General features: G+C 45.9%; 16 protein-coding genes, 1 long non-coding RNA gene and 20 pseudogenes across 24 annotated transcripts in view; 26 read left to right on the plus strand and 11 right to left on the minus strand.

Moving 5' to 3' along the window:
- The first annotated feature begins 18,325 nt into the window (after positions 1 to 18,325).
- SMARCD2 (SWI/SNF related, matrix associated, actin dependent regulator of chromatin, subfamily d, member 2) lies at positions 18,326 to 55,714 on the plus strand. The gene is made up of 13 exons (XM_066631336.1): positions 18,326 to 18,579; positions 32,160 to 32,347; positions 42,717 to 42,759; positions 43,541 to 43,663; positions 43,937 to 44,056; positions 44,960 to 45,055; positions 46,838 to 46,939; positions 47,593 to 47,754; positions 48,658 to 48,755; positions 49,465 to 49,600; positions 51,687 to 51,809; positions 53,948 to 54,049; positions 54,428 to 55,714. Exons 1-13 carry the CDS (start codon positions 18,424 to 18,426, stop codon positions 54,479 to 54,481), a joined length of 1,503 nt encoding a protein of 500 aa, XP_066487433.1. The 5' UTR covers positions 18,326 to 18,423; the 3' UTR covers positions 54,482 to 55,714.
- Positions 55,715 to 56,408: 694 nt separating this feature from the next.
- On the minus strand, positions 56,409 to 65,462 carry PSMC5 (proteasome 26S subunit, ATPase 5). Its single transcript, XM_066631337.1, has 12 exons — positions 65,387 to 65,462; positions 64,106 to 64,177; positions 63,458 to 63,527; positions 63,153 to 63,250; positions 62,272 to 62,328; positions 61,899 to 62,129; positions 60,938 to 61,064; positions 58,538 to 58,728; positions 58,081 to 58,179; positions 57,804 to 57,914; positions 56,973 to 57,059; positions 56,409 to 56,580 (listed from the first exon to the last, which is right to left on the minus strand). Exons 1-12 carry the CDS (start codon positions 65,447 to 65,449, stop codon positions 56,527 to 56,529), a joined length of 1,260 nt encoding a protein of 419 aa, XP_066487434.1. The 5' UTR covers positions 65,450 to 65,462; the 3' UTR covers positions 56,409 to 56,526.
- Positions 65,463 to 69,206: 3,744 nt separating this feature from the next.
- On the plus strand, positions 69,207 to 90,986 carry FTSJ3 (FtsJ RNA 2'-O-methyltransferase 3). Its single transcript, XM_066627641.1, has 21 exons — positions 69,207 to 69,365; positions 71,415 to 71,520; positions 71,920 to 71,966; positions 72,701 to 72,780; positions 73,723 to 73,822; positions 75,369 to 75,563; positions 78,037 to 78,155; positions 78,652 to 78,756; positions 78,941 to 79,041; positions 80,552 to 80,632; positions 80,743 to 80,901; positions 81,819 to 81,954; positions 82,120 to 82,322; positions 83,920 to 84,034; positions 84,298 to 84,391; positions 85,025 to 85,178; positions 86,576 to 86,652; positions 86,765 to 86,867; positions 87,762 to 87,945; positions 88,031 to 88,125; positions 90,449 to 90,986. Exons 1-21 carry the CDS (start codon positions 69,299 to 69,301, stop codon positions 90,642 to 90,644), a joined length of 2,517 nt encoding a protein of 838 aa, XP_066483738.1. The 5' UTR covers positions 69,207 to 69,298; the 3' UTR covers positions 90,645 to 90,986.
- Positions 90,987 to 102,278: 11,292 nt separating this feature from the next.
- Positions 102,279 to 120,390, minus strand: PRR29 (proline rich 29). The gene is made up of 8 exons (XM_066629261.1): positions 120,301 to 120,390; positions 115,631 to 115,876; positions 111,843 to 111,947; positions 107,937 to 108,030; positions 106,642 to 106,737; positions 104,773 to 104,986; positions 103,828 to 103,898; positions 102,279 to 102,310 (listed from the first exon to the last, which is right to left on the minus strand). Exons 1-8 carry the CDS (start codon positions 120,388 to 120,390, stop codon positions 102,279 to 102,281), a joined length of 948 nt encoding a protein of 315 aa, XP_066485358.1.
- On the plus strand, positions 116,869 to 116,986 carry LOC136654777 (5S ribosomal RNA; annotated as a pseudogene).
- An 11,586-nt stretch (positions 120,391 to 131,976) lies between the features above and the next one.
- Positions 131,977 to 603,129, minus strand: LOC136651116 (acid-sensing ion channel 2). The gene is made up of 10 exons (XM_066627259.1): positions 602,566 to 603,129; positions 198,722 to 198,872; positions 161,096 to 161,223; positions 150,226 to 150,376; positions 147,130 to 147,186; positions 145,928 to 146,081; positions 143,051 to 143,142; positions 140,423 to 140,502; positions 135,085 to 135,153; positions 131,977 to 132,078 (listed from the first exon to the last, which is right to left on the minus strand). Exons 1-10 carry the CDS (start codon positions 603,127 to 603,129, stop codon positions 131,977 to 131,979), a joined length of 1,548 nt encoding a protein of 515 aa, XP_066483356.1.
- Positions 191,044 to 194,956, plus strand: LOC136651292 (uncharacterized). Its single transcript, XR_010794509.1, has 3 exons — positions 191,044 to 191,128; positions 193,982 to 194,120; positions 194,889 to 194,956. It is a non-coding gene; the product is annotated as an uncharacterized lncRNA (long non-coding RNA).
- On the minus strand, positions 262,478 to 262,597 carry LOC136654531 (5S ribosomal RNA; annotated as a pseudogene).
- LOC136655145 (5S ribosomal RNA) lies at positions 275,275 to 275,391 on the plus strand (annotated as a pseudogene).
- Positions 306,699 to 306,818, minus strand: LOC136655138 (5S ribosomal RNA; annotated as a pseudogene).
- Positions 342,441 to 342,562, plus strand: LOC136654741 (5S ribosomal RNA; annotated as a pseudogene).
- On the plus strand, positions 380,222 to 380,341 carry LOC136655114 (5S ribosomal RNA; annotated as a pseudogene).
- On the plus strand, positions 405,506 to 405,622 carry LOC136654767 (5S ribosomal RNA; annotated as a pseudogene).
- Positions 464,060 to 464,177, plus strand: LOC136654633 (5S ribosomal RNA; annotated as a pseudogene).
- LOC136654558 (5S ribosomal RNA) lies at positions 486,093 to 486,211 on the plus strand (annotated as a pseudogene).
- On the plus strand, positions 550,077 to 550,196 carry LOC136654437 (5S ribosomal RNA; annotated as a pseudogene).
- Positions 563,366 to 563,484, minus strand: LOC136654678 (5S ribosomal RNA; annotated as a pseudogene).
- LOC136655171 (5S ribosomal RNA) lies at positions 580,476 to 580,594 on the minus strand (annotated as a pseudogene).
- Positions 603,130 to 619,336: 16,207 nt separating the features above from the next.
- ATP6V0A1 (ATPase H+ transporting V0 subunit a1) lies at positions 619,337 to 677,327 on the minus strand. Of its 2 annotated transcripts, none has more exons than XM_066628297.1 (21): positions 677,195 to 677,327; positions 671,654 to 671,814; positions 666,741 to 666,819; positions 665,850 to 665,947; positions 663,948 to 664,076; positions 655,071 to 655,153; positions 651,492 to 651,618; positions 649,584 to 649,666; positions 649,295 to 649,388; positions 646,664 to 646,876; positions 644,633 to 644,783; positions 642,394 to 642,533; positions 641,746 to 641,903; positions 641,418 to 641,508; positions 640,949 to 641,067; positions 639,816 to 640,029; positions 638,418 to 638,525; positions 633,961 to 634,068; positions 630,155 to 630,272; positions 629,493 to 629,664; positions 619,337 to 621,157 (listed from the first exon to the last, which is right to left on the minus strand). In XM_066628297.1, exons 2-21 carry the CDS (start codon positions 671,768 to 671,770, stop codon positions 621,064 to 621,066), a joined length of 2,496 nt encoding a protein of 831 aa, XP_066484394.1. In that variant the 5' UTR covers positions 671,771 to 671,814; positions 677,195 to 677,327; the 3' UTR covers positions 619,337 to 621,063. The 2 variants fall into 2 exon arrangements, with proteins under 2 accessions (XP_066484394.1, XP_066484393.1); XM_066628296.1 differs by having other exon boundaries at positions 655,071 to 655,174.
- Positions 677,328 to 689,611: 12,284 nt separating this feature from the next.
- On the plus strand, positions 689,612 to 722,712 carry CAVIN1 (caveolae associated protein 1). The gene is made up of 2 exons (XM_066626923.1): positions 689,612 to 690,213; positions 720,068 to 722,712. Exons 1-2 carry the CDS (start codon positions 689,794 to 689,796, stop codon positions 720,749 to 720,751), a joined length of 1,104 nt encoding a protein of 367 aa, XP_066483020.1. The 5' UTR covers positions 689,612 to 689,793; the 3' UTR covers positions 720,752 to 722,712.
- Positions 722,713 to 744,573: 21,861 nt separating this feature from the next.
- STAT3 (signal transducer and activator of transcription 3) lies at positions 744,574 to 790,320 on the plus strand. 3 transcript variants are annotated; one of them, XM_066631352.1, is made up of 24 exons: positions 744,574 to 744,661; positions 763,591 to 763,740; positions 765,211 to 765,355; positions 774,644 to 774,742; positions 776,825 to 776,920; positions 777,014 to 777,095; positions 777,433 to 777,527; positions 778,496 to 778,647; positions 779,124 to 779,282; positions 779,434 to 779,526; positions 780,751 to 780,810; positions 781,293 to 781,322; positions 781,467 to 781,560; positions 781,647 to 781,694; positions 782,493 to 782,576; positions 783,481 to 783,579; positions 783,661 to 783,796; positions 784,470 to 784,522; positions 784,605 to 784,699; positions 784,934 to 785,073; positions 785,589 to 785,804; positions 786,684 to 786,726; positions 787,212 to 787,324; positions 788,447 to 790,320. In XM_066631352.1, the coding sequence occupies exons 2-24, from the start codon at positions 763,613 to 763,615 to the stop codon at positions 788,503 to 788,505; spliced, it is 2,319 nt and encodes a 772-aa protein (XP_066487449.1). In that variant the 5' UTR covers positions 744,574 to 744,661; positions 763,591 to 763,612; the 3' UTR covers positions 788,506 to 790,320. The 3 variants fall into 3 exon arrangements, with proteins under 3 accessions (XP_066487449.1, XP_066487451.1, XP_066487450.1); XM_066631354.1 differs by having other exon boundaries at positions 785,589 to 785,801; XM_066631353.1 differs by having other exon boundaries at positions 763,599 to 763,740.
- A 31,928-nt stretch (positions 790,321 to 822,248) lies between these two features.
- LOC136654455 (5S ribosomal RNA) lies at positions 822,249 to 822,368 on the plus strand (annotated as a pseudogene).
- A 17,731-nt stretch (positions 822,369 to 840,099) lies between these two features.
- Positions 840,100 to 906,285, plus strand: LOC136651074 (signal transducer and activator of transcription 5B). Of its 4 annotated transcripts, none has more exons than XM_066627181.1 (18): positions 840,100 to 840,290; positions 851,918 to 851,958; positions 885,911 to 886,048; positions 886,980 to 887,136; positions 887,285 to 887,374; positions 887,523 to 887,697; positions 888,137 to 888,267; positions 888,363 to 888,514; positions 888,693 to 888,848; positions 890,155 to 890,334; positions 891,511 to 891,598; positions 892,609 to 893,031; positions 894,280 to 894,374; positions 894,470 to 894,600; positions 897,294 to 897,449; positions 898,105 to 898,159; positions 899,462 to 899,569; positions 900,781 to 906,285. In XM_066627181.1, the coding sequence occupies exons 3-18, from the start codon at positions 885,921 to 885,923 to the stop codon at positions 900,905 to 900,907; spliced, it is 2,352 nt and encodes a 783-aa protein (XP_066483278.1). In that variant the 5' UTR covers positions 840,100 to 840,290; positions 851,918 to 851,958; positions 885,911 to 885,920; the 3' UTR covers positions 900,908 to 906,285. The 4 variants fall into 4 exon arrangements, with proteins under 4 accessions (XP_066483278.1, XP_066483282.1, XP_066483280.1 ...); XM_066627185.1 differs by having other exon boundaries at positions 898,108 to 898,159; XM_066627183.1 differs by lacking the exons at positions 840,100 to 840,290; positions 851,918 to 851,958 and adding an exon at positions 862,182 to 862,243.
- A 10,802-nt stretch (positions 906,286 to 917,087) lies between these two features.
- LOC136654952 (5S ribosomal RNA) lies at positions 917,088 to 917,207 on the minus strand (annotated as a pseudogene).
- A 1,080-nt stretch (positions 917,208 to 918,287) lies between these two features.
- LOC136654983 (5S ribosomal RNA) lies at positions 918,288 to 918,407 on the minus strand (annotated as a pseudogene).
- A 1,159-nt stretch (positions 918,408 to 919,566) lies between these two features.
- Positions 919,567 to 919,683, minus strand: LOC136654489 (5S ribosomal RNA; annotated as a pseudogene).
- Positions 919,684 to 924,995: 5,312 nt separating this feature from the next.
- LOC136651414 (inactive phospholipase C-like protein 2) lies at positions 924,996 to 966,388 on the plus strand. Of its 2 annotated transcripts, XM_066627776.1 has the most exons (6): positions 924,996 to 925,016; positions 949,713 to 952,193; positions 955,500 to 955,709; positions 957,352 to 957,427; positions 958,959 to 959,068; positions 964,544 to 966,388. In XM_066627776.1, exons 1-6 carry the CDS (start codon positions 925,011 to 925,013, stop codon positions 964,727 to 964,729), a joined length of 3,069 nt encoding a protein of 1,022 aa, XP_066483873.1. In that variant the 5' UTR covers positions 924,996 to 925,010; the 3' UTR covers positions 964,730 to 966,388. The 2 variants fall into 2 exon arrangements, with proteins under 2 accessions (XP_066483873.1, XP_066483872.1); XM_066627775.1 differs by lacking the exon at positions 924,996 to 925,016 and having other exon boundaries at positions 949,767 to 952,193.
- LOC136654829 (5S ribosomal RNA) lies at positions 961,362 to 961,482 on the plus strand (annotated as a pseudogene).
- Positions 966,389 to 985,699: 19,311 nt separating the features above from the next.
- Positions 985,700 to 1,041,472, plus strand: KCNH4 (potassium voltage-gated channel subfamily H member 4). The gene is made up of 16 exons (XM_066627178.1): positions 985,700 to 985,775; positions 999,839 to 1,000,072; positions 1,004,982 to 1,005,113; positions 1,008,018 to 1,008,145; positions 1,013,294 to 1,013,537; positions 1,015,193 to 1,015,350; positions 1,019,131 to 1,019,332; positions 1,020,413 to 1,020,607; positions 1,022,191 to 1,022,390; positions 1,022,876 to 1,023,125; positions 1,024,135 to 1,024,349; positions 1,031,304 to 1,031,342; positions 1,033,206 to 1,033,573; positions 1,035,011 to 1,035,117; positions 1,038,498 to 1,038,574; positions 1,040,918 to 1,041,472. Exons 1-16 carry the CDS (start codon positions 985,700 to 985,702, stop codon positions 1,041,470 to 1,041,472), a joined length of 3,180 nt encoding a protein of 1,059 aa, XP_066483275.1.
- On the plus strand, positions 998,370 to 998,489 carry LOC136654490 (5S ribosomal RNA; annotated as a pseudogene).
- On the plus strand, positions 1,009,668 to 1,009,786 carry LOC136655122 (5S ribosomal RNA; annotated as a pseudogene).
- Positions 1,041,473 to 1,054,293: 12,821 nt separating the features above from the next.
- RAB5C (RAB5C, member RAS oncogene family) lies at positions 1,054,294 to 1,065,967 on the plus strand. Its single transcript, XM_066627079.1, has 6 exons — positions 1,054,294 to 1,054,392; positions 1,056,521 to 1,056,751; positions 1,059,051 to 1,059,202; positions 1,060,510 to 1,060,632; positions 1,063,845 to 1,063,938; positions 1,064,597 to 1,065,967. The coding sequence occupies exons 2-6, from the start codon at positions 1,056,586 to 1,056,588 to the stop codon at positions 1,064,710 to 1,064,712; spliced, it is 651 nt and encodes a 216-aa protein (XP_066483176.1). The 5' UTR covers positions 1,054,294 to 1,054,392; positions 1,056,521 to 1,056,585; the 3' UTR covers positions 1,064,713 to 1,065,967.
- A 4,317-nt stretch (positions 1,065,968 to 1,070,284) lies between these two features.
- On the plus strand, positions 1,070,285 to 1,094,618 carry KAT2A (lysine acetyltransferase 2A). The gene is made up of 18 exons (XM_066628162.1): positions 1,070,285 to 1,070,584; positions 1,073,047 to 1,073,170; positions 1,074,868 to 1,075,013; positions 1,075,658 to 1,075,747; positions 1,076,543 to 1,076,724; positions 1,078,140 to 1,078,331; positions 1,080,273 to 1,080,379; positions 1,081,394 to 1,081,504; positions 1,082,237 to 1,082,373; positions 1,083,490 to 1,083,698; positions 1,084,590 to 1,084,716; positions 1,087,684 to 1,087,794; positions 1,088,673 to 1,088,816; positions 1,090,163 to 1,090,277; positions 1,090,932 to 1,090,968; positions 1,091,592 to 1,091,655; positions 1,092,458 to 1,092,542; positions 1,093,178 to 1,094,618. The coding sequence occupies exons 1-18, from the start codon at positions 1,070,285 to 1,070,287 to the stop codon at positions 1,093,369 to 1,093,371; spliced, it is 2,475 nt and encodes an 824-aa protein (XP_066484259.1). The 3' UTR covers positions 1,093,372 to 1,094,618.
- Positions 1,094,619 to 1,101,861: 7,243 nt separating this feature from the next.
- NAGLU (N-acetyl-alpha-glucosaminidase) lies at positions 1,101,862 to 1,115,934 on the plus strand. The gene is made up of 6 exons (XM_066628094.1): positions 1,101,862 to 1,102,294; positions 1,107,442 to 1,107,589; positions 1,109,191 to 1,109,337; positions 1,109,952 to 1,110,037; positions 1,111,073 to 1,111,329; positions 1,113,310 to 1,115,934. Exons 1-6 carry the CDS (start codon positions 1,101,873 to 1,101,875, stop codon positions 1,114,512 to 1,114,514), a joined length of 2,265 nt encoding a protein of 754 aa, XP_066484191.1. The 5' UTR covers positions 1,101,862 to 1,101,872; the 3' UTR covers positions 1,114,515 to 1,115,934.
- LOC136654993 (5S ribosomal RNA) lies at positions 1,112,156 to 1,112,272 on the plus strand (annotated as a pseudogene).
- Positions 1,115,935 to 1,133,698: 17,764 nt separating the features above from the next.
- Positions 1,133,699 to 1,147,420, plus strand: COASY (Coenzyme A synthase). Its single transcript, XM_066627169.1, has 10 exons — positions 1,133,699 to 1,133,868; positions 1,135,866 to 1,136,533; positions 1,139,272 to 1,139,486; positions 1,140,664 to 1,140,795; positions 1,141,766 to 1,141,955; positions 1,142,775 to 1,142,839; positions 1,143,345 to 1,143,429; positions 1,145,262 to 1,145,359; positions 1,146,410 to 1,146,556; positions 1,146,665 to 1,147,420. Exons 1-10 carry the CDS (start codon positions 1,133,843 to 1,133,845, stop codon positions 1,146,710 to 1,146,712), a joined length of 1,674 nt encoding a protein of 557 aa, XP_066483266.1. The 5' UTR covers positions 1,133,699 to 1,133,842; the 3' UTR covers positions 1,146,713 to 1,147,420.
- Positions 1,147,421 to 1,150,674: 3,254 nt separating this feature from the next.
- LOC136651068 (coenzyme Q-binding protein COQ10 homolog B, mitochondrial-like) overlaps positions 1,150,675 to 1,153,433 on the plus strand; it is a 6,331-nt gene continuing 3,572 nt past the window's right edge. Inside the window, exons 1-3 of the mRNA XM_066627170.1 lie at positions 1,150,675 to 1,150,780; positions 1,152,132 to 1,152,314; positions 1,153,069 to 1,153,261. Of these exons, the coding sequence (XP_066483267.1) occupies positions 1,150,692 to 1,150,780; positions 1,152,132 to 1,152,314; positions 1,153,069 to 1,153,261 (465 nt within the window). The 5' untranslated portion in view covers positions 1,150,675 to 1,150,691. The remainder of the gene's footprint in view (positions 1,150,781 to 1,152,131; positions 1,152,315 to 1,153,068; positions 1,153,262 to 1,153,433) is intronic.

The raw sequence follows: 1,153,433 nt of genomic DNA on the forward strand, positions 1-1,153,433 counted from the left end.
CCCAATGACTCACACTTGCTAGGGAAGCATGTCCCATTGAACTCAGTCAGAGTCCAATCCTGTGCATGTCTATTCAGAAGTAAGTCCCCTTGTAGTCAATGGAGCCGACTCCCAGGTAAGTGTGGATAGGATTGTGGACTCAGTGGGGCTGGGGAGGAAGCCCTCAGGGTCCGCATACAGTGGGGAGGAGGGGAAGGACCCACTTGCTCCCACTGGCCCTGCCAGGCTGCCTAGGAGCCCAATCCCAACTCCCAGGAAAGTGTGGCTGCAATTGCAGGAAGTGGGGCTTCCTCCCAGGAAAGTGTGGCTGGGGTGGCAGCCTGAGTGCGAGCCCGGTCCTCTGCCTGTCTCCTCAGAAGCAAGTCCCATTGCAGGCAGTGGGGCTTCCTCCCAGGAAAGTGTGGCTGGGGTGGCAGCCTGAGTGCGAGCCCGGTCCTCTGCCTGTCTCCTCAGAAGCAAGTCCCATTGCAGGCAGTGGGGCTTCCTCCCAGGAAAGAGTGGCTGGGGTGGCAGCCTGAGTGCGAGCCCAGCCCTCTGCCTGCCTCCTCAGAAGCAAGTCCCACTGCAGGCAGTGGGGCTTCCTCCCAGGAAAGTGTGGCTGGGGTGGCAGCCTGAGTGCGAGCCCAGCCCTCTGCCTGCCTCCTCAGAAGCAAGTCCCACTGCAGGCAGTGGGGCTTCCTCCCAGCAAAGTGTGGCTGGGGTGGCAGCCTGAGTGCGAGCCCAGTCCTCTGCCTGCCTCCTCAGGAGCAAGTCCCATTGCAGGCAGTGGGGCTTCCTCCCAGGAAAGTGTGGCTGGGGTGGCAGCCTGAGTGCGAGCCCAGTCCTCTGCCTGCCTCCTCAGAAGCAAGTCCCATTGCAGGCAGTGGGGCCTCCTCCCAGGAAAGTGTGGCTGGGGTGGCAGCCTGAGTGCGAGCCCAGTCCTCTGCCTGCCTCCTCAGAAGCAAGTCCCATTGCAGGCAGTGGGGCTTCCTCCCAGGAAAGTGTGGCTGGGGTGGCAGCCTGAGTGCGAGCCCAGCCCTCTGCCTGCCTCCTCAGAAGCAAGTCCCATTGCAGGCAGTGGGGCTTCCTCCCAGGAAAGAGTGGCTGGGGTGGCAGCCTGAGTGCGAGCCCAGCCCTCTGCCTGCCTCCTCAGAAGCAAGTCCCATTGCAGGCAGTGGGGCTTCCTCCCAGGAAAGAGTGGCTGGGGTGGCAGCCTGAGTGCGAGCCCAGCCCTCTGCCTGTCTCCTCAGAAGCAAGTCCCACTGCAGGCAGTGGGGCTTCCTCCCAGGAAAGAGTGGCTGGGGTGGCAGCCTGAGTGCGAGCCCAGTCCTCTGCCTGCCTCCTCAGAAGCAAGTCCCATTGCAGGCAGTGGGGCTTCCTCCCAGGAAAGAGTGGCTGGGGTGGCAGCCTGAGTGCGAGCCCAGCCCTCTGCCTGCCTCCTCAGAAGCAAGTCCCATTGCAGGCAGTGGGGCTTCCTCCCAGGAAAGAGTGGCTGGGGTGGCAGCCTGAGTGCGAGCCCAGCCCTCTGCCTGCCTCCTCAGAAGCAAGTCCCATTGCAGGCAGTGGGGCTTCCTCCCAGGAAAGAGTGGCTGGGGTGGCAGCCTGAGTGCGAGCCCAGCCCTCTGCCTGCCTCCTCAGAAGCAAGTCCCACTGCAGGCAGTGGGGCCTCCTCCCAGGAAAGTGTGGCTGGGGTGGCAGCCTGAGTGCGAGCCCAGTCCTCTGCCTGTCTCTTCAGAAGCAAGTCCCATTGCAGGCAGTGGGGCTTCCTCCCAGGAAAGTGTGGCTGGGGTGGCAGCCTGAGTGCGAGCCCAGTCCTCTGCCTGCCTCCTCAGAAGCAAGTCCCACTGCAGGCAGTGGGGCCTCCTCCCAGGAAAGTGTGGCTGGGGAGGCAGCCTGAGTGCGAGCCCAGCCCTCTGCCTGCCTCCTCAGAAGCAAGTCCCACTGCAGGCAGTGGGGCTTCCTCCCAGGAAAGTGTGGCTGGGGTGGCAGCCTGAGTGCGAGCCCAGTCCTCTGCCTGTCTCTTCAGAAGCAAGTCCCATTGCAGGCAGTGGGGCTTCCTCCCAGGAAAGTGTGGCTGGGGTGGCAGCCTGAGTGCGAGCCCAGTCCTCTGCCTGCCTCCTCAGAAGCAAGTCCCACTGCAGGCAGTGGGGCTTCCTCCCAGGAAAGTGTGGCTGGGGTGGCAGCCTGAGTGCGAGCCCAGCCCTCTGCCTGCCTCCTCAGAAGCAAGTCCCACTGCAGGCAGTGGGGCCTCCTCCCAGGAAAGTGTGGCTGGGGTGGCAGCCTGAGTGCGAGCCCAGTCCTCTGCCTGCCTCCTCAGAAGCAAGTCCCACTGCAGGCAGTGGGGCCTCCTCCCAGGAAAGTGTGGCTGGGGTGGCAGCCTGAGTGCGAGCCCAGTCCTCTGCCTGCCTCCTCAGAAGCAAGTCCCACTGCAGGCAGTGGGGCCTCCTCCCAGGAAAGAGTGGCTGGGGTGGCAGCCTGAGTGCGAGCCCAGCCCTCTGCCTGCCTCCTCAGAAGCAAGTCCCATTGCAGGCAGTGGGGCTTCCTCCCAGGAAAGAGTGGCTGGGGTGGCAGCCTGAGTGCGAGCCCAGTCCTCTGCCTGCCTCCTCAGAAGCAAGTCCCATTGCAGGCAGTGGGGCTTCCTCCCAGGAAAGAGTGGCTGGGGTGGCAGCCTGAGTGCGAGCCCAGCCCTCTGCCTGCCTCCTCAGAAGCAAGTCCCATTGCAGGCAGTGGGGCTTCCTCCCAGGAAAGAGTGGCTGGGGTGGCAGCCTGAGTGCGAGCCCAGCCCTCTGCCTGCCTCCTCAGAAGCAAGTCCCACTGCAGGCAGTGGGGCCTCCTCCCAGGAAAGTGTGGCTGGGGTGGCAGCCTGAGTGCGAGCCCAGCCCTCTGCCTGCCTCCTCAGAAGCAAGTCCCACTGCAGGCAGTGGGGCCTCCTCCCAGGAAAGTGTGGCTGGGGTGGCAGCCTGAGTGCGAGCCCAGTCCTCTGCCTGCCTCCTCAGAAGCAAGTCCCACTGCAGGCAGTGGGGCCTCCTCCCAGGAAAGTGTGGCTGGGGTGGCAGCCTGAGTGCGAGCCCAGTCCTCTGCCTGCCTCCTCAGAAGCAAGTCCCACTGCAGGCAGTGGGGCCTCCTCCCAGGAAAGTGTGGCTGGGGTGGCAGCCTGAGTGCGAGACCAGTCCTCTGCCTGCCTCCTCAGAAGCAAGTCCCACTGCAGGCAGTGGGGCCTCCTCCCAGGAAAGTGTGGCTGGGGTGGCAGCCTGAGTGCGAGCCCAGCCCTCTGCCTGCCTCCTCAGAAGCAAGTCCCACTGCAGGCAGTGGGGCCTCCTCCCAGGAAAGTGTGGCTGGGGTGGCAGCCTGAGTGCGAGCCCAGCCCTCTGCCTGCCTCCTCAGAAGCAAGTCCCACTGCAGGCAGTGGGGCTTCCTCCCAGGAAAGTGTGGCTGGGGTGGCAGCCTGAGTGCGAGCCCAGCCCTCTGCCTGCCTCCTCAGAAGCAAGTCCCACTGCAGGCAGTGGGGCCTCCTCCCAGGAAAGTGTGGCTGGGGTGGCAGCCTGAGTGCGAGCCCAGTCCTCTGCCTGCCTCCTCAGAAGCAAGTCCCATTGCAGGCAGTGGGGCTTTCTCCCAGGAAAGTGTGGCTGGGGTGGCAGCCTGAGTGCGAGCCCAGTCCTCTGCCTGTCTCCTCAGAAGCAAGTCCCATTGCAGGCAGTGGGGCTTCCTCCCAGGAAAGTGTGGCTGGGGTGGCAGCCTGAGTGCGAGCCCAGCCCTCTGCCTGCCTCCTCAGAAGCAAGTCCCACTGCAGGCAGTGGGGCTTCCTCCCAGGAAAGTGTGGCTGGGGTGGCAGCCTGAGTGCGAGCCCAGTCCTCTGCCTGTCTCCTCAGAAGCAAGTCCCATTGCAGGCAGTGGGGCCTCCTCCCAGGAAAGTGTGGCTGGGGTGGCAGCCTGAGTGCGAGCCCAGTCCTCTGCCTGCCTCCTCAGAAGCAAGTCCCATTGCAGGCAGTGGGGCTTCCTCCCAGGAAAGTGTGGCTGGGGTGGCAGCCTGAGTGCGAGCCCAGCCCTCTGCCTGCCTCCTCAGAAGCAAGTCCCACTGCAGGCAGTGGGGCCTCCTCCCAGGAAAGTGTGGCTGGGGTGGCAGCCTGAGTGCGAGCCCAGTCCTCTGCCTGCCTCCTCAGAAGCAAGTCCCATTGCAGGCAGTGGGGCCTCCTCCCAGGAAAGTGTGGCTGGGGTGGCAGCCTGAGTGCGAGCCCAGCCCTCTGCCTGCCTCCTCAGAAGCAAGTCCCATTGCAGGCAGTGGGGCTTCCTCCCAGGAAAGTGTGGCTGGGGTGGCAGCCTGAGTGCGAGCCCAGCCCTCTGCCTGCCTCCTCAGAAGCAAGTCCCACTGCAGGCAGTGGGGCCTCCTCCCAGGAAAGTGTGGCTGGGGTGGCAGCCTGAGTATGAGCCCAGTCCTCTGCCTGCCTCCTCAGAAGCAAGTCCCATTGCAGGCAGTGGGGCTTTCTCCCAGGAAAGTGTGGCTGGGGTGGCAGCCTGAGTGCGAGCCCAGTCCTCTGCCTGTCTCCTCAGAAGCAAGTCCCATTGCAGGCAGTGGGGCTTCCTCCCAGGAAAGTGTGGCTGGGGTGGCAGCCTGAGTGCGAGCCCAGCCCTCTGCCTGCCTCCTCAGAAGCAAGTCCCATTGCAGGCAGTGGGGCTTCCTCCCAGGAAAGTGTGGCTGGGGTGGCAGCCTGAGTGCGAGCCCAGCCCTCTGCCTGCCTCCTCAGAAGCAAGTCCCACTGCAGGCAGTGGGGCTTCCTCCCAGGAAAGTGTGGCTGGGGTGGCAGCCTGAGTGCGAGCCCAGCCCTCTGCCTGCCTCCTCAGAAGCAAGTCCCATTGCAGGCAGTGGGGCTTCCTCCCAGGAAAGTGTGGCTGGGGTGGCAGCCTGAGTGCGAGCCCAGTCCTCTGCCTGCCTCCTCAGAAGCAAGTCCCATTGCAGGCAGTGGGGCTTCCTCCCAGGAAAGTGTGGCTGGGGTGGCAGCCTGAGTGCGAGCCCAGTCCTCTGCCTGCCTCCTCAGAAGCAAGTCCCATTGCAGGCAGTGGGGCCTCCTCCCAGGAAAGTGTGGCTGGGGTGGCAGCCTGAGTGCGAGCCCAGTCCTCTGCCTGCCTCCTCAGAAGCAAGTCCCATTGCAGGCAGTGGGGCTTCCTCCCAGGAAAGTGTGGCTGGGGTGGCAGCCTGAGTGCGAGCCCAGCCCTCTGCCTGCCTCCTCAGAAGCAAGTCCCATTGCAGGCAGTGGGGCTTCCTCCCAGGAAAGAGTGGCTGGGGTGGCAGCCTGAGTGCGAGCCCAGCCCTCTGCCTGCCTCCTCAGAAGCAAGTCCCATTGCAGGCAGTGGGGCTTCCTCCCAGGAAAGTGTGGCTGGGGTGGCAGCCTGAGTGCGAGCCCAGCCCTCTGCCTGCCTCCTCAGAAGCAAGTCCCATTGCAGGCAGTGGGGCTTCCTCCCAGGAAAGTGTGGCTGGGGTGGCAGCCTGAGTGCGAGCCCAGCCCTCTGCCTGCCTCCTCAGAAGCAAGTCCCATTGCAGGCAGTGGGGCTTCCTCCCAGGAAAGTGTGGCTGGGGTGGCAGCCTGAGTGCGAGCCCAGCCCTCTGCCTGCCTCCTCAGAAGCAAGTCCCATTGCAGGCAGTGGGGCTTCCTCCCAGGAAAGAGTGGCTGGGGTGGCAGCCTGAGTGCGAGCCCAGCCCTCTGCCTGCCTCCTCAGAAGCAAGTCCCACTGCAGGCAGTGGGGCCTCCTCCCAGGAAAGAGTGGCTGGGGTGGCAGCCTGAGTGCGAGCCCAGCCCTCTGCCTGCCTCCTCAGAAGCAAGTCCCACTGCAGGCAGTGGGGCCTCCTCCCAGGAAAGTGTGGCTGGGGTGGCAGCCTGAGTGCGAGCCCAGCCCTCTGTCTGCCTCCTCAGAAGCAAGTCCCACTGCAGGCAGTGGGGCCTCCTCCCAGGAAAGTGTGGCTGGGGTGGCAGCCTGAGTGCGAGCCCAGCCCTCTGCCTGCCTCCTCAGAAGCAAGTCCCACTGCAGGCAGTGGGGCCTCCTCCCAGGAAAGTGTGGCTGGGGTGGCAGCCTGAGTGCGAGCCCAGCCCTCTGCCTGCCTCCTCAGAAGCAAGTCCCACTGCAGGCAGTGGGGCCTCCTCCCAGGAAAGTGTGGCTGGGGTGGCAGCCTGAGTGCGAGCCCAGCCCTCTGCCTGCCTCCTCAGAAGCAAGTCCCACTGCAGGCAGTGGGGCCTCCTCCCAGGAAAGTGTGGCTGGGGTGGCAGCCTGAGTGCGAGCCCAGTCCTCTGCCTGTCTCTTCAGAAGCAAGTCCCATTGCAGGCAGTGGGGCTTCCTCCCAGGAAAGTGTGGCTGGGGTGGCAGCCTGAGTGCGAGCCCAGCCCTCTGCCTGCCTCCTCAGAAGCAAGTCCCACTGCAGGCAGTGGGGCCTCCTCCCAGGAAAGTGTGGCTGGGGTGGCAGCCTGAGTGCGAGCCCAGCCCTCTGCCTGCCTCCTCAGAAGCAAGTCCCATTGCAGGCAGTGGGGCTTCCTCCCAGGAAAGTGTGGCTGGGGTGGCAGCCTGAGTGCGGGCCCAGCCCTCTGCCTGCCTCCTCAGAAGCAAGTCCCATTGCAGGCAGTGGGGCTTCCTCCCAGGAAAGTGTGGCTGGGGTGGCAGCCTGAGTGCGAGCCCAGCCCTCTGCCTGCCTCCTCAGAAGCAAGTCCCATTGCAGGCAGTGGGGCTTCCTCCCAGAAAAGTGTGGCTGGGGTGGCAGCCTGAGTGCGAGCCCAGCCCTCTGCCTGCCTCCTCAGAAGCAAGTCCCACTGCAGGCAGTGGGGCCTCCTCCCAGGAAAGTGTGGCTGGGGTGGCAGCCTGAGTGCGAGCCCAGCCCTCTGCCTGTCTCCTCAGAAGCAAGTCCCATTGCAGGCAGTGGGGCTTCCTCCCAGGAAAGTGTGGCTGGGGTGGCAGCCTGAGTGCGAGCCCAGCCCTCTGCCTGCCTCCTCAGAAGCAAGTCCCATTGCAGGCAGTGGGGCTTCCTCCCAGGAAAGAGTGGCTGGGGTGGCAGCCTGAGTGCGAGCCCAGCCCTCTGCCTGCCTCCTCAGAAGCAAGTCCCATTGCAGGCAGTGGGGCCTCCTCCCAGGAAAGTGTGGCTGGGGTGGCAGCCTGAGTGCGAGCCCAGTCCTCTGCCTGCCTCCTCAGAAGCAAGTCCCACTGCAGGCAGTGGGGCCTCCTCCCAGGAAAGTGTGGCTGGGGTGGCAGCCTGAGTGCGAGCCCAGCCCTCTGCCTGCCTCCTCAGAAGCAAGTCCCACTGCAGGCAGTGGGGCCTCCTCCCAGGAAAGTGTGGCTGGGGTGGCAGCCTGAGTGCGAGCCCAGTCCTCTGCCTGTCTCTTCAAAAGCAAGTCCCATTGCAGGCAGTGGGGCTTCCTCCCAGGAAAGTGTGGCTGGGGTGGCAGCCTGAGTGCGAGCCCAGCCCTCTGCCTGCCTCCTCAGAAGCAAGTCCCACTGCAGGCAGTGGGGCCTCCTCCCAGGAAAGTGTGGCTGGGGTGGCAGCCTGAGTGCGAGCCCAGCCCTCTGCCTGCCTCCTCAGAAGCAAGTCCCATTGCAGGCAGTGGGGCTTCCTCCCAGGAAAGTGTGGCTGGGGTGGCAGCCTGAGTGCGAGCCCAGCCCTCTGCCTGCCTCCTCAGAAGCAAGTCCCATTGCAGGCAGTGGGGCTTCCTCCCAGAAAAGTGTGGCTGGGGTGGCAGCCTGAGTGCGAGCCCAGCCCTCTGCCTGCCTCCTCAGAAGCAAGTCCCATTGCAGGCAGTGGGGCCTCCTCCCAGGAAAGTGTGGCTGGGGTGGCAGCCTGAGTGCGAGCCCAGCCCTCTGCCTGCCTCCTCAGAAGCAAGTCCCATTGCAGGCAGTGGGGCTAACTCCCAGGAAAGTGTGGCTGGGGTGGCAGCCTGAGTGCGAGCCCAGCCCTCTGCCTGCCTCCTCAGAAGCAAGTCCCACTGCAGGCAGTGGGGCCTCCTCCCAGGAAAGTGTGGCTGGGGTGGCAGCCTGAGTGCGAGCCCAGCCCTCTGCCTGTCTCCTCAGAAGCAAGTCCCATTGCAGGCAGTGGGGCTTCCTCCCAGGAAAGTGTGGCTGGGGTGGCAGCCTGAGTGCGAGCCCAGCCCTCTGCCTGCCTCCTCAGAAGCAAGTCCCATTGCAGGCAGTGGGGCTTCCTCCCAGGAAAGAGTGGCTGGGGTGGCAGCCTGAGTGCGAGCCCAGCCCTCTGCCTGCCTCCTCAGAAGCAAGTCCCATTGCAGGCAGTGGGGCCTCCTCCCAGGAAAGTGTGGCTGGGGTGGCAGCCTGAGTGCGAGCCCAGTCCTCTGCCTGCCTCCTCAGAAGCAAGTCCCACTGCAGGCAGTGGGGCCTCCTCCCAGGAAAGTGTGGCTGGGGTGGCAGCCTGAGTGCGAGCCCAGTCCTCTGCCTGCCTCCTCAGAAGCAAGTCCCATTGCAGGCAGTGGGGCTTCCTCCCAGGAAAGTGTGGCTGGGGTGGCAGCCTGAGTGCAAGCCCAGTCCTCTGCCTGCCTCCTCAGAAGCAAGTCCCATTGCAGGCAGTGGGGCCTCCTCCCAGGAAAGTGTGGCTGGGGTGGAAGCCTGAGTGCGAGCCCAGCCCTCTGCCTGCCTCCTCAGAAGCAAGTCCCACTGCAGGCAGTGGGGCCTCCTCCCAGGAAAGTGTGGCTGGAGTGGCAGCCTGAGTGCGAGCCCAGTCCTCTGCCTGCCTCCTCAGAAGCAAGTCCCATTGCAGGCAGTGGGGCTTTCTCCCAGGAAAGTGTGGCTGGGGTGGCAGCCTGAGTGCGAGCCCAGTCCTCTGCCTGTCTCCTCAGAAGCAAGTCCCATTGCAGGCAGTGGGGCTTCCTCCCAGGAAAGTGTGGCTGGGGTGGCAGCCTGAGTGCGAGCCCAGTCCTCTGCCTGTCTCCTCAGAAGCAAGTCCCATTGCAGGCAGTGGGGCTTCCTCCCAGGAAAGTGTGGCTGGGGTGGCAGCCTGAGTGCGAGCCCAGCCCTCTGCATGCCTCCTCAGAAGCAAGTCCCACTGCAGGCAGTGGGGCTTCCTCCCAGGAAAGTGTGGCTGGGGTGGCAGCCTGAGTGCGAGCCCAGCCCTCTGCCTGCCTCCTCAGAAGCAAGTCCCACTGCAGGCAGTGGGGCCTCCTCCCAGGAAAGTGTGGCTGGGGTGGCAGCCTGAGTGCGAGCCCAGCCCTCTGCCTGCCTCCTCAGAAGCAAGTCCCACTGCAGGCAGTGGGGCCTCCTCCCAGGAAAGTGTGGCTGGGGTGGCAGCCTGAGTGCGAGCCCAGCCCTCTGCCTGTCTCCTCAGAAGCAAGTCCCATTGCAGGCAGTGGGGCCTCCTCCCAGGAAAGTGTGGCTGGGGTGGCAGCCTGAGTGCGAGCCCAGCCCTCTGCCTGCCTCCTCAGAAGCAAGTCCCATTGCAGGCAGTGGGGCCTCCTCCCAGGAAAGTGTGGCTGGGGTGGCAGCCTGAGTGCGAGCCCAGTCCTCTGCCTGCCTCCTCAGAAGCAAGTCCCACTGCAGGCAGTGGGGCCTCCTCCCAGGAAAGTGTGGCTGGGGTGGCAGCCTGAGTGCGAGCCCAGCCCTCTGCCTGCCTCCTCAGAAGCAAGTCCCACTGCAGGCAGTGGGGCCTCCTCCCAGGAAAGTGTGGCTGGGGTGGCAGCCTGAGTGCGAGCCCAGCCCTCTGCCTGTCTCCTCAGAAGCAAGTCCCACTGCAGGCAGTGGGGCTTCCTCCCAGGAAAGTGTGGCTGGGGTGGCAGCCTGAGTGCGAGCCCAGTCCTCTGCCTGCCTCCTCAGAAGCAAGTCCCATTGCAGGCAGTGGGGCTTCCTCCCAGGAAAGTGTGGCTGGGGTGGCAGCCTGAGTGCGAGCCCAGCCCTCTGCCTGCCTCCTCAGAAGCAAGTCCCACTGCAGGCAGTGGGGCCTCCTCCCAGGAAAGTGTGGCTGGGGTGGCAGCCTGAGTGCGAGCCCAGCCCTCTGCCTGCCTCCTCAGAAGCAAGTCCCACTGCAGGCAGTGGGGCTTCCTCCCAGGAAAGTGTGGCTGGGGTGGCAGCCTGAGTGCGAGCCCAGCCCTCTGCCTGCCTCCTCAGAAGCAAGTCCCACTGCAGGCAGTGGGGCCTCCTCCCAGGAAAGTGTGGCTGGGGTGGCAGCCTGAGTGCGAGCCCAGTCCTCTGCCTGCCTCCTCAGAAGCAAGTCCCACTGCAGGCAGTGGGGCTTCCTCCCAGGAAAGTGTGGCTGGGGTGGCAGCCTGAGTGCGAGCCCAGCCCTCTGCCTGCCTCCTCAGAAGCAAGTCCCACTGCAGGCAGTGGGGCTTCCTCCCAGGAAAGTGTGGCTGGGGTGGCAGCCTGAGTGCGAGCCCAGCCCTCTGCCTGCCTCCTCAGAAGCAAGTCCCACTGCAGGCAGTGGGGCTTCCTCCCAGGAAAGTGTGGCTGGGGTGGCAGCCTGAGTGCGAGCGCAGCCCTCTGCCTGCCTCCTCAGAAGCAAGTCCCACTGCAGGCAGTGGGGCTTCCTCCCAGGAAAGTGTGGCTGGGGTGGCAGCCTGAGTGCGAGCGCAGCCCTCTGCCTGCCTCCTCAGAAGCAAGTCCCACTGCAGGCAGTGGGGCTTCCTCCCAGGAAAGTGTGGCTGGGGTGGCAGCCTGAGTGCGAGCGCAGCCCTCTGCCTGCCTCCTCAGAAGCAAGTCCCACTGCAGGCAGTGGGGCTTCCTCCCAGGAAAGTGTGGCTGGGGTGGCAGCCTGAGTGCGAGCGCAGCCCTCTGCCTGCCTCCTCAGAAGCAAGTCCCACTGCAGGCAGTGGGGCTTCCTCCCAGGAAAGAGTGGCTGGGGTGGCAGCCTGAGTGCGAGCCCAGCCCTCTGCCTGCCTCCTCAGAAGCAAGTCCCATTGCAGGCAGTGGGGCCTCCTCCCAGGAAAGTGTGGCTGGGGTGGCAGCCTGAGTGCGAGCCCAGTCCTCTGCCTGCCTCCTCAGAAGCAAGTCCCACTGCAGGCAGTGGGGCCTCCTCCCAGGAAATTGTGGCTGGGGTGGCAGCCTGAGTGCGAGCCCAGTCCTCTGCCTGCCTCCTCAGAAGCAAGTCCCACTGCAGGCAGTGGGGCTTCCTCCCAGGAAAGTGTGGCTGGGGTGGCAGCCTGAGTGCGAGCCCAGTCCTCTGCCTGCCTCCTCAGAAGCAAGTCCCATTGCAGGCAGTGGGGCCTCCTCCCAGGAAAGTGTGGCTGGGGTGGCAGCCTGAGTGCGAGCCCAGCCCTCTGCCTGCCTCCTCAGAAGCAAGTCCCACTGCAGGCAGTGGGGCCTCCTCCCAGGAAAGTGTGGCTGGGGTGGCAGCCTGAGTGCGAGCCCAGCCCTCTGCCTGCCTCCTCAGAAGCAAGTCCCACTGCAGGCAGTGGGGCCTCCTCCCAGGAAAGTGTGGCTGGGGTGGCAGCCTGAGTGCGAGCCCAGTCCTCTGCCTGCCTCCTCAGAAGCAAGTCCCATTGCAGGCAGTGGGGCTTTCTCCCAGGAAAGTGTGGCTGGGGTGGCAGCCTGAGTGCGAGCCCAGCCCTCTGCCTGCCTCCTCAGAAGCAAGTCCCACTGCAGGCAGTGGGGCCTCCTCCCAGGAAAGTGTGGCTGGGGTGGCAGCCTGAGTGCGAGCCCAGTCCTCTGCCTGTCTCCTCAGAAGCAAGTCCCATTGCAGGCAGTGGGGCTTCCTCCCAGGAAAGTGTGGCTGGGGTGGCAGCCTGAGTGCGAGCCCAGCCCTCTGCCTGCCTCCTCAGAAGCAAGTCCCACTGCAGGCAGTGGGGCCTCCTCCCAGGAAAGTGTGGCTGGGGTGGCAGCCTGAGTGCGAGCGCAGCCCTCTGCCTGCCTCCTCAGAAGCAAGTCCCACTGCAGGCAGTGGGGCTTCCTCCCAGGAAAGTGTGGCTGGGGTGGCAGCCTGAGTGCGAGCGCAGCCCTCTGCCTGCCTCCTCAGAAGCAAGTCCCACTGCAGGCAGTGGGGCTTCCTCCCAGGAAAGAGTGGCTGGGGTGGCAGCCTGAGTGCGAGCCCAGCCCTCTGCCTGCCTCCTCAGAAGCAAGTCCCATTGCAGGCAGTGGGGCCTCCTCCCAGGAAAGTGTGGCTGGGGTGGCAGCCTGAGTGCGAGCCCAGTCCTCTGCCTGCCTCCTCAGAAGCAAGTCCCACTGCAGGCAGTGGGGCCTCCTCCCAGGAAAGTGTGGCTGGGGTGGCAGCCTGAGTGCGAGCCCAGTCCTCTGCCTGCCTCCTCAGAAGCAAGTCCCATTGCAGGCAGTGGGGCTTCCTCCCAGGAAAGTGTGGCTGGGGTGGCAGCCTGAGTGCGAGCCCAGCCCTCTGCCTGCCTCCTCAGAAGCAAGTCCCACTGCAGGCAGTGGGGCCTCCTCCCAGGAAAGTGTGGCTGGGGTGGCAGCCTGAGTGCGAGCCCAGTCCTCTGCCTGCCTCCTCAGAAGCAAGTCCCACTGCAGGCAGTGGGGCTTCCTCCCAGGAAAGTGTGGCTGGGGTGGCAGCCTGAGTGCGAGCCCAGCCCTCTGCCTGCCTCCTCAGAAGCAAGTCCCACTGCAGGCAGTGGGGCTTCCTCCCAGGAAAGTGTGGCTGGGGTGGCAGCCTGAGTGCGAGCCCAGCCCTCTGCCTGCCTCCTCAGAAGCAAGTCCCACTGCAGGCAGTGGGGCTTCCTCCCAGGAAAGTGTGGCTGGGGTGGCAGCCTGAGTGCGAGCGCAGCCCTCTGCCTGCCTCCTCAGAAGCAAGTCCCACTGCAGGCAGTGGGGCTTCCTCCCAGGAAAGTGTGGCTGGGGTGGCAGCCTGAGTGCGAGCGCAGCCCTCTGCCTGCCTCCTCAGAAGCAAGTCCCACTGCAGGCAGTGGGGCTTCCTCCCAGGAAAGTGTGGCTGGGGTGGCAGCCTGAGTGCGAGCGCAGCCCTCTGCCTGCCTCCTCAGAAGCAAGTCCCACTGCAGGCAGTGGGGCTTCCTCCCAGGAAAGAGTGGCTGGGGTGGCAGCCTGAGTGCGAGCCCAGCCCTCTGCCTGCCTCCTCAGAAGCAAGTCCCATTGCAGGCAGTGGGGCCTCCTCCCAGGAAAGTGTGGCTGGGGTGGCAGCCTGAGTGCGAGCCCAGTCCTCTGCCTGCCTCCTCAGAAGCAAGTCCCACTGCAGGCAGTGGGGCCTCCTCCCAGGAAATTGTGGCTGGGGTGGCAGCCTGAGTGCGAGCCCAGTCCTCTGCCTGCCTCCTCAGAAGCAAGTCCCACTGCAGGCAGTGGGGCTTCCTCCCAGGAAAGTGTGGCTGGGGTGGCAGCCTGAGTGCGAGCCCAGTCCTCTGCCTGCCTCCTCAGAAGCAAGTCCCATTGCAGGCAGTGGGGCCTCCTCCCAGGAAAGTGTGGCTGGGGTGGCAGCCTGAGTGCGAGCCCAGCCCTCTGCCTGCCTCCTCAGAAGCAAGTCCCACTGCAGGCAGTGGGGCCTCCTCCCAGGAAAGTGTGGCTGGGGTGGCAGCCTGAGTGCGAGCCCAGCCCTCTGCCTGCCTCCTCAGAAGCAAGTCCCACTGCAGGCAGTGGGGCCTCCTCCCAGGAAAGTGTGGCTGGGGTGGCAGCCTGAGTGCGAGCCCAGTCCTCTGCCTGCCTCCTCAGAAGCAAGTCCCATTGCAGGCAGTGGGGCTTTCTCCCAGGAAAGTGTGGCTGGGGTGGCAGCCTGAGTGCGAGCCCAGCCCTCTGCCTGCCTCCTCAGAAGCAAGTCCCACTGCAGGCAGTGGGGCCTCCTCCCAGGAAAGTGTGGCTGGGGTGGCAGCCTGAGTGCGAGCCCAGTCCTCTGCCTGTCTCCTCAGAAGCAAGTCCCATTGCAGGCAGTGGGGCTTCCTCCCAGGAAAGTGTGGCTGGGGTGGCAGCCTGAGTGCGAGCCCAGCCCTCTGCCTGCCTCCTCAGAAGCAAGTCCCACTGCAGGCAGTGGGGCCTCCTCCCAGGAAAGTGTGGCTGGGGTGGCAGCCTGAGTGCGAGCGCAGCCCTCTGCCTGCCTCCTCAGAAGCAAGTCCCACTGCAGGCAGTGGGGCTTCCTCCCAGGAAAGTGTGGCTGGGGTGGCAGCCTGAGTGCGAGCGCAGCCCTCTGCCTGCCTCCTCAGAAGCAAGTCCCACTGCAGGCAGTGGGGCTTCCTCCCAGGAAAGAGTGGCTGGGGTGGCAGCCTGAGTGCGAGCCCAGCCCTCTGCCTGCCTCCTCAGAAGCAAGTCCCATTGCAGGCAGTGGGGCCTCCTCCCAGGAAAGTGTGGCTGGGGTGGCAGCCTGAGTGCGAGCCCAGTCCTCTGCCTGCCTCCTCAGAAGCAAGTCCCACTGCAGGCAGTGGGGCCTCCTCCCAGGAAAGTGTGGCTGGGGTGGCAGCCTGAGTGCGAGCCCAGTCCTCTGCCTGCCTCCTCAGAAGCAAGTCCCATTGCAGGCAGTGGGGCTTCCTCCCAGGAAAGTGTGGCTGGGGTGGCAGCCTGAGTGCGAGCCCAGTCCTCTGCCTGCCTCCTCAGAAGCAAGTCCCACTGCAGGCAGTGGGGCCTCCTCCCAGGAAAGTGTGGCTGGGGTGGCAGCCTGAGTGCGAGCCCAGTCCTCTGCCTGCCTCCTCAGAAGCAAGTCCCATTGCAGGCAGTGGGGCTTCCTCCCAGGAAAGTGTGGCTGGGGTGGCAGCCTGAGTGCGAGCCCAGCCCTCTGCCTGCCTCCTCAGAAGCAAGTCCCACTGCAGGCAGTGGGGCCTCCTCCCAGGAAAGTGTGGCTGGGGTGGCAGCCTGAGTGCGAGCCCAGCCCTCTGCCTGCCTCCTCAGAAGCAAGTCCCACTGCAGGCAGTGGGGCCTCCTCCCAGGAAAGTGTGGCTGGGGTGGCAGCCTGAGTGCGAGCCCAGTCCTCTGCCTGCCTCCTCAGAAGCAAGTCCCATTGCAGGCAGTGGGGCTTTCTCCCAGGAAAGTGTGGCTGGGGTGGCAGCCTGAGTGCGAGCCCAGTCCTCTGCCTGTCTCCTCAGAAGCAAGTCCCATTGCAGGCAGTGGGGCTTCCTCCCAGGAAAGTGTGGCTGGGGTGGCAGCCTGAGTGCGAGCCCAGCCCTCTGCCTGCCTCCTCAGAAGCAAGTCCCACTGCAGGCAGTGGGGCTTCCTCCCAGGAAAGTGTGGCTGGAGTGGCAGCCTGAGTGCGAGCCCAGCCCTCTGCCTGCCTCCTCAGAAGCAAGTCCCACTGCAGGCAGTGGGGCCTCCTCCCAGGAAAGTGTGGCTGGGGTGGCAGCCTGAGTGCGAGCCCAGCCCTCTGCCTGCCTCCTCAGAAGCAAGTCCCACTGCAGGCAGTGGGGCCTCCTCCCAGGAAAGTGTGGCTGGGGTGGCAGCCTGAGTGCGAGCCCAGCCCTCTGCCTGTCTCCTCAGAAGCAAGTCCCACTGCAGGCAGTGGGGCCTCCTCCCAGGAAAGTGTGGCTGGGGTGGCAGCCTGAGTGCGAGCCCAGCCCTCTGCCTGCCTCCTCAGAAGCAAGTCCCATTGCAGGCAGTGGGGCCTCCTCCCAGGAAAGTGTGGCTGGGGTGGCAGCCTGAGTGCGAGCCCAGCCCTCTGCCTGCCTCCTCAGAAGCAAGTCCCACTGCAGGCAGTGGGGCCTCCTCCCAGGAAAGTGTGGCTGGGGTGGCAGCCTGAGTGCGAGCCCAGCCCTCTGCCTGTCTCCTCAGAAGCAAGTCCCACTGCAGGCAGTGGGGCTTCCTCCCAGGAAAGTGTGGCTGGGGTGGCAGCCTGAGTGCGAGCCCAGTCCTCTGCCTGCCTCCTCAGAAGCAAGTCCCACTGCAGGCGGTGGGGCCTCCTCCCAGGAAAGTGTGGCTGGGGTGGCAGCCTGAGTGCGAGCCCAGCCCTCTGCCTGCCTCCTCAGAAGCAAGTCCCACTGCAGGCAGTGGGGCCTCCTCCCAGGAAAGTGTGGCTGGGGTGGCAGCCTGAGTGCGAGCCCAGCCCTCTGCCTGTCTCCTCAGAAGCAAGTCCCACTGCAGGCAGTGGGGCTTCCTCCCAGGAAAGTGTGGCTGGGGTGGCAGCCTGAGTGCGAGCCCAGCCCTCTGCCTGCCTCCTCAGAAGCAAGTCCTACTGCAGGCAGTGGGGCCTCCTCCCAGGAAAGTGTGGCTGGGGTGGCAGCCTGAGTGCGAGCGCAGCCCTCTGCCTGCCTCCTCAGAAGCAAGTCCTACTGCAGGCAGTGGGGCTTCCTCCCAGGAAAGTGTGGCTGGGGTGGCAGCCTGAGTGCGAGCCCAGCCCTCTGCCTGCCTCCTCAGAAGCAAGTCCTACTGCAGGCAGTGGGGCTTCCTCCCAGGAAAGTGTGGCTGGGGTGGCAGCCTGAGTGCGAGCCTAGCCCTCTGCCTGCCTCCTCAGAAGCAAGTCCTACTGCAGGCAGTGGGGCTTCCTCCCAGAAAAGTGTGGCTGGGGTGGCAGCCTGAGTGCGAGCGCAGCCCTCTGCCTGCCTCCTCAGAAGCAAGTCCCACTGCAGGCAGTGGGGCTTCCTCCCAGGAAAGTGTGGCTGGGGTGGCAGCCTGAGTGCGAGCCCAGTCCTCTGCCTGCCTCCTCAGAAGCAAGTCCCACTGCAGGCAGTGGGGCTTCCTCCCAGGAAAGTGTGGCTGGGGTGGCAGCCTGAGTGCGAGCGCAGCCCTCTGCCTGCCTCCTCAGAAGCAAGTCCCACTGCAGGCAGTGGGGCTTCCTCCCAGGAAAGTGTGGCTGGGGTGGCAGCCTGAGTGCGAGCCCAGCCCTCTGCCTGCCTCCTCAGAAGCAAGTCCCACTGCAGGCAGTGGGGCCTCCTCCCAGGAAAGTGTGGCTGGGGTGGCAGCCTGAGTGCGAGCCCAGCCCTCTGCCTGCCTCCTCAGAAGCAAGTCCTACTGCAGGCAGTGGGGCTTCCTCCCAGGAAAGTGTGGCTGGGGTGGCAGCCTGAGTGCGAGCCCAGCCCTCTGCCTGCCTCCTCAGAAGCAAGTCCTACTGCAGGCAGTGGGGCTTCCTCCCAGAAAAGTGTGGCTGGGGTGGCAGCCTGAGTGCGAGCGCAGCCCTCTGCCTGCCTCCTCAGAAGCAAGTCCCACTGCAGGCAGTGGGGCTTCCTCCCAGGAAAGTGTGGCTGGGGTGGCAGCCTGAGTGCGAGCCCAGTCCTCTGCCTGCCTCCTCAGAAGCAAGTCCCATTGCAGGCAGTGGGGCTTCCTCCCAGGAAAGTGTGGCTGGGGTGGCAGCCTGAGTGCGAGCCCAGTCCTCTGCCTGCCTCCTCAGAAGCAAGTCCCACTGCAGGCAGTGGGGCTTCCTCCCAGGAAAGTGTGGCTGGGGTGGCAGCCTGAGTGCGAGCGCAGCCCTCTGCCTGCCTCCTCAGAAGCAAGTCCCACTGCAGGCAGTGGGGCTTCCTCCCAGGAAAGTGTGGCTGGGGTGGCAGCCTGAGTGCGAGCCCAGCCCTCTGCCTGCCTCCTCAGAAGCAAGTCCCACTGCAGGCAGTGGGGCCTCCTCCCAGGAAAGTGTGGCTGGGGTGGCAGCCTGAGTGCGAGCCCAGCCCTCTGCCTGCCTCCTCAGAAGCAAGTCCTACTGCAGGCAGTGGGGCTTCCTCCCAGGAAAGTGTGGCTGGGGTGGCAGCCTGAGTGCGAGCCCAGCCCTCTGCCTGCCTCCTCAGAAGCAAGTCCTACTGCAGGCAGTGGGGCTTCCTCCCAGAAAAGTGTGGCTGGGGTGGCAGCCTGAGTGCGAGCGCAGCCCTCTGCCTGCCTCCTCAGAAGCAAGTCCCACTGCAGGCAGTGGGGCTTCCTCCCAGGAAAGTGTGGCTGGGGTGGCAGCCTGAGTGCGAGCCCAGTCCTCTGCCTGCCTCCTCAGAAGCAAGTCCCATTGCAGGCAGTGGGGCTTCCTCCCAGGAAAGTGTGGCTGGGGTGGCAGCCTGAGTGCGAGCCCAGTCCTCTGCCTGCCTCCTCAGAAGCAAGTCCCACTGCAGGCAGTGGGGCCTCCTCCCAGGAAAGTGTGGCTGGGGTGGCAGCCTGAGTGCGAGCCCAGCCCTCTGCCTGCCTCCTCAGAAGCAAGTCCCACTGCAGGCAGTGGGGCCTCCTCCCAGGAAAGTGTGGCTGGGGTGGCAGCCTGAGTGCGAGCCCAGTCCTCTGCCTGCCTCCTCAGAAGCAAGTCCCATTGCAGGCAGTGGGGCCTCCTCCCAGGAAAGTGTGGCTGGGGTGGCAGCCTGAGTGCGAGCCCAGCCCTCTGCCTGCCTCCTCAGAAGCAAGTCCCACTGCAGGCAGTGGGGCTTCCTCCCAGGAAAGTGTGTACAGGTCTGCAGCCTGAGGTGCTTCCTGGGCGTGCAGGACGAGCCTGCCCGCCACATGAGGCGAGGGAGCCCCCTCCCTGCTGCAGGGGAGTGGGGCGGTCCCCGAGGAGGAGGAGCAGCAGCGCTGTGAGCAGCCTTCCCGCCCCCCCCGTCGGGCAGGCAGTCAGCGAACGGCGCTTCCTCCTTTCGGGCGCGCGTGAGGCGCCTCCGGCCGTTGACTCGGAACTCCCCGAGCGACACCTCCAGTGCCCCCGACCCCGCTCCCTCCATGGCCGGCCGCGGCGGGTTCCCGCTCACCCCGCCGCCCCCTGCAGCCGCGGTGGCTGCCCCCCCTCCGGGACCGGGAGGAGGCGGGCTCCTGCGAGGACCCAGCCCGGCGGGGGCCACCCCGTACCGACCCGTGGGGCATGGAGCTCAGTTCCAAGTAGGTGGGGGGAAGGGGAGCAGACACGTGTCTGGTTGGTGTTCGTGTCTTCACACGTGACGGCAACTGGAGAAGCGCTTGCAGGCTGTTTACGGGGGGGGGTTAAGGCTGTTTACTTGGGGGTTAAGCCTCCCCTTTCTTCCCAGCTTGCACCCAAGGCGGGGAACTCACCTAGAGAGTGATCACAAATGTGGGAACGGTGTCTGGGTTGCGGGGGTTCACATAGGGGTGGTATCGGGTCCTTTGAGGTCACATGATGGGTGGGGAGTTAAGGACCATAAGGAATTTTTTTTTTCCTCTCCTTGGGACACGTGAAAGGGACTTGGGAACTTACCCAGCCTGTAATTGATCTGTGGAACCCCTTGCCACAAGATGTGGTGATGGCATCTGGAATGGGTCCTTTGAGGTCACATGATGGGAGGGGTATTAGGGTGGGGAGTTAAGGACCATAAGGAATTTTTTTTTCTCTCCTTGAGATACATGAAAAGGAATTGGGAACTTCCCCAGCATGTAATTGGTCTTTGGAACTCCTTGCCACAGGATGCAGTGATGGTGTCTGGCCTTGATGCCTTTAAAAGGGGACTGAACAAAGTTCTGGAGGAAAAGTCCATCATGGGTTTCAAGCCATGATGGGTTTATCAGGGTAACCAGATGTCTTTTTTTCCAGGGTATGTCCTCTTTTTTAGCCTTGTGCCCTGGAAAAAGAACTTAAATGTCCTCCTTTTCCCTGTAAGCAGGCAGTGCATAGCTGTCTTGGAATTAATAAATTATATGTAATATAATTTTAAATTTAAAAATAAGTAAAATAGTGTTTAATCACATGAAATCAATACACAAGTGTTTTTAGCTTTTATTTTGCCATGTCCTACATTTTTCTTGGATGTCCTACATTTCGGGGTGCCTTGTCTTCTCTTGGGGTCATATTGTCTGGTCACCCTGAGTATATGCAACCTCCTGATTTTAGAAGTAGGCTACTTCAGTAGGCCAGATGCAAGGGAGGGCACCAGGATGCAGGTCTCTTGTTATCTTGTATGCTCCCTGAGGCATCTGGTGGGCCACTAGGGGATTCAGGAAGCTGGACTAGATGGGCCTCTGGCCTGATGCAGCAGGACTCTTCTTATTAGGGGTATATTAAGATATGGTATTGGTATTTTGGGAGCAGTGTGAGATAGGTGACAGGGTGTGATACTGGGGGGCGTGAAGGAAAGAGGGTCATATAACTGGGGAGAAGAAAAAGAGCATGTGGGTTGGAGGGAGCATGGAAGGCTGGCCTGACAAGTATTGGGAAGTGGTATTTCAAGCTGGGACACTAATAGTCTTACTAATGGGGAAGCAGGAGTTTGGGGAGTGTGTTTCTGCATGGATGACATGAAGGCTTTCAGGTGCATCCAGAGGCAGGGAGTATATTTGACCTGAGCATCTCAGGATTGGGATATAGCTGCTGAGGAAATATCAGGATGGTATTTGCTCCGGGGGATACGTAAGGGGTTGATGGAAGGGGTACAACTGTAACATTTCTTCCTTTCCCCTAGTGCAGTGATTCCCCAACTTTTTCTATTGATCCATTGGCTGTGGCTCCCCATTAGGGCTACAATCCTATACGTTGTATAGGGCTGCAGGTTTTTCATGGTGATTCCTGCCTGGTTGCCACGGCTCACAGTTTGGGAACCAGTGCCCTAGTGACTTGCCAAAATCTGATTATAAGCACTTTTTCAGAGTACATTTTTAAAACTGCATTTTTATTAGGTGTTGGTTAATTATTGGTTGTTGCTGCCAACCTCCAAACTGGGCTTGAAATATAAATAGATAAAAAGTGGATTTTTGGAGTCGGTTCATGAAGCCTTGGTGAGCCAGCAAGGCTCTTCAATCCTGAGTGTCTATCCTTGCCAGGGAAGAAGAATTTGCAGTGCAAACTGCGTCTGGGAACATATTGTAGTGGTTTTGCTGTGCTAGAATTGTGGAGAGATGGAGGGAAAGTCTCTATTCAGAAAGTTGCTGCTTGCTTTGTGTAGGCATCATGTGTCAAAACCAGTTGGGAAGGAAGAGCTGTCATTTCTGTTAGAGCTGCCATGTCTGTTTTAAAGAGCCCTATACTGTACTGTAGAGATGAAGTACTGTAGCTGCTCTTTTAGCTTGTTTAGGAGGTTAGCAGAAGATAATGTGGATGGAAGCAAAATTTCTTGTGGAGGGTCTGAAGTATTTTCCTTGAAACTTCAGTCTGTGGCTTTGGCTCATGGGTTTGTCTGGAATAGAACTCCTTGTCCCCTGGACCCTTGATTATATATGTTCTATGTATCACAAGAATGGTTTCCTTAGCAGTGCTTGAGGTTGTGCGTGAGGGCAAGGGAGAAGGTGGACACATAGCAATGATAATTGAAGAGCTTTCTGGTGTTCTGGTTGTAAAGGTATATGAAAAACGTTTCACCCGAAAGTGGGAAGTGATTTAAATAATTTTCTTAAACAGTAAAAAGAATTTCAGAATGATATTTATATCATTGTTTGTAATTGCTTTCCTTTTGAATATGTTCTGATACATTTGAAAATGATGACATTTAGCAATCCTAGATGATAACTATGTAGTTTTACATGTCAGTGATTTTCATTCTAGGATTAGAAATACGTTTCTAGCCTTGCCTGTCACCCCATTTGCTTGTCATTGTACTCATTCCTTTCCTGCCCTTGTAAGCATGAAGGTGCACACAAAACCACTTATGCCTTTTCATGAGAAAAATGAAACAAGAGTTGCTGTACGCTACAAGAGTACTTCTTTTTATTTCTGATTCACTGAGTTAAAAGAAATGGAATTGCTATGTCCATAGCCTCCCCCCCAACAAACAAAAAAACCCACTTCATTCTGTTGTAGATAAGGGAGCAGACCGCTTCCAAACTACCTTAAAAACTGTGACCAATTCAGTGTCTTGACCATGAACATTAGAGGTTTTGAAAGACTAGTGTTGAGCTTGGATTTAGAAGACCTGGTGTCCAGGATTATTTCTGCCATAGACTTACTGTGAAGCCTTGGGCAGTGCATACATTTTTTTTTTTTTTTGGCCTCAGTTACCTTTTGCAAAATAAGTAGAAATCTTATTATTGTGCTCACTTCATAACAAGAATAAATAACTTTGCAAATTAAAATGCAGTATAAATTAGTAGTATTAATCTTGTATATATATATAATTTGTCCATATTGTTTGAATTAATTTGTTATAGTTACTTGCCAATAAAAATATTTTACATTATTTAGAAAGTCAATGTTCCTTAGCTTGATCAGCAACTAGAATGAGTGTATATGTGATATTATTTCTCATTTCTGTACCTTCTACCTTCAGAAAATTCTCTTCCCCCCCCCCCCCCATCCTTATCCATATCCAAGCATTCAGATTTCAGGATGTCTCTAACAGGTATGAAAGCAGCATATCTCCAATTAGGGATAATTGGAGATATGCTGCTTTCATACCTGTTATGAAATAGGATACCTGTTCTTATAATAGGATGGAAGTCTTTTTTCACATTGTCCAAAGACTGTGGAGTCGGGGCTGGATTCCCATCTATCAGGCCCCATAGGTGTGAGCTGTGGAGATGAAAAGATGACATTACCATTTGTTTGGAAAATTTTGTCCAAAGCAGTAGCATGGAGCTTGAATTCCAGGATTGTTAATTAATCTGTATCAAGAACTTCATTGTGGGTTTTTTTTGGAGGGGGGGGGGTTTGGTTGGTTAAATACTGGATTTTTACTATTGTTTAAATACTGCTTAAAATTTGTCTGGGCACTTTGCAAAAGATCTAGCCTCTTACTCATAGCAGCTTCAATTCTAAATATAAAGACTGGGAAAAGGGAACAATAATATGTAAATATGGATATGGTGATACTAAAAACTGCTGTTAGTCTTTTTTTTCCAACAAGATAAATTACAATTTAAATCGCACAATATATTGTTTGAACTTTAAAAATAACTAACTTGAGGAAATAAAAATGTTTTGATGGAAAAAGGTGAGAAACAAAAGAAAAAAGGATGGAGGTGATTGATGATGATTGAGCAAGTTCAAACTAAAGCTTAGTGGAAATAAATTAAAAAGCTTAAGAGTTGTTGAGAACTTGTATAGCAAGATTGCCATCTTGGATGTTGATGTAGAGAACCACAGGAACCAAGCTCGGTCTCATGGGCAGGAGGGTATGAAATCTTTTCTAGTAACAAGGTAGTATGTTCCTTCCAGTTAGTATTCAGATTATGTGTTTGGCAGTAAATTATATGTTGCTATAAGATAGTAATGGTAGAAAGCCCCTTTTTTTGTTCTGTGTTCTTTTTGTTTGCTTCAATTTTGGATTTGCATCTAAATTACATAAACAAATGAGGAAGAGGGTAAAAGGGGGCTGTTTCTGCAGTTGCTGTCACTCTTTCAGCGTGGAGCTGGAAGTCTGGAAAAAATCCAGAAACTGGGAGTCCAGTATAATGTGTTTGCTGAGAAATAAACTCATCTCACCAGTCATAAGTGATGCTTACATATATCTTGGGACACTGTTCTTAAGATGCTTGCCTGCAAGATGACATCAGAAACATACTTCAGAATTGGTAATGCACCATGTAAACAAGGCTTGTAGTTCAAGAATAAGCCTGAACATTTAATACATAAGTGTAAAATACATTTAGTCTATAAGTGTAGAATGGTGCATTTGAATCTCCAAATGTACAGTATTGTGCTTGAAAGAACTGGGGAAGAGATATTATTAAAATTCCTGGTGATTAGCTCTTCTAGGCATCAAGTACAACCTTTCTGGGTTGGAGATGGGCAAATTGGACTGTAGGTGAGGGTCATCCTCCTTTAAGGTTGTCTCACTCTTCAGGATATATTGGCAGTCGTATGTAGCCCAAACTGATTTTCCTCATCTTAAAAGCACTGTATCTTCAGACTTTCTGCTATGATGAAGTCACAGTGCACATGACTTTTGTGATATTTATTATGCTGTGGTTCAGAAATGTCTGTCTATGTGAATGCATGGGTTCTGTCTTAGAGCAGCAGGGCCTGCTTTACCAAAGACAGGATTTTGTCTAAAGTGACTATGTGCCCTGGTGACTTGAATTAGGACTATGATTGGGGATCAGAAAGGAATTTTACTCAAATCTGTTTGACTAATGACCTTGTTTTTGAAAAATTCTGATGATGTGAAGTTGTGTTTCTCTCTAGTAAGCATTTTTGTTGTGTTTTAGCTATCTGTTTAGCTGGCATCTTGTTTTACTGCACTTTGTTTTGCCTCTGCTTTCTGCCTGTAACACATCATAGTCCGAATTATATAATGTTTGGGGGATCCTGCCAACGGGTAGCAGATTGGACTTAATAGCCTGCTAGTCTCATCCAGCCCTAAGCTTTGTAATTGGAGCTGGCTTTTCAGCAGTCCTTTCCTGCACGTGCTGCTGTGAAAACATTAGCAAAGACCCATGACCACGCAGTCAGTCTGGCAGAATCTGAGTACAAGCGCTCACCCCTTAGATTGCTGCATCAGTCTGGAAGGTGCGTTCGTTGAGAATGTTGTATGTACCCCGTGTGAGAAGTGCTTGCTCTGCTCTGCAGATGAATCTCTTATGTTTCTGGGTTGCATTTTCAGTGGTGAGGGAGCTGTGCCCTGACTGTTCCTTCCTTGCTAGTGTTGGTTCTGCTTTAACAAGGAAGCAGGAAACAGAGGCAGCCAAATACTTGCTGAAGCAGTTGCTGTTGTATTGGCCCAGTGAACCTGCTGGGTGGTGTTTTGCAAGCCTGTGACTGGATGGATGTCAACGTCTGTCTTTTGCACTCTAGGCAGAAAGCAGCAGAGGATGAGGGGCTTGCTTTGCATCTCTTTTCTATTGTGATAGTTGTCTGCACACAGTTTGTTAATTGTTAACGCAATACCCCCTGCCAAAGCAACAATCGGTGAGGCAGAAGTTGCCGTGTTGGTCTCAAAGAGTGAAAAACTGCAAAACCAGTAAGAAATTTTCCATACGGTGCAGGAGTATAGAAACTCGCAAGTTACGCAGTACCCTTCACCTAAGATATATGCTAAGTCCCCAGCATATGTAGTGTTTTGGTTCTAGAGGTCTGTACAGAAGTCCAACCAAAATAGCTGTGACTCTTGCTGACTGACCCAGTGCTGTTATACCTGCATAAAAGCACCACAAAAGAGTGTACTGTGTCTGCACAAAAGCGCCAGCACAGCTGTCCATAACTCAAGGAGTCAATGTAGATACTTTTCCACTTTGTCTGATGGAAGAGGTTTGTGTAAAGCATAATTTAACCAGTCGCTCAAGTCTTTAAGCCACGGATTAAAATGCATGATAGGATCTGGTCCCAACATTTCACTTTCAACTGTGGAAAGCATCTTCAGGGGTGCTTTCCACAGTTGAAAGTGAAATGTTGGAACTAGATCCTATAATGCAGTGGTTCTCAAACTGGTGGGTCGCGACATGTTCCCTTGTGTAAACATAAGGGGCGGGGAAAGGGAAGAGGCAGGGAAGTGATCCCCAGGATCGTGCCCGTATGGGGGGGGCGAGCGGGGGTGTTTGTGACTTACTTTATGAAGGCAGGGCTGCAGGAAGTGTGGGGAGCCCTGCACAGCCCTCCGCAGCAGTCCCTGAGTCTTGGAACATTCGAAGAAAGTGGGCGCAAAGCACTTCCATTTTGCAGGAGGTGCTTTACACCTGCTATTACAGAAAGTTCCAAGCCTTGGGGAGCGCTGCAGTGGGCTGCACAGGGCTCCCTGCACCTCCTGCAGCCTGCTGCAGCCCTGTCTTTGTAAAGTAAGTCACAAGCAACCCTCCTGAGCCCCCCCTTAGCGGCGCGATCCTGGGGATCACGTTGCTGCCCTAGTCCCTCTCCCGAAAGAACTTACTGAGGGAGTAAAGCTCCCTCAAAGTTTGAGAACCATTACTATAATGTGTTTTAGGGTGCAATCCTAGTCATCACTTGGGCTGCGCAAGTCCCTTGCGCCGACCCAAGAGTGTCGCAAAAGTGCCATAAAGCACTCTTGCACCACTCTGAAGGGAATTAGGCCAGTGCATGGATGCGTGCCAGCCTCTTCACCTCTGCAGACCCTGGAGCATGGGTGAGTTGTGCTGGCCTTGCTCAGCTGGTGCATGGGTCTAGGAGGGGCATGAGCAGGACAGGCAGGAGGTGGGAGGGAGGCGTTCTGGGGTGGGAGGACGGCAGGTGGGAGGGAGGTGTCCAGGGTGGGCAGGGAGTGGGAGGGGGGGCCAAAACCCGGCAGTTATGCCGGATCCTGACCCTCATTCCTAGGCGGTACAGAGCAGCCTCTGACCGCTCCGTTCTGCTCAGATCTGCACCACCTCCTGAGGTGGTTCAGATCCAAGTAGACCCAGTTGACCTGCTACAGCGCGACACCGGGTAAGGGGAAGCGATTTCCCTTGCCTCGAGCTGTGCTGCTTTTGGCCCCAAACTTGTGCTGGATTCAGCGCAGTCATGCCTGCCTGCCTGTTTCCAGCGTAAATTAGAATTAGGCTGATAATCTGTGGTTTAAAGGCTTGAGCAACTTGTTAAATTATGCTTTAAACTCATACAGCCATGAAAGCCTTGGTATGTTTGTAGATCTGTGTAATTTAAAAGTCCATTACAGTAAGTAAACATTTGTACCTAACAGAATTAATATTTTGTTCTTTGCTATGAATTGTCTGTCCTAATTGGAGCACTTGTGCTATGTTGCTTGAATTGCATAACGGTGCTTAAATAACACATTTTTATGGAACACGATGTTTGAATGTTAGCATTTGGACATTGGGAAGGAAAGGAGCAGAATTATGGTAGGAGGAGAGCTTTTGGGCAAGTAGCGTGTGGTAGGAGGGTACTGTATATGGATTAGAGAATACGTCTGAAGGCATAGGGCACAGGTGCTTCTGGAGCCCCTAGCAGACAAGTTATGCGTGTTTTTATCAAGAGGGCTAGAAATAGTTTTTCCATCAAAGCTGACATTCTCAAGATTCCAGATTTTTATGTCAAATGCATTTTAGTGAGTTCTGTGAAAGAATTTTAGAAGATTTAATTGCCCTGGTGCGTGCATCTATCTGATAAGATAATATTGAAGTAGTAACAGTGAGTAGGTGGTAACATTTGATGCCACAGACAAGTGCTCTTGTAGGCTCATCTCGCTAATGTCAAGTACTTTATCACTAAACCGTTACTGCAGCTGAATGCTGACTCACCCATGTTGTCACTGAGCAAATGCTTCTGGTGTCCAAAGCGGAGGAGTATGGCTAGTGACTACCAGGCAAAACACTGTGTGCGGCTTAGCATCAAGGGGAGGGCTCAAACTTATTTGCTTGCCACTAGACTAGCATACAGTTGCTGTGGAGATTAGTTATCTGGGGAAAGCTGATCATAAACCACTTTGTGTGAAGACAATGTTTTGTGATCTTTCATATCTATCAGTATTTCGCAGATGAAAATAAAAACCTTTTTCTGTACTTATATAACTCCTAGTTCTAACACCAAGGATTACAGCCTGAGTTCCACTCGCCCACCCCCATTAGACAATGCAAAAAGCTCTTCTTTGTCTGCTGTTTGGTGTATTCATTACCCTGTATTAGTCAGTCCTTCGTGACTGCTGGAACAGATGTGTTAGTAAACTCAATATAAAAGCTTACATTTGCTATCTGATAGGCAGTTATGGGGAATGGGAAAGGTCACAGGGAACTGAATGTCTGTGTGTGTGCATTTACATGCCATGTGCACTGGAGCCAAACTGCATTTCCCTTCCACCCCTTCTGGTTTAATATTCAGCAATCTGAAAGGTGGGGTGGGTAAGTTGTGTACATACTAATCATTTTTCAAAAGCATCCCCAATATGTCTCTGCATGCAAAATAGGGACAGTAATTTGCCTGAAAACAGGAGCAGTTTTCACTCTGTTCTCTCTAAATCCCCTCTTCTGTTTTCCTTCTGTCCAGTATTGTGTAGATTCAATAGTTATATAACAACTCAGTGTGTAACAGTTTAGATTCCATGCTTAAGATGGTGTGTGCGTGTACATGCCTGTATACAGTTGGTTACTGAACAAGTGACTTTCAGGTAACTTGCAGCCATGTGATTTTTTTTTTTTTTTAAGGTGTGGTAGACAAGAAGAGAGCAATGAGAAGAGTATTCTAAGGCAGGAAAATAGACCTAAAGTGTGTGATGTAAATAGGATGGTGTACAGAGAACGTAGCAGATCCTCTTGAAACTGCAGATGGTTACGTTGTTCCTTGGGGAAGATGTGGTAGAGACTACCACCTGTCTGAATCTCTCTTAATTCCCTCTTGGGACAAGGAAAAATTGGCCTCAGGTGGTCATGTAACCAAGTCTGTCCCTTGAGGGAAGCGTGTAGATTTGAGCAATAACAAGCAGTGTATAATTACCTATGCATGTATAATTGACCCCATTCAAAGCCATCTAGACCAGGTGTTACACTCATTTCATACACTGGGCTGAATAGCATTCATGGTGCCTGCTGTCAGAAGTGACATCATTAAGCAGGAAGTGACATCATTAAGCAGATGATGGCCAGAAATAATCACTAAAGAACTCATTAACTGCAGATGACAGAAGAGAAAATATGGAAATCTTGACCATATTTTTGATATGAGAGTCCAATTATCATGTGCAGAGGCTGCCTCTGCCAAGGTGTCACTTTGCAGTTCAGTAGCTGAGAATTGACAATTGAAAATTGACAATTGAGTAGCACTGTGAATTGACACTTCAGCTGAAATGGTGGCCTGTGTGATATTGGGCTCTTCCAGCACTTCATCACCGTCTCCCACAGCTCTTGATCTGCCCCTTCCCCCAAGTATTCCAGAGGCCTCCTTCCATCTCTTCCCAGTGTCTATGTAGAAGTGGTGCTGGTGAAAGGGCAGCACTTTATCTGGTCCTATTATCATGTGGACTGCATAAAGAGCTTCTGTGGGCAGTAACTGGCTTGTGGGCCTTATGTTTGACTGATCTATAGTAGGATGCTTTTAAGCCCGTTGTCACTTGTTGCATCCGCTGTCGATAATATTCAGCATTCATATAGCACACTTATGTTTATATGGAGAGTGTTCAAAGCATTTCCCATACATTATCTTGGTAATCTTTATGACAGCTTTAAGGTAGATCAGTATTATCATCCTCATATTTTAGATACAGTATATGGGGATGATATATGGAGGATTAGGGAGAGATATGTCCAACCTACAGAGCGAGTTCTTGATTGAGATGATTTCCCAGCTTACACGCTTTGCTGCTATACTACATCAGCTCTGTACTACATTTAATAAGGTGAACTGTAATTATCTTCTTTTGGATAACTGTTTAAATTTTGAAAGCATTTGGTATGTCTTCTTTCCATTTTTGTTTCTGTGAGCCAAGCATGCCCATTTCTTCCAGCTCTATGTGACTTCTTGTCTTCACCCTTCATTGTCCTCAAAGCTTTCTTCTGATTCCCCCCCCCCCTTGTCTCAGACTGTTCACTGCTGCAGATTCTCCTTCCAGTGTTAAACTTGTGTGGTGCTGTCCAAGCCCTCTGCTGTGTTGTATGTGGGAGTAGCAACAGACCAGAGACGCTGCCTGGGCCTGTTGGGCAGAAATGTTGCCCTGCTGGCTCGGTGGCTTTGGCAGCTGCAAGAGCTCCTTGGCAGCAGGAGCTTGTTTCAGATCCCACAGGGCAGGGTAGAAAGTACCTACTGAAGCTTAGGAGAGCACGGGTGTGTGCTCACATAAGCAACCAAAGGCCCCTCAAGGATTTTAAAAACAGGCCCTGTACATGGGTAACCTGAGTGGAGGGCAGCGATGAAAGAGGGCAGGTTCCAGCGTGTTCTACTTCAATCAAATTAGCAGCCAGCAGTCTCTTTACGTTGCTTGATTCAGTCCTAGACAGGCTTTTAATAATTATGAGCACAGGAGAATGTTTGCAGATAGGAGAGTACTGTTTTGGAAACAGTTCAACAACCCTGAGCCTCTTTTCTGGTGGAAAAGAATGGTCCAGACAAGTCTCTCAACTCCATTAGTAGAGCCATGGATGAGAAGAATTGAGTATCCTGTCCAAATACAATTGTAAGGGCCATCTTTAGCTTCCGTCTCTGTGAACAATCCACTCTAAGGATTCTCTTACCACCTGGCCTCGGGGAGGAAGTAGCAAAAACGCAGTTTCATTGGCTAGTAGAAATAACAATGGTGTTCCTGGCAGCTAGGCACCCAGGGGCACACCTCCAGGAGTGCTGCACCCCCATGCCCACTGCCTCCCCCTGAAGGCGTTCTGAGGGCCTTTTAACATCACTTCCAGTTTTTGTCCCAAAACTGAAAAGTTATATTTAAAGGCCCTCAGGAGGCTTTAGAAGACCTTCTAAGAACTGGGGAGGCCATATGCAGCCTCTCTGGCCTCCGGGGGGAGGCAGCGGGCGTGGGCAGCCCTCCGGGTGGCATGGCTGGGGTGGCGGTGGCACTCCCCCCAACTATGCTGCCTGGGGGTCAGTTGTACCCATGGACCTCCCCTAGGAACACTACTGAGAAATAATAATCAACCAGCATGGATAAACCGTAGACTCTTGGTGGTGCTGATGTGAAAATTTTTCTGGGGCACCAAATGGTGTAAGCCTGCTTGTGGCTTGCTACATTCAATGAGCACCTTGATGTGCTCCTATGGTTTGATTGCACTATAATTTTATGTCCCATTATGACAATTGACCACCCCTCAAACACTGGGGAGTTCAAAGGGCTTCAAATAACAGTGGTGTGTAGTGTTCAAAAGGTTTTGCATACATTCCAGTAAATTTGTATAGTAGCTATTTACATTAGCTCAGTATTGCTCCCATACTGCAATGGAGAAGTGAGTTTCAGATTGACCACCTAATGAGCTCAGGATTGAAATGAGATTTGAGCTAGGGTTTTACTGGACTCATGCACTTTAGTTACATATCCTATTGTGCTGCACTGGTAGTAGTTCCGTAGCAATTGTTAAGAGGTGGAAGCCTATGAAAATCTCTGCAGGGCGATCTTCTTTGTGTGAGGAACCATTTCAGTTGTTGGCAGGGGGAGAGTCTTGTCTTGGTTCCATATTGCTGTTTGCAGAGTGATGAAAACAGTGTGTGTGCACTCGCACACATGCTTTGCTCTGTGCAGTGAAAAAGAAAAAAATATGTTGCGCTTTTCTCTTTCCTCAGATGCTGCCTGACACTTATACTGGAAGAGCAAACCTAGTCCTCCAGATATACTTTACACCTGGTTCCTTTGGTGGCATTCTTGTTTTGATCTGTTGAACACAAAGCTAATGTTTAACAATGGGTTAGTGAGTGGCAAAGGTGGATGGGGCCCTCTTAAGCATAAGCTTAGTTTTCATCAGAGCAAAACACAGTTATGGCCTGCCCTGTAGGGAACCATTTTTGCTCCATTATTAGTGGGCTACTAATGCAATTCAGCTGTTAGACTTGAGGAGGGAATCTCTAATGCTTTGCTTTCATTCACTTGAGCATGGAGTCCAAAGCAAGGGTGTCATTGGGCTCCTGTGCCTTTAATAGCTGCATAACTTCGTTGCTGCTTTATCTGAGTGGCAGTGAAGTTGATTTTATTCTAGCAGTTTTCAGGTGTTATTTTTTAATTGGAAGATCTCTTTCCTGCTGCCTTATTAAATTTGTTAATGCTTTAGGACAGTGCTATTCAAACTGGGACGTCGTGACGCCCCAGCCTGAGGGCCCTGGTCTCTGCTCCTTAAGGGGCGGGGGCAGCCTAGAGGCAGGGGGAAGGCAGCGGTGCGATCCCAAGGATCATGTCGCTCAGGGGGCTGCGGGGGCTTGCGTGCACTTACCCAAGCCTCCTGCAGCCTCCCAGGGTGCAGGGAGCCCGGCACGACTTCTGGCAGGGCTCCCTGCAGCAGGGAACGTGGATGCGGAGCCATCGCACTCCACTTCTGCTTTAGCTGGTGTCTTCCCCCCGCCCCTGCAAAGACTTACTGGCTCTCAAATTCTCCCAGAGAGTTTGAGAACCACTGCTTTAGGAGATCTGATTGCTGTTTAACATCATTTTATGGTTTTTATGGTTTCTTGTATTGGCCATCTTCATTCTTTTTTACAAAAGGAAGATAAAAGTTTTGGAAATGGATAAATAGAACAGTGATTGCTGGTAGCTGCCTCTTCCCCTGGCATAGCAGAAAGGGGAGAAATATACCTCTCAACTGCTTACCACTTGTGTGGTTCTTCAGATGGCATAGACTGACTATAATAAATTTAGGTACACATATTCAAAAGGCTAGCCATTAGACAAATCCATGGAGGTGGTCATCCTCTGCCCTCTCAGCTTTTCATGCTGCTTTGTTTCTATGCTACAAAATTATGCTGGTGTAACAGTCATGGTTTGGGCCATTCTACTTTTGCATGGTTGATACAAATTCTCATAGATGCTTAGCTTGCACCTCTCCAGGATCTACTTTCCTTGAATTTTCTTGGGATGGGGACAATCTCTGACCATAAAAAGTTCGTGACATTTTAGTGTTGCATTTTTATCTGCGTGAAGTAGAGTGGCTCTCGCCAGTGAACTCTTGGTTGGGTGCAAGACCCAGTTTTTTTAGAGTCTGGTTTCTTTTTTTCTTATCAGCGCCCTGGGATGCTGCCAGGTGGCCGGATGCCCATGGCAGGATTGCAAGTGGGGTCCCCCTCAGGTCCTCCATATGGAACAGCTTCACCACTAAGACCTGGAATGCCACCATCTATGATGGATCCCTTCCGGAAGCGCCTGCTTGCTCCGCAGACCCAGCCGCCTCCGTCACTGACCCAAAGACGAGGGTAAGAATTTGAAGGGATTGGCCTTTTTAGATGGAGTGGTGGTGGTGGTGGTGGTGGTGGTGGCGGCGGCGGCGGCGGCGGCAGCAGCAAAGAGAACAGATAAAGAAACTGCTGGTGTTGGGGCCTAAAGTTCTGCATGTGACACATGGGATATTTGCAGATGGGGACAATTTCTTGGCAACCTCCTCTTCTTCCCCACATCTTACTTTTACTTCCTAATTCCCTCCCTCTCTTCCCAACATACGTACTTGTAAAGAGCCAACTCTTCTTGCTGGATGACTTCCAGCTTCCCAGTTGATAATCTTCATTGGAGATCTAGTTTTACCCTGCTAAGCCCCTGGTATTGCTTTGGGAATTTCTGTTGAGAAAGTGATGTTTTGTATGCCCTGACCCACCTTAATTGTCCCTAATGATCCTCTCCCAGTATTTTTTCAAACTCGTGACCATTGTGGACCCCTTAGTGCTAAGGACTATGAGGGCTGCTGCAAGCCACAAAATGCTGGTGCTGAGATGCCTAAAAGTACCCACAATATGGCAATGGTGTGTTTTTGACTGGAAGTTTGAGACATGCTAATCTTATCCTTGGCATAGTTTGTGGTTATTCATTCTAGCACTTTACACTTACAAGTCAGTGGACCTTAACTGAGGAATGACCAGAATTTGTACTAAATATGGTTTGTTGGCATCCTTCAGTCTCGGAAGAGTATGGTATCGCGCTCTGAATAGTGTTCTGGAACAGTGTCCTCTCCAGTGCACGAAGCCTGGGTAAAGTAGATATGGAGGATAGACTGTTACCCATGCAGCAAATCCCCCCTCTCCACGTCGCTGAAATGGTCCAATGGAAAGGCAGAAGCCAATACGGTTGGTTCCAGCGACGTTGCAGGAGTTGCCAGAACGTGACTGTGTTCAGCCATGAACTGCCTCAGGGTCTCAGGGACTCAATATAAATTTGTATATTTACAAATAGGTAAATATGGTGCTGGTAGCAAAAAGAACAATGCTTAGGGCATAAAAGACTAGAATCACAATTTGGCTTTCACAATTAGCCTATATGTAGCCCAGTCTTATGCATGTTTACTTGGAAGTAAATATGATAGTTCACTGGGACTAATTTCCAAATAAGTTTGTGTTCAATTACTGCCTTAGCAGCAGAAGAAAAAATAGCATACTATACAGGAAAGGGGGTAAAATAAACATCCCCACTATTTTGACTGCTTAGGAAACTGAACATGACGGTCCCTTGAGAACTCAGCATACCTCCGCCACTCCTTTCTTTCTATTCTTCACTTTCCTTCAGCTTCAGACCTTCAGGAGAAGTGTGACCCATTCACCAATTTCTTCTGTCTGGTGTCCTGCCTATTATCGTAATTTATGTCTTATCTACATTGCTTTTTCGTTTATTGGTTCTCATCCAACTAATTAGATTTAAAGATTCTAAATGACTGTTGAAATTTAGTGCCTTACTGGGCATTAAGAGAAAAGTCACAGAAATAGGGTTATCAGCATAATGCTTTACTTTAAAACCATTGATTACCTCCCGCAGCACTTTCAAATTAAAAAAACATAGGGAACAGAATAGAATCCTGTGGCAACTCCCATGGGACAGAATGGGAATCCCCCCACATTGCCTTTTGAAATCTGCCTAGAAGAGTAGGAATGGGACCACCACAAAGTGTTGTGTTCTCCCAAACCTGCCAAGCAGTCCAGAAGGATACTATTTTCAATGTACTAAGAAGTCTAGGCAAATTAGTAAGGACATACAATCCCTGTGTGTCTTCTAGTGAAAGTCATCCAATAGCACAACTAATTTGGGTTTCGAAACCAGACTTGAAACCAGATTGTAAGGGACCTGGAAAATCAGTCTCATTCAGGAGAACCTGGAATTGACCTGCTGTCACCATATATCCTTGCACAAAAAGGTGTGAGACTACTGGATAACTTCTTAGAGTCGTAGAGAACTTGTTCAGGAGTGCTTTTACTATGACCTCCTCAGAAAACTAGGGACCACTCCTTCCTTTAAAGAGGTGTAAAACAGTCAGCTCAGTAGCTAAACTAGCCTCTCCTGACTAGCTGCAGTCGATGAGGGAAGACAAAGATTCAAAGCACATTTGATTGAGACCATTCTTAAAACTTGGTACACATCTCTGACGCAACAACTCAGTTTCATGTAACCAAGAGCTAAAAGACAAGGCTGATCTTATCTTGTGTAGGGGCATTGTCTTTAAAGGGAAATTCATATGAAACTGATTACAGGACATGTTAAATACCATTTAGCAAATGTTTAGTCAAGATCATAAGTGATGTCTAGGATTAATTAAAGCTACTTGGCCTTTTCAGCCACACTAGACGCAGTGCCAGAACCACCTTTCAGAGCGCGATACCATAGTCTTTCGAGACTGAAGGTTGCCAACTACTACTACTGGTGGTGTATCAGTATCTGGGAGATTATACTGAGCAGACGGAATTTGTATGCTTTGCCAATATTAGCCTAGTCTTCAGTATGGGCTCTAACTTGTACATAGCTGAATTTAGCCTAAATTATTTTCTATTCTAGCTGTTGTCCCATTCATTTTCAGGCATCCCCTGCTTATTTGACAGGTTAGGGACTAGAGCACAGTCGTTAACCAGAAATAATTGAAATGCACAACCCAGTCTTTTTTTAGCTTGCAAAAGCATTTTGACTGCCAAATAAACTTAAATAACGCACTCTATTACTTGTGAGTGCATGTGAAAGCTAATAACACACTATATTAGGGTTTCTCAAACTGTGGGTCAGGACCCACTTGGTGGGTCGTGACCTGAAGTCTGCTGAGTCCTGAGTTGGGCCCTCCCACCTACCCTTGCATCCCGTTGGCTCCAAATTGAAGCTCTCTGGACGCAATTGGAGGCTGCACTGGGTCTCTGCATGCCTCCACAAGCAACCAGAAAGTCACTTTCAGGTTCATGAAAGAGACTTCCAGCTGCTTCCAGAGGCCTACAGAGGCGTTCTGTGGTCTATGGAGGCAAAGCAGAGGATTGCAGCACTTCCTCTGCAGAGCAGGTGGGCCGTGGCTGGGGGATGTTTGAGAACCTCTGCACTATATATACAAAAGTACAGTAAAATGAACAAGCAACATGTGTTCACAGAAGAGTGTGGAAGGTTGTAGAAATGTGACAAAACAGTTTGAAAGAGCAGACCACATGTCAAATGTCTGGCTTCTGGTTATAATTGGAAAGGATTGAAAGAGCCAACCGTCAAAAAGTGGGGGATGCCTGTAATTGCTGACAATGTCTTTTTTTGTAGTGTGTTGCAGCATAGTACCTAGACCAGTGGTTCTTAAACATTTTAGCACCAGGACCACTTTTTAGAATGACAATCCAGGATCCACTGGAAGTGATGTCATTAACCTGGGTCATTAACTATCATTTTTAAAAGCATATACGTAATAGCCTGTTAGAAGTACAAGTCTTTAACATTTCCCTAAATGCAGTCACATATCATGGTAGCATCAAGTCTTAAATATTAAAAATAAAATGCACATTGAAATGAATGGGGACCAATCTGAAATTGGCTCGCAACCCACCTAGTGGGTCCCGACCCACAATTTGAGAAACACTGACCTAGACAGTGTGGCAAGGTACATAACCTACTTGTTCCTAATCACCATGTGAGCTGCTTGTTTCTGACATCCGTAAGGGGGAGTGACACTCACCAGTAATATTATTCAAAGAATATCTGTGGGCATTCCAAGAGCCCATATAAGTAATCAAGCACTGAAGTCAGACTATCCAGAACTTTCCTCCACACTTTAAGAGAACAGAGATCACTAGATTCTGGACTTCACCAGGAGAACATAGTGAGAAAGAGTCCATGACAACAGAATGATTTAAAAACTCCTCTTCACAAAAAATACGGTGTGATAACATGGAGTTTTGGTTAAACATTATTAAATACAGAAGTTAATGACACATTTCCTACTGAAAACAAATAATGGTTTTCTAAATGTCCGTTCATACCATTCTCTCTACACCCGTTTCTTTATCCAGCATGTAATTGATTGGTGGAACTCCTTGCCACAGGTCATTGTGATGGCATCTGGCCTTGAGGCCCTTAAAAGGGAATTGGACAGATCTATGGAGGGAAAGTCCATCACAGGTTATGTCATGATGACTATATGCAACTTCTGGGTTTTAAAGAGAGCCTGTTTCTGAATGCCAAATACAGGGAGTGGTAACATGATAAAGGTATCCAGTGGGCCTCTTCTTATATAGTTTTCATCAAGGTGGTAAATTTGTGCCTGGGCTATACCACTTCAGATTTTAGTTTGGGGCTCTCATGATTGAATGTGCCTCTGTATCAAAGGTGTAAAAATAAAATAAAATCTAGTGTGTCAGGGAGAAGAGGCCTAGCTTGAAGGGTTAAAGCCCAGTCATAGATTTACCACCTTGGTAAAGAATAAGCTTAAATGGACTTCTCAAACAAGATTTAGGACAATGGGAGCAGGTAGCATCAAGGCATTGTGTGCACACACCCCCCCCCCCCCATAATACTTTGTTCCTAGCACTGCAGGGAGGAAGAGTTTGGTGAGAGTGTGTTGACGTGGTAGGTTAAAGAGCCTTGAATCCATACAAGATCTGTTTTCAGTTAGCAGTGGCCAATGATGCTTGCCAGACTCTCTTGGCTCCTTTCAGGCCCCTGCTCTATCATAGACAGAAAATGGTTAGAACTAGAGTGACTCAGAATGGGACTGGGAAGTGCAGACAACACAAACTGATGGCTATGCTGGTGTTTCTGTGAGGACCAGAAGTCTGATAATTCTCTGTGGAACTGGGATCCTTTCAGGATCTCTGTGGCAGCTTCTCTCAGGCCTTTTTTGTTGTCTACTCTGGAGCTTCCTTCTCTTTGGGCCTGCTTATGGCTCTTGCCAGTTTTTGCTTGTGGAGGTGCAGAGAGCGCAAGGCCCAACTCTCTTGTGTTTTGGGAGAGTAGGAGACAATTAGCCTTGTTTTATTTTCTGCCTACATATTTGGCTTCAGTGTCACTGTGAACCAACATAGTGTTAACTACAGGTGGAGCCTATTTATCTGCGTTAGTTCCGTTCCTTGACTCGGCGCGATTAACAAAAAATGCATTGTGCTAAATTCCATAGAGTTACGCAAATACACTGCAGCCTGACACTTCCGGATGGAAGGAAACTAAGGCAGCTGTTATCAGTCCCCTCCCCTCCATACTCAGCCCTTCCCGTTGCCAGCTGCCCAGCTTCTTTCACAGTTGGGATGCTGATCTTTTAAGAGTCCAGCCCTATGCATTTCTACTCAGAGGTAAGCCCCATTCCAGTCAGTGGGGCTTACTCCCAGGAAAGTGTGGAGAGGATTGTAGGCTAAATCTCATGCTTTGCTTGGTGGGAAGGCTTGGTTGTGATTGCCTGCACCATCTCAATGGCGGAGGGGGGTTAATTTGGCTGGGTTTTTAAAAGTAATCCCCTCTGTTGCTACTACACCTGCCAGTGAGTGAGTGAGTGAGTGAGAGCGCAAGAGCGCGAGCTCCACCTTCCTCCAGGTGTTCTGGCTACAGAGATTTTTGCCCCCCCCTTCCCCTCTTCAGCCTCTTTGCTGGCTCAGGGGCTCCAGGAGTGTTACTGTTCCTTTGCAAAGGGAACCTCTTCCAGCGCTCCAGGGCTATTTCCCTGCCTGGGCGAGGCAGAGCTTTTTGCAGTGTTTTGGGCTGCCTGGAAATGGATCGAGACAGCAGTGCAGGGCAAAGGAGGCAAAGGTCTGTGTGACTTTCAGTTCCCCCACCCCATTTGAGTTGAGAGAAATCTGCAGATAAAAAATCCATGGATAAATAGGCTGCACCTGTATTTGCCATATCCCTGCATCTGGTTTCAAAAGCAATTTCTTTAAGCTTCTGAGAGCTTAAAAAATTAGCTTTTATATACCATATGTCAAGTGTTTTAATTGCTTCACATAAGTGATTTCAGTGGCCTTTTAAAACAGCCTTGTAAGGTAGACATAGTCTTTTGAGTCTAAAGGTTGCCAATACAATACTAATACTAAGGTAGACAGGGAGCCATTTAGTTATTTGATTTTTCTCTGTAAACCGCTTTGTGAACTTTTAGTTGAAAAGCGGTATATAAATACTGTTAATAATAATAATAATAATAATAATAATAATAATAATAGACAGATATTATCCCTATGTTGCAAAAGTGAGGCTGGGAATGGCTTGTCTGAGGCTATTCAGTTAATTGCTGAGATGACTTTAGAATAGAGGACCCCCCACTCATGACTCAGCTCTATCAGAATTAAATAATTGTCTCAACACTTCATCTTTTTTGTACAAAACTAGATGTTACAGTGGTAAACCCATGTGTAAGAATCAGGAAACATCTAGATTGGCCTACAGATAAAGAATTCCAGGTTGTTTATCTTCTTGCTTTTCTAATCCAGTTATTTATAAATTTTTGTTTGTCTGGTAAACTAGAGATGATGACAACCCTGGTGCTGTTTATGTGACCACTTAGATTCCTTTTGTTTACTCACTTCACATTGCGATCCATGACACGAGTGTGTAAATGAATTGGAAGTTGAAGGACGTTCAGAGGTTGTCATCCTAACTGATCCTGTAACTGATCCTGTAAATGGGCCCGAGACATCTGGCTGAAGCCAAGAGGGCTCCCACCACGTCCAGACTGTATGTGTCTTTCATATGTGGTGGTCGTGAGACACTAACTGAGGGTAATCAGCAGCTCATTCTCCCCCACTTGTTTTGATTTGAGATGTTGCCTCCCTTCAGCTTTATTATGCCCTGGATTTTGTTTACACAAGCTGCTTCAGCTGAATTTGGCTGCTTGCTGATCTCCTCCCACAGTGTACTGCTAGCCCCTTGCAGGCCTGGCTTGGCCCGATTTTACCAGCTGTTTTTGAAAACAAATGAGATGCAAATGACATTCAATTTTTTGGCAAGTTCTCCTCAACCAGTTTGTTCCAAGAAAGGAGTTGCATGGAAACACAAACAGCTGTGAACATCTGGCATCCAGGTTTCGGGGGCCAAGTTCTCTGCACAATAGAAGTGAGTGGTAAGGCAAGAGCAGGATGGAAAATCTGTAGGCTCGCTGAATGTCACTTCAGTTGCCCAGATTTACTCCTGTCATTTTGAGCCTTGTGCCTGCACTTCTCCTTCTGCAGTGGTCAAAGTCATTGTTCTGTTTTCTGTGTGATATGTTCAAAATTAGGTTCCTGCTGGACAGTCAGAAACATGTTTCCTTCTTTTTTTTCTTTCATCTCTTTTCAACTTTTATATTATAATCGCAGGCAAATAAATATATGTCCAAATAAATGAAAATTGATACAAATATATTAAAGTAACCACATTAAAAAGTTTCATTCATTCTAGATCTACTGCTAATACAGATACTAGACTTATTTTAAACATTGCATAACCACTGAGTGTATGAAGCTGCTTTGCAGTGAGTCATACTATTGGTTCATCTGAGGGCCCAATCCTATCCAACTTTCAGGCAGTGATGCAGCTGCAGTGCATCCCCAGGATAAGTGAACAAACATTCCCTTAACTTGAGGAGGGCTATCTGACTGCACTCCCACTGCACGATGCAGTATGTGTCCCATTGGCATGGCCGCATCAGTGCTGGAAAGTTGGATAGGATTGGACCCTGAGTAGTATTGTCCACCCTGAGTGGTAATGGCTCTTCAGGGATTCAGAGAAGGATCTTTCAGAGCATGTCTGAATAAATGAAAAATCTGAGACATTTGCAAGTTGGTTTGAAACTTTAAGCTGGTGAGTAACTTTTTCCATAATAGTAATATCCCATAGTTTCAAAAAACCGCTGATGTTCAGCTGGTGTTTGTTTTTTTCATTTTCCATTGTTGTGCTGTTGCTAGATTTGCTGACATGAGAATATGAACTTAAAACTCATATTTCCATGGCACATTTTGGATGACATTCACATTTAGAAGCACAGAAGGAATCCGTTTTTAATTAAGCCCATCCCTGCAGTTCTAGTGGCGGTGGGGAGGAGGTGGTCTAAGAAACACGGAATACTTTGCTATCCAATCTAGTAACTCTTTGTGGGCTTATAACATATCTAATCTGTGTGGGAGATGTTTCTGAAATCCTTAACAAAGTTTTGCAGCACCTTAAAGGCAAAGCAATTCATTTGAGCATATGCTTTTAAATTCTGCAGTTCACTTCATCAGATGTATGCATGCAACAGGCTGCAATTCTGTACACACTTACTTGGGAATAAGCCCTGTTGAATGCTGTGGGACTTCCATCCCAGTAGATATGGATAGGATTGTGCTTCTGGAAGCTGAGCTATGTAGTTTTGAGATGTCTGCAGTAAGCAGAGCTTGTTCCCCCCTGGCCCATTCTGCCCTCCTGTTTCTTCACTGCCCTCATTCTTTATGTAGTGCTTTTTGACATGCAAGCTCTATATAACCTCTTTTTCATTTTCCTGACCACTCTGCTCTGGTAGACCACTGTTATTCCTGTGTTATGGAACAGAAGTTGAGAGATTGTGATGTGCTCAAGGCTACCCAAAGAAATGAAGCCAGGTCTCTGAGATACACGCATTGGTCCCTTGAAGTGGCACAGCCACATCGCTTATAGCCCTAGAAAGCCAAACTCCTTGAACATTGGCATTCCTGGAAGCATGGCGATGACATGTGACATCATTGCCTTGCATTGAAAATGACACCAAGCCACAGCATAGCACCACAGATCCCTTAGAAGGAAATATTGGGTACAGGTCCACTGTACCTGAAATACAGTAAGTTTTAGCACAGTTTTTAAAGTTTGTATCAAAAAGAGTATGTCTTCATGGAGTCTGCTTGCCATTACATCCCCTCAGTCTTTCCTGTTATATGGATGAAAAGAAAGCAGACTGTTCATCCACATCTGTGTCCCAGCAGAGGAAAACCTGTGCCCCCTTCAGCTATCTGCTGCCAAGTTTTTACTGATGGCCATTTTCCAGGGAATTGTTGACTTCAGGTCTGCTGCTACTTTGATATCGGCCACAACCAGAAACCTGATTGTTTGGTTCTTTTTCGTGGTCTGCATCAGTCACATGCAGTGGAGTTCTTGGAAGCCTCTGGAGCTGCTTTGAGCATTCTACCCTTGTGCTCGAGTGGGGGATCCCCAGCATGTTTGAGAGACCTTCGCCTGGAAGGTGGTGTACAGATAAATTTGGAATTTAAAAGGTTTCCAAATAAAACACGTGGTACCTCTTTCCCCTTCCTCTCAGAAATACTACCTGCAGTCAGCGTTATATATGATACAGAGGACCTCATAAACAATGGATCAAGGTGCCTATTAAAAGAAGGCGACTCCTGGAAGATTCAGGGAAATGTTTTGGACAAATATTTATTGGAAATTCTTTTCAGTAATGATGTCACTGAAGTTCATAAATATCTGGTTCATAATATGAATTTGACCAATTCATAATGCTCCAGTGTATTATGAAACATCCACCATTTTCCCAAGAAGTTCCTCTTCAGCTGGAAATATGAAATTAGGTTGTTTATATGTGCAAAAATCTGCTCAACGAACAATTAATCAGGCAGTTCAGCAGACTGCAACAAAATGGAAAACATGTCTTTGCTTTTTTAACTTAAGTTGAAGATTTTATTTGTCTTTGCCCAGATCTTGGACACCAAATGTCCATGAAACAGCTGTGCAAAAGCCCTTGAAGGATGATTTATTTGTTTTCAAATCTCTTGGGAGATATTAACCCATTGGCACAGTTATGGGGAACTCCCAAGGCTTGGAAACAAGGGAGTTGGGCAATTCCTGAGTTTATCTAAGCAATAGGAAGCTCCCCAACCTAACTGACCTACAGTTCTAACATCTCTGTTTGATCTGAAACTCTTTAAGCTCTTTCCCCTAAACTCTGTAGGGTGTGTGGGTGTGCTTAGCCTATGGTAAGGATTAAATGCAAATCGGATGCTTTTATTATTACAGCTGTAGAAATGTTTAACTGTAGTAGCTGGGGAAGGGGTCTGGTAGTGAAGAAACTTCTATTATAAAGATACCTAACTTGCTTTTAACATTGAGGCTATGGAGAAGAGAGTTCAGGAGGGAGGGAAAATCAGTGATTGCATTTTCAGCCACCTCTTTTTAATGCCAGTTTTTATTGCTTTGTCAGACAGTTCAGAATCAAGTGGACGGACATTTGCCTGTCACTGTTTAAAATGGGGAAAACATTTTGCTGCTACAGGAAGGTTTGGCTTATAAAATTCCAAGCATAGTATATGCAATTCATTCCAGTTGCAGAGTTTTGGTTTTACAGTGACACCTCACAGGGGTCTTTAGTGCAGGATTCTGGACAACTTCTCTCGCTAACAACTCTGTGCTCTGTACAATTTCTTGCAGACTGAAAAGGAGAAAAATGGCAGACAAGGTCCTACCACAAAGAGTAAGTACTTCTTCTCTGGGAGTGCTCCCAACTTGAATGAGAAGGGAGGTAGGGCAGTGGGCATGTTTGGCAGAGGTGTGAAAAAATGAATCCTGGGGCTTGGACGTCCTTCATCCAAGTTCCTTCCACAGCTAGCGTATAGGTGTGCAGGTGAGGGAAAACAAGATGTTCTTGTGTGTGCAGTGGGAAGAGAATAGACCCATTACTTTGAAGGAGGTTTGGAGGTTTTGCTTCTCTTTTAGTGAGTTCCTATCCAGGCAAAATGTCATTCGAAGGGGCTGGCATCTACCACAGTCATTCCCATTCAGCGGATGCTGGGTTGGCCTAGGAAGTCTCAATGGTTGATGTCAAACTTTGAGCAGTTCCAGCTATTACAATTGTTTGACGAGCTTTGAAGTAAATGCCATCAGCTTTGAAGTGTTAACACCAAGGACTTACATTGGTAGTCCTTGCAATAACCATGTGAGAGGGTGGCAATAGTTGTGAGATTGAATCACACCTGTCCTTGATTAAAACTGAGGACAAAACTTTCCTGTCCCCATCTTCTTTGTGAAATGCAGAGCAAGGAGAGGCCTGTTTGCCAATGGTTGGGGTCACAATAGAAATCCTGCCCAGCTTACGTTTCTGCATTGTCAAATTTAATGGCCGAAGTAATAATTCCCCTTTATATTTCCACCTGACAAGTTATACTTAACTGCTTAATGTCACAAGAGTGTTGTCTCAGTTGAATCCATAATGCTTGCTGAAGAAGTTGTACCCTAATAGGCTCTCTGTTTCACAGATTCGGGAGCTAGTCCCAGAGTCTCAGGCCTACATGGATTTGCTGGCCTTTGAACGAAAGCTGGATCAGACCATCGCCCGCAAGAGGATGGAGATCCAGGAGGCAATCAAGAAACCTTTAACGGTATGCACAGGGATGGTGGAAGACGGAAGTTAGTCAAGCTGTTCAGGGGTAAAGGGCCATAGGGTTATTCAAGCCTTTCAGGGTACCCCTGACAGCCAGAGGCCTCAGTATAGATACAAATTCCCACCAATTACATTTACTCCTCTGCTAACTCAGATTGCTCTGAGAAGATGACCCTGGTCCCTGTAATTGAATAAGTCTGCAGGGCCAGTGTGTGTGTTTGAGTCGATTCCACTGCTGTATTGTAGTGAACGTTTCTCTCCAATTCTTTAGCAAAAGCGGAAGCTGCGTATTTACATTTCCAACACCTTTACACCTGGCAAGGAGGAATCTGAAGGTGGTGAACGCATAGCCTCATGGGAACTTCGTGTGGAGGGCAAACTCTTGGATGATGTAAGATGAAAAGATTCCTTTTGATAGGTGGCTTTGTGGCAAGTTGAAAGTGGTTAGTGTGAGCTTTCTCTCAGATCAGATCAGAATAACTTTCCCACCCTCAGCTGTTGACTTGTTGCCTCTAAACTGTGTTTACATGCAAAACACTTGTGTGTGAACTCCCTTCATCTTGAGCAAGTGTCTGTCCATAATGTAATAGTAGCCCCATAAATCTTTTACCCCCTCCCCGTTCCAAGTTTGGCTTGACAAATTTGTTTTAAAAGTTCCAGATCACCATTGTGAAATATCAGTCTCCTTATTTCTCACAGCAATGTCATGAGGATTGTTCCTTATTTTCAAATTGGTATTCTCACCTGGACCATATGCTCTACAACATTTCTAACTTTCCCAAAATTTATTTCACTTCAAGTCTCATGACCCGCATTTCTCCTCAAGGTAAACTTTTTGGGAAAACGCCATGGGTTGTATTGAAAGTTAGTTAGAACTATAAATATCAAAATATATTGTTGGCGGAGAGTGTTGGGCTATGGAGCAGAAGGCCAGAGGTTCGAATCTCTTCAGCGCCAGAAAATTTTTTATCTCCCTATACTGAACACTATCTCCTGATCTTGTCTGATCTCGGAAGCTAAGCAGGGTCAGGCCTGGTTAGTACTTGGATGGGAGACCGCCTGGGAATACCGGGTGCTGTAGGCTTATACCATAGTCTTTCGAGACTGAAGGTTGCCAACCAGATTGTTGTCACGGATTCACTCCAAATATTGTGCAAACCAGATGGTCCCTCTCTTCTAGAGATGGCACCACTCATATTTCCCTCGACTGAGAGGTACATTTGGCATCCCTATACTTTCTATGGGTTTGTGAGAGGCACAGAGCCCTAAAACTTACCAATGCTTTCTATTTCAGCCAAGTAAGCAGAAGAGGAAGTTCTCCTCCTTTTTCAAGAGCTTGGTAATTGAATTGGACAAAGAGTTGTATGGCCCAGATAACCACCTGGTAGAGGTAGGTGCTTTGGTGCTTGTTTGTGCTGGGAGACAAAATCAGAGAGGAACTCAGCACCTTCTCTGGAAAGCAAACCACCTTGCCTGGCAAGCTGACCTACCAGACCTTGCTTTTTGGGGAAATGATGGAGGTGGGGGAAACTCATGTGTGGAGAATATCTTCACAGATGCCATTAAACCCTCTCTGTTCCTTCACGCTTTGCACTACAACTGTATGTTGGGTAAACTCAGTGTCTTCATTCAGAAAGCTTTGGTATTAAGTAAGGGTGCATTCCTAACTTGCGCTGAAAGCAGGCAAGCCAGCGGGCCTGTTCTGCATCCAGTGCAAGTTTGGGGCCAAAAGCAGCACAGCCCGAGGCAAGGGGAGACCTTTTCCCCTAACCCCATGCTGCAGCGGCCCCAATGGGTCTACTCAGATCTGTGCCACCTGACAAGATGGTGCAGATCCAAGTAGAACGGAGTGGCCACTCCGCCCCACCCAGGAACGGTGGCTAGACCCCACCCCTTGTTCCCTGTCCCAGAATGCCTCCTTCCCGCCTCCTCCCCATCCTCCCCACACCCTCCCAGACCCCTGCATTGGCCAAACTTGACCAACACCCTCTCCCCAGAGCCCGCATCCGCTCTGGGAGGTCAGTGCATGTCCATGTGCCAGCCTATCTCCCTATCGAGTGGCACAAAAGTGCTTCATGGCACTTTTGCGACACTCCTGGGCTGGTGCAAGGGACTTGCATCAACCCAAGTGCCTTCCTGGATTGTGCCCTAAATAGCATGGAATAGTTTCTAAGGCTAATTTTTAAATACTGTATAGCCGCTGCATGACACCAGCTTGCTGATGGAGACCCGGAATGTGTCAGAGATAAGGGAGGAAGGGGAAAGCAATGGACATTGACTAGGTCAGCGGACTTCAACCTTTTTCATGCCATGACCCCAATAAATTTTTTTTTAATTGAGACTGAGGACCCACTATTGGTCTCACTTCCCTCCTGGGATCCTGTCCACCCACACCCTGCCCCCCTCATTGCCCACTCCCCATCCTTCTTACACCCTCCCAGCACTGTTCTCTGTAAGCAGATATTTTTATTAGAGAGAGCAGAAAGTGACTGTGAAACCTGGTACTAAGAACATAAGAATAGCCCCGCTGGATCAGGCCAAGGGCCCATCTAGTCCAGCTTCCTGTATCTCACAGTGGTCCACCAAATGCCTGAGGGAACTCACAAGACAACAGACACAACCTGTGGCCTGGTGCCCTCCTCTGCTTCTGGCAATCAGAGGCAGCCTGCCTCTAAAACCAAGAGCTTGCACATACCTACTATGACTTGTAACCCTTAATGAACTTGAAAGCTGTTTTAGCACAATTGCCAAGAACCTGAGCAGGACTGAGACACAATCTCCTGGTACGTGAAGGGGTACACAGGATGCCTCCCCTTTACTTAGTGGTGCTCTAGTTCAGTGGTCTTCCACCTTTTTCATTCCTGTAAGTTCCTGCCGCCCTACAACTGAGGCTTCGCAACCCCATTGGGGTCCTGACCCAAGGTTGAAGAACACTGGGCTAGATTGTGGCCCTTGTCTGTTCTGTACCTAGTTGGTCTTTTAACAATCTCAGTTGGGGGAAATAGCTTCTAAAAAACATTTAGATTTCTATCCCCACCCATCACAAAAGCAAGTGGTTAAACAACAACCTGAACGATAGTCATTAAAATATAAAATACTGCATAACAAAATAATTTGTACCCCCACCCTTGTGCCTTGCATTAAAGTGCTCCTGATGTTTTTCCCCCTCCAGTGGCACCGGATGCCTACAACCCAAGAGACGGATGGCTTCCAAGTCAAGCGCCCAGGCGATGTCAATGTGAAATGCACCCTGCTGCTCATGCTGGACCACCAGGTAACAAGAGGCAGGCCCCTGCAGTTGAGAGCAGGCAACTTGCAATGCCCTGTCTAGTTCCTGACTGCCCAGTTTGGGGAAGGAAAGTAACACTAGTACTTGGTGAGAGACCTGCTTCCTTTCATAATCACACATCCACTTGGCTCCTCAGCTTAATTGAACGGGAGGGTCAGGGTGGGGTGTCTGGCTGTTTGTCAGTATATACAGTTCTTCGTCTTGTATTTGTTTTCAGCGCACCACTATGTTGTGCAGGATTTGCATTCCTCATAATTTCAGCTTTTGTGATAAAATAAGTTACTACTCTTAGGGTCATGAAGATACACCTGTGAATAGCAGGCACTGGGTTCAGAGGCTGGTGCACTTGCCCCAACAGTGCAAATGTTCTATTAGCATTTGCAGTTGATATTAAGTATTCTTGTCAAAAACCCAGACTTCATGTTCTGCCTATGGATTAGAACTGGGTTTTGGAGACCTGGCCATAGTCCGCCTGAGATGCTCCATTGGCTATAGGTTGGTCACTCTTTCTTGGTGGTTGTTCAAGTAGGTCCCATTCTCCCTTTCTTTTTGGAGACAGAAATAGATTGCAACTTGGGTTGGAATTGAAGAGGTGCCTACTTCAAATTTATGTTAACCAGATAGCATTGACCTTGCAGCCCCCACAGTACAAACTGGACCCCCGCCTGGCTCGCTTGTTGGGTGTTCACACACAGACTCGTGCCAGCATCATGCAGGCCCTCTGGCTCTACATCAAACATAACAAGCTCCAAGACAGTCATGAGAAGGAGTACATCAACTGCAATCGCTACTTTCGCCAGGTCAGTGAGTCGTGGCCTGCCTTCCCTTCTCCTCACCTTTTGGCAGCAAGATTACTATTCGTGCATCTGGTGTTCTGTGTGGTGCAGGATTTGGCACCCTGAACATCTTTGCTGCCTGTTTTTGCTTTTTGTGTGTTAAGTCATCAAAACCTTCCTTGAGCCATGGTAGTCAAGAGTTTACCTGACTCTTCTTATCCTTTTGTTCCTACTTGTGAATTCTGATCTAGGCCTGTTTGTCTAGAGCAGTAGTGTGACTTATTGAGAGCTGGAATCCACCTCAGACCACAACATAAAGCCCACCTTCAGGGACCCCAGTGGGCAAATGAACAACTATAGTTTCTCTTTTTTTCCTCTCTGATGTCAGTGAATCGACATGTGCTGCCACTGTGTATCTTCTGCCCCTTCTTGACCCCTTGGAAGGAAATGAGTGGTATGGTGGCAGCATTAACCCAGTTTTGATAGGTGGAGAGGAAGAGAAAGTGAGGTGAGACCAGGCCAGGCAGAAGGAGTATTGCCGCAGGGGAAGTGGGTGTAGAGACTAGGAGGTCTTGCTGGAGATTGGAGGGTGCAAGCAATCCCTCCAAAGCCAAAGTCTCTAGATTCACCTAATCTAGGAACCCTTGCTCTGACTACCATTCCAACTATGTAGGCCTGAACCTCAAAACAAAATGGTGGTGATAGCACTACTGCAGTCTAGCTGAGGTTGAGTTGCAATCAACTTTTGAGTTTCATCCCACCTTTGTAGAATGCTGTTTTAATATTTCAGTATTAGCCACAGTATGAACATAATTCTGAGGATTAAGAAACCCCAAATTGTGCCTCTGAAGTGCTTGCAGCTTGTTCTTTGGGGCAGGCTATCCCTTGTACCAGAGGGTCCAAAAATGCTTTGTGCTCTTGCTCTAGATCTTTAGCTGCATTCGCATGCGGTTCTCTGAGATCCCCATGAAGCTGGCGGGGCTCCTACAACACCCAGATCCCATTGTCATCAATCATGTGATCAGGTGAGTTGGCACTGCAGGAGTGAGAGGAGAACAATTTTTTTTGCCCATTACTTGTGGTCCCACATCTGCCTTCGACATCCCATGTGTTTTCTGAGTTCCCATCTGTGATGAGGATGTCAGCCTACTTCATGGAGTTTGTGAAGATAAGCTAAAAGGTTGATAAGAAATAATGTCATGGGAGGGTAGGGTATGACTCTTGGGCATCAGGAAAGAAATGCTTCTACTGATGTAGCTATGGTAGCATCTTGTCTTTAGTGGGTTTTTGGATATTATGGTCATTTGTTCCTTGTGTTCTTTTGAAAGGGCTATTTCAGATTACTCTTGGAGTGGGTTGTATTGGGAAGCAATTCTGAGCTTTCTTTTTCCGTCTGCAAACTGTTTGGGGTTTTATTGCTTGCTTTATGTTTAATTCCAGTTTTTTATAAACTGCAATTGTCTAGAATCTGGGAAAGGCAGTAAATAAATATTTAAAGTAAATAGCTCCTGCTGCCTCTGTATTGATTTGCCTGCACTTGCTTGTAGTTGCATATTCGATTTTGGATATGGGGTACCTGTTCCACCCAGACTGGCTGCTGTTTCTCCTCTGAAGCCCCAAGGGCAGATCTTAATTCAGAAGGCCTAAAGTTTATGGGTAGTAGTGTTAGAGCAGTTCACATGGAGATAATATCCTTTTGGTCATAATCCCAGCTTCTTGTCCCTATCTCCCTAGCGTGGACCCTAATGATCAAAAGAAGACAGCCTGCTATGACATTGATGTGGAGGTGGATGATCCTTTGAAGGCCCAAATGAGTAACTTCTTGGCCTCAACCACTAATCAGCAAGAAATAGCCTCCCTGGATGTTAAGGTATGGTTTTGCCAGCCAAGGAACAGGATGGAGACCAAGCACATTTCCTTTTATAGCTTGGTGGCTGGTGTGATGTGGTGATTGCTGCTGACGTCTCATTCAGCACACAACTCCCTTTGCCCTCTGGAAGGGGGCACTCAGCCCCACAATTCTCATCACTTTGTCAGAGCAAGCTTCTCTTGGATATGAGAGTTCTCTGGCTGGGTTTCTGTATGAATTTGGTCCAGTACTTCATATGGATCAGTACTGTCTTCACTAACTGGCAGCAGCTCTTGGGGTTCCAAACAAGAAATCAATCTCAGCCCTGCCCGTAGATGCCAGGTAAACTTGCCCTGGCTCTCTCAACGTCTTCCAAAGGTGAGAGTGCCACATCAAAGGCGGCAGGATGTGACGGGTAGGTTCTATCTCTGTCCAAGAGAATACACTGCACCAGGATATGCTGCTCCTGATTGTTATAGATGGCTTTTCATGCAGTGTCAATAAATGGACATCCTGGGTCAAGGCCCTCGGTTCCTGTCATTGGGGCTTCCCTGAGGCTGGAGAGAGGCCTGGGAACTCCTATGACTGCTGGCTGAATCCTCAGCCCTGTGGTCCCAATAGGGCAGTGGTTCTCAAACTTGTGGGTTGCCACTCACCAGTTCGGGTAAAGTTTCCCGTTCTTTTAAGGGGCGGGGGAAGGGGAGAGGCAAGGAAGCGATCCCCAGGATTGTGTCCATAAGGGAGGGTGCTTTTGACTTCCAATATGTAGGCAGGGCTGCAGCAGGCTGCAGGAGGTGTGGGGAACCCTGTGCAGTCCTCCACAGTGCTCCCCGAGGCTTGGAAAAAGCAGGTGCAGAGCACTTCCGTTTCGCAGGAGATGCTTTGCTCTTGCCGTTTCCAAACATTCCAAGCCTTGGGGAGCACTGCGGAGGGCTGCGCAGGGCTCCCTGGGAGTAAATCCTGGGGATCACGTCGCTGCCCTCCCCCTCCCCCACAAAGACTTACTGAGGGAGTAAAACTCCCTCAGAGTTTGAGAATCACTGCAGTAGGGGATTGTAGCTAGGGCTCGTAGCTGCATAGCTTGGCTAAGTCTCCTGCCTCCCCATCGTCCTGTCCCTCTGGCCTTCAGTGTTTCCTCACTCTTCTACTTTTTTTGCCCCCAATTTGTTTACTCTGCCATCTCTCAGTCCCTCTGAGTCTGCTCCAGGGAATCTCCTCTCTTTCCCCACCAATACTACTTTCTACTCTGCCCTGCATTCTTTCTCCTTGGATTTGTTCTTGTTTCTCTGCTCTTCACATTATTTTCTGCCTCACTCCCTTCATTGTTCCCATCTGTGCCTCCTCTGTCTTTACCACATCTCCTTTCCCTTCACCCCACCAGTCCCTACTTTTCTTGAGATCAGCCACCGTGGCCAGCTGCACCCTTTCCCAATCAGGCCTTCTCTGAAGAGGAAGATCTGTGGCAGATAGAAACCAGTGTCAAAAGCAATACATTGTGTCTGAGCAGGGACAGCCTAAGACCTCCTGAGGCTGCATGCCAAATGCTACCCCCTTACCTGATGCTGTGCTAGCCTGTTCTCCTCCCAGGCTCCAGTGCTCTCCCTCCACACTCTCCCCTCCACATTTTCTCTTCTTCTCTGCACCCCTCTTCCAACCCCAGGAGTGAAAAGAGGAGAAGGAGCAGTGGAGGCAAGCTGGTGGACAGAGATTGATGCCCCTCCACCAATCTGCTGCTTGAAGCAACCCCCTCATTTGGTCTCATGGATGAAATAGTCCAGTCTTCTTATATCTGTAAAGAGGGGAGATTATGCAGAGCCCCTGCATAAATGGCATATGAATAAACAAGCAAGGTAACCTAACTTGCTGAAGTATTTACACAACAGAAATGGCAGGCATCCTTAAGCCCCACAGGTCTTTTGTTTAGTTTGCTCAGTCTGTCCCAAGGGATTAGGGCAGGTTTCAGTGAATATAGGATAAGAAGTTCCTGTGCCTTTGCTTGGTGTGCCCTCTGCCAGTCCATTGCAGCAGTGTGGTTTAGATCGGTGGAGTCCTATTTACCCCTTGGGCAGTAGGTAACTGGAACACAAACTTTCTCCCGTACATGCAGATCCATGAGACCATTGAGTCTATTAACCAGCTGAAGACACAGCGAGACTTCATGCTGAGCTTCAGCAACAATCCCCAGGACTTCATCCAGGAGTGGATCAGGTCTCAGCAGAGGGATTTGAAGGTAAATACTGAGACTAAATCTTATGGGAACCATGTCGCAGAGCAAAACAGGACTACATGTAAATGAGAGGAGGGCATAATGTGACACTTCTGGAGCTCCTCCTGCATGATATGATTTCTGGCATTTTGCAGAGGTCTGTTTAAAAAAAACACCAGTAATCCTTGTTTCCATTTGAAAAATCCTTGTTTTTCAATAATCCTTGTTTCCATTTGAAAAAAAAAAATCCCAGGCTACAGTTCAGCACACCATTATTTAAGAATAACATCCATGGGATCTACTTCTGAGTAAATATGGTTTCAACAATGTGCAACAGCACTTGCTCACAGTCATTCCTTGTTCCTTGTCTCTCTGCTGTGAATTGAATTGCACACTCTCAGTTATGTGTTAGAAGTTATATGTTTTATGTAGAATCTCTGGCTTAACACACCAGGCACCTTAAAGGATTTGATGAATACAGTGATTCTCACATATTTAGCACCAGGACCCACTTTTTAGAATGAGAATCTGTCAGGACCCACCGGAAGTGACATCATCAAGCAGAAACATTTTTAACAATCCTAGGCTGCAATCCTACCCACACTTACTCAGGAATACGTCCCATTTACTGTCATGCAGTCACATACCATGGTAGCATCAAGTCTAATATATTAAAAATAAAATATTGAAATGACTGGGGACCCACCTGAAATTGGACCCAGTTTGAGAAACACTGAATTAATGGTTCTCCTGCAGGGGTTCTCAACCTTTTTTCACTTGCATCCCCCTTGTCAGCCCATTTCCATAAATTGTACCCTTCATATTAGCTAAATGTTTGTAATTAATATTAATAATATAAGTCCTCGTTTCCTGTATTTGAAAACCCATACTTCATGTATTCATCACAGTATTTTCTTTTTATCTGTTTGAAGAACTGAAGACTATGCTTTGCACAGTTTTGCACCAGAAATGTCCTGAAAAATTGTTGGTGATTTACCACTTTCGACATATTATGTTTCAGCTTTTTCATTGTGCTCCAAGCATTCTGGAGCACTACCTGCCTTTTTCTGCCATTATTCAGTTCTTTTGCAATTACCCCTAAAGGTCCTGTCATGTATCCCAGGTTGGGAACCACTGTTCTGCTGGTGTATTGTTTACAGTGCACTTATTTTGATAGTGTTTACAAGAAGGTTGTGAAGACCAGAATTTTAAAAGTTAATGAATAAAAATATATCTTACGATTTTACTATATTTTTTTAAATAAATTAGAGACTACCGTTCTTGGGTAACAATTACAGGTAGGTTATTTTTCAGGATCTGGTCTCGGGTAAAATCAGACAAAACTATAGTCAGACACCCCCCTAAGTTTAACACCTGACTTATCTGAGGGTCACAGAACATTCCATGATTTTTGACTCAAAACCTGCCCTCTACTTATCTGTGAGATTGACTTATAGGCAATCATCTGCTGTAATTTGCTCTCAAATTTTTGGTATAACATGGTCAGACACAGTAAAAAATATTTTAATGTATCCGTTTGAGATGTGCTCCTTTTCAAAAATATAACTTGCATGTAAAACAAAAGGGGCTTGTGTTTATGAACATTTATATCCTGCTCTCATATATGACATAGCCGCCTACCTAAGGAACTGAACAGTTCTGTTCCTTTAGCTTCAGCAGTGTTGCAACATCAGTCACTCCCAAACCACTCATTTCATCCATGTGTTTATAGGTATTTGTTCTGTGCTAGGCATAGTTCTCTATATTACCCCCCCCCCAAAGGATAACATGTTCCTTTGGTCTTCTGTCCATCTATCCCCTTCCTGCTTTTGCTGCCATATCAAAGCTCCTGAGTTCATTGACTCTTCAGGTCAGAGTAAATGATGCAGAGCAAATCAGTACTGATTTATTCTATTTTATTCCTCGTGCAAGCATGTCACACAAACAAGATGTTGGCTATATTGTCAGGTTTGGTAACTTTTTGGAGGCGTACTGGCTGGAAACTGTTAAGGCATCTATCAGATTCAACAAAAACATTCTTTCCCTATCCTTGACCAAGACCTTTTTCTTCAGTGATGCGTTCCCTGTACGTTGCAGTTCTTTTGGAGATTGGCAGAAAGAAGCTGGTTTCCCTAAGATTTCTCTTCCTCATCTTCTCGCAGATAATCACAGATGTGGTTGGGAACCCTGAAGAGGAGAGACGCGCAGAGTTCTACCAGCAGCCATGGATGCAAGAGGCTGTTGGGAGGCATATCTTTGCCAAGGTTTGGAGAAGCTAGTTCAGCACAGCCCTAATAAGGCTGTCCTTGGGATTCTAGGCTCTGAATATCTTTTCATCTTGACTTGGCCAGGGGGAGGATGCAGGACCAAAACAGTTCTACTTTTAGTGTTTTCTCAGACCTTTGCACTTCTCTTCCACTCTCAACCCATTCTCCATTTTGTTTTCAGCAATGGTAACAGAGGCCACAGCTATTCTGTCCCTCCTGCCCTATTATGACTTCCCTCAACTGCGGTGGGTGGGGCAGGGAAGGGAATGAAGCAAAGGAATGGGGGCATCAGTCTTTGGGGCACATAAGAGTCTGTGGGGGTACTTTGTTCCCTCCATCCTGTTCATTCCTGTTCACCTTATTGGTGTCTTCCAGGTCCAGCAGCGCAGACAAGAACTGGAACAAGTGCTTGGTGTCCGCCTGACCTAGTGGTGCCACCTCCATCATCTCTTCTGCATCCTGTGGTACTTCAGAGTGGACGTTTGTCCATAATCTTTTGCCCCAATGGCTGGGGGAGCTCTGCCGCCTGCCCCTGTTGCTCTCAGGGGAGAGGCTTATTCAGTCCCTTTCTGGAAATATACAAGGCTTTAAGCCACCTCTTACCAAGGGAGGTGAGCTCCTCTCCTTCTCCAGACACCTGCCTCTTCCTTTGCGCTTTGCCTCTGGGACACTGGGAATTTTTTGTTTGAGTTGCCTTCTACCTCTTAGCTGAGTCTCAGCAGCCTTCTTTGGAAACCCAGCAAGGTTGCTGCTGCAGCTGCTTTTAACCAAAGCTTTGTCCATTCCAGATGCTGGCTTTGCTGGCATTTAGTCTTTGCACTCTTTTTTGGGAGCAGGTTTGTTTTGTTTTTTGTACAGAGGAAGGTTGTTTTATGTGTATGGGTTAGCCCTTTCCAAGCATTGCATCCTTAAACATGTGCAACTAGAGTTATCTGTTGAAAAAGATGGGGTGTTGCTCAGGTGTTTGCTATTCTGTTGATGACAATCAGTTACTAGTTTTTAGCCTCCAATATTCTGTGAGATTATTTAGAACAGGGCTGGTTGAACCCTGGCCTGAGGGCCAGATCCAGGGTTCGACTGAATCCATCTGCGCTGTGAGCGGACCTTTCTGTTCTGCTCCAGCACCACACAACACCCCCTTTGTTTCGGGGGACAGGGATGCTCTGGGCAGTCACATCTGCCCAGATGCCCTGTTGCATGGCCTTCTGGGATGCCGGACAGATGACGTTACTGCCCAGAGCATCCCCCAAATGAGGGGGATGTCATGTGGCACTGGCGCAATGAAAAGCAGCAGCCCAAATGGGGACTGCTTCTCCGTTGCACAGCAGTGGCGAATTTGGCCACCACTGATTCAGAAGATGACTAATGGGGACCAGTACTCTTGTGGGCAGGCCTCACTAGGTGCTGCAGGAAACATTCCTGAGGATATCAACCAAGGAGAGATGGGTGCAATTTGCCTCAGTCTTTCATGGGTCCCCCTCAAGTGCCTTTACTCTTTAAATTCCTGGCCTCTCAGCACTTAATCTGGAAGGTGCCCTTCCTGCTTTCTGGTCCTTGTCTTGAGATGTACAATTGTCCAAGTAGGAGTTAACGGAATATTATAAGTGAGGATGTTGCATTACCAGTTTCTATGTTGAATATTTTCTAATAAAAATACTCTTAAGCAACAGCTTGTGTGAGACTTTGCTTCATCTTTTGCCCTAGGAGAAGAGACTAAGAGGCTGTTCTCTGCAAGTACTGAGAAAACAGAGCATCAAGTTCATTTCTTTTCCTACCTCCCTATTACCTACCAATAAACATCTTCATACAGTAGGCCCCTGTGAGCAACAGTTTTACCATACAATCTGTTTCCATGCAGTGCCACTTTATTTTGAGAAGGTGTCCTATAACTGACCATCATACTAGGTGTGTTTTCTAGCTGCATAAAAGTGTGAACATGCAACTTTAGCTCTTGCTTTCGCTACAGTGGTTCTCAAACTGGTGGGTTGCAACCTGCCAGCCTGAGAACCCCTGCTCATTGGGGGCTGCTTTTTAACATAACTTTTACTTGCTGTCAGGGTCCATGGGAGCCCCAACTCACTTATTATTAACAGTATTCTGCTTTAGTGATCACAACCAGGAAGTGAGTTGCAATCATTTAACATTCTACAAGCTGTGGGGGCTCCCTGCACCTCCAGCAGCAAGTAAAAGTTAAAAACACTGCAGTGGCACAATCCTGGGGATTGTATCACTGCTTTCCACCCTGCCCCTGCAGAGACTTACCTTGGCTCTCAAACTCATGGAGAGTTTGAGAACCAGTGGACTACTAGGTTAGACATAACTTATCACCTCAAACAATAGGATGACTCCTTTGATATCCAGGGCTGTTAACACTCAATTTTATTACAGGGAAACATGAAATAGGGGTGTACAGGTTAGAGGAGGAACAATGGCCCACCAAATAAGAAATAGCAGCTTCTGCCCAAGCAAACTCTTTACTTCCAAAGCTTCTTAATAGACATGTTCTTCTCACTATCTTTCTGCATCACCTGTTAAGGAAAAGGAGAATAAGCAACATGGCAAGAGGTCCATAAGGGAAGAAAAGGAAGATGCCCAGCCCATCTTAATCTTAAGAAACTTCACTGCCATTACATGGGGTAGTTACATATGCTGAAGCTTTAAAATGAGAATTTACAAGAGTCTGATGTTGAATTGAGTAGCAACGTCCCTTCACAATGCACTTCTCAAAGATTAAATTTCAGTTGACTCTTATCCTAAACGCACAGCAGATGCAGCTTTAGATAATCAATGTATCCTGGGATAGTCTACCAAAGTTTTCTCACTAAAGGTCCAGGGCAGGTAAAAGCATTATTTTACATTGTTCCTTTTCTCCCACCCCTTCTCCCAAAACTACCCCCTCTTACATCCACAACCACCGTACCTTTGCTACAGCCATTTCAAAGTCTTCTTGTGTTACGTGTACCCTCCTCTCCCGCAGTGCATACATTCCAGCTTCTGTGCATACACCCTGCAAACACACATCTATAAGCCTCTTATAGAAACTGCTCCACAAATCCCAAAAGGAACATTCATAGTTACTCAGGAACAAAAACAATGCTATAGATATCAAGCACAATTGCCTCTTCTCCTGTTCAGATGGGCCTGCCTACACATACCTATTTCAGTGCTATAGCAGCCATTGTCCCATGCTAGAATTCCCAAATATCACTCTCCTTTTCGTATCTCCTGTGGAGACCTAACTACTCATGGAAAGCTACTCATCGGTTTCTTTAAAAATGCAAAAACATCCCTGAACAAAATACCACCCACTGCTGCTTTCACAATGGATGCTAAAAAAACATGATCGTTTCTAATGTAGAGGGGGCCTCTGTAGTTATGGTTTTTTCTCTGCACACCACAGTTCAACAGATACACTTCAGGAAGTCAGCTGATGATTTTTGAAGCGTTTGGAGAGTGCTTACAAGTTCATAAGAATCTCTTCATGATTCAAACCAGAGTTTGTGTCTCCTAAGGAACTATTGGCTTAGTATAGCAAAAAGTGCCAAAACATTTGAGTAGTGTGGGTAAAACATCAGAGAACTAGAAGATTTGAGTATCTTTGGCTGAAGTGCCTTCTATTCACTGTTGCAAATGGACAAGGCACAGGGAACACTGGCCACAAAGTGTTCCCTCAAGGATGTCTAGGAGACCATGTTACTCAAACTTTCTTCGAGACAATAGGGGATTGGCAGATGTTTGGCATTCCTCTTACCTTAACCTCAGCACCTGAAGCCCCTGGCATCAGCTCTGCAATTTTACGTAGATTGATCCCCCGTGTCAGGTTCATTTTACGGGAATGAATCTTTAAGATGTCCAGCCGAGCCTGTGGGGGTTGCAGGATGGGAAGAAAAGGTCCCAGTCAGATAATACAGTACAGCATACAGGGGACATACCTTGAAAACTGCTCTGTAGAGAACAAGACTAGCTTTGAGAAGAAGGCAGACAATGGTGAGTGACACAACTTTGGCCTCCTGTAAGTTCTCCCTTACCTCTTCATTTGGGGGAGGGAACTCAATTTTTCTGTCAATGCGGCCAGGACGAAGTAAGGCTGAATCCAAGATATCTATACGGTTGGTGGCCATGATCACCTAAACAGAAAATAGATTTTTTTTTTTTTAACAGGGTGGTGTGAGTGTACACCCCCAAGAAGTCATGAAAATACACTTCCCTTCACAACACTAGCTATCACTCATATTCTCTCTCCTGTGCATTCCTAACCACAGCCACCCACTCCTACTGTCCTCCATCCGTCTCCTCCCTCTTCCCATGATAGAGGTGCTGTTAGCGACAAGACTTCATGGCCATTAATGCAATAATCTAGGGCTACATGCCTTAAGTCCCTGAAAAAATTAAAATGGCGCCAAGGAAATTTTAATCATGCAAAGTAGATAATTTTGCATAATCCATAACCATGATGGGAAGGTGTGGAATCTCGCTCCTACATACCTTGATGTTCTTGGTAGCCTCAAAACCATCCAGCTGATTGAGCAGCTCCAACATCGTGCGCTGCACCTCACTGTCCCCACCGGAGCCGCCCTCCAGGCGAGAAGAGCCAATCGAATCAATCTCATCCATGAAGATGATCGAGGGAGCATGCTCCCGGGCCATGACAAAAAGCTCACGCACCATCCGTGCACCTGCCACCATGAAACAAAGAAAGCGCACTAAAGCCCCAGATCAGTGGTTCCCAAATTTTTTAGCACTGGGACCCACCAAAAAAGTTTCACTTTACCAACTGCTCAAGCCTCTGTTGCTGTAATGATTGGGCAGCAGTGCTCCCCGCAAGAAGCACATTGTTTAACCCTTGAGGCACATAGCCTAATCTGCCTTACCAGTTTCACAACCCACCAAAAATTGGACCATTACCATGGGTGGGCCACAGACTCACAATTTGGGAAGCATTATCCTACAGCAGGGGTCAGGGAACTTTTTTACCTCTTACCCCCCAAAAAATTTATAAACGCAGACGTTACCCCCTTGATTTGCATACAACAGAATCCCTCATACAGAGGTGTAGCTGCCCCAGTATAGGTAGCCAGTAGCCAAGTGATGCCTCAGTATAGGTAGTCAGTAGCCAGATGACCCCCCAGTATAGGTAGTCAGTAGCCAGATGACCCCCCAGTATAGGTAGTTAGTAGCCCGGTGATCCCCCAGTATAGGTAGTCAGTAGCCAGATGACCCCCCAGTATAGGTAGTTAGTAGCCCGGTGATCCCCCCAGTATAGGTAGTCAGTAGCCAGATGACCCCCCAGTATAGGTAGTTAGTAGCCCGGTGATCCCCCCAGTATAGGTAGCCCAACGATGCCCCCAATAAAAATAAATAAACAATACTCACCTTACCTCGATCCCACGTCGGTCGGCGCGGCTTTTCTTCTTCCTCCCGCTCTGTCCGCTCGGCGGGAGACACTGACGGCCCGGCGCTGTGTGATGACATCATCACTACAGCGCCGGGCAGCTCCAGTCTCCCGCACAGAGCGGAGAGAGTGGGCGGCTGCGATACACGCAGGCTGTGGATACAGCCTGAGTGTATCGCCTGCTCCCTTCCGCTCACCGCATCTGAAGGTGAGCGGAAGGGAGCAGGGCAGCGGGCGGTGTGCACACAGCGCACCAGCCCGCTGCCGGCCCCCTGGAGCGGGTGCGCTGACTCCCTCCGCTACCTCCTCATTACCCCCAGATTTTCACTTTTACCCCATTTGGGGTAATTTACCCCTGTTCCCCGACCACTGTCCTACAGGATAACTGCAGCACCCTCTGCTGTAGGAGAAAGGAACACCATCATCATTTCTATAGCCTTTTTAAAAACACACTCCCCTGGTTCGTATCAATTTTTATTTATCCTCATAGCCCCAAATGTATCTCCCAGAGCCTGGTTAACCTGGAGCTGCATGTCTAAAAGACATCAGCACAACACAGTGCTCGCTCTAGAGGAATTGATTGGATAAGGTATGGCAGTTGGAAGCCTGGACACAGAAACTGAAAGTTGTATCTGTCCCAGAATAGAGCTTGCTGAAGGTTCCAGATTTTCCCTTGCCACTATTACTATGGAGAGTGTTCTGCTGCCCTCCTGCAGCAGGTTAGCCCCACGTTAACCTTTGAAGCTAAAGAGCAGTGCATGGATCAGCCTTGCAGTTGAACTGTACTTTCACTCCCTAGCTCCAAGGTTGGAAGGAATGCTGGAGGTTTCAGCTGCTGCATTGCTGGAGCGCCCAGAGTGCCTTATTGCTGAAAGGCCAAACAGATTGGACCCCACCACCAGGAAAGGGGTGGGAACTTCCTTGACTGCTATACGCTATTTGCAACAAGCTCCAAGCACACAGCAAGCGCAGAACCAAACCTCCAATCCTTTCTGCCCTCATCAGCTCTGTGCTGGAGGGGGTGAACTTTGCATTTGCTGAGCACTTGAAGCCGCATACAAACAGCTGAGCTGATAATTCTTCTGCCTTGCTTCTACATGTCTCCAACATAGAGGGCAGAGGCAGATGCTTTGCTTTGGCCTCTATGCATGCAAGTGACCTGGCAAATGCAGTGACCAACAGACAGGATCCTGGCCCGTTTCCCCTTGCAGTTTGCAGTCAGAGCATCAAATTGTCCCTCAGCGTGCCTTGCCTTTTGGAGGTCCAGCATGAGGTCAGGGAAAAGACCCTGCCCCTATAAGGAAAAGGGTATGGTGTCATAAATGCCTGACTGACCACCTGGGCTAGCCAAAATTTGTTGACTCCTGGACAGCCCCTAGAACCACCTTTCAGCATTTTGTAAGATAAAACCATTGAAGGGCTAAGTAGGTACTTAACTTTTTCAGAGAAAAAAGGAAACTCCGGGGCCATTCTTTCATTTCCCTCTCACTCACCTTCCCCAATGAATTTCTGCACAAGCTCAGAGCCAGAGACACGGATGAAGGTACAATCTGTGTGATGGGCCACTGCTCGGGCCAGCAGTGTTTTTCCAGTACCAGGGGGTCCGTACAACAGCACACCCTAGAACAGTGATACTGCAGAGTTAGCGTTGAGCACAGAAAGAATAAACCAGTCACAAGAGCGCACCACTCTGGCAACTTGACTCCCAGACAACTGCCCACTCTTCAACTGACATAATCAAAGGAGCCATTCATGCCTGGGAGGTCTATTGAGCGAAAGTTGCATCATGCTGCAGGAGCCACAACGTAATGATCGCCAGCTCCAGTTTAATACACCAGAACTGAAATGCATGCATAAAGCAACATGGTGATGAGAACATACATTTCTCTCAACGAATAACTAGATTGCAGCCACATGTCTGGGGTCAGATGGACACAGCAGGACGTCAGAGACTACTTTCAAGTAGGCTTGAACACTGCTTCGCTTAAAAGTTGTCCACTGGGTAGGAAACCATTGTCTCCCATAAAATGTGGTGGGGGAGAATCTAGGAGAGCTATCCTGTAATAGATCAGAGCACTGGTTCACCTAGTCCTGTAGTGTCTAAGTGTACTGGCAGTGGCTTCTTAAAGACTCAGGTAGAGCCTCTCTCAGCTCTGCTTTCAAGTTCCATTAAAGACACTGGGGACTGAACTGAGGGCTTCCTGCATCAAAGTATGTTCTGTGGCACATCTGCCATCAGACACACTTCTCCTTAAAGGAAGGTTTGGAGGAACATGAACAACAAGTGCTGCTTGTTTTTCAAGATTCATGTTTCACTACCTCGTGCAGGGGAAGTCAAATTCCAGCAAGCTCCTACCCATCACTCTAAAGCTAGCCTGCCCCAAGGAGATGGTGCAGCAGAGACATTACGCATGCAGGGATAGACTTTCTGAAACACATTCTCCTCTCACTTGCCTTGGGCTGGGCGATGCCCAGAGCCTCAAAAAGCTCTGGATGTTTGACAGGCAGCTCAATCACTTCCTTGATCTCTTTGATCTGCTTGTCTAGGCCTCCAATCATCTCATAGGTAGAGTCTGGCACTTTCTCCACCATCATCAACGAGACCAGGGGGTCTACCTTGTTTGGCAAAATCTTATGGAGTGTGTAGCTGTCATTCCGCAGGGCAACACGGCAGTTTGGGGTCACCTGGACGGTAAAGAGCAAAGTGAGCTGCAAACAATGCTGGCAGCCCTGGAGTTCCAGGGGACTCTTTGAAGGTAGAACATCCCCAAAACCAGGAAAAAAAACACACACACAAAGCCAGCAATTCTGTAAAGCAGAAACTCACATCATTGATGTCTATGTTTTTATCCACGTCAACCACAAATTTGCCTTCTGGGTGCACCTGAAAAAGTGGAAGGCCAGTTCTCAATATAGGAACAAAATATCCATAACCTCAACAGCAAACAAGACAAGCCAAAGAGACCAACAGTCCACACAGTTCTTTGGAAAATATATCATTTACCCACAAATGTCCCTTTTCCCAACTGCTTGCTGTGTAACATAAGCAGGAAATGTTCTAATCTATGCAGCTTGAAAGCACTGTTTTTGGAGAAAAACAAACAAATATTGAAAGAACAGAAATACTGATTTAAAACAGGCTGCTGACCATTTTGTACACAGAGTCAAAAGCTGAGTACCAACCTTTGCCACATTTTTCCACCCGCCCACCCACTAATTTTTGTGGTGTCTTCCAGAGCTAAGGAAGTGACTCAGAACTGTGAACTCGGAAGTCCCTTGTTCAAAAATCTCACTTCTGCCATGTTCTCACTAGGTGGCCATAGGTAGGTCACCAACTCTCAGACTCAGACACCCTTCCCATGAAATACAAGAACCATTATACTGGCCTCCCTTGGAATATTGCTGTCAGAATTACTGAGATAACATACACCAAGTGCTTTGACCATGCAAAAGTACTATGTAAATGTGAAAATGGTTGGCAACCTTCAGTCTCAAAAGACTATGGTATAAGCCTACAGCCCCCGGTATTCCCAGGTGGTCTCCCATCCAAGTACTAACCAGGCCTGACCCTGCTTAGCTTCCAAGATCAGATAAGATCGGGCACGTGCAAACACTTCTATTAACTTCAAACCACGGTCCTTCCCTACCAAAATAAGCTCCCATGCCCATCCCACATCTGAGTGGGGGGGGGAGGGGGGATGACAATACCTTGACAAGGACTTTCTTTTTGTCCATTGCCCTCACCACCTCACCTACGTAGGAACCCTGTTCCTGGAGGAGCTGCAGTTCCTCACGCAGCAGGCGTACTGGAGCGGGAAGAGAAGACAAACCAGCATTAGCACTACAGAGAGGAACAAGCCTTGCCACTCACCAGCACAGACATACTCCTGCTCTCCCCCCATCCCCCACAGAAATCCCTCAAATCTTGTTCATCCCCCACCCTGGTTATTCCCAAGCCCAATCCCTGGGTACAGAAGCAATGTTGCAGAGACACAGGCTGCCTCACAGCTTACCCTTGGCATTAAGTTCATTCCGCTGGGCCTGCAGCCTTCTGAGATTCTGGCTCTTCTCATTGACTATCAACTTGAAGGAGGAAAGGAGAGAGATGACACCTCCCTCTCAAACAGCAACTGACCAAGGACTACTCGAAAGTAGCACTATGTCCCTCCCAGAAAGACCACTACAGCAAGGGGGAGATCAGCCAGGCCAAAGAATAAGCTGCTACCGGAGACTTCCGTGACTACTGTCAGAGAACTCAGCTTTAGTTTGTCAGTTGGGATACCCTGGATTCTGCCACTAGCTAGGAGATCAAGGGGTGCTAGGTAGTTGCACCAGTCATCCCAGCAAGGGGAAAACCAATCTAGCATAGATTTCATCACACTTCAGAGTCTGTCTTTACTTCCAGATTGAAAGCCGGGCCATTGTCTTATTCTGATTACTTTTTTAAACACAGTTACTTAATGCAGGTGCTACAATACACAGCAGCAGGGAAGAGGAGATTTGGAACCCATTTAATTCAAGGATTCCAAAACTCAACATCAACCAACTGTAATTAACCAACCTCCTTCCTACAAGTGTATGAAACTTGTGCTGCCTGCTTGGCTCTGGGGAAGGAAACAATTTCAAGGCACCTCCCATTCTAGAAAACAGGAAAATCTCACCTGTAGCTCTTCAATCTTAGACAGGTAATACTGGCGCAGCCCAGTCCCACCCTTGCCTTCATCCAGCTCCATCTGTTCAAGATAAACAAGAATTAAGAAGCGGGACATCAGTTCAGACAAGGTGCCACTCAAATTTCCCTTTAAAAAGCACTATCTACTCACCCCAATCTTTCCACCAATACTGAGATTAGTTTCCCATCTTTCCCCAGCCTTTATCCGTGTGTCCTTCTCTTGAGAAACACCACTTTTAAGACTGCAATCTTATACTCTTCCATAGGAACAAATCTCACTGAACTCAATGAGACTTACTTCTGAGTAGACAGGCAAACAGGCTGCACTGTAAGAGCTCCAGAACTGTGACAACCACCCCTCCTCTCCATCATTTTCCTCCGCCCCCAAAAATGTCCTTCCTGGATGGCTATTGAAGTAACACAAGACACCTTTCTCCCTCCTTTCTGATATAAGGACACCCCCCCCCCCAGATGAATGATCAGAATTCCCCCATGCCAATAAACACCATTTTCACAAGAACATAAGAAGAGCCCCACTGGATCAGGCCCAGGGCCCACCTAGCCCAGCTTCCTGTGTCTCACAGTGGCCCACCAGGTCAGGGAACACACAAGACACCTGCATCTTGTTGCCACTCCCTTACACCTGGCCTTCTGAGGTAGCCTCCTTCTCAGACCAGGAGGTTGCACACACCCATCATGGCTTGTAACTTGTGATGGACTTTTCCTCCATACCTCTGTCCAATCCCCTTTTAAAGGCACCTAGGATGTCATCACCGCATCCTGTGGCAAGGAGTTCCACAGCTTAACTGGGTAAAGAAATGTTTTCTTTGGTATGCCCTAACTCTCCCAACACTGAGTGGGTGTACCCTGGTTCTGGTGCTGTGTGAGAGGGAAAAAAGCATCCCCCTACCCACTCTATCAATCACCATGTCCTGCGGCAAGGAGTTCCACAGACACTCAATTTGAGTGGGTGTCCCCTGGTTTTGGTGTTGAGTGAGAGGGAAAACAATACCCCCTATCCACTCTATTGATCACCAAATCCTGTGGCAAGCAGTTCCACAGACACCCCTCTGTCCATCTCCTCCACAATCTACACTGCAGCCCTCCATCAGACCCCCCTGCCCCAGGAAAGCCCCCTTTGAACTACACTCTCCCTCTCCTACCCCACTACAGACAAGCGCCCCCCCCCCGCGCGCGAGTTGCTCCCTCTCCCAGTGGGAGGGGGGAAAGAGTCCTCACAATGACTCAGCACTTCTGCAGTACCCCTTACCTGCTCCAGCCCTTCCGTCGCCATCTTCCCTCTCCCTGTTCCCACATTCGCAATACTGCGCATGCGCCACCTGAGGGCGGCACAACAATTCTGCTCATTCGGGATTCCACTATATACTTCGGGTCGTAGGTTGCAGCTCACCAGTCTCTGCCATGTGCGGGGCAAGAGTGGTGGATGTGCATAGGAACCAGTAAGTCAAGCAGTACTAGAAAGGAGGCAACGTTCGAGGCTAAAGGCTCATGTACTTTAAAGACATCTGTGGCTTATCCAGAGCTGGCAGGTCTCTGCAAAGGAAAAGACCCACCCCAGCCAAGGTGACCACTATGTCCTCTTCTCCTCTCCGCCTCGCCTACCTCACAGGGTTGTTGTGAGGACCAAAGGTGGGAAGGAACCATGCGCATCACGCTGAGCTCCTTGGAGGAAGGGTGACTAGATGTCCTCTTTTTCCAGGACACGTCCTCTTTTTTTAGCCTCGTGTCCTGGAAAAAGAACTGAAATGTCCTTTTCCCTGTGAGCAGTTAGCACAGAGCCTTCTTGGAATTATTATTATTATTATTATTATTATTATTATTATTATTATTAACAGTATTTATATACCACTTTTCAACAGAAAGTTCACAAAGCAGTTTACAGAGGAAATCAAACAAACAACTAATGGTTCCCTGTCCCAAAAGGGCTCACAATCTCAAAGGATGCAAAAAAGAACACCAGCAGGCAGCCACTAGAAAAGACAGTGCTGGGGTAAAGAGGGCCAGTTACTCCTCCCCCACTAAATAAAAGATCTCTTTGTTGGCAACCTTCAGTCTCGAAAGAGTATGGTATCGCGCTCTGAATGGTGGTTCTGGAACAGCGTCTAGTGACAATCCCTTCCACACTGGGAGCAAGTGCAGTCTGTCCCTGGTCTGTCTCCCTGGCTATGGGCCTTCCTTCTTTGCCTCAGACTGTTGGCCAAGTGTCTCTTCAAACTGGGAAAGGCCATGCTGCACAGCCTGCCTCCAAGCGGGCCGCTCAGAGGCCAGGGTTTCCCACTTGTTGAGGTCCACTCCTAAGGCCTTCAGATCCCTCTTGCAGATGTCCTCGTATCACAGCTGTGGTCTACCTGTAGGGCGCTTTCCTTGCACAAGTTTTCCATAGAGGAGATCCTTTGGGATCCGGCCATCATCCATTCTCACGACATGACTGAGCCAACGCAGGCATCTCTGTTTCAGCAGTAAATAAATAAAAGAGCACCCACTTAAAAAGTGCCTCTTACCCAGTTAGCAGGGGTGAATTCTTCTTCTTTAGCGTTTGCCCCATGTGGTGGTGGCTCCGCTATTTTGGATCAGAGCTGCCATTTCCCTCGATTATTGGCTTGACCTGGGTGTAGGCAGGAAGCCTTCTTGCAATTAATAAATTATATACAGTAAATTATATGTCAAACAGTATTAAATGTAACGATAAGTAATAGAGTGTTTAAATGAATCACATGAACTCAGTACAGGCCAGATGTGATGCGATAGACACCAGTCACAAGGTGAGTGGGAGGGGTTTTTGGAGCGTGGAGAAGCAGGCTTTGGAACCCTCTGCCGCTGTTGGCTGTGTCACATTCCTGGTCCTGATGGCATCCACCCAAGGGTTATTAAGGAATTGAAGAATGAAGTTGCAGATCTCTTGACTAAGGTATGCAACTTGTCCCTCAAAACGGCCACGGTGCCAGAAGATTGGAGGATAGCAAATGTCACGCCTATTTTTAAAAAGGGAAAGAGGGGGGACCCGGGAAACTATAGGCCGGTCAGCCTAACATCCATACCGGGTAAGATGGTGGAATGCCTCATCAAAGATAGGATCTCAAAACACATAGACGAACAGGCCTTGCTGAGGGAGAGTCAGCATGGCTTCTGTAAGGGTAAGTCTTGCCTCACGAACCTTATAGAATTCTTTGAAAAGGTCAACAGGCATGTGGATGCGGGAGAACCCGTGGACATTATATATCTGGACTTTCAGAAGGCGTTTGACACGGTCCCTCACCAAAGGCTACTGAAAAAACTCCACAGTCAGGGAATTAGAGGACAGGTCCTCTCGTGGATTGAGAACTGGTTGGAGGCCAGGAAGCAGAGAGTGGGTGTCAATGGGCAATTTTCACAATGGAGAGAGGTGAAAAGCGGTGTGCCCCAAGGATCTGTCCTGGGACCAGTGCTTTTCAACCTCTTCATAAATGACCTGGAGACAGGGTTGAGCAGTGAAGTGGCTAAGTTTGCAGACGACACCAAACTTTTCCGAGTGGTAAAGACCAGAAGTGATTGTGAGGAGCTCCAGAAGGATCTCTCCAGACTGGCAGAATGGGCAGCAAAATGGCAGATGCGCTTCAATGTCAGTAAGTGTAAAGTCATGCACATTGGGGCAAAAAATCAAAACTTTAGATATAGGCTGATGGGTTCTGAGCTGTCTGTGACAGATCAGGAGAGAGATCTTGGGGTGGTGATGGACAGGTCGATGAAAGTGTCGACCCAATGTGCGGCGGCAGTGAAGAAGGCCAATTCTATGCTTGGGATCATTAGGAAGGGTATTGAGAACAAAACGGCTAGTATTATAATGCCGTTGTACAACTCTATGGTAAGGCCACACCTGGAGTATTGTGTCCAGTTCTGGTCGCCGCATCTCAAAAAAGACATAGTGGAAATGGAAAAGGTGCAAAAGAGAGCGAATAAGATGATTACGGGGCTGGGGCACCTTCCTTATGAGGAAAGGCTACGGCGTTTGGGCCTCTTCAGCCTAGAAAAGAGACGCTTGAGGGGGGACATGATTGAGACATACAAAATTATGCAGGGAATGGACAGAGTGGATTGGGAGATGCTCTTTACACTCTCACATAATACCAGAACCAGGGGACATCCACTAAAATTGAGTGTTGGGCGGGTTAGGACAGACAAAAGAAAATATTTCTTTACTCAGCGTGTGGTCGGTCTGTGGAACTCCTTGCCACAGGATGTGGTGCTGGCGTCTAGCCTAGACGCCTTTAAAAGGGGATTGGACGAGTTTCTGGAGGAAAAATCCATTATGGGGTACAAGCCATGATGTGTATGCGCAACCTCCTGATTTTAGAAATGGGTTAAGTCAGAATGCCAGATGTAGGGGAGGGCACCAGGATGAGGTCTCTTGTTATCTGGTGTGCTCCCTGGGGCATTTGGTGGGCCGCTGTGAGATACAGGAAGCTGGACTAGATGGGCCTATGGCCTGATCCAGTGGGGCTGTTCTTATGTTCTTATGTCTCACTGCCAGGCAGCAGGTGCCCAGGAGTTCCACAGGTACCACCAATCAGCATCTCAAGCTCCACTGGAAGTACCTGTACCACTGGTTGACAGCCCAATCCTATCCACACTTTCCTGGGAGTAAGCTCCATTGACTCTAATGGGACTTACTTCTGAGTAGACAGGCGAAGGCTTGGGCTGCCAGAAGCACTGACCTAGTGGGTCAAGACCCACACTTTGAGAAACTGGTTTTCAACTGGAAACCGGAAGTGTTTAGTGTGGCTTTCCCCCACTATCTCTTTGCTTTCGTGCATCCTCCGCGCGCTTCCGGTTTGTCAGTGACGGAAGTGAGTTTCCGCCATTTTGGTAGGGTACTGCAGACTGTACACTCTAGGGCTTCCCTGCGTGGGCTGGCGCTGTGTGTAGACGCCCTTGAAAGAGGAGATGAAGGGTTTTGGAGAGGGGGGGGCTCGGCGCTCATGAGCTCTCTTCCCTCCCCCTTGGGTGTGCTTGCCACACTCAAGATGGCGGGGGAAGGCAGGCGCGCGCGTGACGCCAGAGGAGGAAAGGGAAGAGCTACGGGTCCCCGCTAGGGTCCCACCGGGTTGAGGCACGTGTGCGCGTCCGGCTGTGGTGGAATCCTCGCAGTCTGCCCAAGAGAAGCTGCTGCTGCTGCTCAGCCAAGATGGGCAAGAAGGGCAAAGTGGGCAAGAGCCGCAGGGACAAGTTCTACCACCTGGCCAAGGAGACTGGTGAGGGGGGAGAGGAGTGTGTGGGGAGGGGGGAGACCACCTGCCTTCCAGCCCTGCTGTGCCTTGCTGGCCTTCCCAGGTGTCTGGGCAGAGACCCCCCCCCCCCCTGTGAGGCTCAACCTCTGAGAGGCTCCTTGTACAGAGTGCCAGCCACCTACAAGGTGCTTTAGTGAAAAAGGGAGCTGCCCCAAGGAGCTTACAGTCTAGATCAGTGTCTCTCAACCAGTGGTGCAGCTACCCACCAGTGGTACTTGAGGTGGTGTCTGGTGGTACTCGCGGGACCCCTGCCACCTGGCAGAGGGACCAGAAATGCAGCACAACAAAGTGGTAGGAGGCTTGGCGGGCAGAGCTCCAAAGCGTGCTTTTTTGTGCTGTTCCGTCCACCCTGAGCCTGGTCTCCCAACCCAGAAGTGACTGGCAATGATGTCATTCCCTCCTTTGGCAATGATGTCATCGTCAGGCACTTCCTATGGCAGCGGTGTCGAACCCTTTTCACATGAAACAATTTTCATGTGGGCTGCCCTTGCAGCAGTAACACCTCAGCACTGCTCAGCAGCTGAGAGCCTGAGGGCCAGATAAAAAGCATCCGCGGGTTGCATCTGGCCCCCAGGCCTTATGTTTGACACCCCTGTCCTATGGTATACTTCCTATACTCTGAATAGGTGAACAGTGTGAAAGGGTATGGCGGAGGACAAACACTGAGAAACACCGGTCCAGAAACTGACATGAAGGATCCATCCGGGCAGGAAGAGAATTTTGGTGGGATAAACAGGAGAAGCATATGTAGTTCTTACAGTTTCACATGCTTAGCCTTAATTCCAACAGGAAACAGAGGTGAAATTAGGGTGGATCCTGAGGGGTATCTGTTCCAGGCACTTCACCAAAGGGGGGAGGCATATGGCTGCCCCTCATGCTGCACCCTAGATTTGGGTGCTGGTGGTTTCACACACCCCGTTCCTTCTCCTTCAAAGGGAAGCCTCCATGGAAGAAGGAACAAGGGTGCAAAGATGCCACAACGAGTTCTCCCTCCTCTGGGAAGAACCCAGAAGTGATGTCATGACATCACATTATGTTGTGACATCAGTGCCCTTTTGGTGCTATGGCAGTGCATTGTGCTTCTGACAGGGAGCACAGACTGATCTTATGCATGTTTACTCTGAAGTAAGCCCCGTTGTGTTCAGTAGGGCTTAGTTCCAAGTAAGTGTGTACAGGGTTGCAATTTAAGACAGTGCCAAAGTCTTCCCCCAAAAGATGGGTTTTTAGTGGTTTTTTAAATGTTGATGTTACATGAGCTAATCAGGATAGTGTTCTGAAATTCACATCAGGGGCACTAAATGCCTATGTGGAGTATGTAGTAGGGCTGATATGTCGGATGACTACATAAATACATATATATAACCATTGGGTCACTGACATGGTCCTTCGAAGAGGAAAGAGAGCCTTTGCAATTAATTATTACAGTGAACTATGTGTTCATTTCAAATGGCTTTGCTTCTAGTAAAATTGGAAGAGGAAGAGAAGTTGCTACCCAACAGAGATGATAAACAGTGTTGGAAGAAAAAATGTTTACCGAATACGCATTTTTACCCTACCTATTATTTAAGAAAACCTCAGAACAGCTTATGATTGGAATGACAGAGCAACGTCGCAGAGAAAATAAAGAAATCATAAAACTTTTGCTGTTTTGCATTTGTAACATTTTTCTAGTCTGGTTTAGCCTAGGAAAGAGAAAATAAGAAAGGGAGGGGGAGAATGAGGGCTGAGAGAGTTGGTTGCTGTCTACAAATTCAAGGAGGGTGAGTCCCTTTTGCTTTCCTATCTACTGTGATAAGGAGCAATTCTGTAAATAATATGGCAAAGAAGGGCAGCAGCAACTGGAGACACCGCAAAACCCAGGTTCCCACTGCTGCCGGGTAAGTCTGAACCCCCCTTTTAAAACTTTGGTGGCAGTGCAAACCCGGAAGTGCCATCACCACCATCACTCCTGAATTGCTGCCCTCCATAACAGCCTTGCAAGAACTTAGCAGATGTTTCATCTCCTTGTTCCAGGGTTCCGCTCCCGCTCAGCCTTCAAGCTCATCCAACTGAACCGCAAATTCCAGTTCCTCCCGAAGTCACGGGCGCTGCTGGATCTGTGTGCTGCTCCTGGAGGATGGTTAGTGACCAGCAAGGGAGTGAACTGAGGATGCTTTTACAAGTTTGCCACAGTCTTGCTGTAGATGCAGGGTGGCATATATGTAGTTATTGTGGAGGGGGGGGGAGAGCAGGGGAATGGTATGAGCCCCAGATGAATATATTCTACACATTTAGATGAAAAGTTCTATATCATCTGAAAACTTAGTGAATCCTACATAATTTGAGACAGATTCAGTTACACACCAGTCAAAATCTTTACTATTTTGTAGAGTACTTTTCTTTAGCTGCAGCAGAAAAACAATTTTTGATTTAGGCAATTTGTTATGGGATTATTCAGGAGGTTCACTTGCACCCATTGGGTGTAGTTACTGACAAACAGGTGTTCAGAATTAGAGCTGACACTTTGTTCTTCCAACAGGCTTCAGGTGGCCTCGAAGTTTATGCCAGTGTCCAGTCTTGTTGTTGGTAAGTACCTCGATTGAGAGAGAAGTGGTGGTGAGTGAACTGGTGGTGGTTGTGTCTAGAAGCTGTTGCAATACAAGGTGAAGGGGAGGGAGAGGGAATGGGAGGGGCATACAAAAACATGAGGAAGATGATATGTAGCAACTGTGTTAAGATTCTTCATGTTCACTATATTTTTATGATCCTTACAACAGCCATGTAAAATAGACATTACCCTCATATTGTAGATGGGAGACCCAAGTGGAAACAGTGACTTGCCTAAGTCCACCTCATGAGTTTATGGCAGAGGTGAAATATCCAGTATTTCTTGATGGGTATTTCGTTCAGTCTCTTGACCATGACACTGTTCCAGCTGTCTTCTGGTAACAGTGCATATGTTAACAGGATGACTGTAAAGCACAGGAAGTGTGTTGTGAAGTGTTGTGTGTATCGTATAGTTCAGTGGGAAGAGTGCATGTCTTGTATGCCTAAAATCCCATATTCAGTCTCTGGCAGTTCTTGTTAAAAGGACCTTGGATGGTGCTGGGCAAATCCTCTGCCTGAGACCTTGGAGTCTGCTGCCCCTCAGAGTTACAGGTCTACCTAGGCCGGGGGTTGACTTAATGTAAGACAGCTTCATATATAAAATAGGCTGTGTCACAAAAGAGCAGCAGGAAGTATTGGAGAAATGCTTTTGTTTTTCTTGCTTCTTCCATGTGCTCCACCTGATCTCTCCCTCCTTTCTCAATTATCTTCAGGGGTTGACCTGGTTCCCATCAAGCCCATTCCTAATGTGGTCACCTTGCAAGAGGACATCACCACAGAAAAATGTCGCCAGGTAATACTCTCTTTCTGGTGCCTGCAATTTAATGCCTTCACCTCTGGTTACCACTGACTCTTGCACCTGTGTTTGCTAGTGGGGAAGTTCCTTCCTCACTTGTCCTTCTGTGGTTAAGTAGGTACTACAGGGAGAAGCCCATCCCAAATGCCTGATCTTTGGAATGCCTGCCGGCTCACCTGACATCTCCTCCAATGTCTTAAGTAACATTTTTTTTTTAACCTGGACCTCTAAAATTATTTGAATGTGCTTTTAGCCACTTCAATTTTTGTTGTCTGTGGCATTACTCTGCTGTTCTACAACACAAGCCTACGCATGCTTACTCAGAAGTAGGCTCCACTCTGTTCAATGGAGGTTTCTCCCAGGTTTGTGCATGGAGGGTTGTAGCATAGGCTTTTCATGGTGTGAAATGTTTTGTTTTCAATTCATTATTCATTCGATGCTGTCCTGAAAATGGAAACATTGAAATAATTAATTAATTAATACAGGTATTTATATACCGCCTTTCTTGGTCGTCAGATTTCTCCTCCGACTTTATTCAAGGCGGTTTACATAGGCAGGCTATTTAAATCCCCGTAGGGATTTTTACAATTGAAAGAAGGTTCTATCTTTCAAGAACCACAATATTTCAGATGTTTCTTTCTGATCTGGTTTCACATTCTGGCCTCCATCCTCCCGTGCTCAGAGTAGATGGAATAACTTGGCTCAGCTTGTCAGCTGCTTCAAGGTCGCAAGATGCCAGTGGCCTTGAACTGGCGACCTGTGGATGTTATCTTCAGGCAAACGGAGGCTCTACCCTCTAGACCAGACCTCCTGCCCATGTGCATGTAATGTGGCATGTAAATAATGTGGCATGTAAATAATTTTAAATAAATACCTTCTCTCAGCTAAGTGGGGAGTACAGATGCCCATGCTCAAGGAATGCCTCTCTTTCTCCCCCAGGCCCTGCGCAAGGAACTGAAGACATGGAAAGTGGATGTTGTACTGAATGACGGGGCACCGAATGTGGGAGCCAGCTGGGTGCATGATGCTTTTTCCCAAGGTATGAGACTTGTGTTTGGGGCATGGGCATTATTTTCTACTACTAGCAAATGTGTTTTGGCCACCCTACCTGCATCACAAGTCTGAGTCCGCATGTCCAGAGTTGTATTCTGTGGCTGGTTTGCACAGTGGCTTGGCATGGATTCCGTAGCCACAGTGGGATACAGGCATGAGTCTCAGGTTCAAGCACATTTCTTCCATACACAAATCTTTATGTGATATCTATATTGTGAGTACATTCTTTCCATGTGATCTGTCTACTGCAGGAGAAAAGGGCACAGGGTATACAGTCGAAGGGGAGCGTACCTATAGCTGTCAAATCACAAAAGGCATTCTTTATGCGGTGGGATTTCTGCCATGCCCCATTGCATGCGGTTTTTATGCACTGGGGCTTTCCTGAGAGCACAACCTGAGATGGGGGTGTAAGACACATTCTTGTACTGTCCTCTTTCCCCTGACTTTTGACATGTTATTGAGACAAAGGGACTTATTTCAGGTCATGAGAAATGTGCCATATTTGTGCAAGCTATTTAAAAAGCTGTACTAGCCTTTCAGCTCCTGGACAACAGGGATAATGGTGCATGGCTCTTGACTTGTTGGTTGGTTGGCAACCTTCAGTCTCGAAAGACTATGGTATAAGCCTACAGCACCCGGTATTCCCAGGCGGTCTCCCATCCAAGTACTAACCAGGCCTGACCCTGCTTAGCTTATGAGATCAGACAAGATTGGGCATGCGCAGGGCTCTTGACTTAAGACATGACATTTCTTGCAAAATAAGATTTTGAATGTTTGAAGCATTTCAGATACTTTATTGTTTAATCTTCCACGATAGGTGGTATCTTCCTTATATAGTTAACCCCTGCTTTATGATTGGCTCAGCGTACAATCAAATCACTTTACTGTGGACTCACCAGAATAAAAACAAGGTTCACTGTAATGATATGTACGTGCTTTATGATGGGTGTACGATTGCAGCCAACAGGACCATGTGGGTGAGCGTAAATGGGAGATAAGCTAATCAACAACGACGAGACCATTGATGCAGATGCAAAAGTTTTGGGTAGCATCTCGGACAACCGTAACATTTGCAACATCTTGACTATGTGTGATGCTTATAATTTGCATTTATCATTTTAAACAATGTTCTGGTTTTAAAAAAAAAGCAGCTATCAGCATTTTTATTTCTTAGAATGTCTTATGCTACTATTAGTATTCTGTATGAAACTAATATGTTCATTAAAATATTTTAGAGAAGAGGTAGCTTAGTTATGTGGCAAAAACTTCAATTTCTGAAATGTTGAAACAAATTAAAAAATAGTGTATTATTGGGTTCACATTACAATATTTTCAAAATCCAGTGGGGTCTCTGGAATGAATTAATATCTGTTAAAATAAAATAAAATGTGTTAAAGCGGAGGGGTCCACGGTATTGCATATGGGGTGCTGGAGTATGTGTGTAAAAGTGCAGATGGCTTGCACTAGTTCTGACTGACTTTTCCTCGGCTCTCGTTCACTGCCCTTTCCCTCTGCTTCATCCCGTCTCTCAGCTACCCTTACACTCTCGGCTCTCAAATTGGCCTGCGACTTCCTGTCCAGGGGTGGCTGGTTCATCACCAAGGTCTTCCGTTCTCGGGACTACCAGCCCCTCATGTGGATCTTCCAGCAGCTCTTTCACAAGGTGCAAGCTACCAAGCCACAGGCCTCACGTAACGAGTCGGCTGAGATCTTTGTGGTCTGCCAGGGTGAGTCTAAGGTTGGGGATAAGGGAGGTGGGCGATGGGAGATAATGAACAGCAGAGTTGCACTGCATTTGGGTTTAGCCTTGGAGCTTGCAGGCAAATACTGGACTCGGCTGCAGGATCAGTGTAGTCATGGTAAAGAGAGAGTGCGCTGAGCATGTGCAGAAAACTTTCCTATTCTCATTGAATAGCTGCAACATCTAGAACAAGAGGAGAGGTGTTAAAAGATGCAGCTATTGACCAGGAAGATTTGAGCCTAAGCATCCTGCATTTTGCAGCGTCAAGCACAGAGAAGGCGGCTGAGGTTTAGCTGAGCTCTCCTGCTGTGAGGTCTCCAGGTAGCAGAAGCATAAGAGAGGTGTCACTTTGCCTTCATTTGAGGGGCTGATGGCAAGGCTTAGCTCTGGCCGAAGTCTATTAAAGGACCTCCTGCTGCAGCATTCTGCAGGCTGCATCAAAGTATCAACTTTCTCCTTCCTTGACAAGATGTGATGGGAGAGGAAATTAAAGATAGATTTTCTGTCAGTTTCCCTCTCAGGATGAAGCAACTATAACTTTCCCTCTAGCAATAAACATTACATGCAGCTGAAATAAGAGAGCCAGCAGTCACAGTCAGTGTTGCAGTGTCTTTTAAATCTGCACCTTACACAGTAATGGGGGGGACATGAAATGTCTTCCGCTACAATAAGGAGCATGCTGTTCTCAGCGGTTTAATGTCAAAGAAAGTGCTCTCAGTTATTTTTCTTCTAGTACTGAATTGTAGCTTGTGGAGGTATTCTTGTAATGAAGCTTTTGAAACCAGAATTGGTCTTGCTCCCATCCCTTACCAGTGCCTGATAATCCATTTAAGTAGTAGGTCTGTCTATATTTGTTTGGCCACGAACCATAGCAAAATGAAAGTATCAATACAAAATAAAATCCAAGAGCAGTTTTTGCTCAGCTGATCTTATACAGATTTGTTTAAGCCATAATTAAATAGGTTGTCAGACTAGACAATGCATAATTATAAAAATCCAATGGCACATGTCGGGGACGAAGACCCACTGGCCCATCCACCCCCCTGCAAGGGCAAGTAAAGCAACTGATTTAGTTATTTGTTACTGTTGGTCAGTTTTGTTGATTTGACCAAAAAACGCTGTTGGCAAGAAACTGTTCTAGAGATCTCTTTCTTGACTCTTTGTTAATAGGACAGTACAACAAGCAGTGGGGTCAGTTTCCTGATCACTTGTAGAGGCGCATGCCTCTACTGCAGTGATAGCCAAACTTTTTCACTCCCAGACCCGCTTTTTAAAATGACACTTTATTGGGACCCACCTAGCTTTATAAGACCAAAAAAGTTTCACTTTATCAGCCATTCAAGCCTCTGTTCTTATCTTTTTTGCAATGTTGGGGGGAGGGACTGTCTTCTGGAGTTTGTTGAGCTCCATGTTCATAGGATCAGGAGTATTCTAGTGGCCTTGTATTCCCCTTCATCTCGCCTTTGATAGAAGCCGAGGCATGGTTGCCTACTCGCAAGTAAAGTCACACATGCTGCTCCATTTCTGTTTCTGTAGGGCTCAATACATTCTCCTTGTCAGTTCTCAGCTTGTCAGTTTCAGTTTCATAACCCACCAGCAATCGGGTTGTGACCCACTGGTGGGTCCCGACCCACAGTTTGGGAAACACTGCTCCTAGAAGGTTTGTGAGAACATACCTGTCATCTGCATAAATAAAATGCCTGGGATAAAATGCCTGGGATAAAATGTTCTTAAGAACATAAGAATAGCCCCGCTGGATCAGGCCAGGGCCCATCTAGTCCAGCTTCCTGTATCTCACAGTGGTCCACCAAATGCCTGAGGGAGCTCACAAGACAACAGACACAGCCTGCGGCCTGGTGCCCTCCCCTGCATCTGGCAATTGGAGGCAGTCTGCCTCTAAAACCAAGAGCTTGCACATACCTACTATGACTTGTAACCCGTAATGAACTTCTCCTCCAGAAACTTGTCCAATCCTCTCTTAAAGGCATCCAGGCAAGATGCCTTCTTCAGTTAGTCCACTAAAATACATATTGAGCAGAAAGGTTATTAACATTGTAAGTTATTATAAGGGAAACTATTCTTGGGAAGATTTTTATTTCTGCTGTTTGTTTAATGTGTCTGCCCTGTTCTGTCTTTACAAAGCTCAGATGGAGCTTTTGTGGGAGTCCCAGCTGTCTCCCTTCAGGACCGATTAGGTCCATACCTGCTTGGCTTCAATTAAAGCTACAGCATGAGGTGCTCCCAGCCCATTCGTGCTGGAAAAGCAACTTTGATGTTGATGTATAGCAGTTAAATGCCACAGAATTAATCTTGTATGTAAAAATCTTGTAAAACAATATAAACCTTTTAATTGACTGCAGCTCTAGGAATGCATCATCTCACTTTTCTGCATACCTCAGTTTGTGTAACTTGTCTTACCATTAATGTCTTCCCCCACACTCCCCACCCTACCTTTCCAGGCTACTTGGCCCCAGTTAAAATCGACAGCAAATTCTTTGACCCTAAGTTTGCCTTCAAGGAAGTGGAAGTGCAGGCCAAGTCCGTGAGTGAACTGGTGTCCCAGAAAAAGAAGCCGAAGGTCAGTTGAGAGGAAACTTTTTGAGGGTTTTGGTTTGATTTGTGGTGGTGATTTTGCAATGTAGCTTTAGAACCAGAGCTGATCCTGCTCTCATCTCTTACCAGCACCGAATGCCAATTGTAGTGGTAGACTGTTTATATTCTGTCTGACCTTTTGACAGAATCTGGAGCTCCTGAGTCAACTTCTAACCACACAAGATGGCCAAGGGGGACAGAAAAGGGCAAAGAACAATGGTCACGGGAAAAGGGGAAAAGTGATATGGAACTGGAAAGGGAATGATATGCTCACAAGTTCTGTCTTGAATTTGGTTTATTAAAGTTCCACAGGAATTTAGCATAAGAGTGTCTTATGATTTGGGGAGTCAATGAGGCCAATGTCGGGGAAAAAAGATGTGAGGACTTGGTTCGTGGGGAGGCAGGTAGGGTGGGGGAGTGTGAGCTCAATTCTCCACTTTCTAGCCATCTCTTTCTCTTGTTGTGTCTCTTCCCTTCCACAGGCAGAAGGATACGAAGATGGTGCCACGGTTCTTTATAACCGTTACACCCTGACAGAGTTTCTGAGAGCCTCCAACCCTGTTGACTTCCTGTCCAAAGCCAATGAGGTGAGGGCCGACTGATGATGCTGTAGAGTTCCCCAGAGTGGGAAGAAGAGGGCCAAGTATTAGAGTCTGCTGCCTCCTCAAAATGGTGGCAGGCACCAAACAGCTCTGACTAATGTAAAGCCAGATGGGTGGATGAACCAGTGAGAGGGTCAGACTGATTTCTGTTCTCCCACTTGCCTCCTAGATTGTCCTGGACAACGAAGAGCTGAGGCACCACAGTGCTACTACAGAGGAGGTGTGCCACTGTTGTCGGGACATCCGTGTTCTGGGTCGCAAGGAACTCCGGTATGAGTGGTGGCTTGAATTGGGCAATTGAATGTAGAGCGCTGGGTTTGGACAGCATTCTCCTTCAAGCCACAAGCAAAGCTTAATGTGAATCCTGAAATGCATGTAATAAGACTATAAAATTTGCCATGCTAAGTCACGTAACAACCCACCTAGCTCAGTTTTCTCTTGTGCAGCAGCGATTGCTTAAATGTCCTGCTTCTGAGCTTTCCCCAAGACAAGAGACTAGTAGTCACCTCTTGTTAGTTTTGTGTCTGATAGTTGCAAGTTCAATGCAGCTGACGTGGAGATTATGTTCATTTGCAGTTAATTTGTTTGAGAAACCACTACAAAGAAGATACATCAAGTCCCCATTTTATCTGTTTAAGCCACTGCCACTGCTGAGTTTTACTAGCATGCTGTGGCTACTTATCAGAAATTAGTTTAGAAATGTAAATAGGGTTCAGAAAGTGCATGGAGCTGCCATCATGCCATTTGCTTATCCAGCACAATTTAGTTTATCCTAACTAGAATGAAGCCTTTTCAAGGACTGAGGTGCGGGGGCCTCCTACCCCTCTTGCTTGAGAATCTTTTTACTTGAGAGACCCAGATTTACTTGAGAGACCCAGTGGAGACAGCATCCACTCGTGAAGCATGATCTCAGTTCACCAAGCTGTGGGCCTATTTTAGGCAGTAGGTGAGAGTACAAGCAGGGCTAAATGGCATTTTATGCTAGGAACAATTATGTTCCTTGATAGTCCAAATTCTGTGACTTGCTTACATTCTGCAGATAGAGTAAATGTGCCAAATTTATCTTATTTCACACAACTCTTTCCATTTTATTTGCTGTTCTGCATCTCACACACTTACTTTTGGGAGTCATGAGGATCAGAGACAGCTATGCAAGCTGCTGAATCTTCAACCCCAGACCCCTGGAAATCTTGTTTAGCTGCCCAGTGGGCTTCTGAGATTTTAACAGACATTGTCCCCACACTTCCAAGTATGGCGCTGCTACCAGATGGACTAGAAGTGTTAAATCAACCAAAAATCAGTGCTGAATTTTGCACCCAGTTCCACACAGTGTGCTTTTTCTCCACATCCATTGACTTGCAGCACCTGCACAGCTCTGGATACAGAGACAGAATTCCTATAGGGGGGCTTTTAGCTGGCTAGATGACAGTGCTGCACATTCTGCAGTGAACATGTGGCACTTCGAGATTCTTATGAAGCTGCCTTGCACTGTCCATTAGTCCATCTGGGACAGAATTTTCTTACCCAAACTGACAGCAGGTCTCCAAACAAGCTGTGTTTTTTAAGTTCTACCTATAAATGCCAGGAGTTGAATCTGGGACATTATGAATGCAAAGCAGGTGCTTTGCCCCTGAGCTGTGGCATCTTCCCCTAGTTATAGCTGTGTTATCGCAGTCCACCAACTTGGGATTTGGTGTCCCTTTCAACTCTGCCTTAGCACATCAGGGATTTGCTCTTAGGTGGGTGGATTGCCGTAAGGACTTTCCGTCTCCCTGTTCAGGGCCCTGCTGAATTGGAGAACAAAGCTGAGGCGTTTTCTGGCCAAGAAGCTGAAAGAACAAGCCAAGGAACTAGATATCAGGTAAGCAAACTGGACCTTTCCCTGGGCAGTTGAGAATGGCCAGGACCCATCGGCCAGGAGGAGAGGAAACTGGTCTGGATTTACAAGGGCTTTGCCTTTCTCGTTGCCAGCTTGAGCTCTGGGGAGGAAGCTGAAGGAGATGATGAAATGCAGCCCACACAGGCGGATCCAGAGCCCCAGAATACTGCGGAACAAGAGGAAAATGAAGAGGAGGAGCTGGCACTGAAACTTGCTGAGCTCAAAGCTCAAGAGATGGCAGAATTGAAGAGGTGAGTTTGGGGGCAGTGTGGGCTAACATAATAATAATAATAACAACAGGTATTTATATACCGCCTTTCTTGGTCTTTATTCAAGACTTTATTCAAGGCGGTTTACATAGGCAGGCTTTATTTAAATCCCTAATTAAATAGGGATTAAATAGGGATTAAATTAATCCCTTATTAAATAGGGATTAAATAGGGATTATTAAATAGGGATTTTTACAATTTGAAAGAAGGTTCTTTCTTTCAAGAACCACTACATTCAGGTGTTTCATTCCGATCTGGCTTCACATTCTGGCCTCCATCCTCCCACGCTCAGAGCAGATGGAATAGCTCGGCTTCAGCTTGTCAGCTGCTCCAAGGTCGCAGGGTGCCGGTGGCCTCGAACTGGCGACCTTGTGGATGTTATCTTCAGGCAGACGGGGGCTCTACCCTCTAGACCAGACCTCCTGCACATCCTGGGACTTGGTGCTTAGGACTGCAGTGAGGAGCAGAAGTCTCTGCTGAGAGATGGAGGGAAGCTTGGGGCACGCTCACACTACAAGTTTGAGGCTGCAGTCTTGTACAAACCTACAAGAACTCTTGTTACCGAGTATTCTGCTTTGTTTTTGTTTTTTTTAAAAAGGCATCTACTGTAGCATGTGCCATGGCTGGTGTTAGGAGGCCTGCATAGATGCAGTGGAACCAACTTCTAAGGGTAGTTGGTTTGTGCTGGGGTTTTGACACACCTTATTCCTGAGCTTAGGAGTCCTCCTTCACAGCGTTTGTTCCCATACCAAATCCCTTCCCTACAGGTGTTTTGTTTCCTCTTTCTACCCAGTCCTACCTTGCAAACCATCCCTTTCCCCTCAGAGCAGGGTGTGACCATGGAGTGGTCCGCGCTGTACTTGGCTGCCGTAACCTTCCTTTGTCTTTACCGCCATCAGAAAGAAACGCAAAATCTTGCGTGAGCGGCGGCGGCAGCGAGAGCGTGTTGAACTCAAGATGGATCTTCCAGGCGTTTCTGTGGCTGATGATGGCGACACGGGGATGTTCTCCCTCCGGGCCATCGGCAAAAGCCAGGTGAGGGGGAGGAAAGCTGCCAACAGCCACTTAGAGGGTGGGATGGGGTGAGTTGCCGTTTGGGAGCAGTCTAAATAGTCCCAGCTGTTTGTGGCCAGCAGACATGTAGTGGAGTAGGGATGCCACTTGTCTTGCAACATACTCACAGGCCTCTTCTGCTTCTAGCTGCTGCATGAGGTGACCCAGGGTGACATGGCGGCAGCAGACACTTTTGTGGCTGCAGAAATGGATGCAGGCAACGACCTTTCTCTCTCAGAAGGGGAAGAGTCCGACGATGATGTGTCTCTGGCCAGTGAGTTGGACGAGGAGGAGCTGGCAGAGGCCGAGAAGCGATCCAGCCAGCTGAAGCAGGCCCATGTCCCAAAGAAGTAAGTGACAAGTTGAGGGTTGTGCAAGAAGGGGAGATAAAAGTAGGTTCATGCCATGTTAATTTGGGAGCTCTGAAGCTGTGTCAGATTGTGACACCCCCTATGAAAAGAAGACTTGCCAAACTGACTTCTAAAGATATCAGTGAGGAGCTGGGACAAGCCACCAGAAAGTTATTAGTGGCTTGTTCACTACAAGTACATGTATCTTGCTTTTCAGAGCTTATAACACAGAGTTAGGAGGACTGGGATAGGAGTAGCTTGGGCTCAGACACAAAGGAAAGGGTCCAGTGTGTGCGTGCCTGTTGCAAACTTAAGGGGGCTTGGGGTGCTCAGAGTTCTTGGTTCTTGAACCCTAAAGCCCTCAAGGCCCCCTGTTCAGTTGTGCTGCCACCATCCTGTACATGCCAGTGTCTCAGTCCAGGGACAATGAAACTCTCTAAGGCTTAATTCGATCCCTTGCAGGCACTGAGCGCTTTCTCCAGTTAAAGCTTCAGTCCTCAAGTCACTAGACCTCAATGAGCACTTGGTAGCTTGCTGAACGGCTAGGCAGGATTCTGAGCCTTTGTCCCCAACAGACAATGAAACAACTTGGTAAAAGAGACTTCTGTTTATTAAATACATAAGGTTACATAAGGCAGCTAATGCTAGAGGCATAAACATCTAGGAAACATATCAGCAATAAAATAATAAAGCTAGCTGGCGATCTCTATTAATCTCCATCTCTCACCTGGGTCAGCTTCTTGTAGATCTTTTAGCTCCAGGCTACCTGTGAGGCCAGATGCCCATGGTGGACAATGGAGCTCCCAGCGTGCAGGATGTTGCACCCAAAACCTCTGTCCAAGAACAGGGCGGACCCACCTTTTGGCCTCATTATTATACTTCTTATGCTAATAGTACTGAGGTGACTTCATACTTATTTAGACTGTCCAATCAGAAACTTTTGAGGACAGAACCTTCTCGAAGTGGGCCTAGTTGCGAGCCCACTTAGTTCTTACCCCTCCCAACTGGAGATCCACAGCTGCATTTCATCAGCTTGATAAGGCGCCCTTCTGTCTGCAAAGGTGCTACATTCCAATGGGTTGTAATTCTTGTTGTCTGTCCTTTCTGGCCAGCCAAGGAGAGACAACAATCTTTACTCACATTCTTGCAGCTAGGAACTGCTAACCACTTCTCCATTACTGACTTAGTTTGGTTCAGGCTCCACATGCTAACCAAGGCCTAACATGTACATATTCATGACAATGCCCCCCCCCCCCCAAATTACATTGACTCCTAGGAACAATAAGTTTGCAGCAAGAAAACTGGGTTGGAAGGTTGAACTGCCTTTAGTTATTTCTTAAAATCCTGCCTTTATCACTGGAGGACCTTGTGTTAGGTCATAACTGGGGAAGGGAGACCAGGGTGTCTCACAGTTGACAAGACCCATGAGCAGGTCAGCCTTATCATGCTTTTTAAGGATGGTTTCATTTTTGCCAGCAGTCTGGCCCCAGGGGCAGCAAGACCATACCTGCAGGCCAATCTCTTCACCGCACAGGTGCACACCTGGATATCAGCAAGTGGGTGTGCCCAATTCACTGATGCTCTGAGGTATTTATAGGGCTATCGAGGAGGAGGAAGAGGAGGAAAACAATGAGGAAGATAATCCCCTGTTGGTGCCATTGGAGGACAAGGAGGAGCAAAAGAAACATCAGGCAACACTGTGGTTTGGCAAGGTGGGCATTTCTGGTGGGAAGGGATCCTTTATTTCTCTCCCCACCCTCTTTCCTGCATCAGTTTGTTCCAGTAGACAGAACACATCCTACCAACCAAAATTGCCACATTTTGTGGTGCTTTATAGGATTTGACCCATCAGGGATGCTGCTGAAACAGTTGGTTTGCAGTGGGTAAGGGGCGGCTGTCTAAGATGCAGTGTTGTGGAGGTGGAAGGGTGCTTCCAGCCATGACTTGACTTTATTTTGTGTTTCCTGCCACCCAGGAAGCCTTTGCTGGGATTGATGATGATGCTGATGAGGCTCTGGAGATTGGACAGGCGCAAGTCCTGTCCCAGACCCAGGAAGAACCTTTGCCAGGTAAGCCTCTTTTGACCCTGTATACGTGGAGGGGGGTCCACCTTGCCAACCAGTATCCAACAACACTAAGTCAGATAGACCAATTGACTGATTTGATATAAAGCAACTTTTTGTGCTCCTATTATTGTTTGGTCTCAGTGATGCAAAAACATATGGTGCTAAATGTGCAGAAAAAGTGGACCAAATACCACTCTTGTGGAGAAGACCTTAGAGCAAAGTCATATGCTACAAGAGAGGCACACTGAAAACAGCAACCCCATACAGGTTGAGACTCATTATTCACTTGGGTTCCATTCCAAGCACTCAAGTGGATGGCAAAAAATGCACTATAGCAAATCAATTTAAAAAAGAAAGTTTCTTTGCTCCAGTGATTTAAAAACAGCCTTGCTGGCCTTTTGACTCTAAGATAAGAGTCATTCCTGTACTCATGCACACCCAAATAACTAGCTAGTAGTGCAGGGTTGTGTTTAAGAGAGGAATGAATTGATTCTGGAGCTCTGTGATTGAACCTGCTTCTTTCTTCCTCCCTCCCCCAACTTTCTTGCACCAGTGCCAGTGGGTTCAGGATGTCTGGAGGGAGGCAGTGAACAAACTGAGATTCCTCTTTATTATCTGTGATTCTTTTTTTTTAAGCATCTAGAAAGGTGAAGAGGGAGAAGAAGCCGACCCATCAAGGGCCTGCTCCAGAACCGGTCCCCGAAGAAGACCCAAAGCCTGAAGGAACCGAAGCCCTAAATGAGGGCTCTGACACAGATGAGAGCGACAGCAGTGACGGTGATGAAGAGAGGTAAAGTGATGAAATTGTGAGGGGCAAAGTGTGGAATGCATGTGGGAGCCAGACTGCCTCTGCTGTGGAGGCAACTTCAATGTTGGAGGACTGGGAGCCCATTTTCCCCAGCATTGTTCCACACAATAAACATAGCTTTTTCAGTGCATGTTCTGGCCTGAAAGCACAAAGCAAGTATATTGAGATCTCAATCAAAGCCAATTCCCAACACTTCAACATTCTTTAGTGTGACCAACAAATAGAACACATGGCATGGCGACACAGGTAGGTGCAGCCTTGGTTCTCAGTGACTGAGGTCATTGGTGAATCCATTTAGTTTCCACTCTAATGGTGTTCCCAAGTATGCTTCTACTTTTTCCCCCAATATGAGGGAATCATTGCCATATACAGCTTGGGAGAAATAGAAAATACTACACTTGGGATTGTTGCAGTGGGGGCAAAACCTGACAGAGAGCTAGTGTAGTATAGTGGCTTCAAGACTCTGAGTTATGAATTGGAACTTTAGTTTGTTTATTGCCTCTGCCAGGAACTCACAGTGCAATCCTGGGCATGTCTACTGAGAAGTCCCATTGTGTTAAATGAGGCTTACTCCCAAGTCAGCGTACATAGAATTGCAGCCTAAGTAGAAGCTGCTTCCTTTCTGCCTCAGTTGCAATATAGAGATAATACATGCCTTACAGGGTGGTTGTAGGGATTACACAAAGAAAATATGCATGAATTGTGTCTGCATTCAAAATGCTAATCATTATTATTATTCCCTGAGATATGTGCACAGTGCATCTCCTTCCACCACCATCCCAAGAGGGAACCTTAAGCATACAAGCCAATTTCCATTACCCTGCCCATGAAAGTGGTGCAAAGCAAATATAAGATTTAATAAAAGATTTAATAAAAATTTAATAAATATAAGAATCCAGTAAAATGAAAGATCCAAGTTACCAGCAAATAGCCCATCACTTAAGTCATGAGATATAGTAGCTCTCGCCTTGGATCAGCCCAAGTAGTAGAGACCAAATGGAGCCTGGTGAATGGTCTGGGAATACCAGATGCTGCTGCCTTACGCAAACTGAGCCAGAGTGGACCTGATCAGTAATCTGAACAGGAGCCCACTTGAGGGTCTCATGTAAGAAAAGGCATATATGTAGAGTACTAAGTTCATTACTGAAAGCTCTGCAGACATCTAATTTATTAACACTGTAGCCTAATGAAAGAAATTGTAAATCGATTAATCTTGTGAATCTCCTTGTGTGGAAGCAACTGATGAGAGCTCCTCTTTAAGTGATCGTGTTTAAATTTTGGAACACAGAGGGTGTACTGTTTCTGTTTCTAGCTTATTTTGGATAACTTAGTGGGATATGAAGAGGCAGTCTCTTAACTCCCTCTCCTTCCCTACTCAGGGGGCAGCCACCTTCGGGACGGAAGCGTCTCCAGGCAGAATCCGATGATATTGAGGTGGTTCCCATTGAAGATCCAGGTGAGCGGGGAAAAATGGTGGGTTTTGCATGCCAGGTGAGTCTACTTCCTAACTGTGCATAGTGCTGGGACACCTGCTTTGAAGGCAGCCTGAAATTTATATGTTTCCACAGTGAAGCGAGCTCGAATTCTGGACCCCGAGGGGCTGGCACTAGGAACCGTCATTGCCACCTCGCACAAGGCCAAAAGAGATTTGATTGATGACTCTTTCAACAGGTAAGGAAAGGAGAGAGAGAAGTGGGGAAGTCCAATACAAAGAGTGCTGGCTGAAGGGAGAACAGCTAAGTGTTGCATGGGCACTAGTGATAACATTGAGGAATGGGTGCTGAGCAGGGCAAAAAGGTTGGGGTATTGGAGATGGAGGTGTGGCTAGAAAGCCTACTGAATGTTGCCCCATTTGATCTAAGTTCACCCCACCATAGCTTTGCATGTGCAGGAGGTTTTCATGTGCATGGTTGCAAACGGGAGTGTGCCAGCATCTAGACAAGTGCTTAAATCTCAAAGTATTAGAGAAGTTGTTGATGTGCCTGGCAGCCCCCTATACTTCACAACTGAGACCCATAAGTCTGCCTGTTTGTGGGGCTGTGTAAGTACAGGGATTCTGAGGAGTGCAGAGAAGGTGTACAATGTGGTACTGGGTGGAGAAATCTTTCTGATAATCTGATTATTTTTTGAAAAACAAAAAGTGGAATCGTGGGGACTGCAAAGATGAATCAGGAAGTGTGTGGGTAATGCCTGCTGAAATCTCTGAAACTAAAAGGATGTGGTGAATTTATATTTTTTAATGGTCAGGATTTTTGCTGCTGTGTTGCCCTGTTCCTCCCTGTGACATGCCAAAAAAAAAAAAGATAATAATCATATCTGCTCTTTTTTTTACAATTTATTCAGGTCATAGGATTTGGCATGTCTTGGCACACGATTGATTTAATGTAAGCCACTTGGGTGCCCACATTAGTAGGGGGAAAGGTAGGGTATAACAAATTATTTGGATTGCTGGGGTGCATAGTTTTAATTTCCTCCCCCTAAGGACAGAGTACACTCAACCCCAAGTATGTGGTGTGAGAAGCATGGCCTTGTTCTGACTACTTAGCGCTGTTTTTCCTGCCTCAGGTATACATTTAATGAAGAAATTGGAGAGCTACCTGAGTGGTTTGTCCAGGAGGAGCAGAAGCACCGGCGTAAACAGCTGCCTCTGGACCGACAGACAGTAGAAGAATATCGCCAGCGCTGGCGGGAGATCAATGCGCGGCCCATCAAGAAAGTGGCAGAGGCCAAGGCCCGCAAGAAGCGCCGGGTAAGGGCAAGAGCAAGCTCTCCTTATATGTGTGTTTGTCCTGGAGCCTTTTCCACCGAGTGACTGCTCTGTCCCTTCCCCACAGATGCTGAAGAAAATGGAGCAGATGAAGAAGAAAGCTGAATCCGTGGTGAACACTGTGGACATCTCGGAGCGCGAGAAGGCCGCCCAGTTGCGGAGGTGGGTCTTCTGCTCTACATGGGAACTGTACAAATGTCTCAAGGTTCTTATGTGAACAGTGTTCCTGGGGTGGGGGGCAGCTCCGTTCCCTTTTAGGGTTTGCAGCATTCTCTGCTTGAAGGATAGGGGTCTGTTCTCATATGGCCTAACATTCGAGACTTCCTGTCTTGAAGCCAAGGATTCCATCATGGAAAGCTTGTGGCTTTATAAAGAGAGCTACATTGCCACGAAAGACGATGCGTCCTTCTTAGTGTTTCTGGCAGCAGTATATATGCTGACATCAAGCACACGAATTGCTGCATTCAGGTTCCATATTAAAATTGCCTGCATAAGCTTGGAGGAAACAAATAGTGATTGGCAAATATTCTTGTTGGCTTAGCATTCCCTTGAGCAAGGAATCTTATTCAAATTTGAAATGTACACATCTTGTGTTTGGGCAGACAATCCTTCAATTGAAATGCCAGCCCTGCAGTGAACAGGCACATCTTCTAACTGTAGTAATTAATCTTGTCAGTAGCAACTTCTCAAGAGGCTTTCTAAGAAACGTTTCAACCAGTAGCTTCACCAGCAAGCTCTTACAAGTGGTATCTTCAATTTAAATAACTTAGGGCCCAATCCTATCTAACTTTCCGGTGCTGGTGCAGCTGCAATGCAGCCCGGAGGAAAGAGAACAAATGTTCCCTTACCTTGAGGAGGCCTCTGTGACTCCCCCCTACCACATTATGCTGTGTGTGCCTCCTTGGAATGGCTGCATCAGTACTGGAAAGTTGGATAGGATTGGGCCCTTTGGCTACAATCCTTTACACACTTACCTGAGACACTCATTTCCAAGTAGGCATGCATAGGATTGCACTGTTTGTGTTGTCTGACAGGCTCCAGGTTCTTTAAGCCATTTGGCAACACTAGATATTACGGACCAGTCCAAAGTCGCAAACCTTCGATATCCAATATAATATGAACGTACGGCAAAGGAGTATGGAGCCAGATAAGCACCCCCCCCCTCTGCTGCGGCTTCAGAGACAGTGATTCTTTTCAGATATCGCATCTCTGTAAGACTGATGTGTCTCTTCTGCAGCATGTGTGTGCTGTGGGAAAGGCTGGGGAGTGCAACTTATCAAGTTATACAAACCTATCACAGCAGAACTGTGCAAAAGAGGGAGAAATACTCACGTGGGAGTCTGTGGGGAAAAAACTTTTCTCGAAGGACCTGTGGTAGGTTATATCAGGTATACTTGGCTGAGGTCAGATTGCTGCCCCAAAGCACTGGCATTCTAGGGTGTGTCTATAACTTTGTTTTACAGGGGGAAATGTCACCACAAAGTGAGAGATTCTTCTAATTCTTCAAAAGTTACTTTTGTAAATTTCCCCACCTGATGTGGGGTTCTCACACATTTAGCACCAGGACCCACTTTTAAAAATGAGAATCTGTCAGGACCCACCAGAAGTGTTGTCATGACCAGAAGTGACATCATCAAGCAGGAACATTTTTAACAATTCTAGGCTGCAATTCTACCCACTTACCCAGGAGTAAGTCCTATTTACCATCATTGTTAAAGGAATATGCATAGTAGTTTGTTAAAAATACAGGTCTGTCACATTTCCCCAATGCAATCACATGATATGGTAGCATCAAGTCTTGTTGTTGGCAACCTTCAATCTCGAAAGACTATGGTATCGCGCTCTGAATGGTGGTTCTGGAACAGCATCTACTGTGGCTGAAAAGGCCGATTTGGGAGTGACAATCCCTTCCACACCGGGAGCAAGTATAGTGTGTCCCTGGTCTGTCTCCCTGGCTATGGGCCTTCCTTCTTTGCCTCTTTGCCTCAGACTGTTGGCCAAGTGTCTCTTCAAACTGGGAAAGGCCATGCTGCACAGCCTGCCTCCAAGCGGGCCGCTCAGAGGCTAGGGTTTCCCACTTGCTGTGGTCCACTCCTAAGGCCTTCAGATCCCTCTTGTAGATGTCCTTGTATCGCAGCTGTGGTCTACCTGTAGGGCACTTTCCTTGCACGAGTTCTGGAGAACTCATGCATCAAGTCTAATATATTAAAAATAAAATATTGAAATGAATGGGGACCCACCTGAAACTGGCTTGCGACCCACCTAGTGGGTCCTGACCCACAGTTTGAGAAACACTGTTCTGTGTGTTTGGCTCTTATATTGCCACTAGATGGTGCCTTGTGAGAACAAGTAATGGCAGGAAAAATTCCAAGTCTCTTTTCTTCCCTTCATGGCTATGTCTGCCGGGGAGGCCAAGTGTGGCAAAAAAATTCGGATGAGTTCCAGTCATAACTGCCTTTCCTTCTCTTGTTTTTCCCCACTGCAGCATTTACAAGAAGGCAGGCTTGGGTAAGGAGAAGCGGCAGGTGACCTATGTTGTAGCCAAAAAGGGTGCAGGCCGGAAGGTTCGCCGTCCCGCAGGTGTCAAGGGCCACTTCAAGGTTGTGGACGGACGTCTCAAGAAGGACACGAGGGCTCAGAAATGCAAAGAACAGAAGTCAAAACGCCGGCGGCACAAATAAAGTGCGCTATCCCTGTGAGTGAGTCTCTCCTACTGCCCTTGAACAGACTGTTCTGGAACATCTAATCACACCCCAATACTTTCAAAGGAGCAGTTAATGGCCTAGTCTTATGGACCACATTGTTGGTGCATCCATGAATGTGTGGGAACTTCTCTGAAAGGCATGGTGCTTGGTGATGCCTTGGTATATGCTATTTGGGCAATAGTGGCATGAGGTATATGGACAATGGACTGTTGTGGCCAGCTGCAGTTCACCAGAAGTGACCTTGGATGTTTACTTTATAGGTTTCCGCCATCACATTGTGTCATTAAAGTAACTTCTTGGTAAACTATTTTCAAACTGTCTTCATTGAGTCCCATTCATTTTCTCTCTTGGAAACAAAAATAGACACCAGCCCTAGCTGTCTTCATCAACAGGGCAGTCTGGGCATGTAATAGTGGGGGGGGGGGGGTCACAAATGCACAAGCTATAGCAGGATAATATGATCACATTGCACAGGTTACTGGATGCAGGATGCAGCATCTCCAAAAGCTTCCGTTTCCCTCTTTTATTTGAAATTTCTAGCTTTTAATAGCTGTGACTGCTTTCATCTGTGTTTGAGTGTGTTCAGTTGTATTATGTTAAATGTTTTGTAAGCTGTCTTAAGAGCTTTGATGGTGGAGATGCAGGGGAAATTTCTTGGAGAAATAAATGAAGATGGATTTTGAACCTCTGGTCCCCCGTCCCCCCAATAGTGGGTTTATTAAAATTGTTGCACCCCTTAATCAATGATAGATCAACTTGATTTCTTGTATTGATCCCACGTCTTCCAAATACTTAACATCACTGCCACAGGGTGCAGTGGAATAATAATACCAACAGTTACCATTATTGTGATTGTTTTTCAGCTCATGGTCTGTGTAAGTGTACACCTCCACCATATATGCCTTCTGCTTGCACCATATTACCAACTACTAGAAGATACGTTGGGATAAACTTGTTCTGCCTCTATGGAATCAAATGTAGAGCCTTTTCCTATGATTTCTCCCCCAGCATCTGGTATTCAGGGTCACTATCCCTTTGTATATTAAGGTTTCATTACAGTTCCACAGCTAGTAGCTCTTGACAGATCTGTATTCACTATATGCTTGCTTGTTGCTGACATTCAACATTTTGATGTACCTAAATCAAAATAAGACATAGGCAGCACTCTCAGGCGTACAATGTAAAAAGACAAGATGCAGGGAGAGAGGAGGGAGATTGTTTCTGAGAATGCTGAAGCAAAAAGATGGGTTAACAGGCATCTACTCACTTCTTTAAAAACTTAAAACCACCATCTAAACTAGGGGTGTCAAACTCATTTCATAAGGAGGGCCACATAGCATTCATGATGCCTGCTGAGGGCTGGAAGTGATGTCATTAGGCAAGAAGTGACATCATTAAACAGGTCATAACCAAAAATAAACACTTTTCTCACTTAGGAACTCATTAGCTGCAAATAACAAAAGAGAAAATATACCAATCTTAATCATATTTCAAGATATGGGAGAGCCCAATTTTCATGTGAGCTGCCCTTTCAGCAGTAACACCTCAGCACTACTCAGCAGCTGAAAGCCTGAAGGCCGTATAAAAAGCTTCTGCGGGCCACATCTGGCCCCCGGGCCTTATGTTTGACACCCCTGATCTAAACCAGTGAAATAATTGCATCTTGTAGTAGTGAATTTCGTATGTTAATTGTATGAAGTAGTACTGCATTTTTGTCTGTCATGAGCTTATAGCCTATTAGATTTTTGATTCTGAGTACTATGAGAAAATGAAGCAATTGTCCCTCTAACCGTTCTGTTAATGTTTTAAACATGTGAATACCCCATCAGCTTGATGCGCTGTGGCAGTGAAAGACAGATTTAAGTTAAGAATTAAGGAAGGAACAAAAATAAAATTACCATTATAATTCTTTATATAATAAGCTGTAGTGCTGTGGAATTTGGAATAGTGTGAATGGTTCTAGTCCATCACATCTCAGATGATACTGTATTATAGAACTAGAAAAGGTAGAGAAAATTGCCAATGGAAACAATCTCCAGGTTGACATCCCTTCCCTGTGTGTGAAGGAATGGCTAAAGCACCATGAGGATTTTTTTTGTCCCAAAATTTTGGTCTGAGCCAGCAGGGCTGCTCCTATACCATATACGGGTGAGGGACAAGGTACTATGAACAGGACACCTCTTACTCATAAGTTTGCCTCTTAGCGCTTTCCCTTAAGAAACAGAGGTTTATGAATTTAGCTTCTCTTGATGCCAAAATTCCACTATGAAAACTGCATCTATGATTGCCAGTTGCAGTGGGGGATTATAGTAGGGGTTTCATGTACAGTATTGCTATAACACACCAATTCCCAGCTTTTGCGTTTTTATTACAGTAGATCTCACCGAACCTTCAGTGTAAATGTATGCAGCCACTAAAACTTACTTGGAGTTATTCCAGAGTTATTTCACTGCTAGAAAAGAAATAGTTGTTTTGGGCTCCTTGGTGATGATCTAGTCAAGTGCTTTCTTGCTTTCATGGGCAGACAAAGCTATGGCCTGAACCATGAAAATTATTTTTTCTGAGATGCTGGCGCATACATGACTGAACAAAGCTTCCTATATCATGTGTTTTCTTTGGTTGAGATAATATATGGCTTACTTTCACATGCAAGCTGACAGTAGAGTTTGCATAAATATGGATTACTAGGTACTCTAGGCAACAGTAGTTGACAGTCCAAAGGTTTCTGTACAATTACAGCAAATCAGAAATGGTTCCACTATAGTACAATAATTCTGCCTTTAGTCTCGAACTGATGTATCCTGTAGCAGCAACGGTGGCTGGGATAACTGTCCTTGAGGCCAATGGGTGAGGGTTTTTCTTTCTGAAGTTTTGTTCTGAGATTCAGGAACTGCTCAAAAGATGAATGTGACATGTTGCATACTGAGATGTGTCTTGTAAAGCCCAAGGCAACAGATTCCCTATTTGTGGAAAAACAACTCTTTGAAGAGGGTAAATCTGCCAGTGCTGCTGGTTTTGTGTTATGATTTTAAAAGTTGTTTTAATGTTTAAGGCTATTAATTTTTGTATGTATTTTAAATGTGGTTTTTATGTTTGTAAGTATAAGATTTTTTGCTTCAGGTTCTGCCCCCTCTCAAGTGAGTCCAGCCAGACAGTTCATGTGTCACTCTCACCAAATGAAGGGTTGTATCCAAGGAAAGTGTATCCTGATAAAGCACCACTGAAATCGGTGGAGTTGTCTCCATTGATTACCACCATGGTTCTTACTTAGAATTCACTTTTTGAATTTAATCCAAAAGGTGCACAGGCTAAATCAAGGGTGTCAAACTCATTTCCTACAGAGGGTCAAAGTTAGTATTCAGGGTGCCTGCAGAGGGCTGGAAGTGACATCATTAAGCAGGAAGTGACATCATTAAGCAGCTGGTAGCCAGAAATCAGCACTTTGTTATCATATAGAAGCTTATTTAACTGCAAATGACAGAAGAGAAAATATGCAAATCTTGATTGTATTTCAAGAAATGGGAAAACCCAATTTTCACATGGGCTGCTGTTTCAGCAATAACACCTCAGCACTGCTCAGCAGCTGAAAGCCTGCCGGCTGGATAAAAAGCTTCCAGGGGCCACATCCGGCCCCCAGGCCTTATGTTTGACACCCCTGGGCTAAATCTTTGATCGAGCTCCCATATGTTATTTATTGTATGCCTGCCTGCACGTTTTGGAGATGCACAGAAACCTCCCTCAAGAACAGCCGCATGAAAACTCTGTATCGAGTAGAGAGGGTATGAATGGTGAAAGCTTGCATAGTCTTACTACATCAAATAGCTGTCTGAATAAAATAAGCCCTCCTTTGCAACTATCTGACTTACAGGAGTTTGCTAAGTATTCCTGGGCTCCTATCATCTTGTCTCTCATGTGGATCAAGCTACACCTCCCTGAGGCATAGTAAAATATACTGTACTGGGTCAGAGAAAGCTGGAATTGTAGGCATGTGATGGAGAAAGCCATCTAATTGATGGTCATGCAAGAAACGCAGTTCAGAAACACCTTACCTAAAGCTCTCCCCCCTAGCCAAAACAACATACCCATCTTTCCAAAGTCTCTACTGTGCAATCTGTGATCACCCCCGCCCCCCAAGTTGTCCTTTTTGGAAGAAAGTAGCTTTTTATCCACCTTCCCAGATACTTCACAGAAAGTGCCAAGGCCAACATCATTTCTTATGGGGGAGGCGGGGGAAGAGAGAATGAATGAATGCACACACATTGGGAACCTATACAGCTGCTCCAGAGGGGGTAGCTCCATTAATCTGTAGCAGCTACAACAACAGCAAGACTTGTGACCCTCTAAAGACTAACACATTTATTTCAGCATAAGCTTTTGTGTACTGTAGTCCACTTCATCAAATGCATGAAGTGAAATCCTCAGTAGGCAGGTATTCATGACTGGGGATAGAAAAAAAAAAAATCTGAAAGCAGCAGAGTGAATTTTCAAAAGGAAACAAAACAAGGTTCACCTTGTAACAAGTGTAAAACCATGCAAGATAAACATTGGGACCAACACACTTCATTGCCAGTTCTAAGTAAGTCACCATTGCTATGAAGTTAACTTAGTTCTAAGGCAGCAATTCTCAACCTCTTTCATCTCATGGCACACAGACAAGGTGCAAGAATTGTCAAGAGCCACCATCAGATTTTTGACAATTGACAAGGCATGCCACACTGCTGATGGGTGGCTCACATCCCCAAACTCCCACAGCATACCTCCAGACCACTGGTGGCATATCAATGTGCTATAGCCCACTTGTTGAAAATAGCAGGTCTAAGGTGACACATACTATTCTCTGCCAACAGTGCCCTTCTGCTCAGCCTGCACTGGACAAACATCAGCTTCTGCACAAAAGAAGATATAGACACAAATTCTGATCACGCTACACAGAACCTATTTCCATGTATATCTGCCTTCTGAGAATTTCAATTCGTACATCTGCTGAAGAAGATTATAGTCCATGAAAGCTGTTGCTAAACTAAATTCATTAGTCTTTAGGGTGCCACAAGAGTCTCTGTTTCTGTTTTTCCATGCAGAAGCATGAGCCTGGCCTGCGAAGAATTCCAATGTGCAGTGTTGCAGGAGGGCAAAGGAGTGCCATACATCAGGTCCCAACATCCAGTGAAGGTCTGAAATATATTTGTGCATTTTACCACAGAAGGAGCTCAGGATAAGAAAGCTTTTGTGTAATCTCCATATACGTACGATTGATTTTTCACATCTTTATACCGCCCTTCCTCCGAGGAGCTCAGGGTGGTGTAAATAGTTTCTCCCCTCCTTTTGTTCTCACAACAGCCTTGTGAGGTGGAGAGATAGGAAGCTTCATGGCTGAGTGGGGACTTGAACATGAACCTTCCAGGACCAAGTCCAACACCTGAACCCCTCAGTTGTTGGCAACCTTCAGTCTCAAAAGACTCTGGTATCGCGCTCTGAAAGGTGGTTCTGGAACAGCGTCTAGTGTGGCTGAAAAGGCCAATCCGGGAGTGACAATCCCTTCCACACTGGGAGCAAGTGCAGTCTGTCCCTGGCCTGTCTCCCTGGCTATGGGCCTTCCTTCTTTGCCTCAGACTGTTGGCCAAGTGTCTCTTCAAACTGGGAAAGGCCATGCTGCACAGCCTGCCTCCAAGCGGGCCGCTCAGAGGCCAGGGTTTCCACTTAGGAGTGGACCTGAACCCCTACTCTATCTGTAAAGAGATATGAACAGAATAAGGGAGATGGAAGAGTTGTAAGTTTTTTAGGCTTGGTACCCTTTCCTTGTGATTTGGTGGTGTTATGGAAGGTGACTGATAACAGTTGAAGCCTAGGTTGAGTCATGGATGGTGACTAAGTTTTCAGGAGAAAAGGAGGGGTATAAAAGGGAGGGCTCTGTTCTTCTGTTCGTCCTTTGGATTTTCCTCTTACTCTTTGGACTTTTGCAGTGACAGCTATGAATAGCTGTGGATAACAGTTCAGGGGTTTTGGATTTGGCTGATTTTGGTCTGGGAGTCAGCAGAATCCTGCTGAGTTAATTTTAAGAACTTTCTTTTACTGGTTCTGTGCCTATTTCAATGTTCTGTTATTGGAAACTTTTTGGTTTTCTTCTATGTACAATTATTTGGAGAATAATTTTTTTAAAAAATTGATTTTCAGTGGAATCTATTGCTGGGACTGTCAGGGATATGCTCAGCTTACATTGGTCGCCTTGAATATACTTGGTCATAAAGACCCTGGCATGTGTGGCTGCCGTTACACTATCTTGACCCTGAATAATCATAATCATATACTGCTTTTCAACAAGAGTAGTTCACTACATGGTAAAATAAAGCAGTAACTGGTTCCCTGTCTCCAAAGGGCTCACTACCTTCAAAAAATATAGAAGAGACACCAGCAACAGCCATGGGGAAAGATACTATGCTGGGATGAAGTGGGACAGTTGCCGTCCCCCTGTGAAATATAAGAGGACACCACTGAAAGGTGCCTCTTTGCCCAGTTAGCAGGGGGTGAACCTTGTTGAAATGAAAAAAGGCAGCAGCTCTTTAAGAGCGAGAAGTTTGGGGCTGTGGGACTGCACGTGCTCGGAGAATGCCTCTCTCAGAAGTCCCCTGGTCGACTTGTCCCGGGGCACTTTGGAACAGGTCAGTGTTAAAACGTTGTGAAAAGTTGCTTGCAGTGAGATTAAGCAAAAGGAAAATGGTTTATTTGGGGGGCTCTGAGTATTGCAGCCTGAGACTGCCAAGAAGTAAACCCTGCTGGCTTTCATGGGGCTTGTTCCAAGGGGGGCACAATTCATGACCTGAGGTGCACTGGGTGGGTGGGAAGGCGTCTCAACCCTTTCACCACTAGACACTTATGAAATTTGTCATGTTGCTGTTCCCCTTGGGTGGGTGGGGGGAGATGTAGGATCCTCATGAAAAGAGTAAAGGAGGCAATTTAGAGAAGAAAAGCAACTAACTGCAAAAGGGCTTAGCAGCCTCTCCCCACCTGCTCCACCTCTGACTGTGGCCTCCAGTTGCAGTCCTTTTTCATTACATGGTTGCCAACCTTCAGTGTCCTATGGTATAAGCCTACAGCACCCGGTATTCCCAGGCGGTCTCCCATCCAAATACTAACCAAGCCTGATCCTGCTTAGCTTCTGAGATCAGACAAGATTGAGCATGTGCAGGGTATTTTTTTTTTTAAGTCTGAGAAAAGTTATCTGGAATGCCCTACAGTTCATTCTTTCAGCATATGGCAGTGTTGTATGTTCAATATGTCCATGGATTGTTCATTTCCATCACCATGAAATGTGATTCATCCTCATTAGATAAAGCGGTTGTTATCAAATGTGATTATCATGTGGCAGTTCCCAGAGTTCTTATCAGAGTTGTAACTGCTGGAGGTGGTAATAGATTGTGTTGGGTAATGACATGTTCTGCTGTAGTTTGTTGGAGAATTACTACCTTTTCTCATTCCTGCAGCTTCTCCAAATCAGATGAGCGTTTCTGAGTTCTGCTATCTGGATCCTGAGAGCCAGGATGGTGTAGCTGTTTGGGAGTTGGACTTAGACCTGGAGGATCCAACTTCAAGTCCCTGCTTAGCTGTGAAATTTCTTGGGTGATTTTGGGTTAGCCACTATTTCTCAGCCTCACCTACCTTACAGGGTTACTGTGAGGGTGAAAGGAGGGGAGGAAATATGTATACCACCCAGAGCTCCTTGAAGGAAGTGTGATATAAAAATGTGGAAAAAAAATATATTCACAGCAACTGAATATGCTTTCCACACAGTGATGGAATCTCCTTTCCTGGAGGGTAACAGGGAGAGAAAAAGATTGAACAGGTTATCTTGGAGGGTTTTTTGTGTATCGTATAGGGCATCCTACCTTAGTGCTGGAGGACTGGGTCAAGTAATCAGCTGGGTCTCTTCATCTTCCAGGATTCTTTGATTTCTTCATTTCCCAGTTATCATGCTTTCCTGCTCTGCGCTTGCTAAGGTGCTGCATCCATGTCTGTTACAAGGCCCACCTGGCCAGGTCAATCTCTGAACCATTAGTAATGGGTGGCATTGGTTTCATCCAATGTGCCTTCAGGGTGTGGGTGAGGAGGTGATACGCCTTCTCAGTGATAAGAGATGAGGTCCAAGGCTGGAGGAACACTGCACACGAAGCTCGATCAACCAGAAGTATGGTGGTCATCACATCGCTGCCAAACTTCTGAGTCACCAAGCTTCCACGTAGTGCATGCGCAATCACCGCAGCTAGGTGTCTATGCAGGGAGAGACTGGCACTGCAGCAAATGAGAGCTGAGCCTCCCCAGCAATTGCACAACCACTCAGAAACTGGGTGGAGCACATGTGCAATGTAGTTACCTGTGGCTGCGCATGTTCTCCACTCAGTTTCTTGTGTAATGATCACACAAATAGCTGTGGGGGGGGGGGATCAGGATTGGCATTGTAGTGTGTGGTAAGGATTCTTTAACCCTTTCCTGGCATACCGTGGTCCCAATTATGCCAACCGAAGCATTCCTCCCTGGTCAAAAATGCCATTTTTTGGCCAGGATCGCAGCACAGTGGGAAAGGGTTAAATACCCCCTCCCTACACACCTGACAAGTAAGGAAGCCAGTCTGTGCACTGTGTAGGATGGCTTTTTACCTGTCTAATGTAAACTGTAAGCCACCTATAGTGTCTTCATGTTTATGGCTCAGAGAATGCCTTGTGCAGGGGCTGGCTGAGAGACAGATCCATGATTCTGCCTCAGAAGGGACAAAAGTTTGTAACATTCTGCAAACACTAATTAGACTTTCAAAAGACAGTTTCAGCTCTCCACTTAGCATGGCACCTGCCCTTTAACATACAGGCCAAGCCTTGTCCTCCTCTGCTTCTTTATAGTGCATGATAGGCTGTTTGGTGTAACTGTTCCCTCTGCAGCAATCAGTCAACCTGCGTCTGGTTTCTTGGCCAGCCACAGATGTTTCTGGAACACCTGTTGGCTGTTGGGTAATGTGGTTGGTGCTGGGAGCCAGGGAAGAGACAGCTTCCTGTGGCCGAGGAATGAGGGATTGTTCACTCAACAGTCAGTGCCTTTCGCCTTTTCTATCTTGCCTTAATAATGTAGAAGAGAACATAGGGAGCTGCCTTCTCCTGAGAATTGGACAGCACCCAGAGCCTTCCACTTGTGATCTACCATTGACTCCTCCCCATGAAAGATGTTGATGTATTATAAACCACCCAGGGGTGGATCCAGTGTTTGTGTTGGGGGGGGGGGCGGCCATGAGCATTACCTTAACTCCAGAGCCCAGGTCAAACAGGCAGGTAGATCTGGGCTCCTGGTTGAGCTTATGGCTTCCATGGCTGTTTCCTGGGCAGGTAGTTCTGGGCTCCCACCTGGACCTGGAGCCCAGATCTACCTGCTGGGTAGAGCTGGGTTCCCATTCCAACTCAGCTCCATTGGCCACCAATGCCCATCTAGTGAGCATTCCCCTGGCTCCTGACTTTGCTCCCCACTGTTGTGACAATTTGGAGGGGGCTTGCACCTATGGCCCCCCCTTTAGATTTGGCCATGAATACACCCCATGTCCTTTGGTAGAAGGTACTATTACTCTAGCAGTGGGATCTGGGAGGACTGCATTCTGTGCCACTATATTGGCTTAGAAGGGGAGGTGCCAACACATTTTCGAAGACACATTCAGTTTAATGCAACCTGGTCATTACCAACGCATGGATAATTTGTGGCAAGGTTATCTTTTTTTTTTCCCCCAAGAGGGGATGCAAACAGCTTCACTGATGTGCTTTGTGTCATAGATGCAACTGTGAATGTATAATCAGGGCTGGATCTACTAGCGCTCCCAAGTTGTGAAACAGAACTTTCCAAGGTGAGGGTAACCCCATTTGGAACAGGCCAAGCACCACTTTGAAGGAAGGTTGTGAACTCTGGCTGAAGCTATTCCTAGAGATTTTTTCCCTTTCACAAATAAAGTAAGTCTGGAGATTTTTGGAGGCCCTGTTGAGAACCCCAAGAGTACTTTCAGTAGCCACCTATTGATGCAGATTCATGGAAACTCCAGGCCAATTTTGGAGGGACGACAACCAATTTTGGAGGGTTCCTCTACTTTGGGTTGTGGTGGTCCTGCTGTACTGCAGGCTGTTGCAGGCTCAGGTAAAGCTGCAGTGGTGATGCCTTTGGGGCAAAAGAAGAGTGTGCTGAAGTGCTGGCCACTGTTGTGTCACCTTCCCGGCAGCACGGAGCATCCCTTGATTGGTGGAGTGTTGCACGATCAGCTGTTTCTCAGAAACTTGACTGCAAGTGCAAAGGTATTAATGTTGAATGAGATAAGCCTGCCTAGGATTCCTCTAGGTCAGAATGGGAGGGTTTATTTAACTCGTAAGTTAGCTTTATTAACATGCGCTGACATAAAACAGAAAAATAAAAGAGCAAAATGTTGTTTCTTGTTTAATATACTTTTCCTGGGTGGTACAGTAGGGAGGCAGTTGTAGCATTTTTATCCTTAGTTTCAGAAGACATATAGCAAAGAACAATATATTTCCTAGGTTAGAAATCCAGAGATCCTCTCTCTACCTCTAAGTCAGGGGTGCCCAAACCCCAGCCCTGGGGCCACTTGTGGCCCTCAAAGACTCTCAATGCGGCCCTCATGAAGTCTCCAATCAGTCTCCAATGAGCCTCTGGCCCTCCGGAGATTTTTTGGAGCCCACACTGGCCCGACACAACTCTTCTCAGCATGAGGGCAACTGTTTGACCTCTCGTGCGAGCTGTGGGATGACGGCTTCCTCCACTGCTTGCTGTTTCACATCTGTGATGCAGTAGTGGCAGCAAAGGAAAGGCCAGCCTTGCTTTGTGCAAGGTCTTTTATAGGTCTTAAGCTATTGCAAGACCTTCATTCATTCATATAAGTTCATCTTTAATATATCCATTTATGTAAACTTATGTAAATTTATTCAAATTTTAAATGTAAATTAAATATTTTTTCCCCCCGGCCCCTGACACAGTGTCAGAGAGATGATGTGGCCCTCCTGTGAAAAACTTTGGGCACCCCTGCTCTAAGTCATGGAATCTAGGTTTTGCCAGCCCCACTGCAGAAGCACCCTTAAAAGAGCCCTTGTTTCAGACTTTACAAATAACTTTAGCTATGAATTTAGCTGCACAGCAGGATGTGATCCAAGATGGTAGAACAACAGATCAGGGAACGTTCAGAGTTCTTTTTGGATGTTTTGACACCTGAAAGGCATGCCAAAGTTAAGCTATAATTACATAACTACATGCAAGCGACATACATAACTACTGAAAAGTTACATGCATAACTGCTAAGCAGCCTTGCCCATTGGAAACAGAGGTGACAGCTGGTCCATGCACACCAACCAACTTCCAGGGATTGTCTGTAATGCTGACAGCTTAGCAGAGCCTGCTCCTATCTTGCTTAACATGAGCGTGATCCTGTTCACGCAGGCAGAGAGAGCCGATTCCTGAAGATCTTCACATGAGCTGTATGCTTACTGAGTTATCCATACTGTGGCCTGCTTGGTCAGAATCTGATCCCAACAGTGGTGCCAGGAGCCAAGGAGCATGAAGGTTGTTGGGAGAGCAAAAGGGACCGTCGTCTCACCTCCTCCCCTCTGCAAAGTCATAGTATTCTGTAAAGAGATAGGACTTATGTCAACCTTGCCAGAGCACCAAGCCTGAAGACAAGTCTTGGATCTGTCCCTGACTCCCTCCCTCATATGCACAGTGAGAAAATAGGTACTGGTGGTAGTAGTGAATATATTTAATGTGAGTTTGGCCATCTTTTGTGAATGAGTTCCAGGAACTTTAAGAAGAGGATGGTATGCCAGGAACTTTGAGAAGTTCCAGAATGAATTCCAGAATGAATTCCAGGAACTTTAAGAAGAGGGTGGCAATAGGTCCTTGATGTCCAGGGAAGTTCTCCTGTTAGCTGAAGATGTCTCTGCAGCCTTGTGTTGCAACACCTGTCAGTGTTCAGGGCAGGAGGTCTGGTCTAGAGGGTAGAGCCTCCATTTGCCTGAAGATTAACATCCACAAGGTCGCCAGTTCGAGGCCACCGGCACCGTGCGACCTTGAAGCAGCCGGCAAGCTGCAGCTGAGCTGTTCCATCTGCTCGGAGCGTGGGAGGATGGAGGCCAGAATGTGAAACCAGATCGGAGTGTAACACCTTGAATGTGGTGGTTCTTGAAAGAAAGAACCTTCTTTCAATTTGTAAAAATCCCTGCGTGGATTTAATAAGCCTGCCTATGTAAACCGCCTTGAATAAAGTCTTGAATAAAGACCAAGAAAGGCGGTATATAAATACTGTATATTATTATTATTATAATATTATTATTATTGTTTAGGGAGGTGTTGCTTTTCAGCTGGTGGGGAGGGGCCATGGCAAGAGCATGGAGCAGTCTTTGTCATTTGGAGACCAAGAGAGATGTTGGCTGAAGGCAAAGCACCTTGGGGTGCAAGTTCTTTCCTTAGAATCTGATTTGGTGCTGGTGGGTTGGCTAGCCTGGGCTAGAGGTGTCTTCTGCTTTTACACTTACTTTTTTTCCTTTTGGTTTATTTCTTGCTTCTGCTGTTTAAAAAAACATGCTCTTGTTTTATCTGCTCATACAGTGCCTTGTGAAAACAATATTTTAAAAAGCAGCATGAAAACAGATTGTAAATGTGGCAGATGTTTGAAAGACACCATAAGCAATGAACAACACATGCTTTTTATAACATCTAATTTGGGACTTAGTCTCCAGCCCTCTCATTCGACGGAACCTCAGCTTGGTCACCCTCCCTCTAGACTTCTCATTGGTCAAGGAAGTGGGGAATGTGTAACTTGAATTCTACTCAGCTCCACTCCTCTTCCTCCTCTCACTCCCTGGGTTGGAAGGTGAAGAGAATGGAATGGAATGTGAGGGAGAAGTAAATGTGACACCATCAGTTATGCTTCCAGTTTGGAGAAATACCCATTGCAAAGCTGCACCCATTCACCCTTTCTTTCTTTCTGAAACCTTTATTGGCATATCAAACACGATTAACAATTGTACTTTACAATTGACATAACAATTTGCATAACAACTCAACAATTTAAAACAAGATACCAGAATTATTTAAATTCAGGCAAGGTTACTTTAAGGATCTCGGATGACCCATTCACTCTTACCTGAAGCTGGTGGGACATCAGCTGTCACGGTTCCAGTAGCACTTGGTGGTGGGGGTGGCGGGACCACTGGGCTGTTGAGACAAGCCAAAAAGGAGCATTAGTAAAACTGGAGTGGGCAGTGAAGATTCTGGGTGACCAAGTGGACTGCTCTGCATATGCTGGGGAATCTGCTTGTCCAGTGCAGAATTTTGCACTCCCAAACTTTCAGTAGAATGTCAGTCAAGTTTCTAGTCCTCATGGCTGTAGAAATAAGCTTGGAATATGTGTGCATGGGAATTTTTAGTGAAATTTTAGAAGTTAAAGAAAGAAAGATATAAGAAGAGCCCAGCTGGATCAGACCAAAGGCCCATCTAGTCCAGCTTCCTGTATCTCACAGTGGCCCACCTGATGCCTCAGGAGCACACAAGGCAACAAGAGACCTGCATCCCATTGCCACTCCCTTGCATCTGGCATTCTGACATGGAGGGCCTTTCAGTGCTCTGCATCTTTGATTGGCTTGCTTGATTTGGAATAAGATAAATGATGTAAAGGAAGCAACTATTCATATTTGCAGGTCGTATGTTCAGACCTGGCTCTTCTTGGTGCAACACAGATTATTCTTGAAGCAGGAACTGAAACATTGCTTCTGCGACTGCTGTACAGTAACAAGTCTCAGCAGTGCCAATACTGGCTAGTAGTGACGGCAGTAGCTGAATTACAAAACTGTATTTCAAGGGTCCACCATTGAGTAGTAGTTGTTTTGGCCCGGAGATTGTTTTTGGAAGGCACCATGTCGCAGCTCACCAGTTCTTGTGATGACATGCGGTGATCTCTCCCCACGTGGCAGCATTGCACTTTCAGATTCAAAATCTGAATCGTTGTGATTCACCTTAGATAGCCTCAGTAATATTTTCCCCTTCCCCCCTCCCATTTGATTAGCACTCTCTCACCTCCCGCTACACTCACCCATCTTGTCTCGCAGTTGCCCGAGGAACTGGATCCACATGGCGAATGGTTGGTTGTTGTCTTGGCAAAGCCAGTGATGGAGACCGGGACGGCCATGCCATGTATGGGATGTTGCTTGGATAGGAGGCGTAATGGTGGTGAAATACAAGAGGCTCTGGCTCGTCCTCTTCAACCTCTTCTTCTATCTGCCAAGGGGTATGGGATATCTGCAAAGATCAGGGATATCTGTGGAATTATTTTATCATGTTTCCCTCCTCCATGAGAACTCCATGAGGGCCCAATTCTATTCCCAGCTGCCATGCTGCATAGAGCAGTGCTGAAATGGCTGTATTCTGCGGGGCTAGGGAAGCAGCCAGTGGTCTCCTGGGGTAAGGGAACTTCGGTTTTCTGTGTAGAGCCCTGGCAGCCCCATTGGGTCTACTTAGCTATTTAGCTGGTGCAGAACCAAGGAGACACTTGTTGGCCTCTGTGGCCTGGGAAGGGGGAACAGGATTTGGCAGCAGCCTCTGCTATCATCCCCACCCCCTTCCAGACCTGAGCTACACCCCCGGGACTGCCACCCCCACCTTCCTGTTGCTTGATGGGATGCTTACCACCATGAGCTCCAGCAGGTTCTCCCACCAACATGGAGGCCCAGCATCATTGGCACTTTCCCCATCTTGGCTGCTGCAATGTGCCTTACAGCACATTTGCAATGGCTGTCGATGGCGCTGTGTGCCAGCCACTGGCATAGCCATGGCATCGGGTCGGGCTGTGAATCTTTTTCCTCACTGAGGAAAAAAGTAGCTGGGGAGGAGGAACATTTTGAGCAGTCCACAGCAGGAGGGGAAAGATGAAAAAACCCTTGTAGCAAACTGGGATACAGTTCTCCGTACCCAATGTTAGAGTACTATGGCTGTTTTGGTTTAAAAAATGTTGCAAGGAAGAATCACGTAATGGGCAATCACGTATATTTTCACCTTGCCTTGTGATAGAGCTATAGCTAGATGCAAGAGGGAAGGTGAGTGGTGTTTGGGAAAAGGCATGAGCGAGAAGGAAAACGTTGAATAGCACTATTTTTTTCCAGTGAAAGCATGCACCTGTCTACTTAAAGAGCTATTATCATCATCATTGGCCCCATAATACTCAGCATTTATAGCACCCTAATGCGTTCAGAGTACTTGATGTACTACAGTGGTGCTTTGTTTATGTCTGCTTTTACCCATTTTCAGGATGGGGTGCAATTAGCATGTTAAAACTAGCTCTGTATATTCTCAGAAAGAATGCGGCGCATCTAGAGTGGAACAGAAATTTCTCCCTGTACTTCTGCCATACATACTCATTCTCAGAACAGGAAAATTGCCACGGAAAATGGGGTTGCCATTTATGGCATCATCTTCATGATTGGCCTCCTGGCTGTGATGTAAACAGGCTGTTGGGGACTAGCTGATTTCTTGTAGAATGAACATTCATCCACAACTGCTAAAAAAGAAAGCATTGCTCAAATTGCAGGCTTCAAAATCTGAGTTTTTCCAGCACTGTGTACTCTCAGATCCTGTTTCCTGAAATTCAGCTTTGAGCAGATCATTTTTTAAAACCTAGTGCGTGATCCAGCAGAGTTAAGCACTTATGGGTCCATTGATTTCAATGGGATTGATTTAAGCAAGTGCTTAGCACTCCCGCCGAAATCAATGGGACTTAAAAGTGCTTACATTAGGTTGGATTGTGTCCATAAGTCTCTGATGAATTTTAAGTAAGGCTATTAGTGTTAATTGGTAAGTTACTTGACTAAAGTGTTTGTAAATTCGTTAGTGAGAGCCATTTGTAACGGGGCATTCTCAGGAATAGTGTGGCAGTTCTGATTACCTACCTGTGCAGTAGGCTGGCCTAGACTGTGTCCAAAGTGTGCCAGAGCTGACACAGCCAAATTGTTCATTATCACTTGGTGCATTTGGGCATTCTGGATCATCATAAGGTCCATCAAATCTGCCATAAAGGATGTCAAAATAAGATAAACAGATGCCACTAAGAGGGAGGAATGTAAGTCTCAAAAGTTATAATCACTTTCCATAAACTGGAGTGTTGGGCAGTGAGCAAATCAAATTAAATTCCACGTGGGCGGATGGGGAAAAAAGTGGCATCGAATCCAAATGTTCACAACACAGAACCCTAGTAATGCCCTGGCTTTCACAGAAAGTGATGGTATTTTGAAGTAGAATAATGGCTCTGCAAAGAAAATGCCTCTGCATAATCATATGCCTATATCAAAAGCTGAAACTTCAGTCTCTCTCTCTCTCACACACACACTAACGTATAAAAAACTTCAGCTATAATTTCTATTTTAAATCTAGGGATTGAGCATTGTGTTTTGGAGTTCCCCCCCCTTCCGTTTATTTTTGCTTTGTGATCTGGAATACAGGTTGAATTAGAATGTGGCAAGCTTATGCTGGGCTGTTTTTTTTTTTTTCAGATTTCCTCCCCCCCCCCCCCCCGACAATCCAGACTAAGGCAAAAACCTTTTCCCACTTCAGGATTTTTATGTTCATATTCTTCACTTTGGGATTTTGTTCACCTTTATTTTATCACTTACCGGTTAAAGTAGGCGAAATTCCCAATTATCTTTATATTTTGGAATGCCCAAAGATTAGAAGGGCCTTTTCTATGGCCCGTTGTAATTCTATTCCATCTTCTGTTCTTTGGGGTAGATTTAATGGCATTCCTTTCCAGGAAAGAATTTGTCCCTGTCCTCAGCGGGCTGTAGAAACGTTAGACCACCTTCTTCTTCATTGTCCACTTCACAATGAGGCCAGAAGGAAATGTCTGGCCCTCCAATTTCACCTTAACACCCTTGCTGAGGATTTTGCTAGATTGCAATTTTTATTAACCTCCACTGATTTTGACATTGTCTCTCAGATAGCTAAATTTATCTCACAAATCGTGGCGACTAATCTGAAGCATGCCTCTACTCTCTGAAGTGTTTGGTTATAGGTGTTATTTGTAGTTTGTTATGTTATGTTTGTGCACTTCTGTATGTGTGTGTGTGTGTGTGTGTGTGTGTGTGTGTTTGTAGTATGCTTAATAATGCCTAATAAAGGTGTCTGAATCTCTGACTTTGGGATTTTCAGTGCAGAATTTTAAACACTTTGGTTAATGATGGGCATGGCTTTTGTTGGCTGGTTTCTTACCTTCCCTGATTTGGCATGTCCTGCTGGATGGAGGATTTGCAGACAGAGTCCAGGGCATCTGTTGGAGAACTGTTACCTCTGGCTGTTGAGCAATCTGGGATGGGGAGGGGGAAGAGAGAGAGAGAACTTAATTAATCTGGTGGACTTGAATCCCCCATCCATCTCCCTTTTAGGATGGCCACTTTTGCTGCTTCAGGTTCTGTTGGTTTCCCATCCATTTTAAAGAGTGATTTAACAAAAGCCAGTGCAAGGACCAGATCAGATGGGTCACCTAGTGGTTTTTGGTCTTATTTCCCTGCAGCCAAGAGGGGCTCTGATTTTGTTTGGGCCTGCTTGTCCACTAAAGAAAAATAATCACCCTGCCTGAATGACTTTTTTCCTCTTTGGAGAAAGATTCATGGACCTGGTATCTATTCCCCAGCAGGTCGGAAAACAGGGTTGGGTAAATTTTGATTGGAAAAGCAGTCTGGGAGAAAGTGTTCTTCAGTGTTTACCAGCTGTTCAGATTGAATTAATTCAGACGCCTTTGCAGCTGCAGCAAAGCGATAAAACAAAAGAACACTGGGAGACTTTCAATATGTATGTTGAATTGCATGCATTCATTCATTTTGGTCCTTAGCTTTGCCTAAGAAAATGTCCACTTGCTTTAGTTTTGCCCAGAGCTGGTCTGATGGTGCAATGTGAATAATTGCTTGAATATTTCTATATTTCTACACAATATTGCCACGACCTCCAGTGCAGCAGGCTTGACCTGAGCAATGTGCCCCAGAATCCCTTGCAATGCCAGATTGAGGGGGTACTGGGGTATATCTTGGATTGTGCAGTGTGGTATGGCAAAAATGTCAGGGTGTCACCCTGGGAATCCCCACCCATACGGAAGAGCCCTGGAGCATTAATGCCTGGATTAAGGTCCATCCCACTTGCTCTGTGGAAAGTGCTATGCAGCACTGTAGGGTTTTGCCTAAAGAGACTGTGACATCCCGTTTTGCTGAAGATATTTAAAGGAAGATTGAACAGGCATCTGGTGAGGATTCTTTCGGGATAGGATAATCTGTGTCGAGGTAGGAGGATTAAAGGGCTCCTGTGGGATCCCTTCCACCTCAGTTAATTCTGCAACATTTACAGTCATTTCCTTAAAATGAGCCATCTGGCATGGATCGCATAATCCTTTCCTTTTTCATGCCTCCGTCTCCCCCACACACATTGTTAGTCTTCTGTTGCACACTCCCCATTTCCCCAAGCGATGAAAAGTTTGAAGGGCGGCAGAGTTGTTTGACTTTGTGTGTGTGAAAGCACTGGAGATGTAGAATAACTTGGATATTGGCATTATTTACTAATGCACAACCCAATGTTAAGCAGAGCCAGCTTCACTGCCAGCAAAGGCAAATCTACAGAAAGCAGTCGGGCAGCACCTCAGGGCCACATTCCACATTTCCACTAACTTCAGCTCTCTCTCTGACCTTGGAAGCTGCTGCCTTATCCCATTGGTCCATCCAGCTCAGTACTATCCACTTGGGTTTCAGATAGGGTCATGCCCCCCCCCACCGCCCAACATGTCAGATTGAACCAGGGGCACTCTGAAGGCAAAGCATGTGGAATTAGAACCAGAACCCCCGGCTCCACACGGCTGCCTTATGTGGTGAGCTATCAGGGTGGTCGCCTATGGGCCAAGTTACATAAGAACATAAGAACAGCCCCACTGGATCAGGCCATAGGCCCATCTAGTCCAGCTTCCTGTATCTCACAGCGGCCCACCAAAAGCCCCAGGGAGCACACCAGATAACAAGAGACCTCATCCTGGTGCCCTCCCTTGCATCTGGCATTCTGACATAACCCATTTCTAAAATCAGGAGGTTGCGCATACACATCATGGCTTGTACCCCATAATGGATTTTTCCTCCAGAAACTTGTCCAATCCCCTTTTAAAGGCGTCCAGGCCAGATGCCATCACCACATCCTGTGGCAAAGAGTTCCACAGACCAACCACACACTGAGTAAAGAAATATTTTCTTTTGTCTGTCCTAACCCGCCCAACACTCAATTTTAGTGGATGTCCCCTAGTTCTGGTGTTATGTGAGAGTGTAAAGAGCATCTCCCTATCCACTCTGTCCATCCCCTGCATAATTTTGTATGTCTCAATCATGTCCCCCCTCAGGCGTCTCTTTTCTAGGCTGAAGAGGCCCAAACGCTGTAGCCTTTCCTCATAAGGAAGGTGCCCCAGCCCAGTAATCATCTTAGTCGCTCTCTTTTGCACCTTTTCCATTTCCACTATGTCTTTTTTGAGAAGCAGCGACCAGAACTGGACACAATACTCCAAGTGTGGCCTTACCATAGATTTGTACAACGGCATTATAATATTAGCTGTTTTGTTCTCAATACCTTTTCTAGTGATCCCAAGCATAGAATTGGCCTTCTTCACTGCCACCGCACATTGGGTCGACACTTTCATTGACCTGTCCACCCCCACCTCAAGATCTCTCTCCTGATCTGTCACAGACAGCTCAGAACCCATCAGCCTATATGTGAAGTTTTGATTTTTTGCCCCAATGTGCATGACTTTACACTTACTGACATTGAAGCGCATCTGCCATTTTGCTGCCCATTCTGCCAGTCTGGAGAGATCCTTCTGGAGCTCCTCACAATCACTTCTGGTCTTTACCACTCGGAAAAGTTTGGTGTCGTCTGCAAACTTAGCCACTTCACTGCTCAACCCTGTCTCCAGGTCATTTATGAAGAGGTTGAACAGGACAGATCCTTGGGGCACACCGCTTTTCACCTCTCTCCATTATGAAAATTGCCCATGATGCATACATGAATACATGATTTCATGATACATGATACATGAGACATGAAATGCATCCTCATGTAGTTTGAGGCTGATTTTTAAAGTAAAACTTGCAACCCTTTTCTGCTGTAATTCCCCCCCCCCCATGTCATTGCAGCAGCTGGCACTTTCAAGGGCTCATAGCAGCTTTGGGGAGGGGGGGAATTTTTGGTTGAAAATGGTGTGGCTTAAGCCCCCATTCCCACTTCTTCATTGTGGTCTTGATCCAGATTGAGGGGGCTACTTCTTTCAAAATCTTGCTAATTACTCACATGCACATACTGTCTGCCCCTCCCCTCCCTTGGTGAAGCGTCTCCTGTTCTAAACTCTAAGATTCTCAACAGTTGCCTAACACAATAGCACCCGCTGATGAGACACCAGCAACCATCCTGGGCTATTTCTGGAGAAATAGTTCATCACGGGTTACAAGTCATAGTAGGTATGTGCAAGGTAGAGGAAGGCTGCCTCTGATTGCCAGATGCAGGGGAGGACACCAGGGTGCAGGTTATGTCTCTTGTCTTGTGTGTTCCCTGAAGCATTTGGTGAGACACAGGAAGTTGGACTAGATGGGCCTTTGGTCTGATCCAGCAAGGCTCTTCTTATGTTCATATGCTATCGGCTAGTGAGGAATGACCACCTTCCGCATAGCCTTGAGGAGGGAATGTAGCACAACCCATAAAGCCATACTTCCCCAGAAGGAAAATCCTTGGTTCATTCCCTGTCATCTTCAAGTGGGTTGGGATAGACTCCCCTGCTTTAAAACCCTAGAGAGCTGCTACCAGTCAGTGTGTAGACAATGCTGAACTAGATGACCCAGTAAACTGACTCAGGGTGGCAGCTTCTTACATTCTAAGTTTGGTTGGAGTTTGGAAGAAGCTTTAAATTTAGTTATAACATAAAATGAGCATTCTATTCCACTGTTTTCTGTTCCATCTCTCCCTTGGCAACAGATTGCCTCCCCCCTTATCTTTTTTTTTGGGGGGGGGAATAGATTAATGCAGAGTCATAAGGCATTTTTCATTGCTCATGCAGGAGTATATTCTTGTTCCCTCTTAATTCCCTAGCCCATGGTGGTGACTTACTGGTTGCTGAATGAAGCGCACCTGTGGGGATGCAGTGCCTTGGCTCCCACTGGGATTTCTTGCTGGTCTTGAATCCATTGCAAGGGCTGGGGCTGGTTTGCGGAGCTGCAAGCAGGAAACCAACCAGGGTGGTTGCCAAGGGAGCTGTGTTCAAACATGCCTGTCCTGCCTGCAGGTGGCTTTCAGTTCAATTTGTAAGCTGCCTGTAGAAGTGCCTACCTAGGGTGATTTACACAACAAAATAATGCAGTCGTGTCACATACTGTATAAAGTCTCTGGAGGCTGAATCGAGCAGCATCAGATTGTTAGGAGTGCTTTCCCACGGCCTGAAACATGCTGTAGTTCAAAGTATTCCGATGCCTGCAACAAAATAACAATAAGCATGTGTACCTCCCTCCCTTACAGTGGGAACTAAAGTGTACCCCCAAATAGTCAGAATACTCTTGTTGTTGGCATCCTTCAGTCTCAGAAGACCATGGTGTCACGCTCTGAATGGTGGCTCTGGAACAGAGTGTCCTCTCCAGTGCGCGAAGCCTGGGTAAAGTAGGTATGGAGGATAGGCTGTTACCCATGCAGCAAATCCCCCCTCTCCACGTCGCTGAAATGGTCCAATGGAAAGGCAGAGGCCAATACAGTTGGTTCCAGCGGCGTCACAGGAGTTGCCAGAACGTGACTGTGTTCAGCCATGAGCTGCCTCAGGGACTCCGGCTCCGGATTTTGCCTCGAGGTTGACTCCTGAAGCCTTTTCCATAACTGGATGTAGCCACAAGGCAGCGGAGGTTTGGGATCAGAGTTTTCCTTCTCTCAGATGAGCTGCCTTCCCAGGCTGACGAGTCCCATCTACCCGGTGGCTGTTTAGTCGCCTCTTACAAGTATAGCCAAACTGAAGGCCTGTTCTTATCCCCAGCCCCCAGGGGATAAGTATCCCCAGGGGATACTCTTGACACACTACTGAAGGCTTAAATTATGGTAGCCATTTATGAGAGTCACAGGCAGCCAAACCCTGGGGTTGACTGAAATGGCTGCCTTGAGTGGTGAACTGGGGGGAGATGGTAGGGTGGGAGATGGCAAGATGGCAATCCACAATCTGTGCCGACCCACCCCCTTCCCTGGACTTCCACCTGCCTGGCTGCTGCAACATCCTGAGGGTGGATGAGGGGGACTTGCCTAGCAGCTGTTGCAATCTTCTTCCCCCAAAGGCTGTCTAGAGTAAAAAGGGGGGAACAGCTGCTGCCTTTCCTCCTGTGCTCCTTCTTGTAAGATGGCAGGGTGGGGAAGAACAGAGCCAGGACAGTGTAGTGGTTTGCGAGCTGGACTTGATCCAAGTTCAAATCCCCACTCAGCCATGGAGTTTCCTGGATGACCTTGAGTCAGTCACTATCTCTCAGCCTCACCTAACCCAGAGGGTTGTTTTGAGGACAAAAGGAGGGAAGGAACCATGTACACCACCCTGAGCTCCTTGGAGGAAGGGCAGAATAAAAATGTGAAAAAAATAAATAAATCCACTCAGCCCAGCGCTTGAGAAGAAGCTGAGGAGGAGGTGCATACTGGTGTTGGAGGCACATATGATGGCGTGCAAACTGGTGGAAGAGCAAATCAGCTGCCTTTGCAGGTAACCGATCAGTTTAGGCTGTTCCTAAGGATAGTTATTTCCTGCCTTTCTTCTGTGCTGGAGCTCAAAGCCGCTGGGTCTGTTTGCAGAGGCTGACCCATCCAGACACTGACCAGTTTAGATTCAGCAAGGTAGCAATATTGCATGTGTGCAGACTATACTCTTGTCTTCATCAAAGGGCGAGAGAGAGAGCCCAAGTGGCACATGTAGCCCAAGGAGTTCCAATGGCTCAAAGAGTCTGAAATGCACATCTTTCCATTTAAATGAGTCATAAAGTGTGCCCCAAGTTAGTTGTTAGTTCCCCATTAGTGAGCAAGCTGAAATAGGGCATACACACACGCACACATGGCCTTTGACAAACTGTGCCTAGAAAAAAATGGGAAGTAGAACATTTTTTATATCTAATGTTCCAGACTGGAGCTGTGACATTTGGTACATAATAGAGGTCAGCACTTCAGCATAGAGCTATCGGTGCAACATAGGGGGCTGGGGGGATTGTGTTGCATACAAATGCTGAATTGGAGCCTTGGCTAGCTTTGTAAGACTGGGAGAAGGTAGTTGTTGTCTTAAGTGAACTGGTTTTGCTTGTTGTCTGCAAGCACCATTAGGTTCCGCTTCATGCTCTAGATCAGGGGTCTCCAAACTTTTTGGCCAGAGGGCTGCATCAAATATCTGGCGTGGTGTGGAGGGCCCGGAAAAAAATTAAATATAAAATGTAAATAAATAAATAAGAGATGGAACTTAGATGAGTGAATAAATGAATGAATGGGCTCTTTCATTCAACCTCTCTGGCCCTCAGAACATCCTCCAGACACAATCAGAGCACAGTTCTGGTCATGTTCAGTTGAGTGGGCCAGAGGCTTTCAGGGGACAAGAGGTTGGCTGTGGACCAGAAAGAGGCTTACTGTGGGCCGCATCTGGCCCCCGGGCCGGGGTTTGGAGACCCCTGCTTTAGATCTTGCCAAGCACCATATTTCAAATCTGGAAGGATTTTTTTCCCATTTCAGATTGGCTAGTGACTTGGTGTGCAACTGTTACCCTGCACATTCCCAATCTCGTCTGAGCTCGGAAGCTAAGCAGGGTCAGGCCTGGTTAGTACTTGGATGGGAGACCGCCTGGAAATACCAGGCGCTGTGGGCTTATACCATAGTCTTTCGAGACTGAAGGTTGCCAACCATTGTTGTTGTTTCTTGGTGTGCGAGCACTTTCCTCTTCTGTGCATGACTTGACTCAGTTGCCTGAGTCACCTCTATTTGCTCTGTGGGGAATTTTTAAGGAGTACACTTGTGGGAACACCCACCCCCTGGTGGGAACTCCCTCCAGCATCATTGCTCTGATGAAAGCTGTGGTGTCCTGTGGTGTCCCGCGACAAAAATTGGAAGTACCAATTTTTAAAAAAAACACGTTTGGAGGTGCAGGATCCCTGTGGAGAGCTCCTAGGGACCCCCCCCCCAAGACTCTGGCACTGGCTGCCAGTAAGTGAAAAAACCCCTTCCCATCCCCGGCAGCAGTGCAATCCTGGGGAGTGCATTGCTGCCTTTTCCCCTCCCTGTCCCTTAAAGGGGCAGGGACAAGTGCTTCCCTGGCTGGTAGGTTGAGACCCACCAGTTTGGGAACCACTGCTTTAGAGCATTTCCCTTGTCATGTCTGTTTAGGATCAAGGGGAAGAGAGTTAGCCCAGGTGAAACCCAGCACTCTTCCTTCAGGCCAATTTGGAGCCTCCCCCAGAGCTGCCTTTAAGTGAAACGTCCAATGACAGGACATCACGTGTAGTTTCCCCTGAGGTCTCTTCTAATCACCTACTTGCTGAATGGAATGCTTCTGTTGTGCAAAGCTGCAGTTTGTAATTGATTGACCTCTGCAAGTTGCTGGATCAGTGCCAGGGTCACATCACATTTCCGAAGACTCTTCAAATCAATGCTTTTATGTTAATACAAACTTACAAGGTGAAAGGCTGCCTGCATATTTTTAAATGTTAGGAGAGTGGATCAGGGGCTTCTTGCTAATTCAAAGTTCCTGTCCAGGATGGTAACTTGACTCAGGATGACTTAACTCGAGTAACTGAAACATGCATTTTTTGACAACTCATGTCGACTTGAGTCATGGATGGGCTGACCCTGATGTGACTTGCAACTTGGGCTCAGTGACTCGAACACAGCCTGGTTTCTGTTAGGACTGGGGTCGGCAACCTGCCATTCTGGAGCCGCAAGCGGCTCTTTGAGCCTTCGGCTGTGGCTCTGTGCGGGGCCAACCCGTCCCGGGGGAGGGGCTCGCCCCTCCCGTGACGCAGCCACCGCTCACCAGCCCGAGCATACGGGCTGTGGCTGCACCCCATAGGAGAGGGCGCGAACGGCTGGCGGAGCAGCTCCTCCGCCGAGAGCGAGCCCCCGCCGCCGCACGTGCCCGAGCACACGGGCTGCAGCTGCGCCCCATTGGAGAGGGCGCAAACGACTGGCGGAGCGAGCCCCCGCCCCCGCACGTTCCCTCCTGCCGGAGCCTGTGCGTGTCTCCTCAGAAGTAAGTCCCATTGAACACCCTGATGATCCCCCCTTCCCACAAGCAGCCCTGACCCCAGGGATCCAAGGCAAAAGCAAGCAATTGAATGCAGCTGCTCTCTCCTCCTTCCAAGCTCAGAGCACAATCCTGTGCGTGTCTCCTCAGAAGTAAGTCCCATTGTGCTTGCTCCCAGGAAAGCGTGCACAGGATTACAGCCTTCAAACTCACCACTCAGCACCCCCCCCCCCGTCACTCACTCACACTCTCACTGCTCCATTTCCTTCACTTGGAAACTTGAAAGGGGTTTGGAGACCCCTGCAGCAGATGGTATTCTGTATATGTTTGTATACTGTATGTGTAACATACTGTATACGTAGCGCCAAAGCATATTTCATGGTTGTGAAGTAATCACTGTTAGTATGCCTTTTATTTTATGCAGTTTTGAACTCTTAGCTTGTTTGTTCAGGAGCACTTTTGTGAACAGTGTTAAGTAGTACTAAGTGGACTTGTTCAGAGGTAGTATTGTGTGGAAAGGCATTTACAGAAGTAAATGACAGTAAAGAATGACAGTATCCTTCACAAGCAGTTCACCTGTGCACAATCTAAAACTGTTGTTCTCCAGCTGTGGGTCTGGACCTGATTTTTAGTGGGACCTCTAAGAGGGGAGTGTATTATATAACTGGGACCTATAAGAGGGGAGCGCAAACTATATATGCAGTGTTATCTTCATTTTAGATGTCAAAAGGGTTTTGTGGCTCCCAAGGTTTGCTTTTTCTGGAAAACAGCTCCAAATGGCTCTTTGCCTGTCTAAGGTTGCCGACCCCTGTGTTAGGATATAACCACCAGGTTGGATTACTGCAATGTGCTCTATGTGGGGCTGCCCTTGAAGAGTGACTGATAACTACAATTGGTACAAAATGCTGCAGCCCATTACCCTGCACATGCCCGATCTCATCTGATCTCGGAAGCTAAGTGGGGTCAGGCCTGGTTAGTACTTGGATGGGAGACCACCTGGGAATACCAGGTGCTGTAGGGTTATACCATAGTCTTTCGAAACTGAAGGTTGCCAACCACCAGTTGTTAACTGGGATTATATGCTGGAAGTACATTATCCCGAGTCTGGGGGATCTGTATTGGCCTTTTACCTTAATTAAAAAAATTGTGTAAAACATGGTGCTGGCTTGAATAAGTCAGTTTAGGCAGTACTTGACCTGCATACCCACCAGAAAGGCTTAATTTTGGATGTGTATTTGTCATGCCAGAGTGTCTGGCCCTAACCATGGTGAAGTCATTAGTCAGGCAGGAAATGACTCTTGGGTAACCCTACTGGTTACTTTGCTAACACCTGGCTATTATTCAAGACCATCCATTTGACATTGATCGGCTGACCCCAGGCTTCTCATGTTTGGATTAGCCAGTCAAAAGGGTAGAACCCTGAATCCTCTGAATCCCATGTAAGGAGTTGGCTAATTTAACTGGCCTGGGTTCTGTTCCAACACTGGTAAAAGTTATTTTTACATTGCTGACTGTGAACTGCAGCTATTGATTGAGGCAGGGCTGTGTCTAGGAAGTCAGCATTAGGTTTTTATTGCTTTTTTGCCTTTAAATTCTAGTGCCCGTGTTAATGGATTTGACCTCTTCCCCTTTTTAGTTTTATGTCATAAAAAACCACAAGAGTTTGCTAAAAGTTACTTGCCTGTTCCTCACTAGAGCTAAGAGCTACTACTCCTCGCTTCCTGACAGACACCTTGTGGCTAAAGCTACTGAGTGCAAGAACAGGTGCTATGGAGTTTGGAGTTGGCCAGGTCAGCCCTTCTTGGGCTTGAAACTCAGGACATTAAACTTAGTAAGCAAGCAATGCACTCTGTGACCATGACACACAGTCTGTACAGCTGGTAGGTGATGGGATTCCTGGGAAGACAATGATATATGCACAACAATCCAGCAAGGTTGCCTTTGTGAGAAGGGGTGGATGACCCCAACTACCATGAATCTGAAGTATTAGTACCTCCTTGGGTCTACCCCATACTCTTATGGGCTATCCCATCCTTCCGCTCCCTTTCCCAGTTAAAACCCCACCTGGCTGCTAAGAGTTGTCCTGAAGGAAAAGAAGTGAGCACCTCCTCTTTGCAGCTGATGCCTGCAGAATTTCCCAAGAGATGAAAAGTTAATGCTCAACCAGTGTTAGCTTTGCTCTACTTAGTGCCAAGACATCCAGCTATGGCCCACTTCCTACCTGAGAAGTCAGGTGATGTGGTAGGGACATTGCAGTCTGGTGTAACAAATGTGGCTAGCAGCTGCCGAAACGGCCAAGTATTCCATTGACAAGTGAAAACTGTTATATGAACTGCTTTGGGCCACCAGGGGGAGCTGCTAGCTTAAAACTGGCAGTGTTAAACTTTGTGACTTTTTCTTTTAACATGTGTTGTTAGTTTCTCATTCATTTTTTTTTTTTAACAGAGTAAGTCAGCAATACAAAACCATGCAAGGAGTGGTGGGAAATCATGAGTGGAGTTTGTTGCTTTGTGGTTCTATCCTTTCAAGTGTTCCAGTGTCCTTTCAAGTGTTCTTTTTCCATAAGAAAAAATTGCGCAGTGAACATTTTGCTCACTGGGAGACACATTACACACACAGACACAGACCCTTCTTCTCTCATAACACTGGAACTCAGGGCTACCCAGTGAAATGGACTGGTAGTAGATTCAGGACAAAAATTATTTATTCACAGAGGAATTCATTGCCATAGGGTGCAATTTATTTAGATGACTTTAAGTGGGGGGCTGTAAGAGACCATGGAGGGGGATATTTGTCAGTGGTTACTAGTGATGGTAGCATGTTTGGATGGCTATGTTCACAGGCTGTCAGTATCTGTCTGAATAACAATTGCCAAGGAGCAAACAAGGGCTCTCCCCTTTATGTCGCTTTTACGTCATGCGGTAGACTTCAGAAGCATCTTGACTGATTGATGATGGAAATGGGATATTGGTGAGATGAGGCCCTTGGTGCATTCCAGAAGGGCACTTTTTATGTGCATTGTCTTCAGCTTTTGAGGCAGTGTTCTCCAAATTTTTGAACTGGCATCCTTGTGGGAAGCACATGGAGTAGCAAATACTTTGGGCAAGCTCTGCTTTGAGTGGCTACTAAAGTTACTTAAGCAAGAATTCATGTTATATCTCACAACTCCTCTGTGAAGTGGGTAAGGCTGAGAGGGGTGACTGGCTCAAAAGCACTCAATGACCTTCATGGCTAGGAGTGGGTTTGAATCTCCACCCATCCAATCTGAGTTCACTAGCCCCTGTATCTTGCCCTGCATGCCTCCAATCTCTTGCCCTGCACAAAGGACCCACCTGACTGTTCTTGTCATTGACTTGAGCAGGAGGAGTTGGACAGCTTCTTCCTCCATCTGCTCTTGGCAGAGTTCCTATCTTTGATGGGGTGGGGTGGGGTGGGAGACAGGTCACCCCAGTACCTCCTGATCTTTCAGCAGCAGCAGTTCACTTGCAGCCAATGAAATTGCCAACATGGGATGTAGGTTTAAAAGCCTCCAAATCGGCCTTTTCAGCCACACTAGACGCTGTTCCAGAACCACCTTTCAGAGCGCGATACCATAGTCTTTCGAGACTGAAGGTTGCCAACTACTCCATCATTGCTAAGGAGAGTGGGGTTGCTCCCTCTGGGCGCCCATTCCAAAAATGGTATTTCAACAGGGGAACTCTGCAAAGAGTTAATTTTTAAAAAAATTGTCTTCTACCCTTGGAGCCAAAAGCAAAGAAAGCTTGCAACTTCTGCAGCTGCCTTGCTACTTACCCAGAGAGTTACTTTGTCTTCTCTGAAAATGAAATGTCTCCACCAGACAGAGAAAAATGTCTTTGTAATGTTGAATGAGTTGGAACGGAGATGGGTCCCATTGTTGAAAAGGAGCTGGAGATTAATCCAGCCCCAATGGTACTTCGTTCGGTTTATAACGTCCCATTCATCAGTGTCACAAAGGAACGGGCAGATTAACTGGACCTCCCTAAAGCCTTCCTGCATCTTTTGGAACACCTGTAAGGGAGAAGGCTGCTGGGGACAGGAACGCAGAGCCAGCCCTGCCCTGAAATAAGGTGAGGTGGTCGCCGCAGGCAGCAGAATGGGAGACAGATCTGAACCATGGGTTGCCATCCAATAAGCCTTGGGTGGGAGAGCTTCCCTCTGGAGTGTTCCCTGTGTTAATGAGCAGGAAGAGGGGGTGTTGTTTGGATATTCCAACCCAGGCATCAACATGCCTTGGACTAGTCCCAGAGAAACAGATGGTGCAAGTTATGCTCTGTGCAAAACAGCTGGCAGTGCGGGAGTGGGAGGAGGCTTGACGTGTGGGTGGCTGCAGCTGAATTCATCAATATGTCCAAGGTCAAATTTCTCAGCCAGATTCCGGCTCTCCCTGTTCCGGAAACTCTCCATGTCCGCTGGTGCTAGTATTGCCCTGCACCCTCTTGAACAGACATGTGGCCTTGGCTCCACTGGTGACTCCTCCCTCCCCTTTCTTCCCTGAATGCACCCTGCCACCGTGGTGCGTTGCTTCTACCTTGACAGTGCTGCCAAACCGTGACTGCTCCTCGCTGCTCCCCTACAAAAGCTGTGTAGGGGCTGGACCAACAGAGAGAGGCCAGAGTTCTAATCTCTGTTCAGCCATGAAACGCATTGGGTTAACATGGGTCAGTCACTCAGCCCATCTGACTTCAGTGGGAGAAGCTGTGAGGCTAAACCTGAGCTGCATCTCAAAAAGGACATAGTGGAAATGGAAAAGGTGCAAAAGAGAGCGACTAAGATGATTACGGGGCTGGGGCACCTTCCTTATGAGGAAAGGCTATGGTGTTTGGGCCTCTTCAGCCTAGAAAAGAGACGCCTGAGGGGGGACATGATTGAGACATACAAAATTATGCAGGGGGTGGACAGAGTGGATAGGGAGATGCTCTTTACACTCTCACATAATACCAGAACCAGGGGACATCCACTAAAATTGAGTGTTGGGCGGGTTAGGACAGACAAAAGAAAATATTTCTTTACTCAGCGTGTGGTTGGTCTGTGGAACTCCTTGCCACAGGATGTGGTGCTGGCGTCTAGCCTAGACGCCTTTAAAAGGGGATTGGACAAGTTTCTGGAGGAAAAATCCATTATGGGGTACAAGCCATGATGTGTATGCGCAACCTCCTGATTTTAGAAATGGGTTATGTCTGAATGCCAGATGCAAGGGAGGGCACCAGGATGAGGTCTCTTGTTATCTGGTGTGCTCCCTGGGGCATTTGGTGGGCCGCTATGAGATACAGGAAGCTGGACTAGATGGGCCTATGGCCTGATCCAGTGGGGCTGTTCTTATGAGGTGGGGGAATAACCATGTACACTGCCTTGAACTCTCAGGAGGAAGGGGGGCTTAGTATTGTGGTCTCTTCTCTATCCAGCATTCTGCTGCCAAAATCCTCCATTCCCTTCCTTTGCTACTCTTACCAGAACCCCCCTCCTTAAATCCCTATATTGGATTTACACTGTCTGTGCCCACATCCAGCACAAATGCAACATCCTCTCAACCCTCCATTATATCTCTGCTCTCTTCTCCTGACACACCTGTCTGGGTCCTTTGCTACTGTTGATTCCCCTGCCCTCATGTCTCTTGCCCCCTCAAACAACTCTGTGCCTTCTCTTTTGCTGCCCCTTTTGTGCCTCCATAACCACCTCCCTCCCTTGTCAAAACCCACTTTTCCCCTGAAGCCTTTTGCACAAGCCTGCGCCCTCCTCTGAAATTAAGCATAAGTACACGGAACTGAATTGAACATGCCTCATCCTGAATACTCTTCCATTTGAATGCCTCATCTACGCTGAATCTTCAAATGCAAGCTCCGCAGAGCAAGGATCTGCCTTTTTGTTGCTTTTCTGTGAAGCTCCACATACATTGATGGCACTCCATAAATAATAATGTAGAACACTTCTTGTACATAGGTGATGCAAAAATTGCAGGAAGGTTGACGTGCCATAGTAAATCCATTGGCCTGCAAAGCCAGCAGCCTGTTACAAGAAATGCACGCAGGAGCACTTAAAACGGCACCTGTCTTTCAGACATGCTCACAAACAGCAGGAGAGACAGTTGGAAGTGGTTTAAGAGGCAAGTCTGACACTGTCCCAAGTGAAAAAGTCATGCTATGCCACGTTAACCGTCCCAGTTTTCTTTACTCAATAGCAGATGGAGGGAGGATAGTCAGATAGAGATTGTAGTGTGGGGGGAATAGGGGGCCTTTAACCCTTTGCCACTATGATGGTACTGAGCTAGGTTAGACTGCCCCATCGCTTTCTCCTCCAGAAGGAAAGGTTCCATTGGCACATCAGGGCCAAGCATGTGTCAGAGAAAATAAAGAACAAGAGTGGTGTTAAGACTAATGACTGATCCTAAGATGGCTTTATCTTATATTGTTACAAACATTTCTAAAATAAAATTCACATAACCTGTGTGACACCTTTTCATTCATATAAGCTGGAAAAAAGGAAACATATTAGCTAAAGATGCTCCTACTTCGGAATTGAACTTACCATTTTGACGTGAATTAGTGTCTTTATAATGATTCATACTAAGCCTTATCAGTATTTCATAATGAGCAGTACCAAGGCTTATCAATAGGTAGGGATGATGTTTCTGGATGCTTAGATTACGTAACAGGTCTGGGGCATCATTTCGGGGAAATCATATAATTTTGGGGAAATGTGTTGTCTGCAAACTTTGTCACCTCACTGCTCACCCCTGTCTCCAGGTCATTTATGACGAGATTGAAAAGCACCGGTCCCAGAACAGATCCTTGGGGCACACCACTTTTCACCTTTCTCAATTGTGAAAATTGCTCATTGACACCCACTCTCTCTTTCCTGGTCTTCAACCAGTTCTCAATCCAGGAGAGGACCTGCCCTCTAATTCCCTGACTGTGAAGTTTTTTCAGTAGCCTTTGGTGAGGGACCGTGTCGAACACCTTCTGAAAGTCCAGATATATAATGTCCATGGGTTTGCCCACATCCACATACCTGTTGACCTTTACAAATAATTCTAAAAGGTTTGTGAGGCAAGACTTACCCTTACAGAAGCCATGCTGATTCTCCCTCAGCAAGGCCTGTTCGTCTATGTGTTTTGAGATTCTATCTTTGATGAGGCATTCAACCATGTTACCCGGTATAGATGTTAGGCTGACCGGCCTACAGTTTCCCAGGTCCCCCCTCTTTCCCTTTTTAACAATTAGTATGACATTTGCTATCCTGCAATCCTCTGGCACCGTGGCCGTTTTGAGGGACAAGTTGCATATTTTAGTCAAGAGATCAGCAACTTCATTCTTCAATTCCTTAATAATTCTTGGATGGATGCCATCCGGGCCCAGTGACTTATTGATCTTTAATTTATCAATGAGGTCTGAAACATCTTCTCTTTTAACCTCTATCTGACTTAATTCCTTGGTCAGGAGGGGCCATTCGGGCAGCGGTATCTGCCCAAGGTCTTCTGCTGTGAAGACAGATGCAAAGAACTCATTTAATTTCTCTGCCATCTCTAAGTCTCCTTTTGTCTCCCATTTCCCTTCCTCACCATCCAGAGGGCCAACAGCTTCTGGCGGATTTCCTGCTTCTAACATATTTGAAGAAGCTTTTATTATTCCCCTTAATGTTGCTGGTCATGTGTTCCTCATAGTCTCTCTTGGCCTCCCGTATCACCTTCTTACATTTCTTTTGCCACAGTTTATGTTCCTTTTTATTCTCTTCATTAGGGCAAGACTTCCATTTATGGAAGGAAGCTTCCTTGCCCTTTACGGCCTCTCTAACTTGGCTGGTTAGCCATGCGGGCACCCTCCTGGACTTAGTGGAGCCCTTCTTTCTTTGTGGTATACACCTCTGCTGGGCATCTATTAATGTTGTTTTAAGCAGCCTCCATGCACTCTGGAGAGATTGGACTCTTTTTACCTTCCCTTTCAACTGCCTTCTAACCAGCCTCCTCATTTGAGGGAAGTCCACTCATCGCAAGTCAAGGGTTTTTGTGAGAGATTTGCCCGGTATTCTTCCCCCGACATGCATGTCGAAACGGATCACAGCATGATCACTGTTCCCCAACGGCTCCGTAACACTGACATCTCTAGCCAGGTCCTGAGCCAGGTCCACAATATTAAATCCAGAGTCACCTGTCCTCTGGTGGGCTCCATGACTAGCTGCTCTAAGGCACAGACATTTAGCATGTCAAGGAATCCGGTCTCCTTTTCGTAACCAGAACACAAATTGACCCAGTCAATATGAGGATAATTGAAGTCCCCCATGATTCCAACCCTGTCCCTCCTTGTCACCTCCCTGATCTGTTTCCTCATTTCAAGGTCCCCTTCCGGTTTCTGGTCTGGAGGACAATAGTATTACATCGCTCCTGAGGCCTGGTAATTTAACCCACAGAGATTCTATGGTGGAGTCGGACGTGCTTTCAATTTCTACTTTGCTGAATTCTATCCCTTCCTTAATGTAAACGGCCACCCCACCTCCAATACTCCCCTCCCTGTCCCTCCTGTAGAGTTTATAGCCTGGAATTGCGATATCCCACTGATTTTCCGCATCCCACCAGGTTTCCATTATGCCTACTATGTCAATGTTTTCCCTAGTCACCAGACATTCCAGTTCTCCCATCTTTGCTCGGAGACTTCGGGCATTTGCATAAAAGCATTTGTACATGGAATGCCCCAGGGTGGACTGCTTATTCGCTCCTTTGTCCCCACATCCTCTCACTGTGCCAAACCGTCTATCATATCCCAGCATGCTTTAATTTTGGGAATTTTGAATAATTCCCATCATTCCCAATTTCTTCTCCTATTCTGCCTTTACCTTGTTGTTCTCTAACCTCTCCATCCTTGTCCCATAGGGATGAGGAGTCCCGAACTGGATGCCCCTCGGCTCCCGTCGGCCTTCCCCCAGGGATCAGTTTAAATGCTGCTCTGCCACCTTTATAATGTTATGCGCCAGCAGTCTGGTTCCATTCTGGTTCAAGTGAAGCCTGTCCCTCTTGTACAGGCCCCGCTTGTCCCAAAACGTTCCCCAGTGCCTAACGAATCTAAACCCCCTCATCCCTACACCACCGTCTCATCCACGCATTGAGACCCCTGATCTCTGCCTGCCTAGCTGGCCCTGCCCCTGTCCTTCAGCCCCGAGACTTCCCACCTGGGCAGCTGAGGAGCTGCACGCCTGAAGTTGGGACAAGCCTGATCGTCCCCGGAAGTCTCCCCACAGTCATTCTTTGCCTACCTCTGCTTCTCCAGGTTGGCCACCAAGGCTTCAAGGGAGCAGACGCGTTCCCTGAGTCCCTGGAGCTCCTTGCACCGAGGACACACCCATGACTTATGCCCCAGAGGCATATAGTCATACATGTGGCACTGGATGCAAAACACTGGATAGCCCCCACCCTGCTGCTGGCTGTCTGACTGCATAGTTTTATTTGTTTGTTTGTCTGTTTACTGAACAAAGGCAATATATTGGGCTGAATGTTTGCTTAATGACCTAATCATATAACAAGGGGATCAGAGAACATATCCCCATCGTTAAGTGGCGCACACCTGTACATAGGTATACATTTTAACAAGCTCACCACTATGCATGATTATTACTTAACCACAGGTGTATTCAATTAAAATGGTGATGGTCTGCTTCACCCATCTTTGTTGCTGTGGGGGTAGGAAACCACTACATATCTTTGTAATGGTATGCAGGTCTGCTATGTGGGTCAGCTGGTTCCGCACCCAATGTTATTGCCTTAAAGCAGGGGTGCCCAAACCCCGGCCCGGGGGCCACATGCGGCCCTCGGGGGCTCCCAATCAGGCCCACAGGGAGCCCCCAGTTTCCAATGAGCCTTTGGCCCTCCGGAGACTTGCTGGAGCCCATGCTGGCCTAACGCATCTGCTTTCAGCGTGAGGACAACTGTTCGACATTTCACCTGAGCTGTGGGATAAGGGCTCCCTCCACTACTTGCTGTTTCAAGTCTGTGATGCAGCAGTGGCAGCAAAGGAAAGGTTGGCCTTGCTTTGTGCAAGGCCTTTTATAGGCCTTGAGCTACTACAAGACTGTCATTCATTCAACTTAATTCATGTCATTAAGTTCCACCCCTAATAAATTCATTTATGTAAATTTATTCAAATTTTAAATGTAAATTAATTCTTTTTTCCCCTGGCCCCTGGCAAGGTGTCAGAGAGATGATGTGGCCCTCCTGCCAAAATGTTTGGACACCCCTGCTTTAAAGTGTAGTTTGGCCCATAGTGTTATGAAGTCTGCCAGATGCATGGGAATAGCAACAGGATGCAGTTATCCTGTTGTCTTGAGGCATCTGGGAGATATAGGATTAGATGGGTCCTTCACCTGATCCAGCAGGGCTCTTCTTATGTTCTTAAGTCTGATGGTAGCGCCCCTGGAAAATTTTGGATTGCACGCACGTATTTAAATAGGATGTGGCAGAGATCATTGACATGGGTGGGGCTGAGTGCTTCAGTGAGGAGTGAATGACCAAATGCATCTCTGCTACACAACCCTACTGGCTTCATGCAAGTTTAGCTCCTGTGGCTCCCACCCAGCAAAAGTATACAGGCTGAGACTAATTATTCGGGTGGGTTCCCTTTCAAGCACTCACATGGATGGCAAAAAAAAATGCACTCTAGCAAATCAATTTAAAAAACAAAGTTTCTTTGCTCTAGTGATTTAACAACAGACTTGCTGATCTTTTGACTCTAAGATAAGAGTCATTAAGAAGACAATCCATCAGTCCTTCTCCAATGGCTTCAGTCAGCCCCTCCCTTCACCAATGCAAAGCTGCTCAGGAGGAAGGGAGGGGCTGCTGGAGAGAGAAGGATTGATGGATTGTCAGCCAGCTGCCCTCTCTCTCTCTCTCTCATTAAGGAGGCTATTGTTAAAGGACTGTTCAGTTTTTTAAACTGATTTTAAAAGGGTGCATTTTCCCCTACTCCAGGAATCAGTACATGCCTTCTCATTTGCAGGGGCCATTTGTGTTGAATCAAATTCGTGTATAAAAAATTCGTGTATTGATAGACTGGACCGATACTGAGAACTGCAGTTTTGTGAGGGTTTGAGGAATACCATGAGAAGGTCCCGACTTCTGTCATCACAGCGCTGCAATCCCCTGCCATCAGACTATGAGTGTTGAACCAGCTCAAGCCTATAGTATAGATATGAGCCTTGAGGTGCTGAATTATGGGACTAGGACCAATTCTGTGCTGTTGCCATACTATCTCAAGGAATATACATAGTACTGGATAGAAGATCGGCCTAAAGATCTGACCCACATTCCCATTTCTACAAAGCTATGAAGGTGCACAGCTGGCCACGTACTCTCTGCCTCAGTCTCCCATTTATAAAATGGGGATCATTACGCGAATGCATTACCTGAGTGTATTACTCATTACCTGAGTGCACTGCCCACTGGCTGGATGGTGCACAAGCACACGGCTCAGTATACTCCATCACTCTTGCTTTATTTATTTATTGCTGAAACAGAGACGCCTGTGTTGGCTCAGTCATGTTGTGAGAATGGATGATGGCCGGATCCCAAAGGATCTCCCCTATGAAGAACTCGTGCAAGGAAAGCACCCTACAGGTAGACCACAGCTGCGATACAAGGACATCTGCAAGAGGGATCTGAAGGCCTTAGGAGTGGACCTCAACAAGTGGGAAACCCTGGCCTCTGAGCGGCCCGCATGGAGGCAGGCTGTGCAGCATGGCCTTTCCCAGTTTGAAGAAAGACATGGCCAACGGACTGAGGCAAAGAGGCAAAGAAGGAAGGCCCATAGCCAGGGAGACAGACCAGGGACAGACTGCACTTGCTCCCAGTGTGGAAGGGATTGTCACTCCCGAATTGGCCTTTTCAGCCACACTAGACGCTGTTCCAGAACCACCTTTCAGAGCGCGAGACCATAGTCTTTCGAGACTGAAAGTTGCCAACAATCAGTCTTGCTTTATGTCTCTGTGAGGATATGAATTGCAAAGAAAGAGGCATTCAAAGGAATTTAAGATGACAAAAAAGGGGTGGTTCTGTGAAAAATACCTTGGGCAAAGCTCAACTGGCAGTGTTTTGCTGTTTAGGGCTGGACAACAAATCCTTACAGCTGCTTGTTTGTTAAGTGGCAAAGTAATATCAGTAATGAATACAAGTGAGTTCTAGTCAGGCACAAAGTAATGGCATAAGGTTTAGATTGTCACCATAAGCTAGATTATTGTATTGGCAACCTTCAGTCTTGAAAGACTATGGTATCGCGCTCTGAAAGGTGGTTCTGACACAGCGTCTAGTGTGGCTGAAAAGGCCAATCCGGGAGTGACAATCCCTTCCACAACGGGAGCAAGTGCAGTCTGTCGCTGGTCTGTCTCCCTGGCTATGGGCCTTTGCCTCTTTGCCTCAGACTGTTGGCAAAGTGTCTCTTCAAACTGGGAAAGGCCATGCTGCTCAGCCTGCCTCCAAGCGGGCCGCTCAGAGGCCAGGGTTTCCCACTTGTTGAGGTCCATCCCTAAGGCCTTCAGATCCCTCTTGCAGATGTCCTTGTATCGCAGCTGTGGTCTACCTGTAGGGCGCTTTCCTTGCACGAGTTCTCCATAGAGGAGATTCTTTGGGATCCGGCTATCATCCATTCTCACGACATGACCAAGCCAACGCAGGCGTCTCTGTTTCAGCAGTGAATACATGCTAGGGATTCCAGCACGTTCCAGGACTGTGTTGTTTGGAACTTTGTCCTGCCAGGTGATGCCGAGGATGTGTCGGAGGCAGCGCATGTGGAAAGCGCTCAGTTTCCTCTCCTGTTGTGAGCGAAGAGTCCATGACTCGCTGCAGTACAGAAGTGTACTCAGGACGCAAGTTCTGTAGACCTGGATCTTGGTATGTTCCGTCAGCTTCTTGTTGGACCAGACTCTCTTTGTGAGTCTGGAAAACGTGGTAGCTGCTTTACCGATGCGCTTGTTTAGCTCGGTATCGAGAGAGAGAGTGTCGGAGATCGTTGAGCCAAGGTACACAAAGTCATGGACAACCTCCAGTTCATGCTCAGAGATTGTAATGCAGGGAGGTGAATCCACATCCTGAACCATGACCTGTGTTTTCTTCAGGCTGATTGTCAGTCCAAAATCTTGGCAGGCTTTGCTAAAACGATCCATGAGCTGCTGGAGATCTTTGGCAGAGTGGGTAGTGACAGCTGCATCGTCGGCAAAGAGGAAGTCACGCAGACATTTCAGCTGGACTTTGGACTTTGCTCTCAACCTGGAGAGGTTGAAGAGCTTTCCGTCTGAAAGCTAGATAGAAGCTTTAAAAAAATGGGCGAGTGGGTTGTATTTTCAAAATGCTGATAGGATAGGAAAGGACAAAGCATGGCATTTAATAAGTCAAGTAATAAAACACAGATCCAAATGAGAAACGTACCATCTAGCCTGAAAGAAAGCCCTGTACATGGTCAGAGATCAGTTCAGTCTCTTCTCTGACGCATGGTTGCCTACAAATATGAGGAACTAGTGATAAATGACCATTTCCTCCCATTTCGAACCATACCCCTCACATCTCACCAAATGAATCTGACACATTTATATGTCATAGAGCCTCTGAGCATGTACAGAATGGCTTTCCCTCCCAACTGAGCACTTGCAGCCTGTCTCCTTATGCTTTTTAGCTCGTCAGTGTCAGAATAACCTGGCCTGTTCAGAGTCGAGCTGGGGCAGCATTTCTGATTAGAGGGCACGATGGAGCTGTGGCACCTTTCAGTTTAGTATTCTAGAATGGCCAGACATGCCTCAAAGGCCAGTGTGCAGCTCTCACTCATGGTTTGCTGAGACATGCTGCTTGAGACCGAGACGTCATTCATCCTTTGCCGAAGAAACTTACAAAATGCTGACTGGTTTCATTCACCAAGGGTTTCTTTTCTCATCCTTTGCATTCAGAGACTACCTTGTTAAATCCTCCACATAAAAGAGGGCTTTTCACAGATGGATGGCTGCATTGTATTGCACCAACCACATTCATATGTACCTATTTTTCAAGGCTCCGTCTTTCTTCTCCCCCCTCTTAGGATTTGCCTAGGCAATTTATAAGGTTTATGCCTCCTTCTCACAAAGAAATCAACCTTTAAGTAATCGACCCACCTTCTCTTCTTATTCTTGAAACGTAAAGCAATCCTCCAACTTCTGTGCATCCTTAAAAGCAACTCAGTGCAGAGGTCGCGTTGGAAATAGATCAAATATCCTCTTATCCCTGAAACCACTCTCTGCTATTCGTTGGAAGAGAGGCACTGCATTTATGATGTGCCAGTACACCTTGAGCACAATTACACAATTATGCATTAACACAGTAGGCTTTTTCAGCTTAACATGGGAGGTAAGCAGTCTTCATTTTTTCCCTTTTCAAAAACTGACATGAGAAAGAAAATGAGGACTTTCCTGAATGTTTGTGGCTTCTGATTTTCTTACTGAAATGAGTGCTTTTGACCACAAAGTTGGGTTGTGGTTTTTTTTTCCTCTTGCTACCTATTCCAAAAATCTGCAGTCTGAGTTGCAATTTCATGGTTGCTATTTACCCACTAGAAGACCCACCCCACATACTTTATTTTATCCCCTTTTCTTCAAGGACATCAGATTCGAATGGCCACCTACAAGGCACAAAACAAGATCAGATGGAGCCACAGAACAAATGAGATATTGCATAGAAGGAATATTGTGGCATATGAGGACATCACCAACCTTTAGTAAATTGAAATCACATGCATTCATGTTGTACAATAACATGTTGCCAATAGTATGTCATTACCTAATGGTAGTTTCACCAACTTACCCACTGTCTAAACAAAACAAAACTTGAAGAGCTCTGAACTTGGGTATAGTGACATTATCACATCAACTACCTAATGGTTCAATGGAACATCAATGGTAGTTGATGCGATGATGTCACAACACCCAAGTTCAGGGCTATTCTAGCTTGTTTTTTTAGAAAATGGGAAGGGAAAATGTAATTTTTAAGAGATGCTCAATAACAGCCATGCAAAAGAGCTCCCCGGTCCACCACGCACACTTTGACTAGTAGTAAGGAAATTTCAACTTGTCTTGGAAGGTGGAAATGAGCAGAAACGACACCAATGGACCCCTTCCACAAGACCACCTTTAATAGCACTGTTAAGGATGAGGAAGCAGGGTAGGTCAGAATGGCAATTGAACCCAGCCTCTCCTACCCCCATCCTGAGACACACGCCGTATTACACACCAATCGGAACAAGACAGTAGCGGTGGCTAATGAGTGCCAACGGGGCTGGTGTGTTTGTGGGTGCCTGTGTGTGAGGGGTGGCGGTGGCGGTTTGTGGTGGTAGGGGAGGCAAGCTCGGTTGCTAGGCTTTGGACCTGCTCGCCTCGGCTGCCGGCGGCTGGGCCCGCATGAAAACCCCAGCCACGTTCCGAGACTCTGCCACAGATTTAGGCAAACAGGAATGGCGCTCCTTGGAGCCGAACCTCGCTTGTTTCTTTATTCTAAACTCGGCCGGTGGTGGTTGTCAGTAAAGGTGAACTCAGGAGGTACCTGTGCCATTGCCGCCACCTCCTCCTCCATTGTGGGGATAAAGAAACAGCTGTTAGACAGAGAGACAGCTTGTAAAGAAAATAAAAAGAGGGAGATATTGCCATCAAAAGGACTGGCATGCAGGCTTCTTTTATACAGTCAGCAGTCTATGAAATGGTGGTTCCTTGGTTGGCAGGTTTGTACAGTTCAGAAACAGAGCCGCGTTGTCTGCTGGAAGAGACAACCCTGCCCCTTCCTACGCCCTCCTCCTCCCCCCATCCCTAGAGGGACTGGTTGATGCTGCTGAGTCCAAGGCATCTCTCGTTGGATTTTGGCAAAGAGAGAAAAAGAGAAGAGTTGGATGCATAGCAAATTCCTCAGTCGTTCCCCCACCCTGCGCTGCGAACCTGAGCAGGATTCCCTGGCTCCTGTAGATAGAGTTTCTGCCATCCGGCCATCCATCCGGCGCCGAGGGAGTCTTGTCAGCACGCAATCTCCTCCAACGTGCCGAGCGTCGTCTGCAGGGGAACCGTCACAGTGTGGCTGATGGAATCAGAGTGGTTTGGTAAGGGGTCACACGTGCTCTGTGGAAGGAGAGAGATAAAGACGCTGGGGGAGCGGTGGCCAAGAGCGGCAACAGGGGAGTCCCCGCTTCCATCTCGTTGCTGCCTTAGGCAACCACCCTTCTTGAGGCCTCAGCCTTCCATCTGCAGAATGGGGATAACAGTATTGGCCTACCTTAGAAGATTGCTGAGAGAAAATGTGTTACATGTCAACCACTTGAAGAGCACTATGTAAATGCTAAGTACAGGTCAGCCCTTGGTATCAGCGAAGGTTCAGGAACCCGTGTGAAAGGCAAAATCTGTCTGCAGAGTTGGGCCCCTTAAAACCTTCCAATGCCACTGGAGCTGCACTCTGGTCACACCCACGTCTGCCTGCAGCCCTGCAGGCCTCAGAATGCCCGTTTTGGACAAAACAACACAACTTCCAGTTTCTCGGGGAAACCAGCTTCTTGGGGAAACCCTGGCTTCCCCAGCCCTCAAATGCCTTTTAAAGGCATATAAACGTCACTTCTGGTTTCCCTGAGAAACTAGATGTCAGTTATTTTGCCTGAAATGGGCATTCCGAGGCCTGCAGAGGCCGTGAGTGTGGCCTCTGTGGGTCTAAGAATGCCCTCCACATGCACAGCTCTGGTTGTGTTCAGAAGGCCCATGCGTGCTCTCCCTGTGAGCAAGGAACCTGTGCATTATGATACCCATGGGTACCGAATCCGTGGATAACGAGGTCTGCCTGAGGGTTGGGGGTGGAGGAAGATATAATTCATCACACTGTTAGGCATCTTAAACTGGAAAGAGATTCAAAAGAGAAGTATTTGGAGATATACACATGCCCAGCTTCTACTGAACAGCTGCCACATGTGCTGTTCAAATTTGGGGGTTCAGAACTGCATTTCAGAGAAGAAATTTGGCATGCAAAAGCAAGAGGAGGATCTAGTTGGGTCTGTGTTTATGGGTGTGGAACAAAAGTCAATTTCAGTGTATTTCAGCAACATTAGGAATATCTAGCAACAATTAAAAATACTTAAGTCTTGTTGAGCCCAGCAGATGAGTTAAGCATTCCTCTGATTTCAAGAGGATAAATTGAAGAGCTTAATTCTGGCTGGACCATAATCTCTTTTTAAGCATATACACACACTCTTGAAATTTGCATCTTAAATAATCACACTTTGGAATCTCAGCCACTGTTGAAAGGTGCATTTGTTGTGATTACAATATTACAAATTTTGCAAATAATTCTTTTTTGTTTTTCAAAGGGTGCAGTGCTAACCACACTTACAAGGGAGTAAAGCCAGTGATTTTCAACCTTTTTCATCTCATGGAACACTGGCAGGGCACTAAAATAGTCAAGGCACATCACCGGTTTTTGGACTATTGACAAGGCACACATCCCCCAGTGGCCCTACTAATAAATGACCCTTTCCCAAATTTCCGTGGCACATCTGGGGACCATTCGTGGCACACCTATGTGCCACGGCACAGTGGTTGAAAATGGCTGGAGTAAGCCCTACTGTATTTAGCGGAACTCACTTCTGAGCAGACATGCTTACGCTCACTCCATAATTCTAACCATTTTAATCTGTTACATTTTCAATTCAGGAAAATGTCTATAAAACTACAGAATATAGTTTAGTCCAAGTGGCGCATTTTAAGTCTCATTGATTTTAGGGGAAGAACATAATCGCATGCCTCACTCTCCATGGAAATCAATGGGACATTAAAGCATTTAGCTTTGGCTGGATGAAACCACAGTATACCTGCTCACAATATACGGGGGGGCTCTCATATCCACAGATCCCATATCTGCAGATTCACTTTTCTATGGATCAGTTCTGGAGCCCCCTATGCGCCCCTTCTGGATGGCCTCTGCTAGCCTCAAACTGAGCCTTAGAATGAAAAAGTCACTTCCGGTTTTACAAAAAAACCAGAAGTGACTTTTTTCACTTTCAGGCTCACTCTGAGCCTGGCAGAGGCCATGGACGGACATGCGTGGCCTCTGCTGGGCTCAGAGGTTCCTCCAGAGGTGAGCTCCCCTCACCTCCGGTGGGGGGGAGGTAAGCATTTCCTGGTATCCATTGTTTCAGTTAACCGCAGGGGTTTCAGAACAGAACGCCCACAGATACTGGGGCACGCCTGTAGTTGCCTAACCTGAACCTTTGGAAACAGAGTGGGGTATAACATTTTGCTATTTAATGTACTGTTATCAGCGCAAATTCTTTTGAATTGGGGAGAAAGATTATAATATTAACCTTGATGAGTACAAAACATATAGACATGTAGCAGGTCAGGACTAAGGAAGTCATGACTAAATCATTACTAACAAAACTTATTACAATCCATACTTGACAAAGCCAGAGTTCTAACTTGCAATCAGAAATCTCTTAATCCCTTGACACATTGTTTTACCAAGGACTAATCTATCTTCATACTTCTGATGCTAACATCTATTTTGCCTTTGACAAATCATGATGGATGTAACTATTTTTTTTTAGCTCAAAAGAGCCAAATAGTCCTTAAAGCTTTTGCACTTCCATTTTCCTGACCAACATAAAATAGTAGAATATTGTACTGAAGTTGGAAGGGACTTTGGAGGTCATCTAGACCAACTCTGGGTAGGCAACTACAGCATCCGTGGCAGATGGCCAACCAGCCTCCACCTGAAAACCTCCAGTGAAAAAGAGCCCACAACTGCACTAAGAGTAGCCTGCCTTGAGTAGCAGGCTACTCTTAGTGCAGTTGTAAAGTTTAAAATGTAGTATTGTACTGTCCCAGTGACTTTTGTTCTAATGGACTATTCACAGCTACGTTTTTGGGATCTTTTGTCTGGAACGTCTTCAGTAAACTTTTGCAAATTTTCAGAGCAAAAAGAATTTTGGAAAAAAGCTCTTGTCATGGCAGTGCTTCTCCCTGTAGAAATTTGAGCACTGGTATTTCCCCATCCATGGAAAGGAAATCAAGGGAGATAAGGTACCAAGTCAGTTTGTGATGGTGCCTTCTACATCTTTTTCAAGCCCAGACAGCTGGGACACTTACCACATTTTCATCGTGGCTTCCTTCCTCCTCCTCCTGGCCAAGGAGGTCTAGCAACTTCTCCTTGATCAGCTGAAAGAGATGGGGGAAAAGGGTGACTCTCACAGTCCCAACAGAAAGTTCAGGCAGTTCATCCATGTTTAGATAAAGGAACACAGGCACTACAGGTCAGTCCTTGTAGCTGCGGATTCAGTTATCTGAGGATCGCCCCCCCCCCCCTGCGTGCACCCCCTTAAAATTGTTAAAAAGCTTACTGGGGTGACGTTTTCTTGTTTAAACAGGTCGCTATAAGCATTTAAGCTTATAGTGTCACAGAGCAGGCTGCCAACAGCCTGAATGCTTGATGAAACTAGTTGTAACACTACAGGAAGCGGAAGTGAACTGTGGAACAGATCCCCTGTGGACATGAGGGCATGCCTGTATTTTTATTTTTATTTTTAAATCAGGCCTGGAATTTGTTCTATATTATGAACTAGAAACACTTTAAAAAATCATCAAGACTAAGTTTTTATTTTTAATTTTTTTTCTTTCATTGCACGTATTCAGAAAACCCCTGTTGCACATTTCACATGTGCCTTGTTCGGGTGATTTTAAGGCAAATTGACACTCTTAGCCTCAGACCTCCTTCTGCAATATTTATTTAATAGATACGCATCCTGCCTTTCCCCAATGGCACACAAGGCAGCTAACAATATTTAAATACAATATAAATATTAAAACCTACAACCACAGAACAGCTAAAACACAAAAATAGACAGAACATCAATGCATAGCATAGCCCAATGCTACGCACATAAAACCTGCAGACAAAAGAGCAACATAAATAATTAATACATATAGCAGCATAAGACCAGTGTTAGAATAGCACATAATAAAAGTAGGAAATAAGCCATAAAACAAATGGGATTAAATGTAACACACCCAAACACAAACCTCAACCCACTCAACTTACTAAAAAGCCAACAAAGACTTCAATCCCCACCATTACATCTTTAAGGAGAAGGCAGCTCTTAAGTCAAAAGGGGGGGAGACACAGCTGTGGTGCCACCACAGAGAAGACCTCGCTTCTTGTTGCCACCCCCAACCTTCGTCAAAGGTGGCACTCACAACAGGGCCCTCTCAGGTGATCTTAGGGGCAGGCTGGAATGTACGGAACCACATTGCGTACGTAATATGGGGCTAATGACATTGACCTCCCTAGAAGTTTCAAATCTCTTCATTATTTTCAGGGCCAAATGAGCTGTGACAGTGACAGATCCATGTGCAGAACCGAGCCTGCTGGTGACTCCCTACAAACTGGTGGGATGGTGTTGGCAACCTTCAGTCTCGAAAGACTATGGTATCGCGCTCTGAAAGGTGGTTCTGGAACAGCGTCTAGTGTGGCTGAAAAGGCCAATTCGGGAGTGACAATCCCTTCCACACCGGGAGCAAGTGCAGTCTGTCCCTGGTCTGTCTCCCTGGCTATGGGCCTTCCTTCTTTGCCTCTTTGCCTCACTCTGTTGGCCAACTGTCTCTTCAAACTGGGAAAGGCCATGCTGCACAGCCTGCCTCCAAGTGGGCCGCTCAGAGGCCAGGGTTTCCCACTTGTTGAGGTCCACTCCTAAGGCCTTCAGATCCCTCTTGCAGATGTCCTTGTATCGCAGCTGTGGTCTACCTGTAGGGCGCTTTCCTTGCACGAGTTCTCCATAGAGGAGATCCTTTGGGATCCGGCCATCATCCATTCTCACGACAAATGGTGGGATGGATAGCAATTCAAAGTGCAGTGTGAATGGGTGAGGGGAGCAGAAACCTGCCCTGCCTGTGTTCTCCCCAAAAACAATTTTGGCTGTTTTTCTCTTCAACTAAGACTGAAAGTAATCCTTGTCAGAAGGAAAAAATGGTTTTAAATCAAGCAGTTTCTAGATGTATTTGTATCTAGATGTATGCTCATTTTTCCTTACAACAGCCATATAAAATAGGTCAAGGTTATGATTTCCTGTATTGCAGAAGTGCAGTGAAGTCTCTGTGGAAGTTGCTTGTTTGAGGAGTTTATGGTGAGGGAGATTTGAAGTGGGGACAGCACATGCACTTGGAGACAACTGATGCACTGCACCAATTCTCCAGATCTGTTTCTGTTTTTAAAAGCTGAGAATAATAATAATAATAATAATAATAATAACTTTATTTCTACCCCGCCTTTCTCCCCGAAGGGACTCAAGGCGGCTTACAACATAATTAAAAACAATTTAAAAACAAATAAAAACATATTAACACATACTAAAAACAGCAATCAGAGTAAAAAAAATAGGTAAAAAGAGCATAGAGCAGCAGCAAGTCATAAAAGAATCAGCTTTAAGAGAACAGCTTTACCCACCAGGAGAACAGCTTTACCCACCAGGATGGCTATCCACACTACAACACAGCCCTTATCCCTACTTCTTTTCATGCACAGTTTTCATTTCCTGCTTCTTAAAATGCACACATTTTAAGAGCCAGTGCAATTCTAAGACAAGCTCTGTAGACTGCTTTGTAGACTTTTTTGGTTGAAAAGAAGTAGATAAATATTCTTAACAATAATAATTCTTCTTCTGAAAGAATGACCACCCATACAGATGCTACACCCTGTATATACTGGACTTGATGTTCAGAACAGGTGGGAGAGCCCCTGCCTTTTCAGAATTAAGCATGCCGGAAGAAGGCCCTTGGAATGTCTGGTGGCATTTAGAATGACCACCATGGATGGCAGTTGGCATACTTTCGCTGAATCCAATGATGAGCGCCTGAAGGGAAAGGAGGTTGGTGGCCACATTAACCCCATTGCTCAGTGCTGTCAGAATGGTATAATTTGCAATACCTTCCATGGGAAGCAGTGCTTGCCTCAGAACCAAATTTCAAAAATTAGGCATGGGCTGAAGCTTCTGGGGTTTACTGTTTAGCAACCGTAGATCACATAGAAAGAGGATACAATGCCCTCTTCTCTTGAAGGGGCTTGATTTAGGAGTGCCTCTTCAGATACAGGACTCAACAGGTTTAGCAATGGGCAAGATTCTCCAAGCTTGCTTCTACACTGTTTAGTCTGGAATAGATGTTATTTACTCATTCAGTTTGAGAAATCAGACAACTTAACTCTCAGCCTGTTGCATTCTGATGTTTTCAGACCTGATCTGTGGTGAATTTTTGTTTTGTCAAAACACATCTGTGTTCCGTATGGACTGCTGAAGTCTACTAAGGCTTGCCAGGGCTAAGCCCTCTAATTGTCCTCCTTGCACTTCTCTTTCTCTTTTATAAAAAGTGTTTTCAACTTATTGGCTTCTTCCAATTTAGTTGCTTCCAGTTCTTTCAAGTGATAACATTCCTGAACAGACCCTCAATCAATTGGCTCCTGTTCCCTGCAGGGGTGAGACTAAAAGGCTTATTGGGCAGCTGTGGGAGGTTCCAAGCTGTGTGCAGAGACCAGAATCCATGCTTAGACCATGGTGATGGCCACACAGATGACTTGGTAGCTGGGGCAGGGATAAGATTTAAAACTGTGGTCGCTGAAAGACAAAAAGGGCAAGTGGTGCTATTTGTGGCTGCTTGCAGAGGCCTCTGTGGTTCATGGCTTTCTGCTTTGAAACTTGTGTTAGTTGGAGCAGGGCTGGCCCAACCATGAGGCTACCTGGAGTGTCTGTGTAGAGCAGAACCCTTAGAAGGGCGGCAAATGGACAAGCCCACTGCCCTTTCCAGACTACTGGATGGGCTGATCAGCACTGCTGGAGAAGGAAGTAGAAATTCTCAGTATCTTCTGTGCCTGTTCATTTCAAACAGAAGAGACGAAGATTAAGGAGGCTGTATGTAGCCATCTTTGGAAGAAAAGGGAGCAGGCTGGAAGTGCGCCTGCTCTTTTGCCCACCTGCTCTCTACTGAAGGGATGCACACAGGTGTGTGAGAGCAGAGGCAGCAGTGAGCGCTAGATTCAGGCACTGCCCCGATCCGAAGGCAACTCCGATTTTTTTGAGCAAGTAGGCAAACTGAAGCAGCTTATGGTTTGTCAGGTTTCCTGGAAGATAACAGGCCTGCAGAGAAAAGAGCCCATGAAGCAGGCTTTCTGTTGCTACCTACAGGTACCAAAGCCTCTCACTCCATCCCTAGAAAACCTTTGTAAGAAAGCAGCCTGCTTTTCCCATGGCCACAAGCAGCCATGTGCTTTTACTCGAGAGCTACCGTCCAGCTGAGCTGAATGAGAACCCTGCCTAAGTGGCTCTGACAGAACTAGCACGCAGCAAAAGGCAGCTGGGCAAAGTCTATTTTAAGACAGGGGAGCCGGAGCCTCTGCGATGCTCATGTGCCCCGTTTATCTCCCCTCAGCTCTTTGTATTTAAAGTTACAGCAATGGGGTATGTGCACTGTCTGTGTTTGGTATCTGGCTGTCAAATGCTGATATCTGTGATGCACAGGAGGGTGGGAAGGGGACGGCCAAAGAGGAAGAACCAGGGGCGGGTGAGAGGCTTCCTCCTTTCATCCCAATCATTGTCACTCCAGCTTGATTAGCCAAAACAGGAAGCAAAAAGAGAAGAGAATGAATGAGGCACACAGTGGCGGGGGAAGTTGGAAATCAACCATGCCAGCGCCACTAGGTAAGCAGCAAGACTCTCTTTAAAAAAATAGTTATGTGTTGACCTTCTGGAGGGACACACAAACACACCTGAATTTCAAAACTGTTTTGAAACCCAGATTTAATATTGATGATTGTCTTTGCCACCTGAGACCAAGACTTCCCAATCCCTACCGGTTCTGAGTTTTATGGCAGGCATTTGAGATTTGGGTTTGGAGTCTGCTTTCCATTTTTGAAATCTGTATTCAGAAAATGGAAATTACATGATTCCAATTTTATAATTCCCTTGTCATGGAAGATCGAAAATCACGTCATGGATTGAAAGGGAAGTAGGCTGTTGATTTGTACGGTGGAATATGTGGAAATCCTTACAGAGACTAGGGGTAGGAGAGGTTGTGCAGATAGAGGGTTCCTGGGGTGCAGAAGTGAGGGGTAAGTAGCGTTTAGGGACAGAGTGACAACAAAGGGATCTGCAGAAGGAGATTCTTTTATTATTTATCACCATATCTTGCCTTCAGGTTTCACTGAGAAAAGTTCAAAAACAAATATAACATTCAAATATGATCAGAGAAGACCTACGGAAGGGACTGCAGTCTGCCTTCCTGCCTCCCCTGCAGACTGGTTGGCCAGTGATGTAATCTGAGAGGGGAGCAAATGGATGTAACTTGGCCTATAGGTGAGGCCCCACACCATCTTCCTTTTTCTGCTAAGCTGCAGAATGACTGGCCATGGGGGGGGTGCAACTCACATTAGAGGACCACAACTTACCTCATAAATATAGTCAAATATTTCCAAAATGGTGAGGATACTAGCACCAATAAAAAGGCCCATCTGACCTCCAATATCACCTGAGGAAGAAAGGATAAAACCAAATGAGAAACATTTTGTTTGTGCCAGATGGGTGTGTCCATGTATGTACAGTTTAGCCACATCTGGCCTACCTATCCGGAGCTTGGCATTCTGCTCTTGCTTCACCAAAACAGCAGGGCAGCCTTCATCTTCCAAACTCAGGCTGCTGACTTTATTTTCCTCAATATTCCTTACAACAGCCCTGTAAAGTAGGCCAGTAATCATCCAAATACTGCAAATTGGGTGGGTGGGGGGAATGCTGAGATAATAGAGGCTTGCTGCCTAAGGCTACCCAGTGAGTTTGTAGTTGAGATGACATCTGAATCAGGGACATCCCAGTCTTAAGGCACTATACTCAAGGCACAAATTCAGCAGGCTGGTGTTACCACCCCTATAGCAATATATCCAGTGGCCAAGGCACCCCAAAATGTGTCTGTGCAATCTTTTTTAGAAAAGCTCAAAAGATAATTTTATTGCCTTCCTAAGCAGTTTGTTCTGGTGCTGGACTGCTTAGAGGTACCAATTTCTTCACACACAATCCAAGTCTACCCTCACCTGCAATTTAAATCCATTGTTGCCTTTCCTATCATTGGTGAATATGGTAAACAACTTTCTCAGATGGCATTCATACAACCTAAAACAATATTATCCTTTTTGGCTTATAGCAGCTTACTATACTGCTGGCTTACACTCAGTCTGTTGCCTTTAGAAATAAATCTTCTTGGAATGATCTAACAATTCTAACCAAATTATCTTCCAGTTTATACTACTACATTTCATTCACCCTTTTCCTTGCTGCATTTACAGCCTAATCTCTAGTTATGTTTACTCAGAAGTAAGTCCCACTGAATTCTGTGGGACTTGTTCCCAAGAAAGTATGCATGGGACTGTAGCCTTATTTTGTTGCTATCTGCTCACCATCCAGTTTTAGGCCATCCTATAGAACGTTTGCAGTCTCCCCCAATTTTGTATCATCTGTGAATTTGATAAATCCTTCAGATGTTTCAACCTGCCTCCCAGACATCATCTCCATGCACATTTGATTTCTCTTTCCTATGAGGAAATGCTTTTCATTCATCATCAACAGATGTATTCACTTCTGCTAGTTCACTTCAAGTTCATGCTCAACCTCCATGAAACAGCAGGGGATGAAGGAGGTTATGGAATACATTGGAGGAATCTTCCTCCTTTCCCTGCCAGTAAATATCACAGTAATTCATCTCTCTTTTTATTGCTCAAAAATTAAAGAATTGTATCGCCAGGACAACCAGGTAGGTGCATACATGCTGCTTTCAAAGGCTGCTTTCAAAGGCTGCTTCCAAAGGACATAATGAAACAAAATAATACTTGTCTTCCTTTCATCCAAGCAACAGATGGGTTTGGAATCTGATTTCGACATGATGGCAAGGGGATTTTCAGAATGATGGATGCAAAGCCAAACCTCTGGAGACAGGGCAAAGATGGAAACAGGAGATAAAACTGGGGTCATGGACCTGCAGCAGAATCTAAATAAAAATTTGGGAGGTGAGGAAGAGAAATTCCCATGCATGGTCTCCTAACCAGCCCTGCAAAAATTCAATAATCTTTTGTCTCGGTTTTAAATATTCCCACTTACCAAAGCTGTTTTATTTAGGGATTTTAAAATAGCAAGCAAGTGTATGAGTACAGTAGCCCCCTCATATCTTTGGGTCCCATATCCACAGTTTCATTTATCTGTGGTTCTCAAATTTCCCCATCACACTCACGACTGACACCTCTTCATTTACAAATGCTTTGCGAAAGGAAGCTTTTACTTCCTGTTGCTTTGGATCATTCTCACGTTGAGCATGGACTTGACATCTAGTTCTTGCTGACTGACTGTTTCATTGGCTTTCTGTTTCCTGTTAGCGTTTTCTTCTAGCAGTTATGAGTCTAGGTTCTCGCCGTCTGCTTCCCTTTCCAAAGTGTTCCAAAACAAAAGGAAGAAAAGGCTGCCTTTTGCACAATGTTTGCAAATGAAGTGAGTTATAAGTGAAGCTGACACTTTACCAAATTTTGTGCAGAACCTGATTTCGGTTCTAGGCTGTTACTGCCTCTGAGCAACAGAAAAACAAGAGGGTGAGGTGGGAGATCTGCTTATGCAGCTTCATCATCCCCAGAACCAGTGGCTAGAACTGGTTAAACTGCAGCAATCCAGTGTCAAGACTGAGACCTATAGCAGGTCCTCAGCTGGCGGCCTTAGGGTTGTCAGATAGGAATTGAGCTTTTGTGCTCCCATCATCTCTGGTCAAAGGAGAGAACTTCAGAGAGATTAGCCAGACCCACAAGGAATCCTCTTAGTAGCAGATCAAAACAGGTCAGGTGACATTCTATGATCTCTATAAAGGCTTTTGGGTCAGGCTCACTCATTGATCTGAGCAAGGAAACTCCTTGAGCACTCCTACTGCTGGCTAAAGCCTTTTTCTATTGCTTTTTGGCCTTTTCTATTGCTCACCTCACCTCTACCTTACCATCCTACTCTCACCCTGATTGACACAAGAGACACATATGCACGTGACTTTTACTCACCAAGTAAAGCTGCCACTTCGTACGCCTTCTTCTGCTCAATGGTCTCATAATTGAGGGCTTCGAAGAATATATCCAACACAAGAATATTTTCCCTGAGGGAAGAAAACAGGACGTTGGGAGTGAGGAGATGCATCCATCACATGAAGAAATCTTTCTGCTGCTAGTGCACATTTTTCTGCTCAGCAATGAGAGATCTCAAATTCCCAACGGGTGGCCTGAGGAATGAAGTTTCCTTGCTGCAAGCCTGAGGAATGTGTTATATCTGAATAGGAATCCACCCCCTTGGCAGAGAGTAATTGGTGGGAAGTGGTTTCTAGGTGAACTAAGTGTACTGCTTTCTCCCTGTCCCTGCAGATTAACCCCCCCCCCTGCAAACACCCTGCTGATTTAAGAATATAAAGAGCCCTCCTGGTCAGACCAAAGATACATCTAATCCAACAATCTGTTTCCTACACTGGCCACCCAGATGCCATCAGGAAGGACGTGAAGATAATATTCCTCTCCCACAATTGCATCCCTCAACAATTGGTATTCAGAGGTAGACTGCTGCTGAGCATGGAGGTTCTACAGAACCATCATGGTTAATAGCTGCTGATAGATCTCTGCTCTGTGCATTTGCCTAGCCCCCTTTTAAAGTCATCTTAGTCTTTACGCATATGTTCTGTGCATTCCAGAAGTTAATATTAAGCATTCTCTTTGGCTTGGAATCTACAGCCTGTTAGTGTCATTGGAGGAGCCAGAGTTGTAGTTTTATGAGAGATGAAAAAAAATGTTCTCTCTATCCACTTTCTCTGCCTCCTGCGTAATTTCGTAAATGTGCATCATGTCCTCCACATAGATGTACTTTTTTTCTAAACTAAAAACTTGTGCGCACTTCTGCTTTTCCTCAAAACGCAGATGCTCCAATCTCTTGTTAATTTTGGTTGTCTTTCTCTGCATCTTTTCCAAGCCTACAATACCCTTTCGTGAGCTGGGGCAAACAAACAGAACTTTATGCAATATTCCAAGTGTGGCCGTGTCATAGATCTGTACAAAGGCATTTCAATAGTGGTAGTTTTTACATTTTGGTCCCTTTCCTAAATCGACCCTAGCACAAAATTTGCTTTTCACAAATGCCACACACTGAGTTAGCGTTTTCACTGAAGTATTCCCCAATTCCTTCCAGCACGTGCCACTACTGGCTGAGGCTAGGTTGGCAGCAAAGGTGGGGGGGGGGGAGAAGGCTTTCCCTGTGGCATCTCCACAGCTTTGGAACTCCCTCCCAATAGAGATGAGAACAGCCTCCTCCCTGGTGACTTTCCAACAGGGGTTGAAGGCCTTTTCATTGGCTAGCCTCCTCCCTTTAGTGGCTCCCCTCCATAAGCTGTTCCCTGTTTCTATTCTCTTCTATCCACTGCATTTTAATGTCTTATATAGTTCTTATTTGTACTGTATTCCTGTTTTATTGTATGTTATCTATTGCATTTTGTTTATTGTGTTGTGCTTTTATCGACCATGAGTTGCCTTCGGCATTTTAGTTTTTGATGAAAGGTGGCATATACATCTTTTAAATAAAATGAACTCTAAGTACTCTTTCCTGGTTAGTCACCATAGTCCAAACCCCATCAGTATATATGAAAAGTACAAATTTTTGTCCCACGGTGCATCATCTTACACTTACTTACATTGCACCTAATTTGCTATTCTGTTGTCCTGCCACTCAGTTTGTAAACATCCCTCTGAGATTTGCTTGTGCTCGTCAAACTTGGCTACATCACTGCGAACCGCTAACTCCAGATCATTTGTGACCCCATTGCTTGCTTCCCTTCATTGCGAGAACTGCATTTACTTCTACCCTCTGCCTCCAGTTCTTTAACCGGCTACTAATTTGTAAGTAGCTAGGATAAAATGGGGTAAGGTGGGGGCAAAAGCTTGTACACAGCCCTGAGCTTTTGGGACTAACAGATATGTAAATATTTATTTATTTGATTTTTACTTTGCCTTTCTCCCCGAACGGGACCCAAGTGGGGTATGTAACACGAAAGGGAAAAATGACATGAAGGAAAAACGAAAATAAGCAGATTCAGGTACTATTTCTTACATAATAAAGTTACATAATGATTAGGTGGAATGGCCTCTGCAGGAGATAATTACAGGCAATTATTTTCAGTGGAAGGTAAAGAAAATGCAGCATATCTCTCTCATTTGAAGAAACAGCTCATCTACACAAAGCAGCAGATCACATAATAAAACGATGGCTGGACTGTTCTACTTCAGACTGCAGATGAGGGAATCACTTGCTGGCATGCTCCACTTCCTAGCACACAGAAACCTAGCAGGTCAAGGGGAAGGGTTCTCCCTGACCCTTTAATTTTCTAGGTGCAGGTATGCATTTCCCCCCCTCTATGTGTTAGTCTTTAAACACAATGGATCAGTTTTATCCCAAAATCTGGCACCTGAAGGTGGCTTACTTAACTTCATGCGTGTCACCTTTGCCTCCCTCAGTTTGGCTGCCCAGGTTGCTAGCATATATGATGCACTGTACAGGGTGGCCACAAAATCCCTATGCATGCTAGTTACTTCAGGTGGGAAATTGCTGCAAGAGTAACTTGCAAGTAATTGCTGTCTCTTTCTCTGAGAACCACTGTAAAGCAAAATGGGAATCTCGATGGGTCACTGGTAGAATAACTTGGCAGCTTACAAAGCTCATTAATACTTCTTGGCATCCAAGCCCTGCCTAGAAAACAATTTAAAAGAAAGAATTAACAGAAGACACAATCTCCTGCATAGGGAATCTGTGGTCACCTTGTATATTTCCCTTCAGACCAACTCAGCTGCCAATATTTTGCCGATTGTCATAAAGGTTATTCTAGCCCAGTCTAGACTGTTCTGACTTACGAGATGTATTTCTCTGACTTGTTGAACTTCTTCTCAAGATACTTGGCTGAGGTCTTGCTGGGGATCTTGACCATGGAGAGTTCCTTGTTGTAGCGGGTCAAGTTGCATGGGGTTTGGCACACACAGTAATTGCTGTCTCTTTCTCCGAGAACCACTGTAAAGCAAAATGGGAATCTCGATGGGTCACTGGTAGAATGGACTGCCCCTGAATGGGGACAGAAGAGGAATGTTTTGTTGGATAAGACCAAAGGTCTCCAGTGATAGCAGATTCAAGGCCAGGGCTCCTTGAATGCTTGCAGGCAGCGGATGATGACAGTCACCATGTGGTGTTTGCTTCCCTCACCAGAGGTATAGTGCCACTGAACGTGGAAGCTCCATTTCTTTGTGAACATGGTTAATAGCCACTAAAAATCTTACCACTATGAATTTTGCTCAATTCCTTTTTAAAAAAAAAAAAAATCCATCTAAAGCTTAGGCCATATTATACAGATAATGACACATGACAAGAGAAATGACACGTTATAGAGAAATGACACTTGAGAAACTTGTGTTATAGCCAGCTTTTTAGTTTGTTTTCCGTTTTACTTAAAATAGCATGCAGGGCACAGCTAAATTATGATGGGGTGGTAGGGAGCTCGAGTACTTTCTCCCACGCTGTGCTTTTGATTGGGAAAAAGCTTCTATTGATCAAGTGAGATTTCTAAATCTGAAGTCTTGCTGATAAAGTTCAGGACAATACTGTAACACACATACTCCAAATCCAGCAGTATTCATAGCTGGGAATATTGGAGGGAGTGGGCGGGTGACAACATGTGAATTCGGACCATGCAGTCTGAAATTTTGCAAAACACGTGCCTCCCTCCACAGTTCATTTTAGTGCTGTACAACAGCCACTGCAAGCAACAGCATTCAATTTCCAAAAACAGAGGCGTTAGAGCTAAAACTTGCCTGAATCCCATCCTATCCCCTCTGCTCTTTGATCTTCAGTGTGAGGGGACAGACAGCAGTTGCTCAATAGTCAGCAAATGCACTCTGCGCATGTTCAGAAATGCTGTTCTTGTTCACATATTCCAGGACACAGGGCTTTACTGACTGCATATTCCCAGTTAGATATATAGACCTTGCTGAACCTTCCCAGAAATGAAACTCTGAGAAGCAGATTATACTGACAATGAAGGAATCCCTCATCCTTCAGAACTTACCTAGCGCGGGCTCTGCACATTCTTTATACTGCTCCGGCGTGCAGAATGGAGCATCCCCTGCATAAAAAGAAAAACACACAGAGCCCATTTTTATGTGCTGTTTGCAATGATGAATTTCTCTCTGAAGGACTTTAGTAAGCCAGTCCTTGCTTTTGGAGTGGGGAGAGGGGGGTGGTGGAGTGCAGAATGAGCAGTCACAGCTATAATGTATGTATCTATTTGTGAAATCCAAACCAGTTTTGGGCAATCTGTTAAGGCATTTACTACAGTCAGAGGGAGAGAAATGAAGTTCCAAGTCAAAGGATAGAGATTTGCACAAAAGCAGTGGTTTTGTTCATTTGTCTCCTGAGATACATGTAAACACGCAGACTTTGCAATCTGAATAGCTGCTGGTTGTAAGAGCTCTGGCTTTACTAAAATGAGGACTCCCTAGTCACTAACTGGGGTGCTAAGGAGGGCTTACTTAGAAGTTGTCAGCACAAGAGGCCTAGAGACCAGATGGAGCTACTGATAGGAAGGAACGCAGAGAAGGAAGCACTGTCACATTTGGTAGTCTGTTATCAGACTAACAGCCCAATTCTAGGGGTGTCTTCCATTGACAGAATGAGTGTTCTGTCAGCAGAAGGTGCACTCTGTCAGTGCTATGGCTGCAGCAACAACATGCCCAGTGGGGCCACCGGCATAAAAGGCTGGCAACCACATAGAGCAACCTGCCACCACCGGAAGATGCAAGTTGGCATGGGGGGATAGGATGTGGGCAGGGGAGGGAAGGATCAGGGCTTGAATCAGGGCCACCAGGAGGCATGTTGGGTGAGGCAAGGGGAGTTATTGGTAGTAACAGTGCAGCCGAAATCCTATGCCCCTCGCCCTACCCCCTGGGTCCACTAGGATTTGCACCAGCCAAAGAGCTAGGGGCCATGGCACGATGGAGTAGGCAAGTAAAGATTTTGTTTACTTACATCTCTATCACATCATGGTCTCCCAATGGCCTGCAGGATGCAGTGGAGGCTGTGTAAGTGCAGCTGCACCCCACAGCCTGGTCGATATAGGATTGGGCTGCATGTGTATGAAATATGTGTGAGACACAGTATTTGGAGGCACATGAATGGATGCAAGAGAGGTAAATTGTGAAAGAGGGAATAAAGGCACACATTTGTCCAGAAACCAGCTGGGCCATAAGCAGCCGGTTCACATGCTATGTCTGTAGGCTCCTCTACATTACATAGGGAAGGAGCATGTGTGTACGAGTCTCTGGCATAACATCCCGCTACATAATCATAGGGGATCAATGGCCTGGAAAGCAAGTCCTATGAGGAAAGGTTGAGGGAAATTGCTATGTTTTGCCTGGAGAGGAGAAGGTTGGGGGAGGACATGATATTTGAATCACCACTGTATGGAAGCTGGTAAAAGTTTGTTCTTTGCAGCCCCACAGAGTAGATCTAATGGGCTTAAGTTGAAAGAGGAAGACTCCAGTCAAACATCAGGAAGAAATTCTTAACAGTAAAAGAGGTTTGACAGTGGAACTGATTACAAAGGGAAGTGGTGGGTTCTCACTGGAGATCTTCAAGCATAAGCTTGACACACACCTTTCAGAGATGCTCTAGAGAGAACTTTCCTGCTCCAAGCAGCAAGCTGGCCTTGAAGGTCCCTGTGATTCTATGATTTATAACCTTCAATATGTTGAAAAAGGACACTGTGAATCAGCCTCTGAGATTGGTCTAGGTGCCAGGACTCAAGTGTGCTGCTGTTTTAATTCTGGAGCCTTCAGGGCACTAATGATCCAGGGCCCAATCCAGATACATGCACACTGGCTCACCATTGGTGCGCACTGTTGCAACTGTGCCGTAAGGCATGTTTGTGAGCCCTTACCGCAGGACCAGCCCTGGAGCTAGCCCAGTGCGAGCCTGCACTGGGCCAGCTCTGGTGCTGGGCCCACATTCCGCCGCCTGGTGGTCTCCCAGACCCCCTGGCAGCGGGGTGTCGGGGGAAGCAGGGAGGAGACATTCTGGGGTGGGGGAGAGGCAGGCAGAGGGAGTGAGGCACCAGATCCTCCACTTCACCTGATCCTGAGCCCCAGGTCCAAAACAGGACTCTCTAATTCTGCGGCAGCTCCAGAGCTGCCATAGGTTCGAGTAGCCCCATTGTGGGGCTGCTTCCCTTACCCAGGGGAAGGGGGCAAATGTCATGTTGGGCTGCCCGATTGCGTGTTGGATGCCGCGGCAGCCATTCTGGCTCCGCTGCAGCCCCCTGCTCCAGGTTGCTCGGGATTGGGCTGCCAGTCTGTAGACCTCTACCAAGCTCTGGCCAAAGAGACAACTACAATTGAGTTGGCATCCTTCAGTCTCGGAAGACTATGGTGTCACGCTCTGAATGGAGGTTCTGGAACAGAGTGTCCTCTCCAGTGCGCAAAGCCTGGGTAAAGTAGGTATGGAGGATAGGCTGTTACCCATGCAGCAAATCCCCCCTCTCCACGTTGCTGAAATGGTCCAATGGAAAGGCAGAGGCCAATACGGTTGGTTCCAGCGGCGTCGCAGGAGTTGCCAGAATGTGACTATGTTCAGCCATGAACTGCCTCAGGGACTCCGGCTCCGGATTTTGCCTCGAGGTTGACTCCTGAAGCCTTTTCCATAACTGGCTGTAGCCACAAGGCAGTGGAGGTTTGGGATCAGAGTTTTCCTTCTCTCAGATGAGCTGCCTTCCAAGGCTGACGAGCCCGATCTACCCGGTGGCTGTTTAGTCGCCTCTTACGACAAGTACAGCCAAACCGAGGGCCTATTCTTTTCCCCAGCCCCCAGGGGATCAACTACAATAGAACCAGACCATCAAAACATTTCTTGAACCTCAGTAGGCCAAAGTCTATGCACTAGACATGATCTTTATTTAAACAAACATATCCCATCTTAAAGATCAGGCTTCCTCTCTGGTCAGGTCAACTAAAGGACTTGGGTGCTGTGCAGCTCTTGCTATTTCCTGCCTTGCCACGTCGCATTTTGCTTCTCTCCAAGGACTTTGCCACCCTGACTTGATAAAAGCCTTTTCTGATGCTGGATGAGCGGCATCTGTGAGGCTGTTGCAGTTCATCCCCCAAAGACATACCTGGCATGTGAACCATTTTGCAGTTGCAATTCTCCACCACATAGCGGGTCTCGCAGTCAATTCTGCATGCAGTGATGCTGTAGATGGGAAAGAAGTCCAGGCCAAAGTCTGATGAGCGGCACTCGCCCCACGGAGGCGGAAGGTAAGTCAGCTGCAAGAGAAGGGAGGGGACTCCAATTAGCATGTAGCTAGGAGTCACTTCCTCTGGAAAAAAATGAAATTCACCCCCTACAAATAGAAAGAGCTTAAGGAAGGTTGTACCCCTACTTATCCCTCTGGCCAAATTCATTTTTGTTTCATACTGCTGGGGCAGAATTCCTTAGTTCACTCCCAGCCCATCCTAAACATCTTTGCTTGGAAGAAAGTCCCATTGAGTTTGAAAGATCAACATGTTTAGACCTTCAAATTTAAATTTTGCTTTTTGCATTCCAAATCCTTCCAGCTTGTGCTCTCCCAGGGCGCCACCTGTAGTGGGTTAAGAAAGCATTAAGAAAGCAGCTAGACTGAGCAGCTTTTGTAAACTAAGAGAGAAGCGGTGGCCTTCCTTTTTGGCTGTCAAACTTCCACAAATGCACATGTGACCAGATGGGCTAGTTAATTTTTTTTTCTGTAAAAGTTAACTTCTCTTGAAGTTGTTTTTTTGTGATGCGGCAGCAAACTATGAATTTAATATCCTTGAGGGGGGAAAGAATAATAATTAAGATAATGAACAAGATAAAACCAATGATATACCAATGTGCTTTAATTATGAAGGAAATAATGGCAGTCTATGCAATGGTGATCCTGGTAAGTTTTTATATCAAATTGGATCTTGAATTTTAAATAACACTAAAAGATTAAAAAACCAAAACAAAAATAGTACAGGTCAAACTTGTTTACCTGAGGGTTGGGAACCCATGGATTTAACTCACCAGGGGTTCAGAACTCACGGTGAAGGGCTGAACCTCAGCTCTTGGATACAACCGGAGGTGTTCTCCAGTCACATTCAGAAGCCTTTCTGAGGCACAGGAAGGCAGCATGAGGCCTCTGCAGGCTGCAGAAAGGCTTCCAGAGTTTCCTGGAAAGGCACTTCCGGTTTTTACATGCCTTTCCAGCACCTCTGAAGGCTTTTCTGAGGCCCATAGAGGCCACATGCTGCCTCTGTGGGCCTCAGAACACCTCCAGTCACTTTCGAAAGACCTATAGATTGGACCCATGAATTCAATAATCCACGGGTTTCAGTATCCGAGGGGGTCTAGGAATGGATACCCCCTCAGATACCAATGTCCAACTGTTCTCTAGGATAGTGCTCAGTGGTAAAGCAAATATCTGCTCAAATCTGGATTCTGAGAGAAGGATTTCCACAGGACAAATCTGAGTCAGAATTTCCCCCACGTCTCTTATCATGCATTTGAGCTCTTTGAAGGAAAAGAGTTACTTCTCCCAATTTTTAAAGTGCCAGACTGGCTCAGGACATCCTCCTCTACCAAAGTGGCTGCCGTGAGCCCCCCTCAACATCTGGCTGCGGCCACACCAGCTCAGAGGTTGAAGCTTGGAGCACTGGTGGGGAGGCTCTTCTCAAGGGACTACTGAAGAATTTCTTTATGACAGTGACAAAGTGCCATCGGAGGGCCTCCACGCCTCATTTGCATTCCTCTAGCAAGATAATAACACAGCATCTGCTGCCGTTTAGTCATCTGGAGTGGGAAGGGACACCCATATGCTACAGACGATATGATAAGGGAGAATAAATAATTGTCAGCTCTGATGACCTCGGTGTCTGCTCCAGCCCTGATTCTGCACAAATCTTTTAAGTTGTTTAAATTGCATTTGCAGTGTAAGGTGATGGGATCGGAAACAATAGAATGATCACATATTCTGTTCCAGTGTTTCTCGCTTAGTGAGTCTTGGCTTTGAGCCATGTTGCTTCTGAGCTAGTCCAGCGTCTGTGAGAAAGGCAGATTGAATGCTTAATTACACCTTCCTTGAGGTGCCTTGACTGACAGCAATGGCAACTTTGCTCCTGCAGAATGCATTGATACACGTTGCTTGCTCTACCAGATTTCAGACATGAAGTGTGCATTCTCTGACCCTGCGTCCATGAGGTCAGTTGCTGGAGCTGGAACGAAAACTTGGAGGGTACTTTTCGGACGACTGGGTATTTCTAAAAGGTCAAGCTCAAACTTGGCCTATTCAAAGGCAATAAACTGCCTGCCATTGATGGAGATTTTAGAGCGTTAAAATTCTCTTCTCTAGTTTGACAAAATAACTGAAATTGGAGCCAAGAGAATGACTGCTGTTCCCCTCAAAAACAGGATAGGAGGGTCATTATGTCAAAGTGACCTAAAGAAATAATGATTGGCAGAACATGTAGATCCAGGATCTTGTATAACCAAAGTTGTGGGCCAGGAATATTTTGGGATGCAGGGCAGAATGACCTCCTAATTAGAGCCGGAACCATGCACCAAACCTGTCATAATAGGCCCAATAAGGAGGTGGAAATGACATACAGTGTCACATGGGTAACCTGTTTATCTCACTTTATTTAATGTGGTTTTCTGGGTGTGGTTCTTTGAGAAACAGGATGGGAAATTAGAGTGAACATTTGTATCCAAACTGAATAAACTGGCTTATGTAATTCACTTACTATTGTAGAAATAAAGCCTCCAAACCCTTTTGAAAGGTCCGTGACTGTTTGGCATTGTGTCAGTAAAAAGAATCTGAAAATCTTTCCAACACTAACCACAGTGGCTGATGTTGCACACCCCTGTTCCCATCTGTGTCTGAAGGGGGCTTTGAGGCCTGAGGTATAGGTGAGGCCTGAGGTGAAACTTCCTAACTCAAAGGGGCAGTGCAGCCATGGAAAAAGCTGTCTCAGGCAAGCCATTAGACCACCTGCAGAGTCACAGTGCAGGCTTGTAATCAGCCACTTGCTTGGTCATCTGTGATGAGTAGAATGGGCTCCAGGCAAGGAAACTGAGAAAAATTGGACAATCATCACCATTCTAGAGTATGTAAAAGGGGATTGGACAATTATATGGAGGAAATTCCATCACAGGTTATAAGCAACGATTGGTATACCTCCTGGTTCTTCTTCTTCACTTCCTCTTTCACCACTTCGGGTGTTGAGGGAGATACAAAGTTCTGGTTCTTGCATTTCTAGTGACCTCTTCCAATGTTATTCGATGTTGTTACAATATATCTTGGATGTTGTTTCTCCGTCGTCCTCTGGGTCTGCCTCTTGCTCTTTCCCTTCTCTTAATACATGTCTTATATGGTATAGAATCCCAAGACGTTCTCTCTAGGTGACCAAACCACTTTATTTGCTGTCTTTGTATATGATATAGAATTGGTTCTATTTCAATTCTTTCTCTTATTATCTTGTTCCCGATTTTATCCCTTCGGGTTACTCCAACAGCATTCCTCAAACATCTCATTTCCCTAGTAACTAACTTTCTCTTATGTTGTATTGCAAGTGTCCATGTTTGACATTGGTAGCATAAGTGGGGATAAATACACTTTGCATGTACTTTGCATGTATGTAAAATATACTTGTATGTACTAATCAGTTCTACCTTATGTTGTAAAGCAGTTCTGTACGTAGGCTATGGAGAAGCAAGGAGTGGCAACAAGACGCAGGTATCTTGTTGTCTTGTGTGCTCCCTGAGGTTATCTGGTGGGCCAACGTGAGATACAGGAAGCTGGATTTAATGGGCCTTTGGCCTGATCCAGCAGAGCTGTTCTTATGAGCTACAAGGCACAAATAAAAATCAGGTGGGGGAGCACACACACTAATACACACTTTTTGCCAACTACATTTGTTGATTTAGTTGCAAGGTTGTATTACAGATAATATGTGAGTTTTTTATTAGCTGTAGGAATGGGTTTTAATACAGTGACTTACAGCACAATCCTATGCATGTCTACTCAGAGGTAGGTCCCATTGTGTTCAATGGGTCTTACTTCCAGGACAGTATACATAGGATTGCAGCCTAAGGGACCCACACTCATTTGTCTCCGGGCATGCCAAAATCTACTGACAGGTTCACATCCCAGTCATTTTCACTTAAAGGTATCAATGGCAAGAAGCATAACCACAAGACAGGAGTTGTGTATGTGACCCACGTGAGCACAGCAGAGCTATCTTGAGCTGTGGTGGTCATGCCGATTGTATACACCTACAGCCCCCACGTGGTTCATACAGTAAGTGCTTCCACACAGTCTTGGCTAGGTTGAGAGGCTGATGGACATTCTGTACAATTTCAGAGGCTAGTACATAGAAGCTTTCAGTCTGACTGCCCTGGCTCAGTCTTTTTCCTTTCGTCATTGCTAACAAAACGTAGGCAGCTCACATCAACCCAACTCAGGAGCTGCCTGGGTTGTGCCCAAGTGGATTCTTCCCCTACTGGCCAAGTCCTTGCTTGCAACAGTGGGACAGATGAGGCCCTTGCTGTCTCCGTCTCCCCCCCCCCCCATGGCCATCTGGATTTGACCCTTGCAAGTGTAAATAATTCGCACTGCAAAGATGAGACTGTGGTGTGTGTGTATTCACGGCTGAGCTCCCCACAGTCTCGAGGAAGGCAAATTTCCTCTGCTGACAGCGGGCCACTCCTTCAAGGAGCAATGATATTGCCGAGCCCCAAATAATTACTTTGCTTTTGCCATTGTGTTTCGATCAATGGGCCTCGCCATCTCCCTTGTTGCCATCTCAAGCAATCGCATTATCATCCGAGCGTGTCTCCATTAGCAGTATCTTAAACAAGCACCGCTGAAAAGAGAGATTAGAAGGCAGAGATGCTCCATTTCCTCGCAGCCGCCAGCTAGGGCTGAGTGGCATTTTGCCCGAGGCCAAGTGTGAAGGATCAAAGCTATACTCCAAGCCCCAAGAGATACGCCGTGGAGGGTCTTAGGGTCCAATCGTAAAAATTCTCAGCGCCAGTGCTGGGTGTCGCAAACGTGCTATACGACATCTCTGTGGCACCAGGAGGGGAGGGGCTGCCAGTGCAGGGCCATGGAGGGCTTGCCGGTGCTCCAGCAGCACTGGCTGGCAATAAGCAGGTTTACCTATTGCCGCTGAGTGAGTATACGGTTGAGGTAGCCGTTGAACTGGGGCCTTCCAAACTCTCACTCCAAGCCACAACAGCTCTCACATACTGAACCATACATCTGATAGGGAGCCAAGGCCTCATTTGGATGCACAGGGCTTCCTTATAGCTAAAGCAGCTAACCAAAGATGCTCAGGCACTGGATTTTCATGAAAAATCTGAAGCATATCCAGCCACCACTCCACTCTTTACAGGAACAGAGACTTCCCTATTAAGATGAACGGTTCTTGTGTTTCTTATTAAGAAACAATTTTAAACCAAGAATAGCAGGTGGGGAAAGGGTTAAACAGCCCTCCTTAACAGCTTCCCATCCCACCAACCTGCACTTTGTTCTTCAATGAAAACTCACTCTCCTGACCCCTCTCCCCTATCCCCGTCCAGTATGAACAGCGACAATGCTGTCCTCCAAACACTAAGTCCTGTGGTGGGGTACTTACCCCACGCCTCCCCCTCTCTTGTTTCCCATTCGTCATCTTCTGTCTTGTTCCTTGTCACCTTACTTATCTGACCAAAAACAGAAGGCTGAATTTGCAGACATGCCGAAGAGACCAAAAGAAACATAATTTAATGCTTAAGAGTCTCTTTTCTTCCTGACAGCTTTGTACCTCTCAAGAGGCTGACATAGCTGTTTGTTTTTTTTTAAACCTTCAAGTTTTTTGTTCCAAATTTAACTGCAGTTCTTAATCTCTGTTAGGGTTTGTTGCTATTGTTATAGGTAGCAAACATCTTTTTGAACTATACACACTCTTTCTCATCTCACAACAATGACTCTGTCAGGCTACGTCTCCTCCTGCACTTCAGCCGCTGCCTCCTTCGCCAGTGCACAGATACAAGAACCTGGGAGTGAGCAAGTGATGTTCAGAAGGAGAGGAAGACTCTGCCAAAGCCCCTTTTGCTGCTCATGCTAGAGAGGGTGGCATTAAAGAGCCCTCTGCCCTCTCCTTTGGCTTGCGGGGGAGAGAATCAGTGGGCAAAACCAAGACTGTTGTTGGAAAATGTAGCCTGGCTTAATTCAGAATTGCAAATTAAGTTCCAGCTAAGGCCTTCAGGGATGCAGGGAGTGGGCACAGTTCGAATCCATAAACAGTTGCAACTCTGGTGTCTCCGGCACATTGCCTTGCCTGGACCCCACAGAAGGGAACTGTTTGCCTGTTCCTCCTTTCCTGCAAAGTTGCAAGGTCACCTGTGCATTCTGTCCAGACCAAAATAACCAGAGATCTGTATTCATTAATGAGAGATCAAACAGCATCACACAAACAGAAATTACTACAGCGCTCGCAGGTTATTCAACAGCATTCCTTGCGCGACTTCCAGCCTGCCATTCAGGCTGACATTAACAGGCTAAGCGACCTGGAAACAGAGTTTGTTCTTTTCTTTCTTTCCGCCATCTCCCAAGGAAAGCAACTGACACGGTTCTCTTGAATTAGCTCCCTTCACACCTTCTCCTCCACAGGGGAATTTAATAGAGTGCATTGACAAAGTTGTCATGACTGTACAGAGCAGAGAGACAACAAAATAAAGTGGTGCCACAGTTCCTGGACTGAACGGCTTTAGGCAGCTTGTGGAGGATCTCATGTTCAAATACTCCCTCACCCCAAAGCAACTCCCTTCATATAAAAAATGTAGCCTGTCAAGAATGTAGGTTCAGCCTGATCTTCTCTCCAAGAACCTATATTTTTATGTGCAGGGATTCCCCCCCATAGGACAGTACAGACTTACAACCCCAGCGTACCACCCACTCTGACATGGTGAAGTCCAGGAACACTTTGCCACTTGATTCTGCTGACTGTGTAAACCAGTCCTGACAAGGGGTGATATGGATGAGTTGGGAAGGAGATTTGTGAAAGCTCTCCATGTCTTTGCCTTTTGGGGGAGGGGATGTGGCTTAGCAGTGGTGCACTGGCTTTGCATGCAGAAGGGCCAAGATGCAATCTGTGACATCGTGGGGGGGGGGGAAGGCAGGAAAAGACCCCTGTTTGAAACCTTGAAGAGCTTCTTTCTGTCATTGTAGGTAAGACTGAGCTGGCTGGACCAGACTCTGACTCGGTAAAAGGCAACTTCTTCTCTTCATACGTTCCTTTGGAGAGAACTTGTCCCTTGTTTCTTGATTAAGGCTCTTCTTGCTCCTTTCTGCATGAGCTCACTGGACTTTCTCTCTTCCCTGCACTGCATGATGTGCCCAGGAGCATCTTCCCTTATTTGTCACGGGGACCCTCCTTCTTTGAATGATCCATTGTACAAGGCTTCTGAGCAAGAGGAGACGCCTTGAATCCCATTCCGCTCTCCTTCATAATTAGGTACCAGCAGCTAAGATCTTTTCCTCAGGTTTTGATGGCCTCTATCTGGTGCGAACATTTCAGAGGATGAGTCTCTGAGGCACACTTGAGCCATCCTACCCAATATTGCCCAAGCATCCCTAACCTGTTGCTTAATTGAAGCCTCTTAAATTTTTACGGCCAAATTGACAGAAATGGCTGTTTTAGGGAACATTTCATCTTCTTTAATACGCCAGCCTTTAGCGGAGTAACGAGGAGCTGTGGGGTTGTGGAAGAAGGGTTTTTTCGGCCCCAGACGTTTCTTCCACAGCAAGGTGGTGTGGACAATGCAGAGTGTTTTGATCCCAGAGAACAGGGAGGCTTTTTATCAGCACCCCTGCTTGTACCAGCTGCTGTACACCTGGGGCATTTACGAGCAAGTGCTGGAGGGACTGCTATTGCTTTTGTCATGCAAGTGGTGTGGCCTGCTTTGCTCCTGTTTGTGGGCGGCAGATGAAACAGAAGCATCTGGCTGGGTGAGACAAGCTTTAGATGCATGGGATGCTGCTGTTCCTGTGCGGAACCTGTTGTGTGTCGCCCCCCCCCCCCCCAACATAAGTAATGAGGACAAGCTGTGCCAGAGACAGCACGGAACAGACTCTCTCAGTGGGCTGGGCCACAGCCTGGATGATGCTTGCTCTTGGTTCAGCATGTCCCTGTACCAGCAATGGCAGTGGTTGGAGAGTGAGGGAGTCAGAAATTGTACTGTGCAGTTTAAGTACAATTCAGTGGGGTGGACAGGAGGGCAACAGAATTTGCAGCACCCTAATCACACTACAAATGCCTAGGCTTTTTGTAGTGTGGGGGTGGGGGTGGGATGGAGGGGATAAGAGCCATGACAGTCAAACTAGTACAAGCAACAATGCAACTGTAATGTAGATAAGCCTTTTTTGTCTTCACTGTGATTGCCCACCCATCAATTTAGAAGAACAATGAAGAAAGCTTATTTAGCAATCTTAATGAACACTGAACATATGCATCCTCTCAATTCTAGGGGCTCAGGGTGGCTGTGCCATGGCAAGGAATGGTGCAACCATGTGATGGCAGGGATTACACTGAAAGCTGAAGCCAGGCAAGTCAGAGGCAATGTTAGTGGAATACCTGGTGCCTTGAGAGGATTCATTTGCCTGTGAGAGAAGGGGTGGCAGTCAACCTACCTGAGCAGGTAAAGAACTTAGAAATACTCCTGAGCACAGACTGGCTTTTGAGAAGCAGACTGTGACCTGTCGCTAAGAGTGCCTTTTACTGATCTGCATTTGGTGCACAGCAGCTTTCTCCTCTTCATTGAGTTGGCCATCACTATTACCAATCCTTATCTCTGTAACCTCTAGCTTGACTACTGTTACATGTTGTACATAAGGCTTCCCTTGGAGATAGAACTTTCAACTGGTGAGGAATGGAGCTGCTTGCCCTCTAAGGCAGAGGTCTTCAAACTTTTTGGCCAGAGGGCCGCATCAAATATCTGGTGTGGTGTGGAGGGCCGGGAAAAAAATTTAAAATATAAAATTTAAATAAATAAATTAGAGATGGAACTTGGATGAGTGAATAAATGAATGAACGAACTCATTCATTCAACCTCTCTGGCCCTCAGAACACCCTCCAAACACAATCAGAGCACAGTTCTGGTCATGTTCAGTTGAGTGGGCCAGAGGCTTTCAGGGGACAAGAGGTTGGCCATGGGCTGGAAAGAGGCTTGCTGTAGGCTGCATCTGGCCCCCGGGCCGGGGTTTGGAGACCCCTGCTCTAAGGCATGGAGAGATGTGCAGATACTTAACCTATCCTGCACCCATTACACTGAACTTGGAGGAAAACTGGTAACTGACTCAAAGTGCTGGCTTTCACCTTTGTAGCACCCAATCTAGGTTTGGACAGCTGACATTGATTAGTGCTCTGCCTCTGCAACAAGTGAGGATAGTGGCAGGGTATGAAGTCTTAAAGGCAGTGGCTCCTGAGCTCTGGAACCTTCTGCCAGAGGAGGAGATGTGAAAATCAACATCTCTGCTGTGATTAAGAAGAGATGGCACCCGATTTCTTTTTCGGAAAGCATTTTGCTGATCTGTGTTATTGCTGCTTTGTACCCATTTCTTTAAAATATTTGTTTTAAGTTTTTTATGATTTGCCTGTTTGATCTTGGGAAAAGTGATCTTTAAAGCGGCAAAAACAAATCCGCTGGACACATCTGCCAGTTTTTTTGAACAACAGTCATGAAATTACTCATCTTTCAGGAATGATTTGGCCATTTCCTACAAGAGAGTCCAGCACAATGCTTTTCCTCCAAAAGGAGCTGTTGGCTTTCTCTGCACTTCTTTCCTCCCAAGTCTGTTCTTTGTTCCATTCTGCTCTCTTTGCCTGAATAAACTCCCCCCCATCTTTGTGCTGCTGTTTTCCATTCTACCTTGAAGTCTCTCTTCAAAGCCTTGCAAGAATCACCCGTCTCACCTCAACTGCATCTCTCAACTGCGATGCGATTCCACCATTCCTCTCTTGCAGATGCACAGTTTTCATTAATACTGCCATAAAAGTTTCCTCTCACCCAAAGAGAGATGTAATATCTCAACTCAACCAATTTCAAGCCAAATGTAATTGGTCCTGATTGGAACTGATATGATTAGAGGTGGGTTTTTTCGGTGATGACGAAATAAAAACACATAACACCGCTTTCTGCACTTCTCATTTTTGGGAAAAAACAACAAAAACCCAAAATCTGCAAAAAAACAAAAAAAAATCCTCTTCTTTAACATCTCTTCTTTAAAACCTTAACACCTTTACCTCTACACCTTAACCACCTCTCTAGATGCATGTGGTTGCATCTGCTGACACTGTACCACCTGTATCACTTACTTAGTACACTTTAAAAGCCATTATAATTTATAATTATAATTTATAAATATGCGCCCTTGGAATAAAAACACATAACACAACTTTCTGCACTTCTAACTCTGGAAACACCGAATCCAGGAAAAATAAAACTGTTTTCACCCACCTCTAGCCATGTTCCTACCTGCTCTCCTGATATATTTTCCAGTCCCTTAATATCAACACTCGCATGCAGATGAATGGGCAAGAAGCAAAGAAATACTGTATGGATTTTTGGGTGTGCCTGGATGGCAACCCTAGCTGACCTATTCCAGTAGAATGTTTTGCAGTTTAAATTCATTCCAACATTACATTCACAAGTCCTGGGATTCAGAGAAGACTGCAATGCTCACAGCATCAAGTCTTGAGCAGGGTCAGCCACGCAATGGATCAAATAGTCTGACCTGGCATTACTATTAAAGGGCAGCAAATCATCAATAATTTGGTTTTTATTGTCAATTATCTTGTTGCAGTAACTTTCCCCCTGGAGAGATGGCATCACCTTACCTCATGTCAGGCTACCTCCATCTAGGGCTCTCACAAAGGACCATTACAAACAATGTAGCCTCCCTCCAGACCCAACAGCCAAGCTGTGTGAGAAAAAGCAAGACTCACCCTTTGCTCTTGCGTGGCTACGAAAGTCTGGAACCCAGGCGCCACGCCAAACCCAAGCTCCTGAACAAATGGCGGCTCAGACTGACTGTGAATCTGGACTTTGACTCCCGCTTCAAACGTCGTTTCATCTAGAAAAAGGATGGAAAATGTTACTTCAGATGGAGGTGGAGGAGATCTGGTGCTTTCCACTCTCAGTTTGTTGTGTATAGTCCAAGCCTAAAATATTGGAATAATAATTTCAAATCAGAAAGTTGGATTTTGCAAACTATTAAAAAAGAGGTAAATGCGAACATTTAAGTTAAGATGCAGAGATCAAATTATGTACAACAAAATAGGAGGGTGGCACCAACAGATACACAATGCCATGAGGGGGGAGAATAAAGGCTCTTGCCAGGTTATGAATCTCAGCTCACAGTGAAGCCCAATCCTCTGACCACTGGAAATTCTGGGTTTCCCAGGCATTGACCATCACTTCCAAGTCTGCCACCTTTAAAGGTTACCTTTTCGCCCTCCTTTGACTGAAAGCTGTGGCTCTTGAATTCTGTACTCTGTCCCCATTTCTGTGCATATAAATCATGTGATTGTGTAATACACACACCTCAATACCTCCTAGCTTAGACACATTGTTTCAGTAACAAGGCCTCAAGAGAAGCATTCTTGCTGACTGTCCCATCTCTACCCAAATTTACCAGCAGCATAGTCTTGGGCCTGGTCACATTAGAAGTATAAGGAGGGGACGCTAGAATCCAGAGACAGCAGAACAGATTGTACCACTTCAGACTGCAAGCAAGGGAGTACTATTTTTTTAATGCTTCTTTATAAAAAAGAGATAACCCTGCAATATGAAAACTATTGAGGAGAGGGGTTACCTAGAATTTTCTCATAAACATGCTGGCTTTGTACTTACTTTTACACTTAAGCAGGGGTCTCTAAACCAGTGGTTCTCACCCTTTTTAGCCCGGGACCCACTTCTGAGAATGACAATCTGTCTGGGGCCCACCGGAAGTGATGTCAGCAACCTGGAAGTGAAGTCATAGCCAGAAATGACATCATCAAACAGGAAGTGATATCACTGATGTCAGAGCCGGAAGTGATGTCATCAAGCAGGAAGTTCTTGCCTAGAAACTCAAACTGTAAATGACAAGAGACAGTATTCCAGCTCAGAAGCTTCTTCCAATTCTCCTTGCCCTCACTACCATTGCTATCAAGCAAAAAATAAAACAACATCTGGAACAAAATATTTGTATATTTATTTACTACCGTTTTTATTTCTGCCTTTATTTACAAAATCTCAAGCTACTTCTTGTATTGCACTTGAAACTAACAAACATTGATGTGGCTATTGATACTGTGCTCAGCACTAGCCAGAAACAAGTGCACCCAACTCATGCACCTCAATACAAGAAGTAGCTTGAGCTTTTGTTAATAAAGGAAATAAAAACAGTAGTATCCCCCTCAGAAGGAAGATAAGCAGTGACGCTTCCCCTCACCTCCCCCAAGCCTAAGCACGTCTACTCAGAATTGACTCCCATTATTGGCAATGGGGCTTACTGCCAGGAAAGAGTAGACAGAATTGCAGCCTAAGAGAGAAGTAAGAAGAGGGGAAGGGTGCACATTAGAGAAGCTGCTGGGGGAGCAGCACTCTCCCTGGGTGCTCCCCCTCACATGCCAGGCTTGCCCTCCCTCCTTCCCCCCGGCTGCTCTCTTGGCAGCCAGGCAACCAGAGATCCCCCCCCTCACCCCAGCAAAGGTATAAAGAGAGGACATGCTAGCCAGGGCAGGAAAGGATCGCAGCTTCCAGGTGATTTCAGAGAGGGAGAGAGGTCGTGATGCAGAGGACAAGAACGGCAATGGGGTGGCAGCGGTGGTGATGCTGCTTTCAAGGCAGGCTCACAAGAGGGGAGATCGCGTGGGTCTGCCTCTACTCACCCAAGCCCTGTGTTCAGGTCTCCGCCTACACTCTCCAGCCCAGTCCAGCTGCGGGGGGGGGGGGGGGAGCTGCTCTGTCTTGCAACCCCAAGGCAGCCCATCCTGTCAAGGCAGCCAAGCTGACAAAGGTTGGTGGGGAGAAGCCTGGCTGGCTGCGACTGGCCCCCCCAAGGGAAGCCTACAAGTACAGAGAGAAGTCCAGCTGGAAGGCAGCAGTACGCTTTCTGGGGAAAAGCAGCACGCTGCTTTGTTTGCACATGTGCAAGCCGCTCTTAGTTATGTCTCAATGCCGGGAAGCTTAAAATGGCGAAGCCCAGGCTTTGCCCACTTCCAAAATGGCGCCAGCTAGGTCTTTTGCCATCTTCCAAGATGGCTGCCAGCAGCTTCTCGCGACCCACCAGAAATCGGATTGCGACCCATCAAGTGGGTCCTGACCCACAGTTTGAGAACCACTGCTCTAAACTATGGCCCAGGGTCTGCCTCAACATTTTATCCAGTCTGCAGCAATTATTTTTTTGTCAAGAGCATTTGGTAATGTTTGACTTTTTTACTCATTATATTTCATTTCTAAGTTTAAGCAAGGCATTTTCTTTGCAACTGTCACATTTCTCTTTTGTTCTGAAACATATGCCGATTTCAAGAAAGATCGAAGTAAAACTTATTCATTCATTTAAATTTCATTCATTCATTAATAAAGCTAATTTTTTTCAGCCCATGAATAAACAACATGACCGTTGTATTGAACTGTTTGGAGACCCCTGCACAAGAGTAAAGTGCTTCACTGTACAGGTGAGCAATACCACTTGAGAATGTTGCTGCAATTTAAAGTACCTCTGAACTTCTGAAGGAGCAAAGGAAAAAAGAAAAAAAAAACCTTGATAGATTCAATACTGAACTTCACAAATCTATCCAGTAATCCTGCACTTTGTCGTTTGGGACAAGTGAGTCAAGAAATGTTCCCCACCATTATCTTGAGTTTGTCCCCTTACTTTGGGGCATTACAAATTACAAGAGTTAGCCAGATGGGCTGGGCTGGCCAGGAAAGATAGTTATTCCTGTTAACTGGTTAAGAGGCACTTTTTCAAGTGGGTGCTCCTCTTTTATTTAGCAGGGGGAGAGTAACTGGCCCACCTCACTCCACCAGTGTCTTTTCTAGTGGCTGTCTGCTGGTGTTGCAAACTTTTTAGATTGTGAGCCCTTTTGGGACAGGGAGCTATTAGTTATTTGAATTTTTCTGTAAACCGCTTTGTGAATTTTTTTGCTGAAAGCGGTATATAAATACTGTTATTATTATTATTAGTTTCCTACCCACCAGCAACAAAAGTTCCGCAAGCGCTCTCTAAGATCACGTTGGCAAGTCTACCTTGGGAGAATGAAGAGAGCGATTTATCAAGTGAAGGGAGGGTACTTCGCATGCTTAAAGGGGTAGGAGCTAGAATGTGAAGATTTACAGCCCAATCCTATGGAAAGGGAACATCAAAGAAATAAGTGTTCCACAAGTACAGTCTGCCAAAAAGCATCAGTGACTGCCCAGAACTCCAGCCGGCGCACCAGCAGGAAGGCCAGAGCCTTCCCACGCTTGCTTGCGGATGTCAGGAGGAAACAGGTAAGCCTGGTGGGTGGGTGGGTTTGGCGGCAGTGGCGCACCCCAAATAAGAACATAAGAACAGCCCCACTGGATCAGGCCATAGACCCATCTAGTCCAGCTTCCTGAATCTCACAGCAACCCACCAAATGCTCCAGGGAGCACACCTGATAACAAGAGACCTGCATCCTGGTGCCCTCCCTTGCATCTGACAAAGCCCATTTCTAAAATCAGGAGGTTGCAAATACACATCATGGCTTGTAACCCGTAATGGATTTTTCCTCCAGAAACTTGTCCAATCCCCTTTTAAAGGCATCCAGGCCAGATGCTGACATCACATCCTGTGGCAAGGAGTTCCACAGACCAACCATACGCTGAGTAAAGAAATATTTTCTTTTGTCTGTCCTAACCCTCCCAAGCCCCTTCCTGGGACCCCCTCTTTGGGATCCACTTGCACTAAGCAGAGTGGACTCGTATAAGTAATTTCACTGGCGCAGGTCTGAGTTGCCCCATAGCAGTTGCTGGAGCTTACCCCCAAGGAGTCCTCCAGCAGCCAAAATTCCCCTGCAGGATGCAGCAGAAATTGTGCCAGCACCTTTGCACCACTGTGCACTGATTTAGGATTGATTGACCTGTTAGTCATGATGAGGGGTGGAACCAGGGGTCACTAAAACTCAGAAGGCTGTGCTATATTTGACATTGTCCAGTTTAAAGAAAAATATGCATGACTGGCTTTGAAATATAGGGGTGAGGTCCAAGGTAGACATAATGGGTGCCTGGCTGCTGTCAATCTACATCTTCCTAGTAATGTCTAGTGAAAGACCATGTGTGATGTAACATCATAACAGTTTCCCTTCCCACACGTGGCAAACAGTGATGCAGATCAGGGGTGAGGAAATGCTGAGCACAACAGAAGGTGCCACATGTCTTCCTGATTTTTTACTAGACTTAACTGGGCAGATGCAGATTAACAGCAATCACTCATACCTTCATAACTGTCTCGCTTGGATCTTGGGCACCCCTTTCAAAACCCACATCGTGTTTTTATACATGCACTTCAAAACTGGATTCAACGTTAATATTTCCAATGGGCAAAAACCAGATAAAATCTTTTTGCAGTTTTGTTTTGCTTTTCAATTTCACATCATGCCTTTTCAGATTTGAAGGAACATGTCTCATCCCTCGACTCCGTGTTCATTTCAGCTCACCTCTCCGCATCCCCCCAGGAGCTCAGCTGCCTCCCTGGGTTCCAGATGGCAAAACCGTGCAAGCGATACTCCGTTCCTATTTCACATTCTGGCAACAAAGACCCACATTAAAATATAGTACCTCTCCAGATCCATTTTCCTGAAAGCCCCCTGGATAGCCAGGTTGTTTTCACTGAGATAGTTCTAGTTGTGAGCTCACAAAATGGCATGATGAGCCAACAAAAAGGAGGGAAGCTACATCTCGAGACTTTTGCCACCAGACATCTTTGCTTTTATAGACGTGGCACAAAGGACAGCCTATTAATACATAACCTTTTCAAACTCTTGTGTTTCTGTCTCAAAAGTACAAAAACAGCTCAAAGATAAGTAGACTTTTCAAAAAACACGCTCTTACATAATGGCAAACAGTCTCTCTGGGAACCTGCTGCTTCCCTGAACACCCTTGGCAGCTGTAGGACTTCTTTTGGGGAAGGGCTTTTAGCCAATCAAGGAGTGGCACCGATCAATAAAAAATGACCCTGTAACTCAGCCTTGTCTGATCAATGCTCTTTTGCGTCTAGATTGATCCTTCTGCTGAGAATCTCACCTTGCGCACACTTGTGAAAGGCAATAACACACCCTTCACTCAGGTTGGCAAAAATGTGCTTGTTAAGACACATGGATTTATCATTACAGCTTGCCATCATTATTTTTTCATGCTGTTGTTATAGCTCTCCAATGTGCAAACATATAAATATTAAAGCCCACCCGTTATCCGTAGAGGAAAATAGCACAAGAAATAACAATGTGGCACAGAGGAGGTTCAAAAAAAAGGGGAAGGAGAACATGGAATGTGAGTGCGAAATTTCAAAACCAGAATGTGCTAAGGCTTCAGCAGGACCAGGGCTCAGCCTCTAAGCCTATTTTCTACACCAGGAATTGTGTGTGAACTATAACAACTATAAGACAAATGAGCATGTGAAGAGTGCATTTAGCCCACACCAGTAAAGCTACTCCAGTTTCCAAACATCTCTGAGATTGGGATGCAATACTCCAGTTTCTGCTTATTAAGAACAATAGGTTCTTTGTACACCCTTCAGGTTTGTACATGCAAACAGGAATTCTCAGTATCACATCATTGGCATCCTTCAGTCTCGGAAGACCATGGTATCGCGCTCTGAAAAGTGGTTCTGGAACAGCGTCTAGTGTGGCTGAAAAGGCCAATTTGGGAGTGACAATGCCTTCCACACTGGGAGCAAGAGCAGTCTGTCCCTGGTCTATCTCCCTGGCTATGGGCCTTCCTTCTTTGCCTCTTTGCCTCAGACTGTTGGCAAAGTGTCTCTTCAAACTGGGAAAGGCCATGCTGCACAGCCTGCCTCCAAGCAAGACGCTCAGAGGCCAAGGTTTCCCACCTGTTGAGGTCCATTCCTAAGGCCTTCAGATCCCTCTTGCAGATATCCTTGTATCACAGCTGTGGTCTACCTGTAGGGCGCTTTCCCTGCAAAAGTTCTTCATAGAGGAGATGGGAGCTGGCCATTGCCCATTCTCACAATAAGACCAAGTCAATGCAGTTGTCTCTGTTTCAGCAGTGCACACAAGCTAGGGATTCCAGCTTGTTCCAGGACTGTGTTGTGTGGAACTTTGTCCTGCCAGGTGATACCGAGGATGCGCCAGAGGCAGCGCATGTGGAAAGCATTCAGTTTCCTCTCCTGTTGTGAGCGAAGAGTCCATGACTCGCTGCAGTACAGAAGTGTACTCAAGACGCAAGCTCTGTAGACCTGGATCTTGGTATGTTCCATCAGCTTCTTGTTGGACCAGACTCTCTTTGTGAGTCTGGAAAAAATAGTAGCTGTTTTACCGATGCGTTTGTTTAGCTCGGTATCCAGAGAAAGAGTGTCGGAGATTGTTGAGCCAAGGTACACAAAGTCATGGACAACCTCCAGTTCATGCGCAGAGATTGTAATGCAGGGAGGTGAGTCCACCTCCTGAACCATGACCTGTGTTTTCTTCAGGCTGATTGTCAGTCCAAAGTCTTGGCAGGCCTTGCTAAAACAGTTCATGAGCTGCTGGAGATCTTCGGTCGAGTGGGCAGTGACAGCTGCATCGGCAAAGAGGAAGTCACGCAGACATTTCAGCTGGACTTTAGACTTTGCTCTCAGTCTGGAGAGGTTGAAGAGCTTTCCGTCTGATCTGGTCCAGAGAGGCTGAAGAACTTTCCATCTGATCTGGTCCGGAGATAGATGCCTTCTGTTGTAGTTCCAAATGCATGCTTCAGCAGGACAGCGATGAAAATCCCAAACAAGGTTGGTGCAAGAACACAGCCCTGCTTCACTCCGCTTCGGATGTCAAAGGGGTCTGATGTGGAGCCATCAAAGATTACAGTGCCCATCATGTCCTTGTGGAAAGACATGATGATGCTGAGGAGCCTGGGTGGACATCCAATCTTGGGGAGAATCTTGAAAAGGCCGTCCCTGCTGACCAGGTCAAAAGCCTTCGTGAGATCTATGAAGGCTATAAAGAGTGGCTGTCATTGTTCTCAACAATCAAGAATTTTCCTAAGTCTAACTTTCAGTCCAATCTTATGAGCATGCTGCACAGTTGTAACTCACATTCTGGTGGCACAGTAGGCTTTGTGGCCACAACAAGCAATATGCCATTTTGTGCAGCTGGGCCACCACCACAAACACAAAGCGGCCATGGGCCAGTGGTCTTCCAACAAGCCCGGGTGCTGGAAAGTCAGCACACGAAGCAGGTAGCTGGAACGGGGAGAGGACGGAGAAAAACAAGGTGGAGACCAGGGCAAGGAGAGGGTGGATAAAGACTGAGAAAAGGGTAGTACCAGTGGCAGCAGCGCCGATGTGCTATCCCCCTTCCCAGGTCCACTTGAACCTGTACCAGCAAAATTCCTGGCCCAGGTCTGAGCAGACCCATTCAGGCAGTGGAGGCATATAAATGTTCCTTTACCCAGAGGAGACCTCCAGGATTGTCCACCTCCCAAAGCAGCATGTACTCCAATGGCATGGCTGCATCGAAGGAGGGGGGTCTGATAGTATTAGGCTGTCAGATGATTAGATTTTGATAAGGCCCTGAAGGGCTACCAGGTCAAAGGGCATGATTTCTAGATAGACTTGTGTCCAGAACTCTTCCTTCAAAGAAAACTGGACATAGCAGGGGTAATTACAACAGGGGAACAGTTTCTTATCAGAAACTTTTATTGACAGGAACAGTTTCAAATGTTTCCTTTGGATCAGTTTGAGGTTCATTTAGAAATGGATTTGGCCTATTAGTAGAGATAGATACTTTGGTACTAGTATTATGGCAAAGAAAAGGTGGTTCTTCCTTTGCCTCCATATATGTAGCAGCTCAACAAATCACACGTAAGGCCAATCTTTACTTTCTCTGCTTAGCTAGCCTGAAAAGGAGAGAAAATGCCTCTTGAATATGCGCGAAATCTATTTCACCCACCACTGAGAAACTACATCCTGCACACATACAGTATCCTTGTATAGCTGGGAATGTTGGACTGGGCTTCCAACTGGTCAACAACTAGTGCAGTTTGGCAAGCAGAAAGACAACTTGGGGGGAGGGGAGATCAGTAGTGAGTCAAAGATACATGTAATAATGCTACTGTTTGCACTAGAATGCATGGGTACATAATATCCACCCCTAATACACTGCTACCACTTGGCAAAGTACAGGCAAGCGTGGCTTTAATCTTCTCCGCTTCAAGGCATTGTGCAAAGTTAAGCTGCGATTCCTGACTTCCTGAACAACAGAAGGTGTCGCAACCAAGCACATTATGCATGCTGGCTATTTTTAGTCAAGCAGATTGAGCTCACAGCCAAAATCCAGAGGCCATATGCCTTCAGGTGTATTATTAAAAAGCACATTACGTAATATCTAGGCCAGAAAGGCGCTGTCCCTGGATTCTTAGGGAGAAGTCACAGTCAGAAAGTCAAACATGTGGCGTCACACCTGTCTTTTTCTCAAACCCCAATGGCAATTGTGGACAGGCACAGGAAGTGACAGACACAGAACAGCTAGAAGGCTTCTTTGATAGTGGAGGCCCACAAATAAGAGCCGGGGAGGTATGCTTTCCCCCAGGACACCTTCCCAATTCCCTGTGAGAAAGAGATACAGTCTGTTTTCTTTGTATGTGAATTTGCTATCTGCAAATTTGGTTATCTGAAAGGGGTAGAATTGTCACCTCTGTTCTCATTATCTGCTAATACCGCATCAAATTGACGTGGTGCTACATCAAATGGACATTGTTTTTGGCCCATGGAGAATTGTTGGACACCTTTGTGACCGTTTGCAGACTTGCCCCTCCTTCGTGGTGACTCCAGCTGAGACTTCACAACCCTGGTGATGAGGCTAATGATGAGAGGTCTCTGAAAGGCTACCTGAGGGCTGCTCTGGGGCTGGAGCAAGCCAAGTGAAGGAACCAAGAGAAATGTGGAAGACAGGTGAAACAAACCCCTCCCCACTGCTGATCTTTGAGGCTTCCTTGTTGGGCTAGCAACTTTCAATGAGTCAAAGAATAGCCAGCATGGAGAAATCAGCATCAGCACAACCTTTAAAGCATCAAGAGATATCCAGCACAGAGATGTTGGAGATGCAGATGAGCCCTTGATATCACCCATTCCCATATACATCAAGTTAAGATTCAGGTTCATAAAGTTCATTGAGTGTACAGGGAAAAGAGTCCCCTGGAACCTAACCCCATTTTCACCATAGGCTCAATGATTCAGTATTCCCTAATTTGGTATCCACTAGGTTTTCCAGAAACCTAACCCTAACAGATAACAAGAACTGACTGTATGTGAAAAGCAACCTCACAATTTCGCATCCTTCCTTGCTTCCCCTGCGACTGAAACTCCCTTCCAAAAGTATTTGTCTTCTTTTACTTCCTTCGCATCTCTCCTCAGTGATTTGAGAGTTGGACTTATGACCTGGAAGATCCAGGTGCAAATTTTTGCTCAGCCATGAAGCTTCCTGGGTGACTTTGGGCCAGTTACTATCTCTCAGCCTCAGGTATCTCCCAGGGTTGCTGTGAGGACAACAGAAGGGAGGAACCATGCACACCACCCTGAGCTCCTTGGAGGAAAGGTGGCATAAAAACGTGAAAAATAAAATAAATATTGAATGGTCACCATTCACTCCGCAGAGAAAAAGAAAGTGCTACAACTGGAAGATATTGCTACAGTGAGAGAAGTTATGCCTTCCACCTTGGACACAGTATGGTCTGGTTTTCACTGACTGAAACTCCACAGTGATGCATTGTGATATGCAAGGCTCTGTCCAAATGACACAGGCATATCTCTAATACTAATAAGGGGCATTCTACATGCATGGGGCTTTATAAAACATACAGGTCCCCATTCCAAAAGCTCACAATCTAAGAGATATCAAGGAGTCAGCAAAGGAAGTAGATGCAGGAACAGATGGGGAAAGTATATAAATATTCTTAATAAGAATAAGCAATTAGTGATCACGTCAGGTTTAGTTACAGTGCAGTAGGAGGGCTAAGCAGCTGAAGTAAAGGCTTCATGAAAAAGAAAGGTTTTGAGGAGGATTTTAAAGGAATAAGGGAAGTGGAAGCATTTCCCATGGAGGCATTGTGGGAGGTGGTTCCAGGCTCAGGGGCAGAAAAGGAGAAACAGCAGAGGCACTTTAGAGAGCAGATACCTCAGGATGCTTGAACATGGTAGAGCAAAGGTTACAGACAGAAACATGATGAGATACGAAAGAGAAGAGATAAAAGGAGGGCTTTCAAGCTGAGGACAAGAAGTCTACACAGAATCTGGGAGCAGACAGGCAGCTGCGTAGGATTTGAGGAGGGGTGTGCTGTAGCTGAAGTGACAAGAAAGGTGGATGATTTTTGCAGCAGAGTGCTGGACTGAAGTGAGGGAACTGAAGTGAGACAATGGGAGACTGGGAGAGAGAAGGAATCAAGGCAGGAGATCACCAGGGCATGCATGAGAGGTTTTGCTGATGGGATAGTGAGGAAAGGTTGTATTTTGGAAATACTGCAAAGCGAAAAACAACATAATTTGGTGGCAGAGAGGAGAGCCAAAGAAGAGAGCAAAGTCAAAAAGAAAAACAAGGTTATGGGCCTAATCTACACAGTGACTATAATAAACAGCAACGAAAATGGTGATTATGACGACAGTGTGCTCCAAGCAGTCTGGTTGAGGAGCAACCCCTGGTTGATTGGAAAGCTTGTCCTGCACTTGCTAAGTGGATAGGATTTGCTCTGCCCACAGCAGGGTCTGGAGAAAATGACTGCTGGAAAAGGTTGCAATCATGGGGGCACCCATCAGGTGATTTTGACCTTTAAGGGCCCATCAGCAAACACACTTCGGACAAACACCTCCTTTGCTCAGTGGCCTTATAAACAGGCTGGTCAAGGATGTGCTCTCCTTTTGTTGCAAGTGGAAATTTGCTAATGGTAGAGATTCAAAGCACATGCAGGGTTCGGTTCAGTCAAAGTTAAGCACTTTGAAGACCCACTGATTTTAACTGGGATGTTAAAAATGTGCACTTAAATCTTTCTCACTGAAATCAGTGGGACTTCAAAGTGCTCAACTGCCTCAATTGTGCCCTCATTCAGGATTTCAGTTTATTGCTGCTGCCATGTGGACTTCAGCAGTCCTGAAAGTATGTCCCTACAGCTCTTATGTAGCAAGGGATTGCAGTAAGCCCTCTGGTCACTAGGTAACACTGCTAGCTGGCCGCTACTGATTTTATGCATCTTGAATTAATGCAGGATTAATGCATCTTGAATCTCTCTTAACAACACTGAAACCTGTCATATACCTTATATCTGTTCATGATTTCCTCAGCCTTTGGAAGGCAGAGAATAGAAATATAAAGCAAGGTAGTCTTAATAGTGGCAAAGATGGGGATTAAGCGATTTCTGCCCAATGCTGCATATACAAAACAGGAACCAAATGTGGACACCTGTGGGTTGGGCAGAAAGGGTCAAAAATAAAATTTGAACTTGATACAGCATACATCATAGCTATTCCACTTGTACTCTCTGTATAACCACCCTGTAAGGGAGACCAATTCAATTATCCCCCTGTTGCACATGAAGGGCTGAGAATGCGAAACTAGAGTCTAGTCTTATTCCTATCATCACTGCACAGAATGCTTGTGTGTCACCTGAACATTTAGCCAAACCTTATCCTAATTATGCATGCAAGAACTTCCTCCTCTTCCATGTTAAGACTTGACAAACACACATTTATTTATTTGGAAGATTTCTATCCCACCTTTCCCAAGCTAAAGCAAATGCCCAAGGTGGCTTACAGATACCACAATAAAATGCACATTAGGTAAAACAATAAATAAAATCATAATAAGAATAACAAAACCAATGGGGGGCAACTATTCAGACCAGTGGTCTCCAAACCATGGAAAAAGCCTTCCCCGTCCTACATGGTGCTCATCATTCCACACTGCTGCCCCAGCCCATCTTGTCAGTCTCTCTGGGCAGCCGTTTCTGTCACAGAGCAGGCACAGAGCCTGCTGGGGTGATGTGCAGCAGAAGTGACTGCCCAGAGCAACTTTCAGACAAGAGCAGAAAGATAAGAGGCAGCAGCACAGAATGGTAAGTGCCACACAGGACAGGGAAGGCTTTCTCCAGGTGCAGAATCCAGCCCACAGGCCAGGATTTGGCACCTACTGAAGCCTTATTACAGAGACATCAGAGGTCAGATAAACAAAGCATTAATATGACTTTTAAAAAGGAATATGCGTGAGCACACAACTATATCTGCAGGCAAGAATAAGCCACAGTAACCCAGGCTTAAAAACATGTATAGTATTGTTTTCCCTTATAATAATGCATGTGTTGGACATTCAACCTGAAAAAGAATTCTGCGTAACTGAAAAACTCCACATATTGCATTTTGAGTGCCGATAAGCTACAACAGAAGGTAACATTTCACTGACAAAATATGGGATGATCCCCACAGCATACATTACTTTTGCCTGCCCTGAATCCTTCCCAGTCTATATGCATTAGGCTTCTTTCAGCTGAGCATGGAATATCCTGGGGCATGGTGTGCAGATCCCACATACCTTGGGTCAGGCAGCAGATTAAGGAGACAGATGGGTTGTCACACATTTTGTGCCTAAAGGGACAACATAGTTCAGAATTTCAAAGATCTAAGCAAATGTGAGAGAAACAGTTTCCATGTAGTTCTTTAACAGCATCATCCATAATTTTGTTTTGCAGAAAACAAGCATGTGGAATACATAGCACAAAAGAACAAAAAATAACTAAAACATGGTATGTGGAAAAGAAGTATTAAAAGTAATTCCAATACCGTATAACTACTCACAGTTTCAATGCACTGAGAGCAATCAATTCATTGTTAACCGCCTATAGCTTGGTTTCAATTACCATCTGTTTGAGCTCTTCACAATTTAGCTCCAACATAAAAGAGGCCACCAACCTTATAATTTTAGGATCTGTGAACAGTTATAGGGAATAGGGAAGTGAGCTACATATAATTAAGGGAATTTTCTTTTCAATGGCCTCCTAAATCAATTTTTATCTCACAGGACATACTACTAAGGAAATCAAGAGGAAAGCTCACCTCTCTGTCACAAATAGGCGCAATCAGTGGATCATCCTAAGAAGACTAGACTTTTAGTTTCCAAGAAGGATGGATTGTACTTTGCCAGCCCAACACTTAACATTTGGAAAGCACCACACAAATTGTGACCATGTCAAAAATCTACAAACATAAACAAGGAACCTGTTCCGTATTAAATAGGTATGGTTGGAGGGCAGAAACCAGAGTTTGAAGCCTTCCTAACCCCTTCCTATAACATCTCATGTTCCTTTGGCTAAAGCAATTATGCTAAAAGCATTTGCAAAACAACTTCCTTGATGTGCTACCTTCACTGCAGCAGCCTTGAACGTCTTGAAATATTCAACAGTCAAAGACTGACGGCCAATTCCAACTCATTAAGAAGCCAGCTGGAGGCAAATGTCATGCTCAAACACTGTCATGCTGTTATTCTCCATAGCAGATGGGCAGCCCCCACCCTCTTTGCCCCTTTTCCAAATTTCTCCCAGTTCACTGCTGAAGCGTACACCTGAGATCATAGGAAAAGTCTTTGGAAGAGGCAGGTACTGACTAATACAGGCAGCCTTGAGATCCTCCCATAATCAAAGGTTGGGGCTGCACTAATACTCCATATATTTCATTCCACTTTATAGTCCTTTTCTATTGCAATAATCTTTCTGCATTTTCCTGTTGCACACCCCCACTACTGCACACTCAGAGTTTTTATTGTAATTAATACAGGTTGCAGGGTTCACCTATTCTTGGCAGAGAGTTTTGATTTTATTAAAAAAATAAAACACGCGGGACCCCAGCCATAACCTAAGCTGTGGGAGGCACTGGGCAAGTCACTCCTTCACAGCCTCTTATTTGTAAAATGGGCATGTGCATGTATCTACACCACAGACATGAACTGATTTAAAAGTCATTCCCTCCCCCACAGAAACTGAAGTTCAGGGAAGGAGGTTAGGGATGTATTAATAGGTCACTTTCAGGATTCTTTGAGGGAGAAGAACCACAGCAATAAAACTGGTACAAGGGTATATACTAGGTGTGTAGTATATGCATGCTGCAGGAATAATAGAAACAGTACCGGAACACAGGGGGTTAGCCAATTATTATCATTAGTACTTGTGGCTGATACTGTAATTGTTGTTTGTCCTTTGTTTTTTTCCAATATGTATATATGCCAATAAAGGTTTCTAAGTCTAGAAACAGTATTGACTGGCCAAGCCCTGCACTAGTGGCTGCGCATGGTCACATGGGTGCTGTGGGGTTCAGAGGTTGGGCCAGTCAGGTAGGCCTTCAGATGGGTGGAGGCCCTTGTTCAGTGACCAACCTGGACAATCCAACATCACCCCTGAAAAGCACTCTATTTCACAGACTTCTTCCAAGGACGAGTGACTTAAATTACTATTAGAGAAATAGTTCTGAGGTGTTCTAACTTTGGAGCCCTTTCGACACAGACGTTTGCTGATGAACCCGAGTGTTGTAGAAGATCCTGAATGTTCTGGCTCGTTGGTGCCTACAGGAGCTTCTCTCCTAGGGCAGATACCAGCTAGGATGGTAATTAATATGTGGCACGCCTTGCCCCAGTATGTGATGTCATCTGGCTTTGATGCCTTTAAAAGGGGTTTGGACAGTTTTATGGAGGAATAGCATAAGCCCTGGTGTGGTATTTACTGTGGAAAAATCCTTCAAAGAGGCCACAGTTATTCAATAGGTGTACTGTCTAATTCAGCCCATAGTCAGTTCACGCTGACTATGGTTGGAATGGTTGACTATGGCTGACTATGGTTGACTATGGTGTTGGAATGGCCTTCTAAGCCTCATGGTTGCAATGTCTGCACTACTAGCCACATCACTTGTTAAGAGGACCAGGTGGAGACTGTTGGGAAGGTCTTTCATGATGACTTTACTATAACCCATAAGTGGATATCAGAGTCCATCTTATCATCCTCACATCTGGCATGCCCAATTCCCAGATCAGTGTAACCACTCCCAGGGACACCTGATACTGATGTGCTCACTCAAGGCCCAATTCTATCCAATTTTCCAGGACCTGTATAGCCATGCCAATGGGGTGTGCACTGCATCCTGTGGTGGGGAGGCAGTCGCAGAAGCCACCTCAAGGTATAGGAACTTACCTCGGGGCTGCACTTCAGCTGCACTGGTGCTGGAAAGTTGGACAGAATTGGGCCCACATCTGTCCATACTGACTGCTAAAATGGTATGATGCCCATATGATGTACATGTTACAGCCACAACCCAGGTTAAGTAAAAAAGAAAACAAAAAGTGAACTGTGAATTTCTGTTCTTCAGGACTCCTGGAGGACGTTCCAGACTCTTTGGGATAGCCCCTGCCCTTGGATAGTAAGCAGGGCCTCAATTTTGCAGCCACTCCCCCAAGAGGAAGGGTGACACTGCTCCCCCAACCCACCCTGGAAAAGCAGTAGCACATCCTTCAACCTTAATGCAGCTGAAACAGGAATCAGCAAGCAAAAATGGAACGAACTCTTAAAAGCAAGAGGAAGGAATCAGGAATATAATATAGAAAAATAGAAATTTCCCCTGGGAGCTTCTAGCTACCACCCCATCTGTGCAATGAAGACAAAAACCTGAAATAACAAAACATTCACTTGAGTAGGGGTGAGTGAATGCCTTATGGGAGCCCTGGAGAACAGAAATTCACTATTTAAAAAAGTCCATTTTCTTCCTGAGCTCCCAGAGGGTATTTTACATCACCATTCTAGACTCTTTGGGACATACAAGAACACTTGCCTCCAGGTAGGCCTACAAGTGAACCCCCAATTCAAGTAATCAAAACTCACCATAGAACCCTTCTCCCCAAAGCAGTCTGCAAATGAGTCTACATCAATTTGATAGTGCTTAGCGATAATATGAACTGATGCCAAATGGCCACCCTGCAGATTTCAGCCAGGTAAGAACTGCTCCAGAAAACTGTGGATCTCACCACCAGGCCTGCTTGAATGGGCACCTAATTCCTATAGGTGGGACCTTCCTCATAGGTTAAAATGATACAATCACAAAGCCAATGAAAGAGAGGCTACATTCCTATCCATACTTTTCTGGGAGTAATTCCCATTGACTATAATGGGACTTACTTCTGAGTAGACATGCATAGGATTGGGCTCATAGTGGCTAAAGACGCTTTCTTTCCTAAAGAAGATCCCTGAAAAGACAATTTTCTGGCATAGCCAATGGATCCAACGATGGTTGCCCAAGCCACTGAAGTATCCACCTGAATACTTTGGGGATGCAGAGTCCAGTGACTCCTGCAGTAAACAGCAACTGAGCCAGTCTGCTATCAGATTGGATGATCCTGCCAGTTGTTCCTGCCAGTTGTTCTGCCCTGAGCAATGCCAGCTGATCTTCCATCCACTCCAGAATGGCACCAACCTCCAATGAAAGAGGGTGGACTTGGTTGCAACCCCCACTGCCTGTTGACACATAATTTGGCAAGTTCATTGTCTGTGCAGATGAGGACATGATGATATGGAAAGACCCTGGCATTCCAACAGGACAACCTGACAGCCCACAGTTCTAGGGAATTATGTGTTTCAGAGACCACATTCCCTGTGGTAAGAGTCCCTCCAGCCAAACACTCATTGTTATCAAGGTTTTGCATGCAGTGGCCAGGGGGACTTCCCTGAGTCAGCTGACATGGTGCCATTCACCAATGCAGGGAGTGTCAAACCATTTTTGGTACGTATGTCTGTAGATTTTCATGGTCAGCAACAATGTCCGAGTGGGGAGCCCATGATTGTGTCAAAGGACTAAATTTCATTCTCCAAGTTTTTTCAGAATTTCGTCAGGGAACAAGCCTAGATAGGACATGTTGCAAGGTGTCCAGTGTTCCTATCTAGGCTCATTCCCTGACGAAGTTCTGAAAAAGTTACAGAATGAAACGTTGGACCTTTTTGGACCTTTTAAACAACACAGATTTTAATCCTTTGACACAACCATGGTTCTCCCACCTGGATATGCTAAATTGCTGCATTCTTTGGTATATCCAATAGCAGGCAATTCTGATGATTATGTGATCCTGAAAAGGCTTGAAAGGTCACTGTAGCAGCTAGACACAAAGTCTCAACCATGCGACTTGTGTCCCGACAGGATGCTATCATGCTCAGAACTTCATTAGAGCCATCAATGCCACCCTGGCTGACCTTTGAATTATTGTGATTAGATTCAGAATGTTCATCCAACACTCCTCTGTGAGGAACGTGCTGTGCTGTGACACACTGCAGATCACCTCCAGCAAAGTTCAGAAAGTCTAGTTATATTGTCCCTTTCCCCACATCCTTGGGAGGATTAACAATGGCCATGTGGACAGAGGATGCAAGTCTCTGCTTCCCTGAACTCCCTTACAGTGATCTGGATCACACCCGTGAAGCTTGTCCCTGTGGTTCCTGCTAGACAAGAAATCTGAGGAAGATGCTCTTCTGCATGAGTTGCCAAGACACTACTAGATCTCCAGTTCCTCCTGTATTATATATTTAGAACTACCCTAAGACCCTTGTGCTTATTATACCTCTTGCCCTTTCTGTATGGAAAATCAGAATGCGAGGGGCTATTAGGCTTCTTCCTGATCTGAAGGACATTGTTCTTTTCACCTCTTTCGAAACCAGGACCTGTAACCACTGTAATAGCCAAGAGTATGCTTAGTCTCCTCTGAGGCTGGGCAAAGAATACAGAACAGCGGGGGGGGGGGGGCTACATTATTCACCTCTGCTACCTTGATGTTGGTTGGGGCCCCAGTTATGCCATGGTGAAGGGGAGTCATCATTGCCACTTGTTGCAGCTCCCCAAACTTCTGCACTTTCTGGGGATGTCTCCATGATCTGTCTCAGGTTGTCCAGGACAGAGTCCAGCAAACATAACTGAGATTTCCTAACTATCTAGCGTGGGGGTAAGTAGGAGGAACAGCATTTGGTGAAGGAGACAAATGGTGCAAGCCTTGCTAAAGTTTCCTTGGGCACAAAGTGCTTGCTGGCATCTAGGTTTGGGGGTGGGGGGACAGACACAGAACAAATACTCTGAAGCTGTGTCTTCCCACTGCAACCAACATCTTATCACCACCATGTAGCGAACCATGCCGCACATAATTTTTCTCGCTGCTCCACTCCTGATGAAATGCTGGAGCAGCCTGTCTGTGCCCCCCCCCCCCACAGTTTATGAGGCACTGGGTGGCTGCAAAGCAGCTTGTGCACAGGCAGCCTTAAGGATTGTTCACTCCCCTGGTGTGGGGACCATCACCACATCTAGGAGATGGAAAGGAAACAGGAGGAAAAGAGTTACCCCACTTTTTTAAAAAACTTCAAAAAACGATGCTGGGTTAGAAGAGCTCCAACCAGATCCTGTGTCTCTGCCAGTAGGCAGGGCAAGTCTGGGAGAGCACAATGATCTCACCCTACAGCAGAGCAGCTGCAAAACTGAGGACCTGTGAAACAAATGGGTTATCTTGAAGAGTCTAGAGCAGCTGTTTCCAAACTTTTTGAACTGGTGGCTCCCTTGGCCTACTAGGTCATTAGCCAGGGTTCCCCATTAGGGCTACAATCCTATAAATTGTATAGGGTGGCGAGTTTTTTGGGAGGATTCTGCAGCTCCCCTGGCTGGTTTCTACAGCTCCCCGGGGAGCCACAGCTCATAGTTTGGGAACCTCTGACCTAGAGTGCCCCTGAAAGGCTGTTTCCAGCAGTCTCCATGTGCTTTTAGACCATGAGCCCTAATCTCTATTTAAGGATTTATCCTAGTTCTTCAGTGTGGCCTTGTACCTCTGGGCCCTCACCTCTCCATTCCCCAGCACTTCCCTTTCCCAATCTCTATGTAAGGATTTTGCCTAATCCTCTAGGGCAGTGGTTCTCAAACTGGTCAGTCGTGACCCACCAATTTGTGTAATGTTTCCCCCGTCCCTTTAAGGGGTGGGAGAAGGGGAGGGAGGCAGCGACGCGATCCCCAGGATCACGTCGCTAAGGGGGGCAAGCAGGGTGCTTTGCATTTACTTCAAGAAGGCAGGGCTGCAGAGAGCCCTGCACAGCGCTCTGTGAGGCTTGGAACGTTCGCTAAAAGCGGGCACAAAACACTTCCATTTTGCAGGAGGTGCTTTGCACCTGCTTTTAGCGAATGTTCCAAGCCTCGGTGAGCACTGCGCAGGGCTGCACAGGGCTCCCTGCACCTCCTGCAGCTTGCTGCAGCCCTGCCTATATAATGTAAATGCAAAGCACCCCCCCACCCCCTTAGTGATCCTGGGGATCACCTTGCTCCCTAGCCCCTCCCCTGCAAGAACTTACTGAGAGAGTAAAGCTCCCTCAAAGTTAGAGAACCTCTGCTCTAGGATTTCCTTGTGTGTCCCCCCACTTACACCCCAAAGCCATCAACATCCCAATCACAGAAAATACCACAACACATGCTTAAGAAATACGGGCATCTGATTGTATGTGCGGCCAAAGCAGCCCATGAGCCACTCAGGCAGGTGAAATCTGACCCAATTTAAATAGGGAGACTAAGCAGCTGACTTGGTGGTGGGTGGGGAGCCATCAGTCCTTGTGAGCACAAGCTTGTGGCACTTTCCATTACTCTCCCCGGCTGTCTGAATAGCAGTAACAACGCTTAATTATTCTTGCGGCAAGCTGAATATTTATAGAAGCCCATATAATATCCATGTAAATAACCAAATCAAGCAGTTATGATTGTTACGGATATAAATACCCGCTGCCGGCGGCTTTCAAGATGAGACAACGAAGATGGATTGCCGCTGGCATGCTGGAGGCTTGTTTGGATAAACATTGACATTTGTCAATCTCTCCCTTGAGGCCTGGGGTACGTGGCAGCCTTGTGCGGGAAGGAACACAGTGGTATCAGGCCCTCAGCAGGCACTTTCAGTTGCTAGTCAGACCCTCCTTTCCAGTTGGCTTTCACACTTCATGTTCCTAGTCCCTAGGAGCTAGAAGTGCCTCCAATTTAGATCACAGTATTTCATACACAAGGACACAAAATGTGTAATCCTAAATTCCCATACTAGAAAATAAATCCATTTGAACTCAATGAGATCCATATGATGCGTAGGATTAGACCAGGGGTGCCCAAACCCCAAACATGCAGCCCTTGAGGCTTCTCAATGTGGCCCTCAGGGAGCCTCCAGTCTTCAATGAGCCTCTTGCCCTCTGGAGATTTGTTGGAGCCCGCACTGGCCCGACGCAACTGCTCTCAGCGTGAGGGCGACTGTTTGACCTCTTGAGTGAGCTATGGGATGAGGGCTCCCTCCACCGCTTGCTGTTTCATGTCTGTGATGCAGCAGAAGCAGCAAAGGAAAGGCCAGCCTTGCTTTGTGCAAGGCCTTTTATAGGCCTTGAGCTATTGTAAGACTTTCATTCATTAATATAAGTTCATCTTTAATATATTCATTTATGTAAACTTATGCAAATTTATTCAAATTTTAAATGTAAATTAATCCCCCCCCCGACACAGTGTCAGAAAGATGATGTAGCCCTCCAGCCAAAAACTTTGGACACCCCTGGATTAGACTGTACTCTTAAACCACTCTATCACAATCTGTGCATGTGTTTGAATATAGTTTTTTAGGACAGAAAGTGGAAGGGTGACATTTTAAAACCACCTGTATATTACAGCTAATGTACATTACATGTTAGATTTACTGATTTGGGAAAAACTAAACTAAGTTTTACATCCAGTGAGAATCCTCCTAAACCTATAGACCTGATTAGTATTGGAAAGGTACTGGGGCTCAGGTCTGCATTATATACCGAATCACATAGTTAGAAGGAACCTTGGAGGTAATCTAGTCTAACCCCTGCTCAGTGCAAGCAATTGTTACAGCATCTCTGACAGTTGGCTGCCCACACTTCTGCTTGAAAGCCTCCAATGCAGAAGAGCCCACTACTCCATGATGCAGACCATTAAACCGCCAGATAACTCTTGTAGTTAGGATGTTCTTCCTCATTAGTCTGAAATCTAGTTTCAACCTGTTGGTCTAGTCTTGCTCTCAGGAGTCACTAAATCCTCTTCTTCTATGTGACAGCCCTTCAGATACTTGAAGACAAATGTCGTATCTCCCCTTGGCCTTCCCTTCTGCATGTGAAAGATACCAAGCTCTTTTAAGCATTAGCTTCCAGACCCCTCACCTCCCTCGTTGCCCTCCTCTGAACTTGTTCCAGTTTATGTGTCTTCCTTAAAATGTGGAACCAAAAAACTGGCATTTCAAAGTGAGGTCTGGCTAGTGTAGAAGAGAGTAGAACTATTACTTCTCAAGATTAGGGCTTTATGTCTCTGTGAATGCAGCCCAACATTGCATTAGGATTTTTTGCAGCCACATCACACTGTTGGCTCATGTTCGGTATGTGTTTGACTAAGATGCCTATACATTTTTCAGACTACCAAACCACATCTCCCCAACCTGCACTTGTGCCTCTTTTCGTACCTTTGTGCAGAACATTACATTGTCTCTGTTGAACTGCATCTTCTTGGCATGGGCTGTCAAGATCTGTCAAGATCATTAAGAACATAAGAACAGCCTCACTGGATCAGGCCATAGGCCCATCTAGTCCAGCTTCCTGTATCTCACAGCGGCCCACCAAATGCCCCTGGGAGCACACCAGATAACAAGAGACCTCATCCTGGTGCCCTCCCTTGCATCTGGCATTCTGACATAGCCCATTTCTAAAATCAGCAGGTTGCACATACACATCATGGCTTGTAACCCGTAATGGATTTTTCCTCCAGAAACTTGTCCAATCATTCTCAAACTTGATTCAGATTTCCAGGGTGCTTTCCACCCAACTTTCTGTCATTTGCAAATTTGATAAGCATTCCCTCTACTCCCTCATTCAGATCATTTATAAACGTGTTGAACAGCACAGGGCGTAAATGTGCATTCTAAAGGAAATGCACTCTGCACATGCTTAAACATTCTGCCTTCATTATCTGCTTCCATATCCCAGGTTTGAGTCCTACGCTGTTGAAAACAGATTCTGGGACTTAAGGGTTTGGACTTCAGTTACCATGAACAGTACTCCTCCTGTTGTTGTAACCACCAGCTTCCAAGAATTTCAAACAGATTTCCATCTGTAGAACTGAAAGTGCTATATCTCTACTTTCTGGATTAAGGAGGACAAACCACAGAGGGTGGCCAACACCGTCATGCCATGCTTGAGCATCATAAAGGAATCTGGCTGGCAAATGCTGGACTTAAGCTATGAGCCCAGACAGAGCTCTGGTCTAAACTAGCAACTCTTGTGACAAGGAGGAGCTGGGTGCTCAAAGCTCTTGCTTTCTACACAGTTGTGCTCTTCCACTCCTTTTTCTTTACTTCAATCCCATCCCTGCTTCCTGCCACATTGACCTTTATAGTCAGCTGCTTTCTCAAAGCCCTGAAGCACCTTTGCAGAGCTGCAGCTGCCTGCCTAGGTGCTTGTCTTTGGTGCTGCTGTTCAGAATATTTCCTTGGGCTATAGGGTTGAAGTCTGTTGAAATCCCTGGACTCTGATCACCTCCATCCTGCTCCTCTTCTCCACTCCCCTCCTCCAAGTCTCAGCTCTTTTTTTTGCTACACTTCAGTTTAGTGTCAGCTCCATCTTTCCCTGCTGGCCTCCTTTCATACAGCAAAGCAAGATGATAAGTGATGCTAACAGCCGTCTCCATGGCAACCCTACTAGGCTCACCCCCCCTACCCTTGGACCAAGAGATATGGCTGTTCATCACCTGGGCTTTGTGCAACCCCTGAACAGCTGCTCCCATTCATTGCATTCATGATCTCACCAATTCCCTGCCAGTGTGCCACCAATGTGGGCTGTTGTCTGAGGCCCCTTCCCCTGCTGCTTCACAAATCCATCATTATCATTACTGCGCTCTCAGCAGTCCATTTTGAAGAATGCAATCAAGAGCTACAGACCCTGGTGCTACTGATGGCTTAGAGAGCTGGGTTTGTCCAGAAATGTGGCACACAGCCTCCATGAGGCACCATCCCACAAAACCAAGCCTGATAACAGAGATGAAAGTTCTCAGAGCGAAGCTAGCACACAGGATCATCTGCGAGCTACATGTGTTACCACGGAAGCCCTGCTGTCTGACATAGATGCAATTTACAATACTTTATTGTATTTTAATACATTTTTAAGTTCATGTTGTGAGCTGTCTTGAATCTTCAGAGAAAGGCAGGATAAGTTCCTTAAAAAATACATACACAGGCATTCACACTGGATGGATGGATAGAGCAAGCACACCACTCGGGCTATTTCACACAAGTTCATCACTGTATTGCAACATCAAATGATGATTTGCATATATATGAATGAGCCATTGAGGATGGAACTGTTGCAGCACCCCCAAACACCATGCATTTCAATGGGGTCAGGCAGGCCCACACTTGCAGCTATCAGGTGTAGCTAAAGAAATGGAAATGCATGTATGAATCTGCTCCTATTCTCCCAGTGAATGGGCGCTGAGCCGCTTTGCACACACTCCATGGCACTCTTGATTACATATTCCAAGCCTAAGCTCAAAACAGTTCTGTAGCTAAGTTCTAATAAACTCCAGCTGAAATTAAGCTCTGTCTCAGACTCCTTATGGTATAGTGTTTCTCTCCTCACATTTTGACAAGGCAGCTTGTAAGGAAGCAGGCGTAACGTAACTCCAGGTCTAATGCCTTTGTAACACTGAAAAGGTCACTCCTGAGTACTCAACCTACATCTCTTTCCAAAGGTCCCCAAAGCGTCACTCTGAGCCTTCTGGCATTGCAGGTTGCTCCAGCTATTTTCTCGCTGCCTTCCTCTACACATTGCAAGGCCAAAGTCGACTATATATGTGGAACAGTCTCCCAACTTTTTACTTAACTGAAAATTGGGATTTTGGAAGAGAGGGACTGACTTATCCTTTCACCTTCCACCACTTATTCACTCAAAATCAGCTCCCAGGAAGATTTTCCCTTTGCAGGATTGGTCTATTCTGCTTTGCATATATAAAGTATTCTGGAAAAAGAACCATAAGGGGTTTTGGCAGACCTAAGAGGAACACCACCTTCACTTTCTGTGGAGCAGCTAGTGGATCCCTGCATCCCTTTATTTTGCCGTACAAGTACAAGTGTGTGTACTACCTTGTATTGGCAACCTTCAGTCTCGAAAGACTATGGTATCGCGCTCTGAAAGGTGGTTCTGGCACAGCGTCTAGTGTGGTTGAAAAGGCCAATCCAGGAGTGACAATCCCTTCCACACCGGGAGCAAGTGCAGTCTGGCCCTGGTCTGTCTCCCTAGCTATGGGCCTTCCTTCTTTGCCTCTTTGCCTCAGACTGTTGGCAAAGTGTCTCTTCAAACTGGGAAAGGCCATGCTGTACAGCCTGCCTCCAAGCAGGCCGCTCAGAGGCCAGGGTTTCCCACTTGTTGAGGTCCATCCCTAAGGCTTTCAGATCCCTCTTGCAGATGTCCTTATATAGCAGCTGTGGTCTACCTGTAGGGCGCTTTCCTTGCACAAGTTCTCCATAGAGGAGATCCTTTGGGATCCAGCCATCATCCATTCTCACGACGTGACCGAGCTAACGCATCTCTGTTTCAGCAGTGCATACATGCTAGGGATTCCAGCACGTTCCAGAACTGTATTGTTAGAAACTTTGTCCTGCCAGGTGATGCCAAGAATGCGTCGGAGGCAGCACATGTGGAAAGCGTTCCGTTTCCTCTCCTGTTGTGAGCGAAGAGTCCATGACTCGCTGCAGTACAGAAGTGTACTCAGGACGCAAGCTCTGTAGACCTGGATCTTGGTATATTCCGTCAGCTTCTTGTTGGACCAGACTCTCTTTGTGTGTCTGGAAAACGTGGTAGCTGCTTTACCGATGCGTTTGTTTAGCTCAGTATCGAGACAAAGAGTGTCAGAGATTGTTGAGCCAAGGTACACAAAGTCATGGACAACCTCCAGTTGTACTACCTTAACCAGAAGTTAACCTTAACTTGTTGTACTACCTTAGCCAGTTGTACTGGTTGTACTACCTTAACCAGAAGTTAAGTGTACTACCTTAACCAGAAGAATACCAAACATTTCAACTGAGAAAAGACATTCCTGGATTTCTACGACTGCCTCCATATCCTCCTCTGACAGTTCACTTTCTTCTGGGTCTGAGCCCTTGCCCATCTGCCCAATGGCTTTGTTGGATTCTCTTTCAGCAAGGGTTTCCTTGCATCCCTGCAGCAGCAAGGGTCCCTTGCATGATCAAAGTGTGCAGTGCACCCTGTCAGTCCACCTCTTGCTAACCTCTCCCTTGCTAACCTCTCCTGGGAGATGGGAATCTACTGCTGAGCTTCTTGATGAAGAGCTGCTAGAAGAGAGTGGGGAATTTACATCCTTATTTGTGCCTTTTTCTGTTCTTTATATGCCTCAGTATGTTCTTGGAGATGCTGAGAGTAGTATCCTGGTAGGAAACAGGGTTAGCCTCTCCAACCTGTTGTGCCACTAACTCCTTTACCCACTGAAGGAGTTAATTTGTAGCTGTACTCACTCTGAGATCAGGGAAAGAAGCAGCCCAAGTAGGATTAGCTATGTTTGCCCCTTCCAACCCCTCTCACTGCAGTGGTTTCTCACCTGAGCTCAAGCTTTTCCTCACAGTAGTCTTCCCAGTGACTATGCTGCCCAATACCAAAATAAAGGAAGCTTTCAAAACATTTTTTGAAGTACTAGCTTCCCCTAGTCCTGCGGTTTTCAAACTTTCCAGGAGCTTGAAACCCACAGTAAGTCTTTGCAGGGGGGGGGGGAAGGCAGCGATGCGATCCCCAGGATCGCGTCGCTCAGGGGGCTGCAGGGACTGGGATGCACTCACCAGTCCCTGCAGCAGCCATCCCTGTGTGCAGGGAGCTCTGCACGAGCGCCTGCAGGGCGCCCCAGGTCAGGGAAAGGGAGAGTGGAGCGATCTGCTCTGCCTCCGCAAAAGTGGAAGCGGAGCACGATCGCCCCACTCTCCCTTTCCCTGACCTGGGGAGCCCTGCAGGCGCTCATGCAGGGCTCCCCGCACACAGGGACGGCTGCTGCAGGGACTGGAAGGTGCACTCAGTCCCTGCAGCCCCGTCAGAAGGGAAAGCGGAGCAATCGTGCTCCACTTCTGGTTTCGTGGAGCGGGGTGTGACTGCTCCGCTTTCACTTTTCCTGAACTGGGGAGTCCTGCCGAAGGTTGCGCAGAGCTCCCCACACCCCCAGGAGGTTGCAGGAGGCTTGGGCAAGTGTTTCCAAGCCCCTGCAGCCCCCCTGAGCGGTGCGATCCGCAGGATTGCGCCACTGCCTTCCCCCTGTCTCCTGGCTGCCTCCGCCCCTTAAGGGGGCAGAGGCCCGGACGCACAGGCTGGGGCGTTGCAATGCGCCAGTTTGAATACCACTGCCCTAGTCCCTGGGAAGAGGGGTGAGGGCACAATGGACTTTGGACTTGCCTTACAGAGCTATTGGCTGAATCAGAATGGTGAGGATCTGGCATTCCACCCAGGGACTGGGGGAGTGACTTGCCTGGTTCACAAACACGTTCCTTAGCATTTCAAACACTGTGGGGCAGACACATCAAAGCTCCAAGCTACACAGATAGTCTTCTCCATTGCCCAGGGTAAGGAGTGGGGAGGGTGGGATCATTGCCTTGACTGGGTTGCTGCTTTCTCTACATTGCCTATCCACTTGCCTGAGTTAATTTTCTTGTCCTCCTAGGCAAAGAGTGGGAGGACTGTGTTGTGAGTGCAGACAGGATGCTGTTTGCTTCTGTCACTTCTAAGTATTTACCTGGCCAATTTCTCTTCTGTTGTCCCAGATGGGAAGCAAGGAGCAGCTATGTCCTCCACCTGGACTGTAGCTACAGTTTGTGTGCCCTCCCTGGACCACAGGGAAGAACATAATTGTGTTTGGGTCCAAGCAGTCTTGAGCAAAGAGGGGAGGGGAGGCCAAACAATCCCTCCAACCCCTTCTCCCAGTTGCATCTCTCCAGCAAAAGGGCAGGCCCTATTTGAAACCACAGTGCAGGGGTGGGCAAACATTTTTGCAGGAGGGCCACATCATCTCTCTGATACTGTGTCGGAGGCCAGGGGAAAAAAGAATTAATTTACATTTCAAATTTGAATAAATTTACATAAACGAATAGAGATGAAACTTATATGAATGAATGACTTTTACTGAGCTTATTTATAATACACATAAGAACTATAATACAGACAAATGAACTGCTTGCCACACACAGGCTTGCACAGTGAAAACATACAGACCAAGCCAGAAACATATGGAAACATATGTTGTTCAGAGGCAATTGGGGGGGGGGGGGAGGTTAAAATAATGCCCCAGAAAAGCAGAAAACACACGGAGACTATAAAAGATCTTGATCTAACTCAGACCACAGCTCACGTCTGATGGTCGCAACCAGCCGTAGCAGGTCAGTGCGAGCTCCAACAGTCTCCAACAGGCCAGAGGTTAATTGGAAACTGGGGGCTGCCTGTGGGCCAGACTGGGGGATCCTGAGGGCCACAAATGGCCCTCAGGCCGGGGTCTGCCCACCCCTACCACAGTGGGATGGAAAGGAGATGAAAAAGGAAAAAATATACAAAATACACTGAGGCTCCAAATAACCCTAGCAATACAGCGTCAAAACATGGCCAGTCTGCGAGATTGAGGTAGCCCTGGTCCCTGGCAAAAGCATGACAGGTCTCTGCCTCCTGCACTATGAGGAAATGCTTTCCTTAAAGTTTCTGAAATGCCCTTCAGAAGATACAGGAGAAAACGACATTCACAGGGTATGCTTGAGCTGTCTGAGGTGCTGATCTGGGCTACAGCAGTAAAACAGCAATTCCCACACTGTATGTCAGAGAACACTAACATTCTACAAGAAATACATTAATTTTTTAAAATAAAAATATCTTGTGCATCTGAAGTTCATGCCCGTGGAGGACTGTCTGGTTCACTGCCCTGACCATCCAAGCAGCCTCTGCTGTGGGTAGCAAATTCAGCCATGTCTGTTCATCAGGTGCAAAGGCATCTTTCAGTGGTTCGTGATGCGGTAGATTTACTGAATCTCAGAGGAAGCACATTTGGATCAGGGAACCTTCCAGACATTAAAGGATGGGTTTTCTCTGAGATTGGCAGTTCCTTCTCTTGTGTAAAAACAAACTGTGTAAACTCTTGTGTAAAAACAAATAAAAACAAACTACTTTTCAGGTGTCAGCATGAAGAACATTTTAATTCTGAAAAGAGAGCAGGACGTTTACTCTTTCAACAGAAATTTCAGTAAGTGTCATCAACACTGTTGCCTCAACCCACATGCACAGGGGTGGGAACAGGAGGTGAAGAACAGCCAGGCAAGAAGGATATCAGCAGCCATGCAGTATAGTGGAAAAGCAGGGCAGCCACTTTGAGACAACTGAATCCCATCACTTAAAATGGCCCATCTGCAAATTCTATGGCTTCAGATGCCATATGCGTTTTTGGGAAATAGGGCAGCAATTGAAAGGGGAGGGAAAACAGCATCTTTTAGGGCCAGAATTTGGCTCAGGGTCTCTGTTGTTAACCCCTACTCAACCCTAGCTATACATATTGGGCCTTTCCTGCTCAAGTCGAGGTGCGCTATGAACTCAAGCTGCTTTTGCCATTTGTTTCTTCCTGCTTTTTATTCTTTCAGCTTCTGCAGGAATTCACAGAATCTCCAGGGATTTCCCCACAGCTCAACGATTATTTTTGTGATGGGCTCAGTGAGGTAAGCCTGCCAGAAATCATGGGGTGCTGCTAAGACAGCACATTCATTATGTAGGACTGACTGCAGGGGCCCACGGGAAGCATTCTGCCCAGTAACATCAGACACTCAGAAAATGCTTTGACGCTCACATTCAGCTGGGCAGAGAAGGTAGCAAAATGGAATGCATGGGAGCACCACAGGCAGAAAAGCAAACAAATGTTCAGACTTGCAAGGGAAAAGTCAGGCCCGAGAATGCATACTGCCTGCAGATGGTAACCAAAGCTGATACAGGAGCAACTGAGCAAACGACAGCATAAAGATATCTGGGAAAGAGTACCAAGAAAGGGACTGAGAAAGACCTACTGGCATCAAGTATATAAGCAGGGTTGTTGTGGGAAATGTAGCAATAAACCATAGGGCTTTGGGGGGTTGTTATGAAAAGAGAATGAACCCCCAGGCATTAATATTGTGCCACTATGGAAAGGTACATTGGTATGGAAAGGTACATCTGGAACGTTTTGGAGAATGTGATTGGTTTGATAACTTTCCTGTATGCACAATGGCTAATAGAATACTGAGAGATGATTGGACTAAAGATGACGATCAACGAACAATAAGTTAAGCAAGGTGTTTATCCCCATGTGACTTCTGTTTTATTCAGTCTCTGCAGACCATCTCACTGTCTGGTAAGCAAGGCTCCCTGCGTAATGTCACCTTGAATAAAAATCCGTCAGAGTGTTCTCATAAAAGTTGGTGTAAAGCTTCCTATTGAAACTAATCTTGAAATTTTTCCTCTACAGAATGAAACAGCCCAAGGAGCTTTCATGCGGAACCCTTTTCGGCTGGCTCTGGCCATTTCTGGCAAATCACCGGCGTGTCAAACAGGACCTTTCAATTAGAACTGTGCAGGAAAAGAAAAGAATGAGAAAGCAAGGAGAGAAAAAAAAAGCTTTGCAAGTTTGACCGTGTGATGCCATTGTCAAAGACACAAATGATTCTCTAGGTTGTAACAACAGGAGCATGAAATGCAAGCCCTGGGAGGTAAATGAATCTTTCCATTAAGCATCAATAAGGCACGGCTAGGCCTTCACTCTACTCACTGAACCACTTTGCTGTCTTATTCCAAGTCCCACATTTTCCACAAAGGTATTTCCAAATCATTCTTGCATGACTGAATGCCACATACATTTCCCTTGCTACCTGATTGTCTCCAACTGCACTCCAACAACTCTCTTGCCAACCTCCAGTTTGGCCCATTCACGTCTTTTTCCATCTTAAGCACACTTACAAGGGAGTAAGACCCATTGAAGTCAGTAGGATTTACTTGTTAACAACATGGTTTTGATTGTGCTGTAGGTTTACCCCAACTGAAGTTACACAGAAAACAGACCAAAGACTATGTGTGATTCTACCTGTCCAAGTCAAACCCCAGCCAGATGCTAAGTATTTACACCTCCAGCAAGAAAAATACACCTGTTCCACAACTTGGTATCATCCCTCATGATCCTTCTCACATGATCTAAATATGCGACACAGAGCTGCCATTCTTGTTTATCTTGTCTGGGTCTGAGAGTAAAGAAAGAAAACTCCTGGTTGCTCTTAGGAAAAGTTGAGAGAGCCACTGGCCCTAGGAAGAGGAAAGTCAGGCCAAAGCATGACTCAGTGGGAACAGAAATCAGCTAAAGGGCAAAACAGCTTTGGCAACAGCTGTACTTGTTCAGTTCAAGTGCTCCAGAGAGACCACCTCTTGCAGCTGGAAACAAATCATTTCCACAAAAGATACAACCAAGACAGCTAAAACCCAACTGACCTTTCCAGAACCCTCTTGTTCTTAAAGATGGGTTTAAGGAAAGAATTAGACAAATTCGTGAGGGATAGATCTATCAAGAACTGTCAGCTACAGCAGCTGAGTGAGGCTTCTGAGGTTTTGAGAGTACCAGGTGCTGGGAGCAAACAATGAGCGAAGACCATCATAAGAGCCCTGCTGGATCAGATCACAGATTCACCTAGGGTGGCGTTCTCTTTCTCACAGTGGCCAGTCAAATGAAACTGAGAAATTCATAAGCAGGACATCAAGACAGCAGCCTATCCCACTGTTTGCCTCCCAGCAATTGATATTCATAGACATACTGCCGTACTGGAGATTTCCATGTATTCATAATAGGTTGGCAAGACCGATCCTCCATGGATGTCTCTATTCCTTCTTAAAAACCATCTAAGCCAGCAACCATCACCACATTCTGTAGCAGTGCATTCCATAAGTTAATTATTCACAGTAAGAACTATTTTCTTTTTGGCCTTTCCAGAATCAACTGCCAATCCATTTCATTTAGTGACCCCGAATTTGTGCAAGAGAAATGGGGGGGGGGAAATCCCCCCTATCCAGCTTCTCCAAACTATGCAAAGTTTTATAAAAGCTATATCATGTCCCCACCAATGTCACCTTACACCCTGTACGCCCAGAATCATGCATCTGGCTAATGCTGGAAAAAGAATGTTGGACTAGATGAGTCTATGTCAGATTTTTAAAGCAATTCTTTAAAAGTCCTCTGAGCCAGAACCGGTTAGCTTGGGGTTTGGGCAAAATCATGTCAAAATGTGCAGCCAATTTGGTGCCCCTCATTTGGAAGGAAACAGAGTGTTTAGATTGTCAATGATACAGAGCCAGCTATACTATGCGATCTCTGCCAAGTTTTCACAGAGCACTCTGACTGCATATAATTCCTTCCAGCTACCAGCAGATTCACACACACAGCTTACACACCTACCTAATCCTTCTACCATACGTCCAATGCAGCATGTGAAGCAGGGGCTCCATGTAGAGCAGGGGTCGGCAACCTTTTCTAGCAAAGGGGCCAGGCGATTGGCCTGTTGCCACATCATCACTGAACCTTTGGGTTGCCATTTGCCAAGCTCTTAGAAGTGCAGAGCTTGGTTGGGGAGGCAAAGCCTTCCACCCAATTTGTTGTGCACCTGACAAAGAATGACAAAGCCATCTGCTCAGGACTGTGGAGTCCCTGGGCCATTGCCATCACAGTTTCCTGAGGAAAAGTGCCCACTGGCCAGCAATGGCCTGGCAGGCTGGATGACTTTGAGTGGCAGGCCAGATTTGGGCAGTGGGTTGCTCACCCCTCATGTAGAAGGAAGAATCTATCACAACTATATCCAACCTTTTCTCTGCAGAACTCCATGTAACATAGGTGAGGTTATCAGATTTTATCGTAACAAACCTATGATGTATGTTAGATAGTACAGGCGTGCCCCATATCCATAGGGGTTCCGTTTTGGAACTCCCTGAGGTTAAGTGAAACTGCAGATATGGACGAACGCCTCCCACCCTCTGGAGCCAAGGGGAGCTCTGCTCCCCTCACCTCTGGAGGGGGCGTGCAAGGGAGGCGCGGGGGAGCAGACCTGATCCATGGATAAGTGAATCCACGGATACAGGATCCGCAGAATGGGGGCCCTGTACACAGTCACACAGTGAGTTTCATGATTGAGCAGAGATGAATCAAGGCCTCTCTAGTCCAAGTTACTAGTCCAATCGAATCTCTATGCGTACAGGTCTCTCCATGAAGTAACTACCTCATATGTTACTTAAGTACATTGGTGAAAGGGAACACAAGCACATCTGCCTGCTCCTCTACCATTCACAGAAGTTCAACAGCTGAGTAGGTGTGTGAACCAGCTCCTAACAAACCTTAGGTATGAGCTGAAGGGGCAGTCACAGCCCCTCCGCCGCCACATTAAAGGATGATTGGCTGGATGAGTGTATGAATTGGTCCAAGGTGTCTCATTTTCCATGGTCGACGGGCTATAGACAGAGAAAGGAAAACGCTGCTGACCTTTTCTCTCTGGGAAAACACAGCTAATTGCCTGTATTTCTCTGTTCATTAGGAAAAGGTCCAAAATGCAATGAGATGGGAGAACATTTGCATACTCTCCTCTGGGTGACATCTCTTCCTATCCTTCTTGAAGGTCAAGGGCAACCAGGGCTGGCATGGAGACAAGCTCTCGGGCCAATGCACTCCTCCTTGTAAGTCCTCCACCTCCCAGGGTTTATTTATCCTTCTGCCTGCTGCCACTTTTAAGGATGTTATTTATCCAGCAGAACTTTTTATGTTCCCAGAAACATCAATCAAGAACCTTGTCACTTTTTTTACAGCCATGACTAAATATTGCTACCAGGTAATGTAGCCTCTTAACATCATTTAAAAGAGAGCCACCTCCTTCCTTTTCTAAGGCTGTTGGCACCTTAGCCGAGGTTGTTTTATGGAGGAGTTTAATAGTGGAGTCCAAGATGAAGTCCTACTTAGGGAGCTGCCACAGAGATTTACAGGCAGAGGTGTCCATTTCTAGTGGTGGGGGGGGGGAGAAGCCCACCATCCAGTTTACATGGCAGAGAATTGCGCCGGTAGGACTGAGTGTCTTACACACAAAGCTGATACAAAATTACAGAATTCTGAGATCTATGTTAATTATGCAAATACTACAAATTTGCATCATTTACTTTTTTGAGTGAAGCAGAGTAAGGTTTTAATATAAGGATTGTTTGGCATTCTCTATATCTTTCTTAACAGATTGCCACAACTGAACACAGATATATGCTCACAACAAAATTCTGTGCCTCAGATTTGAGCACCAGATCAATCCGTTTTTAAAGGAAACCAGGAAAAAAAATGAAACACAGTAATGCAATATCTTCTTTTAGTACTGAGTTATTGCAATGAAACTTGGTATGTACAGTTACAACAAAACTATTGGAAATCTGAATATCTATTTCTTCTTTTTTTTCCCCTGGCAGGTCTTCTATGCCCTGAACAAGCAAGATTTCCATGGGTGAAGATTGCATCACAGCATCTCATCATGCTAAGAAAATACCTACTGAATTCAAACACCAGCTGTTAATCTTTCACAGAAAGCTCAAGACTAAACTACATGTGTAGAGGAGCTGAGATTGATAGAGTTAGTTGGCTCCCTGGTCACTTTTTGGTGAGAATGAGGGCATTCTTCCATGCTGAGGAAGTGCTTCCAAGCTGAGGAAACCTTGGTAATTGGGCTCAAGACAGAATGGGAGAAACAATATGGGCTGTGCACCTTGCCTCACCCTCTACTGCAGGGTGAACCACAGTGATTTTACTGGATCACTGTAGGAGCACAGTATTCTTTTCACAAGAATACGGTTGTGGGATATGGGCTGAAGTTGAAAGAAGAGACTTAACCCTGATGAATTAGAGGCAGAGGTGAGATTTCATTTAAGGACTTTCAGGCCCACAGCTCACATGCTGTCTTTTAAGCTTTGAGGAGGGATTAAACATGCATACCTAAACTCTGCTTTTCATCCAAAGTCAACTCCAGAAACAGTTCTTGGAAGACACAAATGTCTCCAACTTTCAGACACCAGACTGCCTGAGTGGTTTCTGTACCAAATCCACTTTGGTATTTTAATACTAATATTTGGACATCCTTGGTTCTTTTTTATCTTTTGTGCCGAGAGCTGAATTAAGTGTTGCCATGGTGACAGATACATCTGATCCTCATTATAAAAGAGTGTGTGTAGCACCGAACAGGCTTGACCTGCTTCAAAGCTTTTTCATGCCATTTAGAAGTAGATATGCACATTTGCCTTAGTCACAGCACGGAGATACAAGTGCCAATTCCTGGTTTTATTTGATAGGACTTTTCCAGTCCAATATTCTGCATCCAGAATATTGAGGATACCCTCAGGAGTGTCAGGTACCCAGAACCGAGGGCTAGGAAGGTCTAGTTCCCATACATCCAGAAATGCAACATGACAAGCAGGCTGACGAAGGGGAATGGTACCAAGTGGTTAGGATGCGTGGACCCCTCCCTGCTTTCCCTTTCTTCTGGATCAATAGCTGGATAAAGGGATGGCAGTTTCCACTCTCTGCCACCATCCCAAGCTACAGAGACCAGGCAGAGGGGACTTAACTGGTGGTGGTGGGGGGAAATCCCTCCCAGGACAGCACCTGGACCCCAGGGGTTCTTATTAAAATTCAAAACCATAATAGTGTTTGCAAAAGCAATCAGATATGACAACCCAAAGCATTACCATTGAACATGGACTAGGCAAGCAAGGGACAACCCAGGAGAAAAGGGTTTAAACCAAATGGGGAAGGAGGGGAGTACAAGCAGGTGGATGGGAAATTCCTGAGCTTGATGGACACAAAAAGAAACTTGACCAAATTAAGTGCAGTAAATAGTAATGACCAGCAGATGGCGATGGGATGCTATCCAAGAGCAAAACACACAATTAGCACCACCACCACCACTCCACCCTTCTGTAAGCTAGCTTGGAGCAAGAGAGAGCAAACAAAGCAAAACAATTAATTCCCTGATCTGCCTAGCTAGGATTATAGTCCTATCACAAAGCTGAAGGAATCCTGGTCCCTGAACTTTTGTATTGGCAACCTTCAGTCTCAAAAGACTGTAAGTATCACACTCTGAAAGGTGGTTCTGGCACAGCGTCTAGTGTGGCTGAAAAGGCCAATCCGGGAGTGACAATCCCTTCCACACCGGGAGCAAGTGCAGTCTGTCCCTCGTCTGTCTCCCTGGCTATGGGCCTTCCTTCTTTGCCTCTTTGCCTCAGACTGTTGGCCAAGTGTCTCTTCAAACTGGGAAAGGCCATGCTGCACAGCCTGCCTCCAAGCGGACCGCTCAGAGGCCAGGGTTTCCCACTTGTTGAGGTCCATCCCTAAGGCCTTCAGATCCCTCTTGCAGATGTCCTTGTATCGCAGCTGTGGTATACCTGTAGGGCGCTTTCCTTGCACGAGTTCTCCATAGAGGAGATCCTTTGGGATCCGGCCATCATCCATTCTCACGACATGACCGAGCCAACGCAGGCGTCTCTGTTTCAGCAGTGCATACATGCTAGGGATTCCAGCACGTTCCAGGACTGTGTTGTTAGGAACTTTGTCCTGCCAGATGATGCCGAGAATGCGCCAGAGGCAGCGCATGTGGAAAGCGTTCAGTTTCCTCTCCTGTTGTGAGTGGAGAGTCCATGACTCGCTGCAGTACAGAAGTGTACTCAGGACGCAAGCTCTGTAGACCTGGATCTTGGTATGTTCCATCAGCTTCTTGTTGGACCAGACTCTCTTTGTGAGTCTGGAAAACGTGGTAGCTGCTTTACCGACGCGTTTGTTTAGCTCAGTATTGAGAGAAAGAGTGTCGGAGATTGTTGAGCCAAGGTACACAAAGTCATGGACAACCTCCAGTTCATGTGCAGAGATTGTAATGCAGGGAGGTGAGTCCACATTCTGAACCATGACCTGTGTTTTCTTTAGGCTGATCGTCAGTCCAAAATCTTGACAAAATCTTGGCAAAATCCCTGAACTTATTGGAACATAAAAAGGTCTATCTTCCATGAACCAACATTAGATATCCCAACAGACAAGCATCTGTGTGCTTTAACATAAGTAACTTAGGTTTGATGATATCATACAGTAAAAGCTACCTGGTCACTCCACCTCATATGCCCCTTTACCTAGGCAGATAGGTTTGACTGCCCAAGGAGACATGAAGAATGACTGTGAATTCACAAAAGCACATGGCTGGCTGATAACGGTGCTTTAAACAAAATGCCATATGAGGATGCCAAAACAAAAATTGCCATATGAGGATGTCTCAGTGGCCTTTTAGACTGCAAAACCTATACAGTACCTCCTGAGGAGTTAGAATGGTTGAAAAATAGGTTAGAATAGGCTGAAAACAGAGGGGGGAACAGGGCATTCATCACACCACAGCTGGAGAGTTAATGAGGAGTGTCTAGAGCAGAGAAGGCAGGCAGTTTAAGAACAAAGAAGAGCTTAAGAGGTCTCCTTGGTGACCCAACTGAGGAACTGTAGCAGATGTTGGAGTTATATAGCAGATAGTGACAGGAGACTGGCTCTCCAGATTCATGCAACTCCCAGGACAGCAGGATTCCAGTCTGTGGTGCTAGTTCCCTATGGATACTATAATAGCATGCTCCTCCAACTGGTTGCATTTGTTGCATGGGAGTGGGGCACTGAAGCCTGATCTGCAGGGCTTCTGATTCAAGTTATGCTGTACCTGACAGGGAGAACATTTTGGCTTACACAGTAGACCCTGGCCTTAAAAAACAGAGCGCCTAGAAGATGTGTCACTCTGATGTGCTTGTGTTCTCTGTGAAAGAAACTTCTTTGTAAGGAGGAGCATTCAACTATGGGAGCCTTCGCCTACAGTAGTACAGTCAGGCACAAGGTTCACCACCCTAGTAAGGACTAGGTCTCAGTCATGCCCAGATCCCAAAAGAAACAAGTCAGGCTTTTCTCTATCACAGCTGGACAAAATCATCTCCAGAGGCATACAGCCAGCCACTGTTGGCCACAGAATCTGGATTTTTGGGTTAGCAAAGCTCTTGTGTTCATGCTGCTATTAATGCACCAAAAAATGAAGTGCATCTTTGCTTTTTGCTGTTCTGATTCAACCTCTTGATTTCACACATATGACATGCACCTTCTAAGCACATGACCCTCCATCTCATAAAACTCCACCCTTAATGGTCATGTATTACCACTTCTGAACTCCTCTGAAGGCTGAGTGGTATGGATGGAGAATTTGGTGATGGTGAGATAGACCACATGGCCTCCTCCTTACCTGTCTCTCCCCATATTGGCAAGTACTCATCTTGCTGAATGTCCAGCATGATCTCCAGGCCATTGCCTGTCCCACCCTTGAACGTAGTCAGCAGCGGATGCCCTTCTTCTCCTGAGTTAAACACGTAGCACTTCCCATATTTCGTAAACACCTGGGGAAAAGAAAAACAGAGAAGGTATTCAGTGTTGTTGCTGGAGTGTCTGTTAGCTCCCATAACCTGGGTCTGCAGAGGAAGGCCTCAGCAATTGACTAAGAGGAAACTTGCTTAGGAAGTGCTGATTGTCCTATCATTGTGAGAGCAGCTGTCAGCCCCTAGTTGATGCTTGATTGGCTGGGACCCTTGTATAAACCCTATCGTGTCAGGTAACTGCAAGCCATGTGGACATGTGTGAATCCACAGCCAGTAAACTTCAACCCACCTGGCTTGTTCTGCTTGTTTTTTTCATTTTTATCTAGCTTTTTAGCCCACAATGACTCCTTATTAAAATCAAATAAGTAATGAAAAACCCACTTAGATCATTAAATGACATAATAATAAATATTTTTATAGTGCTTTCAAGGGTGCAAAGTGCTTCATGTGTATTATCTTAATGCAATGGTTACATCACTAAGGTAAGCAAGAATTATTATCCCCATATTGTAGCTGGGGAGCTGAGAGGAGCAGCTTGCATGAGTTCATGGCAAAGATGAGAACTGAACCACAAAAGTATGGATTCACAGTATGCTTTCTAAATCATTATATTATACTACACACCCACTTTAATAAACCTACAACATCAATAAAAGCGGTTCATGAATTTGACTGTAAAAACAGTCCCACAGTACCAAACCAATAATATAAATCTCAGTAGATTGGGCCTGACAGGCCTCCCTAGGGAGAGAATTTCATAAGGAAGTTGCCACCACAGAAAAGGCTCTGTTTTTTTGTAGTCATCAACCTGTGATAGAAAGGTTATCCAAAGTAGAGCTTCATTTGAAGATCTTGACACATATTGGGAGATCAGCCCTCAACTTCTGTGCCCAACTAGATTTTTTATGTCATCTCAAACTTTTCTCCAGAGAACCTGCCTCACTCCTAGATGGATTAAGCATTGACCCCATTGACCCAAAGAGACAATATGTAATTTCTTTCACTATTCGGTTTTAATTGGCACAGCATAATCTATTCTGGTTTTGTGAGCAATGGAGAGGAACAAACAACTGAACCAAACTCTGAAACCTATCTCCTATCTCTGGAAATCTTATTCAATGAGATCACGGCAGGCATTAAATGCACACATCCTCCACATATCTTCAAACAAATCTTCACAGTCAGAAGGACTAGAAACTTACTTTTTGTTTTAAAAAGAAAACTTAGATTCTAAACAAGCTAAATTTTGCATGCACACTAAAAAGCTCCACTGACATCTATGTGACTCACTTCCTAGTAGATAGTTTTAAGATTATAACCTTGCAGCACAATCCTATGGATGTTTACTCAGAAGTAAATCCCAATTTATTCAGAGGGATGCCCAGGTGCGTGCAGCCTTACAACCCAATCTGGAGCTGCCTGGCACCCAGAGGAGCAGTGACACCAAAATGGCTTCCACTGCATCCTATGCACACTGGGCAGCCAGCAGCATCTCCTCAGGTGCTGGTAAGTGTGCAGGCCCTGCAATGAGGTTACTCAAGTTTCTGACAATCAACACTGGTCCAAGGCCACCACTAAGAGTTCAGGATTGGGCTCTCAGGCTGCAGAACTGCACCCTTACAGCTGGTACCCAAAATGGCTTTTATATTGAAGACAGCTTTTCTACAGTATATAATACAGACACGTGCCTACATTTCCATTACAGCTCACTTCAACCTTATCCCAAGATGTCATGTCTTACACTTTCTTAAATCCACACCTTCTGCTGAGGCTTCTGCATATTATTTCCTTTGAGGAGTGTTTGACTGAAGTGAATTAATTACTCATGAATTACTTCAGCTCCACTGATCTAACAGATCCCTGGTATTTCTGACAGAACCGTGAAGCTCTCAATATTGCATGGAAAACCGAAGCAAGCAGGGCTGGGGGGGGGGTGTGTGTGCGAGAACCAACAAGGAATCACTAGCTATTTGCAAGATTTGGAGTTAATACATCTAATATTAAGACAAAGAGTGCAAGAGGCTTTAGGGGTGCCGAGATGCCAATCAAACCTTAGGGCAAAGGGAAATCTGTCACAGACAGCACCCTAAGGGAAACAGGGCATTTGGAAGCGGAGAAATCTATCAAAGCGGCAGAGAAATGAAGCGGGTGCTCTGAGGAAGAAAGGTGCAGAGCAGCTCTTGATACTCTCAGTTCTTCGACCCTGAGCTTTCTTTGCTTCTCAAAAAGGGCACAGTAGAGACGTGGGAAGCATCTCAAGACTGGATTCCACATTTTCACCAGGCTGCTGTTTTTCCCCAAATGAACAAAGCACGGCTTACGCCTCTGAACTCTAGAGGCATTCTCCATATCAACACAAAACTCTTAATATCCTTTCCAATCGCTGCCTCATCGCTCTTCAGAGAGAGAGAGAGAGAGAGAAGGAGAAAAAAAGAGAAAGAGGGAATTTGCTGCACAATGGGCTGCATCCTCTTTAATGAGGTTGTTTGCAATTTCCCCATCCAGTGAGACAAAAGGCTATTTAACAGCCTCTGCTACCCTGATCCACAGCCCACCCAAGAAAAAGTGCCGCTTCACACTTTACATGGCAATTGTGTTTGCAGCAGCAGAAACAACACGGCTTCCTGCCTTAAACACATACAGCATGAAGGATAGATTTGTGTCTGAACATTTGGGAGCACACGCCTTAGAAGCCCAATTGGCCATGGCTTCCCAGTGTGTGTCTACTATATATTCAGCCACACGTGTCCGCTCTTCATGCACAATTCAGAAGTTTCTTCTAAGGTTCATTTTCAATCTACTTCCTACTGTCAAGAACGTGTATCCTCTGTGCTATGAAATAAAAATTATGTGCCCTACAAGTTAGAATCTGTAGCTTAACTAATTAAGAGCACATCCATAAATTTGTCTTGGTTTGCATATATTATTTCTACTTATTTCCATTTTTGTCAAGCTTATTCTCCTAGGCCAAACTTTTTTTAACTGGCAGCTCCTTTGATGTACTGGACCACTGGCTGTGGCTCCCCATCAGGGCCAGTGGCGTACCTGGGAAGAGGGACCACGGGAACAAATAACACTGGGCAGCAACAACAACAACAACAGTATTTATATACCGCTTTTCAACAAAAAGTTCACAAAGCGGTTTACAGAGAAAAATCAAATATCTAATGGCTCTCTGTCCCAGAAGGGCTCACAATCTAAAAAGCTGCAACACCAGCAGACAGCCACTAGTACAGACAGTGCTGGGGTGAGGTGGGCCAGTTACTCTCCCCCTGCTAAATAAATAAACCACCCTGAGGACCACACACACCCAGTACCTCTCCATCCAGAAGCATTCTGAGGGTTGGGGAGGCCTTGCACAGCCAGAGGCCTTCAGATGCCTCCAGAAAGCCTGAAAATGTCATTTCCAGTTTTCTCCAAGAAACCAGAAATGAAGGGTTTTTTTGCTTTCTGGAGGCCTCAGAAGGCCCCCAAATGCTACCATTGGGGGGACAGTATTTTGCAGTCCTGGAAGTGGGCAGGACAGGAGCCAGGATCGTCACTGATGAGGGCTACAAACCTATACATCAGTGTTTCTCAAACTGTGGGTCGGGACCCATTAGGTGGGTCACGAGACAATTTTAGGTGGGTCCCCATTCATTTCAATATTTTATTTTTAATATATTAGACTTGATGCTACCATGATATGTGACTGCATTTGGGGAAATGTTATAGACCTGTATTTTTAACAAACTACTATGTATATTCTTTTAACAATGATAGTAAAAGAAACTTACTCCTGGGTAAGTGTGGGTAGGATTGCAGCCTAGGATAGTTAAAAATTTTCCTGCTTGATGATGTCACTTCCAGTCATGACATCACTTCTGGAGGGTCCCGACAGATTTGCATTCTGTCCCGGTGGGTCCCGGTGCTAAATGTAGGAGAACCACTGCTATATAGGGCGATGTGTTTTTTGTGAGGTTTCCACAGGTCCCCAAAGAGCTATGGGTCACAGTTTGGGAACTACTGTCCTGGGGACTCTGTGGGTCAAGGAAAGCCTGTCTCTTGACTCCTGGAGCTCTGTTTAGATATCCCTCTTTTGGTTTCTCAGATTTACTAGGCGTTGTCTACACAGCCTCAAGCATCCCTGCATAGTCATTGGTACTAGTTTTTAAAAAGTGAAAACTGATGTTCTTTGAAATCTTTCATTCCTCATAGACTTTGCTGCAGGACCATCTGCTAAATAAAGTTTGGCAGAAGGAATGCTCAGAGAAAGCCCTTCTCATAAAATGGCAACAACTTCATGGAATTTCTTCTGCCAGGCCCTAAATACTATATACCTTCAGGCACCAGCCTAACACTTGGCTCTTTCAGAAAGCCTTTGGGCTAAATTGATTTTTTACTTTATTACACTCAGATTTGGACTGGTATTTTTTGCTTTGCTTTTTGCTGGGTTTTACGTACTGTGATTTTCTCTTGTTCTTTTGATATTTTTCTATTTTTTAAATGATTTTAATGGTAGCTTTTACTAAATTTTTAGTTAAAGGTATACCCCCTTATCCATGGGGGCTCCGTTTAGGAAGCTCCCCCCTGCAGATAGCTGAAACCGTGGATACAGCTGAACACCTGTCCCAATGGTTCCCTCGCCTCTGGAGGGGCCTCTGAGCTCAGCAGATGCTGAGGACCTCTGTCCCTGAACTCTGCTGAGCTCAGACTGAACTCTGAAGCTTAAAAAACACAACTTCTGGTTTCACAGAGAAACCAGAAGTGATATTTCTAATGGCTTATAAGTAGTGCTTTTTTTGTAAAAAAAAAAAAAAAAAGTGCAGGAACTCACAACTTTTATTTATTTATTTATTTTTAAACCATTTTTTATACACGTGCGCACACACACACACACACACACACACGTCCATCCCGTGTGAGCTCCCTGATACCAAAAGCACTCCTGCCACAGCTGGAGTGAAACACCCCATTTTTTTAAGGTGGGAAGGTGCTCCATTGGGCGATAGGAAACTCTCTCCATTGGGCTATAGCAGAGGTGCCCAAACCCCGGCCCTGGGGCCACTTGCGGCCCTCGAGGCCTCTCAATGCGGCCCTCAGGGAGCCCCCAGACTCCAATGAGCCTCTGGCCCTCCGGAGATTTGTTGGAGCCCACACTGGCCCGATGCAACTGCTCTCAGCTTGAGGGAGACTGTTTGACCTCTCGCGTGAGCTGTGGGTGAGGGTTCCCTCCACTGCTTGTTTCACATCTGTGATGCAGTAGCAGCAGCAAAGGACAGGCCAGCCTTGCTTTGTGCAAGGCCTTTTATAGGCCTTGAGCTATTGCAAGATCTTCATTCATTCATATAAGTTCATCTTTAATATATTCATTTATGTAAACTTATGTAAATTTATTCAAATTTTAAATTTTAATTAATTCTTTTTCCCCTCGGCCCCCGACACAGTGTCTGAGAGAAATGTGGCCCTCCTGCCAAAATCTCTGGACACCCCTGGGTTATAGGAAAGCCTATACAGTAGTTAAAGTTTTCAGAACAAATATATAAGGTCTTGAGCCCAGCTGGTAGCCATCAGTGCCTCAAGTGTTAGTTCCAAACACTTTGAGCCTAAGAGCTCTGGTGGCTCAATGGATAAACTGCAGGTCTGTGGAGCCCTTGGGGCTTGGGGTTCAAATCCCTATGAAGAATAATTTTTTTTAGGTGGGAAGGTGCTCCATGGCTGCAAAATATAAAGGTTGGTTGCTAGTTGCCAAAAGGGGGGCCAGTTGAGGTTGCAAAACTCCTCAAAGTTCAGTCCCAGGCAGGCTCTTTTTTGACCTTTATTTTTTTTTAAGTTCCAGTTAGGACTTAACCCACAGTTAAGCTCCTGGAGTGAGTCCCCTGCTGGAGGCTGTGGGTTAAGTCCTACCAGGGACTTTAAAAAAAAAAAAAGTTCAAAAAAGAGCCTGCCTGGGACTGAACTTTGAGGAGTTTTGCAGCCTCAACTGGCCCCCCTTTTGGCAACTAGCAACCAACCTTTATATTTTGCAGCCATGGAGCACCTCCCCACCTTAAAAAAATATATATATATTATTCCTCACTGGGATTTGGACCCCTAGCCAATGGCTCCACAGACCTGCAGTTTATCCATTGAGCCACCAGAGCTCTTAGGCTCAAAGTGTTTGGAACTAATACTTGAGGCACTGATAGCCACCAGCTGGGCTGAAGACCTTATATATTGGTTCTGAACACTTTAACAATAGGCTTTCCTATAGCCCAATGGAGAGAGTGCTGGGCTGTGGAGCACAAGGTTGGAGGTTCGAATAACTCCCTAGCCAGCAGTGTGGAGCGGGGTGGTGCAGGCAGGGGAAAAAAGGTGGGGCAAGGAGGAGGGGAAAAAAGGGGGCGGGGCGGTGCAAGCAGGGGGGGGAAAGGTGGGGGCAGAGAGGAGGGGGAAAAAAGGTGCCGGAATGCCGTTCCGGTGCGTTCCATTACAAAAAAAGCCCTGCTTATAAGGCATTCACAATTCACAGTTTAATGCCTTATAATAAATTAAATATTATTTAATATTAATTATTAATATTATTACCATTAATATTAACACAACAATTTATAATATAATATAATATAATATAATATAATATAATATAATATAATATAATATATTAATGTTATTGTTGTTGTTGGCAACCTTCAGTCTCGAAAGACTATAGTATCGCGCTCTGGATGGTGGTTCTGGCACAGCGTCTAGTGTGGCTGAAAAGGCCGATTCGGGAGTGACAATCCCTTCCACACTGGGAGCAAGTGTAGTGTGTCCCTGGTCTGTCTCCCTGGCTATGGGCCTTCCTTCTTTGCCTCTTAGCCTCTGACTTGTTGGCCAAGTGTCTCTTCAAACTGGGAAAGGCAATGCTGCACAGCCTGCCTCCAAGCGGGCCGCTCAGAGGCCAGGGTTTCCCACCTGTTGAGGTCCACTCCTAAGGCCTTCAGATCCCTCTTGCAGATGTCCTTGTATCGCAGCTGTGGTCTACCTGTAGGGCGCCACAGCTATTAAATATAATTAAATGTAATTTAATGCTTTATAAGCCTTTGAGGGATTCCCTGGTTCTCTTAATGCCTTATAAGGCATTAAAAACGTCACTTCCTGTTTCTCTGTGAAACCAGAAGTCACTTTTTTTTTAGCTTCAGATCTGAGTCTGAATGCGGTGCGTGTGAGCACATGTGCTGGGGAGGCCCAAACCCAATCTGCAGATAATTGATCAGTAGATATGGGATTCGCAGATATGGGGGTCCCCTGTACTCTTTTTGCATGTCATTTTAGTCCATCTCCAAGAGGAAAAGAAAAGAGGGTAAGCAATCTTTACAAAAAATAAAAGGAAAGCAAATTCTTCATATGTTACCACATTCTATCCATCCCCGCCTGCCCATGCTTGCACAAAAACTATCTGTCTCTAAGATACATAATTTTCTTTCTGAAGATGCTGCTAAAACTCTCATTTTATCTTTATTGCTGAAATGCCTTTTTCTTAACTTTCTTTATAACTCATTTAAAGCCACTGATACCTATTCTTCATTTTGCCATTCCTCTCATTGTTCTTGCACATAAAAATGATCGTGTCTTCTTTTTTGCACTGATTTCCCCCCCCCCCATATTGTGTGCAAAATAAAATTCTACTAGTTGTATTAGACCAGGGGTATCAAACTCGTTTCATACAGAGGGCCAAACAGCATTCATCATGCCTGCTGAGGGCCGGAGGTGATGTCATTACGCAGGAAGTGATGTCATTGAACAGGTCATAATAAAAAATAGGCACTTTTTTCTCACTTAAGAACTCACTGGCTGCAAATGACAGAAAATACACAAATCTCGATCATATTTGAACATATGGAAGAGACCAATTTTCATATCAGCTGCCCTTTCAGCAGCAACACCTCATCAGAACATAAGAAGCTCAGCAATTGAGAGCCTGAGGGCCGGATAAAAAGCTTCCATGGGCCACATCCGGCCCCTGGGCCTGATGTTTGACGCCCCTGTATTAGACTATACTTCTAAATCTCTACGTTCTCTAGATGTTCTAACTTTTTGTGTCTCATGCACCCCCAAGAAAATTTTGAAATGCTCATGCAGCCCCGCCAAATATTTATTATTTCATTTCAATTGTTACTATTAACAATTTTATTAATATTGGAATTGCACCAAACATAAACAATATCTAGTAGAACTTTGAAAAGCATTAAATTTCAATCACAGGGGGAAAAAATTTGCTTGCTTCATAGAATATGAAGACATCCAAAAACTCACAAGAAAAATTGGTGAGAAGGCCAAAAGAATAAATAATGTGGCCAATAAGAAAATATACTATTGGCTTTTGTTGGCCCATCAGCACTCAGGGTCAAATTCAAACCAATTTCATTTTTTTAAAGTTTTCCTTGTCTAGCCAAAAACAAGGCAAATATTTTTTTAGGAGCACTTCATGCACTCTCTTGAACCCCTTCATGCACCTCCTGGCGATGCAGGCCCCACAGGTTCCAAACCCCTCCTCCAACACCAATCTTTTAGTTACGGTCAAAGTACATGCAACATAAACTCCTTATTAGAAGACAGGCTTAATGCAGAAATGGGCTTGAAGTCATCCTTTTTTCTGCAAAAATGAGCTTAATGCTCTGTGGTGCACAGCAAGGGTTGTGTTTTTTTAACCCCCCCTCCCCCGGCCCGGCTGTTTTCACACTGAAAATCCCACCTTCAAGTTGCAGTGTGACCCAAAGGAGCTGGTTGCTTCAAACAAAGTTTATATCCATTGTTTCAGAACTCTATTTTTCCGATTTTACTTAAGATTTCCACTTACAGGGCCATTTTCTCCATTGCCTTTTCTTTTTACCCCCCCCCCCCACTTACATGACTGTCTAGATTGCAAGCTTGTAGTCAGAGTCTTGCATGGTTAATGTTATGTTTGTACACCACCTTTTAAAATAATTATTATAATTATTTCTGTCCTGTGGAATGAGATTGCTATCACAACTCCAAGCCAAGTCTCTGAGAGCAACAGAGCACCCCCACCTCCTATCTCAGTTCCCGCTTCTTACCAAAGGTTTATTCTTTATTCTAGGTAATTAGTGCTCTGGGAAAACAGCCATGACGACAGCAATGTGTTTAATTTATCACCCCATGCATGTCTTAAGCTGACCGCTCGCATTTCTTCAACTGCTGCCTGAATATTAGCTCTATATTTCTTTTTAAATACCCACTCAAGCAATGCTAAATTGTGCTGATGGTTGGAAAGGTGATTTACCACCTCTCTAAAGGACCGCTATAGTGATCACAAGTCAAACAAAGCCTTCCACGGATTCGTTGTTATAGCGAGCCGGCTGATCAATCTAAACCAGAAATGAATGGCAAGGATTCTTGTTTTTCCAGACTTTCCCGCTTACTGTGTGTGCAACTGCCTTTACTCTCTTACACCTTTATTGGGTCCATGACCTTTTCCATTCCTCTCTTAACTCAATGGAAAGGTGGTAGAGCTCATGCAAACCTGGAAATCATATAACCAAACTGAAAAGTCTAATTTCAGAACTTTGGATGGTGATTGTAGATATGCAGGTCCAAGAACTCCTTGCACTGAAAATAGGTTCCAGTGCCCAGATCTATCTGAAATTAAGCTCTCTGTCCACCACTACCTCCATGCTGGTTATGTCCCGACTGGCTTTTAGGTATTGCTTGTCCAGGTACTTAATGCTCTTCTCGTTGCCTAAGAGCAAAGAGAAAGCAGCATTTTGTGGTTGCTTAACAACCATGAGGTACACTTCTCTGCCCCTTCTGATGCCTGGTTTGCACAAACAGTACATGAGGTGGATAAACCGTTCCTAGGCACTACTGCAGGTGAGGGAGCACATGATGGAATGCTTCTCCTACGCAGAGAAAACTAGAAGCCAGGAAGAAAATTTATAGCTTCACTTGCCCTCGGACATGTGCCCTTGGCATGTGCAATTTTTTCCCCCTACGCAAGAGCATTCAAACTTTTCTCAAGTTATTGCTCGAGAAAAGTCCAGGAACAGGAACAGTCCAGGAACAGTCTGATCACCTCATCTGTGTTTGCATGAAATAGGCCTAAGTGGATGGCTGTGCCCTGAATTCAGAGGCTCCCGAAGCAAAGTCTCCCCTTTTTCAAGGGCCACCGCTGAAGCCTCTTGGACAAACTTGCTTGTCCGGGCCATTCAACCAGCAAGCCAGGCTTGTTTCCTGTGGCTTCCGATTCCAGAAAACCTTCGTGAATGGAGCAAAAGAACTGCGCGCGGCTCACTGTGAATGCTGTGAACAAGGAACATGGCAGAAAATGGCCCTTCTGGAGGTGGAAGGCTCTTATCCCTCTTGTGAAAGAGCGTATGTTTTACAGCCACTTGTCTGGAGTGCTGGACTAATGCACTACTGGGACTTGGAATGTTTCTGGCTTTCAGGCAAAACAATATTAATGGCAGCCCACGCCTCTCTTTGCCTCAGGCGCTGTCTGAGGCCTTGATGGGTCCTTATTTGAACAAAGAGTGCTTGAGTGAATTCAGCGGCAACACTCCTCCAACAAAATGCGAAAAGCATCGATGAATCTAGACACAGCATCCCAGGGTTCCTTGACAAGCCCCCTATGGGATGGTTTGGTCACAAATACCAAACGTACAGCCTCTCCCTTGTAAACACATCCCCCATCAACTTTTATGGGCTCTGCTCTCCACATCTCCGACCTCGTTCGTTTCTGTCATCTTCAGGAGATTAAACCTGACGCTTCGGCGCCTGAATAATATTGGGTTTGGCAGACATCCTTCCCTGCTAGGTCAAAGATAAACACAAATGGGAGCATGGCACTGTGGGGAAATTGACAACTATGCTTCCTAGAAAAGCGTGGTCTTTTTGGGAGGGGGGCCCTTTACCGCTCCTCATCAGCACTTTCTAGCTGATATGACAAGATTATGCCACAGTCAAGCCAGCTGATGTACAAGGGTGCTGCATAAGAAATATGAACATTATAGCAGACGAGAGAAAAGGCACAAGAAGTCGTCAGGTCCTAAAAAAAACTATATGACTAAGAAATAAAAGTGGAGATAGTGAACTGTGGCCAAACATTCTGGTGTGCATCCCAAACAACCTCTTCCCAGAAGTCTATGGTCTTATAGTCTCATTTGTCTCATAAAAGATAGTTATATCAACTGCCATCCAAGTTATTATTTCAAATCTACAAAACCATAAAGTAGAGCTGAAATACATGTGAAGAACCAAAAATTCTCACATAAATTCTCCTAAGATTTACTAGAAAAAATCTGAACCACTGTGATGTCATGCCAACTGATAAAATAACCATCTCTAGATTTATGTATAACTAACAACTAACCATGTTTCTTCATCATCTTTTGACAGCTGGTGTGTACAAATTACAACGCATATTTAAACTCTTTTTATTTATTTTTTGGCACATCTACACCACATCTACATCACCCTTCTCCTGAAAGGCCCTGGGCAGTGTAGACACAATAATTACATTATAATACAAAATTTACGATCAGTACAAACATAGAAATCCATTAAAACCACTAGCAGAAACACAATTCAACCAACCAAGAGAACTATCAAAAGCTTCCCTAAACAGCCAGGTCTTAACCAGCCACTTAAAATCTTGCAGAGTGGATGCACCTCCATGGAGAAGGCATTCTAAAGAACCACTGCCAAAAGGTTGTGGCAATCACTCTACTTCTAATAAACCCTGCACAGGAAGCATAGCCTCAGAGATATACAGTGGGCTATGTACAGAAGAAAGTGACCATTTATTCAGGTTCCATACAGATTATGGCAGGGGTGTCAACCATAAGGCCCCTTTAAGCTTTTTATTGGGCCCTTGTGATTATTCCAGTACTGCCCTTTCAGCAACACTGTTTCTGCTGAGGCTCTGAGAGGGGGAGACTGAAGGAAGTCTTACAAGTCAAGGAACACTATGGGTTAAGGGGCAGACCAAGAAAATCTACTTAGAAGTTGGCAGAGCCCAATTATCACTGGGTTGTCCTTTCAGCAGCGCCACTTCTGCCAAGGTGTCACTTTGAAGATCGCCTCTCAGCTGCTGAGCTGCAAAGTGATGCTGTCACAGAATGCTGTGTCCATGTTATAATTGGCTCTCCCATATCTTGAAAATAGGATCATGATTTGCACATTTTCTCTTTTGTCACTTGCAGCTAATGAGTTTCCAGGCGAGAACAAAGCGCTCATTTCTGGCCATCATCTGCTTAATGACATCATTTCCTGTTTAATTATATCTGTTCCAGTTCTCAGCAGGCACCATGAAACCTATTTGGAGCACCATATGAAACAACTTTGACATTCCTGGATTATGGCTTTAAAGATCAAAACCAAAACCTTGAATTGAACCTGAACACGTAGAGATAGTGCAAACAAAACAATAAAGAACTAATATGCTCACAAATGAGTTTCCCCAGTTAAAATATGAGCAGCCACATTTTGCATCAGCAAAAAAACTTTCAAGTTGTTTTCAAGAGAAGCCCCACAGAATGCATGTTACAATCACAAAACTTGGAGGTGACTAGAGAATGGGTCAGCTGTGATTTCTCTAAGTACAGCAGCAATTACCACATCCATTGCAGCAGGTGAAAGGCACTTCTCAACACAGCCACCATTCGGTCCTCCTTAAGGAGGTCCGGATGGAGGCACATCTCCAAACCACAAACATACTTTTTTTCAGGGGGAGAATAACCTCATCCAGAACAGGTTGTATAACCATTCCTAAGCTGGTCAAAGCCCCCAAAGAAGTGCACCTCCATCCTGTCTGGAGTAATTTTGGCTTATGTGTGTCCACCAATCCTTCATAGCTGGCAAAAAAATGGTTCAGGTGATCCATCACCTTCCTACGGGCTGTTCAGAATGTAAGATGAAGCTGGATGCTCTAACACCTGGTGACTTCATTCACAGGCTTCATGTAGATATCAGGAAGGATGGGGGTCCAGACGGAGCTTTGTGATACTTCCATAAGCCAGAGGCAGAACAAATATACCTCAGAACCACCTTCTATTAATATATGTTACTTTATATGATATATAAAATCCTTCTTATCTACCTTTCCCTTTCTAAAAATTAAACACTTATTATTTTACCACACTAATAACCATTTTTACTATCTCTAAATTTAACATCCCCAAGTATATTTTCAATTACATATATATATTTTGAAAACATAAACATATATTCAATTACATATATATATCCCCAAGTATATATTCAATTACATATATATATATATACACACACACACACACGTACAAATTTAACCATTATTACTATCATATCATCATTCCAAAGCAATCTCAAACACTTTAATTCCAATTCTAATTCTTCTAAATTAACCTATAAAATATTAACATATCTCTTATCTCAAATATAAAAATATCTACCAAATTGTTACTCTATTTTGAACATATTTTGTATGTTAGGTATTGGAAGGTTGATATAAACAGGAACAGAAGGTTGATATATCTAGAACAGGGGTGCCCAAACTCCGGCCCTGGGGCCACTTGCGGCCCTCAAGGCCTCTCAATGCGGCCCTCAGGGAGCCCCCAGTCTCCAATGAGCCTCTGGCCCTCCGGAGATTTGTTGGAACCCACACTGGTTCGACACAACTGCTCTCAGCGTGAGAGCAACTGTTTGACGTCTTGTATGAGCTGTGGGATGAGGGCTCCCTCCACTGCTTCCTGTTTTACATCTGTGATGCAGCAGTGGCAGTGAAGGAAAGGCCAGCCTTGTTTCGTGTAAGGCCTTTTTTAAGCCTTGATCTTTTGCAAGACCTTCATTCATTCATATAAGTTCATCTTTAATATATTAATTTATGTAAATGTATTCACATTTTAAATGTAAATTAATTCTTCCCCCCCCCGGCCCCCAACACAGTGTCAGAGAGATGATGTGGCCCTCCTGCCAAAAACTTTGGACACCCCTGATCTAGAAGGTTGATATAAACAGGAACAGTAGAAATGATGATATAGAAAGTATAAGAAGTATATATAGTATATAAGTATAATATAGCGTACATAGAGATAATTATACATTTTCTATTTTTCCTTTTTTGTTCATTTAATTTTCTCCCTTATTGTTCAGGTTAATGAGGGTTAAAAGTAGAAGAATAGAAGATTAGGAACGTAGAATGAAGTATTAAATAATTTGGTAGATGATGTCCTGCAACCTCTATTGTTTGTGGAGTATGTGTTTGTAGTGTATGTTTGTGTATATTAACGAAAAATTATTTTAAAAAATAAAAAGAGAACCACCTTCTAGAACCTGCCATTTCTGCCCAACACTGCATATATGCAACAGGGATCAAATGTGCATACCTGTGGGTTTGGCAAAAAAAATGGGTTAAGGGTGGAGTGAAGCCACCTATATACCATGCACCCCACCCCCATTCACTTCAGGCATCCCAGAAGGACACCATGACCAACAGTATTGAAAGCCATTGAATGATCCAGGGCATTGTTTCTCAAACTGTGGGTCGGGACCCACTAGGTGGGTCGCGAGCCATTTTCATGCAGATACCCATTCATTTCAATATTTTATTTTTAATATACCAGACTTGATGCTACCATGGTATGTGACTACATTTGGGGAAATGTTACAGACCTGTACTTTAAACAAGCTACTATGTATAATCTTTTAACAATGATAGTAAATGGAACTTATTCCTGGGTAAGTGTAGGTAGGATTGCAGCCTAGGATTGTTAAAAATTTTCCTGCTTGATAATGTCACTTCTGGTCTTGACATCACTTCCGGTGGGTTGTGACAGATTCTCATTCTAAAAACTGGGTCCCAACGCTAAAAATTTGAGAACCACTGATCCAGGGCAATCGACTGGGCCACCATTCATCTCTTGGTGCAAGTCATCCATGAGGGCAACCAAAAGAAAGGTCCCCTCTGCAAGCACTGAGTAATTACTGACCCTTGAGGTGTCGCTGCATCCATGATGCTTGCATGGCAGACTATAAGCGGGGTGGTTTGCTATTGCCTTCCCCAGTCATGTTACCTTTCCCCCAGCAAGCTGGGTACTCATTTAACCAACCTTGGAAGGATGGAAGGCTGAGTCAACCTCAAGCCAGCTACCTGAGATTGAACTCAGGTCGTAGGGAGAGTTCTCGGTTGCAGTACTGCAGCCTACCACTAAAACCTGGTCAAATGCAAGGCTGAAAAGGGTTCAGATAATCAGTATAATTCAGAAAAATTTAATTGGAGAGCAAAAACCTGCAAAGAGCACTAGGACAGGGGTCGGCAACCTTAAACATTCAAAGAGCCATTTGGACCCGTTTTCTGGAGAAAAGAAAACCTCGGGAGCCACAAAACCCTTTTGACATCTAAAATGAAGATAACACTGCATATATAGTTTTTTTTACCTTTATGCTATGTATAAAAAAACTATAGTGTGTTGCATTTTTGAAATGAATGAACTGCTACAGAGAAAACAATATGTAACATATTTTAATGTTACAAGATCACCATAATCTTAAATTTAGAATTACATATAAAAAACGAAAGAGCTAAAATAAAATACCTTTAAATTAAATACTAATTTATTTTCCCAGGGCCTGCTCTAGTCAATTTGGTGCTATAGGCAAGACTTGGGCTGGTGCCCTCCCTAGCAGAAAATCCTGACCAACAGTAAATAGTCATCTTTGTGTCTTTTCCACAGTAATGTAAAAGAGGTACAATGAAATACAAAATCTAATGACTAGTATTTTTCAATACAATAAAGAGATTTATAGTTATTACTCCCCCTTGTCTGTCCCAATTTATAATGCACTCCCCTCTTGTATATGCAACTTTTATAATGTGCTCCCCTTTTACAGGTTCCATTTTTATAATGTAGCCCCTTCTTGTAGCTCCCTTGTAAGTGCTAGGGCACCTTCCTTATGAGGAAAGTCTACGGCGTTTGGGCCTCTTCAGCCTAGAAAAGAGGCGCCTCAGGGGGGACATGATTGAGACATACAAAATTATGCAGGGGATGGACAGAGTGGATGGACAGAGTGGATCACCCCTGCTAATTGGGTAAGAGGCACTTTTTCAAGTGGGTGCTCCTTTTTTTAGCAGGGGGAGAGTAACTGGCCCACCTCACCCCAGCACTGTCTGTTCCAGTGGCAGTCTGCTGGTATTCATTTGCATCTTTTTAGATTGTGAGCCCTTTTGGGACAGGGAGCCATTTAGTTATTTGATTTTTCTCTGTAAACCGCTTTGTGAACTTTTAGTTGAAAAGCGGTATATAAATACTGTTGATTGTTGATTGATTGATAGGGAGATGCTCTTTACACTCTCACATAACATCAGAACCAGGGGACATCCTCTGCCTGTCTCCTCAGAAGTCAGCCCCAGTAGAGTGAACAGGGCTTCCTCCCAGGGAAGTGTGGACAGGCTCCTCTGCCTGTCTCCTCAGAAGTCAGCCCCAGTAGAGTGAACAGGGCTTCCTCCTAGGGAAGTGTGGACAGGCTCCTCTCCCTGTCTACTCAGAAGTCAGCCCCAGTAGAGTGAACGGGGCTTCCTCCCAGGGAAGTGTGGATAGGCTCCTCTCCCTGTCTCCTCAGAAGTCAGCCCCAGTAGAGTGAACGGGGCTTCCTCCTAGGGAAGTGTGGACAGGCTCCTCTCCCTGTCTACTCAGAAGTCAGCCCCAGTAGAGTGAACAGGGCTTCCTCCCAGGGAAGTGTGGACAGGCTCCTCTGCCTGTCTCCTCAGAAGTCAGCCCCAGCAGAGTGAACAGGGCTTCCTCCCAGGGAAGTGAGGACAGGCTCCTCTCCCTGTCTCCTCAGAAGTCAGCCCCAGTAGAGTGAACGGGGCTTCCTCCCAGGGAAGTGTGGACAGGCTCCTCTCCCTGTCTCCTTAGAAGTCAGCCCCAGTAGAGTGAACGGGGCTTCCTCCCAGGGAAGTGTGGACAGGCTCCTCTCCCTGTCTACTCAGAAGTCAGCCCCAGTAGAGTGAACGGGCTTCCTCCCAGGGAAGTGTGGACAGGAATGCAGCTCACCTCGCTCCTTCCTGCCCATTGCCTCAGCAGCGCTGCATCTCCGGCGCTTCTCCGACCAGCCTCGCCTCTTCCGTTCAGCCCCCTGCCCGCTGCAGGGCGAAGGAAGGAAGAGCGCAGGGAAGAGGTGCCTGGCTGCCCCCCCCCGCACCTGCTCGCAGTGGGGCGCGGAGAGCAGGTCCAGGAGAGTGCCACTGCCCCTGCCTGCCTGCCAAGGAAGGAGCTGCTGTGCGTGCGGGGGGGGGGGGGCGCTTTGCAGGGAAGGAGCTGCAGGGAAGGAGCTGCAGCTTTGCAGGGAGGAGCGGCGCCCCGCACTCACCAGCAGCCAGCGCCCGCAGCACATCGCGCCAGAGTGAGGCGCCTTCGGGACTGGGCTGGCTGCGCGGAGGCCAAGGGGAAGGCGCCCTGCTTCCAGCCCCCACTGGGGAGCCACATCAGAGGACTGAAAGAGCCGCATGCGGCTCTGAAAACACAGGTTGCCGACCCCAGCACTAGGAGAAGAAACAGCAAGGTTAACTGTCACCATCACCATCACTATCCCACCTTCTGTAACTGTAACTGACATTCACTATGTCTTTCCTTTTCACATTAGAACTCTTTAAATAAAACATATGTTCATTTTTTTAAAAGCACAGCTGGAGGCCTTTTCTTCACACGTGTCCTTTGTGTAAAAACATGACTCAAAATATAGTATATGGAAATGAATTAAACCTAAAAGTATGTTGGGAGGAGAGCAATATTTTGGAAAAAGAAACTCATTTTTATTTATATTCCACTTTTCTTAAAATAATCCAAGGCAGCATTCAAAAATAAAACTGATGAAACCAAGATAAAATTTAAAGAACAACGGTACACAAAAAAAAGCAGATGCAAGAAAACTTTGAAAGCAACGGTTGTAAAAGCAGCAGTTACAAAAATTCCGTCAACACAGCAGACTGATTAAACATTAAATCCCTACTGAAACAGAAGCACCTTCAAGCAGGGGGGAGGGGGAAGACAGACTGACAGATTTCCACTGGGGGTGGCATGCCAGAGTTTTGGAGATGTTGCTGTATACAAGAGAACTGTCTCTAGCAAACATCTATCCAATCTCATATGAGAAAGGGCCTCATATGAGTGCAGGGTCTCTGACTTTGACTGCAGAAGACAGACAGGTTCAGATGGGAGGAAGCGGTTTTTGGGATAAGCTAAGTGCAGGCCATTTAGGACTTTAAAATATCGTTCCTCATAGTACCCCATCATACCACTTTGGATGGTCCACCTACCAGAAGTAACTGGTGTTGACATCATCGCCATTACTTCCGGCTTGGGAGGCCAGTTGCAACATGACAAACACCAGTAAGAGGCTCAGGGCAAGCCAGATGGCATTTTCAAGTGCACAAACGCTGTGCACTGGAGCTCTGCCTGCCAAGCTGAGCCTCCTATTGCTGTTTGTTGCACTGCGGTCTCGTTGATGGGTGTCCAGGAGTGCCGTGCATTCCACCAGATACCATCACATTTAACATCGGTACAGCCGGTTAAGATACACTGCTTTAAATGCTAATGCCAGGGCTTAGTTTAAGTGCTGGATACAAAGTAGCCAACGCAGACCATATAAGACTCCCCAGTCTTAGATACAGGTTGTGCCTTGTTATCTGTTGGGGTTCACTTTCTCTAGAAAAGACCACCATTGGCAAGCCAGCCAAAGCTGGTAGAAGGAACTCCTGGGTATTGTCATTGTCTGTATGTCCAGGGAGTGCACTAGAACCAAGAGTACCACCAAGCTGTATACCTTTTCAGGGAGCGTGTAACTCCACCTAACACAGGCTATACACCCTTCTCCTAGTTTGCTAGAACTCTTACCTCACAGTATCTCAGCAATGTCTGGATTAAGTTTCAGCTTGCCTGCTCCCATACTCAATGTTAATGAGCAAAAAGGAATTTCAGTGCTGTATTTGTGGTTTGCCCTTCTTTCTTTCCTACAGCCATTCATGATCATTAATAGATGATGGGTCCCTTTGGGGACAGTGAGACTGTCTTTGCTGACATTAGGGTTGCCAGCTCTGAGTCAGAGGAGAGGTTAGCTGTGAATAATAACAGCTATGTAGGGGAGATGCTTAACAATTGTTCAAGGCTCCAAAGAGAGGCCTACCTTGCACTTACGGAACAGGGAAACACTCAGAAAGATTGCCATCTTGTCCTTCCAGGCAAGTCCTGCATTGCCTGAGTTCCCAGGCTGACATTTTTGTAGGCCGCTGTATCATGTAATCAAGGGAACTGGAGCCCACCCACAAGAGAGGGAGACCTGAACAAGAGGCAATGCTTGTAACCTATCTGCTCATTGGAGAACCCAGGCCCGGGCTGTGGTGCCATTCTACACAAGCTGACATAATCCAACAAGACGACCTTCTGCGGGATTCTCATTTTCTGCCGTATAAAATGTCAGAGGCCAGACTGACAGACATTTGCTTCAGGATGTCTTACAGTGGCCTCAGCTCATCCTCTGCTTTGAGGTTCTTTGCAAGCCTGATTGATGGCCAAGACCTTCAAGGGGAAGATGTTTAACATTTTAAAGCGCTGTTTTATAAACGGATTCAATTATATACAGGCCAGTGTCTGGATAAAAGCAAAGACTGCCAGATGTATAGGTCACGGTTTTAATCCACAAAACGGGAGATGGGAAGGATTCAGACTTCTTAAGTTCAAAAACTTTGCAACTCTGATCAAAACGTGAATGGTATTAAAGAACTGGAGACAAGGTACTCAGAAGTCATCCCACCCAACACCATGGACAGCAAGATTCTGCATACCCAAAAGAGGAGTTCTGAGGGTTAGTTCACACATGTGCATTTTCACCCAATTTCTGTAAGCTTGATGAGTGGCAGCTGATTATACAAACTGCCTCTACTAAAAAGCCATCATGTGTTGAGGTGATGTGAACATCCTCTCTAAAGCAGTGGTTCCCAAATTTTTAACACCAGGACCCACTTTTTAAAATGACACTCTGTGAGGACCAATCTAAGTCCACCAGAGCCCAATCCTGAGGTCTGCGGCACGGAGGGTCGCAAACATGCCGTAAGGCACGTTTGCGGGGCTCACCACTGAGCTCCTGCCAGAGCTAACCCAGCACCGGCCGCCACAGGGCTAGCGCCCGGCGGTCACTCAGGTTCCACAGCTCCACGGTATCCCGGACCGCCAGGCTGCAGAATGGAAGGCGGGGTCGTGGCCGGGGGCGTGGGGGAGGCATTCCAGGGAGGGGGGAGGCGTGGCCGGGGGCGTGGGGTAGGTGTGTTGGGAGGAGGGAGAGAGGAGGATCTGCGGAGCTAAGCTCCACAGGATCCAAGGCGCTCGTGCAGGGCTGCTTGCCCTACATGAGCATCTTCACTTTAGCGCCAACCTTTTGGTCGCCACTAAAGTGAGTAGCCCCACTGCAGGGCTGCTTCCCTTACTTGGGGGAAGGGGACAAATGTCCCCTTCTCCCGAGGAGCTGAAAGAAAGAAAGAAAAGAAAGAAAGATTTTATTAATTTATAAGTAATAATAACCAGAAAAAGACCCTCAAACATTTATCTCCCTATATTTACACATGCTTGAAACTGCAGGAACTGAGCTCTTTGCAGGGTAATTAGCAACCACAGCAGGGGTTCTCAAACTCCTCAGGAGTAAAACTCCCAAGGCATGTCCTTGCAGGGAAAGGGGAATGCAGAGACGTGATCCCCAGGATCTCGCCGCTGTAAGGGCAGGCGGGCCAGGGACCCTCTTTTACACACAGGAAGAAGCAGCAGTGTCCCAGGGGTGCAGGGAGCCCCACTGACGCCTCTGCAGGGCTGCCCAAAGCGCAAAGAATGAAAAAATAAAAATCATGACCAATTTCTGGTTTGCGATTGTGAAACCAGAAGTGGGTCATGATCATTATTTTTTCATTCTCCGTGCCTTGGGCAGCCCTGCGGAGGCATCCGCGGGACTCCCCGCACCCCCAGGATGCTGCTGCTCCACCCTGTGAGAAAAAGAAAGTCCCAGGCCCCCCCCACCCAACAGTGGCAAGATCCTGGGGATCACATTGCTGCATTCATCCCTCCCCACCCCTTAAAGAGGCAAAGGCAAAGGTCCTCAAGCTGGGACGTTACAACACTTCCGTTTGAGAACCTCTGAGCTACAATATTTGATTTTTTTATAGCCTTGACGCAATTAGTTTTGATAGGGCTTGAGGCAATTAGTTACTTTTGATGGATTAATTTCCATCACCTTTTGGGGACCTGCCAACAATCAGGTCACAACCCACCAGTCCTGTCGACAATATACATTGAATGTTTTGCAAGCCAACTTGAAAGAAGAATTTGGTTGATTCTTCCCTCCCCAAATTCATGTCAATGGCAAAAGAAAAACTACTAAGATTGGGCAATTAGGCAGGATTCTTTAAATCCCTCAAAACCTCCTGTTGACTCAGGGATTTTAACTCGACCCAAAAAAGAATTTAATGTAGATAGGAGGGCAGCTGTTCATTTTGCAAAGCTTTTTCTTTATCTACTGTAATTGGTCTCCAGTGGAACATCAATTCCCCCCCCCCCCCAAAAAAAAAATAATAATAATCCCAAATCTCTATTTTTGGTGCCAAGAATCAACTGCCCTACCTTTGCTACAATATCTAACCCCAGATGTTACCAAAACAAGATTTGAGTGAAGAAAACAGAACAGCCTAGCCAAATTCCTATAAACCTCACTTGGCATCTTTCACAAACAGCTTGTGCACCCCATGTCCTAGCTTCTAATCTTCTTAAAATATTCTCAGCCAATGATTCAGGGCTGCAATTCTGGCCCCTGTCCCAATTTTTTTTTTTTTTTTTGGGGGGGGGGGGTTTGGTCTGCTGCTCTCATGTTTTAGAATGCATGCTATACTGCACAGAACACTATAGCTGAAGATGGGACACTCAAGCTGAAGCTAGAGGACTTTGGTCAAGTCTTTCTCAGTTGACTGATCAAATCCTTAAGACTCCATCCTGGTTCAAAGTGGTACAGTAGGAGGAGCTCAAATCCAGTTCAGTCAGGTTGTTGGGATTCAAGTCAAAAACTGGGATGTCACCAATCAGTGCAGGGATGGATTTTGCTCTTCTGGAAAGAGGTATTTAAGTGCAGCCCACAGCACCCCAAAGTTTGAGATCAAACAGCAAGAATTTAAAGAATGCTAAAAAAAGTATTTCCAAGTTTTAGGTCCTGATTTATAATAGAGTCTAAAAATATTAGGTGTGCAAGGATTAAACAACAGAGTTATTTAATGCAGTCAAAAACACAACGCACATTCCAGCCCACAACTCCCTTGATAGAAAAGTCAGCATGAACTACAAATGGTTTTATGTGCCTTTCCAAAAGGCACAGGAAATGAAGGCTTGGGTATGCTGCCTCATAATGTCAATCTGCCAGTGACCAGCTCAGGTGTTGTGACCAGCTAGTGTGCCCATATCTTGTGCCAGCTTATTAGCCCCCTGTAAACAGTGGGTGTTTGCAGTTCAGCACCGTCACTTGGCATCCTGAAAAGCCCAGCTGCCAGCTCTACCCGAGCTCCCACAGTGATGAATCTTCCATGCCACAGGGGACAATACTAACCTGCCCTTGTTTAGCTGCTGTCAACCTTCACTTTTAAAACCAAGCATCCCCTTCTCCATGGATTAAGGAGTACAATAGAATGCAGGCTTAAACAGGATCAGGCTTCCTGTTTTCCTATAGCTGGAAAAGACGTGCCACTCTGCACTCTGTCCAGCAACTGCCCTTTCTAGGTAAAAGAATCAGGAATCTTGCTAGCACCTGGCATATCCCTCTGCCTTTATAGTCTGTTTGCCCAGCTCCAATGCACCTCACACTATGTTCGGCCTTTGCTTTAGAGCCTTTCTAAATATTATATGCAATATGTCTACATTTGCCATCAATTGTACACTTAAGGCGTTGCAGCCAATCCTGGCTGTCTAATAAGCGTAGTTACAATAAAACGTTTTGTTTCGTTTGCGCAATTTTTAGGTGTGCACCTAGAAACTGAATGCATTGAGAGACCCAAACTCTTTAAATACTTTTTCTGTTTCCTTTTTAATACTTTTAACGTTTACATGTTTTCAGAAGTTGAATATGGTAGACATTAAATACTTGTAACCTTTTCAAAATTAGCAAATCAATGTAGAAGATAAACGTTCAGCGACCCAGCAGTGAAATAGCAGAAGACACTGGCTTAGTTTTCTTTGCAGGCTAAAATCAAGCTACCAAACAAATGATATCTGGGGTTTTACTTGAAATGTGCCAGAATGTGTGTTTTTTACATTTTGAAAAAAGGTCTTGTTACACTCAAATTGAATATCCCCACATATGGCTGAGCTTTTCAGACCTTCTACTAGATCTTCTCCACATGGCCTTGTTTGCCAAGAAAACAGTGCATTGCAAAAGATTCAGAGGGTGTGCTGCTAAAGGATGCAGGCCAGACGTTTTGGGTCTCAGTATCACCCCATTACACATCTGGAACATTGGCATGGGGAAGGCAGCCACGGGTGGGCAAGTTGCTTATTTTATTATTAGCCATCACAGTGAGAAATCCCCAGCAAGCTATGGAAGTGTGCAAACCACCAGAGTTCATTCTGTTGCTCAATTTTAAAATCTGAATTTTATTCATTTTTGTCTTATTACATTTGTGTCCCGCCTGTCCTTAAAAAAAAGAAACCCATAGAGGCATATGTGCACTATCTCACTTTCCTCCACCTCGTAAAAATCATGCAAGGTGATCAGGCTAAAAGATAGTGCCTAAGGTCATAATACAAATGCCAAGGCTGAGTTGGGATTTGAACACAGGCCTATCGTTTCAAAATCCATCCATGTTCATGCCCCCAGCTTCGAGCAGTAACTACAGCACATAGTCAGAAAGGGAGACGCCCTTAAGCCCTAGTGTTTCAGGTTACAGAAGAGCCAGGCACAGGCTCTGACCACAGTCTAAGACCTGAATGTCCACAACCTCTACCCTAAACTCACAGAGTCAGAACTCCTTGGACAGAACTCTCTATAAAGCCATTACTGTTGCCCAAGGACTTCCCAATCCTCATCTCGCACCTGGTGAAGATGCTCATGCACACAATCACCTAGCTGAGTGACAACAGGGAGTAAGGTTCCAGGCATGGTGACTTCTGATCTAAATCCCTCCACCCACCCCAGAAGAGGACAAGCCTGTGGCAAGAAACCAGATTAGGATACAAAGATTGAACTCTGAGTGGTCCAGGATCTGGTAACTCCAGCCTGGTCTTGCAGTGTTACTCTGTCCATGGCTGCCCCCATCTCAATTCTCCTTTTGCCCTTTGGGCTACTGCTTATTATTTATTTATTATTATTAACAGTATTTACAGGTGGAGCCTATTTATCCGTGTTAGTTCTGTTCCGTGACTCTGTGCGATTAACAAAAAAACACATTGTGCTAAATTCCATAGAGTTAGGCAAATACACTGCAGCCTGACACTTCCAGATGGAAGGAAACTAAGGCAGCTGTTATCAATCCCCTCCCCTCCATACTCAGCCCTCCCGTTACCAGCTGCCCGGCTTCTTTCACATGGGATGCTGATCTTTTAAGAGTCCAGCCCTATGCATTTCTACTCAGAAGTAAGCCCCATTGTAGTCAATGGGGCTTACTCCCAGGAAAGTGTGGAGAGGATTGTAGGTTATATCTCATGCTTTGCTTGGTGGGAAGGCTTGCTTGTGTCGGTGATAGCCTGCACCATGGGGGGGGAGGGTTGCTTGTGTGCTACAGGGATTTTCGGCCTCCCTTCCCCTCTTCAGCCTCTTTGCTGGCTCAGGGGCTCCAGGAGTGTTACTGTGCCTTTGCAAGGGGAACCTCTTCCAGGGCTCCAGGGCTATTTCCCTGCCTGGGTGAGGCAGAGCCTTTTTGCAGTGTTTTGGGCTGCCTGGAAATGGAGTGAGACCCCAGTGCAGGACAAAGGAGGCAAAGCTGTGTGTGACTTTCGGTTCCCCCACCCCATTCAACTTGAGACAAATCCAAAGATAAAAAATCCGTGGATAAATAGGCTGCCCCTGTATATACCGCTTTTCAACAGAAAGTTCACAAAGCGGTTTACAGAGAAAATCAAACAAATAACTAATGGCTCCCTGTCCCAAAAAGGCTCACAATCTAAAAGAATGAAAAAGAATACCAGTAGATAGCCACTAGAAAAGACAGTGCTGGGGTGAGGAGGGCCAGTTACTCTCCATAACATAATATAAACAGGAGAAAAACTCTCTAACCCACCACCACTTAGGTATTACTGGAGGTTGAATGTGATTAGACAGTGCCACATTTAAGGCGCCGGATTGGAAAATGTAGAAGCATTTTCCATGAGCAAGGCCCAGACATTGCGAAAATATTTCCCTTAGCTCAATATATATAGATTTCAGCGTTGGAAATTTATATCCAATTTTTCCCCCCCAGAACATTCTGAAATGTGCAGTTAGCACGTGCAATTAGCATTTATTATCTTTCAGTTCAAATCGGCTTCTTCAGTTGCCAACAGCCTCACAGAGGGGTTCCAAAAAAGTACTCTCTTCTCTCCCCCCCTCCACCAGTGTACGATTAGGGTTGGGGATCGAGGAAGACTGCCCTGAATAGCAAACACTGTGGGATTAATCTGTTAAAATGAAGATCAATCTTTATTTTGTGCAATGAGCTACTTTCTATGCAAATGAAGTTCTGCAGATCTTGAGCTTTTTCTGTAATTAGTGTCAAGTTAATTAAAAAATAGAGCCTCTAACAGGTGTTTATTTCATATAGGTGAGATGAAGTTGAAACTTGCCTATCAATACCTCATTTCTGTTGTATGGTTACAGAACTGAAAAAAACCAGAAACAAAGGTGACCTCCAGTGAGTACTTAGCCAGTCCCAGAGATAGTTCAAAGGTATTTTTGCTGCCTTAGAAACAGAAGTTAGACAAGGTCATCCCTGCACAAACTGAAAGTGCACTCCAGAATCTCAGGAAACACTGCCGAAGACTCTGGGGCACCTTCTCAATACGTGCAGGAGCCCAGTCAAGATGAAAGCAGTATGGCAGGAAGTAGGCTACTTCACTTTTTCATCTCTGCATACCTCTTCCCCAGTCAAGGTTCCAGGCACATGTTTATCAAGGGATATGGAAAAGGAGGCTGGGGAGATGGGATTGCAGACCAAAAAGCTCCTTCTTGTTTTGCTGCATCCTCCTTCCTTCTATGAAGGCTCATGTTGTCAAATCCAGCTCTCCACTGTCTGTAGTTCTAGTCTAGGGCACAGAGCAAATGTGCAAAAACCTACAAGGAAATCAACATTTCCCATGGACATAGCACACATTTGGATGAAAAGCCCACATGGGTTTCCTTATCCATTCATTTTTGCCCCATGGAATAAGCCAAGTACCTTTTCACTTCTTAAGCCAGCCATGAGTTTGAAGTCTTCCACAAGGGCTTTGAACATACGGTTGGAAAACTCATGTGACTGTCCAACGCCCGTGAGTTTTGAGGGGGGTGAGACACTGATCTAGACCGTCTCCCAGGGGGGCCCTCATTTGCCAGAGCTTTGGCTTTAAAGGGCAGAAGAAGGAGAAAAAGGTGTGAAAGCAGCTTCTGTTTGATCTTTTGCTCTGTGAATCTGGTTGAAATCTGGGGGGTGGGAAGGAGAGGAGAGAAAGCTTCAGGACAACTAAGTAACAAGAGGATCAGAGCAGCAGCAGACCCATGCATGTAGAGTAACATCTTGGAAGGGGTACCATACTGATGAGAGCTCCCATCCACCAAACTGCTGATGATAGAGCCCCTCTTACAAGCTCTTTGATGCTACGGGTGTAGTCTCCTCACCTCTCTCTGGCTGGGTTGCCATTCTATACACACTTCACCTCGAACACAATGGAACTTCCTTCTGAGGAGGCCTGCTAAGGATTGTATCATCACATGGAATTGTAAGAGCTGCAGTGTAAATGCACAGCGTGTGATGGCACAGTAAACAAAAAGCATGTGAATCCTGCAGTCACTTGCAAGACCAGGAGGTTTACTGCAAACTTTCAGGGAAACACTAATTCCTTTCAGCTTGCAAGTACTGCTGGGATGCATGCAGACCCAGGAAGTCTGCTGGATGACGTGACAGTGTCAGGAGGGATCAGCATAGCTTTTCTATGAATAAACTCCCAAATTGGAGTGAATGTGTGGTTGCAAATCCCACGTGGGTTGAAGCTCATGGATGTATTTTCCCATGGAAAATCTGCATGTTTGGTCTGGGCCTTAGTCTCACTCCAGACCTGAGGGGCATGTCAGGCTGTAAGATAGTGACTTGTGTGGGCCACTGCGAGCTTCACAGCCTGGCAAGTGTTTGGTCTACCTATATTCGGCTCAACATTCAACCCATTTCCACTGCGCTGGTTCCCTCACCTCCTACACCATCACCTCTCTCCTTCCCTTTCCTCCCAAAAGAGAAGAAATTTCATATGGAGTTTGTGCAATTGCCTTGATAAAACTGACCTTGATAAATTGGCACTCTAGAGCGCAAACGGTAAAATGAAATTCAGCAGAGACAAATGTAAAGCATTACATGCTGGAGAGACAAACCAAATATATAAATACAAAATGGGGGCAGCAAGGGGGAGGAGGAGGAATTGGCTAGGCTCCAACACAAGTGGGAAGGATATTGAAAGTATAGGCTGTTCCACAACACCAGCACATGAGTATCTTGCAACATACTATAATCATAATACTGCTATCTATGAAAAAACACTGTCGGGACTAGAGGCAAAGGGAAAAATTTGCTGAGAAGCAGCACAGAAGCATGCTTACATTGAAACAAACACAGGTCACTGTCTTACACTGAAACATACACTATAAAAGGCCACACCTAGCCCTGCAGTATCTTTTCTGACTGGGAGTGGTGTCTATATCTTAGGCAACCTCTTTTCCATTCCTGCTATACATGATCCTTTTAACTGAGTGAAACTGGCACTTTCTATATGCAAAACCTATCCTCTACTCACCTGCTGGTCAAGTTGTCCAGTTGTCCAAATCATGGCCTTGAGGGGCTGGGGTTTGTTCATTCACTATCAAGATACAAAACCGCACAGCAGAAAGGCTGAAAAGCTTCAACAATGCACCAATGTTCTATGGCAGGGGTGCCCAAACCCTGGCCCTGGGGTCGCATGTGGCCCTCGAGGCTTCTCAATGCGGCCCTCAGGGAGCCCCCAGTCTCCAATGAGCCTCTGGCCCTCTAGAGATTTGTTGCAGCCCGCACTGGCCCGACACAACTGCTCTCAGAGTGAAGGCAACTGTTTGACATTTATGCGTGAGCTGTGGGATGAGGGCTTCCTCCACTGCTTGCTGTTTCATGTCTGTGATGCTGCAGCAGCGGAAAGTCCAGCCTTGCTTTGTGCAAGGCCTTTTATAGACCTTGAGCTATTGCAAGACCTTCATTCATTCATATAAGTTCATCTTTAATATATTCATTTATGTAAACTTATGTAAATTTATTCAAATTTTAAATGTGAATTAATTCTTTCTTTCCCCGGCCCCTGACGCAGTGTCAGAGAGATGATCTGGCCCTCCTACCAAAAACTTTGGACACCCCTGTTCTATGGAATTCTTCAACAGACAGGGTGTCATGATGGTTCCTAACAGAAAGGTTTAAACTATGCATGGTATGTGTATCTAAAAACAACAGTCACCTCCCACTTCTTCCTTTCCATTTTTAAAAAATTGTTGCAGCTTTCCCATCAAACTGGCCACAATGGAATGCTGAAGTAGAATGAGGCTTAACTATCCAATGTAGCAGTTCCTAAGGCTAAATTAGCCCAGGCTTAGCTATGCCTGTGTAAACCTTGCAAAGCAAAAGGGGCAGCATCACAAACCAAGGGACAGTAACCAAATCAGCACATGCAAAAGGCAAATGTACTGAAGGAATCTCAAGGTAAAACTCTTTAACAGGGGTAGATATGATTATAATTCAGGATTTCTGTTTTCCAAACCTGAAGGGGAAGGTACAACATCCCACAAGAATTCATGTAGTTCATTTCCTCAAATAAGTGTGCCTCCTGCACCTGTTAATTCTGTTGCTGCACTAGAAACATTTGGATCCTGGGTGGCCAACTGACAGCCCGCGAGCTGGATCTGACCCACAAGGGATTCTTATCTAGGCAGCCTAACCACAGTTTAATCAAAGCATGATAAACGGTTTGCCCACAGATTCAATTCTGAGGAAAACAAAGGAAATTGTTTTCAAAAGCCGCAAGAGATAAGAGATATTCCACAATATAAAGTCGCCTTTCTCTTGTATATAGTGCCTCAGTCAGGCAGGAGAAAATGTGAGCTGTAACTATGAAATCTTTATTGCTAGGCGTTCCTGCTGCATTATAGAGCCTGGCCATCTCTGAGGGAGTTAGGTTATGTGGCAAATTACCCTTCTGAGCTATAAGATAACTGCAGTAGCTCAGTGGTGGACTACCTTCTTGGAATGCCGAAGACCCCACATACAATTCTTGGCATCTCCCACTGGACCTGGGAAAGGAAACACTCTCATTCTCTGCTAGTTAGTGTACACCTGCCATTCTCAACAGGAGCCATATGGTCCCCTGGGGTGCCCTGGCACATTTGAAGGGGGCCACAGTCTGAAAATAATATATGATTTTGGGTTTATCAGTTTGCACTGAATTCTTGTTTGATGGGGAGCTGGTACCTGACAAGAGCTCCTAAGGACAGCCCCCCTCTTAAAAAAAAAAAAAGTTGGGAATGGCTGGTGTAGACTATATTAGCCAAGATGAACCAAAGGTATGATTTGTTAAAAGGCCGCTTCATATGTTTACGTGCTCTCCACCCACTTGGAACCCACCCAGGAGAGTGAGAACACAAACTTTTAATGCTTAAATATTAGGGAGGCTGTAAACTTTTAAAGCCTATTTGTTGCCTTTTATAGCTGAAATAATTTTTAACGAATCCGGGCCCGAGCAAAGCAGTCGGGATTTATTAAAGTTACATTGTAAGTACTAGTACAGCAATGCAACTACAGCCAAAAATGTCCAATACCACTACATTTGTCCTTCTGCAACATCCACTACATTGGCGGGGGCCATTATTAAAGAAGAAGAATGATCTTTTGGCTTAGTCTGCCAAATATGAAAGTGCTATTTAAATCACTGACTCTTAAATATGCATAACAATATCATAGACTGCATACTTTAAATGCACTTTTAAATGTGTTAACATGCATTGCATTCCTTAAGGGGGTTAAGGGGTTTGAATGGATGAGGCACAGATAAGCCCTGATGTCCTCAAGAAGGACAGCCTATGATGATATTCCACAAGTTCCAGTGGAACACTGGTGACCTTTTTTTAGGAAACAAAAAACAGCCCAATTTCCTACAGCTCCCACCAATTGTGGCCTGATTGTTCGTGGGTCCTGAAACTGACAAGCCAATACCTGATAAGTAAATTGTACTGAACCCTATGGAAAGAGAAATTGAGCCACATGTGCCTGTTTACTTATGACAAACATGCCTTTGCCAGGCCAAGGGGAATGAAAGGCCATCAGAACAGTCTCGATTTGATGTACATGGAGCTCAACGTATGTTCCAGAAGGCTGTTCCCTACGCCCCAACATAGTAAAAAAGATAAAAACAGAAGTTTTTTATCAAAAGGCTGATAAACTTTTCTTTTCAGTCTTGTAAAGCTAGGTGGGCTCTGACAGAGTGTGGTTTTAAAAAGTAGACCTTGGGGGTAAAAAGTTTGGGCACCACTGTCTTAAGGTATTTTTCCTTTACCCTCATAGTAGTTGCAGTTATTTTTTCAACCTTCCATGACTGATCCTTGCCCCTTGACAGTAAATGTTGTGGAATGTTTATGAGCACATCACAGCTGCTTAGCCAACCGAAAACAGGAGCTCACAAATAGGCAAGGGACTGCAAAACACACTATACATTCAAATTTAGGAATAATTTCCCTCTTCACAGTCTTTGAGAACACTACAGCTAACAACTTGGAGCCAGAAAATCAAGATACAGAAAGTTTAAGGCTTCCCCTCATTAGCTTTAAAAATGCAGGTGTCACACACTCATACACCTACAGACACCCTTTCTCCTTGGGCTGTCTTATTAATATTTAAGAGCTGGCATGAACAATTCCTGCTGAACAGGCTATTTCCACAGCTAAGTTTTGCTTAATATTTTGCAGCTCAAATACACCTTGCCAAATAGATTAGCTTGCCAAATGACCTCAGTACCAATAGGCATACCACTGCCTTCATATGAGGAAGGGACACTCTCCCCTTGGGGCACTGCTTCAAATGGCTGGTGCAGGCCGTCACCACGAGGTTGTGCCCAATATTTATTTAAGAGAATCTTGTGATAATGAACCTTGTAAACTAAATTATGCATTGCAGAAAAACTTTCTCAATTTCTAGCAAGCACACAAACTACCGCAGACACTCGCATATAAGTCGACTCCACAGATAAGTCGAGGGCAGGTTTTGAGTCAACAATCATGGAATTTTCTATGACCCTCGGATAAGTCGGGGGTTAAACTTAGAGGGGTGTCTGACTATAGTTTTGTCTGATTTTACCCCAGGCCAGATCCTGAAAAATAACCTACCACTAATTGTTACCAAGAACTGTAGCCTCTAATTTATTAAAAACATAGTAAAAGATCATAAGATACATTTTTATTCTTTTAAATTCTGGTCTTCACCACCTTTTTGTAAACACTATCAGAGTAAGTGCACTGAAAACAACATACCAGTAAATCAGTGGTTCCCAACCTGGTATTCATGTACTCCCAGGGACACTTAACAGGACCTTTAGGGGTACTTGAAAAAGAATGGAATAATGGTAGAAAAAGGCAGGTCATGCTCCAGAATGCCTTGCAAGGACCAGCAAGGCAGGACGGGAGGTAGCTGGTTTTGAAAGCCCCACCAACAGCTAGTTTTTGGTAATCAATTCATGTATGAACCAGTGATTGAAAACCAGCACAGTAAAAAAGCTGAAACATAATATGTAAAGTGATCAATCACCCAGAATTTCTCAGCACACTTCTGGTGCAAAACAGTGCAAAGACAAAGTCTTCTGTTCCTCAAACAGATAAAAAGAGAAAACACTGTGATGAATACATGAAGACTGGGTTTTCATAGAGAGGAGATGAGGGCTTATATTATTACAAACATTTTGCTAATATGAAGGGTACAATTTATTATTGCCAAGGGATATGAAAGTGAAAAAGGTTGGCAACCACTGCAGGAGAACCATTAATCAAATCCACCTTTAAGGTGTCTGGTGTGTTAAGCCAGAAGCTCTACGTACAACATACAACCCATAACACATAACTGAGAGTGTGCAATTCAATTCATAGCAGAGAGATGCAGCGGCATATATTTGCAATCCTTTTTACTCAGAAGTAGACCCACTGCTTTCCATGGGTGTTAATCTTAAGAAATGCTGCATTGAATTGTAGCCTGGGAATTGATGCTTCAAATGGAAAGGGGATGCCAAATGCAAAGCCTTTGCAAAAGGGAATCAGGTTGCAGCAGCAAAAGGGAAAAGAGGGGAATAAAAGGTTAACTTTGGCTGAAATGTCCCAGGAAAGTAACTCTAGCAACTAACCAGCTGCCTGTCTAAGCTTAGCTGAGAAAGAACCTGTTCAGAGTTGAAAGGCTCTGCCCTCTGATTGACCTGGAGATAAGGCAAAGTGAGAACTGGAGCTTGATTACTTGGCAAAAATTTCAGGTACTATACCTGAGTATCTACGGTAGTTTCAAAAGGGATGCTTAACCATAGTAAACCACAGCTTACTCTGACAGCCATGGGTCCTTGGCTTTTATACGAGAAAACTTACTTTTTCTGCTTGTGGCTTAAAACCAACCAGTATTTGTGATCGTGATTGAACTCAGAAAGTGCCAGTTTGTTTCCACCACAGTTTGTGCATAAGCCAGTACATGGAGGTGGAATCTAACCAAAAGATTTGCAATCAGTGATTTCTGAACAGGAAGGAATACCAGAACCAAGTGGAAAATAGCAATTTCTAGAGCCAACACATAGGTTCAGAGAACTGAGCCTTCCAAAGGTAGTTGAGCAAACACATCAAAAGCAGTAAGATCCAAGATACAAAAGTTACTTTAAGGGATATCCTGGGCTGAAAGATAAAAAAACCCTTCTCTTCTTGCTTAACTAGGCTAAAGACACAGGAAAGATTGCCACATTTATAAACCATTGGCCAAAATATTACCTCAGTCCTTTAGTGTGTACATCATACTGGAAGAACCACTGCTGCAAGTTCCTATGTATTATTTTTACAAGAAAAATCTAATTTTTCCCCTGGATTTCACTGAATTTCATGCAAATATCCAAGAAAATTCTTGCTGCAAGAGTACCCTGTCAATATTAGCTCTGTTTACCCGTGTGCTCCTATTTGATCAAGCCAAGCGCTAGAAACATCCCTAGCTGACTGATGGTATTTCCAGAAGTGTTGGCTTAATGGGTCCTCAGCTTATCACCCTGAGCTGTAGTCAGACACAATTTAGCAAGGTTCAGCAGACTGCACACACCAGGCTTGATTTTGCTTCTGTGTTCACATTTGAACCCATTTTCCAATGTGCATAAGATGCAATTTTTAGATCACTGCATACACAACACTGATACTTCTGCAATTTGGAAAGTGTCTTGCTTTATACACTTTGCTATCTTGGGCATTAGCGAGCTCTCTGGTTTGAAGAGACTTCAAGCAGCTGACTAATCATGACATTCGGAATTACCTTTGGGGATTGAGGACTGCACCCAATATTCACACAGGAGACTGAGCTCCAAGACAATTTGTAAGGAGGCAACACTGGGATTTTCCACTTCAAGCACCAAAATCTCTTGGATCGGCCCTGTATAACCTGGAAGAATTACACAGGCCTACAAAACTGAGGGTCAGAAAATCTTTTCTGAAACTTTATGGTGGTATGATGTGAATTTGGGGTGTCGACTCCAAAAATGGCATCCGTTTTGCCCTATTACATCTAGTTTTGGAGATATAGTATAGCCTCATTAGTGAACCGTTCAAGCACCTTACTCATGAGGAAACCATTGTGTAAGCATCCTCATGAGGAAGCTGCTTGAACCATTCACTAAGGAGGCTATGCTGTGTCTCCAAAACTAGACGTGATAGGGCAAAACGGTTGCCATTTTTTGAATCAGCACCCCAAATATACCCAGGAATTGGTGTAATGTTTAAGGAAGTGAAATGTGTGTTGGCCTGTGTTATTTCTTTGTCCTCTAATAGCAACCAAGAGCAAGGAGGGGGAACAGAGTTGCACACATCACAGTCTTTATTGACATATTTGGTCTAAACTGGAACGGTTTTCCACTTTACCTTCCAATGCAGTTTATAGAATTTCTACCACAGCAATGCCAAGGGACAGAGTAACACTGTATGTGCAGCAACACAGTGTGCACACACTGAGTGTGCAGCAACACAGAATTATGGCCAATTTAGATTTCGTTGAGGTGTTCAGTATCACTGATACTGTAGGTCCCCCTCCCCACCATAGTAATCAGTTAGGCTCTGATAGGAAAAAAAAAAATCTCCAAAGCAGCCATAAGAGGGAATTTAATGACAGATACAAATCGATGCCACACAACATTCCAAGTATAGGTGTTTAGTTCTAGCAGTTCCCAACATCCCAGGAGAAAGGAAGAGAAAGAAAAGGAAACATCAAGATCTACTCTGTATGGTCCAGCAGCACAAAAATCATGTCCACACAAATTCAAAATCAACCAAAAAGAGACGAACAGGAAAAGTGCACTTTCTCAGGTGGTCTCTTCTCAGATGATTTTGAAGGCACTTGTGTGTGTATGTACGAACATGCAAACAGATTTCTTGCAGTGCACATAAATTAAACTGAGCGAGAAGGGACCAATTTGCAGGAAACACAAAGTCAGAAACGCAGATTTACCACTATGAAGTGAGCTTATGGCTGGAGTCTTTGCTACTCCAGTCAGTAAAGCAGAGAGTTTTTTGAACTCTTTTCCCCTTTATTAGTGAATAAGAGAGCCAGGAACTGAATATCTCCCCAAGGGCCAATAAAGCAGTTCTTCTTGGAAAACCTGGAGAGCGACTGCGAATTAAAGATTTTGCACAATATACTACAAGCTTGTGGGTAACATATGGAGTCCTCTTGGCCTAATCTGCTATCAAGCTCAGAGAAGCATTGATCTGGAAATTTAACAGCTGATCAATAATTAAGGGGATTGGTTTCTCCCTTCGCTGTTCCTACAATGTTTTTTAACTAAGGAATTTGGAGCCGGGAGGAGTGCTGGCAGCATCTGTGAGAGACCCTGTTGGCCCAGGATTTGGAGAAGCTCTGTTGGTAGAGATTGGAGACAGCGGCTTCCATCTGGCTTCAGTGGATACAGATCTGCTAACACTCTCACTTTGAATGAGTAGTGCTCGGTTCAAGGCAAATCTCCTTTCCCACTTGAGATCTGATCCTCCAGCTTTATTTTCTTCAGTGTCCTCAACCATAGATACAGGCAAATCCCCATATCCATGGATTTAGCTATCTGCAGTTCTCTGCTCCCCTGTGCCCACTACCTTCCATTTTCTTCAGTAGCAAGCAGGCATGTTTCCTGCTTTTACAGATGACAGAACACGAACACGACAAGAAGGCAAGCAGACAGCATGCTAGGAGGACATAGTCAGAACATTAACAGTTTGCTTCCTGTTAAAGTTTTGACTGTGTCCCCCTAGCTGCCTGCTTGCTTGTCACGTTCCTGTTCTAACATCTGTACATAAGAACAGCCCCACTGGATAAGGCCATGGGCCCATCTAGTCCAGCTTCCTGTATCTCATAGCGGCCCACCAAATGCCCCAGGGAGCACATCAGATAACAAGAGACCTCATCCTGGTGCCCTCCCTTGCATCTGGCATTCTGACATAACCCATTTCTAAAATCAGGAGGTTGCGCATACACATCATGGCTTGTACCCCGTAATGGATTTTTCCTCCAGAAACTTGTCCAATCCCCTTTTAAAGGCATCTAGGCTAGACGCCAGCACCACATCCTGTGGCAAGGAGTTCCACAGACCAACCACACGCTGATTAAAGAAATATTTTCTTTTGTCTGTCCTAACCCGCCCAACACTCAATTTTAGTGGATGTCCCCTGTTTCTGGTATTATGTGAGAGCGTAAAGAGCATCTCCCTATCCACTCTGTCCATCCCCTGCATAATTTTGTATGTCTCAATCATGTCCCCCCCTCAGGCGTCTCTTTTCTTGTAAAAGCAAGAAACACACATGCTTGCTAATGAAGAAAACAGAAGGTAATGAGTGGGGAGGGGCGGGGTGTAGAGTATTGTACATGCCGGGCTCCTTCATATCCATGGTTTCCATATCTGCAGGAGGGCTAGAACAGATTACTTATGGATATGGGGGACACCTGTATCTAAAAGTCAGTTCCCAGCATTCTATTGTACTACAGGATCCTCAAGTCCCATTACAAGGATATGTAGATGGATCTGGCTCAGTTTGCTATGGTTCTCATTAGTTCTATGGACAGGGCTGGATTTCCTCCAGAGGATGAGGAGAGCAGCTTGGGCAAAGTCTTGGATCTCGTTTTGCTCCTAAATATATAGGTGTTGGCTGTGGCCCCAACTGCTTCTTGGCCAGATTCTGCTGGTAAGGCAGTTGTACCTATTTTTGTCTCAAACAGACATAGTTACTGTTACCCATTCCATAGTTACTTGTGTGTACATTATTGCCATGCACTCTAAATGGGGATGCCCACAAAGACTCTTTGGAAACTTCAAATGGCACAAAATGCAGCTGTTTTGATGATGATGAGCGCCCAATTATGAGTTTATTACTCCACTGCTGACACAGATACATTGGTTACCAGTTTAAGAGCACAATCATAGTAGTTGGCAACCTTCAGTCTCGAAAGACTATGGTATCAAGCTCTGAAAGATGGTTCTAGAACAGCGTCTAGTGTGGCTGAAAAGGCCGATTTGGGAGTGACAATCCCTTCCACGCTGGGAGAAAGTGCAGTCTGTCCCTGGTCTGTCTCCCTGGCTATGGGCCTTCCTTCTTTGCCTCTTAGCCTCAGACTGTTGGCCAAGTGTCTCTTCAAACTGGGAAAGGCCATGTTGCACAGCCTACCTCCAAGCGGGCCGCTCAGAGGCCAGGGTTTCCCACTTGTTGAGGTCCACTCCTAAGGTCTTCAGATCCCTCTTGCAGATGTCCTTGTATCGCAGTTGTGGTCTACCTGTAGGGCACTTTCCTTGCATGAGTTCTCCATAGAGGAGATCCTTTGGGATCCGGCCATCATCCATTCTCACGACATGACCGAGCCAACGCAGGCGTCTCTGTTTCAGTAGTGCATACATGCTAGGGATTCCAGCACGTTCCAGGACTGTGTTGTTTGGAACTTTGTCCTGCCAGGTGATGCCGAGAATACGTCGGAGGCAGCGCATGTGGAAAGCATTCAGTTTCCTCTCCTGTTGTGAGTGAAGAGTCCATGACTCGCTGCAGTACAGAAGTGTACTCAGGACGCAAGCTCTGTAGACCTGGATCTTGGTATGTTCCGTCAGCTTCTTGTTGGACCAGACTCTCTTTGTGAATCTGGAAAACGTGGTAGCTGCTTTACCCATGCGTTTGTTTAGCTCGGTATCGAGAGAATGAGTGTCGGAGATCGTTGAGCCAAGGTACACAAAGTCATGGACAACCTCCAGTTCATGTGCAGAGATTGTAATGCAGGGAGGTGAGTCCACATCCTGAACCATGACCTGTTTTCTTCAGGCTGATCGTCAGTCCAAAATCTTGGCAGGCCTTGCTAAAACGATCCATGAGCTGCTGGAGATCTTTGGCAGAGTGGGTAGTGATAGCTGCATCGTCGGCAAAGAGGAAGTCACGCAGACATTTCAGCTGGACTTTGGACTTTGCTCTCAGTCTGGAGAGGTTGAAGAACTTTCCATCTGATCTGGTCCAGAGATAGATGCCTTCTGTTGTAGTTCCAAAGGCCTGCTTCAGCAGGACAGCGAAGAAAATCCCAAACAAGGTTGGTGCAAGAACACAGCCCTGCTTCACGCCACTTCGGATGTCACAGGGGTCTGATGTGGAGCCATCAAAGACAACAGTGCCCTTCATGTCCTTGTGGAAGGATCTAATGATGCTGAGGAGCCTGGGTGGACATCCAATCTTGGGGAGAATCTTGAAGAGGCCATCCCTGCTGACCAGGTCGAAAGCCTTCGTGAGATCTATGAAGGCTATAAAGAGTGGCTGTCATTGTTCCCTGCATTTCTCCTGTAGTTGTCTAAGGGAGAGTACCATATCAGTGGTGGACCTGTTGGCTCGGAATCCGCACTGTGATTCTGGATAAATGCTCTCTGCAAGTACCTGGAGCCTCTTTAGTGCAACTCGGGCAAACAACTTTCCTACAACGCTAAGGAGAGAGATGCTACGGTAGTTGTTGCAGTCACCCCTGTCGCCTTTGTTCTTGTACAGCGTGATGATGTTTGCATCCCTCATGTCTTGAGGTACTCCACTTTCTCTCCAGCAGAGACAAAGGATTTCATGCAGCTCAGTGACGATGATCTCTTTGCAGCACTTTAGGACTTCAGCAGGGATGCTGTCTTTTCCAGGTGCCTTGCCAAAGGCAAGGGAGTCCAGGGCCACGTGAAGTTCTTCTAGGGTTGGTTCACTGTCAAGCTTCTCCAGCACAGGCATGCACTCAATGCTGTTCAGCGCTTCTTCGGTGACTACATTTTCTCTGGAATATAGCTCAGAGTAGTGCTGCACCCAGCATTCCATCTGCTGCGCCCGATCCTGGATGACCTCGCCTGCGGCAGACTTCAGAGGGGCAATTTTCTTCTGTGTTGGATCTAGGGCCTGCTTGATTCCATCATACATCCCCTTGATGATGCCCGTGTCAGCTGCTATCTGTATCTGGGAGCAGAGCTGGAGCCAGAAGTCGTTAGCACATCTCCTGGCAGTCTGCTGGACTTTGCTGCGAGCAGCTCGGAGGACCTGCAGGTTGCGCTCACTGGGACAGGCCTTGTATGCTGCTTGAGCTCTCCTCTTTTCCTCAATGACTGGTGTCAACTCCTCAGAGTGGGCTTCAAACCAGTCTGCCGTCTTGTTGGTCTTCTTGCCAAATATGGACAAGGCGTTGTTGTAAACGGCATTCTTGAAACGTTCCCATCTGTTGGATGCGTTTGCATCGTCCGGGCCTGGAAGAGATTCCTCAAGTGCTCGTGCAAATTCCTCCGCTTTTCTCTGATCCCAGGTCTTGCTCATATCAATGCGAGGTCTTCCTTCCTTTTTTGTGTGGTACAGTCGCTTTGTTTGCAGTTTCACTCTGCTGCACACCAGCGAGTGGTCGGTGTCGCAGGCAGCACCCTGATAGCTGCGTGTGATCTTGATGCTGGGAAGGCTGGAGCGTCTGGTGAGAATCAGGTCGAGCTGGTGCCAGTGCTTTGATCTTGGGTGTCTCCAAGAGACCCTATGTTGGGGCTTCGTGTTGAAGAACGTGTTGCTGACACACAGACCATGACACAGAGCACAATCAAAGCTGCTGGTTATTACCTTAAAATATCTGTATAGCTTATGACCAAAGCATCTCAAGGACTGCCTCCCCCTTGCCACCACTGGAGATTGGCTGCCCTATAAGATTCTCTGTAGAGCAGTGAATCTCACACATTTAGCACTGGAATCCACTTTCTAGAATGAGAATCTGTCAGGATCCATGGAAGTGAAGTCATGACCAGAAGTGACATCATCAAGGAGGAAGTGTTTTTTTAACAATCCTAGGCTGCAATCCAACTCACACTTACCCAGTAGTAAGTCCCATTTATTATCATTGTTAAAGGATTATACATAGTAGCTTGTTAAATGTACAGGTCTGTAACATTTCCCCAAATGCAGTCACATACCATGGAAGTACCAAGTCTAACAGATTAAAAATAAAATATTGAAATGAATGGGGGACCCAAATGAATTGACCCGCGACCCACCTAGTGGGTCTCGACCTACAGTTTGAGAAACACTGCTGTAGAGGACCACTTTATGGTACTGCCATCTTCTGCAGCACAGTCGGTGGAGACTCACAAGAGAGCACTCCCTGCCCTGCAGACCTGCCCTGCAAAACTCCCTGCTACATGAAGTGTGGTGGATGCCCTTTCTGTTGGCATTTCAATGCCAGTTGAAGGTCTGCCTATTTTGGCAGGATTTTGTGGCACGTTATACTGTTCTGCCATTTGGATGCTTTTTTCCTCTCTTTTTTTGCCTCTTCTGAGTCAGATGCATCATTAATTTTTTTATTTTTATTTTTTTTTGGGGGGGGGTAATTACTATTGCTTCCAGTTGGCTTGTTTTAGTTCTTGCCTCATTGCTTTTTTTTTTTTTAAGTTTGATCATTCTAAACCACCCTGAATATGGTAACGGGGGGGGGGGAACTTTTAAATTAAATAAAATCAATAAATTACAAACTGGGAGTGTAGCGGCATTCAGGGTCAAACACGTTAGGCCCAAGCCAAGAACACCCATCCAAGAGCCCATCTGCCCATGCAAACCCCTAAAGCCTCAAGTACTGGCAACGGTGGTACTGCTCAATGTTCCAAGAGGGGGAGAACAAGAGTGCTATGTTGTGCCTGGCATAGGGATTTTCTCCCAGAAATCTGGTGCAAACACTGCTGAAAGAGGGCAAAACTTTCTTCTCACACCAAGCTACTGGGATTCCCAGAGGCAAGTTTGCCCCCTGCCCCATCTCAATGTCCCTGGGCACATACCTTTTACTTACTCTCATAAAAATAAACGGCAGTTATTCATTCTTATGGGAAAAAGCCTACTCTCACCCCTGATACTAACAGAGATCTTGCTACCTGTGTGTGTGTGTGCACATATATGTCTGTTCACACAGTCTAACAGGATTGTGTGTGGATTGTATGTACCCAAGCAAAGGCACTTAAAGACAGGCAGAAGCACTTAAAGAAAGCAAAGACAGAGTCCAGAGAGCTTGCTCCTTTTTGTAACAGAAAGCAAAGCAATTAATTTAAACACAGTTTAAGAGAAACAGAGAGAATTGAGCGGCACAAATCAATGCAAAGCACATACCATTAAAATTGCACTATTGACATTTGTTTATATAACACACACACACACACACATTCTTTTTATATATGCATTCTTTTAAAGACTATATATGCATTCTTTTTAAAGACTTCTCTAATTTTTATGCAGACAGCAAGTAGATATAACTGCCACATTTTTCTGCTCAGGATTATGGAACTTATTTTTGAAATGCCAATACTCATTCTACTCTGTCAATATATATCACCCATCATAAATGTTTTATACTTCCCCTCTGCTCTTTTCATTCCAAACAAATAGCGAGAAGCTCTCGAAAAACTGCAGGAGTAAATGAAAATCATGGTGCTAACACTAATTTCCCTGCTTTACACAGTTCATCTCAAATTGAGAATGAAGATTTGTGACTTCAGAACTGTAGGAGGCTGACCTGCAAATAAAAAAAAACAAAACCTGGACGATCATTTTTCTTGTCAGTTATGCTCCCGATTATGCTCAGCTCCCTAATCCCAAATCTCCCATCAATTGATGCTAAAAATAAATCAGCTCTAAGTACTGACCCAACAAGTTACTCCAAGTTAATTATGGTTCCGCTGATGACTGATGGCGCTCTCTCTCTCTCTCTCTCTCTCTCTCTCTCTGCATTGGCCCCCCTGCAGCATGACAGCTCCCCTCTCAAGGAGCAAGGGAGAGAATGGAGACTCCATTAACCACCAAATAATGTACCAAAAAAAATTATGCTGATTAAATACTTGCCATGATAATAGTCCATGCACATAAAGTAATGTTTAAGGTGACAAAAGGTTATGTTTCACCCTCTTTGCTTGACCAAGATGCAACACACAATCTCTTTCCAAAAGGCCCAGTTAGGCTTTAGCTGACCCACAGCACCTGTTTTAGGTTTAGTCGCTGCTTATGAAGGGGGTAGATTTGCAGAAAGGTCAGTAGAAGCAAGATGGCCTGAATCTATAAATTGGCTGGGTTTGACAAGCTAAGAAAAAGCTACAATTGCAGGCAGCTTTCACAACTTGTTCCTATCTGAAAGCCGAGGAGAAATAGCTCTATCCTTACACCTCTACAGAGCAAGGACCTATTTGCCAATTAATGGCTGCCATCCAACCACTGGTCATGTTCAAATTGCAAACAGGATGTGTCAATCAAACTGTGAAGGGAGCCCTTGGGCTGAATCCATTAGCCCAGTGATTTTCAAACAGTGTGCAGCAAATGGTCTGCAGGTCTGCCAAGGAAGTTTGGTGGAGGGCCATTGGTGGATACGAGCCTCCCACTGGCAATCCGGTGTGCATTGTCAATTGTCAAAAAACTCATGGTGTGCCTTGAGAGCCTTATCAGTGCACCCTGAGATGAAAATCATTACATTTGCTACTGTGACTTCCACCAAACAACCCTGTGAACTTAGTTCAGTGCCTTTGCTGAGAACACTTTCATTGGAGCTACCTAGTTCTATTCCAGAATTCTGTTTGCTCCAGCATTTGTCTGAGTATGTTTTGACTAGTAGTTATGCTGGCTTAAAACTTGCTCAAAACCTTTACTATCAGACATAACAACTAGGTTAGCAATATGACAGCACGAGTGAAACAGCTTTATTTGATCAATTAAACAGCCAAAAATAAAATTATGCAACCACCTACTTAGGAGACCTTTCAGTGCCACACTTCATATCTGTTACGAGTATGGATGCAAGACAAAGTTTAGTTGAAGATCTGTTTTTGAAAGGATTAACTAAATAAAAGCCCACTCTACCAAAAGCGCACTGCAGCTGCCTTTAGAGACACAGAAATGTAAGACAACTTAAAAAAAAAATTTAACAAGGATACTATTAGAAGGAAAGGCTACATTTATTTTTTTACAATTAATCCACTGGGACCAATATAACCTTTTAAAAAGAGTGCTTTTTGCCACCCCACCAACTAAAACTCAGCCACATTAAACAATCAGCTGCAGTCAAATAATCTATGTGCCAATGAAACCATGATTTGGGCTAACCATAGTTTTAAAACCCAAACCATGGTTTATAGTACTGCTTGCCTGCTTTTATTTTCTGTCTGCTCAGCATTTCTGTCTCTATAGGCTGTGATTCGCAAAGGCAAAACAGCAGCTGTACCTATGGCTTGCCAATTCAGATATCACACCACACCACAGCTAGCACAACTGTGAACTGCACTCCCCAGGTAAGACCCTCTCTGCCTATTTTCTAAATGAAGATTTTGCTCTTCTGAAAAGCCTTTTAACATGGCTCTATCTGCTCACTGACTCAGTTTTATATGGATTTTAACTGCTGCTTCTAATGTTTTTGCTGATCTAAAAATGTGTTTTAGGAGCATTTTTGCAAGAATGGTTTTGACAGTTTATCATTAGCTGTTTTGTGCTAAAAAAAAGGCTGGATAAAAATCCAAGTAATAGGCAAGTGATGCTTGCCCGATTGCGTGCGTGGCAAGGTAGATTGCTGCTAGGTAGTATTACACCCAAGGCTGGGGTAGTTCCTTTAAAATTCAGCCATAGTATGGCATTCTCCTGGTCTTGCGATAATTCAGCCTCTGACAGCTCAGGACTGGAGCCTTTGAAGCTTAACAGATAATCCAGAGGACAGACCACAGATGAAGATGACAGTAAGTTTATGGATAGGGAACTGGAAACTTAAATATGGTTCAAAAAATAAAACCAAGTGGAGAAGTTATGATCTCTTTTAAAGCCAACCCTCCCTGTCTCCTCCAATTATTTATTTCAAATTCTCAGCCATCCGAATGGAAGCAGTATACAAGCATGATAAAATCACCATCACATATCACAGTGGTAAAACTCCATCATTATCTGATGAGTCTCCGGACGGAGACAAGGCAGGTAGTGATCATTCAAGAGTTCAGAGTCCCTTCACTGCACAATTTCCAGGTTTCCCTGAGGAACAGTCACAACAGCTGAACTAGCGTCAAGCTAGTTCACATTTGTCGTGCAGCTAGGCAAAGCAAGAGTTTTGCTCCTCTACAGAGGAGGGATTTGTTGACACCATGGAATTTGCAGTCTTTTTCCTTGCATTGTAAACAACTGTATTTGAGCAGGAAGACAGCTGAAAAGCATGAAAACAGATTTTGCTGCCTGAGCTATGAGTCCATTGCCCAAGGGCTGGCAAAGAAGTTCAGAATCAGAAGGCAGGTGGCCACCCATCGGAAAAATTGATGGGGATGGTTTGTCTCTGCAATCACTGATGATTGTATGTCCTGACATTGAAAAATCAAAGCCACGAGAGGTAGGTAGGTGAAAGGCAACAACGACCTAGGAACTCCAAAGACATCCCTCTTGCCCTCAAGTTGCTTTGCATTTCTCTAAATAATAATAATAAACTTTATAATAAACTTTATTTATATCCCGCCCTTCTCCCTAAAGGGACCCAGGACTAAATATGCTACAGGACTCAAGGGAGCTCTGTTCCCACCAGACAGAGGCCTCTGGTAAGTCTCTACAGCCTTGAGATTATCAGCTGCAAGCTGGAGCAGGTCACTGCAGAGAGCATGCAAAGTGGAAGGCTAAAAGTCAGAGGGTGGTTGAAAGTCCACAAGACTGTGGAATATATCTGAAACAGGCAGGGTAGAAGGTGGCTCTGGAAGGCAATGCTCTAGACCAGTGGTTCTCACACAATTTGCACCAGAACCTACTTTTTAGAATGAGAATCTGTCATGACCCACTGGAAGTGATGTCATAACTGGAAGTGACAGCATCAAGCAGGAACATTTTTCACAATCCTAGGCTGCAATCCTACCCACACTTATCCAGGAGTAAGTTCCATTTACTATCATTGTTAAAAGAATGTACATAGTAGCTTGTTAAAAGTACAGGTCTGTAACATTTCCCCAAATGCAGTCAGGTACCACGGGAGCAACAAGTCTATGAAAAATAAAATACTGAAATATATGGGGACCCACCTGAAATGGGCTCACGACCCACAGTTTGAGAAACACTGCTCTAGACTGAATCAGGAGGCATTTATTTCAAAATGCATACTGGTTCTGTGGGCCAAACTGGAAGCTAGAGCCAAATGAACCAAGGAAGGAGTTCACCAAAGGAAGAGCCTGGCAGACTAGGAGGGATACAACCAAGTGACATATAGTAATCAATATGACATAACATATTAACAATACTGTTAATAAATACTGTTAATAATATAGCACTTTTTCAGACCCAGACATTGGGTCAATTCAGATATTACATGGTTTGTGTTAACCGCGAGTTTACTAGCATAACCATAGTTGGAGCTTCCAGATGTACAAGGAAAAAAACCATGGTTTTAAGTGCTATGTGTGTTTTTATGTTCCCTCTCCTCCTTGCACTCAACCTCTACAAGTTCCCATCCCCATGGTGCAGTAGCTTCTGGTGATGGAGGGACGGCCGCAATTACCATTTGCCAACCAAAGCATATTGCGCAAATGTATTTCAGACAAGTTTCCTATCCTAGTTTGCTAACCAGTGAAACACCATAGGCTTTTCCATTCAGAAAACACACTAAAACATCATCAAGCTTGGTTTGGTGTAACATCAGAATTCAGTCACTAGTTACTTGCAAGAATGTGGTTTTACTGATTCAACTCTTAAAATAATAGCTACTTATTATAGTACTAGCATTATTCTTCTACTCTCTTGCCATTTCCATCTTGCAACCGTCCTGTGAGATAGGTTAGGCTGAGAAATAATGGCTATCCCAGAGGCATCCAGTTTCATAGCTAAGTGGAGATTTGAACCTGAGTCTCCTGGCTCGTAGTCAGATACTCTGTCACACCACACTGGCATTCGACAAGCCTGTTGCAATGAGGCATTCAGAATTTCATGTAGTTTATAGTGGGTGTGACTGGCACCATCTCAAAACAATGACCTCTTAAATTCCTCCTTGCATCTTCTGGCTGCACTGTTACATGTACAGTTATCACAGTGTCTTCATTGAGATTTTCTGCACAAATCTCACAGAGTCAAACTTGGGCAAGCAATTTCCTCTTTCAAAAAGATTCAAGGCAGTGCTTGCACTGTCTTTCTAAAGCAGGCTTCCCTACATCAGGATCTCCTGGGATTTATACCAGGAGCCTCCAGATTAGTGTACTAGTGCCCCAATACTAAGCCACTGCCAGCTCTTCCTGAACCAACCCAGGCATAAGTATTTCCAGGGCAAATCGAAATCATTCCCTGACTAACCAAACCCAAGGTCTGTATTCCCTGACTTGCTTTCTCAACCTCCCCTTTTATAGATTACCTGGCTCCGGACCTCAACTTTGGCATATTTTGACTCTATGCGGTATTTGTCCTGATCAAAACATTTTTCCAATTCCAGACCCCATCTCTGCTGTCCCACAGATCTGTCCCAGTGCTCCAGGCTGCAGAGTTTATTCGAGACAGAACTTTCACAACTGACTTTGACTGCCTGAAGCCCCAGTAGCAACACTCTGTTTTTTTTATAAGAGTGGATTCCTGGGACTGTTTTTCCCTTTGTGAACAAGGGTGTTAGGGTGGTGGAGTGAGGTGGGCAAGGCCAGGACTTATTTATTTAAAAGGAAGCTTTGTGAGACCAGGGAAAGCTTTTGCATGAAATTTTATAAGCAACTAAGAAGAGGCCAGCAATTCATTTTTCTGACACAACCAATTAGCAGTCTCTCACTACGCATTGGATCATGAGGCACCCCAAGCTCTCAGCCTCACTACATTGCAATTCACCACCTCAGCGCCAGCAGAACAGAAAAGTGAGGTTGTATGGAAAATGTTTTACACCAGACCTGACATGTCTGCATCTTTGATAAATTAATTACACAGCTGAGGATGCTGGGGCCTTTTCTGGCACTCAAGCGCCCAATGCTCATTAAAATGCCCCCCTGCCTTGAAAGAAACTCTCTGCTTACAAATGAGGCACTATATAGATCTCAGTCCTCCTTCCTTCTCAAAACTCTTCCGCAAAGATTCCCTCTTGGAAGCAAAAGATTGCAGGGAATATCTGGGTACAGATAACCACCAGTGCCATATGGCATTGACTCTATAGGGGAACTGCCACAGAATTATAGAGACTCACTGGTATATCAGGCTTCCATAGGTAAGAGCCTACTTTGTTGGATGCATCATAAATGAAGACCAAAGAAAGAGCACATACACACGCGCACGTAAGTCACCCAAAGCCTGGAGAGTCATCAAAGCTTGCTCAGAAGCCTGCAGCATTCACTTTTATCTAGGACTTGGGGACAGAAAGATGAAAGTGAATGGCAAGGCAGGGGGCATACGCTTTTATGAACGCTTTTGCTCAGAGTTTCCTAGGGTAGCAAAGAAAAAAGATCTAACACTTGTACCATTCGTCATTGATATGGCAAGTTTTTATTTTGCAAAATGTCTTATAGTCCTGTGTCGTCTGGCACAACTATGTGATATACTGCTAATACTATAGCCCCACTTTAAAGACAGGGAAACCAAGTTTCACAAGGATTAGAGCTATGACTGAGATTAGTCTATAGGGTTAGTGTTCGTCCATGAAACCCACTGCAGAGGTGGAATTTTCAGAGCCAAATTGTTTACAAACTGGAACATACCAGCTTGTTGAGGAGAGTGCAGAGACGAAGGCAGGGCAAAAAGAGGTACCAGAACTGTGACACCCCCCCCCCCAAAGCCCACCTGCCCCTGCTTTCAGTACACCTGATCTTTGTACTTACTGGCAGTGGGTTTTAGCCTCCACTAGCATGCAAGGCTAATATGACTTGAGCAACACCATCACAGCGCATGCAGACAACACAAGAGCAAAATATAGGAAGAGGAACACCGCTGACATTTCCCAAAAGGGCAAGTCCCATGGCATGTGTGAACTGATCGACATGCACAGCACAGCTTTGCTGCAGCTGAACCAAACAAGCAAGCTGGGGATCAGGACTGAAAAATCTACTGCATCAAAATTTCCTGCACATAGAAAACATGAGGATGAAAACCAGGTTAGAATCCTTACAGGCTAGTTTTTCAGATGCAGTGAGCTTTTGAAGCCCCTGCCTGCAATCTAAATGATACCACCCTTAGGACCATAGATCAAGGTGCCATCAACTGAGTCAGTCCAGCTAAGCTCGTTATTATCTGGACTGACCAACATTTGCTCTCTGGGGTGTCAGTCAGAGAAGGGTCATTCCCAGTCCTGACTGAAGATGCCACAGATTGAACCTTCTGGCTGCAAAGCAGGTGCTCTCCCAATGAAATATGATCCCTTCCCAACTCTGATACATGATTCTTTTGAACATGAAGATCACCCATAAGAGTAGAGGGAATTGCTTCCCCTCTCCATTTTTAAAATTTATGCTCCCTTAGCTTTATGTATGATTTTGTTTTCTTGCTTGCTTGCTATAAACAAGATATATTCTAGACATCTATCTTGGTTTTCAAGTGAAAAAGTAGGCAGTCATAGCTACTGAATCCCAGGCAGTCTGGGATATTGGGAGTAGATCTAAGAGCACTGGGGAGAATGTAGGTTTGCTTTAAAAAGCTGCAGGGGAAAAAAATTTAAAACCGCTAATTATTACTATGGTTTTAATTCATAATGCTGTAGACAAGAATGCAGCTGCAGTCTTGGCCTGACAAGGTGTCTGGAGTAAGTCTCAAAAAGCTGACACACCGTTTCAGCACATTACAGCTGAAAAGAATTTTTGCACAAGTCTGGCAACGTTTCAGAAAATAAATTTTCAACTGCAACCAGTTGCAAATTTTTGCTTTTGGAAGCATTGAATGATACCGTCAGGAGAACCAGGAACCCCAAGGACAGATTAGTCTAACCTAGTAAACTACCCAAGACATTGTGCACTCCGGCTCTGAAGTCCTAGAAGGGATCAGCAATATGCAGTTTCAGCCCCTGTGATTGGCAGACAGTGTGAACGTTCTGGATACGCCTATGGAGAAATATTAGGAACCTGGCCTGATCAACAAGGCAAAACCTCCATGCTGGCTGACCTCCAGGTCTTACAATTTAATAGCACAAGCCAAGGCTTATCTACTCAGAAGTAAGTCCCATTGTGTTAAATGGGGCTTACTCCCTGGAATGTGTTGTCTAGGACTGCAGCCTAAGTCTCAGCAACTGACCGCAAGCCTAGGTTAAATATACACTCCATGTATGGCTCCTGGTACAGATACCCATAGCCAAAGCCTTGTTTGTAACTCACAGAAGTTAAATCTTGATTTAAGGCGTGACGTAATGCTATCACAACTTGCTAATTCGACACTGATTATTTTCCCCTCTAACCCTTTCTCAATCTATCATCCACAGTCAGAGACATGGGGGGATTATATGTATGTATGTATGCATGAATGTAAATTCATTTCAGGAGAACTTGTACAAGAATCTTGTCCCCTATTTCAGCTCTCATTCCTTAAAGAGCGCCCTTCAGCAGTTTCCCCTTAAAGCACTTGCTATGTACTATGAGTTGTCATGCCAATACACTGTCAACCTGCAACTGCCAGGGAACTGCCTTGCTTTGGCTGATTGGAAGAGGCAAAACTGACAAGCTGGTCAGTTTCAGGCTCCAAGGTTGTTATCATCTGGCTCAATAATAATCTGCATCTGACCACTTGGTCTATTTTGCTCTTCAGATGAGCTTTCTGCTGGAGAGCTGCATGTCTCTGGCTTGCTTTCTTGCAGCTTAGCCTCACGGACTTTCAGGTCCCTTGCACTGAGCTCCCCACGCCCCTCACACACACACACCTTTGTTGCTTACTGCATTGTGCGTATAAGAGTTCTAACCCCCTGTTGGAGCATCTTGCATGCCACACACTGACCAATCGCAAAGACGACATGGGTTCCTAGGTTTGAGCTTATGGCCAACATTCTCACACATTTCCTTTCAGTGCATGCACAGGCCAGAACAGAAAAATAAAGCAATCAATTACAATACTAAAATGTGTGAGTAACAAAGCATTAAAAATAACAATTGAAACAAACAATATTAGACAGACAGACAGACAGACAGACAGACAGACAGACGTCAGATAGAAGATATATAGGATATAAGTAAGTCAGGAATTGAGGAAAAGGAAAATGAATGATCCAGAACAAACAAGAATCCCAAATATCTTTTGCAGTATCAGGGCTTTGAAGTCGGTGACAAACCAACTCCTGGGGGAGAAGGGAGAAAAAGAATGAAGGAAGCAGTCAGCATGGCCAAGACTGATTGGGCTCAAGGGAAGTTGAAACCCTGACAGCCAAGATGGTGTGGTGATTCTGGTGTTGTACTCAGACCTTGAAGATACAGGTTCAAATCCCCACTCAGCCATGAAGCTTCCTGGATTAATCTGGACCACTCACTATCTCTCAGCTTTGAGAAACTACATTTCCCATGATTTCAGACACTCTGGAGGGCCTCAAGGGGGTCCCATTCCAAGCCCTCCCTGCTGCTGCCACCAAGTTAGATTGAGGGGAAAGGAATGGAGGAGACCAAAGAGGTCAAAAAGAACTCACATCAAGGTGATCCCATAACAAACTGGGCACAAACTCTGAAGGATCTGGGTCAATTTTGGGGGAATGAATCCCAAATGAACTTTGGAAGACCTCCTTATGAACTTTGGAAGCAGTACTATGCAAGATCAGAACTCAGCATCCTACCTGAAATCCAGGTGAGACAGACTGGATTCTCATCTAGAGATGCAGAATAATTTCCAGAAAAAAAGCCTCAAGGGTTTAGCCTTCCAGAATGCTTGCTGTGTGCAGACTGGAAGCCTTTCCTGACGATTCTAAAAGCATAGGTAGCTGGCTACAAATAATCTTTAGAGAAGGGAAAGGCACTCAGCACATGCTCAAAGGCCCCTCTTCACATATTTTATTAGATAGCTAAGCAGAACCATTACCCAAAGCCTAGGGAACCTAGATGCTAAGCCCACGTAAGGGAAACTGAATGCATATTCTTTCCCTGTTTATCACTACCTCCATCTTCTATTGATTTCCCTTTGTCAGATTTTAGGATGCAAGTTCCTCAAGGCAGAGATTTTTGCTGTTATTCTGTCAAGAGCCATATATTTTGGTGGCACTTGCATACATAATTAAAACTGAGAGTAGCTGTTTATATTGCTTGTAGTGGTTTTGTTAAAAACAAAACAAAATTATATTGTAATAGTATGACTGATTTTATAAGCCATCTGGAATTTTGCAAAATACAGTGGGCCTGCCGTATCTGCAGACTCCACATCCATGGATTTAATCAACCCCATGGACTGGAAATGAATTTTTAAAAATTCACATACCTTGCTGTAGCCTTGTTCACCTTGCACCCTGCCACTTCACAGCACTCACCTCACAACCACCCATTTACCCTTTACACAGTTTACATGTGTATTTAGGCAATTTCTGCAAGTTCAGGCAATTTCCACAATTTGCACAAATTTACGCATTTTACATAAATTTCCACAATTTCTGCAAGTTTACCCCATTCTGTCAGTGTGACATCTGCATACCTGAACACCCATGGATTTTGGTAAACTTGTGGGGCGCCGGAAACCAAACCCCCACAGATAAGGAGGGCCCACTGGGGTCATGATATAACAGTTTTTAAAGTAAAATTAAGCTATAGGATTTTGGCAGGTATAAGTAAGACATAAAAAGAAGACGGAAAACATTACAACACAGATGTGCAACACACACTGTAGAGGCATTCCCTAGCTCTGAGCCCAAATAAGCTCCATTGTGACCTGCAAACTGGATGCCCCAGATCTACTCCAGGTTTGTTCTCCCATTGTCCACAGTTGCCACACTGCTGTCAATCAAAGCAGAATTCCATAAAGGAGAAGAAGAGAATTTTTGAGAGAATGTTGCTTGGCAAACACAAGCTAAGGCCACAAAAGCCAGGTTGCTGTGCACACACCACCAGAACTCACACTCCGATTGCGTTGCCAAGGAAAGGGACCATTACTGATGGACAATTTATTATAAATTATAAAGAAGGGGGGGAAGGAGGCAGCCGTTCCCAGTCTAGCACCTGCCCTTGCTTGCAATATGCTAGAAAGGTGTCACTGGTCATATTCTTAATGCAGATTCCTTCTCCCTTCCCCCCCCCCACAGTCTTTCCACACCAGGCATAGGAAGGAGGATGACTTGGCAGGTGCTTGCTGTTGGCAGAGATGTGATGTTTTGCAGCCACCCTGCCAGCTCCAGCTATTTGGAGAAGTCTTCGCTGCCAGGTCTTTGACGAGCAAAGCAAGCTTTTACAATGGAATGTCTGAGCAGCAGGGAAGAGGGTTGGGGTGGGAAAGAACCAGTGAATGAATGCCAGGAAAATCTTAACCAGTGCCAGGGCCCAGTCCCAGAACCTGTTTACAGTGTCATGGCTCAGCCCTTCAATGTGTGAAGGAACCATACAGAGGAAAAAATGCCCATGGGCACAGACAGAGTGCCATCCCCAAGCAACTGCAAGCAGCCCTCTTCTCAGATTTTGAATTAAAGGGCAGATTGCTGCCACGTCAGTTAGCAGCAGTTTTTGTTTTTTTTAACAATACTCCAATCCTAACCTTCTTTTGCCATTTGCTCATTTCTATGGACTACACCAGCATTGGATCTATTCTCGTTAAGATGCTGCCAAACCAGGAGTGATACCTGGGTACCAGATCTAGGATGCGTATTAATCAAAATTCTCTTGAGCTAAACCTAGGGCTTGAGCAGGAGATAGGCCCTAGCATGCAGGACAGACATCCCCCTGTATCCACAGCTCTGGTAACCACAGATTCAATTACATAGGCCTACAAAATTAAGGGTCAGAGAAGTTTTTTCCAAACTTTATGGTGGTTTGATATGAATTTGGGGTGCCGATTCCAAAAATGGCATCCGTTTTGCCCTATCACGCCTTGTTGGCAACCTTCAGTCTCGAAAGACTTTGGTATCGCGCTCTGAATGGTGGTTCTGGAACAGCGTCTAGTGTGGCTGAAAAGGCCACTTAGTTTTGGAGATATACGTAGTATAGCCTCATTAGTGAATGGTTCAAGCAGCTTTCTCATGAGGAAGCCATGGTGTAGACTTCCTCATGAGGAAGCTGCTTGAACAATTCACTAAAGAGGCTATGCCATGTCTCCAAAACTAGACGTGATAGGGCAAAACAGATGCCATTTTTGGAATCGGCACCCCAAATATACCCAGGAATTGGTGTAATGTTTAAGGAAGCAAAATGTGTGTTGGCCTGTGTTATCTGCAGTTCTCCCCCACCCCCCACTTCTTGCTTCCTGGTTATGTTCTGGTTAAGTCCTTTCAGCATGCAGACTGCCTGCCTGATTGTCACATTCCTCTTCTAGCCTCTGTAAAAGCAAGAAACATGCCTGCTTGCTACTGAAGAAAAGGGAAGGTAATGGGACACTGTGGGGGGGGCGGGCATAGGGTACTTCTCTAGTCAGTACATTCCCTCATAGCCAGTTTCCCTATTCGCAGAGGGGTTTGGAACTTATTCCCTGCAGTTGTGGGTGATGCCTGAATTTCGTCCTGTTTAGACAAGGCCAGAAGGTCAGATAATATCTGACAAGGTCAGATATCTGCAATAACTGTGGCCAAACCAGAGGTTTCACACTACCTGAAACTACATGGGTTGCTGATGCACACCCCAGTCTCTTCTGTGCCTGAAGAGAGCCCAAAGGCCTCAGTCTGTAGGCAGGGTTGTTGGTATTCCCTACCCTCTCTCCTACAGGACCAGCAGCAGCTTGGGGTATGTAATTTTGACTGAGACTCAGCAGATGGGGAAAGGGTTGTCCTCATCCCTGCCCCAAACATATCGGCAGACCCTGTAGCTGTATTTCACTGGGAAAAAAGGTCAGGAAATACAATCACAGATTCCTCATGCAGTGTGTAGCGGTGGACATACTCCCCTGGGTGCACTTTGACTTTTACTCCCTTTTAAAAACCTTTCCTTGTGCAGGCTTAAGCGCACCCTTGAGTCCTTTCAAGCACTCAGAAGAAGAAGAAATGGCAAGCTGGATTAGATGATTCATGCCTTCCGCCCCTGTGAACCATTAAATACTGCCTGCTACCTGCTCCCTTCTCCCAAGCTTACCTGGCAACAGGGTGAGTGGGGGTAGGAAACTCTCCCTCTCCAGTAAGAAACCTAGAATGTTGCAACAGCAGTGTCCAAGGTGCAAGAAGCCCAGGAAAATTACAGCCCAATCCTATGCATGTCTACTCAGAGGTAAGTCCTCCTGAGTTCAATGGGGCGTACTCCCAGGAAAGTATACATAGGATTGCAGCCTTAGGACCCAATCCTATCCAATTTTTCAGGGCTGGTGCAGCCAAACCAATGGGGCACATGTTGCGTCTTGCAGTGGGGGGGGGGGGCAATCACAGAGGCCTCCACAAGGTATAGGGATATTTGTTCCTTTACTATGGGGTTGCATTGTGGCTGCACCGGTGCAGAAAAATTGGATAGAATTGGGCCCCAAGTGAAGCCCTATATAAGAACATTTCCCTTGGAAGCTGTTGCTGCAGCAATCAGGGTGCCCCGACAGAGGTAGGATGCAAGGAGAGAGAGGTGAGAAAATCTGCAGCCACTGCCAACCCTGCCCAGGAAAGGGTAGAAAGGGCAGAATCCCCAGAAAGGGTCTGGCATTCACTGGTGGTGGAAGAAACCCAAGGTGGGGCCTGAGCTGTGAAGGATTTCAGCTGGTCCTGTACTGGAGTGAGGCAGTCTCGATTGAAGGAGCTCATACTCGGAATTTTCCCAATTTAGAATGTGTTCCCTTCACTAGAAATGTGTAGCTTGGCCCTCCTATCCCCCAACAGTAATTGCGGCATAGTAACTGCATGCAGCAGGTACTTCTGGGCTGTGGATCTCCATGTTTAATGGCAGCAAGTGCCTCTTTCCCATTTCAAAATTCATCTCTGCCTTGTAAACGTCGCATGGCGCTTGAAAAACACACATCCTACTCATGGCACTCGGGAGCTAAAAGCTGCAAAGAAACCAGCATGAGATTACCCTAAAAACATCTGCCAGAGAAGTCTTGTCCCTCACCACCATCCCCTCTCCCAGTATTGCTGCTTCCCTGATTCATTTGCACAGCCTGGTTACATGTTGCAAACTTAATCCACAGTTAAAGAAAAATAATACATTTCAACCAAGGCTGGTTTGCCCATGAATGGTTTCGCAGAGCAGCCAGTAAACTGATGAGCTTGCAGCCTGCCTGCTGCCTCTGTCCTCTCCAACCTGCTGCTCTGCTGGGCACTACAAATCCTCTTCCAGCTTGCTGAGAACAAGTCAGAAGAGGATCGTGGCAACAGCAATACCCTTCGGGGGAAGAAAAAAAGAGGGGAGACTGCCACAGCTACAGTTACCTTACCCCACCCCACCTGGTACATACAAAGTAGGAAGTGGGCAGAGACAGGCAAACTGGAACCCAACCCTCTTGCCTTCCCTTCTCTTAACTGGTGCTTAGCATGTAGTCTCCCTCCTCTAATGAACAGGAGCAGCGCATGCTAGGAATCCAGTATGCACTGCTCTTGCTCATCTGAAACAGAAACAGCACTGAGGAGGGAAGTTATATGCTAAGCTAGCGGTGTTAAACATAAGGCCCATGGGCTGAATGCGGCCCCCGGAAGCAATTTATCTGGCCTCCATTATAAATGGGCTCTTCCAGCTTGATAATTGGGCAATTACAAATATGAACAAGATTTGCACATTTTTTTTCTGTCATTTGCAGCTAATGAGATTCTATGGGAGGAAAAGTGCTTATTTCTGGCCATCATCTGCTAAATGATGTCACTTTCTGCGTGATGATGTCACTTCCAGCCCTCTGCAAGCACCACATATGCTAACTTCGGCCCTCTGTATGAAACGAGATTGACACCCCTGTGTCTAGGTAAGCAAAGGGAGAGGGTGAAGTTACCTCTCTCACCACTCCCTGTCCACAAGGTGGGGGATGCATGCTCATCTACCCCCCCCAGTACAAGGAGTTTTTGGACAAAGTGCTATGGATAAAATTGACAAGACAAACATGCTCCAGTTATTATTCACCGTAACACTAATCCCATGAAAACGTTTAGGACAGCTTGCCTTTCTGTCTTCTATTTTGCTGTTATTTTTTTCCCCCCTGTGTACAAAGGAAGAGAAGGCGGCTAGCTCCAATTGCTCTTTCAAGTTGTATTCACAGAGGATTTCAGAATCCTTCTCCTCCAGGGTTGATGTGGTAAGATCATAAAGAGTTAGACAGAAATATAGGAAGTGACCTTTCACTAAATCAGACCCTTGGGTTCATCTAAATCAATAATATCTACACTGGTTAGCAGAGGCTCACAAGGGTTTCAAACAGAATTTTCCCAATCCCACAGCTGGAGATCCCAGGTAAGGTGCTCTACCACTGAGCTCAAGCCTCCTGTCCTAAATCTCTGACTCATGTCCCTCAGTCTACTGGGTTTTTGACTTTTCCATGGACAGGCCTACTTTATTGGGCTTGGTTACTCACACATGTTTATCAGCCTATGACTGAGCTATCAAGTGATAATATGCATGTATGAATGGGCCTCGACAATCCACTGGGATGGTTCTTCAGCAGCTTCCATGACAGAGGATAATTTTTCTGTGGATTGTGCCCCATCTTAATTTAGGGGAAGGTAGTACTTTTTGGAATTGCTTCTTCAGGTACAGAAAACGACTTAGGCCAACTCTGATCTGACTGGCATTGGCTCTCCAGGATCTCAGAAAAGGTCTTTCCCAGCATTGCTACCCAAGATCCTTTAATTAGAGACCCCAGGAATTGAACTAGAACAGCTGATGATGGACCATAGACCAAATGGGGCTTGCAGAACTAGCCAATCTAACACAGGAGCAAGAAGCGGAGTTACTCTTTCCTGAGTCTGATTATACTGGCCAGTCAGACCCTATTAAGTATTACTTGACTTATTAGTTCCACATCATGCCCCCTGAATACAAATTGAGCCAGGAACTGTAAAGTATTTTTGGTACATTGAAAAGTTCTATAGAAATAGTATATCATATTTACATGAAGTGGTGCACTTTCACATAATAGAGTTATTTTCTCTGCTTGTGGGGAACTTGTAGATATTAATTTTCATTTCTGGCTTACTGTATGTCAGCACTGCCAAGTACAAAGAAAAATAACATTCACTCAAAAGCTCCTGCTGCTAAGAAGTGATGAAGAGATTCAGAAGTAGCAGCCTCTGCATATGTATCGGAGGCTATGCTGAAAGATGACCATCAATGGCATTTGGTGAGCTCTTTGGATTCCCTAATACGCAGTGTTTGAGAAAGAGAATGTGTGTGTGCGTGTCTTGAACTAGGGCCTACAGCAGCCAGTCTTATGTCCCGCCTACATAGGAAAACATACATAGGGAGGGACAGGCCAACCTGACTTTTGCTGCTTCATAGCACCCCCCCTGACAATGGCAGGAACAGGAAACTGCACTTAGTCAGTTTAAGAAGAACCAGGTGACTTGGGGAGCAAAAAGGAGCCCTGTTCGCCCTATATACAGAACGCTGCCTAGCTTGGCTCATCAATCTGAGAAACGTGTTGCACTGAATCGTCATGCAGACTCCCTTGACTGCCAGCTCATCTCTGAGTGTGGTTTCTGCCCCTCGTTCTTTCACTCATCTTCTTATGCCCCTGGATGCCCACCCCTGCTCAGTTCCAGCTAGTCTCAGAGTGTGTTCCAAGGACGGGCACAGATGAACAAACTAAAACTTGCCTAACTAAGTATGCCGAGTACCTCTATACATATACAGAGTGCCACTCTGAGCAAAGGTTTTGTTAAAAGGACAGGATAAACACCTTTAAGCATGTCAAAAGTGACTTCTGTGAAAAGAAGCAACTTTTGTTTTGAAATAAGGCCTGTGGCACAGTGTTCTTGACCATAGGCACAGATGGGTGAAGTAGTCTCAAAGGGAGGATTTCCACCAGATGCACCTTTTTGTGGCATTATTCTAGAAGTGAAATTACTATACATATATCTACTTTACAGCCTTTACAGCCTCCTAAGAGGATGACATTCCTGCAAATAATATACTGGCTGATTGACAACCTGGAGTTAGTCCAGGATGGGGAATGACCACTGAGTGTGAAATCAGAGTTGGCCTTATAGTGACACTTCTGAATGGGACCACTTCTGGTTGCCTTTACTGGGCACGGCTGACAATAGCAGCAGCTCCCTTCTAAGCTGACGCTCAAACGTGCCTGGCAGGGATCTGCTGGCATTCTGGAAAGATCCAAGGTGGGAAGAAAGCTTAAGGGAATGGTTGCCAACTACCTGTCCAATCCTGAAGCCCCAGAGCCATGTCACAGGTCAAGTGACAACAAATTTCTCATAGGTCGTATACTTAACATTCTGTTATCTGCCCACAACAACTGCAGGTATTCTCTAATGTTGCTGTAGCTCTGTAGTGTTTACACTGTCTTGGGTTCTTTGGATGGGGTGGGGTGTCTTTTTATTGTTGTTTCCCAGCTATGTTATTTCGGAAGCAAGTTTAAGAAAGTGGCTCAGTGACAAATGTTCTACAAACAACAGAGAACTGAAGTCAACTTTGAATTCCCAGAGAAAAATATCTATGGGATGCATACTTTTGCAGACACATTCATTGCATTCATACTTTATTTCTAAGTGTACAGTGAAAAGCAACCTAAACAAACACCTGAAAAATGTGCTAAGGTCAAGGTAAGAAGACAAGGACAATAAATAGAGTGAGTCATACTCTATGACTGAGAGGAAGGAACTGATGCACAACAGATATAATTTTGCAAATGTCAAAAAGAAATAGAGAGAGCAAAAAGGGAGCACAGCCATTTGCTTCTCTTTGGGTTATTTGAAGAAGCTCACTCAAAAACAGAGTATACAGTTGGACTTCAGTATCTGCGGGGGATCCATTCCCAAACCCTTGTAAATACCAAAACCCACAGATAAGCAAATCTGTGAGTCTGGTCCACAGGACCTTCAGGTGCAACCAGAGACATTCCATGGGCCAACAGACACCTCTATGGGCCTCAGAAAGGCTCCCAGACATTACTGGAGAACACTTCCAGTCTCTTCTGGGAACTCATGTTCAATCCTCCACTGTGGGTTCAGAACTGCAGCGAGTTGAATCCACAGGTCCCAAATCTATGGCTAAAAAGACGGGACCTGTACTGGCTTAACTGGTTTGAATATCATGGTGTAAAGAAAAACCAAGCCCAAATTCTGGGGAAGCCCACAAGGGTCATTCATGGCTTCATCCCAGGCACTTAAAGGCAGGTGGGAAGACTGCTGACTCCCAACAACAAGCCAGTTCTCTGTTATACACTTTAGTGCCTGCAATTCCAGCAACTTGAGAGAGAGTCTGGAAATCTTCCCCAAAGCAAAACCTGTCAGAGAGACAGAGACCAAATCCTCAGCCTCTCCAGCTGCCGCAGCCAGTTGCTTTTAATAGCCTTGTTAACTTCCCCTTGCTAAACTGGGATTGAACATTTTTAATCACTGACATCTGAATGCATTAAGTGTCACATTTTTGCTTCAAAAAATCCCATATATAATTTATTTGTTGGAGCTACCGGGCTTATCTGGGAGCTGCAGAAACACACTGTCAAATATCATATAATCAAACTGTCCTACAATTCTCACTCCCTCTCTACTCCTTAGAGAGCAGGTTGCCAACTTCACACAAGGACTATGGTTTAGCAAACCCATACTTCAGGACTAAGACTTGAGTGGTGTTCATCTGCATCACACAAGCACAAAGACGAACAGGCCTTGCTCAAAACACATAGACGAACAGGCCTTGCTGAGGGAGAGTCAGCATGGCTTCTGTAAGGGTAAGTCTTGCCTCACGAACCTTATAGAATTCTTTGAAAAGGTCAACAGGCATGTGGATGCGGGAGAACCCGTGGACATTATATATCTGGACTTTCAGAAGTCATTTGACACGGTCCCTCACCAAAGGCTACTGAAAAAACTCCACAGTCAGGGAATTAGAGGACAGGTCCTCTCGTGGATTGAGAACTGGTTGGAGGCCAGGAAGCAGAGAGTGGGTGTCAATGGGCAATTTTCACAATGGAGAGAGGTGAAAAGCGGTGTGCCCCAAGGATCTGTCCTGGGACCGGTGCTTTTCAACCTCTTCATAAATGACCTGGAGACAGGGTTGAGCAGTGAAGTGGCTAAGTTTGCAGACGACACCAAACTTTTCCGAGTGGTAAAGACCAGAAGTGATTGTGAGGAGCTCCAGAAGGATCTCTCCAGACTGGCAGAATGGGCAGCAAAATGGCAGATGCGCTTCAATGTCAGTAAGTGTAAAGTCATGCACATTGGGGCAAAAAATCAAAACTTTAGATATAGGCTGATGGGTTCTGAGCTGTCTGTGACAGATCAGGAGAGAGATCTTGGGGTGGTGGTGGACAGGTCGATGAAAGTGTCGACCCAATGTGCGGTGGCAGTGAAGAAGGCCAATTCTATGCTTGGGATCATTAGGAAGGGTATTGAGAACAAAACGGCTAGTATTATAATGCCGTTGTACAAATCGATGGTAAGGCCACACCTGGAGTATTGTGTCCAGTTCTGGTCGCCGCATCTCAAAAAAGACATAGTGGAAATGGAAAAGGTGCAAAAGAGAGCGACTAAGATGATTACGGGGCTGGGGCACCTTCCTTATGAGGAAAGGCTACGGCGTTTGGGCCTCTTCAGCCTAGAAAAGAGACGCTTGAGGGGGGACATGATTGAGACATACAAAATTATGCAGGGGATGGACAGAGTGGATAGGGAGATGCTCTTTACACTCTCACATAATACCAGAACCAGGGGACATCCACTAAAATTGAGTGTTGGGCGGGTTAGGACAGACAAAAGAAAATATTTCTTTACTCAGCGCGTGGTCGGTCTGTGGAACTTCTTGCCACAGGATGTGGTGCTGGCGTCTAGCCTAGACGCCTTTAAAAGGGGATTGGACGAGTTTCTGGAGGAAAAATCCATTATGGGGTACAAGCCATGATGTGTATGCGCAACCTCCTGATTTTAGGAATGGGTTAAGTCAGAATGCCAGATGTAGGGGAGAGCACCAGGATGAGGTCTCTTGTTATCTGGTGTGCTCCCTGGGGCATTTGGTGGGCCGCTGTGAGATACAGGAAGCTGGACTAGATGGGCCTATGGCCTGATCCAGTGGGGCTGTTCTTATGTTCTTATGTAAAGAATGGAAGATCATGGGCTCTCTTTTTAACAGCACCAGTTTCTATAACTCATGCTTGTAATCACAGGAGCCAGGGTAGCTGAGGTGAATACTGAACAAAGTTTCAATGATTTTGTGTGGGGATGGCATGTTTCAAGGCTGTGCATAGTTCTATGTCCCTTTCCATGACGCCTTTCCTGTGAAATTCATTTCCAAGAGAGAACTGGCAGACTCTGCTCCTTATGAACCTGTAGGAAAGAAGTTACGTTCTCCATATCTCAGGAGGCATTTTAATGAATTTTAACAAGCAATAATGCTATATGCTTGGGGTTGCTGAGTATTCCTTCTGCTTTACTTTTTGCAGACAGCCGTGGCCTGGTCACCTAGGGTGAATTGGAAGAACTTCCAAGAGACCATGCAAGAAAGGTTACAGGTTGTCAGAAGGGTGACAGCATGCAAGCCAGATCTGTATAATAACAGTGGGTGTGGATGTGTGTTTACCCTCATCAGTAAAGGGTGCTGTTACCGTTTCAGTTCCTAGGTATAACCCTGCTCCACTGTGAACAAGTTGTTTTTCCACAGCTCAACTAATATACTTGGCACATGACAACTCATCTCCTTTTTCCCTTCCTTTTAGGCCATAACTAATGACTAAGGCCCCAATCCTATCCAACTTTCCAGCACCAATGCAGGCATGCCAACGGGATGTATGCTGCATCATGCAGTGGGGCTGTCACTGAGGCCTCCTCAAGGTAAGGGAACAAATGTTCCAGTACCTTGGGGCTGCATCAGCTCTGGAAAGTTGGATAGAATTGGGCCCTAAGATATACGTGTCTCAGGCTGGAAGCTTTTGCAGCTGTGTTTGCAAGGCTGTCTTTGCTGTGAGGGTTTTGAATTGGGTTTTATTTTGGTTTGAAAGGCATTACATTGCAGATTGTATTTTGCATAGAACAAGTCTAACATATTGCCTCGGGGGACCAATTTGTGGCTGACAGGCAGGTTAAGGCAAAACTAAATAAATAAATAGCAGAAGCGAAATAAATTACACAAAATAAGCAAATGTAGGTCAATAAACTTCCTTTGCCAAATTTCTACAGGTTACAGAATTCAGCCTACACAGGCACAGAATTCTGATTACTTGAAGAATTTAAAATCCACCTTTTTTACACTACAAAGTAGCTGACAATGTCAGAAGACACACAATTCCTCCAGGATAATTTCAAAATAGACCTCAACCAACAAATCAGTTGCAATTAAAAAGAGCAATACAAGAGCAGCTGTAAAATGACAGCCCACCCATTCGTTTCCTGGAAAAGCCTGCTGAAATACATGCACTTTCTGCTTTTCTTCCCCCTAAAAGCGGTGGGAGGGGGAATGGAATGGTAGCTTTCCAGACATATCAGAACATCAAAGCCACTGTCTTGGAGCTCACTGAATCTACTTTACACAGGCAAGATTTTAACCATGACCTGTTTGAGAGATCTTAGAAGTAGACACCACTCAGGCATTTGTGTAGTACTTCAGAGTGTTCCAAACTATATATTTCTATCTCAGCCTTCTACTGTAGTACTCCTGGGAACTAATACATACTTATTATGCAAACATCAAATATAACAATTATTTAGAGCATCTAACCCAAGTAGGACCAGTTAAAAGGAACCATGTTTCATCATTTCCCAATGGCTGTCCTGAACAGAACAAGTTTGGTTTGGCACCTGGCCAGAAAAAGGAAGGGGGAAGTATGGAATGTCCACCTGATGAAGCTTCAAGGTCTGACTGTCATCACTGAAAAGAGACTGTCTCTGGTTTCGGTTCTCTGTTTACAACCCTTTTAGTCTCACAGCACACTGACAAGGAGCTAAAATTGTCAAAGCACACCGTCGGTTTTTTGACAATTGACAAAGCACACTACACACTGCCAGTCAGGAGTGGGGGGTGCTCGCATCTCCCAATGGCCCTGTTAATGAATAACACCTGTTAACCATTCACAGCACACCAATATGCTGCAGCACAGTGGTTGAAAATTGCTGTCCTCTGATGGTGCAGAACGTTGGAGCAAGACCTCAGTTGAAGAGGGAGGCATATGGGCAGGGCAAACTGGGAGAAGACTGTCTTCCACAGACATCAATGGAACTTGGTCCATTGTCTGAGGTCACTGATCTCAGTGATCCTTGCAACACCCCTGCAAGGTAGATCGGTATCCTTGACCTCTTTGCAGGGGGAAAGGAATGTCGCTTGCTTCCTGCTATGCTAGTCAGAGTCTTTCTTATCTGTAGCTGGCAGTTATATAGTGGCAACAAGAAGCCACTTCAGAGGGGGTATACTGGAACAAGAAGAGTAACAAGCTTGGGTCAAAGTTGTAATTCAACCGCAGGCACAGCCGGCACATCCATAAGGCCAACTGAAGCTGCTGCATCAGGCAGCTGATTAGTGGGGGTGCCCATCTCTGCCTGCCTGCTTGCATCTACTGGTGGTTGGCAACCTTCAGTCTCGAAAGTCTATGGTATAAGCCTACAGCACCCGGTATTCCCGGGCGGTCTCCCATCCAAGTACTAACCAGGCCTGACCCTGCTTAGCTTCCGAGATCAGACGAGATTGGGCATGTGCAAGGTAACAGTTGCTGCATCTACTGCTCCTTCTCCTTCTACTCCCTCGACTGGAAAAGAAGGAGACAAAAAAAGTGTGGAGGAGAATGCAGCAGTAGAACACTGGAGAATGGGAGGTGCAGAGGTTGCCACATCATTTGGCAAGTGGGACAGCAATTGGCCTGCTGGTCTTGGGAAAGTCCTGACCACAGGCCTCACTCACACTGTGAGAGTGCCTAGAGCAGCAGTGGCTGCCAGACCAAAGAGACTGCTGTCAAGGTGCTGTTGGGTTCCCTCAACACCCACCCTTCTCCCCTGCCCCACTCCCAACTTGCAACAGTTAAACTCCGTCATGAGGTCTCCTGCCTTTAACTTGTAATCAATCCCCCCTCTAGTTTCACCACTGATTACAGCATCACAACAATCCTGCGAGAATTCATATAATCATATTTGAATCTGATTATTATGTATGTAATTCATATAATCACAAGGTATGGATTACAGCATCTCAACGTACAGGTGCACTGGGAGGAAATTGAAAGCGCTTGAATCAGTTCTTATCGCCCCAATTTAAAGCATTTCCTGCAGGCAAGTGGCATTTGATAACTATTCCTGAGGGTATCTCTTTATGTAGTACATTTGCTCTGCTTGTGGGGTGCTGAAGTCAGTATTGTGTGGGTCAATGAGAGGATGGATGGCAGGTGACCTTCTAGATTCTTCTGTAATGCCAAACATTACATGACCGCTTCAAAAGAGAAGCAATATCTTGGACTGATGGGGGAAAAAAAACACCCACAGATTTCACATGGGACTAATCCATGGGCGGTTCTTGGACATTTGGGGGCAGGGGAAAGGGAAGCAGCCTGGAAACAACTATGCATTTTTCCTCTGTAAAAAAAAAAAAAAAAAAAAAAAAAAGGATTTTCCACCTGCTCCGCCTACCTCAACCTCACACCCATACTGGCCCACTGGAAAGTCATGAAGAGATTGTTACGCAGTCACAGGTAGTGAAATCAGAGGGTTGGCAGAGGGCTTAGCCAACCATTAAGGCTGAGTGTAGAATTTAGCAGTACGTATCTTGGTGGGGGTTCATAACTGATTGATCCTTAATGTTTGCAGCACTGAGGTAACCTTGCACTTTATTTATTTTATTGGGTTTTGTTCCTCGCCCACAGTCTGAAAATTCAAACTGGATACCAATGTCTCTCTCTCTTTCTTTTTTGGGAAAAAACATCTATTTAAAAAAATAAGAGTAGCTAAAATGAACCAAGAAAATATTCCACTACCACTCTCATGTAAGGCTGACTCTGGACACCCAAACTCTGGCAACTGTCCACTGGAAAGGAGCTCCACAGCTAATGTGCAGCCACCAAGAATGCCTCTCTGTGGTCTTTGCCTTGTCTGATCCAGGACTGGCACAACCACACACTGGCAGCTGAGGTGGCTGTCTAGGGCGCCACAATCCAAGGAGCAGGTTGAACAAATTGGTTGGCTCAGACTGTGTGAGTAGGCTGGCCTGCTTAGAAAAGACCTGCCACCTTTTTCTGCCAGAGGCAAGCAGAATTTTAACAGATCCAGCTTTCCTCAGCATGGGGCTGCAGTGGTGGGGAAATGATTCCTATTGAAATTCTGTGTGCTGTGTAGCTGTTGGCAGGAGCTTTCCCAGAAAATGAAATGTGGCCACCCTGCTTTAAAATAATGGCTTAAGAATACCAGCTTAAGCCAGTTTGACCTTGGATGGTGGATTTTTCTTCTAATGGACTAATTCAGCCAACTATGACTTTGGGATTTGAGAATGTTGCAACTGGCTGCCCAGCAGTAGGACTTTTAAACCGAGAAGGCAGTTCTTTCAACCTCCACCAGATAACAGGACTCTGCTTCTGAAGGGATGAAATACACTCCAATGCTAGGTAATACATCCATTTTGGCTCCAACTGACTTTAGACTCTAGTGCATAAAATTTATTGCCTGTTTTGGGGATAATGAAGCTTATCTTGTTGCTCTGCTTTTTTCTGACCTCTGAGTTTCAAGTTAGTGCTGAAGACCCAACTGCGTTTACTTTAGATTCTCTCTCTCCCTCTGAAAATCTAAACAGCACTGCACATTCACTGAAACCATCTTACACCTTTCAAAAGCTGAGTGAAATTTACAGGAAATTTCCTAAACTCCACCTTTAAATTGGGGTTCTACTTTAACAAGACATCCATTGTCCTTTCTGTCCTCCATTTACCCAAGGAAGAATTCTGCCGAATTCAAAAGCTTGCTGTTATTTACTTTGTTACTTTTGGTTGGTCCTGAATAAAGCTTAACCTGACCTTGCATTGTGGGTTTTTTCATCTTAAACTCAGGAGTCAAACAAAATCAAAGCAATAACCACTCCCACAAATGTGAGAGAAAAACCCAAGATCACCTATACTCCCTGTGGTTGGTATTTTTGAAAGAAAACTTAGTGCTCATGATGGCCTTAATGCAAAGCCTACTTTGGCCCCAAGATACTAATTTATTATGATACAGCTCCATCAATTACATGACATTTTACAATGAAATACAAGCAAGAGGGACAAGTCCATGCCCTGAGGAGCTTACATTTTAAATCTAAATGTTGAAAATAAGGAAGATAACAAAGACCCTCAAAACAGGCCAGTCTGCAGTGTTGCAATATATACACTGCTCAAAACAATAAAGGGAACACTTAAACAACACATCCAAGATCTGAATCAACGAAATATTCCTATTAAATACTTTGTTCCTGACATAGTTGAATGTGCTGACAACAAAATCACACAACAATCATCAATGGAAATCACATTTATTAACCCATGAAGGTCTGGGTTTGGTGTCATACTCAAAACTGAAGTGGAAAAACACACTACAGGCTGATCCAACTTCGATGTAATGTCCAAAAGCAAGTCAAAATGAGGCTCAGTAGTGTGTGTGGCCTCCACGTGCCTGTATGACCTCCCTACAACGCCTGGGCATGCTCCTGATGAGGTGGCGGATAGTCTCCTGAGGGATCACCTCCCAGACCTGGACTAAAGCATCCGCCAACTCCTGGACAGTCTGTGGTGCAACATGGCGCTGGTGGATGGAGCGAGACATGATGTCCCAGATGTGCTCAATTGGATTCAGGTCTGGGGAACGGGCGGGGCAGTCCATAGCTTCAATGCCTTCATCTTGCAGGAACTGCTTACACACTCCAGCCACATGAGGTCTAGCATTGTCCTGCATTAGGAGGAACCCAGGGCCAACCGCGCCAGCATATGGTCTCACAAGGGGTCTGAGGATCTCATCTCGGTACCTAATGGCAGTCAGGCTACCTCTGGCGAGCACATGGAGGGCTGTGCGGCCCCCCCAAAGAAATGCCACCCCACACCATTACTGATCCACTGCCAAACCGGTCATGCTGGAGGATGTTGCAGGCAGCAGAACGTTCTCCCTGCTGTCTCCAGACTCTATCACATCTGTCACATGTGCTCAGTGTGAACCTGCTTTCATCTGTGAAGAGCACAGGGCGCCAGTGCCGAGGTTGCCAATCTTGGTGTTCTCTGGCAAATGCCAAACGTCCTGCACGGTGTCGGGCTGTCAGCACAACCCCCACCTGTGGACGTTGGGCCCTCATACCACCCTCATGGAGTCCGTTTCTGACCGTTTGAGCAGACACATGCACATTTGTGGCCTGCTGGAGGTCATTTTGCAGGGCTCTGGCAGTGCTCCTCCTGTTCCTCCTGGCACGAAGGCGGAGGTAGCGGTCCTGATGATGGGTTGTGGCCCTCCTACGGCCTCCTCCACGTCTCCTGGTGTACTGGCCTGTCTCCTGGTAGCGCCTCCATGCTCTGGACACTACACTGACAGACACAGCAAACCTTCTTGCCACAGCTCACATTGATGTGCCATCCTGGATGAGCTGCACTACCTGAGCCACTTGTTTGGGTTGCAGACTCCACCTCATGCTGCTACTAGAGTGACAGCACCGCCAGCATTCAAAGGTCACCCAAACATCAGCCAGAAAGCATAGGGACTGCGAAGTGGTCTGTGGTCACCACCTGCAGAACCACTCCTTTATTGGCGGTGTCTTGTTACTTGCCTATGATTTCCACCTGTTGTCTACTCCATTTGTGCAACAGCATGTGAACTTGATTGTCAATCGGTGTGGCTTCCTAGGTGGACAGTTTGATTTCACAGAAGTGTGATTGACTTGGAGTGACATTGTGTTGTTTAAGTGTTCCCTTTATTGTTTTGAGCAGTGTAGAATTAAACGGCTAATAGGGTAAAAGCCAAATGTTCAACTGGTTAAAGGATCTTTAAGTTGGCTAGGAGTTTCACTTCATCCTTTCCCCCTTCCCAGGTGCTGAAGACTGCTCAACAACCTGAAGTACCAAGATGAGCTTTCTCCTGCATCCCCTGACTCTGAAGGCAAAAGAAGGCATTTTTCTTGCAGAGTCAGGGGGGCTTTTACATCTTCAAGCACAACAGGAGCAATCAATCACACCTCTCACTGTGCACAAGAGCAACCACTCAGTTTGCATGCTCACACTACTCAACTCTGACAGAGACGTTGCTCACTCAGGACTTGTAAAACACACACACACACACACGCTCCCATGTAACAGAGGTGGTGTGGGGTGGGAGGAGGGAGAGAGACGGAGGCTGCAATTCAGAGGGATTTGATACTTCTCAGGTTGTAAGCCAGTCACAGACTTCCCCTACCTCACCCCCCATCATGAACAATATCTGAAAGAGAATAGATAGGATTGGACTTGTACCATGAGCTTCTACACAAGCAAAGAATCAGGTGTTGATGATCAGCTTCCTAAGAACCTCTACTTTCTTTTTGTTTGTCTTTAATAGGTTCCTAGCCCTTATGGCTACGGAGATATGACTGAAAGAATATAACCAATATCTGACGGCACCTCAGAAGTCAGAAAGGCTACTGAACAAGGGATCAAGGGCAGCGCTTGAGTTGGCTAAACATATCCCTACAACTACTAGAAGTACCATAAATTATGCAAAACAGTAAAAGGTTACAGCATAAAATAATGACAACCTGGTTGCAGAATTTTGCTATTCCCAGACACAGATTTTTGGGGTATACATTTTTTTTTTTAAACACACAACTGGATTTCAGTGCACATTTACAGTACAAATCTGACATAGTTTCAAACTAGTTTAATCATCGTAGGTTCTTCCAAATCATCCCATGTCCTCACTTTTATAAAACACTTTTATTGCTTTGCAGAACTGTATTTTCCAGTATTCCTTGGTCAGTAGCTATAGTTGGACAGGTTTCAAACTGGTTTAACTTTTTAAATACAAGTTCATCCTCAGGTACCTCTTCCTTATCCACAACTTCTCTCAGTTATTAACACTAACTTAGCACAGTAATTACTGGGCCTGCACAGTCAACCCAACTATTGCTAATGAAACCAAGCCACATATTTTACTAAAATGTATACATTTATATTTCTTACCGAAATAAAAAGTGCTTTGGTGGCCCTTAAATAGGACAGAAAGGAGACTTATTTTTTTAAATGACACAAGTTCTCCTTAGTTCTGCTCTATTTGCAACTTCTACTCATTTGCATGTGATCTCTTGCAGAGCTTACTCCTAGGAAATTGGAAGGAAAACAGCTCTTGTACATATTTCATTGCTCTTCCTCACTATATTACAAGGGAGAGGAACTTTTGCAACAGAGATCTCTAGCACAGCCTTTTAGAACCGGGACCCACTTTTTAAAATGACACTCTAGTGCAACCCACCCTAGGTCTACCAGACTTTAAAAAAGGAGATCTAGAAAGAAATAATATTTTATTTATTTATAATAGTACCAACCAGATAAAGAACCTCAAACATTAACCTCCCTATATTTTACCCATGCTTGCAAATTGTAGGAGCTGAGCTCTTTGCAGGGTAATTAGCAGCTATGGTATCTGATTTTTGAAAAGTTTTAGGGCTTGAGGCAATTAGTTATCTGATCTTTTCGTCACCCTTTGGTGACCCACCAAAAATAAGGTCGCAGTCCACCAGTGGGTCTTGACCCACAGTTTGGGAACCACTAGCAAGTCCTGCAAAAAGCTCAGGTTTGCTCAAGCACCACAGCTCCTGGTCAGTGTTCCTGGCTTATTTTATTCTCCATACTAACTCTGAGGCAACTGCACTGAAACTTAGGCGAGCCTCATGTTTTCAACCTCTTAAAATCTCATTAAAATGTAATCTGAAGGCAGAGAAGATGGAATGAAATGGAAATTCCGTAATGGCTTTTGAAACATCGACTATGAAAGAGTGCAGTAAAGGGTAATAGAACATATACTTTTAGAACAAGATGACATGGGAAATGACCATGTTGAAAAAAGGAATAAAGATGCACTTTATCCAGTACAAAGGCAAGGTTGGAAATGAGCAAGAAACATTTTGAACATCTTAATTTGTATATACCGATTATTACTACAAAATACTAGGATCATGGGATGCCTTCTAAGCTTACAAAAGAACAGGTATGATGCAAAAGGGAGGTATTAGAATGTGAAGTAGACAACAAAGAATCTCCGTCACACTCAGCAGACCTAACCAGTCACTGAAAGATATTACTAGAAGCAACAAGAAACACACCATTAACGGACTATAATTTATTAAAGCGCAAGCCAACCACAACCTTATTAGGCTGCATTAAGAAAAGCACACAGATTAGCAAACTGTGAATTGATTTTACATGTAGTAACAGGTGGTCGAATGGCAACTGCTTTTGGAGGGGGAGAGGCAACTCCAGAGTTAACAGAATGGTATGCATCGAAAATAGTTAATATGAATAAATGTGTGTTATTGAGCAGCAGAGAACATCTAGGAAGATTTACTGAGAAATTGTCTCTGTACATTATTTGAACAATAAGCTTAATGATTAAGGGGACCTGTACGCACCCTTTTCATTGATTTTTAAAAAGGAAATGATTTTTAAAACCCTGAACATTTGGCAGCAATTAAAGATGAAACCGAGCAGAACAAATGCAAATTAGGAGAAATTAGTTGGTCCTCTGGGCCCCTCTGAAATGCAATTCTATGATGCCAACAGCTTCATAAAACACGGTTTTACTCAAAAGTAGTTCCCATCCCTTAAATGGAACTTGCTTTCAAGTTAAGTATGCACAGAATCACAGCCTCTGCCTATGCGCTCACGGTTAAACGGTCATTCTTCTGCACTTAGCATATACGCAAACTCAAAATTTTAAGTCCGCGAAACTTTTTTCACACTTCTTTTCAATGGCTGCATCTCTCTTCCACCACTTCAAGGAGAAATCTCAGTAAAAGTAGGAAAAAAGAGATATGCACCACACTTAGAAGTAAAAAAGGATGAGGAACCAGTTCACAGGTATAGGAAAAGTATGTACCTTTGACTAAATTGCCCCTTTTTTTGTGAAAACTTAAGAGCCAAATTCCACTTGTTATTGACCACAACATACTTAGTTTTTCTTTGTTATTGAGCAGCATGGACTGTGTTGGGGACAAAGAGTCAACACACAGTTTCCCCATTTCACAGCTATTCCATGACTACGATTTTAATGAAGAGCTAAAGCACATCCCTACTTATGATATGTTTAATGTAACATGCTCCTTACAGTAACCAGATGCAAAGGAAAACAGGATTCTTATTTTGGCAGGGTTGTGAAGAAAAGGGATTTCAGCAGTGATAGCTCTTCTCATCCTTGGATGACAAGCTGCGCCAGCTGAAATTTCCTCTTCTGCTTCAATGTTAATCAGGATGTCACAGAAGCCTTCTCCATTATTGATGTTCACCCTATGGATACAAAGATATGAGCTGGACTGTGCACTCCTGTGCATGCAGGAGCATGAAAACCCCACAAAATATGGTTCTGGTCACAAAATCTAGCCTCCTGAGATCGCACAGTTCATTTCCTTTGGATTCAAAGACATGCTTACAAGTACAGGGACCAAAGACAGTGAAATCTTACAAGCTAGAGAGATAGAAGACAAGATTTCCAGTGGGATTTAAAACGCACATCTCCCAAAAAGCAGCAGATAGCACCCTTATTGGGATGCACATTCCAAAGCATGTCCCATTTATGTCTACGATCTGTAAAAGCAAATACATCTAAGACACTCCACTAACTTTTTGTGGATATACATGGTCATGGGTTCAAAAAGGAGAAATAAAGGTTCGGATTTTACATGCCCCTACAAGAGACCTATTTGATATAATCCTTCAGCTTCCTGCCTACAAGTATTTGTCATCTTTTTTTCTGGCAATGCTCCTGTCCCTTTGACGGAGGGGTGACAGACGGAAATCCAATCAGTCAAGCTTCTCCAAACAGTGAGATATGATCATGGGAAAAGTTCTATTGAATTTCTGTCTGTCTCAAGCCTGTTAAAAGGCCCTGGAACTCTGCTAGGAAACAAAACTGATGGCAGCCCTATTGCAGACTGAGCCCAACAATCACTTCCCTACTGGGCAAATTAGCTGTTTTTTGACCTCTCTGCCTACCGATAATGGTCTCTTCCCTGCTGCTTCACACTTCCTCATGGATCTCCCTTTCTGACTGTTCCTTTTTCGACTAAGCACTGTGTGTTGGACTTCCAACTAACAGCACAGGGAAGCTGGCAGCTTGCTAAGTGGGAGATGCACACAAATGCATGCTTATGCACCTGCCTGTCCACCCACACCCCATGTAGAGGCAGATTCCCCTCTCTCCGTGAAAGAAATCTGCTGATGACTATTCCTAAATAACTTAATTGGTGATTAAGGTAGGTTTATCAAGGGCACAGCACAGCAAAGAGCAAAAGTGAGATGCAACAGACAAGAATGTTGAAATGTGACTAGGGAGAGACCCAGCTTGACCATGGAGCTCATTGGGATACTTCGGAAGCAATCCTACAGACGCCAGTGCTGGTGCTGTGCTCACAGTGCAGGCACTGGGTTTTGCGAAAGTGCCATAAGGAACTTTGTCAGCAGCGGGAAACACCCGGTGCTGGTGGAGGCCCTTGGGGTGGCACCCCTTCCCGCGGCCACAGCGGCAGAGCCAGAGCAGCCCCGTTGGCAGTCACGCCGCTCCTCGGCTACAGCGGTCCCCAAGGGGTGCCTCTCCCCACGGCCACGGCAAGGCACGCAGGGCGGCTCCTCCGGCGGCCACACCACACCACCCCCACGGCAACCCAGGGAGCGGGGAAGGAGGCATCGCAGCTAGGGCGGGCAAGTGAGGGAGTACCCCGGCGGGCCAAGGACGCCCCTGGGGAAAGCACCACCGCCCACAACACCCACCAATGCTCCCAGCCCCACAGCTGGAACTGACCTGGAATAGGGTGGCCGCAAGCCAGGAGCGTGGGAGGAGCCAGAGGCAGGCAGGAGAGCGGCCTTGCTAGGGCTGCAGCCAATCCCTTCCAACAGGTACAGCAGGGCAAGGGCGGCTCCAGGATCAGGTGGGCTGATTGGCCAGGTGAGACTGCCCAGGGAGAGGGGTGGAACCAGGGGCTCCATAAAGGCAAGGGAGGCCAATGATGAAGAGGGCAGATGGCGAGGCTAGCAGCAGGAAGGGGGCTACACGCCTGTGAGCCTGATGCTACCTCTGCAGCCAAAGAGGGGGACTAGGGTGAGTCTGAACCCCGCCTTTGGACCTGAGGCCACTCAACCTCACCCCAGGCTCCTGTCACAGGGCAAGTTTGAACCCCTTTTGACCTGGAACCGCTCTGCCCCACCCCCAAGGACCTGACACCTCCACTGGCTGCTTTGGCCCCATGAGATACAGTGGTGACCATTTTGGTCCTGCTGTACCAGGGCAGCAAAGGATTGGGCTGCCCATCTCTCAATCTATCCTACTTTGCAGGGTCAAGAATACCCTGTGACAAGAATAAGGGTGGGGGGGGTGGAACAAGTGAGAGACCTATACAGTACGTTGCTCTGAGCTCCTTGGAAAAGGGTCAGGATAGAAACTCCAAAAATTAATGCACCTTAAAAAATACATCAGGAGATTGTGATTCCTTTGCAAGCTGATGGAAAAACAGCAAGATCAGGAAATGTTCATGAGCAAACACAAAAAACAATAAAAGCACCCCTAAATTGATAATTATCAGTCTTACACAATAGAATGATAATGGTGCGTTAACAAGATAGCTGCAAATATAAATCAAGAGTAATAAACTTAATTATTGATCGGGGGGGGGTGTGCTGCTGTTCCCTCTGTGAGCTAGCCTTTGCAAAACATAACAGGGGTTCAGTCAAAGAAAGTCTCCTTTCAGTGCCTCAACGCTTGGAGAAACTGATGAAGATGAAATTTGTTAAACCTGATTGGCCACTCAGTCAAGGAAGGAGACCCTGCAAGACCACCACTACCCCTCCCCTTTTTGCCAGCAAGCTCAGCAAGATAGAATCGGGTAGCAATGTATAAGCTTCAGTCTGTTGTTCAGTCTCCAATTGTGACAATACTCTTGCCCCGTATGGGCTAATGTACCAGCTTCTGGCTGATCCAGTACTGCCTGTGGAGGTTGCAGATACACCCACCAAGCTTAAATCGATAGGACTAGACACAGCAAGCCGGGGTATGATTGGTTTAAGCGAAGCCGACGGGACTATCAAGGAAAGATTGCTCGATATTGAGCGTCAAGAGCTATTCTGTGCAGCTAACACCATTTGCTCCCCTCTCCATCTGCACATCCCAGTCAGTTCTGGGAAGCCAACTTCTTTCTTTTATCATCTGCAGTGCCCGCAGGCTCGCAGAGCATTCTCCCTTGCGAGATGCAATGCATTTACATCAGCTGTGCTAGCGGACAGGTTTAGTGGCATTCCCTACTCAGAAAGAAGATGTACCTGTGACAGGAATTGTGTGGAGACATTGCATCATATTTTTTTTATTGCTCACTGCATGACACCCTTCGTAAGAACTATCTGGCTCCACTGCTGAACAAAATGCAGGGCTGGGAGGATTCATTTAAATTACAAACCCTTCTTTCTATAGACGAAACTGACTCTCTTGACAAGGTTGCCAACTTTGTTTCTGGGATACTGGCAGGAAGGAATTCTGGGTCTACTGCTATATTGTGATGAATGGGGGAGAGGGTATTGGATGATTATGATTGTTTTATTTTATTGTTTTGTGTGTGTGTGTGTGTGTGTGTGTGTGTGTGTGTGTGTGTGTGTGTGTGTGTGTGTGTTCTGGATGTTTGCTGTTCTGTATTTCCTTTATCTATGCTGATAAAGGTCTTGTGTATGTAATTGTGACAATACTAAAGAATTCCTTGAGAGACCTGAATGAATGACGAACACGCTGAAAAATCTATCCAGGTTTCCTTGGCTCTGTTTCAGGAGTACGTCTGAGAAGCAGTTTAGAACACAAGAAGGAAGGAAAGAATAAATAAGTCAGCTTATTTCCATTATTACAAGTCAGGTAGGGATGACAGAGCTTGGTGGGAAGAAGAGCCAGCATCTGTTACTGACACATAGTTCTAGGCAGAACTAACACCCAGCCCCAAAGCTGGGAAGCACTTTTACTCGCTTGGTCAGAAGGGAAAGGCAAAGTGAGATAGCTGCCCCAGGCGACAGATTTTGGATGTCCCTAACCCAGCCTAGCAGGTCTGACCAACAGAGCATCATCCACTGCTGCAAACCTCTCCTAAGTTCCCCCAGAAATGAATGGGATCTATTCAACTGGTTCAAGGGGGGGTGGGGGTGGACACCAGCCATTCACTTATATGGAAGAAAAGGAGGAAAACAGTGAAATGAAAGCAAAATTTGACCCTCAATCCAGGCAATCAGTGACAGGTGCCAGAGTTTCCAACTCCATTCTGTCAGGTTGGAGTCCATTTGTCCAAAGAGATACTACAGAATTCTATAGGCAGGGTCTAACTTTATCTGCATATCCCTGCATCATGAATGGCAACTTGGTTTTAGATACAAGATGCTCCAAGGCCTCTGTCCCGGTGTGAGCCCCAGCTCAGACTAAAGTTCTGGAGCACGTGCATTGCTGCACTAAGTTCTGGAAGTTCTCTTCAGTTCATGGGTTGAGAGGAAAACAGGGAGTTTTAAGAAGTTGCAAATGCAAAAAGATCTCTCAGAACTGTTGGTCTGGACCTCAGCTGTACAGAAGCCCCTGCTGCTCCAGGGCAAATGAAATAGCTGCTCCTAGAACGCATGCAGAGTTCATGAGGTTGCACACACCAAGGAATGTCAAACTGCACTTTGCCCCTGGAAGTTTTCTATGCCCAGCATGTTGTATGGGGGTGGCTGCTGCTGTAGAGGATGAGTGGCAGGCACTTTCGCGTTACGCAATCTGCTGATATTCTCGGCTTCTGCAGCACCTTGGGGAGTGTGGAAAGGTTTCATTTATCATCTTATTTAACAAAAATCTAGGTGTCATTCCATGGTAAATAATCCTCCTAGGGTACGTTTTCACTGGAAAATTTATTCCTCGGTGGGGGGGGGGAGAGAAAGAGAGTGTACATGTGTCTGTTTTCATGATCTGCTTGTTTCTTTGATTTGTAAAGAAGGGTAGGAAGAAAAAAAAGGTAAAGTGTGAGGAAAGACGAAACCAGCATAAACAACTCATTCCTCTCTCTGAATCTGAAGGATTAGCCGGTTCTGTTGCCATATCACAAGACTTGACCTGAAGTTTTAGGGCTAAGGCCTCCAGGAAACAAATCTCAGGGTGAGGAACCATAAGGGGGAAGGCTATTTTCTGCTTGACTTGAGAGTTTTTACTATTAGCTTTGCCTCTCCATGTCAATGCAGCAACCGTTACCCTGCACGTGCCCAATCTCGTCTGATCTCGGAAGCTAAGCAGGGTCAGGCCTGGTTAGTACTTGGATGGGAGACCGCCGGGGAATACCAGGTGCTGTAGGCTTATACCATAGTCTTTCGAGACTGAAGGCTGCCAACCCCCCATGTCAATCAAGCTTCATCCTTCAGGGACTAGAAGCAGTCAGTTCTCACAGTCTGGCCTGTTCCTGGCCAGCTGGCTGCCCCCACCAAAGTACAGGCATCCCCCCCATATTCACAGGAGTTCCATTCCAGGCTCCTGGGTGCTGATACGAAAACTGTGGATACAGGGGAACCCTATATAAATTCACCAGGCCTCCCACCCATTACCTTCATTTTTCTTTACTAGCAGTGCCAGCACACATTTTCTTGCTTAACAGAGGAAGAGTTTCTTGTTTAACTGAGGAACACAACATGCAGGCAAGCAGCCTGCATACTACAAGGAGGAAACTAACTGAATGTTAACAAGAAGCAGGACAGTTCCTGCTTCCTGTTAACATTCTGGCTGTGTCCCGCTAGCATGCATGTCATTTTCCTCATTTAAGCAAGAAACTCTTCCTCTGTTAAGCAAAAAATGCATGCTTGCACTGCTAGTAAACAAAAAAAGAAGGTAATGGGTGCGGGGAAGCCCATAGGTAAGTCAAACTGCAGATACCAGATCTGCGGATATGGGGGGGGCTCCACCCCCCCCCATATCTCAAGGTCTGATACGCAGGAAACCTGGCAACTCTGCTAGCCAGTTGCCCTGACTGTAAAAAACAGCTGAATCAGAACCTTTGAAGCAGCAGGAGAGCATCTGAACACAGGGTTTCCTAGCACACCTCTTTGTTACGCCACCATTCTGGTTCTCCTATTCCAGCAGACCCAAATGCTGGCCTGCCAGTCCTACAGGATATATGCAAATGTTATTCCTAATTCGTTTGAAAAACAGGTGCGGTTTTCTTCAGGAGTTCCTTCCAGCCAAGAGCCTCATAAGTCTTGCCAATTAGTGCACAGAGATCAGATATCGGCCTCAGTACAACCATTTGTGTTAAAGGCCTATGGTACTGAGACTGGTGAACCTGGCTGAAAAGCTCCAGGGCAGTGTTAAAGGGACATTTAATTCTGGCCACGTCACAGCAAGAGGTCAAGTCAAGCTCTTGATAAATCACAGCAAAGCCCCAGGCTGCCCCCTGCCCCTGCTAATGAAATGAAGTTGGCAGAGTAGGAAAGACGCAGCAATTATCACCTCTGGTGCCAGGCTGCCACGTGCAGTACAGTTTTGCCTCCGAGTATAGGTTATGGGGCACCTGGTCTAGCTTCCAATACTATCTTCTAGATCTCAGCATCAAACCAGCTTGGAAAATTCAGAAAAAAATCCAGAACCAAAGCAAAAAGGAAAATAGGCAAGGAAAAACTTTGGAAATTATGGTTAATGGATATCCTTGCACACTGAGAGAGAGAGAGAGAGAGAGAGAGAGAGAGAGAGAGAGAGAGAGAGAGAGGCTATAAATGTACTTAAATGGAACAGTAAGTAAGCACTCGCCCTTTCCATATCTCCATCTGCCTCTTAAAAACAGTTTCAGAACTATGCAGGGGGGTGGCAGTAGTCATTCCACAGACTCTACTCCAGGGGTGCTCACACCTTTTTGGCTCGAGAGCTACTTTGAAACCCAGCAAGGCCCGGAGATCTACCAGAGTTTTTTTTACAATGTTCGCGCCATCATAACATATAACATTTATGTGTACAATGTATGTTGGTGTACCTTGAGCCCCACTGAGTATAACAGGACTTACTCCTGAGTAGACATGCCTAGGATTAGGCTGTGAGGCTGCAATCCTAGCCACACTTACCTGGGAGTAAGCCCCATTGAGTACAATGGGCCTTACTCCCGGCATTTCCTCCCAGATGCACCTGAAGGGGGGGGGTCGGCACTCCGCGATCTACTCGTTTTGCCTCGCGATCTACCGGTAGTTCACGATCCACCTATTGAGCACCCCTGCTCTACTCAAACTCACCCTTAGCTTTGCTTTTATACCCATCATTCATTCCTCTTCCGCATCTGGCAGGGCCAAGCACCTGGGCAACAGCCTCTATGCTCCAATCCATTGCTCCTCACTTCATCTGCTTCCCCACCGCCATCTTTACTCCCTTCTTCAATCTGGCTATTCATTTGCAAATCTCTCTTCCTATCCTGTTCTCTCTCATCCATGTAAAACGTCGGTTCACATGTTACATTTTTCAGCATCAGAAATCACAGTGTCACTGCAACAAACTTGAGTGCACATACATGTGTTGCAAAAGGTAAAACAAACATTAAACACTCACCAGGAAGTTGTGATTTGCTAAAACCTGCTGCTGAGTGTACATGCAAGGGCAAACTGGCATGTTTGCTACCACATGGTGCATGAAATGGCCCCAATACATGGTTTATATAGGACTGTGTCCCTACGACAAGCTGATTTGTCATTATCTTTGCTCCCCCTAGCATCTAGTTGGCATTTCAAACAAAGAACAAAGGTTATTGCAGGAGGATATCCCAGTAGCTTTTAAGTCGATGAACCAACACAGAAGCTTCTGAGGGGTCAGAGGCGTCCAAAAATAAGGTAAAAAAACAGACAAAAATAGGGAAAAACACATGGCATTCATCACACATGGGAACATCAGGGTTGCCAGTTTTCAGCCTGAAGCACAGGTTCTGGAGGCCTATGTCTGGACCTCTGGGCAAGAGGTCCAATCTCTCTTCTCCCTTCTTTTATTCCAAATTGAGCGAGCAGTCTTGTGAATTTTAGGTATGGCGATTCCTCCAATCTGACAATCCTAGGCGTCATGTAGACAAGTCCTATTCATGCGTTATCCCAACTGGTACAGCAGAGGGTCTCAATGTTTGTCCCCTGTCATACCATTTTGCATGGTCCATCTATTGGAAGTACACCACAGGAAGTAATCACCAGTTACTTCCAGATTGGGAGGCCAGATGCAACACAACAAACACCGGTAAGGGGCTTGGGCTTTTGCAAGTGCACAAAAAGTGAGCACTGTAGTTTGGCCCCAGTGGCATACCCAGGGGGAGCAACAGGTGAAAATGCCCTGGGCACTGCGCTGGGGAGGTGGCACTGCAATCTACCCCCATGCCCACAGGGTACGCCAAGAGCTTCACCAACAGTGGCTGCAGCAGCGCAGCCAATGTTGGCATGGTCCCACGTCATGGCCTTTGAGGGCCGCTCCCCCTCCAATTTCTTTAAAGAGAAAGAGAAGGAGGTAACCCTCTGGTCAGCAGTGAACCGCACCAAGAGTGGCTGCACTCCGGCAGCCACTCTCAGCGCGGCTTCTGACTGCGACCAAGGGCAGCCCCCTCTCCTCCCCTTTAAAGAAAGAAGAGGGGAGGAGGCAGCCTTCAGAGCAGCAGGAATGCACCTCCTCCAGTTTCGGAGGAAACGCATACTGCTTCTCTGGCTGCAACAGAGTGCAAAAAGCTCCATCAGAGTGCATTGGGGCCGCTGGAAGCAGTACCCAGGAGGCATGCATTGCCTGCCTCCTGGAAAGGGCACTTGCCTCTTAAAAGTGGTGCAAAAAGCTCCTTTGGAGCCAGAACTGCCTCCTTCCTTCCCCCTTTGTTTTACTGTTTCAAAGGGGGAATGGAGGAGGCAGCCACATGGATGTAACTGCAGTAACAATGTTGTCACCTCAATTACTTCCAGGTCAGGGGCAGGGTGTGGCAAAGGCAGAGGTGGCCCCAAGCGGTTTCTGTCCGCCAAGCCAAGCCTCCTACTGGTGCTTGTTGCATTGTACTACTGGTCTCGCTGCCAGGCAGCGGGGCTCTGGGGGTCCTGTTTGTATCACTGGACACCACCTTATGTACCACTGGTTGAGAAATGCTGGGGTACAGCATACCAAGGCACAGGGGAACAGGACTATAATAGCTAGTCATGTCCCTGGCACTGACACACATGGTAGCCACATGCACTGGCTCTCTGTAGGGATAGTATTTGTTGACAGAGACAAGCACTGAACCTGGGAAGAAATCTCTCCATTGATTTGATATGCCGGTCTCCCAGGGCTCAGTGATCTGTAGGACAAGTGCTTTAACAGGGCAGAAATGGGGAAGGAGAGGGTGAGACTAGCTATGGAGTGCATCTATGCCAAGGTATGTGCTAACCAGTGCTCCTGTTACCCTGTACATGGAAAAAGCATTCCCACATTTTATAATACTTGAACAGGACTACAGATTGCAAGTATTTGGGGGAAGAGCTGTGTTAGGCCTATGTTCTATTGAGTACACTGCACACATGACTTGTTGTCACCCCAACTGATTCTTAAACATGACAAGGGCTCACTTTGCAACCACAAAGCCCTCCTGCGCTATAACAGGTGGATAGCAAAAGCAACAGAGAGTAGTTCACACACAGGTTCTCAGTATATGCTACTGAGTTGCACTGAATGAGGAGTGCGCACCAAAAAAAACTGCTGAATTGCAAAATTTAGGAAGAAAAATTATCAGCTCCAAAGACTAATGTAACTGCAGGGCACAATTATTTACTCATGCCCAATGGCATATGTAGGTGCATCTGAAGATTTGCAAGCTGCAATATGGAGATTTTTAATCATAACATTAAATTTATGACAAAACAGCTAATGAATTCCCCATTGCTTTCCTAGCCCAGCTGCTGAAGCAGGGCTGAGGGGGGAAAAACAAAATTGTGTTTCCCAGATTTCCCTTCCTCCCAAGCTGTAAATCCTGCTTGAGAATTGCAGCTCATTATATCATAATATGCAACTCTTCCTAATTGAATAGTATATGAAAATCCAAGTGTCTGAGAGAGAAAGAGAGAGAAAGCGTGTGTGTGTGTTTCCAGAAGATTAGCAACAGCTTTAATTTTTAATTTGTGCCTTCTCTCTATTATTATAGAAAAACTTTAAAACTCAAGGGCATTAAGGAGGAATTTTTTTCTTTTTACTGAATTTCTTTTATTCAGAAAGTAAAGTACTAATATTAAGAGGTCTGGTAAATTTGCTAGATCCTGACGACACAGCATGAAATTGTATTCTTTGGAGTGGATGATTAAAACAATGCTTTTTTTCCTCCCTGAACTGTGACAGACAAATAAATGAACTGGTGGTGCTGCCGCTGAATTCTTAAAACAAAAGGGCTTCTGCCATCTTCAAGAAAGAAAAAAAGATGGGAAAAATGGGAAGGAATAAGCAATTACAGCATAGTGGTCAGAGTGGTACACAGTACTTGAAACAGGGAGACCGAAGTCCATGCAAAGCTGACTGGTTGACTTTGGACCAGTCATTAAGGCTTAGCCTAACCTAGCCTCACAAGGCTGTTGTGGTTATGGTGTGGGGGGGGGGAGCACATATGCCTCCCTGAGCTCCTCAGTGGGATGAAAAGTAATTGATAGAGCCCTCATTCTGTCCTGCTTCCAGAGTCTCAGAATTAAGAAACTTTGATTCACCCTCCAGAATAATCAGAAAACAAAACTGCAAGAACCACCTTCTTGTCCTGTTCCCCACAAAACGTGCTTCTTCAACAAAAGCCCTCTGGAACTACCCTAACCTCACACCTCACCTCCACTGCCATTGCAACTGTTGACTGCCTTAGCTTTGCTACTCATTTCCGAATTCCCAGCCGTTACTTCAATCCCTGTCTTGCCTATGAAAACATGGACTGAAAGCTCCCTGCAACCATAGAAGGGAAACAGTTACTGTACAAGAGGAATACAAAATCAGTTCCTAAGACTGGTAGCCAGTATGAAGACCCTGGATAGGTCAGATCAGGACCGTCTTTTCAGCATTTGACTGGTCAAATATGAGCGTGACTTTAAAGAACTGTACAAAGTAAAGACCAGGATTTTCTGTACGTGGGCTACAACTTAAGGTCTTGCTCAGGCTCTTGCTTTGGGTTCCAGCAACTAACCTTAGGGATACTGGATTGCAGAACACACACCCAAGTCAAGCATGTTTAATAAACACCCAACTCAATACACACCAGACTGACCCTGGCAGTTGTGAACTGGACCATTTTCTCTGGCAAGCACAAAGCTTAATCCTGCACTTAGGGGCAAGTTCTAGGCAAAAACCTGTTCTTAAGGAGCTCAGCACGTTACAGGGATTTGAAATGATGATCACAACCCCTGGAAAAAAAAAAAATATGTGGACAAGAGGAGGGAAGGGAATATGCCACCCTAAATTCCTTGGAGAAACAGCAATATAGAAATGCGAAAAATAAATAAATAAATAAATAAATAAATAAATAAATAAATAAATAATCCAGCACAAGCTCATGTCATACACTACTTCATTTCACCAACGTGCTATCTGTGGAAGAACTAAACACATGAACAAGACCAACATGATGCTGTCTAGTAAATTTTTTCAAACCAGGGGATGTTAACATGTTCCATTCCTACTACTGGGCTCGTAGTGGAACGGAGATCAAGGTTCCAGCCTCGCATGCCACAGATTCACTGAGTGACCTGGTGCAAGTCACTCACTCACAGACTCTGTTCCCAATCATAAAATTGGAAAAACATAAGGATCATTTTTTTGGATCAGGTCAAAGATCCCTTTAGCCCAGCACTCCTTTCCAAATAGCAGCCAGATCAAAGCCCCAATAGATCTTATAAATAGGGCATTATGGAGACAGATATGCCCTGTTTTGTGCCCCTAGCAGCTGGTAGCCACAGGTACATACCCTCTTAAATGACAGGTTGTTATAAGGACACAAGTTCATAAGGAGGAATCACTGGAAAATGCCTTATGTTATTAAAAAAAATATACATGCATACAAACAAAATACTTTGAAGGTAGGCAACTAACTCTCAACACTAATCAAGAAATCCCAGATTAATTTGTTTAATGGGATAACACAACCTTTTAATATGTAGGAGAACATTCATAAATCTATACATGCCGTCTTTTGGCTCCAGAGCCTTCATGTGTTTTCACACCCGAGCAAGAAAAGTTCACATCAATTTACAAATATTAATTAAGACTCACTACATCCCTGAGCAGATGAAAGTGGTATTATACGCCCCTAATCACACCCATTATGCTCCAGGGCTGCAAATCATTATTTGCAGTCTATTCTGGGACCAAAACAAACCTACACAAATTGCACATTCAAAAACTATGAATTATCTGTACTTCCATGCCCCACCATGGCTGAAAGCTCCCAGCAGAAGAAAAAGCACATTTTCTCAATCAGAATAATTCTGACATATGCTGTAGTAGATAGAATCTAATGATGTAGTAGATAAATTTACAGGTGGAAAGGACCTTTCAAGGACACTTATTTTTATCTTGCCCCTTTGCACCAAATGGAGGCACCCAAGGTGGCTTGCAATACAACACAGTAACTTTGACAAATTATAAAACCAGTGTAAATAAGAAAATATCAGTAGAAAACCATCAGTAAGAACAACAGAGCAATACCATGAGTACAGCATTAAACTAAACCTCATATATTGGAGAAAATAAGAAAGCTTTTCAGCTACTGCTGTAACACTGGCAGACAGAGCATGATCCTGATTCTCTGAAGGCAGGAAGTTCCACATGCAGAGTGCCACCACAAAGACGGTCCCTTCCCCATGCCACCACCAAGTAAACTTCCACCGGCTGAGGATTGCATAAGAAGTCCACCATCACTTCAGGTGACCTTAGTCAACACACACCACTCTCAGGCAGAAAAGTGTTCCACTGTAGTGGTTAAGAGCACAATCGATCAGGCCAAGAAGTCTCCAGGTTAAATCTCAGCTCATCCATAAACTTATAGATGGGTTTAGGCCAGGGTTGTCAAACTAAATTCATGCAGAGGGCCAGATAGCATTCATGATGCATGCTGAGGGCTGGAAGTGATGTCATTTGGCAGGAAGTGATGTCATTAAAAAGGTCATAACAAAAAATAAGTACCTTATCTCACTTAGAATTCATTAGCTTTAAATGACAGAAGAGGAAGCATCAAATCTTGATCATATTTCAAGATATGGGAGAGCACAATTTTCATGTGGGCTGCCCATTTAGCAGAAACACCTCAGCACTGCTCAGCAGTTGAGAGCCTGAGGGCCAGATAAAAAGCTTCCGTGGGCCGCATCCGGCCCCCAGGCCTTATGTTTGACACCCCTGGTTTAGGCAATCTTCTGCACCTTAACACCCCCATCTAAAATATACCAAACAATTTAAGACCGGCCTATCCTCCATGATTGTTGTCCTGAAAGAAAATAAACTTACTCTGCACATTCTTAAAATTTAGGTCAGTGGTTCTCAAACTTTTTAGCACAGGGACCCACTTTTTAGAATGATAGTCTGCCAGGACCCACTGGAAGTGATGTTACTAACCTGGAAGTGATATCATCAAGCAGGAAATTTTTAACACCCCCATAAGACAAAATCAAATTAATTAATTAAAATTAAGTCAAATGTTTACACCAAGTTAAAAAAATTTATTTAAAATAATGACGAACCCTCCTAATCCTCCCTTCCCCAAAATCCTCGGTTTTGCGGAAGTGGAGCGCAATCGCTCCAATTTCACTTCTAACAAGCTGGGGAGCCATTCAGATGGTCGTGCAGGGCTCCCTGCACCCCGTGAAGGCTGTTGCATGGACTGGTGAGTGCATCCCAGTCCCTGCAGCCCTCCTGAGCGGCACGATCCTGGGGATTGCATCACAGCCTTCCCCCCACCCCTGCCGCCTCCCCCGCCCCCACAAGGACTTACACCGGTGCAAACTCTCCAAGAGAGTTTGAAAACCACTACCCTAAGGCATCTCACACTTTGGGAACCCCTGGTCCACGAGATAGGTACCATACCTGTCTTTTCATTACCATGTACAATGCCATGTTAATGAATGGCACTATATGAGTAATAATGAATGCCTTCTCTAAGAATCATTTATCAAATATCTAGAGCTGGCTGGGCAGATCATGAGGTCCGCTAAGTTGATCGCAGGCCAATTATCAACAGACCCCCCTCCCCCCAGTGCCTACTAATTGGTGGGAATTCTGAAAAGACTGCTGGACTAGATGGACCTTGATTTGATTCAGTGAGGCACTCTGAACATTTAAAGCCAGAATGCACCCTCAAGATCACTTAACACAGTACGTCTCAACTGCTAAGAGAATCTATGCATTCTTGTTTTGCTAACTGAACAAACATTGGCGGACTGTGGGAATTCTAGTGAGGAAAAAGAGTAGGCCATTCAAGACTGAGGTCCTGATCCAGAGCACCTTAAAAATGCATCCCTACCCAGGTCTGATTTGAAAGCCTTCAGAAGATGATAATTCAGGCAATCTTGCAATAAAATACTTGCTTTGTGCTTGAGTTTAAGAAGGAAGAAATGGTTAGCGGCCTTCATTCAGCTTGGTGAGTGGCAAACGGAGCAGGCACAAACTAAAGTGTTAATCATCCATCCCAGGTGATTTCTGATTCCTCAGACTTGACCCATTTCCCCAAAGGCTGGCCCATTCGAGAGCTACCCTATGCCTAGCATGCACCATACAGAGTTCCACCACATGGCAGCACAGTCTTTATTCTCAGTTGCTACAAAACAAAATTTGCATTACATGTTTCATTGAATTATTCTGAGGTTACTGTTAGTTTTGTAGAAATCTACCACTGAAGAAGACCTGGATGTAGCTCAAAGCACATTAGGACTTTTAATACCATTCTTTTGCAATAAATTTGTTTTGTACTGTCAGGGATTGTACAAGGAGAAGCCAGTCTGACCAGGGGGGCTACAGTGCTTAGCGCATACGTACCCCTTCCTGCTCTCCTCTCTCTCTCTCTCATTCCCTGCAACTGAATGGGGAAGAAAATGGTAGTTCCTATTTGCTGCCACTATCCTAGGCTAAAGAGATAAGGGCTGTGAGCATTTAGCCTATGAGACTATCCCCACCCCAGCGATGCAGCTTCACCAACAGAGCGTGTGCAGCATCCTATGATGGGAAGGGGCAGTCACGGATGTTTCTTCATGATAATGGAACTCAACCCTGGGGCAAGCCTCCACTGCCCAATAGGTCTCCTCAGAGAGTAAGGGAGAGGAAACAAGGATAGTCACTGGGATCCACCACCGCTCCCTCTCCACCCCACGTTTCTCCCCCCATTCCTCCCATCGCCTGCTTCCCTCACTGGCTTACGTGCATTCCCATGGGAAGTCAATAGTGGCAATAGGCCACCAACATCACCGACATTTCCAGAAGTAGTTCCAAAAGTAGCACTCTTACCAAGTGCTCTCTGGGGTACCCTTCCATTTTGTGTTAGGGAGGGGCAGCCACCATTCATAAGACCCTCTATGGGCAAGGTCACAAGGGTGGCAGTGCTGTCATGGTTGGGCTAGTCTGCCCTCCAAGTATTCTAGAGGAGAGAGGCTCTGCCGCCACCAAAGTTGAAGAAGCTAGCCACCCTTGTCCCATCACAAAAATCTACAGCAGGTGCCTAACTGAGTGATGGTACCACCACTTCCTCCCACACCTTTACCTGCAGGGAGGGGGAAGAAGAGCCACTTCACCTGCAATACTTCACCCTGTAGCAAATTAACACCAAAGGTTTCCATCCGATTATTGTTGAACGCGCTTCTTCCGTGGGAAGTGGATGAAGATGGCATAAAAACAAAACAAAAAACTTTAGTAGTTATTGATTCAGAAGATGCCCCATTAATCACGCCTCTTGCTGTGCTTGGCTTCATAAACGGGTAATAAGAAAACAGCACGAAGTCTTCCCAAGCCCCCTCCCCATCTCTATGCAATTTTCCTGACTCTTTCCTGCACTGAGTCAGGTTTGTGGTTGTAATTTTCTGGGGCATGTTGTCACAGGTGAGATAGTTATTTTCCTGGTAGAGGTTCCTTAATCAGAATGATACAATCAGGGTTTAAGTGAGGAGTGCAACTTGAATAAGGTTCCCTTATGAACAAAACCAAACCAAAATCAATGCACCCAGGAAAAGGATAAGCACAAAAATGTTCACAGAGGGATGCAGTACTAAATGAGAAAAGATAAATTCAAAATTTAATCCTAGTTGTATCACAATTTAAATCCAGGCTGTATGTACTGTGTGCTACAAAATAAAATTCCACAACAAGGTTATCTTAAATTCCGAGACAAGAAAGTTGAATTCTGCTAACAACTATACGCACAGTGCAAACTACACAAATATCCAAGCAAATCTTGCAATAATAAAACCTAGAAATTTCTTTTTCTTTTTTAATGCAGAGTTCTGGCATGCTTGTCCACAGCAAGATCAGGAATAAGAATCTTTTAGATCTTATTCCTGATAAGTAAGCCTTCCATGAGCTAACATCAATGGCAAAGTTTACTGGAAAAAGTCCATGTTAGTATTTGAAGTGCAAATCAAGGGAAAGCTAAATGGTACCTGCACATGCCCAATCTTGTCTGATCTCAGAAGCTAAGCAGGGTCAGGCCTGGTTAGTACTTGGATGGGAGACCGCCTGGGAATACCGGGTGCTGTAGGCTTATACCCTAGTCTTTCGAGACTGAAGGTTGCCAACTTAGTCCTCTAGGAGCAAGTGGCTGAGGAGGTTATTCTAGGCAATGAACAAATCTAGGAGAATACTCTTTGCGAACCTGGGGCATTAAGCGGCAGAAACACAATACGCTTGGCTCTACACGGGGCTGCCCTTGAAAAATATTTAGATGTTAAAACTAGTGCAGAATGTTGTAGTGGTGGGGGCTTCTTACAGAGAGCATATTATCCACACCTTACGTGATCTGCACTGACTTCTGGTCTGTTTCTGGGTACAATTCAAGAAGCTGGTCAAAGCTCTAATGAGTGGTTCCCAAACTTTTTCAACTGGTGGGCTCCCTTGACCTACTGGATTGTTGCTCATAGCTCCCAATTATTGTATAGGGAGATTATTACGGGTTGTTTGCAAGGATTCCACAGCTCCCCTGGGAGCCATGGCTCGGTTTGGGAACCACTGCTCTAATGGGATATCAAGGATCATCTAGTCCAGGCTCAATACGTCGATCGCAAGGCAAAATGAGTAGATCGCAGGCTTCTCTCCCGTCCACGCATCCCTGGGAGTGAGCCCCGTTGACTCTACTGGGGCTGACTCGTGAGTAGACCTGGAGAGGAGCCGCTGGCAGGCTTCTCTCCCGTCCACGCATCCCTGGGAGTGAGCCCCGTTGACTCTACTGGGGCTGACTTACCTTTCCCGTTTTTGCACTGGTATGTATGGAGATCTGCCCCCCCCCAACTTCCATCTGTTGGTTCTGTGTGCAAGGGGTTTTGCACTGGTCTTGCTGTGATGTCTATATAGAGATCTTCCCTCCCCCACACCTTTCCCCTGTTTTTGCACTGGTCTGTATAGAGATCTGCTCCCCCCCCCCACTTGTATTGGAATCAAGGAAGATCTGGTGAGGAGGTAGATGTGGTGTCAGCAGTGGCCCCTTTAAGGGTAAGGCCTGGGCTTTCAGCATAGTGTGCTGCACAGCTGCAGCCACTTGAAGGCAATAGGGCCCTCAGGGATATAAGAGCACCAGAGGCAGGAAGGGCTCCACTTATTTATGTGAGTCAGCCTTTTCCTACGTGAAGATCATTAAGTCCAAGTACCACCATGAAGATCATTAAGTCCAAGTTCCACCATGACTGATGAACATTTGGAAGTGTGGTTGAGGCTGGCTGTCAGCAGCTACTGTCCGGACTATACATCCTTGGCTGATTCACTTCAGTGCAAGTCATCAAAGTAAACTCAAGTAATTACAAAAAATGTTTATAGTTAATTATGTTGTGTTGTGCAATATTGGCGCATGCGGCTATGCAAGGTACACCAATATACATTGTACACATAAATGTTATATCTTATGATGGCGCAAACATTGTAAAAAAACTCTGGTAGATCTCCGGGCATTGCTGGGTTTCAAAGTAGCTCTCAAGCCAAAAAAAGTGTGAGCACCCCTGTGATACTGCCTTCTTGTTAAAATCTTCCAGGGAAGTCCAGTTCCGTGTGCTGACACCTAGTGATGTTTGAACAGTGAGCATTCAGACAGGGCCTTTTCAGTTGTAGCACCAAGGATCTGTAATTCCTGCCCCCATTAGACTCATATGACACCAACTCTCCTGGCCTTTAGGTAAATTGTAAATGTGATTATTTTATAAGGTCTTTGACCTTAATTGAGTAAGCAGGGTAAAATGTCTACTGTGCATTTTAATGCTCTTTTTCTGGGCGCTGTTTTGATTACCTTTGCCATGTGCAAACTGATTTCATTTAAACACTATGCTTTAATACCACTGTGAGCTGTGTTGAGTGTGGTTATGCAGAAAGGCAGCACAAAAAAGGAGATGAAATAAAATGGAATGCGATCCACAAAGAAGTAGTGTAAAAGGAATCCAGGTTAGAAGAAGAGAAATGAAAACAATTAAAGACCAGAGTAGCAGTGCCTGGAAAAAGCGTCACTGTCCCCATCTTTGTACCCCAGGAGAAGCTGCAAACCCCCCCCCCCCCACGTACAGCCAATGAGCCCCATGCTGTGGTCGCCTTAATCAAGTAGCAGACTGCTACCAAACCAGTCACTTCCCCCCCCCCCCAGCTAGCATCACAAACAGTAGGTGGGCCACAGTCAGGTCCTGTAACTACTTATGCCTCTCCCAAGACAGGCTTCCCAGACAGGGACACCAGGGAGGCGAGTTCTGGGCTGAAAAATGGCAGGGCCATGCATGCCCATAAGGCAAATCCCAGTATAAAGGGTTCCAGACAGTGCCACTAATATGGCAGCCGTAACAAGGCTGACGTTTCTGGCTCTACAGCCACTGGGGGAGGCAGTAACCACAGGCTGTCCTGTGGGGGGGGGGAAAGGAAGATGAGGAAGCAGCTGTGGCAGCAACAGTTTAACCCCATCCCCTCTCAGGGAACAGGCAACATGGGAAAGCTCTCCAGGCCAGGCAGCAGGAGCCTTTGCAGGTAGATTTAGAAGGATGACCCTGCAACCCAGCAGGCTGGAACCATAACTACAAGGGAGGAGACCCCTCCAACCTGGGCCAGGGGCTGTGGAGCCCCTGAAGAGACATGGCAGGAATGCATCATCCTTGCATGGTGAAGAACCAATTGGATGGCTCTTTGCTGCTTCCCAGCCTTTCCCAGCTACCTGAGTTGAGAAACACGGAAGCTCTGCAAAGAACCTAGAAAAGCCAACCTCTACCCCTTGCTCAAGGAAAGCTCTAAAGGTCAGACCCCTGTCTAAATGGCAGCTAACCTTTCTGTAGATCCAAGGTCCCTCGCATACAAGCAGAAAGCAGGTTCATTATTGAAGGCACAAGCTGAGAAAACAGTTTTGATGATACAGGCAAGCAAGCCAAGCAACAAGTCATATCTTAACCAAGGACTGCTTGCTCCTAAGCAAACCTCCCCAGATGTTAGTCAGAGGCCAGCACCTTCTGAGGTGGGACACTGTAGAATTCCCTCCCCTTGTGCTAAACCTAATGGCTTTTAGACACTAGGTGCGATCACATTTATAGATCACTCCTATATGTGTCTATGTAAAATTAAGTCCCAGAAAGTTACACCCAGGTAAGTCTGTATAGAATTGTAATCCTTATTTTCCTGGGTTTGTAGCAGCTTTTAATGGCCCCTATGCGTTTACTACTGCTCTGACATTGTTATGGGTTGCTGTTTGATTGTTATTTTAAAAATGGATGCTTTTGTGTATTCATTGCAGTATTCTAAGCTGCCCTGCAAACCTTGCGATGACAGGAGAACAAAAACCTGTTTTCACAGAATAAAATTCTAGAGGATACTTTTGAAGTATTTTCTCAACCTGTGTTTTGAAGGTGGACTCCCTACTGAAGATGTTTCATTCTCCTTTCACAACTTTCACTCAGCTCTGAAAACAATGATGGCTGGTAATGACTTCTGGAATCTTCACATCCCTGCAGCAGTGAGGGAAAGATCACCCTCAACCTTCAACGCAACCCTAAAAGGTTATTGAAAAGCAAAAATTACTGAGTTGGAAAGAAGTCACTGATGGGATTCTTCCTGGATCGGTCTTGGGAGACATCTCCCTTCCTACGGTCGTTAAGAGTTCCAAGCTTAAAAAAAATAATAATGAAGCTGGGAATTGTTAATGCAATTTTGCTGATGACAAGGCTGGGAGTCATTGTCAATAAAAGCAAAGGGCCAGGCTGTGGTGTGTGTTCATGCTTCCCAACAGGAAGAACCAAACGACCTTGTGGATGAGGCTAGAAGTGTACAGATGAAAATCAATAGTATGAGGTTTAAGATTCTGCACTCCGAGGCTAATAAAAGCAATAACAACTAAGATGATGAAGGGGTCGGGATGTAAGTCACAGAAGGAAGCGCTGAAAGAAACAAGCACCCTTTATTTAAGGAGCTCTCGCAAGCGGTGCAAAACGCATCTTTCTGTCTGTCCTGCTATATGGGCGAACATGGTTAATGCAGCATTAGAGCAGGGGAATAGTCTTTTTAACTTGAATTATAATCCATATTGTAATGAATTAAGTGATTTTGTGGTGCTGAAGCTGCTGGAGGCAATTTGCTGAGCTATCACATTGTCACAGAGGAGCTCAGCAGGAAGAAAAGTCTCTGGATGCCATTGCTTGGGGTTGAATGTAACAAGGAAGTCGGAAGAGCTTAGGGAAGAAGGAGTAAAGATGGAAACAGGCTAAATTCCCACATGATGACACAGCGGCACCAGTGCCACCTAATGCTGCATCCCACAGAGGCTTTCTAGCTGAAGGAGGTCTCTTTGCGGTAAGGGGGCATTTGACTTCTTCCCCAGGGTAAGCTCCAACAGCCACAAGGGGTCAACCCAGACTTGTACCAGCAATATCCCTGGGGCAGACTGAAGTATTCGTGCAGGTGGATCGAGCCCAGGAAGGGGGTTAAGACACAGCACACACAGGCACTGCCAATCCCTTCCAGGTCTGGTCCACCCACCTCGCCTCATCTCCTCCCTGTCCCACCCCCTCTCTGTCCTCTCCCCTACCCTTGCACTGGACTCACCTGGTCTGGCACATGTTCTGACAGCCCAGCCACCTTCCCATTGGCGCACTGGCTACAAATGCTGTCGCAAAGCGCTTTTGTGACAGCACAAGCCAGAACACATGCTCTGCCAGCACAGGCCCCGACTATGATTGGGCCAAGGAACCAAAGGAGGACTGGAAAAGTGTGGCCTAGAGGAGTGCAAGTAATCAGTGTGGAAGGCAACCTGGTAGAGAGAAATGTGCACATAGACAGGAGCTAGAGAGGTCAGGACAACTGATCTTAATAAATTTAAAATAACCTGCAAAATCTTTGGCAACAAGCCTCCTGTCCTTAGGAGTGTGACTATTCAGATCCAGTAGATGCATGGTTTCCTGCTCCTGTGAACACATGCCAATTCGAAAGATAGTTGATGATCACCATTGTTATTCTAAAGATGAACACAGCATATGGGTCCTCTTTGCTATGTGATGTGTGCGCCCCTCCCACACTACAAAACAGGAGGTGTGACATTTGCAAGAGGAGAAGCATTCACATTTGAACGTATATGACAAAGTCTTGTCAGGCATCACTGCACAGAATAAAAAAGAGCTCTTAAGATGTGTTCAACAATTTGTCACTAGAGACCTCCTTGAGTGCCCCCCCCTTTTGCACAGGCCTGCCTATTTCACAGTCTCTTTCAGATAGGTCTTTTTGGTTGTTCCCCTGCTTTTTTGGCTTTTTATAAAAAAAGTTTGCTCATCTCAGTATATTTAGAGATGAAGTATCTAAGATGCAAGTGGAAGGGGTGAATGCCTGCTTGTGCAGAAATCCGAAACAATTTTGAAAACAAGTAACAACCACAAAGTCAAACCCTGCCTCAATACAAAAGTAAGTATCCAGTTATTAAAAGGCAAAAGGGATACCTCTACAGGAAAAACAACACTCAAGATGCTGCATAGAGGCAACCAATGATGAATTAAGTTCAATCGTATTACCCAATCGTATTACCCACCCCTGCCCATGATGCAGCCGTGCTGATGTAGCAATTGGGGTGTGGGAAACAAGAGGTAAGTAAAAATATACCTCCAGTAGGCCTTCTGGTCTTTTATGGGTCTCTTTGGATCCATGCCAGCTATGTAGCTGGCATACATCCAATGAGAGAAAAGGGGTAAGGCGGCCTGGGAAAGAGGAAACAGGATCTTGGCACAAGCCACTGCTGTGAGGATTCAGCCCTCCCTCCCCTGACCTAAAACTCCTTAAACCTCCTCCCCTCCCGACCCATGACATGCTCCTGTGATCAACACACTGAGGTCACACAGCCCAGGTTCTGTAGTGGCAGGAATGCAGAGTTGCCAATGCTTGTGTTAGCAAATCCACACGGCCCAGCAGTGGAGCAGTTCTGCCACCAATGGGTCTTTTACAACTGTGGAAGTAAAGTTCCGCTGTCATAGAATGTCTACAGGATTGGGCCATATTATGCATTTTAAAGGAAAAAGGCAAATAGATGTAATAGTGTTGTGTACTTCTTAATGAAACACTACAGAGGCAGCTACACAAGCGTGTGTTAACCGAAACAAATTTAAAAAAAAACGTTTGCTCTTAATATTTTTTAAATGTCAAGAGATATTAATTGCAGTGTTTGAGAAGACACACTAAGTTAAAAAATGCTTTTCCAAAAAATAAGGAAAGGTCTTTAACATGGATGGAAGATGGTCTTGCAGGTTTTCTTTTTCTTTTCTTTTTTAAGGAGGCATACTTGCACAGAAATGCACATACATTCATTCTTCATTCTAAACACAGCGACAAAACTGGTCCAAAAGGCAGGCATACGGGGGATACAATTTAAGTTCAGCTATGGCATGGGCACTTGCCAATAAGTGCTCTCAACAGGAACACTCGTAATTGGTGAATCAGCCCCCAACTCCTATTTTGAGAGAAAGAACTGGCATTTTTCAATTTCATTTGGAAGAGTGCTGAACACTTGCAGAATTTGTCTGATCAGAGCCTGCAGATAAACAGAAAAAGGAACATTAATGTCTGTAATAGACGGTGAAGGTGCTCTCAAACCACTCGTTCCCGTTCAAATATGTCTGTTGCACCAACACCATCACACTTAAATCTTACTTTCTCTCTCAGATCCTTCATAACGCAGAAAGGGAAGAGGTGAGCACGAAATGCATTTCTTTTTTTCAACCGCAGGGAAAAAAAAAACAGCTGCTGCATCTACCTCTGAGAAAAGGCTGCTTTTCAGTCCCATGCTTCCCATTACATGCCTTGAATCCCTCACTTGAGACAAGAGGGCTCCAGGCTTGGCATTTCTCAGAATAGCAATCAGCAGAGCAGCTTCCCCTTGTTCTCTAACACTTCAATGAGCGCCCCCGCGGAAGGCAACAACCAGGTACGACAAGAGCAGCAAATTTCAAAGCAACCTAAAACGAAGACTCAATCAAATGCCATTCAACGCAGAGAAATGTAAAGCTATTACACCCTAAGTGAAACCAAATACGTAGGTATGACAGAGAAACTACCGAGATGTAAACATCCCAGACCAGGGGCTATTTACACTGTCAGGATTCAGAGAAAACAACCTGTGTCTTGAACAAGGAATCCCAGGGCGTTTCAGTCACCTGCAAGCCTGTCAGCTATCATGGAGGATTTACAGAGTGTTAGAAAGATAGACACCACTTTCTTTTTCTGATCTTTAATTTGATGCCCAAAGAACACTCAAAATTTTAAGCCAATTCACATTGTTAGTTCTTAACTGAGGTATAAAAAAGCCACCCTGCCATTCTTAGAGTCAGAAGCAGACACATCTGGAGATTTCAAACATTGCCAGGCCAGCTTGAGAGTGGCCCAAGTTCATACTCACCCGCTGGTCATTTCCTTTCCACCATTTGTCACTTAAAGAATACCTAAAGAATCCCTCTTGAGCCCACAGAATTTTCCTCCCTGTGGGGGAATATATATTGTTTGCCCACACAGAGAAAAAGCACCTAAGGATAATTTTTAGCAATTAAATAGCAGAAGGGGAGAGGACTTAACAGCTTCTTCCCCCTCATGTCACTCTTTTGATAAAACTTTCCCAGTTGATTTTCATTTTTTTTTTTTTTAAAACTGTTGATGAAAGTGGCCCAGAATTCCATGTCACACTGCAGTATGGATCAAGAATCTTAAGAATCAAACTGCACACAACAGGACACAGAAATTTTTGGGGGGCTCAAGTGCTTGTCCAGTCAGAGTGGTTGTCTAATTTTTATCATTAAAAGTATGCTCAGGTGAGAGAGTTGAACTCCTCTCCCTGATCTTATTGTGCTATATATGTTGTGTTGCATGAAGCACTCTTATTCTTGGCTCAGAACCAGACTGGGAAGCAAAAATGGGCATGTGTGACGTCCTGGTTTTAGAATACCAAAATACCAGATACAAGGGAGTGGCAATAGGATGTAGGTATCTTGTTGTCTTGAGTGTTCCCTGAAGCATCTAGTGAACCACTGTGATAACCCTCAGGGTCAAACTGTTATGTGAGTGAAACCAATGAGGTGTTGTTTTTTGTAACAACAAACAGTAGGTGTGTTGGCCCCAATTCAGATCAAGCCTGCAGTGGGAAACCTTCTGCCTTCACACCACCACCAATAGAGAGAGGGGCCCCTGTGGATGCTATATTTGCCCCATAAGGAAAGCTTCCACTGGCACCAACAGAGGCTTGCTTTGACAAATAGCCCATGTGGGGAAGAGGCATAGAGGCATCTACAGAACTGGATTAAAACTCCCTGCCCCCATCACAGTCCAAATCTGGATCAGGACCTCATGCAACTGCTATTTACATTTAAAAACAAGCAAACATGCAGGCCCCATCACACAATTTGCATACTATCCAGTGTTGCCCTAAATATCCTAACAAAATACAGTGTCCAACTTCTCTGTGATCTGTCCTTGGTCCTGACACTGTTTTAACTTTCTGACTCCCGATCGATGGTTTTTGTATCCATAAACAGAAAGCAGGAATGAGTAAGAATACTTCACCACCTTGCACCTTCCACAGAGATGCAGTTCCTTGTGGCCTTGAACTGAAGAAGCTGCTTCAACCAACCATAAAGGGTGATGTTCCCATGTATACAGAACACTGAATGCCCAACATAATTAATATTCTCTCTCATTCTTCCTCGCAATGACTCCGTGAAGTTACTATTTCGAAAAAGCAAAATAAAATCCCCTTCTATAGAAGGGGAACTGCAACCAAGACATGCAGACTTGCCTAAGTCCATTCAATTATAAGAACACCGTTTAAAGAAGGACTGAAGCCAGATCTGCTGCAGAGCACTGTAGCAGAACAACAGCTGAAACCTCCACCTTTTGTCTTGGTCACTGCCTTTAAGGAAAGATACAATCTGCAAAGGCTTCAAAAATGAACAACAAAGATGAGGAAGGGTAGACAGAAGAAAAACAGAAGGATGTGGACAGGCACTCATCTGCTTGCCCTCCTGCAGATCAACCCACACAATACAAGCATGACCATGAAACAAGGAGCCAGCAGGTGGGCGGTGCATGAAGTGCAAATGGCTCCAGGTGACTCAAGGAAATTATCAGCTCTTCTTTCATTAAGGTTTGGAAATGTCAGGTTTCCAAAAAAGCCTGCTGAAAATTCCCTGCTTCTCTCTCCCCCCCCCCCCACCCTTTAGTGAACACTGGAAGACATTTTCTGTGGCGCTCCAGGTCTGCTCCTGCCGGTTCCTCACCCTAGCCTCTTCAGGGTTACTATAACATCATCATAGCCCCAAGGCATAATGGTTACTGCTGAAGTGAGAATTATGGCTCCATGCTGGAAGGGAACAGGGTGGAATTAACAAGTAGGTGTGAAGAAATTGCTTCATTATTCGCTGACCTTGGAGCACTGCCTCGCTTTGCTCCAAGTGCTCTCTCTAATAAAACCTGTTGGTCTCTCAATTTACCTATAAAACCTATAACCTTGGTGTAACCTGGGAATTGAGGGGAGATGGCAGGCAGGTGGTATAGCACCCCAGTGATCTGGATATCCCCAGGTACCAAGTGCCACAGGGCTTACATTTTTAAAGCAGAGTTCCCCAGGGTCTTCTTCCCAATTTCAGTGCCGGAATTCATCCACGGAACATGTGAAGGAATAAAGGCAAAGTGCCTCTGAGTATATGCAGAATGCATTTGCTTCACCCCTGAATAACCCCAGCCAGACTCCCACATACGAGGGACTGAGGTTGATTCTGCCTTAAGCTCTTTCCTCTTTCATCCAACTTTCTTTCACAAGCATGCCTACGCATCTCTAGATTGACCTGACTGCTAGCAAAGACACTATATCTAAATATTTGTTCTTGCCAGCTTTAATAACCAAACATTTTTTTTTATAAGAACAGGCTTGCAGTCAACACTTTTCTATACAGCCACAATAAACAGCGCAAGCATCATCATTCAAAACTGATTTAATCTAAACTGATTTAGTTTACTGATTCGGATGTTTTGTGCCCACATTCTACACTGCAACTTGGTTTAAGACCAATGGATGCATGGGTGCGCACGAAGGCCAAACAAAAACATTTCTCACACATGCTTACGGTTATCTCTTCATTACACTACAGATAACTATTAGAAAGCTGAAAGTGTGAACTGAACCCACTGAAAAGTTTTGGGATTATGCAAATTGGCCGCACTGTGTGAAGTGCAATGGGACAGTCTCACAAGCCATCAGGTGATCAACCCATGTTTCAACCCATCCCCAAATTATGATGCAAAAATAACCTGCTCATGTTGGCCATTAAGGACTTGTTTGAATAAAGGGAAATTTTCCATCCCTTGAATAAAGGGAAATTTTCACTAGACTTGAGCCCCAAGGGTTGGAAGCAACCACTGAGAATGCCTCTCTATGAAGCTTTGGTTTACAGCACATGGAGACAGCTTCTCTTGGCAGATGGTTACAAAATCAGAATGGGACACAAAGAAGTCAGTGAATTAAGATGTTTTGGACTTTAAGAAAAGTGAGCCAATGCACAGATATATAGCATTCTGTATTCCTGGTCTGCATACTGTATTTCCTTTGGTCCTTTCAAAAAGACTATCTTTCCCTGCTTCCTTTTTCTCAGTTTTTGGGAACCAACAAAACAAAATTGTATAAAAATGGACTAATCAAAACAACTCTTACAAATCGGATTCTCACAAAGACTCAACCTAGGGCCAAGCAGAAAGCCACCATTTCTCACAATTTCAGAGGACAGAAAAGCAAGGAGATATCCAGAGATGGCCTGTGGGATGCTGTTCTGATCAGGGATATTGTGCCCCCTATTCTCAGTGTTCAGCTTTAAAAATAAAAATTTAAAATAAATCGCCAGTGGTTCCAAAACTTACTGGGGTTATGGAACCTCCCACCCCAACCCCCCATAGCCTCTTCTTCCTGGCTCAACCAGACACTACCATTTTGGGTCTCATGACATTTTGCAAGATCCAAGATTGGGGTACCCAGGAAAGCCATGCTGCGGCACAGTTTGGGTACCACTGATCTCCAGCTATTACTTATGAAGATATACAGAAAAGCAACTGCTCACCAAGAAGCAGGACAATTAAATAACTTTTAAGCTATTTATGTATTTATGCTGTGATTATTCTGCAATACTTTCAAGGATCCAAACCAAACAACTCCAGAGCCTTTGTGTTGCTGGTCCACAATACTGATCACAGAGATGGATCTGACTGGGCAATCTGGAACTCAAGAAGTACAAAGCATTAGCTAATCCCCTCTCAAGACCTGGGAGCTCCTGGACTCTCAAGGCCTGTTTCACACATATTATTTTCATGCTAGTGAAGCCTCAGTCCTCATCAGGTGGACCCACTGCCAGTTACTTCATCTTGAACACTAGAGGGCCTCTTCACACCTCACACTTTTTAATGTACATATCAGCTTGAAGTATGGTGGTTAGAGGGTTGGCCTTGGACCAGGAAGACATGGGTTCAAATTTCCCTTGGCCACAAGGCTCACTAAGTAATCTTGGGTCAGTCATTCTCCCTCAGTGTAATGTTCCTCACAGTGTTGTTCTGAGAATAAGAGGAAGGGGGAATCTTGTTCATCACCTTGAGGTCCTTGGGGAAAGAGCAACTTATAAGCATGGAGGCAGCTGACATATACCATGCAGATGCACTTTCCAAGGTGCTCATAATTGGCTATAGTTCCCTGTTCAGTGTTGGCATCCTGGTAAATCTGCATTTGTGACAGTCTAGATAAGCCATTCTCAGTGGGGGGCACATAATCATCATCATCATCATCATCAACTTTATTTATATCCCGCCCTTCTCCCTAAAAGGGACCCAGGGCGGCTGGGGAGCCCTGGCATATTTGAATGGGGTTACAGACTGAAAACTGATAGAAGGGGATTTTATGTTGTATTCTGATTTATGTTGGATCCTTGTATTCTTGTTTGACAGTCTGAACTTGTCAACCGTTATAAGCTGCGTTCAGATGACCAAACAGTATAGCGACTTTCACCAAAAGCAACTCTCAGACCTCTGTAATGTTCATGGTACTGAACTCCTCTAAACACAATCCCCATATTTCATCACAGCAAGAATCACGTTCAGTGATGTTATGTGAGAAGGGCCAGAGTTATCCGTGGTTTTGCTTACAAGAGAGGAAGTTTCTGACAGAAAGAGGTATCCTGAGAGAGGGGTGAAGAAGGTCCTAACTGGGAATTCCTGTCCTCATTAACAGAAGAGGTAGTCTTTAAGAAGGAATCTTTAATCTTGCTTCCTTCCTGCAGTGGAAGAACAAGAATACCCCTTGACTGCCTGTTTATAGCTAGAATAGCAGTTAGTGTAGTATAGAGATCAAGCTGTGAGCCATGAAACCCTGGGTCCAAATATTGCACCTGCCATGAACTGACAAGGTGATCTTAGGTAAGTTGCTATCTCTTAGTCCGAGTTCCACATCTACGATAAAAGGACCACCACCACCCAGTAAGGTATGACAGTAAAGATTCCAGTGATAAAACACCTCATATGTATTCTTTACACCTCTTTTGCCAATGCCCAATTTTACAAACACACACACCCCATTACACATTGCTGCTGATGAAACCACCAACTACCAGCTTGAACACAACCTGCTTGTGTTGGACATTGTACCAGGAACTGACATGTCTGCCATACATGTCCACCAAAATGAGACACCAATTTCAGACTAAGTAGATCTTAGTCTACTTAGACCTTAGCAGACGAAGATTTCAAAAATGCAGAAGTTGGGAAGCAACAGGAGGAAGACGCATCCATGGTTGGCAGCAAGCCCCTCAAGTGTCTTTCAAAATACAAATCTCAAAAGCAGCCAAATCCTTACAGCCCGGAAAGTGCATCATAACAATGTTATGCTTTCCCAGTCACAGAACATCGGACTCCCAAAATAACAGTTTTTCCCAAACCCATAAACCAACATCTCCAGTTTTACTAAGCACCAACTGTGTTCTGATGTTGGCTTCCAATTTGGCTCTTCCAATCCTGGTTAGGGAAACCATTTCTGCCAGCTGCCACTCTATTTCTCAAGAATCATAATCTCCATTTCCATTCCTTTCCACACACCAGTTTACCAACCTGCACATACACCTTTCTCTAAATATAATTGTCTTTTTGCCAACCTCTCCCCATCAAGGGAGAACAGGGAATAGTTGCATCCACACACTTCAAGGAACTGCAAACCCCTTCTATTTCAAGGGCCTGTCCATCCTGGAAAGAAGGATAAAAAGTAGCTTATTTCTCCCACTCTTAAAACTCTTAGTACCCACAAAGCCTTCTCTTTCTAAACTGAACCTTATTTTACAAGTCTCCTCCTTGCACAGACACAGCTTCTATGAACTCCCATACTTGTGGAGTGGCACAGCACACCCACCTCCTATCCATTCCACAAGAGACAGGGATAAGGGTAGCCTTACCTCCTTTCCACTGCAAGGAAGTCTTCAGGAGCTGCAGTCCTCCCCCACCAAGAGAGTCTCCCCCCTGGATTGCTATTTTTGTTTCCTCTTTCCAAAATTGTTAAGATTAAAACTGCTAAAAACAGGTAGTATTTTTAAGCTTCTGGCAAGGCAAGGAAAAGAGAAAGCTTCACCTGCTAAAATTTCTGCTTGTCATGTAGTTGTTAAAGATGCAGGAACTTTGCCAGGAAAAAAGCAGGTGGAAATCTATTCCCTGCTCCATCATCATCTCTGAAAAGCACACACACTCCACAGCTACAAGGTGAAGACCTTTCTTTGTGATTAGATCTACCTTTGACAACTGCAGGACATGCAAAAATTCAACAGGTGCTGCATTCTCAGCATCCCTGAATTTGAGGAAAAGAAGGGAATGGCTATACCTGTTGGCTTCCTGCCTCATTCAGCTGTTAAAGACATATCCCTAGTACTGGCAAAAATGTGACAGCCTCTCCTCCGCCCTGCCAAAAACCCTACCAAGTAAATGAAAATGCATTATCAGGTTGATAATATCAACAGATACCTATCCTATTCATAGAGACAAGTGTAGGGCTCAAAAAGGGGGGGGGGGATCCAATACAGCCTCCTTAACTTTAAGAGTTCAACTCTTAAAGTTGCATGGAATACAAAAGATGTGGTGCTCCCTCCCATCACTACATCACCACCAGACTTGTTGGATTTCTGCCTGCCATCCATAACTTTAAGAAATCAACTCTTAGCATTGCAAGGAATTCAACAGGTGCAGTGCTCCCTCTCAGCACCCCATTGCCACTGGACCTGTTGGATTTCTGCCTGCTGTCCTGCTCCATAACTGCAAGAGTCCAAATCCTAGAGCTGCATGGAATTCAACAGGTGTGGTGCTCCCTCCCATCATCCCACTGCCACTGGACCTGTTGGATTTCTGCCTGCCACTCTGCTCCTTAAGAGTTCAGCCGTTAGAGCTGCATGGAATTCAATGGGTGTGGTTCTCCCCATCACCACATCACTAGTGAACCTGTTAGATTTCTGTCTGCTGTCCTGCTCTATAAGAGTCCAACCCTTAGAGCTGCATGGACAGGTACGGCACTCCCTTCCATCACCCCAACAGCAGAGAACCTGTTGGACTTATGCCTGCTGTCCTGCTGCTTAAGGGTCCAAGCCTTAGAGTTCAATGGACTTCAACAGGTGCAGTGCTCTCTCCCATCACCCCACTGCCACTTGACCTGTTGAATTTGTGCCTGCTGTCCTGTTCCATGACTTTAAGAGTCAGAGCTGCATGGAATTCTACAGGTGTGGTGCTCCCTCATCACCTGGGGACTTCAACAGGTGCGGCGCTCCCTCCCAGCACCCCACTGCCACTCGACCCGTTGGACTGCTGCCTGCCATAAGGGCCCCGCCCGTCCGCCCGCGCGCCCACTCACGGCGGAGAAGTTGTGCGGGCCGCACTGCTCGCCGCGGAACTTGCAGGAGAGGAGCATGTCGTCGAGGCGGTGCCCGAGGCGGTCCACGAAGTCCTCGCTGATGCCGCCGAAGTGCCTGGGCGGCAGGAAGAGGCGGAAGTCGGCCAGCTTGGCGAACCAGCGCAGGCGCTCGGGCTCGGCGCGCAGCAGCTCGGCCAGCAGCGGGCGCGCGGTGCGGTTGGGCAGCAGCAGCCCCAGCCAGTGGCCGGCGTAGTAGAGGTCGCCCTTGGAGAGGCGCGGGAAGCGCAGCGGGTTGTTGTTGCAGAGCGTGACGGCGGGGAAGGCCAGCTGGCGGCTCCACTCGGTGCGCACCGTCGTGTGCGAGGGGAAGGCCAGCCAGTGCAGCAGCCGGTTCGACGACCACGCCAGCAGCAGCCCCAGCGACGCGCCCACGGCCAGCAGCCACAGCGCCCGCCGCGCCGGCGCCGCCCGCCGCCAGCGCACCGCCCGCAGGCCCGGCAGCCGCGGCCGCACCGGCCCGCGCCCCGGCCGCCCCCTCGGGCCCCGCGCCCGCGCCCGCCGCGCCGCCGCCGCCATGCGCGCTCCCCGCCTCCCGCGCCCTCGCAGGGCGGCAGCCGCGGAGCAGCGGCAGCATCCAGAGCGCGGGCGGGGGCGCCGGCCGAGGGGGCGGCCGCTCCGCTCGCCCGCTTCAGACGGCCGCCGGCACCCGGCGCGGGCGGCGGGGGGGAAGCTCGACGCGCCGCCGCCGCCGCTCCCACCACCTCTGCCCGGCCGGGCGTCGGTCCCCGGCGCGGCTCATCCCGCAGATCCAGGCGAGAAGGGGGGCGGCGCTCGGCTCCGTAGTCACTGCCCTGGCCACCCCTCCAGCCTCCGCGCCCGCCGCCCGGGGAGGGGCAGGCAAGCCGCGCCCCCCGCCGGCCGCGCTCGCAGGGCAGGCTCGCCCGCAAGGCTCCCTTCCTTCCCTCGGAGGCCGGCGAGGAGGCGCCGCGGCTCCTCCTCCTGCCAGCGGGGGGGCAGGGGGTGTGGAGAGGAGGGGAGGGCTTCGGCAAGACGCACAGCCCAGCGTTAGGCACGTCTACTCGGAGGTAAGCCCCATTAGGTTCCATGGGGCTTGATCCTAGGAAAGTGCATAGTCTTGGAGCCCAATCCTAGGCATGTCTACTCAGAAGTAAGTCCCATTAGGTTCAATGGGGCTTGCTCCCAGGAAAGTGCATAGGATTGTAGCATTGGAGCCCAATCCTAGGCATGTCTACTCAGAAGTAAGTCCCATTAGGTTCAATGGGGCTTGCTCCCAGCTAAGTGTCCATAGGATTATAGCCTTGGAGCCCAATCCTAGGCATGTCTACTCAGAAGTAAGTCCCATTAGGTTCAATGGGGCTTGCTCCCAGCTAAGTGTCCATAGGATTGTAGCCAAAGGCTGCAATCCTATCCATACTTTCCTGGGAGTAAGCCAAATTGAACACAGTGGGACTTACTTCTGAGTAGATTTGCATAGGATTGTGCTGTTAATCGGCTTAAATCCTAGGTTTGTTTTTTTTCTGCCTTGCAGATGCTGCTGCTGCTGCTGCCTTGAGGTGAAGTGAGGTGAACATCAACTTTGGAAAAATGCAAAGCATAAATCCTTTTGGCCTTTGTACATCTCATCATAATCAGCAACCTCTGTGACTGGGAAAAAATATTCAGATTCTTGTCTAAAAAAAAGAGGGGAGGGGAGAGGCAACTTCTACACTCATCACCTCAAATACATAATTTAAGCCATTTCTGCCCAATGTCGCATATTTACAACAGAGACCAAATGTGTACATCTGTGGGCCAGGCAGAAATGGGTTAAGAAGCACTTACAGCAGCAATTTTCAACCAGTGTACCACCATGGCACATTGGTATGCTGCTAATGGTCCACAGGTGTCCCGCAGGAGTTTGGGGGAGGCACATTTATTAGCAGGGCCATTGGGGGTGTGTGAGCCCCCTTGCCAGCAGTGTAGTGTGCCTTGTCAATTGTCAAAAAAAAACCAATGGTGTGCCTTGACCATTTTAGTGCTTTGTCAGTGTGCTGTGAGATGAAAAGGGCTGACAATCTCTGACTTAACAGGAACTTTGCACATGGTGAGAGACATCAGGTTGCAGGCTCCAGGGTTGAGCCTGCCACCAAAAACATGTTGCTGATCCGATCCTGTTGTACAGATAATGATGGGAGCTGCGCAACATCGTTTTTGGACTTTGTTCCAAAAATGGAGCCTTCTGAATATGTAAAACATTCCCTTGATGAAGGGCCATCTGTGCCCCTAAAATGAGCCGAGTTCTTGAATTATGAATATTTGTCAGTGTCTTGAATTTTGAATAAATCTCTCTCTGTCTCCTCTGTGGGCTGTTTCTGTGTGGCGCTCACATTGGGGTTTTTTTTTTCTTTTCCTGGATCACAGTTTGAGTAAGCTTGGCATTCTGTGGATGCTTAGAAATAAACTCCTTTTATTTCATAAAAATTGTCAATAGCTGTGTCCATTTGGAAAAAATCCAAGCGCCTCAACTGAAAAATCCTTTACTAGGCCCACTCACCCCCCCAAAAAATATACACTCACTTATTATCTTAAGCAAGCTTCTGAGGACCTACCTGTGCAGCTGCAATGCAGCCCCAAGGTAAGGGAACAAATGTTCCGATACCTTGAGGAGGCCTCTTTGACTGCCTCCCCACCACAGGATGCAGTGCACTCCCCATTGGCAGGGCTGCACCAGCACTGGAAAATTGGATAGGATTGGGCCCTGAGTTCTCTAGAACTCTTCATTAAGCTGGGAGTTAAGCATCTCCTTTAGCATGGCTTGGTTCTAATGATCCATACCAAAGAAAAAAGCATTTCACACATATAAAAGGCATCCTCTCTTTAGATGTTTGAGGATGAAGCCCTCACATGGAAAAACTACCCTGGAGCTCAGCTGAGCACATTGGCACAACATGCTACTCTGTCTATATTTATTATTAAACTACAGAGGGGACATGACAGCTTAGAAAACTATGAACCCTGTGGAGTGAATGAACGAAGAAAAATTGTTCTCTTTTTTTTATATAGTGTTAGAATTTGGGGTCATCTAGTGAAACGGATTCTGCAGCAGGTTCAGGAAAAATTTCTTCATTGTACTCACAATTGATGTAAGGAAATCATTATTAGTAAGACATAGACATTGCAATGGTGGCCACTTCCTTAGATGGCTTTAAAATAGGATTAAACAAGTTTTATGTGGGATATATCTTGTCAATGGCAATTAGCTATGATCACTAGGTTACAGACTTCCAAACTGAGAGGCAGGATAACCATTATATGGAGACAAATCAACAGGGGAATCACCCACTGTTGGTGGTGGATTTCCCCAGGACATCGGGCCAGTCCCTGTCAGACCACGTGAACCTTCAGTAATTCACCAAAGGCTATTCTTAAATTCTCAAATCAATCCCCAAAGCTTTGGAAGTTTTGTGAGCCCCCATGCACTTATCCAAAGCTACTGAACTGCTTCATGAGGCTAGGAACTTTGATTCTCCAACAAACTGAAATGCTTGGCTCACAATCCTAAACATGTTGCGAACATTGCAGAAAAGTTAGTTGTGACTAATGTGTAGCGAAAGCTCCTATACACTCCTTCGTGGTTAGCAGATCCGCAAGCCAAAGAGCTACTGCAGATCAGCTTTTTCCCAGATGTGACACTGTTAAGGAATATATGTATTCCTGGGCCTGGTGTGTATGGCTCCTGGCAATAGTTGCTGCCATGTGACCACAGTAATGCCCCCAGCATCCCACGTGGGCAGTGAGTGAGACTGGAAAATATAAGATCCCAGGAAATTCCTGGGTCCCCTCCTTTGGCTCCTGGCTTTCCTTTGGCTTTCTGACCCTGAGCCCCAGTACAAATTACCCCCTTTACCCCCCTCACCTAGGCTCTGCCTGCACCCACTGAATCAGTTAGGCTTTCCAAAGGAGGCAGAGGAAGGAAAGAATAGGCAGGCAGGAGGTCTAACAGGGCAGGGAGGGAATCGAATCGGGCCTGATAGGGCAGGAACAGTAGCAGTGGTTGCTGCCATATCCTATCCACCTTCCCAGGCCTGATTTCCTGACACGGGGCTGCTCAGACCTGCACCAGCGATTTTGCTGGCACTGACCAGAGTAGCCTCATAGTGGCTGCTGGGGCTTAGCCTGGGATAATTTGTCCCCTTTCCTGCTATCCTTTGGCCTCAGTATTTTCAGCTGGGAAATGGGAACAAAATATAAAGAAATTTTATAAGATTGTCCTTTTGTGGAACTTGAGGATTGGGAGACAGGGGGTGGGTGGAGCAGGACGCTTTGGAAGGGAAAGGGGATTTAAATCCCCTGCAGTGGGTCTCCATGAACCTGCACCACTGATTTCACTGGAACAAGTTCAAGGAGTGATGGGGTGGGTAGGCTATGGGTGAGGAGGACAGGATCTGGCACGTTTCATCACCACCAGATCCATCACCTCCTGTAGCCTCTCTGCCTCTATTTCTCCCACCTCTCCACCCAATTTCACTCTCTCCCTGCCCCCATTCCACCCTCCCACCTCCCATGCTGGCTTACCTTCTCTGGCAGACAGCCAGTGCAGCAACAGCAGAAGCAGGAAGCCTCTGGCTCTGCCTTTCAACAGAAAAATTCAGGCTGCAATCCTATACACCAGTGTTTCTCAAACTGTGGGCTGGGACCCACTAGGTGGGTCAGGAGCCCATTTCAGGTGGGTCCCCATTCATTTCAATCTTTTATTTTTAATATGTGTTTATGCGTATATGTGTATGGAGGAGGTGTATGTGCAACCTCCTGATTTTAGAAAAGGGCTATGTCAGAATGCCAGATGCAAGGGAGGGCACCAGGATGCAGGTCTCTTGTTATCTGCTGTGCTCCCTGGGGCATTTGGTGGGCCCCTGTGAGATACAGGAAGCTGGACTAGATGGGCCTATGGTCTGATCCAGTGGGGCTGTTCTTATGTTTCTTATGTTAATATATTAGACTTGATGCTACCATGGCATGCGATTGCATTAGGGGAAATGTGACAGATCTGTACTTTTAACAAGCTACTCTGTATGGTTGGCAACCTTCAGTCTTGAAAGACTATGGTAGAAGCCTACAGCACCCGGTATTCCCAGGCAGTCTCCCACCCAAGTACTAACCAGGCCTGACCCTGCTTAGCTTCCAAGATCAGATGAGATCAGGCACCTGCAGGGTAACACTTGCTGCATATTCTTTTAACAATTATAGTAAATGGGACTTACTTCTGGGTAAATGTGGGTAGGATTGCAGCCTTGAATTGTTAAAAATTTTCCTGCTTGATGATGTCACTTATGGTCATGACATTACTTCTGATGGGTCCTGACAGACTCTCATTTTAAAAGTGGGTTCCAGTGCTAAATGTGTGTGAGAACCACTGCTATACACACTTACCTGGGAGTAAGCCTCAAAGAACCTAGTGGGGCTTTCTTCTAAGTAGACAAGTCTAGAATTGCACTGCAACTTATCTAAAAGCATGTGTGAACTGGACTGTTTTCCTTTCTGCTCAAAGAGTTTTGTGCAAATTGAATTTCTTTCCCCTGCCAACGCAATGGATTCTGCTATATAGTGGTGAAGAGAGTTAACCTTCTGCTTTGCAGGTTCTCCTCCCACAGGTCTCTCTGATCAATGAGACTGTACTGGGCATCATTCCATCATCTAATAATCCTATACGAAGGCTTTTAACATAGCTATCTGAGATCCACTGCATGGGTAGATATCTTCCTAAACTTCAGTCAAATAAACTATTTTTTTTCCAAGAGATGCACACAGATCTACAAGTCAAGTCCCCACTAAAGTTTAAAAAACTTTAGGATGTAGCATTTTGGTGCTACTTGAGGAGCAGCCTGAGATGCTGCGTTGGTGTGGCAGAAAAGCCATGGCAAGAATTAGACAACAGACCCAGGTTTCAGAGAGGTTGAAAGTGCTGGAAGCAGGAGCAAGAATGAAATCAAGGGAGAAGTGAAGTGCCCTCTCCCAGCTCCTGACCCAGCCTTTTATTAAGTCTCAAAACACATGATATAAGATTACATAGTTGGGAAATTTCCACAAGGATGCTACTTTTCATAACGGCTGTCTACTAGCTAGTTCTAGCTTCACTGCAAACACATTCCTAGATAAGATTCTTCTTCCTAGCATTCTGCTGCTCACAGGCACAGAGTTCAATGACCCAACATATTTTCAAGGGCAGTTGAGTGTGCCCAAACTGCGCAGGTGTGCCTGACTTGTCCTTGATGCCAAATATGCTAAGACATCTTACCTCAGTGCCTGGGCATATAATACTACATTAGGAGGTTAAGGGCCCAATTCTATCCAACTTTCCAGCACCAGTGCAGCCTCAGTGCAAATGTTCCCATACCTTGAGGAGGCCTCTGTGACTGCCTCCCTAGCACAGGATACAGTGCACTTCCCATTGGCACAGCTGTACAGGCACTGGAAAATTGGATAGGATTGGGCCTTAAATGCTGTGGTTTCCCCAGTTCTAAATCCCCTGTGAGACTTTCAGGTACTTGACCCCCCAAAATTAAAAATTACAAGAGGAACATTTACTGCCAGTACTAAATGCACAGCCGTCTTAAGCAGTGGTGCACCACCCAGGGCAAAAATTCACAAGCATGCGCTTTTGCCTAAAACAACCCTGAAAATGGAATCAAGCATTTGACAAGCAAAGTGCAGTTTTGAAAAATCTTCAGTATTACCTGCTTTGCATATTCAGCACTGAAATTTGGCTGTTTATAGATTTTTTATAGCCACCCAAGGAAGGCAGTTTCTCCTTGGCTTCTAAACTTCAGAAAAATTAACTAGTCTCTTGCAACAAAAAGGCAAAGAACGAGGTGACGCCTTGGGGACAGAGGTGTTTCTAACAGCACTTTTGCCAGCAGACAGAAGTTGCAATCACAGTAGCAGACTGGAAGTAGAAAAAGGAAAATCTCTGGGGGAAGGTACTCAACACCTCACCTGGTTCACTCACAATCAACTCCACTGAGGGGTGGAGTCCACACATAAATAGGTACCTGCTGCTAAACCCTGGCAGCCAGCAAAGACATGTCCAGAAGTTCCTTGAGATGGGGTTGACATTGCAGGACAACACACCTGGGGAAAAAGCTCCTGCATTGTGCCATGTGAACAAGGCCCTGTGATTTCAGCTGCTCTTTTCTCCTTCCCCTCTGTTGCATCTCCCCCATGTGAGCCAGTCTAGCCAAGCTGGCATTTTGCTCTGCAAAGCAGAAACTCTTAAGTAGGTTGCTGAAAATACTGTGATTGTGCCCAAGGCCTGGGAAAACACATGCAAAAGCTGTCATTTCAGCAGTTCCATAGCAAGACGCACAGGGCTTGTCCCTGGAGGAAAGATTGCAGCAGAACAATCAAAGACAGCAGGTGCCATTTAACTTCCAACTGGACTACCCAAATATTATCCAAGTGCAGGACAAAGGAGGGGGTAGAGGCTGTGCCTTGGAGGACATTTCGCCCTGCAGGAGAGAAGGCTGCTCCTAGCCACATTGACGGAGCTTGAGGGAACTTGTATCATCTGAGAAGGAGGGGCTTTGCAGAGAACAGCAGTCTTCTAGACCCGGCTAGCATTTCCTCTGCTGGAGCTGCAGAGGTCACATCTGGGGTCTAATTTGAACAGGACTCCCTGAGGCTCAGCTCTCAAAGATGAGGAGCAGCCATCAAGACCTCTGACCCTGTACTTCTGAATGGATACAGAGAGCTTTCTCTACCACTATGCAGAGTACTTAATTGTGACCAGCAAGCAAGGGTGGGCCAGCCTCATTTGCAGGCAGTCAGCAAATTCCATTACAACGGTCTGAGAGCAGGTTTTCTTCCTAGACCAATCTCTTTTCTGCACCTCACCCCGCCAAAGTCTAGAATGTAAGCTCTTAGAGGCAGAGAGCTGTCTTGTTGGCTTGTGATATTCTGTAAAAGCCATTCACCCTAATGGCACTATCATAGTAACGTCTGCAGCATTCTGAGCTCATGACTGAGCAAACCTCTTTTCTTTAGAAGTTTATGGGCTGTTCTCCAGCAAATCCAGTTTCAAGCCTGGGTACAGCATTCTGGAAGGTGGGGTGGAAACAGGGCTTGATCAGAACCAAAGCTCAGACCTAGAAACTGTTTGTCAGAGTTGTTTGACAATCCCTGAGCATATTTCATTGCAGTGAGAGCACAAACACAGCAGGGATTCTAGCATCCTTCCTCTTCAAAATTAATTCTCTTTCAGTTATGTTAGAGAAGGAAGGAGTGGGACCAGGAGGAGGTCTCTGTAAAATCCATGCCTCTGCAATCTCATCTTGAAGTACTGAATTCGATATCTGATGTGGACCTGACCTTGCTTCCTTCCTTGAAGTGTGGGAACGCTAAGGGGGTTCCTCTTTGTGAAACAGAAAGATGGTACTGCATGTACATTTTAATTAACTTGCATGGCTCTAGACTTTCCTCATCACTCACTGATGACTCCCTTGCTCCTATCTTATCAATGACATATCTTCACTCCTCCCCCCAGTACTTCATGCCCTTCCTTGTCCCCAGATTTCTCTTGGCTTTGGGGGAGCAAAATATATTATGCAAAATAAAAATGGTATATGCAAATATGATTATAGTTTATTCTAATGGCAACAAAATCCCTTGGCATTCAATCTGGAGTTATGGCAGCTGAGCACTTTTTAAATATTATATTATTAGCTCCATCATCATCATCCCATTGTTCAGTCCTCAGAGACCCTTCCACAGCAGCTTACAATCAAATCACATAATAAAATGACTGTAATAAAAAGCAACAGCAAAATCATAAACGTGCAATAAAATCCCAGAATTATGGAATCAGAGACCAGCGATAACGCAAAAGCTCAGTGAACATGTAAGGTCTTTCTTTACCCACCTTCTAAAAACCTGGAGGAAATCGAACCTGGTGGCCTTAAGTTTCTGAGTTCCACGTTTATGGCCAAATATTTCTATGCCAGTCATCACATTCAAAAAGAAAAACAAAATACCAAGCAATTGAGGGGAGATTGAAGGCTCTGGGAGAACTTTCATTCTGGCACTACTACTCAGACAGCCCTATAATAATGCCATTTGGTCAGAAAGGTAATTGGATATCAACTGCATATCAGCAAGGTATGTCAGGAGACTGTTTTAGCTCTTCTAAAGCCCTAACTTTATTAGAAAACATTTTCACTCTTTATATGTGGAGTTAGAGAGAGAGAGAGAGAGAGTCTCTCTCTCTCTCACTGTTGTTTCAAAATGGCAGCAAGCAAACTCTCCTGTTTAATTTACTATTCTTAAAGCAGTCAGCCTGGAGCACTAAAACAGCATTATCCATACTACAGGGAATTGATGTTTTCCTTTCCTTTCTTCCCACTCCTTCTCTCTTTTCTGTTTGTTTTTTTTTATGTACAGTTAGGAACAAAAAAACGGAGGTGGAGAGCTAGTGAAGTCATGTACACAAACAATCCAGTCTTGCCCTCGGGGCCCAGCGTCAGTGCACAGCATCCTTAAAGCAACTGCTGGGGGCCCCAATGCCCTAGTAAGGCCCACTGCTAATGCATGCTATGGTAAAAACTCCAGATACTTTTCCTCTCTTTTTTTTGCCCATTTTTCCACTAATTTTGGACACTTCCAACTCCCCTTCCAGCAAGGCTTCCATGATGTCTCTGCATCCTAAAGCTGCTGAGCTGCACCATTACAGAAGGGCCACATGGCATCCCAGGTGGCTATTATGTGGATCCTGTGCTTTCTTGTTTCCCTTAAGCCAGTGTTTCTCAAACAGTGGTACTTGAGGTGGTGTCTGGTGGTACTCACAGGACCCCTGGAGCCCTGCTATCCAGCAGTGAGACCAGCTATGCAACATAACAAACAAAGTGCCAAAGCATGATTTTCTGCACTTGAAAAAGCTCTCCCATCCACTCTGCGTCTTTTACTGGTGTTTGTTGTATTGCAATTGGCCTCCCAAACCAGAAGTAACTGGTGATGATGTCATCGCCATTTAATTTCGTTGGTACTTCAAATAGGTGGCCCATGTGAAGTGGTAAGGCAGAGGACAAACGTTGAGAAAAACTGCTTTAAACAAAGGGTTCTGGCTAAACTTCCTGCTGAGATTGGCATGTGACCACTGATTAAGCAACCAAGTGCACCTGGTTAGATAAAAGGGGTGGGATGGGATGGGATGCTTGGGGTTCAAACTCATCCAACACCACTGCAGCAGCCCTACTTTTTTTTAACTGAATGCACAGGGATGCTCTGGGTTGTTGCCTCTGGTTCATCACTGATGTGCCATGTCCATGCATTGATAAAGTGATCTCTGCTCCTCACAGGAGTGCAAGAACCAGACCTCCTTCTCTTCTGTTAGGCAGCTTGAGTCACTTAAGGTAAGAGAGCATCTAGCAATTTGCATTCAAACTTGTATTTAAAGCGATGTGACCACTTTTGGCCCACCACCCTGTTTTACTGTTGATATGAGTCTGGCTTTTTGATTCTCTGCATTTCCTTCCTAGTTCTTTTCTTCATAGCCTCATTAGCCACTTGCTGTGTTCCACCATTACCACCATCTACTGCATGAATGGTCACCAACGTCATTGGTATCCTCTGTAAAACTTCTTCCCTGTATAACTCCTGCTTACTGCGACATTTGTCTATGCGGTGGAGGCAAAATAGAGTTGTGCTCAGCGATTCCTGTCTTTCTTCCTGCCACTGCTTAACCTTTGGTCAGCCTTACAATTGACCTCTGGATTGGTCTCATTCATAGGCAGTCTGAGTTCATCTTACCACCATTGGTCTCATTCATAGGCAGTCTGAGTTGATCTGACCACAGTTCCCTGTAGTTCCTTAATAAGGTGCTTCAGTCTGGCTACCTTCTTGTTTAGCAGAGACTATGACAGGTCTTGCTACCTTTCTTCCCCAAGGTCTGACCTTCAAGGCACCAACTCTGCAAATACATCAGTCGACAGCAGGGATTCTAGTCATTAAGAAAAAAAGATGTGTAAGACTGAAGTCGCCTCACCCCAATTGTAATCAGTCAAGAAGATCTCTGTTGACATTAAGACATTTAAGGTGAAGACAGACAGAAAGAGAAGTCTCAGCAGCTTCTTCATCTTCTACGCACTATGAACCTGGCTTCCTTCTAGCTTGCCATGACAGTTGCATGAAAGATTTACATCTGATCAGTGGAACAAATTCTGATTCAGTGTCTTGCCACTTCCCATATGCACCTTTTCTAAATTTTTGAAGCACTGCATGCATGCTATGTTTATATGTTAAACCCTCATATTATTATGATTTGCAACAACCAACAGTTGCAAAATTACAGTATTCTAAAGACTTAGGAGAAGTAAAAGCTGATGAGATTACAGCAGGGCCCGCCTTAGGGCAATGTGGCCTATGTTGTGACATTGGGCCCCTCTCTCTGGGGAGTGCACACTGGGGCAGAAGGCAGGTCTCCCACTGCTGCAACTAGAATCTGGCAGCCTGGGAGGGCAGCACAACAAGCAGAGTGTGGGCTTATGTGTCCTCCCTTGGGACTGTTTGGCCTGAAATGGGCCTCCCAGAAGTGATTGGCGGTGACATAACACAACAAGTGTCTGACTTGCCACCGTTGCAGTTGCCACAGCTACTTGGTGAGTGGAGGGCACCACGTGAGCACCCCTGGTCCTGAGGCTGGCCTTGCATTACAGGGTCTTCCTTTCAGAGGAAGACCTTCCACGCTTGAGCTCCACTGCACAGAAAACTGGCATAACCCTTTTATTTTTTAAAGCCACCCCCAAACAGAAGAACATCAAGCAGTGAAACTGCTTCTGTTGTTCTCACAGCAGTGTGTCTGAATACATCCTCGGAGATCCAATTCTAGCAACAACATAAGTTCCAGCTTCATTGTTTGCAGCAATTCCCTTGATCTTCAGTGAAGCTCATACTTGATCCATTAATATTGCACATTCTGCCAGGATTTTAAATAACATCCATCACTGTTACCCCCAAATTCTCAATTCTCAAGCACTGTCACATATTGTCAACTACTATTAATGCCTGTAAACATGTTTAAGCTTATGGAGACACATACCAGTGGCACATAATTATATACTTGCTTTTTCTTTATGTTAACAGAATGTGATATTGCTTAGCCATTACATGTATGCTAACTGTCCAGTCCTATACATGTCTACTCTGAAGTAGGCATGTTCCATTGAGTTCACTCGGACCCACTTGCAAGTTACTGTGTATAGCACTGCAGTGAGTGTATACACACTTTCCCATTGAATGCAATGGGATTTGCTTCTGAGCAGACATTCATAGGATTGTGCTGCAAGTGTAGTCTGCATTCTGATTCTGAGATGTGTTAACATGTCCTTTGTTTTTCTCAGACACTTCATAAAACTGGTGTCTTATTTAGACTGAAAGGCCATAAGAATATAATAGTACTGTACGTTTTTGGAAGAGTGCTATGAGAAGGCAGCCACAAAGAATTTGAGAATAATTGACCTCTGAATATTAGATTACTATAGTCAGATCTCTGTTATTAAAACACACACACACACACACACACACACATACACACACATCTATTAGGGCCAAGCTACAGGTTATGTGGAAGATCATAATTGGATCACCTGTTTCCAAGTTTATTTTAACTGAAAAGCAACTGCAGTGGGGTGCTAATTTGCTCTCAATAGCAGCCCTGGGGAAGGGGGTGTTTCCCAATATAAATTTTCCCCTAAGGCTGTTATTAGCCCAACTGGGTAAAAGATAGAGGTTGAGCTAACAACAGCTTCTAAGGGGTGATTTGGGTTGGGAAATGGATCAGAAAAGAGGAGATGGGTTCGAGAGAGAGAGAGAGAGAGAGAGAGAGAGAGAGAGAGATTTCAGTTGTAAAGAAAAGCCGCAGATCTCCTGTGTAACATGTAGTTTGGACTTTATAAAGGAACATTTGCTGATCCTTTAAAATGTCCTGAAATGTAACCAGGCTATATTTTTTTTCCATAGTAACGATGAGCCATGTAAAATTAAATCCCGGCAGAATTCAAAGGTTGTCAAAGGAGATATTTTTGGGCTCATTTGATCTTTAAATTTATCCCAAGAGTCCAAACTGGCTTCTTGCACATGGAGAGTTTTGCTATGGTTTTGCCAGGGAGGGGAGCATTGCTGTCAAATTACTCCTTAATATTTATTGGATATACTGTATAATGACCTGGAATGTTTGAGCTCTACATTACAGGGTAAGGAGAGTTACCCTGTGCAGTGGGAGGTCCTCCTCTTGCCTGCTCTAACTTTTTTTTGTGTCTGACATCACTGTTGCTGGATAAGCGACCAACCACTGAGCTGTGACTTCAGCAGTCAATGCAAAGTTTCCTCCTAGTGCAGCAGAGATCATTGCTGCCAGATGGCCCTCCCTCCCACTCACCCCTTGGCTCTATTGACTTGAAATTGCCCCCAGAGCAGGTGGCAGTGATGCTGCTGGTGAGAGCCTTGCCACTGTTGCTCATCCCGGTGAGTAGGAAGGGTGGGTACCTCTGCAAAAAGGTTTTGCGTTGGACCCCACAGCTCCTAAGACTGATCCTGGCTTGAACCACCATCTCCCATTTGTCACATCACTGCTCTTAGAAGCTGTGCTACAGTAGGGATACTAGTCTCTTCTACTCTGTGTGGCCCTTCATCTTGGTAGGCTGTCAGGATTTGTATTACAAAGGGATTCCCACTCCTATGCGCACAGGGAATCCTGAACTATGTGGCTATAGACACCAGTTTCTAGGAGTCTGCTCACTGAACCATAGTGGTCTGTGTCGGGGGTGTTCTGTAGTGGACCATGTGTTTCTACTGGGTTATCACAGGATTGGTTCAACCATTGCCATGCATTGATTAGATGGTTTCTTCTGTAGATGGTGGAGCATCATCGGTATGCTGGCAGAGCTGTCATGTATGCTGGGGGATTGTCTCCTCTTTATAGTAGCATCACTTTGCTATCCACTAGCTTGGCATTGGGTTGCCATTACGTAATGCCAATGCAATGCCAGCCTTAACTGCCAGCGTGATAGCACTATATTGTAGCAGCGCAAGATGCTGCTCTGGGGAGCACACAAGGCTTTTGAGGGCCTTGGTGCTTGGTGGGAGACACACAAGACTATATCTTGTGGCCTGATGGGAGAGGGCTAAAAGCAGAAGCACTCTGAGGGTTTGAAAGTTAGATCTCGAGGCAGCAAAGCGTTAGAGCGATGAATAAAACAACAGACAAGTATAGTAGCGAGATGCAGAAGGAAGGCTAGATGCAGAAGAAGAGCTCCTGGGATTCAGCCTTCTCTGCCTTTTATTCCTTCTGATACAATTCACAACAGGCTGGGGTTTTCCATTCTCTGATCTTGTTTACAATACTAAACCATGAGTCAATAGTCTGCGTAATAGGGAAATTTCCAAGAGGCAGCTGAGACTCACACTGGCTGTAACCAGCCGACTTTCTAGCTTAACCACAATCACATTTCTAGATATGATTCTTTATAACATCGCCTTGTTGACAGGCCACAGAGCCTCAGACTCAGCATGTCGCCAAGGCCGCGCAAGTTTGCTCTGCGCATGTGCAAAGTGTGCTTTGCTTTATTGCTGACATACTAAGGCTAAGGCTAGTGCCTGTGTAGATAACCACTACACTATATTGCCCATTTCTTTGAAGGAGAGAGCAACATCTTTGCAATAACCTATTTTTAAAATATCCTGGTTGCACAAGCATGACAGGGGAGCAGAAGCAAAGACCCAGGTTCTAGTTCCAAAGCAATTCTTGGCATCTGAAAACAACCTTCTCCTCCGAAACAGCAGCTCTGCCAAGGCCAAACAAAATCTGGTTAAGGCTGCAATTCTATGCACACTTTCCTGGGAGTAAGCCTAACTGAACTCACTGGAGTTACTTCTCAGTAGACATGTATAGGATTGTGCCTTAAGAGGCTCAAGGGGTCAGGATCCAAAGTGACATTAAATAACTGCCCATGAGTGACCTTTGTCTCCTCTCAATGACTATGCTACGCTGAAGCTCAGGGAAAGAACCATTGCTCTACTTTGCATGGTTTATAGCATAAGCGATTGTAATGCTCCGATTTGTTTTTCTCATCGTTAACCCACACTGAGCTTTCGAGGGATAAAGCCAGCTAAAATGCAATGAGCACAGAGCCTGAGACCGAAACGCTTTGGCTTGGTGTGCAAATGAACCCTTGCGTGTCTGCACCCTGCCACGTGCTGAGAAGTTTCCAGCAGAGAAATTTCTCCGCTTTGTCAAATTAACAAATAAAGGATTGCGATCCGTTCCTTACTGTCTGCTGTTCTTCCCCATTAAGAATTTCCTGTTCTGGCTCATCTCTTTATTATTTCAGGGAGGCTGCATTGAGAGAGTGAGCCGCTTTTTTAATCAACTTCCAAAGCTTTTTTTATGGCTCTGTAGACACTGCCATAGGAGAAATTCTGGCTTAATTAAAAAGTACCAGCAAAAGTGTGGGCTTCTGATTGTAGGGATCCATGTCATTCCATCATTTTCATCTGTTAGTTCAAAGGTGCCTTGTGTGCTGATGAGATGCAAAACTCTGGGGATACGGCACTCGTGGTGACACAATGGAACAGCCTCAGAAAACACAAACGACATGTTTCTAGGCTTGTCTGAAGTTTGGACATCCCCAGAACAATTTTCATGGACAGGGGATAAGATATAGGAGCAAAGATGCCTCTGAGCATGTGCAAATGCAGTACTATATATAAGCTCAGACTCAGCCCCGCATGTGAGAAGCTTAATCTGAGCCTGGACTGTAATCAAGTGATGAACATGCATGTGTGAGTCTGATGGAGCTGATTTGCTCCTGGCAGCTGTTGTAGCTGGCTTACTCCCCAGATGCAATTCCCAAAACACTCTCCAACTGGTGAGTGTGAGTTTCCCTCCCATCTCAACCCCCCTCCAGTTTTATTCCTGTATGCAGACTCCATGCAAATCACATCAACGAGCAGATTATGAAAACAGACACACAGTCACTCACTCTCTCCCTCTCTCCCCCCCGGAGGAATAAATTTTCCAGCTAACATCCAGCACAGGATTATTTACCATGGAATGACACGTACAGTTTTTGTTAAATAAGGTGATAAATGGAACCTATCCACACTCACTAAGACATGCCTTAAAAGACCAGAATTGTGTAACAGAAAACTTCCTGCCATTCCCTTCAAGCAGCATCTGTCCCTATGAAGTGCTCCTGCCATAACCTCCCATGGGTGAAGCGCAATTTATCATGCCCTATGATGTGGTAGCCTTTGCACTCTGCACACCATTTTGAAGCAGTGATAACATTGGCTCTGGAGTAGCCTGGTTCCTTGCACCCTGCCAGTTCAAACCCAGAAGTCTCACAAAATTTTTATCTCAAGAAGAATCAGTATTTCAGATGATGACAAATATCTCCACATAATTTTTGTTGAGCCTTGTGCTGACCATGAGTCAATAGAAAAATTTGTTCCAAGCACATCTAGGGTTTAATCTGAGACAGAATTCACCCCCTCCCCCACGCACATACCTTTTCTTGTTGCCAGGGCTCAATCCTACCTATTTGTGAAAAATAATTGAGCACTTGCAAGAATGGACAGAGGGCAAGGCTTAATCTGAGGAACAATGTGCAACTTGCAAAGGGAAGGTGCTTCACACCCACGTATATGCAGAGACGACTCACTTCAGTGAATCAAGCCACATGATAAAAGGAAAATGCATGCACCTTTCCTAATCTGTCTAAGGTCAATATCTGAAAGGTAGCTCTGTGACGGGAAAAAGCTAGTGAAGGAAGGAAGGAAGTTCAGGCCAGAGCAAAACAGGAAGCTCTTATTGCCTATTTACAATATGTCCAGGGCTAAGATTGGTTGCAGTTGGTCATGGCTCAATGGCAGAACAGTTGTTTTGCCAGATTGAGCATCCTAGTTTCAATTCCTGCCATCTAAATGGCAGGTACAGGAATGATACTTTAATGCAGACCTTGGAGAGCGAATATAGCTAACACTGGTTTCAATGGACTGTCTGAGTTCATAAGGCAGCTGCTATACACGGGCCACAGAATAGGAAGTGTGATTTCTGTTACCACTCATTTGATGTAACATTCAAAAAGGATCTTGTGTGGCAGGAATGTGCAAGGCATTTCCACATCTGAAGCCAACACATTCCATTTTCTTTTGAATGCAATACTGGAAGCATGAGAAAAGGCAGTGTAGTTCATTTGTGCTTTCTCTCTATTCACAGCAGGGTTTTTCAAATTATGTTCTGGGAATGGTTCCTTGGAAGCCTATCAGGAGTTTCTCAATGGCAAGATCAATAATGGCTGATAGTCTTCCCTGAAAGGCAGAGCTTCCCCTGCAGTGCACAACTTCCTGGGAATTGCCTGTGTGTTTGAGGTCATCGTCAACTCATGCAGGGCAACGGTGAAGCAGGCGTGTCAAGGCCCCACAGAAATTGAGTACCAGCTTGAAAACACAGCTCCAAAATCCTCTGCAATACACAGGGTTTCTTGGAAGATCAGTCTGTGTGGAAAAGTTTCCCTGAAGGCAGAAAGTGTGAAAAACGTTCCTTTAGAATAGGGGTGTCAAACTCATTTCCTACAGTGGGCTGAATAGCATTCATGGTGCCTGCTGAGGGCCAGAAGTGGTATCTTTAAGCAGGAAGTGATATCATTAAGCAGATGATGGCCAGAAATAGGTACTTTGTTCTCACACAGAAACTCATTATCTGCAAATGACAGAAGAAAATATGTGCAAATCTTGGTCATATTTTCAAGATATGGGAGAGCCCAATTATCACAAAGGTTGCCTTTCAGGAGCTCTGCTTCTACCACTGCATTACTTTGCAGCTCAGCGGCTGAGAGATGCTGAAAGGTGGTATAAGTGATGAGAGATGGTCTGTGAAGTGATGTCTTGAAAGATGTGGTGTTGCTGAAAGGATGTCCCGCATGATAATTGGGCTCTTCCAGCACTTCAGTAGCATCTCCCTCTCTTACCCTCGTGGTCTGCCCCTTTCCCCATAATGTTCCTTACCTGAGGTCTCCTTTGATCTTTTTCTCCTAGAGCCTCAGGAGAAGCTGGTGAAAAGGAGCTCTGGGAGGAAGTGCCCAGTTATAAGGGACTGGATAAAGAGCATCCAGGGACTGCATCTGGCCCACAGGTCTTATGTTTAACAGTCCTGCATCAGAGCCATTTGGAGGTGACATAACCTGGAAGAATTCCCCCAGAACAACAGATGCATAAGAAGATAAGAACAGCCCCACTGGATCAGGCCATAGGCCCATCTAGTCCAGCTTCCTGTATCTCACAGCAGCCCACCAAATGCCCCAGGGAGAATGCATCAGAGGCTGATGGCAGCCCATTAGGGTCTGGGAGTTACATTTCCCAGTTCCCATGCTAGCTGAATGGTTAAACCTCCAGGGCAAAGCCCAGTGCCTAACACTAGTGATACAATGGTCCTTGACCCATGGTTAGGCAGAGCAAAAAACAGGAAGGGTGAAAGTTGGTGTGGGGGAGGAGTGATTGGGAAGACAAGTTATGAAATAGAATGAAATAGAACAAAGTTGATTGGCTTTGTAGTTTTCAGATTGGCTGGTGTACTTTTCTTGCCTTTATGTAATTTCAGATGATAATTTTTCTTCCCCCAAAGTGAACACTTAGGGCTGAATTCCACTCTCTCCCTTTCTGATGTACAAAATCCATTACTCTAATTCTTTCTTACTCCCAGGTTTACATCTGGACAAAGGAGACCAGAATCTGTCTAGTTTCCCCTTTTGGGATTCTATATATATGTGTATATATAATGGAGAGTAATTTCTTGGAACGTGAACCACTCTCAGTCTGGAAAGTATCTTCAACATTGGGGTAATGCAGTCTTTTTTCAAGGCACTGTTACTATGACGACAGCACAGTATATTTGCATACCCTCCAACATTTCACAAAAGAAAATGGGGACACTTATGTATACTCATGGAATACCCCTATAAATTTCATCAAGGATCAGGATTGAGCTTTGCCCTCCCTTCTCTTACACTTGCTGAAAACTCAGTCTCTCTCTGCAGCATGATACTGTACATTCATGCACTTTGCAACAGTTCTTTGCAAATTCTAAAGCAGGTATGATACCTGATACCAATCAATCAGAAATGAACATAGCTCCACACTCCTCATGCAAGCAGAACATTAGTTCACTATAAGCATTTTCACGGCAGGTCTGCTTTTTCTTGACTACAATCAGACTTGGAACCTTGCTTCAAGTAATACCACCTATTAGTTCCTCGGTCTTCCTGTCACCTTCATTTTATCAGCTTTCCTTTCAGTTTGCCTGTCCTTCCACCAGTTCCCTGCCTGCATCTTCATTCTAGTGCCCTGTGAATGACAGAAATAGCCATGTTGGCCAGATTTTCAAAAACTGGTCAACAACTTTATCAGTTCCACCTCTTTTCAAACTCCAAACCTCTCTCCATTGTAAGCAGCCCGTCAGCTGGTGTTCGTGCTTATTCAATTTCCTGTGCAGGAAATCTGTCCCACAGGAGCCATATGTGGGTGCTCTGCTTGTCACTCTTAAACAATGGAAACCACTTCCCCCTCACCTGCACAAGCCTTGACAGCCCTATCTGCCTAGTTTTCTATGGTTGCTAGCTCTCAAGAGACTTGGTAGTAGTGCCTTTCTGCTAATCCTGAGATTACAAGCCTCAGGGATGGACCGACAAGATTCAAGAGAGGTTTTGCAGCAGATCCCAGTCCAGTCCAGTCTAGTCTCTTCTTCCTGAACCACTACATGGTTGTCCGGATCTGCCAGAGTCTCGTTAACATGGCTGATTTCATTTTGAAATCTTTTGAAGTAGCTTCAAAACAGAGGTGTCTTGGTTCAAACTCTTGGAACCATGTCAGTTTTGGGAATCCTGCTTGGCATAATACAGTCGGCCCGCATCTTGCATGAGGGTTAGGTTTGAGAGTCAGCATGTAAACCTGAAATAGTGTAGTGTATATTCAAAAATGCCTTGAAAATCCCTGACATCTGGAAAAGATATACTGTGTCTAAAAAGACACAGGCTGGAACTGAGACAGAAAGCTTCTTTCTTCCATCTCAGGCTTCCTCCAAGGCAGGAATTTACTAAGTAGAACGGCGAGCTCCTGCACTGCTTTTTTTAAAACTTTTTGTTTGCAAAATCACGTAAAGTTGAAATTGCACAAGTCTATTGCATCCAAGATGCAGACCAACTATATCTTGTCCAACAGAGTAAAGAAAGGTATTTGCCTCAAGGAATTTTGTATCTGTCTAGTTTTTAAGCTTTTGGTCACCTGAGAATATTTCCTTTCGCTTGTTTTTATATTTAAATGGTATGTGAACTCTGATTTCTTTAAAAAAAAAATTGCATTTTAGTTTTTAAATGCACAGTGGACCTATGGGTTCCTCCCACCCCCACCCCCCACCCCGCAACTGCCTACTCATGCTGTCACCATGGTGCTTGCACACTGGGTTGGTAAGATTCCCATACAATTTGGGAGTTCTTTTAATGAGAGAAGGCCTTTTTTGTCCTTCAGTCTGGGTGCGAAGCAGGCTACCAAGGCTTTGCAGGTTTTTAAGCTTTTTGTTCTGGGAAAAGATGCAAGGGGCAGAATTTTTTTTGGGGGGGGGGGGAGATACTTTGCGTCCTCGGTATCATTGCATACTTCTCATATTCCACAATTAACTTTTGCTGTTACTATGCCTTCAGCCTCACACTGACCATAACAAATGCATTAAAATATCTAAATGGTGGTTGTGGTAATTGTGCATTCTGTAAGGTGTGGAAAGCCTTCAATTGCCAAAAAATAAGATTTTAAACAAAGCGGGGGCATTAAAATGTTTGACTGTGTTGTGAGAACATCGCCACATGCCACGCACCACAGTAGCTGCTAAGAAGAGTTTCATCCTTGAACATGTAAACATTACTTCTGTTTGACTGTTGAAACCATGGCGTACAAAGGATTGATCTCTAGGCCTGCAACTTGCAGCTCTGCAGCTAGAGATCTGGCATCTGCTGTTTCATTTAGCATTAATCCCTTCCCTCTGTTCACATAATTGTCTCTTTAAAACAGCTCCCAGTGTGGCTCTGAGTTAAAGATTATCATCCTGGATTTAGAAAGCGTGGTTTCGTTTTATTTTACTTTATTAAATGTCAGGCTGGTATGAAGTTTTCTCTTCTGGAAAAATAGCGGATGAACTTTTAAATAAACACCTAGGCCCAAATCTTAACCCACTTTCCAGCACTGGCACAGCGGTGCCAATGGGACATGTGCTGCATCCTGCAGTTGGGGGAAATTCACAGAGGCCTCCTCAAAGCAAGGAAATGTATGTTCCCTTACCTTAGAGCTGCATTGCCCTTACGTCTGTGCTGGAAAGTGGGTTAGGATTGTGCCCTTAGTCATCTTCCTCTCCTTGTTTACTTTCCATCTTAACAACATCACAATCCATCCTCCTGACCAGGAACAAAGTCTTGGCCATCTTTCATCCCTCCTATTCTCCTTTGCTGTCTTTTAGCACAATCCTGAGCTGTCTGGTGCCCAGAGGAATAGCAGCATCAAACGGCTGCTACTGCATCCTATGCGGCTGCCAGACATTCATCCCCTTCCCCTGGGGAAAGGCCCAAGCCCCACAATGGGGTTACTCAAGTCTGTGCTGGCTATTTTGACGGCGCAGAGTTGAGAGGCCCCATGTTGGGCCAGGAGGCCCAACGTGAGGTTCTGGATCCAGTCTGCCAGTCTCACCCACCTGCCCTGCTCCCTCCCCCACCCCTCTTCCCCCTGCCCCTCTTACCCTAGAATGCCTCCCCCCACCCCAACTAACCTCTCCACCGCCCAGAGCCTATCCCTTGCTCCAGGTAGCCAGTGGTGGGATTCTGGTTGGTGCTGGCTCAGTGCTGACGGACGCTGAGCCCGCATCAGCGCTAAGCCAGTGCTGAGTGTTTTGGGCACATTTGTGACACTCAGCGCCAGTGGACGGCCAGCACAGTGAACTCAGGATTGGAATCTATATCTCTACAAGCATCCTGCTTGTTCCTATACAACACTGCAAAACAAAGCAAAGCAAAACAAAACAAAGCCTTGGCCTTGGTTCACCCCCTCCTGACCCTAGTCTCCACCGCGGTCTGCCCTATCTCACGCTGACTTACCAGTACCTGGGTTTGTTGGAAGGCCACTGGCATGCAGCCATGGCCCAGCTATATGAAATGACATGTCACTGCTTGTGCTACTGGAACACAAGTTCCACCTGTACAATTTGTTGGCCCAGTCTTATGGACACATTGGGATAATGTGTCCATAAGACTGGGCCAACAAATTGTACAGGTGGTGTTCAGTCAGGAATCTAGATGGAGACAAAGTGCACATACAAAACACAATTTATGAACTTTCTCCCTCTGTTATCATTCTATCACTCTCTGCTCCCTTGTTGTCTCCATGTCTAAATTTAGTTTGTAAGCTCTTTGGGGCAGGGATCTGCTTTTGCCCATGTTACTCTGTAAAGCACCATGTACACCTGAAGGTGCTAAATCATTCTCATCATTACCAACAATCTAATGGCCAGTACCGTCGATGTTGTCAGTTCTGCTAACAGGGCTGAAGGTGGTTTAATTTAGTGTTCCACCAAAGCTGTCAGCTGTCAAAGCCAACAGCATCAACCCTCTGTTTGATGGGTGTGCAGGCAGATATCTGCCTGCATCAGAGAGTTTATGAGACCACTGCCTCACATATAATTCCATATATCATGGCCTATATATAAACTGGGACTTCATATTTCACAAGCACCTCTATAAATTATAACAAGCCCCCAAATCTATTTTTCAGGAGCATTTCTTTCCATTTTCTCAATCACTGTGTTCAATGGAGCTTACTCCAAGAAACGTGTATATGGGGTTACAGCCTTTCAGCACAATCCTAACCAAATTCCCACAAGGTGATGAAGTGGTGCCATCATGGACTCCGTTGCATCCACAGGGGCTTTCTGGCTGCTGGAGGTCTCCCCAGGGTAAGGGAATATTTGTCCTCTTGCCCTGGGGTAAGCCCCAGAAGCTGCTATGGGTCAACTTGGACCTGTGCCATTGATATCACTGGTGCAAGTCTGAGTTGATCTGTGCAGGCAGATCAGGTCCAGGAAGGGCATTAGGATTTGGTGTGCATTCTGATCACTGAATCTGGCCCCCTCCTGCACCCAATCCACCCACCCCTGCCCCATTCAGCTCCCTCTCTGCCCTCCCCCCACTCCAGTCAGCCCTCTGCACTGGGCTTAACTGTTCCAGCAGGCCTCCATCACTCTACCAGCGCACATGGGGAAGCTCTGGCCTTCCAGCCTATGCACCAGCTCCCTGCACTACCACAAAGCGCTTTATGGTGCTTTTTGTGATAGCGAGCACTTGTGGAACACTTGTGCCAATGGCGCTTCCTTTCAATACGATTGGGATGTTAGTCTGGTAAGCATTATCATTATTAAGAATATTTATATACCACTTTTCAACAAAAAGTAGTTCAATAAAAGTAGGTTCAACAAAAAGGTCACAAAGCAGTTTACATAGCGAAATAATTCAATAAATGGTTCCCTTTCCCCAAAGGACTCACAGGGCCCAATCCTATCCAACTTTTAATGCCTAAGCAGCCACAATAAAGTCCTGAGGTAAGGGAACAAACGTGACTCCTCTGTGGCCTCTTTGACTGCTCTCCCATCGCAGGATGCAGTGTATGCCCCATTGACATGGTTGCATCAGAGCTGGAAATTTGGATAGGATTAGATTCATAATCTAAAACAGCCATTTTCAACCACTGTGCTGTGGCACATTGGTGTGCCATGTATTGTCCCCAGGTGTGCTGCAAGAATTTAGGAGAGAGTCATTTATTAGTAGGGCCATTAGGGGATGTGAGTCCCCCATTGGCAGTACAGTGTGCCTTGTCAATTGCCAAAAAACTGATGGCGTGCCTTGACAGTTTCGGTGCCTTGCCAGTGTGCAATGAGATGAAAAAGGCTGAAAATCACTGGTTTAAAAAGAGTTGCAGAAGAGACACCAGCACTGGAAAAGACATCATGATGGAGCAAAAAGGGACAGTTATAAGGGCCAGGATGAGCAAAGTGATGATAGTTCCAAAGCACAATACTGTACATTTAAAAAGTAATATTGAATTAATTATTAAGGACAGAGGAATTTACATGGAATTTAAGAGTAAAAGGAAGAAACTCTTCGAAACTGGCAAAGCATTAAAAAAAAATTTTCTCTATACTGTCTTGTTATGGCCAGCAGAGTCTTCCCCAAAGCATGTTGTCTGGGCTACTTGGTAGCTTTGGGCAGTTGCCTGATCGCTGTCCAGAAAAAATTGTGACTGCCTTCAAAGGAACCAACGAGAATTGGCCTCCACATCTGCTGAGAGAGACTTATTTGAATCTGGTAGGTTCTTTTTCTGCTTTTGAAAGCTTACCTAATTAACCTTAGTAGAAAAGGCTTTTCAATCAATGAGGGAAAGGACTAGAAACTCACCAATCAGAAGAAAGTAAGTAATGAAGTTCTCAGAACTAATGCAAAAGGAGGGAGAAGGAACTTCATTTGGTCTATGTGACCCAGAATCCATATCTATCTCCCTGTGTGAGATGGATTTTCTACACAGGAAATTGAATATTGCAGAATCTCTTACAGTCTAACAGGCTGCTTGAGATTGGGAGAAGGGTGGAATGTTGGGGCTGAGAGTTTGAAAAGAAAAAGCTGGACAAGTTAAGGTGAGCAAACTTGAGCAAGCCAGCCAATTTCCATCACAAGCAGGCTTTTAAAGAATGAAAATGGATATGCTCTAGATTCTGGGCAATTGACTGGAGATGTTTCAGAAGGCAGAGGGAAGTACTAGGCAGTGCTGCTCAGAACATAGATGTTGTACAGTACCTTTTCCTTCCCTCCCCACAGCAAGATAATATTTTTGTTTGCAGACTGCTGCTGCCTGTTTGCTTTAGAGCCCCCAGACACAGGAGGAGGGCACTGAATACATCCATAAACAATCAACTGCTTGCAAGAAGCTTCTTAGTTAAACACTTGAAAAAGAGAGACACAAATCCTCTAAAATAAAGCTTTTTAGAAACTCATTTTGTTTTGAATTCTGCTGAAGCAGGGGTGTCCAAACATTTTGGCAAGAGGGCCACATCATCTCTCTGACACTGTATCGGGGGCCGGGGGGGGGGGGAAGAATGAATTTACATTTCAAATTTGAATAAATTTACATAAATGAATTTATTAGAGATGGAACTTATATGAATGAAAGAATGAAGGTCTTGCAGTAGCCAAGGCCTTGCACAAAGAAAGGGCAGCCTTTACTGCTGCATGACAGATGTGAAACAGCAAGCAGTGGAGGGAGCCCTCATCCCACAGCTCAGGTGAGAGGTCATCAGGCCAGTATGGGCTCCAGCAAGTCTCTGGAGGGCCAGAGGCTCATTGAAGACTGGGGGCTCTCTGAGGGCCTGATTGGGAGCCCTTGAGGGCCGCAAGTGGCCCCCGGGCCGGGGTTTGGGCACCCCTGTGCTGAAGTATAAGAGTGGCTTGAACAATATTTCAAAAGAGGGAGCAAACCTGCCAACTCCCCCAGTATAAGTGCACAGGACCAGCCCAGCCTAGGACCAGCCTAACCAAGTGGCCACCTCGGGCAGTGAATTGTCAAGTGGCACCCACCTTTGTCTGCCCACTCACCTCTACTGCTCGTCTTCCTTCTACTTCCTGGACTGAAGAAGAAAGAAATGTGGCAGAAAGGAAGTGTGGCAGAGAGTGGTGGGTTAGGGAGTCTCTAATCTAGCACTCTCCTCCACAACTGCTCCTTCTTCCTATTCAAGCCAGAGAAGGGGTGAGGCAGAGACTGGCACATCACCAAGAAATGGGGGGGGCAGCATTTGACATGCTGTGACATGCACCGGAAGGGCCAGCCTTGAACATGTACAGATCCTTGGCCAACACAGACAGCAACTCTAAGGTGGAGAGGTCTTAGGTCAGCAGGCATCCACCTTGGGGCTGTGTATTTTCCAAGCCGACCCAATGTCCAGTCTGAGGAAAAGCAATCTGTGGCCCAGTCTGAAGAAACAGACTTCCACAGCATGGAAGAGCTGGCATGTCTTTGTCGATTTAAACTTGTTCTCAAACACACCAATAGAAATGGGCGTGTGCCTCTTCATGCGCATCTGCTGGATTCAACATTTCGATGCTGGATTTACATTCTGTCCCATTTGGCACTAGGCATGTTAATGCCAGCAACATCTGGAGGAGGGTGCAATTAGCAAGAAATTATGTGCAGGGAGGAGATGTTTCCAAAACTGAGGCAGACAAGGCATCCACTTCTCCCGAGATGAGACAGGGTAGCTCCCGCTCTTCAGGCAGGCAAAAGACTAATGATTCTCCCGACAGAAGATGCAGGAATTACTCAGGGCAGAAGGCAAGCAGGCAGGCTGTCAGTGTGATTCTCCAAGTAATTATAGAATAATACATTGTGAACTATTAGAAGATAATAATATGTCAGCCTTGGCTGCACATTCATAAGATTCTGGGCAGATCCAGACCAATTTACATGACCCCTGAGCTTGTATTCTGGTCATCATCTTTTTCCCCCTGCCTCACTAGATCAAACCAAAGGATCATTGAGTCAGTGCGGTATACTTTACTAGGGAGTTCAGCTGGATCAGGGAGACTGGACTGAAATCTCTACTCAAGTATCAGGCTCACAGGGTGAACTTGGGCAAGTTACAACCGCCCAGCCTAACGTATCTCACCAGAACGTTGTAAGAATGACACTGAATGCATGCAGGGGTTTCATAGGTGTATTTGCCAGACTCGTAGCTTGTAAAGTATCATTTCCTGTTGGGTAGAACATGAATGAGAAAAGAAATGTTGGGTCTTTGGTTTTTTTTTTTTTCAATCACTTGTGACTAGGACTGATCCAAATCTGCCTTCTTATTTTCTTTGCCCCATTTGCGGGTGGCCAAAGGGAGGGGCTTAGTCTGGCAATGTTGAGAGTGGGAGCGCAGTCTTCTCCTAGAGTTTCAGAGGGACGCTTACCACTGGGTGATGGTGGTTGCAGACATCCTTTTCACAGTGCTTCTGTGAGTGGCAGTGGCAGTCGCCATGCTGCAAATCCTGGAGCACTTCCTGGGAACCAGTTCTGGCAGGCTGCCATCTCCCCTACCCCAAATGCTGATGCAGCATCATTCTGAGGGGGCTTCTGGGGGAGACATGGCAGCCCAACTTTTTGTTCCCCAGCACCTCCCTCGAAATAGCGCAACAGTATTATGTAGTTTAAATTCCTGGAACTTTCCAGGGGAAAGAAATGGCCGCTCTCTACTGGGAGCTGGCTATTGGGAAGAGCTCCAGAACTGCGACTGCTGACACTCCCAAAGGCATGGGAAACAAAGGACACCCACCAAGCAGTAAGCCACCTTACAGAGCTGACACAGGTCCAATGAGACCCACTGTGGAACAGGAGGCTTATAGAGGGGCAAGGGGAAATAATTCCCCTTCCCCACCCCCAAGCCGCCCACCCCCTCTCCCCTGCTAGATTCAACGCACTCCTTTTTTGGTGTGGCTGCTCCAGCAAGGGGTGGTGGTTGAAGGACACAATTATTACACTCTTAAGATTTCTGAGGAAGCTCAAAGCAAACAGGATGGGACGTGGTGGGGGGAGGGGAAACTTTGTGACATGGCAAGTCAGGCCATTTGTAGATTGCAACACTTCTGGCCTTTGATTCATTAACTTGGGAGGCAGGAGGTTCAGACTGTGGCTGGGGGTGCATTTTAAACAGGCAAACCGAGCCATTTCAGGAAGCGTCTCTCTGGAAAGGTTAATATCCTAAATGGACCTTAGATGGTGAATACATAATCAGATGGCATTAAAAATGGAATTGCTACCAGTGCTGAACTTGGACGAGAGATCCGTGGCTGTTTCATGCAGTCACATATACCCCCTGTTAAACCCTGGTTGTTACTATTAATTAAAAGTTGTTCTTCCTTTCCAAAGCTCATGAAAGGGACTCTCAACAGTCTCCCGTTCAGGTGCTGATCAAGCCCAACGCCTTAGACTCACCTTAGACTACAGGTGTTGCCACATCCATCAACTGGGCTCCTGCAGTGTGCTGAAGCATTCATAAATCCGGCTTGACACTCCACAATGTATTGAAAAGGTGAACTCATTGTCATAACACCATAGTGCTGGAAGGGATCCAAAGACCATCTAATCTTACCAATGCTGAGAGATAAACCTGGGCACACATCAAACAAATAATTATCAATCTTGTAAGCAAACAATCCCGGCATTTAATCAAGGCCAGAGACTCTCACAAATTGCCAAGCAAAGTGAGCCACAAAGGGAGCTTGCACGGCTAATAGCTCCAGAAGACTCAAGCAAATGAGCCTTTTGAAATCATGCTGAGGTTAAGGGAGCAGTGGTGAAGTTGGGCGACTGGGTTCCATGCCAGAAAGGTTTGGTGGACTCTGGGACAGAGATCTCTAATGCGTTGAAGCCTTTGCTCAGTGAGAGAGCACCTGCTTTGCATGCAGAATGGCCCCAGTTCAGTTCCTATATCTCCAGGTAAGGTTGCAAAAGACCCCTATGTGAAACACCCCCCCCCACCTCCAAGCACAAACACTGTGGTAAGGGGAAGAGTAATCTAACCCCAGCTATCAACCAGGGAAGAAGAAACTGCAGGTAGTCTGATTCTCACTTTCCTATCCAGAAAAGAATACTATGCTCTGCTCCCAGAGAGACAGTTATTTGGGGACTGCAGCTCTAAAGAGAAGCATGCTCTGTCCTCCGCCACTGTTGTATCTGTGTAGATGTATCTTTGTTGTATTTATGGTTGGCAACCTTCAGTCTCGAAAGACTATGGTATAAGCCTACAGCACCTAGTATTCCCAGGCGGTCTCCCATCCAAGTACTAACCAGGCCTGACCCTGCTTAGCTTCCGAGATCAGGCATGTGCAGGGTAACAGTTGCTGCTCTTGTATTTAATGTATTGTTTAATGTTTTATTGTTTGTTTCTTTAATGTAATATTACTACAGATCCTTATAAGTCATCTCGAGGACCGTTCAATCAAGAGGGGGGATATAAATCCTCCAAATTAAGTGATTGTTCATATGGGGGAGTCAATTATATCATCAGCCTCTCAATGTGTTGGAAAACTTAAGAAGAATGCACAGTGAGGCCGAGTGTGGCCCAGAGATATCCTTAGCATGCATGGCTGGGGGCTGTTGGTGTGGCATCGGATCAATGATGTCACTGACTCCATATGCCAAGAACATCCAAGTATGCATGGTGAGTTCTGTAGCCATTTTAAAGCAGCAGACAGGCAGGAAGTCACCATATGTTTACAGCCCCACAGTTCATGCAAAATCTTGCATGGATACATAACCCAAAAACTCCTTTGCAGTTTGTTCCTGTGCTGTTGGACTTAGGCTTAGCAGGGGTGTTAAACACTCAGTTTGGTAATTTAATTCTTAATACTACAGATTTAATATTTAATATTTGTCAACAAGACTTACAATTTTGTTGTTTTTAGAAATGACCCTAAAGGCCAAACTACACATTATGTTAAGTTTGTGATTGGGGCTCATGTACTTAATTTTTACAACTTAAATAGCAATCCTGGCCCGGGGGGGGGGGTGTGGACAGATGCATAGATGGACAATCAAGATCAGGGCTGTGACAAAGAAAGATGGGTGCTTTAATCCTGTGCTTCCACTACGGTATATGGGGAGCAGGGAAGAGGCAAAGTGCCCTTTTTGGCATTGCCTATTCTTCCAGTGCTGAATAGACACCACAGGGGAACCCATGTGCCTCTACCACATGTGCCTCTACCACAGTGCCAATCCTGATTCCCCCCACCCCACAACTACTCATGAAATTGTAACATTCCAGTATAGCTGCCCCAAGCACAGAGTTACCATAACAGGTAACATATAGTTATAAAGTGCAGTCACTTCATATGACTATTGGAAACATGTCCGCTTAAACCTGGACCTGCCAAATCATATATAAAGTGGAGAGGAGGTCTAGTTTCTGAAGCAAAGGGGGTAAACAGGTGAGAGGAGCTGAATACTTATTTTCCCAACCCTGACGTCCTGCAGTCTCTCCTTCCTTCTATCGGCGTCCTTCCCCCAGCTAAAATCATTTCTGGTTTTAGAGGTTTCTGAGGAGGAGAGGCTCTGGGGAGGATGACACACACACTGTGGGGAGGTAAAACCCAGATGGGGGAAAGGTTAAGCAGCCCCACACTGATACACTTTTTTGTGTGCAAGTAGCTGATTCCCACCTCTTAGTTTATATGTGGTTGGGATAGACTGTACTTGATTATATGTACTTGATTTAGCAGGGACATAAAGGGAGGGGGTTCAATGAAATCCAGAAGCCCCACTGCTTCCTCCCAATTTTAGTTAAAACATAGATTCTCATCAGTATATCAGCTTGTCGTCAGTTCTCAGGTACTTCCGGCTGTTTCGAACTGGCAGCCTCAGATCTTCAGGCATACAAGGCGGCAGCTCTACCAACTGAGCCGGACCTCCTGCCTATCAACCAATAAGGGGGCTACTAGCAAAAAGGTGACTAGGCTTTCTGTGACCCTCCCTTAACTTGAAAATTACCGACCCCAGCTTAAAGAAAACAGGTTCTGTCATGGGATGATCCCCAGTCCTGACATGTAATTTACTGGCTGCATAGTGGCAGGCCTGAAGCCTTGGCCAGAGCCAACCAGCACAGCACCCTGGGAACTTGGAGCTGATGCAACATCGGGTGATGTGCATCAGGTGACAAATGTGAGTGTGTGTGTGTGTGTGTGTGACAGCACCTGCATAGTCAGCATGACTGTGCAGTATTTCCAATGCTCTGATTGGTCACGAGAAGTATAAGTTCCAGCAGGGGCAAGCAAAAGGTGTGGGAGATGCAGAGTAGTGTTGAGCCGGAGGCTACGTCCGTTGGAATTGAGAATTGTGTACTGTATGTACTATCTGGACTGTAAATATTTTGTATATAGTAAGGGAGGAGTGTAGTGGAGAACTTCTGCCTTTGAGTCCTTCTTTCTCGCCGGGAGCAGAGAGCGCTCCGACCTTGGGAGATAGGCACAATAACAACTGGGCAGCTATCTGCGTGCCACGCCGTCGGCAGAGCTCCAGCAGCAGCAGATATCGGAGCGGAGTCCCAGCGGCCTGAGCACAGCAGCTCGCAACAGGTTCACTAGTGGAATTTATCTAACTTTGAGTCACTGGGGTTCTTTGAAGCCATTAAAAAAAAAAGACAATTTCCTGTGTGTTAGCAAGGGCACATGAAAACAAGAAAATGAAGGGGGGGGGGAAATCCCCAATGTTAAATTAGTAAGGACTAACTTATAATTAATTTAAGATGAATGGGAACCACTGGGTTAAAGATCTTTTCAAATAATTAGGAGGCAAATTGCACTGAAAAAGAAAAGGCGCAACAGAGAGTAATTATATGGAGAAGGCTGAAACATTTGGAGCTGAAACTGCCATCTCATTTGGCAAAACACCAGCTGTGTGTAGATTCAGATCTTGCTCCATACAATGGGTGAGGCCCTGAGAAAGATGGGAGCGGCAAAAGGGAGCTCATAGACCCACACAGTTGGGTGGAAGGAAACCCTGCACTGCCATGGTTTGCTGAAGTCTTCCAACCCTTCCCCTCACTCCTCTGGCACGAACCGGACTGTAACATAACTCATGGAAGCTGGATTATGGGGCAGAAATAGCACACCTTTATTGAAAGGGTGTGGACATGCAATCCTAATTCAACATCAGGGACAAATGCAACCCAGAAACTGTACTGCATTGTTATATTTATCTTATTTAAAACATTCCTACCCCACCTTTCCCTTGCCATCAGCATTTCCTTCTGCAGCCAGAGGAAGGTGGTTGCATCTTTCCCCGCTTGTGTCTTCCTTGGTCCTTCCCTCTGCCTTGCCTGCTCTGTGGCACTTGAGGAGTCATTTTTGTTGTGGGGTGGGGGGAACAATCCTGAACAAGGGGAGGAACGGGGATGAGAAAGCATGGTACACTGCTAATTGGGTAAACCCCTGCTAATTGGGTAAGAGGCACTCTTTCAAGTGGGTGTTCCTCTTTTTAGCAGGGGGAGAGTAACTGGCCCACCTCACCCCAGCAGTGTCTTTTCTAGTGGCTGTCTGCTGGTGTTCTTTTTGCATCTTTTTAGATTGTGAGCCCTTTTGGGACAGGGAGCCATTATTTATTTGATTTTTCTCTGTAAACCGCTTTGTGAACTTTTAGTTGAAAAGCGGTATATAAATACAGTTAATAATAATAATAATAATAATAATAATAATAATAACAACAACAACACTGTTCAGGGCAGGAGGTCTGGTCTAGAGGGTTGAGCCTCCATTTGCCTGAAGATAACATCCGAAGGTCGCCAGTTCGAGGCCACCGGCACCGTGCAGCCTTGAAGCAGCTGACAAACTGAGCCGAGCGATTCCATCTGCTCTGAGCGTGGGAGGATGGAGGCCAGAATGTGCGACCAGATCAAGAAAGAAACATCTGAATGTTGTGGTTTCTTGAAAGATAGAAACCTTCTTTCAAATTGTAAAAATCCCTACGGGGATTTAAATTTGCCTGCCTATGTAAACCGCCTTGAATAAAGTCTAAGGAGAAATTTGAGGACCAAGAAAGGCGGTATAGAAATACCTGTATTATTATTATCATCATCATCATCATCATCATCATCATCATCATCATCATCATCATCATCACTGGGTTATGGCCTGGAAACCTTTGAGGGACTAGGCATTCAAGCATTGTCCATTCATTCCATCCTCTGCAGTCCAAATGCTCTTCCATGTGTATCCATCACTGACGTACGTGTTTATTTATCATGTACTTTATAAAGTGATTTATCAGTGATTTATCCATCACTGACGTAAGTGTTTATTTATCAATCACATTTGTACCCTGTATTTCCTCCCAGGAGTTTAGGGAGATGTCAACCATAATGTCAATCCTTCCATGCAATTATTAAGCACTGAGTGAGGTTTGGCATTTTCTCTGAAGTATCCGAGTTACAACAAGAGGGGATAAAATCACCACAGAAACCAAATACAGCTGAATGAGCCTAGGAAGGCCAGGGTCAAATCTAACAAGAACAGTACTGGCTGAAAAGCTCTCACATGCAATTGATGATTAAAACCAAACTTGGGCAGAAGTCAACATCCAGGCACTGCACATCTGACCAGAGTGGGCAGAGCAAAGGAACAGAGCAAAGCTACTGTGGATCTGCTTGCTAGCATTTCTCTTCTACTTCTTTAATAACTCAGGTAGCTGGGGTCAAAGCAATTTGGGATCAGATTGTTGTGATGACCCTGAACAGGTATGACACAGTGAGACCTGACAACAGGCAGTGATTAAAAGTACTTTTTCAAGTACCTTGGTTTCATTTCATTTCCAGTACATTCAAGTTTAAGTTATGCTGTAGAAATGAAGTTTCTCCTAAATGCCCTGTTCAGCAAGGTTTAAAAATTTTCTTTCTTTCTTATGCTTAAATTCAAATCCAGCATTTTAAAATTTTAGCCTTTTTTAAAGAGTATAAATAAGTCATTTGAAGGGCTCACTGAGGCTGCAATCCTATGTGTGCTTTCCTGGGAGTTGGCCCCATTGAACCCAAGGGAACTTACTTCTGAGTAGACTCACATAGGATTGGGCTGTCTCTCATTAAACATGTTGCTCTGCAGTCTTGATGACATGGATGCAAATAGTATAACCCTATACATGCTTACTCAGAAGCAAATTCTCCATTTTTAATAAGGGTTTACTCCCCGATAAGTGTGGTGGACACCAGGCACATTTTCTGGCCAAGATCTCTGCCCAGAAAGTTCACCATCAATTTATAGGATGGTGGAACCTTTTGAAACCTCCGAGGTCATTTCTCTATCATCTTTTTTTGTGATATAAATTGTACAGACTTTTCAAAAGTGAAAAATCATTTAGGTATTAACATAAAAGAAAAGCAAATGAAACCTTCATCGGCTATCTTACAGCAGCTGCTATCTTACCATCTAAAAAAAACCCAAATACTGCAGGATTTTGGTTTTTCTTTAAAAGGAATTCTTTGTGATTATGCAGCATCTAGCTATAAAGATGGCTGCTGTATTAAATCACATTTATCTTTCGAGGTTTTTTTTCTAATACAAACAATGTTATCTGTACTACGCAGCTCCAAGGATTCCAAAAAACCATTCATTTATTTCAGGCACAAAATTTAGCTTCCCAATTCGAGAATATAATACCATTTGCTAGAGGGGAGACAACAGTGTGAGAAGATCAGCTGCCTTGCATGTGAGTTTTTGGAAACATTTAGCTGGCATCATTGAAACAGGATGCTGCACTATACGAGCCTGTGGTATGATCTTGCAGGGCTCTTTTTATATTCTCCTAAGAAAGAAGGAAGCTTGTACAAAAGTAAAATTTCATTTGTCTCAGCACCCTGAAATTGCCCTAATGCAACTCCCTTGAATTGCATTTTAATGAATGCTCCTTTTCCGTGCTGTAAACCTATCCGAGCTTACACACAAAAGTTTTATTGCAGAAGTCCCTAGATCCACATTCGGACTTTGATTGTACTGGGTGGTTTTTTACCCCCTTTTTTCCAGATGGGAAAAAAGAGTTCCTAGATTAACAACACATTGATTGCATTGTTCTGCTTCCACCCCCCCGCCCCCCTCCCCGCCCCTACTGCATCCCTTGCTATGTGGGGTTTGGTTAATCAAGTTGGGCAGGAGGGAGATTGTAACAGTGATACTTAATTTCTAATATGAGAGGTAAGGGGAATCAAGCCTGCATGGAAACCAAACTGTCTTTACCCTGAAACCCTGTTTCTGAATTCCAAATGGATGAATACTCCGTGGTGAGGCTCTGGAAGTGTTCAAATGCACTCCCTTTCTAATTTATTTTTAATAAGATACTGGTTAGGAAGGGAGCAACATAACATCAATCACAGAAAACAGAACTATCAATAGGGAATTTTCTATTCCCTAGAAAATCACAGCCTGGCACTCAGTGGTTTCCTGTAATGATTATAAAATATCACAAATTCAGTTCATTCTGTCCAAAACCTTATCTTAGTTCTGAATGTTATTCAATAGATTTACAGTGCAATCTTATGCATGTCTACTCAGAATGTTCAATGCTCGGAAAGTGGGATTGCAGCCTTAAGCATTGCCTCTGTTTTAGGTATGCTTCAGCCAAAGGGGTGTGTTACTGAAGCTGGTTTGGGCTCTTCCTACTAGTTCAGCAAAAGGCAACGTATGCAATGATATCTATATTAGAAACTCACCATTTTTATGAAGTTGCACATCCCAAGACTGAGCACTGGCACTAAAAACAAGTTCTGGGAATAGGCTTGGTTCAAATGAACCTGGTTCTTTTAAGGGCTCATAGTGTGGCCAGCTGGGCACCTGGAACGTTAGGACAATGACACCTGGCTTCTCTGATGACCTGCAAGAAATAGACGATGCACGCAAAACAGCTGTCATCGACATGGAGCTGAGCAGACTGCAGATGGACATCGTCGCCCTTCAAGAGACTAGGCTGCCAGATTCCGGATCTGTCAAGGAGAGAAATTTCTCATTTTTCTGGCAGGGAAAACCACCAAACGAAACCAGGGAACATGGTGTTGGCTTTGCGGTCAGAAATACCCTGCTGAAATCCATCATCCCACCTACTGTGGGAAGTGAAAGAATTTTGTCCCTGCAGCTCCAGTCATCAGCAGGACCTATCACTCTCATCAGTGCTTATGCACCAACTCTGTCGTCTCCAGCAGAAGCCAAAGACAAATTCTATGATGACCTGGCCACCACTGTCAAGAAAATCCCTGTAAAAGAGCCATTGTTCATCCTCGGCGATTTCAATGCTAGAGTTGGTGCTGATAACAGTTCATGGCCCACTTGCTTAGGTCAGTTTGGCACTGGGAGGATGAACGAAAATGGCCAACGCCTGCTAGAGTTTTGCTGTCATCACGGTCTCTGTGTCAGCAACACATTCTTCAACACAAAGCCCCAACATAGAGTCTCTTGGAGACATCCAAGATCAAAGCACTGGCACCAGCTCGACCTGATCCTCACCAGACGCTCCAGCCTTCCCAGCATCAAGATCACACGCAGTTATCATGGTGCTGCCTGCGACACTGACCACTCCCTGGTGTGCAGCAGAGTGAAACTGCAAACAAAGCGACTGTATCACACGAAAAAGGAAGGAAGACCTCGCATTGATACCAGCAAGACCCGGGATCAGAGAAAAGTGGAGGAATTTGCACAAGCGCTTGAGGAATCTCTTCCAGGCCCGGCCGATGCAAACGCATCCAACAGATGGGAACATTTCAAGAATACCGTTTACAACACCGCCTTGTCCATATTCGGCAAGAAGACCAACAAGGCGGCAGACTGGTTTGAAGCCCACTCTGAGGAGTTGACGCCAGTCATTGAGGAAAAGAGGAGAGCTCAAGCAGCATACAAGGCCTGTCCCAGTGAGCGCAACCTGCAGGTCCTCCGAACTGCTCGCAGCAAAGTCCAACAGACTGCCAGGAGATGTGCTAACGACTACTGGCTCCAGCTCTGTTCCGAGATACAGATAGCAGCTGACACGGGCAACATCAAGGGGATGTATGATGGTATCAAGCAGGCCCTAGGTCCAACACAGAAGAAAATTGCCCCTCTGAAGTCTGCCACAGGCGAGGTCATCCAGGATCGGGCGCAGCAGATGGAACGCTGGGTGCAGCACTACTCTGAGCTATATTCCAGAGAAAATGTAGTCACCGAAGAAGCACTGAACAACATTGAGTGCCTGCCTGTGCTGGAAGAGCTTGACAGTGAACCAACCCTAGAAGAACTTCACGTGGCCCTGGACTCCCTTGCCTTTGGCAAGGCACCTGGAAAAGACAGCATCCCTGCTGAAGTCCTAAAATGCTGCAAAGAGATCATCGTCACTGAGCTGCATGAAATCCTCTGTCTCTGCTGGAGAGAAGGTGAAGTACCTCAAGACATGAGGGATGCAAACATCATCACGCTGTACAAGAACAAAGGTGACAGGGGTGACTGCAACAACTACCGCGGCATCTCTCTCCTTAGCGTTGTAGGAAAGCTGTTTGCCCGAGTTGTACTAAAGAGGCTCCAGGTACTTGCAGAGAGCGTCTATCCAGAATCGCAGTGTGGATTCCGAGCCAACAGGTCCACCACTGATATGGTATTCTCCCTTAGACAACTGCAGGAGAAATGCAGGGAACAACGACAGCCACTCTTTATAGCCTTCATAGATCTCACAAAGGCTTTCGACCTGGTCAGCAGAGACGGCCTCTTCAAGATTCTCCCCAAGATTGGATGTCCACCCAGGCTCCTCAGCATCATCAGATCTTTCCACAAGGACATGAAGGGCACTGTTGTCTTCGATGGCTCCACATCAGACCCTTTTGACATCCGAAGCGGAGTGAAGCAGGGCTGTGTTCTTGCACCAACCTTGTTTGGGATTTTCTTCGCTGTCCTGCTGAAGCAGGCCTTTGGAACTGCAACAGAAGGCATCTATCTCCGGACCAGATCAGACGGAAAGCTCTTCAACCTCTCCAGACTGAGAGCAAAATCCAAAGTCCAGCTGAAATGTCTGCGTGACTTCCTCTTTGCCGACGATGCAGCTGTCACTACCCACTCTGCCAAAGATCTCCAGCAGCTCATGGATCGTTTTAGCAAGGCCTGCCAAGATTTTGGACTGACAATCAGCCTGAAGAAAACACAGGTCATGGTTCAGGATGTGGACTCACCTCCCTGCATTACAATCTCTGAGCATGAACTGGAGGTTGTCCATGACTTTGTGTACCTTGGCTCAACGATCTCCGACACTCATTCTCTCGATACCGAGCTAAACAAGCGCACCGGTAAAGCAGCTACCACGTTTTCCAGACTCACAAAGAGAGTCTGGTCCAACAAGAAGCTGACGGAACATACCAAGATCCAGGTCTACAGAGCTTGCGTCCTGAGTACACTTCTGTACTGCAGCGAGTCATGGACTCTTCGCTCACAACAGGAGAGGAAACTGAGCGCTTTCCACATGCGCTGCCTCCGACGCATCCTCGGCATCACCTGGCAGGACAAAGTTCCAAACAACACAGTCCTGGAACGTGCTGGAATCCCTAGCATGTATTCACTGCTGAAACAGAGACGCCTGCGTTGGCTTGGTCATGTCGTGAGAATGGATGATGGCCGGATCCCAAAGGATCTCCTCTATGGAGAACTCGTGCAAGGAAAGCGCCCTACAGGTAGACCACAGCTGCGATACAAGGACATCTGCAAGAGGGATCTGAAGGCCTTAGGGATGGACCTCAACAAGTGGGAAACCCTGGCCTCTGAGCGGCCCGCTTGGAGGCAGGCTGTGCAGCATGGCCTTTCCCAGTTTGAAGAGACACTTTGCCAACAGTCTGAGGCTAAGAGGCAAAGAAGGAAGGCCCATAGCCAGGGAGACAGACCAGGGACAGACTGCACTTGCTCCCGGTGTGGAAGGGATTGTCACTCCCGGATTGGCCTTTTTAGCCACACTAGACGCTGTGCCAGAACCACCTTTCAGAGCGCGATACCATAGTCTTTCGAGACTGAAGGTTGCCAATACCAATAATAGTGTGGCCATTGGAGGTTTCTGTTACAGTTACCAAAGTATTAGTTGACTGACAAGAATAGGATGTGCTGTGGACAAGAGTCACAAGAGGACAAGACTGTGCTGTGGTCACACTTGCAACAGACACTGTGCACTTTCTGTGGCCTGAGCTGTGGAGTGCAAAATGTTGTGTATCAAATGTAGTGCATCTGGTGGGTTAAACACCAGAGGAAGGGTGGTATAAAAATGTGAAAAATAACAGCCCAATACTGAGTTGCCTGGCGCCCAAGGCTAAACTGGCAGGAGGTCTGGTCTAGAGGGTAGAGCCTCCGTTTGCCAGTCCGCAGGTCGCCAGTTCGAGGCCACTGGCACCGTGAATGGTGAGACCTTGAAGCAGCTGACGAGCCAAGTTATTCCACCTGCTCTTTGGTGTGAGCGAAGAAGCATCTTGGCTGCCCTCCATGTGAGAGATGAAGGAGCTGCTTGTCAGCTTGTGTAGGAGGAAACTGGAGGCCAGATTGGAAAGATCCATCTGAAATGTTGTGGTTTTTGAAAGATAGAACCTTTCTTCCATTGTAAAAATCCCTATGGGGATTTAGAAGAGCCTGCCTTTGTAAACCGCCTTGAATAAAGTCTGAGGAGAAATCTGACGACCAAGAAAGGCGGTATATAAATACCTGTACTATTATTTATTATTAATGTGGTGCCAAAATGGCTGCCGCTGCATCCTATGGACATTGGGTAGCCACAGGCGGCTTCTGACACCTCCTCGGAGGGAGGGGGCATTTGTCCCCTTCCTCCAAGTAAGGGAAGCAGCCCCACAATGGGGCTACTTGACTGTTTAGCTGGCGCAGAGTAAAGTAGCCGGCTGTTTAGCTGGCGCAGAGTAAAGTAGCCCTGTGTTGGGCCAAGAGGTAGAGCTGATATCAGCCAGTCCTGCCTCCTCCCACCCCACTCCCTCCCTTGCTACGCCTTCTCCATGCCCTACCCCGGAACACCTCCCCCCCATGCCTCCACTCACATCTCCACTGCCCGACGCTCCTCTGGAGCTCATGCTGGCTGGGCAATAAGTTTGCAACACTGCGTACTGGCACGTTGGCCTTACGGCATGTTTTCAACACTGTGCGCTGGCACTAAGCCAGCACAAAATGTTCAGGATCAGGCCCTAAATAAACAAAAACCCAGACTTTTAACAACGCTATAGTTGTAGCAGCATTTTGCACAAGTCTGAATGCTGATGTTTTCACACCCTCCAAAATTAGAGTTGTTAGAAACAGGGCAGCACTGATTAGGGCAGCCAAACATTTTTTTGGCACAAAAGAGGCACTAATTCGTATGCAAAGTTTGCAAATCATAGTCCTTCAGGAAGTCCAAGACCATTCCCTGAGAGTCTGCAAATCTGGATTTCTGCACTGACTTGGGATATCATCACAATCGCACTTGGTTTCTGTTGTGGCACTCTATTTTTGTTAAAATAAACCACCATAGTGCAATCCTATGGTTGTCTACTCAGAAGTAAGTCCGTTGAGTACAACTTACTCCCAGGTAAGTATGTATAAGACTGCAGCCTATGTCTCCCCTCCCCATAGGAGTAGGCGAGTTGTCATGTAGCCAGTCAGATTTACTTCTATGATGATGTCATGGAGGCCAAAAAAGGTACTTCAGAGTGAGGACAATTTGGCAGAAAGCAATACCATCACTCTAACATGATGACTTGCTTGGTCCTACAGGAGAGAGAGAGAGAGACTGCAGTAGTTCACTGGGGCTCTGTCAGGGTCATCATCAGGGCCACACTGTCCTCTGGATGTCAGATACTATATAGGTGAAATTCAATGTTTATTGGTGGGAGTTTGGCAATGGAATTGCACCATCAGGAAAACAATTTTGCACCCAGTTTGGGTGCTACCAAATGCCTCTCCCTCCAAATTTCTCCTCAGAAATGAAAATACTCAGACAGAGGAGAAGGGAAACGTACTACTGTATAAATCTTCTGCTCTGCCTGAAATCATGACAAGGTGTTTTTGCTTGTAACAAAATGCTAGAAGTATGATTTGAATGAAGGCAAATCTCAGCATATCTATGCCAGTGTAATCACGCTCATCATGTAAAGGGGCAAAGGAGGTTTCAGGAGCCTCAATCTCCTTCTTATTGGTTTTCAGAAGTTGGCAGGTAAACATATCCTGTGGTTGCTAGGAGAAATTGGTGCTGGCTCAATAGGCACTCTGTTACCCTGCACATGCCCGATCTCGTCTGATCTCGGAAGCTAAGCAGGGTCAGGCCTGGTTAGTACTTGGATGGGAGACCGCCGGGGAATACCAGGTGCTGTAGGCTTCTACTATAGTCTTTCGAGACTGAAGGTTGCCAACCACTCCTTTCTGGGCTGAGGGTCATCTTTCCTGAGAACAACAGCTGTGGGGGCCACCTACTATTGGCCAAGGCCCCTCTTCCAAATGTCCATGTTGTCCAATGACCAGGCCAAGAGCCATGCACTAAATTGCTTGTGAATCATGACCCTGTTCAGAGATGGTCCTTTCATTTCAGCTCCTGAAATGATTTCAGCTCCTTCTGATTCAGGAGGGGAGAGACAATTCTGGGGGCTGACCCAAGCTATTTAAGTTGCAGTGCCAGGTGTGAGCTGGCCTGGCCAGGCTTCCATAACAGGTGAAGAACCTGCAGTCGTAGCCCTTTACAGTTCAAATGGTACATCTATTTCTCTCTTAATTGTAAGCCCTTTTGAAAGACCAATGAAGCACCAACATGAATAGCAACAGACTGCAAAAGGCATCTTTGGACCACTCTCATGTGAAGTGTGAACATATGAAGCTGCCTTCTCCATCTAAAGAAGTTAAGATTGCCTACAGTACTTCCAAGATTGCATTCAAAGTCGCTGCTTTACCATCAAAGCTACAATTCCTCCCAAAGGAACTGGATTTCAGTGCATATGAGAAGCCCTGTTCATATGGTATGTTCAACAGGGAAACAATCAGTGTACATACACTAAGGGCACAATCCTATCCTGTGCTGAAACAGGCAAGCCAAGAGGCTTGTGCTGTATCCATTGCAGGATAGGTGCCCAAAGTGGCTCAGCCAGAGGTAAGGGAAACTTTTCCCCTTATCTCCAGGTAAGCCACCTTGGCCCCTTTGGGTCTCCTTGGACTTGCACCACCTCCTGAGGTGGCACAAGTCAGAGGAGAGCGGAGCAGCTTGAAGCCACTCCAAACTCCTGGGGACAGGGGTTGGGATCCAGCTGGATAACTACTGGATCCCAGTCCTGCCTCCCGCTCCCCACCCGCCCATCCACCCCTGGGGCTGCCCACCACCCACTCTCCCCCTGCCCCAGACCGCCTCCCTCCCGCCTCTTCCCTGCCTCCTTTCCACCCACCAGCCAGCCAATGCAAGACTCAGTGCCTCCATCGGCGTGGAAGCTTGTGCCAGCCTCCGTAGGCCAGCGCACCTCCACGCACCGGCCTTGCTGACTCATGGCCATCCTAGGCCGGCACAAGGGACTTGCGCCAGCCCAAGTACTTTTCTGGATTGCACGCTTGGTTATTCACATATAGGTTTAACATGTGCAGCAGTGTAGACAGTATGCATCAAAGTGTACATGACCTATTCCATTGTTTCTCAAGGTTTGTCCTCTGCTTTGTCCTTCACATGGTCCACCTATTCGAAGCACCCCCAGAAGTAACTGGCGATGACATCATCACTTGTAACTTCTGGCCTGGGCGGCCAGATGCAAGGCGACAAACACCACTAAGGCTAAGGGTGGATGGGAGGGCTTTTTCGAGCACGGAAAAGCATCCTTTGGAGCTCGGCCCACCGAGTCAAGCCTCCTACCACTGTTTGTTGCATCATGTTCCTAGTCTTGCTGCTGGGTGGCAGGGGTCCAGGGGTCCTGTGGGTACCACCTGATACCACCTCAAGTACCACTGGTGGTACCTGTTCCACTGGTTGAGAAGCACTGATCTATTCCATACTCAACATTTTTTATTGGTCTAGTCCAGTGATTTCTAACCTTTTTCATCTCACTGCACACTAAAAGGGCACTAAAATGGTCAAGGCACACCATTGGTGTTTTGACCATTGATAAGGAACACCATGCTGTTGGTGGGGGACTCACATCCCCCAATGACCTTATTAATAAATGACCCTCTCCCCAATTCCCACGGCACACCTGGGGACCATTCGCGGCACACCAGTGGCCACAGCGCAGTGGCTGAAAATGGCTGGTCTAGTCCCTGCACTGAATTTTTTGAAATGACTGCATCAACAGTAAATCAAACACATATATAATTCATTTTCTTTTTTAAACACATGTCTATCTACTGCTCCAGGAATTCAGAGTGGTGTACATGGTTGTACCCCTCCCCTTTTTATCCTCACAGCAAGGGATGAGTTAAACTAATTGACAGTGACTGGCCCAAAGTTACCCAGCACATTTCATGGGGATTTGAAGCCAGCTCTCCCCAATCATTTCATCACTCTCACTACTATATCACACTGTCCCTCATGATGTTGACGGGGAGCACAAGAGCCAATTTAAAAATCCAGCTGCTGATTTTACCCAATGCAGGTATTTCCTGTTCAAAGATAAATGTGGGAAATGCAAGAACAGATTGAAAGCTGGTGGAAATGGGTTAGTTCTTCCTCCTCCCTGCCTTCCACTTCAAGACCTCTCTATGTGCATCATACACACAGTTCATATCCTGCTGATATTTATTTCTAGGATCAGCATCTATCGGGAAACAAATGTATGTGCTTTCCTGTTAAAACTATCTGCCAGATAGCATGGAAAGGTGGCTGAATTCTCTCCAATGTACAGAGTAGTATTGTTACCAAAAAGGGCTGTTATGTTTTAAGGGGAATTATTATATTACCCTTTTGGAAACTTCAGGATCGCAGGCTAGATAACAAGACAGCGTAATGCAAAGAAATTCCTTTTTCACTTGAAAAGAGACTGGGAGAAAGATAACTTTCAATAGGATTATATTTTTATTGCAAAAACACATAGGTATACATAATGCACATGGAAAAATGGTAAGTATATGTCTACTTGAATCCTAGTACTTGGATACGGCATACCTAACTTTCATGGTGGTTGCGTGTGGAGTGTATTTGGTGCATTTCGAGGAGATCAGAAAAGGATAGATTTTAGGGAAGGATTTTAGGGGTCCCTGGTCTGCATAACCCAGTTGCTGACTAAAGATGGGGAAAGAAGGGGAGAAAAAAAGGTGGGGGGGAACAGGGAAAAGGTTCCAGATGCAAGATATAGTTACCTGTCCTGAGGAGCAGTTGGGGGAGTGGAGAGTCCTATGGAGGACCTCTGCCTTAAGGGCAGCCAGAGAGAGAGAGAGGGAGCACATGGCAGCCTTCTCTTTTAAGGGTTTTTGCTGACCTGAATGACCCGGATGTGGCCTAAAACTGTCCTGGATGCGCATGCTCACTACACACAGTGGAGCATGCAAGAAAAACAGGATGATCAAGGAGTCAGCTATCAGCAAAGGCTGGCCTCCTGGGGGTGGGTAGCTGGCTGTTCAAATCTGCATACGGTGATTAAGCAGTGATTAAGCTACAACAATAGGAAACATTTAAACAATGATTAGCTATGCCAGACTCCTTGTAGTCACAGTGAGCTTGACTTGACTTGATTGTCCTGTGTGTTGAGATTTAATGGGTTTGCATAACAGAGATTGGATCAGGAGACCCTTTCTTAAAACAATACAATGCTTTAGACTTTGTTGCTGTGTGCATGGAGAGGTGGAGGTTGTGTAAACTTGTGACTTTTACCAGGGTTTTGGAAATCGGGCCTGTTTGCTTGGCCTGTATGATATTTTAGTCCATAATAACATAACCAGATATAAAAATCACAACTTAAAAGGAAACAGGGAATTTTCACGTAACAGTATTGCAAACACATTATTGGAGTTAATTCACTCAGAGAAGCTCTCAGGCTATAGGCAGTCACATACTGTATTTACGAAGGCATGGAGGGAGGCAAGTCTTAAATCTGTGCTGAATTGAGAATTTATTGTAAGGGATGAAAACACCCAATGTGCTTCAACACAGGTCTTCTTCCTCAAGGGCAACAATTCCACATTTTCTGTTGCAGTTAAACTCTTCTGGTTCTTAAAGGGAATCACTCTCAGGGAAGTGTTCAGTCCGTTATATGGTTATGGCCATGCAAAGCGAGGAGATGACGCTGCGTCTCTGCTTAGTATGGCTTCCCATATGCTTCTTTAACAGGTAGAAGGTATTTTGCTTAAATGTGAAAATGAGCATTGATGGTGTTTGATGACTGATGACTATCTGTTGGAGACACTGCACCTGCTTGGGTGAAGAACAAAGAAGCTTGAGTTTTTGCAGCTGGTTTTCAGAAAAAAAATAGGCTTAGGGGAGCTTTTGGGAAGACTGACACCACACTAAAGATGAGCATTGTGGGCCAAACAGGAGAGTTGTGATCAGGTTTTTTTTTATGGTTTAATTTAAAAAAATACAGCTGCTGTGGAAGGGAATGTTGCTCAGTGGAAACACATTTGCTTTGCATGCATAAGTCCTCGGTTCAGTCCCTGGTTTCCCCACATAGGACAGAGAAAAATTCCTGGCTGGGAAAGCCACTGTCAGTCAGTGTTGACAATACTGCAGCGGCGGTCCTAGCTACTGTGCCACGCCAGGGCAAGCCTGGAAGTGCCACCTCCCCCTTTTTAAGGACTCCGGAAGGCCTGAAAACGTCACTTCCTGAAGTGACATTTTAAGACCATGAGAAGGCCTTTAGAGGGCCAGGGAGGAAAACTGGAAAGTTATATTTTAAGGTCCTCCAGAGGTCTTAGAAGGCCTTCTGAAGGTCATGGAGGCTGCACACCGCTCCTCCAGCCCTCAGAACACCTCTGGATGGGGAGGGAGCACAGATGGGCAGCACTGGGGTAGCTTAGCCATACTACCCAGAAACACTTGCATCTGCTGACCTACCCTACGTTCACCAGTGCAACACTGAGTAAGATGGCCCAATGGATGCACTCAGTATAAGGCTATGTGGGGGGGGGGGGAGGAGGCTTGGATCGGGATTGTGGTGCTAGGGAATAAGGGTTTTAATCCTTTCCCTGATGCAGTTTTTCAAGTGGGGAGAGTTAGATTTGCCTACCCCCAATGTTATGGTTCTGATAAGTCCTTGCAGTAGTTTACTTTTTTAAAAAATGCAGATGTTCCATGACACCTGTGTCCCACATCATGCATAGTTGCATCCTGCCTGGGTGCAGGATACTTACATACTTAACTCATGTATTTGTAAAGAAACATATTTTATAAAGACATCCTGTTTCCAGCACTTTCTCCACACAAAGAGCCAAACTAGACTTGACTATGTCTGCAAATATTTTGCATGCAGCATCTGCCAAAGGGGACAACCTAATCCAGACTGTGGCTGTGACACAAGGGGTGAGCTTCTTACCCTCCCTCCATACTGTTTTCCAAATAAGAATCCCACCAAGTTCTCATTTGCCCCATTAAGAAAACCATATATGCACCAGAATAGGTCGGTATTCCCTAAACTCTACAGAAGCTTCTGGGTAGGAATGCTAAGTTACCCAAGACATGAATAATGGGATTGTCCCCAGAGTGCTTGATTTTTCTTTTGTAAATAGCAACTCTGGCATGCCTTGATCCAGGTTGGGTCCATAGTGTGCATCTATGCATCTAAAGAGTGCATCTAAAGAGAGCATCTTTAACCCTTTCTGCCTAGCTTGATCCCAAACTGAATGAGGTTCCCCATGGCTCCTGTTTACCCTAGGAAAGATGTTCCCATTGGTACCAATGAGAACTTACTTCCTGGGGCAAATGCAGTCCTAGTCCTCATGCTGATGCAAGTAGTGACTGCGGCGGGGAAGAGAGTCAGTCCCCCTCCCCACATGCTGCTCTCTTGATCAGACCTTGCCCATCGCTATTTACAGAAGAACAATCAAGCATGCCTGGGTCGGTTATGTACTTTGGCCTGGAAACAAATGCGTTCCCTGCCTGTGTGTGGCTGACTCTGGCCTAAACTGCATGGGTGCTGGATCTGTCACTACTTCCTGTTTGCATGTCTCTCCCCACAGATTCCCCCCTCCCCATGCCTCTTCCAGCAGTGTAGAAGGGAGATGGAAGAAAGTGGAAGAACATAAGAACATAAGAACAGCCCCACTGGATAAGGCCATAGGCCCATCTAGTCCAGCTTCCTATATCTCACAGCGGCCCGCCAAATGCCCCAGGGAGCACACCAGATAACAAGAGACCTCATCCTGGTGCCCTCCCTTGCATCTGGCATTCTGACATAACCCATTTCTAAAATCAGGAGGTTGCGCATACATACAAGAAGTGGGCAATGATGCTTGGATTTGCTTACAGACTACAGGAGCAAGAAACTGGGGGAGGACGTGGCTTGCTAATAATATGAATTGTCAGCCAGCAAAGTGGTGTGTTTAGGATGGGGTCATTGGCCATGCAGATAGTCTTTAATCACTTCAGGAAAGGACAAGAAAGACTTTGTGGCAAAATCTGCCAATGGAAAACCTTAGTGTTGCAACAGCTATCATACTTCTGATAATAGTACCTAGCATAAATGTGCTGGTATTGCCTACCTTGTAAACAGCAAATAAGTATTCAGGAAAGCGGTTTGAAGTGGTGGTTAGCAAAGGTCAACTTTGAGCTTTCATCCCCAAGCCACTCAAGGAAACTGAATGCATATGATTTGTTCAATATGTTCCGGATCTGAGGAATGCTACTTTAATGGTGCAATATTTATGATAATCCACTTGGGAAATGAAAAGCCGCTTGCTTTTCATTGGGATGGGGGTGGGGGGGGGGCTGGGGAAATATTTTTCCATCAACAGGTCTACAGTGCTGGCTTTTCCTGGTTGAATTTAGCTCAGGAAAGCTCAATCCTCATCAAATGATGAGATTAGGGTCCCTGACACTTGCACCGATAGAATGTCAACTTCACTGGAACCAAGGCTAGCAGATCTGAACCATGACAAAATAATAAGGGCTAGTTTGTACATGCAGTTGAATCTTGCAGTTGCGGTACAGGCAGTTGTGCTAAAGCTTTTCCTGGACTGTAGCACTTTATTCTACAAATGGGGGTGATGGTTTGTTTAATGCTCCCCCCAGAAAATAAGTCACTGTACAATGGAAAAAAATTGCACATTGGGGAGAGGGCTAGGCTAAACCCTTCCTCCTAACAGGTTTGTTTCCTGCTTATGGGGAGCTTTCAAAACACTCACAGGGGATTGTTTAAGTTTGCAATATCTCCTGCTTCCCAGCATGAAATGGAGAAGTTTTTTTTTCCCCCAGTAGGCTCTGGACCTAGCTACAAGCATTGGAGGACCTCTTACAGTTCCTTTCAGAGCGGTAGTGTAGCTAGAGAAGGACAAAACAGTAAGTACACAGCATCCAGTGTTATCTGTGGGGGCTCTGTTCCATGACCCCTGTGGATAATGAAACCCATAGATGATGAAATCTGTGGGTCTCGGGGCCCTCTTATCCAAAGGCGATGGGAGCTGCGCTCCTGTTGCCCCCAGAGGATGTTCTGAGGATGTTCTATGGAGGCCTTTGAAGACCTTAGAAGTGATATTCTAAGTCCTTATAAGGCCTTCTGAGGCCCAAGGAAGCCTCTGAAGGTCTTATAAGGGCCTCAAACGTCACTTCTGGTTTTCCCCAGAAAACCCGAAATGACCTTCTAAGGCCACCTTGTGGAGGCAACAGGACCACATCTCCCATTGCCTTTGGAGGGTCCATGTTGGCCAACCCAGTGTGTTCAGGACCTTCGGATGATCAAATCTGCAGGTCCCAAATCTGCAGATAACTTAGGTCCACTGTACTGCATGTGCCGCAGTGCGCCATGTAAGCTCCCCCTCCCACTCACCATCAGAGCCATTCTGGGCAGTGATAGCAAAAGCAAGAGTCGCCGTTTTGTTCAGCGAGCATCTGCACGTCGCCATAACTGCCTGGAATGGCTCAAACAGCAAGTGGGAGGGTTCGCTTACACGGCACATTGCGGCACTTGCAGTATTTACCGTTCCCCCTCCCTATAGCTACGCTATGTTTCACAGTACACGCCTGCCCCTGTATCCTTGGGGGTTCTGTCCCAGAATGGATGGGCGTGGCTCCTGTTGGACTCAGAGGATCCCTTCGCCTCCGGAAAGGGCATGCACCAGTGGGCACAAGGTTTCTATCTTTCAAGAAACCACAACATTCAGATGTTTCTTTCTTGATCTGGTCGTACATTCTGGCCTCCATCCTCCCACCCTCAGAGCAGGGCAAGGAGGCCCAGCGGACCCAATCTGCTGAGAAGTGAATCCGTGGATCTAGGATCTGCAGATACAGGGGCCCCCTGTACTTCTGTACTAAGTACTTCTATAGTATATACACAGTACTTCTATAATAAGAAGGAAGGTTGGACAAGGACAGCTAAATTCTGCATCCAGAAGAACTACATTTTGCAACTTGTAATAAATTGGGCGAATTAAGCAAATGCACATCTACAGGCCTATTCTATACAATTATTCTGCCTCTTCTACTCATGGGGGAAGAAATGAAGAGCTAAGACACTGAACCCCTACCCTTGAAATTCTGCTCAACCGCACTGTAAATAAACCCACAGACTATGAATCAGATCATACACAGGAGCTCAAAGAAAGGAGGAAGCCATTCCAGAAAGATGGAGCAGAGAGTCTCACCTGCTACAAAAGCATCATAGACACCCCAAAGTCTAACTTTTTTTATAACATCCTAATTCAAAACAATGGATTTTTCCTGCAGATTTCAGGTAAAGAACACAGCATCAAGGAACTACAACAAGCTTGTGGAAGTCCAATATGTTATTGCACCATGTTTCTTGCCTGGCATACATAGCCTAAAGGGAGCTCCGGCACCTTGTTCTGTCCTTGCTGCTACAACAGAGATGGCAAACCTGGCTGTCAGCTGGCACCTATGAGAATAAATGTGTATAAAGAGTCCATTAATAAATCTGCTTGGGAAATCAGAAGATGGTTTCTACTTGTAAGAAGAGTGACCATGCAGAACGGCCTACTGGGAATGATCACAGGATGAAAGGATCTCATTTGATTTAAAACAGAGCTGGGAACTGTAATCTGATGCCTCAGTATATTAACCACCATGAATGATTGTATTTGTGTATCTCACTCTTCCTCTAAGGCAGTGATTCTCTAAGTGTGGGTCGGGACCCACTAGGTGGGTCGTGAGCCAATTTCAGGTGGGTCCCCATTCATTGTTTTTTGTTTCTAATATATTAGACTTGATGCTACCTTGGTATGTGTCTGCATTTGAGGAAATGTTACAGACCTGTACTTTAACAAGCTACTATGTATATTCTTTAAACAATGACAGTAAATGGGACTAACTCCTGAGTAAGTGTGGGTAGGATTGCAGCCTAGGATTGTTAAAAATTTTCCTGCTTGATGACATCACTTCCTGTCATGACATCACTTCCAGTGAGTCCTGACAGATTCTCATTCTAAAAAGTGAGCCCCGGTGCTAAATGTATGAGAACCACTGCTCTAAGGCGCTCACCCAGGGTGGTAAACATTGTTCTTTCTCCTTTTTCGTTTGTTATAACAACATGGTGAACTGAGAGATAATACAGCTGGCCCAAAGGTCAGCCAGTGAATATTCTACTGGGCTGAGAGTTTGGACCTGTGTCTCTCTTCTCCTAGTCTAGTACAATTAACTACTATAACACACTTGCTCTTAAGGAGCACCTCTCCCCATTCCCTGTGGCTTGAATGCACAGGTCTTGTACGTAGCTATTTGATGGTAATGATTTGGACCCTCCTTCAACATACTCTGTGACATGCACACTTGATGGGTTTGTGAGCCTTTGAGCAACAACTTGCCCATATTACAGATTCATCTCCTTCTGCTTTTGAGCTGGGGAGATGTGGCATGGGTACAGATGTCATACTGTTCAGTGCTCAGTTCTGAGTGCTGTCAGGGTCAAGCTCAAACCATTGGATATACCAGAAAACAGAGGAGGTGGAATGGAGCCTGGGCAGGTTTCACTGGAAGTTTCAGGATTTCTGGGACAAGGAGTAAAAACTCAGGTAGCCATCTGAATCCTCCCACAATGTCACCCTTGCATCTCGGAAGCTAAGCAGGGACAGGCCTGGTTAGTACTTGGATGGGAGACTGCCTGGGAAGTACTTGGATCATATCCTTCTTCGGAGTACTGCCCGAAGAATCATAATCTCAGGTCCCACCTACTTGGCCCTTTTCTCTCTTCTCTTCCTGTTTCCTTTGTTGATCCTTTCCCAATCCTTCTCAGTGATTATTCCCCTTCCATCACCATTTTGGTAGCCGAATTTTTGGCGGCAGTTTCTATGGCAAAGGCCAGAAGTTAATAACGGATAAAGTTGTATCTCTTTGCCTTGTTATATTTATTGTTATCGATGGACTTTCTATATGCCAATAAAGGTTTACCAAAGTAAGACTGCCTGGGAATACCAGGTGCTGTAGGCTTATACCATAGTCTTTCGAGACTGAAGGTTGCCAACCATCCACCCCCTCATGGATGAGGGGGGAGAGTGAGTGAGTGGGTGAGCCCCATGGCTAAATTTACTCATTGTTTCTGTGCCAATCGTTATAGATATACAGGACAAAGAAGAACCATACTGTGACAAGGAGGAACAAACAAACAGACCGGGGAAAAAAATCAAAGAACGCTGGCACAAATACACTATTAGCACTATTTGCAAAAGTAGTCTAAGAACTGCTTGACAGATGTATGGCACAACAGCAGATAATTGCTTGTATCCAACTGATGGTATAATACTGCCCAGCTCCACACTTACCCAGGCTGGCCTGATGATGGCTAAAAAAAAAAAATTGATCTTGGAAAAGTCTTTCCAAGACTTGCAGGGAATATCAGCTTGATTAAAGAGAATATAACCTCTCGGGATCAGATTTCAGTCCTGGCACATGCAACATCCAGCTCAGCTCACTGACTGAAGAATTTACTCAGCTGGCATCTCTGTGAGGAAGTTTGTAGAGACAAACGCTGTAGGAGGCGAGGAAAGAGTCGCATATGCCCTCATATTCTTTGTTGATGATCCACAGGGATGCAAGCAGGAGGGAGGAGAGAATCTTGTAAAGAATCAAGCCAAGAGAGAACTGCTGGCAAATGAATTAAAGATAACAATGGAGTCGTGGCTGTGATGTTGCACGAACATGGAAAAGGATCTACAGACAACAGGTGGAAGGGCCTGGGCACAAAGTCCTTCCTTAAGATAGCCAAAAATGACCACAAGCTGAGGTAGCCACCTTCTCACCCTCTGCACAATGAGAAAGGGAGAGTATGTATTTGTGAGGGCATGCAAGAAGAGGACGCCCAATTGGTAGAAACAAGGATGCAGAGGAGAAGTGATTCATTGCCACATATTAAAGCATCAGCTGCTCATGGGTGGCCAAGCAAGAAGGGGACTTTGTAGGTCACCTCCAATGGATGCCAAAGATGCCAAGGATGCCATTACATCCTTCCCTCCCCCCTTCTGCTCTACCCTTTCCTGGTTTTCAGATTGGAAAACAAATCAGCTTTGCTGGCATCAGATACGCGTGTTCAGTCAGCTGGAGCCAGGGTTCGCATCTGAGCCAGAAACAGTTTTCAGTGCCAGAGACAGTGGAAATCTTAATGAAGAGGGTGTACAGAGGCTGGGATGCTTGTGAGGGATGCCTCTGAGGGTGTACAGAGGGTGGGACACGGCTCATCCCCAGAACTCGCTGTACGGAAGGTCCCAGATCTAGACTATGTGAAGCAATAATAATGTGTGAAACTGCTTGCTTGCTTGAGACTCCTCAGTGAGCTTCATGGCTGTGTAGCAATTTGAACGCCTCTCTTACCATTGCACCACATCATCACAACTCCAGCAGGGCACAAGAGCATTCAGAAGGACGACATTTTGACTAGCTGTTTTACTCCAGAGGCCAAAATCTTCCTCCATTTTCAGGTAATGCTTCTGTTCTCTGCATCAGTCTATTCTGTTGCAACTTCTCAGTGTTTAGTTTCTACAAAAAGAAGTTCTGGGTTCAAGCCATGCTTGGACCTGGACAATCCACTTCCTAATCCCAATTGTGTAGTGGTTGGTTGTGGTTTCTTGTAGACAGGGAAATGTATTCTGTGAAAGCTCAGAGGCACTCAGATTGTTACTTCACATGTCCTACAATTGAATTTTGGCTCAGATGAAGCTCTGCTGGTTCTCTCATTTCTGGTTTCCCTGTGTATTCTGACAATTCTGGGACTCCTGCTAAAACTTGCATGGAACTTGTTTTATTCTCTCTCTCTCTCTCTCTCTCTCTCTCTCTCTCTCTCTCTGTGTGTGTGTGTGTGTGTGTGTGTGTGTGTCACTTAGCCTTGTTGTCAATGGTAGTTTAACACATTTGCTGTTGTGTTGGTTTTGTCTAGCATTCTCTGAATGTCTGAAATCCAACATTTGAGATTAAAATCTCTCTCTCTCTCTCTCTCTCTCTCTCTCTCTCTCTCACACACACACACACACACACACACACACACTTTGGTGGGTTGTCTTAACTGTCATGATCCAAAAGGGATAGGGAGCACAAACTGAAAGCCCAGAGTCTTTAGAACTGCTTTTTCATTTTGTGTGGTTGTGGTTGGCAACCTTCAGTCTCGAAAGACTATGGTATAAGCCTACAGCATCCGGTATTCCCAGGTGGTCTCCCATCCAAGTACTAACCAGACCTCACCCTGCTTAGCTTCCAAGATCAGACAAGATTGGGCATGTTCATTTTGTGTACATCCCTCCATATCAAAGACAGAAATGACCTGGCATAATGCCATCTGAACTAAGGGTACCCCCCTCAAAGAATCTGTGTGGTAGAGATAGTGCCATGTTAGTGGACCACTAAACAGGGCTTTGGCCTGTACCCAGCTATGCCAGTCACTGGCATCTGCTGTGGCACAGGCATACAAGTGGACACACACCAGCGTTGGTACTGTAGCTCAAGTCTAATGTCACACAAAGATGGGAACTGCAGGCAGAAAAATGGACACCTCTCTGGAATCAACTGCCCCAAATAACTGCCTCATGTTGCTTCATGGCAAGTTTGCCCCTGATTTTGCTTCTGTTCCACAAATTAGACAGGCAAATCTAGAAGCGCAGCAGTACCTCTTACATTATACCCCCCCAATGCTTCCATTTTACAGCACTGACAAAAAGTAGCCCCGAGTCCAAATTTTCAGAGGTGCTGTTGATGGAAGTGGGATGATAAAGGAAGGAACGTTATCACACTTTGCTCATTTGCCTCTCACTGTGTGGCATCACACAGAGACAAATCCAGCGTGAAAATGAACATGTGAAATTGCCCCAATTGAAGACTTGATCAATGTGTCTTTCAGCAGTGCCTTAATTGCATAAATGCTGCTGTACTCTTTGGGTTTGCAGGGGCTCAGTCTCCTAATGAAGCCCGTCTCCCTCGCAAGCTGCTGCGTATGGTTAATATTTGCATATGCTAATTACAAACGTATGGAACCTGTTGTGAAGGGTTTGCTTCGAAGCCACCAAATGCTGATTGTGAGAACATGCATTTTGCTTAAATTGTGAGTGGCAAAAAGATTGTGGAGTGCTGTTCAGAGCCACCTCCGGGGCAGATTTCACAGCTATAATTATTTCGTAATTGTGCCTGGCCAGATGTCTGTGTCAAAAGCAAACAGCTCTCTTTCTGCTTAGCGACCGAGCAGGCCTGTGCTTGCAGACACTGGAGTAGAGGTGGAGTGTTTGGTGCCTTTGGGAGCTTAAGGGGATCCCCCACTGCACTGAGGTGATGGCACTTAGAAGAAAACAGAACTATGTTGGGGAACAGGAGATGGATAGCCAAGTAGATGGGTAAACGGTAGAGGGAACAGTCGCCTGGCTGCCATTAGATTTTGCTGCCTGAAGCAGAGCACCAAAAGGCGCCCCCCCTTCTAGTATTCTTTCTTCCTTCAATATCACACATCCAACCTATTCCTTTATTCTTACAAATCTCTCCCCCTTTTTTCTCTTTCTATAGGGAAGGGAAATGGAAAAGCAGCATGGTGCCATTGGGACTGCCACCTCCAAGCTACCCTCAGCAGCGTGCTAGATGGGTTGCCAGGCTGTCCCTGAGACCTAACCCACTACTGAGGGAGCAGGCTGCTTTATTCTGCTTCGTGGTAGAGCTGGCCCTGTTGGCTGCTGTGGAAGCGGCAGGCAGCTGATCTGGGAAGAGGGGAGCACAAGTTACAGTCTACTCAAGATTGAGGCCCTTCTTGGAAGTATGGGTAGAATAGGGCCCTTAAGACTGATCCAAATTTTTACAGATTTTAGTTGCCTGACCCTGGTCTCATCTGAAGGAGCATAATTTTTCATTGAATGTAGTGGACCCATCCCTGTTAATTGTGTATTAACAAACATTTCAGGGATGAGTAGACAAAATACAACGAGTGCAAATTTTCACAAATGGTAAAAACAAATTGAAAAGACAGAAAGTTGTTTTGAATAAGCTGTAGTTACGGTTCTTACCTAACCTGCCAACTGCCCCTGGTTTGTGCAGGAAACACATAATTTTAGGACTGATTTCTCTTCCTTCTTTTCATCAAAATCAAATTCATGCATCCTTGCCAATACTTTCATAGGCTCAGATTCATCTTCATTGTGGTTTTTAAAATATTGCTTATTTGAAATTAATCAAGCTTTACAGAAAGCATTTGCCAAGTCAAAGTGAAGCATATTGCGAGATTCCATTATTTATTGGTTTAAGAAATGCATGCCGGATGTCTGCGGCCTCTACTGGGCTCCGGAGGGTGGGGGGAGGCGTTCGCCCCTATCTGCAGTTTCACTTAACTGTGGAGGGTTTCAGAACAGAACCCCCCACAGATACAGGGCCATGCCTATATATCTGGGAAGTGCTAGACAACTACAAAATGCTTTATCCTTTCCCAACCTTTATCCTCTCCCAACCTCTTTCAGTTGGAAGTGGGGAAGCATCAGTGCTGAATCGTGGTTGGCAGAATGTGTGGTTGTGGTGGATGCAGACTTTGGACAGATGGTCCATTTGCCCAAAGGGTGGATTGGCCCTGAATTTACCGCTAAGTTGTGTAGGTCACAAACCAGCTATATGAGAGTGCTCTAGCTTGCAGTGCAGATGGGTGTTTTATTGTAGCAACATTAAACTCGTGGAAATTCTTAGGAAATTCCTTCCTGACTTTTGTCTTGCCAAGGTTTCTTTGTGTGAACAAAGCAGTGAGGAGAAAGGTTTGCTCCAGTTCCTCTTTGAAGTTGCATTTGCAGAGGATTCAGAAATCCTCCTTCCCCTTCTCCAACACTAAAGTGGGTCAGGTACTCAAGACAAGAAGTGAACCTAGGTCTTAGTTCCCCAATGCTGCTCAAATCAAGTGACTTCTGTCCTCTCTAGCGGCTTGGCCCCCTTTATTGGGCAGGGTTATACTTGCATACTCATTGCCTGATGAGTACAAGCAATGAGTTGTATACCCTGCACATGGCCAATCTTGTCTGATGTCAGAAGCTAAGCAGGGTCAGGCCTGGTTAGTACTTGGATGGGAGACCGCTGGGGAATACCGGGTGCTGTAGGCTTATACCATAGTCTTTCGAGACTGAAGGTTGCCAACCATGAATGGGCCACCACAAATGTAACAGCACAAACAGAATGTTCATATCATGCTTTCCAGTTCATACATTCAATATTGAGTCTTCTCTTTTGTTAGTATTCAAAACTCTCTCTCTCTCTCTCTCTCTCACACACACACACACACACACACACACACACACACACACACACACACTTTTACGGGCTTTTACATGCCTGAGCTGTGATTGGTGTCTAGAACTTGGGCATAAAACAAAGGAACACTTTTAATTTTCTTACAACTTGCTTCAGCATAGCTAAAGGCTCTCCCTCATCAAAATGAAAATCCAAATTCATGAAGATTCAGCTTGGCAGTCTTCTGAGCCGGGAAACAGTGTGTTCATGGAGCTGTACAGGCAACGTGATGTAATGCCTCACTGGGTGGCTTTCGGCAAGTCACTCTGTTTCTTCTTGGGTCCCCACATGTCTTGGTGAAGGGAACATAGCTCAGTGGCAAAGCACATGCCTGGCATGCAGAAGCTCTCAGAGTCAATCGCCAGCACTGGGATTATTTCAGGTAGTAAGGCTGGGAAAGCCCTCTCACTGAGGGCCAAATTGCATGTGACATGATGACATGTAAGTGCATCTCCTGATGTCTTTTTTTAAAAAGCAGTCACATAGGAGTGCTTTAGTGAACAGGACTGCAGCGCAGAGGAAGGGGTTTAATCCTTTGCCCTCACACTTATTCCCCAATTGCCTCCCCTCCAATCTGCTATTCATCATGAAGGGCAAATTAACAGGTACAAAAATATTCCTGCAAGTTTTGCCCTCCACAGTGACAGCAGCTTCTTAAGAGTGATTTGGATCAGGGCCATAGTATGGGGCAGTGGTATTCAAACTGGGGTGTCGCGACGCCCCAGCCTGTGGGTCTTGGCCTCTGCCCCCTTAAGGGGCAGGGGCAGCCAGCAGACAGGGGGAAGGCAGCACCCAAGCCTCCTGCAGCCTCCCGGGGGTGTGGGGAGCCTTGTGCAACCTTCGGCAGGGTTCCCCAGGTCAGGAAAAGTGAAAGCGGAGCGATCGCAGCCTGCTTTGCAAAACCGGAAGCGGAGCACAATTGCTCTGCTTTACCTTCTGACGGGGCTGGAGGGACTGGGGTGTACCCTCCAGTCCCTGCAGCAGCTGTCCCTGTGTGCGGGGAGCCCTGCGCGAGCGCCTGTAGGGTGCCCCAGGTCAGGGAAAGGGAGAGTAGGGCGATTGCGCTCTGCTTCTGCTTTTGCGGAGGCAGAGCAGATTGCATCCTGGGGATCGCGTCGCTGCTTTCCCCCTGCTCCGCTGCCTCCCCCCCCACCCCCACAAAGACTTATTGTGGGTTTCAAACTCCCAGAGAGTTTGAAAACCACAGGTATGGGGGAAAGAGTTAGATCTTCCTCCTTGCGGCAGCTCCAATCCAAATTGGAAGTTCCATTCACTTAACTAGTCAGTGGTGTCACTCTCCCGTGCTGTGTGACACCCCTCTACTCACCCAAATTTAGCAACACGTGACACCCCGAAGTGGGTCCATACTGATGTGATTACATTATTGTCGCATTGCCCCGCTGCCAAAGTACTTCCAGGGGCTACTTTTCCCACCAGTCAAAGCCTGGGGGCAAGAGGGTCCATCTGCCACCAAACATGGCACAGGCCTGGACTTGGTGGGGACTCAGGTGGTGTGCCTGTCACTTCCCCCAGGGCAGGCTGCCTCCCATCTCCTACTTGCTACATGACTGCATCTAGTTTACCCCTCAGTTCCTTGGCATCATTGCCTTTGGAGCAAATGGCCCCAAGCTAAATGGGCTAAAGGTCTGACTTAATAAAAAGGCAGATTCACTGACACAATTAGAAGGCTCAATACCTGTTGCATTAAACATATTCAGAAGCTTGCTAAATAGAAATGCCATGTTAGAAGTTCTCAATGTCAGCATTGACAGATTCCTGGGATGAACCTAAATTGCGCTGTCAGACTGTACAAATGCAGGATATTTAGAAGATTTTGGATGCTAGTGAATATCCGCAATGTCTCTATCATTCATTTTATAGCTTTTGTTGCTGTATATATTCGTCTTTTTTCTCCAGCAGCAGAAATCTCATTTTCGTTTCCCAGTGATAATGCAGGCTTGAAAATGACCTCCTCATTGAGCTGGCTTTGCATAGTTTCCTATTTCCTTCTTGTTCCTGAATCATTAAGATGTCACCCACCTAGTCTCCAGTGATGTATATGAGGAAATTAACGCCATTTTCACTTACTGTTTGCCAGTCCAAATGTCACTCAAACTTGCTCAATATGAGACATTTTGGCTCATTTGAACTTATCAGCAAAGCTAAAAATTGGGTTGTTTGCTTTGAGTAGACCATATACAGGTGTGCACCACTTAATGACGATGACGGGGGGGAACATTCTCTATTCCCCATTGTTATATGATTAGATTGTTAATTGAACATTTAGCCCAATCTAGTGCCATGGTTGTGTAAACAGACACTCCCTGCTAGACACTCGCTGGTTTTGTAGGCTCATGGAGATATATTGCCTCGATCTCCTCTGATCTCGGAAGCTAAGCAGGGTCCGGCCTGGTTAATACTTGGATGGGAGACTGCCTGGGAATACCGGGTGCTGTAGGCTTATACCATAGTCTTTCGAGACTGAAGGTTGCCAACCATTTTGCATTAAGGGCCTCTTTGTTGTGTAAACAGACACTCTGCTCCAGGCTATGGGAGTCCTGACTGCCTCATTGAGGGCGCAATCCTAACCCCTTATGTCAGTGCTTTCCAGCACTGACATAAGGGCAATGCAGCTCTGAGGTAAGGGAACAAACATTCCCTTATTTTGAGGAGACCTTTAGAGGAGACCTCTGTGAGTGACATCCAACTGCAGGATGCAGCACATGCTCCATTGGCACTGTTATGCTAGTGCTGGGAAGCATTGACATAAGGGGTTAGGATTGCACCCTAAGAGCCTCTTTGTTGTGCTTTGACCACCATATATATGAACAGCAAGGCAGTGCAACCTCCACCTACTATGTCAATCAAACAATGTCCCTATTTATGGATGTATTTTGCATAATACAGGTATACCTATTTCATGTTAAAGGCCAAAAACTATGGAGCTCTGCCCCCTTGACCAAACTCAGATCTTGAGTCTTGCCTTCCACCTGGCTCCTGAGATTTTACCAAGCATTACTGCTGCACTTTTGAGCCATCCTTCATAGCTATAATGGCTAGAATCATGTATTCTTTCAAATGTTTCTAAGATTCACTAATATGGTTGCAACAGCAGAACCACAAAGCCATTACTAGGAACTAGATCAATTGGAGCAGTGGCACTGATCTCGCAAGCTAAGCAGGGTCAGGCCTGGTTAGTACTTGGATGGGAGACCTCCTGGGAATACCGGGTGCTGTAGGCTTACACCATAGTCTTTCGAGACTGAAGGTTGCCAACCACTGGGGAAAGGAGGGTTAAATAACTCCCCCCACAGTTTCCCCAAGCTAAATTGTCATGTCGTTGTCCCCCCCACCACCACCACCAAAAAAAAACCTGCAGTTATATTTGGAGTGGATAAAAGACAGGCATGACACAGGTACCTGTGTTTTGTTTTTGTTTTTCATTGCTGCAGGTCTAATAGCATCTTCAAAAGCAGATTTAACTGGGGAAATGTTTGAGGGGAGAGTTAATGTTAAAAAAAAAAGAAAACACTCCCCAGCTCTGTTGCTCTGATAAAAATTGCTGTTTTAATGTTAAAAAAACCAAGTTGAAAGATTAGATTACTGATTTGCATTGCATTTGTTTAGCTCCCCAGTTTTCATTCCTTGTTTCAAATTTAAACAAACTCTTATGGAGCTGTCCAGTGCTGAATTTCTTGAAATGAAAGCAAAGACATCAAGAGTCAAGCCTGACCAGACTGCTTTGCGACCTGGAAGCTCTAAGTGCTGCCGGAGACATGTGAAAACAAGTTGCACTGGTTTCATGGTGAGAGGGTGACAGGGGGCACCCTCATTTCATGGTGACAGCATGGTACCCAGCACATGGTCTCTTCCTGTGTTTTTATCAGAGAATCACATCTTACTTCAAAAATATGCCTGACCATCTGAACTAGTGAATAGAGGACCCATTTGACTTGAACATATGATGCTTCCTTACAGCAAGTTATTCTTGATTCATCTAGCTCAGTATCATTTTTACTGGTGACAGCAGTGAGTCTCCAGGGCTTCAGATAGAGATCTTTTCCTGCCCTAAATGAAGATGCCAGGGATTGATTGAACCTGGAACATTCTGCATGCAGTGCTGTTGCTCTACCACTGAGCTATAGTCCCATCCCCTATTGTGATCCACCAAGCCAAGAACATCCTCTCAGCTTAGTATGATGACCCACTAGGGCAGTGGCTCCCAAACATTTTTGACTGGCAGCTCCCTTTACCTACTGGGCCATTGGCCATGGCTCTCTATTAAGGCTGCAATCCTATACACTGTATAGGGCAGCAGGTTTGCAAAGATTCATGGCTCTCCTGGCTGGTTTCTACGGCCCCCTGCGGAGCCACACTTCACAGTTTGGGAATCATTGAATTGTTATGCCTCCTGCTTTTGTTAACATAAGAACAGCCCCACTGGATCAGGCCATAGGCCCATCTAGTCCAGCTTCCTGTATCTCACAGCGGCCCACCAAATGCCCCAGGGAGCACACCTGATAACAAGAGACCTCATCCTGGTGCCCTCCCTGTTGCCTGCTTTTGACTGACAAAACAGGGATGGGGTTGATAGGATACCTTGCTGGCAAAGGTGTGTGTGTGTGGGGGGGGCTTGTGCAGGCTTGGCGTAAACTGTCGTGACCCCAAAAATACTTACTTAAGCATGATGTGGAACAGTCCCCCCAAGATGAGGGATGTTCAGAGAAGCCAGTTTTGAGGAAAGGCTGAAGCTGAAAATTGATCAAAGCAGCCCAAGCGTAAGCCCTGCTGTAAGTACAGAACAATTCTCTTGTGCTATTCACTCCACTACTTTGTCTTGGAGTATTTTAGGAGCCTCTAGTGTTGGAACTCTCAATGTTTCATGGGAGAGATAACTTCACGGCAATAGATCTCACTGCTGAAGAAGTCTCCTGGCGGTTCGCCCTCAATTCTCCTTTGTTATCTCCTGCCCATTATTCTTCACTCTGCTGTGGCTGCAAACCCTCCCCTCAATCCTTTTCCTTCTCTGGGAGCCTTGCTCCTTCTCTCACAATATAACCAGAGCCTAGGAGCATTCTAATTATTCTCCCGCCTGTCAGGGACCCTGGAATGGAGCTGTGGGATTCAATGTGAGAAAGAAAGGGCTTGCTGAATTTAACAGAATCTATAAAAGGAGGACAATGGTTTCTAAGAGAGGCTCTGAGACCAAAGCCTGCCTGAAAATATGACCTGGACACAAACCTCAGTAGCCAAACATCAGATGGATTGATGTGGAAGCTGCACTCTGCACATACTCAGAAGTATCCCTTTTTAACATTGTTTCTGATGTTCTAGGACTGAACTCCGGAATTCAGAACAAATTTCAGGGTTGAATTGTGAAATTAAACCACTAAGCAGTGATGGGCCCCTTATAACTCTATAGATGTAAGGACTGGCTGGATTTATTTAGTGGACTCTGGACCTTATAACTCTATAGATGTAAGGACTGGCTGGATTTATTTAGTGATGAGCGAATGAAACTCTGCATAGGCACAGAGATACAGTGCTGTCTTCATGTACAAGTCGCTATCAAAAGCTGGGGACAAACAAGGCATGACCAACACCATCCTGCCCTGCTTTCAAACTCCCAGAGGCAGCTGGCTGACTGCTGTTGGAGACACAGTGAATGGACTTTGTTCTGATCCAGGCAACGGTTTTGAAAAGGTGCTAGAGATCCAGGATCCCTAGCTAAGACCTCGATCTTTCCCTTCTCTCTCTCCTATCACTCTCACAGCTACTGAGGCAGATACGAGTAGGAGTCAAAACCAAAGGGGGAGGGGTTGGAGCATCACACAGTCACACAGCCTAATCATATCCTTCTCCCCCTCTTGCCAGTGCAGCAACCCCAAAATAGCTACTGTTGCATTCTGCATGTGTGTGTGTGTGGGGGGGGGGGGTCAAGTACCAAATGCTCCTGGTAAGGGAACATTTGTGTTCCTGGTAAGGGAACATTTATGCTCCTGGATCTCTAGCACCTTTACAAAACCGTTGCCTGGATCAGAACAAAGTCCATTCACTGTGTCTCCAACAGCAGTCAGCCAGATGCCTCTGGGAGTTTGAAGGGAACATTTGTTCCCTTAGCTGGAGGTAAGCCTCCATGGCACGGAGTAGTCTTCTCAGATGTGCATGAGAGAAATCACTGGCCATGGGATGGGGTTCGGGAAGGGGACTAGGATTCTGCTGCTGCTGCTGAACTTGCCCCCTTCCTATAGAGAATCTGCCCTTCCCCAACTCCCACCACACCAACCCATTTGCCCACCTCCATTTAGCCTCTCCTCACCCATCCCACCTTCCTTGTTAGCCTATCTTCGTGCAGGCCCATGAAAATTCACTGGCACACAAGAGGCCACTCAGGCCTCTCTGTTGACATTTCTGCAGTGTGAGACTTTGCATGCTATTGGAATGTTTTTTACACTGTCTACACTGGCAGTCTGGTGTAATGTGTGTTCCACGAGCATACAGCCCCAATAGGATTAGGCTGACAGTGTGAGAAGGTTGTACACAGAGGTATACTAGTGTCATGATTCTAGGTCTAAGTAGAGCATTAAGGTCTCCAGAGAACATATACTGGAAGCAGAAGAGCAGACACAACCATTTCCTGTCCAAACAGTATAGAGTTGAGCCTGGAATTAGCCCCAGAATTCATCTTTAATATCAGGGCTCAACCATGCAAACTAAGGGAGTAACAAGAGTGCCTCTGGCCATGTGCAGATTACCATACCCTCAGTACTGTCAACCAACCCTCCCAAATCTTGGCTCCATAATACTGTGAGACTGATCACCGGGGTTTTCTCCACTTGATGCACCATGATATGAAGGCTGAAGGACATACCCACAGCCACAAATTAATCCATGCCAGGCTTTAAAAGCCTCAAAACCATAAGAAGAGCCCTGCTGGACCAGGGCAAAGGCCCATTTAGTTCAGTTTCCTGTGTCTTATAATGGCCCACCAAATGCTTCAGGGAGCACACAAGACAACAAGACACAACCTGTGTCCTTGTGCCCTCCCCTGCATCTGGCAATCTGAGGTAGCCTACCTCTAAAACCAGGAGCTTGCACATACCTACCATGACTTGTAACCCGAGATGAATTTTTCCTCCAGAAATTTGTCCAACTTCCTCTTAAAGGCATCTAGACAAGATGCCATCACTACTTCCTGTGGCAAGATGTTCCACAGACTAATTACATGCTGGGTGAAGAAATATTTTCTTTTGTCTCTCCTAACTCTCCCAGCACTAAATTTTAGTGGATGTCCCCTGGTTCTGGTGTTATGTGAGAGGGAAAATAGTGTCTCTCTATCAACTCTATCCATCCCCTGCATAATTTTGTATGTCTCAATCATGTCCCCCCTCAGGCAGCTCTTTTCTAGGCTGAAGAGCCCCAAGCAATGTAACCTTTCCTCCTAAGGAAGGTGCCCCAGTCCAGTAATCATTTTGGTTACTCTCTTCTGCACCTTTTCCATTCCCACTAAATCCTTTTTGAGATGGGGCAACCAGAACTGGACACAATACTCCAGGTGTGGCCTTACCATCGATTTGTACAACGGCATTATAATACTAGCCGTTTTGTTCTCAATACCCTTCCTAATGATCCCAAGCATAGAATTGGCCTTCTTCACTGCCGCCGCACATTGGGTCGACACTTTCATCGACCTGTCCACCACCACCCCAAGATCTCTCTCCTGATCTGTCACAGACAGCTCAGAACCCATTAAGCCTATATATAAAGTTTTGATTCTTTGCCCCAGTGTGAATGACTTTACATTTACTTACACTGAAACGCATCTGCAGTAGCATAGCTAAGGCGGTGCAGGGGGTAGCAAGTGCACCGGGCTACAGGGTGGGTGGGGGCAACAATGTGGCTGAGTGGGCAACATCTTGAAGGCAACAGCGCCTGTGCATGACAATTGGGCTGCTGCCGGCAGTCCTGCCAGTTCCAGGCACTCTGGAGGGAGGAGGGGCAACAGTCAGGGCGACACACTCAACTGTATGTTGCTCCTCCCTGCAGCTGGAATTGAAGGCATTGCTTGTGTGTGCAGAGGGGGATAGCCTAGCTCTCCCCTCCAGCATAGCTGAAGGACCTCCAGAGCTCCAGCAGAGCTGAAGCAGAGCAGCAGTCGCAGCAGGCACTGTGGAGGAGCTGGCCCTCTTCCCCTCCTGCAGCTGAGACTTCTCCGGTCAGGCACAGGCGCACCTTTCTTTCACTCATCCTGCCAGCGCCCCCTCCCTCCCAGGACAGGCGTTTCCCCCGCCTGTCCTGCTGGACATGCTGCCCCCTGAAGCCCTATTTGGCTTCCAGGGCAAGCGAGTGTGGGGAGCAGAGGAGGGAGGGTGCCTGCGTTTAGGGAGGGAGGAAGAAGTGTGCTTGGGAGGAGAGGAGGGGGCTGTCCGATGCTGGGACATGGGGTGTGTGAGTGGAGCCCCTGATAGGCAGGCAGGGGGAGCCCCCAGAGACCCTAGATTGAGGAGGGGGTTCTCCTTGTGCAGTGGGACCAGCTGCTCATCAAATCAAATCAAAGCCTCCTACTCTCCTCTGCTCTCCACACATCCTCTCTCTATTTGCCCCCCTCCTTAGCCTCCTCTCTCCTCCTGAGATCCTGACAGGGCTGCAGCAGCCTGATTGTCTCACCCCATTGGCAATTTAAGCCAGTAGGACTTGCTTCTAAGTAGGCATGCAGAGGATTGGGCTCCCCTCCTAGGCTGCAATCCCACCCGCACTTTCCTGGGAGTAAGCCCCATTGACTATAATGGGCTTGCTTCTAAGTAGACATGCAGAGGATTGGGCTCCCCTCCTAGGCTGCAATCCCACCCGCACTTTCCTGGGAGTAAGCCCCATTGACTATAATGGGCTTGCTTCTAAGTAGACATGCAGAGGATTGGGCTCCCCGCCTAGGCTGCAATCCCACCCGCACTTTCCTGGGAGTAAGCCCCATTGACTATAATGGGCTTGCTTTTAAGTAGACATGCAGAGGATTGGGCTCCCCGCCTAGGCTGCAATCCCACCCATACTTTTCTGGGAGTAAGCCCCATTGACTATAATGGGCTTGCTTCTAAGTAGGCAGGTAGAAAATTGGACTCAGAGGCTGCAATACTATCCATACTTTCCTGGGAGTAAGCCCCATTGACTAGATTGGGCTTGCTTCCCAGTAGACATGCAGAGGATTGGGCTCTGAGTTGGCTGACTGTGATAGGTTACCTGCGCATGTGCAGGAACCTGAAGAGGGTAGCATGCAAGGCACAGCAGCCTGGGAGGCAAGTTGTAGCAGGAGCATTGAACAGCACGTGGCTCGGCCTCATCATTTAATCACACAATTCCTCAATTCCACTTCCTAAAGGTCAGCTGCTGGCTCTTATGATTGTCTCCAGCCCCCTCCTGCACCTCTCAAACTGTGTAAGGCTGCAATCCCAATTCCTACCTTCCCTCACTTACCATGGAGTAAGCCCCACTGAATACAATGGAACTTGCTTCTGAGTAGATATGAATAGATTGTGCTGTAAAAGTGCAACAAGTACTTTCAACAAGTGCTTGCTACTTTAAAATATTAGCTAACATTTCTCACTCACTTTAACAAATAAAAAGACCCAATTTAATTAATTAAATTTGATGTCATTGCTGCGGAGGGGGGCTACAGAATTTTTTTTGCACCGGGCAGCTATGCCACTGCACATCTGCCATTTTGCTGCCCAATCTCCCAGTTTGGAGAGATCCTTCTGGAGCTCTTCACAATCTCTTCCGATCTTCACCACTCGGAAAAGCTGGGTGTTATCCACAAACTTGGCCACCTCGCTGCTTAGCTCTGTCTCCAGGTCATTTATGTACAGGTTGAAAAGCACTGGTCCCAGGACAGATCCTTGGGGCACTCCGCTTTTCACCTCTCTCCATTGTGAAAATTGCCCATTGACACCCATTCTCTGCTTCCTGGTCCTCAACCAGTTCCTAATCCAGGAAAGGACTTGCCCCCTAATTCCCTGACTGTGGACTTTCCTCAGCAGCCTTTGGTGAGGGACCATGTCAAATGCCTTCTGAAAGTCCAGATATATAATATCCACAGATTCTCCCTCATCCACATGCCTGCTGACCTTTTCAAAGAATTCTAAAACCAGATCTTCCAGATTCAAATCCAACACATGGCCATGGAATGGATTTACTCTCGTGTGAAGTAAACTGAAACACCTCTGGGATGACTGAGAAGCAAAGGCTGCCAATTCTGATTGAAGCTATTCCTGAACATTCCTCCTCCCCCCTTCTCACAACATGACATAATGTTGTTTGGAGCCTAATCCTATTCTCTTCTCCCTGCCCCCACTGGTGTAGCTACACCAAAGAAGTGCACGCTGTATCCAGCGAGGGGGTGGGGTGGATCAGGAGTTCTCAGAGGGGAAAGGGAAATTATTTCACCTTATACCTTCTGTAAGCATCCTGCTCCACAAGGGTCTTCTCAGACCTGCACCAGCTCTGAGGCAAAGAAAAGGGCGGGGATGCTGCAAGAAGAGAGTATAGGAACTGGCGCATGCCATCACCACCAGATGCACCTCCTCATGCAGTATCCCTGCCTCCTTTCCCTCCCTCTCCCAACATAGTTTTGCCCCCTTCCTGCTCACCTCCTACCCCTTCCTCTGTCTTGCCCGTTCTAGTAGGAATGGTGGGGTTCATTGGTGGAAATGGAGCACTACTGCTCTTGCAGCAGTGCTCCTAAAATGACTGCTGATGGAGCGCTCCATGTGCTGTCACAGCAGGCATTTTGTGACAGTGGAACTCTGTAACACCTTAATTGTTGGCAACCTTCAGTCTCGAGAGACTATGGTATCACGCTCTGAAAGGTGGTTTTGGAACATCGTCTACTGTGGCTGAAAAGGCCAATTCGGGAGTGACAATCCCTTCCACAGCGGGAGCAAATGCAGTCTGTCCCTGGTCTGTCTCCCTGGCTATGGGCCTTCCTTCTTTGCCTCTTAGCCTCAGACTGTTGGCCAAGTGTCTCTTCAAACTGGGAAAGGCCATGCTGCACAGCCTGCCTCCAAGCGGGCCGCCCAGAGGCCAGGGTTTCCCACTTGTTGAGGTCTACTCCTAAGGCCTTCAGATCCCTCTTGCAGATGTCCTTGTATCGCAGCTGTGGTCTACCTGTAGGGCGCTTTCCTTTCACGAGTTCTCCATAGAGGAAATCCTTTGGGATACGGCCATCATCCATTCTCACGACATGACCGAGCCAACGCAGGCGTCTCTGTTTCAGCAGTGCATACATGCTAGAGATTTCAGCACGTTCCAGGACTGTGTTGTTTGGAACTTTGTCCTGCCAGGTGATGCCGAGAATGCGTCGGAGGCAGCGCATGTGGAAAGCGTTCAGTTTCCTCTCCTGTTGTGAGCGAAGAGTCCATGACTCGCTGCAGTACAGAAGTGTACTCAGGACGCAAGCTCTGTAGACCTGGATCTTGGTATGTTTCGTCAGCTTCTTGTTGTACCAGACTTAATATGAGGAACTATAATGGGTCCTGCTTATCCATGGAACTCCATGCAGCTACCCAAATCAGTGGATAAAGCAGGCCCACTATATAGTCTAACAGCCCCCCTTTTGAAGAGGAAAAGCCATTGCCAGTGAGGACAATCTGGAGCAGATACAGAGAAAGCACTTGTAGCTTCTGCTGCTTGACATTTCCGCTGCTCCAAGTCACAGTCCCCTCAAGCAATGTTTACTCTGTGGTGTTTGAAACCCTTTCAGGGGAGGGGAGCCATTTGGAGTGAGGAAATGGTGTCTGGGGAGTGGGTTAAGCACAAATAAACATGTCCCTCCCAATTCACCCCCCCCCCAAGCAGTTCTTTCTCTTGAAAAAAGGCCAACTGTAGTTTTGTCCACTTCAGTGTAATTTGTAGGTTGCCCCATCAGTTTCTTGTGTTGGTTACTTCTCCCTGTAATTCTTCTAGCAAGCCTGAACCTTGACGGAGAGGGGAAAGCAATGGTCCTAGCCCTCCAAAAACCAGGGATATCTCAGAGTCTCAAATCTGGTATCACCCTCGCACTTAATATCTTGAGAACACGTGATAGGAAGGAAATCTGTTCAGCGATTACAGCTGGTGGTGGGAGTCACCTTTTGTTTTAGAAACAAGTAAGATGATCAGCCCAAAGCTGGGGCCATGCCAATCACCTCTCTTGGATTTCTCTCCATTCCTTAAATAGCAGGCCACCGAGGTGACGGTGCCAGCTGTCTTTTTCAGTGAAGTACCTGATGACTATAGAAATCACATAGTGAAGGGGGCAGCCAATTGCTCCATGGTGGAGTGTGGAGGTGGGGAAACAGGCAGCTTTCTGGAACTGTTAGCCATCTGAACCCTTGGCAATGTTTCAGATGCCCTGCGGGGAACACTGTTTGCAATGCAAGTGCGCGCGCACAGAGAGAGAGAGAGAGAGAGAGAGAGAGAGAGAGAGAGAGAGAGAGAGAGAGAGAGAGAGAGAGAGGTATTTTTGTAACAACAGATTGTGGACTATTTATTTAGTTTCTCTTTCTCCCCCCCCCCACCATATGCTCAACTATTTTGAGCAAGCTGATGAAATATTACTGCCTCCAGAACTCACTTACTGTATATTTATTGCTTGCCCTCAACGTATGTACGGCAGCATGAACAAAATGGAATTAGAAGTAATCTAGTTAAGTGGCAGGGGAAGGATTCATCACAGTATTTTTGAGACTGGATGTTGTGTATACTCATGTCAACCTTTGTGCTTGAGCATCTAAGGGCTCCCAGCCCTTAGAATTTAAGGGCGACCAGCACAAAGGTCAAGAATGGGAGGAAACAGGCCAAGAAATCTTACCAGTGTTCTGGTATGAAGAATTTAAGTATTACGTTAAGAAACACACACACACACACACACACACACACACACACAGAGAGAGAGAGAGAGAGAGAGAGAGAGTCTGCAACAATACATTATATCAAGTCATTTCACTGGTCTGTCTAATGCAGGATTATCTACACTCAGTATTGTCTGTGGGGCCAAAGTGTGGATCTACCCAGGCATGTACTTGGGTCCAACCTCAGGAGGCCACCAGGGATGATCTAACAACCCATCACTGGCTATAGCTCAACTTGTGGCAGCCAAGTAGTTGAGTAAGAAAACCTAGAGCTGCTGTGAGTCACTTTGCAGCCAACAGGGTTCTCTTAGGTGCCATCTAGGGCACCTGGGAGCAATTCCTATTGGTCATAGCAGGGGGAGGAGGATACTCCCATATGGCAATCAATATGGTGCCAGGGACTGTAGCTGGGGAGCCAGAATGGAAAAGGTGGGAGGGGAAGAGCTGCCAAACTGTTGCCAAACCCCAGTATCAGATAAACTGGGACTTGACTGTCAGGATGGAGAGGTGAAGTGGGGATTGTGAGTTGAGGGGGAAGGATAAGCCAGGGACAGTGTGCACACACAGGAGCCAAAGATTGGGCCATGCCCCAGGGTACATCTTGTTGCTGGCCTTGCCTACATGGAACTCTTTAGGGTTTAGGGCAGGGGTGGGCAAACTTTCAACATTAGAAAGCCTGAACCTTTAACAACTGTGTAGGAGAGAGAATTTCAGCAGGTGCAGTTTGTCCTCTGTGAGATGACAAGCTGCACCTGCTGAAATTCCAACTTCTATACAATTGTTAAAGGTCCGGGATCCCTAAAGTTGAAAGTTTACCCACCCTTGGTTTGTGGCAAGATCCCTGGTGATACCTTGAAAAAAGTAATCTACCACTGAACTTTGGCCCATCTCCCAAGGCCTATTGAGTCTATGCTCTGCTGTGTCCCATGTTCTCCTCATTCACCAGTGACTAGCCAGATTCCCCCCCCCCCCAAAAAAAAATGTTTTAGATACAATATAGAAGTAGAAGCAGTCAAAGCTCAGATAAAATAGATTGAATTTGCAGGTGGTTTTTTCCAGGATAATTCCTACCTGGAAATTCACATGGAAACTGGCCACGTTGATCAGTGCTGCATCATAAATAAGTAAGAAAACATGCAATGGAAGCCATTCTGGGGCCCTTTTGTTCTGAGGCAGACACCAATGCAGCTGAGAACTGCGGAGGATGGTCATTGTCTCCCTTCAAATCTGTCACGTTCCATTTAATAAGAAAGTGAAGTTTTCTCCTCGGTTTCTGCTGCCTTGCCTGCGTGGGGTCAGTAAAGGTCTTTCCATGTTCTCACTAACTTAAACAGAAGCGACTGGCATGGCCGCCAGAATAGTCTGGAACAGCCTGTAGAGAGTCTCGGCCAGAGATGAATGGCGCATATCAAAACAACAGCCTGCAAATATCACCGTGCCAGTTTGATCCACAACGTGCTGCGATATTGCAACACAGGACAGTCTGCTTTCTAGAAAGAGAGGTTGCATATGCTCAGGTTTGCCTGTCACTGCTGATTCATGCCAAGGCTGGTGACTGGCAAAATGATGGCCCCTGCGCACAGTATCCTTAATGGCTTCTGACTTGTCTAACACTCTGCTCTTGTTCACTCTTGTTTACTGATTAGAGGAAGATGTAGGCAGGAATGCAAATGTCCCTCCAGGAAATTATTTGGGGTTTCTCAGCGCCTGGATGGTATTGGTACAGGGCCTAACAAAAGAGAATGCTGACCTAAGGATTCAATGAATCAAGGATGAAGCATCCACCAGTGCAAGCCTGTGACTGTACCAAAGAAATATGAAGTTAGGGTTGTGAGCTGTTGTTCAGAACACAAATGCCACATAATTGTGCGGGAGGAGGTCTGGTCTAGGGCAGGAGGTCTGGCCTAGAGGGTAGAGCCACCGTTAGCCCAAAGATAACATCAGAAGGTCGCCAGTTCGAGGACACCAGCAGCTCCCTGAAGGGCTGAGAATGGTGAGACCTTGAAGCAACTGACAAGCCCAGCTGAGTGATTCCACCTGCTCTTGGTATGAGCAAGAAGCGTCTTGGCTGCCCTCCATGTGAGAGATGGAGCTGCTTGCCAGCCTGCGTGGGAGAAATGGAGGCCAGAAGTGAGACCAAACCAGGAAGATCCATTCTGAAATGTTGTTGGTTCTTGAAAGTGAGAACCTCTATGATTGTAAAAATCCTCTTGAGGGATTTAGAAACGCCTGCCTATGTAAACCGCCTTGAATAAAGTCAGAGGAGTAATCCGATGACCAGATATAATAATAATAACAACAACAACAACAACAACAACAACAACTTTATTTTTACTCCACCTTTCTCCCCGAAGGGACTCAAGGCGGCTTACAACAGGTCAAAAACAGATTAAACAACATAATTAAAAAACAGATTAACAACATAATTTAAAAACAGATAAAAGCATATTAACACATATCATAAAAACAGTAGTCAGATAACAAGTAGTAAAAAGGTAAAAAGAGCATAGAGCAGCAGCAAGTCATAAAAGAATCAGGCCTGTAAAAAATTAAAAGATGTTGAAAAGATGTTAAAAAGGCCGAGAACTCAGAAGGCTTGTTTAAACAGAAGGGTCTTCAGGCCTCGCCGAAAGGTCTCAAGAGAGGGAGCCATTCTTAAGTCAAGGGGAAGGGAATTCCATAGCGTTGGTGCCACTACTGAGAAGGCCCTATTTCTAGCCGCCGCCCCAAGTACCTCCCTAGGCGGCGGCACTTGTAAAAAGGCCTTCTCTGATGACCTAAGACAGGGGTGCTCAATAGGTGGATCGCAATCTACCGGTAGATCGCGAGGCAAAATGAGTAGATCGCGGAGTGCTGACCCCCCCTTCAGGTGCCTCTGGGAGGAAACGCCCGGAGTAAGGCCCATTGTACTCAATGGGGCTTACTCCCAGGTAAGTGTGGCTAGGATTGCAGCCTCACAGCCTAATCCTAGGCATGTCTACTCAGGAGTAAGTCCTGTTATACTCAGTGGGTCTCAAGGTACACCAACATACATTGTACAAATAAATGTTATATGTTATGATGGCGCGAACATTGTAAAAAAAACTCTGGTAGATCTCCGGGCCTTGCTGGGTTTCAAAGTAGCTCTTGAGCCTAAAAAGTGTGAGCACCCCTGACCTAAGAGGACGAGCCGGATTGTACAGAAGTAGGTGATCTCTAAGATACCCTGGCCCAGAGCGGTATAGGGCTTTAAAGGTCAAAACCAGCACCTTGAATTGGGCCCGGAAACGAATGGGCAGCCGATGTAGCCTCTGGAGAAGCGGACTGATAGAGTCAAACTGCCTACCTCCAGTAACCACATGGGCCGCCGCATTCTGCACTAGTTGCAGTTTCCGAACCATCTTCAAGGGCAACCCCATATAGAGCGCGTTACAATAATCTAACCTTGATGTCATCGTAGCTTGGATCACCATGGCCAGGTCTGCACGATCCAAGTACGGCCGCAGCTGGCGCACCAGCCGAAGCTGAGCGAAGGCCCCCCTAGCTACAGCCGCCACCTGGGAATCCAGGAGCAGCTGCGAGTCCAGGTGGACCCCCAAGCTACAGACCTGCTGCTTCAGGGGGAGTGCAACCCCATTCCCAGGGGGAGCGCAAGCCGATAGTCCAGCACCTGCATCGAGGATTTCCGAACCAGGAGAGCCTCTGTCTTATCCGGATTTAATTTCAGCTTGTTAGCCCCCATCCAGATCCTCACTGCCTCCAGACAGTGCTCCAGGCCCTCAACCGCCACCCTGGAGTCTGGAGGAAAGGAGAGATAGAGCTGGGTGTCATCAGCATATTGATGGCACCCCACTCCAAACCCCCGGATGACCTCCCCCAGCGGTTTCATGTAGATGTTAAATAGCATGGGGACAGAATTGAACCCTGTGGCACCCCGCACCTCAAGGGCCCGGGCGGAGGAGTTATACCGAGGAGTTGTTGTTGTTGTTATCATCATCATCATCATCATCATCATCATCATCATCATCATCATCTCTGCCCCAAAATCTTACCTTGTCTGATTGAACAAGATGGTGGGAATTCTGGCACAGTGAACGAGAGGTGGGAACAAGAGGGTCTTTTAAAATGTGGGCAACTATTTAAACATTCAACCCCCCACCAGCAGTCTGAAGTGGTGCAGTCCAGCAACAGGTAAATTATGAGAGGCTGCTGATAGCATCTGAATGACATGGGGGGTAATCTAGTGAGAAATGGAAGCCTGAAGGCTGTGTTCATAATCAATCCTTGGGGTGGTAGCACAGAGCGAAGGAGAGAGCATGCACAAGCACATGAGAGGCAGAGAGTGAGCAAGAAAGCAAGCATTCATTTCCTCCCCATTTATGACTTTTTCATCAAAATGTAAATTGAGACCCAGGAAAAGGAATCAAATAGATAAGACTGCAGCAAAGGAGAGACTAAAAGAGGAGATAATTACAAAATGCCTCTGAGGGGGGGAAAAGCCCCTTCCTAATTCTTATTTAATGGCAAAAGGGACCATCCGCAATGTCAATTACATAGAAATGAAAAACTGTCTGCCTTCACGATCGATCTGCTTCCACCAGCAGCTAGCAAAACAATTTACTTCTCATGGATGCAATGAAATTAAAAATAAGGGATATATATATGGGTAAATATTTTCAAAAAAACTGCACACAAGCACAGACACAGACATACATACAAAATCAGTCCTATATTTATTGAGCAACTGTGAAAAGAAACTAGATAATGTGTTAATGTACCGGTCAACCCGATTTGCTCACAAGTGGACAAATTCAATATAAGCAAAACTAGTACTTCCCTCAGCTCTGCTGCCCTTCCTCCATGAAAAGCACTGAGAAAGAAAGAATGCCTGACAATTGCATTGATCCTCCTTCATGCGGAGAGACAGCACATATGAAGTTACATATTGCCTGAGCCATGCAGTTGGCCCACTTGGCTCAATACACTCCATTTGGTAAAGGCTCTAGAGCAGGGGTGCTCACACTTTTTTGGTTCGAGAGCTACTTTGAAACCCAGCAAGGCCTGGAGATCTACCAGAGTTATTTTTACAATGTTCGCGCCATCATAACATATAACATTTATGTTTACAATCTATGTTGGTGTACCTTGAGCCCCACTGAGTATAACAGGACTTACTCCTGAGTAGACATGCCTAGGATTAGGCTGTGAGGCTGCAATCCTAGCCACACTTACCTGGGAGTAAGCCCCATTGAGTACAATGGGCCTTACTCCCGGCGTTTCCTCCCAGAGGCACCTGAGGGGGGGGGTTCGGCACTCCGCGATCTACTCATTTTGCCTCGCGATCTACCGGTAGATCGCGATCCACCTATTGAGCACCCCTGCTCTAGAGAGATCATTTTTTTTGGTCTTGCTACTTCAGAGGTCAGAGATGAAGGGCGCAATCCTAACCCCTTATGTCAGTGCTTTCCAACACTGGCATAGCGGTACCAATGGGACGTGTGCTGCATCCTGCAGTTGGGTGTCACTCACAGAGGCCTCCTCAAAGTAAGGGAATGTTTGTTTCTTTACCTCAGAGCTGCATTGCCCTTATGTCAGTGCTGGAAAACACTGACATAAGGGGTTAGGATTGCGCCCTAATTCTGGTATCTTCTCCAAGCAAAGCATATTGACATGTGTTTGCAGGGATCTTTGATCTACCACTGATATGGGCCATGGGGTTGTGTTTCTACTTAATTTGAACCCACAACCTCATGAGCACAACCTGAAAGAAAACAATTGTGATTATGACTGTGTGCCATATCAAGCATAATATGGCATAAGCTATCCATACTGGGGATGTGTCTGGGGTAGGTACTAGGAGAAGACAGGCTGATCAAGGGGAGTGGTGCCTAGTGGTTAATGCTCACATACCCCATCCTGCTTCCTGCTTTCCTTTTTCATTGGGTCAGCAGCTGGTAGTTTCTATCTGTTGCCACCATCCCAGACTACAGAGATCAGACAGAGGGTCCCCAACTGGGGTAAAAACAAAACCCTCCAAGAAGAGCACAAGACCCAGGAGATATTAATGGTTGGCAACCTTCAGTCTCAAAAAACTATGGTATAAGCCTACAGCACCCAGTATTCCCAGGCAGTCTCCCATCCAAGTACTAACCAGGCCTGTCCCTGCTTAGCTTCCAAGACCAGACAAGATTGGGCATGTGCAGGGTAACAGTGAGATATTATTAAAAATAAAAACCACAGTAGGTCTGCAAGTGATCAGACATAACAATCTGAATTGTACATGAACATGGACTAGGCAAGCAAAGAGTCAAAGCAAAATTTTAGTTTATTAAATATCAAAAAGAAAAGGAGTTAAAATAGGGGGAAAGCAGGGATGAAAAGTACAAGCAGGCTGATGGAAAATGTCCGAACTCAGCTGGGTGGACTCAAAGAAGAAGCTTGACCAAATTAGATTCAGGACCCAGTGACACCCTGCAAATGGAGCTGAGTTGCTACTCAAGTGCAAATCAGACAAACCCCAATGCATAGCAAAAAGGAGACATTAACAGGGTTGTTTGGAAGGGAAAGAAGCAAACAAAAGCAAAATAAATTCCTTAACTCATCTAGTTAGAATTACAGTCTTTATCACTAGCTACTCACATTTTCCAAGGAATCTTGTTCCTTCTATCTACAGGAGATCCATGAAAACCAGCATTTGGTTTTCATGGCAGACTAAGCAACAACACACAGAGCACGCTTGACATTGTATCCTAGGTTTGACAATGTCATCAAGTTACCTGACTGGAAAAGTGGAATCCACCTGGTCTCGCCATTCCACTCTTTTACCTAGATAGACAGGGTTGGCTGCCCAATTTGTAGGACTTGCCAATCACTAAGAATGCTCTAGGCAGGAAGGAAATTCTTGAATACAGCACTGAAGCTTTTGGGGAATTGAAAGTATCCAATGATAAGGAAAAATAGACAAAAGTAGGGGGAAAAGAGGGCATTCATCACAGGATCAATGGAAAGTGAATGTGAACACTGGAATAAAGATTTTAGTTTTGGTATGGGACCATAAACTATACTTTATAAAGGAATTCATATTTTTTTTGCCTGGTTTGTTGTTATTGCTGCAGTTACTCCGTGGTAAAGTAAAGGTATACATAAAGGTATACATAACTCAAAGATGTTTTATTTGCTATTACACATATTCCAGCCCTCAGCTCTAGTTCTGAAAACAGTTTCTGGGGCCAAGCCCTGGGAATAATTTCCTCATGCCTTGAGAAAGGCCTGACACTGTTTCCCCTTTGTGAGTTCTAACTTAGATTAATAAAAGAATCTAACATTGTAATTCTAGGCATGTCTACTCAGACATAAGCCCCACCAAAGGCTGAAATCCTCCACACATTTACCTGGGAGTAATTCCCATTGAACTCAGTGGGACTTATTCTGAGTAGTAGATGTGCATAGGATGGCACAGCAAATCATATTACCCTGGGTTTGAAAACAATAAAAGAGAAACATATTTTATTTATATCTTGCTTCTGCATGATAAGAACATAAGAACAGCCCCACTGGATCAGGCCATAGGCCCATCTAGTCCATCTTCCTGTATCTCACAGCGGCCCACCAAATGCCCCAGAGAGCACACCAGATAACAAGAGACCTCATCCTGGTGCCCGCCCCTACATCTGGCATTCTGACTTAACCCATTCCTAAAATCAGGAGGTTGCGCATACACATCATGGCTTGTACCCCATAATGGATTTTTCCTCCAGAAACTTGTCCAATCCCCTTTTAAAGACGTCTAGGGTAGACGCCAGCACCACATCCTGTGGCAAGGAGTTCCACAGACCGACCACACGCTGAGTAAAGAAATATTTTCTTTTGTCTGTCCTAACCCGCCCAACACTCAATTCTAGTGGATATCCCCTGGTTCTGGTATTATGTGAGAGTGTAAAGAGCATCTCCCTATCCACTCTGTCCATCCCCTGCATAATTTTGTATGTCTCAATCATGTCCCCCCTCAGGCGTCTCTTTTCTTGGCTGAAGAGGCCCAAACGCCGTAGCCTTTCCTCATAAGGAAGGTGCCCCAGCCCCGTAATCATCTTAGTCGCTCTCTTTTGCACCTTTTCCATTTCCACTATGTCTTTTTTGAGATGCGGCGACCAGAACTGGACACAATACTCCAGGTGTGGCCTTACCATCGATTTGTACAATGGCATTATAATACTAGCCGTTTTGTTCTCAATACCCTTCCTAATGATCCCAAGCATAGAATTGGCCTTCTTCACTGCCGCCGCACATTGGGTCGACACTTTCATCGACCTGTCCACCACCACCCCAAGATCTCTCTTCTGATCTGTCACAGACAGCTCCTAGTTGTCTCCCAGCAATCTTATGATCAGGTCTTGCTTGACATCAGCAGTGCTGGAACATCAGGTCTTCCCAGACCATTCACTGGGCCCACACTATGCTGGAGTTAAAAGTGTCTCTTTCTTCAAAGGGGCATGGTCAATTGGGAGGCACAGAGCTAAACAGGTTTGCTTAAAAGAAGAATGGAAGGGCTATCAAACCAAGGTCACCTGACACAATTGGATGTACTGTACTTATACTGCTGAGATGTGCTGTTGTACACTGATGTTTAGTGCACTCAGTAAGGGTTTCAGTTACAGGAACAAAGTTTAATCAAAGGTTAGAAAGGATAAACGTAGCTCTGAGACAGGGTCTGCTCAAGAACACTAGATGCCTGAGGTTGCATGCCAAATGCTGCCCCTCTTACCCAATCATGTGCCAGCCTCTTCTTCTCCAGGTCTCCAAAGTTCCAGCACAGTACTCTCCTCCCCTTCACATTTTTCTGCTTCTTCCCTGTCCCCCTCCTCCTTTTCTAATCCAGGGAGTGGAGCAGTGGAGGCCAGTAGGTGAGCAGGGATGAGCTCCCCCCACCAGTCCACTGCCTGAGGAGACCACTTCAGTTGGCCTCATGGATGGGCTGGCCCTGCTCTAAGAGCAGTTCTGCAATGCAGGATAAGCAAAAGGAGGGTGGTGGTTTTCTTTTCCTTGTGCCGCTAAAATTACTTGAGGGGGGGGCAGTTTTCCCACAACACTCCCATTTTTGTAGAATGTGAAGGAGCTACTTGTATGCATGTATTCCACCACATTGTGGAGCTGGGTCCAGTGCAGCTCCTACCCAACTGTACACCACGTGAAACAGATGTATGTAGCTACTTTGAATGTGGTCACAACATACACACATGTTGTATGATTTTAATTGCTCACATGTGAAGCAGCCTTGATTTCAAAAGTTCATGAATTGCTTAAACCTATTTACACACAAAGATATGTGTCCAAAACCTACTAGCCCATTGACCCTGCACATGCTCGATCTCATCTGATCTTGGAAGCTAAGCAGGGTCAGGCCTGGTTAGTACTTGAATGGAAGACCGCCTGGGAATACCGGGTGCTGTAGGCTTATACCATAGTCCTTTCGAGACTGAAGGTTGCCAACCAACCATTGACCCCTCTAAATTACTAGCTGAGACATAACTTTGCCTTCTCCACCTCTCTTCTTGCAAGGTTTGGCTTTTCAGCCTCCTGACATACTCTGTCACCTTTTCTTTCAGTCCTCACTGAAAGAAGTGAGCCTTTCATTTTTCAGTTGCTCAAGCATGAATCTCACACTTGTGCTTGGTATGTGCTTTGCCTAATAATTTCCTTGTATACTTTTTGGCTACATTGAATTTCTTTTTTCTTTTTTGGTGATGCTGTAGTAATTTCTTTCCCCTCCCCATCCCCCCCCCACCCCCGAATGTCAGTAAGGCAGGGCAAGTTGTGACATGAGTACTGCAGATCTGGCCAAAATTTGCAGCACATTAGCTTGAAGGGAGGGCCGGTTGGTTACTAGGCTAGGCAACCTTTTGTATTAGCAGCTTGGCATGCCCACCAGCAGCTTGGCAACTGAGGCTGGAGGTTGTACTCATGCAAATAGGTTGGTATGCAGGCAGATTTGCTGCAGTGTTCTCCTCTGTAGTAGAATTTTATGGAGAAGAGGCATTGTGGGGGACAGATTCCTCATAAGAAAACAGTCACAAGCAAACCAAACTCAGGCTATTAATTTTCCTCCCTCTGAGCTTCTTGACAATGCCTCAAAAGCCAGACCTGGCAAAGTGACTCAGGAAGAGAAAATGGATAGGCAAATTTATAACACAGACCATCATATGAGAAGATTAGATGAGATTAGAAAGATTTTCTTTGCGAGCTGGACAGTATTGTATGCTATGCTTCGGAAGAGAACACAGTGTTGTTAGAACAGAATGTGTGCTGAGTTTACCTGAAGGGGAAAAAAGAGGTTCTCATTTTAATTACTGTGCCAGAAAAGAAAGCAAATGTGCCCTCTGTCTCAGAGATGGACTGGCAAAGTTACAAGCTACTGCAAACAGGGAACGATTAGAGTCTGGAGAGGGAGCAGGGGAGTGGAGCCTACAACCATCTCCTTTATGAGCCTGTGTTATTAACTTCTGTCCCCATCACAGCCTGCTGGTTTCCTTCACATTGCACATAATAGTTTGTGCATTTTAATGATGCTGTTTTGTTTTCATGCTTGCAATTGCTCATTTTTGGTGGAGGAGGGTAGAGGCGGTTGGGGGTAGGACACATTCTCTAGGATGCCGTCATTATGTAAGAGGTTTATTAGGTTGCAAAGTATTGATCTTGGAAAATATGTGGAGAGGCAAAGCTGGGGGGAAAGGCAGTTCTGAACTGGGTCTTTCTAGTTATATAATGTATGGCCTTAAGGCAGATTTTCAGGTGCCTTAGGCCACAATCCTATGAATACTTACTCACTGAACTTACAGCCCAATCTTTCACAGGTGTATAAGTGCTTTCCAACATTGAAAAGATGCTCCAGAAGTGCATGGAGCTGAATGCTTCCGGACTGCTGTTGCCCAGTATGTACCAGTGGACTGCGGAGTGCCCATTAGCAATGGTGAGTAGGCAGGAGTGGGGGACAGGGCAGCGAGTGAAGAGGGGCAGAATGAACTGGGTGCTATGGGAGGCAGGAGGGGGTGGCACCCAGTGTGAATGACTTGTGCTGGATACTATCCCCTTCCTAGCCTCCTGACACACACCCTTTTTCTCCTTGGGCTTACACCAGCTAAAGATCTAGCACAGGTTCATTGACGAGCGAGAGGTTTAAGGAGGGGGGGAAGGGAAAATGTTTTTCCATACCTCTCCCAAGACTCCCAGTCTGTGTGTTGTCCCCCACCGTAGCAAGCAGAAAAGCACATTTTGGTATGGCTGCATGCTATGGCATGAATAGGATTAGGATAGGATTAGGCTGTTAGTGTGGTATATTCCTGAGTACATGTGCATAGGATTGTGCTGTTACAGAGAACTAAAGAAATTTTCCCTACCCAGAGACTTATATTCAAAGAAGATGCATGATCACAAAGAAAGGGGCCATATTTTCTTTACTCAGCATGTGGTTGGTCTATGGAACTCCTTGCCACAGGATGTGGTGATGGCATCTGGCCTGGACGCCTTTAAAAGGGGATTGGACAAGGAGGAAAAATCCATTACAGGTTACAAGCCATGATGTGTATGTGCAACCTCCTGATTTTAGAAACGGGCTATGTCAGAATGGCAGATGCAGATGCACGGGAGGGCACCAGAATGAGGTCTCTTGTTATCTGGTGTGCTCCCTGGGGCATTTGGTGGGCTGCTGTGAGATACAGGAAGCTGGACTAGATGGGCCTATGGCCTGATCCAGTGGGGCTGTTCTTATGTTCTTAAGATATAGAAGGGGTGAAATAAGCTACTCAGAAAAGACTGAGCAAAAAGATGACTCTTAAAATTCCCTGCAAATTTTAGATGTTGGAAGAGTTAGAAGACTGGGATGGAATGGAGGCAAGCTGATGCTGCCAGAGGACACTCCAGTGATAAGAGACAGCAAAAGAAAAGACATGTAAGTGTAAAGTAATGCACATTGGGGCAAAAAAAATCAAAACTTTACATTTAGGCTAATGGGTTCTGAGCTGACTCTGACAGATCAGGAGAGGGATCTCGGGATGCTAATGAACAGCTCAGTGAGACTATCGACCCAATGTGCAGTGGTAGAGAAGAAGGCAAGTTCTATACTTGGGATCATTAGAAAAGGTATTGTGAATAAAACAGCCAATATTACAATGCCATTGTATAAATCGATGGTAAGACCACACCTGGAATATTGAGTCCAATTCTGGTTGCCACATCTCAAAAAGGATATAGTGGAAATGGAAAAGAGCAACCAAAATGATTACTGGGCTGGGGCACCTCCCTTACGAGGAAAGGTTATAGCGTCTGGGGCTCTTCAGCCTAGAAAAAAGGCAGCTGAGGAGAAGGGGGCATTGAGTCATAGAAAATTATGCAGGGGATGAATAGAGTGGATAGAGGGATGTTCTTTTCCCTCTCACACAACACAAGAACCGGGGGTCATCTACTAAAACTTAGTGTTGGGCGAGTTAGAACAGACAAAATAAAATATTTCTTTACCCAGCATGTAATTAGTCTGTGGGACTCCTTGCCACAGATTGTGGTGATGGCATCTGGCCTGGATGCCTTTAGGAGGGGATTGGACAAATTTTTGGAGGAAAAGTCCATCACAGGTTGCAAGAGGTTGTATGTGCAACCTCCTGATTTCAGAAGTAGGCTACCTCAGAATGCCAGATGCTAGAGAGGGCACCAGAATGCAGGTCTCTTGTTGTCTTGTGTGCTCTCTGAGGCATCTGGTGGGCCACCGTGGGATACAGGAAGTTGGCCTAGCTGGGCCTGATCCAGTGGGGGTCTTCTTATGTTCTTACATTCAAGTAAGTGATAGAGGCTGAAATCTCTTTCTTAAATGGACTGATGGCAGATGACAAAGGAGACAAGGAAACAGTAAGCAAAAGAAGGAAAGCAAGGTAGGAAGGAACAAGAGTATGGTAGTCATTCTCATTTGGCTGGAGAAGCTGAAGAGAACATGGTGGGAGGATGGTATGGTATATTTAACCTAGAGAAGAGGCGGCCAAGGGAAGATACAATAGCCATCTTCAAGTATCAGAAGTGCTGTCATGCAGACTTACTCTCTGTAGCTCCCAAGGGCAGGACTTGAATCAACAGGTTAAAGCTACTGGAAAGTAGGTTTGGGCTAGACAGGAGATAGAATTTCCTGGCTGTAAGAACTGTCCAGCACTGGAACAATTGGTTTTGTGCATTTATGTACACGCCCATATGAGACAGCCACTTGTCAGGGATGCTGTAGCAGTTGCCTGCACTGAGGAGGGAACTGAACTGGACCTCCATAGTATCTTCCTGTTCTATGGCCCTTCACCAACAATATAATTTCTATGGTCTGGCTTTTGGAAGCTTCCCTCCTGGAGGAATCAGGGGTGGGGGCAATCCAGATTGGGACTGTGGTGGACAAAGGTTTAAAGCCCTGTTCTCCTAGCTAGCTGATCTGGATCAGACCAGTCCCCCATCTACTGTTGCTATTTACACATGAAAAAACAAGGACACTGTGGCTGATAATGTAATTAACATAATGTGTCATTTGGCCCTTAGGTTCTTATGTGACCTGGTTAATTAACTGCAAAAAACAAACTCCTGATTGACCTTTGCAGTTAGATGCTGACTTATGTGGGGCACAATTAGTGGCTGTTAGATAGAGGAAGGAGTGGGGGAAAGGGGGTATTGTATTTAATGCAGGCACCCTCTCCCCAAGCCAAAGTGATTTGTACTGTGAGTACTTTTGTTCAGTAGTCTTTATAGTGCAGATCTCCTCTGGCTAGTGGACAGGGGTAACGAGTGAATCTAAGAGCCTCATTTAGCCCTATCCTGCCCTGTCCGAGAACAGAGTATGTTGTGCTATTTACTCCCTGTAAGAACTCATAAGGACAGCAACTAGGTTCAGACAACCTTTTGCAAAGTAAGATTGCTGCAACCAATAAGTATAAACTATTAAACGCACCAAATTTGGAGAACATGATCATTTTGCAAGCAAACTTAACTTAGGAGCATTAACAGTTTTTTTATTATTTCCTTCAAAAGTTTTAGATATAATGCACACAGCATGAAACTCCCTGGAGTTTTCTGAGGTTGAATGAGGTTGCATGTCTTTCACTGTGTGTGGAGAACACAGCCTTAAGGACACAGGGCTGGCTCCCTATGTTAGGTGTGGCTGAGATCTGTCCTATCAGATTCATGAGGTCTTTTTTGATCTCTTGAGATAAACTACAGAGTCTGGTTTGCCCCTAGATTATCTGCTTTATATTGATCTAGCTGTTTTGTCAACAAAAGGACGACATTTATGACCATCTAACCTGTCACACAACGGAAATAAGGGCCAAAGGCAAAAGTGCAAATTATTTGGGGCTAGCTAGACAGCAACATTTCAACAAAATGTTGCTAGGGGTTTCATGAGGAAAGATAACTCTGCATATGATCATCTATACTCTCCTTCATAATTTCTTTTCTTGTTCCCAGTGCTAAGCCCTATCTTCAATTCAGTCTTGCATTCTCCATGTGACCTGGACAGGGCTCTTGAGTAGCTATCACAAAGCACTGGATTGAATTGGACAGGACAGAATAAAAATTCAAAATGATCTCAGTAAAATGGACAGCTGGGCAAGTTGCCACAGAATGAAATTCAGCAAGGAAACGTGGAGCACGGAGGCATTTTTTCCCCCCCCACATGCTGCTAAAATATTATTTTGAATTTCTTGCATCTCTAATGCAAATACAAAGCTATTTTGGCTGGAATGGGTGCCTGCCGGGCCAAACACTTCAAGTCACAGTGCTGGGTGCAGGATCTGACTGGGGAGGTACACTTGTCATCTGTAATGCAGATGTCCTAAAATGAACCCAAGGGAGGAGAAACACAGTGCTGGCCCATGAAAAAATTGCTGCCTGAAACAGAGCACCAAATGGCAACCCCACACTCTTCCCTTCCCACTCTATTATTTCCTTATGAAATTCTTACCGCCAATTCCTCACGCCTTTCAAATCCCCCCTTTCTTTTAGATTGGAATGGAAGGAGAAAACTGCAGCCCACTTTGCTTTATGAGAGGGCCAGACCCAGATGAAGACCTCCTGTGGTGGATGCACACCTTGAAAGCAGAAGCTTACTGTCACTCTCAGCAGCTAGTTCAGGTGGGGGGGAGGAGACAGCACTAAGTTTTGCATGACACTCAACCTTTACTCCCATCACGGGAAATGGCTCAGAGGGCGAGAGCAGCTTGCACAGGCATTGAGGCATCTTGCAAAGTTTAGTGCTGTGCCCCTCACCAGAGCTACGATACTGATCACTCTGTTGGAATTTTTACACAGGAGTCAGAAGGGTGACCTCAAGGATCACTTGCTTACAGAAGCTTACTGCCACAGGATCCTTCTTTTTTTGGGGGGGAGGGGAATCCTTCAATGTTGGTTGTGCAAAATGTACAAAAAACTCAATATAAACTTTCTTCACTTTCTACCCTGGTTTCAACCCCCTTCACACATAATGCGAATAGCATCAGTTATCCTGCAGGTGCCTGATCTTGTCTGATCTTGGAAGCTAAGCAGAGTCAGGCCTGGTTAGTAGTTGGATGGGAGACCACTTGGGAATACTGGGTGCTGTAGGCTTATACCATAGTCTTTCGAGACTGAAGGTTGCCAACCAACCAACACATAATGCACAAAGAGCAGGAGTAAGGTTCAACAGTGGCCTCAGTATTGCGAGTGGAAATGGCTTTACACAAAGGAAAAGCAGCCAACATGAGTGGGAGATAACTAGCAGGAAGCAGCACTTGCAGAACAAGGTTGAGGAACAACAAACGTGAGTTTGAAACAATGGTGTGGAGCACATCAATGCAGCAGCACATCAGTCCACAGAAAGTAAAACTTGAATGGGGCTTAGGTATAGTCACCTGGCATTGTTCAGTAATTATTAAGCAACAGATATTGGGTTACAGAGAACCAGAGCCGGATGTTGAGGGTGAGGAAATAAAGAATGGAGTTCTGTAGGACCCAGGATAACTCACATGGAAGGCAGAGATTGCTTTTGGCAGGGGTGTGAGCTGAACTGCTTTGATAACTGGTATTCCAGCAACACAAAGTGGTTTTCAGGTATGGCCTATGCAAGAAGCTTATAGGAGAGAGAGTATTTGAGCAGGCAGTGGAGAAATGGAGCTTATGAATCTGGGTCTCCTGTGAAGAATCTTAATCCCTGGGCTGGAGGACAGAGATGGGTATCATGTCCTCTTCCTCTGGGTGACCTACAGAGTACACTTGCTCATGTTGAAGAAAAACTGTGTTCCTTGTCCCCGTTCATCAGGAGCTGCTGGGGCTACAGCCAAGAGCCTCCAGCTGTGTGCACAGCTGCCCCATACAGTCAGGACTACAAGTGAAACATCTCCCTAGACCAGGGGTTTCGAACCTATGGCATGCATGCCTAATGTGGCATGTGAAAACATTTTGTTGGCATGTAGTACACAGTGTTGCTCATTAGAGGCAAGCAAGAATTGGATAGTTCCCTTCCCACTCTGTGCTCCATTCTTACACATGGTTTAAAGGGAACATGTCCTTTAAACTTTAAGGGGGGAACTGCCACATTCCAGATCATCTGTCCCTGCCTGCAACTAGACTGGGACAGTTGATTTGAACCCTGTCCCCTTTCCCTTTTGTTTATTTACAAGGAGTGTGACCTGCAGCCTGCCTGGTTCACACCACTTCTGTTTAATATGCACACTCTCACACTTCACAACCTTTATTGGCATATAACAAATACATAAAATAAAACAAAACAAAATTATAACAATCACTAAAAGGATAAACATAATGAGGCAGGAAGGAGGGAAATGATCCAAAAATAGAGGAGGAAGAAAGAAAAAGTAAAAGGAAATTTTTTAGGAAGGGGGGGATATTTTAATAATTTGGGATAAAAAACTAGCAACTGCTATAGTAATGTTTGCTTGATTATCACTAAGCAGAACAAAAAGGGGATCAATAAATGGACCGGCAGGATGGCGTAAAAAGGGCTCCAAATACAGCTTTCGGAGTGTGCAGTGCACTGGGCAACTGATCAGAATATGCTCAAGTGTGTCCAGTTCGAGATGGCAAAAGGCGCATAATCTGAGGTTCCAAGAAATATGGGAAAATCTACCAAGGTGATACGAAGAAGGGAAAATGTTGAAACGCGCAAGCATAAAAGCCCTTCGAAGGGAGAGATTTATTAGGGTAACAAAATATTTAGAGAACTGTCCTGGTAAGGGACAATGACCAAAAAAAAGAGATCATACTGGATTAAGATCAGCGGAAAGAGAGGCAAATTCAGCTTCCCAAAGCCTAGTTCGAATAAGCTTGTAGGCACTGTTGACATCAAGGTCCGCTAAAGATTCTGAAGAAAGATCTAGGGAGTTCAATTTAGAGTCAATTTTTAGAAACCAGCTGGACAAAAAAGGGTCTCTTAGCAGGTCATTAAGAAGGGAACCAGATGGAAGTGACAGATGGAAGCGGAGCCAGAATTTAAATGTTAAAGCCCATGCAGTAGTTGAGGGAAGGTGAACACCTAGCTCAAGAGTCAACGTTGCTAACCTGATGGAGTTTGGGACTCCAAGAATCCTCCTTAAAAAAACAGCCGCAACTCGGTCCAGAGTACTGTGTAATATGCAGTAGAGCAGGCTGGGAACCCAAACGACACCATTTCCATGGCAAATAGGAGTGGCATGGACCAGAGGCTGCAGATTGCACTCCTGGTAAGTAAAAGAATGGGCATGTGCAAATGTTAAATTAAGAATACAGGGGGTCTTCATTATCTGAGAGGTTTCTGTTCTGTGGGAATCCCTGAGGATATGAAAATCTGCAGAAGTTCCAGTCTGTGGATTTGAGCACCCCAAACCCTCTCTGAACCCAGTCAGAGCTGTGCTCCAGTCAGGAGCTATGCTAGGGAGGGTTGGGGAGGTTGCATGTGGCCTCCGCAGCCCCTCAGATCACCCCCTGGACCCAATTGGAGCACAGCTCTGGTCAGGTTTGGAGGGTCCAGGTGGGCCCAAAACCATAGCTTTGGAACCCATGGATGATCAAATCCACGGGTTCCAAATCTGTGGATATTGAGGTCCCAATGTAATTCAAACATTTTGTTCTTCATAAAGAAGTTGTACAGTACAAGTATAATAATAATTGATATTCTGCTGCTCAAAATTACCATGAACACATAAAAGTCTTTAGAAGATTGTTGCCAATGTGAGCACATGCTCTCAAAAAGGTTTGCCAACCACTGCCCTAGTCAGCAAAGGATTCCCAGGAATTGTTGACTCCACCCACTCAGACTGGCCTATGTATCTTCTCAATAGGAAAGGCAATACAAACAGCCAGTTCACCTTGCCTATGCAATGACTGTCTTCCCTGGCTCTGGGTTTATTCTGACCCTTGGTTTGTTCTCTGGTTCTGACCTCCAGGCTCCAACTACAGGCTTGGAGGACTCCTGGCTCCAGGGCTCCTGGTTCCTGATTCTCCACCCTTGGCTCTCACTGAACAACGGTCTCTGACTCAGCTATGCCACCATCTTCCTGGTGATACAGCAGGGCAAGGTGAAAGTCCCAAGAACAGGTTGCTGAGAAAGCAGGGGAGATGTCCAGCCAGATCGCTAGATCTCAGGTAGGTGGGCTGGCTTCAAAGGAGGCTATGGAAGAGAAGTGGCAGGATTTGAGACAAATGGAAATGGCTGGAGGGGAAAGTGGAAGAAAGGAAAATTAGGACAGGGAAAAGTGATTGCCTTAGTGCACATCCCAATGGCCTGTCCCCTCTAACCAGTCCCGACCTGGTCTCCATCCCCTTGGGGAGCATTAGCCAGGCAATACCCTAGCTTCCTAAAGAAGCTGTCTTTATGCACCCAGAGGGTCTCCCTGTAGGTAATTACCACACAGCTCTTGCACGGCATGAAGATGAAACACCTGCAGGTGGGAAGGGGCAGGACATACTGAGGAGGGAACTGATGGAGCAACTGTTAAGTGAAACACTTAATAAACAGTAGAGCATCATATGGACAATCTGTGACTATTTTTATACCCCACCATGTCTTCTCCCAACCTGCTTCCTTGGGAGAAACAAGGGGCAGGCATGGACATTACAGGGGGTCTTTGGTTCAAGGCTACGTCTGACAGCCCAATCCTATCCACACTTTCCTGGGAGTAAGCCCCATTGACTCTAATGGGATGTACTTGCGAGTAGACATGCCTAGGATTGGGCTCTCAGACTTCAAGTTAGAGAAATTGTATCTGGCTCCTCTTCCTAGGGTATGATGGATGACATGGATTCAACCAGTTCCTCCCTCTCCATGTCCATGTCCATGTCCTGCCTGCTGCTCAAGGTCAGGACAGCCTGTATAAAATGGTGGGCAACCTTCAGTCTCAAAAGACTATGGTATAAGCCTACAGCACCCCGGTATTCCCAGGCAGTCTCCCATCCAAGTACTAACCAGGCCTGACCCTGCTTAGCTTCCAAGATCAGATGAGATCAGGCATGTGCAGGTTAACAGTTGCTGCACAGCCTGTATAAGGAGCAACAAGAATGGTTTCCTAGATGGTGTAATGACCAGTGAGCAAGCCTAATGCAGAAACTTTTCTAAGAGTTGAGATTATACTCTGGTCCACTGTGAAAACACTTTTGTGCCAATGCAGCTGGTCTTCCTACACTATGCTCCTTTGGCCAGACCTAGAGGGTGATGTTAAATCACTGGCAAGTGTTCCTTATGTCCCAGGTTTCAGAACCGCTGAGTTATGGCAGGGGAGGATGGAATATTTATGCAGCCATGGAATTATTCTTATGCACTTTCAATATCAGCATGTTCAACAACAAGGAGTAGCTTTATGCTGAGCATTCAGGCGAAAGTCCTCCGGCCTCTAACAGCTTCAGCGATGCAACAAACTGCATAAGGAGGTTGTGGAATCTGGGCGATTTTTTGGTACCGTCTCCCAATTCAATTACATATTCTGTTCTTCAAGTTTACTGGCTCAATAACTGTGAGACACAAGGCCCTGAGACACAAGACAGTAGCAAATCTTTAAGAGACCTCGGTAATAGCCTAATTCATAAAAAAGAATTTGTCTAGTAGGCTTGTTGCTGTATTTTTGTGGGCGGTCTGTGTGCACGCCTGTTCAACCTGCTGAAGTAAAATAGATCTGAAAGATTCCAAGGGCTGTCAATTTTCAGAGAGCTGAAATATGAGCAGTGACTAGGTCAATTGCAGAATAAATGAAAATGTAATATATTTGCTGTTGAATTTCTTTGCAAAAATGAGCCGCTCGCTCCTTTTTAGCCCGTTTAACATAATTGCCCAATTTAGTTCATTAGCCCTGTTTCTACCTAATTGAGGTGGAACGGTATGGAGCTTTCTGCAGCAATTCAGACTTTGCTCCCTGCCCCCTAATTTTGGCAGAAATGTAGTCTGAGTGCAGATTAAAATGAGACTGTAGGAATGTCATGTCCAGGAGGTGTGTTCCTGCAGCATTGTCGAGACCAATCACTCCTTCCTGCAGGGTTTCCACAGCTTTAATCAGGAACCCCGCAATTTGAAGCTGCTGTCCTTCCTGAGATCATGAGCTACCTGGGATTGTGTGTGCTCAGGCCCCAAAACCTAAAACAGAGACATGCAACATCAACCCTAGAGACTGATAAGCCCACATAGAATGGCTGGGGCACCTTCGTTATTAGGAAAGGCTATGGCGTTTGGGCCTCTTCAGCCTAGAAAAGAGACGCCTGAGGGGGGACATGATTGAGACATACAAAATTATGCATGGGAAGGATAAAGTGGTTAGAGAGATGCTCTTTACACTCTCACATAACACCAGAACCAGGGGACATCCACTAAAATTGACAAAAGAAAATATTTCTTTACTCAGCGTGTGGTTGGTCTGTGGAACTCCTTGCTGCAGGATGTGGTGATGGCATCTGGCCTGGATACCTTTAAAAGGGGATTGGACAAATTTCTGGAGGAAAAATTGATTACGGGTTACAAGCCATGATGTGTATGTGCAATCTCCTGATTTTAGAAATGGGCTGTGTCAGAATGCCAATGCAAGGGAGGGCACCAGGATGAGGTCTCTTGTTATCTGGTGTGCTCCCTGGGGCATTTGGTGGGCCGCTGTGAGATACAAGAAGCTGGACTAGATGGACCTATGGCCTGATCCAGTGGGGCTGTTTTTATGTTCTCCTCTTCCTTTTTTCAATCCAGGGAGTGGAAGGAAGAGGAGCAGTGGAGACAAGTAGGTGCACACAAATGAGCGGCTTCCCACCAATCGACTCCTGAAGCGACTGCTTCAGTTGACTTCATGGATGGGCTGACCCAGCCCGGCCCTAGGGAACAATTTCTGGTTGATGAATATGTCCGTTGCTACCTGTGTACAACCAAGAGGAAACAAGGTAAAAAATCATTTGCTGCCAAGTGATTCACCCAATTCTGTTAATTAAATGACTCATCCAATTCCCCTTCGTTTTATTGCCCCAATGTCTCATGACTTGGACATAGGAGGTTAATACCAGTCCTAATCATCCAGAAAAAAAAGGATTCTGTAATGACAGCCGACAACCTTGAACAGCATTTTTATGATTTTATGAAATGGGTGTGTGTGTGTGTGTGTGTGTGTGTGTGTGTGTGTGTGTGTGTGAGAGAGAGAGAGAGAGAGAGAGAGAGAGAGAGAGTACATTACTATTAAAAGAACCTCAAAGACATGAGAACATTTTTTTTTTTCTGCCAAGGCTCTAATAATCTCTGCAGGGAGGAACTGGAAGGAAGCAAAGAGGATTCTACCAAAGACAAACACTCCTGGAGGAATCAAGATGCTCTTCCCACCTCTCTCTCTCTCCTTCTTATCCTGTCACAATGTGGGGCTCCTCCTCGGCTTCAGTCAGGGGGCAGCTTGTCTTGGCCAGCAAACCAACTCCCCCTTCTTTTTTCTATTTTGCAGGATGCTAGGGGCAGGAAGATGAATTGGCAAAAGGGCACACAGGTCAGAAAGGAGAGCTGCTTGGTTGGCACTGTCAAAGCAAGAAAAGAGGAGTACTTGTACTCAAGCACAGGGCCTCATTGAATTTTTCACTCCCCCAAAGCCAGGTCAACTGAAAGGCAGGCAGATCTAGGTTAGAAGCTGACCTCAGGCCACAAAAGGGGAAGGTGGGTTGATTAAAAGTAGAATTCCTGACAAGTTTAATTAGCAAGTGACAGCCCAATCCTATCCACGCTTTCTTGAGAGTAAGCCCCATTGACACTAATGAGACTTACTTCTGAGTAGACATGCCTAGGATTGGGCTGTCAGTCTGCCTGTTTTCCGAAGAAGCTGCCCAGGCTAAATACAAGGAAATGGACATAAAAGAATTTATTATACCTTCTGGACTTGGAGTACTTATTTTTCTCCTGATGAAGAATTCTACGGCCAGGGCTGGCCTTAGGAGCTGAAGGGCCCAACTGGAAACATTTTCTGTGGAGTGCCAGGTTCACAGCCAAGTTCTGTAGAATTTTAGAGCTATAAATAAAATGTATGGTAGGAAAGGAACAAGAAAACAGAGCAGAAAGGCAGAAAGATTGGACCAGGAGATCATGAGCCAAAACAGACATGAGACCCAAAGCAGAGCTGCAATCCACCATCAGCAGAAAGACCACTCACATGCCAGGGTGTATTACTAGTGTATTACTGTTACTATACTAGTGCTATACTTGCACTAGTATAGCTGAGATCCAGACCCATAGGGTGCTGTGAGCCATCTCCAGGTGCTCCCTTTATACAGTTTTTTTTACCATCAAACTGCATGGTAAGAAAGGAACAAGAACAAAATCTCACCCATATTTTACTTCTTCCCAAAGGGTATTGTTTACATTAAGAAATCATATGAGCTTTATACAACTTGAACTGTTATGGCTCCCTCACCCAAACCATTCTGAGAACTGTAATTTTGTGAGAATACAGAGAAGGCTTCATTATAGATCTCCTGTGTCCCCACCCCCCAGAACAACAAATCAGAGGGTACTCTGGAAGGGGGAAATGTGAGTCAATAGTAGCTTCTGATTTTAGGGGCTTCAGGGCATGGCCGCTAGCAAAGAGCCTTACAGCGCAATCCTATCTTGCACTGGAACAGGCAGGCCAGGAGGTCTGCGCTGTATCCAGAGCAAGATTTGGGCCAGAAGTGGCTCAGCCAGAGGCAAGGGGAAACTCTTACCCCCAGGTAAGCCACCAAGACCCCAATGGGTCTCCTCAGACCTGCACCACCTCAGGAGGTGGCACAAGCCTGAGGAGAACGGAGCGGCTTCAAGCTGCTCCGGGAACAGGGTTGGGATCCAGCATAGCAGCCGAATTCTAGCCCTGCCTCCCGCTTCCTGCCCACCCTCCGCCCATCCTCCTCCCGCCTCAGAATGCTTCCTGCCTCCTCCCCGCCTCCTCTCCACCTCCCCCTGCCTCCTCCCTGCCCTCCCCAGACCTCTGCGTCAGCCAAACTCGGCTGACACAACCCTCCCTCCCCAAGTCAGTGCGAAAGATGGATGTAGCCTCTGTGGGCCAGCGCACATCCCTACACCAGCCCGGCTGTCTCCCGAGGAGGCACAAACATCCTTTATGGCGTGTTTGCATCCCTCCTTGTGCGGCCAAGGGTGCCGTTAGGATTGCAGATTAGTTTCTTCTAAGGGCTATTCCATATCGGAGTCTTTTGTAAAGTCATTCATTTATATAGAGCCACTAATATGCATAGCATTACGGAGAGCTACAAAACATAGACCCATGTCCCAAGTAGCTTGCAGTCTAAAATTCACCAGAACCACAAAAATAGGGGGAGGAGGAAGATAGGGGAGAGGAGAAGCAGGGAAGAATTTGCATTCAGTCCAGTTACATAAACTTAGGCGAAGTTTCAAAAGGAAAGGAGTTGGTTTAGAAGGGACCCATATATGTCAGATGCATGTTACATGGGAAAGCAGCATACATTTGGTTTTCACTGCTTTCCCCTTTAAAGTGCATGGGAGTAGGAGCCTGATCTTTTCCCAACAAAGCCTGGATACATACTGCAGTTGAAAAGACATTTTTGGGCCTCTTCAGCCTAGGGGCTGTTCAGATCCAGTGGGGCTGTTCTTATGTTCTTATGACATTTAAGTTCAATGTTTCAAATTTACATTTTATTTTTATTTTTTTTTAATTTAGTGTCCAATCTTGCACTGATTTTTAAATTCAACTAAACCTGTCATCTAAAGTCAGTCAACACCTGTATGTGGAAATGCGGCTGAAGAAGACCCACTTGCAAGACGGTGGGTTGAAATGTTTTGCATATGAAATGGAGTGAGGTGAATTTGCTTGAAAATTTTCCACCTGAATTTCAGCTCTATATAACCTGTCTTCCTTGGGCCAGCTTCCCTGGCATGTGCTCACAGCAAAACGGCCACGTGATCAGAATGTTGCATTCTGTTAGACAGGCCCTTAATTAAGCTGTCACGCTGAAACAGAAATATCTCCTGGGAGGTGAGCAAGCGCTTCATGGCCATTTAATTTTTGTTTAGGATTTAAAAATCTACGCCTGTCCTGCTTGAAATTAACAAGAAGATTCTTGCCTACTGTCTCTCTCTATGATAAGTCACTAATCATATGCCATAATGAGAGAAAATATTGAAGTGCTACAGTCTATATTATAGTCTACACTCTATTATTCAATTTCATTTTCACCAGTGTGTTAGAATCATAGTGTTGCAGAGCTCAGCACTGGAACTAGTTAAGTCAGTGTTTCCCAAACTGTGGGTCACAAAAGTTTCTGAAATATTTTAAAAAACAAAACAAACAAAAAACAACTTTGCAAGCACCCTTGCTCAGTTTACAGAAGAAAATTGCAACAGAGGGCAACCTGGATAGAGAGACCACTCTAGTGGCTGGAATGCTAACCTGTGGTATGAGGTCATCTTCATACTCCCAAATTAAAATGTCACATTTTCCTAGTAATTGACCTGCCATAGATCACATGTGAACCCAGTTTCAGCCTTTTGTCTTGGACAAGTTTCTGGAGGAAAAATCCATTACGGGGTACAAGCCATGATGTGTATGCGCAACCTCCTGATTTTAGAAATGGGTTATGTCAGAATGCCAGATGCAAGGGAGGGCACCAGGATGCAGGTCTCTTGTTATCTGGTGTGCTCCCTGGGGCATTTGGTGGGCCGCTGTGAGATACAGGAAGCTGGACTAGATGGGCCTATGGCCTGATCCAGTGGGGCTGTTCTTATGTTCTGGAAGTCCCCAGCTGCATATCCTGCTCTCCAATTGAGCTTTCTGGACACCCTGGAATGACTGTAAACATTTGGGGGAACAATCCTTGAACTCCATTTTTAGGGAGAGTCCAGCAAATGTCTACATACACTTAGTATATCTAAGGTTTCTAGCAGCCTAAGGAGCACAGGATCCTGATTATTAATAATTTATTATTATTAATAAAATATTTCTTTCTAGATCTTTTTGTCTAGTAAGGCTATGTGGGTTGCGATAGGTTGTCTTTGTAAAAAGTGGGTCCCAATGCTAAAATGTTTGGGAAGCACTGAGCTAAGTAGTGCATCTGAGGACGTGCAGAGCATAATATTGGTCAGGCTCCACCACAACTTAGTTTGGGAACTTGTTTTTAGTGCCAAGATTCAATCATGGTGGGTGGGTAGGAGTGTGTGTGTGGGGGGGGGGGAATGTCTCAGGCATATACAGAGAGCAATTCCCCTGCCTCCCTACTTCTTGGATCAGGTAGAGTGACTTGCAGACAGACAGCACTGAAATGAAGTGCTACCTCCTTCCCCTGCTTTTCTTGCCAGTTATTACAGTATCAGAATGCCACAATTTCTGTTATCGGTGTCTTGCAGGTTGACATTGCATTGACAAGCTACAAATGGATGAGTCAGCAAGTGGAGGTGAAGAAGTGATAAATCTCAGGGACTCAGATTACTGCATGAAAAGTTGACTGCCCTGCCCTTCTGCATGTTTTTCATTTGAGCTAAGGGCCAAGAGTGTTCTGTTTTGACAAGGGCCCTGGAACAAACCCTACCACATGCAAACACGTGGAACCCCAATAATTTAAATATGAACAATGGCTTCTGGAATTTGTGATTTTTGAGCTGAAGAGCTATAGGAGAGCTGGCTCTTTAACCCTCTTCCCTGCTGCAGTTTGTTTAACTGTCCCATTTGTGGGGAGTAGGAAAGATTCTTTTTCTCTTCTCGGGCATGAGCTCGGGCTCCACTTTGAATTAATTACACTCCTTCCTCTACCACTAGATCAGCGGTTCCCAACCTTGAGGAGCCCACACACCACTGAGGCAAAAATTAGAACTGTTGTGAACCATGTGTACTGCCAGCTCTGGTTGCAGGTGGTCTGTTCTCCACCCTTTCTGGTAGTCTATAGGGAAGTGTCTCCTGAGCGAGTGCCGACTACGCTTTAGTGCTGGCTGGGACTTTGAGTGATCCATTCTTTGCTCCCACTGGTGGTCCCTGGGGGAGGGCTTGCTCAGCAAGACACTGGAAGTGATCAAAGGCAATCTTTTTTTCCTGAGACCACACAGACAACTTCTCACCATATTGATGTGTATGTGCAACCTCCTGATTTTAGAAATGGGCTATGTCAGATGCAAGGGAGGGCACCAGGATGCGAGTCTCTTGTTATCTGGTGTGCTCCCTGGGGCATTTGGTGGGCCGCTGTGAGATACAGGAAGCTGGACTAGATGGGCCTATGGCCTGATCCAGTGGGGTTGTTCTTATGTTCTCAGGGTCTTGCACAGACCGCAAATTGGGAACCAGTGCTCTAGATCTTGGTAGCTGGAGGAAATGCAGGTCCATGCTCTGACTGAACAGTTGCTTTTTAAAAATGGTGTTAATGAGGGCCAAATTAATGATGTCTCAAACAGGAAACATATACAACTTGCACATTTGGCGTAAGTGGCAATTGCAGGCTTCCTGCAAGATCTGGTAAGAATGAAATCCAGCTTCTGTTGATAGTACATAAGAACAGCCCCACTGGATCAGGCCATAGGCCCATCTAGTCCAGCTTCCTGTATCTCACAGCGGCCCACCAAATGCCCCAGAGAGCACACCAGATAACAAGAGACCTCATCCTGGTGCCCTCCTTTGCATCTGCCATTCTGCCATAGCCCATTTCTAAAATCAGGAGGGTGCACATACACATCATGGCTTGTACCCCGTAATGGATTTTTCCTCCAGAAACTTGTCCAATCCCCTTTTAAAGGCGTCCAGGCCAGATGCCGTCACCACATCCTGTGGCAAGGAGTTCCACAGACCAACCACACGCTGAGTAAAGAAATATTTTCTCTTGTCTGTTCTAACTCTCCCAAGTTAGAGACAAGATCGAGACTGCCGTCCCATGCAGAGTTACCTGAAAGCAGTGGTGTCACTAGGGTTTACATCACCCGATGTGGGAGGCCAGCACATCACCTCCTGCCTATCACCTGTGATGGACCGCCTCCCATGCAGTGGATGGGGAATGCCCCAGCGATGGGCATGGTGATGTACTATTGCTGCGCCCCTCTAGTTTTTTTGGCTATAACATTTGACAGCATAAAGATATTTCAGTGCAGTTTGTTTCATTGGATTCCGAATGAAATGACAAATTGATTGATATGTAACCTGATGGTATTATTCAAAAATACCAAGATTTAAAAATTTTTGGCCAGTAGTGGTGCCACTCCCCTGTGCGCATCACCCAGTATGTCCCGCACCACCTAGTGATGCCATTCCCTAAAAGACAGCCCTGTTCATCTCGGCTGGACTTGCTTTGGGCACACATCCATAGGACTATGCTATGAACCTCTGCCAACCTGAACTGAGTTTAGGAATTCTTAAACACCATGCCTCATGAGATTAGCATCCTCCCCATGGGACCTAATTGATTCCTCAGTTAGACCTAATGGGAGAGGTTAGCTATTAATTCTGCTATGACTCCACCATTTCAAGAGCATTTTTACATGGTTGTGGAAAGGATTTACAATCCCTGTTAGGTTTTTCCCTCACACAACAACCCTTTGAGGTAGGAAATATTTATTCCCACTTTATAGAGGGAGGGCTCAGGCCTGGCCTACTCTGTCATGCCAGGATGTGTGCTCCCAGGTACCTCTCCACCGGTTTTCTTGGCCATATTGCAGATGTCCGTTTGTTCAATCTCCCTTCTCTCTGAATCCCAATGGCTCCTCATTCACTCTGATCTCCTTCCAATTTCCCTTCTTAACTGGATGTGAAGATTTTTCCCCAAATTAGTGATCTCTGGGGGCACAACACACAGTATGAGCACTGCCAGTAGTCCAAAAATGACAGATTTTCCTCCACCTTGCTCCCCACCCCAAATCCATCTAAGAAAGACAGGAATCATCCACAAGGAGAATGAGTTGTTTGGAGCCCAAATCCCGTTTTTTTCTTTTCATGTATCCCAACCGGGATTGACATAATATGGATCCACCTTGGCTGATGTGTCTCCAGCCCCCCCCCCCCTTCACTCTCCAGGGCTAAGAGTATATATTGGCAACCTTCAGTCTCGAAAGACTATGGTATCGCGCTCTGAAAGGTGGTTCTGGCACAGCGTCTAGTGTGGCTGAAAAGGGCTAAGAGTGTCCTACTGCAAAGAGAGTGAAATCCAAACAGAACCTTTTGCAATTTATTGCACCCTGCGGATTCCCTGCTCCATTTCAAACAGTGTGTCAGATAAGCTGTGTGATCAGCATAAGCTGCTGATGCTTCTTCTTTTCCAGTGCACTTTTCAATTTTAGGTGTCTTTCTGAATAGACATTTTTTAAATTTGTATCCCACCTTTTAGCAAGGCCTGCCAAGATTTTGGACTGACGATCAGCCTTAAGAAAACACAGGTCATGGTTCAGGATGTGGACTCACTTCCCTGCATTACAGTCTCTGCGCATGAACTGGAGGTTGTCCATGACTTTGTGCACCTTGGCTCAACGATCTCCGACACTCTCTCGATACCGAGCTAAACAAACGCATCGGTAAAGCAGCTACCACATTTTCCAGACTCACAAAGAGAGTCTGGTCCAACAAGAAGCTGACGGAACATACCAAGATCCAGAGCTTGCGTCCTGAGTACACTTCTGTACTGCAGCGAGTCATGGACTCTTCGCTCACAACAGGAGAGGAAACTGAACGCTTTCCACATGCGCTGCCTCCGATTCATCCTCGGCATCACCTGGCAGGACAAAGTTCCAAACAACACAGTCCTGGAACATGCTGGAATCCCTACCATGTATGCACAGCTGAAACAGAGACGCCTGCGTTGGCTCGGTCATGTCGTGAGAATGGATGATGGCCGGATCCCAAAGGATCTCCTCTGTGGAGAACTCATGCAAGGAAAGCGCCCTACAGGTAGACCACAGCTGCGATACAAGGACATCTGCAAGAGGGATCTGAAGGCCTTAGGAGTGGACCTCAACAAGTGGGAAACCCTGGCCTCTGAGCGGCCCGCTTGGAGGCAGGCTGTGCAGCATGGCCTTTCCCAGTTTGAAGAGACACTTGGCCAACAGTCTGAGGCAAAGAGGCAAAGAAGGAAGGCCCATAGTCAGGGAGATAGACCAGGGACAGACTGCACTTGCTCCCAGTGTGGAAGGGATTGTCACTCCCGAATTGGCCTTTTCAGCCACACTAGACGCTGTTCCAGAACCACCATTCAGAGCGCGATACCATAGTCTTTTGAAACTGAAGGTTGCCAACACACACAGATCCCACCTTTCCTTTGCTCGGAGCAGTGTGTTCTTTGTGTGTGTGTGGGGGGGGGGGAGAGGACTTTGCACATACTCAGAGATGCTCAGAGACATTCAACCTGAGTTGCCAGAATTTTTGTTTAAAAAAATGACAGCTGGCATAGTTTAGAGGGCAGGGTATGGGGGTCTTTGCGTGAGCCTGGTTTGCTATTTGCTGTCTTTGGAAGACTTTCAGTGGGTATGACAGTGGCACCTGACAGTTGGCAAAGAAGTGCTTGCAAATGCATCGCATCTGGCTTGGTGGATGGAACCAATTTTTTGTGCACACTGCAGGCTTTTCATGCTTGATTCCGATTAAGTTCCCTGTTAATCTACTGAGCCTATTATGTTCAGAACAGAAACGCATGATCGGGCTGGCTTAAACAATGCAAACAAAAGGGAGAAAAAAAAAATCCCCAGCTCTTGAACAGGAAGACAAAGCAAAGGCTGAGAGCAGTGCTGCAATTGCAAATCATGACATACTGCATTGGAGGGGGGGGGAACCCCACCTGATTCAAAGTATGGAACTGCAGTGAATGGATTCTGGAATTCCAGAACAGCTGAAATGAATTGCAAGTGAGGTGGAGGAAGAGGAGCCGTCAGACCAATTATCCAAATTCCAGTTTCCTTTCAAAAAATTATCTTAATTTTTTGTTTGGAACTCCAATTCTCAATGATAGATGCTTTTGGATTGGAGGGGTGGAGGGTGGGCTTCAGAAAACAATACACGTATGGAATCCAACAAGCTGATACGTACCACCACCGCTATAAAGTTCGGCAGTAAGTTTTAAAATTTAGGGGCTTTCTTTTTAAAAGCGGCCATTTTCAAATGTGGTGCTTACTCCCTCAAAATCCAACAGTTTCAAATAAATTCTGATGGGTTATACAGAGCTGTGCAGCCCAGCAGGCAAGAAGGAACACACAACAGTAGTTTACCACCAGAACCTGGGACACTCTCATGGAAACAAATGAAATAAAATCCCAACACAGGGTATCTAGACATCAGCCCTTCCCTTTTATGAGGTTCAGGTCCCAGACCTAAAGTGGCCCAGTGCTGGGGCTGAGCCCAGCATTTTGTGGCACCCAGTGAGTAAGGAGCGCTGGCGATGATCCCATGCCAGTCAGGTGGCAGACCCAGCACCAGCAGGAAGAGAATGTGCCACTGCTGGGGTGGGTAAGTGCAACTGCTGGGCGATAGTGTGGCCTCTTTAGGGCGGGACGAGGGCAGGACAAGGGCGGTGTGAGGGAGGAATTGGGGCAGGAGGGGGTGCTCTGCTCCACCAGATCCTGAACTCTGTCTCAGATCAGAAGGCCTGACATGGTGTCTCTCAAGTCCACACTGGCAAAATAGCCGGCACAGACTTGAGAAGCCTCATTGCGAGGCTTGGGGCTTTTCCCAGGGGAAGAGAATGACAGGAGACTTCTGGTGGCTTCCTGGCAATCGATGGATATAGTGGTAGCCACTTTGGCACTGCTGCTCCATTGGGTGCCTGGAAGCTCAGGATTGGGCTGCCTGAGGGTTCAAGATTCTACCTTTTCCACTGGCTATTCCAAAGGTGAGAAACTTAGTTCAGCCGCCTGGACTTCCTTTCAGCCATGATCACGTGGAGAGGCTCAATTAACGGACAGGCATAAGCCAAACTGAGCAAGGCACCAGCTTTTTCCTTTTGTCCCATTGTTCTAACAGAGTCAGATGTGAGCCAAACTGGTGGTGTCAAACCACATCCGAGGTTAGGCTTTTCCTGAGGCCATGCATGTTACAAAGGTCCTTAAAGCAAAACTGCACAGATTGGTTAAAACAAGTCAGCACCAAATTATACAACTTGGGTTTCCTTTTTAGGTAAAGGGGTTCCATTCAGGGAAAAGACCATGGCAGTTAAATAAAATCAAACAAAAACCTACCTAACGTCAGCAGTAAAATTACAATTGGTGGAGAACCCACTACAGAAGTAGATGCAGTAGTTGTATCTGCTTAAGAGGGATAGTTACATCTGATACATCATGCAGCCCAGAAATAATTAGAAGAACTGGCCTAGCAACAGCAACATAAGCAAATTTAACCAAATCAGTATGGAATAACAGGCACCTGTCAAGAAGCATGAAAATTAAAGTTTTTAAGACCATTATTCCTACTTTACTATTTGGCTGTGAGATCTGTACTATAAAGAAACAAGATCAACAGAAAATAGACAGTTTTGCCACCCGCTGTGTATGTAAAATAGTGGAAGTTAGGTGGTGGCAGCAATGGAGAAACAAAGATACATGAACCCAAGTAGATGAGAAACCACCTTCAGTGCAGGTTTTCAAATCTGGGTTGTGCTGGTTTGGCCATCTACTGCATATGGTCAATTCCCGTCTAGTCAAGCAAGTATAGGATGCCAAAAATAGTGGGAAAAGACCAAGAGGGAGATCAAAGAAAGATGGTTAAATAACATCCTGGAGTACTTGAAATATGCAAAATGTGGTTTACCAACTGCCACACAATTTTGTCAATATCACATGGAATAGCTTAATATCCTTGAGGATGCTGCTATAATGTTTCAACAGGAACTTGTTTTATAACATCTCCACACTCTCTCAAAGGGAAAGGTCTTCCACCAGGATGTGCAAAGCAGCAAGGAGAGAGCCAGTCTGATTTCTCTTGGAAAGAGATCAATGGGATTACAAATCGATGGGATTACAAATCAACAGTAAGGCCACACCTGGAGTAGTGCATCCAGTTCTGCTCGCCACACCTCAAAAAGGACATATGGAAAAGGTGCAAAAGAAAGATGATTACTGGGCTGGGGCACCTTCCTTATGAGGAAAGGCTACACCGTTTAGGCCTCTTCAGTCTGGAAGAGAGGTGACTGAGGGGGGACATGATTGAGACATACAAAACTATGCACAGGAAGGATAGAGTGGATAGAGAGATGCTCTTTTGCCTCTCACATAACACAACAACCAGGGGACATCCACTAAAATTGAGTGTTGGAAGAGTTAGGACAGACAAAAGAAAACATTTCTTTACTCAGTGTGTAGTTGGTCTGTGGAACTCCTTGCCACAGGATGTGGTGATGACATCAGGCCTAGGTGCCTTTAAAAGGGGATTGGACAAATTTCTGGTGGGAAAATCCATCATGGGTTACAAGCCATGATGTGAATGTGCAACCTCCTGATTTTAGAAATGGGCTATGTCAGATGCAAGGGAGGGCACCAGGATGCAGGTCTCTTGTTATCTGGTGTGCTCCCTGGGGCATTTGGTGGGCCACTGTGAGATACAAGAAGCTGGACTAGATGGGCCTACGGCCTGATTCAGCAGGGCTGTTATGTTATGTAGACATTCCACAGATAGGCTCCTCTCACTGATGGCACCTTTTCTCTCAACAAGACATGCCAGATTTCTCTTAACAGCAGGTCAGAGGAAAGGGTCTTTCCTGATGCTGTTCTTCATCTCAGTGACATTTTCCTTCTTCTTTGCCCTCATAATCTTTGTCCTCCTTTGTCCACACTGATGCTTTATCCTACCAGCCGTGGTGACCCATGTGATCCTGTGCATGACATTGCAACAGTGCATCTTTAGGGTGATGACATAACAGGCATTCTGCAGCAAAATGACATGGGTTGCCACAATTCATCAGGATAAACAATGGTGCAGGTAAAATGAGGCTGAGGACAGTGAGAGAAAAGAAGTAATGAAATGGTGCTGAGAAAAAAGCAGCAACCAGGGGGACAGGAGAGTGTCAAATGGCATTGAAGCAACATCAGTGATTGGTGAGATGAGTTATTTCGTTCAGTTGTTGGTAAAATTATTTGCTACTCCTGCTAGGGCAGGAGGTCTGGTCTAGAGTGTTGAGCCTCCATTTGCCTGAAGATAACATCCGAAGGTCGCCAGTTCGAGGCCACCTGCACCGTGCGACCTTGAAGCAGCTGACAAGCTAAGCCGAGCTATTCCATCTGCTCTGAGCATGGGAGGATGGAGGCCAGAATGTGCGACCAGATCAAGAAAGAAACATCTGAATGCTGTGGTTTCTTGAAAGACAGAAACCTTCTTTCAAATTGTAAAAATTCCTATGGGGTATAAATTGCCTGCCTATGTAAACCGCCTTGAATAAAGTCTAAGGAGAAATCTGAGGACCAAGAAAGGCGGTATAGAAATACCTGTATTATTATTATTACTTTCATAGCAAATATCAAAGCATCATCAACACAGGCCACTGTTCTTTACAGCAGCCTGGAGGACACCCCCTTCCCACAAAACTGGGAAAATTTGATGCATACATTCGACATAAACCAAAATTATATTTTCCTTTTCTGGCCTTTGGAAGTACTATACATGGTAGATTTTTTTGCAAGGTAAACTGAGATGGAGCCATGCAAAGTTATTCATCTTGGTAACTCTTGTCAACAGGTCTTGTTACTACACCTTCAGAAGCAGAAATGCTCAAAGGTGATATCCTCTTCCACCCCCACCTGCAGCAGGTGTTTTAATTCAGGTGTTTTAATTCATTAAACTATGCAAAAGTTCAGAACAAAACGTGCATGAAAGAGGTGGTATCATTAGCACAGAAAGAGCTTACGCTCAGGGTGTTTTATCTTCCTGGCAAAACACTCCAGGACTTGACTAATGAGGCAATGACATGCAGGCAGAGCTCTGAGAAAGGTGACTTGCAGAGAGTCTCCGAGCTAAGTGCAACAGCAGAATAGAGGAAAGGACCAAACATTCATTTAGCATGATTTTCTGCCCACAAGCTGGATCACTCACCCATCCTGTGCCCTCTGCACAGATTAAACTACAGGCAGCCTGCTGGTAACGCAACATGTCACAGGCACAGAGAAACCCAGAAACAGGTTTACCCTACCTCATTTGCTGTTAGAAACAGGTTTGTGTTATTTACTGGAGGTAGCATGAATGGCTGGTGGCATGGCAGCAACTGTTACCCTGCACATGCCCGATCTCGTCTGATCTCGGAAGCTAAGCAGGGTCAGGCCTGGTTAGTACTTGGATGGGAGACTGCCTGGGAATACCGGGTGCTGTAGGCTTATACCATAGTCTTTCGAGACTGAAGGTTGCCAACCATGCATGGCAGGCCTGATGTATATAATGAAGGCTTTGGGGGTTCATAGAGGCTCTCCGCATGTTCATGTGTATGCAATCTGTCTAGAGCAGGGGTGCCCAAACCCCGGCCCTGGGGCCACATGCGGCCCTCAAGCCCTCTCAATGTGGCCCTCAGGGAGCCCCAGTCTCCAATGAACCTCTGGCCCTTTGGAGATTTGTTGAAGCCTGCACTGGCCCGACGCAACTGCTGTCAGCTTGAGGGCAACTGTTTGACTTCTTGTGTGAGTTGTGGGATGAGGGCTCCCTCCACTGCTTGCTGTTTCATGTCTGTGATGCAGTAGCGGCAGCAAAGGAAAGGCCAGCCTTGCTTTGTACAAGGCCTTTTATAGACCTTGAGCTATTGCAAGACCTTCATTCATTCATATAAGTTCATATTTAATATATTCATTTATGTAAATTTATTCAAATTTATTCAAATTATAAATGTAAATTAATTCTTTTTTTCCCCCGGCCCCCAACACAGTGTCAGAGAGATGGTGTGGCCCTCCTGCCAAAAACTTTGGACACCCCTGGTCTAGAGAAACCGGGGGCCATGGCTAGCCAAATTTTCTAGGAACTTAGATTACATTTGGACTGAATGTGGAGTCCAAATGGTTTGGCTTCACATGAACCCCACATGGACTGGAGTCCAAGATGAGGCATCTGCAAACAATGGCATGGTATCAGCTCCCTGGGGTCACTTGTTTGAAAGACCAGAACTGTTCTGGACTGTGGTGCTAGTTTCACAACTTGAACTGCGGATCCCTCATTTTGGTAGCTGCCCTAGAGATGCAGGAAGCAGAGAACCAATTCTGACTTGCAGGTTCCCACAATACACACTTAATAGTTGCCCAACACCTTGGGTGGCAATTTGGGAAAGGCTATCGCATCAGCATCATGTAAACTTTTTGGTAGCATTGCTTTTACTCAGATGAGTAGGGGATTCAAGGTTCAAAGCGATGATCCCCTCACTGAACCATGAAAATGCAAATTAAGCTTTGCAAGAGCTGAGTTGCAAGGTCAAACCACAATGCCTTGGAAGAACTGCTTTGTAATTTAGAGTACATAGAATAAATTCATATAGCTAGCTTGTCTTCCATGAATCAAACTCTCACCCTGGCAAACTAAAAGGGAGGGGAGCACAAGGACACTGTGGGGCAGGTATTTTTTTCCTAGCATATTGCAGCTTTCTCTGTTGGTCTTCAGAACCTGCCTAGAATTAAAAAAACAAACTAAAACATATCTACCATGTAAGCAAAGGCCACAACATTGGTAACATCAACTGGATTGAGGTGTCACGGTATAAAACTTAATCTACCATTGAGAAACGTAGTCTACCATAAAAGCAACAGCGACAGTGGCAGATATACGAAACCACAGAAGCCCCGTGAGATGATTTAATGTTCTACAAACAAGGAAGCCGCAAGCTTGTGCTCTGCTGCAATGCACGGGGTGACAAGGGCCGTGATTACATTGCAGCCAGTGAGGCGGAGAAACACACACAATATCTGCACAATTGCAACAAGCAAACCCTTGTTTTCTAAAGATCTAAATGCACTTCTTGGAACGGAGAGAGGTTGTGCTTCTGATCTGGGAGGAACGGGAATGAGAAAATAAATCCATCTCTATCCAAACTTAGAATCCTGTACATTATCGTGACAATTATTTCGGAGGCAGTGTTTGCATTTGCTAGGGTTTGCGTTACCCGGTGCGGGATGCCAGCGCGCCACCCCCCATGCAGTGGGCGGGGCAACACCCCAGGTGTTGGGCGTGGTGATGTACCATCACTCCGCCCCCACTGGTTTTTTGGCTGTACCTTTTGATAGAACAAAGAAAGAACACATTCTGCATAAAATTACGCATTGATTGATATATAATATGATGGTATTATTCCTCCAAACTGTGATTTTAGTGATTTTGGTCACTAGTGGTGTCACACCCCTTACTAACACCTTATTGCAGCAGTTCTCAAACTTTTAGCACTGGGACCCACTTTTTAGAAGGACAACCTGTCCAAGACTTACCAGAAGTGATGTCTTGGTGGAAGTGAAATCATCAGGCAAATTAAAATAAATAAGTATAAATAATTAAAGTAAAACAAATAATTAAATAAGCCAACCCTGGTCCACCAAGTGAATTTCCTCTGTAGCCTGCCTGCAATAACACCCTCTTCCAAAACCAGTAAGGTTTTCTGCCCTACCCAGTGCCCAGTTCAATTTAAGAACTTCTGTTTAAACCAGATCACTGTCAGGATCCACTTGGCTTTCCAAGTCTCAAAAAAGTTTAGCTGAAGCCTCTGTTTTGATCCTTTTTGGTGGGGGAGGGGGGGAGACTGCCTTCTGGAGCACTTGTTTAGCTGCAGGTGCATAGGATCAGGACTATTCTGGTAGCCTTGCACTCTCCTTCACCTGATCTTCTACACCAGCCAAGGCACAGTTGCTTACTCGCGAGTAAACGCAACCGTGAGGCTGTTTCGCTTTCCATAGGGCTCAATACATTCATCTGCTTGGAGGGAGGGACTTCTTTCTCAGGTGTTTTTGGGGGTTGCATTCATTGGATCAGGACCATTCTGGTGTCCTTGGATTCCTCTCAGCCTGCCCTTTCCAAAGGACTAAGGCTCGTTCGCTTACTCACGAGTAAGCGCACGATATGGCTCACTTTCACTTTCCGTAGGGATCCTTGCCTTTTTTGTTCTCCAGTTTTTGGCCATAACTTTTGATAGAAAGGAGATATTTCACTCAGGTTTTTTGCATTGCATTACGCTCAAAAGTCCCTATCCAACAGTATATAATATGATGGGGTTGCTCCTAACCACCGCGATTTTAGCATGTCATCCCTCCAGTGCACGTCACCCCCCCGTGCACGTCACCTAGTGTGGCCCACACACCCCTAGCAACGCCACTGTTCAGAGGTTGTCCTTGGATATTTCCATGTAACTGTGAAAATCCCTCACAATGTATTTCTTTGAAGCTTCAGAAGGCGCACAGTCTCCAAAGAACAAAGAAGAACAAGAGAGACAATATCTCTATGCGCAAAATGGAGCCTCCACATGCAGAGACAATGTACCTCTAAATACCTAGGATCAGAGATGGGGCTGTTGCTGTCATGCCCTGCCATTCCTCAAACTGGATGTTATAGACTTAAGAATGTAGGAAAAGCCTTGCAGGTTCAAGCCAAAGGTCAATCCAGACTAGCATTCTGCCTCTAACAGCAGCAAAATGCTACCGGGACTCATATGTGGCTATCCTGCTGGAACTGGTGTTCTGGTGGTGGTATACATTTTATGGCATTGCAAGCATCACTGTGAAAGCATGCTGAGCTGTGCATCTTTGGGCTGCTGCCATAGGCAGTGGGGAGGGCGCTGCACATGGTGTTGGCAAAGAGGCACCCTGTTGACATTGTTAAGTTGCCAGGGTGGGCAGAACGGGACAGTTGGGAGGACTGGGGCAGAAAGGGGGGAGAGCAGGGGGTATAAGAGATGGGAGGGGTGGTACCCAGAGTGGGCAACTTGCTCCAGATGTTATCCCTTCTGCAGCCAGCCGATACGCCCCTTTTGTCTCTTTGGACTTGCCCCAGCTAAAGAGCTGGTGCAGGTTCGAGGAGACGCATTAATGGTCAAGGGGCTTACAGAGGGGTAAAGGAAAATATTTTCCCTCCCCCAGCATAGTATACAGCGCAGCCTGTTTTGGTATAGCTGCATGCTATGGTGGTGGAAAGGATAGGATTGGTCTATATTAGAAGCACAGCTATATCACTGCTGGAGACACTATACAGCCATTGCAAATGGCACTCCAGAACCGTGCACAGGGGTTTGCTTCTGGACAGGCAGGAGTGCATGGGAGGGCAGGGAAAAATATTCCTGCCAATGGTGAGTCAGCAGGGAGGGAAAAATGAGGCAGAACAGGGGGAGGGTGGGAGGCATGTTAGAGATGAGAAGGAGTGGCACCCAGCATGTGTGATTTACACTGGATGCAATCCCTTCCGGAAGCAGCCGTCACACCTTTGTCTCCTTGGACTTCCACCAGCCAAACAGCTGGTGCAGTTCCAAGGAGACTCAATGGTGATTGGGAGGCTTATGGAAGGGTAAGATAAATATTTTCCCTTCCCCCCAATCCTCCCAATCGGCCCCCCCCCCCCACTATAGCATGCAGTGCAGCATGTTTTGGCACAGCTGCAGGCTATGGGGGAGAAAAGGATAGGATTGAGCTCACAGAGAATGGTGCAGGCAGAAGCCCTCTGTGTTTGTCTCCAGGGCCTGGTATTCAGAAACATACTGTTTATGCCAATAAAGGTGGAATGAATGAATGAATGAATGAATGAATGAATGAACATACTGCCTCTACACATGGAGGGCTTCTACCTGCATCTTTACACATTTCAGCTATCCACTGTCCATGGCACAGTTACCCAGACATGAGGACTTGAGATTCAAAGACTCGACTGAAGTCACAAAAACACTAGTTTTTCACAACTCGTAAGAGACTTGAATCGCGCATGTCACAGACTCCGGCACTGACTCATGGCAGTGACTCAGAAATGAATCTTGACTCGTATAGAATCAAGTCCTGACTCTCTTTAATATGTGTGTGTGTTTGCTTGTTACTCTCCCCCCCCCAATCATTTCCATGTTGCCCCTGAAGACCTTATGAGTGATCTGGAAGCCATCTTTCAGATCAATGGCAGCAGCAGACAAGGTGGGAGGAGGGTAGGTTTTTCTAGGAGGTGGGGCTGGCAGGTTGAGGGGAGGCTGAAGGCTTAAGGTTTTTTTTTCATCAAGGAGTTGACTCATTTGTTGAAATGACTCGGAACTCAAGTCAAAATGACTTCAGATTTTCCACGAGTTATGTTGTGACAGTGTGTGCGATAACTCATGACTCAACTCGAATCGGGGGTCATTGACTCGAGGCTTGACTCGAGACTTGGCGCTATGACTCTACAGTTACCTTCTCTTTGGTGGTGAACAGAACGGGGCTGTCTGGCTGTCTTTTCCATAATCCAATGAAGTGACTAAAGAAAGAAATATTCCTTAAAGCAAGCACTGCTGCGGTTTATATAAAATAGAGATGGCATTTATGAGCGAAATACCAATATTGATGTTTCCAAAGCCATTTCTAAAGTGCCTGAGATTAACACCTCCTAAATCAATAAGAATATACGCAGCGTTGGGGTTTTGCTCCACTGAGTTGTGGTCTGTGGATTTGAAAGCAAACAGGAAAACAAGAAAAGCAGACACATACATCCTCCCTCTTCCATTATTTCAAACAGTTTAAGCATGTTTTGTAGTCAACAATGTGCATAGTTTTGTAGTCAACAATGGGTTTCCTAACAGTTACTAGCAGAGCCACTAACAGCCCAATCCTATGTCTGTCTACTCAGAAGTAAGTCCCATTGCATTCCTAGGGCTTACTCCAGGAAAGTGTACAAATTCTATGTACACTTACCTGCGTTGGCTCAGTCATGTCGTGAGAATGGATGATGGCCGGATCCCAAAGGATCTCCTCTATGGAAAACTCATGCAAGGAAAGTGCCCTACAGGTAGACCACAGCTGCGATACAAGGACATCTGCAAGAGGGATCTGAAGGCCTTAGGAGTGGACCTCAACAAGTGGGAAACCCTGGCCTCTGAGCGGCCCACTTGGAGGCAGGCTGTGCAGCATGGCCTTTCCCAGTTTGAAGAGACACTTGGCCAACAGTCTGAGGCAAAGAGGCAAAGAAGGAAGGCCCATAGCCAGGGAGACAGACCAGGGACAGACTGCACTTGCTCCCAGTGTGGAAGGGATTGTCACTCCCGAATTGGCCTTTTCAGCCACACTAGACACTGTTCCAGAACCACCTTTCAGAGCGCGATACCATAGTCTTTCAAGACTGAAGGTTGCCAACTGGATACCTGGGAGTAAGCCCTATTGAGTACAGTGGGAATTACTTCTTAGTAACAAGCATAGGATTGTATTTAATACAATGAAGGAAAAAGTATTGTATAATTCACAATCTGTTGTTACCCAAAGGTGTTCACAACATAATGTACTTTCCCAGCATAGTAGATGGTCAGTGAGTTGCATACCAGATCAGCTTTGAAGTTTTCCCACCGTTCATTCATTCTCAAGGTCTATGTTGGGCTCTTAATAAGCTGGCCCATGAATCTGCTTTCAATATCCTGTATGTCTGCTTTCTGTGCTTTTTGCTGCAATAGACAAGACGTCCTTCATTACATTGATGGAGGTGCTATTTATTATTACAAGGGTCATAAGAACATAAGAACATAAGAACATAAGAACAGCCCCACTGGATCAGGCCATAGGCCCATCTAGTCCAGCTTCCTGTATCTCACAGCGGCCCACCAAATGCCCCAGGGAGCACACCAGATAACAAGAGACCTCGTCCTGGTGCTCTCCCCTACATCTGGCATTCTGACTTAACCCATTCCTAAAATCAGGAGGTTGCGCATACACATCATGGCTTGTACCCCATAATGGATTTTTCCTCCAGAAACTCGTCCAATCCCCTTTTAAAGGCGTCTAGGCTAGACGCCAGCACCACATCCTGTGGCAAGGAGTTCCACAGACCGACCACGCGCTGAGTAAAGAAATATTTTCTTTTGTCTGTCCTAACCCGCCCAACACTCAATTTTAGAGGATGTCCCCTGGTTCTGGTATTATGTGAGAGTGTAAAGAGCATCTCCCTATCCACTCTGTCCATCCCCTGCATAATTTTGTATGTCTCAATCATGTCCCCCCTCAAGCGTCTCTTTTCTAGGCTGAAGAGGCCCAAACGCCGTAGCCTTTCCTCATAAGGAAGGTGCCCCAGCCCCGTAATCAGCTTAGTCGCTCTCTTTTGCACCTTTTCCATTTCCACTATGTCTTTTTTGAGATGCGGCGACCAGAACTGGACACAATACTCCAGGTGTGGCCTTACCATCGATTTGTACAATGGCATTATAATATTAGCCGTTTTGTTCTCAATACCCTTCCTAATGATCCCAAGCATAGAATTGGCCTTCTTCACTGCCGCCGCACATTGGGTCGACACTTTCATCGACCTGTCCACCACCACCCCAAGATCTCTCTCCTGATCTGTCACAGACAGGTCAGAACCCATCAGCCTATATCTAAAGTTTTGATTTTTTGCCCCAATGTGCATGACTTTACACTTACTGACATTGAAGCGCATCTGCCATTTTGCTGCCCATTCTGCCAGTCTGGAGAGATCCTTCTGGAGCTCCTCACAATCACTTCTGGTCTTTACCACTCGGAAAAGTTTGGTGTCGTCTGCAAACTTAGCCACTTCACTGCTCAACCCTGTCTCCAGGTCATTTATGAAGAGGTTGAAAAGCACCGGTCCCAGGACAGATCCTTGGGGCACACCGCTTTTCACCTCTCTCCATTGTGAAAATTGCCCATTGACACCCACTCTCTGCTTCCTGGCCTCCAACCAGTTCTCAATCCACGAGAGGACCTGTCCTCTAATTCCCTGACTGTGGAGTTTTTTCAGTAGCCTTTGGTGAGGGACCGTGTCAAATGCCTTCTGAAAGTCCAGATATATAATGTCCACGGGTTCTCCCGCATCCACATGCCTGTTGACCTTTTCAAAGAATTCTATAAGGTTCGTGAGGCAAGACTTACCCTTACAGAAGCCATGCTGACTCTCCCTCAGCAAGGCCTGTTCGTCAATGTGTTTTGAGATCCTATCTTTGATGAGGCATTCCACCATCTTACCCGGTATGGATGTTAGGCTGACCGGCCTATAGTTTCCCGGGTCCCCCCTCTTTCCCTTTTTAAAAATAGGCGTGACATTTGCTATCCTCCAATCTTCTGGTACCGTGGCTGTTTTGAGGGACAAGTTGCATACCTTAGTCAAGAGATCTGCAATGAGGTCACTGTTTTCATTTCAGTTTATCACACAGAATGCACATAACTTGAATGGCAAACCTTCTGTAGAGTCACATCTTACCACTTTCTAGACTGTGGACACACTTCCAAACTGGATACAGTTCAGGAACAACTAACTGGTCCTTCCTGTTAGCAGAGATGCCCATGATTGGTTGATCCTTGAGGCTATTGTGAAGCCTATTTCCCCATTATTTAGAAAAGCAACTCTAAAATATCCTGGAAGATTGGCTTTAAAAATATGCTGAGTAAATGTTTAAAGGGATAAGCATGCCAGGTGCCTAGGGGGAAAAAATGTTTTAAAATGCCAAACACCTGCCTGAAGCATTTTGGGGAGGGATGAAAAACTGCAGTGGATTTTTTCCACTGAAGTTGGAGCCAGGCACATGTAGCAGGAGGAGAGTGGAGGTAGGAAAAAACAGAGTTCATCCCACAGTAGAAAAACCTACACCCATTCCTGGAAGGAAGTTATGCTTGTCTTACCCTAAGACAGAGAAAAAACTTTCACCTAGGAGCAAAAGATAAACTCCCAGAACCTCACTGAGGACATTATTCCTCCAGTAGATATGGGTAGACAGGCCATATTTTAGACTTAAATGCCTGACCTGGCAGGGTAGAGAGAGGGTCCCATTTACTGTATTCGTAAAACTCACCTATTCTACAATAAATGGAATGCTTTATATACTACAATACTACCCCAACAAATTATATATTTACTTACACTCAGTAGGTCATGGCCATCTGTAGAGATGCTCAGAGGCAAAGTCTCCCTTATTATTTCTTCCCATGTTCCACAGATGGGCTCTCACATTAAAAACAGCTTCTGAAGTGAAGCCCCTGTAAGGGCTGGCTCAAATTAAACCCTCTGGAGACCTGAATTTTTCTACAGCTCTGCCCTGCCTGGAAGCTTTCTCCCTTAATCCTAGATAAGTGAGAACTGATATTAATGTGAGAGAGCAATCATACATGCCCAGAGGCATTGTTCTTTGTTATCATATTGCAATTCCCCCTTCCTTTGCAGCATGACATTTGACTTGTTTGCATACGTCATCATAAATTACACTTGCTCATATTCATCCTTTTCTACCTAGGGTTATCCATTTTTGTTCTCCCCCTTTGTCTCCTGCTCTGTCAAAATGTAGATGATAAGTTATTGTTATGAATAATAATAAATCACCAACATCAATAGGGGGGGCAAGTGGGATAATATTTGACCCTGACCAGTGTTATGATTCTGCATTCCAGAACTGGGCCCTGGGAAGGAAGGATTAAGGTCTGGTTGAGAGACCCGTATCAAATTAAGTCCTTTGCAAAAGACAATCCAATTTGCAAACTATCAAGAAGGGATAAAGATTAAAGTTCTCTTTTTGGTCTCTCAGAGCTGACATTGTGGTGAGGGAGGGAGGGGAAAAAAGAGGAGGAGCAGAATTCATTTCCATATAGCTCAAAGATAGGCCTGTGAGTAAGGACTGACCGTTTTAATAGTCTCTTTTCTCTTCACTGCCTGCATTTTCTTGCCCTCTTTTCACTGGGGAAAAAAATAGGATTAGAAATTGCTGTGAAATCTTGCAAAAGGGAAGGAGAGGGCTGTCAAAAGGGATGGACATGAAAAGCACCAGCCACACATGATCTTCTATGCGCTGGTTAACATTTACCACATGGTGATAATGTGGTGGCCTAGAATCCTGATACCTTTGGGGTGGTCTTACTACTCCACTTGGTTAAATGGAGCAAGGAAATTCATTCATCTTGCTCATGTTTCAGCAAGACCCTTGGCATGTATATGTAGGGCTGGCCCATCCAAGAGGCTGGTTGAGAGAGTTGGCTCAGGCAGCAGATCAGCTGGGGTCACCCACCTTCACCCACCCACTCATCTCCACTGTCGCTGCTCTTCCTCCATCTCCCTGGATTAGAGAAAGAAGTGGGGTATGGAAAGGGAGACCTGTGAAGGAGCGGGGATTCCCATCAGAAAAGAGAGGAAATGTCCCTGTCCAATCTACCACTCTTCTCGCCTCTCCTCTTCTCTTTCTCTTTATATGTCTTTCACTTTTTCAATCCAGGAAGTGAGAGGAGCAGAGGCTGACACATCACCTGGATTTTTGTAGCAGGTAGCAGCACTGCCTCAGGTGCTACAAGGGCTTGGGCTTGCCCAGCTTCTATATTTGTTGAATTTCCTCCTAGATCATTTTCATTATTGAAGTCCAGAATGACTTTGGGTCTCTGACATCCACTTGTCAACACCGGAAAATTCCCATGAGGGAGATATTGGCTCCTTTGCCCTGACCCCAAAGCCCCACTTCTCTGCCTCCATTACTTGATTCAGGATGCAAAATAAAGCCACAATGTCCAGGTTAGATATTGAATCAACCCCTAATACATGCTAAAAGCAAGAACATTAAAATGGTTCATACGTACTGTGCTTGAAAATGTGTGATGGTAAACGTATGTATTTATTGCACTGTGTTAAGTTTGTAGATTTATATCTTTCTTATGCTACCATGTTTGTAAATTCTTAATCCTGCTGTCATCTGTTCTGCTTAGCTTCCTGGCAAAGGAGTTAGAGTCTTGGAAGGCCTGCTTGGAAAAATCTTGCTTAGGTTACAAAAAGCTGGCCCAAAATCACTGGCAAAGGTGCTGAAGTCTTTCAAGGAGTTCGGATTTGCTACAGTCGCTCAGGCTTTTGAAAGCTTACCATAATTAATTAATAATGTAGTTTAGGAAATGTCTGTGGCTGCAAAACTGATTAGACAAAAGATACAGTTCAGGGATCAGGTTCCAAAGAGGGAGGGAGGGAGGAAAAGCAGCCTTCCACCAAAAATATGGTGAATGGACTATGAAAATGGCAAAGAGCCATTTCTGAGTTGCATGACCATCCCTATAATCTGAGTGTGTTTTATTCTGCTCCTGGAAATGCATGCAGTATTAGAACCATTCCAAAGGACAAGTGAATAGCACAAGAGATATCTAAGTGTTGCTTCTTTGTTGTGTGGGTTGCATATGTCTTCTGCCATGGAATTGCATTCTGTTTTGTCAACCCTCAGTGAATAGCATATGACTCCTGGGAAAAATGTAATTCTTTCCCTAGTGGGTGAGGACATTGCAATCTGGGATGCACTCTGGATTAGAGGTGCAAAATGGATACTGGATAGGGCCTGGACACAGCACCTCCTATCCATGCTGTGCTCTATGAGCCAAATATTACCATTTCCCCTGAAAAGAGAAGCAGAAGTGGACTAGTCTCAAGGCAAAGTGTGCACACTTACGTCTGGTCTACACATGCAGCAGAATAAAATGAGATGATAGGGTCCTGAATGGATTGTACAACTGTAGAATGCAGGGTGTGTGTATGTTTCTTAAGATTCTTCTACATATGCAAACCCAATCTTACATTGCAGCTCAACACTGCAGTCCCAGCTTTGCATGTTGAGAACTCTACCAGCAGAGAAACCTAAAGGAGATCACAACTGCACAAGGAGAGAAGAAGCTGATGGCTGACTTCCCATCCATTGTTTATCTCTACTTATCTCTCTCCTTAATGGAATAATCTGTAGGAATTGAAGCAGGGAGGAACAGGGAAAATTAGCCACTAAGGAGAGACGTAAGTGAAGATAAATACAGAACAAGGCAGCTATCAGCATCTAATTCCTTGATGTATAAAGGAGATGCACTCCAAGTTCCTCTGCCTATAAGTGGAGGACACTTCAGAATTCTCAATAGCCCAATCTTACCGAAGCCCCCTCCCCATTTTGATGCAGTTGCACCAACAGAGCGCAAGCTGCATTCTGCAGAAAAGGGCAGTCACAGAGGCCTCCATGAGGTTAAGGGAACATTTGTTCCTTTCCTTTTGGGTAAGCCTCCACTTCCTTGACAGGTATACTCAGAACTGCACCAGTTCTCTGGCTGGTGCAATTCTGGGTAGGCTGCCAGATATTGGCAGAGCTGCTGCCACTGATAACTCCCCCTCAGGGCCTAGGAGAGGGGGGGTAAAGGGGGTAATTTGTACCCAGGCCCAAGGTCAATAAGGGGGCCCAGGAGCCAAAGGAGGGGGCCCAGAAAACGTCCTGGGAAATACATTTTCCTATCTACTCAAACTTGTTGCCCGCACAGGATGCTGGGGACACTACCACGAGTGTGTGGCTGCAGCTACTGGCAAGCCATATATGCTGGGCTGAGGAATGCATACGTGACAGTCCTTAACACAGTGTCAAATCTGGGAGGAAACTGGCCTGCTACAGTAGTTCTTTGGCTTGTGGACCCACTTAGGAGTGTATAGGTTCACACATTCTAGTGTGAGCCTAGATAAGATGATGCTAATTTTCTGCACTATTTTCTATATTTAAGAGATGTTAAGAGTGTGTTTGGTTTTCTGTATTACTGTCTCCAGCTGCTGATGCCACATGGGTGGGTAGAGCTGGGCTCCAAAGACTTTTTCAGCTGTCTCCACCTTCCCACCCTGTTTTGTTCCTCTCTGCCCCCACTTTGCTCCCCCATCACCACCCTACCGCTCTGTTTCACCCCTCCCCCTTTGCAAAGGGGTCCCAAAGAAACTTTGTACCCCCTGATAAAATTCTTCCCAGAGGCCCTGTTCCCCCTTCCCACCCTCAATATATCTCCTCTCTGCTCCAGTCCCCACCCCATTCTTTACTGACCCCTCCCATTCTGTTGACTCTCTGTACCGCACAGAGGCATCCAGGATTGCTATGTCACACAGGCGGCTGTCATTCACTGGGTTCAGCAGCAGTTTGGTTGAGTGCATCAATGCGTCGTGTCGCTGAAAAGGCCACAGGACGGCTGGGTCATGAGTTCTAACAGGGCAGTGGCCTGCTAGGATTGGGCCCCAAGCCAGGCTGCTATTGTGGAGTGAGCTTAGCTTGTAGCCCAGCGCTTAATCTTTAGAAGGATCCCTTGCCTAGATGACACTGACATTGGACTTCTTCAGACTTCCATAGGCTAGTTGAGTCTAGCCTAGTGTAGCCTAGCCTTCTTCAGACTAGACTAGGCTAGCTGAGTCTAGCCTAGCCTAGCCTAGACTCACATAGTCTTAGGTGAGTCGCCTCTTTTCAGTCCCAGCATTCCTCCCCTTATGCTCTGGAGCAGAAATGGTGAGGTGAATCTCCATATTCTTGGAGGCCTCTCTATTCTCTGGGGTCAGTATGGCATTTTAGCATACAAGCTGACCTACTCTTGATAAAGTTCTTGCCATCTTTGTTACAAGTGGGGTCATCGACCTTAGGAAAAGTAGATGAAATCGGTCCATGGGGCTCCCTAAACACACAGAAATTTCATTCTAAAATCATAGTTTACTGCTTACAGTGAAGGTGTCACAACTCAAGTTTAATTGGAAGCTCCACTCCTAAGTCCCAGTTGTGTGGAGCTGCTTCTCGGGTTACACTATAGTGGCAGAAGGCACTCTGCACATTCTCAGAGCTGCTCTATTAGTTCCTCATGTGCTCCTGGGCCAAATACCTGGACGAAGCAGACGATAGTGCTGATCTGGGCTCAGATTACTGCCCCTATGTACTTCCCCCCTCAGTTCTTACCATAACAATAATTTAAACACACACAGACACACAGAAATCCTGAGAAGGAAACTTGAATGATAGAACCAGAAAAACAATGACAACAAAGCAGTTTCATGCAGAAATGTATAACTGGGGTGTTTCAGGAGTGTGGATTTATCACAGCCTTATCTATGCTCCACCTCAAAAAACACTTTAGTGGGCTTTTGGCTTCCATCCAGATCAGATGGGTTCAAACTTCAAACCATTCATCCACAGGACATTTCCTGACATTTGGAAATTGATCGGCTGCTGTCTGCAGACAAATTAGAAGGCTAATCGACAAGCAAAAAGAATGCCAACGAGCTCTGCATAAACCCTTGGGCCCAGACATTTCATTCATGACCCACTTATACTAAAATACTTTAAGCTGGAGTGGTCTGATTGACTTCACAGGAACTTCAGTGTTCAAAAATATCAAATGTTTGGGCTTAACTAGGGCTGCAACCTTATCCACACTTTCCTAGGAGTAAGCTCCATGGAACATAATGGGACTTACTTATGCGTACACCTGCATAGGCTTGCGCTGTAGGTAGTGATGAGCTGAGGAGAAAGGTGAGAATGTGGATTAACTTACAGCGCAGTCCTGAACTGCACATGGGCCACTGCAAGTCCCATGTGCCAGCCCAGGAAGGTTGCAAACATGCCGTATGGCACATTTGCGCCTCCTCGGTAGTTGGCAAGGCCAGCGCGCAGCGAGCCTTGCGTTGGCCTGGCTGGTTGGCATTCCGGGGCAGGGGAAGGGCAGGCGATGGGCAGCCCCAGGGGTGGGTGGGCAGAGAGTGGTAGGCCGGGCTGGGATTCATCAGTTATGCTGGATTCCAACCCCCGATCCCGGGGAGTTTGGAGCATCTTGAAGCCACTCCGCTCTCGTTGGACTTGCGCCACCTCACAAGGAGGTGGCGCAAGTCTGAGGAGACCCAAAGGGGCCAGGGCATCTTGCCCAGGGGTAAGGGGAAAAGTTTCCTCTTGCCTCTGGCTGAGCCAATTCTGGCCCCTATCCTGCGCTGCCTGGCTGGCCCCTATACAGCTCAAGTGTCTTGGCTTGCCTGTTCCAGCGCAGGATAGAATTGTGCCCTAAGACATTTCAATGCCTGAGAAAGAAAATTCAATGGACCCCTGCACCACCACTAGATGTCAAAGAATACAATCCAAATTTTTAGCTGATTCGGAGTCCCATCATACCATCTGTCAAAATAAGAGACTGAATTCCAGTCCCAGAATCCTCAGATTGGTTTTCCCTTTGGGTACTAGACTGCAGAATTCACTTCTGGTGTTCAACCTCCATCACAGCCTGCAGGTTAAGTAGGGGTTAACAGGCACCAGATTCTTAAAACCAAAACTGACACCATCTGCTTAAATCATCATTCACAGATGTCATTCTCCTTTTTTACCAACAGGTGCATGAATATATTAGTGCCAAAACAAATTCCCCTCTTGCTCAAATCCTCCTTGGAATTCACCACTGCTGATTGTGCTGTCAGGCACATGTCAAATGCCTGAAGTTCCATATTTGATATTCTTTATTCAAGAACTGACACTTGGCAATGGAACAGCCTTGTCACTCCTGTGCGCCTCTATCGACTGCTCTCCAGGTGGCAAGTGAATGTTGAGTTTGGGAAGGCTAAGCACTGGGGCGAGAGGCATCAGGGTCTCCCCATCCTTCTGTGCTAAAGACATGCTCTAGAAAAGGTAGTTCTATAGCACTGGAAAATTAGATAGCCTGGGATTCCTGTTAGGCTCCCCAAACCATACTGGTGCACTACTTTTGAAGACCATCAGTGCCATTTAGAGGGTAGACCAGTGTCCGGTTAATGGTACAGGCCAGTTTCATATAAGTGGGACAGTGGTGATTACTGGAATTTGTCAATGATTGGCATATTTTGAGGAAAGCACCTTAATATCCCTAAATCCAGTATTCACCTGCCATCTATGGGGTTTGCATATGCATTTGATATACATACAATGGGAATGTGGCAGAGACGAATAAAAGAGAATAAATTTTTAAAAATGCAAATAAGTCAAAGAAAAATAAATACCTTTGCTACCACATTACCTGGAGATGACAATGAATCCAGCAGGTTTCTGGAACTTTTCTTTATGAGTTTTTATGCTCCTAGTACAGATGCTACCTTGCGCATCTGAAATTTCATCCAAACATTTGCTTGTTAATTTTATTTATTTATATTTTTCACTCTTTTTTAGTATCGCCCTTCCTCCAAAGAGCTCAGGGCAGTGTACACCACCGCTCCCCTCCTTTTGTTCTCACAACAACCCTGTAAGGTAGGTGAGGCTGAGAGAAAGTGACTGGCCCAAGGTCATCCAGGCTGAGGGGGGATTCAAACCTGGATCTTCCAGGTCTAAGTCCACCTCCCAAACAACCTGGCTCTCCCTAATTGGTCCTCCTTATTTAAACCTCATCTCAAAATGATTTGTAAATTAGCATCAGAAGAGAAAACCAAGCCTGGATGCATAATTATTCATTGTTAAATAAGGACCCAATTTCATAAGTGGCAGCTTCTGCCTTAATACCTGGTACTCAAAGATAAAATTTAAGAACACAGTATATACAATCTCCATCAACTGGAATGGGGTACATAGGCATTTCCCTTTAAAATACACAGAAGTGGCATCTGGATAAAGATCAGGCCCTGCTTCCATGCATTTTAAAGGAAAATATGGTTACATTTCCATTTGCATGCCTTCTGCATAAGTATTTTTTACTCTGGTACCTAATCATGCAGTTAAAACAATTAGGAACGTCTGCCATACTGAAATACATGTACCAGATTGGCACAATTGCTGCTATGAAGGAGATGGGTATAGGAGACCCTAGTTCAAATCTTGCACTGCCATAAAGCATGCTAAGTAGTAAGATTGCTACATTTCTTCTGGGCGGAGGTTCTGTGTAGGGTTCTCACTTGCAGGTCCCAGAGTTTCACCTGGAGTTTCAGGGGTTGAGCCATCTCCTCAGAATCTCTAGGGGCAGGAGCTAAAGCTCAGTATGAGCAACTTGCTATTTTCTGAGGTTATTTGTCTTCTCCTCTCCGCACTGGGCAAATCTCTCTCTCTCTCTCTCTCTCTCTCTCTCTCTCTCTCTCTCTCTCAGCAGACCTTACTTCATACATAGGTATGAATCTTTGAGTTAAAGAAAAACACAGCACTTCATACGTGGAAGGATACCACAGAATGGGTGAAAATAATGTGTTATATATCCCTAATTTCTGTTTCTTCCATCTATCCTATAGCCACAGCAGGAGTTTCTTTAATTACAGGGATTAAAGCCATCACTGAGAACACAACTGCTAATCAAACACTAAACAATATTAATGAGGCTGGCAAGATGCCCAGAATGTGGAATGAATGGAATTGGTGGGAGGAGGCAATTTCCATCAGGGGGCCAGGAGTCAAACATGGTTCCTAAGTAAAGTAGCAGTCACTGAACTTCTTGAGTCTTTCTTCACAGACTCCTACAGCTGTAAAGTTAAGCCTGATCTAGAAAAGGTGCATAGTATAGCCCTCCTGGAGTTGTGAACTTGATACAAGGATGCATGTTTATATATCCCCCCCCCCCCGAATGCTAGGGCTCTTCCTGAGCATTTTGGGGACAGGGAGTTAGTGAGAGAGGGGCTTCCAATCATGAAATCCACTGTTTGTATTCGGTAATGGGACTTTTCCTTTCATTCATTCATTCATTTATTTATTTATTAACACACGCAAACATACAAACACATGACATATATTTAGGAGTGCTAAATACCATATACCATAACTAATTAATCGTACTATATCTCCTAATCTACTTACTCATCTATTTCTACCTCTTCTTGATTTATCCATTTATTTATAAAATATACAATAAATTTTCCCTAATGCCCTATACTATATTTTCCAAATATTCACTTTCTACCAAGCGTAAACTAACTTCAATTGCTCATTAATATTAAAACAAAATAATCTACTTACCAAAATTATCACCTCAGCTATTTCAACTCCAATCTAATTACACTTTTTTTTTCTTTGACATAATAACCACATATAAAACCATTCTTCCACACATTTACATTTCCAGCTATATTTTTAAAATACATTCTAATTCATATTTATCAATTTCATACATATTCTTTTTTTCAAATAAATTTGGACCATTGTTATTAGCTGAATAAATCCTCCAATTTTCTTTAACCCTCAGATTACGCCTCAGGGTTCTTTTTCTTTCTTACTTTCAATTTTTTCTCCTGTAATATCTTTAATAATTTATCTCTATAACAGAATCTGATAGATCCACGCTTTCTTATATAGGATGTGTTCATTCTTCCAGTTAACTGGGATATATTTTCTCCTTTTTCAACAAATTTTGTGATTTGTGCACTCCTGTTACTCTGTCCATGTTATCTTCCTTAATCTCCATCAACGCCTCTTTGTCATCCTGTTGATCATCCTGTTGATTTTGCTCCTTGTCTGCTTTTTCACTCCCTTGTTTATCTTCTGCTTGCTTGTTCACATCCAATTGTTCCTTACACACATCTATCTGTTGGGAAAGAGTCTCCAGACTGGGTTGAATCTGCGAGGACCAATTCAGCTGTTGTTGCTCCATAACAAGCAATCTCTCCATATTAATCAAGATTTTCTGTATCCACATTTCTGGAACAGAGTCCATTTTGCAATTTCTCTCTAGTCCACTAGATGTCCACAACATATTATTCTCCTCACTTCCACCATGTCATTACTACTCTGCCATCTGCATTCCTTACATACCTCTTGCAGATAACAGTCCACTGCGGTAAACGGAGAGAGAAACAAAATGAAAGAAAACAGTCTCACCATCTCTGGTGCAGAGAAAACAAAGCTCTTGCAAATCTAATGAGAATTATATTTATATCCAATTATGTCCAAGAATAATTGTGGATTTTAGTTCACACCCAAGTTATAGTTGTAATTATAATCCACCACCAATTTATTCAACGACAGAGAAAAAGAGCACTTTCAACCTCCTTAAAAAGTCTCTCGTTAACGCCTCCAATATATCCAGGGCTTTTAGCCAAATCAGTCAATCAGAGCCAGGGACAATATTATAAATTTTATAAATATTTATATTATAAATATTATAAATCTGGACTTATAAATTGGTTGTTAAGACTTGCTGCATGCACTAACAGCAAAAAGGCCCTGGGTTTCCAAAAAGGCGTCTCTTTTTTTTCAGAAATGAAATATATATTTGCTTTAGTTTCATTATGGGTCAGATGGTGAAGAAGAGCTCCAGCCGCCAAATCATCCCCTTTAGGATTTGTACATATTCATGAGCATGCAAAGTCTTTGAGTGTCAGTCCTCCGACACCAACAAGGTGTTGCTCCCTATGATTGCAGACTTTCACTTCTTACTTGCCATCATGAATGGTGAAGGAGGCTAAAGAGGGAGAAGGAAGAGGCTGGGAGGCAGGTCTTGCCTTGAGCCTGCACATAGCGCTCACTAAAACCATTCTGTGCCACAATGCAGTTCTTGAAATGCCAAGTAATTCCAAAAACCCAGAGCACCCCTAAACATGTATCTTCCCTTCATCTCAGCATTGATCCACATACTTCCAGGCTGGGGGAGGGGGAGTACTTCTAGGCCAGGAGCTATGAGACTGAATCAGGTTTGGATCCTGGCATCATCTCTAGAAATTAAGTGCTGCTGCTGTGAGGAGAGGAAGGCCGATTAGGCTTTTTCAGCACTGCACAGCACATTCTGCCCTCACTATTCACTCAGCAGGAGGCATGTTCAAGGTCTGGAGCTTGGCGGATTCACTGCGAAGCCTGCAATGTCTTTAGCTGAGTGCCAGGATTTCCAATCTGCAGTCCAGACCGTGCTACATTATTACATGTCCCTCTGCAGTGTTTGTGCCTTCTGACTGCTCTTCAGCCTTTCATAGGATTGACTACAGAGAATATGAATGTAAGAACAGCCTTCTGGAATAAGAGCAAAGGTCTGTTTAGACCAGCATGCTGTCTACATTCATGGCCAATCACGTGGCCTGGGGAAGCTCACAAAACAGTACCTGATGGAATCAGCCATCAACCCTTCCTGTTTATCCCCAGCATCTGTTCATGAGTAGTATTCAGCTTCTGAACTGGGAAGTTCTATTCTTAGCTATTATGGCTAATAGCTACTGCTAGACGTATTCTACGTGAATCTGTCCAATCCTTTTAAAAGCCATCTGTGCATGTGGCAATGAAGTCTACACACAAACGTTTATTGTGCGTTACATGAAGAAATGCTTCCTCATGTGTGTCCTCTACCTGCTGCAGTTTCATTTCCTTAGATGACCCCATATTTTGGTGCTTTGTGGGGGAGTAATTTATTTCTCTCCATTCTCTCCATGCCGTTCATAATTGTATAAACTCCCATCAATTGTATAAACTCCCATCAATGCACATGCCCAATCTTGTCTGATCTTGGAAGCTAAGCAGGGTCAGGCTTGGTTAGTACTTGGATGGGAGACCGCTTGGGAATAATGGGTGCTGTAGGCTTATACCATAGTCTTTCGAGACTGAAGGTTGCCAACCATCAATGGTCATTTTTTAAAAAAATCCAGCACCCCTCTCCTTCTTGAGACTGCCTTTGTCGAGAAGCTGCAACAACCAATTGTTCACTTTGGCTGTTCTTTCCTGTGCCTTCTACAGCTCTGAACTGTTCTGGGAGCCTTGCTGGCAGAACAGCAGCGCAAACGTGCTTTCAATAAATGTGTTCTGGAGGCTGGAGTGATCAGAAGTGTACAAAGCACAGCATGGAGTCACTGGTGTGAGCAGCACAGTGTAGTTGATGACCAAGGAGCACAGAGACCCCTTGCTGGGTGAACTTGGACTAGGCACTCTCAATCTCTCAGCCTACTTTAGTACGCAGGGTCATTTTGAGGAGGAAGTGGGGAAAGGGATCATTTATGCTGCCTTGGGTTTCTTAGAGGGAGGGTAGGATAGAAATGTAACAAATAATTTTTAAAGTATTCTAAAGGTGGCCATTTCGTTTTCAGACTTTCCTAATCATTCCAAAGGCTGCATTTGCTTTTTTAACGGCTGCATTATCCTGAGTAGACTTCTGTACTGCAGTGAGTCATGGACTCTTCGCTCACAACAGGAGAGGAAACTGAATGCTTTCCACATGCGCTGCCTCCGACGCATCCTCGGTATCACCTGGCAGGACAGAGTTCCACACAACACAGTCCTGGAACGACCAGGAATCCCTAGCATGTATGCACTGCTGAAACAGAGACGCCTGCGTTGGCTCGGTCATGTCATGAGAATGGATGATGGCCGGATCCCAAAGGATCTCCTCTATGGAGAACTCGTGCAAGGAAAGCGCCCTACAGGTAGACCACAGCTGCGATACAAGGACATCTGCAAGAGGGATCTGAAGGCCTTAGGAGTGGACCTCAACAGGTGGGAAACCCTGGCCTCTGAGCGGCCCGCTTGGAGGCAGGCTGTGCAGCATGGCCTTTCCCAGTTTGAAGAGACACTTGGCCAACAGTCTGAGGCAAAGAGGCAAAGAAGGAAGGCCCATAGCCAGGGAGACAGACCAGGGACAGACTGCACTTGCTCCCAGTGTGGAAGGGATTGTCACTCCCGAATCAGCCTTTTCAGCCACACTAGACGCTGTTCCAGAACCACCATTCAGAGCGCGATACCATAGTCTTTCGAGACTGAAGGTTGCCAACAACAATATTATGAGCTAATGTTCCGAACAGATTTCTACAACAGCTATCACTACTCAGTCCCACACACCCTCTGCTTCACTTAAATCTTCATGTTATTGTCCCTCATTTTCCTCTTTTGTCCCTCCCCCAGGAGGAAGCCACTTCTTCAGCAAAGCCTGTTCCCAACCAAAGCACTGAAACAGGCTCTTAGTTCACCTGCTCTTCCACTGACTCTCCCCCCTTTCCTAAATAACAGTGGTTCCCAAACTTGTTAGAGGCTGCTGTCTGATTTATAAACATCAAGATCTGTCTCTATAATGGCAATTGGGCAGCAGTACTCCCCACCCCAAATATCAGCTTGTTGAACCCTTGATGCACACAGGCTAATCTGCCTTGTCAGTTTCGCAAGCCTCTAAAAATTGGGTCACTAACCACCAGTGGGTCCCGGACCCACAGTTTGAGAACCGCTGCTGTATAATACATGATGCTACCTTACAATGCAGTGCCAAGTTGCTGGGAGTCCTGGGGCAAAGGCCTGCACTGGGCCCACCACTGGCACTGGTACTGAGGGTTCAGCAATTGACTTGGCCATGTGGGCCTTCTGGTGGACATAAGCCCTTAGCTAACACTCATTTTGGTTGAGCCCTAATTCCATCCCTGCTGCCTTATCCCAAATCAGATGCTGTTCCAGGTAGACCAGTACTATCTACTCTGATGGCCAGCAGATCTCCAAGGTCTACAGCCAAGTTGTTCTCATGCATGTGGGTTTCTGTACCTAGAATAAAGATGAATGCATGTTTAAAGAGTTAGATCCATTGATTAGGTCCTTGCACATACACGGAGCCTTCATAAGGATACAGACGGTTTGGCACAAGATGTTGGAAATAATGCGGATTTAATGAGAATTCATAATTCACGTTCATGCAAGTACGATTAATCAAAGGCACTGAAGATCTTTGAATGGATGCCAGAATTTGTTGATCACACCTGAGATGTGAGACTACAATATCCACCCAGGGAGCATAGAATTTTTGAAGAAAGTCTAATGTTAAAAAAGTAGTAAGAATATCTGAATGCTTGTGGCATGAAAATTCTGTCTCATAAAGTAGTGATTGTATGGTAGTGATAACCATAAGTGTATGGTAGTGTCAATTGTACTGTATAGTTGACAGGCGCATAAGAGTATTTTAGCAATGCAGAGAGAGAAGGGAAGTTGACCAGAGTTTCTTTCTCTGACAACTACTGAGACAAGACCAGCGCAGAGAGGAGTGTGACAAGGCCAGGATGAGGGCAGTACTGGTAGCAGCAATGTAGCCAATCTCCCTAGCCTTCATCAGCCTTCCTGAGTTCACTCAGATTAGTATCAATCACTGGTGCAGGTACAAATAGACCCAGCAAGGCAGCAAAAGCTTAATCCCAGTCAAGGGAACAAATGTGCCCTTAACTGGAAGAGACCTCTGGGAATGGTCACCCCCCCCCCCCAGACACAATGCATGCTCTAGTGGCACAGCTGCATCAGCAAAGGAAGATAGATAGAACTGGGCTATGAGTCAGCTATGCTACAAGATTTGAAGCAGCAACTGTCCATCTCTCAGATCAAACACAGACCAATCCTTTCCAGGACAATCTGTCATGGATATCATGATCCACCACCTGAAGTCCTGGACCAGTGGGGTGAGAGTGGAGCCACCATTCGTGAGTGCAAGGGTCATCGGTGCAAATGGCCATAGGCCCTGCATTCTCGACAGCAGCTCCCTGATGCCCTGCCAGAGCAGATAGGTTGCCAATGGGGGAAGTTCAGAGAGGATTGAGGGCAGTTTGGGGCAGGGGGCAGTTGGGGGAGGATCTCGGTCGCAGCTGTGCGCATTGAGATCCAATCCCCCTTTCTCTATGAAGAAATGCCACCTGGGACTTCTCAGTCTGAGGAAACCCATTGGTGGCCAGGCAGCCTATAGGGAATTTAGTAAGGAACATCTTTATTTACCTCTCCCAGGCCATCTGATCGCTCCCCTGCCCATAGCATGCAGCATGTGCTCCGGCAGTGGCACTGCACGGCATGGATAGGAATGGGCCCTTAGTCATCAGCATGACTCAGATACATCTTTTCAGGAAGATATTGAGCTAGGCATGATCATATTTATACCTGCTCTTTTCTTGAAAGAGAGATGTTGTGAGTTTCAACTCCAAAGCTGAGCAGAGATTTGAACCCAGAGCTTTCCAGCCCCAGTCCAACACTGTATGCACTACATCATGCGGCCTCTCATACCAGCCCACTCTTATTCAAAGGGATATGGGATTGCCAACTTCTAACACCACCAGACAAGGACGGAACATGTGGCGAGCCAGTCCCTGGTACCTTCAATCCTCTTCTGCAATTTGTTGCAAAGTTAAGGAAGTGCAGAAACTGACATTTCCAACCTTGCAGAATCCTTGACACAAAAAATCCATTAATCCTGGAGTACTCCAGAAGAAATTATTTTTAGAAAATCCTTTTTTTTTTTTTTTGGTCCCTTCATTCCCAGCAGGCACTGAAGGGAAAGTCTTGTACAGGCTGATAGCTTGTGTCAGCTGTGGTGACTCAGAAAGGCGGAGGATTGTCTGTTAAATGCTGCAGGGCTCTAGGTTTGCTCCAAGTGGAGGCAGGAACTGTGCAGTGTGCTCCACGAATGAATAATTCAGAGTTTAAGAGAACAGGAACTGTGTTGCTCCGTATCAGGAGTCCGTGGAAGCTCAACAGCCTGTCCTCTGACATTGAAAAGCCAGATGCTTGCAGAAGGTATAAAAGCAGGGGATGATGGATGATGAGATCCATCCCTCATTGCACCTGATCTATCCCTTGGTTGGCAACCTTTAGTCTCGAAAGACTATGGTATAAGCCTACAGCACCCGGTATTCCCCGGTGGTCTCTCATCCAAGTCCTAACCAGGCCTGACCCTGCTTAGCTTCCAAGATCAGATGAGATCAGGCATGTGCAAGGTAACAGGTTTTACAAAGAAGGTGGGGGGATGCAGGGGAAGCTTCTGGCAGCTCCATTCCTTATCTCATGTCTCCTTAGAAATCTGCCGAGGTTGGACTGGGGAGTTCACAGATCTGCTGCTTACAGGCCTCAAAGAGGATGCTAGATGAGTGAAGGAGCTGCCAGCAGCCTCTATCCCTTGTTCCACATCCCCTGTGAACCAAACGGTAGCGTAGGTAGAGGGGGACAAAATGGTAAGTACGTCTGGCACCGCGATGCGCCATGTAAGCAGCCCCTCCCACTTGCCATCAGAGCAATTCCGACCAGCGACGGCGACACACAGGAGATGCTGTTTGGTTCAGCTAGCATCTGTGCATTGCCTTCACTGCCCAGAAAGACTCCAACAGCGAGGAGGAAGGGCTGCTTGCACAGCGCATTGCAGCACCTGCAGTACTCACCGTTTTGCCCCTCCCCTCTAGCTATGCTACTGGAAACACAGAGGTGATGTGTCTCCTAGGGAGGTGCATGCCCCTTTCTAGGCAATGATGTGCTCTCTCAGGCCAGGCCTGGGCTTCCTATTGGCTTTCTATTTGTCACTTCCTATGGTTCCATTCTATGCCACACCCGATAAACACGAGAATGTAAAAGGAAGCATTAAGAGCCTAAGGGTTAAACTAAATGTTACTTGTAATTTTGTGATTGATTCCCCAAACTCTTTTTTCCCCTTAATGCTGCATAGTTGCTGGAGGCTTCATATTGAAAGGAAAAGTTGAGCAGGCTAGCATTAAACCGATCAAGTCCTACACCTGGCAGAATGTTAGGCAGCAAGAGTTCTCTGTCCCTTCCTCAAGCTTGAAGCAAGCTCCGGTTTGGAAGAGCAGAGGGCCACGCGCAGAAGCAGCCAGGAACATATAACTATGCTTGCCACTTCCAAAATCCGAACACGTCCGAACACATCTTGCCCCCTTGTGGTGTCACACATGTCTTGGCACGCTGCAGGTAGAGGTCAAGCACTTGCAGAGCAGTGAGGCTGGTTTGGAAACACCCTTGCTGATGTCAGTCAAAAAAGATCTCTCTCTCTCTCTCTGATCAAGCTCTGAAGATAACAATTGTGCAGGTTTGCAGCACAAGTCAATTAAGGGTCATGACAATTAGCTGGTGCCTGTGATATCACGTACCTCCACCGCAATACTTGGAGCAGTTGTTCAGCTTTCAAAAATAGTTTTTGCAATAAAGTTTCAGATGTTTTATATATTATTGTGTTATATATACAGTATATAAGGCCATATTCCTCTCCTGTGAAGCGAGTCCATCTTCCTCCTGGCTTCTCTGTATGACAGATGAGCATTTTAGTCAGTGTAATTGCCAATCTTGCTCCTGCCTGGTGCTTCAGGTAGGCGGCCAGTCTTTTCCCATTTTTTAAAAGCACAATGTATACATTTATGTGCACACAGCACACAAGCACACCCTGCCTGAAGCACGGGACAGGAGCAAGGCTGACAATTACACTTCCTAGAACGCTCATCTGTCATCCAAACGGAGAAGCCAGGAGGAAGATGGTCTCACTTCACAGGGGAGGAATTGGCTGTGACTTTGCTTTACATACAACATCTGTTTTCACCCTGTGTTTTACTACACATCTCTTGTCACTGCAAACTTACTGTACTTCTTCTGCAGGATTAATTTTCTCTCTCTCGGCTGACTCGATACAGCACAAGCCCATGCAGAATGCAAAGCGATTCTCCGGTGCGGCAGCTCCTTCAGAGGTCTTGGTGGGACGGGAGTGATCAATAGCATTTCCATTGAAATCAGATAGGGAAAATATTATGTGCGGCAGAGAAGCGATTAGCTTGCTTGCTCCAAACTGTGTGCAGTGACGGAGTCTGCAAGCTTAGTTAAGCCGTCATGGAAGGCATTTTAAAAAATTGGAAAAGAGAATTTGGAATGGAAGAGAGGCTTGTAAGCTGGTGACTGAGGCCTGCTTCTATTTATTCAATAAATAATGGAATAACAGATCTACAAAAAACTGATGAATCCATGCAGTGTGTCATTCCCTAGCCTCCATGCCAATCTCAGAACTGGAGCCTGACTGGTCCAGCAAAGTGGCAAAAGAGGATGCATCAGAAGCCGTTTCATCATGAAACAAAGTGAAGTGGCTAAGGATAGCAAAGTAGGAAATAGACAGATCTGGTCCATGGAGCACAATCTATGAGGAAGTTCTCCTCTGCAAGCCCCATGGAAATAAGCAGGAGCTGTGCAAGAATGCCACACTTTTCAGCACAAAACTTCTGCTACTTTGCAAAAGAAGATAAATGGCGTGGAGCACAACCCTAACCTGCCCTGGAGCAGGCAAACAGGTGGGCCCGCACTGCATCCAAGGCAGGATTGGGGATGAAAGCGGCTCAGCCAGGGGGAAGGAGAATTGCTTCCCCTTACCCTGGGCAAAGCCACAGTTGTCCCAATGGGGCTACTTGGATCTGTGTCACCTCAAGAGGTGGCACAAATCCAAGCAGCCTGGGACTTCCCCAGGCTGCCCGGAAACAGGGTTAGGATCCGGCATAACCGCCAAATCCTGGCCTCGTCTCCCACTCCCTGTCTGCCCGTCCCCAGGAACACACACCGCCCACCCAGCCCCTGCCCCAGAACAGCTCCCTCCCGCCTCCTCCCTAGACCCCTGCATCGGCCGAGCTTGGCCGATGCAACTCACCGTATCGCTGGGGCGTGCATTGGCACGGGGAGACAGGCACCAGTCTGTGCGCCAACCTAACCCCACTTATGTCAGCATGAAAGGGCTTTACGGCACTTTCGCGACAATGATGGGCCAGCGCAGGGCAGGCTTGCGCCCTTAAGATTTGATCTGAGGATCAAACCAAACAAAATGGGGACAGGCTTCTTTTGTCCAAAGTGTCTATATCTCTAGTTATGTATAATGGCAGTGTGTCTTCCCTTCACCCTGGGGCTTTGTGGATTGATCCAAACTGATTTTGCAATGTGGATCACTTGTCCAGATTTGAATGGTTCCGCCCAACCCTAATGAAAGCCACATTTGATGTGAGGTGGAAATTCTGTGATGGGAAATTCTTTTTCAGGATGCAGCCGGGGTGAGGGCTCAGCTCTGCAGCACAGGGAGAAGGGGGCTAATCCAGTGGGCTTCCAATACCGCCGCCATATGTGACATCAGTTCCAAAATGGCTGCCAGCAGCATGCTGCCTGCGCCACCGTATAGCCACTGATAAGATAGAGCAGTGTTTCTCAACATTTGTCCTCTGCCGTACCACTTACATGGTCCGCCTATTCAAAGTATCACCAGACGTAACTGGTAATGACATCATTGCCAATTACTTCTTTGGTGGGAGGCTAGATGCGATGTGACAAACCCCAGTAAGAGGCTCAGGGGGGATGGAAGGGCTTTTTCTAGCTCATAAAAGCGTGCTTCGGAGCTCTGCCTACCACTGTTTGTTATGTCATGTTCCTGGTCTTGCTGCTGGGCTGCAGGTGTCCAGGAGTCCCATGCGTTCCACTAGGCCCCACCTCAAGTACCACTGGGGGTACCCGTACCACTGGTTGAGAAACACTGAGAGAAAGGAATCTTTGTTCTACTGTAGCAGCTGGTTAAGTTTGGTTTGGGTTGTAACTTTCTCCAAATCCCATTTTAAGCCACATCCTGGACAAGTATGGGGTTCAAACTGAAATGGTTTCATGGAGGTGGGGGGTGGGTTCCCCAAATCTGGCTTAAAAATTCAAGTTGTAGAAGTTGCTGGCAACTATAGAGCAGATCATTTCCCAACAGGCCTTGTAGAAGAGGCATACCTAAATTTTTTTCCAGAGAAACCAGTCTTAGATCTAGTGCTCTGCCTTAAACTGTGACGAGGCGAAGTTTTTCTTGTAATGTTACATTAGAAACATGATTTGAATGAAGGCAAATCTCAGAGTATCCATGCTGGTTTAATTACGCCCATGTAAAGAGGGTAGGGAGGTGGGGATTTCAGGAGCCTCAATCTCATTGGTTTTCAGAAGCTGGCAGGTAAACACATCCAGTGGTTGCTAAGATATCACAGCATATATCCTGCTCTAGAGCAGGGCAAACTGGGGCTGGTTGTGGTCTGAAGGTCATCTTTACTAGAGAACAGTAGCTGTGGGGGCTGCCTGCTACTGGCTCAAGCCCCCCCTTCCAGGAAAAGCATCCTGACAAATGTCCATGTTGTCCAATGACCTAGCCAAGAGCCATGAATTAAATTGCTTGCTTCCCCTTGATACTAATCATGGCCCTGTTAAGAGACAGTCCTTTCATTTCAGCTCCTCTTCTGGCTGATTAATTAAGTTTTATTCAAACGCTATCTGCTCCGTGTCTTCATTATGAAAGAAACGGCTATCCAGCGGGTCCCTTTGCAATCAATAGCCCAAGGTAATGTTGGTTAATGGTACTCTGGCCAAGAAAAAAAATCAATAGCAGACAAATAATAATAATAATAATAATAATAATAATAATAATAATAATAATAATAATAATAATAATAATAATAATAATAATAAATAACAACAACAGGTATTTATTTCAGGGAGTTGAGATTCCAGGGAGTTGAGAGGAAATTTGCTGAAGGAAGCTTCATGTGGCTGGAAGGGGGTTCACGGTCCCTTCCAAAATTGGTGGAGACTGACAAGCAAAGAGGAATTGGTTGGATTTTAAGAAAATTATGGTAAACTTCAAAAAAACTTTTTAGGTATGACCTTTTTCTGATCCTTCCTCCAAGGAGTTAAAGGTGGCTATATAGTTGTTCCCCTACTCATCTTGTTTTCTGTGTGTGTGTGTGTGTGTGTGTGTGTGTGAGAGAGAGAGAGAGAGAGAGAGAGAGAGAGAGAGAGAGAGAGAGAGAGAGAGAGAGACTGGCCCAAGGTTATCCAGTAGCTTCATGGCTATTTGGAGTACACGCCTTTGTTCTACTCAGAAAGGGCAGCTAAAAGATTTCAGCATTCCTTCTCATTTTGCATATTGTTCTTGGGTACAGATGTGGCTCCGTCCTGTTGAGAATGGCACAAATTTGTTTTTAGATAGCATCCTTTTTCTCTGTGTGTTATGTGGAAATTGACCCTTTTGCCATTCACCAAGAAAGGGTCCCATTTAAATGGGCATGCACCAGTCTCAAATGGTACATGACCACTGACATACACGCACTGGCAACTTTTAGATTTGAGAAAGCTCATGGCAAGAAAGGTCATGGCATAGAGGTAGACCACATGCTTTGCATGCACTAAGTTCCACCTTCAATCCCCATTGTCCCCAGGTAGGGCAAAGAGAAATTCCTGCCTGAAGACTTAAGAGCACTGCTGATACAACTGATCTAGATGGACCCATTCCATCCAGATGGAATTCACTGTAAGATATCTTCCCATGATCTTTATATGGTTGGCAACCTTCAGTCTCAAAAGACTATGGTATAAGCCTACTGCACCCAATATTCCCAGGCAGTCTGCCATCCAAGTACTAACCAGGCCTGACCCTGCTTAGCTTCCAAGATCAGACAAGATCAAACATGTGTAGGGTAACAGTTGCTGTAGTGCTGCAATGTGCTGTCTACATGCAGCTGCCTCTCAAATGTGTTCAGAAACTGTAAGTGATCCAGAATGCAGCAGCTAAGATCTTGGTGGATGCTAGCTAGCATACCACACCCTTCGAAAAAGAACTCCATTGGTTGCTAGCATGTTTCTGGGCTGCTTGCTTATGTTTCTGGACCATTTGATATACTTTAGTTTAGTCCCACATGACTTGGATCCAGGTTTTCTGAAGGAAAGCCTTCTTTCATTTATCTGTCTGTGAGCTTCAGATAATCAGAGAAGGGTTTGCTTTGTGTTCCTCTGTTCATAGATGAACAAAGAATGCCTGTTCTAGGTACCTTCTCTGTGGTGGCAGCAATTTTTCAAAACTCCCTCCCTAGGGAAACCTTCCTGCCCATCTCCCTTTTGACTTTTAAACTACTAGAAAAGAAAGGTTTTTGATCTGCTGGAGTATCAATAAACTGCTGTTATTTTAAATTGAATGTCATTCTTTAGATGCTGTTCCTGGGTTTGTTTGTTTTATATTTTTTTTAAAGGGTGCAATGTTTTATTGTGGGTGTTTGTTTGTGTTTTTTGAAAGGTTATTGATCTTCTTGTATGTATTTTTTTTTTCTTTTTTTAAAAGTTGTGAGCCACTTTGAGAGCACAGACAATAGACTGAATGGAAAGTGTGATGTATTGTGCTTGGGTAGTGAAGCCTGCCATGTACAAAACGTAATGTGAGAAGAGGCCTTCAGATTTCTCTCCAGGTACCTGCCAAGCACATTGTGGAGTTTACTATCCCTCCATCGATCTGTAATTCACAAAGTCAAATGAAACCTGGCCTCGGTTGAGTTGAACTAGTCTCCAAGTGAAACCCAATCTCTCACCTTGTCTTTCGGAGTGTCATTTGTCACGACAGCAATCAGACCACAAATGTCCAGCTTTGAACGTGAGTGCATTGCTCTCCTCTGAATGGTAACCGGGGTATCGGATGCCTCTCTCATTTTAAAATTGCAGCCCTGAGCAAGGCTTCTCAATTTTTATTTTTATTGTTTTGCAAAGGAGGGGGTGGAGGAGAGCAGAAATTCACAGTTTCTTCCCTTCCTCTGTCTCAAAGAAAAAAACTGAGATGAAACATCCTGCTTTGACAGCTGCTGTGATGATAATTAGTTAATGTGTCTTAAGTGCCTCAAAGATCTAAATTGTCATGCAAGTGATTCTTTACTTTACTGGTTGCAAAAAGGTGTGAAAAATATTATTTACAAACACTTGAGAGTTTTCTTCCTGAGAAGGCAAAAAGGAGTGACGGAGAAATTTTTTCGCTTTTATTAAGTCGCATTTGCCCTATAATTTCGGTTTGTCCCAATATGAAGAATGCACAAATCCCAGACCCCACCTTGCCTGCATAAAATCATGATTTCCTTTAGGCAGGAAGCTGGTTGGCAACCTTCAGTCTTGAAAGACTATGGTATAAGCCTACAGCACCCAGTATTCCCAGATGGTCTCCCATCCAAGTACTAACCAGGCCTGACCCTGCTTAGCTTCCGAGACACCCCTAAATTATTGCTGTGAGAAGCAGGAGGGGTTATTTCAGCCCCCTCTCTGGAATGTGCAGGACGAGCTTAGCAGTGAACCCTTGGTGCCCATTATTTTCTTTCTGATTTTCTTGTTCTGAAGGAGGGTTGACATTAATTGGTGATAAGAAGAAGGACCCAAGGGTTTTAGGCCTTGCAAAGGCAAAGAGATCTAGTGAGGAAGCAGGAAGTGATGTTGGCTGGGGAGGCAGCAAGAAGTAGGCATTGACTGGGAGGCAGCTTCTAAGGCCCAGGGATGACCAGAACAAGGAAGATTCCCTCAGCACTCTATTGATTGCTTGGCAGTTGAACCCAAAGAAACCCAAAGTTTCTGTTTAATCCCCCTTTCCTTGATGTAATGCCTGAGTGAGATCCTCAAGTCAAGAACTCTGTAGAGTCCATCCAGATGCCACACAACTTCCTTCAAGACTTTATTTAAATCTTGACTGTCAGATCATCTCTTTGCTTCATTTATGTAGTTATTGATCTCATTGTAACCCAGCATGTCCAAAGATTTCTACTGAATAACAGTATGCATGTGTGCAAACACAAGCCTATCCTACATTTCTAAGAGTTGAAGCCCACTTTTTCCTCTGAATTAAATTTGGAAGCAACTGTTTCATGGGAAGAGGTTTCGTCTTAGAGAGAAAAACAGTAACAGTGACTCAGAGAGGGCCACCCCCTGCATGAATCAGTGACCAGGGGACATGTCTCCTGATTGAAAGGAGGCCAGCCACAGCAATGACTTCAGCAGAGAAGCAACAGGAAATCTCCTCTGGTGGAAATAATTTGCTGGCTCCCTGTACCTGGAGGAACTGAATGATCCAATTGCACCCGTGTAGAAATGTGGCAGAATTACCTGCATACACCCCTTGCGACTTACTGGAAGGAAGCAAAACCAGAGCAGTGAATCATTCAGAAATGCTGTAGGCACCCTCCTCTGGGAGTGGGTATTTTGAACTCAGACAAGGCTTTAATCATTCAATTTATTCTCACACCACACCAGCAGTTGTCTCATGGCAGTGTCTGGGAATTAATGACAGCAATAAATAGCAATAAATAAAGCCCTGTGCAGATGTTCTAGAATGAGTCTACGGTGAGGAAACATCAGGCTTTGCACCCCACCACACGTGTCCTATCACGTCTGCAATGCGCCTTGCATGTTGTAGTCAAGGGAGAGAACTTCTGTAAAGCAGGGGCAGAATCTGCTACTGTCATAAAGCCCCCCTGAAGGCTGGGGATAAGAATAGGCCCTCAGTTTGGCTGTACTTGTACTGACTGAACAGCCACCGGGTAGATGGGACTTGTCAGCCTGGGAAGGCAGCTCATCTGAGAGAAGGAAAACTCTGATCCCAAACCTCCACTGCCTTGTGGCTACATCCAGTTATGGAAAAGGCTTCAGGAGTCAACCTCGAGCAAAATCCGGAGCCGGAGTCCCTGAGACAGTTCATGGTTGAACACAGTCACGTTCTGGCAACTCCTGTGATGCCGCTGGAACCAACCATATTGGCCTCTGCCTTTCCATTGGACCATTTCAGCGACGTGGAGAGGGGGGATTTGCTGCATGGGAAACAGTCTATCCTCCATACCTACTTTACCCAGGCTTCACGCACTGGAGAGGACACTCTGTTCCAGAACACTATTCAGAGTGCGATACCATAGTCTTCCGAGACTGAAGGATGCCAGCATAAAGCCCCCCTCCCATATGTGTTCATTGAACATGCAGAGCCCCAAATTACATGTATGAAAAGGGCTTAGTGACTGACAAACCAGAGTTAAAGGTAACATTGCTTTGCTCAATGGCACACCAAGAAACTGAAAACATGGTTATAAATTGACCTTCATCTGCACACTGGTCTGTAAAATGGTCTGTAAATTGGGGTCTGGATTGTGTCCTTGCATTATGGAAGGGGCCTGGATCGTGGTTATTGTTTTTTAAGCCAATGGTTGTAAGAGCAGAGAAAAATAACATGATGACAGGGACCGTAGCCAAACTACCAGCAAAATGTCAAATCGAATTTCTTACAAATCGTCACAAAATTATCACCATGGTAACAGACCAAATTAGTCTTTACACACACACGTGCAAGCGTGCCAGATGCCTCAGCCGTAATCTAGCATAACAAGCCAGTGAGAAGCTGCTGCAAGCAATGCATCTCTACATATGGAGCACACCTGGAGATGCACTTGCTGTTGCAGGAGGCAAGTGGCAAAGGTTTGCTCTCCACTTGCTCTTGTATAGGGGTGGTGGTAGTAGCAGCAGCTTAGTGTTTCATTCATTTGATTTTCATGTTCAGTACAGTCTGCCTCTGGCCTAACAGAGGCTTGCAAGGCAGTTCGCAATTAAGGGCCCAATCCCATTCAATTTTCCAGTGCCGGTGCAGCCATGCCAATGGGACATGCACTGCATCCTGTGGTGGGGAGGTAGTCACAGAGGCCTCCTCAAGGTACGGGTACATTTGTTCCCTTACCTCGGGACTGCACTGGTGCTAGAAAGTTGGATAGGATTGGGCCCTCAGCCATTAAACAATACAGCTATACAACACACAAAATCAACAGAAGTGCCCGAATGAGCAGGGAATGCAAGATTCAGAGCCAAGATAATATATGTATGCAGACAGAGTGCTACATGGTATACAATGGGCTATGGATCAGTTCAACAACAGGGAAATCAGCAGTCCTGCTTCCCATGCCTATTCCCAATCCATAAGCAAGATAAGTGGTCCAGAGGTTGAGTTGCCTGAAGACTGCTCAAAGCTAAGCAGAAGAAGAGACTGGAAGTCACTGAGAAGCTGACATGACCCTCAGTGAGAGAGAGGAGTCACTGTTGCAGGCTGCAATGAGGGGATGGACTGGAATGTTGGAATGCTGATGATGTCAGTGACAAGGGCAATAGCAACTGGAAGATCCACTGCTGGGAGTAATTTGTGGCTATCTGCAGGAGATCAAGGCAAGTGTTGTGCAGCTAAGAAAGAAGACTGCACTGTGGAAGGAAACATCTGGAGATGGAAGGATTTCTAAATATAGAACAATACTGTAAAGACCCTTATTGGGTCTAGGACAGCTGGCCTATGTAAACCACCTGGAGTAACCTGACAAGAGAAATCTGAGGCTGAGAAAGCTGGTATAGAAATGTGCATGAAGGGAGTGGTGGCAACAGGCTCAACCTGTCCATGAGGCCAACTGAGGCAGCAGTTTGGCAGTCAGGGACTCCCCACCTCCATCCACTCATTTGCCTCCACCTCTCCTTCCTCTCCATGAATGTGGAGAACCCTTCAAGCTTCTTTTTCTGCTCCGTCCCTCTCTTCCTTTTCTAATCCAGGAAGTGTGAGGAATAGAGGATGGCACAACTCCAGGTAAGGGGGGGGGTAGGCACCAGGAAACCTTAGGCCAGCCCTGGATGGCAATCCATTTTACATGATGAGGCAAACCACTATCTGCTACCCTTCAATCTCTTCTTAAAGTAGTCTTCCAAACAAATTAGATTCTAGGAGCGTCCTTGGTGGTGGTTTTGCTGACAGGGGCCCACTATTCACTCACCTAAGCAGTGACAGCGGCAACAGCCATGGTCAGCTGCGGGACACCTAGAAATACTGACTGCCACAATTACTGGGAGTGGGAGAAAAAGCGAAAAGAGATGAAAAGTGGAGAATTCAAAGCACAAAGTAGGGAAGAGCGTGGGAGAGGGAAGGAGCCAGACCTCTTCCTTCTTTCCCCAAACTCTTTCCAATCACATTGATAAGCTTTTCAAATATACCATTCCTATAGACAAATTGACAGACACAGTGAAAATGGTGGCTTGCAGATGTTATATGTGGCACAGATGTTATAGTTAAGCAGAGCAGTTGTGGTTGATTTTGGAAACTGTGACTAGAGGAAATGAAGGGGAAAGTCAACCAGCCAAGGCACAAGCAGTTTAGGGCTTTGGACGCCACAACCAGTGATTTAAATGGAGCTCTGGAGACCCCAGATAACCAAATGTAGAAGAGGCAGTGATGCTTGAAGTCTCTGGCCCAGTTCTCATTGAGGTGGGAAACCAGTGTTTGGATTGCAGATGATAACTCACACAATTAAATTGTCCTGGAGAAAAACGCAGAAACTCCGCATCGAAAACTAAAATCATGAAAAAGAGTTCCCTTCTTCTTGAGAAGCTAGTTTTCTACATGCAGATCATTTTGTTTGGTTTTCTGTGTGCAGAGAAGAGCATTCAGTTATGTAAGCCTCCACTGCAGGCTAAAATAGTATAGGCCAGACACATATTTCTTACCTCTTTGAGAACAGAAGGCCTCACAACGAAATTTGAAATCTACTTCATGGTAGGCAAAGTGAAAGACTTCAAGTGGAAGTCTAGATTCACAGCACCCTTTCAGCTGAGCACGTCCACCATGTTTCCTCCCCTCCTCCCCCCTGCACCAAGTCATGACCCAGGATTTGCCTACTGGCCATAACAGCAATGACATGCCAACTGTGGGAGATTACTCACTAGAGCCGTACTTTATAAAATGGATAATTCCAGGCTCCGTTCCAGCTGCATCTGTCTGGAGCTCATCTCTGGCAGTCAATGGTTGCATTCTGGATTTACGTCTGGATAACTAATGAAGTGAAATGTGTCCCTTGGACACTAAAGGACAATTGGAAAATAACAACAGGAAAAAAATAATAAATATTAATAATCAACAGTCAAAGCCTAAAAGCTAATGGACCGCTAGCTCAATGTTCCAATAAAAGTAGCGACTGTGCCATTAACTCAAATTACACCTGCTATAAATACTTCCAGCGTTTCTGCTCCAGTGTTGGAGGGAAGGAACCTTTATGGAATATCATTGCTGTTTTAATTAAGAAGAACAGCTCTTCTACAGGAGGACGATCTACGGCAGGTTAATTAAAATGTTATTTGTTAAAAAGCCCATTTACGGGCTCCTCCTCAAATTGCTTGGCTCACTTCCTTTTTACAAGAGGATACAATGCCGGTAATTTCTTTTCTCATTTAATTAGTTCTAGAGCAAATCTGTCTACCTGCTTGATGGCTGGGTGAGCATGAAATGGAATGCGGTAGAACTTGGGCCGAACTAGGGCGCTGAGTTTCATGAACATTTTCACACCCCCTCAAAAAAAGCAGTTTTCGGCTACTGGGAGAGCTTGAGAGGGTGTGGGAGTATTTAGTAAGAGGATGCATTTCCCTGTTACCTAAATAATTGCCCCCCCCCAAAAAAAATCCCACTAACAGCCCAAGAACAAATAGCAAGTGGAGAAAAGGATCCAGAAATTATTAGAAATCTATTTCACAGCAGTCAGAGCCATACAGGAAGAAGGCTCTCATTCCCACCCCTTCCCCCAGAGTAAGTTTTCAGAGCACGGGATGTATATAATCTCCAAAACAACTCATTTCATACAAGACAGAGAGAGATGGATTAAAAAGAATCCTTTTGTTCACAGACAAGCCACATTTATTATGTCTTGGACCAATGCATTTCAGGACAACAATAGACTTTGTGAAACTGCATGGTTTTAAGGTTTATCTTGTGTTCTTTGTATGGTCATATAAGTAGGGAAAATGTACAAATTAACTGGGTCTAAATAACATTATCTTTGCATTCCCAGTATATAGTGCTTAGAGTGCTGTATTTTAAAAAAAGTAAAAAAATACAAGCAAGGGAGTTTCTTTTTGCACCTGCTGAATGCACCCGTCTGGGCACTAAAATATGAGGGCAACTTTAGATTAAAGTACAGTTTTAAAATGGTTGCTTTGAGCAGCCACTTCCAAAGGGGAGGTGTACCACTTTTGTCCCTGCAATCTGAATCTAGCCATATTATGCAGCAACTGTTACCCTGCACATGCCCAATCTTGTCTTATCTTGGAAGCTAAGCAGGGTCAGGCCTGGTTAGTACTTGGATGGGAGATCGCCTGGGAATACTGGGTGCTGTAGGCTTATACCATAGTCTTTCGAGACTGAAGGTTGTCAACCAACCATTTTTTATTTTTATTTTTTCAAAGAAAAAGAGGAAAAGGTGATCCAGTGCAGCGCAGTGAACATGACTTAGCATTCTAGGTGCAAGACAGCACTCATGGAGGCAGAAACATGGGCTGGATCCACATATGTGAACTTTTTTCCCCCTCTATGCAAAACCTTTGAGAGTGGCCTAGTAAGTTCTCACTGAGATAGTCAACTATATCTGGGCTCTACCACTTCAGACAGCAGTAGGGGCTGAAACATAATTTAATGTTCTACCATACGAAACAGCTCCCTGCGCATAGATAACAAGCATGTCAGGGTATCCCCTTTGTTGCTGAAAGGATCCAGGGTGGGAGAATCAGGCTTAGAGGACAGGTGCCAAGGGTGCATTTCTTCCTGAATCCTGCTTTGACCCCAAGTTGCATGAAGACAGCAGGCCATGTGCTTCACTGAAACCCGTTCAATTCCCAATCTTGGCTGGCACAGGGCTTGTTGTATATACTACTATTTCCTACCTCAATTCTCTAACAGGAAGGTTGAGAGTGTGCAGTTCCCATATATTGATCCATCCATTTTCTAATGGAACGCACTGGAACGGCGTTCCGGCACCTGTTAGATAGGACTACAATCTACTGCCTGCAGCAATCAAGACCAGGCAGGACTACAAGGAGAGAGAAGAGGCACGTGATCTGCCCCGTAATGCTCTTCACACGAGGTACTCACAATTCCATGGAGGGCGATGCTTCTCATGGACACGCCCATTTCCTCTCTCAGCCAATCAGAGCCCTGGGGTTTGCGGGCGGCTGGGCGGTTGAGATTCGGCTCTGGGTTGAGGGAGGCAGAGCGGGGTGACCCAATCACAGTGCTTTATGAGTCAGAAGCGGTTGCGGGGCAACGGGACTTCCCTCAACACAGCTGCTCCTGGGACAGTCCCGCAGTGGGCCAGCGGGATGTCGCAGATCCCGCTCGCCCACCCCGTGCCACTTTCACCCCCCTTTCCATTATACTCAGCGTAGGGACCAGCAGCCGCCGCAGGTGAAAGGAGGATGGAGAGGGGCAGGCTTCAGAGGGACTCATCCTGCCAGCTCAGCCCCTCCCATCCGTGTCTCTGCCTCCTGCATCAGTTGCCAGCCAAATCCTATGCATGTCTACTCAGAAGTAAGGTCCATTATAGTCAATGGGGCTTACTCCCAGGAAAGTGTGGGCAGGCTTGCAGCCTTAGAGCCCCATCCTAGGCATGTCTACTCAGAAGTAAGTCTCATTAGCGTCAATGGGGCTTACTCCCAGGAAAGTGTGGCTAGGATCACAGCCTGAAGCCCTAGTGCCCCACACTTACTGGTCAACCAGTTGCCACTGTGAACTAGCCAGCAAAACCAACCTGCTGCTAGTGGGCAAAGCTTTAGCAGCAGGTTGATATGCAGAAATCCAGCTGCTGAAGCTTACCCTGCTGATAAACACCACTGGAGTAAGAGCTGGTGGAAAAAGTTGGCAGTCTAATCCCAAGGGAACTCAGGCTACAATCCTGTCCACACTTCCCTGGGATTAAGCCCCATTTAATATAATGGGACTTCCTTCTGAGTAGGCATGCATAGGCTTGGGCTCTCAGGCTACAATCCTATCCACACTTTCCTTCGAGTAAGCCCCATTGGCTATAATGGGACTTACTTCTGAGTATACACGCATGGGATAAATAAATAAAAGATTAACAAGTTGTTAGTTCCTGCACCTTTTTTTTTTTTTTAAACAAAAAAAGCACTGGTCCATCCATCGTTCTATCTCCATGAGTGCAGTCTTGCACCTGAAATCCTAAGGCCTGCTCCTTGTTCTGTATAGAGTTTATTACAAATACAGGGATAGGGGGATTCAAGGAGGAAAGACTAAAAGAGAATGGTTTCTGCATTCGCAGCACCCTGGTGCAGTTCGTAGCAGAACTACAAACAGGCTACCTGCTTAAAAGCAAAACTAATTCCCTGGCATCTGACTTGCACTGTCCCCTAACTGTACTTACGTCAAGGTCAGTTTGAAGAGTCTATCACACCTCTCTGAACCCCAGGAGATGGGTGAGAACTTGGCCACGTGCAGATGTACAGTACAACTCTATGCACATCTATGCAGAAGTAAGTTCCATTATGTTCAATGGGACTTACTCCCCCAGAAAGTGTACATAGAATTGCAGCCACAATCTCGTAAGGAACAAAGCTGGAATACACACAGGCATGTTGGGCTTGGGATTAAGAAACTTAGAGCTGATAATAAGAACATAAGAAAAGCCCTGCAAGGTCCAAACAGTATCCTCTTTCCCACAGTGGCTCACCAGCAGCCCCTGGGAAGCCCTCAAACAAGAGAGAAAGGTTGACTTATTTCCCATCATTGCTCCCCTGCAACTGGTATTCAGAGACATACTGCCACTGAATCAAGGTTTGCACATAGCCATCATGATTAGTTGATAGACCTTGCTGACTGATAGACCTTGCTTCCATGAATGTGTCCAATCCTCTTTTATAGCCATCCAAGCTGGTATCCATCCCCACACCTTGTGGCCATGACTTCCACAAACTGATTATACACCGTGTGAAGAACTACCTTCTTTTGTCCATCCTAAATCTCCAGGCAATCCATTTTAGTAGCTCACCTCTGGTTTTAGTATTGTGAGGGGGGGGGGAATTCATCCTCTTTGTACCATGCATAATTTTATCAATCATGTACCATCTTAAGCATCTTCTTTCCAAGTTAAAAATTCAGACTTCCCTCAATATCACTGGTTCATCTGTCTGGATAGCCTGCAATCACTTGGCTTTCCCTTCCTGCCCTGGTCAGGAGGTCTTGGACAGCCAATCAGCGGGTGCATGCCAATCCCAGCAGGTGGGCTGAATAGGATGAAGACTGGCTGGCTGACCCAGTTGAAGGTGACAGCAAATCTACAAAATGACCTCTCTGCTTCGCTATGCAGTGATCCTTAAACAGCACTGATTTCAGAGTATCTCGCGGAAACGTCTTTCCTATTAAACCTTATGTTGTGATATTCTGTAAGGGAAATGGATGTTGAAAAAGAAGGGAGCAAGGGAAGCTCAATCAAAAGAAGGGCTTTCATGTTAGCGAGACTGAACATATTCTCATCTGCTGTACACCAACGGAGAATTTCTCAAATCCTGCTCTCAGATAGATTATGTTTGTTTTGTTCAGTTGAACCAGATACTCTGGACCATATCTTTTTTTGGTGCACTGTCCATCATAATCTCAGGTCTCACCTACTTGACCCTTTTCTTTCCTCTCTTCCTGTCTCCCTTGTTGATCCTCTCCCAATTCTTCTTCGTGATTATTCCTCTTCTATCACCAATTTGGTGGCGGAATTTTTAGCGGTAGTTTCCAAGACAAAGACCAGAAGTTAATACCCCGTAAAGTTGCATTTATTTGCTGTGTTATATTGCTATTGTTTGTGGACTCCCAATAAAGGTTTATCGAAGTAAGTAAGGGAAGCTCAATCATTTCACAAGGGAAAGGGTGTGTTGGGGAATAGGGATAAAAGGCCAGGAGAACCCCCTTATCCTCAAGGGTTCCATTCTGGAAACCCCCCCCCCCCATGGATAGCCAAAAACTCTGGAGGGGGCGGGTTCAGGATGGGAAGCATGGGGGGGCCCACAGACCTGATCCATGGATAACTGAATCTGCAGATATGGAATCTGCGGATACTGAGGCCACCCTGTGTATATGTGGTGCATAAAATGTCTGCATTCTAAACCAGTGTTTCTCAACCAGTGATACCAGTATCACCAGTGGTACTTGAAGTAGTATGCGTGGGTCCCTTGGACCCCCCGCTGTCCAGCAGTGAGACCAGCAATGCAATGCAACAAACAGCAGCAGGAGGCTCAGGTCAGTGGGTAGAGCTCCAAAGTGTGCTTTTCGGGCACTGAAAAAGCCTTCCCATCCATCCTGAGCCATCCCGGTGTTTGTTGCACTGCATCTGGCCTCCCAACCCAGAAGTAACTGGTAATTACATCATCACCAGATGCTTTCGGTGGTATTTCCAGTACATGAACCATGCAAAGTAGTAAGGCGGCGACAAATGCTGAGATACGCTGTTCTAAACCATTGCCCAGCTTAACCCTCCCCCCTACTTTAGCGTCTCTTCCTTTTATTTCTCCCTGCCATTATGGCAAAAGTACAGAGCAATATGATAGAATGTTTGCACATGGCCCATAAATAAATAAGCAGGACAAGTCCAAATAATACTTTTATTTCTCTGTTTCAACAACTAATTATCAGGAAGGGGGGATCATATTTAGTCTCAGTTGTGCAAGGAACATGCTTTAATGAATCTCTCTTTGTTTCCCTATGATTAATAATTAAAACCGTGGATGCTCATTTGCGTTCCTAAGAAGGGAGGCTGCTCCTGGAGTGGGAGAATTAGCCAGCCTGCGCACAGGATAGGGAATGAAGGAGGGAGTCGGGAAAGGCCTTGTCCCAGGACCTCATATCCTGCTTGGCTTCTCCACTGGCAATATGACCGTAATGGGCTCCATACCAGTAGGGCCCCACAATGGGGTGGCAAGCGGTATGCCTGCAGCCACAGCTGACACCTCGCTCTGTAGCTGATGCTCTAGCATAGAACCTTCCATTGTGAGGTATCAGGAGGGGAGCACTGATGCGGGATGTGCCTCCTGGCCACCCCTGGGTCAGATGGGTTTAAAATCCCACCCCCCTGGAGTAGTTTGTGATGCTACTGCTGCCAGGTGCCTTGTCACTGCCCCTCATCCTGGTGAGGCCCTGTGGAGGTGGGAGGACCCACAACAATGTTTTGCAGCTCCTAAAGTTGGCCCTGTCCACAGAACTTGGCTGGAATGAAATTTGGGGATTGGTGGTGTCAGTTCTGGACAACTGGGGACCAAACTAAAGGGTATATGGGAGGCACATGAACTTTTTGTTATGACTCTTTGTTCTTCTAAAAGTGAGCAGGAGTCCTGGGAAGAATGGCAGAGGAAAGAGATGGCTTTAACCTTTTCTGTTTCCACCTTCCCCACCCCTTATTTACGCTGCTTTGATTCTAGTAGGGCAGTGGTTTCCAAACTGTTAGCCCTGGCTCCCTGGGGAGCCAAAGAAACCAGCCAGGAGAGCTGTGGAATCCTTGGGGAAAAAAACCAGTCACCCTATACAATGTATAGAATGGTAGCCCTAATGGGAAGCCAGTGGCCCAGTAGACCAAGAGAGCCGCAAGTCAAAAAACTTTGGAAACCACTGCAGTAGGGGAAAAGGTACAGAGAAATCAAATTGGGAGAAGGCATTATGAACAGCAAAAAAAAAGCAGGAAGGGAAAGAATTAAGCAGCCTTGTCACTCTTCAGCACAGGCTTCAGTGTTGCTTTTCAGTAATAATGAAAAGGATATCAGGGCAATTGCCCCTGAGTCTCCCCCATATTGTCTAAACTGGCCTTGAGGCTTCCCCTGTAAATTGGATCCTGCTTCAGCTCCAAGGGAGTAAGGAGAGGGGAGAGATAAAGGGAGACAAAGCAATCAAAGCCAAGAGAGACTGAAAGCAAGAGAGGCAGTTATTGTCTGTTTGTTACCCATGTATCCCATCCTCCAGAAAGCTCAGAGCAGCATTTTAGCTTCACAATGACAACCCCGTGAGGAAGCTTAGGCCAATGCTTCTCAACCTGGTCTTCAGCTGAGGCTGCAGCTGAAGTTTCAGAAGATGCTTCGTGGCTCCAGGCCACCACAAGCACCCCCTGTACATCAGGGAAGCAAACTGATGCCTCTGGTGTTACTTCCCCCGGACAGGTTTCCTAGTAACTAGACAGTAACTAGATGTTACTTCCCCTGGAAGTACTTCATGCCTGTGGACCAGAAGGGGTCTGCTGAAGCCCCCGAAAAGCCACGGAGACCCAATTCAGTAAAGGAGCATCAAGTACTATGAAAGAGGGTTAATGTTTTCCACCTTGGCCATTTTCCTACTGACTATTGCTCCCCTGATGCAGCCATTTGCCCCCGAAAGGGTTAATTTGTCCTCAAAGCAGTGATTTGCATAAATTGCCACTTTGAGGGCAGATCCCCAATTAGGTGGTGATTTTCAGCAAGGAAGTGGAGAGGGCAGAAGAAGCATTATTTCCCCTCACTGTGCCCAATGCTCTCATGTGCTGAATTAGAGATCCCGATAGCTGTTTGTAAGCTTCAAGGGACCACTTCCAGTCTACAGCCAGCTTTAAACCCATCTGTAAAAGTAACTATACCAAAAATTCCTGGTGGCCATTCCTCAGAAGGCTAGGTTGCCACAAACTACAGTGAGATGTGGCACCATACCAGAATCAAGTTTGTATATTCATGAGTCTGCCTCAGTCACATACAATATAAAGCAGGATGCCTGTGCCTGATTTGCACATCAAAGGGGGCTGAGTGTGCAGGTTAGAGGAACCTTCTCCTGCCTTGCCTCCCTACAATCCATCACCCCATGCACTCTGATACGAAACTCTTGGGGAGGTGTGCAGCCTTAAATTCTAATGGGTGTGATACCAGATTCAAGCCTACCTGGAAAGCATACTTTCTGATCTGAAGCGTAATCTTTATCTACTCTATGTTTATTTTCAGGAGGTGTATCCTGCCTTCTTGCCCAAGTCTCCAGGCAGCTATCCAAAACAATAAACAATAAAACAGCAAATCAAGCATTATCAATAAGCAGAACTAAGAAGCTGGACTGGAGCTGAATGTGGTTACACGAGAATGCACTCTGTACATGCTTAATGGCTTTGATAGAAGGAGTAGGCTAAACTTGGAGAACAGTGTCTGACGTAATAGAACATTGGAAGATAAGGCGGGGAAGGAGCAGAATTCATCTTTCTTCATCTGCACACCCCTTTTAGTGTAAAAATAAGACACACACTCCCCAAACATCAATCCTTGCCTTACGCATAACAAGGCGGTTGCGCGAATAATCAAACGTGGTTGTCCCTGTCACGTCTAGTTTGGCCCCAAGAGATGGTGACTTGCTCAAGGCAAAAAGAATTACATGTTAGACTCTTGTAAAATGAATCAAACAATTTGTTTTTGGCCTGGATGTATCTGGTGGGGAAGATCAGACAGAGTTCAAAAGGAAAACAAAAGAAAACATGACAGGCTTCTGAAAGCCCATTCAGGAACACAGGATAGCACATTTATTTACGTATAAAATAATTTGTACCCCACCTCCTTTCTGTTTTCACAAGCATCTAAGAACCCAATCCTATCCAGCTTTCCAGCACCGGCGCAGCCGCAATGCAGCCCAGAGGTAAGGGAACAAACCTTCCCTTACCTTGAGGAAGCCTCTGTGACTGCCTCCCCACCAAAGGATGCAGTTCACATCCCACTGATACCACTGCACTGGCCCTGGAAAATTGGATAGGATTGGGCCCTAAGGTGGTTATCAACATTAAAAAAAATAATTTGAAAAAACTTTAAAAATCCAATGCCGAACTAGAGAGTGCAGAGATGGCAGATCAACAATAAAAACAAAAAACAAAAACTGAAAATCAGGTAGTCAAGTTAAACATCCACTAAACAAAAAGATTATAAGAAGGCTGGTTGGCAACCTTCAGTCTCGAAAGACTATCGTATAAGCCTACAGCACCTGGTATTCCCAGGCAGTCTCCCATCCAAGTACTAACCAGGCCTGACTCTGCTTAGCTTCTGAGATCAGACAAGATCCGGCATGTGCAGGCTGTAAAATGACAATAAGGAAGGTGCTGGATGGAAGAGCCGGGGCAAGGAGCTCCATCACTTGAGAGCTGCTGTGGAGAAAGCTGTCTTCTGGGTGCCTGCTAAACGCACTTTGACCCTATGCAGGCTTACAGGTAAGATAATTATGACATTAAGGGCGCAATCCTAACCAACTTTCCAGCATTGACACAGCTATGCCAATGTGGAATGCATCCTGCAGTGGGGAGGCAATCAAGGGGGCCTGCTCAAGGTAAGGGCACGTACCTTAACTTGGGGCTGCATTGCGGTTAAGTCAGCACTGGAAAGTTGGTTAGGATTGTGTCCTGAAATACAGAAGTGGGGTGTCGTTAGGCAATGCTCACAAAGCAGGCAGCATGAGAACAAGAAGAAGGACCATGTCAGGAAACACAAACGTTGTTTGTGTTTCATCAACATCATGAATGATTACTGCAGACAGAGGCGTAAATAGGATGGAGCCTGAGGGGCACCTGCTCTGGGTGCTACACCAAATGGGGGTGGCATGACTACCATTCAGGGTCCAACCTAGTTTTGGAGGAGGTGCTGGTGGCTTTGTACCCCCCCCCCCATTCTTGTCTGATCTCGGAAGCTAAGCAGGGTCAGGCCTGGTTAGTACTTGGATGGGAGACCGCCTGGGAATACCGGGTGCTGTAGGCTTATACCATAGTCTTTCAAGACTGAAGGTTGCCAACAACAAAGGGGGGATACAAAGCTCATCATCACTGCCCCAGGTGCTGGGGCAGTGCATTATGCCTCCGATTGTATAGCCTGAGGAGCAGATGGAACCTAACCAATAAGGACACTATTTGGGAGTGGGGATCTTAGCCCAGTCTGGAGTTATCTGCTCTCACTGGACATCCCCTACTCAGCCGATGCAATGCCACCTATGTGGCATAGGTGCACCTATAGGTGCACATAGGTGCACATAGGCCACACATAGGCCGCACATAGGTGCGGCCGCCACCTATGTTCCTGATCTTTGGGGACTCCATGCTGCTCAGCAACTCTCCCACACTTTTGTCTCCAGGGTTTTTGTGTGCTACGTAGTTTCTAGCTAAAAACAAAATTTTCCAATTGCAGAATTGACCTGTACTGTTCTCATAAAAGCTGATTAATTCAATGGGCAAAAAACTGCCTGCTCTCCAGCAAGGATAATGCCTGTGTACTGAAGAGCCTACTGGAGTAAGGGGAACTTTTCTCCAGGCTGCCCTGCTTGGCGGTGATTAACTTGATGGTCCATTAGCATGAATAAAGGTCTCACCGGGCCAGATAATTCCATGCTCTGGAAAACAGAGCAGGGACAAGCCAGTACTTTCAGGATGGTAATCAGGATTAAGGGAAGGGGAAACCGGTTATGCTAATCCAGCAGTGTCCAAACATTTTGGCAGGAGGGCCACATCATCTCCCGTGTGTCAGGGGACTGGGGGAAAAAATTAATTTACATTTCAAATTTGAATAAATTTACATAAATAATTTACTAGAGATGGAACTTATATGAATGAATGAAGGTCTTGCAGTAGCTCAAGGCCTATAAAAGGCCTTGCACAAAGCAAGGCCAGCCTTTCCTTCACTGCCACTGCTGCATCACAGACGTGAAACAGCAAGTAGTGGAGGGAGCCCTCATTCCACAGCTCAGGTGAGAGGTCGAACAGTCGTCCTCATGCTGAGAGCAGTTGCGTCGGGCCAGCACGGGCTCCAGCAAATCTCCAGAGGACCAGAGGCTCATTGGAGACTAGGGGCTCCCCGAGGGTCTGATTGGGAGCCCCTGAGGGCCACAAGTGTCCCCCGGGCCAGGGTTTGGGCACGCCTGTGCTAAACAGTTACTTTCCAATATAATTAGAGGTCCTCACATTCAAAGTATATCCTCCTACCTGGAAGCCTTTACACATCTGGGATAAATGAAGGGATAAGGTTGATAATGCATGCTGGGCAGTAAGGGAATGGCATGTTTTGCATGTTTCATAGTGCTCTCGAATCAACCCAAACCCAACCTAAGTCCCCACCACTAAAGCAGACATGCCAATGGAGATCACACCCTTTCCTTTGAGGCGGGACAGTCCCAGAGGCCTCCTTGAGGTAAGGAGACATTTGCTCCCTTACTCTGGCGCAAGTTTCCGCTGTCTCCTTGGATTTGCACCAGCTATTTTGCTGGTGCAAATCCATGTGGGCAAAGGGAGGTGGATCAAGGCCAGGAAAGGGGATGGGATATTGGAGGAACTGCTGCCATCAACAACCACTCCTTTCTGCCCTTGACACTCTCATCCCAACCCCTTCCCACCCAGAAATTCACCCGTTTCTCCCCCACCCTGCCCCATTCAGCCCACGGCTCACCACCCACTCCAACCCCACCAGCACCAGTGGATGGTGGCCTCTCTGCTGGCCATTGGGCTGGTGGCCTTGTGCTCACCAGTGAAAAGTCACTTCTCCCAGCATCCTCTCATGACCATCAGTGGAACATGCATTCCACCAGTCGAAAGAGGGGATAGGATTGGGCTATCAGTTACTACCTCGCACCTTTTCAGGAACCAAAAACAGGTTGTGGGACTAAGTACTAATAAAATCGGACTCAAATGAAGCTGTGCACTCTGCATATACTCAGAACCACACAATTATTGAGTACTAAAAAATACTCTCTGAATAGGTCTCTCACTGGCAATCTTTGGTAGGGGAGGTCAGCTGAAAAAAAAGGTGCAGTCATAAGTATTAACCCCACTCTCTGCTTGTCCTGGTCCCAAGTCAGATCCAGGGCCCTCTGTGCTACAGTACTTGACAAAGAAGGGACACTTCCAATCCACTTCCTGTTTTAAGCCCACCTGTTAAATGATGACTTAATGCAGCCATTTTCAACCACTGTGCCGTGGCACACTGGTGTGCCGCGAATGGTCCCCAGGTGTGCCGCGGGAATTTGGGAGAGGGTCATTTATTAATAGGACCATTGGGGGATGTGAGCTTCCACTGACAGCACAGTATGCCTTGTCAATTGTCAAAAAGCTAGTGGTGTGCCTTGACCATTTGAGTGCCTTGCCAGTGTGCCGCGAGATGAAAAACGTTGAAAATCACTGGCTTAATGTCATGTGTAGTTTGGCACTAAGTCTTAGCTAGAGGACAGTGCCCATTATGAAATGAATGTTATATTCAATCACAATTATAACCCTATGTGAGTTTGGCCAATCCCTCCTTTACATACAAACGTAATGAATACTTCATATGGCAGATTGCGTTTGCTGAGCATATACCAACATGTGCCACAGTAATCAACCATGAAGTGCAAAGAAGAGATGTGTGCAGTGGGCATGCACCAGGAAGACAGATTCAATCACAGCTCCTGGGGTGAGCTCTCTACTCCCATGCATCTGCCTTTCTGTGGTTTTGATCTGTACGTGCAGCGGAATGAGGAGGCAGAGTCCTGAGGTTGTAGAGGGGGCAGTACCACTTCAGACTGTGTCAAAGGATATTCAGCAAGGAAAATCTAGCTGCCTGGAGGAAAGGTTTTAGGTATTATTATGATTTTATTAATTTATATCCCGCCTTTTTGCCCCATGGGCACACAAGGCGGCCTACAACAATTAAAATACAAAAATAGCAATTAAAAACAATAATTAAAACAATTGCACATATTTAAAAGATCTAAAACAAGCCCCGTGGATTCTAATATAAAAGAGAAGGAAGCCAGCCAGCCTGTCAACAATTAAAAGCTTTTTGAAATAAAAAGGTCTTCAGCCCATGCCGAAATATTAGCAACGAGGGAGCAGTTCTCAATTCTAAGGGAAGGGTATTCGAAAGTTCAGGGGCCACCACCGAGAAGGCCCTCTTCCTGGCCGCCGCCCCTCTCACATCTCTTGGTGGCGGCATAGTCAAAAGGGCCCCCCCAGATGATCTAAGAGTACGGGCAGGATTATAAGGAAGGAGGCGGTCCCTCAAATACCCCGGCCCCAAGCCGTAAAGGGCTTTAAAAGTCAAAACTAGCACCTTGAATTGGGCCTGGAACAGAACCGGCAGCCAGTGTAGTCGCCAAAGCAACGGCTCGACAGAGTCAAACCGATGTGCCCCAGCAATCAAACAAGCAGCTTATTGTGATAATTTCCTTCATGTAAAAGTTCCTTAAGATACAGTGAAAAATGTGATCCTCTACCACAGTCTGAAGTGGTCCAGTCCATTCTACCACCTCATTCCTGCCTCATGCTTCCCCATGCTTCAAGCAGGCCCATATCTCTCCTGCATGCGAAACAAGCATGCCTGCCAACCACATGGAAGTATGCACAGGTCTTCATTTGAATTCCATCCACCCTTCGAAGAAGCATTTCAATAAAAGGCTGCCATTTGATCATTTTTACATGAAAGTATTTTTCACATTCCACAGACAGGCCAATGTTTCCAGGAGCTTTCCATACAGAGCGTGAAGCAGAAACCTCAAGTAGTGTTTTGTATTCTGTGTAGACACAGGGGCTGCTGGTGCTGAAGGGAGCATTTGATCTCTGCAGACGGCCTGGCAGGCAAAGAGATTCTAATTACAAAAGTGGTTTGGGGGGGGAGGGGTTTTTGCATGGAGACCATGAAAGATTGGGGCAATGGTGGTCATTCAGAGTTGGCCAAGGAAACTCTTCCCAGGCCATGTTTTCCTCCTCACAGGTTAAACCTGCTGAGGAACAGTTGTCACCAATGGACTTGTTCTTACTTTTCCAGTGTGAATCATTTACAAGCAGAAATGAGCAAAACCTCTCTTATGTTGCAGGGAGGAATCTCAAGAGTGCTGGGAAGAGCTTCACTGGCAGGGCAGTAAGGAACAAGTCCTCCCCATTTCCCAATCGCAGGGCAGGGCAGTCAATGCCTGTATTCAATAATGGACAGGATGCAGCCAAAGCACTTTAAATTTTAAAAAGCCATAAATTGAAATGGAAGATAGAAGCACATGTTGAAATATCTCTCATTCAAATCCATGGGACTTGACAGTGCTTCACTTTCATGGGATGATGCCCTTCTTCATTTCTCAATTTGGTTGGTTGGCAACCTTCAGTCTCGAAAGACTATGGTATAAGCCTACAGCACCCAGGTATAATTCCCAGGCGGTCTCCCATCCAAGTACTAACCAGGCCTGACAAAATAGCTTAGCTTCTGAGATCAGACAAGATCGGGCATGTGCAGGGTAACAGTTGCTAATTTATTTACTGACAAAACGTTTGTTGTTACCTTGGGTGGGGTGTGCATGGAGAGAGGAGCTTGTATGTCACAAAGATTTTTGAGTGTCCTAAGAGCCTAAAATTAACCCTACTGAATCAGAACAAAGGGCCATCGAGACCAGCATTCTGTTTCCCACAGTGGCCAACCAGATGTCCCTGGCAAGCCCACAAACAGGAGACAAAGGTATAGTTCTCTTCCACCATTGCTCCCCTGCAACTGGTATTCAGAAGCATGCTGTCACTGAACCTGGAGGTATCGCATAGCCATTGATAGACCTGTCCTGCACACAGTGAAACACTGCAGCCTTCTGTGGATTCCTGTTAGAAAGGACCAGGCTACTCAGTGCTGAGGTGAAGGCAGTCCCTCACTGCAGCAGTGTCTTCCAATATGGTGCTTTTCCTTCCCCTTTGTAAGCGATTACCAGCCATTAACTTACATTTCTTACATATCTGGAGTCACTATTGCAGTAGCATTGCTGGGGGGGGTGCGACTGGTGATGCTCAGGGAGGTGACACCTGCACCACCCGAGTCTCCAGCCCTTACCTTACACTGTGTTATTTTTAATGCCAGAATCCTCCCGCCCACCCTTGGCTCGAGTTGGTTCCAAGTCACAGCATTCCAGAAGCAATTGGCAGTAACATGATGATGCAACAACATAATGATGTCACCCCCAAACTTCTGGAACGCTGCCAAAGGTAAGCGCTGCTGCTGCTGCCCCAGGTGTACTTTGAGGCAGGAATACCTCTTCATTATTGGAGTGCAGGCTAAACCTGCTCTCTAGCATCCAGTGACCCACTGAGTATCAGACCTCTTTTTATTATCAGTTGCAGCTTTAAGTTGGTTTTTTTTAAATCACACTATATTTACAGCAAAATCCTATGCATGTCTACTCAGACGCAAGTTCCAATAAGTTTAGTGGGGGTTACTCCCAGGTAAGTGTGTATTGAATTTCAGTCTTACCGTCCAACCCTATCCCCTGCCACTCCAGAGCATGCAGTTGTGCCTATGGAGTGTATGGTGCGTGCAATTGTGGAGAGGGGGTGGTCAGATGGCCAGTGAGATGAAACTGCTTTACTTACCTCCTGGTAGGCTGCCTGATCACCTATGGGCTTCCTCAGACCCACACCAGCTATTTTGCTGCTGTAAGTTCAAGGAGAGGAAGAGTGGTGAGTTGGAAAATAGGGGATAGAATCCAGCATATCTTCTGCTGCTGAGATCTATCCCCTCCAGCCCACTCCCCACCAACTACTCCAAACTTCCCCCTCCCCACCTCTCCTTCACCTAAACTTTTCCAGTGCAGCCTAGCTTGGGCCATTAGCACATTCAGGGAGCCACTGGTAGTTTCTACTGGCAGTTTCCTTGCACTTGATGGCAGCATGCCATTTACAAGTAGTGCTGCACCTCTTATGATGGCAAAGCATGAGTTCCACTGTCATAATTGCATGATAGGATTGGGCCATTAAATCATGCTATTTAATCACACGGTGATTGAATCTTAGGATTTAAACATAACTACATACAGTGAGTCCTCTATTTAATTGATTAATAGGGGAGGCGGTTTATGACAATGCAATGTCAATGCAATGCACAAAATAATATGGCTCATTTTTAAAGAGGACAACACCCATTATTTCTGTAATCTGCTAAGTTGAGGTCTTTTAAATCAAGTGTTCACTATACCCATTTTTATATTTTGTCACCTGTTTATGTTTATGTGTTTGCTGGCCAAGCTCTTCTCAGTCCTGTCCTTGATCCAAGTCAAGCTGAAAGGTGAGGACATTCCAAAAGTGCCTGCCTAAGCAATCCTGGGGGTTTGGGTGCACTGATCAGCTACAATAAGTCAAACTTTCAGTCCTGGATTGTGGAAGAAGGCGTCTGAACTGTGCTGCCTAGGGGTGGTTTTACCCTCGTGTTTATTTCTGTGCTCATCTTCAGAGCCTGATGTGTGAAACAGAACATCCGTGATGCAGTAGCGTGCTAGGCACTGCAGAGGACACAGAAGACCTACATACAGCCTCTATCTGGAGGACTTTCAACCCTTCTTTAGCCACAGCTTGTAATATGGAGTTGATCTGATTTTTGCTCACAGTCCAACTCCTGCTCAGATGCTCTGCACGGACACACGCAGATGTTGAGCTGTGTCACAACCTTCCATATCCACCCCCTCCCACTTCTGTTGGCCTCTCATGCCCTGAACTACTACACACCAAGAACCAGAGATTGCTTAATAGCAGGCAAATTACAGATAGGCTAACAATACCAATTGAGGTGAAGGGTAAGGGTTGTATATTGATTTGGTTAATGAGTTGGAAATGTGAAATTACAGGCGTTGGGACCTTTTATGCATTTAAAATGAGCTGTCCTGAAGGAAGCCAAGTTTCATCTGCAGCTCGCCCTCACCATCCTTTCCAAGCTGGTAAGGCTGCCCTGATGAGTTTTGTATCTTTTAATTTTATCAGTGTGTATTGAGTTCAGGAACACTTTCCCCTCCTAACGAATGAGGCTTCTTGCGTTTGATCTTGGGCACTGATCAATGGTGGAGGCAGGAAAGGCATCTTGCATGCCAATGGCATGTGCTCAGAAAAGTTCTCATCACTATTTCCCATGTTGCAGTGTAGAGTAGTGACACTGAAAACTGGTTCTCCATCTAAGCCATGGTTTAAACTCTGCATGTGTTCAGAGGTAATCTTTCATTTATTGTTGCTTGCCGTGGTCCAAGCCTAAGCCAAGTTTATTGCGTTTCTCAATATATTTACAATCAATTGTGGATTGTACCATTTACACATCAAAATATATGACTGCAGCCCTATACACACTTCCAGGAAAGTGTAAGAACACTGGGACTTACTTCTAAGTAAAAATGTGTAGGACTGTGCTGTAAAGCACATACAAAGCATTCTCAGTGGCTGTGCTTGACTATGTAATTCCCTTCTCACAGAGGTTCGACAAAGCCCATCTGAGTATTTTTCTGGAAGAGCCTTCAGGCTTCCTTGTCTTAGTTAATGATTCAGGTTAAACAGGAGTTGGGAAATTTTAATTCATTTTTCTAGCATGTAATTCATTTATCACATGTATCCCACTCTCCTTTGAAGGCACTCGAGCCAGTATGATGTAGTGGTTAGGAGTGGAGAGTATTAGAAGGGGGAGAGCCAGGCTCAAATTCCCACACAGCTATGAAGCTATGAAGCTCACTTGGTGAGTCTGGGCCAGCCATCAGCTCTCAGTCTACTCTATCCTACAGGATTGTTGCAAAGACTATTGGGTAAGAAACCCTGCATGATGGCCAGATGAAGGGTGGAATAAATAAGCAAAGTGCACAGAGTCATCACATTTTATCCACAGGACCACCTTGTGAGGAAAGTTATATCAATAGTAGCTGGTCCAAGATCACCCAGAGAGCTAAGGACTGATTTGAACTCAAGTCTGCTTGATCCAAGACCAACACTTTAATACAGTCTTTTCTGCTAAAATTGGCTGTTTCAGTACATGGGGTTTGTTTTCTCTTTTAAAAAAATATATAGTGGCAACCCGCCAAAAGCTTCAGAGATGAAGCAGAACAAAAATTTAAAGGAAAGGAAAAGGAAAGGGAAAGAAGAGGTCTTGGAGCGAAGGCTTGGTGAGCTCTCGCTCATATCGACCCCTGTGCTTCACTCAGTTGTGGGGGTTCTACAAAAACAAACAAGCAAAAAAACTCCCTGGGTTTTATCTCAAGAGCCTTTGCACTCACAAAACAGGCAAGCCAGGATTGCAAATTTATAGTTTATTTGAGGCAATAAAATAATCATCTGGAAAGGTTCTAAAGAAACCATAAAAACGAGCACAAAAGCTCTTGAGAAATATTCTTACAGACTCTAAGCAAAGAAAATCTATTAAAAAACAAAGAAACATGTATGAAGCTTTTACTGTGAAATCATGACATAATCCAGTGAACAGTGAAGCTCCAAGACATTATCTTAGCCTCAGCCCCCACCCATCTTCAGTAAGGAGCCCTAGTAATAACTGCCTACCTATAGGACTGTTGCACAACCCAAAGGCCTAAGTGTATGAGACTTTTATGATAACGGGACACTCCTGCAATGCTGCAAAGATAGCGCTGCTGCCTGGCTGTTTGAGGCCGCTGCCGCAAGGCAGCTATAGTGGAGGATATTCACTGCTGCGGACCCTGGAAGTCGCCAGGGCAGGTAAGCTGGCAAGAGGGGGCGGTGGTTGTGGGTGGGGACGGGGGAGGGGCAGGGGAGTAACTGGGCAGGGAGGGGGAGGAACCGGAGGTTGTGTCGAAGGCAGGAGGTTGGGATCTGGCAGCAGCAGCTTGTGCTGGATTCTATATCCCATTTTGTAACCCGACGCTCCCCCTGGCTCCATTGCCATGACTGCATGCTATAAATGTGGCAGAGGATACGAGTCACCTGTTACTCAGATAAAGGATATGATGTGCTTTGAGTATAAGGGTGGCTATAAATACCCTCAGGAGTTAGGCATATTATTTTCAATGATTTAAATGCCTTGTGTCATCTAAGTTGTATTGAGAAGTATTTGTACCTGCAATGACTAAGGACCCAATCCTGAACAGTATGCACAGGCTCACCGTTGGCACACAATGTCACAAACATGCTGTAAGGCAAATTTGCGGGAGTGACCACCAGCCCATTGCTGGAGCTCACCCAGTGGTCTGCCGCCCGGCATTCACCAGGAGCGCCGGGCGGTGGAGAGGTGAGTGGGGGCATGGGGGAGGCATTTGGGGCAGAGGGAGGGCGAGGAGAAGGCATGGCGGGGGAGGGAGCAGGGCAGGAGAGGGGGAGGACAAGTGGAGCTCCGCTCCGCCTGATCCAGAGCTCTGTGTTGGGTCTTGCAGCGAGACACAAGGTGTCTTGATTTTGTGCCCACTTAATAACCAGTGCAAAGTCGAGAAGCCCTGTTGTGGGGCTGTTTCCCATACCTGGGGGAAGGGGACAAACATCCTCTTCTTCTGAGGAGCTGCCGCTGGCTATCTGGTGCATTCAGGATGCCATGGTAGCCATTTTGGTGCTGCGACAGTCCCACACGCCAAGCAGTTCAGGATTGGGCTCTAACTCAGGTGCAGCGCAATCTTGCGCTGGAACAGGCAGGCCAGGAGGCCTGTGCTGTATCCAGTGCAAGATTTGGGCCTGAAATGGCTCAGCAAGAGGCAAGGGGAAACTCTTCCTCTTACCCCCATGTAAGCCACCACAGCCTTAATGGGTCTCCTTGAACCTGCACCACCTCAGGCGGTGGCATAAGTCCAAAGAGAGCGGAGCTTGTCGCTGCTCTGCGCTGCTTGGGAAATGGGGTTGGGATCTGGCATACCAGCTGGGTCCCAGCCCCACCTCAGGCTCCCTGTCCGCCCACCCCCAAGACCGCCCTTTGCTCACTCTCCCCTTGCCCTGGAACACCTCCTTCCCACCTTCTCTCTGCCTCCTCCCTGCCCAACCCAGATCCCTGCATCGGCCAACGCAACCCTCCCTTCCTAAGTCAGCACAGGGTCTGGTTGCAGCCTCTGCGTGCCAGCACACATCCCTGTGCTGGCCCAGCCAACTCTCGAGGAGGCGCAAACATGCTTTATGGTATGTTTGCAACTCTCTTGGCCAGGAGACAAACGTTAAAGATTGTGCCCTTAATAAACTGGGAGGGCCCTTCAAGAAATGGGGAGAGACCAGGTGGCAGCATTTGGAGGATACTTAAGTAGAGCCATTCCATTTAGCACAGCTGGTTCCAAAACATCCAATATATGAGATAGAACATCCCAATGACAATCCTGTTACTTATGGGGAGAGGCCATAGCTCAGTGGCAGATTACATGCTTGGCATACAGAAGGTCCCAGGCTCAGTCTCTGGCATCTTCAGCTGGGAAATTTAAAAAAAAAAAATGGATAGGCAACATAGCTGCAAAGACTCCTGCCTGAGACCCTGGAGAGCTGCCATCGGTTGGAGGATAGGCTTGGGCCACCTAGAACAACTGCCTGATTTGGTAGTAGGCAGCTTTGTGGTATCCCATTACTCAACTGCTGGATCCTTAATTCCTGCTAAGTTACTGCAGTGGAGAAGGGGTAGGAAAGGGGAAGGAAATCCCTTTATTCTCCTTGTCATTTGGAAAGGCCTTTAGTGGCTAATGATTCCAGGCTTCTTTCGGTCATCACTGCTTGCATCATTGCCCTCGATTCTTAATTTAACAGAAGCCCTGGATTCTGAGACCAGTCCCGTTGGACTTCTCTCTTCCTTTGCTTTCACCTTGTCTGAGTCAAAATCTGAGAAAGCATCCTTCTCAGGGGCAGCCTGAGCAAGAGGCAAAATGAGCCAACACAGCCTGGAAGCGACTAAGGGCAACGGGTAGATGGGACCAGTTAGGGCAATCCCCTGACTGTACAAGCCTCACTCAAACAAGCAGAAGCACTAATTTATTTCAGGGGGCTCTGTGCAGGAAAGCCACCCAATGGACTGTCCCTCATGTTAATTATGAACTTGCCTTCAGCTGAGTTGGACCACATCTAGTTCAGCATTAGGCAGCCACTTGCCAGGGTTCTAGGCAGGGCCAGATTAACCTAGTAGCAAAAGTAGCATATGCTACGTTCCCACATTTGTGAGGGCCCCGCACTAAGCACTGTCTCTGGTGAAACTGGCAGTTCACCATCTCAGTTGTTTACATGTTGAGGGAGCTGCATTGTATGTAATCGCTGTGGATGTCATTAAGAACATGATATGAATAAATAATTTTGTTCAAATTTAACTTCACTGTGGGTACAATGCAGTTCTGCCTTACATCTAAGAACATAAGAACAGCCCTACTGGATCAGGCCATAGGCCCATCTAGTCCAGCTTCCTGTATCTTACAGCAGCCCATCAAATGCCCCAGGGAGCACACCAGATAACAAGAGACCTGCATCCTGGTGCCCTCCCTTGCATCTGGCATTCTGACATAGCCCATTTCTAAAATCAGGAGGTTGCGCATACACATCATGGCTTGTACCCCGTAATGGATTTTTCCTCCAGAAACTTGTCCAATCCCCTTTTAAAGGTGTCCAGGCCAGTTGCCATCACCACATCCTGTGGCAAAGAGTTCCACAGACCAACCACATGCTGAGTAAAGAAATATTTTCTCTTGTCTGTTCTAACTCTCCCAGCACTCAATTTTAGTGGATGTCCCCGGGTTCTGGTGTTATGTGAGAGTGTAAAGAGCATCTCCCTATCCACTCTGTCCATCCCCTGCATAATTTTGTATGCCTCAATCATGTCCCCCCTCAGGCGTCAGCAGAGCATGCATTCTGCTGTCGCTGGCTGTCGCAAATGTGCTGGAAAGCATGTTGCAACAGCAGAAGATTTCAAGGTGCTGGCGGAAGGACACAGCATGCCAGAGCAGGTAAGCTCTGTGCAGGTCGGCAGAAGGGCGGGGGTGGGTGGAACAGGTTGGGAAGGGAATGTGACAGGGCAGGGGGAGCGCAGCAAAGGGGTATATGCTTTACAACATATGCTACAGGCTCCACACTAGTTTAATCTGGTCCTGGTTCTAGGTAGGAGTCTTTCCCAGCCTTTCCTGGGATTAAACCTGGAATCCTCTGTATGCCAAGCATTTACCACTGAGTTGTGGCTTCTCCCCATAAGTAGCAGAAGGTGTGCCATTTGGATCTCCTTCCTCATAGATCAGATGTTTTTTTCCTGCTGGCCATGTCAAATGGAACAGCTCTGTTTAAATGTTCCTGAAATGCTGCTGCCTGGTTGTTGACCTCATGCCTACCCAAAGGAGTTAGCAGAGCTTTACTATTTAAATAGCCCCTTCCTTTTTTTAGTGCACTGGTAGCACCCTCATGTGGCTAAAAGGAGCAGGAGATCAGCAAGAGACTATCCTTGCAATTCTCAGTACATGCTAGAAGTTCAACGTATGATTGTGGTTATCTAGCATAAGAACTGGACAAGGTACAGGAAAGAGCAACCACAATGAGCCTGGGTTTGGGTGGGGTGCAGACATGGGGGAGGGAGAATGATCCTTTGGAGATGTGTGAATCGACAGCTACTAGCCAGCACAGCTAACTGGAATCTCCCTGTACAGGGGCAGCGTGCCTCTGATAGTCAGATGTGAGGGTAGAGAAGAAAGAAACCTTCTTGCTCTACTTGTGAGTGCATCTAATTGGCCGCCACAGGGAACAGAATGCTGGACTAGAGGGAGCATCATTTTGTTTTGTAATACAGTCCTACAAATACAATCCATATTTACCACCACTACAAAGCCTAGGAAACAGGTCATTTCTATGCACATTTCAGGAGCAGGCCAGGGAGACAGGGAGTTGCTGAGTTTGGAGCTGCCGTTCCAAAGCAAGAGCAGCCTGGCAACCCCATGGGGCCCTCCTCACCAAACCTTCATCTTGCAGCCCAGAATGGATTACCCTGCACGTGCCCAATCTCGTCTGATCTTGGAAGCTAAGCAGGGTCAGGCCTGGTTAGTTCTTGGATGGGAGACTGCCTGGGAATACCGGGTGCTGTAGGCTTATACCATAGTCTTTCGAGACTGAAGGTTGCCAACCACCACTGTAGTGCATGCAAGCAGATCTTTTGTCTTGCCTTACTCTTCCGGTACTCTGCGGCAGCAGTGGTAAGGCAACAGAAAGAGTAGAGTTGACAGGAAAGGGAATTTTTCAGCAGGTTCTGCTTGTACTGCAGGTTTAAGAATATGTGCCTCTCCTTCTTCCACACAAAAAGGCCAAGAAGCGCTGGATTTTGAAAGCTATCATCCATCTTTTGCTGAGTAGGAATTGGACAGTGATCACCTGTGCCTAAATTTCTGTTTAGCCCTAGATTTCACATTATTTCTCTGCTCCAATACTTCACCTGTCAAGCAGGTGCAAAGTGATTTGACTAAAAAGGTGATATAGATAGCGGTGATGTCATAAAACAGCTTGTGGTGTGACAAAGGAGGAGGACTGCGAATGAGAGAGGTTGATAGGCAAGGCAATATGAGTTTTGAGAGAGAGAGAGAGAGAGAGAGAGAGAGAGATACACAGGTAAGCCTCCATTCCTGGCCACAGGAGGGTGGCAGGAATAACTTAACCCATTTCTGCCTACCCCACAGGTGTATACATTTGGTCCCTGTTGTGTATATGCAACATTGGGTAGAAATGGCTTAAAAAGCAAGAGGTGCTGGGGTTCAACCTACCTAAAATCTGCACCAATGGACATGCAAATCCTTTCCCCTAATCCCAGACAAACGATGACTGTTGTGATGATTGGTTTACAGTGTTTGTACAGTGTTTGTAACAGTCTAGAAAAGAGATGCCTGAGGGGGGACATGACTGAGACATACAAAATTATGCATGGGAAGTATAAAGTGGATCAAGAGATGCTCTTTACACTCTCACATAACACCAGAACCAGGGGACATCCACTAAAATTGAGTGTTGGGAGAGATTGGACAGACAAAAGAAAATATTTCTTTACTCAGCGTGTGGTTGGTTTGTGGAACTCCTTGCAGCATGATGTGGTGACAGCATCTGGCCTGGATGCCTTTAAAAGGGGATTGGACAAGTTTCTGGAGGAAAAATCCATTACAGGTTAGAAGCCATGATGTGTATGTGCCACCTCCTGATTTTAGAAATGGGCTATGTCAGAATGCCAATGCAAAGGAGGGCACCAAGATGCAGGTCTCTTGTTATCTGGTGTGCTCCCTGGGGCATTTGGTGGGCCGCTGTGAGATACAGGAAGCTGGACTAGATGGGCCTATGGCCTGATCCAGTGGGGCTGTTCTTATGTTCTTATGTGATCATCTAGTAGTGAGCAAACAGTACTCTGCAAATTGACAGAGACACCCTCTTCTTGATTTATACTTCATGTGTTCTTGGACTGAGCCCGGGTACTGAAAATAGGCTCTGAGATAAAACCCTAGCAAGCCTAGCTCACATTAAACAGAAACTGACCAGTGCAGGAGCAATTGTATCTAAGGCAACCTCAAATTAACAACAAACCTTATAGGTAGGCAGCATTTATTGAGGGCCAGAAAAGTATATGGTGCAGTACAAAATACACCATTGACATCACTAGGAGGTGCAGGGAGTGTGGACCAGATGACATACTTTGGGGGGGGGGAGTGACACCACTAGTGGCCAAAATTGTGAAGATCTTGGTATTTTCTAGTAAAATCATCATGTTATATATTATTCAACGTGCAGTTTCATGCAGAATGCAATGAAACAAACCATGCTGAAATATCTGTATTCTATCAAAAGTTATAGCCAAATACCCAGAAAAGGAAAATGCAACTCCCTTATGTAACAAAAAGTGGATTTCCCTAACTCTATACTGACCGATGAGATGATTGTTCAATGAGGTGTTATTATGACACAGCAGGGAACCAATAAGGTGTTACTATGAGTCAGCTCACGTTTCCATGTATCAGGTGATGCAAACCCTAGTGATGCCTCTGAAATACACAAGTATTACAGACCCGGACCAAGAACTAGAACTAAATCTAGAAATCCCAAGTACCCACCTCCTGTTAGTGCCGATTTGTCAACCCTATTACAAAGATGCTTGGAGCAAGCCACTTACAGGATATATCAACACTACAAACTGGAAATGGTTTAGCTATCATTGCCTGTTTGCAAGAACCCTGAGAAGTGTTGTAATTTGGGTAAGGGCCAGGAATTTCTAACCATAGAGAGAAGAACAGAATCTAATGTGAAATTCTCAGCATATCACCACATTGCAATTCCCAGGATTCCTGCTGGATTGGGGGGAGGTGGAGGGATAAATGGCATGAAATCAGCACAAACCTATAACATAGATAAGCCCACAGGGTTCTGATGAGGATAAAATGGAAAGGCTCCAGTTTGTTTATATTTATTTATTAAATATTACTAGCCCATGTTTCAGTCTGGAGAATCTGAAGGCCGCTAACCACACATTAAAAATGCTCACAAAATCATTAAAAACATAACAGAACAAAATAACAAGGGACTTCACAGTTAAAATGCAGATAGCAGAATATTAAATTTAGTAGGGCAGAAATAAAAATCAGTTCCTTCTGCCCCAGTTCATACCAACCAAAATGCATGCTGTAAGAGCCAGGTCTCTGCTGCCCACTCAAAGAGAAGCAGCAATGAAGTCAGGCAGATGTCTCTCATGACAGAATCCCAGATTCTAGGTGCCAAAATGAACAAGGCCCTGCTTCAAGGATCAAGCCACTATTCTTCAGACAGCTTACAGACACAGAGCAGTCCCTGATAAATGCAGACCGTTTGCAGCTTTAATGATCAAAAACAGCTCTTTGAAAAACAGCACTGGGTGAGCACACAACTGGCAAAAAGTGAAATTTACACTGCTTTGAGCTTGTTGACCTTGCAGGAATGGAGAATTACAGAGAAATAAATAGTGTTCCCTGGCTCCTTCACAACAAGCTCCAGACAGGGTAATAAACACCACTACCTCCATGTGCTCTCTTTGTTTATTCTGAACATGAAGCTTTCAATGTTCTAACAGGAGGAAAAACTCACATTCTGAAGTCAAACAGTTTTCATTTGCATCTGCAAAGATCAAACTTTGATCTTTCAGATCAAACTATGGAAACTTGAAACCGAGTACCAGAGCTGTAGCTGACACTTTTCGGCATTTGTGAACCAGGCTGTGTGTCCCTATTTATCTCCGGAGACAAATCCCAGGCAGTTTAGAACCCCAAATTTCTAGACCTCAATGCGTAGGACTTTACTCCCTTCCCTGTCTTTTCCCCTAACTAACCTGACCAAAAACTGAAGTCTCTGCCACCAGCATGGGGGTGACCAAGAGGCCCCCAAGTTTTTCTGTGTTTCTAACTAAGCATAATGGCAAGAGTTCTATTTTATGAACTCATGAGTCAAAAAGCAAATGAAAGATTGGAATGAACCCTCCAGAAATAAATGGTTTCTGGCCAGTTGAATGACTATCTCAGTCAGCCGAGTCCTAAAGGTGGTGTCGCTTCCAGGTACAGCAATGCCAAAACGCTACCACTGCCTTATGAGGCCCTGCAGAGCTGCCAGCAACCGCCATCCCCTTCCCCCAAGGAAAGCCACAATGGGGCTGCTCAAGTCTGCGCTATTTTGCCAGCACAGACTTGAGAGACTCCAAACCAGGTCTTCTGGACCAACATGGAGTTCAGGTTCCTTCCTCATTCCACCCTCCCCCACCCCAGAACGCTCCCCCCCCACCCCTGATGCCCTCACTGCTTTCCGAAACTCTTACCTAGCTCCAGGCAGCATCCAGCCGGTGCTGCGCTCAGCGCAGATTGGTGCTGGGCCGGTACCGGTGCTGACTCGGTGCAGGGTGTTGCAGGCATGCCTTATGGCACATTTGCAACACCCAGCACTGGCGCTGAAGGACAGTGGCTCAGCTCACAGTGGGATCCTGAGGGCCCAATCCTATCCAATTTTCCAGGGCCGGTGCAACTATATCAACGGGGTGTGCGCTGTATCCTGCGGTGGAGGGACAGTCACATAGGCCTCCTCAAGGTATGGGAGCATTTGTTCTCTTACCTCGGGGCTGCATCAAAGATGGAAAGTTGAATAGGACTGGGCCCTGAGTCTCTCCCCATCAAAGGAAGCAAAAAAAGGAAATTCTGCCTGATGCCAACAAAAATGTAGTCTCTCTCTCTCTCTCTCACACACACACACACACACACACACACACACACACACATTGTATATCTTTTTGCTGATCCCATATATTTCTCTTTCTGGAGGCTTATGTTCATTTCTAAACTGGACAGTCTGGCTAGAGAAAAACCCAGGCTTTGACATATGAACAGTGCTCCTGTCTGCGCCTCTGGCAGAGAAGAGGTTGGGGCAGCTCATCCATTAGGATGCGGGATACATCAGCAGGAGATTGCAAGGTGGGCAAAAGGCAGTGGATTCCAGGCTTCCTTCACCCCAAATCTGCTGCCATTTTCTCCCTCCAGAGTGCTGCATAAGCAACCTGCACTGATCCGCTTTCCACCCCCTGACAGTTGGCAGCAAACGGATTCATCCGCCTCCTTACCTTGCACCTCAAGTGGTTTCTTCGAACACAGAAGTGCAGAATTTCCAGTTTGATTTACAGGAATTGCATGAACGAAGGAGCTCCTTCATTTATGCGGTTCATTTAAGTCAAATCAGGAATCCTGAACTTCTGCAATTGATGGCACTGCACAAGGTGAGCAGCTGCTGTTCTGTTTTTGTTTTGCAATTGTTTTGCAATTGCAAAACAGGCAGCATCGGGTGGTGTTGCAATCATGTTGCTGCTGGATGAGGTTAATGCTGAATTCTGTGTCATTTGAACCTAAACCAGGGTTAACAAAGGCTAATTCCAGAGCACAGACAAGAGCACAAACTTAAAAGTTACAAATCCAAAAAAGATCTTGTCCCCATTTTATATGTAGGGTGAAACCCATTTTATCACAATCTATAATCTATTTTTTTTTTCTTCCAGCAATAGTCCCATGATGCTCTACAACAGTCCCGAAAGACTCAATAGAAGTAGTAGCCGCAGCAGAAATAATTCCAAAAAGAAAATAGGGCCTCTTCAGCGCCAGTTACGGCAAGGGGAATATGGAATGTTCGGGTATTCCCCCATGTTTGAAAGTAATTTTGTCCAGGTGAGTCACTGGGGCCTGGAGAATGGGGGTGGGCAGGAAGCTGAACAAGCCCAAAAGGAACACAGCTGGGAAGATGGTTCTTCTACAGCAGGGGTGCCCAAACCCCAGCCCGCAGGCCACTTGCAGCCCGCTGCAGGTCCCCATCCGGCCCCCAGGGGGTCCCCCCATCTCCTAAGGGCACTCGGCCCTCACCCCAGCCTGCACTGGCCCGCTGCGCGAGCTCCACACTTTGCTTTCCCTCGCTGCCGCTGAGCTCACTGGCAGCGAAGGAAAGACAAGCCCAGCGCGTGCACAGGGCCTTTTATAGTGGGAAGGTAACATGAGACTTGCAGGTCTCATTCATTTTCCGTCTCTAATATATTCATTTATGTTTATTCAAATTTGAAATGAAAATTAATTCTTTTTTTTTTTTCGGCCCCCAACACAGAGAGATGATGTGGCCCTCCTGCCAAAAACTTTGAGCACCCCTGTTCTACAGTGAAAGATGCCTGCCTTAAATCAGCTTGAAAGCTATATCCTGAAAGTCTGGTTCAGGCTCAGGCTAGAAAATGTGCCTACTGTGTGATTGGGGGCCTGGTGGTTGATTTGTCTAAGGAAGATAACATGTGCTGGGAGCTGGCTAATCCAGACCATGGGACAGGGAAGCTTCAGCCCCCATGTTCGCAATATGAATTCCTCTCCCCCACTCATATAGCTGCTATTTACCCCAGGAGAAAAAACTTCTAATGGCTTCTCCAGGGACATGCAACATTTGTGGGGCAGGGGAAGATCTGGATCAGGATTGCTGTAGGGCAGGGGTGTCCAAAGTTTTTGGCAGGAGGGCCACATCAGTTCTCTGACACTGTGTCGGGGGCCCGGGGGGGGGGAAAGAATTAATTTACATTTAAAATTTGAATAAATTTACATAACTTTACATAAATGAATATATTAAAGATGAACCTATATGAATGAATGAGGGTCTTGCAATAGCTCAATGCCTATAAAAGGCCTTGCACAAAGCAAGGCTGGCCTTTCCTTTGCTTCCACTGCTGCATCACAGATGTGAAAGAGCAAGCAGTGGAGGGAACCCTCATCCCACAGCTCACACGAGAGGTCAAACAGTTGCCCTCACGCTGAGAGAAGTTGTGTTGGGCCAGTGCGGGCTTCAACAAATCTCTGGAGGGCCAGAGGCTCATTGGAGACTGGGGGCTCCCTGAGGGCCGCATTGAGAGGTCTCAAGGGCCACAAATGGCCCCCGGGCCGGGGTTTGGGCACCCCTGCTATAGGGCAAAAAGCTAAATGCTTTTTCACCTAGTCTTGATCCAGGCCACTCTCCCCAACATGTACTTTTGAAAAATAGAGCACTCAGACCCCAATCACAGAACAGACAGGTCTCACAAATACGCTCCTCCTCTCTTCCGCTTCCTTCCCTTGTGCTTTGCAAATTCAGCATGGAAGGGGAGAGAGTGAGGAACAAGAAGGAAGTGGAGAGGAGGTGAAAAGGACCTCATGGTGCATCAACAGGGATCTGTGGCTGGCTGACCAGCCCACAATTACAACTGTCAAATGGGCATCTGAGGTGGTTGGTCTCATGGCAGTGGGGATGAGGTGAAGAATGCACACCCAGGTGCCTGAGGTTGCTGCTTCCTCTTTTACGGTGAATCTTAAAAGGAGGCTAGCCCTGCTTGTGACTCGCCAAGCCAAATGCAGTTGCCTGCCAAGCACCCAACAACTCCCGTTTTGCTGTTCCAGGCAATGGCTCATCTTGCTGATAAGTTTTAAGGCAATGCCATGGTATTCCAGCTTCCCAAAGTAAATACCTGTGTGCTGGGAATGTTGTGAAGAAAAACCATGTTTATTTTATTTACCACAATTTAATCCCACTTTTATTCGTATGTTTATTATGTCCATTAACATAAAATCTTTGCTGATGTTGGCATGATGCTTTCCATAATGTTATAAATTGCTTATGCACCGTGTACCACTCTGGGCAGTTTCTTGTTGCACAAAAGCAGGATACACATTAAAATCCAGTGTTTCTCAAACTGTGGGTCAGGACCCACTAGGTGGGTGGCGAGTCAATTTCAGGTGGGTCCCCATTCATTTCAATATTTTATTTTTGATCTGTTAGACTTGATGCTACCATGCCCTGCGTCTGCATTTGGGGAAATGTTACAGACCTGTACTTTCAACAAGCTACTATATATATTCTTATAACAAGGATAGTAAATGGGACTTACTCCTGGGTAACTGTGGGTAGTATTGCAGTCTAGGATTGCTAAAGATTTTCCTGTTTGATTATGTCACTTCTGGTCATTGCATCACTTCCGGTGGGTCCCGACAGATTCTCATTCTAAAAAGTGGGTATCGGTGCTAAATGTGTGAGAACCACTGCCTTAAATGAAATGAAATTAGAAAAATATACAGTCAGATTTTTGCCACTCATTTTGAGTTGGAAGAATCTAAGTGACAATTTTATTCCGACATTTGCTTCAGTTCCACTTCAAGATGCCTTATTAAGGATGTGATGGCCCTTTTTTCTTTCACCAAAAGACCTAGAATTGGCTTCTCCTTCCAGGGGCTCATGGCATTTCCTGCGCAAGTAAATGACAGCTGTGAAGTGTGAAAATGTTTGCATTTGTGCATCAGACATGAAGTAGTCTGAAAACATAACACAGGTGACAGAAAATCTTTTTTTAAAGCCTTATTAGTCGGCTCTTGTGAAAGTAAATTAACACTTCGATCACAGCCAAATTTACATTGATGTTAGCAAGATTTAAATTCAGCTAAGTACATATAACATTGCATGGTACCTTGGAATAAAAACAAGCAATAAATTGTACCCATACTCATTTTTTATCCTTATTTACTCAGTTTTTAAATTATATTGTTTATTTTTTTAAATTACTAATGTATTAGTTTTTTGCATTTGAATTGTTGTGAGCTACCTTGGGGACTGAACAGCGGGATCCAAAACCTCTATACCTGTATAAATAAACGAGTAAACAAATAAAACATATTTCTAGAGCAGTGGGGCTGATTTGGAAGCATCCTCAGTGAGTTCCATTCAGATGTATTTCTCTTCCCCAAGGTTATGCTCTGGAGAAGAAGAAAAAATAATAGTTCTGCAGATCTTCAGCAGAAGTCAAGTATGGGTGGCATGGATTGGTTGGGGTCTGTGCTGTTATGAAAAAAAAAATGTTTCTCCCCCATCCCCAGGGAAATTTTCCACTTAAAAAAAAAAGATATTAATAATTAAAACAACAAAACAATGGATGAATTGACAAACTTATACAATATATGATGCTTTAAAATATATATATATTTTAAAAAACTTTTGAAGCACAGGGAAGGGGCATCACTGACAGTTGAACCAATATTCAGTTTGGTGGTTTGTCTGTTAAGTTGCAAAGCAAGGAGGAAACTGAGCTCACCCCCAAAGTTAAAAAAGCTAAAAGAGTTCTTGTTTTTACTAGGCATGCCTTCTCCCTAAGTCACTGAATATTTCTTTTTGCAGACCATTTACAATTTCACCCTTCCATCAGTAAAAAAACAAATATACACAGAATAAAAAAGAGTTTGGGATTGATGAGACCTTCTTCAGTTTCAGAAGGTGGTAAACTCTTTTGTTGTATCTCCTCAGATCAGCAAACAAGGAGGTCCAATTGAGATCCACAACCAGGAGCAAATTGTGACTGTGGGTATCACCTCTACAAGTCCTGTCTTCTTGATCCCCAATGTTATGCTCCTGGCACGGCCCATTTATCCATCAGATGAGGAGATTCCATTATACAAAGCCATGTTCCACTTTTCACACCCAGTGACATACGAGCTAACCAGGTGAGCTTTTTTCGTTATGGGAATCAAAAGCATGTCTGGCAAAATTCAATGTGTGGAATTTACTGCCATAATGGACAACTGGGAGCAAGGATAGCAGCACTTAATGTGAAACATGGGTCCCTCCCTAAGGCTTAGCCCCAGAAGCCATGTGAGCCATTATGAGGTATTTATCCAAATAATGTCTTTGGAGTTTAGTGGTAACAGTTGGAACTCATCCCTAGGAAATCTGTGGCTGAAAGGAATGGCTGAACAGCAACCCCCCTATAGAAACAAAGGGTATTTCAAAGATTATTTTCTTGCAACGTCACCCTTCTATTACTTCCAGGCCCAATTCTGTCTCTCAAGATGGGACTGATTCCTCGCCTCTCCCTTTCTATATAGTCAGAAACTGGAAGTTTGTTGGTGTTGTGGTTCCCACTTTGGTGATCAAGTCAGTGAAGAGAGAATGATAAAACTCCCAACCATCCACCTACACTCGTGTTTCTCAATGTTTGCCCCCCTACCATACCACTTAAGAACATAAGAACAGCCCCACTGGATTAGGCCATAGGCCCATCTAGTCCAGCTTCCTGTATCTCACAGCGGTCCACCAAATGCCCCAGGGAGCACACCAGATAACAAGAGACCTGCATCCTGGTGCCCTCCCTTGCATCATGGCTTGTAACCCGTAATGGATTTTTCCTCCAGAAACTTGTCCAATTCCCTTTTAAAGGCATCCAGGCCAGATGCCATCACCACATCCTGCGGCAAGGAGTTCCACAGACCAACCACACGCTGAGTAAAGAAATATTTTCTTTTGTCTGTCCTAACTCTCCCAACATTCAATTTTAGTGGATGTCCCCTGGTTCTGGTATTATGCGAGAGTGTAAAGAGCATCTCTCTATCCACTTTATCCTTCCATTGCATAATTTTGTATGTCTCAATCATGTCCCCCCTCAGGCGTATCTTTTCTAAGCTGAAGAGGCCCAAACGCCATAGCCTTTCCTCATAAGGAAGGTGCCCCAGCCCAGTAATCTATCCAGCCTAGGGCAAGACTTACCCTTACAGAAGCCATGCTGATTCTCCCTCAGCAAGGCCTGTTCGTCTATGTGTTTTGAGATTCTATCTTTGATGAGGCATTCCACCATCTTACCTGGTATAGACGTTAGGCTGACTGGCCTATAGTTTCCCAGGTCCCCCCTCTTTCCCTTTTTAAAGATCGGCGTGACATTTGCTATCCTCCAATCTTCTGGCACCATGGCCATTTTGAGGAACAAGTTGCATATTGATCTTTAATTTATCAATGAGGTCTGAAACATCTTCTCTTTCATCCTCTATCTGACTTGATTGCTTGGTCAGGAGGGGCCGTTCAGGCAGCAGTATTTGCCCAAGGTCTTCTGCCATGAAGACAGATGCAAAGAACTCATTTAATTCTCTGCCATCTCTAAGTCTCCTTTTATCTCCCCTTTCCCTCCCTCACCATCCAGAGGGCCAACTGTGTCTCTGGCAGGTTTCCTGCTTCTAACATATTTGAAGAAGCTTTTATTATTCCCCTTAATGTTGCTGGTCATGCGTTCCTCATAGTCTCGCTTGGCCTCCCGTATCACCTTCTTACATTTCTTTTGCCACAGTTTATGTTCCTTTTTATTCTCTTCATTAGGGCAAGACTTCCATTTACAGAAGGAAGCTTCCTTGCCCTTTACGGCCTCTCTAACTTGGCTGGTTCGCCATGCGGGCACCCTCCTGGACTTGGTGGAGCCCTTCTTCCTTTGTGGTATACACTTCCACTGGGCCTCTATTACTGTTGTTTTAAGCAGCCTTCATGTACTCTGGAGAGATTGGACTCTTTTTACCTTCCCTTTCAACCTCCTTCTAACCAGCCTCCTCATTTGAGGGAAGTCTGCTTGTCAGAAGTCAAGGGTTTTTGTGAGAGATTTGCCCGGTATTCTTCCCCCGATGTGCATGTCGAAACGGATCGCAGCATAATCAATGTTCCCCAACAGCTCAGTAACATTGACATCTCTAACCAGGTCCTGAGTACCGCACAATATTAAATCCAGAGTCACCTGTCCTCTGGTGGGCTCCATGACTAGCTGTTCTAAGGCACAGTCATTTAGCATGTCAAGGAATCCAGTCTCCTTTTCATGACCAGAACACAAATTGACCCAGTCTATATGAGGATAATTGAAGTCCCCCATGATTACAACCCTGTCCCTCCTTGTCACCTCCCTGATCTGTTTCCTCATTTCAAGGTCCCCTTTCGGTTTCTGGTCTGGAGGACGATAGTACGCCCCCAGTATTACATCACTCCTGAGGCCTGGTAATTTAACCTACAGAGATTCTATGGTGGAGTCGGACCCGCCTTCAATCTCTACTTTGCTGGATTCTATCCCTTCCTGCAGCCACCCCACCTCCAACCCACTCCTGCCTGTCCCTCCTGTAGAGTTTATAGCCCAAGATTGCGATAGCCCACTGATTCTCCGCATTCCACCAGATTTCCATTATGTCCGCTATGTCAATGTTTTCCCTTGTCACCAGACATTCCAGTTCTTCCATCTTTACTCGGAGACTTTGGGCATTTGCATAAAAGCATTTGTACATGGAATGCCCCAGGATGGGCTGCTTATTAGCTCCTTTGTCCCTGCATCCTCTCACTGTGCCAAACCGTCTAACACATCCCATTGCGCTACCATTCCCAATTTCTTCTCCTACTCTGCCTTTGTCTTGTTGTTCTCTAACCTCCCCATCCTCGTCCCATAGGGATGAGGAGTTCCGAACTGGATGCCCCTCGGCTCCTGTCGGCTTTCCCCCAGCTTTCGCCCACTTCACATGGTCCACCTATTGGAAATACCACTGGAAGTAACTGGTGATGATGGCATCACCAGTTACTTCCAGGCTGGAAGACCAAACGCAATGCAATAAACAGTAAGAGGCTCAGGACAGGCAGGAGGGCTTTTCTAAGTGTGTGAAAAGCACATGCTGGAGCTCTGTGCGCTGAGACGAGTCTCTTACCACTCTCACACTACATCGCTGCTCTTGTTGCCAGGAAGTAAGTGTGAGGGTCACGCATGTACCACCAGACACCACCTCAAGTACCATCAGTGGTATGTGTACCACTGGTTGAGAAATACTAATCTACACTATTAAGATGTAGATGAATAGACAAACTTTGATTGGTAATGGAACAAGACATGTTTTCTGGCAGGTTTTCCCTTCAAATTCCATCCTGTGGTGTAGAGCAATTAAGTTTCTGAAAAAAGCCTTAAATGTCGTCCACCTTGCCTTACACCCATGCAGGTTATTCCCTTTGCGCTTTGTCAAGATCACAGTCCACAACGCAGAGAGGCAGCAGCTGCGCTTTAAACTGGCGAACGGCCGCACTTTCTACCTTCAGCTGTGCAGTGACGCAAGTAGACAGGAGAATCTCTTTGATGCCTGGGTCCGAATTATCCACTTGCTGCGGCCCAACTCAGAAGTAAATGCTGAAGAACAGAAGAAGGCCCAAGCCCCGAAAAGCTGTGCAACATCATCATCTCGATTGGCCAAAACCAAAGTGAGTCTTCTGTCAGAGGCAGCAATCTTTGGGTCCTGGGAGTTGGGAGAATGTGGATAAGTTTGCAACCTGTAGCAGATTTGTTGTTTTCCTGGGAATGTCTCTTTGCTTCCAAATGTGCATTGAACTCCAGTAAGGATGTCTTTGTTTCCAGAGACAAATGTTCAAGTGTCCCAGCGGCCCATTAATTTCTAACAAGCAAGGGCTTGTTGAGCAAGGGCTGAAAACATTTGTTCCGTTCACTCCCATGTAAACCAAAAGCTCTTTCTCCTTCCCTTCCCAGCATGGGGAGGACAGAAGCTCTCTTCTCATGAAATGCTCCTCACATTTACCGAACACAAGGAGGGAGAAGCCTTGCCCATTGGCCCTCTCCTGATACCCGGGTTCCCACCAGCCACACACTTTTGGTGACCTTGTGTTCAGTGTACTTGAGAAAGGTGGTGTACATCTCCTGCAAACACAGTCCCTGGTGGGAATAAGGATCACCCTGTGGCACGGTCGGGGAGCGTACTAGTGTTGGGGCAAAACCTTACTATGCACTTCAGCTGCTAACTCTGCGACCCACTCATGCATGCGGAACATATGACCCATGTTGCACATGCAGCAGAAACGAGATGGCACCATCCTGAAGTGACAGAATGGACAGTAGAGCTTCAGACTGAGAAGGTCATTTTTAAATTCTCCCCCATATAAAAAAAAAATTGCTTGCAAGGAAAAAAAAAAAAGCACCAGGACATCAGGGAGAGAGGTTCTAGCCCAGGGGTGGCTCATACCGAGGGCCGAATGGCATTCATGATGCCTGCTGAGGGCTGGAAATGATGTCATTGAACAGGTCATAACCAAAAATAAGCACTTTTTCTCACTTAGGAATTCATTAACTTCAAATGACAGAAGAGAAAACACATAAATCTTCATCATATTTCAAGATATGGGAGAGCCCAATTTTCGTGGGGGCTGCCCTTTTAGCAGTAACACCTCAGCACTGCTCAGTAGCTGAGAGCCTGAGGGTCAGATAAAAAGCTTCTGTGGGCCACATCCGGCCCCCGGGCCTTACGTTTGACACCCCTGTTCTAGTCCAACCTGCTCCTTGTTGTGTTAATGTTCCATTTATAGGGCATGTGACACAGAGAAGCATTAAAAAAAGTAGCATCGCTCACCAGCAGACCATGATACAGTCCATTCTACAGTCCATTTCACCAATTCATTCCACATCACCAGGTCTGAAAATGCAGATGAATGAGTTGGTAAACAGAGGCAGTGGAATTGGGCTTAAGAGTCCAATGCAGGCTAATAAGGAGGCTTTAGAGCCAAGGCAGAAGTGGAAAGCTGGAGTTGGCAGGGTGTTCCCAGCAGGTGCCCTAGAGAAGCATGTCAAGCCAGCACGGGTACGGAAGAGTGTGATTCAAACCCCTTCCTCACAATGTTTCTGAAGCCGCCCAGGGTGAACCATTGGTGTCCATCTGTGGACCAGATTGGACCCAGGGGTACTTGGGAATCTGCCTACCCAAGAGGGGGACAAGGGACCTCCACAAAAAATAAAGCTACAATTCTCCATCAGTTCACCATCTCCCCCAGCCTGCTACTCAAAGCAACCAATTCACCCAGCAACATGGAGGAGCTGACCATGTGTGATGCTTTTCTTGGAGCTTCTCCCTTATGAACCTCAGAGCAGGGCCAGACTAAGACCTCTTGGTGCCTGAAGTGGTGTACCAAATGTTTCCCACCCATACCTGATATGTGCCAGCCAGCAGGAAGAGAGGAGCAGCAGTGGTAGTGAATGGGCAGATGGAGGTGGGCTCCCCCTGCCAGTTTGCAGCCTGAAGTGACTCAGGGCGCAATCCAGCCCTTGACTTGGGCCGGTGCAAGTCCCTTGCGCCGGCCTAGGAGGGTTGCAAATGTGCCGTAAGGTACATTTGCCCCTCCTCAGGAGTCGGCTAGGCTGGTACACTTCTGTGTGCCAACAGAGGCTGGAACAAGCCTCCATGCCAACAGAGGCACTGAGGCCTGCATCGGCTCAGCTGGGCCAATGCAAGCCTCTGAGGTAGGCAGGGAGGGGGTGGGGAGGGGCGTTCCTGGGCGGGAGGCAGTGGGCAGCCCTGGGGGCAGGGGAGCGGGAGGCACTTATGCCAGATCCCAACTCCCATTTCCGGGCAGAATGAAGCAGCTTCGAGTCGCTTCACTCTCCTTGGACTTGCGCCACCTCAAGAGGTGGCGCAAGTCCAAGGAGACCCTAGGGGAAAGGGCGAATTTCCCAGAGGTAAGGAGAAAAGTTTCCCCTTGCCTCCGGCTGAGCTGCTCTTGGCCCTTCTCCTGCACTGGATACAGCGCAAGCCTGGCTTGCCTGTTCCAGCACAGAGTAGGATTACGCCTTCAGTTGATCATAAGGATGAGTTGGACCTGCCTCAGAGGCTCATTCTCATTTGCCTGCATCTTGGCTCATGCACAAGATGCTAGCAACAGAGCATAAGAGAAAGCCTCTGACAGAGCCTCTATTCAGACTAAGGGCAAGTGGGGTAAACAAGTCCTTTGCTCGTATCTTGGCTCCAGAATTCAAGCCTTTAGCTGTATTTGGTACCTTAGGACCAGAGGCTGGGGGGGAGCGAGAATGGGGACAGACAGATCTTCAACAAGTGCCTATCCAAGTCCAGCAGTCATTCTCAATAGGGGCCATATGCACCCCCCCCCCCCAGGAGCTGTGGCTCATTGGGTCACAGACTGAAAAGCGTGAGAAGGGGATTTTATGTTTATCTGTTCACATTGTATCCTTGTTTGATAGGAGGGCCCTGGAACCTGCGAAGAGCTCCGAAGGGGACATAGCAAAATAATAACACTAATAATAATAAAGTTGAGGGAAGTGGAGCAACGTGTGTGTTTGTGGTGGGAGATACAGCTGCGAGTCAGGACTCCTGGGTTCCCTGGTGCTGACTGTCTCATTATCTGCCTTCCCAGATTCCATCTCCTCGGCAGAATTCCCCTCAGCGCTCACCTGCAAAATCCATCAGCTGGAACATTCACACTGCCACCAAAACAATGAGTGCCCTGGAGAATAAAACCAAGAAGAAAAAAACCAGCACACCATCTCCAAAGAAAGTGACCAAACCCAAAACCCCACCACCAGTCCTCCCATCGCCTCCAGCCCTTCCACCACCACCAGCCCGTCCACCGCCACCAGCCTATCCAACACCACCAGCCCTTCCAGTGCCTCAGCCACCACCTCTCAGTTCAATCGAAGCCGTTGCTGGTGACAGTCATATCAGCTGTCCAACTTCTTCAGAGGTGATGGAAATGTTGCAGAAGAGTCCCAGAGACGAGAGCCAGGCTGTTGAGAAATCAGAGCGTAAAAGCAGCCCCCAGTCTGAGAGGTAACAAGATGCACATACACATCATGGCTTGTACCCCGTAATGGATTTTTCCTCCAGAAACTTGTCCAATCCCTTTTAAAGGAATCAACTTTTCATTCCTCTTGCTGTGTAAACAGCTTTGTGCATTTTTTTGGGTCAAAAAACAAAGGCACAAGCTTCCTGACTTACAGATGTGCCCCAGTGCAATCAGTTTGGCTGAGCAAGAACAGTAGCAAACAGGAGGAGCAAAGAGGAGCCTGGGGCATCAATGACAGCTGGACAGGATGAGGAGATGTGTGCGTGCCTCTGTAAACAGTCCTCCTCTCTGCTCAAAGACATGTGCAGTAGACATGGAAGGAAGATGCCTCCCTCTGCCACAGGCTCCTTTACAAAAACAACATCAGAGCAAGCATGCACCAACTACTGTACTGTACAGGAAACCAGCACATTTGTGCATGTGAAGGCTACAAGCCTCTTCCTGCATATGTGCTATATGTTTAGGGCTGCTCTCCCTCTGCAGCTCTTCCTGGGAGGGAGTGTTTTGCCAAATCCCAATCCACTGGGCCTTGTAAACCAGTCCAATCAATCAGAGTTGCCAATAAGCCAAGTTACAATCCAAAGTCAGGTTCCAGGTAGGTCAGTCCAATCCGTCAGGGTATCCAAATCAAAGTCCAAAGCCAAAGTCCAGTCACAATCCAGTCTGATTCCCAATTCCATAAACCAAGTCAGCCAGCCAGTCTCCTCTCCTACCTCCAACCTGCACTCCTTCAAAACCCACCAAACCCTTTCTGCCTCAGGTGCTCCCTATATACCTGAGGGATCTCCTTATGCTCTAGTGGCTGTAGCTGTGCAGCACACCTCCAGCTACCACCTGGGCTTTAATCCTGCATTTACTCAGAGCAAGGGGCACTGTGGACACCACACCCTATCTCCTCGGTAATATCTTCCGCAATTCCAATACAGGGAGTAACAGCCACATCAACATCCAGCCCGGTTAGCTTACATTTCAAAACCACCCAGTGTAGCGTACTGTACTGTAGGTACAGCAGAAACATGTTTTTTCATGTCCCACAGCATGTTTCCTGTCCACAGCAATTATTATTATTAAGAATATTTATATGCAGCTGTTCAACTATTACAAAAAGTAGTTCACAATTTTGTTTAAATAGCTTAAATATATAATGTTGGGCTTAAGCATAGTCCTCTGGAACCTAACCTGTACTTAAGTGGGGGACCTTGTGTATGAATATATAATTATTCAGATTGGATGAAAAATGAATGTATGAAAAGAGGTTTGTCTGTGACATAGCCTAAGCCCCAACTAGACATTAGGGGCAACTGCATATTTTATAGACATAAGGTTGTTCTATTTGCTTGTAAAGGGGGTGTGTGTCTCTTTTTATGAAAAGAATGTGGGAGAGGGGAGCAAAAAACGCATATACCTCACCTCACTTTACCACATTCTGCTACTTTTAAGTAGTTTTTCTCTAACCGTGCTCTGATATAGAAATGCAATGAGCAGGAAGAAAACTGCTTAAAGCAACTAAGCATTATGGGGGCAGACTTCTCTCCCCTCCTCCATGCACTCCTTTCCGCATAAAAAGTAGACTCCCACCCTGCATCACCACTTGATAGGCTAATGGGACAAGCACAATTTAACAAACACGCAGTTGTCCTGAAGGTCCAGCCCAGGAGTAGCTAGATCAGCTCTTTATCGGCCCAGGTGATAACTGGGTTCTCCCAGCATTGGCCTTTCAGCAGCTGTGCTTCCGCCTAGGTGCTGGGAGGAAGAGATGGAAGGAGGCCTCAAAAAGAAAGGAACACTATAAGAGAAGGTGCAGACCAAGAGGATGAGAGAGGGAGACACTGCCTGGGTGCGGGGAGAACCCAATTATCACTTGGCCCACCCTTTCAGCACTGCCACTTCTTCCAAGGTGCTGGGAGGAAGAGACAAAATGAGGCCTCAGAAGGTGAGAAATGTATAGGGAAAGGGGCAGACCACAAGGGATGAGATAGGGAGGCACTGCCAATTCACTGGGAATGCCCAAGTGGGTCATCTTTTCAGCCCTGCTACTTCTCCTAAGGTATCAATTCGCAGAGCACCTCTCAGCTGTGGAGCTGCAAAGTGATCCCTTGGCAGAAGCAGCCTTGCTGAAAGGGCAGCCCCCATGATAATTGGGCTCTCCCAAGACTTCCATCAGCTGCTTTCAGCTGCTCAGCAACTCTCAGCTGCTGAGCTACGAAGTGACTCCTCAGCAGAAGTGGCACTGCTGAAAGGGCAGCTCGCATGAAAACTGGGCTCTCCCGTATCTTGAAAATACTATCAAGATTTGCATATTTTCTCATCTGTCATTGGCAGCTACTGAGTTCTGATGTGAGAACCAAGTGCTTCTTTCTGGTCATCACCCGCTTAATAATGTCACTTCCTGCTTAATGATGTCACTTCCGGCCCTCAGCAGGCACCATGAATGCTATTCAGCCTGCTGTATAAAACAAGTTTGACACCCCTGGTCTAGAACTACAGATACAAACCCTAAGGACCAATACAAGACTCTGTCCTCTTCTTTTGGGTGTTAAGACAGATGGAAGGTGGCGTGCGGGTATAGTATTATGGGTTAAAAATTGTAATGGGGTGTATCTTCTCCTGTTTCAGAAAACTTAAGAAGAGCCATTCCAGTCGAAGCAGGTCTGGACATAGAGGTAGGACATGCCTAAACGGTGCTTTTTCCTTTTAGCCTATAAAGTGATGTGCAGGATGGGCGCTTCTCCCAAACAGTACTAAGAAGGAAGAGAAATCATAGCCTGCCCACCCATCCAGAAAGAATAATGTGTCCTGAGGAGTCATGTCCCCTTTCTGGTCCTATATAAGAATTTTTCTGGGGTTGTCTCAAGGAAAAAAAAAAAATCTCAACACTGCAATGCAAATTTTTTTAAAAGTACCATTTTTGGGGGCTTTATTTGCACTTGAGAAAGAAAGAAAAATCTTTGCTCATTAGCTAAGTACTAGATTCCAGGAGTAGGCTATATGTCCACTATACAAACGCAACTTTCTCTACTGGAGTAGCATTTTCCATATAAACCTGAAATCACTGGTTGACTAAGGAGGCTCTAAATTTCCCAGAGCTCTGGAAACAAGGATTAATTCATCCCTCTATTCTACCACAGATTTCAACCATCCTGCAACCCTCATCAAGCCATATATTTATTCCTTTTTTCCTTCACGCATCCTCATCTCCTGCCCCCCTCTACAAGCACACACACATTCATCCCCTTCAGCAGAGGAAGCCCAAGGCATTTAGTGTCTAAACTCCTTAGTGAAAAACACACAAGCCTAATAAAACACTAAACAGCAAGGGGACAGTCCACTAAAAGTTACCTCAGTTTAGGTATTTAAAAAAAAAAATCAACTGATGAGGCCTTAGGAGTGGACCACAACAAGTGGGAAACGCTGGCCTCTGAGCGGCCCACTTGCAGGCAGGCTGTGCAGCATGGCCTTTCCCAGTTTGAAGAGACACTTGGCCAACAGTCTGAGGCTAAGAAGCAAAGAAGGAAGGCCCATAGCCAGGGAGACAGACCCGGGACAGACTGCACTTGCTCCCAGTGTGGAAGGGATTGTCACTCCCGAATTGGCCTTTTCAGCCACACTAGACACTGTTCCAGAACCACCTTTCAGAGCGCGATACCAGAGTCTTTCGAGACTGAAGGTTGCCAACCCAAGTGTTTTCACTAATTTTATTGTGAGTGGTTTGTTTTTTTCCTTGCATTGGTTTTGGGTCTCTTTTAACGCTTGGCAAAATGTAGACTCAGAAATGTTTAAGACTCATCATTACTCCTCCATTTGTTTTTTACCTGAATGGGGAGAGACAACAGTTCAGCAGTATGATCAGTAGATCATTTAGTTCCAGGTTCAATCCCAACCATTTCTACTTAGAAAAGTTCAGATAGTAGGGCTGGGAAAAACTCTGCCAGAAAGCCACCAACAATGGAAGAAGCTACTACTAGGCAATGCTCCAAAGCATGGACAATGCAGATTGGGATTAACTGGTAGGTCTGTGGGAGATTGCCAAGAGGCTTCGACTCCTAAGAGCTTAATAGTTGCAAGTGGGGAAAACAAAACCTTTGCACGGCTGCCTTTGTGTTAACTATTTTAGCTTTGTTTTCTCTAATAAAATGTGAATACGGTAGTCACTCTTTATCCGCAGGTTCAGAACCCACAGATTTGACCCAACGCAGGTTCCCAACTCACGCTGGGAGAGCCCACAGAGGAGCTTCTGGATGTGACTGGAGGTTGCAGAGGTCCTCCCCATGTGTGACCTCTCCACAACTCTTGCCACAGCCTTCTGGCAGGCACTTCTGGATGTTTGCTAAGCCGAGTACCTGTCAGAAGACTCAGAGCCCAATCCTGTTGCCAATGTGCCATAAGGCACGTTTGCGGGGCTTACCACCGGGCTCCCGCCAGAGGTGGCTCAGCTCTGGCTGGCGCTGAGCCACCACCCGGCGGGTGCTCGCGTTCCGCAGCTCGGCAGTGCCTGCGACCGCCAGGCTACAGAACGGGGAATGGGGGTGTTCCTGGGGGTGTGGAGGAGGCATTCTGGGGAGGGGGGAGGTGTGGTTGGGGGCTTTCCTGGGGGCAGGGAAGAGGCAGGTCCATGAAGCCGAGCTCTGCAGGATCCAGGGCGCTCGGGTAGGGCTGCTCGCCCTACTCGAGCGCCTTCACTTTAGCGGCGACCAAACAGTCACCGCTAAAGTGAGTAGCCCCATTGCGGGACTGCTTCCCTTACTCAGGCGAAGGGGACGAATGTCCCCTTCTCCCGAGGAGCCTCCCTTTTTTTTTTTTTATAAAGGTCACTTTTAGTTTTCGTTGTGAAACCTGAAGTGGCCATTGTTTTTCTATTTTCAGCAGTTTGGAAGCTTGTTTTGTAACTGGTTCCACTTGAGCTGGCCCATTTATGAGACCGACTGGAGCGGTTGCCTAAGGTAGCTAGTTGATGGGGGTGCTCACCTTCATCCGCCCACTTACCTCCACTGCTCCTCCTCTTTTTCCACACACTGGAAAAAGAAGAGAGGGAGGAAGAATAAGAGGAAGTGTAGAGGAGAGTGGTGAGCTAGGGTGTGTCCTCCACACTTCTTCTTTCGCCCTGTCCTCCCCCTTCCTTTTCCAAGCCAGGCATCAAGAGGAGGGGAGGCTGGCACACCACCAGGTGATGGGGGTAGCACTTGCCCTATTGCCCCAGGCACCAGGAGGACTTACACTGGATGTGGGTCCTACAAAAACAAAAACAAAATACCATAGATCCCACAAGCCTAAAATTTGTCCTAGTCTAAAGCAGCCTCAAACGTGCATCACATCTCCCCCACTACACTCGCCTAATCATCTCCCACATCCATTCTCCTCCACTTCTCTATCAATATACTTCCCTTATCCCTCAGCCTTCACTTTCCACCTCCTTTCCCCCACTCCCAATGCTGTCCTGTCTACCTGAACCTTGAACTCTCTGGATTTCTCTAGGTGTTTCCCGGAAGCCAAGCAAATTTGCTACCCTTCTCAGGGCCTGCACCTGGGGCAAGAAGAAGAAGAAGAATCGAAACGCCAAGGCTGAGGGCAAAGGGAAGAAACATTGAACAGAGTGAAACAAAGAATCTGAAAGCACAAAGGGAAATATCGTCTACCTTGCATGAATATAATAAAGATGTTATAAATGTCATTATTTTTTCTTTGTTACGGTTTCCCACAATCCAGGCCTCATTCCTGGCACTGGATAAAAGCTCCAAGACTAAGCCATGGTGGGCCCTAGTTAAAATGGATCTCTGCACATGTTTGGGAGTCCTCTATTACTGGTTTCCCAGTTTCTCCAGACCAGGGGTGCCCAAACCCTGGCCCTGGGTCCACTTGCGGCCCACGAGGACTCTCAATGTGGCCCTCAGGGAGTTTCCAGTCTCCAATGAGCCTCTGGCCCTCCAGAGATTTGTTGGAGCCTGCACCAGCCTGACGCAACTGCTCTTAGCGTGAGGGTGACCGTTTGACCTCTTGCGTGAGCTGTGGGATGAGGGCTCCCTCCACTGCTTGCTGTTTCACATCTGTGATGTAGCAGAGGCAGCAAAGGAAAGGCCAGCCTTGCTTTGCACAACTGTTACCCTGCACAGGCCCAATCTCGTCTGATCTTGGAAGCTAAGCAGGGTCAGGCCTGGTTAGTACCTGGATGGGAGACCGCCTGGGAATACCGGGTGCTGTAGGCTTATACCATAGTCTTTCGAGACTGAAGGTTGCCAACCATTTTATAGGCCTTGAGCTAATGCAAGCCCTTCATTCATTCATATAAGTTCATCTTTAATATATTCATTTGTGTAAACTTACGTAAATTTATTAAAATTTTAAATGTAAATTAATTCTCTTCTCCCTGGCCCCGACACAGTGTCAGAGAGATGATGTGGCCCTCCTGCCAAAACCTTTGGACACCCCTGCTCCAGACAGAGGCCCCATTTAAGGTTTTCCTCCAGGCAAAAATAAAAAAAAAACCTTCCACTTCCCTCCAAGCAGATAAAACAAGTAAAACAAAGTTGTATTGGCCCAACTTGATTTAGGAATATGCAGGTTTTGGAGTTTCAAGAACGTTTCATCCAAATGGCTGTGTTTCATCCAATACAGCAACACTCTGGTAGGTCCGGAGCAAGCTGGCTTGAGATGAAAAATAATGTTTTCTTGAATGACAATGAGATCGTTACAAAGCTGGTAAAGTTTACACAAGCTGATAATGAGCTTATTTGAAAAAATGACTGAGAATACATCTGCTGGGGCCACAAAGGGAATTTTCCGAAAGACTGAACATCTGGAATCTGCAGTCTTAATCCAATATTCTGTCGCATAACGCACGCTGGCTTTTGCACTTCCAGATATACCTTTGGAATTCTCTCTGTTCAATGCACCCATGGGAGAATACATAGTGTTGTATCTTTGGACTGATAGGGGTGCCAATCTCACTTGGATAACCAACAGAAAGAGAAAAGGAGTTTTCTGGCTGCTTTTTAGGGCCTAACTCTATCCAACTTTTCAGCACTGATGTAACCACACCAGTGAAGCATCCACTGCATTCTATGGTGGTGGTGGGGGGGCAGTCATGGAGGCCTTCTGAGGTAAGGGAACATTTATTTCCTTATTTCGGGGCTGCACCAGTGCTAGAAAGTTGGGCTGTTAGTCAGCAAGGCAAATGGAGATGTGACACTAAAACACACATACTCTTCCCATCTGTACCTCCCTCTGTGTTGCAGTAAATGAAAATAAGTCAGGAACAAACATACAAAACTGCCCCTGTAGCTGTGCTTTCTGTCAATTTCACATCTGCAAAAAAAATTTTTTTATTTTATTTACAAAGCTCTTCAACTCTTCTGTGATCCCTTTCTACCATCTAGTGGAGAATTCAGGTAAGGCATGCAAATCCTCTCCCCCCCCCCCAAAAAATAGGGCATATTCAGTTATAGTATTTATTTGCAACTATCTGGTAAGTCCATGAGATATTTTCCACTCTCTACCCAAGTTCAAGGAAAAGCCAAGCAAGGGAAATGTGAGGCAAAAGCTACCTCTGACCAAAGCTGTTAGTTTCTCAGAACAGGAACAGACGCAAATATCTGGATAAAAATATGTAGGGCAGGAAGGACGGGGATAAGACATGACAATTATTGAAGAGTACTTCTGTCACTGGAGTCTCTGATCTACAATATAATAGGTGCTGAGGCTCACAAAATACAGAAGGAGTCCTGAGGATCCAAAATTCAGAAAGTTAAATTTCAAGGTCCGAGTTGTGCTGTTGGGCTTCAGATCCTGACATTAATGTATGACTTTTGAATTGAATGAGGGGACTTCTTGCTTTTTCAGCAGTTGAGTTGTGTCAAAACTCAGATGTTGGCATGAAAATACATTTAAAAAAACAATTCGATTATCAGTTTCAGATGAGAAAAATCTCATTTAATGCTATTTTGTTTTATCTCTACTAATTGGATTTTTTTTTTAAGTCCCTCTCTGGATTCTCTGTGTCCTTGTTTCTCTGCCAGTTTTCAGAAAAAAATAGCCCTGAAATAAGATTCCATTATCTCAACTGAAAGCTAAAAGCAAATTAAAAGTGAGAAGAACCTGTGGCTATTTAGGGGTTCCTGATTAACCTATGTGTCAGCTTAGAAAGTCACACCATTGAATAATCATTAAAGATTCTTGAAGAAGCAGAAGTGAACCTTGGGAGAATCTGGAGTTGGGGATAAGTGGCAAGGTTGCAAAATTTGCACATGACACTAAACTTTCTCAAGTGGTGAAGGCCAGAAGGGACTGTGAAGTGCTCCAAAAAAGATCTCTCTAAACTGGGGGAATGGGCAGCAAAATGGAAGATGGATTTCATTGTGAGTAAGTGTAAAGCAATGCACAGTGGAGCAAGAAATCAAAATTTCAGGTACACACTAATGCAGTGGTTCCCACACTGGCGGGTTGTGACCCATCAGTTAGAAAAGCACACATGTCCGGCCCCTTAAGGGGCGGGGTCAGGGGAATTGCAGCAATGCAATCCCCAGGATTGCGCTGCTGCTGGGGAAAAGGGGGGTTTCTGGCTTACCTGAAGCCAATGACAGTATCCAGGGGTGTGGGGAACCCTGCAAACTCCCCACATGGATCTCAGCAGAGACCACAGCAGGGTTCGCCAAGTCTGGAAAATAAAGAAAATTGCGATCAGAGGTCACTTATGGTTTCCAATCAAGAAAACAGAAGTGACTTCCGATTGCAATATTTTTTCCAGGCTTGGGGAGCTCTGTGAAAGTGACTGCGGGGCTCCAATACACCCCCCCCCCCGGAGCCTATCACTGGCTTCAGGTAAGCCAGAAACCTCCCTCCCAATGACAGGCTTTCCCCAGCAGCAGCACGATCCTGGGGATCACATTGCTGCAATACCCCCACAAAGACTTAGGTGGTTCTCTCCTCCTAAGGAGGACTTTGGGAACCACTGCGCTAATGGGTTCTGAGCTGTCTGGGATAATAGCGGGAGAGCAGACAACAGAAAATATTCCTTACCCAGCAGGTAATTAATCTGTGGAACTCCTTGCCACATGATGTTATGGCACTAGGCCTAGACTCCTTTAAAACAGGATTAAAAAGATTTATGGAGGGAAAGTCCTTCGCAGGTTACAAGTCATGATGACTATAAGGGTTTTAGAGGAAGCCTATCTCTGAATGCCAGATGCAAGACAGTGGCAACAAGATACAGGTATCATGTTGTCTTGAGTGCTCCTTGAGTTGGGCCACTGAGAGATACAGGAAACTGGACAAGATGGGCCCCTGGCCTAACCCAGCAGGGCTCTCATTACATTCTTCTTAGGTGGGCAAATTCACTATGAGTTCAGTTAGTGAGAATGTTCCAAGCAAGGAGATGTAACAAAAATAATGTGAGATTCTCATGTTCATGTAAACAAGAATTCCAGATAAAAATCTTGAATCAACAACTTTGAATGCCTAAAAGCCTGTTGAACTAGCTGCAAAGGCAGATCCAGCAGGGACAGGCCCTCCCCCATATTAGCCTCCTGAGTTCCAATTGGCTGACCAGTGGCACAAGCAGGATGAAATGGGGGAGGGGTGCACTGGATCTGCAGGAGGAGCTGGGCTGTCGCATCTCCTCAGTCTGGCTCACTGATTGTGCCATGGGCAAACAAGCAAGGCTGTCACTCTGGATCACCATCAGCCTGACTCCACAGATGTGCGATATTGTCACAGCTGCTGACCCTGAAAACGGTCTTGTGTGCAAGATTATCTTCCCCCGCCCCCATTCCTTTAAGGCACCATAATCTTGGTCTGCACCATCCCTTACTGTGCGACCCTTATTCAGTCATGCACCTTCTGTATGAACCTAACCATGCACAAAGGCCATACATTTATCCTCCTGTTGCAAGGCTATGCAAATATTGTAGCAACCAATGACATTTATTCAGCTTCAGGGATCTAATAGGCTCCCTACCTGTCTCCCTCTTCATCCCCAACCAGGGTGCTCAAAGGTTGTCTTAAGTGAGACTCACAGCCAGGCGATGATGCAACTGTTTGGTTGACTGGCATGAGTAGGAAAAGTCTCTGCTTCTGTCAAGTTATGATACCATGCAGTTAGACTGCAAATAAGCCAGACTCACAATCCATCACCCTTGACCATCCAGACACAAGAGCAATCCTCTTGTGAAAACAGTAAGAGGATACTAAGGTCAGAATCACTGCAATTTAGGATACTAAGCAAACTAAGAGCCCAATCCTAAGCTAAGTAGGGTCAGGCCTGGTTAGTACTTGGATGGGAGACTGCTCGGGAATACCGGGTGCTGTAGGCTTATACCATAGTCTTTCGAGACTGAAGGTTGCCAACCACGAATCCTAACTAATTTTCCAGTATCAATGCAGCCATACCAACAGAACATGTGCTGCATCCTGAAATGTTTGTTCCCTTACCTTCGTTGTGGCTGCATCAGCACTGTAAATTTGGTTAGGACTGGGCTGTACGTCCCTTACCTCCATTCCAATTAGGTTCCAGGGGTCTGTATGGAAGTGGAAACATATGGAAGTCAAAGCAGCCTATTCTATTGTTCCTGCACAAAAGATCTGCCAGTAAATTGAACATTTGTAACTCAGGAAACCAGGGTCCACAGCAAGAGGGGTGGGAAGTTGCAGAGGATGCTCAAAATTCTTAACATCCCCTTCCTTGAAGTTAGAATTGCAGATCCAACTATGCCATCCAGACCAAAGTGTTAATGAAGAAGGCAACCTTTTGCTGAGTTTGACCACTGATTCCTCTAGTTCAGTATTGTGTTTGCTGATCAGCAGCAACTGTTGATGCACTTAATCCTGTTTTCAAAGAACACCCGATGTTAACCTGCTCCCATTCTGCAAGTGCCCTGGTCAGCAACTCTGGTTCATCCCCATGGAAACCAAGCATCCTCATAACCAAGCCTCCAACACACATTCCATGCTTAGATTTAAAAGAGGATGGAGAGAGATTTTTTAAGTCACTCCTCTCATTTAAATATTTTCCCAGGAACCATTCCATCCTTAGCCCTCCTGCTGCTGCTTTGAGACTAAACTTATAACTGATTATCACTCTTCTAAATCCAAGAGATTAAATCAAGGTTGCGAATATCTGTGTTGTTACAGCCATCTCTGCCTACGCAAAAAGGATGAATGCCTTGGAAAATGCCCTTTGTCAGTAGTGCACATATTTTCAGTTGCTTTGCAAACAAGCCCATTATCAATGACAAAAATGTTTCCAGATCTGCAACTATCCCATGACCATCAACGAAAATCTTCTTTTTAGCCACAGCCCAGCTTGCTCAGAGTACAGTATACTAGAGTGCTATTGTATTTTTAGCCTGTTGGATGATGAGTTCTGGGAAACTCCAAAGCTTGCATACTCCTACACAAACCAAAATTGGGCTAATAAAAATATGGTTTCCAGGCAGTCTCCTATCCAGAATGCTATCTGAGTCTGGCTCTTCTAAATGGTTGTTGGCATCCTTCAGTCTCGGAAGACTATGGTGTCACGCTCTGAATGGTGGTTCTGGAACAGAGTGTCCTCTCCAGTGCGCAAAGCCTGAGTAAAGTAGGTATGGAGGATAGGCTATTACCCATGCAGCAAATCCCCCCTCTCCACGTCACTGAAATGGTCCAATGGAAAAGAAGAGGCCAATACAGTTGGTTCCAGCGGCGTCGCAGGAGTTGCCAGAACGTGACTGTGTTCAGCCATGAACTGCCTCAGGGACTCCGGCTCCGGATTTTGCCTCGAGGTTGACTCCTGAAGCCTTTTCCATAACTGGATGTAGCCACAAGACAGTGGAGGTTTGGGATCAGAGTTTTCCTTCTCTCAGATGAGCTGCCTTCCCAGGCTGACGAGTCCCAGCTACCCGGTATAAATGGTAACCAAATGGTATAAATGGTATAAATGGTAAACTAAATGGTATAGCCAAATTAAATCAAAAATCGAATTAATTGGTTTTTCATTGGATTTTTTAAGTTTCTATCCATTCCCTGGAGTTTATCAAAGGGTAAAGCAAAGAATGCTAGACATTGAGGCACAAAACCTCTTTGAACTTGCTTCTAGAATTTGCTGCCCTCTTAATTTCTCTATCCCGCTAAAGTATGGGCAAATGGCTCCTTATCTGAGTATTCTGATCAAGATTCAATGTGTTTCCATCCAAGGTCACAGAAGGCAAATACCATATAAAGAACGTCTCTGCCCTTGTAATTTGGGAAATGTTGAATCAATCATAAACATTCTTTTTTATTTTCCTCGGCACACTAGATCCCGCCACACTTACATGACTCCACTTCTTGGCAAAATGAATGGGCTTTCAGATAAGGCAAAAGTGAAGTGTCTCCTAAATGACTGCTCACCAGATGTGCTAGAGGGAGTTTCTAAATTTTTACTTTTGGCGATTTCTAAGCCCTCTTAATGTAATTTGTCAAAAATGTTGATATTTTATGTTGAACTGTAAATGCTTTATTAGTAATTTAGTATCTTAACTCCGTTTTTGATAAACGGGATTAGGACTAATTATGCTTGCTTTTATGATTTCTCTATCTATGCCTAATAAAGGTTTATTCATTCATTCATTCATTCATTCAATATGGTTTCCCTTATTCATGATCTCCTAGCCTTTGAGATCAACACAGGTAGCACAGCTACATTCTACCGAGCTACTTTCAGTAAATATGTGTTTGATGGAACAGCTGGAGTGAAACGAAATGGAGAGCCAGACTTTAAAAATTGATATTTCTCTCAGGAACACCCTTTTCAAAATGCTTACGGAATTGTGTTTACCATAAAACCAGAATAGCCTTGTGTTCTTATTTCTGCTCACAGCAGAGCAAAGAAGGCACTGGAGTCCAGTAAAATTGGGAGTTGGGCTTTGATCTGGGAGGCAAGGCAAGTCATTCTCCCAGTCTTGAATCATCCTCTGGAAAACTGCTATAATATAGATCAACCAAGCAAGATTTGTTTATTTTATTCATTACCACATTTATATCGCATTTTTAAAAATAAAAATCATTGCCTTGTCAAACAGAAGAGAATAAAGACCCACAATATACAGTATATCAAAATAGGTATTCATGCCAAAAAGCGCTCGCTCTCTCTCTCTCTCTCTCTCTCTCTCTCTCTCTCTCTCTCTCTCTCTCAAAATAGGTATCATAAAATTAACAAAAAGAAACATTAAGATGGCTTTAAAATATAGTATAAAATAGTTGAAATGAATTAAGCAGCAGGAAACAATCAGAACCACCACCAAACCACACATGACATGAAAAGCAGAACTGTGCCTCTGTCTTCTGAAAAAAAGTAGTTGCAGGTGTGGGGAGAACCTGATCCAAATCTATGGGTGATACATGGGTGATTAAACTTTGCCCCCAGATCTCATTCCTGACAAAAATCCCCTGCCCTCTCAGGCTAAATAGTTTGTGGGATGGGGAACTAAATAGTTGTGGGATGGGGAATTTTCACAAAGACCTGGCACAGAGAGAAATAATTAAGGGTCCAAGCCTATCTAGACAGAGCACTAACTTTCCAGCACTGGTTTAGTCACAATGCAACCCTGAGATAAGGGACTGCCTCCCCATTGCAGGATGGAGCACATGTCCCATTGGCAGGGCTGCACTGGAAAATTGGATAAGATTTGGTCCTAGGTCTCCCTTCTACTACAGCACAGTCCTGATACGGACTTGCAGCTCCTATATTAAAAAAAGAAAGAAAAAATGAATGCACAACAAGCTTTTAGTATTCTATGTCACTTGACCCTTAAATGCCCTCAAAAGCTTGCTGAAAGAGAACAGCTTTTGCCTGATCCTGAAATGCCAATGAGGAGGAGAACTCTCTCTGAACAAGGAATTTCACAGTCTTGACACACCTGCTGAGAAGGTTCTGACCTGAGCCAGAGCCCCAGTGTGCTTGAAACCAGCGAAAGATGAAAACAGGGCACCTGAGAAGATCTTGACGCGTGGCTGATTCAGATGAGAGAAGACAGTCCTTGACATATTCATTTAGAGCTTCAAAGATCAAAGTCAGAATTTGGAACTAGACACAGAAACCAAATGAAAAGTAGCAAAGATTTCATTAAACCACTGCAATATCTTCAGGAGGCGTCTTTGAGGGCAAGAGGGAGTGGACTGCAACAGCGACAGTGCATGCTGGGATATCATCCCCTTTTCTCCAGTCCAACACACACACCCCCTGCCTCTCCTCAGACCTATGCCAGCAAAATAGCTGGTGCGGTTCCAAGGAGTCCCAATAGGTACCAGATGGCCTACCAGGACATAAGTAAAAATGTGTTTACTTACCTCTCCCAGGTCATCTGATCACCTCCCCTCCACCTTAACGTGCAACTTGCTCCATTGGCAGCGCTACATGCTCAGGACTGGCAGGGGAAAGAATTGGGCTGCAAGTGACAAAGGAGCCTAACAGACGGATGGATATGAACCACAGAAATTGGGGGGGGGGGGAAATGAGACTTTATTTCAGTGGTAAGGCCCGTAGCAGCGCAAGATGCTGCTCTGGAGAGCACCCAAGGCTTTTGAGGGCCTTGGTGCTTGGTGGGAGACACACAAGACTCTATCTTGTGGCCTGATGGAGAGTTTTAAAAGCAGAAGCACTCTGAGGGTTTGAAAGTTAGATCTCGAGGCAGCAAAGCGTTAGAACAATGAATAAAACAACAGACAAGTATAGTAGCGAGATGCAGAAGGAAGGCCAGATGCAGAAGAAGAAGCGCTCTGGGATTCAGCCTTCTCTGCCTTTTATTCCTTCTCATACAATTCACAATAGGCTGGGGTTTTCCATTCTCTTATCTTGTTTACAATACTAAGCTATGAGTCAATAGTCTGCGTAATAGGGAAATTTCCAAGAGGCAGCTGAGACTCTCACTGGCTGTAACCTTCTAGCTTAACCACAATCACATTCCTAGATATGATTCTTTATAACATCGCCTTGTCGACAGGCTACAAAGCTTCAGACCTAGCATGTCACCAAGGCCGCGCCGAGTTTGCTCTTGCGCATGTGCAAAGTGTGCTTTGCTTCATTGTCAACGTACTAAGGCTAAGGCTAGCGCCTGTGTAGATAACCACTACAAAGGCCCATGCCCTGCATGCAGATAACCTCAAATTCAATCCCTGCCATCTCCAGGTAGGGCTGGGAATGCCTCCTGCCTGAAACCCTAGAGAGTCACCGACAGTCAGTAGACAATAAAGGACTAGGTGGACCAAGGGTCTGATTCAGTAGAAGACAACTTCCAGGTGTGGCCCAAGACAATCATGCACTGAAGGCAACGTCAAAGTTCACTGCCCACCCCCACCAAATTGTTCCCTCCGCCATCATTAGTGCCAGCGTCAGTATCCACTAGTGAGAAGGGGAAAGAGCAGGTGGCATGAATGGGATGAGGGTAGGCAAAAAATGTGCCATCTGCCCCATTCCACCACCTAAAGTTAGCACTTTGGTCAGCCTAATGGCTGGGCTACTCTTCACTGCTTCATATGTTCATCACCTTCTAACGATGATGAACTTTAGTATGTTCCCACATCAAGAGAGTTGCACAATTGTTCAGCAGCCACCACACATGCTTCTAAAAATAAAAGACGGAAGATAGGACTAAACAGAGGAAGGGTGGGAATCTCTTCAACCAACTGAGCTGAGGCCTAGGAACCTTCCCTGCATCTCCTGCCCACTTAGAGGCTACTATTAACAGACTGCTTTTTGGGTCACCTGCAGAGGGGAGCAACTCTGAACAAACACATAGTGCACTTCTCTCACATTCCAATCCTGTGTAACTGAGGTTTGCAGGTGGAGTAGGTCAGCTTCCCACAGAAGCACCAAGAGCCAGGCACGCTGCCTGTACTTTTCTTTCCCATCTATGACCACTTTCAAAACAGCTTGCTGAGACTCAATTTCAGTACAGCGCTTCATTCTTGTTGTTGGCAACCTTCAGTCTCGAAAGACTCTGGTATCGCGCTCTGGATGGTGGTTCTGGAACAGCGTCTAGTGAGGCTGAAAAGGCCGATTTGGGAGTGACAATCTCTTCCACACTGGGAGCAAGTGCAGTCTGTCCCTGGTCTGTCTCCCTGGCTATGGGCCTTCCTTCTTTGCCTCTTTGCCTCAGACTGTTGGCCAAGTGTCTCTTCAAACTGGGAAAAGCGATGCTGCACAGCCTGCCTCCAAGCGGGCCGCTCAGAGGCCAGGGTTTCCCACCTGTTGAGGTCCACTCCTAAGGCCTTCAGATCCCTCTTGCAGATGTCCTTGTATCACAGCTGTGGTCTACCTGTAGGGCGCTTTCCTTGCACGAGTTCTCTATAGAGGAGATCCTTTGGGATCCGGCCATCATCCATTCTCACAACATGAACGAGCCAACGCAGGCGTCTCTGTTTCAGCAGTGCATACGTGCTGGGGATTCCAGCACGTTCCAGGACTGTGTTGTTTGAAGCACAGTACAGCGCTTCATTCTATTAATCTGCAATGGCAATGACATTATAGCACATGGCGCACTGTTGTCTCAGCCAAGCTATCCTTCAGAGAGAGACGCACTGGGTAATTGCTGCCCTCATCGATCAACGTGGAGTTCTTTAAATATGCAGGAGGTTAGTTTATGCATTCAGACTCCAATTTCTTCTGCATGCGAGGATTAAAAAATAGCCCCTGAAGAGATTTTGCAGTGCATTAAGTGTTCCCCTACTTGTACAGGTCTGCAGCCAATGGCTGAGGCAGAAAAAACTAACTGCTTTGCATTGGACTACTCTAGAGTACAGCCGTATCACAAATCACATTCAATGTCAGGGATCCAGGTCTTGAACCAGAAACCTCAGGGTCTGAAGTAGGGCTTACTTCAGCAAGCTACTTCAGGCCACATAGTCTTTGATAGACATAAAAGGGAATATGAGTGTACCCCACCAGCCCCTGTGATCATCTAGCAGTATGATCTGCCTTGTATAAATAGAAGGAACCTGATCTTTTTCTGGTTCCCAAGGCAGTAGCTTTAATCTATTGCACTCTCAGCCCCAGAAACAGCAACAACAGAGGAGGGTACCTCTGAACACAGAAAGAGTGAATGGCTTAATTTGCTCTTGGGCTCAGCCTTATGCTTACTATCATAATTGAGCCTTAACACAAATTGAGTAATCACAAAGGGCAACATTCCTTTGGGCATGCAGAGAGTGCTTTTGGGCATGTAGAGAGTGCCTTTCCCTCAGTGCCTTTCCCTCACCCAGTGGCGTCACTAGGATTCGCGTCACCCGGTGCTGGAGGCCTGCGCATCACCCCATGCAGTGGGCGGGGCAACGGCCCAGGTGGTCAGCGTGGTGATGTACCATCGCCCCACCCCCACTGGTTTTTTGCCAGTACCTTTTGCTAGAACACAGATATTTCAATGTGGTTTGTTTCATCGCATTCTGCATGAAATTACGCATTGATTGATATATAACATGATGGGCTTATTCCTCCAAACTCTGATTTTAGTGATTTTGAAAACTTGTAGAGTCACACACACACATACCAGTGTCAACGTACTATTTGCAGCAGTTCTCAAATTTTTAGCACTTGGACCCACTTTTTAGAATGACCATCTGTCCAGGACCCATTGGAAGTGATGTCATGGCCAGAAGTAACATCATCAAGCAAATTAAAATAAATAATTATAAATAATTAAATTAAAAGAAATAATTAAATAAGGGGGAACCAGTCCTGTTCCACCAAGTGAATCTACACTGAAGTAAATCCTATTGTGGTCAACGGGGCTTACTCTCAGGGAAGTGTGGGTGGGATTGCAGCCTGTGAGCCCAAGCCTATGCATGTCTACTCTGAAGTAAGTCCCATAGTGGTCAATGGGGTTTACTCTCAGGAAAGCGTGGGTAGCATTGTAGCCTGTGAACTCAAGCCTATGCATGTCTACTCTGAAGTAAGTCCCATAGTGGTCAATGGAGCTTACTCTGTAGTCTGCCTGCAATAACAACCCCTCAAAAAGAATCAGTGAGATTTCCAGCCCTCCAAGTGCCCAGTTTAAAGTTCTTCTATTTCAGGCATATCAAGATAAAGACCCAACTGACTTTGCAAGTGCAAAACAGAAAACATGCCCCTTACCAGTTCAAGCCTTGTTTTTTTGTCCTTTTTAGTGGGGGGAGAGGCTGCCTTCTGGAGCATTTGTTGCACTCCAGCTCCATTGGACACCATTCTGGTGTCCTCACATTCCCCTTTGCCTGGCCTGACCACCAGCCAAGGCACGTCTGCCTACTCACGAGTAAACGCAACTGTGAGGTTGCTTTCCATAGGGTTCAATAGGGCAGCTGGGCGGGACGGAGGGACCTCCTTCTCTGGTGTTTTGGCGGCTGCATTCATTGGATCAGGACCATTCTGACGACCTTGGAGTCTTCTCAGCCTGCCCTGAGTCCTCTCAGTCCTTGCCTGGACTAAGGCAAGTTTGCCTACTCACGAGTAAATGCGGCCACATGGCTTCGTTTCAATAGACTTGCATCTGGGAGGGAGGCAGGGACCTCCTTCTCGGGTGTTTTTTGGGGGCTGCATTCACTGGATCAGGACCATTCTGGTGTTGTTGGATTCCTCTCAGCCTGCCCTTTCCGAAGGACTATGGCAAGTTCACCCATTCGCACATAAACGAGCAATACGGCTCACTTTCACTTTCCATAGGGCTCCATGCATTTTTTCCGGTTTTTTGGTCATAACTTTTGAACGAAAGGAGCTATTTCACTCTGGGTTTTTGCATTGCACTCCGCTGGACATTCCACATCCAATGGTGTATGGCATGATGGTGTAGCTCCTAAAGCCGTGATGTTAGCATGTCACCCCCCTGGCGCGTCACCTGGTGCGGCCCGCACCCCCCCACAACTCCTAGCGACGCCACTGCCCTCACCACCAAGTAAATCCAGCCTCATGCTACATAACTGGGATGAAATGGCAGGGCCCAAGGACTGAAGCCAGAATTCCCAGTTAGATTTCAGCTTTGGCCCCTGACCTTTTTCTTAAGAGGTTAAAATCAGAGCTGGGCCCATTTTTCTTCTTGTTGGCTATTCTGACAAGGATCCCAGCAGTATCCCTCTCACAGCATAGCCCACTGATCTAACTCCAGGGCTCAGGCTAAGTTAGGGAGGGCTTGGCTCAACTTCAAAACCAATTTTGAATACTATTTGGCCTGTCTTGCTTTGATAAATAGCATCTCCCTGCTTTGCCTCCTTGAGCATGTTGCATGAAAAATAAAGGTGATCATGCCTCTGAGCTGGTGTGGAGTACTGTTTTCCTCATCACTGTATACTTTGCATTTACCCAATTGTATAGAGCGCTCAAAGGACTTCACATATATTATCTGACCAACAACTCTGTAAGGTGGGTTGCTATTATTCTTCCCATACTGCAGATCAGGCTCTGAGACTGAAAGGTAGTAGCTTGTTTAAGGTCGACTATTGACAATGTCAGAGACAAAATCTGAACTTTAATGCTTAAAGAGCTTTTTAAAAGGATTAGGCAAATTCATAGCTGGAAGAGAAGGTGAGGCTACTCACCATAATATCAAAACGCAACCTCCACATTCACAGGCACTAAAATTCCCAGTGCCAGATGCTAGGGAAAGAAATGATAAAGGACGTTCCATTCGTGTACTGCTTGGGATCTTCCCAGAAACATCTGGCAGGCTGCCCGCAGCATGCTGAATGAGATACCACTTGGTCCGATTCAGCAGGGCTATTCAGATGAGCCAGGAATCTGGTTCACAACTCACAGCCCAAACCCATCCAACTCTCCAGCAGTGATGTAGCAATGCCAATGGGGCATGCATTGCATCCTGCAGTGGGAGGGTCACAGTGGCCTTCTCAAGGTAATATTTGCTCCCTTATCTCAGGGCTGCATTGCAGCTGATTGGCGCTGGAAAGTTGGATTGGATTGGGCCCTCAACCACTTTGCTACAGCAACTCACTGAGTAATCATTGCCAGCCTCCACATATCTAGCACAATTAATGTGCTGGCAAATTGTCATAGCTGATTCTCATTATCTAATGAGTTTCTGAAGAACCCCAATCTGAATACCATCCGCTGAAAGGTCAAACTACACATTAGGTTTTTTCTACCTAGCCCATTTTTTTTCCTGTCTAACCCTTTGCCCTGTGCGGGCATAAATTGTCCCTCTGGGGCTGCATTGCAGAGGCACAATTAGATTTCCCCCACTCCCATGTTGCAAACTGAGGTCTCATGTTTGCTTCTCTCGAAAGGGGAAAAAATACAGGGATTTTTGATACCAAGGGAGTTGGATGGAAAATTATTAATCTTTGTTTCCCCTCAAGAAGGATGGTCAGTCCTGCCTCTATTAGAAAACACAAGCAGCCCCATTGATGAGGGTTCTAAGGCTAGGTGCACAATTAGCATTATGCAGAAATAAGAAATCACCTTTTAAATGAAGAAACTGGGAGAGAGCTTCCAGTACCAAAGATTAAAGAAGAGATATCTTCACCAAAATACCCTTTCACCAATTAGCAATTCCCCCTAACAAATGCGTGAGTATGCCTTTTTTGGAATGGATGGATGTTTGCAAAGCGCATTTGGATACACTAAGAAAGCAAGGAAAGGGACAATGCTCCAGGAAGGAATGAAAGAAAACCTTATCTTTTACCCCAGTACCTATACTAAGATAGAGAAGAAGGAGAGAGTTAAAGGGATGAGATATTGAAGAGGAGGGTAAAAGAGTTTGAAGTACAATAATAGTTACCGTTCCTGGAAACAGCCTGCCAAGCCCTACACATGCTGGGGGTTCCATGCTGCAATTTGGAGATGCAAAAATGATGCAAGGAACACATGTGGTGCAAAAGTCACATTTGAATCACACCTGTTTGAAACACAATATTTATTGGAATTTGAGATGCTGCCTTAGTGAGTCTCTGGGTATAGGCATTTCATGATGTTTTAATCCTCTTTACTAATGGCTTAATTAAGTCTGGGGCTTCCTCTTTTGGCATGCGTTTTGGTATGCGAATAGAATTCAAACAAACACTGATATGGGTTTTCCTGACACAGTGAACGTACAGGTGAAATACAAATAAATACAGGCAGAAGTGAAATAGATACCAACAGAAGAGGGAAGCTTTCACCAGAATCTTTAAGAGGAATTTTATCAGGGGGTACAAAGTTTCTTTTGGGCCCCTTTCCAAAGAGGGAAGGGGTGAAACAGAGGGGTGGTGGCAATGGGGGAGGACAGAACAGGGGCAAAACAGGCAGGGGGAAAGTGGCAACAGCTGGAATAGTCTTTGGAGTCCAGGATTACCAGTCCTCCCAATGTGGAACTCTACCTGCCTGCCCAGCATTGGCAGTTAGATGCAGTAATACAGGAAACCAAGCACACTCCTAAGTCTCTCAAAAATCTTTCAGATATAGAAAATCATTACAGGAGATTAGTATAATTGTATTTAGGCTCACACTAGAATGGAAAGTGTCCTGTGTACACCAAAACTGACTTCCGCAACAGTTGTAGCCCCGCAGCTACACTGAGCTCTTATACACTCTTTCATGGCAAGCTAATCCACAAGCCAAAGAGCTACTGTAGCAGGTCAGTTTCCTCCCAGAGATGACACTGTTAAAGTATGTCTGCATTCCTGTGCCTGGTGTGTATGGCTTGTGGCAGCAGTTGCCACCATGTGCCCACGGTAATGCCCCCAGCATCCCGCATGTACAATGAGTCTGAGTGAGACTGGAAAATGTAAGATCCCAGGAAATGTCTGGGGCACCCTCCTTTGGCTCCTGGGGCCCCCTTTCTGACCCTGGGCCCGGATACAAATTACCCCCTTTATCTCCCTGTCCTAGGCCCTGGTTTTCATAATACAATGTGAAATTTTTCAACTTCATCCCTTTTCGGCAAAGTACACAATCTGCATGAGACAGCATCTTGTGGCAGAGGTCAACATGGAGTCTTGAAAGCTTCTGAATTTTGGAAAACAAGGTCTGTGGATCAGGTTAAGGCCAATTAATGCATATCAAGACATCAAGAAGCGAGCCCAGAAATGCAGTGATAATAACAGTTCTGTTGGCATACAGAGTTGACTTAAGTTGTTCTGCCTGCCATGAGTTGTGTAGGCATTAGAGATTTTCCCAACAGTTATAGGAATATGAGAGAATGATTACAAAAAAGACCACGGGTAGCATTCCAACCATGGAACTCTCACAAAACATGTCGTTCCATTGTCCTTAATTCATTGATTCGGTTACTCCTTGCTCATTCCAGTGTCTTCCAGCCGCCACTACCACTGACTTTCACAGAGCTGGGCAGAAAGCAGAACACAATTGTCTGTACAAAGTCCTAATAATCTTTATTGTTATTTAAATCAACATCAAATCAGCTTTGGGCCACCCCCTTTGCTGTGTTGCTGCTGGAGCTCGGCTAATGGTATTACAACAGATTGCGCACCCCAGTCAACACGGCGGCAGCAGCTGGAAGCCAGCAGACAAGAAGATATCAAATGGAATAACGCCATTTCCTGGCACAAACGTACACCGGATTTTTCTTCTTCTCCTTATTCCGCTAGGAAAATAAGGCAGCAGTGCTGGGAAGGAACTAGAATTGCACCTGATAGAATCTCTGATTCAACCTTGGTATAATTGGTGATGTTGTTCCTCCCTTACTGGATTTTTATTCACTGTAATTCCAGCATTTAGCTCATCGCCTGTTCAGATCAGCAGGACAGAATTTTGAGTTTGTGAAATAAAATATAATTTTCAATCTGAAAAAACCACTAGGGCTGATCTGCACACACATGTATTTCATTTGATTTCTCTACATTTCGTTACTGTATACTTGGGTCTGGTTCACACATGTTGAAACGTGTATATAGGAAATGACCAGAAGACACACCAAACCTGAACCCAAAAACCAGTTCAGAGAGATTTTTTTTTTTTTCAGTGAACTGAGTTTAACCCAAAGCCAAAATCCCTTGGCTGCCTTGAGCATGAATCAGAACCGAATCCCTAGCTACAAAAAGTGGTTCGAAATAAATCATTTTGCAATCAGAAACAAAAACAAAAACCCAGGAAAATTCAACATTAATTATTATTATTATTATTATTTTATTAATTTGTAGCCCGCCTTTTTGCCCAACGGGCACACAAGGCGGCTAACAAAATTTAAAAATACAGCATGAAAGACAGTTAAAAACAATTTACAATAATTAAAAAGCTAAAAACAAAACAAACCCCGTGGATTTTCAAATAAAAAGCAAGAACGCCAGCCAGCCTGTCAACAATTAAAAGCTTTTTGAAATAAAAAGGTCTTCAGTCCACGCCGAAACGTTAGCAACGAGGGAGCAGTTCTCAGTTCTAAGGGGAGGGTATTCCACAGTTTGGGGGCCACTACCGAGAAGGCCCTCTTCCTGGCCGCCACCCCTCTCACATCTCTTAGTGGCGGCACAGTCAAAAGGACCCCCCCAGAAGATCTAAGAGCACGGGCCGGATTGTAGGGAAGGCGGCGGTCCCTCAAATACCCCGGACCTGAGCCGTAAAGCGCTTTAAAAGTTAAAACTAGCACCTTGAATTGGGCCCAGAACAGAACCGGCAACCAGTGTAGCCGCCGGAGCAACTGGTACACTGTTGCTACCAGTGTAGCAACCATTCAATTGAATGGTTTAAGTTGCATTTTCCCAGTTTTTTGCCCTGCTATCTATATGCAAGAGTTGGGGGAAAAAATCCCTTGTAAAAATTCAAATGCAAAGAGTTTTAAAGTACAGGTGTGCAGCACTTAATGACAGGGATATGTTCTCCTATCCCTGCTGTTATGCGATTAGGTCATTAAGTGAACATTTGCTCTAATCTATTGCCTTTGTTGTGTAAACAGACACTCCCTGTCAGACACTAGCTGGCTTCACAGGCTACTGGAGATAGACTGCCTCTTCTCTGCATTAAGAGCCTCTCTGTTGTGTAAACAGACACTCTGCTGCAGGCTATGGGATACGCAATTGCCTCATCAAGAGCATCTTTATTGTGCTTTGACCACCATCATATAAGTGATCTGTTGTTAAGTGAATGGTTGTTAAGCGGCACATGCCTGTAATTTTTTTTTCAGAAGTGAGTGATTATACTTATTGCATAGAGTTACATTGGAAGCAAAAGAGCTTCTTAGGGTACAATCCTAAGCCCTTATGTCAGTGCTTTCTAGCACTGGCATAGCGGTGCCAATGGGATGTGTGCTGCATCCTGCAGTTGGATGGCACTCACAGAGGCCTCCTCAAAGTGAGCGAATGTTTGTTCCCTTACCTCAGGGCTGCAGTGCCCTTATGTCAGTGCTGGAAAGCACTGACATAGGGGGTTAGGATTGCACCCTTAGTATTCTGCATGAAATGTGACCAAACTGGAGAGATAAAAAGTATTAATGAACTTGAGCTAGAACGGAACCCACTTTTAGGGACTTAACCAACCTACACTGGTGGAGGGTCGTGGGGACAATAGTGACCTTCGGAGCAAGGTGCAGCATGCCTCCAATGACCGACAGCCCAGCCAGTGGTCTCCTTGGTGCGCTCTGAATGGAGCACTGCAGCCTGTGAGGCCTTTTAGCTTTTGCCTGTACGTGTCCTTTGCAGTACCTTGGGGTCCGTGAGGCAGGGTCATGAGGTGCACAGTGTGGCATGTGGTGTAGTAGATTCCTGTGGCCCACAATATGTGTGTGGCCCTGGCCAAAGGTTGCTGGCCCTGTTCTGCAAGACACAATGAGGAGCCTCTGCTATTGAAGGGAGAGGTGAAACAGCAGAGGGAGAAATGGAGTTGAGAGATGAGAGGACTTTATGGACACCATGGAGTTGGATTGAGTGGAACTTCCTGTTTCTCCCAAACTAGATACAACCCCTCCTTGGCCCAATGAGGAACACACATGGGTGAGCACAGGAAGCCTGGTGAGCTCTGGAGGGAGCAAGGGGCCTACCCAGTGAGGCAGTGTATCAGCTGTAGAGGAGGAGTTGAGGTGACCTCCCCAAGGAACTTTTTGAGACCCTAATAAAGGGGACCTGCCATGGCAACAATAGACTCCCTTTTTGCTTGCGGCCAGTCCTATCTGGCAGCCAGCTCATGAGCAATGGAACATTGGGGGGGCAGTGGCATCACTAGGATTCGCGTCACCTGGGGCGGGAGGCCAGAGCGTCACCCCATGCAGGGCGGGGCAACGGCCCAGGTGGTGGGCGTGGTGATGTACCATCACCCCACCCCCACTGGTTTTTTGGCGGTACCTTTTGTTAGGACACAGATATTTCAATGTGGTTTGTTTCATTGCATTCTGCATTGATTGATATATAGCATGATGGTATTATTCCTCCAGTCTGATTTTCATGATTTTGAAAACTTGTAGAGTCACACCACATGCACACACACCCCATGTCAACTTCCCAACACCTTATTGCAGCAGTTCTCAAACTTTTAGCACCGGGACCCACTTTTTAAAATGACGATCTGTCTAGGACCCATTGGAAGTGATGTCACGGCCAGAAGTGACATCATCAAGCAAATTAAAATAAATAATTATACATAATTAAGTTAAAAGAAATAATTAAATAAGGGGGAGCCAGTCCTGTTCCACCAAGTGAATCTACTCTGAAGTAAGTCCTAGTGTGGTCAATGGGGCTTACTCTCAGGAAAGTGTGGGTAGGATTGCAGCCTGTGAGCTCAAGCCTATGCATGTCTACTCTGAAGTAAGTCCCATAGTGGTCAATGGAGCTTACTCTGTAGTCTGCCTGCAATAATAAACCCCCAAAAAGAATCAGTGAGATTTCCAGCCCTCCCCAGTGCCCAGTTTAAAGTTCTTCTATTTCAGGCATATCAATACAAAGACCCTCCTGGCTTTGCAAGTGTAAAATAGAAAACTTCCCCTTACCAGTTCAAGTCTCTGTTTTTGTCCTTTTTTTGGGGAGGGGGGGGAAGAGGATGCCTTCTGGAGCATTTTTTGCACTCCAGTTCCATCAGATCAGGACCCTTCTGGTGGCCTCACATTCCCCTTTGCCTGGCCTGACCACCAGCCAAGGCACGTCTGCCTACTCACGAGCAAACGTGACCATGTGGCTGAATTTGCTTTCCAAAGAGCTCAATAGACTGCAGCTGGAAGGGAGGGAGGGGCCTCCTTATAGGTGTTTTGGGGGCTGCATTCATTGGATGAGGACCATTCTGACGTTCTTAGAGTCCTCTCTGCCTGCCCTTTCCGATGGACTAAGGCAGGGGTGCCCAAACCCCGGCCCGGGGGCCACTTGCGGCCCTCAAGGCCTCTCAATGCGGCCCTCAGGGAGCCCCCAGTCTCCAATGAGCCTCTGGCCCTCCGGAGATTTGTTGAAGCCCACACTGGCCCGACACAACTTCTCTCAGTGTGAGGGCGACTGTTTGACCTCTCATGTGAGCTGTGGGATGAGAGCTCCCTCCACTGCTTGCTCTTTCACATCTGTGATGCAGCAGCGGCAGCTAAGGAAAGGTCAGCCTTGCTTTTTGCAAGGCCTCTTATAGGCATTGAGCTATTGCAAGACCTTGATTCATTTATATAAGTTCATCTTCAATATATTCATTTATGTAAACTTATGTAAATTTATTCAAATTTTAAATGTAGATTAATTATTTATTTCCCTGGCCCCCGACACAGTGTCAGAGAGATGATGTGGCCCTCCTGCCAAAAACTTTGGACACCCCTGGACTAAGGCAAGTTTGCCTACTCGTGAGTAAATGCGGCCACGCGGCTTCGTTTCAGACTCAATAGACTCGCAGCTGAGGCGGAACCTCCTTCTCGGCTGTTTTTGGGGGCATTCAATGCTGCATTCATTGGATCAGGACCATTCTGGTGTCGTTGGATTCCTCTCAGCCTGCCCTTTCCGACGGACTATGGGCAAGTATGCCTACTCGCAAGTAAATGCGTGATACGGCTCACTTTCACTTTCCAAAGGGCTCCATGCATTTTTTCTTTTCGTTTTTTTGTCACAACTTTTGAACAAAAGGAGCTATTTCACTCTGGTTTTTTGCCTTGCGCTCTGCTGGACATTCCACATCCAATGGTATATGGCATGATGAGGTAGTTCCTAATGCCGCAATTTTAGCACGTCACCCCCCAGGGCACGTCACTCCCCCAGGGCACGTCACCCCCCCGGCGTGTCACCCAGTGCAGCCCACACCCCCTGCCCCCCCTAGCGACGCCACTGGGGGGGCTGGCCTTTCTTATGGGGGTTGTGAACTACCCCCTTTTGGGCCAAGTGGACACCACATTTTTAATGGTTTCTCAGCAATTACAAATATAATATCACAGACAAGACATCTTGAAACCCATTCTGAATTTTGGATGGAGACAATTCACAGATTCAGCTGCCAGTCATCCAGGCCAGTCTGCATGCGTGACATCATTTGATATATCTGAATTGACTCCTGAGGACTGGCTGAGCTGATGCCTTGAGCACACCATTTCTATATTCACACCATCAACTTAGGTCATTTTCAAACTTGCTTAATTCTCATTATAGTTGCCTGTCCTGAAAGCCCTGCTCCTTAATAGTAGCATGTATGTGGGCAAAGACTGAGGTTAGTAATACAGTGAAAGCACTCTTCACTTGCTCAGAGGCACTTTTATTCACTGCTTTACATGTTGTACGGGTGGTTAATCTGTGGCATGCATGCAACTAATGGCATGTGGACATTTCCTAAGTGGGACACACAACATTGCCATATATTTTTTAAAACATTTCCATTATAACAAAGAAAGTACTGTGGGCAGGCTGTGGTGGTGGGGGCTGAGCAGGACCGCACAGAGACGGCCAATGAGGTCAGCAAAGCCCAGGCGCCCAGCCAGGCAGAGATACCATCTTCAGAAAAAGCATCCATAAAGAGATCCCAGCTAAGATAAACTTTGAGGGCGAGAAGGTGGGCAAGGCTGTGGCTGTGCGGAAGGTCAATGAATGTCCGCACAGCCGCACATTCCGCACATTCAAGGGCTGTGCGGAAGGTCAATGAATGCACATTATATGGACCTTAGAACAAGACCTGTTGGGCCAGATTAAAGGTCGATACTGGTCACCTTTCTGGCCTCATCAGTAGTCAGCCAAGTGTCTTTGGAAAGCCCCAAATAGGCAACAGCATTTCCATGTTTCTTGCTCTGTACCTTCAACCACTAGGAGATACACTGCTCTTGAACCTGAAGACTCTATTTAGCTATCATAGTAACTGCCAAAAGTGGTGTTAAGGTGGAGTGGCACATTCAAGATTCTCTACATTAAAAATGGCACATGGCATGCTGTGGTTGGCCACTCCTGAAGCTTCCAATAGTTCAGCCTTGGTGACTGACATGCATTATGTGACTGTACTTTTCATTTTATTTCACTCTTCCTCCAAGGGCACTGGTTGCACCAGAAAAAAATATAACTGGGGGCTCAGAGTGCATTCTTGGGTAGGAGGGTGAGCTTTGTTCTTCCTGTTTAGATTTCTGAAAGAAAAATAATGGTTTATTTTTCTAAGGGTTATTTTCCAACCCTAAGCATAAGTGAAAGTGAGCCTGTGAAGAACAGCTCTTTTTATATGATAATTATCATTTATTATTTATTATTATTTACTTTATTTATATCCCACCTTTCTCCTCGAAGGGACCCAAGGCGGCTGATAATAAAGAAAAGCATTCTGTGTCAAAAGTGCATTTCCCTCAATACCATAGGGGATCGAGACAATGGAAACAGGTGAGCAAACTACCTGTCCAGAGGGGTTACATGACCCCCTTCTGGCAATACCAATGCTTCAATTCCTCGTGACAGCTTTTTAAGGTTGAGAAGGCAGAGATCTGCCGAACAAACTTCATTAGATCTCTCATTAATCCTTATATCAATCAGTAAGCCTCACCACCAATTGTCTCGATAATCTTTACACCAACTCTATAAGGTAGGTCAGTAATAACTATCCTCACATTGCAGCTCAGGGCTGGTGGGGGAGAGGGGAAATAGAAGCCTATGGTCATTCTATTAATACAGGGGTGTACAAACCCCAGCCCTGGGGCCACTTGTGGCCCTTGAGGACTCCCAATCCGGCCCTCAGGGAGCTCCTAGTCTTCAATGAGCTTCTGGCCTTCAGAGACTTGTTGGAGCCCACACTGGCCTGATGCAGCTGCTCTCAGAGTGACAGCCAACTGTTTGACCTCTTGCGTGAGCTGTGGGATGAGGGCTCCTCCACTGCTTGCTGTTTCACATCTGTGATGCAGCAGCAGCAGCAAAGGAAAGGCTGGCCTTGCTTTGTGCAAGACCTTTTATAGGCCTTGAGCTATTGCAAGACCTTCATTCATTCATATAAGTTCCATCCCTAATATATTCATTTATGTAAATTTATTCAAATTTGAAATGTAAATTAATTCTTTTTTTCCAGGTCAGAAATTAATTCTTTTTTCACAGTGTCAGAGAGATGATGTCGCCCTCCTGCCAAAAAGTTTGGACACCCCTGTATTAATACATGAGGAAATATTGGAACTAGAGATTTCCTAACTTGCAGCTCTCACTCTTAGCCACTATGTTGTTTCTGGTTTCTGCATTGAAGTATCAAAGACAGGAATGGCAGAGAAGGCAAGGACAGAGCCACATATCTCAATACTGGGAAACCAGATCTAAGAAACATGGGGGCAGGGCAGGATGAGAAGGTGACTTGAGCTTAGAATATCCTGTACAGGTATTCCCTTTCCAGATCAGACCAAACAAATCCCCAGGCCTGACTCCTCAGCTAATGCACTGGATGGACACATAGAATGCGGAGGTGTGCAAGACAGCAGCGATTATTACAACTGGAAATAAATACATTTTTTAGTAAAGCAAATAAATAAGACAAATCAGGTCATTTGTCTCTCTCTTTTGCAGCAAAAGTGCGCCTGAGTGTGAAATGCTGAATAAGACCAGAATGATACACTGCTTCGTGCCATTTTGTGCCTGGGAGAGAAGGGCACCGTGCTGGAGACAGAGGCACAAATACATCATACATAATTGATTCAACAAATGTCGCCCCTTTCTATTTTACAGCCTGTCCACAAGACACATGAAGGGAACGCAGGAAGGGGGAGAATTGCGCACAGAGAATCAAAGATCAAAGTAGGGCATGCAAGCAGTTTACAAAAGCATAAAAAGTACTGAAAATAGGATAAAGAAATATTTACCAGTGGCATCGAAGAAGGACCAAAAACCTCCCAAATGCTCAATTTCTGCTCTTTGGGTAGGGTGTCTTTTAATATAATAAAAATTATGCTTTAAAATAGAAGAAATACAAAAACATTTACAACAAGAGCACATTTTTTAAAAAGAAAAAGAGTTGCTATTATTAGCAAACTGTGTACAAACAACAGAAATTAGCACAATATCATAGCAGAATCAGGTTGTTGCCATCCTTCAGTCTCGGAAGACTATGGTGTCACGCTCTGAATGGTGGTTCTGGAACAGAGTGTCCTCTCCAGTGCACGAAGCCTGGGTAAAGTAGGTATGGAGGATAGGCTGTTACCCATGCAGCAAATCCCCCCTCTCCACGTCGCTGAAATGGTCCAATGGAAAGGCAGAGGCCAATACGGTTGGTTCCAGCGGCGTCGCAGGAGTTGCCAGAACGTGACTGTGTTCAGCCATGAAGTGCCTCAGGGACTCTGGCTCTGGATTTTGCCTCGAGGTTGACTCCTGAAGCCTTTTCCATAACTGGATGTAGCCACAAGGCAGCGGAGGTTTGGGATCAGAGTTTTCCTTCTCTCAGATGAGCTGCCTTCCCAGGCTGACGAGCCCCATCTACCTGGTGGCTGTTTAGTCGCCTCTTACGACAAGTACAGCCAAACTGAGGGCCTATTCTTATCCCCAGCCCCCAGGGGTAATCAGAATCAACCGGAATCATATTTGGCACTGTACCATATCCTCTATATGTATCCTCATACAAGGATACATAGCAGGTCTCAGATCTGGAAAAACCTTATGCCAATTTCAGCAGATGTGTTATCTTTTCCATGTGCAAGAAGTAAACCCTCTTCCTGCCAGGGTTCGCCCAATGTGTCCCAGTGCCTCAGACAATGATTCTGAGTGGAGGTTATAGGCCAATAGGAGCCTAGCTCAGAAAGCCCAGCTGACCTGAGGTACTATCTGTTCTGCAGGCTGCTCCAAAAGAAAAGTACTTCATGCTTCGCTTTGCCCTTGAGGCTGGAGGGTTCAGACTTTGTAAGCAAAAGAATCAGATTCCACAGCTCCATTGCCTTACTGCCCAAGGTTCTTCACTCCCTTTTAAGCACCTGACAGACAAGAGGTAAGCCTGGAGACTACTCAGAAACACCAGAATGTAAAGCTCTGCCTCTTGACATTCCTGCTCACTCTCAGGAAAAGGACAAGGCATGGGACATGGTTTTCACTAGGCCTGCTATGCTCAATCCCTTTTGATGATACCATTGATGTTGCTGACCCAGTCCCTGGAACCTGTGCTTGCTACTGGACTCAGCGTGATCTCATCCAGGTCTTGTACCGCATCCCACAGTCTTACAGCTTGGCCAAAAAAAAGAATACCAGCACAAGGCAAGATGAAAGGGCTGCTTCAAGCAGCAGTTTGTCAATGCCATTAAGGACTGGCATAATAGGAGATAGCAGGTCTGACTCACATCTGCCCTCAGATGTTGTCCTGCACAAACTTATCAAAATAAATGGGGAACTGTGCTCTCCAGGAGTACTTCTGTGCCCCGTGTTAATTACCAAATGGGAGTTGCTATTTGGATTTTCTGCTTCAGTCTCTGAAAAGTCTTCTCTCAGTATTTTAAACTTTTTTCTTGCCCTTTCAATCTCTCAGCCAAAATGCATATGAATGAAAACAATTGAGGGCTTCAATAAACCATCAAGAACACATGAGGAGAGACACAAACTAACTGGATAAAATTCCAATAGACAGATGGAAGGACTTCCTTCTTTTCCAAGGAAGTCTGTGACTCAAGGCCAGGAAAATGGAACTGAAAATGGAATTTTGCTTGCAGGTTTTGCAGACCTAAGAACTGAAACAGTCCTGTCTGTTGACACAAGATACATCTATCCACTCTTAGACAATCAAATCAACTGCATCACAGCATTCCTCAGAATGTAGGTGTGGCATGAAAACACTGTCAGCAGAGTAAATATGATTCAAGTAAGGGAGACAAGCCACATATAATGGAAGAAAGCAAATACAGTGGTGCCTCGCATAACGAAATTAATCTGTTCCGCGAATCCTTTCGTTATGTGAATTTTTCGTTTTGCGAATCGCGTTTTCCCATAGGAATGCATTGAAATTTAATTAATGCATTCCTATGGGCAAAAAAGGTCAAAACGAAGTCAAATTTGGTTTACAAAGTGTTTATTATGTGCTCTTTAAAGGCATACATACTGTACAGAGGATTTCTAAAATTTGAAGCATACATGAAATTTTTAATTTTTTAAGAAATTTGTTATGCGAAGCACAGACCTAAAATGTTTTCGTTATGCAAAGCACGGACCTAAAAATTTTTCATTATGCAAAGCACGGCCAGAAACTTCCGTTATGCAAGTTACCAAACTCAATCGAAAAACTCTTTCGTTATGCGAGTTTTTCACTGCGCGGGGCATTCGTTATGCGAGGCACCACTGTACACTGGTGGCAAAAGCTAATTGTGGAGAAAAACTGCCTCTCACCCCAAAATCTCAGCTGCGGAACATATTTGAAGAGAAATTCTATTATGGTAAGTCAAGCGAAGAGATGAATATCTTTTAACTTGATTATTTGCCGATGTGCACCAATTTGTTGCTGTTTTTAGAGTTAGAAAAAGGTACTGGCCCAGTGGTTTTCAACAGCTAGAACAGTGATTTTCAACCTTTTTAATTTCACGACACACTGACAAGGCACTAAAATTGTCAAGGCACACCATCGGTTTTTGGACAATTGAAAAGGCACACCACGCTATCAGCAGGGGCTTGCGTCCACCAGTGGCCCTGCTAACAAATGATCCTCCCCCAAACTCATGCGGCACACATGCAGAACATTCATGATACGCCGGCATGCCACGGCACAGTGGTTGAAAATGGCTGAGCTAGAAGATGCTTCCTGAATGAATGTTCACAAGTTACCATCCAGAATAGAGGTGTCAAACTTGTTCTATGCAACAGGCTGAATAGTATTAACGATGCTTGCTGAGGGCCAGAAGTGACGTCATTAAGCAGGAAGTGACGTCATTGAGCAGGAAGTGACGTCATTAAGCAGATGATGATGAGAAATAAGCACTCTACTCATTCGTGTAGAAACTCATCAGTGGCAAATGACAGAAGAGAAAATAGGCAGATCTTGATAATATTTTGAAGAGATGGGAGAGTCCAATTATCACACAGGCCGCCATTTCAGATGCTCTGCTTCTGCCAAAGCATTACTTCTCAGCTCCGGTGCCCTGCAAAGTGACACCAGCAAAAGCAATGCTGCTGAAAGGGCAGCCCATGTGATAATTGGGCTCTCTCAGCACCTCAGTATCTCCCTCTCTCAGCCCTTTTGATCTGCCCCTTCACCCTTAGCATTCCTTGACATCTGAGGCCTCCTTCCATCCCTCTGGCCCAGAGCCTCAGCAGAAGCAGTGCTGTTGAAAAGATGCTGCTAGGAAAGCCCAATTATCACAGGGGCAAGATAAAGAGCTTTTGCAGGCTGGATCCAGCCCTCTCGCCTTATCTTCGACACCTCTGATCTGAAACATACCCAGTACGCTTAGTGGGGGGAAGAGGAATAGAAGCTTGGAAGTTACAGTGTATGTAGCAAATGAGAAACAAGTGTGAGTTTTAAAGCTAGATGGAAAAGGTGTCTTGGAGGGCTCTAAGTAGATGCTGCTTGCTTTGGGGGGAACTGATGTTGTTTTACAGACCAGCACTAGACAGTGTGCTAGACTGTGTGGGTGTATACATTTGTAAATAAACAGATACTGAAAGAAACAAGATAAGCTTCCACTATCATCTCATCACAAAGAAATAGGCTGCTGCCCATGAGACTTCCTACCTTTAGGGGAAGTAGGGAGATGCACATCAGAATATGAAGGAATAATAAAGACCATGCTCCTGAACATGTGCAGGGTGCATTTCCCCCATCAGCCTTCAATCACACAACTGGAAGGTGAAAGATTTGCAGTCACTAGATGGATTCCCTGCAGATCCGAGTTCCTGTCTCACTACTTAAAAAAAAAAAAAATCACTACAGCCTCCAGCATTTTGTCTTACACTCTTAGTGTCAAATACAGAAACAGAGAATCAAGCGGAGAAAAAAATAAGATAAAAGTGTATATTCTTCAAGAATGGAATTTGTCTCACATTTATATTCAGAGGAAGCTCCTATCTAGTTCTACCGGGCCAGTATCAGAGTGCTGTTGTTAGCCCCAGTGAAGCCATAAACAGAGCAGTTTTCCACAGCTGTGGATGAAGGAGCTGTTTTCTAAAGGGTCACCTTTTGAAATGGTCCCATGCTGGTTTGCACTCCAGGTGGATGCCAGATGTGAGCAGGGATGGTACATAGTCCCGGCATAATATTTTGAAAGAGAGAATGCCATCCAGGGAGGTGGGAGCATTGCTTCATTTCTAAGAAGAGATAGACATAACTTTGGCCTTTCTCAGTCAGCTGAGAAATAAACCCTACTGTGTGTGAGAACAAGCTTCTGCTGTAGACTGGTCATAAAAAAGAACTCTTTACCTGTTCAGAGGTGTTTTTCAGTTTAAAAAGAAATGGAAGAGATGTGGTTAAAGTCATACGTGTTAAATGACCATGGTGAAAAGGATAGAAGGACAGACAGATTCCTTAAACTTCTAAGTGTGTGTGAAGTCATACAAGCTGTAGAGAAAGGCATTTTTTGCATGTACAGAGATAGTGTTATTATTTTGTATTCACTTCTTTAAAAAGGGAGCATGGCCATAAATCAGAGATGGTGCTGAACAATGCTCAACAACCAACAATGCCTGCACAATTCTGCTACACACACACACACACACACACACACACAGAGTGAGTGAGAGAGAGAGAGAGAGAGAGAGAGAGAGATAATAGCTACTGCTGGATTGAAGCCATACTGTTCAAACTGGAAGCTCTGCCTTTTGAATTGAGCCGTGCATACTCTTATAATCAGAAGGGAAGAAAGGCCCTCTGTGCATACTCAGAGGCACTCATGAATTCACATGGGAAAGGGCTGAGCCTAGATATTCAGAGTAGGTTCCAGGGCTCAACTGTGGCTCAAATTAAGCTCTACCAATTCATGTTCTAGCTAGCACAAGCTCTCTTCAGGCACCCATAAGTAAAAGTAAATGTGGGTGTTTCTCAGTACCCTGCAAGCAGAACTTTTGGGAACCTTGCTGAATAAGATAGATTTGCCTGCAGTGTAGTTAAGTCATAATAATTATATCAGCATAAACATATGCAAATTACCTCCTTGTCCTCATTATTGCTGGATGAATGCTTGGGGCCTAAGTACCACTGAAAACAAGATAGCTAATCAGATGGTTTCAAAATATGTTTTTTTTTTAAAAAAAAAAAAAATGTTTTATATACGTTAGCCAACTGATCATCATCATCATCCTTAAACACACTCGTTCTCACGGCTACAGCAGCAAAATATTTTGTTCACGGAAATGGAGAAGGCGAGCGGAGTATATTAATAAAAATTCAATTATATCCTTATTGCTTGTGCGATGCTCTGCTAATTGCACTGTGACAAGATTTATCTTGGAGAGAGGTACTCAATCTTCAACAGCTAAACCGATCCAGAATGTATTTCATTGAGCTTCATGTTCACAGCTCGTCAGAGAGTCAATTAATTCTTGCTGGGGGCATTGCATAGAGAGGTCTTTCTGAATGTCACTGCAGGGGCATGAATTTGTAAACACAGAATTCTTAAAAGGGAAGGTGATCGTGACTGGGTTCTTACCTTAACTTTGCAGTGGTGTGGAAGCCACTGCAGTGCATAAGAAGCCCAAGACCAAGTGGAAGAGGACCTATGCAGTGGTTCCTTCCCATTTCAGCTTTAGTTTAGGGAAAACTGGGTAAATGCTAGTTCGGAGAGGGGTGACACTGTGGACCCCTCCCACATTATCCAAGTGACATGGGAAGCAGCAGCTCTGCTGTAGCTCCCACACTCACCCAAAAGTAAAGTTAAGGATTAGGTCTGAGAGGTATGGTAGAATTGTTTGACTAGGTGTCCTTCAAGCTGTGGTCCAGAGACCATTGGTGGACTGAGATGGTCTTTCCAATGGTCTGCAAAACTGTCGTGAACAAAAGAGGAAAATCCTGAAAGCCTTTTCCAGAGTAAGCAGTAAGGAAAGCAAATTAAAATTCAGCTCCTTCTGTACTCCAACTTGTACTGAAAATTCAAGGGAAATGGGCAGCTTCGCTAGGCAACAATAAACACCGCACCAGCTCTGCATCGCCGAGGCATTTTTCACTCCTGACACTCCTATTTAAAGGTTTAAGCTATAGAAAGCATGTGCAGACCTAGTGACATCTGCCTCTGCGGCATTGGCATGGTACACTGGTATTAGCGTGGAGAAGAATGCAAACTGCAGCCTCTTTGCTAAGTTGTCATGCAAGAGGAGGGGAACTTCTACCGATCACCTGCTAATCCAGGGCAGTGATAACCAGTGCCAAGCACTCACTTCCCGTCCCCCACTCTTCCAATCACTTTAACGTGCAGCTTGGTGGGACCAGACCTGGTAGATCTAGTCTGCTGCCAACCAGCTCAAGAGATCCGTTTCCCAGAGGGGTTCCTTGAGCAAAACCCCTTCCCAAGAAGACTATACTGGGTTGTTAAAATGCTCTCACTCTGCCAGTAATACCTGCAGAGTAGGGAGGCTGACAAATTCACTGATCCCAGAACAGGCAGAAGTTTCAAGCAAAAAGGTTAACAGGTGAGAAGAAACAAGACAATGTAAACAGGCTTGGTTTCTTACCAATAAACGTCCCCTGAATGGGGCTGGTCCTGCAGGGAAGCCCCCAAGCACCTTACTGTGTGTGAAAGTATTTTGTGTACGTGTATTTCATTTTTTAACATCTTAAAAATATTCCTGCCAATGCCGCTATAGTCCATTATTGCAGGGGTGCCCAAACCCTGGCCCTGGGGCCACTTGCGGCCCTCGAGGTCTCTCAATACGGCCCTCAGGGAGCCCCCAGTCTCCAATGAGCCTCTGGCCCTCCGGAGATTTGTTGGAGCCCACACAGGCCTGACGCAACTGCTCTCAGCGTGAGGGCGACTGTTTGAGCTCTCGTGTGAGCTGTGGGATGAGGGCTCCCTTCACTGCTTGTTGTTTCACATCTGTGATGCAGTAGTGGCAGCAAAGGAAAGGCCAGCCTTGCTTTGCGCAACGCCTTTTATAGGCCTTGAGCTATTGCAAGACCATAATTCATTCATATAAGTTCATCTTTAATATATTCATTTATGTAAACTTATGTAAAATTATTCAAATTTTAAATGTAAATTAATTCCTTTTCCCCCGGCCCCCGACACAGTGTCAGAGAGACGATGTGGCCCTCCTGCCAAAAACTTTGGGCACCCCTGCATTATTGCATCATAAGTTGTGGTGGGGTGCAGAGGCTGCAGTAGAACAGTTTGCAACATTACTACTGATTGATTGATGAATTGATTGATGGATGGATGGACTGATATAGTGCCATCAACATGCATTGTACTTTACAGAAGAAGACAAATTATTGCCCTGAGGGGATCACAATCAAAAAGACACCAAAAAATTTTTAAAAATTTAAATAAAATTTAAAAAAAGAAAAGATACGACAGAGACAACAGAGGAAGGGGATGGGAGTGGTGTCAGGAAAATTGGAGAAATATGTGCAGTTATTTCATGAACATGTACTTGGGCTTAGCTGCAATAAGGCAGAGGGAAGTAGCAGTTACTGTTAGTATTGCAAACTGGGGGCCAGGCTGGAGCTGGGAGGGTAGTATACCACACTGCAGTACAATCCACTTATTGCAGGTTAGAGGGAGGGTGTTTTCCAGCAAAGAATCCCCATACAAAATACACTGCAGATGTTCTGTGTAAAAGCCCCCACCCCACCCGAGATCCCCTTCTCAGTCTAAATTCAGTGCTCAATCACATGTGCAGAAGCTTCATGTTACATTGTGTTTCATGCAGTCACCGTGTGCATTTAAAACACTGTAAACACTTCCCCCTGCCAGTAAATCTGGTCCCTCCCCCAATTCTCGGATGCCTGGTGGTCTTGGCGGTGAGTCCCTGGATCTGAAGCTGCTACTTTTGAATGCCAGGTCGGTGAATAATAAGACCTGTATCATCCAGGATTTGATTCTGGATGAGAAAGCCGACCTGGTATGCATTACGGAGACCTGGCTGGACGTGGAGGGAGGCGTTAGTCTCTCTGAACTTTGTCTGCCAGGCTTCCAGGTGTTGTAGCAGCCAAGATTGCAGGGACGGGGAGGGGGAGTTGCAATGGTCTATCGTGAGTCCATCTCCCTCACCAGGTGCCCTGTCCAGCAGTCTGCTGGGTTCGAGTGCCTGCATGTTGTGTTGAGAGGACCGGACAGGATTGGGATTCTGTTGGTGTACCGCCCGCCCTGCTGCCCAACAGTCTCCCTGCCTGAGCTGACTGGAGTGATCTCGGGGGTGGCATTGAAGGCCCCCCGCCTGTTAGTGCTGGGGGACTTCAATGTTCATGCCGAGGCCCCTGCGGTAGGTGCAGCTCAGGATTTCATGGCTGCCATGACAACCATGGGCCTGTCCCAGAAGATCTTGGCCCCGACACATACTGCAGGACACGTGCTGGACCTGGTGTTTACAGCTGGGCATGGGGGTGGTGATCTGGATGTAGAGGAGATCAAGATCACTCCGTTGTCATGGACAGATCACTTCCTGGTAAGGTTTAGGCTGGTTGCGACTTCCTACCTCTGCAGAGGCGGGGGACCGTTTTCTATGGTCCGCCCCCGGAGGCTAATGGATCCTGAAGGTTTCCTGAGGGCTCTGGGGGATTTTCCCACTGCCAAGACTGGCACCTCATCTGAGGCCCTGGTTGACCTCTGGAATGGGGAAATGTCCAGGGCAGTGGATGAGATTGCTCCGGAGCGACCTCTGCCACGTCGCAGACTTGGAGCGGCTCCTTGGTTCACTGAGGAGCTGCGAATGATGAAGCGGCAGGGCAGGCGTCTAGAGCAACGGTGGCAGAAAACTCGTGATGAATCCGATTGGACACCAGTGGACGCCAGTGGGCCAGGAGGAATACACGGTCAGCCGCTGTGACGTGTTTGCACAACATTTTGCAGATAAAATCGATCGCATTCGTTACGACTTGGATGCCACATTGACAATGTCTGATGATGTCCCCCTGGCAACTGCTTGTCCAGTGTTGTGGGATTCTTTTCAGCTTGTGCAGCCTGAGGATGTGGACAGACTCCTTTGGAGTGTGAGGCCGTCTGCCTGCCTGTTTGACCCTTGCCCAGCTTGGCTGATAAGAGCTGCCCAGGGGGGACTGGCTGAGTGGACGGGGAGGATGGTCAACTCTTCTTTGGGGGAGGGGACACTGCCGCTTGCTTTGAAGCGGGCGGTGGTTCGCCCCCTCCTGAAGAAGCCCTCCCTGGATTCCAATGTGTTGAACAACTATCGGCCAGTCTCCAACATCCCATTTCTGGGCAAGGTAATTGAGCGGGTGGTGGCAGCCCAACTCCAGAGGGTCTTGGATGAAGCGGATTATCTGGATCCTTTTCAATCTGGTTTCAGGCTGGGCTTTGGGACGGAAACTGCCTTGGTCGCCTTGGTGGATGACCTATGCCAGGGACTGGACAGGGGGAGTGCGTCCCTGTTGGTCCTGCTGGACCTCTCGGCAGCTTTCGATACCATCATGGATCATGGATCATGGTATCCTGGGCCGATTGGCCAAGTTGGGAGTTGGAGGCACTGTTTTGCGGTGGTTCCGCTCCTACTTGGAAGGTCGGTCCCAGATGGTGGTGCTGGAGGATGCCTGTTCGACACCCGGGCCATTGAGGTGCGGGGTGCCGCAGGGCTCAATTTTGTCCCCCATGCTATTTAATATCTACATGAAACCGCTGGGAGAGGTCATCCGGGGGTTTGGAGTGGGGTGTCATCAATATGCTGATGACACCCAGCTTTATCTCTCCTTTCCTCCAGACTCCAGGGTGGCGGCTGAGGGCCTGGAGCGCTGTCTGGAAGCAGTGAGGATCTGGATGGGGGCTAACAAGCTGAAATTAAATCCGGATAAGACAGAGGCTCTCCTGGTTCGGAAATCCTCGATGCAGGTGCTGGATTATCAGCTTGCTCTGAATGGGGTTGCACTCCCTCTGAAGGAGCAGGTCCGCAGCTTGGGGGTCCACCTGGACTCGCAACTGCTCCTGGATTCCCAGGTGGCGGCTGTGGCTACTGGGGCCTTTGCTCAGCTTCGGCTGGTGCGCCAGCTGCGTCCGTACTTGGATCGTGCAGACCTGGCCACGGTGATCCATGCTACGGTGACATCGAGGTTAGATTATTGTAACGCGCTTTATGTGGGGCTGCCCCTGAAGACGGTTCGGAAACTGCAATTAGTGCAGAATGCGTCGGCCCGTGTGGTCACTGGAGCTAGGCGGTTTGACTCTGTCAGCCCGCTTCTCCGGGGGCTACATTGGCTGCCCATTTGTTTCCGGGCCCAATTCAAGGTGCTGGTTTTGACCTTTAAAGCCCTATACTGCTCTGGGCCAGGTTATCTTAGAGATCGCCTACTCCCGTACAATCCGGCTCGTCCTCTCAGGTCATCAGAGAAGGCCTTTTTACAAGTGCCGCCGCCTAAGGAGGTACGTGGGGTGGCGGCAAGAAATAGGGCCTTCTCAGTAGTGGCACCAACGTTGTGGAACTCCCTTCCCCTTGACTTGAGAATGGCTCCCTCTCTTGAGACCTTTCAGCGAGGCCTGAAGACCTTGTTGTTTAACCAAGCCTTCTGACGTTATGGCCTTTTTAACATCTTTTATATATCTTTTAGTTGCTTTTTTACAGGCCCGATTCCTCTAAGAACTGCTGTTTTATGCTCTTTTATTCTGACTTTTCTGACTACTGTTTTTATGGGTTCTGCTAATGTGTTTTTTAATACGTTTTTATCTGTGAAATTATGTTTTAATTTGTTTTATATGTTGTTAGCCGCCCTGGGTCCCTTTTTGGGAGAAGGGCAGGATAAAAATAAAGTTTTATTATTATTTTTATTAAATCTTTTTCCACGAAGAATAAATAACCTGAGTTTGAAAGATCATGAACTCCGGTCTGTTGATATTTTCCATTTCTGGGTTCACATGCTGATGCCCACAGTTCTCCTAAAATCCTGGATTTCTCCATTCTTTTTGGTACAAACACTCACTTCTGCCTAAGGGGAGAAAAGGGGAGGGGGGAATCTAAAAATAACCTAAAAGTTGAACCCTGTGTGGCTGTCTAACCCTGAACCAGCAAGGAAGTTTCTCTCCAGCAATATATCAGAGTGGGCCATGAGATACTTCCTCGAAGTTTACAGGTCAGGTTTGCCTGATGGCGTGAGCAAGAAAGTTACTTGCAGGAGATGAGTCTGATGGAGAGCTGGGTTCACACAACACCCTCCCCTTCTGGCATGATGTCCTTGCAATGCCTCAAAAACCTCATTTCCAATCACCCTCCATCCCTCCGTTCTAAAATGAGAATATTGAGCATTCTTTCTTCACAGCACTATTCAAATGAACAAAATAAAAAGTAAGCACTTGGCACTTTACAAGTGTTCTTCTACAAATGATAAGTGCCATAAAAATGGCTGTTATTCAGTCAGGATGGCGCAGGTGAAGGAGAAAATCCTTGGATGAAGAACAACAGAGAGAGAAAGAGAGAGACCCTGTAATTTAGTTCATTGCCCCTAAGGATGAAAAGTTCTCTTCACAGATTAGAAACAGGTGAACAGATAAAGCATCCAGGGGTTAGATTAAATGGTCCATTTTAATGACGAAGAGAGAAACCATCACTTTTTAATACACCCATTAAAGATCTGGGGGAGAGCAAGCTGGAATTTGCAGGTGGAGCAGAGTTATTTCAAAGAGATGAGTTTGAGGTTCAGCTTGGGAGTACCAAGTGAAACCATTTGTGACAAATACACCCATATGTTTGTGCATATTCCATGGTAAATCGCAAGCATGGATTTATTATTTGGCCTACAATTCAGCATCCTGAGACTCTCATGATTCATTTAGATTAGAAATCCACTGTCACGGGATTGCCTCACTCCTACCTCTCCTTTACCCTTTATTAAAAAGCTCTAGCTGCCTATCCCTCAAATTCCTCTTTCTCAGCGTATTCTGTACCTTCCTTCCAGACTTTCTGCACCTTAACTTCCCTATCTCCTGAAACTTCTCAGTCCTCAGTCTGCCCCACAAGGTTACCCTTTCCCTACAGCACTGGTTCCCAACCTGTGGTCCGTCCACCACTGGTGGTCCACAAGACCCTGAGAAGTGGTCTGCAAAGTATCAGGGGGAAAAAAAGATCACCTTTCATCACCTCCTGCATTGGCTGTGGTTGGTCCATTCTCCGCCTTCTCTGGTAGTCCATGGAGAGCGCTCACTCAGGAGATGTTTCTCCAGTGATCACCAGAGAAGGCAGAGTATGGATCAACCACAGTTGGCAACAAAAGTAGCACCCCACAAATCTTCTCTATAAATAATAAATCATTTCTGATTTAATTTACAAATTTGTATTTTTCGTGTGAGGGGTGTGGGGGGTTATATGTGGTCCACAACAATTCCAATTTTTGCTTCAGTGGTCCGTGGACTCCTGAAAGTTGGGAACTACTGCCCTACAGCATTTGTTGGGTTTTAATCCCTGACAAACTGACTTTTCCTTTCTTCACTGATTTCAGACTAGTACAAACATTACGATAACTTTACTTTCTGAGAAACTGGAATGTTCATGACCTTTCCATGATATCGCACTAGCTCAGCCAATCAGTTCCATAAATTTCATTGCCACAAGTGCAATACAGTATGGATCAGAGATGTCAAATTCATTTCATGCAGCAGGCTGAACAGCATTCATGATGTCTGCTGAGGGCCAGAAGTGACACGATTAAGCAGGAAGTGATGTCATCCAGCAGGTCATGACCAGAGATAAGCACTTTTCTCTCACTTAGGAGTTCATTAGTTGCAAATAACAGAGGATAAAATAGGCAAGTCTTGATCATTTTTTTCAAGATATAGGAAAGCCCAACTATCATGCAGGCTGCCCTTTCAACAGTGGCACCTCAGCACAGCTCAGCAGCTAATGGTGATGTTGGGAGAGGCCAAGGGCTGGATCAAGAGCTCCCGAGGGCCTTTCGTTTGACATCCCTGGTAGAGATTGTAACCAGGGTCTATACTATTTATTTCTTTAATTATACAGCACCACTAAGGTACGTAGTAGCTTACAGAACTAAAAGATATGTCCCTGTTTCAATAAGCTTACAAGCAAAATTTGACAGAAACAGAGACAAAGGGAGAAGGAGGGAAAAGGAGAAGCAGCCTCAGTTAGAAGAGATGTAAAATTGACTCCTCACTCAAACCTGAAGGCAGCAGATAAAAACCAACAATACCCACAACCTAAACACTTCCAGGATATCTCCCCCAATGGAACTCTGTGCACCTCCTCCAAAAGTGCTCTCCCCTCATGACACTGGCACAGCTGTGTCAAGCACCCCTAAAATTTTGGTACCCCAGGCAATTGCATAGCTTGCCTTTCTGTCCTGGACTTGAGCAAGATTCTGAATAGTCAGGAGACGAGGTTGCAGTGCCCTGCATTAGTGTCTGACCCTTCGCATCACCAGAAGAGGCAAAAAAGTTATGCAGATAGAATAAACAATTCTCCAAGATCACCACATTATGCTTGCCTTGGACCAGGATTCTCATTTCAAAAAACAAACACAACAGCATACTTTGGCCTGAACATAATCCTAACCGTACTCCTGCAGAACATGGCACTCCAAATTGTGCTTTAAGGCCTGTCAACTGGCTGACCCCCGGTATCAAGGATATTCTGACACAGAGCAGGGGGACTAAACTTGATGACCCCTATGAGGATTCTTCTGCTATTAAGATTCTCTGCAGTTCTAATCTCTTAGCTTCCTCAAAGCCTCTCCTGTCTATCAAGGGCAATTAAGCACAGCTCTCCAAAGCTTTTTTGTAGGGATTTCATTGTTCACAAGCTGATAATAGGTCCTTTGTTCATTCCTCTGGAGTCTTTGAATATTTGTTCTGGGCTCATCTTTTGCTGAGAGAAATCAGAATTCTTTGCTCTGCTGGAGGATGAGAGCTTTGCGCTTGCTCTGTGTGTGTGTGTGTGTGTGTGTGTGTGTGTCAGCACGGGGTACAAAAATAGTTGCAATCAGACTAGGCCCACTACATCCAAATAAGATACTCCCAAATATGTATGGTTGGCATGCAAACACACACACACACACACACACACACACACAATCAATTAACCGACTGGTTTTGCTGCCTGCTTTGGACTGCAAAAAAGGAGGAGGGGTGACAAAAGTCTGGCAGAGGACGTTATATGATTGATAGGCCGCATTCAGCTTGGTGAGAGATTTTATAGAGTGCTTTATTTCTCAAACTACATTCCATTTGGAAGGCTATTTTGTGGCCCCCAACCCTTTTTTCTATTAACTTTCAGCTGCTTGTTCTCAGATTTCAAATGACAAAGCAGCAACACCCTACATGACTACATCCCCCTAGGCAGGCAACAGTCAACAGCTATAGCTCAGTGGTGGATCACATGCTTCGCATACAAAAAGTTTGAGGTTCAATTCCTGGCAGGGCAGGGAAAGATGCCTGCCTGAAACCCTTAAAATCTGCTGCTAGCCAGCATATGTAAACTGAGCTAGATGTGATGGTCTGAAACTCTATGGAAAGCAGCTTCATATGCAGTACAGTGTGCATGTGAGCAGATGTTTAGTCCCTACATTTTCAGGGACCACTGGGTTTGAACCAAGAGCCTTGAAGACAGAGGCTAAAGTTGCCAAGTAACCCAAGGGAAATGTATGGGGGAAGGAGGGTGACAGCTGTTAGGCAGGCAAAATGCAAGGTTTTTTATTTCCCATTCAGTAATTGTTTTTACGTGTACTCGTTAAGTGAAGGATAGCTCCACTCCTGGATCTGCCCAAAACCACTGGCTTTACCTTTCACTCCACTCTACACCTGCTCTGCACTCCGTCCCTAGACCAGTGATTTTCAACTTTTTTTCGTCTCAAGGCACACTGACAAGGTACTAAAATTGTCAAGGCACACCATCAGTCTTTTGACAATTGACAAGGCACACTGTGCTGCCAGCAGGGGGCTCGCATCCCCCAATGGCACTACTAATAAATGACCCTCCCCCAAACTCACGTGGCACATCTGCAGACCATTCACAGCTCACCAGCGTGCCATGGCACAGCGGTTGAAAATGACTGTCCTAGACTCTACTCAGATGCCACATTTTTTAAAAGAATATGAAAAGGTGGAAACCTTACTGAAGGCTAAAACATAGCCAGGCAAGGTCGCCAGGCCTCTGTGCATTCAGACCCCAGAATCCAATTTGGGGCACAGAAGGAAAAAGGGGGGTACAACATCAGCTTCTGCAACTGCCTGGCAGTATAAAGCCTCTGGATTGGCCAAAGCTAGTATATACATTAGAAGCCTGATTTTGTGCCTTAGCCTGTTCAGCAGAGCAGTGCATTTTGTTCATTGCACTTCAGGACCCATTCCCAGCTCATACTCCAGCAAAAGTCCAGCAAAATCTTTCTCTCGATACTGAGCTAAACAAACGCATCGGTAAAGCAGCTACCACGTTTTCCAGACTCACAAAGAGAGTCTGGTCCAACAAGAAGCTGACAGAACATACCAAAATCCAGGTCTACAGAGCTTGCGTCCTGAGTACACTTCTGTACTGCAGTGAGTCATGGACTCTCCGCTCACAACAGGAGAGGAAACTGAACGCTTTCCACATGCGCTGCCTCCGGCACATTCTCGGCATCACCTGGCAGGACAAAGTTCCTAACAAAACAGTCCTGGAACGTGCTGGAATCCCTAGCATGTATGCACTGCTGAAACAGAGACGCCTGTGTTGGCTCGGTCATGTCATGAGAATGGATGATGGCCGGATCCCAAAGGATCTCCTCTATGAAGAACTTGTGCAAGGAAAGCGCCCTACAGGTAGACCACAGCTGCGATACAAGGACATCTGCAAGAGGGATCTGAAGGCCTTAGGAGTGGACCTCAACAAGTGGGAAACCCTGGCCTCTGAGCGGCCCGCTTGGAGGCAGGCTGTGCAGCATGGCCTTTCCCAGTTTGAAGAGACACTTTGCCAACAGTCTGAGGCAAAGATGCAAAGAAGGAAGGCCCATAGCCAGGGAGACAGACCAGGGACAGACTGCACTTGCTCCTGGTGTGGAAGAGATTGTCACTCCCGGATTGGCCTATTCAGCCACACTAGATGCTGTTCCAGAACCACCTTTCAGAGTGCGATACCATAGTCTTTCGAGACTGAAGGTTGCCAGTACAATAATACTCCAGCAAAAGACCTCAGCAATCCCAAGTTGGAGAATACATTCTCCAAGGCCAACTACCCACAACCCCAACTGGTGTGAAATAGTGTGTCTAAACACTGAAAAAAAAATTAAATCCAAACGTGTCCCTAAATGCAACAGAACATGTGCACAACATGTAGAAAATGTAACCCTTAAATGCCACTTGAGACCATCTCCCCTCTCTAATCACGGTCAGTTTTATCTTATTTCAGATGGGAAGATATAGAAAGAAAGTTGATGTGGAAGACAGGAAGTAAAATCTGATTGGAGGAGCCATCTGAAACATCCTAATTAAATCTTACATCCCTGTAAGATGATTACACAAACACATATCAGCCCAACAAGGGGTTAAATTAAATCAAGAAGAACAAGCTACTAGAGAGGATCATAGTTCAGTGACAGAGCACATGCTTTTCATGCAGGAGGAGGACCCAGGTTCAATCTTCAACATTTCTAGATTAATGAATCTCAGCTTACAGGGCTAGGCCCTGCTTTAGGGCCTAATTACACCTTACATCAAGCAACTAATTGCAGCTGGGGGTGAGGCAACTTTCATTGGCATGGCAGCAGAAGGGGCTAAAGCACTCTCTTTCCGTACACAGCTCTCTCATACTGATCACACACACACCCCCGTAGCTGCTACTTGACTAAATAAAAACAAATTGCAACCCTATCCCCTCCAACCACCATCTTGAGGCAAATCACCCCACTGCATTTTCTATTTCCCCCTCAGAAGAAACTCCCAATCGTGGCAATGAGAGGGGTTTGGGGGGATGGGAGCATTGGAGGGGGGTCAGGACTGCAGCATGAATGAATAACTGTGGCACAAATAAGCCATCCCCATGCACCACAGTCCCAATCCTGATCAACCCTTCAGCTGCTATTTTTACTTAAAACATACACACAGAGAGAGAGGACAAGCAAGAGGGTCAAACTACACATTTGACAGAACAAGTCCTTTGCATTTGCACTCTGGAGAGCCACTGCCAATACTGGGCAACTTAGGCCACTAGTCTGACTCAATACCATTACGTTGGCTCTCTCTGTTGTCTCCCTCTTGTCAATATCCAGATCAGAAATGGCCAACATGTCATCTTCAGGGCACCTGTACGTTTAACAATTGTGCAGAAGAGAGAATTTCAGCAAGTGCTGCTTGTCTTCTCACAAGCTGCACTTGCTGAAATTCCCTCCTCTATGCTGATGGCGCCATATAAAAAATAAAAAATAATACTGCAGCTTTATATCTCAGTGGGTTTGATTTTCAGGTAGGATTTCTACGTTTAAACAAAAAAATTCTCCTGGAACTTTAACACCAGCTCCCCCTCCCCTCCCCAAATTTATCTAAAGTTAACCTATTAAAGTGACAGAAATTAGACTACAAAAAGGCTGGGGTTGAAATACACTGAGAACACTGGAAAATAAAATAACTTCATGGACAATATTTGAAAGACATTGATAACGAGACTAAATAAAACACCTGGAAATGGCTTCATAAGAACATAAGAACAGCCCCACTGGATCAGGCCATAGGCCCATCTAGTCCAGCTTCCAGTATCTCACAGCGGTCCACCAAATGCCACAGGGAGCACACCAGATAACAAAAGACCTCATTCTGGTGCCCTCCCTTGCATCTGGCATTCTGACATAGCCCATTTCTAAAATCAGGAGGTTGCACATACACATCATGGCTTGTAACCCGTAATGGATTTTTCCTCCAGAAACTTGTCCAAACCCCTTTTAAAGGCGTCCAGGCCAGACGCCATCACCACATCCTGTGGCAAGGAGTTCCACAGACCAACCACATGCTGAGTAAAGAAATATTTTCTTTTGTCTGTTCTAACTCTCCCAACACTCAATTTTAGTGGATGTCCCCTGGTTCTGGTGTTATGTGAGAGTATAAAGAGCATCTCTCTATCCACTCTGTTTATCCCCTGCATAATTTTGTATGTCTCAATACAATTCAATGAATTCATTCAATGAATGAATACATTCATTCAGAATGGGCACTTGAAGAGAGAAATGGAAGATCGCATCCTAGCTGCACAGGAACAGGTACTTGAAACAAACAATATCAAAGCAATAACAAAGCAAAGATATTTGACCAGAAGACCAGTGTCAACAGTAAATATTGACTTTGTACCATGAAAGATGAAAACAGTCCACTGTTTGGTCAGTGGCAGTGCCTGTAACAAGATCATCCAAATTGGCTATAAAGAACATCATGACAGAGTTGCAGCTATGGTTCACTGGAATCTTTGCAAACGATACCAATTACCTTCACACCAAAACTCATGGGATCATAAACCCTACAAAATAACTGAGAACAAAAAAAGATTCCTTGGGACTTCAGATTACAGACAAACACCTAGAACAAAATACGCCAGATATAACAGCAGTAGACAAAGCGAAAAAAATAAAGTTTGGATCATCAATATTGCCATTCCAGGAGATAGCAGAACTGAAGACAAAGAACACAAGATCACAAAATGTCAAACACCTGCAAGCGGAACTTGGTTGTCTGGGTGAGGAAGGTTAATAATATGCCCATTGTCATTGGAGCCCTTGGAGCAGTGCCTAGAAATCCGAAGCAACAGCTTGACATTCTTGGCCCTGAGCAAATTTCACCAGCTCAGCTCCAGAAAACAATGTTTCTTGGAACAGCAAGAATCCTATGGCGGTCTCTGTGATTCCCAAGGTATTGGCTGGATCCTGAATTGCAGAACATAACCAGCCCAGCAAACTTGCTTAGGCTGTATTGAAGTATCATCATAATAATGCAGCTTCATATGTCAGTGGGTTCGATTTCCAGACAGGACCATTACCTTTTTAAAACATTTCTCCGGTATCTTCAACAGCGCCCCCCCCCCCCCCAAAAAAAAAAAAAAAAATTGGCTGGTGAAGCTTTTCCTGGCAGGAGCTGTAGTTAGAAAAGCTTCACCAGCCAAAACTGTGTTGTGTGTCAAGTAACTAAAGAAGGTGCAAAAGCAGGGGGTGGGGAAAATGTAGCGATTCTACTTTGAGCAATACAGTCCTTTAGCCCCAAAACTCTTACTCGAGAAATTTAACCCCCAGCACCAACACATATCCAATGCACAAGGAGACATCGGTCTATCCCCCCTCTTTCCTGCCTGTTACACACACACACACACACACACACACACACACACAGAGTCCTCTTTCCGATGCCCAAAACTGCGTTCAGATTTCCTTCATCAGATCAAAGTCAGTTGACTCTGACAGCAACTAAGGTTCTGAAGGGCTGTCATGGTTAAGATATCATTTTGTACTTCCCACTTCCTCAGGTGGTAGGAAATTCAGGGGCCAGTCATCTGTAGGAACAACTACTAGAGAATTCAAGTGTCTTGGGTGGTAAGCTGCTTATTTCTGAAGGTACATCCTGAGCAGATTAGAAGCAGCCAATGTCAATTCCTAAAACTGTATCCCAAAAGCAACAGAAACTCTGCTTCCCCTGGTCCAGCGGTTTTCCCGGAGAGTCCTTGCAGGTGCAGGGGGAGGCAGCGGGGGCAGTGGGGAGTCAGTGGCGCAATCCTGGGGACCTAGGGATCCTGGGAATCTGCTCAGGACTTACCAAAGTCTCCTGCAGCCTCCCGGGAGTGCAGGGAGCCCCGCGCGAGTGTCTGCAGGGCTCCCCAATGTTTTAGAAGTGAAAGTGGAGCGATTGCTCCACTTTCACTTTTGCAGCTTCAGGGAGCCCTGCAGACTGCTCAGGATGTACCTGCACCCCCAGGAGCCTGCAAGAGGTTCTGGTAAGTGCACCCAAGCCCCTGCAGCCCTACTGCCTCTTCCCTGCCTCCTGGCTGCCCCCGTCCCTTAAGGGGGGGCAGAGGCCAGGGCCCACAGGCTGGGGCGTCGCGACACCCCAGTTTGAAAAACCCTGCCTTGGGCCAAAAAAGTTTATTTCTTGCTAGTCAGGTGCAAAAAAAAATAATTTAAAACCTTGACTTTTTTGTCTTTAGCTGGCAATACTAAAAAGCATTCCTTTCTGCTAAATGCACACTCACACAGTCTCAGTACCATTGGGTCAACACCCTCACCTGGGCTTCATGGCATCCCAACCTACTCCCTGATGGCACATTGGGCATGCCCCCCACCACTGATACTGAGTGTTCAGGGATCAGCCTGGTCAAATGAATCTGCTGATGGACTTGGGCCCTTGACCAGTGTGGGACCTGGCCAACCTCTGAGGTCACCCCTCATCCAAGCATTGGTCTCTCTCATCTCTGTGGCACACAGACAGGACTTGCATTCTGATGAGAATGAATTGATTCCAGTTCTAGTGTAAGAATGCTCCATGCAATTGTCCCTGGGAATGTGCACAGCCATCAGAAAGAAGGCTTGCAGCCTGGCAGTGATCACATTTTTTCAGCATGGAGAAGTCTCACAGGGCCACTACAATCTGCATGATTGACAGTCTCATAAACTGGATGCTGCAATGCAAAAATTGACTTCACCCAGAGACACTGGATCATACAATCAGTCAGTGCTCAAATTACAGGGGGCTGAAGAAAGATGCCCTCCTTACTTGGTATCCCACTTAGCTTAGCCCCACTTAAGCTACTATTTTTAGATGGCTTCAGTGAGGACCATGATAGGGCTAAATTGGGGAAGAATTGGGGGTGAGGTTTGTGGATTTCTTTAAGGGTCTCCCTAGCTATTCTCCCATAATTTAAATACTGCAGTGAGCACTTCCCCATGATCTTCAGCCAGGTTGTGGGTCAACCTATATGTTAAACAAAGCACATGTCTAAAACTTGAAGGGTACTTTGTTCATGGAAAAACCATTTCTGGAAGGTCAGTTTATGGTGGAGAAGAGACAGGTTAATTAATCTCCCCCTCCCCCCATCCACCTTCTGTTTTTCTGCTTCAAAGTTACTGCTCTACAATTGCTTTTCCTCCCTACAGGGTCCCATACATGTGTTTGCAAGGGTAAATGTGCACTTGGAATGCTACAGAATAGTGGGTGGGGAAATCGCTTAAAGGGGGCAATCTGGGGCAAAGAAACAAAGGGCCAGGGAAGGGCTTCACACACTACTATCTCTCTTCAATTTCCCCCTCTCAGCACTGTTTTCCACAAACATGGAGGCCACAGAAGTATTTAGAAACATGTGTGTGCATAATGTCTAGTGTAGCCAAGTGAGAACCAATTTTGGCTCTGCATGTTTCCAGAGGCGGTTGCTTGGGGTCTATGGAGTATTGCCCACCAATTGTCCACTAATCAGCATTCTTTATTGTAGTCAGGTCACTAAACAGGAGGGCATATGGCTTATAAAAAAGATTTTACAGGATTTTTACAGTTGATGAGAACTCCTGCTCATCCTATCCCGCCCCAGTCGCATTTGATTACTTGCAGTAGAAGCGGAAATCTTAGCCAGAGGTGATTTGTTCAGGCCCTTTTCACTAATTTGCATTTTCTCCTTTGGCACAGGGAAGCTGAAGGCATCACAGCCTTCCCTCCTACTTTCCAAATGCATCCCCCAGTGCTGACAAAGCAGTCAGATGCGTTCAAGGGATTGCAGGATATAAAGGCAACTCTGTTAGAAAGGCCAAGGATGGCTCCAGCACATTATACGGCAGAGGCATGCTGCAAATCAATGGCTGATGAGATCTGGGATTTGGATCCAAAAAGCTGTAATTTGAACACTGATAGAAAATGGCCCATGAGGCATGAGAAGCAACCATCCTCCCTTCCCCTTTTTATGTACATAGAATATCCTAGCAACCCCTCTAAATCTGCCTAGCATAGTAGAGAGAAAGCATTTGATACAGGCCTGGTAGAACCCGCTCATTAGTGAGAGCACTCCAGGTTAAGTCCCCATGTAGCTGAACAAATGAGCCCTTGTCTCTTAATTATAAGGAATTTGCAGTCGGTGTAATTAAACAGTGCTAATCCCACAGACATAAAAAAAGCTAGAGTGTAGCATAGCCCTGAACTTTTGGTTTTCATGGAAAAGCTGCCATTTGCAGAGTAAAGAGTGCTACGTGGAGAGGAGAACCACACTATTCATTTAAATTACAATCTTATCCCACCCTTCCATGAAGGACCTCAGAGCAGCATTTGTGTTTCTCCTCCTTCCATTTTATACTTGCAACAACCCTGTAGAACAATGTTTCTCAAACTGTAGGTCGGGACCCACTAGGTGGGTCGCAAGCCAATTTCAGGTGGATCCCTATTCATTTCAATATTTTATTTTTAATATATTGGGCTTGATGCTACCATGGTATGTGACTGCATTTGGGGAAATGCAACAGACCTGTACTTTTAACAAGCTACTGTGTATATTCTTTTAACAATGAAAGAATGTACAGTAAATGGAACTTACTCTTGGGTAAGTGTGGGTTGGATCACAGCCTAGGATTGTTAAAATTTTCCTCCTTGATGATGTCACTTCCGGTCATGACTTCCCACTTCCGGTGGGTGCTGACAGATTCTCATTCTAAAATGTGGGTCCCAGCGCTAAATGTGTGAGAACCACTAGAAGGTTAAGGAAGAGAGAACAAGAGACCCTTGTATAAGGTAACCCTATAAGAATCATGGCTGAATGTGAATCTGAGGACTTCCTAGCCCTAATCTATACTCTAACCTCTACACAGCACAAGCTCTACCCCTGTAATAACTTGCACCATTTACATGGCATAAGTTTCCTTGCTACGAAGGCATTCACTTTGTGACCAGCTACCAGTGCTGGGGCCCCAATAATTGTGATTCTTATTTTACCTTTTTTCTTCTTCAATAACAGCTTTGGAAAACACCCGTTTGCTGAATCACCTGTATCCAGAGAAACCTCTGTAAATGCAAAGTTACTCATTTATTATCATTTTTATACTGTATCATCAATGCGCACAGCATTTTACAGAGTTGCATGAGCAAAACAGAAAAGCCATCATCCCAAGGGGATTCCAATATAAATTTAAACAACAGAAGAGACAGAGGGAAGAGGATGGAAGGGAAGATACACAGGTGGCAAAATAGAAGGGAGAGTTACAAGTGCTGTAGGATACAAAGTACCACTTTGTCAAACCTGAGCAAATGTTAGGCTCCAAAAATGTCATATTCTGGGATGCTGGGAAGCCGGCTGACAGTTCAAGTGGGGCAATAGCAAGTGTGTGATCATAAACAGGCAGGCAGTGGCTAGAGGTAGTAGACTAATAGCCAAGCCAGGCAAGGGTCAACAAGGTCAACTTGAGGACTAACTTGGCCAAATTGTGCCCTGCACCTGGAGGGGCACCACACTGGAGCAGCAGTTCCACAGCTGCAGCTGGCACCTCACTCTGTAGCTGACACTCCAGCATGGAATCTTCCATACCCACCAGAAAGCCCTCCCTCCTATCTGCCCCTGGGTCCAATTGCCTTGATATTGCCCTCCCCAGTGATGCTGCTGCTGCTGGGTGCCTCGCCACTGCCTCTCATCCTGGTGAGTAGAGGGGACCCCACAGGGGTGGGGTCCCCACAAAAATGCTTTGCATTGGGGCCCACGGCTCCTAAGGCCGGACCTGGGGTTCAAGATCAAAGGCAGAAATTTAGTGGATAGGGATTAGCCCTTGAGGGAAAGCTGATAGTGGTCAGGCGGGCTGGCACTGAGGCGTAGATAGAATCCTCCAAGCAGGGAGCTCAAGCTCGCAGTGGGAACAATGCCTGTGGCACAAGAGGCAAAGCACTGGACTTTGACGACTCGAGACAGAAACAGGACTTTACAACAGGACTTTACAGCAGGACTAGCACTTTACAGCAGGCTAGTAACTTTTGCAGACTTACTCAGAAGCCTGGTTTGATCAAGCTACCTGGTAGACTGCAAGACAAGGCTGGCATGCTATGCATAACTGAATGGTTGGGGACTTGAAAGGCCTGCAACACACTCCTTGCATCTGGAGTCCATCTGCATATTTTAAATCTAGTTTTCCTTTTTCATTTAATAGAATTTTCCTCTCCATGCTACAGGTCTCTTAATACATCTTGTTTTAAAACCCTTCTTTGTCTCAGGGTCTAAATTTATTCTCATTTACTGCTACAAGGTTCTTAAAAGAGCAGGGATACAGCTTGCACAATTTTTTTTTTCTGCTTAAGTATTCATGTTTAATTTCTTTTTTCAGGCCAGTTTCATCCGTTTTGCTGCGTTCCTGTTTTGAAGTGAATTAAAATGAGGAATGAAGGGAAATGAGACAAGTCAATGAAAAAGAAAATAAGTCCTGGGAAGCATAAAGTAGGACAACTCTTTTAAGAATCTCAGTATTTAAATGACAAATATTCATTTGGGAAGGAGGTGTTTGGTTAATCCCTGGGGAACATTTTGGGACAAGCTGAGCCTGTACAAAAGGGATGGGCTCCACTTGAACCAAAATGGAACCAGACTGCTGGCATTTAACATCAAAAAAGATGAAGACCACATTTTAAGCTAATCCCGGGAGGAAAGCTGGGCAGCATTCAGTTCAGACCAAATGGTCCCTAAGGAATGTGGGCGTAAATGTTCCAGATCATCTAGAAGGGTAGATAGAAGTTGGAAATGAGCATACACTAGGCAGGACTTGACAGCTGGTCAAAGACATCAAAAAGCTGCAGGGGAAAAGGCATGAGTCAAGGACAAGTATACACAAAGTATGCACACAAAGTATACATATGCAACTACTAGAAGTCTCAGAGCCAAGATGGGAGAGCTGGTATGCTTGGTTATAAAGGAGAACATAAATATAGTCAGCATAGCAGAAACCTGATGGCTCAGTGGGTTAAGTTATTCCTGGATACAAACTCTATAGCAAGAACAGAGAAGGCTGGATTATTGGGGATGGTGTAGCTCTGCACGTCACAGAGGATACAGCATCTAAAGATCTAGAAAACATAGGAAGATCAGATTCCATCACAGAATCATTATGGAGTGGTGGTGATAACATCAGGTCCAAAAGTAACTTAGGCTGCAATCCTAACCACACTTTCCTGAGAGTAAGCCCCATTAAACAATATGGGACTTACCTCTGAGTAGACCTGGTTAGGATTGTGCCCTTTGTATTGTGAACATACCATCACCCTGTTGTTCAAATTGTTGATGGTTGTCTTATGATGGGGAAAGAAATCAAGCAGGCATCCATGGAAGAAAGTGTTGTAATAAACATAGAATAGGGTCAATAGGGTAAATTCATGGGTCAAATCACGATAATGACATCACATTTCTAGATACCCTGTGCCTTAGAACAGCTCATCATGAAATGAATCAGGGCCCAGTCCTATCCAATTTTCCAGTGCCGGGGCAGCTGTTCCAATGGAGCATGTACTGTGGTGGGGAGGCAGTCACAGAGGCCTCCTCAAGGTGGTGGAACATTTGTTCCCTTACCTCAAAGCTGCATTGTGGTTGCAGTGGTGCTGGAAAGTTGGATAGGACTGGGCTCTCAGAGAACAGGCATTCTTCGGCTTATTTCTTTGTGGCACCCAAGACCTAGTGCAAGATGTAAATGTTGTTGAACCAGTGGAAAACAGTGGCCATAGTGCTAACCATTTTAACATATATGTAAATTGAAAATTGCCAAGGAAATCCAATACAGACACATATGACTTCAAAAGAGACAACTTCACAACGAGAGATTGCTAAAAATGAGAGCAAAATGGACAATCAAGGAAGTCAAATCTTCCCTGAACTGGTGGAGGTTATTTAAAACCACAATATCAGAAGCTCAGTTAGAATACATACCACAGAGTAGGAAACATACCACCAAGTTCAGGAGGATGCCAGCATGGCTCATGAGTGGATTAAAGGAAGCTATAAAAGGCAAGAAGTCTTCCTTTTGAAAATAGACATTTTATCCAAAAAAAGAACAAAATGGAACAGAAAGTTTGGCAAAAAAAAAATGTAAGTTGACAATAAGAAATGAGAAAAAAGAATGAAGGAGCATATGGCTAAAACATCTAGGATAACAATAAACACAGCTTTAAATACATCCGAAGCAGAAGACTTGCCAAGAAAGCAGTTGGATTGTTAGATAATGAGTGAAAGGGATGCTTAACCATGATACTGAGAAGCAGAGAAGCTGAAAAAATTCCTTGCATCTGTTTTTACTACAGACGATGTAGAACAGATATACCCATGCCTGAACCAGCCTTCTTAAGGAGGGAGTCTGAAGAACTGAGTCAAATAGAAGTGACAAGGGATGATTTTCTAGGGTTTATTGACAAGTTAACAAATCACCAGGTTTGTTCAAAATTGACAAATCACCCAAGAGTTCTGAACAAACTCAAATGTGAAGGTGCTGGCCTTCCAAAAAAAAAAAAAAAGATATCTAATGTATCCTTTTAATTGGCCTCCATGAGGGAGGAGAAGGAGCCCACAGTGGACAAACAGACATGTCCCCAGGAGTTCCTGGGAGACAGTTTGTTTTCCCCCAAATACTGCAGGTCTGAAAAGGACCTGAAGATTTTTGTTAGGAGAGACAAGATCCCCATCGGTGCAGGTATCTAGGAAACTGAAAGCCCAACCCGGGGGGGGGGGGTTTTCTTCTCAGAGAAATCTAACCATTTGTGAGAGTATTTGGGGAGGTGCTGTGATCTGCAATCAAGCTGCTGGCTCTGTGCTGAGATGCCATGTGGAGGAAGAAAAAAAAGCGTGAAGTTTAAAGTTTAAGCTGGAAATTTAAGATAAGTAAGTGTTAATATTGTCCCCGGCTCTGATTGACTGATTTGCCTAAAAGCCCTGGATATATTGGAGGCATTAACAAGTGACTTTTTAAGGAGGTTGAAAGTGCTCTTTTTCTCTGTGGTGGAATAAATTGGTGGTGGATTATAATTATAACTATAACATGGGTGTGAACTAAAATCCAGAATTATTCTTGGACATAATTGGATATAAATACAATTCTCATTAGATTTGGAAGAGCTTTGTTTTCTCTGCACCAGAGATGGTGAGACTGTTTTCTTGTGTTTTGTTTCTCTCTCCGTTAACCGCAGTGGACTGTTATCTGCAAGAGGTATGTAAGGAATGTGGATGGCAGAGTAGTAATGACGTGGTGGAAATAAGGAGAATAATACGTTGTGGACATCTAGTGGACTAGAGAGAAATTGCAAAACGGATTCTGTTCCCGAAATGTGGATACAGAAAATCTTGATTAATATGGAGAGATTGCTTGTTATGGAGCGACAACAGCTGAATTGGTCCTTGCAGATTCAAGCCAGTCTGGAGACTCTTTCCCAACAGATAGATGTGTGTAAGGAACAATTGGAAGATGTGAAGAAACAAGCAGAAGATAAACAAGGGAGTGAAAAAGCAGACAAAGAGGAAAATCAACAGGATGATCAACAGGACAAAGAAGAGGTGCTGATGGAGATTAACAAAGATAACATGGACAGAGTAACAGGAGTGCACAAATCACAAAATTTGTTGGAACAAGAAGGAGAAAATATATCCCAGTTAACTGGAAGAATGAACACACCCTATATAAGAAAGTGTGGATCTATCAGATTCTGTTATAGAGATAAATTATTAAAGATATTACAGGAGAAAAAATGGAAAGTAAGAAAGAAAAAGAACCCTGAGGGGTAATCTGAGGGTTAGAGAAAATTGGAGGATTTATTCAGCTAATAACAATGGCCCAAATTTATTTGAAGAAAAAAAAAAGTATAACTATGAAATTGATAAATATGAATTAGAATGTATTAAGAAAAATATAGCTGGAAATGTAAACGTGTGGAAGAATAGTTTTATATGTGGTTATTATGTCAAAGAAAAAAGTAATTAGATTGGAGAATTAGATTGGAGCTGAAATAGCTGAGGTGATCATTTTGGTAATTAGATTATTTTGTTTTAATATTAATGAGCAATTGAAGTTAGTTTATGCTTGGTAGAAAGTGAATATTTAGAAAATATAGTATAGGGCATTAGGGAAAATTTATTGTATATTATATAAATAAATGGATAAATCAATAAGAGGTAGAAATAGATGAATAAGTAAATTAGGAGATATAGTATGATTAATTAGTTATGGTATATGGCAGGGTGCTCAATAGGTGGATCGCGATCTACTGGTAGATCGCGAGGCAAAATGAGTAGATCGCGGAGCCCTGTCTCTCCAAACTGTTAATATGTCAATTTCGTCTAGTGACTAGACGAAACTGACATATTTAGCTAAACTAACACTGAAACTGACACTTTAGCTGCTCTTCAGGCATGCAGCAACAAAACTGACGAAACTGACTAGACTCCAGCAGGGGCTCCATACATTAAAGGGGGTGTCTGTCAGACGCTTCCTTCCCCCCTGGTAGATCTCCGGGCCTTGCTGGGTTTCAAAGTAGCTCTCGAGCCAAAAAAGTGTGAGCACCCCTGGTATATGGTATTTAGCACTCCTAAATGTATGTCATATGTTTGTATGTTTGTGTGTGTTAATTAAAAAAAAAATTGGCCTCCATACTAGAAGACTGGAAAACTGTGAACTGGTTTCTTAAAAAGGATCCAGGAGTCCAGGAACTCACAGATAAGTTAGTTTACTCTGCAACCCTATACATGTTTACTCAATAGTAAATTCCATTATATGAGAGTGTGACTAGGATTGCAGCCTCATGCCCAATCCGAACTTTCCAGCACTGATGCAGCCATGCCCATAGGGCGCACACTACATCCTCCAGTGGGGGGCAGGCAGTCACAGATGCCTCCTCAAGGTAAGCCATCATTAGTTCCCTCACTTTGGGGCTGCATTGGCATTGGAAAGTTGGTTAGCATTGGATTGTCAATGTCTGTTCCAGATATACAGATGGAAAGCAGAATTAAAGATAAAATTATTAAGTACAGGAGCCCCGATATCCACGGGGCCCATATCTGCAGTTTCACTTATCTGTGGTTCACTAATTTGCACTATTGCACAAATGATTTAGGGCCCAATCCTATCCAACTTTCCAGCACCGATGCAGCTGCAATGCAGCCCTGAGTTAAGGGAACAAATGTTCCCTTATCTTGAGGAAGTCTCTGTGACTGCCCCCCCCCCCACAGGATGAAGTACACACCCCATTGGTATGGCTGCATCTGTGCTGGAAAGCTGGATAGGATTGGGCCCTTATCTGTCTGTTTGCAGCCCCCCTGTTGCTATCTCCTGCATCTCTTTGTCTCCTGCGCAGTTCACTTTCTGTTAGCGTCATGTTGATTGCAGCCCTCCAATCCACTTCCTGTTAGTGTTTGCCCAGGTGCTTTGCCTACAGTTCGACTCAAACATCCAAAAGTCTCCAGCTCCCTCCGTCAACTCCATCCTTCATTATTTTATGCTTGGAATTGCCTCCAGAACATTTGCCGGATGCTTTCTAACTCAGTTCCCTCAAATCTCTTCTTAAAACCTACATTTTCCATGAAAGCATTGACACCACACCATAGTCTCCATTGCCTTCTGTAACCAAGCACATGCAGCAGAAACAATAGTATGTGCTTCCCCTTTTGCTCCTGCCTCCATCTCCTTCCCTCCCTCTGTTTTCTCCCTTGTGTCACTAAGTGCTCTATGTCCATGGGGCAGGGACTTGTCTTTTTCACTCTATTTAAAGGCTATGCACACTAACAGTGTTACATAAACTGCTAATATTCTTGGTGGCCACTGTGAAAAAACAAGACAGTGGGCTAGATGGATTTTTGGTCTAATTCAGTGGGCCTCAGTGGGTTCTAATGCCATAGGGCAGAGGTTCTCAAACGGGCATCATGATGCCCTAGTCTGAGAAGCCCTGCCTCTGTCCTCTTAAGGGGGGGCGGTGGCAGTGATGAGATCCCCAGGATCATGCTACTGCCCAAGAGAGGGGGGTTTCTTTTTTTTACCTGCAGCCAGTGCCAGAGACCTGGGGGGTCTGCCAAGCCCTCGACAGGGCTCCCACACCTCCAAACATTTAAAAAAAGAAAAAAGGCACTTCCAGTTTCACCATGAATATTGGAAGTGCCCATGTTTTTGTTAATTTTAGCTGTTTTTATGTGCAGGGAGCGCCTCCCAGAACTTCAGTGCTGGCTCCAGGTAAGTAAAAAAAAAAACCCTCCCATCTCCAGCAGCAGCACAATCCTGGGGATCATGTAGCTGCCTTAGAGCCCAATCCTCTGCATGACTACTGAGAAGTAAATGCCATAGTAGCCAATGGGGATTACTCCCAGGTAAACGTGGATAGGATTGCAGCCTTAGTCCCTCCCCCTGCACACACTTACCTTGGGTCTCAAACTCCTGAAGAGTTGGTTTGAGAACCAAGGCCATAGGGAATAATGGCCCTTTGAAATTCAGTGGTGGGATAATTCCTTGCTTGACTGTTTCCAAAGCTTTCTCCTCCAGCCACATCTCATACTAGCAAGCAACATGCTCATAATATCAGCTCCAGGTGTCATCCTCAGTACTCTGAAGCAAAACATAGCAAAAATTCACATGCCATCACTTCTGTTGAGTGTATTGTAAAAACCTGCCATCCTGCAGACTTATCACATAACCAGAAAATCCCAAAACAATCAGTGACACTCCAGACTGAAAAAAGGCTTTGAATATCAGATCCCCACTTGAGCTGGTAGTGGAGCTGCCGAGATGCAAGAAAATTAAAAACAATACTGACAAAACATTTTTCCTAAATGGCCCAAATTCTAACCAACTTTCCAGCACTGGCATAGCTGTGCCAAATGGGTTGTGTGCTACACCCTGCAGTTGGGTGGCAGTCAAGGAGGCCTCCTCAAGGTAAGGGAATGTTTGTGCCCTTACCTCAGAGATGCATTGCCCTTACCTCAGTGCTGGAAAGTTGGTTAGGATTGTGCCCTAAATCACTTAGCATATATCATCTCAGGAATTTTACAACAACCCTGCAAGGTAGGGCAGTATCACTGCAGATGTGGATCGGAAGATGAAGTTCAGAGTAGCTTGCCCAAGACCAATCAAAGTGTTCATGCTTTTGCTGAGATTTTACCTGGGGGCTCTCCAGCTCATAGTTCAATGATATGAATGACTTGCTATGCAACCTCCAACAGAGTTAAAGAGGCATGCCTTCCTAGAACAATTTTGTATTCCCTTAGTTGAGTGAAATTAGCAACCACACCTTTAAATGTTCACTGATGAATAACATCAGACTTCTTTCAGCTGCTAGAGCCACATCACTGTTTTTATGATGAGCTAGAGAGGGTCAAGAATAGAAAACATATACATTCTGTACATACTGTAAGTACATAAGAACATAAGAACAGCCCCACTGGATCAGGCCTTAGGCCCATCTAGTCCAGCTTCCTGTATCTCACAGTGGCCCCACCAAATGCCCCAAGTCTAAGTATTTTCACAATAGAATAAAAATATTTGCAGCTGCAGGGCTACTCACTCTCTCTCAGTGCTGGACTCTCAGAGCAAACCAAGCCCAGCAGTTGCTTCATTCATCATGAAGAAAGTGTTGGATGGGGAGGTGGGTAGAAGGGAAAGGATCAAGGAGCTGGCTCTGGGAGCTGGTCAAAATATATTGGTGGGCTGGATGTGGCCCACAAGCCATAGATTGAGAACCCCTGCTCTACTGAAAGCAAAAAGGGTGGCAAAAAGTTTAAAGCTCTTCAGTGGGCAATACTTTGGGGTGATTGAGTCAATGCTGAATTATGAAATCTGGTTTTCAGTAAAAGGGTTAGACCCTACATAAGAAGAGCCCTGCTGGATCAGGCCAAAGGCCTACCTTGTCCTGCTGCCTGCGTCTCACAGTGGCCCACCAGATGCCTCAGGGAGCACACAAGACAACAAGAGACCTGTATCTTGTTGCCACTCTCTTGCATCTGGCATTTAGATATAACCTATATTTAGAACCAGAAGGTTGCAAGAACTGATCATGGCTTGTAACCTGTGATGGAATTTTCCTCCATAAATTTGTCCAATTCCCTTTTAAAGACATCTAGGCCAGGTGCCCATCACCACATGCTGTGGCAAAAAGTTCCACATACCCTAATACAGGGGTGTCCAAAGTTTTTGGCAGGAGGACCACATAATCTCTCAGACACTGTGTCGGGGGCCGGGGAAAAAAAGAATTAATTTTCATTTAAAATTTGAATAAATTTACATAAGTTTACATAAATGGATATACTAAAGATGAACTTATATGAATGAATGAAGGTCTTGCAATAGCTCAAGGCCTATAAAAGGCCTTGCACTTCGCTGCCACTGCTGCATCACAGACGTGAAACAGCAAGCAGTGGAGGGAGCCCTCATCTCACAGCTTACATGAGAGGTCAAACAGTCACCCTCATGCTGAAAGCAGTTGAGTCAGGCCAATGTGGGCTCCAGCAAGTCTCCAGAGGGCCAGAGGCTCACTGGAGATTGGGAGGTTCCTAAGGGCCGCATTGGGAGTCCTTGAGGGCCGCAAGTGGCCCCAGGGCCGGGGTTTGCGCACCCCTGCCCTAATACATATGAAGTAATGATAGCATATAGGCATGCCTGAGCATGTCCAAAATGACTTTGGCTACAATCCTATCCACACTTTCTTGGGATTAAGCCCCATTGACTATAATGGGACTTACTTCTGAGTAGACATGCATAGGATTGGGGTCTTCGTCTAATAATCATCAGAGTCCCACACAGGAAGCAAGGCTTACAAGGATTGGTTTGTGTGGTTCCATGTAGTCTTGAACCCTTGCGCATCTGATTTCTAAAACTAAGCACCGATTACAAACAAGACCAGCTCTCAAGCATCCAGTTAAATGTAGGGATACTCTTGCAGCAGAGAAATCCAGCTGTTTTTGTGCTGTGTTCTTCATAGTCATGTTGTCCAAAGTCATCCATCATGTGTGAAGGAGTATATATATATATAAATACAAACACTTCTCACATGTTCTTGTACCAAAATAGCAGAACCACACAATCCGTTCTGCTCGACGTAGGGTGTAACTTTCCCATCCAGGCATAGACACCAAACAGCACAATCACACCCTGTAAGGAGAAAAGCTCTGTCATACACACAGGTGCACTTTTCATCCCTTTGTAGCCAGAGGTGATCCCTGAAGGTCCACAGTTAACTCAAGCCCTCATTCATCTGTGCTCTGAGACTAAGGGCTGCCATTCAGGGGGTGCTCATTTTCTTCAGCCTCCTTGGTGAGTTTCTTTTCTCTCACTCATTAATTCCCACTCAAAGCCTCCTGCCAAAAAATGCCTTGGGAAAACCAGTGGCATCAATAATATGCCTCTGAGTCATTATGCTTCTGAGTTTGCCAGGGGAAAAAAAGTTCTGGACATGTTAAGAGGCACTTTCTTCTTTACTTTTCAACATATTTCAAGGTTATTTCTTAAGTTTGCTTCACCACTCCAGGCATTTCCTTGTGTTGTCACCAAAATTAAGAAGCAGAGTTTAGGTTGAATAATAAGAGTCCAACAAATTCAGAATATTGTACTGAAAATGCTGGAATTGCACCCAAAATCTGCCATGGTTTGATAAAGTTTCCATATATTCATCAGTCAAGAAGCCCAAAAGAGCTCACTCATTTCATACTGAACCCTGCTACAACTTTGTGTATCTGCATACTTACAATTGTTTAACAGTTAAATCAGTGGTGTAGCTAGCGGGGGGCACCCCAGGTGCCACGCTCGGGGAAGGTGACACCATTAGTTATCAAAATTTCAATAATTGCAGTTGTTAGAAATAATACCATCATGTAATTTGTCTTTCGGTTCATAATTTAAGCAGAATGCAATTAAACAAAACAGAGTGAAATATCTCTATTAAAAGTTATGACCAAAAAACCAGAAAACAAACATACAACTGTCTTATGTAACAAAAGGTAGATTTCTTTAACTCAGAATGGACCAATGAGACTAAGGGCGCAATCCTAACTCACTTTCCAGCACCAACATAAAGGCAATGCAGCTCTGAGGTAAGGGAACAAACATTCCCTTACTTTGAGGAGGGCTCTGTGAGTGCCACTCAACTGCAGGATGAAGCACACATCCCATTGGCACAGCTATGTGAGTGCTGGAAAGTTGGTTAGGATTTGGGCCTAATTGTTCAAAGAGCCAATGGGATGTGCTATGGCATGTTTGCGACCCTCCTGGGTCGGTGCAAGGGACTTGCGCGGGCCCAAGTAGTTCTCAAGATTGCGCCCTTAGTTACATAAGTCAGCTGTGTTTTGTTTATCCGATTCTTTGGCTATAACTTTATAAAATGCCATAGCACATTTGCGCCTCCTCAGGGGTAAACTGTGTCGGCGCACAGAGGTCTGCCAGCATGGAGGCTGAAACCGGCCTCCGTGGCGGCTTCCTTGGTGAGCCTTGTGTTGGCCTGGCTAGGTCAACGCAAGGCTCTGGGGTGGGCAGGAAGGAGGCGGGAGGGAGGTGTTCCGGGGTGGGGGAAACAGGCTGTGGGCGGCCCCGGGGGTGGGCAGGCGAGCAGGCGGGGAGCAGGAGGCAGGGCTGGGATCTGGCAGTTATGCCAGATCCCAAACCTTATTCCCGGGGAGTTTGGAGCGACTTCAAGCAACTCCGCTCTCCTCAGACTTGCGCCACCTCAGCAGGTGGTGCAATTCCAAGGAGACCCATAGGGGCAAAGGCACCTTACCTGGAGGTAAGGGGAAAAGTTTCCTCGTATCTCTGGCTGAGCTGCTTTGGGCCCCTATCCGTCGCTGGATATAGCACAAGCCTCTTGGCTTGCCTTTTCCAGCATAGTGTAGGATTGTACCCTAAGAGTGCAATCCTAAGATTGTGCTGGGCTGGGGTACATTTCTTGGGCCAGCCTGGGAGGATTGCAAACATACTGTAAAGCACATTTATGCCTCCTCAAGTGTCAGCCAGACTGGCACAAGGACATGCGCTGGCCCATGGAAGCTGCATCCAGCCTCCACGACGCCTGATAGAGGTAAGTCCACATAGGCTGAGTTTAGCCAGCACAGGTGTCTGGGGGGATGCGAGGAGGGTGGGTTGGAGGCGTTCTGGCATGAGGGGAAGGTGAGCAGCAGGTGGGTCCATGGGTAGATGGCAGTAGAGTGGGAGTGAGACCAGGATCCAGCATTTGTGATAGTTTCTGGATAGCCCAGGGCAGCTTGGATCTGTGCCACTTCTTTAGGTGGGCCAGATCAGAGTAGACCCATTGGAGCTGCTACAGCTCTCCCCAGGGTAAAGGAAAGTTATTCCCCTTGCCCCGGGCTGAGTCGCTTTCTGCCCCAAACTTGTGCTGGATACGCGACAGGCTGGCCAGCCTCCCGTTCCGGCACAAGTTAGGATTGCGCAGAGAGTGGGTTTCCTTAACTCAAAACTGACCAATGAATCGGAGTGTTCTGAGAGCTAATGAGGTGTTATTATGACACAGCATGGAACCAATAAGATGTTGTTATGAGTCAGCTCCCTTTTCCATACATCAGAGCTAATACTTGAACTCCTATTCAGTTCTGTGAGTGTCATCAAGCTAGCCACTGTCTTTCTGTTGGTTTCTGATTGGTTGGGTGATCTGTACTGTTCTATAGTAAAATAAACAAAGTTAATGGGGATGACAGCAAGAGTTACCAGACTGGGTGACACCAAACCAAGATATGCTACTGGTGAGAAGGTTGGGGTTGTTGGTCACTGGCTGAAATGATTTCTCAAGTGCATTCTAAACATTCATGGTGACTATAGTCTATCAGTGGTTATTAACCATGATGGCTACATTGAACCTAAAATGCAGTCACTGAGTACGATGTGTAGGAGACCAATAGCAGGGGAGAGCTCTGATGTTCATCCACTGCTTGTGAGGAAATACTCACTGCATTTATTTCTTGCTATTATTATTATTTTATGTCATGACTATTACTACCTCTCATCCTCACCTACCTCACAGGGTCATTGTGAGGACAAAAGAAGGGGAGGAACCGTGTATACCACCCTGAGCTCCTTAGAGGAAGGATGATATAAAAATGTGAAAAATATAAATTAATAAATAATTTTGTCGTAGGGAAGGGTGTCAAAAATTTATGGTATCAAATGGCCTTGCTACGCCCACTGAGTTAAACTTTTCTTATCAAGCCATGTTATGTTAATTCATACCTGAACACTAACATGAACCAGACTAACTTCACCAAGACAGGTGATAATTTTCAGTAGTACAAATCTGATACTACACTGCAAGCCTAAGAAGCAAAGTTTGCAAAAAGTCTGGGAAACAAAACCTAACTGCTTAGGACCAATTACCTTAAAGCCCCTTCTCCCATATCAGCTTGCCTTGCCCTAAAGATTGGTTACAAAAGTCCTACTCTCCGGAACACAGCTCACAGAAATCTGGCAGGTGGTTATTACAGACAGAACCTTTTCAGTGGTGGCACCATATCCTGTGAAACTGTTGCCCTAGAGCAGGGGTGCCCAAACCCTGGCCCTGGGGCCGCATGCAGCCCTCAGGGAGCCCCCAGTCTCCAATGAGCCTCTGGCCCTCCAGAAATTTGTTGGAGCCCGCACTGGTCCGACACAACTGCTCTCAGTGTGAGGGCGACTGTTTGACCTCTCGCGTGTGCTGTAGGATGAGGGCTTTCTCCACTGCTTGCTGTTTCACCTCTGTGATGCTTTGTGCAAGGCCTTTTATAGGCCTTGAGCTATTGCAAGACCTTCATTCATTCATATAAGTTCCATCTCCAATATATTCATTTATGTAAACGTATTCAAATTTTAAATGTAAATTAATTCTTTTTCCCCCGGCCCCCGACACAGTGTCAGAGAGATGATGTGGCCCTCCTGCCAAAAACTTTGGACACCCCTGCCCTAGAGCAAGGGTTTTCAACCGCTGTGCCACGGCACACTGCCTCGGGTGTGCCATGGGGCCAGCGGGGACAAGCAGCAGCTGCACACGTGGGGGAAGCGGCTGCTTTGAGCCTCATGCGACCGTAGAAGAAAAAGGAGCAGGCAGCCAGCAAAGGGCCTGGTCGCGGCTGCTTCACACCTCCTCACGTTGTCTGCTCCTGAGCAAGAGGAAGGCTGCAACCCTATCCTCATTTACCTGGGGGTAAGCTCTGTTGACTATTATGGGGCTTACTTCTGAGTAGACATGCCTAGGCTTGAGCACTGAGGCGGTTGTTGCCTGCCCAGTGTGCTGATTGGGCAGCCAAAGAAGCCTGGAGGAGGTCCAGGTGGAGTGAGTAAGAAGAGGGAACCAGGAGCAAGCAAGGAGTTAGGGAGTGAGTCTGCTGAGGCCACCAGCCTAAGAATTGGCTGGCTGAAAGGGTCCTTCTAAGTCCCTTTTCCTTGCCACAATTTGCCCTCAACTCCCCAAAGTGACCCTCTCTGCCTTGCCTTTGCCTTTCAGATGAAGGGCGTTGGGCCACAATCCTATCCACACTTACCTGGGAGTAAGCCCCAATGACTGTAATGGGGCTTACTTCTGAATAGACAAGCCCAGGATTGGGCTTTTGTTCCCACTCTTTCTTCTTAAATACAGGAGCAGGCAATTGGCAGATCTGTTCTCCCAACCCCACTCCCTCCCACAGGCACATTCCCCTCCAAATCTCATAACTGCAATTAGCACCAATCTTCCTGTCCCTCACCTCACTCGTCCCCACCTTCCAAAGGTCCAGAATCACTTGCCTCACGTTTTCTCCCCCCCCCCACTCCAGCTGAATCCTGAAGTTGTTTCCATCATGTCTCTTCATTGCCCCTCACCCCACATCTCTCCACTATGTGCTCAATCTGACCTCTCTTTGCCAACACTTTCTGGCATAACATTTTAATAACATTTTTCCTCCTTTCCAGAATCACATATACTTTCCTCTCCAAGCTTCTTGTGAGTTTCTTTGTCATGCAATGATTTAATTATATTAATTATATTAATTAAAAATTCATTGTAATGTAGTGGTTTAATGTAAGCAAAAAACTGGCAGTGTGCCTTGACAATTTTAGTGCCATGTTAGTGCCCAATCCTATCCAAATTTTCAGCACCTGCGCAGCTGCGATGCAGCCCCAATGTAAGGGAACAAATGTTCCCATACCTTGAGGAGGCCTTTGTGACTGCCTCCCCAACACAGGAAGCAGTGTATACCCCATGAGCACAGCAGCACCAGCACTGGAAAATTGGATAGGATTGGGCCCTAAGTGTGCTGTGAGCTGAAAAGGGTTGAAAATGACTGCCCTAGAGAGATCCATTTGGTCCCTCATTCCCTGAATACTCCTCTGCTTAAAGTGGCTTCTACCATGATAGCAAATTGATTTTGTACAGGTTTTACTCACCAGTTGTTGCCGCTTTGATTTTATTGTTTTGTATATGTATCTTATTTTGTACAAGTAATTTTTAATGCTTTTGTACACTGCTTTGATAGATTATATGTCCCACACAATTATATAGCCCCCTGATCTTATGCAGAGTGCTTTTCCCTTGTCATTGACAATAGACACTGGCATCTGATATGTTTAGGAATTCATATAAAGCCAGGCTCATTGATAGATTTACTGGCACTAGCTCAGTCTATTTTTCTCTTTAGCATTTCCTACACCTGAATTTACCACTGTCACTTTTCCACATCTTCAAAGCAAAGGCTTGTTTTGAAACAACATTCTTGATACGAGGAGGCTTTGTCACTAGGAGATCTTCATAAATTCAGGGTTTACGTGTATATGTGTGTGGTTTTTTTCCTCGTTCAGCTAGAAACAAGCGCACATAGAGGAAACGTTGTGGCTGGCTGTGAAATTGGATCTGAGGTTTGAAATTGCAGGAGAGAAACACCCATGTGAGGCTGCTATTGATTTTGGCAGGCACTGAACCAAGTATGCTCCGTAAAAATAGAATAAGATGCAAAGAGAATGGGATCAGGTTCCCTCTGAGTTGACTGCCAAGGCACGTACCTGGGAGGTTCAACAGCCGCATGTGCAATGGTTGAATCCTTTTAGAAGGATTAGTATCGATATACTGGGAAGGCTGGCTTGACAAGAGGGATGCATCTGCTGAGCACACTGCATTGCAAGATGCTTGCACAAGGCTGGCTCTGTCCCTGGGAAAATGGTCAAATGGTTCCACATGTCAACTCAAGCAGGGTCAGGATCAGTTGTTTCATCAGTCCAGCTTTGGGTGCCACTGAGGCACAACTGATGGTCACCAGCTGCGACAGCACCTGGAATTAGGGCCCAATCCTATACTTACCTAGCACTGGCACTGAGCCCTAGTGCCAGCGCTGGGTGTTGTAACTACGCCATAAAGCATATTTATGGCACCCAGAGAGTAGGGAGTGCAGGTGCTGGGCCTGCACCAGTCAGGCACCAGGCCCAGTGCTGGCAGAAGGCAGATCCGCTGCCACTAGAGGTAAGTGAAACTGCTGGGCAGTAGTGTGACCTCTGGGGGAGCAGGGGGAGAGAGAAACATGGGTGGGGCAGGGGGAGGAACTGGGTGGGAGGAAGTGGAGCGGGAGGGGTGGGACCGGCAGAACCGTGCTCCACCGGATCTTGGACTCTGTGTTGGACCAGAAGGCCTGGCACGTAGGCTCTCCATCTGTGCCAGCAAAATAGTGGACACAGATGTAAGGAGACCCATTGCCAGGGCAGGGGCTTTCCTCAGCGGAAAAAGATGAAAAACCCCTTCTCCAAAGAGACTCCCAGCGGCTTCTAAGCCCTTGCTCCATACAGTGGTATCTGCTTTGGCGCTGCTGCTCCAGTGGATGCTGGGAAGCATAGGACTGGGCTGCCTTTCTCTTCCTGCAATAAGGCAAATTCTAAACCACAATAGCAGCAACTGTTACCCTGCACATGTCAGATCTCGTCTGATCTCGGAAGCTAAGCAGGGTCAGGCCTGGTTAGTACTTGGATGGGAGACCACCTGGGAATACCGGGTGCTGTAGGCTTATACCATAGTCTTTCGAGACTGAAGGCTGCCAACCAAACCACAATGGTACTTAAAGCAACCAGGTGATACAGAAAGGCAGGGCTGATCAGGTCTATGCTTGCAGGACCCATGCCCAATATTAGGATTCACTCTGAAAAATTATAGAAAAGAGCATCACAGAACATGTGCAGAGTATGGGCCCAATCCTATCCAATTTTCCAGCAGTTACGCAGCCACAATGCAGCCCTGAGGTTAGGGAGCAAATGTTCCTTTACTGTGAGGAGGCCTCCGTGACTGCATCCCCACTGCAGGAAGCAGTGCACACACACACACACACACACACACGTATGGCAGCATCAGCCCTGGAATTCTGGATAGGATTGGGCCCATTGTCTCTCGATGCCAAGCAACCAGAGCTAGCCCCTGAGATTAGAGGCCAGGGCTTTCACATCAGGAAAAAAAATTGAGTCTTGAGCAAATTCTCCTCTTACAAAGTTTCACTGGACAACATTACACCAGAGACAGCTCACTCTGTCCTATGATGGTTTGCACATTTTTCAGGTATCCTGTATGGATTACATGCACGTGTATATAACAAAAACTAGAGGTCGATTTTCTCCAGCATGGAAAAGTTACAACCTTGCAACCAACATAGGACCATAGAGTTGAAAGACAGGCACTCCGAGGTTGCCAAGTCCAGGCACCTTCCCTTTTAATCCCACCCATCCTCCTAGAAGTAGCGTTTGTGGGTCTCCCCTTTTCATTTTCACAACCACTCTATGAGAGGGATTAGGCTGAAAGATAATAAATGACCTACTGAACCTCTGAATCATTTGCACCACACTGGCTATCTTATGAAATTACTGAATTAGAAAACAGCTCTTGCAATTAGAACCTTTCCTCGTGTTTACCCCCTTCCCCCCCAACACTATCCTTGGAGTTTTAATCCCATCGAGCCTTTACATACCCTCTTTTTATTGCTCTGATGGACTTGTAGTCTGCTTCTTCCCAAGAACTCATAATATATAACAGTAGACTGACTTTCAATCTTATCCATTCCATTCCTAACTATCCCCTGGCCATCAAAATCAGTTTTTATTTCAGCAGACAAAATGAAAAATTTGGTGCACTTTGCTCTTTCGGACTTCTCACTAGAGGTGGGGAGGGATAAACCTGACTACTAATTTCTTGTTTGTTTACAACCGATATGATGTATGTAGCCCACAATTCTTCACAGATGCAAGGAAAACACAGGATTTGTTAACAGGTGCAGAAGCCAGCATTCTAGGAGTTTGCTTGCTTTCAAGCAAGTTACCATTCTGACTTGCCATCCTCAGAGGCAACGTGCTGGACGATAAGAATCTTTGATCTGATCCCACAAAACAATTCTTCTGTTCTTAAGGCTGCAAGCCTATGCACACTGATATCGTCCCACTGAATTCAATGGTACTTACTTCCAATAAAGACACAAAGGGGACGTCTTACAACATCCAGCTTCTTAGCATGTCTAACAAGGAACAGTCATGCTCTTGCCGAGCTCCTGTTAAGAGGGGTTTGTAAAGGAAAACTTTCTCTTGAATTATGCCAAATGTTCTTTTTACCCTGCCCTCTGACCACTGGCGTTGCTAGAGGGGTGCAGGGGGTGCGGGCCGCACCAGGTGACGTGCTGGGGGGGTGATGCGTCCTGGGGGAAGGACGTGCTAACATCACGGGGTTAAGAGCTATCATGTCATTCCATACACCGTTGGATGCGGAATGGCCAGCGGAGTGCAGTGCAAAAAACAGAATTGAAATAGCTTCTTTTGTTCAAAGGTTATGGCCAAAAAACCAGAAGGAAAAAGGATCCGTATGCAAAGGATCTGTATGCAAAGTGATAGTGAGCCGTATCACACATTTACTCACAAGTAGGTGAACCTGCCATAGTGCGTTAGAAAGGGCAGGCTGAGAGGAATCCAACGACACCAGAATGGTCCCGATCCAATGAATGCAGCCCCCCAAAAACACCCAAGAGTCTGAGCCCGAAACGAAGTCACATGGCCGCATTTACTCATGAGTAGGTGGACTTGCCTTAGTCGAGGCAGGCTGAGAGGCTCCAAGGATGTTGGCATGGTCCTCATCCAATGAGTGCAACCCCCAAAAACACCGGAGAAGGAGGTTCCTCCCTCCCAGTCTATGGAGCCCTATGGAAAGCAAAGCAGCCTCACAGTCATGTTTACTCAAGAATAGGCAGACATGCCTTGGCTGGTGGTCAGGCCAGGCAAAGGGGAATGTGAGGACACCAGAAGGCTCCTGATCTGATGGAGCTGAAGTGCAACAGCCTCCCCCCCCCCAAAAAAAAAAACAGCCCCCCAACAGCCTCCCCCCCAAAAAAGAACAAAAAAGAGGCTTGAATGGTAAGGGGAAAGTTTTCTATTTTGCACTCGCAAAGCCAGGTGGGTCTTTATTCTGATATGCCTGAAATAGAAGAACTTTAAACTGGGCACTGGGAGGGCTGGAAATCTCACTGATTCTTTTGGGGGGTTGTTATTGCAGGCAGATTACAGAGTAAGCCCCATTGACCACTATGGGACTTACTTCAGAGTAGACATGCATAGGTTTGGGCTCACAGGCTGCAATCCTACCCACACTTTCCTGAGAGTAAGCCCCATTGACCACAATAGGACTTACTTCAGAGTAGATTCACTTGGTGGAACAAGACTGGCTCCCCCTTATTTAATTATTTTATTTTAATTTAATTATTTATAATTATTTATTTTAATTGCTTGATGATGTCACTTCTGGCCATGACATCACTTCCAATGGGTCCTGGACAGATTGTCATTCTGAAAAGTGGGTCCCAGTGCTAAAAGTTTGAGAACTGCTGCAATAAGTTGTTAGTAAGTTGACACAGGGTGTGTGCGTGTGAGCAAGTTTTCAAAATCACGAAAATCAGAATTTGGAGGAATAATCCCATCATGTTATATATCAATCAATGCGTAATTTCATAAAGAATGCAATGAAACAATCCACATTGAAATATCTGTGTTCTAACAAAAGGTACAGCCAAAAAAACTGGTGGGGGCGGGGCGATGGTACATCACCACGCCCACCTGGGATGCTGCCTCACCCACTGCATGGGATGACGCACAGGCCTCCCGCACTGGGTGGCGCGAACCCTAGTGTCGCCACTGCTTCTGACAATATTTGCTACCATAATTCTTTCAGTTTCCTTCCCCCTCCATCTTAACTAAATTTCAAACGCTGTTATTTTGTCATTCAAACGTAAAATGATATGAAGTAAATTTGCTGATACTCTTTCCCTGCTTTATTTTTTCAATTCAAGAGTTTTTAAAAATTCATAGGAAAAAAAAATTCAAACCATCAATGGGAAAACTATAGTCACATTGGTAGGATATGGATCAAAGAAATGGGAAGCTCCAGAACATGGTAAGAGGAAAGGACATGTTCAAAAGCTCTCCAGTTTTATCACAGCATCACAAATGCCAGGGCCGAGCCCCAACAGTCTTAAAACAGATTTGAGGGAATCCCTCCTCAAATCTGCTTTTTTTTATATATTACACACCCATTTTCTCCACCTGCCATTCCTAGGCCAATAAAATCTCATATTCTACAGCAGCCCTGTGGAAGTCTTGTGTAAGACGCTTCAGGGTTGCAGCGGAAGCCTTGGAAATTATTTACCAAGGGGCTATCAGCCTCCCTGTGATCCGTACCAGATGGAGGCAGTTGCTACGACAACCGTTAGAATCCATCCTCTATGCAGCAGCCCACGTTCCTTCCAATGGAATGGCTTTGAGGCTCCATAGGCCAAGCCTTGGGGGGGGGGGCAGAGGTGAGCACATTGGTTGCTTGCATCGTTCGGTTGTCTTGTCAGTCTCAGAGTGCAATGTGGGGGTTTCATCATGCTGTCACATCAGGGTCTTCTGCAGTTTAGCCCATGATTGCAGCAGAGAACTATCAGGCTCATGGCTTGTCACTAGAACACAGCTGGAAACTCCATAGCACAAACATACCCTCCAACGCTTTGCAGATAAAAATAGGTAGCCAGTGCTTTACACCAAGGACGCATCTGCATGTTTAGTTAACTGTGTCCTCAGACTGCTTTCTCCCCACCTACCCACCCACCCCCACCACTCTTCAATTTTACAAACTGGTTCAGCACCATTGCTATGTTATGCAGCATCTCAGTATCCTTGGTATCATGCTGTTGACCATATGAGCACATGATGCTTTTACAGTCAAACCACCAGGCCATCCAGCTTTGACAGGCAGGGTGTCAGAGGTGGGATTGCCTTTCCCAGCTTTCTATATCCAGCAGCATCGCTTTGTAGGAGGAGTCCTAGCTCAGTGGTAGGAACACTTGCATTGTATGCAGAAGGTCTCAGGCTCAATCCCTGGGATCTACAGATAGAGCTTGGAAAGACAATAACAAGATGGCTCATATAACAAGATCCTTTTAGGGCACAATCCTAACCCCTTATGTCAGTGCTTTCCAGCACTGACATAAGGGCAATGCAGCTCTGAGGTCAGGGAACAAACATTCCCTTACTTTGTGGAGGCCTCCATGAATGACACCCAACTGCAGGATGCAGCACATGTCCAATTGGCACCGCTAGGCCAGCGCTGGAAAGCACTGACATAAGGGGTTAGGATTGCACCCTTAGGTGAAGATGCTATGAACCGAAACCTGGTACCTGAAGCATGCACAGCACGTGCTTTGCAGCAACGAGCCACAGCCCTTCCTCTTGTATTACAGGATTTCTGCCCAAATGCTCCAGACTTGAAAGCAATTCATGGTGGGCTTAAGATGTTCAGCTCCCCCAAACATTTGTTTTGCATGATTGGAAAGGCACATTCCAGGATGTAGGGGTGTGCTTTTCAGATCACATGCTGCTTCTTTGGCATTTCTGGTAATAAAAAGTGTTCCCAAGCAGCTGGCACACATTTGTAAGAGACAGATACAGATCTGCTGAGTTTTAAATTACCAAAGAAGAGAGAGCTTCTCCTGCACTGCATGCCTCTGTCTCACCAGTGATCGTTTGCAAAAGGCATAAGATTTAACATAATAAGTCTGCAAAGGAATTCTTTTGCTGAATTCCTTTGTTGCCATCTTGTTGAAACAAAGCAAACTGCAGAAAAAAAACTTACTACATGTCCTCTCCTAGAAACATCTTTGCTATGTGTTTTTAGCATTCAGTGCAACGAAGAATGTTTCCACATGTGCACAACCAGCAGAATTGTTTTCCCCCCAGAATTAATTTCAGCTCTAATCTCAACACAGGTTTCGACAGTCAGTGCACCAAACACGCAAAGCACCTACACTGCCTTTCCATGTCACTACGATGTCATTCATGTTTTGATTGGTTCCTGGCCTGGAATAGGAATGAGAAGAGCCACAACTTTGGGGGCCGTAGGTTCTGATAGTGTTTTGCAATTCTCAGATTGCACCATGCGTGTGTGGCTCTGGGTACAGAATGCGATTACCTCACGATTCTTTTGCATACAGCAAATTTCTCACCCTTACCCTGCTCACTGGGCAAAGAGGCACTTTTACAAGTGGTGCTCCCTTCACATTTAGCCCGGGAGAATAACTGTCCCTGGAAAAATAGACTTGAGGAATATATGGGCAAAACTCTGAAGAAACTGGAGTAGCTTTGGAAGGGGGAGTAGACAACTGACTGGTCAGGAGATGGGGCTTCAGCACATATAGCTCATATAGCACATATAGCACATATGATTAACAGATTATAGAAGAATCTGTGATATAGCAGAAATATGTGCACATATAGCACATATGATTAACAGAAGCAGAATCAATGATTCAAAATAAGTCCAAATGACTGCATACAGCCTTTGCTAAATTAATCATTACACATTTGTAGAATTCAGCTTTCTTGCACATAATGTTTTCTCCCCTAAATACAGAGCAGACACAGCCTTGTTTATATTACAGCCAACTGGTAATATAATTTCTGTATTTACAAACTGAAATCAAATTGAGGAGGCTCTTTGATCACTGACAGTGCAATAAGCTTCCTCCGCAGTCTCTTTCAGAAAGCTCAACACTGTTGTGGAACTGAGCTGTCAAGGCAGCCCCCACCCTATACCGCACTCCTTGCCAAATGATCCCACGCAGTTTGGCGACAACAGCATTGTGGCACACCGGAGGAACAATCCAGATTCAGTTGCCCGGCTGGCAACTGAACCCTTAGTTGGGCATGTGCCACAACCATGGAAACAGGAAATGGTGGCCATGGAAACCACCTGTCCTGTCAGGGTTTCTGTTAGAGTTGAAAGGATTTGGGGTTCTGGAAATTCTTCCAAGTAAATCTTGCTTGCAAACATTTCAATACAGATTTTCCTATTTTGATTTTTTTCCCCTCAGGATGTCCCTTAGGGTATACAATTGGGTTTACAAGATGGGAAAAGAAGAAGCAGGAGCAAGAAATTTGGCCACCTGAATCTTTAAAACAATTGCTTTGAAACAACTGCTCTAAAACAATTGTTCCTCCACACTTCCTCTTCACTCCCCCCCTTTCCTTTTTCAATTCAGGAAGTGGGAGGAACAGAGGCTGGTACTTTACTAGATAACAAGGGGCAGCATTTGGCAGCAGGAGATCTCAGGCTATCCCTGAGTATCCTTTAAAGACCATTTTTTTATAAACCAAAATCTCAAAGTCATATTTGAATTTTGTATTTATTTATTAAGCCAAATTTTCAATCTGCACGAACATTTCACTACTGACTTTTGATCTGCAGTGGCTTTCCATATCCATCCAAGTGCCAGTGTTCAATGCTCTCTCTGTCCCTACTTCTGCATCGATTCACACAGCCATACTGACACAAAATCAGGACGAGCTGCGATTTGGCCTGGTCCACACCTGACCTGTTTTCCCTTCTGTTGAGCCCACTGAAGCTGCAGGCTGGAAGAGGAAGGGTCCGTTTTGTCCAACTCCTCCCAAAAAACAAGCATGGCTTCATCCTCGCCAGGCTGTCCACTCTCTTCCTTACTTGGCCTGGCTAGCAGTACTTGCAGGTCTAACCTGGACCTTGGCCTAGACCAGGGGTGTCCAAAGTTTTTGGCAGGAGGGCCACATCCGCTCTCTGACACTGAGTCGGGGGCCGGGAAAAAAAAAAGAATTAATATACATTTAAAATTTGAATAAATTTACATAAGTTTACATAAATGAATATATTAAAGATGGACTTATATGAATGAATGAAGTTCTTGCAATAGCTCAAGGTTGGCCTTGCACAAAGCAAGGCTGGCCTTTCCTTTGCTGCCGCTACTGCATCACAGATGTGAAACAGCAAGCAGTGGAGAGGTCATCCCACAGCTCACATGAGAGGTCAAACAGTCGCCCTCATGCTGGGCTAGAGGCTCATTGGAGACTGGGGGCTCCCTGAGGGCTGCATTGAGAGGCCTCGAGGGCCGCAAGTGGCCCCAGGGCCGGGGTTTGGGTACCCCTGGCCTAGACCACAGGCAACCTCTGGCCTCTTCCTGTGGTTTTCTAATCTTTCTGGAGGTATCACTGCTTATTAGTCTGCTTGCACAACTCTGCCTGCCCACCTACCTTTCCCTATTACAATCCCTATTCCAGGTAGCCATTATGGTAGTGGAAAGAATGTTGGGCTTGGAACACAAGAAATGCGTTCAAAATCCTGAAGTTCACCAATGACAGCAAGTTAAAGGTGGGAGAGAACCATGTACACTGCCTGTGCTCTATGGAGAAAGAGTGGGATTTAGTATAAAAGCATCCACCCATTTCTGATTCCTGTGTCTCTCCTTCTGTCAGCTGCCTCTTTATTGTACCACTAGCAGCACTTGTCTGATGGGTTTCTTGGCTTAGATTCCAGCCTGCATTTGACTGCCTGCAGATTAACCCTTCTGTGAATCTCCATCCAACTCTTGTCCCAATTGCACTCCAGCTGCCCACATACTCAATTCCCCTATGGCGCAGATGGAAAAAAAATGATTTGCAAAATGTCATTGGATGCCAGCCCATTCCATAGTGCATTAAGGAGGCAGCAAAGGCCAGCAGGAGATATGAGCCAATGTTTCTGCACAGATAGGAGGTTCAGCCTCTGCCATCACCCATTAAGAGCATCTTGGGCAGCAGGCCTGAGAAAGACCTTAGCCTGACACCCTAGAGAGTGTCCATTCGCCTGACTGGACAATACTGAGCTAGATGTGTCAAGGATCAAACTGCATAAAGCAGCTGTATAGGTTCATATAACCAGTCTAGGGAGACCTCAGTTCTGGAGAGGCCTCAACCAAGTTAGTAGAAATCTGGCCACAGTCATCAAAATTAACCCCCTAAACTCTGCCATGTTATTCTTTCACTGCAGCAGTTTTGTGCAAGGCCCTGCAAAGGTTGCCCTGTTGGTGTAGTCAGTTTTATTGTTTTTCTTTATTTATACGCACAAGTTTCTAGTGAAGCATTCTGACAGCCAAACTGAAGTCAGATCAGAGTGAGGAATAATAGCAAAGAAAAAAAATAGTGCCCAGTAGCACAAGGGTGTACAATTGTCCCTGTCACCAGAATGATGAACCAGTGACGGCAGCAAAAAAAGGGTCGGGAAGCCTCCACCCCGGCATTGCTTGGACAGTCCAATCCTATTCTGGCTATTGGAAGGAGGGAGGGATTTCCAACAGCAGAAGAGGCTTCCATTGTCAGAAAATGGTTGCCAATGGAGTGCAGTGGCCATTTTGGGAGTACTGCTCCAAGAGTGCTCTCCACCTGTCGCCGGACCTCAGCATGACTGCTGTATGACTCAGCATGACTCAGCATGACTGGTGAAGCAGTGGTGGAGGCGGGGGGCTGCAGGAGGGGGTGGATCCAGCAGTTATGGTGCATGCTGGATCCTATGCCTTCTGGCAGCAGCCTTCCTATCCCCTTTCTCTCCTTGGACTTCAGCCAGTTAAAAAGCTGGTGCGGGTCTGGGGAGAGACATTGCAGAGCAGGAGGCTTATGGAGGAGTAAGGGGATTTGGGCAGGAGGTCTGGTCTGGGCAGGAGGTCTGGTCTAGAGGGTAGAGCCTCCATTTGCCTGAAGATAACATCCACAAGGTCGCCAGTTCGAGGCCACCGGCACCGTGCGACCTTGAAGCAGCTGACAAGCTGAAGCCGAGCTATTCCATCTGCTCTGAGCGTGGGAGGATGGAGGCCAGAATGTGAAGCCAGATCAGAAAGAAACATCTGAAATGTTGTAGTTCTTGAAAGATAGAACCTTCTTTCAACTGTAAAAATCCCTACTGGGATTTAATCAGCCTGCCTATGTAAACCGCCTTGAATAAAGTCTTGAATAAAGACCAAGAAAGGCAGTATATAAATACCTGTATTATTATTTTATTATTATTATTTAAATCTCCTTTCTCTTCCAAAGCCTCCTGATCCGCCACCCCCACTGGATACAGCATGTTCCTTTTTGGCACGGCAGCACCAGCGGGACGGGAGAGGATAGGATTGGGCTCTCAGTCTGCTTGAGAACTTGCAGTTTACTTGCAGCAGTTCAAATTAAGCCCGGTATATTCACAAACAAGAAATGATTTAAAGCAGCCTGTGTATGAAAAATATTTTGCAATTATGCTACCTAAACTGCCCTGGGTAAAACGTGTGTGTGTGTGTGTGTTTTCAAATGGTTCTCTTCCACCTTATTCCATATTGACAACCTTCACACAGCACACAAATAGCAAAGGAGAAGCTCAAAGGCACTTTTGTGCATGACAACATCATTAGTCTCCCCAAAACTAAGTGACACAAAGATGGTTTTGCTGGATGAGCCTTGAACTTGTGGCCTCACTAGGCTTACATCCAGGAAAGAGTCCAAGCCCTCTTCACCTTCAGCCTTTTTCTGGCTGGCATGCTAATACATTGGCCTCCAAGCAGCACTGCAGAAACCCAGCCAACAGTTGATGGATCTGAATCAGCGAAAAACAAACAGAACATAGAGCGACACGTTAAAGGCATTTTTCAAACTGAGAGCTCTGGACAGGGAGAATGTATCTCCCACTCTTTCCAAATCATAAAAATTGTGGATCATTCATGGACATTCAGAAAGAAGAGGTCTAGGGCTGGGGTCCTCAAACTTTTTAGATGCCAGAGGCTGCTGCCTGATTTATAAATGCCAAGGGGAGTGGCTATAATGGTGATTGAGCAGCAGTGCTCCCCCTCCCCCAGTAGCAGTTTGTTTAACCCTTGATGCACCTAGTCTTCTGCCCTTTCAGTTTCATAAACCACAAAAAATTGGGTCATGACCCACTGGTGGGTCTTGGACCTACAGTTTGTGAACCACTGGTCTAGGAGCATATAAGAAGAGGAAGCAATTTCTTCATGTCATGTAGAACAAAACCCATAAAACGTATTGCCACAAGATGCTAAATGGCTCTCAGCAAAAATAAAACACTGGATGAAAACGTGGTCTGTGGCATAACACTATTGGCATAATAGCCAAACGCAGATATTCTGTGGTCAGTGTCAGCATTTCTCTCATTGCCAGATGTTAAAGCACATTTAGACAGGGCAGGGTACTTACACAGAGACCACTTTATCAAATCAGGTATAAGGTAGACTCTCCATCAGAAGTTATCTTTATTCCTCCAGTGTTACTCTTCCCTCCTTCCCCTTCACTACTTCCACACTGTAAAAATGTAGGTTGTAAGTTCCTTAGAGGCTGGACCTATCTTTTTTTCATGCTATTTTAGTTTTTAAAGTGCCAGGTGAATTTATATTGCTGAATGGCTCCAAGCCAGTTCCCAAGGTACTATCATACTCTAATCAGGCACATTACCATGAAGAAATGGATGAAGAGTTGGGCTATATACAAACACAAGAGTGGATTATGCAGACAAAATGACTACGAAGCTTAAGGCGGCTCAGTTTTCAATAGCTCTCACTGAGTTCTGTGGAGGAAACAAAAATGGCAACACTGTGAGATCCCAATGTAAAAGAGGCAAAGTCTGACCTTTAACAAGATGGAAAGTCTACCAAGTGTAGATAGCAAGCCTAACTTTCATATGCTGTCTCAAAGCACACCCCTTGACTTGCTTCCATTATTTGTTTGTTTGTTTCCTCTTCCAGAGCAGATGCCCAAGGTAGCTTACAATTTCAAAATTAAAAGAAAAACAAATAAACAAGCAAAAAAACCACATTGTATACTACAACAACAAGACAATAAATAAAAACAAAACAAGGACATACAGAAGCACAGCGGGCAGACAGACGACACATCACACACACTCAAGACTAAACCAAAACGGTTTTGAGCACTTGCCAAAAAGCCATAAGGGAGAAGGTGGTTCTCCTCCCATTGTGGCACTACTACAGAGAAGGTTCAACCCCATGCCACAATCCCTCTAACTTGGGATAAAGGTGGTACTTGAAGGAGAGCTCCCTCAGATTAGAGATAGTGCCAGAATGTATGGGAGAAGGCAGATAACCTGGACCCAAACTGTGAAGGGCTTTAAAGGTCAATACCAACCCAGAAACAAATGCGCAACCAGTGCAGTCACCAAAGCAATGGTCCAACAGATTCACACCACCTAGCTCCAATCGCCACCTAGGCCACCGCATTCTGCATTAATTGTAGCTTCTGAATTGTCCTCAAGGGCAGCCTCATGTAGAGAGTGTTACAGTCATCCAGTCTTGAAGTCAGTAAGGCATGGACCACCATGGTCAGCTCAGATTGACTTGCCACAGCTGGCACACCAGCCAAAGCTGGCCACAGCTGCAACCTGGTTCTCCAGAAAGAGCTGTAAGTTCAGGAGCACCCCCAGAAATTCACACCTGATCCTGCACCTATAAGTGGATGGCTGCTATTCAGTCCAACTAAAGCATTGTGGACAAAATTACTATTGGGACAAAACATATCTGTGATACCCTGAGATTCCACAGGGAGGAGCATTTTACAACTCTGCAATAAACAAATCCTCCCTCCATATATGCACACCACCGCTGTAATGGTGGCTCTGTCTCGTTTAAATAAAACTATGATAAAGACTTATAAGAACATAAGAACATAAGGGGACAGCCCCACTGGATCAGGCCATAGGCCCATCTAGTCCAGCTTCCTGTATCTCACAGCGGCCCCACCAAACGCCCCAGGGAGCACACCTGATAACAAGAGACCTGCATCCTGGTGCCCTCCCTTGCATCTGACATAGCCCATTTCTAAAATCAGGAGGTTGCACATACACATCATGGCTTGTAACCCATAATGGATTTTTCCTCCAGAAACTTGTCCAATCCCCTTTTAAAGGCATCTAGACCAGATGCTGTCATCACATCCCGTGGCAAGGAGTTCCACAGACCAACCACATGCTGAGTAAAGAAATATTTTCTTTTGTCTGTCCAAACTCTCCCAACACTCAATTTTAGTGGATGTCCCCTGGTTCTGGTGTTACGTGAGAGTGTAAAGAACATCTCTCTATCCACTTTATCCTTCCCATGCATAATTTTTTATGTCTCAATCATGTCCCCCCTCAGGCGTCTAGGCTGAAGAGGCCCACACGCCGTAGCCTTTCCTCATAAGGAAGGTGCCCCAGAAAAATTGAATGTGGTGATTTTTTTGAACACAGGCAATATATCCCTGCCTTTCCCCCCTTGATACAAGTTATCCCCCCCTTGGGTTTTACTGTGCAACATTAGTAGTCCCTGTATTCCATAATCTAGTCACAGTCACAAACATATAGATAAGGGAGGGATTGATTCTAAAGCTCATGCAAAACTATTCTAAATCACAACATTTATGTGCAAAAAGGGAGACTAGTTCTTCAAAAACCACTGCAGCTTCCTAATGGCGTTCCAGTCGTAAAACCCAAACACTCAGCTCTGGTGCTGGTGGAATGGCCTCTCGGTTGTAAATCTCTCAGGATTAAAGACTTTTTGCTTCTCATTTACAGCAACAAGTGCTCAAGGGCCATAAATCCCTGTCCACTTTTGTTAAAAGGCCCATTTGAGATGCTTCAGTGAGACGGGGATTATACAACAATGTTGCAACGGTCAGTCTTGAGAAGGGAACAAGAGCTTATCAGAAGAAGTACTAAGCCTTTCCTCACAACATCAGCATGGGAAAGAACACACACACACACACACACACACACACACACACACACCTCCAAGATCATTCTTGAGGCTCATTCATTTGAGGAAGAAATGGTTGGCAACCTTCAGTCTGGAAAGACTATGGTATAAGCCTACAGCACCCAGTATTCCCAGGCGGTCTCCCATCCAAGTACTAACCAGGCCTGACCCTGCTTAGCTTCCAAGATCAGATGAGATTGGGCATGAGCAGGGTAATTGGGCAGAAGCAGGAGACATTGATTCAGCACTGTTGAAGCTGAGCAAGGGGTGGGCTGGATATTTTGTGGTGAACAGGAGACCACTGGTAGTTACATGTAAGCTGCTCTGGGTTTCTCAAAAGAAAAAGGGAATATAAACATCATGAATAAATAAAAAGCCAACACTGCCCTCCAGCAGGGACCATAAGCTCACCAGCCCCTCCTAGAGTGACATGCAAAGATCCACCCCACAGAGTGCATGAGCAGGAGTGTGGTTGAAAGGGAAACTTATGACGCTGCCATATATGAAGTCCATCTCTCAGTCTGCCGCACTGAATGGCGGAAGCTCTCCAGAACTCCAGGTGCAGGTCTTTCCTACCTGGAAATGCCAGCGATTTCAACCTGGGGTCTTTTGCATACTTTTGCAAATGCTTGACCACCAAGCTACAGCCCCTGCCCCTCATAGGTGCATGCAGGGCAAAGAACTCCACTAGATTTAAGAAGTGAGTCAAAGGCTGCAATCCTAACCAACTTTCCAGCACTGACATAAAGGCAATACAACTCCGAGGCAAGGGAACAAATATTGCTTACCTTGAGGAGGCCTCCATGATTGCCCCCCAGCTGCAGGATGCAGCACATGCCCCACTGGCACAGCTACGCCAGTGCTGGAAAGTTGGTTAGGACTGCACCCTAAGTCACATACCAAAACACAGTAGACAAAACAAACCAGGGGCTTAAGCCAAGCACTCTAGGGCATGAAAATTACACCACCTTGATCACTCATTTCCTCTGGATTAATGAGTGGGGCAGAAACCAATTTCTTTATATGCTCATATCTGGAGTGCAGTGATCTGTGGGGCTGCCACAATCCACTGTGTGGGAATGCTCAGGGAAGAAGCAAGACACAGCCCATGCACTTGACCTTCCTGAGCACCTACAGGTTCCCTCTGCGGTGAATGTGACAGACATGGCACTCTGACACAGACCAGTGCCACGAGTGCCCCTTCCCACCAGGAAGGGGGAAATCAACAAAGAGTAGCCCCTTCCATGCCCTTCCTCCCATCTGGAGAGAGCACAATTAACAGGGTCCCCTCAGCACAAAAGCTGGTTGTAACAGGAGCATCCAGCAATGCAAATTGTCTTGCAATTCCTGCTCCCAGATACCTAGAAACACAACCTTGTAGCATTTGCCACAAACATTCCTGTGGACGCACAGCTTACAAAGGTCATGATGGCAAAATGATCCTGTCTGCTTAAGACAAGCCAGCTTTCTATTTTACAACCATGAGCTTCTCTTATTTGGATGAAGATGTTCCATTCACCACATAGGGGTACAGTATCAGCTTGTTTATGTTGGCCATTATCTGTGGACCATAATGCTCCCTCCCTGTGGGAATGAAAGAAATCACCTCTCCCTTTCTCCCAAGTATTCTGCAGTTCAGGAGAGGGAGGGGGTGTTTTTTCTGTGCGTGTCCAGAATTTTTGCAGAAGCAGTTTTACAAAAACCTGGTCTAAAGGGAGAGGAGCTATCCCTTACATCTCTCAAGGTCTCCATGAACTGCACATGGAGCTCTGGGGAAAGGAAGGGGAGGTTTCTCTCCCTTCCCAACTGGGCACTGACAGAAGGTGCTGTTTGTGTCTTCCACAAAGTCCAGGGGAAAAAGAGAGAAAACTTTCTTTCCTTCTCACCATGAAAAAAGGCAGAAAAAAACACATCTCCCTTCCTATAATTCTCTGCAGGTCATGGAGAACAAAAGGATATCTTTGGGGGTGCAAGATAGGAGCAGACATACATGCCAGAGAGAGGAGATCTGGCTGCTGTAGATAACCTGCTGAGTAGATTGGTGAAACCCCACTGGTAGGGCATTTGAGGTATATTAATTAAAACCAAATGCTTTTGAGTATGTAAAGAGTACATTTCCCACACCATCAAGGAACTTGCAGATCATGTATCTAGGTTTAGATGGTAGGCTTTTTAAGGGTCCAACCATGTAGCTGTATCCTACTCTGGCCTTTTGAGAAAAGAATCACTGCTAACATTCATGCATCTGGGCTGAGAATCTGTCTTGTCCATAATGGAAGTCAAAGAATCAGGGCAAGCACTGGCAAGTTGACATCAGTGGGTGGTTGACAAGGGCCCTCAGCCCACTGGTGATCCTGGAAAATACTCATGTGTCCTTAGTTTTCATATGGTGATGATGGAACAATTCTCATGGGGTCCACTCAGATAGGAGGGCAGTTTGTTGAGAGACCCCTGAAATCTGGATCCAGCCTTGCAAGGAAAAGAGACTGAAGATCTATTGGACCCATCCATCAGGCCCAACAAAATGCCCTTCAGCTAAAAAGATGCCGCTGAGACTATGGAACAAAAGTGGTCTCAGCTCCTAAACCACTGTGACAAACAAAGAGTTCCACAAAACAGACTCCTCTGCTCCACTGCAATTTGTCCTTCCAGTTTCCATCCCACTTATTTCTCTTCCGATAATTGGCTCACATAATATACTTTGACTTCACTGTGATAGATGGGACAATGGTTTATTTTTTCAGAGTGGAGAAGGAGGGGTGGGAGGTAATTTCAGAACTGCCTCATGTTCCTACAAACTGCAAAAAAAAAAACAACAAGAGTAGTCTGAATGTTTAAAACATGCATTATCTTCATAGGTGGCTGATACGAAAAGCTACAGAGCTTTCCCTAATTGCTGCCATCCCGAGACTGCCATTTTTTATAGAGATGCTTAATGAGGAATCATTCAGGAAAGAAACCTTGACTTGAGAAAGACAACTTTGCTGATGCTCATCCTTCTCACAAGAAAACTGTGAGGGATGTGCACCTGAAGGTAAGTCGTGCGCACAGAACAGTGAGGCAGTTACCCCAAAGAACCCTGCCAGGAGTACCTGACACCAGTCGCTCTGAGGCAAAGCCAGCATAGTTGAAGGTACAAAACTGGACTAAGAAGCATGGTGAAGTTCTTTCTTTGTTGTTGTTTTTTTAACTTAGCATGATTTTCAGGAACTGCTTGCCATTCCTCTGGCATAAACAAACTCCTACCTTGATTTAAATCAGGCTGACACCCAAGAAACAGCCTCAAGCCTTACTCATTGACAAAGCAGCTTTGTGCAGAGGTGGCAGGAACCGAACGTGGTGGTGTCAAAATTGGGGAAGGGGTTGTGACCTCAGTGCCATGAGGAAGAGGATGACAACCCCCTTTTTGGCAGGGAGATGTATGCAGACACATACCCTCATGGGGTTCCTCCCCAGATAGGCCCCCGGCACCTGCCTTGCCTGCTTGCGACACTTGTCTGAACTGATGTCATTCATCCACTGGTTCCTTACCTTCACTTAACCGCCTTAGGTGTTTGCCCTACAGATCTTAAACAGTTGCTGCAGGGTACAAAATATGAGACTTTCTCCCCTTGGGAAGCAAAAGAATGCCAGCTAGAAGAATAAAAGCAAGACAAAGGAAGAGAACTTTAAATTAATCTTGGGACTAATTAATGAAACATTTTAAAGGCACTTTCCTAAGTTTTCTGGGTTGCAATTAAGTGTTGCTCTGGGCTGCTTTCCACTTCAACCCCCAGCCCTGACCCATCATAACAGCAGAACTTAGCATTAATACAGCAATTCCAACCCTGTAAAGTGACATCCTGGCTGAGCTATGAATGAAGAAGTCTCCAGTTTGAATGTCATCTTGCCCAGTACTCACTAGACATGGCCTTAGGCAAGTGACTCCTTCTGAGCCTCAACTTTCCCAGCTGCAACATGGAGACAATAAGACTCACTTGCCTTACAGGGTTGTTATAAAAATTGAAACAAGAAAAAAAAAACATATGAAGTGCTTAAAAGTGCTGTACAAATGCCAGATATTACTAATTACCCTGATAACAATCCTCCTGTTGTGAAGGTGAGGGACTGAGGCAGGCAGCCCAATTCTGCCTAAACCCCCCTCTCACTGATGCAGTCACACCAGAGCGCTGCATCCTGGAGGTAAGCTTCCACTGCCATGATGGGTTTTCTCAGACCCCCACCACCTGGGAAGGTGGATCAAGGCCAGGAAGGGGGATAGGATACTGGTGAAGGTGGCACTACCAACACTGCCCCCTTTCTGACCTCAACGCACTTCCTTCCTGTCCCAGTCTCTACCCCATTCCTCCCACCCCCCACCTATCCCTGTGCCAACTTACAGGTGCTGGTGATTTTCCAGAGGTCATTGGCATGCAGCTGTGGCCACTTGCCACTTGTGGAAGCAGCATGGCTACACAGAACAGCAGGTTGCATTTTGAGACCACTGTAAACCACACTGCACTGCTGGAACACGAGCTCCAGTAGCACAGCAGGCCCAGAGGAGTGGGCCATGAGAGAGAACTGCTTGCCCAAGGCCACCTAGTGAGTTTGTGGGCTGGGGCAAGATTTGAACCAAGGACATGTTACTTTACCAGGGTTTCTCTGGTTCACAGCTCAGTCTCCTAGCTGCTGTGCTAAATTAAGCCTCAGAAAGCACTCATCTCAAGTCTCTCCTCCAGAGACAGAAGGAAGCACAGTGCCTGCCCAAAGCCCAGGAAGCAGATAAAACTAGCGTTCTTTGCTTTAAGTTAGCATAGACCTATAAAACTTACAATTCTCCCAAGCCAACCAGAGCTTGCCAGCCGTGTATGGTGGCCCACTAGGACACTTGCTTTTGCTGCTTGTCTGGGACTCTGAAAATTGATTGGGAGAAGTCTCAATACATGACAGGTGAGCTGTGTAAGAACAGACAAAAGAAAATATTTCTTTACTCAGCATGTGGTTGGTCTGTGGAACTCCTTGCCAAAGGATTTGGTGATGGCGTCTGGCCTCGACGCCTTTAAAAGGGGATTGGACAAGTTTCTGGAGGAAAAATCCATTACGGGGTACAAGCCATGATGTGTATGTGCAACCTCCTGATTTTAGAAGTTGGCTATGTCAGAATGCCAGATGCAAGGGAGGGCACCAGAATGAGGTCTCTTGTTATCAGGTGTGCTCCCTGGGGCATTTGGTGGGGCCACTGTGAGATACAGGAAGCTGGACTAGATGGGCCTATGGCCTGATCCAGTGGGGCTGTTCTTATGTGAGTCACAGCTTCTACAGACCTGAATTCACACAGCTTGGCTCTCTTACCAACAGGGCTGTAGGGGTATGTGGGGATAACAAGAAGCAGCTCACTGGAAGGCGGTGTTAGCAAAGTGGGGTCACACACACTGCAAGCAGTTAGCAAACTTTCACAACAATCTCATGATACGACCCTGAGAGAGTCCTTTAGGAAGCCTGTTCTGTCAAACTGAAGCAGACATTCAAGCAGCAAGAGGCCAAACTGAAGGCAAATCAGGACTCCCTTGCCTGCAAAAAGGCCTTTACAGCCTGCCTCTGAGCTTTTGGGAGTTTTAAAATCCGACTTTAGTTTTTTCCTTGACTGAACACATGGGGGGGGGGAGGGAGAAACCAAAAATGCTTTGCAGCCTTGAAAAACAGAATGAAAAATTAATCCCCAAAAGAAGACAAATTTGCCTGACTGCTCTCTCCCTCCCGCCCGCTTCTAGGTTTAACAAGCATTTGAACGTGTATCCTCTCCATTGCTGATGCTCAGCCTGAGTGAAGCATTTAAAATCTTGCATCCTGTCCTTGTACAGTCATTCCACAAACATTAACCTACATGTAATATAATCTCATGGGCCTTAATTGTTGAACTGTGAAGTGCAAGATTAATAGCAATTTAAGGGTGAGCCCCTTCCCCAGGGGGTGTCAGGCTTTTGCATAGGAAATCTCATGTTTTGCCAGAGCAAGGGCAGCAAGATACCCAACGTATTTTGATTTAATATGTCCCAGTGCATGGATGAAGAGTGTCAGTGACAGTGCATGTCACTCCCGAATTGGCCTTTTCAGCCACACTAGACGCTGTTCCTGAACCACCTTTCAGAGCGCGATACCATAGTCTTTCGAGACTGAAGGTTGCCAACATGGATGAAGAGAACAAGAACTTCACCTTCCTACTGACTGTTCTTGAATTGCAGTCCTAGTATTCCAAGCAATGGCTGTTTCTTTCACAGTCTGATGATGACCTCAAAGTGCTTCTTTGGGGCTGAAATTGACCCCTTGCTGTTCACTTCCCTGGCCCTAAATCTGCTCATTTCCTCCTCCAGCTCTCTTCCCACCAACAGCTATAGTTTCTTTTGATCTAGAGTAGACCAGTGGTTTTCAACCGCTGTGCCATGGCAGCCTAAGGTGTGCCGCGGGGCCAGAGGAGGCAGGCGGCAGGCAGCAGCCATGGGCGGGAGAAGCAGCTGCTTTGACTGTCATGAGGCAGCAGCCTCTGCTGCTTTGCATCTCCTGCTGCTGAGCAGGAGGAAGGCTGCAACCCATCCTCATTTACCTGGAAGTAAGTGCCATTGACTATTATAGGGCTTACTTCTGAGTAGACACACCTAGGATTGGGTATATAGTCCCTTGTCTGCCCTGTGTGCTGATTGGGTTGCCAGAGGAGCCTGGAGGAGGTCTGGGTGGACTGAGTGAGAAGGAGTGAGCCAGGGGCAGGCAATTCAAGAACAGGGGCTGGCAGGTAGGAAGCCATGGAGTCTGCTGAGGCCACCAGCCTAAGAATGGGCTGGCTGAGGGTCCTTCTAAGTCCCTTCTCCTTGCCCCAGTTGCCTGCAGCTCCCTGAAGCGACCCTCCCTGCCTTGCCTTTGCCTTTCAGAGAAGGGGCGTTGGGCCACAATCCTATCCACACCTTCCTGGGAGTAAGCCCCATTGACTATAATGGAACTTACTTCTGAGTAGACATGCCTAGGATTGGGCTTTTGGTCACATCTTTTTCTGAAATACAGGAGCAGGCAATGGGGGAGGAGAATGTGAGGCAAGTGATTCTGGACCTTTGGAAGGTGTGGACGAGTGAGGGGAGGGACAGTAGGAAAAGTGCTAACTGCAATTATGAGATGGGGGGAATGTGCCTGTGGAAGGGGGTGGGGTGGGGGAGAGGAGGAGAGAAGTGCCAATTGCCTGCTCATGTATTTGAGAAAAAAGAGTGCAACCAAAAGCCCAATCCCAGGCATGTCTACACAGAAATAAGTCCCACAGGCACATCCCCCCCAATGCCCCCCCCAGTCTTTGGATGCAATCCTAACCACACTTTCCTGAGAGTAAGCCCCATTGAACAAAATAGGACTTACTTTTGAGTAGACCTGGTGAGGATTGTGCCCTTTGTCATGTAATGATTTAATTCTATTAATTATATTAATTAAAAATTAATTGTTATGTAGTAATTTAATAAAAAAACTGGGAGTGTGCCTTGACAATTTTAGTGCCTTGTCAGTGTGATATGAGCTGAAAAAGGCTGAAAATGGCTGATCTAGACCCTCCATTAGTTTTTTCCTCTAGCTTTCCTTTCTCATTTCATTTCTGTAAACATCTGGCTTCCTTTCACTTTTTCCTTAAGCCTTCTGCCATCAATATATATCCTCCTAAACTAAGATATGAAAAGGGAGCAAAGAAAAGGAAGGAACCATAGGAGTGAAGCACTGTAAATTATTAGAGAGAGAATCCTTTTAGGATTCTCCAGTCACACTAATATGAATGATATGAATGTGGATTTCCAGGAGGATCACTCAGTGCTACCCAAATTCTGGAGTTGGGGAATAACAAAGAGGCTTAAAGGGCATGCAAGCCAGTAAGTTATGCCTAAAGGTATATAAATAGTGTTCAGCAACAATCCTGTTTCTGTTTACTCAGAAGTAAATCACTGTTTGTTCAATGGGGCTTACTTTCAGGTATGTATAGCATTGGAGCCATAAAATAGGGATCTGCAACCTCATTCAATACACATGTGCCAACCTCCCAATTAGGCTAGAGCTAAGAAAAAAGAGATGGGCATGTTGCAGAGAAACACATGCCCAGACAGAGAATGATATTCAAAAGAAGCTTCTGCTCTTAGTCTGCTTACACAGTAAGCCTTACAGAAACAGAATGCTAAAAAAACATGAATTCTTTTTTAGGACCACCATGGGCTGGGTAGATGTATCATTTTGGACTACAGGCCGATGACTCTGGGTTGCAGATTGGATCCAGTCCACAGGCCATAGGTTGCCTACTTCTGCTGCACAGAGATGAGCTGCAGCAGACTCAGGGCTCAATCCTATCCAACTTTCCAGCACTAGGGCAGCCGCAATGCAGCCCTGAAGTAAGGGAACAAATGTTCTCATACATTGAGGAGGCCTCCAAGATTGCCTCCCCAAAACGGAAAGCAGTGCATACCCCATAGACACAGCAGCACTGGCGCGGGGAAATTGAATAGGGTTGGGCCCTCAAGGCTCAAAACCCCAGCAGACTGATAGATAAAGGGACCTTCCCAAGCCTTAACAATGTGCCTCCTGTCAGCACTAATTCAGCACCACAGACAGCAACATTTCATATCCCCTGTCTGCCTGAGAACGTTCCCATCTTCAGCTGGTCCAAACCTGAACCCTTCGTAACTTGGACCACAATTAGCACACTCACAGATACACTGGAAGAATTGTTACAGGAGATCCAAAGATTTTTCTTCTGGCTAGCTTTCCTAGTGTCTATTGTGCGGGATTTCCCCCAAGCACTCAAAATCATAATATTTTGTCACTTGAAAAATGGGATCCCCCAGATGCTCCCCACCACCCCAGAAAACACGCTTGGCAGTGATAACTTTAAATCCTTTAATTTGTTCTACTCACTTTAGCAAACCAGTAGATTCAGAATTTGTGCTTGTTACAGATAAGAGAACATTACATAAGCCATGCTGGATCCAAACTTTTTGGCCAGAGGGCTGCATCAAATATCTGGCATGTTATGGAGGGCTGGAAAAACAATTTAAATATAAAATTTAAATAAATAAATTACAGATGGAACTTAGATGAGTGAATAAATGAATGAATGAATGGGCTAATTCATTCAACCTCTCTGGCCCTCAGAACACCCTCCAGACATAATCAGAGCACAGTTCTGGTCATGTTCAGTTGAGTGGGCCAGAGGCTTTCAGGGGACAAGTGGTTGGCCGCGGGCCGGAAAGAGGCTTGCTGCAGGTTGCATCTGGCCCCCGGGCCAGGGTCTGGAGACCCCTGATCTGGGCTAGTATTGTGCTTCCCACACTGGTCAGCCAAACGCTTTGGGGAAGTTCATAAGCACACTATGAAGATAAGAAGTTTCCCCTACCATATTCCCCACCCCCCCAGTCAGCAACTGGTATTCAGAGGTATTCTGCCATAAGAACATAAGAACAGCCCCACTGGATCAGGCCATAGGCCCATCTAGTCCAGCTTCCTGTATCTCACAGTGGCCCACCAAATGCCCCAAGGAGCACACCAGATAACAAGAGACCTGCATCCTGGTGCCCTCCCTTGCATCTGGCATTATGACATAACCCATTTCTAAAATCAGGAGGTTGCGCATACACATCAGGGCTTGTACCCCGTAATGGATTTTTCCTCCAGAACCAGTCGCCATCACCACATCCTGTGGCAAAGAGTTCCACAGACCAACCACACGCTGCCTCTCAGCATAGAGGTCCCACAGAGCCATCATGGCTAACATTGATAATTGTCTCCCCTACAAATTTGTCCCATCACCTTTTAAAGTCATCTAAGTTATTGGTCTCATCTTAGGAAAGTTAATTCTATACAGTCACTAGGTTACCAACCAGTTAGGATTAGAGGGGTGGTCCGACTATTAAAATTGTATGGGTTTTTTGTGACTAGCACTGGGGGTCCAAAAAGCCCATACATTCCGGATCTGCTAGAGTCTGCTCCCAACCAGTCTGGTTCTGCTGCAACTCTGCCTGTCCTGCCACTATCCATGCTAGGTAGGTAGTGCATGACTGTGTCCTTGATATGAAAGTCAAAAGTTGACAACTCTGTTCTGATCTGATTTCCTTGAAATCAGCCTTGGAGAGTCCTAAAGCAGTTATCAAACCATAACTGGCCTCAATCAGGAGTGAGAGAGAAATGGAAGTAAATCATAAATAAACCAGTACTGGGGTAAATTTTTACTAACATCCAATGGGGAAGTTAGCGAATAGTGGCAGTATTTGCCATAGCTGCAGGCTTGCCACAGTGGCAATTCTGAGCTTCTTCCCTCTGCCTGTGCATCTTGGCAGCAAACTGTGCTGGCCGGTTGGAAGGGCAGCTGCAATTTATCACACACCAGGCATCTCAGTTCTCCTGCTTCTGGGCCGTCAGCCCAGCAGCCTGATAAGTACAGGCTGGAACAGGACACTTGGGAGAGTCTGTCACTGGGACTGACTTGGTGAAAGTGATGTCTTGGACTGCATTACAAGAGAAGAAATGCAGCACATTTCTTCCATATATGCTACCCTCTCCTCTACAAATCCACCTCCCACCCTGTCATGCAGAGTCAGATTTCAGAAAGAGCCCCACTGTTTTGCTTATGGGTAGCTTTTAAGACTAGGGTAACCTGCGTAGCTAGCTCTCCATATTACCTGTAATGGTTGCTGCAAATGTTTCCATCCCCTATTGCTGCAGGGTAACTGCACTCCCCTACAGTTCTGTTAGGGTGGACAACTTCAGGATTGCTTAACCGCTAGAGTGAAGACATCAAGCAGTTAATAATACTCTTTCTTGTCTTGAGGCTTAATAAGAGCAAGTACAACATACAAATTCAGTCAGTCAGGAGAACTAATAGATGTGACACCCACCCACCCACATGCACATAAACAGGGAGCAGAAATCATTCCGTTCCAAAAGCATCAGACTGCCGGAAAGCTGTCCAAGAAGCTGTGGTCAGACCTAGGTAATTCCGGAATTTTAATCATAAGTTTGTTGCTTTGGGGAAATTACTCTACAAAGCTCCTGGGAGGTCAGGAGCCCAGGAAGAGGATGGATATAAGTATAGTATTAATGCAAAAACTCTTGCACTAAAGAACAGAATCTGAGGTGATGTGAACTGTTCCACCTGGGAAGACTCCATAAGTGAGTTGTCTTCTTATTTCATGCAAGTTAATTTGTAAATTAAGGATTTCAAGGGGCATCAATGTTTATGATCACAGAAACAGGTTTTGGGGTTTGTTTCTCTTATAAACAAATTAATGTGAGGGTTTATTGTGAGACCCTTAGAAATAAGGCTTCAGGGCAGCATAGATAATACTCCAATAACGTTTCCTTCTAGGAAACCTTCCTCATTTGTCTTCTTGTTTCACACTCAGGGTCTTTAAAGAGCCGGGGCTTTTGTAAATGTGGATACTCTGGTGCTTCAGCAATGAGAGAGAGGAGCACATGGCCAAAGGACACTCAGATATGGAAGAGGAGAGCAGTGAAATGTCACTGCCTTGGGCCTACGCATGTTGCAGAACCTTCTTCTTGCAAATGTTGCCATGGAAACCACCTCACCCATCCCTGGGCATGAACTTATGCTTCAGGGCTCGTTCCCCTGAGGTAGCCAGGGAAATGAACTCCTTCATATGAGGTGAAGCTCAGGGTCACTAATCAAACTGCTTGGAGTACTGGGGGACAGCGCTTGTTGCTTGACTTCTAAAAAGAAACCTCATGCATGCCCATCCTTTGAATCCTATTTATTCCAGATGTGTTGAGGCTGGTCCCGCTTTGCTGTGAAAGAAAGGGCAGATGCTCTACCTAAAGGGCAGATGCTCGCTTCAGTATTATGCAGTTCCAAGGCTGAGCCGTGGCATCAAAAACAAGAACATGTGAAATGTGTCAACTCGAGGGCTGTTGGCTGCAGCCCGTTTAGGTTACATGCCCTCGGTGAATTCATAGCAGGCATAGGTGGAAATCAGGCACCATGAACAATTTGAAATGGCAACATTTCAGGGCCGCAGTACCACAAATCACATCCCTTGTGGCAGCAGCTGAGCCAAGAAGAGATAATGCTACGCAGTGGCCAAACCAGCTGGTACCAAACAGATCAGACGTTATTAGCAAGTGTAAACACAGGCGTATTTGCATATATAAACCGTCTCTCCTCCCCTCCAGAGAGGATTAAGCAGTATGATCATTTGAATGGAGATGACTTGTAAGGTAAACAGATCTTGGTCCCTGTGGATTTGAGAGTCTGATGCTTTGTATTTAAACTGTGTGAAACAGTACAAATTGCTAACCCAGATTACAAGAAGATTCAGCTATAAACCATGAGTGAAAACCCATCCTGGGCAAGTTATTTCCCTGCAGTCAGAAATATGACCATGCTGACATGTGGAACCTTAGTGATGGGGGAAGGGTCTTTAACCATTTATGCCTGCTTTGGTCCCAATCCAGGTAGAACCCTCCCCCCAGGTGCTATTTGTCTTGTAACAGACACACCTACACATCTCTGTAAGATCACAGTGCTATACAGGATCATAAAAATCATCAAGTCTAAACCTTCGGTGCAAAAGTATAAACATCACCCCCTAACACATACACCCCTAATGCATACATCCTGGCCAAGTGATATAGACTGGACTTCAGCATGTCATCAACTGTGAACTCAAGTAAATGAAGCAATCTACAAGATGCTAGGAAAGTTAGCTCAATCTTCCTCTATGCAAGTAAGCCAAGCCACAAACTGTGGGGAAGTCAAACCAAAAATGCCACCCTCCCCTCCCTCACCAAATGGTTGTTGATGACATGGAAACTGGCTGTACTCTGCACTTTGCTTGTGTTCAGAGGCACTCTTCTCTCTAACCCATCTACAAACTCAGAAAAAAATTGGTTCACTAAATTATTAGGTTTCAGAATTTGAAGCTGGTTTCTAAAAAAAAAAAAAAAAGACGTTGTGACTTGACATTGTTGGGCCCTGGCTGTCTGACCAGCCATATATTGGTGCCAAAAGAATGTTAAAGTAAGAGAGCAAACCCCATATAAATAAAAATTAAAGTCATGAACAATTTATATTGTTCATTTATACTGTTCATTTATATCGTTCAATTTATATTGTTTTCTCTCCACCTTCTGCCCCGGTACATCTTTGTTCCCTGCCACACCTTGCTTTCAGGTGTGGCATCAGAGGCTTTGCATCAGAGAAATGCATTCTTCCGTTGCCCTCAGCCTTTAATGTAGTGGGAATCAAGAAATTAATAGTGATGGATAGGTTCAGTGGTTGATGATTCTTCTTGGGTTACTATGGGAAACAAGAAAAGACTGTTGATTCATGGCTATTGAACCTTATCCTAATGCAACCTTCTCTTTGGCTTCTTGCAAATGTCAAGAGGAGGATAGCAAGAGAATCAGTCTGGGGGCAGTGTTCTGAGGCAGAGGGCACAAGGTCCTTCAGCCAAAGCAAAGATCTTTTCAGAGAGGCGTGAGAGTTGGGAGGGGGCTATGAAACAGGACTCATGCAAGCTACACTCAAGTTCCAGGGAATTGGAGACCAGGAAACCAGTCCATTATTTGGTTCATGCATTATTATTTTTAAAATCACTTCTCTAGTACTTGAAAAGCTAGTCTGATATGAGTGCTTATAGCAATCATTCTCCCCAAAACCTTGTGATGTAGAACTGCTTTCACCTTTACTGTCTAGATCTAGAAGGGATTCTGAGCTGAGAGAGAATGTGATGATGATTCTTCCAGGGGCCCCTTGCTTCCAGGGGCCACAAATAAGTCAATCGGCACGTATTCTGTGGAATTTGGTAGTAGGCACAGAATTCAGTATAAGAGCCTCCATTTTCAGCATAACGAAAACAAAAATCAAGTTTCTGCCTTTACGATTTTGAAAAGTAGCTTGAAAGTGCTCTCAGATTTCATCTGAGATGCTTCTAACAGTGGTGGGTTGTCAGGCTAAGAAAGGTGGGACAATTCAACAAAGGGCCCAGTCCTATCCAAATTGCAGCACTGATGCAGTCATGTCAATGAGGCATGTGCTGCATCCTGTGGTGGGAGAGGAAGTCACGGAGGCTTCTTCAAGGTAAGGGAATGTTTGTCCCCTTACCTCAGAACTGCATTGCAGTTGCATCTGTGCTGAAAAGTTTGTTCAAATTGAGCCCAAAGTCTATTAACTGCTATGGAGCATGGGAGGGACATATGCTCTGTGGAAGTGCATATGCTTTGCATGCAGAAAGGCCCAGGTTCAATGGCATCTCCAGGCAAGGCCAGAAAAAACCACTACCCTGAACCCTACATTGCTGCCAATGTAGGCAATCCTGAACCAACCAATGCAGTTTCAAATGTTTGTGCTAGATCCATACAAGCATTTTCATGCCTGAGTTTTGCCCAGTTTGCCTAAGTGACAGTTTCAGCAAAAATATATTTTTTTCTGACAGTTACTGCGTTTGAAAAGGCTCCTGTGAACATACAGGAGCAAGAGCAGCTAGTTACTGTTTATCAGAAAATAAAGAGAGTTTGGGAGAAACCAGTTACCTTCTCCCCACCACCCAGGATGGATTTCAATATGGATTTCAATATGGATTGTTTTCTATACCTTCCACAATACAGCTGGAGCAAAATGTCACACAAACTTGAAATTTGGCAAACACTTCAGACTACAGTACTGAATTTTTGGAATTCAGATTTTGCTTTTAAAATTCAACTTTGGCAACATGATGTTATGTTATTCTCTTCTCTTAGAATTAAGATGTGTTCAGTTGGCATCCAGGAGAAGTACATACTTCTGTACTGACAGATGTTCTTTGATCACCAAAAGGATGGGACTCTAGTTTTCAGGGGGCAAATCAAATTTGGCCCCAATTGACTTTAGCCAAATGCAACACCTTAAATTAGTCTTCTACTTTGGAAAGATAAAAGTGTCATCTTGTTGCTCTGCTTTTTCCTGATCTCTGCCTTAAGAGGAAGTTTCAAGTTAGTGCTCAGGTTGAACTGAGTCCAGAAATATGGGTTCAGCTATTCACTCGCATCCACCACAACTTGAACTCTGCATCAATATTCTTGTCAATGCATCCTCTGTGCCTGTTTATCCAGTTATTATAAATTACCCAATTCTATTCAACTTTCCAGTGCTGATACAGCCATGTCAATGGGCCTGCACTGCATCCTGGGAGCAGCCATGGAGACCTCCTCAAGGTAAAGGAACATTTGTTCCCCTATCTCAGGGCTGCATTGTGACTGCATCGGCCCTGGAAAGCTGGTTTGGATTGAGCTGTTATTCTCAATTTGTGCAGCTTGAAGATATGGACTAGGTCCTTGCAAGCATGAGACCATGCACGGACCAACCATGTGCCCACTTGCCAACTGAAATCTAGCCAACAGAGACTGGCCAATTGGACAAGGAAGGTGATAAATGCATATCTCAGGGAGCATATGGTTCCTACTTGCATTAAGAGATCAGTTGAGGGTTACCAGGAGGTAGGAGGTCCTCCTACCAGGAGGTAGGAGGGGCAGGAGGTCTGGTCTAGAGGGTAGAGCCTCCATTAGCCCAAAGATAACATCAGAAGGTCACCAGTTTGAGGACACCAGCAGCTCCCTGAACGGCTGAGAATGGCCAGACCTTGAAGCAGCTGATAATCCCAGCTGAGTGATTCCACCTGCTCTTGGTGTGAGCAAGAAGCGTCTTGGCTGCCCTCCATGTGAGAGATGGAGCTGATTGCCAGCCTGCGTGGGAGAACTGGAGGCCAGAAGTGAGACCAAACCAGGAAGCTCCATTCTGAAATGGTTCTTGAAAGAGAGAACCTCTATGATTGTAAAAATCCCCTTGAGGGATTTAGAAATGCCTGCCTATGTAAACCGCCTTGAATAAAGTCAGAGGAGTAATCTGATGACCAGAAAGGCAGTATATAAATACCTAGTTATAATTAGTTGTTATTATTATTATTATTACCACCAGTACATGAATGACACCCAGCTCTATAGCTCATTTCCATCTTGTAATTGGGAGGTTGTGGAGGTCCTGAATCACAGCCTGGAGTCAGTGATGGGCTGGATGAGGTTGAATAAGTTGAAAATAAATCTGGACAAGTCACAGATGTGATCAGTTAGGAGACCTGCAACCTATGGCTTGGCAACCTGAGTGGAAGTGACCATTTTCAACCCTCAGAACACCCTCTGGATGTGACCGGAGCTCTGCTCTGGTCACGTTGGGAGGCTACTGGTCAGTCTGATGCCACAGGTTCAGAACCCATGGAGAGTCAAATCTACAGATACTGAACTCGTGAATAAGAAGGACCAACCTGTATGTCCAATTAAGAATATATAAATTCACATGTTTGCAAACAAATCTTCATGAAAGCAACTTAAGGACTCCTTGTCCCAGGCTCCTTCCAGTCCTACCTTTTTGTGCCAACATTGCAGGCATTAGCCCTGTTTTGATCTGCAATCTGATTTTCAGAATAAGATGATAAAAATACATGGTACCTCACTGTGGTTGTTGGCTCTGTCGTGATTTGCAATCTGGTTATCAGGTTGGAACAGTGGAAACAGATGTACAGGACTCCACATAGCTTGCGCTGGCCAATTTTCATGTACTTTGTCTTAGTCACTGCCACAAGCATCTCATGTCTGCAGGGCTAGAAAGCATTCTTCAGTCATAGGAGCAAAACAGTAACTGGCTAGAATTCAAAGATCCTACCAGAACTATGAAAATGTCTGTGTGTGTGAGAGAGAGAGAGAGAAAACCGCTGCTTGCATTTTTTTTAATGCATGCTTATGTGGCATGGACATTCTAAACTGACTGCCCAATCCAATCTAAATTCCTCTGTGCCAATGCAGCAGCACCAGTGGAGGCTACACTGCATCCTGTGGGGGAATTTCAGCTGCTGGAGGTCTCCTTGGGATAAGAGGACATTTGTCTTCTTGCCCTGGCTAAGCCCCAGCAGCCATTATGGGTCAACTTGGAACCTGAGCCAGCAATAGCGCTGGCAGAAGTCCGCTCTGATCTGTGTTGGCAGATTAGGCCTGGAAAGAGGTATAAAATATGGCATGGTCTGGTGCTACCAATTCTGACCACTCCCAGGTCTGACCTGCCCATCTACCACCCCATCACTGCCTTCCCTCTGCCCAGTTCCACCCCTCCCCCTGCCCCAATGTAAGTCCTACCTGCTTCAGCAGCTGTTCCTCCATGGTTGGCAACCTTCAGTCTAGAAAGACTATGGTATAAGCCTACAGCACCCAGTATTCCCAGGCAGTCTCCCATCCAAGTACTAACCAGGCCTGACCCTGCTTAGCTTCCAAGATCAGATGAGATTGGGCATATGCAGGGCAACAGTTGTGCCAGCGCCAGCAGTAAGGCTTCAGCCTTCCCAGCAGCACTGCTAAAAGGTGCCCAGGTTACAAAGCACCTTATGGCGCTTTTGCAACAGCACAAAGACCTGGCACACCGACACAGCATGCACCCTGCCAGCACACCACTTGGACAGGATTGGGCCATAAGTCAGGGATGGCGTTTAAGAAACTGGGTGTTGTTTTGCACCCAGAGTAAATATAGTATCCCTTAGCAACAATAATTTGGACAATTTGCAACACCTTCTGTTCTGCCAGGTTCCTTTGCCAGATTTGTTTTCATTTTCTTTTCCTAAAATTGACTCTACAAATGTTAGCACATTTGGCAATCACTAGTAAGGGAAGGTTTAACAAATCCTAAAATTCCTACACACTGGAAATAACATTCAGAGAACAACAAGACAAAGGCAGAGTAGGAGAAGAAATTGGGAATGGTAGCGTGATGGGATGTTGATAGTTTGGCACAATGAGAGGATGCAGGGATAAAGGAGCTAATAAGCAGCCCATCCTGGGGCATTCCATGGACAAATGCTTTTATGCAAATGCCCGAAGTCTCCGAGCAAAGATGGGAGAACTGGAATGTCTGGTGACTAGGGAAAACATTGACATAGTGGGCATAACGGAAACCAGGTGGAATGCGGAGAATCAGTGGGATACTGCAATCCTGGGCTATAAACTCTACAGGAGGGACAGGGAGGGGCGTTTGGAGGTGGGGTGGGCATTTATGTTAAGGAAGGGATAGAATCCAGCAAAGTAGAAATTGAAGGTGGGTCCGACTCCACCGTAGAATCTCTGTGGGTTAAATTATCAGGCCAGAGGAGTGATGTAATACTGGAGACGTACTATTGTCCTCCAGACCAGAAACTGGAAGGGGACCTTGAAATGAGGAAACAGATCAGGGAGTGGACAAGGAGGGACAGGGTTGTAATCAAGGGGGACTTCTATTATCCTAATATAGACTGGATCAATTTGTGTTCTCGTTACGAAAAGGAGACCGGATTCCTTGACATGCTAAATGACTGTGCCTTAGAGCAGCTAGTCAGGGAGCCCACCAGAGGACAGGTGACTCGGGATTTAATATTGTGTGGTACTCAGGACCTGGTTAGAGATATCAATGTTACAGAGCCATTGGGGAACAGTGATCATGCTGCGATCCATTTCAACGTGCACGCCAGGGGAAGAATACCAGACAAATCTCTCACAAAAACCCTTGACTTCCGACAAGCGGACTTCCCTCAAATGAGGAGGCTGGTTAGAAGGAGGTTGAAAGGGAAGGTAAAAAGAGTCCAAACTCTCCAGAGTGCGTGGAGGCTGCTTAAAACAACAGTAATAGAGGTCCAGCAGAGGTATATACCACGAAGAAAGAAGGGCTCCACTAAATCCAGGAGTGTGCCTGCATGGATAAAGAGCCAAGTTAGAGAGACTATAAAGGGCAAGAAAGCTTCCTTCCGTAAATGGAAGTCTTTCCCTAATGAGGAGAATAAAAAGGAACATAAACTGTGGCAAAAGAAATGTAAGAAGGTGATACAGGAGGCCAAGAGAGACTATGAGGAACACATGGCCAGCAACATTAAGGGGAATAATAAAAGCTTCTTCAAATATGTTTGAAGCAGGAAACCCGCCAGAGAAGCAGTTGGCCCTCTGGATGTTGAGGGAGGGAAAGGGGAGGTAAAAGGAGACTTAGAGATGGCAGAGAAGTTAAATGAGTTCTTTGCATCTGTCTTCATGGCAGAAGACCTCGGGCAGATACCGCTGCCCGAACAGCCCCTCCTGACCGAGGAGTTAAGTCAGATAGAGGTTAAAAGAGAAGATGTTTCAGACCTCATTGATAAATTAAAGATCAATAAGTCACTGGGTCCTGATGGCATCCACCCAAGGGTTATTAAGGAATTGAAGAATGAAGTTGCTGATCTCTTGACTAAAATATGCAACGTGTCCCTCAAAACGGCCACAGTGCCAGAAGATTGGAGGATAGCAAATGTCATGCCAATCATTAAAAAGGGAAAGAGGGGGGACCCGGGAAACTATAGGTCAGTCAGCCTAACATCTATACCGGGTAAGATAGTGGAATGCCTCATCAAAGGTAGAATCTCAAAACACATAAACGAACAGGCCTTGCTGAGGGAGAATCAGCATGGCTTCTGTAAAGTAAGTCTTGCCTCATGAACCTTATAGAATTCTTTGAAAAGGTCAACAGCCATGTGGATGCAGGAGAACCCATAGACATTATATATCTGGACTTTCAGAAGGCATTCGACACAGTCCCTCACCAAAGGCTACTAAAAAAACTGAAAAGTCAGGGAATTAGAGGACAGGTCCTCTCGTGAACTAAGAACTGGTTGGAGGCCAGGAAACAGAGAGTGGGTGTCAATGGGCAATTTTCACAATAGAGAGAAGTGAAAAGCAGTGTGTCCCAAGGATCTATCCTGGGACCGGTGCTTTTCAAGCTCTTCATAAATGACCTGGAGACAGGGTTGAGGAGTGAGGCTAAGTTTGTGGACGACACCAAACTTTTCCGAGTGGTGAAGACCAGAAGTGATTGTGAGGAGCTCCAGCAGGATCTCTCCAGACTGGCAGAATGGGCAGCAAAATGGCAGATGTGCTTCAATGTCAGTAAGTGTAAAGTCATGCACATTGGGGCAAAAAATCAAAATTTTAGATATAGGTTGATGGGTTCTGAGCTGTCTGTGACAGATCTTGGGGTGGTGGTGGACAGGTCGATGAAAGTGTCGACCCAATGTGCGGCGGCAGTGAAGAAGGCCAATTTTATGCTTGAGATCATTAGGAAGGATATTGAGAACAAAACGGCTAATATTATAATGCCGTTGTACAAATCGATGGTAAGGCCACACCTGGAGTATTGTGTCCAATTCTGGTCACCGCATATCAAAAAAGACATAGTGGAAATGGAGAAGGTGCAAAAGAGAGCAACTAAGATGATTACAGGGCTGGGGCACCTTCCTTATGAGGAAAGGCTACAGCATTTGGGCCTCTTCAGCCTAGAAAAGAGGCGCCTGAGGGGGGGGCATGATTGAGACATATAAAACTATGCAGGGGATGGGCAGAGTGGATAGAGAGATGCTCTTTACACTCTCACATAATACCAGAACCAGGAGACATCCACTAAAATTGAGTGTTGGGCGGGTTAGGACAGACAAAAGAAAATATTTCTTTACTCAGTGTGTGGTTGGTCTGTGGAACTCCTTACCACAGGATGTGGTGATGGCATCTGGCCTGGACGCCTTTAAAAGGGGATTGGACATGTTTCTGGAGGAAAAATCCATTACGGGTTACAAGCCATGATGTGTATGCGCAACCTCCTGATTTTAGAAATGGGCTATGTCAGAATGCCAGGATGAGGTCTCTTGTTATCTGGTGTGCACCCTGGGGCATTTGGTGGGCCGCTGTGAGATACAGGAAGCTGGACTAGATGGGCCTATGGCCTGATCCAGTGGGGCTGTTCTTATGTTCGAACATGCAACCGGTGCAGAAAAGGTAATATAGGATGATCACATTTCCAGCTTTTACACAGCACATGCATGCCCAGGATGACCACCATATGGACAGGCATGGAAAACCCAAATTGTCCCCTGAAAACTACTCTCCTTAAATCTGAAAGGTGCAGGACACAAGTGATTAGTCTGCACAGGCCGGGGCTGCCTCAGTGATTATTCCCCTTCACACAGAGGGAGGCCTGCCATACTTCCTCTCTGTCTCTCTTCCACCTTCAGGCAAAGACTTTCTTTCTAGACATGCTTTTAGCTCACAGGGTTTTTCATTTCACTGCTGGACAGTTGTACTAAAATCAATTTTCTTTTATTATACTGCCTGTCAATAATTCCTGTCTCCTGTTTTGTAAAGTTTTTATTGTCGGAAGCTGACTTAAGAATTTTTAATGGAAAGGTAGGGTACCTTTATACATATAAAGGACATTCACTCATGTTTGCTATACTCTGTGTCTTTCCCACCCTTTCTCCAAGAAGCTAGACCAGTACCATACAAGGTTTTCCCTTCACCAACCAAATTGCCTAGGGGTCCTGGGTACATGGCACATTGGGGGCTATCACTGCCATTGGTACCACCTAGTTAGCAGCTGACCTAACTAGGTGGACCCTTGACTAGTTCCCATCATGGCTGACACAACTCCTGCTTTCCCCAACAATTTTATCCTCACAGCACCCTTCTGCAGTAAGTGAGGCTGAAAGATATTGACTAAGGGCACTATCCTAACCAACTTTCCAGCATCGAGGTAAGGGCAATGCAGCTCTGAAGTAAGGGAACAAACATTCCCTTATCTTGAGGAGGCCTCCACGACTGCCACCCAACTGCAGGATGCATCACATGCCCCATTGCCACAGCTGTGTCAGTGCTGGAACATTGGTTAGGATTTGGGCCTAAGGGCCCAATGCTATCCAATTTTCCAGTTTCCTGTGATGGGGAAGCAGTCACAGATCTCCTTAAGGGATGGGAACATCCCAACATACCTTGGGGCTGCATTGCAGTCGCCCCGGCACCGGAAAATTGAATAGGATTGGGCCCTAACACAGGATCATCCCGTGAGCTTTATGGTTGAGTGAGAGTTTGACCTCAAGCATCTCTACTTATATTCCAACATCTAATCTAGCCATTTTCAACCACTGTGCTACGGCACACTGGGGTGCTGCAAATGGTCCCCAAGTGTGCTGCAGGAATTTGGGAGAGGGTCATTTGTCAATAGGACCTTTGAGGGATGTGAGCCCCCCATTGACAGCACAGCGTGCCTTGTCAATTGTCAAAAAACTGATGGTGTGCATTGACCATTTTAGTGCCTTGCTTGTGTGCAGTGAGATGAAAAAGGTTGAAAATCAGTGGTCTAATCACTCCACCATACTGGTGGAAGCTATAAAGTGTGAATCAGACAGAAATGTAAGTTTGCAAACATACACCTGAGGCATGCATCAGTGAACACTAATTGCCTTCAGCTCTCTAGCCTGTGTCCTTTGTCAGACTATTTCCAACGTGGGCTTTGCCACACCAACATCAGCATGTATATGGTAAGCACTCACACAGCATAAGGGACAAGTGGTCCTAAATGCTATGTTCTGCTATGGAGTGCAGTGGTAAAGATCCAGCCTAGGACTATAGATGCAATGAGCCTGGGATATCTTGGAGAAAACATGCCTGATAAGAAACAGCTGCAGCGGTTTGTAAAAAGAGGGTAAGAACCTCTGAACCTGTCAGAAGACATCCTTTGAGGAAGCACTGCTGCCTGCCTGATGCCAAAATTCGCATTATCTGCAGCCTGCATTTAAATAAAGTGCAGCAGACAACAAGGTCGCAGATCCCTTACAAATTAAATCCCACAGTAATTTTTTTAAAACTTCGCTTTGGAGACCATTTTTACTTGCATGGATCTGCTGTTTGATTTGAGGCAAGACTATTTTCCGTTTCAAAGCCACGCTCAAGCACAGAACAACACTGCACAAATTCAAAGAAGAAAGTTGGAATTTCCCTCATCATAATCTACCTTGCTAGTTAGGTCGCATGTGGCTTGGCTTTCTTGTTTGAACCATCACATTTTCTTTGCAGGGCACATCTGCTCCCAGCATACTTTGGCCTGGGTGATGGCACAGGCTGATTTGAGAGGTGGGGTAGTGCAAAGGGCCAAACTAACTTCTGGCCCCTGACAATTTCTGCAATACACTGTCATATAGTCCAGTGCATAAGAAGAACATAAGAAGAGCCCTGCTGGATCAGGCCCAGGGTCATCTCATCCATCTTCCATTATCTCACAGCAGCCCACAAGGGGGAATACAAGACCACAAGATACTTGCATCTTGCTACCACTCCCCTGCATCTGGCATTCTATTTACCCTCGCAACCCCCCAAATAAGACACCAAGTTGCACCTGAGTTTAACTTAAGCCACCTGATTAAACACAAGTGACCCATTTTTAACACATGAAACCTACTGAACATGATGAGTGATCAGCTAATCTCGAACTGTACATACAGTGGCATCAAAGCACAGAAAAATCTCTTCTAAATCAGGAACCTAATTTTTGGAGGAAACATGGAGCTTCATCACCATCCCCCCCCCCCCGCTCCACGTTTCTGATCACTTGTGATCATTTCTCATGAACTTCTACATTCCAGCCAAACTCAGTGGTTCCACATACCGAAGGCCCAGCCCTATGCCTGAGCAGTGCTGCTCTCACAGATGCTGCCCAGGCAATGGCTGTTTCAAAAGTGCCGTACGGCACTTCGCGATGGTCTGGGGTAGTTGTCGCCCATGCTCAGGCCAGTGTGAGTGGGTGCTGGCCTCTTCTACCAATGGGAGAGGGAGCAGCTGGGGTAAATGCAGGGCCTGGTGGCAGGGAAGGGCAGAACCGGGGCACAGAAGAGGTGTAACTGTGCAGGGAGAGGGTGTCCCGGGGCAGTTCAGGCCTGGGAGGAGGGTGGGGATGACAGCAAAGACTGCAGCCACATCCTATCCCAATTCCCATCCCTGAAAGCCCTACATGGGCTACTTGAATCTGCACCAGCTAGACCCATAGAGGCTGCCTAGGTCCAACATTGGGTAAGGGAACCATGGAGCACTCTAGCTGCCTCCCAGCCCAGATAGGATTGGGATGTGAGTGGCTATATTATCCTATGTTGGCCATTTTCAGCCACCGTGCTGTGGCACACTGGTGTGCTGGAGATGGCCTGCAGCTGTGCCACGGGAGTTTGGGGAGGGTCATTTATTAGTAGGGCCATTGGGGGATGTGAGCCCCCCATCAACAGCATGGTGTGCCTTGTCAATTGTCAAAAAGGCAGATTTTCCCCCTTTTCTTTCCTTTTTTGTATTTTAATCCAGAATATATCCAAGAAGCTTGCTACATTCACCAAACCCTTCCCTACTCCAAGATCAGAAATGTCACCATGCTTTAAATCCTGACTAAAAATATTCCATTTTAAATAGTCTCACAGCAAATTCCAAAATCCCAGTTTGTTTGATCCAGTGTACAAACCTGAAAGAACATTTCAATACTATCCAAGCATAGCATACATCTTCTCCACCACTCTGTAATTGCTCTGCAATAAATCAATGTACCCATCCAGGATTCCAGTTAATCTTGTTATTGTCAGCCAGTGGTCTTATTACCGTGTATTTTGCTTCACACCTATTTACCCAACACAAACGACACCGCTAGCCACCATTATAAAAGGACCCAAATTACAATAATTTGTTGAATACCCAAACGCACATTCAGTACATTCTGTTTTGTCCGTTAAGAATCAAAATGACTTACAGGTCAGAATTCAAGCACGGTTTTCTTTACCCCATTAATAAAGTTGCATGCATGTGTGTATAAATTGTTTGGCTTGACTACAACCTTGGCATTCAGAGCATCTAGGATGTTTAAAGGCTGCACGTTTAAATTAAATTTATGCATACATTTTTTATGAAGGATAGCTCAGTGGGTTTGCTGTGGGCCTTGGCAAACACTGGCTCGCTAGATCTTCAGGCATTTCACTAGGTAAGGGCGAAGGTATGGGCAGCCTGAAACTGAGCTGGCAGGCTGAGAAGATTATTTAACATATGAATATTTTTAGCAACAGCACTACACTAGCAAGGCCTGCCAGGAACTGGAGCAATTTGTATAGGAGAGGGAGGTGTGTTTATTCCTCCTTGATTGCAGATTGGGCAGAGTCCTGAAAATGTCCAATTGGTTTCAGGAGCTAGAAGGAGAGGAGCTAGCTAAATGGGCCACGTCTACATTCCTTCTCAGTGGGCTTGTTGAGTCACAGAAACTGGAGGAGGTCAGGCGAATTGGTATCCATGGCAGTGCCAACCCTAGAACATAGTATGTACTGGTATGGTATTGTCACCTGGGCTCAGCCCTGGAAACACAGGTCTACTTGGGAGCAGGGGTCTCCTTGGGAGTAGGGGAGCAGAGCGAGTACTCCTGGACCTAGCCCCCCAGGCAGGAGGTCTCCCTGGGAGTTGGAGCCGGTCACATGGCTAGAAGGTGTGAGTCCTGCTGAGCTGGCTGTGAGGCTCATAAGGCAATCATAGGGAGAGGTTGCTCCTTCCTGAGGGATGGGGGAAGGTTTGCCAGCCTCACACTCTTGCTGAGGCCATGTCCCTGGCTTGGAAGAGGCTCTCAGAGCCCCTTTTGAGGAGGGAGGGTCCTACTCATCTGGGATGACCTATCCCAGGAAGGGCATAAGGGTCGCTTCTACCCCAGCCACTGGAGGCTCCTTGGTCCCTGGACCTGGTGAGACCAGGAGCCAGCCCTTGGGAAGCACTGGAGGTAACAGCGACCCACCAGCCAGTCAGCAGGCAATAGCCATCACAGTTAGGTAAGTTGACACTTAACGTGAGTCAGGAGCCTTCTGTAGATACCAGGGACAGGAACTTGCGTTTCTCAAACTGTGCTCTGCAGAACCCTGGGGCTTCACAAGACCCCTTCAAGGACTCTGTGAGCACATCACCATAAGCCCCATGCCATTTCCTGGTGTTGTCCCCATACTTCTCTCAGATGCCAGAAGCTCTCACAGCAACTCCTGCCCAGCTCAGCATGGCGCCACATTGCACAGACACTGACGCTCCAAGAGGCTGAATAGGCATGCCTTTTCTCATGCTCACTTCAAGGAGGCCTACTTCCTTGTAGATAGGCATTTTGAGGGTGCAGATCCAGATTTCAGAAAATGTGATTTGGTGTTCACCACCCGTTTCAAGACCGAAGAGAATATTTTGCCAGCTTTAAGCAAAAATAAGAACAAAAAAGACAACAACTAAACACTAACCTGGAAAGAAACAGACAAAACTGTCACAGCTCGTACCTGGAGAAGCACCGAATAAGGAATCCTCCTGCTTTAAGCTAGACCTCCCAGAGATCTGCAGGGATGATGGGGGTATTGATGCTGTCCTTGCTGCACCCCTGATGCCATGACTAGATTTGATACTCCCTCCTCCTCCTTTAGTAGATTTGATACTAAAAAAGAAATGCTGGACTCAGAGCTGTGCCACTCTGTGCATGCACTGGCACTCTGGGGCTCTGGCATTCTGGGGCTCTCCGCACATGTGCTGGCAGAGCTCCCCGAGACTCCTTTTAGGAGTGGAAAGGGCTCCAGAGACGGAAACATTTGAGAACCGTTGTTATACAGATTTACTAAGAAGTCCTGCTGTGTTCAATAGAACTTATAAGTGTGTATAGGATCGCAGCCTTAGCCACTACTCTACATCAGCTTTCAAAGTATCATTTGCTATTGTCAGGATCTAAATCCAACACAGGACTTTGTATAATGCTGGTCTTCAGCTGTTCAGTTGTGACCCAGGAATGGAACCCAAGACTGCATACATGGGATTCCTAAGCAGTTGCACACCTAGGCTCTAACCAGACTAATGCAGCAATCCTATGCACATTTACCTGGGAGTAAGCCTTCTTGAACTCAGTGGAATTTTATTTCTGAGTAGACATGAATAGGCTTGCGCTGTTAGACCTGCTTAGCTTCAGTATGTTGGTTGCAATATGAGCCCTCAGACCATGCACTGGGTAAAGTGCGCAAGTCACTCCAGCAGTAGAACTACTATAAAAAAATTTTTTTTAAGTGAAAATGAACCAGGAGAAAGAAAGAGTGGGTGAGAAAGAAAGAGAGGAGGGTACACAAGCATGTAGTACAGAAAATTAAAAGTAGGTTCCACATTATAGGCTAGGATTAAAACCTGGGGCTACAAGTGGTGGAGACCAAATGCATAAGAGTAACATGTTTGCACTGAAGCAAAAATTATATACACAGTTAATAATTTTACTATAATTATAATTATAATTATAATTATAATATTAATATTATTATTAATATTAATATTAATATTAATATTAATATTAATATTAATATTAATATTAATAATAATAATAATAATAATATTGGCCTTTTCAGCCACACTAGACGCTGTTCCAGAACCACCATTCAGAGCGCAATACCATCGACTTTCGAGACTGAAGGTTGCCAACAGTCAATAATAATAATAGTGTGTTCAAAGCAATTCACATGTATTATCTTTTTGTAAGCATTACAACAACTATGTAAGGTAAGTAAGTAATATTATCCCCATTATCTCAGAAAAGGCAGAGAGAATAACAGCATCCCTAAGGCCATCTAGTGAGTATACAGCGAAAATTTGAATGAGGGACTTCCTTATAGCTATAGCTCAATCCTAGAAATGTCTATTCAAAAGAAAGTTCCACTGTATTCAATGGTGCTTGCTCCTAGGTAAGTGTGTATAGGATTTCAGCTTTAGCCACTAAATTACACAATCACTATACTATACTAAGCTACATTCAATGCTACTACATTGGACACAACATTCAAGGTTCAGTGAAAGCCGAAAACTAAAAGCAAATCTTTTTTTTAAAAGCCTTACTTGACTTTCCCTCCATCCCTATGATGGGGTCACTGGAACTGTAACCTCTCCCATGGAGAGAGGGCGATCCCTACCTGAGAGCTCACACGCAAAAGGAACCTGCCTTTCAGCCTGACACCTTCAAGGACAAGCTGCTGCCTGGAGTATATATCAAATATTCATAAGGCCCAGCTCCATTCCTGAGCCACCTCCACCCTCTGCCTGCATTGACAGTCAGGCTTGACCCAGGACACACAGTCAGCAGTCTCGACCTCATCTCGGCAGATGAACAGCAATAACACTCCTCCCCAACACAGCATCAGGTTTGACTTCCAGGACATTCTCACATCCCTGATAACTATGATTAATATGATATTTTGGAACATGGCAGTCACGGGAAAAGCCTTGCCCACTATCACAACTCCTCAGCCAGTTCAGCTTGGCCTTGTCCATGCAGTGCCACAGATTGAATTCAGATTTGACTTTTATTTATCGGTCACATTTATGCACTGCTGTTCCACCAAGGAGTTCAGGGTTGTCCCACTTTTAATCATCACAACAACCCTATGAGGTAGGATAGACAGAGTGTGTTACTGACCGGAGACTCCCACCCCCACCCTCCATGAGATACTAGTGTAGTTTTATCCCAGAGCCGGCTCAAGATCTCTCAGAGTCTGAGGCCAAATGCTGCCCCCCTTACCTGGTGATGTGACAGCCTCTACTTACTCTTCCCACGCCCTGGACTGATAAAGGAAGGGAGGGTGAAGTTGGATATTACAGGAAAGGAGAGTTGCAGGAGAAGAAGAGGAAGAAGAAGAAGAGGGGAATGGAACAGAAGACAAAATGTGGTGAAAGGTACCTGATGCTCCACAACTACACTCCTTTCCTCCACACTTCCTCTTCTGCTTTGTGTTTTTTCAAGTATTGTTTTTAATATAAGTAGTCACAATTCAAAGAAAGCAGCACCAATTTTAGAAGAAGCATTCCCTTTTCTCTCACTTACACACAGGACAGCATACCTCTTTCAGGACGATGCTTGCTATAAGACACACATACATCACCTAAAACTTAAGTACTGTAAACTTTTTTCTTTCAGAGCTGTCCTTTCCAGCCATATGTAAATTTAATCAATTAATCAACTAAAACTCAGAGGATTAATCTCCTAGTGGACTATGCCCCCAGTAGCCTTCCTTATGCAGCCTCTGTGTAAGCCTGCAAGAAAATACCACATCAATTAAGCTGGCATGTAGGGCAAATAATAAAGCATGCTCATGATTACTCAGTTGCAATTCATCGCTGTTGCCTTGATGGGCACAAATTGATTTGTTGTTCACAGGAATGGCAGAAGTGCTCCATCAGCATTTGCCATTAGTTAATAGCCACTTAGGGTACATCTGCCCCAGCCAATGTTCATGTTGGCTGTCCTAGCAGATAAGTGGCTTGAGTTTGTAGTTTACAAGGTCTTTTCCTTACAAAGAACAGGGCGAGCTGTAAGCCAGTACATTTCTAACTACTTGCACAGAATCATGGGTGCTTAAATCTCAAAACAGTGGTTGTTTTTTTTAAAATGCACAATTTTGAAAGTATGATTGCCAACTTGTCATTCCCTGCTCCTGTGCCTTCAGCATCAGTTTATTCTGCAGGCATTAAGAGGCAAGTAAAACTTATCTCCATGCTGTAAAAGTCTTTACTGGATGGTTTTTGAAGCTGCTGCTAAAGGAGTAGGCCAGTCTATTTTTTCTTGTCTGGCAACTGTACTAAGAATTAGCATGTAGGATTTCCTTTGGTCTTCCAGTACATTACAAACCTACACAATAGTGAATCTTAAACAGCAAAACAATACACACAGAGACCAGTGGCATCACTAGAGTTCGCTTCACCCGATGCGGGAGGCCAGCACGTCACCCCCATGCAGTGGGCGGGGCAACACTCCAGGTGGTGGGCGTGGTGATCTACCATCGCCCTGCCCCCACTGGTTTTTTTGGCTCTACCTTTTGATAGAATAAAGATATTTCAATGCAGTTTGCTTCATTGCATTCTGCATGAAATTACACGTTGATTGATATATAACATGATGGTATTATTTTTACAAACTGTGATTTTAGTGATTTTGGTCATTAGTGGTGTCACCTCCCCCCAGCGTGTCAACTTACTAACATCTTATTGGAGCAGTTCTCAAACTTTTAGCACTGGGACCCACTTTTTAGAATGACAATCTTTTTAGAATGACAGAACCCATCACAAAGCAAATTAAAATAGTTATAAATAATTAAAATAAAACAAATAATTAAATAAGGGGAAGCCAGCTCTGTTCCACCAAATGAATTTTCTATGTAGCCTGCCTGCAATAACATCCCCCCCCCCAAAAAAAAAATCAGTAAGATTTTCACCCCTACCCAGCACCCAGTTCAATTTAAGTTTTTATATTTCAAGCATATCACTATCAGGACCCACCTGGCTTTACAAGTCTGAGAGCCCAAGCCTATGCCTCTCTACTCAGAAGTAAGTCCCATTATAGTCAGTGGGGCTTACTCCCAGGAAAGTGGATAGGATTACAGCCTAAAACAGAAAAAGATTCACCTTACCCTGTCAAGCCTCTTTCATTCTATTTATGGGGGGGGGGGCTGCCTTCTGGAGCATTTGTTGAGTTTCAGTTGCATCAAATCAGGACCATTCTGGTGGCCTCACATTTCCCTTTGCCTGACCTGCTCAGGAGCAAAGGCAAGTTTGCTTACTCATGAGTAAACGCGACCATGTGGCTTAGTTTCACTTTCCATAGGGCTCAATACATTCGCCAGCTTGGAGGGAGAGATCTCCTTCTCAGATTTTTTTTTTAGGGGGGGGGGGCTACATTCTGTGGATCAGGACCAATCTGGTGTTGTTGGATTCCTCTCAGCCTGCCCTTTCCTGTGGACTAAGGTGAGTTCGCCTACTCGCGAGTAAACGCGCGATACGGCTTGGTTTCACTTTCCATAGGGCTCCATGCATTTTTTGTTCTCCAGTTTTTTGGCCGTAACTTTTGATAGAAAGGAGATATTTCACTCTGGTTTTTTGCATTACGTTCCGCTGGGAACTCCACATCCGATGGTATATAACATGATGGGGTTACTCCTAACCACCGTGATTTTAGCGCTTCACCTCCCCAGTGCGTGTCACCCCCCCAGTGCGCGTCACCCAGTGCGGCCCGCACCCCCCGCACCCCGCTAGCAACACCACTGACAGAGACTCAGTTTCCTTACCCAGAAGCACTACCATTGCTTAGCACAAGATGGATCCACCCCCATCCATGCCTCACAAACTGTTCTCTTTCATCTTTTATGTTCAGCTGCTTTATACTGAATTAGGCTACTGGCCCATCCAGCTCAGTACTGTAGATACTGACTGGCAGTGGTTCTCAAGGCTTCCAGACAGGGGCTGAACTTGGAACCTTCTGCATGCAAAACAAGGTGTTCCATCACAGCCCCTTTCCCAGCTCAGAGGTTTGCTTTGACAGATCTGTGTTACCACCTGCACCTTCTCATTCCAAGTCTATTCTTTACACTGGCTCTCGGGAACAGAGAGCAGGCAGGCAGAGCCAAGTTGACATACAGTCATACCAGTCTCCCATCTCCCTCCTAATGCCAGTGAGAGCACAGGAAGAAGAGGGTGCTTGAAGAGTGCTTTAATCCTTCCACAGTCACCAATTCTCCAATACAAAAGGGCATAAGTTTTCGATTTCAGAGTCCAACTGAGGGGCACAAATGTCTTTAAACAATCGCATTGGGGGAACGCTTGCAGGAGAGAATCAGTGAATGGAAAGGAGTAATAGAACAGGCCCCCTGCCAACAACAACAACACCACACACACACACACACACACAATTCCCATTATCTCAGCAAAAGTGAGACTGGGATAAAATGTTTTCCGATTAAGTCAGCTCTCCCTTAAAACTTTTCCATGAAACTCTCCCTTACCTTCCCCTGTTGTCTTTCCTGCCACTGTCAAAATTAGAGACTTGGATACTGAAAATTATCCAAAATTGTAAAATTGGATACTGAATAATAACACCAGCAACACCACACACATTCATGTGCATCATCAGAGAAAAAGCAGAACTGAAAAATCCTCTGGATGGATTAAGAGAGTTAAGAGCCACGCGTTCCCCATTAAGAAGACTAACAAAAGGCAATACTTCCTTGCACAGCGCAAAACTGACTCATGGAATTAACTGCCACAGGATGTGGTAAGGACCATTACCTTAGACTAGTGGTTCTCACACATTTACCACCAGGACCCACTTTTTAGAATGAGAATCTGTCAGGACCCACTGGAAGCGATGTCATGACCGGAAGTGGCATCATCAGTCAGGAACATTTTTAACAATCCTAGGTTGCAATCCTACCCATACTTACCCAAGAGTAAGTCCCAATGACTATCATTGTTAAAAGCATATACTTGTTAAAAGTACAGGTCTGTAATAATAATAATAATAATAATAATAATAATAATAATAATAATAATAATAATAATAATAATAATAATATAATAACAGGTATTTATATACCGCCTTTCTTGGTCTTTATTCAAGACTTTATTCAAGGCGGTTTACATAGGCAGGCTTATTTAAAAACCCGTAGGGATTTTTACAAATGAAAGAAGGTTCTTTCTTTCAAGAACCACAACATTCAGGTGTTTCAATCCGATCTGGCTTCACATTCCGGCCTCCATCCTCCCACGCTCAGAGCAGATGGAATAGCTCTGCTTCAGCTTGTCAGCTGCTTCAAGGTCACAAGGTGCTGGTGGCCTCGAACTGGCGACCTTGTGGATGTTATCTGCAGGCAGACGGAGGCTCTACCCTCTAGACCAGACCTCCTGTAACATTTCCACAAATGCAGTCACATACCATGGTAGCATCAAGTCTAATATATTAAAATATAATATTGAAATGATGGGACTCGTCAGCCCGGGAAGGCAGCTCATCTGAGAGAAGGAAAACTCTGATCCCAAACCTCCACTGCCTTGTGGCTACATCCAGTTGTGGAAAAGGCTTCAGGAGTCAATCTCGAGGCAAAATCCGGAGCCGGAGTCCCTGAAGCAGTTCATGGCTGAACACAGTCACATTCTGGCAACTCCTGCGACGCCGCTGGAACCAACCGTATTGGCTTCTGCCTTTCCATTGGACCATTTCAGCAACGTGGAGAGGGGGGATTTGCTGCATGGGTAACAGCCTATCCTCCATACCTACTTTACCCAGGCTTCGCGCACTGGAGAGGACACTCTGTTCCAGAGCCACTATTCAGAGCATGACACCATGGTCTTCCGAGACTGAAGGATGCCAACAACAACATTGAAATGAATGGGGACCCACCTGAGATTAACTCGCAACCCACCTAGTGGGTCCCAACCCACAGTTTGAGAAACATTGCCTTAGGGTGCAATCCTAACCCCTTATGTTAGAGGACAAAAGGAGGGGAGCAGCTGTGTACACCACCCTGAGCTCCTTGGAGGAAGAGCAGTATAAAAATGTGAAAAATAAAATAAATAAATTATGTCAGTGCTTTCCAGCACTGGCATAGCTGTGCCAATGGGACATGTGCTGCATCCTGCAGTTGGGTGTCACTCACGGAGGCCTCCTCAAAGGAAAGGAATGTTTGTTCCCTTACCTCAGAGCTGCATTGCCCTTATGTCGGTGCTGGAAAGCACCGACATAAGGGATTAGGACTGCACCCTTAGACAGCTTTTTAAAATAATTAGGCAAACTTCATAGAAGCATGCATCAATAGTGAATAGCCATGATAGCCAAATTAAACCTCCATGTTTGTGGCAGTATCCTCCAGATGCCACAAGGAAAAAGACTGGGGGGAGGCCATCCCCTTCGTACCTGTACTTACTTAAGCACATCAAGCTAGCTGCTCTTGGAAACAAGATGGTGGGCTAGATGGTTTGATCTAGTGGAGCTTAATGTTTTTATGGAATATAACTTCCTTTTGATTTGTTAAATCTTATTGAGACAGCTTATTAACACTGCTTCCCATCTGCTTTTGTTTTTGCTTTCAAAACAGACACTAGTTTGCACAGAAAGCTATCGTGGGCGGTAGTAATATATGGTCAAAAGGGTCACACACAGAAGTGCCATTCCTAAACCAACTCCACTGCAGCAACCTGTCAATGTTCTGTGTCTCTATGGAATCATTTGTAGGCAGAGAGTCAGAAGCTACAGGAAGACAGCCTTTCCTCCAAATGGATTGAGTGGCAAGCACATAAGTGATCCAAAAGAAGGGTCACTTTCTTTTTTAATGATGATGTTTTTCTACTCAGAGTCCAAGACAGCGTCTAAAACCAATTCAGCTCACAACAATGAAAAGCAAATCACTCACCATCTCCATAGGGTTGCCAACTCTGAAACTATTTCTAGAAATTTGTTTTCCCCAACCTCTCAGCATGACATTAAGCCAAGTTAAAATCTCCAGGATTGCTTCTGTTGCCTTTGGGAGACTGAAAGTGATTCCCAAATGGTTTGGCAATCCAACTCAGAGCTGGGAAGGGCTATCATTCTTTGCTGTTGTGACAGAAATTTAGTAGGTGATGCTCACTCTAACTGCACGTAGGGATTCACTTGTTGAATTTCTGCCTCTCACACAACATTTAAAGGTACAGGCAGAAAAATCAGATGGAACCCTAGCTGAAGATGAGGAAGAAAAGTATTACCACGAGGAAAAAAGAATTTCTAATTACTGCAGTGACGCTTTACACTTAATCTCCACCTTGCCTGGGTAAATAGGGTTGCCAACTATGAACAAAACTATTGCTGGAAATTCTGTTTTCAAACATGATGAAATGTTGGAAATTTCTGAAGGCCCTTTTAAAATCTCCAGGCTTGCTTTCAGTGGTCACCTGGAGAATGATGCCAATCCTGGATATTGGCAAGCTACATCTCCATCTTACCCATGCCCAGTTCCTGCTCCTTGATATGGACACTCAAAGTTTAGTTAGCTAGTTCAAAGCAATCTCTCTCCCCCCCCCCACCCTTGCATTTTGACTCTTGTGTTGGCTCTTTGTCTTTCGAGCATTGATTCAATACACAGTCTATATGTTATAGCAACCAATTATGTATGCTTTCTAGTTCAAGGAAATATATGACTTAGAAAGCTGGATATTTAAATCAACTTTGCTTATTGGAGATGTAAACCACAATTTAAATCAGCTACTTAAAAGTGCCTTAATTTAAAGCAATCCACCCAGATTGCTGAAAGGTCTGTTTAGGCTAATCCTTAGGGATCACAGTTAAGTCAGTAAAAGGTGGGATATTTCCACGAATCTGATATGGATTAATTATTATTCCATATTATTCCATATTATTATTCCATATTAATAATAATAATATTAATTATTGCACAGTGGGTTTGTTGCTCTCCTATAAGGCTATATTCCCCCCACCCTTTTCTCAAAGCTTCCTTTTTTCCTTTTTTTCTGTTAAAGTATTATAGCTGAAGCAAAATCTATGCTTCTAACATCACCCTGTCATATTCAAGATCATCATAAAAGTGGTCATTTCACATGCTTTCATGTGGATACTTCTGGGAATCCTACACTGAATGAGTGTGAACATGGAACAGGTGTGTGTGTGTGTGTGTGTGTGTGTGTGTGTGTGTTTAAAGTTGTTTGTTGATGTTTTAACATCTTTTTTACATCTTTTAATATTCTTTACAGGCCTGATTCCTCTATGATCTGCTGCTTTATGCTCTTTTTATCTGACAACTGTTTTTTATGGTAATAATAATAATAATAATAATAATAATAATAATAATAATAATAATAATAATAATAATAATAATAAACTTTATTTATAGCCCGCCCTTCTCCCTAAAGGGACCCAGATACCCAAATGGTATCTGTTAATGTGTTTTTTAATATGTTTTTATCTGTTTGGTAAATTGTGCTTTAATCTGTTTTTAATATGTTGTAAGCCGCCCTGGGTCCCGTTAGGGAGAAGGGCGGGGTATAAATAAAGTTTATTATTATTATTATTATTATTATTATTATTATTATTATTATTATTATTATTATTTGTAGCCACCCTTTTACCTGTTTATGTCTCCCACCCTCATTCTCCTTCCAGAAGGCCAATATCTTTTTTATCTTCACTGCAACCATCACATCAGGACCAAGACCCAGATACACGGGCATATATTTTTCCCTGCTATCCCAGAAATGGGCCACATGGCCAGACTAGGGGGATGAAGACACCGAATCGGGCAAAAGAGGCAGGGAACATGCAAACAGAGAAGCAAGGGTTGTGCACATTCACTGCAAAATGACAAAAGAAATGGGGGGGGAGAGTTGCAGAGGCAATAAAGAGTACATTCTAGGAGCAATAAACAAGATCTGTGAACCTGTCTGCCAGCAGCCACTTCCTGCTTCCTTTTTCAGGCATCCTGGGAAGCAGTAGACACCCTTAGTCCTCCACTGAAATAAAGGTTAATACTGTGCATTGCTTCAGTGCATATTTGCCCCCTGGTTCTTGCCTCTGGTTTGTCTTTGGGGCAGAGACCTGCCTTAACAAAAATTGCAGGGCAGTTCAAGCAGTCTTCGTTCTAGCAGCTGCCCCACAGCCATGTAAACAAGCCACCAAGAATGTCTAGCCCACAAATATTTTTAATAGCCACTCTACTACTACTCTACTTTTGGTTTCTCCTGTAAAGCTTCACCATCTAGTTGCCGAGAAGTAGTTTTCACTCACTAGGGGTAGCTAGGTGAGGAGCAGTTGGCAAACCTTCCCCATCACTTTTGCTTGTGCACACAAGCACACGCGCTCCAAACCAGGAAACAATTTGGAATTTTGGCACAAGAGGTTGTTATAGGGAAAACGCTGTATGTAGCATTTCTCCCCAGTTCCCAACCCTCCAAACCAAACACCACACTTTCGAAAGCTCCTGCACCTGACTCCTCCAAACTACTTTTAGGGATGGGTAAAGAAGAGCACACAGATTCTATTGGGGCATCTTCCAAGAAGCAAGTTCTGACAAAAGTCTTTGTGCGGGTGCAGAAATGGTGAACCTGCACTCCTATGGATGACAAAAGCTCACAAAATTTTTCATATCTCATTTTGGGTGGCTTCTTCAGTAAAATCCCACAAAGCCACATGTACATGTCAACAATTGTGAGTCATACCAAATTGTTCCTTCTGACAGAGTCCTCTTCTGCATGTCTAGGGCTCCAGTCTAAACTATGGTTTCTCTTTCCAACAAAGGAACCAAAATAAATTCTCAAATGTGGGAGAAATTTCGGTTCCCTGTCCCCCCCGTCTCTTTCACACAGGATCAATTAATGATAGCACCACATCAATAATACTAAGAAGCCAACATAAGATAGTGGCTAGGAGACTGAGGGCCCAGTCTTAGCCAGTTTTCCAGCACTAGTACAGCCATACCAATGGGGTGTGTGCTGCACCCTGCAGTGGGAGAGCAGTCACAGAAGCCTCCTCAAGGTAAGAGAACATTTGTTCCCTCAGGGCTGTGGCTGCATCAGTGCCAGGAAGCTGGATAGAATTGGGCCGTGAGACACACATCAGAAGTCCCCAGGCAGGGCTGGCCCAAGACCTCCTGATACCCGAGGTGGCATGCCAAATGCTTTCCCCTTACCAGATGATGTGTCACCCCTCTGCTCTTCCAACATCTTAACTGAGCACTCTCTTCCCCTCGACATTTCAAGGCAACAGTCAAGGCAATGGAAGGAGGAGGAGGAGCAGTAGAGGCAAAAAGGTAGGCAGAGAAGTGTGCTCCTCCCCAGTATCCTGCTGCCTAATGTGACAACTACAGTTGGCCTCATAGATGGGCCAGTCATGTCCCTGAGGTTGAAGCTCACCTTTGCCATTGACCTGAAGCAAGCACACTTTCTTTCCTTACCATCTGTAACACAGGGTTGATAAAACTAGCTTACCTTATAGGATTGTTGAAAGATTACAACATAGGTGAAGTAGCCTGAACTTTTAAAAGCACTATCTGAAAACAAGGTAGCATTATTAAGTCTACAAGCCTCTCTGCAATAATTGTGTCCATCTCACTGTGTCCACCTCCTTGGAAACTATAAGGTGTGACAAAGACAAAACCGCCCTCAAGAGTTTTTTTTAGTTTCCTTTTTCTTTCTTCTTTTTTCTGTGCAACCTCTCAATAACCACCTAGCCAAAAGGAACTTGGGTAGATAAAAAAGAGTAACCAGGTGTGTTTTTTTTCCCCCTTTCCCTGTTCTTGTGACTTTTACAGCAGCCTGAGGTGAAGAAAATTAGCACACGAAACTTTTCCCAACTTGTGCCACATTATGAAAAGCATCATCTTCCTAATCTGACCGCCTCTAGGTCTTGTTAAAAGCATAGGAATAGGGCTAGCAAAAAAAAGTGGTCATCGTAGAGGTTGGGGAGTTTGTGTCACCAGGGAGTTCGTGGTACTTGTGTCTGCTCAGGTTGTCACCTTATTTTTCTGGCCCTGCTCTAGTGCCTTTAAGGACATCAGGAGACAAAGATATGAAGCAATCCCATCACTTCCCATCACTTTATTCTCATGCCAAGAAAAGCTTCATATGTTTAACTTCTGTATCACTGGTTGCTGTTAAAGGCATACAGGAAGGGCCGAAGGTCTCTCTCTCTCTCTCTCTCTCTCTCTCTCTCTCTCTCTCTCTCTCTCTCTCACACACACACACACACACACTTGATTCTTGGTCTCTTGATTACCCAGCATCTGTTGGCTTGGCAGCTGAACATGTGAACTAACTCCACTGAAACACACTGAGTTTTACATGAAAAGATGGTGTGTGTGAGTGAGAGAAAGAGGATACTCTATCCAGGGTGGCTCATTCATACATGCAAGTCAGTATTTAACACTGTAGTCATTAAGCAGTGAACATGTATGTGTGAACAGGCCCAGAAAAAGACGTGGCAATCTTATAGCCTACCACACAATAGTCACAGAAAATGACCAACAGCAGCCAGAACCATTAAAACAGAACAAGATTTCTGGGAACATTTCACTCCCTGCCACAGACCTCCAAGCTTATTTCAGGGGGCAGATGGTAGCTCACTGGTAGGGTATTGAAGAAAGTACCAGGTTCAATCCCCAGTATCTACAACAAGCAGCAAAACTGAAGAAGAGCTCTGCCCCAGACCCCTATAGGAGAACCAGTGCCACAGACAGCACTCAGATAGACTAATATTTAAGACGTAGCTTAATATAGCTTATGTGCATTTCAGCTGAAATCCCTCCAACACACCACCGTTTTCCTTCCAGGAATTATCTGTAGGCCACAAGTCCCTACGCCTCCCATGAAACCACAGTGCACGCCTTTTATCCTGAAACCGACTTCCAGGAAGCACATCAGCCAACCACTAGGAGGCATAGAACCTTAGATGTAGCAGGCCTTACTGTCTCAACTTGGGACGACATCCACAACTCCAAATCACATACCAGAACCTTTCTGCCATAAAGATAACAAGCAAACATGCTTCAGTTCAAGACACCTACTTCATCACCAGCCTGAACTCAGTCACTATATCTTAGGTACCCACTGTCGCCACTGCCATCATTGAGTCAACAAGAAAAGAAGTCTAACTCTTGCTTGTACTCACAGCTGTGAAGTTCTTGTGGCTGCACTCCTGTCCACGGAACTTGCAGTACAACAACATCTCCTTCATGTCATGGCCCACGCGGCCCAGGAACTCACTCATGCTGAAGACTTTTGCTCGATGGTGCTGGAAGTTGGCCTTCTCTCGCAGAATAGCCAGGACTGCTGGGTCAGCAAGATGTGGCTGAAGGACCTGCAGGTTGACATCCAGCAAGGCCAGAAGGTCGCCGGCATGGTACAGATCATTGGTGGTGAGGCGGGAGAAGCGGAACCCATTCAGGTTGCAGATAGTGACGGCAGGGAAGACCAGGCTGTTGGCAACTACCTCATCCACCTTGGTGACGTGTTGATAGGAGAAATAGTAGATCACCCGCTCAGAACTCTCCACCAGGAGGAGGCCCAGGGAAGCCACAAATGCCAGAGCCCACAGGGCCCGTCGGATAGTCATTGGTCCATAGACAAAGATGTGGCGGATTCCATGCAGGGTCGAGGTGTTAGCAAAGATCTGGAGACTGGAGGGCTGAAGACTCCCCAGACTTCCTTCACTGGTGCTCTCCTTCAAATCCATGGAGAAAGGATTGGTCATAAAGGTTCCAGTTCCCTCCTCTGCCTGCAGCCAGCTTCTCTTGGGCTCCAGCTCTCACTCATGGGGTGAAAGAGGCAACAATCAAGCAGGGTTAGCTGTGTGTTTGGGTGGCAGTGAGGAAGGTGTTTCCTGTGTGCTCCCAGTAGCCTGGCAAGTGGTGTGGTTGTGGGGGTAAAATGTTTATTTAAAATCCATTGCAACTCTACCGCTTGATTTCCTTGCTGCGATAAGGAGGGCTGGTTTTATTTAGGGAGACACCAAGGTGATGTGGAAGAGATGTGGGTGGGAAGGCAAGCATCAGCCAATGGAAACAAAGCCCTCCCCCTTCCTTCACTCACACACACAGGCTAGTGATGAGATTACCAGTGTGTGTGTGTGTGTGTGTGTGTATGGGGGGGGCAGTCTGAGCTGCTTGCAACCCATCAGCTAATGTTTTATGTTCAGGGATGCTGCTGCCTGTCTCCCCGAGCCAACGCACTGCAGAACAGGCTTCTGAAGAAGCAGCAGCAGCAGCAGCACACACACACACACACACACACACACACACACACACCGATTTTCCAGGCTGCTGGATTCCAGCATCCTTCTCGGCTCTATCCTCTCAGTCTCCCTCCCCGGTCCAAAGCTGGCTGACAAATCTTAGTTTGGGAGTTTCTCTGAGATGAAGCGGAGCGGAAGAAGGGCAGAACTCGCAGGACAAAGCATCGAGCGCAACCAGGCCTTAGTGCCTCCACAAAGCATCTGGGAAAGATTTGACATCGGTACCCTAAGCATTTCTTGTTGTAAGGAAGGAAAATAGCTGAGTCCAAGCTCCAAGGATGTTTGCCTGGAACAATTCTCCTGAGAATGCATCAGCAGCTCACATGTCAGCAGCAAATAAGTTTGCTTCTTCTGCCCTTTAACATTTGCCATCTGTCTTGACAGGTAGCCTGGACGCTCCGCAGTTCTCCCCGCTTCTCTTCTTCCTCAACTAATCCAGGGCTGGAGAATCTGAGAAGCAGCAGAAGAGCGGAGTTGAACATCAGGGTATGTCAATGACAGCCAAATTGATTGTGGTCTGTTCTTATGTTGTTTCCATTGAATTCCATTGTTTGACCCAGTTTATGCTCTCAAACATTTATTTATCTATCATGTCTGCATCCTGACTTTTCTCCTGAACTCCTTCTACCAACAATATTTATATTGTCTATTTCTTCTATCACCATCTTTAAACTGCACAACAACCCTGTGAAGTAGGTCAGGCTGAGAGAGAGAGAGAGAGAGAGAGAGAGAGAGAGAGAGAGAGAGAGAGAGACTGAGACTAGCCCAAAATCAACCAGTGAGCTTTGTAGCTGAGTGGGGATTTGAGGGCAAAGACTGACACTCCATCCACATCAAGTCCACATAAAAATTAGCACTGTAAAAATATGTAATACACATAAATATGTAATACACATAAAAATTAGTAGAATGTAACCTTTAAAAAGTAACAAACAGATTGCAGTATTGTTGTTGTTTTAATTTCCTGTACGTATTGTCCGCCTGCTCACAAACCATTAAACACCTATTTTCAACTTCTCTCCCCCCTCCCTGATTAAGAGCCCAGTCCTATGCATGTCTACTCAGAAGTCCCATTATATTCAATGGGGCTTACTCTCAGGAAAGTGTGGAGAGGATTGCAGCCTTAGTACACAATTGTCCATTTTTCCATTCCTGACATGTTTCCCCCCCCCAAGGTTTCCCCTCCCCACCTTTGCATCTTCTACAAACACACACATACAGCAGCATATAAAGGAGGCATGTGGCCAGCACAATGTAGATTTTGCATGGCTTACATCCAATTCTCCTTATATTTATTCAAAAGTCAGTTACACTGAGATCAGTGAGGCTTATACTAAAGTAAGTATAGGATAGCAGCCTTTTCAAAAACAATTAACCGTACACACAAGGGGGGGGGAACAGCCTGGTTATTGCAAGGAAAATAGTTCTTTAAAAGGGTGCAATGCTAGAAGTACACATGAAGCATGCTGTGCATGAACAAGGAGGCATGCATTTGGAAACGAAATGTTCGGAACAGTAATAGAAGGGTGTCAAATGAGGAAGCAGCATCGGAGGGAGAACCAAGGAAGGAAGATCACAAGAGCTTTGTAATGGGGGGGGCAAAGGAGGAGTCTGACTAAACACTATGGTTACGGCTGGGTCCCCAGTCTGCTGCTTGCTGGAAACCACCAGGCAGATGAATGCTCCCTTTCTGTTCTCACTGTCACAGCCCTCCGATTGTATCTGAATGGCAGCAAGACAGCAAACCTTTTGACAAAAGCACTGAAGTGCTGATCCGACAGCTCTGCTGGCAAGCTGGGGCACAAAATACTATCATGGGATGGGGGGGCACAAAGTGCTGCAATGTCTATTTTTTAGTTTTAATTGCCACTGTCTTTATACTATGTGGCATTACTACTGTTTTGTGATTGTATTTTATCTTTTGTGATTATATTTTTGTACACCGCCCTGATATCACTGATGAAGAAAAGATCATACATATAAGTGTGCTCAATGAATGAAGTGAACCCAGGCTTCACGCACTGGAGAGGACACTCTGTTCCAGAACCACCATTCAGAGCGTGACACCATAGTCTTCCGAGACTGAAGGATGCCAACAAACAAACAATGAATACACACATCTTGGAAAGTGTCAGAGTCTGGATTGCTGCCGTGGATTCGTCCTGGAGCACTTTTTGATCCGGCCAGACTTGCAACTGGTAATGACTGGGAAAAGCAGCGGTTTAACCTGACCCAGGACTCAACAGGAGCCATACTGAGAACCCATTTGGGCTAGAGGGGTGTGTTACATTTTAGAAATAAACAGCTTGCTTATAAACTTATAAATAAACTCAGGGATCGGCCTTGAAATACATCAACTAAGGCCCAAATCCTAACCCACTTTCCAGCACTGGCATAGCGGTGCCAATGGGACCCAAATCCTAACCCACTTTCCAGCACTGGCATAGCTGTGCCAATGGGACCCAAATCCTAACCCACTTTCCAGCACTGGCATAGCTGTGCCAATGGGACCCAAATCCTAACCCACTTTCCAGCACTGGCATAGCTGTGCCAATGGGACGTGTGCTGCACCCTGCAGTTGGGGGACACTCGTGGAGGCCTCCTCAAAGTAAGGAAACGTTTGTTTCCTTACCGAGGAGCTGCATTGCCCTTATGTCTGTGCTGGAAAGTGGGTTAGGACTGCGACCTAAAGAAGAGAGTCACTTATATCAGTGGTCTACAGCAACCGAAGAACCAAAACCCACCTCAATCCCCAATCTGTAACATGATCTCCTATTCAAGACCTCATACACCCACCACCCAGCTCTTCCCCTTTATGTGGGCTACTTGGCAACTATTCCTGCAGTGCCACTTCTACTCTTCCCTGCCAGGCAGCATGCATGAAAGAGCAATGCTACATGCATGGCCAAAGTGACAGCAACAGGCAGCATATGCGCACCCACTATGATGTCAGTCGGCTCATGCTAGACCTCCATAGCACCATGTGGACAGATGTGATGATTCACCACTCAGTCGGTGAGTTAGGCTGGGCCAGTTGCCATGGTTCCTCCCTTTTCCTCTTTTTTTCCCCATCCCGTGTTGGCCAATCACTGTGCACTGCTTCTGAATCTTCCGCCCTTTCTATTCTAGCAGGCCAGTAAGTAGAGGAGGAGCAGAAAGTGGCATGACAATAGCATGCACTCAGTTTTGAAAGGTGAAGACAGAGAAAGAGGAAGTGAAGCTAGGCAGAGCAGTGGGAATGCCACAGGAGAGCAGGCAGGTGGGCGTGAGACTGAGGGGGCTACTAAAGTTTGGGGACTTGGATAATGCAACCCCTTCAAAGCCAAAATCTCCAGATTTAACTCATCTAGGACACCTAGCTTTGGCTTCCTGTTTTAAGTGACTGAGGGTGCAATCCTAACCAACTTTCCAGCACTGGCATAGTTGTGCCAGTGGGGCATGTGCTGCATTCTGCAGTTGGGGGGCAGTCACGGAGGCCTCCTCAAGGTAGAGCAATGTTTGTTCCCTTACCTTGGAGTTGCATTGCCCTTATGTCAGTGCTGGAAAGTTGGTTAGGATTGCGGCCTTAGCGTCCAATCCTATCCAACTTTCCAATGCCGGTGTGCCACAATGTAGCCATGAGGAAAGGGGACATATGTTTCCTTCCCCGGAGGAGGCCTCCGTGACTGCCCCCTCCCCATTGGCACTGCTGCACCTGCACTGGAAAGTTGGATCGGCCCTTAATCCAGCTTCAGCAAGATGTATCATGTGCCATCAGCCCATGACCTGCAGCTTTAATCAAAGGACTGTTCACAGGCAAAACTCTAACTTGGGAACAACAGTGTACTTGTTCCATTCAATATAGGTACATTTCATGTACAGCGTACATGGACTGACAATCTGTAAAAAAAAAAAAAATAATAACCCAGACACAATCATTCACCCAGAAATATGTCTCTTGGTACAGGATAACATACCAAGGATAACCCTTCAATAGCACTGTGGACACACTAAAAGGCACTTTTTATTATTACTCGATCAAAAACTGAGTCCTAATATTCAGAATAAGTTAAGGGGCTAAACTCCCCACCCCTTTATAACTAACCTGCTGCTGATGGGACCGTACCTCCACAACAGGCTGGCTGCTTTTGCCCCATGCTGCAGAAGTGCTGCACCAGCTGTCATCAATCATCTTGTTACCTGCTTTAGACTTCCCAAGATTCTGGTCGATGAGAGCAAAAATCGATGATATAATTTACAAGTAAGAGGAACTAAAAGAATCCTTCTCCCTCTTTCTTTTTTATTAACCAGTGCACAGGGAAATAATGGTCTTTCCCTCTTCCTATACATATCAATTACATCACTAGTTTACATCACGATTGATCAAAGCCAATGCCACAGAAGAGCAGCAGGTTAAAATCTGTTGTTCTGATCTCAATACAGCTTTTAACTTACTCTATGACCTTGAACAAGCTACCATTTACTTGCTCCCACTTCTGCAAGATGGCAGAGATGACAATACTGACTTCCTTTACCAGTTCATTAAAAAAAATTATGCACAGCACTTTGACCTCAAAAAACTGCTATACTGTACAAAGTACTAAATGTAAAAAAAATAAATAAAAAGAACACAAAATTAGTATGATGGGATCATGAGGACTAGAAACATTCAAAAATAAAAACAAATTCTCAGAAACTGGGCCTGACCTTGTATTATCTGGACATTAAGGGCGCAATCCTAACCCCTTATGTCAGCACTTTCCAGCACTGGCATAGTGGTGCCAATGGGACATGTGGTGCATCCTGCAGTTGGGTGTCACTCGCAGAGGCCTCCTCAAAGTAAGAGAATGTTTGTTCCTTTAACTCGGAGCTGCGTTGCCCTTATGTCAGTGCTGAAAAGCACTGACATAAGGGGTTAGGATTGCGCCCTAAGTCAAATATCAGGAGGAAGAAAAATTTCTGGACTTTCAGTAAAGAAAAGAGGCAATTGGCCTGCATCACAGATATTTTCTCCCCCCCCCCCCACTTCACTCTGTCTTATTCCACCCTGATCAAGAATTTTGAAACAAGCTGGGAGCAAGTCCACTCAAGGGTAAGTCCCTCGCTCACATTATGTGGATCCGTTTCAATTTGGTTTCAGGCCCAGTTTTAGTAAGAAAAGTGCCTTGACCACCCTGAAGGATGACTGTGCCAGGACAGGCGGAGTGCAACCCTAATAATTTTCCTGAACCTCTTCTTGGGTTTTCATATTAAGGTATCTTTCTGAGTCTGAGCTGGGACAGAGGACACTGCTTTGCAATGGTCCCATTCCTACTTGGAAGATCAACATCAGCTATGGTTACTGGACAGCTACTGCTCAACTGCAGCAAGAAAATCATCTTCTTCCTCACGCTTTTCAGCATCTACAAGAAGCTGCTGAGCGAAGTTACTGGAGGTTTGGAATGAAGTGCCACCAGTATGCTGAGCACAGCCCACTCTACATCCCATTCTAATCTGGTTCATGTGAGGTGGTAGAGGTGTTAAGAGTTGATAAATCAGTAATGAACTGGATGACAGCCAATAAATGGAGGCTGAATCCCGACAAGGTGGTGGTGTTCTTGGTGTACATTTTTGTCTGATCAAGGAGATGATGTCCAACCTGCTCTAGCTGGGGTTGCACTCACCCTTAAGCCATTTCTGCCCAACACTGCATATATGCAACAGGGATCAAATATGTACTTGTGTGGGCTGGGCAGAAATAGGTTAAGAATCGAGTTTGCAGCCTAGGAGTACTCCTAGATTCAGCTTTGCCACTGGAGACCCAAGCAGCATTTATGACACACCGTGCCTTTCACCAGTTCAGGCTGGTATGCCAATTGCAAGCTCATCATGAATACTGATAACCTGGCAACCTGGTAACATGAATACTGATAACCTGGCAACAGGTAAATTCTACTGACTATATTGTCAGTAGTGTCACTAGTAGGGTGCAGGGGTTGTGGATCACACCAGGTGATGCCCTGGCGGGGGGGGGGTGACACCACTAGTGGCCAAAATTTTGGAAACCTTTTGGAAAATTTGTATTTATGAATAATATCATCATGCTATATGATTGGAGAGGTACTTTCATGCAGAATATGATGAAATAAATTGTGCTGAATTATCTGTACTTTCTCAAATGTTATGACCAAGTAACCAGAATAAGAAAACAACTGTCTTACGTAACACAAAGTAGATTTTCTTAACTCAAAACTGACAATGTGACTGATTGATCCGAGAGCCAAGAGGTGCTATTATGACACAGCAGGGAACCAATGAAGTGTTAATATGAGTCAGCTCTCATTTCCATATATCAAAGCTAATTCTAGAATAGTAGCTAATACAGTTGTGTGAGTGTGGTCAAGTTGGACACTGGTTTTTTGTTGGTTACTGATTTGTTGGATGACCTCTACTGTTATATATTCAAATAAATCAATAAAATTAATGGGGGGGGGTACACCAATTCTAGTGATTCTGCTACAATTAGGCTGTGCGTATGATATTGTAATTTATTCTGTATGGTCTGATATAGGAGGAAGTCCATCATGGGAGTGGCAGAGTGAGCTCTTTTACCAGGCAACACAAGCCCTAGTGCAGTGGCGTAGCCTAAGGGCGTGCAGGGGGTAGCAGCTGCACCAGGCATCAAGAATAGGGGGGCAACAAGCTGAGCTTGACACTAGTGACCCAAATTGTGAAAATCTTGGTATGTATGAATAATACCATCATGTTATATATCATTGGAAAGGTAATTTAATGCAGAATGTAATGCAACAAACTGCACTGGAATATCTGTATTCTATCAAAAGCTATGGCCAATTAACCAGAAAATGAAAACAACAGCCTTATGCAACAAAAAGTGGATTTTCTTAACTCAAAACTGACCTATGAGAATGATTGTTCTGAGTTGTATGCCAATAAAGGTTCTCGGAATTCGATTCGATTGTTCTGAGTGCCAATGAGATGTTATTATGTTACAGCATGGAACCAATCACTTTTTATTTATTTACTTAATTAAATTTGATTTTATTATGGGGGGGGACTACAAAATCTTCTTTGACCCTGGGTAGCAGATAGATGCCTTAGCTATGCCACTGACTGGGGGGGGAGGCAGCAGAGCAAGTTGGTGGTGAGCTGCTGGGGGGAGGAGGTGGGTTCCTCCCAATCTTCACTTTTTAAAAAGCCTGGGTGTGATGTCACTTTTGGTTGTGACATCACTTCTAGGGCAACCTTTTGAGCTTGGCACCGGGCTACATGATCATTAGCTATGCCACTGCCCTAGTGACACCTCTGTATATTGCAATGTGTTCGATCTTGGAAATTACAATTAGTTCACAATATAGCTGCTGCACTACTAACTTGGACTAGTGTTCGGGAATACATCAAAACAATTTTGAAACAGCTTCATTGGGTCCTGGTTCATGTTTGAGCAGAATTCAAAGTGTTGGTCCTGCTCTTTATCTTCAGATAGTACTTGAATGTCCATTTCCCCCCCCCCCCCACACACACACACAACCTGCCTACTCTGTTACAATCTTTGTTGGAGACTCTTCTCTGGTTGCCCCTGTCTCTTGGGCACCACGATTATAGAAGTCTCACCAGGGAGGCTTACATGGCACCTTTTCTTTGGACTTTCTGAGGCTGGGAAAAATCCGTTATAGTTTAAAAAAAAAAAAAGTCAATAGAGGTTTTTTTTAATCCATCCTTGAATGTTTGCGTTTTATCTGATGTTACTGCTGGTTTTATAGGTCTCTTGTGTTTATTATGCTGTTAGAACTTACTGCTAATTGTTTTCATTTATTTTGACAATCGCTCTGAGAGTATTTGTTGGGCATACAGATGCCCAACATAAATAAATGTAGCATCTCTTCTTGCCCCTTCTTCATGAGCTGGTCTTTCCACATCTGTGCTGCCAACTTCCGGGGAAAAGCAGGGCAGGAGACGACTCACGCAGGACCAAAGGCACTAGTGCTGGGTTGGGGATGGGGGAATGCAACGTGCCCAAAGAGAGTTGCCTTCAGAAGCCAGGCCAAAGATTACCAAGCAAGCTTCCCTGTTGTAATTTTGCTGGCAAGCAGTCAGAAACAGAGTGGAGTGAGAGGAGCATGCCCAACCTTTGAGTATTGCTTCTGAGGGCCTGCTCTTTTAAGCCCAGCAAGCAAGCCTGAGGGATGAGGCCTTTTGTGAAGCTGAGTGAATTCTACCTGGCCCCAGGGCTAGCCCAAGACCTTTGGATGCCTGAGGCAGCCTGATAAATGCTTCTCCCCCCTTACTGTTTTACAGTACAAGTGTGTACCACTTAACAACTGGGATACATCCGTTGTTATGCGATTAGGTCATGAAGTAAACATTCAGTCCAATCTATTGCCTTTGTTGTGTAAATAGACACTCCCTGCCAGATGCTAGCTGGCTGCACAGGCTACTGGAGATAAATGGCCTCCTCTTTGTATTAAGAGCCTCTCTGTTGTATAAACAGACACTCTGCTGCAGGCTATGGGAGATAGGATTGCCTCATTAAGAGCATCCTTAATGACCACCGGCATATATGTGATCCATCATTAAGCAAATGGTTGTTAAGTGGCGTACACCTGTAATTTCAACCATTTTGAATATTTTAAAAATGTTGCACGTTTCTGTAATATTGCTATATGCCATTATGTGTTTTTTTTACAGAAAGGCAGACTATAAGTGTCAGAAAGAAATACTACTGCAGACTGTATCTATACCTCTATTCAAATTAGACTTCAGAAGCAGTGGGAGGGAAATTGGCTTACTCCTTGGAAGCCCGGAGCTGGTGGTAACCTTACACATACATCCTGCCAATGGCCTACTTATTAAACATATTTCTGCCTGAACCACAGATGTATACATTCAGTCCCTGTAGCATATATGCAGTGTTGGGTAGAAATGGCTTACGAAAAGGTATGCTTGACAACTGTGGGGCTGTAAATAGCCTGTGGGGGTTAAAAAAAACAAAACTGATGGGAAGAGTGCTGTTGCAGAATATGGCGACCAGATGGCAGCAAAGAGTCACAGTTTAGAAATTAATGCGTTTTTTTAAAGAGACAAAGGGTAAAAGGCAAAGCCTACCCTCTGATTAGTTGCCCTGTTACCCTGAGCATGATCACTAAAGGCTATGACTGCAGTTGATAACAGAATCCGATTGCCCAGTCAGTGGGCCCTGATTGGCTGAAAGTATATTAGAATGCATTTTGGCAGGAAATTTTCTCTCTGTCCCTCAATGAGGGGCTAAAGCCTTCTTTGCCTCAAAATGAGGCAGCAAAGCAAGTGAGGAAGCTCTTCACATGCACAGGACTTTCAAACATTATACTCGACACCCCTTCCTTATGTCTGTAATACACACCGAAATGTCTGCACCATGCATGAAAAGGCAGAAATAACCTAAGAATGGCTTCTTCCCCAGTTTTAAATCTAGCATTAAGAATATTCCACATACATGGTTGCCATCCAGGTGAAAATGTATGGCGGCTTCCAAGTCATGTTCTCTTGGCCAATAGCCATAGCTGGGGGATGCAATGCAGTCATAATTAGGTTGTTTTCCATTTGTCTCCATAGCTGGGGTTACCAGTTACAAAGAGGGACAGAGTGCCTATACCAGGGGTGTCAAACATAAGGGGGGGGAGGAGCTGGATGCAGCCCTCAGGCTCTCAGCTGCTGAGCAGAGCTTACTGCTGAAAGGGCAACTCACATGAAGATTGGGCTCTCCCATATCTTGAAATATGATCAAGATTTGCTTATTTTCTCTTCTGTCATTTGCAGCTAATGAGTTCCTAAGTGAGAAAAAGTGCTTATTTTTGGTTATGACATGTTTAATGACATCACTTCCTGCCTAATGACATCACTTCCTGCCCTCAACAGGCATCATGAATGCTGTTTGGTCCTCTGTATGAAATGAGTTTCATTTCAGGCACATAAAATCCTTTCCTTTGGATCAGTTGGTGGTTTATCTGTGACCCTCTGCTTAGAATGAGTTTGCCTTGATTAATGTGATTGGATGCAAGACTTATCTAGGTTCAAGCTGTGATTGGTGGATGTACCAGCCCCTCTGCTGGTTCACTTCATTCAAATTAGGAGTACATAGTGTGCTTTCTAAAAGGCGAGGAGGCTGGGGTTGAGCCTACCTAGAGCCATGCACACTGACTTGGATCCCTTGTCACCTATGATAAGGTGTGGTAGTTGGTAGGTGGTGAAAGACAAGCTGCAGGTGAGCTGCGCACTCACAGGCATTTGTTATAGTGTCAGGAGACATCCTATTCGTGTTGTTTAAATGTAAATTGCTTCACAAATGCAAATCCTTATTTGAAGTGCCAGGTTTATCTTGTCCAAGGCACCTTCATCTCCCTCCCTCATCTCCTCTACTACAAATTTTTAAGTAACACCTGTGCGTCTCACCTATATAATGATATATGGCAACCCGCTTTAGAGGGTTCAAGGTATTTAACATTATCTTGTCATCCTTATAACAACCCTGTAAAGGTAGATTGGGTTTTATTATCCACATATCCCAGATCTGTGTGAAAAAATTTAAAGAGGGTAGCTTTATCTCTAGCTTTACCAATTCCCCTGGGGGCTGGGGATAAGAATAGGCCCTCAGTTTGGCTGTACTTGTCGTAAGAGGCGACTAAACAGCCACCGGGTAGATGGGACTTGTCAGCCTGGGAAGGCAGCTCATCTGAGAGAAGGAAAACTCTGATCCCAAACCTCCACTGCCTTGTGGCTACATCCAGTTATGGAAAAGGCTTCAGGAGTCAACCTCAAGGCAAAATCCGGAGCCGGAGTCCCTGAGGCAGTTCATGGCTGAACAGAGTCACGTTCTGGCAACTCCTGCGACACCGATGGAACCAACTGTATTGGCCTCTGCCTTTCCATTGGACCATTTCAGCGACGTGGAGAGGGGGGATTTGCTGCATGGGTAACAGCCTATCCTCCATACCTACTTTACCCAGGCTTCACGCAGTGGAGAGGACACTCTGTTCCAGAACCACCATTCAGAGCGTGACACCATAGTCTTCCGAGACTGAAGGTTGCCAACTTACCAATTAACAGAGAAAGGGGCTGCTCTAACTTTAAGCAATTGACAACACAATCCGATGCATGTTTACTTGGAAGCCCTATTGTGCTCAGTGAGGCTTACTCATAGGTAAGCCTGCATAGGACTGCAGCCTGCCAGAATCTATCACTAGAGCCTGTTTCTCCTGGCTTACCCAAGGCCAAGGAGTGCAATTTCCCCTCCTGTTTAGCAGTGTGCTGGCGCCCATATTTCCGCTGCATAGTGGAATAAAATGCCTATATCTTTAGCCATTGTATAGAAGAGGGAATTTGGGCAGGTTCAGCTCAACATGGAAGGGTTTAAAAAGCTGCACCTGCCCAAATTCCCTCTTCTATACAATGGCTAAAAATATAGGCACTTTGTCCCCCTTTGTATCTGGTCACCCTGTCCACATGTAGAAACTAAGGGCTGAATCCTATCCAACTGCAATGCAGCCCCAGGATAAGGGAACAAATGCTCCCATACCTTGAGGAGGCCTATGTTCCCCTACCACAGGATGCAGCGCGTGCCCCATTGATAATAGCTGCACTGGCCCTGGAAAATTGGATAGGATTGGGTTCTAGTGCATCAGCGAGAAGGCCTTCTCCTTGGCATGCTAATTTTTTCAAATGCACAAATAAATCTTCTGCACAGAGGAGAATTTCATCATGGGAGACATTTCCTGAAGCCTGAAATGGCACAGTCCAGTCACAGCTCAACCAGGGTAACCAGATGGCATAACCACAGGAGGACAAGGCACCCCATAATGTAGGGCATTCAGAATAATGTAGGACATGACAAAATAAAAGCTAAAAGCACTCATATATTGATTTCATGTGATAGATCTAAGCACTACATTACTTATTAAAACTATAATGTTGGCAACCTTCAGTCTATGGTCTTCAGACTCTGGTATTGCGCTCTGAAAGGTGGTTCTGGAACAGTGTCTAGTGAGGCTGAAAAGGCCAATTAGGGAGTGACAATCTCTTCCACACTGGGAGCAAGTGCAGTCTGTCCCTGGTCTGTCTCCCTGGCTATGGGCCTTCCTTCTTTGCCTCTTAGCCCCCAACTGTTGGCCAAGTGTCTCTTCAAACTGGGAAAGGCCATGCTGCACAGCCTGCCTCCAAGCGGGCTGCTCAGAGGCCAGGGTTTCCCACTTGTTGAGGTCCACTCCTAAGGCCTTCAGATCCCTCTTGCAGATGTCCTTGTATCGCAGCTGTGGTCTACCTGTAGGGCACTTTCCTTGCACGAGTTCTCCATAGAGATCCTTTGGGATCTGGCCATCATCCATTCTCACATGACCGAGCCAATGCAGGCTGTTTCAGCAGTGTATAACCATATAATTACACATAATTTATTAATTCCAAGAAGGCTATGCTCTGCCTGCAGGGGCCCGCTCACAGGGAAAAGGAGGACATTTAAGTTCTTTTCCAGGACACGAAGCTAAAAAAGACAACATGTCGTGGAAAAAAAGGACATCTGGTCATCCTGAGTTCAACCACTGGATCAGAAGTAGGCACTCTGTCACCCGTTATATCTGGTCACCCTCTGCATAGTTCCATTCACTTTAACTCCCTCCCACGCTGCAAAAATTGCAACTGTTGTTGGTTCTGCTCACCAGCAGTGGGCACTGAAGTGCCAAGATAGCTGAAATGGGTATAGATGGGAGTAAGATTCTGGCATGGAAGAAACAAGGGAGGGAGGTGGAGAGTGCGCACAAAGAAGTCACAGGCGGTTTGACTATGGAATAAACAATCGCCCATTTGCAAAAGAGTAAGGGGCCAGGCCAGCCCCAAACAAAAAGGGAGGTGGGAGGATGAAAGCCCTCCCCAAAATTAAGGGGGGGAAGATGAGACAACACAGCTTCACTTTGAATGCTTTGTCCTTTCCGACCTCTTCCAACCTCACCTGTTGTCCCTGCCTGCCCACACGCTCCAAGCAAGCCGTCCACCCCCATCCACCCCCAGTGCTACATTTCTAAGAAAAGTGCTCCAGCTCAAGTCCCCCCTGCATGTCCTATTCCAGAGGCGGCGGAGGGAGTTGATGCAGCTCAGAGTAAGCTTGTTGAATTGTTGAAAACTGTAACTCTCCCTCCTCCCCACTGCTGCATCCTGCTTTAGAAGGAATCTGGGTTTTTAAATTTACAATGCATTTTCATAGAGAGGTGTCTGCAACATGGCTTGTCTCTTGCACAAGCGCACAGATCGAACTTCACTAGGATGCAAAGGCAACTCTAAGGCCAACCTAGAGGGGTTCCCCCTCCCCCAAGTAAGCCATTCTTGCTCAACGTTGCATATACGCAACAACTGGGACCAAATGTGTACACCTGTGGACCAGGCAAAAATGAGTGCTAAACTGCTGCAAATATTACAGCTTATCAGGGGCTGAGTAAGGACCCTGGTGCCTGCTTAGCCAGGCAGACAGTTTAAGAAACCAAGGGGGCGCCCCTCACCTTGGTGTTCTTCAGATCATGAGCCCCCTGCCTGATACTAGGAGGAACTTTCAACATGTAAAACAGATACCCTGGAACCACTGGAGCAAGCAATCCCCCAGTTGCAAATATTTTTCTCCTGGTATGAAAATTTTGACATGTAGAAAATGTACATATTTTTCCTGCATCATCCCACTTGAAAGTTTTGGGGCCTCTGGTCTATGCATGAAACCAACATGCAAGTGCAGGAAAGGGTAAGACAAGGACTAATCTTTCTACCTGACATACTAGTTTCCAAGGTGCAGGGAATCTTGTTTGGGCAGAGATAAGATTCTGTCCTGTCAGCCTTCTGCTGAAAGGGCACACAGTCTAGAATCAGATTTACCACCTCAGCTGCTGTTTGTACAAACTAAGCCCATCTTACCACCACCCATCCCTTTCTATCATGCATTCCATGACTCCTTCTCCAGACACTATGTGACAGCTCCAGTAGACATCGGATAAGCAGTGTAAGATTTGTAGAACTATTCCGGTGCATGAGATAGCAACACCCTTCCCGCCCACAGATTCTTCTCATGATTGAGATGGAGCCAGCAGGAGCAGGAATCCCTCTTCTTTACTCTCTCCCCAGCTGGAGAATTTGCAAAGTCTTCACAGGAAAAGCAATCTTGACAGCAACCCAGGGTGAAGGAAACTTGCCACACAAGTGGATCCAGCCACCCCAGCAGAGGAAGGCATTCAAAAATAATTTAAGCCAAAGACTTGTTTCCCAAGCCAACTGCAATGTACATTCACATATCACAGCCTGACCACAAAGGGCAGGTCTAAGGTTGAGCTACAGTTTGGGTTTCTCAGTACAGTATGTATCTAAAAAGGTGCGCCTCCTTTTTAAAGTGTATTTTCCCAGCTGCTCCCAACCACTGCTCTATGTGGTCAGGGGGACCAATCCAACACTGCCCTTACAAAAGACATTCTATCTCCTCTTAAAACCATACAAACTAAAACAAAACAGGTGCTAGGTGATTAGTGAACACTTCCAAAGTAGCAGGCAAGCAGTCCAAACCACAGATTTCATAACAACTTAATTTGCCTGAGTATTTAACCCATCTATTGGCAGTAGAGTTCCACCTATCTCAAGATCCAAGCTCTCCCTCTTCCATATGTTCCACCACATCCAAATGAGGGCCTGCCCCATTGCTTAAGGGCCACTAATTTGGTGCATCAACCCAGGCTCTTGTGCACTTACAGATGAACAAGTTTAGAGTGGTAGCAGCCTATTCTGTCCATTCACTTCATACATCTGACAAAGTGGCACTTGCCTCTGGAAGAAGAAAGTGTTTGCTTTCAAAGCTGCCACAAGAGGCATCTTTTCTGTAAGGCACTACATGTGGCTGCCTCTGGTGAGTGGGGTGTGACCACGCAATCCCAGAAGGGGAAACTTTTCAGAGAAACTATTGAGGAAGGACTGCTGTTGTTGGCAATTTATGATGCCGGCAAGCTGCAAGGCTAAAGACAATTACATCTCAAACTTGGCAGGAATTTGTGTAGATGTGATGCAACAAAAAGAAAATTCAACCTCTTTGCCTCACCAGCAAGAAGAGACCCATGCATAATGAGGTGGAGAACCCACCCCAAACATTATTTGGCTGAAAGACGTCCCAAGACGTATCAGCCAGTTGCCTGCCTCATGAAGGAAGCCTCATTAGTTGGTGCAAAGAACGTCCAAGCAAGAAGGCTCTAGGGCACAGTTAAGAGACTACCGTCTCTACTATTGTGTGGAACAGGCAAGTCTGAATGAACAGTTATTTAGGAACCCAGAAGGTGGCACTGAATATATGATTCCATTTTTTGAGAACTGGAGCTTTTGATAGAAAGATCATTTCCTAGTTTGAAGGCTGTTGAAGTTGAAGTTCCACAAGTCAGGAGGGCTGCCTGAATACGATTTCCAGTGGTTGGTGGTTGGGTTTGTCTATTGCTCCTTTCCTCTCCCTCTGACTAGCAAAACCAGAATCCATTACACAAAGTAATAAAAACTGCAGAGTTACATAATCATGAAAAATAGGGTAAATCTGCATAATTTACACAGGACATAATTCAGCTTTCCAATTTCAGCCCATGGTACACAGCGCCCTGTCCCTCCCCTCTCAAGATGGATTAATACATATATTACAGACTCACTACACCAATTTGTTTAATAATAGAGTGGCTGATAAGCACAGCAGGGATACTTCACTGCATGCTACACTTGTAAGGATTTGTCCAAAACAGCAACAAGTAAACACAATGACAGGCTACCCTGTGTATTTCTCATTCACTCACGAGCTCCTGAAACTTCAGTTTCTACTCAAGAGCAGGTAACAGACTAGTACCTTCCCATAAAGTCTCCCCCATGCCAGGCTACTTCTGGGCTTTTGCTTTATTAAGTGCTCATAGTGACCTGAGGAGCCCACCATCTTATACTGAAACACTTCTAGAAAAGTACACTTTTTTCTTTTACAGACACACCCCCCCATCCTGCCCTGCACCCAGGGCTGTACAGAGAGAAGACAGGGACTGTTTTCAGGAGACTCCTATTTTCCAAGGGAAGCCCTCCCTAAAGTCGCAAGTGCTGTTGCTTGCTTTCCAAATGCTTGCTGGTAACAGGGGTGTGGCAAGAGCAGCAGGGCAGCAACAGTTTTTCTCATCAAGTTATGAATATCAGGGCTACGTGGGAGCTTCCTGGAGGTGAAAGACCCTCAGTTTCCTTGGAACAAAACAATTTGTTCAACTTCTCAGGCAGGGTTAGTCAAAGTTTCCTTATTAACAAATCCGTGCAGAGCCAAGCACTGGCCAGCTCCACAGGAGCACAAGAAAGTTCCTCACCCCTCCTGCTCTCATCCAGGGAAAGCAAATTCCTATAGTGCCAAGTTGCAGTGCTATTTAGGTCACCTTTCCCAGAGACATGTGTGTGGGTGTGTGTGCAATCCAAGTTTTCCAGAGACTCCCACCCACATAAACAGGGGTGAGGAAGAGAGGGGGAATTTGGGGACAAAGTTCAATTTACAGGTGGAGGGGAAGAGCAAAAAAGGAGGACTAGCAGCTGATGCTCTGCTGAAAAGGTCATGGGGCAGAGGTTGGTGAGGGGCTCCTCCTGTTCTGCTGCTTCTTAATGGAGATAATTTAGCTGGGAACAGGGAGATCCAGTAGAGATGCCAGAAGGGAGAAACACACTATTGTGAGCAACGCACTTGAACAACCAACAGACTGGCTCACGTGGAATAAGTGGATCACCTCTTCGCATGCCCAATTTGGCCTATGGGGAAAATCCAGAGTGCTCCTTAGGTAGTAGAAGTGGGGAGTAAGAAAGGTGGGTGCATGACTGGGTCTCTTATCAATATGCCAGAGGTTTGAGCAACACTGGTATTTATCCCAAGCCAGTCCAAAGAAACACAAAGGTCTAGAAACTGGGATTGTATCCAATAACTTTCTGTAACTGGACACAGTAGGCAGCAAGCTTGCTATGAATATTGCCACATCCCATAAGACTGTGCTAAAAAGCCCCCCCCCCCCAATGATGGTTCATGTTCATCGCTTTTTCTTTCTGTGCAATTCAAAGGATACTGCCTCTTCCTATGATCTGCCAATAAACTAAAGTGCCACAAGCAGCAGCTTTAAATTCTTATGGCTCCCCAATAGTTCCTTTTCTCCTTTCAGTGAGGTACTAAAAACAAAGTTGCTTTTACACCAACAAGCTTGTGGCCACAACAAGAGACCTACATAACTTCAGATATTACAGGGGCAAACATACACCACACACACACACACACACACACACACACACACACACACACACACACACACAGAGAGGCTGGAGGGAGTTGGGTTTTGCAGCTCCACTTCAAACTAAGAGGCTTCAAGGCAGTTATTCCTCAAATTTTCCATCTCGAATGCTGTCAAATGAGAAAGGGAGGAACTTGAACCCAGTACCCGTGTAGAACTTGTTCTGGAATTCTATCCTGTGAGAGAGAGAAAAGAGAGAGAGAAACATAAGTAGCAAAGTGCTATCAGCATCGATTTTAAGCAAAGATTTTAAGATTCAGGAGTGGCAGCAACCTTACCTTTTTCATAATATTTATGCTTTGCTTTTTCAGCTATCCCAGACCCTTCCCAGGTAGTTCCATCAGTCCCATCTCCCACCCCCACCTTTGCTGAAGGTTCGAGCTAAAGCAAATGCCTATGGATAACAGCAAGGACACCAATGTCCTCTCTCCTAACACCTGGAATACTCTGCAATGACCCTGCACGAGTATTTAAGCTACCACTGCCTTCATTCTTGGTTTTAGTAAGGCAGGGAAGGAATCTTTTCTGCCCTATTAAGAAATTTTTTTAAGTAGTATACATGGATATATGGCAGGGTAGTGTAGTGGCTGAGAGAAAGTATCAGAAAATATAGGAAGTTCTTCTTTGGACTTGTGTGTCAAATGTCCTATCATCAGCTATGGACTGAATGACTGAAAGGCACACTCTCAGCATCAATTTCCCCCATCTGCAAAAAGTAAATCATTGCTGATCAGGATTGCAGTCCTTTTGAATGCTGAATGAACACCATCTGCAAATCAGAGGCATGTCTTGAGGAAGGATAGTGGCAGAGCTCCCGATACCCTCTGTCCAGACTGCATTTAGCTTGTGCTGATTTCTGCTAGTCTCAGCGGACTAGCAAGACTGGGCGGGTCAGTCAGGCTGGGCACTGGCCAAGGATCTATACCCATCCGAAGCCCTCTTGACCAGGCTGATCCTTCAAGCACTAGTGGCATCCATTGTACCATCAAAGGAGAGATGAGGAGGCCAACGTAGGGCTTTGTCTCCAAGCCCCCAGCCACCTGGTGCTGGCACAGCAGCAGCGCAAGAAGCACCATCAAAATAAAAGGCATGAAATTCAGGATCTGCTTAGACCAGGGGGTCTTCAAACCCCGGCCCGGGGGCCAGATGCGGCCCGCAACAAGGCTCTATTTGGCCCGCAGGCAGCCTCTTGTCCCTGAAAGCCTGTGGCCCATTCAACTGTACATGACCAAAGCTGAACTGAGCCCCGGCTTGCCACTTCTGGGGTCTGTCACCCCAACAGCCATTGTGCCAGATTTCTGGACAGATGCAGCAGGCCGGGGCACATTTTGGGTGGGGGGAGCCACAACCACGAGGCTGGTTTGGGTGGGGGGGAGCCACAACCACGAGGCTCCCCCACGGAACAGTAAGCACTGTTCATGCACTGTTCATGCAGGGAAGGGTTATGCAGGGCAATGGGCCAGAGTCTGCAGAGTCCTGTGCAAGGATAAATGACACTCAGGCCTCCTCAGTTGTAGTCCAACTCTCTCAAAATATATCATACTGAGCATTATCAGCTTTTTATAGAGATTTGCACAACACAGTACACACATACATACCCATTAGCTCTCCTCCCCTCCCAAACCATCACACAGAGTTCTTGCAAGACCTACAAGGTTGCATCTGCACCAGGAAGTTTACCACAAAGCTCTTTAGCCCACCCAGGTCAGTATCATTAGCCATCATGCATCCCTAATACATTTAATTCAATTAGATATATGTATTTTCTGAAGCAAAAGTTAAAAAAAAAAAAACTTACATTTTGGTAAATGAAAAGATTGTGTGCTGAAATCCTATAGCTCAAAACAGGATCACAGGCCACTAGGATTTATGCAACACACTCACTCCCACCCTTAAGACTATTTTCAGCATCATTCTAAAACAAAGCAAGTGGAACATCTTCCTCTTGGCCTCTCTCACTTAGCAGCATCCATTCTCACCTTAAGAATGAGCAGCAGGGAGACACCAGAGAATGTTAGAGGCCTGCATTCCAGGAATGGTTTGTTTCTCTGCTACTTTGCTGTTTCCACTAACGAACTCAAAATGTGAAGGGAATGATACTGGAAGGCTGCCCAATCATAAACAGACACCAAACATGGAAAGATAAACCCCATGATTCATTAAGTAAATAAGCCTTGTGCTCCTCTTTTGGCCCCGCGGTGAGAAACATTTTCCATCCCCTTGGCCTGCCAGCTAGAGAAAAATGAAGAGAGGCTCTGCAATTTTGTTTGGGATAGAACAAAATCAAGAGATTGCAAACCATGATGAAATGAAGACAGCCAATTGATGCCTCTGCAGGAAAAAGATGACAACCCCCCAAAATTTTTTAAAAGGTTTACAAAAGAGACTGCATTTGTCAGGGACATTATTAATTTTGGCCTTCCTTAACTTTGCTGCCATTTCACTATGTGTTTGTACCATTCAGGATTTGCCTGCAGCCAAGGCTTTGTTCATCTTGTGTCTAAGCAGTACCACTCCAGGCTACAAGCAAAGGCCTCATGTCCTGGAATGTCTCTACATATGTGTAAATAAAGAAATCCCTCTCTGTATCAAAATCCAGAATGTATTGCGGGAGTTTAGGTGAGAACTTTGCTCCCTAGGTTTCTATGTGGAAGGGAAATATTCTGCATGACATAGCATTCTGTCATGTGAGCTCCAAGCTGAGGTCTGAAGTGACAAAGCCCAGGCACAGATTTACCATCTCAGTGAGAACTAGGCCACAGCCTAATCAATTAGACCAGCGGTTCTCCAACTGGTGGGTTGCAACCTTCCAGCTTGTGTAAAGCATCCCCTGTCCCTTTAAGGGGTGGGAGAAGGGGGGAGGCAGCGACATGATCCCCAGGACTATATGCTAAGGGCACTGAAGGGGCATGTGCTTTTACGCACAGATGGCCAGTGCAAGGTCCAGGGGGTGCATGGAGCCGCATGCAGCCCTCTGCAGGGCTCCCTGATGCTTAGAACATTCAAATGGAACAATCAAAAAGCATTTCCGGTTTCCAAGAGGTGTTTTGCGATTGCTCAGTATAAATGTTCTAAGCATTAGGGAGCCCTGCAGAGGGCTGCACAGGGCTCCCCACACCTCCTGGACCTCACTCTGGCCATCTATGAGTAAGAGCACCCGTTCTTTCCTGCCCTTAGCAATGCGACCCTGGGGACTGCGTCGCTGTCCTTGCCCCTCTCCCACAAAGACTAACTTAGGGAGTAAATCTCCCTAAAAGTTTGAGAATCACTGAGTTAGACCAAATCTATTTTTCCCCCCAAGGCAGAACAAAACCGGGACCATCAAATTGGAAGACTGTCGAACCCAGGCCTAAGAAGCAACAGGCAGGGCAGAGGCCAGCAGCTTTATGCAATCTACTGTTAGCAGACTGTGAAGACAAGGCAGCCTAGAGAGGAAAGGGGAGAGGAATCTATGGCCAGGCAGCATGGACGCCCTTTTACAGAGGCCATTTCAGCAAGATAACATTCTGTGCACAACCTCTCTATAAACTGAGGAGGGGGAAAAAAATCACTTACAAAGTATTGCAGAGCAAAAGGGTGAAGGGTTTAAGCAGCCAACTGCCGCCTCCGCTTTCCTCGCCCCCACCAGCACGCCTACGCCGCTTGGACAGCAGTAGCCCTGTGCCCACTGAGAACGCCAATCACGCTACCAGGCGGACAGCATTCCCAACTCATCCAGAGCGTGCCAGCTGCACTTACAGATTGGAAACAGCTGCGGGCCTTTGCTTCTCTTCTCTTGCTTTACCAAACTGACAGGAGCATGGGGAGGGGGGAGAAGGAGAAGCAGGGGCTCGACCTTATTTCAAGTATTAAAACTGTTGTCACTGAAAAGAAACACATTCCAGCAAGCTTCAGGACCTGTGGCAAGAGGCACTGCGTGATTAAAAGGCAGGCAAGACATTTGTGGTTCACAGCCAACAGGAGCATGGGGGGGGGGGTCTTCTCCATCTCAGTTTCACTACCCTCCAATGGACAAGCAGCAAGTCAGCCAGGAACATTTATGAATTGCCATCTGACAATCTTGGGAACATAGTGTCTGGAAATATGATCTTCCGCATGCCCCAAGGAGCGGAATGGAGAGCTGCCAGGAGGGGCTCCAGTTTTCAGGTTTACTGAAGTGGAGAAATGCAGGTGGGTCAGACACCAAGATAGTGCCTACTGCATTGGGGGGGGGGGGCTGGCTTGTACAAACATCACATTCCCAGGTCTAGAAAGCTACACATAGTAAGTTTCATCCTGTAGCCAGCCTCCATGCTTATCTCACTACTAGGGTAAGAGTGTAGTCAAAATACTCTGTAGTCACTTCCCTGCTTTGAAGGCTGCAGGAGCTAAGAGAAACAATCTCCTCTTCTGAATCAGCTCAGATTCTGGAACTCTAAGCCTTGAATTAAGTAACACACACCCCACCCCCATCCAAGATCTTAGTTTTGTAGAACATTTTCCTGCAGTGGACTGTTCAGCTCCTTCCCACCACAAAACATGCGACTCCCTGTTACCACCCAAGTGCCAGCTCTCCTGCTCCTCCTCTTGGGCAAGCTGCCTGGAATGAGGGTGGCTCCTCACTTTTCACCAGATGATTCCAAAGTACTTTCTGTCGCCAAATGGAACAAATCTCACCTCCAGTGCATTATGCAATGCTGGGCCACTAGACTGCCTCCCCCTCTCAATCTCTGGCTCCAATCACCTTCTTGAAACTCCACCCCCCAGGACTCAAGTGACCTATGACATGCTGGCTGAAGACACAAATGTTATGGGGAGGAATGCAGAACTAACTCCTCCTAACCTAACTCCTCACCCCTTCTCCTGGGTCTTTTCACTTGCAGAAACATAGCCTTCCTAACAGTCTATACTAGCTGCAAAGCCCTTCTCAAAGCACATTCCTATTCTCCACTATGTCTCCTCCGCTCAAACTATACAAACATCAATCCACTCTGGATACTGAGCTTGCAGCCAGAAGGACTCTCTGTGCTAAGAGGTGGAAGCTAATTAACCAATAGCATTAACTGCCTGATTCGTACTTACATCCCACACAGCCATGGAGATAAGGAAGCCTCGGCTTCCCTGAAGAAGTTATTTGTTTTTCAGCCAAGGCAACCATCTGCCTGGAATGTACACTTGCCTGAAAAGTTACAAGATAAACCCATTCTGGTTGGGAGTGAGGGAGGGAGGAAGAGACCAAAGAATACATTTTTCCAGCATCATTTCCATGAAGACTGGAACACCCAGAATGTTTGACTTTTACAGGGAAATGGCTTAGCTTTGTGGCAAAGCACTATCCTTGGCATTTCTAGTTAAACCATCCTAGATAGTAGGAGACAGTCAATGCCAGCTAGAGTACAGTACTGAGCGAGATTGACTCCAGATAAATTCTGGAGGCAATTCCTCCAATTCTGAGGCTAGTCAAATCAACAGGTCTCCCTGCCAACCCCTCGTTCACCTTCACCTGCAGTTTGTGCTTTACCACCTCACACAGTCCACCTCAAAGAAGAGCAACACAAGTTCCTTGTTGAGGTAACTGAACTCAGGGTACCTAAAAACAGAAGAGTCCTGAATTCCCCTTTCTTGAAACATGCTTTCCCTATTTGTCCTTAAAGCACATTTCTACCCCAGCAGAATTTACATTCTGCAATTTGAAAAGGCATGTCCATTGCAGGGGACGAGTAAATATTCATTCTTTTGCCATGTCTGAAGCTAAATCACCTCTGTTTAGTTTTGTCCACTTTCTAAAGGTTTCACTCAGCATGATTTGGCTAGTGCCCATCCCTGGCTGTTATTATGATCAGCTGATGCAGCAGGGAACCCCACCTCCACCTCCCTGAAAGCAACCACTCCAATCACTCACTCTGTAATTATTGATTGAAACAATTTTTGAAAGACCAGATTATCTCTCTCTCCAGTCATTTCCCTTCAAGATTTTGGCGAGAACCACTTCAGCCACCAATGGGGATGCCTGCAAGGCCCCAATTATTATGAGTGACCCTTGCCCTGCAGAAGAGTGACTCAATAGCTCCTATCTCCAGACACAGCTGGCCCTGCTGGAAACTTTTTTGTTTTGAACTTGGCACAAGAAGAAAGGGCCTGGCAAGGAAAGCAATCTTTGGTCCCAAGTGCAAGATGGAGATAATTCCTGATGTCATGATTGCTTGAAGTGCAGCAGTTATTGTTCTGCTACACTAGCCTTTCCTGACAAGGAACGAAGCCTGGCCAGCCAACCACTTCAAGTCAAGCAGGGCAACAAAACAAATGCAATGAGTAGGCCAGAGACAGCAAGCTCACTTTGAAAGCAGTACAGAAATGATAGCTGGGTTAGAAAAGGCCAGTCTAGATTCAGGAAAAAAATTTATACCTCCCTGCTGGACACAGAAAAACAGCTGAGGCACACAAAAATGGGGAATATATATTTACTGTAAATCCACATTGTTCACATAAGGTTAACGTTTTCCTTTCTGCTTCTATATCAAAATAATCAAAAGGTTGAAAAACGTTTTCCTTATCCTCTAAGACAATAATTTTCAATCACTAAGCCATGGTACATTGGTGTGTCAGCACATGTGCCATGGGAGGGTCACATGTTAGTAGGGCCAATTTTGGGAGTTTGAGGGAGGGCAGAACTAGTGTCATTCTTCAGTCAGTTGTTGTTCAGGTTGGTGGTATAAGCTTGCACAAATGCAGATGTTCCCAAACTGGGGCATCACAACGACCCAACCACAAAAGCCCTGACTCTGCCCTCCCCCCACCTCTTAAGGGGGCAAAGGTAGCAATGCAATCACACTGACGTTGGCCAGGGGTTAAAGGGTTTTTTCCCCTTACCTGAGGCAGCACTGGCCTGGGGGGGGAAGGGGGTTTCAGGAAGCCTACACACCCCTCTGCAATGTTCCTTGTGCCTCCAAACTTCTGAAAATAATCAAAACAGGCACTTCCAGTTTCACAAGAAAAACAGAAGTGCACATTTTTATTATTTTCAGAAGTATGGAAGAACATGGAGCCCTGCAGAGGTTTGCAGGCTCCTGGACCCCCCAGGAGGACGGTGCTGCCTCAAGGAAGAGGAAAAAAAAAGTTTAACCCCAGGCAGCAGCTCAATCACAGCTATTGTGTTGCTGCTTTTGTCCTTCCACCACAGGAATTTACAGCAACTTCCAAACTCCCAGAAAGTTTGGGAACTACTGCACTAACACATTTTGTTATTTCCTTATTTTAATGCTCAGTTTTTAAATGATAAAATATATCTTCAAAAAAAACTGATAGCGTGCCTTGACAACGTGTCTTAAAATGGAAAAGGTTAAAAATCAATGCTCTAGGAAAGTATTTCTCAAACTGTGGGTTGGGACCCACTAGGTGCGAGCCAATTTGAGGTGGGTCCCCATTCATTTCAATATTTTATTTTTAATATATTAGACTTGATGCTACCATGGTATGTGACTGCATTTGGGGAAATGTTACAGACCTGTACTTTTAAATGTATATTCTTTTAACAATGATGGGGCTTACTCCTCGGTAAGTATGGGTAGGATTGCAGCCTAGGATTGTTCAAAATTCTCCCACTTGATGATGTCACTTCCAGTCATGACATCACTTCCAGTGGGTCCTGACAGATTCTCTTTCTAAAAAGTGGGTCCCGGTGCTAAATATGTGAGAATCACTACTCTAAGAGAGCCTGAAGAGTTTGAAGATTTTTTTTGCTTAGGGAAAAGATATGTAGGCAAACTAGCAAGATTATGAATAATGTAGTGGTAAATTCCTCTTTCACACACTCCAATGAAGTCAGGAGGCCAAATGTGATTTCTAGTTCTTACATCATAGAGTTGGGGAGGGGGAGTTACAATGCAACTTTCTCCTCTCTCTTTCCCAAAGGGCTGAAAGGTGCACACTCTGACATTTAAACAGCACTCACTAGCAGAATGAAGACTTGGATACAACTGAAGCCATTAAATTTCCAGACAAAATACAGAGAGGACCCAGTGCCCCTGACCCCCACCTAGCAGTCTTCAGCAAAGCTAACTGTTGAAGATAAATATAACTTCAGACTTCCCTGGGAGATGCAACTTCAGCTCTACTAGCTGAGCCTCTTGGCTGGCCAAGTGCTCTCATTCCTACACATCACCCAATCTTTACCAAAAAAAAAAAAAAGCAGTATTGCTACCCTAGCCCCATTCAGTAACAAACAGGCTGGATATCACATGTTGCGCAGGATAGTTCTGCAATTCCAAGGCCAAATTTAAATGCAGCAGGGCACACACACTGAACACCTGATGAAGCCCCCCCCCCCCCAACAAGTGCACTGAAACTTTATGATAAACATTGAAGAGGGAGCAAAAATTGGAGCTAATAGCCAGGCAGCTAGGAAATGGGGGACCTTCCTCAAGGTGCTAGATGGAATGGGTACAAGCAAATGGTTCCCTAAAACACAACCTGACCTTGGGTCCCTCATTCTTTGTTCACAACAGCTTAAAAATTCTCTTGGATGATACTTACCAGTGCAAGCGGAGAGCATGCAGGAAAGCAGAGAGGCCCTCCATAACCAGCAAGATGGCCACTGTCAGGGTTGCAAAAGCAGCAAATATAAAGAACAAGGCTAACCCCCCAGCCAGGTTCTTAATACTGAGCCCCACATGGATCACCATGGTCCAGAGAACCTCAGAAAGTTCTGCAAGAAAAGGAAGTGAGGAGGATGCTGGTCAGTATGATCTAGTTCTGGAGAAAAGGAATTGCACCCTTACTCTAGTCACACTCTGGGAGACCCTGCTGTCTCAACAGAGAACACAGACTGCAAAAGTAGGAGGGATTAGCACACAAACCTCCAGAAGAGCCTGAGAGGAACTGCATGCTCCTAAATCACACCCTGGGCAAACTTTACATTTAGCAGAAAGAGTTCTCCCTCCTGCTGAGAATTCAAATTCTGTATTCAGCAAATATTTTGCACTACATAAACTGCTATCACTTGTTCCAACTGCCCAGTGCTCCTACAATTCAGAAGACTTGGCAAATAATGGACGGAGAAAGGTTTCTCCGGCATTCTAGTCCTCTTGAAACCAGTTAAAAGATCCCTTATCAAGGAGGTGTTTCACTAACTCCCTGCATAGCTCCCCAGTAACATTCCCTACGTCCAAAAGGTCAGCCATGTAGAAACTACTCACGTGCATGAGCCAGGCTGAGTGCCCAGAGACGCAGGTAGGAGGCAGTGTTGGAGACACATCCCAGGCAGTATTCAATGGTGTGAATGGCCTGATAGACAACTGTATCCCCGAAGTTGAACTGCAAGAGGGAATGAAGTCTGTTCTGAGAATAGGCAGAGCACAGAACAACTAGAGAGCTAAGAAAGCAGGGAACAAGAACAGCAGCAGAAGCAGCAGCAACTAATTCTATTGCAATGACACAAAAAGCTCACAGCTGACACTTTGGCCTATTTTTCTGGCCACCGGGACCAAGGAGGATCTCACAGCTGTAAGCTGCAGGATTCTTAGGACAATCAAAATAAATTGACTTGTTCTGGGTTCAGCAGAGACCTGAACATTATAAGATCCAGCACTTCTGATACCAGATTTGAAAGCTATTATTGGAGCAGCAACATCATGAAGTAGGAACTGTTCTACCCTTGTGTCTCTGTCACGCAAGCTGTACCGGGCACTGGATTCCTTTGCAGACACTGGGCTTGGCCAATAGAAAAGAACTTGAAATTAAACTGAACATAACCAGGCAATGTTCACAGTTTGCTGTACATTCTTCTCTACCTCTGCCTTCCACAAAGTTTCTCCAAGAAATGCTGTTTAAACCGCTACCACAGAAACAAACATCTTGCAGGAGGAGCAGCAACCAGAGACAGAGTGGGGGTAAATACAGTAGGGCTGAAATTCAGTAAGATTTGCGAAAGCAGCAGTTACTAAGAACCTCGTTTTACTATTTTGCCATATCTCAACTCTAGAGCCTTTTAGCGATCAAAAGTTGCCAAGTCTCAAAACCTATAGCTCCACTGCCTGAAAAGCTAGTCTGAGATCAGTATCAGGAAAGGTGAACAGACTACTGTTCACATCCCCTTCCAGTAAAAAAAACATATCTGGCTAGAAAAGTCAAACAAGCTGTCAAAACTCAGGTCTCTTGCTTTGGGGCCGTACATAAAAAACCTCTCTCAAGAAAACCTGTCCTGATATGAAACAGATGTCTAGAGACTTACATATTGTGCACCCAAAAAGTTAAAATTCTAGATGTTCCTCCAAACTCACTTGGCCCCTTTACTACATAATTGATTCTGCATTATAAAACTATACTGCATGGTTGATTCTGATTTGGCTAGTCATGAGAAAGGAACAAGAAGACTATGTAAGGCACTGAAGTCCCGCCTACAGTTACTGGATAGTCTATTCAACTGTCCTATTTTATGATATTTCAGCAGGCGATTTCCCTACGTGCTTCAAGCACACTGTCAGTCATAAGGACTAAAAACATGACTTCATCCTCCCCATACATGCAAACTGAGAATCCTGTTTATTAACTGGAAGTTGACTCCTGTACTAAACATCCCATTCTGCATTCCTACAAGATTGCAGGAAAGAGAGCCTGGCTGCAAAGCCTTTCACAAAACTTCAGGTCAATGCCAACCCCTCACTTTTGAATGCAGTTCATCTCTTGTTCTGAACAGAAATGTTTCACTTTGACATATAGTAGCAAGCTGAATTCTTTGGACTTAACAAGCCCTGCAGAAACAGAACCTCTAGATCAAGATAGAGACAAGAACTTTCTATAGGGAGGAGGAAGCACGTGAAAAATTAGTCAACCAGATGTGTCCTCAACCAAATTGCTCTCAGGGAGCTGCCAATATGTGAAAAGCATAAATGAATGATGCTGTTGTGAAGTCTTGCCAGTTGTTGTAAGGTCTTCTGGGGATGGCCACTGGAGTCAGAGTTCTCAGGGAAGTATGGTGCTAAGAAAGGTAAGTGTGAGGCACTACGGTTACAGGAGCTTGTTCGCTATTACAAACTCCTACTCCAAAGGTCTCTCCTACCGCTGGGATTCTATGTGCAAGCCCTCAGAGAAGCAGATCAAACTGAGAAAAAGATAAAACTCAAACCCCAAAAGAGAAAAGGCAGCAAAACCATTTAAGTATTGGCAGCAGTTCAGCAGGCATATGTTTAAAAAAAAAAAAGGAAGATGGACCTATTTCTTATGGTGATGGTTAGAAATGGTCTCTAATCATGTGAAGCAGAAGGAGCCTTTGCAAAATGAGATGTTATGCAAGGAGAGAGACAAAACAAAATGACTTAAAAAACCACAAGTGCAAGTGTGCTTAATTTCTACATAACAATATAAACTGATGGAAAAATGATCTGGATAAACACAGGCACAGAAACTGACTGCAGGCTTACCACCTCCTCCACGGCAGGCTTGAAAACACAAGGAACATTTTGTTTGATCATGTGCCATTTGACAAAGCAAGAGCATCACACCATCTGATCAACCAGCAGTGCACTTGTACCTCTCTATCCAGGAACAGGTCTCTCTTGTCCTACAACAACCCAAATTCAGCAACTCTCTACCACTGCTAATCCACTACCACTACCTTCCATGCCTATCAATACAAGAATGTCTTGGGTCGTCCCCCCATGGCACAAAAGAACCAGTGTACTTCGAGGTACTAAGACTGCAAGCTGTGCAACCATTTGGTAGTCTTGAGGGAGTCCCTCACTTCCAGCCTCAATATGCCTGGGTACCTCAAATTAAAAGACTTCAGAAGACAGTGTTTTCCACAGCTTTTACCTGAAGAGAGCAAGATAGGCTAGCTGGAACAACTCAGGACAAGGCAACTTCATATGTTCCCATGCATCAATAAGCATGCCTATTCCACAAGCTTAAATTCTTTTCCTGAAAGGAACTCTGAGAATTCTAGTTCTACAAGCATACCAAGACCTGCATTCCCCATAAGCTGTGCAGTTCCAAGTCAAGCTCCATGCCGTACAGAGCTTGGCAACCCAGAAGTTTGGCAGCAATAATAATAATAATAATAATAATAATAATAATAATAATAATAATAATAATAATAATAATAATAATAAACTTTATTTATATCCCGCCCTTCTCCCTAAAGGGACCCATGACACATGATGTACCCATGACACATGATGTTATGGTCAAATGTCTAGAGATGGCGTTGTGATGCTGTGCAGCCAAGTAAGAGGCCCACAACCTTGCACAGAAGCCTTGGAGGGAATAGAGACCAAGACTGTTGATCACCAAGTGCTTTACAGATGTAAGCTATAACACCACTCCCAATACTTGGTTTGCATGAAGAGACCCAAAGCAGGCATCAAGTCTGAACCCTCCCTCCTCCCTGATGAAATCAAGTGAATGACCAATCAGGTAATCCTGTGTTTAGGTCTTTCTGACTTGTTCACTGGTCTGCAATCAGAGAAGCAGGGCTGCGGTCTGTTCCTGCTATTCCTCTGCAGACAATCCTGGAAGCGAGACTGGTTGAGAAAAGATCTGGACAGACCCCAGAACAGTCCCAAGCCTGCTCCACTTTTCAAGTACACCACAAGTAAGAAGCTTATGCTACAATCTTATGCATGCTTTCCTGGGAGTAGGCCTCATTAAACACAGTGGGATTACTTCTGAGTAGACCTGCCTAGGATTGGACTGTTAGACATACAGCTCCAAGTCACTTCCAAGATCATTAGAAGGGGGGGGTGGCTAATTGGACAATACAAACAGTCACTGCAAGAAAAACCTTCTCAAAGTGGCAATATTAGTCTAAGCCCAAAAAGAAATCTGAAACAGTCATCCACCAACAATCAAAGTCAAGACTTCTGGTTTCTAGTTGGAACTATTTTGAGTTAATATTTACCAGGGTGAAGCGAAACAGGTTAGCTCAATGTGACTATCTAAGAAAGGAAGGTCTTGCCCTTTTAGTCATTCCTCCCTTAGGCAGTTTTATAGTATAAAAAGGTCTTACCTCTTCCCCTTCCTCGGAATGCATTGAGAGTTGATCGTGCTGAATTATCTCAGCATCTTCTTCCGTAGGCCCGTTTCCTACACGTATCCCACCAAAATTGAGGGTTCCCTAAAGCAGGCCAGAAGGAAGAGAGAACAAGAAGAGACACAGAAGTGGTCCACACTTTAGTATAAAGTGAGCATGCAGCATCATTGCCAGACAAAAACCTACAGGCATGGGGAGGCAGTCACCTCAGATCTCTTCCACAAACCCCACTGAAATGAATAGGAGCTATGCAAGAGTCACCTTGGGTCGTAATGCTCTTGTGCAACTCATGTCCATCTCAGTGAGGTTTGCAATTCCTTATGAGTTCTGGCCAATGGTAGCTTTTTTTTATTAACTTTTTACTGAAACACAATTCCCTTCAGTAGAGCACAGGCTGTTTCTTCCCAGTTCTCTAACAACTAACCATAATCTGTGAATCAAGACAGTATCCCGTACATGTTTCATCTCAGGCACCACAATATTTTGGGCTGGCCCTGATTACTGCACTTCTCATATACTTTTTAATGGATTGGATCCAAAGAACTGTAAGTGGCATACTGCTGGCAGATTGAGGATTTCCTACCCCTGCTTCTGTGCTGCAGCTCCAATCACCCACACAACAAGATAAGCCAGTCCTACTCCTCAGGAATACTGTGGAGTATGGGCTGGGTGGAGGGAACAGACTGCTGAGGGAGGGGATAGTCATCTGAAATCTTACCCCCTCTGTAAGCCGAAATGCCACTCTACTCCCACAAACACTAGGGAGAAGCAGTGACTGTGTTGACAGAGTGTTTGAATAACTACAGGACACCTTAGTCCATTTCCAGGAATTCTCTTCCTTTAGAACAGCCTTGTGCTTGTTCTGTTTAAGCTCCAAAGGCAGCAAAAATTGGTGCAATGACACTCTACGTGATTACCTGTGACCAGACACAGAACCAATCAAAATGAGATCAGGGTTAAGAGCTGGGGTAGCAGGGTGGGGGGGGGCGAGAGAAAGAGGAGGAAATTCAGGTTCTCAATGCGAAAGGACAACACATTTGCAACATCAGCAGGAGATTCTCTAGGGAACAAACTGAGAGCGATGCAATCAGTGCCAGATAAAAAGTCACTTGCTGGCAAATGGAGGAAGTACAGCAAAGCTTTGTGGATGTTCTCATTGGGTCTGGTTGGCACTCCTCAACCCCTGACAACAGACAAGGAAGAACAGACCTGCCCTTACATGGGAGACAAAGTGTTGCCAAGCCAAGTCACTTTTTCAGGGGACATGTTCAGCTGTTTGGTAAATTCTGCAGCCCTCCTCAAATGTAAGAAAACTATGTTTTGAAAACTAGATTGAAATAGCACACTTAAATGGAGTCAGTGAGGTTTTTTATTTTTAGAACAGACACACAATCCTATCTATATTACACTGACTTTCCTATGTGCATACTGTGCTTCAAAAACAAAAAACCACTCCCACTCACATGAATCATAATTGGGGGCTGAGAGAAACTGGCAGCACAATCTTATCCAGGGTTTAAGGTGGCAAATCTCAATCTGCTACCATAAATCCAGGACCAAAAGGGCAAAAGCTGCACCACTGTTGTGAATGCCAGGGCTGCCAGCACAAACCCCCATAGGCTCTGCATGAGCACAGCCACTCACAGACACCTCACCAGAGCAGGTAGGTCAGTGGTGGGTATGGTTCCGGGGATGGAGACAGGGGTGCAGGATCTCTCTGGCAGCCATGCACGTCAAAATCTTACCCCCTTTTCCCCACCTTGATCCACTCCCAAGTCTTCTCAGACCAATGCCACCTAAATAGCCGACATAGGTCCAGGGAGACCCACTGGAAGCCAGGCAGCCTAAGATTTTTACCTCTCCTGGGTCACCTGGTTTCCCCCCCCCCCAGCACAGAGCCAGCACTGCATGCTATCGGATAGCAGGGGATAGGATTGGACCCCAAATCGCACATCAGAGAAAAGCCAGATACCAGATCCTGTGTAATTTGCATCAACGAAGAGCACAATGCAGGATCTTGTAGCTGGCAAGATGTGATACTTGCAAGCTGGAAGTATCACTGGAAGTATAAATGGAACTCCTATGTACAGAAACTACATCTCTGAATACAGGATACCGATGAGAAAAATTCATACTCTTTGAATACCTAGAAGTGTCTAACAGAGGTGAAATGTTGAACTAGACAGGTCTTTGGTCTGACTCAGTAAGGACATTCTTAGTTTTCTTAACCCTGTCTTTATCACCTTATGGCTTCAAACTTTGAGGATTCTTTTATGTTACAACAGAGAGTTTCTTATGATGCTGGATTTGCATGGAATATCAAATTCTATGTTTATACAATAAGACTCCATAATACACCACCAAGAACCAGGTTATTCGGAATTCATTAACAGTTGAACACTATGCCTGATTTATTCTAGTAACCAAGTGGTCCTTCAAAGAACATGACAGTGCAACAACATACTCTGTAAGAAGTATGTCATTCCTGTGATTTTAAAGAGGCCTGTTTTTCAGAAGGGCAACACCAGAGAACATGGAACCACAAATGGCCATGACTTACTGAAACAGCCATTACTACAGGAAAAGGATTGCATTTGTGCATGCAATCACCACCAAATATGGACAGCTGATTCTCAAGACACAAGAAACTGGTGAAGGTCAAAGACATGAACTTAGAAGGTGTCGCAATGCAAAGGAGACCCCAAGTATGGTAGTTTGAGAAAATGGGATGAAAATTAAGCACATATTGGAGAGAAAAATCCTGGATAGGATTAAGAGTGGGAAAAGGGGGGGGGAATCCACAGAAACAGGCAAGCATACAAAACTACAAGGGGCTTGCATCTTGAGAAAGGAGAGAGCAAGGTGAAGAGATCTCGTTGTGTTGCACCAGTGGTTTCTGAGTTACATTCCCAAGCACCCCAAAGTTGCTTGGAGGCTTTTCTAGGGATTTCATAATAAGGTTGATAATGACAAAGGGTTTGAAAGACTGCTTGTCCATCACTATCAGTTTCCCTTGAAATATGTAGTCAGAGGGGAGTATCTCAAATCATGCACACCATCTGCACGGAGGACAGGAAACCAGGCCAACACCCCGAGCAAACCACCACACTTTCTAGAACACGGCCCAGAACCCTCCGCAAAATGCTTGCAGAGATTTATTGGAGCAAGAGGCCAGCTGAAAATTATTCCCCAGAGATTGAAGTCCACCATGGTATAGGGTTTGCATAATCTCCTCTGTGCATGTGAGCGTAGAATTTGGACTGCATGAGATTATTGGAACGTATCCTTCTGAGGAAAAGGCCGCTGTGCCATTCCTCCTCCTCAGGGCAGATACTTTCCAAGGCCCAAGGTCCCTGGGCACCTCCATTCTCGCCATGTGCATCATTTGGCATCTTTTAATCCACTCACTGTTGCAGCCGCTGCTGCCTCTACTGCCTGCTGGCTCTGGGTTGGGCTGACAGGGGCTTCCTCAGGCTGCCCTTCCTGATAGCGAATGGAAGGAAAAAAAGGGGGAAAGGAGAAGAAAAACAAAGAGAAAAGAAGGGAGACGAATGGAGGGGACATGGGAGGATGAAGGATGGTCAGAGAAGGAAGAGGGAGCGTCTTTAAACCGAGCTGCATTTTGAAGGGCTCTTGCATCTTAACAGCTGCCCGATACATACTTGTGGGTGGCTGGGGGGGGGGGAAGAGAAAGATATAGACCGACTTCCTTAGAACAAATTTCCAGGTGCCACAGGAAAACCACAGCCACAAGCCAGATGCGAGTCTCCACAGAATCACCCTGGCAGGTTGGTTGCCTTCAAGTCAAATGACAGCAGGTACACAGCCAGTTTCTAAGCATCTCTGCTGATATGCTTAGGTTGCCCCAAATAAATCAATTCAATGATACCCAAGCATGGAGAGTTTCTTCTTACAAGGAGTGGGTCCAAAAGACCCACACAATTGCCTCACACCCAAGCAGTTCTTTGGGCTTACGTTTCATCAAACAGCATTCCCCCACACCGTCAATGCTATATGACAAACCTCCTTTGGAAACCAAGGGGAATTTCAAAAGCCATTTCTGATATAGGGGTCTGCTGTTCAAAGGAAAAAGAATTGTAAGTCCCATAGGGTTTAGCACACCTACTGGGATCCAAATGCATGCATAAGGTTCAGAATTTCAGGAGAGATCTAGATGACAACAGGCAGTCACAAGTTCAAGCCAGTTTGATGTAGCAAAACTGCTTTTGCATGGAAGTAGATTCTGAAAGTTCAAACCCAAACACACCCCACTTAGAATCCAGTCCCACTGATCTCAGCGATGCTTAATACTAAGTAAATAGGTTTAGGGATTGCAGTGTTCACACACAGATGCAGCAGAAACAGAGACTGAATCCCCAATATCTGAACGAAGTTTAAAAGACTCCTACTAAGATACATAAAAATTCACCCACCAAGTGCTTCCTTCGCAGGTACTGATGGCGAAGGACCAAGGGCTTGGCAACCAGCATCCATGGCACACACAGCAGCGCCACCACGACTAGAAAGCACTGAAGACCTTGCTGCAGGGAAAACAGAGCCATCAATGACTTGACCCCTGACATGTGTGATCAGATCATATTCACTCTTCCTCAATGATCAAACGCCAACATGAGGGGAGGAAGGGGCCTCTTAAGAAAAAGGCTCCACACAGCTTTTCAGTAAAAGCAGGGGTGGGTAAACTTTCAACTTTAGGGATCCTAGACCTTTAACAATTGTACAAAAGAGGGAATTTCAGCAGGTGCAGCTTGTCATCTCACGACCCTAAAGTTGAGAGTTTGCAAACCCCTGAGTAAAGGGATACATTAAATATTTCCCATAACACTGACTCCTTTAGTGCCCATTTCCCTACAGCACTCTTCATCTCAGGCTGATTTTAGTCAGTGGGAACAAAGCATTCTTGATAGGGTGGGGCCAATCAGTTCCCATTTCTTTCAATGGTTTCTCCTAAAGCACTGCTTTAGACAGCAGTCAGCTTTCCAGGAATGGATCCCCAGAATTAACTGAGTTTTGAGCTTAGTGGCCTCTTGTTCTTAAACTAGATATCCAACACTCTGCAATCAGAATGTTGTGCGAGTAGAATTTCACATATACTTACTTCATTTAATTTTAGTGCCCATGCTTTAGTGCCCATGCTTTAGTGCCCAAAGGCTGCAATGTTTGAAAGGAAATAGCTCTGCTACACGTTTCACAAATTTGAGGGCAAAGGACACAATGTCAGCAAATAGGAGCTTCTCTGCAGTGCAGAAGTCCCACCTCCAGATCTTTTTCAGTAGAATTGGTTCATGCATGCAGGGGTTTACTGCCCCTTGTTGCCATGAGGTCTAGAAACTTGCTCTAAAAAAAGAGAAACCCTAAGGGACTAAGGCTGCAATCCTAACCAATTTTCCAGCTCAGACAGAAGGGCAATGCAACTTTGAGGTAAGGGAACAAACACTGCTCTACCTTGAGGAGGCCTCTATGACTGCCCCCCAACTGCAGGATGCAGCATACGCCCCACTGGCACAGCTATGCCAGTGCTGGAAAGTTGGTTAGGATTGTGCCCTAAATGATTTTATAAGTGCTACCAGACCTTATGGCAAAGAATTACCCTCCAGTATCTTCTCCAGCACAAGCTATGTTGAAACAGCCATTTCAGAGACTTGTGCATAAGTTCCCATAGAGCTATGTTCACAATTGCAACATCAAATGCATATCCTGAGATGTGCAAAGTTCCCTGCCTTCTATTAGTTCATCCTCATCATTTAAAGCCAGAGCGTGAAATGCCATGAAGTGCTACAAAAATGAAGACTTGTTTTCACCAGACCACCCACCTGGCCTTTATACAGCATCTTGGCTTTGGGATCATAGGAGAAGAGAAACATGTTGATGAAGTGGATTAGAAGGCTTGGTGCATCCCTGGAGATCTTCGCATTGTAGGCCGTCCACTTATAGAAGATGAGAATGACCAGATAGCCAAATAGCGATGACATGAATATCATTTCTGGGATAAACCCAAGGTAAATGTTCAGAGGCTTCTTGAAATAGCTACAGAGGTGAAAAGAAACACACGCTACTTAAGATGAAAATTAATTTTGAGAGTATGCCTTCAATCAGTCAATAAAGAAAGTATGAAACTTTCTCCACTGACACGAGTGGCTTTCAAATCTTCTTCAGCACAGAAGCACATCTAGAGAGTATCTTGGAGCAAGTTCTAGGGTACACACTCTTGTCATGAGGAACCCTGGTTAGGCCTCACCTTTACCAAACATGGACAGAGGGTGTGACCACTTAATATCATCCCCTTGGCTAAACACTGCAGGGAAAGATTGGTAGTTGGAGACAAGTTGACTTGGAGATGTTTGTCTATTACTGACTTTCCTGTCCAGGTACTCCAATAAGCGTCCAAGAAACCTGCAAGTTTCTTGGACGCTTACTGGAGTACCTGGACAGGAAAGTCAGTAAAGGAAAGCTGAAAATTTCTTGGACATCCTTTGAAAAATCATCAGTATTCTACATCTGTCTCTCCTTTGGGAGGCATCTAAAAAAAACTTTACCTCTATGGTGATTTTCAAGAGTCCATCATCATTTGCCTCTTTTAGTGCAGTCTTCAGTCATGGTCCTTGTTTCATCTTTCTATGAATCATCAGTATTCTACATCTGTCTCTCCTTTGGGAGGCATCTAAAAAAAACTTTACCTCTATGGTGATTTTCAAGAGTCCATCATCATTTGCCCCTTTTAGTGCAGTCTTCAGTCATGGTCCTTGTTTCATCTTTCTATGCTGCTGTAATTTTTGTGATTTTATAGTTTTTACTGTAATATGAAAATATCCCAAACCCAAGAAATGTGGAGAGAGTGAGGAAGAGACCACAACGTAAATCCTGTCATCTATATCCTAAGGCAATTCCCTCCAGTGGGGAAGAAGTCCAACCATATCATCTGGTTTCATAAAACCAGGTAACTCACATGTGGTTGAGCAGACCAAGCACGACACCAAAGAGCATGTGAATGATGCCTAGGATGACTGACATCTTCATCTTGAAGGAGTTCAGGAAACTGAGTTTGTTGGTGGCAATATTCCAGATCTAGCACAATGTCAAGACAGCAGCATTTAGAATGTGGGGAGGAGCAAGAGAATAAATATTTTCACAATGTATGGCCATTTAAACAAAAGCTCAGCCCCATGAGAGCATCACCATCACCTCCATAGGGACAGTCTGTTTACTTCCCAATACACCCTTGAGAACAGGAATAACTTTTTTTCTCCTAAACATTTCAATTTATAGCTTTCGTGACTGCAGGAACATTCTTAAGGCAGTGCCTACAATAGGCCGAGTGTTTAACACCAATACATGAGGTGCACTTAGGTGTATATTAGAGTGCACTGCCCACCACAAGGAAACTAATGAGAAGGAAGGAGGACACAGGCTCCTACCGGATCTATGCCAAAGGGGTATGGCCCCCCAAAGACTCCATCAATGGCAGGATTTAGCTGTAGCACAGGAGCAACTTCGAGAAGATCCTCTCTGCGTGGAAGAAAACAGGAAATTTCATGTAAAGATTCTGAGACACTGCACAGGCACAACAGTGGCACATCCTTCCTCAAGAAGGAAAAAAACTGCTCTGCTTCCCTCATTCTGTCTAGGGAACCATTTCTGTTGCAGGAGATGCAACTGTGCACCCCCCCATCCCCACCCCAAACACACTGCTCAGACCTTCCTCCCAACCACTTTCAGATTCTTGACCATCTCACAATCACTTACGTCCAGTTGCCAGCCTGGAACATGGGACGGACACTCCAGGATGAGCCAAACATATTGAGCGACTTAGAGAAGCAGTCGTTATAGATCAGGCCAGTGTAAATGGAAAAGGTGCCCATCAAGAGAATGATGTATCGGCCACTGAAAACCATGCTGAACATCTGACCAAATTAGGAGGAGAAGAATGGGGGGGGGGGAGGAGAAACAAAGAAAATATATTGTAGATAACAAAGACTTTTTTGTCCACCTTCTCTGGATCAAAAATTCCAAGTATGCATCCTGCATATCTCAAAATTTACCAGGCTTGTACAGTAGCCAATTCTGCCTCACAAAAAACTTTGAAATACTGAAGTCTGAAGAATGCTGAGCCAGGCACCCCTCTAGAAAAGGTTACTTTTTGCTATTTTTACTGAAAATACCAAATTCTTCATGTGACATAGGCTGGCTCTCAGATCAAAATATAGAGTGGAGAATAACACACACACACACAACATCTAAACATGCAGAAGCACATCATGTGTTTAACCCAACAAGTAGTTGGCTCTTAGAGATGGGACCACAAACACTGAAATACTTCACAAAGAAGCAAAGACCACCTTTTCACACATAAACTGCTCCCTCCCCCCCCCAAGTGGGGGCAGTTCCCATTACCTCATTGTCATTCTTCTGTGACAAAATGCGGCTCTCCCGGATCACCATCCACACAGCAAAAAGGGTCATGAGAATTCCATGGCCAAAATCCCCAAACATCACAGCAAACAAAAATGGGAAGGTAATAATTGTGTACGGAGCTAGGAAAGATGCAAGTGAAGGTTAATGAATAATGGAACAAGGCAAAGCATCTACTAAGAAAGGAGGTCCCTTAATCAATTTTGCCTCCCAAGAATCCTGACAACTAGTAATACCAACTATTTATGGCACAATTTGAGAAAAAAAAAGTTGTTGGGAGTTAAAACTGTAATTTAAGCAAAGTACAAACACACAAGAAATACTTGTAATCTGTAGAAGCACTATATCCTTCTATAAAGTGGAAATCCTCATCCTTTTGGATCAGACTCCCCACCACAGAATGACCCAGTACCATTATTTCTTCAAGACAGTAACATTTCTCACACCAGTCATGCACTCTGGGGCTTTCCAGTCTGACAGTGTTCTGTATAATCTGAAAGACTGCAGATTCATTCGCAAGCCAGTGGTGCCTCAGCAAAAGTTATGGCCAGTCAATTTTGCATTTCTCTTAAGAACAGCCCTGCTAGATCAGGCCATAAGCCCAACTAGTCCAGCTTCCTGTATCTCACAGCAGCCCACCAAATGCCCCTGGGAGCACACCAGATAACAAGAGACCTGCATCCTGGTGCCCTCCCTTGCATCTGGCATTCTGACATAGCCCATTCCTAAAATCAGGAGGTTGCACATACACATGGCTTGTAACCCAGTATCTGGTTTGGAAGAAAATTTCATTTGATCCACAAGAGTGGTATCAAACAAGACTCCTTTTGTGGGGAAATGAGCTTGCTCATAGTAATTAGATTAAAAAACAAGTTGATACCAGCTCGTCCATATTTCTCCCATAGCTCAGATTCATTTGTTTCTCTCCTACGAAAACAAGCCCTTTGGTTTTAGAAGAGCTGCTAAACTTTCACGAGGATACACTGAATTAAGAAGAAAGTTCTTCCTTTTCTAGCATCTGGTGCAAAAAGACAACAGGAGGAAAAAAATTGGGGTAAGAAGCATCTCCCTCATTTTTAATTTATGTTCTTCTCAAAACAATCCAGAATCTTTGCACTGTATTCTCTTGAGTTTTGCAAATAAACTAGCATAGCTAACATTTTCAAATTTCAGACTGACAATAGTCTAACAAGGATTATTAGCCATAATATATAAAAATGGAAATTCCATATTCAGGAAGACTGCAAATTTCTCAACTACCAAAATGACCAGTATCATTACCTCCATTACACCCAGCTGGTAGGCTTGTCTGTTTGGCCAGAACACAGCACTACATAAACCTTCATTATGAACCCCAGGATGGATTTGCATTTTCCTTATGAGAGGTGTGCTCTAGTCTAGAACTAAAGGAGCAAGTTTCTGTAGGAATTTATCTAACCAGTTTTAACTCTTATTATTAGGAGAGATGCTTGCTGATGTCTGACTGGCAAAAGTATAATCTTGACATTTCTATAATGCTTACAAGATAATAGTTTCAAAGTGTTTCGCATATGTAGCTGTTCTTGCGTTCAATGGGACTTACTTCCCAGCTAGTGTGTTAGATTGCAGCCTAAGGAAATCATTCCTTTGTGACCATCGCTAACGGGTTTTGGAAACCACCGTGAGACCTGCACAAACTAGATCAGTTAGCTTATCTGGGGCTTTTGCCTTCTACTTCTCAAGCAGCAGCTTCTGGACTCAAAGTATATGTAAAACTCAAACAAGTTTCAAAAACAGTTTGTTAAACATAATATTGAGGTCTTCTACCCAAAGAGAAAAATCAGAAACCAAATGGGAATCTTAGCATTCAGGGTGGAAGAGGTTTCAAAGAGCCCAATCAATTGTAGCTTTGGTTCTGTGTTTTTTTAAATTTGATTTTAGTTTATTATGTACTATACTACTCCTTCCTTTTAAGAAAGCCACTCATATTGGAAATGCCTTAGTTTCTTCAATGCATAGGATTAGGTGCCCCCAAACCATTCACTGGGCCATTTTGTACACACAAGTTTTGTATCATTAAATACAAAATACCCTTCCCACAAGGTTATTGACCTCCATCACTTTCCATACAGTTGATGTAGCTGCATGGACCAGAGAGGGAACTATTCAGGTCCTTCTAACAACATACTGAAAGCTACCACTTTCATAGCCACAGCCACCTGCATAGGCCACACCGCGTTACCTGGATTGATCTCACGGTAGGTTCCAATGCCATAGGCATCCACAATGTTTTGGAACCCAGCAGTGAACTTGTTGGTCTTATTGTATGTAGGGGGAGTCTGGTTGGTCTGCATCCTGTTCAAAATAGAGGGAACTGTGGAGCCGCTGTGTTCCTGTTACATACAAACCAACTGGAGGTTAGGGAACCTACATTACTGTGGAACAGAAACTCTAGAAAAGTTACACGGATTATTATAGTTTTCACTGCCCAAGAAACCAAGTGCAAGAAATGCTGCGGGCTATGTAGACAACTTCTGGAGGTGCAAAACTGGGTGCTCAGCTCCCAAAATGTCCAAGAGTCTTGTCCAAACCTTCCCCATCATCCCCCCCCCCAATTTTTTTCCAGAAAAGAGGTTTGGAAAATGCACACATACAACACTAACATTCTTATCTCATTAACCACCACCCCCAACACAGAAAGCAAATAAGGGAGGGGGAGAAAACAGAGAAACTCACTTTTTGTTTTAAACCAAGTTCTCTTAAAGTTCTACAAGAAAGAAGTTCCACACCCTCTGCAACTACATTATCCAGGGCCCGAACTGCTCTTAACCCATTTCCGCCTGACCCACAGGTGTACACATTTGATCCCTGTTGTGTATAAGCAACATTGGGCAGAAATAACTTAAGACTGCTTCATACAGGTTCATCCTGTATTCTGGTACAGGTAGCATGCTAAGAAAAGGTGTTGTGTCATATATGGAGGATGCAGGCATTTATTTGTTCAATAATTGTCCTTAAAGGCACACAAACCAGCCCCAAATCCATTCCTGATCATCACTTCCATGCATTTTAAAGGACACTGAAAAGTACATGCACGTGAATATACACTTGATATGCAATGTGTTCTTTGGGTACTCTGGTATCACCCGATACCAGGGTACAAATTTCTTTCATATGAAGCAGACTTTCAAAATTGTTAGAATTTGCAAGATAATCATAACTACCTCTGTGGGGTTTTAGGCTATTCTTCCTTGGTCATCTAATCACTAATGGGTAATCACCCATTGCAATAACCACTGCAATCTTTTTCCTTTCTTCCTATATCGCTGAAGCCATTTGAAAAGTGTCCCACCCCACCCCACACATTTTGCTCCTAACATAAAAAGTGAAGGCAGATGGATACTGTGCAGGTTTTCTACAAGATTGCACAGCTGCTCCTACATGCAAGCTACCTCCTGCTTTCGACGGATGGGTTACATAAGGTTTGCTTCGAAAAATGAACAACAACAAAAAAAGATCAGATAGGATTACCTTCTATGCCTCAACAGATTGACTGATCTCATTGGTCTTTCTTTCTAATGCCCTCTCTCTTAGGTAACACAAAAACAAACCCTCTGTCAAACAGCCCATGGTCTTTTTAAAAAGGCAGAAACTTGCAGACATCACCCTGAAATTAGCCCAGATATAGAGGGAATCTTATCCCGGGGCAACAAGGAGTGCTGCCTCAACCAAGAAGGGAATTCCAAGCAGCAGGAGTGCCCCTGTTAATGGTTACAAATAAAAACAAAAAACCGAAGGCAAGCCTCCTCTTCAGAGAGAAATGAGGAATTTGGACCAAAGGGCCTTGTTTGTTTTCAAAGCTGGACCAATTTCAAGCCAGCACACTCTGTTCATCTCCTGTTCAGAGGCGAAGGTTGTGAAAAAGGGTGTGTTGCTAATAAAGAAGTCCACTGCAGTGAAATCTTTTAAAAGGGCTGCCTCTAAAATATCCATTCAAGAAAATGGGGGGCACAGAATATATGACCTACAGATAAGTGAAGCAGTTCTTCAGGCACACCCAGAGCCAAACACTGCTCTTATCCAGCCCTGTTCAGGTAGAAGACACCTCTACTACCAAAGCACAAGACCTTTCAATGAAAGATGTTTGTGAGGCCAACCTATCCCCTCCCCCGATTCTCCCCAACATGGTCCGTCACAAAACAGGCACTGAAAGAATGCCAGCGGTGATTTCATTACATTGTTGCATTGCCAAAGAAGCATGGGCTGTACTTACAGTGCCACGCCTTAGGGCAAACTGGATAGAGTCAAGGTCAGCAACAGGACACCAGACTTCAGCAATGAGGCATTTTTGGGTCACATCAATGTTGCAGAGGTTCAGGGTGTGGTAGATGGCTTTCATTTTGCGGACCTTTATGAACCAGACACGGATGTTTTTTGCAGCTGCCTGCAGGACCCTTTGCCGATGATCCTCTGTTTGGTTCAGCACCTGCCATAGGAAAGGGGAAGAAGTGCAGTGTCTCATGAGGCATGAAGTCTCATGAAGTGCAGTGACTAGCAATGACTGCCTTTCACTTATTCATTACATTCCATGCTGTCTCTGATTGGAAGTGCTACTGTAACAGAAGTTACAGAAACATAGAAGAAAGGCCAGAAAGGCCGTATACTAAATGCTCTGCCCCAGGAAATAATTACGTTCCCCAATTAAATAGTGTAAATTTCCATGCAGCAATTGTGCACAGTTTATGCTGCTTCTGCCACCTATGAAGGAGCATTCATTTTCCACCTGATAACCACTGGAACCCTCATTCAACTCTACTTCTGGCTTCTGAGGTATACACAGCTATAATGGCTGGACACATTCTTTCTCCCCACCCCTTTTCATCTCCTTGAAAGCCAATTCATAAGACAGTGAGATTGACACCAGAAAATAGTATGTGAAGAATGCACACAGTCCTTCCATTCAGTTGAAGCCCTGAGCTGAAGGTTAGAGTGGGGGAGATAAGACAAAACAAGCATGCACTGATGAGGAAAGCGGGGGGTGGGCAGAATCACCCTGCACACCAGCACCTATTCTTGTATTTCCACATGCAATCCTTAGATGAAGCACATTCTTGGCCCATCCCACATCCTCCTCTCTGATCATTCCAAAAGGAAGGAAAGAATTGCTTACATTCTTTAGAAGGGAAGGTTCCTTACCTCTACTACCATTTGCTGGAAAGAATTAAATAAGGGAAAGAGGACTGCATGGAAGCTATGGGCTTTTCCACCCAGAAAACTTTGTGTCTCAAGTATGCCTGGCCAGAACATATTTCTTTTGAAAAGGATTGGACTGCATTTTAAGTTTTATAGCCAGCCTTATCCCATGGGCTCAAGGTGGCTTCTAATATTACAACAACCACTTCACAACAAAACACACCCACAGTTAAGTCCATAACAAGAACCACAGCAACAAAATCCCTCTGGAAGCCCCATTAATTTTTCAGGCACTAGAAAAATGGCCTTTACAGGGTCTCCTGAAGGCCAAGGAGAGATGCATCTGTACACCTCAGCAAAGTGCATTCCACAGCCTCAGGGCAAAAGCTTAGAAAGACCAGATCAGTCCAATAGTTATGCTTTTCCTTTATTGAAGGGATTTTCAGCAAGAAAAAGAGGAGATATAGAAAGAGGTTCTCCAAAATATGTAGGCCAGAGACTAAAACTAGAAAACATCAACTGGACATCAGCACAGTTAAAGTAAGACTGGATGAATATATCAGTGCCCCCTACTCGAACGAAAAGCAAGCAACTGCATCCTGCATCAACTGCTTTCCTATAGTTTTAAAAAGTGCAGCTCCTCTAAGAGCAAATCACAATACTTAGTAAGGGATGGATGCCAGGCCCCAGGGCAGGGGTGTGGCCAGTATGTCAGGTATGGCCAAGAACCATATGTGCATATAGCCACTATCTGTTACTGAGGTAGCAAAACTAGATCCAAGCGTACTGCCGGACTGCATACTTGCTCTTGATAAGTTTACTCATCTCCCTATGAGCATCCCAGTTTCTCAGCAACACCACCTTTGCCTTGTTGGAATTAAACTGCAATCTACTGCTTCTCATCTATTTGATCACAGCATGTTCATTCAGAAAGAAAACCACCAACTCAGGATCAGCACTTAACAGCCACCAGAAATTTCAGTTTAAAGCAAAAGATACAGTAGCTTACGGTGTCAAAAAGCCAATGATATAAGAAAAACCAGCAAGGATGAATTTCTCTGGCTAGCCTCCAAAGTAGCCCACAAGGGTTACTAATGCTACATCTGTCACTCACGCACCTAGGCTGGAAGGCAGATTGAAATGAATAAAGAAACAAAGCGACAGTGATGGCTGGTCAGACACTGTAAGGAACAGTCACTGAGTCTTATGACACCTTACAAACTACTTAAAAACCTGTGATGCAACGTTTCTTTGGCTAGAACCAGTTTGCCCAAGGCATGAAATTGATTCTACGTGGGTGACTATAAGAACAAAAAAAAAAGGAAGGCTACAGTCCCTTTCTTCGTTGGCACACAGTGAGCTTGACATTGGCCTCATGTGTGCACCCATCCATCTGTCCCTCCTTCCCTCTTATCAGGCAAAAGAATGCACAATGGAACAACCACAGTCTTAAATGAGGAATGCAGAGCCCCCACCAGGCTCCTAAAGTGCTGATAGGAGGCCGATTCAAGCCTCCACACATGGAGCTAGGGACACTTGACAGAAGCTATCACATCCAATATATTTTTCCCACTTAAATTATTACCCCCCTCCCAACAACTACAACATGCTTCCTGGGGAAGAAAGGTGCAAAGGGAATAGTTTTTGAGAAAAAGGCAACATGAACAAATACTAAAGACCCTCCCTTCTTTATCCCCACTATAATTTATACCATCTGAAGGTCATCAATCCTGGTGTTGACTCCAGCAGCCATTTCCTTCCTTTCCTGTGGCGTTTCTGGACAGGGGTATAGGGAAGCACGAAACCTGAAACACACACACAGGCTACTCAGTGACAAAGAAATAACATGACAGAATGCTTAACTCTTGAACGTCAGCTCTACATGAAAAATGGCTGATAAGGAGAGCTGAAGGAACCCTTTTATACTGCCTTGCAAATAAATAATTTAGAGACCTGCTGAGACTTCAGTCAAAGCAAAGCACCTCCCCCAGTCTGCTCACCCTTCACAGATCTTCTTGACTCTGTTTTTCAGCTGGTCACCTTGGAAGAAAATTATGAACACTGACTTGTGTACGTAGTCTCCCTAGAAGAGAGGGGAAATTGATGCAGGGAGAAGCCTTAGGGCAATACTAGAACAAGCTCTCAAGGTTACCCCTAAAGAGACTCACGCAATCAACAGTTTGTGAAATAGCATGATGTAGTGGACAGGATGTCAAACTGGACCAGGAAGACTCAATTTCAAATCCCTGGCCAGTCATGAAGCTTCCTGAATAACCCTGAATAAGGGGACCAGTTTAGATGCACTGGGAAACAGGTTTCCTACTAAATGAACAAACCCTGAGAACCAGTGGACTCATGAACTCCTCCTTCCTCTGGTTTCCAAACATGAATGTGAAGCCAGAGTTTAATGCCAACATCCTGGTTTAGAAGCCAGAGTTAAAACACCAATGCCAGCTGTGTATGAGACACACAACCTTGGATTTAAAAAAAATCCAAGCAAGTGTCTACTTGAACATAAAGACATCCTAGTAGCTGGTGGTCTGAGCCATTTTCAAAGTTTAGAGAGCACCACTAGGAAAGGGGACCCTACCCACCCTTCTGTCCAGCATCCCCAAGATTGGGGCACTGATATAAAGTAACACTTACATGTGTACCAATTCCTTACCTGAAATCTGGTGTGGATGGATCAAGAAACATTTTTTATTTCAAATATGAATCAGTCAGCTTGTTACTCAAAATTAAAAACCAAACACCAGACTGGCCTGAAGACAGTTTTATAAATCATAACTCCATACACCCCGGGAGTTTGCCTTAAGATGTGGCAGAAGGATATTTTGTGACCACAGAGGACTCATAAGAGAAGGGTCAGATTAAGTGTTAAACTATCTGTACATTTATTCACCTCTGTCTTGTACCCTGCAAGGCTCTCACAGCTGTTCGACAGGTTACTGAGTACAGTCACTGGAAGCAATAAAGCAGCTCACCATGTTTTGTAAAATATTTGGGGGGGGGGGAGGCCTAAAGCCATCTAATTAATTTGACTGGTGTAAAAAGGCATCCCGCCAGAGAACCCCAGCCAAATAAGCTAAGCAGCTGACCAAGGACATGATCTGGAGTAAACAAGCAGAAGGAAAAGAAGTGAATGGAAAGGAGCCGATGTATGCGGTGTACTTCATCAGAGTCCAGGCCCTTGAACTCTCCAGGGAGGCTGGCAGTGCATTCTTCAGGCAGCTGGCTCAGCTCAGATAGCAACTCCCCCCTTCCTGCATTTGTTCAAAAAAGACGTTGGGCTACCTCCATTAGGAAACTTTCACACAAGCTTGCTGGTTATTATGGTGTTGGGTGCAACCCCTTTGTGCAGCACTTCCGAAATTGAGGCCAAGGCCTCTGTGTGCTGGATGGAGGGGATGCACTGGTCAATGCCTGACTAAGGAGAAGCTCTGAAGCAGCAGAGAGGACACCAGAAGTAAAGGAATTTCTACATGTGCTCCCTGCACCCATTATGGTTACCATCTGTTCAGCATGGAAGCAGATGCTAGGACTCAGAATGCCTTCACTAAGACATAATTGGGGAAGCTTTTTCACATACACTGCATAAACATAGCACACCCATATATACAAATCTGGATATATTTATTTGGAATACCAATTGGCCGGGAAAGAAGCAAATGGAGGCTATAAGAAGGAAGGGGGAAGGCCTCCCACTCTGACTCCTGGAAGCATGCCACACATCTTCCTGGTGTCTGAACTTTCTGCAAGTCACCTTTACTACATCCAGTTTCAAAAGTTAGAATCAAGTCAGCCTGGAATTTATCATAAAATGATAAATGCATTTTTAAAGCCAGACTGCTAGTTTTTAATACCAACAGACCACAGCAGCCTGCTGCTGCAGAAATGGGTCTACGTACCGTCACTGGGTCCTCCAGAGGGTTTTCAATTTCAGCTTGACGCAAGAAGACATTTCCACGACACACTCTCCATAGCATCCTCTCAAAGGTAGGGATTCGCTCACGGTTGATCACACCAGCCACAAATCTGAGCACAAAGGAAGTGGAAGCCAAGGACAAAAAGGAAATTAATATCTTTTGGAGTACTGTAATAATCAGTGCCAGGTCTAGAATAGAGATGCTGAAGCTACACAACCATCTGAAAAGAGAGGAATGTAAACACAGTAAACATGAGAGAAATCTATGAGGGTCGCCCAGAAAGTAATGCACCACATTTTTTTTCTCAGCCTACAGTAATGGTACGAATGCGAAACTTTAGATATACATTATTTGAATTTTCAGGAGTGCGCATACAAATTTTTGGTTTCTTCAGACAGATAGCATAGCTGCAGCAGTGTTTCGAAATGGCGTCTGTAAGTGATGTACGTTACAAGCAGCGTGTCGTCATTGAATTTCTCACTGCGGAGAAAGAAACTGTTGGGAACATTCACAAACGTTTGTGTACAGTTTATGGAGAATCTGCAGTCGACAGAAGTACGGTTAGTCGCTGGGCACAGAGGGTGAGGCTATTAGAAGGCGGTTTGGAGGAGCTCCAAGATTTGCAGCGTTCGGGGCGGCCATCCACGGCTGTCACACCTGACAAGACGCAGATTGCTGATGTGCTCATTCACGAGGACCGACGCATAATGACTAGGCAGTTGGCGCTGAAGCTGTCAATCAGCAAAGGAAGTGTGGATGCAATCATCCGTGCTCTTGATTACTCAAAAGTGTGTGCACAATGGGTTCCGCGCTGTCTTACGGTGGACCACAAATCTCTCAGAAAAAACATTTCTTCTGAGTTGCTGAAACGTTTTGAAGATGAGGGGGAAGCGTTCTTGTCCAGGATTGTGACAGGTGATGAAACCTGGGTTCACCATTTTGAGCCCGAAACAAAACGACAGTCGATGGAATGGCGTCATCCTCAATCTCCACAGAAGAAAAAATTCAAAGCAACTGCTTCCGCCAGTAAGGTCATGATCACTGTGTTTTGGGACTGTGAGGGCGTCATACTCATTGATGTGATGCCAAGAGGCAGCACCATTAATTCTGAAGCTTATGTGAAGACATTAACCAAACTCAAGAAGCGCCTCCAGCGACTTCGGCGCCATAACAACCCAGGTGAATGTTTGATTCAACATGATAACGCTCGGCCTCACACAAGTTTGAGGACTTCAGAAGACATCACTAAACAGGGTTGGACTGTGTTACCCCATCCACCCTACAGCCCTGACCTAGCTCCCTCAGACTTCCACTTGTTTGGGCCATTAAAGGATGCCATTCGCGGAAGACATTTTGAGGATGACGAAGAGGTGATTTGCACAGTGCAGGTACCGACAGGGCATACATGCCCTTGTGTCTCGTTGGAGGAAGGCCATAGAACTGAATGGAGATTACGTGGAAAAATAGGGAGTGTAGAAGAAACATCATTCTTTCTTGTGTGTAAGTTTCATTGTGTTCAATAAATAATTGTTGAAGAAAAAAATGTGGTGCATTACTTTCTGGGCAACCCACGTAGCCATCGTGCATCAAAGACAAGGTACTTTTGGATTTTAAAAACACTTTGACTGGCACTCTGGATTTTCCAGTGGTAAAAAGTCACATCTGCTACATCCTTGCTCCAAATACATGAAAGCTCAATTCAAACATCATATCAAACCACAGTTAAGGACTACAGATTGGCATGATGTCCAACTTGTCATATCATGGTTCAAGACACTGATCCAGAAGCTGCAGCACCATGGAGATGGGAGTGAATTTATGAAGTCAAGAGGGAGGGAAAAGTCAAGAGGGAGCAAAGTTAAAGGTGGCGTTGGAGCACACACTCTGCATACAGAAAGCTAGTCTTGCAGTTCCTGGTATGTCCAGCAGAAAGTCACAGACCCCTACGTGAGGTGCCAGAAAGCTGTTGACAGAGTGGACAGCCCTGTATAAGCAGACCAGCAGTATAGGGCAGTTTTCATATGTTCAAACAAGTGGTGTTATGGTTTATACCTTATCTTAGGAAGTTCACACCAAGGTTTAACTTTTAAACTACAACTATTACGCCAAACTATGTATTGAGCTGCCTGAAAGCAGTAAAAGTTGTTAGAATCAAATCCAAAATGGTGTTAGACGACACCAGCTATTAAAAAGCTTTGGGTTCAGGTAAGGAAGCTCTTCAGGACAGTTTCCAAAGGGAGAATAGCCTGATATTAGTCAAAGGTCGGTGGTGGGGGAAGGAGAGAGACAGCAGACGATCATAGGAGCCTATCATAAACTCAACAGGCAATTGGAACTCAGGCTGGGTCATAAATTTGTTCTTCAACACTCACTAGCATAAAAAGAAATCAAATATATACTATAGAAGATAAGAAGATTAACCAAATATCAATAAAATACACAATTAATCTTGTATGATTAGGTGCTCAACATACAACTCATGAACAGCAAAGGAAAATAGGATTAACACTATCAAAATTTAGCATTCCAATAAAGTACAAATTTGGTGCATTTTAACTGAAAACCATAGTTTCCTTTGTAGGGTCTCTGAGCTAGATTAGTTAGTCTTTAAATCCTAGAAACTAGTCATCTATTGTTTGCAGGTATTAATAAGACTGCTATACTATAATTTTGGCCACTAGCAATAAGTTTGAATCTAATGCTATGTCAGATTTTCTGATAGCATTATCATGTACTGCAAGGGGAATCAAATGGAGATGGAAAATTCAGAATTAGCACAAGTTATCTGCACAACTTGTTGCCAAAATATATGCACTACAGGTTGAGCCTCATTATTTGTGTGGGTTCCATTCCAAGCACTCATGTGGATGGCAAAAAAAAAAAGGAACTATAGCAAATCCATTTAAAAAACAAAGTTCCCTTGCTCCAGTGATTTAAAAACAGTCTTGCTGACCTTTGTGATACAAGATAAGAGTCATTAAGAAGACAATCCATCAATCGGTGGCCAGCTTCATTCAGTCCCTCCACCAATGCAAAGTGATCACCTTTCTTTCACATACTCAGGGGGAACAGAGGAGTTGCCTGGAGAGAGAAGGACTGATGGACTGTCAGCCAGTTGCCTTCTCTCTCTCTCATTAAGGAGGCTGCTGTTACTGTTCAGTTTTTTAAACTGATTTTAAAGAGATGCATTTTTCCCTTTCTCCAGGGATCTGCACATTCCTTCTCATTTGCAGTAGCCATTTGTATTGAGTCAAATTTGTGTATAACAAGGCTGGACCTGTACATCACATTTCCAATAGTACAAAATAAAATCTAGTGATAGTTACTGCAAGTTCAGCTATGATTGAAGGTGCAATACATCATCTTCCATCCAGGAACTGAAATTACATTGATTTGGGAAGGACTACTACATTTTCTTTACTTTCTCGACTAAGGGCCAAAAAGCATGAAGGAATGCAGATTCAAGCTAGCCATCATGCGACAGTAACAAGCCATGCCTGCAGTTTAGAAGACATCCCACACAGCACCACTGATCCTGCAAAAACAGAAAGTTGTGCATACCCTAGTCGCAGAGGGGTTCCTCTTCCCATTTCACTTGGCTCCAGCAGTGAGGACGACTCCTCCAACAGCTCAGGATCCGCCATCTGCTGATGATGCAATTCAGCCTGAATTCACAAATCAATTAACATCTAATGAAACTAGTTAGTGGCATGCAGGGGGATGAGGAACCAGGAGATGGATGAAGAGAAGCAAAGAAAGATCAGAGAAGGAAAAACAGAGGAAGAGATGAGCAAGATCTCTCAGCAAAGTTGATAGGAAAAAGAGAAACAGGATGCTAATGAAACAGACTTTTCAAGCGGGGCAAGAAGTGCCCTATACTGCAAGTTAAGCTCCCAAGAAATATGGTGGGCGAGGAGCAATTCCTCAATTCAAGCCTCAGATTTGGGAAAAAGGTTCCGCCCCCCCCCCTTTACCTGCCACTATGCAACTGAGGGTGCAATCCTAACCAACTTTCCAGCACCGACATAGCTGTGCCAATGTGACGTGCATCGCATCTTGCTGTGGGAAGACTGTCAAGGAAACCTCCTCAAGATAGGGGAATTTTGTTACCTTACCTTGGGGCTGCATTGTGGCTAGGTCACTGCTGGAAAGTTGGTTAGGATTGCGCCCCAAGACTATGAAGTTGTTCTGTACTACCTAGAGTTTCCATCACTATTGCCTGCTTCAAGCTAAATCACAGCTAGCACAGTTTAATGCAATGAGGCTGAGCCTTGGCCTCATGTGCATAAGATAAAGCAGTTTTCAACTCATGGCCCTGGTTTAAAATAAGCCAGGATATAAAACTAGGATTCACTCACCACAAATCTGTCTGTTCTAAAACCATGACTGGAAGTTAAAAACCCTTATGTGCAATCAGGAGTGCAAGGGGAAGGCCATGCACACCTGAGGTTGGGGGTCATCACACTAAACCAGCCATTTTCAACCACTGTGCTGTGGCATACTGGTGTGCCGCAAATGGTCTGCAGGTGTGCCGTGGGAGTTTGGGGGAGGGTCATTTATTAATAAAGCCAATAGGGATGTAAGCCCCCCACCAGCAGCATGGTGTGCCTTGTCAATTGTCAAAAAACTGATGGTGTGCCTTGACAATCTTAGCACCTTGTCAGTGTGCCATGAGACAAAAGAAAATCACTGCACTAAACTATGATTAAACCATGGTTTATTAAGATGCCTTAACTAAGCCTGTATTGCAATACCATCAATAAAGATGCTCCAGAATCCAGAGAATGAGGCAAAAGGCACAGAGCAACTGCTAGGTATCAAGAGATTGTTTGAAGAAGGATTTTACATTTTATTCATGGGGCACGAGATATACTCTGAACTTCAAGGAAGGGGAGGAAATTCTGTCAAATTCTCAAAATTCTGCCACAAAAAATAAACTAAATGGCACACCAGAAAAGCTGGCTGAGGATACCTGCATGTTATGACTAAAACTGGTATATGCTTGCCCATCTTGCAAAAATTTATTCTGCCTTTTTAGTCATGGCAAAGGGCAGAGAGTTTCACAGGGCACCGGAGTGCCACCTTTAGCCACTGACATCCCTTCAATTTCTCTTTTGCCTTCTGATGTTCTCACATGCATTTCCCATTATTTTTCCAGCCCATCCACAGCCAGTAAGGGCTAAAAAAAAATGAAAAGAGATCAGGAGGCTCAAAGTGCAATTCTATGCACACATTCTTTGACGTAAACCCCATTAAACACAATGAGACTTCTGAGTAGGTATGCATAGGATTACACTGTTATATACCCAGTATCAAGATCACATATGTGCTGCTCTTTAAAGGATCAAAATTTGAGACGAGGAAAAGTTGAAATCTGCAACCTAAATTATGCATATGGGGCAAATTTGCTCAAACTTTTACATCATTTAACGTTTTCGTATTTTTCAAAAGTGATTCCACTTAGCAGGGGAGAGAAGATTTCCAGAAGTCCAATTTTAAAACCACCACATAATCTTGCCTAATATTAGACTCTATGGCTGCATTCCTCAAATCTGCAATCTGTCAATATCATTGTGATCAGAATAGGAAAATGCTCGTTATATATATTGCATTTGCAAAGAGGTAATTTCTTTGTTTTTACCATCACTCAGGTGGCACTCACATAAAGAGCTTTTACAACCATTATTCCTAACATTTTAGACAAAGTAAGTGTGACTTGAATTTTTTTTACCCTTGTTATTTCCCCTGACATTTAAAATAGGCTGGAATTTACAAGTTAATCCTGTCCCACTGTAATCTGTCAGCATCCTGGGAACTTAATTGCACAAGCACTAATGACACAGTTAGGAAAGATGCTGATGCCACACCCTAAGAGGCAGCATTAACATGACAAAACAGTTATCATTTCCTCCTCCACAGCCCATACAATAAAGTAAAAACATAATCATGAAGTAGCTGAAACTTAAAAAAAAATCATATTCCATCTTCTGATGCATGCAGACTATTGAAAGGACATCTACCCTCATGTGAATCTGGACACACATATAGCAAAACTACAACTTATGTGAATATACCAGGGTCTAGAAAAACAGGCAGGTTGATTTGCCAAACTGGGTACAAAGGGACTGCTAAGACTGGTATTGCAAATAGTAAAAATCCATCAACTTTGGCAAAAAGGTAATCAAGTGGTCAAGTGGTGGTGCAGGTAGGTCCATGTATCTAGTATCCGTGGTTTCACTTATCTGCGGATACTGGGAGACTGTACCCCCCAAGCCCATTCACTTTGTTTTGATTCTTACCACTAGTGCCAAGGTTAATTGTGTCTTGCTTTACCCGGTCCTGCTTTATGTTAATGTTCTCTGGTTGTTCCCTCTAGTGTGCTGGCTTCCTGCCTGCTTGTCCGTCTATAAGCTTCATGCTTATAGCAACTAGTTAAAACAAGACACAATCAACCTTGGTGCTAGTGATAGGAATCAAAACAAAGTTAAAGTGTGCAGGGATGCAGAGATATCTGCGGTTTCTGTATCCGAAGGGGGACCCTGGAATGCATCCCCTGCAGATGGGAGGTGCTTACTCATTTCTGCATGATTTTTCTTCCCCACACCAAATATGCTACCCTTCTTTCTGAAATCATTCTTCCACAGTTATTCCAGGTTTTGGAGTATACTAAACAATCATCACCCTAATTGCACAGGATCTCTGAATTTCTTAGTGGTGTGACGTTAAGGATCTTCCACTTCTTACAATATGAAGTTTTCTTCATGTGTCTTTTTCTAAGGTGCAGACCAGCAACTCCCCATGTGACAAATGAATATAGAGGACTCACATAAGTTTTTTTTCTGCAGGAAATTATGCTTTGTGTAAAGCAGGCAAAATTCTTGCAATGACCTGTCAACTCTTACGGCACACTTGCTCTCATTCATTCCATAAAAGGTCCTTTGCTTTCAGCTTTCCCACTCCTTCCTTATCCTGCCCAACTTTGTGCCTTCTACCATGCTCATGTTTTCTGTGGATTGTGGCCTCACCAAGGAATGCAACACAAAGCCAAACACACCAACAAACTGAAAACACAACTGCTCCAAAATACACACACAGAGAAGACTACTATTAAAAGGAAGAACCTTGAATTGCATTTACAAGTAACAAATGCTTTATTATAAATTATCAAATTGCACTGTCCTCAAATTTTAAAAAATGAAATAGAGGTCCATATTGCAAGGAGCTCTGTATCAAACTTTGCAAATCATGGCTTGTGGTGTTGTCTCATTTGCCATTTCTACCATCAACTGCCATGTCTACCATCAATTTAATACTGCTAAATGTTCTATCCTTTCTGCAAGAGCAGCCTTAACTGGCAATTGCACAGAGAGACAACTCAAGGTCCTTTTGGCTCACACAGTAACTTCTGAGCACAACAGAGTAAACACAGATTCACTTTTTGCAGTCTCCAACACCCGCAGCAAGGACCACCAACAGGAAGATGAAAGATACAGAATGAGAACCAAGGAATGCAGATGATGATAGAAAAAAGAATCAGAGGAAAGAGATGGGAACTGCATGCCATTAACCATTACTTTTCCAGTCTTCTTCCAGTCTATTCTGGGGCACTTATGGTTAATAGATCCAGAGATATTTCTCCAGCTCTTACTGTTCTTCACAACATAAAGATTTGAAGACTGAGAAAAGGATCAGCAGTTAACAGAATCAAAATCATTGTGTTTTCCCATGGGTAAGAAATGGCTATAGCAGCAAAATGGACTTTTTTGTTCACAGCAAGGCCCACTCCCCCCCCCATTGAACTTAGCATCTCCAGACCAAAGACTTATCTTGCAAACCATTTCTTACTATAGAATTATGAATATTTACAGTGACCCCAAAGATTTATAAAGTCTTCAAATGTTGAATGCAGTAGCAAGACTTTCAGGGGTAACAAACAGAAGACTGAGCAAAAGTTAGCGTGTGGCACCACCTTAAAAGCTTCCCTCAATCTGGACCACTGACAGAACCATAATCTATTTATGTGAAGCTGTTGACAGAACGTGAAACAACTCATAATTCTGAAAAAGCTACGTATTAATGGAAAGTCACACTGTGCATACTATTCACATTGATCTACTTGAGCTAAACAGCTGTTCAGGTAGCCAAAAAATTAAGAGCATAATTCAACCCTTGACTTAGGCTGGCACAAGTCCCTTGCGCTGGCCCAGGAGGATCACAAATGTGCCGTAAGGAAGCCAGGAAGCAGTTATGCCAGATCTCAACCCCCATTCCCAGGGAGAACGGAGCAGCTCCAAGATGTTCTGCTCTCCTTGGACTTGTGCCACCTCAACAGGAGGCACAAGTCCAAGGAGACCCATAGGGGCCAGTAGTCCTTACCCAGAGGTAAGGCGAAATGTTTCCCCTTAACTCTTGCTGAGCTGCTTATGGCCCCTATCCTGCGCTGGATACAGCGCAAGCCTCTTGGCTTGCCTGTTCCAGCAAAGGATAGGATTGAGCCCTAACTGGAGTTTGTAGGCAATTTGCTCTATTCCATTAGTATTTCTGTCTATTCTGCACTGATCTGAGTGCAAAGTTGAAACAATTCAGGTCTAGTTCTCATAAACAGTAGATGAAGTGGCAAACCTGTTTCTTGATTGTACTACCTCAGCTTGCAGGTAGAAGTCCCACATGATAGGATGCTTTTCCTCACAATTCCCTGCATAGAGTAAACTACTGTGTCAAAAAAGAAGAAATCTTCATGTGTAGAAACCTCTCGTCATCCGAGTTCCCAACTGTAGTGGTACGGTCAAGAAACAGGTCTCATACCTCACTTCATGCTGGGGAGAACTAGGTCTAAGTTCTGAGCAAATGCAAATAATTTAACTTTAAAGTTAACTAATTTAACAAATAATTTAATAGTGTAACTATTAGCTTAAATACATTCTCAGAAGCATTACAAGTCAAGGAATGACAAAAGAAAAAGATCAGTAAAGAATGCCCAGAACTGTGCTGGACATTGCACTGAAGATAGAAAATGACAACTTAATTAACAGTTATTAAAGAGCAAAGTGTGCGCAAATCTATCACGTAATTTATCTTATCAGGACACGAGGCAGCTGGTGCCGTGCAGTCCAAAGGAAAACTGTTTCGATAAACTGACAAACGGCGGTAGGCTAACAAACATAACAGGAGCCTCAACCTAATTAACTCATACAGGTGCATGTCTAAAACCAAGAAAAGTTAGCCAAGCATACACTGCAACAAATTTGGATGCTTTCCCATCCACTACACTTTCAAGCGTTTTTTCCACAACCACGAGGGTTAGGAACTTGTCATCATTTCAAAACGGAAATTGAGCATCTTACTGCACAATGATAGCCATCAAGTTCAGCAGTGCTCCTGCTTCAAACGTTTATTGAATACCATTTGAATCAAGCAGCTAAGATGAAACAAGCAGCATGTACTGCCACTTTTTTCAATGTTAATATGAAAAGATCAGGAAAAGATCATACCAGAAACAACAGCTTGGCCACATCTCCCTGGCCTGGTCTACAGTTATTTTCCCCCTTCCACCCCACCAGAATGGCCACATTTTTAAATAAGCAAGGTTTGCGAGGCCAGCACCACTCCTTGAGAGCCAAAACACAGGCAAGGAATTCTTAATTCCCTGCCATCTAATATGAACTTTGGAAAAGCCCTTCCTTTGCTGTTTTTCCACTCAACAACTGCCAAATGGAGAAGGAGAGATAATTAGACCCTTTCTATTGGTTTGGTTGGGCCTGCGACTGGGTCACTCCTCTCAGGGCAGATTCTTTAAAGTAGTCATTTGTAAAGTAAGCATAATGCTGAATGTGCTCATTTTCCTTCCACTGTCTTCTTCAACATTAAGCCTATTAGCTTGCAGAACAGAAGGCAGTCTATCTGTACAACACTTATTTTTTAATAAGCTAAGCCAGTGTTTCTCAAACTGTGGGTTGGGACCCACTAAATGGGTCCCCATTCATTTGAATATTTTATTTTTAATATATTAGACTTAATGCTACCATTTGGAAATGTCACACATCTGTACTTTTAACAGGCTACTATGTATATGCTTTTAACAATAATAGTAAATGGGACATACTCATGGGTTAGTGTGGGTAGGATTGCAGCCTAGGATTGTTAAAAATGTTCCTGCTTGATGATGTCACCTCTGGTCACAACATCACTTCTGGTGAGACCTGACAGATTCCCATTCTAAAAAATGGGTCCCAGTGCTAGAAGTTTGAGAACCACAGAGCTAAGCTGCTTATCTGTCTCCCCTCCATCATGGGGAAACCTAAACTTTGGGACAAATATAATGCCACACTTTTGCACTCTACTTTGCAAAATGAAGTAGATGACCATACTAATCAGAGTAAAGACTTGTCCAATAATAGTTTGGTCATCTACACAGGTTCACACCCAAATAGAAATGAGTAGCTGACGTGTTTAAGTGGAGAATGTTAATGAAGAAGACTACAGAGCTCCTTGCTCACAATACAAGGCAGCTGAGGTGCATAATAAGGGGACCATGGGCTACATTTGAAGACAGTTGAGAAGCCTCAGGGAACCAGATTCAAGGCTGATGATTTTCTCTTCCTACTTTATCACTGCACTTTGCACAAACATGATACTTAGTTTTACAACCTTCTGATCACACCCTACTACAATCAAAGGACCAGACAAAGAATACCATTTCAACAAATCATTAGGGCTGTGTACACTTTGTACCTAAGTAATCAAACCCTACACCAAGAAAAGCAAAATATTGCAAACTTTACTATACATAGCTTTTTATGCTAGTTAATGGAAAGGTAAAAAATGATGTAAGACACTGAATTCTCACCCCCTAACCACTAGAAAGTCTGCTTCAGAGATTACCATGCAGTGCCCACAACATATCAAGTTTACTCTTGCAGTCTCAATAGGTTGAATGCTTATTTAAAATATACAAATTCTCAAGATGTTAATGTTGCATCCAAGTTTGGTGATAGCTGCAAAATCCACAAAACCCAACTTCCTGTGTGCCCAAAAGGCACCACCCCCCGAGACTGCAGTTTATAAATAAAATCTTTATTATGGTCTCAGACCTGCATAAGACTGCAGTTTGCAAACTGGCATTCAACACTTGAAGACTAGACACCCAGACACATTACTGATCATATTCCCAAGCACGCCCATGTTGTCCTCCACAAAGTGAAGGGAGAGCAGAGGCAAAAGGCAACAAGAACTTTTCAAAAGAAAACTAAAAAGTAATCATTGCGTTCCACAGTAACCCCATTTTTGTACAGAGAACTGAGGTGCCATTTCAGGACCTGAGCAAAGTTGAAACCTTCCCAGATGGGAATGAAACCTTCTGATCACTAGCTCAAAGTATCTTAATTCAACTGCTATCTCTAAAATTAAACACTTAGGAACCAAAACCTCAACGAAATCTAAAACTTTCATAACTGGAGAGGTTAAAAATGTCTGCTAAGTTTAGTTTGGCTTTGCTGCTGACACAGGGCCTAATCCTAGCTGACTTTGCAGTGCTGACGTAGTCGTGCCAATAGTGTATGAACTGCATCCTGCATTAGGTGGGAGGCAGTGTCAGAGGCCTCCTGTAGTTAAGGGAACATTTGTTCCCACACCCTGGTGTGCAATATGGCTGCATCAGTGCTGGAAAGTTGGATAGGATTGGGCCCACAGTTTGATAAATTCAACATTTTAATGACCTATCAAAAACACTTGCTGATCTAGGTTTCTTATCTTTCATCACTTCCTCGACAAACCTTCCTGAAAGGAAAACACAATTTGAAAAATCTCAGTGGACTGGCTGCCCAGGTGTCAAACTGAGACCCTCCAGGTCTTCACAGCCCAACACGTAGGAAGGGCTAGCTAGCCAGGACATATTCTGTGGCCTCTTGCCTTCCTGCTGGAACATTCTTTTCTTTTCCTACAGCAGACTATGATTTCACACACATACGCAATCCCTTCTACCTTGTTCAACCAGCAAAAACCAGGGTGAACATATTCTAAGCACCTGATCTTTCAGGTGCCTAAAAATATGGTTTTAGTTATTACAAAAATCTAGAGCAGATTTTTCCAGCCCTGTTTTCCAAACTGTTTACTAGACACTGCGTAAAGCTCCTGGAAGTCTATAAAGCCTTCTACAGGACCCAATATTTACATGGTATTAAGAAGTTCATCGGTCGTTCTGATAACTGTCTGGGAAACTTTTTAAACTATCAACAATTGTCAATAACGTAAGCCATGGGGTGGCCAGCCTGTGTGTTTGCATGAACAATGGAAAACAATTTGTAGGAAGTTTTTCAAAACCAAAGAGGCACCGTTGCCCAAAACTGCAACTTAAACAAGCATTTTCAGGAAGAAAAGTGGTGGGTTATGATGGGCAGGCCCAGCTGCATTAAAAGAATAGAGAACGTCCGATATTCTGACCTCATCAAAAAACTGCTGAGTTTTGCGCAATATGAATTTTAACTCTGTCAGCTCCAGGAAATTCCTTTTCAGGGCTTCCTGGTTGGTGTTTATCTCTTTGAGTTCATTTTCAATTTTCTCAAAGTTTGCCTGGTAAAAAAAGGAGAAGGAAATCAGAAAAAAAAACCCGTCAGTGATTGCATGTTCAACAACTGTAAACAAATCTTTACTGTATGAAACCACAAGTTCCTTTGGGATTAAAGCTAAATACAAATACAATTCTATAATACAAACTCTGCTACACTGAAGATAAAATTGATTTTTCTTCATACAAACGACACAAAGTTTCCAAGCTGCTTGTTAACAAGTATATTCCCAGCTCCCCTTTCCTGATCAACCAAAAGTCTGTAACAGGGTGGCCATACTTGCTTAAAGTAAGAACCACATACAATAAACTTCAGATGTTTGAGAGCTGCAATATTTAAGAAACGTTTAAATTCTTAAATACATTTACTCACCATGAACATTAAACCTATGCTTTATTCCAGTGAATTCTCAGTTTATAGATGGTAAATTATAACGTTTGAACATTTCTTATTTACCATTTAAATTGTAATGCAAAAAGGAGCTCAGTCAAAATAGTTCCAAGAGCCACACATTATATGTCAATGAGCCACATGTGGCTCAAGAGCCACGGTTTGGCCACCTGTGGTCTGTAAGACCTATGCCAACATTTAAGAATTTGAAACATACCCCTCACCACCAAGAGATGCTACATGAGCCTGCCCTAGGTTCTTAGATCAGTGGTTTTCAAACTGGTGGGTTGCACCCCACCAGTTCATATAACGCTTCCGCATCCCTTTAAGGGGAGGGGGAAGGGCGAGGCAGCGACATGTTCCCCAGGATCACATTGCTGGGGGGGGGCGCTTTTACTTACTGTGTGTTATGGCAAGCAGCAGGAGGTGTGCAGAGCCCCATGCAGCCCTCCACAGGGTTCCCCGAGGCTTGGAATCTTCAGAAATAGCAAGTACAAGCCACCTCCTGGCTGCACTGGCAAACTGGAAGTGGTTTGCGCTTGCTATTTCTGAAGATTCCAAGCCTCGGGGATCTCTGCAGAGGGCTGCATGGGGCTTCCCACATCTCCTGCTGCTTGCCCTAACACACAGTAAGTAAAAGCACTCGCCTTAGCAACACGATCCTGGGGACTGAGTCGCTGCCTTCACCCCTCCCCCACAAAGACTTGGGAGTAAAGCCCCCAAAAAGTTCGCGAATCACTGACTTAGATAATCAAAAGAGGTTTGTTCCATGTTTCCTTGCCCTTAGAAGTGAGGTGTGCAGCTACACATGAGAAACTAACAGCCGCTTCTAGGCTCTGGAGCTCTTAACGGTTCGATATGTCTTGCTGTATTTTGATCTTTCAGCAGAGAATACATGCCTCTTATTTTAAAGTGGTGTTGATGCCACAGCAGGTTCGTACCCGTTTTGCTTCCCGTATCTCTCTAGCTGAATCCTAAGATTAACAAGGCTAATCTAAGTTAGTCATAACCAACTTGTCTCACTGATTTCCGGAGAGCTTAATCACAGCTTACTTTCTAAGGATACAAACTGTGACATGCTCCAACTGTTATTCTAAACAACAATTAATTGTTGTTTTGCTTGTTCTCATTCGTTTATTTCACACAGAAAGACATAATATAAATATTCTTAATCAATAAATGCTATTTAAAACTGCTGTCACATCTTTCTTCAACAAAGAATTTAAGAAGCCAGGTGCCTCAACCGATGTCCACACTGGACTTGTGTTTGTAAGTCTTTCTTCAGAAGCAACTTCTCCAAACTAGGAATTTCCTCTCCAGGAAATATAAAGCTGCAAGGCAAAAATTTAAGTTTCTACAAGGCCATTTTAACCAAAAGATTCTTTACCTCCAAATCAATCATATCTCTTGGGAATGGCACCTCTGGATTCTCGCCAGTGTCCGCTATAGGAATGTTGGCTTTCTTAATCTCCTTTTCCACAAACCCTGAAAAGGGAAAGAATTACCAGTAGGGATAGGCGGCAGCAGGACATTGCAATATAAAGTGAGAGAAAAAGAAAGGAACCCCAAAAGATCTGTATACCGACATCATACAAATGAACCTCTGCCACCCACCCACCATGGCTCCCACCACCAACACACAAACGTCTATGAACAAGCATTTCTTTTTTATCCCATTTATAAGATACAATAGATAAGAGTAAGCATATAAGAGACAGATGATTAACACAAACTCTTTGTGTTATTTAAATAGCAAATGGGCAACAGTACATAGGAGCCTTAGGGCCCAATCCTATTCAATTTTCCAGTGCCGGTGCAGCCGAGCTAATGGGGCATGCACTGCATCCTGAGGTGGAGAGGTAGTAACAGAGGCATCCGCAAGGTATTGGAACATTTGTTCTCTTACTTCGGGGCTGCATTGAGGCTGCACCGGTGCTGGAAAGTTGGATAGGACTGGGCCCTTAATCAGAACCGAAAGACAAGGATCTACATGCCACTCTCCTTTGCCTTGCACTTAGTGATTCTGATCAATTAGCTATCCCACAATAAGGGCTTCCCAAATTTCCACTGGCTACTCCAGAGCTATTAGATGTTGAGCTATTAAGCATTTGGCAGTTACATCACACTTGGCAATCAGTTCCAGTCTTGGGTTGTTTTTGTTGTGTTAAATGATAAACAACATGCATCAAGATATCCTGCCGACTAACATAGTCACCAAGCCAAGGAGTTGTTAAAATGACCCACAGTACAGAAAAGACAAGAGCAAGCAACAACATACTGAGTTTCCTGTCCATCTCTTCACACCGCCGGACTTCATTAACAAATTTACGCTGAAACACATTCACATCAGGGTTTAGCTGCAAGACAGAAAAAAATAATTCCTATTAATATATAGTTGTATGTATAGAAACCGAGATTCACCTGCTGCTTGCATCTGGGGCCATTCCCTACTTGGCTGAATTGCTGTGATGTCATTAAAAGTTTACAAGCATTCCCGATGCTCAGAGGCATTGCTAGTAACAGGAAGCTGAAAAACATGCAGATCTTGTGAAGTAAAAACAACATTAATTGCTATTTTGGGTCCAAGGGCAAGTGGGCTTGTGTGCTGTTAACAGGTATAGACTTTCCAGGTTGAGATACTGTAGGTTGCAAAGATCAAAAAACAAATGTCAAAGGAAGCAACCTGATCAATGAGTGGGAGAAAAAAATTTCCCCCCCCCCCACACATTTTGATGTTTTCCAAAGTGCAGAAAGCAGTGTTATAATGTAAGTTTTGAATAAAAACCACATAATTATAAATTAGATTTGCTTTAAGAATATACTAGTAAGTGATATAGGTGTTATAGTTTCAGTAGATGCAGCTACAGCCATTATCCATGCACCCGTTTGCGTATCCGTTTGCGACGGATGTGAGGACCGCATGGTGACTTGCCTGCCTGGTGCGAAGGTTGCGGACATCACTTCTCGTCTAGACAGGCTGGTAGACAGTGCTGGGGGAGAGGTAGCGGCTGTGGTGCATGTCGGCACCAACGACGTGGGCAAGTGTAGCTGGGAGGTCCTGGAGGCCAAATTTAGGCTTTTAGGCAGGAAGCTGAAAGCCAGGACCTCAAAGGTAGCGTTCTCTGAAGTGCTACCTGTTCCACGCGCAGGGCCAGCTAGGCAGGCGGAGATCAGGGGTCTCAATGCGTGGATGAGACGGTGGTGTAGGGAGGAGGGGTTTAGATTCGTTAGGCACTGGGGAACGTTTTGGGACAAGCGGGGCCTGTACAAGAGGGACGGGCTCCATTTGAACCAGAATGGAACCAGACTGCTGGCGCATAACATTAAAAAGGTGGCAGAGCAGCTTTTAAACTGATCCCTGGGGGAAGGCCGACAGGAGCCGAGGGGCATCCGGTTCGGGACTCCTCATCCCTATGGGATGAGGATGGGGAGGTTAGAGAACAACAAGACAAAGGCAGGGTAGGAGAAGAAATTGGGAAAGGTAGGGAGATGGGATGTGATAGACAGTTTGGCACAATGAGAGGATGCGGGGACAAAGGAGCGAATAAGCAGCCCATCCTGGGGCATTCCGTGTATAAATGCTTTTATGCGAATGCCCGAAGTCTACGAGCAAAGGTGGGAGAACTGGAATGTCTGGTGACAAGGGAAAATATTGACATAGTGGGCATAACGGAAACCTGGTGGAATGCGGAGAATCAGTGGGATACCGCAATCCCGGGCTATAAACTCTACAGGAGGGACAGGCAGGGGCGTGTTGGAGGTGGGGTGGCCCTTTATGTTAAGGAAGGGATAGAATCCAGCAAAGTAGAGATTGAAGGTGGGTCCGACTCCACCGTAGAATCTCTGTGGGTTAAATTACCAGGCTTGAGCAGCGATGTAATACTGGGGGTGTGCTATCGTCCTCCAGACCAGAAATCTGATGGGGACCTTGAAATGAGGAAACAGATCAGGGAGGTAACAAGGAAGGACAGGGTTGTAATCATGGGGGACTTCAATTATCCTCATATTGACTGGGTCAATTTGTGTTCTGGTCACGATAAGGAAACCGGATTTCTTGATGTGCTAAATGACTGTGGCTTAGATCAGCTAGTCACGGAGCCCACCAGAGGACAGGTGACTCTGGATTTAATTTTGTGCGGTACGCAGGACCTGGTTAGAGATGTAAACGTTACTGAGCCATTGGGGAACAGTGATCATGCTGCGATCCGTTTTGACGTGCACGTTGGGGGAAGAATACCAGGCAAATCTCTAACAAAAACCCTTGACTTCCGACGGGCGGACTTCCCTCAAATGAGGAGGCTGGTTAGAAGGAGGTTGAAAGGGAGGGTAAAAAGAGTCCAGTCTCTCCAGAGTGCATGGAGGCTGCTTAAAACAACAGTAATAGAGGCCCAGCAGAGGTGTATACCGCAAAGAAAGAAGGGTTCCACTAAATCCAGGAGAGTGTCCGCATGGCTAACCAGCCAAGTTAGAGAGGCTGTGAAGGGCAAGGAAGCTTCCTTCCGTAAATGGAAGTCTTGCCCTAATGAAGAGAATAAAAAGGAACATAAACTGTGGCAAAAGAAATGTAAGAAGGTGATAGGGGAGGCCAAGCGAGACTATGAGGAACGCATGGCCAGCAACATTAAGGGGAATAATAAAAGCTTCTTCAAATATGTTAGAAGCAGGAAACCCGCCAGAGAAGCGGTTGGCCCTCTGGATGGTGAGGGAGGGAAAGGGGAGATAAAAGGGGACTTAGAGATGGCAGAGAAATTAAATGAGTTCTTTGCATCTGTCTTCACGGCAGAAGACCTCGGGCAGATACCGCTGCCCGAACGGCCCCTCCTAACCGAGGAGTTAAGTCAGATAGAGGTTAAAAGAGAAGATGTTTCAGACCTCATTGATAAATTAAAGAGCAATAAGTCACCGGGCCCTGATGGCATACACCCAAGGGTTATTAAGGAATTGAAGAATGAAGTTGCAGATCTCTTGACTAAGGTATGCAACTTGTCCCTCAAAACGGCCACGGTACCAGAAGATTGGAGGATAGCAAATGTCACGCCTATTTTTAAAAAGGGAAAGAGGGGGGACCCGGGAAACTATAGGCCGGTCAGCCTAACATCTATACCGGGTAAGATGGTGGAATGCCTCATCAAAGATAGGATCTCAAAACACATAGACGAACAGGCCTTGCTGAGGGAGAGTCAGCATGGCTTCTGTAAGGGTAAGTCTTGCCTCACAAACCTTATAGAATTCTTTGAAAAGGTCAACAGGCATGTGGATGCGGGAGAACCCGTGGACATTATATATCTGGACTTTCAGAAGGCGTTTGACACGGTCCCTCACCAAAGGCTACTGAAAAAACTCCACAGTCAGGGAATTAGAGGACAGGTCCTCTCGTGGATTGAGAACTGGTTGGAGGCCAGGAAGCAGAGAGTGGGTGTCAATGGGCAATTTTCACAATGGAGAGAGGTGAAAAGCGGTGTGCCCCAAGGATCTGTCCTGGGACCGGTGCTTTTCAACCTCTTCATAAATGACCTGGAGACAGGGTTGAGCAGTGAAGTGGCTAAGTTTGCAGACGACACCAAACTTTTCCGAGTGGTAAAGACCAGAAGTGATTGTGAGGAGCTCCAGAAGGATCTCTCCAGACTGGCAGAATGGGCAGCAAAATGGCAGATGCGCTTCAATGTCAGTAAGTGTAAAGTCATGCACATTGGGGCAAAAAATCAAAACTTTAGATATAGGCTGATGGGTTCTGAGCTGTCTGTGACAGATCAGGAGAGAGATCTTGGGGTGGTGGTGGACAGGTCGATGAAAGTGTCGACCCAATGTGCGGCAGCAGTGAAGAAGGCCAATTCTATGCTTGGGATCATTAGGAAGGGTATTGAGAACAAAACGGTTAGTATTATAATGCCGTTGTACAAATCTATGGTAAGGCCACACCTGGAGTATTGTGTCCAGTTCTGGTCGCCGCATCTCAAAAAAGACATAGTGGAAATGGAAAAGGTGCAAAAGAGAGCAACTAAGATAATTACGGGGCTGGGGCACCTTCCTTATGAGGAAAGGCTACGGCGTTTGGGCCTCTTCAGCCTAGAAAAGAGACGCTTGAGGGGGGACATGATTGAGACATACAAAATTATGCAGGGGATGGACAGAGTGGATAGGGAGATGCTCTTTACACTCTCACATAATACCAGAACCAGGGGACATCCACTAAAATTGAGTGTTGGGCGGGTTAGGACAGACAAAAGAAAATATTTCTTTACTCAGCGCGTGGTCGGTCTGTGGAACTCCTTGCCACAGGATGTGGTGCTGGCGTCTAGCCTAGACGCCTTTAAAAGGGGATTGGACGAGTTTCTGGAGGAAAAATCCATTATGGGGTACAAGCCATGATGTGTATGCGCAACCTCCTGATTTTAGGAATGGGTTAAGTCAGAATGCCAGATGTAGGGGAGAGCACCAGGATGAGGTCTCTTGTTATCTGGTGTGCTCCCTGGGGCATTTGGTGGGCCGCTGTGAGATACAGGAAGCTGGACTTGATGGGCCTATGGCCTGATCCAGTGGGGCTGTTCTTATGTTCTTACCCAACCATTAAATAAAAAAGTTTTAATTTTTTTGCAGATTGTGTTTTTTTAAAAAAGCACAAAAATGAGAAGTGCAGAAAGTGGCATTAGGTGGTTTTATTTCATCATCACAATTTTCTCCCACCTCTAGTTATAGCACATTCAGTTAGCTGCTGCCAAAGGTAGCACTGCTGACAGTTACCTACACAGGCAGCTCAATCCTAAATAAATCGCCACGTGATGAAGCAGCAGGGGCAGCATAGCTTCTGCTGTATCCCATGGGGGATTTTGGCCACTGGAAGCCTCCTTGAGGTAAGGAAACATTAGTTCTCTTTCCCCAGGGTAACCCCCAGCAGCTGCCACAGGTCAACTTGTACCAGCAATTGAGCTCGCACAGGTCCAAGTCCAAGACAATCTGTGAAGGCGAATCAAGCCAAAGAAGGGAGTCAGGATTTGGCATATGCTGCCGCCACCACTAAACCTGCTCCCCTCCCAGGCAGAACACGCATTCCGCTGGTGTAAATGCCCATTAGGATCGGGCCAAGGATCTAGATTTTTCAGCAGCATCCTAGAAAGAAATAATCCCCTTCAAATACAGAAAAGATCACCACAACACAGTCAACTGTATCAACAGTTACAAACAAGTACATACATCTCGAAACTGGACCTTCCCAAGTTCTCCCAATTCACTGACACAGCAGTAAGCAGCTTCAGACTGGAGGAATAGCTGTGCAAGGGTCATCTCTTCACTCCGGAAGAGCTCCCCCATGGTGCAAGCGAAGTGTCAAACTATGGCCAGAATCTTCTTAAGACCTTAAAAAATAAAACAAAATGCATAATGGTGAGACTCTTCAGAAAGTTATAAGGCCTATTCTTTCTCCCCCTGAGCCCATAGTGGATACATAATGCAGTACTACTCTTACCGTAAGAGACATTTTCTTGGGAATACTCCAAGTATTCATGTCCTTCCTGATAACTGAGAACCAGGGCTCAAACACAGGAGAGCAACATAAATACTTTCATGGCCAACATTCCTAAAATTATTCCTAAAATTATTCAGATTAATAGGCTGTGGTTGAATAAAACCATTTTTAACTGACATTGTACCTGCTGCTATAGTAGGCATTTTCAAAGGCTATACCAAATAGCGTTTCAAACTGAGTGTACCTGAAATCAACCATTATATACACCCCTCAGAGAAAAAGCCATTTTCCCAATTAATTGTCACTAAACAACTGCTGGCACCTAGTGAAGTCACTGCTGTTCTTAAAGCAGATCAAATTAACGGCTGAAAAAGTATGACTTCATCATTGCTTTTTCAACTAAACCAGGGCTTTTCAAACTGGAGAGTCGCAATGCCCCAGCCTGAGGGCCCTGGCCTCTTTCTCCTTAAGGGGCGGGGCAGCAAGGAGGTAGCAACGCGATCCCCAGGATCGTGCCACTCAGGGGGCTGCAGGGGCTTGGCTGTACTTATCAGAACCTCCTGCAGTCTCCTGGGGGTGCGGGGAGACCTGCGCGACTGTCTGCAGAGCTTCCCCAAGCTTCAGAAGTGAAACTGGAGTGATCACACTCCACTTCCAGTTAAGTGGGGCTGAAACCGAGGCGGGGCGCAATCGCTCCACTTCCACTTCTGAAGCTTCGGGGAGCCCTGCAGACAGTCGTGCAGGGCTCCTTGCACTCCCAGGAGGCTGCAGGAGGCTCTGGTAAGTACAGTTAAGCCCCTGCAGCCGCCTGAGCAGCACAATCCTGGGGATCGCATCACTGTCTTTCCCCCGCCGCCTTCCACCCACTCCAGCAAGGACTTAGAGTGGTTTTCAAACTCCCTGTGAGTTTGAAAACGGCTGAACTAAACAATCATTTACAGGTTATAAAACGATTTCCAGTTCCCCAATCTCAGCTTCAACTCTGCAAGTGCTTTGATACTGAGGATTTTTGTAATCCTGGGTGACAGCATAAATTTGAGGGTCCTGGTGACTTATAAAGCTAGGCTGCCTTCATAGCATCAGCAAGGATAGGACCTTTTCAAGAATCACTGATGGAATGCATAAGGCAGTCCAACACACATAAGAGAATGCCATGGCTTCTGAACTCTCTCTCAGCTCCAGGTCTAATGCTTCATTCTCCTGGCCCCTTTAGATTTCCACGCTTAAAGCCTATCACATGGCATCTAATCATTTTTGCAGGTTGCTGCCCTAGAAACACAAGCAGCAGCCTATCAGCTCACAGCCATCATGAGGAAAGAGCATTACAGTCACACAGTACTGCAGCAGATTTAGTCAGCTGCACAGGAACTCAGTGTCCATTTCCCCTGAGGAAGGGAGAGCATTCAGGTATCATAGACCACAAACATTACTCAGTGAAAACAAAGACTGCTTGGTTTTAGCTCTCCAGTCACATTAACAAAATGGACAGTGAACCATTAACTGCAGACATACCACAGCAGGAGGGAATGGGCTTTACCAGAATCCACAAATGTTTGTACTGCCCAATTTTAACATATTATGGAGCAGTAGAAATAAATGATTCTGTTTCCCCAGTCTGGAAAATGCCTCTTTCTAACAGCTAAGGAGATTCACCCAGTGGTTGCTCTTGCTTCCTACTGGTACCCTAAGCATTTAAACACATCAGTGCACAGAATGGGGCTACTTCCCATTTAAGAACCTACAGGACAGAAAGCAAGCACTCTAAAGGTTTGTTTTGCTTAGAAGAAAAGTGCAAAAAAAGGTTCATAAGACTTACTTTCAAGTCAAAAAATATCTTAACATTCTTAACTATTTCAAACAAAAACTACGCACAGAACATGCAGCTCATTGATAGACAGTAACCAACCAGTAATCTACAACATTCACCCCTTCCCATTACACTGGATGTTAATAGAGACAGAGCCTAGAAGTCAAGCACAAAAATTAAAACACAGTCCCAAAGCTGCCATCTTAAGTTTTATGGCCCTATCACCAAGAGATGGGGGCAATTCAAGGACACAACTGCTGACTTATCACTGAACCCTAAGCTTGTCTGCCTAGATATCTAGTGAACAAAAGGAAACTTAATGCCTCCATTTTTGTATCCTTCTCTCCTTACAGAGAAGAAAATGAATTACTGCACTTGTCTGCAGCAAAACATAAAAGGGAAAGACAGGCTTCTCTATGACTCATCAGAAATAGGGTCTTCCTGTCATGCCATTCTCTACCTCTTAACATCACTAAAGGAAGACACAGGGCCCAATCCTATCCAATTTTCCAGTGCTGGTGCAGTTGTGTCAGTGGGGTGTGCGCTGCATCCTGAGTTGGAGAAGCAGTCACTGGGGCCTTCTCAGGGTATGGGAACACGTGTTCCCTTACCATGGGGCTGCACTGTAGCTACACTGGGGCTGGTAAGTTGGATAGGATTGGGTCCACAGTCACCCTGTACTACCACAAAACTGCAGGGGCAGGAAACACCACATCCGCTCATAAATAAAACCATGTTCTCAAAGTCTCTTCCTCCTTTACCCACTCCCACCCCATATAACAGTTCACCATGGTCACCAGCAACCCCGCATCCCACCTAGTCTGCTACCCCAAACATGAATCCAGCGTCCCCTGCCTACAAGAAGATAACACTCCATAAAAATTATCCAACACTATAAAATAGTATAGAGCAGGGGTGTCAAACATAAGACCCAGGGGCCGTACGCGGCCCGCTGAAGCTTTTCAACTGGCCCTTGAGCTCTCAGCTGCTGAGCAGTGCTGAGGTGGCACTGCTGAAAATGCAGCCCGCATGATAATTGGGCTCTACCATATCCAGTGGCATCACTAAGGGGGTGCGGACCGCACCAGGCAACACACACATGGGGGGTGACGTGCACTGGGGGGGTGACACGCTAAAATCGCGTTGGTCAGGAGTAACCCCATCAAATTATATACCGTTGGATGCAGAATTTCAAGAGGAATGCGATGCAAGAAACCAGAGTGAACTATCCCCTTTCTATCAAAAGTTATGGCCAAAAAGCCAGAAAACAAAAAATGCATGGAGCCCTAAGGAAAGTGAAACAGCTGTATCACATGTTTACTCATGAGTAGGCAAACTTGCCTTAGTCCTTGGAAAGGGCAAGCTGAGAGGAATCTAACACCAGAATGGTCCTGATCCAATGAATGCAGTCCCAAAAAACACCTGAGAAGGAAGTCCCTCCCTCCAAGCAGATGAATGTATTGAGCCCTATGGAAAGCAAAACTAAGCCTCATGGTCAAGTTTACTCGCAAGTAAGCAAACGTGCCTTGGCAGGTGGTCAGGCCAGGCAAAGAGGAATGTGAAGCCACCAGAATGGTCCTGATCTGATGGAACTGGAGCTCAACAAATGCTCCAGAATGCAGCCTCCCCCGCCCCCCCAAAAAGGATCAAAACAGAGGCTTCAGCTGATAAGGTGAACTTTTCTGAGACCTGCAAAGCCAGGTGGATCCTGACACTGATCTGGTTTAAACAGAAGTTCTTAAATTGAACTGGGCACTGGGTAGGGCTGAAAACCTTACTGGTTTGGGGGGGGGGGGTGTTATTGTAGGCAGGCTACAGAGGAAATTCACTTGGTGGAACAGGGCTTGCTTCCCCTTATTTTATTATTTGTTTTACTTTAATAATTTATCCTTATTTATTTTAATTTGCCTGATGATGTCACTTCCACCATGACATCACTTCTGGTGGGTCCTGGACAGACTGTCATTCTGAAAAGTGGGTCCCAGTGCTAAAAGTTTGAGAACTGCTGCAATAAGGTATTAGTAAGTTGACACCCTGGTGGGGGTGTGTGTGACACCCCTAGTGACTAAAACCACAGTTTGGAGGAATAATACCAACATGTTATATATCAATCAATGTGTAATTTCATGCATACATTTCATGTACTATCTTTGTTCTATCAAAATGTACAGTCAAAAAACCAGTGGGGGTGGGGTATTGACCCACCCACAGCATGGGGGGGGTGACACGCTGGCATCTCGCACCAGGTGATTCGAACCCTAGTGACGCCACTGACCATATCTTAAATTATGATCAAGATTTGCATATTTTCTCTTCTGTCATTTGCAGCTAATGAGTTCCTAACTGAGAAAAAAGGGCTTATTTCTGGTTATGACCTGTTTAATGACATCACCTCCAGACCTCAGCAGATATCATGAATGCTATTTGGCCCGCTGTATGAAATGAGTTTGACACCCCTGGTATAGAAGATTCAATACTCAAAGCACTCCCTAGAACGCTCCCTATAATTAGGGTTACCACAGTGGCTCCCCAACTTTTTTGCACCAGCAGCCACTTCTTAAAATGACACTATCTGGGACCCAACTAGGTTTACCAGACTTTTAAAAAAGGAGAGAGAGAGCTAAATAGATAGAGAGAGAGGTATTATTTCTTTCTATATTTATTTGTAACGAACAATAACCAGAAAAAGACTCTCATTTATCTCCCTATATATCTACACAAGCTTGCAGACTGCAGGAATTCAGCTCCTTGCAGGGCTATCTTGCAAACTGCAGGAGCTCAGTTCTTTGCAGGGCAATTAGCAGGTCCAGTACCTGATTTGTGAATAGCCTCGCAGGGCTTGAGGCAATTACTTATCTTTCCATCACACTCTGGTGAACCACCAAAAATCAGGTCATGACCCACCAGTGGGTCCTGACCCACAGTTTGGGAACCACTGGGTTATCAGATACAAAGGGACAGGTAGTCTGTCCCCCTTTGTGTCTGGCAATCCTATGTTCCCATCACCCTGTGGCGACCCACTAAAACTTGGGTCAAGCCCCACCAATGGGTCCTGACCCACAGTTTGGGAACCATTCGCTTACCAGCTACACCCATAGGTTATCCTTCACAGGCACCCCTAGGTTATCCTTCCTATGACCCACAAATGTTGGTTCAGCTCTCACCCTTTCAAAGGTGACCCAGACAGCACCCCAATCCAAGGCCAGGGGGGCCCCCCACCCACAGGCTCCCCATGCTCACGCCACAGGAACCACACATCACTCTCTGCCTCCCCCACCCTCATGAGCCCCTCATGGGCTGGGGAGGCTCAGACGCCCAGAGAACCAACACGCCCCTCCACAGGGCCAGGCCCGTCCCCTCGCCAGCCCTGCCGAGCTGAGGGACGCTCCTATCTCCCCCCCTCGCTGACAGGCCCCAACAAGGGGCCACAGCACACCGCCACCGTTGCCTCCCTCACACTCACCGCAGCCCACCTCGACGCCTCCACCTCCGGCGATGCTCCGCCGCCGCTTCCGTCGCTGACGTCACCGCGTACGTAAGCAACGTTCTTCTCTCTAACACTCTCTTCTTCCGCCCGGCTCGAGTGGGTTGCCTAGCAACGGGCAGGCCCCACGCCGGCGTGCTCTACTTCTGCGCTGTTGCTGGCCGCCATTTTGATGCGTCGTTCTGAGGGGGTGGGAACCGTCGGCGAGGTGGCAGTGGCGTCCTCGGCACTCTGCGGTGGGCAGCGTCATGAGGCTGCAGTCCTAGCCACACTTTCCTGGGAGGAAGCCCCACTGCCTGCAGTGGGACTTGCTTCTGAGGAGGCAGGCAGAGGACTGGGCTCGCACTCAGGCTGCCACCCCAGCCACACTTTCCTGGGAGGAGGCCCCACTGCCTGCAGTGGGACTTGCTTCTGAGGAGGCAGGCAGAGGACTGGGCTCGCACTCAGGCTGCCACCCCAGCCACACTTTCCTGGGAGGAAGCCCCACTGCCTGCAGTGGGACTTGCTTCTGAGGAGGCAGGCAGAGGACTGGGCTCGCACTCAGGCTGCCACCCCAGCCACACTTTCCTGGGAGGAGGCCCCACTGCCTGCAGTGGGACTTGCTTCTGAGGAGGCAGGCAGAGGACTGGGCTCGCACTCAGGCTGCCACCCCAGCCACACTTTGCTGGGAGGAGGCCCCACTGCCTGCAGTGGGACTTGCTTCTGAGGAGGCAGGCAGAGGACTGGGCTCGCACTCAGGCTGCCACCCCAGCCACACTTTGCTGGGAGGAGGCCCCACTGCCTGCAGTGGGACTTGCTTCTGAGGAGGCAGGCAGAGGGCTGGGCTCGCACTCAGGCTGCCACCCCAGCCACACTTTCCTGGGAGGAGGCCCCACTGCCTGCAGTGGGACTTGCTTCTGAGGAGGCAGGCAGAGGGCTGGGCTCGCACTCAGGCTGCCACCCCAGCCACACTTTCCTGGGAGGAGGCCCCACTGCCTGCAGTGGGACTTGCTTCTGAGGAGGCAGGCAGAGGACTGGGCTCGCACTCAGGCTGCCACCCCAGCCACACTTTCCTGGGAGGAGGCCCCACTGCCTGCAGTGGGACTTGCTTCTGAGGAGGCAGGCAGAGGACTGGGCTCGCACTCAGGCTGCCACCCCAGCCACACTTTGCTGGGAGGAGGCCCCACTGCCTGCAGTGGGACTTGCTTCTGAGGAGGCAGGCAGAGGACTGGGCTCGCACTCAGGCTGCCACCCCAGCCACACTTTCCTGGGAGGAAGCCCCACTGCCTGCAGTGGGACTTGCTTCTGAGGAGGCAGGCAGAGGACTGGGCTCGCACTCAGGCTGCCACCCCAGCCACACTTTCCTGGGAGGAGGCCCCACTGCCTGCAGTGGGACTTGCTTCTGAGGAGGCAGGCAGAGGACTGGGCTCGCACTCAGGCTGCCACCCCAGCCACACTTTGCTGGGAGGAGGCCCCACTGCCTGCAGTGGGACTTGCTTCTGAGGAGGCAGGCAGAGGACTGGGCTCGCACTCAGGCTGCCACCCCAGCCACACTTTGCTGGGAGGAGGCCCCACTGCCTGCAGTGGGACTTGCTTCTGAGGAGGCAGGCAGAGGGCTGGGCTCGCACTCAGGCTGCCACCCCAGCCACACTTTGCTGGGAGGAGGCCCCACTGCCTGCAGTGGGACTTGCTTCTGAGGAGGCAGGCAGAGGGCTGGGCTCGCACTCAGGCTGCCACCCCAGCCACACTTTCCTGGGAGGAGGCCCCACTGCCTGCAGTGGGACTTGCTTCTGAGGAGGCAGGCAGAGGACTGGGCTCGCACTCAGGCTGCCACCCCAGCCACACTTTCCTGGGAGGAGGCCCCACTGCCTGCAGTGGGACTTGCTTCTGAGGAGGCAGGCAGAGGACTGGGCTCGCACTCAGGCTGCCACCCCAGCCACACTTTCCTGGGAGGAGGCCCCATTGCCTGCAGTGGGACTTGCTTCTGAGGAGGCAGGCAGAGGGCTGGGCTCGCACTCAGGCTGCCACCCCAGCCACACTTTCCTGGGAGGAGGCCCCACTGCCTGCAGTGGGACTTGCTTCTGAGGAGACAGGCAGAGGGCTGGGCTCGCACTCAGGCTGCCACCCCAGCCACACTTTCCTGGGAGGAAGCCCCACTGCCTGCAGTGGGACTTGCTTCTGAGGAGGCAGGCAGAGGACTGGGCTCGCACTCAGGCTGCCACCCCAGCCACACTTTCCTGGGAGGAAGCCCCACTGCCTGCAGTGAGACTTGCTTCTGAGGAGGCAGGCAGAGGACTGGGCTCGCACTCAGGCTGCCACCCCAGCCACACTTTCTTCTTTTTATTTATTTATTTATTTATTTATTTATTTAACTATAATAAACATAAAATAGAAAAACAAATACATACATAAACAAAATTCTAATAAAGCAGCACGAGCGAAGCCAAAACATTCCCATACTTATAATCCAAATACATACAGTCCAAACATTAACAAATATTAATCTATACCACTAATACTTCAAAATCAATCTTCAAATCCAAAATACCTCAAATCCCCATCCTCTCTCTGATTCAAAAAATCAATAACTGGACTCCAATTCTTCAAAAAATTTCTGTTGAATTCTCCCTAAGCAAAATTGTTAATTTATCCATCTCCACATAATCCATAAGTCTTACCCACCATTCCTCCACCGAAGGTATACTCATAGTCTTCCAATTTTGAGCATAAAGTATTCTGGCAGCGCTTATCATATACAAAAATAAAACTTCATTTTTTCTTTCCACATAGTCATCTGTCATACCTAATAAAAATACTTCCGGCTTCAATTGTATATTTGTTTTAAGATTGACTGTATCTGTGCATGAATTTGTGACCAATATTTTTTAACTTTTGAACACGTCCACCACATGTGGTAAAATGTTCCCTCTTGTTTCTTACATTTCCAACAACTATTGGACATAGTTTCATACATTTTGGCTAATTTACTTGGTGTCACATACCAACGATAGATCATCTTATATACATTTTCCTTAATGTTAACATTCAAAGTAAATTTTGTCTGTTTTGTCCATAATTTCTCCCATCTGTCCATTGAAAGTTCATAGCCCACATTTTTTGCCCACTGGATCATGCATTCTTTAACCTGTTCATCTTCTGTTTCAAACTTCAAAAGCAATTTATATATTTTAGATATTACCTGGGTCAGACTGCACTTGCTCCCATTGTGGAAGGGATTGTCACTCCCAAAGTGGCCTTTTCAGCCACACTAGATGATGTTCCAAAACCACCTTTCAGAGCGCGATACCATAGTCTCTCGAGACTGAAGGTTGCCAACAAAAAAAAAGCTCATCTGATCTTAATTGTTTCGCCAATATTGTCTCTCCCTCTTCAAAACCATATAATTTTTTATCAATTTTAAATCTTTCTAATAATTGTAAATACATAAACCATTGGCAGTCAAAACCCTCTACAATCAATTCCTCTCAAATAAACAGAAAACTAAAATTTTATCTAAAAAATATGAATGAACAAGACCAATCGAAGTTGATGAATAAGACTGGGTTCAAAGTGGAGAAGAAGATTAAGTATTTAGGTATTATTTTGACAAATATGAGTTGTATGTTATTTCAAAATAATTATGTTAAAGTTTGGGGTGAAATCAAAACAGATTTTGCAAGATGGGAAAGGTTGAAATTATCTTTTTTGGGAAGAATATCTGTAATTAAAATGAATGTACTACCAAAAATGCTTTTTCTCTTCCAGAATATACCAATATTACTTTCTGATAAACCTTTTAAAGAGTGGCAGAAAGATGTGACAGGTTTTATATGGCAAGGGAAAAAACCAAGAGTGAAATTTTAAGATTTTGCAAGATGCAAAAGAAAGAGGAGGTTTAGGACTGCCTGATCTGAAGACTTATTATGCATCATGTTGTTTTCTGTGGCTTAAAGAATGGATATTGTTGCAAAACAAGAAATTGTTGAAGTTAGAAGGATATGATTTAAGATTTGGTTGGAATGGATATCTTTGGTATGATAAGTTGAAAGTGAATATGGAATTCAAGAATCATTATGTTAGACATGCACTGTGGAAGATATGGAATCGTTATAAGAAAAGGTTTTACAACAAAATTCCACTCTTAACTTCACCACAAGAAGCACATTTTGGTTTGGGAACTGTACCAAGAGATAAATGGTTATTGTATAAGAACTTATTGAAATGTAATCAAGGTCAATGTATTTTGAAGTCTAGAGAGGAATTGATTGTAGAGGGTTTTGACTGCCCCAGCCACACTTTCCTGGGAGGAAGCCCCACTGCCTGCAATGGGACTTGCTTCTGAGGAGACAGGCACAGGACTGGGCTCACACCCAGGCTGCCACCCCAGCCACACTTTCCTGGGAGGAAGCCCCACTGCCTGCAATGGGAGACAGGCAGAGGACTGGGCTCGCACTCAGGCTGCCGTCCCTAGATGGCCATCAGCCTAGAAAAGAGGTGCCTAAGGGGGGACATGATTGAGACATACAAAATTATGCAGGGGATGGACAGAGTGAATAGAGAGATGCTCTTTACACTCTCACATAACACCAGAACCAGGGGACATCCACTAAAATTGAGTGTTGGGAGAATTAGAACAGACAAAATAAAATATTTCTTTACTCAGTGTGTGGTTGGTCAGTGGAACTCCTTACCACATGATGTGGTGATGGCATCTGGCCTGGATGCCTTTAAAAGGGGATTGGACAAGTTTCTGGAGGAAAAATCCATTACGGGTTAAAAGCCATGATGTGTATGTACCATCAGAAGGCACTGATTGCCTTCTGCAACAGAAGGCATCTATCTCCGGACCAGATCAGACGGAAAGCTCTTCAACCTCTCCAGACTGAGAGCAAAGTCCAAAGTTCAGCTGAAATGTCTGCGTGACTTCCTCTTTGCCGACGATGCAGCTGTCACTACCCACTCTGCCAAAGATCTTCAGTAGCTCATAGATTGTTTTAGCAAGGCCTGCCAAGATTTTGGACTGACAATCAGCCTTAAGAAAACACAGGTCATGGTTCAGGATGTGGACTCACCTCCCTGCATTACAATCTCTTCGCATGAACTGGAGGTTGTCCATGACTTTGTGTACCTTGGCTCAACGATCTCCGACACTCTTTCTCTCAATACCGAGCTAAACAAACGCATTGGTAAAGCAGCTACCATGTTTTCCAGACTCACAAAGAGAGTCTGGTCCAACAAGAAGCTGACGGAACATACCAAGATCCAGGTCTACAGAGCTTTCGTCCTGAGTACACTTCTGTACTGCAGCGAGTCATGGACTCTTTGCTCACAACAGGAGAGGAAACTGAATGCATTCCACATGCGCTGCCTCCGATGCATCCTCGGCATCACCTGGCAGGACAAAGTTCCAAACAACACAGTCCTGGAACGAGCTGGAATCCCTAGCATGTATGCACTGCTGAAAAAGAGACACCTGCGTTGGCTTGGTCATGTCGTGAGAATGGATGATGGCCAGATCCCAAAGGATCTCCTCTATGGAGAACTCGTGCAAGGAAAGCGCCCTACAGGTAGACCACAGCTGCGATACAAGGACATCTGCAAGAGGGATCTGGAGGCCTTAGGAGAGGACCTCAACAGGTGGGAAACCCTGGCCTCTGAGCGGCCCGCTTGGAGGCAGGCTGTGCAGCATGGCCTTTCCCAGTTTGAAGAGACACTTGGCTAACAGTCTGAGGCAAAGAAGGAAGGCCCATAGTCAGGGAGACAGACCAGGGACAGACTACACTTGCTCCCAGTGTGGAAGGGATTGTCACTCCTGAATTGGCCTTTTCAGCCACACTAGACGCTGTGCCAGAACCACCATCCAGAGCGCGATACCATAGTCTTTCGAGAGTGAAGGTTGCCAACAACAACATGTATGTGCCACCTCCTGATTTTAGAAATGGGCTATGTCAGAATGCCAGATGCAAGGGAGGGCAGCAGAATGAGGTCTCTTGTTATCTGGTGTGCTTCCTGGGGCATTTGGTGAGCTGCTGTGAGATACAGGAAGCTGGACTAGATGAGCCTATGGCCAGATCCAGTGGGGTTGTTCTTATGTTCTTATCCCATCCACACTTTCCTGGGAGGAAGCCCCACTGCCTGCAATGTGACTTACTTCTGAGGAGGCAGGCATAGGACTGGGCTCTGAGGTTGCAATCCTCCCCACACTTTCCTGGGAGGAAGCCTAGTTGACTAGAATGGGACTTATGTGTGAGTAGGCAGGCATAGGAAGCTGTGTATACCCTATAGGCAAAGCAGCACTGGCGTTGGAAAATTGGATAGGATTGGACACTGATTTAACAAATTAATAGATGAAACATTGCAGCCCTCACATTTCATAAACATAAAAGATGAACCACTTAAATATGTACATATTTACAAAAATACACTCAGGGACTACCTTCTGCCATATGCCCATCCAATAAGATCTTCAAGGGAGGTTCAGGTCCACATGCTTGGCAAGGCTCAACTTGGCACAGGTCCACATGCTTGGCAAGGCATGCACATGAGATAGAACTTTCTTTGGATAGCTTCCCCAGATGTGGAACTCTCTGCCTTAGGGCATTTGGGAGGCACCTTCTCTCTTTGCCTTTAAAAATGTGCCAAAGGCAGACCTGTCTTGAGTTTTTGGCTTGTGAGCTGTTCCTTTTTCTACTTCTGGAATGTTTTGTGTTTTTTTTTAATTATCTCTGCTATTTTAAATTGTTCAAGTTGATTATATTGTAAGTTGTTTTGTTGGCCACTTTTGTTGGCCACCTTGGGACTATCTAGTGAAAAGTGGAATAGCAATAAATGGAGCCTAAAAACAAGGAAACACCCATTGAGGAAATGTAATATAGAACAATATTTAGGGCCCAATCCTGAACCCTCTCTGTGCTGGATACCATAAACATGCTGTAAAGCACATTTACGGCACCAGGCAAGTAGGGAGTGCTGGCGCTGTCAGGTGCCAGGCCCAGGACAGGCAGGAAGACAATTTGGTGCCACTGGGGTAAGTTTAACCTGGGCAGCTGTGCTGCCTCAGGTGGGAGGGGGGAGGAACGAGCTATAGCAAAATAGCTGGTGCAGACTTGAGAAGCCCCATTGCTGAGTTTTGGTCTTTCTCAGGGGGAAGGGAACAGAATTCCCCTTCCCCAGGAGACTCCCAGTTCCAGCACCCACTAGATACAGCTGTTGTGGCGCTGCTACCCCAGTAGGCACCAGGAAGCTTGACTGGATTGGACCAGGAAGGGTTGGGCTGCCCAGCATTCTTGACTGTGGAATGAAGGGATCGGACCTCATTCTGCAAAGACACATAGCCAAGAGCACTTTTTTTGTACTCAGTAAGAATTCTTTTTATTCCTACACCTGTGATTTCCCTTTTTCTACTCATCTGGGACCTGATGTCTTTTAGTAGCTGTCCAACAGGCAGAAATTCAGTAGGTGTAGCTTTTATCCTTGCAACTAGTCTGAGAGGAAGGTTAAGTTGAGAGTGTGGTCCATGGTTAACCAATGAGTTTCATGGCTGACCAGGATGTGAATGAAACAGCCCAATTCTATCCAGTTTTCCAGCACCGGTGCATCCATGCCAAGGGGCCATGCACTGTGAGTGCAATCACAGAAGCCTCCTCAAGGTAAGGGAGCATTTGTTCCTTTATCTACATTGGCTGCAGCTACATTGTACATTGGCTACATTGGCTGCAGTGGTGCTGGAAAGTTGAATAGGATTGAGTCCTAGGACTTCTTGGCATTAGTTCATACACTCTGTTCACTACCTTCTGTCCTTTGGCCAGAAAGTTATTTATCCCTTACATTTTAAGAAATCACACCACAGCAGCACCATAAACCTTTCAACCTTTATAGAGCAGATGCCTCTGAAACAGATGTCATATGAGTAATATAGGCAAAAATGCCTGCTTTGCTTCTGCTTGAATTAGATCCTTTTAATACCAAACTGACTCATCACCTTCAAAACACTGGAAATGTTTGTTTCTTTTCTGTGGATGGGTCAGGAAAGATGGGTGTGCCCCACAGAATATTTTTTAATAAAATGGCCCATTGTTTTCAACTTGGGGGAGGGGAACCTAGCAGGGAATTCCTTTTCTACCATGAGGGACTATTTGTGGAACACCCTGATAAAAAAATAAATTTACTGACTTTGGCATGAGGTGGGTAGTGGGTTGATCAGTTGAATAGTCCAGTGTTGTCAGTTGATCCCTGACAAATATTCCATGTAGCCAGGGCACAGCATCCCTTATGTAAATGAAAGCCTTAATATGAAGCTGCCTTGTACTCCACCATTGGTTCCTATCCCCTTTCTGTATATTTTGACTGGTAGCAGCTTTCTCAGGGCAGGCAAAAATTTTAATAGGAAATGACAGAGAAGAACTGAACCTGGGATCACCTCCATGCGAAGTATGTGATGTACCCCTTTGGTTATATGACCCCTTTGGTTTTTTTTATTTCATTCTAATGTCAGCTGATAGCAATAGCAGGCGTGAGGATCTTTTGCATCCCAGCCCTACAGGAGTCAGGGTCATGCAGTCTTCTGTCTCATTTAGGACAGGAACATGCACCCTCTGCTTCTTTCAACTCTCCCACTACCCCTGTGCTGTAACTGTAGATATCTGAAAAAGGTTCAGAAAGGGATCATGAAACACACACCAGAAATCATCAAAGAGGTACAGGTTCCAATTTGACAGGTAGCCAAAATTTTGCTGGCCTGGTTAGACTCTTAGGGCCCAATCCTATCCAACTTTCCAGCTCCGATGTAACAACAGTGCTGTACCGTTGTAAGGGAACACATGTTTCCATACCTTGAGAAGGCCCCAGTGACTGCCACTCCATCACAGGATGTAGCACGCACCCCACTGGCATAACTGCACAGGCACTGGAAAATTGGATAGGATTGGGCCCTTACTCTCTTGACTGGTTGTAAGAATTGTAAAATGCAGAACCAGAAAAGTTCCAATCAAGCAGTTTTAGTTATTCATGAGCGTTTGTGCCCTGTCATAGTTTACAGTGTGTGCACGATACGTCCTAATAAGGCATTGCATAAGAGTAGTGACTGCATTTTTCATGTAGTACACCACATCTGCTGTCAAAGGTTTCTCCATGCACATTCTGTTATTTCCCACTGCCATACCCTAGTAGTGAACTATGGAGGTGCCAGACACCATTTTGTGGAATGCACTTTGTACGTTTGTGTGGGTCTCCCAGATGGAATGCCAGTCAGTCATGCCATCTTTGTATGTAACCACAGACCATTACAATGCAGAGCTTAAACTGGAGTAACAAAAACAGAGAGCTGCACATAAGCAGTCCAGTCAAACACATTCATGTTTTTTTACAGTGGCAAAATCCAAGGGATCATGATTAGAAAGATACCAGGCTTTCCAAAACCTAGTGAAATTATCCATTCGGTTAGATTATCTCTGTTACACAGAAAAAGAAAATGACTATATGAACTTTTTCATTGCCCCAAGAGTCTTTCATGGCTTGAAAATGCAGTTTCACTAAAGTTTTCCTCAAAAGAGAGAGAGCAACAGTTCCAGAAAGTAGTTTTGCTATATATGATTCTGTTTGAGCAAATTGCTATTATGAAAAATTAATGGCCTGAATTAACTAAATTTAAGCCTCATCCCAAAATAAGCCCTTATCTTTACCAAACACATTATCTCTAATCATTTTCTTAGCACTACTATACTAATAATTTTCTTTATTTCAGAAAATAGATCATACTCTAACATTAGTTCTGTCTTTCAAGATGTTGGCAACCATTTAATATAAAAAGTGATTATACCAATTTGCTAGCAAGTAAATGTTCTACTAAGCATTTTGTGGTGGCGTGTGGTTGTCTGGCAATTTTTGTAATTGCAGCCCGTAAAGAATGAACACCTTGTGTATGCTGACCTTTATTAATGGTAGCCCTGTGACTGTTCTTCCTGGAGCAGTCCATATGCCTCTAGGTGGACATGTGAACTGCTTTTCCTGCAGTTTTTATCATGGATGCTTTGGGATTTTATAAAGTGTATCAGAGCTGGGATGCTTATGCTTGCAAGCTGTGTAGTTGGAATCCTAGTCTGTAATTCTGATTGGCTGGAATCCTTGGTGGGTGGACCCTCTCTTCTTTGCTGAAATCACTACTGGGAAAGTCAGGTATTGACCTACCTTGGAAACTGGGATTCTGAGATACAGTTCCTACTGGTTAGAATTGCAGGTGGTCAAGTCATTCCAACCAGACTAGAATTGTCTGATGCCACCTGCTGGACTCACCTGTGTTGCAGTGCTCTCAATTTACATATGGGAATGCTGATCGACTATGGGCCCAATCTTGTCCAGTTTTCCAGAGCTGATGCAGCCATGCCAACTGGGTTTGCACTGCATCCTACAGTGGAGGGTCAGTCATGGGGGCCTCCTCAAGGTAAGAGAATGTTTTGTTCCCTTACCTTAGGGCTACAGTGTTTCTGCATCAGTGCTGGAAACTTGGATAGGATTGGGCCCTATGTCTGTAGATCACTTTTGACTAGGACCCAAAAGAATGCAGAATTGGTGCACCTAGGCTAGTGAGGACTTACTTTTAGATTCAAGGCAGCTCTCATACCGTTTTGTTTGCTAACTTCAAACAAATATCATTGTTTTACCCTATCTTGGAGGAGGGGAGATCACTACCCAAACATTGAAATTGGGGTCCCAGGTTTTCCTAGATGGAACCTTGAGCTGAAGTAATAGAAAGAGGATAACCCCTGGACCCTAAACCCAGCCATGGGCCTGACTTGGGTTACATTTGTGTTTGTCATGATTAAAAATCAAATGCTATGTGAGGCTGAATTAAGATGGATTCTGAGGACCGCTTGACTCATAACTTTTAAGCTTAGAGAGGCATTGAAGAGAATACATCCTTGTCTTTAATGTGTGAAAATCTAAAAGGCTAGGGTAACATTTGCTGCTTTTGAGGAAGGGTTTGTGTTTCCTTCTCCAGTTTCCTCAAGGAATACCACTTGTCCAGACCAGAGCAATGGGCAGCCATACCAAATCTAGAGTTGGAAGGTGCGTCCTTCAGCCTGATGTCCCTGAGGATGACTGTGGATGTGGGGTGAGGACATGGAGCTGCAGCCTGAATGCAGCAGCAACAACTGATGTTGCTTTGTCAGTCTGTGTGTGTGTGTGTGTGTGTGCTTTTACAGCCCTATGCTGCACCCAGTCAGCTCCATAGCTAAGCAAGGATTTGAATCTGGGATTCCCACATCCAATCTTGACCATACCTAGGCATTACAGCACTATATATTTAAGCACTAAGTATTATACCTTCACTGTTTTGTACATTATTGTGGTTAGTAAGGAGAATACAAGGTACACCATGCCAGAGTTGCTTGCTGGGGACAAAGAAAACAACACTATCAGATTTGCTTACAAAACAGCTGTTCATAAACTGTTGCTTCATACTGGAACTCTTGCATACTGGAATTTTTTTTCTGAAACATATACCCCTTTTCCAGTTATTAGGAATTGGCCCTGATATTTTCCTTTCTTTGGGTGTCCCCAGAGGAAGGAAGAATTATAAGCATGTACCAAGGAGGCATCTCTTGCTATTTTTAATGACTGTACTAGAAAACTGCCAGAATTACCTTCAGATCACCCCATTGCACAGATCCAATCCAGGATTTGATTTCATACTCCAGAAACTGCAACCACTGTTAAGGTAATAGTTAATAGTAGCCATAGCAGGCAGCTTGTTCCTCAAAGACCTGCTATGCCTGCATCACATATCAAAAAGGTTTCCCTTTTAATTCAGACTGGGAATCAAAAGTGTGTCTGAGCCAGAAGTGCCTGCCCTTGTGAGCACATCTCTGTGGCACATATGAGCTCAGTAGCATAGCCAGCTGTGACTGGTGAGTGATCTAAGCCACATGTGTTCTGAACTGCCATGGTGCCTTTAAAAGGAAATACTAAATCTTAGAGCAGGCAAAAGGCAGAAGTCTCTTGGTTATCACAGCTGTGCTGTTCAGCTGTTTCCAGCCAGCTACTCTTGAACATTTCCAGTTGTGCTTAGATCTGGCCAGATTTCCTCCAGCAGCATTGCACAAAGCATTTATTGTTTTGCTTTGTTTTGTTTTTTCCACCCTGCTGGATTCCCCCAAAATCTAGCTAGGAATCCCTGCCTTCCAGCTGTCTACCAAAAGCAGAGGCTGTTGGAGCTTTGGAGTATTGCATTCCTCTGTGAGTGAGTGAGTAAACCCTGCCTGTGCTTGCATGCTAAAGCTGTTGCCTCCTCTCCATCTATTTTAATCATTTCAGAAAAAAAGGGGTGGGTCCAGCAGGCATTTGGCAAGAGGCTTTCCTCCACTTGGGGTGGAGTCAGCCAATGGCTTGGGAGCTTGGAAAATTTTGCAGGACAGTTTCCCCGGACAGCTTTGCAAGTGTTGTGCCATTTCAGTTGAAGCACACATCTACACGCTGTGCTTTTTGCTGCTGGCTTGCCTCCCAGATTGGAGAGATCTCGGATTCAGCCTCCCCTTCCCTCTCTCTTGTCCCTGCAGTGTCAAACTTCTCCGGGCTCTGCTAGTCAGGACTCCTGAGCAACCATGGCAGACACTACCCTCGAGATAGTTGAACAGCCAACAGTCTCTGAGGCCTCAGAAGAACCTGCAGGTGAGGAGCCCATCAAACCTGACCAGATCAATGGTGTCATGGTGCTCACCCTTCTGGACAAGATCATTGGGGCTGTTGATCAGATCCAGCTGACCCAGAGTCAGTTGGAGGAGAGGCAGCAAGAAATGGATGGAGTGGTGGCCAGCATCCAAGGGGAACTGGCCAAGCTCACTAAGGCCCACACTACTACAAGTAATACAGTCAACAAGATGCTGGAGAAGGTCCGCAAGGTCAGTGTCAACGTGAAAAGTGTCCGGCAGAACCTGGAAAAGCAAGCTGGGCAAATCAAGAAGCTGGAATCGAATGAGGCAGAGTTGCTGAGGCGTAGGAACTTTAAAGTCATGATCTATCAGGTAAGGTATCCTTTGGTCTGTTCCATTCATGTCTTTCCAGTGGGTAGCAAGGAGCCTCTAGCAAAATGGTGTCTCTTGCTCCCTATATGGGGTTTCCTAAAATGCCAGTATTGCAACATGCTATATACAGAATCTTCAGGACTTTAGTCACTGCTGAAATCTTGAGGAAAGAGAATGTTGGATGTTAGAGTGTAATGCCCAAGATTCTGCAAAGATTTGACAAACTGACAAACTTGGAAGAAATTGGCCGAGTATTGTAGAATGTGAAACATTTGCCATTGCCTACAGAGGCAGGGAGCCAACTGGTGTCCTTAAAACTACAAAGAGTTGGAATTTCTTCTCAGTTTCTCTGACATACATGTTGAGACAGTAATTTGGGAAAACATGTATGTTTTACTGCCCTCTTCTAAAGAAGCTGAATGGCAGATAGTGTACTCCTGCTTATTGAGCTGGGTGACAACACTGTTCCTCCTGGCTTCACATTTGTTACTTTGCCTGCAGAAGTAAACCTCGTGCAGTGTGGGCTACAGATTCTTTCGTCCCTGACCCTTCAGTTCCTGGAGCTGTTTGCTGTTTCAGTGAGAGGCTGCTTTGTTCTGCTTTGCAGCCCTCTTTCCAGCATGCTTCTAGGCCAGCCTTCAGATCTCTTAATATCAAACAAACCAAAATATGCCCTTCCAAGCCAGGCTTCCTCTTCTGTGGTGGTCTGGGCTCTAGAGCCTTTTGGGGAGGGGAAACATGGTATCATGAGATAGGTTAACTGCACCTTAGGGATAAAAATGAAGAATGCTGGCATCGCTCAAAATGTTCTTGGGACAGAAAACCTGCAAAAATATTGCTACGTTTCTTACAACTGCTACATGAAAGGGGATCTAGTTATGTCTGGTTGAAGAATCTGGCAAGTAGCTGACCAATATATCCCACTGATTCACAGCTTGGGCATTCTTAATTATATCATGCCTCACAGGCGGGAATACTCCAGTATAGAAGGGTTATGAGCACCACGAAACTAGGTTTATAAATACACTTAATCGGAAGCTCTGTAAATAGTGTTGAGGAAAATTTGGGCCTTGCTAGTTGGAAAATTGTGGCGAGAATAAAACACATTGCAAAGGAAAAAGGAGGAAACGAATAAAAATCTTGAATCTGTTTGCATTTTACAAATATTAATACAAACACGTACTCTTTCAGCTGAAGAAGTTCATCTCCTTTCAGTTGGAGACTAAACCATCTCCAGGAACAAAATTCTCTTGAGTTTTTATGGAAGCAGAATCAGCAGCTTGATTTTGAATAGGTGTCAAACAGCAGGGCCAGGTTATGGAACAATGAACCTTGAAATCAATAAAGTACCCTCAAGTGGTGATTCTATTATATATTGGATTAGTGTGGTACAGTGGTTCAAAGAATGAACTGGGAGCTAGCAGGTTCCTGGGTCAGATTGCTGCTTAGCCCAGAGCCAGCAACTAATTGTTATCTGTAACATGGAAACAATAATATTAATAGGATAGAGTTGTTATAATGGTTACCAAGATGTTGTATGTGAACTGCTGAGAGAACTTAGTCATAAGTGGTTATTAAATATTAAGGCTGCCATCCTGTGCATACTTGCATACTGTGCAAGTATGCCTAGTAGTGAACCTCACTGAACTCAGTGGGGTTTGCTTCTAAGAAAACATGTGTACAGTTGGACTGCAGGCATTGTCATAAGAAGAGAGACCGTGCTGTGCAGTGGTTAGAGCACCAGACTAGGGGTGAGGAGACTGAGGTTCAAATCTCCACTTAGCCATGAAGCTCACTGGATGTCCTAGGGTCAGTAACAATTGGCCTGTCTTAGCCTACCTCATAGGGGTGGTGAGATAATAAGATGAAGGGTAGGAAAGATTGTATATGCTGCCATATGCATCTTGAAGGAAGGGTGGGATATAAATAAATACATAATTTTTCTTCATTGTAAATAGCGATCAGATGGTGGTGATAAATTCTCAAACCATGCAGATATTGGATCTCCCCTCCCCCCTTTTGGTATTTAATAATCGGAACTATCCAAGAAACATCCCAAGAAGATGACTATGTCTGAAGCACGTATTGCCAAAAAGATAAGTAGGAAGGCTTCAGTCTTTTAAGTTATTCTTTAGTGATTCAGGTAGCTATCCAAAAATAATATACTTTTACTATTAGTATTATTTTCTAATTTCACCTCATCCCTGATAGCCAGGGAACAGATCGATTTTCAGGTACTGAAGTGGGGAAACTTGATAAAGATAGAGCCTTTGGAAAGGTGTAAGCCATGCAAAAGGAAAATGGAAGCTAGGGGTGGTTTTTCCTGTAATTCTTCAAAATTACTTTGTATAATGCTATGATACCCAGTATTTTTATTTATTATGTTTTATATCTTACCTTTCCTTCAAAAGGCTCAAAGAAGGATGTTAGCCTTATGATAACCTGAAGAGCCATTGTTTTTCAAAGCCATCCAGCAAGCTTCCTGTCTGCACTGAAAATTGAACTCAATTCCCACTTCCAAACCCCATGCTCAACCCATTGCACCCCTCTGGCTATGAGAAAGAGGAATCAACTCAACATCAAGATGTAAGTTTGCTTACATCTTGGAGTCTGAGGTTCAGATTCTGACATTGCCTGGACAGCCTTAAGCACATTGCTCTGTCTCATCCTTAATTAGTCTATCTCTAAAACAGGAATAATGAGTGACCAATTCCACCAATTGTTGGGATAATGAGGAAAATTAGGAGGATAATTGTGGTGGGTAAATGAGCTAGGGATCAGAAAGCACTTTGTATTTGCAGAAACAAAGAATAAATGCAACCCCAGTGAGCAGGCAGGCTGTGGGCAAATGAAACTGGCCTGCAGCCCCTTTACACAATGATTGGTCACAATGAGGCCCTGGAAAAAGCTGGTGCTGTATATATTCCAGAACTTTGCCCTGTTGCAATAACTTTTCTCTTCATACAATGGGAGAAAAATAGTTTTGCTTTCAAAGGGGGATTTTTTCCCCACTGATGTCAGCCTGTACATTTGCTCTGGACATTTCTCACCCTGCCTGGCACTTTGTTTTGTTTCAAAATTGCTTTCTCTTGCAACCAAAAATAACTTGCTGTTCAGGCTGAGGATTGGACTATGCTATAAATGTGCTAATGTTCTCTGTACAGTAACTATAGTGAAAAAACCATTTTGCCAGTTGTGTGGGCTAGTCATCTGCAGACTACTCCCTAGAACTGGAGGGGAACCCACCTGTGTGAATGTATGCGTTACGTGTTGGGGCTGGTATTTTTGTGGCCAAGCAGAGTTGGTGCCTTGATGTGGATGAATTATTCTTGTCTGCCACATCAGAGGTGGCAGACATCCACATGAGTTATTAAAGAAGTTGTTTACATGGGTGTGACCCTGTGAATATTGCAGTATTTATGATATTGCTTCATAGGCCCATTAGAATTGGTGTATCAACATGCATGAGCACTGGGGGCTTGAGGTGGGCCTGGTACTTGCTTAGCCTAGCATTTTCAGAGGACAAAGCCTGTCCTTTCTGTAGCTGGGACTGAAAGGTGAACAGGAACGGCAAGAAAAGTAAGTGTACAAACCTTTACTTCTATTACTCTTTGCTACCCAAACACCTTCAACATATTGACTGAAGGTATAAATCATCACCAAACCCTGCCCTACACAAGCCCCATTACCTGTGGGTATAAAGGAACCTGAAACATGCTAAGCAATACCTGGTCAACATTTATAGGATCAGAGAATATTAGCGTTGGAAGTGATGTTAGAGATTTTCTAGTCCAGTGGTTCTCACACATTTAGCACCGGGACCCACTTTTTAAAATGAGAACCTGTCAGGACACACTGGAAGTTATGCCATGACTGGAAGTGACATCATCAAGCAGGAAAGGTTTTAACAATCCTAGGCTGCAATCCTACCCACACTTACCCAGGAGTAAGTCCCATTTACTGTCATTGTTAAAAGAATATGCATAGTAGCTTGTTAAAAGTGCAGGTCTGTAACATGTCCCCAAATGCAGTCACGTACCATGGGAGCATCAAGTCTAATATATCAAAAATAAAATATTGAAATGAATTGGGACCCACCTGAAATTGGCTCGCAACCCTCCCAGTGGGTCCCAACCCACAGTTTGAGAAACACTGTTCTAGTCCAACTCCTTGCTTGGTGCAGGCTACACTATAGCATCCCTGACAGGTAGCAATTCAGTGATTTTGTGGTTTCTTTTAAAAACTGTGGAATGACAGTTTTCTCTGCCAAAGTGCCCTTTCAGATATTATGCAGTGGCAAACCCAGATTTGCCACCAAAAGTACATTTGGCAGGGAGCCACTGTAAATCCTGGCTCTTTAATGAGTGCTTATCTGTGATATTTGCATTTGCAAACACATGATTGTCCCTACTTTTGCACAATATTTTCAAGCGTACATTTAAAATGTCTTAGAAGTAATTTGTGCATCTACCCTTTGTGAAAAAAATAAGTGTGTGGCATTTATTCTGGATTTAGGCAATTGGAAAGGAGAGTATGATATTCTGATTACTTCTTGTGTTCACACACTTTGGAAATGCTGTTTGCTTTTCTGCCTGTGGAAGAACTGTCCTGAATCATTCCATATCCCCTCTCGCTCCTTCTCCTTATTACAGTCTTATATTAGTCTTTGGCATTGTTTTACAAGATATGCTGTTGATGGGTGTGTGAATTTTAGACACAACTGACACAGATTTTGTTCTTCCTACATTCTTGAATTATAGCATTTCATGATTCTCTGCCATAAGCTTTCAGGGTGCCACCTTTGCCTTGCTAATCTCTCAGTTTTAAAGGCACTGATAGGCTCTGGAACTTCGCACAGGTAGGGAAAGAGTTTTCTTTCTGGATCTCTGCCTGCATGTCTTTGTTCCAGCTGTAAATTTTACATTTCACAAACATTTCGGTAAGGATGGCAAAAGGCTTGCTCTCTTGCTCTTAAGAAGATGTAACCTGGAGGTGAGTCTGAAAATGACATTTTATGCAGTTGGACCCTCAGAGGTTGAGGGCAAGGAAGAGAGAGTGGGACCAATAGGTCCTATCCTTGACCATCAGTAGCTTCACCTCAAGCCCCCTTTGGACTTCATGAATTTCTCTTGGGGTTACTAGCATACCCCCAATCTTTCCAGTAGAACTAATCACTTAGACACAGAACCCCACCTATGATTGTCATGGTTCCAAGTTCTGTGCAATGTAGGAAATATGCATACGCATGCTGGAGTTTAGCACTGAATCTTACATTCTTTATGCTGGTATCTTAGTCACTCAGGTATTTTGATATCTCTTACCACCACATCCATCTCCTGGAGAAAATACAGCTTTTTAATTCCCTGGTATGCATCAGGAGCAAAAATGTGAAAAGGATTTGGCCAGTGCCAGAGAAAATCACAGTGCAACCCAGTTAACTGTGGCTGCAATCCTAACCACACTTTCCTGTGAGTAAGCCCCATTGAACAAAATAGGACTTACTTCTGAGTAGACCTGGTTAGGCTTGTGCCCTGTGTCAAATTCTATTTCACCATTCCCTTTCTCCACCTTCTTCAGTCTTTGTTGTTATGATTCTTTATCAGCCTAAACAGGTATGATGGAATGGTTATATTCTGCAATTTGGGATCTATTATAGTTCTTATGTACAGCCAGCCAGATGTTGGTGGCTGGCTTTGTACTTTCAAATATGAGGTTCTTCTCAAGAATCCCTAGCATGTATGCACTGCTGAAACAGACGCCTGCGTTGGCTCGGTCATGTCGTGAGAATGGACGATGGCCGGATCCCAAAGGATCTCCTCTGTGGAGAACTTGTGCAAGGAAAGCGCCCTACAGGTAGACCACAGCTGCGGTACAAGGACATCTGCAAGAGGGATCTGAAGGCCTTAGGAGTGGACCTCAACAAATGGGAAACCCTGGCCTCTGAGCGGCCCACTTGGAGGCAGGCTGTGCAGCATGGCCTTTCCCAGTTTGAAGAGACACTTGGCCAACAGACTGAGGCAAAGAAGGAAGGCCCATTGCCAGGGAGACAGACCAGGGACAGACTGCACTTGCTCCCAGTGTGGAAGGGATTGTCACTCCCGAATTGGTCTTTTCAGCCACACTAGACGCTGTTCCAGAACCACCATTCAGAGCGCGATACCATAGTCTTTCGAGACTGAAGGTTGCCAACATTTGCATTCTCAAGGACCTAGGATATTCACAGACATTTTTATAATATGTGTGCTGTTCCAAGTAAAGCTGCTTTCTGTAGTTGGTGTGCCATGGTTTTATTCACACCTGGGGTGTTCGTGTGTTTTTCAAAGTCTTTTGGTGGTATTATTATTATTATTATTTATTACTATTAATAAACATTTGTATCCCACTTTCCCTCCAGAGAGTCAGGATTCCTCCCCCAGCCATTATATCCTCACAACAAACAACCCTATGAGGTAGATTAGGTGGCGAGACAGTGACTGGCTCAACATCCAGTAAGCTTCATTACTGAATGGGAATTTGAACCAAGTCCCCTTCTTGCGGTTTTGTCTGACACTGGAACCACTATACCACGCTGTTTCTCAAATGTAGTGCAACAATCTCTCTTATTCGGGAGAATAATTGCAGCTCCTTGGATGCAGCAGAGTGATTTTGAAAAATGAGCTTTTGTGTTATGACCATAAAAATCCCTCCCAATTAGAGCTACAGAAGGCCCTATAAGGCCATGGCTAGGCCCTCTCCTGGGAGTTAGCTGTAGGATTGTTCCCTTCCATCTATTTTCGGTATCACTCATGGCCTTGAAGCTGCACTTCCCAAGTGAAGCCCAGAGAATTCATCCTTGTGGTTCCCATTGGCTCCACTTAACCAGCAGCATCTTATGATAGTAACTAAACTGCTCACTAAATACATTCAAAGTTACTTTTCCATTTATGAAAAATGTTCTGTATCCAGATGCATAGTATTTCTCCTCCCCCTGACAATGCAAAATCTGGTGATTAATTATTACCATGGCGCTGCTCCTACTGTTTATTTTAAAGCAGCAGTGGCTGGCAATTTGGCCTTGCTGGAATGCTGTTTGCATTGTCTCTCTGTACAGCCCAGAAGAAAGGAGACTGGCTGAAGAAAGCAACATTTCCATTGATATTCAAGATACGATAAAGATAAAGTTGGGCAAAGTATAAAAACCACAGGCAGATTGTATTTGGATTGTAAGGTGCTTGGGGCAGCAACTTATCTGTCTCCTGCTTGCTAGCTTTGTATAGTGCCATGTACTTTAATAATAATAATAATAATAATATAATATAAATTTTTGGGACTCACAGAAGTGAACAAAGTACACTTTTAGATTGGAAATTGGAGAAGTTCACCTTCCCAGCCTTCTCCATCTGGCTGTGGGCAAAGTTAGGACTTCTTATCACAATCTTTTGCAGAGCTTATTTTCTCTCTGGTGCCATTTGATATGTCTTCTCTCATCTAGCACTGCAATGCAAATCAGATGGCAAATCCAGACACGCTGGACTCTTTCACAAGCCCTGTTTCCTCAGGTGTAGGACTCCCAGCCCTGTCTATATATACAGATTTGGGTTTTTTGGAACAGAAAGGTCTTTAAACATGACATTGGTTGTATATAATCACCTTTGGCCTGTTCTCCCCCCCCCCCCCCAAATGTACAGGCTGTGCAGGGACTGTAGACGGGCCAGGTCTGGCTCCTACCCAATAGCAGCCTTGCGCCCCAAACAAACTCTCTTCTCGGATTCAAACATTGTTTCCTTTTCCAGCTTCTTTTGTGCATAGGCTGCTAGGCAACACTGATTTCCATCCCCTCTATAGCCTTGGAATTGGGTGTGAGAGTACTGCATTCCAAAGTGGTTGTAGACAAAGAAGAGCTGAATTTCTCCTTCAGCAAGCACTTATTGTTTCCCAGCATCTGTCAGGTTGTGCAAAAGACAGAGAGAAGGAGCTCATGCAGGTACGCGCATACTCCTTCTTCACTTTACACTCTGGCTAGAACATTGTTCAGTGGAATAGTGAGAGCCCACCTGACCACAACTGCAACCTTGAGTATGATTTCAGGATTTGTGTGAGTTGAGGAAGTGCAAAATAAAAGACCAGGGAACTGGAGAAAATAACTAACATGAAGAACAGACATTTTGGGAAAAGATAGTGCTTTTTGTTAATTCAGGAAACAGATTGTCATGGGAACAAGGCCAAAAGATGCATCTGTATATAAGGCATAGAAACAGAGCCTTCCCTACCCTGGAACTGCATGTTCCTAACAGTGCATTTGCAACAAAAGGGAACTACAAAGCCTATCATGAAGTCCACTTTTGAGAATCTTGGAGCAAATTTGAGATCTGTCATCCCCCTACAAGACAGGACAAAGAGCAGGAGGCCTTTGTTGATTTTTGTATCATGTCAGGGGAAGGAAAAACAAGTCAAACATTTAGAACAGAAAGCCTCAGGATGTTTAGTCTGTGCTTGCAGGCAAACAGAACTGCAGCTGGGGTGTGCGTCTCACTCCACCTTCTGCAGGTTAGCTGTTTGTATGTTAGATTCAGGAAACATAATAAATTAAAAAGAAGTCAGGCATTAAATAACTGGCCTGACTGGACCAAAATGCAAGATATAAATTACATTAAGAAAGTACAGAGGGAAAATTTGTATCAGCGAAAAGTTATTTTTAGGCTTCATCAAGCTTCATTAGTGTGATTCATCAGCAAAAGCTTTTAATTTTAGGTTAAAATTCAGACCCTGATTAATTGGTAGGACAGACTACAAATAAAGTTGAGTTGGAACTATTACAGGGATGCAGGCGGTATAGATGCATTTGCTTCCACCTCTTCTCTGCACAGAATCTGAATAGACATTTGAAAAATATAAATGCAGTTTGTCTTCCAGACTAGTTTGTTTTCCAGAATGCGACTACTATTGTTTTCCTGCTAGCATTAAGAACTTCAGAAAACCAAAGCAAACAGTGCTGATTTGCAATCAGTATCAGCAATTTTATAGCTAGATCTTCCCCCATGCTGTTGGATCTTGAATTTTTTTATTTTTGGAACTTTCTGATATTATTGTAACAGGGATTGCCAAATTTGATAAAGACGTAGTTACAAGATTATCTTTCCTTTTAGTAGTAAGGTGCTTGGTGTTTTTTATTAAATCATAAGTTAATACATTTAAGGGCACAATCCTAACCAGGTCTACTCAGAAGTAAGTCCTATTTTGTTCAGTGGGGCTTACTCTTAGGATAGTGTAGTTCAGATTGCAGCCTAATTTGCTTTAAAGGGGCACCCTTAATTGAGATTTTGCAATATGTAAATTTTACACAAATTAACTATAATCAGCTGAAAGCCACTAAAAGTTATTTTAATTAGCTAACAGCTCTATTTTCTTAGGGTGTTTTTCACATGTGAGGGTTTAACTCATCTTTGAGATTCTTCACTCTTTATAAAATAATTGGTGACCACTTAATAGCCCAATCTTATCCTTCCCCCCCCCCACTGATGCATCAATACAAAAATGGCTACTGTTGCATCATGGGCGGGGGGGGGGGGAGTCACATAGATCTCCTCTGGGTAAGAGAACTGTAAAATCAGTAACACAGGTCCATGTGGACTTGTGCCACAGAATCGGGTCTGGGATGGGGGCTAGGATTTTTCTGCCCCCCACCAGCCTATCTTTGTCAGCACATCCACTATGATCTGTCAGTACATGACAGATGCACTGAGTTGAACTACTGGCGCTCCTGCAGCGCACAACTTCATGTCTTTTCCAACTGCTGTAAGGTAATCTCTGCTGGCAGAATCCACATTCTGTCCATGTACAGCTCCAAGAGGATTGAGCTGTTACAGAGCAATCCTAAGCCCTGGGTTAGGCCAGCACAATTCACCTGTGCTGTAAGGCACATTTGCATTGACTCAGGAGTCAGGGAGGCCAGCGAAAGGAGTCACTCTGTTCTGCTTGGATTTGCGTCACCTCCTGAGGTGGTGCAGATCTGAATAGACCCATTGGGACAGCGCAGCGTGACATGGGGTAAGGCTGAGGTATTCAATCTGTGCGTCCTGCCTCCCTAGTGAGGCGTGGCTAGCCTCCAGGGGCATCACCAGGCATCTCGGGGAGAGAGGTGGCTGGCAGCTGCTCTGCTGCACGTGCTGCCTGCTGACTTGCTGCTTTTCAGCAGCTGTGAATGAGGTGGGTGGGGCAGCGTGAGGCTGAGAGGGCTGTGAAACATGCTTGGGGAAGGTGGGAGAGAAGGCTGGCTGGGCAGGCAGATGTGCCGCATCTCATCATGGAGCTCTCTCCATGTGCAACCTTGCCCCAAGGACTACATTTCCCAGTGTGCCCCTCGCCCCAGGCATCCTGGGATTGGTCAAGGCCGGAGGAGAGAAGAGTGTGGAGGTGCTGCATCTCTGGGAGAGAGGTGGCTGGTAGGTGCTCTGCTGCACTCAGCTGCACATGCTGCCTCTTGACTTACTGCTTTTCTGAGGCTGAGAATAAGGTGGGTGGGGCAGTGTGAAACATGGTGGAGGGAGGTGGGAGAGAAGGTTGGCTGGGCAGGCAGAGGTGCTGCATCTCATCATGTGCAACCTTGCCCCAAGGACTACATTTCCCAGTGTGCCCCTCACCCTGGGCATCCTGGGATTGGTCAAGGCTGCTTGGGAAGGAAGGAGCCAGCCTGCTCCTAGTGGAGGGGTGTCCAAATGCCCCAGCCTGCATCCCTCCGTCTTGCCTGGGGGGAACAGGGGTGGCACCTGCATGTTGGGTGTGTGTGTGTGTGTGTGAGCAGCCCCCTTCTACTTTGGGGTGAGTTGTAATCTTGCTGTATGTGGCTGCAATCCTTTCCACACTTTCCTGGGAGTAAGCCCCATTGACTCAAATGGGGCTTACTTCTGAGTAGACCTACATAGGCTTGGGGTCTGTGTCAGCTTAACGAAGGATCCTCACCTTTCTCTTTTTCCTCCCCCTTCAAAAAAGAAAAAAAGCCACTCTTGATGGCTTTGTCTCCAAAAATAGATTAAAAATAAAAATCCCCATTCCTTTTTAGGCATTCCCCTTTTTCCTCCTGCCTCCTTTTTTTTTTTGGGGGGGGTACTCTGTTGGCTGCTACTGTAAGACAAAAGGCACAATCCTAGCTAGGTCTACTCAGAAGTAAGTCCTGTTGTGTTCAATGGGACTTACTCCCAAGAAAGTGGGGTTAGGATTCCAGCCAAACAGTCTCTAGGTCTCCATTTGCATCAGTTTGCAATTAGCAGATATACACAAACCAAAGTCTTCCCCCTCCCCCAGCAAACTTAATAGTGCTGGCGTCTAGCCTAGACGCCTTTAAAAGGGGATTGGACGAGTTTCTGGAGGAAAAATCCATTATGGGGTACAAGCCATGATGTGTATGCGCAACCTCCTGATTTGAGGAATGGGTTAAGTCAGAATGCCAGATGTAGGGGAGAGCACCAGGATGAGGTCTCTTGTTATCTGGTGTGCTCCCTGGGGCATTTGGTGGGCCGCTGTGAGATACAGGAAGCTGGACTAGATGGGCCTATGGCCTGATCCAGTGGGGCTGTTCTTATGTTCTTATGTTCATCACTTCCCCCCTCCCTTTTGAAAACCCTCCAGGTGTGCTGCTAACAAACTCAGGGCACAATCCTAACCATGTCTACTCAGAAGTAAGTCCTATTTTGTTCAATGGGGCTTACTCTTAGGTAAGTGTGGTTAGGATTGCAGCCTCAGAGTGCTGGCAGCCTTGTTTCTAGTGTATAATTATAACACCTTGATCCCATTTTAGGGGTAACTGAGGTGAAGTGTTGTAATGGGGAGCCGTGGCGAACGGCTACAAGGATCAGGGGAGTCGTGAGCCAGAAAAGTCCGAGAACCACTGGGGTAAGAGTTTTGCCCTTGCCTTGGGTTGTGTTGATTCTGATCCCAAACTTGCACTGGATGCAGTGCAGGCCCACTGGCCTGCCTGTTCCAGTGCAAGTTATGTTTGCACCCTTAGGCTGCGATCCTAACTACACTTTCCTGAGAGTAAGCTCCACTGAACAAAATAGAACTTACTTCTAAGTAGACCTGGTTAGGATTGTGCCCTTAGTTCATTAGAAGAAAAATCCACAATCCAAAAGTAGGGAACTGCTCTGGACTAATCAAAAGTAAAAGAGTAACAGCAAGCTTTAAAGTTTACAGAACTCTTCATTGGACAGATGGTAAGCAAAAGGGGAGGGGAGGAATGAAGGAGGCATGTTGTATGAGCTCCAGAAGTCCACTGTTGTTGGTTGTTTTCTTGTTTTGAATTATTTTGGTTGGTCCTTAATAAAGCATTGCCTTGCTTTGGGTTACGCTATTTATGTGCACATGTGGTCATTGTTACTGTGGAAGACAAAGGAGAGGAGAGGAGAGGTATTTGACAATACAAATAAGCATTCTAAGCATTGCACATTTTACATTCTCATTACAAATCCAATTTAAGATTTAACAGTGTGTGAAAAAGCTCCTGAGTCCTTGGAACCTAAATCTCGTTTGGTTCATTTATTTATTTTAAATACTTTTACCCTACCTTCTACCCTACAAATCGTACCCAAGGCAGCTTACAACAAAGAAAAAGTAAAACAGCATACGTAAATTAAATACACCACCATCAAAATTATGAAAACCCAATCAAGCCAACATGATAAAAAAGCAGCATTCAAATATACCTTAAAAGCAGTACAGCATAAAAATAGCACCAGCATGTGGCATGAGAAGTATTATGTGCAGCACATGGTACAGTAATGAGCATGCATTGACAAGTAGGCCACAAGACCCTGGGAAAAGTATATGAACTCACAGAAGACCAGACTTTGTTTTTGCTGTCTGCAGAAATAGTGGGTTGTCAAGCACCTGGTAGGTAGATGGCTGGTGGGCTGCAGATGGCTGGGCAAGTCACAAGTTGTGCATGCTTAAATAAATGCATGTATTTAGTTTTTATTGTATTGGTGCATTTATCTCCCATGTTTCCAGTTTCACAATGGAACTACTCAAGACAGCTGGCATAATTTAAAATAAAAAACAATAAAAACCATAATCAGTCAATAAAAAAGTAGATTACAAAACAATAAAGTGCCCCTTATTCAGTGTTGTGTGTGACACACACAGAGGGGGGGAGAAAGAAGAGAGACCCCATTAAGCAGCAGGTAAAACAACAGTTGAATAAGAAGTTTCTAGCCAATAGTGAAATGTTGCTATAGAGGGAACTCAGTGACCCTCCCAGGGCTAAGTGTTCTACCTCCACAAGGGAAAGAGCCCTCTCATGACCAGCCCTGCCAGACAGTGGCAGGACTCGCAGAAATGGCTACTCACCTGGTCTGTGGCAAATAAGAATTACATCACCTTTAGACAGGCAGAGAAGTGTTACAAAAGTTTACTCTTTTCCTTACAGGCCACGAGTGACCAGAATATGTATGTAGGTGAGCTGGCAGGGAGCTAGTGAAAGTGTTTGTGGGCTACTCTCTTTTGTTGATGCTGCAGTAGTCTCTTCTGCTTGTATGTCCCTGTTGCCATTGCATTGCTTTGGCCCATGCCTGATGGCTGTGCTTCTGCAGAAGCCTTTAGATCCCTTGGTGCTGCCCACTGATTTGCATTTTCCTCACCTTAGCCTGAGAAGACCCATGAGGCACCCTGCGAACCTTCACCGGACAGCATACCCTTTCGCCTTTTGGAAGACAGTGACCCCATTGATCCTTCTGAAGAGACTTTACTTTGTGATCATTCACCAGAGCAGGCCCCATGGCCCCAGCCAGCACAGGATGAGATGGGAGGCAGCTGCTTTGGGCTACAGCAGGCAAAGCCATCTGCAGATCATGCTGAACCTCTTCTCCTGAAATTCTGAAAGCAGCCAGCCTGGCCCTTGCTGCTTACTGGCCTTTGGCTGCCTCACTGTCACCAAGGATTTCTCCCTTGTGCTTGTAAAGCAGTTCATGTTAATTGTAGTTTCTTTGGGAGGCCTTCTGCTTTAGCTGTGCTTCACCTTTCTGCTGCATTTGTGCAGTTCCTGGGAGGGAAGAATAAAAGAATAGCAGACAACTCAGAAACTTGAGCATCTCTGCACAATTCAGCTCCTGATGCAACTTGGTGTTTATGAAGCCTTAGCTTTCCCTACTTCCCTATAAGTAGGAGTCAAGGGCCCAGTGAGCTCAGATCTATTACACCCATACCCTGTAAGCAGGTCAAGGCAGGTACATCCCGGCTATCAAGGCTGGGCTTAACCTTTACTCCTGGGCAGCCCAGGCATCCTACATTGCTGAAGCTCTATAAAGTACAAGACTGTGGCCCAATGAAGATAAGTAGGGATTGAAGAGTAAAGGTGAATGTTGGACTGTACTCTCTGAACTATTGATGGTCTGCACATCATGCAAGAAATACCTTCCTGCAGCAGACTTCTGGCACTGTGTGATCCCCTGAATAGAGAAACCCCAGACATGTTCTACCCCACCCCATGTCTTAGGAAGAGGTGGGGATAGTGACAAGGTCCCACTTGTTATTTATAATAGTAACTCTATGTTAAACCAGTGAGTTGGCTACAGTTATAGGTACCACTGAAATGTAATCATAACATAGGGGTGGGGACTGGTCCAACTTTCTGCAGTACTTGACTGGCACCCCTCTGTTGAGAAACTGCCAACCTCTAAGTTACACGCCAGTCTAGCTTGGTCTTCTGGCTTCCCCAAACAGTCTCTCAGACCCTGTGGAGTTCTGGTCTCCCAGTGTTCTGGAAAGTACCTGAACATCACTTGCCACATATTTGCATGATCAGGCTGCATGCTTCCTTCACCTTACGCTGGTTCTCCAGTGGGACTACTCTGGGAGCAAGTGTAGCCTTATCAGCTTCCTATAAACCGGACACTCAAGGTAGACTGAGTAGTTTTCTCTGAGTACAGGGCCTGGAAAGGGCTAGAAGACTTGTGCTCCCAGGCTGGTATGCTAAATAAGTTATGCCCACTGTTTGTTAGCCAGCCAATGGTGCTAAGATGGGAGCAGTTGAGTATGGTGAATGTTGTGTCACATTGTGCTTTGGAGCTTCATTTCAGAGCTTTGTTTCAGTGCTTAACTGCCATGCAATTGAGTCTGTCCTGCCATGAGGCATTTCTTGGCAAAGCTTTGTCCAGAGTGAGGTGTGCGCCAAGCATGCAAGAGGTCAAGTAAACAGAAATAACTCCCTCCGTGGGAGGAATAAAGACATCATAAACAATCTCCAAAGAGAACCGTTTTCTTCGTTCCTGAAACCTTGTACATGTTTTTCTCCTGTTCTTCCCCTGCAACAATTTCCTCTGCCTCTGCTGCTGTAAGATGAGGCAGAGGGTATTTTCAAGCAGGTGGAGAAGGGGCTGCCAGGTTGTAAACCAGAAAATCTAGCTGTACCTTTAAAGGCTAGCTGCAGCACATGGCAGTGTCTCCATTCCAGGGTCCTGTCACTCACCCTTCTCACCTGCCTACTGTTGGGCAAAATGGAAATCCTACTGACTTTAGCAGATAGTGGGAGAACAATCAATGACAGTTCAGGAGGCTCAGCAGTTGTGACTCTCCTGCTGCATTGGCACTGGGAAAGGATGAGTTCTTCAGGGTAACAGCCTGGCAAACCTAAGTCAGAGTTTACATGACGGATATTATGGCAGAAGAATGGATCATATATTTAACTGAGGGCACAATCCTTTGCCTATCTACTCAGAAGGAAGTCCCATTGTGTTAAATAGCTTACTCCCAAGAAAGTGTGTATAGGATTGCAGTCTTAGCCAATTCCATAAACATGAGACCTCTATAACTCTGTCAAGGAAGACTGCATAATGGGAGATGGTAGTAAGATTAGAAGTGGGGGAGGGAATTAGGAGCCATTTGAATTTTCAAGGGGTGTTTCCTCAAGACTGTGGGTACCCTGAGTATGGAATAATAAAGGACGTTTGATGTCCTTTGAATTTTGGCAGAAACATTGATGAAATTCTCCTTTTTAACCCATTTCTGCCCAGCCCACAGTTGTACACATTTGATCCCTGATGTGTATAGTACTTGGATGGGAGACCGCCTGGGAATACTGGGTGCTGTAGGCTTATACCATAGTCTTTCGAGACTGAAGGTTGCCAACCAACCATATGCACCATTGGGCAGAAATGGCTTCAGACCACATGACAAATAGATCATGGTTTCAGGAGAGCCATCTTTGGGTGACTATTTATTTGTATGTGCCCACTATAGGCTGTTCCTTGCAAGGTGGCACCATAGTGGTTTTAGTAGCTGCATGACAGGAATGTAACGTGTGACTTTTGCAGCTCAGAGGTCTAGTGATGGAAAAAAAAGACAGTCCTGTTGAACTTCTCCCTGTCATGCAGCTGTTAAAGGCATACAGCCCATTTAAAACAAAAAACTGGCAACACCTATCCTATGGTAAATAGAGGAGCTGCAAATTCCAGTTGGAAAAAATGAGCAGTCACATTCGTCCTTGAAAACAGGTCACCTTGGTAAATTCCAGCTTTTCCTGGCCTAAGGCTGCATTCGCTGCTTTGAAATGAATTTATTATCTGCCTTATCCCAGATGTGTGCCTCTTCAGGCCTGGAATTCAAGCCACCCAACCACACCCACACTCTTGCTGAGAGAGGAATGCAGATTTAAGATGCTGCTGGTAAAGCAAAGAACTGCTTTATTTTCCTGACAGGGTAGAGAACGCCTCCTTTTGGTCTCTTTGCTTTCAATGGCTGCCTTACAGCCCAATCTTATGCAAGTCTACTCAGAAGTAAGTCCCACTAGAGTGAATGGGACTTACTCCTAGAAAAGTGTGGATAGGATTGGGCTGTCCATGTCTCCTTCATCAAATTTACACCCATTGATCAAGGAAGAGAAGGGAGGAACTAGAATAGAATGCTCTGCTCTGACCAAGAGCTCAATTCACACTCAGTTCCCTGGGAGCGAGGGAGAACCAGGCTCCAAGTAATAATGTGCAATTTTATGTTTAAACAAGCATATCCCAGACATAGTTTTACTGTTGCAGTTAGACAGTTGAATAAATTATAATGCAGACAAGATTCATGGCTATTTGTCTGAAAAGTGTTCAGTCTGGAAAGAAGATTGAACAATTTGGGGCTTGCTTTGTTTCCACGTAATCAGTTTTTAGCAGGAGAATTGAATAATAGTCATGCATTTGTTGCATGAAAATGCCTAGGTGTCAGTCCTGCAGGATGTGCTTCTGATTCTGGTGATGCTGCATTTTTCCAGCACTAGATAACACTACTGTATATTTGGAAAATGAGTACAGTATCATTGTTCACCTTCCAGCTAACCATCTGTTGCTATTGAAACTGTATAGTGTCACAAGCCGCTCCTCCATATTTCTGCTGATTGCCTTGTTGTTCACAACCTCTGTCCCAATCAAAACATGTATTTTAATTTATTTTTAATATAATTCACTAAGGATGTAATCCTGCACCCACCAATTTAGGAGTAAGTGCTACTGAATTTGATAAGATTTTCTTCTGAGTAAATATTAGAAGAATTGGGTGGCACAGCTGCAATATTAAACACTGTTATTAGTAGAGGTGTTTATTTCCAGTGAGTAAGATTGGATTACAGCCTAACCAACCTACAGTGACCAATTTAGAGAGAAAATGGGAAGTGCAGAAATCGGTGTTATGTATTTTTATTTCATTATCACCAGAAAAATCATACCTATACTCATAGCAAGTTATGACAATCATTCATACCAGGAATCAAACTCTGCCTTGGGTGCCGGAGAATCCTAGCCTCCACACATAACACAATTCAAGCAAGCTATTCTCCTTTTTTTATTTTTCACATGTTTAAACATTTGTTGCCTTTATGTAAAAAATGAAAATGGCTGCTGGGATTGGGAGGGTGGGGGAGTTTCTTAGAGATATATCTCTGAAGCTCCAGCCAATCAGTGCTGTGCACAGTTGACTTCTGTTTCTAATTTGTAAATCACTTGGGCTCAATCAGTAAACCCATCCCAGGGCTTGACTTTGGAGAGGTACATTTGCACTGGTCATAGCAAGGGTATTTCTCAAAAATGTTACATTTTTTAAATATGAAGCTGCCGTACTGAGTCCAGCCATTGGGCAATTAATCTAGCTCAGTGTTTCTCAACCAGTGCTACTTGTACCACTGGTGGTATGTGAGGTGGTGTCCAGTGGTACTTGAGGTGGTGTCCGGTGGTATATGCAGAACCCCCAGACCTCTGCCGCCTGGCAGTGAGACCAGCAGCAGTAGGTGGCTTGGCTCAGTAGGTAGAGCGCCAACATGCACTTTTTGCATGCTCAAAAAAGCCGCTCCCCCCCCCATTTGTCCTCAGCCTCTTACTGGTGTCTGTCACGTTGTGTCTGCTCCTCCAATTTGGAAGTAACGCACAGTGATATCATCACCAGTTGCTTCCAGTGGTACTTCCAATAAGTGGACCGTGTGAATTGGTACAGCAAGGGACAGAAGTTGAAAAACGCTGTTCTAGCTTGTCTACACTGGCTGGCATCAGTTCTCCAGGGTTTCAGACAGGGGTCATTTCCAGCACTATCTAGAAATGTCAGGAATTAGACCCGTGACCTTCTACGTACAAAAAATGTGCTGCCACTACTGTATGACATCCCCTAAGGCTAAAATACAGTTGGGGCACGTGTTTGCTGAATGCCTAGATAAACCCTCTCCCCTAAAGCCTGGATCAGGCTAGCAGTTCTCTCTGTGTGTATGGTTTTGCCTCTGTCATGCCATTGCAATTCCCTGTGCCTCTGCTACCCCACTCCACCCCTGGTTGCACAACACCGCATCCCACCAGACTGGGAATATCACTCGTCTTTGTATCTTGTTGGCCTTTTATACAGAATGGGGAATGTTTATATATGTTGTAGCAACCAGGCAGTTTGAGTGTGCCCATAAAGACTGCTAGATCAGTGACTCACTGTTCAGGAACGTGGACTTGGATGGAGAGCAAATGAAAGGGGAGAGATGCAGGAAGGAAGGCAATCCTGTGAAGCTGACAAGTCAGGAGCATGGAATAGCAAGTTTGAGGCACTCCATTTTACCTCTTAAGGGCTATCCAGCATTTCCCAAGTCTGCAGAGCAGAGGGATATAAATCAGATTCTTCTTTTTTTCTCTGTGATAGAAGAAAGGGGGGGGTGAGAATATTTCCAATCTAAGGTTGCATATTCCATAGCAGTTCTCCTTTTTCGATTCTGTTTTGTTTCCTCAACAAAAGCGGCCAACTTACTGCTCCTTGTGCCAGTAGCTTCCAGTGCAACTTCTTGCTCCTTTGGGGTCCATACAAACAGCAGCAGGGTTGGCACTGTAGCCCAGTGGCTTTCAAAGTGCATTCTGGGGATCTTTCGGGTTCCACAGAAGCTTATGAAGCATTCCTCAGTGAGAAGATCTGTAATGGCAGACAAGCCTCCCTAAAAACAGTTTGTGAACTACCAATCTTTGACTGCAACATGCAGACAGAGAATGTTGGATGGGTTCCAAGTACATTCTCAGTTCATACAAGGTAACTGCTCAGGCCCCACAGAACCTAAACATGGCCCCCAAATCCCTCTGTAGCTCACTGAGTTACATGGCAGAAATGCAGGAATTCCTTGGCTGATGGGCCTCTGTAAAAGAAGGGTTCTGAAGTGAGAAAATCTGGAAAGCAAAAAACAAAACAAAGCGCTGCCCTAGCTGTTTCAAATGGTAGATTACACCGGCCTACAAAATTGAGGGTCAGAAAAGTTTTCCCCAAACTTTATGGTTGTTTGATATGAATTTGGGGTGCCAGTTCCAAAAATGGCATCCGTTTTGCCCTATCACGTCTAGTTTTGGAGATGTAGTATAGCCTCATTAGTGAATGGTTCAAGCAGCTTCCTCATGAGGAAGCCATGCTGTAGGCTTCCTCATGAGGAAGCTGCTTGAACCATTCACTAATGAGGCTATACTATATCTCCAAAACTAGGCGTGATGGGGCAAAACGAATGCCATTTTTTGGAATAGGCACCTCAAATATACCCAGGAATTGCTGTAACATTTATGGAAGCAAAATGTGTGTTGGCCTGAGTTAGCAGAGCAATCCAAAACAGGTTTACTCAAAAGTAAGTTGCATTATGTTCAATTGAATTTACCGCCAGGAAAGCATGTATAAGATTACAGTCTAGGTGGCTTACAGACAAATGCCCTGCCAGCAGGGAGGGTTTTAGCCTGCTGAACCCTGACCAGATATGGCGCCTGTGTATTTGTCTTGAAAGGCACTTCAGCTGCATAAGAACATAAGAAGAGCCCAACTGGATCAGGTCAAAGGCCCATCTAGTCCATCTAGTATCTCACAGTGGCCCACCAGATGCCCCAGGGAGCACACAAGAAATTAGATACCTGCATCCTGCTGCCACTCCCTTGCACCTGGCATTGCACCCTACTTCTAAGGGTAGCTTGTGCTATAAACTTACACACAGATCAGGGGTACAAATGTCTATCCCTCCAACACAGGTGATCACATACTTCATTGAATGCTGGGTGTTACAGCTGTTACTGGCCACATCATTGTTTGAAAAAACAGAGCTTGGAAGCTGAAAGGTGTCCCAGCTGGACAGTGTCTCACCTAATCCAGTCCACTGCACCGGGGGAAGATTTGTAACACCTCAGAATATCTGGGAAGACAAGCCTGTGAAGAAAACAGAACCCCAAACATCCAGCATGTTCTCACAAGCAGGATGCATGTGTGTGTGAAGGTTTCAACTCGAAAGTCTCAAGTTCCATGGCCGAAAGCCCTCAGTGTGATTTGGACAAGTTCTGCATATCTGCATACTTTGCTCTGCCTTTAAAATGTGTGGAGTACATGGAGGATTGGATTGAGAAGTGGGGGTGGTAGAAATGAGGACTCCCCCGCCCCACAAAAAAAAAACATCAGCGCTTGATAGTATGGGTAGAGGTGTTCTTAAAACATTTTTATTATTTAGCAGATTTCCCAGTTTATTTTTTCATAGATTTTGGGTTTGGTTTCTTTCTTTCTTTGTTTACAAAAATTGGAAGTGCAGATGGCAGTGTTATGTGTTTTTATTTCATTATCACCGAAAAAGAATCATACCTCTACCTATGGGGGAGAGGTCATCAGAAGGGACAGAAGTCCATGACAGAGACTGGGAGTTTACCCCTTTCTCTAAAGTCCATGCACACACCACAGCATATCATATGTTCATTTTTTTCTCCACAACCTTGTGGGTTTGAAATTTGCTGCTTCTTAAAATAATAAAAGCCGAAAACTTGGCATGCTGCTGTGTGTCAGATTGTATTGCATGGTTTGTGGCATAACAGTACTCATGCAGGTACTTGGTCTGCCCAAAAATTGTGTGTTGCGCAAGCAGAAGACACGCAAGATCTTGCCTTTGTTTAGCTTTGTGGCAAGATGGGACAAAAGAGGGGAGGCCTAGAGCTTGCCCCTCCTTGCACAATTGTCATGAAGCCAAGAAAGGATTGATAAAGATCGAAGCTGTCCGGATATGGCTGACTTCCAGGTGTAGTAGTGCCACTCGGGAGAGGGGGACAGCTTTTGTTTGGGTATTATTGTGTGACTTCCCAGGGAAGGAAGTGATTCCTGATTTTGTTGGTCCAGCAGTGATTGGAGTATCTGGGAAATGAGGAATTGCCCTGGCAGGTGATGTTATGGAGAAAATGATTGCTCTTGCCTTGATAGGGTAATATCCTGATTCTAAACAACCACCCTTTCCCCCAAGAGGCCTCTTGTAACAAGTTTGTCCCAAAACCACTGACTTCATTACCAAAGCAGATGTTGGCCTTATGTACTGTACTCAATAAGGCTCTGGAAAACAGCACAGCTTGTGAATAAAAAAAGCTTGTGAAAGGCAGCTTGTGAATAAAAAAAAGGATTCTGCATTAGGAAAACAGCTTCCACTCTAGTTGATTGCAAAATGGCTGCTCCCAATTCCAGGAACCAAAGAAAAACAAACTCAAGATACTGTATGTAATCCACACAATAAATTAGTATTTTTTAAATCTCAGATTGCTTTTGTATGGGTTCAAGGTATATACTTTAACAAGGGGCTGAGGTCACTGGAACATGTCTCATTGGTCTGGCAAATGCCTTTGTCTTCTGAAGCTTAACCCATTTTTGCCCAGCCCACATTTGGTCCCTGTTGCATATATGCAATGTTGGGCAAAAACGGCTTAAAACAGTAACAGCTGGCCTCTAATCTGAAGAGGATGACATCAAAAGTACCATAACCAACACAACTTTCCGTGTGGGGCAATCTGGGCAGTACAAAGTCAGTAATAACAATAAGGATTTATATTGCACTTTTCCTACGTGCTGAAACGTGGCCAACAGATAATTGGAAACAGAAAAACAGCCCTGTGTAGTAGCTAGTTGTGTTTTTTTTATTCCTGCATTGAGGTTGAGGGATCATGGCTTGCTTTCTATGGCCTTGGCTTTTCATAGCTGGGATAAGGTTTGAATCAAGGACTGAGCAGCTCAGCTCATCATCTTCAACCTGAGCTGCCTGAATGGCCAAGCTTCATCTCCAAATTGCGTAAGCCTCTAATTCCATTCTTGTTTGGAAAGCAGTCACCCCATCCTCAGGCACCTGTGAAATGTAGTTCTGTGTAGGTATAGTACACCTGTGTAGATGTAGTTCTAGCCATGTTTGAATTGTTGCAAACTATCTGCCATCCTATATGGTATAATTAGGCTAGGGCCTTAGCATTTGGGTACTTCATATTTGCAGTCACAAGGGAGCTGGTGTTGGCCCTGCTAATGTGATAGGAAAATACATAGTGATGCTTTTGTCCCACACTCCCTCTACCCAGTCTGTCTCCTGCAAGGCTTTGAATGCTATACCTGCACCAGCAGAATGCACTGCCTTGAGTGCTTCAGTACTACTTTCTGGGCATCTTGCTGCATCAGTGCAACACAACAGCTAGGGACATTTGATTTGTCATGTCTGTATCTTGCTCGCCTACCAAGGAACACAAGGTGATTCCCTGGGGTCATCTTCTTGTGTCCTTGCAGTGATCCTGTGAAGGAAGTTAGGCTATGAAGAAATGACTTTCCTAAGGAGCTTCACAGCTGTGTGGGGATGATTTGAACTTGGTACTTGAGCCACTCCTATTATATCACTTCAGTGCAACAGTGCTGGCACTTTGAGGCTGCTTTCCTACAACACTTTTGAATGGCTTTTTACGTTCCCCAAATCTGTAATCTGAATGCTCAGCTGACACTGACGAGAATGCACATCCCAAGAAAACAGAACTTTATTTTCTGAACTTAATATTCTTTTTTTACAATGTGCAACAAGAACATAATGAACATGACCCGAAAACTAGGGCAGAGACAAGAATGCCAAACAATTTTTTTAAAGAAGGAAATGCCATTTTACAGTGCAATTAAATATATAACTTCTGAAAAAGAAGTGAGTGATCAATATACAGAAACATTCTGCAAAATAATTGTGCACATTTCGTTGTGCATTATCCATGTTCTTTCAGGGCAGTCTTTGAAGTATATAGAGCTGGCCATTTTCTATGTGAGTGAGCGTGAGTCTCATTCTGCACTGCCTGTTGGCAACCTTCAGTCTCGAAAGACTCTGGTATCGCGCTCTGAAAGGTGGTTCTGGAACAGCGTCTAGTGTGGCTGAAAAGGCCAATTCGGGAGTGAAAATCCCTTCTAAACTGGGAGCAAGTGCAGTCTGTCCCTGGTCTGTCTCCCTGGCTATGGGCCTTCCTTCTTTGCCTCTTTGCCTCAGACTGTTGGCAAAGTGTCTCTTCAAACTGGGAAAGGCCATGCTGCACAGCCTGCCTCCAAGCGGGCCGCTCAGGGGCCAGGGTTTCCCACTTGTTGAGGTCCACTCCTAAGGCCTTCAGATCCCTCTTGCAGATGTCCTTGTATCGCAGCTGTGGTCTACCTGTAGGGCACTTTCCTTGCACAAGTTCTCCATAGAGGAGATCCTTTGGGATCCGGCCATCATCCATTCTCACGACATGACCAAGCCAACGCAGGCGTCTCTGTTTCAGCAGTGCATCCTGCACTATCATACATACAGCATTGCATACAGCATACATACAGCAGTGCATTCTGCACTATCCCAGGATTTAATCCTTTGTATTTATGCTGTGAAATTATTGAATACTTCCAGCTCTGGTTTCAGGGAGAGGCTCTAATGCATTTAACTATGAAGGGACAGAAGGTAGAAGGAGCAGAAGAGAGGAATGAATAGACAGGTGGAATTGTGTACAGGAGGTGAAGATATTTTTATATGCAGTAAAAATAGGAAAGTGATCCCAGAAATATAGGTGGGATGAGGAAAAGTTTGTAAAAATAATTGAGAAAGTGGCTTATGATGCCTGGTAAGTGTGGGCTTTGGGATGTCTTGAGTGCATAGAACAAGTTTGTGTAGCTAAGGGTGGAATATGAAGTAACACTGCCTAATGTTATCATAGTGGAATGAAGGGAGATTTACAGGGGAGAACTGGGGAATAGGAAGGCATTTTTAACCCTTCCTCACCCACTGTTCTGTCCCAACGACCTCTCTCCCCAGGTTGCTGTTTTCTTCCCTATCTGCTTCCATGACTGGAAACAAATTTTCTGGGGCCTGGGGTTTAAGTGGTAGAGTTGGAGGCACTAGTAGATTAAGCACCCCTATCTCACTTCTGCCAATTGTTCTCTGAAAGTTGAGAGAGAAAGCACCACTCCATTACCACTAACTCACAAGCATGTGTTTGGGAAGCTTCTGTTACTTAGAATACATATGATTCTGCCTTAAGGAAGAATCTGCACCTATATTAAATTATGTGTGTATGAGGAGGAATTCTTGATATCTCCTTGTTGTTGATACCCTCCCCACCTCCGTGCTTGAATGAAGTAACTGAACCAGACAAGGGAATTCACCATTTTTAATCCGTGATGCCCCAATTCATTATTTTGGCAATTGATGCCCCAATTCAGCAATCACATCCTACGAATTCCTTGTGGCTTAAAGAATGAAATGACAAATTACCAACACCCAATTGGGAATTCATGGCAGAATAGAACTAGCTTTGTTCAGGAGCTTCCACTGCCGAACTGCGAAAGCAATCCTAAACAAGGGTGTTTTCCAGACCTGGCTTTAGCCTTTTTTCTTGGCAGGCTTAAAAGCATTACAGTTTCCAAAATTGCAAGTTTCTCCGTCAGACCCAGAAGTTTCTGTCTGAGGAACTGGCTCATCCTGCTCTTTTGTAGCAGCCCTCTTCCTGGGCCTCACTCCATGCTCCCTAGGAATCCATCCCTCCCTCTGTCCTCTCCTGTCAAATCATACCACTCCAAGAGTCGTAAATCTGCCAGGCTTTCGGCCCCCATTGCTACACTCTGTACGGCTGTGGGCTATTTCCAGCGTGTCCCAAGAATGCCGAGCGAGGATGCACGCTATGTGCTGCTTGGGTGAAAACCAATCTTGGTTCAAATCTGCCCCCTCTCCACCCCCATGCCAGCTTGCATGCCACCTCTTTGCATGCACTCAGGGGAGGGCTTTGAGGATTCTGTGAATAGGACAGCAGAGTGAATGACCAGCGTTGCCTCAGGGCTAGTTCTGCAATATCAGAGGTGGTAAAGCTGTGCCTTGGCTCTACTGCCTCAGATTGTGAGTGAGGGCTCACATGATTTAGTGCTCCTTCATATACAAAATGCCCTGAGTATGGAAAATTAACATGTCATGGAGGGAAGTGCTTGCCTAGTGATCTCCCTGACATGCTAGTGTTCTATATGCAGGGGGGTCGTAGAAAGTATGCAAAAGTTTTTAATCATTTGAGCCCCCACCTGCAATGGTAAAATCCAGACATAGGTCCTGGAAGTTATTGGGTTTCTCATTTTACAAAGCTGTTGCTTGTTCTAGTTTTTCAGAATCCCTGACTTGGGAAATTCTGACTGGTCAAGATGGAGAGCATCATTAGCTGGGTTCTCTGACTAGCACGTTCCACATGGTCTTGAGCAAGTCACTTAACTCTTGTTTCCAAAATGTTTTGGATTTTGTGACTATCTCTTGTTGGTGCACAAAGCTGCTGTTTCAAGACTCTTCGTGGTATCCAAGTAAACAAGTACCTAAATGAATACAAGATGAAGTCAAGAGAAAATCTTGGAGTCCAACCTTCTTCCTCTTCTAGAAGACTGATAGTGCAATTTTATGAACACTTTCCCGGGAGTAATTCTCACATTAAACTTAATGAGGCTTACTTCTGAGTAGTCATGCATAGACTTGCCTGTTTTTCTCTCAGTACTCTTAACAGTGATTTTTAAATTGTGGTTCCAAAGTGTGCACACTGCACCAAAGTGTGCACCAGCAACTGCACACTGATCCAGGGCCAACCCCCTCCTAGAACAATACTGAACCTCAGGGTCCTCTATCAAAATCTCATAGTAGTGCATGCAGAGCAAGAAGATGTGACAATCTTCTGATTTTTCCCAAAACAAGACAAACTTGGAACAATATGCAAAAAATTTATTAAAATGCGAATAAAAGAAAAAGGAAGTAATAAAACCAAATGAGCAAGAAAAAAACAAAAAAGAATTCACTTGGTAAAAAGGATTATTTCTGTAATCCCCAGGAATCATATAAATGGCCAGCAGATGGCACTGAGGTGCAGCTGAATCGCATGCATGTTAACTCTGTGCTGGCCAAGAGTTTTTTGAATGAGCTTGTAATGCACAGAGAGAAGACAGTGTAAAATCAAAATAAAATCTTAACGGTTTCTGAATAAATACTTTTCCTTAACTGTTTGTACCTTTGATGATGGAGTCACCAGCTCTTTACACTCACATTGCATGAGGGCCTGTTCTCCTGAGACCTCACTGAGGTTCTTGGACTGCCGGAACAAAAGAAGGATCAACTTCCTGCTGCTTGCAAGTTTTATCCTTGGTTGTAGTGTAACAGGTTATCACCTGTTACCTGATCTCTGCCTGGAGATCAGCTGTTGGCTGCCTGAAACATGATCAGCCAGTTTGACTGGTTTTGGCTGCTTTGAACCCCAATTTCCATTTGCATTTCACTAACCCATGGGCAATGGAACCTCAGCTCTGAACCACAGACTGTGTTACAGCTTGCTTCCACCTGCGAAGCCATACAAAATATACACAGAAATATTCATAAAATATCGACATTTGATTACAAGGGGTGTCAAACTCACTTCATACACTGGGTCGAATAGCATTCATGATGCCGGCTGAGGACTGGAAATGATGTCACCAGGCAGATGACAACCAGAAATAGACATTTTGCTCTCGCATAGGAACTGATTAGCTGCAAATGACAGAAGAGAAAATATGCAAATTTTGATCATATCTTCAAGATATGGGAGAGACCAATTATCACGCTGGAGAGCCCCATTATCATGCAGGCTATTATCATTTCAGCAGCATTGCTTCTGCTGAGGTGTCATTTCACAGCTCAGCAGCTAACAGGTTCCCTGCAAAGTGACCTGCTGAAAGGCCTGCATGATAATTGCTTCTCCCAGTGCTTTGGCAGTATCTCCTTGCCCTTCTTAGTCTGCCTCTTCCCTCATAGTGTTCTTAGGCCTTCTTCCATCTCTCCCTTGCAGAGCCTTGGCAGAAGCGACACTGCTAAAAGGCCAGCACAGGGCGAGCCCAATTATCACATGAGCCAGAGCATCCAGGGGCCATTTCTGGCCCACAGGCCTTATGTTGGACACTCCTCTGCTAGACTGTGACAGAAATAACAGGAAAAAAATACTCGTCGTCTTCTCTACATCTAATGCTAAATTCATTTCTTTCTATAGTCCAACACAGTTATACTGAGTTGCCATAGTGAATAGGAATAAGGAAGCATTGCTTGGTAACGGCTGGATGTTTATAGATTTGCATGTGCTTCATATCTCTGAGAAGTTTGTCAGGTCAATGTGCTCCTGATCCAGGCCTATGGAATCTGCCTCTAATATTGCAATAGCCCCATTTTGTGGGGGTTGTCTCAGGTTGATGTCATACACAACTGTGTGCACCAGGAGGCACCCTTTAACTTCAGAGTATTTCTGCATGGCACAAATGTAGTTTAGCCCTTGCAGGATATTCCAGCGAGTGAGTTCTCCATGCCAATGACATGGTAGTTTATTCACATGTATGCAGAGAGAGCGAGAGAGAGAGAGAGAGAGAGAGAGAGAGAGTCTTGCTGTGGGGGGGTATGATGTCTTTGCTGTATTAAAAAAAAATTAGTGGGCCAGTCTGGGTGATATTTTGATTGATCATCTGCCCAGCTCCACAGGATTAAAGGCATGTATGGTAATTCATGTTGTACACACATCCTGCCTCCTCCCCTCTCTTCTTAGTTAGGTCTGTTACTTAACGTGCCACGCAAGGCAGAAAAGTAACCACAAAAGGAGGGGAGGGGGCAGGATGTGAGTGTAGCATGAGCTTGTCTTTAAGCATGTGGAACTGGTATCACAGTAGGGCTGCAGTGGTTGGTCAAGAGGGGACCAGTCTCCAGCCCAACCCAGCCCAGCCCAAGGGTCTTTTCTAAGGGAGTCTTGGTCACTACCCTAGAATCAATCTTGAGACACAAATGCTGATATTCTGAAGCTGTAATTAATAGAATTGATTCTATTAGCTTTGTCAGTTAGTCCCTATCTTAATTTGCTAACGTCCTCGCTATCCAATCATACTTACTCAAGTACCCCACGAGAATGGCCAGCTCTGGTGTAGCTCAGTCTTTGCAGTGGGAATTCTGACACCTGCATCGTACCTTATTCTTTTGGGTCAACTATCACAAGTGAACTGTCCTCTTGTTTTCTTCTTGTTTTCTTACTCCTTACGTCACTCTCGCGTCTTTTTGGATGCCATCAGTCTGGTTTATCACTTTCTCCTTCCCTAGATAGCTTGATGACCCTTCATCCTGACTGGTCATTTCTTTTTGCCTTATCCTCCTTTTGTCTCTGGTCTTGCCATGTTATTATGATACAATGTATGGCCAAGGGAATGCATTAAGCTCTCTCCAAAAGGCCAGGCAAGACCAGTTTGCATTTCTAGAGCCTTACTCTCTGCTTGAAGTTGGAAATTCTCAAATTAATTCAAGCCATGTCAGAATCCCCCAGCCTATCTTAAAAATCAGAAGCCCAAAATGACTGGTAACACTGGGTGGGCAATCAAAGAGTCTTGAATAATTGATGTAAACCAGCAGTGATTTCAGTCACCCACAGACTAAAGAGGCAAAGTGGCAGGATGTGAGGAGGGCACACAGAAATATCACTCCAGGACCATCTTTGCCCTCTTCTTGCCTCACTGTTTCAGTTCTAAATGGAGTAAGTCTTTTTATACTCTAGTGAGGGTCTCCATTATACTGGAGAGCTGTCATTGCGTGTAGTGTTTAAGGATGTGAGCTGTGAAGAGGGAACTCCCTAGTCTAGGAAAGGAGAAGCCTCTCTCTCTGCTGGGCTTGATATGCGATCTAAAGCGCTGGGAAAAGAATTATTGTTAGAACCTGAAGTGTTTCCCTATTAAGGGGCTAAGGGCCCAATGCTATCCAACTCTTCAGTGCTGATGTAGTTGCAATGTGGTCCCAAGGTAAAGGAGCAAATGTTCCCTTACCTTGAGGAGACCTCCGTAACTGGCCCACCATCACAGAATGGAGTGCACGCTCCATTGGCATGGCTGCATCAGTGCTGGAAAGTTGGATAGAATTCTGCCCTAAGTCAGGCAATATGCCCTGTAGCACAAGAGAGGAGTAGTTGCAATTGTGCTTGAAGTCTGAAAAGTCCTCAAGTTGATGGAGGAGATAATGAAGATCCCTCCCGTGAGTATTGTTTTTTTCTGCTCAGCCCCACATTCTTAACCGGATGTTGATCTCTGTAGCACTGTAACCCTTAGAAGCCTCACCGTCTCACATTGTGTCTTCCAGGATGAAGTGAAGCTGCCGACCAAGCTGAGCATTAGTAAGTCTGTGAAAGAGATGGAGAAAGAAGGGGAAGAGGTCATGGAAGGTGAGGAGCACCCTGATGAGCACGCTATCCAGCTCTCCTCTGATGAAGAGGTGGAAGTTGAGGAGATCATAGAGGAGTCACGGGCAGAGCGCATCAAGAGGAGTGGCATGAGGAAGGTGGATGACTTCAAGAAGGCTTTCTCCAAGGAAAAGATGGAGAAGACCAAGCTGAAGACCAAAGAGAACCTGGAGAAGACCAAGCTGAAGACCAAAGAGAACCTGGAGAAAACCAAGCAGAACTTGGAGAAGACCCGACACAACTTAGAGAAGAGGATGAACAAGCTGGGCACCAAGATTGTGACCACAGAACGCAGGGAGAAAATGAAGACCTCCCGGGATAAGCTGAGGAAGTCCTTCACCCCTGATCATACAGTGTACGCACGGTCCAAGACAGCTGTCTACAAAGTGCCGCCCTTCACTTTTCATGTCAAGAAGATCCGGGAGGGAGAGGTGGAAGTGAAGGCCACTGAGATGGTGGAGGTTGGAGGGGATGAGACAGAGAATGCAGATCTGTTGAGAGGTGAGAGCCCCGAGATGAGCACACTCCTTCAGATCACGGAAGAGGCTGACACAGTGCTGGCGGATAAGAGCGACAGTGAGTAAGTCAGGCAGACATACATCAGCAGAAGAAGAATGTCAAGATCTGACCATGTAACCTTTCACGTTTCCTCTTTTTGGCCCCACGTGAGCATGTATATGCGTGCACATGCACACACGATATCACCCTTACAGCCCCCCTTCTTCAAAAATGTAGCACCAAGGTGCATTTTTGTATATTTCTGTTTCAGCATAGAATACGGGACTTTCACAGCAACCCATCAAACACCATTCCTGCTACTGAACGCTTGCTTTGCCAGTCTGCTGTGGCAATCCCCCCTGGGCCGCCTCCATCCCAAGGGTGCTAAAGTAAGTCATTAATGTATCCAAGATGCATGCTGCCTCTTAATAGTTCCCCTTGGTGTCAAGAGTGCTTCCTGGGGACCAGAAAGCAGTTTGGACAGACAGAAGGAAGAGCAGAACTGTGGAACAAAGAAGGGAGCGTTGGCAAAGTATATCACTGAACTGGGTAGGGGGAGAGTGGCTGGGAAGGAACAAGAAACCGTTTGGTGGGAAGGGGATATGATGTCTTGCGAAAATGCAAGAGCAGGTCTGTTCTCCCCTCCCTTTCCCAAGAGTTTTGTTCAGTACAATCCATTGACCTGTACACTTATTGCACCCATGATGGGCCAGCAGCTGCCACCACTCATGCTGGTAGAAAGGAGACTAGGAAGTGCACCCTCAAAGCCATTTGTGCTCTTAGCTGCATCTGTCCCTGAGGCACCCTGCAACGTGACTGTTGTGGCTTCAGTGGACAGCTGTGTAATCACTTCCTCATTGGGGGGATGAAGGAGAAAGAGAGAGACATGTGAAACTGAGAGAGATGGCATAGAGACAGGGCAGAGGCAGACACCCTTGTCCAGTCAGCCAGCAGTCTTGACACCATCCCCAGACTGGTCACGGAGCATTGCACATTGTTTTTTGCAGTGCCTCTAGGATCCAGGCCAACCTCTGTGTTTTCCTGCTATGCTGGCTTGTAATACGCCGTTTTCAACAGGGGCACTGCTGTTTGGGTGTTCCCTGGTGGGATGATGTCCAATTTGGTGTTAGTCTTTGCTTAAACCTGTCAGTTGGGAGAGAACAGGGAATTGAGGGGCTTATGGCAGCGGTTCCCAAACTGTGAGCTGGGCAGCCACAGAACCCTCACAAAAAACCCACAACCCTATACAATGTATAGAATTGTAGCCCTAATGGGGAACTGCGGCCAATGGTTCAATAGGTCAGGTCAAAAAAGTTTGGGAACCCTGACCTATGGGAAAGAGATTCACAAAGCTTGGTTGAAGAGAGGGGGTTTCTTCCCCTCAGCCCTGCCTTACAGCTGCCTCTTTGGCTGTCAGTGGGTAAGTCTGAGGTCTCATTTTTTCCAATTGCAACCAAAAGGCTTCCTTCACTTATGTTTAGTGCATGCAGCTGCCTACCCCTGCATGATGTGACGAAGCATCAACCCCATTTCCCCACTTCCTGCTGGGATACTTCCTGGCTTCTGTATGGGGCCAAGGAGGAGAGATCTACTACAGGCTGATACCCAGTTGTGAATTCTGCCACATCACCTTGGTCATTCCGTTCCCAGCACCCCAAACACAGCCTGTGCCAAAAGTTGACTACACTAACAATTTGGTGAATTGCTTGGCCAAGCTACCTCCCACACCTAAAAGAAGAGGGATGTATGTGTGTTAAGAAGGGGGTGCTCTTATGTGACCACGGAGTGTGCACATACGTAGGGGGGCTGCCCCAGCCACACTCCGCTTTCCTGTCAGCCTTTCTGTTCTCTTTTGTGCCGCGGCGGATCTGGTGTCCAGAAGAAGAGTACCACCAGATATGCTTAGCCTTCAAGGCCACCACACATGGGGCAGAGAGCATGCCCCACTCCAGGGATAATGGGGGGGTGCCAAGCAGCTGCTTTGTTCCTTTTCTAAGACTGCATCCTGGTGAGCAGTGTGACTAATAAACCTTCTTTTCTAAAAGAACAGGCGTGATGTGTTTTAGTGGGCGCAAAGCACTGGGCAGTTCTGTTGGTCACATGGAGGTCAGCTGCCCTCTTGACAAGTCAGGAGACAGTACTAGGAATCATCCCTACTTAAGGAGCCTCTTAGAGGCAGGATCCCAAAGCCTATTTCAATACAGCCCCATGTGAAAAAGTGTGGCTCTCATTTTCCCCTCCAGGTGGCATCAGCTTCCATCTCTACAGGTGTGGTCAGCAAAAGCACTGCTGGGATGTTGCCATAGTCCCGCCTGTTCAGCAGTGATTTTCCTGGAGGGCCACTTTGTAGTAGGAGTGAGGGTGGTGACCCTTACCTCATTCCCATTCCCTACAGTAGCCTGACTGCAAGCTGCAACCTCTACATGCTTCTTGAATGGAACATAGGAAGCAGTTTGAAACTGAATCAGATCTTTTGTTCATCTAGCTCAGTAGTATCTTCACAATGGCTGGCAGCAGCTCTCCAGGATTTCTGATAGTGGTCTTTCCAGCCCTACCTGGAGTTGCCAGGGACAGGATAGGAACATGAGACACTTTACATGCCAAATATGTGCTCTCAGTGGCGTCACTAGGATTTGCATCACCCGGTGCGGGAGGCCTGCGCATCACCCCAGGTGGTGATTGGCTGTTTTTTTGGCTGTACCTTTTGTTAGAACAAAGATATTTCAATGCGGTTTGTTTCATTGCATTCTGCATGAAATTACGCATTGATTGATATATAACATGATGGGATTATTCCACCAAATTCTGATTTTCGTTATTTTGAAAACTTGTAGAGTTTCACACACACACACACACACACACACCGTGTCAACTTACTAACACCTTTTAGCAGCAGTTCTCAAACTTTTAGCACTTGGACCTACTTTTTAGAATGACAATCTGTCCAGGACCCATTGGAAGTGATGTCATGGCCAGAAGTGACATCATCAAGCAAATTAAAATAATTATAATTACATTAAAATAAAAGAAATAATTAAATAAGGGGGAGCCAGTCCTGTTCCACCAAGTGAATCTACTCTGAAGTAAGTCCTATTGTGGTCAATGGGACTTACTCTCAGGAAAGTGTGAGTAGGATTGTAGCCTGTGAGCTCAAGCCTATGCATGTCTACTCTGTAGTAAGTCCCATAGTGGTCAATGGAGCTTACTCTGTAGTCTGCCTGCAATAACAATCCCCCAAAAAGAATCATTGAAATTTCCAGCCCTCCCAGTGCCCAGTTTAAAGTTCTTCTATTTCAGACATATCAATACAAAGACCCACCTGGCTTTGCAAGTGCAAAATAGAAAACTTCCCCTTACCAGTTCAAGCCTCTTTTGTCTTTTTTAGTGGGGGGGGGGGGACTGCCTTCTGGAGCATTTGTTGCGCTTCAGTTCCATTGGATCAGGACTCTTCTGGTGGCCTTACATTCCCCTTTGCCTGACCTGATCACAAGCCAAGGCACATCTGCCTACTCGTGAGTAAACGCAACCATGAGGCTGCTTTGCTTTCCACAGGGCTCAGTAGACTGCAGCTAGGAGGGAGGGAGGGACATCCTTCTCAGGTGTTTTGGGGGCTGCATTCATTGGATCAGGACCATTATGGTGTCCTTGGATTCCTCTCAGCCTACCCTTCCCAAAGGACTATGGGAAATATGCCTACTCACAAGTAAACGCACGATACAGCTCACTTTCCCTTCCCTAGGGATCCATTCATTTTTTCTTTCCTGTTTTTTTGGCCATAACTTTTGAACGAAAGGAGCGATTTCGCTCTGGTTTTTTGCATTGCATTCCGCTGGACATTCCGCATCCAACAGTGTATGGCATGATGTGGTAGCTCCTAAAGCCGTGATTTTAGCGTGTCACCCCCTCCAGGGTGCGTCACATACCTGTGCGGCCTGCACCCCCTAGCATGAGCACTGTGTGCTCTCTCAATGAGCTATAACCCCCTGCCCAAACTGGCAACTAGGGAGATTATGCAGCTTCCTCTTGGGGAAGTAGATTTGGCCTGAGGAAGTCCCAGTTTCTATGTTTATATGGTGGACTCTTGATTTAATGGATAAAAGGGGGAATATGTGTCCATTATGCTGAAAGTCCATTTGGATTTATGACAGTGTGCATCTGCAAAATATATATGATTGATTTTTAAAGAAGCAGATGTCCAGTATTTCTGAAGTCAGTTAAATTGAGTCATTAAACTGACCTTAAGGGTTAAACCTCCCAACCCCTGAAGTCCCTGCCTACCCAAAGCAGGCAGCGGTGTCATGAGTTGGTCAACTGAGCAATTTGCGTCATCTTCTCTCTACCCACAACTGGGATTCCTTTGAGGTCCCTGAGAAAGTCCATTCATAGACAGGGAGAATGGGAGAGGAGACTGCTTGGTCACCCCTTCCTCAGTACTGCTGGAATACTGAGGAAGGAGCGCCCTCTACTGGAGAGGTGTCCTCCCTTTGCTCAGATCACAGCTTCCATTTTCCTGTCTGGATCAAGGAAATAGAAAGGATTAATCTGGTAGGATTCCTTTCAGTGCTGCCAGAGCATCCCTACCAGATCATGGGGGGAAGAGTGTGTACATGTACATGGGCCTGGGAGTATCGCGAGGGGGGGGGGGGGCTCCAGAACCAGACCTGGCCGGAGGGCTTCCCCAGACCCTGGTGGCACCACTGCTCAGAAGTAAACCCCACTGAGTTCAGTGGGACTCTCCCAAGTAAGTGTGCAGAGGACTCTAGCCAATACGGACAAAGATCTTTGAACTCTCAGCTTGCTCATCCTCAGAACAAGATAGGTCAGTATCTCCTGTCAACAAACTGGAATTAAAACTGAGAGTGATATAGGCCCAAAGTCACACAGTGGGGTCATTGGCGTGCTTTGGTATTACAGGTCCAGCCTATTTATACACAATTTTTTTATACACTGATTTGACTCAACACGAATGGCCCCTGCAAATGAGAAAGAATGTGCTGATCCCTGGAGAAGGGGAAAAATGCATCCCTTTAAAATCAGTTTTAAAAACTGAACAGTCCTTTAACAACAGCCTCCTTAATGAGAGAGAGAGAGGGCAGCAGGCTAACAATCCATCAATCCTTCTCTCTCCTGCAGACTCCTCCCTTGATTATTTTGCATTGGTGAAGGGAGGGGCTGAGTGAAGTGCTGATGGATTGTCTTCTTAATGACTCTTATCTTAGAGTCAAAAGGTCAGCAAGGCTGTTTTTCAATCACTGGAGCAAAGAAACTTTGTTTTTTAAATTGATTTGCTATAGTGCGTTTTTTTAATCTATGTGAGTGAGTAACCCATGCGAATAATTAGTCTCAACCTGTACTTAGATCTATATAAAGGACGTGTGTAGTGCAGTACTATGCATCTCTTCTGAGAAATACTATAATTCAAATCGTCCCCTGTAAAATTATATAGAAAGCAGCCTTAAGGTATAAAAAGTGTAACACTTTGTATAACATTTGCTATTGCACCAACTCCATGACCCAGGTTACTAATAACCAGAAAAAGGGCTGAACCACACACAATGTTAAAAGAACACCAATAGGGCGAGGCACGTTTAGCTGTGGTGTGAGAGTTCATGGTGTGAGAGTCATAAATGACCTGGAGACAGGGTTGAGCAGTGAGGTTGCAAAGTTTGCGGACGACACCAAACTTTTCCGAGTGGTGAAGACCAGAAGTGATTGTGAGGAGCTCCAGAAGGATCTCTCCAGACTGGCAGAATGGGCAGCAAAATGGCAGATGCACTTCAATGTCAGTAAGTGTAAAGTCATGCACATTGGGGCAAAAAATCAAAACTTTAGATATAGGCTGATGGGTTTTGAGCTGTCTGTGACAGATCAGGAGAGAGATCTTGGGGTGGTGGTGGACAGGTCAATGAAAGAGTCGACCCAATGTGTGGCGGCAGTGAAGAAGGCCAATTCTATGCTTGGGATCATTAGGAAGGGTATTGAGAACAAAACGGCTAATATTATAATGCCGTTGTACAAATCTATGGTAAGGCCACACCTGGAGTATTGTGTCCAGTTCTGGTCGCTGCATCTCAAAAAAGACATTGTGGAAATGGAAAAGGTGCAAAAGAGAGCGACTAAGATGATTACAGGGCTGGGGCACCTTCCTTATGAGGAAAGGCTACGGCGTTTGGGCCTCTTCAGCCTAGAAAAGAGACGCCTGAGGGGGGACATGATTGAGACATACAAAATTATGCAGGGGATGGACAGAGTTGATAGGGAGATGCTTTTTACACTCTCACATAATACCAGAACCAGGGGAAATCCACTAAAATTGAGTGTTGGGCGGGTTAGGACAGACAGAAGAAAATATTTCTTTACTCAGCGTATGGTCGGTCTGTGGAACTCCTTGCTGCAGGATGTGGTGCTGGCGTCTAGCCTAGATGCCTTTAAAAGGGGATTGGACAAGTTTCTGGAGGAAAAATCCATTACAGGGTACAAGCCATGATGTGTATGCGCAACCTCCTGATTTTAGAAATGAGTTATGTCAGAATGCCAGATGCAAGGGAGGGCACCAGGATGAGGTCTCTTGTTATCTGGTGTGCTCCCTGGGGCATTTGGTGGGCCGCTGTGAGATACAGGAAGCTGGACTAGATAGGCCTATGGCCTGATCCAGTGGGGCTGTTCTTATGTTCTTATGTCCACATTTTGAACCTAAACATTCTTCCTTGGGGAAATGGAAATTTTGTGAAGAACTTAGTGAAGTCTGTTAATGCAGCAACTGCTATACCTTTCCAGTGCAACTCTTAAACACATTCCAGCAGAACATATTTAAAACAAAAAGTTAATAAAAGCTATAGCAGAACTATTCAAACTCACCAGATCAAAGGGACCAAACTAGACATATGCACAGATGGGTGTGCTAGTGGTGTGCTTCTACCTGGAATCACATTTTTTCCCCTTAAAAAAATGCTTGAAAACAGCTACACAGGAGAGTGAATACAGAACCAGGGTGCGGGGGAGGGGGGGCAGAGGAAGTTCATTCCTGTTTTCATGCTGAAAATCATTTCCCCGAAGTGATGGTTGCTTCCAAACTCTTTATTTGATTTTCATCAGGACTAAATTCCCTTCCGACATGATTCTTTGGGAAGAAAAAGATAGGTTTCCAGTGGAAGCATGTTTCTCACACGCATGTTTGTGTGCATGTCTAGTCTGACCCTAAAATTTTCTGTATTAAAGAAAAAGCCAATTATACCTTTATTAGGAACAACTAAAAAAGCCACAAAAATACTGAGGAACCAGTTTCTGAGTTCTCCGGAACTTTTATTTAGGCCAGATGTTAAGCAAAATTGCTAAGTGTGGGGGCAGGGAAGAGAAAACAGCAGTCATGGTGGAATAGATCCCATTCTCTGCAGTTTGTAATAGCCTTAAGATTAGGGTTACCAAATACAAAGTGGGACAGAGTGCCTATACCTTTAACCATTGTATAGAAAGGGGGATTTTGGCAGGTGCAGCTCAACATGGAAAGGTTTGAAAAGCTGCACCTGCCCAAATTCCCTTTTCTATACAATGGCTAAAGGTATAGGCACTCTGTCCCACTTTGTCTCTGGTAAACCCTATTTAAGATGGCATACAGGAGGTTTCTGTATACATGCAGACGTTATTAGAGTGCCCTCTGCTAAATGTGAGGCATTTTCTCCCCATTATTGTGCTGAATATTCTGCCTGAATAGTAGTAGTAGTTGGCAACCTTCAGTCTTGAAAGACTATGGTATCACGCTCTGAATGGTGGTTCTAGAAGAGCGTCTAATGTGGCTGAAAAGGCCGATTCGGGAATGACAATCCCTTCCACACTGAGAGCAAGTACAGTCTGTCCCTGGTCTGTTTCCCTGGCTATGGGCCTTCCTTCTTTGCCTCTTTGCCTCAGTCTGTTGGCCAAGTGTCTCTTCAAACTGGAGGAGGCCATGCTACACAGCCTGCCTCAAATCGGGCCGCTCAGAAGCCAGGGTTTCCCACCTGTTGAGGTCCATTCCTAAGGCCTTCAGATCCCTCTTGCAGATGTCCTTGTATTGCACTACCCACTCTGCCCAAGATCTCCAGCAGCTCATGATTCGTTTTACCCCAAGGCCTGCCAAGATTTTGGACTGTCGATCAGCCTTAAAAAAACACAGGTCATGGTTCAGGATGTGGACTCACCTCCCTGCATTACAATCTCTGTGCATGAACTGGAGGTTGTCCATGACTTTGTGTACCTTGGCTCAACGATCTCTGACACTTTCTCTCGATACCGAGCTAAACAAACGCATCGGTAAAGCAGCTACCACGTTTTCCAGACTCACAAAGAGAGTCTGATCCAACAAGAAGCTGACAGAACATACCAAGATCCAGGTCTACAGAGCTTGCGTCCTGAGTACACTTCTGTACTGCAGCGAGTCATGGACTCTTTGCTCACAACAGGAGAGGAAACTGAACGCATTCCACATGCGCTGCCTCCGACGCATCCTCGGCATCACCTGGCAGGACAAAGTTCCAAACAACACAGTCCTGGAACAAGCTGGAATCCCTAGCTTGTATGCACTGCTGAAACAGAGACGCCTGCGTTGCCTTGGTCATGTTGTGAGAATGGATGATGGCCGGATCCCAAAGGATCTCCTCTATGGAGAACTCGTGCAGGGAAAGCGCCCTGCCTGAATAAGAGGTCTGGAAAACTAAAACTTGATATTCACTATTTTGTGACTTTTTAGTTAGCCCTAATAAAGTCTTACCCTACTTTGGCTCTTGTTTGTTTGTTGGTTCTTTTGTTAACAGATCAGCACAGCTACCTATGGTTTCTATAGCAATGCATGTTATAGCAATAAGTCCAAGACTAGGCCACCCCAATATGTGTGTCAGAGGTCAGTTCCCTAATAACCATGACAACAGGTGTCTCCAATATAGGTGTTTAAAAGTGCTCTTCACCACAACACACACACACACACACAAAGAATGGCCTCTGGCAATTTTAATAAGTGCTTCTGATCAGAGTCGACCTGAGGCATGACACCTGGTCATGGCATGTCATCCCTATTGCATGGTATCACTCCATTGGCCAACCCTACCTCCTCTGAGCCACACCTACAAACCAGTCACTTTTGGGACCACCCTTGGCACAAGCTCCAATGCAATCTGGGGTGGCCCGAAAGTGACTGGTTTGCTGGTGCACCACAGAAGAGCCAGCTGGCAGCTGCAGGAGCATCTCTAATTATTACAAATTTAATTGTATTTTTTGTGTGCAGGGGAGTGGAGGGATGGCGAGGGGTTTGGATGTGGTCCACAACGATTCAAATTTTTGCCTCAGTAGTCCGTTTCTTTACTCACATCCAGTTGATTACAAGCCCCAGGCATCAATACTGTTAATAATGATAATGATAATAATAATAATAATAATTTAGGAATGAGATCTCTGCTCCTGAATCTGATGAAGAGATGTCAAAATAGGTATCATCAGCATCTCACTTCCTCTCTCAATATCTAGCATCTAGATCAGGGGTGTCCAAAGTTTTTGGCAGGAGGGCCACATCTCTCTGACATTTGGCAGGAGGGCCACATCTCTCATCTCTCTGACACTGCGTTGCGGGCTGGGGGAAAAATAATTAATTTACATTTAAAATTTGAATAAATTTACATAATTTTACATAAATGAATATATTAAAGATGAACTTATATGAATGAATGAAGGTCTCGCAATAGCTCAAGGCCTATAAAAGGCCTTGCACAAAGCAAGGCTGGCCTTTCCTTTGCTGCCGCTACTGCATCACAGACGTGAAACAGCAAGCAGTGGAGGGAGCCCTCATCCCACAGCTCACACAAGAGATCAAACAGTCGCCCTCACTCTGAGAGCAGTTGCATCGGGTCAGTGTGGGCTCCAACAAATCTCCAGAGGGCCAGAGGCTCATTGGAGACAGGCAGCTCCCTGAGGGCCACATTGAGAGGCCTTGAGGGCCACAAGTAGCCCCAGGGCCGGGGTTTGGGCACCCCTGATCTAGATAAAGGTAAGTTTGGAAAGTTTTATGGAATTATTTCAGGGTGGCTCAACAGGTGGGGTCTTGTGGGGCACATGCCAGAGGCCCACACCTGTGCCTGACCAACCTCAGAAGAGCAAGTGAACAGCAAGCTGGGGCTCATGGAATGCTTATTGGGAAACTATGGAAGGCTGCAGATCATCTTCCTCCCCCAGTATCATTTGATAGTTCTCAAACGTCCTGTTCCCCCAGTGCTGCATCAGAGTCTGGAGCATCCGGAAATTGTTAAATAGTACCATGGAAATAAAGAGGAAGATCTGCTGTAGCTATAGATAGTAGGATGTCTGCTATCCACTTCCCAGGCACAAGGGGAGGAGGGTCACCGGTGCAGACACACACTGTGCAGAGCCTGGGGGCATGTCATTGTGGGGCCATTGCAGGGCATTTGCCTCAGTGCCCCCAAATTTGGAGCCACCAGTGCATTCTTCAGAAAAGAAAAAAAGCAAGTGCCTCCTTCAGCAGCAGGGGGGGATTTATTTACCCTCCCCAAGGAAACGATAGTCCTCTAGTCAAATGACAAGATTTTATCAGCCAAAATGGACAAGGATAAAAATGTACAAGATCTGGAGTGTTAGGGGCCCAGGCAACAGTATGCTTCCACACAAGTATGTTGCCTCTAAACGGTGTCCCAGATATGCAGACTGACATGAGTCCTTAAACTCTTCCCCCATCCTGCCAACACACACGCGCACCAGTTGGCCATGGCTAGTGGATATCTCTCAGGAAGGATCCAGTGCGTAATTTGCTGCTGAGTGCGAGTGTAACAGAGGAGTTTCCTAGAAAAGTATCATTCCTTCCTCAGCTCTAACTATATCTGTGGGGACTTCCCTGGAAAAGCGGAAGCAGCTGGCTCTTCCATGCCCTTTCACTGAGTCCCTGTGGCTTGGAACATGAATTGGGACAGAAATGAATTTTTATGATTTTTTTTTTTTTGAACTTCCCAAATGTTACTCTGGAATCTGAAGATCGGTGATGAATGAAGATGAAATGTCTGGCCCAAACTCCGTCACTGACTATGTCACTGGTGTAGCTGACCCCCCTGGTGCCTGACGTTGTGGTGCTCGACATCATCCCCCCAACTGCCTGATCCAGAAATAATTGCGGTTACATGATGACATCATCACCACTTACCTCCAGGTCACTGGCGCTTGGTGGCATGCCTCTCTGAATGGCAGACAGCTTTTTTTTTGCAGAAAAAAGTGCTTGGCTGCTCAGGCTGCTCAGAGTGGCACACAATTGCTCCAAGTGCCCACAGGGTGGTGGTGCAGGAAAAGGTACCTTGCTACATCTCAAGACACTGCCCTGTACGCCCACCCCCCTTAGCTATGCCACTGGTCTGTGCTTGCTCTCTTTCACCATGAAATATGGACAACTCTTTTACTGTGAATTGGTGGAAACATTTTCCATTGTCCTTCCATCTGAAGCTGTGTGGTGAGAATGGTCAGGTTTCCTGTGATATCACCAGCTACCCACGGTGATAGCAAGCATTAAGGGGGCAACCCCCACCCACCCTGAGACTCTTTGAGTCAGGAGGGATTTCAGTGTGACCTTTGATGGTTAAAAGGGACACCTACTGGCAAGGACTTCCTTGGAGCAGAGAATGGAAGGGAAAGCCAAGCAGATGCCCCTGTTAGGAAGAGCTTTTGTGGGAAAGCACTCTGCAGGGGAGAAGGCCATGGAGCAAGGCCTTGCCAGACCAAAGCCACAAGTGTTCCATGGTTTTAGTTTACAATGGGTGCAGTTATAGTACATTTACTTGGTGGGAACAAAAAGGTCATCCAAGAAGATAGCATGATAGCATTTGTGGTTCAGCAAGAAGCTGAACAAAGAGATCTCAGATTACTACAAAAGATAAGTCCAAACAAAACAAGATATGAGAAAGAAAGTTAAGAAGTGCATCAGCAAATGACAGATGGTCACCATAACATGATGCTGCAAAAGATGGCACATATAGTTTTGAAATGTTATTTCAGTTGCATCTGCAGAGAACAGCTTTATCTAAGGGTAGGGTATGCAAATAGGTGGTTTCGACCCACAAATGGTGTGGGGATTTTTTTTCTTACAAATAGCACGAGGCTGGAGGGTGAACACGAAATGTCCCAAAACCACAGCAAGGGAGAAGGAGCTTGAGCACGTAGTCCCACTGTGGTTGCTAGCCTAATCGTGCTATTTTGAGTGTTAAAGAAGTTTCTATTGAAAGTCAATAGAAGCCTTTTAAAAAACACCATAAAACAAACACCAAGGGCATGTGTTGAAACCACACAAGGGGTAAACCAAGCCCCTCAACCCCACCTCTGCAGTTTCAAGCCATTTCACACTGCCCTCCTATTTGCATAAAAATAAAATTCTGAGTCAAAGGCATGCATTCGCATGCATGTGTAATTCTATCAGTCCTAGAAAGTAGTAAATCTTAATAAGGGCCCAATCCTTTCTAGTGCTGATGCAGGCTCAAGGTAAGGGAACAAATGTTCCCTTGCCTTAAGGACGCCTCTGTGACTGTCTCCCCCACTGCAGGAAGCAGTGAACACCCCAGTCACACAACTGCATCAGCGCTGGAAAGCTGAATAGGATTGGGCCCTAAATTCTGTCAAGTCTGTGGAACTATCAATAAGGCCTGAGAGGAGTCTCTTTCAAGGTGCCCCACACAGGGAACAATATATAGAATATAATGAATTATATCTTCAATTGCATTTTGGTGGCATACACTCAACCATAAGTGTACAGTACAGGTGTGCACTGCTTAACAACTGTTCACAGACTGAATATATGATGGTGGTCGGTGGTCAAAGCATAATAAAAATGCTCTTCATGAGGCAATCACATCTCCCATAGCCTGCAGCAGAGTGTCTGTTTACACAACAGAGAGGTTCTTAATGCAAAGAAGAGGCAGTCTATTACCAGTAGCCTGTGCAGCCAGCTAATGTCTGTCAGAGAGTTTCTATTTACACAACAAAGGCAATAGATTGGACTGAATGTTCACTTAATGACCTAATCGCATAACAACAGGGATTGGAGTATGTATCCCCATTGTTAAGTGGTGGACACCTGTACTTGAATCATTCTAAGGTAAGCTAGTAGTGAACAGACAGCCCAATCCTGAGCTGCCCTGGGCGCACGGCTGTGGCGGTGCCGAAAATGGCTGCCGCCGCATCTTACAAGCTTCGGGCAGCCCCGGCAGCTCCTCTGGAGAGGGGGACTTTCATCCCCTTCCCCCAGGTAAATGGAGTAGCCCCACAATGGGGCTACTCAATTCAACGCCAGCAAAAAGATTGGCGGTGAATCAAGAGCCTCCATGTAGGGCAGTGAGCCCAACATGGAGGCTCTGGATCCGTCCCGCTTCCCTCCCTCTCCCTGGCATGCCTCCCCCTACCCTCTCCCTGCCTCCTGCCTTCCCATAATGCCTCCTCCCTGCCCTCTCCCCACCTCCCCCCTCCGTGGGCTCCCCCTACGCCCCCAATTATTTCTCCACTGCTCGGCACAACTGCTGAGCGGCAGAGGCTGGACACCCGCCTGGCACTGGCCAACACTGGGCTACCAGCTGCACTCAGCTGGCAGTAGGGCCCGCAAACGTGCGTTATGGTACGTTTGGGACAGTATATACCAGTGGTGAGCTGGCGTGCTGAGCCCACGATTGGGCTCTCAGATGGTTCAGCGCCCAATCCTATCCAACTTTCCAGTGCCAATGCAGCCCTGAGGTAAGGGAACAAATGTTCCCTTACCTTGAGGAGGCCTCCATGTCTGCTGCCTCCCTTGCAGGACGCACCTCTTAGCATGGCTGCATTAGAGCTGGAAACATGGCTAGGATTGGGTCCTCAGTGCCCATCAATCTGGAGGCACAATGGGATTGTCCAAAAAGACTATCTAAATATGCAGAAGTGTACATGTTCATCCATTAAAAGGAAAAAAAAAAGGCCAACCCACCCCAGCCTCTGAATTGCTAATCCACCACAGCTACACTGAAATTCCACAATTTGCCATTTTTTTCTATGGGCAGCCCTCTTTTCTGCGCTGAGAAGAAGAGGAGGGAGGCTCCAAAGAACCAAAAATCAGGCCGGGAGTGTGATGATTGTCAGCAGACCTGGCTTGAGCCTCCCTGCACCTGAGATCAGCTGTGAGGTGTCACTCTGGCTTCCCCCCTCAGCACACAAAGTGCGCCTGCTTGCTCCCCCCCCAATTTCTTCCTCTCCTTATTTATCCCTTAGAGCAGGGGTGTCAAACTCGTTTCATGCAGAGGGCCAAAGTTAGCATTCAGGGCTCCAGCTGAGGGCCGGAAGTGATGTCATTAAGCAGAAAGTGACATCTTTAAGCAGCTAATAGCCAGAAATTAGACCCTGTTCTCACATAGAAACTCATTAACTGCAAATGACAGAAGAGAAAGTATGCAAATCTTGAACATATTTCAAGATTTGGGAAAGCCCATTTTTCATGTGGGCTGCCATTTCAACTGTAACACCTCAGCAGCTGAGAGCCTGAATGACAGATAAAAAGCTTCTGGGGGCCGCATCCAGCCCCCAGGCTTTATGTTTGACACCCCTACTTTAGTGCATAATGTGCACCACTCACAATAGACCTTCCAGGCTTCCTCTCCCCCTTGGCTTGGCCCTCTTTCTCTTTCCCCCAAACCAATGGCTGTCTCTCAAACTCACCCCTGCCCTTTCCCAATAGCACTTTTCTCTCCCTCCTCTCAATAAGATACCTTTGTGAGCAGGTATCAGTGCATTCTCAGCATATCATGCTTACGGAATCTACAAGTTTCTCTCACCACAAGTGAGTGAAATGATTTCATGGCCACTGAGAAGATATCTCCATGCCTGTTGCCTTGGTTCTGGATACAAAGAACTGCAACTCTGCCACATCCAAGAACCTTTTCTCCAGCTTCTTTCCCTCCCTTCTTCCAGTTCTCCCTTTCCCCTTCCACCACTGCACTGCCCACATTTTCTGCCCAATTTTCCCCTGGGTAACTCTCCTGATTTCCCTACACCCTTTCCTCCTTTCTTGTGCCATTATGCATCCCCTTTCCCTTATAAAGATTTTCTCCTCCTCTCTTCTGCTTAGAAACCGCTTATGGTTAGGGCCTAATTGTGTGACTGATTGCTAAATATGTTGCATTTTCAGAGCCAGGGTGGTGTAGCGGTTTGGGAGGTGGACTCAGACATGGAAGATCCAGGTTCAAATCCCCCCTCAGCCACGAAGCTTCCTGGGTGACCTTGGGCCAGTCACTTTCTCTCAGCCTCACCTACTTCACAGGGTTGTTGTGAGGACAAAAGAAGGGGAGCAGCTGTGTACACCACCCTGAGCTCCTTGGAAGAAGGGCGGTATAAAAATGTGAAAAATAAAATATTGATTTCCACTTCCTATTATTGTATTTTTATCCCCACAATAAAAGTTATGTTATTACACCTTTAACTTCTCTCTCTCTCTCTCTCTCTCTCTCTCTCTCTCTCTCTTTCTTGTATGCCATTGCAGTGAATTATACTACTGTATTAGGGCCCAATCCTATCCAATTTTCCAGTACCAGTGCAACTGTGCCAGTGGGGCGTGCACTGCATCCCGTGGTGAGGAGACAATCACAGAGGCCTCCTCAGGGTAAGGGGAATATTTGTTCCCTTACCTGGAGGCTGCATTGCGGCTGCACCTGAGCTGGAAAGTTGGATAGGATTGGGCCCTTAGTCACTATGCTAGATCCCCACAGACATAACGGATTTCCCATGTACACTTTACATATGTCTTAAAACCACACCGAGTAATATCGTAAGGGCCAAAAGGCATTCATAGTCTGGTAAAGTGTTGATGATGAGAGCCAGGGTGGTGTGGTGGTTTGGGAGATGGACTTAGATCTGGAAGATCCAGGTTCAAATCCCCCCTTAGCCATGAGGCTTTCTGGGTGACCTTGGGCCAGTCACTTTCTCCAGCCTCACCTATCTCACAGGGTTGTTGTGAGGACCAAAGGAGGAGAGCAGCTGTGTACACTGCCCTGAGCTCTTTGAAGGAAGGGCAGTATAAAAATGTGAAAAATAAATGATTGAATTGGGGGGCTAAGCACAGGGAGGAACTTCTATGCTTAGTTGGATTATGGGTGGGAAAACCCTCATTCAGGAAAAAAAATTAGCATTAGAGGCAATTATTCCTTTCTCCTCCCATAATTCCTTGGCTCTTCTGGTTTCGAAACTCTGAACAAGTGGAGCAATCCCATGTCCAGGGATCCATGTGTCCAAAAAGGACTTTTGCTTACATCTTGTCAGATGCTATTCATACAAATAACAGTTTCTCCATCTACAAAATGGCACAAAAGATTTGTTCACATGATACTACCTCTCAGGGCCCAATCCTATCCAACTTTCCAAAGCCAATGCAGCCACAATTTCAGCACTAGAAAGTTGGATAGGACTGGGCCCTCATGCTATTTGTTAATACAGGATAGAAAGCAAAAGACAAACATTCCATTTCACATATTTGTCGTTTCAAATACACATTCTAGACAATAGATTTTCTATGGAAAAACAAGACAAGTTTTTATGTCATGGGCAGACGACGCATGGTGTGGAACAAATCATCAATAAAAAGCAACAATTTGCAAGCTAGCCTAGAAAACAAGTTTCACAAAATGCAAACACAACGGAAATTAGAAAAATAATTGAAAAGAAATTAATTTTATACAATAGTGTATTTATACGGGGGGGGGGGGGAGGGCTCATATTCCATATTCACTGATCAGGTCTGAGGCTCCCCCACGACTGCCCCCTCCAGAGGCGATGGGTTCTCTGAGCCCGACAGTAAAAGAATACACTGCTTCGGTTTTCTCTGTGGAAATGGAAGTGACATTTTTAATGCCTCATAAGGCATTAGGAGGCTCAGGGAAGCCTCAGAGGATCATCTGGGGCTTCCTGGACCTCCTAATGCTTTATAAGGCATTAAGAATGTCACCTGATTTCACTGAGAAACCGGAAGTGGTGTTTTTTGTTTGTTTCAACTGTTGGGCTCAGTCAGAGCCCAGCAGAGGCTGAGGACAGTTATCCACTACCTCTGCTGGGCTTAGAGGACCCTCCAGAGGCAAGGATTGGTCCGCTCCCCTCAGATCCAGAGGGTGGGGGGAGGCATTTGCCTGTATCCATGGTTTAACATAACCATGGAAGGTTGGGGGGGGGCACGCCTGTAATGTATCAGCATAATCTATTGCTGTGTTACTCTCCTTGAGGGTGCAATCCTAACCAGCTTTCCACCATCCACATAAGGACAATGCAGCTCTGAGGTAATGGAACAAACATTCCCTGACTTTGAGGAGGCCTCTGTGACTGCCATCCAACTGCAGGATGCAGCACCCATCCCATTGGCACAGCTAAGCCAGTGCTGGAAAGTTGGTTAGGATTTGGGCCTAACCCAGATAACATTTTCTTTCTACTATATAGATCACTTGGGCAGAAATAGCTCTTTTCACCTTCCTAAGGCACTTGTTGAGACCCTAGTGCCCAGGGAGGGCCCACTAACATCGAGCAGCTGCTGTTGAAGTGCAGCAATCCCTAGGTGCTCTGGACTCCCTGGGGCAGCCTGGGACCTCCTGCTCTATGCTATGCAGAGCAACACTTTTTTCTCCCTTTTCCAACTGGGGGTCACGCTACATGCAATGTGAAGTGCATCATTAGCTCTAATGGGCTTACTTGTTCTAGACTGAGGCAGCAAAAGGCATTTGCCCCACACATCCACCCCCGTCCTCTCAGAAGCACAGTCATACGGATCAGGTCCATTACACTGTCCAGAGAGAGCATAGATGTGTGAGTACAGGGCCTCTAGGCTGTGCTTTCTCCTTGTGGTTAATGTGGCAAGGAGGATTACACCCAGTGTAGAAGATAGGTATGCCAGCAGTCAAAGATTTCTTCCTGGAAGGCACAGCCCCTTCTACTCTCTCCTTCACCATCAGTTCCCTCTCTGGTTGGGCCCAGTGAGCCCAATCCACCACACTGTTGTGAGAAACAGGGGTTTGCTCAGTGGCCCAAGCAGAAAGGACTTTAGCCCTGTGTGAGGGAAGAAATAAACAAAAAATACCAGCGCTGGGTTTTAAAATCTTATATTGCAATATAAGGACGTAAGTCAGTGTGTGCCTAAACAACTTGCATGCCAACCTTGCAACCACCAACCTGCCTGGTGCGAAGGTTGCGGACATCACTTCTCGTCTAGACAGGCTGGTAGACAGTGCTGGGGGAGAGGTAGCGGCTGTGGTGCATGTCGGCACCAACGATGTGGGCAAGTGTAGCTGGGAGGTCCTGGAGGCCAAATTTAGGCTTTTAGGCAGGAAGCTGAAAGCCAGGACCTCAAAGGTAGCGTTCTCTGAAGTGCTACCTGTTCCACGCGCAGGGCCAGCTAGGCAGGCGGAGATCAGGGGTCTCAATGCGTGGATGAGACGGTGGTGTAGGGAGGAGGGGTTTAGATTCGTTAGGCACTGGGGAACTTTTTGGGACAAGCGGGGCCTGTACAAGAGGGACGGGCTCCACTTGAACCAGAATGGAACCAGACTGCTGGCGCATAACATTAAAAAGGTGGCAGAGCAGCTTTTAAACTGAACCCTGGGGGAAGGCCGACAGGAGCCGAGGGGCATCCGGTTCGGGACTCCTCATCCCTATGGGATGAGGATGGGGAGGTTAGAGAACAACAAGACAAAGGCAGGGTAGGAGAAGAAATTGGGAAAGGTAGGGTGATGGGATGTGATAGACGGTTTGGCACAATGAGAGGATGCGGAGACAAAGGAGCGAATAAGCAGCCCATCCTGGGGCACTCCGTGTATAAATGCTTTTATGCGAATGCCCGAAGTCTACGAGCAAAGGTGGGAGAACTGGAATGTCTGGTGACAAGGGAAAATATTGACATAGTGGGCATAACGGAAACCTGGTGGAATGCGGAGAATCAGTGGGATACCGCAATCCTGGGCTATAAACTCTACAGGAGGGACAGGCAGGGGCGTGTTGGAGGTGGGGTGGCCCTTTATGTTAAGGAAGGGATAGAATCCAGCAAAGTAGAGATTGAAGGTGGGTCCGACTCCACCGTAGAATCTCTGTGGGTTAAATTACCAGGCTTGTGCAGCGATGTAATACTGGGGGCGTGCTATCGTCCTCCAGACCAGAAATCTGATGGGGACCTTGAAATGAGGAAACAGATCAGGGAGGTGACAAGGAGGGACAGGGTTGTAATCATGGGGGACTTCAATTATCCTCATATTGACTGGGTCAATTTGTGTTCTGGTCACGATAAGGAAACCGGATTTCTTGACGTGCTAAATGACTGTGGCTTAGATCAGCTAGTCACGGAGCCCACCAGAGGACAGGTGACTCTGGATTTAATTTTGTGCGGTACGCAGGACCTGGTTAGAGATGTCAATGTTACAGAGCCATTGGGGAACAGTGATCATGCTGCGATCCGTTTTGACGTGCACGTTGGGGGAAGAATACCAGGCAAATCTCTAACAAAAACCCTTGACTTCCGACGGGCAGACTTCCCTCAAATGAGGAGGCTGGTTAGAAGGAGGTTGAAAGGGAGGGTAAAAAGAGTCCAGTCTCTCCAGAGTGCATGGAGGCTGCTTAAAACAACAGTAATAGAGGCCCAGCAGAGGTGTATACCGCAAAGAAAGAAGGGTTCCACTAAATCCAGGAGGGTGCCCGCATGGCTAACCAGCCAAGTTAGAGAGGCTGTGAAGGGCAAGGAAGCTTCCTTCCGTAAATGGAAGTCTTGCCCTAATGAAGAGAATAAAAAGGAACATAAACTGTGGCAAAAGAAATGTAAGAAGGTGATAGGGGAGGCCAAGCGAGACTATGAGGAACGCATGGCCAGCAACATTAAGGGGAATAATAAAAGCTTCTTCAAATATGTTAGAAGCAGGAAACCCGCCAGAGAAGCGGTTGGCCCTCTGGATGGTGAGGGAGGGAAAGGGGAGATAAAAGGAGACTTAGAGATGGCAGAGAAATTAAATGAGTTCTTTGCATCTGTCTTCACGGCAGAAGACCTCGGGCAGATACCGCTGCCCGAACGGCCCCTCCTGACCGAGGAGTTAAGTCAGATAGAGGTTAAAAGAGAAGATGTTTCAGACCTCATTGATAAATTAAAGATCAATAAGTCACCGGGCCCTGATGGCATACACCCAAGGGTTATTAAGGAATTGAAGAATGAAGTTGCAGATCTCTTGACTAAGGTATGCAACTTGTCCCTCAAAACGGCCACGGTGCCAGAAGATTGGAGGATAGCAAATGTCACGCCTATTTTTAAAAAGGGAAAGAGGGGGGACCCGGGAAACTATAGGCCGGTCAGCCTAACATCCATACCGGGTAAGATGGTGGAATGCCTCATCAAAGATAGGATCACAAAACACATAGACGAACAGGCCTTGCTGAGGGAGAGTCAGCATGGCTTCTGTAAGGGTAAGTCTTGCCTCACAAACCTTATAGAATTCTTTGAAAAGGTCAACAGGCATGTGGATGCGGGAGAACCCGTGGACATTATATATCTGGACTTTCAGAAGGCGTTTGACACGGTCCCTCACCAAAGGCTACTGAAAAAACTCCACAGTCAGGGAATTAGAGGACAGGTCCTCTCGTGGATTGAGAACTGGTTGGAGGCCAGGAAGCAGAGAGTGGGTGTCAATGGGCAATTTTCACAATGGAGAGAGGTGAAAAGCGGTGTGCCCCAAGGATCTGTCCTGGGACCGGTGCTTTTCAACCTCTTCATAAATGACCTGGAGACAGGGTTGAGCAGTGAAGTGGCTAAGTTTGCAGACGACACCAAACTTTTCCGAGTGGTAAAGACCAGAAGTGATTGTGAGGAGCTCCAGAAGGATCTCTCCAGACTGGCAGAATGGGCAGCAAAATGGCAGATGCGCTTCAATGTCAGTAAGTGTAAAGTCATGCACATTGGGGCAAAAAATCAAAACTTTAGATATAGGCTGATGGGTTCTGAGCTGTCTGTGACAGATCAGGAGAGAGATCTTGGGGTGGTGGTGGACAGGTCGATGAAAGTGTCGACCCAATGTGCGGCGGCAGTGAAGAAGGCCAATTCTATGCTTGGGATCATTAGGAAGGGTATTGAGAACAAAACGGTTAGTATTATAATGCCGTTGTACAAATCGATGGTAAGGCCATACCTGGAGTATTGTGTCCAGTTCTGGTCGCCGCATCTCAAAAAAGACATAGTGGAAATGGAGAAGGTGTAAAAGAGAGCAACTAAGATGATTACGGGGCTGGGGCACCTTCCTTATGAGGAAAGGCTACGGCGTTTGGGCCTCTTCAGCCTAGAAAAGAGACGCCTGAGGGGGGACATGATTGAGACATACAAAATTATGCAGGGGATGGACAGAGTGGATAGGGAGATGCTCTTTACACTCTCACATAATACCAGAACCAGGGGACATCCACTAAAATTGAGTGTTGGGCGGGTTAGGACAGACAAAAGAAAATATTTCTTTACTCAGCGCGTGGTCGGTCTGTGGAACTCCTTGCCACAGGATGTGGTGCTGGCGTCTAGCCTAGACGCCTTTAAAAGGGGATTGGACGAGTTTCTGGAGGAAAAATCCATTATGGGGTACAAGCCATGATGTGTATGCGCAACCCCCTGATTTTAGGAATGGGTTAAGTCAGAATGCCAGATGTAGGGGAGAGCACCAGGATGAGGTCTCTTGTTATCTGGTGTGCTCCCTGGGGCATTTGGTGGGCCGCTGTGAGATACAGGAAGCTGGACTAGATGGGCCTATGGCCTGATCCAGTGGGGCTGTTCTTATGTTCTAACCTTCTCTTTCACCAGTTTTTTATACATTCAAAAGATCCATGCAGCACATTCTTAACATGTTGTTTGTACATAGTTGCTTATCACTAGTATATATCATTAACTATTTTACTTCCTTCCAGGAGGAGGGATTATAGGTTATCTGGTCTTTTTTTTGGTAGACTAATAATATCTCCATATCTCTGTTACCTGGGGTCCTTCTGAGGTCTCCCAGGAATGATATCTAAAATCAGTCAATGCCCCCACTGAACTGTTTGATGGGCTTAGCTTAGTTTCTTCTTGCAGCCCCTTATATTCTTGCAACACAAAGCTCTTCCCTAAATTTTCCATTGTCTACTCAACTATTTGTGTTTGCTCCTGAGGCAGCAGGAGTCATTCCTTAATTTACTTATTAACCCTTTTCGGGAAGAGAAAGGAGGAATAAGGGATTATCCTGCTTCCCAGCCTTTGCCCTTTTGGTATTACAGTTTATGATGGGGTCTCTCTCTAATGACAGAATACATTTCATTCAATTTGTTTTATAATATACTCTCACTTCAACACCAAGCTGCTAAAAGAGAGAAGAACACATTACTCCAGTGCAATGTCTTTTCTAGTGGCTGTTGCTGGTGTTTCTTCAGCATCTTTTTAAATTATAAGCCCCATTTGGGACAGGGGACCATTTAGTTACAGTATTCTCTGTAAACTGCTTGGTGATCTTTTTTGTTGAAAAGCAATATATAAATATTCTTATTAATAAATATTATATTGCTAGATTAGATAGACGGATCCAACTCAAGAAAGCCTCTCAGACCAAGGCAGGAGAGAAATCAGAAGCAACAATAGCTGCTCCTTTGAGACATGTCAAATTTTACTTTGTTTCTGTTTCAGTTTAATTGTTAGAATTAATGTTTTTTTTAATGCTTTGTTTCTCTTTTTTGGTTTCCTTTTTACATACTATGATACTTTGTACATTTATTCTGGAACTTTGTTAAGCTGCCTTGGGCATTTGCTTCTGCATGGAAAAGGTAGGGTATAAATTTCTCAAAATAAATGGCTGCATCAAGCAGGGGGTTGGATTAGATGACCAAGGGACCTTTTATCCCTAGCATAAAAAGAGCCCCACTGGATCAGGCCACAGGCCCGTCTAGTGCAGCTTCCTGTACTTCACAGTAGCCCACCATACACCTCAGGGAGCACACAAGACAACAAGAGACCTGCATCTTGGTGTCCTCCCTTGCATCTGGCCTTCTGACATAGCCTGAAATCAGGAGGCTGCACATACAATCATGGCTGGTAACCTGTGATGGACTTTTCCTCCAGAAGTTTGTCCAATCCCCTTTTAAAGGCATCTAGGCCAGGTGCCCATCACCACACCCTGTGGCAAGGAGTTCCACAGTCTAATTACATGCTGGGTAAAGAAATATTTTCTTTTGCCTTTGATCCTAATAATCTCTGCTCAGACAGGGAGGGCAGGTGATTCCTGGAGATCTGTTTCCACACAACAGAAAGTCATGCCACTGCTTGCATCCCATCATCACCTGGGGACTGAGAGCCCAAGCCTATGCCTGTCTACTCAGAAGTAAGTGCCATTATAGTCAATGGAGCTTACTCCCAGGAAAGTGTGGATAGGACTGCATCCTCAGAGCCCAAGCCTATGCCTGTCTACTCAGAAGTAAGTGCCATTATAATCAATGGAGCTTCCTCCCAGGAAAGTGTGGCTAGGGGTGTAGCCATAGGGTGCTGGCTCCAGGGACTTCAGGTCAGCCAGGCCATGCTCTCTCTCCCCCATAACCCAGAGGCAGCCCTGCCCCCTTGGGCCACCATCAAACCCCCCCCCCTGCCCCTGCTTGAGGAGCATCCTAAGTGCTGAGCCTCATCCTCCTCCCCCTCCCTCAGGCTAAGACAACAGCGACAGCGGTGACGTCACACACTGCCCGGAACTCAGCTGGGTTTCCAGCACAGCGGCAGGAGGAGCGAGCCGAACGCGGAACAGCCGGGTGAATAATAAAACCAGCGGGGAGTCCTGATTGGCTACCCTTCCTCGGAACTCGCAGGCGATTGGTCAGCGGCGGAGAGCAGCGCTGACTCTCCGGCGGAGCGGAGGGAGGCGTGACGCTCCTGGCCAGTCGCTGGGGCAGGGCTGGGAGCGAGGCGACGGGAAGCGCTTGAGCCGGGTCGGCCCCAGCAGCGGGCGAGGGACGCCGGGCGGTCTGCGAAGGTAGGCTTGGCGGGGCGCGAGCCACACGCAGCCTTGAGGAGCAGGGCTTGCCTTTGACTCCAGCTTGCGAGGAGAGGCACCGTCTTTGCTAGAGGAAAGGGTGCCTCTGGGCATATGCAGAGTGCTTCCCCTTCTCTGCTTGAGCACCCATAGCTACTTGCTAGGAGAGGCACAGTCTCTGCTAGAGGAAAGGGTGCCTCTGGGCATGTGCAGAGTGCTTCCCCTTTGCTTGAGCAACCATAGCTACCTTGCAAGGAGAGGCACAGTCTCTGCTAGAAGAAGGTGAGCCTTTGAACATGTGCAGAGTACTTCCCCTTCCTGTATACTTGAGTAAGCCTTGCTAGATTGTATCCATGTGTAGATGAGACAGTAGCATATCCTGGTGACTTACTTCCTAACAGTGTCTGAGCCCAAGCACCTCTCCTTTCAGAGATCAAGAATATATGGGAAGAAAAAGTTCATCAGGGGTTGGGGGAAGACCTATGTGTGGAGAGGGGGCAGATGGCAAGTTCTGTGGAGCTACACTGTGTAGTACTAGATGGGGGTAATGTTGTGGATGTTGGGAAGGTCTTGGCTTCTTCAGGTGTGCCAGTGGAGAACAGCTTTGAATGTTGGAGGGAGTGATGTGGCCCCAGGGTGACAGATGTCATAAACACAAAAGAGAGCCAGGCATCCCAAAGTGTAGGACATCCAAGAAAAATGTAGGACATGACAAAATAAAAGCTAAAAACGCTCATATATATTGATTTCATATGGTTAATTTAAACACTACATTGCTTATTATTAAATTTAAAACTATATTACTTATGATTTATTACATATAATTTATTAGTTACAAGAAGGCTATGTGCTGCCTGTACAGACCAACTCACAGGGAAGAGGAGGACATTTAAGTTCTTCTCCAGGACACCAGGCTGAAAAAGAGGACATGTCCTGGAAAAAGAGGACATCTGGTCACCCTGTGTCACCCTTCTTGTGTGGGATCCTGTGAGGTTCTCTTCTGAGGGCCTTGGTGGTGTGGGGAGGTGCACCGATATGAGAAGGCAGAGCCTTTGGTTGTAAGAGGATGATGAGGATTTGTAAGCGGTCTGCTGACCACTTAAGAGCTGGTGGTCTGAAAGAGTATGCTGTGTGCTTATGCCGTGGGCTGTGGCTACTAAATATTAGGAACTCTGTTAAGCACAGTGGTGGATAAGTGTCTGTGGAGTCATGGAAATGGGAAGGATCTGTGTGTCTATACAGATGAGTGGTGAAGTTAAATGGAAGATTTCTTCCTCCCTCCCCTCCCCCACACAATAGCAAGAATGACTGCTGAAATCTCGGCGGGCTCTCTGGCCATAGAGAAGGGCATGGCATGGATGTGTGTGGGGATGGCTTACCACCAGCCATGCCCTGTCATTGTCAGATGGCTGGAGGGGGGGGGGGCGCTATTTTTCCATTTGCTGAAAGTGAAGACGTGGAAAGCCCTTGTCTTTTTCTGTTGTAGTTCATGTAGCTGACACAGTGAACAGAGTGTCTCTGAACTCAGTGCTTGCATAGGAACTGAATTTTTGTACAACTGCCTCTTGCCTGCCAAAGGGCTGTGAAGATTCCACCCTTACTCTCACCTCAAAGTGATGTCACAGAGCGTTGACCCCACTTGGTGGCAGTTTCCACCAATATAGATGCTGCAGGCTAAATTAGGTGCTGGTGCACAGCCAGCAAGGCAACAGGAAGCTACTGTTTGCACAACCATCTCAGTAGGCCAAGCCTGGGGGAGGGTTGCACTGTGGTGCAGAAAACTCCTCTGCAAAACAGAGCCATTCAGAGGCTCCTGCCTGACGAGACCTTGAAACCACAGCTGATAGTTACCTTTCTGTTTTGAAAGGTAAGCCTCCGCTCTTGCCCTTTGGTAGATACTCGGCTTCCACTCATACTCTTAGCCCTGCCAGGCTTGGGGGTAGAAAAGAGGGATGTGTTGGCTAATGTTCAGAGAATCTGGGATGCTTAATGAAACTTGTGATTCCTCAGATTACCTTGAAAACCTTCTAGCAGCGTGGGGGACATGATCTTTCACCAGAGTGCTCAAATCTCTCCTCCCCAGTCAGGGGATTTGGGCACAAATCCTATCCAATTTTCCAGTGCTGATGTAGCTGTGCCAACAGGGCATGCATGGCATCCTGCAGTGGGAAGGGGGGTTATCACAGAGGCCTCCTCCAGGTAAGGGAATGTTTGTCCAGTCTCTTGTAGGTTGAGGTGCTTGCTTCCTCAACATCCTTCTCTTTATGCAAAGCATCTCTGCTTCTACCTTCCTGGTTGGAGGAAAAGCCCAGAAAGGCTTTGGAAAAGGAATATGAGGACCAGCAGAATGGGCTGAGCTCTTGCAAATACATGTGGCTGTCCATCACTGGAACAGCCTGCCTTTGTGCATTTGTGAGCTCTCCCTTGTTGGAGATTTTTAAGCAGAGGCTGGTTGCCTGTCAGGGATGCTGAAACTGCCTGTGTTGAGCAGGGGGTTGGACTGGATGACCTCCATGGCACCTTTCAGTTCTAGGACAGTATATGATGCTAGGAATGTTCTGCTGTGATTGCCAGTTGGTCACATTGCTATTAATTAATTATTAATAATAATTATTATTAACAGTATTTATATACTGCTTTTCAACTGAAAGTTCACAAGGTGGTTTACAGAGAAAAATCAAATAACTAATGGCTCCCTGTCCCAAAAGGGCTCACAATCTAAAAAGATGCAAAAGAACACCAGCAAACAGCCACTAGAAAAGGCACTGCTGGGGTGAGATGGGCTAGTTACTCTCCCCCTGCTAAAAAGAGGAGCACCCACTTGAAAGAGTGCCTCTTACCCAGTTAGCAGCGGTTTACTTTACTGCCTCTTAACATCTCTGATAAACACCACAACTTCCATAATGGTGACTGTGTGGCCCAAAATGATCAGGGACATAAACTCAGTAAGCTGTTTGCTGAGAACAGTTTCTCTTTACTCGCCTGCTGCTGTTGCAGTAAGTCAATTTTACGATTCCCGGCTGTTGCTGTTCTCCCAGCTGGCGTCTACAATGCCAAAACCATGGTGCTGTGTTTGTCTCCAGTCAGGGTTCATAGAGACGAGGTGTGAAAGAATGACATCTTGTTTAGGACCTTGATTTAAAAGATCAAGACAGCTTTTCTGTAAGCATGAACTGGCAGCAAGCCTTGGCTGTGTGAAATAAACTCATTTCAAATAAACTTGTGAAAGGTCACACATGCAAAACAACTTTGCTTCCAAAATTCTTTGTCAGAACGAGTGGAGAGCAGACAGTCCATTTGACTTGGGGGTGGGGGAAATTAGATTCATGAAATCTGACTTTATTAGAAACAAATTTTGGACTCTCTCACAGTCTGCCAACTTCCAAGATAATAGACTTGCCTGCAAGTTGGGAGTTCTCACAAGGGGTCTTTTGTCGGAGAGGTAGCTTCAGTGTGTAGAATGTATTGACTGTGCAAAGTGAGGCCTTTAACCCAAAGGCTTTCCTCTGTGTCTGAGTTGTTGGAATAAGATTTGGTACATTCAGAGCACAATTTTGCGCTTCAAGTTCGCACACCAGTCTGAACCTCGCATCTGTTTTCAAATGGAAGGAAACATGTAAAAGACGGTATCTCCCTTGAAGACAGAGACAGCAATCTGTAAGTTGGTGTGTGTGTTCAGGATGCAATTGTTCATTTCATGTTCAAACCAGGACTTCCACCTCTGTGCTTGTTTTCAAGACAGCAAGACCTCTTAAACAGCAGTAGCATGTTTTCAGATTTAGTGAAAAATCAGAGGTTTTCTATTGCTGGTCAGAACAAATGCTTGTTGCTGGTATTCTGTGCCATGGCTAGAGGGAACAAAAGGTTACTAGTGTTTCCTTTACAGCAGTGTTTCTCAAACTGTGGGTCTGGACCCACTAGGTGGGTCACGAGGCAATTTCAGGTGGGTCCCCATTCATTTAAATATTTTATTTTTAATATATTGGACTTGATACTCCCATGGTATGTGACTGCATTTAGGGAAATGTGACAGACCTGTACTTTTAACAAGCTACTCTGTATATTCTTTTAACAATGATAGTCAATGGCGCTTACTCCTGGGTAAGTGTGGGTAGGATTGCAGCCTACGATTGTTAAAAATTTCCTGCTTGATGATGTCACTTCCGGACATGACATCACTTCCAGTGGGTCCTGACAGATCCTCATTCTAAAAAGTGGGTCCCGGTGCTAAATGTGTGAGAACCACTGCTCTACAGTATTATGATGGTCTCTTGTTCTCTATTGTTGTGGTTCTTGAATTTGTCCTTGATTTTATTAAATTGTTTTACTGTATTAAGTATATTTTGTTAGCTGGTTTGGGATCCATTGTCATGGCAGACAAGATATAAATATAAATACTAATAACAACCTAATTCCCTTGTTGAGTCAGAAAAACAGTCTATCCTGAGCCTTATTCTCAAGAGGTGGAAAACCCGGGCTGTACTACTACCGATTTCTGGTAGAGGCTCCTATGAGGGACTGTTTCTCCATTAAACAAAAAAGATTCCTCTGTGTAGAAAACTAGCGTATCAAGGAGAAGTCTTTTAGCTTTCTGTTTATTTTATTTTAAAGATTTCTATACTGCCTTTCCTATGGTCAAGGTGATATACAACTTAAAAATGAAAAATAGTACAACAGATGAAAACATATGAATAAAAACTTTAAAAGCAATAAAAATGATTCCGCAGCTGATTAAAAATAACATTGACATTAAAAGCAGCAACAGTACCTATAGAGGATAATAAAAGGTCCCTTGGAGGTTCCTCCTCCCTCCTCAGATTCCAAGTGAAATAAATTTTTAAACCCGACCAAAAACCATTTAAAGACAGGCCTGTCCTAAGATGTTGTGGTAGTTGGTTCCATAGACATGGTGCCACAATAGAGAAGGTCCTGCACCTTGTTGCCATCCCCTTGACTTCAGATGGTGACAGTATCCTAAGTGGGACACTATCTGATGATTGTAGTGGGCATGGAGGATGATTGAGGGATTTTTATTTAATTTTTTGGTATTCCATCATGTGAGTCCCCAGTAGTAGTCTGAAGTGGTATAGCCCATACCCAAGTTACCACCTCAGTGAGAAAACTAGCATGCTGCTTGTACCAGATTCCAGATCATTGCTGCTGGGAAGCCCATGAGCAAGGCATGAAAGCTACAGCCACTCCTGTTGTTTGTTCCTCAGTAATTGTCACATAGAAAGAGTGCTACATAAATATGATGATTTGTTGTTGTTGTTCCGTTCCTAAATTTGCTAGCATGGGGAGCATCTGTGTCTTACAGCCCAATTGTATTTAACTTTTTAACTCTGATGCAGCTATACCAACAGGGCCTGCGCTCCATCCTTCAGTGGGGGGCAATTGCAGAGGCCTCCTCAAAGACAGGGAACAATTGTTCCTTACCTTGGGGCCGCATTGTGGCTGCATCAGAGATGGGAAGTTGGTTAGGATTTGATTGTTAGTTGGGTTGTTACAAAATGTGGCTTCTCCCCACTTTCTCCATTCTTTAAGAGAGTAGATTTTCATAAACCTTTATAAGTTTGGTCAGTTTCCATCTCTAGATCCAAACTGCTCTCCTCACCCTTGGGCAAGGCATCAGCCCCAGTGATTTGGTTAATGTAGCTCAGCAGTTTTCAACCACTGTTCTGTGGCACACTGGTGTGCCACTAATGGTCCACAGGTGTGCTCTGGAGTTTGGGGGAGAGTTGTTTTTTAATAGGGTCATTGGGTATATGAGCCTCCCACCAGCAGCTTGGTGCCTTGTCAATTATCAAAGAACTGATGGTGTGCTTTGACAATTTTAGCACCTTATCAGTGTGCCATGAGATGAAAAAGGTTGAAAATTGCCAATATAGCTGATTCCTCTCTTGCTGGCCAGGGTGACCATATGCTTGGATATGAAACAGATCTATTTCAGGTTTGTGCTGGGTGCCTCTTCCTTGTGTTCCAAGTTTTCTTCAAGTAGCTGGTCTGTTTAAAATGGGTTAAAAGGGTTAAAAGTAAAATGTTATCTCTCTCTTTTTCTTTTTTGGCAAGGGCAGCTTGACATGTTAACCAACACAGATTTTCTTCTTTGGTGCATCCTGTTCCCTCTGCTCTGTGTTGGTGTCAGTTGTTGTCCCTGGGCTTGTATTCCTGATCATGACCCCCTTATTGGGGAAACAGACTCTATGACTCGGATCAGACATAATGTACAGGAAACACTGACTTCCTACTGTAAGAACAAGCTTTGCAGAATTGTGGGCTTGCATACTCCCTCTCCTTCCTCACCTCCTTTGCTTTCATGTTAAGAACAAACCACAATTCTGCACTGCATCCAAAATTAGGAAACCCAGTTTAACACATTTCTGCCCAGCCCACAGGTGTGCACATTTGGTCCCTGTTGCGTATATGCAACATTGGGCAGAAATGACTTAACAATCATTAGGACAAACCTAGATATCAAGCTCTGATCAAACCATGACTTGATATCCTGGTATGTTCTAACTCTAGTTAGTGAACAAATGCAGTTTCCCTGGTTTGTGCAAGTCTTGTTCTCAGTTAGGTAAACCATGGTTTCCCCTTATGCCTGAACCTTCCTTTTGCTACCTATTTTCTACTTCTGCAGGTTCTTACAGCTAGCCTGATGGATAGCAACATGGTAAATTTGAGCTCTTTAGGACTTTTAACTCTAAAATGTGAGAAGAACTTGAAGAAACAGTATGATACTCTGGATAATATGACCATGACGTGGATGACATTGTCATTTGAAAGGCTTGAGGAAGCTGTTTCCACATACGTTACAAGTGAAAGGTTTCTGTATGCGCCAGGGATTAGTCTACCCTGCTGTTTTTATTTCCTTTTACAATCTTCCTGTTCAAGTAGGTTTCATAGTCCATGTCTCATCCTGTTTCCTCTTCTGGTTTCTTCAGGATTCTCTACTGCAGTGTTCTCAAACTTTTAGTACAGGGACCCATTTTTTAGAATGAGAATCTGTCGGGAGGACCCACCAGAAGTGACACCATCAAGCAAGAAAATTTTTTAACAATTCTAGGCTGCAGTCTTACTCACACTTTCCCACAAGAAAGTTTCATTGACTATCATTGTTAAAAGCATATACATAATAGCCTGCTAAAATTACAGACGCATAACATTTCCTCAAATGCAGTCATATACCATGGTAGCATCAAGTCGAATATATTAAAAATAAAATATTGAAATGAATGGGGACCCACCTGAAAATGGCTCACAATCCACCTAGTGGATACCGACCCACAGTTTGAGAATCACTGCTCTGCTGTGAATGTTGGTGCTGTATTAAACAGGTATGTCCCCTGGAGTTGTTTCAACAAACACTGCACAGTACCCCGCACCCCTTCTCTTCCACTATTGGTCCCCTATTTTATTTTTTTCTTAATCTTGTGGTGAGCTTCATTGGAGTCACCATTACTACTAAGGACCCAGGATGTATAGAAGACCCACTGCTGACTGCAGGGATCCTCTATCTCTTTCCGTGGTGTTTGAGTGAAATGCAGTAGTGGTTGAGCAGCTGTCTTGGAGTCCATCCAGGTAGGAAGGGGCTCAAGGAAGGCAGTTTGCCAAGAGCCCCTGAAACCTGGATCACACATCTACTCAGGTCTGGGGGGAAAACTAGTGTTCCAAATTCCTAACCATCAACCTTCATTTTAGGAAACAAGCATTGGATGCTTAGGGGATAGTCCTGCACAAGCTTGTGTAAAAATTTCAGCGTTAAATTTCTGGAATTAAGATGTCTTTCGAAATTTTTTTCCAGCCTGAGTCCTTCTAATTCCTGCCAAGCCACAGGAACCTTCCTCCTACAGTACTGAGTCAGACTCTTAGTCTCCCTCTTGCAGTTGTGTCAACACTGACTGACAGTGGCTTTTCCAAGTTTTCAGATAGGAATTTTTCTCTGCTGTACCCAGAGCCGCTGGGGGTTGAAGCTGGGACTTTTTGCATCAAAGCACATGCTCTTCCACTGAGCGGATGCCCCTCCTTTCCTTGGTCTCACATAATTCCTGGCTGTTGTGTGATGCTGTAGAGATGGCTCAAGCCCTCCCTGACCATTTGCATACACCCAAACGTTTATTGGGGTCTGTAGCTCTTTGTATGCATATCTTTTTAAACGTTCTTTTGCTAGTGCAGTGGCCATCAACCTTTTTTGTGCCATGATCCTAAATAAAAAATATGAGACTGGAGGACCTGACCACCAGTCCCACCCCTTACCCAGAACACAATCCGCCCACCCCTTGTCCGTCACTGATCACCACCACCTGCCCTGTTCCCCCTACTTCTTGTGTCTTCACAACTCTGTGAGGTAGCAGGGCTGGCCTTAGGAGAGGGCCAAGACAGCAAGAACAGGCTGTGCAAGATTGTATCAAGAACTTGGTTTTCAAAAGGCAGTACCATTATTGGTTTGGATCCAAGCCTTCTCTTGCACAGGCTTTGAAAGGTAGCCACGACACCCCAAATAAGGCTTTACAACCCCACTGGGGTCATGCCCCACATGCTGAAGAACACTGAGCTAGTCTAGTGCATGATTCACTAACCCTGCAAGGAGAAGGTGTGTCTGTGTATGGAAAAAATGTAAATAGTAATGTGGGGACCAAGGGGTTAGGACAAAAAACTAAAATGTTAGCAACAACACCAGTGTGTGCAGATTTAGATTAAAATTACTAGGGCTTTCGCACAATGAGAGAAGCCATAGGCTGCAAATCTATACACACTTACATGGAAGACTGTCCAGTTGAACATAATAAGACTTACTTTTGAGTACACACTTATAGGATGGCACTATTGATCAATTAATCTTATGTTTTAAGTGGCACATATTTGCATATGAATGAAAATAGTTCTGAAGAAAAAAGATGTTATCTTTTTGCTTATAGTTGATACACATACATCACAGGCACCATCTTGGAAGAGATTTCCCTCCTACATGAGAAAGGAGGAGGGAGAATGCTTTCTCTAAGATGGTCCCAGCCACCTGCATTTTTTGTATTTATTAAAGTAGTTAATGGCTCAAGGTCAAGTAGTGGCTCAAGGTCACCTGTTTAATCTAACCAATTAATTGTCTAAACGTTGCAGCCCCAATATGTATCCGCTGGCTTTTAGAATAGGGTACAGCAGAAATCTCCTGTATCAAGGAAAGGAATGTGTCTCTCATCTCAGAGAGCAACAGCTTCCTCATCCCCTCCCTTTCCTTCGTGCCAGCCACTCTTGCCCAAACACTCTTGGGAATTTGCTTTCCTGTGTGCCGGAAGCAAGAATGTTCCTTAATGGAAGAGGATTACATTTTTTAAATATACAGGCGCAGCCTATTTATCTACGGATTTTTTATCTGCGGATTTGTCTCAACGCAAATGGGGTGGGGGTACTGAAAGTCACACGCACTTTTGCCTTCTTTGCCCTGCGCTGGCATCTCACTCCCTTTCCAGGCAGCCCAAAATACTGCAAAAAGGCTCTGCCTTACCCAGGCAGGGAATAGCCCTGGAGCCGTGGAAGAGGTTCCCCTTTTGAAGGAACAGTAACACTCCTGGAGCCCCTGAGCCAGCTGAGGCTGAAGAGGGGGGCGGAAAACCCTGTGTAACCAGAACATGTGCAGCGAGGTGGAGTGCTCTCTCTCTCTCTCACTCACGGGCAGGTGTGGTAGCAACAGAGGGGATTGCTTTAAAAAACCCAGGGAGTGTTTGCCGAATTCCCCCCTGGTGCAGGCAATTACGACACAAGCAAGCCATCCCACCAAGCGAAGCATGAGATTTAGCCTACAATTCTCTCCACACTTTCCTGGGAGTAATTGGCTGGAATGGGGCTTACTTCTGAGTAGAAACGCGTAGGGCTGAACGCTTAAAAGCTCAGCATTCCAACTGTGAAAGAAGCTGGGCAGCTGGTAACTGGGAGGGCTCAGGAGGGGGAGGAGAGGAGATTGCTTTAAAAAAACCCAGGGAATGTTTGCCGAATTCCCCCCCCCCCCCAGATGATGCAGGCTCTCCTGCTCCAGCAAGCCTTCCCAAGCAAGCCTTGGAGAGGCAGGTGAGGGTGAACAGAGAGCCGGCTTACAAGTCCCAGAATGCTCCGGGGCAGAGGAGCTTCCATGATGGTGACCAGGAAGGGCTGCAGGAGCAGCAGCAGCGAAGAGGAGGAGGAAGACCTGCAGTGCTGTTGGGAGGCTGCCTGGGACACAGAGGCCGAGGCTTCCCAAGCAAGCTCAGAATTTCCAGCAGTCGGGGGCAGAGCAAACTTCAGCACCCTCTATGGGAACAAGTTCTTTGACCTTCTCTCTGACTTGCAGGAGAAGACAAAACTACATAATACTAAAGAGTTGTATATTATTCCCATGCAAGCCATATCACAAAGCAACATGAAATGGTTCCTCTGTGTATGTATGAGAGAGCATGAGCGCAAGCGAGGGGTAGGAAGAGCTATCCAGTTCAATACAGAGGTGAGATGTACATTGGTTTGATGTGTCATTTCAAGAACATGACTATTCAAGGTTGTCATTGCTTTGTCCCACGTGATCTCTAGAATGCCCTGTTCCTGAGCATGTTGCAAACCACTAAACCAGTGATTTTTCAACCTTTTCCGTCTCATAGCACACTAACAAGTTGCTAAAATTGTCAAGGTGCACCATCGGTTTTTTGACAATGGGCAAGGTGCACTGTGCTGCCAGCGGAGGTCTCGCATCCCCCAATGGCCGTACTAATAAATGACCATCCCCCAAACTCCTATGGCACACCCTTGGAACATGGTACGCTAGTTGAAAATTATTGCACTAAACTGTGGAAAAATTGAACAGAATGGTTGCACCAAGTGCCTGCCAAGGTTGTTTCAAAGATTCTTCCTCTCCATGGTATGGAGGGGAGGGCTAGGAGCTGGGGAGCTTCCCTGGCAAAATGTCTAGCATTCTCGACGAGCTTGGTTAATGTGCCTGCTGCGAATTTACCAGTGTCCTTTCTCAGTGGAATACTGCTGTGGATGTTGCCGTAATGTAGCATTACCTAACCTTCTGTTTGCGAGTTAACAAATAGAGGCACACTGTGCATTTGTGCAAAGAAAAAAGTTTCCCTCACTCTTGTGTGTAACAGGTTTTATGCTTTGAGCGCAAGGGTCAGAATGATCTGCCCTCTCTGAAACCCTCCCCCCGCCCATGCTTGCCATGCGGTCATCACAAATCAGGGACATGGGTGCCTTTGGATTAGAAGGTGCCCAGAACAGAGCTGTGATTCTGGTGCAGTGGTCAGCCTCCTCTAGTAATTCTGTGACATCTCTACATCAAGACTGATTGAATGATTCAAGACTGATTGACTGATTGCAGCTGATGCCATGGAATTGTCTGGCTCTAGCTGAGGTTGGTTAGCCGAAGGCAAAACTGTAGTCACGAAGAGACCCAGAAGGCACCTTTCTTTATGGGTGGGTGTTCTGGGCTCATAGGAGCGTTCTAGTTATAATTTTTCAAGGCTATTAGTGCGCCCCAGCATATATTGCTGCAGTCCTTAGGCCCCGGCTTACAGGGCTGCATATGCTGAGTCATAGTTTGTCTCCCAGTGACTTTGTACCTCCTTACAGAGAGTAAGCATTACAATTTTGGATGACTGAGCAATCTAAAGCTACAGGGTATGCCCGTGTCCTTCCTTTGCAAAGTGCAAGATGTCCACAAAGTGTTGTATAATTTGTTAGTTTTCAGTCTAATCTTCCTCCAAAGAACTCAAAGTGGTGGTTTGCCCTTTTACGAGATGCTGAGGCCCTTGGAAGTAGGTGTTTAGTAGGTGTCTTCCTGTGAAGGAATCGTCTATTGGCTAGGAGAGGCAAAAATTCAGTGGTTATTTTTCAGCTTTCAGTTTCCATTTCTTTATGGTGGTTCTCCCGGTGCTTGCTCTAGGGCAGGGGTGTCCAAAGTTTTTGGTGGTAGGGCCACATCATCTCTCTGACACTGTGTCAGGGGCTGGGAAAAAAAAGAATTAATTTACATTTAAAATTTGAATAAATTTACATAAGCTTACATAAATGAATATATTAAAGATGAACTTTTAAGAATGAATGAAGGTCTCGCAATAGCTCAAGGCCTATAAAAGGCCTTGCACAAAACAAGGCTGGCCTTTCCTTTGCTGCCGCTACTGCATCACAGACTTGAAACAGCAAGCAGTGGAGGAAGCCCTCATCCCACAGCTCACACGAGAGGTCAAACAGTCGCCCTCACACTGAGAGCAGTTGCGTTGGGCCAGTGTGGGCTCCAACAAATCTCCGGAGGGCCAGAGGCTCATTGGAGACTGGGGGCTCCCTGAGGGCCGCATTGAGAGGCCTCGAGGGCTGCAAGTGGCCCCAGGGCCGGGGTTTGGGCACCTTTGCTCTAGGGTGTTGCATTTGTCCTAAGCCTGCAAAACAGGTAAGAAAGCTTGTCAAAATTTCTGAGTTGAACTGAAGCCAAATCTGTGTGGCCACATGCAAAGCAGTGTTCCTGGCCACTAAAGTGGCCCAAGTGTTGAATATGTAAGTATTGCCTCTGTGTGTGTGGGGGGGCGAGTGGGTGGGCAGGCGAAGAAGGTAGCACTTCGGTTTCCTTCTTGGTGCCCCTGGGTTCCTCCTTCAAAAATTCCCTCCTTCTTGCTTTTCCATTTTTGAAAACTATAGTTAGAAATAATTAGCCACCCCTTTGAAGTGCATTTGGGGGGCAGGGGGAGAATGTCCTCCGCTGGTGTGTAAAAACGTGTGGCAAGAAGACAATAGCAAGTGATAGCAAGTCTTGCTGGGTCAGATCAAAAGTCTTCCCTAGCCCAGCATTTTCTGTGATGGTGGCCAGATAATCCCCTGCAAGGTAGATCACAAGGAGTTCACTGTGGGAATAACTGAGATTAGTAACTAGCATTTGATTTAATTGTGGAGGAAGCTTGATAGGGAGGGTTGTGCTGGTGGATGGGTGGAAATGGTGAACTGCTTTTCTCTCATTTGCAAAATGTGGGTGACTGTGTTGCCATCTTTCTTGTTTCGTGCACTTTTGTTTCAGAAACTTTGTGAGGTGTTTGTCCCATACTTTCTGCAAGTGTTTGGTGGATGATGTTAGTGAAAAGCTCCTGTTGAGATGCAGGCCCCATGTTTTCATAACAAAACGTCAGAAATGTGAAATGTCAGAGCTCCATTTCTGATTTTCAGCAGCCAGTCACATCAGATGCTCTCTGCTTCTATCCTCTTTTGTGTCTGTGTGGTGACTTTTTTTGGCGTTTCCTTTGTGTGGTCACTTGCTATACTTGAAACTTGTCACTGTGGTCGTTCTTTCAGCTCTGACAAGCACACGGTTTTGTTTTCCCTCCACACTCCGCCTCCTTTTTCTTTGCTTTTGTGACAACACAGGTCATCGTCCCCATCCCGTCCCCCACAAGTTGAGGCAACGTGTTGCTATTTGGTTCTGTTTCTTAGTGAGCAAACAAAAGCATTTCCTGATTCAAAACGCAAGCTTCTGTTTTCTTCTTTTACTTTCCATCTTTGGATGTGAGATGAAGTATCAGTCTCAGGACCTGGCATAGTTGCTGAGATGCTTGGGGCTGTTGCAAAAGTCTCTTGCAGGATTGGGAGCGTGGGTTGGAGTTGGAGAGAAGTATTTCCAATGGTTCAGTTGCTTTAGGAGGCTAGTAGGCTGGAGCATGCAAATGGCACTCCTTATGCTTTCTGGCTTCATAGGCTGTTTCCAAATGACATGAGCAGGGAACGGATCCAAAGGCAGCTACTTCCTCATGTCCGGGACTGTTCCCGGCAAGTGTTGCCTCTTGGCATTTACTGTAAATCTTTTCCCTGCTTTTCTCTGGAGGCACCAGAGACGCCCTGCTGCACTTGGAAGTGAAGGCTGCAGGAGCTGCATTGTGGGAGGCCATGAAACTTTTTCTTTTCTTTCCCAAGGGGCATTTTGGGCTTGGTGAAACACTTCCAGTAAAACTTGGCTTGATGAATGCCACAGGTCTGCCAAAAAGCCTGTCTCTGCCTGATCTACGCATGCAGCAAAATGGGGTGGCAGAGTGGATTGCACTACTTCAATCCGAGGGAATTCAGTGTTTCTCATGTTCCCCTGTGTAAAAAGAATATCTTGCAAATAGAAAATGAGAATGACACTTTGGACTGAAACTTTTATCCTTGGTGTGGTGTCCCCCCCCCCTTTTTTTTTTTTTGCTTGCAGGGAGTGTGTGTGAGAGACCATTAAAAAGTGGCATTCCCCACCCACAGGGTGAATCTATTTTGCAAACTGAATTTTATCCTCTCACATGTAGCTACACCAGGCCTATAAGACGTGCAAGGCAGTGTACACGAAAATAAAACAACTGCATCTCATCTTTTGATATTTGAATGAGCATCTGGGGATGAAGGGAGATTCAGAGTTCCACAGGCCATGGTCAGCCATGTGCATCCCTGTCCTTGCGAAGTGTTTCATTTAAGTTAATACAGTTTTGCCCTGCCCTTCCCCCCCACTGCTGTGGGTGCCCAAGGTGACTTGTGTAAAAGCATGCATAGTAAAACCAAATGCAGCAATAAAACAGCTGAAAGCAAGAGGCGGCAGCACAAAAGCCATAAAAGCATCAGCAGTAGATAATTATAAAAATATGGAATATAAAAATGTAGCAGCACAGAACAAAAACGGCAATAAATAAAATAAAAATGGTTGAAAGTGCTGGGCTTTGTATTTGGAAAACAGGGAACTGTCATCACCATCTCTTCTTCTTCCCAGAAGCCCTGGGTGCAAAATGAGACCCTGTCTAGCTTTGAGAGGCAGATCCTCCTGTACTCCATTTCAGGATTGTTGCAAACATTGGATTTCACATTATACCATCTCCACCTCCCTTTTTTGCTTAGCTGCCTGTTGAAAAGTTCCGGAGAACATGAAAGCCTGTTAAAGATTTTTTGTTTGGTTTCTCTAATAAAGGGTTTACCGGATGTTGGCGCCCCCCCTTTCTTTGGTCTAATAACCAACACAGGGTGCAGTCCTAACCCACTTTCCAGCACCGACATAAGGGCAACGCAGCTCCGAGGTAAGGGAACAAGCATTCCCTCACATTGAGGAGGCCTCCATGAGTGCCACCCAACTGCAGGATGCAACACACATCCCATTGACACAGCAGTGCCAGTGCTGGAAGGTTGGTTAGGATTTGGGTGATAGTTGCTTACTATTTTCTAGGGCACCACTATATAACTGTATGCATCACGTGCTTAGTTCCCAAACACCCTCATTTCTCAAGTCTGCTTTGTGGTCAATGCCACACATTTGAATGTGATGCTTTCCTAAGGTCAGACCAAAAAGCCAACAAAATGAACAGTAGTTCATAACTAAGAAATACAGTTTAACTTCTCTGTGGATGGACATATGCAAACAATGAATAATTTTATATCGAGCAATGCTTGGCACAATGTAATTGTTCCTTTTTATTGGAGGCACTTCGGTGTTTCATAGTCACCGCAGTAACCCTAGTGGTCTTGTCTCTTCCATTCATGTTGACAAGGAGAAACGGGTATAGAATTGAAGAGTAACTTTCTTTTGCTTTTGTGGTGATATGTGTGTATCAAAACAATTTCTTGGAACACGTGACAGATTCTTTGAATGATAAATAGTTGCCCTTATAAAATCTTTTCTTAAAAAATCTATTTGTAAATGTTGTGCTAAGGTCCATAAATGCATATTTTGTTCCAGTGAGGTCTCTTACCCTTCTTCAGAATCTAAAAGGGGGTGGAACACCTTGACCCAGCCAAGGCTCGTTGCAACAAAGGCCAGCTCAATCCTTCCCCAACCTCAGAGCTGAGATTGCACCTGCAATCATGCTGGCCTCTGAAGCACCACAGTTGATACCCAGCACCTTCTATTGAAGAAGGAGACATTTGGTAGTGAGCACCCGGCTATCAAGGCTCACCAAAATGCAGGAACCCCAGTTTTCAGTTTTGTTTTGGTTTTTTCCAATTTGTAAGTTATTACTTATTAGAATAGTTACTACGGTAACTCTAGCAACCCTATTGGTTGAATCTTTCCCCTCAGTGCATAGTTAGTTGGGAGCCAGTGGGTTGAGTGATCAAACAATGGATTTTATGCACAACAGATGCACAACAGATGCAAGCAATTCCTTCCTGGCTGACTCCTGAAAGAATCATTCCAACCAGTGATGCATGAAGCCGTTTTGTCACTCCAGATCTGCAAACACAGAAGTTAACTCTGGTGTGTTTGAATACTTGCACTCTTCAAATCAAAGTTTGACTTGAATTTGAAACCAGAAGGCACTTGCGGAAACTAAGATTTATCAGTTTATTTTCCAACAGACCTTCCCTTTAAAAAGCTTTAAATCATTTAAGAACACTTTGTCACACAAATCTGTGCCAAGCAATTCTGTATCTTGTTATCTCATCTCCATATTTCATTGACCAGCCAAAATTAAATTGCCCTCGCAAAACCTGATGTGCAGGAAGAGTTGTTTGTATAATGCTTGGCAGTGATTCAGTTTTTTTTAAGAGCATTCAAACGCTCTGCATATTTATTTTTTTTAGTAGGCTGTCAATATTCCTGCAGAGCCGGTCTATATAATTGTGCCCATATTGCAGTTGAAAGACTAAACAATGCCTAAGGCCACCTAGTGAATTTACTGCAAAGATGAAATCCGAACCAGGGACTTCCCAGTTGGTGCTTTGAGGTTCCACTGCCCACGCTTAGTCGAGACTCCTCTTTTTGCAGTTGCGCTGAAAAACAGAACTTGAGAAGTCAGTTCAATTCCATGTATTTGCATTAGTGGCAATAATTGGTAGCCCTATTATGATCTCTTTAACAGCCACTGAAAGTCCCTCAGCCTTTGTGTGGGTATTGCAAGACTTTGCATACTGATGCCAATAATCCCCAGGTTCTTTTCCAAAGATCAAAGGCCTGAGTTGATGAGACCTTTGACAGTTAAAGACAAGGGAGGAGCTCTGGATCTTTTTCAAAGAGCCTGTGGCTGCCTCTGTGCCCCCAGTTGGGGGGCAGGGGGAGGGGTGGTTCAGGCCTGAGACCAGATGGGGATGGCAGAGCAGGCCTCCGCCACACCCTAATCCATGTCCCATGTTTGCTGGCGTTGCACAGGGCTAAATAGCTGCCACAGATCAGAGTGGCCCCATTGAACAGGCAAATGTTCCCTTATTCCGAGGAGACCTCCCGCCTGCTCAGATCCAACCCAGGGCACAACGTGGGCCTGGTGGCCCCACTGCACCAGGAATGCCTGTGTCTCAATATAAATGAACCTCAACAACTCCAGGTAGAGTTCTCAATGCTGCTTGCTTTTGTTTCTGAACAAAATAGCCAAAGTTCCTTCTCTCTCTGTCCTGATTGGGTAGCATGTTGTTAGCATTGGAAATTCCTCAGATATCACCTCAGCAGTGTTCAGATATCACCTCAGCAATGAACTCTCTAGGTGGCCTCAGGGAAGCTGATCTTCTGTCTAACGTAGAGATCACAAACCTGACCTCACTTACAGGAAGACACTGAGAGAACTTGCATGAAGAAATGTAGACCCTTGACATGCACCATATTGGATGCCAAGTATTTATTTTTCTTCAAGTTTGGTACCTTGGGGCATCAGAGACGCCTGCGTTGGCTCGGTCATGTCGTGAGAATGGATGATGGCCGGATCCCAAAGGATCTCCTCTATGGAGAACTCGTGCAAGGAAAGCGCCCTACAGGTAGACCACAGCTGCGATACAAGGACATCTGCAAGAGGGATCTGAAGGCCTTAGGAGTGGACCTCAACAGGTGGGAAACCCTGGCCTCTGAGCGGCCCGCTTGGAGGCAGGCTGTGCAGCATGGCCTTTCCCAGTTTGAAGAGACACTTTGCCAACAGTCTGAGGCAAAGAGGCAAAGAAGGAAGGCCCATAGCCAGGGAGACAGACCAGGGACAGACTGCACTTGCTCCCAGTGTGGAAGGGATTGTCACCCCCGAATTGGCCTTTTCAGCCACAGTAGATGCTGTTCCAGAACCACCATTCAGAGCGCGATACCATAGTCTTTCGAGACTGAAGGTTGCCAACATGTATGTTGAAAAACCTTTCAGGAAGCCAGTGATGCCGGATCACTTAGGGTTTTTGTTTGTTCTTTAAATAAAGGTTTGCTACAGCCCTTCCTTGGGGATCTCAAAGCACCCCATAGGGCCTTTCCCATCTTCCTTAAACACCTTTCATTGTGGCTTGCCTTTGGGTGTGGGGACAAGAGTGAGCTTTGGCTTTAATTTCTCTTTTGCATACAGGTCGTGGTGATGGTGGGTGGCTTCCTGTGACTACTTAACTGGGTTGCAAAAGAAGGGTGGAAAAAACATTTGGCAAGAGTGGATTTCTTGTCAAGGGAAGGTGAAGTGAGAGCAGCCTTGCCTTAGTGCCTTGTCTACTGGTCAGATATGCCATAGATCTGTGGGGAGGGGGACAAAGAGCTTTGGCCATTCTCCTCTCCATAGAACATTAGGACATCTCTTAGCTTTGCATCTTTCCTCTTCCCCCTCACTCTCCCTCCACTTCCAAGAAGCTGAACCCAAAATTACAACTTTCTTTCTCTATCTCCTGCTCTTACTTCCCCAGGAACTGATGCTTGTGATTTCTGATGTCACGTTATCTACAACTGTACTGTGAATGTGCCTGCTTGATTCACCTCCCATTTATCTGATTCTACCCTAATTCTTTGTTCCACCTTCCTCTTATCTTGTTTGCTTTTCCCCTCCTCATTGATAATATTGTATTTGCACATTTATCTGACTCTTACCTTTTGTGAATGCTACTTTTGAAGTAGGCAGCACATCTCCCATGGTCCCATTCCACCCTTGTGTCATTGCTGCAGCATTTGTGTATTAATACCTGTACAGGTTGAGCCTTATTACTCATGTGGGTTCCGTTCCAAGCGTGTAAAACATTTGTCTCTGTGTTTCCAGGTTTCCAGAGTCAGCTGCCAAGATGGCACAGTGGAACCAACTGCAGCAGCTGGACACGAGGTATTTGGAGCAGCTCCATCAACTCTACAGCGACAGCTTTCCAATGGAGCTACGGCAATTCCTTGCACCCTGGATAGAGAGCCAGGACTGGTGAGTTGCGAAACTTTTCAGTGTGGGCGCATGCTGGTTGGGATTGACTGGTATTCTTTGCTTGTGCCTTCTCAGTCAGCTTCTCAGTCAGCCTTGAGAAAATAAAGACTGACGTTTGGTGGAAACGTTTTACCTTTGTGGAAAAGGTAAAAATATTAAAACTCGCAGTGGCTAGGATCTCTATTCTCAGTGTATTGCTCTGTTCTCCAGTCTTCAACCTTTTCGTGATATGACCCCGTTAAATAAATCAATGAAGTATGAGACTGGAGACCCACCACCAACCCTGCCCCTTCTCCCAAGACCCTATCCACTCACCCCTGCCCCCCATCGCCACCCACTTCTAGCCCCCATAGTGCCCTCCCAGCACTGTTCGGTATAATCAAATATTCTTATTAGAGAGAGCAGAAAAAGTTACTATGAAACGTGACACTAGTGAAAGCTATTTTAGCACAATTGCTAAGAACCTGGGCAGGATTGGGGCACAGTCTCCTGGTACCTGAAGGATTACACCAAATACCTCCTCCTTGACCTGGTGGTGCATTAATTCAGTAGTCTTCAACCTTTTTCATTCCTGTAAATTGTGATGACCCCACGATTGAGGCTTTATGACTCTTTCTTATAGCTTTAATACCCCCCACCGCGGTTCCCAAACTTACTGTGGTTATGGCACCATTCTTTCACGGTGGCATCTTCCTCCTGGCTCTCCTAGGCGCTACCATCTTGGATTGTGTAAGATCTCACACGATCCAAGACAGTGGCACCCTGGAAAGTTAGGAAGAAGAGGCCACTAGGGACATCCTGCAACTCTCCTGTTTGGGAACCTCTGTCCCCTCTTTTTCTTACAAAGTTAATTGTGGGCATAGGTTTTGTCGCAATCTAATTAAGGGCTGCCAGAGTCAAACAAAATTGCTTTGGGAGTCAGATCTGGCTTAGAAGTTGCTAGCTAACTAATCTATGATCTCGAAAGTATTAGACACCTTCCAACTACCACCTGTAACTTAAAAAAAAAAATACAATGCAAGATATGGTAGAGATTTCCAAAGTATTGTCATGCCATGGGTGTATGGTCTTGCATGCTTATGTGTGATTAGAGGTCTTACGGGAAATTACAGAAACCTTTTGTCTTAAAAATATACAGAAACTTCCTGACAGTAATGACACTTCTTTCCTGGTTATAACTGAGAACAGTGTTTGTGGAATTAGACTTAGGGCACAATCCTAACCAACTTTCCAGCACTGACATAGCTGTGCCAGTGGGGCATGTGCTATATCCTGCAGTTGTGGGGCAATCACAGAGGCCTTCTCAAGGTAAGGCAATGTTGGTTCCCTTACTTTGAAGTTGCATTGCCCTTATGTCAGTGCTGGAAAGTTGGTTAGGACTGTGGCCTTAGAGGAGTTTCTTGACCTCGCCACTCTTCATGCTTTGTATGACTCCATTTCTCCTTCCACCCCCCACCATCTTCTGTTAAGGGCCTATGCTGCCAGCAAAGAGTCCCATGCCACATTGGTATTCCATAATCTCCTGGGTGAAATTGACCAGCAGTACAGCCGCTTCCTGCAGGAATCCAACGTTCTGTACCAACACAACCTGCGCCGGATCAAGCAGTTCTTGCAGGTGGGAATGGCTGATTGAACTTGGTGTTGGGAACCCAAATTTATGTGGGCCCCTGAGTGAGCACTGACCCAAGTTGTAGGTATCTGAGACAAAAGACATACTCACTGTCTGGGAAAGATTACTTTGGCTGTCTCAAAACATGAGAGAGGGAGAGGGAGGGGAGAGGGAGAGGGTGAGGGGGGGGGAGAGAGAGAAGCAGTTTCCTGCTATATTCCTTTTGCTTGGGAGGTACCCCATCCAGTGTTGTTGTGAATTGTGACTTCTCCATTTTAAGGGAATCCAAAGTTTGCAGGGAAACTACAACTAGTTTCTTGGCATTTATATGGCACTTCAAAGTATTCAAAGAACTTCACATACATTATCTCAGTAATCCTTACAACAGCACTGTAAGGTAGGTCAGTCATCCTCCTACAGATAAGAGGAGCTGAGGGTTGGAGAGTATGGCTTGCCCACAGCCACTGCCTGAACCAAATCCTTGAACCTTTAACTTACTGGTTCATAACTTAGTCTCAGGAACTACACCATTTCCTTGCTGAACTGTTAATAAAACAATTTGTATTGTGGCCATAGACACTGGATGTGAGCCCATAAATTGGCATCAGCCAGCACTCCTCCTGGTCCCAACAGCGGCTGAATTTTTCCTTAGGAAGGTCACCTGACCTGTGTTTCTAGGGGGAAGTCCTTATCTGGTAGGGATACCTAGCAGGTCGCCAGCAAAATAGCAAAACAGTGATGGATGCACCTATACACCAATGCACTTGTATTGCATCTTTTGCAGACTTTGATAATCGTAAGCTCTGTTTTGGAAGCCAATGTTTGCTGAAACTTAGTATATAAATAGTACAAATAAACTTATTGGCCGTCAAGGCTACAAATCTCAGGATGCATTCTTCTGTGCTGTATCTAATCAGTCTTGTGGACTTTGACACTCACAACTTCTGTGTTTTGTTTTTTTAAGACTGATTAGATACAGCAAGTTTGGAACCTTCATGGAAGTTAAAGAACTATCTGGAAAGCAAATGGAATGCTTTTCAAATCTTTGACCCTAGGGAGCGCTGTGTGAGGAATCTTCTGAGCTGTGATCAAATTCCTGGACTTGAAAGTGATCTGGGTTCCTCATCTTGGGCCCTGCCCTTTGCCTCATCATCCCTATTGTGTCCTTGTCACTCCCGATAAAGAATTGCAAGTGCAGCAACTTCTCAGTTCTGCAAGCAAAGCAAACAGAGTGAATGAAAAGTGTACTTGGTTAGCACACTGTGTTCAGATAGTAAAATAAGAATGCAGCATTTTGAAGTTCATTGCATGTGAACATATGCACACATGAACATGCTTAGAATGAAATTTGTTTTGCCTTGAACTAATATCCCTATTTTCCATCTCGAAGGACTCCCACAGCAGCTTCCAGAAAATGTGAAACATCAATAATATAATTAAAATCAGCAAAACAAAGCAATAAATTAGGATGCAAATATGAGCAGTCAAACTGCTTCATCCTTAAATCAGAATTAAAATGAAAGGTAGTTGCCATCAACACATTTTGAGTATTCATTTACAATATCCCTATTTCTGGAATGGTCAGTAAATAACTCTTATGGAAGAATGTGAGAACCAAGGGCTGGTGTCCTCTCATGTCCAGGGCAGTATTCCTCATATCAAGGTCAGCTCTCTCTAGGAAAAAAAAAATCTGCTTCTGAGGTTTAGTGTAGGGCACTACACTAGTGATTGTCAACCTTTTTCGTCTCATGGCACACTGACAAGGTACTAAAATTGTCAAGGCACACCATTAGTTTTTGGACAATTGACAAGACACACCTTGCTGTTGGAGGGGGGGGGGCTCATATCCCCAATGGTCCTATTAATAAATGACCCTCCACCAAACTCCTGCAGCACACCTGGGGACCATTGGCGGCACACCAGTGTGCCGCGGCACAGTGGTTGAAAATGGCTGGTGTATAGAATTAAACTAGAAGGCTGCTTGCTGAGCTTTCTGTATAAAGGAGTATACGGATATCTGGTGGCAAATTAAGATAATTACTTGTGAAGTGTTACAGATTGGAACACCTGTGGAAATTTAAGATCATTACCTGTGGATTGTGATAGACTGAGATTTTTAAAGGGAAAATGTCCACCAGGAGACGTAATACGTTGGAACAGATACACAAAGAGAAATCCCCACCAAGATCATCGGGGAAAGAGTTGAATCTGGAAGCTATTCAAGATTTACTGATGGAAAATCGTTTGCAGAAAAAAATAGAAGGGATGGATGGGAGATTCGAAATATTGCATCAAGAAATGCAGGAGATGAATTTACAGATGGGAAAAGGCGCAAAAAGAAAATATTTTAAGATTCAGAGCTATACCAGAACAGGAAGGAGAGGAGATAAGAGCCAGGATGAGAGAAATCTTGGCAACTTGCTTGAAAAGTGATCCTAATGAGATGGAGTTGGAGATAGAGTCTACAGAGTAAATACAAGGATTGCAAGGTTGAGAAAGCTTCCAAGAGATATATTAGTGCATTTCATAAGAAAAAGGACAAGAGATAGGGTTTTATAGCAACATGCAAAGATGAAGCTTACAGTAGAAGGAGTACAGATTATTGTGATGAAGGAGGTTCCACTTAGAATTCTAAAGAAAAGGAAAGACTATGGCTTTCTGGTGGATGTTTTGAAACATAAGAAAATTATCTTTAGATGGTGTGAATTGGAAGGAGTTACCTTTAGATTTCAGAGTAGAATGTATAGAATAGATTCAGTTCAGAAAGCTAAAGATTTTATGAAGGAATTCGAAGGAGGAGGAGAAAGAAGAGGACAGGAAAATCTAAAGGATATGCAACAAGCCCAAATAGACTTTCAAATAATTAGTTCAGAAGATTAGCTATGGAGTATAACGTAAGTTTTTATCTTGGAACATTAATGGAGCTAATGCTCCAAATAAGAGGAAAAAAATATTTTATTATTTGAAGAAACTTAAAAAAGATGTGATTTGCCTTTTAGAGACGCATATTAAAAAAGGTCATACAAATTATTTAATACAGAGAAAGTTAGGACAAGAATTTTTTTCAACAAATTCAAAGAAGAAAAATGGTATGGTTATGTATGTTAAAGATTATTTAAAACCAAAACTTGTGTTTGCAGATGAAAAAGACAGGTGGTTGGCTGTGGAAGTTATAATTTCTGGAGTAAGAACTTTACTTTTGGATTTGTATGCTCCAAATCAAGAAAGAGGAGTTTTTTTAAGGCAATTATTGGATGTACTCTTAAATTACTCATATTCAAGTTATTGTTTGATGGGAGATTGGAATGCAGTTGTGTCACCACAAAGGGACAAAAAATCTGAGAAGGAGATTAAGATTTCTCAAGGGAAATTACCAAAAACTTTTTTTGATTTGGTAGAAGCTTTAGGGGTTGTAGATATTTGGCGACAAATGAATGGAAATATAAAAGAGTTTACCTATTATTCAGAAAGACACAGATCATTTTCAAGAATAGATATGTTCTGGGTGACGAAGGATATTGCAATAAAAACTTCTAAAACAGAAATTCTATCAAAGACTCTTTCAGATCATAATCCAATAACTATGAGTATTAAGAAGAAACCTACAACATATAGATGGAGATTGAATGAATTGTTGTTACAAAAAGAGGTTATAATAAAGGATGCTAAGCAGAAATTAAGGGAATTTTTTAATTTGAATTTAAATAAGGGAACAGAAATGAGGATAGTTTGGGATGCTAGTAAAGCTTTTATGAGAGGATACTTTATTCAGAAAAGTATAGAATGGAAAAAAGAGAGACAAATTAAGTTTCAGAAAATTGAGGAGGAAATTAAAAAGAAGGAATATGAGTTAATAGAAGTCCCAGGAGATTAAAAAAATGGTACAACAAATAAAAGATTTACAGCATCAATTATCTTTGATGATGGTGAATCAAATGGAAATTAAATTAAAGTTTGTGAAACAAAGATATTTTGAGCATGCCAATAAACCAGGGAAATGGTTGGCCTACAAATTGAGGAAGCAGAGAGAGAAGAGAGTAATTTTAAAATTGCAGGAGGCGGGAAAAATGTATACTGATCAGGAGGATATAAAAAAATAATTACAAATTATTATGCTAATTTATACAAAAGTCAAAAAATAGATCAAGTAGAAGTAAAGAACTACTTGGATAAATAAAATTTACCAGAAATGTCTGAAGAACAAAGGGAAATCTTAAATAATAGAATAACTCTGTGTGAAGTTGTAGAGGCAATAAAGAAGATTAATATAGATAAAGCTCCGGGTCCAGATGGTTTAACAGGTAGATTCTATAAATGTTTAGAAGAAGAAGTAAGTTTACCATTGCTTAACACGATGAATGATATTTTGCAGACTGGGAAAATGCCAGATTCATGGAAAGTAGCAAATATAACTTTGATTCCTAAAGAAGGACAGGATTTGATGGATATAAAAAATTACAGACCTCTTTCCTTGTTGAATAATGATTGTAAAATATTTACAGCAATTTTAGCAAACAGAATGAAGAAGATATTACAAAATCTTATACGTGAAGATCAATGTGGTTTTTTACTGAAAAGACACATGAGTGATATTAGAATAGTATTGGGTTTGCTGGAATATTATGATAAAAGGATAGAGAAACAATTAGCATTGATTTTTTTGGACTTTGAGAAGGCATTTGACAATTTGAGTTGGACTTTCTTGATTGCTGTCTTAGAGAAGATGAACTTTGGAGGGAACTTTATACAATGGATAAAGTCAATTTATACATCACAAACTGTGCAGGTAGTGGTAAATGGAGAACTATCAACAGTGTTTGAGATTCAAAAGGGAACACGACAAGGATGTCCATTGTCGCCACTTTTATTTATACTTGCCCTAGAAGTGTTGTGTAGAGATATTAGACAAGATGAAAGACTACATGGTGCAAAGAATAAAGATGAATGTTTTAAATTAAGAGCATTTGCAGATGATATGGTTTTGATTTTAGAAAAACCTTTAAAAGACATAGAGTTGTTGATGGTTAAGTTGAAGAAGTTTGAATCATTAGCAGGATTTAAGATAAATAAACAGAAAACTAAAATTTTATCTAAAAATATGAATGAACAAGATCAATCGAAGTTGATGAATAAGACTAGGTTCAAAGTGGAGAAGAAGATTAAGTATTTAGGTATTATTTTGACAAACACGAATTGTATGTTATTTCAAAATAATTATGTTAAAGTTTGGGGTGAAATTAAAAAAGATTTTGCAAGATGGGAAAGGTTGAAATTATCTTTTTTGGGAAGAATATCTGTAATTAAAATGAATGTACTACTAAAAATGCTTTTTCTCTTCCAGAATATACCAATATTACTTTCTGATAAACCTTTTAAAGAGTGGCAGAAAGATGTGACAGGTTTTATATGGCAAGGGAAAAAACCAAGAGTGAAACTTAAGATTTTGCAAGATGCAAAAGAAAGAGGAGGTTTAGGACTGCCTGATCTGAAGACTTATTATGCATCATGTTGTTTTCTGTGGCTTAAAGAATGGATATTGTTGCAAAACAAAAAATTGTTGAAGTTAGAAGGATATGATTTAAGATTTGGTTGGCATGGATATCTTTGGTATGATAAGTTGAAAGTGAATATGGAATTCAAGAATCATTGTTAGACATGCACTGTGGAAGATATGGAATCGTTATAAGAAAAGGTTTTACAACAAAATTCCACTCTTAACTTCACCACAAGAAGCACATTTTGGTTTGGGAACTGTACCAAGAGATAAATGGTTATTGTATAAGAACTTATTGAAATGTAATCAAGGTCAATGTATTTTGAAGTCTAGAGAGGAATTGATTGTAGAGGGTTTTGACTGCCAATGGTTTATGTATTTACAATTATTAGAAAGATTTAAAATTGATAAAAAATTATATGGTTTTGAAGAGGGAGAGACAATATTGGAGAAACAATTAAGATCAGATGAGCAGGTAATATCTAAAATATATAAATTGCTTTTGAAGTTTGAAACAGAAGATGAACAGGTTAAAGAATGCATGATCCAGTGGGCAAAAAATGTGGGCTATGAACTTTCAATGGACAGATGGGAGAAATTATGGATAAAACAGACAAAATTTACTTTGAGTGTTAGCATTAAGGAAAATATATATAAGATGATCTATCGTTGGTATGTGACACCAAGTAAATTAGCTAAAATGTATGAAACTATGTCCAATAGTTGTTGGAAATGTAAGAAACAAGAGGGAATATTCTACCACATGTGGTGGACGTGTTCCAAAAGTTAAAAAATATTGGTCACAAATTCATGCACAGATACAGTTGATCTTAAAAAAAATATACAATTGAAGTCAGAAGTATTTTTATTAGGTATGACAGATGAGTATGTGGAAAGAAAAAATGAAGTTTTATTTTTGTATATGATAAGCGCTGCCAGAATACTTTATGCTCAAAATTGGAAGACTATGAATATACCTTCGGTGGAGGAATGGTGGATAAGACTTATGGATTATGCGGAGATGGATAAATTAACAATTTTGCTTAGGGAGAATTCAACAGAAACCTTTTTGAAGAATTGGAGTCCAGTTATTAATTTTTTGAATCAGAGAGAGGATGGGGATTTGAGGTATTTTGGATTTGAAGATTGATTTTGAAGTATTAGTGGTATAGATTAACATTTGTTAATGTTTGGACTGTATGTATTTGGATACTCAGGACGCAAGCTCTGTAGACCTGGATCTTGGTATGTTCCGTCAGCTTCTTGTTGGACCAGACTCTCTTTGTGAGTCTGGAAAACGTGGTAGCTGCTTTACCGATGCGCTTGTTTAGCTCGGTATCGAGAGAAAGAGTGTCGGAGATCGTTGAGCCAAGGTACACAAAGTCATGGACAACCTCCAGTTCATGCTCAGAGATTGTAATGCAGGGAGGTGAGTCCACATCCTGAACCATGACCTGTGTTTTCTTCAGGCTGATTGTCAGTCCAAAATCTTGGCAGGCCTTGCTAAAACGATCCATGAGCTGCTGGAGATCTTTGGCAGAGTGGGTAGTGACAGCTGCATCGTCAGCAAAGAGGAAGTCACGCAGACATTTCAGCTGGACTTTGGATTTTGCTCTCAGTCTGGAGAGGTTGAAGAGCTTTCCGTCTGATCTGGTCCGGAGATAGATGCCTTCTGTTGCAGTTCCAAAGGCCTGCTTCAGCAGGACAGCGAAGAAAATCCCAAACAAGGTTGGTGCAAGAACACAGCCCTGCTTCACTCCGCTTCGGATGTCAAAAGGGTCTGATGTGGAGCCATCGAAGACAACAGTGCCCTTCATGTCCTTGTGGAAAGATCTGATGATGCTGAGGAGCCTGGGTGGACATCCAATCTTGGGGAGAATCTTGAAGAGGCCATCCCTGCTGACCAGGTCGAAGGCCTTCGTGAGATCTATGAAGGCTATAAAGAGTGGCTGTCGTTGTTCCCTGCATTTCTCCTGCAGTTGTCTAAGGGACAACTTGCGTCCTGAGCTACACTTCCTGAGCTTGCGTTCCTGAGCTTGCGTCCTGAGTACACTTCTGTACTGCAGCGAGTCATGGACTCTTCGCTCACAACAGGAGAGGAAACTGAGCGCTTTCCACATGCGCTGCCTCCGACGCATCCTCGGCATCACCTGGCAGGACAAAGTTCCAAACAACACAGTCCTGGAACGTGCTGGAATCCCTAGCATGTATTCACTGCTGAAACAGAGACGCCTGCGTTGGCTTGGCCATGTCGTGAGAATGGATGATGGCCGGATCCCAAAGGATCTCCTCTATGGAGAACTCGTGCAAGGAAAGCGCCCTACAGGTAGACCACAGCTGCGATACAAGGACATCTGCAAGAGGGATCTGAAGGCCTTAGGGATGGACCTCAACAAGTGGGAAACCCTGGCCTCTGAGCGGCCCGCTTGGAGGCAGGCTGTGCAGCATGGCCTTTCCCAGTTTGAAGAGACACTTGGCCAACAGTCTGAGGCAAAGAGGCAAAGAAGGAAGGCCCATAGCCAGGGAGACAGACCAGGGACAGACTGCACTTGCTCCCGGTGTGGAAGGGATTGTCACTCCCGGATTGGCCTTTTCAGCCACACTAGACGCTGTGCCAGAACCACCTTTCAGAGCGCGATACCATAGTCTTTTGAGACTGAAGGTTGCCAATACAAATGTATTTGGATTATAAATATGGGAATGTTTTGGCTTCGCTCGTGCTGCTTTATTGGAATTTTGTTTATGTATGTATTTGTTTTTCTATTTTATGTTTATTATAGTTAAATAAATAAATAAATGACAAAAAAATTAAAAAAAAAAAGAGAGAGAAAATGGCTGGTGTAGGGCAGTGTTCTCCAACTGGTAGTCACCAGCCTGAGAAGCCCTGTCTCTGGCCCCTTAAGGGGCGGGGAAGGGGGGGAAAGGCAATAACACGATCTCAAGGATAGCTCTGTTGCTAGGGACAAGAGGGGGTTCCACTTACAGCCAGTACCAGCTTCTTGGAGGGTCTGGGGAGTCTGCAGACCCCTCTGCAGGGCTCCCCAAGCCTCCAAATGTTTGAAAAATGTTAGGGGGGAAAAAGCCCACTTTGGTTTGGCAGCAAAAACAGGAAGTGGGTGTTTTTAAAAACTTTTTCCAGGCATTTGGACGCTTGGGGAGCCCTGTAGAGGGGTCCACAGGATCCCTGGACCCCCCAGGAGTCTAGTGCTGGTTGTAGGTAAGTGGAAAATCCCCCTCCCTGTCCCTGGCAGCAGCCTTCTCCCTTCCCCCACAGCAACTTACCTTGGTTCTCAAACTCCCTGACAGTTTAAGAACTGCTGGTGTAGGGGTTTTTTGTTTTGTTTTCACCCAGTCCTTTAAGATTTGGCCATAAGAATGTCTAAGTCAGATATTAACATCCCCCCTACTTTAACTCAGTTCACCTGCAGTTGGAGCCTGTCTCTGAATCCCAAATACGTTGGGTACCAGTAACCAGGGTGTTGCGTTCATGTCTTGCTGGTGAACCTCTGAGAAAGATCTGGCTAGCTATTCTTAGGGAATTGAACACCGTGGTTCTTGGTAGGGTTACTGGGGTCAACATGGAAGGCTTTTAAAAGCTGCACCTGCCAAAATTCCCTCTTCTATACAACGGTTAAAGGTATAGGCACCCTGTCCTACTTGGTATCTGGTAACCCAGTTGTTGGGCGTGGCTAAATGGAAGGAACTGTGTGTATGAACATCCCCTCCAATCGTTTGCTGTGCACTGGCACCAGAACCTCCCTGCTTCTCAGTATTCATTTGGTTTCTCTTCCTTTTTACAGAGCAGGTATTTGGAGAAACCCATGGAGATTGCCCGCATTGTAGCCCGGTGTCTCTGGGAAGAGAATCGGCTGCTGCAGACAGCAGCCACGGCAGCCCAGGTAAGAGGAGGAGCTGTTTGCCCTGCTGTCACCTGTCACCATCAGTTCCTATCAGGGAGTTGCCAGCCATGTGGGTGTGAAAACAAAAACCCAAGAGTTGTTCTTCTTGAAACTTCTGAATAGCAAAGCTCTGTGATCAACACACCTTTCTGCATGTTGTTGCTTCTACGTATTTCAGAAGAGTAAACTTGGGACGATTAATGCCGAGGGCCTCAGTTTGATGTTTCCTCAAGAGTCTGCACCTCCATTTGTCAGGAAATGGTAGCTCCTGGCTAGGGGTTGTACGTGGCTCCAAACAAGTCACTTCGTGCTAACCGTAATGCGTCTTGGGCTTTCCCTTCCATCTGTTAACCTCTTACTTGTGTTCAGGGCTTGGTTTATTATTAGTATTAATAATAATAATAATACAGGTATTTATATACTGCCTTTCTTGGTCGTCACATTTCTCCTCAGACTTTAATTCAAGGTGGTTTACGCAGGCAGGCTGTTCTAAATCCCCGTAGGGATTTTTACAATTGAAGAAAGGTTCTATCTTTCAAGAACCACAACATTTCAGATGGATCTTTCTGATCTGGTATCACATTCTGGCCTCGTTTCCTCCCATGCAAGCTGACAAGCAGCTCCTTCATCTCTCACATGGAGGGCAGCCAAGACGCTTCTTCGCTCACGCCAAAGAGCAGGTGGAATAACTCGGCTCGGCTTGTCAGCTGCTTCAAGGTCTCGCCATTCACGGCACCGGTGGCCTCAAACTGGAGACCTTCGGATGTTATCTTCAGGCAAACGGAGGCTCTACCCTCTAGACAAGACCTCCTGCCCTAAACACTGTCTTTTGAACTGCACGTTTTTGGAAGGGATTCAAAAGGGTTCACATCCAGTATGATCTGGCACACATGGACCTCCTATGAATAATCTTCCTTGACTTGACCCTTTGTATATTGGTCCTTTCACCATTCAACCTATGCAAAACAGCATGTTGCCAAACAATGTATATGGCTGCAGTTCTAGTGTGTAAAGCCTTGCCTGGAGGAAAGCAATTCTTGCACTGACATGCCTCATCCCTCATAACTGAGTGCAAAGAGTCTGCAGTAAGCACCCTCACTGGCATTCCTGGAGGGGGGGCAAAACGCAAACTTTCTTTAGGCACTGGGATGCTGTGGAAAGCGGCCTTTCCTCCTCGGCTTCCACGCCAGTCGCAGCTGTGAAATCAAAGTGGAGCCTTCTCCTCGGCTTTGCCCTTGCCTTCCAGAATGGCTTGGAAGCCCAGGAGGAGGAACCATTTTACATGGTGTTCCAGAGCCTGAAGAAACTTAGCATTTTGCCCCTACTCCTGGAACACCAGTGGGCACACTGTATGTTCAATCTGGCCTCCTGGAGCTTCTCATTTCCTCCTTATTATGTTGTTTTCTTCTAGCCAAAGACTTCCCCTAAAATTCTGTCAGAATATTGTAATTCTCTCCTTTATGTATTTTGGGACTCACATTTAATTTGGCTGTTTCTTAGCTCACTCATGGGAGTGAGCCAAGGTGATAGGAACATAGGAAATCACCATGTACCAAGTCAGACGATTCATCCATCTAGCACAGTATTGTTAAAGCTGATGGACAGCAAATCCCCAGGGTTCCAGACAGGAATCTTCTTCCCTTCTACCTGGAAGTGTCAGCAATTGGACTGGAAACATCTGCATGCAGTCTACTTGCAAACCTTTGAGTGATAATCTGTCCTTAAGGGGAGAAGCAAACTCACCTGTGTTGGGGGTGAGACATAAAAGGGGCAAAGGGGTTTTTGTTTGGCAGTGAAAGGAAAGCAGTGCCTCTCTTGGTATTCACAGTGTGGGTTTTTAAAAAAGCCCTTGTACTGAGATACAGGCAACAAGCTTCTTTTTTTTTTTAACCTGAGAGTGTACAATTATGCAAGAGTAAATCAACTGAGCCAGTGTTGCTAACAGTTCAGGTTTTGCTCTTTTCAAGATATTTGAAATCTTCTACTTAGAAACTAGAGGCTGACCAACAGAGAACCAGATTAAAAGACTGCATCCTCATCTTCTCCTCTTCCCCCCCCCCCTTATCCTCCCCTTCACTGCAGCAAGGTGGCCAGGCAAACCACCCTACAGCTGCTGTGGTGACAGAGAAACAGCAGATGCTGGAGCAACACTTGCAGGATGTGAGAAAGAGGGTGCAGGTATGTGGGAGAAAGGTGCCCTCTCTTCCTTGGTTCCTAACTTCTGATGGTTTCAGCAATGGGCTTGTAATTTTTTTCTGGCTTTCTTTGTAGGATCTGGAGCAAAAGATGAAAGTGGTGGAAAATCTTCAGGATGACTTTGATTTCAACTACAAGACCTTGAAGAGTCAAGGCGGTAGGTGGGGACTGTTTTGGAACCATCTGGCCAAAAGAGGGATTTACCCGTTGCAGGAAAATGTGTGGATGGAGAGGCTTCCATCTGCTTGCCTGATGCTTCGGGCAAAGGAGAGCTAATTTAATCCAGAACTCAAGCAGTCCTTCTGAATCCAAGGCAGAGGCGGCTGGTGCAGGGGCCTGACTTCTCACTAGGAGCTTGAGATATATCAGCTTCTGGATCTGCCGTATGCTTTGTCAAAAAAAAAAAAAAAGCCACATTTTACAAATGGAATGAATTATAGGACCCTCTTGTGTGTGTGCATTGTGCAACTTTTCCCCCTGCTGGCTCCCTTTAGACATGCAGGATCTGAATGGGAACAACCAGTCAGTGACACGGCAGAAGATGCAACAGCTGGAGCAGATGCTGACGGCACTGGATCAAATGCGAAGGGTAAGGGCTGCCACGAGAAGATTCCCTCCTGTCCTTTCCATTCCTTTGATCCTCATCCCCAGTTCCAAACAGCTCCACTTAAGCAGCCCAGGGCCATCAAGTAGCAGAAGTGTTCTTCCAGCACCGAGCTTTCCACCAACCAGAGAAGCAAGCAAAGCAAGAAGTGTGCCTCCGGAGAAAACCATCTGGTCTCTACTAGGTGTTCGTTCCATGTTGAAATTGGTCCTTTCGCCACACAAAGCGAAGGGCATCCTCTGGACATTTTCCCTGGTACAGCTGATTCATATATGCATGACTCAGGGTCTTATCACTGGATGACTCACTGCTCTGTGTGTTTGTAATTCCATTTTAGCACTATTGAGTTCAAGATGGTGCCAGATGATTCAAAAGCCTAGTATGTGAGGTGAGGGACAGGGCTGTGGTAGAGCACTAACTTAGCATGACGAAGGTCCCAGGTTCAACTCCTGGCATCTTTAGCTATGACTGGGAAAGACCCCTGTCTGAGGTCCTGAAGATCCACTGCCAGCCAGCCTAGAAGACACTGATTTAGATCAGCAATTTTCAACCACTGTGCCACGGTACGTTGGTATGCAACGAATGGCCCATAGGTGTTCCGCAGGAGTTTGGGAGAGGGTCATTTATTAGGAGGGCCATTGGGGGATACAAGTCCCTCCATCAGCAGTGCAGTGTGCCTTATCAGTTGTCAAAAAACAGATGGTGTGCCTTGACAATTTTAGTGCCTATTCAGTGTGCTGTGAGATGAAAAAGTTTGAAAATCACTGACCTAGATGAACCCAGGGGTCTGATTTACTCAAAGGTCACCTCATACGTGTTTGGCTATTTCACCCATGCAAGTCACCACAGTCATTTTGTGTGCATGTGCGTGTGCGTGTGTGCGCGCGCGAGAACTTGAGATGCTAAACAAAACAGAAGAGCATCCTGAATGTGCCTGTTCCTTCCTTACCTAGGGAATTGTGAGTGAGCTGGCTGGGCTGCTGTCAGCCATGGAATATGTGCAGAAGACACTAGTAGATGAGGAGCTGGCTGACTGGAAGAGGAGACAGCAGATTGCGTGTATTGGTGGCCCACCCAACATTTGCCTTGATCGCCTAGAAAACTGGTGAGGATTGAGTGACTCAGCTGTCTTTTCTGTTTTCCCAGGTATCTTCTTGTGATGTCTGAAAACTAGAAAGGTATCCACAGTAGGACCAAATGTGGATACCGGTAGCAAGTGCCATTTCTCTTTAGGGAAAAGCTGCTGAATTCCAGGAGGAAGAGCCATAGCATGGTCATAGAGCACATGATTTAATGCAGAAGGTCCTGTATGCAGTTTCTGGCAAAGCCACAAAAGACCCCTGTACAAGAGCCTGGAGAGCTATTACTAGTCAGAACAGACAAGATTTGGCTTATGTGGATCAGTAGTCTGACTCTCTAAAGCAGCCAGTTAGAATCTGCGAGAGGGCAATTCTGATGCCTGTCTTTCCTGCTCACACACAATAGCTGTTCAAGTGCAATTTTAAGATACAAGGACAGCCTGGTGAACAGGTGCTAAGCTGCTGCTTGTGTGTTGATTTGCCTTCCTCTCTCCAACTCTAGGATAACGTCCCTGGCAGAATCGCAGCTTCAGACACGTCAGCAGATAAAGAAGCTCGAAGAGCTCCAGCAGAAGGTCTCCTACAAGGGTGACCCCATTGTTCAGCACCGGCCCTTGCTGGAGGAGCGCATTGTGGAGCTATTCAGGAACCTCATGAAGAGGTATTCCCCGTTGTTGTTATGTTTATGGGCAAGGCACAGTCCTGTGAGGGCGGGAGCTGCTGAAACAGTAGATGCATACATTTTGTGTCCTCTGTGTTGAGCTTGGAGAATTGGACCAGCACTCAATGATGTTTTCAATTTCTCATTGCAGTGCGTTTGTGGTGGAGCGGCAGCCCTGTATGCCAATGCATCCAGATCGCCCACTGGTGATCAAAACAGGGGTACAGTTCACAACAAAAGTGCGGTGAGTTGTTGAATGAGTTCTTCTAAAGAGAAAGAATGATTTGAGACTAAGGTGACAATAAGCAAGGCTGCGTGTGTTCTGTACTGAGGTAACCAAAATCCTGTGTCAAAGATGCTACATTCTGAGACCTGAATTAAGTACACACAGATAATTTCTGTATTTTCTTTTTTTTTTTTTTCCACAATTCTGCTTCTGCTAGCCTTGGCAAAGAGCTAGCAGAAGGAGCTATGAGCTATGCAGGGAGGAGCAAAGAGCTATGCAGGGTAGTGAATCCCCCCCCCCCAATTGGAAAGCCTGCCCTACTCACTCTTTCTGACTTCTGAAATTTCACCTGGCATTGCTTACACACTTTCAGTGCTACTGATGCAGCCATAGGGGCTAAAACTGAGCAGATTTAAGCAATGAAGGCTGACATCTTCAAGATTATTATTGTTATTAACTTAATTTTTACCCCTCCTTTCTCCCCGGAGGGACTCAAGGTGGCTTACAAACAAGGTTAAAACAAATTAAAAAACATAATTTAAAAACAACTAAAAACATAATGACATATAAAAACAGTAGTCAGATAAAAAAGTAGTCAGGTAAAAGAGCATAGCACAGCAAATTAGAAAAGGATCAGGCCTGTAACCAGATGTTTAAAAAGATATTAAAAGACGTTAAAAAGGCCAGGAACTCAGACGGCTTGTCTAAACAGAAGGGTCTTCAGGCCTCGCCAAAAAATTTCAAGAGAGGGAGCAGTTCTTAAGTCAAGGGGAAGGGAATTCCATAGTGTTGTTGCCACTACTGAGAAGGCCCTATTTCTTGCCGCCGCTCCATGTACCTCCCTAGGCGGCGGCACTTGTAAAAAGGCCTTCTCCGATGACCTAAGAGAATGAGCTGGATTGTACAGGAGTAGGTGATCTCTAAGATACCCTGGCCCAGAGCTGTATAGGGCTTTAAAGGTCAAAACCAGCACCTTGAATTGGGCCCGGAAACAAAGATGCTGAATTGGTCCTCACTACCAGGTTCTGTCTGATACAACTGACAAAACAGTAGAAAAAAACACAATGCTGCTGATGGGGGAGTCCTCTTACCAGGGTTTGGAACCTAGTTTTGCTGTGCATTGCCAAGCAGTGTGCAGAATTCTTTGCTTGGACACCAGCATCACAGTTATTTTTACTCAAGATATTGCAGCAGATGAGGGGTGATATTGTGGAATCTAACCAAAATGTTTGGCTTTTCCAGGTTACTAGTCAAATTCCCAGAGCTGAACTACCAACTGAAAATCAAAGTCTGCATTGACAAGTGAGTCTGAGGACTTCTCTGAACACATTTGAGGGAGTGGGAGTTGTAGGAGGGGATTCTTCTGAGGACCCAAGAGTCTTGCATGGCACTTTCAAAAGGAGGTTGTGCTGATGAAATCTTTGGAAGGAGACGTGCAACCTAAGCCTGCTTAGCTTGGCAGCTGCTACAGTACAAGAGGATTTTGCAAAGATGAACCTTCTGCCAGTGTTTTGCTTGTAGTCTAACTCCAATGGCTTTGTTCATGTCTTCTCAAATTCTTTTAAGACAGACCCTCCCCAGAAGGAGAAAAGTCCCTGTTTTCATCCCTACCCCACAGAGCCCCATTTCCTTGTAGTACCAGCATATCTCCTTGTCTGCCCAAAGTACACCCAGCCTTTCTCTTTTCTGATGCAGGCCTTATTTTGATTTTGCATTGAATAGCGTAATCAGACCATCCAGGGCTCTTCTTCCTGACTTGACCATGCACTCTCTTTCTCTCACAGAGACTCTGGTGACGTTGCTGCCCTCCGAGGGTAAGTTCAAGTCGCAGCACTCTGTTACCTCCTCTTTAGGCTCCTACTTCCCATATGTGGCATTCTTCTACTGTGCTGGAACATGTGTGTTTTTGTTTTAATTGCTTAAAAACTCTAAAGACGTTCTGTCCCTTGTCCTTCCAGGTCCCGCAAGTTTAACATCCTGGGCACAAACACCAAGGTGATGAACATGGAGGAGTCCAACAATGGTAGCCTCTCAGCAGAGTTCAAGCATCTGGTGAGCAGCTGTGCTTCCCCCTTCCCCTGCAGGATGTCTGGAGGTTCACCCGCCAGGCAGTCTCTAATTCACCTTTCTCTTCCCAGACACTGCGGGAACAGAGGTGCGGTAATGGTGGAAGAGCAAACTGTGATGTGAGTACCCCCGGCATGCTGTTGGTATGAAATGAATTGTGAAGACTGGGAGTAGTTCCCTGCCCAGCTGAAGTACTGAAAAAAGAAATGTCTTCCCAGGGCACCGTCTCCTCCTTCCCTTCTCCAACTGCAGTCTTTCCATGGAGTCTTCCATAACTGTCTGGACATTATTTTCTGTCTAAAATGTTCAGTCACACATTTCTGCAAAGTTAAAAAATCACCCTGAGGGGAATGGAGAGGTGGTCAGTGTTGGTAAGGTACTATGAAGCAACCAGGCACGCCTCTGTGATTTGGTCACTGATTAGAACATTCACCATGCCAGTTTTTATATGTAACTGTATAGGTCACTGCTATCAGAAACATGAATGTAGACCATGCTCCAAGCCTTCTGCCTATCCTATCCTTGGCCAACAGTTCTCCTCAGTGCAGTTACCTGTGCAAAGGGGAGAGAGGGAGGGGCAAAGTGCCTGGAGATGTCAGTCAGTCAGTCAGTCAGTCTGTCTGTCTCTCTCTCTCTCATGCACGCCTCTCTGGGTAGTGTATATGAGGGTGTGTCTGTATGCAGGAATGGCATTATCATGTACGAGACAGGCGCTTACTTTGCTACCATTGGGTGCGACTGGAGCAGGCCTGGATATAAATTCTTTCCTGGCCCCAAGGCTCACTGTGTATCCATGGGAAACTTTAAGGTTATCCTACTCTCTCTAAGGCAGCTAGGAAGCTAACATGAAACCATATTTTTGAAGGGCTAAATCTTTTTGTTGAGAAATGTTAATCCCCGCCCAACGTCCTTTTCAGGCTTCTCTCATTGTCACAGAAGAACTTCATCTCATCACTTTTGAGACTGAAGTTTACCACCAAGGCCTGAAGATTGACCTAGAGGTGAGCTCGGCAGATGTGGAAGGTTGCCCCTTTTGCAGGAAGATTAGTTTGTTTCTGACAAGGAAGACAAAGCGCATCCTCTTGTCCACTGGCATACCTGAGGAGAGGGGCAAGGGTTGTAAATGCCCAAGGCAGCACTCAGTCAGGGTGCTGCTGATCCACTCCTCCCCTCCCCCCACTACATTCTGTTTTTGTGGAAGCCACTGCTTGTATATTACTATATAAGAGGTGGCCCATAGATCTGAGGGCTGCCCATTCTCCCCTTTCTTTAATGGGGGGCCCTCAGATTGATGCAGAACCACCAGCCATGCTAATCCAAGGGTCACCCCTTCTCATTTTTAAAAAAGGGGAAGGAGAAGGAGCTGCTCTCAGATCAGCACAAAACTGCAGCCTCTGTTGATGCAGTTGGAGGGGAGAAAACACTCTGGATCAAGATGGCTTTTTTAAAAATTTATTTTTTTCTGTGCCTGCTCTGTAATGTGTTTATTCCCAAATCTTGACATTTCAACTGGGAATGTTCATGAAAATGAGCTTAGACCCAAACAAAAATGATAGATTCCGCAGGGATAGCACTACTTGACTGTTAAAGCAAAAATGACCCAAGGTTTGCCAGCTTTTTAAGGTGCCATAAGACAGGGGTGTTTTTTGGGGGGGGGGGGCAGTCATTGATTTTCTTCTCTCATCCCACCTCACCTCTGCATGTGAAAACCAGAATTGCAAGCCTGTTTCATCACAAAGTTGGAAGGCATCCCATGAGGTTATCTGAAGACAGTTTGCTTTGCAATGCATGGGAACTATAATCTTAATGATTGGGTTATCTAAGAACTGAGGGATGCTTCATATGGCAGCTTGAGGGACAGAGAAGTTTAGGTTCAGAGCAATTATCTTTTTTTTTTCTCCATAGACTCACTCGCTTCCTGTCGTGGTGATCTCCAACATTTGCCAGATGCCAAATGCCTGGGCATCCATCTTATGGTACAACATGTTGACAAACAACCCCAAGGTTTGTAGAACTTCACAATCCTTATGGCACAAAACAAAAGGTTACCTTGATTCAAACTTATGACTGTTCTTATTTTGGTAGAACGTGAACTTCTTCACTAAACCGCCCATTGGCACATGGGACCAGGTGGCTGAGGTGCTCAGCTGGCAGTTTTCCTCCACCACCAAACGAGGGCTTAACATAGAGCAACTGACAACACTTGCTGAGAAATTACTAGGTAACAAGACTCCCTCCCCTTCTTGCGATATCAGCCACAAGAAATTGCTGCCTTCTCTTTTGGTCTATTAGCGTATCCAGCTCAACAGCATCCTCTCTTAGCTCACTACCAGTTATCCTTTAATTGAGGTTTGGAATGTGAGATCAAAACATGTTCAAAGTGTTGGCGATTTGGATGACTGGAAGCCAAAATATTGCACTGTTATGGAAATACTTGTACAGTTGGCCCTCAGTATCTGCAGGGGAATCTGTTCCCAGATCCCCTATGGATAATTAAATCCGTGGGTGGGGGCCATCACCCACGTTCCAGAGGTGGTCTAAGGTCCAGGGAGGCCACACATGAAAACTGGAAGTGCATTTATAAGACTCTCCGAGGCAGCACAAAACCTCCCTGTGACTCAGACCACCTCCTGGACATGACCAGAAGACTCTTCCAGTTGCATCCAGGAGGTACAGGTCAGCCGAGATGACGTGTTGGGACCCACGTTGGGTCAAATCTGCAGGTCCTGAATCCACAGATAAGGAGGATTGACCTGTATATAGCTTTTCAGTGATAAAGTTCTCAAAGGGTTTTACATAGCAAAATACATATCAATTCTTTTCTTGGCCAAGTCCCAGACAAGATTTTAAATTCAGTGCTTCTTGATTTATTCCCCCCCCCCTTCTCATTTCAGGGCCAGGTGTCAATTACTCTGGATGTCAGATAACATGGGCAAAGTTCTGTAAGGTAGGGCCTTTGGAAGGTCAAACATAGGTGTTTGTTCGGGGTGTGTCTGCTCTTTGCTTATGCTGGGGGTCTGTTTCTGTAGGAGAATATGGCTGGCAAAGGCTTCTCTTTCTGGGTCTGGCTGGACAACATCATTGACCTGGTGAAGAAGTACATTTTGGCCCTCTGGAATGAAGGGTGAGTACCTGACATGAACGTGACTGCAGTTGCCAGCACCTCTGTCCCTAAAAGAGGCGGGAATGCTGCCAGCCTGCCTGTCATCAGTAAATACCTTAATACTGATCTTCTTGGGGCAGCAGTGCTTGGAAGCGTTCTAAACCGTTGGTGCCTGAGACCTTGGTGCATTGGGAACAAAATACTCATGTTGAAAATACATGAGGAAGCAAAACTGTGTTTCTTCCTCTTCTTCAGATACATCATGGGATTCATCAGCAAGGAGAGGGAGAGGGCCATCTTGAGCACGAAGCCACCAGGCACTTTCCTGTTGCGCTTCAGTGAAAGCAGCAAAGAAGGTGGAATCACCTTCACATGGGTAGAAAAGGATATTAGTGGTAAGGAGTGCAGCCTTGAACATACGGAAAAAATGCGTGTTATGCATATATATTCTCATATAAGCGTGCTCTTATTCTGAATCAGGCCATTGGTCCAGGATACTGTCTTTTCTTGACAGGCTTGGGCAATGATTTGGTATGACCAGCGATCCTTTAACTGGAGGTGGCAGAGATGGAACCTGAGGCTTTTTCATACTGCTGTTTTACATCTTCTGAGAAGTTGTACCATTTATCAACATTCAGTTGTAGATTGCCCAAGTAACATTGCACATTCCGTGACATCAGAGCAGCTGAACCAATAGCTAGAGACAGTTAAGTAATAACTAGAGACTTGTCAGTAATAGTTTTTGTCTACCTAGAGTTCCTTATTTTCTAAAAAAAATTTATTTTTCAGACAGATACTTGTAACATTTTGTCGTTGTTCTTGACTCCCTTTTTCTTTGGGGTAAGAAATTGTACACACTGCTGTGTGTGTGTTTAAATCACCTTTAACTCAAGATTTATTCTTGATGCAGGAAAGACCCAAATCCAGTCAGTAGAGCCCTACACCAAGCAGCAGCTCAATAGCATGTCCTTCGCTGAGATTATTATGGGTTACAAAATCATGGATGCCACCAATATTCTGGTCTCCCCTCTTGTCTACTTGTACCCTGATATTCCCAAAGAGGAGGCCTTTGGAAAATACTGTCGTCCTGAGAGCCAGGAGCATCCTGAAGCCACCGACCCAGGTAGTTGTTGACTTTCTGCGCTGTTTCCCCACTTTTTTGATTTGTTGGGTGGGTTATGAGCTAAAATAGTAGAAATTCTATCTTCTTGCTTCTTATAGGGGAGTTTTGTGGTAGCAGGTTGCTGCACTTGAATGAATATGCTCTGTACAGATATATCATGGTCTTTCTCATCTTTTTCTGAGCAAGACTCACACATTGTATTATATTGTACTTGTACCCCAGATTTACTTAATTCCGGATTGAGTGAAGTTAGTGATAAAGTAAGGAATCTCTCCCCGCCCAACCCCCATCTGCTCTCCCTACTCCTTCCTTTCTCTTCTTGAAGGTAGTTAGTTGGGGTTAGAAGGTAGTTAGAAGGGGTTTTTTCACTAAGGCCCCTGTGAAGGTAGTAAATGTACTTGGTATTCCATCCTGCCATGGCACATTCTCATGAAAGAATTTGGTATATTTGTTTCCTGGCTTTTATCCTGTTTGCAATCATCAATCTGAAAAGGGATGATGGAAAAAGCAAACCCAGAAAATCAGAAGGCAATTCAGGACAAGCCCTTATTAGTTGTTGCTAACCCTTCATGCTTTTCAAAGTCTGATTAACAACTGAGACAGAAGACAAACAAAAAGAACTTTCAGGTTATGTTTGACTTGCCAACTGTGAATTTGGTATCGCCTAGGTTTGTAGAGATACTATGCAAATTGCACACAACTATCAAGATGAAATCTCAGTTCTGGGATGGTTTGTGGTGCTTCTCTTTCTCCCTATCTCAAACTCTGTTTGTAGAGAGAGTAGCAAAGAAATTGGAGAAAGATTTCTCTGTGTTCTTCAGTAGGAACTAGCTAATGGAACGTCTCTTTCCTTTCTTCCTCCGTACCTCTCCAATCCAATAGGCACAGCTCCATATCTGAAAACCAAGTTCATCTGTGTAACCCCGTAAGTATTTCTTCCCTTCAAGAGAGTGGGATCTGACAGCACTGTGGGAGAGAACAAACAGCAATTAAGTGAGGCTTATTTATAAAGAGTGCACACTCTTTTTACCTGTGTTAGCTGGATGCTCCTGTCCAGAAACATGCCCATTTCCACACTGAAATGTGGCACAAATGGAAAGTGTTTATATGTGCTTCCCTGATCCATGAGTGAACAGAGTCCTCTTGTTAAATTCATCACAGGCAGAGAGAGAGTTTTTGAGAGTTTTATCCAGGTTACCAAACTCCTAGCTTATTTCCTCCTCCTGAGTCTGTAGCAGTCACAAAAACATTTTGTGTCAAATGTGTAGGGTTTTTTTTCTAGATCTGGTTGTACCCCACTGCACAGAGCTGAGCTAGTGGTTCTGGAGCTGGGGCCATGCCTTTACAGCTTCTAACTTGTACCTCTTTGCTGCTCCCTCTTCTTTTTCCCCTTCCCTCCCCACTTTCCAGAACAACTTGCAGTAGCACCATTGAACTGCCCATGTCTCCTCGCACACTCGAATCCCTGATCCATTTTGGCAATAATGGCGAGGGAGCAGAGGGAAATGCCAGTGGTCAGTTTGGTGAGTGTATCGCCCATGGCACTCCTGTGTGTGGTGGAAGCGGGGGATTGTTCTGCTCACGCGTGTGATTTTTGTACAGAAAACGGAGTGCCAAACTTGCACAACTTGGGGTACAATCCAGCTATAACTCAGCACTTAATTCTCATTGATTGGTTAAGTACTGTACATGCTTAACTCCCTCATTGAAATCAACAGGACTTACTAATGCTTAACTTGGAAACTAGATTAAATGTATTTATAATGAAGAGGAACTTGAAAGGAGGGCCAGGTAAATGGCAAGATAGACAAAAGCAGCTTAAAGATGGACATGTAGGGAATGTTCTGTCTGTCTTATGAGTGCCAGCAGACAGCAAGGGAGATTTGGCCAAGCATGTACCAGATTCCAGGATGAGCAAGAGAGGCTGAGGATGAAAAATGAGCGAAAGGGGAGGAAATGTAGATGAGAGGAGAAAAGATAGTACAAAACCTTGAAGAGCCTTTAAGAGGGAGAGATGAAGAATTATATGAAAGAGGCTAAAGAGTACTTGGGTGCAAGCAAAGCACCTTGCAAGAGTGGAGAGCAGGGAAGCCTGTATGGGAGGGGGGCGTGAAGAAAATGAGGAAGAGAACAGAGTTAGCAATTAAGGTATGGTAAGTAGCTACGCAATGCATGATGCAGAGGACAATGTATATTCTTGGCGTAAAAAAAAAAATCTGAATTCTCTTTGCCAAAGGTGGAATCTTGCAACCTGTATAAATTTGTTTCTAAGGCTTGTGTAATTTTGTTCTTCTGCTAGCAGTGGCAAGAAGCAGTTAGGTGTGTGGGACTCTGAAGTGTTGCCTGTTGAACCCTCCTTTCATTTTCAGAGAGTTCATGAGCCATTGCCCACACTCTTTTAAAGCCTATTTTTTTGCAATCATATGGGCTAGAAACATGCCTTGTTAAAAATGCAGGGTTCTCAAGAATGCTGAATTCCACAGCCAGTATCTTATGGCATGGGTTTTACTGTGTACACATGGAATCAAGAAACTCACATGACCCTCAGCATGTTGCAGGCTTTGGATTTGTCCTCAGCCATCTCTAGCCTAAGAGTACCCTTATACTGCTGCTGAAACATTTCTCTCTTTCTACATCCCTTGCAGAGTCCTTGCAAGTCTTTGACATGGAGCTGACTCCGGAATGTGCATCTTCGCCCATGTGACCGGCACCTCCTAAATGTCTGATCAGTTCTGGAGTTCTGGCATCCGTTTGCTTCTGCTTGCATCATCATGGAGCCTAGTCAACAAAGCTCCACATCGCAGGAGACATTTGTTTGAGGGTCCTCCTCTAGCCACCTTGACTACATCATTACTGGCAGCTCCTTGGCTGCGTCCACACTAGAGGGAGGGAAGCCCTACTTAACTATATTTTCCTTGTGTATAAAAGTTGTTTGCTTAAAGGAGCGTTTTGTTTTTTGCTAGACCAAGTGCCTCTTCATGTCCACTCTTCAGTAGTATTTGTTGGCCTCCTGTGTATGTTTGCTGCATGCTACCAAACGCTTAATGCTAACATCCAAGTGTATCCAGCCATGAAGCAACTGGCTCTTCTTATTGAGCAGACAGGATTATTTCCAGCAGCTCATATCGATGAACCCAGGGAGGAGAGAGAAAAATGTGGGTTGTATGTGGGTGCATTTTTTTCTTTTCCACAGTCAAAGATGCATTCTCTGCCCCACCTCTGATTTTTAAATTTTGCCAAATAGTGTGACAATGAACATAAAAAATAGTACAATAGGTGACTGTTCCCAAGGCTATAGAAATGCCATTGGCTTGGTCACCTGAGCACCTTGATGCTAGCACCTAAGATGTTGAAATATTTTTCCACCCCTGAGTGTTCTGACTTTACAAATAGGCAACAGAGACTGAGAGTGTGATGTGCCCAGGGCCACACAGCAAACTCATGGCAAAGGTGGAATTTGAATCCAGGGCATTTCTTTCCCACCCTGTGCCCCAGTGTACACGATTCTCTTCCTCATAAGAGCCCTTTGAAGTAGGTTGGCCTAGTTCAGGGTCACTGAGTGGGGATTTGAATCCAGGTTTTGGACACACAGACACAGAGAGAATAGGGCATTGGGTTTTGGGGAGCCCTTGCCCTCCGCTACTAAGGCCTTAGACCCAAGTGAGACACCCATGCTGAGGTAAGAGCGCCACAGTTGGGCTCCCACTGCAGGCCTGCTGTCAGCATTTAGCACCAGTTATATTTTGTTGTTGTTTATTACACTGTTATCCCACCCTTCCTTGAAGGAGTTCAAGGTGGCATACACAGTTTCCCCTAACCTCCTTTATCACAGCAACCCTATGAGGCAAATTAGGTGGAGAAAGCAAACAAGTTGGCTGGGAAATTGCAGGACAGGGAAAAAATAAACACCTGAGATCCTGATAATTTAGGGCCCAATCCTATCCAATTTTCCAGTGCCGGTGCAGCTGTGCCAATGGGACGTGCACTGCATCTTGTGGTGGGGCAGCAGCCACAGAGGCCTCCTAAAGGTATGGGGACATTTGTTCCCTTACATTAAAGCTGCATTGCAGCTGCATCAGTGCTGGAAAATTGGATAGGATTGAGCCCTTAGTTGCAAGTCTCAGATGTGGAACCTGTGGGGCCCTCTGGCAGTGACATGAGCTCTCCAGTATTATTTCATGGTGTTGTCTGGACAGGAGGCAGATATTATAGCCAAAACCAAAGCTGTTAGGTTAATTATTTTTTCACTGCAGCAGTCTTTGCTGTTGGGAACAGAATAGTCAATTCTTTTGTAACGTCAAACCTAGAGCAAAGCTTGCCCTGGTTCCTTCTCCCCAAATAGCTTATTCATGCCAACCTCGACTTTGAACTAAGCTTCCCGTTCCCAAGTCTTTTAGTAACTGCTATCTTAGACCATAAAAGTTTTGAAAACAAAATTTTTGTATATTTTATTGCTGTATCTACAGGCTTCAACTTCCTCTGAAATAAACATTCTAACACCACCTTTCTCTGTTGGAAAGTAGCTGCCAGCGAGTATTTTATATTCTCTCTCTCTCACTCACACACACACACACACACAAGGACTGCTGGATGATACCAAGTGGAAGAGGAATGAACTATATCACTGACCAACTCTATTAATGAGAGGGTGCTTTTTGTGCTGCAAGACTAAAACATCACTGAAACTTTGTAGCTGATAGTGGAACTTTCAGCTTTCTTTTATCATACTGTCTCCTTTCCCAGTAACCTGATGGGGGATAAACATAGGGGAAAGTCTAGGAGCAACTCCAAAGCAAATATAATGGTTTCTCAATAAATAGTCTCACAAATGAGTCAATGGCAATTGACTGGGAAAATGGCAATTAGCAAATAATGAACTCTCCCAGCAGTGGGTTGATCGGAATCTTGTGTAATGACTATCTCTTTCTTGGTTCTTCTTTTGGAATAGAATCCCTATGGTCCAGTGATGTGTGTAGACTTATAAAGCAAGAGTGCCCACGCACAAGCACTCAGCAGTTAAGGCTTAGCTAGTTTGTTTGCAATGAAGTGTGTATAAAGTGCCTTGCTGCATCAAGCCAAGGTCCATCTGGCCCACCATTCTGCAAACTGAACAAACATCTATAAAAACTGCTGCTGCTTCAAAAGGTGTGGTGAAATAACTATTTTCATAGTTATTTGGGGTGTGGTTTGTTTTTTTTCTCAAACTGATCTCTAGCCCCTCTGATCCCCCACATTATTGCAGTCTATAATTAAACACCCAGTATTCCAGGTACAAAACAACGTCAAAAACAGCCACATCCATATAAATGAAATTAAATGCAGATGTAAAAAGATAAATAAAATAAATTAGGTAGTTATTTCCAAAGCCCTCTTTTAAAAAAAAAAAAAAAGCTGTAGTGACATGATGCAGATGGAAGGCATGAGAGCTAGGAGGGGGTAAGAAAAGACAGGGTAATTACAGCTGCCTGTTCCCCTTTTCACTACTAAGTTACGCAATATAGCTAGTTAGGGAAAAGGTGGCTCCTTTTGACCGCCTGTTTTTTTTTCTGGGAGTGATCCTGCACCTTTTCACAGTGTCAATAGGCAGACATTTCACAGGCATAGTGTTGCTTGGCATATTAAGAGAATGATGGGGGAGACATTTACCTGTTGAAAATTGGCTTGTTATGTAACTGTTTAAAAGGTGGGGGGGCAGCAAGGTAGCAAAGATTAACCAGTGGTAGCAGCAGGCACTAAAGTGGTGAGTGAAGCACCAAAGTTATGTGGTCCTGGGTACTGCTCCTCGGCACCCTAGCAGGTGTGTTTCGTGTGTGTGAATTCTTGGGACCACGATAGCAACTGTTACCCTGCACATGCCCAATCTTGTCTGATCTCGGAAGCTAAGCAGGGTCGGGCCTGGTTGGTACTTGGATGGGAGACCGCCTGGGAATACTGGATGCTGTAGGCTTACACCATAGTCTCTCGAGACTGAAGGTTGCCAACCGCATGGCCACCGGGTAGGTGGGGGGGGGGAAATGATGCGCGGATAACTGAGGCTTGCTGAATGCATTGAGTTCAGAGCTATCCTGAGGATCACCTTGCATGTGGGGGAAGCATTAAAGCTGCCAAAGTGTGGAGAATACAAAAAGGATATTCATATCAAAGGATGCATACTGGCTATTACTAGCTAGACATGGTATCAAAAATGGGCCTTTGTGCACTGCTACGCATGTACGAACTTGGGCCTACGTGCCAGCCCTAAAAAGGTTGACCAATTTGTGTCTCACAAGTGTTGCTCTTAAAGCATTCTATCCACACCCCTGACTGCTGGGAAGCCCCTGTGCACCTGTCACAAAACCTTGTATGTTTCAAGCTGTTCTAGGGGGTGATTTACAACTATGATCTCAGTGTTGTGAAATATGAGTTGGGCTTTGCCAATGTCCCAACCAAACAGATTTGTTTTCCCTTTTCAGTTACGGATTTGTTCTGGTGGCTAAGCTGCATTTGTTCATCATCACTGCTTTTCAAGCCTAACTCTGTTCAGGGAGAGAGCCCAGTTTGAAAACCATTGTTAACAGAGAAATATGAACTGCTGCCCCTCTGTGGACAGCTGCAAACACAACAGTCAGATCTACAGCTCTGTGGGTCTTGTTTTCAAGTTCCAGAGCTCACAGTTTGCCTGTTAGAAGTGGGGCACAATGTGAAATGTATTGGTTGCCTCCTGCTTAAAGAAGACTAAGCCTGTGCCAAGATCTTTTCAAGATGGAGAGGTCCAGAAGCTTGAATGGTCATTTGAGACTCTTTTTCCTTCTCAATTGGAGTGTACTATTCATTTTGGTGCGCCAGTGTGTGAGGTCTGCTCCCATTTTCTCACCGCTGAAAAGGCTTTGATTAAGATCTTACTGCTCCTAATCAACACAGATGTTAGCATCTACCAATCTTTCGCTTTTAGCATCACCCAAAATTCCAAGCAATTGCTTCCACTTAAAGCATTAGGTCCCCTTTGCAGGTAGAACACACGGAAGCCAGCTTAGCTAAAATATATAGGGATTTTATGCTGCCTCTCAGATTGGGTACTCTGAGTCCCTAATGACAACAGGCTCTTACTGTGTGGTGAAAATTGAGGGGTGCCTATTTTTTTTTAACCTGTTTTGGACTTTTCTAGCATCCTAGAGCCCTTCTATGGTGCCTCAGAACCTGAAAAGGCTGCTGAATTGGCCCAATGTAGTGGCTATTTATCCTTTGTTGTGCACTGTGTTTGAGCATCTTCTCCAACTGACTGGAAATACAGAACTTGGCTTTCAGCTTGTCCATTGGACTATACAGCCCACCTGACTTCCAAGGGTAGGAAATTCAAGCACTCAGGTGACCACCCAGTCCCAGAGGAAATCTGGCTATAAATGCCCACATACTATAAAAGTAGTGTCATATTACATCCCTTGGTGCATTTGCCTAGGTCTGTCATCAGAAACATCTGATGTGTTTCTGGTGCTTTCCTACACACCTTGCTGCAGGTGTGGGTGCAGGATCCTTTCCAGCATGAGTAAACAAAGCAGGGACAATACCCACACAACTCACTGTAGGGTTCTTACATCCCACTTGCCCTGGAGTATCCTTGCCATCCTTTGCTGTCCCCTTTCTCCTTTTACTTGTTGATCAATGTCTTGTTGATCTAGTGCAGGGGTGCACAAACCCCGGCCTGGGGGCCACTTGTGGCCCCCAGGGACTCCCAATCCAGCTTGCAGGGAGCCCCCAGTCTCCAATGAGCCTCTGGTCCTTTGGAGACTTGCAGGAGCCCATGCTGGCCCAATGCAACTGCTCTCAGCGTGAGCTGTGGGAGAGGGCTCCCTCCACTACTAGATGCTTCACAGCTGTGATGCAGCAGCAGCAGCAGCTGCGAAGGAAAGGCTGATCTTGCTTTGTACAAGTTCTTTCATAGGCCTCGAGCTACTGCAAGACCTTCATTCATTCATGTAAATTTCATCTTGAATATATTCATTTAAGCAAATTTATTCAAATTTAAAATGTAAGTTAATTCTTTTTTTTCCTGACCCCCGACACAGTGTCAGAGAGATAATGTGGCCCTCCTGCCAAAATGTTTGGCCACCCCTGATCTAGTGCATTTTTCCTTCCACTGACTTTTCAGCCTTTTAATAAACGTCTTGAAATTTACCTGCCTGGTCTCACTTCGCTCAGGAGGGAATGGATTGCTTAGTCCACCAGACTCTCCACACATTCTGCTATTGGTTGGTTTTAAGAGGACTCCGCAGATCTTGGCCTCCTTCTGTCTGAACTTTTTAGCTTTGAATGGTGGTAACAAAAGACTCATTCCCCAGGCCAACTGCAGGTTACAGAGCAAACAGCGTGAAACAAGGAGTAGGGTGTCAGCTGCTAACCACTAAGCTCTGTGCCCTGTTTTGTTTTCTATTTTCTATACATGCTACTGTTAAGCTCCTGCCAGATAGGCTACAGGTGAGTTTTATTCTTGGACCCAAAGAACAAGTAACTTGAAAGATCTTGCTGTTTTTAATTTTGCTTTAAAGCAGGTAGGGCAGGGGTCTCTAAACATTTAAGCCAGAGGGCCACATCAAATATCTGGCATGGTGTCGAGGGCCAGAAAAATAAATAAATTTTAAATATAAAATGTAAATAAATACATGAGAAAGCCTAAGGCCTTCAGATGGCCATTTGGGGAGAAAGGCGGGGTATAAATGAAGTAAATAAATAAAATAAAAAAATGTCATTTCTGGTTTTTCAGGAAAACCAGGAAGTGATTCTTTTAGGCCTTTAGAAGGCATTTTCAAGGGAGGCGCACTGCCTCCCTGGCACTCAGAACACCCTCCAGACGTGGCTGGAGCACAGCACAGGTCACATTCGAATGAGTGGGCCAGAGGCTTGCAGGAGACCAGAGGTTTGCCACGGGCCAGATAGAGGCTCACTCTGGGCCATATCTGGGCCCCGGGCCAGGGTTTGGAGACCACTGAGGTAGGGGGATGATAGACTTCTCTTTTGATTGAAGCAGTAATGGTGGGGGAGGTGGAACTGCATCCTTCCTCTGACCTAAATCCCACTCTCTTCCCACCACTATTAGAACTCGGCGAGAGGGGTACAAATGTATCCACAGGCACAAATGTTGTGCCTATATTGTAGGGCAGTTTGGGGGGGTGCAATTTTGGGTGGGGAAACAGAGCAGGGGAAAAGGGTTCATTTCATTTATCCTCCCTCAGTGACTCTTGTAATCAAATTTTATTTATTTACTTACAGAATTTCTACCTCACTTTCGCTGCCTGGCACTCAAATTCAAACCTGTTAAGTTTTGGAGAGGGGGGGAAAAAAGAGTCATGATCGCATCTTTGTCACTGTATTTGTCTTGCGCTTGGTCACTCCTTGTTCTTAGGGCTTCATGTGGCCCCTGGTTGCTTACCTGAAAAAGCGATGGAGAAAAGAATATGGGAGGGGGCAAGCTCAAGGTTCAGGAGCTACACTCTGGTGGCATAGTTAATGTTGGTAGCAGACTGGGAAGAAGGGGAGGGTTTGACTCAAACACCCTTCCCCCTGCAATTATATTCTTAAAGCCTTCCAGCAAAACGAGTTGTCTAACTGGCTGAGGATGGTTCTGTTATGTGTTTCGGGGCTGCTTCTAGAAAAGCCAGACACAAGCCTGTCTCTTCCCCACCCCACCCCTCAGAAAAATGCCACACTTTCATTGTTGGGGCTGCTGACCTTTTATTGGGCAGATCGCTGGCTAATTGTCTTATTTAACCCCTCCCAATATAGCCACCCTAGGTGTTTTGCAAACCCCATCTCTGGGTAACAGAAGCACTCTCTTCAGTCAATACCTTGTGAATGGGAGCTAATTTTTAACAGATGAAGAATCCAACCTCTGAGTTTAGATGACATAGCTATGAGAGCTTAGATCAGGTGGCCCCAGCTAAGGAAGGGGGGCGGGGCAGGAGAAGAGCAGGAAGTAGGCTGAAAGTACAGGAAGATTTCCCTTATCTGGACTATTCCAAAATCTGAACATTTTTGTCCACGACTTGTTTTCTGTAGTGTGAACACTAGAAGAGTTTGTGCTCATTCCCACCTACAGTGCTGTTACCCAGTGCATAAGAACAGCCCTGCTGGATCAGGCCATAGCCCCATCTAGTCCAGCCTCCTGTATCTCACAGTGGTCCACCGAGCTCACAAGACAACAAGAGACCTGCATCCTGGTGCCCTCCCTTGCACCTGGCACTCTGAGGTAACCCATTTCTAAAAGCAAGAGGTCGCACATACACATGGCTTGTAAACTGTGATGGACTTTTCTTCCATAAATTTGTCCAGTCCCATTTTAAAGGCATCTAGGCTAGATGCCATCACCACATCCTGTGCAGGCACAGGATGTAAGTTTTATTCTCTACTCTGCGGTGCGTACCTGCGCAGACATTGTTGAAAAATGTCAGAGGCCAGGAGGCACCTGTATGGCTAACAGTGAAAAGAGGAAGCATTATATTTATTCCAAAAACCAAACAAATCTGAAATCCAGACACCTTCCTGTCCCCAGCAGTTCGGATAAGGAATAATCAACCTGTACTATGATGCTAATGTGTTGTAGATCTACTGCTTACTCATACCTCTGTCTCCTTTTGTATGTTATATCTGTAAATAAAGCAAATGTTACACAAATACCATACATTCCAAAGGAATGCCCAAAGGAAAGCAAAGATAGCTCCATCCTGGAATGCCCCAAGGAAAGGAAAGGTAGCTCTATCCTGGAAATTACTCAGTGCTCAGGGATGTACACACTAAGATCTTCTTCCACACAAGTAGTAAAGCTAAATGAATTCTGTTCACTTTTGTGCCTGTTTTATTCTGACTCTTTTGCAACTGAAGCTCCCCTACTTACAAGCTTTCAAAAATATGAACATGCCTATTCATATGGGCACTGATTGTGGAGCACGTGAGCCTGAGCGCAGGGGAAAGTGCAACTGGTTGGGTTCCATCTTCTTTGCAGTATGTTGACTACTGATAATAGCTGGACTAAAAGAACAACTTATGAACAGTGGAATCTAACATGTGCATAAGTAGGTGAGTTTCTGTAAAAGCAAATTTAAAAAATGAAAGTACTGTTGTAGAGGTTGCTCATGGAACCTGCGTTAGATTGACATGCCAGTTGAAGACCAAGGTGTGACTAGTCAGTTTTTGCACAGGGCTCTGCTCCTGGACCTGTTCTGGGCTTCATCCCCAGGCACAAGATTTAAACAATTTATTTTAAGCATTGGGAACTCTAGTTGCCAATATGATGTGAATACTTGTCTGAAACCCAGTCGTTCCCCAAAGGGAGATGAGACTCTAACTCAGTTATTTTCAACCTTTTTTGTCTCATGACACACTGACAAGGTATTGAAATTGTCAGGGCACACAGTCGGTTTTTTGACAATTGGCAAGGCACATCATGCTGTTGGTGGGAGGGCTCATATCCCCCAATGGCCCTACTAATAAATGACCCTCCCCCAAACTCCCACGGCACACCTGTAGAGCATTCACAGCACACCAGTTTGCCATGGGTTACAAACCCATGATGTTTTGGTTTGTATATGATGTATATATGCAACCTCCTGATTTCAGAAATGGGCTATGTCAGAATGCCAGAAGCAAGGGAGGGCACCAGGATGCAGGCCTCTTGTTGTCTTGTGTGCTCCCTGGGGTATTTGGTGGGCCACTGTGAGAAACAGGGGGCTGGACTAGATGGGCCTATGGCCTGATCCAGCAAGGCTGTTCTTATGTTCTCACAGTACGGTGGTTGAAAATGGCTGCTCCAGCCAGACAGCCTTGAAGGCAAGGTTGGGTTATCATGCAATTCTCTTACTTGAGGAACACTATGTTACCTTTGAAGATCTCAGCAATTTGTTTTCTTCTGCTGCTAAGATAGACTTAATGCAGCCACAGTGCTAATCAAGCCTCAGGCACAAAACTGGCTACACAGTCGATTAAGATGTGATGCATCGCTGTTGGCACCCTCACCTGCAGACCTAACCCTTCAGGTATGTGGATTAGTGGGAGATGACAGCAGAGAGTTCGCTATAGCCTAGTTATCACTGTTTTGTTAGGTAGGTCACCTTGGCTCGGAGAGAATGCAAAGTTCAAATGCATTCAAATTGGCTAGTGCCAATGCGCTCCATGAGTCTTCCAGAAAAGCAAAAGCAGCTACTTTTAAGACTAGAAGAGTCAGGGATGGTTCTTCATCCTGTCACCTTTCCCTAACTCTACCTTCTATTCCTTTGTTTGTTGGTATTACAATGTTTGTTGTGACTCAGAAGTCTGGGAGGGCAGACTTTGTAATGGTGCACTGGAGACTATAAAGAGTTAAGTGCCACACAGCTCCAGTTCAGATTTCCTAAATGGCATAGTGACTAACCTCTATAATGGGAAACTGTCCTGTCAATGGTCCAGCCATTCTCAACAGGAGTTATTATGACCGCCTGGGGAGCCCAGTATGTTGGAATGCTCAGGTTTTCTTGGTATTAAAAAATAAATGGTTTCATGTTTATCTGTTCATGTTGAATCCTTGTTTGATGGGGGGAGGGGGGCTGGAACCCGAGAAGAGCTACTAAGGGGTCATAGCCAAAAAAAAGGCTGAAAATGACTGGAAGCCTGAGTGCAAAGTAACCATTTCACTCAACTGACTCATTTGATCAGTTCCCTTCAGACAACAAGGCAGAGAAAGCAGGCAAACTTCAGTGAGTCACAGGAAGATTTAAGCAGCTGCAAAACAACCTGAACCTGCTCTGAAGAATTCACTCTGGAAAAATAATGTACAAGCCAGCAACTTCAAAGACGGCCCACCACCTGGTGGACTTCTGAACCTCAAGATTGTCCCTGCTGGGCTGTTTCAAGACATTATGGGACGCAAGCTAGAAAATTCTAACGGTACTTTTCCTCTGCTGATTAACAGAGGACATGCTCCTGCTCAAGAGCCACTGCAATGAATGGGAGCTGTGCAAGAGTTCATTGACTTCAACGGGGGCTTGAGTAGGAAAACATCCCAGTGGACTGTGTCCCATAGGACAGATTTGTGCACACACCCCTCTGTCATTCTTAATGGTGACCCAAATGCAGCAGCTGCTTCGCAGTGCCTCAGGGAAGGGCTATCTTTCCCCCCCTCTTCGTAATGCTACCTCCTTTGCTCCGCTGCCTATACCTCCTTATAATATACTGCTCAAGAAGAGTATATAAATATAGCGTTGTTAAGCAGCAAATGGCTGCCAGTTCCCCAGATGTAGCTGCAACCATCAGGTAACAAGTGCAGGTTGCCACTAGATTGGCTGATGGGCTCTCTGCTTCTAACTCGGTACAGAATAACTGTACAGAGTACTGGAACTCTGCACTGAATGTTCCCCCCCCCCATTGTATTTTGATGTAGCTGTTAAAACTCAGATCATCCATAAACTGAGGGGTGGGGGTGGAGTGGTAGCTTTGATTAGTCCATAGCTAGAATAAATGCTTGCCCAGTGCTTTGTAAAAGTAAAAACACACACACACCATCAAAATAATCTGCAGCGTCTTTTGTTTTGTGTTCACAGGCAAAATCCCTCTGCTTCCAGTCCCACACTTTCAAAGCATTTCCAAGAGGCTTCTAGTTTCCATGGCCCCACAAGCTGCACTAAATGGACCCAGGTTCTCTGCAAGAAACAGCTGTTCCCAAACAGCCGCACCTTGGGCTGCATTAACTAGCTGCCTACACGCTTGGATCACAGCTGAGAAAAGAGGATGTATTTCTCAGAACCAGACTAAATTGCTTGGAAACTAAAAGGCCTACTCCTTGGACTCATAAGTGGCTCTGCCCCGTAGGGTGTTATGCAACTTTCAGTGCTGTATTTGTCTGAAAAATGCACTGATGACTTAAACGATGAAGGAAACAGAGTTGTGCCAGAGCTCTGTTGTCTGGGCTCCTCCTCCCCAAACCACAAGCCTCCTTGATCCAAGTTAGTCTCATGCTTTTTTCTACTCTCCTTAATGCTTAGTCACTATGAATATGAAACTGCCATAAAGTAAATCCCCCCCTGGGGGCTGGGGATAAGAATAGGCCCTCAGTTTGGCTGTACTTGTCATAAGAGGCGACTGAACAGCCACCGGGTAGATGGGACTCGTCAGCCTGGGAAGGCAGCTCATCTGAGAGAAGGAAAACTCTGATCCCAAACCTCCACTGCCTTGTGGCTACATCCAGTTATGGAAAAGGCTTCAGGAGTCAACCTCGAGGCAAAATCCGGAGCCGGAGTCCCTGAGGCAGTTCATGGCTGAACACAGTCACATTCTGGCAACTCCTGCGACGCCGCTGGAACCAACCGTATTGGCTTCTGCCTTTCCATTGGACCATTTCAGTGACGTGGAGAGGGGGGATTTGCTGCATGGGTAATAGCCTATCCTCCATACCTACTTTACCCAGGCTTCGCGCACTGGAGAGGACACTCTGTTCCAGAGCCACCCTTCAGAGCGTGACACCATGGTCTTCCGAGACTGAAGGATGCCAACATGCAAAGTAAATCAGATCATTGGTCCATCCAGTCCAACACTGTCTCCTGTTACTAGCTGAAATGGGGGGATAGAAGGCAGAACCTTACGTAGGCAAAGCACATGCTCTGCTACGGAGCTACCATTTGTCCTGCTTCAACATAGGGTTCTGCTTGGCCTCTTTCTGTTCCCCAGCACTGCCAACCTCAGGACTTATCCTCTTATTTGCTTGGTCTGCAGCAACCTAGAGTTGACAGCCACTGTAGATATTACTAGCCATCTCGACAAAATCGCTGCCTCTTTCCTTAGGCGAATTCTGGGAGTCCCCAGTCTAATCAGATTATCCACCCTTGTGCTTGAGTTAGGGATCCACCTCCCTTCCACTATTGCGTGGTCCCTTACTTTTAAATTTTGGCTTCAATTACACTTAAACACCCACTCTGAGTCCCTTTTGGAAGGCCTACTAAAGGATTCATATCTTTCTAAGTGGTTCCATCTTATCGATCTCAAGCTTTCATCACTGAACACCTCGCCGATATCAATCTCCATCGGGCCCATTCAATTATTAAAGCCAAACTTTGGGAACTTGAATCTATTCAACTTTTTTCTAATCTTAACCCTACCTGTTCCCCTCAGTTCTTTGGTCTTCTCCCTTCACGTGGTTTTCTTTATTTTCTTAATTATTTTCTTAACTATTTTCTTAATTATTTTAGTATGTTGACTGATCCCATTAAGAGGAGAGCATTTGTTAGTGAGATTTAACATTTTTCCTTCAGCCGTTCACTCTGGCAGATTCTGCAAGATCCCATATGATTGCAGACTATGCCCTTTTTGCTCTCTAGATCCAGACACAGTGGTCCACATATTGTTTCGCTGTCCAGCTCACTATTCCCTTCAAGACACACTCCTGATCCCTATCTTATCCTCTTTTTCTGGTCCTTCTGCTGATCCTCTATTTGTCCTATTAAGTGATAGTTCTGTGGCTGTCACTAATGTTGTAGCAGATTATCTTTCCGCTGTTTCTAAGTTAAAATTCCCCTCCTGATTTATATAGTTTCTTCATTCTCTGCCTGTTTTCTTATTTTCCTGTTGTGTTTTTTTTTTCTTGGTATACAGTCATTTGCTGGCTTTGTTTTACTGTTTTGTGTCGCTGACTGTTTCTTTTAATGCCAATAAAGGTTTTCAGACGTGGATATTACTAGCCTCTAAAGAATTAACTCAGCAAAAACTTCTACCCCTGAAAGACCCAGATCTTACAGGGAGGCTTTGCATGCACTACTTTGTCTCACCAGTGGCACCTGTCTGCTGCATCTTGTCAGCTTGAACTAGACACTTCACCTCTGCAGAGCTCAGGACAGAAAAGAAGCAGAGGTTTGGTGCATATCTGTGGTACAGATATTCATGTAACATAAGGACATGTGGTAAAGCACACAACCCACTTCCATCTCTCAATCTGAAGTTTGCTGTTCTAGCAATATTTCCCTTCCAGCACCAACATCTGTCAAGTGATTTCTCTCTACAACCACGGATGATTTTGACATGGTTGCTCTTTCTCCAAATCCTGCTCAGCCTTCCAAATGTATGCTATGTGCACAAATCTTCATGTGTCTTCCCTAGGCTTGCTTCTGGGATTCCATGCACCCACACAGGCTGTCATAACTCCTTCTGCCAAACATTTCCTAGAAAACTGTTTTTAAAACAATAATGTAGTCATCATTGTTGCCTTCCACAAGTTCTTCCAGTATTCTTCCAGTTTCTGCTCACTGCATATGACTGATCATATGTTCAGTCATATGTTAAAACTAGAATCAAATCAATTTAACTGATGTGACCTCCCCCACTCAAGGAATCCTGGGGAGTGTAGTTCTGTGAAGGAGCTAGTGAGGCATCTAGCAATTCTTACCATCCTTCACTGCAGTCTCACAAAGAGACTCACTGCAAGACTCACAAAAAGAGTCTGGTCCAACAAGAAGCTGACAGAACATACCAAGATCCAGGTCTACAGAGCTTGCGTCCTGAGTACACTTCTGTACTGCAGCGAGTCATGGACTCTTCGCTTACAAAAGGAGAGGAAACTGAACGCTTTCCACATGCGCTGCCTCCAACACATCCTTGGCATCACCTGGCAGGACAAAGTTCCAGACAACACAGTCCTGGAACAAGCTGGAATCCCTAGCATGTATGCACTGCTGAAACAGAGATGCCTGCTTTGACTCGGTCATGTTGTGAGAATGGATGATGGCCGGATCCCAAAGGATCTCCTCTATGGAGAACTCCTGCAGAGAAAGCACCCTACAGGTAGACCACAGCTGTGATACAAGGACATCTGCAAGAGGGATCTGAAGGCCTTAGGAGTGGACCTCAACAGGTGGGAAAGCCTGGCCTCTGAGCAGCTTGCTTGGAGGCAGGCTGTGCAGCATGGCCTCTTCCAGTTTGAAGAGACACTTGGCCAAAAGAAGGAAGGCCCATAGCCAGGGAGACAGACCAGAGACAGACTGTACTTGCTTCCACTGTGGAAGGGATTGTCATAATTTGTATATTTCAAGCCCTCCATTAAGTTGTTTAGCCATCTTTTCTTTTGCTGCCCTCTTGATTGTGTTCCTACACCTTTCACAAGATACGTTTGCTTCACTAGGCAATGGCAATCCTTACGTGATATGTAGCCGAACCAGCGTAACCTGGATTTAAGAACTGACACTGGAGGTTTCTCTTCTGATATTATCCCTATGTCTTTGTTCCTCCAGTGTTGCCACTACTTGATTTTCAATGTTTTATGTTAACGGTGTGTTGCAAAGATGACTATCTTCTGTTGATCATGTTTCTTTATGGTCCAAGTCTCACAGCCATATTGCAGGGTGGGAGTGATGATGGCTTTAAACACCCTAATTTTGGTCTTTCAGAACAACGGAACTCTAGGTTTATGCAATGCAGTTACTGAATTAATCAAAGGTGATTTGGAAACCACCAGCAGATGGCTTACAAAATTATTCAACATCATTTGGGACAAAAAACAAATCCCCTTAGAGTGGAAACAGGGGATCATTATTTCATTTCTGAAGAAGAGAGATCCATCTGACAGCAAAAGTTACCATGGCATGCTACTACCAGTCTTGGAAAAATTTTCACCTCCCTATTTCATGGAAAAAAAAAAAATCAACTGAACCTTACAACAAACACTGGGTTATGTACAACTGTATAAGACTATATATATACACAACTATAAAACTACTCAGAACAGTCTATCTGTTCAGTCATTCTTTTTCGTTTTTAAGCAAGAGTCCGCTTTGATCCTGAGCTAGGGTGGTTCTCAGCACCGCAGCCCTAGGTAAGGCAGGGTGTTCTTTTTTCTTTCTCTAGATGGCAATAATAATTCTTTCCGGCAGTTATACAAGAGCCAGCTATGTCCTTCTCAACCCACTTCTTCATCTCTCCTTGAAACGCCTATTGTTCTCTAGCCTTAGATATCTCGATCTTGCTTGATCTGCAGTTGTTCCAGTGAGTCTACCACAAATCACTTACACTGAAGATCTCAACCTACATCACTTCACATCCATTTTGGTTCATTTTCCATTTCCCGCACTCAGAGGATTGTTTCCAGTCGTGACAATTTGGTTTTGGTTTTCTTTAAACCATCTTCACTTCTGTCTTTCGTCCTCTGAAATTCTTTCATAAAATTTCCCAAACTGTTTTTTGGATTCCTCCCCCCCCCCTTTCACTATACCCAGATTCTCCATCTTCATTTTAGGTCACTTGACATTTTTTTTGCTGTTGCGAGAAGCAGCTGCAGCAGTTTAATAGCTGGGGGGGGGGGTGAGATGGACCTGGCAGGGAAACCAGAGACAGGAGGAGCTGGCATAGGCCCTGGAAAAAAAAGTAGTGTAATCAAAAGCTTGGTAACCAAAGGAAGTGTTGCATGATCCCTTTTGTCATTTTGCTGGTGCTGTAAAACAGAAGTATGTGGCTTTTAAGAAGAGCTATAGCTATTGTTAATGCCAGGTTGCCGAGAGGGCGAGTACACACACATACAGCTCCTTGGCTTGCCCTGTCCCTAGCATGCTCCCCATCTGGCCGCCACCTGGCTTATCCACTCCCCTCCCCACCCTCTCAGCTTGTCCCCTCTTTGCCTCACCCCAGCTTACCAGATACTGGAAGAGCTGCTGGCAGCAGAAAGCTCATTAGAGCAGTATTTCTCAAACAGTGGTACTTGAGGTGTTGTCCATTGGTATGTGCAGGATCCCCAGACCCCTATTGCCTAGCAGCAAGACCACTAATGCAACATGACATGCAACAGCAGAAGGCTCAGTGGACAGAGCTACAGCAGGTGCTTTTCACAAGCTCAAAAAAGCCCTCCTGTCCACCCTGAGCCTCTTACAAGTTTTTGGGCGCAATCCTAACCCCTTGTGTCGGTGCTTTCCAGCACCGACATAAGGGCAATGCAGCTCCGAGGTAAGGGAATAAGCATTCCCTTACTTTGAGGAGGCCTCTGTGACTGACACCCAACTGCAGGATGCAGCACATGTCCCATTGGCACCGCTATGCCAGTGCTGGATTGTGTCCTTTGCTGCATTGTATCTGACCCTCCTATCCAGAAATAACTGGTAATGACATCTCCAGTTACTTCTGGTGGTACTTCCAATAGGTGGACCATGCAAAGTGGTTCCGCAGGGGAATAAACACTAAGAAACAGTGCATTAGAGCAACCCTGTTTGTGAACTTTTGTGCACCTAAAGCCACCTTTGAAAATCTAGAGTCAAATACTGCTCAGCGTTCCTACTGTCAAAAAGCCACTGTCCCTGCAAACTGGTGTTCCTTTTCTGTTTAACAGGGAGAGAGCAATAATCCCTATCCAACCCAGCAGAGCAACTTTCCTATTGACTGCCTGCTGGTGTGTCTTTTGTTTGATTGTGAGCCCCTCCAGGGGACAGGAAACCACTCATTTAAATGGTGTAAACCCCTCTGCAAACATTTTTCTTGAAAAGTGGTAAATACATATTCTTAACAGTAATAAACTAGATTTTCAAAAGGGAGCTTTAGGAGCTTTAGGGAGCTGCTACCAGTCCTACACACATTCCTTGTGTAGTACTTATCCCTTGTGTGTACTGCACACATAAGACATGGGACCCTGAGGAATTCCACCTGCCCCCAGTTTTTGTCCCTTCACATAACAACGCTTTCAGGTATCCAGAGCACTTTGCCTTTATTACCTTGACAACAACCCTGTAAGGTAAGAAACTATTAGAGGTTGGGCATTCCTTTCCAGAATTCCAAAATATGGAGTATTCTGAAATACAGAACTTTTTTGAGCTCCAACATGACTTTTAAAATTTTAAATTTTTATTTTTTGCCTAAAAAAAATAAAATAGTGTTTCATGCATAAACCTTTTCTATGCACAAAATTATTAAAAAATATTGTATAAAATTACCTTCAGGCTATGTGTATAAGGGTATATGCAACATAAATGAATTTTGCGTTCAGACTTGGGTCCCATCCTCAAGATCTCTCAATATGTATAAGCAAGTATTCTGAAATATGGGAAAATCTGATATCCAGAATGCTTCTGGTACCAAACACATCAGATAAGGGATGCCCAAACTCTATTCCCAAATGAAGACACTCAAGGGTGATTGAAGTTATAGGCAGGGATATAATGAAGAGCAGAGGATGAAAGAGTAATAAAAAGCTATACATGGAAGAGATTTGGGTGAAAGCTAGGCAACACTGACATGAACAAAATCTTAATTGCCCATAAAGTTAATTATTTCCTTGACTCTCCAGTTTGCCCAGAGACAAAACAAAAATCCACAATCCAAGGTCGGGCAATAACCTAAGGCCAACCAAAACAACATGGAAAACACAGAGCCTCTGAATTCTTCATCAGGTGGTAAGCCAAAGGACATGGGGGAGGGAGAAAATACTGAATTTAGAAGTTTGTTTTTTTGTTTTGTTTTTTACTTTTTGTTATTGCTAGATAAGAATAAAATAAAGCATTGCCTGACCTTGGATTGTGGATTTTTTTTTACTCAAACAATTGTTTTCGCAGATCCAATCCTAGTCAACAGCAGGATAGGAGATCACATAGGTACCTCATATATAAGGTACTGCTTTGTCAATAAAAAACACGGCGCAACGTGTGCTATTCCATCAGGCATGCATAGAAAATTATATGTGTATTTAGGGACTATGAGCTTATTTGAAGTAGACTATGGGAGTCCTGCACAGACATTGGAAGGACCTTGCCTTAAATCCATTTTGCTAATGAAGTACCGTACCATCCATTGTCCTTTTCCAGGTTGAATCCAGAAAAAAAAAACACTAGCAATAACAGCATCAGTTGGAAAACTGACTTTTTTCAGATATGTGGAAACTTTGCAATGATGAAATCCGTTGAGAAAAGACAAAGATTTCTTTTCTTTCCCTCTCCAGTTCTATAAATTTACTAACAACCTACTTATGTTGCAACAGTGCTCTTCCTAGACAGCATCACACAGGTTAGGCCTGGTTTGCCCTGAGGAAGCAAATCTGAGACATGTATTAAAATTAATGTCCATTGCATTTAATTCTCTTTACAAGCACTTTTGCCAAGCCCTGCCAGTGTTGTTAAGGCAGGAAAACAGAAGCAAACAAGTCAGAGTTATCCGAGCGGGAGCACTTTGCCACATCCCGCTAAAGATCAAATGTTTTCCTTGGACATATCCCGCTGCACGTATGTGCGTGTAAATCCAGATTAATTTGGACCAGGGACTTTGTGCCCCATCCAGAAACTGCTCACTGATCATCTCACAAATTTTCTTCACCAGCCTAAACTCAATACCATCCTTGCTACTCCTTGCTGGTACTTGAATGACTCATGGTGAACCCCTTCCTTGGTTTTTTTTTTGGGGGGGAGGGCGAGTTTCTGTTGCAGTTTGCAAATGAGCCTGGGCAGGGGGAAGGGAGATTGGACAAGGTTACCACAGCAACTGCTCATGTCAGCCAGAAGAGAAAACATACACACAATGGATGTTTGAAAGTCTGCCTGTGCTTTTTCTGTAGCCCAGAACAAGGGCTACAAAGGTTGGTGGTGGGTGGGCAGAGAGAGGGTACAGCTTTGCATTCAGTCACTACTTGTATAACCCCGCAAAATGAGGAGAGTTCATGTCTCTAACAAGAAAGCCGCTTGTTCGCCCTATTAGCAACTATTTTCTCAGTGGGCCTGAGCGTCAGATAACCCGCAGAGCCAATTAAGGTCTGAGTTGGCCCTATACAACTGCTCACACAAAGCATTATTTTTGGCATAGGAATGATCATCCTTCTTGTTTAGAAACATAAGCTTCACAGACCTTTTCAAAGCCATTTCCAGAAGATGAAAAATACAGCTATTTTGGAGGCACACTGCATGAACTTGCGTCATGTCCCACACACCTATAAAGAGCCACTGTGTAAAGCTTTGGGACTTTGCCACTAGGGACTGTGGCAGCAGGGTTCCGGCACTACCTCCCTGCTTCACCGCAACACCCTGCAGGCAGAGGCGCTCTCTGTTGCTGAGCATCTCTACCCTGCTGCTGGCCAGCGAAGAAGCCAACAATGCAGTACTCCAATTGGGCCCTGTGCTATGACCGACTCTAGCCCAGCTTCTCAAACGGAAAAACTCTTCGCACAACACAGGGTAAACTGCGTTAGACTGTCTGAACTGACGGTTTGTTTTTCAGTACCCTAGATAGGTGGACAAAGGAAGAACTTAAACCTTGTCTGGTATCACAGCCACCTTGCCTTTCCAAAAAGCTGACACGTGTCTTCTTCATTTTTGTGGAATGAAACACTTAGGCATGAAACCAGAGGGGAAAGAAAGGGCAAGAACTAAAACAGAGAGAGAGAGAGAGAGAGACAGACAGACAGACACCGCTTTATTGGCATAAAAACTAGAACAGCATCCATGTCTGCTTTGCAATCAACTAGAACAGCATCCATGTCTGCTTTGCAATCAGCAAAATTGCAATAATGCCACAAAACAGGTCCTAGAACAGGACAAAAAAGACACGAGTGTGACTGGGTACCCACTAGACAGGACACTCTGGCTAGATCGCTTATTAACCCAGTTCTTTCACCACTACACTTTTCCAGAGTCAAGCTATACATCACATGTATGGAAAAATCTGTAATTGGGTGTCCTGATTTTTTAAAATCAAAATGCAACTTACGCGTGAGAGTGAGAGAATGAATTTGCAGCAAAAGCAATGTAGAGATGTCCAATTCTTCCATCTGTCAAATCCTGTCCAAACTGTTATTTGCTCCGCAAGGAAGAAAAAGAGAGCTCTTAGAAACACAGCACAGGGAAAAGTGTTGAGCATTCACTTCTTCCCCCCCCCCCCAAGCAAATTTAGATTTCCTACAGCTGCACTCACAGCTGGTCTTAACAGCTGCCGTGGCTCACTTGGAAACATTTTTTCCAGGACCCCAGGTTCACAGCCAAGATCTGTACAATCTAAGGGCACCATCCTAACCAGGTCTACTCAGAAGTAAGTCCTGTTTTGTTCAATGGGGCTTGCTCTCAGGGAAGTGTAGTTAGGATTGCAGCCTTAGAGATTGAAATAAAATTTATTATAGACTTTATCTTTCTGTGGTAGAATGGAAAGCAATCAAAATGTGCACTTAAAAAGTGCATGAGAGTTAAGAACATAAGAACATAAGAACAGCCCCACTGGATCAGGCCATAGGCCCATCTAGTCCAGCTTCCTGTATCTCACAGCGGCCCACCAAATGCCCCAGGGAGCACACCAGATAACAAGAGACCTCGTCCTGGTGCTCTCCCCTACATCTGGCATTCTGACTTAACCCATTCCTAAAATCAGGAGGTTGCGCATACACATCATGGCTTGTACCCCATAATGGATTTTTCCTCCAGAAACTCGTCCAATCCCCTTTTAAAGGCGTCTAGGCTAGACGCCAGCACCACATCCTGTGGCAAGGAGTTCCACAGACCGACCACACGCTGAGTAAAGAAATATTTTCTTTTGTCTGTCCTAACCCGCCCAACACTCAATTTTAGTGGATGTCCCCTGGTTCTGGTATTATGTGAGAGTGTAAAGAGCATCTCCCTATCCACTCTGTCCATCCCCTGCATAATTTTGTATGTCTCAATCATGTCCCCCCTCAAGCGTCTCTTTTCTAGGCTGAAGAGGCCCAAACGCCGTAGCCTTTCCTCATAAGGAAGGTGCCCCAGCCCCGTAATCATCTTAGTCGCTCTCTTTTGCACCTTTTCCATTTCCACTATGTCTTTTTTGAGATGCGGCGACCAGAACTGGACACAATACTCCAGGTGTGGCCTTACCATCGATTTGTACAACGGCATTATAATACTAGCCGTTTTGTTCTCAATACCCTTCCTAATGATCCCAAGCATAGAATTGGCCTTCTTCACTGCCGCCGCACATTGGGTCGACACTTTCATCGACCTGTCCACCACCACCCCAAGATCTCTCTCCTGATCTGTCACAGACAGCTCAGAACCCATCAGCCTATATCTAAAGTTTTGATTTTTTGCCCCAATGTGCATGACTTTACACTTACTGACATTGAAGCGCATCTGCCATTTTGCTGCCCATTCTGCCAGTCTGGAGAGATCCTTCTGGAGCTCCTCACAATCACTTCTGGTCTTTACCACTCGGAAAAGTTTGGTGTCGTCTGCAAACTTAGCCACTTCACTGCTCAACCCTGTCTCCAGGTCATTTATGAAGAGGTTGAAAAGCACCGGTCCCAGGACAGATCCTTGGGGCACACCGCTTTTCACCTCTCTCCATTGTGAAAATTGCCCATTGACACCCACTCGCTGCTTCCTGGCCTCCAACCAGTTCTCAATCCACGAGAGGACCTGTCCTCTAATTCCCTGACTGTGGAGTTTTTTCAGTAGCCTTTGGTGAGGGACCGTGTCAAATGCCTTCTGAAAGTCCAGATATATAATGTCCACGGGTTCTCCCGCATCCACATGCCTGTTGACCTTTTCAAAGAATTCTATAAGGTTTGTGAGGCAAGACTTACCCTTACAGAAGCCATGCTGACTCTCCCTCAGCAAGGCCTGTTCGTCTATGTGTTTTGAGATCCTATCTTTGATGAGGCATTCCACCATCTTACCCGGTATGGATGTTAGGCTGACCGGCCTATAGTTTCCCGGGTCCCCCCTCTTTCCCTTTTTAAAAATAGGCGTGACATTTGCTATCCTCCAATCTTCTGGTACCATGGCTGTTTTGAGGGACAAGTTGCATACCTTAGTCAAGAGATCTGCAACTTCATTCTTCAATTCCTTAATAACCCTTGGGTGTATGCCATCAGGGCCCGGTGACTTATTGATCTTTAATTTATCAATGAGGTCTGAAACATCTTCTCTTTTAACCTCTATCTGACTTAACTCCTCGGTTAGGAGGGGCCGTTCGGGCAGCGGTATCTGCCCGAGGTCTTCTGCCGTGAAGACAGATGCAAAGAACTCATTTAATTTCTCTGCCATCTCTAAGTCTCCTTTTATCTCCCCTTTCCCTCCCTCACCATCCAGAGGGCCAACCGCTTCTCTGGCGGGTTTCCTGCTTCTAACATATTTGAAGAAGCTTTTATTATTCCCCTTAATGTTGCTGGCCATGCGTTCCTCATAGTCTCGCTTGGCCTCCCCTATCACCTTCTTACATTTCTTTTGCCACAGTTTATGTTCCTTTTTATTCTCTTCATTAGGGCAAGACTTCCATTTACGGAAGGAAGCTTCCTTGCCCTTCACAGCCTCTCTAACTTGGCTGGTTAGCCATGCGGGCACTCTCCTGGATTTAGTGGAACCCTTCTTTCTTTGCGGTATACACCTCTGCTGGGCCTCTATTACTGTTGTTTTAAGCAGCCTCCATGCACTCTGGAGAGACTGGACTCTTTTTACCCTCCCTTTCAACCTCCTTCTAACCAGCCTCCTCATTTGAGGGAAGTCCGCCCGTCGGAAGTCAAGGGTTTTTGTTAGAGATTTGCCTGGTATTCTTCCCCCAACGTGCACATCAAAACGGATCGCAGCATGATCACTGTTCCCCAATGGCTCAGTAACGTTTACATCTCTAACCAGGTCCTGCGTACCACACAAAATTAAATCCAGAGTCACCTGTCCTCTGGTGGGCTCCTTGACTAGCTGATCTAAGCCACAGTCATTTAGCACGTCAAGAAATCCGGTTTCCTTATCGTGACCAGAACACAAATTGACCCAGTCAATATGAGGATAATTGAAGTCCCCCATGATTACAACCCTGTCCCTCCTTGTCACCTCCCTGATCTGTTTCCTCATTTCAAGGTCCCCATCAGATTTCTGGTCTGGAGGACGATAGCACGCCCCCAGTATTACATTGCTGCACAAGCCTGGTAATTTAACCCACAGAGATTCTACGGTGGAGTCGGACCCACCTTCAATCTCTACTTTGCTGGATTCTATCCCTTCCTTAACATAAAGGGCCACCCCACCTCCAACACGCCCCTGCCTGTCCCTCCTGTAGAGTTTATAGCCCGGGATTGCGGTATCCCACTGATTCTCCGCATTCCACCAGGTTTCCGTTATGCCCACTATGTCAATATTTTCCCTTGTCACCAGACATTCCAGTTCTCCCACCTTTGCTCGTAGACTTCGGGCATTCGCATAAAAGCATTTATACACGGAATGCCCCAGGATGGGCTGCTTATTTGCTCCTTTGTCCCCGCATCCTCTCATTGTGCCAAACCGTCTATCACATCCCTTCACCCTACCTTTCCCAATTTCTTCTCCTACCCTGCCTTTGTCTTGTTGTTCTCTAACCTCCCCATCCTCATCCCATAGGGATGAGGAGTCCCGAACCGGATGCCCCTCGGCTCCTGTCGGCCTTCCCCCAGGGATCAGTTAATGGGCCAAATGGATGTAAGCACATCTTAACAGAAAATTGCATACACGTACGCCTACAAGTAAACAAACCAAATGTGTGGATTACCTTTGAAAAGTACGTAAGTTACAAAAGCACTTGTTTTAGTGACTGTGATAAGATTTAGTAAAAACATTGATTTTATTTTTGTTTGGGAAAAAAATTGAAAATGTTCATTGCAATGTGCTGTTGTGTGTATTTGACAAGCCTAGAGTACCCTAGCATGGGCCCCCCTTAGGCACAGGGCCCAAACTGGGAGCAGCTGGTCCAACTGGCCTAAGGCCGACCCTGGCTGCATTTCAATAAAGTAAGGACATCCAATCACTGCTCTCCCACATAAAAATTTGTTCCTTATTGTTTCCTTTTTGTCTCTGCAGTTTTGCTAGCTTCAACATTTTCAAATCTTTTCCTCTTTTTTTTTTTTTGGCATGCTGGTGGCTTATAATTGGCAAAAACATTGCCAGGAGGTCAGTACGAAAGACCTGTGGGATTTCTGACGCCTCTCCTACGCACAACATTCAGCCCACATTCAGAGTTCTGTCCTGTGGTGCAGCTGAAACGATAACGATGCTGTTGTTGATATGACCCGAGTAGGTTCCGCACAGGGGGCTCTGTGCAATAGCGGAGGGGGGCTGAAAGCAAGCAAGCGACCACTGCTTGGATCTTCAGGCTGCCTGTATCGCAGCTGGTGGGCAATTGCACCAGTGCATACTCAAAGCATGTTTGGCATCAGGAGAAAATGGAAGCAATCACAGACTCTCCCATCTCCTTCTTCAATGTCTCATCTCTCGGCTAAATAGGTGCTTGACAAAATTATTTAGAAGGAAAAAGGTTACCATGAAAACCATCCACTTGTGCTTCTGATGGGGACTGAAGGAAGACAATTTTCTCAGAAATCAATTAGAGCTCATCAGCACCCCATGGTTGGTCGGTCATACAGCATCTCTGGCCTTCGGCATTTCAGTTTCCTTTAGAAAACGTTTGCCTTGGCATGACTGCATTTTAGACATGTTTGTCTAGGTCCAGGAGAAGCAGAAAAACATGCTGGTTCGGGCCCAAGGACGCCGGGACTTTCTGGGACGCTGTTGACTCTCTGCCTGAATTACTTAAGGGGGACTGAGCTTGCCCCATCAAGCTTCTGTCCATGGAGCTTACAGTGTAAGTACCAATTCATCTTTCTACGTTTGATTTTCGTAGAGATTCAAGGCACAGTTATCTGGAAGCAAGCCCTACTGTAGTGGTTCTCAAACTGTGGGTCCAGGACCCAATTTTGGTGGTTCGCAAAAATGACAAGGCAGATTAGGCTATGTGCATCAAGCTGCTACTGGGGGGTTGGGGACACTGCTGCCCAATCACCATCACAGCCACATTCCTTAATTTATAAATCAGGCAGCAGCCTCTGGGGCCTCTGAAAAGTTTGAGAACCGCTGCCTTACTGAGTGCAGCAGGATTTACTTCTGAGCAGGCATGCCTTGAATTGCACTGTTAAATACATACTTTCTATTGTTATGATGTACTGCAAAGTGCACTGATGTACAGGCTGGTGCTTCATTCATGGCACGAATCTGTCAGTATAGAAAACCTTTTCAGAATTCAAACATTCATTTACAAGGTTACGAGATCCACCCCTCACAAGTGTTTTGCATATCTAGAATTAGGCATGAACAAGTCTCGGTATTAAGGCATCTGAAGATGGATTACTTTTCAATTGTTATATACACTGACTTGGTGTGCTTGCTTGACACCTGCAAGCCACATGTCACTTCTACTTCAATGCTCTATCAGCAGCAAAGGAACCTGCTGTCTACCTCCAGTGTTAGCTACAGGGTTGAGCCAAGCTAGTAACTGGTCCATGGAGTACAAAAAGAATGAGTGTAAAGATTTTAAAAAAATCTGTATATATAGATCCATGTAATTAGAGGGTATGTGTTTGAGCAGCAGAGTCTGCTCCAGGAATCAGGCCAAACAGGCCCAAGCTGCCAGTCTAATAAGGAAGGGAGTGTGACTGAGATGATCCCATCCAGTGACTGCACAAGGACAGAATGTACTGAGGGTCTGGTAACAGAGGCTTAGCGCTTCTCAGCCCACCATGCAGAACACCGCACTTAGGGAGAGATGAGGAAACTGCACAAGTTATGAGATGGTTCATCGGCCGGTAGTAGAAATACCGTGGGCTCAGATAGGCTCTCGCACCATATGTTCATTCAGTCTTTGTGGATTAAGGTTTTCTTAAATGTCTCGGTGCATTTACTTCCCATACAGGCAGGGCTTTTCCAGTCTGGAAGGAGTGAAGATGTAATGTACTAATGTTAACCACATGAAATGAGATCCCCATTCACATAAGAACATAAAGTGAAAGGAAGCCTAACTTGGGGATAGTAACATCATTATTTTTTAAGAAGAGCATGCTGGGATGTTGGAGAATGCAAGCACACAGTCACCAAGAAAGAAAAAGAGGCAGAGAGGCGATTATAACTGTTGCAAGCTATGCAAAATGGAATGGATTGTTGCAGAAGAAACTTAGGGAAGATAAACCCCTCCAGCAGCTTCTTTCAGGCAATGCATTACATTTAGGTCTCTATGTTTTTCTTTGTATCTGTGTGGAATACGCACAATATTATGACACTGAAAGAGATATCATATACAATATAATCAAAAGGAGGGAAAGAAAAATAATAGTGCAATCCGAGGATTGTGCTGGGCCAGTGTAAGTCCCTAGCGCTCAGTTGCATGCCTGCCATAGACCTCCCTGGGGCAAATGCCCCAGGCACCAGCCACTAGGACCCAGCGGAAGCCTCTCTGAGGCTCCCAATGGGGCAGAAACTGTGCTTCCCGTTTGCGGTGTGAGAGGAGGATGCGCGAGGCTCCATGAGCCTCTGGTGAGTAGGGGGGTGGATTTCTGCAGGGGGGGCGCCATCACGGAGCTTTGCCCCGGGCGCGGGGCTGTGGAGGTCCACGGCTGCTAGCGCTGGCCCAGTGCTGTTGCAAACATGCCATAAGGCACATTTGTGCTGACCTGTGAGTTGGCTGAGCTGGCACATGTCCATGCGCTGGTGCATAGGAGACAGATTTGGCCTCTGCACTGACACAGAGAGGTAAGTTCACACTGGACTCCCTAGGCTAGCATGGGGGTTTGTGGAGGGCAGAACTGGGGTGTTCTGGGGCAGGGGAAGGGCGGGCTGCAGGCGCGCTGAGTCTGGGCATAGGGTGGTACCAGGATCCAGCACTTAGGCTGGATCCTAACCGCTCTCCTGGGCAGCCCAGCCTAGCATCGTGTCACTCGGATCTGTGCCACCTCTTTAGGTGATGCGTAGCCCCATTCAGGCCACTGCCACACAACATGGGGTAAGTGATTCTCCTTGCCCCGGGTTGCACCACAGCCAGCTCTAACCCTGCACTGGATACAGCACAGGACAGCCAGCCTGCCTGTTCCAGCGCAGGTTAGGAACCCGGGCTGCCGAAATGATACAAATATCCATACACCTATACACAGCAGGTAAATCTTAAGATCGCTTAGCACACTGCAACTGTTCTAGCAAATGGACCCCACAATTTATTTATTGAAAAATTTATATCCTGCCTTTCCCATGCCAAAGCAAATGCCCAAGGTGGCTAACAAAGCTCCATAATAAAATGTACAATGTATAAAAATAAGAACTAAAATCAATTAAAACAGAACAGAAAAGAAACACCCCCCCCCCAAAAAAAAACACCAAATTGTCATTAGGAGGAGATAACATTTTCGTCCAGAAGGAAGCAATCAAACCACTGCTGTATTACAGAAGCAGTTACACAATCGTAAAATTGTTTTATGTAAATATAGACCAAATCTATTAGCATAACTATTTTAGCAGTGCACAGGTTATTGAGCCATTTGCTAGAATTCCAGTTTCAAAATGAGAATGCTCACAGAATGATTCACAGCCCAATCCTATCCACACTTTCCTGGAAGTAAGCCCCATTGACACTAATGGGATTTAGTTCTGAGTAGATATGCAGAGGATTGGGCTGTTTATCCATACATACCCCTATGACATAAGGGGTTAGGATTGTGCCCTAAATAGTTTGCAAGAGAAAGGAATGAGACTGTTCCCTGTCCCAGGAGCAAAAGAGGTGCAGGGAAAGAGAGAAAAGGGAAGGAAGCAAGGGTGAATGGTGAAGAATGTGCAAATCACACGCCTACACCATGTGATAATAGATGGAAAAGCACTGATTATGCTTCATGAAGGGGGCGCCATGTGATAGATCAAGTATTGGTTAATATTGTGCTCTTATCCTAACATACATGCTTGTTACCTGTTTGCATTTTAATTAGCTTCTTCGTATCTATATGATGGAATGGAGATGCTCATCTTTCTTTCCGCCTCACCTCCTCCAGAGCTGAGGCCCTTGCATTCAGAATCTATCCCAAAGATAGACAACCTTTTGCAGAAGTTACCAATGAAAATGCACCCATACTGTGGATGGCTAGATCCCAAAACTAAAACAGTCTCAGGAGTTGTGACCTAGCTCCAATTAAATTTTTTTTTTATTATTTTGGAATGGGTAAGATGTTTTAAGTTTTCAAAAGGGAGAATAACTCTCTGCATCTCTGATGTGAACCCTGGCTTAAAATAAGCAGTGTGTTTGCTTCTCCAAGTGATCTGGCATCATCCTCCGACCACTGCCAAGGCAAAGTTCAGTGTCTAGTGTGACGCAGCTGCTGTTGGCATTACACTGTCAGAAAGGTCAGAGGGGACTTTTAGCAGTGACTATCTGTGGCTAGTCAGCGTTGCTAGTGTGTTCCCACAACTAGCTGAGCGGGGGAATCTGTGCCCAAGAGCATTAATTGGACATTTCTTGCCCACCACCACGTACATTTTAACACCCTTAAAAATTAAAATATAAGTGTAGGCATGAGATGGTCTGGGTGGTTTACATGCTGCTGAGACAGATGGGATGCCAAGGGAGCTGGTGCCTGCATCCCAAAGCTACGGGCAACAACTACTAGAATGCTTTGGCGGAATTAGATTGCACATTTGCTGCCCAATCCTATACACGGTTACTCAGAATATGACTATATTCAGTGGGGCTTACTCTCCAGCTAGTGCATATAGTTTTACAGCCATTGTCAGTTATGAAATATCACCATCTCCAGAACCCAAAACATGCACTCATTTTATAAGTGGGGATAAAAGTAATTCCTAGTCTGTATACCAGAACATGAAAGTTCTTTGCATGCAGGGTGTGTGTGTGTGTGTGTTCTTTTAGTTCCCCATCTCTCAGTTTTATTGGCCATTTGGACAGAAGGAAAGACCACTACAGGGCCCTCTTCTAAACCTCTATGAGTTTTCTTACATTCTAAACTAGAAAATATTGAGAAGGCAGGCAAGACATTTTGGCTCAAATGGAAGCAGAGGTGGGAGGAAGTCAAGCGAAGGGATCAAAGTACATGTTTGTGGTGATCAACAGGGCAGGCAGGGATGTGAGAGGACAATCACCTCCCCTGGCTGCTTCTAGTATATAATTGTAATGCTTGGTAAATACTTCAGATAACAATTCTGTACATGCGACAAGAGAAAATTTAGCAACACTTCATTACAGTACTGGTGCTAATACAGAAACATACATTCATCTATTAATTGCAGATAAATGCAGGTTAAGTGTGGAGTAAAAGCTTAACACCACAAACATGGTCTCCCCAAGTAGCTGAGATAGTGGTTAGGGATAACACAGCACGACTTCAGTATCACCAACCAAAACCATGCTGTATTCTCGGAAGCGGCTGTCAGAGCCCTTGTTTCTACTGAAAGTGAAAGTGCAGGAAACTCCCAAGGGGCTGTCTAGAGCACTGAAGCACAGACGAGGACTCTGAATATTGCTTCCTGCAAAGAACTGTGTCAAAATGCACAGGGTTCGTGGGAACTTCACAATGCATGGCAGACTGACTCTCAGTGGAGCCCCTCCTCTCTTTTCAGTGACATAAGTGCACCCACCCTTTCATTCCACTGGGGTTGGTTTTCAGAGAAGGCAACAGTTCCATTTAAGCTGCGCTCTCTGGATGTCCCAGGTATTCATCATTTCTGTAGAACTTTCCATTGGTTGATCGTTTCTGTAGAACTTTTTTTCCATCTGCAAAGTGCTTTAGGCTGCAATCCTAAACACACTTAACTGGGAGTGAGCTCCACTGAACAGATTGGGACTCACTTCTGAGTAAACATGCAGAGGATTGAGCTTTCATTGTACTTATCTGTCCCTTTTAAAACATCCTTGCAAGGAGGGCATGTCAGGAAGAGCTGCAGTAGTCAGCCAATGACAAACTAGCAATGCAAACACATATTTAGAATTTTCACTTGAGAAAGCAAATGAGAAATGCAGAAAAGGATTCATTGCAGCCAAAGGAATTGCTGCAAACTTGTGGGAAGGGATTAGATAACCCATCTAGGAAAGTTTAAATGAGAAGGAAGGACTGTGGGCACCTTGTGGTTCCATTTGGGTTTTTGAGCAAATGGTGGGGAAGTGGAGCCTTCTTGAACACTCAGCACTCACAGACACTCTCTTCATCATTATTTACTTCAGAACTGTACCTTCATACCCTCATCTTGAAAACAGGAATGAGCTCCAACTTTAATCCTGTCATAATGGTTGGCAACCTTCAGTCTCAAAAGACTATGGTATAAGCCTACAGCACCCAGTATTCCCACGTGGTCTCCCATCTAAGTACTAACCAGGGCTGACCCTGCTTAGCTTCCAAGATCAGATGAGATCAGGCATGTGCAGGGTAACAGTTGCTCCTGTCATAATTACCATGGATAATGGCAATTCTCCCACAGAGTTCAATCATGTTTCCCATAGATGTTCATCAGCACCCAGTTTTTCATCAGCACCCATAGTTGTTCTGCAGCACCCAGGACACATAAGAGTTTGCCTCCATTCCAAACATTATCCCAGTGTTTACCGCTGGATACACACCCATAGTTTATATTGCTAATTTTTCACACATTGTTGTACTCTTAATTTTGGTCACGTCTTGCAGCTATGAGTACAGCAGATGTAGAATTTCCCTCCAGCTCTGGTAGACGTGGGTGTTCTATTTCTCAAAAGAACTCCTGTTCTTGTAAGTTGGAGAGAAGAAGAGAAGTCATCCAACCACAATACAACTGCCTCATTCATTTCAGGAGGTAGTGACAAATACATTCTATAGCTCTGAAACAACGGGATGCTTATGGAATTGTAAGCTATGGTAAGCCTAGACAACATAGGGCACAATCAAAACCTGTGCTGGAACAGGCAAGCCAGGAGGCTTGCACTGCATCCAATGCAGGTTTGTGGCCAGCAGTGGCTCAGCCAGAGGCAAGGGGAAACTCTTGCCCTTACCCCTGGCTAAGGGCTGCTGGCCCCAATGGGTCTCCTTGGACCTGCGCCACCTATAGAGGTGGCGCAAGTTTGAGGAGAACGGAGCAGCTTGAAGCCGCTTTGTTCTCCATGGGGACTGGGGTTGGGATCCGGCATAACTGCCGGATCCCAGCCCCGCCTCCGGCTCCCCGCATGCCGGCCCCGGGCCTCTCATCTCCCTCCCTCCACCCACCCTCCCTCTGCCCAGGAACACCTCGTTCCCTCCTCCTCCCCGCCCCCCAAACCTACCTTTGCTGCTTGTGTTGGCACAGGTGCTCCGACACAAGCGGCTGCTGGGAAACCGGCACAGAGGCTTATGTCAGCCTCCGTGCGTCGGTGCATCTAGATGCGCCGACGCGGCTTCCTTGGGACGCCGGCCCAAGTCCTAGTTAGGATTCCACCCTTCGAGAAAAACCAAGACATCACCTTGTCAATAAAGGTTCATATAGTCAAAGGTATGGTTTTCCTGGTAGTAATGTATGGCTGTGAGAGCTGGACCATAAGGAGGGCTGAGCGCTGAAGAATAGATGCTTTTGAATTATGATGTTGGAGAAGACTTCTGAAAGCCCCCTGGACTGCAAGGAGATCAAATCAGTCAATTCTACAAGAAATCAACCCTGACTGTTTATTGGAAGGACAGCTTAAATACTTTGGTCATCTCATAAGAAGGAAGGACTCTTCAGAAAAGACCTTGATGCTGGGAAAAACTGAATGCAAAAGAAGAAGGGGGCAGCAGAGGATGAGATAGATAGTATCATCAAGGCAATGAACATGAATTTGGACAAACTTTAGAAGTTAGTGGTAGACAGAGAGGCCTGGCGTGCTGTGGTCCATGGGGTCACGAAGAGTCGGACATGACTTAACGACTGAACAACAACAAAGCAGGAAGTGAAATATCAGAAAAAGAAGAGAGGAAATTTTTGAAATTTGGCCACAGTGGTCGAGGGGATTGTTCTGCCACTCACTAATTACTGATTATTTTCCCCTTCAGCTTGAGAAAGACTTTGGCACAGTATCCAAACGATGCTCTTATTTTTATACAAAGTATATACATTTCTTTTTCTTGCAGAAGGAATCTGTGTACATACATCACCATATTTAAACTGAGAGAAAAGTGTGACATTATATTACAAATGTTGGTGGCACACTGAAGCGCCTTAGAAATTATTCTCAGCAACTATCCTTGTGGTTTTAATTTTGAGCAGCGGTCTTCAACATTGTTCTTGCCATGACCCTAAAACAAACAAACAATGGTTGGCAACCTTCAGTCTCGAAAGACTACGGTATAAGCCTACAGTACCCAGTATTCCCAGGCAGTCTCCTATCCAAATACTAACCAGGCCTGACCCTGCTTAGCTTCCAAGATCGGACGAGATCAAGCATGTGCAGGGTAACAGTTGCTGCAAACAAACAAATGATGAGGCTGGAGATCCAGAGGTGATCCCACCCCCCTCCCAGGACCTGATCCACCTGCCCCACCCTCCTTGTTTCCCCCTACCTTTTATGTCTTCACAACAACCCTGTAAAGTAGCAGCCTAAGCAGGGCCAGTCTTAGGAGCCGTGGGGCAAGACAGAGAGAAGAGGCTGTGCAGGATTATGTTAAGAAACTCAGTTTTGATAAGGCAGCACCATTATTGGATTGGATCCAAGCCCTCTCTTGCACAGGCTTTGAAAAGTTGCTGTGACTCCCCGCAAATGAGGATTTGCGACCTTATTGGGGTTGCAATCTATGGGTTGAAGAACACCGATTCTGAGGACTGAAAATAGCCATCTGTGTGATCCTTTGTGGCAAGCATCTGTTCAAGGTGACTACGCAAGGAAAGCTTCACCAAAAATAAGTTTTGTTTTAGTTTTAAGGCCATAAATAACCAACAAGTATATGTGGGACAGGCAGCTTACTAAAGATTTCTGCGGGCTAGTAACTTTTGTGGATTTGCAGGTCTGTGTATGCCCATTTTACAGAGAGAGAACTGAGATTGAGTGAAAGAATGAAAGAAAATGCTAAAGATTATGTACTGACAGCCCAATCCTAAACTGTCTAGTGGAGCAGCGCCGCCAAAATGGCTAAGAGCTGCATCCTAGCACTCTGGGCAGCCACCCACATCTCCTTGGGGAAGGGGACATCTGTCCCTTCCCCCGGGTAAGGGCACAGGCCCCACAATGGGGCTACTCAAGTCTGACCCAGCTATTTTGCTGGTGCCGTTGAGTCCCCGTGTTGGGTTGGAAGGCCCCCTGCCCCCTCCCGCCCCAGTTCCTCCCCTCCCACCCTCCACCTGCCCTTCCCCTACCCCAGAATGCCTCTCCCCGCCCTGAATGACCTCTCCACTGCTCAGAGCTCTTCCCTTACTCTTGCGGCATGCAGCAGGCTTCCAGCTGGTGCTGGGCTCAGACAGGTTGGCACTGAGCCAGAGCCGGCGCTGACTCGGCACTGGTTGTCACGGGCATTATTTATAGCACGTTTTAACACTCAGCACTAGCATAGGGCTGGCACTGAGGATTGGGCTCTGTGACAGAAGAGGTAATGTTGTTTTAGTACACATCATTCATATCCAAGATATAGGAAGCAACATCATTGCTCAGCACTAGTAAGACTCCACTGGGATTACTGCGTTCAATTCTGGGCATTACTGTTCAAGAGCATTATTGACAAACTGGAAAGCTTTCACAGGAAAACTAAGAAAACTGTCAAGATCTTAAAAGAGAATTGAGATGAAAAATGGTTTTGACAGCAACTGTTACCCTGCACATGCCTGCTCTCGTCTGATCTCAGAAGCTAAGCAGGGTCAGGCCTGGTTAGTACTTGGTTGGGAGACTTCCTGGGAATACCGGGTGCTGTAGGCTTATACCATAGTCTTTCGAGACTGAAGGTTGCCAACCATTTTGAAATTAGATATGTTTATATTCTCAAGAAAAATACGTGTGCGGGTACTTGTCCCTTTATGTTTTATTTATGTTAAAAGATTACCACTGACTCCAACAGAGTATTAGCAAGTCAAAGATTAAATCCACATGAGAACTCAGCATTCCGATAAGTCTCATATCCATATTTTCTGAACTTCTGTTCTGAACCTTCAAACAAAATACTCAGTCTATTATCTCAAGCAGTTAAAAAAAACTCACCCAATAATATAAAGAGCAAATTAAAAAAAGAAGTTATAAACTGGACTGTTACTGAAACCTGAATAACCCACCAGATCTCCATAAAGAGTGCAAAGTTAAGACAAACTTTCACCAATCATTGTGTCAAATTTACACAAAGAGGGAATGTGAATTGTGAGAGAGACAGAATGTGGCAGATAGCAGACCCAAGACTGGCTTTGCTTCAATATACTACTGAAAACAAATGACAGTTGTTTACGACTTCTAATTAATTAGACTTCTAATTAAAAACAAATGTTTTCTCATAGAGGATAAATTGTGCTAGATTTTGGGCAGTCCAGATTCTGCTCTCCCATCCCTGTTTCATTGCTGGTTTATAAACTGTTTACCTATACCCACCAATATTGAAACCATTCCCTGACAGCCAAATCAAAATAAGTAGTCATACATATCCCAAGATGTGCTTCAGTGCTGCAAAATTAAATTTAAGGTACTTTCAACAAAGCAATTATCCAATGAGGTTTTAATGATTCTAAGGGCGCATTCCTAACCCCTGATGTCGGTGCTTTCCAGCACTGACATAAAGGCAAGGCAGCTCTGAGGTAAGGGAACAAACATTCCCTTCCTTTGAGGAGGCCTCCGTGAGTGACACCCAACTGCAGGATGCAGCACATACCCCATTGGCACTGCAATGCCAGTGCTAGAAAGCACTGACATAAGGGGTTAGGACTGCACCCTAAAAGAACATAGGGCGCAATTACAACATAGGGCGCAATTCTAACCCCTTTTGTCAGTGCTTTCCAGCACTGGCATAGCGGTGCCAATGGGACGTGTGCTGCATCCTGCCATTGGGTGTCACTCATGGAGACCTCCTCAAAGTAAGGGAATGTTTGTTCCCTTACCTCAGAGCTGCATTGCCCTTATGTCAGTGCTAGAAAGCACTGACATAAAGGGGTAGGATTTTGCCCATAGATACTTAGGTTATAGTTCTATATACATTTACCTGGAAATAAAATTTACTGAATGCACTGGGACTTAAAGAAATAGGATCATACTGTGTAATATAATATAAGAGTGAATGATTAACTAGGCCAGTGGTTCTCACACATTTAGCACCAGGACCCACTTTTAAAAATGAGAATCTGTCTGGACCCACTGGAAGTGATGTCATGACCTGAAGTGATATCATCAAGCAGGAAAACATTTAGCAATCCTAGGTTGCAATCCTACCCATACTTACCCAGGAGTAAGTCCCATTTACTGTCATTGTTAAAGAAATATACATAGTAGCTTGTTAAAAGTACAGGTCTGTAACATTTCCCCAAATGCAATCACATACTATGGTAGCATCGAGTCTAATATATTAAAAATAAAATATGGAAATGAATTGGCTCACCCACCTGAAATTGGCTCATGACTCACCTAGTGGGTCCTAACCCACAGTTTGAGAAACACTGAACTAGGCAATTCCATACTTAAGGAGAGGCAACAGCCTATCTACACTAGGTCAACAGTAGTTTGTGTCTTTTATTAATTCAGTGCAATGGGAGAAGAGCAAAAAAGAAATCCCCAGAAAAGTACAACCCTGCCAGCCACTCTCCCAGTCCCTGTGGCAACACTTCAAGCCTGGAGAAGCATGCCAACAACACTCTCACATGGGCAAAACATTGAAGGAGGCAGTCAATGCACAGCACCCAACATAAAGATGCCACATTACCTCCCACTGCAAAAATTCTTGTGACACGGGCAGTGAGAAGCCAGCAACAGAGGCCAGCCAGGAATCCCAGCACAAGATTTCAAATTCCTTTATACCACTCACGTACTGTCAAGGGCTCCCTACCTGGGAAACTATATGGCTCTCTGAACAGATGACCTCTTGTTCTGCCAAATCCCAATCCATTGGGCCTCATGCCCGCTTAAGGCTGATCGGTCCCCCTTGTGCAACTCACCTGTGCAGCAAGCAAAAGTCAGAGTCCAGTTTCAGTCCACAGATGCCAAGTAAACCAGTCCAATCAATCAGAGTTGCCAAATCAGAATCCAGAGCCAATTAGCCAAGTTACAGTCCAAGGTCAGATTCCCGGTAGGTCAGTCAAATCCGTCAGGGTGTCCAAGTCCAGTCACAATCCACAGTCAGATTCCATAAGCCAAGTCAGTCTCCTCCCCTACCTCCAACCTGCACTCCTTCAAAACCCACAAACCCTTTCTGCCTCAGGTGCTCCTTATATACCTGAGGGCCCTATTGCCTTCCAGTGGCTGCAGCTGTTCAGCACACTCTGCTGGATGCCCAGGTCTTACCCTTAAAGGGGCCACTGCTGACACCACAGCTACCTCCTCACCAGTTCTTCCAGATTCCAATACACCTCTTGGATGACAGATAATTATATCTTTGGGGATGAGCAAGCAGGCTTTCGAGCCGGCAAATCTGGGTTAGACCACTGTTTAGTCCTAGCCCACTTAGCCGAAAAATATCTGGATAAAGCACATTCCAAATTGTACGTAGCCTTCCTAGATTTAAAGGCGGCTTTCAATTCTGTTAAAAGAGACTTGTTGTGGTCCAAACTTGATAAATTAAATATTGACCCCTAGTTACTCTTCCTAATTAGGAAGCTTTATTCAAACACTTCATGCCAGGTCAGGGTGAACTCTGAGGGTGACTTAACAGATCCTTTTCCAGCTAATAAGGGGGTTAAGCAAGGCTGCGTCCTTGCTCCCACTTTATTTAATTTATTCATTAATGACCTTGCCCCTTTTTTGCTACAGACTGATTCCCACTGCCCAAGACTCAATCAACGCCCTATTTTCCGTTTACTTTACGCTGATGACATGGTGTTATTCTCATGAACGCAAGTTGGGCTAAGGTGCTTGATTTCTAGGTGTATCCAATATTTTTCAGACAGTGCTCTACAGCTAAATTACTCAAAATCTAAAATTCTAGTCTTCGAAAGGCAATGGAAACAGCGTTCTTGGGTCTTTAATGGCAAGGCTATTCAACAGTTCAGAACCTTTAAATATTTGGGTTTCACCTTTCATCATAGTCTGTCCTGGGTTCCACAGCGCAGAGCCGCTCTCAAATCTGCTAGACTATCTTTACAGGGCATCTTACACTTTTTCTACGCAAGGGGAAATTCTTACATTCCTGCAGCCCTGCGTATCTTTAAAGCCAAAGACTGGCCCAATTATTTTATGGAATACCAATTTGGATAGCTGTTTTCAATAAGTTAATGGAAAGAGTAATGTCAATTTTTCTTTATAAGATTTTTGGCTTACCCTATTGTGTCCCTTACACCACACTTTGTTTAAAAGAAGGACAGCAAAGACTTGAATGTATAGCTTGGTGTAGATTCATTAGTTTTTGGTTATTTGTTTTAATAGGTGGAATAACTCACTGACTCAGGATTTGCTTTCTGATTCTTGGACTTACTCTGGCTATATTCACCTTTTTAGTAAGCTATGATCAATTGGTGTACCGGAGGACCTAGTGGGCAATGACTCTCTGATGTGGGCCAGAAACATCATAATCTCTAGATTGAAAGATAATGAATATCAGGGACTCCTTGCTGAGGCAAACAGAACCCACTCACCTTTGCATTTTCAGATTTTTCCCTCTCCTGGCCAGTGTTCTAGATTTTTATATATTTTAGATAATCCTTCATCTCATCATGCTTTTACGCTTGCCAGATGTAATGTGTTCCCTACCTGGGAACTGGATCTGAAATTTAATAAAACTAGACAACAGCGATTGACATGTTCCTGTGAGTTGGGATCCAGGGAGTCTCTGATTCACATAGTGCTCCACTGCCCGCTTTACAAGGAGCCTATATCTATGTATTTGGACCCGTTTTTTGTCAATCACTTTGACTGTCATGATGAATTGAAATTACAGATATTACTTACAAAGGAGAAAATGGTAAAACCAATGGTGGACTTTTTATATGCAATTTTAACTAAATGTAAAATGGAGGGAAATTTTATCTGAATCTACATTTATTTTCGTTCTGATGACCTGCTTGAATGCAATCTTTTCTGTAAGTTGCTCAGGCAACTGCCAAGTTCTATGCCTAATAGTCATCCGTCCGTCCATCTGTCTGTCTGTCAAGGGCCTTTTTCACTGCATTAAGCTATTTCTGCCCAACGTTACATATATGCAACGGGGACCAAACGTGTACACCTGTAGGCCAGGCAAAAATGGGTTAAAGAGAGAGAAGAGAGGTAGTTCCCTTAGAGAGAAGCAGGCGATAGCACAATTAAACAAGTCTCCTTAAGATAAGGGGTCAAGTCTCCATAGGACAAGTAATCAGCCAGAAATAATCCTGTTAGCAAGAGAAGAACTGGGGCAACCCACAAGGGGAGTTCCAACTGCACCCATGTAAGCAAGAATGTAGGTAGCGTGCAATGTAGAGATCCAGGCAAGGCAGGCTTCAGTTCAGCCGGGGGATTGCAATCATCAATATCAAACTCACCCTTTGCATGGTTGGCTGGAAACATCCATGGCAGAAGCAAAAGTGGAGGAGCAGGCAAGTCTCAAATTCACACTGGCTAATCTAACCACTCAGCCACTGTATGAGACAAAGAGCATATCATGGGGAATCTAGCATTGTGCAGTACTTCCCCCATACGCCAGGAATATAGTGACTGTATCTAAAAGGGAATCACATTGAATCAACATAGATTCAAAGATGAGATGTGAGCGCCCAATTAAAAAAAGCTTCGCAAAACCACAAAGAGGCACACCTGGGAGATTGCAGCATGTGAGGCAATCAGAGTGTGCACGGCAGGGACCAATGCTTTGGCTTCTATGCTGCAGATTGCCTTTTGCAGCAACTAACTCATTTAGCCTGCAATCCTATCCTCACTTTCCTGGGAGTAAGTCCCATTGAACACAATAGAACTTACTTCTGAGTAGAGCTGCTTAGGATTGTGCCCTTAGTTACACATGTACCCTAAGGTGATTTGCACCAGTCTCTACATAGGCTTTTGGTGACCCCTCCAGTACAGCTGAACTATGCTGCCATCCATCCCAACCTCATTCAACATGACAGTGGTAACTGAGCCACTGTACAGTACAATAAGTACAAGGAGCCTACCCTCTCCCCTTCCCACCCATGGGATCAGACTGCTGAGACAATGCACACTGAGAGCCCTGGTACTAGAGACCCACTTTCCCCTCACAGGATTTCGGCCTGAGACCATCTTAAGCAAGACTTAAGATTAGAGAGAAGGAATCCCTAGCAAAGGGATCTACTAACCAAGTCAAAGCTTTTACAGAACAGCATCAGAAATGGAGCAGGCTTTGAAAAGACATGACTGGTGTGGCTCACCATCCCAACCTAGCTAAGATCCTGCGCACCATTCCCCCTAAGGTTTGCAGCCTTGTGGCTCCACATCTTGAAGCTGAACTCTGCACAACTTGAGGCTTGGCTTCCTGGAAGTTGGTGATGACATTGCTGAATGTGCAGAGGCCTGGCCCCACTGCTATGCAGGGTGGGGATTCTGACAGGGAACGTTACTCCTCTTCCTATGCAAGATGCATGACAGACAGCAGAGCAGCAGGTGTCAGTGAGGTCTGGCTGCAAACATTATATATCACTGTTTGTCATGGAGTTTGCAAAGCCACAAAGGCTTGTCTGGAAAACGTTGGTTAGCAATCCTAGAAGGGAGCAGGTGGGATCACATTGATCACGAGTGCCACGCATACTGTGGGCTTCCCTTGCGGTCTGCACAGTTGGCAATGTGGATTGTCCTGTCTCTCTCTCTCTCTCTCTCTGCTGGAAAACTGCATACGAAGAGCAAATAAAGAAATAGATAAATGCAACAAGGCATAGTCTCTTAATCAAGACATATGCTCTGTGTTCCTGACTAAGGGTGGCGCCAACTGAATCAGTGTACATGCACAGTGCTCTGTTGGGGGAAGAGAATGCAGAACTTGGGACAGGACTCTTCCTTCCTCTGTGCAGTGGAAATCCAGCGGATAATGACTTTCTGCTCCAGACTGCAAAAGGGCTCATGGTGAGCTTTTAGTAGCAGTAGCAGTGTTTGGTGCTATAGTAGCAGTGAATGTAGCATTCACCAAGCAAGACACACACACAGTGCTATTAGCGATTGCAAAAGAAAGAAACAAATAGCAAATTCTGGGAAAATATGAAAGTGATGCACAGCATTCATTCTTTGAGGCAGAGAAATCCCTTCCTTGTGTGACCATGTTGAGTGAATGGTCTTCACACACCCTGTTGCGTGGAGTTGCCTTGGGGCAGAGTACCTATAGTGAGAGTTCAGAGAACTGAACTGTAAACCAGGTAAACTTCCCATATAGGTTCTGAGGGCAGCAGACTGTTTGTGCAAAGTGCCCTTTCTCCATAGTTCACTTTCTTCTGCCTGTCACAGGGCTAGAGCAGTGGTTCCAAATTTTTTAGCATCAGGACCCAAAATGACATTCTGTCAGGGCCCACCTAGCTTTATGTGCACTAAAAGCTGCCAGATTTATGAATGCCAAGGGGTGTGGCTATAATGGCGATGGGGTGGCAGTGCTTCCCCCCCAAGCAGCAGCTTGTATTAACCCTTGATACACATAGTCTAATTTGCCCCGTCAGTTTTGTGACCCACCAAAAATTGGGTCCCAACCCACAGTTTGGGAGCCACTGCTTTACTGTCATTCCAGGGTACTCAGAAGGCTGAACTGGAGAGCAAGACATGCAGTTAGGAACTTCCAGGCCAGACAAAAGGCTGAAACTGGTTCACACATGTTCTATGGCAGTGTTTCTCAAACTGTGGGTCGGGACACACTAGGTGAGTTGCAAACCCATTTCAGGTGGTCTCCATTCATTTCAAAGCGTATTTTAATATATTAGACTTGATGCTACCATGGTATGCGACTGCATTTAGGGAAATGTGAAAGATCTGTACTTTTAACAAGCTACTATGTATGTGCTTTTAACAATGATAGTCAATGGGGCTTAGTTGCAGGTAAGTGTGGCTAGGGCTGCAGCCTTTGGGATGTTTGGGGAATTTTTTTTAAACAAATCAGCAACTACTTGAGAGAGTTAGGGTGCGATCCTAACTGCGCCTTGGGCCAGCAGAAGTCCCTTGTGCCAGCCCGGGATGGTCACAAGCGTTCCATAAAGCACATTTGCCCCTCTGTGGGAGTAAGCTGGGCTGGTGCAGGGACATGTGCTGGCCTGTAGAGGCTGCATCCAGCCTCCGCTGTGCTGAAATGAAGTAGGTTCACACCAGCAGAGCGTGCATGAGGAGAGCAGAGAGGAGGTGGGAGTAGGCATTTCAGGGTGGGCGCTGGGCAGCCCCATAGGCAGATGTGTGGGGAGCAGGAGGCAGGGCCTAGCCCTGTTCCCAGGCAGTGCAAAGCAGCTCCTGGCTGCTCCGTTCTGCTCGGATCTGTGCCACCTCATCGGGCACTTTTGTGACCCTCTTGGGCCTGTGCAAGGAATTTGCAGCAGCACAAGGGTGCTTCAGGATTGTGCCCTCAGAAACTTTTTGCAACCCACCAAAAATCGGCTCCCACCCCACAGTTTGGGAAACACTGGACTAGAAAGTTGTCATTGCATGCTACACACCCTATTATCTGTCTTCCCTGGCAGGGTGCGCCATATGGGGTGGCAGTGCTGTGATTGGGGGTGAAATTTAATCTGTATCTTGTACTCCAGCATAGCGGAGAGGGGGAAGCTAGAAGGTTTCTGTGCTTCTTGCTCTCTGTTGTTTTCTATGGCTTCATTAAGACTTCCAGTGCCTCTGAAGTCAGCATAACTTTTTAGGCCATTGGGGTGTGGCTGTGGTCTGGAGAGGTAGGATTTGATATGTCTGCTCCTTCACAGCTACCCACAACACATCCTCTTCTCCATTTTTGGCCTTTGCTCTGATGGTGGAGGTGCAATGGTGTAACTTTGTTTCAGCGTAACTCTGGAGAACTCCAGTGTATGTCAAGATGCACTGGTATAGGGGGATTTATGTCATAGCCTATGCTGCTTCAGACTGGTTTTTTGATAGTATAGGATAGTGCTCTAAACAATATTCCTTCAGCTGGAGTTACTATTCCCCTATGCTGACAGTAGGAGTGTGTAGCATAGTCTCCCTTTAGTAAATTTACTGGAATGGAATCCCCATGTACTATCATTCTATGATAAACCTCTGTGTGTGTGTGTGTGTGTGTGAAAGAGAGAGAGAGAGAGAGAGAGATTTGAAGGTGATATTATGTGCTCACCTGTAATAATCAGGTCAGGCATTAACAATGGGTCAGGTCCTAGTTACAGAACTGGAACCTTCTCATGGTGAGTGGACTCTAATCTCCCATTGCTTATTTCCTCCAATGAGAGTCCTGGAGCCATGCCCTGTTCCCTGAAATCCAAACCCATAATCCCTGATGGGTGGAAATTGGCCACTGTTACCAAGTGGTGAAAGCAATATTATATTGGCTGGTTACTCAGAAACACCTGTTTATTTTATTCATACAGGTCCAGCCTAGTTATACACTGATTTTTTTATACATAGATTTGACCCAACATGAATGGCCCCTGCAAATGAGAGGGAATGTGCTGATCCCTGGAGAAGGGAAAAAATGCACCCTTTTAAAATCAGTTTAAAAAACTGAACAGTCCTTTAACAATAGCCTCCTTAATGAGAGAGAGAGAGAGAGAGAGGGCAGCTGGCTGACAATCCATTAATCCTTCTCTCTCCAGGCAACCCCTCCCTTCCCCCTGAGTATGTGCAAGAAAGGTGATCACTTTGCATTGGTGAAGGGAGGGGCTGAGTGAAGCGCTTGGAGGACTAATTGATGGATAGTCTTCTGAATGACTCTTACCTTACATCACAAAGGTCAGCAAGGCTGTTTTTAAATCACTGGAGCAAAGAAACTTTGTTTTTAAAATTGATTTGCTACAGTGTGTTTTTTGCCATCCACTTGAGTGCTTGGAAGGGAACCCACGCGAATAATGAGGCTCAACCTGTATATTCCATGGCTGAGTCCAAATTAAGCCCTGCACATAAATGAACAAATAAAAAATAACTTAAAAGTGAAGATTGCTGTCCTTCTACTATAGTGCTTATCTTCCTAAGGACAAATATGGTGCTTTTAATGAGGTTGGGAGTTATGACAACCAAGGTAATAGGTAACCTCTGGGGCTCTTTAGAATGGCAAGCCAATTTTACAGGAGTAGAAGAGACTGCAAAATTGGTTTGCTCGGGCCAAGGTTCCTACTGCTACTGGCATGGTTGCTACTACCACAGCACCAGTCCAGATACATGTAAAAGACCATCACTTAAGCCATATGGTTGGAAATCTTCACTACCTGCTGGCAGGGCCAGTCTTAGGAGCTGTGGGGTCCAATTGGAAATATTTTTGGGACCCTAGGTACACAGTCAAGGTCTGTAGAATCTTAGATACATAAATATAAATTTATTATAGACTTTGTATCTCTATGATAGAATGGAAGCCAATCAAAATCTGTGCTTAAGCCATTTCTGCCCAACATTGATTATACACAACAGGGACCAAATGTGTACACCTGTGGGCTGGGCAAAAATGGGTTAAAAAGTGCATGTGATTTAATGGACCAAATTGATCTTTAAGCACAATTTAATATAAAATTGCATACAAGACTAGATTACCTTAACGTGGGCTCCCCATAGGCTTCGGTCCGATTGGCTTAAAGCTGGACCTGCCTGCTGGATTACTGTGGGGGAAACAGCAGAGGAAGCTGAAACTACACTGGTAAAAATACCTGTAAAGGGGTTTTAATAGAACTGGAAATGAGGTAGTTTGAATCATACCAGATACCAGTAGTATAAGCTACTCTTTTCGGAGCTGGCAGACAGAAGCTATAAAGAGGTACTTCTGCTTTCCTTCTGAATCCCCATCACACTTGCTCAGTATATCTGTTGCTTTCTTTCATCAAGTGCTTATTCCACTTTTGTTCTTATGTTTTGGCATGTTGCAAGAAAGGTGTGTCTGTGCCCCCCCACCCTACCCCACCAACCATCAGTGTACCACAAGTGAGTAATATAGCTGTGTGTAAGTAAGAGCCACTTTGGGTGGAGAGAGACAGAATGAGAGGCCGGTTGCATGAGCCTGGTGGAAAAATGTATGGGGGTTGGGGTGAAAGGATGGCAAGGAATGACAGAAGGAGTGAGGGCTGACTAGGATGCATGTGGAGTGAGTTTACAAGCAATCTGAGTTGAAGTGCACCTGTATGATCAAAATAGAGTGAATGGACCCAGAGCCACTGAGAAGAATTTTATCAGAGGATGCCAAGTTTCTTTTGGGCCCCTTCCCTTCTCTCTTTAAATATGAATTTGGCTCCTTGGCTCCCTTTGGCTTCCGGTGCTCCCCTTTTAACTCTAGGCCTAGGTATAATGTATCCCCTGCACCCCCCTCTCAGAGGCCCTGAATTGACCCCTTGAAATGCAACTGTGAGGAGGCAGATCTTTATTATATATACCATAAGTGACTTCTATGGTGATGTGCAGAATATGACAACATAAACCTCTCTCTCACTCTATGTGTGTGTGTGAGAGAGAGAGAGTTGCACTGCTGTGGTTAATGCAGCCTGCACTGCATGAGTTTACTTAAATCCAGTGGCATCACTAGGGGGTGCAGTGGGTGTGTGGGTCACACCAGGTGACGCGCACAAGGGGGGTGGCAGTGGTTAGGAGTAACGCTATCATATTATATAGCGTTGGATGTGGAATTTTGAGCGGAATGCAATGCAAAAAACCAGAGTGAAATATCTCCTTTCTATCAAAAGTTATGGCCAAAAAACTGGAAAGCAAAAAAATGCATGGAGCCCTATGGAAAGTGAAAGTTAGCTGTATCGCGCGTTTACTCGCGAGTAGGAGAACTTGCCTTAGTCCGTCGGAAAGTGCAGGCTGAGAGGAATCCAACGACACTAGAATGGTCCTGATCCAATGAATGCAGCCCCCAAAAACACCTGAGAAGGAAGTCCCTCCCTCCAAGCAGACAAATATATTGAGCCCTATGGAAAGTGAAACGAAGCCTCACAGTCGCGTTTACTCGCGAGTAAGCAAATGTGCCTTGGCTGGTGGTCAAGCCACGCAAAGGGAAATGTGAAGCCACCAAAATGGTCCTGATCTGATGGAACCGGAGCTCTACAAATGCTCCAGAAGGCAGCCTCCCCCCTCCCCCACTAAAAAGGATCAAAACAGAGGCTTCAGCTGATAAGGTGAACTTTTTGAGACTTGTAAAGCCAGGTGGATCCTGACAGTGATCTGGTTTAAACAGAAGTTCTTAAATTGAACTGGGCACTGGGTAGGGCTGAAAACCTTACTGGTTTGGGGGGGGGGGTGTTATTGTAGGCAGGCTACAGAGGAAATTCACTTGGTGGAACAGGGCTGGCTTCCCCTTATTTTATTATTCATTTTACTTTAATTATTTATCCTTATTTATTTTAATTTGCCTGATGATGTCACTTCCACCATGACATCACTTCTGGTGGGTCCTGGACAGACTGTCATTCTGAAAAGTGGGTTCCAGTGCTAAAAGTTTGAGAACTGCTGCAATAAGGTGTTAGTAAGTTGACACCCTGGTGGGGGTGTGTGTGACACCACTAGTGACTAAAACCACAGTTTGGAGGAATAATACCAACATGTTATATATCAATTAATGTGTAATTTCATGCATACATTTCATGTACTATCTTTGTTCTATCAAAATGTACAGTCAAAAAACCAGTGGGGGTGGGGTGTTGCCCTGCCCACAGCATGGGGGGTGACACGCTGGCATCTTGCACCGGGTGACGCGAACCCTAGTGATCAAATTATGATCAAGATTTGCATATTTTCTCTTCTGTCATTTGCAGCTAATGAATTCCTAAGTGAGAAAAAAGGGCTTATTTCTGGTTATGACCTGTTTAATGACATCATCTCCAGACCTCAGCAGGCATCATGAATGCTATTTGGCCTTGGTGGAACAGGGCTGGCTTCTGCTTATTTAATTATTTGTTTTACTTTAATTAATTATACTTATTTATTTTAATTTGCCTGATGATGTCACTTCCACCATGACATCACTTCTGGTGGGTCCTGGACAGACTGTCATTCTGAAAAGTGGGTCCCAGTGCTAAAAGTTTGAGAACTGCTGCAATAAGGTGTTAGTAAATTGACACCCTGGTGGGGGTGTGTGTGACACCACTAGTGACTAAAACCACAGTTTGGAGGAATAATACCAACATGTTATATATCAATTAATGTGTAATTTCATGCATACATTTCATGTACTATCTTTGTTCTATCAAAATGTACAGTCAAAAAACCAGTGGGGGTGGGGTGTTGCCCTGCCCACAGCATGGGGGGTGACACGCTGGCATCTCGCACCGGGTGACGCGAACCCTAGTGATCAAATTATGATCAAGATTTGCATATTTTCTCTTCTGTCATTTGCAGCTAATGAATTCCTAAGTGAGAAAAAAGGGCTTATTTCTGGTTATGACCTGTTTAATGACATCATCTCCAGACCTCAGCAGGCATCATGAATGCTATTTGGCCTTGGTGGAACAGGGCTGGCTTCTGCTTATTTAATTATTTGTTTTACTTTAATTAATTATACTTATTTATTTTAATTTGCCTGATGATGTCACTTCCACCATGACATCACTTCTGGTGGGTCTTGGACAGATTGTCATTCCAAAAAGTGGGTCCCAGTGCTAAAAGTTTGAAAACTGCTGCAACAAGGTGTTAGTAAGTTGACACCCTTGGGTCACACTAGTGACCAAAATCACTAAAATCATAATTTGGAAGAATAATTCCATCATGTTATATATCAATCAATGTGTAATTTCATGCAGAATGTGTTCTATCTTTGTTCTATCAAAAGGTACAGCCAAAAAACCAGGTGGGGTGGAGTGATGGTACATCACCATGCTCACCACCTGGGGTATTGCCCCGCCCACTGCATGGGGGGTGATGCGCTGGCATCCAGACCAGGTGACATGCATCAACAGCATAGAAATTCTTCATGTAGTGGGGGCAATTCAGAAGGCAACAGGGAGTTCGCAACTATAGGCCACTAGGACAAGCTTTACTCTAAGGCAGCCATTTTCAACCACTGTGCCGTGGCACACTGGTGTGCCGCGGGAATTTGGGTGAGAGTCATTTATTAGTATGGCCATTGGGGGATGCGAGCCTCCCATTGACAGCACATGTGCCTTGTCAATTGTCAAAAAACTGATGGTGTGCCTTGAGCATTTTAGTGTCTTACCAGTGAGCCATAAGATGGAAAAGGTTGAAAATAACTGTCCTAAGGGGTTTTGTCTGCCCAAATTGGTTACCAACTGCTTAAAGAATGATGCAGCAGGAGGAGTGATGACTGTGGCAAGATGGACTGGCCAGCAGGCCCCTTTGTGGGGTGAGAGATAAGAACTGTAACCTCACTCACACCAACCCCAAAGCATCCCTCTATCAAAACCAGTGTATCACAATCATTGTGAGGGCATTTGTGATATGAGGGTGATTTGAAACACATCGATTGGACCTGAGTAATCTGTATATGATGGTGAATGTTAGGTGGATTTGAGTAAGAGTGGGTAAGGAAATCTTATGAATGCTGCATATGGGGTGGAGGTAGAGACGGCGTGAGGTGAACAAAGCAGGGAAGAAGCTCCTTTTGCAAAGGAGGGCTAAGCTGACAGGTTAATTAGGAGAGCTGGTGCATGAGGAGAGGAATACATGAGGAGTTGGAGAGAATATATATGGGGTGACAGGAACCAGAGGAGGTCTCCAGGCAGGGCTGGCAGGAACTGGAGGACCTGACTGGAAACATTTTTTTGCACGGCCCCAGGTTCACAGCCAAGGTCTGTAGAATCTTAGTGATATAAATCAAATTTATTACATTTATATCTCTGTGGCAGAATGGAAAGCAATCAAAACGTGCACTTAAAAAGTGCATGTGAGTTAATGGACCAAATGGATGTAAGCATCTTTCAATAGAAAATTGCTTACACCTAAGACCTACAAGTACACAAACGAAATGTGTAGATTACCTTTGAAAAGTGAATCGTTACAAAACCATCTGTCTTAGTGACTGTGAAGTAATGTAGTAAGAATATTTCTTTTTAATTTTTACCCTAGTGTAGGGGGCCCTTAGGTGCAGGACTCAATTGGGAGCAACTGGTCCAATTAGTCTAAAGCCAGCCCTGCCTCCAGCTCCCAGATCTCATGTTCCTCTTCAGAGGAGAGTCTGAAGTGCCAGAGGTTTCGAGAGGGTGGAACAAGTTAGGCATGAGGAACAGCAGATATGCCTCAGTTGAGATCACTGCTACCTCAAGTGAGAGTGGGAAATCCCTACACCACTGGTCTGAGAAGTTTCTCCCAGCCTCCTGTCCTGAACTGAAGTAGCCTACAGTGACGCTGTAAGAAAACAGGCAAGAAGCAAGAGAAGGCTAAAACTAAGAGTTTCTGTTCTTTGTCTTTTAACCTTCCCCAGTTCCTGAGGAAAACCCAAGAATACCGAGACTTGGGGAGATGGATTCTGAATTCCAGAAGCAATTTTTTACATACTGTTATTTATATCGTACATTGCTTTGGAAATTAATACTGAAATCAACACTGGAAATTAATACTGGAAACTAATACTAAAATAAAAACAAGAAGATGGGGAGGGAAAGCTGTATGGGATTTTTTTGGAGGGGGGAATCTGAGGGATACGTGTGTGCATAGTTATTCTATGCACCATTATAGTGTGTGGCATTTTTACTCAGTAACTACAAAAAAAGGCAGGCACCTGGCACAAGGAACTTATAATCTGAAATTTACCACAAAAGGCAAAGGGAAGAAAATGCGTTTACTGCAGTTACATGTTTCAAAAGGGAAAGATTGTGATTGTGTCCAAGTCTTCACAGTGTTTTGATGAGGGCTTTGAAGGAGAGAGAAAAGTGGCATTGCTTAGGTGCAGAGGTGGGCTTTTTGGTGATAACGAAATAGGAACACATAACATCACTTTCTGTACATCTCACTTTTGTAAAAAAAAACACACACACAAAAAACACCCCAAAAACTGTAAAAAAAACCACACAAAAAACCTTTCTCACCTCTGCATGCATGTGACTGACACTTTACCACCTATGGGCCCAATCCTATCCAACTTTCCAGCACTGGTGCAGCCGCAATGCAACCCTGAGGTAAGGGAACATATGTTTCCCTTACCCTGAGGAGGTCTCTGTGAGTGACTCCCAATCACAGGATGCAGCACACTCTCCATTGGCATGGCTGCACTGGCACTGGAAAATTGGAGAGGATTGGGCCCTATATCACCTACCTAGTATATCTTTAAAGCAAATACTGCATAGTTATAATTTATAAAAAAGCGCCTTCAGAATAAAAACACATAACACTGCTTTATGCACTTCTAACTTTGGAAAACATCAAAATCAGTGGAAAAATAAAACCATTTTCACTCTCCTGTACTAAGGTGTTTTAGGAGGCATTAGGGAAGAGCAGGACAGAAAGAATTCAGGGATGTCACTGTGAGGGTGGAATGATGTGGTTTGCAACTTGAGACCTTGGAAGAAGATATGGAGAGATGGTACATTAATGTTCTGTACTGTGTTCACCAGTGTCTCTCAAACAATGGGACGAAGCTGTGGTAGCACCGGGAAAACAAATGCTGGTCCAATGCGGAATGCTGAATTTCTGGGGAGGGGGGGGAGTGAGCATTGTCCCAGATGTTTTTGGGGAGGGTGAGCACTGTCCCAGATGTTTTCAGGGGGAGTGAGCATTGTTCCAGATGTTTAGGGTGGGGGAGAGTGAGCATTGTACCAGATGTTTTTGGAGAGAGTGAGCATTGTCCCAGATGTTTTCAGAGGGTGAACATTGTCCCAGAAGTTTTCCGTGGAGAGTGAGCATTGTCCCAGATGTTTTCTGGGGGGTGAGCATTTTTCCAGATGTTTTAGGGTGGGGGAGAGAGCATTGTACCAGATGTTTTTGGGGAGAGTGAGCATTGTCCCAGATGGTTTTGGGGGGGGGTGAGCATTGTTCCAGATTTTTGGGGGGAGAGTGAACATTCTCCCAAATGGTTTTTTGGGAGGGGTGAGCATTGTCCCAGATATTTTTGGGAAGTAAGCATTGTCCCAGATGTTTTCAGAGGGTGAACACTGTCCCAGATGTTTTTGGGGAGGGGGAGCATTGCCCCAGATGTTTTCTGGGGGAGAGTGAGCATTGTCCCAGATGTTTTCTGGGGGAGAGTGAGCATTGCCCCAGATGTTTTCTGGGGGAGAGTGAGCATTGTCCCAGATGTTTTCTGGGGGAGAGTGAGCATTGTTCCAGATGTTTTCTGGGGGAGAGTGAGCATTGCCCCAGATGGTTTTGGGGGGGGTGAGCATTGTCCCAGAAGTTTTCCGTGGAGAGTGAGCATTGTCCCAGATGTTTTCTGGGGGGGTGAGCATTTTTCCAGATGTTTTAGGGTGGGGGAGAGAGCATTGTACCAGATGTTTTTGGGGAGAGTGAGCATTGTCCCAGATGGTTTTGGGGGGGGGGTGAGCATTGTTCCAGATTTTTGGGGGGAGAGTGAACATTCTCCCAAATGGTTTTTTGGGAGGGGTGAGCATTGTCCCAGATATTTTTGGGGAGTAAGCATTGTCCCAGATGTTTTCAGAGGGTGAACACTGTCCCAGATGTTTTCTGGGGGAGAGTGAGCATTGCCCCAGATGTTTTCTGGGGGAGAGTGAGCATTGCCCCAGATGTTTTCTGGGGGAGAGTGAGCATTGCCCCAGATGTTTTCTGGGGGAGAGTGAGCATTGTCACAGATGTTTTCTGGGGGAGAGTGAGCATTGCCCCAGATGTTTTCTGGGGGAGAGTGAGCATTGCCCCAGATGTTTTCTGGGGAGAGTGAGCATTGCCCCAGATGTTTTCTGGGGGAGAGTGAGCATTGCCCCAGATGTTTTCTGGGGGAGAGTGAGCATTGTTCCAGATGTTTTCTTAAAGGAGGAAAAAAGCACCCAGCATATTTGTCATTCCTATTTTCTCTGAAGTCCATCCTATGGATTTTGATGTAGTCAAAAGTTCCAACCCTCGCCCCAGTTTTGTCACTGTGGGATGGAAGCGAGTCCATGCATGGAGGATACAGGATCCTGAGCATGTTGATGGATGCCCATGAGAAAAATGAAGAAGAACATTTTCGGGGAAAGCAGGCAAGAGGCCATCCCTTCAAGGAACCGCAGAGGTCCGGTGATGCCAGAGGAGAAAGGTGGCCTGCTTGGTTGGGGGGGGGGCGCCTGACCCCTCCGGCGCCGCCTATATGTCCAGGCTGGGGTGTGCGCAGGCGGGGACCCTTGGCACGCCTCTGAGCGAGCAAATGCGAGAAGCCCTGCTCGTGTGGACGGGGCTGGGACACGCGTCCTGGCGGCGCTTCTCGCTGCACAGCGGGGGAGCGAGATGCCTTCCTCTCCCTGCCTCCGCGGAGCGCAGGAGCGCAGGCTGCGGCGAGGGGAGTTTCGCCCAGCCAGCCAGCCAGCCAGCCAGCCCCGCTCCGGGCGGGGAGAGAGGCGGGTCTGGACAGAGAGGGAGGCGGGCCGCCAAGGCAGGCAGCAGGCAGGCAGGAAGGGCTGTGACGGGGGCAGGGCGCTGGGGCTGAGCGAGGCCCGGAGTCGACGGAGGGAAGGGAGGCGGAGAGGAGCCCCTGCGCGCGGAGGAGCCCCGGGAACTCGGGCGCAGGTAAGGGGGTGGGTGTGTTTGGGGCAGCCGCGGAGGGACAGGCAGGAAGGGCAGCGCCGCAAGCTCAGCCCGCAAAATCCACACGCAGTCACCCCGATTCACACGTTACGTTCTTCTGCAACCGCGACACGTGTCAGGTGCATGCCTGTGGGGGGCGGCAGGGGCTGTTTTCAGGGATCCGCAGCTGACAGAGCTCTTGACACCCTCCAGCCACGCTTGGGTTTGTTTACAGACACATGCGAAAAAAACTTGTCACGTGTGCTCGTGTGGAACCGTGCAGGCGCGCGTGCGGAAGAGCCGTGCCCGTGCATGCATACGCGATCAGGTGCATGGACTGTGAGGAGGTGGGCTAACCCCGCTCCCTGTTGCAGCCCCTTGCTCGTGTGTGTGTGTGTACATGCATACATACGTAGGGGGTAAATAAATACAGGCTTGCCACCGCTTGACACGTGCTGTTGTTCACCCCTCTGGCGCGTGTTAGGAAGGAGATAAGGCTTGCAGGGCGTTTTGTCCCAACAGTCAGGAGGAAGAGTCAGAAGGAGCCCAGGAACACACACAGTTCTTGTATCTCAGGGCTGACATATCCATGCCCAGCCCACCATCACCACCACCAGGCTGACTAACTAAGGCAAAGCAGTCGGTGTGTGTGTGTGTGTGTGTGTGTGTGAAAGCAACACCTAAGTGACACGTGTCCTTTTGCTCCTCTGAGTCCAGTAGGTCCTTTGCTGGGTTTCTAAAAGCAGAGGTGCGAGGGGTTGAGCCTGCCACCACAGTTGTACTGCTGTGTGCTCAGCAAGCCCTTCCTAGCCTCCTAGCAAGAAGAAGAAAGCACTCTGCATAGGCTCCAAAGTGGCACTATTAGTCACAAACGCCTGGGCTGCTTTGTGTACGTGTGCGTGCAGAAAATAAGTTTGCACGCACACATTGGAATTGCCCGCACCCAATAAAACCCTGGGTGCGTTGGCGTCTCAATTCAGTATGAAAGGCCTGCATGCTCGCCCATGCGTACCCAGTACATAGTCAACATGGATGACCAGGCAAAATGACCCAAGGAGGGCCACGCAGGGCTCTGTTAGTTTGGGTGACCTGTTTGGCTCTCCCCCACTCCCCATGCTTTCCCTCCTGAGCTGTAAACAGCAGAGCTGGAGGTGGGGGGGAGTGTTTACCTTGCAACAGCAGCAGCAGTAGAAGCAATAAATCTGCTGTGGTGTGGTGCAGCTTCCCCTCCCTGCCTCTCTTCCCAAACGTTGCTGAGGACAGTTTTCAAAGCAATGTCATTGGTGCGAGAGTTAGAGAGTGTGGGCTATCTTCAGTCTCCTAGTGTGTCGCTCTTCCTGTTGTTTGTGATAGTATTGCTTCCTGGAGAAACGAAAGAGGGGCAGCTAGGAAATGAGGTTCTCCTTCAAGCCGCTTGGATTCCGCCCCCCCCCCCCAGCTGTCATTGTGCAAAGGGGGAATGGTTGTCTTGGATCGGTTAGTAGATATTGTTATTCTTATTATTGTTCAAAATTTCTCTGCCATCACAATCGGGCAGCTCTGCTAGTGAATCGATGTGTCATCAAAGCACATGCATTATGCTGGAACTGCTCAGGATTTTCTTGGTGTTGCCCAGGACCAGTCCAAGACCTTCTGGTTCTTGAGGTGGTGTGCCAGATACTGCCCCCCCCCACCTAGTAACGCGTCACTTTCTGCTCCCTGGATTGGAAAAGGAACAGGGGGATGGCATGGAAGTGTGGGGTGAGCCATAGTGGCAGAGACTTCAGGGCCCAATCCTATCCAGTTTTCCAGGGCTGGTGCAGTGGTGCCAATGCGGCATGTGCTACATCCTTTGGTGGGGAGGCAGTCACTGAGGCCTCCTCGAGGTATGGGAACGTTTGGTCCCTTACATCAGGGCTGCACCGGTGCTAGAAATTTGGATAGGATTGGGCCCCTAGTCCACCACTCTCCTTTGCTCCACACTTTGCCTTCTGTTCTCTCTCTCTCTCTCTCTCTCTCTCTCTCTGTCTCTCTCTCTGTCCCTTTTTCTTTTCCAATCCAGAGAATCAGGAGAGGAGGAGCAATGGATAGAGGTGTTTGAAAATGGTGTTATTTATTTTACTCCAATGTAAGCCCATTGAGTTCAATAAGATTTGGGCTGTAATCCTATCTTAATCACCAAAACAAACACCTCTAGCAATGGAGGAAAGTGGGAGGATGGTGATGGGTGCTCCCGGCCAAATTGCTACCTGAAGCGACTACCTCAGTTGGCTTCATGGATGGGCCAGTCCTGATTACGCAACATGTCTCAGAAACTGTTGTTTTGCAGAGCTGGCTGAATTTTTATTTTTTTTGTGAGAAAATGTAATTTTCCCATTTTGTTTCAAGATCTCTTTCAAATATCAGAGTATTTGATACTCTGATATTTGATGTCGATAGAACTGTTGAGGGAGTTGTGTTCTTGTCAACTCTTGGCGTATATAATGAATTTTGTTATTTAGTAGAGATTTGTTCCCCAGTCTTCTCACATAAACTCAGAGTGGTAATTTTAATTACCCAGCCTAGTTTTGCTGCACATCCTTAAGTTTAAAGCAGTTATTCATTTTTGTAACTCTTTTCAATGAACAAGTCATGGTTAGCTTCACAACAACACCTTAAAGTCATTTTAGGCTGAGAGATAGCGACTTAGAATTGATGCTCTGTAGATTGGTTTTGCTCATGCTCTGGTTTTGACTGATGATTTTCAGTCAGGGAAATGCATTTTCTCCTCAGCTAGTTTGCACAAGTGTCCTAGGAGCAAGTAGTCTGGCTGCTTTGTGTGAGTCATTTTGACTTGTTTGCTGTGTAAGCCGCTTCTGCAGTTCACCTTCACGGAAGGCATCTTCCTATACTGATCAACAATGCAATGCAGTGGCTAGAGGGTTGACATGCTTAATTATGGAACTCATTTGCCCTGAGTGAAGCCTAGAGACCCAATGTATATAGTATAACATTTATGCATGCATCAGCCCTAAGTGAATGAAGAACCATACAGACAAACAGGTGCTGTATGGATAGTGGCCACCCAGATCCATCCTATGGATGTGCAATCATAGGGAGTAAATTGGTGATAGCTTGATTAGTGTGTGGAAGGAGGAACCAAAGGTTTGGAGTTAATCACCCCCAACAACTCATTTTGTAACTGATTATATCAGGGGAGTGATGTGTGCACTGAATGTGTACACACTGATGTGTGTGTACTGAATGGGAGCAAAAATATCTTCACCTTAATGCAGTGGTTCTCAAACTTTTAGCACCAGGACCCACTTTTTAGAATGACAATCTGTTGGGACCCACTGGAAGTACAGATCCAGGCTATTCATACATGGATTTCTTATACACGGATTTGACTCGACACAAATGGCCACTGCAAATGAGAAAGAATGTGCTGATCCCTGGAGAAGGGAAAAATGCACCCCTTTAAAATCAGTTTAAAAAACTGAACAGTCCTTTAACAATAGCTTCCTTAATGAGTGGGGGGGGGCAGCGGGCTGACAATCCATCAATCCTTCTCTCTCCAGGCGACCCCTCCCTTCTCCCTGAGCATGTGCAAGAAAGGTGATCACTTTGCATTGGTGAAGGGAGGGGCTGAGTGAAGCGCTTGGAGGAGGACTGATTGATGGATTGTCTTCTTAATGACTCTTACCTTACATCACAAAGGTTAGCAAGGCTGTCTTTGAATCACCAAAGCAAAGAAACTTTGTTTTTAAATTGATTTGCTATAGTGTGTTTTTTGCCATCCACGTGAGTGCTTGGAATGGAACCCATGAGAATAATGAGGCTCAACCTGTAATGTCATTAACCTGGAAGCGATGTCAAAGCCGGAAGTGACAGGCAGGAAAATTTTTAACACCCCCATATGACAAAATCAAATCAGTTAATTAGTTGCATTAAAAGTTTACAATAAGTATAAGGGTGCAATCCTAACCAACTTTCCAGCACTGACTTAGCCACAATGCATCCCCAAGTTAAGGTAACAAATATGGCCCTTACCTTGAGGAGGCCCCCTTGATTGCCTCCCCACTGCAGGATGCAATGCATGCCGCATTGGCACAGCTATGTCAATGCTGGAAAGTTGGTTAGGATTGCGCCCTAAGTTTAAAATTTTTTTAAAAATAAAGAACCAACCCTCCTAACCCTCCCAAGCAGTTGCAGATTTGTTTACAGATAGTAACCTGTTAAAAGTACAGATCTGTAACATTTCCCCAAATGCAGTTGCACAGCATGGTAGCATCAAGTCTAACGTATATTAAAAATAAAATACACATTGAAATGAATGGGAAGCTACCTGCAAATTAGCTCATGACCCTCCTAGTGGGTCCTGACCCACAGTTTTAGAAACAATGACCTAATGTACTGTATCTCATAGGATTGTTATGATGAAAAAAATTAGACATCGCTGGACATCTATTATTTGGTTTTATTTAAAATAGCCTTTTTCTGCCTCTCAGCCCTAGCTCCAGCAGCCCTTGACAACAGTTATAAATCTATTCAGAAAATAAAACTGATAAAACTTAATCAACTGTGACAACTGGTAAAATCAATAAAAACAGTAAAAGTAGCAACATACTACACCGGGGGGGGGGGGGACAAGAGGATCAAAAGGGACAGCTTCAAGCAAAAACTTAAAATGCATTGGACGCAATTGTAAGATAACATATATAGTATTCCAGGTACCACTGAAAGCTTGAATGAATAGTGGTGCATTTAATTTGTACCTAAAGCCATCAAGGAAGGTATTGCCTGAATGAGAGTGTTCCACAATCAAGAAGCAACAATTGAGAAGGAGAGCCACTTCTGAAGATGCGGGTATTCTGAGTAGGGCATCTATGGATATCTTAATAGTTGGACAGGGCCATTTGGGGATAGGAAGTCCTTCAGGTGCCCAGCTTCCAAGTCCCATAAAGCAGTGTCCCAAACTGTGAGCTGTGGCTCCTTGGGTAGCTGCAGAAACCAGCCAGGGAAGCCATGGGAAAAACCATGGCTTGTATACCACCCTATGGAATGTATAGAATTGTAGCCCTCATGACAAGATTGTTGATTCAAGTCTGAAGTTTTGCTGCTGTGGTCTGAACCAATTGCAGTTTCCAGACAATTTTTGATTCTGTGAACTCCTTGAAGGAAGTGCTGAATACAAATGTGACTAAAATTCATATTGTTATATAATATCTAAATAAATTTAGAGGGCCAGTGTCATATTGTAGTAAAGCCGTGGTTCCCAAACTGTGATTCCGTGGCCCACCAGTAGGTCCTAACGCAATTTTTGGTGGGTCACAAAACTGACAATTAGACTGAACTACAACTAGATTAGACAATTAGATTACACTATGTGCACTGAGGTTAAACAATCTGCTACTTGGAGAGAGCACTATGGCCAAATAACCTTTATAGCCACTGAGGCTTGAGTGGTTGGTAAAGTTTTGGTTGTTTTTTTTTAGTGGCTCCTGATGCTAAAACGTTTGTCAGCCATTGTAGCAGAGTGTTGAACCTGAACTAGGAAGACCTGGGTTAAAATCCCTGCTGAGTTATGAAGGATAAAAGGAGGGAAGAGCCATGTACACCACTCTGAGCTCACTTGAGGATGAATGCATATAAATGTACATAATTAATATTTTCACATTTTTATCTCACCCTTCCTCCGGAGTTCAGGGTGGTGTACAGGAGAAGCCCGTATCTGCTGATCCCGTATCTGCAGATTCCGTTATCCACTGATAGGGTCTGCAGAGGCCCCCCCCAGCACATCACCCATGCATGCCCCCTTCGGAGGTGAGGGGTGCTTTGCTCTCCTCATCTCTGGAGGGTTCTCTGAGCTCAGCAGAGGTCATGGATGCCTGTCCACAGTCTCTGTCGGGCTTAGACTGAGCTTTAGAGCTCAAAAAAACATGCCTTCCGGTTTCATAGAGAAACTGAAAGTGATGTTTTTAATGCCTTATAAGGCGTTGGGAGAGCCTATACAATTAAATGCAGGTTGGGCATCCCTCATCCAGAATTCTAAAATCCTAAGTATTCTGAAAACTGCAACTTTTTTGAGTGCCCACATGGCATCACAAGTAGAAAACTCACACCTGACCTCATGTGACAGGTTGCACAACTTTATTAAAAATATTGTATAAAATTACCTTCAGGCTACGTGTATTTGAAAATGAGTGAATTTTATGTTTAGACTTAGGCCCCATCCCCAAGCTATCTCATTAAGTATATGCAAATATTCCAAACTGCAGAACATTTAATAATAATAATAATAACAACAACAACAACAACAACAACAACAACAACAACAACAACAACAACAGGTATTTATATACCGCCTTTCTTGGTCTTTATTCAAGGCGGTTTACATAGGCAGGCTTTTATTTAAATCCCTTATTAAATAGGGATTTTTACAATTTGAAAGAAGGTTCTTTCTTTCAAGAACCACTACATTCAAGGTGTTTCGTTCCGATCTGGCTTCACATTCTGGCCTCCATCCTCCCACGCTCAGAGCAGATGGAATTGCTCGGCTTCAGCTTGTCAGCTGCTTCAAGGTCGCACGGTGCCGGTGGCCTCGAACTGGCAACCTTGTGGATTTTATCTTCAGGCAGACGGAGGCTCTACCCTCTAGACCAGACCTCCTACCCTCTAGACCAGACCATTTCGATATCCAAGATGCTTCTGGTCCCAAGCACTTTCGATAAGGGATGCCTAACCTGTATAACAAGTTGCCTGTTGTGTGCGTGTGTATAAATAATCAGGCACTGGCTACTCTTTGTAATATCTTGTGTGACCAAAAAGCAGAAGCCAGAATGAGGTTGTACAGATGGGGATAAGCTTTGTGTTTGCTGGCTCCCTTTTTAAATGTGTATGATACAAAGTAAAATTGTGTGGAGGGGGAAGGCAATATCTGTAACTGTGTTCCTGATTGCAAGGCTACTTTCTCTTATAAAACAAAGTTTCAGTCATTTACCCTGTTGGAAAGACAAAACCTGTTGACAACACTGGGGTCTGAAGTGGATTTAACTTTACTTTCTCCTATACAGGTGGGGGCTCTTTATCCACAGATTCAGCATCTGTGGATTTGCCCCACTGCAAATGCTGAAACCCTGGATTGACCCTCCCCTGCAGACCTCCCAGACATGACCTCCCAGATGTGACCATCTCACGTGGCCTCTCTGAGGCTCAGAATGGCCCCTGGAGTGATTTTGTGGATGACTTCCAGTTTATAGAGGTCACGTTTGGTGCAAAAGTGGGCTCCGAAAACTGCGGATTTCATTATCCACAGTTTTCTGTATCTGTAGGGACGTCCGGGAATGGAACCCCTGCGGAAAAAGAGGTTGCACCTGTAGTTGCTTCTTTTTCTTATGGGGAAAAAAGTATCATGGGGGCATGGATGAAGGTGGGTCAGAGCTGGACCAGGTGCCTGAGTGGGTCTCTTCTTAAAGGTACCTGTTGGGAGGGAGTGCATTAAGGGTACAATCCAAGCCTGGTCTTCGGCTGGCGCAAGTCCCTTGCACTGGCCCAGGAGTGTTGCAAATATGCTGTAAGACACATTTGCGCCTCCTTGTGAGCTAGGGAGGCTGGCATGAGGATGCGCGCCGGCCTCCCCTTGCCAGATCCAGGCTGGCAAAGGGTAAGTTTGTGCCCATCTAGGGAGGCCAGTGAGGAGGTTTGGGGAGTGTGGCAGGATGGTGGAATGGGGGTGTTTCGAGGCAGGGGAAGGGCGATCCCGTGGGTGGACTGGGCCTGGAAGGAGGGTGGTATAGTCCTGGACAACCTAGTCTGTATCATAACCCCCCAGTTAAATTGCTGGTGCAGATCTGATTAGCCCCCTTGGGGTGGCTGCCATGCTACACAAGGTTTAAATAAATAAATCCCCTTATTCCGAGTTGCACGGCAGCCACCTCCTACACTGTGCTGGATGCATCGTAGAGCAATTGGCCTGCCTGTTCCAGCACAGGATAGGATTGGACTATAAGTCTTTTTAAGCAGAGTGTGCTCAGATGCACTGTCTCACCTTCCCCCTTGGTTCCTACAACGTACAGCACTTCCTGTCTGTTGCCTTTCCTTATGCCAGGCATATGTCTAGTAAAAAAATTGAAGCCTCATGGCCGAACATTAAAGCCTCATGGCTGAACAGTGGTCCGCACGTGGGTCCTGAATAGACCAGCGTGTTATCCACCGCGCCATCCTAGCAATTTCCAGTTTTCTCTCTAGGATAAACATCGAGCAGCCGCTCATCAGAAGGGCGGCTCTGCCCACCAGCTGGCAGCCTAAGTTGATTCCACCTGTTGTTTAATGAATAGTTACAGATTTTGGTGCTAATTATGCAGTGCAATTGATATTTGTTTTGCCATCAGCTTCGTTTGTGAAGTCTGTTTGGGGTTGCTACCTTCCCCCCCCCCCCCAGGCAGAGGCATTGTGCTTTCAGCAGCTGCATGGCAAGCTCGTATTGAGCAGGCTGAGTTTTTGCCATATATACTGTATCTCCATGCTTGAAAAATTGGTAGGGCATAAAAAGTGGCCACTCCTGAGCTTGTTCCCCAAGAACAATGAGGCCGGGAAACAATATACTCCTTTATGTCTTATGTTGTGTGTCTTGGAATTACGTTGTTATATATGTAGCGGAACACAGGGCTATAGAACAATAGCCCAGTTTGTCCTAAAAGACTGTGTGGCTGCGGGTGTGGGATAAACACATGGTTTCCTTCAGATTAGGCATTCTGTTTTCAGAGGATGGGGTATAATACAATGAAGGATGATAGGAGAAAATACGCGTAGGTAGCGAGTGCCTTGGACATCCTCCTGTTCTGTGCGACTTGATTTGCTTGCCTGGGACATCTGAAGCAATTCATTATCAGTTTCCTTTTATCGGTGCTACACCTGCTGTCTGCTTGTCGCGTGTTGTGATCTGAATTCCACAGAATTGAGCTGGTACTTTGTACTTATTTAATTAAAAGATTTATACCCCTTCCAATAATGGGATGCCCAGGGTGGCTTACAATGTCCATTAAAATGCAATGGTAAAAAACAAGCCAACATACAATATTGGCCCCTCCACACCCCCAAAACAATTTTTAAAATGCAGTAAAAATAACAACAGGCTGCCAGGGAGGGCAGAGTTCTCAGTTCAACCCGGAAGAATTTTTGTAATATTGGTACCACTGTGGAGAAGGCTCGGCCCTTTGTTGCCACCTTTTGCCTTCTGTCAGGGGTGGCACTTGAAGAAGGAACCCCTTAAATGACCTTGGGGGATAAGCTGGCTCATATGGGAGAAGGCAGTTCCTCAGGCACCCCAGGTACAAGCCGTAAAATGTTTTAAAGGTGAAAACCAGCACCTTGAGTGGATTGGATCTGTTCTGTTCAGTGCGTGGACAATTTCCAGTTTGATGGTTCCATGACTCTAGCACAGTGTTTTCCAAACTTTTTTAGCACCAGGACCCACTTTTTAAAAAGAGAATCTATTACAACACACTAGACCAGGGGTGCCCAAACCCCGGCCCTGGGGCCACTTGCGGCCCTCGAGGCCTCTCAATGTGGCCTTCAGGGAGCCCCCAGTCTCCAATGAGCCTCTGGCCCTCCGGAGATTTGTTGGAGCCTGCACTGGCCCGACACAACTTCTCTCAGCATGAGGGCGACTATTTGCATAAGCTGTGGGATGAGAGCTCCCTCCACTGCTTGCTGTTTCACATCTGTGATGCAGCAGCAGCAGCATAGGAAAGGCCAGCCACGCTTTGTGCAAGGCCTTTTATAGGACTTGAGCTATTGCAAGACCTTCATTTATATAAGTTCATCTTTAATATATTCATTTATGTAAACTTATGTAAATTTATTCAAATTTTAAATGTAAATTAGTTCTTTTTTTCCCCGGCCCCCAACACCATGTCAGTGTGGCCCTCCTGCCAAAAACTTTGGATACCACTGCACTAAACCAAAAAAAAAGAAAAGAAAAAGAGAGAGATTCAGAAAGAAATTTTATTATTTATTTCTTTTTAATAATAATAATAATAATAATTATTATTATTATTATTATTTATTAAATTATAATTTACAATAATTGGGCTCCTGTGCTTCTGAGGTTGCTAGCGACCTTATGTATAGTATGTGGTGTAGATATTTGCTTGACTCTTCATAGAAAAGGAGTTCAGGGACTATTCCCCGAAACTTTACAGTCATTCCAGAGTACCCAGAAGACTCAGCTGTTGAGCAAGATGTATACTTAGGAACTTCCAGACCAGAAAAAAGGCAGAAAACTGGGTTCACACGTGATCTATAGCATGCCAATTACTAGAGAAAATTTGAAAACATGACACTTTAATTTGGGGGTGTGAAGATTATCTCACATCACAGGTTAGCATTCCAGCTAACAATTTTCTTCTGCAAATGGGACAAGAGTGCTTGAAAAGGTTTTTGTTTGTTTGTTTGTTTGTTTCAGAAGCTTTTTGTGACCCATCAAAAATTGGCTTGTTACCCACTGGTGGGTCCCAACCCAATGTTTGGGAAACACATTGTAAAGAAATATTTTCTTCTGTCTCTTCTAACTCTCCCAACACTCAACTTCCGTGGTTGTCCCCTGGTTCTGGTGTTTTGTGAGAGGGAAAAGAGCGTCTATCTACTCTGTCCATCCCCTGCATGATTTTGTTTGTCTCAATCATGTCCCCCCTCAGGCGCCTCTATTCTAGACTGAACAGACCCAAATTGTTGTAGCCTTTCCTCATAGGGAAGATACCCCAGCCCAGTAATCATTTTGGTTGCTCTCTTCTGCACCTTTCCCATCTCCATTATATCCTTTTTGAGATGGGGTGACCAGAACTGGACACAATACTCCAGGTGTGGCCTTACCATTGATTTGTACAATGGCATTACAATATTAGCTGTCTTATTCTCAGTGCCTTTCCTAATGATCCCAAGCATGGAATTCGCTTTCTTTACTGCTGCCACGCATTGGGTCGACACTTTCATCAAGCTGTCCACCACCATCCCAAGATCTCTCTCCTGATCTGTCACAGACAGCTCAGAACCTATTAGCCTATATTTAAGTTTTGATTCTTTGCCCCAATGTGCATGACTTTACACTTACTTACATTGAAACCCATCTGCCATTTTGCTGCCCAGTCTCCCAGTTTGGAGAGATCCTTCTGGAGCTCTTCACAATCTCTTCTGGTCTTCACCACTCAGAAATTGATGGAAGGCTACTTGAATTGGTTGTCATTTCTTTATTTCTGCACTATTCTTTCTTCTAAACTTAAAATGATGCACAATGCAGCACTTTAAAGTTATATGGAGGCCATTTTGTTCATTCTGAGGACTGTCAATTGAGTGATTTTTGTGGCCTTTGGGAGGCATAATCCAGACGTGACTCAGCCTTGTGCAAGGGGCTGCCAGGGCTTGGTTTGCCTTCTGTGTAGTGGCCCAGGAGCTGAACTGACAACAGGGTGTTTTCAGAAGACCAGGTTCTGGCTGTAAGGGAGTATATAAAGTTTGCTTTGCTAATATGAGATGGAGTAATGTGAATTACAATCATCCTTCATATTTAGAGCCTGATTTTATTTTATTTTTTGCAATAGTTTGTGCCTGTTGGAGTCTAAATCTTTCTTATAGTAATAAATTGTCTTTGTTTCCTTTTCCTTTTTCTGCAGTGTTGTGTAAGAGCTCCAGTCAAGGCAAGGAACCAGTGGAGGTAGGTGCTACGGAAACCCCAATCTTGCTAATCTGTGTGTGCATCATTTTTTTGTTGTTGCGCTGCTTCTGTTTCAGTTATCTGCTGCCATTCTTCTCCTCCCCCACTCCTAGTTCTGTTTAGTTCTTTGCCCAGGTCTATAGGGCACCTGGAAACTTGACCCCCTTAGAAAGATACAGTGTCTGTGCCTAGGGAGGGACTGTCTGGGGGACAAAATGCATGGATGAAATGAAATGAAGTAAAAGGCATGAACGGAGTCAGCTATTTATAAGGAATTTGGTCAAAAGCATTTGAAAACAAAGTACCCTATAGCCATAGACCAGAAGAACTTTGTATTAAGAACATACAAACAAACGTGGCTAATATGTCACAGAACTGTGAAACTCAGCCCCTTTCTCTCCTCCACCTTTGCTTTTCCTGCCCTTTTGATTTCTTGGTCTGTAGTCTTTATGGACCAGATTATATGATGCATTAAGCATTTGATTGGAGCTGATGTGCTTTAAACCCACCCTCCCCCATGTTAAATAGGAACTGTGAGTGGGAGGCTCTATCTAGGGGATTTCAATATATTGCCCTGCCGTTGTCCAGTCCATATCCTTCAGCTGCTGTTTCCCCCAGGAGGCAAATCCCATGATACCAGTGGGAGCTTTTGCTGTGGCCATTGGTCTGCTTTATCCACCCTTCTCTACAGATCCTATGTCTTCCTCATTGTCTGCCATTTTCCTATTTCTTCAGGCACGCTGCTGTTCACACTGTTCACACACTGCCCACACTGGTTCCCTGCTTTCTACTCTGTCCCCACTCAATTTCCCAACACCACTTTCTTCTCTGCCCCTTTTCCTACATACAGCTTCTTCTCTCCCTAAGCACTGAGATTTTTTCCCCCTATCCAAATAACTATCCATCACAGAAGCTGCATTTTTTGTCAACAGTTTTCTGTTGACGCAATCACCCTGAACAGTTAGAGTGTTTGTGAACATTCTGTTATATTACCCAGTTGCTCAGGAAATGGCTAGGGAGGCTTGCAAGCAGGTTGCAGGTGCCAGCAATTCTTTAGTCTGTTGTGTGTAAGGTTGGTGAGACAATTTTGGAAGGCATACTGACATGGAATGCTCATCCTCATCTATAGCATTACTTGCATAATTTTTTTTTTACTTTACCCAGGTTGATGCATTTTCTAAGCAGCTTTAGCATGGGGTGGAAAAGCTGGTAGTGTAGCAAATGGTGACGCCAACCAGGGAGAAGAGTGAGAGCATGCAGATGAGCGGGATCTTTTACGAGAAAAGATCCTGCAGAAACCTGCTCTTGGGAGGAATTAAGGGCTTTAGTTCAGAGACAGAGAGAGGATCGTTATCTACAGAAGTGAGTTTATCCATGGAGAAGGAGCAAGAAGAAACTTGAGCTTTGGGGATAATTTTAATATTCTGACAGCAGCACCCAGCTATCAGTGTTCTCCAGTTACAAAGGAGGGCAAAAGCCCTGTTTTAAGGAACAAATTGAGATGTATCTCTAGAGGTAGAAAATTTGGTTATTCTCTCCTCAGCAGTGACAGAAATGTTTTTGATATCAGGGACTCCTAGAGCAGTTGTTTTCAACCTTCTTGCCTTAAGGCAGGGGTGTCCAAACCTTTCGGCAGGAGGGCCACATCATCTCTCTGACACTGTGTTGGGGGCCGGGGGGGGGAAGAATTAATTTACATTTCAAATTTGAATAAATTTCAATAAATGAATATATTATAGATGGAACTTATATGAATGAATGAAGGTCTTGCAATAGCTCAAGGCCTATAAAAGCCTTTGGACAAAGCAAGGCCAGCCTTTCCTTTGCTGCCACTGCTGCATCACAGATGTGAAACAGCAAGCAGTGGAGAGAGCCCTTATCCCATAGCTCATGTGAGAGGTCAAACAGCTGGCCATCACACTGAGAGCAGTTGAATCAGGCCAGCACGGGCTCCAGCAAATCTCTGGAGGGCCAGAGGTTCATTGGAGACTAGGCAATCCCTGAGGGCCAGATTGGGAGTCCTCAAGGGCCGCAAGTGGCCCCAGGGCCGGGGTTTGGGCACCCCTGCCTTAAGGGAACCTTTCACATCTTCTCTTTGAGGAACCCCAGGGTTTTTGGAACACCCAATGACCTAGTCTTTTCAGGCTCAAGACACACCTTTAACTACAGTTTGCCATATGAAACCTACTTTTGGTATTATGGTATTTTAATCATACATAGTGTCTTTCTCCTTTGTGATCACAAACCAGAAGTTGTTTCCGATTGCTTATTTTTGTGATTCAGCGACTCGGGGAACCCTGAGGAGAGTTCCATGGGGCTCCCTGCACCTCCTGGAGGCCACTGCATTACTGTCTAAAACTCTTCCTTGGCCCCTGACAGCAGCATGATCCTGAAGAATCGTGCCGCTACCTTCCCCCTCCCCCCACTCCTTAAGGGGCCAGATGCTGAGAATCTCAGGCTGGGGCATCACAACACCCCAGTTTGAGAACCTCATGTCTAGAGTAACCAGACGCAAAGGAGAATAGGGATCCTGTACCTTTAATACTGCAATGTCGTGGAATCTATTTTTGGATTATTTTCTGCTTGTACAACCTGGGGATGTAGACAGGATCCTTTGAAGCATGAGGTCTCTTGCCTGCCTGCCTGACTCTTGCCCAGCTTGGTTTATTTGACCTACCCAGGGTGGGAGCAGGCCAAATGAGTAGGGAGGGTAATTAATTCATCTCTGGGAGAGGGGGTGTTTTCAGCAGTATTGAAGCTGACTGGTTCACTCCTTCCTGGAATAACCCTCCCTGGACCCCATTGAATTGGACAATTACGGGCTGGTCTTGGAAAAAGTGGGTGGTGATGTCTTGGCTCCAGTAGGTCCTAAGTATGCCAGGGACTGATTGGTGTCTAGCTGGGTTGGGACTTTGAGGCACTGCTTTGCAGTGGTTCTGGTCCTATCCGGATGACATCCTAGAAGATCTTACTGAGGAATGCCTGTCTGGCACCTTGGCCTAGGGCAGTGATGACACTAGGGGGCTGCAGGGGGGTGCAGACCTCACCAGGTGACACCCTCAGGGTTATGTGATACCACTACTGGCCAAAATTGTGAAAATCTTGTTATTTTTGAAATGTACCATCATGTTATATCTCATCCAATGCATAATTTAATGCTGAATGCAATGAAGCAGCTGTATTCTATCAAATTTTATGGCCAAATGACCAGAAAAGGAAAACCCAATTGCCTTATATAACAAAAAGTGGATTTGCTTAACTCAAAAGTGACCAATGAGAGTGATTGTTCCAAGAACCAATGAGGTGTTAGTAGGAGTCTGTTCTCATTTCCATGCATCAGAGCTAATACTAGAATTCTTATTTAGTTGTCTGAGAGCCCAATTCTATTTATGTCTACTCAGAAGTAAATTCCATTGTAATCAGTGGGGCTTACTCCCAGGAAAGTGTGGATAGGATTGTAGCCTGAGTGTCATAAAGTAGGCCACTAGTTTTTTTGTCAGGTTTGTTGGGTGACCTGTACTGTGTTATATTAAAATACAGTTAATGGGGGTTAACACCAACCCTAGCGATGCCACTGAATTTAGGTTGTGAGTATGATCTGTATGGTCTGGTAGTAGAGGTCCATCATGGGAGTGATGCAATGATCTCTCACACTGGGTGATTCGAACTCTAGAGACGCCTCTGTCCTAGGGTTCTATTCTGTTTAGCATCTACATGAAACTGCTGGGGGAGATGATCCAGAGTTTGGGGTTTGGGTGTCGCCAATATGCAGATGACGCCCAGCTCTATCTCTCTAAGTCATCTAATCCCAGGGAAGGTGTTGAAATCCTGGAACGCTGCCTGGAAGCAATTGGGGCCTGGAAGATGGTCAACAAGCTGAAATTAAATCTGGACAAGTGGAGGTCCTCCTGGTTTGAAGAACTATGACTCAGAAACAGGATTGTTAACCTTTCTGAATAGGGTTGCAGTCCCTCTACAAGAGCAGGTTTGCAGCTCAAAGGGGTGCCTTCTAGATTTGCTATTGCTCTTGATCTCTAGAGCAGGGGTTTCCAGACTAAGGCCCAGGGACCACATCTGGCTCCCCACAATATATTATCCAGCCCACAGCAACTTGAAATATTTTTTATTGTAGTTTTTTTTAAGTTTGACATTTTTACTCATTGTGCATCATTTCTCAGCTTAAACATGGCATTGGTGCTTTGTAATTGTCACATTTCTCTTTTGTTCTGAATCATATCATGCTGATTACAAAAATGATCAAAGTAAAACTTATTCATTCATTTAAATTTCATATATTAAAATGATTTCTTTTGGCCCACGAAAATGTGCAAAATATACTATGTGACCCTTTTACTGAAAAGTTTGGAGACCGCTGATCTAGGTCAGGGGCTTCCAAACCCCGGCCTGGGGGCCAGATGCGGCCCATGGCAAGCCTCTATCCGGCCCACAGCCAGCCTCTTGTCCCCTGAGAGCCTCTGGCCCACTCAACTGAACACAACTGGAGCTGTGCTCTGGTTGTGTCTGGAGGGTGTTCTGAGAGCCAGAGAGGTTGAATGAATGAGCCCATTCATTCATTTACTCACTCATCATTTATTCCCTCTAATTTATTTATTTAAATTTTATATTTAAATTTTTTTTCCAGCCCTCAACACTGCAACAGATATTTGATGCGGCCCCCTGGTCAAAAGGTTTGGAGACCCCTGCTCTAGGTGATGGCAGTGGCCAGGGGAGCCTTTGCCCAGTTGAGGCTGTTGCACCAGCTGCATCCATACTTGAGTTAGTCAGGTCTGACCACGATGGTTCATGTCTTGGTGGCACCAAGACTTGACTACTGTAACACACTGTACATGGGTATACCCTTGAAGACTGATGGCAAACTGCAATTAGTACAGAACATCTGTGATCTTAGGAGCACAGCAATCTGACTCTCTCAGGCTGTAGCTGTATGGGCTGGCGGTTTTTGTCTGGGCACAAAACACAAGTTTTGTGTTGGTTTTGATCTTTTAAAGCCCTTTACGACTTAGGCCCAGGTATCTGAATATCTGTTTTCTCATCCTCTGAGGTCATCTGAGGGGATCCTTATTCAAGTGTGACCCCTGACTGAAGTGAGGTTGGCAACAACAAGGATAAGGGCCTTCTCTGTGGTAGCTCAATAATATGGAATTCCCTTCCAGTCAGTGCTCTTCCTGATGGCCTTCTGGCAGGGGCTACAAGCTTTTCTTCTTCAGCTGGCCTTCCCACCTTAGTTTTGGTTGGGGTACCGCTGTTTTTAGATGCTTTTATAATTGCTGCTGCTGCTGATTTTATGCTTTTTTTGTACTGTCTGTGTTTTTTATATATCAGCTGTCTTCTGGTTTTTTTTTGTTTTTTTTTTACTTTTTGCTATTTTTATCTTTTGACCTGTGTATTTTAATGGACATTGTAAGCCACCTTGGATGTCCCATTGTCAGGGGGAAGAGGGTGGGGTATAAATCTTTTAAATAATTACTTTGCTGGCATAATATTGCTTTAATAGTTGAATAAATTCTTTCTTTGATTCCTTAGCATGCTTCTGGGTTTAAAATGATCGAAGTAACAGCCCATTCGTGACCAACTTTCCAGCTTTGATGCAACCACAGTTCACTTCAAGGAAAGGGAACACATGTTCCCTTACTTTGAGGAGGCCTTCATGACTGCTCCCCCACCAGAGAATGCAGCATGTACCCCATTGGCACATCTGCATCAGTGCTGAAAAATTGGTTGGGATTGGGTTGTAGTGTCCCAGAGACTTGCAACCAAAGCCCATTAAAATCAACATGTGAAATTCAGCCAGCATCATCTGCAGCGCAGTTTCTACAAAACTATTTTGCTATAATACAGGGGTGTCCAAACCTTTTGGCAGGAGGGCCACATCAGCTCTCTGACACTGTGTTGGGGGCCAGGGAAAAAAAGAACTAATTTACATTTAAAATTTGAATAAATTTACATAAATGAATATTTTTGAGATGGAACTTATATGAATGAATGAAGGTCTTGCAATAACTCAAGGCCTATAAAAGGCCTTGCACAAAGCAAGGCTAGCCTTTCCTTTGCTGCCACTGCTGCATCACAGACGTGAAACAGCAAGCAGTAGAGGTAGCCTTCATCCCACAGCTCATGTGAGAGGTCAAACAGTCGCTCTCACACTGAGATCAGTTGCTTCGGGCCAGAGTGGGCTCCAACAAATCTTCAGAGGGGCAGAGGCTCATTGGAGACTGGGGGCTCCCTGAGGGCCGCATTGAGAGGCCTCGAGGGCCGTAAGTGGCCCCAGGGCTGGGGTTTGGGCACCCCTGCTATAATACTTTTCCTTTCTGCCAGCAGTTCAGAAGCCCCTCCTGTACTTAAGTCCTGTGTAAGCTGTTTTCCCCACCCACCCCCTCCCTTTACTCTCTCTTTACTTCTTTTATCCATTCTTCTTTCTAATCCCAGCTTCTCAGCCCACTTTATTCCCCTTTTCAGCTGCATTGCTACCGAGCTCCTTGTACCTTAGTTCGTGTCATGGATGAGCATGTCCAGCGCAAAATGACTCATGTCCAGTCATGAGTCGTCCCCCCCATGACTCAACTTGAAAATGAATCTTAACAGGGGCACTTTCTTGGGTGTAAGGAGAGCCTCCTCGGGTGTAAGCAGGTGGGGCAGCTGTGGTGCTTTTCCACAGGGCAGTTCTGCCTTACCTGCTGCCCCACACTGCATGTCCCTGCTTCAGAGTCGTTCCGGTTGGCTAGCAGTGAGGCTCCATGCAACATGTAGTGCTTTGCAAGCCAAGGTGAAGCTCCCTGAAAAGCTTAATGCTTTGCACCCCTTCTAGCTATGCTGTTGGAGCCCACAGGAGCCAGCCATGTAGTTGGAAAGCATGATTGCTAGGAACCGCCTCTTCCCCTCCCTGGGCTTCTTCAGCCAAGGCAAGAACCCTCTTGGGCTCCTCCTTCAGTCCTATCTCATTCAAAGAAAATATCAGATCGCCTATCCTTCGTCCAATGATCATCTATTCCTATCACAGACTAGCAAGAGAGTCTGTTCCCTCCTCTTCCCCCATGTAAAAGCAAAACCCTTCCCTGCCTCCTGGTTGGAACTTCCCTTCTGCTCATCTGATCTGATTGATGGCTCCATGAGATCTTTCACACAAGGTAAAAAAGTAAATAAGCACACCCAGACACATAGAGACTCCAGTGCACGTGTGTGGGGAATCAGTGCTAAGTCAGGTGGCCTCAGACTCGAGTCAATGCCCAAGTCATCGGCATAGGTAACTCGAGTGTACATGAGTCAGCAAAAACATGTGTCACCTAACTCGAGTTCCCATCCCTGGTTCCTGTACCTCCTCTTTACAGCATCTTGTCTATGTCCTCCTTCCTCTGTGTCCACAAGGTTCTTCCCATCCTTTGGTGATTTGTGAACTCTTGCCTCCAGCTTCGTTCACTTTTCACTTCCATTTGAGAAGCTTCACTATTTGTCAGCATTCTGTTGCTGACATACACTGAATAGTTAGAACATTTTTGAATGTTTCATAATGGCTTTGGGAAGGAGGCTTTCAGGTAACAAGAGTTAGGCAAATGGAAATTTTTATCTTATCTATATATCTCTGTATTAAAATAATGAACTCGGGATTTCAAGAAGTGATGGGGAAAATGGGGACCTGGATCTGGTTTGGAGGAGACAAGGGTTTCAATTTCAAAGTTGTCAGGACAAAAGAGGACCTGAGGGTAGAAGAAACTGGCACATAAACGGCACATTGTGTCAGGTGCATCATTGGACCTTGCATGGGGTTTTTTTCCCTAAATAGCTGCGGGGGGGGGGGAGCCCCGTACAGACTAAGACTACAGCTTAGAGGTTTTATCCCTTTACCTTTGTCACATCTGCTTAATGTTTCAAGAGATGGGTACTGAATAGCTAGAGACTGTGAGGTGACTATCTTTTGGTGACCCTTTCCTTCCTTCTACCCTTCTGCTGTGATATCACAAGTCATTCTGGAAGAAAAACAACCCAGAGCATAGAAACAGAAGATATTGTATGTTATTGGTATGATGTGCTAAATTTAAACAATAGGAAAAAGCCTCCAGCAATTTTTGCAGTCTTCCAGCAAAGCACATACGCACACAGGTTCATAAGTTGTAGAAATCTCATTTTTGTTTTGTTACAATGTTTTAAAATATAGACTGCGAGACCTTAAAATATGAACGGCGAGACCTTGAAGCAGCTGACAAGCCTAGCCGAGTTATGCTGAGTTATTCCACCTGCTCTTTGGCCGCTGTCAGCCTGTGTGGGAGGAAAATGGAGGCCAGAATGTGATACCAGATCATTAAAGATCCATCTGAAATGTTGTGGTTCTTGAAAGACAGAACCTTCTTCAATTGTAAAAATCCCTACTGGGATTTAGTATTGCCTGCCTATGTAAACCACCTTGAATTAAAGTCTGAGGAGAAATCTGATGACCAAGAAAGGCGGTATATAAATACCTGTATTAAAAAAAAATAGACTGCATATTCAGTTTATAAAATGCTTGCTCATTTTTTTTAACCAATATTTTTTTAACGTCCAATGCCTGGGTCTGTTTTCTGTAACAGCAAATGTGGCTCACAATGTTACCTGGGGGGATTTATCCCAATCCTTTCACTTTAGTAGAGGGTATGAATATTGGGGCTTTGAAAAATGTTGAACTTGTCTTAGAACAATTTAATTGCTAATTTTAACAAAGTTGAACCCTTATTATGAGAACAGTATGGTTTTTGAACATAACGACCCACAGTTTGAGAAACACTGCCTTAGAGGAAGGAAGGTATAAAAACAGAGTCTTGAAGGGAAAATGTATCAGAAATGTGGGCATCTCATCGATTTCTGTACATGCATCATGTGGATACCAGGGTGTAACATTTTCACAAATGTCATCTATGGGCACTATGGGTACAGGCGCAGACCAGCTGAGTAATCAAATGAGAAATGACATGTGGGGTTGTTATCTTCTTGCTTGGTGCCGTGCTGTTAGGAGAATCTAGGCTGGCTCATTCATGAGGCTTCAAAATGCGTGTCTATTTGTTTCTCTATTACCGGCAAGGGCAGGAGCATTGGAGAGCACAGAGAGTGGGAAGGTGTGTGTGGGACTTCAGCTTCCTGCTTTCCAGCTGCAAATCTTTTGTATGCAGATGAATTTAGATGGAAATTGGGATGATCCACTTTGCTACAGACTGCTCTGTTGGGAGGCTTAAGAGTATCTACCTCCCTTTCTGTGTGCCTGTGGAGTGATTTTCCCTCACTGTTCTTTCTAGAAAGGTGTGGGTTTGCTGCCTTTGAGCAGATTGTCTCTGGCTCTGACACACTAGTAGTTTTTTTGTGCTCATTTATGTGCCAATAATATGATGGAAAGGGGTTCTAGATATCTGAAAGAAAGAAAGAAAGTAAGTAAGTGGGGAGCAGGGAAGGAGAGGGATATTCCAGTCTGAGACTAAAATATCATCATGTGGTGCATTTTCATGATCATCTAGCCCTGGTTGTGCACGGTGAAAACTTTGCCCTTAAGAATTCTCTAATAATAACTGCCTTTGTTCAATATGCAGTGAAATGCATGTGTGCATGTACGTGCTTGCGCATGTGTGTCTGGGATTTCCTCAGTGTGTTTCTGTGTCTAATAACAAAACTTGAACTGTTTTCTCAGGAAAATTTTCACTTCCATGTCCGGAGCTTGACTATTATGGTCATAGTGAAGGGGGAGGGGGAAGAGAGAAGGGAGTTTCTGGTAAACATGCTTTGCTCAGTTCATTTGACTCAGTGACTTCCGAGCTGGGCAGGAGTTCCTTGTATTCTGACTTGCGATTTTCAAATGCCTCCAGAGATGTTCTGAGCAATGCACTGCGTTGAAAGAAACCAGATAAAAGAAAACGAGACATTTAGAGCCTTTACTCCAGAAGTTCCTATTATATTATACTCTTATCTGTGTATAGGGCAAGATGTGGCATTGGGCTATTTGTTTCTGTTTTTCAGCTTTAATAATGATGAGATAATGTGATTTATTTATTTTTGCTTATGTCCAATTTTTTTAAAAACTAACAATATTTGTGCTTTCAGTTTTTTTGTTCTTGCACTTTTCAGACTGTCCCTATGCATTTTTTTTCCTAGTCCTTTGTCAAAGTAGGAGGGCTCTGTGTGTGTATGTGTGTGTCTTTGAGGGTGCTGTAGCGAATGCTGCTTGGCCAGAGAATCAGTGTTCTGGTGTGCTTTCAAGAATGCTTGCTGGCTCGTGCCAGGACAGCCCTGAACATCTCTCTGTCAGTAGAAGGTGCGTCGCCTTTAACTGTTCCTCCCTGCAGCATTGGGAAGTGCTGGGGGTGGCTCTTTGCGAGCACCACTTCCTGGATGATATGGCTGGGCTTGAGCTGCTGATAAAGCAGGATTCCCCCATCTGACTGGCCCAGGCAGCAGGACGGCAAGTGCCCCTCTGCCTGCAAAAAGCATTGCTTAATTTGCTCCCTTTGCTGCCTCTTTTCCTTCAGTTTGTGTGCATAAACTACTTGTAGCGCTTTGCGCCTTTGACAAGTAGGTCGGTTTCCCAACTCCATGCTGACAGTTTCCCCCTCCGCAGTGTTGTAATCTTGGCTGTAATGCGGTCTTGGATGGGGCTTCATTTTTACAGTTGTTGGTAAGTTTGGCATACACTCCCCCCTGCTTTTCTGTTCTTTTTGAAATTTAAAACGTCCTCTTAATTGAATGCCTGCGGTGCATTTAGTTCTCGTTTGTAGCAAAGTTGCCTCTGTGAACCTTTGCAACATCTTAGCTTAGCAGTGAGTGTTTGTTTTGTTTTAAAACTTGGACATTGGGTACATTGCTTTCATGTCTGGTGTTCTATTGTTGATTTGCAGAGCTGGGCGTTCTGCATATTTGTCCAGTGATATCTTTTGGATGGCCCAGGGAAAGCCAATGAAATGTTTGCCTATTTTTATATCGTACAAACAGGCAACATGGTCTTCTAAAGCAATTCAGAATTGCTGTGCCGTTTTGAAAATTAAATAAAGCTGTGACCTTCCCTGACTGCCAAGCTTGCATGCTTGTGACATCTCTGGCTGCCGGCTTCGGGTGCGCTCATTATGTGCCCTTTTTGCATCCCTTCATCACCTGCACTCCTTTTGTGCTCATAAAAATGGTGAAGGGTGCTTTTAGGGGACAGCAAATGTCACCATTTGCTGGTGGTGGGGGCTGTGTCCTGTGGCAACCTGTCATTCAAAGTCTCTTTTTCAAGCTCTCTTGACTTCTTGTGCAAGAGGAAAGTGCACAAAATCAGGGCATTTTTAGAGGACTTTTGGTGCTGTTTGTTCCATTGCAGTACCTGCCAAGTTAACCTCTCTCCTCTCACCCCTGCTAGCTGAAAATGGATTTATTATGAGTTGATCTCATGATGCTTTAAATTGTTCAACCCCCAGTGAAAATAAGTCACTAAGGAGATTCGTTCACATGGTACCTATAGTGCACAAGCAGGAGGATATGAAAGGTTCCTGGAGAAAGCCAGTTGCCCTCTTTTCTCCCCTACCCTACTGCCACTCCACCCAGACTCTCCCACATGCAAAGCCAACTGCACGCATGTTGCACAATGATTCATGTCAGCTGAGTGGAACAGGGAGCACAAAGTAGGCTGAAACAAACTTCTGTGTAACATTGCTGGAATCAGACATGCTTGGAAAAACGTACATGCTTCCTTCATCCTTTGAAGAGGCAGATTAAAGTAGTGCTGTATCCCCCCCCCCAAAAAAAAAAAACCCCAAACCCCAAGTCTTTGCATTAGTTTTTCCTTCAATATGCAACATGGAAAATGGAAATGACATTGCATATACAGTATACATATGCACACAAGTTGTAATGTGCGCATGCACTAAGGTCTTTTTTGGTTTGTTTGTTTGTTTAGAACAGTGGTTCCCAAACTCTTTAGCATTGGGACCCATGTTTAAAAAGTGGGTCCTTATAGGACACTGTTATAGGATCCTCCCAGGTTTATGAAGCAGTAAAAAAGAAAAGGAAATCTGGAAGGAAATAATATTTTTATTTATTTATTTACAAGTAATAGTGACAAGAAAAACATTTATCTCCCTATATGTACACATGCTTGCAAACTGCAGGAGCTGAGCTATTTGCAAGGTAATTAGCAGCTATCTGGTTAAGAACATAAGAACAGCCCCACTGGATCAGGCCATAGGCCCATCTAGTCCAGCTTCCTGTATCTCACCAAATGCCCCAGGGAGCACACCAGATAACCTCATTCTGGTGCCCTCCCTTGCATCTGGCATTCTGACATAGCCCATTTCTAAAATCAGGAGGTTGCACATGCACATCATGGCTTGTAATCCGTAATGGATTTTTCCTCCAGAAACTTGTCCAATTCCGTTTTAAAGGCGTCCAGGCCAGACACCATCACCACATCCTGCGGCAAGGAGTTCCACAGACCAACCGTACGCTGAGGTTTTTGAATAACCTCAGGGTTTAAGGCAATTAATTACCTGATCATTATATCACACTGTTTTTATTTGAGGCTCTGCTGGGTGCTGCATGACCCACCCAAAATCAGGTTATGATCCACCAGTGGGTCCCAACCCATAGTTTGACAACAGTTGGTTTAGAATATTTTTACTCTTCCACTGTTTTAACATTGTCACAATAGGCACACACTTACTGACAGTGATAAGAGTACAATATCTCAACTGTATGTAATGTATTTGCCTTCATGAGCAGGAGGAGGTGGCAGTAGTGACTTTATTTGGATGAAATGTTATTACTTCTTAACTGTACATCATACAGTGAATAATTCCTTTCTTCTAAACTTTCTGCCCTCCATCTTTTAACTTCCTTTTTCACTCCCTTCATTGGATTTCTGACTGAATTTGCCTGTATAATCGTGGCCTTTGCCCAGAATTCTTGGTGTGATGTGTCTCTCCTATTTTCTGGCAAATCTGGGAGAGAGTTGCGCAACTCAGCTCGCTCTGAGGGTCACGTATACACATTTTTTAACTGCAGAGGGCTGCCTTGCTATGTTAATAGCAGACATTTTAATTACAAGTTTAACTTCATGTTTTCTTTTTAGCTCCCATTAATGTATTTTTTTCTCTTTCTGCACCACCAGCCATTCTCTCTGTAATCCATGGTTTTGCACACTCCGTTCTTTCTGTAGACCTATCACTTACTACTCTTTTCTTTCTTCAACTCCTCCTCCAGTCCTGCCCTCCTCTCGGGCCTGATCTGCCCCCTGTTCCATCATCCCACTGCCAAGAAATGTCCCCTTGCTGCCTCCGTTCCACCCTAACCTTAGCCCCTGTGCCTCTTGGCAGAGTACTCACCTCCACTGCGGCATTTTTTTCTCTTCTCTTCATCATTTCAGATCTTTCTGTGCTCCATGTCTCAGTGATCATCTTTTTGTCATTGGTCACTTGATAGTACAGTGGGCCTTCCATATCCACGGATTTGGGACCCACAGATTCCATCATCCATGGGTTCTGAATCTGCAGCTGGACCCCATTGAAGGCTGGACCTGATGTGACTGGAACCTTGTTCCGGTTGTGCTTGGGAGGCTTGCTGAGGCTTGCAGAGGCCACATGAGGCCTCTGTGGGCTTCAGAAGGGTTCCGGATGCGACCAGAACTTTGTTCTGATCATGTTTGGACTGTCCAGGTTGCCCATATCTGTAGAGTCAAACATCCACTGATTTAGGTATTCACAGGAGTTCCAGGAGCAGAACCCCTGTGGATAATGAGGGCCGCCCTGTACTCGCTTTCTTCTGCACCACTGTAGGTCTGTCTGTACCCATCTCTCTGCACTTCTGTCTCTCACAGCCCAATCCTAACCTGCGCTGAAAACCCCCTTAAGAGCAAGGGAAGCACCAAAAATACATGAATGTGAAAAGCGCCGTAAGAGCATAAGAAGAGCCCCGCTGGATCAGGCCAAAGGCCCTTCTAGTCCAGCTTCCTGCCATGTTCATGAAGTGTGGTAAAGCGAGGTACATCATCCCTAACATCAAATACCTTCCCTGTTTATAGTGAAACCTGTCTTGAAGCATAAGGTGTGAAACAATCAAGCGATGGAAGGAACTAAGGATATGAAATGCAACTTCAAGCGTGAGTTGAGCAAGGAAGCAGTATGGATTGATTTGATTCAAATCAGCATTCCATTTCACTAGTAGTAGTAGTAGTAGTAGTAGTAAACCTTTAATGGCATAAATACATCTGTAACAAATTCTACAAAACAATGACACCAAAAAGCATGCAGCACGAGTGACACACATCAAGGAAAAATCTATCCACAAAGAGTAAACTGTTCAACCAACCAATACTATGACTCAGGAATCACGGCTTGGGATCAACTGTAAAGCATTCTGGAAATTCTCAAAGCAAGTGAAAAAAATAAAACAAATAACACATTTTACAAAGACAAATTAACTTGTCTAAAAGCAGGAGTTTTTGATAGAACAAGAGCCAGGTATCTGGCAACAGCAAATGTCAAGGATCCAATGGCATCTTCCATAAACCTTGAAAGAGAAAATTCACATGAAGGAGGATAATAGGAAAACCAGGTGGCTAAATATAATTTTCGTAGAGAAGAATGATGAGAACAGAAAAATAATATATGAGACAGAGTGTCTGCAGCATTCCATTTTATGATTTAACTTTCACGGGATAAAGGGGTAATTTAAATTATTTCCCATTGAACTTTATCTCATTGTGCTGGATGGCTTCAGGCACTCTTCTCCTAGCTCAGAGGTCTTCAATATTTTTGTGCCATGACACCAATAAACAAACAAAGTATGAGACTGGGACCCACTGTTGATTTTGCCCTCCTCCCGAGATCCTATCCACCCACCCCACCAGCCCCGTTACACCCTCCCAGGGCATTTGCTGTAACCGAATATTCTTATTGAAGAGAGCAGAAAAAGTTATCATGAATCCTGGCACTAGTGAAAACTATTTTAGCACAATTGCTAAGAACTGAACACGATTGGGACCCAATCTTCTGGTACCTGAAAGGATACACCAGAGGCCTCCCCCTTTACCTACTAGTTCTCTTGTCCAGTGGTCTTCAGTCTTTTTCATTCCCATAAGTTGGTGCAACCCCACAACTTCACAATCCCATTGGGGTCTTGACTCCAAGGTTGAAGAAAACAGCGTTCTAGCTCATGTTTGAGATTAATGAGCAAGGCTGAGGAGCATATAGTTGAGAACAGTACAGCACAGGTGAGATAAGGTAGGGGAGGAACTGGGTTTAATTTCCTCTCCCCCATTCCCTGCTTTTTATGTGAATTGAATATATGATTATTGCAATGATGAATATTTGAATGCGCTTTTCAACAAAACACTCCACAAAGTTGTGTGCAAAATAAAAGAAAGTGGCAAAAAGTGACATCTCCATCCTATCTAGTTTGACATGCGATAAACCTTTGTGCTGCCTGATCCTGGGCCACATGCTTTTTGCATGATGCTTCCCGAGTTTATTAATCAAGAACCTTTACTTGAAGGTAAGGACTCTGTATGAGGATAGAGTTAGGTGTGCTGGATTGTAGGCTAAAACGGCCCAAAACTTTCCAATGGCAAGGCTGTTAATTACTGGGTTAATGTACGGTGTCTCTATGAGGTGTACAGTAAATGTCTTTGCTGTTTGGTTCGCAGTCATAGATATATGTGATCTGCAGTAATGATAATAAATGCAATACCTGACTCCATTGTATCATCATTGTAATGCTTGACCCAAAAAATAAAAATATTTCCCCCATTTTCTTCTTTTCCATAGATTGTCAGAGCAATCCTATCTGGTGCTGGAACAGGCAGGCCAGGAGGCCTGCACTGTATCCAGAGCACAAGATAGGTGCCCAAAGTGGCTCAACTGGAGGCAAGGGGAAACACTTGCCCTTTCCCCCGGGTAAACCACTGCAGCCCCAATGGGTCTCCTCGGACTTGCGCCATCTCCAGAGGTGGCATAAGTTCAAGGAGAATGGAGCATCTTGCGGCTGCTCCACGCTGCTCGGGGAACAAGGTTGGAATCTGGCATAACAGCCATATCCCTATCCCCGCCTCCCGCTCCCTGCCCACCCTCCCCTGAGATCGTCCTCTGCCTGCCCTCCCTCCTGCCTCCTCCCCGCCATCCCCAGACCTCCCCTACCTGGGGCAAGCTGGCACGGAGACTGAATGCAGCCTCCATGTTCCAGTGCACCTCTGTGTGCTGGCACAGCTTGCTCCTGAGGAGTCACATGTTTGCGACCCTCCTGGGCCAGTGCAAGGGACTTTTGCCTGCCCAAGGGCACTTTAGGATTGCGCCCTTTGACTGTGTTATGGTAAGAGGACCATTAATGCAGTTTTAAGCATTAAGTCAGTGGTTCTCAAACTTTTTAGCACTGGGACCCACATTTTAAAGAGACAATCTGTTGGAACCCACTGGAAGTGATGTCATTAATCTGGAAATGGTGTCATGGCCAGAAGTGACATCATCAAGCAGGACCATTTTTAGCACCTCCATACAACCAAATCAAATCAAATCAATTAAGTTCATTAAAAGATTACAATATGTATGTTAAAAAATTTATTTAAAATAAAGAAAAACCCTCCTAACCCTGATCTATTTTTTTTTTAAATCTCCAAATATCCCAAAGGTGGCAACCCTATCCACACTTACCTAGGAGTAAGCTCCATTGACTAGCATTGTTAACAGTGTATACATAGTAGCCTGTTAAAAGTACAGATCTGTAACATTTCCCCAAATGCCCTCACATATCATGGTAGCATCAAGTCTAATATAAAATACACAAACATGAAAATAAAATACACATTGAAATGAATGGGGACCCACCTGAAATTGGCTCACGATCTATCTAGTGGTTCCCAACCCACAGTTTGAAAAATACTGCATTAAGTGTAGTATGTAACACAGGTGTGTTACATTCAGCTTTCATTCTAAACCAGGTTATTTTTAAAAGGTGACATATAACTGGAATCTTAAAAAATGAAAAATCCAATTTTAAATAAAATCTTTATCCATACTGCAAGATTGTTATCCGTCATTCAAGAAGCCCTTGAGTGATATTGGGGAATAATATCCAGGACTGAGGTTGACTTGATTCAGAAAGATTTGGATCTCCTGCCAGTAGGAAAACTGAGCCAATGAGGTTTGAGAAATTTCTGAAAGAATAAAGGAAAGTGGGAACAACACTGGGGAAAAATATTTTAGTTTCCTGTGTAGCAGCATCCACTTTCTTAAAATTATGTTCTATATTTTTATGCTCCATATTTTGGGGTGCCAGTTCTGAGACATTGAGCATGTCTTAAAAATTCCAGGTCAACATCAGATCTCAGGGCCACCACTGACTGCTTTTGAATGTGCTTTTGCTCACTATGGTTAACACTTTTTTTTGAAGCATGTAGCATTCATATACAACCTAATTTCTGTTGGAGTGATATGTGCAGAATATGACACACTTTTCTCAAGATGGAAAGGATGTCAAGTTTCTTTGAATCTAAAATACTTTTTCTGCACCATTAAAGACTGGGGAATCCTGGAATCTGTGTCTTCTGTCTGTATTTGTGAGATGACACAATTTTGAGTGTGTGTGTACGCTCAGACAGATGCTGCTTTATCCAGAGTGATTTGTTACTATGTTTGAGATTAAGGACAGGTTTAACCTGGAATCTCCCAGCCGGATTAGGGTTTCATTGGCATCTCTCATCACAGAAGAAGAAAATACCTTATTGGATCTCATGCTTCAGCCTTGGGGTTTAGTAAAGCAGCTGCTCTGGCTCGCAGTATTTGGAAATATAAAAGTCTCTTATTGATGCTGTTTGGTCCAAAAGCCTTCATACAAGTGCCCTTCTATAAGATGTGAGGAGAGTGCTCTAAATTTTCTTAAGATGTTGGCCAATGTAAAAATGCTTAGGTTCTCTCTTAAAATAATAGAGCTAAAAAGACTTTGTAGCCAACAACATGACACAAGCAAGATTTCAACTTAAGCTGTCTTAGTGCAAAGGTTCTTTTATAGGGGCCAGAACAGACCCAGATTTCGTTCCTTGAGGTAACATTTTATGAATGAATACAGTGTATCCCAATCACTGAAAATAGCAAGTGGGGCCTTGGTATCAGCAAAGGATCTGTTTTCGGACCCTACCACTGATACCAAAAGTCATGGATAATCAAATCCACAATTCTCCACATTTCTCCCTTCGAAGCGAAACAGAGCTGTGCTCCGGTCCCCTCCAAAGGGCTTTCTGAAGCCCACAGAGGTAGTGCACATCCACCCGCTACCTCTGTGGGCTTCAGAATGGCCCGGAGAGGAGAAAAATGCCACTTCTAGTTTCTTGAGGGAAACCGGAAGTGGCTTTTTTGCCATATAAAGCATTCTGAAGCCTGGGGAAGTCCTTCATGTGCTTCCCTGGGCCACAGAATGCTTTATATGGCAAAAAAAAGTCACTTACGGTTTCCCTCGGTAAACCAGAAGTGGCATTTTTTCATCTCTCCAGGCCATTCTGAAGCCTGCAGAGGCAGTGGGCAGACACTCATGGCCTCTGTGGGCTTTAGAAAGCCCTCCAGAGGAGTCTGGACCTCGGCTCTGGTCCCCTTCAGAGGGCTTAGGTGGAGCCAAGTCTGGCTCAGTGTGTGTCCGGGGAACCCACGATGAACCAGATTCATGGATGAAAAATCCATGGATAAACAGGCGCCACCTGTACAGTCATGCCTCAGCGTCTGCAGGGATTCTGTTCCCTGAACCCTCGAAGATGCTGAAACTTGCGGATAATCAAATCCGCTGAGCTTCAGTCGCATCCAGAGGGCCTTCTGATGGCTGGGGAGGTCCTCTGAAGGCCTTTTAGGGTCTTTGGAAGACCATAAATTGCAACTTCCAGTTTTCAGCCAAAAACTGGAAGTTGTGATTTTCGGCCTTCCAGAGGCCCTAGAAGGCCCTCTGGATGTGACTGGAGCACAGTTCTGGTTGCATTTGGAAGCTTCAGGTTGAACTTGCATTGAGTCAGATCCGCAGATGTAAAATTTGTGGATGATCAGACACCCCCGGTATGTATTAGTTGTTGAGAAACTGCTGCTTTCCTCCCTGTTAGCAAGTTTTCGGCAATAGTTACTGCACTGTAGAATATGGTGGTGTGAATGTCTTGGGAACCTGTTCGATAGTACCATTGGCTTTGTGTGTTTGTCAATTCTATTTTATTTCAGTTATTATGTGGCATTCATGTTAGTATTGTCAGCGAAGCTACTGTCTTTCTCTACAAGAATGTCCTGTCATTTAGCTAATATCCTTCTTGTTTAAAAATGCTTTTCTGAAGAAAAAAAAGCTCTGACAGCTGTGTGCGCCTTTCTTTTGGTTTTGGCTTACTTTTTACCATATTTTGCCTTGCAACATGTGGTTTGGCTTGTTTACATGAGTCATCTGGAAGTATTGCTCTCTCTCTCTCTCTCTCTCTCTCTCTCTCTCTCTCTCTCTCTCTCTCTCTCTCTCTCTCTCTCTCTCTCTCTCTTCCCTGCTTGTAGCATGCCGCAATCTGGATTGCATAGGTTGGTCCTAGGCCCTAGATTCTAGGGAACTGGTAAGTGGTTGATTGTGACCTGCAGCTGAGATTGGACTAGATCTTCTTTTTTACAGTGCATTCCTAAACATGTCTACTCAGTAGTAAGATCTGATGGGGTCAGTGGAACTTATTTCCAGGTAAATGTGCATAGGATTGCCATCTTGGGTTCTGGCTCTCTATATCCTGTCAAGCTCCCATGCAACATATAATGTAAAAGCCCTGTTACTTTCTCCTCTTAAAAATTGCATGGAAGGGAGTGTCTGGATAACGTGTGCCTTGTATATAGCCAGAAGTTTCATGTTCTGAAACTTGTCCTTTCCATTCAGCACCCCAGAAGAGTATTATTATTTTCCAGGTGCAAAGGTGCCAATCTTTTGGTTGTTTCTCTATATGCATCTTAAAAATATGTTCAAGGTTAAAAAGTGCAGCAGGAAGTTACACCACCTCCTACAAATGTCTAGCTCTTCCAGATTTAGGGCCCACCTAATACCACTCAGTGTGAAATATCTTTCCAGTTCATTATAAATGTCTGATGTCCCTTCCTCAATTCACAATGTTATGCCCTGAACTTTTTATTATTAGCATCCCTCCATCGTAAAGCATGGAAACTGACAAATGGTTCTTTCAAAGTTTGTTCATCTCTAAACTTCCCTTCTCTTCACCATCTGCATTTTTGGGTTTGATTTCTTGTCATGGAGTGGCTGACTTGCAGAATTGTGCAGAGAATATTCATTTTTCTCAGTGAACCAGTTTTAACCCAAAGTGAGTAGACTTGATGTAGAGTTCTGCTCTCTTTGATCCAAATAATTAGATATTCTACTCTTTCCAACCTTCTTGCTTTTAAGAATTTGTGTGCATAGTGCTGACTGGCAGTTGCTGGTAGTTGGCACACTACTGTATTGTTTAGGAGTCTGGTCTGTCCCTAATCCCGAATCACAGCAGTCCCAAAATTAACCATGTTCATGATGCCCTTATTTTACTGCTGCTGCCTCTTCTTCCCATTGTCCCAGGCTCCTCCATCTTGGATTGCGTGAGGTCAGGCCCCCCCCCCCCAAGTTAGACAGTTTACTTCACTGGCCTCCCCCCTCCTGTTTTCAGTAGACGTAGTAGCATCACTAATTAATCAACTTTAAAAAGGTACCGCTCCTGGAATTGATAACATCCCTCCAGAGCTGATAAAAAAATTATGTGGATTGGTAGGCTCCACTTTTAGCTTCCCTCTTAACCAGGGGTGCCCAATGTTTTTGGCAGAAGGGCCACATTGTCTCTCTGACACTGTGTCGGGGGCCGGGGAAAAAAAGAATTAATTTACATTTAAAATTTGAATAAATTTACATAAGTTTACATGAATGAATATATTAAAGATGAACTTATATGAATGAGCGAAGGTCTTGCTATAGCTCAAGGCCTATAAAAGGGCTTGCAAAAAGCAAGGCTGGCCTTTCCTTTGCTGCCACTGCTGCCTCACAGACTTGAAACAGCAAGCAGTGGAGGGAGCCCTCACCCCACAGCTCACGTGAGAGGTCAAACAGTCACCCTCATGCTGAGAGCAGTTGCGTTGGGCCAGTGTGGGCTCCAACAATTCTCCGGAGGGCCAGAGACTTATTAGAGACTGGGGGCTCCCTGAGGGCCGCAAGTGGCCCCAGGGCCGGGGTTTGGGCACCCCTGCTCTTAACTAATATATACTGATTGCGTGAGGTCTTGTGTGATCCAAAATGGTGATGCCCAGGAAAGCCAGGAAGAAGAGGATGTCAGGGACATCCTACAGCACCTCTGTGAATTCACTGAGATGCCCTCAAGCATCGAGGTGCACAGTGCAAGAACCACTGCACTGTGGTTATTTTGTGGTCATAATGTAGAAGAAAATGTTTTCCATCGACAGGTCTTCAATTTCTTTCAGCTCCTTTCTGTCTGACCGAATCTTCTGGCAGGCTGAAGTCTCTTTCTGATGGAACTCAGTGCCCTCTTTTTTTAGCAGGAGCTATTATGGGCTACATATTGGCTACTAATCCTCCAGGTTATGACTTTCTAAGTCCTCTTAATTTTTGAAGGATGGTGCAGCCAACAACTGGGTCAGGACAGCTGGAGAGAGATTTTCATAGTCTGGGCCTATGCTATGAGATGACATAAATCTCTACTACTAAAAACACATTTGATTTGAGTATGTGGTAGTACCTATAAACACGCAGGAACTGTAGCTTTGCGGAAGAGCATTAAGTTCCTATGAGGAAAGACCAAACTGTGTGGGGGTTTTGTTGGTTAAAGGGCATATGAGAGATTTATGAAATTATGAACAGGAGAGGGAGAGAGAAATTGTTCTTAAAACACTAAACTTCAGATTCGTAATGAAGTTGATTAGTTGCAAGTTTACGACTGATGAAAGGACTTAACACAATGCACAATTAATTTATGAAATTCATGATCACAAAATCTAGTGATGCCCATTAGTTTGGACAGCTTTGAAAAGGATTAGAGACATTCATGGAGAATTACAGCGCACTCCTATCTTGCGCTGGAACAGGCAGACCAGGAGGCCTGTGCTATATCCAGAACAAGATAAGGACCCAAAGTGGCTCAGCTGGAGGTAAGGGGGAACTCTTCTTCTTACCCTGGGTAAACCACCGCAGCCCCAATGGGTCTCCTCGGATTTGCACCACCTCCAGAGGTGGCATAAGTCAGAGAAGAGCAGAGCGGTTTGCAGCCACTCTGCTTGGGAATGGGGGCTAGGATCCGGCATATATGCCAGGTCCCAGCCCTAACTCCCACTCCACACTCACCCATCCTCGGGACTGTCATCTGCCCGCTCTCCTCCTGCCCCAGAACACCTCCCTCCTGCCTCTTCCCCATCTCCTTCCCACCTTCACCAGACCCTTGCATTGCATTGGCCAAGCTTGGCCAATCCAAGACTCCCCTTTCAAGTTGGCGCGGAGGCTGGATTCACCCTCTGCGAGCCGGTACATGTCCCCGTGCTGGCCCAGCCAACATTTGAGGAGACACAAACGTGCCTTATGGCACATGCAGTTTGAATTGCACCCTTTATCATTGACTAATAGCCATGGTAAATTGAACCTCATTCCAGGGGCAATATACTGTATTTCTGAATACCAGATCCTGAGGTCAAATGACAGGGGAGGATCACTGCCATCATGCCCTACAGAATGAGCAGTGCTGGTGCCAGGTTATTCTGAGCTCTGGGATAGAACGCTACACCTTGCCTACCACTAAGATTATATTGAGACCTGCCACTGGTATTCTGGATTCAGGTGTTGGCCTGGCCTGATGGGCCCTCTGATCTGTCAACACCCTTGACTAGTGCCCAGCCTTTGACGCCACCCTTGTGTGTGAGCTGTTGGAAATGGGTCTAATCCACAGGGCAGGTCTTGTGTTGTGCCTTGAATTGAGAGATGTCTGCTTAAAACACTGGTGAGCTGCTACCAAAGTCACTCTGCACTAGGTAAACCACTGGTCTGATCAGGTAGAACCTAAACCTATTTTTTCTGTATGTAGCATTTTAAACCCTGTCCCAAAGGAACTCACATTCTATGCTTAAAACCAGTTAAGCAAACCACACAATGTTGCTGTTTTTGTTTGTTTAAAGCCACATAATTAGTTTTATACTGATTGTGTTATTGCCATTTTATTATATTCTAAGTTTCCTGCAATGGAACCTTGGAGTAATTCCCAAGGCTTGTAGGAAGTGTGCAGATCTTAAACTTCTTTACAGCAATAATGTTTCAAGGCTTTGTTTCAATAAGCTAAAATGAAATTGGAAAAATTGAGGATGCCAAACTTTTGGAGTTTGTTTAACTGCAAAGCCTGGCTTGTACATGCAAATGGCTGACTCTGGTCATCAGACCTTTGTGCAGACAATTTGGGCTTTACGAATTGCTCTGCTGCAAGGGGATTCTCTACTACCTACATTGACTTGTCCACCGGGCAGCTGAAATCCCTAGATATCACTGTATGTATCTGCTTGCCAGGCCCAGTAGGGAGCCATTATTAAATCAGGCCTGGGTGTCTACTTTGCTAATCGGTAGGGTTTATACTAACAGGGAAGTAAGTACGGAGATTATGGTATTCCATGGGTTTCTTGCAAAGCAGCTTGCTTATGTTTTCCTGGCCAAATCACTGCTGGCAAAATTACTCCTGTTCAGAGTGTTTGTCCAGCTTTTGCTACCTTATTAAACACTAACGCTTTCCTACTGCTTTTTCCTAACACCCAGTTTGTGACCTAGTAAGCTATAGTTCCTCAGTATAGACTATGCGACACTTCCTATGCATGAAATCCATTCTCATGGACTGCGTTTGCCAGCACAGATGGACTGGAATCTGATGTAGAGTAAATTTGCATGCTTTGGTGTATGAAGTGGGTGCTGGGAGAGTTGGCGTGTGCCAGGGTGCAGTGGGTGTCAGAGAGGCTGCCCTGTGGCAGTGGCAGATGTGTCCCTGCTGCCACTGTGATTTTGCTAGTGCTGGTTGCAGCTGCAAGAGAAGCATGTTTATTGGCATAATTATTAAGTTACAAAGTTATGTATAAATACACAAATATGAATATGCAAAGTTACACACACACACACACACACAGAGAGAGAGAGAGAGAGAGAGAGAGAGAGAGAGAGTTCAGTGAAAGAAAATGTTCACTCCCTGCGCCTCTTTTCTGGCCATTATTATTATTCATTTCAGAACATGACTATTACTGAAAATAGTTTTGTGGGGGGTGCCAAAAATTTATGGGCCAAGGTTGCCAAATGACCTTGGTATGCCACTCTTTGCATGTACAAATTCTGCTCCTTTTAAACATAGGAAGAAGTTGGGAACTGTGGGGCGTTAAATGTTTCCTGAAAATTCTGTCTAGTATCCTTCCTGCCCTGAATTCTCAGATTTTACATGGGACTTTTTCATCCTGTTTTGGCAGTCATTAGAGCTAGAAAATTGCTTTTTTTAAAAGGTAGCAAAGATTATCACAGTGCTGAACTGATTGCTTGTTAGCTGATTCTGTGATTTTAGGTTGTGCAAAATTGCAGAATATACGTAGCCCTGAACATCACTTTGATAATGGGAGAGGAAGAAGGACCCTACCCACTGAAAAGCTACATTTCTCCTTCAATTTAAATAGTCTGTTAGATTTGCTTGCAAGCTTGTGCAAGCTTGCAAGCTGAGTTCAGCCAACTCAGTTTGTTCAACTTCATTGGAAAATGGAATGTGATTAGGGCTGCAATCCTAACCTCACTTTCCTGGGAGTAAGTCCCATTGAACACAATAGGACTTACTTCTGAGTAGACCTGGTTAGGATTGTGCCCTGAAACTGTATCCCAGCTATGATAGTTGTCTTCAAACCCAGAAGATCTAGTTTTTAAATTTTTTAAAAAATTCTTTACAACTGAATTGATTAGTAAGAATCAAGCACTTTCAGGGTTCTTACTTCAAGAATCAAGAATCTTTCAGGGTTGTGACTGAGTGCCCTTCAGTTCTTTGGGATCCAAGCTTTAATCTTAGGAGGTGGCAGGTTGAAGAAACTGACAGCCTAATCCTATGCATGTCTACTCAGAAGTAAGTTCCATTAGAGTCAATGGGGCTTACTCCCAGGAAAGTGTGGATGGAATTGGGCTGTCACTTGTTTATGAGATGCTTCTTAGCAAAAAAGAAAGCCCCTCAAACAGCGTGAAAATTGGTTCTTTCTCAAGGAGATCACCTCTGCGTGCATGTCTTCCTGAATGTGCAGATAACTGGTTGGGTGACTGGCTCTTGGTGAGCAATTTTCAACCTTTTTCATCTCACGACACACTAAAAGCCAATTGATAAGGCACACAGTACTGCCAGTTGGGGCTCACATTCCCCCTGTGGCCCTCCTAATAAACGATTCTCCCCCAAACACTTGTGGCACATCAGTGAACCATTCACGACACACAGGTATGCCGTGGCACACTGGTTGAAGGTGCTGTTCTAGGTCTTCCAAAAATACGGTGTCCTCCAGTTTCAGACTTCTGAGGCCATAGTCGTATTATTTGAAATCAAAGGGCAGAGTTTGCTCCTCAGACTCTGTTTTAGTCTAGTGAAAACTACCTGCATATGGTGACAGATACCTGGAATGTAGAATTTGAGTTTTTGTGGAATATAAATTGAATTTGTTGTGGCATGGGGGGGGGGGGCTAAGCTTGGCTGTATTTTCCCCCATATTTTTCTTGCTTTTGTAGCTAGCTCAGTGCATCTCTGTAACCAAGCCCACACCACGCTTACTGCTTCACCTCCAGCAGTTCTTTGCGCGTAATGTTTTTGTCTCCCAGGCAAGTCAAACATGTGGGTGAATGTTGCTGTTGAACAGTGAGGGGGAGGAAGCTGGTCTGCTAGAGGCAGCTGATGTTCTGGAAGGAAATTGCTCCTTCCTGTCAGGGGCAGCCAGAGAAGCAGCAGCAGCAAGAGCTGGGGACCCAATCTGCTACTAGAGGAGTGAGGGCTTCTTGCTGGCAACTGCCTGGATTAGGCCTATACACCTGTCATGTCCCAGTCTGAAATGCAGCCTGCCTGCTACTTGACATGACCACTGTTGTCATGCTTGACATGACCACAGGGGGAGGTGTTCTGGGGCAGGGGGGAGGGGAAGGAGGGCGGGGAGGAAGCGTGTTGGGGGAGGGAGCGTGGCGGGAGGGAGATGAGGGAGCAAAGCTCCACCAGATCCTGACCCTCCATGTCGGGCCACTGGCCCGACATGGAGACTCTTGATTCTACACCAACCCTTGGGTCACCAACCTTGGGTCACCCTTGGAAGTCCCCTTCTCGCGAGGAGCCCCCGGCGCTGCCCGCTGAGTGTGCAAGATGCAGCAGCAGCAGCCATTCTTGGCGCCACTGCAGCCCTTTGTGCCAGGCAGCTCAGAATTGAGCTGTGAGTGGCTTATCTCGCTTCGGGATCAATCCTGTGGGCACGCTGCACCCCTCTGGAACTTATGTTCCAGCAAACAACAGTGTGCTGTTGCGAAAGGCAACGCACCACAGAGCACAGCCAAGCCGCTCCTGCAAATGTCAAGCACCAACAAACCCAGGAAAAGCCCTGATATCAGTAAGTCAGCACTGGGAGTGAGCAGAATGGGATAGGGAGGAGGGGAACAGATTGAGGCCAGGATGAGTGTGGCATTGGTGTCAGTGGTACCACCAGTATCCTATCCCCTTTCTCAGTTTCAATCCACTTTCCCAGGTCCGCTCAAACGTGTGCCAGCAAAATCACTGGTGCAGGTCTGAGTAGATCCATTCAGGCATTGGAGGCTTATCACCAGGCAGAGGAGGAATGTTCCCTTTCCTGGATGAGATCTCTGGGACCTCACCCCCCCTCCCCACAGAATGCAGTGCACTCTCCAGTGGTGTAGCTGCATCGGTGGGGTGAGGGGGTCAGGTATGATTGAGCTGTCAGTGTTCTATTTTTGACCCTGTTCTCATGGGGCTTTGATATCATGCACTGGTCTTCTTGGGGGCTTTTAAGCACTGCTATTTCGTTAGAAATCATGACACATCATAATTTTAGCCCTCTCCAGTTTCATATATGAATTCTATTCAGCGTTGTTAGGATTTTTTTTCCCCCAGTATAATTTTGGGAAATGCTTCTATGTTAAAAGCTCATTTTTTGGATGTTTTAGAAATAGTTTGGAATAATTCTTTGTCATGTGACCCACAACTCAGCCTTCTTGCTTCCATGTAGCTTAGCAGTGGTAGCTGTGGTTACTGCAGCAAAGGTTTCCGAGTGAACAGGCTGTCCAGATTCACACTCACTTTTGCAGTGTACTTGGAGCTCCCCATGTTAGTATACATGTGAGAACCACCAATGCTGTTGTATATGTGAAAGAACATAATCTATGGATGAGAGGCCTAGGGATGAAGTATTGGCAGAATGGTCTGTCCACGTGCCTAGTTTTCAGGTTATGGTTTAAAACTATGATGGTTCCTATCGTCCTGCTACAACAGGGCTTGTGCCTGCATGGTATAGTGGGAATCCTATGCTCACCCAACAGCAAGTAACAAATGTAAGAATACTATTTAAAAAAAAACAGAACTAATGGCAACTCTGCCAGTCACTCCCACGTCATCCCTGGGAACTCCATTGCCACCCACAAATTACAATGAAGCTTACTGATGATACTCTCTGCCTAAACTGTGCTGGGAAGGCAGCAGGCAAAACACACAACAGCACACAACAATAGGCAGAACGTTGCAATGACATTAGCCCATTACAGAACCCACAGGCAAAGGGCTACCACGAAAATCCCATGGTTCTTCTGTTAGCCCAAAGGTTAGGAGGCTTGGATGTTAAACCTTTATGCCACAGGCTACCCTGCAGAAAGCTTTGAGTCCAGCTCTGGTGCCTCTGCTTCTGACACCATACATAACATTTATTTGTGGAGGGGGGAGGGCAAGTATTTTGCAAGGGAAGGGAAGAGATCCCCATGAACAAAGAATAATGCACTGTGGGACAGGGGGAAAGCAATGCAATGAGGAACAGGAAATGCAAGCTTGAGTCCTCCATGAAGCAAATTCTGTCTTTGCTTTTAGTCATTTTAGCAAAAATTATTTTTTGTTTCTTCTGTCAGGCCTTGTAGCAGCCCCTCTTCCCCTTCTCTCTTCCTCCTTGGGAGTGGCTGTCTTCCTTCCCTTTGTTCTTTACTCACTGTATCCCTCGCTGTGACCGTGTTCCTCCCTGTAAACCTTTTGGGTGATTCCGCCTCTCCAGGGGGATATGTCGTTGACATTAGGGCAAGACTTCCCTGTCCAATACGGGATGTTGCCCTGGAACTTTGCCTTCAGCAGCTGTTTATGCTATATGTGCTATATACAAGTGCTATATATGTGCTATATACGGCCTTTTTACAAGTGCTGCCGCCTAAGGAGGTACGTGGGGTGGCGGCAAGAAACAGGGCCTTCTCAGTAGTGGCACCAACGTTATGGAACTCCCTTCCCCTTGACTTGAGAATGGCTCCCTCTCTTGAGACTTTTCGGCGAGGCCTGAAGACTCTGCTGTTTAAACAAGCCTTCTGACTTCATGGCCTTTTTAACATCTTTTATACATCTTTTAGGTTTTTTTTACAGGCCTGATTCCTCTGCTGTTTTATGCTCTTTTTTATTCTGACTTTTATCTGACTACTGTTTTTATGGTTTCTGTTAATGTGTTTTTAATATGTTTTTATCTGTTGTTAAATTATGTTTTAATCTGTTTTTAATATGTTGTAAGCCGCCCTGGGTCCCTTTAGGGAGAAGGGCTGGATAGAAATAAAGTTTATTATTATTATTATTATTATTATTATTATTATTATTATTATTATTATTATTATTATTATATGCTTTGGCTCTGAAGGTTTGGAAAAATATCAGAAATTTTTGCCAGCACTGCCAGTTGGTGGGATATTGAGGTGCTTGGTATTCGATAACCATAGTGGCTGTGCTCCTCATAACCTATCCTGCTGCCTGGTAAACCTTTGCCTGCATTTGGGGGTCTGTTAGCACAAGGACTCTGGTAGGGCTAAGTGCATACTCAGGATTTGCTCTTTGCGGCCCTTTATCTGACATGCTGCATGGACTCCACTGGGAGTGTTCTTCCTTTTAGTACCTTTTTGCAGATGTAATTTTGTACATGCAGCAGGAGTGAACCCTGAGGGAACATTGGATTCTGACTAAGCTCCACTTAGTCTCCAGCTCCACCCATTATTTTCTCTTGTGGAAACTGTACCACCAGCAGAATGGTATTGCTGCGCTGGCATAGCTTTATTTTTCACTGGCAAAGAGGTGTTTTGGTGGAAACCCTGTCCAGCAAGCCTATGTTAGAAACAGGCTCATTCCTTAAGGATTCCTTCTCCTCCATTTCTTATTTCTTTCTGTTCACTTTGACATTGCTAACTCCTGAGGCAGTGGTTTTCAGTCTTTTTCATCTGTTGGCACACTGACAAGGCACTAAACTTTTCAGGGCACGCCATCAGTTGTTTTTTGACAATTAACAAAGCAGTCCCCCCCCCCCCATTGCCCTACTCATAAATGACGCTCCCCCAAATTCCCACAGCACACCTGTGCATCGTTTGCGGCGCACTAATGTGCTGTGGCACACCGGTTAAAAATAGCTGTTAAGTTGTAGAGAGAACTTTAGCGTGAGAGAGAAATCATTTGTGCTGTCTGTATTGGAATTTAGCAAATCATGGTGGAATTTTCTGGGAACAATAACACTTAGAGAACAAAACCATGCCCTTGCTTCAGTTCCATTCCCATGGTCCTTGAATTCTCTGGTATTTTCCATTTGGTATAATGCCATGCAGCTTTTCCATGGAAGGCACTCATAGATCTTCAATTCCCTTTTGGGTTTCTATCTTCAATAGACACTGCAAAAGGTTTTTTTTCTTCCCCTTTTCCCCCACAACAGTGAGAACTAGAATATCCTCCTTAAAACAAATAAGGAAAAACCCCTTGAGCTTCTCAATTTTGCAGAGTTTTGTGAAGCCCTCACTCACTGAACTGGGCAACCTGGACATGCCCAGGTTGGTTCAGAATATTATGTCAAGCTGATAAATAGCCACTTGCCTGGTTGTCTGTGGTAAAAATGATCTCTGGGCAACCCAGTCGGGAGGCTTTTTTGTGGACTAGTATATTTTGCAGCAGCCTTGCAAAACTGATGCTAAGGGCGCAATCCTAACCAACTTTCCAGCACTTTCCAGGGAGCAAATATGGGCTCTACTAGTCACTCTCCATGCTCTTCACTTGTCAGTTCAACTCAGTTCTTCCCAGACTGCCCTGCCAAGACTGCTTTGGCATGGGAGATGCTTGTGTTTATTTCTGAAATAGCAGTGGCATGCCCTGTGGTTTACTGGCCAGCAATAGCCCAGCTTCTCCTTTCTTCCCCTCTCCTCCCCCCCCCCACCTCAACTAGTGCTACTGTGCTGCTTTCTCCTTTGTCACCATTGCATCATCACTAAAGATTCTGACCAATGAATCTGGCCCTGTCAAGCAGCAGAGCTGAACGTGACAAGGCAGCAGTTTGCTTTTTATAGGTATTTTGCTTCCATCTGTCCTTCCTACATTTGCATTTGTTGTGCCTGCTACAATGTGCGCCAATTTAAATACCCAGCGGCCCAAAAATAAACTGCCAAGCTTGAGTGTTGCCCAGGGCCAAAATAGAAGCTGGCACCTACTTGTTGGGGTTGGGAAGTCTCGCTGGCCCAAAATAGCATCCGTGAATCCAGTAAGTTGAGTTCTGCTATCATCATGTCCTTTTTTTGGTGGGTGGGTGGATGTCTGACTGCATTCTCCTAAGATCCACTTAAGAATTGCCTTGCTGGACCAGACCAAGGCCAATTTATCCAGCACCCTGACAGCAGCAAGCCACATGCTTCTGGGATGCTCACAAACAAGGCATGAAGGTGATCAACTTCTGCGGCCGTTTGTCCCCAGAACCTGATATTCAGAGAGATACTGCCTTTGTGTGTGGAAGTTCCATTTAGTTATCATAGCTAATGCCCATTGATAGACCCAGTGAATTTGTGTAACCCTTCTAAAATCCCTTCTAAGCTAAAGACTGTCATGGCCAGGGGAGGAGGGCTGAGTGTGTTTACCCTGTACCTTACTACGGCTTTTCCCAACAAAATTATCCTGTTCAAGTTGCTATTTGCTCTGTGTAGAAATACATGTGCCGATATCATGTCTGTATTCCCCCCCCCCTTGGAGGCAATAAAACCTAAGAATATGATTTTTTTAGATCAGGAAAATAGCACATGAAGAAACACACTTTCCATACCACGTCCCTGATCAAATTAGCAGCTCTCCCTTGCATGGCTGCATGTAGCTTAAAACTTACACAATATCATTAAAAAAACCAATTTATCAGGATGTCAGTCATGGATTCCTGGTGGAAATATTGTTTGACTGTCTGTTGTCTTTTGTCTAAGAAATCCCAAACAGTTTATTCTTTATCTCCTAGGACAGTGGTTCTCATACATTTAACACTGGGACCCACTTTTTAGAATGAGAATCTGTCAGGGCACACCGGAAGCGATGTTATGACCGGACGTGACATCATCTAGCAGGAAAATTTTAGCAATCCTAGGCTGCAATCCTACCCACACTTACCCAGGAGTCAAGTCCCATTGACTGTCATTGTTAAAAGAATATACATAGCAGCTTGTTAAAAGCACAGGTCGGTCACATTTCCCCAAATGCAGTCACATACCATGGTAGTAATTAAAAATAAAATATTGAAATGAATGGTAACCCACCTGAAATTGGCTCACGACCCACCTAGTGGGTCTCAACCCACAGTTTGAGAAACACTGCCCTAGGAAGTTCCCTCACTAGCTCTGTAGGGCTGCAGTGGGCCAGGGAGAGGAGGACTTTGCAGATAAGAGTTCGGATGTGGGCGAGTTCATTCATTCACATTAAAAATAGAAAACTGCCTGTTCCCCTTGTGATGGGTCTTCCATTTTACCTTGCTGCTGCTCTTGATAGAGATTTCTGAAAACACAAATCAAAGGGAATGCAAATTGATAGCTCCAGGACCTCATTTGCTTCAGCTTTGGAGCTCGGCCATGGAAAATGTAAATTAATAACAAATAGAGTACATGTGAGCATGGCCACATCTCATAGAGGAACCACAGTCGGCCTTCACCAATCTGAGATTAGGGAGAAGGACTTTCAGGTCGGAGGCCACAGCTGAAGGCCATTTTAAGTTGCTGTCCCCTGTGCCTTAGAAACGAAGCTACTTCCTTGCTTTTTGAGGAAGTACATTCATGCCCTCTAGTTTCTGTCTCCAGCTCTTCTTAACTTACAGACAGCAGTCGTGATTAATGACATTGTAGCACCCACTTCCTTTTTATCTACCTTTTGATTTCAAAAGGACATTTCCAGCCATCCTTGTTGATAAACATCAGTAATTATCTTTTCTGCTTGTGTAAACTAATTGGTGGCCCTTGCCAGAGATTTTTTATTTTCCCATTGCCAACACTCTACTCAGTGCAGGGGTGTAAGGGGTAATAATAAAGGAGATGCATTTGAGCACGGGCAGAGTGATTTGCATCACTGAGTAACTGCAGACTGCTCTCACTGATTCTTTGGAACAAAGAAGTACTTTCAGTGATGTAATACATATGTTATCTTGGACCCCCAAGACTGAACAGGATGGAAATTTCAGGTTTAGGGAGCAGCAGGGTTGTCAGAGTCCACCTTTCACCTGAAATTTCAGAGTTTGAGCTTCAGGATTTCCAGGGAGAGGAGTTGATGCTTGTTGGAATGAATAGTCTGAAGTAAGGGAGCAGTCTATATTCTGCTTGGTTTTTGCGATTTGCTGTGCTCAGATAGCCAAGGGTCTGCTTGCTAACCCACCAGTGATGTTCCCTGCCATCTGTTGCTAGCTCCCAAGTTTTCTAAGCTGTGAATCTCAGGATCTGAGCCTCAGGAGATCCTAACCCAGGGTTGTCAAACATAAAGCCTGTGGGCCGGGTGCAGCCCCGGAAGCTCTTTATCTGGCCCTCATTATAATTGGACTCTCAGTACCCTCTTTCAGCAGCATTGCTTCTGCAGAGGCTCTGAGAGGGAGAGACAGAAGGAGGCCAGGGAAGGCAAGGAATGCTACAGGGAAAGGGGCACACCAACCATGGTGAGAAAGGGAGATGATTTCAAGATGCTGGGAGAGATCAATTATCATGTGGGACCTTTCAGCAGTACCGCTTCTGCAGAGGCATCATTTTGCAGACCACCTCTCAGCTATGACATTGTTACAGAAGAGGCACTGCTGAAAGGATGGTCTGCAAGACAAGTGGGCTCTCTCAGCTTTATAATTAGGCTCCCCCGTATCTTGAAAATATGATCAAGATTTGCACATTTTCTCTTGTCATTTGCAGCCAATGACTTTCTGTGAAAACAATGATTCTTTATGGACTTGACACCACTTCCTGCTTAACGATGTCACCTCTGATCCTCAGCAAGTGCCATGAATGATGTTCAGCCCACTATATGAAACAAGTTTTGACACCCCTGTCCTAATCACCTGCTGGGCAGGTTTCTGCACTTTACATAGTAGAAATCAGTAGCAGCTCATTGCCCACTTGATCCTCTCAATAACCCTGTAAAGAAGAAGGTAGTTTCCCATTTTATAGATGGGGAAAATGAGGCAGTAATGCCTTTCTCCAAAGTCACTTAATAGTTGTGCATTTTAAGGTTGTAAGGTCATTGCTCCAGTTGTCCTATTTATCCTAGTTCCCCCCCCCCCATCTTTTCTTGGAAAGAAAAGCTAGATGGAAAAGCTAGATGGGAAAGCTCTCTAGGTATGACTGGCTCCATTGGCAATCTCTCCAGCCTTTGGAGATTGAGGTGACTCTGAGAAGAAGCAGGCCCAGTCTATGTGAGGCTAAGACTACATGAGCAGTATGTGGAGTCCTCCAGTGGATCAATTCTCTTCCACTGCAGGTCCTGAGCCATGGCGGTGTGGATCCAAGCACAACAACTGCAGGGAGATGCCCTGCGGCAGATGCAAGCCTTATATGGACAGCACTTTCCTATTGAGGTCCGCCATTACCTCTCTCAGTGGATTGAGAGCCAGCCATGGTAGGTGAGCGCGAGGCCTGACAAACCGTTCCAGGGCCATCTTCTGACTTGCAAAAGAATAGGGTATGATGGGATTCAGTGGTATCGCTAAAGGGAACACCTGGGGTGGACCACCCCAGGTGCCATGCCCTGGAGTGGGGCAGGGGTTGACAGGTGCACTGCCCAAGCCCCCAGTGAGAGGAGCTATGTTTCTTGCTTGGTGGCAGATAGGCCCTATGCTTTTAAGAAAGGGGATAATTTTAAATGTTTGTGTAACCACTTCAGAAAAAAAAAACAGGACTGCCCATGTGGAGCATGGGGGAGGGGTAAGACTAATGACGGAAATACCTGGTTTGTACACCTTTGATTTACATTGCAAAGGAAGGAGAAAGCTGGACTACCCTCTGCAGAAAAGTCCACTGTGACTCCAGTTTTAATGTTGTGTCTGCTTGTGTCCAGATTTGTCCTTCCCTGTCAGGGAGGTGAACTTTATGAATTTTCACTGCCTGTTTATGAGTGAGGTGGGAATTCTAAATTCAGAGTAGTGATTGTCAACCCAATGCTATCCAACTTTCCAGCACCAATGCAGCCATGCCAGTGGGGCACGCGCTGCACCCTGCAGTAGGGGGACAGACATTTGTTCCCTTATCTCGGGGCTGTATTCTGGCTGCATTGGTGCTGGAAAATTGGATAGGATTGGGCTGTAAGAGTGGGAAACCAGGAAGTGTTAGTTCTTCCAGATTAGTGGGTAGTTCAGATGAGTTGGTGTGTCCACGTTAACAGATTTATAATGAGCTTGCTTATATATTGATGTTCAATGGCTTCTACCCCTCATTTGAAAGTCAAGATGTGGTGAGGCTTGCTGCCTCTGCGTTCTCATTCTGGGATGAGGCACATGGACAAAAGAAAGAGATGCCCTGAGAAACTAACTCATATGCACTTGACCTTGCAGGGACTCCATTGACCTGGACAACCCCCAGGAGGGAGCCAAAGCGACACAGCTGTTAGAGGGGCTGATCCAGGAGCTGCAGAAGAAGGCAGATCACCAGATGGGTGAAGATGGCTTCCTTCTGAAGATCAAGTTGGGTCACTACGCCACCCAGTTGCAGGTAGATTCTGGTGGATGGGTGTGCAGGGGTGGCAGTTTTGGGCAAACGGAGAGATGCTCTGCTCGTGATTCCTTGTGAGTGAATGGGCTGTTTGGCCTCCTGGTTGCTGTTCCCTACTCCACCCAAAAACCTCTTTCATTCTCCACAGAATACCTATGAACGCTGTCCTATGGAGCTGGTGCACTGTATACGACACATCCTCTACCACGAGCAGCGCCTGGTGCGAGAGGCCACAGATGTGAGTAGAGGGGGTATTGTTGGGGAGTTCCACTCTGTGACTTTTGCCCCTGTCCATGTGGATGTGGTAGAAGGTGGCTGCTCAACACTCGTGTTATCTCCTCACCTAAGCTTTCTGTTTGTCCTTTCTCTGCTGTTTATCTCCGCAGAGTCCTTCCCCAGCTAGCAGCCTGGCTGATGCCCTGTCCCAGAAGCATCTCCAGATCAACCAGACTTTTGAGGAGTTACGCCTGGTCACTCAGGACACTGAGAACCAGTTGAAGAAGCTTCAGCAGACACAGGAATACTTCATCATCCAGTACCAAGAGAGTCTTCGCCTACAAGGTAGGTGGCAGTGGGCGGGGGGCGGGGGAGGTGGAGATGGGCTGAATGAAGTCTTCTGCTCTCACAGTTTGGCAGGCACACTTGCTTGGGCTGACCCAGTGGTTCCCAAACTGTGATGTGCAGCTGCAAAGGGAGCTGCAGGGTACTCACAGGGGAGTTGTGGGATATTCCATCAACTTGGATAGCAGTGAAATTGCATGCTATTCTCACAAGATCTTGTGAGATTCCTGTGAGATTGTGTACTATCCAAAATGGTGGTGGCCTGGAAGAGGATGTCATGGAAGAAGGGAACAATAAGTTTGGGAACTGCTGCAACCTGATATGTTCCAAGACAGCAGTGAGGAGATAGGAATGGGTATGAAGCATCCAGTTCTAGCATGAAGGTGTTATGTCTGAGGTGCCCAGATGGGACCTAATGCTCTTTCTTTCCCATTCGCAGCCCAGTTTACTCAGCTTTCTCAGCTAAACCCCCAGGAGCGCATGACCCGTGAGCCGACTTTGCAACAGAAGAAGGCAACACTGGAAGCCTGGCTGCACCGGGAGGCACAAACGCTGCAGCAGTATCGTGTGGTGAGTACCGCCAGTCCCAGTTCACCCTTCCTGTTCTCAACCCTGGAATCACACCATGGCTTGCTAACTCTCCATGTGTCCACCCTTGTCCTCAGGAACTGGCTGAAAAGCATCAGCAGACGCTGGCCCTGCTCCGGAAACAGCAGACCATCATTCTGGATGATGAATTGATACAGTGGAAGAGGCGGCAGCAGCTAGCAGGAAACGGTGGGCCCCCCGAGGGTCCTTTGGATGGCCTACAGGCCTGGTATGTGGTGGCAGCGAGAAGGCCAGGGCAGGGGATTAGATAAGGAACGGAACCTCCCAGCTATCCATTCATTTTTAGTGGACGGAGATGGGCCAGGCTGAGGACTTGCGTTTTTATGTTCTCTCCCTTGCTACTTCTTGCCCTCATCCACCCCTCCACTGCCTCTTCTTTTTTTCAGGTGTGAGAAGCTGGCTGAAATAATCTGTCAGAACCGTCAGCAAGTGCGTCGAGCGGAACACTTGTGTCAACAGCTTCCCATTCCAGGACCCATTGAGGAGATGCTGGCTGAACTCAGCGGCACGATCACTGACATCATTTCTGCCCTGGTCACGAGGTAACCGAAGTATGGGGTGGTCATGGGGCTATTCAGAAAGTTATGCAGGTGTTCCCTGGTATCCACGGTTCCTCTTCTCTGCTGTTCCCCGCACTCATCACCTTTGTTCATGTTGTTTACAGTCGTGCAAAGGGTTGTGTCTCTTGCTTTAGCCTGGCACTTGAAACAGAAAGCTGATACCAAGACAAGCAGGCAGGCAGCCTGCAGCTAGAGGGTAGACTCAGGAAATGTTAACCGGAGAAAGAGTTCCCCTGTATTTGTGGGAGGAGGGGCCAGGAACGCATTCCTTGTTGATATGGGGGAGGGGGGGTTGGGGTTGGTGCCTGTATTTGCTAACATGTATTGAGAACAGCTTAGTACAGATACCAGAGCAATTGCATTTGGAAAGGACTGCACAAAGATTAGCTTTTAGAAAATTTTATATCCTGCCTGGAGACTAAAATAAATATAGGGCCGCCCCCATAGCCACCATCCAGTTATCTGCAGATCAGGTCCGGGCCCCCCCCCCAGCATGCGCACCCCCTGTGCACGCCCTCTCTGGAGGCCTTTGCCTCCATAGGGGAGTCTGAGCTCACCTGAGGCTGGGGATGTCCGTCCCTGGCCTCTGCTGGGCCCAGACTGAGCAGTATACTCATGAACCTTCCGGATTCCTGGAGAAACCAGAAGTGACATTTCTAATGTCTTAAAAGGCATTGGGAGGCCTGTATGGTTCTATCTGAGCCCAGCAGAGACTAGGGACGGATGTCCCGGGCCTTTGCTGAACTCAGACTCCCCTCACCTCTGGAAGGGGGGTGGTGTTTGCCCACATTCACAGTTTCAGGAAGCCATGAGAGGGTTCCAGAACAGAACCCCATGGATAAGGGGGCATGAATGTATATAAAGTACGTATTCAGACTATTAAAAATAATTAAAAATTTAAATTCAAACAAACAGCAGCAACAGCTAAACATCTAAGAAGCAGTGAAGCATGCTTATAGTTCTATTCATGCATGTTTACACACCAAGATAGCTAAAAGCAGTAGTGGGGAGGGGTTAAGCTTGCTGCTTGCGTTTGTGGGCTCCTCACAAGCAACACTGTTGTGTTCCTTCACCTCCCCAGGAAATGTTATGTCATCAACATGAGGGAACTGCAAACCTTCTTTTCTTGCAGTGGGGCCCTTATCTCTCTGTCCTCATGCTAAATTTCAACACTTGTGCCACACCCAAGTGAAGAGCTTGGATGTAAGGAGTTATGACTGCTAGTTTCTGTCAAGGATTTTCTTTTTCTCATTAAGGTTTGTTTCCTCTGCTTGTAATTCCCTTATAGCACCTTCATCATTGAAAAACAGCCTCCCCAGGTGCTGAAGACTCAGACCAAGTTTGCAGCCACCGTGCGATTGCTGGTTGGTGGGAAGTTAAATGTCCACATGAATCCTCCACAGGTGAAGGCCACCATCATCAGCGAGCAGCAAGCCAAAGCCCTGCTTAAGAATGAGAGCACCCGCAAGTATGCATCCCCCTTCGCTTAGGGCAGGGGTATCCAAACCTTTTGGCAGGAGGGCCACGTCATCAATCTGACACTGTGTCAAGGGCCAGGGGAAAAAAATTAATTTAAAATTTGAATAAATTTACATAAATGAATATATTAGGTATGGAACTTATATGAATAAATGAAGGTTTTGCAATAGCTTAAGGCCTATAAAAGGCCTTGCACAAAGCAAGGCTGCCCTTTCCTTCACTGCCACTGCTGCATCATAGACAGGAAACAGCAAGCAGTGGAGGGAGCCCTTGTCCCCACAGCTCACGCAAGAGGTCGAACAGTCACCCTCACCCTGAGACTAGTCGCATTGGGCCAACATGGGCTCCAGCAAGTCTCCGGAGGGCCAGTGGCTCATTGGAGGGCTGGATTGGGAGTTCCCGAGGGCTGCAAGTGGCCCCTGGGCCCGGATTTAGGGGGATCCTAGATGTGGCAGAAAAGATGAGCAACATGTCAGAGAAAGGAGGGCGCTTACACATGCACTCCCCAAGGAGAGAAGGGTGGGAATTAAATATTTAACTGTGTAGTTAGTTTATTTCTGTAGTACACAGGAAAATGGTTTTCCATTGCACCTGGAGAACAAAATAAAGAGGAAGCCTGAATGCTTCCGGTCAATATGTGAAATTCTGCCCAGCCCTCAGTCCTCACAACTTTTAATACTTCCTAACCTCACTTATCCCTTGCTGTTCTCAAAACCCCTAGGCGTTTGTGAAATTGTTCATCATCATTATCATCATCATCATACCTTTATTGGCATAAATTATTTCTCGAGTCAGGCTGAACTTCCGTGTGCTGTAGTAGCTACAGTGTCTGTTGCAGAAAGTTTTGTTTTGAGAAATTGGAATGTTGGTGAACATTCCATGACCCCAAAGTAATTTGTCCAAGATCTTGCAAGGGCTGGCAAGCAGACTACAAAGCAAAAAGTTACAATTAGTTGATAGATACTATATAGGGTGTAGTCATTTGCTTATAACAGTGTAATGCAGTTAATAAAGCATGCAAAAAAAGTCCAGAGTCTCCCTCGAGTGGAGTTAAGTCACCCAAGTCTCCATGCTGAAGACCTGAACACTGTCATGGAAGGATAATAAAATCCTCCCTTGTTTATTGGCTTGTGTTTGCTTAACTCTTCTTGCTTTTCTTTGACAGTGAGAGCAGTGGTGATATCTTGAACAACTCCTGTGTGATGGAGTATCACCAGGCGACCGGAACTCTGAGTGCTCATTTCCGCAACATGGTGAGAGTGGTGTCTGTGCTGATTCCTGCTCAACCCCAATCCTATCTGCTCCATGTCTTTTTCTAATTTTTCCTACTTAAAAAATATCACTAGTCCTTTGGCTTTTAGAGAAAAACTTGGCTATATATAATAAACTTTATTTGTATCCCGCCCTTCTCCCTAAAAGGGACCCAGTAGCATCTTCTAAGGTTGCTGGGGCCCTAGATGGTGCCTCAGTAGGTTGTGGTGAGATCCTTGTATCTCTCCCCTCCTATCCCCATCTGCCTTTCCATCAGTGCTAGATGTGCTTCCTATTCTACAGACTTACCCATATCTGCATATTCTACAGATGTACCCATAACAAAGATAGGTTCCCCCCACTGAGGATACCAAAACCATGGATAAAAGGGGACCCTATACTTTCTGTGGCACCAAGCACTCATATCTTCTCCTTTGCAGCCTGTTATAGAATGCTAGAGGAGGAGCAGGAGAAGCAGTCAGCTGGAACACTAGAGGAGGGAAACAGCCAGAATGCCAACAGGAAGCAGGAAGCTTCCTGCTTCCGGTTAGTGTTCCGGATGTCTCCCTCCTCTAGCTGTCTGGCTGGCTGCTTTTCCCATTCCTCCTCTAGCGTTCTACAACAGGCTGCAAAGGAGAAGATATGAGTGCTTAGTGCCACAGTAAAGGAACACCAATAACTAATTTGTTCACAGAGGGATGGAGAACAGCGGATAAGTGAATCCTTAGATACAGGATCCATGGACATGGGAGGACACCTGTATTTCCTACACTACAGTTCTTAATGAGACTGCTAAAATCTGCATCAATCCCCTGCCAGCAGATGAAGGTGTGCTATTTCCTGGTACAAATCCTGACGGAATCATTGAATTCAAGGCATTCAGGAATTCAAGGAATTCAAGGCATGTCCCACCCCAAAGTGCTTCTTATCTCTTCTAGGCCATTGATGATCTTTCTCTTTTTCTTTTTCTCTGCCTTCTGCTCTCATTCTACCTCATGGCACTCTTCCATAGTCCTTGAAGCGGATCAAACGCTCAGACCGACGTGGTGCAGAGTCTGTCACGGAAGAGAAGTTCACCATCCTCTTTGAATCCCAGTTCAGTGTTGGTGGGAACGAGCTGGTCTTCCAGGTAAAGACACTGTCTCTGCCCGTGGTGGTGATCGTGCATGGAAGTCAGGATAACAATGCCACCGCCACAGTGCTGTGGGACAACGCATTCGCTGAGCCAGGCCGTGTGCCCTTCGCCGTGCCCGACAAGGTGATGTGGTCGCAGCTCTGCGAGGCCCTCAACATGAAGTTCAAATCTGAAGTTCAGAGCAGCCGAGGTCTCACCAAGGAGAACCTGCTCTTCCTGGCCCAAAAACTCTTCAATGGCAGCTTCAGTCACCTAGAGGACTACAATAGCATGGCTGTCTCGTGGGCCCAGTTCAACAGGGTAAGGGGGCACTCCAATAGGGGATTGTCTTGAAGATCATTTCAAAGAAAGGGTGGGAGGTGTAATGATCTGCAAGCTTGTCTTTCACATGGCTTTATTCCTCTCCATCTCTTGTTCTGTACTTATACTATTTTTGATTCATTTTTCACTTCCTCCTTTTCCCACTGCCAGAGACATTTAAGCAAGCTTAGATGGGCAGCTTATAAGCTAGACCTGACCTGGAACCACAAGTTATGTATCCATGCAGTAGGGAAGATGGGAGAGAAAGGTAACACATGGAAAACCATAGTAGATAGGGCTGTACAAAATTCATCTATTGGCATTTGCAAAAAGAGAAGGTTATGATACAAAACTGGGCCATTGGCTGACTAAAAAAAAATCAGCCAATTGACTGCCTTACTTAGAACCAACTTTTTAATACAGTGCTCCCCCAAGGTGTGGGTCATGAGCTCAAGCACAGTGGGTCATGATCTGGATCTCTCCTGCCTCACCTTGCATTGATTTGGCTCCAAATAGGAACCATTCCAGAAGACCCTTTACTTACTGGAGCCTCAGGAGGCCTCTCCCAGGCCAGTGTCCCACTGTATAGGCCTCTGTGGGCCTCCGAATGGCTCTCAGAAGCTTCTGTAAATCACTTCCGTTTCTCAGAAGCCACTTCTGGTTTGCTGCTGAAAACTGTAAGTGGCTTACTGGGGCTACTGAGGGCCATTCTGAGGCCAACAGAGGCCTGTAGAGTGGGTCACCGTGCTGTAAGAGGCCTTCAGCACCACCAGGAGTGCTGCAAAGTTTGGGAGCCCTTGTATTAATAGATATACATTGCATTATGGTCCAGCGGATACAGGATTGAACATGGGAGAACTCTTTTCAGATCTTTGCTCAGTCTTGGACTTCCTCATTACTTTTGCACAGGGCACTTTCTCTCTTTTTTAGTTCCCCAGTCTGTAAAAGAGATTATTGCCTACCTCACAGGGCTCTGATATGAACAGGGTTATGATGTATGTGTAGGACTCTGCCCCCCATGGTCCCAGTCTGGATCCTACCCACCCCACCCCCCAAAACTGCTAATTACCCCCCCCAAATTGCTAATTTTTCATCAAGTATACAGGCCCCAGTCATGTGTTAGGTGTATCACTTAATTTGTCCTTTTATCCAATCCATTCTTTCCGTTAAGCATTAGTGTGACATCAGCAATGAGATCTCTCAGTGAGAAGCAGACAGAAATGTTGTACCTTCTTTCTGTTTAATCAGGAGAACCTTCCAGGGCGAAATTACACTTTCTGGCAGTGGTTTGATGGAGTGATGGAGGTCTTGAAGAAACATTTGAAGCCTCATTGGAACGACGGGTGAGAACCCCTCTTTTGCTTCATAAACTGGCTGTCTGTGAGCCCCACTTTAACTCTTTGGAGCCTGACCTGTCTGTTCTTTTCTCTCTCTCCAGGGCTATCTTAGGTTTTGTCAACAAGCAGCAAGCCCATGACTTGCTGATCAACAAGCCAGACGGGACCTTCCTTCTGAGGTTCAGTGACTCTGAGATTGGAGGCATCACAATTGCCTGGAAGTTTGATAATGGTGAGTTCTGCACTTTGCCCTGGGTTGCTCTTAATATCAGATCAGGACCTTTCCAAATAACTTGTTTTTTTTCTTACAAATGGTGTAGAATTGTTGCTGGGGGATCAGAGTGTCAAAAGTAGCAACTGTTGTTTGGTTGTGAGGAATCCATACCTCTTTCCTACAAGTGTATTACATTGAGGAGATGGTGGAACACACCCCTCCTCTAGGGATGTTGGGTGGGCATTGGTCTCTTGAGAGATGGGTGCCTGTGACACCAGTTTATGACTGGTGACCTTACTCCTTCCCCTCCATGCTTACACTATTTTTCATAAACCTGTCGTTTTAAACTTTCCAGCAGTGATTTTCAACCAGTGTGTTGCAGCACAATAGTTTTCCTGAATGACATGCAGGTGTGCGGTGATAGTTTGGGGGAGGGTAATTCATTTGTAGGGCCATTCAGAGATGTGAGCCTCCCACCAGCAGCATGGTATGCCTCGTCAGTTGTCAAAAAACTGATGGTATGTCTTGACAATTTTAGCATCTTGTCAGTGTGCCAGTCTCATGTCACTTAATGAAATTGACCACAGGCAGTGCATTTTATTCATTTGTATTAGGGGCCAGCAGCTGGAGACATTGGGTTCAAATCCAAGGAGGAATGAGCATTAGAGCACCTGCATGTAGAAAGTCCCCAGTTCAATCCCTGGTATCTCCAGATAGGGCAGAGAAAAATTCCCATGTGGAATCTGAAGAGTCAGTATCAGTTAGTGTCAGTATTAACCAATCTTCTTGGACCAGTGGCTGGTTTGGTATAAGGCAGCTTGCTATGAATTGCAGCCTACTCCCCACCCTGTTGCCAAACTGTGTTCACAAGAGACGAGGTCAAAGCAGCATTGGTGGCAAGAAAATTGGCTGGCAGGTTATGTTGAGGGGTTAGAAGCAGGAGTTAAGACACTGGCTTACCACCCCGTGTTCACTTTTCAGAGTAATCCTTGAAAAAAAACCTCTAAGAAAACAAGTTTTGGCCAGTTTATTTATATCTAGGCCTGTAGGATTTGGTTGCAGTACAATGAGCCCTCTTTATCCATAGGCTTGGCATCCGTGATTTTTATATCCATGGGTGCCAAGCTCGCATCTGGAGAGCATCAGAGAACTTCCTGGATGTGACCAGAAGTGGCTTCCAGTCACACCCGGGAAACTTCTGAGGAGGCCAGGTGCGGCCCTCAAGTATGTAATTGTGGTGCTTCTTCCCACAACAAGATTTCGGTATCTGTGGAATTTGGTATCCACCGGGGGTCCTGGAAAGGATTCATAAGCCCAGCTAATGCCACAACCCATAAACAAATCAGATGCATGTGCTGCAGATGTGGCCTGAAAAATAACCATCGTCTCAGGTTGCATACCTGTAAAAAGATGCAGACCCCCCCCCCAAAGCAAATACTTGACTTCCCCTTTATATTGCATTGGACAGTGTACCTGAAACTGTGTTTTCAAGCTCTGCAATAGCTTGCATGCATGTTTATTCATATAAACATTTGCGTATCACTTGGCATTAAAAACAAACATTGCAAAAGTGCTCTGTGGATATGAGGAGGAAGTGGGTTTGTGATGTTGCAGGCGCCAGCCAATGAGTGCTTTGCACAGTTGGCTTCTGCTCCAAAGTGGCAGAACCAGTTTCTGTGAAGCTCATCCCTGGAGAGAAGCAGGTACAGCTGTAGACAACATAGTGAGCATGTTTTCATAGCATCTCAGCTATTCAAATCAGAGCCCAATCCTATGCAGATCTACTCAGAAGTAAGTCCCATTATAGTAAAATGGGGCCTACTCCAATGTACGTGTGGATAGGATTGTAGCCTGAATGTAGATTTGGTCACATCCTTAGTTCAGCCTTTGAAAAATAAATGCTCAATTACACTGCTTTCACTATCTGATCCAGGGTGCAATACTAACTCCTTATGTCAGTGCTTTCCAGCACTGGCATAGTGGTGCCAATGGGACATGTGCTGCATCCTGCAGTTGGGTGTCACTCATGGAGGCCTCCTGAAAGTAAGCGAATGTTTGTTCCTTTACCTCAGAGCTGCACTGCCCTTATGTCAGCGCTGGAAAGCACTGACATAAGGGGTTAGGATTGCACCCTCAAGTCGTTTTTGCTCCTTTTTCCTCTTGTGAGTCCTCTCTCACAAATGCAAAGAGGAATGTGGCAGGGAAAAGAAAGCATGATGCAATCCTCAGAAATGATCAGTCTCTTAAGAATCACAACAGGCATCAGGTAAGAAACCCTTTTTCTTACCAAGCTTGTGTTTCAAGAGAGGCACTCTTACGGATGATCACTCCTGTTTTAGCAGAAAATCACTGATAGTTCACATTTTGTGTTAAGGAACCCCAAGCATAACTGAGCAGGTCTCATACAAAACTGTATTCGTACATGATTCCTTTATTGCACAACATTTTATTATGTTGTACATTTATTTGACTTCTCTGGGTCAAAGTGTTGGCTTAATAACTGCAGTGTAATGTAACGAATTACTGTATAGCCAATTTGCCGTAGCAGTGATATTCATGGTGGCTATAAATGTGGCCCTAGCATTCGCCTGGGCAGGCAACTTGTGGTTGTTTTTTTCTTCTTCTAGAATGTTTGTTTCTTATTTCTCTGACTTGACAGAATGGCTCGTTGTTTCTCACTGCTATGTCCTACTGTTTTTGGGTTTTTACAGCTGACAGAATGTTCTGGAACCTGATGCCCTTCACCACCCGTGACTTCTCCATCCGTTCCTTGGCAGACCGCCTTGGCGATCTTTCGTATCTCATCTACGTGTATCCTGAACGACCTAAAGAAGAAGTCTTTTCCAAATACTACACGCCAGTCCTTGGTGAGTGTGCACTACCATTAAACTACACTGATTGACAGATTTTCAGCAGAGGAAGCTAGGCAATCGTTAGGTACAGCTGCAATGCCTCTTCCCTGTGCCTCTGCCTACAATTTGTGTCATCTATTATGAATGCAGGGTTTCTTTTGGGATATATAGATAGAATTGTTGTGTTAAACTGCATGTTGCAAGGCAAACCTGTATAAAAGATCAGAAACAGCTCAGGGAAGAGCAGTGAAGCTGCTAAAGGGAAGAGAGAGATTAGAATTCTATAGATTCCAAGAACATGAAGTAACAGGCAAAGATTATTTATTACAATAACTAGGACTGATTTTTCTTTTATGTCCAGTGATGTTCTGGGGAGTGATAAGGTCTCTCTAATCAACTCATAAGCAGCTGTTCTCAGGAAGGAAATAGCCAAGTTCCCCACAGTTAGAAAAGGATGGGATAATAATGGATGGGATAAAGACTGTTTTGGTGAGGCTTAATCCTGCTTCCTCTGAGCCAGGGAGCTTCCCCAGCTACTGCTCATTGTGGACACAACAAGAGAAGCAGAAATCCCAAATGGTTTCTTGTTATCCAGCTGTGCAGAGCTGTTGGGGAGTATTGTTTTCCCAGCCCTATGTGATAACTGTGCTTTTTTCTCCATTCCTGTTAGCAGCAAAGGCTGTGGATGGGTACGTGAAGCCACAGATCAAGCAAGTTGTGCCAGCGTGAGTGCCATGAGAGAAGAAGGGGTGTTATAAAAGGGGAGGACACATCCAGTGCATTGGGGGGCATGTTTCTTCAGGATTGGGCCACCAACTTTCCCAGGCAGTCCTTCCAGAGATCAGCTAAGAGTCAGCTACAATTATTATTACAGTGGGCCCTTGGTATCTGCAGGGGATCTGTTCCTGGACCCACCATGGATACCAAATTCCATAGATAATTAAATACACCCGGGGAGGCCACACCAGCAAACTGGAAGTCCCTTCCAGTCACTTCTGGGAGGTGTTCTGAGGCACCAGGAGGCCACGTGTGGCCTCCCTGTGCCACTTCTGGTCATGTAGTGGAGGTCCTCTTAGGCTTGGCATATATTCAGATCTGTGGATGCTGGGCTCATGGATAAAGAGGGCCCATTATTATTAAGAATATTGAGGGTGTCTATCAATGGCTACTAGTCATAATGGCTCCAGATTCAGAAGCAGTCAGTCTCTGAATATTAGTTGCAGGAAAGCAATGGCAAGAGAAGGTCATGCCTTCAGCTTCTCTTATAGACTTCCAAGCTATATCTGTTGGCCATGTGAGAAACAGGATGTTGAATTAGATGGGTTTTGGCCTGATACGGCGGGGTTCTTCTTATATTCTTAAAAGTTCTGTCAGCTGCCCCACCTCCAGTCCTGAGAACTAGGATGAAACCAGAAATCATGTATATTTAAAACACGGTGCAAACTGGATAGTTTCAAGTCCTGTGTCTTGCCAGCTCTAGTCTGGGTGAAGGGACAGAAGCTGGTGAGGTAAAGGGTTGGCTTTGATTACCAAAGCTACTCCCCACACACCATAATCAGGCTCTCTTTGCACCAGTGTGTCTTTTTCCTGCTCCATTTTTAACCCAGTTGCAGGGAAGGGGGAAGGAGGAAGTGGAGGGAAGGAGATTTATGTCTCCAGATATAGCCAGAGGAAATTCCCAAAAAGCAGGGTATGGAAGCTCAGAATGCAGAAACCAGACAAGCATCCTAGCGCATGATGGGTAAAGCCATCACACAGATGGTCTGCCAGAAATCGGTGCCCTTCAGATCCTTGTATAGGGAGGGGGCAGTAAGAGAGTGCAAAGTCATTGGGACATAGTTGCTATTGAAGAGCAAAGAACCCCCAGATCTAATTAAGCAGTGATGAAGACTGTGAGGGGGCTCACTCACATAGAAGTGCCCCCCCCAGGTGCTTGCATCAATTGTCCAATGATGACAGAAGGTTATGCCCTGGGGATGCAAGACCCTACTCTGGCTGTGTCCTCCAATGTGCCCTCTCTATTCTAGGTTTCTCCCAACTGGTGGGGATTCTGCAGGCAGTGGGCCTACCTACATGGATCAAGCATCATCCCCAGCTATCTGCCCCCCAAACCCTTACAACATGTATGCACAGAAGTAAGTAATGGTGGACCTACCTCGGCCTTGTTGCCTTGACTATTGAAGGGGTTAGGTTGAGCCTATTATCTCTTACCCTACCACTGACTGCTCCTCACCTGTTCGTATATGATAACAGTTGATTTGTTTCAACTTCCCAGCTCTGTAACTTGCTACTCCCTGGATCTGAATCAACAGCCCCTTGCTTTCTCGCCATGTACATCCAGTGTTGATTGAGTAACTATCTGAGAATTCACAGAACAAAATATTACAAGAAATGCAGTCCACTTCTTTCTTGTACTCAAACAGAAACGAGAGTGTAGAGTCCTACACAGGCTGCATCTCAGACTGCAGGTGGAAGATTCCATTTTTGAATGCCCCCACTGTCAAAAACACCCTACAAGTAGAAAATTCAACACATCATGGAGACCGTCTCTAGCCCAGTGCAATCCCTGTTGTGCTAGTTTTCAGGAGAGCTTTCAAAACCTTGTGTACTCATGCATAACACCTATATCTGCGGGTTGAAGTACTACAGTGTATTCTCCCGGCTCAAGACTTTCCCACCTTATTCAGCTACATGCGTGGGTCCAGCCTTAGCAATCTATTCAGAGTTTTTTAACCAGCTGAAGCTAATCCTGACACATAGACAGAATAACTCACTGCATCTCTCCCCACAACCTCCTCAACCCAGGTCCAGTGGCATAGCTAAACTGGGGCAGGGGGTGGCAGTTTCCCACTATCTTCATTGGGGGGGAGTGACAGCTCATACCTGAGTTGCACAGCAAGCACTGCTAAATCTGCCCTTCTGCCCTTGTACAGCTCCAAATGAAGCCATCTCCAGGGCCAGGGTTACATGAGCAGGGGAGGGAGTTGCAGGTGTGGGGAGTGCAGGTGTGGGGATGACACAATGACGCGGGAGGCATTGTCACATCACTTGCCCTATGCAACAACTGGCCCAGTTACGCTACTGCCCAGGCCAGCTCTTTTCCTCCTCTGATGAAATCCTAAACACTCTCACAGCGAGAGGGAAGAAATTCCTCTACAAATAGGCATCTCTATCTACCCAACAGTATAAATCTGGAAACTAATTTTGTGAGAGTGCTGAGGATTGTTAAGAGAACCACAGTCCTTACACAAACAGCTTCCTTTTTTTCTTTTGGGGAAAGGGGGGGGGGCTTTTTTCCTCAGGCCACCTGATCCATTCTGCTCTCTTCTCTCTCTCTCTCTCTCAGCACCGACTCTGTGCTCGACCCAGAAGGGGACTGTGACCTAGATGACTCAATGGATCTGGCGCGACACGTGGAGGAACTGCTGAGGCGCCCCATGGACAGCCAGTGGATCTCTCACACGCAGTCATGACCGTGTCGCCTTCTTTGCAGAGACCATACAAAAGACTGTGAAACACGGGAGTGCTGCCATCAGGGAGTGCAGCTGCTATGGGGGGGTGTTTCCTCACCCCATAGTGAGGCAGGCTTGCCCTGCTCTGGCTGAGGGTGGGGGTCTGAGAGGCAGTTGGTGTTTGTCTCTCCCCTGGCCCATGTACAAAAGGCAGTGGAGTATATTGCTTGGTTTTCCCATCTGCTCTTCTGAGAGGCTTGCCCTTGGGCCTTCTGCTTTGGCACACCGCCTCTTTATCTGCCAAGCTACTGTTTTTTGATTTGTGTTGGGAATCGTTCCCTCCCCTCCTCCCTGCCCTCCCAGAATTCAACACACTGCCGTTCCTGCCCAGAAGCCTTTTGGTGTTTGGGAGGAGACGGGGAGGGTCTGTGGAGGAAAGTAGGCCTTATTTTGAAGTATTGTCTTTTGTAAGTTTTCTCTGTCTGACGTTTATTTTCTTAGCTGTGCCCAGGACAAACGGTGTGTGTGCCTGCATTTTACCTACGTGTTCTGTGTGCACACACGTGTGCCACTGTGTGCAAGAAGCACAGACTTGGTGGGAACCCTGCTTCTATTTAAACCCCCTAGGCATTGCAGCCTAGCCTTACTAGGTTCCTCTGGATCAGTTGAGCCCTCTGGAGTTGTTTCATGTTCCTCACCTGGGTCTCTCTCTCTCTCTCTCTCTCTCTCTCTCTCTCTCTCTCTCTCTCTCTCTCTCTCTCTTTGCCTTGTTGCAAATTAGTTGCTTATCTCTCAGCTCCTTAGCTTTTGACATGTCCAACTTCGTGCTCTCAGGTGTCGCAAGCTCAGCAGATTGTTAGGCTGTTTTTGTTTAAATAAATTGCAAGCAAAGTGCAGACTTATAATCAGAGATCATGATTCCCTTACTTGGGTGGGTTTTACTGCTGGGTTCAGAGAGGAAGGGGGGTGCCCTGATTGCAGAACTCTTAAGTGCATGGACAGAATTCATCCATTCTTTTTCTTTTCTCTCTCCCCCTCATCCAAATGGAACACCTGGAAAGAACAGTTCCCCTCCAAGTGTTATTTTTTTTATACCTCCTAGTCAATAAAGTTCAGGCTATTTTAACACAAAGCTATGGATTTCTCTCTCAAACCTTTGGCTTTACATGACACGTGTGAGAGGGAGCAGCCTGGAGCATGTCCTATCCAAAGATTTAGAGTGAGCCTTGCTTCATAAGATTTGGGTGCTGCATATGTTTTCTTTCCCCCTTCAGACATTTTGCAGAGTGCCTGATTGAAGCTAATACCGTTCTTTGCTAATATGAAAGTGGAGTCTTTGGATGGCTGTGTCCGGATGAGAAATTTTGCAGCTTCGGGTTGTGCCTGTTCTCTGCCTTCTGGGATGTCTCCAATGGAAGCATTAATTCCCAGCGTCTTTGGTTGCTGAGTAAAGCACTGAGGACTAAGCATTGTGTTGTGCATGCCACTGTTGCATGCATCTCGCACAGGCAGAATTTCTAAAGCAACCTGGTAGCGACTGCAGAAGCATAGAAACGTGTCTGGGGTGAACGCAGTGTGGTCATGATGAGGTGGTGCTGCAAAGGCCAGCTGCTGGGGAGTGGATTTTATGTCATTTTGCTGCTAAAAAATGTTAAGAAAAGCTCAGTTCTCAAAGGGCCATTCCAGATGCTGTTTTTTCTCCCAAGAATATCTGAACGATGATGCTTCGGAAAGTATAATTATAGCGGAATTCCTGTCTTACCACCAATTGTACCTGTAAGATGTAACTGTGACTGTGCTTCCTGTCCTCCAACTAGCGGCTTGTGTTGCAAGCCCTTTGGTGGGATGTCAAGGGCTGCAGAAGTGATGAGGTCATAGTGTTGGATGGTGTCTGTGAAGTCAGAAGAAGGCATGTCATAAGTTCCTCCCCTGTAACTATTTTGAAAGCCTGGTAGGATTAAAGTAAGATTCTGATGTTGCCGGCGTCACCGTCCCCGCCCACCATTTTCTCCTGAGGCTGTGTGCTCACCTTGACTCCAGTGCTCAGGTGTGTTCCTCCAACACAAGGGTGTCATTTCACCATGGCTGGGCTCTTGTTCAGCCTTCCCTTTTGTAACTTGGAGATATTTGCTGCAGGTGGCTAATAAATAGGGCAGCACTGGTCAAAGTGCTGAGATAGTCCCAGGGAAGAGCCTCCTAGAGGTGCTCTAAGCACAATCTGTGAGTCTGTGGCCCACCACTCTGTCACAACCCAGTTTTTGGTAGTTTGTGAAAATGACAAGGCAGATTGGACTATGTGCATCAAGGGTTAAACACTCTGCTACTGGGGGGGTAGGAGTACTACTGCCCAATCACCATTCTAACCACAGAGGCTTGAGTGGCCAGTAAAGTGAAACTTTTTTTTTTTTAAGGTAGATCCTGATGCTAAAAAGTTTGGAAAACACTTCTCTAAGCCATACTATTTTATACTGTCAAAATGGCAAGTGTCCTTTGGCATGTTAAAGACCAACTTCCTGTCCTTGTTTATACCAGTTTCAGGTTCCCACTCTTTACTTTTAGGAGCTCTCCAAATCTCTTGAGTCCTGCCTTTCCTCAGATCTTATTACCCTTCTTGCTCCCGTCAGCTCTGCTGGAGATCTTTGACATCGGCAGGGGGTTCACAACAGCTTGATTTACTAACCAGCCATAATTTGTGGTCAGTAATGACTCCTGTCCTTCCCCAAGTCTCTTGTGTGTGCCAACAGAGAACTTGAGGGTGGGAGGGGAACTCGTGTCGCTCTTAGCAGGAGCACTTGCCTCTCATGAGCTGGCTTTGTAAACAACGGTGTCGCTAAGGGACCCAGGTGCACAAAAATTTTTAACACCCCTTTGGGGTGTTAACATCCCCCCAGAGCCAAATACCCTGAGTACCTCCTAGAGGAGGCCACACATGGGCTGGCACCCCTCAAGGCATGGCACCTGGGGCAATGTACCTTCCTTGTTCCCCTTAGCTACAGCGCTGTTTATAAAGGCCTCCTTCACCCTTACTCTGTACTTTCAGTCATGCCATTTGCTTGTGCCTGGATCAGCCTTCCTGTTGTCAGGCAGTCTCTCTCTTTCTTCCTTAAGGCATACTTAACATAAGCTGTAGAGAGAAAATGGATTGCCCTTGGTGTGTACATGCTTTTCTTTTGTCCCACTACTGGTTGCCACTGGTTAAACAGGTTTTGAGGCTTTGGAAGCAGTACATAAACAGGTTCTCCAGAGTGATGTGGAATGGCCAATATATATCATAGGTAACTCATATACCACCATATACTCTAGGGGGAAAAAAGCAACTATTACCTATGACTCAAAACTTTTCCGAAGCTAACCTAGCCTCACCTTGCCTACCTCATCATCATCATCACATATAGGTCAGTCCCACATCTCTCCCTCTATATTATCTGTCCACAGTAGATCATAAGCCCCACAGCTGGGGACTGTATCCCTGCTGTGGTTCTATACAGCCCGTGGCATACTTTGTTGGCCTTAAACAAAATGTTAACTAGTAACTACTATAACTATTTTTGTTTCTTCATTCTCGGGATTCTGCTACAAAATGTTCTAAGTTATTAAATCTGATCATTTTGTTAAGTTAAAAAAGGGGGGGGGGAATTCCAGCCCAAAACATTTTTAAATGGTGGTATCAGTGTCTCTTTCAGGTGTTCTAGAAATGCTTGTCTCCTTGTAACCTTGATTTTGTGTTGAGTGAACAGTGAAAAGGTCCTGTTAGCCAAAGGAAGGAGACGTACTTGTGTTGAACCAAGGAGGGGCAATGAGGGGGGGGATCAAAGAGGAAGGTTGCTGTCTTTCTCACACACACCCTTCCAAAGGCATCTGTGACCTGAATTTGGCCACCTTTTATATCAACCCCAAAGAAACTGGATTTTGGTTGCCACTGGGCACAGTGGAAGACAGATCTTGCAGAAGATTTGCTATCTACTAGGCAGTCTTGTACGTGTAAGAGCCCTACCTTTCATTTGGATTAGACTGATTGAGGAGACCTTGCTAGTGAATTGTGTCCCATGTTAATTAGTTAGGATGGTGGCATGTCAATTTGGCTTTCTTCCCCAGGGCACCAGAATGTTTGGGGACTGGCCTTATAGGTAACAAACTTGATACAAAGGGTAGCAAATAAAAGTAACACCCCTGTGAAATGCTTTAAATCAGGTGTGTCAAATTTGTTTCATATAGTAGGCCTTTATGGAACCTGCTGAGGGCTAGAAGTGATGTCATTATACACGTTATGGCCAGAAATAAGCACTTGGTTCTCACCTAGGAACTCATTAGCTGCAAATGACAGAAGAGGATAAAAAAAGGCAAATCTTGTTCATATTCTCAAGATGTGGTAGAGCCCAATTCTCATGCAGGTTGTCCTTTAAACACTGCCACTTCACAACTCAGCAGCTGAGAGGTGTTTTGCAAAATAGCAGCACTTCTGAAAGTTATCACACAGGCTGCCCTTTCAGCAGTGACACCTCGGCACTGCTGAAAGGGTAGCCCTCGTGATAAATGGGTTCTCCCAGCACCACCCTTTCAGCAGTATCTCTTCTGCCAATGTGTCACTTTGCAGCTTAGAAGTTGACAGCAGCTTATGGTGTTGCTGGGAGAGCCCAACTATCATGTGGGTCAAATAAAGATCTTCTGCAGGCCACATCTGGCCAGCAGGCCATAAGTTTGATGTCCCTGCTTTAAATCCCTTGCAAGAGACCAGATTTGGATAAAGTTGTGTTAACAGGAACATCGCATGTCAACTCAGCTTCAGTACAGAGCATGAACACCTCAGCCCAGTTTTTTGACAGTCCTTTATGGAGTGGAATGTAATGGCTTCCTGTTCCCATTTGCAGAGGACAGCTTGATCTATGGAAAACATATTCTCCGTCCTGGTGATCCTGTTGATATGATTGGGGCTTGTGTGTGAGCACAGTGCTTCCATTCGTTTCAGTGGGGATTGCGCACAAGAAATTCCTGGTGGATTGCCTCCATTCCGTCTTTCTTGCTGAGACCTGGTCTGCCTAAGCAACTCTTATAACTGTCACTAATATTTTCGGAAAAGGAAGAGAACCCTTAAAACCAAGTCACACAAATATTGCACTATTTTAAACAATTGCATTGCCAAACCAATGAAGAGTGTTTGTGTATATAAAAATATTTTTCTGCTAAAATATAGCTTTTAAACACAGTATCAGGGCAAAAGTTATCTTTTAAAAAAAAAATTTGGAGAACAGGACAGCATCTCAAGGGATACAGTTTAGAATGCTTTTTAGATGTTCTTTGAAACAAAAGGCACTTTTATGTAGAAAAACTTATTTTGATGAAATATTCATGTTTTGAATATGTTCTCACCCTGTGCAACTAATAAAGTGTTGTCTGCCATTTGCAGGGCAGTTAATGGCCAATGTGGTTTTTTGGTTAACAAGAGCCACCCTGCTCAAGGGAATATGTGCGGTGTGTATAACTTAACAGCAAGATCTTTTCCAAGCTCTAATCTAAGAGGTTTGTTCATTTAGGGTTTGAAACTCTCTCAACTGGGGTGAACTGTTAACAACTCCCAGAGTCACAGTCTCAGTTAATCTGTGGCAGCAAAAGCCACAGAGTCTTGTGGCAATTTAAAGGACAAATACATTTATTTTGGCATAAGCTTTCATGAGCTGCAGTCCATCTCACAATGCCAGTGCATCTGATGAAGTCCACTGTACTCCACACAAACATCTGCCACCATATACTCATTAGTTTTTGTAGTGTCTCTTTATGTTTCAAGATGTTATCCTTGATATTGAAGAAGAAGCATTGCTGAGAGAGAATCAGCATGGAGCAAGAGCGAGTCTTGGCCCACAAATCTTTGAAAAGAACAACAGATATGTGGATGTGGGTGAACCCCTTGCTATTATATAGGGCATCTCAAGAAAATGTACACACAATTTATAGTGTCAGATTTATTATACTATAATTTAGTCATTTTCAACTGATGTGCCACAGCACATTGGTGTTCCACAAATGGTCCACAGGTGTTCCACTGGAAATTGTGAGAGGATCATTTATTGGTAAGGCCATTGGGGGATGTGAGCTCCCCACTAGTACAGTGTCAGTTGTCAAAAAAAAAACTGATGGTGTGCCTTGAGCATTTTTGAGCCTTATCAGTGTGCCACGAGATGGAAAAGGTTGAAAATCATTAAACATATACTACATATGGTGTATACAGAAGCAGTTGCTCGACCCAATTAATTAGTTAATGAAATTTGGCCAAGTGCTCCAAATGTTTCCCATTAGCATCTGTACAACTCTGACATCATTGACGAAGGGACCTGCTGACATCCACCAATGTGGATGGTTTCACACATCTTTTCAGTTGCTTCCCTTAGATGTTTGAGTGTTGCAGATTTTCTACAATTAACAATTGTGTCCAGTTCTTGTCGCCACATCTTACAGAGGATATAGTGGAACTAGAAAGAGCTCAAAAGAGAGTGACCAAAGTGGTTAGTGGACTGGGGTACCTCCCTTATGAGGAAAGGCTACAACTTTTGGGGCTCTACATTTAAGAAAGAAGTTGCCTGAAAGGGGGACATGATTGAGACATGTAAAATAATGCATGGGATGGATAGAGTGGATAGCTCTTTTCCCTCTTGCACAACACACAAACCAGGACACATCCACTAAAATTGAGCGGCGGAAGAGTTAAAACAGACAAAAGGAAATACAGTGGTCCTTTGATATCTACAGATTCAGAACTGGCAGATTTGACCAAACCTATGGAGTTGGACCCACCTGAACCCAACCAGAGCTGTGTTCTGATCAGGTCAGTAGGGTGATCTGAGGGTCGGGGAGGCCGTGTGCAGCCCCCTGACCCTCGGAATTCCCTTTTTTTTGGGGGGGGGAAGGAAACCAGTTTTTTGAGGAAAACTAGAAGTAACACTTTTATGCCCTTGTAAGGCATTTTGAGGCCCAGGGAAACTGTGCAGGGAAGCAAAGCAGAGCTCTGGTCAGGTTTGAAGGGTTAAGGGTGCCCACATCCATGGATTCGAAAATCTGCAGATTTTGGTGTCCGTGGGAGTTCCAGGATTTTTGTTTATTTATTTAGCATATGGCATATAATACATGGACTTATATGACAATTAACCTAGATCAAATATCAATGTCGAGTTCGTCCAGCTATTCAAGGACAGAGTTTCCTTCATTGGAAAAGTCAGACCATGGGCCAGTATTCGCCCTCAGTTTGCAGCCAGACACAATGTGGAATATGGTTTGGCAGGAAAACCCACAATCACACTGTGGGATAGATACTAGCCCCCATTTAAAAAAACTGAGTCCTGGCAAACACCATTAGGGTACGGATGCTGTTCAAAATTTTCCAGTGCTGGCGAGGTAAGTCAAAACCTGGCACCTTAAGTGTAGGATTGTCTATATGTCTACCTGTTTCTGGGCGTTCGACTGGCCATTTAACTTTCCATTGGGCATTGATGTTGAAATTATTGTGCAGATGTTGTGCGAGTGCCAAAGAAGGCTTCCTGGATTTAAACCTACCAATTGATAGATAAGGAAGATTGGCATGCACTGGTAAAAGTGGGTTGTTGGTGATTTTTCTACATTCGTTCACTAAAGCCTCTTGTCTCCGTAAGGCTGGTGGTGCTATGTGGCTCAAAATGGGGAGCCAACAGACAGGAGTGGATCTTATACAGCTGCTTATGATCCCCATGGTTTCATTTAATCTGGCATCGATCTTGCTAGTATGTCAGCTGTTAAGCCAAACTGGATCACAGTATTCTGCTACGAAGTAGATCAATCCTAATGCTGATGTTCTGAGAGTAGTAGCTGAAGCTTCCCATCTTGTTCCTATTAATTTCTGGAGTGTGTTGTTCCTGGTATTGATTTTTGCGGCCGTGTTCTCGAGGTGTAACTTATAAGAGAAGAGTCCGGTCCAAAATTACTCCAAGATATTTTTGGATGGAGTTCCATGAATGAAACCTCAATGGATAATGAGGGTCCCCTGTATTTCTTTACTCACTGCATAATTAATCTATGGAACTCCTTGCCGCATGATGTCGTGATGACACCTGGCCTAAATGTCTTCAAAAGGAGATTGGACAGATTTGTGGTGGAAAAATCCATCACAGGTTACAAGTCATGATGACTATATGTAACCTCTGGGTTTTAGAGGTTGCTTTTAAGATGCAAGGGTGTGACAACAGGATGCAGGTATCTTGTTGTTTTCAGTGCTCCCTGAGGCATCTGCTGGGCCACTGTGAGATAAACGAAGCTGGACTAGATGGGCCTTTGGCCTGATCCACCAGGGCTCTTTTTTGTTTGTATCAATGTTAGTGTGTCCTTGTCCATGTGTGAGGCCTTTAAGCAATTGCCTGCTCACACATCCACCATTGCAAAAGGGGCTGCTTAATAGTTTTAGTAAAGATTGAAGAATTTGCTATCTTGGGGTGAGAATTAAAATTTAAGTCTGTGAGAGTCCTCATAAGAATTGGGTAAAGTGAAAATACAGGCATTGCCCAGTCTTTTTGTTGCTGTGCATCCCTCCATTAATGTAATCCACCCTTGGAGCATTATCATAATACTGTACCTTTGTTAGGTCCAACTAATGTTTAGGTGTGTGTCAGTTTTTAAATCCTTTTTCTTTCTTTCTGTTCTCTGTCTTGCAAGTGATCCATGTCTTTTTATCAGTGCTAGAGACAGATTGAATACTTGTGCTGGCTTTTAAATGTTCGAAAGGAGATTGACATGCCCAATCTCGTCTGATCTTGGAAGCTAAGCAAGGTCAGGCCTGGTTAGTACTTGGATGGGAGACTGCCTCGGAATACCGGGTGCTGTAGGCTTATAGTCTTTCGAGACTGAAGGTTGCCAACCATTTGGCCATTGCTCCTTTCGTCCCAGTATAGTTTGCCACAACCTATGATCCTTTGCACTGAACACAAACATAACATTTATTTATCTGCAAAGAAGCTTCCTGAATCATCACCTTAAAACTTTGCAGATGTGGCTTCTGTCGTGCCCCGTGTCCGTGTGTGTTTAAAGTTGAGCCTGAAAAAGAGTTCTATGAAACTCAAAGGCTAGCTCACAGCTTTGCGCGAAGTTGACCCAAGATCTCCTGAGGCCGGTGATGGTGTGCCAAATGTTGCCACGCTCTTTTGTGTGGTCCCTTGCTGCATCAAGTGCCACCATCCCTTACCCAGAGGTGCGCCCCTGGTTAGTTGCCTGTGTCTCCTCTTGCTTTCTGGGCTCAAAAAGAAATGAGAGCGAAAGAGGAAGGGCCAATGAAAGAATTGTGGCGTGCTAGGGGTGCTCTCTGCTCATGCTTCACACTTCCGAACCTGCATAGTCCAGAGCCTAGAGCTAATTTGAAAATGGTTTGCCCGGTTGCATGTTTGCAGACCTTTCCCATTTTTTTAAGCCAAGTTTTATTACTGCAAAGATCCACCTGCAGCAGGTTTACATGGCCACATGGGGGCAGCACTTTTCTCCCTCTTCTAAGGCTAAATAGGGGCTGGAGCTCACTTGAGCACTGTATAGCAAGGGTGGCCAAAACTTCTTTAACGTAAGGGCGACCTATGATAAAGTTCAGATGTTTGACAGCTGCAAGAGATGTTTGAGAGCTGCAATATGTAAGAAGCGTTTAAATTCTTAAATATATTTACTCACCACGAACATTAAACTTCTGGTCTAATTCAGTGGATCCTCATTTTATACCTGGTAAATAATGATAAAGCTGGAACATTTCTTATTATTTACCTTTTATATTAATTGTGATGCATAAAGGAGCTGAGCCACATATTTCCGAGAGCTATACATTATATGTCAAAGAGTTGGATGTGGCTCCTGAGCCGTGGTTTGGCCCCCCCTGATGTATGGGAATAGAGTGTTCTCTTAAATTTGGCTATGCACATATTATTATTATGAGATTTTTGCACAGTCAAGTACTAGTCAACCCTGCACATCCCTGATCTTGTCTGATCTTGGAAGCTAAGCAGGGTCAGGCCTGGTTAGTATTTGGATGGGAGACCGCCTGGGAGTACCAGATGCTGTAGGCTTATACCATAGTCTTTCGAGACTGAAGGTTGCCAACCAGGTAGGTGTTATTGACTAGTTTGTTTTATCCAGACATCGAGTCCTTCCCAAGGACCTGGGATGATGATGATGATAATGATGATGATAATGATGATGATTGAAGCTATGTAAGCATCACTCTGTTAGCATTCCCTGCTTATCCACCTTGGTGGATGACTTGGTGAAGGGAGGAAAGTTTGTTCAATTGGGTGTAGTCCCTCATATCATTTGCTTTTGAAAAAAATGTGTTTTATGTGCCGACTTCAATACATTGACCCAGCCACCAAAAAGGAAGTCTTCTTTCCTGAAAGGGCATTGCTGCTAGGAAAACAGGTGACTTCGAGCTACCTGAGAGCTTATGCTGGACAGCAAAATGCTCATCCTAGGGAGAAAAAAAAAACTATTCAAAATTTCCATCTCTCTTATTATCTATCTCAGGGGTGTCAAACATAAAGCCCTCAGGCCAGATGTGGCCCTCCAGAAGTAATTTCTCTGGTCCCTATTATAATTGAGTTTTTCCAGTGTGATAATTGGGCTGTGTCTCCTATCCTGAAATTATGAACAAGATTTGAATATTTTCTTTTTTATCATTTGCAGCTAATGAGTTTCTTTGTGAGAACGAAGTGCTTCTGGCCATCATCTGCTTAAAGATGTCATTGCCTGCTTAATGATGTCACTTCCACCCCTCAGCAGGTGCCATGAATGCTAACTTCAGCCTTCTGCATGAAATAAGTTTGACGCTCCTGGTCTATCTCCTGCACTTGCTGTGGTTTTGGCATTTTAGTGAGAGAGTGAACAGCACAGTGTCACCTCTTGCCATTAATCAATGACATAGGCACTATCCAATAGAAACCAACGACAGTTACACAATCTCCTACCAAAGTTCCATTCACATTTCTTATCAGCAGCACAGGAACTGTCTCCTACACTGTAGCAAAAACGAGTGAATGCAGGAACTGTGTGGGCAGAGCCAACTGCACAGCTCCTTCTTGCTTGATCTTCTCTTCTCTTTCTGGCTGGACAATTATCAAGCAACAAAGAACCGTACAGTTAGCCTCACGTAAGTGGCTCCATGTATTCAGACTGCACAATAGTGTGGGAGGATATTGCACTAGTGATAAGCATAAATGGGCCCACAGGAATCTCTCACGGCAATTGACATGCCAGTGGGGAATGGCATCTAAATAGCAACCGGCAATCAAATAACTTTGCCGCAAATGACTCCCCCCCCCTTCCCTTTTCTCTGCTCCATGCAAGTGAGTGGGGGAGGTGGTTGCCTTTCTCCCAGCCTGGATGCTCTTGTCCTGAAGATCAGCAGTAGGACAACTGGGCCTTTCTCTTGAGGCTTTCTAATCTGCCTCTTGAGTTCTGCAACCTCGTGCATTGCCTGTCGAGCTGGGTTGCCTCTGCCTCCAGTTATGGTTGGAGTGCTGGGATCCTTGCCATGGAGATGCCATCTATAGGGAGACAGGTGTGCACCCTCACCACGCCTATCAGCACCTGTTGTCACCCTACTGCCCCCCAAAAGACATCTCTGTTTGCACCCTAAGATCACGAGCAAAAATGCCTTTCCCTCTCTGCGAAGTAAGCACAGCCATGCTCTTTCTACCTGGGATTTGTGGGTATGTTTTCCACAGCAAAAGCTGTAGCTCTTAGGGGGAGCTTGAGCTTGATACCCCTTTCCTTTGACCATTTGTCATTCACCACCACACTGCTCCTCTGTAAAGACAGCTTTTCTGGGACATGTATTGCTTTTAAAGAACAGGCACTTCCCCCACCCACCCTGCTTTGCACAATCACTGACTTGGTGCTCCTATACCATTTTAGCCCAGTAGGCAGTGAAGCTGAACAGGAAGGGACAAGTTTGAACTGGACCCACCAGCAGTTGAACAGACAATATTCATTTCTCATGTGAAGGGTAGCTCATTTTTCTAAGGTGCTCAGGGTGGCTAACACGAAGTTTTCCTATATTATTCTCACAACAACCCTGTAAAGTAGGTTAGAGACAATGAGAGACCCTTGTGTCTACAATAGCCATTTTCAACCACTGTGCTGTGGCGCATTGGTGTGCCACGAGTAGTCCACAGGTGTGCCACAGGAATTTGGGGGAAGGTCATTTATTAGTAGGGCCAATAGGGATTGTAGGCCCCCACTGGCAGCATGGTGTGCCTTGTCGATTGTCAAAAACCACGATGGCGTGCCTTGACAATTTTAGTGCCTTGTCAGTGTGCCATTAGATGAAAAAGGTTGAAAATCACTGGTCTACAAAGTCAGAACAGGGCAGAGAGAGCGAGAGAGGCTGAACTGCAGCGATGAAAGATTTTTCTTCAATGTGTTCATCTCATCATCTACTGGATTGATCCCGGATACCTTTTTAATGTGAGTCCTTTGGGGATATTTTCACAATGGAGAGTCATTTTCACAATGGAGAGAGGTGAAAAGCGGTGTGCCCCAAGGATCTGTCCTGGGACCGGTGCTTTTCAACCTCTTCATAAATGACCTGGAGACAGGGTTGAGCAGTGAAGTGGCTAAGTTTGCAGACGACACCAAACTTTTCCGAGTGGTAAAGACCAGAAGTGATTGTGAGGAGCTCCAGAAGGATCTCTCCAGACTGGCAGAATGGGCAGCAAAATGGCAGATGCGCTTCAATGTCAGTAAGTGTAAAGTCATGCACATTGGGGCAAAAAATCAAAACTTTAGATATAGGCTGATGGGTTCTGAGCTGTCTGTGACAGATCAGGAGAGAGATCTTGGGGTGGTGGTGGACAGGTCGATGAAAGTGTCGACCCAATGTGCGGCGGCAGTGAAGAAGGCCAATTCTATGCTTGGGATCATTAGGAAGGGTATTGAGAACAAAACGGTTAGTATTATAATGCCGTTGTACAAATCTATGGTAAGGCCACACCTGGAGTATTGTGTCCAGTTCTGGTCGCCGCATCTCAAAAAAGACATAGTGGAAATGGAAAAGGTGCAAAAGAGAGCGACTAAGATGATTACGGGGCTGGGGCACCTTCCTTATAAGGAAAGGCTACGGCGTTTGGGCCTCTTCAGCCTAGAAAAGAGACGCTTGAGGGGGGACATGATTGAGACATACAAAATTATGCAGGGGATGGACAGAGTGGATAGGGAGATGCTCTTTACACTCTCACATAATACCAGAACCAGGGGACATCCACTAAAATTGAGTGTTGGGCGGGTTAGGACAGACAAAAGAAAATATTTCTTTACTCAGCGCGTGGTCGGTCTGTGGAACTCCTTGCCACAGGATATGGTGCTGGCGTCTAGCCTAGATGCCTTTAAAAGGGGATTGGACGAGTTTCTGGAGGAAAAATCCATTATGGGGTACAAGCCATGATGTGTATGCGCAACCTCCTGATTTTAGAAATGGGTTAAGTCAGAATGCCAGATGTAGGGGAGAGCACCAGGATGAGGTCTCTTGTTATCTGGTGTGCTCCCTGGGGCATTTGGTGGGCCGCTGTGAGATACAGGAAGCTGGACTAGATGGGCCTATGGCCTGATCCAGTGGGGCTGTTCTTATGATAGGGAACCATTTACTGATTTATTTTACTACTAAGTCACTTTGTGAACTCCTTTTGAAGAGTGGTGTATAAATATAGGCACCGCCAGCTCTTCTCCACAGATCTTTTCTCAGCAGATTCACTTATCTGTGGTTCTCCACCCCCTGCACCCACTATCTAACTATTCTCCTTTCTTGTGATGCCAAGCACTGCTCTCTCTTCCTTTGCAGCATGTTATAGAGGAGGGACACAAGAAGCAGTCATCTGGAATGCTAGAGGAGGACAGCTAAGAGAACGCAAGCAGGAAGCTTCCTACTTCCTGTTAGCATTCTCGTAGTCTCCCTCTTCTAGCATTCAATAACAGACTGCAAAGGAAGAGAGAGGCATGCTTGGTGCCACAGTAAGCACAGAGTTCCCTTTTATCTGTGGTTTTGATATCCGCAGCCCCCCTGCCCCCCCCAGGAATGAATCCCGACAGATACAGGGACACCTGTACCATCATCATCAATTACCACCACCACAGTGACCCCACACACGATTTGGACTGAGAGCATGGCCCTGGGGGAAGGAGTGCTATTTCCCCCTATATGCTATTTTCCCAGTTACTGTTCTCACACACGAACCCTGCTGTGTTCCTCAGGACAAAACAGAGAGGTACCTATATAGCTATGCAGAGGTTGAGCCTGCAGCAAGATTGGAATACCGAATACTGAAGCAAACCTCTGTCTTGCTTAACCAGAAGCAGGAATTGATACATAAGTTCCCATTCCCACCTGGTTCCATGTAGATGTCTGCTGTTCCTCCATGTTCCTGGTGACAAGGAGGTCAAAAGACCTGGAGAATCCATTCAGGTCCTTTAGATGAAGCACAGGCAGCCACCAGATGGCACTCTAAAGCCAACCTTTTTCAACTCTGCCCTGTGCTTTGCCAGTTTGCATTCAAGTACAGTAGCTCCTTCTGCTTTATCTTCTAAAAAGATAACTCCATCCCTTGCCAGAGTAATTAGGACAATGTTAATTTAAAAAAAAAAAACATTGTGTAGTTATACTGGTCCATTAGAAGAAATGTCAAAGCCAACAGTCTGGTAATACCTTTATTTTGGTTGGTTAGCAGACTTTAGCTTTTGAACTAATGTGGTAATTGCAACTGAATTGGGACAATTGGAGAGTATGCATTTGTACCTATCTGGGAAGGGGATGGGATAGATTTGCAAGCAGGACTCTGAATCCCAAGCCTGTCCCTTCACAGGACTTTTAGGGAGATTCCTTCTTCCTTCCTTGTCTTGTACAGTACCAGACATAGGCTGCAATCCTAACCACACTTTCCTGAGAGTAAGCCCCATTGAACAAAATAGGACTTTCTTATAAGTAGACCTGGTTAGGATTGTGCCCTAAGGGCCCAATCCTATCCAACTTTCCAATGCCAATGCAGCTGCAATGCAGCCCCAGAGTAAGGGAACAAATGTTCCTTTACTTTGAGGAAGCCTCCATGACCGCACCCCCAGCACAGGATGCAATGTACGCCCTATTGGGATACATCAGTGCTGGAAAATAGGATAGGATTGGGCCCTAAGATGTCACACCACTCCTTCACGTCTCCGTGTATCATGCAAAATCTGAAAAAAACGTGGACGCAAGGCTCCGCTCCAGCTTAATTTACAATCTGCCTCACATCTGGCTTGTCATGGAACATTCCCAAAGCAACAAAACGGAGGAAAGGGAGCAAGTGCAGAGTGCTTTTTCTTCACTTCAGGGAGCCCAGCCAGACTCCACAGATTTGGAATTCCATTTTCCAGGTCAAAGGCTGTGGTTTTCAGTCTGGTTTGGATCCCAGCATCTCTCCTTTTTGAATTAACGGCTCCAATAGCCTCTTAAGCTAGCCGTGTTCTGGTTTAGGTGAAACTAGGACATGTATGTGGGAGAGAGAGAGAGAGAAAGATGAAGCAAAGGAACACAGGATTATCTCTTTTGCTCTAAAATAAAAGGAGTCATGCTTTGCGGTCACGACTGAATCTCCTTTAATCCCCATTAAGGGATATTTTTGGTGATTGAAGACTTTCTGTTTTGATTAAAAACAAATTTTCCTTTGCAGAGCAACTTTGGTTCCTGGCAAAGCCCTTTTGAATATGGAGTCACTTCCACGGCCAGCTGGCACCAGCTGGTTGTCGCCGGCACTTCAAGCACAGAGGCCAGGCCTTCCTGCAGAGGGAGCCTGCTGTGGGGACAGCTGCTGCCCAACAATTGGAAAGGGTGGCTATGGGGCAGAAAGGCAGTGCCTGAACCCGTCCTCTAGGCAGCCCCAAACAGACTAACAAGCTGGCAAAAATGTCCAAAGGGAGCAAAAGATCTGGGTTTTCCACCATTTTAGAAAAGGAAAGGATGAGAGGAAGGGTTGCATGTTTGCTTGGCATCATTGACCAAACCTCTTGGTAGATCGTACCCTCTGTGTCAGATCCATGGCCATGGAGATACCCCTAACGGTCACCGAAATCATGTCCTGTGGCAGTTGGCACAGTGTACCTTATTGTGGGGCTTCCTCTAACCCTCACCTCTGTAAAACTATAGAGGAGGTTGGTTGGTTGGCAACCTTCAGCCTCGAAAGACTATGGTATAAACCTACAGCACCCAGTATTCCCAGGCGGTCTCCCATCCAAGTACTAATCAGGCCTGACCCTGCTTAGCTTCCAAGATCAGACGAGACTGGGCATGTGCAGGGTAACAGTCGCTGTAATAGAGGAGGGCCTCTAGCTCATTGATAGAGTGCCTGCTTTACATGTAGACGGTCCCAAGTTCATCTCCAGGTAGGGCCATGTGCTTAAAACCCTGCAGGATTTCTGTCTGTCAACATAGACAATACTGAACTGGGTCAACCAATAACCTGGATCAATATAAGGCAGTGTATAGAGTTAAAGTTATCCAAAGGAATAGATTTCCTGGCAGGTGCATTGAGGCTTCAGTGAAGGTGGATTTTTTGCGGTGATATCAAACACATAATACCATTTTCAGCACTTCGCATTTTTGTAAAAAAGAAAAAAAAACCAGAAATCTGCAAAATCTGTGAAAAAACAAAACTATTCTCTAACACCTCTTCATGCATGCAGCTGCATGTGCTGACACTATACTACCTATATCACCTACCTAGTACACTTTTAAAGTGATTATAATTTATAATTATAATTTATAAAAATGCACCCTTGGAATAAAAATGCATAACACCGTTTTCTGTACTTCTGACTTTGGAAAACACCAAAATCTGCAGAGAATTTAAACTGTTTTCAGCCACCTCTTGGCATCAGGTATTTCCTGCAAATGCCCATACCTCTCTGTTTCCATGCTTTTTCCCTTCTCCTACGGCAATTTTACTGAGTCCTTGTGGAAAAGTCATAAGAACATAAGAACAGCCCCGCTGGATCAGGCCGTAGGCACATCTAGTCCAGCTTTCTGTATCTCACAGTGGCCCATCCGCAGTGGCTCCATTTTAGTCAAGGCTTGCCGAAGGGCTCTGCTGTGGAACCTAAATGCCATAGTTCAGGACCATGTGGATTTTAATGGCAATGTGCACAGCACATATTTCCCAAATCATCTGCCTACTCCACCTCCGCACACATCTAGTAATAGAGGACAGGGCTTTCGGGTCTGATAAAGCTTCTTTCTTACAGCATTACTCTTGTCAAGAACAAGGCAGGGTGGTAAAGAAACCAGGAGCCATGGTGGGCAGCAGTTCTAGCAAGCTAAGAGGCATCAATGGACACTTTTCCCCAGAGCAGACAGCCACCTGGTTGGCAACCTTCAGTCTTGAAAGACTATGGTATAAGCCTACAGCACCCGGTATTCCCAAGTGGTCTCCCATCCAAGTACTAACCAGGCCTGACCCTGCTTAGCTTCCAAGATCAGATGAGATCAGGAATGTGCAGGGTAACAGTTGCTGCAGACACCTGAGTGGGCCTAATCTAGACCGGGACAGCGGCAGGAGCAGAGGGTGAACTGTTTCTCCTTCCACACCATAGTCCCAATCTTCAGGGGCACACTCTCCAGCAGACTCGAAGCCTTGGCTAACATTGATTTCTTTCGCCTTCATTCTTCTGATCTGGTCTGTCATCAAACAATGTCACATCCTCCCTCTGCAGCATCACAAACACAGGCCCCTTCCTCTCTGTCCACTGAGCAAAAACACCAGTTCATGGCCTGGTCACCTCTCACTCTGACAACTGGCCTTCTGTTGGCTTGCCTCTGGTCCCCCTCCCATCCCTCCAGCATTCTGCTGTCAGAATTATTGGCCTCTCTCATTGCTCTGATCATGTCCTACTCTTTAAATCCCTGTGCCTGTCTGCTTCTGTATGTTGCTTCTCTGGCTTCATCACCCTCATCTGCCCTGCCTCATCTGCCCACCCTCATCTGTCTCCTGCCCAGCTCTGTTCCTTGCTGCCCTTCATGCCTGGAACTTCCTCCCCATCACCTGAGGGGCGTCCCATCTTACTTCTTTCAAATGTGTCTCAATTTGTCTTCAAGATCTACCTTTTCCGTGAAAGTTTTGGCACCTAGTCCCTCTATTTTACTGCAACTAACTCTAAGTACATGTACACACAACCGTTGTACATGTATATGCCTCCCTACTTCAAGGGAGTAGCCAAAAAGACTGCAGGTCAGGGGAATTAAGGAGCGGGGGGGGGGTCAAGCCTCCCTGGGACAGTTTGCTAGTTTCCCCAGCCTGCCATTCAAAGTGGCTGTTTCAGCCACTCTCATTGCTGGACCTCCCTGTCTGTTTTAGATTGTGGGCTCCTCAGGGCAGAGACGTGCCTCCCCATCTATTGTACAGCACCATGCACACTGGTGGCACTATATAAATTGTTGTTGTTGTTTTGTTTTAAAAGTATGCCAGCCCCAAGCCTACTCTTACAGGAACATCTAGTTTAAGCCCTCTACAGGTTTGGCTGAGGGCTTCTACAATCAGTTCAGTTCCTTTTTCTCTCTCCAGAAAGTGGTAACTACATCTGATACTGTTTATTTCACATCACCCAGTGTGCTAGGTGCTGTACAAAATATACCCTTACCACATGGTTGGCAACCTTCAGTCTCAAAAGACTATGGTATAAGCCTACAGCACCCGGTATTCCCAGGCGGTCTCCCATCCAAGTACTAACCAGGCCTGACCCTGCTTAGCTTCTGAGATCAGCCAAGATCAGGCATGTGCAGGGTAACAGTTGCTGCCCTTACTAAGGGCTGCCAGTACAGATTCAGTGTTATTTTTAAAAGAAAGAAAACAATACATTGTTGTCAACCATGTTGTTCTGTTATGCAAAGTGAAGAAATGGCTTTTTCTCTTAGGTCTGGTGTAGCCTGTGACTTATGGGAGACAATGGGGCTGGTCTTTGCCCAAAGGGGGCATTCTACACACCTGCAAGGTGAAAGGAGGCCAAAATTTCCTCTGCAATGTGCAAAGAACACAAAAGGGCAACAGTTCTGGAATGTGGCTGGGTAATTGGTCTAGCTTGAGTTATTACAACCTTTGGGACTGAGTATTGCCTTGGGATTAGCGCTGCTCATGTGCTTGCTTCTGTGCCCCTTTAATGCCTCCTTAATTTGTACATTTGGAAATAAAGAGATTATTACATAGGTAGCATAAGCTTTCAGTGTTCTCTACTAATCGTTTATTATGATTGAACTTCCCACTGCTCAGGAAATGAGAGCAGCAAATGGGAAGCTGCTCGTGATCTTTTCCTCCTCCCCTCCTTCCGTGAATCAACGGTGGCATCCCATCCTCAGCCTTTCCCCACATTGACGTGCAAGTATGTGCTAACCTTCCCACTTTGATGCCAGCAGCTGGTGCTCAGCGGGACCAGGTGGGGGGTTCCTTTCACTTGACACTAATTGCTACCCCACCAGAAAGGCCAGTATCTTCCAGGAGCTCCAGGCTAGCTAGCTGGGGTCTTGCAAAGCCATGCTGTCAATTATAGAGTGTCCAAGCTCTAGGAACTCATTAAATGCCTCCCTGGCTGCCTGGATGTTCAGTAGAGATGGGAGGATGGCTGCCCTCCTGGTTCTAGACCGGGTGTGGAGAGGGTGGGGGTGGTAGCTGCCACAGGCAATGTTTACTGCCTGCAGAACCAGCTGCTCTGGAAGACAAGTGGGGCATTGTCTATGATTAGGGATTTATTGGATGGGTACCACTGCATGGGCCAGCTTCTGACATCCAGTTCAGGAGCCACTGCAGACCTCAGATACTTCTGCAACAGAGTGGTGTCCCTGGTTCTGGCCAAAGCTCCCTCCCCTCCTTTAAATGATGTTTAGGAAATTGGAGGCAGGGCTATGGCAGTAGCTCTGGAATATCTTGCCCCAAATAACTATCTGTGAAAGTTTCATGGTGAAGCCAGTCCTGCCAAGAGGAGACCTTTCACCCCCCCAAAATTTGTAAACAGCCACTCAGCTAAAGATTTGGGTCTCATCTGAACAGCTAAGAGCAGCACATCACAGTCTATCCTCACCAGAACCAGTCTACCCGTGGGTTTGACTTTGACAATCACCTAAGGCATTGGTGCCAGCTCTGTTCACCCATTTGCTTCCTCTGCTCCTCCTTCTCCTCTCTCAGATGGCATTAAGGGAGCCTCCCGGGGGAGAGCATTCCAAAGACAAGGTGCCACTACAAAAAAGGCCCTGTCACTGTTGACACCTGCCTCACCTCAGCCACCAGGGGATCTGAAGGTGCGTTTCTTCTCTAGGATCTGACTATCTGTGCTGGTTCAGTAATTGTACTGGTCAGGCACTAGTTCGGACACTTTGAACCAGTTTAAATATGTTTTGTGTAGAATAATATCAGACCCTTTGGCCCGCAATGTACTCTGCAAGATGAAGGTAGTACTACTATATAACTTAAGGAAAAAAAATGTATTCTGTTTATGACTTGTTTTTTAAATTTTGAACTGGTTGCTGCTTTTGCATTTACAAATTCAGTTCTGGTTTCAGTTCAAAGCAGGCAAAAGATTTTAGATTCAGATTGAGTTTACTTACAAAAAATATCTCAATTGATTTTTGGGTTTGGTTTTGATTTGACTCCTTGCTTAGAACCAAAGTCTCCCAGTCCTAGTCAGATATACAATTAGTCCACATTAGCTTTTCCTGGAGTGTCCTCTCCATTACACTGGCTTGATTTTATTGCACCACTGCTCTGACAGCTACACTGACCATCCATTCATTTCCAGGCCCAATTCAAAATGCTGGTATAACTTTTAAAGCCCTTCATGGTTTGGTATCAGAGTGCGATACCATAGTCTTTCGAGACTGAAGGTTGCCAACAACAACATGGTTTGGGACCAGGTTCTCCCACTTTCTGGTCTACCCTCTTAGGTAATCTGAAAAGGCTCTCCTGATGCAAGTTCCACCTCTGACCCAAGTTAGGGGTGTGGTGGCATGTGAACCTTCTCCAGAGTGGTACCACAGTTATGGAACTCCCTTCAGGGGAATTGAGAACAACTTTTGGCAAGGGCTCAAAACATGTTTGTTTTGTCAGGAGTTTGGGTGATGGGTTGGCGGTTGCCTTGTGTACCTTTATGTATGGTGTATCATTTTGCTGTTTGATTTGTTACTACAATCGATTGGTCTAAATAGCCAACCCCAGTGGTTTTTTTATTGATTGTTTTATTAATTGTAAGTTTAATAGTCTTTTTATGTAACTCTGTAAAGGTCCAATCCTATCCAATTTTTCAGTGCTGGTACAGCTGTACCAATGGGGCATGTGTTGCATCCTGAGGTGCAGGGGTGGTCACTGAGGCCTCCTTAAGGTATGGGAAAATGTATCCCTTAACTTGGGGCTGCATTGCAGCTGCACTGATGCTGGAAAATTGGATAGGATTGGGCCTAAGCTGCCTTGGGCATTTGCTTTGGGAAGGGAAATGTGAGATACAAATGTTTTGAATGAATGAAGGGTCAGCTACATGAGTCAGAACTGCCTCCAGCTTACCAGCTGGCAAAGTCTTCCCCCCACCACAACACTGGATATAACTAATATTATTACTAATATAATTAATTAACCCCCCTGATGACTGAATAATATAATTATTAACCCCCTGATGACTGAGCAATGGGTCATGTTTTGAACTGACAGCCAAGATGGTGCGGTGGTTCAGTAGTTGGACCTAAGCCTGAAAAATCCAGGTCCAAATCCCTGCTCAGCCATGTAGCTTTCTGGGTGACCTTGGGTCAGTCACTATCTCTCAGCCTTACCCACCTCATAGGGTTGTTGTGAGGACAAATGGAGGAGAGGAACAATGTACACCATCCTGAGCTTGTCGGAGAAAGGAGGGCATAAAAATGTGAAAAATAAAGTGGTGTCCTTCTTACATTTCACAATAGGAGAGTGAAATGTTTCTATTACAATACCATAGCTAGGGGGGGGGTCCATTCCCCTGGGTACTACACCTTGAAGAGGCCTTCTAAGGCCTGGGTGGGGGGTATGGAGAGTGTTAAAAATGCATAGGCCCGGGTACCAGATGACCTCACTACTCCACTGCCCTATTCATTCCACCATTGTATTTTTCCAGGTGGCTTTTTGCTGATGTCTCTCTTACACCTTCTAAAATTTTGACCTCCACCTTGCCTCCATCATCACTTTGGGACAGAGAACCATCTTTTCATTTTCTTTGCTATGTAAACTTTTTGTTGGCACCGTGGTACATAAATATTCCCATGACACTTCAGCTAATCATAAAAGTTTGCAAGCTGGTTTGCCGTTATGAAAAAAGAGTATGCCTTAATGCTTCAGAACAGTTTTTTAAAAGTCTGTTTTTTCCCATGGATTTTATGTGATTTATTAATTAAAAAAAATAAAAATCAGAGTGACTCTTGGAACCAAGTAGTCCAGTGTTTCTTAATTAGTGATGCAGGTACCACCAGTGGTACTTGAGGTGGTGTCTGGTGGTACTCATAGGACCCCTGTAGCCTGGCAGTGAGACCAGGAGCATGATGTAGAAGGCTCAGCTTGGTGGGCAGAGCTCCAAAGCATGCTTTCTTGTGCTTGAAAAAAACCCCCAGTCCACCCTGAGAGCCTCTTACTGGTATTTGTCGTGTCGCATCTGGCCTTGCAACCCAGAAGTAACTGGTGATGGTGTCATTGCCAGATACTTCCAGTGGAACTTCAAATAGGTGGACCGTGTGAAGCGGTAAGGTGGAAAGCAAACCTTGAGAAACACTGGAACTAGTCCTTCAAATCCTGGAAGGAGGCTTTCCAGTCACACAGAATTCTTCATCATCTGGCTGGACCAGATGGAAGGGGAGAGAGGAAAAACACAGCCATGAGATCCGTGGTGGAATGAATACAGTATGTACTAAATAGATATGTACTAAATATGTACTAAATAGGTGCTGGCATTCAAGCCAAGTGATGTCCCCCGACCTATAAGGCTTGACCTTTATGTGCAGTTTCTTGGGGCTGATTCACACAGACACGCTAATCCCTGGATGATGATGATGATCAGCCATTTTCAACCACTGTGCCTTGGCACACTGCTGTGCCGCGAATGGTTCCCAGGTGTGCTACTGGAATTTGGGTGAGAGTCATTTATTAGTACGGCCATTGGGGGATGTGAGCCTCCTATTGGCAGCACATGTGCCTTGCCAATTGTCCAAGAACTGATGATGTGCCTTGACCATTTTAGTGCCTTGCCAGGGTGCTGTGAGATGCAAAAGGTTGATCATTATCACTGATGATGATGATGACGACCCTGGCTGGCAGGCAGGCAGCTGAGCGTGTCCATCGATCCTGTGGTGCGGGGTTCGATCTGTGCTCAAGCTCATTCATTCCCACCCAGCTCAGGCATCCCTGGCTGCTGCTGCATTGATCCAGGGACAAAATGGGGGGGGGGCGCACTGGCGAACCGGCCAGCCGTCTGGAGAGGCTCCGGGGCAGAGGCTGCTTTCTCCTTGCTCGGCTTCTCCGGCGCTGACAAAGAGATTCCGGGGCTGAGGACATCGGGGGGCGGGGGGAAGCGCAGTCGTGGCGAGGCGAGGCGAGGCGTAGCGGGTGGTTCCGCGCCCCTGGCTCGTGGGGCCGCGCTGCGCTGTGGGGTAGGGGCTTGCTGGGGGTGGGGGCTGAGCCGTGCCGTCCCTGGCCCCGCCCCGGCCGTCCCACCATCCTTCCACCCTCGGCGGCGGCGGCGTCTCTTGGCTGCCTCCTTCCTTCTCCGGCGAGGCGCAGCCAAGCGGGGCTGGAGCAGGAGCAGGAGCGGGCGAGGGCGCACCGGCTCCAGGCGCACCGGGCGGGGGGCGCCGCTGGGGCAGGCGCTCAGGAGCCCCCCCGGGCCGGGCCGGTGCGGCTGCTGGGAGCCCCGAGGGGGGATGGCGGACGGGACCCCCGGCGCCCCCCCCTCGGGCTCGCCCCGGCCCGCGCCCGCCCGCGCCCCCCTGCAAGAAGAGGCTGCTGCGGCCCCCCCTGCAGAAGCCCCCGGCGAGCGCTCCGGCTCGGGCGGCTCCGCCGGCAGCAGCCGCGACAACTCGGCCGAGAGGGACCCCCCCGGCCTCGCCAGGACCGCCCCCGCCGCCGGCATCATGAAGGTGGGTCCCCGTCGCGCCCCGCGCCCCCCTCCAGCCTCTCCGGCAAGCAAGCCGGAGGATCCTTGCCCCGGCCCTGCTGCCCGCCGGGCTCGTTGGCACGTGTGCGTGTGCAAGGGCTTCATTTCCCCCTTACTGGCTTGGAACCTCCATGGGGATTTCCTACCCCCTCCATCCTTCAGGAGCCCCATAGCAGCAGGAGCTGCAGCAGCACACCTCAACCCTCCCTCCCTCCCTCCCGGGGCCACCACCACTTCTGTCCTCATCTGACCTTCTCAAGCTAAACTGGGGATCCAGGAAAGATTCCAAACCCATCTGCCTTTCCTAACACCAGACACACTGAGATTGCCTTGCACAACACCCCCCTCCCTGCATGTTCCCCAGGCTTTTCCCATTTCTAAAACGCTGGAGTTCTTGTCTGGGTGCTGCCTGATTATTAGGATTCTTCAGTGGAAAGAGAGAGGGCCCTGCACTCTGCACATGCTCAGAAGCGCACTGTTCTTTGTTCTAGTTTGATAGTTCCAAGATTGAACTGTGATATTGAGAACAGATTTTCAGGCTCAGGGCTGGCTTAACCCGACCCTCTCATCCCAACTATTCTTGCTTCAGCCCAGCATTTTGACACCCTGGTAAACCTACAACTTGGCCTCTGAATCTGCCCCTACTACGCCTTGTCGCCTGTCACCCCCTAAAATGCCCCCTGGGGACCCTCTGCTGGCGACTCAAAGGGGAGGTTCCCAATCTCAACTATTTCAAGGTGCATATTCAAAAGTCATTTAACCTGCCCAGTTATAGTCCCAATTGGGGGGTGGGGTGATAAAAGCCCTAGTTCACCTATTGCTTGATTTCTCTACATTTGATTCTTGTTTATTTGGTGACTGCCAGCTGAATGTATGAACCAACACCAGGGAGAAATTGTGCATTGGGAGCGATATGTGTCTATTGCATCCGCAGTGTTTACATCCCTGATGGTCCCTTGGTGTAGCAAGCAGTGAGGGACCCACGCCCCTATAAAGTGCCAATGTCTGTAGAATGAGCTGTATGAATAATAAAGTGCAAGTTATCATTTGATCTTGTAAACATCAAGTAATGAACATATATGTATTCAAAGGGCCCTCCAGGGATACATATCATGAATTTTCTTCCCATATTGGCTTGGTTCACACATGCATGGACATTTTATTCTGTCCATCCATCCATCCATCCATCCATCCATCCATCCATCCATCCATCCATCCACTCAATCATCTGTGGCCTTGACAATGGCAACCTTTCCCACTCTGGCCTTCTGCTGGCTCACCTTGGGCCCCCTCGCCTCCACCCAACATTCTGCTGCCAAAATAATTAACTCTCTCGGCCCTCTGTTCATATCACACTCCTCCTTCAGTCTCTCCACTTCCTGTCTGCTCTTGAATCCAGTGCCAGTGGCTGATCCTTAATTTCAGAGTCCTCAGTGGCTTCACCCCTCCTTATCTCTCTGCTCTTTATTGCCTGTGGCATTCACTCCTCTGGCCCCACTACTCTCACCTACTTAGAGGTCTCCTACTCCTCCAAATGGCTTTGTCCCTTATGCCTGATCAATTGAGAGATGCTCCCTCTCTTACTTCTTTCAAATCTGTCCTCAAGGTCCAGTCCACCTTTCCTGTGAAGTCTTTGGCATCACCCCTTTGTCCCTCTGACTACAGTGAAGTGTCAGATACATGTGTACATGAGATAATAGTATTTTCTTCCCCATCTGTCCTTACACCACCATCCCTTTTTCTTACTTGTTTTCTTCTTACTTGTCTGTTTTAGGTGGGGCAAGCACCTGTTGTCTCTTCCATTGTGAAGCGCAGTGCACATTGATGGCATTATATAAATAATATTTCATTAATAGGCCACCTTTCTTTCAACATGCAATGTGAGGCATGGGGGCACTGAGCAGCCGTAGATCTGCTTAGCTTCTACAATGTTTCTGAATCATGTACCCGTAGACCCATGATTCGCAAACTGCGCACTGCAGCACCTGAGGGTGCCATGGTGAACTCCCAGGAGTGCTGTGGAATGTCCCCAGTGGCCTCTTCTTCAGGTTGTCCTGGGTGCTGCCATCTTGGATCACATGAAATCTTGTGCAGTTTTCACCACATCTTGCAAAAAATGCATGAGATCTTGCGTGATTCAAGAGAGCAGTAGAGCAGGGACAGCAGGAAAGAAGAGGCCGCTGTAAAAGAAGGTCTCCGTGGCCCCGGTATGTTTGGGAACCGCTGACTTGAACCATGCTGTGAGAACCTATTGCTTGATTGCTGTACAGTTGAGCCTGGCTCATACGTATTTTGAGGCTGTTGGCTATCTTGTCTCTGTATGGAGGCTGTACTTGTACTCAGACTCAGATTCAGACTCACTTTCCAATTGTTCCTCACTTTTGTTGAGCAGCCCTCATTAGAGGAATGGCAAGTTCCCCCCCCCCCCGCATTCAACCTTGGTACAGCCTTTTAAGATGAGGTTGAAAGAGATGAACATTCTCTCTGTGCTTGCCCATTTTATGTGCAATGGGTGTCCCTTGATGTTGTTCTATATAAATGGCCATATAGACATTTGTATATGAATTGTCTCATTGTCAGTGCATACTTATCAATTGTGGGTTCTGGGTTGTTGGTGGCACCAGGAAAAAAAATGGAGGAGCACAGAAGGGGTAAAGTGCATTTCAGGAAAGGGGGGTGAGCTTTGTCCCCTGTGTTGGATTTCTGAAGAACTATGACTATTGTACATCTCACATTAACACTCCCATCCTAACCATAAATGGAAGCAAGCCCATGGGAAACTTGTCTTCATGTATACTTATGCTCTTTATATAGATTGATTAATACTTATAAAGAAAGAATTCTTAGTGTCTGAGAAGTGCCTTTCCTTTGAGTAACAACAACAGTTCAGCAGTGGCTGAGGGCATGCTAATTTTCTGGGAATTGCTTGCCCCCTTTAACCATCTGTGTTGTGAGTTTGGAACCAGGGGGAGGATAATTATTCCCCATTCATATACCTGGAGGAGTACCAGGGTGTGAATGCAAGTATTTGGCACCTTTCCTCACCCCGTTGCTGAAGCTTATTCCACCACACCCCAGCACATGTGAAGGCCTCTGAAAAGTTGACCTTTTGGAGGTAATCCCAAGTAGACAGCAATTAATCCTCCTTTGTAGGGGTCTCCTGGCTGGCTTTCCTTTTGTTGAATGCAATTGGTTGTGCCATCCTTTCCCCCCCCCCAAAGTAGACCCCCCCCCCAACTGTAGCGGCAAGCTCAGAGTTCGTGAGAAAATCCCAGGAGGGCCTTTTTGACATTTTCCATTCTGGGATCATATAAACCCAAATGGAAAGTAATTGAGTCCAGCCTTCTGCTGCAAAGAGAGACCGTCTTTCTCCCATGCCGGCCGCAAGCTGCCATAGCCTCATAGCCTATGAGCGAAGAAAGCTGCTATTGGTCTGCTGAGATCAGTATTGTCCTCTTTGACTGGCTTCAGTGCCCTAAGCCCCCAGGCAAAGAGCGATTTTCTCCTTGCTGCCTTCTGTGGTGGTGGTGGGGGGGGAGGCTGAGCTCCGTGGCTGAGCTGTGGTCCTGCCTGGAAAACTGAGAGCAGGTGTGTGCTGCAAAAAGGAGCTCATTCAGCAGACAGTTGCAGATGACTCCTGCTAAGGATTCAAGGCTCATGTCATGGAGAAAACCAGAAACTGTGGGGGGGGGGGGAATGTTTGGTGGCTGTATTCTTGAAGGTCTTACCACCTCCCTAGCTCCCCCTTCTCAGTCCCACTCAAAGAGCTTCTCAGGTTCCCTCAGGTTATTTATGTCCTGTTTACCAGTCAAGCAGTCAAGGCTGTGACAGGGCTGGGGTCAAGGAAATGACTGCGCTTGACCTGTTGTTTCGCTTTGGTGTATTCTCCCTGGGATGCTGGGGGTTCTTCCTGGAAAGGTTTACTTAGTCGCCCAAATGGGCACTTGTTTGGAGTCAAGGAAGGGGGGGTTCACACCACGGCAAGATGGTAAGGACAAAGGTGCTCTCTTTTTATGGCCAGCAGTGCCACTGAGGGCTTAATTTCCCTTTAGCTTTAGAACCAGTGTTTTTAAGATCAGGCCCTTAAAATGTGTGAAACAATTAAAGTGTCTCTGAGCATGTACAGAAGGCTTTCCCCACACCACTGAGGAACCAGCCATCCAGTCTAAATGCATTCGTCATTAGAGTAAGGCAGTATTTCCCAAATTGTGAGTTGGAACTGACCAGTGGGTTGTGAACTGATTTTTGGTGGGTCATGAAAAGTTTTTGAAACATTAAAAAAATAACAACTTTGCAAGCACTGTTGCCCCATTTGCTGAAGAAAATAGTTAGCTGGAATGCTAACCTGTGAAATGAGATGATCTTCATACCCCCAAATTAAAACATCACATCTTTCCAATTTTCTCTAGTAGTTGGCATGCCATAGATCACTTGTGAACCCAGTTACTGCCTTTTCTCTTGCCTGGAAACCTGTAACTGCGCATCTTGCTCTCCTGCTCAGCCTTCTGGGTACCTAGGATTGACTGTAAAGCTTTGGAGAAAGTCCTTGAACTCCATTTCTAGGGAGAGTCCAGCAAATGTCTACACACACATACTTTGTATGGTCTCTCTTCTATACGTTAGATCTCTGGAGCACAGGACCCCAATTATTATTAATTAATAATAATTATAATTAATAATCAATACAAATATATCTTTTTTTGGTCCAGTGGGTTGCAACAGATTGTCATTTTTAAAAGTTGGTTCTGGTATTAAAAAGTTAGGGAAGCACTGGGGTAAGGGAAAAAGGCCTTTGGTCATACAACACAGTCTTGTACGGAAGCCATTTAACTGGGCAGGAGCAGTCCAGGGACCCAGGCGGGAGTCTTTCCCAGCCCTAGCCTGGAGATGCCAGGGATTGAACCTGATGCCTTCTACCCCTGAACTGGGGGCCCTCCCCTTCCATCAGACCTGTCAGCTCAGCAATATCCTTATCTGTCAGAGGCAGGCTCCTCAATATTATCACTGCACATGTTCCAAATCTTGGCACTGAAAAGGAGTTCTGGGGCTGAGCGCTGAGGAGTCCGATTCAGCACCCGTATGCCTTTCAGAATGTGCGGACATGTGAAAAGGGATCTTTAATCATCAATAATGGGATGTTATCACTGTGTGCAAGTCTGATCAGAATATAAGTATTTTTTGTTTTCCTGTATGAGATCGACGGCCCATTTAACCCTGTTCGAAAGTTGAAATAATTTAGGGGAGTGAGGAGGGGGAGAAGGTTAATTCATAGTTGTTATATCTTTTTAAACCCTTAGGATTTGTATTCTTTTCTACCACTGAAATCTTTTTTTCCCCCATAACTTACAAATGCAATCCAACAATATAACATTGATACTGTACCATATTCAATAACTCCCCAAATCCCCTACAGTTTCCCTGGTCAGTCGCCTTTCCTTGCTCCCATTCTCCCATTGCTACCTTCCTTCCCCATCCTGCTCCCTTCCTGTTCCCCTCCCCAACTCCTTGTTTTGTCTATAAGCTAGTCAAAATTGAGAGAAAGAAAAGGAGGAAATACAAAAAAAGAGGAAGAAGCATTTCCTTATTGAAAATATTTTTGCAACATTTTCAATGTGTTGGGGAGTAGTGCAAGAGGAAGGGCAAAGCTGGGTGCAAACTGTGGAATGAGGCAAATTAATACTGATTATCTGAAAATGTATTGACAGGATTTAGGCTGCAATCCTATCCACACGTACTTGGGAGTCAGCTCCATTGACTATACTGGGACTTACTTCTGAGTAGGCATACATAGGATTGGGCTCTTAAGCATTGAGGTTGCCTTATACTTCATTAGGCTCTTGGTGTATCTAGGGTCGCCCAGAAAGTAATGCACCACATTTTTTTTCTTCAACAATTATTTATTGAACACAATGAAACTTACACACAAGAAAGAATGATGTTTCTTCTACACTCCCTATTTTTCCACGTAATCTCCGTCCAGTTCTATGGCCTTCCTCCAGCGAGACACAAGGGCATGTATGCCCTGTCGTTACCACTCCTTGTTCTGGTCACGAAGCCATTTCTGCACTGTGCGAATCACCTCTTCGTCATCCTCAAAATGTCTTCCGCTAATGGCATCCTTTAATGGCCCAAACAAGTGGAAGTCTGAGGGAGCTAGGTCAGGGCTGTAGGGTGGATGGGGTAACACAGTCCAACCCTGTTTAGTGATGTGTTCCGAAGTCCTCAAACTTGTGTGAGCCCGAGCGTTATCATGTTGAATGAAACATTCACCTGGGTTGTTATGGCGCCGAAGTCGCTGGAGGCGCATCTTGAGTTTGGTTAATGTCTTCACATAAGCTTCAGAATTAATGGTGCTGCCTCTTGGCATCACATCAATGAGTATGACGCCCTCACAGTCCCAAAACACAGTGATCATGGCCTTACCAGCGGAAGCAGTTGCTTTGAATTTTTTCTTCTGTGGAGGTTGAGGATGACGCCATTCCATCGACTGTCGTTTTGTTTCGGGCTCAAAATGGTGAACCCAGGTTTCATCACCTGTCACAATCCTGGACAAGAACGCTTCCCCCTCATCTTCAAAACATTTCAGCAACTCAGAAGAAATGTTTTTTCTGAGAGATTTGTGGTCCACTGAAAGACAGCGCGGAACCCATTGTGCACACACTTTTGAGTTTTCAAGAGCACGGATGATTGCATCCACACTTCCTTTGCTGATTGACAGCTTCAGCGCCAACTGCCTAGTCGTTATGCGTCGGTCCTCGCGAATGAGCACATCAGCAAGCTGCGTCTTATCAGGTGTGACAGCCGTGGATGGCCGCCCCGAACGCTGCAAATCTTGGAGCTCTGCCGAACCGCCTTCTAATGGCCTCACCCTCTGTGCCCAGCGACTAACCGTACTTCTGTCGACTGCAGATTCTCCATAAATTGTACACAAACGTTTGTGAATGTTCCCAACAGTTTCTTTCTCCGCAGTGAGAAATGCAATGACAACACGCTGCTTGTAACGTACATCACTTACAGACGCCATTTCGAAACACTGCTGCAGCTACGCTATCTGTCTGAAGAAACCAAAAATTTGTATGCGCACTCCTGAAAATTCAAATAATGTATATCTAAAGTTTCGCATTCGTACCATTACTGTAGGCTGAGAAAAAAAAATGTGGTGCATTACTTTCTGGGCGACCCTCGTAGATTGGTGCAGTCTATTGGCTCTCCAAGATCTTGGGGCAAAGGTCCGTTGCTGCTGCCATGGATCCTTTACTGGAGGTGATTTTGTACATCACCTCTGCTAAAGGTGGAGCCCTGCCACTGAACTACGGGCATTCCAGAACTTATTGGTTGCTTAAAAAAAAAAAAATCCAAAATATGAGCAGCTCAAATTCAGAGCTGCTGAACTTTGTAAATCTGAGTGGCGTTTTTTTGTCTACCACCCTAACTGCAAAGGTCTTTTCCATCCTTGCTAAGTGTGATCCTTTTAACTAAAGATGGGGAGGGGGGAGTGTTGAATCTTGGTCAAAGCCATAGACCACGCTGCAATTCATACCTCCTCCGCAGATGCCCCATAAAGACAAGCATCTTGATGGAAACAACCTTCTTTTTTTCCTGCCTCTTGGGCCACCTCAATGTCAGGCATTAACCTGGGAGGGGGGGGCAAGTGTACTGGGAGTTCAGATTGAGGTGCCCCAGTAGGTGTGGGTATGTATATATGTGTGTGTGTATTTTTTTTTTCTCCTAAAAGCAGCCTTTTAATTGTTCTTGCGTCACGGTTGCTCATCTTCAGAATAGGTTGCTGTCAGCAGAGACCCGCCTCCTTGCTCCTTGCAGCCTATTTTAAGCTTTGATTGCTCCGGTGCTATTAATACAGGGCGTGTGGGCTGCATTCCAACCCTCCCGCCCCCTTCTTGCAAGGCCTTTCTTGTGCACCTTGCAAAAGCAGGAATTAGCTAACTGCCTTTCAGCCTGTGGTGTGTTTTAAAGGCAAATTGGAACCCGTACTTGGAATGCTGGAGGCAGGGGAGGTTTATTTTGCTCCAGTTTCTACAAACTGGTGTACGTATGGGGGCTTTGGCACTGTCTGCAGTGGACTTGTAGTGGTGGAGGGTAATACCTTTGACAATGCATGTAGGCAGAGTACCAGAGGCAATACTGAGATCTGGAAAGTTATGCAGAGTGCAAGACCTATTGCCCTTGACAGCTAAAAGCCATGTATGCAGAACCCAGGTTTTGATACAACGTGGTGTGATGAACTTGGATCAGAAGGCTCTGGGTTCAAATCCCTTCTTAGCCTTGGGGATTCACTGAGTGAACTTGTGTCTGTCCTAATCTCTCTGTTCACCTATTTTGCAGGTTTGTAGTGAAGGTAACATGGGCAAACTCCCCCAAATAGATACATGGGGAAGTCATGAACAGAGAGAGCTATATTTTGGCCCTTTCCCAGATAAACCAATGTGATCCTAGCTACAATGAATAGGTGTTTCACAACCCCCTTCCCCATTTTAGAGCTGGATGTCAGGCTCTTAGTATTCCCATTTTGCAAATGAAAATGAAGACAGTGATTTTGCCCAGGGTCACCCGTCTGAGACTAGCTGGGATTTAAAGCCTGACGTCCATATTTCCTTCGGCATCTTGCGTTCCCCTTTCTGAAACCGTGGAGCAGATACCAGCATTCCAAACAGAGCCCATTCATAATGACGCATTGAATTAAAATTATAGCCCAGCTACCTAAAGGCAGCCCAAACACAGACAATTTGGAGTACTTCTGGAAGGCAGGAAGAGGGGCAATTGCTGGTGAGTGCCGAAGGGGGAAAGCATTGCGCATTTCTGGGCTGCCCCCCCCCCCCCGTGGAAACCTGTCTGCGTGGCTTGATTAGATAGGTGTGATGCATGAATAGGCTAATTAAACTGCATTTTCACAAAAGGCCAAAAATTTTCGCTGTTTCGCTGTCGCTGGCGTCACCGCACTGACTGACGCATGCGATGTCTGCCTGTGAGTGATGGCTGAAGTCCTCTTGCTGAGCTCCCTACCTGCAGCTGTTGCAGGAGAGAGAGAGAGAGAGAGAGAGAGAGAGAGAGAGAGACCACGTACTCCACTGCTAAAGGATGCAGCTCTGTGGAAAGGACAACAGTGCATGGACAGAGGTTGTGCTTCTGCAAGAGTTCACAGGTGGCTGACAGAGTGTTTCAGGCATTAAACATGAAGGCAACTCCACTTTCCAGCTGTGTCCTCAGTTGAATTTCAAATGAGCCCTTGGCACGGGATATACTCTGCCTTGGGAAAGGATCTCTTTGGTTACAGTAGGGCTCTGAGGAGGAGGTAGTGTCTGATACAAAGCCGTGATCCTTTTTTTGGCAGGGTTTTTCTACCTGCCAGACCTCTAATGGAGTTTCTCTTGGATGCATTTTATGTGGATCTTTCGGTAATGCTCCCCCCCCCCCCCGACATCCACACAAGAGTAGAGAATGCGGATTGGATGGACAGGGAAGTAACTCGGACTGGGAAGGTGCACATTTCCCCCAATCATTGTTAGTGAATTGATTCCGCTCGGGAGCAAATCAGCTCACTGGGACTTTTGAGATTAAGGCCTGGCAAGACTTGCAGCTTTAATCACTGGATGCTAATTGGCCGAGGAAGCAAAGAGCCCTCTTGTGCTAGAGACCCTTTCACTTGGGTGAAGAGGATGGACAGTGCCCAGTTTGGCAGCTGGATCCGGCTGATCAGATCGGGAAAAACCACAGTGGTGGTTCTTTCAAAGTGGCACACAGACCAGCCGTATTACAATTGCTGTCCCTGTACTAAACTTAGGTAAATATGTGAAGCTATTGTACATTGGCAGCGCATTCCTATGCTTGTCTACTCAGAAGTTAGTCCCATCATGTTGAAGGGGCTTACTCCCAGGAAAGTGTGTATAGGATGGCAGCCTGCCAGACCCAGGGCCAGCCCAAGACCTCCTGGTACCTAAGGTGGTATGCCAAATGCTACTTCCCTTACATAAGCGGTTCCCAAACTGTGCGCCGTGGCTCCCTGGGGAGCTGTGGAAACCAACCAGACTTCTCATGAAAAACCCGCCACCCTATAAATGTAGCCCGATAGGGAGCCATGTCCAGTGGCCCAGTAGGTCAAGAGAGCTGCCAGTTAAAAAAAGTTTGGGAACCACTGCCTTACATAGTGATGTGCCAGCCACTGATTCTCTTGCTTCCTGGATTGGAGAAGAGACTGAGCAGAAGAGTGAAGGAGAGGAGAGTGGTGGGCTGGTCCCCCACACCTCTCTCCTCCCCACATCCTCTTCTGCTGGTCTTCCCCTTCCTTTTGCAATCGGCGACTGGCACATTGCCAGGTAAGGAGGGTAGCATTTGGCCTGCCACCTCAGTCGCCAAGAGGACATGGATCAGCTCAGGGTGCAATGGCACAAAGTTAAGCATGACAAATAAAGGAAAAGTTCTAGTGAGCGTGTGGAGAGGGAGATGGCAGTGCAGTGGGTCAGTGGGTGAGAGGCAGGAGTTCTGTTGTCATCATCATCTTCTTCTTCATCCTCATCACCATCATCAGGCCGTCATCCATGTGCATTGATAGGTCATCGTCTATGCGCAAGGCACTTGCACAAGAGTATAGAAAATCTTGCTGGGTCACGCCATCAGTCCTCCCAGTCTGGTAACCTCTTCCCGTTGCTGGCTTGCCTGATGCCTCCAGGATGCAGGGAACGAAGGTCCCAGCCTCCCGTGGCATTTTGTTTCCAGCTTCTGATCAGTGTTTTATGCTACCTCTGAACATGAAGGCTTCATTCACTACTATGGCTGCTAGCCGTTGCTAAAGCCACCCATCATGAAGTTGCTCAGTCCTTTTCTAGATAGAGCATCAAACCAATCCATTCCAGGTGTGAATGTATGCATTGTATGAAGAATATAGAATATCATCTAGAACAGGGGTTTGGCAGGAGGGCCAAATCATTTCTCTGCCACTGTGTTGAGGGCCAGGGGAAAAAAAGAATTAACGTTTCAAATTTGAATAAATTTACATAAATGAATATATTAGAGATGGAACTTGTATGAATGAATGAAGATCTTGCAATAGTTCAAGGCCTATAAAAGGCCTTGCAGAAAGCAAGGCCGGCCTTTCCTTTGCTGCCGCTGCTGCATCACAGACGTGAAACAGCAAACAGTGGAGGGAGCCCTCATCCCACAGCTCACGCGAGTTGGCCGTCATGTTGAGAGCAGTTGCATCAGGCCCGTGTGGGCTCCAGCTAGTCTCCGGAGGGCCAGAGGCTCATTGGAGACTGGGGGCTCCCTGAGGGCTGGATTGGGAGTCCTTGAGGGCCGCAAGTAGCCCCAGGGCCGGGGTTTGGGCACCCCTGATCTAGAATACCGAATCCCATCTAGTTCTGTGATGTCTTCATTGACTGGCAGTGGCTTTCTTGGAACTCAGTGGAGATGCTTTTTGTAAGAATACTGTGGACCAACCTGGGGTGTTGTGCTTATGCTCTCTCGATCGACTTACAGGTGCCTCCCCAAACATATGAAGCATTCTTTTTTCTATTTCTTCTGAGCCAATAACTCAGCATTGTCTACTCTACACTGATTGGTAGCAACCCTCTGTGGTTTCGAAGAGGGGTCTTCTCCAGCCCACTCTGCAGATTACAGGATGTAGTATAGACCCTCCCACTCAATGATTAGTAGCAGGTTGCCTGAGACACCTGCTGCAATCCTACACACACTTTTCTGGGAGTAAGTCACATTGAACACAGTGGGACTTACTTCTGAGTAGACATGCATAGGATTGTGCTAACAAATACTTAGATGCAGTGGTGCTAAAGTGACAGGACCATTGTATCCTAGACAACTGTGTCCCTATCAAATGTGTCCCGGTATTGGACATTTGAATCCCTTTTCGTGTCCTGGACATTTGTGTCCTAATAGTAGATGTATTTTTTTCATTTTTTTAAATGCCAAGGTAGGGTTTGGGTGAGGACAGAGGTAAGAGGCTTAGCATCTAAAACATGGAGTTTGTTATTCACATAGTTTCTCACCCAGTTAAAGTGGAATGCAAATAACTAGGATGCCACCCCCCCCCAAAAAAAAAAGACGTGAATGTCCAGGGATATAAATGACCAGGTCTCATTTGACCAGGTCACAATAGACCAGGATGCAGAAATCCTAGTACTGTATCCTAAGACAGGTTCCCAAACTGGGGTGCCCCAGTCAGTGAAGAACTGTCTCTTCCCCCTTAAGGGTGGGGCAATAGCAAAGGCAGCGATGCAATCACCACAACTGTTCCACTGCCTGGAACAAAAGGTTTTTTTTTTGCTTATCCCTGGCAGTGCTGGCCCTCCAAAGGGTGCGAGGAGCCCACAGACCTGGGTAGCGATCACATTTTTCAGCTGTTCTGAGGCTTGATTAGCCCTGTACAGAGATCTGCGGGCTCCCTGCAGCCTCCAGAGGGCCAGCATTGCCCAAAAAAATTCCTCCTTTTATCCCTGGCAGCGGCACAATTGTGGTGATCTAGTTGCTGCTTTTGCTCCTTCCCCTGCAAGCACTTACAGCAACCCAAACTCTCCCAGAGACGTGAGTCCTAAGAGGTGCTAACCACTGTCCTAAGAGGTGCTAGAGCTCAAGCCTGCCTGGAAGTCTTACACTCTGACTGGAAGGACTCTAAAGTGCTGGCCTTTCAGGGAGAGACGGAGAGAGAATGTGTGTGGATAGATGGAAAGGTCGGCTGTAGTTATTCAGTAGTGGCTTAAGTGCACTTTGTTCATGCACGGATGCCTGCTCTGTAGTTGCTGAACTTATTTTTTCCTTCCTGGCTTTGAGGTAATCTTATTTACTTTTTACTTCTTCCCAGTTCAGGCCCAAACACCTGCTCATATTCCAAAGGCAGGAAAAGTTATTCTTCTTTCCTGAGAATAGCTTCCTGAGTAACGTCCATCTGGACCTAGCTTTTCCCCCATCCCTGGTCATGAGGGTGGAGAGGTGGGAAAGAATCTCCTCTAGGAAGTGGTTTAGTTAAATTCTGATGCCCTCTCCCCACCCTTCGGTGTCCATCTGCTTGCTGCATTGGGGAGGGAGAGCTAAAGCCTTTCCCAAACACTCATGCTTTGCAAAGTAACCCAAGACACCATCTGGGGCTGGGATAGCATTCGGCCTTGTCTCCAAGATCGGTATAATTGTTGGTCTCACAGCAGGATTGCAAAGTGTTTTGCAAAATCAAAAGTGCTTTCTATTGTTATGCATTTATATAGCACCATAGCTGGCTGTGGGCCCAGTCCTATCCAACTCTCCAGCACCAGTGCAGCTGCAGTGTAGCCCTGAGATACAGGAACAAATGTTCCCTTATCTTGAGGATGACTTTGTGACTTTCTTCTCACCACAGGATGCAGCACATGCCCCATTGACACAGCTGCACTGGCACTAAAAAATTGGATAGAATTGGGCCCTGTGGCACTTAAGAGTACCAGAAGCAGGTTTTAATTCTTGATGAATACTGGTCCAGTCCTTCACTCCTTGGACAAACAAGTTATTTGAGGTGTTTTGCTCTCAAAGTTGTCCTTGGGCATGAGACTTAAGGGAGAGGTAAACATAAGCAGAGCTATGTGTTTGCTAAATTCCTTCAGGAACACAGGAAAAGCACGGAACCAGCTTCCTAGACAGTTGTAGTTTTCATTCAAAGAAATCAAAAGCAAGGTTCTAGTCCTCATGGCTGCCAGGATAGGATTGAAATTCTATGACAAATAATCTGCTGGAATTTCAGAAAAAAACTAGTTCTAACAACTTTGACATAGCGCTTTGCCCTTCTCGCTCATTAACCAGAGCCAGAATAAATATATTTATTTACTTCTTTATTTCAAATATTGATCTTGCTTTTCTTTTGGTCTTACTAATGAGATCCCAAAAGGGGTTCCTAAGAAAATGTCAACCTTTCAGTCACTAAACAAAAAGGGATATCAGTTAAATATCTAGAGCCAATGCTGCAGAGTGCAAGGAACCCTATCAATTCAAAATCTTTAATAACGTTTGACAGTGTTTGATGCTTGTCAGCTGTAGGGATTATCAAAGCAGTTTATAATCATAAAATCAGATTGATAGGTGGATGCTGCTGTTCTCATGATGATCGAACTGGGATACCTGTTCTGTCTATGGTGTCAGACAATGGCAATTTGTGGCTGCACTCCCCTGAAAAGTGATGGTGTCTGCAAAGGAGAGTTCAGGGGGGGGGGCAGATGTTCTTCAGAGCCCTCTCCTCTGTCCACCAGGTGTTCCTGCTGCCCCCACCATCTCCACTGCTATCGACGCTGCTGCTCTGAGCAGATGGTATCAAGGGCTCTCAGCGCACAGAATTTCAATAATGGGTTATGCAAATTGCCTTGATTTGGATGGTTTTGATCAGTTGCAGGATCTTGTTTTCTTGGTGCAGAACCTGGATTGCCTGGGCACAGAATTTATTCCCCCCCCCCCCTTATTAAAGCACAGGATTACAGAAAGCCCTGACTGTAGGTTAATGGACATTTGGCCAGAATGAACATAATTTCTTATTGCAGTGCAATGAAGCATTATTGGTTTGCTTGTTGCAGAATTTATAGTGTTTTGGCAGCTGAGGCTAAGGCAGAGGGGAGACATTGAGCTGGAGTAGAAGTCAGGGGGGCGGACCCATGAAGAGGAGGCAGAGGGCAATAGATAAGTCCTTCTCTGGCCATTTAGTTCTCATCCCCCTGCCTGGTTTCTGAACTCCCAGCATTCTCGGTCTGCAAGTTTTTATAACCTTGTTTCAAACGAAGAGCAATGAGTCAAACCAAGACCTTGAATTCCTGGGATATTCTGACAGTCTGTAACTTGCTCTGCCTCCATACAGCTCAAATTGGGTTGTTAAAACCTTTGGACACACAATGCCTGAGAGGCTCATCTGTGTGAGCCCTGCTGAAATGAACCAGCAGCTTTTAATTTGTTTTAGTGGGGCTTTTGTTGGAGAAATTCCCTGTGGGTTTTTCCCGCCTTTCATTAGGCCAAGGCCTGAAGCATCTTTTCTCTTTTTTATCGGTTACATTTGTAACTGACTAGACCAGAATTTGGCTAAGCTTTCTGTTTTGTCTGAGGAAGAATTCTGTGGTACCTGAGAAGTGGCATGTGTATGGAACATATGGGTGGAACATAAGAACCGCCTTGCTAGATCAGGCCAAAGAACCCATCATCTAATCAAGCGTTCTAACAGCAGTCAGCCAGATGCTCTTGGAAAACTTTCAAGCAGGTTACAAGAGCAATAGCTATCCATTATTTGTCCCCAGTATGTGGTACTCAGAGATCTACTCCTTCAGAACATGGAGAATCCTTCTACTTATGGCCTGTAGCCATTGCCAAATCTGTCCTCTGCAGATGGTTATTTAACACATCGGAGCTGACAGTACACACCTAGGTGGCTCATGGGTCAGATTTCATTTAAGGCAGATCCTTGTATCATTATAAGACCTGTCACATTCCATATATTGTGAAATAAGATTGTGTGGTCACAGTAGGCAGCTGATTTGAGATGCCGTTAAAGGTGGCAGCGCAGGAGACCGACTGTGTGATCAGTAGGGTCCAAGCCACTGGGGGTTTCTCCTGTGCAAGACCCATGGAGATGAACAGGAGCAGCACAAAAGTGCTTCCTGTGCTCCTTCCTAAGGGTGGCGATTCCTGCACAAATGCTGAAAGAGAATATTCCACCAGATGTATTTTCAGGTTCCTTAAGGTGTTCAGGGCTGGATTTACTCATTATCATGCCCCTGGTTCTTCACATCTCTTGAGGCCACAACAACACAGCACAGTAGCAGCAGTTTCCAGACGGTTTTCTTTGGGGGTTGCACTTGGGTTTTTGCATGATCTGCCTCTAAAGAATAATTCTGGCTGCCATGAGATTCTTCTCTGCATAGTCAGGTTGGGCAGTCTTGGGAAAAACTACACAGTACAGACCTTGCCTTGTAAATGCTTTATGGGAGTTTCTTGGCTGTGGCTTGGATGAGCCCTCTGACCAAACCTCCTCCATGCTCCTTTCTTGTTTCTTCTGTCTCCTCTGGACAAGCCGCTTCGTACTTTAGGCATGCACAATGGGAAGTTTCTCAAAAGGGAGGCGCCATTTCAACTTCCAAACATTGCTGCATCATTGACGTCCTGCAAACTTTCCGGGAAGCCACACCTGCCAGTCTGCTAGTTACCCCTTTGCTTTATTTCTAGATATGTGAAGATTGGTTGTGTTTCCTCGGTAGAGGCAATGTACTCTGCACATGGTCAGAAAGAGCCCTGCCCTTGGTGATGCTTTTGTGTGTACCACGGATGAATTCATCCTGGAATTTGGGGGGGGGGGAAGATTCTGGTGTTAAACTGAGTCAGGGTTCAGTAGAGGGGTTAAGATCTAGGCTCTGTGTGTGTGTGAGTGAAAGAGAGAGAGAGAGAGAGCACTCATTTTGATATATACCTGCCACCCCAGAGCAGAAACTTTGATCCATGCCTATCAAAACACGGGCACTGTACCCTCCCCTGCCCCCTCTCCTGAAATCCCATCAGCTGGAATTGACATTCCCCCCCCCCCACTCCATTCCACCTCCTTGATCTGTGTCAATTTAGGAACCATCAATTTCCCCTTCTTCCTGTGGTAACCGTAGAGACTGGTACATTATGTAATCGTGATGCCTGACTCATCCCCACCTCCTCCTTGTCACTTTTTTGTCTCTGCCCAGCTCAGGGTGGTATCATTACCTCCCCTTCTGTTCTTACGATTGGCTCATACATCCAGGGGCCCAGAAAAATGGCAACATCTTCAACCTCTATAGAGTAGTATGGAAGTCCTGCTGCTTAGAAGGGAGGTATTCCAGCAGCATTCAGGTCTTTCCTGGGAGCCCACCCTGGCTGCTTCGAGGTGCTTCTATGGGTCGAACCCAGGGAGTGAGAGATAAAGGGCTCCCTTCAGACTGTGCAGCCAAGTTTCACATGCTGCTGTCAGGTTCGGAGGTCAACACATCTCAGAATCATTTTCAGTACCAAGATGTAGTCCGGGGATATTGGGACTGACAAGATTGTCTCTGGTCCTTTCCAGTGCCCCCAGCAGCTACTCCTTCTGCAACACACCTGCTTGTAGGAGGGTGGGCTTCTAGGTTCCATGCTTTTGCCCCACCTGTTTTGCTTCCAGGTTGGCAATTGTGAGGGAGAGCAGGTGGTACCTTGCTAAGATCCATATTTGGCCCGGGGACCTCCCGGCTCAGCCTATACACACTTTTCAGGCATAACTTGAAGAACTGGATGGTGTAGTGGTTTGGAGTTGAACTTAGACCTGGAATCGCTCGTTTCAAATCTCCGCTCAGCCATGAAAATTCCTTGGGGGCTAGAATCTATCTCTCAGCCTCACCTACCTCACAGGGTTGTCGTAAGAACAAAAGGAGGGGAAGAACCATGTACAACCCTGAGCTCCTTGGAGGAAAGGCAATATAAAACAATAATGATACTGATAATACTGGTATTTATATAGCAACTTTCTGACCATTGGATTGCTCCTTTCTTTATTCAAGGTGGTATACATGGGCAGGCTATCTCTAAACCTCCAAGGGTTTTTTTACAATAAACAAAGACGTTCTGTCTTTCAAGACAGAGACTGCTTTCCAGGTGGTCTTTATTCTGGCCGTGTTGCCTCCCACACTGAGAAACAGCTACAGCCAGCTTCTTGTCTCCCACTCAAGAAAGCTTCAGCTCAGCTCATCAGCGTCAAATTCTTGCTGTGTTCTTGAACTGGCGACCTTCAGATGTTATCTTTGGGCTTAATGTCGGCACTACTCTCTAGGTCAGACCTGCTGCCCAAGGTAGGTAGGTAGGTAGGTAGGTAGGTAGGTAGATAAAACACACTTCACAACTAGAACAGGGGAGGATGGTGCTGGATGTGGTGCTACCCCCCCCAAACCAAATATGAATTGTTGTTTGTTTGTAGCTGAGTAAGGAAAGGATGCAACTGGAGAGATTTTGAAGTCTTTGGGAGTGGAATTAAGTCCTCTGTGCTTGACTTTGAGAAGGGCTGTTCTGGCTCTGGGCCTCAACCAAGAATGCCCTTTTCAGCTGCCCATTAGAAAGCTGAGGTGGAGAAGGGGACAGTGGCTTGTGCGGTGTGATGAGCTACTGTGGGTAGAGCCTCCAAATCCTGCCCTTCCCTGAGGCAAGGGGAGGTAGCAAGCTTCTCAAGCAGCCGATTTGAGGTGCTGTTGGTGGACACAGAAAGATGTGACCGGGAGTGCAGGGGTTGTGGTGGTGGTGGTGGTGGTTCACATTTCCGTAGATGCCCTTGCTGTGTCCCGAGGTGCACCTCTCTGCCTATGTCACCCACCCATTCGGAGCTCTGGGACCCTGTGAAGGGCTATGCCGCTTGTATGTTCAATGATTCTGTCGGGGCCCCTCCCAGATGCCTGACCCCCGACTTACCCTGGAGCAGGCACCCCATGCCCAGGGTGAGGAGGCTTCTCTGCCCTTGAAGGGGGCAAAGCAGGTTGGCTCACCCCAACCAGCCAGAGGGGGCTGGCAGGGCAAACAAGGAACATTGCAGGAAACAAGCCAGGAACAGGAAAGGCCTTTTCTGCCCCACCTGGAGGAAGGGGAGGGGCCAAAGGGGGCGGGCTTGCTCCATAAAACAGGGAGGCCAGGGATGAGAGGCAGTCAGTGTGAAGCAGGGAGCTGTGAGGTGAACAGCTCCTGCTCCTAGGCCAGGTCTGGCAGCTCTGCTAGGGAGGAGGACAAGGGTGCTGGAATCTGAGGCCTCCCTGGCGGTGGAACAAGCCTGCTCTAGGCCCCTCCAGGGCAGGGACCCTACAGATTCCCTCCCTCTGCTGGAGAGAAGTGGCATCTAAATGAATCAGCTTGGCTTCCAGCCCCCATTGGCAACTCTGGCGCCTGGCTGCCAGCAGTGTAAAAAGACCTGGCATTTTCCTGGCTAGCTGCAGTTATGGCAACTTGGGAGGAAAAAAAAGAAGAACGATGGACGGCGACAAAAAACACAAGTCCTTTAAACTAACATGGGTGTCTCTTCTCATATCGCTCAATACCCCTCAGTGCTGAATCCCAGGCGGGTTCTTCAGCTGATGGACGCCCTGCTCTCTGTGTTCCTGCAGTCTGCCAGCAGTGAGTTTATCAGCTTCCTTTGTGCCCTAGAAGTGGGGGGCAGGAGAGAGGTTGGCAAAGCTTCCTGTCAAGACAGCCAGCTAGCTTTGTCCTTTTGCCTGTTGATGGTGGCCAAAGGGGGGAAGGTTTCATTCCTGTGAAGGACTCTTCATTTGCTTAAGGCTTGATATATTTTATTGTCTTGTGGCCCTCACAACATAATGTGGGGAGGGGGGGGTTAATCACTACTGATCCAATTTTACAGATAAAGTCACTATGGCTGAGAGAGAAAGAGAAATGCCGAATGCTACACAAGGAGTTAATGGCAGAGAAGAACCCCAGTTAAAATACATATATTTAGTGGTGGGTCTCCATTTAATTTAAGTGGTGCTTTAGCAGACCGAGAGCAGTGCCCTGCTTTGCCTCACAGCATAGTGACTTTTCCACTGGCTCTTTGCCGGTGTCTCCTTTGATTCAGATTGTAATAGGGAACATCTTTTCATTCTTTTACTTTGTAAACTGCTTTGTCTACGGCCATACTACCCCGAACGCGCCCAATCTCATCTGATCTCGGAAGCTAAGCAGGGTCAGATCTGGTTGAATGAATGAATGAACAAACTTTTATTAGGCATAGAGAAATCATAAAAGCAGACATAATTAGTCCTAATCCCGTTTATCAAAAACGGAGTTAAGATACTAAATTACTAATAAAACATTTACAGTTCAACATAAAATATCAACATTTTTGACAAATTACATTAAAAAGGCTTGGAAATCACCAAAAGTAAAAATTTAGAAATTCCCTCTTAGCACATCTGGTGAGCAGTCATTTAGGAGACACTTCAGTTTTGCCTAATCCGAAAGCCCATTCATTTTGCCGAGAAGTGGAGTCATGTAAGTGTGGCGGGATCTCAGACCTGGTTTGTACTTGGATGGGAGACCACCTGGGAATACCGGGTGCTGCTTTGGGAACTTCCCTTTTGAACAGCTGTACGTATTATGAAAATAATTATAAAACAGTTATTAAAAAATAATAATTTTATTATGAAAATAATAATTAGAAATTCAGACTTTGCAAATCCAAAACCAGTTTCCACCAACTTGGTTATGTACTTCTCCTAAGCACTGTGTTGTGCTCACAATTCATGTGGTCAAAGGCTAGACTTTTCCTCTCTCTACTCTCTTCAATGCGCATTCGTGAAGGCAAATTGGCCATGTTTAATATGCGTTTGAACCTGGAAATACACAAAATGATGCAGAAACTAGTTATGAACACAGGCTGCAAGAGTGTCCTGTGTGAATGGCGTTTCAGTGACGCTTCTCACACTGTGGAGCAAGCCTTGCTTGGGGTATTCCAGGAGAGGGAGGTTCGTCGGATCCCCTTTGGGTGTCACAGGAAGGGATAGGATCCATAGTCAGATAGAGCCATCTTCCCCTACCTACCTTCCCCTATAAAGTCCATACTGGAGCTCTGCCTGCCGAGCCTCCCGTCACTGCTTGTAATGTTGCTTTGCAGGTCTTGCTGCCAGGCGGCGGGGGTCTGGGAGTCCTACGTGTATCACTGGACACAACCTGAACTACCACCAGTTGTACGAGTACCATTGGTTGAGAAACACTGATCTGAAGGCATTTCCCAGTGGGTGGTTTTTGGAGAGGTCTGAGGTGTCTTGTATTGTGCTCCTTTCTAGTGCCCTGGGAATGATCGGTGCCACAAACTAGAGATCATACAGCAGCAGGCTTCATGCACACAACTGCATGCAAGGGACTCTCTGTGCTGTGCTTTGGAATATAGGCAGTGGCTACTGAACTCTGGCGGGGACAGGAGACTGAATAGGATTAGGGGCAGAGGCCAGCTTTAAGCCGCTACACTGAAGTCACAGACAAAGCGTGAGACCGCTGAACTGGAGATCATTGAGAGATCTGGCAGGAATTCTTTTTGGCTTGAATGGACACCAACGGAGACTGTTACCGCAAGCAGTAATGTTCTCACGCGTGATGTGAAGGCAAACGCCGGCACTCGCTGCCAGGATTGGTTGTGACGCGGGCTCTTCAACCCCTGCTGATTGAACCTCATTTGCCTTGATTGACTCAGGCACATTATCTCCACTTTCAGTATGTGCTTGTCTTTTAATCTCGCTTTGTAAAGATGGTTTTATTTCCTCACTCTTGGGATGCTTCCTGATGACAGCAAAACAGCAATTTAAGTTCTGTTTTTTGTTGTGTTTTTTTTTGCTAATGCTATGCCAGCATGAGCCAAATTCCATTCTAATTGGGCAATATGTAGTCCCAACGCAAGTCTGTCTGTCTGTATTTTGCATTTACAGTCAGTTCTCGTTATCCGCTAGGGTTAGGTTCCAGGAAACCCTAGCAGATCGCAAATTTGTAGATCATGAACCACCGATCCTATGGGAGATCAGTAGGGTTAGGTGCAAGGGGTATCCTAGGATGGAAAGGGGTACCTTCCTTGTCACCAGAAGAATGCAACCGAAACCCTCAGGAAGCCAGCAGTGTGCAGCAGGAAGTTCCAGAAGATTTCTGAATGCTGCAGAGACCTTCCAGGTGCTGCTGGGATCTTCAGACTGGCACCCACAACCATTGTGGACCCCTTTAAAATGGCCAGGGGAAGCTTCTGCCAGTCATTTTAAAGGAGTCCATGCTGGTAGCCTCTGGAAAGTCTCTGCATAGTGGATAATATGAACAGAGGCGTGGATAACGAGAGAAGGTAGCAATTCTGTCCCTCTGCAGTTAAGTGAAGTCACAGATAGTGAATTTGCATATAAAGAGAATGACTGTATATCTCATCTTTTTTCAACAGCAAAAGTCAAGGGGGCCATCGAAAGCCACATGTGGCACCCCAGGGGCCTGTTATCTCTTAAAAAAATTCCCATTCCACTGCTACTGTGACACAGAAGGAGAAGTTTTCTTTAAATACCATGTAGGCAGAGCAAGACCGTGGACACACTTTGCATATTGTAATTTTTAAAGAGTGAAACTGACAAGCTTTCATCTTTGGAAGAGTACTGCTCTGGTTTCACTTTGGTTTTGGCTTTCTACAAAGTGAAATTGACACCGTTTTTGCATTGAGACTGTAGCAGGGCTCAGCAAGGAAAATCAGTTCTGAATCTCTGGATTCTTAAAATTGGTATATAGTATCCACTTTGGGCCTCACACTGGATGACAAACAACTGTTCTGTAAAAGTCATAGAAGTACCATAGCTACAGCGGCAATCTTACACCCACTTAGCGTGAAGTAAGCCGTATTGAATACAGTGAGACTCACTTTTTAGTAAACATGCACGAGATTGCACTGTCAGTCTATTTTTGTTGTTTGTTTTCAGTGTTTATTGGGTGAGAGGCTGAGGAGAGCCTTACCGGGGCTCAGTTGCGGAACCTCTTTTCAGAGGAAGAGCACACGTGTCCAAAACATTTAAAATAAATAAATATGCCCGAGGGAGCTTGTAGAATAATCCTCATAAAAATTGCAGTACATCAGATACAATAAAGCCAGTTACCAGTTTGCTAATACAGGGCCCAATCCTATCCAATTTTCCAGCGCCAGTGCAGGCGTGCCAAAGGGGCGTGCACTGCATCCTGTAGTGGGGAGGCAGTCATAGAGGCCTCCTCAAGGCAAGGGAACATTTGCTCCCTTATCTCGGGGCTGCATTGCAATTGCACCAGTGCTGGAAAGTTGGATAGAATTGGGCCCACAGTCAGCAACTGATCAGGAAAGAGCTTCCAGATCAGGCGGTATGACATGCAGTGGACTTCAGTGCCAATGTGTTGGCATTGGGAAACTGAATACTGAGGCTAGGTCGCTGTCCCTTTGAGTTTCTGCATTTTTATTGTGGGTGGGTGGGAATTAGGAAGGACTCCATTGAGACCTGCAGAACTGTATGGGGGTACAATTTGGTGACCATCCCAGTGGATTTAGCTTTTACATTTTTTGTTTTGTTTCTGCAGCTCCTGTTCACAAACGCCTCCCCTTCTGCGCATTCACTCTCAGTGTCATTCTTCCCTCTATCCTGTTCCACACCCCCCAACTTGGCCTTCTGTCTGAACCCTCAGGAAACACTGAAGTGGGGGAGGAAATGACAGAATGGTCGGATGTACCTATATTTAGGAGCTGAAGTTGGGCTCTGTTCCTGGCACCAGTTCTGTTCTTATCTGGCTTCTGCACCTTGGGGTGGGGTGGTGGGGTGGGCTAGATTGGTAGAGTTTAGGTCATTTGTTAGGACATCATGGCTTTTCCTAGAGAAGCTTGCAGTCCCCTGCATCCCAGCAATTGCTTGCACCTCCATAGAGGCGTGTTGGTGGGAAGTACTGATTTGGAACAAACATGGGTCCTATTGATGTGCTTAAAAGCTATTGTTAAAATACTTCACATTATAAAAATATAGGTATGTGAATTGCCTTATCTGGGAGTGCGCTGGAACTGCTTTCCTAAAGAACCCATCTCTTTTCTTTAATGTCTCTTCCCTCCAACCCTAGTTGGCTAGTCCGGGGTTCTCTGCACCTCATTGGTCTAGTATGGGGTGGCCAAGCCACAGCTTGCAGGCCAGATGCAGCTCTTTGGCATATATGTGTGGCTCAAGGAAATATGTTGGCTGAGCTCAGGGCTTTTCAAACTGGGGTGCCATGATGCCCCAGCCTGAAGGCCCTGGCCTCTGCCCCCTTAAGGGGCAGGAGCAGCGATGTGATCTCCAGATCTAAGGGGGCTGCAGGGGCTTGGCTGGACTTACCAGAGCCTCGTGCAGCCTTCTGGGGGTGTGGGGAGCCCCGCGCCAGCATCTGCAGGGCTCGCCATATCTTCAAAAGTGAAAGTGCAGCGCTCATGCTCCATTTCTGGTTTTGTGGAGGGTGATTGCTGCACTTTTACTTTTTAAGACCTGGGGAAATGCTTGTTCAGGGCTCTCAGCACCCCTGGGAGGCTGCAGGAGGCTCTGTTAAATCCAGCCAAGCCCCTGCAGCCCCTAAGCGACGCTATCCTGGGGATTGCGTCGCTGCCTCCCCCCCACCCCCGCAAGGACTTACTGCAGGACTGGAACTCCCTTGCCGTTTGAGAACCGCTGGCTGAGCTCCTTTTGGCATCACAGCTAATGTGAAAAGTGAAAATCAAATTTTCAAGCTTTATAGTTATTTACCGGGTATAAACTCGGCGTCCACTGGATTAAAACGTAAGTTTAATGTTCAGGGTGAGTAAATATATTTAAGAATTTAAATGCATCTTAAGTATTGCGGCTCTCAAACGTTTATCATATGTGGCTCTTACATTAAGCAAGTCTGGCCACCCCTTGTCTGCTAGTTTAAAACAGCAACAGCAAGTCCATCTGCCACAGGTTCTGCCTTTACCTGTTGTGTATGCATGCTGAGGTTTTCATTCAGGTTGTCCTCACACCTTAGTCTACTCCCAGTTTACAAACACCTCATCATTTCTCTTCAGGACTTCCATTCATCATGGAGGACAAAAAACCCAGAAGCTTTTCTCCTCATCCTCATTCTTGTCTATAGTGCCTCCTTCCCCCACTCTCCTCTAGGCCTTCCCAACCCTACGGCACAGCTGACTTCTCTGTTCTGTCTCCTTCCCTTTTCACAGGATGGGTCCCGTCAGCGCCTTGTGCAGAAGAAGAAGACGGTCTCCTTCAGCACCATGCCCAGCAACCGCAAGCTCAGCAGCACGGCAGCCTGCATCTCCTTCATGCTGGAGGGATGTGAGATGAAGAAGGTGCGCTCCAACTCCCGCATGTACAGCCGGTTCTTTGTGTTGGACCCTGATTTACGCTTCATGCACTGGGAGCCTTCCAAGAAGGACTCTGAAAAAGCCAAGATTGAGATCAAGTCGGTCAGAGAGGTGCGGGTGGGGAAGAAGACTCCAGTGCTGCGCTCCAATGGCCTGTCTGACCAGTTCCCAGATGAATGCGCTTTCTCCATCATCTACGGAGACAACTATGAGTCCTTGGATCTGGTGGCCAGCTCGGCGGATGTGGTGAATGCTTGGGTGATGGGGCTGCGGTACTTGGCCTCCTATGGAAAGCATACTCTGGAGGAAGCTCCTGATACTGGCCACCCCAATCCGCGAACCTCATGGATTTCCTCTGTCTTTGATATCGCGGACCTGGAGAAGGAAGGCCAAATCCCAGTCTCCCGAGCTGTGCAGCTCATCCGTGCCCTCAACCCTGGTATGAAGGCCTCGACCATTGAGCTGAAATTCAAAGAGCTACAGAAAGCAGCCAGTGAGCGATTGGGGGAAGTGGTCAGCTGTGAGGTCTTTGTGGAGGCCTATTGTGAGCTGTGCACCAGGCCAGAGGTGTTCTTTCTCTTGGTCCAGTTTTCCAGCAATAAGGAGTACATGGGCCTGAAAGATCTAATGAGCTTCCTGGAGGCTGAGCAGGGCATGGAAGGGGTTACGGAAGACATGTGCATGGAGATTGTCCGCAAATACGAGCCGTCCAAGGAAGGCCGAGAAAAGGGCTACTTGGCCGTGGACGGTTTCACTCGCTACCTCCTCTCAGCTGACTGCGCCATATTTGACCCGCAGCACCGCAAAGTGTGCCAGGACATGAGCCAGCCGCTGTCCCATTACTTCATTAGCTCCGCGCATGGTGCATGTCTTGGCGAGGACAGCTGCTTCTGGGGTGGCTCCACCTCAGACACTGGGGGTTATGTGGCAGCCCTCAAGGCTGGCTGTCGCAGCTTAGAACTAGTGGTGTGTGACGGCCCATCTGGAGAGCCTGTGGTCAGCGCTGGGACCCGCTTGGCCTTCTCCCGGGTGGTGGGTGCTATTGCGGAGCATGCCTTTGAGGCGTCCGAGTTCCCTCTCATCCTGTGCCTCTCTGTGCGCTGCTGCCTTGCCCAGCAGAGGCTCATGGCTGAACACCTGAGGAAGGCCTTTGGGGACAAGCTGTATCTGATACCCCCAAACCCTAACGAGGTCTACCTCCCCTCTCCAGAAACCCTCAAGAGATGCATCCTCATCAAAGGCTGGAAGCTGCCCCCCAGCTGCCAGTCTAGTGAAGGAGAGGTCTCTGATGATGATGAGACTGCCGAGCTGGGCCTATCACTTGGGGACGAGGACCATGAGCTGCCTCGCTGCAGGCAGGTCTTGTGCCGGGAGCTCTCGGACTTGGTGAGCCTGTGCCAGGCAGTATCTTTCCAGGGATTTGAGGCCTCCCGGCGAGGACAGTGCTATTGGGAGGTCTGCTCCTTCAGTGAGGTGGAAGCTGGGCGCTACGCCAATGAGGATCCGGAGGATTTTGTAGCCTATAACAAGCGCTTCCTGTCACGGGTTTACCCCAGCCCCATGCGCATCGATGCCAGCAACATGAACCCCCAGGACTTTTGGAAATGCGGCTGCCAGATGGTGGCCATGAACTACCAGACACCAGGCCTGATGATGGACCTGAATGCCGGCTGGTTTCGCCAGAATGGGGGCTGTGGCTATGTGCTCCGGCCGGCCATTATGCGCGAGGAGGTGTCCTACTTTAGTGCAAACACCAGGGACACTTTGCCTGGCATCTCTGCTCAGCTTTTGCACCTCAAGGTCATCAGTGGTCAGAACCTACCCAAGCCCAAGGGCTCTGGAGCCAAAGGGGATGTGGTGGAGCCGTATGTCTGTGCTGAGATGCATGGCATCCCCGCTGACTGCACGGAGAAGCGTACTAAGACGGTGCTGCAGAGTGGGGACAACCCTATCTTTGAGGAGACCCTGGAGTTCCAGGTGAACCTCCCTGAACTGGCCATCCTGCGTTTTGTGGTGCTTGACGATGATTACATTGGGGATGAGTTCATTGCCCAGTACACCATCCCCTTTGAGTGCCTCCAGGTGGGCTACCGCCATGTGCCCCTCCAGTCCTTGGCTGGTGAGCCCCTCCCCAATGCCACCTTGTTTGTGCACGTAGCCATCACTAACCGGCGAGGTGGAGGCAAAGCACACCGGCGGGGACTCTCAGGACGGAAGGGACGGCGCATGCGGGAGTATACCTCCACCAAAGCCACAGGCATCAAGGCCATCGACGAGGTGTTCCGTACGGCCACACAGCCACTGCGGGAGGCCACAGACCTGCGGGAGAACATGCAGGTACCCAGGTAGTGGGGAAAAAGCAGCTGAACTCCTGAGTCTGATTTTGAGGGCTCTTAGATGGGGAAAACAGAGTATCTCCTGAATCTTGAACCCCCCTGAAGGTATATCTGTCCTATAGAGATAAACCGTTCTGGGAAACTGAACAGTCATCGCCTCCCTGCAAAGGAGGCTGGGAACTGTCATTCAAAAGCACCTTGTGTCCCCAGAGTGACTTAGCAGAAACTCGTGCAACTTGAAACACATTTAAAACACATTTATGTTGCTATTGTAGACATGTCCTGAGTGTAAAATGATGAGGTCTGGTGTGTGCCTGGGGGAGGTAAGGAAAAGGGGTGCTGTGAGGATCAAATGAGTCATGAAGGAAAATGGGAAGAGTTATATGAGACTGGAAGGTCAACTAATCCATCCCCTCACCAACCCCTTCCACAGATCAGCCTATGCAGCTACAATTGCAGGGTCAGTAGTAGGTACACCCCAGAAACATGCCTATAGAGCAGGGACTTTTAACTTTTTGACAATCAGAGCCCAATCCTATGCATGTCTACTCAGAAGTAAACCTCATTACAGTCAGTGGGACTTACTCCCTGGAAAGTGTGGATAGGATTGCAAGCTTAGACTCCTCCCCAGTCAATGGTCCAATATGCCTTCATACCCATTTCCCCAGAATGTCAAAATCATCATCATCACGGATCATATTAGGTACCAGTTTGACCTCAAAAGATGTCAGTAGCTTTTACTTTATATATGGATAGTTAGGAATAGCTCAATCCATATTGATTATGGTGGTAGTTAATAATCTAATCTATCAACAATTTTTTTAGTCCCATACCACCATCCTTTGGTTCTCATTCCCCCAAGGTGTATGGACACCCCTGGTTCAGAAGCCCTGCTATAGAGCTTATAGCACCAGAAGACTTGGGCCATTGTTAGCCAAGCCATATACTCCAGGGATAAATGTAGATCCCTCCCTGCTGCTGCTAATCTGATCTGTAGGCAAATGCTTTTGCAACAGACCCTGAGTATGGGCAAAGCCAGTGCCCTGAGTCTTCCCAGAAGGAAATCCATTTTGGCACAAGTGTGTCCTCTCCAGCTGTGGCAGCCCCATGTCTTTTGAATCTAGTGATTTTCTCTGGACCCCCCTAGTGGTCACTTTAGTACCAGGCAAATAAATACTTTTGCCCCAGTCCCTTCCCCTGCTACCAGTACTGATACAGCCTTGTAAAAAAGGCACCCACGCTGTATACAAAGTCTCTCTTAAATGATCCCACTCATTCTTCCCTGCTGTCCACATGCCCAGAACTTTCTCCCAGGAAACCAAAATCCCTCCTCACAACCCACTTTTCCCATGAAGTCTAGGGGTTTGTCGTTTCCCTGCAGCTGAAATGAAGCCTGTGTACAGGTCCCGCCTCCATATCCAGGGATTCAAGACCCGTGGTTTTAACGAGGTTCTGAATCCCCGGTGGAGAATGGACCTGAGCTTTAGGAAGCGACCGGAGATGCTCTCTTGTTGCGTCTGGGAGCCTTTTTGAAGCCTGTAAGGCTGCTGAAAAGCAGAAGTGCCCATTAAACACCTCCGTGCGCAGCCTCTGTCGGTCTCAGACCAGAGAACATATCTGGTCACCTCTGGAGATTGTATGGTCTGGACGCATGGATTTGTTTATCTGCAGGTTTTAGTATCTGGGGGGGGGGGCTGGAAATGGACCTCAGTATGCGAATACTGAGGTGTGATTGTATGTGCATCTGAAGACCCAAGTTTGCCCTCTTGCATGATTCTCCCTTCCTTCTTGACTGCAGCTATGTTCTAAGGAGGTATCATGTGACTGCCACTGTAAACAGTGGTCCTGTGTTTCCTCTCGCTCTCTCTTCCAGTGACATGTAGCCAAATAAAATGAAGAATGTGACATTATTGCATGATAAGCTGCTTGCCCTTGCCAGCCGCTGGAGTAGAGTCAAGTCAAGGAAACCCACACAATGATGTTGTCATGTTATAGGTTTATCTTAAAGAGGTCTTGTTCGGGGAGAGCAGATCAAAAGAAGCAAAACGTTTAGATTTGGGGACAGTCATGGAATGTTCAGTACTGACTGGTATCCGCCTCAGTTGTCCTTCGATTGCTGATGTTTGTCTTAAGACCCCTTGCCCAACAAAATAAAGATCAAACACAATGACAAAAATAGAAACATTGACAGCAAACAGAAATGGAGACTGTAAGGTCCTTGGGGCAGAGGCCTCTCTTTTTATTTGCTTTTAGAAATTGTACAGTGATGGCACTACATAGTGCAGCCTAGGACTGTGCCCTCATTATTTTAGAAGAGGACCTTGTCTTTTCACCCTCTGTAGATCTCCATGTACGTGGGCGGTGCTATATAAATAAATGATAATAATAGTAATATTCTCCCAATGCGGACAGACTCAAACCACTCAGCTCAGTGGCAAATATAGCCACAGACAGCTGGTGAGGCCTCCAGCCCCTTCAGTCTGTCCTTGCCTTCCCTGGCAAGACAGGAGTTGCCACCCTCTTTCTCACACCCTCTCAGCATAGCAGCTGGCTTGATTGCCTGGGAATACCTCCCTGCCCCAACTGAGCGTCTTCTTGGTTTCTTCCTCTCCTTCCTAGTCAGGGGGGAATAAGCTCTGAGCTTTCTGGAGCAGGAAGTCCATCCCCCCCTGTTTAAATTTCAATTCAGCCCTGAGTTCCCTAAAAAGCACTGATGCTCTCGGTGTTTCCACCCTAGTCTCTGAACTGGGAGGGGTGTATCAATACAGGCTTGCAAACTTGGAATGAGGATCATTGAAATAATAGTATTAATATGTGAAATACATTGAGCACTTAGGAAAAAGCACAGGATAAATAAAAATGAAGATACCATTATACAACATTAGAGCAGTTGGTATTGTTTTTATTGCTATTCCTCTTGCATGGGCTGCCTTGCACAATCTCGATTCCCCTTATACAGTCTGGGAAAAGTGAGGCTGAGGAAGAGGGACTTGCATAAATGAGCCCTGTTCTGTCATGTCCCTCTTGAAGTCTCTTTCCCTCGGACCCTATTGCACCTACTGGTTTAGAACAGGGGGCTTCAGAGGTAAGACCCTGCCCCTTCCAAGTAAGGGAAAGGACAGAGTCAAGGTGACCACAAATTTTGATGGCAACCGAGGCAAGCCAAAATACGTAGGTCCCTGGGGACAGGGTTATTGGGAACCTGTGGTAGAAGGGAGGGCCAAAAATTGGCCAGAAAAGCATAGGGTGGAGGGCCCAATAGCATCCTTGTGTGTTGGCATTGTCCCACCTTTCTTTCTTCTCCCAGAATGCTCTGGTCTCCTTTAAGGAGTTGTGTGGCCTGACGCCGGCAGCCAACGTCAAGCAGTGCATCTTGAAGCTGGCCACATGGTTGCAGCCCAGCGAGAAGGAGAGCTCCCCGGCTGTCACTCTCAACCTGGGCGAAGAGTACCCCTCCATGGAGGCCCAGGGGCCCGTTCCGGAGCTGTTGCGGAAGGTTCTTGCTGCCTATGACACTGTGAGTGACATGATTGCAAGGGGGACTCTTGGCCTTTTTTGGTGAGCAGGGGCTTCGGCAAGGAGTTGCACCCAGTCCGATAATCTGCTTCGGCTTGATCTCAGCAAGTGGCAAACTCAGGGGTGAAAATCTCTGATACAGATCTCAAAAAGAGCACCCTGGTCTTAGTGCAGCCTGATTGGCACTTCCAGTATCAAATGGGATGCAGCCATTTAGATGGCAACCAATACCGGGCAAGTAAGATACCAATACTAGGTCACTGTTTTGTTTTGCTCTTGAGTTTTTTTCAAAGTTTGTACGCCTATGGACAGAATTTTTAACAGAATTCTTATACAGCATCTAATGTCTATTATTATTATTAGATTTTCGCACAGTCAGGGAGATGTTCTTGACTGATTTGTTTTATCCAGACTTCGAGTCTTTCCCAAGGACCTGGGGTGCCTGGTTTTATCCTTTTTTTGATGTTACAAATACCATTGCAAAATGTAAGCTCTTCCCAGTAAAGCTGCTTTTTGCCGTTGATTGGTGGTAATTTCTGTGGCTCCTGTGCTGTTCGGGTGCTCTTCAAGGTGTTTTGGAATAGCACCAAGGGCGCCAATCACCACTGGGATTACTTTGGTCTTCTTCTGCCACAGCCTCTCAAATTCTATTTATAAATCTTTGTATTTTGTTATTTTTTCCAGCTTTTTTTCTTCCACTCTGCTATCCCCTGGTATTGCTGTATCGATGATTTTGACTTGTTTTTCTTTCTTTTTGACTACAGTTGTGTCTGGTGTATTGTGTGATAGATGTTTGTCTGTCTATAGCTGGAAATCTCATAATCTTTTGGCATCTTCATTTTCAACTAGTTTTTCAATTTTATAGTCCCACCAGTTTCTGGCTGCAGGTAGCTTGTATTTTTTGCAGATGTTCCAATATATCATTGTTGCTACCTTGTCATGCCTTTGTTTGTAGTCTGTTTCTGCCGTCTTTTTACAGCTATTGTTGTTGTTGTTGTTGCTTGTGTCTGACAACCAAGGCCTATTCCTGATCCAGTGGTTGAGCTATGACTGGCCTGTGCCATTTCAGGCTTCAGGAAGTGTCTCTTATGATGAAATGCTCCTCTGTGCAGAAGATTTGTACATTTTGAGAAAATTAGCATTCCAGGGAGAAAACCTTCTCACTGATGTGCTAGTTGTCTACTTGTGGGCAGGGTGACCAGATACGATGGAGGACAGAGTGCCTATACTTTTAACCATTGTATAGAAGAGGGAATTTTGGCAGGTGTGGCTTTGTAAACCCTTCTATGTTTACATGTCTGTCCTCCATTGTATCTGGTCACCCTGCACGTGACACAGTTTCTGTATGGAACAGTTATCAGGCATGTTGTGCTGGCTCTCTCCTGCGCTCTGAAGTGGCACAGCCCAGACACAGATTTACCACCTGAGGTCCGGAGTAGTCCTGTAAAAAGTAGACCACCTAGAGAAAAGGCAGAGCATGAAGGGGCAGCTGACTCAGTGAGATGTACTCTGGAGTTGCTGCTGCAAGTGTTATGGTGGAAGTGGGGGAGGGATTGGTCCAAGAGCCTCCTGGAGGGCAGGATACTTTGTAAACTGCTTCTGCTCCACCCACTCACCACCCATCTCTCTGTTTTTCCCCCCAGATGATCCAGACAAGCCGAACGTTAATTGAGTCAGCTGATGCTGTTCACTCCAAGATTATTCAGGTGCAACAAGCAGGTAGGTGACAAGTGGCTCATTAACAAGGACATCCACTTCTCCCTTCTTCTGAGGACAAAAGCACACTGAGCTGCATGTAGCTGCAGATGAATGGATGAATGTCTGACTCCTTTAACCCAAAGTGTCCACTATCTATTACATTTTAGAATAGTTCATGCATTCCTGTACATCTCTTGGTTTCCTCTAAATTCGATGGCTGGTAGCTCAACATGTGAGCTGATTTGGTTGCACAGGGTTGACTTTAAGGTGATGCAAATGCCCTGTCTGTGATTGCCTATCACACTTGCAAATCTCCACTGGATGTTGCTAGTCGTCAAGTGTGTGTGTGTGTGTGTGTGAACCAGCTGCTTGTCGTAATCTGATCGCCAGAGCACTTCGTGATGTCTTGCATGGTTTAGCAACGCATCAAACACACCCCAGGTGGAATTTTCACATCTCCCAAAACACAGTGATGTTCAAAGGCAGGAGGAGGGAGGGTCAGTGGGAGAAAGAGTGCCTTGGATGAATTTCAAGGTCAATACCTATTTGTCTTGTGGTGGGGCAGAGCAAAATTCCTCTCTGAAACCCTGGAGAGTCTGTCAGTCAGAGCAGACCACACTCAGCTAGATGGAGCAGTGGTCTGGACTCAGGAGATGTCATCCCCATCTCCATTTGCATTATGGGAACTACAGCTTGCTAAGGCCACACATTTGACTTCAAATGTGACAAGTTAAGAAATCACAGGGCGAATCACCCTGTATTCACCCTGATTCACAGGGTGAATCACTGTTCAGCCCTCTGAACAGTTTGCTTGAATTTCCCAAGTGCATAATCTCATCCAGATGTTGGTCCCCTCAACTTCAGTGAAAGACATAGTACAAGACTAATTGCAGGGTCGTCTTTAAGCCAATTGGACCAATTGCTCTCAACTGGGCCCCGTGCCTAAGTGCCCCCCACACTAGTGTGAAAAGAAAAATAAAATTAATATTTTTCCTAACAGCCCAATCCTACGCATGTCTACGCAGAAGTAAGTCCCATTAGAGTCAATGGGGCTTACTCCCAGGAAAGTGTGGCTAGGACTGGGCTCTACATCATTTCGCAGTCACTAAAACAAGTGGCTTTATAACTGTTTTTCAAAGGTTATCTACACGGTTTGTTTGTCTACTTGTAGGCTTCCATGTATGCAATTTTACATTAAAATGTGCTTAGAGCCATTTGGTCCATTAGCACGCATGGACTTTTTAAGCACACATTCTGATTGTTTTCCATTCTACCATAGAGATGCAAAGTCTATAATAAATTTTATTTAGATTTCTAAGATTCTATAGACCTTGGCTATGAACATGGGGCCCTGCAAAAATGTTAACAGTTGGGCCCTGCAGCTCTTAAGGCTGACCCCGACTAACCATCAGGCCATTCTCTTGACCTTGTGTGTGTGTGTGTGGGGGGGGGGAATACTGTGTCACCATGCTTGGTGATGAAGTCCTGGCAGGGGGTGGCAGACCTTTGAGGCTTTCCACTTTGTCTTGCCTCCCCTCCCCGCTGTCTCCAGGGATGGGCTTTCACAAGGAGCTGCACCGACTGGAGGCAAAGGAAGGTCTGAAAGGGCGGAAGCTGCAGAAGGCTCTGGAGAGTTTTGCCTGGAACATCACTGTCCTCAAGGTAACTTAAAAACAGCATTTATTGTGATCTTTAATATTGGTTTGATGGTTTTTGTAACCTGGTCCCAGGGCAAGACGCTCAGTGCCAGAGCTCAGCCAAAGGAAATCAGAGCAAAAACGCAAGTGTTTCTGGGCATGCACAGAATCTCTTTCCCTTGCCTTTGAAGGAGCGCAATCAGCATTTACATCTATGGGCAGAAGTGTTTGAAAATGGTGTGATTTACTTTACTCAGAAGTAAACCCATTGTATTTAGTAGGTTTACATCTTAAGTCTTATCTTACTTACCAGAAATAAACACCTCTACCTATGGGATCAATGGTATAACTTAGTGGCTGAGAAACTGAGCCTTGAATCAGGAACTGCCTGGTTCTAATTTCAGCTGTGAACTCACCAGTCAAACCAGACCCTCTCAACCTCCCCCCTTCCATCTGCAATATGGGAGTAATAATGCTACCCTACTTTTTAGGACTAATGCCAGAACACACCTTACAGCTGCCATTGGGATGCTTTTGAACATGACCTCCCTCTGGCAAGCAACCAGTAATATCAGGAAAGACTTGCCACATAGATCCTGGTTTCCACATCCCCTCCTATTCCATGTCCCTGGCACCTGTTGGATGGGACAGGGACACTTGCAACAAGAGGGTGGGTGTTACAGGGATAAATGGTTGGCCACCTTCAGTCTCGAAAGACTATGGTATAAGCCTACAGCACCTGGTATTCCCAAGCGGTCTCCCATCCAAGTACTAACCAGGCCTGACCCTGCTTAGCTTCCGAGATCAGACGAGATCAGGCATGTGCAGGTTACAGGGATATGTCGTTCTGAATTGGCTGAACGAGGATCATTCTTCACAAGGAGGCAAACTTCACCTTCCCCTCCTGAACCAGCTCTAGCTTGGAGGCAGATGGCACAGTTAAAGAGGGACCTCCCAAGGTGGGAGGCCATGCCTGTGTTCACATTTGCACTCACTGCTCCTGGCCTGGCCTTTGCCCTCTCGGAGCTGCCCTTTGGAATGCTTGGATGCTCTCTTGCTTTATTCCAACCACCCACCTTCTTTGGGGGACACAAACCCTGCTTGATTAGTCCCAGTGGCAGCTCCTCCTTACACACTACCTGAGAGGTGAGCGTTTGGGGCTGAGAAGGACGGTCTCCAGAGCTGTGTTTTGGGTTTGGAGCATTCTTGCACTTTCTCAATGGGGCTGCCTACCAGGCTGAATCCAGCATTTTGCTTCCTGCCAGTGTTCTCTTCGAGCCAGGAGAATTGCTTTGGAATCTGGTGGCCCATCCATGGAATGGGTGAAGTAGTACGAAATTGAACGTGCTTTGAACGTGTGAAAAGTGCCTTCCTTTGCCACCACAGACACATATACCATTTGGGTCGGGAAAAAGTTGCCAAGGACAAATTATGCATTTTGTTTCTGTCCACTTTTCTTCCAATCAGGGTCCCAAGGCAGCATATACAGAGTTCCCAAGTGGTCTCCTATTCAGGCACTGACCAGGCTTAGACCTGCTCACCATAGTTTCAGCAAGGTAGCTGCAGCATATGGCCTCTGTCCATGTCCTGGGACCCACCTCGGATGAGGTGAATTCCAGGCCAGTTTGAGCCCCAGCACTTCCCATTTTGTACAGCCTGTCCCATTACAGCCCGTCCACCCTGGCTTTTGCCAGAACGGAAAGCCGCAACACTTATGTGGCAAGCAAATGCTGCCACCTAGTGGACACTGTGTGTCAGTTTATTTTTGTTTGCAGTAAACTTGCTTTTCGAAAAACAGACATGGGTTTTTGGGAGCCTGTGATTTCAGGGGATGAAATAGTTGGGGCCCCTGTGGTTTCAGGGGATGCTAATATCTTCTCTACAAGTTGAACCTTTGTTGCTGTTTTCTCCAGCATTCAAGCTGGGTTTGAAATTGCTACTTGAATACAGCTTTCCTTTCGAATAGTTCCTGGATGGTCAAGGTAGTGTATGTGTAAAATACAATAAACTAAATCAGTGGTTCTCAAACTTTTAGCACTGGGACCCACTTTTTAGAATGAGAATCTGTCAGGACCCACCAGATGTGGTGTCGTAACCGGAAGTGACATCAACAAGCAGGAAACTTTTTAGCAATCCTAGGCTGCAATCCTGTCCGCACTAATCCAGGAGTATGTCCCATTGACTATCATTGTTACATAGTAGCCTGTTAAAAGTACAGATCTTTCACATTTCCCCAAATGCAGTCACATACCATGGTAGCATCAACTCTGATATATTAAAAATAAAATATTGACATGATGGGGACCCACCTGAAATTGGCTTGCGACCCACTGTTACCCTGCACATGCCCAATCTCATCTGATCTTGGAAGCCAAGCAGGGTCAGGCCTGGTTAGTACTTGGATGGGAGACCGCCTGAGAATACTGGGTGCTGTAGGCTTATACCATAGTCTTTCGAGACTGAAGGTTGCCAACCATCTCCACCTAGCAGGTCCCAACCCACAGTTTGAGAAACACTGAACTAAATAATTTGCTGCAAGGGTGGCATTCAGGGGTGGCCAGATTGAGCAGCTAGTCACAGTGAATAGTACTGGGTTAAGACGGACCATTATGGCAAGGCAGCATATGTTCAGTGATGCTCCTAAATCTGTCTCCATAAAGGCCTGCCTATGATAGGATTGACCTTGAGTGCAGATGAAAGGAACATACCCTCTTCCCTTTCTATCACAGCTGGGCAGTTTTTCTTCAGTATTTTTAAAGGATGTTAACTTTTAGGAAAATGTTTTGAAGGACAGGTCCTTCCCCCCCATCCCCGCTTCAGAATTCTCATAGCTCTTTGGTTGGTTCAAAATGCGGCTGTCCTGTTCTTGCCCAGGCATCAGGCTCAAGTACCAGTTGTACAAGACCTCTGCAGTTTTCCAGCTAGTTTCTGAACTCAGTTCAAGGTGCTGGTTCTTAGCCTGTGCCCTGATTATTTCATCAGGCTTTAAAGGTACCTTGCACCTCCTCCTATATGAACCCCTTCACATCAGGCCCTGGTGAGTTCCTACTCCACCCATTCCCCCATCTGAAGTTAACAGAACTCTAACCATTTAAACACAAGAAAGACTACCCCCATTTCCCCCACCATATGAAGAACTTTTTTTTTCTTTTATTAAATTTTTTTTCCTGTGTAGGGTGTGAACTACACACACACACACACACACACACACACACACACACACACCTATTTCAAAAAAATTAAGATGCAGGGGGAGAAGCTATCTATCCCGGAGCATGACACTTCCCCAGTCATTGTGTCTGATCATTTGTCTTGCTCTCAGTGCAGGATCCGGCCTTGAGCAATTGGTGTGCTAAAGACAGGGAAGCGCTCTTATCACTTTGCTAAAATTATCATCTGTACACAGCTTGTGAGTGGGAGGAAAAGAGATTATTCAGGCCATCTGTAGTCTAAATGTAATCCAGGTTGGAGGTTTAATTGTCTTGCTTTCCCCCAAAGCACCCTGGGAGCTGTAGTTTGGTGAGGATGCAAGAATCAAATTTCTGGGTCCTTCATATAAAGCCGAGTCAGGTCATGACTAATACTGAGTCATGGGTCCATCTGGTCCTGTGCTGTCATTTTACCCAGCAGTGGCTCTCTTGAGAGAGTTTTTCCTAACCCTGGGAAACAGATTGAACTGGGGACCTATGTTCCATCACTGAGTTACAGCCTTTCCCCTATTTCTGTTTATAAACTTATAATGCTGCCTTCCAGTGAGTCAGCTTGCCAAACCTTCCATCCCAATATTTCCAAAATATTTGAAAGCTAGGCTCACACTTTACAGTCCCTGCAGGAAAAACGAGGAGGTGTGGAAAGAACTGAGGGACTTAAAGAGTGGGACTGTGTGATATTCTTTTGATGACTTTGGGAGAACAGTCCACAACAAGTGTCATAGAATATCTATGGAACAATTAAAATAGCTGAGGGTGTTTTGCTTTACACAGTAATGCAATATAAAAAGCTCAGTTTTGTTCAATATAAAAGACTTCTCCGTAGCATATATTGTGAATGGTTTTTCATCTCCATGGTGAAAGCTCTCACTTTAAAAATATCCTTCATTTATTTTGAATGCTTTCCCCCCCATCTCCATGGAGAAAGTTCTCTCTTTAAAAATAAACTCTGTCTGTCTGTCTGTCTGTCTGTCTGTCTGTCTGTCTGTCTGTCTGTCTGTCTGTCTGTCATGTTTTTAGTCTACTCTCCTGTATTCGTATAATGCTGAAATGAAAGACCATTGGACAATTTGGAAACTGGATCAAATTTAGCCTTAATATTAACAGTGTCTTTGCATTAAATTGATAGATTAGGTTCCACTGTGACTGTAGTGTAAGAAAGGTTTTTTAACCTGGTCGTTCAGAATTCACTACCAAAAGGGAAAACATGCAAATTAGGAGTGTGGCAGCACTTGCAAAATGGCTGCCGGTGGTGCCGTGATCTTGATCTGGATTAGCCCCCACCCCAACAGCTGCTGTTTGCTCTGGAAGAGAAGATCCCATTGGACCCAATGGTAGCATCCATCCTAAGGCATCCTGGAGGGATGGCAATCTTGACAGCAAAGTCCTTTCTCCCTCCCCCCATACCAGGGTATAGATCTGATTGCACACATACCCTCTGTTGGTACTATTTACCAAACAGAAATCCCTTTGTACACCAGGGCCTAAACATGCATTTAAAGGAATGTATAGTTTGGCTGCTAGATGGAAGTTTTTCAAATCTGTCATGAGGACTCACAACAGGAGAGGAAACTGAGCGCTTTCCACATGCGCTGCCTCCGACGCATCCTTGGCATCACCTGGCAGGACAAAGTTCCAAACAACACAGTCCTGGAACGTGCTGGAATCCCTAGCATGTATTCACTGCTGAAACAGAGACGCCTGCGTTGGCTTGGTCATGTCGTGAGAATGGATGATGGCCGGATCCCAAAGGATCTCCTCTATGGAGAACTCGTGCAAGGAAAGCGCCCTACAGGCAGACCACAGCTGCGATACAAGGACATCTGCAAGAGGGATCTGAAGGCCTTAGGGATGGACCTCAACAAGTGGGAAACCCTGGCCTCTGAGCGGCCCGCTTGGAGGCAGGCTGTGCAGCATGGCCTTTCCCAGTTTGAAGAGACACTTTGCCAACAGTCTGAGGCTAAGAGGCAAAGAAGGAAGGCCCATAGCCAGGGAGACAGACCAGGGACAGACTGCACTTGCTCCCGGTGTGGAAGGGATTGTCACTCCCGGATTGGCCTTTTCAGCCACACTAGACGCTGTGCCAGAACCGCCTTTCAGAGCGCGATACCATAGTCTTTCGAGACTGAAGGTTGCCAATACAATACATGAGGACTAGAAACTTGTTTTTAAAATGGAGAATGATTAGGGGCTGAAATGTACAAGCATTTCCACACTGGTTGCCTGCTGGACCGTTTGATTTTTCTTTCCATGAACCTTTATTGACTCTTCAATTCTTTCTCCATCCACAGGGCCAGGCCGACCTTCTCAAACACTCTAAGGCAGAGGCGCTAGACACCCTGTGGCAGATCCACAATGCTGCACAGTCATGTGGCATTGGGCGGAATGGAGCTGCCTCTCCCGACCTCTTCCGCAGCCGAGCTGTTCTCGATCCCATCCTGGAAACGGAAGGAGGCAGCGACACAGGGTCTTGCTGACTCGGAATGAACAAGACTGGAGTAGGGACACTTAATGGACACAGTGGGTGCCATACAGAGACTATGAAATGTGGTGAATTTTTTTTTTTTTTAAGAGACATGAAGCACAATGTTGTCTTCAGTGTGGGAGGTGAATGAGAGTGAACGTATCAATTGTCAAGTATTTGCGTGAGAGACAGCTGGGGGTGTCCTTATAGCAAGATAAAGTGGCTACCTCAGAGGGCAGATTCTGGAAGTGTGGCAGAGTGGGAAACAGTGGGCTTTGGCCCCTGGTGCGCAGCCTGTGAGAAAATTCTCCAGCCCAAGCCCTACTGAAGCAAACAAGAACCTTTGTGTTGTTACACAGTCTTCTTCCATTTCAATCAAATTGAGAACAGGGAAAGTGGTGGAAGAGAGTGAGAAGCAGCAAAGCCAATCTGTAGCCAGTCAAAGCAGATCTCCCAGTTGCATGGGCTAGGACACAAGCTTGACCTGGAAGCTTTTATAGGGGATAGGGAGTATCAGCTGATCTGATCTGCCCTGTAAGGGGCTTCCTTGGCTAGTCTGCTTGTAGTTCCTTGCTTTGGGAGAGAACAGGGTGGTTGTATCTTCTCCTGACAATCTCAAGTTCCTGGTTCAAGAGCTGCTGCAGAGTTGAACCTTGTAGTGGGGAACTTCCTGATGGGCAGTGGCCTGTGTTAAGTAGTAGGATATTGCTGGGGATTTTGTGGGTCAGCCCTGATTAACAGCCCTTCTCTCTCTCTCTCTCTCTCTCTCTCTCTCTCTCTCTCTCTCTCTCTCTGCGCGAAATACAATTTAATTCACCAGAAGGGGAAGACCCAAGCTGTAAACTTGGACATGCTGGCATTAGTATTCCTGGGCTAAAAAAGAGAGCATTGGAACAGCAAGGCAAGGGTTGGTAATCTCTCATCTGCCCCAGGAAAGCCTTTGTCCCAGAGCAGTGATGGAGGAGGAAAGGGGCTAATGGAAAGCATTCCCATGTTTCCTGTACTCCTTCTTGCCCTTTTGCCAGTGGTTCCCAAACTTTTTCAAGTGGTGGCTCCTTTGACCTACTGGGCCATTAGCCATGGCTCCTCATTAGGACTACAATCCTATACACTGTTTAGGTGGCAGCTTCCCTGTCTGGTTTCCATGGTTGCCCAGGGAGCCACGGCTCACATTTTGGGAACTACCGCCTTATGCCATTAGGCTCCTAATTAGAACAGAAGTGAATTCAGAGAAGGTGAGAGAACTTCAAATTTTCCTAATTACATTTTGTTTGTAAAGTTTTAACATTTGCGTTCTGCTAATTGAAATTGTTCAGGCTATTGTTCCAAAAATGGAATAGTGTTGGATTTGATACCTGATTTTGGAAAGAAATGAAGTAAGAAAAATGGACTGTATACTTTTGAATCTGGCAAGTTCATACTTCGTCATGAAATGTAAGATTTAGGCTTTCAAGGTAGTCCCTCAGAATGAAAGATCAAATTTGAACTTGTTGATGTTTGGCATTTCACACCCTAAGTTTTTTCCAAGTTCTGAATCTGTGTGAACATTTCATTTCGGTGACGTGAACTGCTTTTCATCTCCCTTTCTTAATTCTGGGGTGGGATTGAGAGGCGAGCTTGTGACTGGTTCCTGCTCCCATCCTGCCTGACTGGGAGACTTGTTCTGGAAAAGGGCTGGATTCCATTGACAATAAAGCCTGGGCTTCTTCTCTTTCACATTTTCCGTCTCCTTGATCATGCCAATCTCTCTCATCTCGGTATCAGAATCCTGCATCCGCACCATAAAATTAAACCAAGTAAGAACCTGCTTAAACCAGTCATGAATCCTAACCAAGGAATGATAGGAATTTTGATTCTGCAAAGGAGTTCAAGATCTCTAATGAGAAAACACCCTCCACTTTTCCAAAATTACAGATTCAGAGGTTCTCTGAAAGTCTTGTCTGTCGTTCAGCTGGTTTCAGAATGGTTTGCAGTTAGATCACTGGTCTTCAAACTGTGTTCTGGGGAACTCGAGGGTTTAAGAACATAAGAACAGCCCCACTGGATCAGGCCATAGGCCCATCTAGTCCAGCTTCCTGTATCTCACAGCGGCCCACCAAATGCCCCAAGGAGCACACCAGATAACAAGAGACCTGCATCCTGGTGCCCTCCCTTGCATCTGGCATTCTGACATAACCCATTTCTAAAATCAGAAGGCTGCGCATACACATCATGGCTTGTACCCCGTAATGGATTTTTCCTCCAGAAACGTGTCCAATCCCCTTTTAAAGGCGTCCAGGCCAGTCGCCATCACCACAACAGGCAGTGCTGCTGATGCCATTTTTTTGTTTTGAGTCTCAGGCTTGCATAGGTTGAACAAAAACCTGGTCTAAGGTTCTTCAATTCTGTTGGAGATTTTGGTTTTGGACCAAGCCTCCCCCCACCCCCAGACTTCAATGGACCTCCTCAGTCTTCCACCCATTTTTCTGTTCTTCCCTGCCACACTGCCTCTCTGCCTTGCCTCACCTTGCTTCCTCTTTATGCCCCTTCACCTGTCAAAACTGAATGTACTGTGTCACTGTTATACCCAACATGTCTTTTTCAGTTGACTGGAAGGATAGAAGAGACAGAATAACATAGCAGCAGTGCATGTTAATTTGCCAGGCTACGACTAGGTGGAAAGAGAAGAGACAGGCCCCTCTTGCCCACTAGACTCTTGAATGTGGGCTGCATATTGCGCGTTGAAATTTGAGGTGGGTCCCAGCTCTTTATAAGCTGAAGACAACTGTTCTGAAGCTTATTGAGGTTCCTCAATGGGGTTCCTCCAGCTTTGCCTTTCAAGCTCATCCACCACCGCCAATCAGCCCTACCACTGTACATGGCAAAGGGAGTGTTTCTTGTGTTCAAGTTTACAGTCAGTGTTCAACAATGAGGCCCAGTGGGCCCAGTCAGTGTCCAGTTTGAATTGAATGGGCGCCACATAATTCTTTGCAATATGCTGACATTCCCTGGCAAGATGTTCAAGGTTCCTCCACAGCTGCATCAGTATGGAAAAAGTTTCCTAAGGGTAGAAAGTCTGAAAAGCCCTAGTTTAGAGGCTTTGTGAACTATTTCCACCCCTGACTCAAAGTGTGATCTGATTTGTCAGCAACAGACACCTGAGGGGGGACATGATTGAGACATACAAAATTATGCAGGGGATGGACAGAGTGGCTAGGGAGATGCTCTTTACACTCTCACATAACACCAGAACCAGGGGACATCCACTAAAATTGAGTGTTGGGAGAGTTAGAACAGACAAAAGAAAGTATTTCTTTACTCAGCGTGTGGTTGGTCTGTGGAACTCTTTGCCACAGGAGGTGTGTGATGGCGACTGGCCTAGACGCCTTTAAAAGGGGATTGGGCAAGTTTCTGGAGGAAAAATCCATTATGGGGTACAAGCCATGATGTGTATGCGCTACCTCCTGATTTTAGAAATGGGTTATGTCAGAATGCCAGATGCAAGGGAGGGCACCAGGATGCAGGTCTCTTGTTATCTGGTTTGCTCCTTGGGGCATTTGGTGGGCCGCTGTGAGATACAGGAAGCTGGACTAGATGGGCCTATGGCCTGATCCAGTGCGGCTGTTCTTATGTTCTTATGTTAGGCTTCAAACATGGATTACCACCAAATAGATATAAAGCATAGGATCAGAAGCAATTTCATGTTGAAAGGGTGGGCAGAAGAGACCTACTGACCTCTCTTCCTCCTCAAATCCCTTCTCCTCCTGGCTGTTTTCCTCTCAGCTGGGCTGCAATTCCAAAAGCAAACAGAACCAGGCCAAGGCCTCTCTGTGCCTGAGCCAGTATGCCAAATACTGCCCCTTAACCCGATGGCATGCCAGTCCTCCCCCCCCCCCCACTCCTCCATCCATTTGAAAAGGAAGAGGAGAATGATGCAAAGAGAAAGTGTGAAGGAGAGTAGTGGACTAGAGTGTCTCCCTGCTCTGGTGGGAGGAAAACATGGAGTTGCGAAGGCGGGTGGACAAAGGTGGGCTCTACCTTAGACTCTAACTGCTACATGAGTTAACAGGCTCAGCCTCACAGATGGGCCAGCCCTAGAAGCAAGTTATTTATGGAGGAGCAAGCATGTAATGCCTCCTTTAAATTGTCCTTTCACCCTCATCACACACACAGACACCACTTTCTGTTTCAGCATAATATATTCAGCACAACCCTCCCCCATCGTCATCCTATCACCAAATATTCAGCCTCTAGGGCAGCCTAGATACCTGCAGAGACAAGCCAATTCCATTTGAATATGGTTTATAGTGGGGGGGGGAAGCTTTAGATGTTTTCTATTGAATAGGTTTGAACCCCACTTTTCGACCAGAGCAGCTCACTACTTGATCAAACACTGTGTGTCTATTGAAACCTTTACACTTGGAGATGAGTCCTGCAAGATGAGGGGGTCAGTCATTGTCCTCTTTGCCTGTCTCCCACTGTCTCTTGGATTCCTTTTTACAGAGCAGTTGGTCTTAAGTGGTCCTTCAAGATCTTAGGTTCTTAGGTGGTCTTAGATGATGCAGGAGGGGACCGTCTAGCTGCAGTGAGAGCAGCTGTCTTTTGTTGTCGCTCTACGTCCCATTGCTATGTTGTCACTTTAACACAGTGGTTCCCAAACTTTTGTGAGTTGCTGTTTTTGTTGCTGTCTGCGGCCGTGGGCAGTATGTTCTCTGCCATCTCTGGTGGTCTATGGGGAGCCTTGTTCGGCAAGATGCTGGCAGCGACGGAAGGCAATCTTTTTTCCCCCCTGAGACTTTGTGGACCACTTCTCAGGGTTTGTAGACCATCTGTGGTCCCCAGACCACAGATTGGAAGCCAGTGCTTTAAAACAACCATAAAGAGCAGCAATAACAAAAGCCCATGCACCATCTAGTACAGTAATATCTAAGCCATAATCTGAGCAGCATTCAGGTTTTCCATAGGCATTGCCCTCTTTCAGCAATAGGAGCAGGTGTCAATAGGTCAATAGGAGCAGGTGTCTGATGGAGTCTTTGCCTGCTGCTTCCTTTGTCTTCTCATAGGGCGCTCTGTGGACAGGGCTACCTAGAAGGGGATTGCCGCTGTTTCATTTTTATCCTGGCAGGGTGCCTGCTTCTTTAACAGCAGCTGGACACAGATAAATTTAGTGGGTGAATCTCTAAACCAGCAAGAGCTCCACCTGCTCCATCTCTAGCTTTTCCTGGCATCTGAGATTGAGGGCCCAATCCTATCCAACTTTCCAGCAATGGTGTAGCCGCAATGTAGCCCTGAGGTAAGGGATCAAATATTCCCTTGACAAACCCTTTGTGACTGCAGCCCCACTTCAGGATGTAGCACGTGCCTCATTGGCATGGTTGCACCGGCACTGGAAAATTGGATAGGGTTGGGCCCCTCACTCACTAAAAGTACAGAAGGAGAAATAGTTAAAACAGAAAAGCAAGTGCTCAGCTTACACAGTATTTATCATGCGCATATAACCACTTTTTACATGCACATAAGACAAAGACTGTAAAGTTGGCAAGTTGATGATCTGAGCCCTGAGTTGTGGTAAGATCCCCACACTATTTGACAGGATGCTACAGGTGATCAACCTGCCAGGTAGTTTGGTCATGGGATGGGGGGAATCTAAATGGGTTAATTAAACAGACCAGCTCAGCAATTTTCAACCTGTGTGCTGTGGCACACTGGCATGTCACAAATGGTCTGCGGATATTCCGCAGATGTTTGAGGGGTGGCCATTTATTCTGAGGAGTAATTGGGAGGTGTGAACCCCCTACCAGAAGTGCAATGTGCTTTGTTAGTTGTCAAAAAACTGATGGTGTGCCTTGACAATTTTAGCACCTTGTTGGTGTGCTGTGAGATGAAAAAGATTGAAAGTAGCTGGACTAGCTGCTTTCCACCGCACACTGGGGCAATAAATGATTGTGTGTATTCTCACATTTTCAAGCATCTACTGGGGATTACGGTGGGGCCCATCAAACTTAACAATGAGAAAACACTTTCAGGTACTGGAAGTTCTCCTATCCTTTTTATGGAGGAGGAGGGTTGAGTTATTTGTAAATTGCCCTTGTTTCAGAATCTTCCTTTTCCATGGAACCAGTGCCAACGTTTCTTCTTGGCAGAGCTCAAGATGCCTTCAAATGCTGCTTCACATTCTGAAATTCAACAGATGCAACTTCCTCTGCATGGTAAAGAATGGGAGGCTAATTTTTTACCTGCCACCAGAACCCTCACCTAAACAATGTATGGTAGCGATATATAAAAACGATCCATTGCGTTGCATGGAAAGGTGTGAAAACTCATCAACACCTCTGGATCTTTCAGAGACCGACCTCATTAGATGTGAAACTCATTTTGTGTGTTTGTGATTTTATGCATATTCTGAGTTGTCACCAGACATTCCAGTTCTCCCATCTTTACTCAGAGACTTCGGGCATTTGCATAAAAGCATTTGTACATGGAATGCCCCAGGATGGGCTGCTTATTAGCTACTTTATCCCTGCATCCTCTCATTGTGCCAAACCATTATCACATCCCATCACCCTACCTTTCCCAATTTCTTCTCCTACTCTGTCTTTGCTTGTTGTTCTCTAACCTCTCCATCGTCGTCCCATAGGGACAGATGCCCCTCGGCTCCTGCCGGCCTTCCCCCAGGGGAAGTACTGGCAGGTGTGGGCTGCATGCTTGTATGACTGGCAACTCAATCCTACAATCCTAGGTTACAAAAGAAATCCTGACTTTCACTACATGTGTTCCTCAAGCAGGTGAGAGTTTGTTTCTTCATTGGTTACATCATTCTGAAAACTGGGGGGGGGGAGGGGAAACCAACAGTATGTTGAACACATGCACACACATATATAAGTAAAAATAATGCTCTCCCTGAGCCACACTCCCCATGTGTACATTGTTTGCCTGCAATGACAAATCCTATACCGAGAGACCCAGTGTTTCACATCATGCTGAAGTTCTCTTTATGTGTACAGAGTTTGTCACTGCAGACTGATACTGCAGTGTTGAGGTTTTGAGAGCATATCAGCCTGGGATTTTGAGAGCACACTGGTACAGGGATGAGGCATGCTCTCATCCCCCCTCCATTGTGTGGACAACATCTATGCGATTGAAATGAGTCTTTTGACTTCATCTTCTCTGAGTTTAATTTCTAGTCTGGTGTTCCTAATTAGAGATGGTGGATTTTAAAACAAGGGATTTCAGTACAAGGTACAGATGTTTTCAATTCACAAAAAACCAATTCTTAATGTTGTTACTTTACCATTCAGCCGCCAGACTGACATCTGGGTGCGTGTGTTTTTCTAAGCAGCCCTTAAAGTTGAATTTCCACCTGCAAACTTCGGGTGTTTGCTCTGTTTTGATTATGTGAAACATTTTAACACTCCAACCCATCCTCCCCAGAGATAGGATCAGAAAAGAGGAAGCATGCCTTTGTACACTGTCTCTTGGAGACCAGCCAAGACATCTACCTGCCTTTGTCTGTGCATGAGAGGAGGTAGGACTCTGTGCGTTTGATAATAGGGATGATATGGAGATTTTGTCCCTCAGATAAACCTCAGCTTATAGTGTTAGGGCCCCCTCTCTCAGCTCTTTCTAAAGTGCCATGTGCCACTGTGGGAATGTGCCAATTCCATGTGCCAGGGTCTAGTGACTAAAAGGCCACTGCTTACTTTTCAGTCTGTATTTTAAAGATAATTAGCCTAATGGGTGCATGTGAACAAGTACGGCCCGTCTCATTATCTCCTCCTAGACGCCGGCTTTTGTGGCTGGCAAGTGGCTTCCTCACTCCTCAGACAGTGGTAGGTTCGTTAGCAGAGAGAAAATGACAAAGGCAGGTAGATGTCTTGGCTGGTCTCCAAGAGACGGTGTACAAAGGCATGCTTCCTCTTTTCTGATCCTATCTCTGGGGAGGATGGGTTGGAGTGCTATTTTTGGTACCGCCACTGAGAGGAGGGGTCACGTACTGGAACAAGCCTGATGCCTGCTCTGAGACTAACCCTATAAATTAGCCACCTCCCCAGGCATTTGCTTAGAGCATTGCCCTTGGAAGGCCATGACACAAGCCCACCTGCAGGCTTGAGGACACCCAAGACTATGGAGAGCCACAATATTAAGGTAACAGTCATGTCCCTTTCTAGTTGGGGTCAGGGGATGGCATAATGCTGGATTGGTGTTATGGAGCTAGGCTCTGGGAAAACTTCCAGAAGATAACTTGAAGATAGAGAAGGTGCACTAACGAATATAGCTAGAAAAGGAGATATATGATGCAGATGAAAAGAATAAGTGACAGAACCATTGTGTCACTGGACAACTGTATCCTGGTCAAATGCACCCCAATACTGGATATTTGCATCCATTCTTTTTGTGTCCCAGACATTTGCGTCCCAATATATGTATACAGTATATATATTGCATGTACTTTTCAATTTTTAAAACTCAAAGGTAGGGCTAGAGTTGGGACTGGGATAAGAGGTTTAGAATATACTCATATATTATGGGGTTTGTTGCCCAGTAATAGTTTGTTTGTTACCCAGTTATAGTGGGATGTAAATGACAGGGACACATAATACTAATACTAATAGATGTGAATGTTCAAGGATGCATTTGACCAGGACACAATTATCCAGGATGCAAATACCCTAGTATCAAAAAAATACTATCAGAAGACTCAGGTAAATTAAGGATATGACAATTTCTGAGTAGCACAAAGGTCTTCATCAGGCAGACGAATATTGTGAAACTCAAAAACTTGCATAAACCTAACAGTGCAATGAAAGATATAATCTTCTCTACTTTGCACTGTCTTTGCAGTTCTTGTGATTCCCCCCCCCCGCCCCCGGTCTGTTGCTGGCAGCAGGATACGGGGCCTAGCAAGGAGCACAGAAGCAATGTCATGGCTGTCCAGAGAGCTTCTGAGCTAAGAGAGAAAGGATGGAAGAGAGAAGGAAAGGTTCAAGTTGTACAAATGAGTAGTGCAGGGGTGCTCACACTTTTTTGGCTCGAGAGCTACTTTGAAATCCAGCAAGGCCCGGAGATCTACCAGGGGGGAAGGAAGCATCTGACAGACACCCCCTTTAATGTATGGAGCCCCTGCTGGAGTCTAGTCAGTTTCGTCAGTTTTGTTGCTGCATGCCTGAAGAGCAGCTAAAGTGTCAGTTTCAGTGTCAGTTTAGTGTCAGCAAAATATGTCAGTTTCCTCTAGTCACTAGACGAAACTGACATATTAACAGTTTGGAGAGACAGGGCTCCGCGATCTACTCATTTTGCCTCGCCATCTACCGGTAGATCGCGATCCACCTATTGAGCACCCCTGGAGTAGTGGGAATGTCATAGGGAGAGAGAAAATGGGAATGAAGGAAAGTGAATCAGGATGATTTAGAAAAGCCTTTGCAAGCCTTGAGAATGGACTTGCAGAGGAGACAGACTGAACTAACTTCACAAAGAAGTAGAATCGGTTACCTGTAAAGGCAGAAGCAAGAGGGATGGGCAACAAAATGAACCAGCAGCAAATGAGAATATACAGAACAGGTGAAAGGAACGGTGTAATAAGAGGCAAGGAAATACAAACTTCTTCATTGGATCAGACCAAAGGTTCATCTGATCTAGCACTGTGTCCCCAACAGTGACAAAAGTGCCCCCATAAGTGACTAAAGCCCTGTCCTGGCACAGTGAGGTATAGTGCCTCTGAACTTGGAGGCTCCATAGGTATCATAATAGCCATTGACAGACAGTGATCATCCATGAATTTATCTAATTCTTTGAAAAAAAAAGCATCTAGCATTTTTAATGGAGTTGAATTACATCCATGCATTAGGCACTGCAGGAAGTATTTTGTTTCATCTGTCCTGAATTGATGCCAGTCAGTTTCACCAGGTGATACTGCTCCCCCATGCTTTTGTATTCTGGAATTAAAAAAAAAACTCACTCTCCAGACCGCTCATCAAGTGACAATGCCCATCTGCAGTTCAAACGCTTTCAGCTTTCCTTCTAGAGAAAGCGCCCTGATCATTTCAGCTGATCTTTTTCAGGGAAATAATAATGACCCCTTTGAGACAGTATTCTAATTGTGCCCACATTAGCACTGTGATCTGTGCCTCTTTATTTTAAATTCATTTTCTAATTACTCTTAAAACACAATCTGCTTCCCCTCCCCCTTTCACTGCCATGTTGACATTTTCAGTAAACTTTCCACTACCATCCTGAGATCTCTTTCCTGAAAAGCCAGAGCCAATTTTGTTCCCTTCAATGTATACGTATTAAGTCTGGATTCCTTCCTTCCTTTTTCACTTATGGTTTTAAACTTGCATTTAAAATCATTTGCTATTTCATTGCCCTTTAACTCACTTTGGAGAAATCTTTGTGCTGCTCTCAGTTTGACCGCTTTCGGGTTTCACCATCCTGAATACGGTCATATCTGCAAACTTGGTTACTTGGCTGTTCACACCCCAGGTGATTTCTGTAACAGTGAAGTAGCATTTGTTCAGCTACAATGAGGAGATCCTAATCTAGCGCATTGCTTCATTGTGAAAACTGTTCATTCCTACTATCGGCTGCCTGGTTTTTTTCTTTACCAGTTATTGATCCATAAGAGAGAATGTCTTCTTATACCACACATGCTAAGGTCTCTTACAGAGTTCTGTGCATGTGTGCTCAGAATTAAGTACTCCTGAATTCAATGAGGTTTACTCTCAGGTAACAGTACAGCAAGCAGGCCAGTGGAAAATTCCAGATTTTGCTGGATGGACACAAAGGCATAACTTGATCCAACTGGATGCAGTAACTAGTAACATCCAGCAGAGAGTGCTAGGACCCTACACAGGAGGCACAGAATGCCCCATTATTAAATCTGTGACACTTGCAGGGTAGCTTGGAGTGACAAGAGCAAACAAAACTCCCTAAACTCCTCTAGCTAGAAATGCAGTCTGTATTCCTAGCTACTTACATTGTCCCAGGAATTCCTTGCAGTTACTGGAGAGCAAATGGGTATGGCCTCCACATACCAGCATTAGGTTTCAACAGCAGACCAGGCTAAATGCAGACCCAAGCACCCCTGTGCACTGCCACTGTGACCTATTTTGTCTTTCCTATAGATTTTATAACTAGAAGAAATATCCCACAGATTGTCACTGATTTACCAGGCACCTGATATGCTAATTGTATCTGCATTCTTTTTTTAGCACCAAATTCTCTAAATCATGTATACCAGACTTTTTGCATCAGAACATGTCACTTTTTTGGGTCTATATAGTGTCCTCTGTGACACTTCTTGGTCATTTCGTTTTCATTTGTTTCAGCCTGCTTCTCGGAAACTACTGTTCTGCTCTCACCTCGACAGGATAGAATGTTTCAGACACGATCTCTAATGGATGAGTCCTCTTAAACCTGATGTACCTCTGCACCTCCCAGTTCTTTCCCCCAGAAATCAACTTAAATGCTACTCTACAACCTGTTCAATTTTAAATGCTGACAGTCTGGTTCAGTTTTAGTTCAAGTGGGCCCTATCTGTTCCAAACATGCTCCTCTTACCCAATGACTAACACAGGCAAGGCTTTCTTCCTTTTAACACCCCTGACTCATTCATGGACTGAGACTTCACAAACGCATTGTCTCGCCATCCCTGTGCGTTCTGATAATGATATCACAGAGATCCTGGTTTCCAGTCTCCTATCTAATAAGCTCAATTTGGCTTTTTTAGGGCCCATCAATGACATTTCCTGGAGTATTTGGTGCCCACTTTGCTATGACAACAAAAGCTTCCCAATCAATCTCTCAGAGCCTATCTGTGTTTCTCATTGTACCTGCAACCATTAGGCCAGGCAGAGGTTTGAAATGTAGCCATCGGGCTAGTCAAACGTTGATCTACCTAAGTGCCAAACTGAACATTCAATGGTAAATACAGGTTTGGGAATCTGGGCTGTGGGCTACAAAGCAGTGGGCCAGGTGGACAAGCCATTTGTGGGAGAGAAAGAACAGGTGGGGTGTTCAACCCTTTCTTCATCTTCTGCATTTCTCCTGCAGTCTTTGCCATCTGCCTTTCCCACTTGAACTGGCAAAAAATACAGTTAGGAACAAATCGGCTGGGGGGGGGGGCAGGCAAGTGACAACAGGGGGAGTGGTTAAGCAAGTAGGCACCACATCTCACCTATAAATTGCCTGGTGGTAGAGAAACAGCGTCCTGAGTCCCAAGCCTGCTGTTTGTGGACAAATGGGGTTTTGAGTGAGATGAAATAGGGGCCACAAAGTTTAGAAAGCAAGACATGGAACCTTGAAGGTGATATGAAATAAAACCAGGAGCCAGTACACAGATTTGGATTTAGGATGGCATATTCACATGTCAAAAAGATCATTGTGACATTGGGATCTGATGTTGCAAATAAGTATGGCACTAAAACCAGGTCTTCAGGCAATGCTTAACCAGTTCCTTGGAACGGACGAAGAAGGTTAACAGATGTAATGGCTCATTGAATGGGACTCTCTTGCAGATTCTTCAGGTTCACCTACACGAAAGGAGGGACTAAGTGCAAGGCAAGTCCTTCCCACTCTTGGGAGTGAATGAAGCATGTTTCTGGAGAGAGAGAGAGAGAGACTGGAATGAAAGCCAAGAGGAAGAGCTGGCAGCTAGCATACTTAGGACATCCCTGTAACTGAGATTACAAACGCACTGGCACCCACTTCCTCCAATCCTCAAACATGTTTATTTGTAAGTGAAGCAACTATTACAAAAACACCACAAGCCTCCAGTGATTTCCCCACCAAAAGTAGCTTTGAACCCAGGATTGTGCTCTAGCTGGAACCACACTGCTCAGAGAAGTGGGCCAAGAGCACATAACGCTATGAGCATAACCAAACACAGGACTTTACCTTCCACTGAGGCAGTCCACTCATCTATCTAGGTATTGTTACAATGTCCGGAAGCAGTTTCCCAGGGTTCCAGATGAAGGCCAAACCCTACCTGGAGATGTCAGGAACTGAACTGGGACCTTCTGTGCGTAGACCTTCACTACAGAGCTGCAGGCTCATTGCCAACATGCTATTCCAAGCTCTTCAAACTGACAGGTTGAGTGTGTTTTATGAGGCTGGGGGGGGGGATATTCTGCAGAAAACCTGCTGAAATGGAGGGGATGAAGAACATTTTGGTGAAGTAAATTTTTAAACAGACTTGAGATGGGGTGAATTTTTGAAATGTTAAACCTTTATTGTCGCATTTTAAACTTTGTATTTTAAAACTTTGTTTTGGAACACTAAAACCTTGTTGTCCTCACGCATTTCTGGTCATGTTAGCTTGCCATAATTAATACTTCTATGCAGTGTTTTTTCTACAACTCAGTCTAGTTGAACTTCAGTCTGATTCAGCCTGATGCTTCTTATATTCTTAAACAAGGCTGCATGCACGAGACCACTGAACACAGATTAGCTTTGCCTTTACATACGAAGGGATCCTGAGTACGCAACGTTTACTTGGCAACTTAAAAATACACCAGTAGCCTACGAATGAGATCTGAGAATTTGGCGGTAGCTAGGCTTGCACTCCATCTAACCACACTGACGGATGAGGGCAGAACTTCAATTAGGCACATACACATTGAAAATTGTGCACAAATAATTAAAAAAAAAAATCAAATTAAGATAGTTCATTTGTGCACTTTTTAAAAACACGGTTCACCCCATGGAGCCATTTCTCACCTTTCCCCCCCCCCATGCTGGTTTTGTGACCAATGGCTACCATGCACTGAACCCCTACTGAAGAGGTGCTGTGACTGCTCCTCTGGCTGTAATGTTTTCGTGCGCAGACGTGTTGACTCAGTGCTGTGTCTCTGCAGCTCAAGAAAGCCACTTTCCTGCTCCTGCTCCTTCTGCTGTGTTCCTCTGTGGCCAAACAACCCGTCCCAGGCTGTTGCCTTCAGAAGAGCTGCTCTTGCCGCATCTTTGAGATCCTGCGTGGAATGGGCAATCATGCGGCGGGCATCCTCACCCTCGGAAAGCGGGGCAGCGCCGCAGCCACCAAGGCCTTCCAGAGCCGCCTCTACCACCTGCTGCACAGCTCTGATAACCAGGCTGCCGGGATTCTCACCATGGGCAAGCGGGTGAGTGAGCTGGCATCAGAGCCCGAGGAGCAGGTGCCCAGCACTTGGCTAACTCCAGGGCTGTACGCCATGAGGCCTGATTCAGCCAGGGGCTGCCAGGCACCCCGTGACAAGGACCTGCCAATCATACAGAAGACTGGTGCTGCAAATACCATTCCTTAAAGTGTGTCTGCAGATGGAGAGCAGTAAGGCAAGCAGAAACAACATGACAAAGAGTTCATATGAGTCCTCTTGGCCACCTGTAATCACCTGTGTTGCCTATGTTGCAAGCCAGGTGCTGTACCAGAGGTACAAGCAAGTCACGCCCCCTCCCTTATGTAAGTGTCCCTTTTCAAACACCTGTCATCTACGCCTCTTCTGGTCTTTTCCAAATAAAACCATTATGTTTCATAGCCGCTTTGTCAATGTCTGTCAATTACGCAGCTGGCAAGAAGAAGGTAGGAAAGGCAGCTGAGTGAGAATGTTGGGACTAAGTTGGTATTGGGGGCCTGAGGGTGGGATCATATTACTCCATTATTGTAGAGCTACGTGGCTCCTGATCTGTTTCTGGGTCCAATGCAAAGTGCAGATTGACCACCTGCTCATGTATGATTCTGCTGGTCTATTAAGATAGTTGGAAGAAGCTCTGCTCTACATACCCATCACCATCTGAAATGAGGTTGATAGGCAGGTAGCACAAGGACTTCTCAGAGCATGGGTTAGAGCAGGTGTGTGTGATGTGATGCCTTAGGGCAGGGGTGGACAAACATTTTGGCAGGAGGGCCACATCATCTCTGTGGCCACTGTGATGGGGGCTGTGAAAAAAAGAATTAATTTACATTTCAAATTTGAATAAATTTACATAAATGAATACTTTCTTAGAGACAGAACTTATAAGAATGAATGAATTTTACTGAGCTTATTTATAATACACATGAGAACTAGAATACAGGCATGTAGAACCATATGAGAACTATGAACTGTTTGGCACACACCTCTTGCACAGTGAAAACAAACAGACCGAGCCAGAAACACATGGAGACATAAGTTGTTCAGAGGCAATGGGAAGATAATGCCCAGGGAAAAACAGAAAACACATGGAGATTTGAAAAGGCCTTTCTCTAACTCAGCTGGCAGCTCACATCTGGCAGTCACAACCAGCAGTTGGGCCAGCGCAGGCTCCAACAGCCTCCGAGGGGCCAAAGGCTAACTGGAGACTGGGGGGCTCCCTGCGGGCCGGATTGGGGGTCCCCAAGGGTGAAAAGGGTGACAGCCAGGGTGGTGTAGTGGTTTGGGAGGTGGACTTAGACCTGGATGATCCAGTTCAAATCCCCCCTCAGCCACAAAGCTTCCTGGGTGACCTTGGGCCAGTCACTTTCTCTCAGCCTCACCTACCTCACAGGGTTGTTGTGAAGACAAGAAAGGGGGGAGGAGCAGCTGTGTAAACGCCCTGAGCTCTTTGGAGGAAGGGCGGTATAAAAATGTGAAAAATAATAATAATAATAAAAGTGACCCACAGGCCGCGGTTTGCCCATCCCTGCCTTAGGGCATTCATGACGCATCACAGGGGTGTCATGGGATGTCCTGGTGGTCTTTCCTACCTGCCCTCCAGGGTACCAACATCTTGGATTTCACAAAATCTCTTGGGTTTTTGGGCGAGACTTGGGTGGTACCATCTTAGATTTCACAAGATGGCAGTGCCCAGTTGAGCTGGGAAGAAGAAGTTGCAGGGTGCTCCGTGACCCAGGTAAGTTTGGGAACCACTGGGTTAGAGTTAACACTGTCTTCTATTAGCAGCCCAGCTACTGTATAACAGACATTTCCGAGCAGTCTTCCTGGGCAGCAGTTGTGTAGCTGACGGGGGTCACAGTTCTGCCTCTCTCACTTGCAGCTGACACACCCAGAGTGAAGCCACCGGCAGAAGCAGCCGACCTCCCTCCGAGTGGCGCACGACTGCGCTGAGAATGACTGTGGGGGCAGGCAGAAGACACGCATGGGATGGCATTGTTAGTTAAGCAGAGTGCACTTAAGCTCACTAAGTTACAGCACAATCTATGCATGCTTTATTGCATGCTTTATCTATGCATGCTTGTTTGGAAGTAAGTCCCACTGAATTCAATGGGACTACTCCCAGATAAGCAGGTATAGGATTACAGCCTTAACTACTTAATTAATATGTTTAGGCTGCTTTTCTATTAAGAAAAATACACAAAAAGGCATACAGGAAAAAAATTATAAATAACCATAGTTAAAATAACAGGTGTCCACTTCCAGACTTGCCCCACAGTCTCAGGGATTCCAGCTGTCCCATCACAACCCAGATTGGGGAGCTGCCACTGGCACCCTATGGTCAACGCAGGGTTGTATGTCCAGTCCTCCCACTACCCCCCCCCCCCGCCGGGCCATCAAGCCATAGAGTTGGATGCTCCTCACAGGATGAAGGCCTCCCTATCTTTAACCTTAGGACTGGAGCACATGGAGTGCAGGGTAGAGGTGGGAGAGACAGCCTAGGAAGGGAAGGGCCCAGGGTTAAGGGGGGAGGGTGATGAGAGTTCTTTGCACAGGCTCCCTGAGGGTTTCTCCGTGTCTTTTCCCCTGGGAATGGGGCAAGCCCAGGGAAGGAGCCAGGTGAAAGAAGGTGAAGTAACACTCTCCCCACTGCTGAACTCTGAGGCCTAGTTGGGGGATCTGTTGAACCAACAGCCCCCCAGACACTAAGAGGAGCACACCCCTCTTGCAACCCTGGTGGGAGTGAAGGATGGAGAAACTTAACAACATGCAACAAAATTAAGCGCCCAGATTAAAACAACACTAAAAACAGTGGTTGACACAACACAAAAGTCATTGCTTCTATTCATACTGCAGGGAAAGTGGTGAAAGGTTTGCCGTTCACAGCTCAGGAGCAGGTGATTGAGATGCAGAAGAGTGTGTGTATACAGAGGGATTGAAAGCTACACTGGGGACCAAAATGTTACCTGGAGAACTCTGATTTCCTGTCCTTGTTCTCCTGCCCAAACTGGTCCTTTTCCCATTGTTATCTCAGACCAATAGTGTCTGCTAAGGATTTTTTGAGCCAATGGCATTTTCCTAGCAGGTTCCACATTAATAGCTTTTGTTGTGTCCAGATTGTGTCTAGTAGGGCCGGGAGCAAGAATCTGTCTCTAATAACCTATACATTTAACAGATGTTTCTATTCATCCATCATGCTTGTCCTTGCTATGTGTTTCGACTAGGCATTGGTTGGCAGCCAGAGGGCAGTGTTGCAAAGAAAGCTGGATGCTTTAGTGCCGCTGAATTTCTTTGTTTGACTGGTTCTTTTGTGTGTTTCTAGATCTTGATCTCCAAAACCAAAAGTGGAGATGCTCTGTGCTTGCCTGGATATTTCACTTGCTGAGTCCTTTTGTGGTTAGCTGTGAGAGGGACACGCTTTGCACATCTGCAAATGTACTAATTACTTCGTACAACCCAAGACTGAGTCCTGGCACAAACTAACCCACATGTGAGTCTATATTGCTCCCCAGAAAAGTCTCTCTTCCTCCCCCACAAATCCCCCTGTCCTCACTTTTGCAAACAGAGAAGCAACAAAATTATAACAAGAGCAGAGCTGGGTTAACACAGTGGATCTCAAACTTTTTGGTCTCCAGAGCCCTTTGTACTCCAAAACAGAACCTTGGGGAGCCGCATCAGCGCATGTGTGAAGTCTCGGGGAGCCCCAGAGTGCCAGTGCATGTATAGAGTGGCACAGTGCTGAGGAGATGGCTGCCACTTGTGATGTGCTCATGGAGCTCCTGAAGAAGAGTCAGGGAACCCCAGTCTTTTTGCATCTCATCCCCTAAGCTAACCTCTAGTTTGCTTTCTCATATGATTAACGTGGGTAACAGAACTATGCTGAGGTTTGTGATAGTATGAATTGCTTTTGGTGCATAAAGGTTAGCCATTTGATAAGGTTTCCAGGCTAAGACCTGCCACTGATCTTAATTTGAATTCCACACACATGTAGCTAAAGGCACCCTGTTCTTCAGCGTAACATCACATGTTGCAGAGCTGAGTTCTAGCACTGAAAAGAGATTTCTAGGGCAAAGCTTTTATCCAAATGACATCTTGCCTCTCCCAGGTGAAGAGACAAAACCCATGCAGGGCATCATGAAACCTAAACAAGCATCTCCACAGCATTGGATTGAATTAGATTTGAGTCCAGGCCTACCTGTGTAGGGGCCGTTCTGTGTAGGGGCCGTTCTGACACTTGGCCAACAGTCTGAGGCAAAGAGGCAAAGAAGGAAGGCCCATAGCCAGGGAGACAGACCAGGGACAGACTGCACTAGCTCCTGGTGTGGAAGGGATTGTCACTCCCGAATCGGCCTTTTCAGCCACACTGGACGCTGTTCCAGAACCACCATTCAGAGCGCGATACCATAGTCTTTTGAGACTAAAGGTTGCCAACAAGAATTATGCTTACAATGAGCTGGAATGAGGGCTGGGGGGGGGGGGGAGATTAATATAGGCAACCAAAAGTCACCTACAGCACAATCCTAAGTGTGTCTACTCAGAAGTACGTCCCATTGCATTCTGTGGGGCTTACTCCCAGGAAAGTATGTATAGGAGAATAGGCACTATTCTCTTCTCAAAGGCAGAAGGAGATGTTGTTTTGCTTGAGAGTGGAGGAGAGAGATTTCTGTGAAGGGGTAAGATGCAAAGAAAGAGCCAAAAGCCATACACAATAAATGAAAACACCAATGTCAGCCCTGCATATTCCAAGATAGCTCTGGGGCACTGTGCACCTGGAGAAAAATCTTTGTGGTTCAAAATGTGGGGAGACTGCAGCTTCTCCTGCTCCACCCAAGTCGTGCTCCCACCCAAAGGTGGGCACATCCATGCATCAGTCTCCTTCCTGAATTAAACTGCATCATCTACTCCATTGGGACTGCCAGAAGTTTTTTGGCCGCCTGAGGTGGGATGGGACAAAGCTGTTTCCCAGACTCGCACACCAATCATGGCCGAACTGATGGCAATTTGACCAATTAGGCCAAATTGGGCCTTGCACCTGGAGGGTGCTGCAATGGGACAGCGAGTGGAGCACCCACAGCTGCAGCTCTCACTCTGTAGCTGATGCTCTGGCATGGAATCTTCCATGTCAAGGTGTCACAATGAGCAACGTGAGCAAAGTTTTGCTTCCAGATGACCGTCCTTCCTGCCCCTGGGTCCACATGGCTTTAAATCACCTCCCCAGCAGTTGGTGGTGATGCTACCTCCAGATGCCTCACCACTACCGCTCATCCTGATGAGTAGGGGGGCCCACGGGGGGACCCACATAAATGTTTTTCATTGGGCCCTGCAGGTCCTCAGGCCCTGCCATCCAGACTTAGTATTCTGGGATGTCCTCCCTTTATTCAGGGAGCTGTGATCACCTTTTCCACAGCATATCTGCAGGCACTTTCTTCCACAGCTGAGAGGAAGGGCGCTACCAGATCACAGTGTGTGCCATCAGCAGAGACCGCACGCCCAAAGGAGTTCGCAGAGCAAAAAACAAAAGATGCCACCAGCAAATGAGCCAAGCTGCAGGCTCCAGGGACAGGGTCAAAGGGTCAGAAGAGGACCAGTCTCCAGCTTAGCAGGCACACAGCACTCTGTAACCAGATTCCAAAGGGAGAGCAGTAAATGGTCTCCTACCACCTTCAAAGTCCAATATCTATACATTTTGGCACTTTGGGCACCACCATGGCTCCTGGTACCAGTGGCGTAGCTAATGATCGTGTCGCCCAGTGCCAAGCTCAAAATGTTGCCCCGGAAGTGATGTCACAAACAAAAGTGACATCACACCCGGGCTTCTTAAAAAGTGAAAATTGGGAGGAACCCACCTCCTCTCACCTTAGCTGCTCACCACCCACTTGGTCCACTGCCTCACCCCAGTCAGTGGCATAGCTAAGGCGTCTATCTGCTACCCGGGTTCAAAGAAGATTTTGTAGCCCCCCCCCCCGCATGATAAAATCAAATTTAATTGAGGAAATAAACAAAAAGTTATTGGTTCCATGCTGTATCATAATAACATCTCATTGGCACTCAGAACAATCAGTCTCCTAGGTCCGTTTGGAGTTAAGCAAATCCACTTTTTGTTCCACAAGGCAGTTGTGTTTTCATTTTCTGGTTAATTGGCCACAACTTTTGATAGAATACAGATATTCCAGTGCCGTTTGTTGCATAGCTTTCTGCATTAAATTACCTTTCCAATGATATATAGCATGATGGTATTATTCATACAAACCCAGATTTTCACCATTTTGGTCACTAGTGTCAAGCTCAGCTTGCTGCCCCCTAAAGCTTGATGCCCGGTGCAACTGCTACCCCTGCACCCCCTTAGCTACGCCACTGCCTGGTACTCTTAGGACTAGAACCCTCGACCAGCAGTAGGGACTCACCCGGGCAGCCACCCCCCAACCTGTGTTTGGGGCACCAGTCTTCCTCTATGCACGAAGCGATCCCACTTCAGTGGGGAGCGGAGTCGCGGCGCTGCGTGTTGCAGGGAGCAAGGAGGACCGGGAGATAGACTGCTGCCCAGCCTGGGTCTGTCCCTTGGTGGCGCGCGTGTGACTCTCCCGGGAAGGGGGTTCGAGGGTGCGTGCCGGGGACCTGGGGAGTGCGGGAGGGAGCCTGAGCAAAGGCGGAGGCTGCGATCGGGGCGGGATCCCCCCGATCCCTCCCCTCCTCCTCCTCCCCCCCCCCCAAACCGGCTGCGTGCTAATTGCACGGCTGGGATTAGCAGGGAGGGAGGGAGGGAGGGCTCGCCAGCTGCCTCGCCTCTCGCGCCAGCAGCCCGCCCGGGATGCGCTCGCCCTGCTTGCCCGAGCCGCTCGGCGGCGCCGCCTAGACCCCCCGCCAGGCAGCCCCGCGGGGGTGCCCATGCTGCCGCCGCCGCCATGCCGGTGATGAAGGGGCTGCTGGCGCCGCAGAACACCTTCCTGGACAACATCGCCAACAGGTTCGATGGGACACGTAAGTCTGGGGCTCCCCCCCCCACCCTGGGGGGATCGCGGCGGTGGGTGGTGGTCGCCTGGGGCCAGGAGAGTACAGAAGGCTGGGGGGGGGGAGAAGTCACTGGGAGTGAGACCCCGTAGAAGTTCAGGGGGACTGGGTTGAGGGGGGGGGGCGTGAACTCCCCTCCAAAAACTAGGAGGAGGCTCTCCCCCCCCACCCATTCAGCCTCCTTCCCATCTCCACCTCCGTCTCAAAGTTGAACTCCACCCGGCACGGAGGCGGACCGATGCCCCAGGATGGGCTCTTGAGTGGCAAGGAGTTGGAGGAGAGCATCTGGAGGAGGGGGGGGGGTACTGAGTTCGTGCCCCCCCCACGCCCTCCTGTCTTACTCCTCTTTCCATGGAAGGGGTTGTTGGGTGGGAGATGCGGAGTGGGGGGGGGGGCCGCTGGAAGAGCTGGGGGTCTTTGTGGACCTACATGAAGCTGGGGTCCCGATCCGGGGGAGGGGGAGCCGTGCAAGTGCCTGGCATCGAACCCAAGCCCGAAATCACAAAGATCCCCTCCGTGGCTGGTCGTCTCCCTCCCCCCCAGCCCCGCGCCTTTGTGTGGCGTCTTTGGAGTCTCCTCCCCCCCCCCCCTTCACATCCCTGGAGGTAACAAAGAGAGAGAGAGAGAGCCGTTCTTTGTCTCTCAGCGGAGGGCACCAGCTGATGCCAGGGTGGATCTCATCCCTTCCCGCTCCTCTTCTCGTCCTCTACCGAGGAACTCAGTGTTTGGGGAGAAGGAGAGAGAAAAGCCTCTTTGGATCCCTTCTGGGGTTGCACAGCATCCCCCTCCGCACTGATTTTTAGGTGCACCCCCCCCCCAAAGTCTAGTCTTTGGAGCCGAAGAGGTGCTTACTTGGGAGTAGCGGAACCTCACCGAACTTATTAGTTGAGCATCCCGCGTGAAGCTCTGTGTGCACGTGTGAACGCGACCGGAATGGGGCAGGACCGCTGAATGGAGGCTTTTTAGGTTGTTCGACAATGGGGGGGGGGGCGCTTTCCTCCCTCCCTCCTAGCAGGGTTCAACGGGGGACCCTCTTTGGAATGCCAGGGTCAACCCTGATACGAGTGTAGTAGGGTTAAGGAGCATGTACAGAGTGGCTTTCCCTCCCCAAATCTGAAGCCACAACAAAGGTATGCTAACCTTTGTATCCTGGCCTCTCCCTTTCCTCTCTTTTGTGTTCTCCTTTTATTCTCTCCCTCCTACTGGTGGGTTTTAGCTTGCACTCTTCTTGGGGCAGAGACCTGACTTTGTGACTTAGGGAAGGCGCCACTTATGCTGGTGGTGCAATCCTCATCATCAGGAGGTTAGAAATATAAATCAGGTGGCAAGATTGTTTGAGAAACGAAGCACTGAGGAAAGGGTGAGAAGAATAGCTTTCAGGAGCCTTTTTAAGGGCGCTTTCAGATGAGGTCTTTTAGAGCCCAAGCATATGCATGTCTACTCAGAAGTAAGTCCTGTTATATTCAATGGGGCTTACTCCCATGTAAGTGTGGACAGGACTGCAGCCACAAACCCAAATGGCCACATTTTGCTGCTCACGAACTCTTGGCAGGGGGAGTTCACATGACCTCATCAGCCATCCATTGTCTGTCCACTTTTATTTTCTTTGTGCTTAAATAACCACAGTTACTAAGGAGGGAAGTCCAATGAGAAAGGAAAAAAAGAAGAAGCAGCACAGCAGCTTATTAATAACCACATGTGATTATATTAGTGTTATTAAGAAGTGCATGCTCAGCTTCAATAGATCATGAGAGAGGCAGGGAGTATAAAGAAGGGAGGGTCCAGCTAGTGTGTACCCAATGCATGCAACATCTACTGCTGTGTGGAAAGACCACATGGGGTGCAGGAAAGCAACACTTGCTACACAGGTCCCATCTGGAAGTACCTGAAATGGACTGATTCTCTCTGTAAGTGTGTCATTTCCTTCCCTACCTAACTCCCTGGACAGGTAATCTGAGACAACCACATCAGGTTGAGCTTATGTGAAGGTAGGACGCAGACCCTTCTCCATCAGTCTTGTCCACATTGACTGACAGCAGCTCTCCAGACTTTCAGACAGAGGCCTTTTCCAGCCCTACTCAGAGATGCCTGAGACTGTCTGCATGCAAAAAAAAACATGCTCTACAGCTATTCCTATGCAAAGTTTGGGTATCATTACATGTGGGGTGCCAGCAAAGGAGACAGGCAGATCTGATGCAGTGACAGGGCCATTGCATCCTGGACCACTGTGTTTTGGTCAAATGCATCCTGGGATTGGACATTTGTGTCCATTTTTTTTGACACAAATGTCCAGGGATGCCAATGACGGGGACGCATTTGAACAGGACACCATTGTCCAGGGTGCAAATACCTTAGCACCATTTGACCCTTGAAGCACTACCCTATGAGAAATTCCCTGCGCAAGCCCCATTTAAATCGATGAGAGTTGCACAGTACCCCTGTTCACTTTGATGAGATTTTCCTTTGAGTGGATCTCGCTGATATTCATTAGGCTTATTATATAGGAGAACTCCCCAGAGAGATTGTTTAGTGACTAAAGAAAAAAAAGACCCTAGACAGAGTTATGCATCAGAGAGTCCCTTGATCGAAGGTCATTTCTGCCGTAAACACAGCAGGTGGCTGTAGGAAAACCAGAGCTTCCACTCACCTTGCTCATCTGCAAAATAGGGATGGAAAAGGCTAACCTACCTTACAGGGCTGTTGTAGGCAATGTTGGTAAAGTGAGCACTCCAAAATGGAATACCTGTTCAATTCTAGGAGGCTCCCATGAATGTGACACACAGTATGATTCTCAGTGAGTAGTAGTAATTAGGGAGATAGAAGGGATAGAGTGTTAATGGGGTCATGGGCTGGCCTTGACCAATCTTTCCATATAAAGTGTTCAAAACTGGGGGGAAACCCCACTGTAAACCCATGATGGTGGTTTAAAAACCATCTGTTATTGTTGACAGGAGGGAAACAATGCCTTCTTTTTTTTGAATACAGATTACACAGATATCCCCCAACACATATTGTTTGTGCTCTTCCTCCCCACTTGCCTTGCCCTGCCAGGAAAAGGGTAGATGGATGGAGAAGGAAGGTGTAGTAATCGTGATTATTTTTTTTAAACTAAAATGCCATATTGTAGCTAGAGGATTTTCCCTTAAGAGGATTCTGGGGGTGGAGGTGGGGAGGAGGATTTAAATGCTTCCAGAAAGATCAATGAAAACTAATTTAGTATTTTCCTTTGGGGTTGTCCAGGAAAAGGGTTCATAATGAAACGTGCTTTCTCCCACCCACCCACCCCTATGCCCCTTCCTCTGCCATCATTTCACTTATTCCTCATGGGAACCAGAATGATCCAGTGCAAGTATCTGAATGGAAAAAGTTTTTGCCAAACTTTGAGGAAGTGGGAAAGAAAGGCAAGTGCTCATTTCCGACCCCATCAGTGTCTCCAATGATCTCAACCTGAATTTTACTTGATATCATTTGGCTAAGGCCGATGACAGGTGCTGCATTTGGATGTAATGATATCTTCTGCTGAAAGGAGGGTGGTTAGGAGTCCTATGGTTATCTGAGGGGGTTTTTAAACTCAGCCACGTTGCCTACACTTCCAATGAATGCTTATGGGAAGCCAGTGTGGTGGATCAGCACCTTGGACAGCTCCCCACTTTCTTGTAAAGGGCTTCAGTAAGGGATTTTTGGCAACCTTGACATGTGAGAAGGTGCTCCAATTCAAATCTGCAGTATGGACCGACACTTCGTTTAGATTGCAGCCATTTATTAGGGACAGCTACTTAGATTCGGGTCGGGGGAATAAGTTCTAAAAAGGAGAGGTTTAGAACAGACAAAAGAAAAGAAAATATTTCTTTACTCAGCGCGTGGTCGGTCTGTGGAACTCCTTGCCACAGGATGTGGTGATAGCATCTAGCCTGGACACCTTTAAAAGGGGATTGGACAAGTTTCTGGAGGAAAAATCCATTACGGGGTACAAGCCATGATGTGTATGCGCAACCTCCTGATTTTAGAAATGGGTTATGTCAGAATGCCAGATGCAAGCGAGGGCAACAGGATGAGGTCTCTTGTTATCTGGTGTGCTCCCTGGGGCATTTGGTGGGCCGCTGTGAGATACAGGAAGCTGGACTAGATGGGCCTATGGCCTGATCCAGTGAGGCTGTTCTTATGTTCTTAGGTGTCCCAGCAGAGGGAATTTCAGAAATCGCATCCTTTGTGTCATGAAGTCCCTTAAGCCCTAATTTCAGAACTGTGTGTTAGCAGTAGTTACTGAGTGGAGAGGGAAAGCACTCTGCGCATGTTCAAAGGCTTTCATCTTTTGTCACATTCTTTTGGGTAAAGGCAATTGAAAATGAATTCTGGGTCAAATGGAATTGGAAATTGCTTTGAACTGAGGCTTGTCTGCAAACCTGTTCGAACCTCCCAGTCCTTTGAAAACCGAAAGTAATAAAATAGCCTTTGAGCATGAGAAGAATGTCATCCTTCATTCACTAACCATTGCACACCTGAGCTTACTGCAAAGGGCTTCCAGCGAGAGACTGTGGCATCCAATCAGGATTAGTTTAGGGCTAGCTAAAGTCCATTTCGAAAGCAAGCATGTCTTGGGGGCCAGTACTCTCAAATTTCCATCATTAGGTTCTGCAGGCAGTGATGTCCAGTGTTTACAGAAGGAGATGCTGGAAGCCAGGACTCCAGGGTTGTGTCTTCAGCCTATCAGGAAACCCTTTCATAGATCATACTTGGCTGCAGCATGTTACAGAAGGCTTTTAACTGGGAGATTAACATCAAATCTGCAGAGCCACAATTTCCCATTGCTTGCAAAGCTCATTCATCCTTTGGCTCAATTGCTTTGGATTTTCAATTCACATCCTTCCTTGCCTCCTGCATGAATGGCTGACATTGGATTATCCCCTTCATGGTAACTTCATGGTCAACACATTGTTAGTTTTGGGGACAGGTTGCCTGACTCTCCAAGCCTTGTTCTTGGCATGCCCTGTTTGTCTTAGGGAGTTCAGCAGATGGTAACAGCTGCAGGAATCCCAAAGAACAGGTGATGAAAAGTGGGGGGGGGGGGCGACACACATTTTATTGGAGAAAGATATGTAAGTGTATGCAAGCATTCGTTTTCACAGAACCTTTTACTCAGAATGGCAAAATTACAAGATCACACAAGATCCCATATACATATGGGAAAGGAGGCTATTTTTTCAAGACAAAAATCAACAATGCAAATGCTTTCTAATCTGTAAACAGTCTATTATGAGCTACCTTTGAAGTTAGGTTACATGTGGCCCTAACCTTTGCATTTTACAAAACAAAGTGTGATCCAGCTTGCCTTACAGTTTCACTGGCTAGCTAAGCAGATCTGGCTTTCTGTGCTGCTTGAAGGGGAGATCACTTTGGAACCACATATAAACTGAAGAGTGCTGAATTAATCTAATACATAAAACAACCTAAAGGCAGAAATTAGAACATTTACTGCAGATATACCTAGCATCTGACGCCCCCATATCACTTATTGTTTGCACAGATTCACAACCCCTCCTCCCTCAGCATTTCATTTGTAGCCTGCTGTAACTATAAGCAATTGGGGTCTTGCAACCTTACTCTACCTTCTCAGTGATGTCCATAGGGTCACAACCCACACTTTGGGGAAACCTTGACTGCTTGTAATAGGGGTGACAAACATAAAGCTTGTGGTCCAAATGTGGTCCCCAGAAGCAATTTGTCTAGCCCCCTTTATAATTGGGTTCTCCCAGCATGATATCACAGCTCTCACATTATCTTGAAAAGATGTACAAGATTTGAACAATTTCTCTTCTGATCCTTGCAGCTCATGAGTTGCTACATGAGAACAAAGTACTTATTTCTGGTCATCATCTGCTTAATGATGTCACTTTCTGCTTAATGATGTCACTTGTGTCTCTCAACAGGCATCATGAATGCTAACTGGCCCTCTATATGAAACAAGTTTGACATCCCTGGTTTATAGGCTAGCAAAGCAATTGCCTTATGTGCACTTACCTGGGAGCAAGTCCCACTGAACACAGTACAACTTACTTCTGAGTAAACATGCATAGGTGTGCAGGAAAGATATGCAAGGTGGTTTTCACTTTTGCTGTTGGGGTCCCACATCCATCTCCTATGTACAAAGATCTAACACATAAATAAATCAGATCATCAGATTATATTTAATACCACCAGATGAATATTTTCTCTTTTCATAGATCTATTTCCAGTAATGGATAAAAGGCATCCCCTTTTTTTTCCTGGCACTGAAATTCTCCTTCCAAGACTATAAGTTAACTTTAAAGTCTAAAAATCATTTATTTCCAAATGGTCAGAGAGAGCAGTTGGTCTGGTTTCCAGTTGCATGCCACAGGATTCTTGCTGAAATTACCAGATTTGCTACTGTCTATATTCTCTAATATGATGTCTCAAGTAACCCAACAGAACAGCCACAGGGCCCCCGGGGATTTCACAACCAATTATGTTGCTGACATTATTCTAATATTTCCGAACCTGCTAACATTCCCACCGGATATGAAAAAGGTGCCAGACTAGTTTACATCTCCAGTATAATCCATTGATATTTCCATACATTCTCTATATTCTTTTAGGGGTATAATTACACCTATGCAAGGACGTGGTCGGATCTGAACAGCTCTGCCTCCTTAAAATTATGTTTGGACTGCTCCCAAATCATATTCCTAGACAATGGGAAGCAACACTTTATGAGCCGCTCTCTACGCTGGTGCTCAGACCAGCATTTCTGTCCTCAGGGGCTGTGCAGCTTACAGACGGCCGTCCGACCAACAGCCTCTCAGCTTGGGGAAAGAGCTGCTCAGAACCATGGAGAGTGCACATTTTAATTCACAGCCATCTAAGCAGCCCCCTAATCCTGCATCCTAGAAGCCAAAAACTGGACTTAGCTACTGATGCAAACTATTTTTTGACATACATACACACACACACACACACACTCGCCCCTCCCAAATTAATCCAAGCTGTGACCTGAGGTGACCTAGAGTTAAACTTCAATTGGGTTGGAGTAGGGTGATGAGAAAGCTCTCTAGCCAGCTTTGGAGGAAAGTCCGCCAAACCGGAGTCATGATCAAGTGGCTAGCTGTGCCCTTCTTTGCAAATGCAGCTCCGGCCCATGTTGAAAAAGTGGTTGGCCTCAAGCCTGCATAGAAATCATAACCTAATCCACAGGTGCAGGATTAAGGGACTGTTTAGATGCCTGCATATAATAGCTAGTTCTAGATCCTCAGTAGTAAGAAGGTACTCTGCACTTGCTCAGAGTACCTTTATTATGATACCACATGTGTCAGTGCTGAGTACTAATATAGAAAACAGGTTGTGGGTTGAGTCCCATTAGACTACAGTACAATGTTTGCAGATTTGGATTCTTTCTCAGGTGAGCCATAAGAGGAGCGATTTTCAACCACTGTGCCATAGCACATTGAAGTGCCATGGATAGTCCACATTTGTGCCACAGGAGTTTGTGGATGGCCATTTATTATTAGGGTCATTTAGGCCCCTCCTGCTGGTAGTGCGGGGTGCCTTATCAATTGTCAAAAAACTGATGGTGTGCCTTGACAATTTTAGTGCCTAGTCAGTGTGCCATGAAATGAAAAAGGTTGAAAACCACTGCATTAGAGTATGAAACTGTGGCACGATCTTCAGCACATTGTGGCATGGTTTTCTTACTCTGAGCTGGCTTAAGACATGCTCATGCCTGAGGAAGAAAATTCAAATCCTTGTTGTCATTGGTCCCCTATGCAGTAATAAGATGGGACACAATCTACCAATTCTTCTGAACAAGTCTCAATGAAATGAACTGCCCAAGAATGGGAGTCTCTTGTGTGGCTCCCATTCATTTCCAGGGTGCTCATTCAAGATCACTTTCCAGTGATCCAGTGGTTCCCAATTTCTGCCTGTTTTCCCATGCTCCTGCTCTTAGTAGTGCCCTGATACCACCCAAAGATATAACAATTGTGGAACCTGAGGGGCACCTGCCCAGGGCGCCATGCCAAGGGGGTGCAATTATTTTTCTCCTCCAGTGCCTCCTTCTCTGTGACATCCACATTCTCTGGAGAAGGAGGAGGCACTGGTGGAAGCTGCTTTACAATCTGGCTGCTGCCCCCATTCTTTCTCCTGTGGGGGCTCCCCCTTGAAGGGGCACCCCCTTGAAGGGGCACCCCCTTCAAGGGGGAGCCCCCACAGGAGAAGGAATGGGGGCAGCAGCCAGATCGTGAACCTGCTGCCATCAGTGCTGCCTCCTTCTCTGGGTGAACCTGGAAGTGACATCACAACATCACATGACAACGTGATGTCATAACATTACTGGCAAGGGCCTTTAGTTATGCCTCTGATGCCACCTCGGTTATCTGTCTTCCTTTGCATCAGTTTATCCAGAGCTTTTTACTTCCAGGTATCTCTTTCTCCCCTGCCAGGCACCTGCTCCATACGTGAAGCACACTAAGATTTGGGTTGACCGGGAAAAGGGACTGGCCAATCCCATCTTAGGCGAGGTTGGGGTTGGGTAGCTCTCTGCCAGTTCTCAGTTTCTTGGCCCTCTCTGGGGACACGGACTTTGGTCCCATTTGGGGTCATGTTTTGACCTTGCAGGGCAGAAATCCGTAGTCCAAATGTCTTCTTTGGCACCTCCTCTGCTGAAAGCCATCTGTTTGCCTTGGCGCTCCGCCTGCGAGCAAGGTGGCAGTATCCCCGTCAACACTGGACAAAACATCTAATCAAACAGGAATAGCCAGTTTGAAGGTGGGGGGGAGGCTGCAAATGGTGTATCTTCTGGCAAAAACCCTTTCTGCAAGGATGGGAAAAGCCGTGAAGCGCATTGAGCATGAAGTAGATTGTGCCAAACGAGGGGTGATAAGCCCTGCTTTTTTCTTGAGATTTCCTGGAGATTCTCATCTCTGGAAGAGAAGCGCTACAATTTTGACTGGAAGTGCAAAATCTGGGTGGGAGAAAGCCAGCTAGGGCCCAATCCTATCCCATATTTCACTGCCTGTGCAACCATGCCAATGAGGCGTGCACTGCATCCTGTGGTGGGGAGGCAATCACAGAGGCCTCTTCAAGGTATGGGAACATTTGTTACCTTAGGGCTCCATTGCAGCTGCTCCAGTGCTGGAAAGTTAGATAGGACTGGGCCCCTAGCCACCTTGCTTGATCTCTTGCTAAGGCAACATTTCATGGGCATCTGTCTGTCCCATATTCAGCCAATCATTGGAAATGGCATTATTTGGAGTACAGGTCTGAGCTAAAGTCCTTTCACATTGTTGTGAACCCAGCTATGGGATCTCCCACAATATGTGTGTCTCCCCCCCAACCCTCAACTTTTTGTTCTCGTTCTCTCTCTCTCTCTCTCTCTCTCTCTCTCTCTCTCTCTCTCTCTCTCTCTCTCTCTCTCTCCCTATTTCCCAGTTATCCCACTGTTCTCCTGTAGACAGGGCTGTGGTGCATTTCATGCTTCTGCAACCACATCATGCAAGGCTGCTTCATTTCTTTCCTAAGCCAAGTTTCTAGTCCCTAAGGCGCCCAAGATACACATCAAAACAAGTGGGCAAATTTCAGAAATGGGGGAGGATGACTGAACAGGACTCTCATCGGCTCCATCATAGTGGGAGGGAGGGTGGACTTCAGTTCTTTGCTAGTCTCTTGCTTCAGATACCAAATGAATTATGTAAAACAGATGCAAATTTGCCTGACTAAGCCCTGAGTATATTCTGAATTGCCACTTCCACTGTGCCAAGTTTTGCCCTGCAGCCTTAACAGTCAAACTGCACTTTAAGCAATTCACAGTTTTGTTTCTGTTTCTTTGTGGGAGGAGGAGGAAGACAAGTATCCTATCAGCAGCATCTCCATCCCTTGGACACAGCACTAAGGCCAGTTCACTCATTATCCCAATTTCTCTTCAAGGCTGCTGACAAGGATCAAGTCAGCTTAGGACACATCTTCTCCCTACCACCAGCACCACCAGAGGGGACAGGTGCATGTGTGTGTGTGTGTGTGTGTGTGTGTGGATTTAGCAACTGCTGAGTCTCGGGGAAGCACACTGCACCGTCAGCTCTACAATCCAGAGTTATTTGCGTCAGGTTGAGGGATGAGGCATGGTGTGGGCAGAGCATCAGCTCCCGGGGACGGAGGAGGGCAACCATCATTCAGAAGAACCAGAGTCAGCCCTACCATGAGCCACAATGAAGTAGCACATCAGACAGTGGATTTGGGGGTGGTGGTAACTCAGCAGAATGGAACGCTATCCTACACAAGTCACTGTAATGAGCAGGAAGCTGTAAAGAAAAGAACACTCATTTCATTGTGCAGAAGAACTTCTTGGTAGATGGTCTTCTTTGATCTGCCTGTCTCCCATTCTGCCACCCTTAATCTTACTCAGTATCTCACTTTAGACATACAGAGTTGCCTGAGCCAGGGCATTTGTCCCTGGCACATCAGACTCACAGAAAGAGAGACACCCCTGTACCCAAGAGTTTCTTCAGTCCAACCTAGAGATGCCAGGGACAGAGCTTGAGGCCTTTAGCATGCAAAGCATGCACTTTACTAAGCTACAGTCCCATCTCCAAACACTCCCCTCACCTCCTTTGCCTCATGTGCAGCTACCTCTATTCAAAACACATGTGCAGTGCTTTTCCCTTCAGCAGAAAACCAAACACTACATGCCAGCTGAAACTTGCAACAAAGCAGTCAGTCCTTCTTTACTAGGGCCAATGGCCATCACATGGAATCCTGAACTTTCCTTTGGTTGTCTTCCCTGTGAATAAGTTTTAAACTGGAAGTTCCTCAAGGGCTGAATTCTGTCCTCTTTGTAAAATGCCATGCACATTTGTTTTGTTTCTGGGGACCAGAGCCTTGGAGAAATATGGCACTTCATTTATAGAATATATACCTCATCTTTCCCATGCCAATTCAAATGCCCAAGGTGGCTGATATTGTGTATTATCTAGTGATATTTGCTATGTTTATAAACATACAAATAGAGCCTTATTAGGGACAAAACAGTATGTGAGCTCCTACTAGGTAGCAGGTCTATATCTCACATCAGACCCACAAAGAGAGACACCCCTGTACCCCAAAGTTCTTTCAGCCATCTCTTGGCTACTTCAGAGTTCAATTCTAGGCATGTCTACTCAGAAGTAAATCCCATTATAGTCAATGGGTCTTACTCCCAGGAAAGTGTTGATAGGATTGTGGCCCCAATCTCTGTTGCAACCTGCTTCTTTTAGATGGCTTTTAGCCGTTTTTCTTATGGCTTTCCCCAAGACCTCCTGACACCTTCCAGTGGCGTTGTCTCCTACTTATCTGATGATGTGCCAGTCTTGGCTTCTCCCACTTCCTGAACTGGAAAAGGAAGAAAGGGATGGAGTGAAAGAGCAAGTGTGGAGAAGAGGAGTGGGCTTGAGTGTCAGAGATGCCCTAGCCCACTCTTGTCATCTTGTACTCTTGCCCACTCTTGTCAACTGTACCACATTTCCTCTTTCACCCCAGCCCTCTCTTCCTCTTCCAATCCATGAAGTGAGAGGATGATGAGTGGAAGAACGAAGACAGACAGAGTTGGGCACACACACACCACCAATCTTATTTCTGAGGCAACTACTTCAGTTGGCCTAGGGCAAGGCTGTCCAAACTTTTTGGCAGGAGGGCCACATCATCTCTCTGACACTGTAGCAGGGGCTGGGAATAAAATTTGAATAAATTTACATAAATGAATATATTAGAGATGGAACTTATATGAATGAATGAAGGTCTTGCAATAGCTCAAGGCCTCTAAAAGACCTTGCACAAAGCAAGGCAGGTGTTTCCTTCGCTGTTGCTACTGCATCACAGACATCAAACAGCAAGCAGCCCTTGTTGCACAGCTCACATGAGAGGTCGAACAGTCTCCCTCTCACTGATAGCAGTTGTGTCGGGCCAGCATGGGCTCCAGCAAATCTCCAGAGGGCCAGAGGCTCATTGGAGACTGGAGGCTCCCCGCGGGCCGGATTGGGAGTCCCTGAGGGCCGCAAGTGGCCCCCGGGCCAGGGTTTGGGCACCCCTGGCTAGTGGGTGGGCTAGCCCACGCTTTCCCACTTCCAAATGAGTTCCAGAGAGATCTCTGTACCCGGAGACCATCCCTTAACCATCAGATCCCATAAAGAAGCCTCTGTTGACCATTAAGGAACACTAACATTCTTCCGTCAAATCTCATTGCTTTAAGGGAAATCTGCAGTGACAGGCCTCGTCACAATAATCAGACAGCAGCCTTGCCGCAACAATAAAAACAAATAATGCAGCAGGTCAGAAGTGCTCAACACCAACACATTACTACGAAACCAAAGGGCCAAATAAACACAAACGATTTAGACAGCCAGGCCTCCAGAGACAGACACACAGAAGCCCCGCTAGGGAGGGAATTCCACCAGCTGTAAACAGCCCTTGCAGGCAAGGAAACAGAACAGAACCCACATTCCTGATCATAATAGGCAAAATTATGGGAAGAAGAATGTGGTGGAACCTTGGTTGTGGGTCACATACGGAGCATTGGAATAGTAGGCTAGCAGCAACTGTTACCCTGCACATGCCTGATCTCGCCTGATCTCGCAAGCTAAGCAGGGTCAGGCCTGGTTAGTACTTGGATGGGAGACTGCCTGGGAATACCAGGTGCTGTAGGCTTATACCATAGTCTTTCGAGACTGAAGGTTGCCAACCAGCCCAATCAAACTTAACTAACTTTCCAGCACTGATGCAACTATGGTGGGGGGCAGTCATGGAGGCCTCCTCAAGGTAAGGGAACATTTGTTCCCTTCCCTCGGGGGTGACTGCATCGCTGCTGGATAGTTGGTTAGAATTGAGTTTTATTTATTATTATTTTTATTTATAGAATTTATATCCTGCCTTTCTATCCAATGAAGGGCACTCAAGGCGGCTCACAAATAAAACCATATTAAAACATAAAATGTACATATAAGTACAAAAATAAGACATTTAAAAACAATAAAACCTGGATCCTGAATTAAAATACATTCAAAAAGCGCCATCTCCCCCCCCTGCCCTGTGTCAGCATAAAAGGCCTCCCTGAATAAAAAGGTCTTAAGCCCTTGCCGAAAGGACTCTAAAGAGGGAGCTGTTCTCAATTCCAGGGGGAGGGAGTTCCACAGATGGGGTTGTTAAACATTTCAGAAATGCTTTGGGGACTGTGGGCCAAATCCTTTCCAGCCCTGGTGCAGCTGTGCCAATGGGGCATGCACTGAATCCTGTGGTGGGAGAGTAGTTCTGGAGGCCTCCAAAAGGTAAGGAAACTTTTGTTCCCTTGCCTTAGGGCTGCACTGCAGCTGCACTGGTACTGGAAAGTTGGATAGGATTGGGCACTGTTTTCCTCAAAATGTTACCATCAAGGGAGATGTGGGGACAATTCTAAATTTTAAAAAAAAGAGGCTCAGTCCTACACAGGAGCCCTGCACTTGGCCCTGACAGGAAGCTCTAGTTCTTGCATTTTAAGTGTATGGGGGCAGGCTGCGGTTGCTGATTGCTGAGGCCAGTGCCCTTTGCACATGCTCAGAAGTACTCCTTTTTTACTGCATGACATTCTTTCATGTTTTGGCTGGAGACAGGCCTTTACTGTTAAGAGTTAGAAGTGTTTTGAGAGGCTTCACTCATTGCGCTAGTTCCTCTTGAAAAACAATTCAAGCAGGTTTTTGAAACAATACAAAAACCTGATAAAGCTATTGGACCAGAGATGAAGGGAGGGGGCTGTACGCACTAAAAGCAGGAACTCCTCCCCTCTTCTCTGTCTCCTGTTTCTTCAAGAAGGGCTCAGCCATGGATGAGATACTAAGCTGATGTAGTCAAAAGAGGCCATCAGCAGCAGCATCTACAATAGATTTTTTTCCTGCTTTTACTGCTGAAGGGTGCATTTCCTAAAATGAACTGGAGCTGCATCAGAAAGAGCATTGAATGGATTCCTGGGTCCTTTCCATGCTCCCAGAACTCAGGGCAGAGCTGTCTTTTCTTCTCCTCCACAGATAGCAACTTCCTGCTGGCCAACGCTCAGGTGCATCGCGGCTTCCCCATTGTCTACTGCTCTGACGGGTTCTGTGACCTCACCGGCTTTGCGCGGACAGAAGTCATGCAGAAGAACTGCAGCTGTCGTTTCCTCTATGGCAGCGAGACGAGTGAAGTCGTTTTGCAGCGCATCGAGAAAGTGTTGGAGGGAAAGCAGGAATACCAGACTGAAGTCTGCTTCTATAAAAAGGGTGGTGAGTTGGGGGAGACCCCTGCCGGGACATCTTCTTCCCTTTCAGCGTGGGAACCAATGAGACCCAAGTGCTGCAGACATTAATACTACACATCTGGTTCAGTCCTCTATCTTGCGTATGCTGTGCACACTGGTTCACCTTTTGATGGGGCCAAGAGCCACAAAACTCCCGCTTCCCCCATCCGTAGAAGTGAGGGTGAATTCTGCAATTGCCAAGTGCTGAAATCAGTAGCGGGTATAAAACATCCTGAGAATCTAAATATTTGTGCATGTGGAGTCTCTAACTGCGCAATCCTATGCGCATCTATTCAGAAGGGAGCCCCACTGAGTTAAATGGGACTTATGGTCCAAACTATCTGGGCTGTATAGCAGCAGAGCTCATGATCCACCACTGTAAGTTCCATCCTGATGGCGGGAAAGCTGCTCTGCAGTTTAGTGGGCTGCAGCCACCAGTGCAAATGCCCAAAGGCCTTGCATGAGTGACATACGAACATAAGAAGAGCCCCACTGGATCAGACCAAAGGCCCATATAGTCCAGCTTCCTGTTTCTCACTGTGGCCCACCACAGCGGCCCGCTGAACCTCAGCCATCCTCCACCATTGTCAGTAAGTCAGTTGCGGGGTAGACCGGGTGGGGAGCGGACTGGTCCAGGAGTAGTTTGGGGGTGGGAGGGGGAGGATCTCAGCAGCAGCTGTGCACACCAAGATCCTATTCTCTCTTCTTAGCCTAACCGCCTAACCTTCCCCCCCCCCCCCGAGTCTCCTTGGAATTACACCAACAAAAGAGCTGGTGTAGGTCCAAGGAGACCCACTGGAAACCAGGTGGTCAAAAAAAAAGTTTTTTACCTACCTCTCCAGGGCTTTCTTGTTCCTCCCAGCCCATAGCATGCAGTGCATAAACCATCAGTGGTGCTGCATGCTCTGGGGTGCCTGGGGATAGGTTTGGGCCATTATTCTTGTGCATAGGGTTGCAGCCTGAGGCTATAAAGATGGGCTTGAAAGACTGTGGGAAGGACTGGTGAACTGGGAGAACAGAATTTCTGCATAGGTCTATGTCAGCAGTGACCAAACCGACCTCCATTGCTATGCCTTCCATGCTGTAGGCACAGTGCTCAGAACCTGGAAGCAAGTGGCAATGGTGCGCAAAGCAAGGTGCAATGATGTCATTGCCACAGTTACTTCCAGGACCACAGAGTCACCCTGAAAATGGTGGTAAGAGACAGGGTGGACAGGGGGACCCTTCCAGCAGCAAAAACCTCACACATTGAGCTTTGCCTGCTGAGCTGAGCCTCTTACTGCTGCATTCAGCATTGCATTGGGTGCTTGCTGCCAGGCAGTGAGCGTCCTGTAGTGCTGTAGAGCATGTTTGCTGCGCCGCCCCCAGGAGCCATACCTCACAGACTGGGGATCACTAGTCTATGTCTCTGCCTATGACAAACCAAAGCAGAGCACAATGATGCAACAGATATGCCTAATTTGTAATAATTCAGATCTTCTCCGTCCATATTTATTTATTTATTTATACAGGTATTTATATACCACCTTTCTTTGGTCATCAGATTTCTCCTCAGATGTTAATCCAGGGTGGTTTACATAGGCAGGCTGTTCTAAATCCCCTCCCACCCCCAAAGGGATTTTTACAATTGAATAGTTCTAGTCTTTCATAGAACTCCTTCCAGCTGGATTTCTTCCCAGTCTGGTCTCTCTCTGGCCCTTCACCTCCCATGCTCCACTTGACGGGAACTCCTCTCTGCCACCGAGGGTCAGCACATCAGTATATCAGTGTGGTCAGTTTTCTGGTACTTCCGGTTGTTTAGAACTGGCAGCCTCAGATCTTCAGGCATACAAGGCGGCAGCTCTACCAACTGAGCCAGACCTCCTGTCCTTTGTTTGTTTGTTTGTGCCTGGAATCTAGAATCCCTGGTTTCTTTGTCCAGAGCTGAGAAAAGAATGTTCCTCTTAATGGGAAGGTGCTCTTAAAGGGAAAGTCCTTCCTCTTGGGTCATACTGCCACTTTGCTAAGCACAACTTGAGGTGCTGTTTAAGTCTGCAAAGCTCTAAGCAGTCTGAAGCTCAGAGGCTGCCTCCCTATCAAAGGCTCTTCACTATCTCTCATATGCTGATTAACTCATTCATGTACGATGTGATGTTTGGAGTGCTTGGATATGCAGGGGGCTGTTCGTAGCATCTGTCTGAAACCTGAATTCGATGAGACCATCAACTACCCTTTCACTGATGCTAAAAGTTAGACAGTTATGAAATCTGTCGAGTATAGTATTATGTCCAGGTTTCAAACAAAGCACTTCAGCATTTGATGAATATAGCCTAGCAACTGCTGGGAAGAAAGAAGGAAAAGAAGGGCAGCACAAAAAAAAAAAATCGCCAAAAAAGCAGATGCCAAAGGACAATTTATTAATACAAATCTATTGCTTAATAGATTTCAACACACTCTTGTTACTAAACATGGCCACTAAGCAGCTAAAACTTTAGAACTTTTATTATGGGATGGTGCTTGACTGCACCCTTGGACTTCTTTTTCTTGTTCCTTTTGGTTGCTAGCTTAGCAACTAAATGATGATATGCTCTGAATGATGATAAAGAAGCACGTTTGATTGCAATAAACGGTGAGTAAGGATGATTCCTTCTGGAACAGGGTGCCCTATATGAAAGTCTTTCTCAAGAGTGGCTGTCAATAACAATATATTGTGAGCCCTTGGTGTCCATCAGGACCCCGGTATCCACCAGGACCCCCCACAGATACTGTATTCCTCGGTATCCACTAGGTACCGAGGTAGCCCTCGATATCCACCAGGACCCCCCACAGATACTGTATTCTGTGGATTATTAAATCAGCGGTTGGGCCTCAGAGAACATCCTGGATGCAACCAGAGACCATCCAGATGCGGGCTCAGTGTTCGTGGATACTGAAATCCATGGATGCTGAGCCTGCGGATAATGAGGACCCACTGTATAACAAGCAAATTCATTGTAAGCATAGCAAAACCATTTGGAGGGCCTGTAGCTCAGTGGCAAGTTGTAAGCCGCTTGGGACAAGGACTTGTTTTGTCTCCTTAAAGCAGCACAGTTGCTGGTGGTGTTATATCACCTAAAAATAATAGATTTCAACACAATCTTGTTACTAAACATGGCCACTAAACAGCTAAAACCTTAGAACTTTTATTATGGGATGGTGCTTGACTGCACCCTTGGACTTCTCTTTCTTGTTCCTTTTAGTTGCCATAGTTCCTTTTAGTTGCCTTTTAGTTGCCTTTTAGTTTTAGAACCATATCCTGATGCAGCCTGAGACACTTTCTTATTTTAAATCTATAAAGAACTTGAACAGCATTCCTAAGGAAACCAACAGATTGCAAAGCAGATAAAACCAGAAAATGAGTAATATAACATCATTATATCACTTATGTTAAAACACGTACAAGTTGAGTTGTTATTCGTGAGAGTTCCATTCCCAGAACTCAGTGGATGGCAAAAATTGCATTAAAGCAAATCCATTTAAAAAACAATGCTCAGTGATTTAAAAACAGCTTTACTGACCTTTGTGATGTAAGGCAGAGTCATTAGGCAGACAATCCATCAATCATTCTCTCTCCAGGCGCTTAGAAAGGCTTCCCTCTGTGCCAGCGAACCCTCCCTTCACCCAGAGTGCAGGGCTGGGAAACAATGCAAAGTAATTATCTTTCTTTCATGTGCTCAGGGAGAAGGAAGGAGTGGCTTGCCTTGAAGCTCTTCTAAGTGCCTGGAGAGAGAATGATTGATGGCTTGTCAGCCAGCTGTCCTCTCTCGTATTAACATAGCTATTGTTAAACTACTTTTTTCCTTTAATTTAAAGGGTCCTTCTCATCGCGTTGAGATAAAACCACAAGTGAAAAATCCGTGGATAATTAGGTTATATTTGTACTTTGAATGCACACAATTATAGGTTAAATCTCCAGTTACTAGATGCAGTTTAAATCTATAAAGAGCTTGAACAGCATTCCTAAGGAAACCAACAGATTGCAAAGCAGATAAAACCAGAAATGGGTAATATAACATCATTAGGGGTGCTATTCAAATCCTTGTGTAGAATGGTGGTTGCTCACACACTCATTTCACTTTTTGTCTATTGATATTTTCAGTTGCTTATGATTAATATATTTGTCTAAATGCACTGGGCAATTCATTCATATTAACAAATTCTTATTTGACACCTGCTTGAAGGTCATCTCTCTCTCTCTCTCTCTCTCTCTCGCTCTCTCTCTTTGCTTTTTTATAATCCCTAATCTGCCTAATTGGATACTTGCCTATCATTCTCAACCTTTGAGGGGAGGGGGAGCTACAGTCACCTAGGAGCTTTTCTCAAGTTCCAGGTTGCCCCCCCCCCCCCATCAAACAAGGATACAACAGATAAACATGAAATCATTTATTATTGAACTCCAGTCAGCGACTCCCTTCAAATGTGCCAGGGCTCCCCAGGGGGTCACATGGCTCCCACTGAGAATGACTGCTTTACAGACTCATCCAAGCCTATGCACTTGTTGGATGCTTATCAAACTTTTAAAATTTGGACCAGATTTTAGCGTGTGCGAGCAAGTTAATGGAAGTGTAACTTTATAGAGCTTCTGCCTTTCTGTTTCACAAAGAGCATTGTATAGATTCCCTCCTGATGGTTAAGTCCAAGGTTGTTCTTTTGTCTCTAAGGTTAGAGTGCCTCTAAGCCTGTAAAGAAAAGCAGAGCCATTTCCAGGGTGTTATGGGCAATTCGGGTCCAGAGCTGCCCTTAATATAGGTCTAAAGACAACTAAAAGAAAATTCCCTGTGAGTGGTTCTGGGTGGGGCTTCAGATGGGGGAAACTGGATGAGTAAAAGTCTGCAAATGATGTGCGGGCTTGTCCTTTTCCTTTCCCCTTCCTGCAGGATCAGCCTTTTGGTGCCTCCTGGACATTGTACCAATCAAGAATGAAAAAAGTGAAGTGGTCCTTTTCCTCTTCTCCTTCAAGGACATCACCGACAGTCATGGAAAGAGTCACCCTGCTGAAAAAAAGGATGGTGAGGCCCTGGTGGGGAAAGGAGTTGGGTTCAAGAAATGTCACAGTTTCCAGGGTCTGAGGAGGCAGGCAGAGGCATAACTAAGCATTGTAACATCACTCCCAGGTTCTCCCCAGAAGAGGAAGCGCTGGTGGCTTTGCACCCCACCATTCCTTCTCCTGTGATGGTTCTCCTCTGAAAGGGTGCCTTCTTCCAAGGGGAGCCTCCTCAGAAGGAACAGGGGTGTGAAGCTACCACAGTGAGCACCCCGTCTTCTGGAAGTGGTGCAAGGCAGTCACTTCCGGGTCCTTACTGGAGGAGCAGGCGCTGGGGGATTTGTGCCCCCCCCCGTGGCATAGCACCTGGAGCAGATGCTCCTCAGGCTCCACCCTAGTTACACCTCTGGGGGCAGGAGCAATGCTCGGTGACAGGGGTGGGGAGTACTCCTTAGGTCTATGTTCAATGTTCCAGAGAAGACAGGAAACATGAAAGATGTGAGCTTCCTCACACCAGGCTTCCTCACTTCTGGCTGCTAGAGCTTGTTCTCCTGCTTAAAATACCCAGTTCTTTCTTGTGGTAGCCTCCTACTCCATGTCAAGTTTTTCTCCAGTCTGAACTGCCTTTTCACTTCACTTACAAAGTTGTCTTGCTTGTGAATGTTCTCTTGCTGAATGTACTATTGGTGACTTATGAAAACACAGCATCTTATGGCCCAGTTCTAATAGGGGCAAGTGGTCGTGGAATGTGGGCTCTATTGGCGCTGCTGTAAAGCAGTCAGCGCCTGCCATAAAAGGCTCTCTGGCAGTGTGCAAATTTGTGCACTGTTGAAGGGACAGAAACTTCCCGTGCACTCTGAAGCCACAGATGGAAGTAAGATGGTGGGGAAAGTGGGACAGGATGGGGAGAGGGTGGAATGGGGTGGCCAAAGGGGCAGGAGATGAATGGCTTGGGTCCAGGAAGGGGTTGGATTCAGTGGCAGCAGTGACTGTCAAAAGCTAACCCCATTCTTGGACCCAATCCTGTGGGGCGAGTCTATGCTGACCTGCAATTTTGCTAGCACAGGTCCAAGTAGACCCCAACCCTGTGCTACAGAGCTTACAGTTGAGCTTACCCAGAGGAGACCTCTGCATTTGCCCATGCCGCAGGATGTCGTGGTAACCATTTTGGTGCCACTGCATTGGTGGGAGAGGGGTGGGGACGAATAGGATGGTGCTGTTAGTCAATGACTGGGAAGGCTTGAATATGAAAAGAAACAGCCATGTTTTAAAACCTATTTTTGCACCTATAAAACCTGTTTTGCACCTATTATTCTGAAGCTATCATTTCAGGATAGAATGAAGAGGCCAAGGGACAATGATATACCTAAGGGCGCAATCCTAACCCCTTATGTCAGTGCTTTCCAGCACTGACATAAGGGCAACGCAGCTCTGAGGTAAGGGAACAAACATTCCTTTACTTTGAGGAGGCTTCCGTGAGTGACACCCAACTGCAGGGTGCAGCATATGTCCCATTGGCACAGCTATGCCAGTGCTGGAAAGCACTGACATAAGAACATAAGAACAGCCCCACTGGATCAGGCCATAGGCCCATCTAGTCCAGCTTCCTGTATCTCACAGCGGCCCACCAAATGCCCCAGGGAGCACACCAGATAACAAGAGACCTCATCCTGGTGCTCTCCCCTACATCTGGCATTCTGACTTAACCCATTCCTAAAATCAGGAGGTTGCGCATACACATCATGGCTTGTACCCCATAATGGATTTTTCCTCCAGAAACTCGTCCAATCCCCTTTTAAAGGCGTCTAGGCTAGACGCCAGCACCACATCCTGTGGCAAGGAGTTCCACAGACCGACCACGCGCTGAGTAAAGAAATATTTTCTTTTGTCTGTCCTAACCCGCCCAACACTCAATTTTAGTGGATGTCCCCTGGTTCTGGTATTATGTGAGAGTGTAAAGAGCATCTCCCTATCCACTCTGTCCATCCCCTGCATAATTTTGTATGTCTCAATCATGTCCCCCCTCAAGCGTCTCTTTTCTAGGCTGAAGAGGCCCAAACGCCGTAGCCTTTCCTCATAAGGAAGGTGCCCCAGCCCCGTAATCATCTTAGTCGCTCTCTTTTGCACCTTTTCCATTTCCACTATGTCTTTTTTGAGATGCGGCGACCAGAACTGGACACAATACTCCAGGTGTGGCCTTACCATCGATTTGTACAACGGCATTATAATACTAACCGTTTTGTTCTCAATACCCTTCCTAATGATCCCAAGCATAGAATTGGCCTTCTTCACTGCCACCGCACATTGGGTCGACACTTTCATCGACCTGTCCACCACCACCCCAAGATCTCTCTCCTGATCTGTCACAGACAGCTCAGAACCCATCAGCCTATATCTAAAGTTTTGATTTTTTGCCCCAATGTGCATCATTTCAGTGTGACATCTTGTTGGCATCCTTCAGTCTTGGAAGACTATGGTGTCTCGCTCTGAATGGTGGTTCTGGAACAGAGTGTCCTCTCCAGTGTGCGAAGCCTGGGTAAAGTAGATATGGAGGATAGACCCCCTCTCCACGTCGCTGAAATGCTCCAATGGAAAGGCAGAGGCCAATACGGTTGGTTCCAGCGGCGTCGTAGGAGTTGCCAGAACGTGACTGTGTTCAGCCATGAACTGCCTCAGGGACTCCGGCTCTGGATTTTGCCTCGAGGTTGACTCCTGAAGCCTTTTCCATAACTGGATTTAGCCATAAGGCAGTGGAGGTTTGGGATCAGAGTTTTCCTTCTCTCAGGAAAGCACTGACATAAGGGGTTAGGATTGCGCCCTAAGAGAAAGAACAGTGAAAAGGGACAACAAGGCTTTGGTGAGGTCTAAACAGACGCAAGCAACTCTTCCTGAAATCATCAGGACTGTCCCACTGTTTCTTCTTTTCCAGAAAAGCACCGATGTAAGAGGGCAGGAAGCTCCCACTTGCGGGCAGCCCGGAAACAAGGGCGCACTGCCCTTCACCACCTTGCCAACCAGTTCACCAAGAAGGATCAGACAGAGATGAAGATTAATAGCGTAAGAATGACTTGCTTGCTTATTGCTTGTAAAGAGGGGTCTGAGTGATTCATATGAACCTCATTTTCACAACCTTGCAACTGGGGGGGGGTGTTTAGGGCCTGGTCTGAGGGCCCATGAAATAGCCACCTTGTTGAAACTAAGCAGAGCAAGGTCTGGTCAGTGCCCCGACGCTTGACTGCCCAGCAACCCCAGGTACAACGGGTACCCAAGTTACAGATATCCAGCTTATGGACATCCAACCTCCAGATGGTCACATCTGTGCTTTTGCAGTCTATCCACCCTGGTGCTTTTGTGCAGGTGCGATAGCACTGAGCCAGCAAGAGTCAACTGTCTCAACTTGCGTCTGTTCTGGCTTCTGGACCAATCTTTGGAATGGAACCAGGATGTAACTTGGGGGCTTAATGTACTCGTGTTCCATGATGAAAGAAAGGGAAGATGTAAAATTAAAAAATCACGGCTGGTAGGCACCTAGTTCTCCTATCCAGCCCACTTTGCCCGGAAAGGTAATTGTTCCATCCTGAATTGGGCACAATCAGTGGTGGCATTAGGGTTGGTGTCACCCAGTGTAGGGCAGGGGGAGGGCAGCAATGGGAGTGGGTGGAATGCAGTGTGAGGAACAGAGCAAAGGGAACATGGTAATGGCTGGAAAAGTCTCTGGGGCTCAGGTCTACTGGACTTCCTGATATGAAGCCCAGGTCAACCCACCCAGTAGACCTAGCCTCTTGGTTAACCTGGCCAGGTAATTTCCAGCTCCTCTCCTTTGGTGTCACTCCTCCTAATGGTGTCACCCAGTGCAGTCTGCACCCCCTGCATTCCCCTAGTGATGCCGCTGGGCTCCATTTGGGGATGGTGGAGAAGAGACCAAATAACTCACCCAAGACCAGCAGGGAGCTTGTCACATAGCTTGTGAAGCCCCCTGCAGTTGTACCTGGTCTGCAGCAGGTCTGATAAGGCTTCCTAGAGGTCTTGTGGCTGTCCCGTGGATTCTCTGATCCTGAGGTAGGGCCATTTGGTGCATTCCCTCTGAGCGGAGCACAGCCCCTTGAAACATGCAGCCCACAGTTGTAATTTTGGGCAGCGGCCAGTGGCTACAGTGTTAATAGCATTAAGCTCGTCACTTTGAAGGCAGCTAATGCTGCAGCCTCTGCAGAGGGTCACCTTTCAGTTGCAGGCTTTGCTCTCTGAAGCGGCTCAGAGGCTTCTCCCAGTGGGAAGAACAGCCCAACAGATGTGCATCCTGGGATTCAGTGGGAAAAGGCACCCCTTGGGGCCAAATAAGAGCTGCTTGTACCCACAATCCCTTGTGGCATTTTGTGCAGGGAGATGATTCGTAAATTGATAGGAGGTAAATGCATAATAAAAAGAGGCACGAATTTCAAGTCTACTTGGAAGTCCTTGAACCCAGGATTTTTAGGTGTCTAAAAGCAAGGGTAAAAAGCCACAATACCCATGCTCATGGGTGTTTCTTATACCACACGGTTGAAGGTTGAGCCCTGACTGGGACAGAAATCTTGGTGGAATGAATGGTAAGACTACCCTGCACATGCCTGATCTCGTCTGATCTTGGAAGCTAAGCAGGGTCAGGCCTGGTTAGTACTTGGATGGGAGACCGCCTGGGAATACCGGGTGCTGTAGGCTTATTCCATAGTCTTTCGAGACTGAAGGCTGCCAACCAAGGCAACAGCGCTTGAGACTCAACATAGATTTTGATCACATATGACCATGTATGCTTGTGGGTGCTTATGACATGCACAGAATGCTACAACAGGGTCTGTTTTGTTTATTGTGGGGCTGCTAAAAGCAAAGGGAAAGTGACTTGTTTGTGTTAGCATTGTGGCTGCTTACAGTATAGTGCCTATAATCTAGTAATAAAACAGTGTGAGTACAATAAGGGCTAGACCAGCAATTTTCAACCTTTTTATTTCATGGCACACTGACAAGATGCTAAAATTGGCAAGGCACACCATCCGTTTTTTTCATAACTGACAAGTCACATCAGGTTGCCAGTGCGGTGGGGAGAGGTCATGCCTCCATTTACCCTCCTCATAAATTATCTCCCCCAAACTCCCATGGCACACCAGCAGACCATTCATGGCACACCAAGGTGCCACAGTGTACTGGTTGAAAATCGCTGGGCTAGACTATAATTTAGTTTAAGCACATGGTTGAGGCTAGGGCCCTAATTTTTTTATTGAGTCAATAGCAGTTGGATTGGGAAAGAGTGTAAGAGAAGAACAGGGAGCTAGCCCTCTGCCCCTAACCACAATTCCCAATCAGATCAAGGTCCTTCATGGCAGTACCAACAGGATTTTTTACTCAAGGCCAGTGAGCTGGATGGGGACCATGGTGGGGGCCCAGTGGATTAAGCTCACCTCTTTTCATGCTGTGTTTCTTAGTCATGGAGATCCCAAAACAGTTGTATTTTAAAACCAATACCAGTAGCACCAAACACACCTAGGCATACTTTGCTATGCACCCTTTCTTGGGGGTAAGCGCCATTGATCACAATGGGACTTACTTCTGAGCAGGCATGCATAGTAAGTAATGTTCGGTTTGCCCTAAGGCAGCAGTTGCAACTTGCTGTGCCTTTTATTTTGTATATTTTAGGGGACTTTTTCAAACTTTGTAATCGACACATGCAGATACCCCAGAACCTCTTCCTGCAGTCGCCTCTCTGCATTTCAAGTGGATTTTGGTTTGCAGGGAAATGACATGCTGGATGTTTCTCTGCTGTGCATTAGAGAGCTGAGCCATGTGGCTGCCCGCTTGACTTTGCCACAGGACTTGGTTTGTGTGTATGTGTGTGTGAGTGTCTTTTGTGTGTGTGTGTGGGGGGGGGGGGTTGTCTGGCAGCATTTGGAAAGCTAGCCCTAGCGTGAAGGGCCCCCTGCCGCCAACCGAGACCTCTGTTCTTTCCCTTACTGCTGTTCATGCCTTGACAGCTGGTCCCTCGATGACCTGGCGCCAAGGCAGATTAAAAAGCTTTGGGCTGCATGAGGGAAGGGTGGTGATTGGGGGCTGTGGGGGGGGGGAGAGACACAGTTGAACAACAGCCTCAGCAGCTGCTCTTGCAAGCCGTCCATTCCAGCTACAGGCCGGGTAAACCCCTTCCCTGCCATGGGCAAATTCAGAGACTTACTTACACTAAGCTGATAATGGTGGCCAACCCCCGCAGGGAGGGCTGGCTTCCCGGTCCTTATCCACACTCGGGGGGCTAAGGAGCTTTAGGGGAAATGTCCAGGGAGAAAGTGGTCCTAAGGGGATTATCTCAGTGGGTGAAGGCAGCAGGAAGAGAGGGGGAGCGCAAGGCTCCCTTTTGTCTGATTTCCAGACATTTGAGAGATCTGTAATAGTGTGATATGACTGGCCGATAGGGGAAAAAATGTTATGTAGAATAGCCTGAGACCTACTGCTAAGGACAGTGTTTCTCCACATTTGTCTCCCACTGTGACACTTTGCATGGTCCACCTATTGGAAGTCCCACCAAAAGTAACTGGTGATGATGTTATCACCGATTACTTCCTGATTGGGAAGCCAGATGCAACACAACAAGCACCAGTTAGTCAATCTTATTGAGAAAGACGCAGTATACATTTTTAAAATAAATAAATAAATAACCTAGAGAATTGGTTGAAGAGACCATATTATGGTCTCATTCACATTCCCAGTTTCTGATAGCAATTCAAAATGCTGGTGCTGAATTTTAGGGCCCAATCCTATGGAGCCCTTCCTCATAAGGGAACAAGTGTTACCCAGAGGAGACTCTAGCAGTTGCCCCAGACCCACAGGAGATCCATTTTGGCTCTGTTGCTCCGCTGGGTTATGGGGCAGCAAAGGATTGGGCGTTACAAAGCCTGGGGCTTTGGTTATCTGAAGGAATTTCACCTCCTGGTGAAGCTCAGTATATGTGCTGCCAGTATCAGAAATTTGAAAAGTGCTGTCAGATCCATCCAGGACCTTCACTGTGGTGGCACCTTCTCTTTGGATCACTCTGGCTTATCCAGTCAGTTTCAGGCTAGTATTTAGGAGGAAGGTGAAAACTAGTCTCATCTGGAAGACTTTTTTTTGCAATAATAGCCTAGTACAGTTGTTCCCAAATGGTCAGGACCCACCAGTGGGTCACAAGCCTATTTTTGGTGGGTCGCAAAAGGTTTCTAAAATACAAAAAAAAAAAAAAACAACCCACAAAAAACCTTGCAACCACCCTTGCCTAGTTTGCAGATGCAAATTGCAGCAGTGGAAAATTCGAATGGAGAGACTGCTGTCGTGGTTGGAATGTTAACCTATGGTATGAAGTCATTATCATACCCCACATTAAAATGTCACATTTTCCAATTTCCTCTAGTAATTAGCATGCCATAGAATATAGATCAAGTGTGAACCTAGTTTCAGCCTTTTATCTGGCCTGGAAGTCCCTAACTGCACATCTTGCTCTCTAGTTCAGCCTTCTGCATACCCTGGAATGACAGTAAAAGTTTGGGGGAACAGTCCTTGAACTCCATTTCTAGGGAGAGTCTAGCAAATGACTATACACGCCCCCACACACACAATATGTGAGGTCTCTAGCAGCCTCGGGAGCCCTGGACCCTGATTATTACTGGTATTTATTCATCATCATTGGCAACCTTCAGTCTCAGTCTTCAGACTATGGTATCGCGCTCTGAAAGGTGGTTCTGGAACAGCGTCTAGTGTGGCTAAAAAGGCCAATTCAGGAGTGACAATCCCTTCCACACTGGGAGCAAATGTAGTCTGTCCCTGGTATGTCTTCCTGGCTACGGGCCTTCCTTCTTATAATTTATTAATTATTATTACTAAATAAAAATATGATTTCTTTCTATATCACTTTTTTGTCTAGCGAAGTTATGTGTGTTGTGATAGATTGTCATTTTTAAAAGTGGGTCCTGGTGCTAAAAAGTTTGGGAAGCACTGGATTAGTAGAAATAGCAGCTTGGGGCAGATTTCGTTAAAACAGAGGTGTGGGGGAAGAACCCCCCTCTATACTCCTGTTTCGTATCAGGGTGTGGGAGGGCTGCAACCGGTTTTAAGGAAAAAAAAATGGAAACATAATGAAGCTTTTACCATCATGTAGTTTGATCCTGCGATGTTGAGGCATTGATGGAAGCTCTTGTTTCTTCCTCTCGTCAGGACGTCTTTGAGAACAAACCCTCAGTGCCAGAGTACAAAGTGGCCTCCGTGCAGAAGTCGTGCTTCATCGTCCTCCACTACAGCATCTTCAAGGCTCTGTGGGACTGGCTCATCCTCCTGGCTACGTTCTATGTGGCCGTGACGGTTCCTTACAATGTGTGCTTTACCGATATGGAGGACAGTCTGGCGGCTGCCCGGAGCACCATTGTCAGCGATATCGTGGTGGAGATGCTTTTCATTGTTGGTGAGGGCCACAGATCTGTGCCTTCTCCTGAACTTGTAACCAGGGAGAGGTGACAGAAGCACTTGCCCTAATCTGGACAAGCATACAAAATGGGTGTCAAAGGTCATATGATATAGAGAGGGATCATTTCATGTGTGAGAATGGATCATTTCATGTTATAATCATGGAGAGTTACTGAAATGGGGTTAAACATTGGAAGGCTTTCTATTCTGTTTGGAATAATTCAGCTTGTTTTCCAGGTAGCAGAGGGAAAGCATGAGATCCACTTGCTCAGGAGCTTAGAGAGGGAAGCAGGCCAGGCAGCATCATGCAAATGTATCTTCTCATTAGCTATGGGCCTGAAGCATTCAGCCATCCAATACTGGTCAAGTAAGAGACAGGGTGAGCTCCAATTTTAAGAGGCTCTTGGCAAGGTGCCTTCCAGTGGGCTGCTAATCTTCTGTTCCTGGTCCCCTCAGAGTGGGCGGACCTGGGTGCAGCAGTGGTGGGCTGCTCTTGGTGGCCACTAACCAGCAGCTGCCATTTTTTCTCCACTCTACAGGGAGCACTGTGGGTAAAAAGTGGTAGCCACCACCAAAATGACAGCATGGCTCAATCTTCCCTGGGAGACATAAGGGCAGACCATCAGCAGTGGACCCTGCCAGAACTCTAGGCTCCTGGTAGCTGCCTGGTGGTGTCATGCACTGATGCCAGGCCTGGTGGGAAGGAAAAATTAGAGGCATGTAATGCTCTCCAGCTGTTTACCAATCTCTCCCTAAATAGACCTGACTTCTGTTGAGAGTGGCCATGTGTGGAGACACTGAGAGTTTTGTTACTGAAAAGTAACAGAATTGAGCTTCCCAATTAGGAGTGGTAGAGGTCAAACAGGCTTGGAATTGATTTAGATGTTGTGATGTGTCCATAGTTTATAAACTGTGATAGCTGTGAATAGAAGCGACAGGTTCAGAGACATTTTAGTTACAAGATGCTGAGAAGAAATAAAAGTGCAGGGCTAATTCCATTTTCTCCTGCACATGATATTCCTAGGGGCATATGGGAGGCCAAGTATCAGTGCTTCAATTACACATGGAGGGAGCGAGGGACTTACTTTTTGTTCTGCCTTCTTAGGTACTGTTTTTAGAAGATGATGGGGAGGTGATATGGCTACACTAGGGGGCATCAAGGGGATTTCATAAAGGATTCCCCTACCTCTTCTCCCATAATTCAAGCACTGCAGAGTGTGGGAGCAGATGTACACTGGTCTGATGCAGTTGATCCTTACTTAGATGTCACACAGTATTTGCACATGTTATTCCCTCTTTATGCACACCACTTCTTTCTTCCATGGCCTTCCAAGGTTACTAATATTGAAGGAAGTGACCCACAGCGTGCAGCATTTATTTATTTATTGCATTTTTATACTGCCCTTCCTCCAAGGAGTGCAGGATGGTGTACATAGTTCGTTCACACCTCCTGTCCTCACAACATGCCTGTATGGTAGGTGAGGCTGAGAGATAGTGACTGGCCGAAAGTCACCCACGAAGCTTTGTGGCTGAGTGGGGATTTGAACCTGGAACTTCTAGGTCTACAGCGAACTCCACAACCACTACATCATCTTGAATCTCCGCACCACCTTGTTCCTCCATGTGAACTTTTTGCCTCTTTTCTTTTGGCAGACATCATCTTGAACTTCCGGACCACGTATGTCAGCCAATCAGGCCAGGTGGTCTACGATACCCGTTCCATCTGCCTCCACTACGTGGCTACATGGTTCTTCGTGGACTTGGTTGCAGCCTTGCCCTTTGATCTCCTCTATGCCTTTAATGTCCCAGTGGTGAGTGATCCTTTAGAGTAAACCCACCCTTGGAATCACATCCCTTGGCCAGAGCTGAGTGCTGGGGTCAGAAGGGCCTCAATCTTTGTGCTAGAATTCCTGAGAGAGGCCCCCACTATCCACTGCATATAGACCCCAACTCTGAGCAGGATGCTCTAAAGCAGATGCTTTCTGTTCTGAAAATGCTGAAGGTGATAATTACGGCAAAGTGATTTGCATGCAGTATGGCACCCCAAAAATGATAGATAATGAAGGGCAGCCCTCTTTCAATGAATCCAAAATGTGTGAATGGGAGATGAGTTGTGACTACTGAAAAGCACTTTGCACATGGTCAGAGGCATTCTAATGAATTACAGTAAAACTTACCATTTATATGGAACTTCATATTATATCTCCTCACAACCCCACCCTGTAAAATAGGTCAGAATTTTCATCATATTGCACTTTCATTGCCTATTGTCACCTTTATCGTCCATGACTCGGGTGAGGTTTGAACAAGGGATGTCTTGATTCAAAATTCAGCCTCTTCGCCAGAATTAGACATTAGACAACATTGTTTCTAGTTTGGATTATATTCCGGGCTTGAACCCAGTTCTTAATCCTAAATGCAGGATAGGCTGTAGTTAGCCAGTGATGAGGGAATATGTATTTTGCACATGTGCAGAAGCCTTTATTTCCTTTGTATCTACTTCTCCTAACTGAAGTTGGGTGTTTGAGATAGGTTCCAGGACTGAGTTCTGATAAGTCTTGACTGAGACACTAGAGCTGCAGAAGGGTTTTGCTTTCCAGCACACAGACATAAATGATTCTCCATTAGGGGCATGGAGGCACTTTTTCAGTAGACCAGCAGTTCCCAAACTTACCCTGGTCACTGCGGCCTTCTTTCACGGCGCCATGTTGCAGCAGTACCACAAGTGAGAATCGCACAAGATCTTGCAAAAATTGAGCAAGATCTCATGAGAACTTTGCAATCTCAACCTGGCCAAAATGGAGGTGCGCAGGAGGCCACCAAGGCATCCCTGTGAGTTTGCTGAGGCATGCAAGGGCACAGTTTAGGAACCAATGCCATAGGCCATGGATGTCAAATACATTTCATGCAGAGGGCCGTACAGCATTCACTATGCCCGCTGAAGGCTAGAAGTGATGACATTGAGCAGAAAGTGATGTCGTTAAGCAGGTAATGACAAAAAAGGACTTTTTCTCACTTAGGAACTCATTAGCTGCAAATAGAAGAGAAAATATGCAAAACTTGATCATACTTTTAAGATATCCCAATTATCATGTGGGCTGCTGTTTCAGCAGTGACAGCCCAGCTTAGTAGCTAAAAGCAGCTGATGGTATTGCTGGGAGATGCCGAGGGTCAGATAAGCAATCTTCATGGCTGCATCTGGTCCCCAGGCCTTATATTTGACACCCCTGCCATAGGCTATAGCATGGGGTGGGACAAGGGACCTGTGTAGAAACCCCAGCTGCAGCAAGCAAGCAAGCAAGCAAGCAAGCAAACAAAGCCATCTAGGGCAGCAGTTTTCAAACTCTCAGGGAGAGTTTGAGCCACTCTAAGTCATTGCGGAGGTGGGGGGAAGGCAGCGACATGATCCCCAAGATCCTGTCCTCAGGGGGCTGCAGGGGCTTGGCTGTACTTACCAGAGCCTCCCGGGGGTGCGAGGAGCCCTGCGCGACTGTCTGCAGGGCTCCCCGAAGCTTAAGAAGTGAAAGTGGAGCAATCGCACCCCACCTCCACAAGACCAGAAATGGAGCGCAGTCACTCCACTTTCACTTCTAAAGCATCAGGGAGCCCTGCAGACAGTTGCACAGGGCTCCCCACACCCCCGGTAGGCTGCAGGAGGCTCTGGTAAGTACAGCCATGGCCCTGCAGCCCCCTGAGAGATGCAGTCCTGGGGGGGCTCCTCCCTGCCTCCTCACTGCCCCCACCCCTTAAGGGGGCAGAGGCCAGGCCCACAGGCTGGGGTGTTGCGACGCCCCAGTTTGAAAACACCTGAGCTAGGGGTTCTGTGTTAACCAGTGAAACCAGCCATGGTCAAGTCCTGGCTTTCCAGCTCAACCCAGGACCCAGGATCAACAATGAACAGAGGTGATTTTGAACACAACAAAGCCCAGAGAAGGGCTCTTGGGGACTGCCGCGCTGCCATTTACATGGCAAAGCTGTCCAAAGTTTGTTGTTTTAAGAATGCATTACAAGACTTACAACCGGGAACCTGTGTCTGTGTGTTCCTCACAACTGAACATTACAATCAAAGTTGCGCATATTGAAATTCAGAATTCAAATCTCAAAATGTGGCTGTGTGTCACATTGGCACAATATTTTGTTTCCATTCTAAATGAATCAAATCTCTCTTTGGCTTGGCTCCTCCAGTGGCAAATTTCACACCCTACCTTGGTTGCTTCTTGCCAAGGAAAAGCACCTTTGTCTCCCTGGAGGTCTCATTAAGCTGTTTGATGGAAGGTGTTGTGATGACATCAGGAGCCAGCCTTTGACACAGTCTCTTGTCTAATGAGGAAACCCATTTGGCTGCTATTTAGATGTTGCTTTTCCTGCTGTACATAAAGCAAAAGGGATTGGGTGGGGGGGAGGTCAGCATCTTGTGTCTTCAATCCACAAGGCAGGAGGTCTCTCCAGGACTTCTCCAGACTTCTGTCCAGGGATGCAAAGAGCATTTGGTGTGAGCACTTTGGGGTCAAATGCAGCCATTTTTGTAAAATACAGTAAAAAGTGCTTCTGGGTTTCAGCATACCTTTCAAAAGGCAAGCAAGTGCATGTTTAATTTGAACCTAAGAGGGTGAGCTGGGAAATCTCTCTTTTGGCCAGAAAGTCATTATGTACCATTAGACAAGACACTATGTTTCTGTCTTGACATCTACATTATCAGGGCTGATGTAGAGAAGACTGACATAATGTATGTGAAGTAGCACTTTTGGGCTCAAATTCACTGTTTAGTAAAGAAGGTGTTTACGGACCAATCATCATCTCAGCTTAATCTACCTAATAGGATTCTTGTGAGGATAACTTGGGACTACCTGGAGTAGACTACATGTTGCTTGTGAACTCTTTGGAGGAAAAATGAGATACAAATGTGATGGCTGTTGAGTTTTTAAGCCTCATTAATAAGTTAAGGCAATACAATTAACTTGTCATTCAGTATTTTACAAACCTCTCCCCCCCCCTGTTTGCCCCCTAAAACGTCTGTATCTAACTGTACTTATAATTGGGAGTACTGTTTGGAAAAAATCAAATTTGAGTGATTCATTTCTACCAAATTCACATTAATGGGACACAGCAATTCTGGCATCCAGGCTTCTCCTGTTTTTCCACACTTGAAATGAGGAGTCCTGAACCAATGTTTAAATTCCCATCTAACCCTTGGCTCAGTCAGCAACTGTTACCCTGCAGATGCCTGATCTTGTCTGATCTCAGAAGCTAAGCAGGGTCAGGCCTGGTTAGTATGTGGATGGGAGACCACCTGGGAACGCCAGGTGCTGTAGGCTTATACCATAGTCTCTCGAGACTGAAGGTTGCCAATCCAGTCATTGAGCATACTCTTGGGGTGTGAAAGGTGCCCAGTTTCACTCCCAGCATTTCTAGCTTAAAGGCTCTGTGGCAGCCAGGCTGGCAAACACCCCTTCTGGGGTCTTGTGCTTTCTGGAGGTTCCTGTTGATCACAGAAGACCACACAGCATTCAGTGGACTAGACATCTGATTGAAAATGGCAAAGGCAAGGAAAGTGACCCTTCTGATCTCTTCTTCCACCTCCCTCTTTTTAGACCTACCTGGTTCACCTGCTGAAGACAGTGCGTCTCCTGCGCTTATTGCGCCTGCTCCAGAAGCTGGACCGCTATTCGCAGTACAGTGCCATGGTTCTGACACTGCTCATGTCCATGTTTGCCCTGCTGGCCCACTGGATGGCCTGCATCTGGTATGTCATCGGCCGGAAGGAGAGCCACGACCCACTGACCTGGGACATTGGTGAGCTTGGGGGAGGACTGAGAAGCACTAATTGCAAAAATCCTGGGCAGAGAAAGCACAGAGTGGAACAAGCTGTGTCTCTTCTTGAAACCCAGGTCGTTGTGCATACTGGGAAGGGAATGAGAGCAAAACTAAGAGTGAAGACACGTATACATTTATTTTAGAGCAGTGGAACAAGTTTGGAAGCGTCCTTACATGTTTAGTGCAAGTAATTTTTTTTTTTGTTTCCCAGGTTGGTTTCTGAAAACAAACAAACAAAAACAGTTTTACAACTGCTTGAGTTTCAGCTGGGGAAAAGCGAGGTGTGGAGGGCACTGAGTGGTTAGTGCCTGTAACATCACCAACCCCTCAAAATCTCTAAAGCAGTTTTGCAACTGCCATTTTACTGTTGGCAACCTTCAGTGTCAAAAAACTCTGGTATCGTGCTCTGAAAGGTGGTTCTGGAACAGCGTCTAGTGTGGCTGAAAAGGCCAATTTGGGAGTGACAATCCCTTCCACACTGGGAGCAAGTGCAGTCTGTCCCTGGTCTGTCTCCCTGGCTATGGGCCTTCCTTCTTTGCCTCTTAGCCTCAGACTGTTGGCCAAGTGTCTCTTCACACTGGGAAAGGCCATGCTGCACAGCCGGCCTCCAAGCGGGCCGCTCAGAGGCCAGGGTTTCCCACTTGTTGAGGTCCACTCTTAAGGCCTTCAGATCCCTCTTGCAGATGTTGCAGATCTTGCAACATGATCAGATCTTGCAGATGCCATTTTAAATGTTTGACATTTTTAACATACGTGTCCTTAATTATATTTTTTTAAAGGTGGATGATCCACCTGATGCATGGTGGGGAAGGGAAAGATTGATGGTTTGATGCCAACAAGCATTTGACTTGTTGGTCTGTCTGTCTGTCAGTCTGTCACGCAAATACTGCAGCTGGGCTCATGCTGTGAGTGAAGAAATCTCAATAGCTCCCCTTTCACTACTATCTCTGTCTTCATTACGTGCTGGAGCTCTGTATAACTGGGGGAGGGTCTCCAAGGGGGTACCCAGGCCTGCATCCTGACCCTCCCAGAGGATTAACACCTTGGTGTGCCCAGCAGGCTGGCTGCATGAACTAGGCAAGCGGATAGATGCCCAATATCTCAACATCTCCGTGGGTGGACCATCCGTCCGCAGCGCCTACATCGCTTCGCTGTACTTTACCCTCAGCAGCCTGACCAGCGTGGGCTTTGGCAATGTTTGTGCCAACACAGACGCCGAGAAAATCTTCTCCATCTGCACTATGCTCATTGGTGGTAAGTCCAGCAGGTCCACGGCTGTACATGTGTTACGAATGCACCATCAAATGAATAGGATTTGGCACTGAGTGTAAAATTCTGCAACCAGAACCTTGGTTTTCATTTATTAAAAAAAAAAGGAATGCTACAGGCCTTAAGAAAGATTGCAAAGAAAGGCTTGAACAAATGTGGACAGTGCCTAGCAAAATCTTCAAAGAAGGCAGTCGAATTTTAGATTTCCATGCCATACATAGCCAATTGCTATGCATGGAATGTTGTGCAGAATGAGACTAACAGCCCAGTCCTATCCACACTTTCCTGGGAGTAAGCCCCATTGACTCTAATGGGACTTACTTCTGAGCAGGCATGCATAGGATTGGGTTGTAAATTATGCAAAATAAGACATGACAATTTGCATAGCTTGGTGCTGAATTTGCCTTTTATTGATGCAGCGTTTGGGCTACCTTGGCAGAGAATTTGGATTTATTGCTGCTGATGTTCATTCCACGGACTGCAGGGATGATTGCAGGGTAGGGTTTGAGGTGGGCGTCTTTCAGGAAAAAGACTGGTATTCACAGGGTGCCTTTTTGAAATGAATTGAGAAGTAGGCTTGAACCAGAGTGATCTGGGTGCATCTCTTCCAAATTCACTGTATGGCCTTGATCAAGTTATTATCTGTCTCTGTCTCAGTTCCCCCATCTGTAAAATGGGCATAGTGGAAACCGATTCTCTAGTGCAGCCATTTTCAACCACTGTGCCGTGGCACACTGGTGTGCCGTGAATGGTCTGCAGGTGTGCCGTGGGAGTTTGAGGGTGGGTCATTTATTAGTAGGACCATTGGGGGATGTGAGCCCCTACTGGCAGTATAGTGTGCCTTGTCAATTGTCAAAAGACTTATTATGTGCCTTGGCAATTTTAGTACCTCATCAGTGTGCTGCGAGACAAAAAAAAAGGTTGAAAATCACTGCTCTTGTGCCACATTTCTAAGATGAGATTTGTAGGATACATACATGCCTAATATGAAATCCTTCCAGCCTAGGCTAAAGTTGGGACTGGCAGTTCAGTGGTGAGGGGCAAGTGCTCTTCACGTGCTCAGAAGCACACTCACTTTCTTAGCATTGCTTCAAATATTCTAAAAACCATTAAGAATGTTTATTATTTGCCTCCTTCTTCAAGGAGTTTGTGGTAGTACAGGTTACCATGTCCTTATTTTTATCATCACAGTAGCTCTGCACAAGGAAGAATAGGCTGAGAGAGTGTATAGCTACTCCAGAGTAGCTCAGTGCACTTCCTGTCTGAGCATAGATTTGAACCCAAGTCTTCCTGTTTCAAGTATCAACTATTTAGAAAGAAGCTATCCATTATACCACACTGGCCTTCAATAGGTTTGGGGGTTAAAATGTTACCTTGCAAGTTTTCACCTTAGCTTATACTCCCTGCCTATAGAAACGATAAAATGCTGCAGTCTCCCAGCAAGCTTGAGAGGATGCACAAGGTGATACAGCAAAAATAGTGCACACTTATTTTATTTTACTTAGATGGATGCATGGTCTGTTCCAGCAGGTCTCTTCTTACGTCCTTTTCTTCTCCTCCCACCCCAGCTCTGATGCATGCTGTGGTCTTTGGCAATGTGACAGCCATTATCCAGCGCATGTATTCCCGGCGGTCCCTCTACCACACCCGCATGAAGGACCTCAAGGACTTCATCCGTGTCCACCGCCTACCCCAGCAGCTCAAGCAGCGGATGCTCGAGTACTTCCAGACCACGTGGTCTGTCAACAATGGCATTGATGCTAATGAGGTAGAGGCTGATCATTCTGTGGGTCTCTGTGGGAGAGAGATGAGGAGGACAGGGCAGTGACGGGGGTAGGGAGGAAGGCAGATCAGGCCCAGGAGAGAGATGGGATCAGTGCTGGCACAGTCCTGATCTGTCTTCCTGGGGCAACATGGACATGTGCCAGCAATTGAGCTGGTGCGGGTCCAAGTCACCCCATAGGGGCTGCTGGGACTTATCTCGGGAAAGGGGACAAATGTCCCCTTACTCCAAGGAGACCTCCAGCAGCCAAAACTCCCCTGGGGGATGCAGTGGAAATCACCCCAGTGCCGCTGCATCATCGAGAGTTGGTTAGGATTGGGTCATGCAACAAGTAAAATACATGAGAAGAAGAAGAGAGGAGATGGATATGACTCCGTGGTGATGGAGTGCCACAATTGGAGGCTGTGGGGTATTGACTTGCACTGCAGCAATCCCTCTGCAATATTCTCTCTCCCCTCCTTCCCCTCTAGCTCCTGCGTGACTTCCCAGATGAGCTCCGAGCTGACATCGCCATGCACCTGAACAAGGACATCTTGCAGCTACCGCTTTTCGAGAGCGCCAGCCGTGGCTGCCTTCGTGCCCTTTCCTTACACATTAAAACTTCCTTCTGTGCTCCTGGCGAGTATCTCCTCCGCCAGGGTGACGCCCTGCAAGCAAATTACTTTGTCTGCTCAGGCTCCCTTGAAGTCCTCAAGGACAACATAGTGCTGGCCATTTTAGGTAAGAGAGCCCGAGAGCCAGAGAGCTATTACTTCAGTTTTGGGGGCAGAGGAGGTCTGTTCTGTGTCTTAGGGTCAAGATGGGGCCCATATATGAATCCTGCAACTATATCCATGAGGCGTTACGTCTATGGTAACCTGAACACAGGCAAATTGGAAAGCCGGGCTCTTGCTATTTTATACTCATCTTGACCAATCCGGAGCCTTTATGTCACCTGCTAATCATAGGGACTGATATGTCACAATTCTGCTCCCTTTTGCAATTGAAAAGTTTGGAGGGCTGAATGCACAAAGACCTAGGGAGCCCACTAAGCTTGACCCATGAGAACCCAAGAGATGGGGGTTCAGGGGGTAAATTGTACCCTGGCCCAGGGTCAAAAAGGGGAACTAAAGGAGCTAAAGGAGGAAGCCTGAAAATTTCCTGGGATCTTATCTTCCCAGGGCCCCTGAAAGGCAGCACGCAGGGGGTACATTGTACCTGGACCCAGAGTCAAAAAGGGGGCCTGGGAGCCAAAGGAGGGGAGCCAGAAATTTCCTGGGATCTCAAAAAATGTTTGTTTATATTGTGTGAAGACTGACATTCACATTTTGTGTAAGCCAGGGGTGCTCAAACTTTCAACTTTAGGGATGCTGGACCTTTAACAAGTGTATAGAAGAGAGAATTTCAGCAGGTGCAACTTGTCATCCCACAGATGACAAGTACCCCTGGTGTAAGCCTACAGTACATAGTTTTATATATTATAATTCGTAGTAATTATGATCCAACTATCGTATGAAATTATAATCCAATGGAGAAGGGAAGGGACTCAAAAGAAACTTTGTATCCCCTGCTAAAATTCCTCTCAGAGGCCCTGGGCCCCACACTCAGGCCATGAGGCTCCTGGTTCAAGTTCATGAGTTCCAGACTTTCTGTCACTCTAAAACCTTTGACTGTGGGAGGGCAGAGGGCAACGGCGGCTTCCCCACCTCCCATCCCATTCACTGACACCCCAAATTCTGACTCTTCGTAGGTAAAGGAGATCTCATTGGTGCCGACTTGCCTGGCAAAGACCAAGTCATCAAGACCAATGCAGATGTCAAGGCGCTGACCTACTGTGACCTCCAGTACATCAGCCTTCGTGGGCTCTTTGAGGTGCTGGAGCTGTACCCTGAATATTCCTCCAAGTTCATGGCAGATATCCATCAGGACCTCACCTTCAACTTACGTGAGGGCAGTGAGATTGAGGTAAGGGGTGCATGTGCCACAAGCAGTCCTCATGCCCATAGCCCCCTTTCCCTTTTTCCTGCCCTTCTAGTGGTTTGTCCAGTCCACCCAGGACCAGCCCCAAAGGCAGTTCCCTCAGGCTTACCCAGGAAATCTTTCACGTCCTCTTCTAAACTCACCATCACTGCTCCAAAGCCATCAGAATTCATGCTCCCAGCCCTGTAACTGCATCAGCACCACCTCACCGCTGCTTCTCATGCCTTTGTCCGGGCAGGGAAAGAGAGGTCACTTTGCCCCTCTGCCTGTGTGTTACCCAATTGGCGTGAGGCTGAAGGCAGCCTTCAGTTGGAGACAGATGATAGCTCCTTAGGAAGTATAACTGTGACATTGCTTCCCTATGCAAAGATGTTCATTCCTTTTGCCCCTCTTGTCACCTCTGGTCAATGAGGCTACCAAAACCAGGGAAAATGGCACCCATTTCATGCCAAAGCATCAGGCTTGATGGATGATGCAGGCCTTCATCACAGGGAATCAGTACACAATTGGTGACTCTCCATACCTCACAAGCCTACCAGCCACTCACAACTGTGGCTTCCAGATTCTTGACATACCCCCTGATATTTCAAGCCCAGTCAGATATAAATGACAGGAAGCTACCAGAGTTCCTGGTGGGCCTTCATACCCAGCTAGTTGGGGAGTCTGTTCCGTAGTGAATGTGAACATGAACAGAACAGTTCCTGTTAGGTTTGTCTTTTCTTTGTCATTAAGCAAATACTTCTGAAGGAGCTAGGAATGGGTATGAGTGGGGATCCTTTTCAAAACTCCCATTCATCCCTTTTGTAACTCCTTCAATGCACAAGAAGAGCCCTGCTAGATCAGGCGAAAGGCCCATCTAGTGCAACTTCCTGCATCTCACAGTGGCCCACCAGATGTGGCCCACAGTGGCCCACAAGACAACAAGATACCTGTATCTTTTTGCCACTGCCTTGCATCAGGCATTCAGATAAATGCCTACATCTAAAACTAGGAAGTTGCATTTACTCAGCATGGCTTGTAACCTATGATGGACTTTTACTCCATAAGTCTGTCCAATCTCCTTTTAGAGGCATCTAGGTCAGGTGCTACTACCACATCCTGTGGCAAGCAGTTTCACAGATTAATTTACAGATTAATTTAATCCACAGGTTAATTTACGCACTAGGTTAAAAAATTGCTTTTGTCTGTTCTAACTCTCCCGACATTCAGTTTTAGAGGATGTTCCTTGGTTCTGGTGTTGTGTTGAGAGGGAAAAGAACATCCCTTTTATCCACTCTCTTCACCCATGCATAATTGTGTACATTTCAATCATTTCCCACCCCCCCCCCCAAGGGTATCACATTGAATACCCAGACTGCCCACTGATGCAGTACTGTCAGCCCAATCCTGAGCTGCCCGGCGTGTGGGGCTGCAGCAGTGCTGAAAACGGCTGCCACTGCATTCTACATGCTTTGCAGTCACCCCCGGTGGCTCCTCCGGAGAAGGCAATTTTTGTCCCCTTCCTCCGGGTAAGCTGAGAGGCCTCGCAATGGGGCTACTCAATTCCACGCTGACCCTTGAAATTCTGAGCCTCCTTGTCGGACCAGCAGCCCAAAATGGAGGCTCAACAAAGCTCCACCAGTCCTGCCTCCCTCCTGACCTGCTCCCTCCCCCTGGCACACCTCCTTCCTGCCTTCTCCCCACCCTCCCTCCAACTCCCTCCAACCCATCCCAGAATGCCTCCTCCCTGCCTCCCTGGAGGCATCTGGTGGGCCACTATGAGATACAGGAAGCTGGACTAGATGGCCCTTTGGCCTGATCCAGCAGGGCTCTTCTTATGTATGACTCAGAATTTGTCCGGGCCAAAGGATATATTACTCCTTTTTGTCTGATAGCCCCTAGAGCACAATCCTATGCATGTCTACTCAGAAGTAAATCCCATTTTGTTCATTGGGGCTTACTCCCAAGAAAGTGTGTATAAGATTGCAGCCCTAGTTTTTAAAAAAAAAACAAAAACATACAGGGCCTTTGTTCATGGAGGAGCATTCAAACACACACACACACACACACACACACACACACACACAGCAGTTTGAAGCTGCCCATCCCAGAAAACCTTTTGTTCAGTTGTTTGTATAAAGTAGCAGCCCTTAAAACCACAACTGCAGGTGGCTGTAATCTAAAAAAACCAGACCCAGAGTCCCAGGGAATTGACCATGTTAGCCTTTCAAGAGATCAAAATTCCAGTTTGAGGGCAAAGATGGAGAAGAAAGAAGTAGCCATAGGGCAGGGGATGTAACTCAGCAGCAACTGATGCTCTGTCTGCAGAATTCACTGGACTCAGCCCCAACCATCTTTAGGGAGGGCTGGAAAACACTCACATCAGAAACCCTGGGAAGCTGCTGCCAGTCAGTGTACCAAAAATTGAGCTCAATATTGAACAAAGTGGACCAGGGCTCTGACTCATTTAAAGCAGCTTCCTCTGTACTAAAGTGGCAGTGTGTCAGTTTTTGCCTCTCCTACATGTGGGGAGGAGCAGCAAGTTGAATTGCTGTCTCCACTGACTCCTTATTATCAGGTCTTCAGCAAATAGCAGCAGGTTGCTCATTCAAATAGTTATTTTCTCCGGCTTTCTCCCCACTGAGATAATGTGCAGATTCCCCCACTGATTCCCCCCCCCCCCCAAAACTATAACAAGCTTGGATACAGATAACAATCTCACTTTCTCAGTTTCTGGTTTTATTTTATATAGTTAATTGAGAACTCTGCCTTCCACACCCTCTGTATTTTGATGTTTGTTTAGGTCAACAGATTGCTTTAATTCGGTTGTTTAAATGAGAAGGAACTACACGTAGTGGTTCTCAAACTTTTTAGCACCGGGACCCACTTTTTAGAATGATAGTCTGTTGGGACCCACCAGAAGGAATGTCATTCACCTGGAAGTGATGTCATGGCCAGAAGTGACATCATCAAGGATGACCATTTTTAATACTCCCATACAAAATCAAATCAATCAAGTCAATTAAAAATTTACAATAAGTATAAGCTTAAAAATTTATTTAAAATAAAGAACCCTCGTAACCTTCCCAAGCAGTTGCTGATCTGTTTTTAAAAAATTCCCCAAACATCCCAAAGGCTGTAATCTTATCCACACTGACCCAGGAGTAAGCCCCATTGACTATCATTGTTAACAGCATATACGTTGTTAAAGGTACATATCTATAACATTTCCCCAAATGCAATCACATATCATGGTAGCATCAAGTCAGATATATTAAAAATAAAGTACACATTGAAATGAATCTGAAATTGGCTCGCGACCCACCTAGTGGGTCTCAACCCACAGGTTGAGAAACATTGAACTACAGTACTCCAGTGCTCTACGGTGTTCAGTTTCTGAAACAAGAGATGATTGACGTTCATGCCCCCTGCTCTGGAAGTCCAGATGGACAGGGGCTGACAAGAGAAAAGCACTCTTCTGCTCAGATACACTCTTCATCATGATTATGAGCAAAATGGCCCTTTCATAAGGGGTCAAAGCAGATGTTACCCTGCACGTGCCCGATCTTGTATGATCTCAGAAGCTAAGCAGGGTCAGGCCTGGTTAGTACTTGGATGGGAGACTGCCTGGGAATACCTGGTGTTGTAGGGCTTATACCATAGTCTTTCAGGACTGAAGGTTGCCAACCAACCAAAGCAGATGAGACACAGAAAGTCCTTGATCAGACCTCCCCTAAGCTTCTGTTTTTAGTTAAAAGTTGCTGGAGGGCAGAGGGAGTGAAACACTTTAACCCTTTCCTCCATATGGTTTCTCTGATCTAATTAGGCTTTTCTCAAGCTTCAGCAAGGCAAATAGTAGCTTAAGTGGAGAAGATTTAGACTGGGGAAATAATGCAGGAGAAACAGTTAACCCTCCTTCCCGAGCTCCACTGCTCCAGTCAAAATCAGAGCACTCTGCTGCTGCTTTTAACTAAAAATAAATGTTGAGAGATCCAAACACAGACCTGCTGCGTCTTTTCTGTTTGGGCCCCAAGATAGGTGGGTGGTGGGAGGTTGAGTATCTTGCAGGAATCCCTGGAGAGACTACAGCAAGACAGACTGCAGACCTCCACTAGACTCCTGCTGATGCTTGAACCCTCGCACCGAACATAGGTTCCCAGGCTGAGTGATAGCAAGCCCTTGTTGTGCACCAAGCCCCAAATTAAGCTCCTGGTACAGCCTACACAAACACAGTTTTGGTTTCTAAAATAGAAAAGTTTCTCTCAAAGCTGGAGAGTCCAGATATCAGACAAAGGTGTCTTGGAGCTGAGAGTGAGACCTTTGGAGTCTGGTGCCCCCAGCTATTGGCAGTTCATTGGAAGCCCATCCCCACTCTCTCATACCCAGCAGATCAAGCTGGGCATGACTGAAGTTCCCATCTTCCCCCTGGCTACAAGCCTCATATTTTTCTATATTTTTGTGTGTGCGAGTGCCAAACTAGACCCGTAAAATCCATGATGGCATCTCCCACTGTCTTTTTCACTGCCTGAAACAAACCATTAAGGGAGGAATTGGCATTGAGGGGTGGAGTTGTGTCCTCCTCCCACAAATTTGCCTGAATTGTCCCCTATCCTGAAGCGACTAGTAATGGAGGAGCTACCAGTTATAGAGAAGAAGAAAAACAGGCACCTGAGTTTTACTAGTCTTTTATCTCTTCTGTAGATAATAGCCGTTCCCCCAGCACCCCAGTCCTGATCCATGGCAAGTTTTGGGCAAAGAAAAAGACCCTGGGAGATCTGAACATGGAGCTGCATGTCACATCTGGTTTGCTCAACAAGGTTGAGCTCAGTGTGGCTCAACAAAGTTTGCAAAAGGGCCACTTGGCCCTAAGTTTTCAGCTCTCAAAACCTACTTAGGGCAAGGATGAGGGAGATTTCAGAGAAAATCATGCTTCTGATTTTGAAACCAAGAACCCAATCATGGAAGTCCCACTGTTTGAAGAGGGAAAAGTTTCTTGACATTTGCAGGAATCCAAAGTGCCAGAAAAATGGAGCCTCCACTAAGTGTACCCAACCTACGTATGAGGGATCCAGGACATTCCAGGCCACTCCCCATCCCATTTCTCTTTCTCTATATGTCTTCCTTTGTCTTCAGATCCCCCTTGCTAAAACTTGCCCAGGCCCCTGTTGATTGTGATGGTGGTTTTTGTCCACTAGGACCAAGACCGTGACCAGCCAGTAATCGCCCGTAGGCTCTCCAACAGTCGTCGGATGGTCACATGCTTTGGGCGCTACCGGCCTGGGCTACATTCGAACCAGTGACCTAGAGGTGAAAGGTCGTGTGTCCCATCTCACTCCTGCCCTCCTTCTCCCCCCACCTTCACACAACTTCCTGCTTCTGCTTGGCATTGAAATGACCTATTGATGTCAAGAGTGCCCCTGAAATTTTTCCCCTTATCCCCATCACTTCTCCTGACACTTTGGTGTAGCTCATGGAAATGTGTCTGTCCTGAGTTTGTGTAATGTGTGTGGGCTGCACTTTTGAATCCCCAAGTGCAAACAGATAGGAAGAGAGTTCTGTGTTCAGAAAAGGCACTTGGGTTGCAATCTTATTTGTACTTCCCTGGGAGTAAGTCACATTGAATATAATGGAAATTTCTTCCAAGAAAACATGCATAGGACTGTGCTGATAAAAAGAACGAGACCCTCAGAATATGGACAGAATCCATTTCTTTGCAGAGATTAAAGTCACATTTACAATAATGGCTTAAACTGGTCTGTCATTCCCTCTTCCCAAAGAACCCTGAGAAGCTTTATTCCACAAGGGATGGGGCTAGGATGTCATTCTAATCAGTGATTCTCAGCACCTTACCAAACTAAAATTCCTTTTGAAAGGCAAGTAGAATGGAAGAGGAACAAGAAATATGGTAGGTCGTCAGGCAAGTGGGTAGCATTAGTTGATGGACCAAGCAGCAGGAATCCAGAGACAAAATTGAATTCACTCTTTGTTAGGCTGATGGTCTGGAAGAGGTGATCAAATAGGCGAGCAGGGATGGATAGTCCCAGAGCATCCTTGCCACAGAATGTGGAACTCCTTGCCACAGGATGTGGCGATGGCACCTGGCCTAGATGCCTTTTAAAGGAGTTTCAGCAGACTTATGGAGGAAAAGTCCATCACAGGTTACATGCCATGATGAATATACACAACCCACTGGTTTTAGAAGTAGGCTATCTCTGAATGCCATATGCAAGGGAGTGGCAACAAGATACAGGATTTTGTCTTGTGTGCAATAAAATTTTGTCTTGTGTGCTCCCTGAGACATCTGGTGGGCCACTGTGGTGGGCCACTGTGAGATACAGGAAATTGGATTAGATGGGCCTTTGGCCTGATCCAGCAGATATTTTCTTATGTTCTTACAGTAGCTGAAGGAGTGAGGAGTTAAGCTATAGGCAACAACCATAGAAGACTACCTGAAACCCAATCGGCCCCTTATGTCACCTGTCCCTTGCTGAACTAGTGGCTATAATACCACATCGTGGCCATCTGCAGTTGTGATGCAATAACGCAACAAGTGTGGGGGACCATGAAAGGAGCAAGCTACCAAGGTTGTGTGGTAAGCAAGTCTTTTTGTGCAACTGCTATAGCTCCTGTTCAAGCCCTCTCTTGCCTTACGGTGGCCACCAGGGAGTGACAACTGGTCTAGCTTCATTTGGCAAAATGCTGACAGTTGCCAGTTCATGCCAAGATGGCAGCCATTGAATGCTGATATCACCTGTCACTTTCTAGCTGAGTAGAAAAGGTGTTAGAAAGAATCACTGCAAACTGCATAGGTGAGGTATCTTTTCCACTTTCAGGGGGTGGTCAGTCCTAGAGCTAAAGGTGGTCAGCTTCGGAGTGATAGCCCAGATGGAAACCGGCAGGGTTAACCCATCTTTCTTGTTTGACTGTGGGTTCTTTCTCTCTCTCCTTCTCTCTCTCCAGGGCCTTCTCCGATTCTCCAGGTCCCCACGTTTATCCCAGGTAGCTTGGATTTTGTGCTGGGGGAGCAGTTTGGTGGTGGTAGGAGCAGTCTGTGACACTAAAAAATGAATGGGAAAAACACCTCTGGCAAAATTCCCCAATAAGGTTTTGCTGACACTTGCAAAGGTGTCAGTTTATATTCTTCTGAATTGTTTGCACCCCACGTTCTCAGTTACACTGATGATGAAGGGTAGGCAAGTATGTTTGATGGATGAATGGATTGAAAAGACAGTAGTCCAGTGTCATAGACAGATAACAGATGAACCTCCCTGCAGCAATAAGTTGTCCAGACTGAGAGGCTGCAGCAGATTTGGTTTTTTAAAAATCAGGCAGTGGCTGGGATTGGCCCTCTGGTGTCACCCAATTCCATGGGCCAAAAAGATTCTGTTGTCCTAATTTTGAACTGCCTGCACTTTCCTCTTCTGACTGGCAGCCCCAGTGATTCAGAAAGCATGGTGGGAACTAGTGCCTGATCTCTGGAGTTCCTTACTTGAGCTCCACAGCATTGGATTGGAATCTAAGGGGAACAATGAAGGTGTTAAAATTATGGACTCTGGCAAGTTGACGCTTAATGTTCTTGCCTTCAAACATAAATCAGACTTATGTTTTAAGGTAACACTTAAGATTGAATGGTTAAGGGCACGATTAAGCCACAAACAGAAACATTTATGACCCAATCCTATTGGGCGCTACTGCAACTGGAACTAGCATTCTGGTGGTGGCATGCGCTTTACAGCATCACAAACGCTAATCCAGAAATGTGCAGAACTATGAGCTTCTGGGCCATTGCTGGAGATGGTGGGGAGGGCCCCGTGTGCAGGGCAGCAAAGAGGAGACCCACCAATGCTGGTGAGTTGGCGGGGTGGGCGGAATGGGGCAAGGGTGGGAGGATCAAGTGGCTTGAAGAGGGCCAGGGGTGTGCTGGTGGGAGAGGGCGGCACCCAGTGCGAGAGACTTGCGCTGAATGCTAACCCCTCCAGAGCCAGCCGACACACACCCCCTTTTTCTCCTCAGTCCTGCACCAGTTAAAGAGCTGGTGCAGGTTCAAGGAGACCCACTGGCAGTCGTCCCATTGGTACAGGTCCGAGGAGACCCATTGGTGATCAAATATTTTCTCTTTCCCCTCCCAAGCTTCCTGATGTCGTCGTCGTCCCCCCAAACACACCATAGTAACATGTAGTGTAGACTGTTTTGGTGCAGCTGGATGCTATAGTGGAGAAAAGGATAGGGCTGGGCTGTTACGGTTCCATTGGTTTCAATAGGAGAGAATTAAGTGTGGGTGTAACTATCCATGTATATTCATGAGACTTATAAGTGCAAAACTACAAGGGACACTTTGGAAAATTCAGGGCACAATCCACCCAAATTCAAATTTTGAACATCATAGTTTATTAATGTCTGAAATTGAAAACTGACATTTTGCCAAACGTTGACTTGATGTGGAGTTTTGGCTTGTGCCTGGATCCGTGGCTGCTTTGTTTTGCAGTGTGGTGATCTCTGAATTGCCAAACCGCAGCGCTCTCATTTCTCAGTACAGTTTTAGTTTTCCCGTTCTGTAAAATGAGAAGGGTCATAACGGCTGTTCTCGCAAACAAACCTTGATACACGAACGCATACATTAAAAAAAAATGCTGAATGGATGGATGATAATGATGACAAATGGGACACAAGGGCTAAGAATGGGCCTCCCATATCAGGTTTAAACTGGTCTCTGATGCTTGTCCTCTGCATTAGCAGTGGTTGCAGGAGAGCCATGTCACATGAATAGCATGAAAGGGGCTTAAAGGTCACTAAAGCTTCAGCTACGAAAAAGCTCTTCTTTCTCCAGACCACCCTTTTCTTCCTTCTTTCCTTCTTGTCCAGCCTCATCCTGAAAGTGGTGTTGCCCCCGAGAAGCCCCTGCCCTCCATTCAGGAGTACGATGAGGACCCAGAGGACTTCTTCCAGCCCTCACCTGCCACCATCACCCGCCGCAAACTCCTGTTGCCTCACCTCAACAGCCCTATGAGGCGTGGCTCCCTCAGCAGCCTACTTGGGGATGACCTGCTCCAATTCTCAGCCCTGCGGCGGACCTGTCGGTCTCCGGCTCGCTGTAGCCGAGGCAGTAGCCCCTCTCCACGGTGCCGCCGGGAGGAACGGCTCTCCGACAGTGAGGGCAGCCGTAGCCAGAAACCTGGCAGACTTCTCATTCCCTCCCTCATGAACTATGGACCTCCAGATCTCAGCCCCAGGTAAAGGTGGTCCTCATTGTGCTCCTGGATGGGCATTGAATTGACTTGTTCAGTTGGCAAGTTCTCTTGCACAAGCCCCATTCAAATAAAAGTACTGCTTGTGCACTGCTGTTCATTTCATTTTATTGAGGCTCATGCAAAAGAACGTCTTGGTGGATTGTGCCCCATAACTAGAGGTGGGTGAAAACCAATTTATTTTTTCCCCACAGTTTTAGTGTATTCCAAAGTTAGAAGTGCAGAAAGTGGAGTTGTGTGTTTTTATTCAAAATTTTCATTATTACATTAATAAATTAGAATCACTTTAAAAGTGGACTAGGTAGGTGATATAGGTGGTATAGTCTCAGCAGAGGCAGTCACAGTCGTTACCCATGCATCCTTATTAATTAATTTAAAAACAACACAAGCCATGATGTGTATGCGCAACCTCCTGATTTTAGAAATGGGCTATGTCAGAATGCCAGATGCAAGGGAGAGCACCAGGATGAGGTCTCTTGTTATCTGGTGTGCTCCCTGGGGCATTTGGTGGGCCGCTGTGAGATACAGGAAGCTGGACTAGATGGGCCTATGGCCTGATCCAGTGGGGCTGTTCTTATGTTCTTATGTTCTTAAATACTGTAAAATGGTTTAATATTTTTGCAGATTTCAATTTTATTTTTATTTTATTTTTGTTACAAAAATGAGAAGTGCAGAAAGCAGAGTTATGTGTTATTTCATTATCACCCATCTCTACTTACAACTGGTGGGAGAGAGGGGGGTACTATTTGGGTCTTCTACCTCATGAACCAAACTTTGGTTCTTTGATATATCCACACTGGAATGAGTTCTAATGGCCAACTGAAATTTTTTAAAATGTCTTTTTATTTGTGAACTATTTTAAAAATGCACATGCTCTTTATCATAGTCAAGTGATATTTCTGTGGTGTTGAAATAAATACAAAGCTGCATGAATATGCAGCTGGTTCATGTTTTAAAATGAACATTACATGGGACAGAACAATGTACAGGGATCTATAAGGAGAGGTGCTGGGGCATGCCTGCAGAATGGTCATACCCTCTGACCCGAGGGCTCTGCTCTCATAACTTGAGATGAATGGGTGATTCTTATTGCTTGTGAGATGTACACATTTTGCACATGCTCAGATGCATTTTTTTAGTAATACATGCAAGAATTATCTTATTGGAGAAAGTCAACATTCCATATTCTAATACTTGTCTGTGTCTGTAAGAGTAGCTAGTCAGTTTCTCTGGGGAAACTTCCAGACCAGACATGGTGGGGAGTGCCACCTTTTCTTGTCTGTCCCCGACATTGTGTCTAAGCCCAGTTAGACTGCCTCTGAATGTGGAGGTTCTATTCTTGAATAACAACAATAAAAAGCTTGATCTGTCCTCCTGCTTTTTAACCCCTTGCTTAAACTAACCTGGCTTCCACCTCCTTAGAGTCGTTGATGGAATTGAAGATGATGGCGGATCATCGGAAACACAAACCTTTAGTTTCAATGTGGATCAGCTCCCGCAGAGCTCGGTGCAAGAGGCTCCAATGTCAGGTAACCATGGCAACTGGGGAGTCCTTCACCTGTCTTAGGGGTTAGAAGCCTCGTAGGGCCCAATCCAATCCAACTTTTCTGTGCCAGTAGAGCCACAATGCAGCCCCAAGGAAAGAGAACAAACATTCTCTTACCTGGAGGAGGCATCCAGGACTGCTCCCTAATGCAGGATGCAGCGCATGCCTTGTTGACATGGCTGCACTATTGTTGGGAAATTGGATAGAATTTGGCCCTTAGCCATTAACTGGCTAGGCTCATTAAAGAAACATCAACACTAGACATCAATCTATTGAGCAAGCATCCTCAGCTAACCCTAAAATAGGAGTTGAGTGAGCATCAGAGTATAATAATCATTTCCTTCCAAGGGCACAGAGAATGGTCTGGGAAGTTTAGATGTTGTCGCATTGCTGAAGTTGAGCAGGTCTTGAACATATCGGTCACAAAAACATGGCATGCAGTTGGGAGGATCCTATGGTAAGCTATTCTAGATGCTACTACCGGGTATAGACAGTCGGCACATGAAGGCAAAATCCCATATTGTTGGGGTTAACCAGGTCTGTACCCAGGCATTTTTTTTTTGGGGGGGGGGGGGAGAATAAAGGCAAGGGTTCCTCATAAGAAAGAACACCACAAGTCAGCAGAGCACAGCACAGCAACATCCTAAATAAAGGCAATCTAACGTCAACCTTAAATCCATTAAACCATTTTAACAATATTAAACAAAATATAGGCCAAGCCTTTGTACTGTTGGCCACATAACTGGAAAGGTAGGCAATTTACTAAAATTGAACTACCGGCACATTTCTCCTTATATCTCTGTATGAGGCTTTCTTAAAAGAGAACAATGACAATTCAGCTGAAGAATTTGGGGGACACAAGCTCAGAAGGTAACAGACTGGATCTTTACTTGGAGAAGGATTTTCTTATGGGCCAGCCTCTCTAATTCACTGTATGTGACACTCGCAATCCAGATGAGCTACGCCAAGCCTCAGAGTGATCCTATGTCAAATGGCCAACCAGGAGGCATAACAGTGGGACCGGCAGATGGCACATTCCAGACAGTGTATTCTGTTGGATTCAGCGGCTTGTTGCACAAATCCTCATGCCTTTATCCTTGTATCTTGGTGAGACAGCAAGGTATAATGAAATAATGGCGACGGGACAAAACATGCAGTTGTGTAGCGTCAAGGTATATTCCTCTTCCATATAATTTGCTCATGGCCAGCTGATTGAAGCTGAAGATGCTTGGCCAATGGCTTTTGACACCTAGTTAATGAGCAAGTTAGTTAAACTCACCTAGATGAGTTTATTGAGCAGTGATGGCCGCTAGCTACAAGCTAGGACCCATCTTGTATGCTCAGTGGAGGGCTGGAGAGAAAGAGTTTGGCAGTTGAATATAAGCAGTAGAGGACATTGCAGTTTGTTGTTTTTCAGCTGGCTGGCAAGAAAGTGCTTCTACTGGGATGGGCAAGGTTGTGTAGCTTGTGTTTTTTTGTGGGGAGGGGGCTGATGCTGCTTTGCAGACTATCAGCCCAATCCTATCCAACTTTCCAGCGCCAGTGCAACCACAATACAGCCCGGGGTAAGGGAACAAATGTTCCCATACCTTAAGGGGACCTCTGTGACTGCATCCTCAACACAGGAAGCAGTGCATACCCCATAGGCACAGCAGCACCAGCACTGGAAAATTGAATCGGATTGGGCTGTAAATTTGTTTGGGTGCTTGCCGTTCCCTCTTCTCTCTGAATAAACAGGCACCACAAAAATGCCTTAAGTCTCCACACAAGGGAACTGACTCAGTAAAAAGCTGCCCCTGAAATGCCCTATCATACCAGGGAGAAATGGAGGGTGCAAAACAATAGGAACACATCATCACCACTATGAACTAAGCAGTTGTGAGTGGGGTTGCAGTTCAGTGCAAATTGCTCTTAACCCTTCCCTATGACTGGCAAAAGAAGAGTGAATCATAATTAATAAGCAAGCACATGCAAATCCGCCTGGTTTGCAAACTGTATCGGAATTGCAGAATTGGCCTAATTCTCACTGTGGGGATAAATGTGGGTCTGGCTGTAAAACTTTCAGTGACAGGTGAGGCCTCACCTGATTTTAAAAAAAAATTTTTTATAGATCTCACATCCCTGAATGCTTCACCATACCAAAAAATTCCTTGCAAATGTAAAGTTGGCATGTCAGAGAAAAAGGATAGAACCCTGGTTCCTAAATTCTAGTTTGTTTGCATTTTTTTTACACAAAAAATGTTTAAAATTAGAGGAATTTTTAAAGGAGGGAGTGTGTTTCAATATGTGAGCACCCCCCCATGGAATAAAGTGGTGCAGCACACAGGTTTGCCCCCTCAGTGAGAAGGGGGCCTTTGTGTTCCTTGGTGCAGCATTTTGATCTGTTGAAGATTATTTCTTTAGCACAGAGTATATACACAATTCAGATTTGAGAGTACCTCTCCATTGGGAAAGGCCCTTGCTCATAAGTCCCTGTGCATAGTCTGGGGGCACATGATGTAGCCACCTTGCTGAAGCTAAACAAGCCTAATTCCAGTCTGTGCCTGGATCTGTGACTCTCTGGGAATTCCATGCCCACCCCCTTGAATTCCAGAATCGAAGAAAAGTGAAATATCAATGTAATAAATGAAATAAGGATCTGGCACTGGGAATCAGTTAGAACAGTGTTTTTCAAACTGTGGGTCAGGACCCACTCGGTGACCAATTTCAGGTGGGTCATGCAGCACTTAGCTCAGCCGCCACTGAAAATATAGAACTGAAATTACAAGGTACAGAGCTGCTGAGCAGGACAGCCTCCCAGTTGGAGAGAGACATGTGCTTTGCCCTGAATAGGTGGGAAAATGGGACACCGGAAAAGGGGGGGGCTGCGTGGTTGGAGAAAGATCCAAGTCTGTGTTCCGCTTTGACTTCCAAGCTGGAATGTTTGAATTTTGAGCTATGCAACATATTAGCACAAGCATGCTGTTTAATGGGCCCTTTGACTGACTGAGGCTTAGAGTTGAAGCCTGAATTGATTGTGTCACTTCTGGCCATGACATCACATTCAGGCTAATGACATCACTTCTGGTGGGTCCAGACATATTGTAATTCTAAAAAGTGGGTCCTGTGCTAAAAAGTTTGAGAAGAACTAAGTTGGAAGGCTTAGAGTATGTAGAAATGGGTTATGTCAGAATGCCGGATGCAAGAGAGGGCACCAGGATGAGGTCTCTTGTTATCTGGTGTGCTCCCTGGGGCATTTGGTGGGCCGCTGTGAGATACAGGAAGCTGGACTAGATGGGCCTATGGCCTGATCCAGTGGGGCTGTTCTTATGTTCTTATGTTCCTCATCCTTTAATTTCCCCCTGCTCTTGGATTTTCTTTCAGGGACAGAACAAACCAACCCTGTGTTAGCCACAGACACTGATGAGATCAAGCAGAACATCAGGAGGCTCAATCAAGAGGTGGGAACCTGGGCTTAATTTGCGGTGAGGCTCAGCCCTGGTATCTGTTTTGATGCCAGGTTTCAGCCCTGGGAAACATGACATAAGAATCAGCAAAAAATGCTGCTGAGCAGGTGCAAAGTGGTAGCAACTGTTACCCTGCACATGCTTGATCTGATCTCGGAAGCTAAGCAGGCTCAGCCCTGGTTAGTACTTGGTTGGGAGACCGCCTGGGAATACTGGGTGCTGTAGGCTTATACCATAGTCTTTCGAGACTGTAGGTTGCCAACCAACCAGGTGCAAAGTGCTCTTACCATTGAGTAACTACCACAAACTCTCACCAGGGATTTGGAAAAAAGGTTTCCAGATCAGAAAGTGGTATTTCCAGCCAGGGTTGAGCCTCCTTGACATTTTTTTCTCTGGAAACTAAGCACTGGTGGGGCTATGTGTATTTTGACTCAACTTTCGTCTATTTGAAATCTTCTCCCCGCAGTTCCTCCCATCCCCAAAGTGATATAGAAGATGATTGGCCCCAAATGCCACCCCATTGGCTGCAAATGGCTGACTGGTTTTGTTTTTGGATCTGGTTGCATTCATTCCTGCCCCTCAGGGAAGGAAAGCAGGGACAAGGCAGCTGATTTTTAAGTGCATCCCTGGAGTTGGCGTTTCTGACTCAGGGTGTCATGGTTTAAAATTAGCATGGAGTTGGTGACAATTTCATAGCAACAAAGCCAGCCTTCTCTCCTCCTCCCCCCCCCCCCAGCCACCTCTGTGTTCTTCTCTCTAATTCTTTGTAGGAGCCCAGCTTAAGCAGAGCTTCCCCCCCACATAGAGACACTTATACTTCCCCGCCTAGTTCCTGTGGCTCCTCCCTTTATTTCACCTGCTGCTTGCCTGCCTTCAAGATGTTAAAATGGGGCACAGCAGAAATAAAGGTCCATGCCCAGAATGCCTTCACCACCAGACCTTTAAGTGTGACTGATAGTCTGCCAATGATCTTGTCAGACCTTAACAGCCAGGGTCATCAGTGTTTTGACATCAACAGAAGAAAGGGGACCACAGGGGAACACCACTGTTGGGGAAACAGGGACAATGCATGAGGCAGAAGAATCAAATATTCCACCTGTGCTGATGATGGAAACCACATGTTACATTGAACATCTCACTGAGAATGACACACCTGATTTTTCTATAGTTGAAACCAACTGGCAAGGGCAATCTGGATTAGAACTGTGATTGGGGCAAAAGGTAAAAGTTTTCCTCTCCCCAAACCATGATCCTAACCTGGATTCCTCATCTGTCTCCCAGTTGTGGTTTGGTCCAGTGCAGAGTACTGGCCTATGAATTTACATCATCATGAGCTATCAGCTTTAAATCCCCCCCCCCCCAAAAAAAAAGATGGAGGCTGTGTTTTCCAAATACAGTGCTATTAAGTATAGTGAGGTAAGGACAGAGCTTAATGTTTGGAAAAAGAAGTGCCACAGAATTCAGGTTAATATAGAAAGCCTTGCTAATTGCCTTCAAAGAAAGCCTTACTCCTTAATTTTATGTGTGTGAGCACAGGCTGGAGTTGCTCAGTGGTGAGGAAAATGCACTTTGGACATGCTCAGAGGCACTTATTAATATATAATATTAATTTGTTTGCTTTCAAGAAGGGGCATTGCCTGAATTGGAGAGGGCAGTGCATTGAGTTTGGTCACAGGAGGAGGAAGGGGGGTACAGGAGGAAGATCAACAGCACCTGTGAAAAACTTCTTTACTGTACATGGGTTTAGATGAACTATGTGATTGCCTCTGACTCTGGTAGTGCATGAATTGGATCTTAACGACAGGTTGGCTTCCATGCAGTTTCCATGTCACTGATTAGAAGACTAGAATGGAGTGGGCAGAACTGAGACTGGGAGAGGAAAGTTTTGACAAAGCTTGGTTTGCACATGCAGCAGAAAGTGGTGGTTAAGTCCTAAAAAGGTAGATTGGACTGTACCACTTGAGATTTCAGGTGGGGGGAAACACATTTTGGAATGCTCACCAAAATTTTAAAAAAGTAGAAACGCCTGCAAGCCTGAAAGTAGAAACAAGTACTGTATAGCAGGAAGTGGGCTGGACCAGAACCTTTCTCTCTGATACTATTGTTTTATTTCTTACCATGCAGGGAGGGTTTTTTTTTAATGTGGGGAAGCATTCAAAAATGTGACCCCTGCAGTCAAAAGTGGGGAAAAGGGATTTAAACCCTTTGCCACTCTCTATGGCCCCAAATCTGGATCCTACCCAATCTTGCAATGAAGGTCTTTGCCCCAGGGGAAAATTCAGCTAAAAATCCTGTACAGATGCAAAACCTTACTACCTTTATTTTCTGATTTTGCAGATCAACAACCTGAACCAGGAAGTCTCCCACCTCAGCCAGGAGGTTCAGCACCTGATGAGCCTTCTTCAGAGCCAGCTCCCTCCTCAAGCCTCCACTTCCTACAGTCCTGCCATGACCTGTCCCCACCGCAGTGCCCAGACCTCACCCTCCCTACCTTCTGTGAGCAGGCAACCATCCTGCCAGGCTTCATCTCAGGCCTCAGGTTCCGTTCCACCACTGGACCTCCCCACCTCTTCCAGTGCAGATTTTTCAGCCTTCAGCAGCTCCCCACCTTCTTCTGCCACCCAGTGCATGGAACATTCCGGAACTCAGGAGCAGAGGGCTTCCACGCCATGTGGTCCTGCATGTCCCTCTTATGATTCACCTCCAGTGGACACAGGACAAGGGGGGAGCCCCTGTGGGCAGATGGCCAATATGACTGCTTCTCACTCCAGTTCCTCCATGCCATGTTCAGTTACCTCTTTCTCTTTGAGAAACTCTTTCTCCACTTGGTCTGGACCAGGCTGCCCATCAACTCGCTTCCATTTCCGATCCAGTTCGGAGACCTTTCATTGATGCCAAGGAGCCCTCTTGCTGCAACTGTTCTCTTTTGGATATTTGGTGCTCAGGACTCAGCTGAGAAGCACACAAGGCTTGAGCAAGCTGGAGCCCACAAAGATATGTGGAGAGGACCCAACACCACACTTTTTTGGCCCCCAGCACCAAGCTTTAAAAAAAACAACAACAAAAAAACTTATAGCTGTTTGTTTTTTCTACTCCACAAGAATAAAAGGATATTCCTGTGGGAGCCAAAATGAAATGCTGCACAGTTTTGAAATCTGGGATCTGAAATTTCAGATTTTGAACATGTTGATTTTCAAAGTTGTTTTTAAAGGACATCTTTATAAAACAGAACAAAACAACTGAATCATAAATACATTTTTGAAGGCAATAATGTTATCACTCTCTTGCCAGATTCAGTCCTTTAATACCGTTTGTCCTCAAATCTCTAAATTTAACAGTGTCACCAATGGGCATGTTGCAAAGAGAGTGTGGCATATGTGTGCATGTGTGTGAATTAGGAGAACACAGGTTGACCCAAGACACCTTCTTACAAATATGAGATAGAGTCTACTTGACCAAACATCACTGAAATAAATGAGAGTAGTGCAAGTGTACTACTTGGGTGCACGGTGAAGCTTCCAGAACCATAGAGTTGGAAAGGATCTACAAGATTATGGAGTCCAAGAACTCCCTGCAAGTACAGGCCATCCACCATTACAACATCCCTGGTAGATGACTAACCGGCCTCTGCTTAAGGATGGAGTGTCCAGCACCTTCTGAGGCAGCCTGTTCTACTGCTGAACAGGACTTCCTATCAGGAAGTTCTTCCTAACATTTGAGCCATTTCTGCCCAATGTTGCGTATACGCAACAGGGATCAAATGTGTACACCTGTGGGCTGGGCAGAAATGGGTTAATCAAAGTATCCCTTGTTGTAATTTAAATCCCTCTATCCAGATCCTACCCTCCAGAGCAATTGAAAGCAAATCTGCTCCCATTTCCCCATGACACCCCTCAAATATTTAATCATGTCACGTCTTAACCATTTTGTCTCCGAATGAAACATGCCCAACTCCTTCAAAATTTTGCTGCACATTTCAATGGAACTTTTGAAGGAGAACTCCCTATTGGATTGTGCCCCATGGGTCAGCTCTGTCTCTTCCCTCCCCTGCCACCCTTGAGGGTTCCCAGAATCCACTGCCTGAGGCAGCTGCTTCAGCTTGCCATTCTATGGTCACTTGGCTCTGCAAGGAAATTCAAATTACAAGCAGTTGCAGTTCAGATTTGTTCCAGCTTGGCCTAGTCCTTCATTCCCCTCCAGGTTTAGGAGCAGGAACCTATTTGCCTCTGGCCAGTGGTTGCTTTTCAAACTGTTCATAGAGCAAACTTTTCTTTCTTTCAATGTTTGTAGTGAAAACAGGTATGGGGTTGGGTATGTGACTCTTTGATGGTGAAGTATAAGCAAACTTCATTCATGAAACACCTGAATGTTCAAGACTTGTTTTTCTGTGTGTCCCCGCAGCTCCCAAAGGGGGCTGAGGGCCACGTCCAAGCAAAGGAGAGACCTTTGGTTAAAAACTGCCACGCTGGCCTCATTTTTTCCAGTCTCAAGAAAGCAGGTTGACTAATTAGACCAAGGCAGTCTCTTTTCTCAGCCTCTCGGGGGGTCTAGCATATCCTGACTGCTCAACATGTCCTGGCTGCAAACATGGCTCTCACTTTCAAAGTCAAAAGGAGTGGGAGCCGAGTCTTGACTGGAAGGTAGAATCCAGAAGTGGAAATAGAAACATCTCTTGGGGTAAAAAGAAACTGTGAGGGGTTCCCAATCTGGAATGGGATTGCAGTGAAAGCAACAGGTTCAAATTCCTTCTTCTCTGCTGCTATCCAAATCTGGGTCACCCTCCTCCCGTGTGTGCTGTTTACTGTTGGGGAAAAAAACGAGCATTCAGGCCCTGCCCATGCAACAGATGTACGTCCAGTTTGGTCCTATTCTTAGAGACTGATTAAGGCAACTCAATGGAGAAAGTGCTGTTGCACATGTGCAGAAAGCATTTCTTTCTCTTTTCTACAGCATATACCCCAATATGATTGGGCCCTAGGACCTATCTAACTCTCCATATTGTCATGTACGAGCAGCACTGGTGTGACTTTCAATGCACCCTGTGGGAAAGATTTTGGCTGCTGGAAGTCTCCTCAGGGGAAAAGGAACACTTGTTCCCTTGCCCCGGGGTAAGCCCCAGTAGCAACTATGAGTCAACTCAAACCTGTGCCAGCTGAATTGCTGGTGCAAGTCTGCATTGACCAGAGAAGGCGGATCAGGCCCAGTAAGGGAGTCAGGATTTGGCATGCGCTCTCAATCCAACCCCCTCTCAGGCCTGATCTTCTCTCCTCCCCGGCCCATTACCACCCACCCCTCCCCCATTCTGCCCACCTGTCCACCCCCTGCATAGGCTTGCCTCCTCTGGTGGGTCTCCGTTGATCCACCAGCACACATGGAAAGGCTCCAGTCTTCCTGCTGCCACTCTGCTTTATTGCTGCTTTGCAGCAGCTGGTCCAGCAATACACAGGTTTCGCCAGCAGGGCAGCCCATTAGGATTGGGTCGTTAGTCTCAGAAATGTTCAAGATAATTTATTGATTTTTATTTATTTTATTTAAGGAATGTACCCCCTCTCTCTCCAAGAAATATCTGAGGTAGCACACAATCAGAAAAAAAACAATGCAACCAATAGTTGGCTTCTTTAAAAAAAACAAAAAAAACAGAACTCATACACAAAATGTTAAAAAGCGTCTTTTTTCTTAAAGGCCAGTTTGACCTTATCAAGAATGCTGATGTAGCACAGAGGCTAAGAATCTGAAATTCCCCTGAGGGAATTGAACTTCTCTGAGTTCAATTGTTACTTTCTATCATGAATTCACTAGCTGACCTTACAGAAACCCTTTCAGGAATTGAACTTCCCTAGTTCAATTGTTACTTTCTATCATGAATTCACTAGCTGACCTTACAGAAACCACTCAGCGTCAGCCCCTTGCTCCCATTTGAAATACAGAAATATTAAAATGTGCAGAGGTGCAGTAAAGACTACAATATAATATATAGGAAGTGGTTTGAACACTCTACAAAGATTAAGTACTGTATTATGAAGTGCCTTTCAAATGCAGCCAAATACCAACAACACCCCTTAAAATTTAACAAGATACAGGTTGAGACTAATTATTTGAGTGGGTTCAAAAATGCACTATAGCAAATCAATTTAAAAACAAAGTTTCTTTGCTTGGGTGATTTAAAAACAACCTTGCTGACCTTTTGACTCTTAAGAGTCATTAAGAAGACAATCCATCAGTCAGTCTCAGCTTCATTCAGCCCCTCTCTTCACCAATGCAAAGTGATCACCTTTCTTTCACTTGCTGGAGGGGTCGTCTGGAGAGAGAAGGATTGTCAGCCAGCTGCCCCCTCCCCTCATTAAGAAGGCTATTGTTAAAGGACTGTTCAGTGTTTTAAACTGTGATTTTAAAGGAGTGCATTTTTACCCTTCTCCAAGGATCAGCACATTCCTTCTCATTTGCAGTGGCCATTCGTCTTGAGTCAAATTCATGTATAAAAAATCCATGTATAAATAGGCTGTACCTGTATTTCCAAACCAAAACCAAAGGTCTTTTTAAAACAGGAAGGTCTCAAGATGGATCCTGAATGCCTGCAGATGAAGTAGTGTTTCCAACTCTTTGACTACCTTGGTAGCTATGAAAAGTAGTTCATTAGCTGGTACTGGTGCTTATTTCTGTGCTGTTAACATTTTCACAGGCTGATTTCTGCAAATACTGTTAAAGGCATAAGAGCAGACCAAATCAGGGTTTTTTTTCCTCCCTATTCAGCTGGCAACTATAGTTTGCCCGTTTCAGAGAACTGGGGCCATGGCTGAGAAGACCCTGCATTGTACTCCCACCAGCATTGCTAGGGTGTGGCAAAGGCTTAAGGTTACAGGTTCTTTCCTGTTGCTTGGGAATCAGCAAGCGGGTCCATCATATAAAAGATGCCCCTTGAGACATTTGGCATCCTTCAGTCTCGGAAGACTGGTATCGCGCTCTGAATGATGGTTCTGGAACAGAGTGTCCTCTCCAGTGCACGAAGCCTGGGTAATGTAGATATGGAGGACAGACTGTTACCCATGCAGCAAATCCTCCCTCTCCACGTTGCTGAAATTGTCCAATGGAAAGGCAGAAGCCAATACGGTTGGTTCCAGTGGCATCGCAGGAGTTGCCAGAGTGTGACTGTATACAGCAGCGAACTGCCTCAGGGACTCCAGCTCTGGATTTTGCCTCAAGGTTGTCTCCTGAAGCCTTTTCCATAACTGGATATAGCTACAAGGCAGTGGAGGTTTGGGATCAGAGTTTTCCTTCTCTCAGATGATCTGCCTTCCCAGGCTAACCCAGAGTCCCATCTACCCAGTGGCTGTTTAGTCGCCTCTTACGACAAGTACAGCCAAACTGAGGGCCTTCTTGCCCCCAGCCCCCAGGGACGTATGAAGTGTTATATGTCCCCCCCTTGAGACGTATGAAGTGTTATATGTCCAAAGCAGCACTCTGAATTGAATTGAATTCCCTAATTATTTATTTATTAGTAGAATTTATATCCCACCTTTCCACTCCAGAAAGGAGCACTCAATGCAGCTGATTAGTGAGTTAACAGGTACTGTAGTAGGTGCAATTTATGACTGAAGGCAACTAGCTCTTAGTGAACTCCTGGCAAAAGTTGAGGGGCAATCTGGTCACCGTAGGACACAGGATACCAAAAGTTTGGTCTGATCGAACGGTGATTTTCTTATGCGGTGAGCCTTCTCTCCTGCAAGTTGAAATGGTATAGTCCTGGTACAAGTTTACCATCTTCCTGAGAGCTAAGCCTGGGTGTAGAATGAATTTTGCTTACCAGAATTAGTCTGATGTTCCAGGAAGGTCCTTAGACCTCTTACCATCATCCTTTTCTCTCCTGCCTCCCCAATGTGTGGCTATGAACACTTGAAAGGCTGGCACATCTGCGCAGTTGTTTTGTTACTGCCACTCCAATTAATCCTGTGCATCACCTATTTCAGAAGGGAGAGAGAGAGAGGGAAGAGAAAGTGTGTTTGATCTTGCTAGCCGGTGCTCTTTCCTCTGAACTCCCACCCCCTTTAGCTCTTCGCATTGCAGGAAAGAAAAAGAAAAAGGAAAGAAAAAGAGATGTCAGCTGAGGTCAGGTTGAGTCTGGTCAGCCTCTCTGTGCTTTTTCCAGTCAGACACTTTAAAAAGAGGCAGAGCAGAGGAGGAAAGGTTTCATATAACAAAGGAGCAAGTGTCAGAATATTCAACAGGTCTTGGAGTAGATGGAGTGAATGCTGAAATTCTTAGGCAGTAGCAACTAATTTTTAGGAGCTTTAGGGCGCAATCCTAATGAGCTCTTGGGCCGACGCAAGTCCCTTGCGCTGGCCCAGGAGAGTTGCAAAAGTGTCGTAAAGCACTTTTGCGCCATTCAGTAGGGAGGTAGGCTGGGGACACAGGCATGCGCCAGCCTCCTTGCTCTCAAGTAGGCTCCAGTGAGAGGGTGAGTTGCATCGGCTGAGCTCGGCTGACACATGGGTATGGGGAAGCATGGGGAGGGCGGGGAGGAGTCAGGAGGGATACATTTTGGGGTGAGGGAGGGTGGGTAGCAGGCATTCCCAGGGGCAGGCAGACAGGGAGCGGGAGGGGCGACCAGGATTTGGAGGTTATGCCAGATCCTAACACAGTTCCCAGGCGGTCCCAGGCTGCTTGGATTTGCGCTACCTCTTGAGGTGGCACAGATCAGAGTAGACCCATTGGGGCTGCTGTGGTTTTCCCTGGGGTAAGGAGAAGCGATTCCCCTTGCCCCAGGCAGAGCCGCTTTCAGTCCCTGCCTGCCGGCCTGCTCCAAGGCAGGTTAGGTTCGCACCATTAGGCACTTGGGATTTCCACCTCCTTGTGGGAATTTAAAAAAACAAACCAGTTTAGAATCAGAAGCAATAAAGTATAAATAATTTCTTATATTGAGTCAGATCATTGTTCTGTCTAGACTAGTATAATTGCTTCCAACACACAGTGGCTCTCTAGGGTCTTAGGAACATCTTCCTCAGCCCTGCTCCTTGAATTCTTTTTTAAAAGTAGATGGTAGGCCTGTACCATGTAGGTAGGGCAAATCATGTGCATCTTCTCTCACCTACTTTCCATTCCATGTGGGTGGGTGACAATCTGAGGCTTGTTAGCATAATGTTGTCAATCCCTGAAGGCTAGAGTCAGCTTGTAGGTGCAAATGGGCTGGCACACAGGTTTATTTCTCAATTACCTATTGGTGAAAACAGTGATCTTCAACCTTTTCATGCCACAACCCCAATAAACAAAGTGAGGACCCACTGTCAATCTCACCCTCCTCCTGGGACCCTATCTGCCCATTCTCTGCCCCCATTACGCCCTCCCAGCATTGTTCACTACTGCTGCATCAAGGGGGGGGGGCTAGCGGATAGATTAGATTATTTCCAAAGACTTTTGCTGAGGAATGCAGGTTTACAGTCAGCCAGTTCTCCCTAAAATTTAACTTCAGTCTGCCTCCCTGTTTAACAAACCCATTACTATTCCAAGAAAATCCTCTAGTCCAGGGGTGCTCACACTTTTTTGGCTCGAGAGCTACTTTGAAACCCAGCAAGGCCCGGAGATCTACCAGGGGGGAAGGAAGTGTCTGACAGACACCCCCTTTAATGTATGGAGCCCCTGCTGGAGTCTAGTCAGTTTCCTCAGTTTTGTTGCTGCATGCCTGAAGAGCAGCTAAAGTGTCAGTTTCAGTGTCAGTTTAGTGTCAGCTAAATATGTCAGTTTTGTCTAGTCACTAGACGAAACTGACATATTAACAGTTTGGAGAGACAGGGCTCTGCGATCTACTCATTTTGCCTCGCGTCTACCGGTAGATCGCGATCCACCTATTGAGCACCCCTGCTCTAGTCCAATGCTTCACAAACATTTTAGCACTGGGACACACGTTTAAAAACGGTAATCTATTGTGATCCACTAGACAAAAAAGAGATCTAGAACCAAATAATATTTTATTTGTTAATTTTAATAAGCAATTAATAATAATTGGGGCCTGGTGTACCCAAGGCTGCTAGAGACTTTACATATAGTATGTGTGTATGTGGACCTTTGCTGAACTCCTCCCAGAAATGTTCAAGGAGTGTTCCCCCAAACCTTTACAGTCATTCCAGAACGCTGAACTGGAGAACAAGATGTGCAGTTAGGGATTTCCAGGTCAGACAAAAGGCTGAAACTGGGTTCACATGTGATGTGATCTATGGCATGCCAATTACTTCAGAAAATTGGGAAAATGTGACATTTTAATTTGGGGTATGAAGATTACCTCCTACCAGGTAACGATTTTCTTCTGCAAACGAGGCAAGGATGCTTGCAAAGTTTTGCTTTTTATTGTTTAAAAACTTTTCACAACCCCACCAAAAATCAGCTTGCAACCCACCGGTGGGTCCCAATCCACAGTTTGGGAAACACTGCTCTAGTTCCTTGTCTTCTTATGCCTTCAAAAGGCCTGGGCCTCTCCCAGTCTCTAACCATAATTTAAAATTTTAAAAAGTATTTTGTCAAGTCACATCTCTTCTTTGCAAAACTTATCAAATGCATAATAAGTGCATTATTATAATGCATAATAATAACAATGACAATAACAACAAGGGTCTAAATTTGAGGTCCATCTTGAGTTTGGGGCACTATGATGGTTCTATGGTTCTATGATATGGTCCTATGAATGGTTCTATGGTTCTATGATATGGTTCTATGAATGGTTCTATGATATGGTTCTATGAATACATAATAATTCTGATCAGGAAGCCTTGTGAAATATCCAGCACCAAAGCTTGCCAGGAGTCTCATGTGATGACGCAAAAGCCCTGCGTCTCTGCATCCAATACGTGAGCTATGATGGTTTACTAGCAAGGGAAATGTGCATGCACAAGGTTCTCCTCTTCAGCATTTAATTTGTAAGAGAAGCTGAGACTCAACCTATCTGGAACTATCTGAAAATGTCTGCATAGTCTTTCATATGATGTCACCTGGTCAACGTGGTGTGATATCCAGATACCACAAGATGTAGATTCTGGGCGCCACACTGATGTGAGAAGAAATAACAGCATTTACCAAGAACTCCATAGCAGCTCCACTTAATTCCTCTTTTCTCTCTCCTTCAAATGCTGAGCATGCTTGTTACTATGACAACTGTTGCCACTTCTTTGGTGGTCACTATTGAGTTGCATAGAGACGGGGGGGGGAGGGGGAAATCATGTGGATGTCCCATTGCAGATATGGTTTCTCATGTCCCTGAAGTGATGTGAGGCCTCTTGATTACACACTCCCTGGGATTTGGTCCTGTTGTCATGATGGGACCCACATCTCCTAGCAACCACCAACACAGCTCCTCCACCTTAGCAACGCTGGCCTGCTTTCTTCCTAATCAGACCTGAAGGGGCATTTCATCACCTACCCGGGGAATGGATGCTGCGCAGTTCCATGACACCAGCGGGCAGCTCCGACCTAACCCTGCTTCATTGAGGTTTTTCCAAAGGGAATAATAAACTGGATGTAAACAAGCATTTTTAATTTTCTCCTTCACTTGAAGAGGAGACAAACCAACAGCCCATTCCTGACCAACTTTCCAGTGTCACTGCAGTGCCAACGTAACAGGGGTGCAGCCCCAAGTTCAGAGGACAATAGAGAGGTCTTGGGGAAGCCGCCATGACTGCCCCTCCTAGAAAGCAGCTCCCCTCCCCTGTTGGCGCAGCTGCTGCAAATGGCTTAGGATTGGGCTGTAACCTTAAGATATACCAGTAGTTACATCTTTTTTTAAAAATAAATTGTTCCAAATATATGTAAACAGGTCCAATATTGTCCATCTGTATTAAGTGCTAAATTTTAAATTCAAAGTATTTAAAGTCAAAGTACCTCTAGGCATGTGAGAGGTCCTTATACACACTTATACACATACACACAGTCCTAATTAATCAAAACCAGGTTTTACACCTTTGAGATTAGAAAGAGATGGTAAACTAGAGGACACAGCAGGTAAGCTTGAGTCCTGCACCCTTTTAAAATAATGAATTAGATTAGAACAGTGGTTCTTAACCTGGGGTCCGTGTGTCCCTAGGGGGTCATGGATAAGCTTCAGGTGCTTGAACCAGGTGCAATTTTTTTTCTTGGGTGTATATGTGTTCATGTTATTTTTCTGGGGAGAGGGTCCACAGCTTTCATCAAAGCTCAAAGGGGTCTATGACCCCCCAAAAGGTTAAGAACCACTGAATTAGAATGTAGTGGGGGAAAGGGTTCCTTTTCCTTACTTTTCAGTGACCTCTATTGACCAGTACTGGAATAGCACCCAAGAGGACTCTAGAAATTATTAATCTCCCTTTGGGATCCCATGCATACTTTTGAGAACTTCCTTTCACTAACAGTGCATTATGCAGTATTAAAGATGGTCCAAAAGCATCTTTCTCTCCTTCTACCACATGACCCCTTTTGAACCACCCGTTTGAACATGCCAACTCACCCCTCTCTTAGTGTTCTTCAACTTGGATTTACATAAACAAAGTTTACATAACAGCTGGATTTCAATTGGAATACTGTAGTTCAGTGGCTCTCACACATTTAGCACTGGGACCAACTTTTTAGAATGAGAATCTGTCAGGACCCACAAGAAGTGATGTCATGACTGGAAGTGACATCATCAAGCAGGAAAAATTTTAACCATCCTAGGCTGCAATCCTACCCACACTTACCCAGCAGTAAGTCCCATTACCATCATTGTTAAAAGAATATACGTAGTAGCTTGTTAACAGTACAGATCTGTAACACAAATGCAGTCACATACCATGGTAGCATCAAGTCTAATATATTAAAAATAAAATACTGAAATGAATGGGGATCCACCTGAAATTGGCTCGCGACCCACCTAGTGGGTCCCAACCCACAGTTTGAGAAACACTGTAGTCCAAATGTATTTTATTTGTACATTTAAAATCACCCACATATTTGAATTTAGCAGCCTCTCCCACAGTCTCACTAAAGATGAGCCACATTAACAAACACTACATAGTATGTATGTTATTTTAGCTCATCATTGGCATCCTTCAGTCTCGGGAGACTATGGTATTTTAGCTACACAATTACAAAATACTGAAAAGGTACGTGCAAATTGGACAAAAAGGAATGGCTGAACAAACAGCAGGTTCAACTCAGTCATGCCCCCTAAAAGCCTACCACTACCAGAAGATTCTGCATGGCAAGACAATATACTGTTCATGAGTTCAACTGGTGGCTGCTAACTGGGTACTTCCTGCCAACCTAGCAGTTCAAAAGCATGTTAAAATGCAAGTAGATAAATAGGTGCCACCTCAGTTAGAAGGTAACAGCATTCTGTGTGCTTACACATATAGTCATACCGGCCACATGACCATGGAAACTGTCTACAAACAAAGCTGGCTCTTTGGCTTAGAAATGGAGATGAGCGCTGCTCCTAGAGTCAGACATGACTAGGCTTAACGGGGGGGGGGGGGGGGGACATTTACCTTTTAACTGGATACTACTTTGGGCCAAATCCTATCCATCTGCCCAGCATTGATGCAGCTGTGCTGATGGGATATGTGCTGCATCCTGCTACCTTACGTACTTTTTCAAGATAAGAGAATGTCTGTTCCCTTACCTTGGGGCTGCATTGCAACTGCATTGGTGCTGGAAAGTTGGACAGGATTGGGCCCTTAGTCCACATATGATTATATTGGGCAGCCCAATCCTAACCTCTGCTGGAACAGGCAGGCTGAATGGCCTCTGCATTGTATCCAGCACAGGTTAGGTGTGGGCCGGGGCACAACTTGGAGTAAGGGAACTTACATCCTCTTGCCTTGAGTAATGTTCCAGTCAGCCCTATGAGGCTACTCATATTTGTGCCAGTGAAATCACTGGTGCAAATCTGAGCAGCCTGTGTAAGGTCGACCAGGCTGGGTACAGGGGTTAGGATCTGGCCTAAGTGCTGGATCCTGGATGCACACCCCTTACTGGGCTGGTCCTCCACCAGCCCTCCCTCTCCCCTCCCTGGGACATCCCTGTTCCTCCATCCCCAAACCTCAAACCTAGGGAGATTGATGCAAATTTATCTGGCTGTGTCATGGGTCAGTGCACATCTTTGCACCAGCCCAGCCAACTCACAAGGAGACATAAACGACTCTTATGACAGTCCAGGGCTAGCACAAGAGACTTGTACCAGCCCAACGAGTGCCTAGGGTTGCGCTCACAATTATGTAACATGAAAATTATGATAGGAAAAACTTATGAAATTGATTTAAAAGGCATAATTTTGATTTAGAATAAGCAACGGGATGGGGAAAGAGGAACTGTTTGTTCTGCATATGTAATGAATGGTGAAATCTTTAAATAAAAATGGTAAAAATTGTAAAAATAAATGGTATTAAAATAATTCTGGAGGTTGAACACAGGCACACACCCAGTATACCCTCATTTTCCGCTCTCATCAGAGGGAGCAAAAATCCACCATATGCTTGACAGGTGCTCCAATTATATAAATACAAATAACATAAGTAAAAAGAAAACCCTTTCCCCCCTGGGGGGGGGAGAACTCCTCACATGCTCAGAGGTACTTTTACAGCTTTGCTTTTATTTGCTTTCATACACAAAACAATCTAATGCAGTGGTTCCAGGGGAACTGGATACAATGGAGAACAGAGTGCCTATGCCTTTAACCAGTGTATAGCATAGGAAATTTTGGCAGATGCAGCTCAATATGGAAGAATTTAAAAAGGTGCACCTGCCCAAATTCCCTTTTCTATACAGTGATTAAAGGTATAGGTATATGTCCTCCATTGTATCTGATCACCCTGACTGTGGTTCCCAAACTTGTTAGCACCAGGACCCACTTTTTAAAACAACACTCTGTCAGGACCCACCTAGGTTTACCAGACTTTAAAAAAAAAGGAGATCTAGATAGAAATGATATTTTGTTTATTTATTTATTTATTTACAAGTAACAACCTGAAAAAAGACCCTCAGACAGTTATCTCCCAATATTTACACATGCTTGCTCAGCTCCTTGCAGGTTAGTCAGCAGCGATATTGCAAACTGCAGGAGCTGAGTTATTTGCAGGATAATTAGCAGCTATCTGATTTTGAATAGCTTGACAGCCCAATCCTATCCACGCTTTCCTGGGAGTAAGCCCCATTGACTCTAAAGGGACTTACTTCTGAGCAGACATGCCTAGGATTGGGCTGTGAGGCAATTGGTTATCTGATCTTTCCATCACCCTTATGCGACCCACCAAAAGTCAGGTCGCGACCCACTGGGAACCACTGAATGGAAGAATAATACAAAATTAATTTGAGTCCCTTCGGGGAGAAAGGCGGGGTAGAAATAAAGTTATTATTATTATTATTATTATTATTATTATTATTATTATTATTATATGAAAATAATTGTCACTTAAAGCCCCCCCCCCTCCAAAAAACTTGGCTTTCTGATTTGGCAGCCCCAGAAGAATTCTCATCATAGCACCAACGCGAGACCACGCCCACTCCCCACCCGCCTCCAATAAGGTTCTTGGATGCAAATGAGCAAGTCAAACAGTGTATGGGTTTCCCTCTCGCTTTCCCGGGTGACGTCACTACAGAAGGGGAAGGCGGGCCTTGAGGCATTTTCGCTTGGCGGGTGGAATAGCCTATCAGGAGGAGAGAGGAAGTAGAAAAAAAAGCCAGGCGAGGTGGGGCCTGTAGCGGAAGCGGAAGAAGCTGGAAAGGAGCCTAGGGCGGAAGTGGCGCTGTTTGAGATTCCGAGTGGGGTTAAAAGGGATACCCAGGAGCGGGCGGACCGGCGGCGGCCCCGCAGGCGGGAGCGGGTGAGTGCCGGCTGAGGGAGCCGCGGGAGGCCGGGCCTTGGGCTGCTCCGGCTGTCCTGCTTGCCAAGAGCCTGTGGGGGGCACCAGCGGCTCTGCCTCCGCCGCAGATGGGCGTGGGCGGGCAGGCGGTGGGACTGCTTGGCCGTGGCGGGCAAGGTGGAGCCTCCATGTCCGGGGGCAGTCTACCTCTCTGAGTGGGGGGGACACGCTGTGGGGGAGGGGAAGGCTTCTGCATCTGGCTGTGCCCAGGCAGAGGCAGCTGCCTTTCTCTGCCTCACAGTGCGTACCCCCACTCAGAGAGGTAGACTGCCCCTGGACATAGAGGCTCTACCTTTGTCATAGAGGCTGGCTGTCCACTCCAGGAAGTGGGGAGCTACGCTAGGTGGCCCTCCTGGTCTGGTCCAGCAGCCCTTGGCTTTTCCTTAGGACACCTGGTCTGGCTGTGTGGTGTGGCTGTTGTGTAATCATCTTATATGGAGCTGTAGATGTACATAGTAATCTACGTAGAAAGTTACACTGAACAAAATGGGTCTCTGCCCTGAGGAGGTTACAGTTTCCCTCTGGAAAAGTACGAGGGGCATATTTCACAAAAGTACGAGATTGTGTGCCTGCTGGGGTGATCTTCTCTGTGCGTGTGTGTGAGCTGGGACTCCCTGGGGAGCTATGAAAATCAGCCAGGGGAAATGTGGTATTGTTGTGGATAAACCTACTGCCCTATGCAAGGCATGGGATTGTAGCCCTAAAGGGGAGCTGTGACCAATAGCCCAGTAGGGAGTAGCCAGGCAAAAATGTTTGGGCACTCTGATATAGATGGAAGGTGGGTATCTTGTTGCATTCATGAGGATGCTCTGATATCTTCTCTATAGACTTCTAACAGCTGACAGGCAGAAATTCAACAGGTTGTTGTTGTTGTTATTATATAATGTACCGCTTTTCAACAAAAAGGTTATGGTTTCTCACAATACATTACATGGTTGCGCAGAGGAATGAATGTGAGCTTTCCCAAGTTACCCTGCGCATGCCAGATCTCATCTGATCTCGGAAGCTAAGCAAGGTCAGGGCTGGTTAGTACTTGGATGGAAGACCGCCTGGGAATCCTGGTTGCTATAGGCTTATACCATAGTCTTTCGAGACTGAAGGTTGCCAACCATTTTTTTTCCCAAGTCAGGTCACTGTCCTACAACCATTGGTGAGTGTTTGTTGGAAGGGCTGCTGTTGCTGGCATTTGTTCCAGATTAGGTTTATTGGTCATTCACTGCAGTTTAATATCAAATAAAATTACTATTGGAATGAAGTATGGCTGATACACAAAATTTGGCAGGGTCACCCTTGTTCATTGTACTGCTACAAGGTTGTCTTTTGAATGCACAACTGTGTTTCCTCCCAGGTTCCATCTTCTAACAGCTGAGTATACAAATGCATCAGCTGAGTTGGATAGGTTGTTCCCAGAGCTCGGATTCATTTCCTTTATCAGAGGCCAATAGTAAATGCCAACTATTTCTCTTTCACTTTTAAGCTGCTCTTGCAGAAAGCAAATGCTCTATATTGTCAACATGATGTAACTGAGTGATTTGTTTAAAAGTTCTAATTTGTTCAACCAGTTATAATAAGTTAAGATTTTAGAGTTGGAAGCCTTTACTACAAATTACCTTGTAATCCTACTTGTAATCTTGTAAGGTAGGTCAGTATTCTCCCCATATTGCCCATAAAGAAGGAGTGAGTAATGCTGAGAGGTACTTGGCCTTAGGCAAGCAAGCTACTAGTGAGTTAATGGCAGAAGTGAGATTTTCAAAATGAGGACTTCTTGCTTTGATCTGTCTCTTGACCTCTGTGCTACACTAGCAGTCAACTTTGGCTGCATTAAATATTGTCTTGATGCTGCTACTGTTGCCTTTTTGCAGTAGCAAAATCATGATCCACTACCATCAACTCTTCTTGAACTTCTGTCACTTGCAGAGTGTGTTGGTCTTTGCCTTTGCAATAACCCTCTAATAGTATTCTCGTTTAAATAACATGCCCCAGATCACACACGAGTCCCTGGCAGGTCACTGACTTGGGTCTACCATTTCTTAGCAATCTAGGAGGCAGAGTTGATCCAGCTACCCAAGTATCTTTTTTTATCTTTCAGTTGGGAGAACTGTCTTCACCAACAATCCAGCTGCCTCGTCATTGGGTTTGCCTTTGTTACAAGCCATGGCGGGCCGTGGCGGAGCTGCACGGCCAAACGGGCCAGCGGGAGGAAATAAGATCTGTCAGTTCAAATTGGTTCTTCTGGGAGAGTCTGCTGTTGGGAAGTCTAGCCTCGTCTTGCGCTTTGTGAAAGGGCAATTCCATGAGTTCCAGGAGAGCACAATTGGAGGTAAGTGTGGGTAATGGACGGCTGCGGGTCAATATTATTCCAAGATTTTATGTCATCTTAGGGTTTTTAGTTCAGTAGTTTGAAAACTTCCTTCCATTGGAATTCTTCTACCACTGATGTCGTGCAGATTCTGGGAGGTGTTCCAGTACATGTAACATGAGCATGAAGTGCTGGCACAGTCTGGTGAACTTCAGTGTTGGCCCATGTAGACAATGTACATGCCATGCGCTCAATATGTGGATGTACACTGCTGGTGAAGGCTGGTAGGGATGGATAAGCTTCTTTTCAGAGAAGCCCACTTGCTATTACCTATTATTGTTAAGCTTTTGTTGAGAATATTGGTCTAGTGAACATCACAGACCCAGAGTTCTTTCAAAATTATATCCTTATTCAGTAATTTTCCAGCAGCAGCAACTCTTTTTCTTCCCATCCCACACTGCCAAAACAAGACTATATCTAGGCCAGTGTTTCTCAATGTTTGTCCCCTACTGTACCACCTTATGTGGTCCACCTGTTGAAAGTACCATCAGATGTAACTGGCGATGATGCAATCCCATATGTACCACTGGTGGTACTTGTGGTGGTGTCCAGTGGTACAAGTACCACTGGTTGAGAAATCTGCTCTAGGGGTTGCTGGGACTGGATTGCTTTAAGAATTCTTCGTGGATTTTTAGAATTCTTATGCTGCTCATGGGCAAAACTTCCAGATTAAAACAGCAAAAAGAAAAAGAGCCCTGTTCATTTGGCTAGCTGTGCAGAAATGTCAGTTTGACAAACTCTCTTCTACCTTAAGCAGATTGGCATCTGGCTGGCCAAGGGTAGTACTTGGTTCAGCTCCTGCTGTATGCCTGCATCAAGTGCTAGGTACTTGTACCAGCCTTGGCAGTTCTGGCACAAGTTTAGCAAAGCAGGGGCTTGCGACTTAAGTGTCAAGTCCTATCTTCACGGAACCACAGAATCGAAGTCAAAGAAAAAGCAAAGGCCTTTTCAGAGCTGACTTGCTTACAGCACAGTCTAGAGCAGCTGTTCTCGCATGTCAAGTTTACACTGCTATAAGTTTTTGCAGGAGCAGGGAGATGGTGGTTATGCAATCCCCAGAATGACAACAGCACTGGGACAGAGGTGCCTTTCTTTACTCACCCTCTGTTTGCGCTGGGCTCGTCACACCTGCATGGAGCCCTCTGCAGGGCTCCCTGCACCTCAGAACTTTAAAAAATTCAATTGCAACCCTGCAGAGGGTTCTGTGGTGCTCCCCGCACCCCCAGGAGGCCAGTGCAAACAGGATGAATAAAGAGAGGTCCCTGTGTCCCTGGTGCTGTTGCCATGCTGGGGATCACTTTGCTGCCATCCCCTCTGCCCCACCCTGGGACTGGTGGGTTGTGACCCACAAATGCACTTGAAAGACGTGATCCATGCTAAAAGCGCTGTCTTGTCTCTTCTCCAAGGCCAAGGGTAAACAAGAATAGAGTGATTTTAAAAACACACTACAACTTGTTGCATAGCAAAATATTTATCTGGTTACCCTGCACTTGGTTAGTCTTGACTCTTTGAATGCCATTCTAAAGAAGAAAAACTTGCTGTTCTAGAAAGTGCTGGTCTTCTGATTTTTAGGAAGAAAGCTGTACAACTGTAGGAACAGTCACCTGATTGCCTCTATTGCTTGCAAACTAAGCATAATGCATTCAATGAGCCTGATAGTGTACTTCTGTATGGTGAAATGGACTTGTGCCCAAAGCTTGCTTCTGTAAATGGGTGCATGTAGAACATACAAGCCAGGACTTTCTTAGTGCCTAGCACTAGCAACTGATCCTTTGTGAAAATTCTGGATCTTTTATCTGAAATGCAGTTGTATGCCACCTAATGTCCATCTTCCTCGTGGCAATCCCTGCACTGGGAGAAATGCAAGGGAGTGTTGCATGCTTTTGCACCCACATGTGCCCCAGTAGTACTTTGGGGAGCAGTTTCTTGACTACAGCAGCTGAAATTACAGTAATGGAATAGACTTTCCAGTGGGGCTGTTCTTATGTTCTTATGTTCTTATGACTTCAAGATCTCTTTTGCAAGGTCAATGGTGGGGAAAAAACTCACTTCAGGCATGCACTCAAAAGAAGTTGTCGGGGTAATTGCAAGCCAAAATAGCTAGCTGTGACCAATTTGAACCACAGCACAACTTCAGTGCTGGGGCGTATGGTGGGATAGATGAAAATTGTGGAAATAATGGTCTGTGTGCACAGAGCATAAGGCCAGATTTGTCTTTCCTCTTTGCCACTGTAATGCTGATATAACCTATTTTTTCCAGCTGCCTTCCTCACACAGACGATCTGCCTAGATGACACAACAGTCAAGTTTGAGATCTGGGATACAGCTGGGCAGGAGCGCTACCACAGCCTGGCACCCATGTATTACCGGGGTGCTCAAGCAGCCATTGTTGTCTATGACATCACCAACATGGTGAGGATGTGCCTTTAAAAGACTTAATGAGCTTGTACCCAAGGGACTGCCTCTTAAGACCCCAAACCACATTGTCTAGCCTGTTGCCTGAGACATCATGCATTCAATGTTTCAGCCTTGATTTAGTGTGGACTAGTACCTTAAGGCTGCTCTTAATTGTGAAAGAACCCACCTCCAGCCTGTGTTTGAGCTGTACCTCTTCAAGCTGCAAGTAGGTGTAACCTGCATGACTGAATTCAAAAAAGGTTCCCCGCATATGGAAAACAAGCATGTTAGAAGGGTTCTAGCCTACTTTTCTCCCTGAAAGCTTTGTTCACTTCTGTACCTTAGGTCTGTAACTAGAGCCAGAATCTTATAGTCCAGTCCTAACCAACTTTCCAGTGCTGATGCAACTGTGCCTATGGGGCATGCACTGTATTCTGGGTTCGGGATCACTGAGGCCTCCTCAAGGGAACTCTTGTCTCTTGCCTTGAGGCTCCACTGCAGGTGCATCAGAACTGAGAAGTTGGTTAGGATTGGCTGTCAGGGTCAGAAATTCAAGCCAAATGATTAAATTTAAAGTTCTTAATGTGTTTGAAACTGGATTTTGAGTAATCAAAAGAAATCTTGAGATTTTGTTGAAATGCTGTCTACTAGATGGCCATGGTTGTCCCTTCTTAAAGCAAGATTCACAGGGTCAGTAGGATATTTTGGGATCAAAATCTTATGTGGTGTGTGAGCTTGAGCATCATCCAGCAGTCTTGGTGGCCCAAATGAGAAATTTGGGAATAGGAGTTGCTATGTTTTTTGATATCTGCCTTAAGTGCACTGTGTAACTGTAAAGCTTGCATGCCTTGTGAACTTTGAACCTAAGTAGTGGTGTATTACTACTTCTGTTAAGCATTAACTTGCCAATGCTAGTTTTGCATCTTGTTTTTAATGCAATAGTATCCTTGATTGATGAAATAGATTTTTGTTGCAAGAAAGTTTTACAGTGGTTTGGGTGAAGTGAAAGTGAAACTTTTCTTGAACATTTTGGTCCTGCCTTTCAGATTGAGGCGACACTGTCAAAACACTGACATTGTCAAAACTTAGGATTTATGGTGGTAGAGTTGTTGTGGACATGGGCTTGTGACTTGTAGTTCTATGGTTCTTGCTTCCCAATGTGATTTGCTTCCACAACTAGGAAGGTGCATTGCATGAATTCTGTTTGGGGAAGAGGGGCAGACTAGCAATTTTAGCACTCAGAGTGGAAAGGAATTAGAACTCTCCCCTGAGACAGAAGTGGCAGAATGCTTTCTCCTCACTTGCCTGCTTCCTTTTCCTAGGATACTTTTGTGCGAGCCAAGAACTGGGTGAAGGAACTGCAGCGGCAAGCCAACTCTAACATAGTCATTGCCCTGGCAGGGAACAAGGCTGACCTGGCCAGCAAGCGAGCTGTTGACTTCCAGGTGAGCAGGGGTCACATGATGGGAGGTGAACCCATGTATAGTGCCCTCAGTCCTGTGTTGTATGTTCATGAGAACAGGATGAAACCAGAGTCTGTGTGGTGCTTCTCTTACCAATCCTGAAAGTTTCTTCTCCTGTACTTAGTGCTCAAGTGATGAATAAACCAGTGGTTCTCAAACATTTTAGCACCAGAGCCCACTTTTTAGAATGATCATCTGTTGGGACTCACCGGAAGTGATGTCATGTCCAGAAGTGACATCATCAGTACAGCCTTCAAACCTAAGCTGCAATTGGCCAGCGTCTCATTACACAGCATGATCATGGTGTTATTTTGTATAGCTCAGAATTCAAGCATTCCAGCTCAAAAAGCAGAATGCAGACTTGGATCCTTCTCCAGCCATACAGCCCTCCCCCCTTCCCAGCATCTCATCTTCCCACATATTCAGGGCAAAGCACCATGCCTCTCTCCCACTCTGCCCAGTGACTCTGCACACTGTATTTTCAGCTCTGTTTTTGCAATGGTGGCTGAGCTTGGTGCTACGTGATCTACCTCAAATTGGCTCATGACCCACCTAGTGGGTCCCACTCCACAGTCTGAGAAATGCTGGGATACACCCATAAAACTTTCTGTGTGACAAATTTTTTTCTAAGTAACTGCAGAGTAGTGTTTTGGAATGTGCTGTGACTCGGGGAAATCCCCTGCTCCAGTCTTGCATCTGCCATGAATTCACTAAGTGGCCTTAGATGAGCAGTTTTTAGCATGGAAACTCCTCTGCAACCAAGGAGCAACTCCCAGAATGACGGCTTTCGGAGACTATTTTCCTCAATGACTGGCTGCATTTCATGAGAGCTGTTACTGCGGTGGCAACATCGTCCACCCCATACGGTTAAGCCACTGGTTGCAGAGGCTCCACCATATCAGGTGGATGGTGTTGCCTTTATACAATGACTGCCCTTGTAAAGTGTATCCAATCACTAGGGAAAATAGTCTCTGAGAACTGTCATTCTGCTAGTTTGAAAACTCCTGAGGCAAGAACTAAACTGCCTCTTTAAGCAGTTGTCGGCCTCATGTTTTTCACCTACCCCCCCCCCACCCTCTGCAAAATGGGAATAATACTAATTTAGCAGACTTGGTAAGGATTGCTACAAGAGAATGCTTAAGCACTTTGCATACAAAGATTTTGTCATAAGCTAAACCTTGGGCCTTGCAATCCTAAGGGACCTCAAAACTTTCATAAGTTGGGAGGAGACCAAATTTATATGTGCTAAATATTATGTAGACGTTTTTAAACAGCTTGTGCAGCAAATTTTGGTGTAAATTTTTAAACAAGGGGCCTCCGAGCTTAGAGCAGTGTTCTTCAACCCTGTTCTTCAACGGGTTGCAAAGCCTCAGTTGTGGAATTGCAGTAACTTAGGGAATGAAAGAGGTTGAAACCCACTGGGCTAAAGCACCACCAGGTAAAGGGGAAGGCATCTGGTGTACCTCTTCAGGTACCAGCAAATAGTGTCTCAGTCCTGCTTGGGTCATAGCAATTGTACTAAAGTAGTTGTCACTATTGCCAGGCTTCATGGTAACTTTCTGTTCTCAAGTAAGAATATTTGGCTATTGTGAACAGTGGTGGGAGGGCAATAATGGGAGGAAGGTACTAGGAGTGGGGGATTGATGGTGGGTCCCCAGTCTCATATCTTGGGGTCAAGACTTGAAAAAAGGTTGAATACCACTGGCTTAGGGCCTATTTCACATGGTCACTACACTGTGCAAGCATCTAGTTTTAAACTGATTCTTGCCTGCCCATGGATTTGCTAGATTGGCAGAGACAAAAGCTGCTTCCCTTAACAATTTGCATGTGGGAATGGTATTATGACCTGTAAAGTAGGTTAGCAATAAGTATTACTAAGAGACTGTATGTGACATTTCTGAGTATAAGTGCCAAGGGCAGTCATGGGAGAGTAGGCAAGATTTTGGGAATTGTCAAGCATCTCATACAGTGATACATTAGTCCAGTGGTTGCCAAACTTTTTCGCTCAGCTTCGGCTGGTGCGCCAGCTGCGGCCATACTTGGATCGTGCAGACCTGGCCACGGTGATCCATGCCTCGGTGACATCGAGATTAGATTACTGTAACACGCTCTATGTGGGGCTGCCCTTGAAGATGGTTCGGAAACTGCAACTAGTGCAAAATGTGGCGGCCCGTGTGGTTACTGGAGGTAGGCGGTTTGACTCTGTCAGTCCGCTTCTCCAGCAACTGCATTGGCTGCCCATTCGTTTCCGGGCCCAATTCAAGGTGCTGGTATTGACCTTTAAAGCCCTATACTGCTCTGGACCAGGGTATCTTAGAGATCGCCTACTCCCGTACAATCCGGCTCGTCCTCTTAGGTCATCAGAGAAGGCCTTTTTACAAGTGCTGCCACCTAGGGAGGTACGTGGGGCGGCTGCAAGAAATAGGGCCTTCTCAGTAGTGGCACCAATGCTATGGAACTCCCTTCCCCTTGACTTAAGAATGGCTCCCTCTCTTGAGACCTTTCGGTGAGGCCTGAAGACCCTTCTGTTTAAACAAGCCTTCTGAGTTCTCGGCCTTTTAACATCTTTTTAACATCTTTTAATATTTTTACAGGCCTGATTCTTTTATGACTTGCTGCTGCTCTATGCTCTTTTTACCTAGTTTTTATTCTGACTGCTGTTTTTTATGATGTGTTAATATGTTTTTATTTGTTTTTAAATTATGTTTTTAATATGTTGTAAGCCGCCTTGAGTCCCTTCGGGGAGAAAGGCGGGGTAAAAATAAAGTTGTTGTTATTATTATTATTAGAGACCCTAGAGGTTGATGCCTGATTTATAAATGCCAAGGGGATGTGGCTATAATGGTGGTTGGGCAGTAGTGCTCTCCCAGAGTAGCATCCTGTTTAACCCTTGATGCACATGGGGCAGATGAGACCATCAGTTTCATGAACCTCCAAAAATTGGGTCACAACCCACTGGTGGATCCTAGACCCACAGTTTGAGAACTGCTGCATTAGTGAGTTTAAAGCAAGCACCATTTTTCCTATAACTTTGCTGCTCTTGGATCTTCGGTGATGGGAAGCTGTAAACAAAACTTGTACTGAAAGTGGAACACATTCTTCATCTATATTCATGGAATATGAGATGTTTGAGAAAGGAAGCTGAGAGCACATCTGCAGAGGCTCTGACTTCTTACTGATGTGTTCCCTTGCAGGAAGCCCAGGCATATGCAGAGGACAACAGCTTGCTGTTTATGGAGACATCGGCAAAGACTGCAATGAATGTGAATGAGACCTTCATGGCAATAGGTTAGTAGAGTGTTGGGCCAGCGGGAAGCGTTGTGATGACTCCCCCCCCCCCGCATTTGTGTGCTGTGGGGATGCAGGATGTGATGCAACAACCAGATGTGTGTAAAGCTGCTATGATGTCCTGAGTACTCCCAAGTGCTCTGGAGGAACTGTCAGCTGCAAAATACAGATAGTACAACTTGGAGGAAAATGATGAGGGGTCATTTAGGGACAGAATGCTTGCAGGTCTAATCATAAGAAGGATCATGGTGATATTTGGTAGGAGGATGTCCTGGGATAAGGGAGCTGAGAGAAGAGGGTGCAAAGTAGGCAGGGTGTGTTGAAAAATGGATTGGTGAGAAAGAGGAGTAGAAACTAGGGGTGGGGAAGAGTAAAAAGGGTCTTGGGAAGGAGCAGCATGGGCACATGGGACAGCTTTGAGGGCTGTGCCCCAGGGAGCAGGATGGTACAAGAGACGTGGGATGGGGGTGACTGAATAGTTCCCACCCAGGTTAAGAGCAAACCTTAAGGTGCAAGTCTCCCAATGGCATGAGAGTCGGTGTTGGGAGCTAGGATGAGCCTTTTCCAAGAGGTGGTGTGCATGTGCTCATTGAATGAATTGCCTTTTAGATAGGCTCCTGATGTTTGTGCATGGCTTTTTCTCCCCCCTTTCCCTCAGCCAAGAAGCTTCCAAAAAATGAACCACAAAGTGCAGCTGGGACAGCAGGCAGGAATCGGGGTGTTGACCTTCAGGAGAGTAGCCAACCCAGCAGGGGGCAGTGTTGTGGAAACTGAGAGGGCCCCCCCACCTCTGCTTTTGGACAGCCCCAACTGGAATGCACCTGAACCGACTTCACTTGCAGAACAACAGCTGCCGGATACCACCTTCTTCTTGCCCCACCCCTTCTTTGCTGCTGTAATATTTGTTTCTCTCCTCTGTTCTCTAGTTTGTAGAATGGGGGAAGCAAAAAACCTGCACCTCTCCTGTACAAATAATGAATTCATATTTTTTAAAAAGTCTTAAAAGTCACCTTTTTAAAAACAAAATGAACTGTGGCACCACTCTTCATGGGTGGATGGTGATGTGTCTGTTCAGGGTTTTGGTTTCTTCCTTCCTTCCTCTGCCTTCATTCTCTGAACTTGGTTTGACAGCCTTCCATTTGTTCACAGCTGCTTGGAAGAGACATTCCTGCCTCTCACCTAGATAGGACATGACTGTTGGAACATCTGAACGATGATCCAAGCCACTTTGACTTGTAGGGCTTACTGTAAGGAACTCTGGCAGTTGTAATCTAGGGAAAGTGCTGGGAAGCTTGAAGGTGAAGGAACTACAATTCCCAGAGTTCCTTGGTTGGGAGTCTTGATTTAAATATGGCACAGGCATGCCCTCAAAAGCAAGTTGCAGAACACACATATAACCACTAAATGAAATTTTTAGTGTTACTGCTATATTGAGAGAAACCTCTGGCCTTTAAGCCTTGTTTTGATCAAATTACAATTATGAGTATTGCAGGGGTGGGAAGCTGATTTTCTTCTGTATTTTGTATTCTATTTTTCAACATGTAACCAATCAGTATCTCATTAATTACATATACCAACTAGCCTTGCACCCACCTAAGTTCTCATTGGGCTTTGGGTTTACCAACTTTGCATTAACTTTTTTCTTATTTCCATGTTGGATGTAATGCACTAATTCAACCTGTTGAAGAGAGAAATTGTATAATCTGTCACTTTTGGATGGGCAATGTGATGCCATTGTTCATAACCCTATAGTATGAAGTTGGTGGGTGTATAGATGTGGGGAGAATGGACACAAGAGGGGGTGTAGTAATATGCATTCACATACACAGACGAGATTGATAATTCCATTAAAACAACTGCAGTAGGGAGGTCAAAAATGTTGCTTCTGAACTAGTGCCTGAGGCAATTTTGTCTTACTTGTATTGGTATTTAAGAGGAAGGAGTACTTCGGTCCAGTCTCTTCAATGCAAAGCTCCAGTTGTGTGTATGATTTGAAAACAAATTTTTATAAATCAGATAGTGACCAGAATTGAGTTGTTTCCATTTTGTTTAAACTGACCTGACCAATGGCTAGTGTCTCCAAAAGATTTTTCTGGAACTTTATACAAAAAGATACATTTCACTATTTGGGTTACAGTTGTGCTAATGAAGTTCAGGCCAGAGGACTTTCAATGCTGCTGGATAAAACTATTTTCCCCTAGACCCCAAATACTTCTGAATTCTCCAGAAAAGGAAACCAGCATTACTCTGAATGCATTGTGCTAAAAATCTGCAGGTGCCCTTGAGTTGTGGGAATACAGTGGTATAATAGCAAACTGCCCAAAAAGAAGCTTTTGATAAGAGAATGTTGACAAATGGTGCAGCATCTCAAAGTAGATTAGATTTTCTAGTAAATCTTGGTTTCTCCTAGCAATAGGACAAAGGGTAGAGATAAGTTCTGGGATGGTGGGGCAACTGAAGAGCAATGGGCTGAAGAGCAATGGGCTGAAGGAGGCAGCTGGCTTTGAAGCAGAGAGCTAGAGGAAGGTGGGCTGAGGAGGTAAGGAATAGAGGTAGCTGTGAGAAAAGCCCCTTGCATAGTCTGCAGTACATAAGGAAAAAGCTCACACATACGTGTGAGGGGTTGGAAAAAATAGAGGAGTGAGACCCTGTGAACTAGAGAGCAACAAGGGCCAAGAAGACCGAATCAGTTATCTGAGCTAAGCAAAACCTTTGGGTCTGTGTTGGATAGATCTTTATATATTGACTGGGGGAAGCTTTGTTGCTGCAAGTATTCATTTGTAGTATACTTAATCCCAGCACAAAATTGTCTTGTAACAGGATCCTAACACCCTTCATGGAAAGGGCACCTGATTCCTAAAACATTCAAGGGATCCTTCAGAGAAGGGGATGGGAGCAGGACAGGTCAACAATCTCTCAGGACTTGTTGTACTGCTTGTTCTCAAATCCCTCCACCTACCTGCCACCTTTAAATAGGTTGTTGTTTCAGAACTGAAGTTGTGTGATGTATAAATAACTCAAAAGTATATATGTGGTCTATATATGTGGCATTTTTTCCTTTTGGGAAGGACACGGGTATTCTATATTCAGAAATCTTGGACATGAGAGGGTGAATAGCTTGCTGATAACACTTTCACTGCATACAGAAGCTCCATAAGAACAGCCCCACTGGATCAGGCCATAGGCCCATCTAGTCCAGCTTCCTGTATCTCACAGCGGCCCACCAAATGCCCCAGGGAGCACACCAGATAACAAGAGACCTCATCCTGGTGCCCTCCCTTCTATTGGCATTTTGACATAGCCCATTTCTAAAATCAGGAGGTTACACATACACATCATGGCTTGTAACCTGTAATGGATTTTTCCTCCAGAAACTTGTCCAATCCCCTTTTAAAGGCATCTAGGCCAGATGCCATCACCACATCCTGTGGTAAGGAGTTCCACAGACCAACCACACGCTGAGTAAAGAAATATTTTCTTTTGTCTGTCCTAACTCTCCCAACACTCAATTTTAGTGAATGTCCCTTGGTTCTGGTGTCATGTGAGAGTGTAAAGAGCATCTCTCTATCCACTATATCCTTTCCATGCATAATTTTGTATGTCTCAATCATGTCCCCCCTCAGGTGTCTCTTTCTAGGCTGAAGAGGCCCAAACGCTGTAGCCTTTCCTCATAAGGAAGGTGCCCCAGCCCTGTAATCATCTTAGTCGCTCTCTTTTGCACCTTTTCCATTTCCACTATGTCTTTTTTGAGATGCGGCGACCAGAACTGGACACAATACTCCAGGTGTGGCCTTACCATTGATTTGTACAATGGCATTATAATATTAGCCCTTTTGTTCTTGGCCCACGGAGGATTTTTGGGAGCACAGTTAGAAAAACCCTAGACTCTTGAAGGGCTGCTTTGAGTTGAAGCAGATGGTACTGAGTTAGATAGCTCTAGTTCCTGGACAGCAATTCCCACTGTGTAATTAACCCATTTCTGCCAGCGCACAGGTGTACTCATTTGATTTGCTTATAGGCAACATTAGGCATGAATGGCTTCATCTGTGTAACTCCATGCCACAGGATGTGGTGGCAGCAGCACCTGGCCTAGTTGCCTTTAAAGGAGATTGGACAGATTTATGGAGGAGAAGTCTACCATGATGAGTATAGGCAACCTCCTGGTTTTATAGTGTAGGCTACCTCAGAATCCCAGGTGCAATGGTACCTTGCAGGTAACTTGCAGGGGTACTGCAGGTACCTTGTTGTCTCAAGTGCTCCCTGGGGCATTTGGTGGGCCACTATGAGATACAGGAAGCTGGACTAAATGGACCTTTGGCCTGATCCAGTGGGGCTGTTCTTATGATAGTACAAGGAAGTTCCTTATGTTTTATTTGAATAGGTTGCCAGATGCTTCAGTCATTACCCTTATTAGAAGAATGATCTGGCAGAATGAGAAGCTAGCCGAACTGTCTAAGCTCAGTGTACCTGTATTCATGGATGTGTATTAAGTGTTCAGGTGGAAGAAGGGCTACATTTTAACTGTAGAGCTTGTTTCCTATTAACAGGAAAATATTCCTCTTATCTTAGTGGGAAAGGCAGGTGTTTCTGAAAGTCAATTTAGGGAAATAGTTTACAAGGAATAGCCTTGGTTTGCTGTGGCCTGCAATTTTGTAATCCTGGTTCTAAAATGCATATGCCTTTTGGGAGAGACTGTTTTGTTCAAATGTGCAGCTAAAGCTGGGTGGTGCTAGCCCAACAAGAGCATGACTGAAGTGAGTCGAATCTGTATTTGTATAGGACCAAGTCTGTTCTTGGAAGAACCTTATGCATGTTACATATTCTGAGATACATATTCTGAGGTACTTTGTTAGGTTAAGAAAGCAAACCTTTGTCTTGCTGGTAGGGAACTGGATCTATGCCCAGCTGATGGTTACTAATGTGCACAAATATTGCTTTTAGTAGTAAATTTGTTTCATTCAATATTATCAAAGTTTACATTACCAAACAAAACATGGCCTTTCTGTCAGGATAATAATAGTGGACATTCTACTATACTATCAAAGAACATATCTTTCGTTGCAGGTAGATTACTCTGTATCCTACCATCTGAAATCCAGACTATTCCAAAACCCAGACGTTGTCCAAAACGCTTTGAAGAAATCTTTCTGTAGTTTGAACACTAGGAGGTCTTGTGCTCATTCCCATGTACAATGCGGGTACAGGCTCTAAGTTCTGTTCTCTGCTGGGTTGACATTGTTGAAAAATGTCAGAGGCCCCCAGGCACCAGTATGTGTAACAGTTAAAAGAGCAGGAGGAAGCATTTCTCCACTTAACAATGGGGATACATTCTCCCATCCCTGTTATGCAATTAGGTTAAGTAACCATTCAGCCCAATCTAGTGCCTTTGTGTATACAGACACTTCCTGCCAGACACTACCTGGCTGCACACCTATGGAGATTGCCTCTTCCTTGCGTTAAGAGCCTCTTTGTGTACTCTGCTGCAGGCTATGGGAATCCTGACTGCCTCATTAAGAGGCAATCTTTGGCAAAGAGTACAACTCTTTGTTGTAGTTCAACCATCATTGTTTAGGTGGTCTATCATTAAACAGAAGGTTGTCAAGCAGTGCATGCCTGCATTCTGAAATCCGAGATCCAGGGACCTTCTCATCCCAAGCAGGTTGGATAAGGGATACTCAACTGGTACCAACCATCCTATTTCTTAGATGCATAGGTCCTGATAACTTGCCACTGTCACTCCTACCTCATTCTTGCCTAAAGCAGTCTGTAATAAATGAAAATCACTACATGTGTTTTGATTTTTTTATTTGCATCTTATCTGTGCTTGTCTTCTAGCCAGCTGCATTCAGCAGTGGTTCTTGCACATTTAGCACCAGGACCCACTTTTTAGAATGAGAATCGGTCAGGACCCACCAGAAGTGACATCAAGCAGGAAAATTTTTAACCATCCTAGGCTGCAATCCTACCCACACTTACCCAGGAGTAAGTCCCATTGACTATCACTGTTAAAAGAATATACATAGTAGCTTGTTAAAAGTACAGGTCTGTAACATTTCCCCATATGCAGTCACATACCATGGTAGCATCAAGTCTGGTATATTAAAAATAAAATGTTGGAATGAATGGGGACCCACCTGAAGTTGGCTCGCGACCTACAGTTTGAGAAGCACTGCACTAGGGTGTGCAGGGGCCTCTCCAAGTTCTTTCCCCTGCTTCAGAGTACCATTGGCCAGCTCTGGAACTCCATTACCCAGCATGCACCTGCCCACAAGGCGCATGAACAATAGGGTTCTCTCGCTTAAGAGTTCATCCAGGCGTAAAGCACCCCCACTTCCTCCTTTTGAGCATGCGTAGTGGCTCCCACGCGCCCACGCCGCCTCGGAGGGTCCCGGGCATCATGGCGGAGCCGGAGGTCTCCTCACAGGCCGCCCGAGCCCCGCAGACCAGCGCTCCTTCCGCCGCTGCCGTGTCCGCGGTTACAGCCGCGCCGGTAGTGGGGGGAGGAGCCGCCTCAGGGGGAAGCAGCAGCGATCCGGTTCGCCCGGGATTGAGCCAGCAACAGCGCGCGAGCCAGCGCAAGGCGCATGCGCGGAGCTTCCCGCGGGCGAAAAAGCTGGAGAAGCTCGGAGTGTTTTCAGCGTGTAAGGTACGGGGGCCTGGAGGGGACAAAAGAGCGCGAGAATTCCCTAGACGCGTGGTCCAGCCATCGCTGCATCCTCTCTTGGACCCTGAATGAGGATGCTCAAGCGGGGAGCCGTTTGCCTGCGCCTGTGCCCGTCTTTGGTGGGCTGTATTGATTCAGTCGTCCAGGACGTTCTGAAATCAGCTGCACCCCTAGAATGCTTTGAGCCAGTGCCAGCTGTTGGATGGGAAATATTTGGGATGTATGTGTAAAATATAATTCATCTAGGTTTAAGCACAACACACAACAGTGTTTTATTTATTTATTTTACTCAGAAGTAAGCCCTTTGTGTTTAGTTCAGTAAGACTCAGGTTAGGTCACAAAAAACAAATGCCTTTCACAGTGAGAAACTGTTGATCTATCTAGCCCAGTGGTTCTCACACATGTAGCACCAGGACCCACTTTTAGAATGAGAATCTGTCAGGACCCACTGGAAGTGACATCATCAAGCAGGAAAATTTTTCACAATCCTAGGCTGCAATCTTACCCAGGAGTAAGTCCCATGACTATCATCGTTAAAAGAATATACATAATGGCTTGTTAAAAGTGCAGGTCTGTAACATTTCCCCAAATGCAGTCACATACCATGGTAGCATCAAGTCTAACCCCTGCTAATTGGGTAAGAGGCACTTTTTCAAGTGGGTGCGCCTTTTTTTTAGCAGGGGGAGAGTAACTGGCCCACCTCACCCCAGCACTGTCTGTTCTAGTGGCTGTCTGCTGGTATTCATTTGCATCTTTTTAGATTGTGAGCCCTTTTGGGACAGGGAGCCATTAGTTATTTGATTTTTCTCTGTAAACCGCTTTGTGAACTTTTAGTTGAAAAGCGGTATATAAATACTGTTAATAATAATGTTAATAATAATATATTAAAATAAAATGTTGAAATGAATGTGGACCCACCTGTTATTGGCTTGCAACCCACCTAGTGGGTCCCAACCCACAGCTTGAGAAACACTGATCTAGCCTGTACTCTCTACTCTGACTGATAGAGGCTTCCTATGGTGTCTTTCCCATTCCCTTTATGTGAAATCAACTGATAGGAATTGGGATTTTCTGCATAGTTATTTAATTACAGTATTTGTATGCCACTTTTCAGCCGTAATTGATTTCCAGAGCAGTTTACAATGACAAGTATTAACTTGGTAACCACATTTTCTTCTCCTTACGATGAAAGATCTGAACCATCAGGTGGTCTTTTGCTTTTAAAACTTCAAAATTTTAATTTTAAATTGTACATTACATTGAAAAAAAAAATTATCCACCTGAAAAACACGATGCCTCTTAAACCTTTCAATCACCCATTTTTGACTGGTTTGTTCGTCCAGAAAAAGAGATGTGCTGAACATCAAGTAAGGAGCCATACCATTTTCATATCCGTCAGATCTTTTCAAGTAAGTACAAAATGTGTTGCCGCAAGATGCCATGATGGCCATTACCATAGATTACATTAATTTTTCACCAGAGACTTTTTTTTAATGGTTGAGATCACACAGCTAAGGATGTAAGTTTTTTTAAGTGATGGTTTGCCCAATGTTTTGCTTTGGTTTATGGATGTAAGATGCTGCCATCTACTCAGACCCATATGTTGACTGGCAGCAGCTCTCTGACATTCTAAGCAAAGAGTCTTTCTTTGCCCTACCTGGAGATGTTAAGAATTGAACTCTGCAAAGCACATGCCCTACCACCAAGCTACATTCTTCCCCCATGAACTCTGTTTCAGAACTGGGCAGGAAGTCTGGTCTAGAGGGTAGAGCCTCCATTTGCCTGAAGATAACATCCACAAGGTCGCCAGTTCGAGGCTATCGGCACCGTGCGATCTTGAAGCAGCTGACAAGCTGAGCCGAGCTATTTCCATCTGCTCTGAGCGTGGGAGGATGGAGGCCAGGATGGAGGCCAGATCAGAATGAAACATCTGAATTGTTGTGGCTCTTGAAAGATAGAGCCTTCTTTCAATTGTAAAAATCCCTACGGGGATTTAATAAGCCTGCCTATGTAAACCGCCTTGAATAAAGTCTTGAATATAGACCAAGAAAGGCGGTATATAAATACCTTTATTATTATTATTATTATTATTATTATTATTATTATTATTATTATTATTATTATTATTATAACTCTCTTTACTTGCTGTGAACCCACAAGTGACTTACGTAGGCATGTTTGGGCAGGCTGGCCAGGAAACAGGCAGGAAAAACAGCTTGAGGTATTGAAAGAGGTATTCCCACATAGGTATGAGGTATTCCCACATAGAAGCAAGCTTTTTGCCTCAGAAATGTTCATGTCTGAAACTTCTGCACAGTTCTGCTTTTAAAGTGCCTTTATATGTAATTAATATGTCAGCCAGCCCTTTGAGCTCCTATACTCCAGTTTGTCCACACCCTGGACAGTGCAATTTCAGCCTCTCTTTTTCTTCCCCACTCCTCCAGGCAAATGATTCTTGCAAATGTAATGGCTGGAAGAACCCAAATCCTCCCACGGCCCCTCGCATGGATCTGCAGCAGACGGACACCAACCTCAGTGAGCCCTGTCGTAGTTGTGGGCACACGCTAGGTAATTGTGCAACTCATCCTTCTCTTTACCCTCTCTACTTGGGAAGATACGTGGTTTGGTGTGGGAGGACACTTGTGGTCTGGTGGTGAATGGGCACAAAAGTGATGTGCTGATTTTCAGTGGACAGAAGGTGGGAGGGCAGATGTTAATCAGACTGGCCCATCCATAAGGCCAACTGAAGCGGTTGCCTCAGGCAACAGATTGGTGGGAAGGGGTACCCATCTCTGTCCACCTACTTGCCTACACTGCTCCTTCTTCTTCTACTCCCTGGGTTGAAAAACAAAGAGGAGCATAGAGGGGGGGGAGGAGGAAACGTGGTGGGGAGGAGACTACTGAGCTAGAGCATTGGAGAGTGACAGAGGCTGGCACATCTTTGGGTAAGAGGGGAGGAATTTGGCTTGCCGCCTCAGATCTCAAGAGGTACAATTGGTACAGTTACTCTTTCCCTCTTGTCATTTCTCACTTTCCCTTCCTACTTATTTTTTTTCAAATAATGATAAATAAACTAAGGAATAGAGCTCCTCAAATATGAGCAGTCCATTACAATCATGAATGGGAAGCACCTCTGTCTACAAATTGTTTCTCCACATACTTGTGTGATTTGGCCCAGAGCCTGTGATGCCAAATATTTGCCAGAGGCTTCCATTTGTTAGTGTCAAAGGGCACAATCCTAACCAGGTCTACTCACAAGTAAGTCCTATTTTGTTTAGTGGGGCTTACTCTCAGAAAAGCTTGGTTAGGATTGAAGCCAAAATCTCTTAGCAGTGCATTTTTAAGCATATTTTCTCAGAAGTAAGTTCCACTGTATTCAGTGGGGCTTACTCCCAGGTACATGTTGCAGCCTAAGTCTTCCTGTTGAAGCTTGGTTGTGGTCCTCTGAGCATTAGGTATCTCACCATAAAGCATTGCTCCTCAAGTTGGGGATAATTGGGCTGAACCGTAATTGGGAGAGGAATAGGAAATTGTGAAGGAGGTCCAAAGCCTACCCTCAAACTTCTGAGTTTTACCGTTAGCTCTGGCTGTACTCACCCAATTTTTCACCTGCTGTGGATTAAAAACTTGCTTTGAACGAAAAGAAATTGCAGTTCTCTGGATGTCAAATTCAACACTGGATATAGATTTATTTTGTTATTTTCAATTATTTGTTAGATTTTTTATCTTGGTCTTCCTCCAATTAGCTTGGGACAGTGTCTGTGGATGCCCTCCCTCCATCCTTATAGCAACTCTATGCGCATGCCAGATCTCATCTCATCTCAGAAGCTAAGCAGGCTCAGGCCTGGTTAGTACTTGGATGGGAGACCACCTGGGAATCCTGGGTGCTGTAGGCTTATACCATAGTCTTTCGAGACTGAAGGTTGCCAACCATTATGATGTAGGTTAGGCTGAGAAAGAATGATTAGCCAGAGGTCTTAGGCTTTTATGCCAAAGACATAAAAGTGACTTTTATGAAGAGGGGATTAGAAGCCAAGTCACTCCATTCATATTTCAGCAGCTTATCTACTGCACCATAGGAGTGGGTACAGCAAACCTGGGTAACAGGCAACCACACCTATGGCTAAATAACACCAGAGTCTTTGGGGAAAGGGGGGGGGGGAGTTAGTTGGTGGATGATGTGACAATTGTGTCCCATCACAGCCTCCATCTTGAAGGGACCACAGTGGCTTCAGAGCCTGACCCAATCTCTTACCTGCTTCTAGCTGACCACGTGTCTCACCTAGAGAATGTCTCTGAGGATGAGATCAACCGGCTTCTGGGGATGGTGGTGGATGTGGAAAACCTCTTCATGTCAGTGCACAAGGAAGAGGACACAGACACCAAGCAAGTTTACTTCTACCTGTTCAAGGTAAGCTCAAGTTGCAGAAAGTGTAGAAGAAAGTCCGCAATGGTTGAGCTTGAGGAAATGCTTAGGACACTCTACACTTGCATGTCTCATCAGTGCTGGTAATAAGTTTGCAGACTTTGGTGATGGGTTGCAGCAACTTGGGAATGTAGCTTTAACAACTGGCTGTTAAAAAAATACGTGTGAGGAAAGCAGGAAGGTGGACGGCTTCCTGAGAATGGCTTATGCCGGAGTTTGTCCCACTGCAACTTCCATCCCAACAAAAAGGAAATAAGATGGTAGTAATGGCATAAAAAGAAATAAGCGCTGTGTGGATGGGGGCACTATGCAGAACAAGAACCACAAAGTTCCAGAACTCTTATATCTCCAGCTCCCTTTCCCTCCTTTTTGAGTCCTTTTCTTTGGAATTTCTATTCCTTATCTCTTTAAGCCACTTAGGGCACAATCTTAACCCCTTATGCCAGTGCTTTCCAGAACACTGGAACACACAGAGGCATTTTGTGTCTCCTAGTTGGAAGCCACTATGATCAGATCATGGGCGAACCTCGAGTTCCACAAGGCTTTGAAAGTTTCAAGTGGACCTGGTTAAACGAGCACAAGGAAGTAATGAGTGATTTTACGGTTGGGTGTCTCCTCTCACTTTCTAGCTCCTCAGAAAATGTATCCTGCAGATGAGCCGCCCGGTTGTGGAAGGCTCTCTTGGGAGCCCCCCTTTTGAAAAGCCAAACATTGAACAGGTAAGATGCTGTGTCTAACCTCTAGAACAGGGGTCTCCAAACATTTTGGCCAGAGGGCCACATCAAAGGTCTGGCATGGTGTCGAGGGCTAGAAAAATAATTTCTACAGAGGACTTCACGCTATTTGATTTAAAGTTGCGAATGCAGACTTGTGAAGGGCGTGGTATGTGGAATGGTCTATAATCCAACATGGAAATTTGAACCCATTCATTCATTTAGGGCACAGTCCTAACCAACTTTCAAGCACTGACATAGCTGTGCCAATGTGGTGTGCACTGCATCCTGCAGTGGGGAGGTAGTTGGGGCATCCTCAAGCTAAGGACATGTTTGTTGCCTTACCTTGGGGGCTGCATTGCAGCTAAGTAAGTGCTGGAAAGTTGGTTAGGATTGCACCCCATAGTCATTCATCCAAGTTCCACCTCTGATGTATTTATTTAAATCAAACAGCATGAAGTCCTCTGTAGAGATTGTTCAGGCTGACTGCAGGCCAGATAGAGGCTCATCTTGGGCTGCATCTGGCCCCCAGGTTGGTGTTTGGAGATCCCTGCTCTAGAATGTGGGTTTATTTTACACAAGATGGTGTTTTAAAGCTTGGATGGAGGGCTGTTTTGCTGATGGACAGTTTTAAAGAGCTGGTAGAGCTCTGAAGCTGGAAGAAATAACAGGGAACTCACAGCAGGGGTGTGTGGAGAGGTTGCTGTTTTTACTTGACACAAGCAACCAGGTTGAGTGACTTTTTGCAAACCTGCTCTCGGCTTGTCCTGTTGCTAAATTCATTTCCCTTTTGCCACCTAGGGCGTCTTAAACTTTGTGCAGTACAAGTTTAGTCACCTGCCCCCCAAGGAGCGACAGACCATGTTTGAGCTCTCCAAGATGTTCCTTCTGTGCCTAAACTACTGGAAGCTGGAAACACCATCCCAGTTCCGCCAACGCTCGCAGAATGACGATGTGGCAACATACAAGGTCAACTATACTAGGTGAGCCTGGGGAAGGAGTGGGAAGGGAGGTGAGAGAAAAGGGAGAGCTCAGGCTAACCAGGGCCCATCTCTCTTGGGTATCAGAACTTTGCTTTTGAATATGTAAAGTATTGTGAAAAAATACTGCCTCTGGGCATGTGCAGAGCGCTGCTCTCTTCCCTCAGGCACCCCCCCCCCCAAGTAATCACTGGCATAATGACATAATATTTCTTCAGAAGTTTCAGAACAGACTTCAACCAAAGGGCGATGCATATACCCATTTTAGAACTCAAATACTTCTGGGGCAAGGAAACAGGCTGGCCCAAGCCCATTCATTCCTGTCTTTCCATGCTTGAAGTAGCTCCTGCCTGGTGCTGTCCCATAACAATTTTTCTCAAACTATGGGGGGAGTTCCCCATGCAGGGTAGTGCATTGTTCCGATCCTGAAGGTGGCACAGACACTTTCTACCCAGCAACAGTGTCCGAGTGGTATTGAAACTGCTATGCTGACAATGGGTACGACAGAAAGGCAGGGAATATATGGGAGTTCCTTGCTACAGCCACGCCTTTCCCTCCCACCCCATTCATTGGCTGGTTGGTTTTATGGAGGAATCCGAGGTGTCTTGGGCTGCTCTTCTGCCAATGCCAGTCCTAGATTAATGCCCCCATCTACAGAGTCTTACATACCTGAATAGCATTGAGTGACATACTTTTATTAACTGGGCAAGAAGGCATCTTTTAAATGGTGGTTCTCTCACATTGAGTGGGGGGGGGGAAGCAACTGTCTGTTCCAGCGAAGGGTCTCTTCCAGCAGCTGCTGCTGGTGTCTCCCATGCATTTCATTCTGTTTTTTAGATTGGGAGCTAGTTTGGAACAGGCAACCATCTCCCCATTCCTTGTGCTATGTAAATGACTTTGAGAATGCTTTTGTTGAGAATTGGAATATAAATATTGTTATTAAAGCAATCGTTCTGCAAGAATTCTGCTCCTGCGTCTGCCAAGAGAACAGCTGGGGGATGGGACAGCTGAAAAGGGAACCATGTCCAAAAAGCAGTGGACAAACTGCTGTAATCAAAACAGCCCTCCTTTTTTGTTTTCTTTTCTTCTGCTCTGAAAAGCCCCTTCGCTTATTAATTAATTTCAGTTTATAGCCCACCCTGTCCCTGGACTTCAAGGAAATATTGGCAGATAAAGTGACAAATAAAAAGAAAAAATGTGTAACTGTGTTCCTAGATCCATAAGATCTATTCATAGTCACTCTCTTTACTTAAGACACAGCCCAGAGATTCCCTTCTTAACTCATTTAGGGAGCTCATAGCATACTTTTTCCTAATATTGGGTATGTTGAAGTTCCTTTGGCAGAAGTGCAAGTAGACATGAGATTTTAAGCACTGGTTCTCATTGCCTGTGATACCTTTTCTCTTGCCTCATCCCAGGTGGTTGTGTTATTGCCATGTACCCCAGAGCTGCGATAGCCTCCCACGCTACGAAACCACCCAGGTCTTTGGGCGCAACCTTCTCAAGTCCACTTTCACAGTCACTCGCCGGCAGCTGCTAGAGAAGTTCCGGGTGGAGAAAGACAAGCTGGTTCCAGAGAAGCGAACCCTCATTCTTACCCACTTCCCTAAGTAAGTCTAGGTCCATGAAATTGTGGACAGGAGTAGCTCTCTCTCTCTCTCTCTCTCTCTCTCTCTCTCTGTGGGTTGCTTCCGCTTGGTTTGTCTGAAGAGCTAAGGATCTAGTTCTCACTGAGATCTAGCATTGCCACCTCAGACTGCAGATGAGGGACTGACATGGGTGAATGTTCCTCCACACAAACAGTTCTGTCCACGTAGAAAATGAAAAAAATCAAGGAGAAGGGTGCAGCTGAACCTCAAAAGGCTCATTTTTGGTGTATGGCAGAACCATATGGAGGAGCAATCAGATGTTTGAGCCCCCACTTTGCAGTGATGCCTGAATCTGACCCAAGATGCCAAGACCAGGCACTTCCTATGGGTTCCACCCTCGTTGAGAAAAATATCTGTTTCTCATTTTCATTCTATGCCTTGGCTTCCAGCTAACCCTCAGTAGTTTCTTTGGTGTTCTTAGAATCCTGATTGGCTAATGAGCACTTTCTTGTTGCCCCCAGTTGGCTGGGGAGCACCTGCTTGTTTTCACTTCAGCCTCCATGAAATAGCTTTTTCCCAGCACCCTCTTTTGACCCTTTTTTTGCTGGACTGTTTCTCATAAATCCATCTGCCATGATCGAGGGAAGGAGTAAGAGTGTATCTGTGTGTGGGTTGAGCACATGCATTTGTTTATCTGTGTTTGTTCAGAGTGTATCTGTGCGTTTGTTGAGCTCATGCATGTTACAGCAGCATCGCTCCTGTGGACATTCGTGAGAAGTTAATTTATTATTATCCGGTAGTGACAGGATGTTTATAGAGAGAAGAGCCTGTTTATTTCAGGCGCGTGGGGATGGTGGATGCTCCACACGCGCACACACACGTATGTACATGCACAGATACATGTATGCACACAAGGTGTGCGGAGTTTCCCTTCTGGTGAAAGTCGGGTGACTTGAAGTTTAAGGGTGGTGGGCAGCTTTTCTGGCATTTGCAACACTATTCACAAGTGTAGCTGTTTGCTTCCTCCACTGAAACAAACAGCACCCTTCACAGATGGAGCAAACCCAATCCGAACCAGGTCTACTCAGAAGTAAGTCCTATTTTGTTTAGTGGGGCTTACTCTCAGGAAAGTGTGGTTAGGATTGCAGCCCCAGTTATTTATAAGCCGCTGCCAAAAGAACATGCAATAAAAACATTGATGCAGACATCTGTAAAACATTCAAACCCAAACACAGTCCTAAAAACAAAGAAGGCAGCTAGATTGAAATAGCAAGTAGTTAAAAAGCACCTATCAACCAGGGAGATGCTCCAAAAAAGTCAGGCTCCTAAAAAGTCAGATAACAAGAGGGAGAGCAACAAAAGGGCTTAGCAGCTTTCCTTAGGAAATATGTTCCATCAAGCTGATACTGTCACTGAGAGGGAAAATATTCATTTATCAGGGATAGGGGAAAGAGATGCTCTTCTTTGATGACTTCAAAAGATGACTTCTTTGAGGTGGGAGCCAAATCCACTCTTTGCCCTGTTGACCCCGGCTTCCAGGGTAGTCTTATTCTCTCTCTCCATTTTTCTCCTACTACAGCCCATTGTGCCATAATAATGGGAGTCATGGAGAGTTGAGTCAACCTTCTGTTTCGGTAGTCTTGTTTCTTTTCTCCATAGGCTCCCCAGTTGTTGGTTATGCTAGGCTATGAGTCCAGCCTTTGAAAATATATTTGCACAAACTGTGACGTGCTTTATAACGTTTGTTCTTGTTTGTTTGCATAACAGCTGTGTGAGGCTAGTTGTGTACTTTAAAGATGGTGGGAACTCTGCCGGAAAGGGACTTGCCAAAAACCACCTGGTGAGGCTGTCTGCAGCAGAATTTGGCCTTCATGCCCAGCCTATGGGCCCTGGGTACATGGGACTTGAGCATGTCTGTCTTGCCCTGCTGATTCCTGCATCTCTCCATTTATCCTTGCTCAGATTTCTGTCAATGCTGGAAGAAGAAATCTATGGGGAGAGCTCTCCAATCTGGGAGGCTGACTTTACTATGCCTGCAACAGAAGGAGCCCCGCTTGTTGCCCGGCCAGGTACATCTGTCTTCTAATTCCATTTATATACTGAGTCTGATCTCTTATCTAACCTGGCACACAGAAGCTGTCCAGGTTCTGAAACAAGGACTTGATCCCAGCCCTGCTACCTGATTTCCTTTGAGGTGGAAATGTTCAGGATCGAACCAGGTCATGCAAAAATTGTGTTCTGCTACTGAGCTATGGCTGTTCCTCCATGGTGAACAATAGAAAGGGAAAGAGCATGTGACACTGTGGCAACAGATCAATGGGATCTGCTGAATTTAGGTGGGGAACCAGCAAGTGCTGACTTTTCCCATGGCTACCACGTGGCCAGGTTTGATTAAGCCTCCAAATGCTGCTCAGATGTTTTGGCTGTTGTGTCTTAAGGGGGTGGTGCTGAAGAGCAGGTGTGTTGCAGACAGGCAAGCAAAGCCATGTACTTTTGGGGAAAGCACTTCCATCTCCCTAAAATCAGGATCTGTGGCCAGCCTGAGTTCAGAAATAAAAGGCTCTTCTAATCCCAAATACGACAATCACTCAGTGTTTCAATACAAGCATGGTTGGAATGTTATTGTCCTGTAGAGATTATTGTGTGACTTTGGCTGGGAGGGAGCTGGGGTCGTATCCTCATTTAACCACAGTGTTTGCTGATCTTTGGTCAGTCACCACCTCACGGCTTAGCCCACCTCATAAGGCACCAGGATGCAGATCTCTTGTTATCTGGTGTGCTCCCTGGGGCATTTGGTGGGCCTCTGTGAGATACAGGAAGCTGGACTAGATGGGCCTATGGCCTGATCCATTGGGGCTGTTCTTATGTTCTTATGGCTGCTGTGAGCATGAACACAAGATATCCTCATTTATACCCTCTTGAGCTCCTTGAAGGATGGGCAGAATACATATAAAATGATGATGATGCAATGTTTTAGTAGAGCCTCATACACCTCAGTTAGAGGGTGAACTATTCCTCCTTCCCATTCATGCGTCATCTTTTGACTACACTGTGTGTTGTTGTGGTTGTTTTTCCCTGTGCAGCTATCAGTGCTGTTCCCACAGCCAGCACTCCACTGTTCAACAAGTCTCTGAGCTGCAGCTCTTCCTTGGCGTCCATTAGCCTGGATGGTGGCTCCTTGGATTCTGTGCCAGGTAACATCAATAGGGGAAGCAGGGAGAGGACCTGCGGTGGTTAGAGTCCCCCTTCTTTAGCCATGAACTAAGCAGATGAGGAAATATCAGAAAGAAGACTGCAATGTCTGCAGCCAAGGGCTTAACATCCAGTTCTTGCTGAGACACTTCTATTTTTCTCTTTAATTTTTTTTCCTTGAACATACAGCCTTATGAAAAGTTCTGTGAAACTCTCAAAAGCTTTCATACTGAATTGTGAATGTTTGACTAATAGCTGTCAAAGGCATTGCCTTTTCAGAGATGGCACCACAACCGTGGAACTCCTTTTCTAGGGAGATCAGGCTGGCTCCCTCTAGATCCTGAAGACTTGCCATACTGCACTGAACTGTTTTTATTTTTGTTTTTATTTGTTCTGGATTGTTGTTTTGTTTTTATTGTCTGTGCTAATCTATTTAAAAATATATTTTTGTAAGCTGCTTTGTTGACTTTTTGATGAAAAGTGAGATACAAATATAGAAAATAAATAATTTGTTTGATTCCACTAAGGGGTGATCTTTTGCTGACAGTCATATAAGCAATATTTATAACTCTGTCTGTACCATGAACATAAAGCTCAAAGAACAGTAGATAAAGTGCCAAAAGAGAGAAGTAGTGAATTCTGAGAGTTATGTCAACCATCTTAGTCCAGTTTCAGTAACACACTTACAAGATTTGGCATGGGTGTTGCATCTTCAGCCTCTTCCCTCTACACAGGCGAGAAGAGGAAACTTCCTGAGAGCTTGACGCTTGAAGATGCCAAGCGGATCCGTGTGTTGGGTGACATCCCGATGGAGCTTGTCAATGAAGTGATGTTGACTATCACAGACCCAGCAGCCATGCTGGGGCCTGAGGTGCAGTAAGCAGGAGAGGGATAAATGGACTGATCTTCTCCACCTTTCATTACGGCCTGACCAGCAGTCACAAAGCAATCTCAACAATAGCTAGGGCTGTGTGTGTTGTGGAAGGCTGCTACGTGGAAGAGATTGTCACACGTAATGCCAGGTCTGTCATGCCCTTGGTGCTCCAGGAAGACATAATGTGTCCCAGCACACTTAGTCAAGGGGGAGGCCTGGGAAGATGAGCCAGCAAAAGTTTGTGCTTAGCTTAACCACAAGATGGGAATTTTTGATTCAGGTCCATGAACAATTCTTTGGCATGGACCAGGGGTGCCCAAACCCCGGCCCTGGGGCCACTTGCGGCCCTTGAGGACTCCCAATGCGGCCCTCAGGGAGCCCCCAGTCTCCAATGAGCCTCTGGCCCTCTGGACACTTGCTGGAGCACGCACTGGCCCGACGCAACTGCTCTCAGTGTGAGGGCGACTGTTTGACCTCTCATGTGAGCTGTGGGATGAGGTCTCCCTCCACTCCTTGCTGTTTCACGTCTATGATGTAGTAGTGGCAGTAAAGGAAAGGCCAGCCTTGATTTGTGCAAGGCGTTTCATAGGCCTTGAGCTATTGCAAGACCTTCATTCATATATTTAAGTTCATCTTTAATATATTCATTTATGTAAACTTGTGTAAATTTATTCAAATTTTAAATGTAAATTAATTCTTTTTTTCCCTGGCCCCCGACACAGTGTCAGAGAGATGATGTGGCCCTCCTGTCAAAAACTTTGGACACCCCTGGCATGGACCATCCTTCTCCACAAGCTGTCCTTAATTTATAGAGCTTCATTCCAACCTGGAGGCATCCCTTGGGAATCACCTCCATTTTGGAGGGGGGCTCACATTTCCTAATTAGCAACACTTGTTTCAGTTAATCTGAGGTCAAATGATCACTGGCTATACAGATAAAAATACCAGGCACGTGTATTTTATATGTTAACGTGATTAGGAGTAAAGGATTTGGGGGAATTTATTCAAATACTTTAAGTGTATATAGGAAGACCAACAAGTTTCAAAAGCTGACCTGCTCAAAACTTTGAAGACTACCAATTGTTAATGTCACAATTTTTCCTTCTCATGCAGACCAGCCTCCTCTCTGCAAACGCAGCTCGGGATGAAACAGCCCGGCTGGAGGAACGTCGTGGCATCATTGAATTCCACGTCATTGGCAACTCGCTGTCCCAAAAATCAAACAAGAAGATCCTCATGTGGCTGGTTGGGCTGCAGAATGTATTTTCACACCAGCTGCCACGAATGCCCAAGGAGTACATCACCCGCCTGGTCTTTGACCCGTACGTAGGTTGGCTGTGTGGTCCATCCTGGATCAAGAAGGGGTGGTGGTAGTAACTGGGTGCCCCTTAAGGGGGTGGGGACTGCACTGGATCCAGATGCAGAACCCCAAGTCCTTAGAACGGCACACGTTATAAATCACTGGAAATTTATCCAGTGAAGACCTGTGATAATAAATTTTTTAAGTTTTCTGAACAACTAGAGAGCAGCAACCAAATCAGTATGTGAAATTGAGGCCCCCATTCCATCTTCTTGCCAAGAACCCCTCTTTTGTTCCTTCACTTGCCTGTCTGCAGTGTTTTCCATATCTGTACTGACTTCAAAAAAGCTGCATTGCACCTCAGCATGCTATGGCAAACCATATCTTTCAGTTTCTGATTGTTGCGCAACAGGACGAAGTTATTCTTGGACAGCAAGAAAAACTCGAGAATGAAAAACTGTTGTTCTCCAGTGTTTGGCATATTACAGCCTAGTGGTTGTAAGATGTAAACCCATGTATAACTATGTGTTCTCAGGAGTTAGACTGAACATTCTGCAGCATCACAGCAGCTCAGCTAATGGTTCATATGAAAGTGGCTTGCGGGTTTGCTGTGTCACATTCCTAGTGCTGCTTCCATTGGTTCTCTTTATCTCAAGCATAGCAACACAGAGAGCATGTCCACAGAACAGGCTAAAATGGTTTAACAGTCACTTCTTGGAGAGCCGTGGCAATTGTAGTTTTGTGAGGTGGGGCAAGGGATCTCTTAGCAACAAAAAAAAAAGCTCCCAGGATTCTTTGAGGAAAGCCATGACAGTTGACAATGTTCCAAAACAAATGTTTATTTGATACATTCAGATCCCTTCTCCTGATCCCTCAGTTGAATGCCTTCTTGTTTTTCTTCTTCTCTTGGCAGCAAACACAAGACTTTGGCCCTAATCAAGGATGGCCGAGTGATTGGGGGGATCTGCTTTCGGATGTTTCCAACCCAGGGGTTCACAGAGATTGTCTTCTGTGCCGTGACATCCAACGAGCAAGTCAAGGTAGAGTCATTTCAGCTGTTTGTGCCATGGGGTGGGGTGGGAGGGGTGTACATTGGGATTGGAGGAGTGATGGCTGAGGTAGGGGAGCAAACTGGCCCGTAAAAAGAAATTTGACAGCCTGTAATCTGATGTTTGTATTCACAAGAAAAGATAAAGAAGTGTATCCAAATTTATGAAGTAGCAACCATTTATTCTGCATGTATCATTCTCCCATTTTCCTGCAAAGCCTGTCCAAGGACAGGACACTCACTTTATTAATAGGGGGAAATGACAGGTTAGGAGTGGGTTCCAACACACCTGGAGATGTCCCTAAATATGTGAGAAAACAGTGACATCCTAGGACCTTCTGGTTCCCAGGGTGACAAGGTAATGCGGAAACATCACCCCCTGCATCACCATTTCATCCCTGCACATGCCATCCGCCCCACCCCCCACTTCCGGAATGGCTCCAAATGGAGACAGGGGAGGGTGGGCCCAACTTCACAACACTCTTAAAGGTAGAGACGGATGGGCCCTCAATAGTTAACACTCATGAGAGAAGTAAATGGATTTGACTGAAAAGCCTTACAAGAGAGAAAATAATGAATGGATTTTGCAAGAGTGTGCTACTGGGGAGGGGGAATAAGAGAAGTCAGAGGTTACACTAAGGTTAGGAGCTTTGGGGAAGTGGGAATCAGCAGTCAGTTTAGGAAGCGGTGTGCCCCAAGGATCTGTCCTGGGACCGGTGCTTTTCAACCCCTCTGCATAAATGACTTGGAGACAGGGTTGGGCAGTGAGGTGGCTAAGTTTGCAGACGACACCAAACTTTTCTGAGTGGTGAAGAGCAGCAGTGAAGAAGGCCAATTCTATGCTTGGGATCATTAGGAAGGGTATTGAGAACAAAACGGTTAGTATCATAATGCCGTTGTACAAATCGATGGTAAGGCCACACCTGGAGTATTGTGTCCAGTTCTGGTCGCCGCATCTCAAAAAAGACATAGTCGCTCTCTTTTGCACCTTTTCCATTTCCACTAAGATGATTACGGGGCTGGGGCACCTTCCTTATGAGGAAAGGCTACGGCGTTTGGGCCTCTTCAGCCTAGAAAAGAGGCGCTTGAGGGGGGACATGATTGAGACATACAAAATTATGCAGGGGATGGACAGAGTGGATAGGGAGATGCTCTTTACACTCTCACATAATACTAGAACCAGGGGACATCCACTAAAATTGAGTGTTGGGCGGGTTAGGACAGACAAAAGAAAATATTTCTTTACTCAGCGCGTGGTCGGTCTGTGGAACTCCTTGCCACAGGATGTGGTGCTGGCGTCTAGCCTAGACGCCTTTAAAAGGGGATTGGACGAGTTTCTGGAGGAAAAATCCATTATGGGGTACAAGCCATGATGTGTATGCGCAACCTCCTGATTTTAGGAATGGGTTAAGTCAGAATGCCAGATGTAGGGGAGAGCACCAGGATGAGGTCTCTTGTTATCTGGTGTGCTCCCTGGGGCATTTGGTGGGCCGCTGTGAGATACAGGAAGCTGGACTAGATGGGCCTATGGCCTGATCCAGTGGGGCTGTTCTTATGTTCTTATGTTCTTATGTTAAGTGATTGTGAGGAGCTCCAGAAGGGTCTCTCCAAACTGGCAGAATGGGCAGCAAAATGGCAGATGCGTTTCAATGGAAGTAAATGTAAAGTCATGCACATTGGAGCAAAAAATCAAAACTTCACATATAGGCTGATGGGTTCTGAGCTGTCTGTGACAGATCAGGAGAGAGATCTTGGGGTGGTGGTGGACAGGTCGATGAAAGTGTTGGCCCAATGTGCGGCGGCAGTAAAGAAAGCCAATTCTATGCTTGGAATCATTAGGAAGGGTATTGAGAACAAAACGGCTAATATTATAATGCTGTTGTACAAATCGATGGTAAGGCCACACCTGGAGTATTGTGTCCAGTTCTGGTCGCCACATCTCAAAAAGGACATAGTGGAAATGGAAAAGGTGCAAAAGAGAGCGACTAAGATGATTACTGGGCTGGGGCACCTTCCTTATGAGGAAAGGCTACAGCGTTTGGGCCTCTTCAGCCTAGAAAAGAGACGCCTGAGGGGGGACATGATTGAGACATACAAAATTATGCATGGGAAGGATAAAGTGGATAGAGAGATGCTCTTTACACTCTCACATAACACCAGAACCAGGGGACATCCACTAAAATTGAGTGTTGGGAGAGTTAGAACAGACAAAAGAAAATATTTCTTTACTCAGCGTGTGGTTGGTCTGTGGAACTCCTTACCACAGGATGTGGTGATGGCATCTGGCCTAGATGCCTTTAAAAGGGTATTGGACAAGTTTCTGGAGGAAAAATCCATTATGGGGTACAAGCCATGATGTGTATGCGCAACCTCCTGATTTTAGAAATGGGCTATGTCAGAATGCCAGATGCAAGGGAGGGCACCAGGATACAGTTCTCTTGTTATCTGGTGTGCTCCCTGGGGCATTTGAGATACAGGAAGCTGGACTAGATGGGCCTATGGCCTGATCCAGTGGGGCTGTTCTTATGTTCTTATGAAGCAGAAGAGAAGAGAGAGGGGTGAGGAAGGAGTGAAGTTCAGTTTGTCTTCCTTTGCCTTTTTATTTAAGTAGTTACATGTGCAAAACCTCAAAAAGCAAAAGTTGTATCAAGGAAGGAAGCACATATTGTAAACTAGACAAACCAGTCATATCTATAAAGAGGTTAAACTAATCTGCAGCATTGACCATAGCTGTGTGCATGTATTTTGTCTTGCAATATTTTCTTTTTCCATAAGCTATAAATTTCCTCCATTACTCCCTATAAAGGCCATTGTGCTCTCTTGGTCTGCCAATGCCTTGAGGATATCGCTGAATTCACACACAGTCATGACGTCCCACACGTGCCTGCACTGAGACTCCATCTTCGAACTTTTCTTGGAATGGTTTGCCACAACTTTTCTTCCTCTTGTCTCCTTCTAGGGCTATGGGACTCACCTGATGAATCACCTGAAAGAGTACCACATCAAGCACAGCATCCTCTACTTCCTCACCTATGCGGATGAATATGCCATAGGCTACTTCAAGAAGCAGGTAGTACAGCTGTCATGGCTGAAGATTATTTAGAACCGGTTCTGTGGTTGGTGTGTGTTGTACAGGGAATCTTAATCTATGGTCTCGGAGATTCAGAGGTTAAAAGTAGATATTACGCAGTGTTCCCTCCTACAGCCACCAGCAATATAGCAGGCCCACATTTTGGGGGCCTTTACAGGACTGAGAACTAGGTCCCTTTCTGTTCCATACAGAGAAAGGTCATTGTAGAACAACACAGTCCCAAGATACTTCTCAAGCTGGCTTCATTTGAGTCAGTGATGTTGCATTTAATGAGCCTGAGGTACAATGTTTCAGATATGTCCAGGTCATCTTCTCATCTTCCCCCTTACTTCAGGTGCTACCTGAATCTGCTGTCTCTACTCACATGTACCTATGCACTTCACCTCCCCTCTTCCTTTTACTTATAAAGCTGCGCCCAGTGGCCTCTTCAGTCTATGTGCCCTGTTTGAAATGAGCACATGAGGGGAGGTGCTGTGGGGGGTGGGAGTGGTGCAACACTGCCCTCCAGCCTAGTTCCCAGGGCGTTTGCCCCTTCAGGTACGCCACTGACTTCCGGGTTCATGAAAGTGACTTCTGGTTTCTTCCAAAGGCCTGTGGAGGCCTTCTGGGGCTTGTGGAGACCCAGCATCAGAGAAGGAGGTGGGTTGCAGTGCCTTCCACTGCAGAACAGTTGAGTGGTGGTGGTGGGGGGGGGGTTGAGAACACCTGTTCTAGGCTTGAAACTGATGGGGGAGGAGGGTAAGTTCAAAACTTTGAAGAGAGAGGATGTGGCAGAGCATAAGCCATCTTCTTTAGTGCTCTGTTGCGATTTATTTACTCTGGAGAATGAATGGGGTTTCTCTCTGTCTCACCTTCAGGGCTTCTCCAAAGATATAAAAGTCCCCAAGAGCCAGTATCTTGGCTACATCAAAGACTATGAGGGAGCCACCTTGATGGAGTGTGAGCTGAATCCCCGCATACCCTACACAGAACTGTCACATATCATCAAGAAGCAGAAGGAGGTAAGGTGGGGCAGAATGGTAGGAGATCTTTAACTATGCCTTATCCATCTCTGGCCCTTAAATCAGCTGGGTGCCCCAGTGGAGTGATCTTGGCCACAATTTTTGTTCATTAATTGAGTGGGCCGCTGTGAGATACAGGAAGCTGGACTAGATGGGCCTATGGCCTGATCCAGTGGGGCTGTTCTTATGTTCTTAATGACATTAGTAGAGGTAACTTATAGTTGGGCTTCTGGTCTGTTGCCCACTGAGATAATGAGAATATGGAGGTTGGCCATCCCTGTACTAGGTGATCCATTCTGGTCTCTTCTAACTCCAGTTCAACTGGAATACTTAAATGACGGCAGTATTTAAATTACCTTTATGCACAGTGGCCTGGATGCCTTTCTGGAAGGAGAATGTTATTCTTCTGATGCTGTCAGGACAACCAGCTGTGGGGTATGGGGGTCTGGAGCTGGATCCCCTTGATCCCTGGGCCGCTTCATCTGCCATTTAAAATTGGAGACCTCCAGCCGGCCTTCCCTCTAAGCTGCACAGCCATCAGCTGGAATTCCATGATGGCACCGGAGCTTGGTGATGAAGATGTTATCATCACCAGGTGCTCCAGGGCTGCCCTTGCACAGCTCCAGTAGGGTTTAGTACACTTCCTGTAAAAATTACAGCGAACATTTCCTCCAGCCCCCTAAGCAGGATCACCAATCCTTTCCGTATTAACTAGGTCAAGACACATCTTCTTAAATGGGTGAATGTCATATTTAGCAAGGGAAGCACAATTGATCCATCACACCATAGCGTCTTTCTCAGCAACTGTGGCTGGTGTCTCCTGGGTGTCTCTTTTTAGACTGGGAGCCCTCTTGGAATAGGGAACCATCTCAGTCCTTTTATTGTACCTTGAGACCGTTTTTGTTGAAAGGTAATATGTAAATAGTCTTAACAATAATAATAATTTGCTTCACTCTCTCGCAATTTTTAGTGCCATTCCCCATTCATATGTATGCTTTTGTTTCCTGCCAGCAGACTTTGGCCTGGTCCTCACCAAGGTGGTAAACCTGTGGCTGGACTGTACCACTTCAAACTGCATGCAAATGATTGAATGAATGTTCAACGCAGCAGAAAAGAGAAAAATCACTGCACATAGAAAACAAGCACATTGAGCTGAAGTGGCACAGCACAACCATGGTTTGTCTCTGTGTAGTGAAGCAACTCAAATACAGCATATTTCCTTCTCACTCCCTGGCTCAGCCAGCCTTTTCCCTTGAAGAGGTCCTGCCCTACCCTGGTTCTTGGCACACTCGTCCCAGGCCTGATCCAGCACTCCAAGGGACGTCATTCCTCTCTTCTTTCCACAGATTATCAAGAAGTTGATAGAGAGGAAACAGGCCCAGATCCGCAAAGTCTACCCTGGCCTCACTTGCTTTAAGGAGGGTGTCCGGCATATCCCTATCGAAAGCATTCCAGGCATCCGTAAGTCTGACAGGGCTGGAACTGGATGGTCTTGGGGCGATGTTCCATATTTAGGAAGCAGGGAGGGAGGCAGAATAGGAGGCTTCCAGGGGTGCACCAAGTGCATTTCAGCAACAGCTTGGAAAGAACCTTCTGCATGATCTTTGGAGTGCCTCTTTCTCTCCCCCCCCCAATTTCAATCAAGGATTGCTGCTGCTAGAGTCCACTAGATATTGAAGTGGTCTAAAGCAGTACTTTGTAAAATGTCTTTGGGATGTCTGGATCTGGATTTTTGTCGGCCCTTTGCAGAAGACCAGTGGTGCCCTCCCAGAACATCCTTCCTTACCAAAACAATGCTGAAGCAGTATCTACTGCTGTTATATCCCACTTCCAGGAAAGACTGGCTAAGGGTGGCTAAATATGACAGGAGGCGCACGGGGGCAGCCACTAACAGAGGGCCATTCCGTCATTGTGAGCTGTAACTAGCGCCTGATTTAGGGTGGTGCTGGCCACGATTTTGGCATTGTGTCTGGCTGATATCCATCTTTGAAACTGGGAAGACACCAGTCTCCTTACACATTTACACCAGCCTTGTGACAACTGCTTCTTCCTTGTGACTCGGCCCTGGATTGCTGGTTTCTTTTGGAATAGTGTATGACTCTTCTTTTCTTCCAGGGGAGACAGGATGGAAGCCCCTGGGGAAAGAGAAAGGGTAAGCAATTGGGCATTTTGTCTGTGCCTTTCCCCAATCACCTCCTCTCCTCCTGCAACAGAATCTTGACCCTTCTTGGAAGCTCACTGTGAGGATTACTGATTTAATGCATATCATGGGCTTTGAATACTCAAAGGCACTATAGAAATATGAACTTGTTGCTGTTACATAGTGGGGGTGGGGAGGTGGAATGAATTAGAGCAGAAGGCCCCACAAGAAGAACCACTCTGAAGTCAAACCCAATCCAATTTATCCTCTACTTCAGTGGGACAGCTTCTTATCACAGTGCTGTTGATGTTCCCAGCACATTGTGGGAGATGTAGCACTTCTTAATTTGCCAGCTATAAATTCTGCTTCCTAAAGAACACCTTTTCCTCTCAAGCAACCTAACTGCATTCTGAATCCTCTGCACCTGCCTTGTGTCTATTAACAGGCTACATTGAGGATTTTTTGGAAAATTCTGTAGCAAGATTTTTGCTTATCTTTCACAAAGTGTGGAGAGGAGCAGTTCTGGAGTTCTTGTTGGGTGTTTGTGGAAGTGCAACTGTTGTGTAAGGGAACTTCAGAGGGTCAAACTTCTCAACACAACTGATGGGGTGAACTTGGATTTTCTTTTTTTCCAGGAAAGAACTCAAGGATCCAGACCAGTTGTACACTACTTTGAAGAATCTCCTAGCACAAATCAAGGTGACTTGACTAGGAAGCTAGAGTGTTTTCCCATCTGGAATAACAGATGGATGTTTATTTCATGGTTCCACTCAACCCAGGCCTGATGAGGAAAGAAGTTTTCCCTGGCTAACCTCAAAATATGTTGGACTTGTTTCCAGGCAGTTGGCTGAATTGGTTTATTATTCATTTGTTTAACCCTACAAATTCCCTAAGGTGAACTGAGCAAGAAGGACTGAATTCTGTTGTAACACAAGCTGGGTGTGTTTACAGTCCCATCCCACTGATTTCTGCTTTTTCTCTTTATCACTTTGCTCTTAAGAAATTTAGCCACAAAAATCTCACAACAGTGACACTGGATGGGCTGGAGAACATACCCTGCAGATGCCTGATCTCGTCTGATCTTGGAAGCTAAGCAGGTTCAGGCCTGGTTAGTACTTGGATGGGAGACCGCCTGGGAATACTGGGTGCTGTAGGCTTATACCATAGTCTTTCGAGACTGAAGGTTGCCAACCAGATAGCAGGGAGCCAATAGGGGAAAAGAATTTAAACAGACTAAAAGATGATCAATCACAAATTCTGCAGTATACACACAATAGTGTGCAAACCATTGAGTGAGAGAATTCAGACTGGATGCTCAATGAAAGAATGATTTTTGATTGTGGGCATACTTTCTCCTTGGAACACATCTTTTTCTTCCTTTCAGTGTTCTCTTTCACTTTGTTGTGACTCTTTAGTTGTAATAAAAGGCCTTGCTTTATTCTCCTAATTGGAAAACCGTTACTGCTTTTTGAGCTAATATGCTGCCTTTCTCCCACCGCAGACCCACCCCAGTGCCTGGCCATTCATGGAACCAGTAAAGAAATCTGAGGCCCCTGACTACTATGAGATCATCCGTTTCCCTATTGGTAGGTGACTGGAGGCAAAGTGAAGTTGATGTAAAAAAAGTTCTTTGGTACAGGTGTCTAGCCTTGCACAGGCTGCAAACCCATGCACACTTTCTTGAGAGTAAGCCCCATTGAACAGAAGCTGAGTTAGACATGCCTGAGATTGTGCTGTAATTTCCTGTAGGGGTGAGATAGCTATGCCACAGAGCTGAGAAGGTGCTATTTAGAGCAAGAGGCAAAACAGGGAGCAGGTTTCAAGCATGGTGTCAGCTGAATGTTTGTATTGTCTTTGACATTTGCAGCTGTGTTCATAAGACCAAGGCAAACCACTCTAGCAGCCCAATCCGAGGCATATCTACTCAAAATTAAGTCCCATTGTGTGCAATGGGGCCTGCTCCCAGGAACGTATGAATATGATTGCCGCTTCAATGTTCCTGAAAAGGGCCTTGCTGTTCATGCACACTTTTGCTCTGCTCTTGTGTGTCCCCCTCTTTCTCCCTCCCCCTCCCAGGTATATCACATAAGTGGTTGGCATTTCTGTTGGTAAGGAATAATGCTGTTCTGTGATAAACCACAAAACCAGCATATTTGTTGTTCACATTTCCACAACATCCGGCACTAAGGACATCCATCTTTCTCCCACCTCCTTTCTGCAGACCTCAAGACAATGACAGAGCGCCTCAAGAACCGCTACTATGTCACAAAGAAGCTGTTCATTGCTGACTTGCAGCGCATCATCACCAACTGCCGCGAATACAACCCGCCCGAAAGTGATTACTGCAAGTGTGCCAACACCCTGGAGAAATTCTTCTACTTCAAGCTCAAGGAAGGGGGACTCATAGACAAGTAGGAGCAGCTGCCGGCCACCTGGGATTTTCACCTCCGTCCTTCCATCTTGTTGAAAACTCCACTGGTTTTTGAACAGCTGGACTCTTCGTTGCTGCCTTTCTCCGCATACCATGCACAAAGCAGATGTGGGTGACTAGATATGAGAGTTGCCCCTGATTGGAGGGAAGGGGATGGACATCACCTTCCCTCTCCCTTCCCTCCCCAGCAGACTGGGATCTGCTCTCTTATCCCTGTGAATTTCTGAGTCGTATCACTCCATCCATCAGGTCTTCCTTACCAAAAGGGAGTAAGTGGGAGTACTCCAAGAAGCTTACCCACACCCCACGCTCCCCAGGAAGGATTCTGGATTTATCGTATTCCCTCCTGTTTTGCATTTGTGTGTGTGGTTTTTTTCTGTAATTTTGTTTTTTAAGAGAGTTCCACCTGCCTGTACTGTACACGGTCCTTGCTTTAAATTACAGCCGTTTCCTCTTGACATGTGAATGTAGAAATGGAGCCACAAGCGACTGAAGGGGACTGGGAAGGTGGCAGGGGATTTGCAGGCTCAAGTGAGGAGTTTTCTCCTGAGCCTCTGATGGGACTTCTTGAAGTCCCTTCCTCTCAGTCCTTCCTCTCAGTCCGTCTGCCACTGCCCACTGGCCCACCATTTTAAACGCTGCACTTCCTGTAGAGAACTGTCGATCCTTAGACTGAATCACATGTAGCTACAGAGACTGAACAAGGGGAGGGGAAAAAAGTACAGCCTCCTGCTCCTTTCCTTTGTCTGACTTGTCACCTCAATCCAGTTGTCAGCCTCCAATCGTGGTCCTGTGCAAAATACATCAAAAGCTTGACACCAGGCTTGACTTGGCTCTCTCCTCAGGCCTCTTCCCCACATTCCAGATCAGGATGAGCAAATTGTTGCCCAGGTTCTCCTGCTTGGCAGCCCATTATCTCACCCACCACCTGAGCTTCTCCTGATTATTTCTTTTCCCGGCATTTGTTCAACCTCACCCACCTCACAGATGCAGCTAAGTTTGATTTTCTGAACTTGAAACTGGCACCCTCTTCCGCCAGAACCAGTTAGGTCTTTAAGGTGTCCCAGTGTCCCTCACTTACATCTGTGCATGTCTGCCATATTGATGATTTGCTTTGCCTTTGGTTAGGGAAATTGGGTTTTTCTCTGTACAAGGACAGCCAATTTTTGCTGCAAACCAGATACTTAAATTGCCATGTCTGATGACCTCCAGTAGGTTGCCAAAATCTCTTTTGCCACCCTTCACCAGTAAGTCTTCTGAAATTCTTGTAATGGGGGGGGGAGGGTGTTAATATTTGCACCACTATCTGGTGAAACAGAGATTCAGCCAACTGTTTTTCTCCTGGTTGAAAAACTGATCGTCCCTTATCCCGCAATGCTTTTTGTCTGTCTCTCTGTGTGACATACAGTTATGAATTGGTTAATCCCATAACATGATGAGAGTTTCTAGGGTTGCACATATGGAGAGGTGGAAATAAATATGTGAACCTCCCCCTTAGATAGCAGTGAGCATGATTGGTAGCCTGTTATAAAGGAGAAGGGGGTGTTAGCAGTTTACCATCTCTCATTCTGAACACTACCTGAAATAATTTAGGGAAAGGCTCGATTCCTTCCTTCCCTCTTGCTCCCTCCTTAGAGCTATTTGCCTAAGTGCAAAGAGCACGGATGGAAAAGGAGGCTTGGTGGTCTAGAGCCAGGTGGCATTCATTCCACTGCCAACTGCTATTGCAAATTGCGTGATGCTGCCAGTGTCTTGGTAGTCTGCCTGGTGGAGGAACGGCCATATTTTGCTTGGGACTGCATTTGTCTTGTAACACATTGTCAGAATATACCCTCACACTGCTGCCCCAGCCCTTTGGCAATACCTGCCAAAGCTGAGCATTTCGCCTTGGCCACAAAACCTGAAGGACCCTGTGGGCACTTGTCCCAATGGTTGGCTGGTTTGGATGGTACTCCCGCCGGCTACATCAAAACGCATGGGGAGGAACATGGGCCTGCACATCTTCCCTGTCCCATTCTGCCTGCTACAAGTGAGGTCTCAGTATCTGCAGGGGATCCGTTCTTGGACCCCCCATAGATACCAAAAATTGTGGATAAGTGAATTCACAATTTTTGGCCCCTCATGCTCTCTGAAGGTGACCAGAGCTGTGCTGTGCTTTGGTCACATCCAGAAGGCTTTGTGAAGCCCACAGAGGCTGCGTGTACCTGCCTGCATCATGAATGCTTCAGAATGGCCCGGAGAGGAGAAAGAACATGAATTCTAGTTTCCCTCAGGAAACCAGAAGTGATGTTTTTATGCCTTTTTAGCATTCTGAGGCCTGGGGAAGCCACCGGAGGTGCAGGTGGGGCCCGAATCTGGCTCAACATGGGTCTGGGGGATTCACATTGAACCAGATCTGCGGATACAGAGGCCTCACCTGTAATTGCATGGTGGGGGAAACCACTTACATTTGGACGAACCACTCCCCAGCATAATGAGGTGCTGGTGTGCCTGACAAAAGGAAAGATGTGCAAGCCCACAGTCTTCCCCCGCACGTTTGAGAGGGTGGTGAACATATTGTTGAAACTTGCCCACTTTTTTCTGTCTCACCCCAGCAGCTTTTTTCAACCATGTGTATACTCATCTCCCATTCCCTTGTTACAGAGAGTTATTTGTCTTCTACATGTCTGAGGAACTTTGTAATAGGGGACTAGTGAGAGGGAGAGGCACATCTGAACAACATTCCACCTGCCTTCTCTTAAAGTGACGTGTTGCCTTATTTCCACCACATTTGTGTGCTTAACCTGTATGATTGTAGGGCCTGGTTTTGCCATTCTGGGGCCTTTCAATAATGTTGCCATTCCATTTTTTACACATATAAATGGGGAAAAAATAAAGAACATGTCTGAAATAGAATACTGTTTTCTGTTGCTGTTAGTACATGGCTTCTATTGGATTATTGAAAGCTGCCTGATAAAGCTGTCCATACAGCTCAATAAAGTGTTGGTGGCAGGATTTAAAACCCATTTCTGCCCAGCCCACAGGTGTAGACATTTGATCCCTGTTGCATATATGCAACTTTGGGCAGAAATGGCATAAGACAAGCATCTTTTTCTGCCTGACCTGGAGATTGAACTGGAGACCTGAATACAAAAAGATGTGCTCTATCACTGTGGCACAGCCCTTCCCCTGCTGTAGAGACTGGAGCCCCTGCCTGAAGTCTAGAAAGGGGCACAAAGGAGATCACAGAGAAAGGAAATGGAAACATTGCATTTGCTTATACATCTTATAACCCCTACCCCGATTAAAAAGAAACTGGGAACTGGGCTGGGTTTATCCGTGAAATGCAAAATTACATCCTGGATATGCGTGCCAGACTTTGTAACATAATTCTGCTGCATTTTGAGATATTGGAAAAAACACACCCCCTGGAATGCCAAACAGACAAGGCATTAACCAAAGGCCTAACTGTGCTTGATCAATGAGTAAATTGATATAAGGATTTTTTTCCCCAGGGATAGTTGTCTGAGTCTCAGAAAAGTTCATTATTTTTATTCATTAGTTTCTATGAGGTGCCTGAGGGGGGACATGATTGAAACATACAAAATTATGCATGGGAAGGATAGAGTGGATAGAGAGATCCTCTTTACACTCTCACACATCACCAGAACCAGGGGACATCCACTAAAATTGAGTGTTCAGAGAGTTAGGACAGACAAAAGAAAACATTTCTTTACTCCGCGTGTGGTTGGTCTGTGGAACTCCTTGCCACAGGATGTGGTGATGGCATCTGGCCTAGATGCCTTTAAAAGGGGATTGGACCAATTTCTGGTGGAAAAATCCATTACGGGTTACAAGCCATGATGTGTATGTGCAACCTCCTGATTTTAGAAATGGGCTATGTCAGAATGCCAGATGCAAGGGAGAGCACCAGGAGTGCTCCCTGGGGCATTTGGTGGGCCACTGTGAGATACAGGAAGCTGGACTAGATGGGCCTATGGTCTGATCCAGTGGGGCTATTCTTATGTTATGCCTCTTTTCACAGAAAATCCCCTAAAGCAGTTCACATTTTAAACAGGCACAAATTAGACTATCACTCCAATCTTATCCTTTGCTGGAATAGGCAGGCCAGATGACCTGTGCCGTACCCAGTACAGGGTAGGAGGTGGCTGCCGCACAACTCGGAGTAAGGGAATTATTTCCCCTTGCCCTATGTAGCAAGGCAGCCACCCCTATGGGGCTAAAATTACTGGCGCAAATTCAAACAGCCTGAGGTAACACCAGGCTGGCTGGGAAAGGGGTTAGGATGCAGCCTAGGTTTAGGCCCACCAGCCCACCCTCGCCCACCCTGAAATGCCTCATTATGCCCTCTCACCACTCTCCTCAATCCCTTGCACCCTCAGCCTGCTCAAACTTACCCTGCTGGGCCAGGACCCAATGCAGGGAGGCTGGTGCACATTCTCACACCAGCCTAGCCTGCTCGCAAGGAGGCACAAATGTGACTTAGGGCACATTTGCAACACTCCTGGGCCATCTCAGGGGACTTGCTCTGGCCCATCTGTGCAGTAGAATCACGCTCTAAGAATACTATAACCAACCAATGAGGACAATATTAAAACCTTGGCACAAAAGGTCTCCTGGCATCAATTAAACCCAAAGGCACAGCAAAGCAACCAATTTGTGCCCAACTGCTGGCAAGGCAGTAGTGATGGGGCTACACCAACCTTCTGGGGAGCCCTCCTAAACCTTTCGCCAATTGCTTGCAATTTCTATTGTTTCTGACCTTGTTTCTGAACTAAAAATGTGTGGCTTGTCCTCGCTGTTGACATTTTTAATACAGTTCTGCAATAACAGCAGATGATCAAAAAGACTTGTTTTCTCTGACATTTATCTTAAAAAATAATTTCTATAGCATTTTAATTTCCAAACCGTCAGAAGGATAAGAAGATACCTGCTGCATTAAACCAAGTGTTCATCCAATCCAGTATGTTTCTCAAACTGTGGGTCCGGACCCACCAGGTGGGTCGCGAGCCAATTTCAGGTGAGTCCCCATTCATTTCAATATTTTATTTTTAATATTTTAGACTTAGATGCTGCCATGGTATATGACTACATTTGGGAAAATATTACAGATCTGTACTTTTAACAGGCTGCTATACATATGCTTTTAACAATGATAGTTACTTACTCCTGGGTAAGTGTGGGTAAGATTGCGAAAAATTTCCCTGCTTGATGATGTCACTTCCGATCATTACATCACTTTCGGTGAGTCCTGACAGACTCTGATTCTAAAAAAGTGGATCCCAGTGCTAAAGGTGTGAGAACCACTGCAGTATTCGATTTCCAACAGTGGCTAGCCCAGTGCCTGCAGAAACAGCCTTCCCCCATTGCTTGCCTGGTATTCTGAACTTGGGCAGCCCTTTTTATAGGTGAGGAAGACAAGGCAATGAGAGGATGGTTTACCCACAGTTCTATAATCAGTCTGTCACAGGTGACATTTGAACAAAGATCTGCAATACCCAAGTTAAACTTTTTCTTCTCTGGGCAGTCTTACTTACAGCTGAACTTCTAATTGGCAAAATGAAGTAATTTCAGTCCAATGTTCAGAGTTTTCAGTTTGTAAATTGGCTTTTTCCCCTTGAATGTTGGAACAATAAATCTGGTATGCACTTAGTATTAGTATTGGCAACCTTCAGTCTCGAAAGACTATGGTATCGCGCTCTGAAAGGTGGTTCTGGCACAGCGTCTAGTGTGGCTGAAAAGGCCAATCCGGGAGTGACAATCCCTTCCACACCGGGAGCAAGTGCAGTCTGTCCCTGGTCTGTCTCCCTGGCTATGGGCCTTCCTTCTTTGCCTCTTAGCCTCAGACTGTTGGCAAAGTGTCTCTTCAAACTGGGAAAGGCCATGCTGCACAGCCTGCCTCCAAGCGGGCCGCTCAGAGGCCAGGGTTTCCCACTTGTTGAGGTCCATCCCTAAGGCCTTCAGATCCCTCTTGCAGATGTCCTTGTATCGCAGCTGTGGTCTACCTGTAGGGCGCTTTCCTTGCACGAGTTCTCCATAGAGGAGATCCTTTGGGATCCGGCCATCATCCATTCTCACGACATGACCAAGCCAACGCAGGCGTCTCTGTTTCAGCAGAGGTATGCACAGGTATGGTATGCACAGGTATGCCATAATTCTACATTTCAAGTTTGAAAGCTAGTCCAGTCTAATTTTATTTCCCTGTTTGAGGGGGAACAGGAAAAACTGCACTATGCTTGTTTCAGTAGTCTACTTACAGATGGCTGAAGACAGAGGTAATAAGGCTGCCCATTTTGGAAGGCAGATTAAAATAATTGGTTATGACTTTTTTAGTCATGTGACTTATCAAAAACAAGCAGTTGCAACGTATTATTTATGCAGCGTCCTCAAGAGTGCATTTGGGAGTAACAAAACAAAACAAAAAAACATACAACAGGCAAATCACTTCCCTGAAATGATTTCTGTCTAAATTCAGCCAACAGAGGAAGGCAAAGGAAGTGCCCTTTGGAAAATCAGAGCTGCAACAGAACTGGCTGGCAAAAGATGTGGTTTCACACCCATATCCCAACAAGCCCAGAGAAGGAAAAAGTCAAACTGCACTCTTGCATCTTGCGAATGCTGGCCTCTGAATCATACAGTATCTGAATCATATACAGTTCCGTTCTCTAGAGGAACAAAACCGGAGTGAGCTCTCCATATTTTTTTCCACCTGCCACCACACAATCAGCTGCTTCTGACTGTATGTACTCCATGAGTATTTTCTCATAGATCTCATGATGGAAAACAGCTGTGCAAAATTGTACAGTATATTAGAACGTTCCAAATAAGGAATAGGAGAGCTGCAGCATGGAAGAGAAGGGGGGAGCAACTCTTGAGTACCTTTTGCTATCATTTTTTATAAGCATTTGCAATCAGCTCTTAATTTCCGAAACTGAAGCATGAGACACTTGAGCCCTAAGAGATAGCGTTTTCTAACAGAGTTTGATCTTACAGAGTTGTACATGAAAACTCAGTGATAAGAGAGACTCATGCACTCTGCTCATGCCCACTCAGAGGCACCCCTTCTTGTTCCTGGCCTGTAAGAAAGGACTAAGGACTCATGTTACAGCTCACAAAAAAAAACATAAGCGTGTTGGAACTCTGTACACACACAGAGAGAGGAGAAAACCCCTAAGAAGTGTTTCCAAAATTGTGGGCCGGGACCCACCAGTGGATTGCAAGCCAATTTTTGGTGAATCATGAAAAGTTTTTGAAATTATATAAACATGAACTTTTCAAGCACCCTTGCTCAGTTTTGCAGAATGCTAACCTGTGGTATAGGGTAATATTGATACTCCTAAACTAAAATGTCTCATTTTCTCTAGTAATTGGCATGCTGTAGATCATGTGTAAACCCAGTTTCTGCACCTGTAAATTCCTAATTGCACATCTTGCTCTTTGACCTTTCAGGTACCCTGAATGACTGTAAAGGCTTAGGGGAATAGGGAGTTTCTAGGGAGAGTCTAGCAAATGTCTATGCACAGAGATACATAAGGTCTGTAGCAGCCTCAGAACCCAATCACTGATATTTAATTAATTAAATATTTCATTCTAGATATCCTTTTTTTAAAAAAAAAAATCTAGTGGGTCACAATAGATGGTCATTTTTAGAAAGTGGGTCCCAGCGCTAAAAAGTTGGAGAAGCACTGCCCTATGCAATTCAAACGCAGAGGGTAATTCACTACAGTGGTTCTCAAATGTTTGATCACTGGGACCCACTTTTTATAATGACAATCTGTCCAGACCCATCGGAAGTGAAGTCATTAACCTAGAAGTGATGTAATTGCCAGAAGTGACATCATCAAGCAGGAAAATTGCTAACAATCCTAGGCTGCAATCCTATCCTCATTTACCCAGGAGTAAGCCACTTAGGATGCAATCCTAAGCCCTTATGTCAGTGCTTTCCAGTGCTTTCCAGCACTGACATAAGGGCAAGGCAGCTCCGAGGTAAGGGAACAAACATTCCCTTACTTTGAGGAGGCCTCCGTGGGTGATACCCAGCTGCAACATACAGCACACGTCCAGTTGGCACCGCTGTGCCAGTGATGGAAAGCACTGACATAAGGGCTTAGGACTGCACCCATTGACTATCATTGTTAAAAACATATACAATAGTAGCCCAGATCTGTAACATTTCCCCCAATGCAGTCACATACCATGGTAAGTGGGGTATCAAGTCGAATATATTAAAATAGTGAAATGAATGGAGGCTCACCTGAATTGCTGGCGACCCACCAAGTGGGTCCCGACCTCCAGTTTGAGAAACTCTGCAGCACTGCTCGCGCAGGGTGGTGTGGCTACATTCCTAGGGGCATGTCCTGAGCCGCGATTGGCTGGCGGGGGAGGAGCCGAGCAAGACCTCGGCTGCTGATTGGCTAAAGCGCGCGGGAGAGGACAGTCCCTTGGAACGTTGGCTTTGCTTTCGCTTCCCAGCGAGGGCCTTGCGATGGCGCTACCGTGGACTTGGCTGCTCTTAGCGGCGGCCGTTGCTGCTGCTGCGGGACCTTCGCGTCCCCGATGGAGGTCGAGGATGGGCGCTTTGCAGCCGGCGGCGGAGGACGCGCGGCAGGCAGGAGCGGTGCAGGAGCTGCTGGAGCGGCTGCTGGGCCCGCGGGCTGCCTCCGCCTTCTCGGTGTCGGTGAACCGGTCCCTTGCTGGGCCCGGGGGGCTCGACACCTACCGGCTGCGATCGGGGGCGCCCGGAGTGGTTGACGTTGCCGGCTCCAGCGGGGTGGCCGCCGCCTCGGGCGTCTATCGCTACCTGAAGGACTTCTGCGGCTGCCACGTCTCCTGGTCCGCGACGCAGCTCCGACTCCCGGACAGGCTGCCACCGGTGCCCACCGAGATCAGCGTCTCCAGCCCCAACAGGTGATTCGAGGAGGAGCAAGCCAAGGATTTTGCTACTACTTGTATCCATTTCCGAGCAGGGGCACCCCTGGTCTTAACTCTGACACGTGAGAGGAGGAAAAAGAGTACCTCTGAGCATGTCCAGAAGGTTCTGAGCTTTGCTCCAGTTTGCAATCTTCTTAATGGACTGAAACTTGGAGCCAGTGTTTCTCAACCAGTGGTACAGGTACCACCAGTGGTACTTGAGGTGGTGTCTGGTGGTACTTGCAGAATCCCTGGATACTTGCTGCCTGGCAGGAAGACCAGGAATGCAGCACAACAAACATTGGTAGGAGGCTCGGTGAGCAGAGCTCTAAAGCATGCTCTTCCATGCTCCATACAGCCCTCCCATCCTCTCTGAACCTCTTACTGCTGTTTGTCATGTTATATCTGGCCCCCCCAATCCAGAAGTAACTGGCAATGATGTCATCTCCAGTTACTTCCAGTGGTACTTTGAACAGGTAGACCATGTGAGGTGGTATGGTGGAGGACAGACGTTGAGAAACACTGTTTTAAATGGTTCCATGCGGAAAAGGAATCCAAACAGGTGCACACCTTTCCTTGGCATGGAAATAACAGTAGTTGGGAAAGCTGTGCCTGTTGGGAAAGCCGTACCTGTTCTGGCTGTTGAACGGCTATCTAAGGGCCCCAATTCTATCCAACTTTCCAGTGCCAATGCAGCCGCATTGCAACCCCAAGGCAAGAGAACAAATGTTCCCTTACCTTGAGAATGCCTCCCTGTCTGCTGCTCTCCCCACTGCAGGATTCAGCACACACCCCCTTGGCAAGTCTGTGTCAGCACTGGAAAGTTGGATAGGATTGGGCCTAAGTCTCAGAGTCCATCTGTAAACCAAGTGACAAACAGGGTCTCAGCCCTAGAACATATGAAAAAAATGAAGTTCCTCTGAGTGTGAACAATGTTACTTCCCCATTGCACTTATGAAACCCTCTACTAACAAATCAATGGTGGCAAAAACAGGCTTCCTAGATCCTCATGGATCAAATTGGGCTTGAACCCCAGCACCACTTCTTTTAGAACATAAGCGCATAGCATACAGGGAGAGAGAATTGCTTTCAGTTCTATACAATATTCCTCCTTCACAGGGACCACTAAGGTGCTAGGTGTTTATGGTAACTGTGTGGGTGTTTTAATGCTAACTTCATATACCTTCTCCCATCTGCAGGACATCAGGTAAATGTTGCAAATGCCAATTGTTATGATCTAAAAATAAAATAAATTGGAAAGTTCCCATTTCAAAAAAAGAAGGGGAAATTAGATTTCCAAAAAAAAAAAAAAAAAAATTGTGGTTTGTTCTTATCAACTAAACACAACAGAAACATCACACAATGCCTGCAGAACGTTCGTGGAGCTGATTAAACCCATTTTTGCCAGGTCCACAGGTGTACACATTTGATCCCTGTTGCATATATGCAAAGTTGGATAAAAATGGTTTAAAATGCTCAGAATGGAAAAAGAATGTGGCTCAGTTTTCTTGGGACTATACAACTTCAGGATGTGGGGGCCTGTGCATTGGAATACCCCCAGTCACACATCCAAATGCCCTCCCCATGGAAAGTTCCCATCCTTTAAACCCCAGCTTGACCTGTTAGCATGAAGCCTTTGGCTTAATCACTTATACTTCATTTGAATGAAAGATAAGAAGTAGGCATATGTGAGTTTGCTTTTGCTCCTCCGTCCCATTTACCTGATAACAATAATCATAATAATTATTGCTGAGTATTTCTCTGGCCTTTCAGAGTGTTCAAAATTTTTTTACATATACCATCTTGGTAATCTGTACAACCTTGTAAGGGAGTTCGGGATTATTTATCCCCATATTGTAAATAGAAAGCTAAAGTTGTGAAAGAGTGGCTTCTTGAGACCCAGCTAGTGAACTGATGGCAGAAGGAATGTCTTGATCTAAGAGACTTAAATCTGGATTAGAAACTCCTTGGGGCAGGCATCAGTCTTCTGCTTATGTCCAGTAAAGGGCCACATACACTTATGTTTATGGATTCTTAGCAATTCACACAAAGAATGAAACACTTGATTTTGTAAAGCTGTGCAAGACGGGACATCCGTTTAGTGTACAGCACCTCTAGCACAGTGGTCTTCAACCTTTTTTGGTCCATGACGCCAATAAATAAGGACCCGAGCCTAACCAACTTTACAACACCATGTTAAGGGAAATGCAACTCTAAGATAAGGGAACAAACATTACCTTACCTTGAGGAGGCTCTGTGACTGCCCCTGAACTGCAGGACTCAGCACATGCCCCACTGGAACAGCTATGCCAGTGCTGGAAAGTTGGTTAGGATTGTGCTCTAAGTAAGTAAAATATCAGACTAGGGACACATCACTGATCCCGCCCTCCTCCTGGGACCTGATCTGCCCCCTCCCCGTCTTGTGGATAGGTTAAGGGCAGAAAAAGGGGAAAGGTGATCATGGGGTTGACTTTGAAAGGTTGCTGTGACCCCACAAAAGAGACTTCGCAACCCCATTGGGTCCCTGAGCCACAGGTTGAAAAATCCTGGCCTAGCATAGTGCTACATCAAAATTTGTAGGATGCTGACATTGTTTCTAGATTAGTTAGTTTTGATGGAAAAATGTACATAACTGATCTTCTTTTCTCATTCATAGGAAGTTCTGTGTGCAGTACCTAGCACTTACAAAAAGAGGTGTAGTAATTTTATTCTAGCAGAGATTTATTGATGGGGGGGGCCCATGGATGCCCCGGAGGGCAATCAAACAAGTTCAGAGGTAGGGTCCTTCCTTCTCTGCCCTTCCTTTCTTCTCACTGCGCTAGGTCCAGCAGTCATCGTGATGTGAGAGGTGGGACATCCAGATCTGGTTTGCGCAGCTGTGCTTCTTGCGTGTTGGATGTCACGTCAGTCCATCAGTCTTGTTCTTTTGGAGTTTGACTCAATTAGCCTTGACATTTTTGGGGAAGGTCACACAGGGGCTCGTTAGAGGAGCTGTCCCCTGGCTTGTAAGCAAACAAAGGTCCTGGCAAGAACGTAGAGGTTGGCAGGGCACAGAGAGCCTTTCGTGACACGATGATTTGTGCCACATGAAAAGAAGAAGAGGCTGGTAGCATGTCAGCCCTGGCTCAGGAGGGGGAGAGGCGATTGTTCCACAAAGGGCCACAGAGTTCCAGAATAGCTGCAACCCTGGGGGCTTGGCCTGTGAGTTGAGGCAGCTAATCTCAGGTTCTTATGGTAATCACAGCGTTGTTTACATAACACAGTTGTACAATTCACTACAACTATGTATTTAATGATGCTCTAAATCAGGGGTGCCCAAACCCCGGCCCTGGGGCCACTTGCGGCCCTTGAGGCCTTTCAATGAGGCCCTCAGGGAGCCCCTGATCTCCATTGAGCCTCTGGCCCTCTGGAGATTTGTTGAAGCCCACACTGGTCCAATGCAACTGCTCTCAGCGTGAGGGCAACTGTTTGACCTCTCGCGTGAGCTGTGGGATGAGGGCTTCCTCCACTGCTTGTTGTTTCACGTCTGTGATGCAGTAGCAGCAGGAAAGGAAAGGCCAGCCTTGCTTTGTGCAAGGCCTTTTATAGGCCTTGAGCTATTGCAAGACCTTCATTCATTCATATAAGTTCATCTTTAATATATTCATTTATGTAAACTTGTGTACATTTATTCAAATTTGAAATGTAAATTAATTGTTTTTTTCCCCTGGCCCCCGACACAGTGTCAGAGAGATGATGTGTCCCTCCTGCCAAAAACTTTGGACACCCCTGGTCTAAATGCATCTTAATACCCGATTCTGCATCCTGTTGGACAAGGCCCTAGCAGAGAGGATCATAATCAAGGGTCCCTGTGCCACTACTATAGCAGTTGCGATTTGTGGAGTTGCAGTTCCACCGCACAAATCCAAGTGCAGCAATTCCATGCAGTAATGCAAATTAGATTCTTGCCTGCACCAACAGGAGCAAGTCTTTCTTTCCTACCCCTCGCACCAGTGCAGCCACAAAACATGAGTATCAACTGTGGAAGAGCCTGCAGGCTAGCCAGAGCATAGACAAGGTTGCTAAAAGTAACAATAAATTAAGCAAATATGTCCATTTTGCATAGTTTTAAAAAAAATCTTTATTAAAATTATGTTCTGTTTCTGCCAGCCGTGGGACTCTGTTCTCCTTGAGCACTCAAGTCTGCTAAGACTCTTCAGACAGTCCTCCCAGCTGCTGAGATTCCACCTGGCGTTGCTCCCATAGTTGAATGAATTGGTGCAATTAGGGGCAGCTGCTTTTGCCTCTCTTCCTAATTTAGAGCTCAATCCTGAGCTGCCCGGGCTGCATGCCTGCGGTGGCATCGAAAATGGCCGCCGCCGCATCCTCCACACCCAAGGCAGCCGCTGGCGGCACCTTGGGAGAAGGGAAATTTCATCCCCTTCCCCCAGGTAAGCCCAGTAGTCCCACAATGGGTCTACTTGATTCACTGCCAACCAAAAGGTCGGTGGTGAGGTAAGAGCCTCCACATCGAGCAGCAAGCCCAACACAAGGCTTTGGATCCGGTGGAGCAAAGCTCCACTGGTCCCACCTCCCTCCCTCCCTCCCTCCCTCCCTCCCTCCCACCCTCTCCCCACCTCCCACCTCCCCAACACGCCTCCTCCCTGCCCTCTCCCTGCCGTCTGCCTGCCTGCGCCCTCCCCGGAACGCCTCCTCCCTGCCTCCACCCACAGCCCCGTGTGACCGCTGAGCAGCGGAAGCCAGGAACTCTCCAAGCATTAGCCCAGTGCCTTATGGCACATTTGCAACAGTGCGCGCCGGTGGTAAGCCGGTGCACAGAGCTCAGGATTCAGCTGTTAATCTCTCCTTTGCCAACATCACAGTATTTTTCTGACTTCTTCCCAATGCCCAAAAACTTGGGCATGTTAGTTCTGCAAAAATGCCAGGCGTTTATTAGGGGTTCATTTATGACCTGCAGGCTGGTTATTTGCAGGCCACTTGGCCAACCCTATTTGCAATCCCACTTGCACCTGAAGCGGAGAGAGCAGAGGCACTGTGGGAAAGATGTGCCAGCAGCAGACGGGTCCAGGTGGCTCAAGCAAGTGAGCCCAGCCACCCACTACGGGGAAAGACAACTTAATGGTGCTGTTGCTCTTTTGTTCAAGGTTCCGCTTCTATCAAAATGTCTGCACCCACAGCTACTCGTATGTGTGGTGGAGCTGGGATCGCTGGGAACGGGAAATTGATTGGATGGCGCTCCATGGCATCAACATGGCACTGGCATTCACCGGGCAGGAAGCCATTTGGCAGCGGGTGGAGTATCTGAGTTTGTTTATTAATTACATTGTTAGGGGCAGCTCTGTGTTTTATCGTACTTTTTAAATAAAAATTCTTTCCCAGGGCAGTTCACAGTGATTGAAATTTGAAGCGTGGCGCCACTGGTGAATGTTGTACATAAACGAAAGCAAGACGCAGGCCTTGGGTTGACTAGTTTTACCATTTTCATGTATACAAATTGAGAACTAACAGCCCAATCCTGAGCTGCCTGCAGCACCCAGGCTCAGCAGCTCCGTGGAGAGCTGCCGCCGGATCCTGCGCCTCCCGCCCTACCACAGGAAGCACCTCGGGAGAAGGGGATGCTCGTCCACTTCCCCTGAGTAAGGGAAGCAGCCCTGCAATGGGGCTACTCTCTTTAGCGCCAACCCAAAGGGCGGCGCTAAAGTAAAGGCGCTCATGTAGGGCACGCAGCCCTGCACAAGTGCCCTGGATCCTGCGGAGCATAGCTCCGCAGATCTGCTTCTCTCCCTCCCCCGACACGCCTCCCTCCCACCCCCTGGCACACCTCCCCCCCTCCCCGGAACGCCTCCCCCACGCCCCCGGCCACGCCCCCGCTTCCCATTCCGCAGCCCGGTGGTCCGGGCGACTGCCTAGGCGACTGCCGCGCACTAGCCCAGCTCCGGCTGATGCTGGGCTAGCTCCGGGAGGAGCCCGGTGATGAGCCCGCAGACTTGCCTTACGGCACATTTGTGACTCCATGCCGCGGACCACAGGATTGGGCTCTCAGGCTACAAACTGATCCTTATTTAGCTGGGAGTAAGCCCCATTGACTAATGGGGATTACTTCTGAGTAGACATGGATAGGATTGGGCTGTAAGAGAGAAGGAGAATCTCAGGGCAAACCTGTGCATGCTTACTCAGAAGTAAAACCTATTGAGTTAAATGGGACTTATTCCTAAGTAACTGTGCATATGATTGCAACCTCAAAACACAACCAGTGGCAGGCAAGGTTGAGCTTGTTGGCCTACTGGTCTGACTTGGTATAAGGCAGGATAAAGTTGTTTGAAATGAATGAAAGAGAGCCAAGCCTCTCAGGATCTGTGTTGCACAACCACGGATTAGATGCCTCCTTTCTTGCTGGCCTGATCATTTCCAACTCCTAAAATATTTTAGACCTTTAATAATAATGATGATGAATATTTATCACTTCTCAACAACAAATTTCACAAAGCAGTTGAAATAGCTAAATAAATAAATGGTTTCCTGTGCCCAAAAAGGCTCATAAACCTAAAATAAAATAAGATGCAGAGGAAAGAACCAGCAAGCAGCCACTGGAAAAGGCGCTGTGCTGGGGTGAGTCATGACAGGTGCTCTCTCCCTGTTGAATGGGAGAGGGGCACCATTTGAAAAGGTGCCCTTGAGCCAGTTAGCAGGACAAGACAACAGGCTGTGTTCTTTTGTTCAACATGTTGCTGTCTTCCCTGTCAAAGTGTCATGTTCAGTATCACTTGTGGCCTGCAATGAACACTGACCTAAGTCTTGTAAGCAGCTGCCAACTTTGGTCATTTTCTGTGCAATTGTTTGAAACCTTTTGTTTCTTCTGCCCCTTTCCTGCTGCCCCTTTTCTCTACATTCAGGTCTATTTGTCTCTGGGCCTAAACCAGTCCGAAATCGATGAGTATTTTACTGGCCCAGCGTTCCTGGCTTGGAACCGGATGGGTAACCTGCACACCTGGGCAGGGCCGCTGCCTCTCTCGTGGCACCTGAAGCAGCTGTACTTGCAGGTACTTGGGCTTGGCGCAGTAGTTGTGGGGCTAAATCAGTGCTCCTTGCCTTCTGGTGACCTTTCAGTTCTTCCCTTTTGAGCTTGGTTTTCTTCAGCATACTTCAGACGGTATGCAGATAAAGGTCCAGTGCTCTCCTGGTCCATTTCAAGGTGGTGACTGCTGGTGTAACATAAAGGGCCAAACTGGACACAAAGGAGGCAGCTGTGTTTATTTTATCATGTGTCTGCCCCCATTTGCGTGTCAGGTAGGGTGTGATAGTCTAAGGTCTATATTTTTGCTCCACGGGCTGAAAGCAGCTTCAGGGCAGGGTAAAATTGGGGGCTGGGGAGAAACTGCAGAGGGGAAAGTGATAAACTTTGCACGCACACCTGTCCAAAGAAACTCACAGCCCCTCTGGCTGCATTAAACTGAAAGAAAAATCCTTCAGATATCAATTCACAGATCTCAAGTGTCGCGGCTCATTTGTGGATTCTGAAGTTCTGAAGGCCAAAGCCCTGCTTAAAATATGTGTGCTTTCCTGGGGCTAAATTTGTGGGGATAGCAGGGGCACTGTATAGACTCCACTCCTGACCTCTCTGCACTGCTCCATCCTGCTCTCTTTGTCTTCCCAGTACAGGATTCTGGAGAGAATGCGGGCCCTGGGAATGTTGACAGTGCTGCCTGCTTTCTCTGGACATGTCCCCCGTGGCATTTTAAGGTAAACGTTGGCGGAACTTTAGATGTGGGGGAAGTGGTGTGTGGTCAGGGTGTGGGGGTGGCTAAATCAGTCCTTGCTGTGTAGCCCTTGTTGCGTCCTAAGACAGATGCCACAGTGGAAAGGCTTCTGGAGGTTGGGTATTTGGTGGTTAAGAACTTAAGAGCAGCCCTGCTGGGATCAGGTCAAGCCAAAGGCTAATCAAGTACAACATCCAGTTTCCCAGATGCCTCTGAGGTGCCCACAAGCAGGAGACGGAGGCAAAACTCTCTCTTGCTATACTGAAATACTGCTGTTGTTGTTGTTGTTGCTATTGCTCACCAGCTCACTAAGCTGTTGTAGTGCAACCAGACTTCCTATGTATGGACTGATAGGTTTGGGCTTCTGGTTTGTAATATGTGGTTTCAGGCAAGCATGAACCCCACTGTCTCTCTTCTTAGAATCTAATCCAGGGGTGTCAAACTTGTTTCACACAAGAGGGCCAAATTAGAATTCATTGTGCCTGCGGAATGCCGGAAGTGGCATCATTAAGTAGAAAGGGACATCGATAAGCAGATGCTGGCCAGAAATAAGCACTTTGTTCTCACATAGAAACTCATGAGCTGCAAATGACAGAAGAGAAGATGTGCAAATTTTGTTCCTCTTTTCAAGATATGAGAGAACCCAGTTATGCTGGGACCAGTTATGCAGTAACCAGTTATGCTGGGAGAGCCCAATTATAACAGGGGTTGGATAAATTGCTTCCAATTTCCAGGGGTTGCGTTCAGTCTGCTGACCTTATGTTTGACGCCTCTGAGCTAATCATTCCAAAAGAGTAACCAGAGAGGAGGATGCAGCTGGAATGGGATAGGGAAAGAAGCAAGATACTGACACTTTCAGAGTTATTCATTACAGAACTTAGAAGGGAGACATCTCTCCCAGTTTTGATTCCAAATCCTCTAGTGGAAATGAAGCCATAGAGCGCCTAGCAGTCAAGAAATGTTGAACAGCATTTAGCTCTACTGCTCCTCCTCCTTAAATTTCTTTTCCATGTTGTAGGGTTTTCCCTCGGGTCAATGCCACACGGCTGGGGGGCTGGAGTCACTTTGACTGCACCTACTCATGCACCTACCTCCTGTCGCCCGAAGATCCCATGTTCCAGGTCATTGGGACCCTCTTCCTAAAAGAGATGATCAAGGAGTTTGGAACAGACCACATCTACAGTGCTGACACCTTCAATGAGATGCAGCCTCTCTCATCGAAGCCCACTTACCTGTCCAAGGTCAGCGCAGCAGTCTTCCGCTCCATGACTGGAGGTAGGTTAGGACAAGCTCTTGTACTTTCCTTTTTTTTCAACCAATGTGATGTCTTACCAATTCCCCATCAGCCCATCTAGGTTGCTATGTAGGTTGGAAGGATGATAGTAGGCAAAGAGACGTCTTTTGTAGAGGGTTACAGGTTCTGGGTCAGTGCCTGGAAAGGACTGTCTGTATTCACCTTAAAAAAGTGATTCCCAAACTGTGAGCCATGGCTCCCTGGGAAGCCATGGAAACCAACCGGGGAGCCCCAAAATCCTTGCAAAAAGCCTCGCACCCTATACATTGTATAGGATTGTAGCCCTAATGGGAAGCTGCAGCCAATGGCTCAGTAGGTCAAGGGAGCTGCCAGTTGAAAAAGTTTGGGAATACTGCCTTGAAACAAAATCAGTCCATATTCTGCAACTGAAATTCTGCAATGTGAATAAGTTAGGCAAGCAAAGTAGAATCGGCTCCCGTGTAGTGAGGGAGTTGCTTTGTAGACAGGGTGATTTGAGTTGTCATTCTGTTTTTCCTCCCCATTTTTTTTCCTTTGGGAAAGGGGATCAGTAGGTGGAGGCCATGCTTTGCACATGGAAGGTTCAGTCCTTGGCACATTCAGTTAGAAGGCAGGGCTGAGAAGGAGAACTGTTGCCTAGTTAGTGCTGGGCGAGATAGACCAAGCATCGTAGAATAAAACAGTTCCATATGCTGTCCAGGTTAGACTCAATTACATTAAAGTTTAGACTTTGCCCTTTGAAGGTGGCCATGGGACACTAACTGCCTGGAAGCAAGGAGAGGCAAAGAAGGGAACAAAAAACATAAAAATAAGCTATTATATTTGTAGAGCAGCAACTGTTACCCTGCAGATGCCCGATCTCGTCTGATCTTGGAAGCTAAGCAGGGTCAGGCCTGGTTAGTACTTGGATGGGAGACCACCTAGGAATACCGGGTGCTGCAGGCTTATACCATAGTCTTTCGAGACTGAAGGTTGCCAACCAACCATATTTGTAGACTTTTGATGCAAGCCACCTTGATGGTCTCTTTGGTGGCTGAAAAATGGGGAAAATAATTTCATAAATTAAATAAATTAGTCCAGATTTCCTTCTGCAGCATTTGAGGGACAGAAGCTGTGCAGAGCACTGCAGAGAACTCTGTGACCACTGAAAGTTCTTTGGACTTTGTATTTCAATCTTTGTATAATGTTTATATCCCTCTTTTCTTAAGTGTTGAAAGCAGTTTGCATGTATGACTCCTTCATTCCTCCCCACCCTTTGTTTTATTTTGCTTTCTAAGGCTTTCACCAGGCATTGCACATGCACTTTTCCAGCCCTCTTTCTTAGCCGTAAGGAACTGGTTGCTAAACTGTGTGCCATGGGGGCACTTCATGGCCTCTTCTTCCTGGCTTGCTTGGCCAAGATAACACAAAATCTCATGTGAGGTTTCTTGCAAAGGTACTGCTGCAACAGGGCATTGTGGATGAGGGGCAGTCGTAAATTTGGGACCGCTGGACATTAGGTGAAAAGAAATTTATTTTTCTTTGCATTTTCAGAGCAGTGATTCATGAGATCCCAAATTCTTCACTTGGTTCCAAATTCCACATTTGTGCCATATGAAATGTGGAAATTCATGCAATCCTGACCATAATGGTGTCATGGCCAGGATTCCCCTGTTCATTTTTGTTTGTTTGTTTGTTTGTTTGTTTGTTTGTTTGTTTGTTTGTTTGTTTGTTTGTTTGTTTGTTTGGCAAGCTTTGATTCAAGAATCAGGTATTATTTCTCTGAGTTATGAGAATGTAATTTAGAATGTACTTTCTGAGGTTTCCTTGCAGTAGGAAGCCAAGACAGTGTTTCATGTGTTATAGATTGTGTCCTTGATGAGAAGGGTACAGGCATTTTTGAAGTGCTTTGTGGTTTTGTGAACGGAAGTCCTTGTTGGCACCTATGCCCTTAAGTGTATTTTGATCATTCTTTTGCTAATCAGCTCCGTCTCTCCATGCAGCTGACCCCAGTGCCGTGTGGCTGATGCAAGGTTGGCTCTTCCAGCACCAGCCTGACTTCTGGCAGCCGGCCCAGATCCGAGCCCTCTTGCAAGGCGTGCCTCTTGGCAGGATGATAGTCCTTGACCTCTTTGCGGAATCCAAGCCTGTCTATCCTTGGACAGAGTCCTTCTATGGGCAGCCCTTCATCTGGTGCATGCTTCAGAACTTTGGGGGGAACCACGGCCTTTTTGGCACTGTGGAAGCCATCAACCAGGGCCCTTTTGTAGCCAGGAACTTCCTCAACTCCACCATGGTGGGTATTGGCTTGACCCCTGAAGGTATTGAGCAGAACGACATGATCTATGAACTCATGACGGATCTCGGTTGGCACAAGAAGCCAGTGGATCTTCAACAGTGGGTTGCCGAGTATGCCACACAGCGCTATGGTGCCAGGAGTACCCAGGCAATGGCGGCTTGGCAGCTGCTGCTCTGGAGTGTCTACAACTGCTCAGGGGTTTGCGTCAACCACAACCGCAGCCCACTCGTGCGTCGCCCTTCCTTACGGATGAACACAGAGCTGTGGTACAACCAGAGTGATGTCTATGAGGCTTGGCGGCTGTTGCAAAGCTCTGCCAGAGAGCTGGGCAATAGCAGTGCCTTCCACTACGACCTGGTGGATGTGACACGGCAGGCGATGCAGCAGCTGGTTAGCCAGTATTACTTGGAGATCAAGGAGGCATTCCAAGACCATGCGCTGTCACAGCTGCTGACGGCCGGTGGTGTGCTGGTCTATGACCTCCTTCCAGAACTGGACAGCCTCCTGGCCAGCGACGGGCGCTTCTTACTGGGGCGCTGGCTGGAGGCTGCCCGCTCAGTGGCCACTAGTGACAAAGAGGTGGAGTTGTATGACCTCAACGCACGCAACCAGCTGACACTCTGGGGACCCAATGGTAACATCTTGGACTATGCCAATAAGCAGCTTGGTGGGCTAGTGCTGGACTATTATGGGGTGCGCTGGAGCCTCTTTGTTTCCACTTTGGTGGAGTGTCTCAACACCGGAACTCCCTTTAACCAGAACCAGTTCAACCAAGCTGTTTTCCAAGTGGAGAGGGGATTTATTTACAATGGGAAACGTTACCCAGCTAGGGCTGCTGGCAACACACTGGAGATAGCCAAGAAGATATTTCTCAAGTATTATCCTTCAGCCATGAAGCGTGGCCACTAAGGGGCCACGTGAAAGAGACTCATTGCTTGGGGAGAGACTGTTTTTGGCTTAGCTCTTTGGGCCATCAGTCACAGCCACTGTCCTTGTCTCTTAAGCAAGAAAGACCTGACCCTGTGCAGCTTGTTCAATGGTGACTTTTCTTTTTGGAATGCATAGTCCAGCATCCAAGATCCACTGGAGCTGGCAGGAAAAGAGGAGGGCAGTGGCCGGTTAGCAGAAAGAGAGATGCTGGGGCGGAAGCCTACTTGGAAAGCCTTTGACCCAGAAGCCCTGCATCCTAGTTTCTGATGCATAGAGGCTGGCTGTGGTTGGTGATTATTGTCAGGAATGTGATACATGCTCAGAGGCATTGGTCTTCACTATTCTCATGTTCTCAGAGCTGGCTCAAATTGAGCTCAGGAAGTGTGGGGTGGGGGAGAGAAAATTTCTACTGCCTTGAAAGGCTATACAGCATCTACTGATCCAGCTCTTTCCCCCAGCCTAGACCATCCACGTTACAGCTCCCTCCCCACACATCATCCTGTGCAGTCTAGACTACAGCATCCCCCAAGCACCAGTGCTGCAGAGAGGATTGCTTCAGGGGACGTCCCAAGCCAAGCTGTATGTTCCATCACAAGCTGTGGATAGGCGAGAGGGTCACCACAGGGCTAGAGACGAGACAGCTAAATATGTGTCTTCGTCCTTCCTATAGAAATGAATACTCCAAAAAGGAAAGATTGCAGACCAATTGCTATGCTCTCCAGCTTGGTGGTGTTCACTTACTGGTCCAAGAGATAAGCTGGACCCCAAATAGCGCTGGAGTTAAGCAGGGGAGTGTTGTGCTGGTACTTCCCTTTCTGTCAAAATGAGCAAGGAATGCTTGGGATGTGGAAGAAGGGGGTTGATGGAAAAGGAGCTGAACCTTCACCAGATGGGCCAGAGTATAATTACAGTGATTCCAGAATGAATGCAGGCTTAGAATGGAGCTTTGGGCCTTCCATTTGGCATTTGGGGGGTAGGTGGATGGATTTGTCCTGCTTATTCCCTAGAGATTGGAAATGTGAAGGGGAGAAATGATAGAGAACTGCCCCTCTTACAATGGGCTTCATGGGAAGGTCAAAACCCAACAAAGTTTAGGCCCTGAGGTAGGTGTCCGAACTGTCTCCATCTTTTCAGGGTTGTTGTACTAGAGGCGAACGCAGAGAAGCTTACCTGCTATTCCTGTAATGCCAACAGTAATCATTTCTTTTTCGCAGAGAGAGTCTCCTCACTCTCCCTATACAACTTTTCCCAGTGCCTTACTGCTTCTGAGTGACTTCAGGGGCATGTTTACATATGTATGCATATATTGAAGCTAAAAATGGCTATACTCTGTCCTTATTTCTGGTTTGATAGGCTTAACACCTATAATAAATATGTCCTCTTGTGGGGAAAAAAGAAACATGACAAGGGCTCAGTGTTCTTTAGGGTTTCTTCAAAAGACAAGCTGAATCCTGTGGCCTTATAAACTGTGCAGACCTGTATAGATTTTCTTATTTTGCATAAATCTGCTTCTAGTAATGGGAGCAAATGGGAGGAGAGAGAAGGAGCTTGGCATACCACTGAAGCCCCACTCCTGAAATGTTGGCTCAGCAGCCCATCCTGCCTCCCTATGTGATTCAACCAGACATTGCCCACACTGTGTCAAGTCTATCATTGCAAGCTTAAAGGGTCGCAACTCTGAGTGTGTGTGTGTTAGATTTTCATGATGATGAGCTCTATACCCCAGTTTCTTGCTGAAAGTGCAGAATACATTCAATCCTAAATAAAACCACAGATTTCCAATATAGATTGTTAGCAACCACAGAGCAACCACATGACAGCACTACCCAGGACTGATTTTTGCATGTTGCACAAGAAGCATTCCTTACTTAAGAAGATCAGAGTTGCCACCCAAAAGCCGTTACCTGTACAGGTGATCCATATGGCAGCTGGTACAGCTTAAATGTCTCAGGTTGTGTAACTGTGAACACAACGAACATTGCACATGTTGAGACAGATACATGCAGTAAAGGCATTTAAATGTTATTCTCTTCTGCATGGATTGCTGGCAAAAGGTAAGGTTTGTTCATGGCAACCAAGGGCAGTCAATATTTCATTAGCCCCTATCTGGTCCTTTAATTACTGAAGTATTTCAATTATTTCTATCCTCCCTGATTAGAAGAGCGATTTAGTTGTTAATTTTAACTTTTAAAAAATGTAAGCTTGCCCTGCCACTCTGTTGCAGTTATGGATCACTTACAGTTTACAATCAAATGGCTTATTTGAATGCATTGCATGTTAAAACTTTTTTTTTTCTTCATTTGGTAGCATCTCCACTTGGCAGGACTGTTGGGGTGCTGCTGATTTAAAAAAACCCACTGAGAGCCAGGATGATGTAGTGATTCTGGAGTTGGACTTAGACCCAGAAATTTCATGTTCGAATTCTGACTCGGCCACAAAGTTTCCTGGATGACCTTGGGCCAGTCACCATATCTCAGCCTAACCTATTTCTCACAGGATTGTTGTGAGGACAAAAAGAAGGAAGTATGCACACCACCCTGAGCTTCTTGGAGGAAGGGCTAAAAATGTGAAAAATGAATAAATAAATGCTCTGGATCTGAATACTGGTATTGGCTGTGTGGACAGTGGACAGGCCCACGGCTCAATGATAAAGTACCTCCTTTGCATTCAGAAGGTCCCAGGTTTGATCCCCAGCATCTGGGAAAATACCTTTGAAACCCTGGAGAGCCACTGCCAGTCAGTGTAAATACTAACCTGGATGGACCAATGGCCCAACTCAATAAAAGGCTACTAAACATATACACACAATGTCCCAAGTCAGTTTGCAACCCCCCCTTAAAATAAAAGGCTGCAATACACCAGGTCTTGGAAGGCTGCTGACAATCAAATAAATGATGCTATGCTTGATGGACCAGTGGTCTGACCAGGTATACAACCCTCATACATCCAGTTCTGGCCAGGGAAGGAATGGGGGTCTGGGGGCATCACTGGATGGGGAGGTGGGAGGAACTGGAGGCAGAGCTGGATCTTGTGGCAATGGTGCACCCCAAATCTTATCCTCTCCCCCTTTTCTCTCCTCAGACATACACCACCTCTTTTGGTGGTGTATGTCCGGGAAGACCCATAGACAGCTTTGGGGCTTATGTGAGGTAACGATAAATGTTTTGTACTTACCTCCTGTTTGCCCTCAAGTCACCTTCCCCTCGATGGATACAGCGCATGCCTTTTTGGTGTGGTAACATCAGTGCTGCTGGTGGGGGATAGGATTGGGGCCTAAGTTAGGCATCTTGGGGTGGTGGTGGCTTCTCCTAGAAACTGGAATTTCTTCTGATTTTTCTTTGAATCATCCCCCTTTTGAATGTTTTAGAAGTTCAGGGTGTTGCCATGTGTGGATGAGATCTGCCCTACATCTACAAACAACTGGAATGGCATATGAAATTCCACGTGCAGTTCCACCTGGGGAAAGGAGAGTTGCTTTCTTGCATTGTTTCCAGGAACTGGCTTGCTCAAGCAGCTGCTGAATGCTTGTTTCTGACTAGTTCACACTGGCCCTAGGCCCCAGGCTCAGAACTCCTGGTGGAGGCACCTGTTCACACAACCATAATATAGTCAGCAAGGAATCTCAAGGCAGCAATACAGTAGACACCCCAGCCTTCCTCATTCCTGCCATTACAATCCTGGTCAAAAGTTTATTTTTGAGTGCAGTGGCATGCCTATTTCATTCAATCTTTTAAAAATCAGGAACTGGGGAACCAAGAACCACTTTTGCATGGGGGGAAAAAAGGAACAGGAGATGAGTAGATTCTGCTACCTCTCATCGGGCTTGCCTCCTTTGTGCAACTGACAAAATTTACTGTATTCAGCAATCCCCTATATTGCAGAGAGGCATATTGCACTCATGTTCTCAAATCCTGGCTTAGCATCCAACTACGGGTTACAACCACATCATGCAAAGCCATGATGGGCTAGGTTTTTCTAAGCAGAACGGCAATGGTGTCTTTAACTTTTTGACCCCACCATGGTGTCCATTTGGTTCAGGGAGCCCCTGCAGCTGCTCTTACCCAAGAGGAAAGCATTTGTAAATTCTGCAATGTACATAGAGCCGGTATATGTTTTGCATCTACTAGTCCTAGGCAGAGCACAAAAAGCCATGCAAAGCTCCCCTCTCCCCATCACTGCCAACTGCAATGATCCAGTTTTTCTCTTCTCCCAGCGCTTGAATTATACGGGAAAAGACAGGGAGCCTTGAATGACTTTCCTAGCTTCCCCATTTTTTGCAAAATAATCCCCCAAGGAGATAAGAAGGGATTGCAAAAATTAGGGGTTCCTGGGTTGGGTCTGACCTAACTCTACTTCCAGCACTGTCTCTCCCCCCCCCCTTGTTCAGCTGCCCACACACAGTTAAGCTTATCTTGGGAACCATAAGGACTAGAACTTGTGGTACGTAATTACAATATTCAGCCCAATCCAGAGTTAGTTCCATTTTTCCCATAAAACCACGCAAGGGCCCTCGGTTACACAAAGAGAGTTTCTTTCTGTAACCAAGGATCTTTGTATGGTTCTCATGGGAAATAAATATTTGCCTATTTTGCCTGTGATGTTGGAAGACTCAATGATCCACGCAAGTGTGCCAGGTTGCCAGCTTGGGTTCTTGGAAAGAAATGGCAGCACTCTGACTTGGGGCAAGGCCATGTAATGTAAACAGGCTGCACTTGGCAGGCAGAACTTGGCATGTATGGGTCCAATTGGAAAGGGTAGGTATTCCAGCTGCAGCTGCAGCTGTCAGGTGCGCCATGGAGATGGGACGGCACAATCCTAGGGCAATGAACTCTTCAGTGTAAAGAAGAGGGCTGAAGGGATGAAAGGCTCAGTGGTTTCCAGCGGGTGGAATGTGAGTTGAAATAAATAATCCCATGAAGAGCTTTGCAAAGAGCATAAGTGCTAAGGGTCTTGTTTAGTTCAAGTGGGACTGCATGGTCCCCACTGTATCCAGTGCTTGTCAGGAGCAGGCTGCAGGTCTCCTCAGTGTAAGGGGATATTTTTCCCCTTACTCCAAATAATGCCCAAGCCTACCCTACAGGGCTAGTCAGATCTCCACCAACTATTTAGCTGGCGGACATCCGAGCAGCCCAGTGTAACACTGGCAAGTCCAGGAGGGGGGTAAGGGTACAGTAAAGATACAGCTCTGCCAATCCCACCCCCCCTCCCAGACCTAATCTGCTTTCATTTCATCCTTTCCCTGCCCTGAAACACTCCTGTCCACCCTCCCACCATCCTGCCATCACTTGGCGTGGCCTTACCTGTGCTGTGCTGTGGAAGGCCTAGATGCAGTGCTGGCAGGGGGGTGCAGACCTCCCCACCAGCGCTGCTTACTCTCCACATGTTTCACCTGGCCTTATGGCACCATCTGTGACACCCTCCACTGGTACAGAGACCGCTGCACTGATGGATCTTCAGATTAGGATTGCACACTGAGGTAAAGTCATGCAGGTCATCTTGAGTAGGTGGTACTACAAGTATCTTCCGGCAATAAAGCCACTGTTGTATCAGTTGGTTGTAATAATAATACTTTATATAATTAAAGTATTAAAATAATTATTAAAAATTTAAAATGTTCTATAAAAGAGGAAATAGGTCTTCAGATCAATCCGTCGCCTCTACAATTCTGAAGGGTGGGGTTAGGAAGAGCTGCTGTGTGTATAGGATTCGAGATATTAGGAACCACCCTAATCAGATGAAATAGAATTGGGCCCATTACTATTTTCCTTGGGGTGACTTGATTTAGATCATGGTCAGGAAGCTGCACTGCACTGTACTATGAACACGGTTGCGGGTAGCTTTCGCAGCAAGCAGCTGGCCGGCAGCACAGCCTGCCTATCTCTCAAAGCCAGAGCGTAGACACTCCCGGGGACACACGGCAGATGTCCTCCACCAAACGTCCCTTTACTATGTACAATATATAGAGCGAACAGTCCAGATAGCACACAATTCACGGATCACACTGACGTAGCCTTCGGCACAAAAACCACTCTGCATCTCCCACGATCCAGCTTGCCCTGGCCGGAGTATATACTTGCTACAGCCAATCAGAGTGAGCTAGAAAGTGCTGAGTCACTCTGATGGCACATGGGGTGACACACCAGGCGACTGCCTCTGCCTGGTGTTGCATCAGCCTTTCCCATGATGCTCTGTTTAGTCAGGCCAAGGCTTCAGGGCCTCATACTATCCAGCCTGCAAATTACCTGCAGGCCCGGGGATGATCCCTTAACAAACACCGACTTCCTTTAAGTGATTGATGATTATATTTGACACCTGTAGATAAGCTGCATCCTCCACTGCTGGCCTTTCCTTGCTTTAGGGCCATGTTCAGTGCACTTCAGGTCACATGTTGAGTAATCACAGGCCTGCTCCTGGGCCAGGGTCATCCTGGCTGAATAGGCATGATGGGCAGCTACCTAGACCATCAGAATCCAAGCAGAGCTCATCTGTTCTGGAATACCCTCACAGTTCCTCACCCCCACCCCAAAACCTTGAGACAACAGAGAAGGGAGTGGGATCAGCATCCCAAATGGAATCCCTCTTACTATGTTCACCGATGTCGTAGGGCAAACGTAAGAACACAAAAAGTGCTGTACTGCAGAATCAGACCAAAGAACCATCTAGCTCAGGCGCCAGTTTCTCACAGTGGCCAACCTGAGACCTCCAGGAAACTCACAAGCTGGTTGCGATGGGGAGAACACCAGGAAGAAAGCACATTCCTACATTCAACAAGGGGAGGTGCAGTACAATCAAGTTTTGCCTTGGGCAGCAATATAGCTTGAAACAGTCCTTCAAAGAGTCCCAGCAGATATGGCCACTGCACAAGGGTGAACCAACTATGCACCGTAGAACATAGCCCAGCATCCTTTGCTTTAGATGCTTGAGAATTCCACAGAAGATAACCTGATGTTGAAAGCATTCACTGAAGACAGAAACTTTGAAAGCCACCGGCACACAGGATGCCAAAGTGTCCAGCAATTTGGTTTGAGCCACCATCTTATGGGGAAACACAACCGCAAACACAGTGATGTTCTGGAAGCACAGATCCCTGAAATTTGGGCGGCTTCTTCCGTTACAAAGTTTCAACTTTCAGCACAGGTTTGGTTTTTTTTTGGCCACACACTACTTCACGTAGATGGAGATTTCACAGAATGTCAATCTGATTTAATTAATTTGGAAGCTGATCCCGAGCCAACCCTGGGACAGGTGGCTGCTGGAGTCTCCGCACCCCTTCATATTTTTGCAATGAACCCTGCATCGCCCTAGGCAGGCGGGGGTTCCTTGGCTGCAGTAAGCTTTAATACTGCTTGATATGGTTCTAGCACTGCTCATAAACCCTTCCAATGCAAGCAGGGTAGAAATTTATCCAGTGCAGAGAAATGGGATGACACTGAACACACAATGCCAGAGATACACAGCATTAGTTTCCGGGATAAAGTATTGAATGTTCTCATGAATACAGAGATAGTGAGGAGTGTTCCAAGTTGCTCCCATTTTCTTCTAAGGGGCTGGGGACGACACTGAAGAATTCATGCTACCAGCTCCTAGTTGTAATCTTTCTTTAAATTTGGGGTCTCAGAAAGCACTGGGCTGAATCTAGCCTCTTATGGGGTCCATCAACAACCAAGAGATGAAAGAGTGTTAGGGCCCAATCCTATCCAACTTTTCAGCACCGGTGCAGCTGCAATGCAGCCCCGATGCAAGGGAACAAATGTTCCCTTACCTTGTGGAGGCCTCCGTAACTACCCTCCCACCACAGGTTATGATGCACACCCCATTGGCACTGCCACACCCGGGCTGAAGTAGGATAGGATTTGGCCCTTAATAAGTTAGCAAGTGGAGGACAGTCTCCACCAGTTCTTTTGGCTACAAAGAAAACTGAGGAAGGATGGGATTTGGCTTCCTGTTCTCCAGTGCTTCAATGTGGCCCTCAAGCAAATTTAATTGCCAACTTGGACTTTTAAGTCCCTTCACCGCCACCCAAATATGCAGAGGCTGGAAAGTCTTGCTCCAACAACACAGCTGCATGCTATCTTTGATTACATTGTTAAACAAAGCATCATTGCCAAGCATACTGGCCTACTTAGCTCAGGTCAATCAGTATCCAGAGTCCTATATTTGGTTGGTGGTGATCCAAGCAAGATAGTGACAAGTTAGAAAGAAGTCAGAGAAATTCGTCCGCGTCCTCAGAAGGTTCTTTGACTGTAACCCTAAGAAAGAACTGCAAATATTTTGCTTGTGGCATTTTTTGTTGGCAACCTTCAGTCTCAGAAGACTGTGGTATAGCGCTCTGGATGGTGGTTCTGGCACAGCGTCTAGTGTGGCTGAAAAGGTCGATTCGGGAGTGACAATCCCTTCCACACTGGGAGCAAGTGTAGTGTGTCCCTGGTCTGTCTCCCTGGCTGTGGGCCTTCCTTCTTTGCCTCTTTGCCTCAGCCTGTTGACCAAGTGTCTCTTCAAACTGGGAAAGGTCATGCTGTACAGTCTGCCTCCAAGCAGGCCGCTCAGAGACCAGGGTTTCCCACCTGTTGAGGTTCACTCCTAAGGCCTTCAGATCCCTCTTGCAGATGTCCTTGTATCGCAGCTGTGGTCTACCTGTAGGGCGCTTTCCTTGCACGAGTTCTCCATAGAGGAGATCCTTTGGGATCCAGCCATCATCCATTCTCACGACATGACCGAGCCAACACAGGCGTCTCTGTTTCAGCAGTGCATACATGCTAGGGATTCCAGCTCGTTCCAGGACTGTGTTGTTTGGAACTTTGTCCTGCCAGGTGATGCCGAGGATGTGTTGGAGGCAGCGCATGTGGAATGCGTTCAGTTTCCTCTCCTGTTGTGAGCGAAGAGTCCATGTCTCGCTGCAGTACAGAAGTGTACTCAGGACGCAAACTCTGGAGACCTGGATCTTGGTATGTTCCGTCAGCTTCTTGTTGGACCAGACTCTTTTGTGAGTCTGGAAAACGTGGTAGCTGCTTTACCGATGCGTTTGTTTAGCTCGGTATCAAGAGAAAGAGTGTCGGAGATCGTTGAGCCAAGGTACACAAAGTCATGGACAACCTCCAGAGATTGTAATGCAGGGAGGTGAGTCCACATCCTTAACCATGACTTGTGTTTTCTTCAGGCTGATCATCAGTCCAAAATCTTGGCAGGCCTTGCTAAAACGATCCATGAGCTGCTGGAGATCTTTGGCAGAGTGAGTAGTGACAGCTGCATTGTCAGCAAAGAGGAAGTCACGCAGACATTTCAGCTGGACTTTGGACTTTGCTCTCAGTCTGGAGAGGTTGAAGAGCTTTCCGTCTGATCTGGTCCGGAGATAGATGCCTTCTGTTGCAGTTCCAAAGGACTGCTTCAGCAGGACAGCGAAGAAAATCCCAAACAAGGTTGGCGCAAGAACATAGCCCTGCTTCACTCTGCTTCGGATGTCAAAGGGGTCTGATTTGGAGCCATCGAAGACAACTGTGCCTTTCATGTCCTTGTGGAAAGATCTAATGATGCTGAGGAGCCTGGGTGGACATCCAATCTTGGGGAGAATCTTGAAGAGGCCGTCCCTGCTGACCAGGTTGAAAGCCTTCGTGAGATCTATGAAGGCTATAAAGAGTGGCTATCATCCTTCCCTGCATTTCTCCTGCAGTTGTCTAAGGGAGAATACCATATTAGTGGTGGACCTGTTGGCTCGGAATCTGCACTGCGATTCTGGATAGATGCTCTCTGCAGGTACCTGGAGCCTCTTTACACTCACTTAAAGGGGGAAAGTGTAAAAATACAGTGACAGTTTTCAAATATTCAGAAAGAAGAGAGGGAACCATAGTTGATCCCTTGAAGCTACATTGTTGGCAACCTTCAGTCTCGAAAGACTATGGTATCGCACTCTGAAAGGTGGTTCTGGAACAGCGTCTAGTGTGGCTGAAAAGGCCAATTCGGGATTGACAATCCCTTCCAAGCTAGGGGGGATTAAAAACAGAGAGGCTGGAGTTAAGCAATAGAAAGAGCCATCAGGACAGTTGTAATGGAATGAGCAGCCTAGAGAGACTGTGGAATCCCATTCCTTTCAAGGAAAGGTTGAGTAGGCATCTCTTCTAGGTACGGGGGAACATGCTTGGTGCAGGGTGTAAGAGCAGATGACCCCATGGAGACCCCTTCAGTTGCCTTTCTCTCCTAGGTCACTTTTGTCTGGGATAAGAATGCTTTGTTGGCAGGGCAGCAGGCAGTGGGCCACGATGGGCAAGGCTGTGGCTGTGATGCTAGCCGTGTGCGCACAATGCTGCAAATATGAGCAAAGGGATGTGATAAGAGCTCTTTGAGAGCTTCAGAATGTGAGACATTCTATTTCCCCACCCCTCTTTAAAAAACAAAGACGCACCCACCAACATTGCTTTAAGATTGGACCCAAAGCATCATCAAAGGCCTAAGAAACCAAGGAAAAAATGAATGCTTGAAGGTTTAGAGCAGTGATTTTCAACCTTTCTTGTCTCATGGCACACTGACAAGGTACTGAAATTGTCAAGGCACACCATCAATTTTTGGACAATTGTCAAGGCACAACTTTCTGTTGGTGGGGGGGGCTCATATCCCCAATGGTTCTATTAATAAATGACCCTCCACCAAACTCCCACAGCACACCTGGGGCCCATTCGCAGCACACCAGTGTGCCACGGCACAGTGGTTGAAAGTGGCTGGTTTAGAGGCTTGAATAGTCGGGAGACATGGGAACAAACTTGGGAGGGGAGTTGGAGGGAAGCTGTAAGACGTGCGCCTCCCAACTGCAAACACTTTGCCAGAACCAGAGCATCTGTTTTGACAAATGCTAACTGCCCACCTACTTGTTCTCTCCGCCAGGTGAGGGTGGCGGTTCCTTTGCTCTATCTTTCCCCTCCCTTTTCTGCTTGAGGGCTTTATAAGGAGGGGGGAAACAAGTGTCTGTTCCATACTTCACAGACTTTGCATCTTGAAAACACGGAACAGGAGAGGTAAGGCATCCCTTTTTGCAGATATTCCACCATGAGGGGCTTTGAGCTGACAGACCACAGGTCCCAATGTCAGCGCATGGCAAAATACATAGCAAAAGCGGAAAGGAATTTGGGAGATGGGAGAGAATTCTCCGGCAAGTTCTTCTAACTTGAGATTTGGGTGTAGGTAATTCAAATAAGTATTCTTTTGATGCAGTGACAGGTGATGGACACTAAGAAATATTGAGAAAACAGGCTATTTCACAAATGAATGCTAAGGCTTATTGTCTTAAAATGTGATCGATAAAACTCTGTGATAATTTTTTTCCCCCAAAAAAGGAACCTAGCAACATCAATCACTGGAAATAATAGTTATTTAAATTCCAGATTAGACTATTTTAACTTTGGCGAGAAAATACAGCCGTGTGCCACTTAATGACAGGGATATGTTATCCTATCCCTGTTGTTATGTGATTAGATCATTAAGTGAACATTCAGTCCAATCTATTGTCTTTGTTGTGCAAGCAGATACTCCCTGTCAAAACTGGAGGGAGTAAGGAAGTGGGGCTAGTGGATTTCATTAAGAGCCCTCCAATTTCCCCCCAATCATTCAAACATTGATTGCCAAAGTCCCAAGTGTGGCTTTCAAATGAGAGAGTGACACCTGTGGCCAGTTCAGCTGCAGTTCTTAGACATGGTTCCTTCCACACTGCTCTCTCCAGCTGCGTTCTCTTGCCTTGTTTCTCTTCTCCAGTGACTCCCTTTCAGAGGCAGTTGTTTCCAGAGTGATGAAGCCGCTTCTGCAACTTGCCTTCCTCCTTGGTCTCCTGTGTCTCCTTGCGCAGGGCTGGGTGCTTAAAAGAGACACTCAGAATGAACACTGGAGGGAGCTGGCCCGGCTGCAAAACAGAGAGCTGGTAAGAGGGATGAAGTGAAGTGAGAGGAAGAGCTTCATTTCTGCTTAGCCCTGAAACATGTGAAACAATCATAAAAGGGGCCAATTGAACATGGGCAGAGTGCTCCCCAACATTGCAGCAGAGCTCCCCACCCACTGTACCTGGGTCAGAGAAGACATCTTTCTTTCTTTCTTTCTTTCTTTCTTTCTTTCTTTCTTTCTTTCTTTCTTTCTTTCTTTCTTTCTTTCTACTCAAATGACTGAAGAAACACAGAAGTGGGCCCTTTTTAAAAAGTTTTTTTTCTGGTTTTAGTTGCAAGCTGCTTTGAAGGTATGCATGAAAAGCCCCCCTCCCCCCACTACCACCAAATAAACAATTTGCAGCCACACCAATCAACTAAAGTTTCGACAGATTAACTTGTCAATTAAAGCAGGCTGGTCCACTGGTGTGTTTTGCCAGGCCATATTCAGTCCTGCACCTCCACCCATATACTGTGGCTTGCTAGCTTGACACTCCCCCATTTTTGCAGTCCCAGGCTGGCTGTAAAGAGAGAAGGCTCTTCCTTGGCTATGGTACATGGCTACTGCTTCATGACTTGAATTAAGGTTTCAGGTTTAGCCTCTAACATCAGTGTTCCTTGAACAGGGGTGAGACAAGCAGATGGGCGACGACTGTGGTGGCAATGCTGGCTCTGCCTCTGTAGTGATGGAGACTTGGCAGTTTCATCTTTTGCTCATGTGTGTGTCCAGTGGATAGTCATCACAACTTTCCAGTAGCTTAATTGACTCTCAAATATGGGATTACTGCTCCCTCCCCTCCCTCCTCATCCCTCTTCCTTTTTTGCTCATCTTTTAGCTCACAGGAGATCCTGTGGTGAAAAGTCGGAGCTTTCTGAATTGCTATTGTGTTTTTCTGCTGAAAATTAATGAGTTAGTACTATGGTTTTCATTACACAATTGGCATCATGTAGCCCCACTACTGTTCCTTGTTGCTCTCTGGACTCTGTGGCATCAGTCCAACCAGAAAAGATGATTTTGTTATGCTTAGAGCTTCAAGGAAAGACCCCTCAAGACACCATCTTGTCCACTTCTGTGGAACACTGTTGGATCTAAGCATTTAGCAAAACAAGGTGGAATTGGGGTAGCAGTGCCTTGAGACTGGGAGTGAGGAGAGATACATATGCAGGGTATATGGGTATACATATCCAGAGTCGGATACATATGCAGGGTCACACAGAGTCCAGAGGCAGGTGAGGCAAAGGAGTCTGTCTGGCAACAAACTGCAAGCAGTGACAGTCTAGAAGATCACAACTTTCCTGCACTAGACGAGGTATAAAAACACCTTAGAACTTGCTGCGTGGGTGCATGTAATGTTCTAGAGGTGAGGAATACGAGATTAAAAAAACTTCCAGCATACCTTGAAGCTTTCGATGAAAACTATGATGATGTAGTTTAAATGACTGCCGGGCTACAGATAACTAGGAACTGACCTCTCCACCCATCCTCCTGTTTCCTTGTCTACTTGCTTTTCATTTTTCCATCCTCTTTAGTTGTCCATTACCTGTTTTCACCCTCTCAAGCTCTGGTTCAAATGGGTATCATCATACATTAACTTACCTGGGAGCTCTGGGGCCTTAGTAGCTGCCCAATGATGCCAATTGGTGAAGTTGGCCATAAATGCATAAGAGATCTATACTAATGTGGTCCATGTGAATCCTCCCCCGCAGTTCCTCAGTGCCCTGCAGTCATACTTCAGCGCCAAGGGCATCCAAGTGAACAAAACTGCCCCAGCCTTTGTCCTGACCTCCAGAGATCGTGATACAGGGACCCGTGGGACACAGAAGGAGCAAGACACTGTGACGTATGACTAAGTAGGCATGAATGACAGGTGAGAGTCTCTCCCATACGTCTCTCTTATTTTCAATACAGTGTATAGTCTACTAATCTGAAATGAAGTGTCATACATGTTCAGATCCTGAACACCAGTGTCAATTTGATAATCCAACATTATAGCATTTAAGATTTACTGTAGCTTTAAAAACAATGTTAAATTTTTGATGCAATAACAGTAACACAATCCTATGCATGTCTACTCAGAAGTTGCCTTGTGTTTAATGGGGCTTACTCCCAGGAAAGTGTGTATAGGATTGCAGCCTAATACTATTAACATGCCTGATTCAATACGTATATGGGGGGCAGTATCCTCTGTCTCCAAAATACAACAGTATCCATAACACAGAACATGCTAAAATAGCATTAGGGCACAATCCTAACCCCTTATGTCAGTGCTTTCCAGCACTGACATAAGGGCAATGCAGGTCTGAGGTAAGGAAACAAACATTCCCTTACTTTGAGGAGGCCTCCGAGAGTGACATCCAACTGCAGGATGCAGCACACATCCCATTGGCACTGCTATGCTAGTGCTGGAAAGTACTGACATAAGGGATTAGGATTGTGCCCTTTGAGAACTAAAAGTGAAATGTTACAAAGATTTAAAAAAATTTTAATTTCTAAATTTGTTAGAATAATATGAGTGATTCTGTACTCACCCATGACTCAAATTAGTTCCCATATTAATTTTCATTTAGCCCATACAATCAACCAACAAAGGTTTCTTTTACTCAGGTCAGAACACTAGAACTTAATACATTAAGTATCAAACACTTTTTATTTGAACCAAACTGGGGTTGGAGAGGATGAAGGGGAAAGGATGTGCTTTGGTAAGTTGATCAAAGGCATTTATGAAGTGGAAATCACTTTAGGCAATTTGCTTCCCTTCCTTTCTTCCACCTGTTCAGCCCACTGCACATATTTATTTATTTTTAATGCTAATTTGTCTTTTTTTTTTTAATCAATCAGGTGAAATATTATGCCTTTGTACTGCTGATCGTCCTACCCCTGCATGTCTTCACCTTGCTGCCCTTGGTTCATTGAGATTTTATATTCGCATAGATTTCATGGTTTTGTGGTTTAGCTTTAAAAAATGCCTTGTGTGTCTTAGGTAGGCTTGGCCTAAATAAAAACTGTTCTACTTTCCTTGCTTTTTTGTCACTGATAACAATCACAACATAGTACATATCATGTGGCTCGGTTACCTCTGCATAAGATACTTGCCCTCCACACTAGGTTTGGCTGGCATTAACAAGTGCCCTTATGCCCTTATTAACATGTGAGTTAACTGCATTAACTGCTGTGCAATCCAAGAATTTCATAAAAGGAAGATACTCTGACAGAATTGATCTGAGGAGAATAGCAATTGAATAAACACGGTAAGAACTATAAATGGCAAGAAGGGTACCAGGGTTCAAGTCAGTTTCAGAAAGGGATCTTTTGATCAGTTATGTAGACATAGCCTGTGCTGTGTGTTAATGATTAGAAAAATGCACTCTAAATAGTTTCAGAGCTACTATTTGATTTATTCTATTTTCTTTAAGAGTTGAATTCTAGCAAATGAATATAAAAACAAGTATTATATCTCTCCCTCCCTCTTCATTAGGAATGAGACAAGATTAATTCCCAGAATGTAAAGTATTAAACCCTGTACCCTTCTCTCCAGTGGTGGTGGGGTGGGTATGGCTATCAGTGCTCAGAAGGGAGGATAGCAGCCCAATCCTAAGCTGCCCTGTGTCCAGAGGAGCAGCGGCCCATACTATGGGCACCACAGCAGCTGCCCCAGTCTCCGGGACATTTGTCCCTTTCCCTCAGTTAAGGGTGCAAGCCCCTCAATGGGTCTCCTCCAGTCTGGCCAGAAAAATAGCCCAACACGGAGCATTGGAACCAGCAGAGCAGAGCTCTGCCAGTCTCACCCTCCTTCCATCCTGTTTCTCCTGCTGCCCTCTCCCCACCCTGGAATGCCTCCCCGCCACCCAGACAAACATTACCACCACCTGGAGTTCTTCCCTTGGGCTTACCCAGCATCTGGATGAAAGCTTGTGAAGAAATGATGGCCAAGTTCTTGCGAAGGTGGTAAACTTGTGCCTGGGCCCCGGGCTATCTCATTTTCAACTGCAAGTGATGGCTCACTTGACTGAACGCACACACATAAAAATACTCAATATCTACCTATGATGAGCACCTCAAAAGCAAACTAGGTCATGAAGTTTCACGTCTTCATGTCATGAAGAAAGCTAGGCTAAAACCCTTTTCTGTAAAATGCTAGATTTCTAGGTTCAGGAAATGTTTTTGTATGGAAAAGGGCAGTCATGGGAGCCTCCACTTGCTGACTGAAGGCCAAACTAGGCATGGAGTGACTATCTCAGTGAGGCCCATGTGTCAACTTGTGGATTAAAGATTGCCCTGGAACCACACGTTCATGGTTAGTTAAAACACAATCAATAAACTGTATTGAAGAACCAAACCCTATCTAACTTTCCAATGCAAAGGCAGCTGTGCCAATGGGATGTGTGCTGTACTCTGCCATGGGGGGTCATTCACAGAGGTCTCTTCAAGATAAGGTAATGTTTGTTCCCTTTCTTTAGAGCTGCATTTCAATGCTGAAAAGTTGGATAGCATCTGGCCCTCAGTGTGCTTAGTATAAATATAATGGGTCACTCCTTTAATCTCATTTGCTCCTCCCCATTGACGAAGCTACTTGCTGTCTTGCTCTTGCCACAAATATGCTCACTCATCTCACCCTTTGGCCCTTCCCACAAAGCGTAAGCCCCTCTCCAGTGGGGCTCTCACTTCTCCATAAGGTACGTCAACTTTTCATTGTAGAGCAGTGTTTCTCAACATTTGTCCTCCGTCATACCACTTCACATAGTCCGCCTATTTGAAGTACCACCAGAAGTAACTGGCAATGACATCATTGCCAGTTTCTTCTCGGTTGGGACGCTAGATGTGACAAGACAAACAGCATAAGAGGTGCACAGAAGGACTTTTTCGAGCACAGACAAGCATGTTTTGGAACCTCCTACTGCTGTTTGTTGTGTTGCGTTCCTGGTCAGGAGGCAGGTGTCCAGGGGTCCCGCAAGTACCACCAGAAACCACCTCAAGTACCACTGCTGGTACCTGTACCACTGGTTGAGAAACACCATTGTAGAATCCTCAGCATGTGGAGCGGAATAATCCTAAACATGTACTAATATTTCCACTGTGGCTATGCATAGGCCATTTTTCCTGGCAGTGGGAACCACTTAAAAATATTTATTTATTTAAAAGATATATACAGTGCTTTTCTGGCACTCAAAGTGGTGCACAGCAATAAAAAAATGCAAGATAAAATTAACAAAAAAAAAATTAAATAGAAGCAATTGATATCGGTGCCAAAAATATCACTAACAAAATTATCGCCCCCATCATCACACCTGAACAATGATTCGTTTTATAATTCTAAAGCCATATAATTGGTTTTTATAATTATAAACCATATAATTCTAAAACCATATAATTGGTTTCATGCCCTTCATGAAAGGCACTGTTGTCTTCGATGGCTCCACATCAGACCCTTTTGACATCCGAAGCGGAGTGAAGCAGGGCTGTGTTCTTGCACCAACCTTGTTTGGGATTTTCTTCGCTGTCCTGCTGAAGCAGGCCTTTGGAACTGCAACAGAAGGCATCTATCTCCGGACCAGATCAGACGGAAAGCTCTTCAACCTCTCCAGACTGAGAGCAAAATCCAAAGTCCAGCTGAAATGTCTGCGTGACTTCCTCTTTGCCGACGATGCAGCTGTCACTACCCACTCTGCCAAAGATCTCCAGCAGCTCATGGATCGTTTTAGCAAGGCCTGCCAAGATTTTGGACTGACAATCAGCCTGAAGAAAACACAGGTCATGGTTCAGGATGTGGACTCACCTCCCTGCATTACAATCTCTGAGCATGAACTGGAGGTTGTCCATGACTTTGTGTACCTTGGCTCAACGATCTCCGACACTCATTCTCTCGATACCGAGCTAAACAAGCGCATCGGTAAAGCAGCTACCACGTTTTCCAGACTCACAAAGAGAGTCTGGTCCAACAAAAAGCTGACGGAACATACCAAGATCCAGGTCTACAGAGCTTGCGTCCTGAGTACACTTCTGTACTGCAGCGAGTCATGGACTCTTCGCTCACAACAGGAGAGGAAACTGAGCGCTTTCCACATGCGCTGCCTCCGACGCATCCTCGGCATCACCTGGCAGGACAAAGTTCCAAACAACACAGTCCTGGAACGTGCTGGAATCCCTAGCATGTATTCACTGCTGAAACAGAGACGCCTGCGTTGGCTTGGTCATGTCGTGAGAATGGATGATGGCCGGATCCCAAAGGATCTCCTCTATGGAGAACTCGTGCAAGGAAAGCGACCTACAGGTAGACCACAGCTGCGATACAAGGACATCTGCAAGAGGGATCTGAAGGCCTTAGGGATGGACCTCAACAAGTGGGAAACCCTGGCCTCTGAGCGGCCCGCTTGGAGGCAGGCTGTGCAGCATGGCCTTTCCCAGTTTGAAGAGACACTTTGCCAACAGTCTGAGGCTAAGAGGCAAAGAAGGAAGGCCCATAGCCAGGGAGACAGACCAGGGACAGACTGCACTTGCTCCCGGTGTGGAAGGGATTGTCACTCCCGGATTGGCCTTTTCAGCCACACTAGACGCTGTGCCAGAACCACCTTTCAGAGCGCGATACCATAGTCTTTCGAGACTGAAGGTTGCCAATACAATACTATAATTGGTTTTTATAATTATATTTTATAAGCACAAGCATATATATATATATGCACACATATATATGCTTATATATGCTATATATTCTATAGGTGTTTACTATACCACTATACCACTTTTTCATATTCTATAGGCGTGTGTGTGTTTATAAATAACATTTTTATTCTTAACTTGAACGCCTATAGAATATATATATATAGGCATTTACTATATGCCTTTTGCATTCCTACAAAGCCCAAAATACTTTGCAACTTGATTCAGTGGGGAAAAAAAATTGCTGACAGGATATTCACAAGGGGTTTGGCAACCCTAGCCCCGCCCCTCCACAAGAAGACACGCCCCCTTTCTTCAGCCTCCCCTTTCGCAAGGCTCTTCACTTCATCTCCGTTGCCCCGCCCACTCACCAGGCCACGCCCCTCCGAAAATCCTGTGGCTTTTTTCCTTATTAGGATCAGCTGTCCCAAGAAGCGCCTTAGCTGAAGCCACGCCCCTCTTCAGTTGACACCGTCTCCGACGGGCGTTCCTCCTCCGCCCCTTAACTCAAGCCCCGCCCCTTTCAGTTGTCAACGGCCGCCCTCGCGCGCGCTCCTCCTCCTCCTCCTTTCACGTCACTTCCGGCGTTTCTGCCTTTTTAAAAGAAACGTTTTAAAACGAAAAAGGACCCCAGTCGAACGCAAAAGCATGAAAGTAGTTGCTTAAAAAACACGTCGTTTTGCTTTTTTGTTTTGAATTTTTCCCCCCATCAATGAAGGCACTTCCGGTTGGGGGAGGCGCTTCCGGGTCAGCTGATGCCTGGGCTGGAGCTGCCCAGCAGGTGAGTGAGAGGTGCTGTGCTTTCTCCTCGCGCTGTCAAGGGGTAGGGGGGAAGGGTCTGTGAGTGAGATAAGAAGTATTATGGGACGGGGGAGCTGGGGGGAAGAGGACACAGCAGCCTGTGCTGGGGGACAGGCTGCCCTTTAACAGCCCAGTTCTAGGCAGGTCTACTCAGGAGTAAGTCCCATTCAAGTCAATGGGGCTTACTCCCAGGAAAGTGTGGATAGGTTGGCAGCCTTAGAGTCCTAGCCTATGCAGGTCTACTCAGAAGTAAGTCCCATTCAAGTCAATGGGGCTTACTCCCAGGAAAGTGTGAGTAGGGTTGGGCTGTAGCATGGCTGAGGGTGAAGCAAAGGGAGACCAGCTTTCCCCGGAGAGAGATTGCTGGGAAGCAGCAAGACTCTGGCTGGGGTCTGGTGACTGGAGGGAGCATGGAGGTTGGTGGAGCTGGAAGGGCAGCTGTGGGGTGTGTCAGGCTGAGAACCAGGCTGATGCACACCAGTGTCTCTCAAGCAGTGGCATGGATACCACTGGTGGTGGCTGAGGTGGTGTCTCGCTGACCCTCTGCCACCCAGGGCCAGCAAGACCAGGCCCATGATCCAGACAGCAGGAGGAAGCTTGGCTCAGTGGGCAGAGCTCCAAACATGCTTTTCCACACTCAATAAAGCCCTCCCGTCCACCCGAGCTTCCCACTGGTGCTTGTCGCATCACATCTGGCCTCCCAGTTCAGAAGTAACTGGCACTGATGTCGTCGCCAGTTATTTCCGGTGGTACTTCAAACAGGCGACCATGTGAGGTGGAGAACAAACATTGAGAAGCACTGATGTACATCATTGGTTGGTTAGAGCAGCGATTTTCAGCCTTTTACATCTTGTGGCACACTGACAAGGTGCTAAAATGGTCAAGGCACACAATCGGTTTTCTGACAGTTGGCAAGGCACACCACACTGCTGGCAGGATCTTGCATCCCACAGTGGCTCTGCTAACAAATGATTCTCCCCCAAACTCCCATGGCACACCTGCAGACCATTTGCAGCAGAACAGTGTGCCATGGCATAGTGGTTGAAAATGGCTGAGTTAGAGACTCAGACCAGGACTGGGAAGACCTGTTTCAAATCCCTCTCAGCCAGGAAGCTCAGGTTGGGGAGGTCTGTGGGTTTTACTTTCAAGAAAATGTGGATGGGGTTGGGTGGTAGGTCTGGAGTGTCAATACTTAAATGAATGGAAAATGTATTGATTGGAATTGGTTGATTCATTGATTCCAATGAATAGGAAAATGTATTGTCTCAGATAGTAATATGATGCTTTTCTTGGTTGGGCATTGGAGAAAATATGCTCTATAAATAAGGTGACCCAGATACAAAGTGGGACAGAGTGCCTATACCTTTAAGCCATTTTTGCCCAACGTTGCATATATGCAACAGGGATAAAATATGTACACCAGTGGGCTGGGCAAAAATGGGTTAATGATTGTATAGAAGAGGGAATTTTAGCTGGTGCAGCTCAACACAGAAGGGTTTAAAAAGCTGCACCTGTCAAAATTCCCTCTTCTGTACAATGGTTAAAGGTTTAGCCACTCTGTCCCACTTTGTATCTGGTAACTATCTATAAAGGACATGTTGATGAAACACTACTTCTGTGATGTTGTATCTGGGAATGGGGAAATTGGGAGTACTGGGAAAGAGAGGGTAGAAGTGGTTACTTTATAAAACACAGGTGCTTCTCTTATACTTTTTTTTAGCAATTTTCCTCCTAGCTGTCTGAGAGTCAGTGGACAGAGGAGAAGGGAAAATTGTCTGTTACTCATTTGTGCATGCTGAATTGTCCATTAACCAGTGTTAATGCTGTAGTCAAAAAAATAAAAAAGCATAGAGGAGGTGGTAACATGACAGGGCAGGGCAGGGCTGAAATATATATTAGGTATTTATTGCTGCCTCCCACTTACTTTTCTTCTCTCTTGCACCACTCTCTGCCTGCTTGTATGTTCCTCCTGGGCAGCATGTCGGTCTTCCGCTCAGGCCTGCTGGTCCTGACGTCGCCTTTGTCTGCACTCTCCATGCGCCTGGTGCCCATCCTGGCCTCAGCTGCCCGGCTGGTACAAGACACCCTCTATGTCCACTTACAGCCAGGACTCAGTTTGACAGGCTCCACGCAACCCCGTTCCACGTATGTCCCAGCTACATCTGAAGTGTACACCCTTATCAGTAAGTTGTACACTGATGCGGACATCCATCGCCACCTTGATGTCCGGGTGCTGCTCACCAACATCCTCAACCAGGGCAGTGCTCCGCCAACCCTCGGCTCTGTGCAGAATCTCTCCCAACCACCTGAAGTGGTACTCACTGACTTTGAGACTGGAGATGGGGGGCAGTCCAACCCAGTGAAGCAGCGCCTGGAGCGCTATGCCACCAGCTGCTACAGCTGTCGTCCCAATCTTATCTCTGTTTTGTTGTATCCTGAGTATGAGCTGGGAGTCAGTGATGGAGAGCTGCCCCTGCATCCTGAGACCAACATAACTGAAGAGCCCCTGCAGAGCTACAGTGATGTCGTCGTGGGAGGCACTTTCGATAGGCTTCACAACGGTCACAGGATCCTTCTGAGTGCAAGCTGTATGCTGGCAGAAAATCGGCTGCTAGTGGGCGTCTCGGACAAAGATCTCCTGGAAAGTGGGTCCCTTTGAACCATGTATGCTCCTTCTCTAAGCTCCTGCAAAACCAGAAGTCAGAAGCCAGAAACATTTGTGATAGCTTTCCAAAATAGTCCAGATTCTTGAAACAGAATGACAGTTCTGTGACTGGAATCAGGACTAGAAGATCCCAGGTTGGTGGAATAGGTCCCTTAATGCTTAGACATTTGATGTCATTGTTTAGAACTTTGAAAACATTTCTAGCCTTGGCTGGAGCCATTTGTTATCAGTAGAGGTGTTTGTTTCTGGTAAGATAGGATTACAGCCTAAGTCTTACTGAACGCAATGGGCTGAAAAAAACAACACTGTTTTCATACACCTCTTCTTATCAGTCAGATACATTCCTAGACTTTGGAAAAGATTTCAGACATTACTGTCAAATTTTTGGAAATAGTTATAACAGGCTGAAGAATATGTTAGAATTTTAGATGGATTGTATCTACATTTCTGTATGTCTAAGAGTTTTTTTCAGCCCTATAGCATCTTATGTGCTTTGTTTTGGGCTGAGTAATTTATCCTTTTTTTTCTTAAAACATAACTGAAATTTTTCTATTACTCCATGAGGGACTAGGATACAATCTAGGGAATGAAGCAATCAAGCCACAAGACACTGCTAAGTAATAGGTCATAGAATCAGGGAGGTGAGTGCAGGAGCTTTAAAAACTGTTACTGAATGAGAAAGTTGCATTCTAAAGCTCCAAGCAGAAATATTTGGAGTGTTTTTCTTTTTTTCTCTCACCATAGTAAATGAGGACTGGAAACTTGAATGAAAACAAAGTGAAAACAGTGAGCAGGACTGGAAAATGATGCGTACTTGGTAGCCTGGGCATGCAAAAATTTGCCGCTGGTGTCAAGAAATTCGAAATGTTTAGCCCTGTTAAAAACTGATACCTAAAATACAATGCTGTCTAAATTCTCCTCTTCCCCATCTGATAATAGTTGTTAAAAACTTTTTAGTTCCTTTTATTGCGGAGCAGAATCTGGGAATACCTAAAAATGTATTGGGCATTGTGCCTTCGACTTTTAACAGTGAGATTTTTCTAAAGCTTTTAGTAACTTTACAAAATTATTTCACTGGATTTTGCAGATGTTGATCATCCTCTTGCCCCAAGCCACAGTTTCGATTTGGTGTGGAATGGCTTGCAAGCAGATCTGAATGGTGGGAGCATGCTTTGGGATCTGAATGATGGGAGCATGCTCAGTCCCATCCTTTTCTGGTAGGAGGTGACAGTGTAAAAACCCTTATCCTGCTGTGTCTCCAGCAAGATGAGAATTCAGCCCTTTTGCCTTGCCTTTCTTGCATTTGCATGAAAATACCAGAGGGGTGAGCAGGATGTTGTCAAAATCCCTGTTGTAATTTTGTGTTCTGGTTCTCAGTTGTTTTCTCCCAGTTCTGCCAATATATAGACTGGACACAGAGTGAAACAGCAACTCTTAGGCTTCTTCAGACATCTGAGAGGCACACCTGAGATACTCTGAAAAATTCCTGGGTCCAGACAGTCAGACTTCTAGGCATTAACCCTGCAGAGGGCTATATAAATCTTTGCTATGCAGGCTCCTGGCATTTTCTTCTTATATTATTTTGGCTGCTTGAGCAGGAAATGTAAAAATGTGTCAGATCTCACCAGGATTAAAATATATTTGGTGCCATATAACTTTGGGACAGACAGTTTGCCCTTTTCCTTGAGCTGCTTGGAGTGACAGCCTCTTCTTACCTGACTGAAGCAGTGTCAGTTGTTGGCAGTTAGATTGCCTGGAAGGGGGCATTTTCAGGAGCTAGTGAAGGCTGATGAAGATGGTCCATCCCATGTCTCCCTCTCATTCTGCCTCCTTGTAAAGGTTTGTTGCTGTGGCATAGAGGAGAAGGGGAATTTACAGATGTTTTATTTATTTGGCTAATTTCTAGTCTACCTAGCAGCTCATGTATACTAATAAAATGTAATTACAGTACATTTTAATTACAGTAGGGAGACTTCTGCTTCCTCTGACACAAAGTATGTGCTTTGGGCTAGTATTTCTTTCCCCCTGAATTCCCAGTTCTCATTAGGATGAAAAGGAATGTAAACAATAACCTACCACAGTCTTCTGATCGTTGGCAGAACTTGCCTGGCAGTGTGCTTCATCCTTCCCTGCATCCTAGACAGCAAATCTTTTACCTTTGGGGGCAGCAGTTATGCCTTATGTGAAGTGCTCAGCATGGATAGTTGAATGTTCTGTTATCCTGCCTGTATGCTTCTTACTTCCTTCCCCCCCCCCCGACATACAGTGTATGTATGTATTAAAATAATGTATTAGCTGCCTTTCCTGCACAGGTCAGCTTGCACTGTACGTAAACGGCGTCAAATTAAAACAATGAAATAAAACAAGACAGAACAATATTGCTATCAACCTAGGCTTTTGTGATAGAGTTCTCAGTTGTCTCAGTTTGCGATGGGGGGCGGGGCAAACTGAAAACCCTAAAAGTTGATTTGCAACCAATAGGCCAGGTGTCAGATTTGGCAAAAGGACTGCTAATTTCAAGGCCTTGCAGTAGTTTGTTTCCCTACCCTTATTGCTGTTTTAAAAAGTACAGAACAGCTTTCTCCTGGCGCCAAGCTTGCAACTCCGTGTTTTGATGCTGGGTAAGGTGATGTCTCTCAGGCATCTGTGGGGTGTGTGGAGAACATTTGATGCATTCCTAACAATGTCTTCCCTTTGCTTCCTCTTCCTCTCCTGCAGGCAAGATGCTAAAGGAGCTGATCCTGCCTTTTGAGCAGCGTGTGGCTCAGCTCACTGAGTTTTTGGTGGACATCAAGCCCTCCTTGCGGTATGACATCATCCCACTGTTTGACCCCTTTGGCCCCTCCATCACTGATGTGGACCTGAAGTGCATTGTGGTCAGCGAGGAAACCCTCAAGGGCGGTGTGGCTGTCAACAGGAGGAGGATGGAAAATGTAATTGTCGTGTGAGCCCCACCCTTGTCGAGATCATCCCTTGTAATCTGTGCCTTCTGCTCCTGGAGGAATTTGTTTGTGTTGTAAATCAGGGCTCTTGGGCTATCAAGAGTCTGATCCTCCCTATATTTAGCTGATCCCTATTTAAAGTCATGGCCATTGCAGCAGCCTGTGGCAATGAGCTCCATAGGTTAAATATGTCCCTCCCTCTTTCCTATTTCAGTCTCACCCTATTTCAGTCTATTTCACCTATTCACCTATTCACCTATATTTCACCTATTTCAGTCTCACTTCATCTTGCTTTTCCTGCTAAAGCTGACTTGAATCATGCTGAAATGTTGCTCTAGATTAAAAGCATTAAAATTAACTTTTGGGTCAGACAAGCAACCCAATGTAGCTCAGTACCCTATCCATTCACAGTTGTGCTTGCAAGAACTGCCATTTTAAAATTTCTGGTAAGTATTTTGCCTTTTCCCTCCAGCATGTGGAGTGACTTACTCACTTGAGCCAATCTGCAGACTATTTGCTCTACCTCTTGCAGTATCTTTGCTCTGCACTTGTAGTTTACTGTAATCTGAATTGTGATTGTAGGTGACTCTCCTGTGGTTGGGCTAGTTGACCTTTTGGTCTGTTCCGGTTCCGATTCTATAAATTTCACAAAGGGCAAAATAGCAGCACCTTTCCTTACTATTGTTCACATCTGGTAATTGAACATATTCTCCGATGATGGAAGTTGTGTCTATTGCTCACAAGTTTAGGATTCACCAACAGGCTGATTTCCTCTGTATTTAATTAACCCTTTAAAAACATTATATGTACTTTTAGCCACTCTAGCATCATGTGGCAGTTAGTCCCATGGGGTTAAGGATATGTCAGCAAATAAATCTTTCCTTGCAAAAGAATGCACATTAAGATCTTTTAACATAGGTTAATTATTCAGATCTTTTCTGGTGCTTTGACTAAAACGTACTTTTTTACTCTACATATACCTAAATGGGTTGTTATATGCTGACACAGTACATAATTTACCCATGTGTAATTGGGGTAGATAAAGTGTGGAAAAGTGGGGGGTATACCTTTGCAATGGCCACAGGTTATAATGTATGCTAGTCTTTAGGAATATTCTAGTCCTTTTCCATTCACCTTCCTTCCCCAATGCTCCCTATTTCTGTTACAGGGTCTGGCTGAACTGGCTCTCCATAAGATCTCGTTGGCTAGAGACTCCCTGCATGCCATGAACGAGGAAGAGAAGATCAGCTCCTCTAGCCTTCGACACAGACTGCTTGGGACCCTGCTGCGCTCCCCACGAGTAAGCAATGTCCTGTGATGATCTATCATATGAATAACTGCTTCAGGAATGGAAATAAATGGAGAGGAGGTGACCCATAGAGTAAAGAAGTAAATCCCAACTTTCTGCCAGTAAGACCCTTGGCCACTAGCTTTATCTAGGAACCACTGATTGGGGAGGGATTAGATGTGGGTCACTGAGGCACCCCCTCCCATTGTAATCCCATCAACACCAGCTACTGCTTGTTCCTCTCTTCCTACCTTTCCTGCTCTATGCAGCTTTAAAAAAGCTCTGAGTGTGTGGGAAAAGGGAGGGCAAGCAAGTGAGGCAAAATATTTCTGAGTAGCTTAAGAGGATACTGGGACTGCAATTCTAAACATACATACTTGAAAGTAAGCCCCATGGAATTTAGTGGGACTTACTTCTGAGTAGACATGCTAGAACTATACTGTGGGAGAGCAGTATTTTCCAGATGAGAAGATTGCCCATAAGGGAATAGTATATAGGACTGAAAATGTGCATGTAAGGGTAAAACTAGTCGGTCAGTTCATTGGCTTGATTTTCAGCCATCAATCGCAGTTACCATGAAGAGAGGGGTGGGATCTGGATTGGGGCTTTGGGAGCAATGGGCCATAATCCTCCTTCCCGCTTGCCAGGGGCCGTATCTGAATCGGGACCCCTCCCAGCGGCTATTAATATTTGAAAAAAATCATACATGCAAGTTCCAGTCACATGATATACATAACATTCCGTTTGGACCCGGGTCAGGACAGGCAGCAGTTCACATGGTGGCAGGCCTCTACACATTGCAGCATTGTGATGGGATGAGCTCACAGGATAGTGGCTGTCTTGTCATTGCTGTGCTGTCGAAAGGGTGTTGCAGCCAGGCTTTTGGGGGTCAAATGGGGGAAAGAGCATGCGGGCCGAAGGTGGGTAATCAAAACAAGGGGGTGCATGATCGACTGATATAACTCTCCTTTCTCTTTTTCAGAAAGATTTGTCTCTTCCTTCCTATCCCTACATCATTGGCCTGACGGGGATATCTGGCAGTGGCAAGAGTTCCATCGGCCAACATTTAGCTCATCTTGGTGCCTTCTATTTGGATATGGACGCCTTGGGGCACAACATCTACTTACCAGGGGGTCTTGTATATGATCAGGTGGTGGAAGCGTTTGGAGCAGGTACTGCTGATGGGTGAGGGACGGCATTTGAAGTCAATGTGCCCCATAAAGTATTTGCATGGGAGGTGTACCAAGGATTTTTGTCTCTCTGGCTCCCTAGCCCTCAGTCTAGATAATTGTATTCCTTGACGCAGTACAATTATTTTCTTCTATCAAGACTTAGTTTCCCTTTTGCTGTACCGTTTGTTAACACTCTATTGCTTTGTTTGCCTTGAGCAGTTAGAAAAGTTGTGAACATCTAATGATATTGCAGTAACTCAGCCAATCATTGGGTAAGGTGGATGAGGTAAATACTTCAGGCTAAACTTAGTTTTTATAACCTAGTATATATGCAAAGTGTTGGGTATTTTTGATATAGAAATAGTAGTACTGTTCCTACTCAGGCTGATTTCCTTGCTCATTTTTGAGCTTGATGACCTCAGCATTTGTGTTCTAAAGGTGTTCTGTGACAGCGCACTCATATGGTAAGATAAGTGCATCATGGTCTAAAATCAGCTCATTTTGTTGTGTCTTTCCAAAGGAAGACACCTGTGATACTACTACTGTACCCCTTTTCTAATACTGCTTTGGATTGAGTACCTTGAGGATAACATCATGGCAGTTCTTCCACCTCAAGATGGAGGTGGAATCATGCCCAGCAGCTGAAAATTTGAATAGAAATAAGAGGGCCTGATCTGAACTCTGAAGAGACATGATCTCTGACAGCTCCTCTGTCTGTGGATGAGGGAAAGCTGCCATTTTCCTCTAGGGGCATGCTCAGCAGATGTTTTGGAACAAAGCAGGTTGTTACACCCTGCATTCTCCTGCTTGTCTTTGCAGATATTGTGAATGAAGATGGCACCATCAACAGGCAGGCTTTGGGGGCCAAAGTGTTTGGAGACGAGGTAAAGCCTCCTGGGGTTTGCTTGGTTCAATCTTTAACATCAGCCCTTCCTCTCTGACCAGCCGCTTGTTTTGTTCACCTTTGTTCACCGTTGGCACTAACTAGCCTTGTCGTTGCCTTGCTACGCCCTTTGACCTCTTTTCTCAGGGTGTTTTCCTCTGTGTGTGGGTGAAAGTTGCACTGCGTTCTAGGACAGTCTCTCACTATACGCTAAATTCCACGTGATCCATAGAATGGAGCTGAACAGCAGGAAGTAGGGGATGCTACAGTACCCCTCTTCTTCTTGCAGAGTGCAGGCTGGGTTAATCATCTTCCTTTATGGTGTAGTGATGACTGGCCAAGTGCCTTTTATGCTTTGCACAGATACATGCTTTGATCCAGTTTCCCCATCCTGCACACACACACATGAATTGGTGCCACATCTTAGCATTCCCCAATTTCTTTTGCTGAAACACTTCATTGTGTTTAAATTCCCTTTTCCACTCTCCTTTGTTCTCTTCTATCAGGAGCAGTTAAAGAGGCTGACTGACATCATGTGGCCGGCAATGGCTCAAGTAGCGAGAGAAAAGGTTGAGGAGGCAGCCGCACAAGGTGAGGAGGGGAGTTGTGGGGGTGAGGAAACAGGTGCATAGAGCAGTTGTTGTCTGGGCCAGAGGTCCAAGGTGTGTCAGAAAAATTATTCTGAGCACAGCTCAGTGGTGGCAAAGTCTTGCCATTCTGCCATGCAGACAGCAGTTTTCATGCCCTGACATTGCCAAGCCTCACATCCCAGAAGGCTCTGTGCCTCGATTTCGCAGGGAAGCAGCTCCCTGGCATGAGGCTTAGCAATGTTTGGGCATGAAAACTGTCGGCTGCGTGATGGAACAGCAAGGCTTCACCACTGTCATGCCCAGAGTAATTTTTCCTGTGGGCCGGAGTTTGGATAGTTGAAACTGTTATATCTATACATTGAACTGAGGAAGAACCATACATTTGTACAAAGCTAAAAGGATCTGGATTTGTTTCAACTAAATCTTTGTTGGTGACCTTTTCTTTTCCATTCACAACTTCTGCTTTCCAGGGTTTTCTAAGTGAAGCCCTGAGGCTAATCTTCTATGAGTGATGGTAACTTATTAGGATTAGCTTTCAATGGGCCAATAAACGAATGATGTGCCATCTTTTGGCTTCTAAACAAATTAGAGGAGGAAAGGTGCCACTCCAAACTGTGGAAAACTACATTAAGCACCAGAAACAGTTTTCAAAAGACAAGCTTTGCAAAGGATGGTGCGTTTAAGGGACGGTGCATTGACATGCCTCTGTGGGGGATCTCATTCCAATCAAAGGAGCAAGCAGAGGGGACTGGGATAGGGAACATTAAGAGAGAAAATACAATATGGTGAGATGGAAAACTTATAGCCCAGTCCTATGGACTGCTAGCACTGCATGGTACAGCTGTGCCAAAATGGCCGCCGCTATATCCTACGGGGCCAGAGTAGCCGCTGGAGTCTCCTTGGGATAAGGAAACATTTGTTCCTTTACCCCATATAGAACTCTGCTGGCCCCAATGGGTCTCCTCTGATCTGTGCTAGCTCTTAAGCTGGTGCAGAACTGAGGAGGTCCTTGTCAGGCTCCGCTGCTCCGGACAGGGCATAGGATTTGATGGCAGTTTCTGTTGTTGCTCCCGCCCCCCAGGCCTGATTGGCCCACCCTCCCCCCGCCCAGTTTTGCCCCCTTCACCATCTCAAAAAGTTTGGCAGGAATGTTTACTGCCCGGAGCTCTTCACTGGAGTTGTTCTGGTGCTCTTCTGGTCTCCTTCTGGCCTCTCCGCCAGCACTGGGTGTCTCCCGCAGGCAGGAAAGTGCCTTACAGCAGTTTTGCAACACCCAGCACCAGGACTGCGAGCACAACACCAGCACTGGGGAGCTTAGAATTCAGCTGTATGACATTTAAATTTGATATGGAGTGTAAGCAGACTTCCAAGAGGAGGGCGCTGGATATGGCCATGGCAGTGAGCAAAACAGAAAAGGGGTTAACAAAGTCCTAGAGGTCTGAACTAGACACTGAACTAAGTATAACTGCTACCTAAAGTTTTCCCCACTCAACAATATTGAGAGGAACTTACTTCATTTGGTGAGGTTGCAGTGTTCCATATTTCTATGCCAGAGGTAGCCAGTGGGAAAAGCAAGGACATGAAAATTTAGAACATTGTACTGTCACAAGAGATAGGTTCTGTGAGATGTTTCTGGGGTTGGGGAGCTGCTAAGAATACAGCTGACATTTTGGGCAGTGACCACATGTTTAGTGGAGCATCTGGTTCAGCCCTGAGAGACTATGCACGCAGAAGAACTAATGTGAGAAAAGAGTCCTGCGTTCCCTCTCAAGAGGGAGTCATTTTCCCAGCTGCCATTAAAGTTTCTCAAAATGGTCACTGCCTCTTCTGCAGGAAAGGCCGTTTGTGTTTTGGACGCAGCCGTACTGTTGGAGGCGGGCTGGGGAGATATGGTGCATGAGATCTGGACAGCTGTCGTCCCTGAGGAAGAGGTAGGTACCATTTTTTTTCTCAGTGGCTTTTGCAACTGGTGCCAAACATCTTGTTTTGCAGTCTTTCTCATAAGGGCTAAAATAGGATGGAGATGCCACATTTTTAGAATGAGATTTTTTTGCTGGATCCACTTGGATTGGTATTGGATGCTGCAGATTATTGAAGAGCAGCCCAAAGAGGATGATTTTACAGCTCTTTTAGAAAGGATAGAAGCTTGGACTTCCATGGACTTTCCCCCTTTCATGGGGGAAAAATTGTCTGGTAGTCACAAAGAATGCCTCTCTAGCACAAACAAGATAGATGATTCTGTTTTTCGTTACTGGGTGAGCTCAATGTCCTCTCCTCTTCCACATGCTTCTCAAACAATTTCTTTTCAAATTCAGCATCAGTTTTCCTCCACTCCATGTTTCAGGCAGGCTGTCTGCCTTTCAACTTGGAAAAACTGCACTGGGGAGATAGTGGAGGTGGTTTTGTGATGTGTGCAGTTGGCTCTGCTAAATATCAGCATAACCAGTTTGTCCTGAGCTGAGTCCTGTGAGGAAGATTGTATGTCTGACGAAAATGGGAGGAGTGCCATTCCATAGAGGCTTGATTTTTCTCTGGTCATGTTTGTTTGTGCACACCCTAAGTGCCAGAAAAGAGAACGTGGGTCACTGTGATGTTTAGGATCTGAATGCTTAATTGTTCATAACTAGCACCTTGAATTGTGCCTGAGAGATGGTAAGGAGCCAGTGCAGATGGTGGAGTACTGATGTGGTGTAGCCTCTGCCATTCATCCCAACAAAGGAGGTGAGCTGCTGCTACATTCTGCACCAACTAGACAGTCATCAAGGGCAGTCCAGATTACATTGCATTTTCAGTAGTCTAGCCTCTGCACCTGTGATGATCATACATATCTGCTTTGCTGTGTATACAAGTAGTGGAACAGGTGCATTTACACAGGAGTGCTTTCTTTGTAGGACAGTGTAATGTTTTGGTTAACATTGACTGGGTTCAGTAAAATACCTTTTTCAAATCAGTTTGACTTTTTTCCCCTCTCTTTTTGCCAGGCCATAAAACGCATCATAGCCAGAGATGGGCTGAGCGAGGAAGCTGCCAGGAAACGACTGCAAAGTCAAATGTCTAACAGCCAGCGTGTGAAACAATCACATGTAGTATTTTGCACAATATGGGACCCAGTGGTCACATACGAGCAGGTAAGAGACCTCTTTTGCTGGCGAGAGCATCTTTCAGATATTTTTTGGCAGGCTCTCTCTGAGTCCTGCATTGGTGCATGTTTTGAATAATTTGTCCATTGTTTACAGGCAGAAAAAGCTTGGGCCTTGCTTCAGAAACGCCTCAAAGAGGACTAGAGCCTTGAACGGAGACGAGATCGCCTCTTCACTCTTGTTCCCTTGGCACTGCCAGACTGGAAAGGCATGGACTGGATGGGCTCCACCCTGACAAAGGGCCACGGATAAGGGTGCAGAGGTGGGACAGGAACTTCAAACTACCCAATGGTGCTGGATAGAGAACATAACTGAGTTACCTCCACTTTTTTCTGGTGCAAAAGGCTGAGGGAGAGACATGAGCAAAGTGGAAAGCAGGAAGTGCCTGCTGAGCGGGAAAGAGTGCATCTTGCTAGTTATCTGAGCCAATGATGGTTGCATGATTCTGTCATAGAAGAGACCAACATTTCCACAATGCTGCTAACAAATAAGGATTGCTTATTCTGTTCCAAGAGTGATGGGGTGTGGGGAACTGATTGAATTTTGGGGGTATTGCTGGGGTGTGGGGGACTGACTGGATTTTAGGGTCTTGCCTTAGTCCCAACAACTCCATGCTGTATGCCCTGTGTGTAAGTTACACATCAAGAGATAATCTGTGACTACCCTATGTACCGTATCTCTGTGTGGTGATGTTTGCTCGTACACTTGGGGGGAGATCTCTGGTCCAGAGTGGTTGAGGCCCTCAGTTTTTTTTCTTCTGCAGTTATTGGGGACTGAGAGTTTGAGTTTGGAGAGAGGGCACAGGCATTTTAAAACAATACTCTTAACTTGAATTTGCTTCTGTTTGTCTGTTGGCTATGGAGACTTTAGAAATGCAAGTACGGTGTACTTGCTGAATTTTCCTGATGGTTCCTACAGTGACTTTAAAATGGAGTCAACAATTCAAGACACATTTTTGTTTAATTTCTGCATGTTAGTTTTTTTCCAGATGTTTCCCTTCATGGTGCAATCTTTGTCCTCGCTACACAACTCTTAAGCTTCCATAGGCAGCTGCAGAACACACCTCTGGCTGGTTCTCAGGATATTATCCATTTCTTGTCAGTCTAAATTCCTTCATCTCTAGCCAGCAGTTTCTGGTCACTCATCACGCAAGACATGTTATTACTCATTGTCATTGTTGGGGAGGGGGACCTCAGCATTTCCAGAGATTATGCCCCCTCCCCCTAGAAAGCCTCTTGCCTTTAATAACAGCACAACAGAAATTCAATGGAAGTTGTCCTTTGCCTGCAGTGAGGAGTATTACCACATAGCTGTTACAGGCCCAGAAACTTTGCCAGATGAAAAGGCAAATCAATACAATCACGGCTTGTGATGACTGCAGTTCAGCCTTAAATCTCAGATATGTGGACACCATGTGGGGTAAAAGACACTTGGTATGTTCTTCGAAACACATCTTCAGATGTGGCAGGTTCTCTCTGCAAACAGGATTTATCCCTCCTGATTTTGGTCCAGTATTTCTTTCAACTGCATGCAAGTAAGTATTTGTGAGTTCGAATTAAAATCAAGAAAACATCTATGTGTATATTTCTTGGCAGGACTTGTTTCTTGCTTGTCAAGAAAAATCTTTAATACAAACTTTATGTGCTTTTTTGCTTTGCCGTTAAAGGCAAAAAAAAGCTGATCTCTTCCATCCTCTTTTCCTATTGAGTATTTCTGATCATGGTCTTCCAGGGCTATTTTCAGCCAGAAGAGTACTTGGCACACATTTACTTTGTGGTAACTTTGCTCCAGTTCCAATGCAAGTAGTTTCCCATAGGTCAGTGCTAGTGCACAGATATGGTGTGCTCAGATTCAAACCCTATCATCCAGTTAAAACATGTCTTGAGTAATGGGTGCTAGATGAGTCCTTGGTGATCTGCTGCTGATCAGAGTACTAGAAAAGATACAGCAATGATCTTGAATAAAAAGCAGCACCACATATTCAGCTTTAATTCCAGAAAGGTAAAAGCTTCCTTCCCTCAGGGGAGATTTCTAGGGCTAGATCAAATTAGAATGCACACAGCAAAACACTCCATAAAGATGGGTGGTTCCCCTTTTAATGGCTTTTCCTCCATCCTGGAGGCAATAAGGCACTTGAAAGAAGACAAAAGGTGTCAGGTCTAATTGATTTATAGTAACAGCCCCCTGGAGGCAGCTAGCCCTTTGATGCTATCATTTGGCAGGGTGTGGTGGGCTTGTGACAAATGAAGGGGATGTGTTTCCTATTTGGGAAAAGCAGAGGGCCAGGTGGGTGTAGTTCTGCAGTCAATTCTCCATTAAGGATAAATGAGGGCAGTACAAGGTATTGTGATTGGAGAAGAGCCTTCCAATGTAGAGCTCCCAATGTAGTTTGGAGCCACTGTGTAAATGGACAAACAGCCATCCTCAGAGGAGCAAAACTGGGATATATATATCCTGAGAGGAGCAAAACTGGGATGGATATATATATATATATATATATATATATATATATATATATATATATATATATATATATATATATATATATATATATGGTACAATTCAAAATACAGAACTTTCAGAAAAGGATCTTCACTTGGTGCCTCAAGAGAGAAGGGGACAAGCATCCTCCTAGACAAGAAACTCCCCCCCCCCATGGCCCAATAACAGTGTGTGGCAGGACAGCTGCATTATGGGATAGCATTCACTCTAGCACCCCTTTCTTACTTGGTGGAGATAGGCCAGCCATCACCACTATTCCTCAGTGCTGGTACCAGGTTGCTGGGGAGCTGGAGTAAAGCCCTAGGACCCCCATGAGCCTGAGTGCTGCCATCATAACAATATGGAGAGAAGTGCCTGGGGTCAAAGAAGGTGAGCACTCACTGAGCAGTGTGCTCTATCTGCTATCAAGAAAGGGGGCACAGTTGAAGACTCAAAAAGTGATATGTTCTGAAAGGGACACTGGGTTTTTGAGCAAGTCCTGCCCCCCACCCATTCAGAGTGTGATACCATAGTCTCTTGAGACTGAAGGTTGCCAACAAGGGCCCCGCACCCCCAATTGCTTTGGTGCCTTGGGTTATTTGGGGAGGCACTTTTCACATGTTCAGAGTAGTTCTCTTTCATCAATCTATGTTTAAGATGGGCACATTCTTGAGCAACACAACACTTGTTTTCTTTTTGAAACCCAACCTGTGGGGCAAAGTTCCCTTCCCAGAAAAATACATGTTGCCCCTTCTGAGCCTCCTCCCCAATCTTTTTTTTTTTTCTTCTGGTGATGCCACTGCAAGGCTCAAGGAAGGAGACCTTCTTGGGACACGGGCCCAATCCTATCCAACTTTCCAGCACTGATGCAGCTGTGCTACTGGGGTGTGTACTGCATCCTATGGTGGAAGGTTAGTGACAGAGACCTTCTCAACATTTGTTCCCTTACCTGGGGGAGGGGGTTGCATTGTGACTGCATCAGTGCTGGAAAGTTGGACAGGAGTGGGCGCTTAGGCCTGAATTCTATCCACACCTGAAAGTAAGCCCAGTTGACTATAATGGGATTTAGACATGCCTGGGATTGGGCTGTTAGGCTGCAATCTTAGCCACACTTTCCTGGGAGTAAGTCACATTGACCATAATGGGACTTACTTCTGAGTAGACATGCATAGGCTCTTAGAATGGACATGCCTTCAGAGTACACATGCCTAGGAATGGGGCTCTCAGGTTGCAATCTTAGCCACACTTTCCTGGGAGTAAGCCCCCTGGAGCACAATGGGACTTACTTCTGAGTAGGCATGGGCTCTAAGAGACATGTCCAAGCCTATGCATGTCTACTCAAAAGTAAGTCCCATTAAGGTCCAGGGGGTTTACTCCCAGGAAAGTGTGGCTAAGATCGCAGCCTTAATGGGGAAATGTCTCAGTCGGCGTGGATGGGGAAGCGCCCAGTGGCACCCAATGGGAGCGTGCCGGGGCTCTTGCCAGCCTGTCCGCTGGGCTCTCCAGCGGGGGCCGGCGAGGGTCACACCCCCCGCCGCCGGGGACACACCTCTGGCCGTGACGCAGCCCTCGCCGCCGGGCTAGCTAGGAGATCCCGCCGCGCTTCTGCAGAGCCAGACGGCGTGAGACCAGCAGCAGACCGATGGCGGGAAGCAACAGCGGGCGAGTGTTGGGCGTTCGGGCGCTGCTGGCAAGCGGACTGCGCCCGCGCTGCAAGAAGGGGGCGGCCAGGTAAGAGGAGGTGTGAGCAGCCCGATGCTGCTGGAGCTGGAGGGCACGTTGGGAGACCCTTTGCCCCCACTTTTGCCCGCTGTATCTACAGCCACGTGCTGGCAGCCTTTTCCTGCTTAGTGCCAGGAGTAGGGTGCGAAGGTGCCATTAATTTTTGGGCAATGAAATAATTAATTAATGGATTAATAAAGGATCTATATCTTTTAAAGCAGTGCTTCCCAAACTTTTTAGCACCCGGACCTACTTTTTGAACCTTTATCAGGACCCACCTAAGTTTGCCAGACTTAAAAAAAAAAAAAATCTAGAAAGAAATAATTTATTTCTAAGTAATAAAACCCAGAAAAAAGACCCTCAAAACATTTTAGCTCCCTATATTGACACATGCTTGCAAAATGCAGGAGTTGAGCTCTTTGCAGGGTCCATTAGCAGCTACACTATCTGATTTTGGGCTGGAGGCAATTAGTTGTCTGATCTGTTTTAATCACCCTTTGGGGACCCCCCAAAACACTGGGTCCCAATCCACAGTTTGGGAACCACCGGATGCTCCCAAAGTCAAGACTCATTTAGGGATGCTTGAGGCTTCCACCCTTAAGCACACTCCTGAGGGGATGTCCCATTGAAAACGGTGGAGCTGCAAAGTGCTGAATATTTCTTGTTTATTTTTCACATTTTTACACTGCCCTTCTGCCAAGGAGCTCAGGGTGGCATACATGGTTCCTTTTGTCCTTGCAACAACCCTGTGAGGTAGGTGAGGCTGAAAGATAGATTGGCCCAAGAGTACTCAAGAAGCTTCCTGGTTGAGTGGGGATTTGAACCTGGGTCTCTCCAACACCAGAACCACTACAGCGTCCTGACTGTTTCAGTGGACCTTCCCCATACAATATTAGTAATGGTGTTTAGATTATGATGAGAAACAACAACAAAAAAGAACAATTTATTATTTTTAATGTTATGAATGCTGAACATGAGACAACCAGAAGTGAGGCATGTTCAATACCCATTGATTCCAATGGGAAGGTTGTTATATGTGTGTATTAAGTCTTTCCCACTGAAATCAACAGGATGTGGTCCCCGATCCTCTTACCCCTGTGTAAATAAGACCCACTGAGTTCAATTATCAATTAAGGATAAGTTATCAATTAATGATAAAGGAAGATCAGCAGAGAAAAAGCTTAAAACATGCTAGTTTGGCTATATATCTACTCTCTTCCTTCCCCAGTGCAGTCTAGCCTTAGAGAACAATAGATCTCTCTGGGGTAGCTAGCTTTTTTTCTGCCTCTGGGTGAGCAATGACCCCACTCCCCTCCTTCCCTTTGCCTTACTATTGTCCTCTTTTCCTATTTCCATGCAGAATGGGTTTGCCTCACTGTAGACACTTAAGCTCCAACAGGATCCTTGCCTCTCGTGTTCCGAAGGCATGTCCTCCCCTCACCTCCGGATCAGCCACGAAGCAGCAGACACGACCCTTCCTGAACCTGGCAGCACCTCTACTGGGTGCCAAGAGAATAGAGTATGCAGAAGCCCACCATCTGCCGTGAGTAATGCCAAACTATGGGAAACCTTGGCCTAGCTTCTCACGCGATAGAACTAGATCTGGACTAGAATGCCCTGGTGGCAGTTTACGTGTTTGAATGCTCCTCTAAACTAAAACATCCCTGCACACAGAAAAGTAGTTTTGTTTTTTTTAATTTTTATATCACCCTTCATCTAAGCAGCTCAGGGTGGCATACTTGGTTCTGAGAGAGAGTCACTGGCCCAAGGTCGCCCAGGACATTTCAAATGGGGTTTGAACCTGGATCTTCCAGATCTACGTCCAACACCGCAAACCTATACACATTTTCCTGGAAGTAAGCCCCACTGAACACAGTGGGGCTTTTTATACTGCTTTTCGAGTAGACACGCATAGACTTGTGCTGTAAGTTTCCTGTCTGGGTGGAGTATATGTGCGTCTGCCTATCTATCTAAATGTGTGGAGGGGCACTTAGTTGTGTAAGCCCCTGCTTGCAGTGGCCCAAACAGGAGCTTACAACATCAGTTTACAACTAATCTTTGCTAGTTGCACTCTGCAGATGTTTAGAGGCACATTAATCTATGCCCGCAGTTCTAGATGTCTGAAACAGGCCATAGGATGAATGTTGGCTTAAATGGTGTGCTGCAAATAAATCCTTGAAGGTTGCATTGCTGGGATGGTTAACCTAGTGGTCAAGGGCTTTGCACTTTACTATCTTTTTCTTTTCACTCACCTTGGGTACCTTTGCTTATTGCCATTATGACTCCTCCCCTCACAGATACTCGGTTGAGCAGATGTACGATATTGTGGCAGATGTGGGGAGCTATCGGCTATTTGTCCCCTGGTGCACCAGCTCCACTGTTCTTTCGTGTCGGAATAAATTTTCACAAGCCCTGTTGGAAGTGGGATTCCCTCCTGTGGTAGAGCGCTATGTCTCTGAAATCTCCATGGTGCCTCATCGTCAGATCCGGGTAAGGGGGCTGTGAGGGTTGGAGTGGGGTTTTGGGAGTATAGCCTTGGCAGACTTATTGGGAAGGGTGCAAGAGGTGCCTTGCTTTGTTGGAAACTGCTCTCCAAGAGGGTGGAGTTGAGCCATTCCAGAAATTGAGAAATTTTTTGAAAAAAGTTGATCTGGAAGATCTG

Source organism: Tiliqua scincoides, chromosome 5 (genome assembly GCF_035046505.1).
Source record: "Tiliqua scincoides isolate rTilSci1 chromosome 5, rTilSci1.hap2, whole genome shotgun sequence".
NCBI lineage: Eukaryota > Metazoa > Chordata > Lepidosauria > Squamata > Scincidae > Tiliqua > Tiliqua scincoides.

Excerpts from the sequence above, each read along its gene's own strand:
- STAT3 (XM_066631352.1), top strand. The coding sequence starts at position 763,613 with ATGGCACAGTGGAACCAACTGCAGCAGCTGGACACGAGGTATTTGGAG. Across the intron at positions 783,580-783,660 it reads TGTTGACAAACAACCCCAAG|AACGTGAACTTCTTCACTAA; the intron begins GTTTGTAGAACT and ends TTATTTTGGTAG. Across the intron at positions 783,797-784,469 it reads ACTTGCTGAGAAATTACTAG|GGCCAGGTGTCAATTACTCT; the intron begins GTAACAAGACTC and ends TTCTCATTTCAG.
- ATP6V0A1 (XM_066628296.1), bottom strand. The coding sequence starts at position 671,770 with ATGGGGGAGCTCTTCCGGAGTGAAGAGATGACCCTTGCACAGCTATTC. Across the intron at positions 655,175-663,947 it reads CTCAGCAGTTTTTTGATGAG|GCTGAATTGCATCATCAGCA; the intron begins GTCAGAATATCG and ends TTGTGAATTCAG. Across the intron at positions 641,904-642,393 it reads CACAGAAGAATGACAATGAG|ATGTTCAGCATGGTTTTCAG; the intron begins GTAATGGGAACT and ends TAATTTGGTCAG.
- CAVIN1 (XM_066626923.1), top strand. The coding sequence starts at position 689,794 with ATGGCAGACACTACCCTCGAGATAGTTGAACAGCCAACAGTCTCTGAG. Across the intron at positions 690,214-720,067 it reads TTAAAGTCATGATCTATCAG|GATGAAGTGAAGCTGCCGAC; the intron begins GTAAGGTATCCT and ends TGTGTCTTCCAG.
- LOC136651116 (XM_066627259.1), bottom strand. The coding sequence starts at position 603,129 with ATGGATTTGAAGGAGAGCACCAGTGAAGGAAGTCTGGGGAGTCTTCAG. Across the intron at positions 147,187-150,225 it reads CAAAATGGTTCACATGCCAG|GGGATGCTCCATTCTGCACG; the intron begins GTATGTCTTTGG and ends CTTTTTATGCAG. Across the intron at positions 135,154-140,422 it reads TATTTGACTATATTTATGAG|CTGATCAAGGAGAAGTTGCT; the intron begins GTAAGTTGTGGT and ends CATCTCTTTCAG.
- COASY (XM_066627169.1), top strand. The coding sequence starts at position 1,133,843 with ATGCCTGGGCTGGAGCTGCCCAGCAG. Across the intron at positions 1,140,796-1,141,765 it reads CCCTGCTGCGCTCCCCACGA|AAAGATTTGTCTCTTCCTTC; the intron begins GTAAGCAATGTC and ends TCTCTTTTTCAG. Across the intron at positions 1,141,956-1,142,774 it reads GGTGGAAGCGTTTGGAGCAG|ATATTGTGAATGAAGATGGC; the intron begins GTACTGCTGATG and ends TTGTCTTTGCAG.
- FTSJ3 (XM_066627641.1), top strand. The coding sequence starts at position 69,299 with ATGGGCAAGAAGGGCAAAGTGGGCAAGAGCCGCAGGGACAAGTTCTAC. Across the intron at positions 79,042-80,551 it reads CTGGGTCGCAAGGAACTCCG|GGCCCTGCTGAATTGGAGAA; the intron begins GTATGAGTGGTG and ends CTCCCTGTTCAG. Across the intron at positions 84,035-84,297 it reads CAACACTGTGGTTTGGCAAG|GAAGCCTTTGCTGGGATTGA; the intron begins GTGGGCATTTCT and ends CCTGCCACCCAG.
- LOC136651074 (XM_066627181.1), top strand. The coding sequence starts at position 885,921 with ATGGCGGTGTGGATCCAAGCACAACAACTGCAGGGAGATGCCCTGCGG. Across the intron at positions 890,335-891,510 it reads AAGAATGAGAGCACCCGCAA|TGAGAGCAGTGGTGATATCT; the intron begins GTATGCATCCCC and ends TTTCTTTGACAG. Across the intron at positions 897,450-898,104 it reads ATACTACACGCCAGTCCTTG|CAGCAAAGGCTGTGGATGGG; the intron begins GTGAGTGTGCAC and ends CATTCCTGTTAG.
- LOC136651414 (XM_066627776.1), top strand. Across the intron at positions 955,710-957,351 it reads TTCTTGCTGCCTATGACACT|ATGATCCAGACAAGCCGAAC; the intron begins GTGAGTGACATG and ends TTTTCCCCCCAG. Across the intron at positions 959,069-964,543 it reads GGAACATCACTGTCCTCAAG|GGCCAGGCCGACCTTCTCAA; the intron begins GTAACTTAAAAA and ends CTCCATCCACAG.
- PRR29 (XM_066629261.1), bottom strand. The coding sequence starts at position 120,390 with ATGGAGAGTTTCCGGAACAGGGAGAGCCGGAATCTGGCTGAGAAATTT. Across the intron at positions 108,031-111,842 it reads TGCGCTTCATTCAGCAACCA|ATTGCTCAACAGCCAGAGGT; the intron begins GTAAGTCACCAC and ends TCCCCATCCCAG. Across the intron at positions 106,738-107,936 it reads GACATGCCAAATCAGGGAAG|ATTTGATGGACCTTATGATG; the intron begins GTAAGAAACCAG and ends CCTTTATGGCAG.
- SMARCD2 (XM_066631336.1), top strand. The coding sequence starts at position 18,424 with ATGGCCGGCCGCGGCGGGTTCCCGCTCACCCCGCCGCCCCCTGCAGCC. Across the intron at positions 32,348-42,716 it reads TCACTGACCCAAAGACGAGG|ACTGAAAAGGAGAAAAATGG; the intron begins GTAAGAATTTGA and ends AATTTCTTGCAG. Across the intron at positions 44,057-44,959 it reads AGGGCAAACTCTTGGATGAT|CCAAGTAAGCAGAAGAGGAA; the intron begins GTAAGATGAAAA and ends TTTCTATTTCAG.
- KCNH4 (XM_066627178.1), top strand. The coding sequence starts at position 985,700 with ATGCCGGTGATGAAGGGGCTGCTGGCGCCGCAGAACACCTTCCTGGAC. Across the intron at positions 1,000,073-1,004,981 it reads CTGCTTCTATAAAAAGGGTG|GATCAGCCTTTTGGTGCCTC; the intron begins GTGAGTTGGGGG and ends CCCTTCCTGCAG. Across the intron at positions 1,023,126-1,024,134 it reads CATAGTGCTGGCCATTTTAG|GTAAAGGAGATCTCATTGGT; the intron begins GTAAGAGAGCCC and ends GACTCTTCGTAG.
- NAGLU (XM_066628094.1), top strand. The coding sequence starts at position 1,101,873 with ATGGCGCTACCGTGGACTTGGCTGCTCTTAGCGGCGGCCGTTGCTGCT. Across the intron at positions 1,107,590-1,109,190 it reads AGGAAGCCATTTGGCAGCGG|GTCTATTTGTCTCTGGGCCT; the intron begins GTGGAGTATCTG and ends CTCTACATTCAG. Across the intron at positions 1,111,330-1,113,309 it reads CTTCCGCTCCATGACTGGAG|CTGACCCCAGTGCCGTGTGG; the intron begins GTAGGTTAGGAC and ends CTCTCCATGCAG.
- PSMC5 (XM_066631337.1), bottom strand. The coding sequence starts at position 65,449 with ATGCGCAGTATTGCGAATGTGGGAACAGGGAGAGGGAAGATGGCGACG. Across the intron at positions 63,528-64,105 it reads CTAAGATTGAAGAGCTACAG|TTGATAGTCAATGAGAAGAG; the intron begins GTGAGATTTTCC and ends TCCTCCTTCAAG. Across the intron at positions 62,130-62,271 it reads AAAACATAGACATCAATGAT|GTGACCCCAAACTGCCGTGT; the intron begins GTGAGTTTCTGC and ends TTTACCGTCCAG.
- RAB5C (XM_066627079.1), top strand. The coding sequence starts at position 1,056,586 with ATGGCGGGCCGTGGCGGAGCTGCACGGCCAAACGGGCCAGCGGGAGGA. Across the intron at positions 1,056,752-1,059,050 it reads CCAGGAGAGCACAATTGGAG|CTGCCTTCCTCACACAGACG; the intron begins GTAAGTGTGGGT and ends TATTTTTTCCAG. Across the intron at positions 1,063,939-1,064,596 it reads TGAGACCTTCATGGCAATAG|CCAAGAAGCTTCCAAAAAAT; the intron begins GTTAGTAGAGTG and ends CCTTTCCCTCAG.
- KAT2A (XM_066628162.1), top strand. The coding sequence starts at position 1,070,285 with ATGCGTAGTGGCTCCCACGCGCCCACGCCGCCTCGGAGGGTCCCGGGC. Across the intron at positions 1,081,505-1,082,236 it reads CTCCTTGGATTCTGTGCCAG|GCGAGAAGAGGAAACTTCCT; the intron begins GTAACATCAATA and ends CCCTCTACACAG. Across the intron at positions 1,091,656-1,092,457 it reads ATCTCCTAGCACAAATCAAG|ACCCACCCCAGTGCCTGGCC; the intron begins GTGACTTGACTA and ends CTCCCACCGCAG.